The sequence below is a fragment of the Bubalus bubalis genome, chromosome 9 (assembly GCF_019923935.1).
Source record: "Bubalus bubalis isolate 160015118507 breed Murrah chromosome 9, NDDB_SH_1, whole genome shotgun sequence".
Taxonomy (NCBI): Eukaryota; Metazoa; Chordata; class Mammalia; order Artiodactyla; family Bovidae; genus Bubalus; species Bubalus bubalis.
Genome location: NC_059165.1, coordinates 32,491,972 through 33,645,404, shown reverse-complemented (window position 1 = coordinate 33,645,404; position 1,153,433 = coordinate 32,491,972). Strand labels below are relative to the sequence as shown.

Genomic DNA, 1,153,433 nt, shown 5'->3' with positions numbered 1-1,153,433 from the left:
TTTCTATTACATGTAAGTCACATAATGTTATGTAGTCTTCTTTTTCCATGAATCATTTTGCCCCCTTCTCTATTTACTTGGCATCTTTACATAGTTCATTATGGTGTATATGTGGTCAGCGGGATCATATTATTCCTCTTCCAGTTTGCCTTTCTCTTTACAAATTAAAACTTTTATTCTTTTGAAAGTATTAGGAAATTAGCTTCTGCTCTTATTTTTATCCTTCTCTATTCATTACTTCCCCTCAAAAAAGAGGTAGACTTTAACAGGTGACTTTAAGGAGGGGACACATGCATAACTTACCCATTCCCAAGCTCTTGCTTACTTGAAAGTTTCTGTCTTCTATTTTCTACGTGATGATCAAATGTGGATTAGAGCTAAAGGCTTGTCTTCTAACTTAAAATCTGGGGGATCATATCTCTAACCCTGCTATTGAGACTCCTGCAACTGGTTAACTACCTACTTTGAAAACCTACCTCAGCAAATGTGGGTTACAAAATCAAGACTTAGAGGAAGAATTTGAATCCAGCTGCTCTTGCAGTCCCAAACTGTTCTCCAGATCGTGTGTACCAACAATAAAGTAAAAAATTATACTTAGGCATGCTGTATTATCACAGATCTAAAAAAAAGTGAATATTATATGTATCTTCTAAGTTTTTTTATTTAGTTTCTAACTCCATTTTTTTATATATATCCAAGACTGAGTATTTTCTAAAGTGGAAAGAGTAAACTTATTAAAATGTTTTTCACCTAACTTTATTGGTTCATTGACTGAATCTTTGCCAAATGTTTAGTTTATTGCCAGAAAATACTAAACTGGAACCATTTTGAGTACTTTCATATTTCCTTAAACTTTCCTTTTTTAATGTTCATTATTTCCTTAAACCGTTCCTTTTTAAAATAACTTGTGCTATCATATTCATTAATACAATTGTTTAGTTATATGCAATATATTATTTGCATTCACTAAATCAGATGGACACTTATTTTGAATCCACAAACCACTTTAGCTTCAGTGACATGGACATGGACATTTGTAATTCATCTACATTCACTTCCCCTCTTCTCCTATTATTTTGAAGTAAATCTCAGAGAGCATATTTTTAAATTCATAAATTGTGTATCTTTAAACTGTTATTTTTTTAATTAACCATAGTGCCATTCTTGTACACAAAGAGATAACTTTTAAATATTGTGAAATATTTAGTCAGTGTTGAACTGCCAATCTTCTCATAAATGCTGTTTATCTTGTCTTTTATATATGTTATTTTCTTGGTCAGTATCGCAAAAATGTTCACCTGTCTTGCTTCATCAATGTGTCACTTATGACCCATTAGTCTATAAGAATCTGTCCCCTGACCTTGACCCTTTTATATCTGAGATTGCCAGTATATACTTTGCTGATTACATTCTCATGGTACCTTTTTGTGTGTTCTGTCTTATTTTCCTGTAAACCACTCTCAAATATGCTAACCATTCGACCAGTTCAGTTCATTTGACCAGTCATGTCCGACTCTTTGAGACCCCATGGACTGTAGCACGCCAGGCCTCCCTGTCCATCACCAACTCCCAGAGTTTGCTCAAACTCATGTCCATCCAGTCAGTGAGGCCATCCAACCATTTCATCCTCTGTCATCCCCTTCTCCTCCAGCCTTCAATCTTGCCCAGCATCAGGGTCTTTTCCAAATAGTCAGTTATTCGCATCAGGTGGTAAAAGTGTTGGAGCTTCAGCTTCCTTCCAGTGAACATTGAGGATTGATTCCCCTTAGGATTGACTGGTTGGATCTCCTTGCAGTCCAAGGAATACTCAAGAGTCTTCTCCAACACCACAGTTCAAAAGCATCAGTTCTTCAATGCTCAGCTTTCTTTATAGTCCAACTCTCACATCCAAACATGACTACTGGAAAAACCATAGCTCTGACTAGATGGATCTTTGTCAGCAAAGTAATGTCTCTTCTTTTTAGTATGCTGTCTAGGGTTGTCATAGCTTTTCTTCCAAGGAGCAAGTGTCTTTTAATATCATGGCTCCAGTCACCATCTGCAGTGATTTTGGACCAAGTAAAGAAAGTCTCTCGCTGTTTCCATTGTTTACCCATCTATTTGCCTTGAAGTTATGGGACCAGATGCCATGATCTTAGGCTTTTGAATGTTGAGTTTTAAGCCAACTTTTTCACTCTCCTTTTTCACTTTCATCAGGAGGCTCTTCAGTTCCTCTTCACTTTCTGCCATAAGGGCAATGGTGGTTTAGTCACTAAGTCATGTCTGACTCTTGCGACCGCATGGACTGTAGTCTGCCAGTCTCCTCTGTCCATAGGATTCTCCAGGCAAGACTACTAGAGTGGGTTGCCATTTATTTCTCCAGGGGATCTTCCTGACCCAGGAATCGAACCTGGTCTCCTGCCATTGCAGGCAGATTCTTTACTGTCTGAGCTATGAGGGAAGCCCTTATAATGGCGATATATGTATCTATTTAAAATTAATATAAACATTCCCATAATGGTAAAAAGTTCTACTTAAGAGTGCTGATCTATAGGATTTCTCAGACTTAGATTTGATTTTTTTTGTCAGTAGTTTTTCACAGTGAGGCTGTGTTCTTTCACAAGGAGCAATTTAACCTTTCATCTCTGTGGTGTTAGCAACCATCTAGGATCAATATCTAGATGTTATTCATCAAGGGTTGCAAAATGATTATATTCTAATTATGTCATTTCTCCACTTATGAACTGAAATTGTTATACAGAATGGAAATCATGCATGTATACTCTAATACCAGTTATAACAGTTCATATAGAAAGAGTGGAATCAATGCTTGATTTTCTTTTTCTCTTCATTGGCTAGTTTACAGAATCATAGGGTAACTAGCATACTCCAGTTGCATATTTTTTGAGGGATAGAGATAGAGAGGGATATTAATATCAGTTTGTGAATTTTAAATTGTTTGATGTGATTCAATTTATTGATTTCTTTATTTGTATTAGTACTCCAAATGTCCACTTTGGCAACTCTTCAAGTTGGCTCCTGAGTCTTTTTTTTTCTTCATGATTTTAGAGTTCTTCATAGCTTCTTATTTTCTGGTGCAACAAAATGTTGCAGTATATTAAGCATATTCCATATCTAGATCTGAGACCACCTATTTTTCCAGGAAGCTCTGGCTATTTTTATCCAGAAGTAATTTTGTTAGACTATAATCTCAGTAGTAGGGGCTCATTGCTACCAGGTTTGATATTGCCCAGGTGTGTTTCAGGATTTTTTTTTATGAGAAAATACATTATGTACTCTTTAAAAATAAATATGCATATCCATTCTTCTGTTTCCAATTGAATTCAGGACTGTAAGAATTTTATCTAACCTGTACTACCTTATATCTATATTTCCTTTCCCCCAGGCTCTGAAACCTAGTTGTCAAAGTTGTCAGTAACAACAGAAACTATAGAATATATTTACTCATTTGCTTTGTCCTATGATGCAGCAAAATAGCTTTAAAAATCCATCTTCAAAATATGACAAGCAGTATTTGACAGAAAAGGTTTAAAGATTTTTTTTTTTTTGGTCCTTATATACTTTAAAGGCAACTTCAGTCTGAAGTAAAATTACTGCATTTTAAAATTACTTGGAATAGTAAGTGAGAGAAAAGTGAGAGAAAAGTAGAGGATACTGGCCATTGTTCATTGAATGCTTATTACTAGCTGCATACTTCTCCAAGTTCTTTATATGGAATAATTCATAATTTGGAAAATAAACCTATATAGTCAGTGCAATTTTAGATATAATGGAAATGAGGCAAAAGTTAGTTTGATAACATTGAATATTATAGGGTTACAAAGTGTCTCAATAGGAGTTTGAATTCCAAGTCTAGAACTCATGCTCTTGACCAGTTGATATCATCTAGGATTTATTAGAGGAAGTAGAACATGAAGCCCTTTAGAAAAGGAGAGTTCCTGGTAATATTTATTTAATTGATATATCCTGTAAGGTCCACCCAAAATTTTGTTTTATATATATATAAATGATTGTTAGGTATATAGTATATATATATGCTAACTATTTCCTTACAACCAAATGATGTTACACTGAGACAAGTTAAAAGAATAATTTGTATTGTGATTGAGAGAGACCTATATTGTATCCTTACCTTGATATAGCTAGAGCACAGCTAAGCACATTTTATTCCAAAAGAACCTCCGTTAAAAATGACTGAGACCCCTGTCCTGTCTGAAGTGAGCACTACAATATTTACATCTGTTTTTGATTAAAAAAAACCTGCAAATTTCATAAATATGATCTGGTCATTTTTACATATAAAGCATGATACACCAATAACTATATAGTGATGAATGTAAATTTTCAAGCTACATGAAAACACAAGTCTCTCTTTTGAAAATCAAGAATGATTGTGTGCACTAGCTCTTTTGGGTAAATGTCTAGACTGGAGTATCTTTGCTATAATATAATATATAGCATTAGACATAATTATCAAAATATATAAAACAATGATCAAGATAAACTTATTGAACTTCAGTTTCTGTATTAATAATCTTAAAATTAAGGTGTTTTCAAAATTAAAATATATTCTTATATATTGTAAGAATATGAAGTGAAGGCAAGGGAAGGAGAAAAGGACTAAGAGATAAAAAGTCTGAAAAAGGTAGCTTCCTGAAAAACAATCAAATACTGCATGCTTATAATCTAACAACTATGTGCAGTTGTTTTGTAGGTTACTTTATATTAAAGTAGAGACAAGAGGAACTTTGAAGAAGAATTCAAAGAACAATATACATATAGAGCAGAATGGTCTAAATGGAAAGACTAGGCTCTGTTATCCCTCTATTTTATCTAGCATAGGGATGAAGTGAGTGCTGTATAATTCCTCTTTCATGCTCCAGGGGCGTCTCAGACTTGGAATTTACTTGGTGTGACTTCTCAGAGACTGATAGCTCTCTGTGAGCAGTGAATTCGCCAAGAAGACTTACTTATGCACATTACAATATAGTAATCAGAGCAGGGGCTCTCTTGATGAAAGGAAACTAGGAGTTCAGGATGGAGGGATGTCTGAAGTCAGAATCATACATCAAAGGCTTAAAAACAAAGTGAAACAAAATATTCTTAACCTCTTTCTCCCTGCTGCTGCTAAGTTGCTTCAGTTGTGTCTGACTCTGTGCGACCCCATAGACAGCAGCCCACCAGGCTCTCCCATCCCTGGGATTCTCCAGGCAAGAACACTGGAGTGGGTTGCCATTTCCTTCTCCACTATTTCTCCCAACAGGAAGCTTTAAAAAGGTAATCTACTATGTATTACTTAACCCAAGGGTCAAAGTAAAAGTTTACTGGTTCAAAAGTCAAACAAACCATATTTCCTTTATTTAAGATTAAATAAAGACCAATAACAGATTAAATAAAGACCAATAAAACTGTCTCTAACTCCAAGTGGGGATGTTTTTTTGTGTGTGTGAAGAGGGCAAATATTCCTTTAATAAATGCTTCCATTGGCAAATTGTTAATGGGGCTATCATGAAGGGCTTATGTGATGATCCAGGAGATAATTGAGAAATTTGGGATGCTTGTTCTTCTCTACCAATCTGGCTTATGTTATTTCTGAGCCAAACTGTTGACCTTTCCTTACTTCTTTTGTTAAGCTGTGACACCTAAAGGATTGCATATCCAAACAATTTTAGAGAACCTTTTCACTGTGAGAATAGTACGGGGCTTAAATTTATTGAATACTGCTGCATTTAACCTATTTAATTGGAACACGTTAATTAGATCTAATTGCAAAGTTGTTTTAATTGGAAAATCAAGCATCGCACTGATATTGGTGTGCATGATTAAACAAAGTAACTGAGGTCACCAGTAGATTGTATAAGATTCATGCCTGTGATTGATTAAGTATGAAAGTTAATCAATTTAATTTATGTGATTGATGTTGATTCTTTCCTTTTGAAATTGCCTGTTCGTATCTTATTTTATCAAGATACTCTGTCTGGAACGTCAGCTAAACTACAGTAGCTCTTCAATTTGTTTGTTTTGGTATAATGATGTGTTTATTTCTGATCTAAGTAATTTTAACATGGCTTTTGTGTCACTAATTAAGATTTTTCAAGTTACTAGAGATAAAATTAGATTTTCTATTAACAAAATTTAATTTTCCTGGGGAAATAATTCAAGCAACATGGGATACTTAACCTATTAGTTCCATTAGTAGAGCTGATAGTTTATTGCCTTAAAACATATGCCACACGGCTCAGTAACAAAGGTGTCCCTGTTTTAATCATCTCCATGTCAATGTTCTTTGCATTTCCCTATGACTATGATGATAATTGTAATAATAATGAGAAGATGGAGAACATTTATATAGTCCTTATTATGTGTTAGGCATTGTTTTAATTTTATTAAATATAATAACCCATCTAATAACATATTATATAAATGCATTGGTATCTGTGAATTTTCTTTTATGAAAGTCATAGTGGTAATATCTTCTTATATACTGGATGCTGTCTTCTGAACCATGGCAAACATACATTGTTAAGTCATAACAAGGTAACGTTATTCTCCTAGGTTGCACAGTTAGTAGGCACTTGATAAATTCTCATATATAACACTGATGAAATTGACCCTATCCATATGATTGAGTCTATGCCTTGATTAGTCAGGGTCCTCCAGAGAAACAGAGCCAAATGGAGATATCTCTACCTATATATCCTAAATTTCTATGTCTCTGTCTGTCTATCTACCTACAGAGAAAATTATTTTAAGAATTTCTTTTAAGAATTGGCTCTTTTGATTTGGATTGAGAGATGGCAAGTCTGAAATTTGTAGAACAGGCTGGCAGGCTGAATACTCAGGCAGGAGATGGTGCCATAGTTTTGAGTCTGAAATTGTGAGGTAGGCCACCAGAAAACTGGAAGCTCAGGCAAGAGTTGATGCTAAAGTGTTGGAAAATTTCTCCTTCTCTAGGAAAACTTAGTGGAGAAGGCAATGGCACCCCACTCCAGTACTCTTGCCTGGAAAATCCCATGGACGGAGGAGCCTGGTGGGCTGCAGTCCACGGGGTCGCTAGGAGTTGGACACGACTGAGCGACTTCACTTTCACTTTTCACTTTGATGCATTGGAGAAGGAAATGGCAACCCACTCCAGTGTACTTGCCTGGAGAATCCCAGGGACGGAGGAGCCTGTTGTTGGACATGACTGAAGTGACTTAGCATAGGAAAACTTAAGTTTTGTTTTTAAAAACTTTAAATGATTAGAAGAGGTTCATCCATAGTATTGAGAGTAGTACCCTTACTTACAGAAAACTGATTCTATTTTATTTATTTTTTTAAACGCAGTTGTATGTTTTATGTATTTATTTTTTGGTTTTTGGTTTTTTTTAACTGGAGTATAATTGCTTTCTTGCCTTATCATACTGTTCATGGGTTTCTCGTGGCAACAACACTGGAGTGGTTGGTCATTCCCTCCTCCAATAGGAGAAGTAGAAGAGGGCAACAGAGGATGAGATGGTTAGATAGTATCACTGATGCAATAGACATGAGTCTGAGCAAACTCTGGGAGATAGTGAAGGACAGGGAAGCCTGGAGTGCTGCAGTCCATGGGGCCAAAAAGAGTCAGACACAATTTAGCAACTCAAAGACAACAGCAGCATAATTGCTTTACAGTGTTGTGCCGCTGCTGCTGTTGCTGCTAAGCCGCTTCAGTCGTGTCCGACTCTGTGCGACCCCATAGACAGCAGCCCCCAGGCTCCCCTGTCCCTGGGATTCTCCAGGCAAGAACACTGGAGTGGGTTGCCATTTCCTTCTCCAATGCATGAAGGCGAAAAGAGAAAGTGAAGTCGCTAAGTCGTATCTGACTCGTAGCGACCCCATGGACTGCAGCCTACCAGGCTCCTCCGTCCATGGGATTTTCCAGGCAAGAGTACTGGAGTGGAGTGCCATTGCCTTCTCCAACAGTGTTGTGCTAGTCTCTGCTATATAACACAGTGAATCAGTTACGTGTATACAGATATCCCCTCCCACTTTAACCTGCCTCCCACTCCCCTCTTATCCCACCCATCTAGGTCATCACAGAGCACCAAGCTGAACTAACAGGTCCCCACTAGTTATCTGTTTTGCACATGGTAATGTATATATGTCAATCCCAATCTCCTAATTTGTCCTACCCTCCCCTCCCCTCCACCCCCACATCTACATGTCCATTCTCTATGTCTGCATTCAAGACAGCTGATTCTAGATTTTAACCATACCCACAAAACAACTTTACAGAAAACTTTCAATTGTTTAGTTATATAACTGGGTACTATAGCCTACCTGAGTTGATACATAAAATTCAGCATCACATACCTTGAATTTGTGTGAGTGGTATATAAAGATGTTCAGGATTCTTGGGCATAAATATATAATTAACTATAGTAAACATCAATGTGGTATTTTTCCTCAGCTAGATAATAGTACTAATAACTTGGTGATATTTCTCAGTGTTAAAGTTGTGATAAACATTGAAATTTGGTTCACTGAACAACTTTTATAAACTAGTTTTTTCCTTTCCTTTTAATTTGCCAAACTCCCTTGTAGCTTGGAGGCCATGCACATCAGATTTGTTGCATAAGACATAAGTCTGCCAAGGAAGAGACACTATCATGGGGAAATTTTAGTATTTTTTTCCTAAATAAAAGAAATAGTGTTGCATAGATTTTCCTCTTGCCTTTCTTCTTACCCAAGCTACAGAGATAAAGCCTACGAGTGTAGCAATGACTGACAACATGAGGACAAAAGCCACCACACTAAAGATGACAGACCTGTGAGATGGAAATAACCAGCTTCCTGGCGGGCAGTGAGGAGTTCTTGCTCTAGGCTAATACTAACTGTCAGTGGATTTCTTGTTATATAAGAAAGAAAAGCGAAAACAGAAGAAGAAGAAAACACTCCTATTTAAGCTACTAACTCCTATTTAAGCTATTGCAAGATTTGTTCCTGGGAATTGTTCACTTGTTTGTTTGTGTTTTTTTTTTTTTGGTCTCTGTACATAATCCTAACTTTAAGCTTTTTTCCTATATTTATTAGTAAAGGGAGAATGAGTTTAAATGCAAAACAAATAGAACTGAACAGTTGTCTATCACCACCATTGTCTCCTTATCAAGAGAGACAACTCTAAAAACATTGTGGAGCATTACAAACACTATAAAACCAAATCAAGTATTCTTACAAGAATACGCGATGTTGACTACAAGGGATTATGAAATCATCCACGTTTGTTCTTTTCTGAGTTGCATTATGTTCGTTCCTTGGTCACTGATATTACTTAATGTCTCATGTAAAGGATGATAGGTCTTATTTTTCTATGGATTCTTGGAGAGGAACACTCTAAAAAAGAAGAGAAATATAGGCAAATATAAGTGTGAGAGTTGTTTTAGATTCTTTAGAATTAATGCTATACTTTCAACTGTGTATGAGATTAGCTCTTCCTCTCCCAAAAATGAGATGGAATGGTTCAGTTCAGTTCAGTCGCTCAGTTGTGTCCGACTCTTTGTGACCCCATGAATCACAGCACGCCAGGCCTCCCTGTCCATCACCAACTCCCGGAGTTCACTGAAACTCATGTCCATTGAGTTGGTGATGCCATCCAGCCATCTCATCCTCTGTTGTCCCCTTCTCCTCCTGCCCCCAATCCTCCCAGTATCAGAGTCTTTTCCAATGAGTCAACTCTTAGCATGAGGTGCCCAAAGTACTGGAGTTTCAGCTTTAGCATCATTCCTTCCAAAGAACACCCAAAGGCTGATCTCCTTTAGAATGGACTGGTTGGAGTGGTACCAAAAACATAGTCTTACCTTTGTTTTGTCCTTATAAAATTTATTATCTGGCACACATGCATGAAGAAATATATACTGTGTCACTGCATGAATGAAAAGCAAGCTAATTAAATGTCTAACTAACAGAGATATTCATGTCAGAAGTGCTTATAAACAAAAATGATCCAGAGCTGAGGCTGAGAAGGAAGTTTCAAGTGGATGATTTCTCGGAAATCTTGAAGTGTATAAACAAGAAGACTACCAATTTACTGATCAAAATTAAGACTATAAGAGTATGGGACATTTCTTGCCATTTTAAATTAAAAATATTTTATGGGGATATTTTTTGAGGTTCAAAATGTTAATATATGCATGCATGCATGTGTGTTCATATATATGTATATATATTTATGATATAAAATAAGGAGCAATATTATATATCATATTATCTACACACACACACACACACACACACACACATATATAGTGTAGAATAAAGAATCTATTCCAAGCATTTTATTCCTTTCTCCAATTTTAACAATAATGAAGCATAAATACAGGCAGATCTTGATGTTTCCATGTGTTATCTTCTGTGTAGCAATAGCTTCCTCCATTGTTCAGAAGACATCACTTCAGTGTCAGGCAAGTGGTATGAAAACAGCTAATTTTATGTGTAGTGGGAAAGTTGCTTCAGTCAGTTCAGTTCGGTTCAGTTAATTCGCTCAGTCATGTCCAACTCTTTGCCCAACTCTTTGTTGAGCTTTAAGCCAACTTTTTCACTCTCCTCTTTCAATTTCATCAAGAGGCCTTTTAGTTCCTCTTCACTTTCTGTCATAAGGGTGGTGTCATCTGCATACCTGAGATTACTGATATTTCTCCCGGCAATCTTGATTCCAGCTTGTGCTTCTTTCAGCCCAGCATTTCTCATGATGTACTCTGCATATAAGTTAAATAAACAGGGTGACAATATACAGCCTTGACGAACTCCTTTTCCTATTTGGAACCAGTCTGTTGTTCCATGTCCAGTTCTAACTGTTGCTTCCTGACCTGCATACAGGTTTCTCAAGAGGCAGGTCAGGTGGTCTGGTATTGCCATCTCTTTCAGAATTTTCCACAGTTTATTGTGATCCATACAATCAAAGGCTTTGGCATAGTCAGTAAAGCAGAAATAGATGTTTTTCTGAAACTGTCTTGCTTTTTCCATGATCCAGCGGATGTTGGCAATTTGATCACTGGTTCCTCTGCCTTTTCCAAAACCAGCTTGAACATCTGGAAGTTCATGGTTCACATATTGCTGAAGCCTGGCTTGGAGAATTTTAAGTATTACTTTACTAGTGTGTGAGATGAGTGCAATTGTGCAGTAGTTTGAGCATTCTTTGGTATTGCCTTTCTTTGGGATTGGAATGAAAATTGACCTTTTCTAGTTCTGTGGCCACTGTTGAGTTTTCCAAATTTGCTGGCATATTGAGTGCAGCACTTTCACAGCATCATCTTTCAGGATTTGAAATAGCTCAACTGGAATTCCATCACCTCCACTAGCTTTGTTCATAGTCATGCTTTCTTAGGCCCAAAGAATAGCAAGGAGACATAAGAAAGCCTTCCTCAGTGATCAATGCAAAGAAATAGAAGAAAATGACAGAATGGGAATGACTAGACATCTCTTCAAGAAAATTAGAGATACCAAGGGAACATTTCCTGCAAAGATGGGCACAATAAAGGACAGAAATGGTATGGACCTAACAAAGACAGAAGATATTAAGAAGAGGTAGCAAGAATACACAGAAGAACTGTACCAAAAAGATCTTCATGACCCAGATAATCACGATGGTGTGACCACTCACCTAGAGCCAGACATCCTAGAATGTGAAGTCAAGTGGACCAAATACCATACCTCCATATTTTTTCCCATTTGGAATCTTCTAGACGCTGTACTGCCTTCAGACTTATTCTTCTCACTTCTTGAAAACTTATGCTATACCAGACCCTTGATTAGGCAGTTTAGATCTATTTTTTCCTCATTGAATTCTTGAAACAAAATTTGGATTATGTAAAATATCATGTATGAAATGAGTTGCCAGTCCAGGTTCAAAGCACGATACTGGATGCTTGGGGCTGGTGCACTGGGACGACCCAGAGGGATGGAATGGGGAGGGAGGAGGGAGGAGGGTTCAGGATGGGGAACACATGTATACCTGTGCCGGATTCATTTTGATATTTGGCAAATCTAATACAGTTATGTTAAGTTTAAAAATAAAATAAAATTTAAAAATAAATAAATAAATAAATAAAGTTTCTATGAAAAATAAAAAAAAATAATAATAAAATAAAATTGCATTAAGAAACTCACCCATACTCAGGAATCTGGTTAGAAATGGAATAAGGGTTATAACTGTAGATTAAAGAAATAATATTTGATTTGTTTCCTTAATGCCATTCTCTTTCAGGGTATATCACTACTGGTTAACTACATCATTTTCTATATCTTCTAAAGAATACTCTAGAGAATTCATTGTGAATTTAGACATTTCAATGTAGTAATTTATATAATTATGTTACAGGCTTTAAAACTGCAAAAGCTATACAGAATTTTTGCTTTTTTGTTGGTGGTGGTGGTGGTGATTGTTTATTTTAATCATCAGTACTAATTAGCATTCATTTGTGTGCCTTTTTAAAGTCTTGCTTAATTTATTTGGCTAGAACCTCCTGTTCAGACAGAATGTTAAATAGAAGCAGTGAAGTATATATCTCTACCTTAATTCTTAGCTGACAGAAAACAACAACAGCTTTCAGTGTTTCAACATTAAGTATGATGTCAGCTGTAGGTTTTCTGTAGATGACCTTTCTCAGGTTGAAAAAATACCTTTCCACTCCTGGTTTGTTGAAAATTTTTATCAGGAATGGACAATTTATTTCCTCAAATGCTTTTTCTATATTTATTAAAATGATCATTTTTTTTTCTTTTTTCAATTTGTGAATATGGTGATTTATGTTAATTTTTGAATGTTTAAACCAGCCTTGCATTCCTAGACTAGTGTGTTTTATTTATATATGGCTAGATTTGCTTAAATTATGTTAATTTTTTGCACTTATGTGTAAGAGGAATATTACTTCATAGTTTATTTTCTTTCTATAGCGTTTATTAGACTTTGTAGTGAGATAATGCTAGTCTTAAAGAATGAGTTGGGAAGTATTCCTTTCCTTACAATATTCAAGAAGAATATGTATAGAAGTGGATTTCAGTTCAGTTCAGTTCAGTCGCTCAGTCGTGTCCGACTCTTTGTGACCCCATGAATCGCGGCACACCAGGCCTCCCTGTGCCTCACCATCTCCCGGATTCATTCAAACTCACGTCCATCGAGTTGGTGATGCCATCCAGCCATCTCATCCTCTGTCGTCGCATTTTCCTCCTGCCCCCAATCCCTCCCAGCATCAGTCTTTTATTAGCCCTCAAATGCCTCATGGTAATCACCTGTGAAGACATTGAAGCATTGTTGACTTTGTGGAAAAGTTATTAACTATGACTTTAATTTATTTAATAGATGTAGGGTTATTCAGATTATGTATCTCTTCTTGAATGGACTTCAATAGTTTGTATATTTTAAAGTCTTTTTCCTTTCCACCTAGGCATAAACTTTATTGGCATAATATCTTTGTAATACTCTTCATTATGTTTTTAATTTTGAAAAATCTGTATTAATGCCACTCTTTCATTCCTGAGATTGATAATTTGTGTCATCTCATCCTATTTTCCTATTTGGTCTGGGGAAAGGGTGGATAATTTTATTATTCTTCTCAAATAACCAGCTTTATGGTTTCTTTGTTTCTTAATTATAGTTTTTTATACTTTATATAATCAGTGTCTACTCTTATCTTTAATTTCTTCCTTACTTGTGTCTAATGTGGTTTCATTTTCTTTTATTTTCTAGTTTCTTATGGTGGATGCTGAGGTCATTGATTTGACACTTCCTTCTTTTCTAACATAGGTGTTTCACACTATAAATTTCCTGCTAAATTTTGCTTTGTCAACATCTGACATGTTTAATAAGTTATATTTTTATTTTCATTTAACTTAAAGTACTGCTTTTCCTTTTGAATTATATTTTTGACTCATGGATTATTTAAAAATGTGTTACCTAATTTCCAAATTTTGGGTTTTTTTTCCAGAGATATTTATATTTCCATGTCTAATTTCACATCATTATGATTAGAGGACAAATTCTGTATGCCTAAAATCATTTTAAATTTAGCAAGACTTGTTTCATGGCCCCAAATATCATTTATCTTGGTAAATGTTTGACATGTACTTCAGAAGAATGTGTATTCTGCTGTTATTGGGCAGAGTGTCTATAATGACAGTTATAAAAAGTTGGTTAATCTTGTTTTTGAAGACTTTTAAACCTTACTGATTTTTCTATCTGCCTTTTGTATCAGTTGTTGAGATGGGATATGGAAGCATTTCATTCATATTATGTATCCATCCCTGATGTTTTTATCAGTTTATGATCCATGTATTTTGAAACTCTAGTATTAGGGGCATAATCACTAAGGTTTGTTACATCCTCCTGATTAATTAATCATTTATCATATTTATAAAAATACCTGTTTATATCCCTGATGACATTACTTGATCTGAAATTGTCATGCCTAATGCTGCAAAGGCAATTTCAGCTTCTTTTTGATTAGTATTAACCTGGTATGTCATTTTCTATTCTTTTACTTTTAATTCATTTGTGTTTTTTATTTAAGTCATGTTACTTGTAGGTAGCATATAAGTGGATATACTTTTCCAATCTAATAATCTTTGTATTATAATTAGTGACATCTAGACCATTTTGGGGCTTCCCAGGTGGCTCAGTGGGAAGGGAATCTGCCGATAGTGCAGATGACGCCAGCAGATGCAAGTCCAATCCCAGGGTCAGAAAGATCCCATGGAGGAGGGCATGGCAACCCATTCCAGTATTCTTGCCTGGAGAATCCCATGGACAGAGGAGCCTGGTGGGCTACAGCCCATAGGGTCACAAAGAGTCAGACATGACTGAAGCAGCTGGACACAGACCAATTTAAAGATCCCCTGGAGAACAGAAAGGCTACCCACTCCAGCGTTCTGACCTGGAGAATTCCATGGACTATATAGTCTATGGGGTCACAAAGAGTTGGACACGACTGAGTGATTTTCAGTAGTAGCAGTAGTAGTATGAATATTTATATTTAGGTTATTATGTTTAGGTTTAAATGTATCATCATACAATTTATTTTCTGTTAGTATTATGGGCCTTTGTCCCATTTTCTCCTTTCAGCTTCTTATGGATTAATTTAATATTTTATTTTATTATTTTTTTATCTCTTTTTAATAAATTCCTTAGCTATAACTCTGTTTTATTATTTTTAATGCAGTATGAATATCATTAAACATAAGAAAAGTTGAATACCTGCTCTCAGTATTTGTCTTCAACATTTTGCTGAAGGTCCTAGCCAGATAGTAATGCATGCATTAAAATAAATTATAAAAGAATTATAAAGGAAGGGAGAAAACTGTCACTGTCTTCAGATGACTGCTTATCTGAAGTACCCAAAAGAATCAATAGATAAATTATTCAATCAGGGCTGCTAGATTTAAAGCCATATTAAATTTTATATTTATTAATGAATAATCAGTACTTCAAAAAGTGTTCTTTTACACTGTTTATTTATATTGAGCATATAATCTTTTATGGAGGGAGCATCTACGGTTGATTATATCTAATAATAATCTATCTTGATTGATTATTTCTAATAGGTCCACTTTGTTAACTCCTAGTTTTGCCTGTAAAATTTATGTGCCTTAAATCGCATACAACTATGCAAACTAACTTTTGAGTTTAACTGCTTTATTAGATACCTCAAGAAAAAGTATCTTAATTTTCTAGCTTCCTGTCATCAGTCAGTCCCTCACTTGAGTATACTTTGCATTGTTACCATTGAATCTTGTCAGATTCACTTTATTAGTTTAAGAATAATTTATTCAGTAATTTTAGTTGTTTTCAATGAGAGGATTTGTCCTATTTCCATCTGCCATTTTGCCAGAAATGTTTAACCTATACAATTTTCATAATTCATATACTGTGTATTAATAATTCTCACAATTATGCAATGAGGCTATTTCTTTACTGTATTTCTGTATATTTATATACATTTAACTTGAGTTTTTGTTAGATTTTTCATTAGGTCAATTTTAACCTAATTCATCAACAAAAATCTATTGAGTACCTACCATGTGCTTGCTCCTGATAAATAGAAAAGTTATTAAGATTCAGTCCCTGTCTCTTGGGTTGTGCATGATGGAAAACTTGACTCATCCTGTGGACTCTGTGGGAGAGGGAGAGGGTGGGAAGATTTGGGAGAATGGCATTGAAACATGTGTAATATCATGTATGAAACGAGTTGCCAGTCCAGGTTCAATGCACAATACTGGATGCTTGAGGCTGGTGCACTGGGACGACCCAGAGGGATGGTGTGGGGAGGGAGGAGGGAGAAGGGTTCAGGATGGGGAGCACATGTATACCTGTGGCGGATTCGTTTTGATGTTTGGCAAAACTAATACAGTATTTCAGGTTTAAAAATAAAATAAAATAAAATAAAAAATAAAAAAAAAATAAGAACAATGAATGGATGTCTTTATCTGACAAGTAAAAAGTTGAGAGTGATTTCACATAAGCTTTGTTTCAGCAGCTCAAGTACAGTAAGCTGAGATCTAGCTTCTCACTGATCTGACCACACTGGTGTTGACTTCTCCACCACACTCCACATTATGTATCAACAGTGCTCCTTATCTAGGCTTTCCCTCTCATGGAAGAGTCCAGGTTTCACATTCACACCTTATATCTTGCATGAGAAAAAAGGATTTTTTTTTTCTGATAATATAAAGCTATAAAAGAGAAAATGAAAAGGTTTTCTTCATAGGAAACCTCAACAGCTACATAGTCATGTCACATTGTATCAGCCTATTTGCAATGTTTGCTTATACATGAACTAGTTACTGGAAAGATAAAGGGATATGCTGATTGGCATGACCTGGAGCTGAGGGTGGTTTAAACTCTATCTAAACCATATGACTGACAGTAATGGTTGATCAAGGAAGGGTTTTGTGAAGATAAATCAAAAGGCAATTAAGAGTAAGGCAAGTGAGAAAGTTGGTACTGATAAATCTATTTGTGGGGCAGCAATGGAGATGTAGACATAGAGAACACAATTGGGGGCACAGTGAGTGAAGGAAAGGGAGGGAGGAACTGAAACAGTAATATTGAAACATATACATTACCACGTGTAAAATAGATAGCCAGAGGGAATTTGCTATATGATGCAGGAGCTCAAACTCAGTGCTCTCTGACAACTTAGAGGAATGGGCTGGGAGGTGGGCGGAAGGTTGCAGAGGGAGGGCACATATGTATGCCTGTGGCTTATTCATGCTGATGTGTGGCAGAAACTAACACAATATTGTAAAGCAGTAGTGTAGTGTTAGTTGCTTAGTCATGTCCAACTCTCTGCAATCCCATGGACTGTAGCCTGCCAGGCTCCTCCATCCATAGGATTCTTCAGGCAAGAGTACTAGAGTGGATTGCCATTCCCTTCTCCAGAGGATCTTCCTGACCCAGGGATCAAACCCAGGTCTCCTGCATTGCAGGCAGATTCTTTACCATTTGAGCCACAGGGAAGATCTAGCAATTATGTTCCAATTAAAAATAAAATTAGAAAAGAATGAGGAAGGTGACTGGAGGCTAGAGAGGTATGGGGGGTGGGCGGATAATAATTGCTGAACTCCATTCCATCTCCTAATAATTTATGAACCAGGAACTTTAAAATTCATCATTAAAATTGATAAATCATTGAGAATAGTCAAGAAAAAAATCTAAGTCTTAAACAGCAAACTGATGTTAGGCTAGACTTCTCTGCTTGTACTTTCTTGTGATATATTTGTCTCTGGTTTTTAAACATAATTATAACATTTAGATTTATTCCTATAAATTTTTATTGTGTTGATTTTTCACCATCATTCTACTGTTGAGCCTTTTCAGAATCTTAATTCTGTCAACTATCTATTAACTTACCCTTCCAGAATGAGGTCACCTGACAATGTGATAAGCACACCTCTTTTATCTCTATCCACAGTGTAGAGAAAAATGTTTCATGGAACAAGGCCAAATACACTGATAGAACTTGTATTACTTTGGATAAAAATTTGAATAAGTAAGCACTAGTACATAATACAATTATGGTAAAAAAAAATTCAGTCTGTATATTAGTATCCATGTCAGCTGCATTAGTAATGTCAGTAGTAAGTGTTCACAATTATACATGATTATAGTCAGGACTGGGTAAGGATAAGAAATAAAATAAAGATTAGTTTATTTGTTGTACAGATTTCACGGTTCAAAGAAAGCAGACAATGATTTTACATTTTACTGCAACCATTTTGATCATGTCAGGACAGACAAAGGAATTCAATATTACTGTGTTCAAATGTCCACATATCTAGTGTGTATCTATTGGTTCTCATTTTGTAAAAATACTTACAGTGAGAGTTACTGGCCATCTGTTAACAATTCATTCTCCTCCCCAACTGGTCTGGCACGATGATAGTGTAGTTTCTGAGTTCAAACTCTCCCATTTGACCTTTTACATGGCCTTTATTAGCCCTGTCTATTCTCATTTTCCCTGTTTAATCATTTGGTATATGATGTGAACCCATATTTTGTGAGATGTGGTGTGTGAATCATGTAATTTATTTATAGATAGTGCATTCTCTAGATTAGAGAAATCTACCAACTCGGGAAAAAAAAAAAAAACTGCAAGTAGAAGAATTGTAACAGCAAACCTTGCCAGTAAAAGACTTAACAGAGAATTTGAAGGGGAAATACTTCTTTTTCCACACAATGCCAAGGTCAAGGTAGGGGATTTCCCTTCATCCCTTCTTTGGTTAGCAGAGTTTTTGTTGTTTTTCTGTTATTTTTATTTTGTTTGTTTTTGCTGAAGACCACAACACATCCCCACCTAGACCAAGGCCCCTGTATCATGTTGCTGAATGACCACTAAAAGTTAAGCCTCTAGATTAGGTATTATTGCTATATCATTATATATATTAATATGTTAGATATAAAAGAGTATACTTATATGTGTTAGGATAGTTTGGAACACAATTCATTATGCTTAGTATTAGTTGCTTAGATATATGAATTTCTAATACAGTATGATTAAATTTATTTATAATGTGTACTAGTGTAGATTGTTGATTTTAGAGCATTTGTGTTTGGTATATGTTTCCAGAAAGTGTGAAGTCTGTGGAATATGCACAGCCACATTCTTTTGCAGACATTTCTATATAATTCCATTGTTTAAATCAGTAATTCACAGACAAAGATATAGTAAAGGAAATCAAGTTTATAGTCTCTGATTTTTAAAAGTACTTTTTATTAGATAACTTACTATCCCCTTCTGTTGGGGCTATAACTGTTCAGATGAGAGAGAGGCAGAGAGAACACACACACACATACACACACACACACACACACACACAGGTATTTCATTCTATATTCACCAAAATGGAAGTCTCATCACAAGTGTGCTTTTCATGATTTGCATGTCTTTATTTTTCTTTTTGAAAATTTAATAATCTCAAAAAAGTGACCCAAATTTTTTTTTTTTTTTCAAAATAAGAACACTTTTAGCAGGCATCAGGACAATATCAACTCCTTCACACAATATTCTTTTCACAATTCAACTTGACCTTGACTGTGATTGCTTTTCTAGCTGCAAGTTCTGTTCTTAAATATATGATGCTGACCGTGTTGTCAGACGAGTAGCAGATCTGAAATGTGCAAAATTAGGATGAGATGTACAGCCAGGTGCATGGAGTTTGTGAAGGCCAGATAGAATCCTGTTGTGATGCAGTGGTAACTTGAAATGATTGTTAACCATAAAAAAGTAGCCCACCATGTACTCAGCTACACCTGAATTCAGCTGGTTAATGCAGGCTGCACTTCTTTGCTTGAGGTGAAATTCACATGAACTATAAATGCTTGATAAGGAATGTTTCTCTGACTTTGCCTGGCCAGGGCGGCCCACAGAGAGAAAACCCCTAGGCCAGGAGCATCCTGCTGGCCAATTGTTTCCAGTCTAAGGCTCAGAAATGAGGAAAGAACGTGGGTATCATTAGGCTGTATGGAGAAATCAGGCTTTCTGACATTTCATTTCCTGACCTCTCAATAATGTTGGTTATTGTCCATTCATTTCCTGCTCTAAAACAAAACAAACAAACAAAAAAATACCTTCCAATCTGAAGATAGAGTTCCCCTTTCTCTGTTTTCCATTTAAAATCACTAATGCTAAATCCCAGGAAATGCTGAAAATGATCAGATTATTTGTAGTGCAGGACCAAAGATGTCAGCCTCCTTTTATAAGAAGGGTTACAACTCGGGTTGGAACTGGAACAGTAGAAATTGAGGACAGAGTTAAGAAAAAGCTAAAGACCTGGATCTAGAAAACTGGAAGAATGAGAGGATTGCATAGTTGCACAAAGACAGAACCAACCAGTGAAACCAAACATGACATTTTGAAAAGACTTTAAAATTAGAGGAGTGGAAAGTTTTCCTCAAGATCACATAGCAACAAGTACCATTAAAATTAGAGGAGTAGAAAATTTTCCTCAAGATCATATAGCAACGAGTACCAACAAGAAATTACTAAATACAAAAGTTAATGCTTTTTCTGTCTTTCTTTGTAAAATGAGAGATAAAGTATAAAAGATTACAGGTCAGACAAAAGAGAAGGATGTTTCAGAATGACAAATACAGTGATAAAGATGCATTGGATGGGTAGTTTAGAATGTTTTATTTCTTCAACAAGTACTTATTGAGCCACTTTCTTTTTTTTTTTTTTTTTTAATTCAGGCACTGTGCAAAGAGTTAGGGATAGTATAATGTATAAAACCAAGCACAACCTCTGGAATCTTTGGTAAAAAAGAATGACACACATAAATTTAAAATTATAGCTATGTTATTACTAGAAAGGAGATGGGATAATGGAGATAATAATAAGGAAACCACATTATATACAGATGATTCATCCTTGGGAAAGTGAGTTTCTAACTGTGATAGGAGGCAAAGAGCAGTTTGTTAAAATAAAAGAGTAGCTGGGGAGAAAGTAAAGTATGGGCAGAGAAAACTGCATGCTAAAGACTCTATGACTGGAGGGGGTGTAGTAGTTATGAGTGATTAAAAGTAGAGAGTCAGAGAATGAAAATGAGTTGAGGACCCCAGATATGATTATTCAGGGTCCTGTAAGCCACATAAAGAGAACTGGAAGTCAAATGTTAAGAAGCAATTTACAGTCAGCAAGAGCAGATAAAGGCTGAGTGGTAAGGAGGCTACTTTCAGGAATGAAGAAGAGTGATGATGATAGATTGGTCCAGGGTGCTCATGGAAAGAATTAAGAGAATGGGTAAATATTAGATATATTTGAGAGTAAAATTCAGTATGTAAACACATGCAACAAAAACAAGTTAATGCAGGTAACACCCGTCGCCCCCCAAAAGCAACATTTATCAAAGCCTGTTCACCGTGCTGGGGACAGTCCATCTGCAGGATGAATGCTGCTCTCTGGTTCAGGTTCACAACTTTTAAATGGTTCTTATTATGATAAAAATAAATCTTAGCATAGAAAGTGCTGGTGCAAGGAGGTAGTTCAAAGTACTTAAGGAAAGAAAAACATGTGCCTGTGGGGAGAGGGAGAGAAAAAGCTTTAGAAGAAAATTATAGCACTTCTCTCCTTTATTCCTTAAGTGCATGTAAGTAACACTCCCTGCTCAACATTTATTTGATATGAAGATAGAGAATGAAGGGCCGTGGAGAATGGAGGTAAAAAATGTAGGAAAGTAACACATCCTAGAGTCCTGCCACTTACGTTGTCTCCTCTTTCAGAAGGTTTATAAGAACTGCAGAGTCTTAGATTCAAAACTCAATCCTACTACATCAGAATCTGCATTTTAACAGATCTCCATATGATATGGATATGATTTCATGTTTGAGAATCACTATTAAAAATATGCAATAAACATTTCAGAGATGGGGTGGGATATGGTGCCAGTACACATTAGTAGGCAAATTGCAGTCCTTTTGCTACTCAGCCTCCTTCAGCATACACATTCACACAATATGATATTTTTAAATACTGTATGTATGCTCAAACATGGTGTTAACCATAGTTCTATCTAATATTAATCAGAATTGAAATTTTAAAAAGAAGCACACCAACTTTTGAAAATGGCAATGGATGAAAATAAAGTCGATAGCAATGACAAATGTGAAAGAAAAGTGGAAGTCAGAGTGCACATTAGATATAAAGAAAGTTCCACCTGAGAATTTCCACCTGAAAATTTCAGTAAGATGTATTGCCAACTACAGAATTAAGTCAGAAAAGCCCAAAATTCAAGTTGTCTGCCCATGGATTTCTTATAGTTTTCCCCCTTTTCTTTCAAAAACACACTGCCTTCTGTTCCAGTTATATATTGTTGCCTAACAAATCACCCTAATATTTACTGGCTTAAGACCACAATGTATTATTATCTCTTATGGTCCTACAAATTGAGCAAGATCATCTAAACGGTTCTAGCTTGGGGTCTTTTCATTCAGATGGAGTCTGAGGTTGGGGATATTTGGAGGCTTGACTGGGTTCTGTTTCTAAGGTTGTTCATTATGTGACTGGCAGCTGGGGCCTGCTATCCACTGGTTGCTGAGCTGGTATGTTTATTTGAATGACCACAAGTGGTTTCTCCATGTCCTTGCCTCTCATTTCAGAGACAGACAGAGAAGAGAAGAGAGGAGAGAGGAGGGAGAGAGAGGAATAAAGAACTATTTTTAAAGAATGCTAGACAGACTTGAGCAGAATTTCCACAGGTAGAACAGAATATATAATCACTACAAATTAGATGCTGTTTTCACCCCTCCCTAAATATAGATTTCATTTGCATCATCATCTCGTCTGCTAAATGTCATTTTAAAATGTGAATTTTTAAATGTCAGCTAACAAGGAAGTTTGACTACTCTCTCTTGTTATTCTGACTCTACCAGTCTATTATTAGGGATGTTTTAGCAGTTGATTGCTGATATTCCTAATTAAGTATTGGTTCATGTAAATTGATTGAAGGCGACATAATTTTTAAAAATCATACAGCATAGAATCGGCTAGATAGTTACAGTTCAGTCTCATATCCCTTTCTTGGACAAAATGAATTAAGTAGATTTGCACTAAGAAATATAAAATTGTAATGTAATTGTTAAAACTCCCACTGAGCCACAAATTGCATGCTCTTAAAGTCCACCTTTCAGGGGTTCCATTGAAGAAGTTTCTGCTTCAGATGGAAGAAAAGACAAGAAGCCTACACAAACTAGAAAGCCTTTATAGTCTTTTTTACTTAATAACCCTGTAATTCTGTGTCCCCTCTACATTTAACTTGGGCAAATCATAGTGGGTCTTCTCCTCAACTCAAATCCCTTAGATGCTTTCTAAAAGAGACTCAATTAATCGCTGCTGCCATTGTCATGATGAAATTATCTATCCTCTGAAAAACCTGACTCTCTAATTAATGTTGTAGCATATGTGCATTAATCTGTCTGCTCCTCCAGTTCTCTAATGAGACACAAACTCACTACAAGATCTTTCTTAAGAAATAATAAACTGACTGACTTGGTATGACACGTCACCTAATTAATAAAATGGTGACAATTTTGAATCCCTGTACTGTGATTTTTCTTTAAAGAAAACTGCTTTGCAGATTTGTAAAGGGACACAAGAAAGGATGTAAATTTAGCAGTTAACAATCTTTGACTAAACAACAAGGGCTTAGATGGAATCAATACTGCCAGAAGGAATTTCCCCCAAACAGTCCAGGAAACCTGGAAATACATGAAAATAAATCTGCATCAGAGAAAATGGTCTGTTTATAGTGACATCTAGTGGTACTCATTTTCATACTCTCCCATTCCTAAATGAATTCCCAAGGAGAATGACAAATACAGGAAACATACTATTTATTTTTTATCAATACAAATATGTAATTGATGTAACGGGATATCAAAACTATTTCATGAAACCTCATAAATTGGTATCATCAGGTGATCTGAAGAACCTGTTTTATAAAGTGGTATAAGTAAATGGATTATTTCTAGGATGATGAACACAAAAAGGAGAGCCTGCCCTCATGTATAAATAGGTATATTTCTTGATGTGGAAACTTGTGGCCATATATTTTTTTCATATCTTTATTTCAGATATGTGAAACCAACCAATCAGGCAATTCATGGTGTAAATAACTTTTTGAGAAGTGAATCATCTTTTGATAAATTTAAACTAAGATAACTAAAAGGAATACATTTCCAAAGGGTTATGATGCAGAATAGTGAAACTCTCTGTTCTCTGATGGTTTTAAACTAGTAGACTTTGACTCACTCTACTGAAAAGACATATGTCAGGGACTGAGGGGGAGCAGGGTAAGATGTGGAAGCAGAACATAATTCTGACAATTATGGTAGACCTTTTTATTTACAATGAATTTTTAAAATGTTAGAAACGAAGAGAAAATTTTGAAACAAATTGCAGTACATAAAAATAATAAGCAGCAACTTATAAAATTTGCAGGTTTGTTCCCATCGAGGGGCTTATGAAGTTGCTAAAATTTGCTTCAGTTACTTCAGAAGAAATTTTGCCGAGCAGCACTTTTTCAGAGGAAGTTTTTGCTTTGTGCAAGTTCTGATACTTGTCCTTCTGGGAGAGCCCACAGAGAAATCCATCTTAGGCATTACTCTTATCCTACCTTCTGGATCATTTTAGGGCAGACCTCATCCATTGTGGACAGATGCCTTAACTCACCACTTCATTCACCTAATATTAATGGCCACCCACCTGCCAACCACAGTTTGAACCAGTTCAAGCTCTTAGTTCTCAAAAGTCCATGTCTTCACTTTTTTACCAAAAAGAAGCTTCCCTGGTGTGACACAATTTTTGTCTCCATCACTGTCCTATTTTCAGCAATTGTCATCAATATTCTACGATATTAAATATAAAGTTTCAGAGTGTCCTTGAAGTTTATGTCTGTCCACTTGTACCCTCTTTACTTCAAGGAACATAGAAACTGCTTTGACCTTTGAGACTACCTTTTCCCTTCGCAAGATGAATCCCACACAGCTTGACATAGTAAGCATTACTTCAAAAGCTCCCCATTCTACTTTATTCTCCCATGTGACATCCATTTTGCCTGCAAGTGTCATGGGTGAATATTTTGAAAGACCAAATGTGACAATAATACCTCCAAGATCTACTCAGAGCATTTAGAAAAACACCTTCTCCTTAGAATGTATAATAAAGCTAAATAACTTGACTTTTTCAGGAATTAAAATTTATCATTGAGGCATAAGTTAGTTATACAGTGGCATGATTTAAATACCACTTCTTGCCCACAGAAGAGAATTATGGTAAACAGATTCATAGAATTTCTCACCTAAAATTTTGTCTGAGTGTTCTAGGGCATAGCTGCAGGCAGATTTCAGAAGCTTTTTAGATATGGGAATTGAAAATGCTTCATATATGTACCTAAGGAAAAAGAGAAAAAAATTTACTTGTAACATCTGTCCACAGGCTTGAATTCCACTGACTTACAAAATCTTTCTAAGGGAACATATTAAGATTCAGTGGAAATATTTAGTGATGCAACATGTCAAGCACTCAGTGTACATTTGCAACCTTAAGAACATACACTACATTTCCATCACCTTAGGTTTTACTATGTGCTGAAATATGTAGCTGCTGCCTGGCACAGTGTCATCTGTCCTTGTGTAAGACAAAATATCAATAAGGTTTTGTTATTCTGACAGTGACCAGAATCTCTGCAGTATTTCTCAAAGGGCATTTTTTATGGTAGCATACAATCAATAGTGGGCTTCTGGTGGTAAAGAATCTGCCTGCCGTTGTAGGAGACAAGAGACCCAGGGTTGATCCCTGGGTTGGGAAGATCCCCTAGAGAAGGGAATGGCAACTCACTCCATTATTCTCGCCTGGAGAATTCCAAGGACAGAGAAGCCTGGCAGGCTACAGTCCTTGGGGTTGCAAAGAGTCGGACATGACTGAATGACTAATACACACACACAGTCAATAGTACATATATATATATATATATATATATATATATATATATATATGTATAAATGTGCATGTGTGTAAAATATATATATATAATATATATTATATATATATATATATATATATATAAATACATGCACATATATATGTAAAGTCAGGCTTCAACCCAGATATTCAGTACTACGGTTTAATGCCCTTGTGATTTTAGTTGTATAGCCATGGTTGGTAATTCTGGCATCTGGTTTCTGCCCCAACTGTAAGACTCATTTTTCTTTTTTTTTCTTTTTTTAGTGAGAAGGGGTGGAATGATGGGTGTTATAAGTCAATGATACAAAATTCAAAGGATAGAAAACACATATATTAAAAAAACAGAAACAAAACCTCCATTTATTCTAGTTACTCAACCACTCAGCTGTCTTGCCCAGAGGTAACTAATAACATATCTCATACCACCCTTATAGATAACGCATTCATAAACAGGATTTTTCCTTCAACAACATCTCTCTACTTCCCCTATATATACAAAAAACAAGATATTACACAAACTCATATGACTATTGTTTTTTTTAATACTTGATAGCACATATTAAAACCTTTCTGTATCAGAACATGTAATTGTGTTTCCTTCTCTTTAACAGTGGCATAGTATTCCATTTTTTGAAAGTGGTATACTTCATGTAATTGGTCCCTGGTGTAATATTTCAGTGTATTCACCTGTTCATCACTATATCCACATGTATGAGGATATCCATAGAATAAATATTTGGAGTGGATGTGCTAAATCCAAAATATAGGGCATCTTTCATTTTGGTAGTTTATAGCAGGTCACCCTCCAGAGAGAGTGAATGACTTGACACTCCTGCCAACAACATGCAAGTCCTTTTTTCTCTCTTGCCAACAAAGCATATTGGTAACATTTTAAAAAGCTATCAATGTGATGAGTGAAAAAAAAAAAAGGATTACTTTGTGGTGCTAAATGTTCATATTTTCTGAGGGATGAGGTTAAACACATTTTCTTATGCTTAAGAATCATTTGTATTTCATCTTTTGTGTACCTTTTGTTCATATGCTTTACCCACTTTCCTTTTGGATTGATAGTTTTAGGTTATTGGTTTCAAGGTTTATCTTATACATGAACAAAATCATTCTTTCATCTTGAGTTCTGTATGGTGCTTTTTTTCCCTCAAGTAGAATTTTTTTTTATTCTTCTATGATAAAATTTCTTAATTTGCTTTAAATTTTTTTTCCATTATGGTTTATTACAGAATATTGAATATAGTTCTCTGTGATATGCAGTAAGTATGACTTTGTTATTTATCCATTCTTTGTAGTATAGTTGCATCTGCTAATCCCAAACTCCCAATCCAACCCTCCCTTCTCCTCCTCTCCCTTGGCAACCAGAAGTCTGTTCTGTACCTCTGTGAGTCTGTTTCTGTGTCATAGGTAAGCAATTTTTGTAATATTTTAGATTCCACATATAAGTGATCAGATCAGATCAGATCAGTCACTCAGTTGTGTCCGACACTTTGCAACCCCATGAATCGCAACACGCCAGGTCTCCCTGTCTATCACCAACTCCCGGAGTTCACTGAGACTCACGTCCATTGAGTCAGTGATGCCATCCAGCCATCTCATCCTCTGTCATCCCCTTTTCCTCTTGCCCCCAATCCCTCCCAGCATCAGAGTCTTTTCCAATGAGTCAACTCTTCGCATGAGATGGCCAAAGTACTGGAGTTTCAGCTTTAGCATCATTCCTTCCAAAGAAATCCCAGGGCTGATCTCCTTCAGAATGGACTGGTTGGATCTCCTTGCAGTCCAAGGGACTCTCAAGAGTCTTCTCCAACACCACAGTTCAAAAGCATCAATTCTTCAGCGCTCAGCCTTCTTCACAGTCCAACTCTCACATCCATACATGACCACAGGAAAAACCATAGCCTTGACTAGATGAACCTTTGTTGGCAAAGTAACATCTCCACTTTTGAATATGCTATCTAGGTTGGTCATAACTTTCCTTCCAAGGAGTAAGCGTCTTTTAATTTCATGGCTGCAGTCACCATCTGCAGTGATTTTGGAGCCCCAAAAAAATTAAGTCTGACACTGTTTCCACTGTTTCCCCATCTATTTCCCATGAAGTGGTGGGACTGGATGCCATGATCTTCGTTTTCTGAATGTTGAGCTTTAAGCCAACTTTTTCACTCTCCACTGTCACTTTCATCAAGAGGCTTTTGAGTTCCTCTTCACTTTCTGCCATAAGGGTGGTGTCATCTGCATATCTGAGGTTATTGATATTTCTCCCGGCAAACTTGATTCCAGCTTGTGTTTCTTCCAGTCCAGTGTTTCTCATGATGTACTCTGCATATAAGTTAAATAAACAGGATGACAATATATCCTTTGCTAATTGTCTTTCTCTTCTTGGTATACCTTGTTTAAAATGATTAATCTCTAGATCTATGAATGCTGCTGCAAATCACATTTCATTATTTTTTAAGGCTAAGTAATATTCCCTTGTATGTATATGTATCTTCTTTATCCATTCATCTGTCGATAGACATTAAGTTGTTTCCATGTGTTGTTGGCTATAGTACTCTAAAAACGTAGAGGTCAAACTATAGTTTGTCTGGATATGTGTCCAGGAGTGGGATTGCTAGCTCATGTGGCATCTCTATTAATATTTTTAGTTCTTTTAGGAACCCTCCTACTGTTTTTCACAGTGGCTATAGCAATTTACTTTCCCACCAACAGTGTAGGAGAGCTCTGTTGCCTCCACCTTCTCTCCAGTAGTCGTTATTTGTAGACTTTTAAATGACGGCCCTTAATTTGTTTGTAATTACTTAGGTTTTAAAACACAATAAAAAATTATCTCTGTACTCTGGAACTATGTAAACATTATAAAAGCTTCTTGTATTTTTATAGTTTCACTCTTACATCTAAATATTTTATCAACCTAAAATTTATTATAAATTTATAATGTTTGTTAATTTTTTATATATTTTAATATTTTATTTATTTACATACTGCCTTCTCTATTAGATTTAAGTTGACATAAAAATATTAATATAATGCATGAAATCAGTTTAAAAATAATGAAAGCAATGAAGAAGAAAATTGATCCAAATAAAGCAGAGATGTATGTATCTAGTGAAGAAAAATATTCCATTTATTAATGAACCCCAAATTTAGGCATAAGCTTTCTGATAAACAGTGTGAGAAGGAAATACATGATAATATAATTGTTAAATGTATAGGATTGCTAAAATTAGCATACAAGTACACAGACACACACATACCTTATTTGTCAAAGCAATCAGAATATTTCCTAACACTAAAAATGAAAATAAATTTCTCCCCTGAATTTCAGGAAAATGTCCTTAAACAATGAGCAAATTCTATTAATCTGTTTATACTACAAGTCTGGCAATATGAAACCAAACAGTTTAGCAAAGGGGTGTTAAATATATGGGTCCCCAGAATGATCTGAGGCAAAATATTTGTTGTGATGGGGAATTTTTTTTTTTTTTTTTGATTTAGAGAAATGATGGACAACATATATTTCAGATATTCTCTATAAAGGTAGTTTCTTCAACTTAGCCTTGAAATGTACTTAGTAGACACATATCAAAATATAATTTTGAAAACTATACCTATTCCACGATCCTCCAATTTAAAAACATTGCACAGTCATTAATATTTATTCTCTAACTTATGGTCTATAAATAAATTATTTTTAATCTATATTATGGGCTTCCTTGATGACTCAGATGGTAAAAAGTCTGTTGCAGTGTGGGAGATCCAAGTTCAATCCCTGGGTCAGGAAGATTCCCTGGAGAAGGAAATGGCAACCCACTCCAGTATTCTTGCCTGGAAAATCCCATGGATGGAGGAGCCTGGCAGGATACTGTCCATGGAGTCCCAAATAGTCCGACATGACTGAGCGATTTCACTTTCTTTCTTTCTACCTACATTATGAGATCTCAAAGTCAGAGAATATACTTATATTTATAATATACTTAAATCACTATAATATATAACTTTAGGAAGTTTGTTTTTTTTTTTAGGAAGATGTTCTCAATAAAATCTGATTGATTCACATGAAAATATTTCCATTTTCATGAAAGTACTTAGCGATAAGGAGAGATACCATTTAAAAAAAATTGTTATAGTTTGCTAATACACGATTATCTTAAATTAGCCTTATGCTGAAAAAAAGTTGAATTTATTTTAGTTTGGTTTGCACCACTGTGTTTTCTGATAAGTTAACAGCAAATATAACCTTTTGTTATTAGAGATAATAACTGACATGAAATTTCACTTGTATCACCTGAGTAGGTTCTATCAGTTGAAGGAATTTGTCTGTCTTGTTCAGCCTTGTACTTCCAAGCATTTAGAACAATGCCTAGAATATTAAGTATTTCTCAGATTAATGCATGAATAAGAACTTATGTTAGCTTTTGACACGAAGCAGATTAATCAGCTAGAAAAACTTGGTTATATATTCTTCAAAATGAATATAACCTGTATACAATTCTGGTATGAATAGCCTTGTGATAGAGCCTTAAGTAGAGTTTCTGCTAATTACTAATAGTATTTTATAAAATTGCTTTGTCCCATCGATTCTTTGGTAAATAGAAGTAAAAAGTACTTGACTGCGTTAGCATTGTACTTCTATGTGTCAGAAAATGCCATTCCACTTAAATTTTTCATATGGCCTTGTCCCAATATCTTATTATGATTGAATTCAGAACACTTACTTGACCCCTCATTATTTAAACTTCAACTGTTTATAAGTGGATTGCCTCTTCTCCCAGAAGTTAGTGCTAAATTATAGTACTAATATAATTACTATTTATAACTATTTTTCTATCTTATTCCATATTTTGATATATTACACTTTCTTATTTTTTTTTCTTTTCTGCTGTGATTGAATTTGTCATCTGTTGATTTATAAGTTATAAACACTATGGCTGTATTTCTGGTGGTTGTCCTGTACAATGATTTATACACATATTTTCTTCTATTTTTTGGATATATCAAATCTATAAAATGCTTTTCTCCAATACTTTAAAAATGTATATTCCTTTATTTTTTCCATACCCAGTGTGAATATGAAAAAATCTGATGCCAATTAAGTGGTCTTATCTTTCTGTATGAGAGTTTTTAGAGTTCTTCTGTCTTGATATTCTTTAATGTCACTAAAATGTGTCTGTATATGGATTTTATATTCTCTCTCCTAATTAGTACTGTATCAAGGGTTTATGTCTGAGATCTGCAATCATTCTATTATACTAGTGTATTAGTTAGTTCCTGCTACTCTAGCAAAATACCCAGACTTAAGGAACAGGCATTAATTTTTTCACTGTTCTGAAAGCTAGAAGTCTAAGATGAATGTCTGGCTGACTTAGGTTCTAATGAGAGCTCTCTTCCAGGTCTGTTCAGTATCACTTTCACTCTGTCCTCACATGGCCTTTTTTCACTGGGTGATTCTGATACATATTTTGTGAATCAGGGCCTTAAATATATTCTTTCACCTAGACTCCAGTCTTCCCCATCCCCACTCAAAACCCATACATTCTCCTTCACAGTGACTTTTTCCTGCCTACTGATATATTGCTTTACTTGTGTTCATTTTAATTGTTAATTACTTTTATATTCCTAGAGGAGGGCATGGCAATCTACTCCAGTATTCTTACCTGGAGAATCCCATGGACAGAGGAACTTTGTGGGCTACAGTTCATAGGGCAGAACTGCACAATTCAACAGTCAGACATGACTGAAGCCACTTAACACACACTTTTATATTGTTCAGTTATTAATTCCTATGATCCTTTATTTTATTTTATTTTTTTACTTTTGTAGATTCCTTAGAGTTGACTTTTGAGGACACCTGCTGCTGCTGCTGCTAAGTCGCTTCAGTTGTGTCCGACTCTGTGCGACCCCATAGATGGCAGCCCACCAGGCTCCCCCATGCCTGGGATTCTCCAGGCAAGAACACTGGAGTGGGTTGCCATTTCCTTCTCCAATGCATGAAAGTGAAAAGTGAAAGTGCAGTCACTCAGTCGTGTCCGACTCCCAGCGACCCCATGGACTGCAGCCCACCAGGCTCCTCCGTCCATGGGATTCTCCAGGCAAGAGCACTGGAGGGGGTGCCATCGCCTTCTCCGTTGAGGGCATCTAGTGTCCATCTTATTTGCACTCTTAATAAAAACAAGAAACTCCTTCAATTTTCCTTATTATAATTTTAAAAGTAATGCTTTTCTGAAAATATACATTACAGAAAATATGTATAACACAAAAATTTGAACAAACAAATTCATCTTTAATCTTCAAAACTAAGAGAAGGATCCTTACTTAACTTTTTGATTTAAAATCTTCTAGTCTCTTTCTTTTAAAAAATTTTACTCAGATAAATAATTGCTGATTTATATTATGGATTATGTGTTTTGGTTTTGATATTGTGGATTATATGTTTTAGAAGTTTTGGTCCAAATGTACATAGATGACTTTTTATTTCCTGTACCAAATGTTAAAATTAAGTGCTGAATGGAGAAATTCTTTTTGGAGCTAAATGTGCTCTTGGTATCTTTGACTATTATAATGTAAATTTTCACAGTCTCTACATCTTTTGCTTGAACTTATGCTTTCAAATTATAGGAGCACTCACATCTGCATTTCTTAGGTGGGAAAAAAAATATAAGATGTATGCTTGAAGAGTACTTGTTACTAGCATGATTATTGGTAATAATGCCATACTCCTGAAATACTTATCAGAATCTACCTAGCTTATATTGCTAATAAGTAATCACTGAGAGCATAGAAATAGCACCACTGCACGGTTTCAAGCAATAGAAATAGTATCATATAATGATTTTGTTTACCTTTCCCCCTTGCCATCTGTCTTCTTTCATAGTATAGCAACTTTTGGCATAACAATACATCAAGGTAGCTAAGGTCAGAAATCTGCCGATAGATTAACTCATGGCCTATGCCAAAAGACAGAGACTTACTTTATAAAACACAATTTACACTGTTCTGGCTGCTATATAGTAATGATGGTCTCAGCTGATAACACTTATTGAACGGTGCTCTATGAGGAGTGCTGCAGTGTGTGCTTTCTTTGGTTTATCTTGTTGAATTCTCACAACATAATAAGGCAGGGCTATTCCTAAGGTAAAGGTCCTATGTTTGAGTCAGCCCACCATAGTTCATTCAACAATGATTTATCTAGTTTATTAGTTTGCTAGGCAGTGTGTGTAGAGCTGAGAACATGAGGTAGATACTTTCTAAGAGTCTATATACCAGAAAAAAACACAAAAACTTAAAAAAAAAAAGACAAAAAAACAAATCCACAGCTAGTGAAAAGTGCTTTGAATAACATAAATAGGTTGGTATGAATATGATAAGATGACTAGAGAGGGCTAGAGAGGACTCTTTGTAAGAGATGATACTTGGTGAGGCAGCCATATGCTCACCAGTGTTCCAGATAAACAACTGAATTTAAAGGCCTTGAAATGAGAATGATCATTCTATACTGTCCATCTTTTTCCTTAGTAATTTCTGTTGCTTTGACGTCTACACTAATATTAGTATATAGTTACTCCAGCTTTCTTTTGATTAGCAGTTGCTTAGCATTGTTTCTGCAATCTATTTACCTTTAACTTAATTATCTTGTTCAGTTGCTCAGTCATGTTGACTCTTTGCGACCCCATGAACTGCAGCATGCCAGGTTTCCCGTCCTTCACCATCTCCTGGAGCTTGCTCTGACTCATGTCCATTGAGTCAGTGATGCCATCCAACCATTTCATCCTCTGTCATCAATGTTTCCCAGCATCAGGGTCTCTTCAAACGAGTCAGTTCTTCACATCAGGTGGCCAAAGTATTGGAGTCAATTACATAAATACATATAAAATAGGATTGTTGTAAGGCATAAGTATTTTTAAACCATTTTGACAAATTCTATTTTTAATTTGTGAGTTTAAATCACTGCATTTAATAAAATTATCAATATGTTTGGATCAAGGTCTGCCTAAATCTAAACATATTAGACTTACTCTTTGTTTTCTGAGTTTTCCCTCTGATATTTATTCTTCTGTTTCCCCTTCTTGTTTCCTTTTGAATTGTTTAAACAAATTTTAGCATTCCATTTTAATTTATCTATTGAAGCTTATAGGGTTTATGGCACATACACTTTTTTTTCATTTTATAAAGACTTAATATTTTACTACATTAAATGATAAGCAGAAACCTTACCAAAGCATAAATTATTTTACCCTCCAGTCCTTAGATATTACAACTACATCTATTGAATAACTCATTAGAAAATGTCGTAAGTTTTACTTTCAGTTCTCATGTGTATTTTAAAGAACGGCAAAGGAAGATAGTCTTTTATATGTAATGGATGTTTGCCATTTTTGTTACTCTTCCTTTTTTCCTAGTTACAGATTTCTTACCAGTGATTTCACTGATTATAGAATTTTAATGTAAATTTTTTTTGCAGCACTTTAAAAATGTTTCACTTCCACTGACTGTTATGGTTTCTGATATCAAATATAGAGTCATTTGAATTAGTGTCTCCTTATATAAGGAGTCCTGGCTTGTAGTCAAGATTTTGTATTTATCTTTAATTTCAGAAGTTTGATTATGCTGTGCCTCATGTGAGTTTTTTTGAGTTTATCTTGCTTGGAATTTTCTGAGCCTCCCTCTTGCATCTGTAAATTTGTATCTTTTACCAAATTGAGAAGTTTTCAGTTATTTTTCTTTAAAACACATTTTTCTCTATCACATACTTTTTTTTCCTCTTTTTATGACTCAGATGACACCAATGTTAGACCTTTTTATATTGTTCCACAGGATATTGAGGCTCTTTTTATTTTTTTCCTTTTAATCTTTTATTTTTCTCTCTCTCTTTTTTTTAAGAATGCTTGATATCCCATTATCTACCTTGAAGTTATCTGCCTGTTTATTATGTCATCTCCATTCTCTCATATAGGTCATCTGGTGCATTTTCTAATTTAATTATTGTATTATTCAGTTAAAAAAATTCCATTTTAACCACTTTGTTATATTGGTTTTGATATCTGGTTTTTTTTGTTTGTTTGTTTTTCCTTCAAGTGTTAAGATTTCCTTGATTCTTCATATCCCAAGTAGTTTTGGATTGTATCCTTGACATTTTGATTGATGTGTTATGAGACTCTGACTACTATTTAAAACATAGGAAGATGGTTGGCTTTCTCTTTTCAAGTTTAAACTAAAAAGTCTGATCTATATTCTTTAGACTGGGGTTTCAGCGTCAGTGCAGATCTTATGTCGGCAGTGCTATTTGGATCACTCGGTGTTTCACTTTCTAGTAGCTGTTCTGGGTCTGGTCTGCATCATAGTCAGTTTTAAAGCCTTTGATATTGTATTTAGCGGCAGATTCCCACATGTTCAGTTCAAAGGTAAACACAGGGTTTCATACACACTTTTATGGGATATCGCTCTCTCTCTTTTAAGCTCCCTTCTCTCTGAAACACTCCATGATACTTCCCAGTTCCCTGCAGCTTCTTTTCTAGATCCTCTGGTCAGAGAGCTTGAGCTTTAGTTAACCTGCTCTTCCATGTACTTCCCACAACTGTGTCTAAATTTGGAGGCAAGTAGGGCTTCTCAGGTAGGAGAAGGCAATGGCAACCCACTCCAGTACTCTTGCCTGGAAAATCGCATGGATGGAGCAGCCTGGTAGGCTGCAGTCCTTGGGGTCGCTAAGAGTCGGCATGACTGAGCAGCTTCACTTTCACTTTTCACTTTCATGCATTGGAGAAGGAAATGGCAACCCACTCCAGTGTTCTTGCCTGAGCCTGGTTGGCTGCCATCTATGGGGTCGCACAGAGTCGGACACTACTGAAGTGACTTAGCAGCAGCAGCAGGGCGTCCCAGGTGGCGCAGTAGTAAAGAATCCATCTGCCAATGCAGGAGACACAAGAGATGCAGGTTTGATCCCTGGATCAGGAAGATCGCCTGGAGTAGGAAATGGCAACCCACTCCAGTATTCTTCCCTGGAAAATGCCATGGACAGAGGAGCCTGGTGGGCCTCAGACTGTGGGTCACAAAGAGCTGGACATGATTCAGCAACTGAACACACAGTGAAAATATAAAAACAACAACAACAACAACTAAAAGCAATGAGGAAAAAATAGAAAGAAAGCAATGAGCAACAGATTCATCACCCTGCTCTTAGAATCATGGCTCCTCTGTTAAGAAGCTTTCACTGTCTCCGAGTTTTAGGTGCCTGCTCAACTATCAAGCTGTAGCTTCAGTTACAGAGTTCCCCAGGGGCTAGAGAGTACAAGAGACAATAGAAAAGAGGAAGAAAAATACCTACAGGAAATTCTCCTAGTGTGTCTGCATTTCAGAAGTCCCCTATACAGTTCTTGGAAACTCCTTAACTCTGTCTATCTTTAGTATGCGGTTTTGTCCTCCCTTTGAGTTCAGGCTAGGACAAGCAATATAGGAGCAGAGAAAATAGCAAATTCACCACCAGTTTAGTGGCACTTTGAATTCTGCTCTTATTTCCCAGTCCACCTGTTACTCTTTGTTTTTCTGAATCCTCAGATATCTGTATTCCTTCCAACAAGTCATACTTGTATTCGGTGGAAGAGACTGGAAACTCCCTGTCTTGGCCTGTTTAAAAAGCAGAATTTTAAAACGTATCCAGAGAAGAATCAGTTCAGTTCAGTTGCTCAGTCATGTCTAACTCTTTGTGCCCATGGACTGCAGCACACAGGGAGCTGTCCATCACCAACTCTTAGAGTTTACTCAAACTCATGTCCATTGAGATGGTGATGCCATCCAACCATCTCATCCTCTGTCGTCCCCTTCTCCTGCCACCTTCAATCTTTCCCAGCTCCAGGGTCTTTTCCAATGAGTTAGTTCCTCACAGCAGGTGGCCAGAGTATTGGAGTTTCAGCTTCAGCATCAGTCCTTCAAGTGATAAAAATTAGAGGAGGTGTATAGTTCGAGAATATAGACTGGTACAACATTATAAGTGGTAAGATGCCTGTATTTTATTCTAATAGTGATGAGAAACCCCTGGAGGATTTTGATCAGGAAATAGATATAATCTGAATTACATTTCAAACAGAATACTGGGGCAGCTATCTGGAAAATAAATTGTGAGAATTTAAGGTATTTGTTGCATACAGCAAAAAAAAAAATTAAAGGTAGGATCAAAATGAGTTAACAATGGATAGAAGACAGGGAAATGGGGAAAAAGAGATAAGGATAATGCTATACTTTTGGCTTATACAATAGGGTAGGTGACACTAACATTTACTGAGATTTGAAAGATGGGAAAAGCAAGGTTTGAGGCTAAAAATAAGATTTAAGAGGTTTTAAAAATTATGTTTGTTTGTTTTCTCTTCTTTGGACATGCCACACTTGGCATGTCCTTCAAATATCCAAGCAGGGTTGCCAGCTAGGCTACTGGATACACTCTTGTCCATGATCACAGATTGCGCTGATGGTGGACAATCCTGAATATATATGACCTAGATCCTTGAAAAACTCCTTTAAGAGTACTTATAAGACACTCAAGAATATTTCTCACAAATACAGTGTCCCAGTAATGCCAAGTTACTATATGCAAAACTCATTTTTATTTTCCTTAAAACTTTTCAGGAATACTTTCAGTGGCTTGATTGGAGGTCATTGCATGATAAGCCCAAAGTGCTTATATTTCATTATATTTTTATCATATTGCAAGTGTAAACAAATACTTGTTTCTTTGGTCTCTTCCATAAGCAGAATACAATATAATGTACTGTGTTCCCCAATGTCTGAATTATTCAATCTGGAATAACATCTTGCAAATCTTTGCAGCTTGCAGAGTTCTTTTCTCATTCCAAGTCACTTTGATGTCTCTCTGACTCTGTGTAATATCATTGGTTCCTCTGGTCTCTAAAGAACAAATAATATTCAGAACACCCCACTTAATGCTTACTGACTTCCAGATCTTTTTATCACCTGAAATTTAAAGCCTAAATTGAACTTAGGTTTCTACTTTCTAGCAAATCATGATAGGTTTTCAGCAACTCATTCTATCAGGATTTTTATCCTAAAGACATCACACAAAAGGAATGTTTATATATGAACCCATACATGCACCCATATTCTGTTCACATACATACACTGTACATACAAGCATATTGTTCACATACATACATTGTAAACATACATATTTTTGCATAGACACAGACTGTATTCACACCTACAGACAGTGGGTTGAAGTGACCTATGTTTTCTACATTGTATGTGTAGCATTCTCTCAAGAGGTAGAAGGTAATAGGAGCCGTGTTTCTCCAGAAAATAAGACAGAAGCAGAATGGTATCTAATTAAAATGTTTACAACATTTCCCATGAGATATAAGCCACTGACATTTTCCAGACTGCAAGCCAAGAAATGCTTAGGATTATACAGATGTACTTTGCAAACTACAATTGCCATGCAATGAAAACATAGCTTAGACACAGTTCAGGAAATATGGATTGGATAACCTTTCTTTAGAGCTCAGAAATTAAAAGTTAGGTCCTATGAGAATTTATGGTTAAGTTGAGCAGTTCATCTCTTCTAAAAGTAAATCAGAAATCCATTTCCTCTGCTTCATAGGTCTTCTTCCTCTAGAATGGTTTCCAACATCTGTATCTGAGACTGCCGAAATCAGAGCTGCTTTGTTGTACTTCCTTTTCCTACAAACTGCTCTCATCTCTACTGAACATTCTACTCTTTGCTTTAGTTGTCATGCTCTGGTCCTTCAGCATTATATATCTAATATGTAAATGATGATACAGAACTCGTCTGTGCTTAGTCACTCAGTTGTGTCTGACTCTGTGTGACCCCATGGACTGTAGCCCACCAGGCTCCTCTGTCCATAGGGATTGCCCAGGCAAGAATAGTGGAGTGGGTTGCCATGCCTTCCTCCAGGGGATCTTCCCAAACCAAGGATCGAACCCAGATGATTCTTAACTGTCTGAGCCACCAAGGAAGCCCAAGAATACTGGAGAGGATAGCCTATCCCTTCTCTAGGGCATCTTCCCAACCCAGGAATTGAACTGGGTTCTCCTGCATTGCAGGAAGATTCATTACCCTCTGAGCCACCAGGGAAACTCAAAAGTTACCTCCACTCCTCTTAATTGCCCTGTTCCTTAATTCCTTATAGTATTAATCATACATATATCAAATGATGTATGCGTTTTGATCAAATACCTTGTTCCAAACATCTTTAGAGAGAAGGGGATGTATCAACAATCAATGTAGACAGACTGCTTGTTCTCATAAAACTTACATTTTAGTTCAAGGAGATGACAGATAATAAACAAGAGATAAGCTGTCAATAGTTTTTGTATACTAATAAAGAATACAATGAAGAAAATAAAACAAAAGAAAAGATAATGATAACCGGGACAATCACTTGGGCATTTGCATTCAATCCCTCAGAATGCAGATCTTCACTTCTTTCCTTCAAGTACAGGTACTGCCCTAGAGTTATTTTTTTTTTTTTTTCACACACATAGGTTACCAAATCTTTATTTTATTTTTCACAGTTCATTTTCATTAGTCTAAAATAACTGTTTTTAGGAGAATAATGTGAGAGTGTACTTTGTCACTTCAAGCTTAATTTCCTATTGGCAATAGATATAGGTCTTTGCATTATTACATGGAACATCATCAGTTCCTCTTTTCTCACTCTCTTGCCTCCAGAGCATACCCAGAGGCCTTTGCTAATAGAAATATCTGTTTTTTTCTCCTAATATTTTTTTTTTCAAAATATGCTGTCTTTATGAGGAAAATAAATAGTTCTATATATTTGAGCCCAAATTGATTCTTTGCATATGTCTTTCTTTAAATGATCACTGTCTATGAAAATATGGCAGTATACAAATGACTCCGTGACCCCATGGACTGTAGCCCATGAGGCTCCTCTCTCCATGGGATTACCCAGGCAAGAATACTGGAGTGGGTTGTCATTTCCTTCTCCAGGGGATCTTTTTGACCCAAGGATTGAACCTGTGCCTCCTGCATTGGCAAGCAAATTCTTTACTGCTGAGCCACCAGGGAAGCCTAAACCAAAGTTAGCAGAGGATGACATACAAATATTTTCCCCTTAAACAAAGCAATGTATTACAGTGGACTGGGGGAGGGGATATTTTATTATTTTAATAATATCACTCAGGAGAGTGTCTTAATGCTTTGAAACTAAGGAAAGCATTCCAAATTAAGGTTTCTACTAAACCAGAATTTACCTTGAAGACCTGAAGATACATTTAGAAGCTGAGCACAAAGTTGAGTAAAGAATAACACCCATTTTTAGCTGTTTATGAATCTGTATGAATGAACCACTATACCAAAATCTATGTGCTAACAATGACTCCTGAATGACTACAACCTTTATAAGGAATATTTTCTAGCACTCAAACTTTTATATTCTTACTTCCTCCCCAAATGGATTCTTTGAGCAAAGGATTTGTTTTCTTATTAATAATCACTATTTATCTGATGTGCAATACCCACTTTTTTCCCACCTGTCCATAATAACATATATATATAAAAGCAGAATGTAACCGAAATCATCTTGACATGTGCACCTTTAATAGATCTAAGCCGGAAGCTATATACAACATACTGTTTTTTAAGTATCAGTTACAGGATGAATATGGGCTTCCCAGGTGGCACTAGTGGTAAAGAACCCACCTGGCAGTGCAGGAGACATAAGAGACGTGGGTTCAATCTCTGGGTCAAGAAGATCTCCTGGAGAAGAGTGTGGCAACCCACTCCAGTATTCTTGCTTGGAGAATCCCCATGGACAGAGGAGCCTGGAAGGGTACAGTCCATAGATTTGCACATAGTTGGACACAACTGAAGCAACTTAGCACGCACACGTGCACAGGATGAATATATGGAATTGAATTTTGTTGTTTTTGGTGAGGTGGGGGCAGCATGATTATTGCTCTATATGTCTGATACTAGACAGTAGGTTCCTGTTTCATAGCAGAAGGAGTTCAGAGAGAGACCAAGAAAGCAAAGCCAGAATTTTTTGAGCTACACTACCTTCTGAGGAAGGCTTCCCAGGTGACACAGTGGTAAAGAATCTGCATGCCAATGCAAAGACGCAAAAGATGCAGGTTCAGTCCCTGCATTGGGAAGATCTCCTGGAGGAGGAAATGGCAACCCACTCCAGTATTATTGCGTGGAAAATTCCATGGACAGAGGAGCCTGGTGGGTTTAGTCCACGGGGTCACAAATAGTCAGACACAACTGAGCGACTGAGCCTACACAGCATACACATTCTCAGGAGGTAGATGGGGCAGGTTCAGATGAGCAATTGCTCTGAGTTTCTTTGGCACACTGGTTATACGGACTGTGAAAATGATTGAGTGGGATATTCATAGCAGAGGGTCGGGTTTGGGGTCATATTACCTGATTTTCAACCCATCTCCACTTTCCCAAGGGGAGGAGGGATTTTTGGCCTTATTTAGTCAGACTTGACCAGAAGTATCCCGGTGTCAGGGCATAATTGGTACTTCTTATTTGCAAGGTAATTTTATTGTAATGAAGCCATAATGAGCAAAAGGTTACAGTTGGAGATGCCCATCTTTTCCCACCTTTCTTTGTCTGTCTTTAGAACCTCTGTCATCCCAAAATACATGGTTTCCTGCCACATTACCCATGCCATGCCTCCCTTATCTGCTTATATCTGCCTAACTGCCTGCTCTAACTTGTCCAATGGACTCTATTAGCCAAATGGTTTAAAAAAAAAAAAAGTGTCACATATACAATTGGAATTCAATGATATCAAAAGAGAGTAAAAAGTTTGCAAACTATTTCAAAACGATGTAATTCCTTTAGTATAAGTTTATTTTTTTCTCTAAAAATTAAAACTATTGATATAAATTAGAAATTACTGATAAATAATTTTAAAAATACTTAGTGCTATTAAAACCTGGGGAAAATTTCTTTCAAAAAGTTTTTTTTACAGAAAATATATTATCTTTGATAATCTGGTCCCTTTTCCTTTATTCCACGTACTGTGCTAGGTTAATAGTGAGCACATCAGATAAAGTTTCTCCTCTCACAGTCTATTGTATATCTTTCCATGCTGATAAATATTCATTATCATATAAATACCTAAATCAGCATTCCATATATTATTTAACTTTGCCCTATAACCAGACATTTAGTTTTTCACTACTTTTTTCTGTTATTACAATAATTTGCCACCTGTGGAAGACCTGAGGTCAAAAATCTCTTCCTTCTCACCCAGGTGAACTTGACCTCCGCCCTCTCCCTTAGTTCAGAGCACATTGTTGATCTGATTGGATTAAAGTCATTAGCACTATTGTAAGGGATACTTCCCATACAGAAAAGTTTAATCCAGAGTGTTTAGTGGCTTTTGACACCACCAAATTCAGCCAACATCAATTTGTTAAAAGCCCATTCAAAGAAAATCAACTTGCCAAATATTGAATTTATGAAATGCTTTTAGATACCCAGCATTTCCTCATTTCTGAACATTTTCTAAGAATAGATAAACTTCTCCATAAACACAAATTTTCCTCTTTAGTTTTGAGAACATTCAGCCAATTTATCTCCACTGCCCCAGAATCTGTCCTCCCACCCATTTGCCCTGGCATTTATATTTGAATCTCCTCCTGCCTCCTACCTGTTTTTGCCCCTGCTCATGCCTCTGGCAATAAACAGCTTAAAATATTACCCTGGATTGGATTAACATATTTTTGATAGTTTTATGAAAACTGGTCACTTCACAGATTGCTGCTGTGGTTGTTCAGTTGCTCAGTTGTGTCCGACTCTGATCCCATGGTTCCCCAGGATTCCTTGTCCTTCACTGTCCCCCAGATTTTGCTCAAACTCTTGTCCATTGAGTCAATGATGCCATCCAACCATCTCATCCTCTGTAGCCCTCTTCTCCTCATGCCTTCAATCTTTCCCAGCATCAGGAGCTTCAATCAAATTGTTTGTCCTCTTCCACCTCAATGAACCATTGCTGAAAACATGGCTTCTATTTGGGGATTTCAGGATGTAGCAATACTTGCTCATTCACAGCCAAACCACCTTCCTTATCTATCCTAACAAGGATTTCTATGCATGGACCAAAACAATAGCATCACAGCCTTCACCTTTCTTTCTCATCAGGTCAAGGGATGTTCTGATAGTTTGAAGAAAGTGAGTGATACATATAAATATTTCTTATTTTATGAATAAGAAGCCCATGAATAAAAAGGACTTGCTAGGTTTGATTTATAAGTGATGATTATACCTGGCATTTTTAGCCTATGTTATTTTTCAAAAAGATGAATTTTGCCTGCAAAGCATGGATACAACAAGCTGAGTCATCATCTCTAATTTTTCATAAAACCTTCATAAACTGAATTCAAGCATAGATCCTGGAAATGGTTTTCAGAAAGTTTTCCCTCATCCTAATATACTTGAAATTCCACAGTCACAGCTGGATTTCAGATGGTTACAGTCTCACACAGCTGCTTGGTGAGCCTCATGACTCTGCCTTGGTAAACAGGAGTTCCTTGAAATTGTGAAAAGCCAGAAATGAAATCATTTTACATAATAGGAATATAAATCAGAATCTCTTGTGTGCATTGCATTTGCATGAAGGTTGCTGCTAAAGTTTGGTCTTCTTCTATGATTTCATCCTTTTATCTATTCACTCTCCAGCACATGTAAGCTACAGGCAGCAGTCTGCAAGTGCAAATATTTACTATGATTGAGAATAAGAACAAAACAGAGTCCAAGGAAGTAAATACATTGCACTTTATGAAATTTTAAGTAAACATTATATAAAGAGGACACAATTCATCCTTTGTTTTCCTACTTGATAAGATAAATCATATAGCAAACCATAACAGAAGATATAGTACTTAACATACATTTAGTATAATGGCTTAAGCACATTTTCTCTGGAGGAAGTATTCCTATGATAATAGGGCACCATGAAAAATTGCCTGTGATAAAAATAAAACATGACCATGAAAGATAGCTCAGCATCTATGACACCCCAAATATGATATTGTAACAAATGTGCATCTATTTATATATTTATATACACTGTGAAATCTTATTAAGTAAATATCAATGTGTAATTCCATATAGTTTCTTATGATAATTTTGTAAAAATGTTAAATGCAGCATTCAGTAAATTAAAAAGGTTTTCCCTATCTTGTTGCATCTCAGGTTTTATATTAAAAAGCACTTTACATTTTATAATGCCAACATGCAAATAAGCACTAGGCTAGCCATTAAAACGCATTAATCAAGTGTTTATTTTATCTGGACTCATCTAGGTCATGCAGATAACATTAACTGTGTGTGAAATTATGGCAAACAAAGTTTATATTAACCAAAATATTCAGATAAGAAACTCTCTAGACACTTTTAATAATATACATAATATCACAGAAACCTCTATTTGCACATCCCAAATCTGTTCTTTCTACCTTACTTAGAATATCTTGTTTTGGTTTATGATAGATAATCAGTCAGTTCATTTCAGACACTTAGTCATGTCCGACTCTTTGCGACCCCATGGACTGCAGCACTCCAGGCCTCCCTATCCATCACCAAATCCCGGAGTCTAGTCAAACTCATGTCCATTGAGTCAGTGATGCCATCCAACCATCTCAACCTCTGTTGTCTCCTTCTCTTCCACCTTCAATCTTTCCCAGCATCAGGGTCTTTTCCAATGAATCAGCTGTTTGCATCAGGTGGCCAAAGTATGGGAGTTTCAGCTTCAACATCAGTCCTTCCAATGAACAGTCAGGACTGATCTCCGTTAGGATGGACTGGTTGGATCTCCTTGCAGTCCAAGGGACTCTCAAGAGTCTTCTCCAACACCACAGTTCAAAAGCATCAATTCTTCGGTGCTCAGCTTTCTTTACACTCCAACACTCACATCCATACATGACTACTGGAAAAAAACATAGCTTTGACTAGATGGACCTTTGTTGGCAAAATAATGTCTCTGCTTTTTAATATGCTGTCTAGGTTGGTCATAACTTTCCTTCTAAGGAGTAAGTGTCTTTTAATTTCATGGATGCAGTCACCATGTGCAGTGATTTTGGAGCCCAGAAAGATAAAGTCTGCCAATATTTCCACTGTTTCCCCATCTATTTGCCATGAAGTGATGGGACCAGATGCCATGATCTTAGTTTTCTGAACGTTGAGCTTTAAGCCAATTTTTTCACTCTCCTCTTTCACTTTCTTCATGAGGCTCTTTAGTTCTTCACTTTCTGCCATAAGGGTGGTGTCATCTGCATATCTGAGGTTATTGATATTACCCCCAGCAATCTTGATTCTAGCTTCATCCTACCCAGCATTTCTCATGATGTACTCTGCATATGAGTTTAATAAGCAAGGTGACAGTATACAGCCTTGACATACTCCTTTTCCTATTTGGAACCAGTCTGTTATTCCATGTCCAGTTCTGTTACTTCCTGACCTGCATACAGATTTCTCAAGAGGCAGGTCAGGTGGTCTGATATTCCCATCTCTTTCAGAATTTTCCACAGCTTATTGTGATCCACACAGTCAAAGGCTTTGGCATAGTCAATAAAGCAGAAATAAATGGTTTACTGGAATTCTCTTGCTTTTTCAATGATCCAGCAGATGTTGCCAATTTGATTTCTGGTTTCCCTGCCTTTTCTAAAACCAGCTTGAACATCTGGAAGTTCACAGTTCACATATTGTTGAAGCCTGGCTTGGAGAATTTTGAGCATTATTTTGCTAGTGTGTGAGATGAGTGCAATTGTGCGGTAGCTTGAGCATTCTTTATCATTGCCTTTCTTTGGGATTGGAATGAAAACTGACCTTTTCCAGTCCTGTGGCCACTGCCAAGTTTTCCAAATTTGCTGGCATCCTGAGTGCAACACTTTAACAGCATCATCTTTTAGGATTTGAAATAGCTCATGAACCTCCATCTGTAGTTCTTCAGGCACTCTGTCATCAGATCTAATCCCTTGACTCTATTTGTCACTTCCACTGTATAATCTTAAGGGATTTGATTTAGGTCATATCTGAATGGTCTAGTGGTTTTCCCTACTTTCTTCAATTTAAGTCTGAATTTGACAATAAGGAGTTCATGATCTCGGCCACAGACAGCTCCAGTCTTGTTTTTGCTGACTGTACAGAGCTTCTCCATCTTTGGCTGCAAAGAATATAATCAATCTGATTTCAGTGTTGACCATCTGGTGATGTACATGTGTTGAGTTTTCTCATGTGTTGTTGGAAGAGGGTGTTTGTTATGACCAGTGCATTCTTTTGGCAAAACTCTATTAGCCTTTGCCCTGCTTCATTCTGTACTCCAAGGCCAAAATTGCCTGTTACTCCAGGTATTTCTTGACTTCCTACTTTTGCATTCCAGTCCCCTATAATGAAAAGGACATCTTTTTTTGATGTTAGTTCTAGGTCACTAGTTTAGGTGCTAGTTCTAGATGTTAATTCTAGGTCTAGGTTAGTTGGGTCATGTAAGTCTTCATAGAACCATTCAACTTCAGCTTCTTCAGCATTACTGGTCAGGGCATAGACTTGGATTATCATGATATTGAATTGTTTGCCTTGGAAATGAACAGAGATTATTCTGTCTTTTTGAGATTGCATCCAAGTACTGTATTTCAGACTCTTTTGTTGACTATGATGGCTACTCCATTTTTTCTAAGGGATTCTTGTCCACAGTAGTAGACATAATGGTCATCTGAGTTAAATGCACCCATGCCAGTCCATTTTAGTCTGCTGATTGCTAAAATGTCTATGTTCACTCTTACCATCCCCTATGCTACTGGAGATCAGTGGAGAAATAACTCCAGAAAGGATGAAGAGATGGAGCCAAAGCAAAAACAACACCAAGTTGTGGATGTGACTGGTAATGGAAGCAAGGTCTGGTGCTGTAAAGAGCAATATTGCAAAGGAACCTGGAATGTCAGGTCCATAAATCAAGGCAAATGATAGATGATAGACAGTGATTAATATTACTCAATTGTAAGAATTATGTTTCTGGCTTTGATGTTCTACCTTGCAAGTAAAAATGGTCCTGAGTACCGTCCAAAGTGAATGAATCTAATGGGAAAATATTTTGGGAAAAGTGGATTTTTTTAACTTTTTCTGATAAATCACTACAGGCATAGCTGCTCCTCTGTCCCACTAACCACTTCCTGCTGTGAACATGCCCATGGTATTTGGAATGGCAGGAGGAGGCAATTATGAGAAAGAATGCAAGAATGCAATGAACACAGATGTAAAGAAAGTAAAATCTATTCCTAACCTACAGTTAGCTTGGTTTACTTGAAAGGATAAGGGCTTTCTGACTGACAAGGACATTTCCTAGTACCTCTTCCCAAACTAAATTATGTGTTTTTAAAATACATGAGAGACTTCCTTACCAAACAAAAATTTTAGTGAAAAACTACTGTGATTCAAGGCTACATATCCATATTCATGAATAAAATTTTAAACTCTTGATCAATGCAAAGTTTGCATTATGTTAGAACTGTCCTTTTTTCTAATTAATTTATATATTATATTGGAAGCTAGTTACTTTATAATATTGTGGGTTTTGCCATATATTGACATGAATCAGCCACAGGTGTACATGTGTCCCCTCGTCCCAAACCCCACTCCCGCCTTCCTCCCCATTCCATCCCTCCGGGTTGTCCCAGTGAAATTGCTTTGAGTGCCCTGTTTCATGCATCAGACTTGGACTGGTCATCTATTTCATATATGGTAATATACATGTTTCAATGCTATTCTCTCAAATCATCCCCCTCTCGCCTTCTCCCACAGAGTCCAAAAGTCTGTTCTTTATATCAGTGTCTTTTTTGTTGTCTCACATATAGAGTCATCATTACCATCTTTATAAATTCCATATATATGCTTTCATATACTGTATTGGTGCTTTTCTTTCTGACTTGCTTCATTTAGTATAATAGGTTCCAGTTTCATCCACCTCATTAGAACAAACTCAAATGTGTTCTTTTTAATAGCTGAGTAATATTCCATTGTGTATATGTACCACAACTTTCTTATCCATTCATCTGCCAATGGACATCTAGGTTGTTTCCACATCCTAGCTATTGTAAATAGTGCTGCAATGAACATTTGGGTACACATGTCTCTTTCAGTTCTGGATTCCTTGGTGTGTATGCCCAGCAGTGGGATTGCTGGGTTGTATGGCAGTTCTATTTCCAGTTTTTTAAAGGAATTTCCACACTGTTCTCCATAGTGGCTGTACTAGTTTGTATTCTCACCAACAGTGTAAGAGAGTTCCCTTTCTCCACACCCTCTCCAGCATTTATTATTTGTAGACTTTTACAGCCATTCTGACCAGCATGAGATGGTACCTCATTGTGGTTTTGATTTGCATTTATCTAATAAATGATATTGGAGAAGGCAATGGCACCCAACTCCAGTACTCTTGCCTGGAAAATCCCATGGATGGAGGAGCCTGATAGGCTCCAGTCCATGGGGTCGCTAAGAGTCGGGCACAACTGAGTGACTTCACTTTCATGCATTGGAGAAGGAAATGGCAATCCACTCCAGTATACTTGCCTGGAGAATCCTAGGGACAGAGGAGCCTAGTGGGCTGCCGTCTATGGGGTCGCACAGAGTCGGACACGACTGAAGCGACTTAGCAGCAGCAGCAATAAGTGATATTGAGCATCTCTTAATGTGTTTGTTAGCCATATGTGTGTCTTCTTTGAAGAAATGTCTGTTTAGTTCTTTGGCCCATTTTTTGATTGAGTCATTTATTTTTCTGGTATTGAGCTGCATGAGCTGCTTGTGCATTTTTGAGATTAATTCTTTGTCAGTTGTTTCATTTTCTATTATTTTCTCCCATTCTGAAGGTTGTCTTTTCACCTTGCTAGTAGTTTCCTTCATTGTGCAAAAGCTTTTAAGTTTAATTAGGTGCCATTTGTTTATTTTTGCTTTTATTTCCATTACTCTGGGAGGTGGGTGTTCATTTGGTTTTATCACTCTCTTTTTATTTTCCTGCCTCAGTTTTTTCTCTCTTATTCTCCCCTAAATAGAAGCTAAAAATACTCAAAATCTGTGGCCCAGAGATCTTGGAAATATTAGGAAAAGACTAAAGGAAAGCCCAGCTTTCAGGATATTTTAGAGATTCCAGCATAACTGATTCAGTATCTGTAACCCTTATTTACTTTTAGTTGTGGAAAGTAGACATCCACAGCATATACTATAAAACCAAACAACAAACACAGATAGTCCTTGCACTGATCAGAAATTACCTTCAAGCATCTGATCACTAATGCCACTCTTGTTAGCCAACTGACTTTCTCGATTGAAGTTCTTAGAGAATTTCCAGACTATGATATTGTACAGTTAAGATGCTTTGACTAAAAATACTAGAACACACAATAGAATGTGGCCAATATAATAGGTTTTTCTTTTCAGCTCATATAATTCCTGAGCCTATGGATACCAGGGTTTTTGCAGTGTCCTACACAAATACACAAGTTCATTCCACTTCTGATATGCATTCAATGTGTTGGTGATGTTTACCACGTGGTTACAGGATATCTGCAGTACTCTGAGACAATTTCTGTAGCAGAGGGTAAAGAGGTGGAGAGAAACACATCTCTTTTTACATGCCAGTCTCTTTCCTTAGGAGGAAAACCCATTTCCAGAAGGCTCTTAGCAGATTCCCCTTGTGAGTCATTGGCCCAAGCTGGATTGTATTAGTTTTTAGATCAGTGAGGGGCAACTTAGAGTAGGATTACTATGAGTCGGCTGGAGGAGAGACCCAACTTCCTTGAACCTATACGATCATCCAAATTATATCTGAATAACATTAAGTTGCAGCTAATACTGACTGTCAGGTTCTCTAAGATAATTGTTAAGGCATTTTATTCTTTTCTTGAGGATTTTGGAGTAACTGGCTATTTTAGTTTTCTAGAACTGAGATAACGAACCACAAACTGGTTGGCTTAAAAACAAAAGACATTTACTCTTTCTTTATGGATACTAGAAATCCAAAATCTAGGTTTTGGCATGCTCTCTCTTGAATTCTCTAGGGGAAAGAGTCTCTATTCTCAGCCCGTTTCTTAGCTTCTGATGTTGCATGTAATTCTTGTCTTGTAAGCCCATCACTCCAATTTCTGCCTCTGACATCATATGATTTCTTGCCTGTGTATTTGTTTCTGGGTCTCTTCTCTTCTTTTAAGGATGATAGTCAGATTAGGACCCACCTTCATGATTTCATCTTAATTTTATTACATCTGCAAAGATCCTCTTAAAATCAGGCCACATTCACAAGTACTGTGAATTAGGACTTCAACATATATTTTTGGAGCTCATAAGTCAACTACTGATGGAGTGCTTGGGGGTGTGGAGTAAGGAAAACAACCCTTAGGAAACACCAAAACACCTACAGTTGTGAATCCATGCAATAGAAATTAATAAATAGTGTTGTCAGAATGTTGTCAGTGAGACAAACTGTTTAGTTACTTAATAATTTGTTAATTTATTTTTAGTTTTTCTGTTTCTTTGCTCAAGATTCAAATTTCTAAGAGTGACAGGTGGACTGGTTATGTTTGAACAGTATGCCTACCCATTGGCAGGGCACAAGGGAAGTCGACAGAGCACTTGGATCAAAGTCCTACCAAAATTTCACCCATGGTCAATGAGGGAGTTCCCTAGAAGAAAACTAGATGTGTTTACCAGAAAAAAAGAAAGTGCTATGCAAGTAAAAGTAAAAAATAAAATGGTCTACCTGATTTAGTCAATCCTATCTTATCTGCTGGGAAAGATTGAAGGCAGGAAGAGAAGGGGATGGCAGAAGATGACATGGATGGATGGCATCACTGACTCAATGGACATGAGTTTGAGCAAGCACTGGGAGTTGGTGATGGACAGTGAGGCCTGGTGTGCTATAGTCCATGGGGTTGCAAAGAGTGGGGACACAACTGAGCAACTGAACTGATCTTATCTTCCCCACTGATTGGCAACTGGCCCCTTAACTGCCTCACTGACCATAAGAAATAGAATAGTCTTGGCTCCCCTTGGACACACTGATAATAGGATATGGGGGTGCTGTAGAAAATGGTATGGCACAAACATTAGACAGTAAGAATTGACAGCATATATAAACAGTCTGTTCATATCAACATGTGCTAGATGAATATCAGCTCAGGATATACACACAAATAAAATGTAATATTGACCCGTATATGTATGAATATTTTATACAAAATATGTGTCATCCTTAGCATTGAAAAGAAGTTATAACAAGGGGAATTTGAAGCAGCAGAAGAAGAGAAATATGAATATAAATTTCACTTGTCACTATATAACATAGATAACAAACTAATTTGACTCAGTGTATAGTTTAACATCCTGGAATTGGCCTAAAGTTTTGGAAGACAAAAGAGAATAGAGATGAAACAGACCAAGCTTCAGAAAGATCTGGATTAAAATCTGAGTTCTGATCACTGTTGTGTTTATAAACCATAGTCCAAGTAAGCTATATAATGCTTTTATATTAATGCATGCTTATCAATATTATGTTAGTCGTTCAGTCATGCTGACTCGTTGTGGCCCCATGGACTGTAGCCCTCCAGGCTCCTCTGTCAGTGGAATTCTCCAGGCAAGAATACCAGGTTGTCAATTCCCTTCTCCAGGGAATCTTCCTGACCCAGGGATTGAACCCGGGTCTCCTCCATTGCAGGCAGATTCTTCACCATCTCTGCATACTTCAGGGCTCTGCTCAGCAACAGGTATTTGTTAAATGAATGAAAGAATGGTCAGTCATTTAACTTGATAGTAGCTCCTGATGAGTCCAAGTATGTTTCTAAACAAATAGTGGGAGGGGATATACACATACACAACTAAATCTCCTTTTCAACTGTAATCTAAATGACACTATACATAAAATAGAAAACAAGAATCATCCTTGACTAACTGTAGTGATATACTGTGCCTAATCTCATATATCCATTCAGAACCTGTCTGGGTAAGGCACTAGGCTTGGTATTTAGAAAATACACTGAAGTCACAAAGTCTTTGCTCTTGAAAAATATGTAAACAACTTGGGGTTGGGAAGGGAGACATAAACTTTATCCAAGATAGTGGAAATAAGTCAGTAGAGGAGTCAATTTGAATAGCCCAATGAGAGAAAACAGAGAAAGACTTGAGTGACCGGATTGGTAATGCCAATAAAGTCTTCCGTTGTGATAAAATCTGAAATTGGATACTGAAACTATTAGCAAGATATTATTTTTATCCTAGTAAAATGAGATATTAAGAGAATAAAACGTTACATGTTCCTAGTCAATAAGAATTAGACATCAAACCGCTTTGAGCCCTTGCCCAAGTGTTTGTTTCTTTATGAATTGGTATTCATCTCACAGTTGACTCACATACTTCCTAAAGCTAACTGTAAGATTCACATTTTTTTTTTAATTGGGGTCTACTTGCTTTACAGGGCTTCCCTGGTGGCTCAGACAGGAAAGAATCTGCCTGCAATGCAGGACACCCAGATTCAGTCCCTGGGTTGGGAAGATCCCCTGGAGAAGGAAATGGCAACTCACTTCAGTATTCTTGCCTAGGAAATCCCATGGTCAGAGGAATCTGAGAGGCTACAGTCCGTGGCATCACAGAGTTGAACATGACTGAGCAACTAACGCATAGTTGCTTTACAATGTTGTATTAGTTTTTGCTGTACAACAAAGTGAATCAGTTAAGTAAGAAAATATTATGAGGAATAAAAAAATATGAAGGTTACAGCTATTATAAAGCATGATGTAAATAAGCAGCCTCAATTCAAATATTAGAGAGGAAAGCATGGATGTTGTTTGTGATAGCTCCTGAGATAGGTTAGCTTTGCAAGGACAAGTAGGGACAATTTTGCTGTGGATGTTGACCTTTGCACCATGTCCCCTTACTTAGCTCTGATTCTGTTTTTTATTTAGGTAAGAATGAGCAATTCGTATGTGGATATGCAGGTGATTAGTTTAGCTTACTTAACCACTTACTTCCCTGAATCATTTGTCAACACATATCCCAGCAAAAATGGTAAGGCAAAACTGAAGGGCGAGGAGAAAAGAATACTTTTAAACAGTGTAACTGAGTTTATGTTGAAGGGTACTTAGGCTGATATATGGCAGTGTCCTTTAAAATAAATAGATACGTCATTTCAGTACAATACCCACAGCTTTCAACTTACCAGTTCCCCTGTGTTTAGTTAAGAGTTCAAATATTTTTGAAGGCACTCCAGTATAAATTAGAATAGTCTCCAGATGTTTTGGCACTGTAAATGGCCAGGCTAAAATTCACTTTTAATGAACCGTATTTTAATGTCAGTCTCTCCTGTCTTCATAAATGACAAAGAACTCATCTGACTTTGTAATGAATGCTCAACGGTTCCATTACCAATTCTGCCATTTATTGTGCCTCTGTGCTTTCCTGTGAATTCATGGTGATTTTAGATGTGTCGAGTAGGAAAAAGGTTAAGATTTAGGAAGAGAGTAAAGCTAGAATCAGTAGGACATGGATTCTCTGGGTAGAATACAAAAACCTAGTTGTGACAGTTTCCTTACTGAAAACTGAAGGTTTGGAAGCCAGAGAAAACATAAATAAATGCAGAGGATATTGAACAGAATAAATAACCCGAGACTGCAAGCTCAGAATCCATGACTTTGAGTCAACTGTAATTCCTGTGTCACTTTCTTGATATTTAGACTCTAAGGTTTAAGGAGAATTGTGTCCAAAGATTTCATAGAATTCAGCCTCAGGATTATTTGGATCATTGTATTTGCAATTGCTTTTGCTTTGTAAACTTACATACATATGGTGTTTTTCTCTCCTATTCTACGCACTGAATTATAACTCTTGACTTTATGACTGGATGGAGTAAAAGGTTATATATCTTTCTCTATAAGTTTCTCCTTTTATGCTTACATGGAACTTTAGTGCTAAAACTGGGGAAGTCATGGGCAAATCATGCACTTGGCCACTTTAGTTGCCTGGAAGAGCCCCTAGGAAAGAAAAACTGAAAGAAAACATTGTTATCAATAAAATGAATGTAAATAAAGCATAATTTATTGCATGTTTTCTTCCAGGTAATAAAGAGTGACTTTTGATTTTAGAAAAATCAATGTATAAAATTATACGTTGACATTGAATTTATAAATAAGCGAAACCATACAGAGAGTGGTATGACTCAGCAGAGTTTATCTGTTACTTACAGATTCTAGGCCCTGTGATGAATATTATAGGAATAATTTGTCAAACTAATTTGACAAGTATAATCACCAAGTAAGTAAATTCAAAGAAGAAAGATTTTATTGAATCATATTATTTTTCTAGTTCCACAGTAGGAAAGGAGATATTTTAGATTAAATATGCATGTTAGAATGTGGAGTAGGGGAGACAGATGTATGCTTTTATAAAAAAAAGTCTTTACTTATGATATGTTAAGCATTTATGAATTTGACATATTTCCTCATGAACATACTTTTCAACCTTGTTCCCTAAAGCTGTTAAAGTAGATAAAGCTGCCACTCTGTTTGTAGTCATAAACTACCCAAGAATGTTATGTTGAAAGATGATACCTTTATGACATCTTTTATTTCTTTCATCAATTCTATTATTTAATTTGAATTTATGAATATAAAAAGAAGGATTGAAAATGGATTGTGGAAAAGCTTCCAATCTGTGGGCTCTTTGAAATGCACTTGGTTTTACTGTATTGCTACTTCATTTGCTTCCTGCATTCTACCACTATTTTGTTAAATTTTGCATTTGAAATGTAATTGCCTATTCAGTAATTCCTAGCATTAGTCAGATTTCTTGGATGACATAAATATTGATTTACTTTGACTGATAAAAAGAATCAGTATCACTGAAGCATGTAAAATTAAAAAAAAAAAAACTGTTGAGAAGTCTATTCAAAATGCTTTCATTTGAGCAATCTGTGTTTATATTTTTTTTAATATGTCAACTTTATTACAAAAGAAAAATCAACTTGAATTGCTTGAGTAAGATTTGGAAAGGTTGTTTTTGTGGCTCTTTGGCTGTCAGTCCTAGAGTCTGCCTGTAAGAAAGGCAGCTATCAGCATCGCCACCAACGAAATAATAATACGTCAGTTGGAGTCTTTTATATTTGATCATAATGAGCATCTATTAAATTGCACTCTACGTTAGACAAGAATTTGATTTAGTATTCTAGGATATTCATTTCATACATAAGGTTGTAAGATGCCAGGTCTGTAAAACCCTAAGGATGGAACAGGAGGTGACAAAGAATCTGCATAGCTTCTGTATTTCTATTCTATACCCTAATTATCCCTTACACATTCAAGGCCAGGCATGTGAAAAGATTGATTCTCTTCAGTCCATTTATTTTCTGGATATAAACCAGGGTTTTCAACCTTGGCACTATTGACATTTTGGGCTGGATAATTCTTTATTGTTGGGGAGCTGTCTTGTATGGTGTAGAATAGTTAGCAGCATTCTTGGCCTCTGCCTACTAGATGCCAGTCGCCCCTCCCTCGTTGTGACCATAAAAGATATTTTCACACATTGCCAAATATCCTCTAGGGGTCAACATTTCCCCAGTTGAGAACTTCTGGTGTCAACTGTCGTATATTCTTCCAACACTTAAGCATATCATTTTTCAAATTCGAGTTGCTATCAAAATAAACTGCAGCTATACAACTGGATTAGCTCCTCCAAGAGGAAGACAGATACAGGAAAGAATCAAAAAGAAACTTAAGGGAAGGTTAGGTCAAATACTCTGTCCTTTAACTTTGAGAACAGTAGAAGATGTGTCAATATTTTACATGACTTCTGACTGTTATTATCACCTACTGTACTTTATTCGCACTAATCCAGCCAACAGCTAAGGACTTCGTGAACTTGGCTCAATGAAAGGTCAGACTGTCATGCCTGTGAATTGTTCCTAAACAAATTCTCCATTGCATTAGGCACGAATAAGCTTTTCTTTAATGTCAGGCATGCCTATCATTTTATTCCTCCTCATTTTCTTCTGGAATATATGTGGACACTGAAAAGGCAATTCTGGCCTATGGATTCTGTTCCTGTAATGCACCTCTGTATATTAGATTCAATACCTCTTTCCCATAGTTGTTTTTATTTTTTAATGGTAATGTTAACTGATAAAATGATCTTAAAGCTAGATTTCGCAACAGTGTTGAAAGCAGCAGTTCCTAAACTGTAGTCTGATTAGTAGTAGCATCCTCACCATCCTCACCTGGAACTTGTTTAAAATGCAAATTGTTGAAAACCATCTTACATCTTCTGAGTCAGAAATTTTGAGGGGATTTAACACACCCTCCAGGTGACTCTAACATACACTAAAGTTTGGGACCCACTGGTTTAAAGGTCTCATTTGGGGGGAAGTTACAGTTTATCCATAAACTGATTTGTGAGCACTAAATGGCCTTTACTATTTCTCCTTTAGCTGTCAGTGTGATAGCAGATTTTTATAAGGCAGAGCTTCATAAAATTAACTAATGGCAAGTGAAATATCCGTATTGATAGTATCTCCTAAGCTCATACTCACTCCCACTTTTTTTCTTTCCCTGCTTCTAAGAGGCCATAAAGTTTATCCCTTAGCCCTGTGAATTGGCAGTAATTGACAGCCCGACTGGGAGTTGGACTATAATTCCAAGTTCGAAAGAGCTAGGGACACGAACTCTTGCTTCACCTCTTAAGATGGATGTTAGGTTGGGAGCAAGGAGCAATGGGATAAAGGGTTCGCTAGAAGCCTGGACTCAAGGCTGTTGCCTGCAGTCTTTGCTTTCAGTACACTGACTTCAGCATGAGGGTTTATATACCTTTCCCCAGCATTACAATCATTTTTCTTTTTAACCTACACCTGAATGACCTAGAAAGGGTTATACCCAAAGACAAATTCATCCATGCTGGCTGACAAACTCCAAGTGTTCCATCACCCTAAAGAAAACAGTGCAAAAGACTCTACGCCAAGCCGGTGCTTCATTTAGTAAATGGTAAATAATAACATCATCCTGACAATTACAAAGTTTCATGTGACTGACATGTCAGCAGCATTTATACATTGAATACATAAAACTTCTAATAATATCAAGTCTCAATCTACATTTTATTCTGTCAACAAATGCCTCTTGAGCATTTATTTTGTCCAGGAACAGTCTATAGAAAATTAACTATCATAGTCCTTGGCATCCAGATGATCACAGTGTCATCTGGAAAATCATAAATTTATCAATATTTAAGAGCTATATGCTATGCTCCAGCATGTGTGAAATGCTAAATTTATATCTGGAACTTTTAAAGACAGTATAGTATTTCATGTTTAATCCTCATAACCTCTTTCTTAATTTCTCAAGTCATGTATATTTCCCATTTTTGGCTTAGAGGATATGTAAAATAAAATGTCTATGGATTTCATTTTAAGTCTGAATTTCCACCAATTCCTGTACAGTCTTTTCATAGTAAATCATTTGCTGTTTTTGAAATACAGGAAAGAGCTTAGACATTTTTTGGTAGGCAGCAGAAAATCACATTATTTACAAGTACAGGAATAATCCAAGCACTTCCATATTTTAGGATATCCAGCAAAATTTGCAGGAGTGATCAGAGTGGTGAGAAATTAACCAGGAGAGAGGAAAAAATTACTCTAATTAGTATTTGTGGAACAATCTAACTGTAAACTGAAGAATAATGAAATTTAAAGCAAAGGGTATGAAACATTCCTTCATACAGAAAAGTGTCATAACTCTCTTTAATAGGGGTTATATTTAAACAATAGAACAATGGATTGTTGCAGAACCATGCTATTTAGATCCTTGTGTGTGCGTGCTCAGTCGTGCCCAATTCTTTGTGACTCCATGGACTGTAGCCCACCAGGTTCCTATGTCCATGGAATTTTCCAGGCAAGAATACTGGAGGGGGTTGTCATTCCCTGCTCCATGGGATCTTCCCAACCCAGGGATCAAACCCGCATCTCCTGCTTTAGCAGGCAGATTCTTTAACCACTGTGACAGCTGAGAAGCCCTTGATTGATCCTTAAATATATTAATAATAAATTAGAGAGCAATATTTATAACATTGTGTAATCCAATAAAAAGTTATTTTTAAAAATATCTGAGCATTTATTAAAATAGGCTTCCCATAATATTATATTCACTGGGATTGTGCTAGACTGGAAAAATATTGGTAGTTATAAAAATAAAATTCATCCTCTAGGGAGCGATAGAATGAAAGTGAAAAAGTTTACTTTTGATTCAGCAACACTATCATCACTGCCAAAATATGTTCCCTTTCTTTCTAGTCTTTATTATCAGTTTGTTGCAACGTCGTCTACACTATTGCTTAATCCAGAAACCCGGAGATCTTTCTTAATTCTTTCTCCTATCTTCCATTTGCAACAGGGTTCTGTGAATTCTACCACTGAAATCATAACTCTCTGACACACCTCCTTAGTCAGAAACCACCACTCTCCCCCAAATATGCTACAACCTGCAAATTTCTTTTCTCATCTCCACTTTTCTCTCAGCCATCCATTCCTCACAAAGAAGTCAGACAATCTTTCAAAAGAGTAAATAGAAATTCTCCTTCTTAAAACACTTTAGTGGTTTCCCATTGCTCTAATAATGAAACTCAGGCAACAGCATTATAAAATAGCTATTACTATTATGCCCAGGCTGCAGGTAAGGGAGCCAAAGCTTTTAAAACTTAATTTTATTGAAGACACATAATTGGCAAGTGGTTCAGCCCAGCTAGTCTAAATCCAAAGTTCTGATCTGCTGCAAATTTGCTGCCCCCGATACACTAGGTTTACAGTATTACAGAATAGACATGACAAGATGCATAAAGCTAATTAAGAAACAATCATGCCAAGAGCTATCAGATTAAAATATTAATAATGATAATCATAAAATCAACAACTAAGATATGCCAAGCACAAACATTGAAGACCTATAAACTTGAGGATCGGTGGAGTGTTATGCTTGTGTCTAACAACAAAATTCATTAACTTATAAATTTAATAATAGTAAATAAATTCAATTAATTTACTCTGAATAGCAATTCAGCATTTTGGACATAAATGAGCAGCATATGGAGTTAAATATCTTGTATTCAAAGTATACTGTCATTTACTTGCTATGTGATTTGGAAGAAAATAAACAATTCTAAGCCTCAGTTTCCTAAATCTACAAAATAACCTTACTAAAAATAATTTCACATAATTTTATTGAGCACAGGAAAAGATATATTATTATGAAATATGTGCCATTAAAACAGTTATAGAATTATTAGAGATATATTTGCTTATGATTTTAAGTTTAGATATTTTTGCTAAATTGGCTTTTAGTTAGTTCAAGTCCTTGATAAATTCAATCAGACTTCAAATAAGTAGATCTATATTGACAAAATGAGACACTGCAGAGTTAGTGGAATGTAATCATGTTGGCCAGATAACACATACTTTTGTTTTCTTTAATATTGGCAATTTTATAGGAATATTTCATGAGAGCACATTAATTGCAATTTATTTATAATCTACTTGTATCAGAATTCAGAGAAGCAGAACTGCTGGAGATAAATGGATAGATTGATAGATGATAGATAAGAAGATATATGTGTATATATACACACACACACACATATGTACACACACATATCTGTTACACAGGTTTGACCATATGCAGTTGTGGGAGTTGGTAAAGCAGTTTCTTCACAGCTGTGATCTTTGCTTCTAATGCGGAACTAGAAGTCCATAGGGAAGACAATTGGGAGGGAATATGGATACAGAAAGGGCAAGATAAAAAATAACCTAGATAACAAGCTAGAACTCTAGGAGGAGGAACTGAAATACATACCATTTCTTATTGCCTCTGACCTTTGTGATGTGAGAATCCTGCAAAATGTGGGGTCCTTTACCCAGAGCTAAACACAAGCACCTGGACCAAGAGTGTATCCAACCAATGCAGATACATATAAAATGGTATAGTGTTTGCATTGTGAGTAGTTTTACTCACACTCATTTACTTTAAATCATCTCTAGATTATTTATAATATTTAATACAGCATAAAAGCTAGATAATAGTTGTTAGTACATGGAAGATTCTCTGTTTTTTTTTTTTTAACTTTCTGAATATTTTTGGTCTATGTTTGGTTAAATTTGTGGGCATGATGTGGAACCTGTGGATATAGAGGGCTGATTGTATACAAGAAAAGGGATTCTGGGAAATGCAATTCAGTGTGGTCACATTGTAGGTCCCATAGTAATACACTCGTTATCAACTTGACACCTGTTACCATCTTAAATCATACTTTGCCTCCAAGTAAAAATAATGGCAAATTCAAGCTTCTATCTTGTTGGTTATTTTAAATATACCATAAAACAAGCTCACTTTTTCCTCTTGAGAGGACAGAAGCCCTTCTTTTATTTTCGGATGATTTTCATTCTTCTAATTCATACTTCAAGTTGGATATATTGCACTGGTTATAAATTTGACTTTCTATTAATGCATCTTATAACTGATAAGGAGATAAGAGAAAAGAAGAAAAGAAAGATTGGACGTTGAAAAACAAACATGGTCATATTAAAATAATGAGTAAATATTTCTGACTATCATAGCCCTCCTTTTTACAACTGGCTGCATGGTCACAGCTGTTATTTATAGCTACTTCAACTCATTTTCCACCCCTTTTCCTCAGTTAACATCTCAACTGGTATTAGTCTCTTGCCTATGACACCAGACATTTTCTTCCTGAAGGTTCTGGCCCTTAGCAGGACACCCTGAATTGAGTCATTTTATTATTCCATCAACTTTAATCACAAAACATAGGAGTACTAAAGAATATCTAGAGGAACTTCTGCATTACAGACATGTTGTTCTTACCCTCATTGGGTAGCAGCAACCCAACTTCTTGAAGGTCAAGATCAATAATCCCAGCCAGTGCAGTAACTATCTTCTTTGGCTGTTGACTTAGATTACTTCAGTAATCCCACTGTGACCATGTGGCAGGCTTAGTTTGTAGTTTCCCATAATCTCTTTGTGTTTCCTGAGGTTAGTCTACAGTTCAGCAACACGTGTGAGCTACAAAATGGTTGGTGTTTGCTTTGTTTCTCTAAATCTCATAGAATGTCCTTGTGGTCCACCCTAACCAGAAACATAGAAGAAACTGATTTCTGGAGAATGTAGTTTAGACTAGCCAAGTTGAACAATAAGTAATCAAGCTATTGTAAAATTGTGAGAAGTTTCAATTCCCTTGAGACTGAAATCTCCACATAGTTTTGGTTTGGAGACCTTTGTTTATGCAGAAGCATTCTTCTTTTGGAACTAAGAGATCTATACCAACAGAACCTAAAATTATATGGATAAAATGTATACATTCTTGTCATGGAATGCTAGGGACAATACTGTGAGGATCCACTCTTATTTCTATCCTTTGATTCCTGGTTAGCAGACAGACATCATAGACCAGACAAAGCATGTACCTTATCCTGGAGAACTCTGCAGAAGCCCTGCAAACCCTTCAACATTCAGAAAACTTCTTAAGACCAGCATGGATAAACCACCCAGTACATTTCTGGACAGTACTATGGGGGATGCACTATAAGCAGAGAGTGTGAATCTAGAAAATACTGTCTATTGTAATAATAACAAAGCGCTGATCTGTCAATGTCGGAAGAGGTCCACTATAATCAACCTGGCAGGCAGCTGACTGATTTTTCAGGAAAAGGTGCTATAATGGAGATGACAGAGTTGGTTTTTGCTGTTGGCTAAAGGGCCATCTAGCAATGGCTGTAAGAAGATTGGCCAGGGTGAGTAGAAACCCAGGTTGCTGACCTGTGAAAAGCTTCCCTCCATGGCCTCATGGCCACTCTATTCATGAACCCATGAACCCATTGTATAATGACAGGAGTGGCTGGGAAGACAGTTAGGGATGGGAGATAAAGAGATTGAGTAAGCTAGAGCCTCATGAAAACAAGACAGAAAACTGACAGTTCTTGTTGCTTCTGAAATTTTTGACATGGGTCTTCCACAGAAGCCAGACTTTTTTGTGGCATAGCTAAATACACACAGTGGAAACAGTGGCAGACTTTATTTCTTTGGGCTCCAAAATCACTGCAGATGCTGATGCAGCCATGAAATTAAAAGATGTTTCCTCCTTGGAAGGAAAGTTAATACCAACCTAGACAGCATATTAAAAAGCAGAGACATTACTTTATCAACAAGGGTCTGTCTATCAAAACTACGGTTTTTCCAGTAGTCATGTATGTATGGATGTGAGAGTTGGACCATAAAGAAAGCTGAGCACTGAAGAACTGATGCTTTTGAACTGTGGTGTTAGAGAAGGCTCTTGAGAGTCCCTTGGACTGCAAGGAGAGCCAACAGGTCCATCCTAAAGGAGATCAGACCTGAGTGTTCATTGGAAAGACTGATGCTGAAGCTGAAACTCCATTACTTTGGCCACCTGATGTGAAGAGCTGACTCATTTGAAAAGACCCTGATGCTGGGAGGGATTGGGGGCAGGAGGAGAAGGGGACGACAGAGGATGAGATGGTTGGATGGCATCACCGACACAATGGACATGAGTTTGAGTAAATTCCGGGAGTTGGTGATGGACAGGAAGGCCTGGTGTGCTGCAGTCCATGGGGCCACGAAGAGTTGAACACGACTGAGCAACTGAACTGAACTGAACTGAACTGAAACACACACACCTGCACTAGGAGTCGGAGAAGCTGAAGGAGGATCCAAAGACGTGCGAAGCACTTGCAGACCCAGTTGTAGATTCACACTAGTGAGGTCGGTAAACCAATCAGCAACAAGGTATGTAAACTACAAAACCTTTGCTGTCTTACTTACCTTCTCAAAGTCTCAGAATAGTCTCCTTGTTAGCCTGCCCTAACCAGGAACATACAAGAGAGGAATTTTGAAAAATAACATAGTTGAGTCTTGGCGAAATGAATATAAAGCCACTTTAAAATTGTGAGTAACTGTAGCTCCCTAGATGATTGAAATCACAACATATTGTGGTCTGGGGAACTTTATTACAGGCATAGCAGGCAGATTTCAGGATTGTGAAACCTGGAATCTGGGAGTTTCTGTCATCATTCCAGCATCATCTGGACATGAGCACTTGTTTAGTCATTTATTTTTACCTGGCCTTCATTTCTTCAACTGTAAAATAAAGGGAAGGCTCTAGGTGATTTCTTGGAGATCTTGTTGCATAATGGATACAATGATTTCTTTCCACACTATTGTGAATCAAATTCTAGTCAACTGTGTGATATCATATGGGATCCTGGAATTCTGTAATTCAGTCTCTTCATCTGTAAATAGAGATAATACTGAATCAGGGTGCTGTGAGAATTGAATGAGTTAAAATATTTAAAGCTTTTAGGGGCATGTAGTGAGCACATGTTAAATGTTAGCTAGTAGTAGTAATGTGCCTGTGAATTTTATGATTGCTTGTTTATTGTAGAGGTTTAAAAACCATATTGATTGCTTCCAAATGTGTGCTTTGGCTTAGAGAATTAAAAGGAAATTACCACAGGTCTGTGTGAATTTGTTTTACCATTTGTAAATCATGATATTTTTTCCCTCTTTGTTGACACCAATGCTATTAATAAGGGTGCATTGAATACCCATAATGAGGTAGACATTGTATAAATATGCAAATAAAGCAATTATTTAATAGCCTTAATGAAGAGTGAGTATAATGGTATGGAGGGTTATTGCTTGTATAAAAAATGCTGACAAAGGAGCTTTTCCCCTTTAATGATAACAGTGCCCAAATAAGTTTAAATAATAATGATATGCATTTTCCATTTTGGACAACTACCAATTTTTTTTTTTTTTACAGACACGAAATATGATTCTAGTAGAATTCTTGCTTTTATTTCCTCACGAATATCCCAGTTTATTCAGTAATCCCAAACATGATGTGAGTATGTGTTGAGAAGCCCACTCACCCCATCTTTCCTAAAGAGCTATCTACTGCTTTTGTATTTGTGAGCTAATTCAACTCATTTTCTGCCTTCACTTCCTGTTCTTTTTAAGAGTATATGTGGGAGACTGGGCTGAAACAGAATCAAGATATATACGTTGTGACTCTTTTGACCATAGGAGACAGGAATTCAATTAAAATCAGCTTGATGAAACATAACAAAACAAGAAAAGAAGGAAGTAAGGAAAGGAAAGGGGGATTTATTATTTCACAGCACCAAAAAATCTGTTGTGTCTCTGGCTTCTGACATAATGCTCAGTTGCTTCAGCTGTGTCCTACTCTTTGCAACCTCATGAACTATAACCCACCAGGCTCCTCTGTCCATGGAATTCTCTAGCAAGAATACTGGAGTGGGTTGCCATTCCCTTCTCCAAGGCATCTTCCTGACCCAGGGACCAAATGCAGGTCTCCAGCATGACAGACAGATTCTTTACTGTCTGATCTACCAGGAAAGCCTGGCTTCTGACATTATTGGACCCAAAATTTCAAACAATGCCTCAGCTCTCTGTCTCCATTCCTGTGCCTCTGTCTCTACTTCTTTCCTCCCTAATCTCTGTGTTGCTCTCACTCAGTGTTTATATTTTATATTCAGTTCAGTCGCTTAGTCGTGTCCAACTCTTTGCAACCACGTGGACTGCAGCACACCAGGCCTCCCTGTCCACCACCAACTCCATGAGTTTACTCAAACTCATGTCCATTGAGTCAGTGATGCCATCCAATCATCTCATCCTCTGTCATCCCCTTCTCCTCCTGCCTTCAATCTTCCCCAGCATCAGGGTCTTTTCCAATAAGTCAGTTCTTCGCATCAGGTGGCCAAAGTATTGGAGTTTCAGCTTCAACATCAGTCCTTCCAATGAACACTCAGGACTGATCTCCTTTATGATGGACCTGTTGAATCTCCTTGCAGCCCAAGTAACTCTCAGGAGTCTTCTCCAACATCACATTTCAAAAGCATTAATTCTTTGGCTCTCAGTTTTCTTTATACTCCAGCTCTCACATCCATACATGAGTACTGGAAAAACCATAGTTTTGACTAGATGGACCTTTGTTGGCAAAGTAATGTCTCTGATTTTTAATATGCTGTCCAGGTTGATCATAACTTTTCTTCCAAGGAGCAAGTGTTTTTTAATTTACTGGTTGAAGTCACCATCTGTAGTGATTTTATATTATATTAAACATAAAAATCCTGTGTGAGAGAGAGAGAGGTGTTTTATAGCACTGTATAAGGTGTAGAGGCTTCTGCTCCAAGATTTTGTCCTCACAGAAAAAGAACTGTCCTATCTCCCTCAATGCCCATGCACTCTAATACAGTCTACCTGGACTGTAATTGACATGCACATGAGTTACCTGTCTGCTTGGCTGCCAGAACAGAATACCCAGATGAGGTGGCTTAAACAACAGAACTTATTTTTCTCACAGCACTGGAGGTCTGAACTCCAAAATCAAGGCATCTGTAGGGTTAGTTTTTGATGAGACTTTTCTTCCTGATTTACATATGGCCACCTTCTTGTTATGTGCTTGTATGGGTTTTGCTCTCTGGGTGAGCAGAGAGAGAGTTAGAGAGCTCTGCTGTCTCCTCCTCCCTTATAAGGACACCAGTCTTATATTAAGAATTAGCTTCTTAAAGACCCTATTCCAAATACAGTCACATTGAGAGCTAAGGCTTCAAGAAATGAATTTTGGAGGAACACAATTTAGTTCTCATGCCATGTATGAACAAATCACTGTGCCTAGATTGATATTCAATTTGTTGATTGAGAGACTTTTGATTGATAGCAAGGTCCATACTATTGTCATCCCTACCATAATCATATAGACAAGGGCAGTGGCCAACAGGAAGAAAAAAATATATATAGGACAGACAAACATGATATCAAACGGATACTACAATAATATACATGTTAAGATGTTCTTGCTTGGGTGATGTCATCAAGGTGCATGACACAGGTCATTCATGACTTTAATCTCCCTCATAGAAGACAAAGTAGCAACTATTTATAGAGTAGACACCACTATGAAAATCCCAAATCCTAGAGGTCAGGTTGAAGCACCCTTCTGGATTTCAGAGACTGAGAAAAATCACATTAGAAAGAAAACCTGTCTCCCTGGCAGGGACAACACTGAGTCAAGGGTGCCCTTGTAGACTTATGATTTCTCCAGGGGAAGAAAAGCACAAAATAGACATCCAACTCCCTCAGAAGTCCACCTGTTTCTTGCCCTACAGAGTTCACTGAGGGAATCTGCAGGACTTGATCACCAGAGATCAGATAGAAGCAGAGAAATGGGGTGGGGCTTACAGCAACCAACACTCATATCTTGGCCAACCATATTCCTCCCTGAAGCTGCAATGAAGCAGAGATCTCAGCCACAGGCTCTGCCCATCTGTAGAACTGAGTCCATAGCCGCATCTGGCTAAGAAGTTCAGTTGATACAAGCTTTGTTGGCCATGAAACCTGTTCTATGACCCCAACCTTGGCAGAGGAAAAAAATAAATAAATTGATGTCCCACCCAACTGTTGAATATAGCCTCCAGACCCTCCAGGCTAGAGAAGCTAGACAGCTTCTGATTCCATCCTGTAGCCAATTTAGGCAGGAAACCAAATGAACAATCCTGCCCAACTACTGAGTACAGCCTCTAGCCCCACAAAACTAGTGGCTCAGATAGTAAAAAATCTGCCTGCAATGCAGAAGACCTGGGTTTAATTCCTAGATTCCATCCCTGGGTCTGGTCCCTGGGTTGATAAGATCCCCTGGAGAAGGGAATGGATACCCACTACAGTATTATTGCCTGGAGAATTCCATGGACACAGACTACAGTCCATGGGGTCATAAAGAGTCAGACACAACTGTGTGTTTCTGACTTTCACTTTCACTTTCCTGCACAACCAGGGAGCCTGAGCAGTGACCTTGGACAGCCTCAGAATTCAGCCTACAGACCTGCCCAACTAGGGAACGATGTCAACACTGCCTTACCCTGGAGCACAGCCTCTAGCCTTATGGGACTATTTGACACATATCCTCCCAAAAGAAAAGCACCACCACAGACTTACCAACTGAGTCAGTTATTAAAAACATACCAACAAAATCCAGACCAGATGGTTTCACTGGTAAACTGTTTGTTGGTTTTGCTTTTGTTTTATTTTTGTTCGTCATTTTTAGTTTAAATAAATTGAATAAAAATTTTAAAAATAAATCAATAAAAAGAAACAGAACCTCAGCTATCATTTAAGATCTGCTTAAAAATTTTCCGGTGTGTTTTCCTAGCTATTTTAGACCCACAAATGTTATATAGGAGATTGCTCAAACTGATTAATATTATATAGAACACCAGTGGCAATCATTTATTATTGGGAAATGTTCTGTTCACCTGAGTTCTGCATTAGCTTTCATTCCTCAGTGTGGAAGCATCTAAAAGACATGATCTAACAATCTATACATTATTAATAGCCTTGATTACCAAATTCTGCTCTACGTAAAACACAAAATTCCTGACTTAAATGCTAAAACCTATAAAGACATCAAATATTTGTTAGCATTTTCTCTTATTCTTAATTTTGTTTTCTCATTGGATTTTTAAAATAAGATTTCCACTTTGTCAACTATGGTGAAAAAGTCCACATGAAAAATTTGTACTTCACACAAAATAGAAAGCTGTTTTCCAAGTGATTGACATTCTATGAATAATAAATATATTGCATTATTCTGTACTTGGGATATGGTGCTCAGTTGCTTAGTCATGTCCCAGTCTCTGTGGCCCCATGGAGTGTATCCCTCCAGACTCCTCTGTCCATGGTATTTTCCAGGCAAGAATACTGGAGTGGGTTGCCATTTCCTACTCTAGAGAATCTTCTTGATCCAGGGATCCAACCCATGTTTCTTAGGTTTCCTGTATTGACAGGCAGATTCTTTACCACTAGGACCACATGGGAAGCATGGGAAGTTTAAAAAATGAGGGCTCAATCTAAAATTACAGTGTTTACAAAGCAGATTTCTCATTAACATACTTTTTTGTTAATAAATCCTGCAGTAACACAAGCAGCAATACAGGAACAAAAATAAATTAACAATTTAAAGCCATTACCTAACAGTTTAACTATTGTGAGAAATCTATGAAATGTGAATCAAAGTATTGGCATTATATAAAATTAGTACAAGATTAGGTTAAAAAAATAGGTCACAACTAAAAAAAAATTAAAGACAAAATATCAGGCTGTAAATGATGGATCATAATTCAGGGATAAGCAGAGTATTTGGTACAAAGCAGAATATTAGTATAAGAATACTTTAAAATCTCCTATTCCTTTTTCTACATATATTTAAAATGAGCTCCATTTCTATATAGTGTTTATTTTGCCCACATTAAATAGAACTGTACTAGCGATAATATTTTATAATATAATATTTCAGCAGATTTTCAAATTATATTAATAAAATTGAAAGACATTGGAGTAGTAAAAAAAAAAAAAGCCTAGACTAGCAGTAACAGGCAGATGTTTATAGACAAGAGCATTATATTGGTCAAGCTATATTTCTTCTGATAGTGACTGATCATAATTCATATTGTTATAAGAATAGCATATATCTACACACATATATATGTATATATGTTATTAGAATATATAATATGTAATAAGAATATATATGTATATATATTTTAAAGAAGAATTATCCTCAGTCTTTTCCAAAAAATTGAACAAGAGGGAACACTTCCAAACTTATTTTATGAGATCAGCATTAACTTGATACCAAAGCTAGGTACTGCAAGATAAGAAAACTCTAGTCCAATATCCCTGATGGATATAGATGCAAATTTCTCAACAAAAAAATTTAGTAGGCCAAATCTAAAATCATATTAAAGAAGAAAACACAGGGACATAGGGGAAAAATTCTTTGACATTGGTCTTGGATTTATGGATTTAACACCATTTGACACCAAAGCACACTCAACCAAAACAAAAATACTTAAGTACTATACATCAAACTAAAGCACAGCAAAAGAAACAGTCCACAAAATGAGAAGGCAGCCTACCTACAGAATGAGAGAAAATATTTGGAAACCACAAATTTTCTCAGAGTTAATATCTAAACATATATAAGGAACTCATACAACTCAATACAACTAAAAACTGGGCAAAAGACCTGAATATTCTTCCAAGAAAAATACTCAAATGATCAACAGGTACATTGAAAGATACCAATCACAGGGGAAATGCCAATTCAAAGCCACAGTGAGATATCACGTCATATGTGTTAGAATGGCTGTCATAAAAAACTCAAGATAACAAGTGCTGTCAAGGATTTGGAGGAAACAGAACCCTCACATACTGTTGGTGGAAATGTAAACTAGCATAGCCACTATGGAAAATAGTGTGGAAGTTCCTCAAAAAGTAATCAAGAGAACTACCATACGATCTAGCATCCCATATCTGAGTATATAGCTGAAGGCAATGAGGTCACTATCTCAAAAGGCATATTTACACTAATGTTCATTGTAGCAGTATTTGCAATAGCCAAAATGTAGAATCAACCTAAGCATCCATCAACAGATGAATGGATATGAAAACACGGTATCTATATACCACATCGTGGGGGAAGGGTGCCTGAGAACACAGTCACTGTTTCCCAATTTGAAACAACAGTAAAATTTGAAATTTAAAATCTTTGTTCAGTAAAATGGTAGTGTATTCCAATGTCCCTAGCTGCAAGGGAGTAGTTCTACTGAAAAGTGAACAGTGGAGACTAAAACTTTTGAAAACATTTGGGAAGAGTGAAAGGTAGCCTTCTCTTAATTGATAAATATTCTAGTAGGGCTCTCTTTTGGTTGGAATGTGTAATATTGTCATATTGGTATGACACACACATATTGATCAGAGTCTCGGCTGAGTTTACAATGTTCAGAAAAGATGGCTGGTAAAATTTTGATTGAAGTAGTAAATGAAATGATGAATGAACAGGAGGAATAGGGGGAGATTTTAAGAAGGCAGTGGGATTTACCCAAAACTAGAGGAGTACTGAGCAAAGACTGCAAATTCTGTCCCTCTCACCCACCTCCCATAAAAAGTTTAACAGTGCTGGGATTACTGTTGCTTCTAGAAATATTCTAGCCTAAAATTGTGAACTTTAATGACTTTTGTGCACAGTCAATGAGTTGAAATCTTATATTTCCTGAAAAAGAAGTGTATATTTTCCCAGTGATACCACCTTTTTTTTGTAGACTTTTAATATTCCAAATTTTATATATGAAATAAGCTATCATAAAACAAATAAGGAAAAAAAATGTTTTTAGTCATATTATTTGACATGTTAGGGAAAGGACTTAGATTGAGGAAAGATGGAAGAAAGTAGAAAAGGGGGAAATATTGGAGGGAACTTAAAACCAGGAAATAAAGAATATTATTTAGTTAGTGCACTGAGATCAGATATAGAAATATTTAATTATGTTCTATATTATGTATGTTCTCAGTAGCTAAGTCATGACCAACTCTTTGTGGCCCCATATACTGTAACCCACCAGTTTTCACTGTCCATGGGATTTTCTAGGCAAAAATACTGGAGTGGGTTGTCATTTCCTCTTCCAGGGGATCTTCTTGACCCAGGGATCTAGCCTGCATCTCTCGCATCAGCAGGCAGATACTATATACTATATTCTGTACTTCTACTGTTGCGGGGGGTGGGGGCGAATGGTTTCTTTATTTCTCATGGTAATCCTACAAAGTAGGCAGTGTTATGAAGGAAGAAAATAATTAGAGTATGCAATCTGTTCAAGGTCAAGCAGCTAATAAATATGTGAATTGGGATTCATATCCAGTGGACCCTACCTTGTTTTTCAGTACCTGGGTGTTACAGTGAATCTTTACCCTCAATAATTTGAAATGAAGGTCACTGTCTGAAAATTAAACTTTATGATGAGCTGACTCATTTGAAAAGACCCTGATGCTGGGAAAGATTGAGGGCAGGAGGATAAGTGGACGACAGAGGATAAGATGGTTGGGTGGCATCACCGACTCAATGGACATGAGTTTGGGTGAACTCCAGGAGTTGGTGATGGACAGGGAGGCCTGCAGTTCATGGGGTCACAAAGAGTTGGACATGACTGAGCGACTAAACTGAACTGAACTGATGACAGGCTGTATTATATAAATAAACTCACTGAAACCACAAAGATGGATTTTCTGGTCAGCAAAAATCTCAATATATGTATGTTGATACCTGAACTGAGCAGGTTTAGGATCACTATAAACCAAAAAGCTGCCCCTGCCAAGTTGGTAGCACCATTTTAAGAATTCTATCATGGTGAAATAAATTGTCATAGCAATGGGATTGTATTTTCAGCTGCTACTATGGAATTTTTGAAAAGGTCATAATATAATTTTAGGATATAATCTCATCACGGGCAATATTTAAGCCTCTTATTTATGGAACAAATGTGTAAGATTTTTTTCCTCTTTCTTTGCTGCATATGTTAAGTGGTAATATTTTGAGGCCAATGAATTACACTGAGTCTCTTTTTTTTTTTTTCCAATAGCAGATTTTAGGATAAGTAGAAATTCCAAACTTAAATTTGAATGTACTTTGAATGAAAACATTTTTTTCATGATGTCTAAATTTTTTAGAGTAAAGATGTGTTCCTTTAGCAAGTACTTGTGTAAGGAATAAAAGAGATAGGTTTAATCAATATAAAATTAAATATGTAACCAAACACAATCGTTATTTTATTGTGTAGGATTTAATATCTTATTTTTAAATTTGGAATAATATTTTCATTATTTAAAGTTTTAATTTTGAATGCAAATTAAATTAGCATGTAGATATAAACTCTTAAAAGTATTCGGTGTTCATGGTGTCCTGGGGTCATTTACTGCGTGGAGACTTCCTCTTTGACATTTAAAGAGAGGCACGTTGACTAGCTAACAGGATTGCTGGTTCTGATTTTCCATGGTGGTTTCAGAGGCCATGAGGTTACAGAATTCGATTTCCTTGATGTCAGTCTCAGTCAATCAGTCCCCACATGGGCCAACTCCTAGATATGTTGTTGCTGTTCTTCTTTTTTTCTACCTTTTACTTTCTGGGAAAGAAGAAGAGACAACTTACTCTTAAGTACTTTGGCTTAGTGGATAATTGTATGTGTTGGGAAACATGGCAATAACTATAATGTCTATAAAATAATTGAAATAAAGGCTAAAGTATTACAGATTTTACTTGATAAGCATTATCCTATGTCATAGCATGTAAACATTTATTTCATTTTTGAATAATTTTTCCATAATTAATTGCATTTAGTCATAAGGATACATTACTAATATTTGTTCATAAATTTATACCTTAACTTTTGCCTACTATATTAAAAAATATTTTATAATTGTCTATTGTATGCAACATCAATTAATTAACTGGATCACTTCAACCCAGTTTAGTTATCATGGAGTGAAGGCAAAAAGAGATCTTCTTTTAAAGATTTAGAGGATTTTGAAATATAAAATGTAGACATAGGGAACAGTGCAAACAAATGGAGGAAAACAATAGAATGGGAACCATTAGAGATCTCTTCAAGAAAATGAGATAACAAGGATACACTTCATGCAAACATGAACAGTAAAGGACACAAATGGTATGGACCTAACAGAAGCAAAAGATATTAAGAAGAGAGGGCAACAACACACAGAAAACTATATATAAAAAAATATCTTCATGACCCAGATAACCATGATGGTGTGATCACTCACCTAGAGCCAGACAACCTGGAATGCGAAGTCAAGTGGGCCTTAGGAAGCCTCCCCACAAAGCTAGTGGAAGGTTAAGGAATTCCAGTTGAGCTCTTTCAAATCCTAAAAGATGATGCTGTTAAAGTGTTGCACTCAAAATGCCAGCAAATTTGGAAAACTCAGCAGTGGCCACAGGACTGGAAAAGGTCAGTTTTAATTTCAATCCATAAAAGGGCAATGCCAAAGAATGTTCAAACTACTGCACGATTGCACCCATCTCACATGCTAGCAAAGTAATACTCAAACTACTCCAAGCCAGGCTTCCACAGTTCGTGGACCATGAACTTCCATATGTTCAAGCTGAATTTAGAAAAGTCAGAGGAACCAGAGATCAAATTGTCAACATCCGTTGGATCATCAAAAAAGCAAGAGAGTTCCAGAAAAACACCTACTTCTTCTTCATTGACTGTGTTAAAGCCTTTGACTGCATGGATCACAACAAACTGTGGAAAATTCTGAAAGTGATGGGAATATCAGACCACCTTACCTGTCTCCTGAGAAATCTATATGCAGGTCAAGAAGCAACAGTTAGAACCAGACATGGAACAACGGACTGGTTCTAAATTGGGAAAGGAGTATGTACGTCAAGGCTGTATATTGTCACCCTGCTTCTTTAACTTATATGCAGAGTACATTATGAGAAATGCCAGGCTGGATGAAGAACAAGCTGGAATCAAGATTGCAAGGAGAATTATCAATAATCTCAGATATACAGATGACACCACCCTTATGGGAGAAAGTGAAGAGGAATTAAAGAGCCTCTTAATGCAAGTGAAAGAGGAGAGTGAAAAAGCTGGCTTAAAATTCAACATTCAAAAAACAAAGATCATGGCATCTGGTCCCATCACTTCATGGCAAATAGATGGGAAACAATGGAAACAGTGACAGACTTTATTTTCTTGGGCTCCAGAGTCACTGCAGAGGGTGACAGCAACCATGAAATCAGAAGATGCTTTCTCCTTGGAAGAAAAGCTATGACCAACCTAGACAGCATATAAAAAAGCAGAAACCTTATTTTGCTGTCTAGTACATCTAGTCAAAGCTAGGACTTTTACAGTAGTCGTGTGTGGATGTAGGAGTTGGACTATAAAGAAATCTGAGTGCCAAGAATTGATGCTTTTGAACTGTGGTGTTGGAGGAGACTCTTGAGAGTTCCTTGAATTGCAAGGAGACCCAACCAGTACATCCTAAAGGAAATTGGTCCTGGATACTCATTGGAAGGACTGATGCTGAAGCTGAAACTCCAATACTTTGGCCAACTGATGGGAATAACTGACTCATTAGAAAAGATCCTGATTCTTGGAAAGATTGAGGGCAGGAGGAGAAGGGGACAATAGAGGATCAGATGGCTGGATGGCATCACTAACTCGATGGACATGAGTTTGAGTATGCTCCAGGTGTTGGTGATGGACAGGGCAGCCTGGTGTGCTGAAGTCCATGGGGTCACAAAAAGTCAGACATGACTGAGTGACTGAACTGATCTGAACTGATACACAGATTAGTGAATAATGTTTTTGGAGATCTTTCCAGAATCTGATGTGATTGAAACACAGGGCAAAAGCCTGGAGACAAGGATGGGGATACTAGAAATCATAGAAGAAAGGGCTAAAGGCCAAACTAAAATGGACACATTTGTTTTTGGAGGATTTGTCATCTCTATCTTGACCTTGAATGGAACTAAGTAGCAGATAACAGTCACTGATACATTCATTTAACATTTACAGAATCTGTATGTGTATTGAGCTGATAGCAGGACATATGCATCTCAGGAGAAATGTATTTAAAACATTTTTTTAAAAGTCTCTCTTGACAACTATCTTCTTTGGATCTCTACATGGAATTTTTTAATTTTTTGGATTGGTTTTAATTTTTAGGTCTTAATTCTATAATGAATATGAAAGTCAACTCTTTTTTTCCTTACAAAATGTTGAGAGGTATTGAGTTGGTGATTTCAGATATTATTGGTTTGGAAAGGCTGATCCTAAACTGTAAAAGTATATATAATGTTTTGCTGACATGGTTAAGTTGCTGCAGTCAGTGTCTCAAATCCTTCTGACTCTTCATCTGTCCTCCCATCTCTGAAGTCAGCTAGCTGAATCTGTGATTAAAATCAGAGAAACTTCAGGTAAGGCAGGTGTTTTATTTAACCCTGCCCTGGATGATTCAATCTTATATGAGTTTGTTAGATGACAGTCACTGAACCATGAAATTTCATGTAACTCTGTAGTTATTGTTTTACAAATAAGATCATTGAGAAAAATTTCATTATAGCAAAAGTCACTATGGGAGATATATCAAAAATACCTAAGTTGGTAGACCATAGACAGGCAGATTTTATATTTAAAAACTCTAATTTATGTTTATTCTAATTTTGTTGAAGTTTCTGTTATCATGTTGTCATTTGATTTTATAGAAACAAAAATTAGAACCAAATAGTCCTTTTTATCATAGGCATACATTTAAAGATATGTGGAATATTTATCTTACTAGCAATTTTGTCACAGAGCTAGGCTGATAAGCTCACCTTTACTACAGGGCCCTTTGTTTCTAAATCTTTTGACAACAGAAATGAAACCATAATAATTCACAGTTATGGGAATTGGAAAAAAACCGAGGTAACATTTTGGATGGCTGTGGCTTAAAAGGGAACTCAAGTTGGAGAGACAAATCTGTCTGTCATGTGTGCTGGTTAAGAAATTAAATGGAATATTGATTTTGGAGAACATGACCATGCTTTTTAATGATAGATTAAAGAAAGCCCAAAAGAAAGAGAAAGAAATAAAGAGAAAAATAAAGGAAGAAAGGATGGAAAAAAGAAAGAGAAGAAAGAAAATGGTTAAATAACTCATTACCTATAGGAGAGTAAGATGTGGACATCTTTTATTTCTTTTTTTTTTTTTTAATGCATAGTAATTGGAAGAAACAGTAAAGCAAAAATGTGTCAGAGTTTATTGGCATTATATACAGAAGTACCAGAGAATGTATAATGAGGCTGAGAATATGGAACTAATGAAGAAGTATTACAAGGAAAAAGGAGGATTTGTGTGGGAAACTGGACATGAAGTAAAGAGTAGCCAGTGATGAGATCAGAAAATTTCTCTAACCCTCCAGGAACTAAACACACAAAGGAGCCCAATTAGAAATAAACTAGCTAGAAGAAATATTTCATAATAAATTGGGGATTATCAGTTTGCTTAAAGGGAATGGAATCAGAGATTTGAGTCTCCTCGTTTCAAAACCACAGACTTTATTTCTTTCAATTTTGATACAAATGTTCTTGCTTTTCACATCTTGCTAAAAAACAATCATGTATGAAACAAATTAGCAACTAACCAAACTTTCTTATCTTTGAAATAAGAATCATTTTCAACTGAATTATGGATACATAGAAATTTCAAAAGTATTTTTCCAGGTCTTTTTTTTGTTGCTGTGATGTATTCTCTGGTATTCACAAATTTCTTGGAAACTTTTCAACTGTTAATCTAACCTGAAATTTAGATTAGAGTATTACTTGTATTCTCCAGATACAAGTAACATGTATCATACAGCATATAGAAACCTGATACTCGGCTTTAAATAGAATATAGATGAACAATTCAGGGTTATTTCTGGCTGCTTAAATAAATTAATTGGAAACAACAAAAACTGTGTTGCAATACTTAGGGCAATTCTGTTCCAGGGTCTTTTACCATATCAGTTCTTGTTGCTGATCAGCACCAAGTAAACCTAAGGGAAAACAAAGAATACCATCAGTGTGCAGTTACTTAGAAATTTTTATTATTCCTGAGAAATGTGTGACTCCATGAGTAAGAGAAGCATGCTTTCTCATTCTCCTCTTAAAGATTTAGTTTCTTTGTTTCTTTATAACCATATATTGCAATAGATGAAGTTTCTGATGACTGTATTCTAAAGTCAGCTCTCCTCAGTAGCCACAGCACACAAAACGTTTAGTCCTTTCATGGCTACTTCAAATTTTCTGGAGGTTAAGACTGACATCTTATTTTTAAAGATTCCAGGTTGTCTACTTTTCATACACAAGAGGGCGACCTAGACAGGATTTGAAGAATTAGCTGCCCTGTCTTAAAACCATAAGCTGGGCATGTTTATTCATTCATTCCACAAATATTTATTGAGCATCTGATATTTGGCTGGGTGCTTGGGGACAAAACCTCTAATGTAATACATTCTCCAGCCTCAAGGGAACCACGAGTAAGCAAATAATTACAAAAGAATGTGATAAAGCTAAAATGAATGAAGCATGAGGAAGACTAGTAGGTAGTTTGGAGGGAAAGAAGAAATCAGAGTAGGAGTTCTAGAAAAGTAGACTTTTGAACTGAGCCTTAGAAAGCAAATAGAAGTTGAAATTAACTACTTGAAAGTGAGTTTTTTGAGGAGATAGGGTAAGAATTGGGTTTCCCAGGTGTCTTGGTGGTAAAGAATCCTCCTGCTAATACAGGAGATATAGGTTCCATCCTTGGGTCAGGAAGATCCCCTGGAGAAGGAAATGTCAACCCATTCCAGTATTCTTGCCTGGGAAATCCCATGGACAGAGGAGCCTGGCAGGCTACAGTCTAAGGGGCTGCAAATAGTCGGAAATGACTAAACTATTGAGTGCACACACAGAGAGTATTCTACATTAAAAAGAAAAAGGAAATACAATTTTGAGGGAAATTTGAGAGAAGAACAACGTGAGAAAGGGAGCAGCAAAGCTGTTGTGGAGTGGAGTGAGGACAGGGAGTAAGTGAAAAATGAATTTGAGAAGTTGGAAGGGACTGGGTAGCAGAGATCTCTTAGACTATGAAGAAGCACTTGGAATGTACCAATAATAGAATACTGTTTTATGTTATACAGGAAAAGTAAATAACTGGTAGAATATGGACTCTAAAGGCAGACCTCAGAGGAGATCTAATATAACTCTTGCTTTTTTCTAAATGAGCAAAGAGGGGTTCCTGGTCACCCTACTAGAAATAGGGAAACACAGGTCTTCTACCCAAATATGAATCCCAAATCTGTTTATTTCCCAATTTACATTTAATAGAGTCATGTTCATCTTAGAAGCTTACTATGAGAAAGTACAACAAAGCAAAGAGAAATGAATAAATCAGTTAGTCAGTTCAGTCACTTAGTTGTGTCCAATTTTTGCAACCCCATGGACTGCAATACACCAGGCTTCCCTGTCCATCACCAACTCCCAGAGCTTGGTCAAACTCATGTCCATCGAGTCAGTAATGTCATCCATCTATCTCATCCTCTGTTGTCCCCTTCTCTTCCTGCCTTCAATCTTTCCCAGTATCAGGATATTTTCTAATGAGTCAGTTCTTCCCATCAGATGGCCAAAGTATTGGAGTTTCACCTTCAACATCAGTCCTTCCAATGAGTATTCAGGACTGATTTCCTTTAGGATGGACTGGTTTTATCTACTTATAGGCCAAGGAACTCTCAAGAGTCTTCAATACCACAGTTCAAAAGCATCAATTCTTTGGTACTCAACTTTGTTTACAGTCCAACTCTCACATCCATACCATACATGACTACTGGAAAAACCACAGCTTTGACTAGATGGACCTTTGTTTCTGCTTTTTAAAATGCTGTCTAGGTTGGTCATAGCTTTTCTTCCAAGGAGCAAGCATCTTTTGATTTCATGGTTGCTGTCACCATCTGCAGTGACTCTGGAGCCCAAGAAAATAAAGTCTGTCACTGTTTCCATTGTTTCCCATCTATTTACCATGAAGTGATGGGACCAGATGCCATGATCTTCATTTTTTGAATGTTGAATTTTAAGCCAGCTTTTTCACTCTCCTCTTTCACTTTCATCAAGAGGCTCTTTAATTCCTCTTCACTTTCTCCCATAAGGGTGGTGTCATCTGCATATCTGAGGTTATTGATATTTCTCCTTGCAATCTTGATTCCAGCTTGTTTTTCATCAAGCCTGGCATTTTACATGATGTACTCTGCATATAAGTTAAATAAGCAGGGTGACAATATACAGACTTGACGTACTCCTTTCCCAATTTGGAACCAGTTTTTTGTTCCATGTCTGATTCTAACTGTTGCTTCTTGACTTGCATACAGATTTCTCAGGAGACAGGTAAGGTGGTATGGTATTCCCATCACTTTCAGAATTTTCCACAGTTTGTTGTGATCCACACAGTCAAAGGCTTTAACATAGTCAATGAAGCAGAAATAGATGTTTTTCTGGAACTCTCTTGCTTTTTCGATGATCCAACGGATATTGGCAGGTTGATCTCTGGTTCCTCTGCCTTTTCTAAAAATACATAGTAATACCAAGAGTACAACTTCCCAGGGCTACAGTCAATAGGGTTGCAGAGTCATACATGACTTAACGACTTAGCAGGCATGCACACAATACCAAGAGTGACTCCTTAGAATGAACAAACGATGACTGTTTTTTGTTCTTATTTTTCACTACTGCTTCTCCAACTTCAATGCTTTTTTACTCCTATCCTGTATGATAGAACATCTCTGTCTACCGTCTCCAGTGAGGGGTGAGCAGGCTGAGAGGCAGGTGCTATCTGTCCTATGAAATTCCATGTGGGTATAGCTAAGGCAGGTCTGAAAGCCAGGCCAAGTTTCTCACGGGCATCTGAATACAGGAATTTCTGCTCTGTGGGCTCCCCATCTCAAATACTGTCATGCATGTGAATTCTAACATCTGCCAGTAAATGGATACTTGATATCACCATTAACTCAATCATCAGCTAAAGTACCCTTTCCAAATAATGATATTGGTGGATTGAATCTTTGTGCAACTTTATTTTCCAGAACTAAGCAAGTGCATGGTGAATTTATTTGATATGTTTGCTGCTTACTGCATGAGATGAGATGTATTCTAGTAATGCCAAAGGGAGGGATTGAATCATTTATTAAGTACAGTCTTGGACAGGTGTCTCAAATGTCAGTTCTAGGATTTAATCTAAACTAATCTTCAGAAAAGTTAGATTTAATGGAAATAAAAACCCAGAGGAATTCAAAGTGCAGGGAGCTGGATGCTTAAATCGCAGACACCTCTGTTTATAGCAATCTTTTAAATAAACCCTTTTATTTTGCTGTTATCCTTCTGTGTTCTGAGGCAGAAAGGGTTTGAAAAACTATATGGCTCATGGGTAGGCAGGATTTATACAAATCAAGTTGTTTACTCTTTATTTCTAACCCCGGCATACAGTCCGTTATTTGCAAATAAAGCCACAAAGTTAAATCTGAGTTCAGCCCACAGAGCTTTTGGCTTCTATAGGTGTCCCTGCAGAGTTATTACATATAGAGTGTACTTAAAATATGCTATCCTAGGTCATATTTCCTGATCACAAAATATGATGACAGAAGACGGCTTGAAATTGATAAGGAAAACCTGCCTAAATGGCCACCACATATCATATCTAAATATTGACAGGTCAAAAGGAATGTGGGTTATCCATCACAGAATGCAATTTGTGAAGTATATTGGCCAGGCTAAATCTGAAACTAAGCCCTTGCATCTGTCCCCACTTCAAGGCACTGTATCTTCTTTGCATGTGAGCTAAGTCACTTCAGTTGTGTCTGACTGCTTGCAATCCTATGTATTGTAGCCTGCCAGGCTTCTGTGTCCATGGGATTCTCCAGCAAGAATCCTGGGGTGAGTTTCTGTGCTTTCTTCTAGGGGATCTTCCTAACCCAGGGATTGAACCTGTGTCTCTCTGTCTCCTGCATTAGCAGGCAGGTTCTTTACCACTAGCACCATCCTACCAAATAACAAAAATTATACTTTTAATTGCAATTATACACACACACACACACACACACACACATATATATATACACACATTTTACATAGCATGCAAAAAAAGAAAGTGTTAGTCGCTCAGTTGTTTCTGACTCTATGTAACCCCACAGACTCCTCTGTCCATGGGATTTCCCAGGCAAGTCTGAACCACTGGGGAAGTCCCATAAAATTTAAAATCTTGGCTTTCAACAGCACAGAATTAAATTGAAAATTGTACAAACAGATGCTAGAATAGTAGAAATAATTCATGATATATTTTGTGAATCTAAATTAATTTCCCAGTGATGGTGGTATTTGGGAGCTCTTGCTGGCAGTTTTATAACACAGGAAATATCTTATGGAATATTTGCTTTTTAATATTAAAGAGAAAAGGCTGGCACAAAAACAATTGCTAGTGACCTGTTCAGTGATATAAAATCTAAAGACCACTTAAAGCAGTTAATAACTGCCAAGGAATTTAAGTAGAAGAGAGCATTGCTGAAGTTGTAAAGTAAATAAAGAACGCAGTTCAAATAAGGGAAATGAGTTAAGGAGAAAGACATGAAGTAAATCAGTGAAGTCTATGAAGTTACCAGGGAGTTTCCTAGGCTCTGCAGACATTAACAAAGACTTTTCTTTCTTTCCCTGCTCTCTTCTTTTTTCCACTTCCTCCCTCTCTCCTTCTTCTTCCTTCCTTCCCTACTTTTCTTTCTTTCTTTCATTTCACTTTTTTTCTCATATAGACACTCTGATAAAATATTGTGTCTTGTGGAATTGAAGTTAATGAACTTTTTCTACAAATAGCCAGATAGTAAATATTTTCAGCTTTGCAAAGATGATAATCTTGGCTGCAACTCTTCATCTCTGCTATTGTATTCTGAAAGCAGCCATATATGATTGATAGTAAACAAATGGGTTTGGCTGTGTTTCAATAAAACTTTATTTGCAAAACCAGCAGCAGGTGAGATTTGACCAGAGGGGTGTTTTTGCCAATCCTTGTTCTAAAAAGTGATCTTTTATAGACATTCTCCAATACTACATTTTCCATGAAAAACAGAAGAATGGGTAATATTTTCTGGTATAATACTCAAAGAATGGACCTATTTATTATTGCTTATCATGAGTGTTTAAATATGAAATGGAATTAATTATTAATGAATATTTAGTATCTTCTAAATATTTGCAGTTTTCTTGTATGTGATATCATCTAATACTGAGGACAGTAAAATAATCCTCATTTTTGAGAAATGCAGCAATGTTAAGAAATTTCAATGACTCTGTGCCAGTTTTAAGTGTCACTTTTGGAATTTAAGCTTCCCTGATAGCTCAGTTGGTAAAGAATCCACCTGCAATGCAGAGAACCCTGCTTTGATTCCTGAGTCAGGAAGATACCCTAGAGAAGGGATAGGCTCTCACACCAGTATTCTTGAGCTTCCCTTGTGGTTCAGTAGGCAAAGAACCTGCCTGCAATGCAGGAGACCTGGGTTTGATTTTTGGGTTGGGAAGATCCCCTGGAGAAGGGAAAGGCTACCCACTCCAGTACTCTGGCTTGGAGAATTCCTGGGTCCTAGACAGTCGAACAAGACTGACTGACTTTCACTTTGGAATTTAAAGACTTTTCCAAAACTTATATTAATACATGCTTATGTGTAAAAAATGTCTACACATTTTTTTGTGATAAAAAATTGAGTATATCTCAAAGACCTCATAACAGTAAGAATATAAATAACCTGCTGTAAAATATACTGTGAGAATTGTTAAATCTTGATCTCAAGCATTCTGTGATATTCCACTTCAAGAAGGATTTGTTAGTTTCTAAGTAGGTCCTTCTTCCTTCAAAACACCCTAGAATGCAAGTATGAAAATATCTAGCTCCAGGAATATTTGGCAAAGTCTTAGTGTTGGGGTTTTAGAAATGATCAGAGAAGTAATGACACTGGCACATGGTGGGTGACAGTCAAGGATGCTGAATTTCCGGCATTATGAATAACGGTCCCCTGCAATGAAGAATCGTCACTCCCATAGTGCCAGCGGTTTACCACGCCACATGCTCATTACAACACAAAAGAGCAAAAACAGAGGTATTGGCCTGTGGCTGATCTTATTGACTACCGAACCAATAGCCACTTCTTGCTTCTTCCTTGCTAATGTAACCTTTATTTTTATTTAGGTAGCATTTAGAAGCCAGTGAGCCTCTGGGAATGCTGACCCCTCCCCAGCTACAGAGGATGAACCATGTTTTAAATCCAGTCACAGTAACATTCATTCCACTCTGCCAGTGATGGATTTAGTCAGGGGCATCCGACTCCGTCGGAGAAGGCGATGGCACCCCACTCCAGTACTCTTGCCTGGAAAATCCCATGGACGGAGGAGCCTGGTGGGCTGCAGTCCATGGGGTCGCTAAGAGTCGGACACCTCTGACGACTTCACTTTCACTTTTCACTTTCATGCATTGGAGAAGGAAATGGCAACCCACTCCAGTGTTCTTGCCTGGAGAATCCCAGGGACGGGGGAGCCTGGTGGGCTGCCATCTATGGGGTCGCACAGAGTCGGACACGACTGAAGCGACTTAGCAGCATCCGACTCCGTCCTTGCCTAATAGATGTAAGAGAAAGCCTACTGAACAGCTCCTTGGAAAGTTTTCCCTCCATGATAAAAAGAGAAAGTTGAACAGAGAAACATCTTCCATCACCCCTTTCCTTTAGATTCTGATGTTACCATGTGAGAATTTCATGCTTGAACGTGTTGCTTATATTTCTCAACTCTGACCAAAAAACCAAGAGAATCCCAGAGAAATCAAACCAGTGCCTGACATTACTGAGGCCCTCAGTTAATCTGAAGGCTGCCAATCTTAGAGATTCTGTTATATGAAACTATCCTTAGAATGTAGCTCATTCTAATGCTTAACTAGCATTCTTTCAGTTTCATCCAAAATCATCCCAATTGCTGCATGGAAAATATGATTTTCCTTTGCCCAGGAGGTCTATATACAGAGCAGAGCCCAGATATAGATTTTTCACCATTGGCTAAAATAAATTTGAGTAGGACTTGAAAGACACTCTAATCCCCCACATCCAAGCTCAAATACAAAGCAAAATTTATATCTGTCACTGCAAATTTTGGAAATAAATTATTTATTTTCTTGATGAAGTGATTCAATATCTTTATGACTAGGAAAACATAATGTACAAAATAGATGACATGACTTATTTTAGAAAGCAAAGTCTCAGTTTAGAAAGTAATGTTCTAATGTAAAGAATATTGCATCCTTTCCAGGCAAGTTAGTAAAAAGTTAGTAAAATGAAAAGCAACTCTGAAGGAATAGAGTATAAAATGATGAATTTTCTTCCTAAAACTTGTTAAACTTTTACTAAAATAATTAAAATTAACAAAAATATAATTTTATAGTTAACAATTATCTGGAAATAAAATAATAAGTAATTGGAAAGCTTCTAAATTTAAGTGCATGGAACCATGTGGGGGGAAGCAGATAGGATAGAGAAGGGCAATACCGTTTTCCATAAAACAGATTGAAGAGGAGATTTGATTAGAACTACAAATTACTCTCTTCCATGCATTTCCATCAAGATGAATAGTCTCTTTACATAGGATGACATATTAATTTTTGACCTTTTTAACCCAGTGATCTCCTCTATAGATTATATTTATAGAAGAAACCTAAAAACACCTATATTAAATCTACCAACCCAATAAAAGGAAGTTACAGAAGAGTTTGAGGGGAAAAATGAATACAATTAGGTGAATTTTGGAGATTATCAATGCCTTATCTTATTACGAAACCAAGTTTGTACCTAAATTGGAATAGTCTTCTTTTGTCCTTTTTGAGTGTCAGTCCTTTCCACGGTTATATGGCATCACATGTTTTCTTTTTGCTATTAGAGCTTTTTCAGACATGTGGATGTGGGAGGGACAATGAGCATTGGCAGCAGAATCTACATCTTGGTGACTTTTCCAGAGCCATCTGGATTCCTGCATTTTCTCTACACGTCTATTCAGAAGGAGAATTAGATAAAAAACAGATAAAAGGATGTAAACATGCCAGGGAAAAGGAAGCATTCTGTGTTCAACTCCCCCAGTTGAGCTGCTTCCTGATTAAAATACTAGCACACAGCAACTGGTCTGTGAAGTCCATGCTGAGGCCTGAGAGAGTTGGGCATGATCAAATAAGTGTATCATTTCTGCCTCTTTCTGTCAGCAGTAACTGAGCAATCCAGCCTGGTGATTGGAAGAGCACATTTTCTTTGTCCTGCACATGCTGTATTTATCCTTCACAAATATCCACAAAACTCAGCAGGGATTTGGCTGAGAGTGTAGGATCACTCCTTGCAGAAAACCTGGTAATAAATCTGGGAGGCTTTGTACAAGATCTGAAAGCTGCCTTCAGAATTTGCTGGAGGAGGTGTGTATAGCCAGGAGTAAGGAGATTATGTAAACTACAGAGGAGAGCTGGGGAGCTTGGTGAGGAGAGGCCCAAGTCAGAATGCCCTCTGAATATTCTCTCAGCAAGAGGGAGTAAGAGGTTCAGACTATGGTCTGGGAATATTAACTTTTCCTTCCACTCCTGGGAATTAAATAGGACACGTGCATGCTCTGTTTTCCTTTTAATATGTAGACATTTAAAAGAAAGTTTCCATCTCTATCTTGGACAACATACTTTAAAGATCCATTTCAATTTTGTTCTGTCACCTTAAGAATTGTTCCATGGTACTTATTTCCAGTGTTCTCTAAATTAGTCTTTTTTTTTTTTCCCCCCAACAATTTGGAAAATGTGCTTTGGAAATGGGTTCTGGAAATGAGATTTCAGTGTGCTCAGAGGAATACTTTCCTTTGCGTTCACCTGGAAGCTTATTTTAAAATGTTAGAATCTGGCCACCACCCACTCCCTGCCATGAACAGAGAATTTGAATCCTCTGGTGTGAGGCCCTGAAACCTGATCTTTTAACAGATTCACCAATGACTCTGATACACACTAACGCTAGGACACCACTGTTTTAGAAAGCTATAAGAGGATAGTTTGAGAAAAAGAAAACAAGGCGACAAGCCGTGAAAATATACAAACCAGGTGAATATTTTTTTCCACCCATTGTTTTGGCATAGCATGAACATCACTATATACATACCATGTTTGCCTTAGAATGCCACTTTACCCATAATATATATTCATGAGGATTTTTCTTAACAAACATCAATTTCATAACTAGGAATGAAAACTTTCTAAATCTAATTTGACAAAGTCTGGAAAATAGAACATGAAATCTCATAGGGAACAACTTTCTGTATAACCTTACAAAGAGAATCATTGTTTTCTATTTACTTTTCTTTTTATGGAACGCCTCTTCTAATATTGCATTCTTGTAAAGCATAGATCAAGAAACTGCACTGTGCCCTTAGGGAGAGAAGGAAGCTAGGCCTAGATGTTCTCAAATAAAATATATTAATATAATGATTATAAAGGTGCTTTGATGAGGAGAAATACATCAGGGAATATTTGGCTGGTAGGCCTCAATAACTTCTATTAAGTTATTTGAAGGAATATTTACCAGTAACTATAATGTTTACTTTTAAACAAGTATTTCTCTCCATGGATTTTCCACAAACTGTATCAATTTCATCAGATTTTTTAATCTCTTCTCATGAAACCTACATTTTCAGCTATAATAACCATAGAAGTGAATACAAGAGTCACAGCAAGATTGAGATTTTGGCAAATTTGAAAACATTTCTCCACTTCAATGCTAGCATAAAAATAAATAGATTCCCACTATGGGTATGGACCTCAGTCTACCAGAAATGAGGCTTCTGCTAACATTCCATTATTCAATGGCTGATTGAATTGAAAACCAAGATCTCTCTTTTGGAGAGTCTCAATTGTAGCAATGTTTCAGTATGAAATGCTATGGGAAATGTATTATTAGATTAATTAGATAATTAGAAAAATTCACAGCTGCACCCTTTGACAGTACATTTAGTGTCTCTGTGTTAATGAGGCAGACCATAAACTCTCCAAAAATGAAATTTACAGAAACATTTGTTTATCTGATATTTATTGTGAAAGCTGATTTTAAAAAGGCTTTGTATTCTAAGAAACTAGACTCTTGTGGATGGTAATCAAGGGCCTGTTTTTATAGTCTTGATTTTGTATTTTTTATTCGTAATCATACACAAAAATGTATTGTATATTTGTACTTTTATATGCATATCTTTAGTTCAGTTGTAAGATATTTATTACTGATTTTCATAATTGAACCACTAATGAGGTAGTAGAATTGTAGCCTTGTGTCTCCATCAGGCAAAATACAAATCAAAAATCTTGTTACTCTCAAAGGCAGTTGTTATTTCATTTTTTTTCTTTTTTCATTATTAGGGCATACAAGATTATTTTCTAAGAGATTAGATATTATTTTCAGCCATTTGAATATTCTTTCAAATATCTTCCTAATAAGGAAGGGAATATTTTCTCCTGTTGTGAAAAAGCACAGCTGTGAGATTTTCTAATTGCTCAATTAATCTAATGATACACTTTTCCTATCATTATCAAACTAATATGTTTCAGCACCCAAGCTGTATTCTTTACTGGAGCTGTCTTGTTTGTTTTTGATAGTACTGACTTCTGAAATTATGTACATGCTTATTACAGTTTAGTAATATAAGCTCCATACTTTATATTATAAGTGGATTGGTTTTTGAATCTGGAAAAATGTTACTTTATGCAAAATATCTCAACTAACAATAACTTCAGCATTTTCACCTTTGTTTGAATTTCAGCTACAACTTTCTTGGAATTACCTATTATCTAAATTAAATATATATATATAAAAGAAATATTACCACCATAATAGTGAGCAATAAGCAAAAGAATAAATGGGCATAGGAAACCTTTCTTCTAATTTAAAGAATTATTATAAAGTATACTTATTTTCTAATGTAAAAGAATTTGCATCAGAAAACAAATTGCTATATGTTGTTATAATTGATTTTCATACATTTTCTTTTTATGATATTTTAGAGGAAATAGCACATGAGCTTCCCTATCAGGTTAATAAAAACTTCTTCAGAAATGGAACTGTTTAATGAATACCTTTTAATATTATTATGTATTTTTCCTGTTTCAAGTGCTAGGTTTGGTGAGATGATTGCTTCTTTGCTCTTGCTCAGAGAGTGTTTGTCCACATGATCCTTACAGTCTCTATTCTTCTCACTGATTTCCATTTTCACCTTAAACACCCTAATTAAGCTCCTGCTGTAGTTTAGGGACACTGTAGGGCCTTTTGCAGGCACTGTCTCCTTGAACTCTCTGGTTGAACCTTTAGCGTTGTTGTCTTTCACAGGGAAGAGAACTAAGACTTGGAATAAGGAACTTGAAAAGAGAAAGAATTAGTAAATTATGAGACCAAGATGCCAACCTAATCTTGTTTCAGAGCCCATGTAGTTTATCTCTATGTTATATTGCCAAGTGCCATATTGAATTTATTACCTACAGTGTTTAATTTCTGACTGATTCAACCTGCTCTAAAATGAACCACACATCTCTGGCTCTTAGTCTTAGAGAACTCTAAGCCTTATTAAAGTGACATTTTTGATCAGCTTGTTGATTTCTCTTTGAAATTTGTTCAGAGTTCCTCTCTTGTCCCATCATGTCATTACAAGTTGGTAAGTTTGATCTTTGTTCTAGTTATAAAGATGGATCTGTAAACAGTTCTTCTCATAAGAACCCATGCATTTCCTCTATCCCCTACATTAATAAGTAGTAAATAAGCTTCTATATACCATGCTTGACTTCTGCAATTGGAGGTTTGGGCATACAAGAAAAGTACTTAGACTTGGCATGCCATTTTAGTGGCACATTGGTCAATATTAAATATACAAAACAAAACAACTAATTTAAAAATAAATATACTACACATTTTGTCCATTATTAAAAAAATTGAAGAGGAAAAAAAAAACTTTTAAAGTCCCTTTCTGAAAAATATATAAAATGCCTTTCTGCTAGTTTCCTTTACTGTTAGAATTAGTAATTAAGCAATTGAGCTTTTGCCATTATTTTCTGCTTTTCTTTAATATTGAAAGTAATATCTATAGGATGAAAAGTTTACTGGAAATATTCATTCTTTAAACCATTTTACAATTTATACATTTATATGCTTCTCATTATTTTCATTATTTCTATTTTGACCCCCATAATATACTTAGAAGTGTGAGCAACAGTGTTCACATTAAAACAAAAAAATTCATGGCTTGAATCCCTGCTTCATGTGCAAGTATCAGGAACAGAAAGAGTATCCTATTGAACAATGTATCAGCTGAAATTTTAGAAGTCATAATCAGACTGCAGTGCATTTCATGGCCATTTTTAATATTGTTCTTGATAGGATACTACAGCTTCAGTCTCTGATCCCAAATGTCAAATAAAAAACCTATTTTTCTGTATTAGAATCATTGTTTGAAAAGAGAAATCAAAGCTAATTCAGCCAAGAAAATGTAAAACTAAGTGCTTTTGCATGACACACAGGAGCATTTTTTTTTTTTAAGTATATTTTATTCCTTCAACCACTTTGGGTGACATGATAGTTAAAAGCCCATCAACCTGAACTTGAAGCTCTGTCTTGACCACTGTCAGTAGTTTGAGGAGGATATTATTCACATGCCATTCAAGACCTAAGCATGTTTTTATTACCACTGCCAACAAAGTCATAAATAACAAATGTCATGTGTCAAATCCCTGGTTTATATCAGAAGAATACCAATAGGCCAAAAAAAAAAAAAAAAAGAATAAAAATGCAATCTAACTTAGTTGATTTCAAAGTCTTAGACTTGTCCTGACTATTAGTAACCCATCAACCTGGAGAAACCTGGAGTAGCCAATCTCTCTGGAGAAACAAAATTTTGCTTTGTCTCAATTTCCCAACTGAAACATGAAGGCTTTTGGCCAAATAATATTTCAAGATTCTCAGGCTTTAAAATCCTATCATTTCCTACTTGAAGCTTTAGCCATTGTATGTGAAAACTACTTTAAAAATTACCTATGTGCTCCAAGATGATAATTTTTTTTCCTAAACACAGACAGTAGACATGGCCCATGAAAAGTTGTCTTTCTTCACATTGTTTTACTATAAGAAATATTATCTTGAAAAGTACTCCTCTGCATTCTGTATATTTGCTTTGTAGCTGATGTTCTTGCTCTTATTCAGCTAAGTAAACAAACATTCCAATGGGGTTAAGGATTAATGGCAAGGAATTGCATGACTGTACAGCATGCAACCTTGAGGGAAGAGATCAAGGGAAATGTCAGTCAAACACCTGCCCTTAGTGCAGTTGCTAATTAATTCGTGAACATTGACTCGGGTTGCAGATTTGCTAGTGTACAAGGGAATCAAGTCCCATCCTGTAAATACTGCCTTGATTTAATGAGGCTTTAATAGGATTAAATGGTTTTAACTTTATGACTCCATGTTTTTGATTATATGGTTGTGTAGTGCTTTTTGATATGGAGAGATGTGGATTTCACTGAGTTTCAACAGTAGACTCTAAATGAAAGGTGAGGGGAGAATGTGTTATTAACTCAAAAACTTAATTTTCTGAAATCTTAAAATAATATGAAAGATTAAATTGGTCTCAGGCTACCTAGAAGTAAACATGATACATTACTCAGATTCCTCATCTAAAGTAATTTTAATTTAGTTAAATAGACTGCTTTTTATTACTCTGAATTAGAGCTATTTTGCCATATTGAAGTCTCAAATATATGCAGAGCTTGACTTTAAATCATTTTTTAAATTATATTTCACTATCTTTCATATTTGAAGATGATATACTGATGGTAACTGTTGTTATTCTATAAATCTTTCAGTATAAAATAAGAATATCTTTGTGAATTTGTAATTGGTTGCTGTGGGTTTCTATTATTAAAATTTCATTTTGATTCTTAGAAAAACTGAAAAATGATTTTGTCATGCTGCCATTTTGGGTGTTAGAATGATATTGCCAAATAATCAAACCAGTGAAGTTTCAAGACTCAGCTCAGCCTATTATAATTATTAATACTATTACTATTATCATAATTATTATTTGTCATATTATTCTCCAGTGTAAATCAATTTAAACCTGTTGTGTTTAAGATAAAGACTAAAAGTATTCATTGTGACTTATGTTATCGATCCAGCCCATCTTTACAGACCACGCCATTTTAGACACTATCGTGCATGTGTGTTTAGTCACTCAGTCATGTCTGACTCTTTGTGACTCCATGGACTGTAGTCTGCTGGCCTCCTCTGTTCACTGAATTCTCCAGGCAAGAATACTGGAGTAGGTAGCCATTGCATTCTCCAGGGGATCTTCCCGACCTAGGGATAGAACCTGGGCCTCCTGAATTGCTTTAGGCAGATTCTTTACCATCTGAGCCATCAGGGAAGTCCTTTGTTACTGCTGCTGCTGCTGGTAAGTCGCTTCAGTCGTGCCCGACTCCGTGCGACCCCATAGACGGCAGCCCACCAGGCTCCACCGTCCCTGGGATTCTCCAGGCAAGAACACTGGAGTGGGTTGCCATTTCCTTCTCCAGTGCATGAAAGTGAAAAGTGAAAGTGAAGTCGCTCAGTCGTGTCCGACCCTCAGCAACCCCATGGACTGCAGCCTACCAGGCTCCTCCATCCATGGGATTTTCCAGGCAAGAGTACTGGAGTGGGTTGCCATTGCCTTCTCCGGAAGTCCTTTAGACGCTACTATGACCTCAGTAAAGAAAGTGGTCCACATCCTTGATCTTAATGATAAAGCTTATAGTGTAATAAGGAAGACAGACAATAAATTAGTTAACCAAGGTAGATATAGACAGGCATAGGTATCATGAAGGAACTATTAACACAGCTATTTCAGAAAGAGTGAGGAAAGCAGAGGGCGATCCATGTAGAGCTGGTGGCCAGAAAATGCCATTTTGACCAGAGAACTGACAGCAGTAAGAAGACACAGCCTTGTGGGTTCTAGAAGTAGAATATCCCAGCCATGGAGAACAGCTAATACAGTAGGCTCCAAGGAAGGAACAGGCTTGACAAATTTTAGGGATGGATTGGAACAGAGTCAGGTAGGAGGAGAGAAGCACTATAAGAAATCATGGGTAGATTCTGTTAGGTTTCCAGTGAATTAAGATGGAATTGCCTCTGACTATCCAGTTTCCTGGCCCTGTTTTCAGTTCCCAAAGTCCATCTTGTAACCCTCAGCCCCAAAAGCATAAAGCTTGTTTCTTTTTACTATGATCATTGTATCCCCAGCTTCTAGCAGAATGGCCACAGTAAGTGTTTAATAAATACTTTTTACATGAACAAAAGAAATGTTTAACTAATTTGTATTGTTTAATGAGAATAGAGGAGTGTTCTCAATCATGCTTCTACCCTCTAACTCCTTGGGATAGGAGGTTTTAATTAGTTCCCAAATATTACACCCAATCTCTTGCCCGCTTTTCACTAAAGGACTTGAAAAAGCAATATATTTACCTTGCCAGCTTTTCCTGCCGCTGAGGATGATCACGGGAGCCAGTTCTGAACAACAAAGACCAGAAACCAAGAAAGCGATATATTCCTTCTCTATGAAAGGGGAGATAAATATTTTACTGCCCTACTTACCCTTGCTTTCTGTCTTTGGACATGATTGTGAGGATAGTGCATCTGCATTTTCAAATGACTGATCATTGAGATCTTTTTTTCAAACTTACCGCCCAATAATGTTTCATCACCTCATCCTTCTGTACATATGTCTTCAAGGACATTTCCTATTCTCAAGAGAGAAATCAGTTCTGACATCAGCCTGGAACAATAAAAGAGGTTCCTCTTATAAATATTGTCATTTGGTTCAATATCAAACATTATATCTACAGATGGTGAGCTTATTACACAGTATCTTTCCTGATGCTGGCCGTGTATGCTTTCAATTATTTCACTTCTTGACTTCTTTTCCCAACTTTTTTACTCCGTATAGCTTTTTCATGAACAACAAAGGGGTTTAAATCTGTTGCAGATCTTTTCTTGCTGCATATTAGATAATTAATTAGATAACTAATTTATTGTATATTCTGTGCAAAACAACTTCCTATTGAATAAGGAAAGGCCTTCATATTTTTAGCTTTTCCCAAATAAGAGAAGATATATGTAATTTTTATAATTTTCTCTAGCATTTTTATAGTGTAGCTTTTTAAACTGAATTTGGCTATTTGTATTTGAATATGTACTGTAATAGCCTAGAATGTCAGTGTGATGTGAAAAAAAAAAATTGGCTTGAGTTGCCTGTTTACAGAGCTTTAAAAAACTTTTCCATGCCCATCTGAGTCACTGATTTTTTGTTTATCTGAAACATAACTCAGAGGATTAATATTTTTTCTACTTGACTGTATCTTCTCCAATTCCCTGCCAGTTCAAAGCCTTGTCCCATTGTCATTAATTACCATTTATAATAGTTATGTTTATCAATAGTATAGTTAAAGAATCACTTTATATTATTTGTTGAAGTATAATTGACTTATTATATTAGCTTTAGGTGTATAACATAGTAATTCAATGTTTATATAGAATATACTCCATACAAAGTTATCATAAAGTATTGACTATATTCCCTGTTCTGTACATTATATCCTTGTAACTTATTTATTTTATAGCTAGAAATTTTTCCCTCTTAATTCTCTCTACCTATCTTGTTTCTCTGTTGACCCCTTTCCCCACTTGTAACAACTAGATTATTTTCTATCCGTAAATCTGCTTTTGTTTGGTTATATCTGCTCATTTATTTCTTAGAGTGTATGTGTAAGTGAAATCATATACTGCCTTATTTCTCTAAGCATAATACCCTCCATGTTCATTCATGTTGTTTCAAATAGCAAAATTTCATTCTTTTCTATGACTGACTAATATTCCACTGTAGATATATATACCACATCTTTGAAACTTATGATATTTGGCTTTTGAGTTATGTCCCTTAAATTTTATCCACTTGTAGGATGGTGTTAGTCATTTCTATGTTTCTTCCGTGAATCATAGAAATTGTGTGTGTGTGTGTTCTTATTGACGTACTTACTACACCGTCTTGTTCTTAATTATTTCCATTTGTCTCCTTCACAAGAGCATGAACTCCTTGAGGGTTAAGATTTCATTCTATTCATCACAGTGTCTTTAATTCATAGAATCTAGTGCTGAGCAAGAAAATAAAAAATATTTTATAAATCGTGATTTGATAAAGGAGTGGGTGAATGAATTAATATTTAAGTATTACTTCCTACATCTCATACATAGAGTGACTATATTTCTGCATAGCTGGAGGTTCACTTTTCAAGTCTCTGAAAAATCACTGACAAACTATATCCTCTGGCATAGTTTATGACCATTTTTAATGTGATTTAGCAGCTTTGTAACTCAGTTTCCACATGAAAAATAACAGATATCCTTTCTTATTAAAATCAAATTGAATTTCTGTGATACAATATTCTTATGCAAACCAGAATGTAAATGAGGAGTTCCAGCCTTATGTGGCCACAAATGGTGTTGATGGATATGGGACAAATTCCAGGGGATTTTTTTTTTTAAGAAGAATCTCTATCATACCAGATTTTCCTTGGCAAATTCACAAAATAAAGATTTTGACTAAACTTTAGAAATCATAATTACAGTACATTTTTTCCCTCTTCTATACATTTCTCTCTTCTCAGTTGTGCTGGGTAGAAAATACAGATGATTTATCAGAATTAAAACCTAGAGAGACTATTTCCTATCAAACCATTTCTTGGTAAGTGTTTTAAAAGAAAAACCTAATAGGACAGTTACCAAGTAGAGAAGCTGAAAACAGAAGAGATCAGGGAGAGTTCTCAGGCACTATCACATCCTCCACTTTAGGGCACATCCTTTTCCCTCCCTTTGAATTGAGCAAAGAAGATATAGACTAAAGCCTATGTTTTACTCTTTTTCAATTACATATTATCAGATAGAGTAGCCTGTATTTATAGGGGGACATGAATTCAAAGGCTAAAATAACCAGATACCTAGGAACTACAAAGAGTATTAAAAAAAAAGATATCAGAGTGAACAATATCAGAGTAATCATTAAAACAGATGACTGAGAATTGAATATCATATAATGAAAACAAAGATTATAAGGTTAGATAATAGTGATATGAATTGAGAACAATAAGTCATGAAGGAATCAGTAATAAGTGAACACAATTGATGAGCTATATAGCTAGAAGGATAAAGCTGAAAAATGAATTATTGTGTTGAAATCAAATTGAGGAACATTTCTAGATGGCAACAGTTAAGAATAAAGAGATTATTTTGAAATCAGCGGAAATACTGTCCATATAAATAAGATAATTCTTCAATTTGCGACCCCATGGACTGTAGCTTGCCAGGCTCTTCTGTCCATGGGATTTTTCAGGAAAGATTACTGGAGTGAGTTGCCATGCCCTGCTTCAGGGGATCTTCCTGAATCCAGGGATCAACCCCACGTCTCCTGTGTCTTCTGCATTGCAGGTAGATTCTATTCTGCTGAGCAACAGGGAAGCCCTGAGTATTAGAGAGGATGAAATTATAAAACAAAAATAGATCTAACAACATATTATCTACAAAGACATATTTAAAACAAAAAGGCCAAGAAAGAGAAACATATACTTACTATATGCATGTGGAAACAGTAATAAACAACTAACATGATGAAATATAATCTGAGAAAAATAACTCAAAATATCAGAGAAGGGTATAATATTGTTAAAAAGACTAAAAGTATAAAATGCTATAATCATTGTAAACTTTTATGCACCCATCAAAATCACCTCAAAATATAAAAAGCTTTAACTGTCATAACTGAAGAGAGGGATAGATAAACCTACAATTCTAGCTCAAGATTTTAACACATTATTCACAGAAAGTAATGCTCAAACAGACAGCAATAAGTAGGTATTGAAGGCCTTAACAGTAGAATTCAAATAGTTATTTTAAAGATTTTAAATGAACTATGAGTGTGTGCATGTATATGTGTTTGTGTATGAGACAGACAGACATCTATATCAAAATGCAAATAAAATTATTTTTGAACAAACATGCAACATTTACAAAGTAGACCATATGTTTGACTCAAAATATTACCTAACAAAGAGGATTTAATGCAATATTAGAGCCATTTTGGAGTCTATATCATTTTAAGGCTGCATGGCATATTCTTTTTTTATACAGCAAAGTTATCTTACTATACAGTGATAGGGGAGATTAAGCTGCCTAAAAAGGAAGTGAAGTTAATGAAAAAGTGTTTACCATCCTACAATCCTACATACAAACGTGTAGCTGCTTTGTATAGTTCTTCAATCTTGTTTGATAATGGTATTGCTTTACTAATAGTTTTAATTTATGAATCATTGGTTACATGGCAGAGAAAGAAATGACAACACACTCCAGTATTCTTGCCTAGAGAATCCCGTGGACGGGGGAGCCTGGTGGGCTGCTGTCCATGGGGTCACACAGAGTCAGACATGACTGAAGTGACTTAGCATGCATGCATGCATTGGAGAAGGAAATGGCAACCCACTCCAGTATTCTTGCCTGGAGAATCCCAGGGACGGGGGAGCCTGGTGGGCTGCCGTCTATGGGGTCGCACAGAGTCGGACACAACTGAAGAGACTTAGCAGCAGCAGCAGCAGATATAGTGTTATCAGTTATATTTTCAATACCTCAACAAAAGCTTCATGAAATAGGTGATAGTATGCAAATTTAATGAATGAAGAAACTGGGGCCTAAATGAATTAAGTAACTTTCAGCAACTGAACAGTGAGAATGTGCACTAGACCAATTTGGTTTCAGATGCTGAGACTTCCCCAGAAAAAAGTATTACTTGATAACAGGGCTAGCTAGGTCCATAAGAATCATCCAGTAAATGCATGTTAGATTGAATTAAATTCTCTTCACTGTAATGAAATTCTGACCACAAAAATAGAGGCAGATATTAATACCACTTTGGGTACATAGTTGATACAAAATAACTTAAAATAGAGCAAAATAAATCTCATGCCAGCCAGCATGCAACTGTGTGCAGAAGCCCAGTCACAGGAATGAGCCCCATGCATCCTTGCCATGCACTGTTTCATGAGTTCATGTGATAATTACAACCATAAGGTCTGAGTAAATCAATTTCTTAATGTAGTAATGGCATTGCAAGTACAGTAATGGTAACATTAATAATGATAATCATAATCCCATGAAAGTTTGGAAACATGAAGTCTCCTGAAGACTATGCAGCTATTTGCTAAATAACTTTTTTAAAGGGGAAGTAATTTACTTTTACTGGACTTGACCCAACAAAATATTAATATCTTTACATCATTTTTATCTTGCTAATAATGGAGTTCAGAATTTTTAGCATATTCTTGCTAGGCAATGCTCCAAATCTTGCCCTCTAGTTGGTATTACAGTATCAGTAATTGGTGTCTCATGTTAACATTTATTTAAATCTGCTGATTTAACATTTAAAAATTCTGAGGTTAATGGATCTGTGAATACAGATCCATTAACCTCAATAAAAACAAATGGAACCTCTTGTGAACTAAAATCAGTTCAGATCATGGATTTGCTTTCTCTAATACTCACAACATTTAGATGGTCCTGATAAAAATGTCAGGTCATAAAGAGGTCTACTAATGTAGTAATATTCAAGGTGATTTTCAGTCTTTTTCCATTGTTATTGTCCTATGTAACAGAAGCACATCTTTCCCATAAAATATAGTTTGTATATACAATATTTTCCACATATACATTTGTTGAAGCTTATGGATTCTCTTCAGTTGCCTTCTCTCAAATTTCCCTGACTTAGTGGAGTCCATCATGTTTCCTAGGTACTTGTCATAGATCTGTAAGTCTTAGGGACTTCAAAAGCTGCTTCTCTCTTTCGAGAAAATAAAATAAAGTAAAAAGACAAAAATTTGCATGTTATGGAAACTACTGGACGCTAACAAATATTAAGGGTGGGAGGAAATACAGTAAAACAATGTTTCCTGTTGTTGTTCAGTCAAAGTCGTGTTTGAATCTTTGTGACTTTAAGGACTGTGCAGCACGCCAGGCTTCCCTGTCCTGCACTATCTCCTGAAGTTTGCTCAAATTCATGTCCACAGAGTCAGTGATGCTATTTAGCCATCTCATCCTCTTCTGCCCTCTCCTGCTTTTTCCTTCAATCTTTTCTTTCCTAGCAATGTGAGTATGGGCAAGTCATTGGAACTCAGTAAGTTTAAATTGCTTCATAGTAATATTCAAGCATAGGAAAGCTTTTATGTGTTTTCTTTCTTTCTTTTTTGTCTTTTGAGTGTTTAAAATAGCTTTTCTTTCTAAATCAGGTGTAATATACTGAATAATTCACATACAATAAATGTACAATTCAAATGAAAATTGGAACATTTTAAACTAACCTAATTATTTTTCCCAGTGAATATTCCACACTATAATGGAAACTATTATTTTGACTTCTAACATGACTGAATGCAATAATTCAGAATGCAGTGTTTTTTATATAGCTTCCTTTAATCATTGCCATGTCTGTGAGATTTATGATACTAAGTGTGCCAACATTTGGTTATTTTTATTGCTATGCAATAGTATGTTGTATGAATATACCAAATTTTCAGTTCAGTTCAGTTCAGCTGCTCAGAAGTGTCCAACTATTTGCGACCCCAAAACTGGAGCACGCCAGGCCTCCCTGTCCATCATCAACTCCCAGAGTTCACCCAAACCCCTGTCCATCAAGTTGGTGATACCATCCAGCCATCTCATCTTCTGTCGTCCCCTTCTCCTCCTGCCTTCAATCTTTCCCATCATCAGGGTCTTTTCCAAAGAGTCAGTTCTTCGCATGAGGTGGCCAAAGTATTGGAGTTTCAGCTTCAACATCAGTCCTTCCAATGAACACCCAGGACTGATCTCCTTTAGGATGGACTGGTTGGCTCTCCTTGTAGCCCAAGGGACTCTCAAGAGTCTTCTCCAACACCACAGTTCAAAAGCATCAATTCTTTGGTGCTCAGCTTTCTTTGTAGTCCAACTCTCACAACCATACATGACTACTGGAAAAACCATAGCGTTGACTAGACGGACCTTTGTTGGCAAAGTAATGTCTCTGCTTTTGAATATGCTGTTTAGGCTGATCATAACTTTCCTTCCAAGGAGTAAGCATCTTTTAATTTCATGGCTGCAATCACCATCTGCAGTGATTTTGGAGCCCAGAAAAATAAAGTCTGACACTGTTTCCACTGTTTCCCTATCTATTTCCCATGAAATGGTGGGACCGGATGCCATGATCTTAGTTTTCTGAATGTTGACTTTTAAGCCAATTTTTTCACTCTCCTCTTTCACTTTCATCAAGAGGCTTTTTAGTTCCCCTTCACTTTCTGCCATAAGGATGGTGTCATCTGCATATCTGAGGTTATTGATATTTCTCCCTCCAATCTTGATTCCAGCTTGTGCTTCCTCCAGCCCAGCGTTCCTCATGATGTACTCTGCATGTAAGTTAAATAAGCAGAGTGACAATATACAGCCTTGATGTAGTCCGTTTCCTATTTGGAGCCAGTCTGTTGTTCCATGTCCAGGTCTAACTGTTGCTTCCTGACCTACATACAGATTTCTCAAGACGCAAGTCAGGCGATCTGGTATTCCCATCTCTTTCAGAATTTTCCACAGTTTATTGTGATCCACATAGTTAAGGGCTTTGGCATAGTCAATAAAGCAGAAATAGACATTTTTCTGGAACTCTCTTGCTTTTTTGATGATCCAGCGGATGTTGGCAATTTGGTCTCTGGTTCCTCTGCATTTTCTAAAACCAGCTTGACCATCTGGAAGTTCATAGTTCACATATTGCTGAATCCTGGCTTGGAGAATTTTAAGCATTACTTTACTAGTGTGTGAGATGAGTGCAATTGTGAGGTAGTTTGAGCATTCTTTGACATTGCCTTTCTTTGGGATTGGAATGAAAATTGACCTTTTCCAGTCCTGTGGCCACTGCTGAGTTTTCCAAATTTGATGGCATATTGAGTGCAGCACTTTCACAGCATCATCTTTCAGGATTTGAAATAGCTCAACTGATATTCCATCACCTCCACTAGCTTTGTTCATAGTGATGCTTTCTAAGGGCCACTTGACTTCACATTCCAGGATGTCTGGGTCTAGGTGAGTGATCACACCATCATGATTATTTGGGTCGTGAAGATCTTTTTTGTACAGTTCTTCTGTGTATTCTTGCCACCTCTTAATATATTTTGCTTCTGTTAAGTCCCTACCATTTCTGTCCTTTATTGTGCCCATCTTTGCATGAAATGTTCCCTTTCTATCTCTAATTTTCTTAAAGAGATCTCTAGTCTTTCCCATTCTATTCTTTTTCTCTATTTCTTTGAACACTGAGGAAGGCTTTCCTATTTCTCCTTGCTATTCTTTGGAGCTCTGCATTCAAATGGGTATATCCTTCCTTTTCTCCTTTGCTTTTTGCTTCCCTTCTTTTTACAGCTATTTGTAAGGCTTCCTCAGACAGCCATTTTGCTTTTTTGCGTTTCTTTTTCTTGGGTATGGTCTTGATCCCTGTCTCCTGTACAATGTCACGGACCTCCATCCATAGTTCATCAGGCACTCTGTCTATCAGATCTAGTCCCTTAAATCTATTTCTCACTTCCACTGTAGTCATAAGGGATTTGATTTAGGTCATGCCTGTATGGTCTAGTGGTTTTCTCCACTCTCGTCAATTTCAGTCTGAATTTGGCAATAAGGAGTTCACGATCCGAGCCACAGTCAGCTCCTTGTCTTGTTTTTGCTGACTGTATAGAGCTTCTCCATCTTTGGCTGCAAAGAATATAATCAATCTGATTTCTGTGTCGACCATCTGGTGATGTCCATGTGTAGAGTCTTCTCTTGTGTTGTTGGAAGAGGGTGTTTGCTATGATAGTGCATTCTCTTGGCAGAACTCTATTAGCCTTTTCCCTGTTTTATTCTGTACTCCAAGGCCAAATTTGCCTGTTATACTTATCCATATTCTCCTGTTTTATGTGGGCTATTTTTAACTTTTGATTATTATGAAGAATGTCTTTTTCAACTAAAAACTTCCCATGATTGTGGTTTTAAAGAGAAACAGAAGACTTTGCTGAATAATCATCATACTTTAAAAGGTATTTTAGTTATCTATAGCTATTTAGCAACCACCTCAGAACAATTATAGCTTGAAACATCATTTTTTTTTTTTAAATTCAAAAGAGCTATTTGGGCCAGCCTTGCATTGTGGCTAGGATGGCAGTTCTTTTGTTCCACAGGGTGATGACTGAGGTTACTCATAAAGCTGATTTTACCTAATAGTCGAACTGGGTTGAAAGAGCCAAGAAGGTTGCCTAAAGTGAAGTCACTCAGTTGTGTCCAACTCTGCGACCCCATGGACTGTAGCCTACCAGGCTCCTCTGTCCATGGAATTTTCCAGGCAAGAGTACTGGAGTGGGTTGCCATTTCCTTCTTCAAGATATCTTCCAGACCCAGGGATCGAACCTGGGTCTCCCGCATTGCAGGCAGACACTCTATCATCAGAGCCACCAGAAAAACCCAACACCTCATTTGCCTAACACATCAAGTCTAACACCTCATTTGTCCTGCAGGTGGCTTTTTCACATAGTTAGCTTGTAATGTCTCACAGAATTGTGGACTCAGGGTTATTGCTTCTACAGAATGAAAATGGAAGGTCAAGGTATTTGGTCTATGTTAGTTCGATTCCCCATGAAGCCACGTTTGCTACATCTGGTTGATTAAGGGAAGTCCTTGAATCAACATAGATTCAAGAAAGGGGAGATGGGGTCTACTTTCAGATAAAAGTGTGTACACACATTCAGAGATGGAAGAGGCTGATGGTTGCCATCCTTGGAGACTACATATTACAAAGAATATTTGCATTTTTATAATTACAGCTCTGCAATTTATATAATATTTGCTGGCTCTGCTAGATTATATTCAAATTCTAAGTATATAACGTGCTATCATTAGCCCTTTATCATTGCAGTTTCCCTACTTTGGATAGTTTCTTCTTCTTTTCCTTCTTCTCATCTTTAACAAGAATACCTCCTAGTAATGCTGTAGGACATACTCCAGGAAATGCCTCTTTTCTCATAAGACTATTTAGGTGCCCTTATTTATGCTCTAATACCAAAGCATGCTTAGTTTTATCATAACATTTATTGTTATTTCATTAAACTCTAAGCTCCCTGGGACCAGAACTGTCTTATTCCTTGTTGTAACTGCAAGGCTTTATACTGTGCTGATCACAGAGTCCATTCACAGTGAATATTTGTTGAATAAATCCTCTGCCATCAAATATATTTGAATAATTGGACATACAAGTGAGAAGAATGTATCCATTCTATATAAAGTAATGATGGCAGCACCTAATACTGAGTATATACTAACTCTCCACTAGGTCATACTGTATGCTAATTTTATATACATGATGTGAATTCATCCACACAAAGCCATCATTATCCTCATTTTAGATATAATAAAACTAAAGTTTACAGAGGTGAAATCCTTGCCCAGTGTGCCTCACGTTTTAAGTGATAAAGTCTAAATATAAACTTGATCTTTCTTGACATTGAGGCTCTGCATTAATAGATTACTCTGCCTACAGAGAAACAGTTGTTCACATTTTTATTTCTAGCATATTTTAAAATAATTCTGTAAGTCTCAGAAGGCTCTATTACCAGATTTGGACTATGGATAAATAATATTTATATCGTAATCATTTTACGTAGAGGATTTAATACATAGCTACCATATGTCTGGAGCCTGAGCACCAATTATTCATTCATTTAGACTGTTGAAGAATACATTTTGTCCTGGTACATTTATGTAGATTGCTACAAAGTCATAGGAGGCAATATTTATCCTAAATGGGATCATGTCACTTTATCATTCAAAATCCTCTGAAGGAATTACTTAGAATTATACCTAAACTCCAAATCCTGGCACAGAAATATCACAACACTCTCCAAAACATGCCAGATTCATTTCTACCACAGAGGTTTTGCCCTTGGTGCTACTGCTGCCTGGGCTCTGTTCTCCTGTACCTTATAATCACTTATCCCATCCTTGTGATGTATACTTACATGCCAGTTTCTCAGAGTAGACTTCCCTGGTTTCTCCATTTAAAACAGTCTGCTTGTCAGGCTTCCTCCTCTTTGCCAAGATCAAAGAATATCTGATACTGATTCCTTATTCAAAACTTCAATATATGTTTTTTTGCCTAATATGTCATCTCTGTCTTCTTCACTATAGCATCATCATCATGAGGACAAGTAAATATTTTTGGTTTTTATCATGTATCTAGAAATAGATCAAGTCCTAACACTCAGGATATGGTTATTCAATTGTAGTTGAATGCATGAATGGATAGATGGTCATAATTTCTGAGAAAATCCCCACCCTGTGACCCACTGTTCAAGCCCCTTCTTTTGTTTAGTTGCTGCACCTCATTATACTTCCCCAGTACCTTGAGTTTATCTTTATTGTTGCCCTTGCCAAAGGGCTTCCCTGGTGGTTCAGATGGTAAAGGGTCTGCCTGCAGTGTGGGAGACTTGGGTTTGATCCCTGGATCAGGAAGATCCCCTGGATACTATCAGTGTTGTTTTACTAGTCTATCTCTTCTAGAAGACTGAGACAGAGTTTGTGTCTTACTCAGTCTATCCCAGTATTTCACACATTGCGTGATATATTGTAGGTACTCAACAAATGTTTGTTGCATGAGCATAGAATAACCTCTCCCTCCATTGAAGAAGAAGTTATACCATTTAGTTTAATCTACTGTTGACACAATACAATAGCTTAACATCAAATTGGCATTTTAATTATAAAATACACTATAATTACCGAGAAGATTGTATGTTAGGAAGATTGGCTGAAAATGACACTGTATCTTGAATCTGTGTAATTTAATGAGCAAGATATGTTACTCTAATTAAATTTCTAAAGAGTTTCTACTATTTTAGTGCCTTGTTTATAATTCAGAGGAAATATAGCCTTCGCATTGGAAATCCATTTGCTAGGCATAGTCCCCACACAAGCACTCAAAGTAATTCTCAGCTCAACTGACATTTCTTGATTGACCTTAGAAGATCAGTTAAACATTTTCAGTTTAAATGACCCAATCTGTAAAATGGAGGTGATGTGTGTGATGAGTCAATAGGATGAATAATGGTGGTTTTTTGAGAGTAAAATGTCCTGAGTAGTATTGTAGTATCTACACACTTAAGGGACTTTGGCTGTCCTTTTCATCATGACTTCACATGTGACAAATGGATGAAAGAAATCAGACGTTCATATGCCCCTTCCAGCCTCCAGGCAAAATAAATCAGCTCTTGAGGAAAAGGCAGAAATATTTAAATGTTGAAATCTATCTACCTTTCCTTTGACCCAGTTTTGTCTCCTTCAATGAAAAGATGAACATAAAGACTGATACACAGCCCCATTCTGCCCCATTAGCAGATTTTACAATGCTCCTCTTTGTGTAGATTTTTTAAAATTTCCTTTCTAATTTTCCCCCTCAAAGGAACTAATTTGTCAGTGTAAGAATCCTATGGATTCAGTTTTCTTTTCTACCTCCCATAAAATCACTGGTCAATTTATTAGTATCTTTTTTCTGTATTTAATTTTTTTTTTAACTGGAAAATAAGAATTTAATATGGAAACAAAAGTTAATAAGAATAGTCTGAGACTTAGTACAAAATTATACATATATATATGTAAGAGATTAAAAAAATCAATAAACCTGAACATTTTATACATAACACTAAATCAAACTGCTAAAGATTCATGATGGCATTTGATGATTGAAATTATACATGATAGTACATTCCCAGAAAAGGTTTCCTGTACCAGTAAGGCAGTTGCTCATGGTAAACACTAAATTGGTTTCCAGAAGCTTGCAATATTTGACTATAATCAGGCTTTCAAACCTGTTCCAGAAAATCAGATGAACATCAGAAGCTGACTCATAAACACCTTTAATTACTATGAAAATAGTTGAAGACTTCCCAATCAAAGACTATTTATTATCTTACATTTTAAGTACTATAAGGCCTATTATTATAATGTATAGTTTGGGAAATAAGGCATAGCCAAGCTTAGAAAGTAGTGAAAAAATATTTAAAGTATTTCTCTATTTAGCAAAATAGACATTGTCAGTTTTCTGGTGCTGTGAGTTTGTTTCAACTCTACTAAGCATCAGCTAGATTGGATTCTCATGTTGGAGACTAGAATGCATCACTGTGTGAATTGAAATGCATTACTCTGTGAATTGGAATGAATTAGGCACACTCTATTGCACTTCTCTCCTGTCATATTTCTGCTGTTCTAAAAATGATTTCTATAGGAGTTCACTATCAGATCCAGGACAACACTTTATAAACAAAATTTAATGGAAGCTTTCATCTGTTAAATTTCATTACAACTCACATTAGCTCTTTTTTACACTATAAACACGCTTATTCTGTAAGTTACACTTGTATCGTCCACAACTGTTGAGGCAATGCAATAGCTTAAGCATTAATACCTCTGGTAGGAAGGAATTGAAAACTTGTCTTTTTTTTTTTTAATATTAGCTACTAGTCACCTCAATGTCTTTAAAAATTAAAATCAAGCTAAAGTATATATTTTTTAAAGTGATATTTGATTACATTTTGGAGAAGTTTCAGTTTTATCAGGATAATAATACAAAGTACCATAGGACCAATATTGAAGCTTATTATTTTTAATTAGGATTTAAATATTTGGGTTTGGGGACCGAGAGATGGTTAAATGAAGTGATTGAAATGATTTTCAAAAACTAATATATTTCCATAATTAGGCATAATTTCTTATACCAGAATGGCTCTATTAGATATATGTATGCCCTTAATAATTCACCCTTAACTTTGACGAGTTGACTGAAATGCTACCTCACTTGATAGCATTTAAAATTTTGTGTGGGGGATATGTCAAGGGAAGTCAGAGTATCAGAATCATGACCCCCTTTGTTCTCATTCTGTGAAAGTGGAATTTACATGCAGACACAACATGAGTCTGATTTCAGTCCTTTATGTTTTATGTGTTCATGTGCAATTTTGCTTTAAACTTCATGATCTAAGAGAACGGCACCCTGGGTGAATGTGTGTGAATCTCTGGATATAGGTGTGCATTAAAAACAAAGGTATTTCATTTGGCGGCACATCCTAGCACATACTAATATTAGCTTTGGTTTTCTTGGTGATTTTGCCCAGAGCTCCATACTGTTTTTATGCCCATGGATTTTTCATTTTGCTCAAATAAGTCATTGATCCCTAAGTTCAATTCTTTTCCCAATTACTACATCATGCCGGATGTCACGTCTTAACAGAGGGAGGCCTCTGTGCTGTTGCTTAAAATCATTGCTTGACAACAACTCATTTAACACATAATTCAATAAATACACAAAGTACACAGAAAAGTTGACAGTATACCTGTTTGAAGATAAGAATAATGCATCATTAATATGCTAGCTTTTTGTTCAAACATGTAATCCCATTTTAAAGATGAGAAAGCTATAGCTAATTTGAATATTTTTGCTCTCTATATGAAAATCACATTAGCAATATATTACAATCTTATTTGTAGAAATGAGTAGATATAGCACTATTTATATTAATGAAGCATTCAGTAAGGCTGAATTGAGAAATACACTATTTCATATCTTGCTTCTTAATGTGTATGTGCTTATTAACAAAATTCTTGCCTGCACTCTATTTTTAATGTTGTTGGTGAAGTCACATGTATACCATAATTCAAGCTATATTTAGGAGACCATATATTTATCTTGTTTTGTGGATAAAATGCTATTCTTTATCCCTAATCTAAGTTTTTCTACCATAAAAACTCTAAATTAATGAGATCTGCCTTTTGATGTTTTTCTGAAAATGGCTGCCCCTAGTAAAAATAATGAAATCATTTACGTCTACATTTCTAAGTTTCAGTCTAGCTCTGACACTTACCTGCTCTATTACCTCCAATAAATTCTTTAAATTTTCTGGACTCTTGTTTTCTTAATTTAAATACTGAGATGGTAATAATCATATATATTTTTGTGGATACTGCATAAGTTAATATAATATAAAATAGTGATCATACTGTCAGGAACTCAGCAGGTACTTATCACATATCTATTCATTTCTTCCTTTCAGTCCTTTTTATGCTATTTCTGGGATTCATTTGTCTCATTATCCTCTCTAACCACTTAGGCTAGTTTGTATTTGTACCTTTGGGCTGCACTAATGATACAGTGATGTGTTCCTAGTGATTATTGCTTGACCCTGCCCACTATTTTATTCCATTTGCTCCTTATGACTACTCAGTGGAAAATATCTTTCAGGTACAAGAAAACCTCTAGCTTTCTAAGCAACTACTTTTTTCTCATTGGATGGACTTTATTCAATTTTATAACAGAAGATCATAAATTCACTCTTGTTCTGCCAACACTTAAACTCACACTACTTTTGTGACATATTTTGATATATAAAGTATATGTTAATTTAACCTCAGCTTCATCAGATACACATCCTTCTTTAACCTTCTTAATCCTCAGCTGTATTATTTTTTGTGTGCATCTATGCAGAACACCTTGAAAATGTTTATATTAAGTAACAAAACTACATGTAAATGCACATGTATGCACACAGTTAAGATTTAAATCATGATATATCATTTTGCTTTTTTATTGAAAGTGTGTTCAAGATACTATGGGAACAGGATTGGAAAAAGAAGAGGTGTGTTTAGAGAAGCTGGAAGACTGCAAAGAGAGGATAATTTGCTTTATCTTGTTGCACAAATGGCAGAGTGGAAAGATGAGAAAAATAATATCCACCCTTAAAAAATGTAAAAACAAAACAAAAACAGAGCAAAGAGTGTAAAAGAACACACATAATTGAAGAAAAGAGCCAAATGTGTGTGGCTGTCACAGTGGCGGTTATATCATTGGTGGTTATTCACGATAACTATGAGTTTTAGTAACTTCTGCATATTTGCAAGAGAGCAATTTGAAAATCACCATGTCTTTAACATATCAAATACATTAAAATCTTAATCTTCGCAGATAAATAAATGTGAATACTTAGAGCACAAATGGCAATCCATTAAATTTATTTTACTTGATTTACTCTAATACGGCCTACTTACTGATTTGAAGATTATGTACAAATTACTGCAATTATGTCCAAACTATGTTCAAATAAAAAACTAAAGGATAATGGTTGTTTATTTCTCACCATCAATATTCATCTCTTTCAGAGTTTGCTATCATAATAGGAAAGTAAAGGTTTATCTTACTCTGCATTTGCAAAATATTTTTTACATTTGCCAATTGCATACTACTAATAATAAATACCAAGATTTCAATATTATAATGTACTGTTCAATAGGCCTGGTGCATATTTTACAGAGAATCTGATCCTCCCTTACTTAAGCCATAATAAACAAAATAGAACTTTTATTAGTTAGAAGAGAAAGCATATTTTAGGTATCCCAAAAGAGAAGACCTCTCTTTTACTCTAGTAGGAAAGAAAGGACAGATGGTCACAACTTTTTGAATGCTTCAGTGTAAAATTTCAGACAGCTTTACAGTATTTTCCATTGTAAGCATTCAGGAGTCTCTCTTTCTTCTTCCTTGCTTCCTTCTCTCCATCTTTGTCTGTCTGACTCTCACTTTCTCTCATTAATTTTATAAAGAATCAGTTATAATAACATTTATATCACAGATATCAGAGATGTCATATAGTTGGATGGATCAGTCAATGCTTTATTAGGAAAGTGTAAGTCCCCCTCCCCACAAATGACAGGAGTGTCTGATAACACAGGGGATTCATGAAAGGGTCTTTCACTGAATCAATTTTGGTACAATTGCAATATCCACATCTCAGAAAGCCAGTGGACATTTTGTGGTGATCACAGGTCAGGTATCCTATAAGGTATAGTGTCCTTTTTGCATAGGTATAGAGAATCTCACGGAGAAGGCAATGGCACCCCATTCCAGTGCTCTTGCCTGGAAGGTCCCATGTACAGGGGAGCCTGGTAGGCTCCAGTCCATGGGGTTGCTAAGAGTCGGGCACAACTGAGCGACTTCACTTTCACTTTTCACTTTTATGCATTGGAGAAGGAAATGGCAACTCACTCCAGTGTTCTTGCCTGGAGAATCCCAGGGATGGAGGAGCCTGGTGGGCTGCCGTCTATGGGGTCGCATAGAGTTGGACACGACTGAAGCGCCTTAGCAGCAGCAGCAGAAAATCTCAGGTCCCACTTTTACCTGAGAGATCTCCAGCATATTAACCATAACACTTCTGAAGACAGTGGGTATAAGCAGTTGCACCTTACATGTGGATATGAATCCACATGTAAGTCAACAAACAAAAAACTCTTATTTAATTATAAAAGAAAATAAAACAAATTTGAAAATACGAAAAAGCAAGTATGCATTAAACTTCATGTTTAACTTCATGTTTAACAAGTATATTTTCTTATATACTTGAGACCATGGGACTTCTCAAGTGCCTCAGTGGTAAAGAACTTGTTTGCCAATGCAGGAGACACAGGAGATTCAGGTTTGATTGCTGGGTTGGGAAGATCCCCTGGAGGCACAAGTGAAAACCCATTCCAGTATTCTTGCCTGGGAAATGCCATGACAGAGGAACCTGGTGGGCTACAGTCCATGGGGTCATGAGTGTTGGACACGATTGAGCAAGTGAGCATACATGCACACATCCTTGAGATCATGCTGCTTATATAACTTTGTATCCTACTTTAGTGAAATCACTAAACCAAACCTGTTGTTGAAGTTATGTTCTGCTTATGAGAAGGTTTCAAAAGAGTTCCTCATGTAGCTGACATGCTTCATGAATCCCAGATCCAACTTCATTCTTAACAATACATGAGAAGACGAATATCAGGTCATGTTTGTGTTTGATCGTATGTAACAGTAAAACCGCTTTGTTCAATTTAGGAGACCCATTTGCCTTAGGTCTGATATTTCTACTACCCTTGCAGGAGGCTCAAGCAGTCTACAAAACCAGGCCATTAGAGTTTGATGGTTACATGATTTTTCATTAGTGTAGGATGATCTAGCATGAAAAAAAAAAAAAAAAAAAAAAAGCCAAGCCTTTTCTAGAGCAAGGATTGACATGATTCTCTGAAAAAACACAGATAGTACATATCTGTGGATTTATGGGCCAAAAGGCAACATTAAGCCTAGCAGGTAGCCTTTTCACAAATTTGTATTGATGGTGTTCCAAATGTGACAACTGAATATAACATCGTGTAATACAAGTCTACTAATAAGAAGACTAACACTGGGCATAATTGTAGTTCAGAGTTAGTGTTACTCATCATCATAGTAGAAATGTGGCCTCATTCTCCCACGAAGTTCCTCTTGCTTCTCTGAAACACAGTAATCTTCCTGGATCTCAGCAAAGTGTCTTATGTACATTACTCTTTGGGTGCTTTTGTATTAACCTCATGGTGCTGAAAAACTTTGCATGAGGAACTGGGTTAAATCAACAGGCTCTGGAGTGAGACTGTGGGCTGGAATTCCAGCTGAACTACTCACTAGCTGTGTAGTCTGATTTCTTACTCACCCTATCTAGAAGGTTCTGTTCCTTGTCTATAAAATGAATATCAATAGCTGTCATAATTGTATTAAAATGAGATAAGTGTACTAGGGAAATAATTAGAATTGTACATGAGATCTTATATAAAATATTGGATCTAAGTGTTATGCTTTTGATTTTCTTCAACCATTTAAAAAATTTAAGCTATTCTTAGATTGGGGGCCATATCCTCCCCATCCCCCCAAAAAGGCTTATAGGTCATCACTTTTATTCTTCCTCTACCTGCAGGAACTGCTGGCTGCTTCTAAGCCACAGGCTAGGAACTGAGAATTGTTCTCTGAAGGGAGCTGTCTTAGCAAGGTCACACTCTGTCCCCAAGGGCAGCCTGTGTCCAGTGACTAATCAAGGTAGGGTTACAATGGCTCTGTTGTAAGAACAGAGGACAGCTCTGACAGGCCATCTCAGCTTCTGAGCTCCTCATGGGATCCTCTGAGATCTGTCTTGTAACCTTAATGCCATGTAACTTTCCCTCTGCCGAGTCCTGCTTCCCCACCTTTCACAGGTGTTCGTGAGATGACTCAAAAGCTTTCAGTTCCCCAACCTCAAAATCAAAAGATTTCAGTTCCCCAACTTCAAACTCTGTTTTAAATCATTTCTATTGTCTGCCTTCACTGTAGATTGATTTTATACAGCTTACTTAATGTCCATCCCCTTAAGCTGCTCATTATTTTTTAACAGACATACCTGATTTTTAGTAGCTTCATAAAATGGCCCTTACACAGTATTCCGAGATAGAATGTATTGCGGGGGCATGGAGTATTCCCATATCATTCTCATGTTCCAGTGTGATTCTGTGATTTTCCTAGAAATGAAGTTGAGTGAAACATAAGATGCAAAAATATCTAAGGACCAAGTTTTACTGATTGATATTCTGTGTGACACAGGCCTTCAAACTGCAACAAACTGCTTTCTCTTTATCGTGGTTGTTTTATTCTAATCCCCACCTACCAACTTCCAATCTTGCCTTTGACTTCAAAGTCTGAGAAAAGGCTCAATTGAAGGAGATATTTGCATCTAGTTATATAAATACAAATAAAAATTGCAAAGTTATACCTTCTTCAGTTTAATGCAATAACAATGCTACTGAGCTGGTGAGTGAAGTGGAGTGTAAACAGTGCTGTGATAGATTACAATTATAAAAGATTTAAACTAGTCAGGTTGGCAACCTTATATGATTATAATGAAATGCTGGCATATAACAGAACTTACAGACTTCCATCAGTCCCCTTAGCTAATGGAAGAAAAATAGAAAATAATTTCTCTGAAAATATAATTTTTAGGGTTAAGTGAGACTTCCTCTTTCAACATGGATCAGATAGCTTTAGAACACATTCCAAAAAAAAATGCTACTTTACCTAATGAAATGCGAATGGATAAAATTTTTTTATTTCCAGAAGTAGATAGAGGCTTGTACAATAACTAGATTCAAACAGGGGTCAAAGAAATGCACGATTAATGGATCCACATCAGTCTGCATATTAAGCTTTACATCTTTATTTTTTTTGCCCCATATCATAAAGTTAACATCAAAGGAGTACTTTCTCCTTCAGAGATGATGGTTAAAGACAACTACCTGAGCCATTGCTTGGATATAGTGTGAAGAATCAGTCTTCTGGAATGAAGAATGGAGTTTAATTTTATGTCACCAAGAGGGTCATTTTTTTCCTACAGAAGGTAATTGCCCAAGTTTCCAGTGGTTTCTTTATCTTAGATAACCTGTAGATTAAGGTTCACATCCTAATATAGAGCAAGACTTTAGTAATGATTGCATCAGCCTCAACCTTGTTTAAGGTACATGATTTCATTCACTCAGCAGCACCTGGGAACTTGTTAGAAATGCAGATTCTCAAGGCCTACCATCCATGTACTGAATCCAAAACTAGGGGCAGAACCTAGTTCTCTGGATTTTAACAAGTCCTCCATAATTATGACAATGAAAATGAGTACCAGTAATGAGAGGAAAAGTGAAATGAAAGGAAACAAAATAAAATGGATTCAAATTGCATGATAGAAAATATGTTGCTAAATATAGCTATAAAGGAATGATCACAGACCTTAAAAGTTGTGGTATCAGACTTTTTTTTTTTTAAGATTAGGCTTATCAGGAAGCCATTCTCTCCATTAAAAAGATAGGCTTCTATGAAAACTCTGCCCATCTTGTCAACAAGAGGCACACTGTAGAAACGCAACATAGTGGAAGCTACCCCTAAGCAGAAGTGAGAGTGAAAAAAATGCAACGCTTAAATTGATAAGGAGGAAATACTTTTGGTTTCAGGAAATTAAGTTCTTGAGATGTTTAGAGCCCAAGTACATTAGATAATTAAAGATTGAACAATGAGTTGTTGAAGTCACAGTCTTTGAAAAGAAAGAAAAAAAAAAAACAGTTAAAGTTTTAACTTAAAAATAAAAAGTACCCCTTTTATAGATTTCAGGGCATAAAGGGGAAAATCTGGGGCAGAGGCACATTAATACATATACCATGTTGTTGTTCTGTTGTGACCTCTGGGATTGCAGCACGCCCAGCGTCACTGTCCTTCACTATCTCCTGGGGTTTTTTTAAATTCATGTCCGTTGAGTCAGGGATGCCATTGTCTCTTGCTATAAGTGTTATTAAGTTTGATAGCTGAGTAAACACAATGTCAGTGGTATTCCAGAATGACAATTAGGTATTACCAACTAATACTTTTGTGACATTTTTAATATGCCTGATTTGAGTAATTTATTCTGATATTGTTCAGATCAGATCAGTTGCTCAGTCGTGTCTGACTTTTTGCGACCCCATGAATCGCAGCACGCCAGGCCTCCCTGTCCATCACCAACTCCCGGAGTTCACTCAGACTCATGTCCATCGAGTCAGTGATGCCATCCAGCCATCTCATACTCTGTCGTCCCCTTCTCCTCAGGCCCCTAATCCCTCCCAGCATCAGAGTCTTTTCCAATGAGTCAACTCTTTGCATGAGGTGGCCAAAGTACTGGAGTTTCAGCTTTAGCATCATTCCTTCCAAAGAAATCCCAGGGCTGATCTCCTTCAGAATGGACTGGTTGGATCTCCTTGCAGTCCAAGGGACTCTCAAGAGTCTTCTCCAACACCACAGTTCAAAAGCATCAATTCTTTGGTGCTCAGCCTTCTTCACAGTCCAACTCTCACATCCATACATGACCACAGGAAAAACCATAGCCTTGACTAGACGAACCTTTGTTGGCAAAGTAATGTCTCTGCTTTTGAACATGCTATCTAGGTTGATCATAACTTTACTCCCAAGGAGTAAGCGTCTTTTAATTTCATGGCTGTAGTCACCAACTGCAGTGATTTTGGAGCCCAGAAAAATAAAGTCTGACACTGTTTCCACTGTTTCCCCATCTACTTCCCATGAAGTGATGGGACCAGATGCCATGATCTTCGTTTTCTGAATGTTGAGCTTTAAGCCAATTTTTTCACTCTCCACTTTCACTTTCATCAAGAGGCTCTTCAGTTCCTCTTCACTTTCTGCCATAAGGATGGTGTCATCTGCATATCTGAGGTTATTGATATTTTTCCCAGCAATCTTGATTCCAGCTTGTGTTTCTTCCAGCCCAGCGTTTCTCATGATGTACTCTGCATATAAGTTAAATAAACAGGGTGACAATATACAGCCTTGACGTACTCCTTTTCCTATTTGGAACCAGTCTGTTGTTCCATGTCCAGTTCTAACTGTTGCTTCCTGACCTGCATACAAATTTCTCAAGAGGCAGATCAGGTGGTCTGGTATTCCCATCTCTTTCAGAATTTTCCACAGTTTATTGTGGTCCACACAGTCAAAGGCTTTGGCATAGTCAATAAAGCAGAAATAGATGTTTTTCTGGAACTCTCTTGCTTTTTCCATGATCCAGTGGATGTTGGCAATTTGATCTCTGGTTCCTTTGCCTTTTCTAAAACCGGCTTGAACATCAGGAAGTTCACAGTTCATATATTGCTGAAGCCTGGCTTGGAGAATTTTAAGCATTACTTTATTAGCGTGTGAGATGAGTGCAATTGTGCGGTAGTTTGAGCATTCTTTGGCATTGCCTTTCTTTGGGATTGGAATGAAAACTGACCTTTTCAGTCCTGTGGCCACTGCTGAGTTTTCCAAATTTTCTGGCATATTGAGTGCAGCACTTTCACAGCATCATCTTTCAGGATTTGGAATAGCTCAACTGGAATTCCATCATCTCCACTAGCTTTGTTCGTAGTGATGCTTTCTAAGGGCCACTTGACTTCACATTCCAGGATGTCTGGCTCTAGGTGAGTGATCACACCATCGTGATTATCTGGGTCATGAAGATCTTTTTTGTACAGTTCTTCTGTGTATTCTTGCCATCTCTTCTTAATATCTTCTGCTTCTGTTAGGTCCATACCATTTCTGTCCTTTATCGAGCCCATCTTTGCATGAAATGTTCCTTTGGTATCTCTGATTTTCTTGAAGAGATCTCTAGTCTTTTCCATTCTGTTGTTTTCCTCTATTTCTTTGCATTGATCGCTGAGGAAGGCTTTCTTATCTCTTCTTGCTATTCTTTGGAACTCTGCATTCAGATGTTTATATCTTTCCTTTACACTTCTCTTCTTTTCACAGCTGTTTGTAAGGCCTCCCCAGACAGCCATTTTGCTTTTTTGCATTCTTTTCCATGGGGATGGCCTTGATCCCTGTCTCCTGTACAATGTCACGAACCTCAGTCCATAGCTCATCAGGCACTCTATCTATCAGATCTAGGCCCTTAAATCTATTTTTCACTTCCACTGTATAATCATAAGGAATTTGATTTAAGTCATACCTTAATGGTCTAGTGGTTTTCCCTACTTTCTTTAAGTCTGAATTTGGCAATAACGAGTTCATGGTCTGAGCCACAGTCAGCTCCTGGTCTTGTTTTTGCTGACTGTATAGAGCTTCTCCATCTTTGGCTGCATAGAATATAATCAATCTGATTTCAGTGTTGACCATCTGGTGATGTCCATGTATAGAGTCTTCTCTTGTGTTGTTGGAAGAGGGTGTTTGTTATTACTGAGAACCATTTATACCAGGTGAACCTCAACTAAACACTTGAAGTAAATAGCCATTGGTTCAAAATTGGAATTTAGTGGGTATCCTTAATGTAAAACTGAAAAATGAGAAATTAGCTAATTAATCACATTTTTTTTCAATATGGCATTCAATAATGTTGGATTTTTCCCACCAAATCAACATTCATTTTGGAAATTGGTAGCTGAATACTAAGTGTGGAAATATTAACAACTTTCATTCATATCAAGACATTTATATATAGATGATAATTGTTAGTGCTCACTCAGTATTGGATTTTTCTCATGAATATTATTGGGTTTTTTTGTTTAGTCACTAAGTTATGTCTTACTCTTTGCGACCCCATGGACTGCAGCTCACCAGGCCTCCCTATATTACTGCATACACTTATCCTGTTTTATTTTCTCAACATTTGTATAAACCAGTATTTTTTCTTTCAAGTATTCATTCAATTGATACTGAGTGTCACTTATACACCAGCCGCTCATTTAGGTGAGGGGGAAAATAAAAGAAACCTAAATCCTTGCCCTCATGGATATATTTGGGTTAACTTTCAGTGGGAACTATGACTCAGAGAACTTAAATAATATGCCCATGATCACATATATTGCGAGTGTCCTAAAGAAATGCTTCAAATATGTATGGCATCAAAACTTGTGATTTTAACCGTAATATTATATCCAGGACTCTGAAAGGCAATACAACTCTGATTTATCCTATCTCCCTGCTCAAAGAATATAAATTTCTATTGCTAATCAAAATTAGAGCTATGTACCCATTTCTTCCCTCTCTCACAAATATATATATATTTGACCTGGGGCTAACTGAATAGAGCTGAGCATAATAGCATTGAGAAGCAGAAATGACATAAACACCAATTCATAAATACATAAGAAGTAAGGTAGCTTTAAAGACTATATGCTAGGATGCCCTAAGATTTAAAAAATAAAAGGAAAGTAATATACTAGACAAATCAAAATATATACTTTGTAGCAATACAATAAGATATTAGTTCTTTGAAAATTTTTGACATTATATAAATAGTTTATAGTATCTAGTTATTTTCAGATATTCATGAATGAATTAACATTAAGGAAAGAGCTTATGAAGCTACATAAAATGTATCTTCTCTTCTTCAGACCCACCTATTATCTTAAATGCCTTTTAGGATGAGGAATCAGCAAAATATGATATTGTGCTTATTCTTATGTCTAATTTCAAAGCAAACATTACATATAACAAGCATTCTGGTGATAAATTTTTAGTTGAAAGAGCATTCTTTTGGCATTGGGCAAGTTGTTTATAATCTTCAATTCAATGAACATGCTGGGTTGCAGTATTTCATGTAAAGAGAATAATAGATTATAAGCCTAACTATTACCATTTCATATTTTATGGTCTCCCCAGCATACTCAGAGGCTCATTTTTCAGCATGACCTCCAGTGAGCACACATAAGTAAACAGAATCTTACATTTGCTTAGGAAAAAAGAGCAAAAATATTTTGAATTAAACCTTATTCAGCCAAATTGGTTGGAAATGGAAACGTGACAAGCTCTCAAGTGAACATGAAGAAACACCATGGAATTACTGTAACCCTTGACCCATGTCAATGAGCTCATACTATATAATTGTGTTTTGATATATTTAGTTGCTTACAGGTGACAGTAACTCACCACTGATCAGAGATTAAGAAGGAGAAAAAAAAAACACACTTACTCTTATTTAACTCTGCTTACAAAAGTAATAGTATTAATTCAAAATAGTAGCAAGGAGACTAGTATGTTTTCTTTGTTTTTAGTAGAAGTTTATAAATATTCTAAATATCAAATGTGCATTGTCAAGGCCAACACAGTGTCATACACTCAAGTGAAAAGTTGCAAATAGAAATCTGATTAGCTATACAATTGTTATGTAGACAAAGTAGAAAAATACTAGATTGGAGTTTGTCATTATCTTGCAGAAAGTTTGGTAGAGTGTATACTATAACATTTGGAGAATCAAAGGATGGCTACTTTTATTTAAAAGCAACTATAGATATTAACTTCCACTTCTAGCTTTGGCAAAATAATTTATGCAAAAATCAGCCTTATTACCTTTAAAAAATAAAAGTATAAAACTGGCCAAAATTACTTTTTTAGACAATAGACTTTTAACAGCACATGAATCTGATACTTGAGAGAAGATCTTCCTGACCCAGGGATCGAACCCAGCTCTCCTGCATTGCAGGCAGATTCTTTACCTTTTGAGCCACCAGGGAAGCCCAAAGAATAGAGGTAAACCCCATAACTGCCTGGGGCTTCTGCCAGACATCACTTTTTCAGACTATGAAAGGCAGAGGAGAGGGCAATTAAAATTAAGTCCAGTGGTCTCCCTAAGCTGAAGATATAGGATCACCTAGAATTTGTAGAACAAGATGTCAGAGAGAAGCGATCTATCCAGGAAGAACCTTCTGAATTCTACATAAGGATCCCTTTGAGTCTTTGGCTGAATACAAAGATGTGCATGTTTAACAGGTCACTCTGTGTGGCTGGTAGAAGAGCATCAGTGAAAGGATTATTATGCAGGAAGGGAACAATCACCAGAAATCTGGGAGCTTGAACAAGGCTGGGAGATATTTATCTTCTAAATAGCTAAATGGAGGAAGCTCACTGAACACCATAGATATTCAGTAGAGACCCCCAAGAAATATGCCTTGGTAGTAGCTCTAGTTTAACATTAGAGTAAAAAGATACTCTAGACCCTTTCTAATGAATCTGAAAATGAGTCTTGAAAGTATTAAGCTTATACTTAAGTAAATTAATAGCCTACTAGGAAAAGAATTCCTCCATTATGGAATACAATAAAAGTCTAGCAATCAACAAGATAACTTTCAGGCAAAAATCACAAGAAAAATGAAGCCTATAACCAAGATAAAAATCAATCAATAGAACCAGGCCAGAAATAATATAAATGATAGAATCAGCAGATGAGAAATTTAAAGCAGCTACTACCTTGAATATGCTCAACGATTTAAGAGAAATTAAAATGTAATGGGGATATAGTAAGGTATCTCAATAGAGAAATGGAAACCAAACTGAGGAAATAGAACTGGTAATTAATAAATCTCACTAGGAACATTTCAGGTTGAGATGACTTCCCTGATTAATTTCATTAAAGCTTTAAAGGAGAAATATAATAACAACAATACTATACAACCTCTGTCATAAACTAGAATAATATGGAATACACCTGAATAAATTTTACAAAAATAGTATATCTGAGTAAAACTAGCAAAGAAATCACTGAATAGAGATCAGTATTGTTTATGAACAGAGATGCAAAAGCCTCTAACAAAATTCTAGCAAATGGACTCCAGAAATATGGGGACATGCATATAATAAAAATATATCATGAAATGGGAGTTATTCAAAGAATGTTGGTTAACATACAAAGAACACAGAAACAGAATAAAATTTAAAAAATACTATAGTCATCTCAAGTAGATGCAGAAAAATAACAATGTCTTTTAATGCCACTTCATTATAAATGTTTTGATTATTTAGAAGGAGACTTCTTCAAGCTGAAAAAAAATGTATCTATAAAAAAGTTAGAGTTAACATGGTTTAATGTTGGTTCATTAACATAAGACCTTTCACATAAGATAATTAACAAGTCAAATATATAATATCATTTTTATGTGCAATTTGCTAGTGTCCTCAGCCAGTGCAAAGAAAGAAATGAAAGAAATGTAGAAATGAAAATGAAATATAATGAAAAGAAATGAAAGAAAAATAAATTAAAAGTATAAATAATGGGAAAGCAAGGTTACAGGACCCAAGATCAATAGACACAAATTGACTACATTTCCATATAAAAGCAATGAAAAACTGGGACATGAAAAAAATGCCATTTACAAAAGTATTAAGAATAAAATACATACAAATGAATCTAAGAAAACCTGTAGAAGATCACCATGCTGCTGCTAAGTCGCTTCAGTCGTGTCCAACTCTGTGCGACCCCATAGACGGCAGCCCACCAGGCTCCCCTGTCCCTGGGATTCTCCAGGCAAGAACACTGGAGTGGGTTGCCATTTCCTTCTCCAATGCATGAAAGTGAAAAGTGAAAGTGAAGTCGCTCAGTCGCGTCCGACTCTTCACGACCCCATGGACTGCAGCCTACCAGGCTCCTCCATCCATGGGATTTTCCAGGCAAGAGTACTGTAGTGGAGTGCCATTGCCTTCTCTGGAAGATCACCATATGAAAACAATAAATATCACTGAAAGAAAGTAATGAGTACCTTAATCAGGGTATTCAATACATTTATGGCTAGGAATGTTAAATACTGGATAAATGTTATTTTTCCAAAATGATCTATAAATTCGGTAAATCACAGTTCCAGAGGAGCATGTTTTGAGTACAAATTCACAAACTGATCTTAAAATTTGCATAGAAATTAAAAGAATAAAGCATGACAAAGCAAATTTTAAAAAGAAGGACAAAGTTGAACTTATACTTTGTTATTTCAAGATACATTGTCAAACTGGTAATCAAACTGTGGTAATGGTGTATAGTAGAATTAAGAGCCCAGAAATAGATCCACCCTTCTATTATCAACTGATAAACCAAAGTAATCCAAAGAGGAAAGACAGGATTTTTCAACAAATGGAGCTCAAACAACTGGTTATATATTTAGGGGCAAGGAGATAAGAGTAAACTTTGACCCTTGCTTCATTCCATATACTATAATTAATTCAAGAAACACCATAATCCTAAGTGTAAAAATTAAATGTTTTCATATGGCTTTTTCCAAAATAATGTATGAGAATATCTTCATCACCTGGAATAGACAAATTGATTCCTTACACAAAACCCAGTAACAATCATAAAAGGTTGTTAAAATATAAATCATAAATACATAAAAATTTGCTCATCAGAAAAAAATCCCTAAGAAAATGGATAGGCAAGTTGCATTATGAGAGAAAATATTCAAGATATATATATATATATAAATATATATATTGAGCAAAACATTTATAAACAAACAACTTTATGGAGATGCAGATATAGAGGATGGACTTGTCGACACAGTGGGTAAAGGAAAGTGTGGGATGAATAGAGAAAGTAGCATCAAGATATATATACTACCATGTGTAAAATATATACCTAGAAGACGTGGCTTCATAAAAGAGGGAGCCCAGCCCGGACTCTATGATGACCTAGCATGGTGGGATAGGGGAGAGGAGGGAGGATTAAGAAGGAGGTGGTATGTGTGTGCATGTGTGTGTATGTGTGTAAGTGTATATAAAATACTATTTTATATACATATATATAAACATTATATGAGCCCATGCAAAGATGGGCCCAATAAAGGACAGAAATGATATGGACCTAACAGAAGCAGAAGATATTAAAAAGAGGTGGCAAGAATAAACAGAAGAACTGTACAAAAAAGATCTTCACGACCCAGATAATCACAATGGTGTGATCACTCACCTAGAGCCAGACATCCTGGAATGTGAAGTCAAGTGGGCCTTAGGAAGCATCACTACAAACAAGGCTGTCAGAGGTGATGGATTCCAGCTGAGCTATTTCAAATCCTAAAAGATAATACTGTGAAAGTGCTGCACTCAATATGCCAGCAAATGTGGAAAACACAGCAGCAGCCACAAGACTGGAAAAGGTTAGTTATCATTCTAATCCCAAAGAAAGGCAATGCCAAAGAATGTTCAAACTACTGCACAATTGCACTCATCTCACACACTAATAAAGTAATGTTCAAAATTCTCCAAGCCAGGCTTCAACAATACATGAACCATAAACTTCCAGATGTCAAACTGGATTTAGAAAAGGCAGAGGAACCAGAGTTCAAACTGCCAACATCTGTTGGATCATCGAAAAAGCATGAGAGTTCTAGAAAGGCATCTATTTCTGCCTTATTGACTATGCCAAAGCCTTTGACTGTGTGGATCACAACAAACTGTGGAAAATTCTGAATGTGATGGAAATACCAGACCACCTGACCTGCCTCTTGAGAAATCTGTATGCAGGTCAAGAAGTAACAGTTAGAACGGGACATGGAACAAAAGACTAGTTCCAAATAGGAAAAGAAGTACATCAAGATTGTATATTGTCACCCTGCTTATTTAACTTCTATGCAGAGTACATCATGAAAAACGATAGACTGGATGAAGCATAAGCTGGAATCAAGATTGACAGGAGAAATATCAATAAGCTCAGATATGCAGATGGCACCACCCTTATAGCAGAAAGTGAAGAAGAACTAAAGAGCCTCTTGATGAAAGTAAAAGAGGAGAGTGAAAAAGTTGGCTTAAAGCTCAACATTCAGAAAACTAAGACCATGGCAAATAGATGGGAAACAGTGGAAACAGTGTCAGACTTTATTTTTGGAGGCTCCAAAATCACTGCAGATGGTGATTGCAGCCATGAAATTAAAACACGCTTACTCCTTGGAAGGAAAGTTATGACCAACCTAGACAGCATATTAAAAAGCAGAGACATCACTTTGCCAACAAAGGTCCATCTAGTCAAGGCTATGGTTTTTCCAGTGGTCATGACTTCCCTGGTGACTCAGATGGGGTAAAACATCTGCCTACAATGCGGGAAACCCAGTTTCGATCCCTGGGTTGGGAAGATCCTCTGGAGAAGGAAGTGGCAACTCACTCCAGTACTCTTGCCTGGAAAATCCCATGGACAGAGAAGCATGGTAGGCTACAGTCTATGGGGTCACAAAGAGTTGCACACAACTGAGTGACTTCACTTTCACTTTTCACTTTCATGTATGGATGTGAGAGTTGGACTATAAAGAAAGCTGAGTGCAGAAGAATTGATGCTTTTGAACTGTGGTGTTGGAGAAGACTTTTGAGAGTCCATTGGACTGCAAGAAGATCCAACCAGTCCATCCTAAAGGATGCTAGATCATGTTCCTTTCCTCTGTCTTAAAAGCAGCCCATGTTCCCTTTCTCTAACTCCACTTTTTTTGTCACATTTCCCTCTCTGACCCCAGCTAGGAATGGCTCTCTACATTTTAGGAATTGTGTCATTAGATAGGACTCATCCAGATAATCCAAGGTAATTTTCATTTCCCCTCGCACACATGCATCTTTATACACAATCAGATCCAAAGTAACTTCTCTTCAGCTTTCAGGAACTCCTTACCTGAAAATCTCTCTTCTCTTTCAGACCCTGTCCCATCTGCAAAATCCCTTTCACCATGTAAAGTAACATATTCACAGGTTCCTACGGCCTGGGCATCTGTGAAGATCCATTTTTCTGGTTTTCTTCACGTTTACTTCTAAATATTTATTAGCTAGAAAACAGGTATAAAATTATATGTATAAAATACCTATGAAATGTATAAAATACATATAAAATAAGAAATCTTATTCAAACTGGGCAAATACTAGAAGCAACCCAAATGTCACTCTAACAAACTGTGCTTTTTTTCTATACAGTGTAATGCACTCAGCATTAAAAAAGAATGTGTGCAATATTGAGGAATCTCAAAAACATGCTGAGTACAAAAAAAGAAAGCAAAATGATACATGCTGTACCATTCCATTTATACTAAATTCAAATACAGATGATAAAAATCATAGCAGTGGTTTTATAGATATATAATCACAATAAACTGTGGAAAATTCTGAGAGAGATGGGAATACCAGACCACCTGATCTGCCTCTTGAGAAATTTGTATGCAGGTCAGGAAGAAGCAGTTAGAACTGGACATGGAACAACAGACTGGTTCCAAGTAGGAAAAGGAGTTCGTCAAGGCTGTATATTGTCACCTTGTTTATTTAACTTATATGCAGAGTACATCATGAGAAACGCTGGGCTGGAAGAAACACAAGCTGGAATCAAGATTGCCGGGAGAAATATCAATAACCTCAGATATGCAGATGACACCATCCTTATGGCAGAAAGTGAAGAGGAACTAAAAAGCCTCTTGATGAAAGCGAAAGAGGAGACTGAAAAAGTTGGCTTAAAACTCAACATTCAGAAAACAAAGATCATGGCATCCGGTCCCACTGCTTCATGGGAAGTAGATGGGGAAACAGTGGAAACAGTGTCAGACTTTATTTTTCTGGGCTCCAAAATCACTGCAGATGGTGACTGCAGCCATGAAATTAAAAGACGCTTACTCCTTGGAAGAAAAGTTATGACCAACCTAGATAGCATATTCAAAAGCAAAGACATTACTTTGCCAACAAAGGTTCGTCTAGTCAAGGCTATGGTTTTTCCTGTGGTCATGTATGGATGTGAGAGTTGGACTGTGAAGAAGGCTGAGCACCAAAGAATTGATGCTTTTGAACTGTGGTGTTGGAGAAGACTCTTGAGAGTCCCTTGGACTGCAAGGAGATCCAACCAGTCCATTCTGAAGGAGATCAGCCCTGGGATTTCTTTGGAAGGAATGATGCTAAAGCTGAAACTCCAGTACTTTGGCCACCTCATGCAAAGAGTTAACTCATTGGAAAAGACTCTGATGCTGGGAGGGGTTGGGGGCAGGAGGAGAAGGGGATGACAGAGGATGAGATGGCTGGATGGCATCACTGACTCGATGGACGTGAGTCTGAGTGAACTCCGGGAGTTGGTGATGGACAGGGAGGCCTGGCGTGCTGTGATTCATGGGGTAGCCAAGAGTTGGACATGACTGAGCGACTGATCTAATCTGATGTGTATATACACACACATATATATATATGTGTGTGTGTGTGTGTGTGTGTGTATAATGAGGGTGGTAAATAAATGAAGTAGTTAAATAATGGATGATAAAATATTATATAAAAAAATGAGTGAATGCTATTGGATGGTGATTTTTACTGTTTATAATTGTAAAGGCATGATCTCAAATGCATTGGTATTATAGGCAGTGGCATTATAAAGCAGTTCCTTAAACTGGGTCTGCTGATACATTCTGGGGGTGATGGAAAGGTCAGCGTTCTGTAATTTTTTAATGTTAATGAAGGAAAGCTTTTCAGTAAAAGCCGATAGGTGTAAAACACTTTCACTGCATTTTAGCTTCCAAAATCAGTGGACTCTGTTATGAATCTGAGATTTATTTTCTTTAAAAATAGTGTGTGTGTTTATATGTGTGTGTGACTCAAATTTGAGAAAAATCTTATTTGTATCTATCTATAAATTATAAAGGCAGTATATTTAAAATTGAATTTCTTATAGTATTTTATACCCCTTTTAAAAACACTGATTATACTTATTGTAAAGTATCACTTGGTCAGTATTCATGTTTCCCCATTGAAATGTAAGCTCCTTGGGGACAGTATAATTTCTGACTTAGCCATGGCTATACCCTGTACATAGAATATTGCCTGATACATAATCAGAATTTAAAGTACTTGATGAATTCAGGAGTGCCCAATAATAAAAAATTATTTCCACCTCAAGTTAAGCAAAACAAACATTCCCCTATTAAATATGGAAGCACTTTTTATTGGTTTTCTTTGCGTCTTCAAGCATCTCAGAGCATCCTCAAGCCCTTTTTTTTTTTTTTTTTTTGCTGGCAATTTTTAATAGGTTCATTGTTCTGCTCAATGTGCCAGGTCAAGTCAAAATTAATTTCACATTTGAATTTAATGAGTCTACATGTTTTTCTGATGTGACGAGGGTTAATCTAAAACCTTGGCAAGTTTTTGTAATTTAGTCATTTAGAAATCTATTCAAAGTGTATGTCTTTAGAATAGAGACACTGGATTTCAGAGATATGAGATTTAATAATTCATCAGAAGACAGAAAGTGATTTGGTCAAGAATTCAGGTCTCTTGTTATTCATTACTTTTTCTGTCACTGGAAAATCGTTGCAATGGCAGCTCTCCTCTAACTTTATCTATTATGACTAAAGATTTAACTTATATTTTTACTTTTGCTTCAATAAGAGGAAGTTTTGCATTTTTCTAAATCAATATTATTAATAATTTGGTTTCCCTTTTATAAAAAATAATCTCTAGTTAGTTTATAAAGACCTTCTAGTGTAACTATATATGTAATCAGGTATGTGAGATACTCTAAATAACCAGTTGAATAAAAACTTTTATACTATATAATACAAAACTTGTCAGCTGAAATAGTTAATTAAATGGCTGACCAGTTATTACTGCAAACTTGAGTAATCTTTTTATTTTTGGAAAAATGGATAATATTTCTATTTCTACAATAAATAATTTTACTTTAACTTTGTGTTACATGTGCACACCCAGAATCCACTATGGTACACAGGCATGCATGTTTACATATAGGTACTGACGAATTTTGCTAATTAAGTACAAAGAGTACCAGAAGAAGCTCAGTTAAAATAAATCTGCTTAAAACTAAAATTTCATAGTAGAGAATGAAAGCAAGATTGATTGGAACATTAAGAACTGTAAAAGTATTTTTTCATATTAAAAAATTAGATTATAAATAAATTGTACACAATAAATATTGAAGTGCTAATTTTAATATGCAATATATCAAATTAAATGATACATATATATATATACATATACATCAATTTACTTTTTATTTAACTTTTGAAGTACGATTTTCATGAGACTCAAGATAAAAATATTCAAGGGCTTTATTAATGTTTTTTTAATAAAGCACCCATTAATATTTTGATACCTAAATCTTTCCTTTTAAAACACACACCAATTTTTCTTCTTTAAGCATAATTTATTTTCTTTGATAACTATTTGTACATCTGTCAACTCTGTAGCTGCAGCATTTTCTTTTTCTTTTAATCATATCTAACATTTATTGAATTCCTACTATGTGTCAGACTCTGTTCTAAATGCATTACTTGCTTTATCTCATCTCATCCTCACAACATCACTATGTAATAGAAAATATTGTTTTCTCATTTCAGAGGCCCAAAACTAGAGAACAGAGAGATTTCAACCTGCCCAAAGCCTTGGAATTAATACATAGCAGAGCAAAAATCTGAACCCAATCAGTGTCCAAAATTCACATACTTTGACCAAAGGAACCCACTTCCAGAATAAGCTTTTCTTACAAAATTAAATTTGTATGTAGAGCATACACTGTCAATACCTTTGTGGAGTCATTTAGCATTCTTTCACTTGCTTTTGTATCTTGTAGTAGCATTTTGATTGACTAATGTGAGAAAGTTTGCTTGAGTGGATATAAATAGTTTACTAGTGAATATTTTAATTTAAGAAAAAGTTTGCTTTTCTTCCAAGCATATAAATATAGAAACTCTGATAATCCATATTTAGTAACAAGATCTGGCTTTGCCCACATAGGGATATGTGTTATCTGTAAAGGATGATCCTATTTTGACACACAAGCATACAAAGATGGCACAGTTGAGACTAGTATCTGATATTCTCTCCTTCAGCAGTTTGTGAGTTGCTTACAATTTTTAGAAAGAGAAGGAAACTTATCTTCTCTGCCCTTGCTCTACTCTTCACATTCTGTAAGTTCCCACTGAAGATTTTTGAACAAAAGACTAAGGTTAGATTTGGTTTGCTGATGATTTTCAATTTCAACAGAACTTTTTTTTTTTTCTTTCAGACAAAGTCTCTGTAGGCTGTAACTTTTTATGTCTCTAATTTAAAGCAACTTAAATGAAATTTGACCCCGTAAAGTTTATGCCATATGTTTGCTGACAGGTGGCGCTAGTGGTAAAGAAGCCACCTGCTATTACTGGAGACAGAAAAGATGTGGGTTCGATCTCTAGGCCGGGAAGATCTCCTGGAGTAGGAAATGGCAACCGATTTCAGTATTATTGCCTGGAAAATCCCACAAACAGAGGAACCTGGTGGGCTACAGTCCATGCGGTCGCAAAGAGTCGGACAGACATGGCTGAGGGACTAAGAGTACTATTACTCAGAATCTTCACACTGATTTTTCTAGTATCCTTCCTCATTCAGTTACTAAACATCTGGATCTTCTGGGTTTTTCTAAAAGTCTACAGAGACTACTTTTCCTAAGTTACTGACAAATATTTTTTGTAAAACGGGAGATACATGTTTTAACCATCAGTGTTCAGATTTCTTCAATTTAAATTCAGGACACTCAGAATATGTTGAATGTCAGGAAATAATCATGCTTCATAACTTTTAGTTTTCCTCCTCTAATTGTCGGTTATTGTAGAAACATCTCTGCATCATTGTAGAAACATAACGATCAAAAGGAACTCTAATCCTGGAGAGTATAGTAGCTTTGTATTTTCTATCTTGGACCAGTTGCATCCATGCTTTGATCTTTGCTGATTTATAAAACTGCTCTAATCCTACCTGTGATTCATTGTCTCTTTCTTTTCCAAAGGCAAGAAGGCTTTATGTTGCTTTCTTTAAAGTCAAACTGCTGACTTTCAGCTGTCTAGAACAAATCTAATTTCAAGAAAATATATTAGGAAATACTAAGTAATGAACTTTTTCAAAGTGTAAGATTGCCTCTACAAGAGTATCTACCTACAGTGTCCTTAATTTTTTTCTACTAAAACTGAATAAGAATCTTAAAGTTATAATTTTCCTTCTTACTGTGTGAATAACAGTGAATTCTCAGCACTTTCGGTCACATGGCTCTTTGCTACATGTAAACAGGCACTGGTAAAACGCTCCTCTAATTTTACTATTTGGAAATTGTATGTAGACAGTTACAATCCAATGCAGCAATGCATCTTACACTTCTCATCAGGCAGGGCCATGAGCTCAAAGAGGGTGATCTCTATCATATATGCACTTCTATACTTCATCAAATGATTTCTCACACTTCTTTTCCTTTATTTTTTTCTAATTCCCCATTTCCTAAAACATCATGGATTATTTTAGGGGAGGAATTACATCACCCCATTCTCCTAATCTTCCCATTTTCTTCTCTGGCTGGGATTATAATACATGAGGTTTACACTTGAAATTTATCAATGTTTATAGCTTAACATTTCACATCTAAATCAAATTGTTTTAAAAAGTAACTTCTTACATAAAACAGAATGAGTGTATTTCATAAATCTGCTAAAGTCACCTTTAGCAAAAATTTCAAAAATAGTTTTAATGTGATGGTTCAAATTCTTCCCATTTATGTGTGCTTTAAGTACTTCTTTCTCCTGTGACAATAATGTTTACATTTATTTTGAGCCTCTTTATAATAATAAATAAAGCTAAAATGATGTTTATTATATAAGACCAGCAACTGAACTTAGAGGCTTTTGGTAAGGTAGATTTAAGTATTTTACGAGAGCTTTTAGAAGTAAGAATAAGGACTATCATTTTTACGTGCATCAGTTTATGATTTGGAAGTGCAGGGAACCTGGGCTCTAGGATCAAGAACATACCATAGACTCTTAAGGACACACTCATCCCTACATGCCTCTGCATTTTTTTAGGAAGAAATATGTTTACTACTGGTCCTTTGATCTTTCTCTGAATTGAAGTTTTCTTATCACACACAGGCAGCATTCAAATCCATGAATGTCTAAGTACCATCTATAGTCAACGATGTTTTGAAAACCTCCCCATGGAATATTTCTCTTTCAAACACTCTCCGCATCATGCTTACTAAGTTTCATCACACCCAACAAGATTTCTTTGTGAATTTCCTCAGGAAACCCACGGAAATTCTAAATAGAGTGAACCACTGGTTAACTGAAAAACTCAATTAGTCAGCATTGTTTTCTTTTTCTTCCTGAGCTCCAGTTGAAGGATAAAGAATTTAATATCAATAACAATACAAACAACAAAAGAATTATATTGTAAGTGAATAAAATTCTTCTACAATGTGACTAAGATCAGTCAAGATTAATTCTGATCTCTGGTGAACCAATTTTTAGCTCTGAGGCCACTCATGAATCATGAGAATATAAATTAGGTCTTCTACAATGTAATATCCAAGGTATACATGGACAAACACATCTAAGATATATTTCACCCTCTGGAAGGAGAAGACAAAAAAAATAAATATTTCATGACGCACTAAATAGGAAATATTATGAAGTCTGTACTCTGATTGTTTCACACTTTTGCTTAACCAAATCATTGTGTCCATTATCTTCAGAATCTTCTGGGAAATATGACCAGCTCTTAGCGTTTCCTGACTCTGATAACATATGTTACCAGCAAGAGTAGGCTCTATATGCCTGAAGCCTTTGGCATAAGTGCATAAGTCAGGAAAAGACTCAGGCCAAGCTGGACAGTCAGCCTCTGTCTCAGGCTGGCTGGTGATACATGGCCAAAACCAAGGACACGTTTTCAGTAGGTGTGAGGATGCTGTGGTGGGACAGACGGAAGCACGCCATTCAAGAACGCCCATGTGACCCCATGAGTGAGAGGAAGAGGTCAGCAGGCTTGGTATCCCAGGGCTCTGTCATTTCCTGATCTAGGCTTTCCTAGCTCTACCTGCTGGTCTTGAATTGTATCATGTGCACCTTGGTACTTGAACATGATAAACCAGGACTGGTAAACTTCAACTATCTGAAGCCAGAAAAATGTTAACTCTTACACACTAAGTAGCGGTTAAGTCTCTATTACCTGCTGTACTAGAAACACTTTTTTTTTTAAATGAGAAGATAGTGTTATTTACAAATATCATTATGATGCACTTCATATATGAAGCAAACTGCTTGCATAATCAAATTCTCATGACTTTAAAGTATGTCCTGTTATTATCCCCCTTCTTTGACAAGAGATGAAACTGAGGCACAAACAGGTTAAGACTATTATGGGGGTGGTTGTGATGAAATGGGAGTTGGAATGCACGCAATTTTGAAGAGGGCTCATATCTTAAACCCCAATTCAGTTTGGAAAATAAGACAATAAGGACAGAGTTTATGCCCAGTACATGGTGCTGGTGGTGGTTTATTCGCTAAGTGTGTCTGACTCTTGCAACCCTGTGGACTCTAGCCCACCAGGCTCCTCTGTTCATGGGATTTCCTAGGCAAGAATACTACAGTGAGTTTCCATTTCCTTCTCTAGGGGATCGTGCCAACACAGGGATGAAACTCACGTCTCCAGATTCTTTACCAGCTTAGCCACCAGGGAAGCCCCCATCCAGTACATGGTATCAGGGATTAAAATAATATGTAAATGTGACAATAAAAGGATTTGTGTTTATATGTGCTCTTGTTCATGTGTATATGTGTGTATTTATATCTTTATGTATGTGGAGACTCATTCATCCAAATGGTATCAGGCTATTGGCTGCAAGTGAAAAATTTTATGTGAAATTATTATGAAAAAATTCACATAACTTTTTTTCTTGCTATGTTTTCTTGGAATACCTTCATTTGTTACAGCTCTAAGTAAAAAATGTGAGATTGTACAATGGGCATAATTGGCCGTCAGTGCCTACTGTTGATTTGCAGGCTCATGCAGACCTCTCTGAACCAAATCCCCAATTTGGACTGCTGCCTTCTGTAAGCAGTCATCACCTTTACATAATCTCTCCACTCAGAGCTCTATCCAGGCGAACCAGGTGAGACAGGGTGAATTTAAAAGGCCACCATAAACTGAGCCATGAATTACCAGCAGATCTGGTGGTTCAAGAATAATTTCCTCTTCAGCTCGAAATGTAAGTATGGCTCACTGAGAAGCCGTATTACCTCCTGATTCCAAGGATGTCTTGTCAAAGCAGGGCTCACGGTGTGTAAAGTTTGTAAAGTGCATTTGTTATAGCTTGCTGGTCTGACTATTAAAGTGAAACACTACACACTGTTAAACCTTCAAACTAGCACTGCAAAAATACTTATCAAAAATACAACCTCTGGGAGATTTGTTTACTCTAGAAATATGCTGTCTTTGCAGTTAGTTTTTGCTTAATGAGAAGGCAATGCAGGATCTGTCCTTTTCAATGGAGGGCAAAAAGCCAAAGACAGGGAACTGTCCTTAAAGTGACATGGCCATATCCAATTCCTAGGCAGGGTTCAGAAATCTTTCTGAAGACACTTAAGTTCTGAAATGAAGTTCCACATTTGAAAATGATTCTTTTGCCTCCAATTTTTTTACAGCAAGTCACTGATACATTTATGACCGTTGAAAATATGAGCCTGAAAATAAGCCCCTCCACAAGTGATACTGGTTTTTGAAAGCACAAAGCTATGTATTCCTTTGCATTTGAGATAATCTAAAATTACCAAGCACTTAAGGGATGTTAATGGGTTGAGTCAGTACCGTTTAAAAACACAGAAGTTTTTTTTTTGTTTGTTTTGTTTTTTTAAATTTAAAAGCAGAGCTGTCACCAGTTACTGGAAGATTCTGTCTTCTTTTGCAAAGCCCTTTTGGTTTGCACCTTGAGTATGGCATTTACTTGGAGAATATGTGACCTGCCTTATCAAACAATACAGGATAGAATAAAGGTGGAGGAAAAAAAGTTAGTAAGTAAACCTTCAGGGGCATTTTCCTGCTTTTTCCATTTAATTTTTCATTTGGATTATAAAGGGCATCTCGGAGAGAAGGCAGTATCCTGGGTTCCTTAGGAGCCTTGGCTGGCTTAATCATGAGCATGGCCTATGTAGAAGTGAGCATTAAGAGAATTAGTGATTGCATCAAGAAGAAGGGAAGGATGATCAATTATTCACCACCTGCCACCAAACATAAGAAGTATGACCACGGCTTGTCTCTCTCCTCTCCTGGAGGCAAACAAACAAATGTGTGGCTCTTTCCACAAATTCTGTGCCATTCAGAGAAATATTCTTTACAAGCAGTTCTCATTTTTATCGATATGACTATTTAACTCGGCCCAGTTCAGTTCAGTTGCTCAGTTGTGTCTGACTCTTTGTGACCCCATGGACTGCAGCAGCCAGTCTTTCTTGTTCATCACCAACTCCCAGAGCTTGCTCAAACTCATGTCCATCAAGGTAGTGATGCCATCCAATCATCTATTCCTCTATCGTCACCTTTTCCTCCTGCCTTCAGTCTTTCCCAGCATAAGGGTCTTTACTAATGAGTCAGCTCTTCACATCAGGTGGCCAAAGTACTGGAACTCCAGCTTCAGCATCAGCCCTTCCAATGAATATTCAGGACTGATTTCCTTTAAGATTGACTGGTTGGATCTCCTTGCAGTCCAAGGGACTCTCAAGAGTCTTCTCCAATATGACAGTTCAAAAGCATCAATTCTTTGCTGCTCAGCTTTCTATATGATCCAACTCTCACATCCATATATGACTAATGGAAAAACCATAGCTTTGACTAGATGGACCTTTGTTGGCAAAGTATGTCTCTGCTTTGTAATATGCTGTCTAGTTTTGTCATAGCTTTTCTTCCAAGGGGCAAGTGTCTTTTAATTTCATGGCTGTAGTTACCACCTGCCATGACTTTGGAGCCCAAAAAATGAACTCTGTAACTGTTTCCATTGTTTCCCCATCTGTTTGATATGAAGTGATGGTACCAGATGCCATGATCTTTGTTTTTTGAATGTTCTAAGCCAACTTTTTCATGTTCCTCTTTCAACTTTCATTAAGAGGCTCTTTAATTCCTCTTCACTCCCTGCCATAAGGGTGGTGTCATTTGCATATCTGAGGTTATTAATATTTCTCCTGGCAATCTTGATTCCAGCTTGTGTTTCACCCACTCTGGCATTTCTCATAATGTACTGGTGTGTGTAAGTTAAATAAACAGGTTAACAGGATACAGCCTTGATGCAATCCTTTCCCAATTAGGAACCAGTCTGTTTTTCTATGTCCAGTTCTAACTGCTGCTTCTTGAGCTGCACACAGATTTCTTGGGAGGCAGGTAAGGTGGTCTGGTATTCCCATCTCTTTCAGAATTTTCCACAGTTTGTTGTGATCCAGACAGTCAAAGGCTTTAACATAGTCAATGAAGCATAAGGCAGGTAAGGTGGTCTGGTATTCCCATCTCTTTCAGAATTTTCCACAGTCTGTTGTGATCCAGACAGTCAAAGGCTTTAACATAGTCAATGAAGCATAAGGCAGGTAAGGTGGTCTGGTATTCCCATCTCTTTCAGAATTTTCCACAGTCTGTTGTGATCCAGACAGTCAAAGGCTTTAACATAGTCAATGAAGCATAAGTTTTATGGAACTCTGTTGCTTTTTCCTATGATCCAACAGGTGTTAGCGACTTGATCTTTGGTTCTTCTGACTTTTCTAAATCTAGCTTGAACATCTGAAGGTTGTCAGTTCACATACTGTTGAAGCCTAGCTTTGAGAATTTTGAGCATTACTTTGCTGGTGTGTGAGATGAGTATAATTGTGCGGTAGACTGAACATTCTTTGGCAGTGCCTTTCTTTGGGATTGGAATGAAAACTGACTTTTCTAGTCCTCTGGCCACTGCTGAGTTTTTCAAATTTGCTGGCATATGGAATACAGCACTTTCACAGCCTCATCTTTTAGGATTTAAAATAGCTCAGCTGGAATTCCATCACCTCTGCCAGCTTTGTTCATAGTGATACTTCCTAAGGCCCACCTGACCTCTCACTCCAGGATATCTAGCTCTAAGAGAGTGATCACATCATTGTGGTTATCTGAGTCTGAAGATCTTTTTTGTATAGTTCTTCTGGGTATTCTTGCCACCTCTTCTTAATCTCTTCTGCTTGTTTTAGGTCCATACCATTTCTGTCCTTTATTGTGCCCATCTTTGCATGAAATGTTCCCTTGGTATCTCTAATTTTCATCAAGAGATCTCTAGTCTGACCATCCATTAGTCTAGAGCATATTACCTTTTCCAACTAGTTAATTTTCTTGGGTGAAACATCAGTAGAATTAAATATTTATTAAAATAATAGCAGCCTAACATTAAGAAAGGAAAAAGAGGTAATGGGAGCACAGAGGAGAGAGAGAGAAGAGAAAAGAGGAAACACATAGCAGAGAAGAGGAAGGAAGATAAAAAGACCACAGGGGTTAATGTTGTTGAGGCCTCAGAATGCAGGAGATGAGAATTGTTAAAGGAAAATTAGGAAAACCCAGGACCTGGTTTTTCACCTCTTTCACCCTAGGAAAAATGTGTGTGACTCATCATTGGCTGGCCTGGTCCATGGATACTTTCCTTTTGCTACATAATTGCCCTGTGGCTTCATCCCCAAAATCTTGTTCTCAGTTCTCTTCTTTGGAAAACAATAGTGCAGGGGTCAGATAACAGATACTAATGAGGATCTAACATGTGCCAGGAGGAGAAGGGGACGACAGAGGATGAGATGGCTGGATGGCATCACCGACTTGATGCACATGAGTTTGCATGAACTCCAGGAATTGGTGATGGACAGGGAGGCCTGGCATGCTGCGATTCATGAGGTCGCAAAGAGTCGGACACGACTGAGCAACTGAACTAAACTGAATATGTGCTAGGCACTGTGGTGAATGAGAAATTGTGGGCCCTGACCTCATATAGCTTAGAGAATAATAAGGAAGTCAGGGGTCATAGGCAAATACAACCATTCCCACTCAGACTCTGTCCTAACAAGACCTAACTTTTGGCTTCTAGCCTATAATTCCCAAATCTTCTTGCTATGATTTTTATATTTATAAGCTTTTGGTACTGGACCACTAAGTTTCTTTATACGTGTGTAGTGAAAATAGAAAAAAGAAGTGACTTTTCATCACTGTGTTGAAGAAAATGCATATGGGCATGCATGTGTCTTTGCATCTCCTTCATCTCTGCATAATTTTATATTGTATATTTTGTATCAGTGTGGTTAACACAGATTCTGATTGTCCATATAAATATCAGTGCACCTCTAGTATATTCATCCAAATCAGATAAAGCCAGCAGGACTGTGTGTGATAATAAAAATCACTTAATTGAAGAAAATTTATATACATATATATATTTTTTTCTTATATTCTAAATGGTAGAGGTTACTTGGGCCAGAGGTGATATAAACACATGTTCCTATAAATGTATGTTTATGCTTTATTCAGTAAACCCAAAATATAGTTCTAGCATAAGGGAGCAAAAATAAGTACAGACTTGTAACCTCTACTTATGGAGTTTACAGTCTAGTAGAAGAGACAGAATAATACACAAACCAAGAACATATTAGGAAATACTCAGTAGTGTAAAACAAAGGAATCTAAACTAAAATGAAGTCTTGAAGACTTCTCTAGAAGAGATGCCGAGAGTTGAAATCTAGATGACTCAAAAGCTGAGGTTGAAGCAACTGTTGTGAAAGAGGGCATGGCTTTTTCTAGGAACTCACCCAGTGTGTCTGGAGGGCAGAAAATGTAACAGAAAGATCAGGAATACTGTGTGCAACCTAAGGTTCCTTGAATACATGGTATGGCAATGACCATCTATCAAAGCAAACCAAACAGCATTTCCGAGATTCAGCCCTAACCACAATAATTTACGTATAAAGGAGTAGAATGCAATACAAATAACAGGGAAAACAGTTTCCACATTTCTTTCAGTCACCTTGTCCTGAGGTTCTTCATTAAGTCAGCACATGTTGGCCTTAGGTGTCCAGGTCAAAGTGGGCTTCTTTTGACTCTGACTTCTCACAGGTGTCCTTTGCTACTTCCTATTTCCTCTTATGCTCAAATGGAAACTGAAATTAAGGAGGAAGAAAAATCATCTTCAGTTTCATTTGCATTATAATGTCTTATTATCACAAAAATGGTATTTATGTTGAATTGTAAAAATTGTTTCTTGGGACTGGCATGGAGCATTATGTTTTGCTAGGGTCATTGCCAATGTTTGTGCAAATTGTACAGGGGCCATCTTATGTAACGGATCTTTTAAACAATCTTCGGTCACCAATTTCCATGCCCTAAACTTGCCTGCTCTTACTATCTTAACTGGATGTAGGCATTTGAATTTCATCAGCGTCCTCAGTGCCAGTCATATAAAAATATACTTATGTGAAACCATTAATCTTAATACACCGCCATTTCCACCGCCTCCTGTGATGTGCATTCACAGCTCAGCTTTCCATTCTAAAACACATGTTGTAATATAAGTCCCAAATATGTTAAAATGAGCCAAGATTTTATTGAGCACATACTCAGTGTGGATACTACCTCACCCGTTTATTTATTCATTTTATATCTCTTAAGTGTCTTCTATAAGGTAATAGAAGTCCCAGGGATACAATGGTGACAAAACTAACTTGGGCCCCACATTTATTGAAATTATATTCAGTAGCATAACATTGTTCTGAGAATCAGTTGAGGCAGCACGTGTGAAAGAACTTTGAAAATGACAAATACACATGCATTAATCATTTTATTCTTCACTCTCATGGTGAAGCAATTCATAAGAGTTTCAGGGCAACAATGCTAACATCAATAAAACACAAAAAATAAATTTACCAGAAAAGATAGAGGAGCCAGGTGGTGTATTTCATACTCTAGTCCACAAATGTAGTAAGATTGCAAAGTAGACATTTCAAGTGCTATGGAACAGAGAGCTTTCTTGGAGGAGATAAAACCTGAGCTGACAGACTGAGGGACTGACAGAGAAATTTCTCTGCCCCTCTGACCTTTGGAATGTTTCATGAATAAGAATATCCATAGTAACTCGGTGCATTGTTTTGATACATTTAACATAGAGATCCCATCGTATCATTGCCATTACAACTGAAAGGACTGGATCTAATTACTTTTCCTCTAAAAGCATGGCTCTGAAGCAGATTTAGAGATTTCACTGCTCCTTAAAATGAAATGGAAAAGAAACCGATGGTTTTACAGAAGAGAAAGAACGGCGATTTATTTCTTCTACTGAAAATGCAGCAGATACCCTGTTGTTGCCTCTGCCTCTGTTGAATTATAGTGTGGTCAGCTGGAATTGATATTCAGGTCAAAGTCATTCTTTGAAACTGGTAATTCTTTGTGGATATAATCTGCTCCTTATATGTTACTTTTAGACATTTTAAAAGGAACTTCACAGGTTCCCAGGAAACTTTTACCCATTTCAACTCTCATGAAAAAGTAGCATAAAAAACAAAACGATTAGTGAAATGGGTGACAAAATGCTTCATATTTGTTGAAATAAAAAGCAGTGTGTGCTCCATTAAAAAATGCATAAGAAAGAAAAAAACACCTCCAACTGGGATTCTGACTCAATATTTTCTTCTTATCTCCATGTGGGCTCTTTAATACAAGATACTAATCTTAGGGTAAATATGGATGTCTCTTGGAAACGAAAGGCTTTGAATAAAAATGTGAAAATATATGTTAAGGGTATGTATGTTAGAACAGTTTTGATTTAGAATCTTTTTTGTATAACCATAATAGTTACAAAAATCTAACTGCCTATTAAGTTTATTTTGTTTCCATATTTAACCCCAATTACCCTGTGCAGGGGAATTCTTTAAAAATGTAATTCCCTCTCTCACTTTTTTTTCCTGCTTCTGTAAGCCTTTTCTCCTCATGTAAATTGCAGCAGGTGCACAAAATTGAAGACATCACAATTAAATGTAATCAAATATTTTAGGCACTAATGAACAGCTCCAGGAAAACAAGTCAAAAGAAAAAAAAAAAAAAAAAAAGCCTTTAAGTGAGTGGATTTTCAAACACCCAAGGCACCATAGGACCAATTAAGAGAGTCAGATACCAGGACACATACTGACATTAATTATCTTTGAGTTCAGGGAAATAAAAAATAAAAGCAACAATTATCATAATAAATCTCCACACAGTGCTTGTAAGTTGTGCTAATCTACAACACACCTGGGTTTCAGATATTTAAGGCGAATACTCAATCAGTTGGTAACGACCTCACAGAGGGGCTCATGGGACATTTTTTGCTTCCTGTGATCTGCCAATCAGACAGAGGGGCTAAAATGATGTCCAACAGCTATGTCTGCTTTATTTTGCATCACTCACATGAGTTGCAGACAGAAGCATTGCATAATTTATTCAATAAAGTAAGTCACAAAGCCAGTATTCTCTTTAGGGGATGTTTATTTTAAAAGAAGGAAAAGTCAAGAATAGATACTCAAGGTAAAAATTTGAATCATTGGAGTCTCAAAGTCCCAGGACATCTCTGTAAATTTATTCTCCCTGAAGCCAGAAAGAATCTTACTAAAGAGAACAAATATTTCAGTCTGGAAATAAGGGCTTTCATTTTTAAAATGCACAGGAGGGGGCAGGAAAAGAAAGTTAAGTGCTGTAAGCTATCAGGAATAGAAAGAAAGAAAGAAAAAAAAAAGCCTTGTTATTAAAATTGATCTAAATTTGCCTGATAATTTGAAACAATATAATAGTTTAACAAAAAAAAGAGTATATTAAAAAGAAAGTTGCTAGTTTTCTATAATCAAGGGTGACATTAACATAAATATCAAATATTAGAAAGAACTATACAAATGTTTTTTAGGTTAAATGCCCTTAATATGGTCCTAGTAGAAATTTAAAATTACCGACTCACCTTTCTAAATTTTGCATAATAATCTAATGCATTAATATGTGTCAGTGTACTACAAGATGATAAAAGAGGAGGCTTTTTTTTTTCTTTTGGTCTTCTTGTCCTCTTTATTCCTGTACCATGGAGATTACTCCCTTCTTAAAGAAAGACATATTTAAGTATGATTAATATTTTTCTACATCTGGTTCAATATATGGGACCGTGCTGCTTATGCTGTAAATATAATTTTGATTTATTTTGTCTACTTAATCAGTTGAGGACTGTAATGATCTATATGGCAATTTCTTAAGTATAAAAAATATATTAGGTGGTATGTGATATTCATATGTATATGTTTTTTGTGTGTGTAATTTTTGAATAAGTTTCTAATGTAGTAGAAAAAAGAGAAGACACATGTAAGTGTACTGAGGATTTTAAAAATCATTTTGCTTGTTAGATCCACTATTTCAGGAGAACTAAACTGAAATTGGAGAGAACAAAGTGTGCAGTTCTTTTCACAATATTGCTTATTAATTCATTAGTCCTGATACAGAGTGGAAATTCATTTTTAAATTATATACTTTTGCAGTTTTTATTTCTTGACAAATATATACCTTCAGATTAAAGAGCAAGCATTTAGTGGCAAAATATGAATTATTTTTTGTACATCTGTATTGAAGTATGTAAAATATCATATGTTCAAATGTTTAGTCCACCATTTTTTTTAATGAATTTGAGGCCTTTGGTTCTGAAAGTTTTTTAGTGTTTTATCAATATTAAAAAGCATATAAAACTGACAGATTATATGACATCAAAATTTAAAATGTATTTATAATAAAATATATGATAGAAAAGATATAACAGACAAGTTGGAGAAAAATATTTACCACACATATAGGGAAGATTTAATAACCTTAGTAAGTAAATTGCAAACCATAAAGAATATTTTTAAATGTCCAATTATAAAACTTGTAAGTAATTTAAATTTCCTATAAGAGAGAATATTTAAATTAGAATAAATGTATAAAATGGTGGGAAATTTACTAGCCATTTAGGAAATACAAACTTAAAAAATGACATTTTTCAAAGATCAGCCTATAAAAATTAAATCAACTGATAGTACTTAATAATTAGTCACCATTGTAAATAATAAATGAGTAAATATAAATTATGTTTATTAAAGGTTTTTATTTACAATATTTTTATTAATAGGAAATTAGAGTCAGTGCATAGGTCCATCATTTATAGATTGAATAAATAAATTGTGATGAATTTATAATCTATTTATATTAATCATTAAAAATTAGAATTTTAAGCTTACTAACATGCAGGAATTCTATACATATATTTAAGTGAAAGTTGCAGGTATTTAAATATTTCATAGTATTATTAATTATCCAATATATTTAAAGCAGAGTGAACACATATGTATGCATATATATATATACATTTATGTATGTATACATATGAATACATTCATCATGTATAATAAACTGTTATGGCAGAGTGGCTGTATCTAGGAGCGAGGCTTAAAGGCCCTGTATTCCCTGTATATATGTCTGTATTTTTCAAATGATTTTAAAAATCAGAAAACTGTCCAAATAAATACTGACATTTATATATTGTCTATATATTCTCAGGTTGTATTTTTTTTTTACAATGTTCATATCATTAGAGATTTAAATCTTTCTGTTTTATTTTAATTTTTCCTGTTATAACTAGTACTGTGATTAGTTTTATGCAAAATTAATTTTTAAATTTGGTATTACTCTTTTAGAAGAGAGATTCTGAACTGGAATAACTGAGTCAAAGGAAAGAAAATATTTGGGAGTTATTTATATTAGTTAAGAAATTACTTTTCCAAACTCTACTGGTAGTATATATTTACATTACAGTATTATAAAGAGAGTAGCCAAGCTCTTATTTACTATTACCCATCAATATTCAGAGAGAGAAAGACCAACATTTGTATATCTTTAATGCATTTTATATACCAAAGAACACAGAACAAGAAAGCAGAATACTTTCATTCAGCTCTGCAGCTGAGCTGCAATATGATCTGTGTACAACTTGTTTTTTCAAAAAAATGTTTAGAATGGAGTAAAAAATACCACAGGTCATTTCCAAATGAAAATTCTATGGTTGGAAATAAACTGTATTCTTTTTTTCTCCCATCATTCTCTCAAACCAGCAGTTAAGATATGTTTTGTAGGCAAAAACGTTACTTTTATAAATGAGCAAACACTGAGATGGCAATCAGAAGTTTCCCCTTAAATCCAAACTTAGAACTTCTAGAGAACCCTGGATATTTGGCCCCATTGGCCCCGCGTTTCAGGAGAGGAGCATCAGTGGGCCTGTGTAATAGACAGGGCCACAGTCATGCTCTCCAGTTAGCCACGCACTCCATGTTGCTTTGCCTGACACTGACGAGAGGAGTTCATGCCATTTCAGTTGCGTTTGAACGCTTGTTTTTGTTTGGTAGGGAAATATTACTTACACTATTTGGCCTCACGCATTTGTGTGCTTTGCAAGTATTTGTTTACATCCCAGATCTGCTCTTCTCACCCTGCTTTAGTTTCAAGAACTGAGTAAAAGGATTCAGACGCACACACTGAACTTTAATCTGCCCTGGTATATTATGATCTAATGTCCAGGTTTTCTGACTAGACTTAATGTTTAACTTTTAATTTTAATGCTCTCCCTTATAAATTCATAGTCCTGGAACCTCTCAATATCTGTATGGCCTTGACATTTTGGACCTGTGATTTTCCCTATGAATGTATATTTTTCCTTGTTGAACGACCTGACAATATTCACTTCTGTGATGCTAGAGTCTTTTAATTACTTACTCTATAATATATGTGACCCCTGAAGGTACTACTTTCATTATCCATTTTAAGAAATTCATCTAAATTGCAATTTTATTAGTAAGGTTTTTCTCCTTATTAAGGATACTTAGAGACTTATTTGTAATTGAATAAAGTTGAAAATCTGAATAAGTGAAAAAGCATATGGTAAACTTTAAAAAATAATCATTCAATATATTTAATAGAATGCTGCTACATTTTTCTTAATAAATGTAAAAGAATGTTGGGACATCTCACATCATTAAAGTCACATGTGCCTATTAAACCTTTGCATTTAATTGAGATTTAAAACCATGGAGCAATTGTAAATTTTAAGAGTCTGGAAAGGAGTTTTCTTTTTCTTTCTTTTTTTTTTTTTTTTTTACAATTAACCATGCATTTTCTTTCAAGCAAAAAACCATTAATTTTTTTTAAACGACTTTTTACTTTGCTTTTTTGTTTTAATTTTACCCTCCAGTGGGTCAAGTCCTACAATCAGTGCTAGGAGGGGAAGAGGAATGAGGATTAAAAAGAAAGGATTAGAGGGAGGTATGTGGAGAAAGAGAGGATGAATGGTGTGTTTCCCTTGAATATTTTATTTTCTTAATTGAAAAAAAAAAATGCTTAGGACCTGGGGATACCAGCCACTAAGTGTTTTCCTTTGCTTTTCTTTTTTTGTATGTACAAAGCAGATCAATGAATCCATTTGTTTACTCCTAAAACTATCCTGTTATGTGAAGGGATAACCAAAGGAGAATATACAAATATATTTATTTCTTCACCTTCCATTCCTTTATACATGTGTCAGTATGAAGGCAACTATATGAAATATCACAATCAGTGGTATAAACTATGAAAAAAAAGAGGTCTCAGTTTTTTCAATTAAGAAAGGATGGATTAAATTTGTAAAGTTCTTTAGGCATATAAAATTATCAGTATGTAATTTGTTTATAAGAAATAAAGTATGTCTACCCTCATTTCTTTTTTCTCTTTCCTCCTTCTCACTTGGCTCTGTGTACTGAGAAAGAAAATGTTATTTATCCCAAAATATCAATGCCAGGATCCTGGCAGACTGAGGGGTTTTCCCAGAAGACTTATTATGATGGTCTGTTGTTAGACTTATTATTGCAACAATTAGTCCAATAATTTTTAAACCAAAAGAAAAATTGAAGAACATATATCTTTTAACTTCCTATTTTGTCTCTTTATATATCTTGTATATAAGTGGTTATGTATGGAATTTCCAGTGATTATTTTTTAAATTCTGGATTTTGTATTTAAATATCGTGAAAAAATTATTGAAATACATACTTTGATGGATACATGTATATACATATCTTGACTTTCCATGAAGAGCTCTTTACCTCCTTAACTTTTAAATTCATCTTTGCTACTTAAACAAATTGATAATGTGGTCAAGCTACTCAAATTCATGTCACTGCTAAAATTTAAATTAAAAAGATGATCCCTTAGTTATTAGCCCCTGTTCTTAGCTAAAAATAAATTCTTCTCCATACAATGAGAATTTTAAAAAGAACAGCTGGATCCATTCCTCTGATTACTTGTTTTAAAAAGTGACTTTCTTCTTCAATTTTTTTTTTAAAAACTACATTTAGCAAAGAGCATGTCATGAGGTAAACCTGTGTGAGAATGTTTCTTAATATTTTGATTAAAATCTACATGTTGCATTTATACACAAGTGAAATATTTAAAAGCTAGGTTTAATTAGTAAGGAAAACAACAGCTAATATGTAGGGTTTAGAGATTACTTGCTTATTTTATCATTATTATATTATTTGAATTTTTTAGGAAGCTCCTTCTGAAATGTCACTCTTTCTACTAAAAATTTTTTGAAAATGTATCACTTATTGGCCTTATAACTGGAAAGAAATTGACAATATGACTTGTAGTACACAGATCATTTCAGTGCAGACAGTCTTAGTTACAACTAAATATTTTGTACAAGTAGCTTTATTCCCTCAATAAATATTTGTCTTTCTCCTGTAATACAACTAAGAACTTAACAGGCAAAGCTTGCCCTCCTGCACCTTATTTTGAATCTGGGGCTGGGACTAGGGGAACTCGCAAAATAAAAGCATAGAAATAATCATTGCAGATTGTCATAATTGTTATGAAGGAAATAAATATGATTCTGTGATTAAGGATAGAAGCAGAGGGTTTATTTAAAGTGGGTAAGGAGGCCTAAGAAAATAGTGAAAATACTGTTTAAGCTAAGCTGAGCCATGAATGGTATTGAACACCCAGATGTGGAAAAAGCCTTTGTTTCAAAAGTGTCAGTGTCCTAATTTGGGGGAAAAAAAAGAAAATTGGCTATGTTGAAAAGGACATTTGTTGAAGTCACATGGCAAACAATGTGCCCAAGTTTATTGAATTTGGATAAAGGGTACAGGGCCAGATTTTGCAGAGCTTTCTAGACCTCAGTTAGCAGTTTTAGTTTTAAATATTGATTAATATATTTGTATGGTATGCAGAAGGGAAAAAATATTACATGAAAGATGGCAGGAATGTAAAGATGTTTAGAACAAAAAAATGTTACTCTAGCTTACATAGTGTAAAAAAAAAAATCACTGAGTAAAACCTCATTGTTTTATCTAGTTATTGCCAGAGATTTTTATGTTTAAAAATAATCTGTACAGTTGAAAATACAGTCTAGATTTCTTTCAGTGTTTTTAAGATTGGCTACACATAGTCATCAGACACCCAATAAAAATTCACCTTCATTAAAAGAGCACAGGAAATACACTATTCAGCTTAGAAACACAGCGGGTTTCACCATCATGCTTCAATGTAAAAGTAAGTTTTACATTTTGAGCACTTTGAAAGTGCTGAAAAAGGAAATGTTTGTATAAAATGTAAGCATCTGGAGTATAATTTATCAACGATACTGTAATACCTTCATAAAAGAAAAAAAGCATAAAATTCTACCATAAATAATTTAAAAGTTATTTCTGTCAAATAAATCATGAAAACACTTATAATGACAAATTTCATACAGCCTGAGTTTCTTCTTTTGCTTATGGAGCTGCCTTTTGAATTCATACTTCTATATAAAAGAGACTGTATTGTATCACTTACATTTGTTCTTTAAATAATGAGGGTAATTTATTGCCATACTTTGTCAGGGTGAACCTTTTATATCTTTACAGGGAGCTACTTTTGATATTTTTGTACTTATTGTGGATTCTTTATAATATAATCAATCTCTGAAGTTTAATTCTTTATGTTTATCCAGATGCTAAAAAATTTAAAAATACTTTTAGTGAATTTTTATTTAAAATAAATACAATTAGTGATGCCATTTTCTCCAAATATGTCACAGTAATTTTAGATTGAAAGCATGTGGGTGTGTATGTGCTGAGCTAAATTTATTATTTACAACAGCCGTTTAGAAATAAAAGCATACAGTACTGTGTAGCAATGGGAGCATCCAAGTATACAGGTTGAATTTTCTTTGTCATGTGTCTAGAATAGTAGAAGTAAATTATATTGAAAATAAGATAGTTGAGAGATAATATATATAGTTGGAAGATTTTTAAATCCCTTTGATATGACAGCAGGATTTTAAGAATCTTTCTTATCAGTTGAAGAAAAGTAGCAAAACATATCTCTTAACTACATATATATTTGCTGATGTTGCATTAAAATATATATATTCACTTACTTCACAGTCTTATTTTAGGCCATCTGTCCATTTCTAACCTGTGTTTATATCTCATTGAAAGAACTAGATCAATAAATACAAGACACATTTCTTTTTTCAACAAAAAACTTTTTAAAATCACACTGCATATTTTTTTCTTTGGGCTTTCCCTGGTGGCTCAGACGGTAAAGAATGAGGAAGACCTGGGTTTGATCCCTGGGTTGGGAAGACCCCCTGGAGAAGGGTATGGCAGTAAAAGTTTGCAAAATGCTTATCTTAATCTAGTTTCTTAATCTGACCACAGTGAGTATCTACTCATTAAATAAATTATGCCTTTCAAAACACTCCTAGTTTGAATTATAATTTTTAAAGAAAAAAAAAAAACATGAGTCTGTTATGTGTATTATAAAGGCACTATAAAATGCAGTTATGTGTTTTATGCTAAATTGTTTCTTATTTTGAATAAACAAAGGAATGCCTAGAATAAGAAGATTGAAAAGAAAATTCGGACATTGTCATTCTGTCCTAGATTGTTGGAGGAAATTTTTCTGGTTGATAATGAGGCTGGAGACATTTCCTTAGATCATCATAATCATTACTATAGTAATTAGGCAAGCAAATTAATTTGAATTATTTTTTTTAATATAAATTTATTTATTTTAATTTGAGGTTAATTACCTTACAATATTGTATTGGTTTTGCCATACATCAACATGAATCCACCACAGGTATGTATGGTTTTGCCATACATCAACATGAATCCCCATCCTGAATCCCCCTCCCTCCACCCTTTCCATACCATCCCTCTGGGTGGTCCCAGTGCACCAGCCCCAAGCAACCAGTATCATGCATTGAACTTGGACTGGCGATTCGTTTCATATATGATATTATACATGTTTCAATGCCATTCTCCCAAATCATCCCCCCCTCTCCCTCTCCCACGAGTCCAAAAGACTGTTCTATACATCTGTGTCTCTTTTGCTGTCTCACATGTAGGGTCATCATTACCATCTTTCTAAATTCCATATATATGCGTTAGTATACTGTATTGGTGTTTTTCTTTCTGGCTTACTTCACTTTGTATAATAGGCTCCAGTTTCATCCACCTCATTAGAACTGATTCAAATGTATTCTCTTTAATGGCTGAGTAATATTCCATTGTGCATAGGTACCGCAGCTTTCTTATCCATTCATCTGCTGATGGACATCTAGGTTGCTTCCATGTCCTGGCTATTATAAACAGTGCTGCGATGAACATTGGGGTACACATGTCTCTTTCAATTCTGGTTTCCTCGGTGTGTATGCCCAGCAGTGGGATTGCTGGGTCATAAGGCAGTTCTGTTTCCAGTTTTTTAAGGAATCTCCACACTGTTCTCCATAGTGGCTGTACTAGTTTGCATTCCCACCAACAGTGTAAGAGGGTTCCCTTTTCTCCACACCCTCTCCAGCATTTATTGCTTGTAGACTTTGTAGAAATTATGTTTTCATTTCTATTTCTGATGAAATTTTCTTTATTTATTGGGTCTTAACTATATGTATTTATTCTCAGGACTAAGAATGAAATAATGCCATTGTTTCACCCTCAAGAAAACATCAGTTTATTTTCCTTCAGATCAATTAAAATATAATCAATATGACATTTTCTCTAAGAAAATGTAGAAGTACTGCTTGTATTAGTTATCAATTATTATGTGCCAGATTATTTGAAAATTTAGGGCTTTAAATAATAAACATCTTAATAAGAAAAGTAGACCTGATTTTTTAAGTTGGGAAAATATTTGAATAGTCACATGTCTAGAGAAGATATATATGCAAGTGGCTAATAAATACAGTATGACCAACATAATTAGTCATTATGGAAATGTACCACCTCACACTCACTAGGATGACAAATTTCAAAAGGCAGATATGTTTGGCAAGGATGTGGAAAAATGTGAACCATCTCACACTGCTGGTGGGAATCTGAATTGGGGCAGCCACTTTGGAAAACAGACTGGCAGTTCCTCAAAAATTGAAACAGGGAGTTATTTGATCCACAATTGTATTCCTAGGCACATATTCAAAAGAAAGGAAAAAGCATATGTCCACCAAAACATATGACCACTAAAAACATATAAACAAATGATCAAAGCAGCATTATTTATAATAGCCAAAAAATGGAAATATCTGTCAACAGATGAAAAGATACCCATCAGTCCAGTTCAGTTGCTCAGTCGTGTCCGACTCTCTGTGACCCCATGGACTGCACCATACCACACCTCCCTGTCTATTCACCAACTCCCAGAGTTTACTCGAACTTGTGCCCATTGAGTCAGTGATGCCATCCAACCATCTCATCCTCTGTTGTCCCCTTCTCCCACCTTCAATCTTTGCCAGCATCAGGGTCTTTTCAAATAAGGCAGTTCTTCACATCAGTTGGCCAAAGTACTGGAGTTTCAGCTTCAGCATCTGTCCTTCCAATGAATATTCAGGACTGATTTCCTTTAGGATTGACTGGTTGATTCTCCTTGCAGTGCAAGGGACTCTCAAGAGTCTCCTCCAACACTACAGTTCAAAAGTATCAATTCTTTGGTGCTCAGCTTTCTTTACAGACCAACTCTCACATCCACACATGACTACTGGAAAAACTATAGCTATGACTATATGGACTTTTTTGGCAAAGTAATATCTCTGCTTTTTAATATGCTGTAAGGGTTGGTCATAAATTTTCTTCCAAGGAGCAAACATCTTTTAATTTCATGGCTGCAGTCACCATCTGCAGTGATTTTGGAGCCCAAGAAAATAAAGTCTGGCACTGATTCCACTGTTTTCCCATCTATTTTGCCATGAAGTGATAGGACCAGGTGCCATGATCTTAGTTTTCTGAATGTTGAGTTTTAAGCCAATATTTCTACTCTCCTCTTTCACTTTCATCAAGATGCTCTTTAATTCTTAGCTTTCTGGTATAAGGGTGGGGTCATCTGCCTATCTGAGGTTATTTAGCTTATTTAACTTATATGCTTATTTAACTTATATGCAGAGTACATCATGGTAAATGCTGGACTGGATGAAGCACAATAACCTCAAAGATACCCATACAATGGAATATGATTTGGTTAAATAAAAAAGAATGGAAAAATACATGCTACATGGATGACCCTCAAAAACACTATTTTAAATAAAGTTGGCCAATCACAAAAACAGCACAAATTGTATTCCATTTATTCTGAATGACCATAACAGGCAAACGTATAGAGATGGAAGTAAATCAGCTGTTGTGTAGGACTGAGGACTGGGATGTAATAAATGATGGAAGGGTGGGGTAGGGAGATAATGGGGTAACAAGTAACTGATATTGGATAAGTGTTTACTTTTAGGATAATGAAAATGCTCTAAATTACATTATGATAAGAGTCATCAGTTCAGTTCAGTTCAGTCACTCAGTCGTGTCCGACTCTTTGCAACCCCAAGAATCACAGCACGCCAAGCCTCCCTGTCCATCACCAACTCCTGGAGTTCACTCAGACTCATGTCCATCGAGTCAGTGACGCCATCCAGCCATCTCATCCTCTGTCGTCCCCTTCTCCTCCTGCCCCCAATCCCTCCCAGCATCACAGTCTTTTCCAATGAGTCAACTCTTTGCATGAGGTGGCCAAAGTACTGGAGTTTCAGCTTTAGCATCATTCCCTCCAAAGAAATCCCAGGGCTGATCTCTTTCAGAATGGACTGGTTGGATCTCTTTGCAGTCCAAGGGACTCTCAAGAGTCTTCTCCAACACCACAGTTCAAAAGCATCAATTCTTTGGCGCTCAGCCTTCTTCACAGTCCAACTCTCACATCCATACATGACCACAGGAAAAACCATAGTCTTGACTAGACGAACCTTTGTTGGCAAAGGAATGTCTCTGAGTTTGAATATGCTATCTAGGTTGGTCATAACTTTCCTTCCAAGGAGTAAGTGTCTTTTAATTTCATGGCTGCAGTCACCATCTGCAGTGATTTTGGAGCCCCCCAAAGTAAAGTTTGACACTGTTTCCACTGTTTCCCCATCTATTTCCCATGAAGTGATGGGACCAGATGCCATGATCTTCATTTTCTGAATGTTGAGCTTTAAGCCAACTTTTTCACTCTCCTCTTTCACTTTCATCAAGAGGCTTTTGAGTTCCTCTTCACTTTCTGCCATAAGGGTGTGTCATCTGCATATCTGAGGTTATTGATATTTCTCCCGGCAATCTTGATTCCAGCTTGTGCTTCTTCCAGTCCAGCGTTTCTCATGATGTACTCTGCATATAAGTTAAATAAGCAGGGTGACAATATACAGCCTTGACGTACTCCTTTTCCTATTTGGAACCAGTCTGTTGTTCCATGTCCAGTTCTAACTGTTGCTTCCTGACCTGCATACAAATTTCTCAAGAGGCAGATCAGGTGGTCTGGTATTCCCATCTCTTTCAGAATTTTCCACAGTTGATTGTGATCCACACAGTCAAAGGCTTTGGCGTAGTCAATATAGAACTATTTAATTGAACACTTCAAAATGGTGAACTTTATGATATGTAATTTATATCTCAAGAGATTTTACCATAGAAACAACAAGCAATTATTTTCTTATGATTCTCATGCTTATGGAATTTAAGAGCAACCTAGCTGGTCCTGACATAGTGTCTTTTGTGATACTGCAATCAAAATGTCATCTGAGACAGCAGTAACCTAAAGCCTTATCAGGCTAGAAGGTACATTTCCAATGTTTCTGTCTCATATGGCTGTTAGCAGGAGGCATCAGTTCCTTACTTTGTGTCTCTACATTGGGCAGCTCAAGAATCTTCATAATATGGCAGATGGCTTCCCCAAAGCAAATGATACAAAAGAGGAAGGCAAGAACCACAATGTCTCCTTATGAACTAGCTTCAGGTGTCATACATTGTCACTTCTACAAAGTGTAAAGAAAACGGAACACTCCTATACTGCAGTGTGAATATAAATCAGTCCAATCACTATGGAAAACAGTATGGAGATTTCTTAAAAAACTGAAAATGGAGTTACCATATAATTCAGTAATCCCATTCCTGGGCATATATCCATAAAAGACAAAAACTCTACTTCCAAAAGATACATACACACTAATGTTTGTAGCAGCACTATTCATAATAGCCAAGACATGCAAGCAAATTATATCCATCAACAAATGAATGGATATATAAGAAAATATGATGTGGTATATAAAGTGAAGTCGCTCAGTCATGTCTAGCTCTTTGCTGGATGATACAGTCCATGGACGATACAGTCCCTGGAATTCTCCAGGCCAGAATACTGGAGTGGGTAGCCTTTCCCTTCTCCAGGGGATCTTTCCAACCCAGGGATCGAACCCAGGTCTCCTGTATTGCAGGCAGATTCTTTACCAGCTGAGCCACAAGGGAAGCCCTACATGGTTTGAAAAAAATAATATGAATCAACTGTTTACAAAACAGAAACAATGCACAGACATAGGAAACAAGCTTAAGGTTACCAGTTACCCAAGGGGAAAGGAGAAAGGGAGCACTAAATTAGGAGTGTGGATTTAATAGATGCTCACAAATATATTCAAAATAGATAACAGAGATTTACTGTATAGCACAAAGAATTATATCTCTTGTAATAACCTATAATGGGAAAGAATCTGAAGCTGCACACTGGAAAATAACACAATATGTAGATCATCTACAGTTAAATAAAATTTTTTAAAAGAATGGTATTAATTGTATTGAATTACATAGATACCACTCCATAGTTTTCAGTTATAGCTGTCCCTTCTATATATTAATGATATAAATCAGTATGCTTTATGTAAATGAATAATTATTAAGAGCTAAACTAAATGAGATCTAGATCCTTCAATCTTAGAAGACATGAAGGTTGCTTTGGAAAGGACTGGAGCTGGAGACAAAGGGATAATATCATTTAAGGGTTATGATGGAGCTGCTCAATATTTGAAATGATACTACTCAGAAGTCTTAAAGCTATATTTATTGCTATCAATAATATTAGTAAGATAAATAGTTACAAGTCAAAGAAAGACATATTTTGCTTGAACATCATTACAAAAATAGGAAACCAACAACTTTCTATGAGTTATTTAATAAGATGCCAAGCATCTTTCTCATCAGTGAATTTATTCAAACAGAAACTGAATGTCATCTGCCAGGATAGCTGTATAAGACATCTCTGCATTAGTGCAGGAGGTTGGAAAAGATGACATTGTATAGCCTTTCCAGCTGTTAGTAAACAACCCACATTTACTGACTGTCTATAATTTGCAATGTTTTACAGTAGGTTGAGAGAGGCAGAGATAAAGGCCACAAGTCCATAAGAAGCTTCAGTCTAGATATTAAGCCAGATCATTCAGTAAAATTCTAAAATTATAGAGTGATACAAAAATGCTAGGAGAGCACAGAGGTGTAACAAAAAATTGAGAAGTAATGGAGAAGATGATGTGGTGAGTTCTAAAAGATATATACTAAATAGTGCAAAAACAAAGAGAGATATTCTTTAATTCTGATCAGTATATATCTGTAAATTTGTTCACCTGCTTTAAGAGCAAGAAGATTTAAGAACATACATTGTCTTTACCAAGAGTACTGGAGTGGGTTGCCATTTCCTTCTCCAGAGGATCTTCCTGACCTAGGGATCGAACCCAGGTCTCCTGCATTGTAGGCAAATGCTTTACTGTCTGAGCCAGCAGAGAAATCCATCTTTACCATAGTTACTTTTAATTATGTATATGCAGTTACTCTAAACTAGATTCAAGAATCATTTAAAAAAGAACACTGTAAAAAATAAAAATGTCAGCACCTTTCAACTTGCAAACCACAGGGGAAAATATGTAAATAAAATCCAGCTAAATAATTGGCTTTCTTAGAGCACTGAAATTTGGAAGCAACTATTTTAAGTAACCTTGTTATCTTGTCCAATTAAAGGAATTCTTAGTAGTTAATAATTCCCTGCACATCTCAGTTGCCATGCAAGAAAAAAAAAAAAAGAAAGAATATCTTTATGAAATTCCTTAGAAATGTAGGGATAATAACATGAGATCCCTTTGTGATGGGTGTAACAAGTATGATATTGTTATACTGGATTCCCTCAATAGAGTAAATTAACTTCAGAAGTATGGCTTTAAAATGTCAAGTTGTTAGCAATGTAGTAGAAAATATATACCTCAAATTCTATGGAACTGTCCTTACTTCAAGTATTGTTTTATTGTAAAATGTACATTTTAATTTGAGGTTAGAAAATATGATGAGATAATAATCGTAAACATCCAGCCTTATGTGGCATTCTCCTATAGTGAGTAGGGCTGGCCTGTGTAGCAGTTAGGATACTGTACATGTACACTCTTTGATTTTTTTTTTCTTTCTAACTCTTTGATTTTTGTATATGTTTTGATGATGGTCTTTCTGACCAGTGTGAGGTGATAACTCATTGCAGTTTTGATTTACATTTCTCTAATAATCAGTGACATGGAGCATCTTTTCATGTGCCTGTTGGCCATCTGCACAAGACCATCTTCTTGTTTAATAAAACCTCAAATGTGTCCATGGCCCATCTAATCTGAGTGGTTTCAAGAATACAGAGATTTAGCCTTTCTTTTTTTTCTCAATATCCACTTTGAACTCATAAAACAACATATTTTTTTGCTACCAAGTATATAGAAAACTTTTTTCTATATATTAGATTGTTCCAAAAATATGGAAGTAATTATAAATAGTGTAGAATAAAAACAAATTATATTTCATTGATTTAATAGTAACAATAGCATTTATGAACATTTAATATGAGCCAGACGCTTTGCGACATGTGTCACATGTCTTAACTCACGTCTTTCTCTCAAGAACAACATAAGACTTAACAGTATTATCCTCTTATGTAGACATCAAAACTGAGGCTAGCAGAATTGAGCCCAAATTACATACCCAATCTAGAACTCAATTTTTAAATATAATACTAGAATCATTTTAAACTTTGACACTGTTACCTATTTTTTTAAGTTTATCTCTATTTTGAGAACCATGAACATAAAAATATAAATATGATTTCTATACACTTTTTTTCTATTTACTGACAAAATAAAGTGGCTCCAAATGGAACTTTATCAATACCTAACTAATCTTCAGTAGTATATAATACATCAAAGTGGTGTATTGTCACCCTGCTTATTTAACTTATATGCAAGAGTACATCATGAGACATGCTGGGCTGGATGAAGCACAAGCTGCAGTAAAGATTGCCGGGGGAAATATCAATAACCTCAGATGTGCAGATGACACCACATTTATGGCAGAAAGTGAAGAATGTCTAAAGAGCCTCTTGATGAACATGAAAGAGGAGAGTGAAAAAGTTGGCCTAAAGCTCAACATTCAGAAAACTAAGATCATGGCATCTGATCCCATCCGTTCATGGCAAATAGATGGGGAAACAGTGGAAACAGTGACGGACTTTATTTTGGGGGGTTCCAAAATCACTACAGATGGTGACTGCAACCATGAAATTAAAAGATGCTGGCTCCTTGAAAGAAAAGCTATGACAAACCTAGGCAGCATATTAAAAAACAAAGACATTACTTTGCCAACAAGGGTTCGTCTAGTCAAAGGTATGGTTTTTCCAGTGGTCATGTATGGATGTGAGAGTTGGACTATAAAGAAGGCTGAGTGCTAAAAATTGATGCTTTTGAACTGTGGTGTTGGAGAAGACTGTTGAGAGTCCCTTGGACTGCAAGGAGATCCAACCAGTCAATCCTAAAGGAAATCAGTCCTGAATATTCATTGGAAGGACTGATGCTGAAGCGGAAACTCCAATACTTTGGCCACCTGATGCGAAGAACTGACTCACTGGAAAATACCTTGATGCTGGGGAAGATTGAAGGCAGGAGAAGAAGGGGAGGACAGGGGATGAGATGGTTGGATGGCATCACCAACTCGATGGACATGAGTTTGAGCAAGCTTTGGGAGTTGGTGATGGTCAGGAAAGCCTGGCGTGTTGCAGCCCATGGGGTCGTAAAGAGTTGGACATAGCTGAGCAACCGATCTGACTGAGGAACTTAGAAAAGGCCACTCAGTTTTTCTTTAGAATATTCATAGATATCCTCAGGTATTTCTTATTTATCTAACTAAAACTATGTTGCCTAAAGCAATCAAAACCAACATGAATAAAAACTAATTTCTATTTTAAAATGTTTGTTTCTAGGGTAACAACTGGAGTATGTTGTACTTTCTTCACAAAATCATATATTGTAAGCTAAATTTGGGGGATGTGCCTGTCAAGCTAAACGCTCTTTATAATTTACTTTAGAAGGTGCAATTTTATCCTAATTCCTAGTAATCTATTCTTAGATAAAATTCTGAAGCACTGATGATTCACATCCTGGAATCCTCCTATGAGTATGTAATTTCAAATAACATATTGGTTATTTTATTTTAATCACGTTATTGTTAGTTTTGATTGCATAGTCTGAGACCTTATCCCAATATCAAAATTCTCTGTAGAATTAAATGATTCCCTTAAGAATTCAGTTTTATCCCAACAACAACAACAAAAAGCATTATGGTAAAAATGTTTCCTTTGAAGGAAATGAATCAGCTGAGGTGAGATGAATTTCCCATTTTATGGATTTAAGTGAGTTAAAATCGGTCTTTTATCATACAGTGAGAAGTAATAAAATAGAATCATGTAGAAAGGCCAGGCATCAAACTCACCTCTCTCCTTAAACATCTGTAGCTGGAGCCACGCAATAATTCCTTGAGGATTTAAAAGATTAGACTCTTGCACTTGTTCTCTTAGAAGTTTCCTACTTACATCTTTATATAATGGATTTTCTTCTGCATTTTTAAGTTGTGAGCAAAACATAGACATTTAAGATGAATCTCCTAATTCTTATCCTGGTTTCTGGAAAACTCTCTCTCTCTCACTCTTTCACACACAGTACATATTAAGAGAGTCACAGGCCATCTATGTAATTTATTACCAAAGAAAAGCTTATAATCTGTTTATAAGCAGTTGTGAAATTGTGATCACTCTTTTATTGTTGATGGCATTCATGTTGGAAGTCTGGTATTGATAGATAGGACATGCAATGAATCGACCAGAGAGAAAGTTTTATTAATAGCGTACCCAAGCAAAATGAAAATTCATAAACTGTGCTTGCCATGCTGTTTGTTTCATCTGGATCCCTGCAAAACCTGAGTCAAATATTATGCCTAAATAAGTAAGGTTTTTGATATAATTTTTCCTTTCCTTCCCCAAAAGTCAGTAGTGGCTGGTAAAGATCTGTTCACTCAAATCATAAACGTTACCTCTGAGGCACTTTAAAACACACTGCTTCTGATCAAATGCTATTGGAGAATTATTTGATAGTATCAAGGAAAACTTTTGGTGAAACTGACCACCTGGAAATGGAATAAAGTAATTGTTTCTAAATATCTGTATTCATGATTTTTGTATATATCTCTCCTTACTTATAGTGTCCTTTTTCTACCTCCTTTGGATCAATTTGAATTTTTCCCATTTCACTTTTTCTTTCTCCATGATGCTTTTTTTTGGATAACTTCCTTCATTATTTATTATTCCATTCATCAGTTGCTTATTGCATATCTATCATATGATTGTCCAGATTTCTTAGTGTTAAAGGTAATGTACGTAAGAACTCAGGACTTCCCAGGTGGCTCAGTGATAAAGAATCTGCCTGCCTATGCAGGAGACCCAAGAGATGCAGGTTCGAAATCTGGTCCAGGAAGATCCCCTCTAGAAGGAAATGACAACTCACTCGGTATTCTGGCATGAAAAACTCTTGGGCAGAGGAGCCTGGCAGGTTACAGTCCATAGGGTCACAAAGAGTCAGACATGACTTAGCAACTAAACAACAAACTTGAGGACTCAGACTCCAATCTTTGGCATCTTTAATCAAGGACTTTCTATGGCACTGTCCCTGAAGCCACAGTGAAGAGCTCCATATGGTCTGATGACAATCTCATTTTCATCTTTTGTGTTCTCTGTTCAAATAGCCCTCCACAGAACCTCAACCATCCCCCTCTAAATGCACACAACCTCTGTTTATTTAAATCTGCTCTGCGACCGTCCACTCCAACTTTTCACCCTTGTGATCAGTGCCATGGCCCATGTTTCAAAGGCCTAATCTGAAGACACTATTTATCCTCAAACTCTTGCCTACTCACCAATGGAAATGGACTTTCTCTGCTTCTCGCATCAGCTGGACCAGTCACACTTGTGAGTGTCTCAGTCTCTTAAGTATGGTATAATCATAGCTCAATATTTAAAGAGGTTCTGGACATCTGGAATGTTACATTTATCTCTAGAAACTGTTTATTGAAGAAATACATTTAGCTTTTTGATGGACTTTGAGAGTACTCCTGATATGAACTTGATTGAATAGAAAATTTTCCCCTTGGTTTTAGTTTTGATCCTTCAACATATTAAAATTACATATTAGATTAATAATAAATGTTCCTGTTAAGATATATTGAAATATCCTCCACTGTATCTAGTATTTGGATTTGAAATACAAAATATTCTTTATAGAACTCCATAAACTTCTGGTAATGGAACGCCTAAGTGGTCTTCATTAATTCTTGCTCATGGAATTACTCTTAATCACTAAAATACACGTATAAAAGCTAACATTAACATTTTAAATTTAATTTCCTCCAACAGTCTGACTACCATTCAAGTTTTGCCAACATTACCAAAGGTGATATTGCCACTTTGTAGCAGTAGATGGTAAGAATACTCAGTGTTTCCATTTTTATGAAACACATTTTGTCATTTATGCATCTTCAACATTATGTTACACTGTGTGTGGCTTTCTACCAACATATTAATAGCTTTCAAAATAACGATTCTGTTAGTTAAATTTCACCACTTGCAATTTATTTTGTTACTTGGGTACACCAGGATGCACTGAGGCATATTTAATACTATGCATTTAATATATGGGTTTCCCAGTTTGACTCAGATGGTAAAGAGTCTGTCTACAATGCGGGAGACCTGGGTTCAATCCCTGGGTTGGGAATATCCCCTGGAGAAGGAAATGGGAACCCACTCCAGTATTCTTGTCTGGAGAATTCCATGGGCAGAGGAGCCTATTGGGCTACAGTCCATGGGATCGCAAAGACTTGGACACGACTGAGCAACTAACATTTCACTTCATAGTAACATATAATCATAATGCCAGGGCAGCAAAATAATATAAACTAGCATTTTCTTGAGGATTCACATGTATCATGTATACCATTAACCACTTGATATGAATTCCAGAATGTGATTTTACCAAAAAAAATAAAATAAAATAAATCTGAAATAGGTACTATCATATTTCCCATTTTAGGGATAGGAAAATCTGAGGCTTAAAGATTGAATTCTCACTCCGAGCACACAGAAATAGGAAATCTAGAGTCTAGGGAATCAGATTTCAGAGTTAATGCTCAAATTCATTTTATTATGACAAAATTTTCAGTTCATATAGGCACTACTCTTCAAAGGTTAACCACCTGTTATTATTAAGCTCTGGACTCCCCAGGTGGTAAAGAATACACAGGACCTGGTAGGAGATGTGGGTTTGATTCCTGGATCAGGAAGATCCCCTGGAGTAGGAAATGGCAACCCACTCTAGTATTCTTTCCTGGAAAATCCTATGGACAGAGAAGCCTGGCGGGCTATATCCACGAGGTCACAAAGAGTGGAGTGTAAACACACCTGAGCATGTATGCATTACTAAGCTCTGTAGTTAACACAGGTGTAACCACACCTTGCTGCCAATTACTGGTATGTTGACACTTCATTACAAAACAGCCCTTCCCTACTGTAAAAGGCATGCTATAGGCAGGTACTTTGCTATCACAAGTTCCTTATAATTGAGTATTGAATGACCTGGAAAGCAGGAGTGGGAGGAACATAAAGTTTTTTACCTATCCTAGGTTGAAAGAATTTAAGGCTATAATGTCTTCAATGATAGAACAGAGTACTTGAACACTTAACAGACATCACCTGTATTTATTTATGACCTTGTTACTAAAGCAGGTCCTTGAATGCTGTAATGAATAGAAACTGATGAGAGGGTAGATGAGAATTTCAGGCAAGGCTTTACTGGTACTCCTGCTGCAGCACATGGTAGTGAAAACAAGTTACAGATTTCCTTGTTCATTCCCAGAGGGTTATCAGTTACTAAAATGGGGTGTGGGTAGGGCTAATCCGTGGGTTGGGCCAGAGTGCGGTCTCAGGTGATCTGTCCACCCCCTTGGTGCCTCTGGGCACGGGTTGAATGTGCAGTATCCTGCTTCTCCTCCTGCCACCTGAGAAGAGGCTATTGGGCTTTTGGTCTCTTCAGTCCTCAATATTACAAATGCAACATTGCATAAAGTCAGTTCCTTTCTTCTTGTCATCTACACTCCTCAGCCTGTTTATCTTCATCACAAACTGGGTAAGTACCCTGAGGTCAGAGATGAAGTTTTAAACGTTTTTGTTCAGAATTATCCACAGAGCATAGGGTCTAAATGTTTCTGTCAATTTACTGATTAATTGAAACTTGGCTTCCAGAGCTGTGATACTACTACTAATAATGATACTGCTGCTGCTGCTGCTGCTAAGTCGCTTCAGTCGTGTCCGACTCTGTGCAACCCCAATAATGATACTGAGATGAATATAAAAACATGGAGTGAGTGATTGCATATCTAGAAAAAATAGATGCCAGCGAAGCACACACCAACCATTCCCAGACAAGTCTCGTTTTCATTGGAAAGGAAAATTCTTCCTAATAATTTTACTTTTTGGTTGTTTTCAAGGGTACATTTAGAGGAAGAGTGTCAGTCTAACCCAGTATTTCTCAGTCATGGCTGCACCATAGCGTCCTCTGGGAAGACGCTAACACATACTGATGCTTGCTCTAGGTTGTGGGACAATTAAAGTGGATTCTCCACAGCTGCAACTCCAGGAGTGCTAAGTTTTAGAAGCTCAACAAGTGATTCTAATGTGCAGCTAGACTTGAGAAACTGCACTAGCTGTATATGTGTGAACAGATAGATTGAGTGATAGAGGAAACAAGGTTTTCTTGACAATTGTGTAGAATTGAAAGTAACCAGTTCTCTCCCCACATTCCTTTAACTGAGGCTATCCATATTCTTAACATTGTATTTAAGAATTGTGGCAAATATTTTAATCACTACCTTTAAGGCTATTTTGTTTGACTTGTTATATGACCTCTGCTCACAGAAACTAAATTAGAAAACAGTCCTATGGTAGAAGTTTAAAAACTGTTTGGGAAACTGCAAAGCATTTTTACCCTTCATTTCAACCTTCAGGAGAGCCCTAGATTTGGTGAGGGGAGAGAGTAGATTAATCAGGTTATAGGATCATTTATTTTTTATCCTTTCTCTGGAGGATATCAGCAAGAGCTTCTACGTAGGAGACTTATTTTTGTAATGTGAGCAATTGTTCTTTAGGAATGAAATTCTGTTCCACTTACAAAAGACGTGAGAAAGCTCAGGGTGCCCCCTTGAACTGTCTGACACTTTGCACAAAAGGTAAATCTGCTAAAAATATTTTTTTTAAATACTTGAAATTCTCTCCCAACATTTTCTAAAGTGCAGAAGAATGAGAAATCAACTTCTAGAAAAAGGAAGAAAGAACAGAAAGGCTAACAAGCCTCACAAGAAAGCAATTTTCTGAATAGAAAAAAAAAACTCATAGTTTTCTAAAATTGAAGAACATTATTCCTTCAAAGAAAATGTCTCAAAGTGTCCTTAAAAAATATCAGTCCCTGTTAAAATCAAATTGTGTCATTTTTATCGAAGTACCCATAGATTTGTCAATTTTGTAATTGGGTTGGTTGGGTCATCCAATTTGACACCTGTGGGGATTTCACCACCAGGCATTCTTATCAATTTTTTAATAAATTCCACAGATTGAGAACGGTAAATAATAAATGATACAGAGCTTGCAAAGTCAATATTTAATTTAACATAGACTCAGGGAAACTACACTATACATACACATAATTCTATGGCTTAAGTTTAAAGAAATAAGTGTCTTTATTATAAAAACTGAAAAGAAGAAAAAAGAGATCAAGGTTTTAAAAGGCATGAGACTGTGGCAAATCATATACCTCAAAAGGCTAATACATGAGTGCAGTTAATCAGCTTACTCATCTAAATAGAGAAATACTTGGAAACCAAAAACAAGGCTCCCTAATTTCTTGTTAGAGCTGGAACATACCAAAGAACTATATTAATGTTTAACCAACATTGCTTTTCCAAAATGGATATTCAAGTGGCAAAGGACTTTTAAAAATTAAGGAAAAACCCGTTCACACAGAAGACAGAATGATAGTAATTATTGAATTTGGAGACACAGAGTGCAGAGAAAACATTCTGATAGGATCACAGTAGCTACTTTTTAAAAATGCTAACTTCAGCCTATTTTTGGTATAAAATTTGGTTTTACTTGTGTTTAGAAGTCCAACATATTCACAGTTTGGTGCCTTATTGAATCTTTGAACAGGAATTTTTCATGGAAAATGTGGTTTCTACTACCTGGTTTTACTGGAGAAACAGAATTGTCCTGGACTTAAATACTACATATTTGAATGTTACGATTAATAACCTCAACCAACCAGCAAACTATGCCCCAAACTTTAAAGATATCTAAGTGGCTCAGATGGTAAAAGAATCTGCCTACAATGCTGGACACCTGGGTTCAATCCCTGGGTCGGGAAGATGCCCTGGAGAAGGGAATGGCTACCCACTCCACTACTCTTGCCTGGAGAATTCCATGGACAGAGGCACATACAGTCCATGGAGTTGCACAGAGTTGAACATGACTATCACTTTCACCATTTTTTAAAAGCAAGCAAGCAGCTAATGTTTACAAAGCCAGAGAGAGTCAAATGAAATGAGGAAATGAAGACACTGAGTCTAAAAAAATAATGTCATTACTAACTCCTGGAAAGAAAGGGCCCTGTCTTACTGTTCTCACTTTCCTCATTATAGTACTTTGCACAAAGGGTATTTGTTTGAATTGGCTTTTTGTCCCCTTAAGTCCCAGTTTTGAAGAGTGTTTTCCTAATGTTATATGCCTCCCTTATTATTTCAAGACAGTTTTTTTAAAATTCAACAGTTATTTTTTTTTCAGAAATTTAGAAAATAAGATTAGTACTAGTAGAAATACGTAGAATTCATCTAAAATAGGATGGGATAAATAGAATTGTATAATTGTTTTGGAAAGTAATTGTAAATGTAAAGTTTGAACATCCACTTACAGGTTCAAATTATGTGTAGATCAAGGCAGGATACAAAAACAGATATCCCATAGATAAACCCTTTTTATAGGACGGGGACCATGGGCTAGAAGTCCTGTTCCATTCAGTTTCTCCTGCTCCCTGTCTCGTTCTCTCAGGTTGCTATCCTCTGATAATATTTTTCTATCTTCTCAGTAAAATATTCACTGTTTACTCAGATATTTAGCCTTTGCAACCAAATGAGATCAATCTAATGTTAACAACAGTAGGCATCACAATAGATTAGTAATAAAGAAGATGTATATCATGTAAAAGTTGTCTAGTTCCCCCCAACACACATCATAAAAATGAAGGTAGCTAGTGCCCCCCACCTCCACACACAACTTAAAAATGTAGGTAGCTGCCTACAGCTAATGTATACAGCTGGTCCTACTCAGGAGTTACTGAAAAACTAAAGGAGAATGATCACCCAAAATTTGGATGAATGAAATATAGTGAGAGGAAAAAATATATATATAGCTAGTTTTAAGTATAGCTAGAAGAGTTCAGCTACCAAGCCATTAGGAGGCAAAAATCTGCTAGTGACAGATATATTTAAAGCTTCCAGCAAGTATCTCCTGTGTTTTTCAGTGAAAAACAGGGTACAATGCAAGGTCAAAAGCATAAGCCAATGCCAAAAAAAAAAAGTCAAACAACGGGGCACTGAATTTCAGTCATCATTTAGAAACAGAGGAGCTTATTTACAGTTAAACTAGATCAATGTGCGTCTTGGTTTTAAATCCTGCAATAGTTTTCCATTGGACTTAGAATAAAAGTCAAATTCCAAGCCCTGGCCAGTGGAACCCATGCCTGTTTCTCTGACACTATTTTGCTTCTCCCATCCTTCTCTATGCTCCTTGTTCAGGCATCTGTTCTGTCCCGAAATAGGACAAGGATTCCAGTCCCTGAGTTCTTAAGGGTTCTTGTTTCTCATCTTGTTTCTCACAGCTTCTCATCTCCAACCCCTTGGTCCCACAAGAGCCTTCCCAAATCAGAATTTTTCCTCTATCACAATCACTTAACACACATTTCTTTACAGCACTTAGCTCCATTAAACAATATCTTGCTTATCTGTTTTCACGCCTATTTCTGTAATTTGTCTCTATAATGTAAGCTCAACATTCCAAAGACGTGAGCTATTCTGCCTGGTCCATCGTATTTCCCATGAACTGGAATAGCATAGGTGCCTAACTGATTCTTACAGACAATGTAATTTTTAATGTCATATATTTATTCACTAAACACTGATGTAGTATTACTATAACCTAGTCATTATTCTAACCCCTTTATGAACATTAACTAATCTAACCACATTATGACATAGGCTTTAGAGTTATTCCCATTTTACAGATGAAGAAACTGAAGTATAGGGAGGTTCAGTTACTTGCCAAAAGTCAAAGAGCTAGTAAGAGGCAGAGTGTGGATAGAGCCCAGACAGCCAAGCTCCAGGATTCATGCTACTAGCGCAATCGATTGCTGACTTTATTGTAAGCTATCAAATCAGAGTCAAGAATAAAGAACTACAATATTTGAGATAGAACCACAATTTAGTCTGTTTGTAGGAAGTGTGGCTGGTTTTCAGAAAGTTCCAGAATGTTTCAGGGCTTTAGTTTTGTGGCCTCGCTTAGAACAATTTCCCTTTACAATTAATCTTCAGCTTCTAAACTAATGCCTTCACATCTTGTGATGCCTTTCTTTCCTGACCAAATTTCTGAGTAGTAGTGTTTTACTCAGAGAAGAAAATCTTGTTACCTTTATTATTTATTTACTTATTGGTCTCACCACCCAGCATATGGAATCCTAGTTTCCCAACCAGGGATCAAACCCACACTCCCCGACCCACTGCATTGGAAGCTCAGAGTCTTAACCACTGGACCACCAGAGAAGGCTCTTAAGTTATAACTTTTAAATTACACTTACCCAGTGTTCTTGCCTGGAGAATCCCAGGGACAGGGGAGCCTGGTGGGCTGCCATCTACGGGGCTGCACAAAGTCAGACACGACTGAAGCTACTCAGCAGCAGCAGCAGCAGTGTTCTTGCCTGGAGAATCCCGGGGAAGGGGAGCCTGGTGGGCTGCCATCTATGGGGCTGCACAGAGTCAGACTCGACTGAAGCGACTCAGCAGCAGTGTCCCATGACGTTTGGATAGTTGTTCCTTTAAAAAAAAGAAAAAGCTTATGTGGTGGAAGCAATGTATAACAAAAGAAGAGTAAAAAGTTAAAAATAAAAATAATATTTTGTAACACATATAAGAAAAAGAATGTAAAATGTGTAAATTGGTCCCACATTGTGAAGCCATATGATGTTTACAAAATATTATATTTGTATATTTCCAAGGTCTTTTATATTTATTAGAATGCTTTAGGCTAAATTGAATTTTGAGTACTAAATGAGGAAACTAAGTGATTAATTCTCTAAATTTTTGAAGAATTGAGGACTGCATTTAAATAATATTTTAAAAGCATTTTCATTCACCTGTTGTTATGCCACTTTCTTCCTACTTTACCCAAATAATCAGTGACAATTTGCAGAGTTTTCCTAATCTAAGTTTCTGCCTGTCCATTAAAAACATATGAATGCCTCTAATGGCATTTTCCTTGTGGCCCTCCTTAGCCAGAACTCCTAAAGAAATTCAGCTGAAACTACGACCTAGACTCTATCAACCCTACAGGCTGCAGAGCCGACATCTAAGAGAGATTTATGTGGTTTATCACCAAAATTTAGCTTTTTAACACAGTTATTAATCAGCCTGTTGAGATCTTATTTCCAAATGACACAATTTTCTGTAAGTCAAGAAACCTCCACCGAATTAGAGTTAGTCTGGGGGCAGGGAGTTGGGGGTGCAGGTGGAAGAGATATTAAATATGGCCGGGGAGTGATTTCTCCTGGGGAAATTAAAACATTTCAAAAGGATGAGGGCCTGTGTGTGTGTGTGTGTGTGTGTAGTGTGTGTAGTGTGTGTAGTGTGTGTGTAGTGATGGTATACTTCCTTTTCTCCCCTTCTTCCTACTCCTTCTCCATCTCTCCCTTCTTCTTGATCTTTATTACTTCTATTGCCAAATGTCTGATCTGATTTTTTTTAATACAAATTGGTGTGTTGATATTTATTCTAATGCCATCCTTCACTTACAATTTAAATGCTCTCTTCCTTAGGGTGTTTGGGCCATATTTATTTGCATTCAGAATGTGAACCAAAATAGAAACTGGAATTGCCTGTTTACAAAATTTAAACTTTGGATGAGGAAAATGGATTGTGAGCAAATGTCAAGTATGTCATCACTGTGGTTGTGTCTTAAGGAGAGAAATAGTTTTAAGCAAATATTTAGAGCACTTTGGCCTAATTAAAATTCTTCTACTCTTCTTTATATTTGTATGCCTCAGGGTAGACTTTAAATTATTTTTATTTTTGTTTTCCCTTTTGTGTCCTTCTGTAGTGAGCCCAACAGTAATTTTCCTTGACAGCCTTTATGTTTTCTTCTAATTCCCATTAGCATGTGTTTGTTATTTTTTTCCCTTCATATCACTGTCTCCTTTCTCTTTCAAATTTTATGGCATCTGTATCTGTAGAGATAATTGGGCCACAATCATAATCTGTGTCACAATCATTACGTGATAGGTATTTCTGCATATATATTTAGATGTTTAGAAATGCTTAGAATCTAGACAAAATGAACCAGTCATATCTTTTGTAGAGTCTGTACTCATCTTTTTGATTTTGTGGTGGGAAAAATATGGTTTTAGCTTAATTAAGTGAAAGATGACAAGAGTAAGACAGTGTCTCTGTGTTAAATAAACCCTTCCATTTAAATGACAGATATTGTCAGAAACAGCTAGCAAATGCAGACAGAGGAAGCTATGTGTGATTCTATCACAATGAACAGATTCACAGTGGATTCCCAGTAGGGCCAGGAAGTGGTTTAATACTGTACAAATGTCATTCACAGGTATTTTTTCAAAATAATTTGACCAGTAAATAGCTTGTCTTGACCAGATACTTTTTTTTTATCTCCAAAGTGTTGTAAGTCAATTAGTAACAACTGTGCAAGGGACTTAATTGTGGTAAATTTTGGTTTATTATCTATAAAATGATAACACGGCTTTCTTTATAGATTTAGAATGAGAGTTAAACTAAATTGTATATGTAAAGCCCTTAGTACAGTGCCGAGAGAATGTTTTTGTTGTTGTTCAGTCAATGAGTCATATCCCAGTCTTGTGACCCCATGGATTAAATAGCCTGCCTGGCTCCTCTGTCCATGGGATTTCTCAGGCAAGAATACTAAAGTGGGTTGCCATTTCCTTCTCCAAGGGATCTTCTCAACCTAGGGATCAAACTGCTGTCCCCAGCATTGGCTGGTGGATTAAAATAGTAAGCATTAAATATTATTACAAATTCATATTCACATAATCTATACTGGACAGAGGGCTTCCCTGGCAGCTCAGCTGGTTAAGAATCTGCCCGTAATGTTGGAGACCCCAGTTTGATTCCTGGATCAGGAAGATCCCCTGGAGAAGGGATAGGCTACCCACTCCAGTATTCTTGAGCTTCCCTGGTGGCTCAAATGGTAAAGAATCTGCCTGCAATGCAGGAGACCTGGGTTCCTTACTTGGGTTGGGAAGATCCCCTGGAGGAGAGCATAGCAACCCACTCCAGTATTTTTGCCTGGAGAATCCCATGGACAGAGGAGCCTGGCACACTACAGTCCATGGGGTCACAAAGAGTCACACATGACTGAGTGACTAAACACAGGCAGCATTCATTTAAAATATAAGCTAGGTAAGTGAATGATACAGAAATATATGGCAGAAGTCTTATCCTTGAGGTGTTTTCTATCTAGTTGGGAAACAAAATATTACATAAAACGTATAGATCTAGTCAGAATATAAGGGCTAAATTACATGGTAGGAAGTATAAGCAATATAGCAGATTAGAGGTGGAAACATGTATTATGGATGATGTTACTATGGAAGGTAGTTGTCACCTCAGTAAATACTTTCAGTAGTTGTAAATTTTGTACTGAATAATAATAATATAAAACTACTTCACGCTCATGTTTAAATCTCTCATTATGTTATCATGATATGCCCTTCTTGACTTCTCACATTTCTTTATTACCCCAAATGTAAATCATCATTCAAGACTATTGCCCTCTCTTCTTAGCCACTAAGTTGATCTTTATTAAGTGTAAATAGCTTCCTCAAGAATTTGAAATAAAGCCCAAGCCTGCCTGTGAGGCATAAGAAACCTGTAGGCTCTGTCCCCTGCCTGTTTCTCCAGCATTGTCCTCTGCTAGTCTCCTTTGTTCATCTGACTGAAGTCATTTTCTATCAATTCTGAGAACAAAGTCCTCTCTCCCTAGGACATTCATATTTTTCTGTTCCTTTGCCTGGGAATGCTCATTCCCCCACTTTTCCTGTAATTCAACGCTTATCTAAAATATCACAACTTTCTTCCAGCTCTCCCTCAATCTCTTTCCATGCATGCCCTTAGCCTCTGTATCTTAGCCCCTTGTTTCCTTCACAGAACGTACTGCATTTCTAAAGTATTTTATTTTCTCTCTGGATAATATTTTTGTTAGCCGTTCATCTCTGTCCTCTAGGGGAATGCAAGTTTCCTGAAGGCATGGAACATGTCTGTCTTATTCACCATTGCATCACGGAACACAATAAACATTTACTTTAAAAATGGGTAATCTGTTCTTCCCAGAGTTTTCATTTCTATCTAAAGTTATATGTATGAACCGAGGTTGTTCCTAACCCCCAGTCATGTCTTGAACTTGTCTTCCCTTGATCTTTTCACTGATACTGCTCTCTCCTCCTTAGACAGGCTCTGATCCCCATCATCTTGTATGAAAATCTCATCCATTTTTTTCCTTCCTCCATGAAACTATTTTTAAGCAAACATAAGCAAGCTCTCCCTCCTCTATCCCTCCCACAATTATATATATATATTCCACTCCAGTATTCTTGCCTGGAGAATCCCAGGGACGGGGAAGCCTGGTGGGCTGCCATCTATGGGGTCGCACAGTCGGACACGACTGAAGTGACTTAGCAGCATATATATATATATATATATATATATATACACACATACATACATATATGTGTGTGTATATATATATATATATATATATGTATGTATATGTATATATTTATCTTTTTCTCCCTTTGGGTACTCATTACTTTTCTCATAATACACTTTTTTTTAGCCCTCGCTTCATCCCATATAAACTTTTCTATCAGTTTGTGTCAGTTGGAATACTTTGATTATAAGCAGTAGAAGCCATCTATGGGTAACTTGAGTTTTAAAAAAAATGCAATACATGAGGCAGTTTATGGAATGGATGAAAAATAGAACCACTAGGCTTCAAGAAAGACTGAAATAAGGTAACTTCTAGAGCTAGGAATTAAAAAAAAATGAAAAGAATCATCAGGTTTCCACTGTCACAGAATGAATAAAGTGTTTTCTATTAGCTCATTGTATTCAGGATTCATTTTCCTGAGAGAGATTTTGGTTGACCTAATTTAGATTATTTTCCACCCATATTATGTTAATATTATAATCAACACCTTGAATAAATGTCCCACCAAAATTACAGTCCAATGAAGGGAGTGTGGTCTCTAACAAATAATTGAGGTCATCTCTTTACAGAAGAGAGAGAGTAACTCTGGGTAGGCAAACACAAAACAATTTTGGCTATGGCAAGCTTCACTGAGATGAGAAAGAACCTGACCAATTAAAGAACATAATAAAATATACCATATGTATAACAATACAAACATGCTTTTCTGATGACTAAAACCATGTAAAATAGATTAAAAACTGTATAAAACAGATGTTATTGCTTTACTACCTCATTCCTTTGGGAATTTTTAGACTGAAAAGCAGAGATTTGTTTTTTCCACTTAGGTCTTATACTGAAAGTGAAAAGTGAAAGTGCAAGTCGCTCAGTCATGTCCAACTCTTTGCGACCCCGTGGACTATACAGTCCATGGAATTCTCCAGGCCAGAATACTGGAGTGGGTAGCCTTTGCCTTCTCCAGGGGATGTTCCCAACCCAGGGATCATCCCCAGGTCTCCCTCATTGCAGGCGGATTCTTTACCAGCTGAGCCACAAGGGAAGCCCAAGAATACTAGAGTGGGTAAACTATCCCTTCTCCAGGGAGTCTTCCCAATCCAAGAGTCAAACCGGGGTCTCCTGCATTGCGGGCAGATTCTTTACCAACTGAGGTATCAGGTCTTATATTACTGTAACTTAGAAACCAGGATCACGGCAGCCAATGCCATCACTTCATGGCAAATAGATGGGGACAAAGTGGAACCAGTGGCAGATTTTTTTTTCCTTTAGTGTCCAAAATCACTGTGGACAGTGACTGTAGCCACAAAATTAAAAGACACTTGCTCTTTGAAAGAAAAGATATGACAAACTTAGACAGTGTATCAAAAAAACAGAGACATCACTTTGCCAACAAAGTTCTATGTAATCAAAGCTATGATTTTTCCAGGAGTCTTGTGTGGATGTGAGAGCTGGACTATTAAGAAAGCTGAGCACTGAAGATTTGATGCTTTTGAACTGTGATTTTGGAGAAGACTCTTGAGAGTCCCTGGTACAGCAAGGAGATCAAACCAGTCGATTCTAAAGAAAATCAACCCTGAATATTCATTGGAAGGACTGATGCTGAAGCTGAAGCATCAGTACTTTGGCCACCTGATGTGAAGAGACAACTCCTTGGAAAAGACGCTGATGCTGGAAACGATTAAGGCAGGAGAAAGTGGTGACAGAGAATGAGATGGTTGGATAGCATCGCTGACTAAATGAACAAAAGTTTGAGCAGACTGCAAGGGATTGTGAAGGACAGAAGCTTGCTGTGCTGCATGCAATTCATGGTGTCACAAAGAGTTGGATGTGACTTAGTGACTGAACAACAACAACGATTAAGAATTTGTAAGAACTGCTGTGTAACTATACATTCACTGGCCAGAACTACATTTTTCAGTTCTAGTCAGCAGAACTCTTATTTTGTTCATTCAGAATGACTGTTTCTAGACCACTGATTAGGTCTAGAAGTGCACATAATTCAGTATAATCCAAGTTGATGGCATAGGAGCCTAAACCTACTGCACACAGTTGATTAATGGGAACAAAACCTACTTATAGGCTCAGCAGTTCTGAAGGCAAGTAAAGCACAGGATTCATGTTTCCCCACCACCTACAGCATCTTCTCTCTAACAGCTCTTTTTGTCTTGTGTTTAAGGTAAAAGATAATTGGATGGAGCTTTGAAGTTATCAGGGAGGGAAGCAGACCCACCTGGTGTCTAGTTCTCCCTCTTTAAGAGGACTGAAATTTGAAGAGTTACCACATGCTTATGCATTTCAAACATGGGCCTCTCCTCCCTCTGTCTCTCCTAGGAATGCTAGTTGTAAAACCCAATTTACATACAGGATTTTGCAAATACACTTTTAAACCAATGACATACTTGAATGACTTTGTTTCACAACTTTAGAGCAAATAGATGTTTATACTTGATACATACCAATTTTTTTTACTTTTTTGCTGAATTGCCTATTGCATATGTTCATTAGATAAAAATAAATCATTTTACAAAAGTGTCACAAATTCCTAAACATTTAGGTTTGCCAGCCTAGTTCCAAAAGATAGAAGGGTCAAAAAAAAAAAAAAAAGAAAGAAAGAAAAGAAAATTATATATGTGTATACATATGTGTATGCATATTTATATGGGTGCCTATATATATTACTCCATGGACACAAAATGGTCCATTTGCAAAGAACCATCTTATCAGCATCCCAGCTTAAACAAACCCAAAGAAAAACTTCTTTGTTCAGTCTTTAAAAAATAAAAGCCAATTTCTTAAAAAAAAAATACATATGTTACATATATTCATTTGATTTAGATCCAAAAACACATGTGAATGAAAACACTTTGAGATCAACTTTAGAAAAACTTATATTAATGAGTTTAAAGTAAATTGGCAAAAATAATTTAGTAAGATTTTAAGGCCTCCAGTGAGCCTGACACTACACAAGGCATTGCTTTTATTGCTCAAAATCTGATAGTAATTTATATTCTGTATTCAGGTCCCTTCTCTTAAACAGAGCCCAGAAGTCAGGTGAGATTTATCTCCTCACATGTACCCAGACTTAGCTCTCTCTTATATTTTTAAGCTCTTTCACTTCTGTCTTCTAAATAATTTTCCATACCTGTGTCTCCAGTGTCCTCAATTGATTATCCACTAGGGAAATAGATGGGGAAACAGTGGAAATAGTGTCAGACTTTATTTTTCTTGGCTGCAAAATTACTGCAGATGGTGATTGCAGCCATGAAATTAAAAGACTCTTACTCCTTGGAAGCAAAGTTATGACCAACCTAGATAGCATATTCAAAAGCAGAGACATTACTTTGCCAACAAAGGTCCATCCAGTCAAGGCTATGGTTTTTCCAGTAGTCATGTATGGATGTGAGGGTTGGACTGTGAAGAAAGCTGAGAGCTGAAGAATTGATGCTTTTGAACTGTGGTGTTGGAGAAGACTCTTAAGAGTCCCTTGGACTGCAAGGAGATCCAACCAGTCCATTCTGAAGATCAGTCCTGGGTGTTCTTTGGAAGGAATGATGCTAAAGCTGAAACTCCAGTACTTTGGCCACCTCATGTGAAGAGTTGACTCATTGGAAAAGACTCTGATGCTGGGAGGGATTGGGGGCAGGAGGAGAAGGGGACGACAGAGGATGAGATGGCTGGATGGCATCACTGACTCAATGGATGTGAGTCTGAGTGAACTCCAGGAGTTGGTGATGGACAGGGAGGCCTGGCGTGCTGCAATTCATGGGGTCTCAAAGAGTCGGACCCGACTGAGCAACTGAACTGAATACTTCCTTCAGCTCTCTGGTTGAAAGTGTTTTTTTTTTTTTTTTTTTCCTTTACTCTCTTTTCTCCTCCCAAATTTAGGAAATACGTAGACTCCAGCATAACCTACCACCATCACATTTTTCCCATTGCATTAAAATGGTATATATTCTTATCTTTTATACAACTGCACTGGAAACTCTGGAAAGACAGTCTAAGTCTTGTTCATCATTGTAAGTGTGCATCATGGGCAATCCATACATGTGTACTGAATGATGAACTTGCTTACGTGTCTTTCTCCATCTTCTCTCATGCCTGCAACTTCCTTCCTTAAATAAAATGTAGCAGCATCCTTTGTAAAAGCAATTCCTGAAGCCAAACTAGTCCTGTATATACAGTGTCTTTTTTCCCCATGTTTTACACTGCTTGGATGTGTTCTAGCCTCTTCATTCTGACCATGTATTCAGCAAGTTGACTGCTGTAACACGATGTCTCTGTTTTATATTCCTGAGTGCACCACATCTGAAGCAAGTACAAGGTGACATTGCTGTAACTCAGCAGTATTTTCAAAATGTCTTTTTCTCCCCTTTTAGGTCCCTGGAACACTGTCATTAAGGGCTGAGAGGTGAAGATACATTAGATAAGAAAATAGCAGACAGGGACCCTGAAGCACTTTAAGAAACCCCAGTCTGCAGGAAATCCTCATCTTGGCTCCAATCATCAGAAAACCTGTTCTTTACCAAAGGTAGGTCCTTCAACCTACATTTCTTAAGATTTTCTACAAATGTCCTTCATAGGAAAGAAAGTTTTGTTTCTTTGTTATATCTAAAGTGTAAAAATACATGAATTTAACTTTCAAAATTGTGACGATCCTACTAGAGTTCTTTTAAATTGAATAATTTTGATAGGAAACACAGTATCTTCTCTATTGCCTCTTCTTTGGGAATTCTGCAGATGACTTATATATTCCAAAGAAGTTTGCTTTAAATGACATTGTTTGGCAACAGCCTTTCTGATACTTCTGCATCTATCTGCTGAATCTCTATGAGCATGAGGATTCGGTTTCTTTGGAACAGGGAGCCATTCAGGTCATGAAAATTGAAGCAGAGTAAAATGGATATAACTTTAGTTACTACTGTCTCATTGTCTTCATGACGGAGATAGATTCAGCATAACAGAGGGTGTTAAAGCAAAAAAACTTAGGCAATGACACTTGTTAAAGATGGCAAGGCAGACTTTATTAAGGATCACAGCCATAGATTCAGAACCACTACTGTGGGTTTTCACTGTGGGGCATAGGGATTGTACTCAACTCCTAATACAGCATGGGCAAGTGAAAAGTTACTGCCAAGGAAACTACCAAGAGGAAACATCAGAAGTAAGGGAGATAAAATGACCTAGTGGCCAGCAGAAAGTGTGTGCTGAATAGATATCATCTGGGAAATGGTGGAGGATGAAGGACCTGATTAAGGGTTAGGGGTTATGATTAAACTGACTTAACAGGGTTCTTATTAAAACTAGTACAAGGAAATTTATAGATGTACCTGGAATATCAAACTTCAGTTTTGTTCTGAGACTATTTCACTGTTCAATTTTCTTGAAGGTATGAGAAAGCTTTGGTTGTATTTATCACAGAATCTCTCACGTTATCAAACCACGGTGCTTGAAATTTCAGAACTATTTATCAACATTATCATATTGCTTGAATATTCAATACCTTGGCATAATTCATAAGTATTTATAACAGAAAATGTTCTGAATTGGTATGTGCATAATATGTTTTCTGTATAATATTTGCATAGTATCTTTTGAGAGGCCAAAGCACTCTTTGTCTCTGAAACCACAAAGGAGTAAATCTGTAACTATATCTCTCTTCTGCTGCTTTCATGCTTTCTCACTCACGTGTCTAGAAATGTAGATGTCTATATATTAAACAAATATGTTTGCCATTGATTTAAAATATGTCAATGTGAGCTAACCATCTTTCGTTTTGTTATTTCTTTTCTAATTCTGCTGTTCTCAAGGTCTCCCCAGGTTTTTACCATTTATATCATTATTTTTTGATTCCTCTGAGTTTTTTTGTTGTTGTTCTGATTACATAATTCGGCATTTACACCGTTGTTTCTATTTTCAAATCAAATCTATTTCCCATTCCTTGCAGAATTCCACTGCAGCCTTCCCCTTGCTCAAGCTTTCATGGCCTCTTTCCTGAACTAACACATTTTATCCCTAAGTGGTTGCCACCTCTATATACACAAGCTGAAATTTAGCCCACCCAGGTAAAATTATCAGATTTCTTAAATAGAACTTCCATTTTTTCTACCAGTTTATAAAAATTTAGATGCATTTCGTTATGTTAATTTTAAACTTGAGAAGAAGAACATTTACACTGAAACCTCATACATTCAGTACCTAGTTTTATATTTAGAAAATGCATAGTTAAATGTATCAGGAATAAAATGATTGTATTTTTAAAGGATATGGGTATATTTTACATACTCAACTCATTAGTTACTTTTAGAATTTAAAACAAATTATAAAGCCTTAGAATTTTTGAGACTTTGGAAGAGAAGTGGAAAGACAGAGGTGGGGGTTGGAGGCACTTTTGAGTAAATTCCTAGTTAGAAAACAAACTCTCAAATGAAACTTTTCTTCCTGAAGATAAAATACACATCTGACATGTGATAGTTTGATGGAAGGGGCATGACAAGAAGAGTTTCCAGGCACTATTGCAATGATAAAAATGAGTAGCAATGGTCTTAAAAAAAAAAATCAAAATATAAGCTTTCTTAATGGATCTCTTTCATAAAGGGAAGAAAAAAAAAAAAAAAAAAGCTGCCAACCTACACAGTTTTATCAGGGGCCTGGGGCATTATGGTTTATTTCAGCCAATTAAAATAACAATTGCTGCAAGAAATGCTAATAGGAGTACCCTTAAGCTGGTGCATTCCCACCACTCATTGTATAATTAAAACCCTTCCACTTCAAATTTTTCTATTGTAATGACTACTTGTACTTCAAAAGAATTTGTACAGTAATTTGAAAGTATATTCTGTTTATTCCCTTCATTTTCAAATTTTGTTCTTATTGTTTAATCAACTCTTTCTACAGTATTACAGCCTGAACTCTACCTTTCTTTCCCTACACTTGTAAACTGTTTGTAGGTACCATATTATTATTGTTATTATATAAAAGCCGGCACCGTGCTTGCTATGACTATGATGCGATGTTTCCATAATGAATTCCCAGTGTAAGCTGGTTTATTGCTGACAGCAAAATGATCACTCCTAGCATCCTAACTTGACATATGAAAAATCTCAATGATAATGCTGATTAACATATCTTTTGCATTTAAATTACTGTGTTTTTTTTAAGAAGGGAAAATTATACATTTGGTGGGTTGTTTGCATAGTCAAATAAACATATATCAGGATGTACAATCTAGTAATTAGGTGCATTTATCTACTTGTGACACCACTGGAAAATACTCTGAATGAAGACTCTAGGGGCAAAAATACTTTGACTTCGATTATCATTTCCAAACACACGACCTTGCATAGCAAAATGAGTGCTTATGCCTAAACAAAGGAAGTGTTCGCCTAAGTGCTTGATTACTTAAGATATAGCCATGTATTTGAAATAAATCTTTATTTCTTTAATAATTCATTCTTTATTTATGGATGTGTTTATCTTATGTGTTATCATTGTAATAGACTCTAATTTATTTGGTAAAATATACAAGTCTAGAGCATCGCTGTTTTCCTGAGAATGTAGGTATTTAGCGACTGTTTTAGTATTTAAAAGTACCTTATTGACCAATGTCCAAACAAAGGAGTGCTGAGAAATGCAAGATGTTTCAATATGACATGTATTCTACAAACATAAATGAAATTAAGGTATTGAAGCTTTCAGGGCATACTTCACTCAGAATTAACAATCATTGTTCTGCAGGTTTTTTTAAATGGAAATTTATACATGATCATAATATCTGAGGCTTCTTCAAACGTCCAAATGTTACTATAAATATTTACCAGTTCAATGAATAGATTCATTGTATTGGATTCATTGTCTGTCAGCTGCACTGAGTTATGTGATATAAAGGCCTGACCTAAACAGCAAGTCTTCCGAGAGACACCACCGTCCACTTTAACCCCAGCAGACTCAGTGGGGTTTCAGGTAATATTAAGAAACCATGCTCTTTCTGAAACTCAGATTTTCTGATCCACATTTATGTAACAACTTTCTCTTTTTGATACCGCCTCACTTTAAACATAATAACATAATTGACTTCACTATGTTCATGACAGGCATGTTTTAGTGAACTCTGTTTTAGTGAATTGACAAGAAAGAAAAATTAATTTGTTCTTCTAAAGAGAGGGTGGATCCAGATCCAAAGAAGTACAGCTTTTGTTCTTGTAGGAATGGGAATGAGCGGAATATCAATCTGAGAACTCAGTTACTACACATCAGAATGAAATGTCAGGGTATAGGGTGAAGGGATTAGATGCTTAGGATAAAGGAATGGCTTGATTAAGAGAGCAAGAAACTTTGAAATAGTACAATCGAAATAAAGAATGTCAGGTATAACACTCTTCCATTTATCTCTTCACAAAATCATTAGTTGGAAAAACTCTCATCAGAAAATTTCTCAACAATGCTATTGGAGAATGTGATTTTGTGATATAATAAAATGTATATGTATGTATGTATGTATGTGTGTATATATATATTTCATCCTTGGTTCCTGGCACATGACTCCCCAAATCTGTGTAGTGTCTTGAATGATAGGAGTGGGAAGAGCATCTTTTATTACTCATAAGCCCCTTTCAAATATATGTGAATGTTAGTTGCTCAGTTGTATCCAACTCTTTGCCACCCCACAGACTAGACTAGCCCACTAGACTCCTCTGTCCATTAGCTTCTCCAGGCAAGACACTGAATGGGTTGCCATTCTCTCCTCCAGGGGAATCTTCCCAACCCAGAGACTGAACCCGTGTCTCCTGCATTGCAGGCAGATTCTTTACCATCTGAGCCTCCAGGGAAGCTCATGCCTGAGTTTATGATAGAGAGGTGACTTTTAGATGATGGGGGCAAGTTGCTAGAGGCACCAATCACGTGATTAGAGGGTTAGGACTTCGAGTCCCAATTTCCAACCTTGACTTAATGATTTAATCAAATCAACCATGAATAAGTAATATAACCTCCATAAAAAAAAGTATTTGGACATCTTCCAGGTTGGTGAACAGGTGGAGGTGCTGGGAGGGAATCACATCCAAAGAAGTCAGGATGCTCTGGGCACACATTTCCTGTCTTGCCTTATTTACCTCTTCATCTGACTGTTCATCAGTATTCTTTATTAGATCCTTTATGATAAAGTGGTAAATGTCAGTGTTTCCCTGAGTTATGTGAGCTCTTAAAGCAAATTATTGAACCAAAAGAGAGGGTCATACAAATTCCCACTTTACAGCTGACTGAAGTATGGGAGGCCTGGACTTGCGATTGGTATCTGAAGTAAGGGACAAACTTTGTGGGACTAAGTCCTTTTTCTGTGTGTTCCGAGGTAACTCCAGGTAGCTATGTCAGAATTTCTCAACATGCAGGAAAATTCCTCACAGTTGATGTCAGAATATTATGAGTAGAAGAAGCAGGAGTTTTTCTTTTAGAGGAGAATTTGGAAATTGTTTTATTAGTTTTCTTTATAAATGCATGCAGATCTGATGGCAGGAACTGGTTAAGACTAGGGTAAAAATTTTATTAATCTGCACTGTAGAGATGATTTCTTCTCTTGCCTGTAGCTATGGTTCTTAATTTAGTTGAGCTTCCCACTGCTTATAGTTATGGTTCTCAATTTAATTGAGGGGCCAAAGTCTGAAATACCTAGACAACTTTCAAAATTAGTATTAGAGGATACCTTCAATAAGATTCCATTCCAGTAGAATGGATAGACCTGTGCATTTTCAAACTATTCCCCTGATAATTTGGATATGCATCTGTTATTGGCAGGGAGAGACACACACACACTCTTATCATGATGAACAGAAGGATGAAATATACTAATGTTAATTATTATATTTATTGCAGCTGAACACAGTTTTCTTTTTGACATTCAGAAGCAATCAATATTTTAAATATGTTAAATGTGTTTAATACAATATTTTATGGCATCTTTAATCATTTTTAAATATATGTAATATTTTGTAGTCAATTTTTTTATGTCACTACCTTTGATTAGCGCTAACATAACATTAAATGTAATTCATTGAACATGGCTAGGGGTGGGGAGTGGAGGTAGGATACAAAACCAGTGTGACTGAAAGATTATTACATATTTAAGTGGATAGATAACGTGTTTGTTATACAGCCTGAGAATTGCCAGCTAAAACGTTATGTGGGTTACTTGTTTAAATTACAGATTCTTAGTCCTGATAGAATTGTCATCGTTGTTTAGTCACTAAGTCATGCCCATCTCTTTTGCAACCCTATGGACTATACCCCACCAGACTCTTTTGTCCTGGCAAGAATACTGGAGTGTGTTGCCATTTCCTTCTCCAGAGGATCTTCCCGACTTAGGGATCAAATCCGCATCTCCTGCATTGGCAGGTGGATTCTTTACCACTGAGCCGCTAGGAAAGCCCCATTATATTAATAGACGCAGTCCTATGAAATCAGAATCTGCAAGTATGGAGTATGGGAATTTGAATTTTTACAAGATCTAAGTTAAAATTATGCACTATAAACATTGATATCTAACATTTATAACTTCCAGAATTTCAAACTGGTATTCTGAACCACACAATTCAAAATATTAACTTTTATGATGTGCAGGAAATGTTAGCATTCAGTACCTTTGACTGAACAAGAGTAAACCTCTTACTTTGACTTGTTTTAATTCAGAGCTGTTCTATCTTAGCACAATACTCTGCATTAAAACAGAATAGTAATAACAGAAACAATGATAACAAATAAAAGCAAAACAAAATATAACCATTACTGGATACACATTCATTTATTCAACAGTTGTCTATTAAGTGACTAAAATGCATATAATGGATTCTTAATATTACAGCTGCATTTTTGGTGAAATGACTGGTATTCTACAGCACTTTCTTAATAGTAAAGCTTTACAGTAATTCATTCAATAAGCACATGAAGAGTCCTTAATTTTCTTGATAGTTTAGGCTAAAATATTGTGTTCATTGATTCTTCTGCAAAATTGCCTCAATAATCTTCTTCTCTAAGATGAGAGACTCAAGACACTATTTGGGTATAATGGAATAAAAATATAATTTTAAAATTATTTTGTAACTTTAATTCCAGTTGCCTATAAAAATATGTAAAGCAGTTTGTTGGGTTCTTCAGTTTCTATTAAATGAGAATTAAATTAGGACTTAGCAGAAGCTGATTTTAAAGCTCTAAATTTCTTAAGTAATTGAAATTTTGTAGACCTGGTCTCCTTCTATACAACTGTATGCTTTTATATAATACTTATATTTAGTATTAGAATAATAGTTGGCATTTGCAAATTATCAAAAAACAAATGATTTTATGACAATTATCTAGAAAAATGATCACTTGGAATATGGTATAAATTTATGAGCATTATTTTAAAAATCTAACTTTATATCATATGTAATGATGCAAGTACAGTGCAGCACTTTTAAATTAATTAAAATTAGATTTTACATTATGATATAATAAAAAATCTTTTGGGTACTTATTAAAACACTACTATGAGTTAACCAAAGTCAAGCTATATAAATTGGAAGTGTTTCCCCACTAATGCTTATATTTATCTCAAAGTATTGAATATTTTATTTGAAGCTAAATATGTCATTGTTGGGGTTTCTCTGGTGGCTCAGCAGTAAAGAATCCACCTGCAATGCAGGAGACATGGGTTTGATTCCTGGGTTGGGCAGAAACCCTGGAGGAGGACATAGCAATCCACTCCAGTGTTCTTGCCTGGAGAATCACATGGACAGAGGACCTGGTAGGTTACAGTCCATGAGGTCAAAAAGAGCCACACATGACTGAATTGACTGAGCATGCATGTATATCGTTGTATATGACTAAATTTAAAAAGGTGTTATAAAATAGAATGAACCTTTTAAAAGTAAAATAACTTTGAAATCAAGTGAATACATAAGAACCTTTGGGAAAAAATCATTTGGAATTAATAAATCATGGTTGTATAAACTCAAACTTGTAAGACCTAAGTGTAGATATTGCACAGAATACCTTTACATGGTGTTTTATCTATTTACACCTTTACCATTGCACTTTTATTCTTTACATCTTAAAAAGTTAGTAAAAAAAATAATTATATATATATATATATATATATATATGTTTCATTTAATCATAGGTAATATATTGAGCCAAAATTTAAATGAAATACTCAAGAATAAATTTGGTGAAAAAAATTAAAAAGAATTACAAATTACCTGGAAATGTACAATTGTAAGGGAAGCAATCATAATTTAGCTGTATTAGTAAGATATCTTAACTAACCATTTCAAACATTAAGATAAATTATTCAAAGTTAGTCAATCTATTGAAAGACAGTTTCTCCACTTTTCAACCACTTTTATTGCAGATTTTTAGCAGTTTTGTGTTTCTTTGAAGAATTTGTCTACTCATGTCTGCATAATATGCAGGTTATGCTTGCATAAATCATTGCCTTTAATTGTTAACTACCAGAGGACTGTTCAACATGCAGGCTTTCTAGAGGCTTCAACTTATCATGGGAGCAAAACCAGGTATTAGCAAAGAGTTATTGATCTAAAAGTTACAATGCAGGGTCCAAAACTCTTCGCAATTTAAGCTAGTAAACATTAGTTTGTCTACACGTCTTCCATATATGCATCTTACCTTCCAGGTAAGAACATTTCATTTTTTCTTTATACAATGACTATCAGTTGACCTACCTGTGATCAGATAGCTTGACCACACCTTAGGCTTCTTCAGTGAGAAGATATTCCCTTGGCTAAATAGTAATTAATTTATGGATGAGTAGTTGGGACTTCCCTCATAGCTCAGTTGGTAAAGAATCTGCCTGCAACGCAGGAGACCTGGGTTCAATCCCTGGGTCGGGAAGATCCCCTGAAGAAGGAAATGGCAACCCACTCCAATATTCTTGCCTGGAGAACCCCATGGACAGAGTAGCTTGGCACGCTACTGTCCATGGGGTCACAAGAGTCGGACATGACTTAGTGATTAAATCACCACTACCAGATAATCTAAACCTGCTTATTAGAGCCTGTGAGCTTAAATCGTTGATTAGACAGAACTGCTTTAGGTAAAGTTTGAGACACCTACGATCATAGAAAGTCTAAGGACTTCTGCCCACCATCTTGTCTTCAAGGAGACACATACTTAATAAATGGATGAAATAAAGCAAAGCAAAGACAACAAGACTGAGTTCTGGAATTATGATCTAAATCCACCTATTCCAGAAGCTGGAACTATCACTGGCCTATTCAGTTATGTAAGCCAATAATTTCATACATAAAAATGAATTTATCACAATTGAATTGGAAATTTTTCTTAGGAGTTTAAAAATTTTGGCTGTTACATGTTCATTATTCAGCATCAATAACTTACTTTGCTTAAGATCGTTTGAATACTTTCTGGTAGTGCTTTTGAGCTAAAAAACTTGACTAATTTACCAAGCATCTGATCTATACCTGTTACTTTTTCACATCTGACTAATAATCAAATTGAAATGGACATAGTATTTCCAGAAAATAATTTGCCTTTCATGTATCTGGTGTGCCTGTATTTCTATTGTTTCCTCCACTTGGAATGTGCTATGCTGTCAGAACTTTCTGCAACTTTCTGCAGTATTCTTCTTTACTAGGTACACATAATTACTAAATACTATAAATGTGACTTGTCTCAACTGGGAGGTTCCATATATGGACATAAATGAACATTGCCTTTCAAAGATTCAGTATGAAAAATTTAAGTGCAATATCTCATTAACATTTTTATATTGATTGCCCATTTAAATGACAATATTTTGGTCTTATTTAACTGGAAAACATTTATGATTAAAATCAATTTCAAGTACATCTTTTTGCTTATGACACTGTGAAAGTGCTGCACTCAATATGCCAGCAAATTTGGAAAACTCAGCAGTGGCCACAGGACTGGAAAAGGTCAGTTTTCATTCCAATCCCAAAGAAAGGCAATGCCAAAGTTGGCAATGTGTGCCAACTACCACACAATTGCACTCATCTCACACGATGTTAAAGTAGTGCTTAAAATTCTCCAAGCCAGGCTTCAGCAATACGTGAAACATGAACTTCAAGATGTTCAAGCTGGTTTTAGAAAAGGCAAAGGAACCAGAGATCAAATTGCCAACATCCGCTGGATCATGGAAAAAGCAAGAGAGTTCCAGAAAAACATCTATTTCTGCTTTATTGATTATGCCAAAGCCTTTGACTGTGTGGATCACAATAAACTCTGGAAAATTCTGAAAGAGATGGAAATACCAGACCACCTGACCTGCCTCTTAAGAAACCTGTATGCAGGTCAGGAAGCAACAGTTAAAACTGGACATGGAACAACAGACTGGCTCCAAATAGGAAAAAGAGTACGTCAAGGCTGTATATTGTCACCCTGCTTATTTAACTTATATGCAGAGTACATCATGAGAAATGCTGGGCTGAAGGAAGCACAAGTAGGAATCAAGATTACCAGGTGAAATATCAATAACCTCAGATATGCAGATGACACCACCTTATGGCAGAAAGTGAAGAAGAACTAAAGAGCCTCTCAATGAAAGTGAAAGAGGAGAGTTAAAAAATTGGCTTAAAGCTCAACATTCAGAAAACAAAGATCATAGCATCCGGTCCCATCACTTCATGGCAAATAGATGGGGAAACAGTGGAAACAGTGGCTGACTTTATTTTTCCGGGCTCCAAGATTGCTGCAGATGGTGATTGCAGCCATGAAATTAAAAGACGCTTACTCCTTGGAAGGAAAGTAATGACCAGCCTAGACAGCATATTAAAAAGCAGAAACAGTACTTTGCCAAAAAATGTCCGTCTAGTCAAAGCTATGGTTTTTCCAGTGGTCATGTATGGATGTGAGAGTTGGACTATAAAGAAAGCTGAGCACCGAAGAATTGATGCTTTTGAACTGTGGTGTTGGAGAAGACTCTTGAGAGTCCCTTGGACTGCAAGGAGATCCAAGCAGTCCATCCTAAAGGAGATCAGTCCTGGGTGTTCATTGGAAGGACTGATGCTGAAGCTGAAACTCCAATACTTTGGCCACCTGATGCGAAGAGCTGACTCATTTGAAAAGACTGTGATGCTGGGAAAGATTGAGGAGAAGGGGACGACAGAGGATGAGATGGTTGGATGGCATCACCGACTCGATGTACATGGGTTTGGGTGGACTCTGGGAGTTGGTGATGGACAGGGAGACCTGTCGTGCTGCTGTTCATGGGGTCACAGAGTCAGACATGAGTTAGCAACTGAAATAAACTGAACTAGAATTTTTATTTTATTTTATTTTATTTATTTTTTTTCCGATTTAGTAGTAAAGTTTCTTTACTTTTTAGTAGTAAAGTTTCTTTTTTTTTAAATTTTTTTAATTTTATTTTTAAACTGTACATAATTTTATCAGTTTTGCAAATATCAAAATGAATCCGCCACAGGTATACATATGTTCCCCATCCCGAACCCTCCTCCCTCCTCCCTCCCCATTCCATCCCTCTGGGTCGTCCCAGTGCACCAGCCTCAAGCATCCAGTATGGTGCATCGAACCTGGACTGGCAACTCGTTTAATACATGATATTTTACATGTTTCAATGCCATTCTCCCAAATCTTCCCACCCTCTCCCTCTCTAACAGAGTCCATAAGACTATTCTGTATAGCAGTGTCTCTTTTGCTGTCTCGTACACAGGGTTATTGTTACCATCTTTTAAAATTCCATATATATGCGTTAGTATACTGTATTGGTGTTTTTCTTTCTGGCTTACTTCACTCTGTATAATAGGCTCCAGTTTCATCCACTTCATTAGAACTGTTCAAATGTATTCTTTTTAATGGCTGAGTAATACTCCATTGTGTATATGTACCACTGCTTTCTTATCCATTCATCTGCTGATGGACATCTAGGTTGCTTCCATGTCCTGGCTATTATAAACAGTGCTGCGATGAACATTGGGGTACACGTGTCTCTTTCCCTTCTGGTTTCCTCAGTGTGTATGCCCAGCAGTGGGATTGCTGGATCATAAGGCAGTTAGTTCTATTTCCAGTTTTTTAAGGAATCTCCACACTGTTCTCCATAGTGGCTGTACTAGTTTGCATTCCCACCAACAGTGTAAGAGGGTTCCCTTTTCTCCACACCCTCTCCAGCATTTATTACTTGTAGACTTTTGGATCGCAGCCATTCTGACTGGTGTGAAATGGTACCTCATAGTGGTTTTGATTTGCATTTCTCTGATAATGAGTGATGTTGAGCATCTTTTCATGTGTTTGTTAGCCATCTGCATGTCTTCTTTGGAGAAATGTCTATTTAGTTCTTTAGCCCACTTTTTGATTGGGTCATTTATTTTTCTGGAGTTGAGCTGTAGGAGTTGCTTATATATTCTCTAGATTAGTTGTTTGTCAGTTGCTTCATTTGCTATTATCTTCTCCCATTCTGAAGGCTGTCTTTTCACCTTGCTAATAGTTTCCTTTGATGTGCAGAAGCTTTTAAGGTTAATTAGGTCCCATTTGATTATTTTTGCTTTTATTTCCAATATTCTGGGAGGTGGGTCATAGAGGATCCTGCTGTGATGTATGTCAGAGAGTGTTTTGCCTATGTTCTCCTCTAGGAGTTTTATAGTTTCTGGTCTTACGTTGAGATCTTTAATCCATTTTGAGTTTATTTTTGTGTATGGTGTTAGAAAGTGTTCTAGTTTCATTCTTTTACAAGTGGTTGACCAGATTTCCCAGCACCACTTGTTAAAGAGATTGTCTTTAATCCATTGTATATTCTTGCCTCCTTTGTCGAAGATAAGGTGTCCATATGTGCGTGGATTTATCTCTGGGCTTTCTATTTTGTTCCATTGATCTATATTTCTGTCTTTGTGCCAGTACCATACTGTCTTGATAACTGTGGCTTGGTAGTAGAGCCTGAAGTCAGGTAGGTTGATTCCTCCAGTTCCATTCTTCTTTCTCAAGATCGCTTTGGCTATTCGAGGTTTTTTGTATTTCCATACAAATTGTGAAATTATTTGTTCTAGCTCTGTGAAGAATGCTGTTGGTAGCTTGATAGGGATTGCATTGAATCTATAGATTGCTTTGGGTAGTATACTCATTTTCACTTTATTGATTCTTCCAATCCATGAACATGGTATATTTCTCCATCTGTTAGTGTCCTCTTTGATTTCTTTCACCAGTGTTTTATAGTTTTCTATATATAGGTCTTTAGTTTCTTTAGGTAGATATATTCCTAAGTATTTTATTCTTTCTGTTGCAATGGTGAATGGAATTGTTTCCTTAATTTCTCTTTCTGTTTTCTCATTATTAGTGTATAGGAATGCAAGGGATTTCTGTGTGTTGATTTTATATCCTGCAACTTTACTATAGTCATTGATTAGTTCTAGTAATTTTCTGGTGGAGTCTTTAGGGTTTTCTATGTAGAGGATCATGTCATCTGCAAACAGTGAGAGCTTTACTTCTTCTTTTCCAATTTGGATTCCTTTTATTTCTTTTTCTGCTCTGATTGCTGTGCCCAAAACTTCCAAAACTATGTTGAATAGTAATGGTGAAAGTGGGCACCCTTGTCTTGTTCCTGACTTTAGAGGAAATGCTTTCAGTTTTTCACCATTGAGGATAATGTTTGCTGTGGGTTTGTCATATATAGCTTTTATTATGTTGAGGTATGTTCCTTCTATTCCTGCTTTCTGGAGAGTTTTTATCATAAATGGATGTTGAATTTTGTCAAAGGCTTTCTCTGCATCTATTGAGATAATCATATGATTTTTATTTTTCAATTTGTTAATGTGGTGTATTACATTGATTGATTTGCAGATATTGAAGAATCCTTGCATCCCTGGGATAAAGCCCACTTGGTCATGGTGTATGATCTTTTTAATGTGCTGTTGGATTCTGATTGCTAGAATTTTGTTAATGATTTTTGCATCTATGTTCATCAGTGATATTGGCCTGTAGTTTTCTTTTTTTGTGGGATCTTTGTCAGGTTTTGGTATTAGGGTGATGGTGGCCTCATAGAATGAGTTTGGAAGTTTACCATCCTCTGCAATTTTCTGGAAGAGTTTGAGCAGGATAGGTGTTAGCTCTTCTCTAAATTTTTGGTAGAATTCAGCTGTGAAACAGTCTGGACCTGGGCTTTTGTTTGCTGGAAGATTTTTGATTACAGTTTCAATTTCCGTGCTTGTGATGGGTCTGTTAAGATTTTCTATTTCTTCCTGGTCGAGTTTTGGAAAGTTGTACTTTTCTAAGAATTTGTCCATTTCTTCCACGTTGTCCATTTTATTGGCATATAATTGTTGATAGTAGTCTCTTATGATCCTTTGTATTTCTGTGTTGTCTGTTGTGATCTCTCCATTTTCATTTCTAATTTTATTGATTTGATTCTTCTCCCTTTGTTTCTTGATGAGTCTGGCTAATGGTTTGTCAATTTTATTTATCCTTTCAAAAAACCAGCTTTTGGTTTTGTTGATTTTTGCTATGGTCTCTTTTGTTTCTTTTGCATTTATTTCTGCTCCAAGTTTTAAGATTTCTTTCCTTCTACTAACCCTGGGGTTCTTCATTTCTTCCTTTTCTAGTTGGTTTAGGTGTAGAGTTAGGTTATTTATTTGACTTTTTTCTTGTTTCTTGAGGTTAAATTAGATTTGTGTCTTGCATTATATTTCTCTTGACAGACTTTATCTAAAAACATGCTTTGAGTAGTTTATAGACTTTTTTCCTGTTCCCCTCTCCTATGTCCAAACTATCAAAACATCCTCAGTCTTTGTGAACTGCGCTAGTAGGTTTATAGCACCACTTACACTATCTTTGAAGTACATTTGCTCACCACTTGTAGATTCTTCTTGAGAACAGAGATGATCATATTGGTCAGTGTGACCCCTGCAGCAGTAACAGAGTGACCTGAAGGGTCATTTTTGTTTATTTTGTTTTCAGCTTATTTGATGGTAAAGGATTTTGGCTTTTGATAATCAGAGGTAGGGTCATCAAATCGAAGGCTGACATATACCATTTAAGTATAGTAAATGATGAGAGTCAGAATGGATTAGACAAATGGGCACTATAGAATCTCTGGTAAACTGAACAGCAAATGCTCCATATGAAAGCAACAGTAGATATTTAGCCAACTTTGGCCATGCAGGTGTTCCAGTGTAATGATGCCAGATTTTCAAGTTTTTCAAGAGAAACTCAAAATGCACATCCATAACTCCTTAATGCTCTTTAAAAATTGGCATTATAATCTAAACCTTTTACAAATATTTGCGAAAAGAAATACCACTATGGACTAGCTCTGGCACACGGGCCACCCAGACTTGGCCTGAGGTTTTCACGTCCAGAAGTTCCCTTCTTTGTTTTAGAATTTGTAGTTTTTTATAGTTAAGGATAATGTAAGGCAAAGCTGCATATTAGTCCCAGACTGATTAGTAACAGACTGAAAAGAAAACCACAGGAATACAAAGTTTCTGACTATCCTTCATGTTATTGAGTCTGCCACTCTCTGTAATTAGGGGATGGCATTAATCATTAATTAGAAAAGAAACCCTAAGTGAACAGTGTGAGATATCTCCATGGGAACACCACTGGCTTAGTCTCAATAAGAAAGATTGAGGAGTACATAACAGATGTAGTGTGCATCTCTGTAGGTCTGATTTAGGTAGCTAATATTCTATCTGTGTGAAAACCAAATAAAACACATTGTTTCCCTTCTGTGTTTAGCCATATTTTCTCTTTCAGCCTTTTCTTTTCAATCTTTGGTGATATTTTCTGTTTGAATGTGGTAGTCCGACCTATAGTACTCATAGGAGTGAAATATCTTCTGTACCTGCAACATCAAACACTGAAACAAAAGAGCAGTTGTACTGAGTTCATTGCGATTCACTGAAAAGTGCTGCCCGCCTGCCGAGCAGGTGAAAGTTTCCTGCCGGTTTCTCATTTAGGGAAAACCTCTTGGCTTATGCCTCAAGAACTGTACAAGCCTCTAAAGAGTGGTAGTGAGTACTAGATAGTTTTTTTTTCTTTTTTTGCCTATAGAGATAGTTAAGTTATACAATGGAATAAGGATCCGAGAATTAATAAGGAAAGAAAAAGAGAGATGTGATGGACTTAGCAGTCTGGGTCTTTTTCTAACAAGCTGTCCTCATATTTTTTTACCCATCTGCCGTGGAGTTTGAAATACCACCTTGCTAGAGAAGCGCATAAAGCAGAGTATGTTACCACTTGTCTCATCCTTACAAGCCAGCTCCATTTTACCTTACATTTGAGAAGAAATATTTTCACCTGTTCCTCTAAAATCATTTATTTGTGTCAGATCTTTACATCAAATCTTGAGAAAACCCCATATCAGATATAAGCAATCAGTGACTGTCTGGATATATTCAGGGAATAGATAGATGATTTGGGTGAAATTCCTTAATTTAAAAAGTTGGGAAACACAAGCGAATTCTAGAGACCTGAATAGATTAAGTTTCTTATCTCAACATGACAAAGAATGTGATCATACCTATACATTCACGATTATTAAAAACAGCGAAACTTACTCTGGGCCAGACACAGGTGTAAGGGCTTACGGTAAATGATCTCATCTGCTCTTCCTAGCATGCGGAAGACACTGTTATTGTCCCTATTTTATAGGAACTTAAAATGGTTAAACAATATGTCAATGGATCTCACCATCACCCAGCTAGTAATTAGTAGTCTAGGACTTGAATTAAATTGGCTCTGACTCCATAATTAACTCCTATAGATAACAATAATAAAGTAGTAGTAGCAACCACTTGCAGTGCATTTACTATGATCCAGGGTCTGTTCTAAACACTTTACATATATTAACTATTTAATCGCAAGAATGCTTTGAAGTAGGTATTATTATTATCCTCATTTGACAGAGCAGGAAACTGAGTTGCTGAAACATAATGCAATGTGTCCACTTAACTCCAATAATTTTTTTAATGTGAGATATAGCACACAAACTAAAGCAAGCCTTTCTGAATCTAAAATCTTACATTTATAAGACCAATAATAGCTCCTAAATACCAAATAGATGGTATTTCCAAAAAATATTTGCAAGGGAAGGCACTTTTCTTCTTTCAACTCCAGCAACACAGTTAAGTTATATATTACCAATATTTCTTGCTTTGAAAACTTGGAGCCTGATAATAGTTACTTTAGTTACTATCCCTTTGCTGTAATACAAGAGTCTCTCTTTGTCAAGGTCCAAAATAATTTAAAGACAGCTTATCTTTATTATTGTTAAGTTCTTCATATTCTCTTCATCAATTTTTGTTTGACCTTCTGTTGGTGGCTTCTGTACTAACCTTAAATTCCATCTGCTACTGCAACTGTAGGTACTGAGTTTCTCTTACAAACAATAATAATAAATTATGTATATACATGTATATATAGCACACACATATGTATGATTGAATAATTACTAACACATTTCAAAAATGTTTCTGTTGTTCAAATTAAAATTGATATTTAAAAAGCAAGCTCACATCCCTGAAGCCTGCAGGATAAGGAATAAATGATCCAAAGAACAATAACCAAAGTGTGAACTATGGATCTCATGGTATCTGATCTAATAGTTTGAAGTATATATAGATTGCCTTTCATGAAAGTAAAAAAGTCAGCTGAAGGATTGAACTGGAGTGACTAATGCAGTATAGCAATAGAACTGTGTCCTTCTTCCCCCCCCACTTAAAAATAATGATAGGTTCTTCTGGAACCTGCTTAAGTAAGTGACACTCGTAGAGATAGATTGCTATGCTGTGACATATGGTGTGCTGGTATTGCGGTTGTATTGTAGAGATTATTACTAGCAGCAAGATTTTAGAGTTATTGCCTGTCAAAGCTGGTGTTTTAATCACTATCATCAACACCGCCTTCAGGTTTTACCACATCTTCTATCCAGCGAGCCAGGCCAGTGTGTCATCCAAAGAGAAACTCATTGGTTTGGGCCTGTTATTTCATTAAGATATATATTTGAGGGGGGCAAGTGAAAGATGATTTTTACAAGGAGGGAAAAATGCTCTCCTGGAAAGAAGAATTTAAGGACTGCAATTATTGATCTGAGGAGGTGTAATACCAGTTAGTTTGTGAAGAATCCATAAGCCTGCCTTGGAGATGAGGGAGGGCTAAGGGGATGCAGGTGTTTCCTCTTGCTCCTGAGAGCAATTAAGAGATCCAAATTATTTCCACTGTTACCTAATAAGGCAACAAGTGTCACCTGATGAGGTTAATTCCCAGCACTATTAATGTAAACATTGCTCAGCTTCTTCAGTTCACTGGCATTTTGTGTATTTCGCAGCCTCAGAGAGGAGAGGTGAAAGATGCAAACCATCGGTAACTAAAAGTCACAAGTGAAGGAGTAAATGGAAATGAGTTAGGGATCCTTTGGCATTTGACCTTTCGTTATCTGGGAGCATCCCTGGTGACTCAAGAGGTAAAGAACACACCTGTCAATGCAGGAGATGCAGGAGACGTGGGCTTGATCCCTGGGTCAGAAAGATCTCCTGGAGAAGGAAATGCAACCCACTCCAGTATTTTTGCCTGGAAAATCCCATGGACAGAGGAGCCTGGCGGGCTACAGTCCATGGGCTGGCAAAGAGTCAAACATGACTAAGCGCATCAGAACAACAGTATTTTATTATAGTTAAAAAAGAAAGTGAACTCAAGTAACCCTTTATGTGAACCAAATCCCACCCTGACATCACCCCTAAGGTTTTCAAAGCTAACTATTCCTAGTGTCAATTATCAGTTTTACAAGGTAGAATACACTCTAATATTTTCATTTTGTTTTGTTTAGAGGGAAACTAGACTATTTCCTCAAATCCTTTTCTTCCTCCTATTGAAATATAAATCTGGTGGAGAAGCTTTGACAGTGAAAGGTACAGCTGTGGGGCTCTTTTCCCCTTTGTTACAATTGACCTCTTTCCCGGCACATTAGATTCAGCCTCCAACTTAAATTGCAAGGTGTTATGAATAACGTGTGACTCACTTCAGGCTGGGCTGGTAGAGTTCTTCTTTCCCAGCTTCCCAGCACATAGCACCTCCTAAAAAGCCAAGAGAGACAAATTTCTCATTTATGGAGCACAGCAGGTCAGCCCCTTCCATATGCTCAAGATTTGTGGCTTGTGTCACAGGCAGCCCATTCTCATCCTTCAAGTCCTAATAGTTCAAGAGCCTCAAATCCCTTTGAACCCAGATTAAATGGATTATGGAAAACATGCTACCATGTGTGGGGGTGTAATGTTCTTTTGAAGTACAGTGCATCCTGAGCCTTCCTAGACTACCCTTTGCCTATCTATCTAGTTGCACTATTTATTATCGAAAAATGGTGTGTGTGGATGATTATGTATATATGCATATTTATGTATAATTCAGCATGCATATTTGTATCATTTTACTCTCTTGGCAAGCATACTTCAAGACTCGGCTTTCTCAGCCAAAATGAGTTTCACAATTTAAATATAATGCCGTATCACTTTCTTGCCAAGTACGGGGGACACATTGAGATGTTTTCTCCTGACTGAGCTAAGCCTGCAAGTATTATAGGACATTCCCACTGCAGTGTGATCCTAAAGGAAGAAACATTCTTGATGCAGTATTAGGAGACAAGAAGTCCTCTTAATCTCCTTTCCATTGGGATCAGCATTTCAAGAAAGTATCCCCAATATCCTAGCTTATCTTTATGCTATTTTTTCTTTAAAGAGTAAACATTTTAGATAAACATTTTAAGCTCTTCCCAGTTTGGTGGTAACTTAAATGGACTCTTTGTTTAAGGTAACATTTTAAAAATCATTGTTAAATATGCTTATTAAAAGCATCTTCTAGCCTCAGAGGTCAGTGAACAAATCTGTTCTGGATATTATTGTTTCTATAGAACCAGCATCCCTTCTTCACTTAGGAATAAAACTACCATATGACCCAGCAATCCCACTGCTGGGCATATACCCTGAGAAAAGCAGAATTCAAAAATACACATGTAGCCCATTGTTCACTCTAGTACTATTTATAATAAGCAGGACATGGAAGCCACCTAGATGTTCATTGACAGATGAATCGATAAAGAAGTAGTGGCACATATATACAATGGAGTATAACTCAGCCATAAAAAAGAACACATTTAAGTCAGTTCTAATGAAGTGGATGAACCTAGAGCCTGTTATACAGAGTGAAGTAATTCAGAAGGAGAAAAATATCATATATTGACGCGTATAAATGGAATCTAGAAAAATCATACTGATGAACCCATTTGCAGGGCAGGAATAGAGGTGCAGGCAGAATGGACAGATTTGTGGACACAGTGGGGTAAGGAGAGGGTGTGATGAATTGAGAGAGTAGCATTGAAACATATATATATTACCATGCATAAAACAACTAGTGGGAAGTTGCTATATAACACAGGGAGCTCAACCTGGTGCCTTGTGACAACCTAGAGGTATGGGATGGGGGGTAGGGAGTGGGAAGGAGGTTTCAAAGGGAGTGGGTTATATCTATACTTATAGCTGGTTCACATTGTTGTACGGCAGGAAGCAGCACAACATTGTAAAGCAGTTATCCTCCAATTAAAAATAAATTTAAAAAAAGAACCCATCTTCCTTCCATCTTCCCACTAGTTGAAGAAACTTTCCTTTGATTACTATTGCTGTTTCTGATTTCATCATAGTAGGGAAGACAATTTTTCATTATTATTGATTTTGAAAATGTTCTTGGCATTCCTTATATACTCATTCTTCCATGTAAAATTTAGTATACATTTTATAATTTGTATTTCCCTATGAAGTGTTAGTCATTCAGTTGTGTCCGACTCTTTTCGACCTCCTGGACTGCAGCCTGCCAGGGTCTTCTGTCCATGGAATTCTCTAGGCAAGAATACTGGAGTGGGTTGCCATTCCCCATATTCTACCAAAAATGAAATTTTTGACTGACACATATTTCTATCATTTAAATAATTGAGGGAAAATTGCAATATTCCCATCTTGATTATCTCCATTTTTACCTTGGTGAGGATCTCTATTGGGGCTTCCCTGGTGGCTCAGATGGTAAATGCAGGAGACCTGGGTTTGATCCCCTGAAGATCCCCTAAAGAAGGAAATGGCAACCCACTCCAGTACTCTTGCCTGGAAAATCCCATGGATGGAGGAGCCTGGTAGGCTACAGTCCATGGGTTTTCAAAGAGTCAGACATGACTGAGCGACTTCATCATCCAAGGCTCTCTATTGATCCAAATCCTATTTTAAGTTTTATAGTTTCCTATTTTATAGATCACTTATTTAGCTTATTTCTGTGACATTAAATTTTGTTGCTCTTGTGAATAAAATCTTTTCCTTACACATTTTCTAACTGGATATTGATGATGTTAATAAAGCTACTGACTGTAAATCTTGTAACATTATTTTGTTAATTGTGAAAGATTTGAGTTCATTCATTTTACACAGGTACAATCATATCATCTGTGTATGGATAATAATTAAAAATGATGAAGCTCTTATTTTCAGTATTTCCCTTATGTTCTCAATCATTATTATTTGCCAAGATGCCTCTCAGACCTTCCTAATATGAACATACCCTATGCATACTGTAAGAACCAGGTCAAACACTTTTTCTATAATGAATAACAGTCCACTAATATCAACAATAAGTAATATCCTCTTTCTAGAAATATCAATATCATATTACCTCTCTTAGAGTTTATAGCATTTTTCTTTTGTGTGTTATGCTTTTATATTTAACTTCTTTTATGTACTAGAAGACAGGAGTTCATGCCCTTGCTGTCAATACAGTCCCTAAAAATTTGTATAATAAATATATATTTCATTTGGTATTTAGAATTTTCTCTTCAACAAAATGAAGATAACAGTAGCACCCACCTGTAAAGCTGTGTTAATAATATTATAATGACATAAATAAATTAATAACCTAAAATTATTATTATTAAATATGCATAGCATAATTTTCCTTTATAAAAGTATGCTACTATTTCTTCTACATTTCAAAATATATACCACCAACTATGTCCTGTGTGGAAGAGATCTTTGGCGTTGAAGAGTCATTCCAGAACCATTTAGGATTGTATTGGCACTGTACATTTTCCCAGCTTGTTAGTTTTTTCATAGGGCAGGCTGTCTATTTTACTAAAAAAGTAAAATTGTGCACTTGAATTTCCTCAAAAGGTTTGAATGCGTGCCAGGCACAGGTAGTGATTTATCTACTTCAAGTTTGCGTATTCATCTACTTGGTCTTCTGTGTTTTTAGCATGATTAGATCAGTACCCCCTACCTGCCCAGTTCAAAAGCATTTTGAACTTAAATTTCACTAAAGTCTTTACAGTGTAGACTGTGTGTGTGTGTGTGTGTTAGTTGTTCAGTCGTGTCCAACTCTTTGCGATCCCATGGATCATAGTCTGCCAAGTTCCTCTGTCCATGGGATTTCCCAGGCAAGAATACTAAAGTGGCTTGCCATTCCCTTCTCCAGGGGATCTTCCCAACCCAGGGATCAAACCTAGGTCTCCCACATTGCGGGCAGATTCTTTACCATCTGAGCCACCAGGGAAGTCTAAATTATTTTGTTTCACACTATAACCTTTTTATCTTAATGTATCTTTTATTTAAGGACCACTGAATGGGCACACTGGTTCTCTCTAATTTTGAAATATCTGCAAAATTACTAATTAGATGATCTTACTTGTCATTTTTCATATCTAATTTGAACTCACTTACTCACAATATATGTTTCATTATTCATCTCACCTTGACCACCTTTCCTCTTTAAGTGTTATATTTATCACTTGACATAACCATTTGGTAGCTTTGTGAAACTGTCAAGTCTTTTGTGACCTGTATCATATGGTCCCCTTCCCCTAGGTTTCCAAAAAGTTTTTCATACATTCTTTAGGTCTCCTATTTTTCTTTTGCCTTTTTTTTTTTAATAAATTTTATTCTTCTAATCAATGCCCTTATTTAGTTAGTGTTTTCCATTCTCACATTCCAAGAATTAGAGTGACTTAATTACTTGCTAGTCACATGTTATTTCCAGCATAAATTGGGTCTTTTTAGTTGTGTCTATTTTATGTAACAATATTAGCTGAAAGGAGCTCTAAAATAAAAATAGAAGGCAATAATGAAAATGATTCATTAATTAAGCAGATACCCCATGGGTAGGCAGTATGCTAGACAGTTAATAGACATTATCTAGAAACATGATAGCAATTCTGCAGGATACATAAAATCACAGGGGCTGATCTGTTGAGTGCTGCATGGGTACAGACACTATTCTACACATTTTACCTGAATTGGGCTTCCCTGTTGACTCAGACAGTAAAGAATCTATCTGCAATGTGGAAGATTTAGATTTGATCCCTGAGTCAGGAAGATCCCCTGGAGGAGGGTGTGGCAACCCACTCCAGTGTTTTTTGCTTGGAGAATTCCATGTATGGAGGCTACAGTCCATGAGGTCTCAAAGAGTCAGACACGACTGAGTGACTCTCACAACACTCACACGTTGAGAGGAAAGGGTGTCTCTCTCTCTGTTTTTTTTTTTTTTTATTATTTTGCTTTTTCTTATTTTTAAAATTCATTTATTTTAAATTGAAGAATAATTGGTTTCTGCCATACATCATCATGAATCAGCCATAGGTACACATACATCTCCTCCCTCTTGAACCACCCTCCCACCCCCATCTAGATTGTCACAGAGCCCTACTTTGGATCCCTTTTAATTTTTTGTTTTCTCTTTCCTTCATCAGGGTCATGAATAGTTGGTAGGTTATGTGGTAGCTTTATGTCCTGTACCGGGTCACCCAGATGAAGGGGCAAATATATCTGAAATCCAGTCTGTTTTCTGCTTTCTAAGATAAACTGGATTGTGTCTACTCAGAGTCAAGGGTAACTTTGGTAATTTACAGAAAGTCATTGTTGGTGCTAAATGTGATATTTCCCCTCATCTGGAGACTATTTTTTTTTAAAAAGGTAAAAGAAAAAAAATGGATAAAAATGGATAAAAGAAAGAAAAAAAAAGGAGGAAGAAAGGAAAGAGGTAAAATGAGAAAAGGAAAAAGATAAGTGAACTATTCTTTTCTAAAAAAAATTAATTCTATTCCTATTTTTCTTCTTTATACAAGTAAATAGTAACCAGTATTGGTCTTAGAGATGCACGGCAATGAAAGGAATTGCAAATTTCCCTCAATTCTTTGAGCTCTTTCTGAGCTGCATGCCAGTTATTTTATAACTTGACACATCAAAAGTTTTTTTTTTTTTATTTATTGTTATTGCAGGATAATTGCTTTACAGAATTTTATTGTTTTCTGTCAAACCTCAACATGAATCAGCCATAGGTATACATATAGTCGCTCCTTTCTGAACCTCCCTCCCATCTCCCTTCCCACCCCACCCCTCTAGGTTGATACAGAGCCCCTGCTTGAGTTTCCTGAGCCATCAGCAAATTCCCATTGGCTATCTAATTTATATATGGTAATGAAAGTTTCCATGTTACTCTTTCATACATCTCACCCTCTCCTCCCGTCTCCCCACGTCCATAAGTCTATTCTCTATGTTTCTCCATTGCTGCCCTGTAAATAAATTCTTCAGAGCCATTTTTCTGTATTCCATATATGTGCGTTAGAATACAATATTTATCTTTCTCTTTCTGACTCACTTCACTCTGTATAATAGGTTCTAGGTTCATCTACCTCATCAGAACTGATACAAATGTGTTCCATTTAATGGCTGAGTAATATTCCATTGTGTATATGTACCACAGCTTCTTTATCCATTCATCTGTTGTCCATGGACATCTAGGTTGCTTCCATGTTCTAGCTATTGTAAATAGTGCTGCAATGAGCAATGGGATACATGTGTCTTTTTCAACCTTGGTTTCCTCAGGGTGTATGCCTAGGAGTGGGACTGGTGTATCATCTGGTGGTTTTATTCCTAGTTTTTTTAAGGAATCTTCATACCATCTTCCATAGTGGTTGTATCAATTTATATTCTCACAAACAGTGCAACAGTGTTCCCTTTTCTCCATACCCTCTCCAGCATTTACTGTTTGCAGACTTTTTGATGGTGGCCATTCTGACTGGTGTGAGGTGATATCTCACTGTGGTTTTGATTTGCATTTCTCTAATAACGAACGATGTTGAGCATCTTTTCATGTGTTTGTTAGCCATCTGTATGTCTTCTTTGGAGAAATGTCTGTTTAGGTCTTTTCCCCACTTTTTGATTGGGTTGTTTGTTTTCCTGGTATTGAATTGTATGAGATGCTTGTATATTTTGGAAATTAATCATTTGTCAGTTGTTTCATTTGCTATTATTTTCTCCCATTCCAAGGGTTGTCTTTTCATCTTGCTTATAGTTTCTTTTTCTGTGCAAGAGCTTTTAAGTTTAATCAGATCCCACTTGTTTACTTTTGGTTTTATTTCTGTTACTCTAGGAGGTGGGTCATAGAGGATCTTGCTTTGATTGATGTTATCGAGTGTTCTGCCTATGTTTTCCTCTAAGAGTTTTATAGTTTCTGGTCTTACATTTAGGTCTTTAATCCAGTTTGAGTTTATCTTTGTGTATGGTGTTAGGAAGTGTTCTAATTTCATTCTTTTACAGGCAGCTGTCCAGTTTTCCCAGCACCATTTATTGAAGAGGCTGTCTTTGCCCCATTGTATATTCTTGCCTCCTTTGTCAAAAATAAAGTACCCATAGGTGCATGGACTTATTTCTGGGCTTTCTATCTTGTTCCATTGGTCTCTATTTCTGTTTTTGTGCCAGTACCATTCTTTCCTGATGACTGTAGCTTTGTAGTGTAATCTGAAGTCAGGAAGTTTGATTCCTCCAGCTCCATTCTTCTTTTTCAAGACTGCTTTGGCTATTCGGGGTCTTTTGTATTTCCATATGAACTGTTAAATTTTTTGTTCTAGTTCTGTGAAAAATGCCATTGGTAATTTGATAGGGATCAGTGAACTACCACTGAATATTACTTTTGCAAAATAGTTACTTGGGGGTGGTTAATAACATTGACAGAGGAGCCTGATGGGCATCTATGGGATTGCAAAGACTTGGTACGACTGAGTGACAAACACAAAAAAAGAATATAATATATTGTATTTTCTTTGTGATATCTATTATAATAGAAATTATAATTAAAAAGCTGGGAATATTCCCACAAGTAGATATTTGGATTATTTATAATGTGTGTCTCTGCAACTTTGAAAGTTTTCTTAGTACACAAGTATTGAACTAATTATTTTTTTTATCACTTCTCTTTAGGGATCATGAAGCAATGTGATTTATTTAATTTGAAAATACTGTTTAAAATACATTTCGGTAAATATTTCAATTTTAAGGAAAATTGATTTTATAATTAAGTACCCTATAATGTTTAAAATATCTGCTGAAGCATATGCATAGATACATTTGATATTTTTACAGAGCCTGAAATATTTAAATAGCTTAATATAGATATATTGATGGTAATAAAACCATGAGAGTTGATTTCATCATTTGTTCATTAGTAACCACTTTAAATATACATCAAAACACTATTAAATCACTGATGAGGTTTTTCATTAAAGAGACTAATGATAAAGATAATATCTTTAAAAGCTTAATGTAAATATATATCAATGGATGTACTTAATTTATTTTTATCAGTGATTTTTACTGACATATAACACATACAGAAGAGTTTACTCAGCATAAGTTCAGTGAAGTTTTACAATGTGAACATATGTATCATGCAATTACCAACCAGATTAAAAGCTAGACCATTACTATTACATCACCTAGCCTGTTTAAACCAAAGGGAACCATTACCCTGATATCTGATGTTACTGTCTATAGATTAGTTCTATTTATAAATTTTGCTCTTTGACTATTATATTAAATAGTATTTTTTGTAAAAATCACCTATGTTACATTAAGTATCTTTCCTTTCATTCTCATACTTTACAAGAGTCAGTATGAAGATACAATTTATTTACCCATCTTACTGTTGATGGACTTTTAGTTGTTTTTCAAGTTTTACTATTACAAATGGTGCAGCCAAGAACAAACTTATATGTGCCATTTGGGCATATACATGTACATATCTATTATGTATTCTCCTCGAGTGCAATTACTGAGTCACAGGCTATTTCTATATTCACTTTTTCTTCCCTGCTCTCTTGCTCCCTTTCTTTCTTTCCTCCCCCACCCCCTCTCCTTCCTACTTTCTTTTTGCTCTCTCTCTCTGTTTCTTTCAGAATTCTTTTCTGGTAACTCTAGGTCTTGATTTATTAAAAAATATATATTAAAATATACAAGTACTATTAGCATTTTCCATGTAATGCTAAGATATTAGAACATGTTAACTCTGCCTCATTTCCAATTTTTGCTATCATGCTTTATTTTTCTGCACATATTTTTAAAAATATATTGTTATTGTTCATATTTCAATTGGATTCACCCACTTATTGACATTTCCCTGTCTCTTCATTTTTGTTATCTTATATAGGAAATACATTTCATAAATGGAAGCATTTTTATTCTGATTGAGTAACACCTTTTAGCATCACTTTTACTGTTTGCATGCTGGAAAAATGCACTCCTTTTTGGAAATATCTTTATTTTCTTGCAGATGCTCAGTCACTAAGTTGCATCTGACTCTTTGAAATCCCATGGACTGTAGCCCACCAGGTTCCTCTATCCATGGGATTTCCCAGGCAAGAATAATGGAGTAGGTTGCCATTTCCTTCTTCAGGGGTTCTTCATGACTCAGTAATCACACCCCCATCTCTACTGAGCCACCTGGGAAACTCATCTTTATTTTACTTTTAATTTATTATTTTAAATTATTCTTTTACTAATCTGGTGGTATATACACATTGTACTGATTTAAGAACTTCATAGGATTTATAGTGTAAAGTAAACCTTGCTGCACAACAAGTCAGTTAGCTGTCTTCACCAGAGGCAACCACTGTTACCAGTTTCTTGTGAAAGTTGAAAGTATTCTATGTATCAATGAATATATTGCAATACCTATCCAGTCTTCCAATTATCTATTTTATATTCTTTATACCTATTTTCATCATCTATCTATATACAAATGGTAGAATGTGATGCACATTGCTTTTTAATCATTTTTATTTTAAATCAATTCTATTGTAATAATTTACATACAAGTGAAAATGTGAAAGTGAAAGTTGCTCAGTCATGTCCAACTCTTTGCAACCCCACGGACTGTAGTCTGCCAGGCTCCTCTGTCCATGGAATTCTCCAGGTAAGAATGCGGTAGTGGGTAGCTGTTCCCTTCTCCAGGGGATCTTCCCAACCCAGGGACTGAACCCAGTTCTCCTGATTTGCAGGCAGATTCTTTTACCATCTGAACCACCAGCCTACCCTGGAGGCTCAGAGAGTAAAGAATTTACACAAAATGGCATGTAAACTTTTAAACTCTAGGTTGATACACTTTACGAAAGATATTCACTTTGTATAATCAGCATCATAATCAAGATAAAGAATATTTCTATCATCTACAAAATTACTCTTGTTCCCTTTCTAAATTAGTCCAACCTACCTACCGACCCCTGGCTCCCAGTAGCTGTGAGATATTATCACTAAAAAATAGATGTATATTTTCTCTTGTTGTTCAGTTGCCAAGTCATGTCTGATTCTTTGCAAACCCATGTACTGCTGCACACCAGGCTTCCCTGTCCTTCACCATCTCCCAAAGATTGCTCAAACTCATGTCCATTGAGTCAGTGATGCCATCCAACCATCTCATCCTCTGTTTTCCCCTTCTCCTCCTGCCTTTCCCAGCAGTAGGGTTTTACCAATGAGTTGGCTCTTCACATAAGGTGGCCAAAGTATTGGAGCTTCTGCTTTAGCATCAGTCATTTCAATGAATATTCAGGACTGATTTCCTTTAGGATTAACTGGTGTAATCTCTTGCAGTTCAAGGGATTCTCAAGAGTCTTGTTGGAGTCTTCTCCAACAGCACATTTCAAAAGCATCAGTTATTCAGCACTCAACCTTCTTTCAGGTCCAACTTTCATCTTGGTCACTGATTACTGGGAAAACAATAGCTTTGACTATATCTACCTTTATCAGCAAAGTAATGTCTCTGCTTTTTAATATGATGTCTAGGTTTGTCATAGTTTTTCTTCCAAGGAGTAAGCAACTTTTAATTTCATCACTGCAGTCACTGTCTGCAGTGATTTTGGAGCCCAAGAAAATAAAGTCTGTCACTGTTCCCATTGTTTTCCCAACTATTTGCCATGAAGTAATGGGACTAGATTCCATTCCTCTTAGTTTTTTGAATGTTGAGTTTTAAGCCAACTTTTAAAGTTTTCTCTTTCACCCTCATCAAGAGGCTCTTTAGTTCCTCTTTACTTTCTGCCATAAGGATGGTGTCATCTGCATATCTCAGGTTGTTAATATTTCTCCCAGCATACTTGATTATAGCTTGTGCTTCATCTATCCTTTATATTTCACATGATGTACTCTGCATATAAGTTAAATATGAAAAAGAACATATATGTATACATACATAATACATATAAATCGGTGCAGTGCATGTTTGTATATATGTGTCAACTACATATATATATGTATACACACTATATATATATGTGCATGTCTATATATGTGTGTGTATGTCAATTACGTGTGTGTGTGTGTATACATAATTGAATCACTTTGCTATACACCAGAAACTAATGCAACACTGTAAATCAACTTTATTTCAATAAAGAAAATAATACAATTGTATTCAGAGTTTCATGTTTTTGTTAGAAGTTTTAATACCTTATAAACTGTTATAATAGGCTAAAATAAAGCTTAGTTATTTAATGTACTTAAAGTCAGAGTCTGATGAGCTAACCACCAAAATGAAAGATGTGGATGTCAAAAAAGTAACAATAGTAAACCTAAAACTATTTTTAAATGACTAATAATGGTTGATTTAGTTTGTCTAAAAAGTAAGGAAATCTCAAGAAAGTTGAGATTCATAATTTTCTATTTTACAAATCCCTCTTTTCTGCTCCACTCCCCTATATCCCACGCTCAGTCATTCTTATGGTTTCTATGGAACAAACAACTGGTGGAGTGAACACTGGAATAAATAAAGAAGGAAATGTCTCTACCTACTGATTTGGGATAAATACCTTTTACATCATCTTGACATGATGTAAGTCATGTGTACATGAAAAAAGAAGGTCCTCTTATCTTTCATCTCAAGTGTTAAAATAAAGATGAAGTTCATTATCATTTATAAATAACATATGTTCCTGACAAAGAAATAAGAGGAATAAAAGCTTAAAATTTTAAGATACTGTGGAATCAGCCCATCACAGTTTTATGCTCTGTTTCAAACACCCTCATCCAGCAATTCCTTTAAAACTTAAAAATGTATAAAAGAAGTTATTCATTTGACTGGCTTTTTATGCAGTCATTGAATGCATTCAAGGCCATATTATCCCTTCATTAGAGGTTGAGTGTTCAGTTCTATTTAGAAGGAAGAAAACAACAGAATACAATCACAATCAAAGGGCCCAATCAGCATAAATTTAACTTAAAGAGTAGTTTGCCTTTTTATAACATGAGGTCAGGCAGCAGGTATGTTTCCATATTATAATTAAGAATAATAAGGATTTTCTGATCCTAAATTCTACTTTTCTTTGATCACCTCTAAGTAAAGATGCAAGTAGAAGGATCACACACTAAAGGGGTTGATGTCTCTATTGACTTGCTAATCAATTGTCTGTTTTACAAATCCATTATTTTTCCAAAACTGACCTAATTTTCACAGTCTTGATTTGAATGAGAAACAAATTAGAGGGTTTGTTTTCTTCTTCACTCCTCTATACTAACTACATTGGTTTAGAGGTGAACAAAAATACACAGAGAATCAGTATGCCTTTGAGTGAGATTTCCTTGCCAGATTTAAGCATTTGTCAAAACAAAATCTGTTTAAAATGTATCAAACTTGTCTGTTATTCTTACTTTAAAATGTGGGATGTAAGGGCTTAATAGATGCAAGTAAAATCATCATGGCTAATATTTACTCAGCGCTTATTATTTTCACTGTATTAATGTGCTTGGGTACCTTATCTCCTTTAACTCTCAGGCCAACCCTATGAAGTCAGTGTTGTTATCTCTGTTTCACAGACAGAATGGAAAACTGGCCTAGAGAGGTTAGAGAAGTTGCCTAAAGTCATGCAGCTTTGAAATGGGTAAATCAGAGTTCATCTTCACATAATTTATCTCCAGAGCTAGCATATATAAGCAGCCCATAATTCTACTTCCCTTCTTTCTTTAAAATTTAAAAATTAGTTTTTGCAACATTATTGAAGGAAAAAAGAGATGCATGCACCCTCTAAAATAAGTGATTTATGCATTTTGCCAGCACTAGGCAAACTTTACAGTTTCTCTTGCTCATTTTTTAATTGCTTACAATAATGCAAACTATAATTGAATCATATTCAATTTATATGATTGAATCCATATAAAACAACTCAGTAAATTGGAAACTTGGTTGATTTTTTTTCAAACCATTATGTAAAACATTAGAAACTAAAGTATTAGTCTAGTTGAGACAGTAAGATGATCAAGGAAACAATTATCTGCTAATTGGGCCATTTGTTTTGTTTTCTGTAGAAACATGTATGAAATTAACCATGGAACAGGTGAATCATTTATACCATAGTATTTGATCCCATGGTATTTGATCTAATTTACAACCTCAGAAACTGACCCTTGTCTTGGAGAGGAGAAAAAGTTTTTGCTTACTCCCTTCTAGTTTTTTGTTTTTGTTTTTGTTTTTTTTAAACAGGTCTACTAATTAAACTGACATAAGACAGATTAATAGGAGAAAAAATTAATTTTGTACGCATATAGGTATCCAAAGGTATTCAGCTCTCAGATAGGTATTTAAGGCTTATTTGCCCTCCTGAGATAAGAAGGAGGAGGTAGGGATCTGGGACTTCTAGGGGAGGAAGATAATTTATAGGCAGATGGGAAGAACAAATGTTTAGAAAACACACGTTTGCCATGCCATGCAGATAAATTTCTGATGTAAAGTATTGTCTCTTTCTGGTACAGACACTTTATTTAAATTACTTTAGGAAGTTAAGGGAGAAGTTAGGGAAAAAAAAAAAAAAAGTCTTTCTGAGTCCATTAGGCTGATTACATTCAGCTAAAGTAATCCACATATCAAAGTGGAATATTTTGGGGTCACATATTTGGCTACCCACTCACCTGTAAAACATAGGATCCAAATGATAGTAAGAAAATTATATTTGTATTCCAAATAAACTAACTTTGTAAATAAAACTGTAAAATAAACTTTGTAAATAAAGCTTCCACAACACTTCTCTCCTTTTTCCCTTTAAACTTGATATCCAAAGTTGCTAGGTGAACTGTGAATTCCTTTAGATTTCAGTAAGAATGCTTGATCACAAGTACTTGCTTATCTTCATAAAATCTGAAGTTGAAGCAGCAATAATGCTAATCACCTATATTTGCATCTAGATGAGACAGTATGTAAGGCCAATTTTGAAAAGCATAAATTTTTTTTTTGATTGCCTTCTCCAAATTAAGCTCTTACTCTTTGAAACTACCACTGTAGCACTTATTACAATTAATATTTTCTAGTCTTTCAATCCAATAAAATCTAGCTATCTGGTGCCCTCATTTTCTTAAACATTTTATCTTTACTAAATAACAACTAAATAGATGTTCTGAATTGTTAATGCCTTGCTAGATAAGTGTTCACCAATTACCATAGTTAATGCTTTTAAATATTATGGCGTAAACTATCCCTTCTAAAGCAGATACTATGTGCCAACTATTCATATATGTATTTTGCACATAGTATTTAATCCTCACTATAAATCTGTGATAAAGCTATCATCATCCTTATTATAAATGGAAATTTGCCTTCAGAAGGGTTAATTGACTGATCTATGACCACATGATTATCCCAAGCTCCAAGTAACATGAAGAAGATTTATATCATGTTTATGTTTTTTAACGGATGCTTTTTCCATGAATCCAGAATCCCTGGAATTCGAAAACATGACCCTGATGTCACAATCATTTAGTCACTCAAAGGCAGTAGATTTAAGAAGTAGACTAGAAGTCCCCAAGGTGACTGTCAACATATTTGAGAAAATAGCCCAGTCTAGCTATCTGCCTGGTTTGAATCTTTATTCCCTCTTTATATTAAGCAGTGAATAGCAGAGATATTTACTCTGGATTTAGAGAATTAGGTAAAATTCTCTGCATCCAGAAGGCCAATTGGTATTATTAGTGGTTAGGGACTCAGGGGGCTTCCATAGGGGTAGTCACACTACCAGTACATTGTATAAACAGCAATTCTGTGGCTCACTCATTTTTTTCTGAAAACAATTCATAGTAAATAGAAATAGCAGCTCAAAACTGGTGAAAATTGAATCCCAAATAAAAATATAACATATAGCTAAACAATAGGCATTTGAGAAAAATCAGTGGTATCAAAGACATCAACAAAACTAAAAATGGAAAACTAACATACAAACCCTCAGTGTTAATAAAGCAAATGCAAGGATTTTAAAAGTGACATTTTATATTTTCAGAGAGTGGGAATGAATATTACATTTTTGGATATTTACTGGGGATATCTGTTTTAAAAGTACTTAAATAAATACCTTGAAAATGGGAAAATATCAAGGAGAAAAAATATTCAGAATAGGTACTTGGATAGAATAGACAGATTTTTTAAAATTTAAAACTGGGAGAAACTTACTGAAAATACAATATGTATACCTGTGGTGGATTCATTTTGATATTTGGCAAAACTAATACAATTATGTAAAGTTTAAAAATAAAATAAAAAAAAATAAAAATATGAAAGATAATTTACATGCTTATAAGAAAAGGCAATGTAAAACCATATTTACCTAATATAACTTCTAAAAAGAAAAATCAATGAAAAATGGAAGGAACTAATCAGAGGCAATAGAAGAAAATATCAAGAGCTAATAAAGTTATAATTATTCACAGAGGAAGTGACTGCAAATTCTCAAGTGGGATACATGAAAAAAGAAGTGCATCGTACATGTTGTTCAGACAACATATTAAACCAAAGCTGATGAGAAAATCTTTTGCTTTTTAAAGGAAATTTAACATAATTTACTACAAAATAAGAGTCAGCATCCCAAGAGAATCAAGAGGACCACTGACTGTTAGATGACTGTAAAGCGATAATAAAATATTCTCTACTCAGCTATAGTAGCACTCAAGAGAGGAGAAATCATTTCAGTAATACAAGAACTGAGAATTCTAACCACCCACAAACATATTCTGACATTTCAATAGAATATAAGTTAGCATGATAGAGTTAAAATTCAAAAATCATATACATATTAAAAGAAATAACATAAGAAAAACCAGTTAGTGATATGATTAAATACAAAAAACTTTTGATTGTAAAATATAATAATCATATGGGGAAACATCTGAAATAAAATGGTGGGGAAGGAAATTGTGAAGTCATGTTAGAATACACTATCACTTAATATCAAACATAAGACATGGAAATTCTATTGTTTATGGCTCCATACAGGTAGAAAAATTATAATCACTTAATTAAGAATGAGGCACAATAATTTCAAGAAATTAATGTGTTATATAACACATTAACATTAGGAATAACAGGAATGGAAAAAAGTATGGAAATTAATGTGTTCTCTAAAGTGAGAGAAAAAAGAATAACATTAGGAATGGAAAAAAAGTATTGATTTTTTTCCCTTCTAATCTCAATGCAAAAAACAAAGAAAGGTTAAGATTAGATATAGCTGAATGCTGCTGCTGCTGCTAAGTCGCTTCAGTTGTGTCCGACTCTGTGCAACCCCATAGATGGTAGCCCACCAGGCTCCCCCGTTCCTGGGATTCTCCAGGCAAGAACACTGGAGTGGGTTGCCATTTCCTTCTCCAGTGCATGAAAGTGAAAAGTGAAAGTGAATGGCCACTAATTGGGTACTATGCTTATCCATTGTGATTTTATAGATGTCTGAAATATTCCACAATAACATAAAATATAATGAAAGTATAAACAAGTGAATAAGGGGGAAATGATAGTGATTTATTAAACTAATAAATAATGATCTGATTTTCTATTTAGAACAAAGTTAGAAGACAAAATCTTAGTATACACAAAAATACTTCCCAAATTGACTAAATATTTGAATGTAGGGCCAAATAAAAAAGCAATTTGAAAGAAGTTTTGAATAATTGTTATAATTTCCTGGTAGGAGCAAACCTGCTTAAGCCTGAGAATGCACCTGAATCTTAAGGAAAAAATGATGCTTAACTGTATAAAAATGAAATGCTCTTCAGAGATGAACTATATTAGCAAAGGTAAATTTTCTGTTGAATACTTAGGTAAGATATTTATTTCCTCTGTGTAAAATTACTAAAAATTAATATCAGGGATAGAAAAAGAAATATTAAAATAAATACCAAAATGATAATTTATAGAAAAAAAACAAATATATGAATAACCTAATCACAAAAAAAGAATATAATGTGTTTTTCAATAAATGTCTGTCAAGATAACTGAATAATTAGGGAATACAAGTTAAAATGGATTTATTTTGCCTGTTACATTTGTAAGAATAACGAAAATGATTAATGATATCATTTTAGGTAAGGTTGTGGGGAAACATGTCTCATTTGCCAATGATAATATACATTTGTAAAATATTCTTATGTATTTAATTTGACAGTAGCTATCAAACTTTATCAGAGAAGGCAATGGCACCCCGACTCCAGTACTCTTGCTTGGAAAATCTCATGGGCGGAGGAGCTTGGTAAGCTGCAGTCCATGGAGTCGTGAAGAGTCGGACAGGACTGATGGACTTCACTTTCACTTTCCACTTCCATGCATTGGAGAAGGAAATGGCAACCCACTCCAGTGTTCTTGCCTGGAGAATCCCAGGGACAGGGGAGCCTGGTGGGCTGCCGTCTATGAGGTGGCACAGAGTCGGACACAACTTAATTTGCTTACCTATTCTTTTGGCCACTATTGTAAAACTAGATATTTAGGCCAGATAATTACTGACACACGTACACAAAAATTCATATACATGAATGTATATTATAGCAGCATTTAAAACAGCCAAAAAGTTGAATGCAACCTATTCCCTTCAACAAAGAATATTGAAATACCATATCATGGTATCTTCATATTCTGTCTTACAATACAGTAGATAAAATCAGGAGTGAGGTAAAACCTATATGGACATATCTGGAATGATTTCCATGTCACATTAGTGAGGAAAGAATATTTCAGAACAATACACAGAGTACCATTTCTGACTATATAATCTAAAACAAAGCCATATACTTTAATGCTACATGTATATGTATATAAATATTTAAACAGAGGTTTTGAAGAACAAAGGTCTAGCTATTTATAGTGATTCTCTTTGGAAAGAAAAATACGTCTCTGAACCTTCCTCCCAATTTTGTTATAAATCTAAAACTGTCCTAAAAAATAGTCTTAAAAAGAGAATCGCAACTGGGGTTGAGGAAAGGTGGATGCTCTGTGTTTTTCACTTAACATATTTTTTGATAGTTTAAATGTTTACAAGGAAAAATTTTCCATATATTTTGTTTAATTTGATAAATATATTTATCATTTATAAGATCAAACATTTTAGTAATAACTGGAGACCCTCTTTTTACTTGAGGAACCTAGCTAAACTTTATAACACTTGAAATTATTTGAGAAAGTCTGCTTAATCCCCTTGGTCCTACCCTCATGGTGGCTTGAAAAGCTTCAGGCATCATATCTATGTTAAAGGCAAGACAAAAGTAGAAAGGAATGGGACTAGCTGTATCTGTCACTTTTTATTACTGAATAAGAAATTCTCAGAAACCCATCAAGAAAATTCTGCTTACATCTCACCGTATAACTATGTTACATGGTCAAGGCAACCTGTAAGGGTGGTTGTGAAAATTAGTATTTAATTTTCCAAACTTTATACTTAGGTGGAACAGGGGAAAAATGTAAAGGGCAGGTGGGTCAACATCTATCATAACAGGTTTTGACTGTTTTACCTAATGATTGAAATTTTATATAGATTTTGTTGATTGTGTTTAACTGATAACAAAGTATCTGTACTCTAGATACTTGCCAGAGAATATAATGTCTAACTCACTGCCTCTAGATAATTATGCATGATTGTGGCTGAGACAACCAATATTAGGAAGACTTTACTGGAAGATATGGACTGTCTATTTCAAATACTCTAAGCTCTGTTCTGTAAGTAAACATCCAGCTTAGCACCATGCACTCTACTGTCTCTCTCCTTTTGCTTTAAATTGTCCTTAAATTGCTTTTCTTAAATTGGTCTTGGCAGTGATACCATCATCCATTCATGAAGAATATTATAAGAAACCACACTGTGAAATTAATTGCTATATTTTCTTACAAATTATACAACTGCAGTGTTGCAGAATATAGAACTTCATCAATTAAACAATTACTATGTTTTGAAACCTTTTTTTAAATTGAAGGATAAGCACTATATATTTTTTTCTGTGAGATCATAAAGTTTCAACAACATGGTTTTTAATACCTCATTTTTTGTTGTATTGATGTGCTTGAATTTATTTCACTAATTCTCTCCTGCTCAGCATACCAAGGTTTCTGATGTTTTTGCTATTATAAAGTTTCAATGAACATCCTTGTCACTAAATCTTGTTGACCCTCACTGACTATTCCAAAAAATGGATCAATGAATACAGATGGGTTTAAGTCTTTTAATTTGCAATGAAGTGGTATTTTAAGGGAATTGAGTGACATGAGCTGGTAAAGAGGAGACTGGAGAATATTTTATTTGAAAGAATTGCAGTGATCAAAGAAACAGCAGTAAGCCTAATATACGACTTGGCACAGCAAACATCGGTTTGGTAGGAGTGATGATAATTTTGGAAAGTTGAGGATGGAAATGCATTCATGAAATACACAGACAAGTAAGAAGGTGGATCTGACAGGGTGATAAACAAACTCTTGCATCATAATTTGAATGTGTTTGACTCGATTTGCAGATGGCATAACACCTATGGTGCCATTCGCCTAAGAGGGGAGGGTGATGCAAAAATAGTTTTGGAAGAAGCTTAACCTGACTACAGTGTATATGATGAAATTAAGTTGGATAAGGAGGCAATGAGAATAATAGAGATATGACATGATATCACTGGGATTTGTATTAAATTTCAAGTCAATACTGTTTTTGTATTTTCCATTTTTGGTGTGTGTGTTTTCCTTTTAATATTTATTCTTTTACTTTAATTCAGAGAGATACATAAGGACAAAGTATATATGAATGTAGAAAGTGATTGCATGTTTTATTCTTAGAATAGTATTTTCTTTGACTCCCCCTCCATAGTTCCTACGTGAATATATTTTCCTTCCATATATAAAGAATCTTATCTATCTTTACATGTGCTCACAGCCATGTGTGTATACTCAGGTACTCACTTCTATACAATGTACACATATAATACATGTCAAAGTTTTTTTACATTGTTTTTCTAAAGGAAATCAAATTATACATAAATATTTGAAACTGTTGTTTTCTCATTCAGTAATACCTTATGCAAACCATTTGGATTATCTATAATATTCCTAATTCTTTTCTTAGATTATACAAATTTTCACATAATGGATATCCTAAAATTTATTTAACAATCCTTTTTTTCTGAACATTGGCTGTGTCTCCAGTTTTTTGCCCCTGTGGACAGTGGTGCATCACTCATTCTTGTTCATGGCTATCTATGACCTAATTATGGGACTTGCCAGCCACTCTTAGCCCCATCCATATGCCCACCTAAACAACTAGCTTTTTGCTACAGAGAAAGTCTAATGACCACCATTATTTCATATCTTCATTACTGATTCTTTAATCCTACCTCTAGAGGTAAGTAGGATTTCTGTCACACCTGATACTAACTTCCAAAGTGATAACTTGCACTAGCAGCTACTAGTTGAGAATTCAGAATACAGGTTCCATGGGTAGGATGGAAAATGCAGACAAGAGGTAGACAGGAAAATTCTTGCTCTTCCTGTCTTTCCCTTGATGACTGTTCAGAAGGCAGTAGTTTATAAAACTTTTCAATAGCCATCACTTATGATTGAGCAATGGGCTGTATTTCCTGTGAAGCTGTAGTTACCTTGATTAAAGAACATTTGATACACCCTTTCTCTTCTACCCTGATTTTCTATTGCATCTGAATTGCATCTCCACTAACCTGTTAGAAGTAAAATTATACCATATCCTCTGTTTTGGGAGGAAACTTAGCTAAGGCTGTATTATTTAATATATTATTTTTTTGTGAGAAAGATTGTGTGTATGTGTATGGGTGCATATAATTTTGATGTTTCCAGATTACAGTCTCTAAAGGTAGCTTATGTTTTCACCATCACTGGTTGACCACCCTTTGTTCCACTTTTCTATTAACTCAATGGGTTATTATAGCTTTCTAAAAAATATTTGCAGGACTGCTCCTGCTAAGTTGCATCAGTCGTGTCTGACTCTGTATGACCCCATAGATGGCAGCCCACAAGAGTTTATAAAAAAAGAAAAACTAACTGCCACTTTAATTTTGTTTTATCTGACTGCTAGTAAATCATAACATTTTAATGTTAGTTCAAGATAATCTTTTCCTGTGAAATATCTATTTATATTCTCCATATTTCAAATGAATATTTGTGGTCAGCTTGTCAATAGCCAAGATGTCTTTGTGTATCACAGATAGTAACAGTGGGCTCTGAGTTTACATTTTTTCTATTTATGAGCTTTTTTAATCACAGTTTTGGTCAATTAACATTTTTGATCTTTATATTTCCATACTGGGCTCTAGTTATTTTGTGGCTTTTGAAATTCCAGAAATCACTCATATTCTATGAACCATGAGATAACCCGTGATTGTACACACAGTCTTGATTACTTTCAAAGAGCGTTATGTTTTATATTATTTGAATTTGATTTTAATATATCTATAATATTTAATTTTATAAATGTGAGTATCTGGGGATTTTTTTCCAGAAGAATTAGTAGCTTTGCTAGCACTATTTTACTGAGACAGCTTCCCATTAAATGGCAGCCTTTACCGTGGCACATACACATCCGTACACAGGGGTATACTTCTAGATTAGCTACTCAGTTCTGATCCTATATGTAATTTTCTATACTAATACCATATTGTTTTGATCACAGTGACTTTATAGCATATATTGTTGCTGGTATTTTTCTCCCTCACTGTTCTTTCATTTGAAATGTAAAGTTATTTTATCCAGTTCTTCACACAAATCATCTTTCTTTGGTGTTCTGATTAGAATTGCAATTAACTTTTATATTAAATGTGGAAGAATTGACATTTTATGATATATTTATATATAATTTTCCATAATATATTCCTTTACACATATTCATATGAATTAAATTTTTCTTATGACTGTAAATGAGGTCTCTTTCTCTTTGGTTTATTACACTTATTACAGGAGTAGAGAAAATCTATGCTCTTACATTTGACTTTTATCCAGCCATATTACAAAATTTCTTATTAAATCTAGTCACTTTCACTAGATTCCGTTGGGTTATCAGCCCAAAATAAAGAACTTAACATATTTTCCAGTTATTAACTTTCTGTCTGTTGCATTTATGAAAATTTTTGATACAATATTAAGTAAAAACTGCACTAACAGGCATCACTCTTTAGTATCTGATTTAAAATAAGAGAAGATTAGTGTCTTGGCACTTTGAATCATATTTGCTGAAGGTTTGGAGTAATTGGTCTTTTTTCTTTTTTAATATTAAAGCCGTTTCCCTCTATTTCCACTGTCACAAAGAATGGCTGCTGAATTTGATCTGAGCCCTTTCAAGCATCTAATGATATGATCCAACACATTTTCCAAAGTTTTAAATAAAATTTTTCAATTGGACTTGAGCACTAGTACAATGAACACATGCATAATTTCTACCTATATTCAACAGCTATGAACATTTGACCATACTTGCTTAATATCTGTATTTCTTGCATTGTACATATGTGCAATATATATTATATATAGAAAAAGGGGACCACTTGAAAGAAAGTGGCAGACATCATAATACTTCATCTCATGGATATCTTGAAAATAAGTATTTTTTATTCAAAACATAATATAATTATTGCACTTAAGAAAATTACTGTTACCCTAATATAGTCTAACATTTGGTATACATTCTGTTTTCTGTATTTATTTTATATATACTCTTTTAGATAGCTTTAATGAGATATACTTTATGAACCATTTATTTCATTCATTTTCGATACACAGTTAAATGCTTTTTAGTAAATTAACAGAGTTGTACACTACCACCACAATTCAATTTTAAAATATTTCCATCACATCAAAAGATCTCTTGTGCCAATAATCTGTTAGTATCTGACCCTTAATTTGCTTCCAGCCCCACTAATCTTTCTCTATAGATTTGTTTATTCTGACCATCTGATGTAAGTGGAATCATATAATATTAAGTAGTTTGTGACCCGCTCAGTTTACTTAGTGAAATGCTTTTGTCGCTTATCAATGTAGTAATAAGTATTAGCAACTTACTCATTTTATTAACAAATAGTATTATATTGTATGGATATACCATAATGTATTTACGTATTCATCAGTGTGCGATTGTTAGGGCTGTTTCCACTTTTTGGCTACTGTGAATGATGTTACTGTGAGCAGTCACATACAGCCTTTATGTAAGCATGTATTTTTAATTTTCTTGGGTAGATACCTAAGAGTATAATTCTTATTTTATTTGGTGATAACATAAAAACATAAAATATTTAGGGCTAAATATGACCAAATATGTAAGACTTGTAGACCAAATTTATAAAAGAGTGCTGGGAGGAATTAAATGAATGGAGTGATATATTGTATTAATGAATGAGAGATTCTACAGTGTTTCAGAAGTCAGTTACTCCTGAAATTATATATAGATTCATTCCAACCCTGATCAACATTCAAGCAGAGTTTACATGAAATTGGCATGTAATTTATAAAATTTATATGGAAATACAAATGACTTAGGCAGAGCAACTTTGAAACAGAATGATGCTGGAGGATTCACAGTTCAAGTTTATTTTAAAGTTTCCTTGAAAAAGGCTGTGTTAGTTACAAGATAAACAGTTTAATGAAAGAGGATAGAGAGTCCAGAAATAGACCCTTACTTACGTGTTCAATAGATTTATGTCAAAAATGCAAAGGCAATTCATGGAAGAAAGGATCATCCTTTTAAAAAGTTCTGCTCAACCAAAAAAAAAAAAAAAAAAAGCATTTCAATTCAAACTTGTACCATATACATTGCTGTTGTTCACTCACTCAGTTGTGTCTGACTCTTTGTTACCCCATGGACTGCAGCACACCTGGCTTCTCTGCCCTTCACTGCCGCTTGGAGTTTGCTCAAACTTATGCCCATTGAGTCAGTGATGTTATCCAGCGATCTCGTCCTCTTTCATCCCCTTCTCCTCCTGCCTTCAATCTTTCCCAGTATCAGGGTATTTTGCAAAGAGTCAGCTCTTTGCCTCAGATGGCCAAAGTATTGGAGCTTTAGCTTCAGCATAAGTCATTCCAATTAAAATTCAGGGTGGATTTCCTTTAAGATTGACTGGTTTGATCTCTTTGCAGGCCAAGGGACTCTCAAGAGTTTTCTTCAACACCACAGTTTAAAAACATCTGTTCTTTGGTGCTCAATCTTCTTTATGGTCCAATTCTCACATTCATACATGACTACTGGAAAAACCATGGCTTTGACTGTATGGAGCTTCATTGGAAAAGTGATGTCTCTGCTTTTTAATAGCCTGTTTAGGATTGTCATAGCTTTCCTTCCAAGGAGCAATGGTCTTTTAATTTCATGGCTGCTTTCACCATTCACAGTGATTTGGGAACCCAAGAAAATAAAGTTTGTCACTATTTCCATTGTTTCCCCATTTATTTGCCATGAAGTGATGGGACCAGATGCCATGATCTTCGTTTTCTGAATGTTGAGTTTTAAGCAAGCTTTTTCACTCTCCTCTTTCACCCTCATCAGGAGGCTCTTTAGTTCCTCTTCACTTTCTGCCATAAGGGTGGTGTCTTCTGCATATCTGAAGTTATTGATATTTCTCCTGGAAATCTTGATTCCAGCTTATGCTTCATCCAGCCCAGCATTTCACATGATGTACTCTGCATATAAGTTAAATAAGCAGGATGGCAATATACAGCCTTGATATACTCCTTTCTCAATTTTGAACTAGTCCATTGTTCCATGTCTGGTTTTAACTGTGGCTTCTTGACTTGCATATCCACGATGGTGGAGTAGAAGAATGTTCTCCTGCGAGAACACCAAAATTGCAAGTAGCTGCTGAGGAACCCACCAAAAAAGATCAACCTGCATCCAAGGGCAAAAGAGTAGCTGCAGCAGGGTGGTAGCTGCAAAAAATGTGATCGCATTTAAAATCAAACCTCATACTTCCAGAGATGCTAAGAGGGTGCAAACAAATCCTTTTGCTCACCAGGATCCAGGAGAAGGAGCAGTGATGTCCCCAAGAGACTAAGCCAGACCTGCCTTTGACTGTGGATCTCCTTTAGAGGTAAAAGTCAGCAGTACCCTGTTGCAGGAACAGGGGCTCTGGCATCAGCAGTCCTCAGCGGTGCAGTGTATAGCATAAGTCCTCTTGGAGAAGGTTGCCATTACCCCCACTATAGCGCCACTGGGCGGTTGATCCACAAACTGGAGAACAATTATACCAAAGAAGTTCTCACACTGTTGTGAAAGTTCTAGGCTCCACAAAAGTTTTGCCAACCTGGGGATCTGACAAAGGGACTATGAACCCCCAGGAAAATTGACTTTGAAGGTCAAAGGGATTTGACCACAGAACTTCCATAGAACTGGGGAAACAGACATCCTTGAAAAGCACAAATACAAACTTGTATGTACCAGGACCCAGGAGAAAGAAGCAGTTACCCCTCAAGAGACTGAGCCAGACTTACCTGTGTGTGCTTGAGAATCTTTGGCAACAGATTGGGTCAACAATGGCCTGCCATGGGGTCTGGGGCACTGACTGCAGCAGGCCTGGCAGGCACAGCGTGCTGGCGTAAGTCCATTTGGAGTCGGTCACCATTATCTCTACTATAGTGTGGCCTCAGGCAAAACTACAGGGAGGAAACACAGACCCACACATCGGCAGGAGGTTGAATTAAAGATTTACTAAACTTAGCCTTGCCCACTAGAGGAAGACCCAGTTTTTCCCACAGCCAGTCCCTCCCATCAGGATGTTTCCACAAGCCTCTTAACCTAATCCATCAGAGGGCAGGGAGAATGAAAAGCACAATCACAGAAAACTAACAAACATATGATCTTGTCTAACTCAATAAAATTATGAGCCATGTCATGTAGGGCCACCCAAGACGGACGGGTCATTGTGGAGAGTTCTGAATAAATGTGTCCCACTGGAGAAGGGAATGGCAAAGCTTCAGCATTCTTGCCTTGTGAACTCCATTAACAGTATAAAAACGCAAAAAGATATGACACTGAAGGATCAACTCCCTAGGTTAGTAGGTGTCCAATATGCTACAAGAGAAGAGCGGAGAAATAGCTCCAGAAGGTGTGAAGAGTCTGAGCCAAAGCAGAAACAATGCCCAGTTGAGGATGTGTCTGGAGGCGAAAGTAAAGTCCAATGCTGTAAAAAAAATTGCATAGGAACCTGGAATGTTAGGTACATGAATCAAGGTAAACTGGAAGTGGTCAAACAGGAAATGGCAAGAGTGAACCATATGCATACATTCACTCAGAATGAATCATAAACATAAGAGCTAAAATTATACAATTTAAAGTTGAAAAATACAAGAGAAAGTTTTTATGGCCTCTGTTTAGGCAAATATGTATATTTGGTATAACAAGAAAAGGTTGGTCTTTTCTTGTTAAAAAGAAAAGCTTGGTTTATAATGTTCTTTTTTTTAATATTTGAACTTAATCAAAATTAATATCTAGTCATTAAAAAAGAAAATTAAAAGATAAGCAACAAGCATGGACTTGTATCAGAATATATAAAATACTCTGAAAACAACAAAAATGTATCAAACAAATTTTTAAATATGTATAAATATTGAACAGATACTTCACCACTGAAGATATTTGAATAGAAAATAGACATTTTCAATTAATCAATGCTCATTAATCATTAGGGGAATAAAAATTAAAAGGACAATGAAATAACATGAAGTACCTATTAAAATGTCTAAAGTTTTAGAATGACCATACCCAATGTTGACAAGGACATGAAGCAGCTGATAACCCCATGTATTTAGTGGAATATAAAATGATGTAATCGCATGGAAAACAGTTTGGTAGTTTCCTTAAAAGTTAAGTGTACATTCACCATACGTCTTAACTCAGCAGCCCTGCTCTTTTCCCAAGTGAAAGTATGTGTTTATGCAGTACTTGTACACCTATATTAAGAGAACTGCTACTGTTACTGCTAAGTCGCTTCAGTCGTGTCCGACTCTGTGCGACCCCATAGATGGCAGCCCACCAGGCTCCCCCGTCCCTGGGATTCTCTGGGCAAGAACACTGGAGTGGGTTGCCATTTCCTTCTCCAAAGCATGAAAGTGAAAAGTGAAAGTGAAGTCGCTCAGTCGTGTCCAACTCTTCGCGACCCCATGGACTGCAGCCTACCAGGCTCCTCTGCCCATGGGATTTTCCAGGCAAGAGTACTGGAGTGGGGTGCCATTGCCTTCTCCTGTATTAAGAGAAGCTTGTTCATAATTACAAATACTTTGTAACTTATAAGCAAAAATTGCAAATGACCCAGATATCCCTAAATAGACGAATGAATAAATGAAATATGGTAAATACAATGGAGCAGTACTTATCATTAAAAAGTAATGACCATCAACTATTCAGTTCAATTCAATTCAGTCACTCAGTTGCCCGACTCTTTGTGATCCCATGGACTGCAGCATGCCAGGCCTCTCTGTCCATCACCAACTCCTGGAGTTTACTCAAACTCACGTACATTGAGTCTGTAATGTCATCCAACCATCTCATCCTCTGTCGTCCCCTTCTCCTCCCACCTTCAATCTTTCCCAGCATCAGGGCCTTTTCTAATGAGTCAGTTCTCATCTGGTGGCTAAAATATTGAAGCTTCAGCTTCAACATCAGTCCTTCCAATGAACACCCAGGACTGATCTCCTTTAGGATGGACTGGTTGAATCTCCTTGCAGTCCAAGGGACTCTCTAGAGTCTTCTCCAACACCACAGTTCAAAAGCATCAATTCTTCAGTGCTCAGCTTTCTTTATAGTCCAACTCTCACATTCATACATGACTACTGGAAAAACCATAGCTTTGACTAGACAGACCTTTGTTGTCAAAGCAATGTCTCTGCTTTTTAATATGCTGTCTAGGCTGGTCATAACTTTCCTTCCAAGGAGTAAGCGTCATTTAATTTCATGGCTGCAATCACCATTTGCAGTGATGTTGGACCCCAAGAAAATTGTCACCGTTTCCATTGATTCTCCATCTATTTGCCATGAAGTGATGGAACCAGATTCCACGATCTTAGTTTTTGAATGTTGAGTTTTAAGCCAACTTTTTCACTCTCCTCTTTCACTTTCATCAAGAGGATCTTTATTTCCTCTTTGCTTACTACCATAGGGTGATGTCATCTGCTGGAGTGGGTCGCTGTTCCCTTCTCCAGGGGATCTTCCCAACTCAGGGATCAAACCCAGGTCTTCTGCATTGCAGGCAGATTCTTTACCATCTTTTCAAATGAGTCAGTTCTTTGCATCTGTACCACAATCCGAAGTACTGGAGTTTCAGCTTCAACATCAGTCCTTCCAATGAATATTCAGGACTGATTTCCTCTAGGATGGACTGGTTGGATCTCCTTGCAGTCCAACAGAGTCTCAAGAGTCTTCTTCAAAACCACAGTTCAAAATCATCAATTCTTTTGCGGCTCAGCTTTCTTTATACTTGAATAGTGCTATTAAAATATATAAAGATCAAAGTGGATAAAATGAGGAGGTTGAGGAAGTTGTGAGTGTGTGTGTGTGTGTATGTGCTACATTTTAGTCTTTTAAATTACTCCTTATGTATGTATAACATGGATACACATATATGCTGTTGCTGCCAATAGGTGTTTATCTTGCTCCTCCAACAGTCCAGCAGTTTTGTTTCCTTGAATACTATAATGATTTTACCTTATTTTTTATTTTGATGTTAGGATCCCTGAGATTGGCTGGTATTGTTATATTGTTAACTGGGCTCAGTTCTCATTGGAGTGTTTTATATTGTAGGTATCCTTTCAATGATGAGAAGCAAAAAGGTCTTCAAAGGACTGATTTTTGTAGAGAGTCTAGAATACCCTAGAGTGGATCCTTCTCGGCTCCAAGGAAGGGAGATGTGGCAGTCTTGGACTTTTGGAGTTCAAGGAGATCCTTGATCCTTTTGAAGGTCAAGCATACTCACACATACTCAATGGTGACCACTCTGTAAGAGGTTCATAGTCCCTAATTTGAGAATATACCTGAATGTATTGCCTTCTCATCCTCATTTCTGTGACCTGATGTTCTCCAGTCTCCCTCAGACACTTCTGGGAAGGAAGCCCTTTATTATATCTCTGACAAGATCCCAGCAGAGCCCAAGACATGACAACACCTAATTTCCTGTGTGTCCAACAGCTGGCTGGCACCAGAGTGTGTCAGTTGTTGTAGATAACTGCAGTGTTGTCTTAACGTCTCGTGTGTTTCAAAAGATTTATTTTCAGCAAAGACAGTGGTCCTCTGTTTATGATGGCCTAAATGGTTTGGAAACTCCTAAGATCATAGCAGACAGAGCAATGCTGCCTATGTACTCCTAAGATTTTTCATTAGTGCATTATTTTAAAAATATAATTAGTCTTCTTAATGTATAATGGAACGTGGGCTCACAGGCTGTTGGCTATTAAAATTAAAACTTATTTGTCTTTTAACATAGTGTTATATTCTTGTATAATTGAATAAGGATTGATGCCAGTTATGTGATGGACAGTAAGTTTATCCGATATGACCAAGATAGATTTCCAAGAAGACAGGCTCTGCTGTTTTTGTGTACAAGGGATATGAGTAGAGCATATCAGCAAAATTTAATTATCTGTAGGTAATTATTCATTTGAGGAACACAACTTTTCAGAGAAACAGAAGACAGACCAATACAATTACTATTTGTCTGAGTACAGTGTTTGGTGAGAAACCATAACTAGTTTTTCATTAGCTTTGCTTGAAGTGATTTTAAAAAAAATAACAAAAAGGAGTTAAATGTGTATGTCTAAAAATGAAAAGTTTGAATGTGAGTTAGCTTTATATTATAGGATGATTTTTGTAAGGCAAAACTACAAGTGGTAATTTCTCAGATTTGAACTAAAAGCTGATTGGAGTTTTATGATAAAAGTCATTTAAAATGCAGTTTCATGAAATATATTCTGAAAACCCAGTAGGATATTCCATTATGGATATGTTTTAGTCTTACTTGTGGGCTAAATTTTAAATGTGTATTTGTATATGTGGCTTTAATTGCAAGAGCTCAGTTTTCTGAGTTTAATATTATACCTCTAGAACAATGTGTAATTATCTATGTTTTGCTTGCTACACCAAATTTATTAGTATACTTCTACCAGTGTTAATGGAGAAGAAAAATCAACATTATTGTGAAGTGTATATATATAGGCTCAGCCCAGAAGATGTGTCTTTAAGTAGAAAGATTGCCATTATTTCATTTTACAAAGCAGACAATCTTTTTTTGAAATGCAGATTGAATAATTGAAATGAAAAGATGGATTACTCCACTCATACATTTCAATTTTGGCTTGAATTAGCTTTTTCTAGGTTAAAAAAAATTCTTATCATTAATAATTTTCTCAACCTTAATACCAAACAAACTCTGAAGTCTGTTTTCTTTGAACCACGCAGATATTTGTCCTCTATTATACTCATCTGGCTAAACTATGACTCTAGTTAAATTCAACCTGCTGCTTATATCACACCTGTACCTGCACAGTTGAACACAGCAGGAAACACACAGTCTCTGCTTTCCTACCTTCCCAACTATTTTAGATCTCTGCTTTTTTCAAATCTCAATCCTTGCTTCCAATAGAAGCATTCAGAAGAGACATTAAACACTACCCACCATGGATCCTGAATACACATACACTTCATTAGCACCAGTACTCTGCCCTCTCCAAATACTGTTCTGAATGAACAGCCATCCTAGCTGAGGCCAACATCGTTGTGCATAGGATCCCTTCTTCTCTAGCATGTGTGAATATTGATCTTTACTTTAGCAATTCTTCCCTCTCTGTTCTATTTTATCATTCTTCAGTGTTAAGAAAAATTAACACAAACTTGGAAATAAGGTAATATTATTTTGTGCTTTCCCAAAATTACACTAGAGTATTTTAAGACTCATCTTACACCTGAGAATGCATTTTTCTAAAAAACCCTTGTGTCTCAGATGGTAAAGAATCTGCCTGCAATGCAGGAGACTCGGTTCAATCTCTGGGTCAAGAAGATCCCCTGAAGAAGGGAACGGCAACCCACTCCAGAATTCTTGCCTGGAGAATTCCAGGGATAGAGGAACTTGGCAGGCTATAGTGCCCATGGGGTCCCAAAATGTTGGACACAACTGGGCAACTAACACTTTTACTTCACTTCACATGAAGCATATTGCAAATTAGAATAATTTTACAGTGTTAAACAATACATTTATAACCAAAATCCTATAATTAATATTTTACTATACTTGTTTATTTCTCTGGAGAAGGAAATGGCAACCCACTCCAGTATTCTTGCCTGGAGAATCCCATGGATGGAGGAGCCTGATGGGCTGCAGTCTACGGGGTTGCAAAGAGTCGGACATGACTGAAAGACTTCACTTCACTTCACTTATACTTGTTTATTTAAATATGAACCAGTCTTTTTACCCCAGTATCCATCCATTTACTGATCTTTAGTGCATTTTAAAATAGATTATTAAAAATGATATAATTTTGTTTGATGTACTCTTTACTATTGATTATGGTCCCACACTTATAAAGTTTGAGGTTAATTTGCAAGAAATTGATAAATTTTAAATTATTTTAATCTAGAAAAAACAATTCTATCCAATAGGGGGAAAATGATGCCAAAGATTATAGTTTAATTACTATAAGATATCAATCTGTTTTGTGTGTACTTTTGCAGTCTTATCCCATATATTTTATACTTTACAATTTTACCACATATACTTTTTTTTCCAAGCTCACCTTTTACTGAATCTTCTTTACCATTGTTCAGGTTCTCTCATTATTTAGTTAAATAAAGAACTGATAATAACTATGTTTGTATGAGATTAACATTTTTAAACTATTTAATATTTATATTTTCACACCCTCAATCAAATCTTTTTCACTATCAGATGAATATTCAATTGTTTCTTTCTAAAATAACCTTCTCTTGACCGCACATGCCTTTTTAACAATTACTTCATTTCTTTCTGCTTTATAGCAAAACTCATCAAAAAAATTGATGTTCTCTATATTCCCTTGAATTCCCATCAATCAGGTTATCTCCCTCAACTCCATCAAATTATCTTGTCAAGATCCCCAGTCCTCTCCACAATATTTTATTCAGTTATTTCATCTCACATTTTACCCAGAAGCTGCATTTCACATTTATCTTCTGATTGCCTTTGAAAAGCTTCCATCCTTAACTCATAGTCCACCATTTTCTCCTGGTTTTCTTTCTCTTTCACTGGATGCTTTTCTTAATCTCCTTTGCTGCTGCTTTTTCTTTTTACAGACCCCTTCATGATGATGGCTTCAGAGTAAGTCTGAGATATACGGATCTAAATGGATTTTGTATGCGCTATACTTTAAAGTTGTATGTAATCAAATACAATGATTCTCTTACAAAAAAAATCAACCAGCTACTGGCTGTTTTAGAAATATGCAGTTGGTCTGTTGCATTCTGCATTTATAAGTGCTTCAGTCCAGTTCAGTTCAGTGGCTCAGTCATGTCTGACTCTTTGTGACTCCATGATCCACAGCATGCCAGGCCTCCCTGTCCATCACCAAATCCCAGACTCCACCCAAACCCATGTCCATTGAATCAGTGATGCCATTCAACCATCTCATCCTTTGTCGTCCCCTTCTTCTCCTGTCCTCAGTCTTTCCCACCATCACAGTCTTTCAGATGAGTCAGCTCTTTGCATCAGGTGGCCTAAGTATTGAAGTTTCAGCTTCAACCTCAGTCCTTCCAATGAACACCCAGGACTGTTCTTCTTTAGGATGAACTCGTTGGATCTTCTTGCAGTCCAAAGGGACTCTCAAGAGTCTTCTCCAACACCACAGTTCAAAAGCATCAATTCTTGGTGCTCAGCTTTCTTCATAGTCCAACTTTCACATCCATACATGACCACCGGAAAAACCATAGCCTTGACTAGATCGGCCTTTTTTGGCAAAGTAATGTCTCTGCTTTTTAACATGCTGTCTAGGTTGGTCATAACTTTCCTTCCAAGGAGTAAGCGTCTTTTAATTTCATGGCTGCAGTCACCATCTGCAGTGATTTTGGAGCCTCCAAAAATAAAGTCTGGCGCTGTTTCTGCTGTTTTCCCATCTATTTCCCATGAAGTGATGGGACCAGATGCCATGATCTCTGTTTTCTGAATGTTGAGCTTTAAACCAACTTTTTCACTCTCCTCTTTCACTTTCATCAAGAGGCTTTTTAGTTCTTCTTCACTTTCTGCCATAAGGGTGGTATCATCTGCATATCTGAGATTATTTATATTTCTCCCAGCCATCTTGATTCCAGCTTGTGCTTTCTTCAGCCCAGCGTTTCTCATGATGTACTCTGCATGTAAGTTAAATAAGCAGAGTGACAATATACAGCCTTGATGTACTCCTTTTCCTATTTGGAACCAGTCTGTTTTTCCATGTCCAGTTTTAACTGTTGCTTCCTGACCTGCATACATGTTTCTCAGGGGGCAGGTCAGGTGCTCTGGTATTCCCATCTCTTTCAGAATTTTCCACAGTTGATTGTGATCCACACAGTCAAAGGCTTTGACATAGTCAATAAAGCAGAAATAGATGCTTTTCTGGAACTCTCTTGCTTTTCCCATGATCCAGAGGATGTTGGCAATTTGATCTCTGGTTCCTCTGCCTTTTCTAAAACCAGCTTGACCATCTGGAAGTTCATGGTTCATGTATTGCTGAAGCCTGGATGGAGAATTTTAAGCATTACTTTACTAGCGTGTGAGATGAGTGCAAATGTGCGGTAGTTTGAGTATTCTTTGGCATTGCCTTTCTTTGGGATTGGAATGAAAACTGACCTTTTCCAGTCCTGTGGCCACTGCTGAGTTTTCCAAATTTGCTGGCATATTGAATGCAGCACTTTCACAGCATCATCTTCCAGGATTTGGAATAGCTCAACTGGAATTCCATCACCTCCACTAGCTTTGGTCGTAGTGATGCTTCCTAAGGCCCACTTGATTTCACATTCCAGGGTGTCAGGCTCTAGGTGAATGATCACACCATTGTGATTATCTGAGTCATGAAGATCTTTCTTGTACAATTTACAAGTGCTTACCTCTACACAAACAGTAGTCAAGTAGCAGTGAATTTAAATAATATGTCTCCGCAAGATATATTTACTGTGTTATTGTTCTCGTTTAGTTGCACGTTCATGTTTGACTCTTTGTGACGCATGGATTGCAGCATACCAGGCCTTGCTATCCCTCACCGTCTTAAGTTTGCCCAAGTTCATGTCCATTGCATCAGTGATGCCATCCAGCCATCTCATCCTCTGATGCCCTCTTCTCCTTCTGCCTTTAATCTTCCCCAGCATCAGGGACTTTTCTGATGAGTCAGCTATTTGTATCAGGTGACCAAAGTATTAGAGCTTCAGCTTCAGGATCAGTTCTTCCAATGAATATTCAGGGTTGATTTCCTTTAGAATTGACTGGTTTGATCTCCTTGCTGTCCAAGGGCCTCTCAAGAGTCTCTCCAGCACCACAGTTTGAGAGCATCAGTTCTTCAGTGCTCAGTATTCTTTATGATACAACTTCCACATCTGTACATGACTACTGGAAAAACCATAACTTTAACTATATGGACCTTTGTTGGAAAAATGATTATCTCTTCTTTTTAATATGCTGTGTAGGTTAGTCTTAGCTTTTCTTCCAAGGAGCAAGCACCCTTTAATTTCACGGCTGCAGTGACCATTCACAGTGATTTTGGAGTCCAATAAGATAAATAATACAATAAGTAATGGCAGTTTCTATTTCATCATGACCATAATAATACTTGAGACTGCATGTGCATTTTTCCATGTAGCTCTAAACTAATGAGGGATTAAACTATTCTTATATTTGAGTATATATATACAAATAAAACATGTGCTTCAGAAAATAACAATGATCAGGTTTAGATGTTTTCCGGTTTTGCTGTAGTTATCCCATACATTCAAAAAATTATTCTTGTACAGTTGTCTTTGATTTAAGCTTAAATAGGGCTTCCCTGGTGGCTCAGATGGTAAAGAATCCACCTGCAATTTGGGAGACCTGAGTTTGATCCCTGGGTTGGGAAGATGCCCTGGAGGAAGGCATGGAAACCCACTCCAATATTCTTGCCTGCAGAATCCCCATGGACGGAGGAACCTGGAGGGCTACAGTTCATGGGGTCACAAAGAGGTGGACACGACTGAGCGACTAAGCACACAGTGTCTAAGTATGCCTCTTAATTTGTATAGATTTCTCATTATTGGTCTATTTCTTCTAAGAAGGCATGCTATTGATTGGTTTTAAAACTGAGTTTGTCAGGTATGTTATACTGTCTTTAAATTTGAGAGAGTGGATAATGGGTTCATTTCCCATTTATTATTTCTAGGCCAAGGCAAAACTTAGTTTATTGGCTAGATAAAGCCAACCACATAATTGGACCATGAGGCTGAGGGCTTCTAGATCATGATGCTCTTATCTTCACCCAAACAAATACCCGCTGCATATCCTGTTTTAGATGCTTCAGTCACTAAATGCCAAGTAGATGTGAGAGTAGGAAGGAATAGAGAAGAAAAGAAATCAGTCTCAGCTGTGTGTGAAGAAATATAGAATACTGAAACATTTCAGAGTAAGTGCTGAGAATTTGGGTTCCTTAACATCAGCTCTTTTCTTTAAAAGTATCTATGTGGAAGTTTAAGAAAATCAGATATTTCTACTTGTTACAGATAACTTCTCTAGTGTTCATTAATTCAGTTTTCGGCAAAAATATGACATTTCTTTGAAAAACCATTTGCTAACATCAGTATGTCACTTTGGACAATGCATTTTTTAAGGACTTTGTGCTATTTTGCCTCAGTTATGTCTTACTCTTTGTGACCCCATGAACTGTGTAGCCCACCAGGCTCCTCTGCTCATGGGGATTCTCCAGGCAAGAATACTGGAGAGGATTGCTATGCCCTCGTCCAAGGGGATCTTCCAACCCAGAGATGGAACCCAACTCTCTTATGTAATACTGTAAATGGTATTAATTAAATTTTGATTTCTAAATACTCATGGCTAGTATACTAAAATGCATGCCCTTTAGTCATTTTTATTGCCTTATGGTATTGGCTAAAATTTCCAGGGCAAATTTGAACAGTAATGGTGAAATCTAATATATTTGCAACTTTCTGTTAAGGAAACATTTCTGCCTTTAATTATTGATACTGATATTACTATCCGTGTGTCTGAGATTCCATCCATGACATTAATGAAGTTGCCTTCTATTCCAAATTTACTAAACATTTTTATTATGAATAGGTTTTAAATGATGTCAAATGGTTTTCTTTATGCACCTATTGTGATATGTTTTCTTTTCCAGTTTGAATTTTTTTTTCTTCTTTTTTAATGTCTTTTTGGCTGTGCTGGGTCTTAGTTGTGGCACATGGGATCTTTCATCTTCCTTGTGACATGCCAGATCTTTTAGTTGAGGCATGCAATGTCTTGGTTGCACATGTGGGATCGAATTCCTTGACCAGGGATTGAACCCGGGCCCTTTGTGTTGAGAGTTCAGTGTCTTAGTCACTGGCTCACCAAGGAAGTCCCTCCTGATCTTAAATAGTAAAATATCTTTTCCCTTTGGAACTTGCTTTTCAACATACCTGAGACATGAAATAATTAATCATATATGTGTGCTAATCATATATGTGTGCTACCTATGTGTCCTAATGGTCAAGATCCACTGATTTTACTCATAAGAATTAAGTCATTCAACCAAATGTCATCATTTTCATGGAAATGACACTGATAATTTAAAGGCATACCCCCTGGTCACATCTGAGAGTTCTCTTTGGTCAATGTTCTATGTTCTTTGGCATCTGCTTCCCTGTGTAGTGTTGAAATGAATGAACAAATGCAATGCATAATGGAAAGTGAGCATTGTGATATTTATGGTATGATTTCAACTCCCTTGGGACCTGTTGGTCAGCTCACTAGTTCTCTCACTGATGTAAAGAGGGCTGCCTTTTAATAGTCTACATTTTGAAACTCTCCTATTGTGGATTTTGTTTTAATGTAAGAGGAATTCCTTTTCTGATACCAGGTATAAGAAATATTTTATTAAAGTAAACTCTGAGAATCTTTTAAAGGCATTTTATAGTTTAAACAAATATTCTGTCTTTTTCAATATTCAGATTATATTTGATCAAAAACAAATGTCTGTTGAAAGATCTCAGTACATAGTTCATGTTTTTTTAAAAAAATTGGAAATGATAATGAAATAGTAATAATAATTCTAAAAAATTCATTGACTTAATATGAACATCCAAACTATAGAGAGCCATATAATCAAGAGAAAAAAATCTCAATAACTTATCTTTTGTTTTAAATTTAAGAACATTTTTATTAGTATTGATTTAGTTTGAAAAGTTGAAACTAAACACTTTTTTTTCAGTGGTAAACTTTCCTCTGGATGACATTCATTTAACTGCATGGACAGAAGATGGAAGCTCTGGGTAGAAGCTGACAGAAATTTTGTAGAACACCATACTCAGCTTACGGGTTACTGGTCTAGAACAAAGAATACAAAAAATTCCAGGGACTCTGATAAATTATCAAAAATTTACTTTCAAGTTCAGAAAACTATTTTAGCCTCTTCAAGATCATGTGTCCAACTACAAAATAGATGAGAGTCAGGCAATCACTTTTTTATAATTGTCATAGAGTTTTGTGAGCAATAAAATGTTGTGTTACTTTTTGTGATATTGTCATTGTATATGTCAACATCAATTGATTTATTTTTTCAGTGGTAGAAGTCCCCACCCAAAGAGGATTTTAAAAATTGATTATGAAACATGCAGCCTTTATTAGTAGAAGTTATTTCTTAAATTTTTTAAATAACCATAAAGTGAAAGCATTATTGTTCAGTTGTGTCCAACTCTTTGCAACCCCATGGACTGTAGCCCGCCAGGCTCTTCTGTCCATGGAAGTCTCTAGGCAAGAATATGGAGGATACTGCCATTCCCTTCTTCAGGGAATCTTCCCAACCCAGGGATCAAACCCAGGTCTCCTGCATTACAGGCAGATTCTTTACTATCTGAGCCACCAGGGAAGTCCCAAATATTCATATTCCCTATTCAAATGTGACCTGTTAACTGATGCCAATCTAATAACTGCTTATTGCTGATCTGCAATGAGATGATATCAAAATTAAGAGTATCTATTCGGAAGCTTTTATATAAAGCATGTTAACATTGTTGCAGTATTCATGTATGATAATTTTTATATTAATTTAACTATTTACAAAAATATCCCTCTGCAACTGGCAGTATATTAAAAAAAAAAAAAATAAGCTGGTGGTTTTTCACAGAAGTCAGAAGCAGGGCTCTGTGATCTTTGAATACTGCTGTGCTGTACAGATTCTGATCTTCATGGAAAGAATGAATCTCTTTTCTTGTCTTTTCCTTTTTCCCTCTCTAATACCAATAGCTTTGGGACAAGGACAAACTAGACTGAAGTTAAAGGAAAAGAAAGAAACTTGTTCTCTTAATTTTACTTAATAATTACATTATTTTCAATTATATCTCATAGTTTAAAAATCATAACTTTTAATCCTCCTAATTATAGTTCTCTCAGGCTCCCCATAGGAAAAGAGCTTTAATTTGTTAGATTACATTTTTTTTTCCACAATGGTCGTTTGATGAATCAGTGTCATGTAATATTTGAAACTGAAATTCTTTAACTGCTAATTTAATTTTATTAAAATTGTTCCAGGTTTGAGAATATTTATAAAAATATAAAAATTTGTTGTTTATAACAGAAATATCTATGGTTTGATGTTTTCTGACTCTATTGAAAGGAGAACTCTGAATTCAATCTGATGAACTCTTTGGCATGGAGGAAGGCCTTGTTGAATGCCTGTGTAAAACCTATACCACCTACTGGGAAGAAAGAAAAAAAGAGTTCAATAACCATGTTAAAGTCAAGTTCAGTGAAAGAAAATAAGGAAGAAAGATCTCTGATAGCATCTCAGGGGAGGTGCAGAACATTGTGTATATCAAATTATCTACCGATTCTCATTCTGCCTGCTTCCCCCAAACTCCAAATGAGTAAAATCACACCAAAATACATACAGTGTCACATCACATAGGAAACCAAGGGAAATGGAACAAAGACGAAGCTGAAATTTGGAGATTTGAGGGAGGCGAGTTAAGCTGATGGATTGTAAAATGTTACAGCTACTCACTCAACTTACAGTAATCTTTAAACTAATTCAGAGGATAAATGTTTTCTAAAACTATTTCCCATAAGTTACATATAGTTTTCTACATGGTAATTTGTATTATAACTGTAATTGTGTAAATTAAGCCACCTCAAAAACATTTTTGGAAAATGATGCACACAATAAACAAGATAAAATTTGCATTGTTAAATTGAAACTGTGCCCAATCCTATATCTCAAAGTATATGTTGAAGTTTTTGTCATTATTTAATATCAGTGATTTTTTTTATCGTGAGTTTGTTAATGAATATCACCACTGAAGTCCTTAGCTCACTGTCTTACAGAGTTACCTGGGACATGTCACAACCATGCATGCATGCTGCGTTGCTTCAGTCATGTCCAGCTCTTTGTGACCCTATGGACTGTAGCCCACCAGGAGTCCTTTGGCTCCTCTGTCCATAGATTCTCCAGGCAAGAATACTGCAGTGGGTTGCCATTCCCTCCTCCAGGGAATCTTCCCAACCCAGGGATAGAACCCACGTCTCTTATGTCTCCTGCTTTGACAGGTAGATTCTTTACTACTTGCTCCACCTGGGGAATCCCATGTCACAACCATCAGCATGTAAATGAAAATGTAGTCTCTGGATCAGCTTATCTGGATAATAACACTGAAGAGCTTTTTGGCATAGTGGGGTCCATATTTACTTAGAAATTAATTATTTAATGAACATCTACAAAATATCAGTGGTTAATTCCACTATTCACTTTTGAGGATGTTAAACATCTTGAGGATAACTTAAACAAGTTTTCTAAGAATCAATCTCCTTTGTGAATAATCTAACAATTATTAGAAGTTCCAATTACCTATAGGTCACAAAAGCAGTATAATAACAGTAAATATAATTAATAGCAATGATAATAAAACTATTATACTTTGAACATTTATTATTATTCAGGTAGTTTCATATGTGTATGTATGATATATATTTTATGTATATTTATAGATATAAAAATATATGACCTATGTATGATGCAAATAAAAGCAGTTCCTTGATCATACAATTGTCATGAAGAATAAATTAGATTCTATGATCAAAGATCTCTTATTCCCATTTTACAGATGAGTAAACTGTGTCATAGAGAGATTGAGTATCTTGTTGAAAATAAGACATGACAAAAAGGCAAAGCTAGGAGTGTACATTATTTTGACCAGAGCTGGTCGTAATTTTCTCTATACAACTGGGGAAAGGAGAATAGATTTTCAAAGTGATGCCATGAGAAAGGAAAGGACAGAAAAGAAATAAATAACTAGAAGGAAGGAAGGAAGGAGGAATAAAAGGAGGGAGGGTAGGAGGGAGAGAGGGAACAAGAGGAGTTACTAGGAGTACACACTTATTATTTAATGTTGTCTTAAAATTTGTCAGAATTGAGTATGATATTTAAGGAATATCATACCAGTAGATGATTTACTGTTGTTGTTATACTCCATCATCTTGACACCATACCTTTGTTTGAATCATCAAGATCCTGTTTAAATTTATTTCATTACATGTTTAGTGCATATCAGCCTTTTAGGTACAGTGACAAATGAAGATTAAGTATTGTGCTTTTAAAGCTATTTTGTTAAACATTGTATTTTGCTAATATTTATTTAAAAGAGTAAATGTGTCATTAGCTATGCTTCTAATTAAAAAAAAAATAGTTCCACACTATCTTTATACAGGTTGAGTTAATTAAAGCTAGATCAGTGATGTCATAGTGAATTAATTACCCAGACGGTTTGTAGATAAAATCAACCTACTATGGTAAACATAGTTTACAACTTTGAAGTGAGTACAAACATGTTTCTACAACAAATATTTTAACAAACATACTTTCTTATGACAAATGTTCAGACACACTTATGAAGGAAAAAAACACACTTTCAGGACTTAAGCAAAGTATTGTCGTTACAAACAAGCTTTTTTTCTTTCAGCTTAGTTGAGATATAGCTGACATCCAACACTGTTTATGTCTAAGATGTACAGCATATGGTTTGACTTATATACATCATGAAATGATTAGCACGATACCTTTAGTAAGCATTCATCTCATGTAGATTCAAAATAAAAGAAATTTTAAAAGAATATAATTTTCCTTGTGATGGAAACTCTTTGGGTTTATTCTCTTAGCAGGGTTCATATATAACTTATGGCAGTATTAGTTACATTTGTCATGTTCTACACTACCTCTCTAGTACTTATTCATCTTATAACTGCAAGTTTGTACATTTTGATTGCATTTATGCCATTTTCCCTCCCACAACCCCATCTCTGATAACCACACATCTGATTTCTTTTTTCTATGCATTTGTCTTTTAAAATGTATTTTTAAATTGGAGGATGGTTGCTTTACAATGTTCTGCTGGTTTCTGCCAGATCAGATCAGATCAGATCAGTCGCTCAGTCATGTCCGACTCTTTGCAACCCTATGAATCGCAGCACACCAGGCCTCACTGTCCATCACCAACTCCTGGAGTTCACTCAGACTCACGTCCATCGAGTCAGTGATGCCATCCAGCCATCTCGTCCTCTGTCGTCCCCTTCTCCTCCTGCCCCCAATCCCTCCCAGCATCAAGGTCTTTTCCAATGAGTCAACTCTTCGCATGAGGTGGCCAAAGTACTGGAGTTTCAGCTTTAGCATCATTCCTTCCAAAGAAATCCCAGGGCTGATCTCCTTCAGAATGGACAGGCTGGATCTCCTTGCAGTCCAAGGGACTCTCAAGAGTCTTCTCCAACACCACAGTTCAAAAGCATCAATTCTTTGGCACTCAGCCTTCTTCACAGTCCAACTCTCATCCATACATGACCACAGGAAAAACCATAGCCTTGACTAGACGAACCTTTGTTGGCAAAGTAATGTCTCTGCTTTTGAATATGCTATCTAGGTTGGTCATAACTTTCCTCCCAAGGAGTAAGCGTCTTTTAATTTCATGGCTGCAGTCACCATCTGTAGTGATTTTGGAGCCCAGAAAAATAAAGTCTGACACTGTTTCCACTGTTTCCCCATCTATTTCCCATGAAGTGGTGGGACTGGATGCCATGATCTTCGTTTTCTGAATGTTGAGCTTTAAGCCAACGTTTTCACTCTCCACTTTCACTTTCATCAAGAGGCTTTTGAGTTCCTCTTCACTTTCTTCCATAAGGGTGGTATCATCTGCATATCTGAGGTTATTGATATTTCTCCCGGCAATCTTGATTCCAGCTTGTGTTTCTTCCAGTCCAGCATTTCTCATGATGTACTCTGCATATAAGTTAAATAAACAGGGTGACAATATACAGCCTTGATATATTCCTTTTCCTATTTGGAACCAGTCTGTTGTTCCATGTCCAGTTCTAACTGTTGCTTCCTGACCTGCATACAAATTTCTCAAGAGGCAGATCAGGTGTTCTGGTATTCCCATCTCTTTCAGAATTTTCCACAGTTTATTGTGATCCACACAGTCAAAGGCTTTGGCATAGTCAATAAAGCAGAAATAGATGTTTTTCTGGAACTCGCTTGCCTTTTCCATGATCCAGCAGATGTTGGCAATTTGATCTCTGGTTCCTCTGCCTTTTCTAAAACCAGCTTGAACATCAGGAAGTTCACAGTTCACATATTGCTGAAGCCTGGCTTAGAGAATTTTGAGCATTACTTTACTAGCATGTGAGATGAGTGCAATTGTGCGGTAGTTTGAGCATTCTTTGTCATTGCCTTTCTTTGGGATTGGAATGAAAACTGACCTTTTCCAGTCCTGTGGCCACTGCTGAGTTTTCCAAATACAACAACATAAATCAGCCATAAGTGTACATAAGTCCCCTCCCTCTTGAGCCTCTCTTCTATCCCCACCTCATTCCACCCCTCTAGGTTGTCACAGAGCAGAGCACTGGATTGAGCTCTCTGTGTTACACAGCCACTTCTATTTAGCTATAGAATTTACATATGATAATGTATGTATTTCAATATTACTCTCTCAATTTATCCACCCCCTGTTCACTGCAGCAATATTTACAATAGCTTGGATATGGAAACAATCTAGATTTACACTGATAGATGAATGGATAAAAGGTATGTTTCACACACACACGCACAAACAACAGAATATTACTCAGGCATAAAAAGGAACATATTAGAGTCAGTTTTATTGAGGTGGATGAACCTAGAGCCTGTTATACAGAGTGAAGTAAGTTAGAAAGAGAAAAACAAATTCTGTATGTTAACACATATTTATGGACTCTAGAAAAATGGTACTGATGAACCTATTTGCAGGACAGGAATAGAGATGCATACATAGAGAACAGACTCATTTGTTTATTTATTAAAGTATAAAACTGACCAACAGCATTACGCTAGTTCCTGTTACACAACATGGTAATTAAGTATTTTTATATATTTCAAAATGAACACCATGAAAAGTCTAGTTATGCTATATCACTATATGAAGATGTTAGATGGTTATTATTTATTCCTCACACTGTACATTTGATACCTATGACTTATTTGCTTTGCAACTGAAAGTTTATAACTTTTAATCTCCCTCATCTATTTCTTTAATTCTCCTTCCTTGCTCCCCTCTCACAACCACCTGTTTGTTCTCTGTATTGATGACTGTTTCTGTTTTATTTGTTCATTTATTTTGTTGGATTGATATCACATATAAGTGAAATCATATAGCTTTAATCTTCTCAGTCTGATTTATTTCACTTTAGCATAATACCCTCTAGGCCCATCCATAGTGTCACAAATGGCAAGATTTTATTCTTTTTTATGGCTGTGTAATGTTCCATTGTTATATCCATTGTATGTATCACATCTTATTTATTCATTCATCAACTGATGGGCCTTTAGGTTGCTTCCATATCTTGGTTATTGTAAATAATGCTGCAATGAACATAGGGGTGTATATACTTTTCTAATTAGTCTTTTCATTTTCTTTGAATAAATACTCTGAAGTAGAATTGCTGGATTATATATTAGTTCTCGGGCTTCCCAGGTGGCTCAGTGTAAAAGAATCCACCTACCAATTCAGGAGACCCAGGAGATGCCAATTTGATTCCTAGGTTGGGAAGACCCTCTGGAGGAAGAAATGGCAACCCACTCCAGCATTCATGCCCAGCAAATCCCATGGGCAGTGGAGCCTGGTGGGCTACAGTGAACAGGGTTGCAAAGAGTTGAATAGGACTTAACAACTGAGCATGCATACATGTATAGTAATTCTAATTTATTTTTTGTGAATCTCCACAATGTTTTCCATAGAGGTTATACCAATTTATATTCTCAATAATGCATAAAGGTTACCTTTTTTCCACATCCTCACCAATACTTATTTGTTGTCTTTTTGATAATAGCCATTCTGACAAGTGTAAAGTGGTATCTCATTGTGGTTTTTAATGTGCATTTCCCTGATGATTAATGAGCATCTTTACATGTGCCTGTTAGCCATCTGTTGTTAGTCATTTTTGGAAAAATATCTATTCAGATTACTGCTCAATTTTTAAAAATTGAATTGTTTGTTTTTTGATGCTGAGTTGTATGAGTTCTTTGTATATTTTGGATATTAACCTCTCATCAGTTTCAGTTCAGTTCAGTCGCTCAGTCATGTCAGACTCTTTGCGACCCCAAGGACCACACCACATCAGGCTTCCCTGTCCATCACCAACCCCTGGAGCTTGCTCAAACCTATATTCATCAAGTCAGTGATGCCATCCAACCATCTCATCCTCTGTTGTCCCCTTCTCCTCCTGCCTTCAGTCTTTCCCAGTATCAGGATCTTTTCCAATGAGTCAGTTCTTCATATCAGGTGGCCAAAGTATTGGAGCTTCAGCTTCAGCATCAGTCCTTCCAAAGAAAATTCAGAACTGATTTCCTTTACTGGTTTGAACTCCTTGCAGTCCAAGGGACTCTCAATAGTCTTCTCCAACACCACAGTTCAAAATCATCAATTCTTTGGCACTCAGCTTTCTTTATAGTCCAACTCTCACACCCATACATGACTACTGGAAAAACCATAGCTTTGACTAGACTGACCTTTGTTGGCAAAGTAAGGTCACTTCTTTTTAATATGCTGTCTAGGTTGGTCATAACTTTGCTTCCAAGGAGCAAGCATCTTTTAAGTTCAAGGCTACAGTCACCATTTGCAGTGATTTTGGAGCCCCCCGAATTAAAATCTCTTACTGTTTTCATTGTTTTCCCATCTATTTGCCATGATGTGATGGGTCCAGATGCCATGATCTTAGTTTTCTAAAGTATCATGGAATATATCATTTGTAAATATCTTTTCCCATTCAGTAAGTGATCTTTTTGTTGTGTTTATGGGTTCATTTCATGATATAATAACACATAATAAAAGCAGACAACTTAAATAGTATTGTAGCTGGTATGAACATATTTGCTTATCTCTCCTCTCCTTTTTTAATGTATCTAATGTGTATCATAAGATTTTTCAACTCAAAGCATTGTGTCAACAAATAACTGTTCTTTAAAAATTATCTATTACCCCTGAGGTCAATTTGTTACTATTTCAGTTACTTTCTAACCAAACTCCTCCTGGTCACCTCTATATTTGCCTTTGTTCATCTAAAGTAATGCAGTCATATTTTCCTGGACTAATTCTGAAACAGTTGATATTTCTTGCCTTTAAATATATCCTGTTTTACAGTTTAGTGCTATGTACTTGATTTTAGCCTATCTATGGATTTAAGTTTAAAAAGTAGTTGCTATGGTAGAACACTGACTTAAACCTGGCTGAATGGAGCCTCCATGCAAATGGGTGAGTGAGTGAGTGAGTGAAGTCGCTCAGTTGTGTCTGACTCTTTGTGACCCCATGGGCTGTAGCCCACCAGGCTCCTCCATCCATGGGATTCTCCAGGCAAGAATACTGGAGTGGGTTGCCATTTCCTTCTCCAGGGGATCTTCCTGACCCAGGGATCGAACCCAGGTCTCCTGCACTGCAGGCAGACGTTTTAACCTCTGAGCCACCAGGGAAGCCTTTGTTTGTTTGTTTTAAACATAAACAGCAATTCCCTGGACACATTCATCTCACAGATACATTTTGGTGGTTTTTTATAATGTTAAAAAAGAGAATTACTTGTTAACATGTAGAAACTTGCTACTTTCATATGAAATGAGAATATCTGTCTTATGAATAAGTGGAGTTGAGCCTACATTCCATTTCCATGTAGCAAATATTGACCAGAAATGGATTGTAGGTGCTTCCTTTAAAGGGTAACTTCCACTGAATTCCTTTCCCTGCCTCTCCTCTTTAGCAATCATTCTTTACTCATTTAAAACAGTTGCTTTAGCTCTGCAAAAATTCAGAAATTTTGTGATTCTTTTATAAAAAGTTTGTGATTCTTGTATAAAAAACATACTTAATACATTTTCTGAAGAAAGTTATATTTTTATTCACATGGCAATAATGGGAACTTTAGAAAATATTCTGTGAAATAAGGCTATCCTGTAGTAGGTACAACTTCTATGAATCACTTAAGATCTTCCAAAGCGTAAGTCACCAAAGAAGAATAGTATTTAAAGCAGGAAGAAAAAAATAACCCCATATGTTGATTTTATTCTTGGTTTCAATATTATGTTGTTAAGTATAATCTGTGAAAGTGAGACTTTCTTTCTATCATAGGTTTCAGTATACTAGCAGTTCTGCATGTAACACTCAGCAAAATTTATGAAAGTCATACATATGGTAATTCACATTTATTGTCATTTGTTGTTAGGCAGCAGTGAAGATAGAGGCCATAATGAACAGTAATAGTAAAAGTAAAACAGAGAAATGAAACATGACATTAAACTTTCTCAATTACTGTTTTATGTATTGATTGATGTTATTCTTCATTTGCCCATTGTAAATTTTGATCAACTGTATACTTTCAAGTGTACAAGTCTATAGACACATAGAGTCTATATGTGTCTATAACTCACTATATAGCATATGTCTATATGTGTCTATAACCCACTATATAGCATATCATTATTCTTTAAGATTGACTATATTTTTACAATGAATTGCACAGCAAATCTGCACTTATGTATTTTCTAATGCTTTTTTTTTTAGTTTAAATTTCACATAATATTAAAGTTTATAAGCAGTGATATTTAGTACATGCATAACATTGTGTGACCACAACATCTAATTAGTTCCAAAAATCTTCATCATCCAAAGAAAATCCAATATTCATTCATCTAGCAATCTGTCTCCATACCCCTCCTTCCCCCAGCCACTAGCAACCACAATTTGCTTTCTGTCTCTATGCATTTACTAATTTTGTTGTTGTTGTTTAGTCACTAAGTTGTATTTGACTCTCTGTGATTCCATGGACTGTAGGACTCCAGACTCCACTGTCCATGGGATTTCCCAGGCAAATATACTGGAGTGGGTTGCCATTTCCTTCTCCAGAGGATCTTCCAAACCCAAGGATCAAACTTTGGGATTGCCTCTTTTCACTTAGCATCACGTATTCAGAGTTCAATCACACTGTAACATGAATTGACACATTACTACTTTTTATGACTGAAAAATATTCCAGTGTTTGCACAGATCACATTTTATCCTGGGGCATGATTTTTCCCCAGAGTGTAAACACTTTCTATATTGAACTCAACTCTTTCTCTTGGTTTTTTTGGAGTTTTTTTTTTTTTTTTTTTTTTTTTTTTTTTTTGAGGTGTGGGGCTTCCTTTCCCTTCCTTTCCTTTCTTTTTTTTTTTTCCTTTCTTCAGTTCCCCACTATTAACACCCTCCATCAGAGTGGTGCACTTATGCAAATATGCATTTCAAAACTGACAAACGGGGATTGTATTTTTACTTAATGCCAAAATTAAAAGCTGTGACGTCAGTACTCAATGTAGTAAAATTGCTTAAAACTAACAATTACTTGGTTACAAGTTGCACTCTTGTCCCAAAAGACTGAAAAACTGGAAATAATGAAATAATAAAACATATAAAAATAATCTGTGACATTTATGAAACATGAAGTAAGAATTTAATAGTATGGATTCTTAATAAAAACTATTAAGTGTGAGACAGTAAGCACAACTATTTCTCCAAGTAATTCTTTATTTAAGTTAGCTTCTATCAGGAAAAATATTAAATTTTGTTATAATTTTTTCTTTCCTTTACAGTATAAGTTTAGTGAAATTTTTATGTTTAAAAATACCAATTATAATTCCTTATAATTTTTTCTTAGTCCACAAATAGGGAGTTTAACATAGTACTCAAGAGAGCAGACACACACGAGTTGAATCTTAACGTAGATATATTCAGTTCAGTTGCTCAGTCATGTCCAACTCTTTGAGACCCCATGGACTGTACCATGCCAGGCCTCCCTATCCATCACCAACTCCCAGAGTTTACTGAAACTCATGTCCATTGAGTCGGTGATGCCATAACCATCTCACCCTCTGTTGTCCCCTTCACCTCCTGCCTTCAAGCTTTCCCAGCATCAGGATCTTTTCAAATGAGTCAGTTCTTCACATCAGGTGGCCTAAGTATTGGAGTTTCAGCTTCAGCATCAGTCCTTCCAATGAATATTCAGGACTGATCTCTTCTAGGATGGACTGGTTGGATCTCCATGCAGTCCAAGGGACTCCCAAGAGTCTTCTCCAACACCACAGTTCATAAGCATCAATTCTTTGGCACTAAGCTTTCTTTATAGTCCAACTCTCACATCCATATATGACTCCTAGAAAAACCATAGCTTTGACTCAATGGAACTTTGTTGGCAAAATAATGTCTCTGCTTTTTAATATGCTGTCTTCAGTTCAGTTCAGTTGCTCAGTCATGTCCGACTCTTTGTGACCCCATGAATCACAGCACGCCAGGCCTCCCTGTCCATCACCAACTCCCAGAGTTCACTCAAATTCATGTCCATCAAGTCGGTGATGCCAGCCAGCCATCTCATCCTCTCTCATCCCATTCTCCTCCTGCACCCAAATCCCTGCCAGCATCAGGGTCTTTTCCAATGAGTCAACTCTTCGCATGAGGTGGCCAAAGTATTGGAGTTTCAGCTTCAGCACCAGTCCTTCCAATGAACACCCAGGACGGATCTCCTTTAAAATGGACCGGTTGGAACTCCTTGCAGTCCAAGGGACTCTCAAGAGTCTTCTCCAACACCACAGTTCAAAAGCATCAATTCTTTGGCTCTCAGCTTTCTTCACAGTCCAGCTCTCACATCCATACATGACCCTGGAAAAACCATAACCTTGACTAGATGGACCTTTGTTGGCAAAGTAATATCTCTGCTTTTCAGTATGCTATCTAGGTTGGTCATAACTTTCCTTCCAAGGAGTGTCTTAATTTCATGGCTGCAGTCACCATCTGCAGTGATTTTGGAGCCCAAAAAGTAAAGTATGACACTGTTTCCACTGTTTCCCCATCTATCTGCCATGAAGTGATGGGACCAGATGCCATGATCTTGGTTTTCTGAATGTTGAGCTTTAAGCCAATGTTTTCACTCTCCTCTTTCACTTTCATCAAGAGGCTTTTTAGTTCCTCTTCACTTTCTGCCATAAGGATGGTGTCATCTGCATATCTGAGGTAATATGCTGTCTAGGTTGGTCATAGCTTTTCTTCCAAGGAGCAGGCGTCTTTTTATTTCGTGGCTGCAGTCACCATCTACAGTGATTTTGGAGCCTTGCAAAATAAACTTAGATGTGTAACCTTAAGCTAATTAATTCCCCCTAGCTTCAGATTTCTATCTCTTAGTTCAGTGTATACAAAGCACTTGACCAGAAATCTTTTATATTTACACATGTACACTTTTAACTCTGTCTACATCTAAAACTATACTAGAGAATTCATATGGATGTATGGACATACATACATGCTAGTTGTGTAAGCTAATAAAATTAAAAGCCTTACAAAATATTTTTATTTAATATGCTTTTTATGGTTGCTTTTTCTTTCATTGCGTGGATTTATCTTAATTTGTGTGGGTCTCCTGTTGTTTAACATTTAGACCACTTCCAATACTATGCTCAATTCACCATTCAGAAAACTAAGATCATGGCATCTAGTCCCATCACTTCATGGCAAATGGATAGGGTAACAGTGGAAACAGTGAGAGATTTTAATTTGGGGGGCTCCAAAATCACTGGAGATATTGAATGCAGCCATGAAATTAAAAGATGCTTACTCCTTAGAAGAATAGATATGACCAACTTAGACAGCATATTAAAAAGCAGAGACATTACTTTGCCAACAACGGTCTGTCTAGTCAAAGCTATGGTTTTTCCAGTAGTGATGTATGGATGTGACAGTTGGACTATAAAGAAAGCTGAGTGCTGAAGAATTGATGCTTTTGAATTGTAGTGCTGGGAGAGGACTCTTGAGAGTCCCTTAGACTGCAAGGAGATCCAACCAGTCCATCCTAGAGGAAATCAGCCCTGAATATTCATTGGATGGACTGATGTTGAAGCTGAAACTCCAATACTTTGGCCACCTGATGCGAAGAATTGACTCATTGGAAAAGGCCCTGATGCTGGGGAAGATTGAAGGCAGGAGAAGAAGGGGAAGACAGAGGATGAGATGGTTGGATGGCATCACCAACTCATTGGACATGAGTTTGAGTAAGCTTCACGAGTTGGTGTTAGACAGGGAAGCCTGACATGCTGCAGTCCATGGAGTCTCAAAGAGCCCGACACGACTGAGTGACTAAACTGACTAATACTTTGCTCCTAGAAATGAAATTATGATGAACTCTCTTTTAAGTATATTTCTGTGCAATTTGGATTAAAAAGAGGGCATTTAATTTTATAAATTTAATAGTTACCATATTGACTGCAACTGCAGGATATAATATTTATTTAATATTGTTTTGTTGCTAAGCCATATCTGACTCTGCAACCCCATGGACCATAGCCCTCCAGGCTTCTGTGTCCATGGGATTTTACAGCCAAGAATACTGTAATGGATTAGTATTTCCTTCTCTAGGGTATCTTCCTGACCCAGGGATCAAATCCACATCTCCTGCATTGGCAGGTGGATTCATTACTGCTGAGCCACCAGGGGACCCCTATATTAAATATATATGTGTTGTATTTTCACTTTTTCATAAAGTAGACCTTGAAGTGTTAGAAAAATAGAGTTCTCCAAAATATATATATATATATATATATATATATATATATATATAATGATCTGAGAAGTATCTTGTGTTTAACAAAATATATTATTCTCCTACTTTTTGGTTAATTGATTTTTTAAAATATAGGCAACATTTTGCCCACTGTGATTAGGCTGCTAAAATATTTAATTATTTTATTCTGATTGGAGTTAAAGTAATTTTATGTTATGTGCAGGACTACAACAACTCATTCATGCTCAAGAAATTCAATTACTGTTGCTCTTCTTGTGAGAATCCATTTTATAAGCTATCTCCATGACATTAATGTACTGTTAAAATTTCTAGAGTAGCTGTATTTCAAAATATTGAAAGGAATATTATTTTCCACAGAGAGAACAATTTTTGTGGAGAGCAACTGACATGGCATTTTTATATTTTAGCATTATATCATGCATTAGAAAAATATGGAAATCCCTGCATAATTTTAAATAGGGCATGTCAAACTTATCAGTTATTTGAGAACAAGAAACTAACCAAGCATGGGGGAAAATATCAGAAATTGAATCTCAAGTTGGAGAGAATTATAAAGGATCCAAAAATGTTGACAGTTCAAGAGAAAAAGAAAATGATTAATTGTATAATCCAAAGAAACCTTTTAATACAAACATTTGTTAGCCAAAATGCAAATTTATTGTCATTTATGATAGTAAGTAATGACAAAGACAAAGGTCTTCAATAACATGGAGAGTGACAAAAGAAACATGTATTCTAACATTTTATGTTTATGGGATTTTGAAATGAATGAGTCTACAGTTATGAAGCTGTAGTCCATAACTACATGTCTGTGTATAAACATCGTAATTATTATTTTTTTAACTGCATCAACATTGACAGATAACTTCAGTAGCAATTATAAAGAAAGATAAACACCTCTAAGTTGATGATATTTTATTTAAAGGAGCTAAAAGTAAGTACTGCTCAATAATAACAGCTAACACTCATGTAGCATTTATTGTGTGCTAAATAGAGTTCCAAGCACAGTGACTAAATAATTGAATTAATGAATTCACATCATTAACCCTGTGAAGTAGATACAATGACTCAAAACAACCCTATAAGGTAGATACTATAATGGTACCAATAGTCTTTCCCTGGTTAGCCAATAGGGAATCTGAGGAAAAGAGAGGTAAAATATCAGGCAGCAGGGTTGTATAGTACTATAGTGTATCACGTGGTCTCTTCCAACAAGTCACTGTATTGAGACACAAGAAACTGGAGATACTAAATTCAGACAATATTATTAAGTTTTCCTCTAGTAAAAGAAACTGAGCTCAAATAAGCTTATGGAATACAACATTCTCAACTCTTGTTTGAAAACTCCCATTATGCAAGTTTATCTTAAAAAAAAAAGGTAAGATGGTTGTGTAAACTTCCTGATGGGAGGGACTAGTGCTGGGGAAAATTGAGTCTTGTTCTGGTGGACAGGGCTATGCTCAAACTTAAGTCCAATTATCTGCTGATGGGTGAGGCTGCCCTCCTTCCCTGTGAGTTCTTTGGCCTGAGGCAACCCGATCAGGAGTCTACAGGCTCTATGGTAGAACTAACGGTGACCTCCAAGGGGGCGAACAGGGAGAAGCCTGCTGCTGCCTCTGCTTCTGTCCTGTGGTGAGCCACTACTGACCCACCCCTCCACAGGAGACCCTCCAACACTAGCAGCTAGGTCTGGTTCAGTCTCCTATAGTGTCACTGTTCCTTTCCCCTGGGTCCTGGTGTGGACAGGTTTTTGTTTGTGTCCTCTAAGAGTGGCATCTCTGTTTTCCCCAGTCCTGTGGAAGTCCTGCAATCAAATCCTGCTGACTTTAAAAGTCAGATTTCCTGGGGATTCCCAGGCCATTTGCCGAATCTCCAGGCTGGGAAGCCTGATGTGGGGCTCAGAACTTTCACAACAGTGAGAGAACTTCTTGAGTATCATTGTTCTCCAGTTTGTGGGTTGCCCATCTGGTGAGTATGGGATTTGATTTTATCGTGATTGTGCCCCTCCTGCCATCTGTTGTGGCTTCTCCATTGTCTTTGGATGAAAGGTATCTTTTGTGGTGGTTGTATTCCAACGCACTCCTGTCAATGGTTGTTCAACAGCTAGTTGTAATTTTAGTGCTCTGGCAGGAGGAGATGAGCACACATACTTCTAATCTGCCAGCGCAAACCTCTTAGTCTCATCCACCAGAGGGCAGACAGACAAGCAAGAACTACAATCCCATAGCTGCCAGAAAGAAAACTACATCACAGAAAGTGAGCAAAAATGAAAAGACAGTGGGTTATCTCCCAGATGAAGGAACAAGATAAAACCCCAGAAAAACAACTAAATGAAATGAAACTAGGCAACTTTTCAGGAAAAAAAAATAATAATAATAATCAAAATAATGATAGTGAAGGTGATCCAGGATCTTGGAAAAAGAATGGAGAAAATACAAGGAATATTTACCAAAGAACTAGAAAAACTAAAGAGCAATCAAACAGAGATGAACAATACACTAGAAGGAATCAGTAGCAGAATAACTGAGGCAAAAGAACAGATTAGTGACTTGAAAGGCAGAATGGTGGAAATCACTGCCACAAAACAGAGTATAGAAAAAAGAGTGAAACACAAACAAAAAAATGAAGACAGCCTAGCAGACTTCTGCATTAAGTGCACACTCACATTATATGGGGTCCCAGAAGGAGATGAAAGAGAGAAAGAATCCAAGAAAATATTTGAAGAAATAATAGCTGAAAACTTTGTTAACATGGTAAAGGAAATAGTTAACCAAGTCCAGGAAGTTCAGAGAGCCCCAGCCAGGATAAAGCCATGGAGGAACACACTGAAACACATAGTAATCAAACTGATAAAAATTAAAGACAAAGATAAAATATGATCAAGGGAAAAATGACAAATACATGGGAATTCTCTTAAGGTTGCTGATTGATTTCTCAACAGAAACTGTACAAGCTAGAAGGGAATATAACAAAATATTTAAAGCAATAAAAGGGAAGAACCTACAGCCAAGAATACTCTACCCAGCAAGACTCTTGTTCAGATTTAATGGAGAAATCAAAAGCTTTGCACCTAACCAAAAGTTAAGAGAATTCAACACCACCAAATCAGCCTTATACCAAATGCTAAAGGAACTTCTCTAGACAGGAAATATAGGGAAAGGAAAAGACCTGGGGGGATGGGGAACAATTAAGAATACAGTAATAAGATCATACATGCTGATAATTACCTTAAATGTAAATGGACTAAATACACCAATCAAAAGACAGACTGGCTGGGTAGATGAAAACTTGTGCATGTATGCACTTCTACTTACCACATTACTATACTTAACTGCCCAAATTGTATGCAATTATTTTTTATGTTCTGTGCTGTGCTTAGTCTCTCAGTCATGTCTGACTCTTTGCAAGTCCATGAACCATATAGCCCACCAGGCTCCTCTGTCCATGGCATTCTCTAGGCAAGAATACTGGAGTGAATTGCCATGCCCTCCTCCAGGGGATTTTCCCAACCCAGGGATCAAACCCAGGTATCCCACATTGCAAGCAGATGCTTTACCACCTGAGCCACCGGGGAAGTCCATGAATACTGGAGTGGGTGGCTTATCCCTTTTCTAGAGGATCTTCCACATTGCAGGTAAATTCTTTACCAGCTGAGCTACCAGAGATGCCCAGTTATTTTTTACTTTTAGGTTAATCATGTTTCCATTATGGCTTGTGATTGTAATTATCTTTTATTTTTTGTCTGACTGTTGATTGTGAAAACTGATAAACATCTTTTACTATTGTGATTATGTAACTATTATTTGTTTTAATACCATTGTATCATGAGTGGTCAACAGAAAATAATAGAATTCTGTATCACTAAAACTAACATTTAATAAACAAAACAAAACAAAACAAAAAAAACCCTTGTAATAACTTTTTAAAACCCAGATGCACATTAGAATTATCTTGGAATTTTTTAAAAAATGTAAATGCCCTGGTATTGTATTTTTTCTCCAAATCTCCAGATATGTTTATAATGAGCATCCATGTTTAAAAACAACTGGACTGTATGATGGTCTTTTATTTTTATCTAATTTGTTTCACCGATTCTATTTCATATTCAGTACTCCCATTTCGTTTAGTTTATGTTTTTCAGTTTCTGTCTATTTTTTGTTATTGTTGTTCTTTCTCAAGCCTTTATCAAGTGTTCAGTTCAGTTCAGTTGCTCAGTCATGTCCGACTCTTTGCGACCCCATGAATCGCAGCATGCCAGGCCTCCCTGTCCATCACCAACTCCGGGAGTTCACTCAAACTCATGTGCATCGAGTCAGTGATGCCACCCAGCCATCTCATCCTCTGTCGTCCCCTTCTCCTCCTACCCCCAGTCCCTCCCAGCATCAGAGTCTTTTCCAATGAGTCAACCCTTCGCATGAGGTGGCCAAAGTACTGGAGTTTCAGCTTTAGCATCATTCCTTCCAAAGAAATCCCAGGGCTGATCTCCTTCAGAATGGACTGGTTGGATCTCCTTGCAGTCCAAGGGACTCTCAAGAGTCTTCTCCAACACCACAGTTCAAAAGCATCAATTCTTCGGTGCTCAGCCTTCTTCACAGTCCAACTCTCACATCCATACATGACCACAGGAAAAACCATAGCCTTGTGCCGGGGTCCAGCCCCAGCTGATCCAGGGTATTCGAAGGAGAGACGGCATAGGCGAGGGTCAGGGAACAACTGCTTAATTAAATGTTAATTAAGGATATAAAGAGTAATGGAATAAGGATAGCTCAGTAGGAAAATTCAGTGGAGAAAAGAGGCTGAGTAGCTTGGTTTACGCGGGGGACCAATAAAACTTCAAGACAAGAAGCTTGCACCACTTACGTAGGCCGCAGGCGTCCTTCCGTTCTCCCGAAGGAGAGGAGACACTGAGGCCTCCCCGGTCGGATCTTAGAAGCCCAGGCATAATTAGTAAGCATGGTGGGTTCCGCGCTCCAGATGGAGACTCAACCAGAGTGAGAGAGAGAGAGACATGGGGAGACCAGTCTTTCGAGGAACTGATCCCAATTCTTTATTTTCCATGGTCTACTTTTATACACTGAGATGTTATGCAAAAGTCACGCGGGGTCAGCAGTCCTGACTTTTATCAAAGTCAGGTGCTTCATACAAATGTATACAGAGGTCTTAGGGGTGTTACATCATCTTCTGGCCGGGGGGCCTGCTGACAATTTACGACCCTCTCCTTGTGACAGCGGTCAGTCAACCAGGACACTTATTTCTCCAGGGGTGATTATTCTTAAAACAGACGCCACCCAAATAAAGTTACATTCCTATAGGGTGAGGGTGTATTGGGTTTTAGTTAAGGAAAGAATTTACTTAGCCTAAGGTCTAACGTGATTGATATCAAAGGTTAATACTTATTTCTTTTATATATTCATTAATGTGTGTAAGGGCAGGGGATATGGAGACTTAGCAACAAACATTGGCTCAACAAATGAAAAAAACCCTTCACCAATACAATTTCTAATCAGCCCATTATACTTATAGTAATAATTTTCTAACTTTTCTAAAGAACCTGTTTTTAGAAGGTTTAAAGCATCTCGTGCCTCTCACAGTTGGGAGGCTGTGAGCAATCACATGTGGCCGGACAAGCCTGTCAGGCAGGCTAGAGAACCTTCAGAGGAGTTTGTAGGTTAAAACACTCCTATCACGCCCAGGAATTATTATTAACTGGAGCTCTAAGTTAACTCCTTCTCCGAAAGAGGTGGTGGGGGACAGCCCCCCGTAAAGTCAGAGGTGTAGGTGAGAGCACAAAGTAGTAAAGTAGGCAGGCTCTGGTTATGGGGGTAGATGCTCGAGGATTTCCAGGGGGACTCCTGAGGCTCGATCCCGCCTTTGCGTATGTCAAGCCTCCTTCCTCATGACCTTTGCCATGGGCGGAGTGCCTCACGCCGGCCCCCAACAGCCTTGACTAGACGGACCTTTGTTGGCAAAGTAATGTCTCTGCTTTTGAATATGCTATCTAGGTTGGTCATAACTCTCCTTCCAAAGAGTAAGCATCTTTTAATTTCATGGCTGCAGTCATCATCTGCAGTGATTTTGGAGCCCCCCCAAAATAAAGTCTGAAACTGTTTCCACTGTTTCCCCATCTATTTCCCATGAAGTGATGGGACCAGATGCGCATACCCATATATGAATAGTATGTATGATATAATTCAATATATTTTTTAGAAAAATTATGAATTTTGGCTTATCTAAAACATTTATGATTTAGTCCATGGGGTCACAAAGAGTCAAACATGACTTAGCAACTGAACAAAAAATTTATAACATTTTGGTTCCACTTATTTGACTAAAATAAATAGAATACTAGACATCTAATTTATATTCCTTGAAAACTTTGATATAGTTTCATTTATAACAGCATCTAGTATTACTGCTAAAAGTTTAGAAAGCTTATTATTTTAGTGATTTTTAAAAGAAATTAAACGAGGCTTAAAACTTCTAATCCAGTTCTGAAAATATAAAGAAATATTATGCTGTTTAAAAAAAAAGAAAATTGACATGTGATACTTTATTACTAACTAAAGTACAGATTGTGTTCAGATTTTTAAAAAGAGGATATTTTATGTATTTTAATAAGACCTATGGTTCTTAACAAAAAAATTGATGTACTACAATTTAAAGTACATAATGGCCATCCAAAAATAATCAGTCTTCTTGAATGAACTGACTAAAGCAATCTAAACTAGCTGTGTGACAAGAAAGAGACAGAAATGCCATTAAATTAGTGGTACTATTTTTTTTTTTTTAATTTTCTTAGGCTGATGACTGATGTGATTTCAGTTAGCAAGTTGCACAATTAACCTTAACCCGAGGACATATATTAACAAGCAACCATCTAGTTCAAGTTTCAGATTGTTTTCTTCAAGTAGCTCTGAAAAAAATGTATGGATAAGAATAAAGAAGTTTATGTAATAACCTAAATGACAAAAGAATTTGAAAATGAATAGATGCATGTACATGTATAACTGAATTACTTTGCTGTACACCTGAAGCGCAAAACATTTTTGATCAACTATACTCCAATATAAAATAAAAGTTAACAAAAATACAAAACCATTAAAAAAAAAAAGAGAGATTTTTAAAACTACAGATGTACCATTGACCTTTGAACACGGTGAGATTTAGGGGCACTGATCCTTCACATCATCAAAAATCTGTATATGGTTTATAGTCAGCCCTCTATATCTGCAGATTCATCTAACTGTGTATGGTTGTAATACTGTAGTATTTCCTGTTGAGAGAAATCATTGTGTAAGTGGACACATACAGTTCAAACCCATGTTGTTCAAGGGCTAGTTGTAATTATTACATATTCTTGTTATTGGCAATGATATATGAGACAATACAAACTGACAAAACTTGCCAAACTTCAGGATACCTGACTCTTTTTCCAATGCACACATTCTGAATTGTGTTATTAGTGGCTCGTTTACAGTTCACTTCTGGTTTTCTGGTTCTTCCCTTAACTTTTCACAGTTCAAATTATGGTCAGATGTTTATTCCAAAGTGAAATAAGAAAAAGAAAATAGAGATAAGATTTTAATAGTGGAAAAATAGAATAAAGCTGCATTAATCTTCTAGGTCAGATATACTTGCGATCCATGAATATCTGAGAAATAATGTGGTGTATGAATGTAGTCCATGCTGTTTCCCAGCACGAAAGTTCACAGTATTCAGGAGCGTTTTCCAGTTCCTATTGTCTCCAAAATGTTTGCTATTCAGACCTTGAAGATATAGTCTGAATTAGATGCGTGACATTTTGTTTTATGTAGTTTTAATTTTAGCAAAGACACAATCTAACCTTGAAGCCAAACAAGAACAAAGGAGCATTTAAGAGAAAATATATGAGAAAAATAGCAAATATTTTTGATCAAAAATGAGTTTGTTTTTGGATAATGCTTTCTTAGTCAGACCTTATGAATTAAATTGTTTTATATATCATTATGAAAAAGTGTAAGATTAATAACTGACTTTTTCTGTATTATTTTTATTAAAATGTAATAATTGAAAGGTATTTTATTTTATTAGCAGAAATTTTAGACATTGTAGTTCATTATAAAGCTGTTTTTAAATAATTTGGTTATTTTTGGTGTTTTCTATGTATTCAGACATATAGGACTACTTTGATGTCAATCACTGGTGATTGAGGGATGAGGGTAAGGCATATGAAACTTGGTAAATCTAGAATTTACTCTGAGCTGCATAAATGCTTTTAAACTGCATATGCAAAACCATTTGGATAAGTGGACATGGCAGCTTGATAACATTATATAAGCTCACCATTTATATAGGTAGCATGATCTCATCCTAAGGATTTCTATAGATGTCAAGAGGATAAAAAGCTCAGAAGGGTGAGGAAGAGAGGATGTTTCATTAAAGGGGGAATAAAAGCTCTTTCATAGATAGTCACATTATAAGACTTTTTAAAAGCTCATTTGTCTGTCAGAGCATGTGAACATAATACCTGAGTCATTTTTAGTTGTATAGTTGTGAAAGAACCATTTTCCCTAAAAGTATTTTGCATAAAATCCTACCAGGTTAAGGCTTCCTAGGACCTGCTTTGGATTTTTCTAAGTAATAGGACTTTCTGAAATTCTAGCTAAATATTAGATTTATGAAGATTAGTATTTTTCAACAGTAATAGATTATGCAGTTTGGGTATGACCTGCTATGTTAGTTGACTTTCTAAGCTCAGTTTTTAATTGAATCTTATTTTTCATATTCTCTCCTTTTCCCCATCTCTCTAATGTAAAAAATAATTCAAATACTAATAAAGGCTTTACAGCATTCTACAAAAGATTAGCAAAATCATCAGGTTAGGAGTTATATTAGCAAAGAGAAAACTTGTTGCCTCAGTATCTTTTTAGAGTCTCTTTATATTTTCCCTTTCAAGTAAATATTAAATATCCACATTTAATTAAAGTAGGGGAATCTTGTAAGGGTGAGAAAGAACAATAGAAAAACAAACAAGAATAGCAAAATGATATGATCGGCAAAATAATTTTTAATTCCAGAAACTGGCCAAAATGAGGAAATAGAAGACAAGTAATATTCAGGAAGAGATATGCTGGATCCTGTCAAATATTTTAGGAATGCGTTAGTCAGTGTTATGACCAGTGGCGACACGTATAGAACAGACTTCAGATTTACGATGTGTCTTTATATTTGATGTTACTATGACAGTTTGTCTTAGGAGTCTTGTTGCTGAAAGACTGAAAATCAGTAACATAGGTAATGGCTACCTTCTAAAATCAAATTAAAAAATATAAAATATAAAGCTTCTCAATATCTATCACATCAGTGACACTGTTTAAATTAGTAGCTTCCTAAACTAGATTGTTGAAACATCATTTCTTTCATCAAAATCCCTTTATGTTGAGATTAAAAATCGACATTTAAAAAAATAAAAATAATTCCTTACTTTCAGCAATGTATGATTTTTGAAAGTTTAATAATGTACTTTTTGATGGCTAATTTATTATATTGTCATGATTCTCAAATGTTACAAAACCAATTAGGAAATTACTTAATTGTTGTCCATGCATCATTCTTTTAAGAAAACTGAAGCAGGATATTTATGAGGTCTGTCCAATAAGTAGACTATGCATTAAAGCAAAGATTATAAACATTTGTAGTTACCTTCTACCAATTTTTCAAAGAAATCAGGTTGCCACTAAAATGGAAATGAAAGTCTGTTTATTTTTGAAGGACCATTATTTATTTAATGGAGGTCCCAAAAGGAGAATCAAAGTCTTACTATTGGACAAAAAGAAATATACTCCTATGAACCAAGACAGATGGTATGGAGGGGTGAGAGGCAGGGACAAGAAAAACAAATCTAATAGGAAAAAGTGTGAGTGGGTTCTTGGGAAGAAAACCGGGGACTGTTTATTAATATGCTTGTGTTGTTAGCCCAACATGGTTCCATTAGTCAGAAAGAGGGCTACAAGTAAAAGTGAATGTAGCTATTTTTCTTAGTGAATGCAAAACCGGTTGCCTAAGCTGAGATATTTGGAGTCCAGTAGACAAAGATACAGTTCAAGAAATGGCCAAGTTTCCCAAACCTCTCTGCCTCATCCCCCTTTTCCATGAAATGTGTACTATGGTTCTGTCTTTAGAGAAATGAAAGGAAACCAGTGCCCTTTGTCAGTTTAGCAAAACTAGGTGTATGAGGTGCAAAGAATGGTATTAAACAGAACAGAACCACATTTCTACATAACACAAGCAACTATGATCATCGGTTATAAAAATTGATTCACTTTTTCAACATGAACATATGCTGCTTATAGCACATATGTTGAAAACTTTATATTCAAAAGAGTGAAGGCTGAATTTCCTTATGTAGAAGAAATTGATTTTTGCTTGAGTAAAGATCAAACCCTCTTCTGGCACAACGGCACAGGTTCTGTAGTGGGTAAAGAGAGTCAGTAAAAGTACCTCCCCTTAAAATGTGATAAGGTTTCCAATAAATCAGCTACTTTATTAGACTTGCCCTGTCATTCACAATGAAATAGCAGAGCTGTGTATCCTCACCAATATTTCAGTTTTGTTTTGAAAAGTATCTTTTTGAGTGTTCTGCCAGAATTGTATGATTTACTGTTCTAAACTCAGTTCTGAAATATCCATCCGCATCTCAGCTATTCTATTCTTGGCACCAGGAAAGATTCTGCTTCAGGTTTTATTTATTCAGCGCCTGTTAATGTTGTAATTTTACATCACTGTCATGTCATTTTGCTACTAATGTCATATATTTGATAAAAGAGCACAGGGAGAGGAGCAGTGTTCTTATTAATTAGAGAGGTCTGATAAATGGATTATCTTATTTAGTAAGCAAGTCTTTGACAAGCAAGTGAATACAGATGGGCATATTAATGCTGACTTCCTAATTTACTGCTGTGTTAACATGAGTTTTAATTTCTTTGGTGAATTTCTGAACATCTCCTTGAAATCTGCTTTAATAATAGCAACTAAAAGTTATTTAATGACAACCATAAATTAGTGTATATGCATTATTCATATGGATTATTTAATTTTAATCCCTTCAGCAGCTCTATGAGGGAAGAGCTGCTTTGCAACCATTTTACAGATGTGGAAACTGAGGCAAAACAAGGTTATAGTAACACAAGATTTCACGGCTAATGAAGGTAGAATTAAAATGATCTCTGGTAATTCTTCTATGAAGATGCTTTCTCTACTGTCTATGTAAGTGTTGACCTCCTATAATTCTCATACTGCCTTCTGATAAATATATAAATATTTATATAAAATAACATAGTAGCTTTTTATCTGGATTTTATCTTATTATTTTCTCACTGAGAAAATATACAATTTCTGCTTCCATCCTATAACATAATGCTAACTTGCTCATGATGCCCTTGATGAGGATTCTGAGTAATGTTGTATTTTAAAATGTAAAAGAATATTAGCAAAATTTATCTTGTTTTTATGTAGGAAAAAGTAATTTCCATCTAGGGCCATCATTCAGATAATTTCCACTTTGAAAATAAATCTGTTTTGCCCCTGAAAACCTTTTTACTTTTTTTGTTGGCCAGATTAGTGACTAGCTTCTCATACAGAATGTACATAAAATGATTGGTTTCTTACGCCTGTGTCTTAGCTTTGCCATTTTGATGTTAAGTTTCTGGAACCTTCCTTGAAACACACACATGCACCTAAATTGGGCTTTAAGTGTTGATTTTATGAACAGATATGTGAAATAACAGGAAAGTGCTAGGAAAAAGTGTGATAATACCTGGATATAGCTTTATCATTGTTATGTGTAAGACTTACTCAAAAGGAATTTCAAGAAGAAAAGTGTATTTATTTTAAAAGCAGTATAAGACAAAATTGAACTCATTTCCAATTCCAATGAAATTCAGCTGTGTTTTTCTTCTCTGTTGAGTGATTTTCATTCATCTGGTTATGACCCACTCTCTGCCACATCTTGCCCAGGATTTGTGGGTTGTTGGGATCAACCCCTATCCAACTCGGACCAACTGGATTTCAACTGTTCCTAAACACTTAGCCACATTCGGTTCCTTCAGATCAGATCAGTCGCTCAGTTGTGTCCGACTCTTTGCAACCCCATGAATCGCAGCACGCCAGGCCTCCCTGTCCATCACCAACTCCCGGAGTTCACTCAGACTCACGTCCATCGAGTCAGTGATGCCATCCAGCCATCTCATCCTCTGTCGTCCCCTTCTCCTCCTGCCCCCAATCCCTCCGAGCATCAGAGTCTTTTCCAATGAGTCAACTGTTCCTTAGTCTCTCCCAAACAACTTAGGAAGTACTTTATGAGCTTCCACAGTCCATAAAAATGAGTCAGAGTGCCTTAGGAAGTGCCTTAGGCTTTTGCAGGCTTAGCACTTTAAATACCCCAAACTTGATGCTTGAATCCCAGTTTGTAGGGCTGTTTTCCTACCTTGGTTTCCTGTCTCCCTCAGGAATTTAAGTCCCTCTCAAAGCCCCAACTTCCTTAGGTGGGGCCCTAACGGTGGTCTCTATTCTATCAATTATATTCTTGGATGCTTCTCTTTTTTCTCTCATTAAATTCTATAACTCTGCCTGCCCCCGAAAGGTTATTCTGAAGTTTTGAGGGCTAGATTCCTTTGACTTTGAGTTTTATAACCTTACAGAAGCCCTCACTTTATTGTCTACCAGATAACATCCTCTTGGACATTGACCTTGGCCTGGATCAAGTCTGAATGTATTAACTTCCTTAAGGTCAACACTGTGTTAGAGTGTTACCTATGGAGTTCCATCCTGGAGGATACTTGTTTAGCTGTGATCCGTATTATGATGACTTCCTCCTTTTCTTCACAAAGTTCCCAGCTTGTCTGTGAACTAAACACATTTTGGGAGTTACAATAAATATAAGGCTTTTCTTCTCAACTGACTTCCCTGGTGGCTTAGACAGTAAAGAGTCTGCTTGCAAAGCAGGAGACCCAGGTTCAATCCCTGGGTCAGGAAAATCCTCTGGAGAATGGAATTGCAACCAACTTCAGTATACTTGCCTGAAGAATCCCATGGACATAGGATGTGACCCTACGGACAGCCCATGGTGGGCTGTGGTCCATAGAATTGCAAAGACTAAGGCATCCCTGAGAGACTAACACTTTCATTTTCACTTTCTTTTCAAGCCTCTGGCTGTATCAAATTCATTACTCACAAATGCATCCTAGATATTGAATATTGCTTTCACTTTGATTTTTTATTGTAAAGATTGAAGCAGGCTAGAAAAGGACAATGTGGTCCAAAAATGTAGTTCTCTGCTGATGCAAAAGCTGGATATTAACTTGATAATATCCTCCTGTCTAAGCAATAGTACATAACACACCATATAATACACTGTTCATGACAGTCTGTAAGAGATTTCAACTTTCAAGTGCTTAACTACAAGGTGTACCCTTTTTATCTCCTATCACTACCTCACTTTCCCTAACAGTGCTCAAATTAGCTGGGTTGACTGGTTGTCAGTCACTTAGCTCCCAGATCTTGATAAACTTTTTCATTAAATCAAGGAGATGGACAATATGCTATCTACTTTTAGTTTCTGATGTAAGATGTCATGTGGGTATGTGTTAAGTTGCTTTAACTGTGTCTGACTCTTTGTGAGACCCTATAGACTTTAGCCCACCCGTAGGGTTTTTCTGTCCATGAGGTTCTCTAGGCAAGAATACTGGAGTGGGTTGCCATGCCCTTCTCCAGGGGATCTTCCTGATCCAGATATCAAACCAGCATCTCTTATGTCTCCTGCATTGGCAGGCGGGTTCTTTGCCACTATAAGATGTCATGCTAAGTATCAAATCATAATTCCAGTGACTAATACCCTAATGTATGTGTGTGTGTTTGCGTGTGTGCATGCTCAGTCACTTCCAACTTTTTGTAACCCCCTGGACTGTAGCGACCAGGCTCCTCTGTTCATGGAATTTTCTAGGCTAGAATACTGGAGTGGGTAGCCATTTCCAACTGGAAAATATCTTCCCAAACCAGGGACCGAACCCAAGTCCCTTGCTTCTAATACATTAACAGGTGAATTTTTTTACCATTGGGCCACTAGGAATACCCTCATAGTAGCCTCTAAAAGACTAGAAATGAAAAGAGCAGGAACTGCTTCTGACTAGAATCTGGTTTTACTGAGAACTAGCTCTGGCTTGCATCAGTTTCATTGTGATTTGGTATTTTATACATTGTTATCCTTCCTATATATTGACTGACTTTAAGTTTGTTTATCTCAAATACTTAAACTTTTCTATCCAAACTTTATGAGAAATAGATTTATATAACATCCCAATTTTACTCAATAAAAGTTTTTGCAATGTCTTTTAGTGGGAAAAAATGTATATTTTCATTAGAAGCAACCACTTTCTTATTTCTTGTTTCTCATTTTTTATTTAACTTATTACAAAGAGCATATTGGGGATCACTCAACCCAACAGAGTTTACCAAAAAAAAAAAAAACTTTTTAAAATAAACATGGTTTCTCCTTTATTCTTTCAAATTGCACAGGCATAGACATATGGTGGGTAGAAATATTCTGAGGTAAATACTCAGAATTCTGAATTTTTTTTTCTGTAATAAAGTACCCCAATACTTTCTTACAGATTCAGCTCACTAGTTACTGCAGATTTGGTTGCAACCCAAGTCACTTTAGTACCTAAGGAAAAGTGAGATGCTTCAGGCAAGATTATCAGCATGAGAATAAATGAGTTAGTGAGCATTAATAAAACCTGGAGAACAACAGTGCTAAATGTTTAATGCATCATTTGAGTATGTGCCACTACAGAAAATTGAATGAACAGCTTTTTGGTTATGGGTATTGGGAATAAGAAATTTTTAGCATTGTTTTGCATTTCTTTTGGTGCCAGACTTATCAAAATGAATAATTTCTGATAGAGAATGCCTAGTAGGCTTTCTCTCTTTAAGAACTTAGTGGTGTGCATAAAAACTCCAGTCAGTCACCTTTCCTTCTCTTATGAGGAACCATTTATCTGTAAAGCATTTGCTGAATGTTGACTCAATGTCAGCCTCAGGGGTGCATTGTGCCCACACTTAGTGCTCCAATGAGAGAGAATTATGTCATATACTCTAGACAGTCACTAAATTCCCCGTTGGTTCTGGAGCAATTCTTAGTATTCAAACTTTATTAGATTCTTGAACGATGAATGATAGTATAATCCTGGTTATTTTATTAACAACAAAAATTTGTTGAATAGCTATCATGTGAATAATGAATGGTCTTTATTTCAGATATGACACAGTGCCTAGCCTCAGGGAGGGAATTCTAGTGGGTTCACATATAGATTGTCTGCTTTTATGTCATTCTAGTGATAGAAATGGAGAAGGAGGAAAAGCAAGAGAAGTGGGAAGAGGAGCGGGGGAGGAATAACAATAAAAATAAATATTTTGTGTGTCGAATATTTGCTAGGAATTCATTAGGTTTCAAATGAAGCATAACATGATGTCTTTAAAATGTCTTATCTATCTGGAGTAGAAACTAACATTTATTATGTCCTTCCTATTACATAGCTTCAGGGCCTCTGTCTAATAATAATTATCAATGTTTATTGAGAAGTAACTAGGTGTTTTACATAAATTAGCTTTACATGGATTGTTGTATCTAATCCTTTCCATGATTTTTCACTGTTGTTTTACATGAGCTATTTTATCCAGTCACCTCCAAAATCCTATGAGATGGATAGATACCAGGTCTGTCCCCATTTTAAAGATGAGAAAGTCTAGGCATAGAGAGATTGATAGATCGCCCAAATATATATAGCTAACAAGATGTGAATCCAAGATTTAATTCTGCTTTTACAAATTCTTTCCAAAGACTTATACTTAAATTGTAATTTTGAACTTTTCTTTTAAAAGCACCCTAAAATGTTTATAACCTTCCGACCCCAGGCAATTGTGCTTTCTACAACAACTTCAGCTTCCATTTAATGAAAATGTGAACCTATCTGCTTCTTGAACTGTCTTCTTCCCTCTTCTGATGGTAGAGAAAGTGGATTTTCTGAAAACAAAGACCGTTCTGCCCCTTTCTCAAACAGATCCTGTTTGCTGTCCATTTCAGGAATTGATCGGTCAGTCATATTTATTCTTGTTCTTTCTCCTTCATCTCTATTATCAATCTGTTTCTCTCTGCTCTGTTACTCACATCAGCAATCAAACATACACTTTTTTTTCACCCTTAAAAAAGGGTGAAAAAAGGATTTAATAAAGAAAAAAAATCCCAAATATCCCCATTTCCATCTCAGCTCTTTCCAGACCACTCAGCTTGCTTTCCCAGCTAGTAAAAGCCTCTCCGCTTGGATGTCTTGACTATACTCCATTTTTTTATTTACTCAAAAAATGCTTATTGATACCTGCTAGATGCCAGGCTTTGTGCTGTCACAGGACTAAAACAAAGAACAGCACAAACTTCACAGGAATAGTAACTTAGTGTAGAAACTTGTATGTGATGCCTCCTATTATCACAGATGCATCTCAGAGATAATTCTAGAGATCTCTGCTTTCTGCCTTTAGTCCTGTCTCTTATCAAATATGTCTAGGTTTTAGATATGTTGACATTGTCTATACCCAAATAAACTAACCACTGCTTTGAAAAAATCATTGCAGAATATTAGAGAAACTTTTAGAGTTCAAATCTAGCTTTAGTATCTACATTTATCAAGCTTCTTTGCCATCTAAGGGCATCTGTCTGCTTTTAAGATATTCACCTTACCTAATTATAATATGTAAATATTTGAATGACTAAAGTGAATAAAATCTCTCATTTCCATGTGCCCAAACAAGTGGGCCATTGGCCCATAACATCAGATTTTCCTGGGCATTCCTATTGGGAAGTTTTATTTATCCTCATTTTATAGATAAACCAATGAGCATTGCAGATATATGAGAAACTTGCCCAGTCTTATCCAATCAATTATACACACAGAATTCAAATACAGCTCTCTTTAATTACACAGCCTATAAGATCTTTTAAATATACATTATGTGTTGGGGGCCGGCGTGAGGCACTCCGCCCATGGCAAAGGTCATGAGGAAGGAGGCTTGACATACGCAAAGGCGGGATCGAGCCTCAGGAGTCCCCCTGGAAATCCTCAAGCATCTACCCCCATAACCAGAGCCTGCCTACCTTACTACTTTGTGCTCTCACCTACACCTCTGGCTTTACGGGGGGCTGTCCCCCACCACCTCTTTCGGAGAAGGAGTTAACTTAGAGCTCCAGTTAATAATAATCCCTGGGCGTGATAGGAGTGTTTTAACCTACAAACTCCTCTGAAGGTTCTCTAGCCTGCCTGACAGGCTTGTCCGGCCACATGTGATTGCTCACAGCCTCCCAACCATGAGAGGCACGAGATGCTTTAAACCTTCTAAAAACAGGTTCCTTAGAAAAGTTAGAAAATTATTACTATAAGTATAATGGGCTGATTAGAAATCATATTGGTGAAGGGTTTTTCATTTGTTGAGCTGATGTTTACTGCTAAGTCTCCACATCCCCTGCCCTTAAACACATTAATGAATATATAGAAGAAATAAGTATTAACCTTTGATATCAATCACGTTAGACCTTAGGCTAAGTAAATTCTTTCCTTAACTAAAACCCACTACACCCTCACCCTATAGGAATGTAACTTTATTTGGGTGGCGTCTGTTTTAAGAATAATCACCCCTGGAGAAATAAGTGTCCTGGTTGACTGACCGCTGTCACAAGGAGAGGGTCGTAAATTGTCAGCAGGCCCCCCGGCCAGAAGATGATGTAACACCCCTAAGACCTCTGTATACTTTTGTATGAAGCACCTGACTTTGATAAAAGTCAGGACTGCTGACCCCACGTGACTTTTGCATAACATCTCAGTGTATAAAAGTAGACCATGGAAAATAAAGAATTGGGATCAGTTTCTCGAAAGACTGGTCTCCCCATGTCTCTCTCTCTCTCTCACTCTGGTTGAGTCTCCATCTGGAGCGCGGAACCCACCAAGCTTACTAATTTTGCCTGGGCTTCTAAGATCCGACCGGGGAGGTCTCAGTGTCTCCTCTCCTTCGGGAGAACGGAAGGACGCCTGCGGCCTACGTAAGTGGTGCAAGCTTCTTGTCTTGAAGTTTTATTGGTCCCCCGCGTAAACCAAGCTACTCAGCCTCTTTTCTCCACTGAATTTTCCTACTGAGCTATCCTCATTTTATTACTCTTTATATCCTTAATTAACGTTTAATTAAGCAGTTGTTCCCTGACCCTCGCCTATGCCGTCTCTGCTTCGAATACCCTGGATCAGCTGGGGCTGGACCCCGGCAATTATGCATGTAGCAAAATCAAGAGATGGATGAGATTGGTTGAGGATAAAAGGGCCAGAAAGTGAGTGTTATAGAGCATGACCTTAAGGGGAGGAAACCAGAGAAAAAACTGTGTAGGAAACCCTTAAGTAGAAAACATATACTCATTTGTGCTTGAGTAGAACAGAAAACCCACAGCAGGAGTGTCAATAGATTAACTATGTGTTCTTTGAAATCTTCCCTGTTGTGTCTCTGGCCATGGAAGACAGACATTTAACAAGTTTGGTCAAAGAGACCTCAGTTGATGAGTGACTGTACTATTGATAACTTATTTTATGATCATTTTCTATAAAACCAGATTCAGTGTTTGTTTGTAAAATACTCACAAGCTCTTGCTATTTTTGCTTTCAAAGTATTGAATTCTTTTGCTGCTTTAGAAGAAGCATTTTAAAGAGAGGATTTGGCCCTAGTTTCCTTTAGCTGATTTTATTTAAATTTTTGCATGATTTAGTGTTCTGCAGAGAGTTTTCCTCTCTTAGTTTTAACTTGAACAGCTTGATGAGAGTTTAATAGAATTTGTTTTAAAGTTACTGCTGACCTTGCATTAAGTGGGAACCAGTCTATCGCCATGCAGGAATGGGCTTCAATTTATGGCAAATATGTTTGTCTTTACAGTCATGAATAATTTCCAAATTCTAGAAATTACTTCTTTTATAGCTGTACCTTCCAAACCCATCATAAGGAGGGCTCTGTCAGCATTTCTATTACATTCTTCACAGAGGTTGATAACATGGCCATAAAATCACCTCCAGGATCAATTTTGTCAGAAAAACTCTCATCTAGGGAAGAAAGGTGCTTTTTTTGTTTGTTTGTTTTAACTTTTTACAACAGTTTAAAAATAATATACTGAATTGTCTGTTCTCATACAATTGGAGTTCATAGACTCCTTTTTTTTTTTTTTTTTTTTTTTGGCTATAAAACATATCTTTCTCTGAAAAAAGATGTCCTAATTGGCTTTTATGTATGTATGCACTAGAACTGCTCTTCTCCTCAGAAGAGTTACAAAGCAACACAGAGCTTGAACACAAGAGCTCATCAGACAGATGTTCAAATCCCTATTTATCACTTAAGTAAGAGATGGTGAGTTAGCTACTCACAGAATATGATAAGGACTTAATAAATCCTGGCTATAGAGGTATAGGTTATTATTTTTAGTCCTGTTATCACTTTGGAACTTAATTCCTTAATCTGATGTATATCTCTAAGTAATAAATTAAATTTGTTCCTTCATTTATTCATTAAATTCTTATTGAGCATCAGACTGGATGACAGAGATACAAAGACAATATAACATGACCCCTACCCTCAAGGAATATGTAATTCAGTAGGAAGAGTCAGAATTGAGGAGACACAGTACAGAATATTTAATACTTCCAGTGAGTCTTGAACAGCTCAGTCACTTTTCTCAGGCTCAGATCAGATCAGTCACTCAGTCATGTCCGACTCTTTGTGACCCCGTGAATCGCAGCACTGCCAGGCCTCCCTGTCCATCACCAACTCCCGGAGTTCACTGAGACTCACGTCCATCGAGTCAGTGATGCCATCCAGCCATCTCATCTTCTGTCATCCCCTTCTCCTCTTGCCCCCAATCCCTCCCAACCTCAGAGTCTTTTCCAATGAGTCAACTCTTCTCATGAGGTGGCCAAAGTACTGGAGTTTCAGCTTTAGTATCATTCATTCCAAAGAAATCCCAGGGCTGATCTCCTTCAGAATGGACTGGTTGGACCTCCTTGCAGTCCAAGGGACTCTCAAGAGTCTTCTCCAACACCACAGTTAAAAAGCATCAATTCTTCAGCGCTCAGCCTTCTTCACAGTCCAACTCTCACATCCATACATGACCACAGGAAAAACCATAGCCTTGACTACCTGGACCTTTGTTGGCAAAGTAACGTCTCTGCTTTTGAATATGCTATCTAGGTTGGTCATAACTTTCCTTCCAAGGAGTAAGCGTCTTCTAATTTCATGGCTGCAGTCACCATCTGTAGTGATTTTGGAGCCCAGAAAAATAAAGTCTGACACTGTTTCCACTGGTTCCCCATCTATTTCCCATGAAGTGGTGGGACTGGATGCCATGATCTTCGTTTTCTGAATGTTGAGCTTTAAGCCAACGTTTTCACTCTCCACCTTCACTTTCATCAAGAGTCTTTTTAGTTCCTCTTAGCTTTCTGCCATAAGGGTGGTATCATCTGCATATCTGAGGTTATTGATATTTCTCCCGGCAATCTTGATTCCAGCTTGTGTTTCTTCCAGCCCAGCGTTTCTCATGATGTACTCTGCATATAAGTTAAATAAACAGGGTGACAATATACAGCCTTGACGAACTCCTTTTCCTATTTGGAACCAGTCTGTTGTTCCATGTCCAGTTCTAACTGTTGCTTCCTGACCTGCATACAAATTTTTCAAGAGGCAGATCATGTGGTCTGGTATTCCCATCTCTTTCAGAATTTTCCACAGTTGATCATGATCCACACAGTCAAAGGCTTTGGCATAGTCAATAAAGCAGAAATAGATGCTTTTCTGGAACTCTCAGGCTAGGGTATCACTAAAGGTTTTTTAGGTAGTAGGTAGAAAGTTGGGTATTTCTGTACTAAATGCTAAAGGATGATGAGGAGATAGATAAACATGCTTGGGTCATGGAAGCAGCAATGTGCAGAGTATAAAGAGGCAAATCATGGAATATACTGGGAGCTAGAATATACTGCAGTTAAGAGTATAGGGAACTGGAAGAATAGCAAGAAAGTATAATGGAAAGATATTTCTATTCATTCTTCATCATAATAAACCTGACTAGGTTCTCTCTTGGCTCAGATATTCTGCATGCCATATATTTCTCTAGTTTGGTTTAATACCTTTATTTTGATGAAGCACATTCTCCAATTACTTTAAAAATAATGGTATGGAAGGTACAATTTTTAAAGTTCTTATGTAACTTAAAATGACTCTTCTATGTTCTCCTCTTGATATATAACAGAGAAGGCGATGGCACCCCACTCCAGTACTCTTGCCTGGAGAATCCCATGGACGGAGGAGCCTGGTGGGCTGCAGTCCATTGGGTTGCTAAGAGCTGGACACGACTGAGCGGCTTCACTTTCACTTTTCATTTCCATGCATTGGAGAAGGAAATGGCAACCCACTCCAGTGCTCTTGCCTGGAGAATCCCAGGGACGGGGGAGCCTGGTGGGCTGCCGTCTATGTGGTCGCACAGAGTCAGACATGACTGAAGCGACTTAGCAGCAGCAGCAGCTTGATATATAATGTAGTGATGAATATGTAATTCTTAATTATAATTCTTAAATTTTAATTCTTAAATTAGAGATTATTTTCCTTTAGAATGTTAAAGGTATTGCCCCATTGTGTTCTAGCACGTGAAAGTGATGGTGATTAATCTCAAGCCCTTCTGACTGCTAATAATTTGCATTATGACCTATAATTTTTTCTTTGGAAACTTTTAGAATATCCTCTTTGCCATTATGTTTCTGGAATTTTCATATTTTTGCTAGTCATTTTAGACAATCTGTTGGACTTTTAATCCAGAAACTCATATCCTTTAGGGCTGAGAATTTTCTCAAAATATTTCACTTGTTATTTTTTATAATTTTTTTCTTTTCACAATTTTTTTAGCTTTTCCTATTCAAATGTGAGATAATATCATATGCTGTAATTTTCTTGTCTTTTGTCTTGTTATTGCATTTGATATGTTTCATGGATTTGTAAAGTTTAATTTTTAATTTATTGATATTTTCATTTTTTTTGTTTTTAATTAACAAGGACCATTTTTGTTCTTTAAATAATCATTTGAAATTAACATCCACATTTATTAATCTGAAAGCAATTATGATAGTTTTCTTTTCTGCAAAATTTCTATTTCATTCATTGTTTAAAATTGAATTGACTGGTTTTGGTATCTGCCTTCCCTATTGAGGATTTTTTCAGATGTTTGGTAATCTCTGTTGCTTTCTAATGATTAGATTGAGAAAGTTAAGAGGTGATTTGAAGCTATGAATACGTAAGTGCCATTTGTTGACTGTATACTTAACTGGGCAGGTCATTTTTAAGGGATTTCTTAGATTAGCATTTTTTTATATCTCTTCTTAGTTTGGTCAGATTCTCCAAAAAAGCCTTTTCAAACTTCTACTAGAAAGTAACTAGAGAGTAGGTACTGATATTATAGGAGTTAGCAAAGGTATCTCAAAGTTAACATTGACAAAATCAAGCTCTTCATCACCTCCCCCAAATCAGTTTGTTCTTTCTGAATCTTCCCCATTACAGTAAATAGTACACACTTTCTCTCAATCACCCAAAGTTCAAGTTGTCGTTGACTTCACTTTCTCAAACACTGCATCTTATCAGAAAATCTAGTTGACTCTACCTTTAAAATGTATCAGGAATCTGGTATCTTTATTATTTCCATCATTATTACTCTTATTTAAACTACTGTTTTTGTTCACATTGATTATGGTGGCCATTCTGCTATTTCTCTTGTCTTGCTTGCAAAAGAGCAGTCAAACTGATTATTTTCAAAGCACTCCAGTGGGTTCCCCTTTGCTCAGTGTAGAATCAGAATCCTTGTGATTGCCACTGGGTCCATGAATGATCTCCTTTCTTTTACCTCCCATTTCAAATTCCTTTCTGATGTTTTCTATCTTTATTTCTGTTTTTCATTACTATAGCTACTATGCTTTCTTGGTAGTTCCTTGAACAGGTTCTCTGTCCTCCATCTGAGCAACTCTCTACTTTCTGTTCTGTCTGTCTGGAACATCCTTCATCCTTGCTCCTTCCCTCCACCAACATTTGCACCTCCTTCAAATCTGTGGTTAAAACACACCCTTCTAAGGGCAACACCTGTCTAAAACAGAATTCCCTATCAACTCATCATTTTGTATTTACTTTGTTTTCACCTCCTGTCAAGTAATAACACATTATATACTGTGTTTGTTTTGCTTAGTAGCCACTAGATTGCATGATCCAAGTGAGTAAGGATTTTCATCTTTTTTCCTCACTGATTTGCTGACAATATTTGCAACATGGCTTCATACAGAGTGGGATCTTGATAAATGTATGTTGAGTAAATAATTAAACAAGGTAGATTAGTTTCATTATCATTTTGTATTTGAGGAGACTGAAGCTCAGGATTAAGCAACTTGCCCAAGGCCTCAAATTCCTTAATGTGTAAGGCACAATTTAATTCAGATCTCTCTGGCTTCAGTGCCTATGCATTATCTAAGAATACTGCAATTGATAAGTTAAGTAAGATGATTAGAAATTTTCTCATGGACTTAAGAACAAAGAAATTTTCTGGTGGCCTTGTCAGCAGCAATCCCAGGAAAGTAATGAGATAGAAGCTATAATGTAATAGGTTTAGGAATGAATGGAGACAAGCTTAGCTACTCTTTCAAGGCCATTGAAAAAGAGGAAAGGGGTAAATAAGGTGTTTGCTTGTTTGTTTTAATCATGAGGTTATTGATATGTAGAGGAGTGTGAAAAAGATGCTAAGGAAGAGAGGGGAGAAAAGTGATGAAGAAAAACTAGACACTGAGTGGATGAGACAGAATGTGACAGGAAGTATAGAAAGCTTATAGGGAGAAAGGTTTACTTTCTTAATGATTTATTAATAATATCCAGAGTTATTAGGCTCATTCATTTATTTATCTGATAAATTTTTATCACGATGTTGAAGCTGTAACTCCAATACTTTGGCCACCTGATGCAAAGAATTGACTCTTTCGAAAAGACCTTGAAACTGGGAAAGATTGAAGGTGGGAGGAGAAGGGGACGACAGAGGATGAGATGGTTGGATAGCATTACTGACTCAATGGACATGAGTTTGAGTAAACTCTGGGAGCTGATGATGGACAGGGAGGCCTGGCGTGTTGTAGTCCATGGGGTCACAAAGAGTGGGACATGACTGAGCAACTGAACTGAACTGAACTTAAATATTTATCAAGTTATAAGGCCCTAGTCACTGCTATATGTACTGGGTATCTGATGGTGAATAATCACGAGTAACATTATGATCTATGCATTATGTCATTATATCTTTACAACAACCTTCTGAGATAGATATTATTATTATTATTTTTAATTCAGGAGGAGGCTGAATCTTAAGAGAAGGGAATGGTCTTTCCCAAAGTAATTCATCTAGGAAGTGTTGGTGTCTAAATTCAAACCATAGCAGTCTGACTCTACAACCCATGCCTTTAATTACTTTTCTCCACCACTTAAGACAGAATTTATATTCTGATGAGAGGGACAGAAACAAACAAACACCAAATCATTAAACATCCTACAAAGTCATTATACATTCCACAAAAAGATTTACCACAGACTATAAGATTGATAGTGACTGTGTAGCTATTTTGAATGATCAGAGAAAGCTTCTTCAAGGAAATGGTGTTTAGGCTTAGATCCAGGATATAATCAGAAACTAGCCAACAAAAGGGAAAAGCATTTCAGGCCCATGAGAGAACTAGTTCCAGGCAATTTGTGGATTTCAACATTCTAACTGAGAATATAAAATTAGTGCATCTGGAGAATAGGGAGTAAAGATAAAAACAAAACAAACAAACAAACAAAAAGGTTGGATTCAGATCAATTCAAACAGGTTTTCAAACAAATTTCAAGTAGAAATTTGTGAAAAATTAATATTTGGGTCAAAAAACTAACCACAAGAAAGTTTTAAATATGCATTTAGTGGGATATAATTTATATTGTTGAATGATTACTTTGATTTCATCAAGACATAGTGATCAGGTTTCTTAATGGTTGAAGTAAATTAGAAATTTAAGTTAAGTTTGGTTTTCAGCATGTCTCTCAATCTACCAATTTATTACTGCAAAAATGGAGCACATAGAATCATCTCTGCTTTCTTTACTCAGTGATTTCCTCTCCCAGCTTTGTGAAATGGAGAAGGGTTGTTGTTAGAAAATATTGAGAGGGGAAGTGAATTCATCCCTTAATTTTATCAACATTCACTGATTACTTTTCAGTATTGTACTAAGTGCTGAAGGAAATGGAGCCCTAAGGAAAACATGGCATATGCCCGCAGTGGCTTAAAAGTGGGCTGTTGAATGGTCAGTAAAACAGTGACCAAATGTTGGTATTGTAATCACTCAATATATTTACCAACTAAATAATACATGAGAGTTTAAGAAACTAATGAAAAGGAATTAAACTGGTTAAACTGAAGAATTTAGATGGACTAGTAATAGTCTGGAGAAGGCGATGGCACCCCACTCCAGTATTCTTGCCTGGAAAATCTCATGGATGGAGGAGCCTGGGAGGCTGCAGTCCAGGGGGTCGCACAGAGTTGGACACGACTGAGTGACTTCACTTTCACTGTTCACTTTCATGCATTGGAGAAGGAAATAGCAGCCCACTCCAGTGTTCTTGCCTGGAGAATCCCAGGGACGGGGGAGCCTGTGTCTCTGGGGTCACACAGAGTCGGACACGACTGAAGAGACTTAGCAGCAGCAGCAGCAGTAGCAGCAGCAGTAATAGTCAGTTTATAAAGACCAAGCAAAGAGAATGAAGTTCCTTGCAGAATGACATTATACTATATATGGTCCCTGGTTGTAGCTAGTCAACATAACCTCTAAAGAGAAAAAATGAAACAGAGCAATACAGAATGATAAAAAGAAGAGGATGTAGAAGATAGGTTGTAGGATGGTAGAACAAAATACCTAAAGCAAACAAACAAAATACCAAAGTGTCATTTAGAAGAATACTTCAGAAAGATAAAATGCAGAAATTATTATATTAACAAGAAATTTATTGAAAGCTTTAATTTTTTTGGAAATTTTTCTCTTTGCTGGTTCCCTCTAGCAGGTTAGGCTCTGCACTCCTCAGAACAGAGAACACTCATGGAGAGTAATGTTGCATGGCTCTTAGAGGCATGTGGCATTAAACAACAAGCAACAATGACAAAATGCTGAACTCAAACCCTGCTGATACAATTTATTATCTGAACTTGAGTAAGATAATCAGCAACAGAGTGATCTCCTTCCCAAACAAAAGAAAACATTTTAGAACTAGAAAGGAACTTAATTATTAAACCAAAACACATTTATTACTGATAAGGAAATGTAAATTCAAGACTGGTAAGTTACATCCCACTCGACCAAGTTCCCATAAATGGCTCATGTTCAGAGCTCCACACTCACAACCAGGCAGAGGACAGCATTCCCTTCAGAACCGAGATGGCAGCCTGAAATGGCATCTGGAATGTTTAGTAAACTTTGAAGTATCCCCATAATAATTAAGGCACATCCACAGAAAAATTCCAGGGGTCACATTTTATCAGGTTTCCTTTTAATTTCTAGGTTTGTCAGTTCTTGAATTCAGTTTTCTTCGACTCCATGATTGAAATATATCTTTCAACTTCTTTCAATAGCCCTGCAAACTTAAACACAAACACACACACATACATACATTCTATTTAATTTCTGTCTATATTTCCCATTTTTCTCTACCATTTGTTATGTGTCCACCTAGAGGTGGGAAGAATTTCTCAAATAAAGAAAAAAAAGTAAGGTATGGGGAGAACTACGGCAGACAAATGACAGTAATGGACACTAAATTGCTTGGTATCTCTTTCTACACATGACTAGTGTTGGGTGTATCCTAGTATATTTATTTATGTATAAACATAGTTATATCTGGGCTTCCCTGGTGGCTCAGATGGTAAAGAATCCACCAGCAATTCTGGGTTCAATCCCTGGGTTGGGAAGATCCCCTGGAAGAGGATATGACAACCCACTCCAGTATTGTTGCCTAGAGAATCCCCATGGACAGAGGAGTCAGACATGGCTGAACAAATAAGTACAGCACAGCACATAGTTATATCTATAGTATATTTGTATAAATGTATATAGACACACTATAGCTATATGCAGATGGATAGATCTACATCTATAGCAATAGATATATAGATTTACATAGATATATAGATGCTGCTATACCTATATCTCCATTTAGGCTATTGCCAAGTATATATAGAATCCTAAGTAGGATACTCCAGTGATCCACTATACAATATCCATCTCAGTTGGGTTAATCTGAATATCCTTCATATCCATTTGCTTCAAGAGAGAACTTGTGTTTGAATGGAAGCAGATACAAGTGATTAAATTCGAGTCAAAATTTGGAGTTTTCTGATCCTCAAACATCAATGCTTTCTTCATACTCCAGTGATGTTTGCTGGAACATCAGTATGCAGAAAAGTATACTGTAAATGGCAAAACAACATATTTCTTGCTCTATGGCAAAGCCCCAACTATATTGGCCTTGTTTTTGTCATATCAGGCTTTAGTGCCAAAACATGGAAGTCTATTAAAGATACTTGCCATATCCATAGAGTGATGTGAACTCTTTTTAAATTTGCTCATCACTGATTTAATGCATAATAACTAGCCGATTAAAATGATTTTAGAATTGGCATATAAAATATGTGGCCATTATAGCCATCTTTTCAAGAGTGGGAAAAACTCCTGCTGAAGCTACAGCTGGAAAATAATTTGCTGAAAAATAGGCTGAAGCGGGAGGTTCCAGCTCATTGAAACTCAATTTATTATATGCTTAAATGACTCCTGGAACAGTGGAATATGTAGGCAGTACAACTAGACAAGACAAATTCTGTGCTGATAACAAATGTGTAAAACTCCAATACCTATTGGAGAAGTGATAGCAGCCAAAATTTTGTACTTGCCAACTAGTAGAAAATGTGAACATGCTGTTAGATAATTAACATTTTCTGTATTATGCAGAACTGTGTAGAGTGAATATGTAACCCAACTTTCCCTCCCCCACCCTCTGGATAAGTTACAATTTGAAAGAGCATATGATTAAAGCAAAGCACCCTTTTCTGAGAAACTTTGTATTATGTGCTATAAAGTTGTGATCTTTTAGCTTGTGATTTGGGTGTTTGGGGAAGCTACTTAACATCTTGATCCTCCATTGTGTAAAGTATAGGTGGCTATATTTTTATGATGTGATCTGTAATCATGAACCTCAGTTAATAAGATCAAAGGAGTGGTAGCTTGACGTTTTATTTTCCACAGTTCTATTAAACTTGAAACTTGGTACTGAAGATTTGCTGTGCTAATACTGCAACTCATTTGCCATATGAATTATATATATAGGTAACACTTTAATAGAACTTTCAGAGCCACACAATGTTGTGTAGAATTCAAAATAGTCAATATACTAGTTATTAATATTCTGACATTTGGAGCATTTGTGCTTTTAGATGAAATGCTTTTATAATTGGTTTGAATTTCTAGTATTTTTATGCTAAAATGAAATTTAACTACTACCTGATGATGCTTAAGCTATTGACAGGGTCATATGGTCCAAACCTGTCTAGATATTACAAGCACTAGACTTAATATTTGCCATACATATCAAGATAATTGAGAATATATTTGCAAACAGGAATTTTATTTTATCTGTCTCTTTAACCAAGAAGATATCTCATTTCAGACAATTCTTTGCATTCAGAACGGTGGCCTTATATTCCAAATTGGAGTTCAGTATTTCTTGGAATCAATTAAATTTACACTTATTTGAATCAGTTTATCAAGACTGATGATATCAACTATCAGATCCTGTATTCTCTCTCCCCCTCTTTTCCCACTTCTTCTCTCTAAACTTAAAAAACATAGTAGAGGGAATCATCACGGTAACTAACTACCCATCATGGCCGTGAGTTCAACCATTGATTTTACTGGATGCTTCCATGGTGATGATGGTTGGATCTGTCCTTACTTCCTTAGCTCAGCAGTAAAGAATTCGCCCGCGAATGCAGGAGACACAGGAAACATGGGTTTGATCCCTGGGTCAGGAAGATGCCCTAGAGTAGAAAATGGCAACCCATTACAATATTCTTGCCTGGGGAATACAATGGACAGAGGACTCTGGTGGGCTACAGTCCATAGTATTGCAAAGAGCTGAGCTAGAGTGAGCCACTGACATACACACATACTTATACAAAGTGAAGATCAGGAAGTTAAGTAGCTAGACAAGCCTAGAGAACATAGGATAATAAATTGTAACTTTACAGCATATATCATAAAGGATGATCTGTAGTTAATTTTTTTTCTGAGAATTGTTTTATCATTGGCATCATCTTCATCATCATTGTAATTTTTCTCTTTGTCCTCCTTATAATTTATTATCTAACACAGACCTGATCTCCTGCCCAAGAGTCTTCTGTACATTTTCTTATACTTAATCAGCTGCTGCTGCTGCTAAGTCGCTTCAGTCGTGTCCGACTCTGTGCGACCCCATAGACGGCAGCCCACCAGGCTCCCCCGTCCCTGGGATTCTCCGGGCAAGAACACTGGAATGGGTTGCCATTTCTTTCTCCAATGCATGAAAGTGAAAAGTGAAAGTGAAGTCGCTCTGTCGTGCCCAACTCTTAGCAACCCCATGGACTGCAGCCTTCCAGGCTCCTCCGTCCATGGGATTTTCTAGGCAAGAGTACTGGAGTGGGGTGCCATTGCCTTCTCCGTATGCTTAATCTAGCCCCTCTCAATTCATCTACCTCCCTCCCTTCTTTCGTTCACCTTGAGAATGCATTAGCCCTCTCTTGTGTATCACCCTGCTCTTCTTTTGATAAAACTCTCTCATACTTCATAATTTGTCCTTTATATTATTAGTAGAATATTCTACATTTATTTTTTTTAAATTCAGACTCCTTGTACTCTTTATAATCATATAATTATTTCATTAATACCTGTTTCCTTCATGGGAAGGTAGCTTCCTTAGAGTAGGGACTCAATCCAACTTATGTAATGTATCTCCTTTGACTAGATATTGCAAGGCATATAGTTTAAAATCATCTTAAATATATAAATGATTTCATTTAGTTTTCTCATTTAACCTTACCAGCAACCTTATCTGTTAAGCATGCTTATACCTAGTTGAAGACAAAGCAGTGGACAGATTGAATGTAGCCTACCTTATAAACAGTAAGTCCAGGATTCTAATGTTGTTTTCTTGGTTCCAAATTTGAAGATCCTTAGCCTTATATCATTATTATTGAATCTTAGGTAAAGCATTTATTTATTCAGCTAACATATAATGAATAGCAGACACTATGTTAAGTGGCAGGAATTGAAAGATAGCCAAGACTTCATCCTTGGCTTCAAGTAGTGCAGAGCTAAATCAATAAAATAGAAAAGCCTTCCCTAAAGGGAAATAATCCAAATTTTGATTCAAATTCCAAAACTATTGTCTCTTGCATTATAGAAGATGAAATGTGTTGTCAGAGGATCTCTGGAAGGCTGGAGTTATCAAAAACAAGAGATGTTGTCAGTTTTGATCCTAAATAAGAAAAGTTAGAGATGTCTGAAAAAGAGAATTTTAATCACAATAATAAATGATTAGGAAGTACATACCTCATTTCGCTATGATAACCAGAGATGGCATTTCACTGAAGGATACAGCTTTTGTCATATATATTTATAGCCCCTTGTCCAGGATGGAATTTGTCAACTCAAGAATACTAAGTCAATTCATTATTAGCTTCTAAAATTTAGGGGTGACTCCTAAATATACTATTACCATTTTATAATCTCTCACTAACAATAATGATAATTAAAGATACTGAAAGATTGCTAATAGTTTTCTTTAATTCACATTGTGTCTTTATATTCCAAAGTATTTTATTTGAAAAATAGAAAGGGAGCCATAAGAATGTTAAGCACCATAAATAAATTTTGGTATTCACAGTTCATGTCTAAGCTCCCAGCTTATAGCCTGCTTTTTTTCAAAATTACAGCAAAATTCCAGAAAGATCTGAAATCTATTTTTTTTAATCACAGAAGTATTACTTAATAGTCTTCTTTTAATTAAAAAAATTTAGGGTAAAAGATGAAATATCTTCTTCACCCCACATCACTGTAAATTATAATTCTCTTCACAAGGGTTCTGGGAAGATCCCCTGGAGAAGGGAAAGGCTACCCACTCCAGTATTCCGGCCTAGAGAATTCCATGGACTATACAGTTCATGGGGTTGCAGAGTCAGATACAACTGAGAGACTTTCATTTCACTCACAAGGGTTAAATTTATTTTCCTGTGCATTTCTTGTATCTTCTATGTTAAAACAACCTTTTTTACATTGCATTTATAGAAATATACTTTCACTAATGTAGTTTGGAGTTGTGTGTGTGTGTGTGTGTGTTTGTGTGAATGTATGTTTTTACATAAATATTCTTGAATCATAGCTTTGCACATTTTTCAATATAAATTATCTTGAAGAGAAATTCTATTGATAGATAAGCAGGTAATATCTGTACATTTATTTCAAATCTATGAATACTATTCTGCATTGTAGACATTTTGTTAAAGCATTTATTGAAGCATTTTATATTCATGGAATTTAGAAGACTTCCTTTTCTACATAAATAATTAGAATAGTGACTACCTTTGTACCTACCTAAACTATAAGACATGGAACAGACTGGTTCCAAATAGGAAAAAGAGTATGTCAAGGCTGTATATTGTCACCCTGCTTATTTAACTTATATGCAGAGTACATCATGAGAAACGCTGGGCTGGAAGAAGCACAAGCTGGAATCAAGATTGCCCGGAGAAATATCAATAACCTCAGATATGCAGATGACACCATCCTTATGGCAGAAAGTGAAGAGGAACTAAAAAGACTCTTGATGAAAGTGAAAGAGGAGAGTGAAAAAGTTAAATAAATTTAAATTAAAAAAAAGTTGGCTTAAAGATCAACATTCAGAAAATGAAGATCATGGCATCTGGTCCCATCACTTCATGGGAAATAGATGGGGAAACAGCGGAAACAGTGTCAGACTGTACTTTTTTGGGCTCCAAAATCACTGCAGATGGTGACTGCAGCCATGAAATTAAAAGATGCTTACTCCTTGGACGGAAAGTCATGACCAACCTAAATAGCATATTCAAAAGCAGAGACATTACTTTGCCAACAAAGGTTCGTCTAGTCAAGGCTATGGTTTTTATAGTGGTCATGTATGGATGTGAGAGTTGGACTGTGAAGAAGGCTGAGCGCTGAAGAATTGATGCTTTTGAACTGTGGTGTTGGAGAAGACTCTTGAGAGTCCCTTGGACTGCAAGGAGATCGAACCAGTCCATTCTGAAGGAGATCAGCCCTGGGATTTCTTTGGAGGGAATGATGCTAAAGCTGAAACTCCAGTACTTTGGCCACCTCATGCGAAGAGTTGACTCATTGGAAAAGACTGTGATGCTGGGAGGGATTGGGGGCAGGAGGAGAAGGGGATGAAGAGGATGAGGTGGCTGGATGGCATCACTGACTGGATGGACATGAGTTTGAGTGAACTCTGGGAGATGGTGATGGACAGGGAGGCCTGGCGTGCTGCGATTCATGGGGTCGCAAAGAGTCAGACACGACTGAGCGACTGAACTGAACTGAACTGAAGCTATAAGATTCTCTATTAGAAATTTACAAGCAGAACTGCTGAGTAAAAAGAAAACACTTTAAAATTTTGATAGATAATTAAAAACTTGTTTCTAAGAATACACGATAGTTTATTTCCTTACGTCTTTGTGAACATTAGATATTTTTACTCTTTCAGATATTTCATTGTTTAAATTTTCATTTTTAAAGCTACTTATTAGTCATTTGTATTTGCCTTTTATAAATTTCTTGTTCATTATATTTCCATATTTTATTAACTCCATTGTCTCCTATTGAATTTTAGGAGTTCTTTATATATATATATATATATATATATATATTTGTGTGTGCATGCATGCATGTTCAGTACTTAATTATGTCCTACTCTTTGCAGTGTTATGGACTGTGTAGCCCACCAGGCTCCTTTGTCCATGGGATTTTCCTAGGTAGAATTCTGGAGTAGCTTGCCATTTCCTTCTCCAGGAGATCTTCCTGACCCAGAGATTGAACCTGCATCTCCTGCGTTCCTTCATTGACTGGCAGATTGTCTACCACAGAACCATGTATATGGGAATCCCAATATACGTAGGTGAGATATGTGTGTGTGTGTATATATATAAATATATAAATATATATAAAATAAGACATAATATATCTTATTAAGATATTATAAGATATTATTATAAGATATAATCTTATAATATATATAAATATAATAATAAAATATATATATAAGATATTATATATATATATACAAGAGAGGAAGAGAAATTTTGCAAATATTTTGTTTTATGCACCTTGGTGCCACATTGCTCAGTAGAGGGCTGATAAATTTTACAGTAGTAATATTATTTATCAGATATTGAATATGATACTAATTTTGAACTACTTTTCTTATATCTATTCCCATTTTTTCTTTTAATTCTTCAGATAGGAACTCATATTTACACTTTATAATCATGAAAATTGAACTCAGTGAGTTGCTATGATTATCTAAAGATAAACATTAGAAAATGTAAGAGTCAGAATACCAATCAGATTATGATGATTCTCCATATTAAACTGTGCTACTGATATCTGTATAAATCTTAATATTATCTGTATCTATTTATCTGTGTTAGTATCCAAATCCACAGGTAGAGCTCTTATTATACCAGTATTATTTTATTTAAATATATTTTACAGATTAATTATAAACATTAGGTGTTCTCATAAAATACTTTATACCTGTTTGGTGTAATGTAACATAGTGTGTAATGTAACATATTGATTGTGTCCTTGAAACTTTTTAATTAGGTAGGAAATGAAGTATTTCACTTTGCTAAATGTTTAAGAGTACCAACTAGTTTTCATTAAAAAGTAGCTAATTTAAGAAGCAGATATGCTTTAGGCAAAACAGTTAAATAGGTATTGTTATGTCTGATTATTCTATAATTTGCTTTGTGACCCCTACTTCTCTTAAACACTAACCCTATCCCAAAAGCCTGAAACCTTCATACTTTCCCTCAGAACCCATATGAATTCCTCCAATCTACTCTACATAATACTACACCATGATAGAGTAGGTTTTCACAAACACTTGCTTTCTGAGGCATAAAACCACAGTCCTAGACGTGCATCAGTTTAGAACTTTGCTGGATGATCAAAGTAAAAAGCCAGCCATATACTGGGTTTGGGTGTTTCAGTTCAGTTCAGTTCAGTCACTCAGTCGTGTCCGACTCTATGCGACCCCATGAATCGCAGCATGCCAGGCCTCCCTGTCCATCACCAACACCCAGAGTTCACTCAGACTTAGCTTAATAATGTGATTCTTTTAAAAGATGTCAATGAAAAACAGTATACTTTTGGAGTTACTCAGGCCATGGTTTGAATTCTGCGTTAGTTGTGTTACTTTGCAAACAGAACTGCATTAACATCTCTGCACCTATTTTTATCTGTTTAAAGATTGTTATAATTCATTTTAGTAATTAAGAAAGATAATTTGTATAGTGTATTGCCAGACATATAGAAAACTTCAATTTGTGTTGATGATTATTATATATCACTTGAAAGTTAACAAAAAATTTCACTGTTCTTCTCTTTAATCACCCCTCAAACTGGTTCCTGTCTACCCATATTCTTGGCTTGATCTTAGACATTGCTTTCTCAGGTAGTTCTACCCAGGGTTTTCTGACTGACCCACATAAAATATCAATGCCCTGTATATCACATTTCATTGAACATATCACATTGTAATTTTCCCTTTAATAGCTGAATATTCTCCTATTTCCTTAGACTTTAAATTCCACGAGGGCAGGAACTTTGTTTTGTTTCATCTTTTTTTTTTTTTTTTTCTTTAAATGATATATATCTCATTATACTAGCATATGTCACAATTTTTGTTGAATTTAAAAAAAGAATGAATATGTACATGAATAAATATTTCCTGATACAAATGTGTGCATGTCTGAAAGGGTGGTTGAATGGTAGGCTATGTAGCTGGATGCATGGGTTGATGGATTGGTGAAGGCCTTATCAAGAGGCTTAGGAATAATGGTAATGTCAATTACAATGATGGCAAGCAGAGAATATATTTTTAGATTGACTTTTTGAAATCATTTAAATTATACTAAATGTCATGTCTTCAGCGAGTACTGACCTCAACTGCCTCAATGAGTGCAAATCCAGGGAAGTTGGCAATATAATGCATTTTACTTGGTGTGTGGCAGAGCCTAGAGACTAAATAATATGTCACAATATGCTAAAGTTTTCCTCCCAACAAATTAAGAAAACACTTTCATAAATACATGTCCACTTCTACCTGCTATGTTCACTTATCATAAAGTTAAAATATGAAATAGTTTATTTCATATGCTGTACATTTCATTATTCTATATTATAGAATCTCTCAATTCTTTGAAGGTGTTTCATTATGCAATTTAATCTGATAGTGAAAATCCCCAAACAATACAGAGCAACCTACAAACTTGCAATGAATTTTAAGTCATACATCTTGCTTAATGTGTGTGCTGCTTTATCCAGCACATCAAAATTAAACTTGTCAGATATGTATTTTATTTTATTGTTAGGAAAACTGTAAATAGTCCACATGTGTTCTGCATATTTTCAGATATTAAACTATCATTCAACTTAATCCAATATCATTGAGATTTGACAGTGGACTGTGTCTGCATCATACCAGCTTAGTAGGTACAAGAGTGATGGGAAATATTGTCTGCCACAGCTGTGGTACTGACCCCTATATACTAACCTTAGAAGATGGCAGGGAAAACATTTTTTCCCCAAACTGACCTTTCCCAGATTAATTACTCACATCCAACTTGATTACATTTTACCTGTCAATCTCCAGCATTAACTTTTTGTAAAACATGGTTGAATCCATGTGAACTTGTCAGCCTCATTATGTAAAATTAATTAATGGTGATTGGATATATGCATTTTAACAATTTGGAATATGTTTAATGATTTAAAATATATTTTATAACATATAATTATTTTTTGAAACAACATTTTATGTTTCTCTCAAGAGAAACTTCCAAATTATATATATATACCTAAACATATACATGTATGTACATCATATATGTACTGTAGATATAAAGGAATAAACCTGAAATTAAAAAAAAAAAAACTACTTGTCTCAACCCAAGTACTACAGGACAGTTTTATATTACTTATTTTTAAGGAGAAACCAGGTTCAAATTAAACGTCAAACATAATTTTGTGTTCAAAATTTGATATATGTGATTGTCCATAGAGAAATTCTTAAAACCCATGTCTTCTTGCCAAATTTGTATTTGCATAATAGTGAACTATAAGGTTTTAGATCACTTCACAGCAGAATGCCAACCCATAAACTGCTTGGTAAAGCTACTAAAAACTTCAATCTGCAATACATTTATCTCAGTGAGGATTTTGAATTCTTTGCATAAAAAATGAAATGCACCAGAGTCTCTTAGTTCTTAAAAAGAAAGAGAGCAAATTCTAAATTCTGTTTATTTCCCCATTTCTTCCTTTAACTGCTGCAGACATAAATGCAAAATGAATGTTGACATATTTGTTTAGCATCCCTGAACAAATTAAACTGCTTTAGAAGTTCTTCTATAATCAGGCTTGAAAAATAGAAACTAGCATTCACATCCCTGGATAGAATAAACTGTTTCAAAAGTTTCTCATTAATCAGACATAAAAAATATATTCTAAAAGTAGCAATAGGTCCTTTGAAAAGTACTTGAACTTTTCCTTGCAGCAAACTTTTTTACAGTTTCATTGTATATTGTTATTTTTGGTCATACACATATAAAATTATAAGTATATAATTTATCTGTTTTCTGTAGGTGAATTTCTAGATAGGAATGAATATTATTCATTGGGAAGCATGGTGTGTGTATATAATAAAGAACACTGGGCCTCACTGTAGAGCTGCTGATTACTTTTGATGTGTCTTTGGACAAATAAAATAGAAAGAAGATATAATTTTTAAAAATTTGAACTTTGGAGAATTACAAACATTTGAGTGTTATTCTCCATAATGATTCTTTAAGTTTAACAATGTTATACTCACTTTAGAGATGAGGAAACTGAACTCTAAAGATATTCATTGACTTGTCTCATATAATATAGCTGTTAAGTAGTAGAGATTATATTCCACATTAGACCTATCTCATCCCAAAGTTCCCGATCCTCCCATTCTGTGCTATTTCTCTGACATTCATTTTCTACTTTGTGAAATGATGGGATTAGGTTATATTAATAGTACTCTATCTCTCATTCAAATTCTATAAATTCTTGATGAACAATCATTGAGACTTTGGATAAGGAAAGATCCATTTGTTATGGAAATGGATATTAATCTAACATTGTGAATCCTTAACTTCATTTTCCTTATTCAGCCAATGAGTATCAATGATTGACATTCCTAGACACCATGCAGGCAATAAAAACATATGAACAACAAAGTTTTTATTTCATTTGATAAATTTACCCAAAGGTTTGAAGATAGTTAACAATGAATCACCAGTAGTTACATTAATTTGCCTAATAGTCTTGCCATTCAGATATTATTCTTTTTAAAGTTTGTATGGCATTGAGTTGTTTTAATTGCCAAATAGTTATCAGGAAGGACAGTTATCATGTTCTTTGTTTTTAAAGAATGCTTTAAAATTTAAAATCTATATAAATTTTAATTTCTCTTTTCCTCTAATGCAAAAATCACTAGACTCAGTTCATTGATTTTGAAGGGTATATTTACTGTGGGTTACTGACATTTTTTCAGCTTTATTTCAAAGAGGCAGTTATACTAAACAGTAGCGTGAATAGTCAAAGAAGAGGTCAGAATTTTAGTCAAGTGCCTCATGACACAAAGGATGCCAAAATAGTTAGGATGTCATGGATATATTTCTGATTTCAACTATGATGGAGTAATTTGTATCCCCAATTTGCCTCCATATACATTATGGAATTAAGATATACGAGGTCATAACATTCAGGTACTGGAAAATAGGCAATATTGGAGAAGGTTCTTCAAAAAAGAGAAATGTGAAAGATATGTTCTACTTCCATTCTGGATTTTTACATCGAGATGCTTTCTAAAATGTGATGGAAGAGAATGGAGCTCCAATAGAAACCAGGAATTCACTAGAGAGAGTAAAAATCACACTTTGTGATTGTTGAAGGGTGCTGGAATTTGTGGATAAGTGTCTTAGGGACAAGAGATCTGTGGGGAGGAATCTTGGGAATCTGCATAAGTTTCCACTTGAATATTTGGCCAAATATGTGCATGGGGTAAAGCACCATACTTGAAAGAAAACAGCTGTTGAAGGTCTGTGAGATGGAAAAAAAATAACAAACAAACAGGAATTACACAATGATGGGGAACACTGGTGATCATACAGTCAGCAGAGAAACCGTTCTAAACTCACCAGACATTCTATTTATTTCCCTGGGAAGCCCAAATTTTGCAGTAAGTTTATTTTAACTTCACCCTAACAAAGCTTTAAACAAGGCTTCAATGGGATGAAACTACAACTCAATAACTTTAAAAAAAAAAAAGCAAAGAAAGAAAGACAATTTAGAGTCTAAAAATAGTGCCCATAACTTTAAAAAAAAAAAAAAGCAAAGAAAGAAAGACAATTTAGAGTCTAAAAATAGTGCCCATACCTCTAAAATAAGTAACCATTTCCTCTTCCCCCTAACTGAAAAAGGAAAATGAACCATAATTATGAGAAAAATCAGTCAGTAGAATATCACTAGAGGTTCCAAGTATATTGGATTTAACAGAGAAGAACTTTAAAGATGCTATTATGGCGATGTTCAGTGTTTTAGTGAAAATGTATACAAAAGAATGACAAATGGAGAAGTTCCGCTGAAAAATTATATAATATAGACCATTTAACAAGTGGACATTTAAGAAATGGAATTTTTCTGTACAGCTGAGCTGTAGATTAGACAATAAAAGAGAGAAATTTTAATAGACTTAGAGGCATATCAGAAGAAATGAAACAAAGCACATAAAAAGCCAGAAAAAACAAACACGTGTTAATGACTTGTAGAAAAAAAAAGTCATGTCTTTTAATATATGTAATTGAACAAATAAGAAAGGAGAGGAAACTTCCAAACCTGACAAAATGTAAAATTCACAGATCCAAGGAAAACTTAAGTATAGTCAAGTTTTGAAAAGCAGAAACAAAGGGAGAATATTAAAAGCAGTCAGACATTAAAGGAAGCTTTATATATGAGAGCCTCTTGATGAAGTGAAAGAGAAGAGTGAAAAAGTTTGCTTAAAGCTCAACATTCAAAAGACAAAGATCATGGCATCTGGTCGCTTAAAGCTCAACATTGAAAGACAAAGATCATGGCATCTGGTCCCATCACTTCATGGCAAATAGATGGGGAAACAATGGCAGACTTATTTTCTTGGGCTCCAAAATCATGGCAGATGATGACTGCACCCACGAAATTAAAAGACACTAGCTCCTTGGAAGAAAAGCTATGACCAACCTAGACAACATATTAAAAAACAGGGACATTACTTTGCCAACAAAGGTCCATATAGTCAAAAATATGGTTTTTCCAGTAGTCATGTATGGATGTGAGAGTTGGACTATAAAGAAAGCTGAGTGCCAAAGAATTGATGCTTTTGAACTGTGGTGTTGGAGAAGACTCTTGAAAGTCCCTTGGACAGCAAGGAGATACAACCAGTCCATCCTAAAGGAAATCAGTCCTGAATATTCATTGGAAGGACTGATGCTGACTCTGAAGCTCCAATACTTTGGCCACCTGATGTGAAGAACTGACTCATTGGAAAAGACCCTGATGCTGGGAAAGATTGAACGTCAGAGGAGGAAGGGACACAGAGAATGAAATGGTTGGATGTCATCACTGACTCTTTGGACATGAGTTTGAGCAAGCTCTGGGAGTTGGTGATGGATAGGGAAGCCTGGTGTGCTGCAGTCGTGGGGTTGCAAAGAGTCAGACACAACTTAGCACTAAACTGAGCTGAACTGATATGAGAGAACAGTGAAAAACTGCTGACTTCTTATCTGATACAATGTAAGACAGTGGATAATGGAATCCTATTTTTAAAGGCCATAGAGGAAAGAGCCACATAGAAATCTAATCCTGTGAGTTATATTCTTTAAAGATAAAGTTGAAACAATGACAGTTTCATATATTAATAAGCTAAAGCTAGGAATATTTGTTATATGCAGAACTTCATTAAGGAAATATTAAAGGGTGTTTACTCCTCAAGATGAATGAAGATGTTATTAGAAATAATCTAAGATTTGCATGAAGGGATGAAAAATAGAGTAAGCTGTTAATATGTGGGTAAATAAAATTATTTATTAAAAATTAACACCTAATATAGCAGTGATATGCTTGGATTTAAAATATGTATAAAATAGATTAGAGCAATAACACAGAACAGTGGATAGTGTTGAATGATATTGTTGTAAGCTTCTAAGATTATATGTGAAGTTGTAAATATTATTTAAGGTATACTTTAATACTTACAGAAATCACAGTGATTATAAAAAAAAGTATACCTAATGAGTCAATAGAGGAGATAAAATTTGAATGCCAAATGATAATTTAGTAATCAAAATAAGGCAGGAAAGAAAGCAAAAAGAAATGAAGAGAAGAAAAATGGGGAAATGTAACATGGTAGAGTTAAAATTAACCATTTCAATAATTGTGTTAAATATTAGTTGATAAAACCTTTAAAGGAGTAATTGTCATATTGAATGAAAGTGGTTAAGACTCAAATGTATTACAAGAGAATAAATTTAAATTTAAGAGACATGCATAAAGCAAAAGGATGAAAAAAGTTTCTATGTGAACAGTAAATCATAATAAAGCTGAACTGGATGTATTATTATCAAAAAAATTAAACCTAAAGACAATGCATTTTACTAGCAAAATAGAGGAAATTTATTTAGGATTAAACCTACCATAAGTCAAGATATAGCAACCCTAAATATGTATGTACCTAATAAAAGGGACTAGAAAACATGAAAATAGAATCTAACAGGAACTAAGGACAAATTCACACTCAGATTTGAATTTGTACCTCTCTAACAGAAGTGGGTAAACCAAGATGACAAAAAATTAATCATAATTTAAACAGTCTACTTGGATTATCAACCATTGTAAGCTAACTGACATTCATAAATCAATGCAATCAGCATCAACAAAATACATGTTTTTTTGAAAGTGCACTTTATATTTTTTATAATCATACTATATGCCATATAACATTTTTCAGCAAATATCAAAGGATTTAATTCATCCAAGATGTGTTCACTGATTAGGAAAGAATTATTTTAAAAGTCAATATCAGAACAAAATTTGAAAATCTTCAAAATTTAGAAATTAAACTGCATATTCCTAATGATTCTAAATTACCTTTGGATCAATGAAGAAGTTAGAAAATGAAGTAGGTAATCATTAGAATGGAAACAAAAGTAAAAGGTATATCAAAATTTGCGGAATACAGCAAAGTGGTGCTTAGGGAATAACATGGCTTGACATGATTATATAAAAAAAAAAGAAACTAAACATAAATGATCTAAAATTCTAACTTAAGGAACCAGAAACATAATAATAAATTCAATATAAACGATAGAGTGCAATCATGTAAAATGTAGAAACCACTGGAAAATGACAATGAATTAAAAACCGACATTTCAAAAATATTAAAACTTTGGTATAATGCCCCACTACTCACAGTGAAAATATCAGAAAAAAAAGTGCAGTCAAAGATGGGATTCATTAAATAGCCTACATTTACTAAAAGGAAATAAGGAAATTTATCAACAATTTTATACAGATACTTTTACAATTTTGATTATGTTAGCAATTGAAATGAAAGGTACATGTTATCAAAATTGACATGGAATGGTTAAAGACTCTGAGTAGCCTTATTTCTATTAAAGAAATTAATTTGTATTTGTAAATAATAATTTTCCTACAAAGAAAGGTTCAGGCCCAGATGTATATAAGAAATAACTAATACCAGTCCTCCATAAATTCTTTCAGAAAATAGAGAAGAAGAGAGGGAACATGTTACACCTCAGCATAACTGTGGCATCAAAATGAGACAAGAACATTAGGATAAAAAATTACACTGAATATCTCTCATGACCATTCATGTAAACATTCTTAGCAAATCATGAGCAACTTGAAGATAGTAATATATGTATAAAGGATGATACACCATGGCCAATTCATTTTGATTCCAGAAGTGCTAGTTTGTTCAACATTTAAAATCAATCACCAGACTAACAAAATGAAAAATAAAATTAATACGATGATCTCAATAATTGCAGAAGAAACATTTGATAAAATAAATTCCTATTTATGATAAAAACATCCAGAAAACCAGAACGAAAGAAGCACCTTCTTATTCAGGTAAAGATCATAGAAAATCTTGCAGCTAACAAAATATTTAATATTGAAAGAATGAATAATTTTTCTTTCTAAGATTAGGAACAAAACAAATGTAAATGCTCTTACCAGTTCTTTCTTTAAAACTTTAAGCTCATTCCTATACTTCATGTAGGTTCCTTTTGCTCCTTCAATGGAGAATGGAGAGTTGGGTCTGATTACATTTTACTTCTCTAGAAAGTGTGTGTGTGTGTGTGTGTGTGTGTGTGTGATTCTTTGGCGGTATATGCACTACTAGTATCACACTCTTTAGTAGTTGATGAATTTTTTGTTGTTGTTAAAATAAAGCTTATAATGAGGTTTATACCATTATATATATATATATATATATATATATATATATATATATAAATGTTTACTAACAGCCAAACTTCTTGTATGGGCTTCCCTGGTGGCTCAGTGCTAAAGAATCCACCTGCTAATACAGGAGATCAGGTTCAATCCCTGGGTGAGAAAGATTCCCTGGAGAAGGAAATGTCAGCCTTCTCCAGTATTCTTGCCTGGGAAATCCCGTGGACAGAGGTGCCTGGGGGGTTACAGTTCATGGGGTCACAAAGAGTTGGACACTACTTAGCAGTTAAGACAAGCAACCAGCACTTTCAACAAAATGTAATAGGGCCTACTTAGAAGTAAAACAAAAGACAGACCTTCGAAGGGGATAGTAAGACTGTTTTTATTTATACACAACATGAATGTTAGAAGTCCTAGTGCATTTGCCAAAAATATACTAGAGCTATTATATTTAGGAAGTTCACAGTATAAAAAAATGTACAAATATTTCTTAGAGAAATGAAAGAATATCTAAATTAATTGGATTGATTAAATGAATTATTTAGAACACTTACTATATATAAACTATCAATTATCTTCAAATTGATCTATAGATAAAATGACACCTCCATACAATTCCCATCAGATTTTAAATTTGTTTTTGGTGAAACTGATAACATAAATATAAAATTTATATGAAAATGCAGCCAACCTTAAAATGTCAAGCACTCTATAAAAATGAAAAAAAAAATACTGGGAAGACTTTTACTATCTGGTTCAAACTTATTGTAAAGCTACATTAATCTAACCAATGTGGCATCGACACATAAGTTTAGTCCAATAAAGCAGAATAGATTACATTACCATCTGCAAAATAGATAGTTAGCAGGAAGTTTCTGTATAACACAGGGAACTCAACCAGGTGCTCTGTGACAGCTTAAAGGGGTGTCACAGAGGGAGGTTTCAGAGAGAGGGGACATATGTATACTTATGGCTGATTTACTTTGTATGGCAAAAACCAACAAAACATTGTAAAGCTATTATCAGCCAATTAAAAATAATTGCATTAATTAAAAAAGGGAGAGAGAATAGAGTCCTGAAGTAAATGCACTCATACATAGTCAGTATATTTTCAACAAAGCCATCAAAGAAATATAATGGGTGAAAAGCAAGTCTTTCAACCAATGATTATAAAACAGTTCAAGATCTGTATAAAGAGATGATCCTTACCTCCTCCTATCTCATACCATTTACAAGCATTAATTCAAGATGGATGATGTACCTAAGGGTAAAGGCAAAAAAAATCTAGCTCTAAATATAAACACCTGAGAAATTCCTCATGACACAGTGAGACAGGGGGACTGGGGTGACATTTTTATAGATAAATATTTTTTAATTAGGAAGTAAAAAACAGCCATTTAAAAAGGGATACATTTCACTTTCTGCCCTTTGATGACACAATTACGACAATGGGAAGGTAAGTCAGAAACAGAGAGAAAATAGTTTCAAAACATATATACAACAGACTGTTATAACTGCATATAAGTACAAACACCCAGAAGGGTAAGGCCAGGTGTCCTCTCCTCTCACTTTTCCTCAATAAATAGTGGAAATTTAAAATGATATGCCAGTGAAATGGAATATTGTAGAACCACACAGGAAAAAAAATAATTTCTTATTAATTTAAGTATATACTTTTCATTTAAATCTTTGGTATTTACCCAAAAGGAATGAAAACATATCAACAGGAATTGTAGAATCTATAACTTGTACATGAATATTAATAACATATTTTCATAGTGGTCCAAAACTTGGGGGAAAAGTACTCAGCAGAATGGAAAAATAAATTCTGTATTACTGCAATGAACAATACAGTACAATTGTGATAATTAATCACTTATTAAAATATATAACAGTGTGGATAATCCTAGAAACATACTATCTAATGGAAGAAGAGATATATTTATTTTTGTATAAAGTGTATGATTATATAAATTCTAAACTATGACATGAGAAATCAAAATGGCAGTTACCCTTTGAGAAGGCAGTTTGTAAAGAAGCATACTTCTGAAGTTACAATGATACTCTGTTTTTTTACTTGGATGCAGGATTCAGGGCTTTCTTAATTTTGTAAAAATCCGTTCTGCCATAAACTGTGATTTGTGCTTTTATCATTGTCTGTATTATATTTTTTAAAAATTCCAAAAAATTTGTAGTATTTCAGGAATGGTTACATGAATTTGAGGTAAAACTAGTATTTAGTATGACTTTTGAAAATTGATGAGAATTACAGTATCCCAAATATTTTTATTCTAATGGTCATAATTTTATATATAATATCTAATGTTTGGGACATAGTAGGCACATGAAGAACTGCATTCATTTTTGTTTCAATAATGAAATGGAGTGACTACTATCTATAAAACCGAGTATGATATTTATTACTATTTTGACAAATAGGAAAAATATAATGAGAATAAAGACACTTAATAGTGATGAGAGCAATATATTTTCCTTAATGTATTAAATTCTAATATAAAAAGATATATAGATAATAAAACTTGCAGGAACGTCACACAATTTTTCACTTAGTTTTTGTTTTTGTTTTTGTTTTTGCAATAGCAGCTCTTTAAAAGTTGAACTATTTATTGACAATGGCTTCTTTTTTCAGTGCAATGAATTTTTAATCCTAAAACATTCTAAATAACTATACTACGAAAAGTGGTGTTTCCACATGACAATTCCAGGCAATGAAACACTCATTAATTTTCATGATACAATAGTTTATATTCAGAACATATCCTATAGAACAAAATTGAACTGTATACTATTCAATTCCAAATGATCCCAACATGCTTTTCTTTGTCTGTGTATGATAAGTGAGAAGGATGCAGAGATAACTTTGTCTATAAATATTTATCTGTTTTACGTAGTTTCTGCACTTGTTTTGAAGTATCCAGATATTTGTCTGTAATTTTGCACCAAGAATACATTAACTTAATATTTAAGTATAAATTGAGTGCAAGACTAGTTTTCTGTGATTATGAGTTGGTGATGGACAGGGAGGCCTGGCGTGCTGCGATTCATGGGGGGTCACAAAGAGTCGGACATGACTGAGCAACTGAACTGAACTGAACTGAGGGCAAGATGACTGTGAGCCTGTAAAGTTAGTAAAACTGGTGAAGAAAATGAAGCAAAAAGAATGAATTTTCTTTCTGAAGAATGACTCCCTTACACACCTCTGCCAGTCACCAGCCACTATGACAACATCCCGTTTTGGCAAGTATAATACGTATTCAGTATGTTACATGTTAATTTATATAATTTCTACCTATAAAAGTGTGTATCTTGGATTAGGTTGGACTGCATTGTAATTTTTCTCATTAGAATTAAAGAAAGATATTTTCATGTTACTCTGTTTTTTCATAGCAGTAAGGTTTCTAGGAATAAATTGAAGCAAGCAAGGGAATGGGTATGTTTGATCTTTTAAGCAGACAGGTAACATTAATTACAATACAAATTTTAAGGAAATAGTTTTTTTTTTTTACAGACAAAGTACTACATTTTTCCTTAAAATGGATGTATCAGCTATTTCAGACTGTAGATTCTCCTTAATTTCTGCATTTGTTCACTTAAATCTTCTTAGAGTTTCCAAATTCTGCATATTCAAAAATAAACTTATGAGCCGTCCTCAAAAGGCAAACGCCCCCTCTTTTGTGCTTCCTATCTTATTTAATTTAATAACCTCAAACTCATTTAGCACCTTAAAACCATGATCAATCATCACCCGCCTCTGTGAAATGCTTCCTTCAAAGTGTTGTTGTTTTTTTTTTAATCTCACCAGCAGTTCAGACGTCTTTATAAATGAGTCTGACTTTTCCTCTGATTCATGAATGTACATTTAATATGCACATACTCAATGGCCAATACAACATATGCTTATATTTTCTATTCTCTGGGAAGTCACTGTCTAGTCAGATAGAGGGATCTTTTGCTTTCTTCATCTCTGCATATTCTTTTTTTCTTTCATTAATATTCTCATCATTAGAGAATATAGAATTATGGATCCTTCATCATTATTAAAAAACCTCGTGGGATGTGTCCTGGAAAAGCCAACATTCCCTTTAATTTATGCATATCTTCCCAAACAGTGAATTTTGTGTGTGTGTGTGTGTGTGTGTGGCTTATCAGGCTTGGTATACCAGTGGTATCATACAGTGATGATTAAGATGCAGGATACGCCCTGCAGAAATCAATTGTCCATGAGAAGAGAAAAAGTATTAAACAAATGAGTAAATAAAATATGATCAGGTCAACATATTACTTTGTGGGAATATTGTGGAGACCTCTAAACTTGTCTTTGACAGGAAAAAGAAGTTACCCTGGACAAATTGACTTTTAAACTATGAATAATCTGAGTTATCGAGTGAAAAACTGAGGGGAATATGCCTCACTTGAAAAATGTGAAAAGAATTGAATGCAAAAGGAGAGGACTGTTTTGTTTCTCTTACCCCCTTATGGAGCATTATAGATGCTGTTTATCAAGGGCCCAGCATTCAACACCTCAGAGCTGAATCCTCCTTTCAAACAGTACTTCTGTTAGTACTACACAATCCTACTCAATCCTCCCTTTCTAAAATAGTCAGATTTTCTTTTGGCTTTGCTCCCTTTCCTCAAAGCAACCGAGGGGAAAGTGACCCCATTTCAGGCTCTTGGGTTGGGCACTCATTTATTTAAGCGAATTAGCACTTTCTGACCCTCAACCTTAAATAGTCCAATCACAATGAACTTCATTTAGAGTCTCCTTCTGGATGGAATGATGTGCAAATGTGAAGACTGGAAATGGTGTAATGATTTTGCCATCATTGCAAGAAATCAGCCATGGAATGAAGCTGGCGCTGAAAGGAAGAATAGGAAAATTAATCGTAGCCTCCTAATCAAATGAACGTTGAAGGCAAAGTTATCTCTAAACTTTCAATTATGTGAGCCAGTAAATTCCCTTTATCATGCATGTTGAGCTTTCTGGGAAGTAAACTTTTAGTTGGAGATCAACCTGTAAGAAATTTATTATGCTGTATTCATGGGATAAACATCTATGGAAAGGAAGGAAAAAGGCAGGATTGAGCAGAGGAAGAAATTAAGCTTCAATGCTAATTGCTAATTTTTCTGAACTGACTATGTTCCTTTGGATCAGTCCTAAGTTAAGACAAGTAGACAGGATGTGGACTGCCCTAAGGTGATGTCATCTGGGTCACAGCAACTTGGTTGGTCAAGGCAATTCCCAATTCCCAAAGCATTTCTAGCAATTGGGAGACTGAGTCATTTGATCCTAAAGGGGATTAGGTGGTCCATTATAGTGGCTGCTACATTGTTGAGGTCAATTTGTGTTTGGCTTTCTTTTTTATCAGCTATAAACCAAAAGAATCCCCACTGATATAGGCAGCCATTGTGACTTAGAGGAAAGACCAAATATGTGTGTCGATGGACAACTTACTGAATCTCCTGGAACTTTATCTTTTATTATAAATAGAAAATTTTGTATAAGTTAAAGAATACATTATTCAGCATATATCTTGACAAAGCTATGAGAGTCTTTTTTTTCCCCTCTTTTTTTTTTTAGGTGGGGTGAGGTGACAGAGTGTATGTAATGGATGAAAGTGTCAACTGAGGAGACATTTCAATTCAGTTCAGTTCAGTCACACATTCATGTCTGACTCTTTGAGACCCCATGGACTGCAGCACGCCAGGCCTCCCTGTCCATCACCAACTCCTGGAGTTTACTCAAACTCATGTCCATCATGTCAATGATGCCATCCAACCATCTCATCCTCCGTTGTCCCCTTCTCTTCCCACCTTCAATCTTTCCTGGCATCAGGGTCTTTTCAAATGAGTCAGTTCTTTGCATCAGGTGGCCAAAGTATTGGAGTTTCAGCTTCAACATCAGTCCTTCTAATGAATATTCAGAACTGATCTCCTTTAGGATGGACTGATAGGATCTCCTTGTGGTCCAAGGGACTCTCAAGTGTCTTCTCCAACACCACAGTTCAAAAGCATCACTCACATCCATACATAACCAGTGGAAAAACCATAGCTTTGACTAGACGGACCTTTGTTGGCAAAGTACATTTGGCCTGATGTCAGATCTCATCTCCACACACTTACTTGCTCTGTCATCTTGGATGTGCTGTTTACCATCTCTGTGGCTCAATTTCTTCATCCTTTAAATAGCAATAACAAAAAAATACATAAAATTTAAGGCCATTAACCAGCTAATACAGGCAAACAATAGTGCGTGGAAAATAGTAAGCTCTTTGTGGTGGTGGTGGTTTAGTCGCTCAGTTGTCTCTGACTCTTGTTACCCCATGACTGCAGCCAACTAGCTTTCTCTGTCCATGGAATTTCCCAGGCAAGAATACTGGAGTAGGTTGCCATTTCCTACTCCTGGGCATATTCCTAGCCTAGGAATCGAACCCATGTCTCCTGCATTGGAAGTAGAACTCAAGCTTCCCTGGTGGCTGAGTGGTAAAGAATCCACCTGCAGTTCAGGAGACCTGGGTTTGATCCCTGGGTTAGGAAGATCTGGAGAAGGAAATGACAACCCACTCCAGGATTCTTGCCTGCAGAATCTCACGGACAAGAGGAGCCTGATGGGCTACAGTCCATGGGGTCACAAGAGTCAGACCTGACTTAGTGACTAAAGAAACAATTTTCTCTGACATATTTTGGCCCATCTATGCAGTTTCAGTAAAGCTGTAAAATGACAGACAATCGCCCAACAGTCGTGCTTAAGGTTTTATTCCATAAGTGTGTCTCAGAGATAGTAATCAAATAATAAAACATGAAATAAATTTTGTACATTAAATTTCAGTACTTTTGGTAGATGTTTCAAAGCTTAATATGGAAATTGAATCACTATGCATGTGAATCTGAAGGGATGGGGGGAAACTTAGTGGGGGAAAAAAAAAAAAAGAACTGAGAATCTTTACTATTTCAAGTGTGAATTTCTAGATTTGCCCATGGCAAATTGTTGATCAGATTCTTTAATGGCACTTGAAATATCAATTTTTGAATATATTATGAAAATATTCATTGCATTGACAGTTGGGCAGGGAGAGAAACAAGAGTAAATTACATGGAGGTAAAATTTATTCTTAAAATAAAACACAAAGCAATTTCTGCACATTCATTAAAACTCTTGACAGTGCTAATTTAAAGTAGCACTTTATCAAAAACCAAAATAAAGACTGATATATGTGTATATGAATGGTGATCCACATATGTCCACATAAATCACATTGCTAACGTAATGATTTAAAATTGACACTACACTGCTACAGAAAATCGGTCACATTGTTAGATTAATGAGAATATCTATTTTATGAAGAAGTGAAGACACTGTGTTATACTTCTAAAACTTAAGCTGTCTAAAAGAAATGAAATATAATTAATTGAGTTTGTTTCTATCTTAGTTCTTATTTTAAAGATTAAAATTTTCCCTAAAAAAACTACCATTACTGTATCTCCTGGATCTGTAAGGGATTAAGTTTCCTGTGCTTCTTAATCTTTAAAAATTTGATTTAAATTTGACTTTGGTATAAAATATAATTGTCAGAAGGAGATGCTGTAGAAAATTCTTTGAACAAGATTAATGCAATTCTATATTTATTATTCCTGCCTTAAGCATAAAATCCAGAACTCCATGATGACATGTACTATCTCAGAACACACTTTTTAATACATCTATTTTGAGTTATTTCAAAGTTTTCAAAGTATGAGTATTAAAGTAGGAATCTGATTCAAAGTGCAAGTCTCAGAAGTAAGATTTCAAACCGTTTTCTTATAAGGCAGAGATCAGAAGTGGTATGGACAAACTTGGATTCGGCTCAGAACATCCCTTGAGCTTTCTAAAACAAATGTTGTTCAATTAAGAAAGTACTGGGCTTGACAGTCCAATATATTAATGAAATGTACTGTATTTTTCAGTTTCGATTCCTCTTTGAAATTTGCTTTGGATAATTATTTTGCTTGTTATCTCTTTTCTTGAGGATAGTTATTTTTTTTTTTTCTCTTGTCTGCTGTATCAGATGAGATTCTTTTGGTTACAAGCAATAGACACCTCAATCAGACTAGCTTGTGCTGAAAGAAAAAGACAAAGAATAGAATTTACAAAATAATAAGGGCCATCTCAGTCAAAGGTGGTGTAGTATAGTTCTTCTGAAAAGGAAAGCACAAAAGAACTGGAATGATAGGAAAGTATCTTAGTCTTCTCTGATGCTATATGCTCTTCAGTCTCTTCTTTGGACATGTGCTCATTTCATTCTCTACACACTGTTTTTTCTCTGCTTTGGTGCCCTGGTTTTAGAAAAATAAAGGCTCTTGTCACTACATAGAATCTCTTAATTCTAATTCCAAATAACAGGTAAGGAGACTACAATGATTTCATTTGAGTTAGGTGTTCATTCAGTGCAGGGAAGAGTGCTATTATTCATTCAACAGAAGTAACAGGATCAGAATTGAAGCAGGGCACTTGGGGGCAGTAGCTGTAGGTAAGGGTAGGTAATAAGCAGTTCTAAGGAAAGGAGACCACAGATCCAATATGCACACAGAAACATTGCCTACATTCACACTGAGAGTGTTCATTTATCTCTATACTTTCACACTAAGAATTCCTTGATTCCAAAATTTTACACTTATAATAAAAACTTACCCAATATGAAAACCTCATTCATATGAGGTTTTAATATGAATATGAATTTTATTATATCTTACTTTTCATGAATTTTTATTATACATTTTATTTATTATGAATTTTATCATGACATTATAATTTGATTCTATAAAATTTAAGAATTCTGAGACCTGTCAACATAAGTTCCTTAAGTACTTTTAATCATAACTGACATGCAAAAAATAATCTTAAATATTTATGAAATGATTAAGAGAAGGTAGTCTTAAAGTCACTGGGTACAAAATATAATTGACATAATTAAATATTATGGAAAAATATACAGGATATTATATAAAGTAGTGAAGAGGCTTGTTTTTGTTTGACTTTTATGAACACCCTAAAATACTTTTTTCAAGATGAATCCAGATGCACTGGCATGGATCACCCAGGCTTCACTCAAATGTAACTTTCCATTTTTCCTTACTAGAAGGAGAACAGCAAAAATCCAACCTGGATTTGTTCAACTCCCTCTTCACCTCCTGAGACAATCAAAATGCCTCCAGGATCTCAGCAATTCACAGAATGTTGCCAAATGAAAATGTCCGCAGGATTCTCATTCTCATTTTAGCTACTGGCTTTGAGGAGGCAGGTCCAGTGCAAATCCCCTGTTGCCTTCCCTGTGAGTTTTTCATTCTAAGGTAGTTGTGGGTCAAAAGTGGATCCAGCCCTCAGTGATGACAAAAGCAAGATAACAGTCTTTGGAGGATTGAATCAGGACTCTGCAGATTGTATCATCTTCCCCAACTACTCAATTTAAATCTTGAATCAAGAAACAAAAGGATGTGTTCTGTATTATTTTCCTTTTTACTATTAAGTGGTCAGAACCAAATATGCCTTGCTGGCTTCATCTTAAAATGCCATTAGAAGCAATAGGTTTCTTGCTCAGTAGTTGTCCAAGGATGAGAGGTGCTTCTCAAAGATGAAATTCTAAGTCCTGGTGACAGGAAAGAATATGATTGTGTAGGGCACTTTATTTTTCTTTCCTTTTCCTGACACCTGCAAATAATTCTGAATAGCATGTTTATCTAATTTAAAAGAAGCATTTTATTCTTTTTTAAAAGCAATACAGTTAGCACCTGAAAATATTATCTTGGTCTATGGCTGATACAGTTTCTCAGCTCAACTAATAATTAAAAAGCATGAAATAATTCCATATATGATATATACAGCATATCAAATATAACTATTTTTTTAGCAAGTGAAGGGAATATGAGCAAACATTTGACTGTTTTGAAAAATTAAGTTCTACCATCTAAACAATGCAACTCCTAAGTGAAGTCCTATTTCTAAAAATCACTCGGTATGTGAAAGCAAATCTACCTTGGCCAAATCTCTGTCTTATTAACACCAACCATCTTGGTGAAAGAGATACTAAAGAAAATGGCAAGTTTGTTTATACATTATGAGTAAGTCAGAAAAGGTGACAAAATTCAGGACAGCTTAATGCATGAGAGAAGGAATTTATATAAAGACCTATAAATCATATAGGATCATCATGTTGGAGGGTCAAATGAACTTAAAAAAAAAAAAAAGAAAACTAGTCAAATTTCCCTGCTTTTGCAAATAAGGAAGCAAAAAGGTTAAACATCTTGCCCTTAGTCTATTGTTTTCTCCTCTATTCCATATGCTTTCAGTTAATCCTACTCTAGGTATATTTGTATAAGGATTTGGGCAGAGTCAAAGCACTTGACCTCTCTAATAGTCAGGTTCTCTTAGTTGTCTAGAATTATGTGTCTCTTCTCATTTCCTTCCAAGTGGGAATCATGATATTCAAAGAAGTAGTAGAATGCTTGTCTCTGTAATAAGTGAAAGCTCCCAGTTAAAGTTATGTTTCACAATAATTACTTCCTAAGATGAAATCAGACAACAAGGGGGCTTAGAAAGAGGGGAAAAAACAGCTTTCATACTCTTTACTTGACTAGATTTCAGTTATTTTCTAAAGATTGTATGTACAGTGCTTGGGTTTTACTTTATTTTTTTTTTAATGACATAATAATATTGAAGTAGAACCCTGATGATCTTGAATAAAGAAACTCAATATCACCCTATATGAAAAGGAATTTGACAAACAGAATCATCTTGTTCACATGATGATATTTTAAACTTTTTCTTGAGTGAAGCTTTAAAGGAAGCACCAATTTATCTTTCAGTTTCAATGCTATATACAACAAGTCAACAGGCATTTATTTAATTCAAACAAGCTAAAACTGTAATACAATTACCTTTTCTAGAAGACTTTCCATGAGTTTGTTTTTCTTTTTAGGTAAATTCTTACTGAGTAACTATGATATTACTAAATCTGTCTTTGTTTCTTTAAATTGAAAAACTAAATGCAAGTAAAACTAATGTAAAGGTACATGGATATTTTTTTGCAAGAACTATAAATCAGTTGTTTAAAAAACAAGCATATATTAGATTAGACATTTGAATCCACTACAAAGATTTTCATACCCCAATAATCAATATTTTAAAAATCAATGAACATTCTCTTAACATTGAGGACACTAGTTTTATTAGTTAAGACATTCCTGGAAGTTTATGAACCTTCATTAAAATTTATTTTTGTCACCTCCTAGAAAAATGCTTTTGCAAAACTGCCAGGTCTTTCTATGGCATCCTGGTAAGTCAGAGACACAGGTTGTCTCATTCTAATCATGACTATTTTCAAATAAAAGCTTCTTCCAGATGTGCTAAAGGAAATAGTAATCAAACCCAAGCCTCACCATCTCTAATATATGCTGCTCCACTTGGAGTTTTTGCCTTTGAATTCTTAATTAAAAAAAATCTTTTAATGAGAAGCAGCCTGAGTGTGAAGCTGACAGGTCTACCCTTGTCCTTGATGCATACCAAAAAAAAGGAGATTTCACTTTTAAAAGAAGCTCCGGTTTCTTGAGACATTTGTATTCAAACATGACTCTCTCTTTCTCCTTCTTTCTCCTGGGAGAACAGCTCTACTCTTCAAATGAAAAAGAAATAATAAAACACATCAGGAACAGCGGACCTCAGACCTAACGTTTCTCTCCTTGTCTTGGAATGTTATTTCCATATAGAAAGCTACTCTAATGGGACACTTGTAAATGGCAGGGAATTTAGCCCTTGTGGAGTCCTCTCCAGAAATTGGATTTTTGCTTAAGCAAACAGCAAACCATGCAGCGGGGGAAAAGCTATTTATTTGGCTGCCTATTGAAGAGCCTTACAAAAATACAATTCAGTCTGTGCTGACCGTTGAGTCAGTCAGCATACATTGGAAAACAAAATCCAGTTACTCATGTCAGATAGCAGACGAGCCCTTTCATGTAACAGTTAATCTCCAATACACTTTAATGATATTTTTCTTGATTACCCTTTTCTTAGACATAACAGCGTTTGCAGTTTACTTTCACATTAAGGAAGGTTAAAAGGCTTATACAAGCTGCCAATGTCTACCCGGTCTTTTGAGAGATTATTTAGAATCTTTGCGGTTCAGAAACAAGCAAATTTGTACAGAGGGAAGTTAATCTCCAGTTTACGACATTTAATAATGTCATTCAAAATGCCTCATGACAACACGTTTACCTTCTTAAATCTGATTCAGTTTCTAAACAGTTCTTATGATTTATATGATAAATGTTTCATAATCTTTTCCCTTGCTCTGTCATTTAAGTATCAGACATCCTTCCACACATAGTGATGCTTTTCTTCTTTAGCAAATAACTTCCCCCACCAAAAAATATTTTCTAATGTCTCTGAGTGTCCTTCTAAAGGATAAGAGGACATATCTCTACTGAAGGATCTTTTATTAGGGATAAGAAAGATAAAGGTAATTCTTAAGAGGTGACAGATCTGCTAATTTAAGTTTTGCGAATATTCACTTATACTTGCTGACATTTTGGTGTGTCCTTTGCAGCAGGTAGAGCTTCTTTCATTGTATTTCCCAGAAACAGCTTTTTTATCCTAAAATGATTTCCTCCTTTCTACCAACAATTTCTATAGTCAAATATCAATGAAGAAAATGAACATTTCTCCCTGATTTTTCCTTCTCCTCACCTCCCAGCCTACGAAAACTTGATATTTCACTCTGCACTCTGAAAGTATAGAACAGTGACAGCTTTCTAGTCAAATATGTTTGTGATTTAGAGAGTGGAAGAGCCAGCTCTCTCCTGTAAGTCCAGGAATAATTTGCTCTCACAGAGTTCTTTGTTAGCGAAATGTGTTAGAACCAAATCATTTTGAACCAGTATGGCTGGTCATTGCCTAAGCATTATGGTAGAATTTCCCAGGCAAATTTTTAGTTCAGACTCCTTTGATTGTAGACATGTCTTAAGTACTTGATATCACTGATGAACATATAAATCATTGTACAGATATTTTGCAGTAGTTTATATTATTTTCTCATTTTAAAGTACATGCATTTTTTTCATTGAAATGTTCATGACTATCCATAGTTAACATGCAAAAATCATAAAAAGTCTGCATAGGAGTATACATTTATTTAACATTATAGCAAGAGCCATAGTTTGAATTGGGAAAAGCAGGAGGAATAGTTCCGTCTACTTCTTTCTTTCCTCCCTCAGAAATAAATAATATCAAGCCTAAGCCTTCACATAATGTTTAAGAAATTTAAATAATTTCTTGTAAACAATTTCTGGCATTTCCAAATTATAATTAGTCTGGTCTAAATTATACGGAATGTAACAAGAATTGTTGTCCTTGTTTTTAAAGTTGTAATTTTATTTCTGAGATAAAGTGTATAAGCAACAATTGATTGCAGAAAAATTATTTGGTAACAAAGCAATAATACATTCACATTTGCTTAGAAATGTTTATTTGTAATTACTGGACTTTTACTTGTTCATAGTAGAGATAATTAAAAGAACAAAACATTATAAGGAAGCAAATAAAAATTACTTATAATTCTGTTTCACTCTTCATCAAAAATATGCTAATTAAAACTACAAAAAAAAAATACTCCTACATGCCCACTAGAATCGAAGAACTAAAAAAAAAAAAAAAAGCAGAACAATGTAAAATGCTGATCAGGATGTGGCAAACAGGAAATGTATTGATGGTAGTTGGAAAAACACTTTGAAAACACTTCTGCAGTGCTTAATAAGGTTGATCATAGTTGAGTTCTATGACTCCATTCCTAAGACTCTAACCTATAGAAATGTATAGATACATGCTCTGGAAGAAAGGAACCTTGAGGATCTTCATAGCTTTATTTGCAATAACTAATATTGGAAACTGAGCAAATATTTATCAATAGTAGAACTGATATAAATATACTATGATGTAGTCATAAGATGAAATATAATAAAATGATGAAAATAAGTAAATTGTAGTTCCACAAAACATAGATACATTTCATGAATATAATTTTGACCCAGTGAAGCCAGACACAAGAACTTGTACATATTATATTATTCCATTTATAAAATTCCAAAGCAATTAATGCCAATTCATGGTATCAAAAGTAATGATACTAACTTATTTTTTTTTTCTATGTAGTGACTGAAAGGGCATAGTTGGTTTCAGAGGGTTTATTAAATTTTATGCTTAGGATTTGGGCATTTTCCAACAAAAACAAATGTATTATTTTCAGCCATTTAAACTGCTAAAAAATTTGAACTTTTAACAATATTTTGACATAATCATTGGACTCATAGCATGAATTTTATTGTATTTTTAATTTAATAATGTAGTGTGTATTTATCTTTGTTTTTTTTAAGGACATCATTTTTAGTGGTTACATGGCATCCAAATATATAAGTAAAAACCAATTAACTTAAAATAATTTTTTTGTGGGTAGTTTGCTGTGCAGTTTCAGTAGCATAAACAATGCTGCAGCTATCATTCTTCTATATTGCTGATTTTCTTCAGGATTAAATCTAAATAGTGTGATAACTAAGTCAAATAATATGATCACATTTGGGGCTTTTGATACATTTATCAAATTTATCTTAAAATATTCTATCAATTTTCACTCCCATCAACTGATAGGAACAAAATTATAAAATTTTAAGATCTTTTGTCAAATGGGCAAAATAATTTCATTATTTTAATTTGAATATTTATTTTCATATAGTTTGACTTTTTAATAAGCTTCAATAGATAATTATGCTTTTTATGTAGCTAACTTCCATGCTTAATCCACTTCCATTTTAGTTGGGAGATGTTTGTTTCTTTTTTACTTTTTCTTGATTTCAAAGCATTCTTTATCAATCATAGTAACACTTTGCTTCTTGCACATATTCTTTCAAGTTACTTTATTGCCCTTTCCTTTTGTAATTTTTTTTTAACTAAAAGAGTTTAAAATGTATAGATATAGTTTGCTGAATTTTTCTTTAAAGTTTTTAAAATTTATTTTGACAATATGTGCATTAGGTTTATCTGTTACAGTTGTCTTCCAATTGCATATTGCTTAAATTAAGGTATGCATTCTTGGCACATAATTATCACACTGGAGAAGGCGATGGCACCCCACTCCATTACTCTTGCCTGGAAAATCCCATGGACGGAGGAGCCTGGAAGACTGCAGTCCATGGAGTCGCGAAGAGTTGGACACGACTCAGCGACTTCACTTTCACTTTTCACCTTCATGCATTGGAGAAGGAAATGGCAACCCACTCCAGTGTTCTTGCCTGGAGAATCCCAGGGACAGGGGAGCCTGGTGGGCTGCCGTCTATGGGGTCGCACAGAGTCAGACACGACTGAAGCGCCTTAGCAGCAGCAGCAGTGTATTACTGAATGAAAGAACTGAATGTTTTAAATAATAAACAAAGAATTTTATTCAGGAGCAAATGCAATTCCTAATAAGATCTGCAGAAGCTGAGTTTGAATGGAAATTTTATAATTATAAATTTTAATAATTTTTGAAATTACATTTAAGGCTTAGAAGCAAATTTATCTAGTTAAATCAATCACATGATGATTGAATCACTATGTAGTATTCTTCCATTTGTCTTTACTTGAATTAGATTCAGAATTGTAAATAATGCTTCAGGTGTGCTCTCTGGCTCTACACATGTCTAGATCCTAGTTTCAGACATTGCTGTTAAGAGTAAGTGACTTTCCATTTCCCAGTTAGGCTTTCCTCTGTGCTGGTTGATTCTCAAGTAAGTTGTTCCCAAAGGTCACTAAAGTAGCTGCAGAAGCTCCGGGCAGCTCCAAGCTAACAGCTGAGCAACCTTAGTAGAAAGCTAGTCTTCTTTTTAATAGTACTTGTAAAATCTTGGAGATTATTTAATTCATTCAGCCTGGTTACTTTCCTATGTCTGAACCAGTCCTGTGGCTACAGGGATGCAGATTTCTCATTGCCCACACCTAAATTACATGCAAACATCCAGAAGTCTGGAAGTGGGATCAGACATTAAGAGCCAGATCATGGCTTGAGAGTTGAGAAAACTGGTTCTTTAATGGAAGCCATGTTGCTGTTACATGAGGAGTGAATGAGTTTAGGCATACAAAAAAGAAAAAGACCATGTGTTTTTTATGTATATGTACACACACATATATCTATGTAATTTAAACTATATGTATACAATTTTAATGATATAAAATGCATTATAAATATGTTTATATTTGTAGAAAAATATTTTCAAGTAACCCAAGCAGCTAAGAGTCAGACATGACTTAGTGACTGAATAACAAGAAGCCTCATCTGCTCTTTACTTTTACAGTTGCCTACTAAATAAATCAAAATGCAAAAATTACATTTACTGATTAAGTATCGTCATTAGATTTGGTCTATCATCCTTAATATTTTAGATCTTTATGGGTCATATCTTCCAAATTAGGGTCATATGCAAATTTAGATAATCAGCATTAGATTAATGTCCCCACTCGAGTCATCCAGAAAATGTTGAATGGTACAAGGTTAAGTTCATACAAACTTTAGATGTAGAGCTATATGCCACATCACTAGAGAATTTTCTCCAGGTTGTCACCTATCCTTTCATCAGGACCTCAAGATAAGGATTTAGTACCAATTGTAAATACATCTATATCATTATTAAAGCATACTTCTTCATCATGTCCTATAAGAATACCATGAAATATGTTGTTAAATGCTTTCTCAACTCCAGATTTACTGTGTTTAAATAATCTTTTAGTAGTCTAGTTCTATTACCAAAAACACCCTAAGCCAGTCGTGATGCAAGCATTTGGTATTGAATACCATTTCTTGCTTTTCTAAATACTCATACATCATGCTTTTTGACATTTTCACAGAGTAAATTACAAGCTCCCTGGCCCACAGTTTATTTAATCCTAACTTATTCATATTTTAGAAAGAAAAGCCTTGTATATAATTCTTTAAATATTACCTATCTACCAAAAAAAATCACATTTTTAAGTTATTTCAGGACCTTGGAATGCAGCTCATCTGTATCTGAATCCATTTTAGATAGGCTCTTAAGAATAATTTACTCACTTAATTGACTTTCAATTATTCTACATTTTTTATTTGAAAATCTGTTTTGACAAAGAATATTGAGCAAAATTAGTATTGACTATATCATACCATATACCCTTCATAAAGCATCAGTTCTTTGCCTAGTTATTAGTCCTATTCTAAATACTACAATATTTCCAATTGTTACTTGTATTATTATTTACCAGCTTAATTCATTTAAAACTTTGGTTTCCTATTGCCATTTTTACAATCTAGCCAGACATTTCTTTTTATTCCTGAAGATTCTAATCCTTTTGTACCCTGTTGTGAATTTCTTTTTTACTGAGTTCCTGATTTCTTCCTCATTAGGACTTCTAATTGTACTGTGGGATGTTATCAGTAATTTTGTAAGTCTCTCAAAACTCTTGCAGTGGCATCCCTGTCTGAAAAAATGTTATCACTATTTTGTGTGTGTGTAATTTTTAAGAAATCAGATTTAAATATTGATAAATGTAGCTCTCCCCCAGGTTCCCTTACTTGAATACCATAACCTTAAGGTAACAAGTTTATTTGATGATGTACACTAAAGAAAAAGCTTATAGTGCAGTGTTTCAAGACCTAAATTCAAATTTTTGGTGGGTTTCCTGTTGGCTCTGTGTTCAGGGATATATCGCTGAATAACTAACTCCAGGTCTCAAGTTTTTTTCTCAGTTAAAGTTAAATCATATAGATAATGGAGTATGACAAAAATCCTGTGAGTACCAAAAAAATAAATAAATAAATAAAAGAAAGAAAGAGAACAAACATGATGTAGGAAGGGATTGAGAGCTAGATGAACTCTCCCATTTACTTCCCCAGCTAGTTCTGCATTGCTCAGAATAGGAGTTAACTGGTCATTTTCTCTTTATTCTAGAAGGTAGAGTAGTTGGCAAGTCAATAGTTTATTATAAATGCCACTTTATTCAATTTAAAGTAGTTTTACTTCTCTGATCACAAAGTAACATTCTCATGATGCAAAATAAATGTAGACATTTCAGAAATACAATGCAGAAATTAAAAATCCTCTGTAATCTCACTACCTGAGACAGTCATTGCTAATTATTGCTGAAAACTCCCATGTATATTTTGCCTTATTTTTACCCTGTATATTCACTAATAAACATGCTTTCATAAAAATTAGACCAAGTTTAACCATGTACTTATTTACTTGCTTTATTTAATATACCTTGCATATTTTCCCATATCATAACTTGTTAATACACCCAGTCTTTTAAACAAGATTATTTGCTGCTAGTAACAGGCATGGAAAGTTGAAGTACTCTATTCCACTGGCCAGTTTAGCCCCATGACAATTTAATGACATGCCCTATATAATGTTCCCATGTAAATAAAATTTCTGGTTCTCTATTCTTTATTCTGGTGTTTCTTTTCAGTAAAACCACCTGCAGTTGCTAATAGTGATTTTGGATCCACTACATAGCAGTTTCTTATATTTTGAACTAATATTACCAACTTTAGAGCCCACTTATGACTTCCTAAGACATTGCTAAACCAATCTCCAGTGTCTAATCGCACGGTGGTAGAATAGGCAGCGAGAAGAGAAGATGCTCAGACCTGGTTCTTTAAAAATCCAATCTCATGGAAAATGGCTGAGTTAATTTGTCCCCAAATTGAGATACTCTCTTCCTCACCAGTTACATCACTTCATAAAATTCAATGTTAGGAAGATGTATTCTTTTTCTTTCTCTTGCCTGCCCTCTCACCTCTTACAATAATAAGCTGATTTTTTTCACTTCAACAAGCCCCGCAACTTCAAAGTCTAAAGCTATTGGTCTCAGAGGCTCTGTTCAGTCACAGGTCACAGATCCTTCCACCCTGTCCAGGCTTGTACAGATCAGCTTCTTTGTAGGATTCCATTGCTTTGATCTTTGATGGATTACTGGCCAGATCAGGATTTCCATGGAAGCAGCCTTTTGCTGTGGGGAGAGAATTTGGCAAAGTGTTCTTTAAAATGTTGTTATAACAGACGGACATATCTACACTTGATAAAGTATTATGCCATGTATCATTGGCCTCAATAAATGCCATCTAGATTATAATTTAATAATAATAATGAAAGTGAATTCTATATATTTAGAGAGAAAATACAGTATAGATCCTCATGCCATGCTAGTGTTACTTGACATAGAAAGAGAGTGTTACCCAATACTCCCTGACTGGGTGGAATAACTATTACTTATCTCTATCAAATCACGTCAACACTCCAGTGTCCTATACGTGCAGAATTTGCTAATTCTTTTATAGTAAAAAATAGATTTAGCCTTTCTAGAACACATTTGTTTACTTCAGTCAAAAAAAGTAATTGACATTTTATTTGACTTTAAATTGCATTTCTTTTATAATTCTTAGTGTTGCTATGTTTTAATTTCCTGGTGGTCTTTTGATTTGTTTTTAGTAGAGCAGAAAACTTGCTTCTTTGTATATTATGCTAGTTTGAAAAACATAATGAAAAATTCATTTCATTCATTTTTCATTGTTTTATATTAAGCATCCCCTTTGGATTTGCATTTTGTGTTTCAAAACAGATTAGTGGAATGAGAATAATGGCAAAAATCTTGTTACGTTTCCAACTGTCCTTAAATTACTTATATTTCTGCCTTAAACATTTGTTGCAGTGGTGAGAAACCACGACATCCTTTATATTTCGTAGTTAAAACAGAAAATATTTTAATGGTTGGGATGAAGAAATATGTCCAAACGTTTCTGCCAGTTGTGGTATTTAAGTGCTGATTCAATTAGCACTAAGTGAATATTCACCAAGAGAGTAAATGAACTTTATAAACTTAACCAAGAGGCAAGTGATGATTAATTCTTTGACTTCATTCTCTTGCTTAATATTAAAATAATTCATGTGCAGTATAGAAGAAGAAGCAATCCATTGGAATTTCCTTTCTTTATGGAAGGTATGGTAAAAAAAAAAAAAAAAAAAAAAAAAAGGGTAGTATTCTCTAACCACTGGAGTCAAAAAGCATGATTTTGGCTCTTTTTCTTAGCATCCACTGCTGGTCTTGGGGGAATAAATTACAAATGGTCACTGAGCATGCCTATTAATTTGAAGACTGAATTTGGAAATAGCTTTTATTATGCTATTATCCATAGTATTGAATATGAGAACACCTTTATAATTTTTTACAGCATTTACAGAGAAATCTAAATTTTAAGAATGTGTTCTCAGTCATTTCAGTTGTATTCGACTCTGTTCGACCCTGTGGACTGTAGCCTGCCAGGCTCCTCTGTCCATGGGATTTTCCAGGCGAGAACACTGGAGTGGGTGGCCATGCCCTCCTCCAGGGGATCTTCCTGAACCAGGGATCGAACCAATGGCTTCTCCTGTGTCTTCTACATTGCAGATGAACTCTATACCAATAAGCCACCTGGGGAGCCCAAATTTAAGTATAATACTTAATAAATGAAGTATTCCTAGTGTGGAGAAGTATATTTATTTTTTCTTTCAACTAGTTTCCCTGGTAGTTTTCCATGGAAACTGGATCATTGTACATATTATACCTTAGCCTGGCTATAATCCCTTAAATATCAAAAATATTTTAATTGCATTATATGTTTCATGAAAGAGAGGTTTCTAGATAGTAAAATGCTAAGCCAGATTGCCTCAAGTCACTGTTTCTTTAAACATATTCAAACCTAATGAAAGGGCAAGTTCATGTTCAAACTCTCTTGAAAGGGCAAGTTGTATTCTTTTACTTTCTTCTTTTCAACTGAAGTAACATTGGTCTTTAGCATAAGAAGTTTCACGTGTACAACACTGTGTTTTGACTTTTGTATCTACTACACCATACGCACACCAAAAGTGTAGTTTCCGTCTGTCAACATACAGTAGACCATTTTCACCAATTTTCCTTCCCTGCCCCTTCTCCTTTGGTAACCAGCACTCTGTTCTATTTATTTGTTTTGGTTTGTTAATGTATGCATGTTTTCATATTTCACATATGAGTAACATCATATGATATTTCTCTTTTTCTGTCTGAATTATTTGGCTTAGCATAATACCCTCAAGTCCACTCATAGTGTCACAAATACCAAGATGTCATTTTTTTTTATGACAGAGAAGCAGTATTCTGTTAATTTTTGAGGGGTTGGCAGTTAGATTTGACCCAATAGCAGTAACAGTGAGTGGGTGTGAGGTACCTAATATTTTCTGTGCCCCTTTGCTAAGTGCTATACGTCCATCGTCTCCTTTAATCCTTACAGTAACTTTATGCAGTTGATGTCATTTTATATTCACATGTCCAACTAAAAGACTAAAATATAAAAATAAAATAAAATAAAATAAAATACAGCATTTCCAAAGATGATAAGACTAGTTCACAATGGATCTGGGATTCATATCCAGGAAACATGATTCTAGATCCTGGATTCTTAACTACTGTATTAAAAGAGGCCTCCCCACCCAGATTGCTCCATATAAAACAGTATCACTCCCTACAGAGCATGCCATTAAGTTGGCATTCTACATCCTCTTATCCTGTCTTTTTCCCTACAGCTTTTATAAGCCTTTGCATGTACTATATTATATATTTAATACTTTGCCTATTTTATCCTCCCTCTGTTGAGTATGGGTCCTTATGGGTAGGAGCATTGCCTCTTTGGTTCTTGGTTATAGCCCATGTTCCTAGAACAATGTCTGACTGAAGTAGCCCCTCCTCCCTCAAATCTTTGGGAAATTCCAGCTGGAGTGAAACTGAGATGATTCAAGAATTCAAAGCTCTCAGAATGAGGAGGATGGCATGGATAAAAAGATGACGAAGTGATACAAGAGAGGAATTTCAAGACTAATATCATATGCATGGACAGCAAGTAGGATCAGACCAAAAAAAGGCAAGGATCTTGAGCCAGAGCTAAGAAGTGAGAGTGATAGCTGGTGTGGCAGGCCAGAATTCTGCTTCTTTGGCAAGCAGTATAGATGTTCTAGGAAATCCCTTTGCTTGCACAAGATCTGAAGTTAATGATACTCTTTATCCTAGGTCCTTGTAATCTGTTTGGCCAGCTCTAAGCTAGACAAATTCTTCACCATCCTGAAGAGCTCCCTCTTAGCAAAGCTACACCTTCAGTAACAAGGGCCTCTTGTTTTACACTGGAAAAATCAGAGTTAATCTTCAGTATCCTCTGGTTCTTCTTGAAGTCCTCCTTTGCCAAGGGTCTGACATGCTTCTAGGAATAGATTTAGGTCAGTCACATTCTTTCTTTTCTACCAACACTATTAGTTGATTTCTACAAAGCAAGGTAGAAAGTGTCTGTGGCAATCAGCAATTAGGCTACAATATTTGTCTGAGGTTATAGATTGAAGGACTGATTGCTCTCCAGTTAATATACTTATTCCAGATATTGACAGGAACTTGAACAAGGACACAAGAGACTATCTTGACTTGCTCTCAATAATGTTATAAGTTAAATTTTAAAAGAAAGTATAGCCAATATATAAATTAGTCACTCCATGATGAAATAGAGCATAATTTCTCTAGGAATATTCAGTGTAAAAATTTTGTTTTGACGGGAGTACCCTTTCAAGGAAATAAATTCCTGGAGTTTGAACTAGGCCTTTAAAAATAGGGTAGAAATCAATAGGCAGAGAACAAGGAGGGAGGCAGTCCAACTGAGAGAGAGCAAGAACATAGTATGAGGGTGTGGATGTTTACTGGCAATTCTTATTAATAATGTCTGCATTTGTTTTAGATTGCAGTGACATAAAGGCATGGTACGGTCCCTTTTTGTTTTTTATGCCTCTAAACTGGTATTGTATATATTATACAAATTAGACACTCAATAAATAGCTGTTGAAAGAATTAACGATGAAAGAAATGTTCAAAAAGCTTAAGAAATATTACATAGTATTTCATAGACCAGTTTGATCGAAACTGAGAAAATAGTTAATAATACTAATAAATTTTATCGAGTCCTTATTTTGAGTCATACACTAACCTGAACACTTGACATTTATTAACTCTTTTAACTCTCAGAAAATTCCTCTATGGTAAGTACTTTTATTATCTCTATTTCATAGTAGAGGAAATGAAACATAAAAATGAAGTAAATTGACCAGGGTCACACAGCAATTACTCGTAAATAGGCAATTCCAAACACTCTATCTTTGTGTTATGTGCTTTCAACCCTGTAGTGTACCTTCTACTTTTTAAATTAATTTGTAAACATGGCTTGGAAGTACTTTATTTTTTGAAAGTCAGTGGATGCCAAGTTAAGAGAATTTTAGGGTTTATTGTATTCCTTGTTAAAATTTTATTTCTCTAGCTTTATTGGGATATAATTGATAAATAGAAATTGTTATATACACACAAGCTGGAATCAAGATTGCCAGGAGAAATATCAATAACCTCAGATACACAGATGACACTACCCTTATGGAAGAAAGTGAAGAATAACTAAAGAGCCTCTTGATGAAAGTGAATGAGGAGAATGAAAAAGTTAGCTTAAAGATCAACATTCAGAAAACTAAGATCATGGCATCTGGTCCCATCACTTCATGGGAAATAGATGGGGAAACAGTGGAAACAGTGACAGACTTTATTTTTTTTTTTGGCTCCAAAATCACTGCAGATGGTGACTACAGCCATGAAATTAAAAGACGCCTGTTCCTTAGAAGAAAAGTTATGACCAACCTAGACAGCATATTAAAAAGCAGAGACAGTACTTGACCAACAAAGGTCCATCTAGTCAAAGCTATGGTTTTTCCATCTATGGATGTGAGAGTTGGACTATAAAGAAAACAAGAACCAAAGAATTGATGCTTTTGAACTGTGGTGTTGGAGAAGACTCTTGAGAGTCCCTTGGACTGCAAGGAGATCCAACCAGGCCATCCTAAAGGAAATCAGTCCTGAATATTCATTGGAAGGACTGATGCTGACACTGAAGCTCCAATACTTTGGCCACCTGACACAAAGAACTGTCTCACTGGAAAAAACCCTGATGCTGGGAAAGAATGAGGGCAGGAGGAGAAGGGGATGGCAGAGGATGAGATGGTTGGATGGCATCTCTTACTCGATGGACATGAGTTTGAGGAAGATCCAGATGTTGGTGATGGACAGGGAAGCCTGGTGTGCTGCAGTCCTTTGGGTCACAAAAAGTTTGACACAAGTTGGCTACTGAACTGAACCGAAGATGTACAACTTGATGTTTTTGTGTACCTGTGCACTGTGAAGTAATTACCATATTAAACCAGTAAACATTTCCAGAACCTCACGTAGTTACCTGGTGTGTGTGTGTGTGTGTGTGTGGAAACACTTTTTTAAAAAAACATTTGTTTATTCCCTGTTTTTACTGGAGGAAATTCCATAAAAAGATGAAGTGGAAAGGTACCTTGTAGCAGTATGTACAGTGGGTCGGGGGCAAAGAATGGCTCCTTGGTTTCATAGGCACCATGGATGAAGTGCATGATCCCAGGTGATGACGATAACTGGAAATGCATGAAGGAAAGTGTGATGTGATAAAAGTGGAAGAATATGACTCCAAAATGATTCTTGCTCTCAGAATTGATTGTCGGGGAAAATAATGATACTCTTCTGATCTAGGCAATGTATTTCTTGGGGCCAATTTTAGGAGAAATATTATAGGTGGATAAGACCGTGAGTCTGCAATACCTTCATAAAATCTAAGCAGATGTGAATAGCAGATAGTGCATAAGGAGAAGATTATTCCCATAGATAAAAGGGAAATTCCTGTTCCTTCAGGGAACCTAATTCTTATTTTTAGGAAACTGATCATTAGACCCCAGACACAAGAATTGCAGATTAACTAAACAATTTGTTTGTGGAGAGAAAAAAGAAATTATTCTAGGGAGAAAATTCTGGTTAATGAACCATAATTTAAAAGTGACAGTCCACCATAAAGACAATCTGGTCCACAACATAGATTTTTACTAATGAGATTTGTGAGATCTAAAAAAGTTAAGAAACATTTAATGAAAGAAAACATTAGTATTGGACTTGAAGAAGAAGCTAGTTCCATCCTGTAGATTACAGGTAGTCACACTGGAAAACCAATTACGCTGAAGATGTCATGTTTCAACCAGACTCCTATCTTCTCTTCCTCCCTATAGAAGGCACTGTCATGCCCTTCTCACATCCTGTTTCCTGGACAGGACAACTTTTCCCCCAGCTACTGTGATTATTACTGAATGGCTCATAGAAACACTTTTCTCTGGAGAATTACCCTTGCCCAATGGGAGTCACTACACACAGAGATATCTGCAAGTATACTCCCCTCCCTACTCCCCCCACCCCCAACCATGGTGCCCAATAGTCAATATGACTGTTAATGCCCAGCCCCCTCCTGTCAAGGTGGAAAAACTATGGTATTCCTTGTGCTCCAGAGCTCCCTCTGGAATCAATTCTGAGATGAGATTTTCATAATTTCCATATCTTTACTTGGCTTCATTCCTTGCTTCTTTTTTTCTGCTCCTCCCTTTTCTCTAACAGTCTGTGGATGATGGTTTTGCTCTCAGAGCACTTCCTCAGTAGATCACCTACAGAGGCCCCTTGTCTTAGATGCTACTTCTCAGAAGCCCCATCTAAGATGGTAACCAACCCTGAGACTCAAAGCATCACTCCTAGCTGCCAAATTCAAACACAGAACCATTTGGTGATACAATTTGAGCTGTTTTTGTTGGAGTCTGAACAGCTGATCATGGAGTCTCCCCAGAGGCAGCTTGGCTGAAGAGTAGTTCCCTGAGAGCTTGAGGTCAGATGGGAGTAAGTGTGGGTTCAAGTTCCAGTGGGAACAAATTAACTCTGTGTTTAAAATAATCTACTTGCCTCAAATAATTCATATGAGGATAATTAATAGAAAAAAAAATAAACAACAGCAACAGCAATATAGTTTAGCCATATAATATATATAGTTTAGCAATATAGTTTAGTGAGTTTGAGCAAAAAACTAAGTAACAAAAAGTAACATTTCTATCTAGGTTATAGTATTAACAAAATAACTATAGCACATTTCAGTCAGTTCAGTTTAGTTCAGTCGCTCAGTCCTGTCTGACTCTTTGTGAACCCATGAATCGCAGCACATTAGGCCTCCCTATCTATCACCAACTCCCAGAGTTCACTCAAACTCACGTCCATCAAGTTGGTGATGCCATCCAGCCATCTCATCCTCTGTTGTCCCCTTCTCCTGCCCCCAATCCCTCCCAGCATCAGAGTCTTTTCCAAGGAGTCAATTCTTCACATCAGGTGGCCAGAGTATTGGAGTTTCAGCTTTAGCATCAGTCCTTCCAATGAACACCCAGGACTGATCTCCTTTAGAATGGACTGGCTGGATCTCCTTGCAGTCCAAGGGACTCTCAAGAGTCTTCTCCAACACCACAGTTCAAAAGCATCAGTTCTTCAGCACTCAGCATTCTTCACAGTCCAACTCTCACATCCATGCATGACCACTGGAAAAACCATAGCCTTGACTAGATGAACCTTTGTTGGCAAAGTAATGTCTCTGATTTTCAATATGCTATCTAGATTGGTCACAACTTTTCTTCCAAGGAGTAAGCATCTTTTAATTTCATGGCTGCAATCTCCATCTGCAGTGATTTTGGAGACCCCCAAAATAAAGTTTGACACTGTTTCCACCGTTTTCCCATCTAATTCCCAAGAAGTGATGGGACCAGATGCCATGATCTTCGTTTTCTGAATGTTGAGCTTTAAGCCAACTTTTTCACTCTCCTCTTTCACTTTCATCAAGAGGTTTTTTAGCTCCGCTTCACTTTCTGCCATAAGGGTGGTATCATCTGCATATCTGAGGTTATTGATATTTCTCCCAGCAATCTTGATTCCAGCTTGTGCTTCTTCCAACCCAGTGTTTCTCATGATGTACTCTGCATATAAGTTAAATAAGCAGGGTGATAATATACAGCCTTGACATACTCCTTTTCCTATTTGGAACCAGTCTGTTATTCCATGTCCAGTTCTAACTGTTGTTTCCTGACCTGCATATAGGTTTCTCAATGTGCAGGTCAGGTAGTCTAGTATTCCCATCTCTTTCAGAATTTTCCACAGTTTATTGTGATCCACACAGTCAAAGGCTTTGGCATAGTCAATAAAGCAGAAATAGATGCTTTTCTGGAACTCTCTTGCTTTTTCGATGACCCAGCAGACGTTGGCAGTTTGATCTCTGGTTCCTCTGCCTTTTCTAAAACCAGCTTGAATAACTAGAAGTTCACGGTTCACGTATTGCTGAAGCCTGGCTTGGAGAATTTTGAGCATTACTTTACTAGTGTGTGAGATGAGTGCAATTGTGAAGTAGTTTGAGCATTCTTTGGCATTACCTTTCTTTGGGATTGGAATGAAAACTGACCTTTTCCAGTCCTGTGGCCACTGCTGAGTTTTCCAAATTTGTTGGCATATTGAGTGCAGCACTTCCACAGCATCATCTTTCAGGATTTAAAATAGCTCAATTGGAATTCCATCACCTCCACTAGCTTTGTTCATAGTGATGCTTACCTAACATTAAAAAAATAATCCTATAAATATTAGTTGATGATTTTATTTTTAAGACATTACCCTGATGGAATAGGGAGATTTAACGGAGTGGGGAACAACAGAAAAAAATACTTTCTTTATCACTCACTCCACCAAAAAAAAAAAAAAAATTTGCTTGCCTTTGATGAGTGAGTAGGTTGATATTTTCAAGCATAGTTTAATTATAAATTTTCCAAAAGCAGCTCAATTGAGAACTGAAACACTTCCAATTTTGGAGAGCAGATTTTATAAATGCAAGTACATGTTATTTTGCTTATTTGTTTGATTTTTCCCAATCTACTAAGTAAGAAATTTTCATCCACAACTAATGGATATTTCTGTGTTTAAGATTCAGAGATGAGAAAACAAAAGTATTGGCAGTAAGTGACCTAAAATGTTAACCTCTGATTTGTACATTGGTGCTACCATGGTGATTTTTTACAGTCATGAATAATTTTCTAGCTTGAATTGAGATACACAAATATTTTTTTAAAGAAAAAAAAAAGAAAGCAAAAAAAAAAACCAACACTATCAATGAATATGATATAAGTACTCATCTGGTCAGAAGATTAAATAAAATGTATTTAGAAAAATTGTCATCTAATCAGCTCTCCCAGGTGATTTATTTTTAGTCACCCTATGCCTTTACTATATGGTACCTGGTGCCTGATCAATTATTAGTTTGAACGTGGAGTGCTGCTTTTTAGAGAGCTATCAACCCCCTTGAAGTAAATTGTATCCTGTGGCTAAAATTTGACATGGTTCAGGAAACACATACATAGTATATTCTTCAGCGGTGGGTTGCTATTTCTCAGACCCCTCAGAGGCATTTACATCCTCAGTGTTTGAGCCAAACTTTTCAGGGCTTGAATTCTTTGAAAACTTCAAATGCTCTGTACTGTTATCAGACCGGTGGTGAAGCTGATCTCAAAGTCCACTATTAAAACTCCCCTCAAGGACATTTTCATTAGAACTTTGTACATGGGCAGTTCAAAAGATCCAGCTATTGATTTTTGTTCAGAAGTCCTATCTCCACTTTCATATTACGCAACTTTTTTGACAGACTTTCAAAAACCACAAACTGTAGGCTGCCTGCGATTCCAGCCAGGATTTTATGCTGCTCATTTGATTTCCTCAGGCCACATCCTTCTCGTGTCCTTGTCAACACTGCAAGGAGAAGAGCTGTCTTAGAAGATTTGCTAAAAAGCAGAAGCAATTTCACAGCCATGGAAGAAAAAAATCTGACCTTTCAATGCACACAAAAAATCTCACTTAAGTAAATAACCTTTTGAGCTGTAAAATTTTGTTGCAGCATTCATTTATCAGACACATAGATAATCAGAGTGTTTATCTCTTTTTGCCATTTAAATTTCATAAAGAAGTCAGGAGCCAACGTGTATAAATTGTAGCAAAGAGCCTCTAACATATGTGCTCAGCACATATTTAATGGAATTATCTATTGGAGAGTAGGTGGCAGAGGCAGCTGAGGAATTAATTATTCGGATAGATATTTTGTATCTATCTGCCAGTGCCATGTGAAATAAGACTTGTCTCCATATTACTTCTGTCACTTTGTGTGGCCTTTCAAAAGTGGCAGTTTCTCAAAAGATAAGAGAATTTAATCATGTGTTTGGTCCTGAACCACACTGTGAACATTTCATGGCCCACCAGTTCATTCCAAACAGAACAATTTTGCTAGAGTGTGTGTAGAGTTCAGTTGTGAGGTAGCTAAGGGAAAGCAGTGAAAACAGGTAGGACCCTTGTTGATTTCAGCTTTCACAAATCATACCAATTGAGCTCTCTTCATCAGAATAAATGGCCGACTCTGTAGGAAAATCTCTGTCGCTTTTTTTTTTCACATATATGAGTTTTCAAATAATATTACTGTTACTTATTCTTAGAGTAAGCTTTTTACTGAGTATTTACTCTTGTTTGGCATTGTTCAATGAATTTCACCTATATTATCCGATTTAGTTCTCATAGCAACCCCTTGAAATAAGTGGTGTTAGATATTCCCATTTTATGAATGAGGAAACCATGACTAAGAGAAAGGAAGAAAAGTGTTCATAGAGAACAGACTCTGGACACAGCAGGGGGAGAGTCAATTGAGAGAGTAACACTGAAACATATACACTACCATATGTAAAACAGATAGCCAGTGGGAATTTGGTTTGACACAGGGAGCTCAACCCTGTGCTTTATGACAACCTAGAGTAGGTGGGATGGAGGTTCAAGGCCAAGGGCGCATATATATACTTTGAGGTATGGCAGAAACCAGCACAACATTGTAAAGCAATTATCCTCCAATTAGAAATATTTTTTTAAAAAGAAAATCATTCAAAATCTAGTGAATTTTGAATGTGAGGCAAGGTGAAAATTTTGCTCTGCTCGTTCTGTTTAAAAGAAAGAGCCAGAGGATGTGTGCCATCCAAAGATGGATTCCGGCACAAGTGCAGAAATTCCAACTCCGAAAGGAGATCCTGGTTATAATATTGCATTCCACTAGGGGGCAACATAGACTCTTCATCTACTTGAGCCCCTTTGTTTCCAAAATGTCTAAAAGACAAGTGGAACAAAAACCAACCAAACAAAAAAACACTGATAAAAGCACATAAATCAAGCACTTCAGTATTTAAAACAGAAATAATACTTTATTAAAATATCATTTGTCCCTTATTAATGATAAAAAATGTCACTTTATATATCAAAGAAAAATAGTCTTTTCTTATCGATATGAGTGCTTTCATCAAATGCTTTATCTTTTTCTTTCCTGACCCCATTCCCCCCACGAACTCAACTTGCAATCTGTTGTACAGTGACAACCAGACAGTGAAACATGGTCTCATTTGGGTTTTCTTGTCAACCTTTTCAAGGAAGGATTGGGAGTACAGTAGGTTTGCCTCACACAAAACATTGGTATCCAAGGCCAGTTTTTAAATGTCAGACAGTGAAGAGTTCCATGCTGCCACAATTCAGGATGCTAGTGGACACTGGTGAACACTCAGATATGTCTCTTTTAGATCAAATGTAGAAAGCACACTGTTCCTATAAAAAGCTGTTAGCAAGTTCATGAACCTGACAGCTCAGGGCAACAGCTTCCTATTGTAGGAGGAAATGAAAGCGTACGATACTTGGTTTCCCTGATACTTCTCTCCTATTTGATCCTTTTGAATTCATTTTCATACTCCCCCTGCTGGATTTAATCAGGCCTAAACAAATGAGTTTGGGTGGTTGCAGTCTGTTGACCTGTGGATGACACATTTCATATCAAGTTGCCCAGGAGTTCTGTTCCTTTATGCCTTGTTGAGTAGAAATCAGTCGTTTGAGGCCAACAGCCATCTCACCCCTTCAGTACTGTATGCTGAAACTTATAAAAGAAGGGCTAAATTCAGTACTCTGTGAATTAAGCTGTCTAAGTTCTGATAAAATGTCAGAAACAAATGAACTACTCCTGTAAAATATCACAACAGCACTCAGATTGAAGAAATTTGTGAAATGACTGGTTCTGTTGACATTGGGGGACCAAAAATTGACACAGAATATATGAAAGATAGGATTATGTGATAACTAAAGAAAAATGGTATCTAGCATACTTATAGTGCCTTAAAATACATATTAACACATCTCTCTCTCTCTATATATATATATACACACACACACACACACACACATATATCTTCAATATTGAAAATAAGCATAAATAGAGATATCTTTATTCCTGAATTATGATAATTACTAGCTTTTTATTGAATAGTCTCTGGGAGTCAGGCTCCAAACTATGCCTTCAAAAATAAAGAGCTGCAAATCTTGTAAGTAGAAGTTGGGAAGATGGTTTTTTCATGGTATGGTTCTTGGACATCTCTTGCCCTAGATCAAGAATGGATCAAGAATGAACAAGTTCATGGTCATGTTTGAGTCCTTCTAGTTCCCACAGCTTCCTGGCAGAATGATGACAAGAGAATTGGGAGGCAGGGAGTCATCAGCTTGCCTCTGCTGTTTCACTCCTTATTTAAAAATTTTCCCTTGAAAGCCTCCTATCTCATCCTCATAAACCTGTGGCACCATATTTATATACTCATACAATGATTGATGGATTTTAGCCTATTTCTTGTGCTCCTCAGATTTTGGGAGGTCTTCATTTAGCTTCAGTGAGTGTGGCAAATGCCAAAATCCCATTGATCCTATGTATCAACTAGGAAGAACAAGACTAAATATTATAAGACAAATAGAGTGCAGTTTATCCAGGTTTTTCTGTTTCAAAAATTAGTAATACAGAAAGATAGAGAACTTAGCACTTGGAGAGGGAGGAGAAATGTGATATTAATAGAAAAAAACTTAGACTTAATGCCCCTCTATTAAATGGGTCTAGATTAGCTCTCTCCATTTTCCTGAAGACAAGATCAACACATTGCCTCATGTAATCTTCAAGCACATTTTATAGGACTCATATTCATTGGAATATCAATAACTATACTCTTCAGAATGCCTCAAAGAGACCCCTCCTGGCCATTCTATTTGAAAGACCACTACTTTCATGTTTTAAGTGTTTTAAATTATTTGACATGATTCAGATATTGTTTATAAATTGTATGGTTAGACTAGTTCTGAAATAGTGTTTTTGTTTGCTTGCTTTTTTATGTTTTGTTGGATAAGTTCTATCTTTTTTCCCCTTTATTTTTTCTAATTTTATTTAGATATAAGTAACACATAACTTTGTATTAGCTTCGGTGTGCAAAATAATGAATGTGTATGTGTATGTGTGTGTATGTGTGTGTGTGTGTGTGTGTGTGGTCTTCCCAGGTGGCACTAGTGGCAGGTAAAGAATCTGCTTGCCAATGTAAGAGACACAAGAGATGTGGGTTGGGTCCTTGAATTAGAAAGATCCCCTAGAGTAGGAGATGGTAACAGATCCTAGTATTCTTGCCTGGAAGATTCCATGGACAGAGGAGATTGGTAGGCTACAGTCCATGGGGTCATGGACATGACTGAGCATACACAACACAGTATATATACACGTATACACATATATACAATACAGCATACACACCAACATATACATATATAAGTATATATATATATATATATATATATATATATATATATACTGTACACAGTATATATTACCCCAGAAAACTAAACTGATCACATGGACCACAGCCTTGTCTAACACAATGAAACTATGAGCCATGCCGTGTAGGGCCACCCAAGACGGATGAGTCATGGTGGAGAGTTCTGACACAACATGGTCCACTGGAGAAGGAAATGGCAAACCACTTCAGTATTCCTACCTTGAGAACCCCATGAACAGTATAAAATGGCAAAAAGATATGACAATGAAAGATGAACTCTCCAGTCTGTAGGTGCCCAATATGCTACTAGAGAAGAGTGGAGAAATAATTCCAGAAAGAATGAAGAGATGGAGCCAAAGCAAAAACAACACCCAGTTTTGAATGTGACTGGTGATGGTAGTGAGGTCCAAAGCTTTGAAAACAATATTACATAGGAACCTAGAATTTTAGGTCCATGAATCAAGGTAAATTGGAAGTGGTCAAACAGGAGATGGCAAGAGTGAAATCAACATTTTAGGAATCAGTTAACTAAAATGGACCAGAATGGGCAAATTCAATTCAGATGACCATTATATCTACTACTGTGGGCAAGAATCCCTTAGAAAAAAATGGAGTAGCCATCACAGTCAACAAAAGAGCCCGAAATGCAGTATTGGGAGCAATCTCAAATTAACAGAACGATCTCTGTTCGTTTCCAAGTCAAACCATTCAATATCACAGTAATCCAAGTCTATGCCCCAACCACTAATGCTGAAGAATGTAAAGTTGAGCGGTTCTATGATGACCTACAACCTTCTAGAACTAACACACAAAAAAATGTTCTTTTCATTTTAGGGTACTCAAAGTAAAAATAGGAAGATAAGAGATACCTGGAGTAACAGGCAAGTTTAGTTTTGGAGTACAAAATGAAGCAGGGGAAAAACTAACAGTTTTTCCAAGAGAACACACTGGTCATAGTAAACACCCTCTTCCAACAACACAAGAGATGACTCTACACATGGACATCATCAGATGGTCAGTACCAAAGTCAAGTTGATTACATTCTTTGCAGCCAAATATGGAGAAGCTCCATACAGTCAGCAAAAACGAGTGGGAGCCAACAGTGGCTCAGATCATGAACTCCCTATTGCAAAATTCAGACTTAAATTGAAGTAGGGAAATCCAGTAGACCATTCAGGTATGACCTAAAAAATTATACAGTGGAAGTGACAAATAGATTCAAGGGATTAGGCCTGATAGACAGAGTGCCTGAAGAACTATGGACAGAGGTTCATGATCTTGTGCAGGAGGCAGTGATCAAGACCATCCCCAAGAAAAAGAAATGCAAAAAGGCAAAATGGTTGTCGGAGGAGGCCTTACAAATAGCTTAAAAAAGAAGAGAAGATAAAGGCAAAATATAAAAGAAGAGATATACCCATTTGAATGCAGAGTTCCAAAGAATAGCAAGGCGAGATAAGAAAGCCTTCCTCAGTGATCAAAGCAAATAAATGAGGAAAACAATAGAATGGGCACAACTAGAGATCTCTTCAAGAAAATTAAAGATACCAAGGAAATATTTCATGCAAAAAAGGGCACAGTAAAGGACAGGAACAATATGGACCTAACAGAAACAGAAGATATTAAAACAAAGTGGCAAGGATACCCAGAAAAACTATACAAGAAAGATATTAATGACCTAGATAACCACAATAGTGTGACCACTCACGTAGAGTCAGACATCCTGGTCTACAGTGTCAAGTGGGCCTTAGGAAGCACCACTACAAACAAAGCTAGTGGAGGTGATGGAATTCCAGCTGAGCTATTTCAAGCCCTAATAGATGTTGCTGTTAAAGTGCTGCAGTAAATATGCCAGCAACTTTGGAAAACTCAGCAGTGGCCACAGAACTGGAAAAGGTCAGTTTTCATTCCAATCCCAAAGAAGGGCAATGCCAAAGAATGCCCTAAACTACCATACAGTTGCACTCATCTCACACGCTAGCAAAGTAATGCTCAAAATTTTCCAAGCGAGGCTTCAATAGTATGTGAACTGAAAACTTCCAGATGTTCAAGCTGGATTTAGAAAAGGCAGAGGAACCAGAAATAAAGTTGCTAACATCTGTTGGATCATAGAAAAAGCAATAGAGTTCCAGAGAAACATCTACTTCTGCTTTATTGAGTATACCAAAGCCTTTAACTGTGTGGATCACAACAAACTGTGGAAAATCCTTCAAGGGATGGGAATACCAGACCATCTGATCTGCTTCTTCAGAAATCTGTATGTAGGTCAAGAAGCAACAGTTAGATACAGACATGGAACAATGGACTGATTCCAAATTGGGAAAGGAATACATCAAGGCTGTATATTGTCATCCTGCTTATTTAACATATTCAGAGTACATCATGTGAAGTGCTGGGCTGGATGAAGCACAAGCTGGAATCAAGATTGCCAGGAGAAATATTAACCTCAGCTATGCAGATGACATCACCCTTATGGCAGAAAGTGAAGAGGAACTAAAGTGTGTCTTGATAAAAGTGAAAGAGGAGAGTGAAAATCTGGCTTAAAACTCAACATTCAAAAAACGAATATCATGGCATCCAGTTCCATCATTTCATCGCAGTTAGATGGGGAAACAACGGAAACAGTGAAAAATTTTATTTTCTTGGGCTTCAAAATCACTGCAGATGGTGATTTAGCCATAAAATTAAAACTCACTTGCACCTTGGAAGAAAAGCTATGACCAACATAAACGGCATATTAAAAAGCATAGACATTGCTTTGTCAACAAAGGTCCATCTAGTCAAAGCTATGGTTTTTCCAGTAGTCATTTATGGATGAGAGAATTGGACTATAAAGAAATCTGAGCGCCAAAGAATTGATACTTTTGAACTGTTGTTTTGGAGAAGATTCTTGAGAGTCCCTTGGACTGCAAGGAGATCAAACCAGTCCATCCTAAAGAAAATCAGTCCTGAATATTCATCAGAAGGACTGATGCTGAAGCTGAAACTCCAGTACTTTGGCCGCCTGATTTGAAGAACTGACTCATTGGAAAAGACCCTGATGCTGGGAAAGATTGAAGACGGGAAGAGAAGGGGACGACGAAGATGAGATGGTTGGATGGCATCACTGATTTGATGGACATGCATTTGAGCAAGCTCCAGGAGTTGGTGATGGACAGAAAGCCTGGCATGCTGCAGTCCATGGTGTTTCAAAGGGTTGGACCAACTGAGCGACTCAATTTGCTGATATCTATATCTATATCTATATAGTGTTATGATTGCTACAGTAAGTTTAGTTAACATTCATCAGTTCATCTGGTTACACTTTTTTTTTTTTTTTTTTTTTTTTTGCTGTGGTAAGGGCTTAAAAGATTTATCCATTTAGCAATTTTCAAATATATCATACAGTATCATTAGCTATTATCAACTTGTTGTGCATTACATTCCAAGAACTTATTAATTCTGAAACTAGAAGTTTATACCTTATGACTACTTTCTCTCATTTCCTTCATCCTCCACCTCCTACCTGTTACAACCACCAAGCTGCCAGTTGTTTCTATGAGTTCTTTTTTTTTCCTTTTAAGATTACACATATAAGTGAGATCACATAGTATTTGTCTTTATTTTATTTCTCTCACTGTAATGCCCTCAAAGTCCATCCATGTTATCACAAATAACCAGATTTCCTTCTTTGTTGTTGTTGATTAATATCTCATTGTATAGTATACATATATACCACATTATCTTTATTCATTAATTCGTGGATGGACTTTTAGGTTGTTTCCGTGTTTTGAGTACTGTATATGATACTTTAGTGAACCTAGGCATGTGCATATCTCTGCAACAGTGATTTTGTTTCCTATGGATATACACCCAAAGTGGAATTGCTGGATCATACAGTAATTTTTAATATTTTGAGGAATCTCCTTGCTGTTTTCCATAGTTGCTGCACCAATTTACATTCCCACCAAGCGTGCACAAGTGTTCCTTTTTTCCCACGTCCTCAACACTTGTTATCTCTTGTCTTTTTGCTAATAGCGATTTTAAGAGGTGTGAAGTGATAACTCACTGTGGTTTTGATCTGTATTTCCCTGATGATTAGTGATATTGAACACATTTTCAGGTACCTGTTGGCCATATGCATGTCTCCCTTAGTTTTAAAAAAGAGTCTATTCATTTTCTCTGTCCTTTTTTTTTTTTTTTTTTGAGTCTTGCCCTTTTAATGTAGGTGTCCTGAAAAGGGTACCAGACATGTATTTGGACTTGAGTGAATATTTGTTAAATCCACTGCAACCCATCATTTGGAGCAATAAAGGAAGGAGGATTGTTATGTGCAGGTCTAGATAGTCACATCTAATATACTAGAAAAGCAAAGGTCAACCCCTTGGCATAAAGAATGGGGGATCTTATGACTTTACATAAAATATTGGCCTCTGAGCCAATAATGATAGTATTAAAGGTTTAATGAACACTTAATAGTGTGCCAGATACTATACAACACATTTTAAGACATTTGAGTACTCACAAAAACATTTGTTTTAATCAGGAGACTGGGTCTTAGGTGAAGAAACATGTCTATAATTACTTGACAGGTGCTTTGTTTGCAAATATTTTCTTCTGTTCTGAGGGTTGTGTTTTTGTCCTGTGTATGGTTTCCTTTGCTGTGCAAAATCTTTTTTAGTTATTTCCCATTTGTTTATTTTGTTTTTATTTTCATTACTTTAGGAGGTGAATTAAAAAAGGTCCTGCTGTGATTTATGTCAAAGTGTTCTGCCTACGTTTTCTTCTGAGTTTTATAGTGGTCTTACATTTGACTCTTTAATCCATTTTAAGATTATTTTTGTGTGTGGTATTAAAGAGGGTTCTAACTTCATTCTTTTACCTGTAGCTGTCCATCTTTCCCCTGGAGAAGGCAATGGCACCCCACTCCAGTACTCTTGCCTGGAAAATCCCATGAACAGAGGTGCCTGGTAGGCTGCAGTCCATGGGGTCACTAAGAATCGGACACGACTGAGCATCTTCACTTTCACTTTTCACTTTCATGCATTGGAGAGGGAAATGGCAACTGTTCTTGCCTGGAGAATCCCAGGGATGGGGGAGCCTGGTGGGCTGCCGTCTATGGGGTCGCACAGAGTTGGACACGACTGAAGCGCCTTAGCAGCAGCAGCAGCAGCAGCAGTCCAGCTTTCCCAGCACCACGTGTTGAAGAGATTGTCTTTTCTTCATTGTATACTCTTGCCTCCTTTGTCATAGATTAGGTGACCACAGGTGCATGGTTTTATTTCTGAGACACGGGTTGGGGAGCGGGGTGAATTGGGAGATTGGAATTGATGTATGTGTACTGCCACATGTGAAACAGATAGCTAGTAGAAACCGACTATATAGCTCAGGGAGTTTAGCTCAGTGGTCTGTGGTAACCTAGACAGATGGGATGGGAGCATGGGAGGAGGGACCAAGAGAGAGGGGTGTTTGTATACATTTAGCTGACTCACTTCATTGTATAGCAGCAACTAACAACATTTTAAAGCAGTTATGCCCCAATAAACATAAATTTTAAAAAATCACTTGAGTAGCAAATGAGATTGAGTCAGTGCACAAACCTAGGTCTGTCTCCTAAATTATCTCTATCGCCTCTCTATGACCCTGCAGGATTTCCTTTCAAGTAAGATTACTTAAAATCATACTTTTCTCATCTTTGCTACTCACAACCAGTCACAAATTTCTATATAACCTGTTTCAGAAATCGCTCATCAGTTTATTCTGCATTCCGTACCCTTATGGTACACTTCTTATGATCTAAGGCCTCCTTAATTCTCATCTGTGTTATTTCCATAGTGTTATATGGTGCCCTTAACATAAAACCTAACAATGAACTCTTCTATCTCCCAGTTCAGTGTTGGGTTACTTTTTTTTTCTCTCTCTCTTTTTTCTTTCATAATATTCTTGAAACCTACATTTCTTCAAAATATGCTCCCACAAATTACCTTTTCAAATGTATTTCTTTCAACATGACATCACATATTCTAGAATTTGGCCACAGGGAATTTTTCACAATCTGTCCATGTTCTTCAACATGAATTGTTCGTCTTCAACTATGTTCTTTTCGTGAATTGGTCTTAAATACCCTTGCATACTGTCTTTACTTTGAAGTCCTCTATTTATCCATCAGAACATGCTCAGATTTGAAGTTTTTAGTTATTTTTCCAAGGTAGCATTATTCCTATATTTCCACAGCACTTTGCACATAATAACTCTAATATATCATCAATGAAATTTACATGTGTCTCCTATTTTCAACAGTCATGTTTTATCCATCTTCTATTCCTGTTAAGTATCACATTACTAGCCACAAAATTTATGTTTATAAACACTATAGGAAAGAAATAATGAGTTTAAGTATTTAATCAAATATTTGAAAGAAAAGAAAGTTTAGTCGCTCAGTCTTGTCCGACTCTTTGCGACGCCATGGACTGTAGCCTACCAGGCTCCTACGTCCATGGGATTTTCCAGGCAAGAGTACTGGAGTGGGTTGCCGTTTCCTTCTCCAGAGGATCTTCCTGACCCAGGGATCGAACCTGGGTCTCACATTGTAGGCAGACACTTTACTGTCTGAGCTACCAGCGAAGTCAAATATTTAATTTCTCTCAAATCCTTTAGAGGAAAAAAAAAATAGATTAGTGGTAGAAACTCTTTACCAAGAAAATTTTTACATTTAAAGTTCAGTATAAAAAAAAAGATGAAAATATACTAGGAGGAGTAAGACCACCTCACTGAGTCCTCCTCTTAAACCCTAGAGTGGTCTGCAAATAACCCCGAGATTCTACGCAACTTCATTTTAAAAAGCATAGGCACGTGACGCCAAAATCTTGCATGAATTTTCATTTTTTTTGTTATTGTTTTGGCAGCTCATATTTGAAACCCAGTTCACTTAAAAGAAATACTCCCATTCTTGGCAAAATGCATTCCTGTGATATTCTTAATTTGAATTTCTGTAATATGTTTTCTTTTCATTACTGACTTTATCATCTTCTTCTGTGTGGACACTTTATCATGGGAATTCCAAGCAATGTACCTGAGAAAATACTAAAACAATGTTGAAAGGATCCTTCTAACATGTACTTGGATCCAACTAGAAAAGTCGAAAGCAATTTGGGAAAGATTTTATGAAAGAAAGAAACCACCTCTGGTGAGTTAAAAAAAAAAAAAAGTGTTTGTTTTTATTTTCATAGCTTACTGGTTCAAACACAGTCATTTCTATGGGGGCTCTGGCTGTTTTCATTAAACCTATTTGAGTTTTAATTATCTTTCACTTAAAAGCAGCTGTTGTAATTAAAATACTTCAAAAAAGTTATTTTAAACATGTATAAATATTTTGTCACCTATCAATGTATACAAGTTTTATCCTCATTAATGAAATTAAAAATTATGATTTGCTAGATATGTACTAGGCACTAGGAATCCACTATTACAGGTGCTTCTGGTTACTGTGATGAGCAAGAAAGCTATCTTCCTTTCTTCAGAATGATTAGAATCTTTTAGAAAAGACTGATATTAAACATGTAACATCTAAAAACACCAAAGAGAAGTACTGTGGAAGTACCTAATTGTGGGAGTCACCTATAATGGAGAGTTTCAGAGCTGGGCTCCCTAAGGAAGTGATATTTTAGGCTCAGGCTTAGAGAAAAATTTCAAGTTAGATTAACTAAGAAAATGGGTCTAGGAGTGCACCAGGGAGAGGGAAAAACAAGTGATAATTCATGACTACATAGATTTGTAATTAGATTTATGCACAATTTCATTATCTAGAAATGAAAATCATCTTATATATAGAAAAAAGTTTCTCAGACTTGCTAATTGAACCAACTTTTTATTAATAAATTGTTGTAAACCTTCTATATGTCCAACACTATGAAATAAACTAGAAAATGTGGATAGTTCCTCTTGATAATTACACCATTTTAACATTCCCTGGTGGCTTAGACAGTTAAGAATCTGTCTGCAATGCAGGAGACCTGGATTCAATCCCTGGGTTGGGAAGATCCCCTGGAGAAGGGAATGGTTACCCACTCCAGTATTCTGGCCTGGAGAATCCCATGGACAGAGGAGCCTGGTAGGCTACAGTCCAAGGGGTTGCAAAGAGTTGGACAGGACTGAGCAACTTTCACTTTCAACCATTCAAATAGTAATTGCATTGAGGATTGTGAGGCAACATAGAAAACACTTAATTCATAATATGTGGAAATATGAAATGATAGTATACAGTTCCTCATGATTGTATTGGAGAAGGCAATGGCACCCCACTCCAGTACTCTTGCCTGGAAAATCCCATGGGCGGAGGAGCCTGGTAGGCTGAAGTCCATGGGGTTGCTAACAGCCAGACATGACTAAGCAACTTCACTTTCACTTTTCACTTTCATGCATTGGAGAAAGAAATGGCAACCCACTCCAGTGTTCTTGCCTGGAGAATCCCAGGGACGGGGGAGCCTGGTGGGCTGCCGTCTATGGGGTCGCACAGAGTCGGACACAACTGAAGCAACAGCAGCAGCAGCAGCATGATTGTATATAAAATGGATATGAAAGACCCTGGAAAATATATTAAAATTATTTTTGCATTTGTACTAAAAATGTGGGTTTCCATGCCCACAAATTTATTTTCCAACTTTCCACAGTGCAGTAATATAAACTTTTTTTAAAGATTAATGAAAGAAAACATTGAGTTAAGGAAGTTCTGCTTTAAAACTAACTACAACAAAGCAAAGTAAATTTCATTTTAAAATGACCGTCATGAAAGATTTTTTCAGAAACTAAAAATTCCAGCTTCAATAAAAAGAGTAAAAATGATTTATCATGTTCTTTATAATGAATCCAAATAATGGCATATACTCTATTTTATTGATTTGATAGAGCATCTCATAGAATGGTAGAGCTGGAAGGTTACCTTACGTTAATCTCACTCTCCTCTCTTTGCAGTTGAGAAAACAGAGAAGGTCATATATGCATATTGAACGGGCATTATGAACCTCTGTTTTGGGTTATCAATGAGCCAGACATATTAAATGGAGAAATGCAAAACTGTAAACTCCTTCTCCTATCCTCTTTGAGATTAAAATTTATAACAAGAGGAAAGATATAACACTTATCTCCTAACTCTCATTTCCTAGGCTCTTTTCACTTTCATTTCCATCATGATTGTAAAAATGCATAAGAGTTTTTAGAAAGCAAGCCACACATTTTCTAGTTGTCTAACTATCATTTCTCTCGTCATAGGACAAACTGGCAATCTGTGCAGAGTGTTACAGATTCCTCACTGCCACAATAACAAATGGCTCTAAAAATGCCATACGAGTCTTCTTCCTGCTCTCCTTGTTGGGAACAAAACTGATACAGAAGGTTTGGGCTGTGAGTCAAGAAAGTAGATAAACAAACCAAACTAGCAGTTGGGAGTAGGATTAGAGAAAATGTTCTCCTGAGATTTCTATTGTTAGAAGAATGGATAAGGCTGCTAACAATAACGGGAAATAAAGGAGTATATACACACAAAAAGGCAAAACTCCAAACATGTTGCCAGCAAATAGGGCAAGAGACAAAATTGGGTTCAGCAGGAATGGACAGGTTTGTTTTTTACCCCTTGAAAAGTATTGGCTCAGCTCGTATTTTTTTTTTTTTCCTATTTTCCTCTTTTAAAGTTATATGTTAATTTGGTTTACAGAGCCACTATTTATTCATGGTTTTCCCTCGACATCTAGTTGTTTATGGAGTCACATATTGTTCAGACACAATTTTTTTCCTACCTTTGGCCCTTTTTGAGGCAGGTTAAATGAAGTGGGAAGTTATCATTTACTAGAGAGATTGATAAATCTGAGAGCCAAAAAAAAATAGATAATTTAAGCTCTATGAACATTTTCTGCAAGATCTCTTTTAGATGATGATAGAGTAATTGTTGGTATGTTTTTCCAGATTTGTTTGAATATTGACTACAAATTAGTCAATTCAAATAGGTAGTTGAATGTAGAAAAATCAGTCAAATAAAATATTTGAAATCTTGTAAATATCAATACCAGCACCTGCTAGATTAACATGTAAATTGTATTTTGCAAGAGGTAAGATTCTGATCATTGAAGGTTTTTGTTTCCCATTCTGTCAAATGATGTTGTGGGGTTAGATTATCTGCAAGGTCTTTCACACCCCTAAATTTTGTAATTTTTTAATTAAAACACATTTTGACTACTGCTAGGATAAGAAAATGATTTGACTAGCAAAACTGGATTTCTCACAGCAGGATTTGACATATTCCTCATTGAGTAGCCTTTGACCAAATTTGACCACAACTGCTAAATTTGTAATTTATAGTGCATTTCATGCTATAATATATTATTTCTAATTTAATTTCATAGTTCACTTACTGTTTTAATGTTTGCAAATACATACTCCTAAGATGTCTTTGTCTTCCCTCTTCCAAAAAGGAGCAATTCAGCCATAAATCAGTTAAAATATCAGTTAAATGTAATTTAAAACAGCAATAGGGAAAAATACAAATTCTGCTTCTTCAGTGAAATGCTCTATAAAGTCATAAATGTATGTCAAAATGCTGAATATTTTAACCAAATGTGATTTTAAACTTCAGAATAATACATTTCTACTACAACTTACAAGGAGTTAAAGAAGTACTAGACCTAATTTATTACCTAAGTTTCTGGTTCTAAAAAGCTCCTGGAAATCACTCAAGACTAACTGTAAAACTGCCCCGAGGGTTTTAATTTCTGTCCTTATAAAGTCTAATGCCATCTTTGCCTTCCATATCCTTTCACTTTCTGAAAGGAAAAGAAATTTTGCAGATTTCATGGAATGGAAAAACACCAATAAAAGGAAAATAGTTGGCAATGTTAAGTCTAAGCAGAAAGCCAAACATTTGCTCTTTTACTTTATCATAGGACTGAATGGGGTAAATCAGGCATTAGTCTCTGAGAAGTGAATCTTTGTTTTTTATTTAGAAAATGAGAAAGCCAGCTTGTTAGTAGGAAAAAAAAATTTAGTAACTTAAGGGGTTATATGGATTATGGGTCGTGTGTATGTGTGTGCACGTGACCTTTCTTCTAGCAACCTGTACTTTTGAACTGAAAGGGAATCCCAAGTTGTTAATGCCTGATGGAGTGTTTCAAGTTTTGCAAACAGACATAAGAAGAGAGTTACGATTTAAACTGAACGTTTCATACTTTTGAGGGTTTTATCCAGATCCTTCACCTTTCTATAATGCAGCTTTCAAAGTGTCAATATAATTAATGCTTCTCCAAAATAATGTTCTTGTTGTTGCCTAAATTACCATCCATTTGCCACCTAACTCTCAGACGTGTTACTTGATCGCCTAATTGTCTTATCCTTTTTTCTGATTTTCTTTCACATCAAGGAGGAAGTGGGCTCAGTTTTATAGACTCCCCTTTGCTTGTCAAAGATATACCTCATCAGCATTTCTTGATGTATTCTCCTTGGTAAAATTGTTAAATTTACTTGTCTCCTTTTTATTATGTAGATCTATCATCTGTTTTAATTTGACAAGATAAAAATGTGCTTCTTTCTCATCTTCAAAATATTATTTATTAATCCAAGTCCAAGTACACCACATTTTTTTTTATCAGCCAGTATGTGAAGCACCTGAATAAATTTTAATGGCTTAAAGTGTAATCCTTTTGAAAACTAACATCTACTTTATAGAGAAAAGCAAGGTAATATGTTTCATAAAAAGACATTGAACAATCCAACGATGATAGAAGTGGAACTCTCTGATACTATTCTGATATGTAATTTTTTACTGTGATCATTTTTATCTATTATACTTTATTTGTTTACAAACTGGAAAAATTTAAGACTTTTTCTTTATTCCTTCTTTCCCTGATATTTCCTAATAACATGCTTTAGCATACACCTTTTTCAATTCAATCTGTAAGTTTGTATCCTTTGCTTCTGACAAATTATGTTTTATTATTATTTTCTGTTAATTTACTTCATTCCCATTCTAATATTAATAGCTATCCCTTTCGATTTGGCATAGACCTTCCTTGTTAATCCTTTCCTTTCATAGTGGTGTTGTTGTTTTGTTTTTTTTTTTAATGAGACTTTGGGGCTCTCTTATTTTCTATCTCTTTGTCTTTAAGTTCTATTTGGGAGTAAATTTCTATTTTGCTTCTAAGCCTTTAATCTACTTAGATTATATTTATGCTATTATTTTAATTCATACAAAACTCCTTGTGTTGTATTCATAATGTTCTTCTCTATAAAGTTATTTTTGTTGTCATTCATATGGAATACTTTTTCTGTGTGTTTCTCTGAGTAAACTGGTTTTGAAGTATTTAGCTTACCCTGCTTTATTTGGTTCCTCCAGTGTCTTTGAATTTTCTTGTTTTTTTTTCTTTTCCCAAGTAGGAGATTTTAAATTTTGATTATTGATTTACACTTAACAGTGAAAAACTATATAAAAAGTTGAATCTGCTATGTGCAGGTACAACCCTTAATTACTGGCATGGATTCATGTGGAGACACGGCCACTTTCTTGGGAATCATCCATGCTTTGGTCTCTGAAAAGCTTGTATATGGGGCTTCTCAGCTTCCAAAGAGAAGGAAAGTACAGTATCCTTCCTTGAGGCTAGGGGGGATGTGAAAGCCAGTGTTCCAAGTGTCCCCTGTGTTTCAGAGGTCTTTCTTTGGCAGAAATCTCCCCTTTAGGTTTTGGGCCACTTGGGGCTAGTAGAATTTTCCAGAAAGATTCAGGAATGGATAAAGTCCTGAGCCTAAACTTTATATATATATTCAATTTCTTCACTTTGGGGCACTTTCCTTACCCACTGACGTGAGGTCAACCAGGTATACTGTGGAAGTCTCTGTGGCTGACTTCAATTCCAAAAGAGCAGTGAGTCTGTGACTCATTCCCACTGAGATATTTCATTATTTTTAAAATCATGTGAGTTCAGGCCACCGGAATGTTACCAAAATATTACTTTGTGGCGACTCTTACTCATATCAGACACAAGATGAGATCAGGTCTCTTGGCTACTGATGGTTTATCACTGACCTGTGAGCTTGAGCCTGTGGGTGAGCTCATGTGTTGCCTGTGGTCATCCATGTTCCCCCCAGAGCCCTGCATCTGTTCTATGGACTCCAATGGTGTTAGGGTGGCAGAAGGTATTCTTTATTTTATTCATACTTTGTCAGTGTCATCAGCCTGCTGCAGCAACTATATCTCATGTCTGGTGGTCTTCTAGTGTCTGTGTCTATTTCCTCCCAAAATACTTAAGGCCATTTTTTTTTTTTTTTACAGTTCTAATCTTTCGCCTCTATCTAACATGGTGAGGTTGCATTGCCCTAGTTTGGTGTTCAACCGTATTGAACAGAAGATGGACATTCCTTGTGCTGATAGCTCTTCTCACTCTGCACATGGGCCCCAACCCTCTCCTTTTTAGTGATTATAGCCAATAGAGCCCAAGAGAAGACAGAGTTGAAAAGAGTGTTTTGTTACCTTTATGCTAAAATGATGAGAAAAAAATATCATTCACACATTCCAATGTGCTCTGGTCAGACTTATACTTGTGTTCATCATCAACAAAGTATCGTTATAGCCTTTGAGAAAGTCAATAATATCTGTTATTCCTGAGCAACACAGTGGGCATGAGAAATGGTCTAACCTTAAATAAACGATAGTAGTAACTTCAGAAGCCAGACGATTTATATTGTTTTAATAGAAAAGCAACAGCATTGCTACATTTTTCACTAAGTGAAATATATGAATTACCCAGAAATGATGTATTTGACAGTCTAGAATATGAATATATGATTCTGGAGTTGAAGAAGAAAAGGTAGTGCCTTAAGGCTATGAAGAATCTTCATGTGTACTGAACGGATAATAAACAAGTATGTGCATGTATTTTCTCTACTCCACTGTTCAAAATATTAATCAATCGATCAATATGGCCTACTTGAGTTCATATAGCTCTATTAAAAATATTGCCTAGGCCCCACTCATATGAGAGCACAAAAACTTACCTCCTTTCCTGAAGGGAGAAAACTCTGTAGGGACATTTACACTCTACAGCTTCCTATGGCATCAGGCTGAGATTAGATTTCAGCAAACCACATTTGGTTCAGCTTCTTCCTCTGCTCTATCCTGTATCCTTATAGATTTCTCCTGAAAATGTTTCTCAATGAATCACCCGCATATGAATCCTCATCTTATAACCAACGGAAATGTACTGTATGACTCAGGCAACTCAAACCAGGGCTTTGTAACAACCTATGCTGTGCTTAGTCACTCAGTCATGTCTGACTGTTTGTGACCCCATGGACTACCTGCCAGGCTCCTCTGTCCATGGGACTCTTCAGAAAAGAACACTAGAGTGGGTTGCCATTGCCTTTGCCAAGGAATCTCCCTGACCCAGGGATCAAAGCCAGGTATCCCGCATTGAGGGTGGATTCTTTACCATCTCAGCCAACAGAGAAGCCCCTTGTAACCACCTAGAGGGGTGGAAAAGGGTAAAAGGTGGGAAAGAGGTTCAAGAGGGAGGGGACACATGTACACCTATGGCTAATCCACATGTTGAGGTATGACAGAAATGAAACCAATATTGTAAAGCAATTATCCTTCAATTAAAAATAAATAAATTAAAAAAGGAAGAATCCTCATCTTAGGTTATTCTCCTTAAAATTCGTCCTTGCCTAAGGCAAGGTCTAACCTCTCTTTTACTCAGACATTCAACCAATCCCTCTGTTTCCACCTCTACTCCAGATTTGCCTTAAGCTTTTGGGTCTTGAATCCAGAGTCTTGTCATAGCTCTGCAACACATTTAGCCCACTACTTAGCTCTTCCCACTCTCTTGACACACTTGAAAGAACTTCATTTTTAGCCTTCTTCACTCTGTTATATCAGATATCAATCCATATTGATATCTCTCAAAATTTGTCTAGCTTCTATTATCTGGTTTTGCTTCCTCTCCATTATTTTTCTGTGATTAAAAAAATATCCCTTATTTTAGTGCATCTAGTCCTATTTGATACAAACATCTTTGATTTTTTAAAAATATATAGTTGTTAAATTTATGTAGATCTTTTATAGTTGTTTCAACATAGTTTCAACATTCATCAGTTGTTTCAACATTCATCAGTTCAGTTCAGTTCAGTCGCTCACTCGTGTCCGACTCTTTCTGACCCCATGAATCGCAGCACGCCAGACCTCCCTGTCCATCACCAACTTCCGGAGTTCACTCAGACTCACATCCATCGAGTCAGTGATGCCATCCAGCCATCTCATCCTCTGTCGTCCCCTTCTCCTCCTGCCCCCAATCCCTCCCAGCATCAGAGTCTTTTCCAATGAGTCAACCCTTCGCATGAGGTGGCCAAAGTACTGGAGTTTCAGCTTTAGCATCATTCCTTCCAAAGAAATCCCAGGGCTGATCTCCTTCAGAATGGACTGGTTGGATCTCCTTGCAGCCCAAGGGACTCTCAAGAATCTTCTCCAACACCACAGTTCAAAAGCATCAATTCTTCGGCGCTCAGCCTTCTTCACGGTCCAACTCTCACATCCATACATGACCACAGGAAAAACCATAGCCTTGACTAGGCAGACCTTTGTTGGCAAAGTAATGTCTCTACTTTTGAATATGTTATCTAGGTTGGTCATAACTTTCCTTCCAAGGAGTAAGCGTCTTTTAATTTCACGGCTACAGTCACCATCTGCAGTGATTTTGGAGCCCCCAAAAATAAAGTCTACACTGTTTCCCCTTCTATTTCCCATGAAGTGATGGGACCGGATGCCATGATCTTCGTTTTCTGAATGTTTAGCTTTAAGCCAACTTTTTCACTCTCCTCTTTCACTTTCAACAAGAGGCTTTTTAGTTCCTCTTCATTTTCTGCCATAAGGGTGGTGTCATCTGCATATCTGAGGTTATTGATATTTCTCCCGGCAATCTTGATTCCAGCCTGTGTTTCTTCCAGTCCAGCATTTCTCATAATGTGCTCTGCATATAAGTTTAATAAGCAGGGTGACAATATACAGCCTTGACGTACTCCTTTTCCTATTTGGAACCAGTCTGTTGTTCCATGTCCAGTTCTCACTGTTGCTTCCTGACTTGCATACAGATTTCTCAAGAGGGAGGTCAGGTGGTCTGGTATTCCCATCTCTTTCAGAATTTGCCACAGTTTATTGTGATCCACACAGTCAAAGGTTTTGGCATAGTCAATAAAGCAGAAATAGATGTTTTTCTGGAACTCTCTTGCTTTTTCGATGATCCAGCCAATGTTGGCAGTTTGATCTCTGGTTCCTCTGCCTTTTCTAAAACCAGCTTGAACATCAGGAAGTTCACGGTTCACATATTGCTGAAGCCTGGCTTGGAGAATTTTGAGCATTACTTTACTAGCATGTGAGATGAGTGCAATTGTGTGGTAGTTTGAGCATTCTTTGGCATTGCCTTTCTTTGGGATTGGAATGAAAACTGACCTTTTCCAGTCTTGTGGCCACTGGTGAGTTTTCCAAATTTGCTGGAAACTGAAAGTTGCATTTACTGTATTTTAGCAGCAATTGCTTTCCATCTTAAACAAAATGTTTTAGAAGTTGAAAAGCTTATTTTAAGACTGATAAGGAAGAGCTTACTAAGAAAGTGACCTTAAGCCGAGTTCAAAAATGAGGGATAAACTATTGCTACCTGGGATAGGAGACTTGCAGATAGAAGGAACAGCAAGTGTGGATTTCTGAGGTGACAGTGGTCCTCGAATTTTGTAGGAATAGCCAGGGGAGAGTGTGCCTGGAGCACAGTAAGAAAAGGGGAAAATATAAAGATATGTATGGTCAGACATGACAATAATGATAATGGGGTTAGTATTGGATGGCACAAATAGCCTCATAGATCTCAGGAACACCAGAGTCCTAAGGCTTTTTGAAATAAACCTAATCTAACCTAACCATTTTATAGCACTGCAATATAGGAACAAAGAGGAAAACACTGTCATACGGTTTTGTTTTTCTTTTTTCTTGAAAGATGTATTAAATATAACTAACTCTACTTCCACATAGGATTCCCAACAAAATCACCTCTCCTATTTAATTTAGTAAGGAGCCTCCTTTGACTGAGCTTCCTTGGTGACTCAATCAGTAAAGAATCCACCTGCAAAACAGGAATCTAAGTCAGAGATGACTTAGCAACTAAACTACCACCACCACCTTTTTTTGACTATTCAGAAACAAATTTATCTGACAATCTAGCTACAAAACATATTTGCTTTTTGCAGTTCACTTTAATTTTTAGTACAGTGGCCTTTTTCAGCAAGAGCAAAACCATATAATGTGCACAGTCTAATGAGCACTGATAAATATTGCATTCCCTTACAGTGAACAAAATCTTGCCCCCTGCTGTTTCCTTAATAGCTTACATTAGCAGGCCATGATTACTGCAGTTTCATTGCTCTTCATCAAAGAAATGGCTGTGATTGTCTTTTTCCCACACTCTGCATTCATTCATCACAGAGACTCTGAGCTGTAAATATAAGGCATTTCTATTACTAATGGCACAGTCGATCTTATAGTAACTGTCTTCCAATTTAGCAATGTATCCTGAGGTCTTTTTTACTGAGATCATTGGCAATGGTATTGTGTACTGTGACAGTCTCTAGAGTACATGCTTTATATGCTTTAATTCTTCATTTAATTCTCACAACCGATCTACAAGTTACACATTTTCATACTAATTTTGCAAATAAGGAATGTAAGGTCTTAGAGAAGGCTGAATGCCAAAGAATTGGTGCTTTCAAATTGTGATGCTGGAGAAGACTCCTGAGAGTCCCTTGGACAGCAAGATCAAACCAGTCAATACTAAAAGAAATCTACCCTGAATATCCATTGAAAGGACTGATACTGAAGCTGAAGCTCCAATACTTTGACCACATGATGTGAAGAGCCGACTCATTGATAAAGAGGTGGGCAAAGATTAAGGGGTAGCAGAGGAAAAGGTGGTTAGATAGCATCACTGACTTGAAAAACACGAGTTTGAGCAAACTCTGGGAGATAGTGAAAGACAGGGAAGTCTGGGATGTTGCATACAGTACATAGGGTCGCAAAGAGTCAGACAAGACTTAATTACTGAATGATAACAACAGCAAAAACAAGGTCCTTAGAGACTTAGTTTGGTACAAAGTCACAAAGATTTTACTCTTTCTCCAAACCCACACTTTCCGGTCCTCCATATTGCCGTATTCCTATTCAATTCTCAAGACTTTCTTCTTTAGGGGGTGAATTCTTTAGAATAGGAAATGTCAATTCTAAAGTATCCCGTTCATCTACATCCTGTAATTTTGGGTCATATCATTACTCTATGGGAAAATGGTTGTGGAATCCTAATTCGGGCCCAAGAGGCTAAGGGAAAGGGGTATCATATTCAAAATTAGATTGATATTGATAATGAAGCAAAAAACTAAAATAATTAATGTACTATGTCAATCAAAAACTTTTCTTCAAAAATTTTTTTTGTGAATTATACCAAAAATAGTGAGTTTTTCCTTTTTATCTTTACTTGTGGAAAATCCTTTCTGCTACTCTTCAGGTTGTTTCCAGAAATAGTTTCTCTATATATAGTCATAAATTTTGGTATCTGTAGAAGGAGACAAAACTGGGATTTTTCTTACTCCACCATCTTGCCATGCCCTCTGTCATGATCAGTTTCTGAAGTTCACTTTCTCTAAGTCACAACTGGAATAAAACATTTCTCCAAGAAGAATTGATTTCTCGTAACTTTGTGTGGTATGTAGAAAACAAGACCTGGGCACTCAGTATATTCACTGATACTGAGCTGTCATTGCTCTGGGCTTTTTCAATCAACAGGAGGAAAAATAAAATACATTGCCAGCACTATGATTATCTCTATCTATATGTAGACTATTTGATGAGGACAAAGTATTTAATTTTGATAAGATTTAATTTAAGGTTTTCTTCTCTGTGTCCTGTCCAAAAAAGTATGTTACTCACAAGTCATGCTGACATTTTCCAGTATATTATTCTAATAGGTTTATGATTTTAGACCTTATGTTTAAGTCTATATCCATCTCTAATTAATTCATGTTTGTATATGGAGTAAGTGGAGTTGGAGTTTATTTTCTTACAGATACCGTTATTCTAGAATAATTTCTTGTAATTTTGTTGTTGTTGCTGTTCTCCATTGGATTGCTAATGTAGTTTTATTAAAAAAAAAAAATATATATATATATATATATATATATGGGAAGTTCTATTTTTAAACTTTTCATATTGTGTCATTGATATATTTGTCAAAACTTGTTACAGAGTCACACTACCTTGATTACTGTAGCATTATAAGAAGTCTTGAAATCAAGTAGTGCAAATTCTCAAACTTTATTCTTTTAAAGATTACTTTGGCTAGTCTAGTTTCTTTGCATTTTCATATAGATTTTAGAGTGAGATTTTTCACTTCTAAAATACAGGCTTGAAGGGATTCTAGTTAGAGTTGAATCAAATCTACACATGATTTTGGGAATATATGATATCTTAACAACACTGAGTTTTCTTCATTAACAATCTCTCAGGAATGTTTTTTAATCTTCATTGTAGAGTTCTTCCATGCCTCTTGAAATTTCTTTCTTATTCTTTTGTTTATTTATTAACTTTTAAAAATAGCACCTCTTAAAAATTTAATTTTCCAAATTTTTGCTGCTTGTATATAAAAATACAGTGGATCTTGTATATTAAATGTGTATCCTGCAATCTTGCTGAATTTCAGTTCAGTTCAGTCACTCAGTTTTATCCAATTCTTTGTGACCCAGGGACTGCAGCACTTGAGGCTTCCCGGTCCAACACCACTCCAGGAGTTTGCTCAAACTCATGTCCATCAAGTTGGTGATACCATTCAACAATCTCATCCTCTGTTGTCCCCTTTTCCCACACTCTGCATTCATTCATCACAGAGAGCTGTAAATATAAGGCATTTCTATTACTAATGGTCTTTTCCACTGAGTAAGTACTTTGCATCAGATGGCCAAAGTATTGGAGCTTCAGCTTCAGCATCAGTCCTTCCAGTGAATATTCAAGACTGATTTCCTTTAGGATGGCCTGGTTGGAACTCCTTGCAGTCCAAGGGGATATAAAGAGTCTTCTCCAACATCACAGTACAAAAACATCATTTCTTTATTGCTCGGCTTTCTTTATGGTCCAATTTCTCACATCCGTTCATGGCTACTGGAAAAACCATAGCTTTGACTAGATGGACCTTTGTTGGTCAAGTAATGTCTCTGCTTTTTAATATGCTGTCTAGGTTGGCCATAGCTTTGCTTTCAAGAAGCGAGCATCTTTTAGTTTCATGACTGTATCACCATCTGCAGTGATTTTGGAGCCTAAGAAAATAAAGTCTTTCGTTATTTCCATTGTTTTCCTATCTATTTGCCATGAAATGATGTGATCAGATGCCATGATCTTTGGTTTTTGAATGCTGTTTTAAGCCAGCTTTTTCAATCTCTTCTTTCACTTTCTTCAAAAGGTTCTTTAGTTCCTCTTCACTTTCTGCCATAAGGATTGTGCCATTTGCATATCTGTGGTTATTGATATTTCTCCTGGCATCCTGATTCCAGCTTGTGTTCATCCACCCTGGCATTTAGCATGATGTACTCTGCATATACAGAGAAGGCAATGACATCCCACTCCAGTATTGTTGCCTGGAAAATCCCATGGGCAATGGGAATGGAGGAGCCTGGTAGGCTGTAGTCCATGGGATCGTTAAGAGTTGGACACAACTGAGTGACTTCACTTTCACTTTTCACTTTCATGCATTGGAGAAGGAAATGGCAACCCACTCCAGTGTTCTTGCCTGGAGAATCCCAGGGATAGGGGAGTGTGGTGGGCTGCCTAGAGTCAGACACGACTGAAGTGACTTAGCAGCAGCAGCTGCAACTCTGCATGTAAGTTAAATAAGCAGGGTGACAACATACAGCCATAATGCACTCCTTTCCCAATTTGGAACCAGTCTGTTCCATGTCCAGTTCTAACTGTTGCCTCTTGACCTGCATACAGATTTCTCAAGAGGCAGGTCAGGTGGTCTGGTATTCCCATCTCTTTCAGAATTTTCCACAGTTTGTTGTGATCTACACAGTCAAAGGATTTGACGTAGTCAATAAAGCAGAAGATGTTTTTCTGGAACTCTCTTGCTTTTTCTGTGATCCAATGGATGTCAGCAATTTGATCTCTAGTTTCTCTGCCTTGTCTCATCCACCTTGATCATCTTGAAGTTCTCAGTTCATATACTTTTGGAGCCTGGCTTGGAGAATCTTGAGCATCACTTTGCTAATGTATGAGATGAGTACAATTGTGCAATAGTTTGAACATTCTTTGGCATTGCCTTTCTTTAGATTTGGAATGAAACTGATGTTTTCCAGTCCTGTGGCCACTGCTGAGTTTTCCAAATATAATGGCATATTGAGTGTGGAACTTTAACAGCATCATCTTTTAGGATTTGAAATAGTTCAACTGGAATCTCATCACTTCCCCTAGCTTTGTTTATAGTGATGCTTCCTAAGGCCCACTTGACTTCTCATTCCAGGATGTCTGGCTCTAGGTGAGTGGTCATATTATCATGGTTATCTGGGTCATGAAGATCTTTTTTGTATAGTTCTTCTGTGTATTCTTGCCACCTCTTTTTAATATCCTCTGCTTCTGTTAGGTCCATACCATTTCTGTCCTTTATTGTGCCCATCTTTGCATGAAATATTCCCTTGATATCCCTAATTTTTTTAAAGAGATCTTTAGTATTTTTCGTTCTATTGTTTTACTCCATTTCTTTGCATTGATCACTAAGGAAGGCTTTCTTATCTCAACTTTCTATTCTTTGGAACTCTGTATTCAAATGGGTATATCTTTCCTTTTCTATTTTGCCTTTAGCTTCTCTTCTTTTCTCAGCTATTTGTAAGGACTTCTCAGACAATCATTTTGTCTCTTTCATTCTTTTTTGAGAGGTTGGTCTTGATCCCTGCCTCCTGTACAATGTTACAAACCTCTGTCCATAGTTCTTCAGGCACTCTGTCTACCAGATCTAATCCCTTGAATCTATTTGTCACTTCTACTGTATAATCATCAGATCAGATCAGATCAGTTGCTCAGTCGTGTCTGACTCTTTGCGACCCCATGAATCGCAGCACGCCAGGCCTCCCTGTCCATCACCAACTCCTGGAGTTCACTCAGACTCACGTCCATCAAGTCAGTGATGCCATCCAGCTATATCATCCTCTGTCGTCCCCTTCTCCTCTTGCCCCCAATCCCTCCCAGCATCAGAGTCTTTTACAATGAGTCAACTCTTCACATGAGGTGGCCAAAGTACTGGAGTTTCAGGTTAAGCATCATTCCTTCCAAAGAAATCCCAGGGCTGATCTCCTTCAGAATGGACTGGTTGGATCTCCTTGCAGTCCAAGGGACTCTCAAGAGTCTTCTCCAACACCACAGTTCAAAAGCATCAATTCTTTGGCACTCAGCCTTCCTCACAGTCCAACTCTCACATCCATACATGACCACAAGAAAAACCATAGCCTTGACTAGGCAGAACTTTGTTGGCAAAGTAATGTCTCTGCTTTTGGATATGCTATCTAGGTTGGTCATAACTTTCCTTCCAAGGAGTAAGTGTCTTTTAATTTCATGGCTGCAGTCACCATCTGTAGTGATTTTGGAGCCCAGAAAAATAAAGTCTGACACTGTTTCCACTGTTTCCCCTTCTATTTCCCATGAAGTGGTGGGACTGGATGCCATGATCTTCATTTTCTGAATGTTGAGCTTTAAGCCAACTTTTTCACTCTCCACTTTCACTTTCATCAAGAGGCTTTTGAGTTCCTCTTCACTTTCTGCCATAAGGGTGGTAGGGGATTTGATTTAGGTCATAACTGAATGGTCTACTGGTTTTCCCTACTTTCTTTAATTTAAGTCTAAATTTTACAGTAAGGATTTCATGATCTGAGCCACAGTAAGCTCCTGGTCTTGTTTTTGCTAATTGTATAGAGCTTCTCCATCTTTGATTGCAAAGAATATAATCAATCTTATTTCAGTATTGACCATCTGGTGATGTCCATGTGTAGAGTCATCTCTTGTGTTGTTGGAAGAGGGTGTTTGCTATGACCAGTGTGTTCTCTTGGCAAAACTCTTTTATCCTTTTCCCTGCTTCATTTTGTACTGCTAGGTAAAACTTGCCTGTTATTCCAGGTATCTTTTGACTTTCTACTTTTCCATTCCAGACCCCTATGATGAAAAGACACCTTTTTTTTTTTTTTTTTTTTTTTTTTTTGGTGTTTTTTCTAAAAGGTCTTGTAGGTCATCATAGAATCATTCAACTTCAGCTACTTTGGCATTAGTGGTTGAGGCATAGACAGGGATTACTGTGATGCTGAATGGCTTGCCTTGGAAATGAAGAGAAATCATTCTGTCGTTTTTGAGATTGCACCCAAGTACTGCATTTTGGACTGGTTTTTGACTATGATAGCTACTCTTTTTCTTCTAAGGGACTCTTGCCCACAGTAGTAGATATAATGGTCATCTGATTTAAATTTGCCCATTCTGGTCCATTTTTAGTTCATTGGTTACTAAAATGTCAAAGTTCACTCTTGCCATCTCCTGTTTGACCACTTCCAATTTACCTTGATTCATGGACCTAACCTTCCAGATTCCTATGCAATATTGTTCTTTACAGCATCGAACTTTACTTCCATCACCTGTCACATCCACAACCGGGCAATGTTTTCGTTTTGGCTGCGTCTCTTCAATCTTTCTGGAGTTATTTCTCCACTCTTCCAGTAGTATATTGGGCATCTTCCACCTGGGGAGTTTACCTTTCATTGTCATATCTATTTGCCTTTTCATACTGTTCATGAGGTTCTCAAGGCAAGAATTCTGAAGTGGTTTGCTATTCCCTTCTCCAGTGGACCACATTTTGTCAGAACTCATTGAATTAGACAAGGCTGTGATTCATGCTAAATTTAGGTGGTGGCTAGTTTTCCTAGTTATTTTGTAGATTGCTTAGGATTCTTAAACAATGAAATCATAGACAGATAATGGTGATGGACAGGGAGGCCTGGCATGCTGCAATTCATGGGGTCGCAAAGAGTTGGACATGATTGAGCGACTGAACTGAACTGAATGATATCTTTCTTTTTTCTTTCCAAACTATTATATTTTATTTCTTTATCTTGTTATAAATTCATTTTCTGTCACTTCCAACAATGATGAATCAAGATAATTAGTGTGGGGATTCTTTGTTTCTAATCTTAGGAGAAGACTGTATACCATTATCTATAAAAACTTTGGTATCTACCTGTATGGGGTGTATTACAGAATAACTTCTTTTTCTTGTTCTTCTTCTTCTTCTTTTTTTTTTAATTCTTTTTTCACCAGGATTTGTATTTGGATGATACTCTCTCATGAATGAAATGTCTTACATAGTTTAAGATTAGTATCATTTCCTCTTTAAATATTTAAAAGAATCCACCAATTAAGAGAGTATTTAAAGAATCTGCCTGCAATACAGGACACTCAGGTTCGATTCCAGTGTTGGGAAAATCTCCTGGAGAAGGGAATGGTAACCAACTCAAGTTTTTGCCAGAGAATCCCATGGACAGTGGAGCCTGGCAGGCTACAGTTGATGGGGTTGCAAAGAACCAGAAAAGACTGAGCAACTAACACTTAACTAGTTAAACCAAAAGGACTTGGCTTTTTCCTTTTGTGGCTATTTTGTTGTACTTTGGGAGGAAGTTTTTACCTTCAGTTCAGTTCAGTTCAGTCGCTCAGTCGTGTCCAACTCTTTGTGACCCCACGAACCGCAGCATGCCAGGCTTCCCTGTCCATCATCAACTCCTGGAGTCTACCCAAACTCACGTCCATTCAGTCGGTGATGCCATCCAACCATCTCATCCTCTCTTGTCCCCTTCTCCTCCTGCCCTCAGTCTTTCCCAGCATCAGGGTCTTTTCCAGTGAGTCAGCTCTTCGCATTAGGTGGCCGAAGTATTGGAGTTTCAGCTTCAACATCAGTCCTTCCAAAGAACACCCAGGACTGAGCTCCTTTAGGATGGACTGGTTGGTTCTTCTTGCAGTCCAAGGGACTCTCAAGAGTCTTCTGCAACACCACAGTTCAAAAGCATCAATTCTTCAGCATTCAACTTTCTTTATAGTCTAACTCTCATATCCATACATGACTACTAGAAAAGCCATAGCCTTGACTAAACAGATATAGTCAAATTAAGTATAAAATTCCTTATTACTTCCCTAGTATATAAAGGATTTGTAATAAGAACAATTGTTTTTGTTCCTTATTTGATAATCTGTGTTCTAATTTTTTTTTTATTGATCAATATGGAGATTTGTTGATTTCATTGATTTTTTTAAATGTTTTCACTTTTTATTTTCTTACTGTCAAATATTTTACTGATCTAGTGTTATCTTTTCTCCTACTGTGCATTTACTGTGCTGTTTTCTTTCTGGCTTATTAAGATAGGCTCTTAGGTGATTGAGTCTAGACCTTTCATTTCTAATAAAAGCCCATAAAACTATATATTTCCTCATTGCTACTTTAATCCCTTATTTTGCATATGTTGCATGTTTTTATCTTTCAATTCAAAGTATTTTCCATGTTCCCTTGAGATTGACTTCATAGTTTTTATATTTAGAGGTCCGTTGATTTATTTCCAAATACATGGGTTTTTTCTAAATATCTTACTGTTTTTGTTTTTTTAATTTCTAACTTTACTCTATTGAAAACCTTAGGATATACTCCCCATGAATTTATTCTTAGTAGTCTTATTGAAGTATAATTAATATTCAGTAATTATATACATTGAAATTATGTGGTTTGATATGTGTTTGGCATAGGTAAAAACTAGGAAACCATTGATAAAATTAAGACAGTGAGGATTCTGAGGGGTTCTTAACCCCTAATCTCAACCCATCCATAATCCAAGATAAACATTAATATACTCTGTCATTATAGATGAAGTTACATTTTTTAAAAGAATTATATAAAGACTATATAGTGTATACTTTTAAAACTCTGGTGAAAATCTGCTTTACTCATATTTTATTCATCATTTACTAATTATTGAATCTTATATCTTCTTTATATATTCTGGATATAATTCCTTTATTACCTTTATGATGCAAATGTTTTCTACTAAAGTTTGGCTCTTAACAATATCCTAAAAAACAAAAATTGTGTGTATACAATTTTAGCAAAGTCAAATTAATCAATTTTTTTTAGATTGTGTCTTGGTATTTTCTTTGAGATACATTTGCCTAATCCAAAGTTATGTTTTCTCCTATTTATTTTTACTCTACTATACCATACCATACCATACTATACTATACTATAGTCTTTCTAAGTGTCTCTGCAGTAAAGAATCTACCTACCATTGCAGGAGACATGGGTTCCATCCTTGGGTTGGGAAGATCCCCTGGAGGAGAAAATGGCAATCTAGTCCAGCATTCTTGCCTGGGAAATCCCATGGACAGAGGAGCCTGATGGGCTTCAGTCCATGTGGTCCCAAAGAGACACAATTTAACTACTAAAAAACAACAGCATATTATATTATTTTGCATTATATAACAATATATTATATTAATCATGGTACTATAGAAGTTTTGTAGTTTTAGATTTTCCATGTTAAATACCACTGCTCAATTTTGAGTAAATTTTTGTATGTAGTTGAAGAATGGATCAAAGTTTATATATTTGCATAGCACTGAAGAATAATGCTTTTGAACTGTGGTGTTGGAGAAGACTCTTGAGGGTCCCTTGGACTGCAAGGAGACCCAACCAGTCCATTATAAAGGAGATCAGTCCTGGGTGTTTTTTGGAAGGAATGATGCTAAAGTTGAAACTCCAGTACTTTGGCCACCTCATGCAAAGAGTTGACTCATTGGAAAAGACTCTGATGCTGGGAGGGATTGGGGGCAGGAAGAGAGGGGACGACTGAAGATGAGATGGCTGGATGGCATCATCGACTCAATGGACATAAGTTTGAGTGAACTCCGGGAGTTGGTGATGGACAGGGAGCCCTGGTGTGCTGCAATTCATGGGGTCGCAAAGAGTCGGACACAACTGAGCAACTGAACTGAACTGAACTGAACAGTTATCCTAGACTATTTGTTTAAAAGGCTATATTTTCTATCTAGATAGGACTAAAAACATATAGGTGTAGATATGCATATAGATGTGTATACACACACACACACAGATAGAAGACAGACCCATTTACCAAAGAGAAATGGATAAGAAAGCACTATATCAATAAAATAACAGCAAATATTTTTTGGTGGTGAGATTATGGTTGAATTTTCTTTTTTTTTAATATTTTATTCTATTTTAGAAATGTTCTGTAGTGAATAGAGACTATAATCAGAAAAAGATAAGGATTCATTGTCAAGAACATTTTTTTCTCAAATAGTGTCTCAAATACAATTATATATATTTGCATTTAGTTCAGGCTTCATTAAGATTAATTCAGTTTGATCCACAATTTTGGTATTTTTATTTTTTTCCAGTTTTACTGAGATACAGTTGGCATACAGCACTCTGTTTTTTGTCATTCTTTCTAGCATATCTTTCCAAAAGTATTTGTATTATTATGCTTTTTCACTATGTTAACTTTACTCTACCTATTTTTGATACTTTTTTAAAAAGAACAAGCTTTTAAAACTTCTTTATCCCATTTACTTATGTTTATCATTTATTATTTCTACTTGTATATTTATTGTTTCCTTCATTTCTCCTGTTTACTTTGCTCTTCTTTACACACTTTTGAGATGAATAATTTTTTTGACATCAAACATTTTCCAGTACGTGTACTTTTAAGGGTCTATATTTTCCTATGATTTTTGCTTTATTTATGTATATAAGATTCTGATGTAGGGATTTTTAAAATTATCATTAGCTTTAATAAATATGCAATTTTGTTCTGTACTTCTTTTGGATAAGTTATTTAGTGGAGCATTTAAAAGTTTACAGGTATAATGTTGTTTATAAAATTTTTAATTCACTTCTAGTTTTACTGCATTTTTATCAGAAAATATTATTCATATTATTCCAATGTTATAGAACTTATCATGATTTTTAGAATTGGTTAGCTTAAATAAATTCCTCATATATCCCTGGAAGTGTTGTATTATCTACATATTATTGGTATGCCATATTCTCTCCCTAAATAATTATCTTCCCCCCAATACATCCATATATATCCAAAATATTTTTGCTGTCTAGTTCTCTATATTCTTAATAAAATGTGTCCTATTGATTAATCAATTTAAAAAATGAATCTAACTCTGCCCTTACATGATATTCATAGTTTCTGCTTTTCATACTTTTACTGGTTTATTCTACAGCATATATTCAGCACTTACTATGTTCTGCAAACATGCCAGAGTCTGATAACATAGTTATTAAAAAGACCATCATTTTCCCTTCTTTTCTGGGACTTTTCTGGGACATGAGTCATGTGATTCTGTGGCATCTGCATCTTCACAGTGATGGGTGGCTTTCTTTTTCTCATAAAAAGCTGTCAGAATAATGGATCTTAAGCAAAAGTCTTCAGTCTAAGAACTATTGCAATCTCCATGAAACAGGACCACAGAAAAATGGAAAATATTCTCCATTTTAATCAAACCTCAAAACTTGTCCCACAGAAAGCATATGAGCAGTTTGCAAAATGCTAATTATTAAACAGTTTGATAACATTTTATAAGCTGAAAATGATTTGGAAACAATACTTTAGAAAAATATTAGGGTTCATAAATCCTGATCTCTTTGATATAATTTATCTCTCCTACTTATTTGTTGTTTTCTGATTTTATGAATGTTACACAGCTACCATTGAAAAAAGAGACTTTACCCCAAAACTCTGTAATGAGAGATGCTTAAATATGAAACATATTGAGCATGTCATTGTCATTTAATCTTTGGATTAAATCCCAGGTCATCGTTCATTTTTGAAATGTCATTTGATTACATCATTAGATTCTAATATCATTACACCATCATAAAACCTAATTAAATTTTTAAAATGTAGAGTACTTCCTCCATTTTTAAATCATATCAGCACCACAAGATTATCTATAGACCTACCAGTTTTCTAGAAATTTGATGATTTTCATAATTAAAGCCTGCAAGAAAATATATGTTGAGCACAATCACTCTATTTATTTGATTGATAATAAGTTTCCATTTCAAAATCAGTTTGCTTATGATGTGGTTCATAATGTAAGAACATCTCACAATTGTCATCAATGAGGGATCAATGATACCAAATCAGATATCATTGATCAAAATGGCTTTGGAATTTACATTAAGAAAAAATTTAAAACAATTTTCAAAGAAGTTGCATGTGTGTGTGTGTGCATGTGTGATATTAAATATTCTTACTTGGAATATATAAAAAATGTACTACTACAAGTGGTCAGTACATAGATTTGTCATTGAAGCCTCTTCAATCTGGATAAGAGCAACCATGTAGCATGCCCAGATAATGGGAGTCTCTAATGATAATTTCTGACTTTATAATTGTTCTCTAAATTTCCATTTGGTGACAACCTTTGTGAGATAATTACACATCATCAATGTTCTAATGAACTATGAGACACTTAATGCCTGGACATGAGGCAGAGTAGCTAAGAAACATGTGTCACAGACAGTTCTGCAGGAGCTAACATACAAAAATGTAGGCTTCATTAACAGTGCTCTGAAAGACAGATGAGTCTCCATCCTGCCTAACCTAGTGGTTAATTTATTGACTGACTTTAACACTGCCGTCCCTTTGGAGGGTTTTTAATAGTTTCTAAGTTGCTTGCTGAGGTTTTAATAGACATTTGCCTCACTGAGCTCAATAAATATAGAGTGCAGTTTGAAATCTTGCAACGTAAAATGTAAGCAACTGACTGAATGAGGTTAGAAAGGATTTATATTTCTTCTAAATATACTTCTGAGCCGAAGTTCAAGTGAAAATGCATTCTAAAATATCTACCTACTTTTTGGAAAACTTTCTCCTATTTTATGTTAAGACCTTTGGTGCTATAAAACAGAGAGAAAAATGTGTCAGGGATAGAAATAAAGAATGACTAAGCAATTTCTTTCAGTTGGCTCCAGAATGGATGTTGGAAAGCTGTATAGAAATTCAAGACTTAGATGTAACCATTCAGGTTAAGTCAAAATAAGTGGCAAATAATTCATTTCCCAGGTTTTAATTGCTTGGAATCAGGGGCATTCTATTATACAAGGACACTCCATCATTTATGCAATGCTGCAGTTTACCTATTTGGTCATTTGCAAAGACTGGTTTTGGCTACAATATTTTTAAGTACATGAAAAATAATAATAGTTAATAGGCATTAAATATTTCCTCTGCTAGGCACAGTATGCTACTTACAAGATTATAAACTCACTGATACCTCAGAAGAATCCTACAAGGCAGTTTAGGTATATTTTGCAAGATCATAGAACTAATAAACTTCAAAATTTAGGGTTGAAACTACATAATTTATCTTCAGGACCAGAACTCCAAAACATCAAATTACTATGTGGAAATATCTCCTTTTCAGGAAAAAAGGGTGTTTTTTTTTTTTTTTTTTGGTTGGTTGGTTTGGCATGTTTTTTATTAAATCCAATCAATTTTGCATATAGTTCTCAAGTACCTTTCGATAATAATGTGTGTGTTAGTCACTAAGTCATGTCCAGCTTTTTGTGACCAAATGGATTGTAGCCCACCGGGCTCCTCTGTCCATGGAATTCTCCAGGCAAGGATACTGGAGTGGGTTGCCATTCCCATCTCCAGGGGATCTTCCCAAATCTGGGATTGAACACAGTCCTCCTGCATTGCAGGCAAAGTCTTTACCATCACAACTACCATAAACTGGACTCCAATTATAAGTGAACCTGAAAAACTATAAACCAAAGATCAAATCTTTTCATTGCTTGTAATTTTAATGTGTTGTGCATTTTAAGATATTAATTTCTGATCATGATTTTTTTTATTTTTACTAATGCAATATATAAAATCAAAGCTTTAGCAAATAAAACAATATAACTTTATAGTATAACTATCTCAGATATTGTATATTCTCTATTTTTATTATTAATTTCCAGAAATTAAATTGTCATAGCCATTTATATATCATATCAACCAGGGATTTAATGATAAAAATCATGAAAATATCATTGTCAGATTTTACTTTACCTATATGGAGAAAGAGACTGTGAGTTATAATTTTAAAATAACCAAAAATAATGTATGTCAATGAAATGATTAATTTTGAGATGATTGGACTACTATTTGGAGAAAACAGAAAAAAATGTGATTACCTTGAAACTGTTAAGTTACAATCAATGTTCTCTAGACTAATCATTATAAATCAGATCTGTATTTAAATAGCATCTATCTAATATGAGAATTGTATTATAAAATTATAATTTTGATATTCATGGTTATAACTGCACTTTTAAATTTGTGTAGAATGTTTTCAAGTTTAAGACTTCAGAAGGCTGTGATTTTGTCTATATCCTGGAACTTCATGTTATTAATATACTGACTATATGAACTACCATTTTCTTGGAAAATACTTGGACTATCTTTTTGACTCTATCATGTGTGATTACATTGAATATTTTTTGGATATTTTCTTGGTGAGTTCTTTATAGTGTACTGGCAAAATGAAGAACATACATTAAAATAGGAAATTTTGTAGCCCATTTCTTCAGAGGTTTATTCAAAGTGCTATGTGTGTCTTGGTCAAGCTACCTAATCTAATAGAATTATTGTGAAGAGTCAGTGACTTAATCCGGTAAACCTGTTGTCCCAGTTCCTGGCATACTCTGAACATTCAGTTATGGTTTGGTGGTATAGTTGCTAAGTCATGTCTGACTCTTTGCAACCCCATGGACTATAGCTTGCCAGACTCCTCTGTCCATGGAATTTCCCTGACAATACTGGAGTGGGCTGCCAGGACCTTCTCTGGGGGATCTTCTTGACCCAAGGATCCAATCCTTGTCTCCTACAGTATAGGCAGATTCTTTATTGCTGAGTCACCAGGGAAATGATTGCTCGGTATCAGGGTAAAGTGTCACTTCTCTCTCATTTCTTTGCTCTGCCTACCAAGCATTCCATAGTTTCCAAAATTTGAGAAAAGCTGTCTCTTCCTCAAGCCTATTTAAGTAAAGTCACACATTTATGATGTATGTAACTTAAAGACAGAATATCCCTTCTTCTCAAACTAATATACATTTCCAGTACTATGAGTTTTTCTCTGGGAATACATCTAAAAATAATCAGAATTTGATGTTTATGTTCAAATACTCAGGTCTTGGAAATATAGCCAGGGTCTTTTTCCTCTATTTCCCTAGAAATCTAGCACATCTTAAAACATGATGTGGGGAGAACATAGCTATTTATTCCTTCTCATTTTTTTTTGTTAAATATTTTCATGTATATTGCCTTTTGTACTCTATAGCAACCCTAAAGCAAGCTATTATTACCTTTCTTGCTGCCCCACCCTCCACCTCCACCCCTATAGCTCAGCTGGTAAAGAAGACACCGGTTCGATTCCTGGGTCAGAAAGATCCACTGGAGAAGAGATAGGCTACCCACTCCAGTATTCTTGGGCTTCCCTGGAAGTTCCGCTGGTAAGGAAACCGCCTGCAATGTGGGAGACCTGGGTTTAATCCCTGGGTTGGGAAAATCCCCTGGAGAAGGAAACGGTTACCCACTCCAGTATTCTTGCCTGGAGAATTACATGGACTGTGTAGTCCATGGGAGTTGCAAAAAGTAGTACAAGACTGAGTGACTTTCACTTTCACTTCACACACTCACTCCCCGCTCCCCTTCCCCACATGAGTGACTGAGCAAAGAAGAAATGTTGGTTCAGAGAGATGAGCCAACATACTCAAAATCACACAGCTGAAAACAGTACCAGGGTATTTTCTCTATATTGCAACATTGAAAACAATGTTTGGCACATAGAAGTTGCTCATAAAATGATTATTAAACTAAATTGAACATCTAATGAAAGAGAGTAATTATTCTATTAGATATACCTAGGTAAATATCTATTTAACTTTACAAAAAGTCTATTATTATTACTATATGTGAACATGTAGTAATAATATATCAACCACTTATACAAAGATTTACAAAGTTCTTAAAAACAATGAAGAAATGACAAACAGGTTACCAATACAGTTTATAAAATTGGCCTTTCAACCTCAACTACATCTCAGTTTTTAGAGCCAACAATTCATGGCAACATTAACAAAATTATCCTTGGGCAGTACTCATAAGGTGCTTGAAGTTTGCTATGCTATGAAACTATGTATTTCGGAGTTCTCATCCTCAGATCCTTTCCTCAGTGGCATGTGGTGATATCACTAGGCAGACTCTCCACATTATACAATCCTTACATAATTGTCATTTTCTTCTAAATGCTAATATGCATACACCCGCTGCAGACACAAATCCTCTTTGTATCTTTCTCATTATCTATCTTGCTTTGTCTACTCATGTTCCTGTGCTTAATGCCCACACTGTGTTTCTGATACACTATATGATTTTAACAAAGAAGATGCATGGGACAAAGTCTCTTGTTCTCTAATAGACAATTTTCTGTGTACTCCCTCATACTTAACCCCACGGATTAAAGGATCTTACACAATAATAACAACCATCACAAATACATAGCATTGCAAATTATATGAGTTCATTTCTCCTAAACAAAAGTGGAGGATTTCATCTCAACCTTGGCCTCCAAGGATAAGTCTCTTGTAAGTTATAGCTGCAGTGTGTACTGGTGACCACATTCACCGATAATAGGAAAACAGTCATTCTTCCTTACCAAATGGTACACATAATCAGGTTGCCAAAGGAGAACAATTATCTTTCATACTAATTGGCAACTTGTGTTTAACCTTTAATTAGCTGTGAATTTATAATGGCTCTACATGGCCTTTTTCTTTTCTTGTAGAAGGTCATAGAAGCACTCTCTGTTCTTTCTCTGCTCTCACTCTCAGCCTCCCAAGATAGGATAATAACAGTTTTAATGGAAAACAGAGGCTCTGCAGCTTTAGGGTTGTTGTCCTTGTGCATGCTCTGAGCTGCCACATGCATGACAAACTTAAAATGTTGAAAGGCAGGAATCCCTTGTTACTTCTGGCTTCAAAGGAAAATTCAAATAGATTTTTCTTTTCCTTTTTCTTTTTTCCATTTGTTTCTCTTGGCACAGTTTGATGCAATCAGTTTTCTTTTTTTTCCACTTGAAAGGTGTAGGACTGATTAGCATAGAGACTGTCTTCTTTGAGGGTCATTCTGTTCTTAGTTTGGCAAAGATTACTCTGGTTGAAAGAAGCAGGGCGGCATTTCCTTCTTCTGTGATGAACACTTCAAATATTGTGTAGGGTATGCTACTTTCTTTTGGGGTGAATAATTTATCTTTTGATGTCCAGGGTCCTATAAAGAAGGAACTTAGTAGTGATGAGTGCACTACTTTTTCCTTGTTAAAATGTTTATGAGTAGAAATACGCTTTGGCTCTTACAGAAAAAAATGCCACAAAAATCCTCAAAGGAAGGAGATATTCTTCAACCTGCTTCTTGCTATAGTGACCCTGCAAGATATTACTTGCCATTGTTTGATTGAAGACTGTTTTTTGTGTGTGTGAATGAATTTTATATGCTGGCTGGTTAAACTACTGTGTGATTGAATAATTGAATATTATGAAAAGTGAAAGAAATTAGAAAACATATAGCTTAAAAATCATAAATCAATTAAACATAAAAAGAATATAAATATAAATGGCTGAGTTACTATTTTCTCTGAAGAGTGTTAGATCTATTCTCAGAAAACAATGAAAGTATTGCTATTTACAAAGATAAGCCATTCTTCTAGTGGAATTTATAAACAGTCCTAAAATAATCCTACAGTTTTAATCTTCTTTTATTTTCCTTTTGTGGTCCATCCCTTCAGTTCCAACTAACTTCTGCTACAGATAGGTTAGCTCTGTTTCTCCAAAGCCATCCATCCCCTCTGAGTTGTGGTAATATGCAAAGATCTCTGTGGCAAACATGAGTGATGCTCTTCTATATCCCCAGCCCTTTCAGTTCGGTTCAGTCACACAGTTGGGTCCAACTCTTTGTGACCCCATGGGCTGTAGCACACCAGAGACTTCCCTGTCCATCACCAACTCCCGGAGCTTGCTCAGACTCATGTCTATTGAGCCAGTGATGCCATCCAACCATCTCATCCTCTGTCGTCCCTTTCTCCTCCTGCCTTCAATCTTTCCCAGCACCAGGGTTTTTTCCAGTTAGTCAGTTCCTCACATCAGGTGGCCAAAATATTGAAACTTCAGCTTCAGCATCAGTCCTTCCAATGAATATTCAGGACTGATTTCCTTTTGGATTGACTGGTTTGATCTTGCAGTCCAAGTGACACTCAAGAGTCTTCTCCAACACCACAGTTTAAAAGCAATTCATCGGCACTCAGCTTTCTTTATGGTCCAACTCTCACAAGCATACAGGACTACTGGAATATCCCCAGCTCTTAGCACTTAAGAACCAACTAGCCAGATTTTTTTTTTTCCTTGCTGCTGGAGGCTGCTTTGTCATTATCAGTCCAGATTGCAGGAAATTTACATAACAACATCCTAGGAGCAGCCCTCAACCAATGACATGTGGAGACTTGAGGATTAACTACCCTAAATCCTCACCCAAGTAAGAGCACTCTTGGGTCTGAGTTTTACAGTGACTCCCAGGTTATCTCTAGCAAACAGCAATCCTTTGTTCATTGCTACATCTGCCTTGATAATGCCTTTCCTGGTGGTCTTGTTTTTGTTTTAACTCTTCATTCAACTAGCTGTAGTTTTTTCACCTTCCAAATAAACCACTGAATTGGAATCATTTTTTCAGGGCATATTCTTATGGAATGCCAAACTAACTTTTTTTCCACTCATCTTTATTATAATTTCTCTATTAGGATTGAGAAGCAAAATTATGGACAATTTATATAACATTTAAAACTATGGGCTCATAAAATACTTAAAAAACACTTTAAACTGGGGCTTCCAGGTGGTGCTACCGGTGGAGAATCTGCCTGCCAATGCAGAAAACTCAAGAGACGCAGGTTCGATCCCTGGGTCAGGAAGATTCCCTGGGGTAGGAGATGGCAACCCGCTCCAGTATTCTTGCCTGGAAAATTCCATGGACAGAGGAGTGTGAGGGGCTACAGTCAATGGGGTCACAAAGAGTGGAACACGACTGAGTGAGCTGAGCTGAGTCTGTATCTATGACAAATGAGCTAAAACTATTGGACACAATTACTTTAAATACTTAGAGCTGTGTAACCTTACACTTTCTGAATCTCAGTTTCTCTTCTATAAAATGGCTAGCACCTGGTCAAATCTCCCATGTAACAAGAGTTTGTGAAAATTAAATGAGATAATGTGGAAATGCCTAGAATATTGTGGGGGAAAAAAACAAACAGTGAGCTGGTAAAATTTGCAACCTGATAAACTAGGACATTTTACAGCAGGCTACACAATAAACTGTGGAAAGTTCTTCAAGAGATGAGAATACCAGACCACCTGATCTGCCTCTTGAGAAATTTGTATGCAGGTCAGGAAGCAACAGTTAGAACTGGACATGGAACAACAGACTGGTTCCAAATAGGAAAAGGAGTTCGTCAAGGCTGTATATTGTCACCCTGTTTATTTAACTTATATGCAGAGTACATCATGAAAAACACTGGGCTGGAAGAAGCACAAGCTGGAATCAAGATTGCTGGGAGAAATATCAATAACCTCAGATATGCAGATGACACCACCCTTATGGCAGAAAGTGAAGAGGAACTCAAAAGCCTCTTGATGAAAGTGAAAGTGGAGAGTGAAAAAGTTGGCTTAAAGCTCAACATTCAGAAAACGAAGATCATGGCATCCGGTCCCACCACTTCATGGGAAATAGATGGGGAAACAGTGGAAACAGTGTCAGACTTTATTTTTCTGGGCTCCAAAATCACTGCAGATGGTGACTGCAGACATGAAATTAAAAGACTCACTCCTTGGAAGGAAAGTTATGACCAACCTAGATAGCATATTCAAAAGCAGAGACATTACTTTGCCAACAAAGGTTCATCTAGTCAAGGCTATGTTTTTTCCTGTGGTCATGTATGGATGTGAGAGTTGGACTGTGAAGAAGGCTGAGCGCCAAAGAATTGATGCTTTTGAACTGTGGTGCTGGAGAAGACTTTTGAGAGTCCCTTGGGCTGCAAGGAGATTCAACCAGTCCATTCTGAAGGAGATCAGCCCTGGGATTTCTTTGGAAGGAATGATGCTAAAGCTGAAACTCCAGTACTTTGGCCACCTCATGTGAAGAGTTGACTCATTGGAAAAGCCTCTGATGCTGGGAGGGATTGGGGGCAGGAGGAGAAGGGGACGACAGAGGATGAGATGGCTGGATGGCATCACTGACTCGATGGATGTGAGTCTGAGTGAACTCCGGGAGTTGGTGATGGACAGGGAGGCCTGGCGTGCTGCGATTCATGGGGTTGCAAAGAGTCGGACACGACTGAGCGACTGATCTGACACATTCTTTGCCTCATCATTCTGGTATACAGTAGGCACCTCACAGAAGGATAAGCACATCTGCTTACTTTTCCTCTGTGCCTATAACAAGTATATAAGGTGCACTTATGGGAGAAAATTTTCTGATACCATCAGTTATTGAAGTTTTTAAGGGAATCCATTTTCTTATTCTTTTTGTGCCCAAATGAACACATTGTTCACAAATGCAGAGGTGGCAATTTATGCTCATTTTAAAGTCTGTGTTATAGGTTTCTAGGATCCTATAATATGTTTTGGGGCTTCCCAGGTGGTGCCGTAGTAAAGAATCCACCTACAAATGCAGGAGACACAAACGTTGATCCCTGTGTCAGGAAAATCCCCTGGACTAGGAAATGACAACAGACTCCAGTATTCTTACATAGGAAATCCTATGGACAGAGGAGCCTGGTAGGCTGCAGTCCATGGGATGAAAAGAGTTGGCAGATTCGAAGTTTCAAGACAGTAACACAAGAGCCTACTGACCTCATTTTTCATGGACACACCAATTCTAAATATACACACAAAACGGTTCCCTCTCAAAGGAATCCCGAAATTAGCTGAGTGACTCTTACACATCTGGAAGAAGAAAAGCAGCTCATCAAAACAGGCAGGAGAGGTGGAGATATAGTCTCATCACAAACCCCACCCCACCCTGGCACAGTGACACAAGATCAGAAGGAGTAAATCCCAGCTTCTCCCTGAGGAGTAAAGAGTTTAGACCTAATATCTAGTGCCTGAATGTTTAAAACTTCTATCTATCTGAAAGATGAACCCCCAAAACTCCTAGCTCTGAAAGCCAACAGCTTTTGTGTCCGTGACCTCCTCCCAAGACAAAGAAACGATTCTTAATAGGCTAAGGAGGACTCTCTATGACTATATGACTGTCCCCGTAGGTCTCACTGCAGAAGCAGCAGATGGAAATGCCTATCTTCTAGTCTTTCCGGGAAAGACTTCCTTTTATGAATCTTAAAAGCTGCAACCTGGGGCTTTCTTCATGGTCCAAGGGCTAAGGCACTGTGCTCCCAATGCAAGGGACCTGGGTTCAATCCCTGGTCATGGAACTAGATTCCACATGCTGCAACTAAGGATCCTGCATGTTGTGACTGAGACCCATGGAGCCAAATATATATATATATATATATATATATATAAATAAAAGCTGTAGCCGGAGAGTCAGACTCCAGATTTAATAAAAAACTATGCGGTAACTGCAAGGCTCACCAGATACTGAGAAGGCGATAGGTAGCATTATTGCACTAACTCTCTGCTGTGCTCTGACTCACTGGTATCTCACTGAAAGAAGCTTGTATACACATCAGGCACCCCAGCTTTTTTATCTACCAGCCAGAGGGGCTTCCATTCATAGGTCCAACAGGATTTTAGTAAACAAAGACAATGTTTTAATAAACTGTCTCCCCGCGAGCACAACAGAGAGGAAACAGACAGAAACACCTGTCTTCCAGTCTTCCAAGAAAGAGGCAGATTTGCATAAAAGCTGCAGCATGACTATCAATATTCTACTATAACACACAGTTAGGATTTGAATCCATTCCTCTCTGGAGACAAGGGAAGTTAGCACAGCCTCCATGTTCTCCCACTGGCCCCCTGTAAGACATAATTTTCTCTCTCAGTTCAGTTCAGTCGCTCAGTCATGTCTGACTCATTGCGACCGTGTGGACTGCAGTCCACAAGGCTTCCCTGTCCATCACCAACTCCTAGAGCCTACTCAAACTCATGTCCATTGAGTCAGTGATACCATTCAACCATCTCATCCTCTGTTGTCCCCTTTTCCTCCTGCCTTTAATCTGTCCCAGCATCAGGGTCTTTTCTATGAGTCAGCTATTCCCATCAAGTGTCCAAAGTATTGGAGTTTCAGCTTCAGCATCAGTCCTTCCAATGAATATTCAGGACTGATTTCCTTTAGGATGGATGAGTTGGATCTCCTTGCAGTCCAAGGGACTCTCAAGAGTCTTCTCCAATACCACAGTTCAAAAGGATCAATTCTTCGGCACTCAGTTTTCTCTGTAGTCCAGCTCTCACATTCATACATGACCACTGGAAAAACCAGAGCTTTGACCAGACAGACTTTTGTTGGCAAAGTAATGTCTCTGTTTTTTAATAGGCTATGCAGGTTGGTCATAGATTTTCTTCCAAGGAACAAACATCTTTTCATTTCATGGCTGCTGTCACCATCTGCAGTGATTTTGGAGCCCAAGAAAATAAAGTCTGTCACTATTTCCATAATTCCCCCATCTATTTGCCATGAAGTGATGGGACTGGATGCCATGATCTTTGTTTTTTGAATGTTGAGTTTTAAGCCAACTTTTTCACTCTCTTCTTTCACTTTCACCAAGAAGCTTTTTAGTTCTTCACTTTCCGCCATAAGGGTGGTGTCATCTGTGTATCTGAGGTTATTGATATTTCTCCCAGCAATCTTGATTTCAGCTTGTGCTTCATCCAGCCTTGCATTTCACATGATGTACTCTACATATGTGAAAAGACGGGAAGCAAAATCAAAGGAGAAAAGGAAAGATATACCCAATTGAATGCAGAGTTCCAAAGAATAGCAAGGAGAGATAAGAAAGCCTTCCTCAGCAATTAGTGCAAAGAAATAGAGGAAAACAATAGAATGGGAAAGACTAAAGATCTCTTTAAGAAAAGTAGAGATACCAAGGGAACATTTCATGCAAAGATGGGCTCAATAAAGGACAGAAATGATATGGACCTGACAGAAGCAGAAGATATTAAGAAGAGGTGGCAAGAATACAGAGAAGAACTGTACAAAAAAGATCTTCACAACCCAGATAATCACAATGGTGTGATCACTCACCTAGAACCAGACATCCTGGAATGTGAAGTCAAGTGGGCTTTAGGAAGCATCACTACGAACAAAGCTAGTGAAGGTGATGGAATTCCAGTTGAGCTATTTCAAATCCTGAAAGATGACACTGTGAAAGTACTTCATTCAATATGCCAGCAAATTTGGAAAACTCAGCAGTGGCCACAAGACTGGAAAAGGTCAGTTTTCATTCCAATCCCAAAGAAAGGCCATGCCAAAGAATGCTCAGACTACTGCACAATTGTACTCATCTCACATGCTAGTAAAGTAATGCTTAAAATTCTCCAAGCCAGGCTTCAGCAATACGTGAACCATGGACTTCCAGATATTCAAGCTGGCTTTAGAAAGGCAGAGGAACCAGAGATCAAATTGGAAACATCTAATGGATCATTGGGAAAGCAAGAGAGTTCCAGAAAAACATCTATTTCCGTGTTATTGATAATGCCAAAGCCTTTGACTGTGTGGATCACAATAAACTGTGGAAAATTCTGAAAGAGATGGCATACCAGACCACCTGATCTGCTTCTTGAGAAATCTGTATGAAGGTCAGGAAGCAACAGTTAGAACAGGACACAGAATAACAGACTTGTTCCAAATAGGAAAAGGAGTATGTCAAGGCTGTATATTGTCACCCTGCTTATTTAACTTATGTGCAGAGTACATCATGAAAAACGCTGGGCTGGAGGAAGCACAAGTTGGAATCAAGATTGCCGGGAGAAATATCAGTAACTTCAGATATGCATATGACACCACCCTTATGGCAGAAAGTGAAGAGGAACTAAAGAGTCTCTTGATGAAAGTGAAAGAGGAGAGTGAAAAAGTTAAATAAATTTAAATTAAAAAAAGTTGGCTTAAAGCTCAACATTCAGAAAACTAAGATCATGGCATCCGGTCCCATCACTTCATGGCAGATAGATGGGGAAACAGTGGAAACAGTGGCTGACTTTATTTTTCTGGGCTCCAAAATTACTTCAGATGGTGATTGCCACAATGAAATTAAAAGAAGCTTTCCTTGAAAGGAAAGTTATGACCAACCTAGATAGCATATTAAAAAGCAGAGACATTACTTTGCCAACAAAGGTCCATCTAGTCAAGGCTATGGTTTTTCCAGTGGTCATTTTTGGATGTGAAGTTGGACTATAAAGAAAGCTGAGCACCAAAGAATTGATGCTTTTGAACTGTGGTGTTGAAGTAGACTCTTGAGAGTCCCTTGGACTGCAAGGAAATCCAACTAGTCCATCCTAAAGGAGATCAGCCCTAGGTATTCATTGAAAGGACTGATATTGAAGCTGAAACTCCAATACTTTGGCCACCTGATACAAACAGTTGACTCATTGGAAAAGAATCTGATGCTGGGGAAGATTTAGGGCAGGAGGAGAAGGGGAGGACAGAGGATGAGATGGTTGGATGGCATCATCAACTCGATGGACATGGGTTTGGGTGGACTTCTGGAGTTGGAGATAGACAGGGAGGCCTGGTGTACTGTGGTTCATGGGGTCACAAAGAGTTGGACACAACTGAGCAACTGAATTGGACTCTACATATAAGTTAAATTAGCAGATTAACAATATACAGCCTTGACGAACTCCTTTTCCTATTTGGAACCAGTCTGTTGTTCTGTGTCCAGTTCTAACTGCTGCTTCTTGACCTGCATACAGATTTCTCAGGAAGCAGGTAAGGTGATATTCACATCCCTTTCAGAATTTTCCACAGTTTGTTGAGATCTACAGTCAAAGGCTTTGGCATAATCAGTAAAGCAGAAATAGATGCTTTTCTGGAATTATCATGCTTTTTTGATGATCCATAGGATGTTGGCAACTTAATCATTGGTTTCTCTATCTTCTCTAAATCCATCTTGAACATCTGGAAGTTCACGATTTATATACTGTTGAAGCCTGGCTTCGAGAATTTTGCACATTACTTTGCTAGCTTGTGAGATGAGTGCAATTCTGCGGTAGTTTGAACATTGTTTGGCATTGCCTTTCTTTGGGATTGGAATGAAAACTGACTTTTTCCAGTCCTGTGTTCACTGCTGAGTTTTCTAAATTTGCTGGTATATTGAGTGTAGCACTTTCACAGCATCATCTTTGAGGATTTAAATTATTTCAACTGGAATTCTATCACCTCCACTAGCTTTGTTCATTGTGATGCTTCTTAAAGTCCACTTGACTTCACATTCCAGGATGTCTGGCTCTAGGTGAGTGATCACACCATTGTTGTTGTCTGAGTCATTAAGATCTTTTTTGTATAGTTATTTTTTCTGCCATCTCTTCTTAATATCTTCTGCTTCTGTTAATTCCATACCATTTCTGTCCTTTATTGTCTCCATCATTGCATGAAATGTTTCCTTTGTATCTAATTTTCTTGAAGAGATTTTAGAACTTTCCATTCTATTGTTTTTATCTATTTATTTGCATTGACTACTAAGGAAGACTTTCTTATTTACCTTGTTTTTCTTTGGAACTCTGCATTCAAATGGGTATATCTTTGCTTTTCTCCTTTGCCTTTTGCTTTTCTTCTTTACTCAGCTATTTTTAAGGCCTCCTCAGACTACCACTTTGCCTTTTTGTATTTCTTTTTCTTGAGGATGGTCTTGATTCCTGCCTCCTGTACAATGTCATGAACCTCTGTCCATAGTTCTTCAGGCATTCTGTCTATCAAATCTAATCCCTTGATCTCTTTGTCTTGAATCCCTTGAATCTCTTTGTCTCTTCCACTGTATAATCATAAAGGGTTTGATTTAGGTCATACCTGAATGGTCTAGTGGCTTCCCCTACTTTCTTCAATTTGAGTCTGAATTTGGAAATAAGGTCTTCATGATCTGAGCCACAGTAAGCTCCCAGTCTTGTTTTTGCTAACTGTATAGAGCTTCTCCATCTTTGACTAGAAAGAATATAATCAGTCTGATTTTGGTATTGACCATCTGGTGATGTCCATGTGTAGAGTCATCTCTTGTGTTGTTAGAGGATGGTGTTTGCTATAACCAGTGTGTTCTCTTGGCCAAACTCTGTTAGCCTTTGCCCTGCTTCATTCTATACTCCAAGGCCAAATTTGCCAGTTACTCCAGGTACTTCATGACTTCCTACTTTTGCATTCCAGTCCCCTATGATGAGAAGGACATCTTTTGGGGGTATTAGTTTTAGAATTTCTTGTAGGTCTTCATAGAACCATTCAACTTCATCTTCCTCAGCATTAGTGATTGGGGTATAGACCTGGATTACTGTGATGTTGAATGGCTTGCTTTGGAAATGAACAGAGGTCATTCTGTTGTTTTTGAGATTGCCCCAAAGTACTGCATTTCAGACTCTTTTTTTGATTATGAGCATTACTCCATTTTTCCTAAGGGATTCTTGCCCACAGTAGTAGATATAATATTCATCTGAATTAAATCTTCCCATTCTAGTCCATTTTACTACACTGATTCCTAAATTGCTGATGTTCATTTTATCCCTGGAAGGAGGTTATATAGATATCTGGCACCCTGACTTTTGTGGCTGACACACAGGGAACATACCAGTTTGATCACCTGACCCTGGTAGTTGGGGGGCTAGCACTTAGGAGTTCCACAGGATTATAGCAAACAAAGAAACAGTTCTTAACCAAAGATCCCTGTAGAACTTAGCACACCATGAACAGACAAATACCAATTGCCCAGCTTTCCCTGAAACAGGTGTATTATACTTCTAAAGCTGCTGCCTGAAGGTGTGACTTCTAAGCATGCTGAATCTAGTTACGAGCTGAGATCCTACCTTTTGGGATGCTAACAGGTCTTGGCATACCCTCAACTGCTGGGAACTACTAATAACAAGGGAGATAGCTTGAATAATCACAGAGAAACAGCTAAGAACTAGGGCCAGGCTACACAGTAAGATTCTTTTTTTTTTTTTTTTGACAAGAGATCCCTCTTTCAAGGGACTTCCTTGGTGGCTCAGATGTAAAGAATTTTCTTGCAATGCAGGAGACCCAGGTTCAATCCCTGGGTCAGGAAGTTCCCTTGGAAAAGAGAATGGCAACCCACTCCAATATTATTGCCTGGAAAACTCCATAGACAGAGGAGACTGGCAGCTTACAGTCCATGGGGTTGCAGAGTTGAACAGGACTGTGTAACTACACTTTCACTTTCACTTTTTAACCACTAGGAAAAGTGGCTCTTTTATTTAATGCACAAAAATAAACACCAGAGAGTCAAGGATAATGAAGAAATAGAGGACTATATCCCAAATGAAAGAAAAAGATAAAACCCCAAGAATACACTTTAGTGAAAAGAGACAAATGATTTTCCTGATAAAAAGTTTAAAATAGAAGTATAAAGATCCTCATTGAACTTACGAAAACAATGTGTGAACAAAGCAAGGTTTTCAAAAAGAGATAGAGAATATTAAAAGATACTAAACAGAAATTATGAAACTGAAGAATACAATAGCTAAACTGAAAATTCAATAAAGAACAGAAAACTAGATGAAGTAGAAGAAAAGGATCAACATCCTCAAAGACAAGAGTCACAAAAAGAAAAAAAAATGAAAAAGAGTTAAGATAACTTAAGGGGCTTATGAAATGGACCATTATTCATATTTTAGGAATCCCACAAGGAGAAAAGAGCAATCAAGGGGCAGAAAGCTTATCTGAAAAGATAATGGAGGCTAAAAAATTCCCAAACCTGAAGAAAGAAATAGACATACATATACAGGAATTCCAGGAAATTCAAAATAAGATGAAACCAAAGCACCTCACACCAAGATTATTTTAATTAAATTATCAAATGTTAAAGATAGAATCTTAAAAGCAGCAGAAAAAAAAAAAAAAAAAGCTTCTTGTGTTCAAAAGAACCCCCATAAGAGTAATAGCGTATTTTTCAGTAGAAACTTTGAAGGCCAGAGGGAAATAGTGTAATAGATTCAAAGGGCTAAAAGAAAAAAAGAAAAGAAAGCAAAAAATTTCCCAGCCAAGAATATTCTATCCAGCAAAATTTTCATTCAGAACTGAAAGAGAAAGAAACAGTTGCAGAGTCAAGCAAAAACTGAAGTCATTTATCACCACTGGACCAGCTTTAAGAAATGTTAAAGGGACTTCTTTAAGATGAAATGAAAGAGCACTAGTCAATAACAGGAAAACGTATGAAAGTATAAATCTCAGCTGAAAGTAGCTATATAGTTACATTCAGAACATTTTAGCGCTGTAATTGTGGTGGGTTAATCACTTGCTAAATCGAGTAGGAAGGTTAAAATGGAAAGTGATAAAAATAACTATAAATATAATACTTTGTTAGTGATGTACAATGTAATACAAATAGGCTTTAAGGCAAAGAGACAAAGGGATCAATTCAATAGAATAAGTAATATTTCCAATTATTTATGTATCTAGTGTAGAAGCACCTAAATATATAAAGCAAATATTAACAGACATAAAGGGATATAACAGACATAAACCTTCAAAATGCAATAAGAGCAGGGGACTTTCAATAATGAATAGAGCATACAGACAGAAAATCAATAAGAAACCTTGAACTTAAATGACATAATAGACTGGTTGGACTTAGCAAACATTTACAGAACATTCCATCCAAAAGCAGAATAAAGCATATTCCTCTCAAGTACATGGGGCATTCTTCAGGATATATCATATGTGTTATACCATGAAACAAATATTAATAACTTTAGGAAGATGAATATCATATGAAGCATCTTCTCTGACTATAGTGGTATGAAACTAGTAATCGGTTACAAAGGGAAAACTGGAAAATTCACAAATATGCGGACATTAAAACTACATACTTATGCATAGCCAATAGAAGAAATCAAAAGAGAAATCAAGTAATATTTTGAGACAAGTGACAATGTAGTTACAACAAACCAAAACTTACAGGATGCTACAAAAGCTGTTTTAAGAGGAAAGTTCGTGGCAGTGATGTACAGTCAATATAGAATTCTAGTCATTTGTGTATACTAACAACAAGCTATCTGAAAAGGAAATTAAGAAAACGATTTCATTTATAATTTCATAAAAAATAGACTATCTTGGAATAAATTGAATCTTGGAAATGAAGGATATGTACAATGAGAATTTTGTAGGTCTTTAAGATGGGATGGAGAAATGTGACAGTTACCAGAATAGGCCAAGAGCTCATAGGATCACTATGTCTACCAGGGTTCACCAGAGGAATGAAACTGATAGGATATTTAAGGAGACTTATTGAAAGGAATTGGCTTACATTATTGTGGGGGCTCCAAGTCCAAATCCACAGGTCAAGTTGGCAGGTTAGAAAGTCTGTCAGAAGTTGTTGCTGCAAACTTTGGATTTTACTCTCATAAAGGCATCAATCCTATTGGATTTAGGGCCCACCCTAATCCAGCATATCCTCAATTTGATTACATTTGCAAAGGCTGTATTTCAAATACACATATTTCAGGTAGACATGAACTTTTCAGGGTGATGTTATTCAGCCATGCACAATCATTTTGTCATTGTCTGCTTATTATTGTTGGTTTAAGACAAAGAAAAAAAATAGAATAATGAAAAGAGCAGAGAGCTTTGACACAGAAATACCTGGGCTAAAATTCCTTTCCTGTTTAATTATGTAATCTTTTATTTAACCACTCTTAGAATATATTTTGTATTCTGTAAAATATGAACATAATACCTCCATTATTTACATGGTTATCATATCAAATCCAATTACATATGTGAAATGCCAAGAACGTAGTTGTATGTAGGCAATGGTAGATATAGTTATTTGTTAAAATTAACTAGAAAAAAAGATAAATTCACATTAAATAATATTCTGTCATTATGGATATTGACAGCATTCCTAGAAAAAACTGAAGCAAATCCATGGAAACTTACAGAATTGTGTATGTTTCTTATGGACTATGTCATGGCTTCCCTGGAAGAAAATGAAGAAAGTCAGTTTGAGCAGGTATCTAGCCACTTCTTAAAGGTAAATATTTGGAAATGGTGGTATGTTCTACGTGTGTAAGAGAGGCAGAGACAGTGAGAGAGAGAGAGAGGTGTGAAGGAGAGGGAGATGGAGAGAATGATCCTTTATTGAATTATGAGTGCTAATTATGTGTTAAACAATGGCAAATTATCTTTGAAATATAATATTCATGAGAGAGCATGTGTGCATGCTAAGTTGCTTCAATTGTGTCTGACTCTTTGTGACCCTATAGACTCTTTACAACCCTATGGCCGGACTGGCTCTTTTGTTCATGGGACTCTCTAGGCAAGAATATTGGAGCAAGTTGCCATGCTCTCCTCCAGGGAACTTTCTGACCCAGGGATCGAACCCATGTCTCCTGCAGCTCCAGCATTGCAGACAGATTATTTTACTATTAAGCCACTGAGGAAGCCCCCCATTCGTGACAGTACTAAGAAATAAATATAATTATTGAAAATCTCTATAGAGAAAGCAACAGAGAGAACAGATCCCTGTTTCCCTTCAGGACAAAAATCTGATATAAGGCAGATTATATAAATAAAGTTAAAGCCTGTTTCTGCTGCTGCTGCTGCTAAGTCGCTTCAGTCATGTCTGACTCTGTGTGACCCCATAGATGGCAGCCCACTAGTCTCCACTGTCCCTGGGATTCTCCAGGCAAGAACACTGGAGGGGTTGCCATTTCCTTCTCCAATGCATGAAAGTGAAAAGTGAAGTCGCTCAGTCGTATCCGACTCTTAAGATAGTAATTTTTGGAAACATGAATGGATAGGGGGCAGTATTGAGGACGTTGGAGCAAATTTCTTCAAGAATGTATTCATTATGGGTTGAATCATGTCCCACCAAAAATCAAGATTGAAGTCTTAACCCACAGTACCTCAGAATGTGACCATATTTTGAGATAGAGTGTTTCTAGAGATAATTAAGTTTAAAATAAAGATATTGGGTGGACCCCAATCTAACTGGCATCCTTATGAAAATAGGAAAGTAGAACAGAGAGGAAAGGCCATATGAAGACACCACACAGCCATCTATAAGCCAAGAAGAGAAAGAAGCCTTGGGAAAGAACAATTCTGCCAACACCTTGATCATGGGCTGCATGGGTGCTCAGCCGCTAAGTCGTGTCTGCCTCTGTGACCCCACAGATTATAACCTGCCAGGCTCCTCTGTCCATGAGATTTCCCAGGCAAGAATACTGGAGTGGGTTTTCATTTCCTTCTCCAGGGGATCTTCCTGACCCAGGGATCGAACCCATGTTTCATACACTGGCAGGTGAATTCTTTACCACTGAGCCAACAGGGAATCCCAGTCTTGGGCTACTAGACTCCAAAATCATGAGAAAATATTTTTCAGCTGTTTAAGTCACCCAGTCTGTTACACTATTGAGGAATCCATGGCAAATTAATACAGTGACCTTCAAAGATAGATGTCTAAGGAAAGGGGAAAATTTATAAGGATTCTGAATAGAAACATTTCTCCAGATTAATTTAAGTATTAGGGGAATTTATATGGCTTATCAAAATTAGTTAAATGATGCCAATTTCCAGTGTCATCTATAAAGCTACCAAGGTACTTTTGCTTCAGTCTATAATTCATAGCTTTGAATCAATTTTCTGAAACCTAGGGATGAGTAAGAAAATGTAGTAAGCCATTTTGTGATAGAAATATAAAGATAGCTCTTATATTTTATTGTAATTCCTTTCAAATAATCCACAGGCACTCTGGATCTATACTATTTGAATCAAAATCTGGGAATCCATAGTTGGATCCTGGGTTGGAGCACTGCATTTTCACTAGATCCTGTCTCTCTTATGCTTATCCTTATGTGACTTATGAATCAAATGTCAAATGTTAGCCAATTGAATAAAGTGAGGGCCTCAAGCCCATTTTAACCTATAATTTAAGAGTAATAGTGTTAATCATTTTCTTAATGTGTCACAATAAAGATAATATAATGTAGTGACTTGATAGATTTTATTCTCCTCCACCCCAATGCAAAATTTTCAATCCATAGTAATTATGTTTCTTCCTATTGCATTTTCCCATGCATTTTTCATGATGCTTCAGTTTAATGTAGATTTATCTTTTGAGGACTGGTCTTATGCTGCTTACTACAATTGTTGTAAGCGTAGTGTATTTAAAATTATAATTTTATTCATACAAATGTGTTCAGATTATACAGTTTATTAAAAATTTAAAGTTATTTATAATTTATAAAACAAATATAATAATCTTGCAGAAAAAATAAAGGAGAAATATGACCTTTTTAATGCTCTCAAAAAAGTACATTTAAATATTGCTGAATATCTGGATGACTGACAATAAATCTTAGGGGGAAGGAATTAATGTTCCTGTGCCCAATATTCAATAACTTCCTCTATATTAATATGGTTGGGGAATTAACAAAAAGACTCAACTTTCCCTCAAGATATATAACAAGCCAATTAAGAACACTTTATGAATATACTTCTTTTAACACAAATGACAGGGAAAACACATTAATTTATAACTATTTAGAAACAAAGCACTGAGTAAATAAAAACATCAGAAAATAGAATAATAAATTTCACTCAGTTACCAAGCATTCATCAAATGTCTCCACAGTGTAGAAGGCATTAGAATAGGCAAAAGGGGATACATCAGATATGAATTTTGCATGGAACTTAACTTCTGATCTAGTAAAGGAAATAAGATATTTGTAAGTATTCAGTCACACTCACATACCACCACATATACACACAAAACACACACTTTCCAACAAAAAAAGTACTGAGTGGAGTAAACAGAGGACCAAATTAAAAGAATTGTTATTTCAGTTCAATTCAGTCACTCAGTTGTGTCCAACTCTTTGTGACCCCATGGACTACAGCACGCCAGGCCTCCCTGTCCATCACTAACTCCAAGTTTACCCAAATTCATGTCCATCAAGTCGGTGATGCCATCCAACCATCTCATCCTCTGTTGTCCCCTTCTCCTCCTGCCCTCAATCTTTCCCAGCATCAGGGTCTTTTCAAATGAGTCAGCTCTTCACATCAGGTGGCTAAAGTATTGGAGTTTCAGCTTCAACATCAGTCCTTCCAATGAACACTCAGGACTGATCTCTTTTAGGATAGACTGGTTGGACCTCCTTGCAGTCCAAGGGACTCTCAAGAGTCTTCTCCAACACCACAGTTCAAAAGCATCAATTCTTCAGCGCTCAGCTTTCTTTATAGTCCAACTCTCACATCTATACATAACTAATGGAAAAATCATAGCCTTGACTAGATGGACCTTTGTTGGCAAAGTAATGTCTCTGCTTTTTAAAGTGCTGTCTAGGTTGGTCATAACTTTCATTCCAAGGAGTAGGCATCTTTTAATTTCATGGCTGCACTCACCATCTACAGTGATTTTGGAGCCCAAAACAATAAAGTCAGCAATCTTTAGATGTTTCTCCATCTTTTTGCCATGAAGTGATGGGACCAGATGCCATGATCTTAGTCTTCTGAATGTTGAGCTTTAAGCCAACTTTTTCACTCTCTTCTTTCACTTTCATCAAGAGGCTTTTAGTTCTTCTTCACTTTCTGTGATAAGGGTGATGTCATCTGCATATCTGAGGTTATTGATATTTCTCCCAGCAATCTTGATTCCAGCTTGTGCTTCATCCATTGTTATTTATATGTTACCAAATTTATAGCATTACATCTTTATGGAATCTATAGTTATATATCCTCATTGTGAATCATTTTTATTTTACAAAAGGGAGGAGGGTCAGATCATGAATGGAGAAGCAGTAATCAAAACTAATGAGATTTGGAAATTCTTTATGAAGAAGATGGCAATTGCCTTTTAGGCTGAATACAATTTGGGCTTCCCTGTCAGTTCAGACAGTAAAGAATCTGCCTGCAATGCAGGTGACCTGGGTTTGATCCCTGAGTTGGGAAGATCCCTTGGAGAAGGTAATGGCAACCCACTCCAGTATTTTTGCCTAGAGAATTCCATGGTTTGAGGTCAACAATCCATGGGGTTACAGAATCGGACACAATTGAAGCAACAATGGCACCCCACTCCAGTACTCTTGCCTGGAAAATCCCATGAACGGAGGAGCCTGGAAGGCTGCAGTCTGTGGGGTCGCTGAGGGTAGGACATGACTGAGCGACTTCACTTTCATTTTTCACTTTCATACATTGGAGAAGGCAATGGCAACCCACACCAGTGTTCTTGACTGGAGAATCCCAGGGATGGGAGAGCCTGGTGGGCTGCTGTCTATGGGGTCGCACAGAGTCGGACATGACTGAAGTGACCTAGCAGCAGCAGCACTTGTACTTGAGTAATATTTACTTCCATGTAATAACACAACATTTGAGACAAACGACTTAGAACAGAGCTTTGTGGAAAAAAATTAATGTAATATTTTCTGAGTATAACACATAAGACACAATTTAGAAGGTCCCAGTATGGCTATTGAAGTCTTTGAAAGTTAGAGAACTGACAGAAAATCAGATGCAAGGAAGCAGGTTAGATTAAAAGACTAGTGTAGCAGTTTCATTGAGAGGATTGAGGCAAGGAGATTGGAGAAAAGTAAATAAATTTGCAGAGGGTTGGTGTGCATAGCATCAGTTCAGTTCAGTTGTTCAGTTATGTACAACCCTTTGTAACCACATGGACTGCAGCACACCAGACCTCCTTGTCCATCACCAACTCCGAGAGCTTGCTCAAACTCTTGTCGATTGAGTCAGTGATGCAATCCAACCATTTCATCCGCTGTCATCCCCTTCTCCTCCTGCCTTCAATCTTTCCCATCAGGGTTTTTCCCAGGAGTCTGTTCTTCACATAAGGTGGCCAAAGTATTGGAGTTTCAGCTTCAGCATCAGTCCTTCCAATGAATATTCAGGACTCATTTCCTTTAGGATTGACTTCTTTGATCTCCTTTTAGTCCAAGGGACTCCCAAGAGTCTTCTCCAACTCCACAGTTAAAAAGCATCAAATCTTTGGCACTCAGATTTCTTTATAGTCCATCTCTCACATCTATGCATGGTGGTTTAGTCACTAAGTCCTGTCTGACTCTTGGAACACCATGGATTGTAGCCTACCAGGCTCCTCTGTCCATGGGATTCTTCAGGCAAGAATATTGGAGTGGGTTGCCATTTCCTTCTCCAGGGGATTTTCCCAATGGAGCAATCAAACCCAGGTCTCTTGCATTGCAGGCAGATTCTTTACCAACTGAGCTCTGAGAGAAGCCCTATCCATACATGACTCCTGGAAATCCATAGCTTTGCCTAGATGGACCTTTGCTGGCAAATTAATGTCTCTGCTTTTTAATATGTTGCCTAGGTTGGCCATAAGTTTTCTTCTAAGGAGCAAGCATCTTTTAATTTCATGACTGCTGTCACCATCTGCAGTGATTTTGGAGCCCAGGAAAATAAAGTCTGTCACTGTTTCCATTGTTTTCACATCTATTTGCCATGAAGTGGTGGGACCAAATGCCATGATCTTAGTTTTTTGAATGTTGAGTTTTAAACCAGCTTTTGCACTCTTCTCTTTCACTTTCATCAAGGGGCTCTATAGTTTCTCTTCACTTTCTGCCATAGGGTGGTGTCATCTGCTTATCTGAGGTTACTGATATTTCTCCCAACAATCTTGATTCTAGCTTGTGCTTCATCCAGCCCGGCATTTTGCATGATATACTCTGCATATAAGTTAAATAAACAGGGTAACAATATACAGCCTTGATGTACTTCTTTGCCTGTTTGGAACCAGTCTGTTGTTCTATGTCTGGTTCTAACTGTTGCTTCTTGACCTGCATACATATTTCTCAGGATGCAGGGAAGGTGGTTTGGTATTCTCATCTCTTTAAGTATTTTCCACAGTTTGTTGTGATCCACACAAAGGCTTTAGCGTAGTCAATGAAGCAGAAGTAGATATTGTTTTCCAGAATTCTCTTGCTTTTTCTATGATCCAACAGATGTTGGCAGTTTGATCTCTGGTTCCTCTGCCTTTCTAAATCCACTGTGCATAGCATAGATGTAGCACAAAGGATGAAGCAGGGGTCCAAGACAACTGAAGATTTAGGAACAGAGAGAAAATGCAGAAGACCAACTAACTACTCCATATGGGGGCAGTGATACTGCCTTCATATATTACTCCAGAGAGGTATTTTTGGTCCATAATATGCGAGTGCTCAGAATCACAACCAGTAGTTAGGAGAGAGGATTTAAATCCAAGTCTTTTCTTTGTACTCCATCCTACAGAATCCATGCACTTTATGTTTTAGAGATAAAAGAATCTGAAATAATTTTGACTTATTTCGCTCTGAATCTGTTATTTCCCTTTATGCATTTTAATGCATGTTACTTCGACATTATATTTAAAAATGAATAGATGGAAGTTCAAGGACAATTCTGAAGTTTTAGATGTTTTAAACCATCCAGTTCTTAACTGTGCCCTTGCAATGCAAATCATTTGGTCTGTTTTTGTCTGTTCCTTACCACATGATAAATGTGAAGCAGAATGCCAACATCCTTAGGCAAGATCTTACTTTTCAAATGTATACAGGAAGTTGTTGCTGATAGAAGCTTTTGATGAGGCCAGAAAACAGAATCAACAGAAATCATGATATACTATACATAATATACTATATTAGTGACCTCAATGGAGTGCTTTATTAACCTTGCTGTTTTATATTTGAATTACTGTTGGTTCCTTAAGGAAGAATTGAGTACATATAATTATTATTATATGTGAAAATAATCTGGAACACTTCCTGATTTGTTTTTTTACAATTAGAGAACTGTAATATAAAAGCCAGTAGGCTATTAAGACAGACCTAATTGTTTTGTTTTGATTTAAAAAAAGAACTACATAACCTAAAAATTATGTCTCAGTAATATCATAATTACCCACTATAAAGAATTGCAACAACCAACAGCATAAAAGCAGACTCCATCTTAGTAACTAGGGTATAAATTTGAAGTTTGCTTTTCTTATCAAATTTCATAACCAGCTTTAAAGTTGATTAGTGTCATGTGAATAGAAAAAAACCACTCCTACAATGCCCTTTCTAGTGGCTTTTTGATATGATAATGTATCTATTATTAATGTTTTGCAAAGGACATAGGATTATGTGATTCTTACAAAAAAAATACAATATGAACCATATTAACTGTAATAATAATAATTTTTAACAAATTACCCCACTAGTCTTGTCTTTCTTGTCATTCATCTAATATGCACAAATAGATGAAAAAAGTCTTTATCTAGAAGTTAACCAGTATTTGTCATGAAAATTTTACCCTGCTCTCTTTGTGATATGCTTTGGTCCTTGGGAAATTGACACATAAAATGAAAGAAAACAAAAGTAAAACCCACTTTTTAAGAATTTCTAGTGCTAACCTTTCCTCTAAAATAGAGTTTTAAGATATTAGTATTAATATTTTTCCTTTTCAGGAATTTAAAAATTATATAACTAAATGTAATCAAGTGCTAAGGCTGAGGGCATGGTCTGTAAAGTTCTAGTTTCAAGCTCTCCATTTTCAAGGTATTAACAGACCAAATTTAGAGTCAACATACTAACTTGGATGAATTTCAAAGTTTAAATGCCATTTTATTCTCTATAAAAAGATAACCTTATGTAGTTTTGGAAAGATTTTTGAAATTTGCTCTATATGGGTTTGTAACCCAGGCTTTTTCAGTTACTTGCTCTATGAAGTTTTCCCCTTTTAATAGACTTCTCAGCCTTTCTTTCCCTTATGTGTAATGGTACTATTGACATCCACCTTGCAGGTTTCTTTTGAAATTAAATGAAATATTGTGTATACAAGTCCAGAATTTAAAAGTGCCCAATAAACGGTAGATTTTGTTCCACCTATCAATTTGATGATGTATAATACAGCCACATTACACAACAGAATTTATGATTCATATGATTTATGAATTTCCTCTTAACTTTATCTACCCCTGCTCTTTTCAGTAACTTGCAGATCTTTCTATTCTCACCATATATGGATTTCTTTCCTTCTTCTTTGGCTGTTTTCCTCTCTTAAATTGATTCATGGACCATGGTGTCCATGTGAAACTGTGTTAAAGACATTTTTTGGGGGGGATCAATACCATGTTGTATTTTATAGCCATTTTAAAGGTCTGTAGGCTTTAACCTAAGAAAATGAGAAATTCCTGAAAGTTTTTAAGGAGGATGGGAGGGATTTACATTGTTACTGTTCAGTGTCTCAGTCGTGCCCGACTCTTTGCAGCACACCAGGCTTCCCTGTCCATCACCATCTCCTGGAACTTGCTCAAACTCATGTCCATTTAGTCAGTGATGCCATCCAGTGAAGTTGTCCCCTTCTTCTGCCTTCAATCTTTCCCAGCATCATGGTCTTTTCTAATGATTCGGCTCTTTGTATCAGGTGGCCAAAGTATTGGAGCTTCAGCTGCAGCATCAGTCCTTCCAATGAATATTCAGGATTGATTTTCTTTAGGATTGACTGGTTTGATTTCCTTGCAGTGTAAGGGATTCTCAAGAGTCTTTTCCATATCTATATTTTAAAAATAAGTGAAGTAGGGCCAGTGCAAGTAGTTTGCATTGCACAAATTTAGGGAATATAAAAACACTTTCATTTTGGCTTTAAACTTATGTGCAGTGTAAGTATGATAAGTTCCCCTTTTGTTGAATATTTAAAATTGTCTATAGATGGTAGAAAGTCTGAGTGCATTCTCAAAGGCCATCAACAATGACACAAAATTTCTATAGAACATTACCATCCAGGTTGAGAGTTACTTGTTTTATGTGTCCCCAAAACAAATTAAATGTAAAGATAAACCATACAAAGGGTAAAATGTGGCCTAAAAAGGGTGATACTCCATATCACAAGTTGTGTTTGGAATTTAAAACTGAAGTTTCTATGAATTAATTACTTGTTTCACAATTACAAGTTAAGAGAATGATTTTAAAAGAAAATTATTTGCAAATTATCAACTGAATGTGGCTGTCAGTCTAATGGAGGCACTGTTTCTCCTCCTGTTGGTGATATTAGAGTATGTTGTCCACTCCTCCTTAGCTGTGAAACCCCCTTCTACCCAGGTACCCATTCACCAGCCAATCTTATAACCATCCCTGTCCTCCCATATTTCCTTATCACTGTTGCTTCTTTACTCTTATGAAAATTGGAGATATTCTGTTGGGCTTCCGCAAGTTTAGAAAATGAATTTCTTGAAATGTCTGTCAAAAAATATTTCCAAAATTCAAGGGATTTACAAAGAATATTAAATTTCTTAGAGCATCTAGGCAAAGGCAATAAAGATGTGTAAATAAATTATAATCAGCATTAGTATTAGCTAAATGTTGAGCAAACTGGACTATCTAATTAATATTTAACATATTGGTATTTCCTGTGGTATATGCCTCAATAGAGGTGAGTTTTTAACAGATACACATTGCACTTCTTGGGAGCACCATTGCCATTAGGTTTTTCTATGTGACTTTCTCTGGTCAGTGAGTATGTGTGGAGGTGGCACATACCGCTTCTGAGCAGCTACTTTAAGAGCCATTACTTGGCCCTACCACCTTCTTTTTCCCTGTAAACCTAACCATTCTTTCAGTAAGGAATCTACTTTAAATCTTGGTCCCAGAATAAATAAGATGGCAGGGTTGGGGGGTGATTACAGCCATTCTACAAAGTACATGTAGTAATACTGAGAAATCAATCTCTGTAATTGCAAGCTACCAAGATTTTGAAATCATTTGTCACTATATTATAACTAGTTCTCTATGAGACTGGTCTATAGCCAATTGAAAAAAAAAAAAAAAAAAAAAACCTCAAAATGCCCAACAACAAAATATGTTCTATATGTAGTTGGTAAGAACATTCATTTCTCCTTATTCCTCATATACATTTATTAGTCATCCTTCATAACCTGCCTGAAAAGCTATCATTTCTACCAAATCTTATTTATTCTCTCCTTATTAATTGATCTTTGTATATATTTCTCACATCCTTAAGAGGTTTATCTCATTGATTTTTATTTGTGTCCCTCACTAAATGAGAAGCATGTATTACACCTTGGCCCTTAGCATAAGTACTTTACATGCACTGATTGCTCAGTGAATAATTGCAAAGAGATTGAATGAAATTCTTGATGAGAAGATCTGAGTTCTTTCATTCTGCATGGTTAACAGTCACAAATTGCGGTATAAATTTTCAGCAATTTGAAATGTTCCAATAATACTCTATTAATTGTGCCAATGGCCAAATTAAAAAAAAAAAAATCATTCAAGGTGGCCAGACTGTCTCTGCCCTTCTTAATACTCTGTTTACTTTAGTTTGTTTGTTTGTTTACTGGTGAAATAATTTAGTCTCTTCTGAAGCTGACTGTGGTCTGGGAGAATAATTGTCAAGGAAAAATTTTGGAAACAGAAAGGGGAGAGAAAATAGGAGCTTTAAAAATAAACTAATAAATGGAAAATATTTGTTTAGTTTAGAGGTTATTTAATACTGAAAGTGAAAGTTGCTCAGTCATGTTTGACTGTTTATGACCACATGGACTATACAGTCCATGGAATTCTCTAGGTCAGAATACTGGAGTAGGTATCTTTTCCCTTCTCTAGAGGATCTTCCCAACCCAGGGATTGAACCCAGGTCACCCACATTGCAGGCGGATTCTTTACCAGCTGAGCCACAAGGGAAGCCCAAGAATACTGGAGTGGGCAGTTTTAATATTAGTAGGTATTCAAAAGGCTCTTAAGAGATGACTTCCTTTGTTTATTTGTTGGTTTCCTGAAAGAATATTATCACAAGGCTATATCTGCCAGAATAGGATCATTTCATAGAGTATCATCAGTAGAAGTAAAACAAATAACTATTAGTTATTGATCACTTAGGATGTGTCAAGGATATAGCTATATACTCTGTGAATATTATTCAATGTGCACAATAGTCTGTTTGAGGGAGATACTATTATTTGAAACAATATGGCCACATTTATTTTTAAATAATTTTATAGTATTTATTTAGCAGATTTGTACAGTATTTATTTAGCAGTGTGTGCCAAAAGCACTGCTAACTGATCAGTAAGCATTGCAGAAGGAACCAGACAAGGTCCTTGCCCTCAAGTAACTTGCAGAATTAAAAGATGCTTAAAACAAGATCTGAAGAAACAGATAATTACAAGTTGTGGTGTTAGAGGCAAGTGAATAGGGACTATACCTAGGTAAGTTGGCAAGAGGCCTCTCTGAAAACATGCCACCTAAGGTGAGAGCTGAAAGATGAGGAAAAGTAAAGGAGATGATGAGCAAAGTCTCTGAGGAAAAAAAGTACATTGGAAAAATTTACATAAAATCAATGTATCTGGTACACACTGATTTGAAGACAATGGCATGAGATGCAGTGACAGAGATAGACAGTGACCAGCAGAGTTATGATTTTTTAAAGCACATAGGACACAGCAAAGAGCTTATTTTTCATTCATGGTGTATCAGGAAAAAAGTAATTAAAGTACGGTTGCCAGATAAAATGCAGAGTTAGGGTTAGTGGTTACTTTGGCCACCTCACACGAAGAGTTGACTCATTGGAAAAGACCCTGATGCTGGGAAAGATTGAGGGCAGGATGAGAAGCGGAAGCGACATCAGAGGAGAGATGGTTGGATGGCATCACCAACTCGATGGACATGGGTTTGGGTAGACTCCGGGAGTTGGTGATGGACAGGGAGGCCTGGCCTGCTGTGGTTTATGGGGTCGCAAAGAGTCGGACATGACTGAGCGACTGAACTGAGCTGAAAATAGAAACACCTCCTTCGTAGACTGGCCATAATAAAATTTCTAGCCAAGTGCTCACATTACCCACTTTATAGGTGGAACATTTTATTTTGTACTATCATAAGGTCTTTTCTCTCCTTTGCTAATACCTATCAGTACCCACTGAGCAAATGGTAGATGTAGAACTGAGATATAGCCTGATTTATTCTTTCTAAAGATATCCAAAAATATACTGAAATTTGGGGTTATCAGGATAAAAAATACTCAACACATTCACTATAACTTTGGGAATAACCGATTAGCACATTGAACACAATTTTTAATGCAAGCTATTTTTCTAGATCACTCTGGGAATATAGTTCTGAATAACTTTACCTGAAAGAGTAGAATCAGGCTGACTTTGTTAAATTTTCAAGTAGGGAAGTTTTGTTTTTTGGTATTTTCCCAACTTCACTTCTATAGTCTGCAAATCTCTACCTCTCTTCAAGGAATTCCCTTCTGAACAATAGGTCAAACATTTACAGGTGGCTGGTTTTGTTTTCTGGGTTTGGAGTCTGAATGTTATGAACTTGGATAGAGCTCATTAAAGCTTCCTTTCTGACTTTCATTATAAAAAGCCCAAGTGACAGCACTTGAAGAACTGCCTCTGGCTAAATATTATTGAAATCCAAAGGCCAGTAAGTGAAGAATCATTTGCTGGTCAAATCTATATTAATCTAACTTGTTATATTGTCTTAACAACATTCTCAAGGGTGTTTTTTCTTCTACTGAAAAGATTCATTTCAAAAAACCAAACATACTCTATCTACTTAAATTAGTGTTCTTATGCTATGCCAATTTCATAATTGTTCTAAAAAAATTATCTCTCAATAGTCCATCTTGGCCAGACTGCTGTTTATCAAACAAGGGAGTAGAGTCCATTTAACTCTGAATATCACTTGATTTGAAAATCATAGCCTTTCCATTAATTAACACTGACTTGGTGGCAGAGGTGACAGTGATTTAATATGGGTCAGAATCATTATATAAAAATAATTTATAATAAAATCCCCAAATTACAGGAAACTCTCTAAATTCCACTTAAATTCAGACTATTTTAATTTGTTATAACCTAACTCCAGTGACAGCCAAGGAGTGTTTTTGAATAGGAGGACTTTTATTACCCATCATGGACAATGATCATGGAACTCATGCCATGAAATCTCTTAAGTTAGTGAAACCATGCATCTTTTCCTCTTCCATGTACCCACCACACCACCTTCATTTCAACCTATTTAGCCTTTTTTTATTCTTCATGTCCCAGCTTAAACCACACTTCCCTGAAAATCCTGGGTACATAAAAGTGCCTTGTCCTCTCATAGTCTCTTAATATCCTGAAGTTTTTCTCTATAATTTTTACTCAGGGAAAACTAACTATATTTTATGCAATTACTTAAATATGCCTCTCCTACTGGCCTTTAAGTTCTTTGAAGGAACTGAGTCAGTGTTTTGTTCTGAATCCTCTGGTAAAACATTTCCATGTAAACCTGATAAGATTTTGGATTTTTTTTTTTAATAATGAAAGATTGATAAGTATCACCTCACACTGGTCAAAATGGCCATCTGAAAAAATCTACAAACATTAAGTGCTGAAGAGGGTGTGGAGAATAGAGTTCTCGTCAATACATTGGTAGGAATATAAATAGGTACAGTTACTATGGAGAGTAGTATGGAGACTCTTAAAAAAAAACTAAAGTAGACCTACTGTATGATTCAGCAATTCCACTCCCGGACAAATATTAGGAGAACACCATAATTTGAAAAGATACAGGCAGTCCAATATTCATCATTGCACCATTTACAATAGCCAGGACATGGATGTCCTAAACTAATGTCCATCATTGGAGGAACGGATAAAGATGTAGTACATATATACAATGAAATATTACTCAGCCATAAAAAGAACAAAATAATGCCATTTGCAGCAAATGGATGGACCTAGAGTTTGTCATCAACTGAGCGACTTCACTTTCACTTTTCACTTTCATGCATTGGAGAAGGAAATGGCAACCCACTCCAGTGTTCTTGCCTGGAGAATTCCAGGGATGGGGGAGCCTGGTGGGCTGCCATCTATGGGGTCGCACAGAGTCGGGCATGACTGAAGCAATTTAGCAGCAGCAGCAGCAGCAGAGATTGTCATACTGACTAAAGTAACTCAGAGAAAGACAAATATATGATATTGATTATATGTGGAATCTAAAAAAAAGGGGGGGTACAAATGAACTTATCTACAAAATACGGATGTAGAAAACAAACTTATGATTACTGTGGGGATAAGGGGGTGGTAGATTGGGAGACTGGGATTGACATATGCACACCTACTATATATAAAATAGATAACTAGCAAGGACCTACTGTAAAGCACAGGCACTCTACTCAATACTTGGTAATGGCCTATATGAGAAAAAAGAAAATCTAAAAAAGAGTGGGTATTTGTATAACTGATGCACTTTGTTGTACACCTGAAACTAACACAACATTGTGAATCAACTATACTCCAATCAAAATTAAAAAAAAAAAAAATTGAATGTTTTGTTAGTTTGCTTTCTTGGTGCCAGTCACACTTAAGGTGTGAGACATTCTGGCCCTAATCTCATCTTGGTTCACATGGTAACTCAGTTTTCAGGGTAAAAAAGAAAAGATACCTAATGCATGGTTTTCTAAAGTTTTCTTCTGGTTTCTACTTCTGAAAAGGAAATATCCTGTGATTTTTGTCCTCTTCTGGGGGCTTGACACATTGAATCCTTCTACTCAATCTCATTATCCAGTATTTTCACAATTTAAAGTGGAATTGCATTAAGAACTCATGAAATAATGAAATTTTAGACTAGGAAAGAAATATTCACATGTCCGTCCATCTCTCTAAAATTATCCTTCTGTTTGTTTATTCACTGAATGAAGACTTAAAGATAATCCACAACAGACTGGTTCCAAATAAGAAAAGGAGTATGTCAAGGCTGTATATTGTCACCCAGCTTACTTAACTTATATGCAGAGTACATCATGAGGAACACTGGGCTGGAGGAAGCACAAACTGGAATCAAGATTGCCAGGAGAGTGAAAATGAAAGTGGCCTAGTTGTGTCTGACTCGTTGTGATCCCATTGGACTGTATACTCCATGGAATTCTCCAGGCCAGAATACTGGAGTGGGTAGCCTTTTCCTTCTCCAGGGGATCTTCCCAACCCAGGAATCAAACCCAGGTCTCCCACATTGCAGGTGGATTGTTTACCAGCTGAGCCAAAAGGAAGCCCAAGAATTTTCCCAACACAGGAATCGAACCGGGGTCTCCTGCACTGCAGGCCACTTCTTTACCAACTGAGCTATGAGGAAATCCCCAAGATTGCTAGGAGAAATATCAATAACCTCAGATATGCAGATGACACCCAGAAAGTGAAGAAGAACTAAAGAGCCTCTTGAGGAAAGTGAAAGCGGAGAGTGAAAAAGTTGGCTTAAAGCTCAACATTCAGAAAACAAAGATCATGGCATCTAGTCCCATCACTTCATGGCAAATAGATGAAGAAACAGTGGCTGACTTTTTTTTTTTTTTTTTTTTTTTGCTCCAAAATCACTGTAGATGGTGATTGCAACCATGAAATTAAAAGACACTTACTCCTTGGAAAGAAAGTTATGACCAATCTAGACAGCATATTAAAAAGCAGAGACATTACTTTGCCAACAAAGGTCCATCTAGTCAAGGCTATGGTTTTTCTAGTAGTCATGTATAGATGTGAGAGTTGGACTGTAAAGAAAGCTGAGCGCCGAAGAATTGATGCTTTTGAACTGTGGTGTTGGAGAAGACTCTTGAGAGTCCCTTGGACTGCAAGGAGGTCCAACCAGTCCATCCTAAAGGAGATCAGTCCTGAGTGTTCATTAGAAGGACTGATGTTGAAGCTGAAACTCCAATAATTTGGCCACCCAATGGGAGTAACTGACTCATTTGAAAAGACCCTGATGCTGGGAAAGATTGAGGGCAGGAGGAGAAGGGGACGACAGAAGATGAAATGGTTGAATGGCATGACTGACTCAATGGACATGAGTTTGAGTAGGTTCTGGAAGTTGGTGATGGACAGGGAAGCCTGGTATGCTGCAGTCCATGGGCTTGCAAAGCACTGGACATGACTGAGCAACTGAATTGGACTGATTGTTTATCTAAGCTTTGCAAGTGGGCATAAAACTGATAGAAACTAGTGGGATAAAATACACAGAAAGTGAAGTGAGTGTTTTGCTTCTATTAGTACTCTGTACTACGTACAGTCCAAGAGACATGCGTATGCCTATATGGAAAATCAGCAAATGTGGCATACAAAGCAACAAGTATATAAATTGGGTTTCCCTGGTGGCTTAGTGGTAAAGAATCTGCCTGCCATGCAGGAGGTGCAGGTTCCACCTCTGCTCAGGAATATACCCTGGAGAAGGAAATGACAACTCACTCCAGTATTCTTGCCTGGGAAATCCCATGGACAGAGGAGCCTGGAAGGGTACAGTCTATTGTGTTGCAAAGATTTGTTGACTAAATAACAAGAGCAACAGCATATACACTAGTTCAACAAGAGAAGAATGACATTCTAGGAAGAAAAAAGAGTGTAAACATAGAGATAAGTCACTCATGAATCATAAGTTTAGATAAAGTGTTCAAGTTAAGGGGATACTGAATAAAAAAGTAAGAAGACTGGAGTTACCTAGAAAAAAGATGATATGATGACTGCTAATCATCATTATTTGACTAGTTAGTAATTTTGAATTACCCTATGGATCACAGTCCATTGAAGGTTTTAAGTACAATTTATATTGCAGAAATATGGATTTGGAAGAAGTGTGATGAATCATTGGAAAAAAGGGAAACTGGAAAAGAAGAAACTGAATTAGAGTTGAGATGGCTTACGAATGGAGCAAATGAGGCAGGTCCTGAAATGTGAAGTAAATAGAATTAATAGGATGGGACGAGGTCTGCTAGGACTTCAGTTGGTAAAGAATCTGCTTGCAATGCAGGAGATCCTAGTTTGATTCCTGGGTTGGGAAGATCTGCTGGAGAAGGGATAGGCTACTCACGCCAGTATTCTTGGGTTTCCCTGGTGGCTCAGATGGGAAAGAATCCACCTGCTATGTGGGAGACTTGGGTCCCATCCCTGGGTTGGGAAGATCCCTTGGAGGAGGGCATGGCAACCCACAGCGTGCTACAGTTTCTTGCCTGGAGAATCCCCACGGAAAGAGGAGCCTGGTGGGCTACAGTCCATGGGGTCACAAAGTCAGACGTGACTGAGGGACTGAACACAGCACAACAAGGCCTGCTCAGTTTCCATCTTGGTCATCACAGAGTCTGGTTGTGCCATTCTTGAAAGGAGGAATGCTTTTGGGGGAATGATATATTGCATTTAATTTTGAACATGTTGCATTTAAGATACTACTAGAGATACACCAACCCATGCAGAAAGCATCTTTTTAGTACTCAAATAGTTGATGCATATCCAGGATGTCTGCCACATCCTGTTTGTCTGTACTTTGTATTTATTTGCCTTGCTAATTAACTCTATGTTCCATGTACCTTACCATCTCAAAAATGCTCATAGAAGTTCCTTTGTTATGTAGTCTTATCTTAAAGGCATTTCTCCATCAAGCTGTAAAACGTATCATAGGTTTAAACATGACATAAAGAACAACGCAATTTTGAGCAATTTCCAAAGTGATTTCTCCAAAGAAGCCATTAATTATAGAGCTTGGAAACGAGGTCTTAATGAAATTTGTTATTTTAGAAAGATATCTTTGCTAGTGGGACTGAATAGATTGACATCAAAAAAGTCTGAAATCAGAAGTATACTGAAGAAATTTAGGCATGAAGTAACTCAGATATCGAGGGTTGTGAGAATGAAGGAAAAAGAATAAACTCAGAGGTATTAAAGAAGGAAGAAACAACAGTACATTGCTAAATTGTATATGAAGAAGAAAGATATAGAACTTTCTATGATGTTCATAATTTATGACTTTTCCAAGAGACAGAATCATATTATAGATTGTTGGCAAGTTTCCTGATCAGCAGGTTGCCAATTACAGTGTGTGTTTGCGTGTGTGTACACTTGCATGTGTTTGCTGTCTCGATGTGTGTAAACCTTAAAAGAAAAGAAGGGTAATGTTCATTTACCTATTCTCAAATGAGTGAGCTCATCTTTCATTTAGTTTCCATTTTTAATCTTCAGGGACATGTTTTTATAATAAAAAATTTAAAGGCCTCAGCATTTCTGGTGGGTTTAATTTGGTAATAGGGAATACATTGCCAGCTCCTTCAGGTTTCATATGCTCTCTCTATCATAAAAAAAAAAGATATCACAGTCTTGTTTATTATTCCAACCTGCGTCCTTTGGTCCCTCGTGTACCTTCTCTGTCTTCTGCTGGCAGTCAGGAACAGATTGAAAGGAACTCTCTTTGGCAGACCGCAACGATGAATTTCACTGATTTCTGTGATACTCTAATAAATAGCAACGACTGCAAGGCAATGATCCCAATGTGGGTATCACTAGGGGGCCCTGTACAAAACACTTTTAAAGCTCTTTCTTTTCAGGGTAAAAAATAAGGGAAATCACATTTCATTCAAAGCAGGAATTATGATTTAAAATGTTCATTCATTAATTACCTGATAAACCTGGAAATTTTATTCTTCTCCAGAAAATATTTATGGGAATTTAGATGCTAAAATAGAAACTTACTTTACCACATGTAAAATAGATAGCTAACAGGAATTTGCTGTATGGCCCAGGAAACTCAAACAGGGGCTCTGTATCAATCTAGAGGGTTGGGATGGGACAAGAGATGGGAGGGAGGTTCAAAAGGGAGGGGATACATGTGTACCTACAGCTGATTCATGTTGAGGTTTGACAGAAAACAACATAATTCTGTAAAGCAATTATCCTTCATTAAAAAATAAATAAATAAATAAATGGGATAAAAAATAAACAAAAGTTAGAGACCATAAATGCATTCCTCTCAGAATTTATTTCATAGAATTATTTTCCAAACTTTTGCTGATGTAGTAGAACTGTATTTTGCACCAAGTAAAATGTTCCTGTTGTGTTGGAAATGGCTAGAAATATGTAACCTATCCCTGCAAGAGTCTAGAAGTGACAACAGGAAAGAGGCTCCTGAAATCCTTTAAGCCTATATACCTTCAGTGCCTGTTTACCCAAGTCACTGAGCTGCTGCTCCAGAATTCTGAGGGTAAAGACAAAAAGCTTTGAATCAAGTGTAAGACTGAGATTTAAATGAAGATAACACTACTGTCTATAACAAACACTAAAATATTGTCTCAACTCAACAGACCTTCTTCTTGCTTTCATAAACTATCAGCATGCCATAAGGAAACAAGAGGGTGAAATGCTCCAACTATGGTTCAGGAACCAAGGTTGGCAGAGGTTTTGCCATCTGTACCACCTGGTGTCCTAGAGCACCATGGACTCTGATATTACTGGTGTTAAGGATTCTGCATGAGTGCTTTTTATAAGGGTTTATCCCATAAGTGGAAGAGATCAGTTCCATTAGCCAGAAATGTCACATTTATGCACATCCAACTGCAATGGAAATAGTGTCAGACTTTATTTTTTTGGGCTCCAAAATCACTGCAGATGGTGATTGCAGCTATGAAATTAAAGACGCTTACTCCTTGGAAGGAAAGTTATGACCAACCTAGATAGCATATTCAAAAGCAGAGACATTACTTTGCCAACAAAGGTCTGTCTAGTCAAGGCTATGGTTTTTCCAGTGGTCATGTATGGATGTGAGAGTTGGACTGTGAAGAAAGCTGAACGCCAAAGAATTGATGTTTTTGAACTGTGGTGTTGGAGAAGAATGTTGAGAGTCCCTTGGACTGCAAGGAGATCCAACCAGTCCATCCTAAAGGAGACCAGTCCTCGGTGTTCATTGGAAGAACTGATGTTGAAGCTGAAACTCCAATACTTTGGCCACTTCATGCGAAAAGTTGACTCATTAGAAAAGACCCTAATGCTGGGAAGGATTGGGGGCAGGAGGAGAAGGGGATGACAGAGGATGAGATGGCTGGATGGCATCAGCGATTCAATGGACATGGGTTTGGGTAGACTCTGGGAGTTAGTGATGGACGGGGAGACCTGGCGTGCTGTGATTCATGGGGTTGCAAAGAATCAGACACGACTGAGTGACTGAACTGAACTGAACTGAACTGCAAGGGAATAAATAAATAAATATCTATTCTAGCCACATGCCCTAGGAAAGCAGTGAATGTGTTTCATGAGGAAGTAGGTAGCCTATGCTCCAAACACCAATTCTTCAGTATTAGAATGCAATCATTCTAACGGAACTTGGATGAAGAGTTACAGAATCAGGACAAAATGAGAGTAAGAAACCAGTTGCCATCAAGAGAATGTACTTTAATATAGGAAATTAGGAGGTAATCTTTAGGAAAAATAAAGTAATTCCATGTTTATACCCCTATATTGAGATTCCTTTAAACAATCAGGTCTTCTCAATTATGTTTTAATATTTTTCTTCATTAGATATTTTCATTTACACAAAAATAGATTGGAGAAGGAGGTGACAACCCACTCCAGTATTCTTGCCTGGAGAAGCCCAGGGACGGGGGAGCCTGGTGGGCTGCCGTCTATGGGGTCGCACAGAGTCAGACACGACTGAAGGGACTTAGCAGTAGCAGCAGCAGCAGCAGCAGCAGCAGCAGACCTTCTTGAATAGATCAAATATAGATGACATGACATTCAAATCTACAGAAATGTCTTATTTAGTAATTTTTGTGCCAAATATAGCATCAATACAGAAAAAGGTACAAAATAGAAATATAAATTTCAATGAAATGTTACACAAGCAATTTGTGGTCATCATGGACATTAAGAAATAAGATATTTGTAGACTCCTGAAGCCTGCCTCATTCACTCTTAAAATACCTCTCCTTTCCCCACAAAGTAATCACTCTTCTTTTATGGTAACCCTTGCTAGGTTTTGTTTGTTTGTTTGTTTAGTCATTATTATATTTTCCTGGTAGCTTGGACGGTAAAGCATCTGCCTACAATGCCGGAGACCCAGGTTCAATCCCTGGGTCGGGAAGATACCCTGGAGAAGGAAATGGCAACACACTCCAGTATTCATGCCTGGAAAATCCCGTGGACCGAGGAGCCTGGTGGGCTACAGTCCATGGGGTCGCAAAGAATCGGACACAACTGAGCGACTTCTCTTCTTAGTATATTTTAACCACTTAGGCATGTATCTATCTCCAGACATTACAGTTTAGTACCTCAGCTTTTTCTTCATACTTATAGAAACAAAACAATATATATTCTTTTGTGATTGGCATCAGTTGCTCAATATTATGTTACTAGATTCATATTATACAGTTGTATAGTTTGTTTTCATTGCTATATAATAGTTTATAGATGTATCCCAGTTTATTTATATATTTTACTGTTGATAAACATCTGAATTATTTCTAGTTTTACTCTGTTCTTAGTTAACCTTGCTGTTACAAGCATATTTATATATATCTCTTCATTCAGGGGTGTACACACTTTTAGGAAATAGATATACTTGGATGGAGGTTGTGTATCTCCACCTTTCATCAGATCAGATCAGATCAGATCAGTTGCTCAGTCGAGTCCTACTCTTTGTGACCCCATGAATCACAGCATGCCAGGCCTCCCGGTCCATCACCAACTCCCGGAGTTCACTCAGACTCACGTCCATCAAGTCAGTGATGCCATCCAGCCATCTCATCCTCTGTTGTCCCCTTCTCCTCCTGCCCCCAATCCCTCCCAGCATCAGAGTCTTTTCCAATGAGTCAACTCTTCGCATGAGGTGGCCAAAGTACTGGAGTTTCAGCTTTAGCATCATTCCTTCCAAAGAAATCCCAGGGCTGATCTCCTTCAGAATGGATTGGTTGGATCTCCTTGCAGTCCAAGGGACTCTCAAGAGTCTTCTCCAACACTGCAGTTCAAAAGCATCAATTCTTCAGCGCTCAGCCTTCTTCACAGTCCAACTCTCACATCCATACATGACCACAGGAATAACCATAGCCTTGACTACCTGGACCTTTGTTGGCAAAGTAATGTCTCTGCTTTTGAATATGCTATCTAGGTTGGTCATAACTTTCCTTCCAAGGAGTAAGCGTCTTCTAATTTCATGGCTGCAGTCACCATCTGCAGTGATTTTGGAGCCCAGAAAAATAAAGTCTGATACTGTTTCCACTGTTTCCCCATCTATTTCCCATGAAGTGATGGGACCAGATGCCATGGTCTTCGTTTTCTGAATGTTGAGCTTTAAGCCAACTTTTTCACTCTCCACTTTCACTTTCATCAAGAGGCTTTTGAGTTCCTCTTCACTGTCTGCCATAAGGGTGGTATCATCTGCATATCTTAGGTTATTGATATTTCTCCTGGCAATTTGATTCCAGCTTGTGTTTCTTCCAGTCCAGCATTTCTCATGATGTACTCTGCATATAAGTTAAATAAGCAGGGTGACAATATACAGCCTTGACGTACTCCTTTTCCTATTTGGAGCCAGTCTGTTGTTCCATGTCCAGTTCTAACTGTTGCTTCCTGACCTGCATACAGATTTCTCAAGAAGCAGATCAGGTGGTCTGGTATTCCCATCTCTTTCAGAATTTTCCACAGTTGATTGTGATCCACACAGTGAAAGGCTTTGGCATAGTCAATAAAGCAGAAATAGATGTTTTTCTGGAACTCTCTTGCTTTTTCCATGATCCAGCGGATGTTGGCAATTTGATCTCTGGCTCCTCTGCCTTTTCTAAAACCAGCTTGAACATCAGGAAGTTCACAGTTCACATATTTCTGAAGCCTGGCTTGGAGAATTTTGAGCATTACTTTACTAGCGTGTGAGATGAGTGCAATTGTGCGGTAGTTGCATAGATCATGCTAAATACTTTTCATTGTGGTTATTCTACTTTAACACTTCCACCAACAGTTGTATGTGAATTCCACTTATTTTACACCCTCACCAACACTTGTTCTTGGTCATTTGATTAATTTTAAGTTTTCTAATTTATACATACTCTTTTTTTTGTTTTAATTTGTATTCCTTAATTAGTAATGATATTTTAAAAACACCTTCTTAATTGTTTTTTGGGCACTGTTTTGTACTCTTTGGTGAACTGTCTTTTCAAAGCTCTCTTTTGATAATTATCACAAATACATCTGTAACTTATATGTATTATATGTTTTTTGAGTGTACTGTTCTAAATATGCCAATAGGTCACATTATTTAAATGTGATGTTCAGCTTTTTTAAATCTTACTGGGTTTTGTCTGTTTTTTATATTATTTAGGGAGATTGTTTAACATTTTCCTATAGAATTACGGATTTGTCTGTCTCAATAGTTACATTCATTTTTATTTCCATTCTTTTAAAGCTAAGTTATCAGGTGTACAAATGCATAGAATTATTGTCTCCCTATCCAGTTGTTTCTTTATCATATTAAAGTACCCCTCCTTATAACACTTCATTTACTACTTGCCTTAAAGTCTACTTTATTTATGTTAATACTGCTATACTTTCTCTTGGTTAATGTTTGCATAAATATACTACTTTTTTCAACTTAATGTTTTCAACCTCTGTCATATTTCAAGTATGTTTCTTAAAAGCAGGATATAATTATTTTTAAATCCACTATAACAATATCTGTGTCTCAATTTAAGTGCAATAATGTAGGACTTCCCTGGTGACTCTTCCTGCAATGCAGGAGACACAGGTTTGATCCCTGAGCCAGGAAGATCCACTGGAAAGGAGAATGGCTACCTACCCCAATATTCTTGCCTGGATAATTCCATGGACAGAGGATGCTGATAGGCTACAGTCTCTGGGATAGCAAAGAGTCAGACGCGACTCACTGAGCAACTAGTATTTTCACATTTTCACTTTCATATTTAATGTAATTGTTGATATAATTGACTTTTTCTATACCTTCTGTTTTCTGTGTTCCTTGATCTCACCTTTGCCTCCTTTTTATATTGATCAGATGTCTTTTAGTATTCCACTTTATATGTTCCATTACCTTGCTATTGCATATTTTCTATTATTTTGTTATGGATTATCCTAGAAATTATCAGATGCATTTTTACCTATTAAAATATTTTGTAATTTTTTAATATCTTAAAATATTTCCACATAATGTAAGAACTTGATGACAGTTTAACTGTTTTTATTCACCTTCTTTCATTTCTGACATCAGATTATTTTCCTGCTGTGTATAATATAGCCACACAGACAAACAGTTATTATTATTTTAAATAGTAATTATAGATCTTTCTACAGTTTTACCTTTTCCAGTAATCCTTGTTTATCTTAAAGTTTCATGTTCTTCTGCAGCATCATTTTGCTTCAATCTAGAGAAATTTATTCTTGTCTTTTATTGTGTAGGTTTCTTGGTGACAAATTCTCTCATTATTTTAACCTTAATATATTTTTATATCACTTTCACTTCTGAAGAATTGTTTAACATATGATAGAATTCTAGTTTGAAATTCTTTTTTTTTTTACTTTCTTTCTTCACTTTATAGTTGTCATTATTGTTTCTGATAAATACAGTAACGGTTGAAAAGCAACCACCAGCCATATTATTGCTCCTTTGAACAAAAGATGTCTTTTTTTTTCCTCTAGCTGCTAATATTTTACTTTGTGTTTTAGCAGTTTGACTAAGATGCACATAAATATGGTTTTATGTTTATTTTTCTTGCTCAAGGTTTGCTAAACTTCTTGAATATCTCTATGCTCCTATTTAGCTATTTCTTTTTTCCCTTGAGGTCACTGATCATACTTTCTGATGTAAAACTAATTATCTTTTCAATTCTAGAGTTCTATTTTCATTCCATTTTTAAGAAGCCAATTTCCTATTGAAATTCTCACTCTTTTTATCAATTCCATTATTCTTTCACTTGTGTTTTTAAGCAAATTTATAATATTTTAAAGTCCTTGTGTGAAAATGTCAATACCAGGAATATCTATGAGTCTTATTTTTTTACATTAAAAAATAAACAAAGTATGTTTTTCCCCTTTTCTGAATGCCTTGTAGTTTTTATTGCAATCTGGAAATTGTACAGTGGTCCCCAATCTTTTTGGCACTAGGTACTGGCTTTGTGGAAGACAGTTTTTCCACGGACGGGTATGGGGGATAGTTTGGGGATGATTCAACAGCATTACATTTATTGTGCACTTTATTTCAAATCTAATGCTGCCACTGATCTGACAGGATGCAGTAGTTGGTGGCCCAGAGGTTGGGCACCCCTGGTAGGAGAACTATAGAATTTACAGATGATTTTTCCCCTTCAGAGAAGTTTCCCCTTAAGAGATGTGAGGTTCTAATCACTCCGATCAGGTAGGAGTTGGATATGGGTGGCAATTTTAATAACTCTTAATCCATGTGCAGAGTGTCCCCCGTTCCTCCAAGTCTCTCTTGCAGACTCTTGATTGAGAATCTCACCATCCTTTGTTTCTTTAGCTCTGAAAGATGGAAAGCAATACAGTTCTCCTATTTAGAGATTTTGAATCAAGATCCTTAGACTCCTGCCCAGAGAAGCTTATGTTGTGGCATTTGTGGAGAAGGAGCTCTAGCCTCAGGCACACGATAGCTTTTCAGTATGACTCTGCCTCCTAAGTACTGTGATAAAGGTGGAGATTTCTTTATGCCTTTTATTAGTTTCTGATGAGCACCTTAATTTCCCATGTTGCTTCAGAACTGAGCCGGTTTCAATTAGGGAAAACTGACCATGCTTTAGGAACTTTTCTAGATTTCCATCTATCATGCCAACCTGTCAGACCACCAGTAATTAGCTAGTTTTTCTTTCCCTTTAGTTTAGTTGTTCTGCTCAGCCCAAGCCTAACCTTTAGCTTAAAACCAGAATTAGCAAAGACCCACAATATTCCCTGTTGACTCAGACAGTAAAGAATCTGCCTGCAATGCAGGAGACCTGGGTTCAATCCCTGGGTTGGGAAGATCCTCTGAAGGAGGGCATGGCAACCCACTCCAGTATTCCTGCCTGGAGAATCCCATGGACAGAGGAGCCTGGTGGGCTACAGTCCATTGGGTTGCAAAGTGTCAGACACGACTGAGTGACTGAGCACATAGCACAATAATTATCAGTCTTCCTAGCAAGGGCTATTTCTTCTCTCAAATCTTTTTCCATCAAATATTTATTTTTTTCCTTAGAAATATAATCTCCTTAAAATTGTTATTACAAATTATCCGGTTTTCTTTCTGATTCTTACAGTACAAATGTTAACCTAGTATCTCCTTGCCAGAGGACAAACCTCAGAATAATCACTTTTTCAAAGTGCATTATCTCGTTTTCTTGATCTTCAATTGTCAGTTTACCAAGTATTTCAATTTACTTTTACAAAAAGCTTATTCTTGTCTAGATACAGTTTGGTTTTTAAATCATATTAAAGCATAAGTCTTTTTCTTATGATATTCACTCCTGATTTTCTGGTCTATCATGCCCAGATAACCCATCCCATTTTGTGCAAAATATAATTTCTAGAAACACTAACACTCATTTGATTATTCTTTGTGGCAGTGATCTAAAGTTTCAGGGGAACAAAAGTCCATGAAAAGAACAGAGAAAATGCCCAGTGAAAAGAGGCCGGGTGACATAGACTTTAAATGTGCAATTGTTCTGATGCCAGATTTCCTCCCAAGCAGTGCCAATTGGCAGACACAGAAATCCTCACCTCCTCCCAGTGTTAAACTCAGCAGTCAAAAACTAGATGGAGTGGGAAGTGTTGATTTAACACCAGGGAAGAAACATAGTCTTATGCTAGCTTTAGTAAACATTTAAAAGAAGGTTTTTAAGAGTGTTAACTTAAAAGGCAGACAGAGGGACAGAGAATAAGAGCTGAGGAGCAAAGATGAGGGAATTACAGGGGTGTGGGGAGAGGCTCCCTGACTGAGAGAGGAAGAATGAGACTTGTGATATCTAGAGTGTGTGTGGGCACGCTCAGTTGCTTCAGTTGTGTCCTACTCATGGGTTTCTTCAGGCAAGAATACTGGAGTGGGTTGCTAGGCCCTCCTCCAGGGGATCTTCCGGACACAAGAATCAAACCTGCCTCTCTTAAAGTGAAAGTGAAGTCGCTCAGTCGTGTCCGACTCTTTGCGACCCGTGGACTATAGCCCACCAAGCTCCTCCATCCATGGGATTCTCCAGGCAAGAATACTGGAGTGGGTTGCCATTTCCTTCTCCAGAGGATCTTCCCAACCCAGAGATCGAACCCAGGTCTCCCACCTTGCAGGCAGACACTTTAACCTCTGCGCCACCAGGGAAGCCCTTAAATACAAGAATACAGTCTCTCAGAAAACCTCCTATAGAGACACAGAACTTCAGATCCACGTACTAACATCAAAGATTTCAAAGGGAGGAAAGGAAGCCAGGTTGAAAGAAAAAGGGGGAGGAGGCGGTAGAGGGGGGCAAAAGGGTGGCCTTACAGACATCTCCTGCCACCTACACATACCCAGGCGTTATGGGACTTTTCCCTGGGCCTCCAGAGAAGGGAGGACTGGATCTCGGCCCTACCAGAAATCAGAACCAGAATTCGAGTTCTCTGCCAAGAGGAGGTGATCAGTCTCCAATCCTCAGCTCAGGCTGAGGGCTCTTCGACCAGATTCCTGCGTCCAGGACCGGGGGACTAGAAAAACGGGGAAGGATAGGAAGGGTTAAGGAGAGGAAAGAGAGAGGGAAGGGGAGAGAGGTCAATAAAGTCTCTTGTTCCTTACCGGTCGGGCACTCTGGCCAGTTGTCCGCATCAGCAGGAGACCAGGGACAAATGGGTCCCAGTTGCGGCTGCTGGGTCTGGTCCATTGGCAGGCAAGCTGGCCCCTGAGTACCCCGAGTGGTCAGGATGTCAGTCTCAGCGAAGAGTCCTGCCAGAGTTGCTATTTGTTGCAGGAAGGCGGACTCCTTCCAGGGCCCGAAACTGGGCTCTTGTCTAACAATCGGAAATGAATTATCCGAGGAGACGCATGTGCTGACAAAGCAAGAGATTTTATTGGGAAAGGGCTCCCAGGTGGAGAGCAGTAGGGTAAGGGAACCCAAGAGAACTGCTCTGCCACGTGGCTCGCAGTCTTGGGTTTTATGGTGAAGTCTCCTGCATTGGCAGCTGGGTTCTTTACCACTAGGGCCACCTGGGAATTATTAAAAATTCCTTTTTAAATAATATTGATATTAGATTGGATCAAATGAGATTTTTTCTCTATGTAATTGTGTACAGAAACACCTACATGTGCATAAATGCCTGCCTAATGTATTAAGTAAATACATGTGGTGCATATACATATATAAAATGTGTATGCAAATGTATCTAAAAATCTATTACTGGGTCTGTAAATGTCTTTGTTGTTTTTTCTCCTTATGAAAAATACAGATAATAAATACATCAGTTCAGTTCAGTTCAGTTGTTCAGTCATGTCCGACTCTTTGCGACCCCATGAATTGCAGCACACCAGGCCTCCCTGTCCATCACCAACTCCCGGAATCTACCCAAACCCATGTCCATCGAGCCGGCAATGCCATCCAGCCATCTCATTCTCTGTCGTAAACTTCTCCTCCTGCCCCCAATCCCTCCCAGCATCAGGGTCTTTTCCAATGAGTCAACTCTTCTCATGAGGTGGCCAAAGTACTGGAGTTTCAGCTTTAGCATCAGTCCTCCCAATGAACACCCAGGACTGATCTTCTTTAGGATGGACTGGTTGGATCTCCTTGCAGTCCAAGGGACTCTCAAGAGTCTTCTCCAACACCACAGTTCAAAAGCATCAATTCTTTGGCACTCAGCTTTCTTCACAGTCCAACTCTCATATCCATACAGGACCACTGGAAAAACCATAGCCTTGACTAGATGGACCTTTGTTGGCAAAGTAATGTCTCTGCTTTTGAATATGCTATCTAGGTTGGTCATAACTTTCCTTCCAAGGAGTAAGCGTCTTTTAATTTCATGGCTGCAATCACCATCTGCAGTGATTTTGGAGCCCCTCAAAATAAAGTCTGACACTGTTTCCACTGTTTCCCCATCTATTTCCCATGAAGTGATGGGACCAGATGCCATGATCTTCGTTTTCTGAATATTGAGCTTTAAGCCAATCTTTTCACTCTCCTCTTTCACTTTCATCAAGAGGTTTTTAGTTTCTCTTCACTTTCCGCCATAAGGGTGGTGTCATCTGCATATCTGAGGTTATTGATATGTGTATACACACACACATATATATATAATATACACATATGCAAATGGTTCCAAATAGGAAAAGGAGTACATCAGGGCTGTATATTGTCACCCTGCTTATTCAACTTATATGCAGAGTACATCATGAGAAATGCTGGGCTGGATGAAGCACAAGCTGGAATCAAGACTGCCGATAGAAGTATCAATATGCAGATGAACATGCAGAAATATCAATATGTCAGATATGCAGATGACATCACCCTTATGGCAGAAAGTGAAGAGGAACTAAAGAGTCTCTTGATGAAAGTGAAAGAGGAGAGTGAAAAAGTTGGCTTAAAGCTCAACATTCAGAAAACTAAGATCATGGCATCTGGTCCTATCAATTCATGGCAACTAGATGGGGAAACAGTGGCTGACTTTATTTTTTTTTTTTTTTTTGGTTTCAACATCACTGCAGATGGTGACTGCAGCCATGACATTAAAAGACACTTACTCCTTGGAAGAAAAGTTATGACCAACCAAGACAGCATATTCAAAAGCAGAGACATTACTTTGCCAACAAAGGTCCATCTTGTCAAGCCTATGGCTTTTCCAATAGTCATGTATGGATGTGGTGCTGCTGCTGCTGCTAATTTGCTTCAGTCATGTCCGACTCTGTGTGACCCCATAGACATCAGCCCACCAGGCTCCCCCGTCCCTGGGATTCTCCAGGCAACAACACTGGAATGGGTTGCCATTTCCTTCTCCAATGCATGAAAAGGAAAAGGGAAAGTGAAATCTCTCAGTTGTGTCCAACTCTTAGCGACCCCATGGACTGCAGCCTACCAGACTCCTCCATCCATGGGATTTTCCAGGCAAGAGTACTGGAGTAGGTCACAAGTGCCTTCTCCGATGGATGTGAGAATTGGACTATAAAGAAAGCTGAGTGCCAAAGAATTGTTGCTTTCAACTGTGGTGTTGGAGAAGACTCTTGAGAGTCCCTTGAACTGCAAGGAGATCCAACCAGTCCATCCCAAAGGAAATCAGTCCTAAGTGTTCATTGGAAGGACTGTTGTTGAAGCTGAAACTCCAATACTTTGGCCACCTGATGTGAAGAGCTGACTCATTTGAAAAGATCCTGATGCTGGAGAAGACTGAAGGCAGGAGGAGAAGGGGACGACAGAGGATGAGATGGTTGGATGGCATCACCAACTCAATGGAAATGAGTTTGAATAAGCTCTGGGTGTTGGTGATGGACAGGGAGGCCTGGCGTGCTGTGGTCCATGGGGTCACGAAGAGTCGGACACGACTGAGCGACTGAACTGAACTGAATGCCTCAGTACCCTTACAGTTCCACAGGGTGGACTCTTTGGAAGGATGCTTTACTCTTTTTGTGGATTCCATGTGAGGCTTCATACGTGAACTTTTGAGAACTTTGGGCATTTGAAATCTCTATGACTAAAATTCCACCTAGGAATTTAATTAAAACATCTCTGCAGTATTCTTTCATGCTACTATGTTAGTGGCTGCATTTTAGAAGGACCAAGATTTTGTTGAAGATCACGTGTGTGTGTGTGCATGTGTATGTGTGTTAGTCAGTCGTGTCTGACTCTTTGCAACCTCATGGACTGTAGCCCACCAGGCTCCACTGTCCATGGGATTCTCCAGGCAAGAATACAGGAGTGGGTTGCCATTTCCTTTTCCAGGGGATTTTCCAGACCCAGAGATTGAATCCAGGTGGATCACTTGGTGTAATAAATAATATAAGCTGTAAAGATATTTATACAAAACAGTTGATTAAAATCCTTGCTGTCTATGAAATCTCTTTGCCAAATGTGACAATAAAATCAACTTGGCCAAAGTGTATAGTAAAAATTGATTTTAATATCTCTAAATAATTTCTCTGATAGTTGCTGGGAAAATAAAAAACCAGTGATGGCATGAATAGTCTCTTTACAAAAATAATTTGAAGTTTTAAGTCATTTGATTTAATATGATAGCATATTAGTCCAGAATGTAAACTCCCTATGCACAATGATCTTGTCTAGCTTTTTTCATTGTAGTATTTTCCTCAGTATAAAAACAGTACAAGGTATACAAGGAAACTTCAGTAAATATTTTCTGAATAAATGAGATAATGAGTTACATTCTCTTTTTATGTCACCCACTAGATTTTTAAGTGTATTCCTTATCTGAAACATTCACCATAGTATAAATGTAGTTTTTCCCAGAATATTATCATAAAGTTGGATACTTTCTAACATGATAACCTCTGCAGGTGTGTGCTCCACAGACATTGTCTCTCTTAATCCCCACAACACTATAGTAAGTATGATGGCTATCTCTATTTTACTGCACTTCCCTAATAATTCAGTTGGTAAAGAATCCACAATTCCTCGGTCAGAAAGATCCACTGGAGAAGGGATAGGCTACCCACTTCAGTATTCTTGGGCTTCCCTTCTGGCTCAGCTGGGAAAGAATCCTCTTAACCCCCCACAATACTATATTAAGTATTATGGCTGTCTCTATTTTACAGGTAGTTGAGGCTAAAGTATTCAAGTATTTAACCCCAAATCATTCAGTGAGAAGCAATGGACTCCCCAGGTGGCTTAGGGGTAAAGGATCCACCTTCCATTGCTGGAGACACAGGAGACATGACTTGGATCCCTGGGTTGGAAAGATCCCCTGGAGGAGGAAATGGCAACCCACTCCAGTATTCTTCCCTGGAGGATCCCATGGACAGAGAAGCCTGCAGGCTACAGTCCAAGAGGTCACTAAAGAGTCGGACATGTCTTAGCAACTGAGCACGCACCTGTCTATTTGCTTCTGGAAACAGCTCTTTAATCTGTGTTCAGCCACCTCCCCCAATCCTGATAATCTGTCTACCATCATCTCTCAATGTCAGGGAAGAGAATTAAGCTTCCAAAAGTGAAAATGCTTGTGGTGTTTTTCATATAGCAGCATTTATTTTGGAATGTTTAGCTGCTTTTAAAAGCATCCATGAAAGTTTGCCAATTACCCAGAAGATAACAGCAACAGCAAAACACATTTTAAATTCTGAGGAGTAAATTTTTTCTTCACTTTCACTGCAGGCAGGAACCTGGAAAAAGATATAAATTTCCATTTAAAGATCACTGTCTCTAAATTCATCTCTCATGCATCTTGATGTTTCATTATTCATTCTTCAATTGTAAAATTGTAGGCAGTTTAGGAAAGTGATGAAGATGATTTTGAGATAAAAGACATGATTCACTGAAAGTAATATAACAAAGGGTCAGGAATTGGACAAAAGAGAAAATGACAATACACTTTATTTCATTACATCATTTACTGCTGGCAAAAAATTGGTGATTAATTAAGACCTTGGTTTCTTTTTTCATCTTGAGATCACACAATCTCAGACTCATCCTTACGTGTGATAGAGCATGTGCTCTGCCTCTCGGCTCTTTTGGATTGCAATTTCTTTTATGGAATTCTGTGAGCAATCACTGAACTCTGATATTTTATTCTCTTTTTAAATCAAAGTTTTAATTCTGGGCAGGTGGCTCTTCTTGGCAAGGAGAGGAAGGAGGCACCGCTTAGTTGTTGCGGCCTTTCTCTGAAGGTCCTAATTGACAAGGGAACACTTTACAGGTGACTGAAGGAGTTCCCTTTGTACTGGAAATCTGTAATCTCTCTGTCGCTTTCTGCATGCAGATGACAAGCTTCTGCCAGCTTCAGAACTTCATATCCTCCAGCTTCAGAGACTTTTGTGATTTCCATCCATTCGAACTGGTCCAAGCCAGTGAACTATTCCCATCTCCAGCATTCTTTCAGCCAGACCAATCTGCCCTTATCACAACAGAGGTGCCAGAAACTTTGTGAATTACATGCTGTTTCTCGTGTTTACTGATGCACTGATATTTGGGAAAGGACTACAAAAATTTTATTTTACTGTTCAGCCCATTTCTGTTGAAACTGAATCACCCCTCCCAAGTTTTCCTTTCCACACAGAGCTCAGTTTCTGAGTGTGAAGCCTCTGGGAGAGGGAACTGAAGTAATTGAATCGGATTAGACAAGCCAGCAGAACAAAGTCACATTCCAGGAGGTGTTTCCAGCATCGAGTAGATGAATTGTAATTATTTAAGGATTAACACGAGCTTGAGATGAGGTCCATTCTGAATACTCTTCACTGTGTATAAACAAAAGCAAGAAGTAGTAATATAGGCTGTTTAAGCTTCTTTTTATCTTTAATAGATTTCTGTTAGAGCTACGTGAACTTGAAAAACTGCTGCCATAGTGAGCAAACTTGCTCATTGTTTTTCAATAAAATGTTAGGCCCAGCTAAGCCCTCAAGTCTAGGGAGAGAGCTTAATTAAGGCTGCTTCTTTTACCATAATTTACTGGGACCATGCTTTGCTTTATGCCATAGGCAAGGGGAATTGGGCCTATCATTTGTAAATAAAGTTTTTATTTTAGGAGAGTTAGATTTACAGAAAAGTCACAAAAATAGTATGGAGATTTCCTATACACCCCGTATATAATTTCCCATCTTGCTGATGTACTTCTGTAGTATATTTGTTACAATTAATGAATAAATATGGATATACAGATGTTAAATTCCATACACTACTCAGACTTTCATTTTTTTTTTTTTTATAAAGTCCCTTGTCTATTCCAGGATCCTATCCAAGATACTATACTTGGATATCCAAGATCATCATGTTTTCTTAGGCTCCTTTTGACTGGTAAATTTTTTCATAGTTTTCCTGTTTTTTGATTTCTTAACACTTTTAAAGCATACTTGTTGGGTATTTTATAGAATGTCCCTCAATCTGAATTTGACTGCTATTTTTCTTATGGTTAAACTGATATTATGAGTTATTAGGAGGAAGATCAGAGAGGTACAATGCTATTCTCAACATAGCATCGAAGTGACTTAGCAGAGCAGCAGCAGCAGCAGCAGAATAACATGCATCTTATCATCATGACTTATTACTGGTGATAGTAACCTTCTATCTTTTTCTATACCACACTCTTTGAAAGCAAATTGTTAAGTGTAGACCACAGTTGAGAGGTGAAGATTTATATTCCACTTTATTGAGTGAGGAGTATCTACATAAATTGTTTGCAATTCTATACCAGAAATGTGTCACTTCCCATATTCATTGATTGATTAACTCAGTGCTTTTTTTGTATCAGTATGGATTCATAGATATTTACATTTTGAATTACAATCCAATACTGTGATACCTATTTTGCTGTAACTTTGCCATTGAGAGTTATTTCAGTTGGTCCCTGTGTCCCTTTGACATATTTGTTTTTTGTTTGTTTTATCATTTAATTACTTTCTGGACTTCCCTGGTGGCTCAGATGATAAAGAATCTGCCTGCAATGCAGGAGACCCAGGTTCAATCCTTGATTTGGGAAGATTCCCTGGAGAAGGGAATGGCAACCCACTCCAGTATTCTTGCCTGCAGAATCCCATGGACAGAGGAGCATGGTGGGCTATAGTCCATGGAGTTGCAGAGTCAGATGCGACTGAACGATTAAGTACACAGGCACAGGGTTGATAAATGCTTCAGGTTCATATTATATATTCCTTGTCCCAGGTCCAGAAATTATCCATTTCTTAAAGAATCTCAGGTTCCTTTTACTGGAGAGTTGCATGAAGTAAGAAAAAAAATCGGACCTTGGGTGCACTCATTGCTACTGGGGGATCATTGCTTTTAGAACTTTTCAGTGGACAAAGTTAGGAAATATATGTGTATCAGTCTCTATATTATGCTAAATCTGAGTTTATACTGATGTCTCTAATTCTAAACCAGTATCACGGTTCACTTTGGTTCATTCTAGCCATGCCCCTTGCCCATCTGTAACTTCTCACTCCAACATTAAGAAATCTAATTTCCTCCAACTGACATTCATTTACATATTTGTTCAACCCTGGTATGAATTTACAGCAGTTTCAGAATTGCTAACCTACACTCCCATGAAAAATAACTTTATCAACTAAAGTATAGTGTGTACAGCTATATGTACAGCTCCTTTAGGCCTGTAATCTGCGTTCATTCATTTCTGAAGTGTCTTAGGTCAGCATGGCTTTCTCCTCATTAATTCCCTTCAGTGAGATTATGTCATATTTTTGTAATACAGTTAGATTCTTCTCTCATAGTTTTCATTCCCTCTTGTTACCTCTGTCTATCCTCTAGTTGATTTTATTGTTTTGTATTTTGCATAATTCTATGGGTTATAGCAAATGGTTAGTGTCATGAATCTTCAACTACAGTACTACACAGAATATTTGCATAGTTCTAAAAATATCTCCTATGTTCCCTCCATTTAATACTCTTCCCAGCCCTTAACAAGTAATAATCTATTTGCAGTCGGTATACTATTCTCTTTTCCAGAATGTTATATAAATAGAGTCATACTCCATCAAGATCTCTCAAGCTGGCTTCCTTTACATAGCAATGTACATTTCAGATTTATGTATGCTTAAATGTGGATTAAGAGCTTATTCCTTTTGACTACTGCAGGGTTTGGACACATCACAATTAGCTTGTCCATTTACCTATCCAAGACCTTCTTGGTTGTTTCCATTTTTGTGGTTATGAATAAAGCTGTGAGAGTTTTCATGCAGACATACATTTTCAAATCACGTTCATAAATACCTAGGATGGCAATTAATGGGTTGTGTGTTGTCTTTGTTTAGCTTTGTAAGAAATAGCCAAACCAACTTTCAAAGTGACAGTACCATTTTTCATTCTCTAAAGAATGAGGATTCATGTTGCTCTGCATCCTTGTCAGCACTTGTTACCACCAGTTTTCTTTTTTTTTAATTTTAGCTATTTCTAATCAATTTATAGTGGTATTTATTGTTGTTTTAAGTTGTATTTCTTTACTGACATTATGTTGAGTAATATTTATTCGCCTTCTGTACATCTTTTTTGGTGAGGTATCTCTACAAATAGTTTGATCATTTTTAAGTAGGGAGTGTTTTTTTTGTTGTTTTTGTTTTTTGCTTATTGTTAGGTTTTAAGTGATCTTACTAGTGAGTTTATTGGTCTTTTTTGTGTAGGTCAGTGTTTCAGATTATACGTCCCACATGCATCAAAAATCCTCTGAGATCCTTATGAATTGCAGTATTTTGGGCACTATTCTAGATCTAATAAATTGAAACCTCTTGGAATCATGACTCAAAACGCTATGTATTTCACAAATTCTGCAAGTGATTCTTACGCACCCTACCATTCATGAACTACTGATGTGTAATTTGGTGAGCCACTTCATAGTTGTAATTAGGTGTTGATGAGGCTCTTCTAAATCACTGGTTTTCAAAAATAGCTGTACATTTGAATCATCTTGGGACATTTTTAAGATCCAAATACCCACACCTCTTCTTAACCTAATGAATCAGATCTTTTAAGAGTGAGATCCATTCATCATTCTTGCTTAAATTTCCTCAAGCAATTGTGATGTACAGCTAGTATTATCATATTCCAAATTTCTTAAGTATTCAACAAGCCCATTCATCGTACTATATTTATTTTTAGCAAATAGGTTTAAAAAGCCCTATATATTTTTCATTTTACTCATTGCATTTTAGTGAGATTAAAGTAAATATTCATAATTTACATGATACACATGACAGAGCTGCAACACACATATCAAGTTATGGAAACAGTTAATTCCGATGTTATATGATAAGATCTTATGTTTTACTAGAGGTCATATGCAGGCAAAATTCAATCTATTTCATTTTAAGAAGCATTGGCAGATGCAGCAATATCCTTTAAGTAGCCTATATTAGTGTTTCATACTGTTATTAGAAAAGTCACCCTTTAAATAATAAACATCTTCTGGTCTCAAACTTTTCTCCATTTATATTAATGTATGGTCTCATAACTGTTCCATTATATCTCTCTACATTTGACAATATTTAGCTATTAGTAAAAGAATTATAAAAATCTATATTGCACTATTTAAGTGTTATTTAAAGGATGTGTATAGGTTTCCCTAGTGGCTCAGTGGTAAAGAATTCGTCTGCCAATGCAGGAGACGTGGGTTCGATCCCTGTATCAGGAATAGCCCCTGGAGGAGGAAGTGGCAACCCACTTCAGTATTCTTGCCTGGGAAACCCCATAGACCAAGGACAGTGGCGGGCTACAGTCCATGGGGTTGCAAAGAGAGACATGGCTTAGTGACTAAACAACACAACAATTAGTTATGTATTGTTACGATAAAAATATGCCTCCCAAATTTAGTGGGATAAAACAACAAACATTTATTACCTCACAATTTCAGAGATGAAAAAATCTTCATGTAGCATCAGTTCAGGGTCTCTCATGAATTTGCATTCAAGATGTCAGCAGGGCCTGCTGTTATCTGAAGGTTGAATTGGGGCTGGAATATTCACTTCCAAGATGCCTCATTCACATGGCTGTTGGCAGGAAGCCTCAAGTTCCTTGTTGCATGGGTCTCTCCATAGACTGCTGGGTGTTCTCATTGACATGCAAATCACTTTCCTTAGAATAGGTGATCCAAGACAGAGAGCTAAGAAGGAAACCACAATGCCTACATGACCTAATCTTGAAAGTTGCACATTGCTATTTCATCACCTGTTATTCATCCAAAGCAAGTCATTAATTAAGTCCAGCTTATACTCAAGAGAAGAGGAATTAAGCTCTACTTCTTAAAAGGAATCAGATCAGATCAGATCAGTCGCTCAGTCGTGTCCAACTCTGCGACCCCACGAATCGCAGAACATTAAAAGGAATGGTATCAACTAATTTGTAGACATTTTAAAAAGCATCAGAGCATCTTCTCAGTCTTCATATGAATTATTTTTTAAATCTTTAAAAACATTAATAACAGCATAAGATTTTATTCACTGAAAACTAGCAATAATTAAAAAATACTTCTCAGTTCAACAATTTTTATTGAGTAGCTCCTGTATGTCAGACATTGTGCTGGATTTGACAATAAATGGGAGAAATAAGATCCAGGAGTTTAAATTTATCTGGGGTCAGATTGGAGATGATAGAAGTAAAAGCTATATTTATTTTGTGCCACATATTCTGTGAGTGATAGAAGTATATACAGAGCATGATTTAAGAACAGAAAAAGGAAACAGTCATGCTAGAGGGGCTGGTTGGAGATTTGGTCAGGAGAGGCTTCCAAAAACAATGATGGCTGATATGTCCTGAGAGATAATTGAATAATAGTTCATCAGAATCATGAAAGGAGAAGACAGACTCTTGCTAATAAAATGACACCAGAAAACACTTAATGCTTAGAGGAACTCCAAATTATTCGCTTTATCAAGTATTTTTATATTTAAGCACAGAAGGAGGTAAGTGTAGAAGTAAAAGTAAAGTGAGCTTTGTATATAAACCATGATGAAGAATTCTACTTTATTATAAAGTAGTAAATACTAAACTAATTGCAACATTATTATTACTATAAGCAAAAAGCACCACAAGGAACTCTAAGCATTGCAGCAAAGTAATACTATTCTCATAGTAAGAATTACTTAAAATTAACTGTGCTGATCAAATGGTTAATTAAATGAATACATTCTACTTCAGAGTATGCTAATAATTATAATCTATTAGATGAATAATTTCTCCTTTCATTTTATTCAGCTAGATACAGAATGTCCTACTTATCACAATTTCAAATATATGGAAATCCAACATATTAAAGCAAACATTATGCCAATAAGAATCTACTTTGAGTTTTCTGTAATTGCCCCCACTGAGTTTGTTCACCTTTCTACTGTTCAGAATATGAAACACATTTTAAAATGTTGAATAACTACTATTGTTCTATCATACATTTGCTAACTTGTTAGGGGAGTTTGGTGGGGATGAGATGTAAAGCCATCCAGCAGGCTGGCTCTAGGAAGGATCCCAAATGCCAAGGCTCCCTTCGTGTGAGCTGCTTCTCTGAGTGTTCAGTTTAAGGATGAGCCAGAGTGTGAATTCAAAGGGGAAAAATAGGAAAGTCAAAACCAGGGAAATTTAAGCCAAGATCAAAAACCAGGTTTATTCAGGATTTGAAGAAGATACTAAAGATAATGAGGGAGCTGACAAAGGTGATTCAAAAATTAATTTCAAGAACAGAACCATGTACCCAAAAGTGCACAGATAGGCAACCATATGCTGTGTTAATGAAGGAGGCAGGTATAATGATATAAGACCCATAATTTCTATAGTACCTCTTTTTCAAATCCTTAGAAAACTTATTTTTATATCTCCTTTTGTTTAATTCTGATAATCATGACTTATGCTATCTGAATGCCAATATTCAAAGAAAATTATGCTTTTCTGTATGTGCCCTCTTATTTTATTTGTTTTCATTGACTTAAAAGAGCAATATTAATTTAAGCAGTAATTCAGAACAGGGAAGAAAAAGACTCATTTAAAAGAGATGATGATGAAAATTAAAATGGAGATGTGGAGGAACTTGTTAAGAAGGATCAATTAATGCCATTTTCTTTTGCACTTATTTTCTTTAAGTGCATGGGGGTTGTTTCATTTTTCTTGCCAGATAGTGCTTCTTTGAATAAAAATAGGAAACTGTGTTCCAACACCATAAGCAGAGAATGGTTGTGATTCATTTCCAATAAAAAGGGAAGTGTGTTGCTTTTTCCAAGGCTCCTCAGAAATTGGTTGAGCATCAGGTGCATCTGTCTGACTCCTCCAATCGCAGATGCACCCTCTTGCTTAGCTTTGTGAAAGCTTTTCTCCTTCCAATATATCCTGAATCTCTATATGGATTTTAAAATAGATGCCATATTTTCTGTCCAGTGCTTAAATTAGGCAAGAGTACAGAAGAGCTCTTTTTTTTTTTTTTTCTCCTTCCCAGGGAGAGAGAGAGAGGCAAAGGGACATGTTCTCAGTTGAATATAGTAGGGGCAAGAAGGATTTGAAACTATTTTTTCTGAAAATGCCTATTATTCTCTCAAGCTTCTGGGCACTGATATCTTTGACTCTCACCACTGCTGCACTCCAGGTTGTGGTCTTCAACACAATCAACACCAAGTGTTTTCCAAAATCATGATGGAAACAGACTCCATATTCTCAATGAGCCAGGTCATTTTAGTTTGAGTTCTGTGTCATTTATCAAAAAGCTATAGACTTCAAGACTCCCAGTGACAGATCTGTAGAGTTAGTCTGGCTAGGACATAAGGGTGATGAAAAAGAAATGTAGACCTGGCAGGGCTTTTTGGTATTAGGCAGATGTCCCTGCTTGCTTTCTTTTCTACTGGAAAACTTATTGTACACATCTCATTGTACACATGTTTTCTCAAACTGCAACTTTGCCTCCCTGTAGTTTAAACCCATTGGTATATTTCGATTTCTACCACGTTATACAGGAGGTTCTGCATGTCTCATAAAATACATAAGCTGTTGCTATAGTTCATTTTAGTCTTAGCATTTAAAGTCTTAATAGTGATGCTATATGGAATTATCTAATAAGGGATCTCAATCCCCAAAGTATTTTACTGGAAAATAAGATACAGTGACCATTGACTCTTTCTTCATTGCTTACTTTTTTGTGTATCAGAGTTAATCATATAATAATTGCTCAATAAATATTGTGAATTGATTGAGAATATTTTTAAAACTTAAATGTCTAACCCCCATTGTTAGACATGAATTGAGATCCTAAGATAAAGAGATGTCTTGCACACTGCAACGGTTGTATAAAACCCCTCAACATTCTTGGCAAGATAAGAAAAGCATTAATTTTCTCTCTTTTAAATGTATCATTTTGAATGTACAGAAATAAAGTAATTGAATTTTTATTCCTCCTTCTAAACACAGAGTTTATGAATATTTTTCAAAGATACTTTGTGTTCTTGCACTTACATCACTGCCATTATTCATGCAGAGTCAAGGGAACCACACATGAGAGATTAGATTAGAAAGCTTTAAGGATCTGGTAAATTATAAAAGTCCACGATTATACTCTTAAGGAATTAATTGTTCATTTTTTAAAGTGAACAAAATTCAAATCTAACTCAATGTATTAATGTTAGAGATTGTTCCCATGACAATAAATTCATTTCTAATGTTTTCTATTTTGTTCATTTCAATATGAACTCACTGATGATATCTACATCTAAGTAAAATGAAATTTTTGGAATTATGGAGGCTCAGTCAATCAACAGGAAACTGGAGGACGAAACTTTGAAATAAGCAGAAGCCAAGAACAAAGATGCCCAGTGTGGTCTTATAACTGAAACAATGTAGTCAGGATGTTGAATGGATAACACTCTGCTGAATGACCTGTGTATATCACCTCCTCTTTACTTCTAGCACCTTAGAGATTAACAGTGTTTAAATCACAAACTGGCCCCCTGGATCGCCTCAGACAGGAGAGGATTAAAGGATCTCTGAATTACAACTTCAGTCCTTTTATCATCCAATCTGGGAAACTAGCAATGGATATAACCTTCCCGCCAAGCCTATACACAGGGATGAAGATATAATCCCCAAGAAGAAAATAGAGGAGATAAAAGGAGAGACTAAACCTGAGTGACCCCAAATGATAAATCTTTACAACATTATGAAATGATTCTACAAGGGGTATGTGCAGTACTTTTCAGCTACACAGACTTATATTTTCTTCTTTGCATCTATACCTGAAGTGCATCTTGTTTGAAAAACTAATCAGGTATCTCAAACTTTTAAGTTAAGTCTCTCAGTTTGAGTCACATTCTCTTTCATTCTGCCCTAATCCCTAGATATGTACTGATTGTGCATGCAGGACTCCAGTTTCTCCTTGACTAATGGAAGGAAGGTGAACCTCTATGTCACCAATTAACTCCAGTATAGGTTAAACCCCTGGTAGAATAAGATGACTTGTTGCAACAGTGATTTGAAATGGACTAAGCAGCATTCCCTGTAGTCAACATTCAAAATCCCATTATCATCAGGTCTCCAAGGAGTACTGTTTGATAAATACTGTTGAAATAACAATTTTGTCATTACTCGTAAAGTGGCAAGATTCTTAAGTATGAATTGTGTGTTTTAAGCACGGTTGCACTATTTGTACTTTGGCAAAGATAGTTATGTCTGAAAGAATATGCTCATTAATCTTTACAAACAGGTTTTGGGGATATTTTTTAATACTGTTTGATATAGAAAGAGAATAAGAAGTTGGTCTTGTTAGCATTTTACCATGAATGCCAATAGTTATTTTTCTCATCTGACTCAATAGTTCATGCCCTGAATCCATAAGAACATTGAAAACACAGGCAGTTTCAATGTCCTAATCTCCATTTTGATGGTGCTACGATTGCCTCTGGAAGAAGTGCTTATTTCTTTAGAACTCTCATGATATTATCTTACTTGTTAAACAGGTGGAATAAATGTTCCACCTTCTGAATAGATGCACTGGGTTTTCCAGGCATTTCCTGTATAAGTTTTTCTTTCTCATTTTCTGTTTTGTTTTTTTTTAATTAACTCATTTACTTATTCACTTTCCGATTGACTCCATATGTAATATAATCATCCAGTTTTATTTCACTTCTTATTAATTCAGAGCATTCATGTTTATTTTAAAAACTCTTATGAAACCCATTTGCACTAAATGACTAAATAAAGATATGATGTGTCTTTATAAATGAGGAAACAATAGTAGGAAGTCTTAAATGTGCAGCCTCTAATTCAGAATGACTGACACATTAAATCATATCATCCAGCTATACTGTTGTGCTTTAAGGAATTCTTATTCTCAGAAGTAACATAATTAATAGCTGAGAGAAATAAGAGTATAATATTTAGTTTGGTTGAAACAGAAAAAGCACATTTGGGAAACATTTACTGGAATTCAAAGAAGATGGATAAAAATCAATTTTGCCTGTTGTCTACATTGCTGTTTCATTCTCCAGTTGCCAACACACCATAAATTGGTACTAGAATTAGAATTTTGACATATTATTAATCAGAGAAATAAATATGAAACAGCTTGATGAACCCTGGTATAAGAAACAAAAATTCAAATAAAAAGTCATCCCATATGTGTCATTTCTTGCAGGAGCTTAATATAATTTAGTAAATCATTTTGTAAATTTCAACAAAGGATACAAGCTCACTCTTCCTCATTTTTAATGGATGTTTTGAAGAGAAAACATTAGTTTAATATCATAAACTGTGTTTTCACATACCTTTGATCCATTTCTCATGACATTCACATCTACACTCTAATTAATATTAATTCTAGGCTAGTAGTTTATATCTAAATTAGAAAATTTTCTTTATGTAGAGAATTCTTATTAGACTGAGAACTATAACTGCTCTTGTTAGACTGTCTGAGATCTATAACCACTCTAGCTTATAGGCTACACCTCATGTTGAATGCTGGTTGAAAGTGAAAGTGAAGTCGCTCAGTCATGTCCGATTTTTGTGACCCCATGGACGGTAACCTACCAGGCTCCGCAGTCCATGGGATTTTCCAGGCAAGAATACTGGAGTGGCTGCCATTTCCTTCTCCATGGGATCTTCCCAAATGCTGGTTGGTAGACTATTAAAATTATCCTGGTACGAGCTATTCTTAGCAGAGTAAAGACAGTGCTGATGATAAATGGATTTGGGAGCTCTCTAAGGGCAAAAATTATCAGTCCTGTGGGATGAACTTGGAGAAGGAAATGGCACCCCACTCCAGTACTCTTGCCTGGAAAATCCCATGGACAGAGGAGCCTGGTAGGCTGCAGTCCATGGGGTCACTAGGAGTTGGACACGACTGAGCAACTTCACTTTCACTTTTCACTTTCATGCATTGGAGAAGGAAATGGCAACCCACTCCACTGTTCTTGCCTGGAGAATCCCAGGGACAGAGGAGCCTAGTGGGCTGCCATCTATGGGGTTGCACAGAGTCAGACATGAATGAAGGGACTTAGCAGCAGCAGCAGCAGCAGCAGTGGGGCAAAATGGATATGGAGGCAGAGAGGAAGATGCCACATATGACTCTCATATTTCTTTTGCAAGAAATTGAATAGATGTTGGTAACATTAACAAAGATAAGAAACACTGAATTGATTATCCAGATTATTCCTTTCCACTTTTGTTCTCCTACTCCCTCTATTTTCTTTATCCTGTCTTCAACCTCTACCTTTATTCTAAATAAGGCTCCAGGACCTACTTTCAGTGTCTCAAAGATTACACCCAGGTTTTAAATCTCTTTTCTTTCCCCAAACTGTTTATTTTACCTTTTTTTTCTATCTCTTATTTTAGAGTGATTCTGTGTAAGTTTGCCTGACTAGATTCATGGAGTAATCCCAAATAGAATGCTCTTTTTTGATATTCCAAAATCCCATGCTTTGCAGCCTTAGATAGACAAGATGCCCTGGGCTAAGCCTTCTAGAAAGGAAATCCAGGTCCATGTTTCCTTTTTGTCTTGGAGAATTTGTCAAAACCCCCTTTTGTTAAGTTAACCCCCCGATCTTGTCTCTCTACTAAGCACAAGATAAGAATTCACGAATCATTAGGTTTAGTTTCTTTCTAACTAACTGAAGAACACTGATTGTCATCAGTGTCATTAGAGTCTTAAATTAGATATGCACAAGCATGTAAGAGAACGTATTGTGTGGTAGGCCAGATAACGTCCATAAAGATATAAGGTCCTAACCCTCGGAACCGGTGAATGTTACCTTATATGGAAAAAGGGTCTTTGCAGGTATGATTAAGTTAATAATTTTGAGATGGAGAGATTATCCTAGATAATCTGGTAGGCTCTAAGTATAATCACAAATATTCATGTAGGAAAGAGGCAGAAGGAGGTTTCTTGACAGATCTAGAAAAAGTAATGAGATTATTCAAGGGTCATTGGAAAAGACTCTGACGCTGGGAGGGATTGGGGGCAGGAGGAAAAGGGAACGACAGAGGATGAGATGGCTGGATGGCATCACCGACTCGATGGACGTGAGTTTGAATGAACTCCGGGAGATGGTGTTGGACAGGGAGGCCTGGCGTGCTGCGATTCATGGGGTCCCAAAGAGTTGGACATGACTGAGCGACTGAACTGAACTGAAGTCACAGGCCTAGGAATGCCTTGAGCCACCATAAGCTGAAGACAAGGACTGGATTCTCCACTTGAACCTCTAGAAAGAGCACAGCCCTGCTGACACCTCAGTTTTCAGTGAAACTAATTTCAGATTTTTGGCCTCCAGAACCATTAGAGAATGAATATCTATTGCTTTAAAGCACCACATTTGTGGTAATTTGTTAACAGTAGTCCCTGAAAACGAATTCATATAAGATAACATTTATGCAAATAAGCTCTAAAGTCAAATTGTGTTCAAAAACTGAATACTGTTTGTAATGATGATAACTGGGCAAATCATGCCTTTCTCTGTATTTCAGAGTTTTCTTTTGTAATGTGTGTGCATGCATGCTCAGTCGCTTTAGTCGTGTCCAACTCTCTGTGACCCCATTGACTGTAACATGCCAGGTTCCTCTGCCTTTGGAATTCTGCAGGCAAGAACATTGGAATAGGTTGCCATGCCCTCCTCCAGGGGATCATCTTTACCCAGGCATCGAACCCAAACCCGTGTCTCTTAAGTCTCTTGCATTGGTAGGCAGGTTCTTTACCACTAGCGCCACCTAGGAAATCCCTTCTTTTGTAATAAGTGAAGCCACTCAGTTGTGTCCGACCTTTTGCAACCCCATGGACTGTAGCCTACCAGGCTCCTCCGTCCATAGGATTTTTCAGACAAGCATACTGGAGTGGGTTGCCATTTCCCTCTCCAGGGGATCTTCCCAACCCAGGGATCAAACCTGGGTCTTCCACGTTGCAGGCAGACACTTTACCATCTGAGCCACCAGGGAAGCCCATTCTTTTTAAATAAGAATTTATTAATAGTAGTCCCTGGAGTAGGAAATGGCAACCCACTCCAGCATTCTTGCTGTGAAATCCCATGGACAGAGGAGCCTGGTGGGCTATGGCCCATGGGATGGCAAAGAGTTGGACATGACTGAACATGCACGCTGGAATAGTAACCATCTCAGAATTGCATGAGAATTTAGAAGAATGATTCATACATAGTGCTAACAAATCACACACAGATGTTAACTATTATTATTTATTTAACTTTGCAATGTTTTGTTATTACCAAGGATAGTTAAGGAATTTCCATTTTTCAAAGTCTTTATAAAAGCTAGTTTATTTTCTTGTGACTAGAAGTGGACAGGTTTTCATTTTGAGTTATATCAACCTCAAAGATTTTTTAAATTGTTTGACTGAAATATAGGAGATAGATAAAATGGTTCTAATAGCTAATTTTAACTACGGTCTGATCATGACCAACTTCCTTGGTGTCAAGAAGGACAAGGGAGAATATTTAAGGAATGAAGCCCCTCTAATTGCTGATAACTTAAGCTGATTTACCAGAGTCACAGCAGTGGTCAGTTCTGGGATTTCCTCATAGATGGGAGGTCAGACAACATGGAATTATTTACATTGATGACAGCCACATTAGCAGACACAGGTCTGTAATGCTCAAGAGGGTGGCAAGGTCGCAGACTTTGTGAAATTCCCTTATAAACCAGGATATCTCCTTTAAATTTGAACCAGTGTGCTTAGACATATTATTATGTTCATTCTTCATTTTATTTGATGTAGCAGTTTTCATTCTTCTATTGTTAATATCAAGAGGGAGCCTAGTAATTGAGGTAACTGGAAGTGTGTAGAGGAGGAAAAGTCTTTCTCTACTCATCTTAGGTTTCTTGGCTGGGATCCTATAAATGGGACTGCTGAAAGATTAATAACAGAAAAGCACACACATTTATTTAATACGAATTTTATATGACACAAGAGCCTTAATGAGGAAATGAAGGCCTGCAGATATAGTTAAACCTGAACATTTTTATACCAGCTGTGACGAGAATGGAAAGTCATGGGAACATGTGATTGAACAAAGGAGAATGAGCTCATGGTAGTAAACTGAGGGAAGCATAGTAGGCCTGTTTGTTCAGATTCCTCTGTTTTCCTTGTAACTTCAGATAGAAGGCTACTCTTTTTCTCCAAGCATAGGGAACTTCTCACATGAGGGTCTTTTGACTTCCTTCAGGAGAGAAAAAGAGGAGAGGTCAGAAAGCCTTTCCTCTATTTGCTAATTTTCAAATGTCTTCAGCTTAAAATATTCAGTATGGCAAGTTATCATATATTGAGCTAGCCTGTCCTGAACACCATCAATTACCACATTTGAAAAGTTAGTTGTGATTCCTACTCCATTTGGTCCACCTGGAACTCTCCACTCAGATCATTCATTCTTATGTTTAAAAGTATGTGGGCACACTAGTCTCGTTTTCATGACATTTGCCCAGAATTCAATGATTTATTATATTTTACTTCTACCAAATAAACGTAATACTTTACCCTTTTCTGAGAAACATAATTTAACTCTAACATAAGTTTTATTTATATGCTACTAACACTTAAAATAGTAGAGATATTAATAAAAAATTTCTGAGGCAAAGCATCTGGTGAAATTCATTTTTTTAATATAGTATTTTATCTAATTAATTAGTGGAACATTGAAGCTTTACATTATTTCGCCTTGTTTTTGATTTGTTTGAATGTTCCTGTAGTTGTGGCTGAGGGAATAGCCTAGGTACTGACTGCTTCATGTATTAATAAGGGCATTATTCTAGGTCAGTTCCCACCGAGCAATGGGCAACAGATGTCCTTCCACAAGTAGCTATCTTATGTCTCATGAAAAACCCATTCCGTGATCAAATAGAACTGGCAAATATTTGGATAAAGTTGGGTGTTTGTTTTCTTAAAGACTCTTCAGAAAACCTTAGTATAGTGAATATATTCTGATTTTCCTCAAGAAAGTAGAATTCACTGAATCCCATACCTCTTTGAAAAGAGAAATTGTATTTGGTTTTGCTTTCTTAACACATTGGCCTCCACTCAAATTGTAACATTCTTAATTTTTCTTTTTTAATTAGAGACAATACAAAAAATCATTTTTTAAATGGTTAAACAATTGATATTTTATTAAGGTAGTCCTTGTGTAATTTCTTCTAGTCAAGTCCTGAGGTAAACGATAACTGGTTTGTTTATATTCAATTTCCTATTCTTCCCTGTAAACCACCCCCTCCACTTTTTATCTCTATAAAATCTGAATTCAATTACTTTAGTGAATTATGTGCAGTCCTTTTTTAAAAAAATTTTTACCCTTTTAAAAAATGCACAAGGATGCCAAGGTCTTACATCAAAAATAAATTTCTGATCAGAAAGAAAAAGTGTGAGTGAGAATTATTTCATGAGTACAAAGACATAGATTATTGTTTGCGATTTTTGGTGAAGAAACTTAAGGAAAATATGCCTCATATACTTCTAAAATTTTGAAAAATGAAAATGGATAATTTTTCTTCTACATCTCCAAGAACCCCCTGGGGCATACTCTGTGTGAGACAGTTGAAAATGTCGTTTTTAAGGGTATGAGAAATGATAGCTTTTCTTCCATAATTGATCAAACCCTAGGTAACAATTTTATATATGTAAGTATTTTCTTAGTAGTGGTTTTAGGACTATTTGGACAAGTGGAAATCACCATGTAAAGGCAATTTCTGGTTAAAAAAAAAAGTGAGTAGAAAGGTAAAAATGTATAAAACTCTAACCCACTCCAAATATAGTTTATCCTAGTTAAGAAGAAAGATTATTCTGTTCCTAAAATCTCTAAGTTACGGTAGAAGGAAGGATGGATAAGATTGAAATATTTTCTCTCTTTCTTTGATCTTATAAAGGGGATCTTTTAATAACATTGGAATTCATGGTTCCGAAATGTTTTTTATCCACAAAATAACTAAGATTAGCCACAATACCAAGGGTTTATTTTAGAAGTTTCTTCTGTTCAGTGATGCCAATATTAATCTATGTCATATATTTACAGAGAATCCACTTAGTGTTTTGCTAAGGTGCACCAAAGGGCCAAAACAAATAAATAAATGATACAAAGTGTAGGCCTTAGCAAAGACAAAAGCCATGTCCTTGTTAGCCACTGTAAAATATATGCTCTCATGTCTTTCCCAAATATTTGAAGATCCCTAATCTGCTAAGTAAGGCTTTTGGTGACTCCTTTTTACCCACTTCCCATCTATAGCTGCTGCTCCTGCTGCTGCAAAGTTGCTTCAGTCGTGTCCGACTCTGTGCGACCCCACCACTAGACAAAGAGGGGCTTCTTTACATGAGGCCATCCTAGTGTTTTTTGATCCTCCTTCAAGTTCAGAAAAAAAAGACGAGAAGTTAGAGGGAAATCAGTTATTTTATTTATATTTTTCTTTTTGTCTTTGTTAGCTTTGAGATCAATTCTGCCGGTTACCTCTTTCATACAAAATCAGTGTGCTGATGGAAAAAGTGACAGAAAAGCATCAAGGCTACATTTTCTATCTGCTTAAACATGTAGCTATTAAAATGTCTTATCTTTTCAAATAGTAAACTGAATAATTGTCTCCTTTCTCCCCTGCAAATTCATATGTTTAAGTATTAAAACAACAAATCATCACTTGGCAGAAGATTTCTTTTATGTAGAATGGTTTCCTTTTTGTCACATGAGCAAATCCTCCAAAATTTAATCTTATGATTATTTTAGATGTATTTTCTAATATAATAAAGCTTAGAGTCAAATCCCTATATATTCTGTAATATAATAATTTTTATATCAAGTACAGAGACATTAAGAATAGTATTTGGCAAATAGTTAACACTCATAAATAATAGACATTTTGTTATATTATTAGAATTATCATTATTATCATCATCGTCATTATTATTATTACTATATTGAAACTTAACCATCTACAATATCAAAATGCAAGGGATGGATTAATAACACACATTTGGAAAATTAAAACACAGCCATATTTGAAAGTTTTTATAAAAATTATTAAATGGTAAAGTACTTACAGAAATATATTTGAAATATTAATATATAAATTAGCATTCATATGCCAAGCTAGAAAATGTTTCTTATATATAATAAAACTGATCCTGAGGAAGTCCTTATAAAAAGATACTGGTATATATATTTGCATGATGAGACTATGAGTAATTTTTTATTTTTATTTAATTCTACATTTTATTTACTAATGTTTTGAAAAATAAATACTATTAAAGTGAAAAATATAAAAAATAAACCCTCTAAGATTAACTGCTTATCCTAAGTTTTCAAAGACCCAATTTCAGTTTGCCATCATATCTTCATCAGAACAATTTGAAAAGTTGTGACACCTTCCCTATACTTTTAAAAATGTATCTTACATTTAGTGTTTAAACTTTCAACTTGTCGCAGTAACCTTTGTATTTCTCGTAATCTTTGTACTTAGCACATCATTTAACATTTCTCTTGGTTCCTGTGTCCAATTAAGTGACAAAATTTTCAGTCTTGAAGGGCATCCATTTCTCACAATCTGAGAGAAGGGTGCCTTGATCTTTGAATACCTCTTCTTTCAGGAGGCCACTGCTCTCATTCAGGTTTGCTACATAGAAGAGGAATATGCTCCCGTGCTCCTTCTCCTCATTAGAATATTCAATTTCTGGTTGATTGAATAGAGTCTTGAGAAAGCCTGGGGAAGTTAACTCACCTGTCCCTGGAATGTTAACTCACCTCTCCCTTTAGCTTAGCCAAGCCCTAGGCAAGAAGGCATCTGGTGAGGGACTCCCTTAGAATCCTTCAGGTACAAAGAAACAAGTTAATGTCTGCATTACTCTAAGGCAGTGTTTTGCAAAATATGGTCCTTGGAACATCTGTAACAGAATAATCTGGGGAAGTTGCTAAAAAGGCAGATGCCTTGGCTCTATCCCAAAACAATTAAAAATATATTTGAGGATGAAGATCAAGTAAAACCATGTTTATAAATGTCTCAAGGACTTCTTTTGACTTTTAAGATTATAGAATCAGTGGTGTGATTTCTATAGTTTCCAAGTAAGAATCAATCTAAGTAGAATTGACCAAAAAAGTACAGAAGTAGGTAAAATGAACTCCAGGTGAGGCTTGCAAAAGTAAAAGGTAGGATAAAGGCAATAATTATTTTCTATAATGAGGGAGACACACACCTTATAGGTTACTATTTGTGTGCCATATCATCTCAATGCTCAGGACCTAAGTCACCAGGGTATACAAATTAAAGGTTCTGTTCATAAAGAAATAAACCAACTTTGGCAAAATCTATAATTGATACATTTTTTATTGCTCATCTCTTCTCAAGAATATGTTTCTCATGTTTATAAGTTGTTACATATTTTTATTATTTGTTTAAAGTCATAAAACTTTGGGGAAATGCATATAAGGATAACATTGAAGAAAAATCATTAAAAGAAAAACCAATATGTCTTCACATGCTTATTTCATTGGATTGTCAGGTTTGGGCAATAAAATCGATTCAAAGTTTTCTGCTCTTTGGAGGTAAGAATGGAAATACCTCTTTGAAGGTAAGAATGGAAATATAAAACAATACATAGGTAGTATACACACGCAGAAAACATATTTCCTAGTAAATTCAAACATGAATTTGTCTTTTGAGTTACTTTAAAATGATTAGCAGAGGCACTGAAGGGAAAAAATATTGTCATTTTATGAGGTGATATTGATTGAGAAACATAGTATGATTATACATAGGAATTAAATGATAAGGTACACTGGAATATTTTATTCTTAATGGCCTATATATAGCTTTTATAATTTACATACTCATATAAGATATGTAAATCAGAACACCATAATGCCCTTTATATCTTATCAAGGAAGAGTGTCATCTGATTCTTTCTTTTGAGGCAAACGTTTCCTTTAGCAAAGGCTATAAACCCTTTCCCTGCCCCAAGTTATTAACTCAGAGTGAACTTCAAATCTAATTTGCTTTTTTCTTCCACTGTCAGAACGTAAGACATAAGGAAGATTGTTTTAAATCAGGCAAACAAGAAGAACAGGTGAAATTTTATGGTATAGAGAAAGTATACAGTAGTTGTTCTATTAATATTAGGGATAGGAGTAGGAAAGGATAAACTGGAAATTGTAAGTGTAAAGAATATTACCTAAGGCTGTTTGTAAGAAAAGGCAAGCATCTTAATGACGTAAAGACAAGAGAGTATAGACTGAATGATTCCTGCCAGCCATGTCTTAGTTAGAAGCAAAAAATAAATAAATAAACATTAAAGATGAGATATAAAATGTTTTCAATCCACTATGATAGGACATTCAAAAAGCAAACTAACTGTGTTCAGCTCGCTGTACAGTTGCTAAGTCGTGTCCAACTCTGTGACCCCATGGATTGCAGCATGCCAGGCTCCTCTCTCCTCCAATATCTCACAGAGTTTGCTCAAACTCTTGTCCATTGAGTCAGTGATCCTATGTAACCATTTCATTCTCTGTTGCCCTCTTTTCTTTTTGCTTTCAATCTTCTCCAGCATCAGTGTCTTTTCCAACAACTCGGCTCTTCACATCAGGTGGCCAAGTATTGCAGCTTCAGCTTCAGCAGCAGTCCTTCCAATGAACATTCGGGGTTGATTTTCTTTAGGATTGACTGGTTTGATCTCCTTGCAGTCCAAAGGACTCTAAGAGTCAGCACCACAGTTCAAAAGCATCCATTCTTTAGCACTAAGCCTTCTTTATGGTCCAAGCTTCTCCGTACATGACTGCTGGAAAAACCATAGCTTTGAGACCTTTGTCAGCAAAGTGATGTTTTATAATGTGCTGTCTAGGTTTGTCATAGCTTTCCTTCCAAGGATCAAGTGTCTTTTAATTTCATGGCTGCAGTCACCATCTGTAGTGATTTTGGAGCCCATGAAAATAAAATCTGTTACTGCTTCCACTTTTTCTCCTCTATTTGCCATGAGGTAATGGGACAAGATGCAATGATCTTAGGTTTTTTTCATGTTCAATTAGAAGTCAACTTTTTAACTCTCCTCTCTGACCCTCATCAGTAGGCTCTTTAGTTCCTTTTCACTTTCTGGCATTACAGTGCTACTGCCTGCATATCTGAGGTTGTTGATACTTCTCCCGCCAATCCTGATTCCAGCTTGTGGTTCATTCAGCTTGAGACTTTTCATGATGTACTCTGCACATAAGTTAAATGAGCTGGGCTACACAATATACAGCCTTATCATACTCCTTTCTCAATTTTAAAGCAATCCATTGCTTCATGTCTGGCTCTGTTGCTTCTAGACCTGCACACAGATTACTCAGGAGACAAGTAAGGTGGTCTGGACTCCCATCTCTTTAAGAATTATTCAGTTTGTTGTGATCCACAAAGTAAAAAGATTTAGTGTGGTCAATGAATAATATTTAAATGTAAATATCACTTTTTCCAAGAGATGGGAATAACAGACCACATGACCTGCCTCTTGAGAAACCTATATGCAGGTCAGGACGCAATAGTTAGAACTGGACATGGAACAACAGACTGGTTCCAAATAGGAAAAGGAGTACATCCTGCTTATTTAACTTATATGCAGAGTACATCATGAGAAATGCTGGGCTGGAAGAAGCACAAGCTGGAATCAAGATTGCTGGGAGAAATATCAATAACCTCAGATATGCAGATGACACCACCCTTATGACAGAAATTGAAGAGGAACTAAAAAGCCTCTTGATGGAAGTGAAAGAGGAGACTGAAAACTTGGCTTAAAGCTCAACATTCAGAAAATGAAGATCATGGCATCTGGTCCCATCACTTCATGGCAGATAGATGGGGAAACAGTGGAAACAGTGTCAGACTTTCTTTTTTAGGGCTCCAAAATCACTGCAGATGGTGATTGCAGCCATGAAATTAAAAGATAGTTACTCCATGGAAGGAAAGTTATGACCAACCTAGATAGTATATTGAAAAGTAGAGATATTACTTTGCCAACAAAGGTCTGTCTAGTCAAGGCTATGGTTTTCCCAGTGGTCATGTATGGATGTGAGAGTTGGACTGTGAAGAAAGCTGAGCACCAAAGAATTGATGCTTTTGAACTGCAGTGTTGGAGAAGACTCTTGAGAGTCCCTTGGACTGCAAGGAGATCCAACCAGTCCATCCTAAAGGAGATCAGTCCTGGGTGTTCATTGGAAGGACTGATGCTAAAGCTGAAACTCCAGTACTTTGTCCACCTCATGCGAAGAGTTGACTCATTGGAAAAGACTGATGCTGGGAGAGATTGAGGGCAGGAGGAGAAGGGGACGACAGTGGATGAGATGGCTGGATGGCATCACCGACTCAATGGATGTGAGTTTGAGTGAACTCCAGGAGTTGGTGATGGACAGGGAGGCCTGGTGTGCTGTGATTCATGGGGACGCAAAGAGTCAGACACAACTGAATGACTAAACTGAACTGAACTGAACTAAACCAATGTTAAAAATTTGATCCCTGGTTCCTCTACCTTTTCTAAATCCAGCTTGTACATCTGGAAGTTTTTTGTTCATGTACTGCTGAAGCATAGCTTGAAGGATTTTGAGCATTACCTTGCTAAATGTGAAATGGGTGCAATTGTGCGGTAATTTGAGCATTCTTTGGCATTTCCCTTCTTTGGGATTGGAATGAAAACTGACCTTTTCCAGTCCTGTGGCCACTGCTGTTTTCCAAATTTGCTGCCCTATTGAGTGCAGCACTTTCACAGCATCATCTTTTAGGATTTGAAATAGCTCAACTGGAAGTCCATCACCTTCATTAGCTTTGTTTTTTCATAGTAATGCTTCCTAAGGACTACTTGACTTCACACTCCAGGATGTTCAGCTCTAAATGAGTGACCACATCATCATGGTTATCCAGGTCATTAAAAACTTTTTTGCATGGTTCTTCTGTGTATTATTGCCACCTCTTCTTAATCTTGTCTGTTTGTGTTAGATCCTTACTGTTCCTGTTCTTTATCGCACCCATCCTTTCAAGAAGTTTTCCCTTGATATCTCCAAATTTCTTGAGGAGATCTCTAGACTTTCCCATTCTATTGTTTTCCTCTATTTCTTTGAATTGTTCATAAGAAGGCTTTCATATCTCTCTTGCTATTCTCTGGAACTTGCTCACAGTTGAGTATGTCTTTCACTTTCTCTCCTGCCTTTCACTTCTTTTCTTTTCTCAGCTATTTGTAAAGCCCCTTCTGACAACAACTTTGCTTTCTTGCATATCTTTTTCTTTGGGGTTATTTTGATCACTGTATCCTGTACAATGTTACAAACCTCTCTATCTGTAGTCCTTCAGGCATTTTATCAGATCTAATCCTTTGAATCTATTCATTGCCTCCACTTTATAATACTTCCCTGGTACCCTCGTCCAAGGTAAGGAGCAATGGCTGCACTTTGCTGGAGCAGCTGTGAAGAGATACCCCACGCCCAAGGTAAGAGAAACCCAAATAAGACGGTAGGTGTTGCAAGAGGGCATCAGAGGGCAGACACACTGAAACCATACTCACAGAAAACTAGTCAATCTAATCACACTAGGACCACAGCCTTGTCTAACTCAATGAAACTAAGCCATGCCAGTAGGGCAACCCAAGATGGGTGGGTCATGGTGGAGAGATCTGACAGAATGTAGTCCACTGGAGAAGGGAGTGGCAAACCACTTCAGTATTCTTGCCTTGAGAACCCCATGAACAGTATGAAAAGGCAAAATGATAGGATACTGAAAGAGAAACTCCCCCGGACAGTAGGTGCCCAATATGCTACTGGAGATCAGTGGAGAAATAACTCCAGAAAGAATGAAGGGATGGAGCCAAAGCAAAAAGAATACCCAGCTGTGGATGTGACTGGTGATAGAAGCAAGGTCCGATGCTGTAAAGAGCAAGATTGCATAGGAACCTGGAATGTCAGGTCCATGAATCAAGGCAAATTGAAAGTGGTCAAACAAGAGATGGCAAGAGTGAATGTCGACATTCTAGGAATCAGCAAACTGAAATGGACTGGAATGGGTGAATTTAACTCAGATGACCATTATAGCTACTACTGCGGGCAGGAATCCCTCAGAAGAAATGGAGTAGCCATCATGGTCAACAAAAGAGTCCAAAATGCAGTACTTGGATGCAATCTCAAAAATGACAGAATGATCTCTGTTCGTTTCCAAGGCAAACCATTCAATATCACAGTAATCCAAGTCTATGCCCCAACCAGTAACGCTGAAGAAGCTGAAGTTGAACGGTTCTATGAAGACCTACAAGACCTTTTAGAACTAACACCCAAAAAAGATGTCCTTTTCATTATAGGGGACTGGAATGCAAAAGTAGGAAGTCAAGAAACACCTGGAGTAACAGGCAAATTTGGCCTTGGAATACGGAAAGAAGCAGGGCAAAGACTAATAGAGTTTTGCCAAGAAAATGCACCGGTCATAGCAAACACCCTCTTCCAACAACACAAGAGAAGACTCTATACATGGACATCACCAGATGGTCAACACTGATATCAGATTGATTGTATTCTTTGCAGCCAAAGATGGAGAAGCTCTATACAGTCAGCAAAAACAAGACCAGTAGCTGACTGTGGCTCAGACCATGAACTCCTTATTGCCAACTTCAGACTTAAATTGAAGAAAGTAGGGAAAACCACTAGACCATTCAGGTATGACCTAAATCAAATCCCTCATGATTATACAGTGGAAGTGAGAAATAGATTTAAGGGCCTAGATCTGATAGATAGAGTGCCTGATGAATTATGGAATGAGGTTCGTGCCATTGTTCAGGAGACAGGGATCAAGACCATCCCCATGGAAAAGAAATGCAAAAAAGCAAAATGGCTGTCTGGGGAGGCCTTACAAATAGCTGTGAAAAGAAGAGAAGCGAAAAGCAAAGGAGAAAATGAAAGATATAAACATCTGAATGCAGAGTTTCAAAGAATAGCGAGAAGAGATAAGAAAACCTTCTTCAGCGATCAATGCAAAGAAATAGAGGAAAACAACAGAATGGGAAAGACTAGAGATCTCTTCAAGAAAATCAGAGATACCAAAGGAAAATTTCATGCAAAGATTGGCTCGATAAAGGACAGAAATGGTATGGACCTAACAGAAGCAGAAGATATTAAGAAGAGATGGCAAGAATACACAGAAGAACTGTACCAAAAAGATCTTCATGACCCAGATAATCACGATGGTGTGATCACTGACCTAGAGCCAGACATCCTGGAATGTGAAGTCAAGTGGGCCTTAGAAAGCATCACTACGAACAAAGCTAGTGGAGGTGATAGGATTCCAGTTGAGCTATTTCAAATCCTGAAAGATGATGCTGTGAAAGTGCTGCACTCAATTTGCCAGCAAATTTGGAAAACTCAGCAGTGGCCACAGGACTGGAAAAGGTCAGTTTTCATTCCAATCCCAAAGAAAGGCAATGCTAAAGAATGCTCAAACTAGCACACAATTGCACTCATCTCACATGCTAGTAAAGTAATGCTCAAAATTCTCCAAGCCAGGCTTCAGCAATATGTGAACCGTGAACTTCCTGATGTTCAAGCTGGTTTTAGAAAAGGCAGAGGAACCAGAGATCAAACTGCCAACATCCGCTGGATCATGGAAAAAGCAAGAGAGTTCCAGAAAAGCATCTATTTCTGCTTTATTGACTATGCCAAAGCCTTTGACTGTGTGGATCACAATAAACTGTGGAAAATTCTGAAAGAGATGGGAATACCAGACCACCTGACCTGCCTCTTGAGAAATTTGTATGCAGGTCAGGAAGCAACAGTTAGAACTGGACATGGAACCACAGACTGGTTCCAAATAGGAAAAGGAGTATGTCAAGACTGTATATTGTCACCCTGTTTATTTAACTTATATGCAGAGTACATCATGAGAAACGCTGGACTGGAAGAAACACAAGCTAGAATCAAGATTGACGGGAGAAATATCAATAACCTCAGATATGCTGATGACACCAGCCTTATGGCAGAAAGTGAAGAGGAACTCAAAAGCCTCTTGATGAAAGTGAAAGTGGAGAGTGAAAAAGTTGGCTTAAAGCTCAACATTCAGAAAACAAAGATCATGGCATCCAGTCCCATCTCTTCATGCGAAATAGAAGGGGAAACAGTGGAAACAGTGTCAGACTTTATTTTTCTGGGCTCCAAAATCACTGCAGATGGTGACTGCAGCCATGAAATTAAAAGACGCTTACTCCTTGGAAGAAAAGTTATGACCAACCTAGATAGCATATTCAAAACATTACTTTGCCAACAAAGGTTCATCTAGTCAAGGCTATGGTTTTTCCTGTGGTCATGTATGGATGTGAGAGTTGGACTGTGAAGAAGGCTGAGCACCGAAGAATAGATGCTTTTGAACTGTGGTGTTGGAGAAGACTCTTGAGAGTCCCTTGGACTGCAAGGAGATCCAACCAGTCCATTCTGAAGGAGATCAGCCCTGGGATTTCTTTGGAGGGAATGATGCTAAAGCTGAAACTCCAGTACTTTGGCCACCTCATGCGAAGAGTTGACTCATTGGAAAAGACTCTGATGCTGGGAGGGATTGGGGGCAGGAGGAGAAGGGGACAACAGAGGATGAGATGGCTGGATGGCATCACTGACTCGATGGACGTGAGTCTGAGTGAACTCCGGGAGTTGGTGATGGACAGGGAGGCCTGGCATGCTGCGATTCATGGGGTCACAAAGAGTCAGACACGACTGAGCGACTGACTTGATCTGGTGGCTCAGACAATAAAGCATCTGCCTACAAAGCAGGAGACCCTGGGTCGGGAAGATCTCCTGAGAAGACAATGGAAATCAACTCCAGTATTCTTGCCTGGAAAATCCCATGGACAGAGAAGCCTGGTAGGCTGCAGTCCATGGGGTCGCAAAGAGTCAGACATGACTGAGAGACTTCATTTTCACTTTCTTTCCACTTTATAATCACAAAGAATATTATTTAAGTTTTACCTAAATGGCTTAGTGGTTTTCTGCACTTGTTTTTTTCAACTTAAGCCTAAATTTTGCAATGAGAAGTTCATGATCTGAGCCATAGTCAGCTCCAGGTCTTGTTTTTGCTGACTGTTTAGAGCTTCTTCATCTTCAGCTGCAAAGAACATAACAGTTTGATTTCAGCATTGACCATCGGTGATGTCCATGTGTAGAGTCATCTATTGTTCTGTTGGAGAAAGGGTGTTTGCATGACCACCATGTTCTCTTGACAAAACTGTTAGCCTTTTCCCAGTTTCATTTTGTACTCTAAAGCCAAACTTGCCCTCTACTCTTGACTTCTTACTCTTGCATTCCAATTCTCTATGATGAAAAGGATGTCTATTTTGGTGTTAGTTTTAGAAGTTGTTGTAGGTCTTCATAGCACTTGTCAACTTCATCTTCTTTGCCATCAGTGGTTGAAATATAAACTTGGATTACTATGATGCGGAATTACTTGACTTGGAAATGAAGCAAGATCATTCTGTTGTTTTTCAGGTTGCACCCATGTACTGTATTTCAGACTCTTTTGTTGACTTTGAGGGCTACTTCTTCTAAGGGACACTTGCCCACAGTAGCAGATATAATGATCATCTGAACTAATTCACCCATTCCCATCCATTTTAGTTCACTGATTCCTGAGAGATTGACATTCAATCATTCCATCTCCTGATTGACCATGTCCAATTTACTTTGACTCATGGACCTAACATTTCAGATTCCTATGCAATAATGTTCTTTACAGCATCAGACTTTACTTTTACCACCAGACACATCCACAACTAAGCGTCATTTCCACTTTGGCCCAGCTGCTTCATTCTTTCTGGAGCTATTAATAATTGCCATCTGCTCTTCCCCAGAAGCATAGTTGATACCATTCGACCTCAGAGGCTCATCTTCCAACATCATATCTTTTTGCCTTTTTTATAATGCTCATGGTGTTCTCAAGCAAGAGTACTGGAATGGCTTGCATTCCAGTGGACAACATTTTGTCAGAACTCTTCACTATGACCCAGCTGTCTTGGGTGGCCCTGTATGGCATGGCTTATAATGTCATTGAGTTAGGCAAGCCCCTTTGCCATGACAAGGCTGTGATCCATGAAGAGGTGTTCAAGTAGTTGTCACTTATAACTTAAAAATGAATTTATCTTCCGTGTAAAGGATTTACCAAATTGTAATTATCATTTAATCTCATTTCCAAATCCTGAGCAGGGTTAGATGCACATCCATTGACAAATTAGCCTGTGGCATATGCAGAGATGACTTTAATTTCACTAGTTTGAGTCATGTGGCCATTTATAAAAAGTAAACAAGGTAAAGTTTCTTAGTGTCCCACTGAAAAACATGGCTACTCCATATGAACTAAGTAAATGGAAGTGGGAAAAAAACCATTTCTGAAAAATTTGTAAGAGAAGATAAAGCCTGGCAGATACAAATTTAGGTCTACAGGAGCCATTTGAAAGTGAATTATCTGATTATATCTGGGCATATGATCTGGATGCATAATCTGAACATCCAATGGTGAAAAATTAAAATGACGGAATCAAATAAAATCAATGAGACCACACTGATATAAATATATACATAACATACACAGAAAGGATTTCTTTCCTTAATTGTAATGCCAACTAACACATCTGGAAATATTATGGACCTAGAGAATTACCAATGCTTGCTAATGATTCTCTTTAATTATAACAGGGAATGTGGAACTTTAAAAGTATTGCATAATTATCCAAATGTCATGGAGTGAGAGAGACTCCAGAAAAGTTATAGATTAGAAATAAATCCTGGAAAAATCTGTAAGTTTCTTGCTTGTTATTAAAGCCTGGAAACATAAGAGATTAATATTTTAAAATGTATTTTTTTCAAGTAACATAAAAAGTAACAGTTTTGTATTAAGCAATTTTTTAAAGAAATTTTGTTATAATGGAAACTATACTGCTATTTCATGTCATATGTATTAATATTTGTAATGTTTTTAATATTAAAGATTTGCTGAAATCGTATCTGATAAGTTGGAACTTGTGAGAATAATAATGGCCCTGGGAAACTTGGCTTGCAATTGAGCTATTGTCACTGGTTTAAAAGTCATATATTATTGTAACACTTTAAGTTTTTATTTTAAATAAGCTGGCTTTAGGGTTTTTTTTTAGACCATAGAATCTTTAATGCAATTATTCAAGCACTAATCGTGAATTTTAACATAGCTTAGAATAAGTAATGTCTGCAATGGAGGATGGTGGAAACTATCTCGTCAAAATAAAACCTGATACCCAGAGAAGCTCAGGAAATTGACCCAGAAAGAGTTTGTGCTCAATATTTTTCTTAATATGTTCTTTCTTATTTCACTTTCACTATTTTACCCCTTATTAATGGATCTCCTCAAAAATAATAGAAAGAAATAGTAATATTTTAAAACAAAGAAAACTTGATAAAACATTAAGCAGAAGAGAAATAGAAATATTGGACTGAAGTTGGAATATGTATTCTGTAACATTTTTTCTGTGCTATATCTAAAGTTCCTTTGCATTCTTAGCTGGTTGACTAAAGCAAGCATTTGCTAAATAATGCCCTTGGGGTTTGAATGAGTTAATAGAGATTTCTGAAGTAAGAACATAGTACAAATTAGCTTATTCTGAAACACAATCCTTAATAAACTGTCTCTCTTGTATAAAACATTTTAGGAAAGCTCTTCTAGACATTTTGTTGCAGATTAGATTAAAGGAGGAAAAAAGCTCCCTTCTTTCCATATTTATGGTTCTTCTCTTTATCTGGCTAGTTCCATTACTGTGAATTCTGCATTTGTTTATTGCAAAACTAGCTATAGCTGTAAATCTACATTTACATCTGAATTTGAGGAGAGGATGTCTCACATGAGGAAAGAATATTTTCACTTCAGGGCCATCTGCAAAAATAAAAATTAAGAAAAGGAGAGAAGTAAGGGAGGGATGGAAGGAGGAAGGAAAAGAAGTAGGATAGAGAGAGAGGGAAAAGGAAAAATTAAAAAAAAATTTTTTTTTCTTTTAACTTACAATTTGTAAATGGCAAGGAATCTCCTGTTAAAATGGGTTGCTTGGAAATCCAGCATTCTGTTTTCTTGTTCTTTCTTTTGTTGTACCAGACCAATTCTATGTATAATTACCCATTGATCAAAACAATCATAAATTGAATTTGATAAAAGTATATATGTGTGCTTATAAATGTAGTGTGTGTATGTATCTAAGTATATATATTACACATATAGTTTTATAAAAGAATTATTGAACAGTGTATTAAGCTAGAATAAGGTCTCAATACCAGCAGTAACATTAGATTGCAGATAACCTGAAGTTTCTAAATATAATAAAAATTAGCAATAAATATGGTACTATGCTCTTTGGCCATCAAAGCATCAAGGGAAACCTAATCAATCTCTTAAGTGATATTTCAGGCTGAGTAAAGGTCTTCCTTGGATTTAAAGAAAATGTTTCCTAGTAGGCTTCAAGGCTAGGGTGCTGCAGTAGAGTCAGAAAAGAAGACAGTTTTCAATAGTATTAACACAATAAATTAAGTAACAGATTCCTAATATGTTTCATGTTACAGTCTCTCAATGTAAATAGAGTTAATAATGCCAATGACAGAGCATGTAAATCAATTCTTAAGGAAGCCCCCAAACTGAGATCCTTATCTACAGTTTTCTCATTGTCAGACATAAAATGGCCCCAAAGTAAAAGTTATGCCTCTTAGTAACAAAAGTGTTTTACTGGTCTTTGCAATCTTATGTAAGGCATTATTTGAACTTGGCTCTTGCAAATTGTTCTAAAAAGAAAAGCTCCATATTTCATAGACTATCGATATGTGTATATACATGAATATAATATATAATCTCATAGAAAATACTTTCATAGGATATATATGTGTATATACATATTCACTATGAAATATGAGATTTTCCTTTAGAACCCTCTGTATGTGTACACACATCTATACTGATATGAATATATATAAAGAGGGACAGAAGCAGAGAAAAATTTTATATTTATGTATATATATAGATATTTTAAAATCTATGAAGTTGTGGTTTTTCCATCATTTTGTGGTATACTGAATTTGATAAACTATGGTACTTTTTTTTTAACAAAATGATCTTTTACCCTAAGACCCTATATAATTAGAACATCCCTGGTGAAAATGTTATTTTGATGTGTTGATTTGCAGTTTTCATACAGAAGATAATTAATTGCTCCTTGGAGGTTTGAGTTTGAGAAGAATTTCTGTGAATAAATTAATCTTCTGCACCTTTTACTCTTGCAGAGGAAGGAATGTCCGAGGTCAGAACAAACTGTAGCATCACAAACAAGATGTATTTCCTTGGATGTGATTGCTTTCTTCAAGAAAATGATTAGAGAGATTAACATGCAAATAACAGACTAAGCCAGCTCTTATAAGGGGGAAAAAATAGCTCCAGATACATTTTGAAAATCACTGGGACCAAAATCTATTTCTATAAACGTCACTTTTATGATAATCAGAATACATTGTTTGGAGAAAAATATTAATTTAGGTAGGTCTGAAGAGTTGTCACCCAGTTAATTAATCCCATCTGCTATTTTTACTGTCAGAACTGCAGCAATCTGTTTGCCAGGAATTCAAAACCAGAAAAAAAGGCCCCATGAGCCCCACTAACAATCTTTGTCTACAACATCTTTCACCTAATATACATGAATTCAAATTTGAAAAGGTGACAAAGAAAAAAAATATCTGGATAATCTGCTTTATTTCATTTATGTTCATGGAAATTTAGAAAATTAACTTTAAATATCATGACATTCAAGAAAAGCAAACTGTGAAATTACAGGAAAAAAGGGAGGGTGCAAGAGTATGATTAGAAAATTTTACCCTTGTTCCCAAAATAAAATGCAGTTCTGCTTGCAATTAAACTATGTACTTTATTACTTATAAATTCTCCTTGATTCTTTGTGTCAAAAATTCATTGCTCTTCACTCTATCATGTTACCTTTGGAGTAGGACTTGAAAGTTGATTTTTTCATAATTTTGTCTAGTTTTCCTCTTTAGATAATACTGAATTATGGGAGACTTAATATTAGACTTGTTATTGAGAAGTAACTCATATGTGACAATGTAATGTGTGTAATTATGTGCATTATAAATTTCCCAAATAGACATATGGTATCTTGTTTTCCCCAGTGAGTTTATCACTCAGGTGCTTAAGGAAGTGTATTAACTCTTCAAGACACCCATTTCCCTAAGTGTTTAGATTATGGCAGAGCATAGAATATAAATAAGCCGAGATATTTATCAGTAAAAAGAATGGATAAGCCTGTTTTATGGAGTCACGTGGCCACTGAACTCTCATATCAGATTTATCATTAGAAATGTCCAGTCTCCTTTTCTAGTTCACATGGTGGAAAGGCTGCTATAAAAGTCATTAGAAAGTGACCAACCTCCAACATGATACTTTTAATTGTTTTATTTCATCCCATAGTCTAATGCTATTAATTACTCCTTTCCCTATTAAATCTGATTATAATCTTATCTTTATGTAATGTTTAGATTTTCTCTTTCATAAACCCTTCTCCTTTAACCCTTGTAACTTTTTTTTTTTTTTTTTTTTTATGCTTTATGCCTTCTCCTAGAGCAATCTGTTTTCTTTTCTCTTGGTTTTGAAACCTAGGTACAAATTCCTAGAGCAATTGTATTCACAGCTGTGGTATGAACTGTCTATTAACAAGTGTTAAGTATCAAAGTGTATTTTCATCTACGAGGTTCCTTTACCTATATGCATTTCACCCTTCTGTTCTGTTCAGTCGCCCAGTTGTGTCCAGCTCTTTGCAACCCCATGGACAGCAGTACGCCAGGCCTCCCTGTCTCTCTCCATCTCTCAAAGTTTGCCCAAATTCATGTCCACTGCATCAGTGATGCTATCCAGCCATCTCATCCTCTGACACCCTCTTCTCCTTCTGGCCTCAATCTTTCCCAGAATCAGGGACTTTTCCAATGAGTCATCTGAATCAGATGACCATAATACTGGAGCTTTAGCTTCAGTATCAGTCCTTCCAATGAATACTTAGGGATGATTTCCCTTAAGATTGACTGGTTTTATCTCTTTGCTCTCCAAGGGACTCTCAGGAGTTTTCCCCAGCACTACAGTTTGAAGGCATCAATTCTTTGATGTTTTGCCCTCTTTACAGTACAGCTCTCACAACTGTACGTGAAACACTGGGAAGACCAGTGTTATAGCTTTGACTATACAGACCTTTGTTGGCAGAGGTCTCTGCCTTTCAACACACTGTCTAGGGTTGTCATAGCTTTTCTGCCAAGAAGCAACCATCTTCTGATTTCATGGCTGCAGTTACCATCTGCAGTGAGTTTAGAGCCCAAGAAGAGGAAATCTGTCATTTCCACCTTTTTCCCTTCTATTTGTGATGAAGTATCAGAGAAGGCAATGGCACCCCACTCCAGTACTCTTGCCTGGAAAATCCCATGGACGGAGGAGCTTGGTAGGCTGCAGTCCACGGGATCGCTAAGAGTTGGACACGACTGAGCGACTTCCCTTTCACTTTTCCCTTTCATGCATTGGAGAAGGAAATGGCAACCCACTCCAGTGTTCTTGCCTGGAGAATCCCAGGGACAGAGGAGTCTAGTGGGCTGCCGTCTCTGGGGTCGCACAGAGTTGGACACGACTGAAGCGACTTAGCAGCAGCAGCAACAGCAGCAATGGGGCCATTTTAATCTTATCCTTCCCCAAATCGATCACACTTTATTTTCCTTCAAACTTGATCTTCTTCTATCACTATCATTAAGCTAGTAGTATCCATATTAACTGTGTCCAGTTAATTCAAAACCTCAGTCAACACTCATTGTCTAGGAATTCATGATGCCTGCCCCAAATTCTAAGTCCTTAGAGCACAGAAACCAATACTGCCCACATTGTTTGCTCAGTATTAGCTCAGTTCTGGATTTATATTAGATACATACACAAAAGAATGCTTTCTGATGAATGAATCATTGTCCATATTATTTAGTTACACTGGCATTCTTTTGTTAGAATTTTCTTGGCATTGTTGGGTCATAGGATTTTAAATTATTATTTTTTAATAAATCCTATTTTTGTGGTCCTAGCTATCAGAATAGGATTTTATTTTCTCCCATTCACCCATGCCACATGTAGGGAAAACCTGTAGCCACAGGGAACATCTGATGTTTTTATACATCCCTTTAAAGAAAAGATAGGTTATATCCTATGAAGCCTTTAATTCATCTGACTGTAGTCACTTTTCTAATATTCATTGATCTGTCAGTTTGTGGACAATGAGGATCTTACTTGACTCATAAATGCAATGGTGTGATTTGTTTTAAGAAAGATCTATTCATTCAACACACATTGTCCTAGATACTTGGCTACATTAATAAAACAGACCCTTGATCCCAAGGAACTTAAAATCTAGTGGAAAATAAAAACATATTTAAAAACAGAAAAAAAACAATAATCATAGTAAATATATATATATATATATATGAATGGTAAGTGTTAAATTACAGAAAAAGGAGAACAATTGTTCGTAGATGGTGGATCTGTGAGGAGTAATATTGAAGTTTTAAAGAAAAAGGGACCAAGAAAACAAATGAAAAATTTTGACCTTCCTCCAGAAATTGTGCCTGAGGAAGATAGATTACAGTCCTTTTCTCCTTTTCTCCTTGGGGGTTGTATTTCTTTTTTTTTTTTCCTTTGTTCCCAATCAACTCCCAGCCTAAGTAGTGTGATAGAAAATCTAATACGCTGAAGAAATAAGCTCTGAAATAGCCAATGAAAGAGGCCATTCCTAAAGAGTGAAGAGTTAATGAAGAATTTTTAACAGCCTATCGACTCAGCTTCACTCTGTTACCATTTAAATGGCCTCAAATGGGATGTGAAGCTTAACATATCACGGAACAGCATGTAGTTTCTGGTGGCTGCAAACATTTTCTCATTAATCCTGGTTGTCGGATACATCCACAATGCCACAAAATTTGGAGAGTCTGTACCTTTGCTTCAAACTTCTTTTTTCTTTTCATTTAAAGACGGAATTTAAGAGAATTAAGCAAAGAGTGAAATCATGGGCATTTCCTTATTACTATTACTAAAAATAAATCTAAGTAAGATAATTAATATCCTGTTAACATGGGTGGATATGACTAGACCCAGTGTTCTCTTTTCAACCAAAAAAAATTTCAAAATATGTAACTTACAGACCTCTATCTTGCTGTATTACCTACTCATGTGATATCTTAAATGTTTATATTTCCTTGGTTTCATGTTCTTAAGTCATCCAATATATACAAAGTTCTAAACATGCTATTTTGCTTATGTTATATTGGTAGTTATGAGGGATTTTTTTTTAAATTATGAATCTATATTGTATATATCTGCATATCTTACTCATAGAGGCTCTAGCATATCTTTGACTTCTTTGCAAGATGCCAACTTGGACAAAGTTTTATTTCTTTCCTTACTGACACAGACATTTACAAAATGTCTGTAATAAAATATAGATGTTTCCTATTTACTATTTCAAAATGTTCATAGGTAAACAAAATCTTCAGTTCCTAAAAAAAATTGACTAGATGTCCCTCCACTCTGTGAGTAGGGTGAACAAATTCCAGTTTATGCCTGGTATCTCAGCATACTAATAATAATTCTCCTTTTCACTCAAGAAAGCCTCCTAATTTGTATGATAAATGGAATGGTTACCATATCCATGACTGATCTGAAATCTGGCTGTCATTAAGGACATCACTCTTTAATGTGACTTCTAAGACTCTCCTACATTTCTGGAATAACCCCAGGTCCTTTGAGAATTATTGCCATCATCGGTTTTCTCTTTATTACTGTCATGAACATTTCACTTGTTCAAGGCTTTTGCAGTTGGTCTTAGTCCCCACCCCAACCCAGCTATCGCCTTTTATTTTTTATACTGTATGCTTTCAAATAGCCAAACACTGTGATGTCCCAGTTCTGTTTCACCTTTCTCTCTGATCATATCATCTACATCCAGTTTCATATCCAAAGTGATTCCCTAGATCTTGTCTGGTTTACATTTGAAATCTGATATTCTGACATTCCTTTTTCTAACCAAACCTGTTATTTGCACATGCCCTTAACTTCACTCCAGTACTCTTGCCTGGAAAATCCCATGGACGGAGGAACCTGGTAGGCTGCAGTCCATGGGGTCGCTAAGAGTCGGACACGACTGAGCGACTTCACTTTCACTTTTCACTTTCATGCATTGGAGGAGGAAATGGCAACCCACTCCAGTGTTCTTGCCTAGAGAATCCCAGGGACGGCGGGGCCTGGTGGGCTGCCGTCTATGGGATCACACAGAGTCGGACACGACTGAAGCAACTTAGCAGCAGCAGCAGTAACTTCATTACTAATTTCTTGCCCTGAGTCTATTCTTTAACCCCATCAGCACCTTAAAAATTTGACGTCTTACTATCATTCTGTCCTTCTTTAATCTCTCTGAGCTTTAGTTTCTTCCCTATTTAGAATGGTTCCTCTTTCTTTTTACCCTATTTCCCCAAATAAATAAAACTTGATAGAACAGGAATTTTTTATGTTTGTTTACTATTGTGTCTGTAACATCTACAAGGGCACCTAGCATACATACAGCAGGCCCTCAACAGAGGCTTGTGAATGGAAAAAAAAAAGGGTTTGAATCAGTCAGATTACAATTTAAATTTCAACTCAGCATTACCTATTTTAATGACCTGAACTGAAAAAGCTTCCACTTCCACTCTCATTCATACTCTAAAAATATCCCTGTTTCACCTTGTTCATAGCAAGGGAACAGTTCCCAAAGTTTAGTTGCTTATTACTCACCCACTTTTTTTCCCCTGAAAGGCAGGACTTACTCTGCATTACTCACTACTCTATCCCTAATACCTAATGTATTGTGTAAACTTTAGGTCATCAGTAAATTACCTGTTCTTTTGCTAACCTTTCTATAAAATGCAAATAGCAACAGCATCTAGTTCACAGCACTATTGTAAGATGAATGATATCATATATAAGGAGCTTTGTACATGGCTTAGCAGTCAGCACACAATTTTTAGCTGTTTTTATTATGACACACAAAATAGCAGCGAGGGTAGGCTTCCAATAAGCAAATGATCATGCTGTTTACTTACCACTATTTTAAAGGCCAACCGTTGTCTTGATGATGCTGATCAAACTCCTTAACGTGGCACAGAAGAACATTTATTATCTAATCTCTCTGGTCTCTTGTCTCATTTCATGCTATGCTCAAAGCACCTGAAAGACCATCTTCTTACCCTACCAAGATACATGCAGGGCCCCATCACATACAGTCCCCTTTCTAGGCTGCTGCCAAGAGCTTTGGTTCCACTGTTTTAAACTGATCGATGCCTCCATAGTCTCAAGATCTCAGTTGAGATAATTTTTCTTTTAGAAACATTTCCTGTCTCAGAGTGCAGCACTTTACGAATTGAAATGCCTTTTTTTTTTTTTTTTTTTGGTCTCCTCCCCTAGACCACAGACTGTTCAAGGGTGGAGATAATATCGTGTTCATCTTTCCATCTTGGGCACTTAATGAAGTAGCTTACATGTGGCAGGTACAGAAGTTTCACACCCTCCCCTCAACACATCGACCTCCTTCAGCAGTACCCACACCATTCACTTGTCCTCCCCTCCAGCACCATCTTTGAAACATAGATGTCATGTCTGATTCCCATATGCACTGTAGATTCTATCCTTTCAAGCCTGTTCAAGGACATCACTCCACTAGCTTTCTTTCACTTACTAGTACTTTTAATTTTCTAAAGAATAATTTGCTTATAACAGGCAACTTCTATCCCCAATTTTATGAAGACTTCTCTTAACTCTACTTCCACCTAACAGATAAAATCTGTTTTTATGCTCTGGTGATGGTGGTTTAGTCACTAAGTCATGTCCGGTTCTTGCAACACCATGGACCATAGCCTGCCAGGCTCCTCTGTCCATGGGATTTCCCTGACAAGAATACTGGAGTGGGGTGCCATTCCCTCCTCCAGGGGATCTTCTGGATCCAGGCATTGACCTGGGTTTCCTGCATTGCAGATGGATTTTTTACTGACTGCTGCTACTGCTGCTAAGTCACTTCAGTCGTGTCCGACTCTGTGCGACCCCATAGACGGCAGCCCACTAGGCTTCCCGACCCTGGGATTCTCCAGGCAAAAACACTGCAGTGGGTTGTCGTTTCCTTCTCCAATGCATGAAAGTGAAAAGTGAAAGTGAAGTCGCTGAGTCGTATCTAACCCTCAGCAACCCCATGGACTGCAGCCTTCTAGGCTCCTCCATCCATGGGATTTCCCTGACAAGAATACTGGAGTGGGTTGCCATTCCCTTCTCCAGGGGATCTTCTGGACCCAGGCATTGACCTGGATTTCCTGCATTGCAGATGGATTCTTTACTGACTGAGCTACCAGGAAATCCTTTTTTTGCTCTCAGTTCAGTTCTGTTCAGTGGCTCAGTCATGTCTGACTCTTTACAACCCCAGTCTGACACTGTTTCCACTGTTTCCCCATCTATTTGCCATGAAGTGATGGGACCAGTTACCATGATCTTCGTTTTCTGAATATTGAGCTTTAAGCCAACTTTTTCACTCTCCTCTTTCACTTTCATCAAGAAGCTTTTTAGTTCCTCTTCACGTTCTGCCATAAAGGTGGTGTCATCTGCATATATGAGGTTATTGATATTTCTCCCAGCAATCTTGATTCCAGCTTGTGCTTCTTCCAGCCCAGCATTTCTCATGATGTACTCTGCATGTAAGTTAAATAAGCAGGGTGATAATATACAGCCTTGACGTACTCCTTTTCCTATTTGAATCCAGTCTGTTGTTCCATGTCCAGTTCTAACTGTTGCTTCCTGACCAGCATATAGGTTTCTCAACCTCTACTGGGCAGCAAAAACTTCTTGAAAGATACCCTTATGGTTTCGACACCTTCAGTTTTCGTATTTTCAAAGCATACTTCAGTCTGTTTTCATCCTGTCACACCTTCAAAAATTACCATGACAGGATCATCAATAGCTTCTATGTTGCCAAATGGTTGATGCTTTTTAAGTTTTTTCTTTTTTAATTTGGAAATTATTTCAAAACTTATTAAAGTTCTAACAGTAACAATAGTGCTAAGCATACCATGTACCCATGTTCACTTATTGCCAACTTTTTATTCCACTTGCTTTCTCTCTTTGTCACACACACATACACACACAGAAACCCTCTAATTTTTTCTCTAAAACATTAGAGAGTGGGTCACATATATCATTGATGGCCCTTTAATCCTAAATATGTCATTGCATAGTTCCTAAATGTAGGAATATATTATTTTATTACTATACCACAGTTATTATCTTCATACATTTATATGCTACCATAAATTTATCTAATCTACTGTTCATATTCCACATTTGTCTGTTGATCCATAATGTCTTTATATCTCCCCACCCCTCGCTGCCACTGCCCAAGTACAGGATCTAGCCTAGAGTTAGTTATTCCATGTCATTTTCTTATCTCTTTAGCCTACTTATTGGAATAATTTCCACAGGTTTTTATCTTTTATGGCATTGATATTTCATAAAAATAAAATATATCCCACTGCAGATTATTTTGGCTAATGAAAAAATAACCTTCCCTCTTTTTGACTGAAATAGCATTGCTTTCATCTTTCAGCAGCACATCTGGAGGAATGCAGTGTCCATCTGTCTCGCATTGGTAATTTTTAATTTCACTCACATATCCAATGTCTTCAGATTTCTCCATTTTATGATTACTGTTATTATTTTTTTTCTCCAAACAACTAGTAAACAGTCTGTGAAGAGAAACATTAATGAAAATTTTCTTTTCCCTTTCAAAATTTCCCCCTAGACTTACCATCCAGGATAATTTTGTCTGATGAAAGCTTTACCAGGATTGTTGCAAAATGATTGTTTTCCAACTCCAGCCTTCTTTCCACATTTACCAGCTGTCATTCAGCATTTTACTATAAGCAAAATCTCTTCCTATTTATGTATTTATTTATTTATTATGGGCCCAGGATTTCTTGTACGTTTTTGGTTTACAGTCCGCGCCTGTACTTCATCATTTTTGACTAACATTACCTATGTTTGGCCTTTGGAAATCCCTTCAGTCTGGTATTTGTGTTCTTGTGATAGGCCCTTACCATTTTTTGAGTGCTTTCTTGTTTTCCGGCATAGCATGGTATTCCAGGCTCATTATGTACCTACCCTGAACTATCCATGAGCTCAACCATTCCTCAGAATGAACTCTAGTTCCCTTTGGTGGGGACTGAACAGAGTGATCAAGATTTGGGCACAAAATGTGCTCATTGCTACTGAGATGTCTGTGCTTCTATAGACCTTTCAGCCATCCAAACTAGGAAATATATGTACACACACACACACACACAGTATACGTGGAGAAGGAGATGGCAACCCACTCCACCATTCTTGACTGGGAAATCTCATGGACAGACGAGCCTGGTGGGCTATGGTCCATGGGGTCACAAAGAGTCAGACACAACTTAGCGAGTAAACAACAACAATACACATATATGCATACATATGCATACAGATATAAATAATTATACTTATACACATGCATAAATATTCATTGCATGTAAACATTAATTTGCATGTATACATATTTTAGAAATTATATATTCATAGCAATACTTTTAATTCTAATGCATTAAAAGTATTGTGCACATTCTAATGCACAGTGTTCTTTCTTCCTTACACTATTCCTCTTTTTTTTCCCATTCTTCCTTTAGTGAGAATCCTGACTCTCTACAACATCGAACACATTTACTCTTCTGCTCAGTCCTATAATACATCTAAAATAGTGGATACAATTTAAGATTCTAAAACAGTTTTATAATTTTTATGTGCAAACTGCTATAATAAGCAAAACTACTAAAATAAAGTTTAGGCTTCCACCTGGACTTCCCAGTACAGAGGGTATATAGACAAATACTGTACTCATGAATTATTATTTGGATTAAGCTACATTTTCCTTCCTTCCCTTCCTTCCTTGCTTCTCTCCTTCTAGTCTATATGATTGTCATATTTTATCATAAAATTAGATTCTTTTTTTTAGTTTTCTTTCAGTTTTAGAGTATCTCATTCTTCCCATTCTTGTGGAAAGTAAGCAAAAAAAATTAATTTTAAAATGTAAATGTAAAATGTATACTCCCAAGAAACACTACAGAATAATTTTAATCACAGAAATATTATTCCTCATCTAGCTCTTTCACCACATTTCTTACCTTTTGGAGATAGCCATCTATGTGGTCTTTTTTATTCTTTCTTTGCTGTATTTGCTAATGAAAAGTAAATCTATGTATATGTTTTTCTCACACAAAAGGTAGCATACTATGTGTTTTTGCAGTTCTTTGAATTATCTCCTGGAGAGTACTCAATGCAATTTCTTTTTCATTTATTCACAGTTCTAGCTTCAGGGTACCACATTATAAGTACTATATGTACTATATATATTATATGTACTATAATTTCTTAAACCAATCTCCTATGCTTAAAATTTTAACTACTTCCAATATTTTGTGATTATAACATGTATAATAAATAACTCTTATTTATGAATACTTATATTTATAGAGGTGAATCTTCAGGATAAATTCCTAGAAGTGGCATTAAAATATTGAAGTATAGGTAGATGTGATATTTGCTAGATATTGACAAATTTTTGTCTATAGAAGCTATGTCATTTATATTTCTGTCATCAATGTATGAAAAAGCCTACTTGCCCACAGCACAGCCAACAGGAAAAGGCGGTAAGCCATTGTCATTTAGATTTGCATTTATCTTATTCTAAGTTACATTTCTTTTTTTGAATAGCGTAAGCATGTATGTTCCTTTCCAATATATGGCTTTTGGTCCTATCAGCCTCAAATTTTTAAATTGTTAATATTAACCCTTCATCTATGATAGGTGCTACAGTTATATTCATTGTCTTTGAAGAGTGCTTATGGTTTTATTATTACCAACTTTACTCTTAATTAATATAGTAAACTTTATCATTTTCTTTTGTTTCATATGGATTCTTAGGTATAGTTAGAAGGTTTGACTGTGCAACAAATGAATTTATTTGTATATCTCTAATCCTTGTGTAAGTTTCCTTATACATTTAGAATGCTAATATGTCAAGAACTAATCCTTACGTGTGTTGTGACAATCAGTTCAGTTCAGATGCTCAGTCACGTCCGACTCTTTGTAACCCCAGGGACTGGAGCATACCAGGCTTCCTTCTCCATTAACAACTCCCAGAAATTACTCAAACTCACGTCCACTGAGGTGGTGATGCCATCCAATCATCTCATCCTCTATTGCCCCCTTCTCTTCCTGCCTTCACCCTTCTCAGCATCAGGGTCTTTTCCAATGAGTCAGTTCTTCACATCAGGTGGCAAAATATTGCAGTTTCAACTTTAGCATCAGTCTTTGCAAAGAATATTCAGGACTGCTTTCCTTTAAGATGGACTGGTTGGATCTCCTTGCAGTCCAAGGGACTCTCAAGAGTCTTCTCTAACACCACAGTTCAAAAGCATCAATTCTTCGGCTCTCAGCTTTCTTTATAGTCCAACTCTCACATCCATACATGACTACTGGAAAAACCATAACTTTGACTAGACAGACCTTTGTCAGCAAAGTAATGTCTGTGCTCTTTAATATGCTGTCTAGGTTGATCATAGCTTTTCTTTCAAGAAGCAAGCGTCTTTTAATTTCATGGCTGCAGTGATTTTGGAGCCCAAGAAAATAAAGTTTCTCACTGTTTCCATTGTTGCCCCATCTATTTGCCATGAAGTGATGGGACCCAAGAAAATAAAGTTTCTCAGTGATTTTGGAGCCCAAGAAAATAAAGTTTCTCAGTTTCCATTGTTGCCCCATCTATTTGCCATGAAGTGATGGGACCAGATGCCATGATCTTAGTTTCCTGAATGTTGAGTTTTAAGCCAACTTTTAACTCTCCTTTTTCACTTTTATCAAGAGGCTATTAGTTCCTCTTTGCTTCTACCTTAAGGGTAGTGTCATCTATGCATCTGAGGTTATTGATATCTCTCCCTGCAATCTTGATTCCAGCTTGTGCTTTATCCAGCCTGGCATTTCACATGATGTACTCTGCATATAAATTAAATAAGAAGATGATAATATATAGCCTTGGCGTTCTCCTTTTCCAATTTGGAACCACTCTATTGTTCCATATCCAGTTCTAACTGCTGCTTCTTGACCTGCATGCAGATTTCTCAGAAGGCAGCTCAGGTGGTCTGGTATTCCCATCTCTTTAAGAATTTTCCACAGTTAGCTGTGATCCTCACAATATAAGGCGTTGGCATGATCAATAAAGCAGAAGTAGATGTTTCTTTGGAACTCTCTTGCTTTTTCTATGATCCAATGGATGTTAGCAATTTGATCTCTGATTCCTCTGCCTTTTCTAAATACAGCTTTAACATCTGGAAGTTCACAGTTCATGTACTGTTGAAGCCTGGTTGGAGAATTTTGAGCATTACTTTACTAGCGTGTGAGATGAGTGCGATTGTGCAGTGGTCTGAGCATTCTTTGGCATGGCCTTTCTTTGGGATTGGAATGAAAACTGACCTTTTCCAGTCCTGTGGCCACTGCTGAGTTTTCCAAATTTGCTGGCATAATGAGTACAGCACTTTCACAGCATCATCGTTTAGGATTTGAAATAGCTCAACTGGAATTTCATCACCTCCACTAGCTTTGTTCATAGTGATGCTTCCTAAGGCCCACTTGACCTCACATGCCAGGATGCCTGGCTCTAGTCCAGTGATCATACCATCGTGGTTATCTGGTTCATGAAGATCTTTTTTGTATAATTTTCGGTATATTCTTACCACCTCTGTTTAGTATCTTCTGCTTCTGTTAGGTCCCTACCATTTCTGTCCTTTATCGAGCCCATCTTTGCATGAAATGGTCCCTTGGTATCTCTAATTTTCTTGAAGAGACCTCCAGTCTTTCCCATTCTATTGTTTTCTTCTATTTCTTTGCACTGATCGCTGAAGAAGGCTTTGTTATCTCTCCTTGTTCTCTGGAACTCTGCATTCAAATGGGAATATGTTTCCTTTACTCCTTTCCCTTTAGATTCTCTTCTTTTCTCAGCTATTTGTAAGACCTTCTCAGACCTTCTTTTGCATTTTTTAATTTCTTTTTCTTGGGGATGGTTGATCACTGCTTCCTGTACAATGTCATGAACCTCTGTCCATAGTTCTTCAGGTACTCTATCAGATCTAATCCCTTGAATCTATTTGCCACTTACACTGTATAATCATAAGGCATTTGATTTAGGTCATACCTGAATGGTTTAGTGGTTTTGGTACTTTCTTCAATATAAGTCTGAATTTGGCAATAAGGAGTTCATGATCTGAGCCATAGTCAGCTCCCAGTCTTGTTTTTGCTGACTGTGTAGAGCTTCTCCATATTTGGCTGCAAAGAATATAATCAGTCGGATTTTGGTATTGACCATCTGGTGATGTCCATATGTAGAGTCGTCTCTTGTGTTGTTGGAAGGGGGTGTTTTCTATGACCAGTGTGTTCTCTTGGCAAAACTCTGTTAGCCTTTGCTCTGCTTCATTTTGTACTCCAAGGCCAAATTTGCCTGTTACTCCAGGTGTTTCTTGACTTCCTACTTTTGCATTCCAGTCCCCTGTAATGAAAAGTACATCTTTTTGGGATATTAGTTCTAGAAGGTCTTGTAGGTCTTCTTAGAACTGTTCAACTTCAGCTTCTTCAGCGTTACTGGTTGGGGCATAGACAATGGGGGTGTGACAATGGGTCCAACCATATATTTTACCAAATGACTGTTCAATTGTTTCAGCACTATTAATGGAAAAGTTACACTCTTGCCTTTCTTTCTGTGTGTTTTGAAAATATGATGTCAATTTGACTCTCCAAGGAAAGTAATTGTGCATAAATATTTTAGCCTTGAGTCCCTGAGGATTTTTATTTATGTTTAAAATCTAGAAGTTTTACCTAGGATATGTTGAAACCTATTGATCATTTGGTTGAATTTTCCTTGTACTCAGTGGATTTTTTAAATGTGTAGATTAAGATGTTCTCTAATTTCTAGAAATTCTTGATTTGTAACTTTAAATATTAGTTCATTTTAGTATTTTTAAATCTTCTTCCTTAGAGACACCAGTACATGAAGTCTGACATTCTTTACATGTTATTCACTTTAATCAATTTTTCTTCATCCCTTTTTCCTTATTTTTTTAACAAAATCTCATTATCATTCTTTTGTTTTTTATGGGTTTTTTTGTATGTTTTTTACTTAATTCTATTCTTTCTTGTCATCTTCTAATTTAGTCTTTATTTCTGATGAGATTTTATCTTTTTCTTTCATTTATGTCATTAGTTCAAGCAACACTAATTTTAATTCTTCTCATTTTATTTATTTTTTTATTTTCTCTTTTAGATTTTTCTGTTTCTGGAACAAAGTACTTTTATATTTTTAAAAAAATGTTCATTTGACTGTATTTATTTCAAGTTAAGGTGCTGTATTTCAGATTTTTCCATACAATTGTTATTCTGAGAAAATGTCTTTTCATCAACAGATGATCTTCTATTTGCATGGCTAGCATTTATAATTTCCTGTGTATATGGTCTACTTTTTAAAATTTTTTATTTCATGTATTTGGTACCTAGTTCAAGAATATCTTTGATGTTTAGGTTTTTTACATTTATTGTCTTGCTTCCTTTTTCTGATAGTGATTTTAACTATGCTTCCTATGACCTCAGTTCTGCTAGTTTTCATAGTCTGTTCAGTCATAGTCTTGGCCCATCTGTTTGCCATGAAGTGATGGGACCAGATGCCATGATCTTCGTTTTCTGAATGTTGAGCTTTAAACCAACTTTTTCACTCTCCTCTTTCACTTTCTTTAAGAGGCTCTTTAGTTCCTCTTCACTTTCTGCCATAAGGGTGGTGTCATCTGCATATCTGAGGTTATTGATATTTCTCCTGGCAATCTTGATTCCAGCTTGTGCTTCTTCCAGCCCAGCGTTTCTCATGATGTACTCTGCATATAAGTTAAATAAGCAGGGTGACAATATGCAGCCTTGATATCCTAATTTCCCAATTTGGAACCAGTCTGTTGTTCCATGTCCAGTTCTAACTGTTGCTTACTGAGGTATCTGGCAGCAACAATAACTCCCTCCTTCCAGGTATAAGTCCTTCATTTAATGTTTAGAACAGTACATTCTTGATTTTCCTTTTAAACTTGCCATTATTTCTTTAATTTCCTTTCTTGTTTTTCCTCTTATCCCAGACCTCTCTTACTTTATACTTACCACCTAGACCTCCCCTCTGAAATTCTAGCATTCTATATTAAGTTTTTACTTAAAATTTGTGCTTATATTTCTTTTTTTTTTTAACTTTTTATTTTGTATTGGGTTATAGCTGATTAACAATGTTAGATAGTTTCAGGTGAACAGTGTGTACTTTTGTTCCTAATAGACATCTCAAAATTAACATATTCTAAACTGATCTCCTAATCTATCTTCTTCTAAAGCTGTATACACGCACCCACATACTCATATCCCGTAAGACAATCTCCAGTGATGACAATTGCATTATTTTTATTTTTATTGTTAAGACTCAAAATGGTGTTTTTTTTTTTTTAATCTTCTTTTAAACCACCCAACCCATTCACTAAGAGTGCTAAAGTTTTTAATTAGAAAATATTTCCAAATTGAGCATTTTCTATCACCTCTAGTATAACCATTCTGGTGAGATTTCCCATCTGAACCACTTACATAACTTCGTCAATGCTTCTTTCCTTCACTACTTATAGTAGCTAGAGTAATTATCTTTAAATTTCACATATATATCATCATTACCTTGCTAAAAATTATCCAATGACTCTCCATTTCCATCAGAATATAAACATAATTCATTATAATAGACTACAAAGTTGTCCTTGATAATGTCTTTGCTCTGACATCAACTTTGCCTGATATTATAGTCACACCTATTTATTTGTTCACTTTTACATTAGTATATATTGTATCTTTTTCACCTTTTCATTTATTATATACCTATATGTAAACTGAGTTTCTTATACAGATAATATATATGGTATGTATAATTTTTAATCTATGCTGGTAATATCTGTCTTTTGACAGATGCATTTGAAGCATTTGCATTTATGACTATTAATATGTTTTGATTTCATTCTGCCATCCTGTTATTTGCTTTCTATTCATTTCCTCTGCTTTTTGTTCTTTTGTTTTCCCTTTCTTACTTTATTATAAGTATTTCAAAATCATAATATGTCATTCTAGCCTGTATGTTACATTTCATTGTTTTAATATTTATTTATTTGACTGTATTGGGTCTTAGTTGCAGCAGATGAGATCTTTAATTGTGGGGCATTGACTCTCTAGATGTGGCACACAGTGGCTTAGTTGCTCTGAAGCATGTAGGATGTTAATTCCCCTACCAGGGATTGAACCCATGTCCCTGGCACTGCAAGGCAGATTCTTAACCACTGGAACACCAGGGAAGTCCCCTCTATATTGTGTTTTAAATTTAAAAATGTGTACATGCTTCTTGTTGTTGTTTTAGGGATTATAGTGTACATATACAAATTTTCTCTGTCTATTTAAAATAAATACTTTAGCACTCCAAGTGAAATGTAGAAATTTTACTACCTATATGGTAGTGTTATTATTGCCCTCCTTCATCTTCCCTGATGGCTTGATGGTAAAGAGTTTAGTGCAATGCAGGAGACCTGAGTTCAATCCCTTGGAATAGGGAAGAACTACCCACTCCAGTATGCTTGCCTGGAGAATTCTGCGTGCAGAACTCCATGATGAGCTTCATTGGATCATATAGAATCAGACATGACTGGTCGACTGACTGAACCTTTCACTTTTTACTTTATCTTATAGTTCCTTTATATATCATATCTACATATATTGACAGTCACATCAAAAAGTGTTACAACTTTGCTTTTAATTGTGAGATAGTTTTTTTTAAAAATCAAGAAGAATAGATTAGTCTATTCAGTTCAGTTCAGTCACACAGTTGTGTTTGACTCTTTGTGACCCCATGGACTGCAGCACACAAGGCTTCCCAGTCCATCACCAATTCCTGGAGCTTGTTGAAACTCATGTCCATTGAGTCAGTGATGCCATCCAAATGTCTCATCCTCTGTCATCCCCCTTTCCTCCTGCCTTCTATCTTTCCCAGCATCAGGGTCTCTTACAATGAGTCACTTCTTCACTCCAAGTTACCAAAGTATTGGAGCTTCAACTTCAGCATCAGTCTTTCCAATGAATTTTCAGAACTGATTTCCCTTAAGATTGACAGGTTGGATCTCCTTGAAGTCCAAGGGACTCTCAAGAGTCTTCTCCAACACCACAGTTCAAAAGCATCAGTTCTTCAGCACTCAGCTTTCCTTATGGTCCAACTCTCACATCCATACATGACTACTGGAAAAACCATAGGTTTGACTAGACAGACCTTTGTCAGCAAAGTAATGTCTCTGCTTTTTAATATGTTGTCTAGGTTGGTCATAGCTTTTCTTCCAAGGAGCAAGCATCTTTTAATTTCATGGCTGCAGTCACCATCTGCAGTGATTTTGGAGCCCAAGAAAATAAAGTCTCTTACTGTTTCCACTGTTTCCCCATCTATTTGCCATGAAGTGATGGGACCAGATGCCATGATCTTTGTTTTTTGAATGTTGAGTTTTAAGCCAACTTTTTCACTCTCCTCTTTCACTTTCATCAAGAGTCTCTTCAAGTTCTTCTTCACTTTCTGCCATAAGGGTGGTGTCATCTGCATATCTGAGGTTATTCATATTTCTCCTGGCAAACTTGATTCCAGCTTGTGCTCCATCCAGCCTGGCATTTCACATGATGTACTCTGCATATAAGTTAAATAGACTGGGTGACAATATACAGCCTTGATGTACTCCCTTCCCAATTTGGAACCAGTCAATTATTTCATGTCCAGTTCTAACTGTTGCTTCTTGACCTGCATACTGATTTCTCAGGAGGCAGGTCAGGTGGTCTGGTATTCCCATCTCTTGAAGAATTTTCCACAGTTTGTTGTAATCCACACAGTCAAAGGCTTTGGCGTAGTCAATAAAGCAGAAATGGATGTTTTTCTGGAACTCTCTTGCTTTTTTGATGATCCAACGGATTTTGGCAATTTGATCTCTGGTTCCTCTGCTGCCTTTTCTAAATCCAGCTTGAATATCTGGAAGTTTTTGGTTCACATACTATTGAAGCCTCACTTTCAGAATTTTGAGCATTACTTTGCTAGTGTGTGACATGAGTGCAATTGTGCAGTAGTTTGAGCATTCTTTGGCATTGCCTTTCTTTTGGATTGGAATAAAAACTAACAATTTCCAATCCTGTGGCCACCCTGAATTTTCCAAAGTTGCTGGCATGTTGAGTTCAGCACTTTCACAGCATCATCTTTTAGGATTTAAAGTAGCTCAGCTGAAATTCCATCACCTCCACTAGCTTTGTTCTTAGAGATGCTTCCTAAAGCCAGCTTGACTTTGCATTCCAGGATGTCTGGTTCTAGGTGAGTTATTGTACCACATGGTTATCTGGCTCATTAAGATCCTTTCTGTATAGATTAGTCTATTATAATATATTTATTCAGATATTGATTATCTCTGTTGTTCTTGATTAACTTTGTTCAGCATTTCCTTCTAATATTATTTCTCTTCTATCTGAAAAAAAGATTTAGCAGTGCTTTTAAAACAGGTTTGCTGGCTATGATTTTTTTAATTTTTCTTCATTGAGGATATCTTTATTTCCCTTTCCTTCCTTTAATATGTCATCACTGTCATATAGCATTTGGGGATGAAATACTTTTCTCCCATCACTTTAAAGCTGCTGTGACATTTTCTTCAGAATTTCTTAGTTTCTGATGAGAAATCTACAGCTTTTATTTAAATTCTTGTTTCTTACTGTGAAATTCACATTTTTTTCCTAATTTTGTTGTTATTGTTTACTTTAGTTTTGGGCAGCTTTCTTTTGATGTAGCTGGGTATAAATTTTAAGTTTATCCTATTCGGCATTGACTGAGCTTCATGAATCTGTTTGAGGGGGTTGTTGTCATTCTAGGACTTCCTTGGTGGCTATTATTTGCTAAATGTGTGTCCCATGTACTACATTCCTCTCCATCTCAGATTCCAATTGCACAAATATTGAACCTTTTATTATTATCCTATAAATTACCAAGACTGCTTCCCCCTCCCCCACCCAACATTCTTCTCTCTTTTTCTTGAGAGTACTTAGTTTCTCTTGGTCTGTCTTCAAGTTTAGTGACTTCTCTATTATGATGTCAAGCCCATTCAGCCCATTTTTGTTACTGAACTTTTCAGTTCTAAAATATTCATTTAGTTCTTACTTATATCTTTGACTCCTTTATTGAGAAGTTTTATTTTTCTGTTGGTTTCAGCAGTTGTCCCAGTTACTTACTCAGCATAGTTTAAGTCTTTGTGACATCTGTATTATCTTGGCTTTGGAAACATTTTTTTTTAAATGTGAATTTAGACTGTTCTGATTTTTTAATACACTGAATAATGTTGAATTATATCCTGAACATTATGAATATTGTGGCATAAGAGCCTGGGTTTTGTTTAAATTGTGCAGAATACTTATATTTTTGGTAAGTCAATCTAGGTTCATGCCACAAGTTCCATACTGCTTTCCCTGGGCTATAATTCCAGTATCAGGACATTTTTCAAAGTCTTTGTCATGACCTTCAGATTTGTCTTGTGTGTGCATCATTCAGTGGTCAGTTGGTGCTTGGGGATGGTCTGTCTGTTAGTGTGGCTCTCACAGCCTTTTCTTTGCTAAATAATGCAGATCCTTCCATGTGCTCCTTAGGTGTAAACTCAGAATTTCACAAGCAACTTTATGAGGTTTTTTATTAAGCATCTCCCTCTCTGTAATCTCTCCATTACTTTCCAGTTGCCTGGGTCTCCTCTTTTCTGTCCTCTCTTTAGAAATCTGGGGCTAGTTATCTCTCTCTGCCATATACTTATGAAACTATACCCACATATATGGCTAACTAATGGGAAGATAGAGAAATAATGTAACAGGGATTGGGCCCACTCTTTTGGAGCCATAGTTCTATCAGAGAGGAAGATTCCTTACCTTCAGATGTTTGACTCTCCCAAGCTCCCAGGCTTCCCTGTTGGCTCAGCAGATAAAGAATCTGCCTGTGATGTAGGAAACATGGATTCAATCCTTGGATTGAGAAGATTCCTTGGAGGAGAAAATGGCATCCCATTCCAGTTATTCTTGCCTGAAAAATCCCATGGACAGAGGAGCTTGGTGGGCTTCAGTCCAAAGATCTGCTAAGACTTGGACACAACTGAGCAGTAAGTGAATGAGCAAGCAAGCTTCTACTGCTGCTGGATAATGCTACCACTGTAAGAGTGAACAGAATCTGGGGCAAAAAAAAAAAAAAAAAAATCAGAGAAAAGAAACAAAAAATGTAGGGGGACTTTTTCCTTCCCTATGATAAGTATTAATAAATGTTAATTTTCTCACTCCTTTAATCAGAACTACAGAGCTTTTCCTGGAGCTTTTTCTTTTTGCTCCCTAGTACATGGTTCTGAAGCATTATATTTAGGCAAGGAGATACTGAAGGGAAAAATTCTAACCCTACCACTAGTTCAGGTGTTTTGAATTCTGGCCTCCTACTCCAAATTTACCTGTTGCTTTTTACTTTTCAGAGACCCCAAATATTTCATCCATGCATTTTATCCAAGTTTCATAACAGAACAGAAACAGGGTGGAGTGCATGCATTCTAACTTATTCAAAGTTAAACCAGAGGACTTTTAAGGTAATTAATTAATCTTATTCTTATTCCAGCCAGAGAGCCATCTGTTTTCTCCTCTAAAGTCACTATTTCCATTTTAATCTTACAGGCATTGCTATTGTGATTTCACACTCAAAGATACCACATTTCTTTAATTTGGATGCTCCACTAATTTCTATATGTAACAACAACCATATTTAGCAAAACTTATATTTTCCTAAATCCTTGCTTACTACACTGTTGCAATCGTTAATTTATCTATTCTGATAGTTTACAAACCCCTTAGGTTCACACACTTCATATTTTGTACCTATATTTCCAAAGTTAAAGTTAAGTGATGTGCATGTGTTAGTTTAGGAAATATGCATTGGATTGATGAATGAATGTGTGGATGGGTGGATGCGTGGATGGTGAGTGAGTGGGGTGATAATAAAGAGTAGAATGTTTTTGTCTTTTCTCACTCAAGAATACTTGTGTCATGTAAATAGAGGCATTTTATCCCCTTCTTTGATCCCACAAAGATATGGTATTTGAAGGAAAGAATCTATTCTAAAGGTATTCTAGTATCTTTAAAGGGATTTCTAAGTAATATACACTGGAAACGGTAATAGTTTCTTTCCCTAGGTCATTTACTACCTGGAAAATTACTCTGCACTGCACAAAATGAAGCACTGTATGGTAGAGGCCCATATCTGTTCAGCAACTCACAGGTGGAATAAGTTAGGCACTTGACTGAAAATTCAGTGGATCACTAGGAAACAATTCAGGGCATCAGAGCAGAGTGGGCTTGTGGAGGAATTTCCACTAATCTCTTACTTTCTTCTAGGCAGCATTGGAGCATGCCACATTTTTTACTGAAATTTTGAAGTTTGGGGAGAGGAAAAAATGTAACAAAATAGGCGTTTATCTTTAAATCCCTCCTACTCATAGCACATCTCTGAGAACCAGCAGCCATTCTACTGTTCGATATGAGAAATGGTTGGGAGTACAGGGATTTAGAAAACAATTTATTGTATTGAAACTCCCAATTGTAAGTCACTCAGAAAGTCTCTTAGGACCTTGATAGACGTATTGAGTCATGCAAAATCTGATTTGTGCCCTGAAGGAGATTTGGAATCAGAGAAAGTAGGTTCCTGTTTACTAAGTAAATACCTCTGGAAGAGTTAATTAAGGAACTAAAGTTCAATTCTCCTATTTGTGAAACAGTAATAGTAATTTTGTCAACTTTGTAAGACTGATGTGAGGATTACATGGCAACACAGATGTAAAGTGCTGTGTCAGTTCTCTGTGGCAATGGTGATAAACTACCACAAAATTTGTGGCTTAAAACAACATATAATCTCTTACATTTCCATAGAACAGAAGTCTGATATGGATCTTACTGTGTAAAATCTAAGTTTTGGTGGGGTGCTTTCCTTTCTGGAGGACCAAGGGGAAAATTTATATTCTCATTTTCTCCAACTTCTAGGGACTACCTAGTTTTCTTGGCTTATAGCTTCTTCCTCCATATTAAAATCCAGCACTGTAAGATTATGTCCTTCTCATGCTGACATCTCTAGTTCCAATTTTTTATTCTTTCTTCCACTTTTAAGGATTCCTGAGATTACCTTGTAACTACCTAGATAATCCTAGCTACTTTAAGGTGATTTGATTAGCACTCTTAATTCCATCTGCAAACAAAATTCTCCTTTGTTATGTAAAGTAACTTAGCGCCATGTTCTGGGGGTTAGGATATGTACATGTTTGAGGGGCTATGATTCTGCCTGTCACAAATGCTAATTATTACTGACAGATTCTTCAGTTTCTCTTTTTAATATTCTATGAAGAGGATAATATTCTCAGTTTCAGAGTGTATTTGTGATGGTTAAATGAGCTAGTAGAAATAAAGCATAAAGCACAGCTTTTAGTAAATAGCAGCTTTTACTTAGTACTTGGAGTCTAGTTGGTTTGTTTTTTCTTTAACCAGTAAAATAAAAAATAAAGCATTAGTACATTTTACATTATTATGAAAATTAGAAACATAGCATATAGAGTTCCTAACAATTGTTGCTTGTATAAAATCAAGCTACTTAATATCTCTAAATCTTACATTCTTCATCTTTAAATTGGGGTCCAAAATTTTATATACATCAGAGGATTCTCAAAAAAATTAAATTAGAAAATATTCATTAAGCATTTAGCACTGTGCCTGATACTTGGTAAGTTATTAATAGTAAGCTAGTCACTACATTTTTTAATAATATAAATTATTATTATCGCTACATGTTCCATGATCCATAACTCTTTCTAAAATAACTCCATCTTTTTTTTTTTTTTTTGAATAATCAATGCACTATGAGAAAACTGGGGAATTGTCCTGCACGGACAGATGGATTCAGTCTCTTTAAGCCAAAGCAGATCATTCCTTGCCTGCAGAGTCCCTCCCTTTTCCAGAGACTTACTGAGGTTTAGTGAAAAGCAAAGATAAATGGGCATTCTTGGGTTGACCATCAGCCAAGAGTAGAGGACAGATCCTTGCCAAATCCACATGTACTAGATGCGCAGCCGGAGTGTGCAAACCACAGGAGTTCCAACAATCTGCATGAGGTCCTGAGGAGCAACTTGCTACTTGGAGACTCCTGAGTCCATTCTTACTGAATAAATTCCATTGCTGGACTGAGGTTATTACTTGAGGTACTCTTATTTGGGGCATTTTCCTTAGCAGTGAGGATAGCTTTGTTCATGTGTCCATAAATTACCTATTATAACTCAAGTCTAAGCTTTCTAGGATGTGATGGAATCTGACCCTTCTCTCTAGCTTTCCATGTTGGCTGACATTTTGTATTTAAGAGCCATACAATATTTTTTGTTTGCTTTATTAACTATATGTCACTTTCTTGGCCTCTTTATTTTTATACTTTCTGTTCCATCTATAAAGCATGGCCTTAGCCTTCCTATTTACCTAGAAAACTTATTTTTACTGTAAAAATCTGTCTCAGAGACTGCCTTCCTCTTTGAATCTCTCACCCAAACTTTCAATGTATATTTTCTAAGTGACTTCCAGATCTTGTATTATCTTTTCATTTTACTTATAGCATTGTATTATAATTTTTTGCTTTATCATTTGTTTTACCAACTACCTAATGATCTACTTGAGGCAGAAAGTGAGTCTTTTTTTATCTCTGTATCCCAAATAGCCACAAAGGGCCCAGAAAATTGGTGAAAGTTCAGCAAATTTTTGAGAAAGGGAGCAATGGACAAAGTAACATTTGATTTCCAAGAAGCAAAACTTACTCAAACTAGCTTAAGCAAATTTTGAAAAGAATATGAAAGGATCTATTAGTGCTTCGTGAAATTGAGGATTGGGAAGTGGGGCCATACCTAGATGAGCTGTTGCCATGGCCGTTTCAGTCTCTCACCACTGGAAATTTTTCCATCTCTTTTCTTTGTCACTTTGGCCACATCTTTCTCTCTTTCTTAAGTGGTTTCTCTGCATCTCAAGTTAAAGAGGGAAATGGATATATACTTCAAGTTGACACTTTTGATTAAATGCCTTCTCCCTTCAGTCATTTTATAAAGAACAACTAGGTTTCTTGAATCCTCACCAGGGTTTTGCCAGAGAATGTGATTGGCCTTCTTAGGTCAAATGACATTTATAAACAAATTAACAATGGTCAGGAATCGAGAGGTTGGAGGTAGAATTACTTCTGAGGTGACATGGCAGGGCTATAATAGTCCTGGACGAGGTGAGGAGGCTGTGCTGGACGTGGCAACAACTGTCTGTCACATCTAGATAGGAGAAGTAATTGAATTCTTAACTTCTTCAAGTAAATAATCTTACTAGAGAGAAAAGCCTAGGTTATATGAGGAGACTGATCACCCTGGGGAAAATAGCTCCCAGATGTTAAAGTCATCGGGAAAAACCACACTTACCTCTCAGTTCTACCAGACTGAGTCTACTTCTGCCTACCGACCAGAAGCTTTAGAGACTTTGTTGATATCTTTTACACACAGAGCCACTCTTAGGGGATGTTGTGTATTTATTAAACACCACCGGCACTCATTATGGATGTGTTAAAAATTCAGATCCTTAGAGAACACAGTAGATCGAAGTATTGACTACTGTTTCACTTTCCCCATCTGTCCAAACATCAATAACAACAGTGTATGGGGGTCTGGAAGCACTGGGCTAATGTACCTTCCTTCGATCATAATTCCAGAGTTCGCCTTAATTAAGATTGATTTTTGCCCCTATGTTGTACATCTCTTAACTAACAGAAAAGTCGCAAGGGCACAGTTTAAGAATTAAGATTGGAGGATGGAGGAAGAGAGAATGGAATCAGGTCTTGGCTTGTGGAGTCTAAAAACTGCATGGCAGGCATACTTAAAATAAATCCTCAAGCAGATTTCTGAGGCGTTGAAGGAGTCACATAAGGGCACTGGAGAAATGAATTGCTCTTCTGACTCGCTTTCCTTCATGTGCGTTGCCTGGGTGCATTCTTGTTTATGGGAGGAAGGAAAAGTACTTACTTAAGATTAAGCATGTGAAGGCCGCAGCAGGCCAGAGTTGTCAGCTTTTTTCTTAGACATTTTCAGAAACATCACTATCATCAACAGAATTCTATTGAGTGCTCACAATACTGCAGGCTAGTTCAAAGAACTTGTGCTCAACAAAGGAAAGTGCAGCCTCTGCCCTCAAGCAAATTACAATCTAGAGCAGAAAGCAGACATGACATTAAGAAAAGGGGAAGTAAAAGCATACAATACATGAATCAAAACACTACACAAAGGGATTTTGATTACTTGTGAGTGCACCTTCCTCCAGCTCCTGAAGGAGAGAGGCTTCTTTGGGAAAATAACTGTAAGGAAGTTTTTTGTTTTAAGAAGAGTCTAAAAATTAGACCAGTGAATTGGGAAAAAGAAGGACATTCTAAGTCTTGTAAATATTTTAAGCTAGAACTTTTAGATTTCTGTTTATTAAAGCATATCATGAGAATAAAGGTTCACAGAACTCTATGGTGTGTGTGTGTGTGTGTGTGTGTGTACTTTATATAGAACACTTGCTTTTTTGATTCTAAGAAAGAGAGATTCCAACTGTTTTCTTTTTTCAGTAGTGATACCATCTCACACAAACTGAATGCAACAGATTTCAAATGGTAATTTTTATAAATATTTTAATAAGCACTATAATAATTGCACTTTTCTTGATTCTTTCCATCGTTTGCCTTAAATCAGCTCTGGAAAACATATTGTACATCTGTGTGACTGAAACTTTGGACAGGTATATGCAACATCTGGAGAATGTTAATAGGGATCATTTGGAGTTGAGATTAGAAAATCCTCATAGTGATTATAATAGAAAAGTAAGTTACTGTAGGACTTAGTGTCACAGACTCCAGTTACTAATGAATCCAGGCAAATACTTCATCAGGGTTGCTCCACAGTCATCTGATATCTTGTCTCTACCCTCTCCAATTAGCTTCTCTATTTTCTTCTGAGAAGACAACAGTTCTCAAGGAACTGTTAGGGTTAGGGTTAGGGTTAGGGTTAGTTTTCTTTTCAAGGAAAGAAAGAAAAGTGCATGACAGAAGAGCAAGAGAAAGGCAAATGTGATGTGTATCAAAATAAACATGGATGTTGTGTGTGTACATTTATGAAAATTAACATGGGTATATCCATTGACTGTGGCACATTTTCAAATAAGATAGTCTGTCTGTAAAATAAAGCATGCTTGAGCCCCTGCTAGCTAGAAAGCACTGAGATTAGGAAGGGGAGGATTATACAAATGTCACATCCTTGTTGAGCAGTAGGTGAAAGCCTATATCTCATTCTCATTACATGTTTCTTTGGGTAAGTATAGGGTCATTGCTCAAAAACCCAAGCTAGTAATAGCCCTTCATCTGGATAGATATACCATCTGGAACACAATGTCCCCAAGATTGCTTCCTTGGCACTGACCAAAGAAGGTTAAAGCTTCTTGAGAGTTATACATTGGCTTTTGAATTATTTAGTCTGCAAGTAAAAATCACTTTCTCTCTAAATTCATTGAATGGAAATAGCCGTGTGAACTCTTTCCTCCCTCACTTTGTCCAGCTTTACAATGACATGTAAAATTACCTGCTACAGGATCTTAAACTAAAAGGGCTAATTTGAGGATAACACAGAGGAATTCATAGTGAACATTCAAGATGTATAGTCTAGTCCAGGTTTTCTCAATGGGTGAGGCCTGAACCATTAACGTCAGTGTCATCCGGCTACTTGTTTGAAACTCAAAATCTTAGACTGGCCCTATCACCGGGAGAAATATCAATAACCTCAGATATGCAGTTGACACCACCCTTATGGCAGAAAGTGAAGAGGAACTAAAAAGCCTCTTGATGAAAGTGAAAGTGGAGAGTGAAAAAGTTGGCTTAAAGCTCAACATTCAGAAAACTAAGATCATGGCATCTGGTCCCATCACTTCATGGGAAATAGATGGGGAAACAGTGGACAGTGTCAGACTTTATTTTTCTGGGCTCCAAAATCATTGCAGATGGTGACTGCAGCCATGAAATTAAAAGACGCTTACTCCTTGGAAGGAAAGTTATGACCAACCTAGATAGCATATTCAAAAGCAGAGACATTACTTTGCCAACAAAGGTTCGTCTAGTCAAGGCTATGGTTTTTCCTGTGGCCATGTATGAATGTGAGAGTTGGACTGTGAAGAAGGCTGAGCGCCAAAGAATTGATGTTTTTGAACTGTGGTGTTGGAAAAGACTCTTGAGAGTCCCTTGGACTGCAAGGAGATCCAACCAGTCCATTCTGAAGGAGATCAGTCCTGGGATTTCTTTGGAAGGAATGATGCTGAAGCTGAAACTCCAGTACTTTGGCCACCTGATGCAAAGAGTTGACTCATTGGAAAAGACTCTGATGCTGGGAGGGACTGGGGGCAAGAGGAGAAAGGGACGACAGAGGATGAGATGGCTGGATGGCATCACCGACTTGATGGACGTGAGTCTCAGTGAACTCCGGGAGTTGGTGATGGACAGGGAGGCCTGGCGTGCTGCGATTCATGGGGTTGCAAAGAGTCAGACATGACTGAGAGACTGATCTGAACTGATCTGATCTGATCCTGGAGGTGGGGCTTAGCAATCTGTTTTAACAAGTTCTCCAGTGTTTCAAATGCTTTCTTATTCTTGTTCAGTCACGCAGTCATGTCCAACTCTTTGCAACCCTAACTGACTGCAGCATGCCAGGCTTCCCTATCTTTCTCCTGGAGTTTGCTCAAACTCATTTCCATTGAGTCATCCAACCATCACATCCTCTGTCACCCCCTTCTCCTGCTCTCAATCTTTTCTAGCATCAGGATCTTACCAATGAGTCAGCTCTTCCCATCAGTTGGCTGAAGTATTGAAGCTTTATCATCAGTCCTTCCAATGAATATTCAGGGTTGATTTTCTTTACGATTGACTGATTTGCTCTTCTTGCTGTCCAAGGCACTCTTAAGAGTCTTCTCCAGCACCATAGTTCAAAAGCATGAGTTCTTCAGCCTTCAGCCTTCTTTATGGTCTAACTCTCATATCTGTACATGACTATTGGAAAAAATCATAACTTTGACTATATGGACCTTTGTCGGCAAAGTGACATCTGCTTTTTAATACTCTAAGTTTGCAATAGGTTTTCTTCCAAGGGGCAAGTATCTTTTAATTTCATGGCTGCAGTCACCATCTTCAGTGATTTGGGATCCCAAGAAAATAAAGTCTGTCACTGTTTCCATTTTTCCCCCATTTATTTGCCATGAAGTGATGGGACCAGATGCCATGATGTTAGTTTTCTGAATTCTGAGTTTCAAGGCAACTTTTTCACTCTGCTCTTTCATCTTCATCAAGAGGCTCTTTATGAAGGCTGTTTGTTTTCTGCCATAAGAATGGTGTCATCTGCATATCTGAGGTTATTGAAATTTCTCCTGGCAATCTTTATTCCAGTTTGTGCTTCATCCAGCCCAGCATTTTGCATGATGTACTCTGCATGTAAGTTAAATATGCAGGGTGACAACAAATAGCCTTGATGTACTCTTTTCCCAAATTTGAACCAGTCTCTTGTTCCATGTCTGATTCAAACTGTTGCTTCTTGACCTGCATATAGGTTTCTCAGGAGGCAGGTAAGATGGTCTGATATTTCAGTCCCTTTAAGAATTTTCCACAGTTTGGTGTGATCCACACAGTCAAAGGCTTTAGCATAATCAGTGAAGCAGAAGTAGATGTTCTTCTTGAACTCCTTGGCTTTTTCTATATTGCTTGGATGTTAGCAATTTGACCTTTGGTTCCTATGCCTTTTCTAGATCCCACTTGTACATCTGGAAGTTCTCAGATCATACACTGCTGAAGCCTGACTTGAAGGATTTTGAGCATTACCTTGCTATCATGTGAAAAGAGTACAATTATGTTGTAGTTTGAACATTCTTTGAAATTGCCCTTCTTTGGGATGGAATTAATCTTGAGCTTTTCCAGGTCTGTGACCACTGCTGAGTTTTCCAAATGTATTGGCATACTGAGTGCAGCACTTTCACAGCACCGTCTTTCAGGATTTGAAATAGCTCAACTGGAATTCCATCACCTCCACTAGCTTTGTTCGTAGTAATGCTTCCTAAGGCTTACTCTGCTTCACACTCCAGGATGTTCAGCTCTAGGTGAGTGACCACATCATCGGGGTTATCTGGGTCATTGAGATCTTTTGCTATACAGTTTTCTTGTGTATTCTTGCCATCTTAATCTCTTCTGCTTCTTTTAGGTCCTTATTGTTCCTGTCCTTTATCAAGACCATCCTTGCATGAAATGTTCCCCTGGTACCTCCGACATTCTTGAAGAGATCTCTGGTCTTTCCCATTCTATTGTTTTCCTATATTTTTTTGTATTGTTCATAAGAAGGCCTTCTTATGTCTCCTTGCTAGTCTCTGGACCTCTGTGTTGCAGTTGGGTATATCTTTCCCTTTCTTCCATGCCTTTTTCTTTTCTTCTTTTCTCAGCTATTTTTAAACACTCCTCAGACAACCATTTTGCCTTCTTGCATTTTTTTTTCCTCTTTGGGATGGTTTTAGTCATTGTCTCCTGTACAGTGTTCTTCAGACACTCTGTCTATTGGTCTAATCCCTTGAATCTATTTGTCATGTCCACTGAATAATCATAAGGCATTTGATTAAAGTAATACCTGAATGGCCTAGTGATTTTCCATACTTGTTTCAATCCAAGTCTGAATTTAGCAATAGGGAGTTCATGGTCTGAGCCACAGTCAGCTCCCGGTCTTGTTTTTGCCGACTATATAGAGCTTCTCCTTCTTTGGCTGCAAAGAATATAATCCTGACTTTGGTGTTGACCATCTGTCGATGTCCATGTGCAGAGTAGTTTCTTGTTTTGTTGGATGAGGGTGTTTGCTATGACCAGTGTGTTATGTTGGCAAATTTCTGTTAGCCTTTGCCTGGCTTCATTTTGTAGAATCTGAAAAATCTTGTTTTAGTCTGTGGGTGCTATAGAGGTATAAAAAGCTATACACCTATAAGTAGAACTTTAACCTTAAACTACTCCTTTCGAGTGTATCTGTGATAATTTGTTAGCTTGATCTAACAACAATAATAGTAATAGTTCATTCTGGAAAAGGAAATGACAACCCACTCCAGTATTCTTACCTGGGAATCCCATGGATCAAGGCACCTGACGGGCTACAGTCCACAGGGTCACAAAGGAGTCAGACATGACTGAGAGATTAAACAATAGCTGACTTCCCTGGTGACTCAGCTGGTAAAGAATCCGCCTGCAGTGCGGGAGACCTGGGTTCAGTTCCTGAGTTGGGAAGATCCCCTGGAGAAGGGATAGCTACTCACTCCAGTATTTTGACCTGGAGAATTCCATGGACTGTATAGTCCATGGGGTTGCAAAGAGTCAGACATGACTGAGTGACTCTCACTTTCACTTTCATTATGTTCTAGATACTATACTCATTGTGAGACATGGTACAATTCTCAAAATAATGATACAACATAGATCTTCTTGTTAGTTCCACTTTGCTTAATAGCCCACCTAAGAGTCAAGAGGATAGATCAGTGAATTTATGTGTATAAAAACCTAAGAATGATAGTTTTAGAGTAGGGCTCTTAATTGACTCTACCAGGTCACTTTACTTCCCTAAGACTTAACTCAGTGTGAATTGTCTTTCTTCATTGTTATTTATTTACTTGTTTTGTTCTTATTTTCTTGAAATTTCTGTATATGCAGGAGTGGGGCACCTTTCCTTATAAAGGCAAAAGTCATTGGTCCTGTTCTCCAAGGTTTTTTCCATTTTCCTTTCCTTATTCCCTATAATTTGCATGTTGTATGGAATTCATTATTACATCCTTCTGCTACTGTGAGCCTCTATTCCTACTGCTGTCATGGCTAACCTCTCTGGTTGCACTTTGTGAAAACTATCTGCCCCAATTAAATCTTGGATCACTAAGAGCACATAGTGAGAGTGTCTGATCGTGCCTCTCCTAGAAAGCCTGTCCTTAGGGACATCCAAGGATGCTTCTAGGGAAATAGAACTACCTCAATGTTTAGCAGTTCAAATGGATTATCTCTGCTCTAGTTCCTCTTCCTTTACTTTAAAACCCTCTCTAGGTATTTTGCTACAACTATACAACCATGGTGTGAAGTTCCTGCATTTATCCTCCTAGAAGCAGAAAGCTGAATGTGTCAGTTCCTATTGCTACTGTAACAAAGCACCATAAATGTGAGGTTTAAGACAATGTGAATTTTATTATTTTACAGTTCTGGAAGTCAGAATTCTGACAGAGGTATCATTGGGCTAAAATCAAGGTGTCGGCAGGGCTTTATTCCTATCTTGAGAATGTAGGGGAATATCTGTTTCTTGCTCTTTCCAGCTTCTAGAAGCTACCTGCATGCCTTGGCTCATCATTCTCTTCTATTTCCAAAGCCAGCAATAGATGATTTCTCAAATATCATCAGCTGGACACTAAGTTTTCTGTGTCTCTCTTCCCTTATGACTACGTTGGATGGAACACATAACAGGATAATCGCCTAATGTTAAAGCCAGCTAATTAGCAACCTTAGTTTCATCTGCAACCTTAATCTCCCTGGACATATAATGTAACGTAGTTGCAGATTCTGGAGATTAGGATTTGGCCATTTTGGGGAAGCTGTTATTCTGCCTACCATCCTGACCAACTCAGAACTTTAATTTTTTTTTTTTCCTTTTACTGACAGCAATGTCTGGCTTACAAAAGCAGAAACTATATGAGTATGGAATTGCAAGTTAGATGAACTTGCTTATTGATCTCAGTCAGCCCTCTTCTATAATCAACATGTCTCCATGTTTCCAGACATCTTCAAATATCCTTTGGTCTTCTCTTTACCATTCTGGGTAACTCTTTTGGCTCCAATACTGACATCCTACTCTCATTCCATTCCATTTATTCCAGATGTTTCTATCATCAGCATCTTCTGCTTAATATCCGGGGCATATTTCTTTTTGCCCAATATCAACTGTTAGTGGATCTCTTAATCTCTCTGTGATGTGGGCCTTTTGCTAATTTGCTGTGTGATTCCTTCTTTCCTTTCCAACCCGAGCAGCTTCCCAAGAATAAAGTGCAGGCTATGCCTCTTCAGCTTCTTTCAGTTTCTAGTGCAGTTTTGTTCATATTTGCCTAATAGTTTTCTCAAACTCATGTCAGTTATAAAGATTTGCTTAAAAAAGAAGTTCTTCAGAGCACTTTATAATTAGCTGAATAATACATAATTCCTGGTCAATTACCTCTGTTCTCATTATTTTTCCAACCCTTTCTAAGTGAAGCCTTTTAATGGAAGACACAGTTGATTTAAAAAATTAATTTCTCGGTATGGCACAAATTGCCAGGATTCAAGCACTTGCTACATTTCGCCTAACCCTGTGCTAAAGACTTTATATATCTTTCTGCATCATCACTGGAAATTTCTGAATTAAACAGTATTCCTACCATTGGTAATTTTTAATCAGATAAATTGAGTCACAGAGAGTTTAGGTAACTTACACAACAAGCAAGGGACAGACTGGCTTGATCTCAGCTCTCATTCACAAACCCCACAATCTTTAGGATGAAGCTATAGGTGCTGGCCCTCTGAGTAACTCACTTCGGTTGCTCAACCAGCTGCGTCAGGAACCATGTCAAATAAAACCTATTAGAATACAAACTGCCTTTCCAATTCAATTCAAGGACTACTCGTTGAATGCATGCTACATGCCAGGTGTCATTTACCTGTGATTCTGCAGTGTTTGTGCCAACTCAGCCTTAGAGCATTATACACTTTCTTCAGAAGAGGCTGTGTCTCAAATATAGAAACTGTTAATGTCAATGACATTCTTAAAATCGCTATCAATGCAAAAGTATTCTGAATATGCTATATGGATGTTGATAAAAAGAAAAAAAATAAACTTGATTTGAATAAAAGAAAATCAGCAGCAGTTGTTTTGTCAGTTCCTCTCAGAAAGCGGTTGCACTTAATGTAGAGCAAAATGTCCCAGGGATGTTTGCATAGAGAGTAAATTAATGCAGGAGAAGCTACTTGGATCCTCGGTAACACAAGCCCAAGATGTATGAAAAGGGTAGAGGGGCAAAGGGGAAGGCAGTGATGCTGACAATTACCTTGAATGATTGTTAATTTCTTGTCTGTCCCTCCAGTGTATATGTACACGTGTCACTATGTCTGGAGATCTATCTATTTCTCAGAGACAGCACTGGTCTATTCTCAGGACAGCATTATACATTAACTGTATCCTTTGATTTCTGGTCATACTTCTTTAGAAAGAGCAAAAGGCAGGTGGTACATACAAACTAGTGAGGGCTCCTCTGAACCGAGCATAGTACTGTTGTTACAAACCTGGGAGGGCAGGTAGGGTTGTTTATCTAATTGTGACCCAGGACTTACCTTTCTGTTTAGGTTTTAAGGGATCTTTGGGGGCGGAGGGAATCAGATTCCATAGACTGAGTGCATTTGTCTGTGTGCACTTTTAGGAAGATTTCAAGAATTAGTTTTCACTTGTGAGTTCTATTAATTCCATCCTCTGCCTCGTCTCTGTTCATACCTAACAGCATACTCCAGAAGCTATAAAAATCTCTAGAGGTCCTTGAAGTAATGAGAAAGCTGATGGGTTTTTTTTCCCTCTCCAATAATTATACTTTGATTTCTCCATAACAGTCTTTAGTTTACTGCCAGTCTTCAAGACAACTTTCTGCAGCTTTCACCTCTGCCTGATGCAGTCTGTCCCCTTGCCTGCAGATTCGTCCTCTGCGGGCCAAGACGCCTTTACAATTCCCCTCTAGGTGAATTTGCCCACTAGGTGGAGCTGTAACAATTTAGCTCACAGATCACAGTGTGTGACAGATTAAATTCACTGACCACCGCTCAGTACTCTGGGGAAACATCTTGCTGTGGCCCAGAATCGCAAATCAAGTGCAGAGTCAGAAAACAGAACAACAAATCCCATAACAGGAACACAATTGGAGATAACAAATTCCATGGGACAAATGCACGTTGATTCCACAAGCGAGCCCTATATTAGGCCTCCTGAATCGCTTGCCTAATTCCTCTTTGGTTCCTGGTAGTGGGGGGAAAAAAAAAAAAAAAAGAAAAGAACAACTCTGAGCCCAGAGTCAGGAAGCCTGAGTTCTGGACCCGACTCAGCCACTCACCAGCTGCAGGCTTCCTCTTTCTGAGGCTCTGTGCTCTTTCTGTAAAATGAAGGGATTAGAACAGATGATTTTGAAGGCCTCTTCCAAGTGTAACTCTGGATCTCACTCTAAAAATCAAATTGTAACATTTGTAAAATACAAAAACAAGGGAAGATGTGAATTTAAATGTCTGCTGTTCAAGTCTTCCTTCTGAGTTAAAATCCATCTCTTTCTATTTCTATATCCATACACTGCTGTGAAATAAATATTTGAATGATTTTTTTCTCACTTTTAATTTTAAAATTAGGACAAAGAAGGAGATTTCCAAATCTAAATGTGAGATGCTGATTGTGTAAATGTAAAGACAAAAGGTTAGCCTTCTTGGAAGGAATTCACTCCCCATCCTCCAAATAAGCCTGCCCAGCAAATGTAGTTTGTTAAGTGTCTCACACCTTTATTTATATAGGTCTTTACCTGTCAATATCCTTTTCTATTGTGGTGAATTAATGCCACAAGGTTTCAGCTCTGAAGCAGAGGTTGCTCCTCACTGGGAAAGGTGAATACTCCCTCTTTAGAGCACATTTGGAATTTATATTTAACGCTTGTGGCTCAGTTTTATATCCTGAAACAAAGTTTTTCTACTTTTAAAATACCAGTTTTTGTTTTTTTTTGTTTTTTTTTTTTTTTGAGGGGGGAGGAAGGAGGGGAGGATTTCTCTAAAACTAAAATGAAAACTTTTTTTTTTTTTTTTTTGTCAGAAGGTATTAGAAACTGACGCTTTCTTCTGCTCCTGTCTAAAATCTTCTGTTCCTTTCCTCAGCCCAGGGCAGTGAACACTACTCATTTTAATCTATTCTTTGTAAAACATTAATTGGATACATAGAAGCACAGAAAACCTAATAGGTATTTTTTTTTCTTATGATGGAAAGGGCATAGAGATCATTCAGTTAAACCCTTTTTATTGCATCAATGAGGAATTGAAGACCCAGAGGTTAAGTGGCTTACCCAAAGTTTTTCAGAGAATGAGTGAAAACATTATTTTAGAATGAAACTCAGACTGAATAGGAGGAGGACTAAATCCATTCTTTATTTTCTCTACCAAAATAATTCTATATTTTGACCCAAGCATAGTTACCTCTGTAAGATGGGATTGACTTTTCCATGGTTGGTGTGTCAAATTAAATTAATGCTGAGCAATTTGCAGGATGTGTCTGGTAGTATCATAAATAGACTGTACCACCAAGCATGGAGTAGAAGGACAGAGCCTTCTGAAATGTCTTCTGTGGCAGCTAGTCCAGTGAAGTGACCCACCAAAAGTGCTGTGCATCAAGTAAATTGACATAGACTCCATGAACTCTCTTTAGCCATCCTTTTCTGAGCGCTCTTCTCTACTAGGCCTTGACCTTGCTCCCTTCTCCACTCCCCAGCCCCCAGGGCTATTTTCACCCTGCCTAACCCAGTTGTAGCAAGAATCCTGTTAAGTCACTTTAGCAATAATTTGCCACTATTGATATGTGACACCGTTTAAATCAGTTTAGCTAAAATCTTCACCCTTGGTATCTCCTTAGTACTTTTCCATCTATGTACCCGCTTCCCTCTGTTCACTGGCTATAAATTCCAAGATTTCTTTCCTGGATTCAAAGTTGAGCCCAACTGCAAAAACCCTACTGTACAAATCTTGAATAAAATTTTCCTTATCATTATAGCAAGAGTCAGAATACTTGATTTAAACAAAATATAATGCAATACTAGTACATGTTATTCTTTCTAGGGGATTCATCAGGCATGCAGTCCATTCAGTCCCTGAGAAGTTCTACAGTAGAGACCACTGTTTACCACTGTTTAACCTGTTGTTGCTAAATCAGTGGGCCTTTTTCTCTTGAAGGGTTATGTAGTTATATCCATATGATTTAGTTCCCATGTGATTCATTCTGTGATCAGAAGCAACCCTCATGCCTCCTGATATTGTCAGTAGTCTTTTGTTTTCCAAGTCGGCATCCTTCTGAATGAATCAATGGAGAACACAGACAGGAAGATGGAAGGACTCGCTGCCATACTTGTGAGGCAGTCCCCTGCCCCCGACTGCTTATGTATTAATACTTAACACAGACAGGAAGATGGAAGGACTCGCTGCCATACTTGTGAGGCAGTCCCCTGCCCCCAACTGCTTATGTATTAATACTTAAGCATGCCTCATGACAGAAAATAAACTGGTAACCAGGCGTTCATGTATGTAAACTGAAGAGAGAAATTTTAACTATAGTACTTCATATATTTATGGTTAAGTTTTGCTCCTTTCTAACAAACATATGCTTATTTTTGTAAAATTGTTTCCTCTCAATATCTGGAGAAAATGTACAATGTATAGAATACACCATGTTGATCCAGTGATGTCCTATATTCCCTGGCATGTGTTAATTGCTCTGTCATGTCTGACTCTTTGCAACCCCCTGGACTGTAGCCCACCAGGCTCCTGTGTCCATGGGATTCTCCAGGCAAGAATCCTGGAGTAGGTTTCCATGCCCTTCCCTGGCATACAGACCCACATAGCTTTGAGGAAATGCAGACAAAGCAGAAGCAAGAAAACAGATGTGGTTAGAAATCTGTATATGGCTTCCCACTCTGCTTCATTTCAGTTGTGTGACCTTGGTCTGTCTAATCATCTGCCTTATCTGAGGCCCCACAGCTTCAGCCAAATGGGGACAATCAGAGCTGCTCTGCCTGCCACACAATGTCTTTATGACCTCAAAGGTGGTAGCATATGGGGAAATTGTATAGAATGCTCCACAAACAGAAGACTTTGTGATTATTGTGTAGGATAGATGGCAAACCTGGTGTCTCATTCTTTTCCAAATTTGCTTTCAGGAGGACACTTTGACTTGTGATATTTGAGCAGAATGATTATTAGTAGAGCATTGGGGTTAGAAAAAGTGCTTCTTTGTAATTGAATCAAATAAAACAGTGGGGACAGGGGACTGTATATCAGACCTGATCGACTAAATTGCAGGAGCTGTTTTGAGTTGTATAAAAAACACTACGTACACATCTGGTGATATTGTTATCTCATTTTGTGAATAAAAAATTCACAAAATTACATCACATTGAAAGCTTCACTAGGACAGAAATGTCCTCCAGATGTATTTTCAAAAAAGGCCTTAAATATTGCATTAAAAAATTATAGGATTAAATGGCTTCTTTCCATTGAAGTTGCTAAGGCTCTCACTGGTGCTCTTTCTAAGCTCTCTGAGGAACAAAAACACTCCCTATTGATTCACAGGAAGGTAAAACTTGTTATCTAACACCTTGTATGGGTGGAAATGGGAATGGGTGGGATATCAGATTGTCTTAACAAAATCTCATATATATGTCAAAGGACCATAGCATGTGAAGGGAGAGTGCTAACATGGAAGTCAGGATATTGGAGTATTTAATTCAATCAACCCATTTTTATTCAGCACTTTCTCTTTACTTGGATACTCTTTAGATTAATAATTGGCAACACAGAATATAGAGGCTCTGGCTTTATGGAGTTTCTATCAAATAGTAGGGGTAGGGAAGCCATGATTAATCAAGGTGAATGGAGTTCAAGGACAGAAGGATATGATTGCTTAAATGGGTCAAGTTGTGGAGGAAGAATGCTTTGAACAGAATTACTTTGGATTTATCCTGAAGTGTGACACCACACTAGATTTTGGGCAGAAAGCAAAAGTCATTTCTGGCTATGAAATTTCCCACATTTTAAAATAATTCCAGAGCATGCTGGGGAAAGACACTAGAAAGACCACTGAAGAAAGAAATCAAGTCTAGACTCAGTTTTGCTCCCAATGAGGGTTGTAATCGATCCTAAGTCCCTAAATTTTAGTACTTTCATTACATTTGAACTAGACGTTTTCTAAGTTCTTATCCATATCATATATTCCATTATTTGATGATTCTGTGACTACTATCATTATTCCTGATATTTCACTCAAATTAGATGTTCAGATTTTTCTCCACTAGAATTCATTATGAAAAGTGACTGACAAAATGTATTGATTGACAAGATGGACTATAATATTTGTCTTTTTGGAACAATAAATGTAATAACCTGCAAGTTAACAATGAGTAGTGCTGAATATTTGCCTACAGGGCCAGGAGGTCTGCACTGACATTGCATTTCTCTGCATGTTAAACGTTTGATTTTTTTTTTTTTCTTCATCCACACGAATGACTCAGCTTGTTTGCAGAAAAATAATCCAAAACACAGTATTGTCTTAGGCTTATATAATGAATGACTTGTGTACTGCTTAATATAATTTTTGTATTGATATTCTAAACTAAATTGCCAAACACCCTTAATTAAAGCTAAGGCAGGGAGGTGTGAAGTTTGATCTATTACTGTAGAAAAGTGGATGATATCTGTTAAAGAAAGCTAGTTAGTGTTGTGTGGAGAAGAGTTTTGGGCCTACCTGGAGATACATATTATTGACAACTAAGAAAGACAGGCTTTTAGTGTTGTGCATGAGTTTGCAATATATAATGATTACTAGGCAGTCTACCAGCAGAGCAATCTTTAATCCATAGATCTCCAAGCATCTCAAACACATTGATTTATTAAATGTGGCCTCTGCAACAGTGATGTCTTCAAAATTAAATCACTTAACCTCTCAGTTCAATATTGTTACTGATATCTGCTGCTATATCTACATGACACTGAAACAAGAAGCCAAGGCAGTCAATTCATTACAAATAAATAAATGTCATACTTATTAATTGCATTAGGTCAAGTTAGTTAATTTGCACTGTGTCCACCAAACAATGAACTTCCTGGATGAATTACTCCTTCTTCAGCTGACTGATTTGGTCTGATTCAGAATCTGAGAGGGTCTTGTAATTGTCTTTTCATTTCGTAAATTTTGGAACTAAGATGTATTCTTTTCTTTTTATTATCTATGTTTTATAATAATTAGAAAAATGGTATCTTATGCATTTTGGGGTGATGATGATTAATGCTAAAAAGTTGAATTTTATAATGCATTTAGTTAAAATTCTGGACCTAATTTAAGTTCTCAGATGTCTAAATGATAAAAGAGATTATGTTCCTTAAACCTGCATTTTATTGTGCTGTTTTATCATTTTACATTTAAATGAAGTAAGCAAAAACTTTCAAACAAACACCTGTTATGAGTTTTCAGAAAGTGCTACAATTTCCCAATAGATCTAAGAAACTTCTCTTTCAGGTTGTAGAGGAAATCACTACATAAAAATTAAGGAAATATCATACTTCTGATTTTTCGGGTCAGCAGTACTCTTTATATACACAATCGTTGTTTAGACACTAGATTGTGTCTGACTCTTCTGTGACCCCATGGACTGTAGCCTGCCAGACTCCTCTGTCCATAGGATTCTCCAGGCAAGAATACTGGAATGGGTTGCCATTTCCTTCTCCAGGACATCTTCCCAACCAAGGGATCAAACCTGCATCTCCTGCTTGGCAGACAGATTCTTTACCACTGATTCTTTACATATATGTATATATATACATAATGTCAGTTAATGTATAAAATTAACTGATATGTAATATCAGTATAATGTATAAAATTCAGTTAATGTATATGCATATATGTGTAGCATATATGTAGCATATACATATATATACACACACACACATATATATATACACTCAATATTTCAGTTAATGTATAAAATTTTATGGAAACAAAAAAATAATGTATGGCCACATAGCTTTGACTAGGTAGAAGGTTATCCTCTAGGAAGAATCTATTTGTAATCAAATGAAAACAAAAATCACATACTCTGGGCTTCTGACAAGTCTCTAGGAGCCCTGTGATGAAATTCTTTGCATTAACTTAATATTAATATTAGTGAGGGGCTTTGCTATTGCCACCACCAATGATTCTTATAACAGAAGCTATGAACATATGCCCATGCATCATGAGCTGACAGCATTCAAAGACTGATTTTACTAAAACTTGCTTATTAGAACTAAAAGGGATCTTAGGATGCATGCAATTATACATCTTCCTTTTAGGATCAGGAAATGGCAGTCCATAAAAGTTATGAATCGGGGCCCTGGTTATATTCTGTTAATCAATTGTTTGTTATTTAAAACCCTCACACATATGTCAATGATCAAAAGCACTTTATTGTAGTAAAAGTATAACTGTATGTAAGGATAAATGATCATTTAGTAGTGATGCTGATGATCATGATGGCCTTAAGGATGATGCTAATAATGATTTATATTTACAGATACCTTACTGTAGATGGGCTTCCCTGGTGGCCCAGAGGGTAGAGAATCTGCCTACAATGGAGGAGACCTAGGTTCTATTCCTGGGTTGGGAAGATCCTCTGGAGAAAGAAATGGCAACCCACTCCAGTGTTATTGCCTAAAGAATCCCAAGGACAGAGGAGCCTTGTGGGCTACAGTCTATGAGGTTGCAAAGAGTTGAACACACCTGAGTGACTAACACTTATCTTACTGTAGGTAGGTGAGAATAGTGGTTAAAAAATGCAAGTCCTAAAGTCAAACTACCTTAATTCAAACCCCAGGTTTACCATGACCTAGCTAAGCATCAGTTGTCTTACCTGTAGATGGGGACTAGAAGAAGTACATACCTCATTTGGATCAGAGGCTTAAATACTATAATGCATGTGGAGTTTTGGCATTGCATTATATAGACATAGAGAACACTCAATAAATCATTAACAATTATGTTGTGCCAAATTTATCATGACTGAACAAAGTGGTCATCATTATTCTCATTTTACATTTCATCAGTTAAGGAAACTGAGTCTCAGAGATTTTTAATTATTTGACCCAGGGGACACTGCTAGTAAATGATAGTGTGACTGTAACCCCAAATAAGAAGATGCTTATAAAGATTTTTACAGCCTTAAGAAACATAATTTACCAATGCTTTGGTGAAAAGAAATTATTTGGGGTCCTTCCAGAGAACATAGTGAGGACTGAGTAAAAAGAATGTACAGATTAATCCAGCATTCCTGTTCTCCTAAGGCTTTGGATTCTTTACATTACAAAGTCAGTCAACAATGAGTCCGTATTAGTTTCTATAGGAAACTGTGAGAACCATGGCCTCAAGTTTTGAATCTCTGGTATATGCACAGTTATCATGGATTCAGATAAACCCAATGCAATCTTCCTTATTCTATAATCTAGCACTCTTAGAATATACTTATATATCAATATAGAGAATGATCTATATAGAGATATAATCTCATATTTCTTAATGCTGAAACCCTCATATATAGTTATACATAATACATATGTATGTATGTGTGTGTGTGTGTGTGTGTGTGTATATATATATATATCAGAGGAGGCAATGGCACCCCACTCCAGTATTCTTGCCTGAAAAATCCCATGGATGGAGGAGCCTGGAAGGCTGCAGTCCATGAGGTCACTGAGGGTTGGACACAACTGAGAGACTTCACTTTCACTTTTCACATTCATGCATTGGAAAAGGAAATGGCAACCCACTCCAGGGTTCTTGCCTGGAGGATCCCAGGGACGGGGGAGCCTGGTGGGCTGCCGTCTATGGGGTCGCACAGAGTTGGACACGACTGAAGTGACTTAGGAACATATATATATGCTCTTTCTGTGTAGGTCTTTGAAGTCCTTTCCTTAAACTGGAAATCTGGACTCTGGTTCTAGTCAAAGTCTGGAAGCAAAGTTGGGTACTGGCATTGGGCATTGAAAGAATTAACATCCTCTTTAAAATGTACTGCCTTGAATTAAAGGTATTTGAGCAAATTATGTTGTCTCTTCAGATGAGGATGCCGGAGTGCTGTAAAGGATGTTCAATGAGATTTAGAGTTTTTAATCATCTACATCTACCCACATATCCCCATTCTAATCCTCTAGGTACAACCCTTTTCCAAAATGTGGCCTAGCTCTCATAGGAGACCTGGTGGATCTATGAATTAATTTATTTCCCAACCTGCAGAATCAAAAGTTGACTTCTATTTTTCAGACAGATCAACCCCATAGCTATAAAAGAAAATATTTATTTAGGAAAGTCATAAAAGCTCTATATGATTTTCTGACCATATCGGGAGCTGAAAACTGAAAGTACTGGTCTTGACATTTTCTTCTTGAATGCTCTCCAGTGCAATCAGAATTAGCCATGCTACTTTACAACCCTTGAGGGCCTCACAACCTACACTATACTGTTGTAGGAGCTACTCAGTCTGTTTCTCTTAAGGCTTCTACAGGTAATAATTTACATAGCTACTTAACCCTGAATGCTGTGGAGCATCACTATCTTATTTTCTGCTCTGAAATATTGTGGACACTTCCTTGAACCCTTACCATTAAAGAATAACCATCCTGCATCACCATGATTAAAGTTTCTTTTCTAGAATTACTTCTGGTTACAAATATTGTATTTGAGACTGATCAGAACAAAACCATATAGCCCTCTAGGTATTCCCAGAGGAATGGATGGAGTATAGCACAGGAAATTGGGTGCTTATGGGGCAGTTGGCAAGAGTGAAGAGGTAAAGTTCAGGGAAACTGCCAGTATCTCCTATTTGCTATGAATTTTCATTTTTAATTTTATTCAGAATGCCAAGAAATTTTAGAAGTTAAAGGAATGATCACTGTACACTACAGCCTAGAATCAGATGATTTGCTGAAGGGTTTCTGCAAATTTTCACATTTGAATCTACCCACCTGCTTATTGCTGCTGGAGTAGCAACAATATCGCTTCTGCCTGGCTTTCACCTTTCAGTCTAATTTGCATAACTTTCGTTGCTAGAAGATAAGCTAGACACCTGCTGGCAAAGCATTTTCATGTGGGTTATGTGTGGGGGTAAGTAACATATTGCATGTAGTTTTTTTTTTTTTTGGTTAGAGTTTATTTTGGGGGGAATATAATTAAGTTATATTTATATAATTACATTATAGTTATATAATTATATATGTTGAACATATATCTATTCCCTCTTGGATGTCCCTTCCACACCCTATTCTACCCCTCAAGGATATTACAGAGCACAGAGCTGAGCTCCCTGTGCTGTATTACAGGTTCCCATTTAGCTATCTCTTCTACACATGGTAATGTATTCATGTGAAACCTACTCTGGTAGTTTTTAACTCTTAATTCATGACCTGACAATTCACAGAAATGCTGTCTAATTACTAGTTGTTGCTCATTGTGACTCTTCTCCAGCAATATCATATATAAGTAACTGCCTCTCTAACTGCTATAAGTGTATATAACTACTATGGTATAAAGATGATCAAGATATACAATAATGGATTGTTTAATTAAAGCCCTTTTCTCTTGTATTAATAGAGCCCTAACCTCATGCGAAGAGTTGACTCATTGGAAAAGACTCTGATGCTGGGAGGGATTGGGGGCAGGAGGAGAAGGGGACGACAGAGGATGAGAGGGCTGGATGGCATCGCTGACTTGATGGATGTGAGTTTCAGTGAACTCCGGGAGTTGGTGATGGACAGGGAGGCCTGGCATGCTGCGATTCATGGGGTCGCAAACAGTCGGACACGACTGAGCGACTGATCTGATCTGATCTGAACTCCCCTTAGTCTAAGAATTCTCTTTGTCTGAGATATAACTCTAATGTAATGGAATATTATTCTTTAACTTCTGAAGACATAGGAAGGAAAGTCTTTTAAAACTTGTTTCCCAAAGGTACAAGCATAGAATAACTGCTACTTTACACACAATTGTATACCTGCAAGTATGTGACCCTATGGACTGAAACCCAACAGGCTCCTCTATCCATGGGATTCTCCAGGCAAGAATACTGGAGTGGGTTGCCATCCCCTCCTCAGAGGGATCTTCCTGACCCAGGGATCAAACCAGAGTTTCTTAGGTCTCCTGCATTTGCAGGCAGGTTCTTTATCTCATGGCAACCCACTCCGGTATTCTTGCCTGGAGAATCCCATGGACAGAGGAGCCTGGTGGGCTACAGTCCACGGGGTTGCAAAGAGTGGACACGACTGAGAAACGTCACTTTCACTTTCACTGTCTTTATCTCTAGCGCCACCTGGGAAGTTCTACTTTACACTCAGGATCACATTTAATTCTTCATAAGAATATTGTGAGGTAAATACTTCAAGTACCTCTGTTTGCACGTAGATAAATTGTGGACTACTTGAATTGAGTAGCAGAGACAAACTCACAGAGTTATTAAGCCGTACAACTGCAGAGTCTAAACTCCCAACTGCTGCATGGTATTACTTCTCAGAGTACAGATAGGATTACATCTCCAGACTCCTACCATTAAATCTTGTTTTCTCCCAGAACCTAAAATAACTCTTTCTCCCTCCCTCCCTCTCTCACCTTCTCTATCTCTATCTTTATCTCTCTCCTGAAGCATCCTTTCCTAGTCTCATCCTTATCAATGTAAACCCTTCCCACCTTTCTCTGGGAATTTCAATCATTTTTTTCCCTCCTTTCAACCATTTCTCACTTTTATTAAATTTTTTTGGCCATTCCTCTCCTGGCAAACCGTATGATTACAACATTATTAGCTTATATACTTCAAAATTGTCCTCAAACACAACTGTTTACTACATAAAATGGCAATGATAAACAAATAATTAAGAACTCTCTTCATCATTTAGGGGAAATGCTGTCTTTTTTAATTTCTTTGTACATTATAATGAAATACAACTGAGAGTTGCCAGTTAGTCATAGCTGTTCATAAGATAGGATCTAAACTTGAAAGTAACAGAACTGTTAAACTCTAATCCATAACTCAGTCTTGCCCATTAATTTAGGTTGACTTTTCTCTAATTGATATAATCAAGTCATATTTAAATCTCCCCATGGTTATGTACACAAACAGCAAATGCCCAGAGACAGGCAGGCACATATTCACATACACATACATTAACAAATGGATTTCATACAGATGCAATTGGAATCGTTTTCTGTGTTTTAATCTTTCTTCTGGCATATTGCTCCATCCATACTTTTAAAAGATAACACAACTCTATTACCGGATCCTTGCAACTATGCAGTGTTGATTGCATTCAGTGAATTAGCTAGAGAAAGAAAATGCTCCCAATCACTTATTGGAATTATTGCTCAAAAGCTATATATATATATATATATATATATATATATTTTTTTTTTTTTTTTTCTCTAGCTACCCCTAGAAATTCTTCCCAGAGGATGTAACACAAATTAGTCAGCTCCAAAGGGTTAACACAAGCAGCATCAAGCCACTCCTTTACCTGGCAAATTATATCACTCTTCAGCATATGTCACTTGCACAACTTTTCAACTCTTTCCTTCCTAAGATAATAGGCCCAGAAGCTGGATGCTGCTGCGCTTCGGCACCTGTCATTTTGACATTTCATGCTTTCTTTAGAAAAGAGAAGTTGGTAGAATGTGAGAAAAGTGGAACTTTGACAGGTTGTCAGAATATCTTGCAGCACAAACCAACCTGCCAGCCAGCCTGTTTTCTGGTATATTTCAAAGTCTCCTAGCAAATGAACTGCAGTTATTGACTGAAGAACTTCTTAAGTAGGAGGATTCTTTACTTTTTACAGATTGAAATTAAATAATTTTCACCTGAAATTGGTTTAAATTTTCGGTGGCTTGCTTACAGTTGCATATCAAGTAAAATATAACTTGGACAAGTCAAAACTGATAAAGACATCTTCACTGTTTCTTTTATTTGAATTGAATAGTCTTCGATTAAGGATGGACATCTGTAAATCCAAAATAGTTCATGAAATGACCTTGAGCTTGCAACCAGTGAATAGTTAGTGTCTTGCTCAAGCTAAAAGGGTCTGGCATGCAGCACAAACAAGGCTGCAGGGAAAAAAAAAACAGGAACTATGCCTTTAAGAATACTACCAACAAAAGGAATAAGAATGTAGGTTAGCTGTGATAAGCTATAGGAAATGGTCATGCAGACAAATGGTCTGTGTAACATATGTCAGTGAGGGCAAGATCTCCTATCAACTGTACTTCAGCTCTGAATGTTTCCAGTTGCATAGATTGCTTCAGAAGGAAAAACAAATAGTACAATACAGTTGAGTCAAATTATTGATGGGAACAGTATTTTATTTCTTTTATCTGAACTGCATGCCAAGAAAAGTAAAAAAAAGAAGGAAGAAAACATTATGTAACTCTCCTAGGATGCCTGGTATCATCATTTAGAGATAATTCTGAATTTCCTAACATCAATTTTTTTAAAATGCCCCTCCCCTCACAAGGTAGTAACTATAAATCAGCATATAGTTCACTCTAATGTGACTTATATGCCTTTATATATGTGTACATATACATATATAAATATATATATATTTATAAATATATATATATTTATAAATATATGTATATATTTGAAACTACTCTTAAAAAGGAAAATTGTTTGAGTTTTATTTCATTGAGACTTCATGGCATCTTGGGGATAAATGCCAACAGTTAATATTCATCTGACTTCTGATATAAACCTTAAACCTGTGACTATTTTTTTATATAACACACATTGCTAAAACCATTGCATTATGTGTAATACAGTCTTCATATCCTTCTTTTCTACCTGACACAAGATTTAAAGAATATAATAACCTGCCTCACATATACTGGTGTCTAAAGCAATCTTCCTGAAACACAATTGTTACTGCCCAAATGAATCTGTTTTACATTGTGTGATTTACCCAACCCATTCAAACATTGTTTTTGTTTGTTTTTAAAGGAAAATTACTGGCAAAAGCTATCCCTAAATCTCCTTGATAACAAACAAATAACCAAACAGTTGACTCCAACACCACATTTACCAGGTAGAAATGGGGAACATAATCAATAAGAATGCCTTGAATTTGAGTGTGGCTGACCAGGCAAACCAACTCTCCATGTGAAAGACCAGTGATGACACAGGAGGTGAAATAATCAATGGTTACCTAACTAAGTTGGCAGATAGAAGATGTGTGCAAGGAAAAGCAGAAATGCCATGACAGAAAAAGGCTGCTCTCCAGGGTTCTGACAAGTTTTAAGACATGTCTATTCTTATTAAAAGCATTTCTCCTGACGCAGTTTGAGTGGACATGCTCCTTAATACCACTAAACAACTGGTTATAACAGACTCTTCTAAGCAAATGTGACTCTATCCATAAAAATCATTATCCTTTACATTTGAAAACTATATTTCCGAACATGTGGCTGTTCACCTGATGACAAAATATGCTGCGTTTGCCTAAGGCCTTTCAATCTTGTTTCATATATACTAGCCTCTTACCTGGAGGACTTTTTTTTTATTTTAATTTTGCATGCATTCTCTCTTTTGTATTAACTCAGCTTCGTTTTGTTGGTGGGCCTGCACTCTATTTTCTATCTTAGGATGATTCGCTCCATCTCTTATATAGAGACATTTACCCATTTTGTATGGTAAAAAATATGTATACATATATTCTGTTGCTTGTTTGTCCTTCTTTAATGAGGAGGATATACATCAAAAAATCTGAGGCTGTAATTCAAGGGCTCCAAATTCTAATCTTTTCCCCCTCCCCCCACAAATATTGGACCTGGAAAAATATCATTTCACTTTCTGATGGATAGCTTTCTCATCTATAAAATTGTAATACTGTTATTGACTCATAGTTTGTCATGAAGTTTAACTTGAATTGCATGCATGAAATATCTTAGCATGATATTGGCTAAGAGAATTGTCTAATGTGTGATAACAATTTAGACCTGAAAGACTTTGTTTATTCTTCGAGGTATAGCCTCAGGAAATCTTATACTTTTCTTTATTCCTCCAGTTTTGCACAAAAACCATTAATATATATCATTGGAGCACTAGTAATTATCAATTCTTTAAATATATTCATTTATTAATTCTCCCATTGAGTTGTTGTCACTTTGAAAATGTTTATTTAATAGGCAATAATAGCAAACTTACATTAAGTACTACTTATGTGATATTAATTTCATTTTCAAATACTGCAAAAAACTGTGGAAGTCTCATAATTCTTATTTCACCAGTATGGAAACTGAGATGATAAATATGTAAGTAATGGACTTAACTATTAGTAATTGAAAGAGTCAGTGTTTAGATTCTTGTGGATTTGCTGTAAGAGCCTGGACCTTTAATTACTAAGCTTTCTGCCCATTTGTGTCCCCACATTTCATCTGTCTCTAACCATCCATACTGTGTCCTAGTTGCCGAAATTTTTTTGTTTTTGTAATTTAAGCAATTATTAATGCAATCTTAGATATTTATTATTTGATATATTTTGGTCATGTATCCCTAAATAGGGGCTTCCCTGATGGCTCAGAAGTAAAGAATCCACCTGCCAATGCATGAGACGTGGGTTCACTGGGTTGAGAAGGTCCCCAGGAGAAGGAGATGGCAACCCACTCCAGTATTCTTGTCTGGGAAATCACATGAACAGAGGAGCCTAGTGGGATACAGTCCATGGGGTTGCAAAAGGATCAGACACAGCTTACCGACTAAACAACAACCCTAAATAGACTGTGTAGAAGTTCAGGGAAGAGGTCATAGTTTAAATGTTTATGTAGCTTGGGGAGTATGCCAATAGCAAGGAGTATAGGTGGTAAAAACCTTCAATCTGTCATAGGTTAGTCAGAAGCATAGGTAACAAACTGGGCTTGCAATTGGCTTCTAAACTAGGAAGGGGTGTGTGTGTGTGTGTGTGTATCCATATGTGATCACAGAGGGCTGAAATTGTAACCTGTCAAATCCGATGCTGTTTCTTGGTAAACAGTGCCGGAATTAGGCTTTCTTAGATACCAGCAGGATGTCCAAGAATTGATGTAGGGAAATTGTACCCCACACCCAAGAACATCCCATAAATTCAGGTCCTAGAACACCCCAAAATGCTTAATGTATCAGCTTGCATTCTCATGTGATCCACAGTTTTTAAAAAATCACATATTCTCTCTGGCAGTTTAAGAAAGCATAATCATTCTTCATGATACACCTTCCATCTGTGTTCCATCATTACACAAAGTTTACTTGTTTCAATTTCTCTATTTTATTGGGGAAAGGAGCAAGGGTGAGAGATAATTTTATGCTATTTTTGAACATGCAGTCCAAAAGAGGTTCTATATTTGGAATAAACACAATTCTTGTACAGGTGATGTTATGGTGTCTAAAGAGAGACCCTTCCAAAATTTTGTCTCAGATAAACCGCAGTCCTCAAATCAATATATCCTTCTTAGATTTCTTAGATGATTTTATTTGTATTATAATGATTATATTTGTCTCTCCACTCAAATCTGAATCTCTTCAGAGTTAGTTCTGTATCCACATTTTTTTTTCTTTTGTAAATCCCTTCATACAATGTTTGGCCCCATAGCAGGCACCCAATAAAATCTAGTAGAATGAATGAATTATGTATTGGCCTTAAAGACTGATTCAGGTTCTGTGTGACTCTCCATGGCTCACTGAAGAAGATGATGAGATATTTGTGGATATTGGCCTTACTTCTTTCAAATCCTGTTGCATGAAACTCTGGTTTCACTTTTTCCTTATTATCACTCCATCTCACCTCCTTCTCCCTTCATCAGCTCTGTCAATTTTCCCTAGAAGCCAGGGGCAGAAAGAACTTATTCTATCAGAATAAATATTTCTCTGAGTCTTTTTTGCTTCACACTTTAAATTCACCTTTTGAAACTCAAAAGTTAAGAATATGAATCCTCACTTCTTTGGAATGACTGTCTGGTAATGGTATCCACTTGACTAAGTTCTTAGCAAAAAATGGCTCACTAGGTAATAAGAAATAGAGTCAGGTGGAGGTAAGGAGCTGAGGGACAAGAACACACACACACACACACACACACACATATATATATACAGATATGAGGCTTCCACCATTTGTATATAATCATATATTACTATATATATATAGCTATTATTACTATTGAAGGGATGAAAATTTTACATAATTTTAACAAAAAAATGTATAATATACTGTTTAAAGACTTATTTATAAAAAATCTTAAACCATTAGCTCTTATGGCCAGATAAGTGACCGAGATTTCAGTGTTAATTATCCGACTGAGACCTATCAGATTCATTGCAGAGTCTGGTCATCTGCAAAAGGAAAAAAAAAAAAAAACATACAAAAGGTACAGTAGTCTAGTGACTGTGCCAGGGTTTCCTGCCTGTCATCTGTTCCCGGTGTCCTCTTCCACAGCTTGCAGTACCTTCAGCTGGGTTATCTTCAGGGCAGAGAGACCTCAGTGGTGGAACTTCCCCCAGTATCAGAACATGACTACAGACCTCCTATAGGAAAGATCAAGCTACCTTTCACCTCCAAAATGTGTTTGTTCCAGTCTGAGAGGGCTGGAGTCCCTGTGATGGGGACATCATTAAAAAGCAGGGAGGCTACAGTCAACTTTGGAGGTACTCATAGTAAAGTCAAAACAGTTTCTTTGTTAATAAAACTCATTTCTTTCTGAGGAATCCCAAAGAGCCAGGCATAACCTGGATTTAGCAACAGTAAAATGTTGATAAGTGAAACCATTCACCCTACCGCATTGCAGAAAGGAAGAAATTTAGGCCAAGGACACGAGGGTGGCCCCTGCTCCTCTACAGTGCTATGTAGACTTTAATGTTCACAAAGAATTTGCCTTTTAAGGCATTATCTGAAAGACGCACACATTCTAAATTGTGCAGCACTCAATTTATCTACCTTGGAAGGATGAATGGCCGAGTGAGTCCTGCTGAGATCTGAGCCTCTGAGCACAGGGATTGGAAATGTTTGAACCAGCTGCTCAACCCACTAAGCCAACTCTCCACCCTCCAACCCGGCAGCCTCTCTGCAGAAGAGTTCAGCTTCACCAGTCATTTCCCCTTCCACCCTTGTGATTTTCCAGAAACTAAACAGATGTCAAGGGAAAAAAGTAAACAACGTACCTTCTCACAATTTTCTGTGGATCAGAGTACGATTAAAATGTTTATGCTCTCACTGGAAGCATGACAGAGACCATGGAAGGCAGTCCAAGCATCATTTAATACTTCTGATTCAATTTCTAGCTGAAGGATGGAGGCTCGGGATGTGCATCTCTCAATGCCTAAATTCACATCTTGTTGGTTCTCAGAAATGTACACAAATGTATCTACTCTTCTCCATCTCAATCGCCACCAGCATCATGCAAGCTGTGGGTGTCTCCAGTGAATTAACATCCTAAACAGATTGTTTCACCTGTCTTTTTAAAGCATTGCAATGTTTTTGTTTTTTTTTTTTTTTTTTTTTTGAAGAAAATACAAATTCCTTTGCACAACCTCCAAAGTCCTGTATGTCCTTGCCTAAGACTTTTTCTTACCTGTTCTTCTGTTGCTCCCTCCACTCCTTATACATGGGTACCACCCCTTTCTTCCATTCCTCAGACCCAGCCAGCTCATCCCCACTACAGAGTCCAGGCACTGGCTCTTCATTCTGCCTGCAAAATTCCCAACCCAAGATTAAATGACTGGCTGTTTCTTCTCATCAATTTCAAGCTCAAATCTTACCTTCTCCAAGGACCTTGACCTCACAATCCTACCTAATATTGTCTCCTCCCCTCCCTGTTACTTTTATCACATCATCTTGTTTTCTAGGACTATTTATACTATCTGGGATTATTTCATTTATTTTGTTAATATAGTCTAACCCACCAAAAATTAATTTTCATATAAAAAGAGGAACCCAACCTCTCTTGCTCATCATTGTATCCTAAGTGCAGAGGACAATTCCTGGAACCTTGTAAGGTTCAAATATTCATTGGAAAGAAGGCAAAAAAGGTGGAAGGAAGGATAAGAGCCAGTCTTTGCTGTATAGTAAGTTCTGCTGCATGCAAATTACAATGCATCAAGTAATTTTTCATGACAAATTGTTTAGTAAAGAAAAGTGGACATTTGTATGCATGCATGCACAGATATGTTTTGTAAAAAGTGTAGGAAATACTGAAAGAAAATGTACATCAACATTTTAACCTCAGTCGAGTATTTTATGTTTCTGTATTATCTTAATTTTCAAGGTCATAATATGTATATTACATATGTGGGAGAAAAGTTATCTTAAGTTTATATGCCTCTCGCTTTACACAGGACTCAGTTGCTAACACAGATGCTCAACTCATATTGGCTTAAGGAAAGTAAAGTTTGCATTAGATTGTGCAGCTGTTTTGCGAAAAGGCCAAAAATGCCACAGCCCTTTCCATTTGATCTTATATTTTGTATTTCAGCAAAACTTTCTCCAAAAGAGATAGAAAACATAACTCCTAAAAGCCTCCAGACTCATACTGTCAACTTGAAATTAAAATCAAAATTAAAATTAAGGTTGAGATTAAGTTTAAAATTGAGATGCAAAAGGAATATCTTCTCCACTAGCTGCAACAACAACACAAATCTGTGGAAATGGCCCTGGTGGGAGAGGCCTAGGTATCCATCTCTGAACAGTTAATTGTACCTTTGCCAGGCCTGCATGCCCATTCCCAGGTGAGGTGTGGGAGCAACAGCATATTACCAGAAAATGTATATTAAAAAAAATATATATATATATATAGCGCCATCAAACCCTATTCACCAGTAAGTTAAACTACCTCTGCAAATTTTAAGTCACTTTCTATGAAGATATTCTCTGGGGTTGGTTTTGTTTTTGGACAAGGACCTGTAGCTGAATCCTAAGGTATTCATGAGTAAGAGAGTAGATACAGGAAGTTTGGAATTAGAAAAATCAGTTCTGGTTCTTGAAGTAGAGGTTTTCTGTGTAATTTGGAGAGGGCCCCCAAATCCTTCCATGCATGCCCTAAGTGGGATTTTATGGGGGTTCCTAAATAAAACCCTCCTTTCTCTCTTTAGATCAACTAAAAGTAGGCATACAATTTAGAGAGGCAAAAATCAACATATTGATTTATTATTGGTAAACTGGAAGGCTAGTAAATTCAAGGATATGGCTGATTTGTGAGGTCATTTGGCCTCGGTATTTCTCCTCTAAATCAGATACACCCACCCACCACTTCATAGATTGCAATGGACAACCTAACCCTAGTGCTTCTCATATCAAAGTATGCCTGGAGAATGAACTTAGATTTGCATGACTAATCTCTACTCTCGAGCTACCAAAAAGACAAATTATTTCAAGTTTGAGTTCTATATGTTTATGGCAAAAATGAAATAAGGAAGCTTAATTTAATGAGTGAAAAGGCTGGCTTAAAACTCAACATTCGAAAACCTAAGATGATGGCATCCAATCCCATCAGTTCATGACAAATAGGTGGGAAAAAAGTGGAAACTGCGGCAGATTTGATTTTCTTGGTTTCCAAAATCACTGTGGGCAGTGACTGCAGCCACAAAATTGAAAGACAATTGCACCTTGAAAGGAAAGCTATGACAAACCTAGACAGAGTATTAAAAAGCAGAGACATTACTTTGCCGACAAAGGTCCATCTAGTCAAAGCTATGATTTTTCCAGTACTCATGTATATATGTGAGAATGTGAAGTCTCTCAGTCGTGTCCGACTCTTTGCAACCCCATGGACTGTAGCCTACCAGGCTCCTCTGTCCATGGGATTTTCCAGGCAATAGTACTGGAGTGGATTGCCATTTCCTTCTCCAAGGGATCTTCCCAACCCAGGGATCGAACCCGGGTCTCCTGCATTGTAGACAGACACTTTACCATCTGAGCCACCAGGAAAGTATATATGTGAGAGGTGGACCGTAAAGAAGGCCAAGCACCGAAGAATTGATGTTTTCCAATTGTGGTGCTGGAGAAAACTTTTGAGAGTCCCTTGGACAGCAAGGAGATCAAACTAGTCAATCCAAAAGGAAACCCACCCTGAATATTCATTGGAAGAACTGATGTTGAAGCTGAAGCTTCAATGCTTTGGCCACCTGATGTGAAGAGTCAACTCATTGGAAAAGACCATGATGCTGGGAAAGATTAAAGACATGAGGAAAAGGGGGTGACAGAGGATGAGATGATTGGATGGCATCACTGACTCGATGGGCATGAATTTGAGCAAGCACTGGGAGTTGGTGATGGACAGGGAAGCCTGGCATACTGCAGTCCATGGGTCACAAAGAGTTGGACATGACTTAGTGACTGAACAACAACAATTTAATGACAGTTGTCCCCAAATAAAAATAGAGGCTAGGTCAGAAGGCACTTGCCTTTTTAATGCTCAAGATTTTAATCACCAGACTAGATTCCCCTGTTTTTACTCTATTTCAGCTTATTTTTAAATAAAATTTTGATGTATATTTTTCATTACCTACTGCAGCCTTTCCAGAACATCTACTGAATTTTGAATCAGAAACTAAAAATGAATCTGCTTGAAATGTTCAAAGCCATATCCATTGGCAACCATTGTAGTTCCACATAATGAATTGAACACAGGAGCAGTGGCCCTAATAAGCTGATGAAATCATTGATTTCTTCTATGTGTAATGGTCACATTAAAAGCTGAGATTTTTCAGCAGATATAATATTAAGTAATTCAGTGCCTTATCAACTTAACAAAGAGGCTTTTAACTCTATGACCCCTAGTGGAAAATGTTTATTGAGACATGGCTATGAATAACAGTGTTTTCAAAACATGGTGGTGAAATTGTTCTATACTTCTAGTCAAATAGCATTTCTAGCTTGCTTGCATTTTCCGCCTTTCTTCGTAAAAGGGGTGAGAAACAATGATGCAAAAACAGTAAGTCGATCAAATGCTTTATTACTTATCCTATTTACCTGTCTAATCTAAGCTAGAAAGTAATATGCTTAGAGCATTCTGCTTTGACCAATGGTTTCCAAACACTATTTTACATTCCTGCTATGTTAAGGCCACTTAAGATTTTCAAAATATGGACACTAAAATCCAAGTTTAGATAGATGGGATCAGAAAGGAAGGCCGGTAGTTTTAACAAGCACTCGCGATGATGATTTGGATGGGCATATATATTTGGAAACCATTACAATGAAACTAGCCTCTAGTTGAGAGATCCTCTGGGCTCCTTTTTTTTTTTTTTTTCCTTTCTTATGTCTCTTTCCCCCTTTGATACACATCGCCTCCCATCATAGTCTGATCTCATCCCTGAAGGGGAAATTGATATTCAATGGAATAAAGAGATTCAACTGGTGTGTACCCAGTTACTTATGCCTCTGCTGCCTTCTTTATAAATCCTTTTTTTTCTTGGAAAAATTCTGGCGAACTCAGTTTCATTGATATATAAATGACTAACAAAATATAACTTTATTTAGCCAGAAGTATTTGTTATTTTGGTGATAACAATGACATTACACTTAAGATAAAAGCATACATTTGTGGAGTTGCAAGATGAAGAAGAGGAAAAAGAGAAGCCAGAGAGCCTACTAGGGAACAAACTCTTAAAACTCAAATTTCATATATAAGAGCTTGTAATCTTCTCTTCCTAAGACCAGCTTTATTTGCAGGATTGCAAGGCTAACCAAGATAGTGTTGATAGATTCTTAAAAACAATGTACCCTATTAAATGCATATGCTTTAAGTCTTTTGTCCATCTGTGTGTTCTTTTACCAAAATGACATCATGATATGTGTGGTAGTTCTTATTTTATTCCACTCAAAATAAATCAAGAGAATCTTTTCAGTCTTCTATCACATAATTTTAAATATCTATGGTTAAAATTACATAAAAGATAGCATAATATATTTATTTGATTTTCTGGTGTTTAACATTTATTGTTCAGCAATTTGCTAAAACAGCGTTGTGTTAGATAGTCTTCTAGAAAATCTTATTATATATCCATGAGGATTTCCTTAGAATATATTTGTAAAAATAGGAAATACAAGAGGCATGAATGTAGAAAGTATTAAATAATGATAGTTTAAAAAATTAAAAGTGATTGTTTCTTAGAGAACAATGAATTTTAGATAATTTGACTATTTTGGAAGATAAAAAAATTGTGTATCTGTGTGTGTGTGTGTGTTGCCAATTGCATTTGGAATAAAAATGAGCATGTCACATGTTTACAAATGGCTAATATCTTAAAATTAAATAATTAATGACAGCAGATTAAACATTAAACATCACAGATTTTTATCTATCCACCTATCTTTATTTAATTTTGTAATTATCTATTTCTCAAACCAAATACTTTTGGCATAAGTTTGTAGATCAGTGGCACTCTTCAGAAAGCTCTCATTTAAAAGTAGGAACCTATATGAGCTATCACTAGGCAGTCAGCTTTTCTCTTCATGGGAAATAGCAATATAAATTTAGATGAGGGGGATCTAAAGAGTCACAGAAAATGGCTCTTCTTAAATGAGACCCTTAAAAATATTTTTAATGGAATCTTCTGTTTACATTTGAGGGCAAAAAAGGGACCCCAGACAAAACTGAAGTGATAATAGAGATATAGCTCAGGAGGAAAAATAAAATACTTGAGTGAGATGTCTCCTTAGAAAGAATACAAGAATTATCCATCACCTGAAAGGACGGTGATTGGAAAAGGAGACTGAATTGACTAGGAGAGAAGTTGTCATTCCATATAAACGACCCGAGTAATTTAGTGCAAGTGTTTTCTCCAAAGACTATGCCTGTTGAAAATGAGGGGGGAGAAATGGTAATTGGTTAAGCACTTGGGGAGATTTATAATTCCCCCAGAGAATCTGACAATACAACTGAGACATTCAGTCACAATCAAAGCCTCTGTGTTCTGTCCTCGGACTTTCTAAGACCTGGACGTGGAAATTAGACACTGAGATGTAAGGAGTGTGGTGGAGTTGAAAGGAAATTGGATGGGGAATAAGGAGATTTGGTTTCAGTCTTAACTCTCCTGCTCTATCAATTGAGTGACCTTGGAAAAGTCAATTAAATTTTCAATGTGCAGAGTTCTCATTTGAATGGAAATAGTTAATGAAATTTTAATTTATAATTTAGGAATGCAATTTAGTGTTCAGTGGACACACGGTTGGTTCTCAATGTACTTTTTCCTAAATGAAAAGGATTTTTGGTGAACATTTTCATTTCATGATGTATAAGGGAAGTTTTTTTTTTCTTTCCTCTTTTATGTATTCTTGAGTTCCCACATTTCCCTTTTAATGCTATATTTGCTTAATAATTTATCAGTTTTGCTGGGTGAAATGCAGAGCTGACCATGTAAAAATAAAATGTACCTTCAGAGTGAGCCTGTAGGGTCTGAGAGACTCATATATGGATCTGTATTCAGGCTGAAACCCAGACACGTACAAGATTGGAGTTGGTATAGAATATTAAGGATGAAACTGGGAAGGAGAGAATCTATACAGAGTTTGTTTGAATGCTAATAAATCGTGAAATCACTGCTTCCTGGCTACTGGGATTTGCTGCATAAGAAGTCTACAGTTCTACAAAGAACCTGGTTCCCTACAGAACTCCTCTTTTTTTCTGGCTCTAACCAATAGACTCTAGGAGGAAAAAGGCAGAGTAGCTGTTACGAAAAAAATATTGAGGAGATTTCAGAAATGGGAGGGATCCCTTGTTCCGAAATCTTACATATGCATAATTGTTATTTTAATATTAATCAAGCCTTGGTGGCAGGATTGTGATGGCCCTGCACACATGACTCCTTTGCATGCAGCTGGTTGTTGAGTTAATTTACTTCTTTGAAGGGGCCCCTTGTACCCTGCTGCTATTGTTTTCTGTGTGCAGCCTCCCCACTGCATCTTGAGCTAAGCCAATCTACCTTTTTGAATTTAATGTACTCTGACATGGGTATCGGCAAGGGGGAGGCTGCACTGACACAGGAAATAAGATCCACCGGAGACTCTGTGCCTTCATTGCTCTCCCCCTGCCAGGAGGGTGTGGGAAAGTCTCCCCGGAGGTACTGATGAAGAGGGAAAGCGCACAAGCCACCCGAGCCCGTGTGTATGGAGAAGCTGAATCAAGAAACAGTTCTTTCCGGGCAAACATCTCCTGTTCTGCCTCCTCCCCACAAATCCTCACTGTGGAGTGAAACTAATTTAACAAGATATCCCCATTTCCTCTGAACAGTGGTGAAAATATTCCTACAGGACTTTATTAAGGCAGACCCCAAAGTGCTCATCAGGCCAATGAAAGGGAAAAATCCTGCTGTGGCTTTTCTCTCCACAACACCACTGCAATTAAAGAAGAAGCCAGTATCAAAGCAGACAGGTAACTTTGTAAGCACACCAGGCAGCTGTCCATGCCCAAGGCCACGTTTTTAAAGGAAAGAACCATTATTTTTCCAATGATACAGGAGAGAACCTGCAGGACATATGGGTTAAATTGAAAAGGTCTTACAAGTACCTTAGGAGGTTAACAGTATCACCTGAAGCCAGGTTCCTATCTATTATAGATTCAGTGTGGGTTTTTTTTTTTTTTTTTTTTTTTGGAATTTGATGAGGTCCAAGGGGATGTTTGCAGAGGGAGAGTATGATTGGCCCTCTCACTTAGCAGCTGTTTGGCATCCCATGCCGAGCTTATAAGAAGTTCTTTATTTTCCATGAGGTTCTGTCATTCCTAGTGCGATATGTGCTCCATGCCAGTGTGAACCAGGATGTAAATCATAGCATTTTCATTTCAGTAATGGGTTGAGTGGAAACAGGGCTGTGCAAAGATGTCAGAGGGGCTCAGTTCTTAATAAGAAACACAAAGTAAGAATTTGATTTTCTCGGTTTCCCTTGAAAGTGAAATTTTGGCAAAAGTTTTAGATTCAGAAACAAGCCAAATCTAGCAAATTAGTGCACTGCATTATTATGGGCTGGAAAGGTAATTAAGTCTGTACTCGCTCTTGGACTCCCCCATTACACCCCATTCCTAACTCTCCTTTGTAATGTTCCTGGTGGGAAATCTTCTTAATCCTCATTTGTGTGTTTCATTTGTGAACTCTGATGAGGGTTCCGGATTTAAGACTCTTGTCCTTCAGATGGGTTAGTTTCTTACAAAGGAAAATAAAAGAAGAAGGGAAGATCACCTACAATTCCCTCTGATCTTGGGAAGTGTTAGGACAAAAATTTTCTCTGTGGCTCACAGTTCAATTTCACACTTTGTACAAGGCTATCTTGGTGCTTTGGGGTTCAACAGATCAATTTAGACTGTGTATTTTTCTGGCTTTGTTTGCATTGTTCTTTTATCTGGCTGCAAGGCTGCTTTTCTTTCAGCAAAATGTCAAATGGTGGTGCATTTGCTCAATTAGCTTTGCAAATGTGTGTTTGACTTCCTATGGCATTTTTCTCTTCCTTTCTTTGTTGTGTATTTCTTATATTTCAAAGGCGGACATCAAATATATTCTTCTTTTGAAAGAATTAGCATTTGAATTCATAGGTGATAGTCTGCAGTTGTGTTTCTGATTGTGTTTTTAATTAAAGGACAAATATGTGTGCATTCTTTTCCCATTTGATTCTATTATTTTGGAGGTGAGGGAAATACTTAAATTCCAGCTGCATTGAAGGTAATATTTTGACATAAAATTACTTTATCACATAAAGTAGCTTAATCAATGGATTGCGTGTGGCCTACAAACAACAAATCATTTTTCCCCATCTTATTTGCATAAGCCCTTATATATTTTTTTTCCAGGATCTGAAAATGCAAAGAAGCAATAAATTTTTTAGTCTAAGTATCACAGAGACCGGAAAGGCATAATAAGAGACCAACGTCTCTTATTATGAGATCAACAAAGTAATTTTTTAAAGCTTAATAGTGATGCTGGATTCTTATTTAATGAGAGAGGGAAAAAAAAATAGGCTTGGGCTAGAGTAATAGAGGTAAAATAGTAAAATGTATGATAATACACACCCTCAGTCATTCTTTTGTGTCACTGAGTCCTTTGATATTTGAGTAAGTTTCACCAACCTTAAATAATAGTTCATTATCTTCATGAATATCTTAGACATCATCTTAGTTCTTGTAGGTAAAAATGCAGGTAGAAAATGTTCATCATTTTCCCCTTTTCTCTTTCCCCAAGTAGGAAAGTGGTGGGTACAACACATGAAATACAGCAGAAGGTCTTCAAAGAGCCAACTGACTGCTAAAGCTTGGTGCCTCTTATCTGTATCAGGATTCAGTTTCTTTGAAGTTAATTCAGAGATTATATTTCATGCCTTTAAAAATTCTTTAAATAAGAATGTGTATTATACCTTTTCCTAAAACCCTCTGGAACATCAGGTTGAAATGAAGCTGAGTGCTCCACTGGTTTTCATTTCAACTATGGGGATGCAGGAGAGTTGCAGCCATTACTTATTACAGGACAGTGGAACCATTAAAAACAGTGCCTTTTTCTTTTCTTTTTTCTCCCTCATCAGCCTCCAGTTTTGCTCCAGTCAGCTGAAAAAATATATTTTTCATCATGGCATGGAACTTAAAGTTATAAAACACACCTGACCTGCCTGGCATTCAGTGGGTAGCTAATTGACTATAATCTCCAGGTGTTACAAACAAAGGCTATGATGTGCTGCTAATAGAGGTGTTTTACCCGAGTTCAGAAGGAAGGTGCTGGTCTGGAGGAAGGAAAGAGGATTGCTGCCGAAAGGAAATTTACTCAAGGTTAGTAGCATGTTTCGGAGAAGGCAATGGCACCCCACTCCAGTACCCTTGCCTGGAAAATCCCATGGACAGAGGAGCCTGCTAGGCTACAGTCCATGGGGCCGCTAAGAGTCGGACACGACTGAGCGACTTCATTTTCACTTTTCACTTTCATGCATTGGAGAAGGAAATGGCAACCCACTCCAGTGTTCTTGCCTGGAGAATCCCAGGGACGGGGGGCCTGGTGGGCTGCCATCTACGGGGTCGCACAGAGTCGGACACGACTGACGCGACTTAGCAGCAGCAGCAGCAGCAGTAGCATGTTTGGTAACTTTGGTTTGGGAGGACATCAATTTTCCTGTATAAAGCATCAGGTTTCCCAAACTGGGGAGATTGGTGTGCAGAGCAAAAATATCTCATGAACCACTTCATTGTGCATGCTGGTGTGAGAGCAAGTCTTGTTTGACCTCTGTGTGAGTAGGGAGAGAGGCTGGATATGCCCAAAAGAAATTGAAATGGAAGAGCCTTGTGTGTTTCTCCCAAGAAAGCCAATAACCTCTTGAGAAGCATGTGTAAAACTGTTGTCCATCCTCTGAGGAGTAGGCTGACTGTATAAGAGGAGACAAATAAGATTGAAATCTGGGGTTTCAGTTACAAGTTTTTGAGGTAACTTCTTCAATTCAGTGCTAAAATTTTGTGATATGTGAAATTACCTATTTTTTCAATGTAATTTAAAAACATTAGCCATTATGGCGAAAATATTTCAAATTCCTCATACTTAATTTAAACTTAATAGGTTTCTATTTTGAACTAAATATAAGATTGGGGGAATAATGAGGCCATGATATTTCATTGCTTGGGGCTTCTACATATCTTCAAGTCTCCTTGTGTGAGATGTTATTAATTTAAAGTGGATATAATTGTAATAAAGTTTGCCACTCAGAAGAGTTTCAACTTAAGTTCATTGTGTTAAATAAAATAATGGCCTAAGAATGAATAGATATCCATTTTTATCTTGAAGGGCAAACAATGACTAAATTAATTAAAGATTATTAATTGTCAAAAGTCACACCCAAGAGTGCATTAATTCATCAGCTCAAGCCTTCTCTGCTGATTTCTCACTGTGTCTATAAGAAACATAAGATGTAATTTAGTTTGTTTTTCTTAAATTTCTTAGTACCTTCTATAGTAAAACTACTAGAGAAAGCTCTTACACTAGAAAACATAGCAGTTATTTAATTTCAATTTATGTCCTCTTTTAATACCTAAGGTAATGAGCTACTGACTCACAAATCTAAAGTCTTTTTATTTTTTTTAACTCTATTATGGAAATTGAGAGTTTCTGCCAGCAATTAAAGGGCAGTATTGACCACTAAAACAAATGTGGGTATTGTCAAGTCTTAGTATGTTTATTTGTGTAAATATTTGTTCTCATTTAGAAAATTTGGTTACTCAATAGATTACAAATAAAACAGCAAATAGATAAATATTTGAAAGTTTATTCAAATATATTTGTTGAGATATTGATATATTCCAGGTTCTGTTCTAGGTAGTAGAAATGTGACTATTGGGAAAAATTAATGGTTCTGCTCTTCTTGAGTACATATTATGGAATGGGAATGTAATAACAATAATAAGACTATGCTGTGGAAGCAAAAGAGATATGGAGCACAGAAAGGGGATTTGAAAATGCTAGCGGAGTGGGAAAGTTCCTCTCTCTCCCCTCTATCCCCTCTCTCCCTTTTTGTGTACACACACACATACAATTCAGCCATAAGACAGAAAAACAAATGCCATATGATCTCCCTTATATTTGGAATTTAAAACAACAAAAAACAAGCTTATAGATAAAGAGAATAGATTGGTGGTTGCCAGAGGATGGGGGTGAGGGAGATGGGAGAAATGGATGAACTCTTTGTTTGTTTGTTTGTTTTTAATAAATTGAATAATTTATAGCAATGATAAATCATACCTTGTGAGGATGGCAGAACTCTAAGCAGATTGTGTTGTTTGGGCCCAGAAGCCAGGGGATAAGGCTTCTGGAAAGATAACTGCTGAATGGCCAGAATGTGTGTGGTTGGCCCTTCTTGTCCTTTAGTTACTGGCCTCTCTTCCAACCAGAACAACTGAGGTTTAATACATTCCAAATGTAATTTACTCATTGGTGACCTCCTAGGACAACATGGATAGGGCAGAAAAAGCTACTATTATTTCATGGACTTGAGCTGGAAGGAAGTCTGGGAATCACCTTGTCTTAACTCTCTGAAATGAGACACAGGAGGCCTAACAGGATAACGTGATTTACCCAAAAAGTCAGTGACAAATTGTGTCTGAAGTCTGACTCTCGACCTCTGCTTCCCTTCCAGAGAAAATCCTTACAATTAGCTCCAATTGGTAGTTGAATATTTGGGCAATTGTGTTGACGTTTTGAAGAAAATCTAAGGGAATGGTTGGAGTCCTGTGGCAGCAGGTATACTGGAACCTGTTTTTAATCAATATAATTGAAACTGCTAGAATCTAGAGTATGTTGTTGTCCTGGTGACTGGACTTTCTATACTGATTTAAACAACAATTTTAAGATTTTATTTTTTCTAATTGTAAAAACATTTGGGAATATATAGTAACTAGGAAATAGAAAAAAATGAAATAAATAATCACAAATAATTTTATAATTAAGGGGTAATGCAAAAATTTCCTGGTGGCTCAGATGACAAATACTCTGCCTGCAATGCAAGAGACCTGGGTTCAATCCCTGGGCCAGGAAGATCCCCTAGAGAAGGGAATGGCTATCCACTCCAGTATTCTTGCCTGGAGAATCTCATAGAAAGAGGAGCCTGGTGAACTACATACAGGCCAATGGGTTGCAAAGAGCCAGACACAAATGACTCATTGTCTTATCCATATTGTGGGATATTAGCTGTGATTTTCTCTTTATGTGTCTCTCTCTTCTGATAGCTCTCTTAAAAAAAAAAAAAAGAATACTTAAACCATATAGCAATGCTATCAGAATCAGGAATAATGTATGCAAAGTGCAAGTTTCTCTAATAAATGAAGGCTGTTACGATGGTTGCCACCAAAACTGCATATTCACAGTGACAAACGGGAAAGGAAAGCAATATTACTGGCACCTTAGCCTAGATAACTGTTCATTCGAGACAAGCAGAGACCATTTGCCAGCCTGAAGAGGGTGATGGGGAGGATCGCTTGTCGCCTTGAGGTAGGGGTTTTCCATGGCCACAAAGACAAACAAACAAAACCAAGGAGAGTGAAGGAGTTTACTTAGCAAGAAATCTGGGAGAAAATCAGTCCTGGGAGAGAAAGATCTAAAGCAAAGGCCCTCAAGTGAGAAGTGTGCTGGACATGTCCCAAGAAAAAGAGGCCACTGTGAGCAAATAGGATCACAACTCATGAGAGTATAAATGGTACTGGGGCAGATCATCGATCGTTCTGATGTCTGTTTGCCTTTTTAAAAAGAAATTAAATTTTATTGTGTTATGATTAACATGCAATATTATATTAGTTTAGGTGTATAACATAGTGATTCGATATTTTTATTCAGTATGAAATGATCACTTCAATAATTCCTGTTACTCTCTGTGCTTACACACTCTTTGTGTCCGACTCTTTGCAACCCCATGGACTGTAGCCCATCAGGCTCCTCTGTCCATGGGGAAGGATTCTCCAGGCAAGAATAATGGAGTGGGTTGCCATGCCCTCTTCCAGGGGATCTTCCCAGCCCAGGGATTGAACCCAGGTCCCTCACACTGCAGGAAGATGGTTTACAGACTGAGCCACCAGGGAAACCCAAGAATACTGGAGCGGGTAGCCTATTCCTTCTTCAGGGGAGCTTCCTGACCCAGGAGTTGGACCAGGGTCTCCTGCATGGCAGGCAGATTCTTTACCAGCTGAGCCACCCAGGAAGCCCTAGTTACTGTCGTCACCATAAAAGTTGTCACAGTACTAAAGAGTGTCCTCCCTCTGTGTAGAATACATTCCCCTGATGTATTTGTTTTATAGTTAGAAGTTCTTCTTAATACCCTTCACATATTTTGTCAGTCCCCTAAAACCCTATCTTCTGGCAACCACCTGTTTGTTCTTTGTATCTGTGAGTCCATTTCTGTTTATGTTTTGTATACAGATTCTACTTTGGAAGTGAAATAATCAAGTGTTTGTTTTTCTTGGTCTGACTAATTTCACTTAACATAATACCATCTAGGTCGATCCATGATGTTTCAAATGGCAGGATTTTCTCATCATTTATAGCTGTGTAGTGTGCATTCCATTGTGTGTATACTTAGATACACATGTATACATGTATACAGACATGCACACATCATCTTTATCCATTCATCTGTTTTTGGACACTTAGGTTGCTTCCACATCCTGGCTTTTGAAATAGCACTGTTATGAATATTGGGATGCATGTATGTTTTTGAATGATGGTTTTGCACAGATATATGCCCAGAAGTGGAATTCTGGATCATATGATAAGGCTATTTTAGTATTTTGAGACTCCTATACTGTTTTCCATAGCGGCTGCACCAATTTACATTCCCATCAACTGTGTTCAAGTGTTCCTTTTTTTTCCCCCATAGCCTATTCAATACCTATTTTTTCTTGTCTATTTGGCCTCTAGTCTGAGGGATATGGGGACTTTCTGGCAAACTTGTACTGAACAGTGAAATGTTTTTAAGTTTTAAAAGTGATAGATTGCTGGTGGATGGGTGAGGGGAAAAAGGATGAGGAGAAAAGGAGGCTTATGAAGTGTCTAGACGAGAGAATATGCTGATTCAGAGCAGAGTGGACCTGAGAGTGGGGCTCTGAAGCGGTGAATTCTGCATGCATTTTGAAGTTAAAGACAATGAGATCTTCTGACGGATTGGATCATATGGGATGAGAGAGAAGGACAAGGGAAGAATTGTATGAACAGCTGAAAGGATGAAAGTTCCACCTGCTGAGCTAGCGATGGACATTCGGACAGCAGTTTTTGGTGTAAGATCAGAAGTTCAGCTTTGGTGTTGATTTGTCTTTATAGGTGGCTGATGCTGAAACTTGGGGAGAGGTCCCGGTTGGAGCTGTGAATCTAGGTATTGGTGTGTTGATAGTTTTAAAAACAAAGAGGATGCAAGAGATCACCAAAAGAATGAAGGTAGCTAGTTCCAAAGACTGGGTCCTGGAGTTCTGCAATGTTAAGTGATTGGAGAGGAGAGAAACAAAGAATGTAGAGTAACAGTGTGCACATCCCAGTATAGGTGGATGTGGTGGTGGTAGTCTGCAGAAGTCTTCTTCATGTTGCTCTAACTTGGTTCGTGAAATTTTGGGCAAGGTCACCAGTGGAAAGTGAAGATATATGGGAGGAGATGATAGGGGTTTAAGGAAGGAAGGTGGACAATAGTTGTAAACAAGAGAAAGAGAGTGAGCAGGCTGAGAAGTTATCTGACGTTTTTGTTGTTGTTGAGTCACTAAGTCATATCCAACTCTTGATGACTGCATGGACTGTAGCCTTTCTGGTTCCTCTGTCCATGGGATTTTCCAGGCAAGAATACTGGAGTGGATTGCCATTTCCTTCTCCAGAGAATCTTCCCGACCCAGAGATTGAATCTATCTTGCACATCTCCTGCATTAGCAGGAGGATTCTTTACCACTGAGCCACCAGGAAAGCCCATCTGATGTTTGCTTCACAGCATTAAGGACTCACTTTGAAGTTGTTTAGTTTGAATTTAAAGTGAAATCAATTAGTAATATGACCTTTCCTTTAGGCTCTGTCAGCTTCATGGGTGCAGCTGTGGAGTAGGTAGAATATTGAATTTTATTCCTATGTGATTTTGTGAAGCTTTACATTAAAGTTGAAGATCATGGAACAGAAGGGTGTATATAGAGGAAGGATCATGCTTGACCATGGCCTGTAATCTGGGAAGATGGAAAGTGAGGAGATCTAATGGAAGAGGGAATTTGAACAACTTTTAAAATGAAAGTGAAGCTCCCTGGGGTGAGACATTCAAAGGATCTTGACTGCAGCTAAGACCCAATTTAAAACAGAACTTACTGAGTCAGCACTTTGTGGCTTCTTAGATTACGTGCTGGGTGATTCCTACCTTATTTTCACTGGATCCTCAGCGCTGTTTCTCATATATGATGACTTGGTGGCAATATATTGAATAGCTTCAAACTTGTTTAAAATATAAAAGCTTCAGCTCAATTTCACTTCTTCCTCTATGAGTGTAATTTCTGTTACCCTCAAATGATATGGAAAAAGATATTTGGAGACAATTCAAATATTTTGGATATTATATGATTATTGTAAATTTTTCGTTTTCTTGGATGCAGAAATATCTTGGTTTAGGTCTTTAGAGATAAACACAAAAGTAATTAAAGATGAAGTAATACGCTTGAGATTTTCCTTCATGTACTCACGTACGAAGCAAACAAAAAGGGTATGTGTATGTGCAAGCACACGCACTGGGTGTAGTGGAGAGAGTGGTGATTGGAGGAGGATATGAAGCAGAAACTGATGGTGGTTGGAGATGGGTGGTTGAAAGTGTGTATATTGGTATTCTTCTAATTACTCTCTTTATCAACGTATTTGAAATGTTTCATAGTCAAAGTTTACAAAAGCAGTCCCTAAGATACCTCACACGGTCATGCTAATCATCATTAACTCATCATCTTAGAGGATGCCCTAATTTTAAAGATGACTTGCCCTAAGAGCTGAGGCTAGTGGCTGAATGTGATCAGAAAACTGTTCAAGTGAAGTTACATGTTTAGACACTTCACATCAATCATGAAAGGATAATTTTAAAGGCCACAACTTTACAAATGCATTTTCTTCTGGTTTTATGGACAGAGGAGCCTGGTAGGCTACAGTTCATGGGGTCGCAAAGAGTCGGACACGACTGAGCGACTTCACTTTCACTTTTCTGGTTTTATACCACTTGAAATATTTGAAGAACATCTCTGAGGGTTCATCCATTTGTGATTCTTTGTCACCCCAACACTAAGACTTTTAAAATATATCAATTTTTTAGGAAGTAGAAGAAATGTATTTCATGACAAATGCTATCATTTGGGGTGTGATTATTTAAAAAATAACAGTCATAATTTTTGATATTCTCTTAATTCATGGTAGATCCATATTGTTTGACCTGATGATAGTAGCCTCTCTGCCTTGGTCCTGTGACTGAAATCTTTCTCACATGCAGTAGGTTGCAGTGAATATGTAGTCAGATCTAGGTTGTTAAGGTAAACAGTATTTTCAATTAAAATATATATTATTTGACTTGGGAAAGAAAGAGAGGAAAACTGAAACATAAATAAGCCTTTTAGGTCAGTCCTCCATTTGTAAGCATGAATTCCATAAGCTTAAAAGTCCATTGGACTTAAAAGTATGAAAAAGAAGCTTATTGATTTGGAAATTAAATATTTGCCAATAGCTTGAGTGTACTTTATGTAACAAAATGATGGAAATATATTTTGATCATTTAACTTGAAATCATCCATCAATTGCACATCACCTGCTGTGTAAATTTCAGTCTACTCAAGAAAAAAAAATCACACACGCAAAATGAGTGCTGTAGGATGTATAAACATAAATGTAAACATACATAGTTTTACAAAAACACATATTTCTCTATTCCTTGCTGGTATGATTTTGCAGGCAAGGGAATATGGCCTATTAGTATTGTATTTCATAAATAGATAAAATATGCAAGCTATATCAATAAATTATTAGAACATTAGTACCTTTTATCGATCAGCAAAATATTAAATATTCTCCAACAATATCTATTAGAGTTTAGCATATGTTTCTCTTTGCAGCTAAGGATATAGTGGTCAAATACAAACACATGCTCCCTCTGACCAGGGGAGGTACAGTGCAAAGTCTTAAATCTAAAGATACCCACTAGAATGATAGAATGAGAATTTTTAACCCAGCATTTGTGACTCTCTTTTATTTGCACTTTCATTTTAGGAGATATATATATATATATATATACACTTACAGAATTATCTGCAAATCCAAGAAAGTTCTGATTCACACAGTCTCAAAGGACCTGAGTATCTACAGTCATTGAGAAAATAATTGTTGGATGCATTGAGTTTTTTTTTTTTTTTTTCCTTCGCGCCTCTCCTCTGTTTCTGTAATGGGAAATTATCTATGTGTAATTATATCTTAGTGAAAAGTAATTATAATTCTTATCGTTGGCTTTTTAAAATAGTATTTTTTAACATCACATCCAGCCACTTTGGGTACAGCAAAAACGAAATCAAAGCAAGATTTCAAACTTTAAATCTGGCTAAATGGGAAAAATAAAACTGATAAACATAAAAAGTTTTGAAAAGAACATAAAGGTCTTCATCCACATGTTCAAAGGCAAGAATTCTGAATGGACATTTGTTAAGGGCAAAGTAGAAAAGGGAAGCAACCCATTATTTTAGAATTCTCTGGTTAATTCTCTCTTCCTCTCTTTTTCCTTCCTTCTCTCTCTGACCCATTTCCTCTCTCTCATAATTCTCGCCCCCACCAAAGACCTTGTTAATTTATCATGGCCTTTAAACCCACTATTTGTTTATTAGTCTCTTTATCTGTTGTTTACCATAATTGGGACAATCTCTGTAACCTCTCAGTATTTTTGTTAATATTTAAACAATACCTTTCTGTAAGTGCTATTCATTAATACATGAGATAATGGAGGAAAGCTCTATTTCAGAAAACATTTGCCTTAGAAATACATTGTTCAGATTGTTCCTAGTAAATAATGATTGCTTGAAACTATTGAAGATCATTGAAATAAAAGCATTAACCAGAGTTGCATAAATGTACCATTAGACGGTTGAACTGCTTGGGAGTTGTGGAATTACTATTTGCTGCTAACATCCTTTATACAAGAGGCATCATGAATGATCTTTTATTATAGGAAATAGCAAATTTTAATAGCATGTAGCCATTTAATCCCCTGGAGAAAGAAATGACAACCCACTCCAGTATCATTGCCTGAAAAATTCCAAGGGCAGAGGAGCCTAGCAGGCCACAGTTCAAAGGGTCTCAAAGAGGCACACGTGACTGAGCAACTAAGCATGCATGCAGCCATTTAATAATATCTAAGAAGGAAACTGCAACTCAGCCTTGGTCACGCATTGGGTTCACAGGCTCTCGTCTTCTGCAGCGATTTTATACATGACCTTTGTCATTATACTTTGAAGTGGAAGGCAGGAATTAAATGAATTGGGGATTGACCTACTCAATGGCCAATTTAGGGTTGTCTTGAGAAGAAATGGTGCTTAATTTTCTCTTATGAGAAAACTGAAAAAATTCATAAATTGTACTGCTAAAGTTTGTACATCATAATGATTAAAAGTTAAGGCAGATCTAGGTATGAATTAGTTTTGCTCCTTGATTATTATATGGCCTTGAGCAAAATACATTCCTGGGATGGTGCCCATATCCTAGTTGGGCAGTTCCTAGAAGATGCTTGACCACCTCTAGCTGCTCTGCTCTCTGCACTCACTTTACCCTCAAATGTGTTCCCAGCTCCACGCTTTCCTCCCTTAAACCTGGCTAAGACAAAGCAGACCCTGCTCTGCACTGCTTTGCAACCTTGATTCACTATCTGAGGGTGCCGGAGAGAATTAAACAGAAAGACTGACTTAAATTGAGTATTAGTCATCTTTGCTTTGGCGTTCACTGCCCAGGCACGGCCATGGGAAAGTTCTAGCTTATGGTCTCTTGTCATCAAGTCCTGAGATCTGTTCCTCTTCAAGTAGAGCAGCATCTTTTTGTTCTTCTTTCACCCAAGTTCCTGTCCCTGCCTCAAATAAAAACTATAAATCTATAGAGGTTTAGCCCAAGCCATTAAGTGATCTCTCTGGAATATTTGCTATTAGAACACATCACAGTCCTGGCTATTGGTGAAAATGATAGATTTTGTAAGTGAAGTGTTACCTGGGTGATCTTCCTAAATAAAAGTGTGAGTCCTGTAGAACATAGGCCATGTGACACACTTACCTCTGCTCGTTGGGATCATGATCTTGAAGGTGGGAAACACAGTGTATCTAGTGCTGCATTTCAAGCACATGCAGAATATGCAGTCAATACAAATAAATTACTAAAACTCATTAGTGACTTCCTATTACCTTTGCTACAAATGTGGCCAATTGAAATGGTTTTTCTCTTCTAAATATCTCTGCCTCTCTGGGGATTCCCAATTATTAGTATTATAGTAGTAACAGTAAGAATCTTCTTACAAAGTAGCTTTTTATGCTGAGCAGTTGATGAAGTATTTACAAAAGAAAGCCAGCTCTGAAAACAATGCCTCTTATGAATGTACAATGGCAGGTAGCCCTTGACTCAGACAGGAGTTAAACCCCTTCTTCCTCCTACCTCCAGTCTCTGTATCAAAGCCAACTTTGGGAGAATGACTGAGGTTTGGAAGAACTAATGCATTTGGAGTAGCACTCAAATGTCAGCTATATACATTTCCACAAGAACAGAAGGCAGCCCTCTAGCAATGCTGGCTTGCTCTACATGCAGTGGCCCCCTACTCAAAATTAGAAACTCTTTCACCACAGCTGCCTGAATTTCTCTCTTTCATTCTTCTTTGGATAACTAGACTCCTCTTTTGGAAGTCACATGATGACTTGCGCTGGGTTGGAGAGGTAGACCATTTGGCTTGCTTTGGGTTAGGCAATGCATGCCTGGACAGTAGAGGTGGGGGCAGTGATTCTTTCTATTTTCTAAACTATAGGATTTGCCTCTGACAAAACTGCCAAGTAGGTGCGATTTGGTTTGGGGGTTCCCTGTCACTGCCTCATCAGCATCTTCAGTGCCCTCTGGTGCCACATAACCCTACTAAATTCCCCCCTTTCTCATTCTCTTCACATCTTTACTACCTAACTTAATGTTCAGAATCTAAATAACTCAGTGTCCTTAATAGATCCCTTTCTAGGAAATAAATGATGTTTCACTTCTATGGTCTTACAGACTTTTGCGTTACTACCAGTGTCCAAGTTGAACACACTGTATATTTTCTCAATGTTCCTCCACTTTTTTAGTATGTTGTGAAGTGAATTGCATTCCTATTGCTGGGTCAGAGGTCATAGTATACTGGTAGATGGATAAGAAAATCAGAGATCTTTGTTTGCTAGGCATACAGGCAGAAAATGATGTAGTCAGGCCCTTAGACTTCTTTTTTCTTTCTGTTCTCATTCCATGGCTCATTCTTGATTTCACATTAATCTCAGGTATATTGTCCAGAAATAGGGTCACTTTAATTTTAGTTCCTTGCCAGTCTGTTCCTTCAAACAGAAATTTGCATGACAAAATTTACAACAAGAAATTTCTTAAACTGTAAATCGTTCCAAATAAGAGATGCTGACTCTTTTAAAACAACAAAGCACACACTAGATATATTCAATAAAATTGAAACAAGTAAAATCGATAGTATCAGGTTCTAAGCCAGGCTGTTGACAAGTCACAAACTTTTATTTTAAACCTCCCATTTTAATGTCATTCTTTTCAGAAAGAAAGAAAAGATGTATTAGTGAGATGTTTTTTTTTTTTTTTTTAAATCTACAATCAAGGGCAAAAGCAGTGAAATGATTGAAGATTCATTCTTCAGTCTGGAGGGTTTACTGGGATTACTTAGGCTAGACAAAAATCCATGAAGGTCATAATGACAATTTCATCATTTGGACTGATGTATGCCATTTTTATGTTGACTTTGCAGTAAACATTAAAGACTGAAGTATTACATTAAAAGGCAATGATTTAAAAATTTGTCTGCTCCACCCTTCTCTAGTTTAATAAGGGTCTTTACCTCTATCATTTAGAAATTAGACAAGAATATATTTTTAAAATTTCTAATGTGGTACATTCTATAGGTGAAAAGTCATTAGTCTGTGCCAATTTATTCTTAGCTTCTAAAATGTATTGCTAATTAACTATAGATATTGAATAGTTCTATATATATATATATAGAATTTTTCTATATCTATTTCTATATATATATATAGAATTTTTCTATATCTATTTCTATATATATATAGAATTTTTCTATATATATTTCTATATATATAGAAATATAGTTCTATAGCTAAAGAATCTATAATTAGTAATAAATGAAAATAGTATCAGCTTAGGTAACCTGTCAGAGAAGGCAATGGCACCCCACTCCAGTATTCTTGCCTGGAAAATCCCATGGGCGGAGGAGCCTGGTAGGCTGCAGTCCATGGGGTCGCTAAGAGTTGGACACGACTAAGCGACTTCACTTTCACTTTTCACTTTCATGCATTGGAGAAGGAAATGGCAACCCACTCCAGTGTTCTTGCCTGGAGAATCCCAGGGACAGGGGAGCCTGGTGGGCTGCCGTCTATGGGGTCGCACAGAGTTGGACACGACTGAAGTGACTTAGCAGTAGCAGTAGTAGGTAACCTGAACACTCATAGCAAGGAAAGCATTCATTACTTTTCAGAAGTTATAAAGCTGTTTGCTTGGTAAATTATTTGACAAACCATCTGGGCAATAATGGGCTTCCCAGGTGGCACAGGCATAAAGAATCCACCTGCCAATGCGAGAGATCCATTCAGTCCCTAGTTTGGGAAGATCCCCTGGGGGAAGAAATGGCAACCCACTCTAGTATTCTTGCTTGGAAAAATCCCATGGACAGAGGGTCCTGACAGGCTACAATCCAAGGGGTCACAAAAGAGTCAGACACAACTAAGCGATTGAGCATGCACCCACATGGGCAATAAGAATAAAATAACTGACCTCTGTTAGGTGCTGATGATGTAACAGTACTAGAACATGAGCTTTTTAATAGCTCATTTAAACTTGGCATCAAGCTAGTTCTCTAGACTGGACCTGTTTGCTGATCACTGGATAGTTGGGAAGGAAGAGAGAGAAGAAAGCAGCCTCACAGACTGGTCAGGTAGGTGCAAGAAAACCTTCAAGGAAAGAATTATCTTCATTTCACCGATTCAGGAAGAAGCTTGTAGAGGTCAAGAAACCTGCCCAAAGTGGCAAAACTGGTAACCAGTAGGAATGTAATTTATCTGCAAATCTCTCTGGGGCCTGATCTAAGCTCTTTTTACCAGATATCCCTCCTTCCCACATTACATGTATTTTAGCACATCCTTAGGAAACGGGCAGCTTTGTATGGGGTTTAACCATGAAAGTATTATCATATATCAAAACCCTAACAGTGATTCATATGTTAAGCAAACACTTTTAAGTGACTTTGAAATTATAAAATATATTGACTGGCGTTACTAGTAAGAATAGTAAAGAGACCATTTGTAACATCACTAATTCTGTTTAATACCTTCTTGTTACTAAAGTCAGGGCACAAACCACAGAGCACAGCTACCTAAGGGGTAGAGTTAGGAAAACACTTTTTTCTTTTCCATGTATTTTCCCATTCTCAATTTGCATAAAAAATCAGTGCAGAGCCATATGGGGAGAAAATTTTGCAACCTCCCTATTTTGAAAAAAAGTACATGTATACAAAGTGAAGTGAAGTCGCTTAGTTGTGTCCAATTCTTTGTGACCCTATGGACTCTAGCCTACCAGGCTCCTCCATTCATGGGATTTTCCAGGCAAGAGTACTGGAGTGAGTTGCCATTTTCTTCTCCAGGGGATCTTCCTGACCCAGGGATCGAACCTGGGTCTTCTGCACTGCAGGCAGATGCTTTACCATCTAAGCCACCAGGGAAGCCCATTATATGTATATAACTAAACTGTTTATTTCCCACTTTTTTCCCTTAAAAAGGAATTCAGGATTATAAATAAGGACACATGTATACCTGTGGTGGATTCATTTTGATATTTGGCAAAACTAATACAATTATGTAAAGTTTAAAAATAAAATAAAATAATATAAAAAGTGATAGATAGCAGTCACTATCTGGTGTGTCTTACTGAAGAGAGAAGTACAGGGACAGAGAAACAAAGCTGGGGTGCAGTCAGGGAATAAGAACTAAGGCAGGATGAAAGGGAGGCCAGAGGGGAGGAAGGATTTACAAGAGGACAGAGGAGCCCCACCAGACAGGTGGGTAGGTGGAAGGGATATGTTCAATCTGACCCTTTGATTCTGGCTTCCTTGCCCATTGCACAGTCCCTGGGGCCCTCCTCCTACCCCAGGCTGTACTATGACTGGGCTAGATCTCTGGGAGGTCTCCTGGAGAGTGGGGCCTGCTCTGTTCATAGTTGCAGCTCTATTGAAATAGCTCCTTCAGTCTCTACTAAACCTCTCTCAGCCACCTTCTGCTCTCACCCCTTGACCTTTCTGCACCTATCCCTTTGCTGGTGATATTCTTGTCTTTACAATGTTTAATCCAAAGCTTCAATGTCCTATTCAAAGCCTTTCCTGTCTACCTCTCATTCCACCCAAGCCATATTGAATTCTCTCTTCCCTGTTTTCACATAACCCCCTTTATCCCTCTTTTAGGCCCTAACCACATTGTTTTGTAATTGTTGATAGATTTGTCTGCTCTACTAATAAATTCTAAGCCCCAGGTAAGGACACAGATGATACTTGTGTCTTACTTTTGTTCCTCTTGGGAACCATCCTCATCACAAAATTGGTGCTCCAGAAATACTTATTGAGTATAAAGGAACTAATAGTTGGGTCCAAGCCAGGGGATCGGGAGAAAAAGCAGAGGATAGCCCTTGTCAGGGTGGCTGCTGTTCCCCAACTCTTTCGCTTTGTCCCTCCCTTCCTCTCTCATGTTCTTCTATCAATCTGAGCACTCAACAACCTAATTATAAGGTTCAAGTTCAGACTTCTTAGCCAGCTCTCAAATCCTTACATGGTCTTATTTGTATCCCTCAGACTCATCTCTAGATATTCTGTTCCTTTAACCTGTATCCTATGCTCTGCAATTGTGAACTCTTTAGAGGTCCTAGGATGTGACTTTGTACACTGTCTAGGTCTCCTGACTGTCTGCTTTCTATTTGGAATACTCACACCATTCTCCCCTTCCATCTCTTCACCTTCCAACATCTGTTTAATCTTTAGTATTTCCATTTAGAATCCTCTACCTCTTCAAGACCATCATTCTACTTATTGATGTAGCTGTCATTGGTTTGATTTTTTTTCTTCCCAACCAAGTTGAGTGATGAACTGGGCAAGACTCCACTCTTCCTAGACCCACAACCCATCAGAGCCCCAGTGTTCCTATTCAGTATTCTAGAATGGCCAGTTGAATGTTAAACCCAAGAATACCTTTCTCACTCTACTCCTATCTTCCACAGTAGGAAGTATTGTAATATCTGGGTCTGCCATTCCTGGAGTAAAAGACATTAGAGATCATTTAGAGATGTATGCTCATCTATATTCATTCATTTAATTAATAGCCCAGGGATGCCAGCAAGAGGGTTGGTGCATCTAGAAGACGGGGAGAAGCCAAAGGACTAGGTCATCTATTTTTAGTAAAATTGTCATTGTTTGTATGGAATTAAAATCTGAGTGCCTAGAGGCCAGATGTGTTAAGGATTAGTTTTATCTTTTGGTTTTTGTTAAAAGTTCCAACTGAGGCATGCAGTACAGACTGGATCAAACTGTACTTAATTTACCCCAGAGCTGCAACTCAAAAGATAAACTATAATAAGAGAAAAACAGGAAATAGACCTAAATGCCATAAGCAGCCACTTCTTTAAAATTTTGCCTTTCTTTATAGATTTCCAAATTTTTCTACAATGAGGCATTTTGGGGGGAATTCTCCGGTGATCCAATGATTAAGACTCCACACTTTCACTGCTGTGTGTATGGGTTCTATCTCTGGTTGGGGAACTAAAATTCCACAAGCCACATGACAGAAAAAAAAAAAATTAAGTGTTTACATTAAATAAAACACCTCACTTAAAATATAATAAAATAAAATGAGGCATTTCTTTTACTTGTTTTATAATTTAAAAATATAATTATTTGTTTGGACAACACAATGTGATTTCAAGTATAAGTTTTGCACAGTGAATACAGAGTTATAGTAATTTTTATCACTGTTAGAGGTCAATGTATATGCTATTTAATTTAATATAGAATTCTATTCTCTTATTCCTACCCATTTGTCATTTGCATTTTCTACTACTTTTTTTTTTTAATTCAGAGAAAAATTTCTTTGGAAACATGAAGAGGCTTAAAATATATATATAAAGAATTAGATGATTAGCAGCGTATAATGACAATTAGAATTCCAGACTTAAAACATTAGATTTGGCCCTCTGATAGTCTGACTGTTTCACCTCCATAACTAGAAACTCGCATAGTTGAATCAAAATGTGGGATACCATGGTAGCACTAGACCTTGAGCAGATGCCCAGGGGTCTTGGCTGAAGTATAGATTAACTAGCACTGTAAAGAATGGCCACTTATATGTTCTACAACCTTTAATTTCTTCCAATTGTAGAATACAGCTGAATGAATAGCCTCTAATAGCCTCGAATAGCCTCCTATATTTTAGAAAGGTGAGACTAATTTGAACCACAGAAGGGGTGGGGAAAAAAGACCATATATCAAAGAAATGACCACCAGTGATAATACACCATGTGTTTATCAATTTAAAGCTAGAAATTACCCATTGATGGATATGAATGGGGAATTAACAAGAGGAAAATGCCATGGCAAACAGCCCTTGTGGAGCATCTACCACTGCACTAGCCAATGGATTCTCTACTAAGTGTGTTTGCCTGTCTTCTCATCTGATCCACAAAAATCAGTGAGGTAGATGTCAGTATTCCATTGGAAGATTAGAAAATAATTACTCCACCTACTATGCAATCCATTCTTTAAAGGCAGATTATGTGTCGATGTATACTTAGAACCAGTAGGAGCCAGCATGTGATAAAATCTTAATAAATATTTGTTCATTGACTAAATGGTTGAATAAGTGATGTTTTGATGGCTTGTTAGCCTTTTAAAGCTTTTTATTGTTCTTAAGAATATCTATCTTTATGTATGTTCCTTTGGAAATTAGCTGTATCTCAAAAGGTAAAAATCACATTTACGTATTTTTTTAATTGAGGTGAAACTTACATAAAAGTAACAGTTTTGCAATGAACAGTGCAGTGACGTTTAGCACACTCATGGTGTTATACAACCATCACTTTGATCTAGTCCTAAAACATTTTCAACCCCCTGAAAGGAAACTATCTGTATTAAGAAATTGCTCTCTTTTCTGCCTCTTGCGCCAACCTACATTCTCTCTCTCTGAGTTTCCCTAGTCTAGATATTAATGAAATAATATGTAATCTTTTATGTCAGACTTTTTTCACTTAGCATAATGTTTTTGAATTTCATACACGTTGTATCATGCCACAATACTTAAATCTTTATGGCTGAATAAATTTTTATTGCATGTACATGCTACAATTGGTCAGTTCACCCGTTGATGGACATTTGGGCCTTTTTAACTTTCTGGCTCTTAGAAACAGTGCTGGTGTGAATGTGTCTGTGCATATATTTGTTTGGGTATCTGTTTTCAATTGTTTTGAATATATTCCTAGATGTAGAATTACTGGATTATTTGGTAATCCTATATTCAACTTCTTTTTTTTTTTTTTAAATTTTATTTTATTTTTAAACTTTACATAACTGTATTAGATTTGCCAAATATCAAAATGAATCCGCCACAGGTATACATGTGTTCCCCATCGTGAACCCTCTTCCCTCCTCCCTCCCCATTCCATCCCTCTGGGTCGTCCGGTGCACCAGCCCCAAGCTTCCAGTATCATGCATCGATCCTGGACTGGCAACTCATTTCATACATGATATTTTACATGTTTCAATGCCATTCTCCCAAATCTTCCCACCCTCTCCCTCTCCCACAGAGTCCATAAGACTGTTCTATACATCAGTGTCTCTTTTGCTGTCTCGTACACAGGGTTATTGTTACCATCTTTCTAAATTCCATATACATGCGTTAGTATACTGTATTGGTGTTTTTCTTTCTGGCTTACTTCACTCTGTATAATAGGCTTCAGTTTCATCCACCTCATTAGAACTGATTCAAATGTATTCTTTTTAATGGCTGAATAATACTCCATTGTGTATATGTACCACAGCTTATATTCAACTTCTTAAGGAATATTGCAAGGGCTGAACCACTTTCCTTTCCTTCAGTAATGCATGAGAATTCTGATTTTTCTACATCTGTGGCAACATATACTATTTTTCTTCTTTTTAAATAGCTATCTTAGAGAGTGTGGTCTTGATTTGCATTTCTCTAGTAACTAAAGATAATGAGCTATGTTTTTATGCTTGTTGGACATTTTCATGAGATTTTACAGGATGGGAAAGCAATTAATAAAACTCAAAATAATCTACTTTCTCTTTAATGACATTTAGAGGAATCAATCTCAGGAATTGATACTGCTACAGATACATTGCTTAATTCAGAATCTTGGAATAATCCTGGACAATTTCTTCTCCTGAATTCACAGCATCCAAACTAAAAGCAAGTCCTGTTACTTATAATTCCAAAGTGTCTTGAGTAATTACACTTCTCTGCATCTCCTCTTGCCTGGAAAATCCCATGGATGGAGGAGCCAGGAAGGCTGGAGTCCATGGGGTCGCTGAGGGTCGGACACGACTGAACGACTTCATTTTCACTTTTCACTTTCATACATTGGAGAAGGAAATGGCAACCCACTCCAGTGTTCTTGCCTGGAGAATCCCAGGGACAGGGGAGCCTGGTGGGCTGCCGTCTATGGGGTCAGGTCGCACAGAGTCGAACACAACTAAAGTGACTTAGCAGCAGCAGCATCTCCTCTAACCTAATCCAGGCCAATGTAATCTATTTCTCATCTAGAGTGTTGTTTCACATTCCATTATTTGTCTCATTTAATCTGTGTTTCACAAAGCAGTCAAAATTTTAATCATAAATTAGATCATTATGGTGACCTGCTTAGAACTCACCACTTTTCCTTTATTGCATTATAGGAAAACATAAAAGCTCTACATCACAGCTTATGAGAATCCACATCATCTGTAGTCCCAACCATGAATAAAACTACTCTTTTCATAGACATTGCCTTGCATCATGTCTAAACTTCTATCAATTTCTAGAATACTTCTTAGAGCATTTTCAAATGCTGTTATATTGGCCTGGAAAACACCCAAATATCACATGGATCTAATATCTCTCAATCTCTCTAATATCTCTCTAATATCTCTCAAATACTGATTTCTCAGATAAGCTGTTTGCTAGCCATGCCATCTAATGCATGTTATTCTCTATTGAAGTAGGATATTCATCACCTTAAGAGTGATCTTTCCCCTTTCAAGTTGTATTTAAATATTTCCATACTTATTTATTTTTTACCTTTATGCATAAGATTGTAAAATTTACTTACGATGAAGATTGCTTCTTTTTTGTTACCATGGTATACCCTCTGCTTAGCACATACTTTTGGAGAAGGCAATGGCAACTGCCTCTAGTACTCTTGCCCAGAAAATACCATGGACGGAGGAGCCTGGTAGACTGCAGTCCATGGGGTCACTAAGAGTTGGACACAACTGAGCGACTTAAATTTCACTTTTCACTTTCATGCCTTGGAGAAGGAAATGGCAACCCACTCCAGTGTTCTTGCCTGGAGAATCCCAGGGAGAAGGGAGCATGGCAGGCTGCCGTCTATGGGGTCGCACAGAGTTGGACACGACTGAAGCGACTTAGCAGCAGCAGCAACACATACTTTGCTCATTTTCTTTTAATGAATGTGTACATATGTTTTTTATAATCACAGACAGTTAAATCAGTACCATGTAGAAATGCCCATATTTTCTTAACAGCAAATTATTGAGAAAATATCAATTTAAAAAAGTCATCAGTAAGCTATAGTACTATATTGAGTGCTGTGTTTCTTCAGAAGATTACAAGCCTCTTGTTTACTTGTCAATAGCAAATAATGCTCTTTGAAACCCATGAGTTATATCGAGGGGCAATGATTTGCCTAGTAGATAGGAGGGAAAAGTAGGCAATAGAACAAGATTTAGCAGAGAATGAAAGTACATTCTCTCTTATTATGGTCTTTTCACAGCCTTTGTCTTGCCATTCAAGAGTCAGTACTTTATTTCCACCTCAGTATCTGGTGAGCAGGTTCTAGACCTGTTGACACAGAAATCATCCACAGACCTGTGGAACAAACATGATTAAATTGTGTTAAAATAATTCAGCCCCTTTCTGGCTAATAGAGAAGAAATAGTCTGGGCTCCTTCATGGATCCCTGAAATGCCTGTAATGGTAATGCTGTACCATTACAATTATAAGGAGAAAATCAAATTTATACAAAGAGAACTTAAAGTTTCTTTATGTTGGACTGGATATTTGAACTAGTTGAAATACATACTTTTTGTCTGTTATGTAGGTGAAAATATTTGAATTACATAGTTGATCATTAATGTCCATTTTATGATTATTATAAACTCAGGAGTCTTATTCTACTCTTCCCTTTTATGATAATAAGCTCATGAAAGGAAGAATATAAAAATTTTATTTACTAGAGTAAACTTACTAAGTTGTCAAGTAGACTACTCAATCCATACTTCAACAAACAATAAAATGATTGCTTCCTTACTATTTCAAGTCCATTGTTTCAACTGATGATCTAAAACATTGCTCTGTGACATACAATGGGAAGACTTACGTTAGAATCATGAAATTTTCGGTTCTAAATGTATTGCAGCACAGATGTCGTCAGTGCAGTAAGTGAAGTCCCCGAAGGGATCTATGGACTTGACTCAGTTTCCTTACATCAATTAAATCTAAATGTAGAAACTAAAATCCTGTTACCATAATGAATTTTTGATTAAGTTAGTTTCATCATTGATTAGTTTTTTTTTTTCTTTTAGGTGTATGATCATATATCTGCAAATAGAATATTCTTATTAATCTTGTACCTCTGTCATTTCTTGAATATGGCGATATCAGGCATTTGTGCTTCTCTCCTGGTCTTAATAGATATGTTCTACTGCTCTGGATAAAATAAAATACTGGCTTTGAGCTAAAAATTAACATTATAATGTGTTAACATATCCATCAGTGTGTATTTTCTTGAGTGTTCTGTAAATAAGGATGAGTGTTTAGTTCTATCAATGGCTTCTTTTAGCATTTATTGAGATAATCATGATTCTTATAATATTTTAATGATGGATATATAAACATGTACTCAGATAAACTGAGGCAAATTAAAAACTAAGAATTTGAGTAAAAATTAATTCTAGTAGGGCAATATCTAATCTAGCAAACAGAAAGGGGTTCTGAGGAGTTGTATTTTATTATAATATTAAAAATAAATGCCTTTTATAAGGAGAAGAGAGGGGGAACATAGGCAACAGGTCAGTTAATGAAAAGTCACTTTAGAACATGGCGGGGGTCTCAGTTCAGTTCAGTTCAATTGCTCAGTCATGTCCGATTCTTTGCAACCCCATGGACTGCAGCATGCCAGGCTTCCCTGTTTATCACCAACTCCCAGAGCCTGCCCAAACTCAAGTCTATCAAGTCGGTGATGCCACCCAACCATCTCATCCTCTTGCATCCCCTTCTCCTCCTGCCTTCAATCTTTCCCAGCATTAGGGTCTTTTCAAATGAGTCAGTTCTTCAAATTAGGTGACCAAAGTATTGGAGTTTCAGCCTCAGCATCGGTCCTTCCAAAGAATATCCAGGACTGATTTCCTTTAGGATTGACTGGTTTGATCTCCTTGCAGTCCAAGGGACTCTCAGGAGTCTTCTCCAACACCACAGTTCAAAAGCATCAATTGTTCGGTGCTCAGCTTTCTTTCAGAGAAGGCAATGGCACCCCACTCCAGTACTCTTGCCTGGAAAATCCCATGGATGGAGGAGCCTGGTAGGCTGCAGTCCATGGGGTCGCTAAGAGTCGGACATGACTGAGCGACTTTACTTTCACTTTTCACTTTCATGCATTGGAGAAGGAAATGGCAACCCACTCCAGTGTTCTTGCCTGGAGAATCCCAGGGACTGGGGAGCCTGGTGGGCTGCCGTCTATGGGGTCACACAGAGTTGGACACGACTGAAGTGACTTAGTAGTAGCAGCAGTAGCAGCTTTCTTTATAGTCCAACACTCACATCCATACATGGCTACTGGGGTCTATTAGGCTGATTACCTAATTAATGTTAATTAAGCAATTTCTAATAGACTGGTTTAAACCATTTCTGGAAGAGCTGAAACTGTAGTAAAGTCTAAGTTTGGTGATATGGGCATTGACAACTTTCATTTTGGGTTTCTTTTGTTTTTAATAACTATATAATATCAGTATCAATGGATTTCTTAATGTTGGATTAGTGATACTTTTGGAGTAAATTCTATTTAGTGATGGTGTATCATTTTCTTAACAAAGCATTAGAGTGGTTCACCCTTTCATTTTGGAGAGGGAAATGCAACCCACTTCAGTACTCTTGCCTGGAGAATCCTTGGACAGAGGAGGCCTAGCAGGCTACAGTCCTTGGGGTCACCGAGTTGGACATGACTGAGCGACTCACACACACACATACACACACACCCCATTGGGGTATGTTTGAATTAATGTTTTAAAGAAACACAGCTTTCTTTTTTGTACCATCTTTATAAGATTTCACGTTGATGTTATATTAGCTTCATAAAGTGAATTAATTTTTTTTTTTTCATTTTCAATGTTTGGACAGCAAAGCACCGAAACTCGCCAGTGTATGGAGGGTTGGTAGAATCCCTCTGAGAAAGCATCTGGCCCTGGTGCTTTGTTTGCAAAGTGGTTCCTTAGTAACATGCTCTATTTCTACTATGAAAATTGGTCTGTTGAAGCTTTCTACCTCTCATGGGGTCATTTTTTAATAATAATCTTTTTGCGTAGAAAATTATGTATTTTTCCCAGGTTTCACTTTTTTCTCTCTGCTTTATTGTTTCCTTCATTTGTTTAATTATGCATAAATTATTCTCAAGATTAAAAAAAATGTTTTCACTTTCAGTAATTTCCTCTATTAGTTTATATGTGTGATTCCCACCCCCCACCCCCATTTTCTTGGATCAGATTTGCTACTGACTTGTCTTTTTTTAATATATATGAGAACAGGACTTTAAAAATTAGGTGACTGTTTTTGTATTGTTTTTTTCATTAATCTTTTACCTTTACTTCCCTTCATGTGCTCTTTTGGTTTATTTTGCTATTCCTTAGTTTTTCTGTGTTTATTTTTTAAGCTAGGTGTTTCATTTTTAATCTATCCTGATAAAACTATTAAGTGCTATGAATTTTCTTCTCCTACTTCTTTAAGTGGAATACATTTTGTATTTTTAGAAATTATATCATTTCAATGTATATTTTATATTTTATTTTGCTCAAGTCTTTTAATAGAACTTTCATTTAGTCTTAACTTTTAACTGAAAGATTTTTTTTTTTAGTTTTGTTGATATTCCATAATTGTATTGCATTGTGGTCAGAGAGTTGTTTATATTATTTCTATTGTGTGACTTAGAGATATATTCAGTGTGACTCTAGAACATGACCACTTACAGTGAAAGGTCTATTTCTCTTGAAGATGGAGCCTCCATTATAAGGGTATAAATTTCAAAATATATTATTAAGATCTATTGTAATGACTGTGTTCAGATTTTCCATCTCTATACTTATTTTAATTGCTATTATATCCTTACTTATATTTTGTCTATCTTAATTTGTGCTGAGACTTAATAATTGTCCCAAACCAGAAGAGTAGTAATGCTGGCAATTCAGATGGCTTCTTAACTGCATCAGGTTTATAAGTTAACTTTATCATCAGTCCAATTTAGTAATTCAGTTGTGTCCAGCTCTTTCCGACCCCATGGACTGCAGCACACGAGGCTTCCCTATCCATCACCAACAAACGGAGCTTACCCAAACTCATATCCATTGAGTCGGTGATGCCCCAACCATCCCAACCATCTCATCCTCTGTCATCCCCTTCTCCTGCTTTCAGTCTTTCCCAGCATCAGGATCTTTTCAAATGAGTCAGTTTTTCATATCAGGTGGCCAAAGTATTGGAGTTTTAGCTTGAGCATCAGTCCTTCCAATGAATATCCAGGACTGATTTCCTTTAGGATGGACTGGTTGAATCTCCTTGCAGTCTGACGGACTCTCAAGAGTCTTCTCCAACACCACAGTTCAAAAGCATCAATTCTTGGATGCTCAGTTTCTTTATAGTCCAACTCTCATGTCCATACATGACTACTGGAAAAAACGGAGCTTTGACTAGATGGACTTTGCTGGCAAAGTAAAGTCTCTGCTTTTTAATATGCTGTCTATGTTGGTCATAGCTTTTCTTCCAAGGAGCAAGCATCTTTTAATTTCACGGCTGTAGTCACCATCTGCAGTGATTTTGGAGCCCCCCAAAATAAAGTCTGCCACTCTTTCCATTGTTTCCCCACCTATTTGCCATGAAGTGATGGGGACTGGATGCCAAGATCTTAGTTTTCTGAATGTTGAATTTTAAACCAGCTTTTTTCACTCTCCTCTTTCACGTTCATCAAGAGGCTCTTCACTTCCTCTTCACTTTCTGCCATAAAGGTGGTAATATCTGCATATCTGAGGTTATTAATGTTTCTCCCATCAATTTTGATTCCAGCTGTGCTTCATCCAGCCTGGCATTTTGCATGATGTACTCTGCATAGAAGTTAAATAAACAGGGTGACAATATACAACCTTGACATACTCCTTTCCAATTTGGAACCAGCCCTTTGTTCCATGTCCAGTTCTAACTGTTGCTTCTTGACCTGCATACAGATTTCTCAGGAGACAGGTCAGGTGGTCTGGTATTCCCATCTCTTTCAGAATTTCCATAGTTTGTGTGATCCACACAGTCAAAGGCTTTGGTGTAGTCAATAAAGCAGAAGTAGATGTAGAACTACTACCTAGAACTTTATCATAGATATGTATGTATAAGAAAAAACAGTATGTCTAGGGCTGTGTACTATCTGCAATTTCAGGTATGTACTGGGGATCTCAGGGCATATACACTGAAGATAACAGGTGACCATTATATGTTAAGAAATCTACCAAGTACAGGCTTCCCAGATGGTGCATATAAAGAATATGCTTGCCAATTCATGAGACTCAAGAGATGCAAGTTTGATCCCTGAATCAGGAAGATCCCCTGGAGTAGGAAATAGCAACCCATTCCAGTATTCTTGCCCAGGAAATCCCATGAACAGAGGAGACTGGTGGTCTATAGTCCATGGGGCCACAAAAAGTTGGACACGACTGAGAAACTGATCACATCAAGAAGTACAAGTAGTTATCAAAGTGAGATTTGAAAAGAAAAGAATATGGAGGAGATTGATATGTGTGTCTTAAGATTTGTATATATTTATATGAATTTATATAATGTATATTAATAAGATTTATATATAATAAGCACTTGATTGGGTATACTTATATAGATATTAATAGACTTACTTATGCAATGGAGACTTAAGTAAATGTTTGTGTATTATTTGTATAGATCCATGCATATATTATGTCATCATCAAAAAGTTAATGTTAATTGGTAGAAAAAAGAACAGACCCATTTAAGGAACACAGATGTCTTTAAATGTAAAGATTCAGAAACTGTTAAATGAAAAGCATGCATGCCCCAATATGGAGTTCAGTTCAGTTCAGTCTCTCAGTCATGTCCAACTCTTTGTGACCCCATGAATCGCAGCATGCCAGTTCTCCCTGTCCATCACCAACTCCCGGAGTCTACCCAAACCCATGTCCATTGAGTCAGTGATGCCATCCAGACATCTCATCCTCTGTCGTCCCCTTCTCCTCCTGCCCCCAATCCCTCCCAGCATCAGAGTCTTTTCCAATGAGTCAACACTTCACATGAGGTGGCCAAAGTACTGGAGTTTCAGCTTTAGCATCATTCCTTCCAAAGAAATCCCAGGGCTGATCTCCTTCAGAATGGACTGGTTGGATCTCCTTGCAGTCCAAGGGACTCTCAAGAGTATTCAACACCAGAGTTCAAAAGCATCAATTCTTCGGCACTCAGCCTTCTTCACAGTCCAACTCTCACATCCATACATGACCACTGGTAAAACCATAGCTTTGACTAGATGGACCTTTGTTGGCAAAGTGATGTCTCTGCTTTTGAATATGCTATCTAGGTTGGTCATAACTTTCCTTCCAAGGAGTAAGCGTCTTTTAATTTCATGGCTGCAGTCATTATCTGCAGTGATTTTGGATCTCCAGAAAATAAAGTCTGACACTGTTTCCACTGTTTACCCATCTATTTCCCATGAAGTGATGGGACCAGATGTCATGATCTTCATTTTCTGAATGTTGAGCTTTAAGACAACTTTTTCACTCTCCACTTTCGCTTTCATCAAGAGGCTTTTGAGTTCCTCTTCACTTTCTGCCATAAGGGTGGTATCATCTGCATATCTGAGGTTATTGATATTTCTCCCGGCAATCTTGATTCCAGCTTGTGCTTCTTCCAGCCCAGCATTTCTCATGATGTACTCTGCATATAAGTTAAATAAGCAGGGTGACAATATACAGCCTTGATGTACTCCTTTTCCTATTTGGAACCAGTCTGTTGTTCCATGTCCAGTTCTAACTGTTGCTTCCTGACCTGCATACAGCCTTCTCAAGAGGCAGGTCAGGTGGTCTGGCATTCCCATCTCTTTCAGAATTGTCCACAGTTGATTGTGATCCACACAGTCAAAGGCTTTGGCATAGTCAAGAAAGCAGAAATAGATGTTTTAGAGACCTCCTAATTCAAAGATGAGCAAGGATGTCAGCTGGACTTTGTCATTAGTGAAGACATCTGGCTCTTCAGGTAGTTACTGTTATTAAGAAGCTGGCTACATCATAACTGTTCTTTTGTTGCAAATAACTGCTACTTAACCACACCAGCCAATCTCTGCTTGTTTACTATCTGGGTGGGTGAACTGTAGGTAACCTACCCAAATGTGCTACCCCATTCCTAGACAGGGTTTCCCTGGGGACTCAGCTGGTAAAGAATCAACCTGCAATTTTGTAAAGTTTAAAAACAAAATAAAATTAAAAAAAAAGAAATGCAAACAAACAAACAAAAAAAGAATCAGCCTGCAATATGGGAGATCTGGAGATACTAAAAAGCAGAGTCATTGCTTTGCTGACAAAGGTTCGTCTAATCAAAGCTAGTTATGTATGGATGTAAGAGTTGGATCAGAAAGAAAGCTGAGTGCAGAAGAATTGATGTTTTTGAACTGTGGTGTTGGAGAAGACTCGAGAGTCCCTTGGGACTGCAAGGAGGTCAAAGCAGTCTAATCCTAAAGGAAATCAGTCCTGAATATTCTTTGGAAGGACTGATACTGAAGCTGAAGCTCCAATACTTTTGGCAACCTGATGCAAAGAACTGACTCGTTGGAAAAGACCTTATTGCTGGGAAAGATTGAAGGCAGGAGGAGAAGGGGACTAGAGAGAATGAATTGGTTGGATGGCATCACCGACTCGATAAACATGAGTTTGGGCAGACTCTGGGAGTTGGTGATGGACAGGGAGGCCTGGCGTGCTGCGATTCATGGGGTCACAAAGAGTCAGACATGACTGAGAGACTGAACTGAACTGATTCCTGGACATATATTGAAGGGTCTGTTGGAAACATACTGCTGGAAAATGAAGTCTATAAAGTTCTTCCAGAAATGTATTTATTTTTTATTTAACACAATATATAAAGTTAGGGAGTATATAAATTGAGCATGCTATGGATTGGAACTATAAAATTAACTTAACGTTTCAACAAACATACATCTTCTTCCAGATTTAAAATTTAAAAGAAAAATTGCCCTATCTTTATGAATATTAAACACATTAGTAATGCTGTTTACATCCCTCATTTAAAAATGTTTAAAATGATCTGAAGTAAATAAAGATTATACATAAATATATTTTATTTTTCATTTAAAATTGCTTTATATTATAAATAGAGGGTTAAATGTTAGGGTTTTGAGGTGAATCTAAAAGATGTCAATTGTAGTTATTGTTAATTATTTATGAACCCGCTGGTAAGGACAAATCATTTTCTTAATCTATTTCACTAATAGAAATTATTTATAAGCACATCATTAATTATTTACCTTTTCCTGGTATTATGTTTGCATTAATAATTTAAAAATATATAATTATCTATTAAATCATCTAAATATGATTTAACTTCATTTATTTTTTGTTACACAAATAGCAATTTGATCATTAACTATAGTCACATGAAGCAAGGTATTCTACTATAACAAGCTTGGTTTGGTATTTAGAAATAATGGGGACAATAGCTTGCATATTTATTTTTATTTTACTCAGTAGGTATAACTAAGAATATTCTCAAGGTATATTATCAAGAAAGTTTCTAGAATCTCAGATCTGTAAATCTTTTGTCTGTCAGTTACTATATATATGTACCCTTGAGGTACCTGGCAAGTAGTGACAAAGTTTTCTTGTAGTTGCCAATTAACTCAATGCCCTCAGAGCCAAATGACTTTCTCTGTACAGCAGGGAAGGGCTGATTTTTTGTCCTGGGCATCACCAAACAACTGCATTGAAAACTTAAAGGAGATTTGCTCCTGAATAAAATGTGTACCATAGCAGCTTTGTCCTGCCTCGGTTATGATATCAGAGGTGTAGTATCATCATGATACATCTAGAGTTTTACAGCCTTGGAGTTATAACCAGAAAATAAAAAATGTTTTGGCAGGATTATTGTCCAAATATCTTGGTCTAAAAGAAATATTCCTGTTGGGGAGCCTGTTTTAAAAAAAGGGATCTTTTTTTATTTTTTTATAACTTTACAAAATTGTATTAGTTTTGCCAAATATCAAAATGAATCTGCCACAGGTATACATATGTTCCCCATCCTGAACCCTCCTCCCACCTCCCTCCCTATACCATCCCTCTGGGTCGTCCCAGTGCACTAGCCCCAAGCATCTAGTATCATGCATCAAACCTGGACTGGCAACTCGTTTCATACATGATATTTTACATGTTTCAATGCCATTCTCCCAAATCTTCCCACCCTCTCCCTCTCTCACAGAGTCCATAAGACTGTTCTATACATCAGTGTCTCTTTTGCTGTCTCGTACGCAGGGTTATTGTTACCATCTTTCTAAATTCCATATATATGCGTTAGTATACTGTATTGGTGTTTTTCTTTCTGGCTTACATCACTCTGTATAATAGGCTCCAGTTTCCTCCACCTCATTAGAACTGATTCAAATGTATCCTTTTTAATGGCTGAGTAATACTCCATTGTGTATATGTTCCACTGCTTTCTTATCCATTCATCTGCTGATGGACATCTAGGTTGCTTCCATGTCCTGGCTATTATAAACAGTGCTGCGATGAACACTGGGGTACACGTGTCTCTTTCCCTTCTGGTTTCCTCAGTGTGTATGCCCAGCAGTGGGATTGCTGGATCATAAGGCAGTTCTATTTCCAGTTTTTTAAGGAATCTCCACACTGTTCTCCATAGTGGCTGTACTAGTTTGCATTCCCACCAACAGTGTAAGAGGGTTCCGTTTTCTCCACACCCTCTCCAGCATTTATTACTTATAGACTTTTGGATCACAGCCATTCTGACTGGTGTGAAATGGTATCTCATAGTGGTTTTGATTTGCATTTCTCTGATAATGAGTGATGTTGAGCATCTTTTCATGTGTTTGTTAGCCATCTGTATGTCTTCTTTGGAGAAATGTCTATTTAGTTCTTTGGCCCACTTTTTGATTGGGTCATTTATTTTTCTGGAGTTGAGCTGTAGGAGTTGCTTGTATATTTTTGATATTAGTTGTTTGTCAGTTGCTTCATTTGCTTTTATTTTATCCCATTCTGAAGGCTGTCTTTTCACCTTGCTAATAGTTTCCTTTGATGTGCAGAAGCTTTTAAGGTTAATTAGGTCCCATTTGTTTATTTTTGCTTTTATTTCCAATATTCTGGGAGGTGGGTCATAGAGGATCCTGCTGCGATGTATGTCAGAGAGTGTTTTGGCTATGTTCTCCTCTAGGAGTTTTATAGTTTCTGGTCTTACGTTGAGATCTTTAATCCATTTTGAGTTTATTTTTGTGTATGGTGTTAGAAAGTGTTCTAGTTTCATTCTTTTACAAGTGGTTGACCAGATTTCCCAGCACCACTTGTTAAAGAGATTGTCTTTAATCCATTGTATATTCTTGCCTCCTTTGTCAAAGATAAGGTGTCCATATGTGCATGGATTTATCTCTGGGCTTTCTATTTTGTTCCATTGATCTATATTTCTGTCTTTGTGCCAGTACCATACTGTCTTGATAACTGTGGCTTTGTAGTAGAGCCTGAAGTCAGGTAGGTTGATTCCTCCAGTTCCATTCTTCTTTCTCAAGATAGCTTTGGCTATTCGAGGTTTTTTGTATTTCCATACAAATTGTGAAATTATTTGTTCTAGCTCTGTGAAGAATACTGTTGGTAGCTTAATAGGGATTGCATTGAACCTATAAATTGCTTTGGGTAGTATACTCATTTTCACTATATTGATTCTTCCAATCCATGAACATGGTATATTTCTCCATCTATTAGTGTCCTCTTTGATTTCTTTCACCAGTGTTTTATAGTTTTCTATATATAGGTCTTTAGTTTCTTTAGGTAGATATATTCCTAAGTATTTTATTCTTTCCGTTGCAATGGTGAATGGAATTGTTTCCTTAATTTCTCTTTCTGTTTTCTCATTATTAGTGTATAGGAATGCAAGGGATTTCTGTGTGTTGATTTTATATCCTGCAACTTTACTATAGTCATTGATTAGCTCTAGTAATTTTCTGGTGGAGTCTTTAGGGTTTTCTATGTAGAGGATCATGTCATCTGCAAAGAGTGAGAGTTTTACTTCTTCTTTTCCAATTTGGATTCCTTTTATTTCTTTTTCTGCTCTGATTGCTGTGGCCAAAACTTCCAAAACTATGTTGAATAGTAATGGTGAAAGTGGGCACCCTTATCTTGTTCCTGACTTTAGAGGAAATGCTTTCAATTTTTCACCATTGAGGATAATGTTTGCTGTGGGTTTGTCATATATAGCTTTTATTATGTTGAGGTATGTTCCTTCTATTCCTGCTTTCTGGAGAGTTTTTATCATAAATGGATGTTGAATTTTGTCAAAGGCTTTCTCTGCATCTATTGAGATAATCATATGGTTTTATTTTTCAATTTGTTAATGTGGTGTATTACATTGATTGATTTGCAGATATTGAAGAATCCTTGCATCCCTGGGATAAAGCCCACTTGGTCATGGTGTATGATCTTTTTAATGTGTTGTTGGATTCTGATTGCTAGAATTTTGTTAAGGATTTTTGCATCTATGTTCATCAGTGATATTGGCCTGTAGTTTTCTTTTTTTGTGGGATCTTTGTCAGGTTTTGGTATTAGGGTGATGGTGGCCTCATAGAATGAGTTTGGAAGTTTACCTTCCTCTGCAATTTTCTGGAAGAGTTTGAGCAGGATAGGTGTTAGCTCTTCTCTAAATTTTTGGTAGAATTCAGCTGTGAAGCCATCTGGACCTGGGCTTTTGTTTGTTGGAAGATTTTTGATTACAGTTTCAATTTCCATGCTTGTGATAGGTCTGTTAAGATTTTCTATTTCTTCCTGGTCGAGTTTTGGAAAGTTGTACTTTTCTAAGAACTTGTCCATTTCTTCCCTGTTGTCCATTTTATTGGCATATAATTGTTGATAGTAGTCTCTTATGATCCTTTGTATTTCTGTGTTGTCTGTTGTGATCTCTCCAGGCCTTTAAGAAAGATTCAGTGTTTAGGTTACTGGGAAAGAAGGCCAGGTTATCAGTGGATTTTTTTTTTAATAGAAAAATACTTTATATATTAGTTGGGCTTCCCCGGTGGCTCAGACTGTAAAGAATGTGCCTGCAGTGCAGGAGACCTGGGTTCTATTCCTGGTTGGGGATGATCCCCTGGAGAAGGGACTGGCTACCAACTGCAGTATTCGTGCCTGGAGAATTCCATGGACAGAAGGGCCTGGCAGGCTACAGTCCATGGGGTTGCAAACCCCATGGACACAACTGAGCAACTAATATGTTAAGTTCACTTTTTTATGAGACAAAGCAAAGGCAGAAGTAATGTGCACATTGTAAGCAGAATCACCAGGGTAAAAACATCTTTGAACTTCAATCTCCAGTTATCACTGTCCACTCTTATGTACTACTATAGACTAAGTTGAGTTTTCTCAGACTTTATATGTTGATGTCTTAATCACTAGCACCTCAAATGTAACTGTTTTAGGGATAGGATCTCTAAAGAGCTAATTCAGTTACAAAGAATTCCATTGAAGAGCCCTATTCCAGTGTCACTGGTGTCCTTAAGAGAGGAGATTAGGCACAGACAGACACGGGACCATATTAAAACATATGGAGAAGATGGTCACCTAAAGGCTTCAGAAGAAAGTGAGCTCGCTGATAGCTTGATTTTTTTTTTTTTTTCTAACTTCTAGTCCTCAGAATTGTGAGAGAACATGTGAACACGTTTCTCTTGTTTAAGCCACCCATGTCTGTAGTACTTTGTATGGCAGTACTACCAAACCAGTACACAGACCTTATCCTGTTGAGGTCTGAGTAACAAGTTCCTGTTTGTATTCTGGGTACACAGTTCCAATTGTTTGGATCCAGAGCCCTCTCACTTGAAGCAAGAATTGGAGACAACTGTTTCTCTTTGTTTATGGAATAATAATAGCAAAGGAAATTCTGGGTTCAGACGTTTATTGCTTACTGCTTTGGCTTTGTGCAACAATATCATTTTTTAATACTTAGTTTAAGGAAGACAGTTTATGTAAATAACCTTCTTGAATGCTTATTAAGAGAGTCTTTCCACAGCCTTTCCTGACAGCCTGGATACCACTGGGTATTCAAGTTAATCTGAAGGTTAAACCTCCCTGTAGATTTCTAAGGAGAACATTAACATGGCCCCAAACTAGGAATCTTAGTAAAAGAGCCTGCTATTTTCTTCTTGGCCAAATCTTGGCATGCTATAAGAAGGCTGTATCTAGACCATTTTCTGTATTTTATCTAAATGAGATTATGGATTACTTCAAAGTCATGAAGCCCCACTTTTGTCAATTTGATGATTGTTCTGGGATAATCATGAGCCCACTGCCTTACAGTTTTTGAGTCTGTAATTAAACATGCTAAATATGCAGAGCTGTTTACTGATTTACAGCTATGTAATTTTCAGGTTTAAAATGCGGGGGAAAAAAATTAACTGCTTCCATAGCAAAATAACCCAAGAGGACCCTTGAGGACAATGGGAGCTACTGTGCATAGAAAAGAGGGCTCATGCCAACATGTATATCTTTTTAATTTGAGGATTATGTTGGAAATGAAACATAATCTCCAAGGTGAACAAGTGCTTTTGCTAGAGTACTTAACCCTAAATATGAAGCTAGCATAAATTACTTGATTGTTATTAACTGCTGTTTAACTTCCCTGCACTTTTAACACTTATTATAATGGAAAATATCACTTTAAAAAAATCTTGTTCAAGGGTGATTAGAATGTCCTTTTATATTTAATGTTTCAAAATCATGTGCATGGAGTACCAACCAACATATCAATTATTTAGTCATTAAAAATGTGGGTGCAAAGTCATTTTAGTAGGAATTAGGACTCAATCCAACATGTACTAAGGGAAGTTGACTAAATTGCAGCAGTGAGCTATAGAGAGGACATTAAATTGTTTCAAACAAAAAGAATTTTCATAGCAATTCCCTAAGCTAGATGGCATTGACTTTAAACAAATAGATGACTAGTTATTTCTCCAGCAGAAGATAGGTTTATTCAAGATTAGCCAAGAATTGCCTTTTGGAATCTGCAACCAAAGCGAAACACATGTAAATGCCCTCATAGCAAGGAGAGGAGAACTCTTTTAAAGAGGGTAAAAGGAAGTTGGGGGTGGGGGGAGCAGAAAAGAGTCCTCCGGGAAAATTTAGAGTTCAAAGTGTGTAGTGGCTTTTCATTGACTTACTGTGACAGCCTCTTATGAATGAGGTCTTGTCAGGCAAGAAGTCTTCCTTCTTCTTCTTGGACTCTTCCATTGTTGCAGGGCATGGCAGCTCCCCCTTCTGGGTTCCCAACTCTATTTTAAATTGTGGTTTCTGTTTGTTATAATGTTCACAACGGCAATACAGAATATTCACCTACAGCAAATGCATTCACAAAGCACCACAGTACATGGGAAATTGTTTCTGTTGTTTAAGTGGAAAGTTATGTTATGAATTCTTATTCAATTTTCCAAATAATTAATAATTGAATGCTATTTAGTGTGATTGGGCAAAATTCTTCATTACAAGGTAACTTAATCCTAAATGTCTTAAAAGAATGAGATGTTTCAGCTTTGTAAAAAGTAACATCTAGATACAACTCTAGAACAGAAGGTTGAGATGGGAGAAGAACTCTCAAGTCTCTGGATATGTTAGTGCTTAGATAATACCAGAAATATTATGAAGTATCTTTAGACTGAAAAAAAAATGTTTTATTTAAAAATCTAAAATTGCTATGGACATTTCCAAGACTTACTGAGATTTTTCTAGAAAAAAAATATAATGCCTGGATGAATGTAACTGTTTCAGGAAGGTGGACCCCTTCCAGGGCCTGAAACTGGGCTCTTGTCTAACACTCAGAAATGAATTGTCTGAGGAGACACATGTGCTGACAAAGCAAGAGATTTTATTGGGAAAGGGCACCTGGGTGGAGAGCAGTAGAGTAAGGGAACCCAGGAGAACGGCTCTGCCGTGTGGCTCGCAGTCTCGGGTTTTATGGTGATGGGATTAGTTTCCCGGTGGTCTTTGGCCAATCATTCTAATTCAGAGTCTTTCCTGGTGTCACACACATTGCTCAGCCAAGATGGATGCTAGCAAGAGGGATTCTGGGAAGTGGACGGACAACCAGTGTCTCCTTTCGACCTTTCCCGAACTCTTCTGGTTGGTGGTGGCTTATTAGTTCCGTATTCCTTATCAGGATCTCCTGTCATAAAACAACTCATGCAAATAGTTGCTATGGCGCCTGGCCAGGGTGGGCGGCTTCAATCAGTGTGCTTCCCCTAACATAACTATTCAATTTATCTCTATAAACAATGAAACATTTTCAATATACTCAATTCTAACATCAGTGTCCTCTAGGGCACTGAGGTGAGAAACAATGGAATCAACTCAAATACTACTTTTTAAGTATCGTTTTTCCCAAATTTATTTTCACTGTTAGCTTCTCAGTAATATGGTTATGGGAGAGTTAGGCAGCCATTGAATGCCACCATTAGAAAAATTGCATCCAAAATCTTCTACACCTCCAATCAACTCCCAAGTGGAAAAAATCTAGAGAAAATCTTGGATGTAAATAGACACAATAAACTGGTAACAAGAGTCCTCCAGAGAACAATACCGTGCTTAAGGTACAAGGATGTGATGGAGATTTGTTTTTCACTGAATTTAATTTATATCTTTTGAATTTTGCTCCATAGGATTTGTTGTTGTGGTTGCTTAGTCACTAAGTCGTGTTTAACTCTTTGCAACCCCATGGACTGCAGCCCTGCAGGCTCCTATGTCCATGGGATTTCCTGGGCAAGAATACTGCAGTGGGTAGGCATTCCCTTCTCTGGGGGATATTCCTGACCCAGGAATTGAATCTGTGTCTCCTGCATTGGCTGTCAGGTCTTTACCATCTGAGTCACCAGGGAATCACCATGGAATTGAATATCTACTTTTAAATGTTAATCTTCTTTTATAAAGAAAATAAAAAGCCAACAATTAATATTTTAACATGACTTTCCCAATTTATATATATATTTGTGTGTGTATATATATATATATACACACACACACATATATATCTTATATATAAATATTTACATATGTACATGGATTTTACTACATTATATGTAGGATAGAATGCCTGGTAATAGAAGAAAGAATGATTGGAGTTGAACAAATTGATATTCCTACTTGATCACCACTATTTCCATTACTTGCTACCACATATACTAAGGTTGTTATTCTCAGTGAATTATCTAATTTAATCCTTATGACAATTTAAGAACAAACAGTGTTTTGTTTCATTTTTAAGTTAAGGAAAGTAAGGCCTAGAGAGATTAGGTAGTTTACTAACAAGGGTCCCAGAGCGTAAGTTACTCTGGTTTCCTTACCATTTCTCTCTCTTTTCTTGCAAGTGTATGGAAGCAGTGTTTTAATTGGTAATCAGAAGATATTTTTATTTAAAAAACAAAAAACTGGATACTAAGTAGGCATGCACACCTCAGTTTTCCACTTTCTATACCACTCCTTCTTATATGTGTCTGCTTGATTCACACACGCTTTGTACTACCTGACTTTCAGGCTGCTATTACTATCTCTTTCTAATTGCTCTAAAAATGTGGCAGATAATTAAATGATCTCAAAAGTAAAAGCTTCCAGTCTGTACATGGCATATGAGGATAATAAGTTTAAGTTTCCCTTGCTTGCTTGAAATAATAATACTTCTCAGTTCAGTCGCTCAGTCGTGTCAGACTCTTTGCGACCCCATGAATTGCAGCAGGCCAGGCCTCCCTGTCCATCACCAACTCCCGGAGTTCAGTACTTCTAGACGATGTTAATGTGTAGGTGAAATTGGGGACTAGAACTCCCTTCTCTGAGGACTTGAATTTGAGATGGGCCATCCTATTCGAGTTCTGAAGCTATTCATGTATTCTCTTACCCACTAATATGGTGACACACAGCTGGTTTGTTCTTACAATTTGGACTTGAATTTGAAGTCTTCCTAGGTTTTATACTGTCCTTACAACTTGATCCTTTCAAAGGTAAATGCCTCTGTGCATATATACCCATGAAGTTTATGTTACTGCATGTGAGCGTCACATAGGTGCTTATAGATGCTTATAGTACCATCAGCGTGTACATACTCATTTCACATTTGAGGCATGGAGTCTTAGATGTTCCCTGTGAGCTAGAACTAGTTTGAAGGATCAGGGAAAACAGTGGGTTTTTTTGTTTTGTTTAGGGAAAATGGGAGGGGGTGTATTTTGTTCTTAAGTTTTCAGTTGCTTTGAGGCTAGAACAGATAGCAAAGTAAATACCTAGATTTTTCGACAGAAAGGTTAAAGCAGGTATATTAGCTTTCTAATTATATTTCTGTATAATAAACTAACATATTATCTCACCATTCTGTAGGTCAGAAGTCTGAATGTAGGCTAACTCGGTCTTACTCAGGGTTTCTTTAGGCTGCAGTCATGGTGTTGTTTGGAGCTATATTTTCCTCTGAGGCTCACAAATCCCTTGCATCCTCACTGGTTATTAACAGAATTCATTTGCTTCCAGTGGTATCTCTGAGTTGTAGGTACTGGGGATGGCAGATGTGGAGTTTCTTTCTAGTCTACGAATTTAAGAATGTTACCATTATAATATTTTCAAATGAAGTGCTGATGTCGGTAATTCTATCCACAAGTTGGGAGATGAGGGCCGATACTTGCTGCTCATTGTTCTCAATTTCTAGAGGCAGCCTGCCCTTCTGTGCTCCGTGCACCTCTCTAAAACATGCCATACATAAATGCATCCTCTCCAGTTTAAAAACCCTGACTTCTCCCTTCAGAGATGGGCAGTAGATTTACAGGGCATGCACACCCCAGGGCAGGAATTTTGGAGTCTTAGAAGTCTGTCTAACAGAGAATTAAGGAGAAACTTTCCATAAGAACCCTGATAAATACTTGTACTCCTATTCTCAAGTTACTTTTTTCCAGGAATAAAATGGAATATGATGCTTGATTTGATTGCTACATGAGACTCCGGCACACTACTCTCATGTATACCAGCTGCTTTTCTATCTTAATAAAATATACCATTTTTTTAAGGAGGCCATTTCATAAAATAAAAACTTTGCCATATCCAGGATGTCCAGTGAATATAACTATTTTTCTTTTCATTTTAAATCAGTATTTAAGATTGATTAGACGACATACAGAGTTTCCTTCTATGGCAATATACATTCCACAAAGATTTAAAGTTAAATATTTCATCTAAGTTAGTTATATTTTGCATGACACTTTGAATAACCACTATTGATTTTTGATTACATTATTATCAATATTTATACTGCTATAAACAATGTTTATGGCACTGTGATAAGTTCCTAGTGTTACCTACTTGTAGGGTCTGCAATTATGTTGCTATAAATGTAATTTACAGTTACAGTAATTCTGTTTCATCTCAAAGCTCAAATCCATAAAGCAGTGATTTTTTTTTTACACAAAAAACCGGTGACTAATGTAATATTTTAAAAAATAATTTGTTGAATTGACAAGGATACTAGCTGTAGGTTTTTTTACCCTCTTCAGACCTGGTTATCTCAATTTTTTGTGTTTTTGTTGGTACCTATTTTTTTCCATTCTGTTTAAGATTTCCTTGGCATTAGCTGATAATAAATAAATAAATAAATAATAAACCTTGTGGATTTCTTGATACACCCATTATATGAGTTTCCTAAATATTTACCTGATATATATTTGAGATAATATTTCAGGATTTCCCCTTGGCTTATTTGTATGTCTGGAAAACCCCATGGAAGGAGGAGCCTGGTAGGCTGCAGTCCATGGGGTCGCTAAGAGACAGGACTGAGCGACTTCCCTTTCACTTTTCACTTTCATGCACTGGAGAAGGCAGTGGCAAACCCACTCCAGTGTTCTTGCCTGGAGGATCCCGGGGACGGGGGAGCCTGGTGGGCTGCCGTCTGTGGGGTCGCGCAGAGTCGGACACGACTGAAGCGACTTAGCAGCAGCAGCAGTCAACTTTTTATTTGGCATTTAAAATCTTTTTCTCTCTTTTAACTTGCTTTATTTTTAGAGTAGTGAATGCTGTTTCCTGAGAATAATTCATCTACAAGTTAAAGTCCCTCCCTCAGTTTATAGGAAACATCCCATGCTAAATCAAATTCATAGTATGATTTTGATAAAACAGACATCTGCACAACATGAATAAAACCTGCAACTCTTATCTGTTTTAAATGACAACAACCTATCTGATCATATTGTCCTCTTATGGAACACTTTGTGTTCTTTCTCCCACTCCACTCTACCCACTCCACAAAGACTTACCTAGAAAATAAAATGCAATCCCTGAATTGATACTCCCCAAAAACTGTTTGAAATATTTTACACTGCAATATGTGTACGTAACTATAGGAAAAGACTCACTTCCCCAAAATAAAAACAAACAAGATATTTATATATATGTGTGTATTTGTGTGTATATATATATGTGTGTGTGTGTGTGTGTGTGTATGTATGTGGGTATATATATATATCTTTTTCTTAAACAAATATATCCCAATAGCATAGCTTTTATTTTTATCTTAATTTTGAGATTTTTTTTTTTTAATTGGATTGGCCAAAAAGTTTGTTTGGGTTTTCACATAAGATGAACTTTTTCTCAAGTCAATAGATACCAAAATAGTGAGATCTTAAAATAAGGATATGCTTACAGTTATATATATGCATAAATGCACTAGATTATTTCTTAATTAGGTGATCAGTCTGAGCAATGATTTTTCTCATTAAAGGTATAGGTTTATCATGGAATTAGATTTAAGAGAACTTTTTTACTTTTTTCTTTTTAAACTGTTTTAGATCATTAAAAACAGTGGAGAGGTTAGTCAGGAAAGAACTGTAACTAATAAAATAAACTAGCATAAAAATTACATTTTGCTTTGGATTTATTTTAAAATTCTAGTTTGTTAAAATATTGTGAAAAAGAAGCAAGAGAGGAGTTGAATGAAAGTAGCTCAGAATCAAGTCAAATCTCAGCATAAAAGGTGTCAACATGAGTGAAATGCACATACAAGGAAAATATTAATATACATTGCCAAGAAGAGTTTCCAGGAATTATGGAAAAATGCAGGAAAGATTTCAGTTAAAGAAAAATTAAATGAAAGTGTATCTTGAGTAATGACCCCCAAAAATCTTGCTAGCAAGATTGAGGGATGTAATAATCAAGTTAAACAAAATGAATCTTTCCAAGAAACAGCAAAGAAAGAAGGGAGGTTAAGTACCTGAAACTGTCCGTTACTCCAAATTTATGTAGTGAGAGTTTTTTCATTTCAAACAAGGGGATTCATACTCTATTTAATAAGATATCACATGGCGTTCCTTTCCATTTACAGTATGTTCCTAAAGGTGAAAACAGCAGGAAAATGAAATTACTTCATTTACCGGAATTACAGCTTTTTTGTATAAAACTTTAATCATTTTATATATGACAACCTTATGCTTAATGTTTTTAGAATACTCTTCATAAAACATTATTTAGCAAAAGCATACTCTCCCACTGAGCACATCGCTGCTTTCAATGGCTGTGCTAATCTAGTTTGAATATATGCAGCATTTAATCTTAATTATGATGCTGAAGTCTATAAAATGTTAATTATTCATTTCACATGCTCCCTCCACTTTATTGTAACTCCTAATTTGCTTAACAAAATGTGGCTTTTAATTAGAAGTGTGGAACTATTGGAGCAAGGTAGTGTTTTGAGTGTGTTGTATGTGTATATGTTGTATGTGCTTCTATTGCTTTAGAAATACATGTCCGCAGGAGTAGTGTTGGCATAAGAGAACTAAAATATTTTAAATTCAAATAACAAAATCTTCTAGTAGTTTTAATTTTCCTTCTTACTTAACTTAGTTGTTTCCTGATTTCCTGTAGTCCAAAAGGGAAAATGGAAAGACACAACTATCCATTTTAATAGTGGACAGTAGCTGGACTGTAGTTAATGTCTATATCTCTTTAAATACTAGCTGAAGATCATGCACAAGTGCGCACACACACAAAGACATGTGCAAAGAAAATCAGGTAATCCGGTCATATTTGCCTACATAATACAGAATAGTCAACTGAAATTTTTTATTCAATTAGTAATAGTTGTGTTTCTGTTAAACTTTCGAGATATGATAGATTATATAATACAAAATATTGTTAAAAGAAACTTGGAAGAGACTTAAAGTTTAAATCCTTAATATTTTTCAACATTTTCCTAATTTATTATTTGTGGATTTTAATATCATTTATGTAGTAGTTGTACTGTACTTTTCAGATAATTTAGTTTTAAAAATTTACATTTTAAAATTAAAAATTATTTATAAAAACTTTGTATTCCTGCTTTAAAAGAAAATAATTTTGAGATATAAATAAGTAGAAAACTACTAAAACATTTTTCATGTATCACTTATGGACATATCATGAGATGACCCATTCTATATGTTTTTAAACATCAACTTAGAACTCTAGGTATGAAGTCATGTATCTCTAAGTTATCCTTTGATTAAGCTGTTCATAAAGACAAGAACTCTTAAGTATTTTGTATACATTTACTATAAATTCTGAGAAAGGTCATTTAAAAATTAAAAGTAAAAATCTTCATAAAATTCATCATGAAGATCTCAATTGAAAATTGTATATACTAAAATATTGTGTACAAAAATGAAATTATAGTTGTAGAATAAAATATTAAACTGATTGATTGTATCTAGGCAGATATTATTTTCCAAATAGATGCTCATATATTTCCTCACCATAAAAAAAAAAATCTAGATTGACTTAAGGTTACATAAAGACTTGTAATAGTTTAACTATTATGATGTTTCACTTTTAATTTGCCAGGCATACTTGAATTAATTACGAAGCAGTTTTGTTCTTAATCGTAATTAACATCTGTATTTCTCTGATTTGGAGGGTTATATCAACTTCTCAGGTGGCCTTGAATTTCTTACAGGGTACAATTTTATTGATTTATTAAATCTTTTTTTAATCAAGTATAATTCTTTATCCCTTATCTCATTTCTAATATATAGTGTTAATTATGGCTACGACCTGTGGTGCTACACCATAAGAGACCTCCCATGATTGTTCCCACTTTACAGAATGAAGAAAGTAGAAGCTTAACAGAGATTAGTGATTTTTCAAAAAATCACCTGAGATTTCAACCTAGGGCACTCTCAGAGCCTGTACTTTCTGCTGTTCTCCTCTCCTGCCTTCATTCAGTTGCTCTGCTCAGTTCTGTGTCTCCCGAACATTCTCTCAATGCCTTCAAACCCCATTTCCAGTCATGGTACTACTGTTTGATCTAATTCTCCAGTCTCACATCCAATCTCCTTGGATCCCTACATCCATTGATTCATAGATTAAGTCTTTCATAGGTTAAGTCATCCACTTGTATAAAAATAAAGAAAGAACTGAATATTAAATAAGTGACAAATAATGGTTATGAATATTGTTGCTGTTTGGTTAAAAAAAAAAGCAAAAACAGAAATGGGGGAAAAGATGCATCTGAGAGGACAGTAAATGTTATACCCCATTGTGAAGATGGTATATATCATACTGGTGCTCAGTCACATCCAACTCTTTGCTATCCCATGGACTGTATAACGTGCCAGGCTCTTCTGTCCATGGAATTTTCTAGGTAAAAATACTGGAGTGAGTTGCCATTTCCTTCTCCACGGGTTTTTCTGACCTGGGTATTGAATTCACGTCCCCTGCATCTCTTCCACTGGCAGGCAGATTCTTGACCACTGAGCTACCTGGGAAGCCCTGGATAGTATGTATATTCCCATTTAAAGATTTTATTGTCCTGTCAACAGCAGACAGTCATCTCCTCTGCTACTTTCTGCTGAGCTACATCAAATAAGGTACAAGTGGCAGTATCAGATCAGGTCAGTCGCTCAGTCGTGTCCGACTCTTTGCAACCCCATGAATCGCAGCACGCCAGGCCTCCCTGTCCATAACCAACTCCCAGAGATCACTGAGACTCACGTCCATCGAGTCAGTGATGCCATCCAGCCATCTCATCCTCTGTCGTCCCCTTCTCCTCTTGCCCCCAATCCCTCCCAGCATCAGAGTCTTTTCCAATGAGTCAACTCTTCGCATGAGGTGGCCAAAGTAGTGGAGTTTCAGCTTCAGCATCATTCCTTCCAAAGAAATCCCAGGGCTGATCTCCTTCAGAATGGACTGGTTGGATCTCCTTGCAGTCCAAGGGACTCTCAAGAGTCTTCTCCAACACCACAGTTCAAAAGCATCAATTCTTCGGTGCTCAGCCTTCTTCACAGTCCAACTCTCACATCCATACATGACCACAGGAAAAACCATAGCCTTGACTAGACGAACCTTTGTTGGCAAAGTAATGTCTCTGCTTTTGAATATGTTATCTAGGTTGGTCATAACTTTCCTTCCAAGGAGTAAGCATCTTTTAATTTCATGGCTGCAGTCACCATCTGCAGTGATTTTGGAGCCCAGAAAAATAAAGTCTGACGCTGTTTCCACTGTTTCTCCATCTATTTCCCATAAAGTGATGGGACCAGATGCCATGATCTTCGTTTTCTGAAGGTTGAGCTTTAAGCCAACTTTTTCACTCTCTACTTTCACTTTCATCAAGAGGCTTTGTAGTTCCTCTTCACTTTCTGCCATAAGGGTGGTGTCATCTGCATATCTGAGGTTATTGATATTTCTCCCGGCAATCTTGATTCCAGCTTGTGTTTCTTCCAGTCCAGCGTTTCTCATGATGTACTCTGCATATAAGTTAAATAAACAGGGTGACAATACACAGCCTTGACGAACTCCTTTTCCTATTTGGAACCAGTCTGTTGTTCCATGTCCAGTTCTAACTGTTGCTTCCTGACCTGCATACAGATTTCTCAAGAGGCAGGTCAGGTGGTCTGGTATCCCCATCTCTTTCAGAATTTTCCCCAGTTGATTGTAATCCACACAGTCAAAGGCTTTGGCATAGTCAATAAAGCAGAAATAGATGCTTTTCTGGAACTCTCTTGCTTTTTCCATGATCCAGCGGATGTTGGCAATTTGCTCTCTGGTTCCTCTGCCTTTTCTAAAACCAGCTTGAACATCTGGAAATTCACGGTTCACATATTGCTGAAGCCTGGCTTGGAGAATTTTGAGCATTACTTTACTAGCGTGTGAGATGAGTGCAATTGTGCAGTAGTTTGAGCATTCTTTGGCATTGCCTTTCTTTGGGATTAGAATGAAAACTGATCTTTTCCATTCCTGTGGCCACTGCTGAGTTTTCCAAATTTGCTGGTATATTGAGTGCAGCACTTTCACAGCATCATCTTTCAGGATTTGGAAAGCTCAACTGGAATTCCATCACCTCCACTAGCTTTGTTCGTAGTGATGCTTTCTAAGGCCCACTTGACTTCACATTCCAGGATGTCTGGCTCTAGGTAAGTGATCACACCATCATGATTATCTGGGTCGTGAAGATCTTTTTTGTACAGTTCTTCTATGTATTCTTGCCATCTCTTCTTAATATCTTCTGCTTCTGTTAGGTCCATACCATTTCTGTCCTTTATCGAGCCCATCTTTGCATGAAATATTCCTTTGGTATCTCTGATTTTCTTGAAGAGATCCCTAGTCTTTCCCATTCTGTTGTTTTCCTCTATTTCTTGCATTGATCGCTGAAGAAGGCTTTCTATCTCTTCTTGCTATTCTTTGGAACTCTGCATTCAGATGTTTATATCTTTCCTTTTCTCCTTTGCTTTTCACTTCTCTTCTTTTCACAGCTATTTGTAAGGCCTCCCCAGACAGCCATTTTGCTTTTTTGCATTTCTTTTCCATGGGTATGGTCTTGATCCCTGTCTCCTGTACAATGTCACGTACCTCATTCCATAGTTCATCAGGCACTCTATCTATCAGATCTAGGCCCTTAAATCTATTTCTCACTTCCACTGTATAATCATAAGGGATTTGATTTAGGTCAGTATGGTTTATACTTAAGCACGTATCTATAGCTCAAATCTCTGTTTGAACCTAATCTCTGCAGCTTACCAGTTGAAGTTTATACAACCTCTCTTACCTCAGTTTCTGCCTCTGTAAAGTGGGTATAATAGTACTTACCTTACAGGATTTCTTACAAATTAAATATTTCAATATATGCAAATCACTAAAAACAGTCACAGGAACATCATACTTCATTCCTGGGCTTTCTATAGTTGCAGCAAATGGGGCTACTTTTCACTGCAGTACTTGGGCCTCTCATCCTGCTGGCTTTTCTTGTTGCAGAGCACAGGCTGTAGGCACAGGGGCTTCAGTAGCTGCAACACATATATGCTCAGTAGTTGGGGCTCATGGACTCTAGAGTGCATGCTCAGTGGTTGTGGTACACGAACTTTGTTGCTCTGCATCATGTGGAATCTTCCAGAACCAAGGATCAAACCTGCATTCCCTGCATTGGCATGTGGATTTCCTATCCACTGTAATACCAGGGAAGTCCTGTTTGATTTTTTAATAAAAAATATGTACCTTAGAGTTTATGGAAAACATGATTATGGACCACAGTGTTTCATTTATGACCTTCTAAGAATAATCCACATGTTATATATCTTCTCTGCCTAAAGATTTTTAACTCAAAGTCCAAACACTGTAAGAAAGATTAACTCCCTGCTGTCTTAAATATCTTAACAATATTTATTAAGCTGTTAGATAAAACTCCAGCTTTCAAGAAACATAAATAAAAAATGGCTAATGATGTTGAGGGACATTCTCCAAACTGACTTTTCTATGTATTCAAATCTCTTGGATAATTACAAAACTTCCACTTGCATTTTTTTTCTTTGTAAGTTGCACAGGCCTAGAAAAACAAAAGTGTACAATCCTGGAAAGAAAGCACAAAAGAGAATAACTTTCTTTAATTTTATCTCCATCTACCATGTTCTATATGCTCATCACCTCAAATATTATCTTTCAGGCATGAGGAGGGGGATTCTTTCAAACTCTGTTTATAATCTCATCATGAGGTTTTCACACAGTCTTCACTCCATAAACTTTTCTGTCTCCTTAAGTACTATATAGTTTTGTTTCTGATTTTTTCTGTGTCCAGTCCAAAGATCTAAGAGGAGAGGGAAGCAGACTACCTAACTAATCTTGAGGTGTTCACTTAGTGCTGAGTACTTTAATCCAATTTTCTTTTATTGAACTTTTACACCCTGGGGAATTCCCAAGGATTGTGAAGTTCTTTGGTGCTTTCCTGAAACATAAGCCAGTCTATCCCTTCTGTCCCTCTCTTTGAAATGAAAAGCTCTAGCTTTTTAGTCTGAATTTAGTTCTATTCACTATCTTGCCATCACACTAAGCTGCTTCTGAAGTTTGCCCCCCACGCAGTTCTGAGTTCTAAAGCCACGTTGTCCACTTTCTTTTCTGTGCCGCTTTTCATGCCTCTTCTTTCGTCTCTCGGCTTTGCCATTCTGTTGAGGTATCACCCAGGATGCCATGTTCTGTCTGATGTTTTCTCACTTGACCTCCAGGTCTTTGAGGGCCTTGCAGCATCTTTCTTCTTTCTCCTTTCTGTTTTGTTGCCGCAGATGACTTGGTCGAGAGATTTGCAATTGTTTGAAATAGAATGCTTTGCTGTTTTGCCGTATTTTTAGAGGAAGTCAGGAAAATTATGTTTGAAAAGTCAGACTGTTTTATCTCATGTCATCCTCATAGTAATTCCTATATGTAATCTTAATTACTCCCCATTTTTACACATAAAAATACGTTTACATTATGTGACAGAGATAGGACTTCAACTTCATTTTGAGGAATTTCAAAGCTTGATTTTTCTCTTCGCCATGGTGTTGCTTCTTGAATATTCTCCTAGTTCATTTGTTCTTTACTTAAAGAACTGTTTATTCTTTTCAACAGTTTCCAACAACTGCAAGCATCCTGCGTCATAGTGTGATCCTTATAGAATCTGGTTAAATAGCTCAAGTAAGAATATTTCTAACAAGTTGATGATGTCTGCATATAAAAAGTAATTATAACTTTCATCTATAATAGTAGAGATAGTCCTAATATTTGGGGTCTGGATTATGAGTTATTCATTCAACATATGCCTATGTGTAATTACTATTGAATGTGAACACTATTCTAGGCTTGGAGTCTAGAATAATGACTCACACAGAAAGTTCCTGTTCTAATCGACCTTACATTCTAAAGAGGAAGACATGCAAGAAAGAAACATGCACATTTGTATATCTCTGAATATCATGTCACAGTAAGTGCTTCAAAGAAGCAGTGGGACATGTGTTTGACATTTGAAATGGTACTAAAGGATTGCTGAAGAGCTAGTTGTATGCATGCTATGTGAGAATAAAAAATGTACAGTAATTCTGAGTATAATATGTAAACATATAGAAGCATAATAACAGGATGACTGTATGGAAACGCCTTCTGTGAAATCTTGACTGGTGGTGGTGTAGTAGTTCAAAATGTGGGCTTCAGCATCAAATAAACCCTTTTGCCTCTTTGTAGCACGTGTGCTCAGGCACAGTTACTTACCTCTATGAGCCTTACTTTCCTCACCACAAAATGGGTGACAGAGCGCCTCCAGGGATGCCATAAAAATCAAGGGAAAGGCTATTTGAGGTGCTCTGCATTGTCCTTGGCGTGTAACATAGTAAGTTCTGTGGGAGCTAGCAGTGTTAGTGGCAGGGGTAGCACTTGCAGTGGAAATTGTTGTTGTTAGCAATACAGCTTCGGAGAATCCCTGAGCATTTCTGTGCTTTAGATCCTCTCATTCTTTTTTTTTCCCCCAACTCCTCACTGATGTAGAAGTGTAAATAATATATGTGAAGCACTTTGAATATATGAAGACAAATTTTTTCTATTGTTATCTGAGGTGTCAGAAATAAAACCTAATTCTGGAGGCTTCCTGAGAGCAGAATTTCCATTTTACGATTCAGTGGGAGTTCTTGCTCAGAGCTGTTTTGCAAAGCCAGTCCTAACATAGTTAGCTTGCATTTGAATAGCTGCCAGAGACCCACCGAGGAGAGGAAGTGCATCGCACAGCACCCGGCGCTCCAGGCAGCGCTCGCAGGTGGCTGCTCGGGAAGCGCTCAGACCCCGCCACCCACCGCTGCTGCCACCGAGGCGCGGGGCTGTCACCAGCTGACACCCGGAACAGGGATGATATGAGCACACACCAGTCAACTCCCTCTTGTCTCAACTGAGCAATAATGAGCAGTTCTCTGCTGTGTTCTGTTCATTCATGGACATAGGCGCGTTTCCCTGCACAGATGGGCAGATAAGTTTGTTACAGGCTCCTAGTTGAATTTGTGCAGGTTTAAGGCGTTTTTCCCTTGTGGCTCATCTGGTAAAGAATCTGCCCACAGTGCGGCAGACCTGGGTTCTATCCTGGGGTTGGGAAGATCCCCTGAAGAAGGGAAAGGCTACCCACTCCAGTATTCTGGCCTGGAGAATTCCATTGACCATAGACGACTTTCAAGACGTTTTCTTACTCTGTGTGTGTGTGTGTGTGTGAGTGTGTGTTAAGAGCCCTTAGCATGAGATCTATCTACTTCATGAAGTTTTCAGTGCACAATGTAATATTGTTCTCTGTAGATACTGTTATTCATCAGATCTCCAAAACATCTTGCATAAACTTACAAACTTTATACACATTCCCCCTGCCCATATCCCCTGGAACCACCATTCTACTTCCTATTTCTGTATGCTGGACCATCTTGGATTCCTCCTCTTTGTGACTGGCCTGTTACAATCCTCACACATGGCAGGATTTGCTACCATTTAATGATGTTAGAATGGTTATATTTAACTATATTTGCTACCATTTAATGATGTTAGATGGTTATATTTAACCATGTCCCACTTGTGCTTGTTCAGTTTCCCCTAAAAGTCCTTGAACGAAGTTTTATTTTTTAATATCACCTCTACCGTGCCTAAGCCTAGTGTTTCTTACACACTAGTTACTTCATAACTGTTCATGGTTAACTAACTAGGTACTCTGTTCACTATTAACTGGCTTACTACAACTGACTGACTGATGGAAATACAGTTTGTGACAGTAATTACTGTCTTGATTGGAATGAGGCAATATCATCTTAATTGGACTTTTACCCAAAAAAAGGCTCTGGAATGTCTTTCTAATGGTCAATATGTCTCTATACTCCAATTAGAATAAGAAAGTTAAATATACCTTCGCTGTTCACCTGAAACGATCATCAGTTCAGTTCAGTCGCACAGTTGTGTCTGACTCTTTGAGACCCCATGAACTGCAGCACGCCAGGTCTCCCTGTTGATCACCAACTCCCTGGGTTCACCAAAACCCAAGTCCATTGAGTAGGCGATGCCATCCAACCATCTCATCCTCTGTCGTCCCCTTCTCCTCCTGCACTTGGTCTTTCCCAGTATCAGGGTCTTTTCAAATGAGGCAGCTCTTCGCATCAGGTGGCCAAAGTATTGGAGTTTCGGACTCCTTTAAGATGCGTGATCTTGCATCTTCACTTGATCATTTCTCTGCTTTCTGCATTGTACTTCTGTGGCAAAAATCCATCCCACACTTGTAAATAGCATGCCTTTTGTTCATGGAAGTATTAGAGCTTGATCTGCTTATCCTAGTCCAATTCCAACTCTGAAAGAACAAATATGAATGGTCCAGCCTGGGCCAGGTTTCCATTTCTAGTCCAGCAGAGTCTTGTCAGGGAGCAGGAGAATGTATTCGGTTGGCCAAAAAGTCCGTTCGGGTTTACCATACGATGTTATGAAAATGAACTTTTGGCCAACTCAATAGTGAAAATAGGGCTGCTGGGAGCCCATCTTGCATGTGGGACTACAGATCTCATAGAGAAGACCTTATCTGGGATAAGACTCCAAAGATGTCTACTACAAATGAGGCTGATTCCTACATGAGACAATTCCAGGAAGGTGAATATGAGTGGTATCTTTTAATTTTCAAAACAGTTATAGAGTTAAGACCAAGAGAGAAATCTTCTGAATATTGTTGTGTTAAAAGAGAACATTTAAATGCCCTCTGTCTTAAATTTGATTTAAACACCCTGTCATTTTGGTAGCCATGCCCTTCTCCAGGGGATCTTCCTAACCCAGGAATTGAACTCAGGTCTCCAGCATTACAGGCAGATTCTTTAACATCTGAGCCACCGAGGAAGCTGTTGAGATGACTTATAAAATAAGATTGTTCTCTCCTTCAACTGCATGAATGACAGAAAATCTCTGGTATGGACACTTTCTAGAAATATTAATTAGTGTTATCTCTATGAAATGTGTTATAAGGTGAATGACCACTAGCTGGGGTTGACTACCCCTGAATATAACTTTGACCTATCTTTGTCTCTTCACCTATACCTAGACAGCTATTCAAAATTTTTAATAGAAATGTCCATCATCTCTTAAAATATTATTCAGCTCAGATAAATATACATTATATAATGATGAAAATGGCTATTTGTCAATGTAAGTATTATTCTTAAAGGAGAAAAATGAAACACTCTCAAACTTAGAATTATTTGGAAGATAAAAAATTCAAACTTTTAAACTTAAAGTTGCTACTGTATTGCTATTTGGCCATGATTTTCCCAATTAACTTATTATTATTAACAGTAGTATCTGATTGAACTCTATCTCCCACTTGTTATTTATTTGTGCTTGCTCATATTTTCTTAATTCAAAAGGATTTAAATTGAAATAGACATATAATTTTGATTCTGAAGTGAATTTTTTAAATATACTGTTTAGAAGTGCCAGAGAAATTTTCTTCTAATTAGTTAGAATTCACTTTGTAAAAAAGGAAAATCAATGATTAAAGAAACCATGTACTTTTGGTCCCAGACATATTGTACTCACTTTAATTTTAAAATTGTTATAAATATTTCACTGTACCTTTTGCAAAAATTATGATGATGAATTAGCAATTGTTGTCAATGACTTTGAGGCTTAAAAAAAAAAATTACCAGTATCTGGTTATCACAATTTGGCTTTAAATCAAGTTATATGCTGACATAAAACATTCTTGGTTGTATAATTTCCATTTATGGAGGTAGTAGGTGGTATTTAAAAGGGAGATGAGTTCATATATTTAGGGAAAGTATGTTTTCAGGAATTACAAGGATCTTTTTTTTGAAGATACTTCAGTTGATGCAGAGTTAAATAGTTAGATTTTTGAAAATTAATTAATTTTAATTATAATTAATTAATTAATTTTAATTATAATTAATTTTAATTAATTATTAAAATTAATTAATTTTAATATTGTGGTTTTTGTCATACATTGACATGAATCAACCATGGGTGTATTTAGTTAGGTTTTAAGTTAGTCAAATATTTCCCAAACTCTTAAATTGTCAAAGTAAAAAAAAGCAGACTCTTGTTCATACTTTTCTAATGGTTATCTTAATTAGAGAGGAAGGAAACCATAAATTAATGTCATGATCAGGCCGGGAGTTATGTGTTAAATAATTCATTTTTTCTTTTTTTTTTTTTTTTTTGCAAATATAAGGTCTCAGTGTCCACGAGATCTGTTTCAGATTGACTCTCTGACAATAGAAGACTAAGCAATGACATTGATTAGCAGATGAAACATAGTTTCTGAAATCTTGAAGGATATATATATATCTTTAGCTTTGTATTTTATTTGGAAGTTATATCAAGACAGTTTACTTCAACTTGCATTGAATGCCTCATTTAGGTTCTCAAAATTTCACTAGTGTTCACCTCAGAAAATAATATCTTGAAGTAAATTTAAATAACCAGCAATGTTCTTTGTATATGATAATGGCTCCAAAAAAAAATCAATTATTGATACTACAAATGAAAGAAACCCAGCTACTTATACTATATGATACTCTTAACAGATTGGGTGCATCACTATCATTGTTCACAGAAATTACTATAACTGACTTTCCTTACTTCCGTACAGCAAGAACTTGTTCTCCTGTATGTCTGGACTCTAAAGAGAGTATTTTTTTTTAATAAAATTTAACAGTGCTTCAAAGATAAAGATAAGTATTTGATGCTTATGAAGAGACTATTTCATAATTAACACTAAGTTTGGGGGATAAAAGTAGAAGACCAATAATAGATGTTTATCTAGAGATTTAATCTCCTTAGGGAAGATTCCCTGGAGAAGGGAATGGCAAACCACTCGGGTATTACACCTGGAGAATCCCATGGACAGAGTAGCCTGACGGGCTACAGTCCATAGGTAACAAAGAGTCAGACAGGACTGAAGCAACTTAGCACACAGGCATGCACTGCTTTACCTTGCCAAATAGCTTCCAAAATTGTTATGCAAAGAAAATTCACATTTTGTATAATTCATCATTAATTAACCTATTAAACAATACTTCTAATGTACTTTTTAATTAGGTACAACATCAATGCAAAGCCAATTTAGATGTAGTGAAATATGTTGTGATTTCAAACATACCTAGGCAAAATGCTAGGGGAAGAAGAATGCGGTAGGCATTATTACTGTACCCAAAAGGAGCCAGATTCCACTGACTTAGTGTCTTTGCCAAATATTCTGGATTCTAGGTAAAAAAAAAAAAAATCTCAACTTTCTAATTTATAAATAACACAGTGTTCAATTTAAAGTAGACAAAATATTCAGGTGGTGGATGACTTTTTTAAGTTTGTTTCCAGAAATTTGGCATTTTATAGACAGTATCTCTGACTAAGTAAATTTGGAGAGTGGAACATTTCATTAGAACTGATATTTCTTATGCATTGTATTACTGGATTTAATCATCCTAAAATTTATGAAGCTAGTTGTACTGTATCCTCTGTAGTGTTGGAAAAGGAGAACATGAATGCTGAAATTCAGTACTAAGCTTAGTTTTTCTCTTAGTAAATTATAATATTTCCAAATGGTTCTTCTGTTGAATGACTTGCTCATATTTGAACTGCTTGTATATTAAATAGAAGCTAGAAACACAAGTGCCTGAGTGCATAGTAGGGAACGTATTGGAATTGGTACCAGTGTAATAATACGCTCCTATCTATAGAAGCAGAACTACTGATTCAACATAGAAAGTGAGACAGAATCATAAATACTTGTTTCTCTTTCCAAAGGGACATTAATTTAAAATTACATTTAAAGTTCTTGTGTTTGACTCTAATACTCTATGCAGAAAAAATTACTTTAAAAATAGTCTGTGTTCTATCCACCTCATTTATTCATTTGCTATACATCATTCAGAAATGTTATGCATTGCCTTTGGCAGAGATTAACAGCTCAGATTTGGTAGATTTCCTGAGTGTGAATATCAGTATCACTCCTGCTAGTTGTGGGATCACTGTTCCACAGTTTCCTCATCAGAACAAAACTGAGGAAATAATATTACCTATCCTCTAAGGTTGTTAGTGGAGGAGGAAATGGCACCCCACTCCAGTATTCTTGCCTGGAGAATCCCGTGGGCAGGGGACCCTGGTAAGCTGCCATCTATGGGGTTGCACAGTCGTACACGACTGAAGCGACTTTAGCATGCATGCATGCATTGGAGAAGGAAATGGCAACCCACTCCAGTATTCTTGCCTGGAGAATCCCAGGGACAGAGGAGCCTGGTGGGCTGCTGTCTGTGGGGTTGTACAGAGTCGGACATGACTGAAACGACTTATCAGCAACAGTAGCATATGGTTGTTAGAAGGATTGAATGTGTATATCCCTTACAATCATGCCTGATTAATAATCATGCTGCTGCTGCTGCTGCTGCTTCTAAGTCACTTCAGTCATGTCCGACTCTGTGTGACCCCATAGACAGCAGCCCACCAGGTTCCCCCGTCCCTGGGATTCTCCAGGCAAGAACACTGGAGAGGGTTGCCATTTCCTTCTCCAGTGCATGAAAGTGAAAAGTAAAAGTGAAGTCGCTCAGTCGTGTCCGACTCGTCGCAACCCCTTGGACTATAGCCTACCAGTCCCGTCCGTCCATGGGATTCTACAGGCAAGAGTACTGGAGTGGGGTGCCTTTGCCTTCTCCAATAAGCATGCTACTGTTGTTATTTTTGTTAGTTCTAACTTCAGATGCTTATGGAAACCTAATGACCCTGTTCGATGTCAGGTACTCCTGTAGACATTGTTCGCAATTTCCAACCCTCACAACAGGTTTTCAAGATGAATTTTAGCAATCCTGCTGTAGATGAGTAAACGGAGATCAGAAAATTTACAAAACATTCTCAAGGTCAGATAGGGTATAAACTGCATAAAACCCACCCCAGTCTGTTTTATTCAAAAATCTGTAACCCAAACTTCCACAAGTGCATATATTATATATAATATATGTGTGTGTGTGTATATATATATATATGTTATATATATGCACACATTGTTTTCTATGTATGTAATATGATTTTATTTAATAATTATATATTTGGGAATTTGAAAAAGGTCATAGTTTAATATGGAGAAGGAAATGGCAACCCACTCCAGCGTTCTTGCCTGGAGAATCCCAGGGACGGGGGAGCCTGGTGGGCTGCCGTCTATGGGGTCGCACAGAGTCGGACATGATTGAAGCCACTTAGCAGCAGCAGCATAGTTTAATAATAATTACATGTAATTGCCACACTTCTGAAAAAAATACCAGCTATAAAACTTGATACCATCTTTTCCAAATCTCACTCGTTCTCACAACACCTATGCTGTGCAACCAGTGTTTTCCAGTAAAAAAAAAAATGACAATATTAGTTAATGTGACAGTAGGATATATATTTAACTGAGTCACTTGTGTGCAGAAATATCTTTAAGCACAAAGGCTTTAGGATTAAACAAATTTGGGGAGTGACTGATGAAAATTTACTTCAAAGGTTTTTTTCTAAATAAAAGGGAGTTAAAACTTCTTAAAAAAAATGAAAAGCAAGCTGCCTTTCAATATTTTCCAGTCAAAAGTATTCTTAGTAAACAAGGGAGACCATACATGAATCAGCTCAGTCTCAGTTGGAAGTTTCTTTCAACAATAACCTGTATTTAATAAGCTGGTACCCAGAGTGCGTGCCATGCTGCTTCAAAGTGATAGCAAGACCACGAGGAAGATCAAAGAGAAATGGCCATGGGATCTGAACTGCCAGACTAAGAGAATTGTATCTGCATGCACACAGCTCCTTTTTGTTATGCCTATATAAGACAAGGATTCACTTTATTTTCTATCACTGCTTAAAGATTTTAATCCAAACTTCCTTTCAGCAGTAGAGATCAAAAGCTCTAGATATTGTGGAGTTATGGAAGAGAGAGACAATATATCTACTAGGAGAAACGTAGAATCCTAGGGCTTGTTCCAGGAAGGCTTTAGTGCTAATGGAACTTAAAATGCGATCAGAATAAATCTAAAGCAATGACTGTAATGGCTAGGTGGGGGATGCCAGTGAATGCAATTGTTCCAGTGCTGTTTGATAATGATCTTCACCTCTGCATCCTCTAACACTCCTAATGAACAGATGCTTCAAAGGTGTTCATAGAAGACAGGTTCCTCCCAAATCAAACTCTTTGTGACAGACTTTGTAATTAATGCCATTCTTACCAGAGTCTCAACAAGGTGGGTTCAACCTTATGCACATCCAGAGGGGAAAATTGCCCACTCTGTATGAATGGTTGGCGATGTTGCTTTACCACTGCTCTTGCTATTGTTGTTATTGTTCTTGCTATATTTGTTGCTGGTATGAAGTTGGGTCGCCTGCCTGCACACCTGTTAATTAATATCTGCCATATGCCTATGGTTTAAATTTTATAATTAAGTTGGACCACCTTCCATTTGGTTAACAAAATCATTTTTAGAAGAAAACACATTTAGGAGTACAGGATGACTGAAACTTGAGGCCGTTTTGAGTCATGCACATTATGGTAAATATTAATTTATCAGATTACTATCTAACATAGTCATTGGTTGGAAACAGATTACTGAGAAGTTTAAATCTTGGCTTGTGAGGAATGTATCACTGAGAATGAGAGATAATTGTAAAGCTCTGGGCAATGCCTTGTGAGACAGAAACTGTGTGTGGAATGTGGGCAGAAAGTGTTCCATGCTTCTAGCAAAAGAGTTAAAATCAGAGACTTGCCTGGTGGTCCAGTGGCTAAGATTTCACTTTCCAATGAAGTGTATATGGGATTCCTTCCCTGGTTGGGCAGCTAAGATCGCACATGTCTCATGCTCAAAAAACCAAAACCTAAAACAGAAGCAATATTGTAACAAATTTAGTAAAGACCTAAAAAAGAAAAAAAAATAATAATAAGAGTAAGGGGCAAAGATGGAAAATAGAAATTTCAAATGATGAGTTTAACATTCTGTCTGATCTAAAATTCTGTTATTGAAAGAAAGTAATTCATCACACTGCTTTTATCTGTCCTTCCAATTTTTAGTTTTAGATAAAGATTGATTTTTTTCCCAAGAAATATTATGGTTAAAATATTCCCCAATTATTTATCATCATTTCTGTAGGTGATTGCCTTTATAATATCATTACAGAAATTGTACGAAAATTTTCTTACTAATTTCCTCAAGAGCCCTTCCATCGTTTCCCTGATGTCTCACATGTTTTTAAAATACAGCCTTTTGTTTCACAGCTAAAGAATTCTTAAAATGAGTGTAAACTAATTGAGTAAACATGCTAATTATGCTAATTAAAATGCATTCATACTAAAGTGTAAATGACTTCTAACTCTTCCATTAAAGAAAAATAGAACAGGGACAACAGCAGGCTGCACCAGAAGAGATGGTGGAATATAGAGGAAAAAAGCTAAAGACCCAGAAGATAAATTCCACTCACTTCACAATTGTGCCTAAGGCAAACTCTACTTTAAGTAGATTGTACTGCTCCTGAGTCATAATAATGGTTATGAAATTTGGAGCGATTCTCTGACAGTGCAATTTAGCTCAAACATCTGAAAAATAGTTTTTATGTGAAGGGAGAGTCATTTGAGTTCTGATATTAATACTCTCTCTCTCATCATGAGAGACAGACGCAATTTAGTATAATGAATAATTTCTTCTTACAAGTGTATTTTTCCTTGAGTTTCCTGCCAATTTGTTGCTTCTTGCCTACTTCTGGAATAATTTAGGGTATCAGATATGAGAAGGGGACCTCAACTTGCCTTTTCTTATTTAGGCAATAGCCTTCCAATACAGTAAACCTACTTGTGAGAACAGTGAGTGACACTGAGTTTCCCCCATGGGTGTCTGTCATGGACACAGCTTTGAGATTTTCTTATCCTCCTGAAAATTGACAAAGAGTAAGAAAAGAAGTGAAAGCTTCCAAAACCATATTAGCTAAGTTCTCTGACTAATGGTTGCTCTTGGCTTTTTCTGGGGTTTTCACAATGAATCCTTTTTAAGGCATACTTCCCATGGCATCAGTGATGTGTAAGTATATTTATTTCAGAGAATGCACCAGGGCTAGTAGTCCAAAGAACTTGGAATTTTCAGCCATACAGTTCTGTATTCAGTATTCAGCTCTGTACTTACTAACTGAGTAACATAGAGGAAGTTATTTCACCTCTCAGAGTCTCAGCTTGTTCATCTTAAAAAGCAAAATGAATGAGTTGTACACAAGGATAATTAGCAAACATTACGTTAAAATGCAATGGTTAGTGGAACCCACTTCTGCAGGAGGAGTCTTAACCAAGTGATGGCCAAGCCAGTATGCCTCACTGAATGACATTGCCTCTAGTAATAGATCTGACCAGCTGTTGTGCTGGAGAGCCTCCTTTCCTTCACAGTGGTCACCCATGGGTTGACTCACATTATTGGTCTAAAATCTGTGTGCTTTTACAGCTATAACTCTATAGACATGTCAGTAAAGCAGTGTATTATTAACAATAGGAAAAACAACCATCAAACATACCAGATGCTAGCATCAGTCCTACCAGCACATTCTCTCTTAAAAGAAAGTCACATGGTAAAAAAAAAAAAATGGTAATCCTAAATTTAGAAAGAAAGATGCTGCAGCTGCTAAGTCACTTCAGTCATGTCTGACTTCTGTGCGACCCCATAGACGGCAGCCCACCAGGCTCCCCGTCCCTGGGATTCTCCAGGCAAGAACACTGGAGTGGGTTGCCATTTCCTTCTCCAGTGCATGAAAGTGAAGTCACTCAGTCATGTCCAATTCTTCGCGACCCCATGGACTGCAGCTCTCCAGGCTCCTCTTGCCCATGGGATTTTCCAGGCAAGAGTACTGGAGTGGGCTGCCATTGCCTTCTCCGAAGAAAGATGCTATTTATATGTTTCAAATGTATTGTCCTTTGACTCTGATGGATTGATGAATCAGTCTCTGTAATGGGGATTTATGTCAAGTGGGTAAAATTCAAGGGGGCTGGTCACAGGCCACCACATCCCTTACTTGGTGGCTGGGTGGGGCTTGCCATTGTTTGTGTCACTATGGTTGCTGTTTTGCTTGTGTGTTTATTTAAGCTTATTGGCTGAACCAACCTCGTCTTTCCTCTGTCCGATCATAACCTTCTCTGAACGGGGCATAATGTATGATTTGGTGTCTGCTTACTCCCTTGTGATAACATTCCTGTGCTGTATCCTTGAATATTTTTTCCCAGTTTTCCTTGTGTTAGAATTATGAATATTCCTGAATGTTTCATTATGCATTTGTAAGGAAGATCCATCATATCCCTCTATGTGGATTTTACTAGCTTAATTCTCAAGAGTCTATCTACTATTATTAGTGAGCCTTAACCATTTTCTCCAAACACTAATTTTCAAAGTGCAGCTAAAATATAGTTAGGACAGTACCTGGTACATAGTGAGTACTCCATGATAATAGATATCGGAAGAATTGTTATTTTCCTATGGGGGAATGACAAAATGGTATTTTAATTCCCTGCATGGTAATCACTTCATATGGCTGGATTCATATGATGGGAATATAAATTAGGCCAACAGTTTAACATAACAAAGTTATGTGACTAGTAATCCTGTTTATTTAATACTTACTACTTTCCAGGGGGCTTTCCAGACACACAGTTTTCTGACCTTCCAGCAATACCAAATGCCCCTTTCCTTTAACATGGGGCTTCCCAGATGGCTCAGTAGTAAAGAATCCACCTGCCAAGCAGGAGATGTGGGTTCGATCCCTGGGTCTGGAAGATCCCCTGGAGAAGGAAATGGCAACTAACTCAGGTATTCTTGCCTGGGAAATCCCTTGGACAGAGGAGCCCTGTAGGCTATAACCCTGTAGGGGTTGCAAAGAGTTGGACACAACTTAGTGACTAAGCAACAACTGTTGTAGCCATGCGTTCCGGGAAACAAACTCACTCAGAAGGATGGCACAGATAGTGAAGACCAGTTTATTACACCGGCGGGCCCAAGGCAGAGTCTCTTAGCCAAGGACCCTGACCAGCTTCTGTGAAAATCTTTTATCTTATGTGTACGTGCTCAAACCCATCTCCCCAAATTCCTTGAAACTTGCATAAACAAAGAAAGGTAGATACAATCACAATATCCCCATCACTCATGTGTCATGTGCTTAAACAATTAAACAATTGGTCAGTAATCGAGAAGTCCAAGGTTACACTTTGGTAAGTACAGAGAAAAATGTATGACCTGTCCGGAGACAGGGGTGATTAGTATATGTTTTCTCTTAGGTGATGAGTAACCTAGATACGACTCTCAGGGGTCCTTTGTCCAGAGAGGGTCTTACCCTTCTGCTGGTGTGTCGTTTCCATAGGCACTGGGCACAGAGTTCAGAGTCCATGGAAAAGGCGGCCGAGCATGGCCAGCACTGAACAGGCCTACGCTGGAGTCCAGGCCCTATGGTCTCCTCCTTCACAACAAACCAAGACATAGTCAGAGTCTCTTTGTGAACAGTAGCATGTTAACCTTTGAGTATGTTGCTTAGTAAAATCACCTAGTGATTCAGCACAACTGTGCTGTGATGAAGGTGACTATAAGCAAACCTAGCTAGACTAGACATGCCAGTTTATATTACTTCCTGAAATTTGCTTAATCTATCTGTGCCTCAACCCGTAAAATAGGAAAAACGATAGTACATATGTGATATTGTGATTTATAATTATATTTGTGATGTATTAGGACTTTGTTCCTGTTGTTGACAGAGAACTCAAAAAACCCTTGGAATTTTCCTTGTTGAGACTAGCAAAGTTGTCTTTTGTTATGTTAATGATGACTTTTGGACCACCTAAGGGTGGGAGCTGGTTGCTTGCAGCGATTGTTCAGTGGCTAAGTTGTGTTCAACTCTTTGCAACCCCTTGGACTGCAACACGTCAGGCTTCCCTGTCATTCACTATCTCCCAGAGTTGGCTCAAACTCACGTCCATTGAGTCGGTAATCCTCTGTTGCCCCTCTCCTCCAACCTTCAATCTTTCCCAGCATCAGGGTCTTTTTCAGTGAGTCAGCTCCTCACATCAGGTGACCAAACTATTGGAACTTCAGCTTCAGCATCAGTCCTTCTAATGAATATTCAGGATTGATTTCCTTTAGGATTGACTGGTTTGATCTCCATGCTGTCCAAAGGTCTCTCAAGAGTCTTCTCCACACCATAATTCTTGCCTCCAGAACCCAAGTGATTAGAGGGTTAGAAGTTTTAGTCCCACCTCCTGACCTCTAGGGAAGGGAGTGAGTGAAGTCACTCAGTCGTGTCTGACTCTTTGCCACCCCGTGAACTGTAGCCTACCAGGCTCCTCTGTCCATGGAATCCCCTCGATCCAGGCAAGAAAACTGGAGTTGGTTGCCATTTCCTTCTCCAGCAGATCTTCCCAGCCCAGGGATTGAACCCAGGGTCTCCTGCATTGCTGGCAGACACTTTACCATCTGAGCCACCTGGGAAGCGCAGGGAAGAGAGAGGAGCTGTCTTCAGCTAGAGATTGAAATCAATCAACAATGGCCAATGATTTCATCAACTAGGTCTATGTAATGAGGCCTCCATAAGAAATCCCCTTAACAGTGGGCCTGGAGAGGGCATGGAAACTCTGTACCCTTTCTCTATACAGACTTTATGACTCTTTTCTATTTGGCCCTCCCGTAATATCCTTTTATAATAAACGCAGCAGCAGCAGTGATTTGCTAAGTAAACTATGTCTCTGAGTTCTGAGAACTGCTCTAACAATTTAATCAAACCTGAGATGGGGATCATGGCAAACTTTGATTCATATTCAATTGGTCAAAAGTACAGGTGACAACTTGGGCTTTCTACTGATGGTGTCTGAAACCTGTCCACTAAAAAAAAAGAAAGAAATAAAAAATAAAGAAAAACTTGCACAACATGAGAGTGGTGAGCCAACCTTTATTTGGGGTAAAATGAAGACTGTGGCCCAAAAGACAGAATCTCAGATAGCACTGTGAAACTGCTCCAAACAGGTGGAGGGGAAGGTGAATATCTGTGATTTTGCTGAAGGACAATTTCATGCAATCAAGCACGTATCTATAGGTTTTCTTCTAGTCATGATGAGCTGAAGGGATGAGCTGTCACCGTGAAGGGATTTATTGCTCTTCTACATATGAGGAGATTTAAGGATTGGGCTCACAAAGTCAGTTCCTGAAAACATCTAACTATCCAGACCTGTCTCACCAGTTTTCCTGGAGCACAGAGTGGACGCCACATTTCTGTTCTCAACCCTGAACTCCCTTCAGGGCATGACAAAGGTTAACAGCCGCAGCAGCACAGGATTCAGTCCCTGCAGAGGCAGATGTCAAATGCCCTTGGCAAGTGCCAATTTGTAGTTGAAAAACCCAAGGAGGGGGTCATTGGAACTTCTGATACAGAGCTTGTGATAGTTCAGAAGCACAGGTGATAACATAGGCTTGTGACTGGCATCTAGAGTGGGAAACAGGGCAATCTTGAAGGCTTGAAACTTTTACCTGTGGAAAGTGAAGTGAAAGTCACTCAGTCAGGTCTGACTCTTTGCGACCCCGTGAACTATACAGTCCATGGAATTCTCCAGGCCAGAATACTGAAGTGGGTAGCCATTCCCTTCTCCAGCAGATCTTCCCAACCCAGGATTCCCAAACCAGGGTGTCCTGAATTACAGCCAGATTCTTTACCATCTGAGCTATCAGGGAAGCCCCATACCTGTGGACTCAGGTATTATCTCTTGGTGGCCAGTGTCAGAATTGATTTGAATTGTAAGACTACCTAGCTGGTGTCCAGAGAATTACTTATTACTGTGGGGACTCCACTCATCCCCTGCTATAGTAGAATTGGGTCCAAGAACCCAATAGAACCTACCTTAGAGGATTTTGTGGCAATTATAATATAATAGTGGAAAGTGTTTAACACATACAGTTCCTGGACAGACTGAATAGTTCAAACTGTTAACTTCAACTTTATTCTTTTTTATAATAAAAATATTAGTGATCACATTTTTGGCACTAGTAGTAGTAGTAATAGTCTACTGGGCACGATCCTGAAAAGGCAGGGACTACTATAGGAGAACTAGATAACTGGAAAAGGGCAGGATCCTGAAAAGGCAGGGACTACTATAGGAGAACTAGATAACTGGAAAAGGGCATGATCCCGAAAAGGCAGGGACTACTATAAAGGCAATGCCAAAGAATGCTCAAACTATCGCACAGTTGCACTCATCTCACACGCTAGTAAAGTAATGCTCAAAATTCTCCAAGCCAGGCTTCAGCAATATGTGAACCGTGAACTTCCAGATGTTCAAGCTGGTTTCAAAAAGGCAGAGGAACCAGAGATTAAATTGCCAACATCCACTGGATCATGGAAAAAGCAAGAGAATTCCAGAAAAACATCTATTTCTGCTTTATTGACTATGCCAAAGCCTTTGACTGTGTGGATCACAATCAACTGTGGAAAATGCTGAAAGAGATGGGAATATCAGACCACCTGACCTGCCTCTTGAGAAATTTGTATGCAGGTCAAGAAGCAACAGTTAGAACTGGACATGGAACAACAGACTGGTTCCAAATAGGAAAAGGAGTACATCAAGGCTGTATATTGTCACCCTGCTTTTTAACTTATATGCAGAGTACATCATGAGAAACACTGGACTGGAAGAAACACAAGCTGGAATCAAGATTGCTGGGAGAAATATCAATAACCTCAAATATGCAGATGATACCACCCTTATGGCAGAAAGTGAAGAAGAACTCAAAAGCCTCTTGATGAAAGTGAAAGTGGAGAGTGAAGAAGTTGGCTTAAAGCTCAACATTCAGAAAACGAAGATCGTGGTATCCGATCCCACCACTTCATGGGAAATAGATGGGGATACAGTGGAAACAGTGTCAGACTTAATTTTGGGGGGCTCCAAAATCACTGCAGATGGTGACTGCAGCCATGAAATTAAAAGGCACTTATTCCTTGGAAGGAAAGTTATGACCAACCTAGATAGCATATTCAAAAGCAGAGACATTACTTTGCCAACAAAGGTTCGTCTAGTCAAGGCTATGGTTTTTCCAGGAGCCATGTATGGATGTGAGAGTTGGACTGTGAAGAAGGCTGAGCACTGAAGAATTGATGCTTTTTTTTTTTTATTCTTTTTAACTTCAGTATAGTTGATTTTTTATTTTATTTTATTTTTAAATTTTATCTTATTTTTAAACTTTACATAATTGTATTAGTTTTGCCAAATATCAAAATGAATCCACCACAGGTATACATGTGTTCCCCATCCTGAACCCTCCTCCCTCCTCCCTCCCCATACCATCCCTCTGGGTCGTCCCAGTGCACCAGCCCCAAGCATCCAGTATCGTGCATCGAACCTGGGCTGGCAACTCGTTTCATACATGATATTTTACATGTTTCAATGCCATTCTCCCAAATCTTCCTACCCTCTCCGTCTCCCACAGAGTCCATAAGACTGTTCTATACATCAGTGTCTCTTTTGCTGTCTCGTACACAGGGTTATTGTTACCATCTTTCTAAATTCCATATATATGTGTTAGTATACTGTATTGGTGTTTGAACTGTGGTGTTGGAGAAGACTCTTGAGAGTCCCTTGGACTGCAAGTAGATCCAGCCTGTCCATTCTGAAGGAGATCAGCCCTGGGATTTCTTTGGAAGGAATGATACTAAAGCTGAAACTCCAGTACTTTGGCCACCTCATGTGAAGAGTTGACTCATTGGAAAAGACTCTGATGCTGGGAGGGATTGGGGGCAGGAGGAGAAGGGGACGACAGAGGATGAGATGGCTGGATGGCATCACTGACTCGATGGACGTGAGTCTGAGTGAACTCCAGGAGTTGGTGATGGACAGGGAAGCCTGGCGTGCTGCAGCTCACGGGGTCGCAAAGAGTCAGACATGACTGAGCAACTGAACTGAACTGAACTATAGGAGAACTAGAGAACTGGACAAGGGCACTAAGTCTAGTGCTACCCTGTCCCATGATCTAAGAATAACTTCATAGACACTTGATGATTTGTATAGAAAGGACAGTTATTTGAGAGTTTATCTATTGACAGTAAGAAGATGGGATTGTGGTGGTTTCAGATGAGGCAAGATTAAGAAAAGCTGGACAATGACTTAGAAGTACTATGTCAATGAGAGTTTTATGATTCAGGATCTGATCCTGTCTTGTGAAAGCCTTGCAGACTCAAAAGAAGCAAATCTTAAAAAGAAGCAATTTGCTCATAAGAAGCAAATCTCAGAATTCAAATATGTTAATATACTATAGGATCAACAACCATGAAGAAAAATACATCACCATGATCACCACTGAATCATTATGATCAAACTGAAAGAAAGTGAAAGCATTAGTCACTCAGTCATGTCTGACTCTGTGTCCCTATGGACTGACTGTAGCCCACCAGTTATTTCGCAGGCAAGACTACTGGAGTGGCTTGCCATTTTCTTCTCCAGGGGATCTTCCAAACCCACAGATCAAACCTGTCTCTCCTTCACAGGCAGGCAGATTCTTTACCATTTGAGCAACCGGACAAGGCCTTTATTCATAAAAGGAAGCAGATGTATTAATCCACCAGGCAAATCACTGCCAGGAACCCAAAACACTAGATGTCTATTAAGCATATGCATCCTTGCCCATCATATCTATGATTCAAAATGGATAGAATGTGTGTCTGAAACACCTTGGAATGTTTTCAAATCACGTTTACTAATCTCAGATATCTGGACACAGACAGCAGTAACAGGAGGAAGAAACTCCGTGCTCTGTGTATAGACAATGGCCACCAAATATAAGAAAACTAACTGATGAGTCTTAGACAAAAATAAAGAGGGTTAGACAAGATAAGAATTAAACGTCTTAAGAAAAGTTAATCCTTTTGTGGTCATGTTTCAGAAGAGAAAAATCTTGTCAAGGTGTCTGTAATATTCAAAGTCACTGGACTACTGAAACCTAAGATGTCTGCAAGCAAATATACCTGGTTAACTAATAGTAGATCAAAGGATTCTTACTTGGGAAAACTTTCTGAAAAAACAAATAGGAAAAATTAATTGGAGGTGGAAGATAGGAGGAACAACAATGATAGGAGGATTAAGACCCATATTTATTTCTTACAATTTTATTCCCTTGATTTTTTTTCCCCTTTGTAATACAAACAGTGCTTTGGCAAACTGAACAAAAACTATGCTAACTACTGGCAGCTGCTCATCCCATGCATGTTTCTGATTGTGCATTGTTACTCACCACCACTGTTTATTCTGTTTACTACTAATTACAATTTTCTGATTGGGAAGAAAAAAAAAAAAAGTTCCAGAAACAACTCCCTTTTGGGGAGTAAAATGCATGCTGTTCTTTCCTATCTTTTCAAAGGATTGACTTCAAAAGTGACAGACTACTTTGTAAAGCAAAAATGTGACTTTTGCGTTGGAGTAGATACGCCAATCTGATCAAGGGCAGTCAACATTATAGTCCCAGGTTTGGTACTGGATATGCTCTTGGAAAATAGGTCAACAGGTTTCTTCTCATCTTAGACTTTCACACCCCCACCCCTTGTTTCATTAGAAAGCAATTTTCTTTGTCAAACATTTTTTTTTCCTGCAAATTATATAATAGGACGCAGCTGGTTGTATACCCCCATATATGCTGATACAGTGTTGTATATAAATTGCTGCATAAAAACATGCCAAATGGGCAAAAAATACAACATGAGCAAAATTATCAGATTAGATTGGCAGATGCTTATATTAAACATGTCTGTTTACATTGTGTATAAAAGGTTTTCATGGGCTTTGATTTTAGATTCAGTAGAGCATCTCTGTTTCTTTTATGAGATCTAAATTACACTGGTTATTACCGGTTTTAGAAAATGTAAGTTAAATTACAGAAATAATCATATGCTTTTGCTATTTATTTTTTCTCATTACAAATCACATCACAAATGTAGTAATAATATACTCCAGGAGCCTGGCTATCACCAGTCACTCCTAACCATAGGTAGCATCACTATTAACCTAATTTCCCTGTGCTCGGAAATAAGCAAAAAATAAAAATGAAAATAGATAAATATACTACTAATAATGATAATTTGTATTCCAATATCATACCTTACAAGTTATTTAAGGAGAGAATATGAAATAAAGAGGGGATGACTCTTGAGAGTTCCTTGAACAGAAAGATCAAACCAGTCCAATCCTAAAGGAAATCAACCCTAAATATTCTTTGGAATGACTTCGCTGATGCTGAAGCTTCCGATACTTTGGCCACTTGATGCGAAGAACTCATTGGAAAGATTGAAGTCAGGAAGAGAAGGGGATGACAGGATGAGATGGTTGGATAGCATCACTGACTCAATGGACATGAGTTTGAGCAAAATCCTGGAGACAGTGAAGGACAGGAAGCCTGGTGGGTTGTAGTCCATGGGGTCACAAAAAGTTGGACATGACTGAGTGACTGAATAACAGTTTTAACCAGGCCAAATTGTTTAGCTATTGATATTCTGTATTTTGAGTTTTTAATTGTATAGTCTCAAAACCAAATTTTTTTTTTACTTATAGTATGGCATAATACTATATTCTAAGAAGAGAGAAATATACATATATAAACAGGTATATATATAAAGTACACATGTATATACATATACACATACATACATGTAGTAATACATCTACACACTGTTGCATTGTTGAGCATATATTAAATTTGGACAAAATGATATATTACGTTGTTACAATTTGCTGCTGCTGCTGCTAAGTCGCTTCAATTATGTCTGACTCTGTGCGACCCCATAGACGGCCGCCCACCAGGCTCCCCTGCCCATCCCTGGGATTCTCCAGGCAAGAACACTGGAATGGGTTGCCATTTCCTTCTCCAATGCATGAAAGTGAAAAGTGAAAGTGAAGTCGCTCAGTCATGTCCGACTCTTAGCAACCCCATGGACTGCAGCCCACCAGGCTCCTCCATCCATGGGATTTTCCAGGCAAGAGTACTGGAGTGGGGTGCCATTGCCTTCTCCGTGTTACAATTTAAAATATGTTTAAAAATGCAAGATCTAATTAGCTAGAACATATCTACACAAGGCAATGAACATGTCTTCTTATAGTTTCTCTCAAGAGAGGTCTCTTCTCCCCAGTTCAGATTTATCAGAAAAGCTCCATTTTAAAACCATACCTTCTTTGTTATACCCATTCAGACAGCACCTGTAGAATATTTATGACTTGCCAAATTTACAGGTGCCTACTATGAATTTTATTAATATTTTTAAATGACCAGATTCTCAAGCAGAAAATCTGGATCCCTAGATGGTATACGAACATATATAGGCAAGAAAAATATGAATGATTACAGGATATACCAAAATCATTATATTAACTTATTTAATCTATATAGACTAAAAGGAAACTACAAGACAGATGACTGGACATTCAAACTATTTTGTCTTTCAGTGAATAGAAAATAGGGAATCTTATTTTAAAGGCTATATATTTACCTGTATAGTTTATACCACTGTTTTTAAGAAAACTTTTTTATTGAAATGTGATCCATCTATTGAAAAGTTACACAGACCATATTCATTTACCTCAATAACTTTTGAAAAGTGAGCACACTTGTCTAACTACAATTTCATTGAAGAAATGGAGTGTTCCAATAAGCCCAGAAATTCACCCATGTCCCCTATTAGTCTTGAGAGCCTCACCCTGTTACTAACCACTTTCCTGACCCTTTTCCACTTGGTTTGTTTCATATGTGCTTTTTAAACATTTATTTATTAATCTATCTGTGCCAGGTCTTAGTTGAGGCACATGGGAGCTTTCAGTTGCAGCATGTGGCATGTGGATTTCTTAGTTGAGGCATGTGGGATCTAGTTTCCTGATCAGCGATTGAACCTCAACCTCCTGCATTAGCAGCAGGGATTCTCGGCTACTGGACCACCAGGGAAATTCTCATTTTTTTTTCATTGAAAATAAATAATGATTTTGTTTGACTTCCTTTCTTAATATTACAGTTTTGAAATTCATACAGGTTACAGTGTAAAGCAATTTCATTCATTTCTACTTGTTTATGGAGTTCCATTAGATAAATATGCCACAGCTTATGGATTCTATTGTTTATTAACAGTTATATATTATCATTTATGTATTGTGAATTACACTGCTATTGATATCTTTATATATGTCTTATGGTGCTCACGTGTTTTGATATACCTAAGAGTGCAATTGTGGGATATACATCAGTTGTTTGTTTTTTTTCCCAGTTAACTTTAACATTGGCATAGCATTAGTGTTCCAGTTGAACCATACTTTTATCCACACTTGATATTGTCAAACTTACATTTTAGCTATTCTAGTGAATGTTTCCATTAAAGTTTTAATTTATCTCTTTCTGATAATTGCGTTGAGTCCTTTTCATTCATTGGCTATATTTTGTTGATGTTTTTTGTCCCTTTGTTTTAAAATTGGTTTTCCTGATTCTGTCCTATAGATTTGTAGAAAAGATTTATATATTCTGGCCATAAGCCATTGCTGGTTAGTTGGTCACATATAGCTATTTTCTTCTAGTCTGTTTTTACTTTGCTAATAAATATCTGCTTATGTCACAGTTATGCAGTTTCCTTTGTTATTTTCTATAAATTTCATTGTTTCATTCAAATGTAGATCCAAGACCTATCTGTAATTTACTTTTGTGTATAATTTAAAATAAACTACAAGACTTATTTTCTTATTGCTTTCCATTTGACCCAGTACCACCTGTTCAAAAGACCACATTTTTCCCATCTTACTGCAGTTGTATTTTTGTAAAAAAAAAAAAAAGAAAGAAAGAAAGAAAATAAAATCTTGTGCTCATATTTGTCTATTTCTGGAATTTTTTTCTTTTAATGATTTTGTAAAAACAACACAGTGTTAATAGCTGGTTTTATAGTAAGGTAAGGCTTGATATCTGATAGTGTTAAATTGCCCAGTTTGGTCATCTTTTTCAAAATTATTTTAGCTAATACTCAATGTATTTTCAGAGAAGGTGATGGCACCCCACTCCAGTACTCTTGCCTGGAAAATCCCATGGAGGGAGGAGCCTGGTAGGCTGCAGTCCATGGGATTGCTAACAGTCGAACACGACTGAGCGACTTCGCTTTCACTTTTCACTTTCATGCATTGAAGAAGGAAATGGCAACCCACTCCAGTGTTCTTGCCTGGAGAATCCCAGGGATGGGCAGGGGAGCCTGGTGGGCGGCCGTCTATGGGGTCGCACAGAGTCGGACATAACTGAAGCGACTTAGCAGCAGCAGTAATGTATTTTAGTCTTAAAGCTTTTTCAGTGATATTTTGTAGAAGGCCATATAAAGGTCTTTTTTCATATCTATTGCAAATTTTTTTTCTTAGATGTCTGAAGTTTTATGATACTATTGTAAAATTTTTTAAACTATACTTTTAGAGCAGTTTTAGGCTGAAAGCAAAGTTGAAGAGAAGGTACAGATTTCCCATATACCCTGTGACCCCACACATGCATAGCCTCCCACATCACCAATATCTACCACCAGATTTTTTGAATAGATGAGCCTACATTGACACACTGTAATTTTATGGTCCACTCTTGGTATTGTACAGTCTATGGATTTAGACAAATGTGTAATGGTATATATCCATCATTATGGTATCGTACAGAATATTTTAACTAATCTAAAATATATCTGTGCACATGTTTTTTTTTTTTAATTTCAATTTCTAACGGTTAGCTGCTAGTATATAGACATACATTTTCAATTATTAACATTCTCCTTTGCATACTTGCTAAATGAATGCACTTACTATTAATTGTTAGATTCCTTTAGACTTTCTATGCACATAATCATTCCATCTGGGAATAATGACAGTTATTTTTTTTAAGTGTTATTTTTTCTTGATTTCTCCTTGTAGTTTTATTCAGTGGGTAGCACTAGTAAGATGCTGAATGGAAGTGATGTATCTGGTATATTTAAAATAATTTTTGGATAACATGTATTAATACATATATATATATATATACACACACACATCTTGATTATGATGTTTTCTTCCAAAGCAGACTTTAGTTTTCATCTGGAAAGCATTTAGAGTAAAGGCAACCAGATTTTAAGATAGTTTAGTCTGTGTTTCAGTCTTTTGAGGACTAAACTATTTCCAGTTTGCACACACTTCTTTCTTGATCTTAGCCCTCAGGGCTCCCTACTGAAAGCTGAGGAGCAAAGTGTTTAGCGGATTCTCTCCTTTATGGAGTTTCCTGAACTCCAAGTTTTATGATCACAGGAAAGCGAGACCACCAAAAGCTCTGTTATTCTTCCCTCCCTCTTAGATGCTGTTTTCTCATTGTATTCTTAATCTCTTTCCCAATGAATTAGAAATTCACAAATAGCTTGAGGCGAAAATAATACAAAATTCTACAATCTTTTATTTCTCTTGAACCTTGGCCCCTCAAGACATAGCTTCCTTGGTAAGCGTGAAATACAATTTTTGTCCCTGTATCCCTGTGAGGTCACAAAAAGCTCTAAACTGCTGCTTTTGTCTTGGTCCCTCATCCTGAACAAATTAAGGCTCAGTAAATAGGTTGATTCAAAAACTAATGAAACTAGGCTCGTTTCAGGGCTTTTTTTTTTTTATTTTGGAAACTCCTTAAGTCCTGGCTGCCTTGGATGTTCTCAGGATGTTCTCAATAGCTACACCAACTGTTTTATTTTGTTTTGTTTATTTGCTTTTGTTAGGGCTTCCAAGAGTGTTCTAAGTTGGAAGGTTTGGCTATGCAAGCTCCTTTTTCCTAAATGTGCATGCGCACACACACACACACACACACACACACACACACACATATGTGTGTGTGTGCATGCTAAGTTGCTTTAGGCATGTCCAATTCTCTGTGACCCTGTGGACTGTAGCCTACTAAGCTCCTCTATCCATGGGATTCTCTAGGCAAGAAGGATGGGGTGGGTTGTCATGCCCTCTTCCAGGGAACTTCGTAACCCAAGGATCTAGCCTGGGTCTCCTTCATTAGAGGCAGATTCTTTACTACTGGCACCAACATTAATATATAAATGTCTATTATCATTGATTACTTTCATTTTTCCCAATATATTTCTATGAAATATTAAAAAAACATATCAAAGCTGAAAAAATTTACAGTGAATCTGCACACTCACCTCCAAAATTTTACCATTAAATTTTAATGCTATTCTTGTCTTTTTTTTTTTTATAAACCACATATCTACCTATGCGTTCATCTCTCTCTTCATCTATTTATTCACTGTATTTCTGGTGAATTTCAAACTAAATTTCAGACACTAGACTTATTAGTAGACAAGTAGATTTAACTTGTTCATGTGGCAGATCATTAACTAGAGTCCAAGATTCATGTACAGTCTTTACCTTTTAAATTAAAATTTACATACAATAAAAAGAACAAGTATTGGTTGACTCTTATGTATAGATGCACTGTGTTTTGCCAGGTATCAATAAACCACGCAACCCAAACTTCTATCAGACAACAGAACCTTAACATCAACCTATGGAGTTTCTTTATGTCCCATCTCTGTCAGCTCCTCTCCACACCCTCCAAGAAAAATATTGTTCTGGTTTATTTTTTCAACATAAAACAATATTTCTTCTTATGGAATTTCATATAAATTAAAGCATACATTATGTATTCATACTGGAAATGCTGTTATCACTTGACATTTTAATTATATACAGTATATGCTGCTGCTAAGTCACTTCAGTCGTGTCCGACTCTGTGTGACCCCATAGACGGCAGCCCACCAGGCTCCCCGTCCCTGGGATTCTCCAGGCAAGAACACTGGAGTGGGTTGCCATTTCCTTCTCCAATGCATGAAAGTGAAAAGTGAAAGTGAAGTCGCTCAGTTGTGTCCAGCTCTTCGTGACCCCATGGACTGCAGCCCACCAGGCTCCTCCGTCCATGGGATTTTCCAGGCAAGAGTACTGGAGTGGGGTGCCATTGTTTACTATATATATATATACACAAGCCGTTGGATCTATTAATATTAATAGTTCTTTCACGTTTCTTGCTGAATCAGTTCAGTTCAGTCACTCAGTCGTGTCCGACTCTTTGCGTCCCCATGAATGGCAGCACACCAGGCCTCCCTGTCCATTACCAACTCCCGGAGTTCACTCAACCTCATGTCCATCGAGTCGGTGATGCCATCCAGCCATCTCATCCGCTGTCATCCCCTTCTCCTCCTGCCCCCAATCCCTCCTAGCATCAGTCTTTTCCAATGAGTCGACTCTTCGCATGAGGTGGCCAATGTACTGGAGTTTCAGCTTTAGCATCAGTCCTTCGAAAGAACACCCAGGACCGATCTCTTTTAGAATGGACTGGTTTGATTTTGTTGCAGTCCAAAGGACTCTCAAGAGTCTTCTCCAACACCACAGTTCAAAAGCATCAATTCTTTGGCGCCCAGCCTTCTTCACAGTCCAACTCTTGCATCCATAGATGACCACTGGAAAAACCATAGCCTTAACCAGATGGGCCTTTGTTGGCAAAGTAATATCTCTGCTTTTGAATATGCTATCTAGGTTGGTTGTAACTTTCCTTCCAAGGAGTAAGCATCTTTTAATTTCATGCCTACAATCACCATCTGCAGTGATTTTGGAGCCCCCAAAAATAAAGTCTGACACTGTTCCACTGTTTCCCCATGTATTTGCCATGAAGTGATGGGACCAGATGCCATGATCTTCATTTTCTGAATGTGGAGCTTTAAGCCAACTTTTTCACTCTCCTCTTTCACATTCTTGCTGAATAGTATCCCACTATAGGATAGCTTCCCTGATGGCTCAGATGATAAAGAATCTCTCTGAAATGAAAGAGACCTGGGTTTGATCCCTGGGTTGGGAAGATACCCTGAAGGAGGGCATAGCAACCCATTTCAGTATTCTTGCCTGGAGAATCCCCATGGACAGAGGAGCCTGGTGGGCTACAGTCCATGGGGTCACAAAGAGTAAGACATGACTGAGCAACAAAGCACAGCATAGGCATATACAATAGATTTAGAAGTTGATGTGTATCCAAGATGTTTATAATGTTTGGCTATTATAGATAAACCTATTATGAAAATTGTTATACAATTTACTTGTGGACATGCTTTTTAAAATTTTTCTTGGGTAAAAAACTGTCAGTATCATTTTAAATCCCTATTAATAAAAACTTAGGCTTGTGTCACTTTCCTGTCACTTTGTTGTGAGAATCTTTTCAGTTTTAGTGATTTTGATTGGTATGAAGTTATGTCTTTGTGATTTTGTTTTCCGATACCCTAATTACCAATATTGAGCTATTTTCATGTGTTTATTGACCAGTCAGATGTCTTCTTTGTGAAGAGGCTGTTAAAATGCTTGGGTTATTTTGGGGAGAGACTGTTTCCTTTTATTTTTGTGTTGTGAATGTTCTTTTTGTATCAGGGATCCATGCCTTGCACATAATTTCTCCAAGTTGAAAGCTTACTTTTTAGCTTCATTAATAATGTCTGAGAAGCACAGTTTTTCTTTTTTTTTTTTTTATTTTATAAAGTTTAGCTTACATTTCCTAGTATCTGACATATATATGACCTATGTAAAAATCTTTTCCTACTCCCAAGTCATGAAGACTCTTTTCCATGGTTTCCTGTCCCAACTAGTTTAAGCTTTTGTAATTAAATTGTTTAATTATTTTTGAGAATTGTATAAGCTTGTAGCTCAGTCGGTAAAGAATCTTCCTGCAGTGCAGGAGACCTGAGTTCAATCTCTGGGTTGGGAAGACCCCCTGGAGAAGGAAATGTCAACCCACTCCAGTATCATTGCCTGGAAAATCCCACGGACAGACGGATTGTTAATTCCTTAGGATTTTCTATTTAAACATGTATTTCATCAGCAAATAGAGACATTTCATTTTATTCTTTGTAAGCTTTAGAATTTTTATTTCCTTTAATGTATTGCTGGATTTTAGCATCTCAGATCTCTAGCACAATGTTGCCAGGACTGGTGATACTGTAAGCATTCTTGCTCTGTTCCTGATTTCAGGGACATATTAGCTGTAGTTTGGAGAAGGCAATGGCAACCTACTCCAGTACTCTTGCCTGGAAAATCCCACGGACAGAGGAGCCTGGTAGGCTGCAGTCCATGAGGTCGCTAAGAGTCGGACATGACTGAGCGACTTCACTTTCACTTTTCACTTTCATGCATTGGAGAAGGAAATGGCAACCCGCTCCAGTGTTCTTGCCTGGAGAATCCCAGGGACGGGGGAGCCTGGTGGGCTGCTGTCTATGGGGTCGCACAGAGTCATACACGACTGAAGCAACTTAGCAGCAGCAGCTGTAGTTTCGTTTTGTTTTTATTAATAAATGATGCCTTTTATCAGATTAAGAAAATTTATTCCTATTACTAATTGGCTGAGAGGTGTGTTTTTGGCGTCATTGTTAATCATAAATGGGTATTGAATTTTGTCAATATATTTTATGTATGTATTGATGACACGGTTTTAATGCTTTATTCTGCTAATAGAGTAAACTGCATTAACTTTCAAAATTGAAATCAACTTTGTTTTCTGATAAACTCTGCTAGGTCTTGCTGTATTTTCTTAATATATATTGCTAGATAAAACTTTCTAATAATTTGAAATAACTTCATCTATATACATGAAAAATAGAGGTATATAATTTTATTATCATCAGTGCCTTTCACAGATTTTCATATTAGAATTATGCTGGTATGTCTTTTCCAATTCATTTGCCCTTAACCTATGGTCTTTTTATTGAAATTATATTTGTACTAAATGTGCTTCTCTGTTAGTTCAGCTGGTAAAGAATCTGCCTACAATGCAGGAGACCCCGGTTTGATTCCTGGATCAGGAAGAATAGGCTTATTATTGAGTTTTTTTTTTTTTTTTTTTTTCTTTGACAGTCTTTCTTACTTTTACTAGGAGTGTATAGGTCATGAGCATTCTGTGTAATTTTGTCACAGTTGGACTTAGTTTTGCCATTTTGCTACTTGTCTTTATTTTTCCCCCTCTAATTTTTGATTATTCTTATTTCTCTTTAAATTAAGTATGTTCTAAAAATTCCATTTTAATTTATCTATTTTTTGCTATAAGTTTTATATTTGGACTCAAGTGATTGTTTTTGGAATTACAGTATAATTTCTTGATTTTCATAATCAAAATAGAAATAATATTATATCATTACTTATAAAACAAGAGAATTTTATAGTCTAATTAACCCCTTTCCTCTTTGTTACAGTTGCTACTTATGTAATATCTCTCTATATTAAAAACTGATGAGGCAATTTAATATTTTATTTTAAAACAATGAGGAAAAAGTATTTTGAATTTGTTCAGGTATATACTATTTCCGACCCTTTCTTCCTTCCTAAGCCTCTGTGTATCCTTTCCTTAGCTATTCTTGTACTTCATGACTTTTGGCATTTGAATTTTCATATTTGTTTAATCTGAAAAATATATTTATCTATTATTCTTGAAATTTTTCCTAAATATAGATGTCTAGGTTAACAGATTTTTTTTAATTTACACTTTAAATTTGTTTCACTGTCTTTTGATGTCGACAGTTTCTGATTGTGTGTGTGTGTTCAGTTACTCAGGTCTGACTCTGTGACCCCATGGACTGTAGCCTGCCAGGCTCCTCTGTCCATGGAATTTTCTAGGCAAGAATCCTGAAGTGGGTTACCATTTCCTACTCCAGAGGATTGATAAGTTAGTGAAAATCCAAATGTTCTCTTGTAATTAAGGTATTGTTTTTCTCTGGCTCCTTTTAAGAGTTTATCTTTTGATTTTTATGACTCTGATATCATGCACTTAAGGCTTTTTTTTTTTTCCTGTTTGGCATTCACTGAGTTTCTCAAAACTTTAAACTTATACCTTTCATTAAATTAAAATATTTTTCTACTCTGTTCTTTTCTGAGATTCCAATTACACATAATTTAGACCTTTTAATATTTTTCCACAGGTCTGAAGCTGTTCTTATTTCTTACAATTTTTTTTTCTGTTTTCTTTAGATAATTTCTATTACCATGTCTACACATTCCTTGACTCTTCCTCTGTTATCTCTACTAGGCTGTTAAGCACATTCAGCAATTTTTAAATTTCAAATTTTTAGAAATTTCCATTTTTTAAACCATTTTAATTTTTCTGCTGAAATGTTGTCATTTATTCACTGCAAACATCTTATTCTTTGCATTTTTGAGTGTAGTAATGATTCCAATATCTAGGTCATCTCAATGTTTATCTCATATTGTCTTTTGCTTGAAAATTGTTAACATTTTCCTAGTACTTCATATGCCATGTAATTTTAGATTATATGTTACATATATTGGTGGTATATTGTGTAGATTCTAGATTCAGTTACATTTCTCTGGAAAATATTGATTTTTGTTTTTTGGTGTGGTTTTACCAGGTAGTTACTTTTGTTGGACATAAACTGCAAATTCTGTCTCTAAGAAAAGCAGCTCAAATCTCAGTTCAGCTAATTTTTTAGGTACCTTGTTTTCAGTCATCTCCAAGCCTAATGCATGATTGCATTTTTCAGAGATCAGCTAAGAATTTTGCAAAGTCTGTGCACAAAATTTGGTTCTTGAATCTCTGGATCTCAATCCTAGGATCCTTTTTCAGATTCTCTGATTGCCACAAATGCTTTTCTCTGGTGTTTATGCCCGAAAATCTGTGTGCTATTATTAGAGTTTCTGCCACCCTGCATAGGGTTGGAAGTAATCTACCCTTAGGCTAAATATCTCACTGCATGATGATTCTTTTTTCAAGAGTCAACTCTCAACTTTTCTCCACATATTGTTTTTTTCTTTTCATTCTACAAGATCTTCAGCTCTTTGCTACTTTAAAAATTTCCTCAGATTTTATGGTTGTTATATGTAGGAGTGTGAGATCTGGTGGGATAATTTTTGGCTATCCAGAATCAGAATCTCTACCATTAAGCTTTGATATTTTAAATTTATAAGCATGATTTGAGTATATGTATATATTTGCATCTTCAAGATACTCTGTTTTGTTTTAAAAAATTAATTTCCCTTTGACCTAAATAATCCTTTGTTTAAGAAATAAAAATTAATAAGCTTTGGGCTAGATTACTACCTGGAGTTTATATCCATAATAAAACTAATGAATAAATATTTTCTTCTCACTGAGTAGTAATTTTAACTGGATGTAAGAAATTATTTTTGTGTCCCTTTTTAAAATGACTAAGTGCTGTTAAGTTAATCATACATCTGAATGTCAACCAGGCACATTATGCAGAGCACTAATATAAATGTAAGACTGAATTATGCCTAGAAAGCTTTTCCAAGGATCCTTAAGCCTAGTGGAGATGAAAGAAAGAGGCAACAAGATATATAAACACATATTATTTCTCATGCTACAAAGAAATAGCAGGGGAAATATTTAAATCAAATCCTAGAAGTCTTGGTCAACATAATGTCATAATTAAGAAAAGTTTTATACATGATATTTCATTTAAAATGACCCTTGAAATGCATATATTATTTAACACAGAAATTCAATGATAAATGTATTTCAGAAAGAATAAATATTGACAGAGAAATTTGTGGAATATTCAGATAACAGAAATGAAATATATTTTATCAGAGTTTAAGCTTTTGCATGAAAGTAGGAGAAGGAAATGGCACCCCACTCCAGTACTCTTGCCTGGAGAATCCCATGGACGGAGGAGCCTGGTGGGCTACAGTCCATGGGGTCGCAGAGTCAGACACAACTTAGCGAATCCTTAATAAACACTGAGTGTGAAGGTTGGAACAAAATTTGTAATGGGCTCAAACTACTGTAAACTTCAACTGTCTATAGATTAGGATCTGTGATTAGGAATATTGATTTCTGTAGAGTTACAAATGATTGGAGTAGGGAGTTATTAGAAAAGGAAAGCAAAAGTATGAGGCAGTAGTTATATCAGAGGTAGAGGTTGAGCATTTCTACTAGAGTGGTGACTTTGGAAATGAAAAGCAGTGAAGGAATGCTCAAGATGTATAGGTAGTAGATGGAGACTTTCATAACTGATTAGACTGATAGAGGAAAATGTGATAATAGCATAAAGAAATAGCTTAGTTTGAAAAAAGAAAAACAGTATGAGTTTAAACAAATACTGAATATTCAGTGATAGTAAGACACAACAAAACAAGATGGAAATAAGGAATGGAGCTGTAATAAAAGAACCGAATGTATTAGAGATACACATTTAAAATCACCTGGTGAATTCCCTGGAGGTCCGGTGTTTAAGATTTCAGCTTTCATTACAAGGGGTGCAGGTTCCCTCCCTGGTCAGGGAATTAAGATACCACCAGCCATACAGTGAGACCGAAAAAAAAAAAAAAAAAAGGAATGTCACCTGACTAATTATAATTAATAATAATTGGAGCTAATATAGGTATATTCTATGCCAGGCACTCTGCCAAGTAATTTTCCCAAGTAACTCCATTTACTCTTCAAAAACATCAATTATATGTATGTACTTTTTTTTTTTTTTAACATGCTGTATATGAAGAATTAGAGTTGCAGATAAGTTTCTTTTCTCCAAGGTTAGACAAATAATCAGTGGTGGATCTCAGATTTAATCCCAGGAAGTCCAGTTTATTTTATTAACATCTCTTCTCTATTGAATCAGAAATCCAACTTGATGTTACTTAGGAGCCTCTGAAATTGTTGAGGGATGTGGAGTAAGGAAGAAAATAAAGTGGGGGACAATACATAAGATAATTTTGGGGAGGCATTTAGAAAAGTTTTGAGAAATGAGAATTAGCAATAAGCAGCAAGAAGAGATTTTACATAATTCAGATCATGATGGCATAAGCTTTCATGAACATTTTTGGGGGGTGAGGTGAGGGGAAAATAGTCCCTGTTCAAGTTTTCATAAGGCTACATATACTAACTAACTGTTTTATCTGCTTCTTCTCCTCTGGTCTTCCCTTCATTGCCATTTTCTTCTTTGTGATCTCTTACATGTGTTCCATGTCATAGCATGTGCTACGATGATATTGCTGCTCTCCTACCAGACCTTTCCGGTACCATGTAGAACATAACTGAGGACAGACTCATTTTTAACAAAATTTTATGGCAATAGTAAGGCAGGGTACCTTTCAGAAAATACATTCAACCTACTGAATAAGCTTATAGCTATGCCACGGTCCCTTATACAACCAGTTATCAGCCTTGCTTGTGAACTTTATCTTCATGGCCAGGTGCATCTCTGCATCTGAAAAATGCAGTAAATTCATCCAGGCACCTCTGTTTCTCTGTGTGCTCAGATACTCAGTAGTGTCTAACTCTTTGTGATCCCATGGACTATACCCCGCCAGTCTCCTCTGTCCATGGCATTCTCCAGGCAAGAATACTGGTGGGGGTGGTGGTGGTTTAGTCGCTAAGTCATGTCCAAGGAGGTTCCATTTCCCCCTCCCGGGAATCTCCTTGAACGAGGGGTAAAATCCACATCTCTTTTGTCTCCTGCGTTGGCAGGAGGATTCTTTACCACTGGCACCACTTGGGAAGCCCCTTGTTTCTCTGTAGCTAGTTTAAGTTGATTCCTGGCCTGACAGAAAAGTTCTGTGGTGGCTTTTTTTTTTTTTTTTTCTCTTTAGGTTTTGTTTTCTGTTGCTGATTAATTGTTCACTCAACTGATTGTCTTTCCTTATAGAATTCTTATGCACAGCCCTAGGATTAACTTCCTCAGATAAAGTTTGGAGATTTTCTACTTTTTCTTAATTTGAGGATATAGAATTTTGCATGAAGAACCAGACACTTGGTTTAGGAGATAAGCTGTAAAAGAATCAGGATACTGTACCCTGTCGCTTTAGTTTCAAATTCCCACACCATGAGGAAGAGAGAGAGAAAGACATGGGATAGACAGATACAGACAAGCACAAGCTTCTATTGGTTTAATAAATTCTGTATAAGACATGCTGCTGCTAAGTCGCTTCAGTGGAGTCCGACTCTGTGAGACCCCATAGACGGCAGCCCACCAGGCTCCCCCATCCCTGGGATTCTCCAGGCAAGAACACCAGAGTGGGTTGCCATTTCCTTCTCCTATGCCTAAAAATCACTCCTCTAAAAGAACCAATACTGAATTTGAAAATTCCTTTTTTTCTTTAAGCAAATTCTCCTTCTCACCTATTGTATATGCTTGCTAATATCAGTTATCAGTGGTACTCCTGGAGAAGTGAAAGAAATGATGAATTCGTTTGAAAGAAGAGGTGAAGAAGGAACTAATTACTGAGTCTGGCCATCTTCGAGGCTATGTTTGGTTTCTGCCAAAAGAGTTTGCAACTGCTGGCTGTTAAATAGAAACACAGGGCTTCAGGAATTTTTGAAAGGAAGTGCCAGATAATTAATGCCAAGTCCAGGATATTAACTAGGTAGATCTGAAGAACAGAGACCTTTTCTTCTTATAATAGTTATCAAATACAATAGGTGGCATTTTAAATATTTAATAAAATATGAATAATAAATAACACTGTAAATAAAAGGTCAGAAGCTGGCCTAACACTAGGGAACTCTAACACTCAAGGGGACCAAACACTGGAGTATTTATTCTAGGCAACTGCCCTCTGAGGTCTCCAAGGGATGGTCTGAATGACCTGAAAGGTCTTTCTCATTTTTGGTTAATTTGGTTTTATGAAAAATATGCTTCTAAGATGCTTATACTCAGGAAACACTCAGGAGGCCCCCAGTCTTCATTAAATGTGAAAAATATTAAATTGTTTAATCTCCAGGGTCATATTTATGTTTATATTACAAACTAAAATACACAGGTCCAAGCTCTGTTGGATCCAGTTCTTTGTCGGTCAGGTGAAATATTATATTATTCACTGGAGGAGACTGGCTTGTTTAGTCCCTCTAGTGTATCCCCAGACTAAAGCAATTCTAGCTGAAATAAACTCAGCAGAGAGAAGGAGTAAGTAGGATGTATGTAAGGTGGTAGTCAAGGAAGCTAGTGGAAAAGTAAATGACTCTAATGCTGAAGTGAAAAATTAACACATTACCTGTGGATAATTACCAGACAATCCAAATCTTAGAATTGATCCTATAGTCTTGTTTCATACAATGGATGTAGTTTTCCCCTATTTCTTGTTTAGCCCAGTTGCAAGGTATAACAAATACTGAGCTATCAAAGGAACTGTTTTGTTTTTTTTTTTTCCCTCTCTTTCTGTTGAACCTTTACCTTTGAGCTCTGTTGCCTTATTATATATGTGATAAACTATATATAAGTTTTGCTTAACAATTGATTTATTTCTTAAGTGTTGCAGCAAGACACAACATTGCATTTAAACTGTATAGCAAACAGAATCTTTCCTCCATTGCCCAAACAGTGGAAATACAGAGTTTACTTTATATAAGATGATTGGCAATTAATGCCCAATCAGGAAATTTCTAATGAATTTTTCCCACCCATCTTAAATGGACTTCCCTTGTGGCTCATCTGGTAAAGAATTTGCCTGCAATGTAGGAGACCTGGGTTCGATCTCTGGGTTGGGAAGATCCCCTGCAGAAGGGAAAGGCTACCCACTCCAGTATTCTGGCCTGGAGAATTCCTTGGACTCTGTAGTCCAAGGAGTCACAAAGAGTTGGGCACCACTGAGCAACTTTCACATCTTAAATTAAGCTCAGTTTAATGCCAAATGTATATCTTCTGCAAACCTCATACACTCTGAATATTCAGACTTCATTTCAAGGAAGTTAGGTATACTGAGAATTGAATAGTATACTTTATACAAATAAAATATAAAACAAAGTAGTTAAAAAATCCACATGTACTTTACTTTTCCTTGACTTTACTTTTATCTATTATTTATTCTGAATTGTATTTTATAGCAAAATGTTTGAGAAATCTGAAGCACAAACAACATATGGAGGACTAAATATTTTGTAGACTTAATGATGTATTAGTATTTTGCTTTGTATGAAATTCTAATCACCAGATATGTTTATCACTGCAGATGGGATATGCAGGCTCCTGATACCTCAGGGGATTACAGAATCCAAACATCTGTAACACAGGGAGAAAAAGAATCCCATTGCAATATACAAAATTTAGAAGAATGAATTAATGAGAAAAATGAATGGAAATAAAAGTTTATTATTAATACTATCTTGTATTTATAATTACCAGGAACTCTATATGCCTTAGAGATCTTGATTCTATCCTTTAAAAATATAATGAGACATTAAAACAGAATCCGGATATATTGAGGAAATTTGCAGAAGTCTTCATTACATTTTCAGTAGGATGCTTGGGAGCTGAGATAAAGACTTGCCATAATTAATGCAGTCCACATCTTAGACTATTTATACAATTGAAACACCTGGTTTATAATTGGATATTTCACTGAATTCAACAAGATATTTTCTAAACATATTAAAACCCTATTAATTGGAAAACATAGAGGGAAGGGTTGTTTTAGTTATATAAATTTGCTGTTTTAACTGAAAGGAGTCAGAGATAATTGATCTAAAATGTATATTGACTCTAGAACATGCACTGCCATTTACTTGTTTGGAAAAGATGTATATGCTCCTTTTCTCATGATTTGCCTCTTTTTGATAAAGAGCCAGGGAATAATAAACATTTGGTTCTGATGACTAATTTGCTGATTCATTCAAACCATTTTAATTTTTAAAAAGTGTTTTGAGGAGCTCTGCTAGCAAGAGGGGTGAGTATACTCGAAAAAAATCTTAGCAGATATATGTGTGAACAGTGATCACCTCCCAAAACAGGCATCGTTTTGTCATAAATTCTGATGTATAAGGAAGCACTTTTATATGAAATTTTAAAAGCTTTATGATCTAGTTTAGGAAAATTTTTTGAGTTTTGCTTTTGAGATAATATTTTTAGTGAAATTAAGGTTTGGGAAGAGAAAAAAAAAAGAACAAGAAAGCTTAATCAGTAACATAGTGAAAATCATATTAGTAGCATGGACTACCTGGGTTCCAGTATTGAATTTGCCAATTAGTAGCCCTGTGAAATGGAAAATCTATGCTCAGGGACTCAATTTCCACATCTACAGAATGCATATCATAATATTAGAATTGACTTTACTGAGTTATTTTGAGGATTAAGAAAGCTTATTTATACATATAAATTTGTATATGTATATGTATGCATGTTGTTATAAATGTATGTCTAGATTGTTCATAGAAACAGATAGTGATATAGTGGGCTTGAGAAGCAAGAGATGCGGGTTTGAGCCCTGGATCACAAAGATCCTCTGGAGTAGAAAATGGCAACCCATTCCAGTACTCATGCCCTGAGTATTCCATGGACAGAGGAGCCTGATGGGTTACAGTCCATGGGGTTGCAAAGAGTCAGACACAACTGAGTACACACACAAAGTGGTCTGCTGCTGTTGCTGCTAAGTCGCTTCAGTTGTGTCCGACTCTGTGTGACCCCAGAGATGGCAGCCCGCCAGGCTCCCCCATCCCTGGGATTCTCCAGGCAAGAACACTGGAGTGGGTTGCCATTTCCTTCTCCAATGCATGAAAGTGAAAAGTGAAAGTGAAGTCGCTCAGTCATGTCCGACTCTTAGCGACCCCATGGACTGCAGCCTATGAGGCTCCTCCGTCCATGGGATTTTCCAGGCAGTACTGGAGTGGGGTGCCGTTTAGTAATATCTATATCTGTGTCTATATCTACCTTTCTAACTTTATATATCTTAAAGCACACTCTGGTATAGCATAAATGCTGTATAAATTGTATCGATTTTTCAAATTATTATTTCTCTTGCTTTGGAATTACAGTTTGTATAAAGCATAAAAATAATATTGTTCTATTGTTTACATGATATTAAAATATTTGATTATAATTTCTATTTGTTAGTATTATGTATCATATAATCTTTGTTTATTAGAGATGAAAGGAGAAAATGAGAGGTTTTTTGGTAATTTTTTGTCTAGTTAGTTATTTTTGGCTGCTCTGGGCTTTCTTTGCTCTGCATGGGTTTCCTGTAGTTGCAACAAGCAGGGGTTACTCCGGCTATGGTGCACAGCTTCTCATTGTGGTGCTTTTCTTGTTGTTGGAGCATGGGCTCTAGATGGGTGGGCTTCAGTAGTTGTGCAACATAGGTTTAGTTGTCTTGCAGCATGTGAGATCTTACTGGATGAGAGATAGAAACCACGTCCCCTGCATTGGCAGGCAGTTTGCCAACCACTGGAGAAGTCAGAAAAATGAGTTGTTGAATGAGAAGTTGAATGAGAATTCTAAATTGTCAAATAGAGAAACTGTTTAACTTTGCTTTAACCAGCACTAGTCATTGGTTTATTGATGGGCAAACCATATAATAGGACACCTCCAAATACTGAGATTTCTTTCAATATGGTCCAGGAGATAATGTACCTTGACTACAAAAAAGGCATCTGATTTTGCAGTGGTTTACTGTACTACTTCTGTATTCTGGCCAACTATGACTTAGCTGAGCTTTAATGAAAATCTTGTGATAATAGAGAACCTTATTCTTTGTCCCACAAAAACTGTCCTATAGTTTTGTTTTTGCAGAGAAACCTGATTATCCTCAGTAATTGTTTTTAAAAGTAGGTTCATTAAAATTTTTTCTATATCTACTTATGTCCATCCAGGCTTTACTGGTGGCTCAGATGGTAAAGAATCTGCCTGCAATGCAGGAGACCTGGGTTCGATCCCTGGGTTGGTAAGATCCCCTCAAGAAGGAAATGGCAACCCACTCCAGTATTCTTGCCTGGAGAATTCCATGGACAGAGGAGTCTGGCAGGCTACAGTCAATGGGGTTGCAAAGAGTCAGATATGATTGAGTGACTAAGCAGCGAACAATTCAAGAGTTCTGTTCTTTACCATTTAAACAAAATACTTTCAGAAGTATTAACACGGCAGGCAGAGATAGCTCTTTAGAAATTTGGCATCATTTAGATTTTGCAAGAAATTTACTTGCTTGAATTGCAATGAAGCATTTACAAATATAATTATACACATTTTATTTTAAGTTATTTAATTCTCCCTTCTTTACACAATAACATCTAATTATTCCTTAAAATGCATGTGCAGTGAAAGAAAAAAAATAATTTTAAAGCACCAAAGAAAAGTGGAAAATTTAAAGGAGATCAGAATCCTATGGTTTCAAACAGATAAAGACCAGGAGACAATCCAAAAAGCAACATTTCTCATCACATGCCAAAAACGGGATAGTGAGAAGGAATAGCAGGCCTAGGCCCCTCCAGTTGTCCTTTGAGGATTACCCCTCTGCCCACCATGGTATGGTGCTCAGTAGAGGGGGAACATGGGTTCTAACCATGAAAAATAGATGAGACCCCAGCCTCTAGACAGAGGCCCTTTTATTTTTTATAACAATTAGCCATTTTAAACCAACAAGGAATAAAAAGAAGTCCTAATGGTATTTCAGGATGGTATGTCTGTGAATATTTTCTGCAATAGAATTAAATGATCATATTAATAAAATTAAGTATAGCATATAAAGGCATATGTGATACTCTCTCTATATAGATTAAGGGTATTCCATCACCTGAGACATCTACTTTTTTATTATTGACTGGATTGATCATATTATTTAGAGGAATCAAAGAACACTTATCAAGATATAGATCATTGTTTCACTTAGAAATAATGACTTGTCATCACAGAAATTTTTCCATTTGAAACTTCTTAACTGAGCATTTCATCAGTTCAGTTCAGTCTCTCAGTCACGTCCGACTCTTTGCGACCCCATGAATCGCAGCACGCCAGGCCTCCCTATCCATCACCAACTCCCAGAGATTACCCAAACTCATGTCCATCGAGTCGGTGATGCCATCCAGCCATCTCATCCTCTGTAATCCCCTTCTCCTCCTGCCCTCAATCCCTCCCAGCATCAGAGTCTTTTCCAATGAGTCAACTCTTCGCATGAGCTGGCCAAAGTACTGGAGTTTCAGCTTCAGCATCAGTCCTTCCAATGAACACCCAGGACTCATCTCCTTTAGGATGGACTGGTTGGATCTCCTTGCAGTCCAAGGGACTCTCAAGAGTCTTCTCCAACACCACAGTTCAAAAGCATCAATTCTTCGGCACTCAGCTTTCTTCACAACCAACTCTCACATCCATACATGACCACAGGAAAAACCATAGCCTTGACTAGATGGACCTTTGCTGGCAAGGTAATGTCTCTGCTTTTGAATATGCTATCTAGGTTGGTCAAAACTTTCCTTCCAAGGAGTATCTTTTAATTTCATGGCTGCAATCACCATCTGCAGTGATTTTGGAGCCCAAAAAAATAAAGTCTGACACTGTTTCCAGTTTCTGCATCTATTTCTGATGAAGTGATGGGACCATATGCCATGATCTTCGTTTTCTGAATGTTGAGCTTTAAGCCAACTTTTTCACTCTTCACTTTCACTTTCATCAAGAGGCTTTTGAGTTCCTCTTCAGTTTCTGCCATAAGGGTAGTGTCATCTGCATATCTGAGGTTATTGATATTTCTCCCGGCAATCTTGATTCCAGCTTGTGCTTCTTCCAGCCCAGCGTTTTTCATGATGTACTCTGCATATAAGTTAAATAAGCAAGGTGACAATATGCAGCCTTGATGTTCTCCTTTTCCTATTTGGAACTAGTCTGTTGTTCCATGTCCAGTTCTAACTCTTGCTTCCTGACCTGCATACAAATTTCTCAAGAGGCATGTCAGGTGGTCTGATATTCCCATCACGTTCAGAATTTTCCACAGTTAATTGTGATCCACACAGTCAAAGGCTTTGACATAGTCAATAAAGCAGAAATAGATATTTTTCTGTTGATCTCTGATTCCTCTGCCTTTTCTAAAACCAGCTTGAACATTTGGAAGTTCATGGTTCACATATTGCTGAAGCCTGATTGGAGAATTTTGAGCATTACTTTACTAGCGTGTGAGATGAGTGCAATTGTACAGTAGTTTGAGCATTCTTTGGCATTGCCTTTCTTTGGGATTGGAATGAAAACTGATCTTTTCCAGTCCTGTGGCCACTGCTGAGTTTTCCAAATTTGCTGGTATATTGAGTGCAGCACTTGCACAGCATCATCTTTCAGGATTTGAAATAGCTCAACTGGAATTCCATCACCTCCACTAGCTTTGTTGTAGTGATGCTTCCTAAGGCCCACTTGACTTCACATTCCAGGATGTCTGGCTCTAGGTGAGTGATCACACTCATCATGATTATCTGGGTCATGATGATCTTTTTTGTACAGTTCTTCTGTGTATTCTTGCCACCTCTTCTTAATATCTTCTGATTCTGTTAGGTCCATACCATTTCTATCCTTGTTGACCCCATAGGCAAACATGAATGGCAGTCTGATATTTAGGGAAAGCACATGTATAACACACATAGTCATTTCTATGTGGATGCTTCAAATCTTGCAATGATTTGAGAAAACTTTTTAAAGTAGCACTCCAATTTCTATATTTCTTTTTCTTGTTCCATCAGTTAACTTTGCTGAAACTTCAGCTTTTCTGATAGATCTAAATCATAGCTTTTTAACATGCTATTTTAAAAACAGGAGCTGGGAACAAAGACAACAAATACTCATAAAAGTAATTTTTGGTATTCGAAAAATTAGAGAAAAAATGGGTCTTATTTTCCTAGCAGAAAATATCTTCAGGGCAACTTACTGCCCAATATCTAATATGTAATTTTCAGTCAGTTCAATTCAGTTGCTCAGTCGTATCTGACTGTTTGCGACACCATGAACTGCAGCACGTCAGGCCTCACTGTCCGTCACCAACTCCCAGAGTTCACCCAAACCCATGTCCATCGAGTCGGTGATGCCATCCAACCATCTCATCCTCTGTCATCACCTTCTCCTCCTGCCCTCAAACTTTCCCAGTATCAGGGTCTTTTCAAATGAGTCAGTTCTTCACATCACGTGGCCAAAGTATTGGAGTTTCAGCTTCACCATCAGTCAGATGTAGTTAAATTTGGAAGTAGGATTTTAAACTTTTTTAAAATGTGTACACAAAATGATATATATGTAAAATATATACTTGACCACAAGCACCATTATTTCTCCAAATAAATTTCATTCCTATTGCATCCATGAACTTATGCTACCTTTTATCATCAGAAAGGTTACTACTAACTGGTTGATAATAATGGAAACTTCTGAGGTAATGTGTAGACTGGAGACTATTGGCTGGTGTGAATTGAGGTGGGACAGAAGGTTTATTTAGGTTTTTCAAGTCACCCTGAAAATAGCTGATGGATACAGACTTTTGAAATTCTCACTGGTCTAAGTTTTATAGGTGGGTTGAGAAGTGTGTTTAAAATTGATATATGTGCCAATTATTATTTAATTAGCTCAATTCCAGACTTAGTGTGAAAAAAATTTTAAAAATTAAAAGTTAAAAAACACACGCCATCATTGTAAGAAAAACATACCTGACAGATTTTTCAACTTAATGATAATGTCACAGATATTTTCCTGTATCAAAGCCAACACATCATTTATTCCTGCTTTCTAGTGTTATGAATGGCATTTAGTTTAAAAAGTTTTCTGTCTTTTCTAGCATTCCCAAGTGATTTAATTTTCTCATTTTGCAATGAGAGTTGCAATCATGACAGGAAAGGTTTTGTCCTTCAGAGACAGATTTCTGCAAACAGTAAGGTCACACTAGGATTTTTATCAGCAGTCACTAAAATATGCTGTTCCATGTCAGATACATTTTCCCATAATCTCTAAGTTAAGCTAAAGAACATAAATTGAAGATAGGGTTCATTTAAATTGTGCCTTGTACCTGGTAATTGGTGATGAGCTATTGCATTAAAAGCAATTTTAACAAGAAAGGATTCAGCACTGTACATGGGTGCATTCTTCGATCTACATTCTTTTCACTTAGTATTTTCACAGGTTGTAAGAACAGTGTAGGATATTGTAGGCAGACATATTACTCAGACACTTTTTAAAAACCTGATTTATGAATTACATTCCCTACTAAAATTTTAACTACCTCTGGTGTTCAAAGCTTGACTCAGAATCAGATAACACATATATAACATAAGCTATTATTTACCTGGGTTGAAGGATCATTTTTGTCAATGAACCATGAAACGTATTATGGCAAAGTGCTGTACTAAGAACTGATTATGTGGAATTCATGTGGTAATAAAATTCTACCATTTGGTACCTTAAGACATCACTATTCTTCTAAGCAAGCTCAAGTTTCATGTTTCTAGAGCAGAGGACAGAGATCATGGGTCTCTGCTTTTCATGCTTTAGCAGGAGTAATGATTTTTCAAGATTTTTTCAAATATAAAAATAATATCTTATTTCTTCATAAGAAGCAAGTTCATTCTTGTACTTATGCCTAAATATTTCTGTGTCATAAAACTGAGGGCTCTTAAATGGCAAAGCAGTTGCTAAGGGACTGAAAAAAAATTGCAAGTGTTCACCTTGGGTACATTTATTATGAGAACTAAAGCCAGTAACACATCTCTCAAATTCCAGTCAATCCTACCTGAAGACTTACTGCTGTGCTTCTTGGTTCCCAAGAGGACAGTGGGACAATACCACGTTTTGTGTTATGTAGGATCATGGAAAAAGCAAGAGAATTCCAGAAAAACATCTATTTCTGCTTTATTGACTATGCCAAAGCCTTTGACTGTGTGGATCACAATAAACTGTGGAAAATTCTGAAAGAGATGGGAATATCAGACCACCTGACCTGCCTCTTGAGAAATTTGTATGCAGGTCAAGAAGCAACAGTTAGAACTGGACATGGAACAACAGACTGGTTCCAAATAGGAAAAGGAATACGTCAACGCTGTATATTGTCACCCTGTGTCACCCTACTTATTTAACTTATATGCAGAGTACATCATGAGAAATACTGGACTGGATGAAGCACAACTGGAATCAATATTGCCAGGAGAAGTATCAATAACCCCAGATATGTAGATGATACCACCCTTATGGCAGAGAGCAAAGAACTAAAGAGCCTCTTGATGAAAGTGAAAGAGAAGAGTGAAAAGTTGGCTTAAAACTCAACATTCAGAAAACTAAGATCATGACATCAGGCCCCATCACTTCATGGCAAATAGATGGGGAAACAATGGAAACAGTGAAAGACTTTATTGGGGGGGCCTCCAAAATCACTGCAGATGGTGACTGCAGCCATGAAATTAAAAGACACTTGCTCTTTGGAAGAAAAGTTGGGACCAAGTTATGTTTATCCTGCTATTCTGTGCTATGCTTAGTCACTCAGTCGGGTCTGATTCTTTGTGACCCCATGGACTGTAGCCCGCCAGGCTTCTCCGTCCATGGGGATTCTCCAGGCAAGAATACTGGAATGGATTGCCATGCCTCCTCCAGGGGATCTTCCCAACCGAGGGATCAAACCCAGGTCTCCCGCATCACAAGCAGATTCTTTACCGTCTGAGCCACCAGGGAAGCCCATGTCTATCCTAGACAGCATATTAAAAAGCAGAGACATTACTTTGCTAACAAAAGTCCGTCTAGTCAGAGCTATGGTTTTTCCAGTAGTTATGTAGGAATGTGAGAGTTGGATCATAAAGCCTGCTGAGCACTGAAGAATTGATGCTTTTGAACTGTGGTGTTGGAGAAGACTCTTAAGGGTCCTTTGGACAACAAGGAGATCCCACCAGTCTATCTTACAGGAGATCAGTCCTGGGTGTTCATTGGAAGGACTGATGCTGAAGCTGAAACTCTAATACTTGGGCCACCTGATGTGAAGAACTGACTCATTTGAAAACAACCTGATACTGGGAAAGACTAAAGGTGAGAGGAGAAGGGGACAAAAGAGAGTGAGATGGTTGGATGGTATCACTGACTCAATGGACATGACTTTGAGCAAGATCCAGAAGTTGGTGATGGACATGGAAGCCTGTTGTGCTGCAGTCCATGGGATCGCAAAGAGTTGGACATGACTGAGTGACTGAACTGAATAGTTTCTTCCTCCATAAAATAAGACTAAAAGTAGTATTAACTTCATGTTGATTAAGGATTTAGATAAGTAAATATAAATGTGATATTCACATAACTAGCTTAGATAAGGGCTTGACAAAGAGCAGACACCAATAAATACAAGCTAGTGTTGTTGAAAATTATTATTAATCTAGTTGATTCTATCCCTGTTTTTCTAGACTCTATCTTAGGTTTGCTTGAATCTTCTAATCCTATTCGACTAACTTTATAGGATGAACTAGAAGAAAAAAAAAAAAAACGAGCCACATGGAGTTAAAGATGTCTAATCCTTCTTACCGTGGTGTCAACTCTCTTTAAAAAAGGTAGCCTGATCCATTAGTTACTTGTATCAGACAACCTCAGTCATCATTGATAACTCCTTTACACTGCTCACCCCTTTCAATCAGAAAACAAGTTCTATATATTTTACCTTTAAAAATATTTTAATTTCTTCTCTTTCTTCATCTCCACTACTGTTACCATTATACCACCAACTACTGTCATTTGTCTTCTGTTCTCAAAATCTTTCATACTCACCAGCAGCCCATGACAATTAGCATAAACCACACAATCCTTCTAAGATTCTATAAATGCCTGCATGATCTGGCCCTCATTCAGCACCCCTGCCCCAACCTCATCCTCCCTACTCTACTCCTCATTCACTAGGTTCCAATCAAAATGATTTCCCTTCTGCCTCTGGAATGATTTTGAGTACCTTCCCACCATCAGTTGGCTTCCCTGATAACTCAGTTGGTAAAGAATCTGCCTGCAATGCAGGAGATCTGGGTTGGATTCCTGGGTTGGGAAGATTCCCTGGAGAAGGGATGGGCTACCCACTCCAGTATTCTTGTGCTTCCCTTGTGGCTCAGCTGATAAAGAATCCACGTGCAGTGAAGGAGACCTGGGTTTGATCTCTGGGTTGGGAAGATTCCCTGGAGAAGGGAAAGGCAACCCACTCCAGTATTCTGGCCTAGAGAATTCCATGGACTGTATAGTCCATGGGGTTGCAAAGAGTCAGACTGACTGAGTGACTTTCCCTTTCCCACTTTGAAGCATCTTCCTAATCTTTGCCTGGAATACCTCCTCTTACTTTCTTTGCCTAAATTCAACCTTCGGGTCTCATCCTATTCTTTTTGTTTTTGTTTTCTCTTGGAAGAATTTCCTGAAGCCTTCATTCACATTATGTACTCCTATTTTCTGCTTTTCTGGAACACTCTATTTCTCTTTCCTAGAACATAATATGGGTATAGTGACAGTGATATTGCTTCAATGATTTATGGAACGTGCATTCTGCTGACCAAACAAGACATTTCTTAAAGCTTGTAGTATGTTCTTTTCAACTACATAAACATTAACAGGCACATCACTAGTGCAATAAATATTTCTGAATTAATGAAAACTCTTTGCTTTACTATCAGAAGTCCCTCGTTTTAATGAGTGCCATTTTGTAAATCATTGTCAGAACTGCCTCACCTTTGGTGTGGAGTCACGTGGTACCCTGAAGAGATGCATCAAGGGCTTGGGTTATAACCTTAATTTATGGCATATGCAAACTTCTCTGAGACTCAGTTATATCAGCTGCAAAATGTATGGCTTACATTAAAAAGTCTTGGTCTCTTTTAGTTCTAAAAATCTAAATTTTTATTTATGAACTTGACTCTTTAATCTCCAACTAATCTCCATCCTACCCATGATTACCTGTTTTACTATAAACTTTTTCTGTAAATTGCATATTAGTAATTGATTTGTTTAGGGTTGGTTGATAAAATGTACTATGATAAAATGTATATAGTCAATGCATATTTATATTAACTATGAGTCAATAACTTTGAGTTAACAACATATTTGAATGAACTTTTATTTAACTCGATGGTAGCTATATTTGAAAAACTTGCACATCAGTTCAGTTCAGTCACTCAATCATGTCTGACTCTTTGCAACCCCATGAACCACAGCACGCCAGGCCTCCCTGTCCATCACCAACTCCCAGAGTTTACCCAAACCCACATCCACTGAGTCGGTGATGCCATCTAACCATCTCATCCTCTGTCGTCCCCTTCTCCTCCTGCCTTCAATCTTTCCCAGCCATCAGGGTCTTTTCAAATGACTCAGCTCTTCGCATCAAGTTGACAAAGTATTGGAGTTTCAGCTTCAACATCAGTCCTTTCAATGAACACCCAGGACTGATCTCCTTTAGGATGGACTGGTTGGATCTCCTTGCAGTCCAAGAGATTCTCAAGAGTCTTCTCCAACACCACAGTTCAAAAGCATCAACTCTTTTGTGCTCAGCTTTCTTTATAATTCAACTCTCACATCCATACATGACCACTGGAAAAACCATAGCCTTGACTAGACAGACCTCTGTTAACAAAGTAACGTCTCTGCTTTTTAATATGCTGTCTAGATGGGCAAAACACAGTCAAGGGGCAAGACACTTATGGTACTTAGAAACTCTAACCTCTCTGAGACCACTCTGCTCCCTTTTCCTAACCTTGTCTAACAAGTTAGTTTCTCACACTTCTCAGACTTACCAGTCCTCATCCCTGCTTCCAGTCTGTGCGCCATCCATCTTTGGAGATGTGCTCTGTATTCGGTTCCAACAATCCGGTGTTTAGATACTAGCATTATCCTCCCATTTTACAGATGACAAAGCTGAGCCATAGGGACTTGGGTAAGTTGCCAAAGGGTGCATTAAGCGGAGACAAATAGAGCTGGCTTCTCCGCTAGGTACAGTGAGCACAGTACCTAGGACTCAAAGAAAAAAGTTCTAATTTATTTAAAAATCAGAAGAAAAATATGAATTTTTAGGTTGATGAAAATGTCTTAACATGTTAGTAGTCATTTTATAGCAACATGATTGTAAAATGTAATTTTATTGTATTAAGACTGTGTGCATGTGTGTATTTATATATAGAGAGAGAGACAGAAAGACCCAGGGGCCCACAGTGCTAAAGTGCCTAGAAGCCACTAGAACCTCCTTGAATTTTGCAATTGTACCTTCCCCCCGACACACTACTAAACAATAACAAGTACACTAGTGGTATAATGCATAAATTTCTACAATGCTAAAAATAGTGTAGCCCCAGGATCAGGATTTTTAAACACAGCTAATGTAACTCCACTGTTATCTGTCCTAACCTTGGTGTCAAAGTGCTGAGTGAGGCCAGAAAACTTACCACATACACACAATCAGAAGGAGTTCATGGATACATATGATTTCTAGGTTTCTCCTTTAGACCCATATCACTCAGTATTCCTCCTTTTGCAAGATCTGAAAATGATTCAAGTGAAGTTTCTGAATTAGAATTCATATGTAAAGTAATAAGAACTGTTATTCACTTGGGTGTCTGTGGCTTACAAACCACTTGTTCGTACACACTGGTCCACATTTCAGTACCCCTTCATGCCTTCCTCCCCAGTTTCTACCCTTGAGGATTTATACATAGTTTTTCTTCCACAAAGACATTTTATTCCCTAAAGACATTTTCGCCTTCTTTCTGCCTCCTACTATTCCGTTTAATTTTTACGGCTAACCACGAGTATGAATTGATAAAGTGGCTGATTTTATACTTTGGTTTAGTACTTGAACACATCTTTCAAATTATACCTAGAAAGCACTAGTTTTTAAAGGGTTTTATGTAGGTGTCTTTCATAAGATATTGAATGTTGTGCTTTTGTTCCTAAATAAATCAACTAGCTATTCAGACTAGTGGGGGAAATGAAAAATCTTCTGTTCGCAAGCAGCACGTGCCTGTTGTTATTCACCTTCCTAAGATCTGTTTCTAAGAGACCATTGCTATTGAGATTGTTAGCAAGTTCTTGAATGACAAATTGTTTCCCGTAATATGATCATAATACACTGGATGATGGGTTGATGCAATATGGAATTTAATTAATATGAAATATTTTTATAAATCCCCTTTTCTCTCAGGAGCTTTACAAAAATGATGTCTTGAAAGGCAGAACTGCCATGTATAACAATGACTTAATTCCACCTTCTGTTATCGCTGTTTGAGGTGATTTCCCTTCTTTTCCCCTGTCTGTTTCTTATCTATCTACTAATATTATTTGTAGCAGCAGTCATTATAGAATCAGAGACTACATGAGATAAAAGGGACTTTGAGAGGTCACAAAGTGGAAGTACTTCATGAGCTCTCTCCTGAAAGATAGCTCTGTCTTTAAATTTTGCAAAAGTGAAAAGCCCATTTGCTTTGTTATTCATTTATATGAGGCACCGGGCAAGCCTTCATTTTTTTGACCTGCTCTTGCACCCTCTCCCCTGTTCTTTCTCAGTTCAGCCTAATGCCTTATATTGTCTCTATGTACATTCATTCAAGTTTGGATACTTTTTCTTAAATTTCTACAATGCCAAAACACCTGGGAAAACAATGACATTTTTAAGTAAGTACCAAGCTGTGTGACCTTGCACGGTATTTGCCACCACTTATTCCTTTTTTATTCCTTTCCAGAATCATGTTTGCTATTATTTGTTTGTTTATGCTGACAACTAAAGTCCTGTCATTTGCATAAATGGAAATAAACCAACGGAGATAAGTACTACCTCCTAGGACTGTTAAAAGGGCTAATTGACACCATTTATCTAGCACAGAGACTGATGACTGGCAAATAGTTTTATTTTATTTTTTTGATAACTATTTGTCATTAATAAACTGTTACATTAATCCAGGAAAGAGTAAGCTTAATGCATTGAGAATATAAGAAATATTAGCTACACATTTTAATAATCTCACGTGCAGTCTGGAGAGATACACAAATTATCAAGATATCTTTGTTAAATAACTGTGTAGGATGCCAACTTGGCAATTAATTTCCTCTGTTAGCACCTAACATAAGCTTGATGGGTCTAAATTACTTTTACTTCTTGGGTTATTGTGGTGGCTATTAGTTGTATTATTATTTTTTTTTTAAACAAACTCCAATGTGTACTTTGAGACCTATTCAGTGTACAACTGTTTGAATAATCAAGTAAGTATTACTTCTTAGGACTTGTGTGGTATGTTTTTGGGAAGATAGAATTGCTATATATCAATATATCTCTTTCTCTATTTTATCTATTGTAAACCCAGGTCTCAAAAAAATCATGTAAATAAAAAATATTATGCAATGACTAAAGCAGCATATAAATTACACACACAAATATATATTTCCTGCTACATTAAGTGTTCATATGGCTTAAATTACCAGATGTTGCAATATCTTAGACAGACTTAGATTCAGCCCACATAGAAATACAACAAATTCTCTGAACCCTTTTCAAAGATTTGTGTAAAAATTATTATTCTCCCAATTTTCTTTGCCAGAAATATATTAGTGATAAAATTTTGCCCTGAATCCCTTTCTTAATTTTTTCTTCTAATATACTACTTTTCTTTTCTCCTGACAATTTAAATACATTGATCAAGAGTCACCAGAAAATGTAAAACTGTCTCAGTGTTAGCCATTAAACTATATATCTTCCCTTCAAGGTATAGAAATAAGAAAGAACCAGTTTTTGGAAGAACATAATGATTTTTTTGGGCAAACTAACCATACTGTGCCACTATTTACCTACTATCTCTGGTACAACTTTGTGTGATTATCTAGAATTGAGTAAGGGGTTCCAAAAATATGTCAATCTCACTTCCTTAGCCAGGCATATGAGGACTGGAGAGAAGAGGCCATCTGTTCTAAAGGGTGCTCTGCTCTCAGAAGAAAGCTCGGTTTCACCTTAGATTTTCCTCGAAAGAGAAGTGAACACAGAGGAAGGAAACATGTACAAGATGGGGGAATAGAAACAGTAATTAGTGATGGCTAAACTGGTTATTTTTATAAATATTTAGGACAGAAGCTAAGGTGATTGCATGTTTGGAAGTAATTGTATAGAAAACGAGGAAGACAAGGAGTCGGGGTGTGATTGTCAGAGACATGATATAAGGGGAACCAATTGGTTCCAGAGTTCCAAGAGTTCAAGATTCGAGTTTTCTACCATAGATTAAAAGTGACTGAGTTTTTATCTACCAAACAAACAAACAAACACACACACACACAAAAGTCTTTATAATTAGCCCGTGTAATGATGGAGGGAGTCAAGTTTTATTAGTGCTTTCCTCAAATGTCTAACCTAGGGAAGAATTTGTACATTATACTCATTGAATCAAATTGGAATAAATAATTCACAGTGGAGCATAGGTATCCAACTCTTATCTAACCAGAGAAACAAAGAAAATCAATAGTCCCTTATTTTGCTTTTCTAGATATTTTTGTTCTGTTTTTCCTGAGTTTTTTGAGATGTGATTAATGCAAACCTCAGGTAAATCAAAGATTTCTCTGTAAGTAACAGAGAAATTTAGTTTTATTTGCATCCTGTTATTCTCTGCATCTTAGTCTCTGACATTTTTATTTTGTTTTTTTTTTTCTTTTATTCATATCAGAATAAATTCCTCCTCCAAGTAATAGTAGGTTTCTTTAGTGAAAACTAGATATGCACAAAGAGAAATCATGCAAGTGAATCTTAGTCAATAATGATTTAATTTTCAAGTAAATACCTTTTTAAAGATATGGTCAATATTTAAAGTAAATATACATTTTAAAGAATATTTAATTTTTGTGCATTAAATTGCTCAGTAATCATAATACTTTGTACATTTCTCTAGTGTTTTACTAAATAATTTATGCTATTTTGTGACTTGTATGCTAAGTCTCTTCAGTCATGTCCAGCTCTGTGTGACCCTATGGACCATAGCCAGCCAGGCTCCTCTGTCCATGGGATTCTCCAGCAAGAATACTGCAGTGAGTTGCCATTTCCTCCTCTAATTTTATGAGTTAATTGACAAAAAACAATTTTCAAAGCCTACCATTTGTACTGCACTGCAAATATGAGAAGTTTTTCTTTGTTTGGTTTTTGTATGTGAAAGCAAAAAAGCAGATAAGCAGTAGGTAGTTTGAATTCTGGTAGAGATAGTAGTGTGGCTGATAGACATTATAAATGGTATATATTAAAAACTACCTTATGTTAGGAGAAGGCAGTGGCACCCCACTCCAGTACTCTTGCCTGGAGAATCCCATGGATGGAGGAGCCTGGTAGGCTGAAGTCCATGGGGTTGCTAAGAGTCAGACAGGATTGAGCGACTTCACTTTCACTTTTCACTTTCCTGCATTGGAGAAGGAAATGGCAACCCACTCCAGTATTCTTGCCTGGAGAATCCCAGGGATGGGAGAGCCTGGTGGGCTGCCATCTATGGGGTCGCACAGAGTCGGACATGACTGAAGCAACTTAGCAGCAGCAGCAGCACCTTATGTTAAGGGTCTTGAACAGTTCTTTACTTCCATAGTTCAGAATCTTTAAAAGGCCTTAACATTAGATTTAAATATAGTTAGAATACTGTCAGTACTTTCTAAGTCCCTGCCTGGTGCCAGCTACCTTTCTATTTCTTTAGTATCAGGTTGAGTTGGGGACTTCTATCAGTTTCCCAGGGCTGCCCTAACAAATGATGAAAAATGGGTGGCTTAAAGAACAAAAATATATCACCTCAAAGTACTGGAGGCCAGAAGTCTGACATCAAGGTGGCTGCAAAGCCGCACTCTCTCTGACGACTCTAGGGGAGAATCCTCCTGGCTGCTTCTGGTGTTTGTTGACCATCCTTGGCTTGTGGGTTTGGCACTCTGGTCACATGAACATCTCCTCCCTTGTACTGTTTCATTCTGTACATATTTGTTTCTGTGTCCAAATTTCTCCTTTCGGGGGTTGGGAAGCAGGCAGCATCTTTCAACTCGTAATAGGACTCAGTCATCTTCAAATAGAAAAAGTTGCTCAAGCTTTTATTTGCTGGCACTGTATGCCCTGAACACTCAACAGTTGAGTGCGTCCCTCTATTTGCCTGAGGTTCTCTGTGGCTCCGTGGTTGTTATTATCTCATTATGTTTTCTAATATAGTATTTGAGAACATTTTAGCTCTTCCACTAGATTTGATGCTCGCTCAACAAAGTAACTATGGCTTGTCCGTCTTTGTATCCCTCCAAACCACCTACCTCTGAGTCTTCAAAATAGTATGAAAGCAGTAAACATCTGTGTTAAACTGAATTTAGGAATAGGGAATTCAACAGTGTTATTAAGTTTGCCACACTTAACAAGCAGAGCAGTTACATGGGAAACAAAACCTTCAGATGGCCAACTTTACACACACAGACTAAATTAGAAAGATAAGGAGAGGCTTTTTTATTAAATATATTTCTTTAGGAACTACCACTAGAATTTAATAGTAACTGTATCAGTACTACTAATAAAGACAATAGCCAAGTGTTTTGAATGTATACTGGGCTGTGGGCCAAGTGACTTACTATGCATGACCTCATATAATTCTTGGGACAACTTCGTGGAGTGAAAACATTTAACAGTTAAGAAACTATAGAAATATTACATTTTTAAAAAAGAATTAATTAAGAAATGACAAAACTAAAATTCAAGCCTGTGGTTTTAACTGTTCCACTGACACATAGGGTAATTGCCTGTTCTGTGAGATGTCAAAGAATCTAAATTTTGTAAGTGTATTCTATTTTCAACATTATTTAATGATATACATTAGCTATATGTTAAAGGCAACATAGGAAAATACTTTGTATCTTCCTATAAAAACAAAACAAAACAATTTCCAGGTGGTTAATTTAAAAATAGCATTTTTCAATGAAGGAAAGATGAACCAAAAGAAATTTTAATTTACTTTAGAAATGAACACATTGATTCCCAAATCCATTTAAAATGATAATTCCCTGAAAAAAGTCAATTGTAATAAAAAATCTTAGTACATCTTTAATAAGGTCAATAATGAAACCTATAGAATTACTTTATGAGTCAGTTATGGGATACATAACGAAAACAGCTTCTAACTATTTGATGTATTATATAATATACTTAAAGCATCACTTGTCCTTTAAGTTGTTAAGTTTTTGCAGGTATTTGTAGAAGATGGGGAAACAACTTTTAACCTTTAACTTTGTTAAACAGAGACCACAGATCTCCATATCTGACTGATATTTTGCCAAATTTCCCAAACAGTATTTAAGTGCTAGAAATATAAGATGCCAAAACACTGTAATGTCAGCATATGAAAATACCAAGATCATGAACACTAATTATACTTTTAATAAGTTTATTTTAAATGACAATTATATTTAAATATGCTTTAAATTGAACTCTGCTGTAACATTAAACATATTTCATCCAAAGTAATGAAGTGTGTACAGTAAAAAATATATATGATACCTAAAAATCTTAGTATTTACCTGGTATATGGCAGTCAGTTGCCATTTCCTTTTCCACCAACAAATAGGATTTAAACTTCAGTTATAAGTAAAATACTTTCCATTCATGTCATACTAAACAAGATCAATTTAGAAGAATCTCTGCATAATAATGACCAAAGTTGTCTTTATTAGACAATACATTTTTTAAATCTGATGGAGAAAAGTGTAAATTAATTGTTATTAAGAGAAATAGTTGAATAGTTAAATAATTGAACTGATACTTTTACTATGTTGTAAGTTTTAAAGAAGATCAACTTGTAAATCACTTTCAATACACAGACAACAAAAGAAAACATTGATAAATTAGATTGTTTTGAAAATTTTTAAATTTGAATCAAAAGAAACTTATCAACAGAGTAAAAAGAGAACCTACAGAATGGGGGGAAATATTTGAAAATCATATATCTAGTAAGAGATTAATGTCCAGAACATAAAGAGAACTCCTAAAATTCAATAATAATAGTAACAATTTGATTTTAAAATGGACAAAGGAAAAGACATTTTTCCAAGGAAGATATACTGGTGGCTAATAAGCACATGAAAAAATGCTCGCCATCACTAGTAGAGAAATATAAGTAAAAACAACAAAGCAATTTCCACTTCATACCCATTAATACAGTTACTACCCCAAAACAAAAATAGACAAAGAGGCAGAATAACAAATGTTTGCGAGACTGTAAAGAAATTGGAACATTTGGGCACCATTAGTGGAAAAATGGTACAGATGCTGTGGAAAACAACACAGCAGATAGTCACAATGTTAAAAATAGAATTATGATCCAGCAAAGATCCTTTCACATATCTTGTCACGTTTCAGCTGGGACACACAATAAATATTTCTGGCAGTATTGAACATCACTTTGGACACCAGAGGCATCCCCAGATATGTTGCAAAAGATTCTACCCTCCCAACATCCAGAGTCACTCCCTAAGAGAGCCAAAAGAAAGACTCAGACAAGTCCCTCAAGAACTGGCAGCAGTCAGTAGGACCTTAGCCACAATTAGGATGTGACCCATAGTTTTGTCTTGGCATATTTTTGGATCCCCCAACCTAACAATTTTCAAGCCAAGTTTTCAGGACACAAAAGACAAACAAGAAGGCCATAGCTATCTCTGGAAGTGAATGAGCAATCAATGGGTAGGCAAAAGCAAATTCTTAAGTCATAGTTCAAAGATCTAAGTCTTACAAATGTGTTTTGTCTGCTAACCTGAATTTGGAATAGAAGGGACAACGTGAAGTTTTACCTTTCTCTCTCGAGATCTGGGTAGTTGACTTTGGTAATAGTTCTTATTCTTTGCTGGTTTCTGCAAATAAGAGTGAGCAAGAGACGAGCTGAAAGAAGAGTAATTTATGTAAAAAGAATAATTGAAAAGGCCCAAAGATTTAAAAAAAAAAAAGTCCCATTCAAAGAATCAAAAGCAGTACAAATTTGTCTTCCTCTTGATCCAGTAACTTAGGTTACATGGCCCAAATTTAGTTATGCTTCTTAGCCCTGTGCCATTTTGAGTTACTCTTGGAAGTGTAGCTCATGGGGAACAAAGAAGGTATAAACCTAGACACCATATTAAAAGCAGAGACATCACTTTGCCACAAAAGGTCCATATAGTCAAAGCTATGTTTTTTCCAGTAGTCATGTACAGATATGAGAGTTGGACCATAACAAAGATTGAGCACTGAAGAATTGATGCTTGCAAACTGTGATGCTGCAGAAGACTCTTGAGAGTCCTTTAGACAGCAAGGAGATCAAACCAGTCCATCCTAAAGGAAATCAACCCTGAATATTCATTAGAAGAACTGATGCTGAAGCTGAAGCTCCAATATTTTGACCACCTGATGGGAAGAGCCAACTCAGTGGAAAAGACCCTGATGCTGGGAAAGATCGAAGGCAGGAGTAGAAGAGGATGAGATGTTTAGATAGCATCACCAACTCAATGGACATGTATTTGAGCAAACTCAGGGAGATGGTGAAGGACAAGGAAGCCTGGCAAGCTGCAGTCCATGGGGTCACAAAGAGTCAGACATGACTTAGCAACTGAACAGCAACAGCAAAAGTAAAGAAGGTATGGTGACTATCTGAGTGGGTGGGGCCAAGGAGAAGAGGGAAACTAGAAATGAAGACTCTGAATTGTGATCCCATCATGCCAATGGAGAACAAAAGACTGGAAGAGAAAAGAAAATTGAAAGGAGCAAGCAAAGAAAGAAGACTCTAGGCCTAAGACAAAATGCAGGGGAGCCAAGATTGTCAGAAAACTACAGGCGACCCCATATGAAAGAACTCCCAGGATTTACACAGAACATGCACTTTCTAAAGACACTTGGTGTCTGCAGGTACAACAGACAGGGAACTGAAGTAAGAAGGAGGGCAGAAGCAAGTTCTGGGCAATGTCATGCAGATAGAGTTGAAGATAAGAGGCAGTTTAAGGCACAGTCACACTTTCATTTGGAATGGAAAGTGAAAGAAAAGGATTGTCTTCCTGCTTCTCAAACTAAAGTTAAATCACAAAAATAAGATATTGTCTAACAGTAGGAGCCACCAGGAGAAGGAGAGAAACCTGCCTTTATTATTTAGCATATAGCTTAACTCACTCAAGAGGCAGAGAACAATGAGACTTTTTAAAAAGTCTATGGTTAAATTATATACACAAAGTACCTGTATTTTGAAACAGTTTTCTTAACACAATTATATGTATAGTTTTAAGATTTCTATATTAATATTTCTATATTAATCATTAATGGTTAATGATTACCTTGGGTTATCCTGATAGAATTATTTGACTGTTTTGCTCAAGATTCTGTGAGTTTTCAGAAAAGAAAAACTCAATTTAGATGACTACATTCAGGTGGTGTTTTCAGGAATAGTTGTTCAGTATTTGGGAGCTAGCCAAACTCTGTTCTAAGAGGTAAAACATAGATAGGGTATCTAATCTAGATCCTCTACTCATATTTGTTCACTCGGTTCTTTCCTACAAATGTGTGGTTGTATGGTGCTCCCATGTGAGGAGCATAGGTGCTCCTTAGGTTCAAACTGGGGGAGGAAAGTAAAAAACATCCTTTGTTCTCACTATTTTTACTCTATGTAATGCTTCCAAAGATCTTGAGGCCCTTGACTGCCACATACAGGAGTAGAATAAATGCATTGCTGTGGAAATATAAATGAACTGTTTTGATAGAGCATATGGGAATATTATACTTTATTAAATATGTAACATTCATTCATTTAAGACGTATTTTTTGGGGAAAAAAAAAGAAAAAAACAAAAGTATTTTTTGGAGTTCCTTCTATGTTCTAGGTACTGTTGAAGGCCCTGAGAAATCGCCAGGCAGGCTGTGGGAGTCCCTGAGAGTTTACATCTTAAATAGGTAGAGGGAAAAAAGATGACAAAAAAGTGAAATTATATCAAATGTTGATCTCTGTAAGAAGAAATAATAATAAATCAATATCAAAGTAATATAAGTGCCAAGGTAGAATGTTTTCTACAGACTGCTTTATGTAGAGTAGTAAATGTGGGCCTCACTGATAGGATGATATTTGAACAGATACCAGAAGGAGGAGAACAGGAGGACCACCAAGGATATCTGGGGTATTTGAACAGATCCAGAAGGAGGAGAACAGGAGGACCACCAAGGATATCTGGGGTAATATTTGCATCACCATTAGCCATCTCATTAGCCATCACATAAGATATAATTTGAATTTACCTTTTTGGGCATTACATTGAGCATCGTTTCATATACACATGGGACAATTGTGTTTCTTTGTTTTTTACTTCCTTTGATTATTTTTACAATTAGTCTTAAAAGGAAAAGAAACAATGTAATCAAATTTCTGGAGCTAGAAATGTGTTTGATATGTTTGGGAGGAGTAGGGGAGTTAGTCTTTTTGAGCAGATTAATACAAAGAGGGTAGTGGTCACAGATGGGATGAGAGAGGCAGTGGAGGTGAAAATGCAGAACATCTTGTAAACCAATATACAAACTTCTACTTTTTTTTCTCTCTCTCTCTCTCTCTGAATGAGGTACAGCGTTAATGGAGAGGTTTAACTAGGGAAGTGGTTGAAGTTATGGTATGTATTTATTTATTTTTGAATAGGCAACACATGTAGATTGTTTGCACTTTCAGAACCATTTTTATTAGCTTGTATAAGTTTCAGTTCAGTTCAGTCGCTCAGTCATGTCTGACTCTTTGCGACCCAACGAAGCACAGAACGCCAGGCCTCCCTGTCCCTCACCAACTCTCGGAGTCCACCCAAACCCATATAAGTTTATTTTCTGGCAAATAAAAATATTTACACATATATTTCTACCACCATTATCTCAATTTTTATACCAGTGTTTATCTACCATTTCTTGTAGTTTCATTTAACTGTGTGTTCTAGAGACTTTTACATGGATAAATAAAAATCAACATTTTTCATTTTTACAGCTGTATACTATTCCATTGCATGGGTGTACCACTTTAATCATCATTGACCTACTTCTTTCCACTTCAGTTGTTTCAAGTTTTTATTATGATAAATAATGTTGCTATTATAAATAATCTTGTTTTCAATTTTTGCTATTTTACCAATGGTGCAGAAAAACTATTTAATTTTATACATGTACAGTAGTTATATTCCTACAAATGAATACATACTCAGAGCTGAGGTTGTTCTGTGAGGTTACAGATATATAGTTTTGATAAAAAAAAATGCTAGATTCCTTTTTGGACTTGCATCATCTTTATACTCAAGCCATCACATAAGATATAATTTGAATTTATCTTTTTGGGAATTACATTGTGCATTGTTTTGTATACATATGGGACAATTATGTTTCTTTTGTTTTTATTTCCTTTGATCATTTTTAAAATTAGATTGATGGCTCTTTTCTTAATTTCAGTAACCTTTAATATATTAGGAAAAATAGGCTTTATTTTGAGTTATTTATTACAAATATGGCTTGCCTTTATTCTTGCCTTAGTTGTTAATAATACAATGTATGACAAACTTTGTAAAAATAATTTTGGCTGCTTTGCTTTACATAGATTACAAGTGGGGGTGGATGGAACAAGGAAGCAAGTTAATAGGCTATTGCAACAATACCAAAGGAGCAGTGATAATAGCTCAAATTAGCATGACAGAGGGGCTTCCCTGGTGGCTCAGAGGGTAAAGCATCTGCCTGTGATGCAGAACATCCAGGTTCGATCCCTGGGTCGCGATGATCCCCTGGAGAAGGAAATGGCAACCCACTCCAGTATTCTTGCCTGGAGAATCCCATGGACAGAGGACCCTCGTGGGCTACAGTCCATGGGGTCGCAAAGAGTCAGACACGACTGAGCAACTGCACTTAGCGTGACAGAGGTAAAAAGGATTAAAAGTTATCAGAGCTAAAGTGTACTTTAAACGTAGAGATAGCAGAAATTGCTAATGGATATGAGCTGTATGGAGGGGAAAAAGAAAAGTTGAAAATGAAGGCAGTGTTTCTAATCTGAGCAACTGAAAGATGAATTTGTTGTTGACTGATTCCTTGGACATAATAGGTTAAGGATGAGATTTCCAAAGGGAGAGGATGAGTAGACAAATTGGATAACCAAGGCTTTTTTATGGGGGAAGATGTGGAGGGGAGGTTACCAGTTTAGGGCAAAATGGCAACGATGTCAGGTTGGCTTATTATTTACCAGGAAAACCAGCCACCTCATAGCCCCTGGCATTAACAGCCAACATGTGGCAGATGTTTTCCCTGTGATGAACTACTATACTGGAACCATACTGAACTAAATTTAGAGCAATCACTGACTAGAGTGGCAGAGGCTAGGAGGAAGAGGGCAGGGGAGCACATAGGTAGTGACTGATTAAGCTCTATGGCTAAGAGGGAGATCAATCATATAAGTTCATTTGAGTTCAGTCACTCAGTCGTGTCCGACTCTTTGTAACCCCATGAACCACAGCACATCAGGCCTCCCTGTCCATCACCAACTCCTGGAGTATATCCAAACTCATGTCCATTGAGTCAGTGATGCCATCCAGCCTTCTTATCCTTTGTTGTCCCCTTTTCCTCCTGCCCTCAATCTTTCCCAGCCTCAGCATCTTTTCCAATGAGTCAGCTCTTCACATCAGGTGGCCAAATTATTAGAGTTTCAGCTTCAACATCAGTCCTTTCAATGAACACCCAGGACTGATCTCTTTTAGGATAGACTGGTTGGTCTTCCCTCATAGCTCAGTTTGTGAAGAATCAATCATACAGTAACTCTATTTTTAGCTTTTTGAGAAACATCCATACTGTTTTCCATAGTGGCTCCACCAATTTACATTCCCACTAACAGATGTTCAAGCTGGTTTTAGAAAAGGCAGAGGAACCAGAGATCAAATTGCCAACATCTGCTGGGTCATCGAAAAAGCAAGAGAGTTCCAGAAAAACATCTATTTCTGCTTTATTGACTATGCCAAAGCCTTTGACTGTGTGGATCACAATAAACTGTGGAAAATTCTGAAAGAGATGGGAATACCAGACCACCTGACCTGCCTCTTGAGAAACCTATATGCAGGTCAGGAAGCAACAGTTAGAAGTGGACATGGAACAACACACTGGTTCCAAATAGGAAAAGGAGTACGTCAAGGCTGTATATTGTCACCCTGTTTATTTAACTTATATGCAGAGTACATCATGAGAAACACTGGGCTGGAAGAAGCACAAGCTGGAATCAAGATTGCCAGGAGAAATATCAATAACTTCAGATATGCGGATGACACCACCTTTATGGCAGAAAGTGAAGAACTAAAGGGCCTCTTGATGAAAGTGAAAGAGAAGAGTGAAAAAGTTGGCTTAAAGCTCAACATTCAGAAAACAAAAATCATGGCATCCGTCCCATCACTTCATGGCAAATAGATGGGGAAAGAGTGGACAGTGTCAGGCTTTATTTTTTGGGGCTCAAAAATCACTGCAGATGGTGACTGCAGCCATGAAATTAAAAGACACTTACTCCTTGGAAGGAAAGTTATGACCAACCTAGACAGCATATTAAAAAGCAGAGACATTACTTTGTCAACAAAGGTCTGTCTAGTCAAGGTTATGGTTTTTCCATTGGTCATGTATGGATATGAGAGTTGGACTATAAAGAGAGATGAGCACTGAAGAATTGATGCTTTTGAATTGTGATGTTGGAGAAGACTCTTGAGAGTCCCTTGGACTATAAGGAGATCCAACCAGTCCATCCTAAAGGAGATCAGTCCTGGGTGTTCATTGGAAGGACTGTTGTTGAAGCTGAAACTCCAATACTTTGGCCACCTGATGTGAATAGCTGACTCATTTGAAAAGGCCCTGATGCTGGGGAAAGATTGGGGGCAGGAAGAGAAGGGGATGACAGAGGATAAGATGGCTGGATGGCATCATCAACTCAATTAACATGGGTTTGGGTAAACTCTGGGAGTTGGTGATGGACAGGAAGGCCTGGCGTGTTGCAGTTCATGGGGTTGTAAAGAGTCAAACACAACTGAGTGACTGAACTGAACTGAACAGTGTAAGAGGGTTCCCTTTTCTCAACATCTTTGCCAACATTTTGTTGTTTGTGTTGTATATAAAAATTTTTTTTTAATTCAAAGGAGACATATACTTCAATGTTCATAGCTGCATTATTTACAGTTATCAAGATATGGAAATGATCTTAAGTATCCATCAAGAAATAAAGAAGATGTGATACACACACACACACACACACACACACACACACACTGGAATACTACTTAGCTATAAAAAGGGAATGAAATTTTGCCATTTGCAACAACATGGATGAACTTGAAGGACATTTTACTAAGTGAAATAGGTAAGATGGAAAAAGAAAAGTGTTCTATGATGTCACTTATATGCAGAATCTTAAAAATACAACAAATTAACAAATACAACAGAGAGGAAGCAGACTCCCAGGTAGAGAGAGAGCAAGGTAGTAGTCACCAGTAGGGAGAAGAAACTGGGAAGAATTAATATAGCGGTAGGGAATTAAGAAGGAAAAGCTATTATGTATAAAATAAGGTATAATGATATATTGCACAATACAGGGGATATAGTCAAATTTTTATAATAACTATAAATGGAGTATAATTGATTTATGTAAAAAACAATCAGTCATGTGAGGAGTTCTATGGGAAGCAAGCAATATTCAGAGAGCAAGAGAAAAGCCATGTTGGATGGCCTGATAATGTAGTATTTTAATCATAATGATCCAGTAAAGAGGGCAATTAAATGGTTTAGAAGAGAAATATGTTGGTGCTATATCCTTGAGTTTCTAACATGACACTTGATTTATACCAAATCATACTGTTTTGTATTCAGTAGGAATCTGAAGCCAACAGGGTTGCATTTGCTCCTGCCTTACTCATCTGTACAGAGATAGCAGAATAAAAGGAGAATTAAATTGGACCAGTGTTTGGGCATTTCCAGGCAATTATGAGTGACAGGGGGATGGTGTTAGAATTGAGGTTAGAAATGAGATGATGGACTGTGGTATTCAAACTGGCTCATTATGAAGTTAGGACATGAAAGTGTGAAAAACAGTGCAAATGTGCTAGAATAATGGCTTACAGTTCTAAGATGGAATGGTAATTGTTGCAGCTGGGAAATTAATAAAATGATCTTGAATGATAGAAGATGATGTATGGAAAATTATAGAATGTCTGAAATGGAGGTAAAGGAGAAAATGTAACAAATGTTTGGAAAAAAGAAAACTAAAAGCTATTGGATAATATCACAGTGTACCATGACGTAGAGGATACTCATTAAAGAGAAGAATTTAAGGAACTGAGAACCAGGAATTTGGAAGGATTATCTGTGTGACTATTAAAATGATTCAAGAATAAAGCCTAGAGTAATAGTAAACCAGGTACCAAAATCTCCAAGGAATGAATGGAAATTTTGTATTAGTCAGTAAATGACAACATAAAGTTTTCCTTTCAATTTTCTTTACATAGCTTCAGTTTTATATCTAGAACATTTTGTTTATCATTAGTATCCAATAATACTTTAAATATATATATATATGAATCATCTAACACTAAAAAATAGTCTCAAAAACTGTAAATTGTATTTACTTTCTTCTTTGAAACTCCTATTTTTTTGTTTCTTTGTTTTTAGAAATTAGCATGCATGCTTTAACATAGTTGAATAATAGAGAATGGTATATGTTTTTTAAATTCCTACTCTTTACCTTCCATCTCATACTTCAGCAGTGCCTTTATTTCCTTAAAGTCCTTGCCCAGGAGAACCACTGAGTGTATGGTGTTTATATATTGTGTAATCTAGTGCCCTTATTTTATAAGTGGCAGAACTGAGGCCCACAAACAGTGTTGCTTGCTCAAGGACGCTTGTCCAGTTAGTGTCAGTTCCCAGTTGGGTCTTGACGCCAAGATTAATGTCCTGATTTCTGGTCTAAACTGACTTTATGTAGTAGTGTGGGAGTATGTCTGATGAGGTTACTCTAAAGATATAGCCAAATAAATCACACAGACTCTAGGATTTGGTTTTGACCTGCCCAATTTGCCCAAATGCCACTAGAAAAAAAAAAGATAAAATAGGAAAAAAAAAAGACAAAAACAAAAACAAAAAAGCTAACAATTTATAACTTGTTTCCATTCTGGAAAGGGAATATAAGGTATAAACTTTTTATATTTTTAATTTTGGCAGATTATATACTTTTGAAATACCCACAAAAGTACTCATAGTGACATCCAGATTTTATACACACTGACTACCATTTTTTTTAAATCAAGCAGTAGCCTACACTATGCCAGTCTTGGGTGTCATGAAACAGAAAAAAGAATACTGCCTCATCAGACCCTAGAGCAATTCTATAATGGAACTTAATTCACTAAATGAAAGCTAATAATTATATAACACATAGGTGGGAAAATCCACTTGAAAATAATCTTAGTATAAATCAATGTGACTATTGAATAGAAACATATTTTCAGTCTCTATTCAAAGGTATCTTATTTTAAAATGTATCATATCTTATTTCTTTGTCTTCATGTCATATACAAGTAGACAAAATCAGATCTATATTAAGAAAGTAAGGATAAGAATATTTTCCAAATTCCCATTTAAGGAAGGAAAGCTAAAAATAAAAATGACAGAATGTAGCAGGGAAGGAGGCCTACATTCTTAGATATATGTTGTTTCAAATTTCCAATATTAGTTCTCAATAACATGTAAGAATTGGATGCACAAAGTTTCTGAGCTCCTTAGTAAAATATGTAATTTATCACCAAAATGTTCATACCCACACCCACACCCCCACACCCACACACACCCCCACGCAACATACAAAGAGAAGCCTCTCAAAATTTTAGGCATCAGAGAGGACAAAGCAACAGTGAATTTTTTTCCACCCCATATTCAAAACATTTTCATTTGTATCATACATTTAGCAATTTACCTTTTTAAAAAAAATTATGTGTCAGGCACTCAACTCAATCATAGGGCAAGAATTATTCTTAGACTCTGTACTCCCATAGTGGTGAGTAGAGTGCCCTGCACAATGACAGCTCCACATGATCACTGCAAGCCAACAAGACAAACGATGGTCTAATTAGGAAAAGGGAATCAAAAGCGATACAGTAACACTAGAGAGACCCAGAATGATCATTACTCTTGAATTTGTTTCCTAATATTAAAATAGACATATTCAGATTTAGAGAAAAAGAATATCTGAAAATAGACTATGAATAAAAAAGAAAGCGTAGCTCTTTAGTTCTATATAATAACAAATTTATTCTAATATTCCCCTTTCAAAATATAGTTCTTAAAGACCAAAAAAAAGAAAGAGTTAGACTAGGAATGTTTTCAGTTACATCATCCTAAAATATAGTCAAGTGTATATTTTGCCTTTTATTCTTATTTCTGTGCATTCCCTATGTAAACTCTTAAGATGAATAAGAGTGATCTATTTCTATTAACTTTAAAAATAGAAAAAAAATAGGAAAAATTGGTAAATAAGGATAAGGAGAAGAGTCTTTGGTCTTTTCTTTGTTACATTGCCCACAAATATCTGAGAGGGGTGACAGGAGATAGGTCAAAAGACTGAGACAGACCTGAGTCCACCTTCATTGTTTCCTAGCTGAAAAAGAAATTGTTAGAAAGTCATTAGTTCTATACTTCAAATATACTAAGCATACAATGAAGTCATCTATTAATATTTTATGACTTCTGACACTATGGACAAGATACCATATTTTTGGATAATTCTTCATGTGAGAATATACTAGGAGGGTTTTGCTTTTTATTGATAGCATGATGGAATTTCATAGAACTTTACAGATACACTTTTGAAACCACTTCAAACTCTGGAATCACTACTTTTCCCCAGCTTCTCTTCCAACCCCAACTCCCTCAACTAACGTCACAGCCAGGACTGTATCAGGACAGCTCTGTAGCTCTTGCCATCGGCCATCTGCCACCTAGAACAGACTTCCAGGACATTCCATTCCATTAACACTCTTAAAAACTCAGCTAAAAATATTCTCTCCTTCCTTGCCTCACATATTTTAACTCCTCTCTACTAGGGATTTTAACATTGTATGAATGATTTTTTTTTTTTTTGGCCTTAATGTTTTCTAATATCAATATTCTATTTAACTGACCCCAAAGATGATAATATATTAAATATGCATATAATTAATTAGCTTTAGTTCATGATGTCAATGACTTATTTAAAACAAATAATTAACCATGAAATAACGTAGTCAGTGTTTTTCAGTTCAGTTCACTCACTCAGTCATGTCTGATTCTTTGTGACCCCATGAACCGCAGCACGCCAGGCCTCCCTGTCCGTCACAACTCCTGGAGTGTACTCAAATTTATCTCCTTTGAGTCGCTGATGCCATCCAACCATCTCATTCTCTGTCGTCCCCTTCTCCTCCTGCCTTCAATCTTTCCCAGCATCAGGGTCTTTTCAAATGAGTCAGCTATTCACATCAGGAGGCCAAAGTATTGGCGTTTCAGCTTCAGCATCAGTCTTTCCGGTGAACACCCAGGGCTGATCTTCTTTAGGATGGACTGGTTGGATCTCCTTGCAGTCCAAGGGACTCTCAAGAGTCTTCTCCAACACCACGGTTCAAAAGCATCAATTTTTCAGTGCTCAGCTTTCTTTATAGTCCAACTCTCACATCCATACATGACCACTGGAAAAACCATAGCCTTGACTAGATGTACCTTTGTTGGCAAAGTAATGTCTCTGCTTTTTAATATGCTGTCTAGGTTGGTCACCACTTTCCTTCCAAGGAGTAAGTGTCTTTTAATTTCATGGCTGCAATCACCATCTGCAGTGATTTTGGAGCCCAGAAAAATAAAGTCTGACACTGTCCACTCTTTCCCCATCTATTTGCCATGAAGTGATGGGACAGATGCCATGATCTTATTTTTCTGAATGTTGAGCTTTAAGCCAACTTTTTCACTCTTCTCCTCACTTTCATCAAGAGGCTCTTTAGTTCTTCTTCACTTTCTGCCATAAAGGTGGTGTCATCTGCATATCTGAGGTTATTGATATTTCTCTCGGCAATCTTGATTCCAGCTTGTGCCTCTTCCAGCCCAGTGTTTCTCATGATGTACTCTGCATATAAGTTAAATAAGCAGAATGACAAATACAGCCTTGACGTACTCCTTTCTCTATTTGGAACCAGTCTGTTGTTAGGTAGCTGAAAAGTATAAATTTGCAAAATAAACATGAAAATGACATTTCATTAAAGAATGTACTAAGAAAAATAGACATGTGCAATTAAGATTTAATTTTGAAATTAAATTTTGGATGAAAGTTACTGAGTTAGTCAGATACCTGACAACCACTTCTAAATAATCTGCTCTGTTCTAGTTATAGTGTTTAAAATTTAGAGAGTTGAAGACTCCAGGAAAATTATAAGATGGTAATACACATAAATGTAATATTAGATGTAAAGTAATTTTCAAGAAGAATAAAATTGGAAGTCTCACAGTCCTGATTTCAAAATTTAAGTAAAAAGTTACAGAAATCAAACAATGTGGCACTGACATAAAGACAGACATATGGACTTTAGGAATAAAATAGAGAGCCTAGTAATATGTCCTCATATCTGAATGGTCAAATGATTTTTAACATGGGTACCAAGACCATTCAACGTGGAAAGAACAGTGTGTTTTCAACCAGTAGTATTTGGAAAATTGGATGTTCATGTGCAAAAGAGTAAAAGTTGAACTCTAATCTTATACCACCTAGAAAAATTCAGTCAAAATGTGTCAAAGATCTGAAGAGTTGAAGCTATAAAAAACATAAGGGAAAAGATTCATCATATTGGATTTGTCAATGATTTCTTTGCTATGAAACAAGAAACACAAGAAACAGAGGGAAAACTACTAGAGTGAAAAATTAAAACCTTTTATATGTTAAAGAAGTGAAGTGAAAGTCACTCAGTCGTTTCCGACTCTTTGTGACCCCATGGACTATATAGTCCTTGGAATTCTGCAGGGCAGAATACTGGAGTGAATAACCTTTCCTTTCTCCAGGGGATATTCCCAACCCAGAGATTGAACCCAGGCCTCTCCCACATTGCAGGAGGATTCTTTACTATCTGAGCCATAAAGGAAGCCCAAGAATACTGGAGTGGGTAGCCTATCCCTTCTCCAGCAGATCTTCCCAACCCAGGAATCGAACCAGGGTCTCCTGCATTGCAGGTGGATACTTTACTAACTGAGCTATGAGGGAAGCCCTATGTGTTAAGGAACACTGATATAAAGTGAAAAGACAACCTACAAAATGGAAGAAAAATATTTGCAAGTTACATCTGATGAGGGGTTAGTATCCAGAATATATAAAGAACTCTTTATAACTCAACAACAGTAAAAAACAACCAAAGAAATTTTTAAAATGGCAAATAGGCATTTATCCAAAGAAGATATACTAATAATCAATAATAACATGAAGACAATCAGTATCATTAATCATTAAGGAAATTCAAATCAAAGACACAATGATACCACTTCACACATATTTAGATGTCTATTTAATTTTTTTAAAAAAAAAGCAAAACAGGAAATAGTAAGTCTTGGTTAGGATGTGGAGAAATAGGAATCTCTTTTCATTCCAGTTGAAAATGTAAAATGGTGTAGCCACTGTCCAAGTGGTTTGGAAGTTCCTCAAAATTAAACATAGAATTGTCAGATGATCTGCCAATTCTACTTCTGGGTTGTTTTTGTTCAGTCACTCAGGCATGTCCAACTCTTTGTGACCCCATGGACTGAAGCATGCCAGGCTTCCCTGTCCTTCACCATCTCCCAGAGCTTGCTCAAACTCATGTTCATTGAGTCGGTGATGCCATCCAACCGTCTCACCCTCTGTTGTCCCCTTCTCCTCCTGCCTTCAATCTTTCCCAACATCAGGGTCTTTTCTAATGAGTCAGCTCTTCCTATCAGGTGGCCAAAGTATTGGACCTTCAGCTTCACTATCAGTCCTTCTAATGAATATTCAGAACTGATTTCCTTTAGGAGGGACTGGTTTCATCTCCTTGCAGTCCAAGGGACTCTCAAGAGTCTTTTCCAACACCACAGTTCAAAAGCATCAATTCTTCTGTGCTCAGCTTTTTTTGTGGTCCAACTCTCACATCCATTCGTGACTGTTGGAAAAACCATAGCTTTGACTAGATGGAATTTTGTCGACAAAATAATCTCTGCTTTTTAATATGCTGTCTATGTTTGTCATAGCTTTTCTTCCAAGGAGCAAGCATCTTTTAATTTTATGGCTGCAGTTACCATCTGCAGTGATTTTGGAGCCCAAGAAAATAAAGTCTGTCACTGTTTCCCTTATTTCCCTATCTATTTGCCATGAAGTGATGGGACCAGAAGCCATGATCTTAGTTTTTTGAATGTTGAGTCTTAAGCCAGCTTTTTTGCTTTCCTCTTTCACTTTCATTAAGAGGCTCTTTAGTTCCTTTTTTGGGGGGGGATATGTTATTTTCCAACATATATTGAATATGTTTAATACATATTTAAATATATAAATTTAAAAGGTATTAGTTATATTCCTCGGAGAAGGCAATGGCACCCCACTCCAGTACTTTGCCTGGAAAATTCCATGGATGGAGGAGCCTGGTGGGCTGCAGTCCATGGGGTCGCTGGGAGTCGGACATGACTGAGAGACTTCACTTTTCACTTTCATGCATTGTAGAAGGAAATGGCAATCCCACTCCAGTGTTCTTGCCTGGAGAGTCCCAAGGACGGGGAGCCTGGTGGCTGCCGTCTGTGGGGTCACACAGAGTTGGACCCAACTGAAGTGACTTAGCAGCTTAGCAGCAGCAGTTATACTCCTGGAAAATAGATTTTGGGAATTTTAGTGGAAATACTGTGTATATAAATATGAGGAGAATATTTTACTTGATTTATACAATACCTGTCTGTGGCAGCTGGGTTAAGTTCCCAACTTGTTTACAATGATTTTCCTATATAAATTTGAAAATTTACCAAAACATTCATCAAACTCTTAAAAGGACAACTGATGCCTGAGTGAGGGTAAAATAATTCTGTCAATCAGAACTAAGAAGAAAATTCAAATATGTGCACGTTTTTTACTTCCAATAAAAAAAAAGTATGCAAATCCTTAGGAAAGTGGTAATATATAAATAAAGAGCATTCACAAGTGAAATACATGTTGTCCCTCTGAGATCTAAGCCATTTTAACTGCTAAGTCACACCTAGGGAGGGGATTACTTTCAAAGCAAATCATAGCCCCTAAAACAAAAAGTGGTGGACTATAATATCATTGCTTGACGATGTTTCAGGACTTAAGATTCTCTTCAAATATATAATTTATTAGGTCCATAGTAAACTTAAAATTAAACAAAATAATTTGGTGTTCAGTATTCATTTCAGGCGCAGACAGCCCTGGATAAAGACTGCGTAAAAGGATCTCCTTCCCTAAGTCTGCTCCTTAAGAATGCCAGGGTATTTCTGTTCCTAATCTTGACTACATAAAAAACAGAAATGATGATTAGGACTGTAACCAATCTGCATTGGCAACATTAGGCAAATTAACCCAAGTCTGAACTCTATCGATTGAAGTAATGGCAGTAAAATTGCTCATCCTATCATTATATTTATACCCTAATGGTTCAGACAATAAAGAATCTGCCTGCAATGCAGGAGACCTAGGTTTGATTCCTGCATCAGGAAGATACCCTGGAGAGGGGAAATGGCAACCCACTCCAGTATTCTTGCCTGGAGAATCCCACCAAGGGTTACAGTCAATGGAGTTGCAAAAAGTTGGACACAGCAGAGTAGCTAACACTTTCACTTTCATATTAGTACAGATTTCACTAAAAAAAAATTTAAAAATCTGTGAGATCCAGCTAGCTTAATATAGTATCAGGTTTTAGGAGGATATCCCAAACACCTCCAAAATATTGTGTATTGGCCAATTAGTACATAACACCATAGGCGTTAAGTACCATTATTCTGTTCTTATGGGAAATAATGCTGATGAAACAAAGGTCTTTGAAGACTAGGACTGCTTCCAAGCAGTAGTTATGCTGTCTATAGCATTAAAACAAACAAACAAACAAACAAAACCAAAAAACTTTCATTCTCTTCCATTTAAAAATGGCTTTCAAGTCTTAAGCGTTTTGTTAGATATGCCAAACTAGGAACCCAGAATGAAGGAGAAAGGGAAAGAAGAATTAGAGTATGAAGCTGTTAATATATTAGCTAGTATTTTTTATTAAGCATTTTGAAGCATAGGATATTAAATCACCTTTTCCTGTTCATTTCCTGTTCAGTTAGCTTTTGAGTCCAATAGGCTTCAAAGCCCAGATGGAAAAGTAAGGTCCAAAGAGACTGACTTATAAGCACACAGTTTAAAAATTCAGCAAAAGAAGTAGTGTTTTTTCTAAGATCTCTCATAGACTCTAGCTAGTTTCTGTGATGTTGTAATAAAAACTGAAAATAAGGAAAGACAGAGAAGGAAAAAAGAAGAGGGGAAAGAGAATGAAAAAATAAAGGAAAAAAATAGGAGGGAATCAAGTTTTATGAAATGACTTAAGTGGCTTTTTGAGGGTTTTAAAGCAACTACAGAAAATACCCTTCTTTTTTTGCTTATTGATGTGGCAGCAGCAAATTATAGGTTTGTTTTCCATACCATTATCCAATCAGTGTCAGTGACAAACCTCACCCCATAAGCTGCATTAAAAAATCTGATCTTTTTCATTCCTGACTGGAGTCTGTGGCCAAGAAGGAGAATTTGGAAGAAGCCCTGCCTTGATGGACAGAGGAACCTGGTGGGCTACAGTCCATGGGGTCGCAAAGAGTCGGACACAACTGAGCGACTTCACTTATTGACCCAATAGCTCATGATTGGGTATTTGTTGAACTGCTGACCTCACAATGGCTGCAGCTTTCAAAAGTGCTTAACTCAGTAGCAGAGAGGAACTTACCCCCTGGTGAAATCAGGATCAATACTTATTAAATACTTCATGAAGTCTATTCATTTCTAAAACAGCCACTTGTCTGCCCTTCTTGTCATGTTCTGAATTAATTTGATATGTAATACAATTCTTACATTTTATGTTAGGTTACTTATATGCTGAAAAGGGAAAGGCAAACCAGGGGTGATGGGGCAGAGAGGAGAGTTTTTTCCTTTCTCTTTTTTTGTGCATTAACTGTCTCTTCTCCCTTTTCTAAAAAGTTGAATATAATACCCTCCTAGACAATAATTCCATTCTTCCCTCTTCATTTATTTTAGTCTAAACCAACAAGCAAAACATTGAACATCTGCTACGTACTTCCCTCCTTGTTGTTTAGTCACTAAGTTGTATCCTACTCTTTTACAACCCCATGGACTATATAGCCCACCAGGTTCCTCTGTCCATGGATTGTCCAGGCAAGAATACTGGAGTGTGTTGCCATTTCCTTCTGCAGGGGATCTTCCCTACCCAGGAGACCTGAGTCTCTTGTATTGGCAGGTGATTCTTTACCACTGAGCCACCAAGGAAGCCCATACTTTCCTCCTAGTTCTTTGGGGAAAACAAAAAGTGAAGTGATTTCTATAAACAAAAATTAATCATTTTCCCCCAAGTACTCTATGTGTGGTTTGGAATGAATGAAACAAAATATAGGATATTAGAATAATTATAGATGTATTACAATTATCTCGAGAAGGTTTTAACTTCTATTTTTGACTCACAAGAAAAGAGTCAGCAGTACAAAATATATAATCTAGGAAATAAAGTCCTATATAACCTAATTTTTGAGAGGTAAAATGTTCACAATTTAGTTTGCTACAGAAGTTTCTGATATTTATCATTGTATTTATAATTGTATAATATATGTAATGTATAATTATGCTTCTCTGTAACTTTCTTTTTTCTTAACAGTACATCTTGGGCATGAAATTATTATTTTTTAAAAATTCTTTATTAGCATATAGTTCATTTATAATGTGTTAGTCTCTGGTGTACAGTGGGAATCTGTTATACATATACATATATCCATTGCTTTTTTAGATTCTTTTCCTGTATAGGTCATTACAGAGCATTAAGTGGAGTTCTTTGTGCTATATAGTAGGTTCTTATTAGTTATGTGTTTTATGTATAGTAGTTTGTGTATGTCAATCCCAATCTCCCAGTTTATTCTTCCCCTGTCCAGTTCCCTCCCAGTAACCATAAATTTGTTTTCTACATCTGTGACTCTATTTCCGTTTTGTAAATAAGTTCATTTTTACTATGTATTTGTTTTTTTTTTTTTTTTTTACATTCCATGAGCATAGAATTATTTGTCTCATTGTATGTCATTCCCCATATTGGGAAACTTTTAACACATTTCTTATTGATTGGCATTTGAATGTTTGAATGTTTTCTAAATTGTTGGTCATTTTAAATAATACTTCTGTAAACATTCTTGAATATCCTGGTATATGCCTATGTATTTGAGTATTTCCATTGGTGAAATTAATAGACTTAGACTTCTGGTTCACAGTATAAGTATATTTTAAAGGCTGTATCAATTTAGATTTCAACAATACTGTTATAAAAGTGTCCATTTTCCTTGGTCTGTACAAATAGCATGCAATACTAGCAATCTTTGAAATCTTCAACAATTGTACAGTGCCTTTTTATTGCTCTATTTCCTTGTGCAGTGCCACATGTTAAAATAATTTTATTATTGACAATAATGTACCTAAGTTCCTATGATAGAAAAAATAGAAATAAATACATTTGGTGCCTAATTATTCTAATTTAATCACTAACTCTTTCCTTGTATTTCTTTCCAGAATCTTATGATAATTCAGGAATACTCAAAATTTTCTAAATATTTTAAAAGCTTTTCTTAATTTTATAACATTCCAGTTTACTTTTATTTTTAAAGTGAAGCATGTCTTCATTAAATATTTTGTGTGAAATTATTTAACTTATGTAAAAAAAGCAAAAAACAAAAACTGAGTGCTTTATTCCTCTAAGTGTAAAATAACTAATAAAATATGATTCCTTTGCCTTTGAGCTAGATGTTTTGCTGTAAAATTTGAAGACCTGAAGTCTATTTTGTATACTATTTTTTTAGTTGTGTCATTTAAAGTATATTCTCTAGGGAAGTGTTGCACCACTAAATATTTTATGTCTAGAAAGTAGCAGAATTGTCTCGGTTTATCCTTATCTGTATAATATGCATCATATCTTATACTTTAAAATATAATATGATTTTGCATAAGTGACTTTCTACAATATGCTGTCTAAATTTAAACATGAAAATTTCATTTTGGGTTCTAATATTTACAATCATTTTGGATAATAAGATAATTTGATAAAAACAAATATAATAAAGTCAAATATAAAGTATTGCTTGGTAATTTCATCCAAATATTTTTATTTTAAATTTTTTCTATCAATGATATTTAAAATTATTATTCTAATTATTACTTTAATACAATGTTAAAATGTAATTAGTATAATCCTACCATAATTTGGGAGCTTCCCTAGTGGTTCAGATGGTAAAGCATCTGCTGTAATGTGGAAGACCTGGGTTTGATCCCCGGGTTGGGAAGATCCCCTGGAGAAGGAAATGGCAACCCACTCCAGTACTTTTGCCTGGAAAATTCCATGGATGGAGGAGCCTGAAAGGCTATAGTCCATGGGCTTGCAGAGTCGGACACAACTGAGCAACTTTACTGGTTCACTGGTTACCATAATTTGGGGGCTTCCCAGGTGGCTCAGTGGGTAAAGAACCTGCCTGCCAAGCAGGAGATGCCAGAGATATCGGTTTGATTCCTGGCTTGGAAAGGACCCCTGGAGGAGGGCATGCAACCCACTTCGGTATTCTTGCCTTGAGAATCCCATGGGCAGAGGAGCCTGGCAGGCTACAGTCCATAGGTCGCAGAGTTGGACACGACTGAAGTGACTGAGCACACTGCTATAGTTTTTAAACCAATTTTATTCACCTAGAAAATACTTTGTTCCAGTACTAAATCAAGCAAACAGAAATGTTTGAAAAATTATTTCTTCTTTATTTTTAAGAAGAATAGAGTATGTTGATATTCCCCAATGATAAGATTAGGTTTTCTCTAAGGGTATGATTGTGGTTGGCTTAGCTAACCATTTAAAAAAATATTTCAACAATTATTTTTGACTGATCAGGGCATATTGAAGGACTTTTTCCTACAGTTTTTCTTAAAAATGAATAATATTAAAGATTTTAAAATAATAATAACATTTCATTCTTTCTGATAATATCATGGGTTTGGTCTCTTTGTTACCTGTTATCTCCACTGTCTTTGGCTGATAATGAAGCATTATTTTTACTTTTTATATAACTGAGAAAGGTGATCCCCAAAGAGAATAAATGACCGCCAAGACTCCCAAACCAATAAATATCCAAAGTAAAGCAGAGTTTCCTTCAGAGTTAAATCTGAGAGAGAGACATGGAGAAAGAGTGTGTGTGTGTGTGTGTGTGTGCGCGCGTGCGCATGTATGTGTATGTTCATGCTAAGATAAACATTTGAGATGCCTAGAATGACCAAATTTTAAAATGCAGTTTTTTAAAGAAAAATAAAGGTATCATTTTTAGGGAAAAGGTAATATTTTGGAAATTTTACAGACCAAAAAAATGTGAATATGTGGATACCGTGGAACAAAGTGGACAACTTATAGTTTTGATCTGGGAGTGAATATAATTGGAATGTCAAATGAAATCATAACCTCAGTATCATTTTGAAACTTTCAAAAATAATTTGAAATTTATTCAAGGGTGATAATGATTGAGTAAAGATGGTAGATAAGAAGTCACTTGAATTTTGTACTTTACTCCAGTAATTTGATATCCATTTACCAATGTAGCATCAAGATTTTCTGCATGCTCATTCCTCCCTTTCAAATATATCTTTCATGACTCTATCACTTTATAAAACACATCTTTCATTCATTCATAGTCTCATAACTGCTCACTATTGTCCCCATGCTTGAGATGTCCTCTCTTTCCTTGAAGTGTTATATCAACTATTTTCAATGTTTTGAGGGCAAAAGCCATTTTCTTCTGTGTAGTTCCTTAGTCAGTGTCTTGCCCAAATAACCACAACTCATATAAATTAAAATAGAAAAATAGCCCTTATTTCCTAAGTGCTTACTATTTGGCTGTATCTTTTAAGTGCTTTTCTTATAATATCCCCTTTATTTCTCAGAAAAACACTGCAAGATAGGTAATATTTTGATCCACATTTTAAATATGACTACAGTGAGACCAGAGACTTTACATTTCTGAAAACTTACCAATTAGCTGTCTGAGTCTGCATTGTTTGGCCCATAACTACTTATTATTATTGCCACTTTTGATTCTCACTGACTCTTAACTGTTTCATCTTCTCAAAGAGATATGTTTTCCTTAAAGCTAACAACATAACTTGGATGTTTTCTGCGTTGGTCTTAACATGTAACAGAACTGGGACACACAGTAGGGGCTTCATAAGATATCAGGGGAAAAATTGAGTATGTTTTTAATATCAAGAACTCTGTTGAGATTTATTGAGGAGTTAAAAATATTAAAATACACATCTCCAGTGAAGTGGAACATTTAATCTAATTTAATTATGATCTTTATATGACAGAGGAGAAAAAAAATTGCCCCTAACAGCTGCACTATCCATAAAACCTTTGTCTAAAAGAATTGATTTCTTGTCTCTCAATTTCACTGTTTAATCTGAATCTTTTTGCTTGTTTGTTTTCACAATTTTTTTTAAATTCCAAAAAAGCTATTTTCACCCAAGTTAGCTTTGCTGATATGGTTTTAGTAGCTCCTATCTGAAATCATTCTCAGGAAACATTTTTTTTTTCTTTTTGGATATTTCAAAAAAGAAAAATACTTAATATCAGTATGAATAACACATGTGCTCATTGCAGCATAATGTTGGTGCAATCTGTGCTTGATACAGTTATAAATAAGTCTTTGAAAGCATTTTTCTGTATTTTAAATAAAGGCTATAGAAAGCCATGAGAAGGATCTAGTCTTGTTAATATCACAAGCTGTTTCCCCACCTGCACTCGGAGCAGCTTTAGTACAGCAGCTGTCTGGGTTTGTGTTGGTGCATCACTGTCTGCACAGGAACCCCACGGTTTACACAGAAAATGAATAGGCCACAGTTCCAATGGGGGTCTTTAATAATCCTTCCTCTATTGCTACCATGTGTGAGCACTGGGCTTTGAAGGGGTGTGAGGTGTGAAGTTTCAGGAGGATTATACAAAGCCACTCAATTTCGAAAGGTAGAAAAGAGCATTAGAAAAACCTGAGAGTGTTGTTGCATTCCTCCTGCATGTTGATCAAATGCAGTTCATACTGATTTTAGAGCTTCAGGTCCAGCATGTGATAGCAAGTGAAGGAATTGGTATAATTATGAGATTCACCCCATCCACCCCTTTAACATTGACAAACAAAACCCAGCACAGATGTTTCATTGATTTTATTTACCAAATATTAGCTGTCGAAATATTAACCTGATGGGAACAAATATCTATCCAGTAGTACCTGTGGAGATTAAACCCAGGGAGGACAGAATTTTGCATCGAGCTTACCTACGTATAGATGGGTGGTCATTGGGTTTTCAGGAACAAAGCAAGCTTTTTTTTTCTCTCCCTTTCTTCCTTTTTTTTTCTTTTCATGTCACATGACTTGTTGAAAGTATCTTCCATGGCATTCAATTAATAATGGTCCATTAGGTCATGTGGATACTTGCAAGTTATTTGTTGAATGGTGAGAATTCAAGAAAAACTGTGGACTACACTCCAATAACTGTTTAAGGTACTTTAGGGAACACAGCACTCCATTTTGAGATTATTCTGAGCATTTTTGTGGGGGGACACAGTATAATAAAAGTGAGACAATATAACCTATCACTTGGAAACATACTATGTGTGATTATAGAATCAAAATACTAGTATCTCATTAGTCACCAACTGCCTCATATTTGAATTTGAGTTCAGAGCATACTTAAGTACTGGGGATGTCCAATATTGAGAAACTTTTATTTTCATTAATATATGAAAAAGTAAATAAAATATCGGTATACTCAGTCCAACATGCAGTTCCTTTACAGATGAGGCATTGTGTTAGGCACTGCAGAATTGAAGGTGAATGATCCATGGGATTTAGGCCAAGAGATTCACATTCAAGGTGAGATTGTAGACATGCAAACAGACAAGCACACTTCTGCTAAGTCGCTTCAGTCGTGTCCGACTCTGTGCGACCCCATAGGCGGCAGCCCACCAGGCTCCCCCGTCCCTGGGATTCTCCAGGCAAGAACACTGGAGTGGGGTGCCATCGCCTTCTCCGACAAGTACACCAACAGACAGCTATAGAGGCATTTTAGAGGAGAGGGTGATTAACCCTTTCATGAAGTAAAGCAAGGAAACCCTCTGAGAATATAACATCTCAAAGAGGAATTAGAAGAACAAATAAAACTTTTTTAGGTGGATTAAAAGGCAAAATGAATCATATATGTAGTGTGTATTTGTATATAAAGTTTGGTGTTGCTAGAGCTTAAAAAAATTTGAGATAGGGTAGGAGAACTCAAAAGATGAATCTGCAAAATAAGCAAAAATCATGATCATGAAGATCATGAAGGATATTTTATTTTTCCTTAAGGATCTCAGAATGAAGAGCTATTGATGTGAAAAAAGTCAAAGGTTGGCATGGTTTGTATTTCGGATGAAGAAAATTGCTTCTGACAGAGTGCAGTGTGAACTGGAGGGAGGCCTAGGTATGGATAGCAGAATTTTACTATAGTATAAAGTCAGATTAGGGGAAATGGCAGGAAATGTGCAACAGGAATAACAAACAAGGAGGCATTTATGAGATGAGTTTGTCAGAATTCATTGAAGAGTTGATGGAGTAAGGAAGTGGGTAGCATATATCTGCGGAGAAGGCAATGGCACCCCACTCCAGTATTCTTGCCTGGAAAATCCCATGGGCAGAGGAGCCTGGTGGGCTGCAGTCCATGGGGTTGCGAAGAGTCAGACATGACTAAGCGACTTCACCTTCACTTTTCACTTTCATGCATTGGAGAAGGAAATGGCAACCCACTCCAGTGTTCTCGCCTAGAGAATCCCAGGGACGGGGGAGCCTGGTGGGCTGCCGCCTATGGGGTTACACAGAGTCGGACACAACTGAAGGGACTTAGCAGCAGCAGCAGCAGCAGTAGCATGTATCTGAGTTGACCAATCTTGTACGTCCTTTTTCTTACGATTCACAGAACATCAGCCCCTCTTGAGTTATGCAGACAACAGTGACTTCTCTGTCCACTGCTCTGGATTTTTCTAGCCTCTAAATATTCTTCTGATCTTATGCAACAGAACATAAACAAACTATAGCCCTGAGGACAGAACAACCAATGGCTGGTTCCAGTGGAACTTGACAAGTGTTTTGTGTCTGCCATGGCTTGACGATACAGTTTTTAGTCACAGACTGAAAATGATTGTAGCTAACACTGTCCTCCTTCAAGTGAAAACAGCATGCGGTATATTGCCCTAATGTCAAGAATCACAATTCCTTTCCCAGAAAGCTGCTCTAATTGGATTCAGTGGACCTTAGCTAGCTTACCACAGCTGTGTTCAGGATGAAGGTGAAATCTTTGAGGAGTATTTTCCTGAAATTAAGAGCTGGACATCTTTGATGAGGGCATTTAAGAGTACATATCTTAATGCAATTTTTATATTCATCTTCCATCATTTGTGTTTTATCACATTTGACAGTTGTCTAGAAAAAAAAAATTAAAGGTTGTGTTAGATCATCTAACACCCCAAACCCTGTGTGTATGTATTAATATTTGCATTTTTAAAGCTTATTGATTAAACTAACATAAAACTTGAATAAAATTATTTTTCTTCTGTATTAAAATCATAATTTTAAATTTGCAACAGGTGTGAAGTTGCAATTTAAGCTACACTGCTTATGAGGAATCTGGCATGTGTCCTGGGTGAGAACACACATAGGAGAGGAATCTCAATTTTGTAAGGTAAGTGCTCTCCTAAAGCTTCTAAAATCTGTGCAGTATACAAAACTATCATTGAAGGTAAGTATTGTTGGATTTTCCTTGATAAATCTGAAGAAAATTAATTTACATTTTTCATTCAGATTTCCTCAATTTATATCATGGTGGTAGAGCTATTGTCACTTTGAGATTTTATACAATTTACACACACATGTACGCATGAATATATACGTATATAAATAAGTGTATGAGTGCACACATATGTTAAATACTGAAAAACTTTATCAAAAGGTGTATCTGCCTAGGTTACCAAGCAGAAAGTGTAAACACTTTTTGAGGAAAAAATGTGAGTGCAGTATTTTTTTGATATCTTGATATCTCAAAATATAAAACCAGGCAATCCTAAAGTGTACAAATATGAAATTGTATGAAGCATTTGGTTTTAAGTCTCAATGAAAGGAGTGGCTATTGTGTACTTGGTCTATTTCCTAGGAAGCCACAGTGATGTGTAATAAATATTATGACATAGTTTGTCTCTTTGTTCAAGTATGTAGAAGCAGAAATGTATCAGGGAGAAACTTAAAGAGTGAAACTTAAAGAGTAGCAGGTCTGGGCATGAGAAGCTTAGCTCTCTAAACAGAAAGTCAGTGTTATAAGAGAGTGGAAGAGAAGACAATCAGAGTTGGTTTTGCTAAAAGAAGAGGCAAAAAGGGAGACACCTCTGACCTTTAAACTTCATATTAAAAAATTCTGCAGCTCACCTTTTACAAACCTGATTCCCTAACAAGCAGATTGACATTAAGTGCTCATCCTTTAGAAACTGTAATATTTGGCAAGTGTATGAGTGTGTCACCTGCAAATGTACAAAGCAGTTCTCAAGATACGGCACTCTGTGCCATTTTGGTCAAGGTATAATTCTTTTCCTTTTAATTAGATGTTTGATTATCACTGTGGGCCTGAGACAACCTGAATTCTGAGATGCTGTACAGAAACAACCAAAAAGCAGGCAGTGATTTTCAAGTAGATCGGCTTTCTGAAAGTGGTGTCACTTTCATCCGTTCCTGGCATTGAATTGTTTATGTGTCCCTTTATTAAGAAAGGGGAAGAGAAGAGATTGGAGTTTTATCAGATTTGTATAATTTTAGGTGCTAACTTGAACACCTTAAAGTAAGGGCATGTTTATGACATTTTACTGTGTTTTGTCTACTGTCTGAAAATCTCTCATTCAGGAATGAATTATGATAATAATGCACTAAGTGGGCTCAGTGTGAGGTTGAATAAGTGCTGCTCTTTTGAAAGATGCCAGACTTTTTGAGAAATAATTAAAATTCTACACTGATAGGAAAACTTTGGATGCTCTAAACTTCATAAAGAATCCCTTTTAACTACTCTTTACTCTGGTTCCATGATGGGTGGGTGAGAGTGAGGGAAGGAAAGTTTTCTTCTTCCCTGATTCAGAACCCTAAAATTTTTCAGATCTTCTTCCCTGTAATGTCTGATTAATGGCACCCTTGATTTTGATTTATATTATCCTATTACTCATTATATGGGAGAAGAAGAAGTCACTTTTTTTTCCCAAATTAATTTTAAAAATTAGGGCTAGCAGTGATGGAATTTAAAATCAAATTATCCTGTCAGAGTGACAGATAAATCTCCAGAGATTCTGATGAGATTTTTCCACTGGCATGATGCTGAATTTCTCCCTTTCCCAGACTCCTTCATTCCAGATTTTGACTGTGAGTGACAAGGAGCATCTGTGTTTTGAAACCTGTTGTTATTCGTGTCACTTTAGTTCTTATTTTGAAATTCTGGGGTGGCTTCCTTACTTGTTTACTCTAGGTTAAAGGGGAAAGTGTATACACAGTTGTCAGGTGGGTACCTCTTTTACTGTGGAAAGTTGTGAGTAATTACCATTTACTTGAACTTGGTTAAGTTTAGTAGGTTCTGCTGCTGCTGCTAAGGCACTTCAGTCGTGTCCGACTGTGCGACCCCATAGACGGCAGCCCACCAGGCTCCCCCATCCCTGGGATTCTCCAGGCAAGAATACTGGAGTGGGTTGCCATTTCCTTCTCCAATGCATGAAAGTGAAAAGTGAAAGGGAAGTCGTTCAGTCATGTCTGACTCTTAGTGACCCTATGGACTGCAGCCTACTAGGCTCCTCCATCCATGGGATTTTCCAGGCAAGAGTACTGGAGTGGGGTGCCATTGCCTTCTCCATTAGTAGGTCCACTTGCCTTTAAATATTGCTATTCTTACAGGAATTTCTGCCATGGAGATGGTATAGATATGACAAAACTTTCTTACTATAGTGCTCTTTGATTTTTTTTTCTTTTGTCATTATTCAAAATCTTAAGTTTCACAGTAATTGAGTAGACCTCTAGAGTTCTAGATTCAGTTAATGGTTTTTGTTTTCTGTAGTCATGGTTTTAGAGGCCCTATTTCTGATAGCTGAAAAGGAAACTGCTCCTTGCTGGTCTTTAAAGCATGGACCAAACAGCAATTCCTAAATGTAATAATGGATGTCACTTTATACATCTGCAAGGAAAAAAAAAAAAAAGCATAGCTAAGCAAGCAGTATATCCAGTGAAATTAGCTAAGTAACTAATTGTTGATTGATAGTTTAAGGGAGGACACAAAAGGATTATAGAAAAAAGTGATCTGTTATTAAGGAACCCTCTGTATTAAGAGATTGTCTTGAAGTGCCTAGAGAATGATCATTGCCATAGGAAGTTGCAGTGACTGAGCCTGTTCCCTATCTCTGATTAAACAAAAAGTTCAAGTTCATGGCATGTCCATAAGTTTCAGTTTCTCCATGCACAGGCCAGAGGTTAGACAAAAGTTCCAACTTTAATGCAAAAGTTGGCTTCTTCATTATATTTCTCTTTTCATGTTGTAGCAATCCCTCCAACAGAGGATATTAATGAGTAAGTGCCCCTTGAGCAGCTTGCTTTGGTTACTTGATTATTATCCCAAAATGAGGAATGGGGAGGACATTAGGTAATAATTCAAACAACAGATGATACTCAGAAGAAAATGTGGCAGGGCACCTTTGTGTAGGCCCTGAAGAGCTGCACATACTGTACATTAGTTAAGAGTCTTAATAAAAGAACAGAAGGAAGGGAAAATAACACAAAATGAAGAATGAATTACTTAAGATTAAATAGTTTCTATTACAGAAATAGGCTACATGTAGAGCTAATGGCAGGCATTTTCTACAGACAGATGGAATACTCTCATCTCCCAATGGTATTGATATGAAGTCTCTGTTAAGATTCATTTTTCCTGAAACATTTGCATATAAATATAAACATCATTACTAGGGGCTAATTGCCCTGTAGGAACTAAAATGTGGGAATTAGCATCTTTAGTCGTTTTTATTATTATTTTTTAAAGTATCTCTAACACGCATCATATTTGGTACTGCATGGCTGCAACAGATAATTACCACCATTAAGAATCTCAAACGCAAAATCAAAACCATTTGGAATGGCTTCCAGGGCAACCCAGCACAGTGAGTAGCCACCAAAATGAGTATATGAGGTTTATGTTCATGCATATTCATAAGGGTACTTAATTCGACATTCATAGTAGGGGGCTTTTGAAAGCTTGTCAAAAGAGCAGCCCCCAAATAAGAACAAACATCAAAGGTAAGAAGATGCACTACATCTCACTCCCATGTACATACAAATATCGCTTGCAGGAGGCAATGAATAACACTAAAAGAATTATTTATTTTAACTACTTAGAGGAGATGGCAACTTCTACGAAGATGTAAACCACAAGCCTCTGCCTTTATCATTCATTTTATTAATCAGAAAGGTCAGGAGTATAAGTTATTCAAAGGATGGATCATCGGCAACAGTTCTGTACAAATGGGCACGCAGACTTGTGTGATTAATGCCCCTTGCTTGCACAGAATATGAGGAAGAGTTTGACGGCACATCTTAAGGACAGAAAAAAGAACAGTGTTTATAAGAAGACAAGCGTGGCTGCCACACTGACTGTCTCTCAGACATTGCCCATTTTGTGGGTGGATCAGTGTATTTCAGCACACAGGTGCTGCCTTTTTCAACTGTTGTGTTCAGAGGCGATCTTGCTGACATTATACTTTTCAAAACCATTTCCATGACATTCAGCAAATGTTTGTTCTGGTGGAACAAATCTGTTAAATTATAGATTAGAAATAGTACAAAGAAACCTTTACAAATGTATCAGTTTCAGTTTTGCACAAACCAAACAGCATTATATTTAAATGAAACACTCCTTGTTAGAATGAAATATCTACATAACAAGATACTAGACTCGATTTCCTAATTCTCTCCTCCTTCTTGGATGGGTGTGGATGTCTGAAGTTGTGGAAGATAGATAGTATTGGAGGTGACATCTCCTCAGTCCCTTCCCAATGCCCACCTCTACGATTCTTTTCTGCTCACCTGTTGTTTTCCTATACATCTCAGTTCCCTTTTCTTAATTTCAATCCCTGCCTAACCTTTCCCACCTTGATTCTCCACTGTTCCTATGCTATGCTATGCTAAGTCACTTCGGTCGTGTCCGACTCTGTGTGACCCCATAGACAGCAGCCACCAGGCTCCCCCGTCCCTGGGATTCTCCAGGCAAGAACACTGGAGTGGGTTTCCATTTCCTTCTCCAATGCATGAAAGTGAAAAGTGAAAGCAAAGTCGCTCAGTCGTGTCTGACTCTTAGCAACCCCATGGACTGCAACCTACCAGGCTTCTCCATCCATGGGATTTTCCAGGCAAAAGTACTGGAGTGGGGTGCCATTGCCTTCTTCGCCACTGTTCCTAGGGATGTTCTGAATAAGAAATGATGATTTTTTTTTTCCAGAATAGTGGTCCCATATTATTTAAACAGCATTCAGTTCTGTGTAATGCTCCCTCACACTTACAGACAATCATTATTTTGGAAAAATACTGGAGAGTGACATACACTGGTTTTAAAAACATGCAAACATGCTGGGCCTGAATACTGGGGTACTATTAATACTAGACTTACCATAGGCTTCACGTGACCTATTTATAGATGTAGATCTATAAGCCAAATACTAAATTGTTTTATAGGTTAGAGAAGAGTAAAGTTTAATTTAGTGATTCTTTGCTAAAGATTTATTTTTAGGGCAATTTGTTATTTTATAGTATCTTAGCAATCATTATTTTACAATTTGTTTTAAAAAGGTTAAAAACATTTGTAATCCTTAGTGGTAATGAATGAACAAGTGACCTAGTTGAAGACAGAATGACAAAAAAAAATTTTCTTCACAATCAGCTGCTAAAAAGTAACCAATATGACATAAAAGAGAAATATAACTTAGGTGGCTCTGGCAAGTCATTTAAAATGTATTAGTGTCTAAACATATCATAAAGACACAATACATGAAACAGCAGTGCACGCAAGAATATCTATCAGTACATACAAGATAGATAAATGGACTGAACAGAAAACACAGAAATATATATATATATATATATATGTGTTCTATGAAGAATTCAGTATATGTAGAATTAATAAAATACTACAAACCATTTGCAAAAGGATTATAAATGGAACTCGAATATTGGCTATCTTTAGGAGAGGACAGTAATACAGATCCCCATTTCATATCATATACCAAAATATATTCAACAGGGAAATTTAGAAGCTAAATCATAAATTAATGGAAAGTCAATTTAGGGTAAATGTAAAGCTAAAATTATAATGAAATGACAATTTGGGTAATTACTTTGTGTGATCTGTAGACTTCTAAGCATAACAGATTTTTAAAGTATGAAATCAACAGAGACAATCACCAAGGGTAAGATCAATACACTTGAATTAAAATTTACAAGCATTTATACATCAAAAGTCATTATTAACAAAATTAAATGATAAATAGTGAACTGGGGAAATACTTTCCAAAATTCAGAAGTTAAAGAATTTTGAAAACTCTAAAGTCTCTCTTTTTTTTTAATGGTCAACAATGGTAAAGAGATTTCAAAGTATAAAAACTACAAAAGAATAATAAGCATATAAAAATAGTTTAATTTCAGTCATAATATAAGGGAAAGGAAACTAAAAATATATATATAAAGGAACCTTTTTTTTCTTTCCAAAACAGAAAAAAATTTAAAAGATGAAATCCTCCCTGTTTGTTTTGGTAGAAACAGGCAGGCTCATAAACAGTTAGTGTGTATTTTAATTAGTATGAACTTTCTGAAAAGCAGTTTTACTACCATGCAATGAGACCTTGACAGTCTTACAGAAAATACACCACTGGTTCACACATATAGGACTATTTCCTATGTCAATAATTAGAAATTCAGAGAATTACATAGAATCAAAGATTGTCATTATGAAAAAAATTCAATTATTTTTACCCTAAGATTTTTAAATGTTTCTATTATTAGACAAAGTGAAAGTGAAAGTTGCTCAGTTGTGTCTGACTCTTTGCGACCCCATGGCCTATACAGTCATGGCCTTTCCCTTCTCCAGGGGAACTTCTCAACCCAGGGATTGAACCCAGGCCTCCTGCCTTGCGGGCAGATTCTTTACCAGCTGAGCCACAAGGGAAGCCTTTTGACAAAGTAGTATAAGAAATATAAGATGTTTTCCCTTTATATTTACACTGATTGGAAGTTGCTGGTCCCAGTCTTCATCTATTACCTGCCTCCAGAATCCCAAGGTATGTGTAGCTGACAGACAGAAATCTCTGTCACAGGGATTTCTTCAAAAATGTCCCTGTCTTCCATATCAGTCAGTAGAGGGGAAGACCAGGGATATCAGGTTTCTGTGCAGGAAACAGGGTGATGGAGAAGGCAGAAGAAGTTTAGTCCAAGGTTACCTGAAGCAGTGCAACCTTGGAGATAGAGGAGAAAGGTATTTAGTAACTAATGACTGCACCTTTTGTTGAGCTGGTAACATGTATTCATGTTTTGTTACTATTATAGTAAGTGAAAGTGAAAGTGATGTCGCTCAGTCATGTCCGACTCTTTGCGATCCCATGGACTGTAGTCTACCAGGCTTCTCTATCCATGGGATTTTCCTGGCAAGTGTACTGTAGTGGGTTGCCATTTCCTTCTCCAGGGGATCTTGCTGACCCAGGGATTGAACCCAGGTCTCCTGCATTGCAGGCAGACGCTTTACCCTCTGAGCCACCAGGGAAGCCCATTATAGTAAGGTACTTAGATAAACTGATGAATCAAACATTAACTGTAATATCTGGAAACACATTCATGAATAGGAGAGGAATATGTGTTGTGTGCACATGCATACTTGTGTGTGTATATGTGTGCCCATACACACTTGCATATATATATGTGTGTGAGTGTGTGTGTGTATATATATATATATATTTACATACAGGAAATTCAGTATATTAAGGAAAGAAATTCTCCTCAGGATATATTGTATGTAATATAGATTTCTACTTCCACAGTTAGTTTTTATCAAGTCAAGTCACTCTGTTTACTTTTTTCCCTCAGAGCAACCTGAATTTACTTGATTTGCTTGTTTATTGTTTGTCTCCACACCAACCTAGCAACGCATGCATGTAGAGGGTAGAGGCAACTTATCTGATCTACTGTTGTGCTTTAAATACTTGGCACACAATAGCTCTTTAATAACAAATTTTTGAATGAATGAAAAATGAATTAGTATTTCTTTATGGACTTTTCTAGAGTATATGTAGGATTTGGACATAGAGAAAGAGGAGAAAAGTAAAGGGAAAAAAAAAAAAAAAACGTATAAGGCAAAGAAGAGATGAGGAATGACATAAGCAGAAGCAGAATGTGTGTATGCTTGCTTGCTTAGTCGTATCTGGCTCCTCTGTCCATGGGATTTTACAGGCAAGAATCCTGGAGTGAGTTGCCATTTCCTGCTCTAGGGGATCTTCCTGACCCAGGTATGAGACTCATGTCTTTTGAGTCTCCTCCATTGGCAAATGGATTCTTTACCACTTGTGCTGCTTGGGAAGCCAAAGAGAAGATATACTTAAAGTTTTGGAAGGAAAAGAGAGAGAGGTGTTCCAAAATAAGTTGTATGGGGAATCAGCTACAAAAGGGGATTTTTTTTTTAATTGATATGATTGCCTTATAGTATGAGCCTCTTTACATTTTCAAAATAATGTTCTGATTTTTCAAAGTGATGATATTTTTTATTCTCATCAGTAGTATTTAGCTGAAGAGCTCAGGTTGGCTCACAAACTGACAAGCAACTGTTGATATTGTCATATTTCTCAATTTTATGACTCTAATAGGCAAAAAAGTTGGTAACTGTAAAGCTGAAATATAATAATAATAATATAATAATGAAATTTAGACAGTCAGTTGTGTGACCTTTGGGTTTCCAAGCCTCAGTAAATTTTTTAAGCATGAAGACCACAGAGAAATTGTTTTCATCTTAATATTGCTATTCTTTATTACAGTTGTGTAATCTAATTTTTATCATTTTTATCTTCTTTAATATATATGTAATCTAGAAAAATATTGATTTACTACCTAATTTTGAGGGTTTTTTAGTATAAATAGTTTTTCAGTACTTTGCAAATATATTCCAACATTTATAACTTTATTTCTTTTTCCTTAAATAATGTTTCAAGAAATATATGGTTTTGTTGTGGCAGTTACTTTTTTTTTTTTGCACTGTTGTAGTTTTACCATGGTTGCTTTATATATATATTTTTATTGTGTTCTATGGATTTTGTTGACAAATTCTTACATTCTCTGAGGTCATAAAGATATTCTCCTACATCTTCTGTGTAAAGTTTTACAGTTTTGACTTTAAACATTTAGAGTTTTTATTTATCTAGGATTGATTTCTCTGTGCAGTAAGAAGATTGGATCTAATTTCTTTTTTTCTAATGTGAATAAACAGGAGCTCCTACACTACTTATTAAATAGGTCCTCCTTCCCCAGTGACAAATAATACCACCTGGAATATAAAGCAAATTGAAAATAGCATTGTGTCAGTTTCTAAGAGTTCTCTTTAGTTTCATTCATAGACAGATCACACTCCATTAGTGATTATAGCTTTATAATTATCTTGATTTATGGTAGGGATAATCCCACTTTATTCTTTTTACTCTGAAACACCTTAAAGAATTTTGAACCATACTTTAGGTTTACCTTGTATGCAAAATTGTTTACATACAATGATGCTTTAGAACAATACCCATTTACCTCACACTTCTATGGTAAGAAGTCCAGCATGTCATGATTGTGTTCCCTGCTCAAGGCTGAAATCAATGGCTCATCCAGTTTCAGTTCTTACCTGTAGTCTCCAGGGGAAAACCGGCTTCCATGCTCAGATTTACTGATGCTGTAATTCACTTCCTTAAGATTTTTTGACTCAGGTTCCAGTTTCTTTGCTGGTTGTGGTCTGGGGGTTTATATTAGCTGAGAGCAACTGTTATCAGATCCTTTCCAAGTTCTCTGATTCCAAGTCAGAAAAAATATGTCCATTCACCCCTGCTTCAAATCTCTGCCTTTCTCTTGTGCTACCTGCCAGACCAATAAAAAAAAAACTTTCCACTTTTAAAATGTCACATGTGATTAGGTTATATTCACCTTTTTGATTGACTTGAAGTTAGCTGATTAATAACCTTAATTACATCTGCAAAATACTTTTTACTGTGTAATATAATTGCAGGCATGAGATCTCATTATGAATTAGAGCAGAAAAAACTGGGGAAATATCTTTAGAGTTCTGCCTACCATGATTTCCGTGTAAGTTTTAGAAATAGATTCTCGACTCTTAAAAAAAAAATTCTTGTTTTATTTTAAGTTGAATTGTAAAGAATCTATAAGGTGATTGTGGACATTTGACATCTGTATAACACAGAGCTTTCTAATTTATGAATTTGGTGTGTCTTTCTATTTGATTTTGAAGATATTTAATAAATGTTGATATTTCTGTTGTCAAAAACAGTGTGATTCTTGTATATTGATTTTGTATAAGCTATTTTGCAAGCTCTAATCACAATAATTTATATTTTATTTTGAATTTTCTGTCTATTCGTTTGTATTACCATTATCCATGGGATAATGAGTATTATTTCATTATAATCATACACATATTTTTTTCTTCTTTCATGTTGATTACTCAATTTAGAACATGTTTCATAGAATTAGTGAGTTAAGTTTTATTCCTAATTCAAAAGTGAATAGTTTCAAACTTTCACAATTATGAAAAAATTTGCTCTAGATTTTTCATAGATATTTTGTTCCAGTACCAGGGTTCTAAAACTGATTGGGTGTCCTGAAACTCTACCCACTTTTGATAATCATATCCCCAGATTCTACCACTTAAAGAACAAGTTCCCTATCAGGAAGATTTTTATGTGCTGTGCTGTGCTGTGCTGTGTTTAGTCACTCAGTCATGTCCGACTCTTTGCGACCCCATGGACTGTAGTCTGGCAGGCTCCTCTTTCAATGAGGATTCTCCAGCCAAGAATACTGGAGTGGGTTGCCATGCCTTCCTCCAGGGATCTCTCTAACTCAGAAATGGAACCAGAATCTCCCTCATTGCAGGTGGATTCTTTTCCAACTGAGCTACCAGGGCAGCCCTTTTATTTTCTGTTAGTCTTTTATCAGATATTAAAGTCCTTCTCAATTATATTTTTCTCTAGACATATTATTTTACTCTTGTTTTTATTTCCTTGTAGTAAAATGGTTACTTCTCTACTACGAGAGTTATTATATATTACATTTATGTCTATTTGTTAAGAACTCTTTTATTCTCCTTATATATAAATTTAGTTGGTTATAGTATTGCTTCTCTAGAACTGTGCCATCTTATATGGTAATCACTAGCCACTTGGGGCTGTCAAGTACTTTAAATGTGGCTTAGTTCAAATTTAGATATGCTGTTGCTGCTGCTAAGTCACTTCAGTCATGTCCAACTCTGTGTGATCCCATAGACGGCAGCCCATCAGGCTCCCCCGTCCCTGGGATTCTCCAGGCAAGAACACTGGAGTGGGTTGCCATTTCCTTCTCCAATGCATGAAAGTGAAAAGTGAAAGTGAAGTTGCTCAGTCATGTTTGGCTCTTAGCGACCCCATGGACTGCAGCCTACCAGGCTCCTCCATCCATGGGATTTTCCAGGCAAGAGTACCAGCGTGGGTTGCCATTGCCTTGAAATTAGTGTAAAAAAATGGATTTTAATGGTATAAAAAAGTAAAACATCTCATTAATAATTTTTATTTATTAATATGGAAATGATAATATTTTAGATATATTGAGTTAAATAAAATGTATTAGTAAAACTTTTTTACCTATTTGCTTATTTTTTGTTTACATGACAGAAAATTTACAAACACATATGTAGTTTCCAATATACTTATATTGGACAGTGCTGCTGTATAAAATTTGTGGTAACATTCTCTACCTTCCCCATGAAAATTTACTATCTAACTGAACTTGTAAGCTAAAGCTTTTATGACCTTCTATATTTCATCATTCCATTCAAATCTTCTATTTATTCTTTTAAACTTGTATTCCTTTTCTCCACAGTGGCTTCAGTATTGAGCTTATCTCAAAATGTTGCTTTTATAAGTTTCCTAAGCACCAAAATTGTTCTCAGAGTTTTCTTCTTTCACCACCAACATCCTCTCAATATAGCAATGAATAAAGCTTCCAAAGGGGATTAGAAGACAGTTAGGTTAAAGGAAGGGATGGGGAACACATGTATACCTGTGGCAGATTCATTTTGATATTTGGCAAAACTAATACAATTATGTAAAGTTTAAAAATAAAATAAAATTAAAAAAATAAAAAATATTTAAAAAATTAAAAAAAAATAAATAAAGGAAGGGATGGCATGGGAAAAGAATTGGAGTATAGGCTTGTCTGGTAAAATACAGTACACAGTTAAATGACAATTTCAGATAAACCATGAATAATTCCTATTTTATTATTTATATTTATATTATCATGTATAAACAACAGATGAATAAGGCATGAACCACACTCTTGCTAAAAATAAATTGCATTTGCTACTTATCTGGAATTAAAATTTGAGTATCCTATGTTATTTGCTAAATCTGACAATCCTATTAGTATTAAGGTAGAGTCCGACATGACTGAAGTGACTTAGCAGCAGAGACTATCACTGGTTTCTTCATGGGTGGGATAGGGGACGTGATTAGATTTCAGGGACAGAAAATGAAATATCATTTTCTTCATTTTCTAGCACACAGTGATGATTATTCTGTGAAAGTTCTACCTCTTGTTTGTGTCTTTATTTTATTCTTTCATTATTTATTCATTTATTAGTTCAATCATTCATTCAGTTTTATTGATGCCTCAATCCTATTTCCATCCTTATCCTCCATAGGCATATATTCTAAGTTATTTGACATGTTTTCAGCCTTGTGTGTTTTATTTTTTGTATCAGATCCCACCTCTTTCAATTCCCTTGTCTCTATGTTCAAGTCACCTTCTCAATAAATCTCAGTCTATTAAACTGCAAGTGACATCCAGGGGCTTCTGTGGTGGCTCGGATGGTAAAGAATCTGACAGCAATGAAGGAGACCTGGGCCAAGAAGATCCCCTAGAAAAAGACTTGTCTACCCACTCCAATGTTCTTGCCTGGAGAATCCCATGGACAGAGAAGCCTGGTGGGCTCAGTCCATGGGGTCACAAAGAATCTGGCACGAGTAAACAACTAACACTCTGCTGCACTTTAGCCTCCAGGTACTTTAAACTTCCACCTTCCACCTGCTGCTTCTGCTGCTGCTGCTAAGTTGCTTCAGTCATGTCCGACTCTGTGTGACCCCATAGAGGGCAGCCCACCAGGCTCCCCCATCCCTGGGATTCTCCAGGCAAGAGTACTGGAGTGGGGTGCCATTTCCTTCTCCAATGCATGAAAGTGAAAAGTGAAAGTGAAGCTGCTCAGTCGTGTCTGACTCTTAGCGACCCCATGGACTGCCACCTACTCAATTTTAAATTATTTCTTTAACATTTATCATTCATGCTTATTTATTTGCCTATGGTTAATAATTTGTCTTGCTTAAGCTACACTGTATTATTAAGGGCAAGGATCTTTATTTTTTTCACTGTCCTATCAGGCACCTAAAACCATGGCAGTCATATTATAAATGGTCAACAATGTAAATTAGAATAAATAAAAGCACTGTTGCTTTCTCCTTTCATATTTGCACTTTGTATATACACTTTTTTGTTTTAAACCTCCTTCTATTTGTTTTTTAACCAGCAATCTGTTTTAGATAGATGCCTATGTGGGGCACATTCAATCGTTACATCTCTCTATCCTCTACAAAGTATTCTGTCACATCTATCTGCCACATCATGCATTTCTGTACTCACAGTCATGGACACTGGAACTGCTTCCTTGTTTCTCTCCACTCTATGACACGGTTTTGCTTTCAACTTTTTCTTTTAACATTTTTTCATCACCATCTTAAAAACCATTATTTCCCTTTTTAAGAATCATTGCTAAAAGGGAAGGAGTTATCCCTTCACAATTTCTTAACAGATTTCTGTTCTATGCATTTTGTTACCCATGAAAACTAGAGAGTTCCATCTGTTAAACACCTTGATATCTCATATTAATTAAGAAAAGAAATTACAGGTATAAATACATAGAGATAGATGTAATATTTTATGATACATGTCCTTGCTTAGAGCCAGGGAGTAGATGGTTGGTGAGATACTCTAATATTTCAAGGTCAGAATAAAGCTTGTTTAATAGAAGTATACTAAGTCTGTATAGTAAAAATTGTTATTTATTTCAATATTGAATTGGCCAAAGAGTTTTTTCCATAAAACCTTACAGAAAAACCCAAATGAATTCTTTGGTGGGTGCGTGTATATTCAGTCAAATCTAACTCTTTGCAACTCCATGGCCTGCAGCCTACAGGGTCCTCTGTCCATAGAACTGTCCAGGTAAGAACTGGAATGGGTTGCAATTTCTTCTTCCAGGATCTTCCTAACCCAGGGATTGAACTAGCGTTTTCTTTTCTCCTGCATTAGCAGGCAAATTCTTTACCACTGAGCCACCTGGGAAGAACCAACTCTTTGGCCAAGGCAAAATATTCAATAATAAGATGAATATCATTACTATCATGGAGAAGAGTACAGTTTAAAATTTTTCTACCCATTCCAATATGCTCCTAATACATTTTTACCTTGAGACTTCTATATGGTTACTTATACGTAATAATTTAACTCTATATTTTCTCCATATACTATTTTTACAAATAGGGCTGTAATATTATTATTTTGTCACTCAGTTTTAAACTTATTCATATCATATCAATAAACTATTTTGAAATCACTATATTTGATCAAAAAGCAATAACTTGAATTTGTAAATTTTTTTCTACTTGCCATAGCGCTCTACATCTTACTAAGCATTTAATAGGAACTTAAGAGGCTTATTTAATTTAGTTACATGTTTATAAAATAAAATAAAGCATATTAAGAGCATAGAGTTTGGATTCAGAGAGATTTTGAATTGAATCACAACTTTTTTGGTGAAGTCATATAGCTTTAAACAAGTTTCCTAATCTACTTTCATTTTACTTTTATTTTCTATAAAATTATTTCTCTAAAAATAGTAACTACCTCATTGGGTAATTTTAAGGAATGTTAATTTATAAACATTTAAAGGTCTTAGTACAAGCCCTGATATATTATACATCCTTAGTAAATTTTGACATATTACTAATGCTAAAATAATTTTTGTCTTTTTCAAATTCAGAGACTTATTAAAGAAAATAGTACTAAACACTTTGAAGCATTTATTATCTTTTTGTTTCCCCTTTCTCATGAATAATTATTTTTCTGTGGTTAAAAAGTAGTCAATCATATGTATTACCAATGTGTTAATCACACATTATAAAACACTAATGAACATTGCATTGTATTTACCTTTATTGGTAAGATTTTATATGATCAATATGAATAAATAATAAGGAGCATGACTCTCCTTAATTTATGAAGCTTAAGACATTTGAGACTTCAGCATGAATGATAGCTAGGAGTGGAATGGATGACTATATGGTTTTATAATATCAAAATAAAAGGATAAACAAAGACATGAAATATTAAAAAGAAAGGGGTTGAGATTTTCTACATGAATGTTTAGGTACAGAAATATACAGGATGAATAAATAAAATATACAACTACAAAATTATTTAAGATAAAGTGTGAAATGTTTTATTCAGCTTTTCTAAAATCTTCATTTGCTGGTTTTGCTGTATATGAAACAAATAGCTGAAATTTTGGCACCATTTGTCAAAGAATATGTATTGAAATACTTACTTCAATGTTGACTGTAAGAACTATATGTGTTTCTCATCTTATTTGGAGAGATTTTTTTCTGTAATGAATAATTTGGATACATCGCAATATTCTACTTTCTGCTGAAACAAAATTCTCCAGTGTTCATGTTCTGTTTTATTCCCATAGGATGGTGAATATGTATGTGCTTACATTTATAAAGTAAATTATGTGCTTAAAGATATAATAGCCTTTGCTTTTACATAGTTGTTTTCTCAGAGGAATTCAACACATTTCACACTGACTTTAGAGAAAACACGTACTCATTCTTGACATACCATATTACTCTGGGAGTATTTATTTCCACTCTTCCCCCCCCCTTAAGGCTTTATAATAGATTGTAAGGAATTTAAGTTAAGAGAGACACACAGAAAAAAGAAGAGCATCTAACACAGATCTTAATACACTTGGTCAGAATCTTTAAATTCCAAACTCACCAAATGAAAATCAAAACCTTGGTAGAATCCTAGACTTCTAGATCATTGCTACCTCTCATAAGATAAAAAAAAAAAAATCAATGAGATTTTAAATATAATTGAGGAAAATACATTTTTAGAAGATCAATATTTTCTATTTGGAGGAATATATATTGGATTAAAAATATTTCATGACTTAGTTATTTCCTTTATTTTTATGTATCATCCTCATTAGGGTAACCGTTTAAAGTGGGTGTTCTGATAGAAATGAATTTTATTAGTAAGTCCATCTACACACTTCTCCCTCTTAACCAAGGTCATCCTTTTGCAAGGCTGCAACAAAATAAAATGTCCCATGTGGTCATTAAGTACATGACATCTGTAACTATGGAAATGTCAGCCTGAAATATTGAGATAATCTAAATTTTCTAACACTTACTGTGTAATATTGGGTGAGTTGACTAAGCTTTTTTTGTTTTAAATTTTGGCTGCACTGGGTCTTTGTTGCTTCCTGCGGGCTTTCTCTAGTTGCAGTGAGTGGGGACTACTCCGCGTTGCAGTGTGCAGGCTTCTCATTGAGGTGTCTTCTCTTGTTGCAGAGCACAGGCTCTAGGTGCACTGCCTCAGTGGTTGTGGCTCCTGGACTCTAGAGTGCAGGCTCAGTAGTTGTGCACTAAGGTGCACAGGCTTAGTTGCTCCAAGGCATGTGGAATCTTCCTGGAGCAGGGATTGAACCCATGTCCCCTGCATTGGCAGGAGGATTTCATATCCACTGTACTACCAGGGAAGTCCTGACTATCCTTTTTAAGCCTCTGTTTCCTTATCTATAACATGAATCTAATTATAGTACTTGTGGCTTATTTTCTACCAAAGATTTGCAGTGAAATTTGAGAGACCGTACAAAGGAATCTTATTAGACATTTGAAAGTTTAAAGGTTGTCATGTCTCTATTTTACCATTTGGGACCACTGTAGTTTTGCCCTATCTATGATTTTTCCAGTGGTCATGTATGGATGTGAGAGTTGGACTGTGAAGAAAGCTGAGTGAGGAAGAATTGATGCTTTTGAACTGTGGTGTTGGAGAAGACTTGAGAGTCCCTTGGACTGCAAGGAGATCCAACCAGTCCATTCTGAAGGAGATCAGTCCTGGGTGTTTATTGGAAGGACTGATGCTAAAGCTGAAACTCCAATACATTGGCCACCTCACGAGAAGAGTTGACTCATTGGAAAAGACTCTGATGCTGGGATGGATTGGGGGCAGGAGGAGAAGGGAACGACAGAGGATGAGATGGCTGGATGGCATCACCGACTCAATGGACATGAGTTTGGGTGAACTCTGGGAGTTGGTGATGGACAGGGAGGCCTGGCGTGCTGCAATTCATGGAGCCGCAAAGAGTCGGACACGACTGAGCGACTGAACTGAACTGACGGACCACTTGTGATTGCATTTCTGTCTTCTGTTTAACTATTGGTCAACTGTGCTATAGGAAAATGTGAGTTCTTAAGCATCTTGATTAAGCACTCAGATTCTAGACCAGAATACTGAGGCTTGAATTTTTGTTCAGCTTGCAGCTTTGAGTGATTTTGCTACTTCTTTGTGACTCAGTGTCCTCATCTGTTAAATATGAATAATCATACAGCTTACATCTTAGGATTCAACTAATAATCAAAGTTATATGCATAGAGCACTAAGAACAGTGGGAGACACACAGCAAATGGTATATGAGGATTAGTAGTTAATTATTGGCATATTAAGAAAAAGTGTGAATTGTTTTACTCAGCTTTTCCAAAATCTTTGCTAATTCTACTATGTATGATATAAACAACTGGAACATTCTTTCCCTTAAAAAGTACAAAAAGATGTTTATGAATCACATCCTCTTTTTTTGTTTTAACAAATACTCATCAATTTTAATTTTAAAGTAATATGTAAAAATGCCAATTCCCATTACTTTTTCTCTAATTTATTTTGCTAAAGTAATCTAAGAGAAATGATTCTTATTATGTTTGCTAGACCCTTCTAATTCCTACTTAAGATTGTATTCATAATGCCCCCATTGCATCATCAAGAATAAATGACACAATCAAATGTATAATTGCTCTTATAAAGGAATGCCAATATTGTCACAAACACTCAGATTTTCAGAGCAAAATTTGTGAGAGTAATAAATGTGTCCATTTCCATCAAGATACTTTACAAAATCCTTCCATTTAAAGTCAAACCCAGTGTTGCTATTAATTAAGTAAATTATATGTTTATAGGCATAGTAATTCAAATTAAGTATACTAATCTCAGGATTTCCCTGGTGGCTCAGATGGTAAAGTGTCTGCCTACAATGTGGGAGACCTGGCTTCAATCCCTGGGTCGGGAAGATGCTCTGGAGAAGGAAAGAAGAGTACTCCAGTACTCTTGCCTGGAAAATCCCATGGACGGAGGAGCCTGGTAGGCTACAGTCGATGGGGTTGCAAAGAGTCGGACACGACTGAGTGACTAAGCTTTCACACTAATCTCAAACATATATTTTCTCTAAACTGAGAATTCTTTTTGTTTTAAATTTATTTATTTTTGACTGTGTTGGATTTTAGTTGCAGCTCAGGATCTCCGCTGTGGCATGCAGGATCTATTTGGTGCAATGCATGGATTCTTTGTAGCTCTGTGTAGACTCTAAAGGTGTGGCTCAGGGGCTCCAGAGTGCTCAGGCTCAGTAGTCACAATGCAAGGGCTCAGTAGCCCCATGGTATGCGGGATCTTAGTTCCCTGATTAGGGATCAAACCCACGTCCCCTATATTGTAAAATGTATTCTTAACCACTGGACCACCAGGGAAGTCCCTAAATTGGGAATACTACTCACAGATTTTCTAAGTATTTCAGTTCATTTCTGCATGGCAAGGAAGATAACAAGATTTTTATATCATGGTAAATGAATAAACAGTCTTTCGCTTTACTAGAGTGGACATAACAGAATAATTATGTATTCATGATGATCAGTTTTCTATAAATATTAGAGTTCAGTAATTAAAACTGCCTGTTATTTACTCATTTGGAAGACTTATAAAAGTAGTTCATGCATATTCATCATCCTTTAAGTGACAAAAAACTGTTTGTTTTGGTCTTTGCGTTTGCTATAAGTATATTTTGTAGTTTTTGAAATATATCTGCTATCTTCATCACCTTGAGCTAGACAGAGAATGGAGTGCATTTTAATGCAGGAACAATTTATTTTTGATAGTTCTTCTCTTCCCAGTATTTCAAGACTTTTCTCTAACCTGTCACTCTATCCTTGCAAAAAAGATGGAACCAAGAAAAAAATTGCCTGTGCTTTCTCTCTCATTGTTTTAGTTTTGTTCTCTTTTTTCCAGCATTATTTGTATTTTACCCAAGAATGAAAAACATATAGAACTTTTAATTAAATAAATTTCCCCCATTAATATTTTCCAGGGCCAGTGTGGAATTCCATTACATTCCACCTATTTCATCTATACATGCTATTCCATCTATTCCATTGCATGAGATAGATTTCTAGAGATGAAAATTGGTTGTCTTCTCTCTCCATTTGGTTCTCATTTTGACAGGAAGTTCTAATGCTAGAAATGCAGATTTCTGTAATGATAATATTTTATATCACACAGAAGCCATCTCTTAGGCTTCAAATTTACCCAGGTTCATATCTGCTCACTTTGTTTGCTTAAAAGACAGGCTTTGATTTTGAGTCAGATTTTCATTTTGGAAATCTAAGAGAGGAAACCTTTTTGAACTCACATCCCTAGTTAACATCACATTAATTTACAAAGCACTTTTTGAAACAAATGCTATGGAATTCAGGAATGCAGAAGGCTAACACTATAAATATAGAAAGCTGAAGATGTAATGTAGTTTGTTCAGTAATTTGCTGAATATAAGGATGGAAATATTCACAGTTTAAAAAAATAGTTTCTGGCTCATTTAGCTCATCTTATTTTTGTGTATATTAACATTGAGTCAGATCTTCCAAATTCATGAACTACATTGGATTTCTTTCCCCTCTCTATTTAGATGTAGGACTCAGAATCATTCCTTTAGTCAGAGTTTCCCACAAATCCTCTGATAATTGACTAGATTAATACAAAACAATACCACAAAAGTCCATGTAATCCCTCCACAATAAAGATTACCAGAAAACAGGAGGGGAGGACTTGGCATTTTTTTCTCTACTGCACCTCTGCTCCCTCCCTTTTTATTATTAGCCCTTCTTATTATTATCCCTCCCTCTCTTCTTCCACCCTTTGCTCCCCCACCTTCTTTCTTTTTGTAAAAACACTTAATAAGAGATCAGACCTCAACAAATTGTTAAAAATGCACAACACAGTACTATATCTTTCGGAACAATACTGTAGAACAAATCTCTAGGATTTGGTCATTTTGCATAACTAAAATTATACCCACTGAAAACAACTCAACTCCCCATTTTCTCTTCTCCCCCATTCCCTGGAAACCATCAGTCTAATGTTTCTATGAGTTTGGCTACTTCAGATCAGATCAGATCAGTCGCTCAGTTGTGTCCGACTCTTTGCGACCCCATGAATTGCAGCACGCCAGGCCTCCCTATCCATCACCAACTCCCAGAGTTCACTCAGACTCACGTCCATCGAGTCAGTGATGCCATCCAGCCATCTGATCCTCTGTCGTCCCCTTCCCCTCTTGCACCCAATCCCTCCCAGCATCAGAGTCTTTTCCAATGAGTCAACTCTTCGCATGAGGTGGCCAAAGTACTGGAGTTTCAGCTTTAGCATCAGTCCTTCCAAAGAAATCCCAGGGCTGATCTCCTTCAGAATGGACTGGTTGGATCTCCTTACAGTCCAAGAGACTTTCAAGAGTCTTCTAAAACACCACAGTTCAAAAGCATCAGTTCTTCAGCGCTCAGCCTTCTTCACAGTCCAACCCTCACATCCATATATGACCATAGGAAAAACCATAGCCTTGACTAGACAGACCTTTGTTGGCAAAGTAATGTTTCTACTTTTGAATATGCTATCTAGGTTGGTCATAACTTGCTTTCCAAGGAGTAAGCGTCTTTTAATTTCATGGCTGCAGTCACCATCCAGAGTGATTTTGGAGCCCAGAAAAATAAAGTCTGACACTGTTTCCACTGTTTCCCCATCTATTTCCCATGAAGTGGTGGGACCGGATGCCATGATCTTCATTTTCTGAATGTTGAGCTTTAAGCCAACTTTCACTCTCCACTTTCACTTTCATCAAGAGGCTTCTGAGTTCCTCTTCACTTTCTGCCATAAGGGTTGTGTCATCTGCATATCTGAGGTTATTGATATTTCTCCCGGCATTCTTGATTCTAGCTTGTGTTTCTTCCAGTCCAGTGTTTCTCATGATGTACTCTGCATATAAGTTAAATAAACAGGGTGACAATATACAGCCTTGACGAACTCCTTTTCCTATTTGGAACCAGTCTGTTGTTCCATGTCCAGTTCTAACTGTTGCTTCCTGACCTGCATACAGGTTTCTCAAGAGGCAGATCAGGTGGTCTGGTATTCCCATCTCTTTCAGAATTTTCCACAGTTGATTGTGATCCACACAGTCAAAGGCATTGGCATAGTCAATAAAGCAGAAATAGATGCTTTTCTGGAACTCTCTTGCTTTTTCCATGATCCAGCAGATGTTGGCAATTTGATCTCTGGTTCCTCTGCCTTTTCTAAAACCAGCTTGATCATCTGGAAGTTCACAGTTCACATATTGCTGAAGCCTGGCTTGGAGAATTTTGAGCATTACTTTACTAGCGTGTGAGATGAGTGCAATTGTGCGGTAGTTTGAGCATTCTTTGGTATTGCCTTTCTTTGGGATTGGAATGAAAACTGACCTTTTCCAGTCCTGTGGACACTGCTGAGTTTTCCAAATTTGCTGGCATATTGAGTGCAGCACTTTCACAGCATCATCTTTCAGGATTTGAAATAGCTCAACTGGAATTCCATCACCTCCACTAGCTTTGTTTGTAGTGATGCTTTCTAAGGCCCACTAGACTTCACATTCCAGGATGTCTGGCTCTAGGTCAGTGATCACACCATGGTGATTATCTGGGTCGTGAAGATCTTTTTTGTACAGTTCTTCTGTGTATTCTTGCCATCTCTTCTTAATATCTTCTGCTTCTGTTAGGTCCATACCATTTCTGTTCTTTATCGAGCTCATCTTTGCATGAAATGTTCCTTTGGTATCTCTGATTTTCTTGAAGAGATCCCTAGTCTTTCCCATTCTGTTGTTTTCCTCTATTTCTTTGCACTGATCGCTGAAGAAGGCTTTCTTATCTCTTCTTGCTATTCTTTGGAACTCTGCATTCAGATGTTTATATCTTTCCTTTTCTCCTTTGCTTTTAGCTTCTCTTCTTTTCATAGCTATTTGTAAGGCCTCCCCAGACAGCCATTTTGCTTTTTTGCATTTCTTTTCTATGGAAATGGTCTTGATTCCTGTCTCCTGGACAATGTCACGAACCTCATTCCATAGCTCATCAGGCACTCTATCGATCAGATCTAGGCCCTTAAATCTATTTCTCACTTCCATTGTATAATCATAAGGGACTTGATTTAGGTCATACCTGAATGGTCTAGTGGTTTTCCCTACTTTCTTCAATTTAAGTCTGAATTTGGCAATAAGGAGTTCATGGTCTGAGCCACAGTCAGCTCCCGGTCTTGTTTTTGCTGACTGTATAGAGCTTCTCCATCTTTGGCTGCAAAGAATATAATCAATCTGATTTCGGTGTTGACCATCTGGTGATGTCCTTGTGTAGAGTCTTCTCTTGTGTTGTTGGAAGAGGGTGTTTGCTATGACCAGTGCATTTTCTTGGCAGAACTCTATTAGTCTTTGCTCTGCTTCATTCCGTATTCCAAGGCCAAATTTGCCTGTTACTCCAGGTGTTTCTTGACTTCCTACTTTTGCATTCCAGTCCCCTATAATGAAAAGGACATCTTTTGGGGGTGTTAGTTCTAAAAGGTCTTGTAGGTCTTCATAGAACCATTCAACTTCAGCTTCTTCAGCGTTACTGGTTGGGGCATAGACTTGGATTACTGTGATATTGAATGGTTTGCCTTGGAAACGAACAGAGATCATTCTGTCATTTTTGAGATTGCATCCAAGTACTGCATTTCGGACACTTTTGTTGACCATGATGGCCACTCCATTTCTTCTGAGTGATTCCTGCCCGCAGTAGTAGCTATAATGGTCATCTGAGTTAAATTCACCCATTCCAGTCCATTTGAGTTCACTGATTCCTAGAATGTCGACATTCACTCTTGCCATCTCTTGTTTGACCACTTCCAATTTGCCTTGATTCATGGACCTAACATTCCAGGTTCCTATGCAATATTGCTCTTTACAGCATTGGACCTCACTTCTATCACCAGTCACATCCACAGCTGGGTATTGTTTTTGTTTTGGCTCCATCCCTTCATTCTTTCTGGAGTTATTTCTCCACTGATCTCCAGTAGCATATTGGGCACCTACTGTCCTGGGGAGTTTCTCTTTCAGTATCCTATCATTTTGCCTTTTCATACTATTCATGGGGTTCTCAAGGCAAGAATACTGAAGTGGTTTGCCATTCCCTTCTCCAGTGGACCACATTTTGTCAAATCTCTCCACCATGACCCGCCCATCTTGGGTTGCCCCATGGGCATGGCTTAGTTTCATTGAGTTAGACAAGGCTGTGGTCCTAGTGTGATTAGATTGACTAGTTTTATGTGAGTATGGTTTCAGTGTGTTTGTCCTCTGATGCCCTCTTGCAACACCTACCATCTTACTTGGCTTTTTCTTACCTTGGGTGTGGGGTATCTATTCACGGCTGCTCCAGCAAAGCGCAGCCATTGCTCCTTACCTTGGACGAGGGGTATCTCCTCACTGCCGCCCTTCCTGACCTTCAATGTGGGATAGCTCCTCTAGGCCCTCCTGCGCCCGCCCAGCCATGGCTCCTTGGATGTGGGGTTGGTCTTCCCGGCCACCGCCCCTGGCCTCGGGTGTGGGGTTGCTCCTCCTGGCCGCTGCCCCTGGCCTCGGGCTTGGGGCGTGGTATATCTCCTCCCAGTCACTGCCCCTGACCTCGGACGTGGGGTAACTCCTCTTGGCTGCAGCCCTTCAGGCATGGGGTCCTCCCGGCTTCTGCCCCTGATATTTAGATAACTCATATAAGTGCGATCATGTAATATTTGTCCTTGTGTGATTGGCTTGTATCACTTAGCATACGATCTTACAGGTTCCACATTGCCACATATTGCAGGATTTCCTTCTTTTTGAATGTCTGAACAATATTCCATTGTGTGTGTGTGTGTGTGTGTGTGTGTGTGTGTGTGTATATATATATATATACACCTCATTTTGTTTATTCATTCATACACTGATGGATATTTAGGTTGTTTCCATGTTTCTACTTTTGTGAATAGTGCAATGAATATAGGAATGCTGGTATCTCTTTGACATCCTGATTTCAGTTCTTTTAGATATATACTTAGACATGAGATTGCTGGATAGTTCTATTTTTAACATTTTGAGGAAGCTCCATACTTTTTACCACAGTGGCTACACCATTATACATTCTTAGGAACAATGTACAAGGGTTCCAATTTCTCACATTTTCACTGACACTATCTTTTTTAGGAATCAGTATTTTAATGGGAAATGATAAATTATTGTGGTTACCATTTGCATTTTTCTGATGATTAGTGATGTTGAACATTTTTTCATATACCTTTCTTAACAGAAATGTCATTTGCATATTTTCTTTGGAGAAATGTCTATTCAAGCCCATCTTTAAATCAGGTTATTTGGTCTTTCACTATTGAGTTGTAGGAGTTTCTTTTATATTTTAGATACTAACTTCTTTTTGAATATATGGTTTGCAAATATCTCCTCCCTTTTTATGGCTGCATTTTTACTTTGTTGATTTTTCCTTAGACATGGTAATTTGCAAGTACCTTACAAATGAACACTAGTGAAGAAATCTGACCACAGTGACTCCTAATATAGTAAGCTGTTGTCTAGTTACCAAATGATCATTTTAAAAGCAGAGAAGAATAATTTCAAGTACAGCCATGTTAGATATTCCATCTTGCCTTTTTATTAATCAGCATTCTCTGAATGCTCTCTGACCATGGAGCTAATGGGAAAAAAAAAAATGAGGGCATATTATCCCTACAAAAATTAAAGTGAAGCCGCTCGGTTGTGTCCGACTATTTGCGACCCCATGGACTGTAGTCTACCAGGCTCCTCCGTCCATGGGATTTTCCAGGCAAGAATACTGAAGTGGGTTGCCATTTCCTTCTCCAAGAGATCTTCCCAATCCAGGGATTGAACAAAAATTAAAGTTGATTTTAAACATGCCCATGCTTGATGGTTCCCCAAAGTAATACATTTGGGTTTGAAATGTACTTTTGGTGGAAAATACAGCTAATTATCATCTAGTACTTTGAAGAAGGTAAATAATAAAAATGATTAGTAGTAGTATCACTAATAATAGTATAAGAAGTAAAAGAAAGTAGTAGTAGTGATCAGGGATCCTGGATTATTCACTTCTTGAAGATTCTGGTATTTTTTTTAGCATGTCATCATTCATATGTAATTTTCTTTATAGACTGTCTTCATTGTGTCTCAGTGGTAAAGAATCCAGCTTGCCAAGCAGGAGACCTGGATTTGATCCCTGAATGTGGAAGATTCCCTGGAGAAGGAAATGGCTATCCATTCCAGTATTCTGGCTGGGAAATCCTATGAACAGAGGAGTCTGGCAGGCTACAGTCCACTGGGTCACAAAGAGCCAGACATGATTGAGTGACTGAGTGCATACACACACACACACACACACACACACCACAGAGTTATAAAAATGAGAACAATACAAAGCAAATAACTGAAATTTCATGACACTTGATATAATTACCAATACAGTTTTCTCACAAACTCACTCCTAGTCTTTTAAACATTGTTATATGCAAATAAGCATTATTTTACAGGAAACACAGTTTCTTTCCAGTTTTTTTTTTAAACCATGTTGAATATTTTAATAAAATGTAGAGTAAAGGTGCATTGCATAAAACATAGAAGAAATAAAGGTTTCTATTCATTGGCTTTGAATCAGTTCCCATGAATCTTCTGCCTTAGGAAGTAATATTGTAGGACTTGAGTATTACTGGAGCTTTTTCCAAGAAACTAAGTATCATAGTTCAAGGATTATTTATGAAAATTTTCTTTCTGATATTTTACTCGATAATTTGAAATTAAGTAACTTTGTTCAAATATAGAGGATAAACTGTTATTTGAAAAATAAAAAAAAAAAAGCTTTCCTAGGGCTTATAGAACCTCATTATGATCAGAATCAGATGGAAATTCAGTGGAAAAATCTAGATTTTAATCTAGTTTCTTATACTTATCATCTGTAAGAAAAATAACTTGAACATCAATTTACTTATCAGTGTGAAGAAAGATAGTAAATTCTTTTAAAATGATTAATTTATTCACTTACTTTTGCCATATACTTTGGCCACTGAGGCTACTGTTGTTATACTTGTCTTCTGAATGAGCAAAACTGGTATCTTCTACAAGTTGGCTTCTGACATTTTATATCTCAAACTTTGTTCCTTTGTTGCTATCCACACACTTCAGGTGCTGGACTCTGTAGGAGATGTTAATTTCAGTATATAACATCTGCATGCATGCATGCTAAGTTGCTTTAGTCATGTCTAACTCTCTGTGACCCTATGGCCTGTAGCCTGCCAGGCTCCTCTGTCCATGGAATTTGAATTCTCCAGACATGAATCCTAGAGTGGGTTCCATGTCCTCCTCCAGGAGATCTTCCCAGTCCAGGGATTTAACCCACATCTCTTATATCTGTTACCTACATTGGCAGGCAGATCTTTTACCGCTAGCACCACCTGGGAAGCCCATAGAACATCTACCCTTTACTTTCAAGTCACAATAACACTATACCCTGTAGGGATATTACTGGAAGCCATTTCTGTATATTGACAGTTTGGAACAATGTTACCATCAAGGAAGTGACAGAAAACCGTATAAATAAGCTCCACCAAACCAAAACTATATATGCATACCCTCAATGCAACTTTCCCTTGAGTGAATTTCCAAGATGCCTTTGGTCATGCCAAATTATACCATAGAACTGTAAGTATGAGAAATGAGAAATCAGAATGAAAAGAGATGAAGAAATACTTCTATGAAGAGGTACATGATGCCATGAGATTATCATAGTATAAAGACCAGATTGGATCCTGTAGGTCAGAGAAACTTTCCCTAAATGGTTCTTCTTTTCTTTTTAAAATTTATTTATTTATATTTTTGGCTATGTTGGGTCTTCATTGCTGCATGTGGGCTTTCTCTACTTGTGGTGAGTAAGGGCTATTCTCTAGTTGTAGTATGTGGGCTTCTCTTTGCTGTGGCTTCTCTTGTCGCAGAAGTTGGGGCTCTAGGCAATGTGGGCTTCAGCAGTTTTGGCACATGGGCCCTAAGTGGTTCTTGATTTTAATAAGAAAGTCATCCTTAGCAACCAAGTTATGGTGGTGGGGGATAGGGGTAGACAAGATTCAAGGCATATTGAAAGAAAAGGCAAAAATGCTTTGAAGCAGAAAAAATACTATGAAGAGTAGAGAAACTGAAAGGAAATTCAGTATGACTGGAGCTCAAAAAGTGAGGATAAAAGGGTCATCTGGAATGAGATTTTAGAGAAAAGGATGGAGCAGATCCAATTTGGTCTGGGGAGGTTACATCAAGGTTGAGACTTTATTCTAAAGAAAAGGAGAAGTTATGAAAAGTTGACATTGTAAGATTTGCATTGATACCAGAATACTCTGAATAAGTGTGTGAAAAACAAATTGGACTGGTGAAGCCCAAATTGTTGTGGGGTTTCCACTAGCAAGCTGTTGCCCTCATGGGAAGAATTGAGCCAGAGTAAACAGTAGTAGTGGTAGACATAATATTTATTTTTTTCATTCATTCTCAGCAGTGATACGGACTTAACTAGATTTTTGCATCTATTACTTTTCTTTTTTGAGTTTGATAGGCATTGATTTCCAGTTGATATAAAACTACTGTAAAATACTGAAAAATATATATTCTACTGATATTAACTTTCCTTAATTGTTTCATTACTGAAATTTTGTATTAAGCTTTGCAGTCAGGTAGTATATAAGTCCTTCTACTTTGTTGTTAGTTTTTAATATTACTTTGGACATTCTAGTTACTCTGAATTTCTATATGGATTTTAGGAGTAACTTGTCAAATTCTATAAAAGAACTTGTTAGGATTATGATTACAACTGTTTGATTCTATAAAATAATTTAAGGAGAATTGATGTCTTAACAATATTTTCCAATCTATAAACACGAAATGTCTCTCCATTAATTAGATCTTTTAAAATTTCTCTCACCATACTTCTTGAGTTTCACTGTCAAAGTCTTGTATATATTTGTTAAATGTATTCCTAAGCATTTTGCTTCCTGATGCTAATATAAATGGAATAACTTTAGAATTTTATTTTCAAATAATATACTTATCATATATAAAAAATAATTGATTTATTATGATTACTTAACATTCTGTGACTGCTAAATTTACTTAGTAGTTCTTAAAGGCATGTTGTAGTTTCCTTGAGCTTTTCTATACCAGCAATCATTGTATATTGTTTATAAAGACAAATTTAATCCTTTATACTTTTTTTTTTGCCTTATTATAATAGGTATTCTAGTACAAAGTCAAACAGAAATTATAAGATTGAGTTTCTTAGCTTGTTTCCAATTTTAGGAAGAAAGAATTTAATATTTAAGAATTAAATATGTAAGCCACAGAAGTTTTGAAGATGTTCTTTTCCAGAATGTGGAAGTTATAATAATTTATTTTTCTAGGTTGCACATTTTTTAAATCATGAATTAAGTTGAATATTAAATTATTTGCACATGAAATGATCCTTCAGTTTTTCTCATTCTATTAATATGCTTAATTACACTGATTATTTTTTAAATGTTAAATTAAATGTCATACACCCTGGATAAATGCCAATTGGAAATGATGTGCCATACTTATTATATATTTCTGGATTTGATAGTGCGTTGTTTATAAGACATTAAACTCTAAATATATCAATAACCTCATATATGCAGATAACACCACCCTTATGGCAGAAAGTTAAGAAAAACTAGAGAGCCTCTTGATGAAAATGAAAGAGGAGGGTGAAAAAGTTGGCTGAAAGCTCAACATTCAGAAAACAAAGATCACGGCATCCAGTTCCATTACTTCATGGCAAATAGATGGGGAAACAGTGGAAACAGTGGCTGACTTTATTTTTCTGGGCTCCAAAATCACTGCAGATGGTGACTGCAGCCGTGAAATTAAAAGATGCCTGTTCCTTGGAAGGAAAGTTATGACCAACCTAGACAGCATATTAAAAAGCAGAGACATTACTTTGTAAACAAAGGTCTGTCTAGTCAAGGCTATGGTTTTTCATATGGTTTTCCAGTAGTCATGTATGGATGTGAGAGTTGGACTATAAAGAAGCTGAGTGCATAAGAATTGATGCTTTTGAACCATGGTGTTGGAGACGACTCTTGAGAGTCCCTTGGACTGCTAGGAGATCCAACCAGTCCATCCTAAAGGAGATCAGTCCTGGGTGTTCATTGGAAGGAATGATGCTAAAGCTGAAGCTCCAATACTTTGGCCATGTGATGTGAAGAGCTGACTCATTTGAAAAGACCCTGATGCTGGGAAAGATTGGAGGCAGGAGGAGAAGGGTACGACAGAGGATGAGAGTTGGATGGCATCATTGACTCAATAGACATGAGTTTGGGTAAACTCCGGGAGTTGGTGATGGATGGACAGGGAGGCCTGGTTGGTTGCAGTCCATGGGGTTGCAAAGAGTTGGACACAACTGAGCAACTGAACTGAACTGAACTGAAGAAAAAGACAATATGAGTTTTTGGTATTGGATTAGGCTGTCTTTGAAGAGCGAATTAAGAAGCACATTCTGTTGTATTTTCTGAAACAGTTTGTATAAGCCTGATAATTTTTTAAACATTTTTTGATTAAATATTTGAGGCCATTTAACAGTAAAATCATTGGGACTTGAACTGTATTGGAAGCTTTTGATAAGCGTTAAATTTGTCTTATAAACATAAGACGTTCAAATCTTTTTCTAGTTTGTTTTAGTAAGCTGTGCTTTTCAAATAATGTGTTTATTTTAAATACTTGATCAAGCTTCTTAGCATAAAATTTTTTATTATCTTTTTACCATCTGTAAAATCCAGTGATAACCCTTCTTTCATTTTCAAAACTGGCAATTTGTGTTCTCTTCTTCCTTTCTCATTCTTGCTGTTTATCCAATTCACTAGTATTTTCAATGAGATAGCTTTGACTTTTAAAAATTTCTCTGTTGTTTGCTATATTTAACTTATTTCTATTCTTTTTTAAGATTTTTTTTACTGTCCTTTACATACTTTGAGCTTACATTATTCCTATATTTCAGTTTTACTAAAGATTAACTTTAAGGTTACTGATTTTAGACTTTTGTTTAGTTGCTATTATAAGCATTTAATGCTTTGAAATGTCCTCCAAGTACTGTTTTAGGTACATAATTTGATATATTTTATAATGATTTAATAAGATATGTTTTATAATTTCCCATGTGATTTGTTATTTGATCAATGGCTTGTTTTAAAATGAATTCTTTAATTTCTAAGTATCTGGGTTTTACTTTTTTTTAAGAGATATTATTTTTTATTTAAAATTTAATTTTTGCCAAAGAATTTATAGTGTATGACTTTAGTCATTAATTTATTGAGTATATTTAATCACCCAAAATGTCATCTGTCTCTTTTAATATTCCCTTTTCACTGAAAATAATATGTATTGTGTTATTTTTTGGGTAAAGTATTCTGCAAATATTCATTAGGTTTAGTAGCCTGATACCATTACTCTAATATTCTGTATATTTCTTGTCTTTTTGTCTAACTGTTCTTTTAATTTTTGAGAAAAGCATGCTAAAATCTACAACTATGACTGTAGATTATCCATTTATTTCTTTAGTTAATTTTTGCTTAATATATTTTGAAGGCCTATTATTAGTCAAATAGAAATATATAATATCTTATTGAAGAATTGACTGTCATTTTGAAATCTCTTTGTTTATCTCTGGTCATATTATTCTCCTTGGTGGGTTACAAGATACATAGAGCTCTGAAAATTTCTTTTGTTTATTACTTACCTGTGATGTTCATGTTGTATTTACCCTATCTAGTGGGGTTTGATATATCTTTGTATTGACATAAACAAAGTTTTTCTTTTGTACACAGAATATACCCAGATCTTGCTTCTTTATGTCTTATTAAAATCTACCTATTTATTGCACTGCTTGTTTCATTCACATATATCATTTGGTACAATTTTAAATGGATATTATATTGCTGTTTTACATTGTTTTGTTTTTACATTTTTAATTATTTTACATATTTTTGTTTTATCTTCTTTATTTCTCTTTACCTGTATGATTTTGGGCTTTTATTTTAGAGTTTTAAATTTTAGATTTATCTTTGCATTCATTTTTTGTTGCTTTATTCAGTCGCTCAGTTGTGTCTGATTTTTTGCAACCCCTTGGACTGTAGTATGCGAGGCTTTTCTGTCCTTCACCATCTCCCAGAGCTTGCTCACACTCATGTCCATCCAGTCAGTTATGCCATCTAACCATCTCATCCTCTGTTGTCCCCTTCTCCTCCTGCCTTCAATCTTTCCCAGCATCAGGGCCTTTTCTAATAGGTCAGCTCTTAGCATCAGGTGCCCAAAGTATTGGAGTTTCAGTTTCAGCATTAGTCCTTCTAATGAATATTCAAGGTTGATTTCCTTTAAGATTCAGTGGTTTGATATCCTTACAGTCCAAGGGACTTTGGAGCATCTTCTTGAACACCACAGTTCAAAAGCATCAATTCTTTGGTACTCAGCCTTCTATATGGTCCAACTCTCACATCCATACATGACTACTGGAAAAACCATAGCTTTTTCTATACAGACCTTTTTCAACAAAAAAAATGTCTCTGTTTTTAATATGCTGTCTAAGTTGCTCATACCTTTTCTTTCAGAAGCAGTCATCTTTTAATTTCGTGGCTACAGTCACCATCTGCAGTGATTTTTGGAACCCAAGAATATAAAGTCTCTCACTGTTTCCATTGTTTCCTCATTATTTGCCATGAAGTAATGGGACCAGATGCCATGATCGTTGTTGTTTGAATGTTGAGTTTTAAGCCAACTCTTTCACTCTCCTCTTTCACTTTCATCAAGAGGCTCTTTAGTTCCTCTCGCTTTCTGCCATAAGGGTGGTGTTATGTGCATATATGAGGTTATTGATATTTCTCTCAGCAATCTTGATTCCATATGTGCTTCATCCTGCCCAGCATTTTTCATGATATACTCTTTATATAAGTTAAATAAGCAAGGTGACAACATGCAGCTTTGATGTACTCCTTTCCCGACTTGGAACCAGTCCATTGTTCCATGACCGGTTCTACCTGTTGCTTCTTGACCTGCATACAGGTTTCACAGGAGGCAGGTAAGGTGGACTAGTATTTCCATCTCTTTAAGAATTTTCCACAGTTTGCGGTGATCCACACAGTCAAACACTTTAGCATAAACACTGAAGCAGAAGTAGATGTTTTTCTGGAATTCTTTTTCTTTCCTATGATCCAGTGGATGTTGGCAATTTGATCTCTAGTTCCTCTGCCTTTTCTAAATCCAGCTTGAAGTTCAGGAAGTTCTCAGTTCACGTACTGTTGAAGTCTAGCTTGGAGAATTTTGAGCATTACTTTGCTAGCATGTGAAATGAGTGCAATTGTGCAGTAGTTTGAACATTCTTTGGCATTGATCTTCTTTGGGATTGAAATGAAAACTGATCCTTTCCAGTCCTGTGGCCACTGCTGAATTTTCCAAATTTTCTGGCATACTGACTACATCACTTTAACAGCATCATCTTTTAGGATCTTAAACAGGTCAGCTGGAATTCCATCACCTGTATAATGTCATGAACCTCTTGTTTTTCCTGTGGTCATGTATGGATGTGAGAGTTGGACTGTGAAGAAGACTGAGCGCTGAAGAATTGATGCTTTTGAACTGTGGTGTTGGAGAAGACTCTTGAGAGTCCCTTGGACTGCAAGGAGATCCAACCAGTCCATTCTGAAGGAGATCAGCCCTGGGATTTCTTTGGAGGGAATGATGCTAAAGCTGAAACTCCAGTACTTTGGCCACCTCATGGGAAGAGTTGACTGATTGGAAAAGACTCTGATGCTGGGAGGGATTGGAGGCAGGAGGAGAAGGGGATGACAGAGGATGAGATGGCTGGATGGCATCACTGACTCGATGGACGTGTGTCTCAGTGAACTCCAGGAGTTGGTGTTAGACAGGGAGGCCTGGCGTGCTGCAGTTCTTGGGGTTTCAAAGAGTCGGACACGACTGAGCGACTGATCTGATCTGATCTGATATGGCATTCTGTCTATCAGATCTAATCCCTTGAATCTATTTGTTACTTACACTGTATAATCATAATGGATTTGACTTAGGTTATAACTTTATGGCCTAGTGGTTTTCCCAACTTTCTTAAATTTAAGTTTGAATTTTGCAATAAGGAGTTCATAATCTGAGCAAAAATCAGCTCCTGGTCTTATTTTTGCTGACTGTATAGAGCTTCTCCATCTTCAACTGCAAGAAGGTTTGTTCATAGTGATGCTTCCTCAGGCCTATTTGACTTTACCCTCCAAGATGTCTGGTTCTACGTTAGTGATTACACCATTGTGGTTATCTGGGTATTTAAGATCTTTTTTGCATAGTTCTTCTGTATATTCTTGCTGCCTCTTCTTAATATTTTCTGCTTCTCTTAGATCCACACCGATTCTGCTCTTTTTCTGCCCATCTTTGCATGAAATGTTCCATTGGCATCTCTAATTTTCTTGAAGAGATCTCTAGTCTTTCCCATTCTGTTGTTTTCCTCTATTTCTTTCCTTGGTAAGGCTTTCTTATCTCTCTTTGCTATTCTTTGGAACTCTGCATTCAGTTGGATATATCTTTCCTTTTCTCCCTGATCTTTCACTTCTTTTCTCAACTATTTGTAAGGCCTCCTCAGACAACCATTTTGCCTTCTTACATTTCTTTTTCTCGGGGATGGTTTTGATCACTGCCTCCTGTATAATGTCATGAACCACCATCCATATTCTTCAGGAATCCTGTCTATCAGATCTAATCCCTTGAATCTATTTGTCACTTCCACTGTATAATTGTAAGGGATTTCATTAAGGTCATACCTTAATGGCCTAGTGGTTTTCCCTACTTTCTTCAATTTTAAGTCTGAATCTTGCAATAAGGAGTTCATGATCTGAGCCAAAGTCAGCTCCCAGTCTTGTTTTTGCTGACTGTATAGAGCTTTTCCATCTTTGATTGAAAGAATATAATCAATCTGATTTCAGTATTTGCCATCTGGTGATGTCCATGTTTAGAGTCATCACTCGTGTTGTTGAAAGTAAGTGTTTGCTATGATCAGTGCATTCTCTTGGCAAAACTCTGTTAGCCTTTGCCCTGCTTCATTTTGTATTCCAAGGCCAAACTTGCCTGTTACTCCAGGTCTCTTGACTTCCTCCTTATGCATTCAATCCCCTATGATGAAAAGGACATCATCCTTTGGTGTTAGTTCTAGAAGGTTTGTAGGTCTTCATAGAACCATTCAATTTCAGCTTCATAGACATTAGGATTGGGACATAGATTTGGATAACTATGATATTGAATGATTTGCCTTGAAAACAAACAGAGGTCATTCTGTCATTTATGAGATTGCATCCAAGTACTGCACTTCAGACTCCTTTGTTAACTATGATAACTACTCCATTTCTTCTAAGGGGTTCTTGCCTGCATTTCATTTTTTGAGTTGCTTTGAAGATTATAGTATGTGTCCTTAACATTTTATAGTCTGTTTAACACTGTATTTTTAAAATATAGTAAAGTTTCAAATATGTACATATGTATTATTTCTAATATTCACGCTGTAATTTTGTCTATTTTACATCTATAGACATAATATATAAATAATATAATATTGAATTTGTTATTTTAAATAGTCACATTTATTTTAAAAGCAAACTTGAGAAAAATAGTGGGTTTTTTTTAATACTTATATAAATTATTTCCGACGCTCTTTATTCTTCCTTGAAAATCTAAGATTTTATCTGGCATCCATTCTCTTCAGTCTGAAAAAAACTCCATATAGCATTTATGGTAGTACAAGTCTGTTGGAATCAATTATTTTAGCTTATTTTAAAAGAATGTCTATTCTGATTTTATTTTGAGACTATATTTGCTACATATAAAATTCTAAGTTGACAGCTCTTTTCTTTCAATATTATATACATGTTATTTCATTATCTTCTGTCTGCCATAACCTTTAATAAGATGATACCTAAATTTTATTTACTGTTTTCCTTTATATAATTCTTCATTTTTCTCTAATTGATTTTATGATTTATTTCATTGTTTTGATATTCACTAGTTTGACTATGATGGGTCTTGATGTAATTATCTTTTAGTTCAGTTCAGTCACTCAGTTGTGTCCGACTTTTTTGCGACCCCATGAACTGCAGCACGCCAGGCCTCCCTGTCCATCACCAACTCCCAGAGTCCACCCAAACCCATGTCTATTGATTGAGTCCGTGATGCCATGCAATCATCTCATCCTCTGTCATCCCCTTTTTCTCCTGCCCTAAAGCTTTTCCAGCATCAGGGTCTTTTCTAATGAGTCAGTTCTTCGCATCAGGTGGCCAAAGTATTAGAGTTTCAGCTTCAACATCATTCCTTCCAATGAACACCCAGATCTGATCTCCTTTAGGATGGACTGGTTGGATCTCCTTGCAGTCCAAGGGACTCTCAAGAGTCTTCTCCAACACGACAGTTCAAAAGCATCAATTCTTCAGTGCTCAGCTTTCTTTATAGTCCAACTCTCACATCCATACATGACCACTGGAAAAACCATAGCCTTGACTAGACAGACCTTTTTTGGCAAAGTAATGTCTCTGCTTTTTACTATGCTGTCTAGGTTGGTCATAACTTTCCTTCCAAGGAGTAAGTGTCTTTTAATTTCATGGCTACAATCACCATCTGCAGTGATTTTGGAGCCCAGAAAAATAATGCCAGCCACTGTTTGTGCTGTTTCCCCATGTATTTCCCATGAAATGATGGAACCAGATGCCATGATCTTAGTTTTCTGAATGTTGAGCTTTAAGACAACTTTTTCACTCTCTTTTTTCACTTTCATCCAGAGGCTCTTTAGTTCTTCACTTTCTGCCATAAGGGTGGTGTCATTTGCATATCTGAAGTTATCGATATTTCTCCCAGCAATCTTGATTCCAGCTTGTGCTTCTTCCAGCCCAGCATTTCCCATGATGTACTCTACATATAAGTTAAAAAAGCAGGGTGACAATATACAGACTTGACGTACTCGTTCCTATTTGGAACCAGTCTGTTGTTCCATGTCCAGTTCTAACTGTTGCTTCCTGACCTGCATATAGATTTCTAAAGAGGCAGGTCAGGTGGTCTGGTATCCCCATCTCTTTCAAAATTTTCTGCAGTTTATTGTGATGGACACAAAGGCTTTGGCATAATCGATAAAGCAGAAATACATGTTTTTCTGGAACTCTCTTGCTTTTTCGATGATCCAGCAGATGTTGGCAATTTGATCTCTGATTCCTCTGCCTTTTCTAAAACCAGCTTGAACATCTAGAAGTTCATGGTTCATGTATTGCTTAAGCCTGGCTTGGAGAATTTTGAGCATCACTTTCCTAGCGTGTGAGATGAGTACCATTGTGTGGTAGTTTGAGGATTCTTTGGCATTGCCTTTCTTTAGGATTAGAATGAAAACTGACCTTTTCCAGTCCTGTGGCCACTGCTGAGTTTTCCAAATTTGCTGGCATATTGGGTGCAGCACTTTCACAGCATAATTTTTCAGGATTTGAAATAGCTCAACTGGAATTCCAACACCTCCACTAGCTTTGTTCATAGTGATGGTTCCTAAGGCCCACCTGACTTCACATTCCAAGATGTCTGCGTCTAGGTGAATGATCACACCATCATGATTATCTGGGTCATGAAGATCTGTTTTTGTACAGTTCTTCTGTGTATTCTTGCCACCCATTCTTAATATCTTCTGCTTCTGTCAGGTCCCTACCACTTCTGCCCTTTACTGAACCCATCTTTGCATGAAATGTTTCCTTGGTATCTCTAGTTTTCTTGAAGAGATCTCTAGTCTTTCCCATTCTGTTGTTTTCCTCTCTTTCTTTGCATTGATCACTGAGGAAGGCTTTCTTATCTCTCCTTGCTATTCTTTGGAACTCTGCATTCAAATGAGTATATCTTTCCTTTTCTCCTTTGCTTTTAGCTTCTCTTCTTTTCACAGCTATTTGTGAGGCCTCCTCAGACAGCCATTTTGCTTGTTTGCATTTCTTTTCCATGGGAATGGTCTTGATCCCTGTCTCCTGTACAATGTCATGAACCTCTCTCCATAGTTCATCAGGCACTCTGTCTATCAGATCTAGTCCCTTAAATCTATTTCTCACTTTCACTGAATAGTCATAAGGGATTTGATTTAGGTCATACCTGAATGGTCTAGTGGATGTCTCCACTTTCTTCAATTTCAGTCTGAATTTGGCAATAAGGAACTTGTGATCTGAGCCACAGTCACCTTCTGGTCTTGCTTTTGCTGACCATATAGAGCTTCTCCATCCTTGGCTGCAAAGAACATAATCAATCTGATTTTGGTGTTGACCATCTGGTGCATTTATTCTATTTGAGGTTTCCTGAGTTTGCCAAATTTGTATCTCTAGTCATACTGGGGACATTTTCAGTCATTATTTCTTCAGATAAATTTTGCATTCCATTTTATCTTTTCTTTCATTCTCGGACATAAAATGTTCAGTTCAGTCTCTCAGTTGTGTCTGATTCTTTGTGACCGCATGAACTGCAGCAGGCCAGGCCTCCCTGTCCATCACCAACTCCAGGAGTTTACTCAAACTCATCTCCTTTGAGTCGGTGATGCCACCAACCATCTCATTCTCTGTTGTTCCCTTCTCCTCCTGCCTTCAATCTTTCCCAGCATCAGGGTCTTTTCAAATGAGTCAGTTATTTGCATCAGGTAGCCAAAGTATTGGTGTTTTAGCTTCAGCATCAGTCCTTCTAGTGAACACCCAGGACTGATCTCCTTTAGGATGGACTGGTTGGATCTCCTTGCAGTCCAATAAAATTTTAGGCATTCTAATACTGACCATGTGTTCCTGAGGCTCATTTTTATAGTTTTTATAAAGACTGGATAATTTGATTCTATTGATTGGTGATCAATTCACAGATTTTTTTTCAACATGAATCTGTAATTAACCTGATCTAGTGCATTTTAAACATTGTGTTTCAGTTTTTATTGTTTTTATTTATATTTATTTGTTTATAATTCTCAGTGGAGTGTTTCTATCCTATTATTCATTACAGACATCTTTTCTTTCAGCATAATTTTAAATATTGTCTTAACTTTTTTGTATATCATTTCTAATATCCCTGTCATTTGAGGTGTGGTATTTCCATTTCATGATTTGTCACATATTTCTGTTTCTTTAGGCTTCCCTTGTGGTTCAGCTGGTAAAGAATCCGCCTGCAGTGTGGGAGACCTGGGTTCAATCCCTGGGTTGGGAAGATCCCCTGGAGAAGGGAAGGGCTCCCCACTCCAGTATTCTGGCCTGGAGAATTCCATGGACTGTATAGTCCATGGGGTCACAAAGAGTCGGACATGACTGAATGACTTTCACTTCACTTCTGTTTCTTTATGTGCTATGCAATTTTAAATTAAATGCTGGACACTGAATGTTCAGTTATAGAGGTTCAAAATTTTGCTGTGTTCCACTGAAGAATGTTGATTTATAAAAATAGGCAATTAGCTTAATTGAACTCAAACTTGAAACTCTATCTCCACTAAAGTGATCAGCAGCTGAAGTCTCTCTTCAGTTCTTCAGTCTTCACTAAGGTTCTTAGATTATACCTTCAGGTTATACAATTTAACCTGGATCAGGTTAATTGTTCAGCCTATAGTTTGGGCAAAGATTAGACACAATACATGGGACTCCTAAACAGGGACACTCTCCCTGTTGGATTGCCTCTCTCACTTCCTAGCTGCTGTGTTTTCCCCAGATTCTTTCCTCCATTTCTTCAAGTTATGAGGCTCCAGCTTTTCTATCCTCACATTAAACATCCCACTTGGTGAAAACTAGAGCCTATCCTCAAAGCACAAGCTGAAAAAAAAATGTGAACTTCAAATAGGAACATTTATTTCTTCCTAATGTGAAGACGGCTGAGCACTGAAGAACTGATGCTTTTGAACTGTGGTGTTGGAGAAGACTCTTGAGAGTCCCTTGGACTGCAAGGAGATCCAACCAGTCCATTCTGAAGGAGATCAACCCTGGGATTTCTTTGGAGGGAATGATGCTAAAGCTGAAACTCCAGTACTTTGGCCACCTCATGTGAAGAGCTGACTCACTGGAAAAAACTCTGATGCTGGGAGGAATTGGGGGCAGGAGGAGAAGGGGACGACGGAGGATGAGATGGCTGGATGGCATCACTGACTCGATGGACATGAGTCTGAGTGAACTCCTGGAGTTGGTGTTAGACAGGAAGGCCTGGCGTGCTGTGATGCATGGGGTCGCAAAGAGTCAGACATGACTGAGAGACTTCCTTCACTTCTTCCACTTTCACGTGTACTTGAAACATACAGTGGAAAAATAACATTCTCAAAATGATATGAATTCTAAAGACAATTTATGTAAAGAAATAAGATAATTTAACAAGTTAATATCTTAGTCTAAGACACAAATAACATGTATAAATGCCAAATGAAGTCTAGAAATAAAATAGTATTAAAGATGAATCAGAGCAGAGCAATTGTTCTTCAAGTAGCTAGGTAATTAAGGTCCATCTGTTTTCTTCTGGCTTGAGTTGTGTGGAGATTTGTGTTCAGTTATGATTATATCAATCTTTCGTTTGCTTCTCCTTCAGAAACAGTTCATGTTTACTTTCAAATAATTTCAGCCTTTTATTCAGGAAATTAAGATTGGGGAAATACTTAGACATATGGACTGCCATTTAAACACAGAGAAGAAAGATCTCTAAATTGCTCAGAAGTTTTAGAAAGCACACTGTAGGTACAATAATTAAATTTCAATCAGCAGGTTGTTTAAAGTATTTTACTTACTATGTTGAATAAATTATGTAAAACATATAATCAATTACATAATTACAAGGGCCAATATAAATGTTTTACACTTGTGTACATTGAATAGACTGTCAGTATTCTCTTCAATAATGCATAAATCTATAGTGGTTATACAGAGAAAAAGTTGAATGTTTTACATATGTTCCTCTCAGATAATGATATATATTATTTCTGTAATGAAACATTCTTAAATCTATTTTATATTCTTTTGGACTAAAAGAAACTAATTTTAAATGCGTGATTACTGCAGAAGACTACAATTTGAAGCACATTGAACATTTTAAACTGAAGAGTTTCTCATCTTTTGTGACTATTTCTATTTAATTTTCACAAGCACTACCTTTATTTTTGCTGCAGTTTGAGTTCCACCGCTGAATAGAAGAATAGCTTGCTAGATATTTCTTCTTTCATAGCATATCTACCTCCATTTCTGTACTTATATTAAATCTTAGTTTTTTGTTTTTTGTAAGTGATTGAATTGAAAGTTCATGCAAGCAACTCCCTATGAAGGAACAGGTTCAGTTCAGGTCAGTTCAGTCACTCAGTCGTGTCTGACTCTTTGCAACCCCATGGACTGAAGCATGCCAAGCCTCCCTGTCCATCACCAACTCCCAGAGTTTGCTCAAACTCATGTCCATTGAGTCAGTGATGCCATCCAACCATCTCATCCTCTGTCATCCCCTTCTCCTCTTGCCTTCAATCTTTCCCAGCATCAGGGTCTTTTCAAAAGAGTCAGCTGTTCCCATCAGGTGGCCAAAGTATTGGAGGTTCAGCTTCAACATCAGTCCTTCCAATGAATACTCAGGACTGATTTCCTTTAGGATGGACTAGTTTGATCTCCTTGCAGTCCAAGGAATAGGTTACTACTTTATTAATATTTTAACATTTTTCTAAGCCAAATAGTAAAGCAATTGCTATTAAGTAAAGCATTCAGGAATAAACTGTGTCTGGATACAATAAATATAATCGTTGTCTAGGAAAGTTGCATTGCTTTGAAATATTTTTAGCCAAAATAGTTATTACTTACTCCATTGGAACCTTTTTTCAAAAATCAGTACTGCTTATTCAGTTGCTCAGGTGTGTCTGTCTCTGTGACCTCATGGACTGTAGCCCTCCATGCTCCTCTGTTCATGAAATTTTCTAGGCAAAAATACTGGAGTGGGGTGCCATTTCCTTCTCCAGGGGATCTTCCAATATATATATACTGGTGTGTGTGTGTGTATATATATATATATATGTATATATGTATATACATATACATGTATACACCTTGAAATAAGATATTTGGCATATTCCTATTAAAGAAGCATAGCAATATTAAAAAATATTCCTTGTGGTGATTTTTGAGAGTTATGGAAAAACTGCATTGTTGAAACATTAAAATGAAATTAAAATAAAAAGTTTCTTTTTGAATGAGGAAGTGTCTTTCATGAAGATAATTCCTACAGTTGATTTGCTTCACAGAATCATATATAAAAATTAAAAAGTATGCATGCATCTCTGATATTAGCCACATAAGCAGTATATATAGAAACTTTCTGTGACATAGAAAGAATAAATCAGTTAAATATATGTATGGTGTTTAAGCACATTAGTCAAGTCTCAGATAATTGCATTATTTTTAATGCCATATACTAAATCAGTTTTTGCTTAGTGGAAAGTAGTTATTTTCATTTTATTCTGTGTACCTTGGCAGTCTCTGCTACCTTGTAGAAAGAGGTATTAAAAGGGAAAAAAAAAAAAAAAAGACCAATGAAGTGATTGAAAACAGATTATTTACTCTCTGTGTAGAGTAGGAGAAGCAGTCCTTAATGCTACTTATGATTTACTTCCATCTTACTCTCCTATTTTAGTTCTAGTTTTACCTTCAATATTATTTGTGTAAATTTTGCCTGGTTATTTACTGTTATTATACTACTTCTCTCCTATCTTCAAAATAAGTTTATTAATAATGCCTATATGAGGATATTTATGGGAATTCAGTGAGAGAGTATAAAACACTTATCCTTATGACTACAGCATTGCACGTAAAGGAGACTGAAGAGAGATTGGTTCAAACATTTTTTTTAATGTATACTTTTACATTTTAGACTGTTTAAATCTATTGAAACACTCTGGAGGGAGAAATAAAGAAAAGAGATCTCATTCCCAAAATATACTATTTTGTTCCTTGTATTTGTGAGAAAAATATCTTTTATGGGTCAGTTCTGTGAAATTTGTGATACTGATCAGGGATATTGCCTCATTAAAGCCAACCTTGTTATGGTTTTCTTTGCTTTCTGTTAAATATTCCAGACTATTTTCAACCAGAGCACAGCTAATCTCATAACTAATAGAATAAAAGCTTGCTAATGTAATTAGAAAATATTAATTCAACACTTATTTGTTGAGTGTTTACTCCATGAGTAGTAGAATGCTAGTCATGAGTGGTACAAACAAGAATAAGCCAGCCAGAATGACATTTCAAATAAAAATTCAGCAGAGCATTGCTTCATTTTGACCCTCCCAGGGAACTCTGTTGTAATTTAGAATTATCCCAGTTTAAAAGTTAAGGATGCTGAGGTTTTCTTGTCTTTTAGGGCACAGCCATTGACTAAGGACTTTCCCAGAGGAAAGAAATTCCCAATAACTTTTAACTCTGCACTGTGTACAAAATTATTCCAATAGCCTTACCTCAATAGAAAAGTCACAGGTAAAAGTTTTTGAAGGCAAATTACATTTAAAGCTGTAAAAAGTGGCATGCAAAAACTATAAAAAATGATACAAGATGATCTGAAGGAACACCAGCTATTCCCCCTACACATTTCTAGTATATGTTTTATGATGCTTTAAAAATAAATTATCTACATACAGCATTTAACTGAGTTTCTAGCAATGAACAGAGAACTGTATAAGCATTATCTAGTTTTTTTTAGCATTTAGGGTAAGAAAGATCTGAAATTTACAGATGGTTGTCAAAACTAGCTTTGATAGAGGCAGGATCCCAGAAAATATATCAGGCAAATCTTCCCAGAGCAGTCAGAATCCATGCTGTCTCAACAACCCAGTAAATAGAACTATGGGGATTAGAGAAATGGAGTGAGGGATGGACAATGAGAATGAGAAAGGCAGAGAGAGCAGTAGGTATAGAAGTCAACCATAAGGAAGAAAAGTCATTCAAGGAATGCAGGTATTTCCATGTGACCTGAGCAAAATGCTGGGAGAGAGAAAATTTTTAGTTTAATGAGCCAGTCATGATAAGAATGTTTTATATGGGGTTTGTTTGTTTGCTCATTCATTTATTCCACAGTCATTCACTAATCAATGTTTCCTGAGGATCTCTTACACTTTTTAAAACAATGAATAAAACACATCAATAGAAATTACTGTGTTTGTAATTTACAATAAATAAGGAAACCAAGCAATACACAAGAAACAAAGTGCATAAGTAAATTATATAGTACATTTTAGATGGTGATAAATGCTTTGGAATAATGAAAAATAAGGTAGCTTAAGGGCATTAGATAGTGCGAGGTGTAAGGAGGAGAGAGGTTATAATTTTAAAGAGTGATCAGAGAGTATTTTGCCTATGTTCTCCTCTAGGAGTTTTATAGTTTCTGGTCTTACGTTGAGATCTTTAATCCATTTTGAGTTTATTTTTGTGTATGGTGTTAGAAAGTGTTCTAGTTTCATTCTTTTACAAGTGGTTGACCAGAGTTCCCAGCACCACTTGTTAAAGAGATTGTATTTAATCCATTGTATATTCTTGCCTCCTTTGTCAAAAGGGAACCCTCTTACACTGTTGGTGGGAATGCAAACTAGTACAGCCACTATGGAGAACAGTGTGGAGATTTCTTAAAAAACTGGAAATAGACCTGCCTTATGATCCAGCAATCCCACTGCTGGGCATACACACTGAGGAAACCAGAAGGGAAAGAGACATGTGTACCCCAATGTTCATTGTAGCACTGTTTATAATAGCCAGGACATGGAAGCAACCTAGATGTCCATCAGCAGATGAATGGATAAGAAAGCTGTGGTACATATACACAATGGAGTATTACTCAGCCATTAAAAAGAATACATTTGAATCAGTTCTAATGAGGTGGATGAAACTGGAGCCTATTATACAGAGTGAAGTAAGCCAGAAAGAAAAACACCAATACAGTATACTAACGCATATATATGGAATTTAGAAAGATGGTAACAATAACCCTGTGTACAAGACAGCAAAAGAGACACTCATGTATAGAACAGTCTTATGGACTCTGTGAGAGAGGGAGAGGGTGGGAAGATTTGGGAGAATGGCATTGAAACATGTAAAATATCATGTATGAAACGAGTTGCCAGTCCAGGTTCGATGCACGATACTGGATGCTTGGGGCTGGTGCACTGGGATGACCCAGAGGGATGGAATGGGGAGGGAGGAGGGAGGAGGGTTCAGGATGGGGAACACATGTATACCTGTGGCGGATTCATTTTGATATTTGGCAAAACTAATACAGTTATGTAAAGTTTAAAAATAAAATAAAATTAAAAAAAAAAATAAAGAGTGATCAGAGGAGGTGTCATTGGAAAGGTAACATCTGAGTAAGGCAACATCAGTGCTTTCCCAAGCAACTGACAAGCCTGATATATCAGGAGAGGAGCAAGGAAGATAGTGCTACTGAGAAGAGCAAGCACAGAAGAGAGTATTAATAAAGGTAACAATGAGGTAACAGGACTCAAGGTCTTGTAGGGCCTTGAAGATCATTGAAGGCAATTTGTTTCTTGCCCTGAATAAGATGAGGAGTAATTTCACAGGTTTGAGGAAAGGAGTGAGATGATCTGAGTTGTTTTTCAAAAGATTACCCTGAGAGTCCATAAGACTGTTCTATACATCAGTGTCTCTTTTGCTGTCTTGTACACAGGGTTATTGTTACCATCTTTCTAAATTCCATATATATGTGTTAGTATACTGTATTGGAGGGAGAGGGTGGGAAGATTTGGGAGAATGGCATTGAAACATGTAAAATATCATGTATGAAACGAGTTGCCAGTCCAGGTTCAATGCACGATACTGGATGCTTGGGGCTAGTGCACTGGGATGACCCAGAGGGATGGTATGGGGAGGGAGGTGGGAGGAGGGTTCAGGATGGGGAACACATGTACACCTGTGGTGGATTCATTTTGATATTTGGCAAAACTAATACAATTATGTAAAGTTTAAAAATAAAAAAAAAAAAAGATTACCCTGATAACCATATTGAGAACTGATAGGAGAATGGGTGGTATAAGCAGTGAAACCAACTAGAATCTTATTGCAATAATCAAGGTGAATGATGATGTTGTGTTGTTAGTCACTCAGTCCTCTCCAACTCTGCGACCCCATGGGCTGTAGCCCACCAGGCTATTCTGTGCATGGGATTCTTCAGCCAAGAATACTGGAGTGGATCACCATTCCTTTCTCCAGGGGATCTTCCTGACCCAGGGATCAAATCTGGGTCTCCTGCATTGCAGGCAGATTCTTTACAGTCTGAACCACCAGGATCAATGACTGTGCTTCAGAAATGTATGACAAGAAATGGTAGTGTCTTAATATATTGTGAAGGTGCACCCAAGACTTCCTGGTAAACTAGAAGTGTGTGAAGGAGAGGAGTCAAGAATGACTTACAATGTTTGGCTTTGGGAAACTTGAAGAATGGAGTTACCAATAATTAAAACATAAAGATTCTGAGTGAAGCCTGTTGGAAGCGGGTGGAGGTGGAATCAGTTCAATTTGGGATAAATTATGAATGAAATATGTTATCAGGCATTCAAATGGAATGTCAAGTAAATAGAAAGATATGTATTTTGATTCTTGGGATGATGTCTAGTTGAAAATGTAAATTTTGAAGTTGTTTACATATAGATGGTGTTTAAAACTGTACGACTAAATAAGATTACCATAAGAGTGAGTCTTGTTAGAGAAGAAAAGAGGTAAGGAGTTATGTAAAGACGTAACTGTTAATGGGATGTTTGTCAGATGGTGGCATAGAATAAACTTCTCTCCAGCTCTGATCATATCATCTTCAATATGTAAGTCAGAAAACTGACACTGGTAAACTCATGACTTTAGACAATTTGGTGAGTTTTCTGGGAAAAAAACCGCTAAGAATTATACCTCTAATCAAAACTTGCATTAAATATCTATTGCTGCATAAAACTTAGTTACTTAAAACCACAGACTTGTATTATCTGAGTTTGTGTGGATCAGGCTTAGGTAAATCCTCTGCTCCAGGGTCTCTCACAAATCAAGGTGTCAGCCAAGGTAATATTTTCATCTGAAGGTTCAACATGAAGAAGCTTCCAGTTTCCTTCGCCTGGATGTTGGTAGAATTTACTTCTCAAAGGTCTTTAGATTGGGAGTGTCATACCTTCCAGAGATCACCCTCAGCTCTTTGCCATACAGCACACATACTGCCTTCTGTAACTTGTTTAATTGGAGCAAGCACATGAGGGGAGAGAGAGAGAAGTCCTAGGACTTTTGTAACCTAATATAATCCAGCAAATGTCATCTCATTACTTCTGTTATACTGTGTTTATTAGAAACAAGTCAATAGGCCAGCACACACACAAGGGAGGGGATTTCACAGGACTTGAATGGAAGTGGGAGTATTGTAGACCATATCAGACATTCACTACCACACTACACATATTTTAAAATAGAGCTTTAAATATTATTAGCTATATTTACTAAGAAATTTAAATCCCTTTGTTGATCTCCTTTATGTACTCCCAGAAAGATTATCTTTCCTTTCCACAAACCATTTACTTGCTTCTTAACTCTGCAGTCAAGACTCATCATTTTAGTGTGTGTTACTAGTAGTCTCTTGCCAACTGTTGGCTAATACAGCAGTTTCAAACTCTTAATGTTGGTGCCAAGAACTATTTGTCCAAGGCACGTGTTGTAAGTTTTAGGAAGAACCCAAATGGGTAATCATTAGAAAAGTAACTAACCATTTAGGGATTTTTTTTTTCACCTTTGAAATAAATATGTATAGGAACTCAGGTAAAGGAAAGTAGAAATGTGTCTGATGGTTTGAAGTGAAAGAATCTAGCTTTGATTGTCTAGCAAGAATAATAGAATCTAGCAAGCCTCATTTTATTTCTCAGCACCCTCTTCCGCATATACCCCTGCACACTATAGCATTCCTTCGCATATAGATGTGTTTATGTTTGCTCTCTCAAGAAGAGTTAAAAAAACTCAAAAACTTAGTGTTACTGTAGGTAATAGACTTTACCAGTGAAAGGTCTGTTCTTAATTACTAAGCTCCCTCAACCAATTTGATTCTGTAGCCTCGCTCATTTCAGTTATCTTCTCTGATTATTTTTGTTTGTCGCTTTCTTGCTGCCCCCTTGTTTCAGACTCCCACTGCCAACAACTGAGATAATATCCTCCCACCCCAACATCTGGTTCCTGCCACCAAACTTTACCCCTGCGCAACAGCCAAATACAGATGTGTGTCTAATGATCTCTAATTATCAGTCCCGATATGCATTTGCATCTCAGTAGGTGACAGATTGGAGGAAAATTTGAATAAAATATCTATATTTATACCATGTTTTCCATCATGTCTATTCTAAAGAAATATCTTTTACATTCTATTACAGGGCTAGTTCCCATTTTTCATCACTATGTTGCCAAATTCTAGATAGGGGTATTAATAAAAAATCTTTCCATAAGTTCATTTGAGAATCATCAATAAGTTATGGAGTAAATGTACAATAATTTAAATTTTTTAAAATTATATAGTATAGTAATTGCAGAATTGTAGAAATTTGGCTTCCTTTCACTTAAATGATGAATCTAGGAGAAATTACCTGGCCATATACTTATCTGAAAAGTGTTCCAAAAAGAAAGAACAGCCAATACAAAGATATATTTTATAAATTGTATCAGTTGAAATATCTATATTTTAATAATACCACGTGTATAGAAAGGCCATTTTATTCTCCATAATCCTTCAAATGTACCTTGAAAAAAACATGCCATTTTATTTGTCTATTTTCTTCCTAACACAAGGATTTCTTACGGTTTTCCAAAACCTGTATCATTTGAGTCTGTCATTCATCATTGATGAATGTAAAAAAAAAAAAAAAAATTAAGAACAATTGAATCATAAAAGTCCTTATAAATATTTTCATGTTCATTAAAATAAAGACTGGTATATTAAACAAAGAAAATATCAATACTATTATATTTTAAATATGCTCTAATTGATCCTGAGAAAAAATATCCATATATGGCCTAAAAATAGGCTCTTCCTCCAAGTTTCCAAGGTTCAGTTCAGTTCAGTACAATTGCTCAGTTGTGTCCAACTCTTTGACACCCCATGAAACACAGCACGCCAGGCATTCCTATCCATCTCCAACTCCCGGAGTTCACCCAAACCCATGTCCATTGAGTCAGTGATGCCACCCAACCATCCCATCCTCTGTCCTCCCCTTCTTCTCCTGCCCTCAATCTCTTCCAGCATCAGGGTCTTTTCCAATGAGTCAGCTCTTCGCATGAGGTGGCCAAAGTATTGGAGTTTCAGCTTCAACATCATTCCTTCCAATGAACACTCAGATCTGATCTCCTTCAGAATGGACTGGTTGGAGCTCCTTGCAGTCCAAGGGACTCTCAAGAGTCTTCTCCAACACCACAGTTCAAAAGCATCAATTCTTCGGCACTCACCTTTCTTCACAACCAACTCTCACATCCATACATGACCACTGGAAAAACCATAGCCTTGACTAGATGGACCTTTGTTGGCAAAGTAATGTCTCTGCTTTTGAATATGCTGTCTAGGTTGGTCATAACTTTCCTTCCAAGGAGCAAGCGTCTTTTAATTTCATGGCTGCAGTCACCATCTGCAGTGATTTGGAGCCCCGAAAAATAAAGTGTGACACTGTTTCCACTGTTGCCCCATCTATTTCCCATGAAGTGATGGGACCGGATGCCATGATCTTCATTTTCTGAATGTTGAGCTTTAAACCAACTTTTTCACTCACCTCTTTCACTTTCATCCAGAGGCTCTTTAGTTCTTCACTTTCTGCCATAAGGGTGGTGTCATCTGCATATCTGAGGTTATTGATATTTCTCCCAGCAATCTTGATTCCAGCTAGTGCTTCCTCCAGCACAGGATTTCTCATGATGTACTCTGCATATAAGTTAAATAAGCAGGGTGACAATATACAGCCTTGACGTACTCCTTTTCCTATTTGGAACCAGTCTGTTGTTCCATGTCCAGTTCTAACTGTTGCTTCCTGACCTGCATACAGATTTCTCAAGAGGCAGGTCAGGTGGTTGGGTATTCCCATCTCTTTCAGAATTTTCCACAATTTATTGTGATCCACACAGTCAAACTTCCTGATGTTCAAGCTGGTTTTAGAAAAGGCAGAGGAACCAGAGATCAAATTGCCAACATCTGCTGGATCATAGAAAAAGCAAGAGAGTTCCAGAAAAACATCTATTTCTGCTTTATTGACTATGCCAAAGCCTTTGACTGTGTGGATCACAATAAACTGTGGAAAATTCTGAAAGAGATGGGGATACCAGACCACCTGATCTGCCTCTTGAAAAATTTGTATGCAGGTCAGGAAGCAACAGTTAGAACTGGACATGGAACAACAGACTGGTTCCAAATAGGAAAAGGAGTTCGTCAAGGCTGTACATTGTCACCCTGTTTATTTAGCTTATATGCAGAGTACATCATGAGAAACGCTGGAATGGAAGAAGCACAAGCTGGAACCAAGATTGCCGGGAGAAATATCAATAACCTCAGATATGCAGATGACACCACCCTTATGGCAGAAAGTGAAGAGGAACTCAAAAGCCTCTTGATGAAAGTGAAAGTGGAGAGTGAAAAAGTTGGCTTAAAGCTCAACATTCAGAAAACCAAGATCATGGCATCCGGTCCCATCACTTCATGGGAAATAGATGGGGAAACAGTGGAAACAGTGTCAGACTTTATTTTTTGGGGCTCCAAAATCACTGCAGATGGTGATTGCAGCCATGAAATTAAAAGATGCTTACTCCTTGCAAGGAAAGTCACGACCAACCTAGATAGCATATTCAAAAGCAGAGACATTACTTTGCCAACAAAGGTCCATCTAGTCAAGGCTATGGTTTTTTCTGTGGTCGTGTATGGATGTGAGAGTTGGACTGTGAAGAAGGCTGAGCGCTGAAGAATTGATGGCTTTTGCACTGTGGTGTTGGAGAAGACTCTTGAGAGTCCCTTGGACTGCAAGGAGATCCAACCAGTCCATTCTGAAGGAGATCAGCCATGAGTGTTCTTTGGAAGGAATGATGCTAAAGCTGAAACTCCAGTACTTTGACCACCTCATGCAAAGAGTTGACTCACTGGAAAAGACTCTGATGCTGGGAGGGATTGCGGGCAGGAGGAGAAGGGGATGACAGAGGATGAGATGGCTGGATGGCATCGCTGACTCGATGGATGTGAGTCTCAGTGAACTCCGGGAGTTGGTGATGGACAGGGAGGCCTGGCGTGCTGCAATTCATGGGGTTGCAGAGTTGGACATGACTGAGCGACTGATCTGATCTGATCTGACACAGTCAAAGGCTTTGGCATAGTCAATAAGCAGTAATAGATGTTTGTCTGGAACTCTCTTGCTTTTTTGATGTTCCAGCAAATGTTGGCAATTTGGTCTCTGGTTCCTCTGCCTTTTCTAAAACCAGCTTGAACATCTGGAATTTCACGGTTCATGTATTGCTGAAGCCTGGCTTGGAGAATTTTGAGCATTACTTTACTAGCATGTGAGATGAGTGCAATTGTGTGGTAGTTTGGGCATTCTTTGGCATTGCCTTTCTTTGGGACTGGAATGAAAAGTGACCTTTTCTAGTCCTGTGGCCACTGCAAGTTTTCCAAAGTTACTGACATATTGAGTGCAGCACTTTCACAGCTTCATCTTTCAGGATTTGAAATAGCTCAACTGAAAAAAAAAAAAAAAAAAAAAAGAAATAGCTCAACTGGAATTCTATCGCCTCCACTAGCTTTGTTCGCAGTGATGCTTTCTAAGGCCCACTTAACTTCACATTCCAGGATGTTTGCCTCTAGGTGAGTGATCACACCATCATGATTATCTGGGTCGTGAAGATCTTTTCTGTACACTTCTTCTGTGTATTCTTGCCATCTCTTCTTAATATCTTCTGCTTCTGTTAGGTCCCTACCATTTGTGTCCTTTATTGAGCCAATTTTTGCATGAAATGTTCCCTTGGTATCTCTAATTTTCTTGACGAGATCTCTAGTCTTTCCCATTCTATTGTTTTCCTCTATTTCTTTGCATTGATCTCTGAGGAAGGCTGTCTTATCTCTCCTTGCTATTCTTTGGGACTCTACACTCAAATGGGTATATCTTTCCTTTTCTCCTTTGTTTTTTGCTTCTCTTCTTTTCAAAGCTATTTGTAAGGCCTCCTCAGACAGCCATTTTGCTTTTTTGCATTTCTTTTTCTTGGGGATGGTCTTGATTCTTGTCTCCTGTACAATGTCACGAACCTCTGACAATCATTCATCAGGCACTCTGTCTTCAGATCTAGTCACTTAAATCTATTTCTCACTTCCACTGAATAGTCATAAGGGATTTGATTTAGGTCATACCTGAATGACCTTTTCATTCCAATCCCAAAGAAAGGCAATGCCAAAGACTGCTCAAACTACCACACAATTGCACTCCTCTCACATGCTAGTAAAGTAATGCTCTAGTGGTTTTCCCTACTTTCTTCAATTTCAGTCTGAATTTGGCAATAAGGAGTTCATGATCTGAGCCACAGTCAGCGCCAAGTCTTGTTTTTGCTGACTGTATAGAGCTTCTCCATCTTTGGCTGCAAAGAATATAATCAATCTGATTTTGGTGTTGACCATCTGGTGATGTCCATGTGTAGAGTCTTCTCTTGTGTTTTAGAAGAGAGTGTTTGACATGACCAGTGTGTTCTCTTGGCAGAACTCTATTAGCCTTTGCCCTGCTTCATTCTGTACTCCAAGGCCAAATTTGCCTGTTACCCCAAGTGTTTATTGACTTCCTACTTTTGCATTCCAGTCCCCTATAATGAAAAGGACATCTTTTGAGGTGTTAGTTCTAGAAGGTCTTGTACATCTTCATAGAACTGTTCAACTTCAGCTTCTTCAGCATTACTGGTCAGGATATAGACTTGGATACTGTGATATTGATACTGTGATATTGTTTGCCTTGGAAATGAACAGAGCTCATTCTGTTGTTTTTGAGATTGGATCCAAGTACTGCATTTCGGACTCTTTTGTTCACTATGATGACTACTCCATTTCTTCTAAGGGATTCCTGCCCACAGTAGTAGAAATAATGGTCCTCTGAGTTAAATTCATCCCTTCTAGGCCATCTTAGTTCGCTGGTTCCTAGAATGTCGATGTTCACTCTTGCCATCTCCTGTTTGACCACTTCCAATTTGCCTTGATTCATGGACCTAACCTTCCAGGTTCCTATGCAATATTGCTCTTTTCAGCATCAAACCTTGCTTCTATCACCAGTCCCATCCACAACTGGGTGTTGTGTTTGCTTTGCCTCCATCCCTTCATTCTTTCTGGAGTTATTTCTCCACTGATCTCCAGTAGTGTATTGGGCACCTACTGACCTGGGGAGTTCATCTTTCAGTGTCCTATCTTTTTGCCTTTTCATACTGTTCAACGGGGTTCTCAAGGCAAGAATACTGAAGTGGTTTGCTATTCCCTTCTCCAGTGGACGACATTCTGTCTGACCTCTCCACCATGACCTGTCTGTCTTGGGTGGCCCCACATGGCATGGCTTAGTTTCACTGAATTAGACAAGTCTGTGGTTATGTGATCAGATTGGCCTGTTGTCTGTGATTGTGGTTTCAGTCTGTTTGCCCTCTCATGCCCTCTCTCAGTGCCTACCATCTTACTCGGGTTTCTATTACCTTGGACACGGGATATCTCTTGACAGCTGCTGCAGCAAAATACAGCCACCGCTCCTTACGTTGGAGATGAAGTAGCTCTTCTCGGCCACGCTCCTGCACCGTCACAGCCTCCTGACTTCCCTGGTGGCTCAGAAGTTTCCACAAGATACTTGATAACTCAGTTTGTTTTATAGGAAGATGATATTAATTCTATAGAGAATTTTTCCAAATGGCATCTGCATTTAGATTTCCACCTCCCTCTTTGCATTGTGTGCTGTGTGTTCAGTCATGTCTGACTCTTTGCGATTCCATGGACCATAGCCCACCAGGTTTCCCTGTCCATGGAATTCTCCAGGCAGGAATACTGGAGTGGGTTGCCATTTCCTTCTCTACCCTCTTTGTATTACAGTCCCCAATATTAGAGCTCCCAACACATGATCCTATTGAATTTTTTTTTAATTTAATTTTATTTTTATAAACTTTACATAATTGTATTAGTTTTGCCAAATATCAAAATGAATCCGCCACAGGTATACATGAGTTCCCCATCCTGAACCCTCCTCCCTCCTCCCTCCCCATTCCATCCCTCTGGGTCATCCCAGTGCACCAGCCCCAAGCATCCAGTATCGTGCATCGAACCTGGACTGGCAACTCGTTTCATACATGATATTTTACATATTTCAATGCCATTCTCCCAAATCTTCCCACCCTCTCCCTCTCTCACAGAGTCCATAAGACTGTTTTTATTAAATGCATTGTAGCTGCTTGATGTTGGAGTGCTAAATGATTGATTGGGGAATTTGCTTTCTCTTTTTCAATGCTTTTCTGTCAAGACTCTCTTTCATTTTTTTCCTATGCACACTGGTGGTTTAGTCGCTAAGTCATGTCCAACTCTTTTGACCCCATGGACTGTAGCCCACCAGGCTCCTCTGTCCATGGGATTCTCCAGGCAAGAATACTGGAGTGAGTTGCCATTTGCTTCTCCAGGGGCTCTTCCTGACCCAGGAATCAAACCCAGGTCTCCTGCATTGCAAGCGGATTCTTTACCAACTGTGCTACAAGGGAAGCCCCTTTCTATGTACACTACCTCTTTTTTAATTGCCAGGAATTTTTTAATTCCTTCTATTCTAACTTCTATATCTGTTTTTTTTTGTTTGTTTGTTTTTCCTAACCAAAACAGCTTAATGATATGAGCAGAGATTGGGAGCCAGATAAAATATGTTTATCCTGGATCCAACACTTACAGATAATTTTTCACTTGTGGGAAGTTACTTACACTCTCTTATCCTCAAGTTCCAACTTTGTAAAAAGAGGCAACAATACCTTTGACAAAGGACTGTGGTTACCATTAAATGAAATGATGAAGGTGAACAGAATAGAGCTTGGTGTGTAGTAAGCAGTCAGTAAATGGTAGCTACTATGGTGATGATAAAAATGAGGAGGAATATAATGATGACACAACAGAAAGGGCTATTATCTGCTACCAGTAAAATCCTCCCATTTATAAAAAATAAAAAGGATTAGACAGCAAAGTTTGCATACTAAATCACTAAATGTATGCTAATGTGTCTAATATCTTGATCAGAATGAGACTCTAAATATGCAGATACCCATTGAACTATATGTGTTTCAGATTCAGTTCAGTTTAGTTCAGTAGCTCAGATGTGTCTGACTCTTTGTGATCCTGTGAATCGCAGCACACCAGGCCTCCCTGTCTATCACAAACTCCCGGAGCCCACCCAAACTCATGTCCATCGAGTTGGTGATGCCATCCAACTATCTCATCCTCTGTTGTCCCCTTCTCCTCCTGCCCTCAATCTTTCCCAGCATCAGGGTCTTTTCAAATGAGTCAGCTCTTCGCATCAGGTGGCCAAAGTATTGGAATTTCAGCTTCAGCATCATCCCTTCCAATGAACACCCAGGACTGATCTCCTTTAGGATGGACTGGTTGGCTCTCCTTGCAGCCCAAGGGACTCTCAAGAGTCTTCTCCACCACCACATTTCAAAAGCATTAATTCTTCTGCACTCAGCTTTCTTTATAGTCCAACTCTCACATCCATACATGACTACTGGAAAAGCCATAGTCTTGACTAGACAGACCTTTCTTGGCAAAGTAATATCTCTGTTTTTTAATATTAGTGTGCTTTTTTTACACATGTGTATATCATACCATTTACATTAAAATGTTCAAAGAAAGAAAATATATTATTGGTATTGTCTCCAAATGAAGCTATGCATACATTCAGATATGTCCTCATAGACATAACCAAAAGAAGATACTCATCATAAAGCCATAAACTTGTGTCTATGGCTTAGGCTTCTCTTGATTTCTCAAGGATCCTATCCCTAATTTAAAGTGAATAATTGATATTTGTTGAGTAACTTAGAGAAGTATATTTTTTATTACCAAGTACCCGTCCTGAAATTAATCTCTGTCCCTTTCCATACCCTTTCTAATTCTCTAAAGTATTCATGTTATCCATTTTTTGTGTGTCTTTGGCTGACTACTCTCTGTTACCAGAGACTCCTAGACATTAGATTTTGATTCCTTAGAGAAAGCTGAGAACAAACAAAATGAAACCATTATTTTGTATCTTTTGCCCAGTTACTCCCCGGGAGACAGTATAGTGTAGTGGTTATCAGCATGTGCTTTGGATTCAGATAGTAGTAATAACTAATAAAAATAACACATTTTTCTACAGTGCCTACTAGAGATCAAATACTGGTTTGGTATTTTGCAAATATTAAATACAAATATCATTCAATCCTTATGACCATCATATAAAATGTGCAAACAGAATCCTGCGGGAGAGAGGGGCAGGATTAAAAGCACAGGTTTAGATGTCGTTCAGCCAGGGTTCAGATCCTAGCCCCAGACAGAGCCTTTTGAATGACTGTGGACATGTTACTTAACATCTTAGGGCCACATTTTTTTCTGGTGCTAAATGCAGGTTGTTTTAAATTAAGGTTTGTTTAGAGAAGGTGAATTATCTGAGTGAAAGAGGATAAGTAATTAATAGGAATTAGACTTATGGGAGTAGTTTATATAAGCATACTGCCTCCAATTTTAGATCTGATCAGCTGTGTGGGCAGTCAGGAAGAAACGTGGACATGAATTAGAGGTGAATAAGGACAAACTGACACCCATGAGAAAAAACTGGAAGATACACGGTCAGTTGCTACCCACATTGATCTCAACCACCCCCAGCTTTGATGATATGGTTGACTTGCTGGAAAAATTGGTACCTGTCAAGATATTGCTGCACACACCTGGCTAAAGATTCAGAGAAGCCAAACTAGATTGACAGGAGCTGGACTAGCTGTACACCCTGGGTACTGCCCCTTGTCAACTCGGCGCTCTAATAGATCAGCCTGCAGAAGCACCTCGCCCCACACAGAATTTTCGACTGCAAAATGGCTGTAATTCCATTTCCACCTTCAAACTTCCAAATACATTTGTGTATGTGTGGCCAAACACAACCCAAAGCTATACGCAAGAAAGGATTGCAGAGGCAATAATAATAACCTCTCTAGACTGTTCTTGTGATAACAAGACAGTGAATGTAGAATCTTTAGTACAGTGCTTCTGTTTTCCAAATTTGCCCTGAGCAGAAAAGAGCTGACTCACCTAGGCAATGCTCTGCCTAATTTAACTTTTTATAAGCAGAATCAAAAACGGAAATGAGGTTCAGATTGCCAGCTGTAAGTCTCTTTGCCACTGTTTCTTTGCATTTGAATTTGCATGCAATGTTTTGTGTTATAACATGGATGTCCTTCTCCAGTAATACGAAAGATACATTAGAAGATACATGAACACTGGCAGTTCAGTAGGGGACTATCAAGAGTTCTGAGTAGAGACAACTTACTACCAGGAAGTGGTATTCACACAGAGCAACAAAAACACTACACCAGTCTTTGTACAAACACACAGAACTGTAAGACCCTGAATACAATCAGTTCAATTCAGTTCAGTTTCTTAGTCATGTCTGACTCTTTGTGACCCCATGGACTACAGCACGCCAGGCCTCCCTGTCCATCACCAACTCCCAGAACTTACTCAAACTCATGTCCATTAAGTTGATGATGCCATCCAACCATCTCATTCTCTGTCATCCCCTTCTCCCATCTTCAATCTTTCCCAGCATCAGGGTCTTTTCCAATGAGTCAGTTCTTCACATCAGGTGGCCAAAGTATTAGAGTATCAGCGTCAGCATTAGTCTTTCCAATGAATATTCAGGACTGATTTATTTTAGGATTGACTTGTTGGATCTCCTTGCAGTCCAAGGGACTCTCAAGAGTTTTCTCCAACACCACAATTCAAAAGTATCAATTCTTCAACACCTACCTTTCTTTATAGTCCAACTTTCACATCCATACATGACTACTGGAAAAACCAGAGCTTTGACTAGATTGACCTTAGTTGGTAATGTCTCTACTTTTCAATATGCTGGTTGGTCTTACCTTTTAGGTTGGTCTCACCTTTTCTTCCAAGAAGCAAGCATCTTTTAATTTCATGGCTGTAGTCACCATCTGCAGTGATTTTGGAGCCCAAAAAAATAGTCTCTCACTGTTTCCAATTTTTTCCCCATCTATTTGCCATGAAGGGATGGGATCGGATGCCATGATCTTAGTTTTCTGAATGTTGAGTTTTAAGGCAACATTTTCACTCTCTTTCACTCTCATCAAGAGGCTCTATAGTTTTTTGCTTTCTGCCATAAGGGTGGTGTCATCTGCATATCTGAGGTTATTGATATTTCTCCTGGCAGTCTTGATTCCAGCTTGTGCTTCATCCAGCCTGGCATTTCACATGATATATTCTGCATATAAGTTAAATAAGCAGGGTGACAATATACAGCTTTAACATACTCCTTTCCTTATTTGGAACCAGTCTGTTGTTCCATGTCTGGTTCAAACTGTTGCTTCTTGACCTGCATACAGATTTCTTAGGAGGCAGGTTAGGTGGTCTGGTATTCCCATATCTTTAAAAATTTTCCACTTAAGAATTTTCCATTTAAGAAAGGCAATGCCAAAGAATGTTCAAACTACCGCACAATTGAACTCATCCCACACACTAGCAAAGTAATACTCAAAATTCTCCAAGCCAGGCTTCAACATTATGTGAACCGTGAACTTCCAGATGTTCAAGCTGGATTTCGAAAAAGAGGAACCAGAAATCAAATTGCCAACATCCATTGGATCATTGAAAAAGCCAAAAAGTTAAAAAAAAAATCTACTTATGCTTTATTGACAATACCAAATCCTTTGACCGAATATAATGGAGATCATCATTTTAATATTCTGACTCACACTTACTCATTTTCTGTCTTATTTAAAAGAAAACTGATACACAAGACAGTTGAAAAATGATAGCTTTAGAGAACAAATGCTGCATGTGGTGGAAGTAGAATAAATATAATGACATATTCAGGCAAAGCCTGACAAACGTCACCACCAAAGATCTTCCAATAGAAAAGGAGGATGTTAAGAATTTCAGTGGTTTACTTCTAATTTATTTGAATTTTTTTTTAACATTTGCATTCTCTTTTGATCCTAAGTTTTAAGGATTTCCAATAAGGCTTAAGCTCTGTTACTTACAGAGAAATTCTATATAAGCTGGGATTGGAAGGTAACCAGAGACCAATTTTTAGTTCTCTCTCAGTTCAAGGGCTACTTCACTGTTCTGATCCCTGTATGGAAGTTCTAATCCTTCTCTGTGCTGACGTTATAAAGAAGAGGGAGTCTGTAAAGTATATTTGAGAAATCAAGGACTTTTGTATTTTTTACAAATTGGAGACTTAAAATATATATTGAAGGCAAAACATGGGGTTTAGATATTTTATCATGTGTGTGTGTGCTAAGTCACTCCAGTTGTGTCCAACTCAGTGCAACCCCATGAACTGTAGCCTGCCAGACTCCTTTGTCCATGGGATTTCCTAGGCAAGAATACTAGAGTGGGTTTCCATGCCCTTCTCCAGGGGATCTTCCCAACCCAGGGATCAAATCCACGTCTCTCCTGTCTCCTGCATTGGCTGGTGGGTCCTTTAAAACTAGCACCACCTGGGTAACCCATTTTATCATGTTATCAGTATTAATTACCAATCAATCATGGTGATGACTTTCCTTCTTAACATTCCTGAGATTTTCAGTGGAGTTCCCCAATACAGAAAGTTGGAAATATTTGATTACTTAGTAATGATTAAGGCACAAAAACATTGTATCCATGTTCACTCTTCAAAGAAAATATGACATATTTTAAATGAAAGAGTTCATCTTCTTTGGATTTTTAAAGACAGCATATTCTAGTTTTGGAATACCCACTTTAACATTTTCAACAATGGAACCATGCCAGTGATGAATTACCTTTCCTACCAACATACCCATGCTTCCTAAAATACACATTCAGTCTTTTTAACATTTCTCTCTCTCTCTCTCTTTCTCTCTCTCTCTCTATCAGGAAGAAAAGCATGTATTGTTCATTTCCATGATTTGTCAGTGAAATATAACTGCAAGTAGCTGAAATGATAGAATTAAGTGCACACACACACACATTTGTATATATATAGCCTGTTGCAGAAAGAATTTTACCCAAATGCTGTTTATTCAGTAGAAACTAATTTTATTCTTTCTGTTTACTCTTCATTAAAGATACTTTCCTGCAATATAATACAAAGAGTTTACTGCTAGTGAAAAGAAAACATTTACTTGCCTGAGATAGGTCTTACATTAGAATATAGAATGTTGATTGAAATACAGGATTTATATAGTTATCTTTAGTGAGATCATGGAAATAGATGGTTCTTCATTTTGGAGGAGCATAACATTTATGAATATTGAACTATATGCTTGTGGTATATCTTGCCATAAAACAAGCCTCGATTTGAACTTATGTAAAACCACGGAATCCTTTTTAAATGAAACAAGACAGTTAAGTGTTTTTTAGTTGTTTGTACCATGTCAACAAAATCTGTTCTCTTAAACTATTTACTTCAATTCAAAATATCTCTACCCCTCCCTGATGCTTCTGAATAAGTAAAAGTCTGGTCCTATTACAGGTCATTGTGTTGTCATATGCCACTCCTTCATCATTTTTGTCAGTTATAATTTTATATTTTCCTTTAATGTTTACTTAATGCCAGTATATGTAAGTTAATGCCATGACTATAAGCTCTGGAATGACAGAGATAGTGGCTCTTGGATTCACAATTCAGACCTTTGCTTCTAAGACAAGGGAAAACACATAGCAAAAAATAGTTATTCAATTATTTAATGTCACTATGGTATTTTCATCTATATTTTTACTTTTTGACATTTTATGTCCCATTAGAAGCAGCTTCAAAATGCTTGAGTCAAGGCAGTATCACAAACTCAAACTTAGAAGAGTATTTAGGAAAATCAGTTAAAACATTTGATGAGTAAAAGTCCAGTGGCCAGAGACCTGATGAGACAGAAGAGTGGACTGCCATCTACACTTCTACTGCAGTTCAGTTCAGTCGTTCAGTCAAGTCTGACTCTTTGTGACCCCATGAACCGCAGCACACCAGGCCTCCCTGTCCATCACCAACTCCCGGAGTCCACCCAAACCCATATCCATTGAGTCGGTGATGCTATCCAACCATCTCATCCACTGTCGTCCCCTTCTCATCCTGCCCTCAATCTTTCCCAGCATCAGGGTCTTCTCAAATGAGTCAGCTCTTCACATCAGGTGGCCAAAGTATTGGACTTTCAGTTTCAACATCAGTTCCACCAATGAACACCCAGGACTGATCTCCTTTAGGATGGACTGGTTGGACAAGGGACTCTCAAGAGTCTTTTGCAACACCACAGTTCAAAAGCATCAATTCTTCAGTGCTTAGTTTTTTTTATAGTCCATCTCTCACATCCATACATGACCACTGGAAAAACCATAGCCTTGACTACACGGACCTTTGTTGACAAAGAAATGTCTCTGCTTTTATAGTCTCACCTACTAATTGTGCCTCATTAATTCGGCAAGTTACAGAGCCATGTTGTACCTATATTTTTGCAGCCTAACTCAGAGAAGCTGGAATATATTTTTAATTTCCAAGCTGAGCTCCAAGATTTTTTCAGTGGTTCCCTAATAATCAAGTGTGTAGGGGTCTGCTTCCTTCCCTTCAGTTCAGTTCAGTCTCTCAGTATTGTCCGACTTTTTGTGACCACATGAATTGCAGCACACCAGGCCTCCCTGTCCATCACTAACTATCAGAGTTCACTCAAACTCTTGTCCATTGAGTCGGTGATGCCATCCAGCCATCTCATCCTCTGTCGTCCCCTTCTCCTCCTGCCCCCAATCCCTCCCAGCATCAGAGTCTTTTACAATGAGTCAATTCTTCTCATGAGGTGGCCAAAGTATTGGAGTTTCAGCTTTAGCATCAGTCCTTCCGATGAACACCTAGGACTGATCTCCTTTAGAATGGACTGGTTGGATCTCCTTGCAGTCCAAAGGACTCCAAAGAGTCTTCTCCAACACCACAGTTCAAAAGCATCAAATCTTCAGCACTCAGCCTTCTTCACAGTCCAACTCTCACATCCATATATGACTACTGGAAAAACCATAGCCTTGACTAGACGGACCTTTGTTGGCAAAGTAATGTCTGTTTCTTAATATGCTATCTAGGTTGGTCATAACTTTCCTTCCAAGGAGTAAGCGTCTTTTAATTTCATGGCTGCAATCACCATCGGCAGTGATTTTGGAGCCCAAAAAAGTACAGTCTGACACTGTTTCCACTGTTTCCCCATCTATTTCCCATGAAGTGATGGGACTGGATGCCATGATCTTAGTTTTCTGAATGTTGAGCTTTAAGCCAACTTTTTCACTCTCCACTTTCACTTTCATCAAGAGGCTTTTGAGTTCCTCTTTACTTTCTGCCATAAGGGTTGTGTCATCTGCATATCTGAGATTATTGATATTTCTCCTGGCAATCTTGATTCCAGCTTGTGCTTCTTCCAGCCCAGCATTTCTCATGATGTACTCTGCATATAAGTTAAATAAGCAGGGTGACAATATACAGCCTTGACGTACTCCTTTTCCTATTTGGAACCAGTCTGTTGTTCCATGTCCAGTTCTAACTGTTGCTTCCTGACCTGCATACAGATTTCTCAACAGACTGGTCAGGTAGTCTGGTATTCCCATCTCTTTCAGAATTTTCCACATTTTATTGTGATCCACACAGTCAAAGGCTTTGGCATAGTCAATAAAGCAGAAATAGATGTTTTTCTGAAACTCTCTTGCTTTTTTGATGATCCAGCGGTTGTTGGCAATTTGGTCTCCAGTTCCTCTGCCTTTTCTAAAACCAGCTTGAACATCTGGAAGTTCATGGTTCACATATTGCTGAAGCCTGGCTTGGAGAATTTTGAGCATTACTTTACTAGAATGTGAGATGAGTGCAATTTTGCAGTAGTTTGAGCATTCTTTGGCATTGCCTTTCTTTGGGATTGGAATGAAAACTGACCTTTTCCAGTCCTGTGGCCACTGCTGAGTTTTCAAAACTTGCTGGCCTATTGAGTGCAGAACTTTCATTGTATCATCTTTCAGGATTTGAAATAGCTCCACTGGAATTCAATCACCTCCACTAGCTTTGTTTGTAGTGATGCTTTCTAAGGCTCACTTGACTTCACATTCCAGGCTGTCTGGCTCTAGGAGAGTGATCACACCATCATGATTATCTGGGTTGTGAAGATCTTTTTTGTACAGTTCTTCTGTGTATTCTTGCCACCTCTTTTTAATATCTTCTGCTTCTGTCAGGTCCCTACAATATCTGTCCTTTATTGAACCCATCTTTGCATGAAATTTTCCCCTGGTATCTCTAATTTTCTTGAAGAGATCTCTAGTCTTTCCCATTCTGTTGTTTCCCTCTATGTCTTTGCATTGATTGCTGAGGAAGGCTTTCTTATCTCTCCTTGCTATTCTTTGGAACTCTGCATTCAGATGCTTATATCTTTCCTTTTCCTGTTTGCTTTTCGTTTCCCTTCTTTTCACAGCTATTTGTAAGGCCTCCCCAGACAGCTATTTTACTTTTTGGCATTTCTTTTCCATGGGATGGTCTTGATCCCTGTCTCCTGTACAATGTCACCAACCTCCATCCTTCCCTTAAACCAGCATAATTCCATCATTTTCTGATTTGGTTCTCAAATACTCCATATCTATATAGAAATATCTATGGATATCATTTTCTAGGTTCTGAAAATGGAGGAATATGGTCTTTTGCCTACCCTCATCACCTTAGGTGCCAAAAATGATAAAGGTAGCAGAGGATTTTATTTCTTTCTATAACTTCTAGCAACATCATTAACTAAACATTTGCCATGGAAATGTACACTTATGAATATGTTTGGATATTATGTATATTACACTATATGCACAATATGTTATAAAACCTATCCTGAAAAGAGTATTAAATCATAGTTTTTAAATGGGGGAGTTTTGAAGTGTAAGATGGCTAAGGAAGGGAAAGGGCAAAAGATAGTTGATTTCCCCAGCCTTATCCATGTAACCTTTATTCTAAAAGGAATATAAAGGTTAACAAGTGATTTTATATCATTTATACATAATCTGGATCTACATTTTCATGCCTTATTCTTAATATTTTGCATTTCTTGGTAGTATCTCTCAAGGAAATGAAATGATGAAAAATTGACATTATTTTGATATCTACATCATACAGTTTGTGCCTCAGTTATGTGTACAGAAAGCTGTGTTTCCCTTGCACAAGTTAAATAGGTGGTAGTACCCACTCTGACATATACACAGGAGGCACACATTGCTGATGATTAAATGAAGGGTTTGGGGGTCTAGGAGCAACATGCTGCAGGTCCACATTTCTGAAAGGCACAACACTCTAATCATCTTGGCTATTTTACTTTATAATGGAAAAGCTCATGGGTACAAATATATCCGAGGACAAACAGAAACAAACAAACAAACAAACAAAAGCACTTTCCTCCTTTTTTACCCCTGTTGTAATTTCAAACAACCTCAACACGTTCAAAATTTATGAACAGAATAGCCCATTACTATGCTTCCTTGGGCAGAGATAAGAAGTTGTAGTTGTTGAAACTAACCTTTCAAGTGATACTCATATCATCTAGAGATAAATAACTCAGTCTAGAAACCAAAACCTAAGTGTAAGGAAAGCTCTGTCTCATGTTTGAATTTCGACAGTCTCAACATTGCCACCTTTGTAGACAGGATGAGAGAGAAACAAGTAATACAGAGTTCATTAGAGATGGTTTTATAAGGATTTAAGAGTCTTATTTCCTTTCCACCAAGACCGAATGAGATGGGAGTTAAGTTCCAGGTAACAGCACAGATCTGTCATTGTCTAGTCACTAATTTGTATCCAGCTCTTAGTGAGCACATGAATGCCAGCAAGCCAGGCTTCCCTGTCCTTCACTATCTCTTGGAGTTTTCTCAAACTCATGTCCATTGAGTCGGTGATGCCATCCAGCCATCTCATCCTCTGTCACCCCCTTCTCCTTCTGCCCTCAATCTTTCCCAGCACCAGGGTCTCTACCAATGAGTCGATGTTTTGCATCAGGTAACCAAATATTGGAGTTTCAGCTTCTTCTTCAGTCCTTTCAGTGAACATTCAGGGTTGATTTCCCTTAGGATTGACTGGTTTGATCTTCCTTCAGTCCAAGGGACTCTCAAGTCTTCTACAGCACCAAAGTTTGAAAGCATCAGTTCTTTGGCACTCAGCCTTCTTTATGGTCCAACTCTCACATCTGTACCTGGCTCCTGGAATAGCCATAGCTTTGACTATAAGGACCTTTGTCAGCAAAGTGATGTCTCTGCTTTTTTAATATGCTGTCTAGATCTGTCATGGCTTTTCTTCCAAGCAGCAAGTAACTTTTAATTTCAAGGCTGCAGTCACTGTCCACAGTGGTTTTAGAGCCCAAGAAAATAAAATCTGTCACTGTTTCTACTTTTTCCCCATCTATTTGCCATGAAGTGATAGGACTGGCACCCTACTCCAGTACTCTTGCCTGGAAAATCCAGTGGACAGAGGAGCCTGGTAGGCAGCAGTCCATGGGGTCGCTAAGAGTCAGACACGACTGAGCAGCTTCACTTTAACTTTTCACTTTCATGCATTGGAGAAGGAAATGGCAACCCACTCCAGTGTTCTTGCCTGGAGAATCCTAGGCACGGGGGAGCCTGGTGGGCTGCCGTCTATGGGGTCGCACAGAGTCGGACACGACTGAAGCAACTTAGCAGCAGCAGCAGCAGCAGCAGCAGATAGGACTGGATTCCATAATCTTAGTTTTTTGAATATTGAGTTTAAGCCAGCTTTTTCACTCTCCTCCTTCACTCTCATGAAGAGGCTCTTTAGTTTTTCTTCACTTTCTGCCCTTAAAGTGCATATCTGAGGTTGTTGATATTTCTCCCTACAATCTTGATTCTATCTTGTGAGTCATCCAACCCAGCATTTCACATGATAAATAACTTCAGCATATAAGTTAAATAAACAGGGTGACAATATACAGCTTTGACATACTCCTTTCACAATTTTGAACCAGTTTGTTGTTCCATGTAAGGGTCTAACTATTGATTCTTGACCTGCATACAGGTTTCTCAGGAGACACATAAGATGTTATGGTAGTCCCATCTCTTTAAGAATTTTCCAGTTTGTTGTGATCCACACAGTCAAAAGTCTAGTGGGGTAGTAATAGGAAGTAAGTTTATTTTAGCCTTTATGGGATCAAAGTTCAAAAACTGAGCAAGTAAGAAACACTACAAATTTGAGAATTAGAACCTTAGATTTCTAAATTAAAGATATTATAAGATAAAGAGTTTAATCTCTGCTCTTTTGTACTAGATGTGGAATTTTGAGAACATGTTTAATCTCCCTTTGCTGGTTTCATCACAAATGAATAGAGGCATATCACTCACTTTTCCTAGTTGAGAGATAGATCATATAAGTTAAAGAACCAAGTATATTCATTATTGATACATAAAATATTTGCATTACTAATCTACTCAATAGATGCTAGAGATATAATGGTAAGATAGCACAAAGTCTCAGTTTTAGCAGATATTAAATTCTAATAAGGAGATAAATAAGAATTACAAGGGTTATATATATATTATATATGTATATATATGCAAATGTATAATATAAATAGGGGATGTGTGTTTGCCTAAGGGCTCAGAAGGTAAAGAATCTGTCTGCAATGCAAGAGACAAGAGATGCAGGTTCAATCCCTGGGCCAGGAGATCCCCTGGATAAGGAAATGGCAACCCTCTCCAGTATTCTTGCCTGGAAAACCCCATGGACAGAGGAGCCTGGTGGGCTACAGTCCAAAGGGTTACAAAGAGTTGGACATGACTGAGTGAAAGTGCACACACACATATGGGGAAATTAGAGAGATGATATTATTTTAGTACTATGAAAAGAAGATATATGATTCTGGAACAGTGGTAAGGACAGCATTTGAGTTCATACAGAATGGGAACAGAGCAGAGGTGGAGTAATGAAAAAAAAAAAATCCCTGCTGTAGTATCAGGTCAGAATCTGAAGAATAAGTTGAAGATATCTTGAACAAGCTTCTTGAAGTTGGAGAAGTGCAGCCTAAGCCCCAGTGGAAAAGAAAGGGGAGCACAAAAGGAAGAGCTTTGGCACAGGGGCTGTAGAAATTTAGTTGTCTTCTCCAAACTTCAAGAAAGCCAATGTGATTAGGGTGTGGCAAGACAAGTAGAGAGGATGAAGAGAAGACCGAGGCTCTAGTATAGCCCTATAGACCCTGCTATGGGTAGCCTTTCCCTTCTCCAGGGGATCTTCCCAACCCAGGGATCAAACCCAGGTCTCCTGCATTGCAGGAAGATTTTTTTCCCTGATGAGCCACAAGGGAAGCCCAAGAATACTGGGGTGGGTCACCTATCCCTTTTCCACCAAATCTTCCCAACCCAGCAATTGAGCCAGGATCGTCTGGATTGCAGGTGGATTCTTTACCAACTGAGCTATCAGGGAAGCCTGTAGACATGGACAGAAGCTTAATATTTGTTGTGATAATAATAGGGAATGGCAAACTTTTATCAGAATAGTTGTATTGTCAGCATGTATTTAAAAATATATATATTCACCCAGAGTGCTAGGAAGGGGGAAATAAGTGTGTGAGGCCTCATAGAGTCCAGTGGAGGAGTTCCCTCTGAAAGATAGTGGTAGATGAACTAGCAAGAAAAGAGCAGAGAAAAGTTGCAGAGGTAGAGTAGTATCTAGTAGCTACAACTCAGTGATGCAGAAAGGGTGATGGTGACCCAGAGGACCTCCTTCTTTTCCATCTCCCATACGACCAAAATTCTGGTAACTATAATTCTGACATTCATTATGATAGTCAGAGTCATCTCTACGCCAATACTGCATAAGGCTGTAGCATTGTGTGAATGGATTTTGCCAAATTCTATAATTAGTTTTGAGAACCATAGTTTCATTGGGGTGAAATGGGTACCAAATATTGGGAGATAAGACATTGTTTGGAATAAGAAACCAACTTTTCCTTAGAGTTTACCTATAACCAGTTATGTCCAGGAAGGATATAGAAAAACAAGTTTGTTGTTTATGTAGTTAATATTTAAATGATATTATGTGGGGTTGAGTATGAAATGCAATGGTTTATAGAAAAAAAAAAGTGAACTAGGGAAATTGATGGCATAAACTTCCTTAAAAACTTTGTAAGCATGAAAAAGGTAATAAGTGATTTCTTCAGACTATTTGCTATATTTCAGGCATCATAATAAATGTTTCACAGAAATTATTTTACTAAATCTGGCAGTAACCCAGTTGGATAAAGACATACTATTAGATTTAACAGATTGATCCAGGCCCTTAACTGGTACCAAATGACAGGAAACAGGACTTGAATTCAGAGTATGTGATTTTAACCTTTAAGCCACACTACCTACTTCTTTCAGTATAAATATCTTTAAATAAACCCATCTGCTCTGTATTCATAAGTGACCAGGGTAGCTGACTTAGTCTGGCTTTCAGCTGCCTTTCTCTCCTCTAACTTTAAAGCTCTCCCTCTCTTCTTCCTCCTTTCCTGAGGATCTTGCTCTTTTCCACCCCTTCCTCTCAAAATTGTTCTTGCTGTTTGAAGCTACCAAATTTTAAGTCCTCCTTTCTACTGCTTTGCAAGACATTTTTGTACCTCATTTCATCTGTCTCCCCTGATTGATCTTCCCTTCTCTGATTATGCCCCATCATCATCGGTTTTGCTTTCTAAGCGAGATGCTTCAATCATAGGACTTTCCCTCTGATGATCACTGATAGAAGTCTCCTTATGGTCACCAGTAGTTGCAAACTAAAGATTTATTCTTTCCTTGATCCCCATCAGTATTGTGAACTCTAGCTCACCTTTTTGAATATCTTTGACACTGTGGGTCAGGAATGAAAACTAAGCCCTAAGTTCTAGAAATATGTTTTAAGTCAAGATTTAAATACAATTGAAAAAGTCAGTTTTCAACTACTTGTTTCAACTATACTCAGTATTTTTTTTTTTGAAAGAAAAGACTTAGAGATTTTTTTAAATTTAAAATTACATTTTATTTTTGTATTTCATTAAAAAAAATGTCAAAAACTTAAAAAGAGTCAAAATGTTTTCTTATTACAGAAAGAGATTTATATATAAACTGGGAAAATATAGTATATAATTGGGAGAGAATTATAAATGGTCACTACTAAAGAGGTTTGCATTTTCTTTTTCATTAAATATACAGTATGAAGTGGTATTAACAAAGTAGTTTCAAAAACACCCAGCTAATTTATTCTGAGTGAGAAGATAAATCGTTATTCAAGTACTTTGCTTGTCGAAGTGTTAGAGAGTCTATTTCTCTCCTGTTCAAGATGGAGGCAGGTGATTCCAAGAAAGAAATTATAATGTACAATGAGCCAAGTTTTAAGAATAACTCAATAAAAATTCACACCTCTCCCCACTTCTCCAGTGAAGTTTGAAGCCACTTCATTTGACAACTTTATAATTTTGAGTACAAAACAATACCAACAGGAAGGAATGTGAAATGAACCCCAAACTGAGAGTTCAAGTATGGCTTGGCAATGCAATCGATATTTATCAACCCCTCGAGGAGTCGTAAACAAGCATGTAAGATGAGAAGGCTGTTAAGTTCTATACCATAAGCAGAATGTACTGCTGGATTCGTTTGCTTGTTTTTAGGCATTGTCCTGTGTTGATACTTTTCTTCATAGAAGTAAAACAAAAGTTTGTAAACGAAACTTAACCTTGACACTTGCATTTGAGATTCATAATAGAGAAAATATAAGAAAGAAAGGGAAGGGATAAGGTAGGGTGATGGGAAAACACTAGATGGATGGAAAGACAGAGTGGGGAGATAGAGGAGGCTAAGAGAACTATATCAGATAGCCCCACTAAGGGTGCACAGAAATTGCACCCTTATCTCTACCATAGCCCTTTTAAGGGTGCACAGGATTTTGCATGGCTATTTTGGCCTAGAAACTCTTCTGAATACTCATTCAAAGAGAAGATGTTCATTTACTTCTCAGCGTCTTCAGGTCTTTACATAAATATCACCTACTCAGTGTAATGTACCCTGTTCATGTAAGTTTAAAACTATAACTGGTATACCAGTGTCTGCTCCTACCATCCCAAATCTGTCAAACTTCTGACATCTTTACTCTATGCTATTTTTTTCATAGTGCATTTGCCTGATACATCATTTTCCTATGTATTATGTGGTGAATTAAAAATGTTCAGAAATAAATGAAGGAAAATTAAAATGGGAAAGATCAGTAGTGCTATCTTTACAATGTGAACAAAGAAGGACAAAAGGAAAAGAAGTGAGTTATTGTGTTTTTTAATTAAAAGATTAAAAAAAAGCAAAAGGTAGGAACATAAGAAATATAGTACCAGGAGATTTTTCTTAATTTCTGAGATTATGAAGAAGATATATTTGGAAACAAACTTGCTACTTTTTCCTAATGAGCCAACAATCAGTTCAGTTCAGTTCAGTTCAGTCTCTCAGTCGTGTCCGACTCTTTGTGACCCTATGAATAGCAGTACACCAGGCCTCCCTGTCCATCACCAACACCCACTCACATCCATCGAGTCATAGGTGTGGATAAACAATAAAAGTGTTTTATCAAATTTATGAAATTTTGGAGAGCAGTGTTTGTATCTCCTATATTAATTATATTCAGTTCCCCCAAATCAAATTCACTTCAGAAGTTCTGAACAGCTAAATCTCACCACTGGATGTATTTTGTTAGGTGATGATGGCAATTTTAGCCTAAAAAGCAGAGACATTACTTTGCCAACAAAGGTCCGTCTAGTCAAAGCTATGGGTTTTCTAGTAGTCATGTATGGATATGAGAGTTGGACTATAAAGAAAGCTGAGAGCCAAAGAATTGATGCTTTTGAACTGCGGTGTTGGAGAAGACTCTTGAGAGTCCCTTGGACTACAAGGAGATCCAACCAGTCCATCCTAAAGGAAATCAGTCCTGAATATTGATTGGAAGGACTGATGCTGAAGCTGAAACTGCAATACTTTGGCCACCTGGTGGGAAGAACTGACTCACTGGAAAAGCCCCTGATGCTGGGAAGACTGAAGGTGGGAGGAAAAGGGGACAACAGAGGATGAGATGGTTGGATGACGTCACCAATTCGACAGACATGAGTTTGACAAGCTCTGGGAGTTGCTGATGGAGAGGGAAGCCTGGCTTGCTGCAGTCCATGGGGTCGCAAGGAGTTGGATATGACTGAGTGACTGAACTGATACTGATCCTGATGGCAATTTTAAATGTAAAAATTGTGGAAGAAGGTACCTGAGTCTTAGTTGTGGCATATGAGATCTTTCCATGTGGTGCAAGGGCTCAGTAGTTGTGGCACAGGGACTTTAGTTGCCCTGTGGCATGTGGGATGTTAGTTTTCCCACCAGGGATCAAATTCATGTTCCCTGCATTGGAAGTCAGATTCCTAACCACTGGACCAACAAGGAAGTCCCCAATAGACTGCTTAACAACAACAACAAAAAACACACAAACGTATTTTTAATTGAAAGATAGTTGCAATATTGTGTTGGTTTCAGCCATACATCAACATGAATCAGCCATAGGTATACATATGCCCCCCTCCCTTGAATTTCTTCTCACCTCCCACCCCATCCTGCCTCTCTAAATTGTTACAGAGTTCCCTGAGTCATGCAGAAAATTCCCACTGGCTATCGATTTTACATGTGATAGTGTATATGTTTCCATGTTATTCTTTTTATTAGTTCAGTTCAGTCACTCAGTCTGGTCTGATTCTTTGCGACCCCATGAACCACAGCACGCCATGCCTCCCTGTCCTTCACCAACTCCCGGAGTCCACCCAAACCCATGTTCATTGAGTCGGTGATGCCATCCAACCATCTCATCCTCTGTCATCCCCTTCTCCTGCCCTCAGTCTTTCCCAGCATCAGGGTCTTTTCCAATGAGTTAGCTCTTTGCATCAGGTGGCCAAAGTATTAGAGTTTCAGATTCAACATCAGTCCTTCCAATGAACGCCCAGGACTGATTTCCTTTAGGATGGACTGGTTAGATCCCCTTGCAGTCTAAGGGACTCTCAAGAGTCTTCTCCAACACCACAGTTCAAAAGCATCAATTCTTTGGTCCTCAGATTTCTTTATAGTCCAACTCTCACATCCATACATGACCTCTGGAAAAACCACAGCCTTGACTAGATGGACCTTTGTTGACAAAGTAATGTCTCTGTTTTCTAAAATGCTGTCTAGGTTGGTCATAACTTTCCTTCCAAGGAGTAAGCGTCTTTTAATTTCATGGCTGCGATCACCATCTGCAGTGATTTTGGAGCCCAGATAAATAAAGTCAGCCACGGTTTCCTCTGTTTCCCCATCTATTTCCCATGAAGTGATGGGACCAGATGCCATGATCTTAGTTTTCTGAATGTTGAGCTTTAAACCAACTTTTTCACTCTCCTCTTTCACCTTCATCAAGAGGCTCTTTAGTTCTTCACTTTCTGCCATAAGGGTGGTATCATCTGCACATCTAAGGTTATTAATATTTCTTCTGGCAATCTTGATTCCAGCTTGTGCTTCCTCCAGCCCAGGATTTCTCATCATGTACTCTGCATATAAGTTAAACGAGCAGGGTGACAATATACAGCCTTGACGTACTCCTTTTCCTATTTGGAACCAGTCTGTTGTTCCATGTCCAGTTCTAACTGTTGCTTCCTGACCTGCATACAGATTTCTCAACAGACTGGTCAGGTGGTCTGGTATTCCCATCTCTTTCAGAATTTTCCACAGTTTATTGTGATCCACACAGTCAAAGGCTTTGGCATAGTCAATAAAGCAGAAATAGATGTGTTTCTGGAACTTTCTTGCTTTTTTGATGATCCAGCAGATGTTGGCAATTTGGTCTCTGGTTCCTCTGCCTTTTCTAAAACCAGCTTGAACATCTGGAAGTTAACGGTTCATGTATTGCTGAAGCCTGGCTTGGAAAATTTTGAGCATTACTTTACTAGCGTATGAGATGAGTGCAATTGTGCGGTAGTCTGAGCATTCTTTGGCATTGCCTTTCTTTGGGATTGGAATGAAAACTGACCTTTTCCAGTCCTGTGGCCACTGCAGGTTTTCCAAAGTTGTTGACATATTGAGTGCTGCACTTTCACAGCATCATCTTTCCGGATTTGAAATAGGTCAACTGGAATTCCATCACCTCCACTAGCTTTGTTCATAATGATACTTCCTAAGGCCCACTTGACTTCACACTCCAGGAAGTCTGGCTCTAGGTGAGTGATCACACCATCATGACTATCTGGGTCATGAAGATCTTTTCTGTACAGTTCTTATGTGTATCCTTGCCACCTTTTCTTAATATCTTCTGCTTCTGTTAGGTCCATACCATTTGTGTCCTTTATTGAGCCCATCTTTGCATGAAATGTTCCCTTGGTATCTCAAATTTTCTTGAAGAGATCTCTAGTCTTTCCCATTCTGTTGTTTTCCTCTATTTCTTTGCACTGATCACTGAGGAAGGCTTTCTTATCTCTCCTTGCTATTCTTTGGAACTCTGCATTCAAGTGGGTATATCTTTCTTTTTCCTCTTTGCTTTTTGCTTCTCTTCTTTTCACAGCTATTTGTAAGGCCTCCTCAGACAGCCATTTTGCTTTTTTGCATGTCTTTTCCATGGGGATGGTCTTGATCCCTGTCTCCTGTACAATAGCACAAACCTCTGTCCCTAGTTCATCAGGCACTCTATCAAATCTAGTCCCTTAAATCTATTTCTCACTTCCAGTGTATAATCATAAGGGATTTGATTTAAGTCATAACTGAATGGTCTAGTGGTTTTTCCCACTTTCTTCAATTTAAGTTTGAATTTGGCAATAAGGAGTTCATGATCCTAGCCACAGTCAGCTCCCAGTCTTGTTTTTGCTGACTGTATAGAGCTTCTCCATCTTTGGCTGCAAAGAATATAATCAGTCTGATTTTGGTGTTGACCTTCTGGTGATGTCCATGTGTAGAGTCTTCTCTTATGTTGTTGGAAGAGGGTGTTTGGAATGACCAGTTCTCTTGGTTTCATTCTGTACTCCAAGGCCAAATGTGTCTGCTACTCCAGGTGTCTCTTTACTTCCTACTTTTGCATTCCAGTCCCCTATAATAAAAAGGACATCTTTTCGGGGTGTTAGTTCTAAAAGCTTTTAATTGCTGGATCTGTAAGATTCCAGGGGAGATTCTGCAGTTTACAAATGGAATGAGTACATTCATAACAATAAGATAATTTCCTGAGCACATCCAACATCAGAGAAGCAAGCCCTTCCCTTGAACTAATCTATAGGCATGTTTTTAGTCTCCAACAGAATCCAGCAGACCATTTCAGTTCAGAGTCTTATAGAAAACCTATTTTTCAGTCTTGAAAGAGGTATCTGGAGGGAGAGATATATTGGAGGAAATCCAGCATTTTTCAGCTTTTCCCAAATTGGTGGCACATCTGTGATTTGATTTTTCTATTAATGCTGTAGCAGGTAAGAATACATACCCCCCCCTTTTTTTTCTCAACCTTTGATGAATGGGGATTTGATCTAAATTTCACCTCTAAATATATATGATGCTGCTGATTGGCCCTTTTTATTACATCACGAACCTTTGGTGCCCTTGTGTTAAGGCAAGATGTTACCTGGTAACAGCTTTTGATTAGATTCATTCTTTTCAGGCCTAGGTTTTGAAGTTTTTCTGGCTTTCAGTGACAATTCATAATTGTTTCAAAACAGCCATTTCTGTTACATTTGTAACTTAGGCCGAAATGACTATATCCACCTCAAGCTATAACTCCAAGTGAAGAGTATTCATCTGTATGAAAAAAAGAAGTTATTTTCCTCTGGTTGAAGCAACATCACCCTTTATATTTATAAATAAATGAATTTCAAAGGAAGAATGAAATCATGATTAGGGAATTTAGGCAAAGATGACACAAGCAGAAGAAAAGGCCTAAGAGACAGCCCAAAATTTACATTTTGACAGAAGTTAAATCAGTCGTTTTAAATGTCATTCCATAGAATGTCACTGAGAATGAATAAACAAGTTAATTAGTTTGGTTTTCTTTGTTTCTTCTTTTGCTAAATCCAGCCAAACAAAACATGATTCCGAAAGCAGAAATAAAGAAAAGGGAAGGAAAAAGCTGTTTTTCCCTCTTAATTCTAAATTTCCTGGTTTGGGGTCTCTCAGTTTTGATGTTTCTGGTAATGTGTTCATTCAAACCTAAATGCGATTGGCATCAAAGGCTTAACATTCAGATTAACCAGTTTTTGGCATCTCACCTCTTTTCAGTTTGAACTTGGAATCTCCTCCATGTGCAGACCACTAATGAGAAAATCCTTGCTTATGAATTCAGTTCAGAATGGGAGCTGTTTTCCCCCCCTCTCTCCTTTTGCATAATGTCGGCTTTGAAGTCAGGCAGTCCAAGAAAGTGATTGATCTTGCCCAAGTTCATAACTTTTTCAAAGTACTGCCGATATCATTAAATTTTAATTAACCCTTTGAGCTCCTTCTATGATGTAAAAATGAGGGAACATCAAAGGCTCCTGTGTTGGAGCAGCAGTAGCATCTTTTGTGCTCACATTGCTTTTTAGAAGATATCTCAGATGCAAATATTTCAATGGGGTCTTCAGCTTTGTTTGTGTGACATTGTTATGCTGTTGCAGGGGTAGAGCTGAAATCTATTGTTAGTCTTTCAAAGCTGGTTATTTAAGCATTGCTGTGTTCAGGACTTAGAAGAGGGGTGTCTTGCCACCTCTTCCACATAAAATGTTGGAATCAAGGAGTCCATTTAAAATGTCACTCGATTTGTATCTTTTTCTGTTGTCCTTCAACAGCTCTCATTCATAATTAATCTCATTTCCATCGTATGACTTAATGTGTAATGTTCTGCATGTGGTCTTGGAAAGTCACACGGTTGCATTCAGATCTGCGGGATGAAGAAGCTCAGTAGAAAGGGGAGCATGTACCGCCCGAGGTTGTAGGATTTGAGGCTGTAAGTGCAGTGTGTTAAAGAAGAGCTTTTCTTGAAGCATTTAGCAAATATTTATGGAGTGCACGCTCTGTGCCAAGCACTGTTTAAGTGTGTAGTCACTGCCCTTGTTAAATCCATATTCTAGTGAAACAGAGTTTGCAGACCTTGGCATTCATGCGCTGTGTTTCTTACTCTTCATAACAGTCACTGTCAAAAGGAAGAGTACTTGCATGCCACCTAGTCCACCGGGGATTTTTAGGCCCCTGGGCAATGTGAGCAAGTACAGAAAACTCCGCATCCTAACATCCTGCTCATATTGTTTGAAATCGAGCCTATCTCATGAGATGATAAGGAATGGAGAAACTTGTGTCATTGGACACAGGTCGACTTGCTCTCTTGTGTCTCGGTTTCTCTATACTCCTACCCATTTTCTACCTTCTTGATAAAGTTAAATGATTCATATACATGTGTGTTTTGAAATATGACTGTCTTAATAGTAGTAAGCTTAGTGGTTTTAAGCTTACTGTTTAGATGTAGGAAAAGTTGGCTAGAATACAATTCATTTCTTCTGGTGGCCATTGTCTCCTGCCATTTCTCTTTAAATGTGAATATCCACTACCCATGAATTTTCCTCCAAAGTTCTACAGGAGGGAGAAGTGCTAAAAGTCTTGATTGCTTCACTTCTTCAGAAGTAATGATCAGCTCATTTCCAAAGCCCAAACGCACATTTGCCCCTTTAGGGTCACTTTAATCAAGGCATTATCGCAGATGATGCGTGTCTACCAAAATGAGATTTTGTGACCTCCTGAAATGAACATGATCTGGGCTTGCATTGGGGGTATCTGACTTAGTAAGCTTCCTGTTTATGAGATTTAAATTAAACCTGCATAGATTATTAGGGGAAAATTCCACAACTTCACCAATAATTAAAAAAAAAAAAGGTTGATTTCCTCTTTCCTCCTAAATAGAATTTGATTCAATTGTTGTAGAGATAATTTAAACACTGGACTGCTAAATGTCCTAATGAATCTAGGATTCCTGAAAGGGATGGATGCATGTTTTAAAGATAAAGTAGGATTCTAAACAACATAACTGTTATTTGGGGGTTAAGATGTGCATGAATCCATGAGACAGATGCCTTCAATATAAACAACACATTCTGACTACAGTACAGTTTTTTCTTCTTTTCCCATATTTAAAGAGGACAGTAGATAAACTAATTTGAGAAGTATATATGTTCTAGATAAATTGAGAGGTGTACATGTTCTAGAAATGGAGGACAATTCAAATTTAAGTTTGGATTAGCAACAGATAAGAATTCACATGAAGGCTTAATCTCTATTACCCACATTTCATTTTTAAGCCACAGCTCCATTTAATGTTTAATGTCATATTGCTTTTAAATGTTACCTGCCTTTTTTCAAATTGTTAATTATTTGCAGATTCTTATATATTTGTTCACCATAGGGTATAAGGATAGTTATGTAGAATCAGTTCAGATTGTTTGAAAATAGTATTCTAAAAGCCAACAGTAAGAATATTGTGAAAAATAAAAACAAATTAGATTTAGAGCAGTAAAATGGTTTAAAGCTATACCCCTGAAAAGGTTAAAAACTGCATTTCTAGGGCTGCCATATAGATATATAAGGTAGAAATAATTTGGGGGCATATGTGCAAAAATGAGCTTAAAATAGGTTTTTATATATTTGATGAGCATATGGTGATCTGTGAATGCCATGGCAAATAGGATTCACTAAATAATATGCCCATTCCTCCGTTTCTCTCCAATTTCCCTGTCAAATGAAAGCCAGAAGAGATTAAGATTAAAGTTATTCTAAAGAAAAACAAAATTACAAGCTGTGGAATATAAACTGCCTTTGGTCTCTCCTCTCTGACTTCGCAAACTCTCTGTTGCTACTTGAAGGCAAGAGGGCATTCACGTTAAGGCAAGATGACCTCCCTCCCAGCCAAGCAGCTCTGCCTGCTAAAGAACAAAGGCTCAGTGACTTGTTCTAACAGGGGGTGAGTTTGTTTTTTAAATTAGTGATTACATCTCAGTGCCTATGTCTTCACCAAACAAATCTTCTGATTTTGATCATTATCATAATACTGCTGCTGCTGCTGCTAAGTTGCTTCAGTCGTGTCCGACTCTGTGCGACCCCATAGACGGCAGCCCACCAGGCTCCCCCGTCCCTGGGATTCTCCAGGCAAGAACACTGGAGTGGGTTGCCATTTCCTTCTCCAATGCATGGAACTATCATAATACTGTTGCTATGCTGCTAAGTATGAGAAATTGCATCTGAAGCTCTAAATACATTATTTCATTGATTATTTGAGTCACCCTATTATGTACATGGTATCATCCCCATTTTATATATTGAGCAACTGATGTTCTGAATAGGACAGTATCTTGTCCAAGGACTCATGGCTAATTAACAGCCAAGTTTGGATTCTTTAAACCAAGTTTTACGTGTCTCCAAATCCTTGGTTCAGTTTTTAGGGAAAAACTAAATTATATTGAGCTTGTCACTCAGTATGGTCAGCTTGCTGTGCTTAGTTGCTCAGTTGTGTCCAACTCTTTATGACCCCATGGACAGAGGAGCCTGGAGGGCCAAGTCCATGGAGATTTCCCAGGCAAGAATACTGGAGTGGGTTGCCATGCCTTCTTCCAGGGGATCTTCCCAACCCAGGAATCAAACCCAGGTCTCCCACATTGCAGGTGGATTCTGTACCATTTGAGCCTCCAGCCTAATATTTCATAAATAGGTCAAATTTGCTTTCTTCCCTTTTATTGGTTGCTTTTCCCATCTAAAATACCCCACTGCTATTGCTACTCATTCTTTAAAATATGACACAATTTCTAAATAATGGTAAGTCACCAGTTTTGCCTTCTCAGCTCCCCTAAGAGTCTTCCCCAAACAGACTCTCTTATGACATGGTTCAAGTGGGCCTCTGCCCTCTGAATGCCTCCTTCCTCTCTCTGGACTAGTTTTTCTCAGACATGTACAGAGACTGTCAGGGTCCTCCCGAAGATATCGGTATCATCAGAAAGACTTTTCTTTCTAGTGTGTGCGTGCTGTGCTCAGCACTTCAGTTGTGTTCGACTCTTTGCGGCTCCATGCATTGTATCCCACCAGGCTCCTTTGTCCATGGGATTATGCAGCCAAGTGGCTTGCCATTTCCTTCTCCAGGGGAACTTCCCGACCCAAGAATCAAACCCACATCTCTTGCGTCTCCTGCTTTATCAGGCAGATTCTTTACCAACTGCGCCACCTGGAAAGCCTGTCTAGTAGGACACCTTACCTTATAGACATCTTTCTTTGTTTTTTTCCTTTTTATAATATTATTTGTTTATTTTTGGCTGTGCTAGGTCTTCACTGATGCATGGACTTTTCTCTCGTTGCAGTGAGTGGCGGCTACTCTCTAGTTATGGTTGCTGGGCTTCTCATTGCAATAGCTTCTCTTGTGGTGGAGCATGGGCTCCGGGGAGCGTGGTCTCAGTAGCTGAGTCTCCTGGACTCTAGAGCACAGGCTCAACAATTGTGGCACATGGGCTTAGTTGTTCCGGCTCATGTGGAATTTTCCCAGACCAGGGATTGAACCCATGTCCCCTACATTGGCAGGTGGATTCTTTCCTCTAAGCCACCAGGGAAGCCCTATAGCCATCTTTCTTGACTTATAGAACATCCTCTGAAAAGAGTTGGCCCTCAGTATCCTTGGGTTCTATATCCAGGGATTCAACTAACCACAGATTGAAAGTATTTGAGAAAAAAAAAAAAAGAAATCCTAAAAGTCTCAAAGAGCAAAACTTGAATTTACTGAACATTGGCAACTAACTACAGAGTATTATATAGTATTAGGTATTATAAGTAATTTAGAGATGACTTAATGTATATGGGATGATGTGTGTAGATTATACACAAACACTGCCGTTTTATACAAGGGACTTAAACCATCCTTGGATTTTGGTATCTACAGGGATCCTGGAAGTAATCCCCTACAGATACTGATGGATAACTTTACATTCCAGTTCAGGGGAACTGGAGCAGGGGGTGGGGGTGGAGGGTGACAATCACAGACAAATCACAGAGAAACTTGTTAGATAAAATCTGTGCCTAAAGCAGAATCCTAATTATTTTTTTAGTTCCATTAAGCAAGTGAATATGCCACTTCTTTATTTTTTCCATAAATCTATATTGTCTCTGAAACTTCTATTGGTTCTGGTCAATGTTCTTATTTCTCTATTAAAGCTTTTATTTATTAATCATATTAATCACTATTATTATATCACTTTCCTGAATAGCCACAATATTTCTTTTTTTTTCTTTTGAATTTTTTCTTTATTTTTCTTTTGTGATTCATCTTTTATTTTTATATATATATATATATATTTTTTTTTTTACTTTACACTATTTCTCTACACATCAAAAAATGTCCCTAAACCCTATTTTCTTAAATTAATCACTTTGACTTTTATTTGTAATAATTCAAAATCCCAATAGACTCTAACCTCTAAGACAGCACAGGGCAGACCTTGTGCTTCTTCACAATCACTCATGCTACTAAGCATATAGTATCTGTTGCAATAAATTTCAATCAATGGTTTAAAACAGTGGTCTCAGCTGTAGAAGATACTGAGACCCAGGGCCTAGCTAGATGTGCTTAATATCAGTTTGTAGGATAAGAGAGAGGCAGGTCATATACAGTGTGTGAAGCAAATGACTTTAATACAGGCTAGACAAAGAGCAGGGAAAAAGAAGCTTATGTTTAATGAGTACTTATTATATGCAAAGCATGGTATAAGAGCTTGGCATGTACCCTCTTATGGAACCCTCAAAATCATACTAACAAGGAATTTTACACATTTTGATACTGAAGAAACATATTCAAAAGAAGGCATTATATTGACCAAATTGCAATTCCAGGTGGTGTGTGTTGAATGAGTGCTACCTCTGAGAGGGAAAAATGGGTGAGACTGAGTGACTCGTTTATTTAGGTTCTGGAAAAGCAGGGCTAGTGGCTGCTGAGTGGTTCTACCTGGAGTCAAGGAGGAAATGAAGTGTGGATGAAATGGTGCCCAGTGAGATCATGCCTGTGGAGCAAGATGGAGTCCAACTAGGAGAGGGATGTGGATTCAGAATCAAATGGGGGTGATGCATGACAAAATATCAGCACAGGCATTTCACATCTAAGGTTGTGAATGAGTGGCAGAGCTAAACTGATGTTGTGACTATGGGATTTGGGAATAGTCTTAGAGGCTTAAAATAATCCTGAGGAATGGACATACAATCACATGATTGACAAGGTAGAGAAAGAGGATTGACCACAGTGTTGACTCCAAAGTCCTAATTCTATTCTACTTATCCAATATATCTTGAATGCCAAAAGAGAAGTTCCAGGTGCTGAGGGAGCTCAAAGGAAGGTGAATATATTTAGAGAGATAGCAGGAGGCGGATTCACAAATGAATGTCAAGAGATGCCTCAGATTTTAACAAAAAGTGATACATAAAATAGAGACCATTTGTGGCAGAGAAAAATAGCAAGAACTAAGTATGAGATGTGCAAGGTGAGGAGGGGATGTGAGAGTTAGTTCAAGATAGCATTCCAGGGAAGAAAAATATAGTCTGCCTTCAAAAAGCTTAGGATCTTGTGGGTTGCATCACTTCAAAAATCACATTTATGGTTCTAAATCCTGTCTTATTCTGAAAATTTATGATTATTTTATCTTCACAATTGAAGTTGCCTTTGAGAATGCTTCTTTATTTGAAAATCTGCCATATTAGAGACAGGAGTTACAGAAAATTTTCAATTAAATTGATGAATTAAGAGTTGGGCCTTGGGTTAAAAGCGTATGGCCTAAATGTCGGACATGACTGAGTGACTGAACTAAACTGAGCTGAAACTGATTATAGTTTAGAAAAATTGTTTTCCCTGATTCTAATTAGAGAAACACTTCAGGAACTAAAAACACAGAGCTATATTTTGCACATTTTAAACAATCTTCATAACTCTGGAGTTAAAATAGAGGTAGTATCCCATAGTTCAGTTCAGTCACTCAGTGGTGTCCAATTCTTTGTGACCCCATGAACCGCAGCACACCAGGCCTCCCTGTCCATCACCAACTGCTGGAGTCCACCCAAACCCATGTCCATCTAGTCAGTGATACCATCCAACCATCTCATCCTCTGTCATTGCCTTCTCCTCCTGCCTTCAATCTTTCCCAGCATCAGGGTCTTTTCCAATGAGTCAACTCTTCGCATCAGGTGGTCAAAGTATTGGAGTTTCAGCTTCAACATCAGTCCTTCCAATGAACACCCAGGACTTATCTCCTTTAGAATGTACTGGTTGGATCTCCTTGCAGTCCAAGGGACTCTCAAGAGTCTTCTCCAACACTACAGTTCAAAAGCATCAGTTCTTCGGCACTCCGCTTTCTTTATAGTCCAACTCTCACATCCATGCATGACCACTGGAAAAACCATAGCCTTGACTAGATGGACCTTTGTTGGCAAAGAAATGTCTCTGCTTTTCAATATGCTGTCTAGGTTGGTCATAACTTTCCTTCCAAGGAGTAAGCATCTTTTAATTTCATGGCTGCAATCACCATCTGCAGTGATTTTGGAGCCCAGAAAAATAATGTCAGCCCCTGTTTCCACTGTTTCCCCATCTATTTGCCATGAAATGATGGGACCAGATCCCATAGTATCCCATACTATAGATGTAAAACCTGAGACTCAAAAAATATACATGATCAATTTATATAACTCAGTTTTCTTTTGATTTTGCCGCATTAGATAGATTAGATAGCATTTCCCCATATTTCTAACCTTCTATATTTATTGAGATCCCATGCTACCTGCTAGCTGGCTACAAAGCCAGTGCTGAATTTTATTTTATATATATATATATATATATATATATATATGTCCTTATATATGTGTGTGTGTGTGTGTGTGTGTGTGTGTATTTTAATAATAAAGAAAGGGTAGTGCTAGTGGTAAAGAACCTCCCTGCCAATGCAGAAAATGTAAGAAACACAGGTTTGATTCCTGGGTGGGGAAGATCCCCTGGAGGAGAACATGGCAATACCCACTCCAGTATTCTTTACTGGAGAATCCCATGAATCGAGGAGCCTGGTGGACTATGTCCACAATGAGTCAGATATGACTGAAGTGATTTTGCATGCATGCATACTTTATTATTTATATATACCTCACTTTTAGATTCCAATTTCTTTATTAGTTATCTTTAAACAAGGTTATGCTGAAGTATCAATAATCTCCAAGTTATCAGTAGCCAACAGCCAGGATGGTTGATTTCTTGCCCATGATATATGCTGCAGATCTGCTGAGGCTCTTCTCTGTAAGTCTTGCTTATCCTAGTACCCATGATTAAAAAAAGCACCTCATAGCTGGGATATGCTGGCCTTGTGACTGGGAGAAAAGAACTCTGGAAAAACCCATAAGGTCTTTCAATGCTTGTGTTGTCAATTAGTGATATGTTACTTCTGCTCTTATTTTCTTGGCCAAAGTTAATGGTATAGTCATACCCAGTGACAATAGCTTATGGAAGTGTAAACCTTCACGAGGTTAGTGAATGACGGAGATATGATACTAATTTTACCTATAATAGCTAAATATTAGTGCTTATTATAGGCAGAGTTCTAAGAATATTCCATCTATTTCTGTCCCCTATGAATAATCCCAGAGACTATGAATATGATGTATTTTACTCCAATGATTATGTTATATATATTACACAGTTTTAAGACAGGGAAATTAACCAAGATGGTCTAATCACATAATTCTTTATGTCTAAGTCTACAGACCAGCAGTAGAGGGAATGAGAGAATAGAAACATGGGGGATCCATTGGGAGAAGTTCTCAGTAGTTGGCTCAAGATGAAAGGACCACATGATGAAAAATGCTGGTGGTTTCTAGGAGCTATGAGAGGCCTCGGACAATAGCCAGGAAGGAAATGGGGATCTCAGTTTTATAACCAGAAGAATTTATCCTCAGTTCTACAACCAGAAGTAACTGAATTGGCTAAAGGCACTTCAAAGCAGATTTCTCCCCAGAGTCTGCAGAAAGGAATGTAGCCCCACTGATACCTTGGCAGAAGCCTAGTGAGATTCTGATCCCAGTCACCCTGTGCCCAGACTTCAAAACTCCGCAACTGTGAGCTAGTAAGTAGGTATTGTGTTAAGCCTTTTGGTGTTGTTTAGTCACTATGTTGTGTCAGACTCTTTGCGACTCCATGGACTGTAGCCCACCAGGTTCCTCTGCCCGTGGGATTTCCCAGACAATCATACTGGAGTGGGTTGCCATTTCTTTCTCCAAGGGATCTCCCCAACCCATATCTCCTGCTTGGTAGGTGGGTTCTTTACTACCAGGAGGATTTTTATGCAAAAATTGAATTGTGTTGCTGTTTAGTTGCTAAGTCCTGTCCAGCTCTTTGGGACCCCATGGACCCCAGCACACCAGGCTTTCTTGTCCTTCACTGTCTCCTGGCGTTTGCTCAAACTCTTGTCCATTGAGTCAATGATGCCATCCAACCGTCTCATCCTCAGTTGCCCCCTTCTCCTCCTGCCCTCAATCTTTCCCATCATTAGGGTCTTTTCCAATGAGTCAGCTCTTTGCATCACATGGCCAAAGTATTGGAGCTTCAGCTTCATCTTCAGTCCTTCCACTGAGTATTCAGAGAAAATTAAGGCAGTATTACTTTGCTACTTACTAGCCGTAGGACTTTAAGACAGTGTCATCACCTCTACAAACTATAATTTTCTCACATTTATCAATAAGGTATCTATGCCATGTGTCCACATTATTGAGATAATCAAATAAGATAGAATATGCAAAACTAAGAACAATATGCTACAAAACTCTAAGGCTTGATAATACACGGCAAATAAAATACCTGCTTCAATTTATAAAACAATGAAGTACGGGAATTATCTATTTTATTAAAATATGTCACCGAATTCAGAGAAAATAGGAGCATGGCTTCACACTGGCATGGGGAAGGAAATAATCATTGAAACTAGGGATTGAATTCAACTTTGCCATTGGAAAAGCTACAGGAATTTGCACAATATACTTATTTTCATTACCCTCAAATTCGTAAAACATTTTATATCCAAAAAGGGTTTTCTGTTTCAAGATTTAAGCTAACACATATACATTGTCCTCACTGTAGGCATGTACAATGCTCCTGATATTAATTCATATAATTTATAATAAAATAACTAACACTTTCTATAAAGTGTCAAAAACATAGTTAGTATAGCTCCATACTCATTCCCTTTGTTTCCCTGGGTCTTGGACCAGGTCAAGTTATCTGTTGAGGTACAAACTCAAACTGGAATCCAGCAGACTCTTGTATTTGCCATATTGGCTTCAGGATTAATCAGAATGGGAAGCTTCCTCATTCATCATATCCTAAGCTTTCAATTATGGGTTTTATATTAAAGTTCAATGAACATCACAGATAAGCTCTCTTGATTAAGATCATTAAATAATTCTTTATCTTTAGTTCAATGGCATCTCGCCTATGGATTTATTAGACTGCTTTTTTGGTACACTGCCTGTTTCAGGGAGAAAATATTCCACTACTACATACGGGCAGGATAAAGATGAAGCACAATTGCCAATTGCACATAAGGAGTCTGATGTGTTGCTATTACCAAAAGGGATCTGTAGAGTCTGATATCTAGGAATAGGAAGGAACTTCAGAAAATCCTTGAAACCAGCCTCCTGAACTGAGTCAGGTCAGGTAGTAAGGTCTGTTTCACACCTCCAGGCACTAGAAATGTGGGTGCTTTTTAGTGTCTTGTAAGTAGATTGTGATCTGACCCTCAGGGCCTGTGTTGTCCCTATTCTTTCATAAGTTTCATAATGCTTTTCTCCAGAGGGAATCTTCCATAGTCACAGGTTTGATAGATAATAATAAACTTTATTTTCCTGATATATATTTACAAAGTGGATAATTTACTGACAAATCAAATACTTATTGATTACCTAAGTGGGTGGAGCAGTTGCCAAAGCACTAAAAGGAAGCTAAGACATGTAAGCTACAATTTTTGCCATAATGCTGCTGCTGCTGCTGCTAAGTTGCTTCAGTTGTGTCCGACTCTGTGTGACCCTATAGATGGCAGCCCACTAGGCTCCTCTGTCCCTGGGATTCTCCAGGCAAGAATACTGGAGTGGGTTGCCATTTCCTTCTCCAATGCATGAAAGTGAAAAGTGAAAGTGAAATCGCTCAGTCGTGCCCGACTCTTAGCAACCCCCTGGACTGCAGCCTACCAGGCTCCTTTGTCCATGGGATTTTCCAGGCAAGAGTACTGGAGTGGGTTGCCGTTGCCATAATGGGAATGATAAATTGGTTGAGCCAAGAAAAAAGTCTTATGAAGTTGGAATTAAAATAAGTCACATATTAATGTCTCTTAGAGTGAGTTCTTTTGACCACTGGGGCATCAAAATCAACTGGCAATTCTTTCATAAATGGTACATTTGGAGAATTACGCTGATACAAGATAAATACCACTTAGGTAATAGAAAAGAAAAGTGCTATAGAAACAAAATGCAGGCATTAACATAAACAAGTACTCAATAATAGATGAACAAGTGAGTGAATTAATATATGAAGCAAAAATTTGATGAAATATCAAAATTAGCAGAGTTGATCAGGAAAGGTACCGATGGAAATATGAATAAGTAATTAGCTAGATTCATGACTAGCAGAACAGCATAGAAATTCTATGACATTAATAATGTTATTTTGGATGAGCACTTTTTATATATCCTGATTATAAAAATTATGGTTAAAATGGAGAGCCTGAAAGCAGGGACCATTTTTTTTAAGCATTCATGGGCATAAACTTTCATTTTCTGAGGATACATTAAAGGAAAATAGTGAAAGCTAAATGATGACATGCAGTTAAATTAACATATATTTTTAAAAGCCAAATGAAAAGAAACATGGTGTGTCACATGGTATTCCAGGTTAACCAGTAAGTTATTTCGTTGGCATGAAAGACAAACACATGCAGTTGCCAGCAAGACAATTCCTTTACCACTGATATACTAGAAATCCATTTTAAAAGCATAGACCTCTATAAGAGTTTTCCCTCCACCCTCAGATTGTCAAAATTTTAAGATTTCTCACCAAACACTTTAATCTGAAGCAGCAGTAGCTGAGTACTTTCTCAAAGAACATGCTGAAATTAAGAACATGTGAACTTGCTTTCATTTGTTTTTCTTTGTTTTGTATGTTTACATTTTACATTTTGCCAGAATAGAATAGTACCTTCCCTGGTGGCTCAGACGATAAAGCGTCTGTCTACAATACAGGAGACCTGGTTAGATCACTGGGTCAGGAAGATCCACTGGAGAAGGAAATGGCAATCCACTCCAGTATTATTGCCTGGAAAATCCCATGGACAGAGGATCCTGGTAGGCTACAGTCCATGGGGTCGCAAAGAGTTGGACACGATTGAGAAACTTCATTTTTACTTTCTTTAAAAAAGAAAAAAATTAGAAATTCTTATACACCACTATGCTGAATAAGAACACTTTATTTGTGAACTTCTGGTATCTGGATTTGATTTTTATATCTGCATTATATCTTGATTGTAAAAATAATGCATACACGTAAAAAATAATAAGTTCAGGCAAAATAATTTTGATCTCACCATAATCTCACAAGCAGAGGTAATGAATGTTCATTACTATTATATATATAAACATTTCACTATATATATTTATTAAGGAAAGTGGGATGTCATGTATATTCAACCTCTTGCTGTTTTATTCAAGTTTGCTTATATATATTGGACATCTTTCTAGAAGTATCTTGTCCCTCAGCCAAGAAAGAGGCTTGGAAAAGGATATGAAGTGGAAAGATTCATTATTATGTTTGATTGTAGTTTGGTTTAGTTGCTAAGTTGTGTGTGACTCTGCAATCCCCTGAACTGTAGCCCATCAGGCTTCTCTGTCCATGGAATTTCCCAGCCAGAATACTGGAGTGGGTTGCCACTTCCTTCTTGACCCAGGAATCGAACCTGTGTCTCCTGAATTGTAGGCAAATTCTTTACCACTGAGAATAAAGGGAAGCCTTATTCTATTATGAATTACACCTAACTCAGATTGGCCAGAAAAGGGAAGCCTTATTCTATTATGAATTACACCTAACTCAGATTGGCCAGAAAAGGGAAGCCTTATTGTATTATGAATTACACCTAACTCAGATTGGCCAGAAAAGGGAAGCCTTATTGTATTATGAATTACACCTAACTCAGATTGGCTAGAAAACAAATGGCTAGTTCACATTCATCTGTTGTGAATCCCAGAACTGGTTTCCTGCATTTATAGTGACTTCAGCACTGCTCCTGTGAAATCTCTATCCAACCCTAAATAATCGGCAATTCTAAATCTTTTTAATAGTGTTATTAGCTGCATTATTGTAAGCCTCAGTTCAATTATTAAGAAATATTAATAGGCTTATTGTAATAGTCATACTATTAAAATGATCCAATGCCATTATTGTAACAGCCAGCACTGTACTGGCAGTTTCCTAGTACAGAAACTGTAAAGCCTTACAGCATATCAACATTATTTTGTTCCTCTGAATGAAATTTTCCATGTTAAACTGGTTTCCTTCACATATAGACAAAATCTAGTTTAGTGATATGGTATAGTCATTAAGAAGTCCAAGCTATGGTTTTTCCATTAGTCATGTATGGATGTGAGAGTTAAACCATAAAGAAGGCTGAGTGCTGAAGAATTGATGCTTTTGAACTGTGGTGTTGGACTCTTGAGAGTCCCTTGGACTGCCAGGAGATAAATCAGTCAATCCTAAAGGAAATCAATCCTGAATAATCAGTTGGAAGGACTGATGATGAAGCTGAAGCTCTAAGACTTCAGCTATCTGATGCAAAAACCTGACTCATTAGAAAAGACCCTGATGCTGGGAAAGACTGAAGGCAGGAGGAGAAGAAGGGGATGAGTTGGTTGGAGGACATCACTGAATCAATTGACCTGTGTTTAAGCAAGCTCCAGGAGAAGGTGAAGGACAGGGAAGCCTGGCATGCTGCAGTCTGTGGGATTGCAAAGAGTCAGACATGACTAAGTGACTGAACAAGCACAATAATCATTAAAGGTAGACTCATTTTAAATAATAACAAATTCATTTTGATATTTGGCAAAACTAATACAGTTATGTAAAGTTTAAAAATAAAATAAAATTTAAAAAAAATAATAATAACAAATTAAAAGCATTTTATGTACTCAATGCATTATTCAACATATTAAATAAGGAGGAAAAATTGTATCCTTCTTTATGATTTACATATTTTCATATGTTTCATTTAATGGAAAGGATTTGGAAAACACAAGGAGGATGTTGGCATTGTGTTGGCATCGCTTGTGAAAAATTTAAGAATCATTGTTTTTATTCATTCACCAAATTTTGTTAACAATTTATAAAAATTCTAGGATAAATCCAGTGGTTCTTAATTGAGGCTGTACATTAAAATTACCTGGAAATCTAAAAAAAGAAAAAATGATGCCTAGACCACAGCACAGACCAATTATGATAAGCTCTCTGGGATTAGAATACCAGCACTGATAATTTATTCAGTTTGTCCAAGAAATCCATTGTGTAGCCAAGTTTGAGAATCAATAGTTTCCAATAGAAAAGCTGAGTATAAATATAAAAGCAGTTTAACCAGCAGTGAGCTACCATTTCACGCCAGTCAGAATGGCTGCGATCCAAAAGTCTACAAGCAATAAATGCTGGAGAGGGTGTGGAGAAAAGGGAACCCTCTTACACTGTTGGTGGGAATGCAAACTAGTACAGCCACTATGGAGAACAGTGTGGAGATTCCTTAAAAAACCGGAAATAGAACTGCCTTATGATCCAGCAATCCCACTGCTGGGCATACACACTGAGGAAACCAGAAGGGAAAGAGACACGTGTACCCCAATGTTCATCGCAGCACTGTTTATAATAGCCAGGACATGGAAGCAACCTAGATGCCCATTAGCAGATGAATGGATAAGAAAGCTGAGGTACACATACACAATGGAGTATTACTCAGCCATTAAAAAGAATACATTTGAATCAGTTCTAATGAGGTGGATGAAACTGGAACCTATTATACAGAGTGAAGTAAGCCAGAAAGAAAAACACCAATACAGTATACTAATGCATATATATGGAATTTAGAAAGATGGTAACAATAACCCTGTGTACGAGACAGCAAAAGAGACACTGATGTATAGATCAGTCTTATGGACTCTGTGGGAGAGGGAGAGGGTGGGGAGATTTGGGAGAATGGCATTAAAACATGTATAATATCATGTAAAAAATAAAAACTGAAACTCCAAAAAAAAAAATAAGTAATTTTTTTGCAGTAATGAAAAGTACAGTGTAAAATTCATTTTTACTGCATAGGATTAATTATAGCATAGAATTATTATTTCACTTGGTTTCCTGGTGACTCAGTGATAAAGAATTTGCCTGCCAATGAAGGAGTTGTAGGTTCAATCCCTGGGTCAGGAAGATCCCTTGGCAAAGGAAATGGCAACCCACTCCAGTATTCTTGCCTGGAAAATCCTAGGAAAGAGCAGCCATGGGCTATAGGCCATGAGGTCACAAAAATGTTGGGAAGAACTTGCCGACTAAACAACAAAATCTACAAGGTACTCTTTCCACTGCCGTTGATATTAGGAAAAATAATGAATGAGATAGATAGGCAGACAGGCAGATAGACATCCCCAGTAATGGCTAACTACCTTGAAATTTGCCTCCTCCTCTGTCGATCAAAAAAGTAAAGGAACCTAAATATAAAATCCATAAAGGATATAGATATTTGCTATATAAACTCAGAGGCTCATATTGAAAGTCACAAAAGCCAATATTCACTCTTTCCCTAAATCTTACCACTTATTAAAAGAAAAAATAAAAGCTTTTCCTTTCCGAAAGAGCAGTCTCACCATTTCTCTGTCTTCATCCACATATTTCTCCAAGTCACGCTACACCCTCGCATCATCTTCATGTAACCAACATCACACAGCTCCAAAAGTCTAGTTATTTTCTTGTCCTTGCTGTTTTATTTATTATAAAAATTAATCCTTTGAAGATTTTGGTATAGTAAGTGTTTAGTTTTGCATATTATTGACTGATATTAAGACAGATAGATTCGTTTGATACTGATGGTCAGATGGACTGATAGAAAAGAGTGAGAAGGGAAGGAAGGAGGAAGGAAAAAGGGATAAAGGAACAGATGAAGGGGAAAATCAATGAAACCACAGTCTCTTTTTCTGCTCCAAATGAACAATTGCTTTTCCTCAAAGCACAGTGAATCAAGTCTCTTTATTGCAATCCACAAACCTACATGCACAGATGTGGCTCTGCCCACATCTCCTACAGTGCCTCCTCATTCTACTTCAGTACCAGCCACTCTGGTCTCCGTTCTGGAGCACGCCAAGTTCATGACTGCCTCAAGGGCTTTGTATTTAATATTTCCTCTGTCTAGAGCTGTGCTTTTGAACTGGGGATGATTTTCCCCACCTTGGCTGTATCTGAAGACATTTTCTGTTGTCACAACAAGGAAGGTGCCATTGGCATCTAGTAGGTAGAGGCCAGGATTGCTGCTAACCATTTTATAATGCCTGGAATAGACCCACACAACAGGGAATTATCCACTTCCAAATATCAATAGCTCTGAGGTTGCGAAATCCTAGTCTGTACCAAAATCTTTCCTCTGATCTCTTTGATCTCTGTTCTCTCTTTTTTTTTTTTTTCCTGGTCTCTTCGAACTGGGGCCTGGTTAGGCGGGTATTTTCAGATTACCTTATCTGAAATAATAGCTTAAGTCTCTAACCTCTTAATGGGTTTACTTCATTTTTACGACACTTATCAACTTGTTATTGATGTTAAAAATAGATGTATGAGTCAAATAAAATAGTATGCTTACATTAAATGCCCAATAGTTCTAAGATGAATTCCATTTCCAAAAATGTTAAAATGTGAGAGAAAATAATACCATACAATTTAGGGTTGAGGAAGTGCAAAATCATCCAGACTGTACAGAAAACAAAACTGAGGCTTCAAGAGTTAAAGGAACTTGCCCAAAACCACATAACTATTTAATGGTTAAGCTAGACTTCTGACGGTTAGAGTCCTCTTTGAAGTCCCTTTAATGAGTTGAGTTGGGGCTGAGAATAGGATGATATAGAAAACTGTAGGGGTAGGAAAAGAAGAAAAAGAACGGGAAGGAAATGGAGAGAGAAAGTGTACAATCCAAATAAACTTGTTCTCAAACAACAAACAATTTCCCACACTCTAGGGCATAACATTTAGCTCATCTCTAAGAACAAATGACCAAGATGTTACTGTAGCACCGGTGTTCAAGATGTAAACTAGCAGGGTCAGTTGACACAACTATACTAAAGCGATCATAATACTTTAACTGTAAAACATTCTGCTGTAAAATGCAGCCAGCATTCGACCACTCAGCTAAGTATCCTCTCTGGACTAATTATTTTAAAAAATTAGACAGAAAACCGTTACAGTTTTAGGCAGTCTTGTCGACATAGGAGTAAAGCATGTTTCTGCAAACCAGAGGATGTGGGTTAAGGTGCTTAGCGTTCTTTACATTTTTTTTTTCTTAATAATATTCTCATCATGCTACCAGCAAGAGCTCTCAATGCAAAGATGCGAGGTGGTGCTAAGTGGGTTATGTGCACCACAATGTGTGATACTGTAGATAGTAAACGTTATATAAATGTCCTGGTATCAAAGTCCCCAAAGAAAGGGACAGGTTAAACATTCTCAGACTGACACTGAGAAGTAAAATGTGAATTTTGAAAGTTGAAATTGCATTCCTTTATTTATACAACTATAGATAGAGGTACTAAACAATCACATTGGAGGGCATTCTGAAATAATTTCATTCTGAGCATTACAAGACTACTAGGTAATTTGGGAACATTAAAATAGTTTTAAAGGAGCAAGTGCCAATAGAGGAAGAATAAACACATCAGTTATGCTGCAGGCTCCCTACAGAGGTTCTTTAGCAAGTGCTAAGGATTTGGAAGGAGACAACTTTCTTTGAATTCAGGTTCCATCACTTGGGCTAGTTCCTCAATTTTCTTTATGCCTCTATTTTCTGAACACTAAAGTGGAGATAATATTAATAGTGATATTAGCCTCACAAGTTTTGAGGGCTTTCCCAGTGGCTCAGCAGAGAAAGAATCTGCCTGCAATGCAAGAAACACAGGAGATGTGGGTTCAGTTGATCTCTGGGTCAGGAAGATCCCCTGGAGGAGGAAACGACAACCTACTCCCGTATTCTTGCCTGAAAAATTCCATGGATAGAGGAGCCTGGTGGGCTATAGTCCACATGGTTGCAAAAAGTTGGACATGACTGAATGACTAAGCAAGCACAAATTTTGATGAGGATTCAACACACATAGGGCTTCCCAGTTGACACAGTGGAAAAGAATCCACCTGCCAGTGCAGAAGATGCAAGAGACTCAGGTTCAGTCACTGGGTTTGGAAGATCCACATGAGTGGGAAATGGCAACCACTCCTGCATTCTTGCCTGGAGAATCCCATGGACAGAGGAACCTGGTGGGCTACAGTCCATGGGGAAGCAAAGAGTTGGACATGACTGAGTGACTGAGTGTGCACGTAAGCAACACACATAAGGCATGTAAGAATAGTACTGACACTCAGAAAATATTCAACAAATGGAAGTCTGATTGATATGAATGGCTTTTGCCTACTGCCTTGCAAGTTTCTAAAGTGACTCAATACAAATCAAAAGCATTTTATAGTCCTTGCCTGTCGATTTTCTTTTCTTTATTTCTTTTTATAATAAACTTTTACCACTGTGCAGAGCATATATCACTTAAACCAATGTTTTTGCAAAATTAACTCAGAATGTCAAACTTACCCATTTGTTCACAACAGAGTACCTCTCTTCTTTAGACTTTGTTAAATATATAAGTTGGAAATAGAAATTTTTCCTTATAAATTATTTTTTTCCCTACAATCTCTCCTCTTCCTCCCCTCCCTACATACAAAAGAAAAACCTCAAAAATGCAACAGTTGTTTTTTTTTTTTTTTTCTTTTCCTCTGTCAGATGTAAGTTTTGAAAACTTCACATTTATTGGTGGTCAGGTGGGAAAACAGCTTTCTAAAATGCAAACGTTTCTGAAAAGACCAGGGTCTCCTCTGGCAGCACGGGCTTCAAATGATCTGCCCACTGAGAGTATCTCAGTTTGATACATTCTGTTTCATAAAAGCTGATTCAGGCTTTAGACTCCTACAGGGTCTTCATAAAGTGGATATAAAATAATAATAAAAAAATAAGGCTATAGCTTAAAAATTTAATCTAAAAAACATTTATTTCTGATCTCAGCTCTCTCATTCTGGAAGAAACATGTTGATTTTCTTTTTCCAAAATATGTTTTACTTCCTTCAGTAAACTTTCTTCTGGTAGGATCCAAAGAAGAAATGGATGTGCTTAATTTGATCTTTGTAATTATACATCTGCTTCAGCAATAGAAACATTTTGGACTGAACTAATATTAATGTTAGTCTCACAGCTTTTGATGAGGATTCAACATATATAGGGCTTCCCTGCTGCCTCAGACAGTAAAGAATCCGTCTGCAATGCAGGAGACCTGGCTTTGATCCCTGGATGGGAAAGATCCCCTGGAGAAGGGAATGGATACCCACTCTAGTATTCTTGTCTGGAGAATTCCATGGACAGAGGAGCCTGGCGGGTTACAGTCCTAGGGATTGCAAAGAGTCAGATATGACCGAGAGACGAACACCAATTCAGACAAAGGGTCAAGATTTTTTTTTGTTTGGACCCACAGAAGGCCTTTAGGTCCATCATTCACTCTCAGACACCTTGTGACTCTGGTGGCTATAGAGATAGTAGTGTTCTTAGAAAAACGAAGCTTTGTTTTCTCATGAAAATTCAAATAGTATCCTGTTTCTCACGTATGCATGGAGCAAGTTAAGTAGAAATTTCTGAAAATGGTCATCATCTGACCTAAAATGCTTTAAATTATAGAGTTTAAATTTGAATGATGTGCTCTCTTTACCCCTTCCTAGAGAAGGGAGGCATGTGAATTCAGTGACACAAAATTATACTAATTGCGTAAGTTTGTTTTAACGGTACACGTCCCCAAATCCAAAACTTTTGTGGTGGCCTTGCTTTTGAACTGTGGTGTTGGAGAAGACTCTTGAGAGTCCCTTGGACTGCAAGGAGATCAAACCAGTCAATCCTAAGGGAAATCAGTCCTGAATATTCATTGGAAGGAGTGGTGCTAAAGTTGAAGCTCCAATACTTTGGTCACCTGATGCAAAGAACTGACTCGTTAGAAAAGACCCTGATGCTAGGAAAGATTGAAGGCAGAAGGAGAAGGGGATGACAGAGGATGAGACAGTTGTATGGCATCACCAACTCGATGGACACTAGCTTGAGCAAGCTCTGGGAGTTTGTGATGGACAGGGAGGCCTGGTGTGCTGAAGACCATGGGGTTGCAAAGAGTTAGACATGAATGAGCAGCTGAACTGAACTGAACTGAGCCAGGATGTCTTTACCACAATATATTTTTCTATCTTGTTAGAATTTCAGATTACAGTTGCATAGTTTTTGAGGAAGCGATGCTTCCCCCTAATCTAAAATGAAATACTAATTGCTTCTCTTTTTGTATTTACATGTAATTTAGGATTGTTAGTACTTTTTTTCCACTCTGAACAAGTTTCCAATTTTTGTATAGTAAAATACACTCATATAATCTTTCATTGCCTTCCCTGCTTTCAGTTCAGTTCAGTCACTTGGTCGTGTCTGAGTCTCTGTGACTCCATGAATTGCAGCACACCAGGCCTCCCTGTCCATCACCAACTCCCAGAGTTCACCCAAACTCATTTCCATCAAGTCAGTGATGCCATCCAGCCATCTCATCCTCTGTCGTCCCTTTCTCCTCCTGCCCCCAGCCCCTCCCAGCATCAGGGTCTTTTCCAATGAGTCAACTCTTCGCATGAGGTGGCCAAAGTATTGGAGTTTCAGCCTCAGCATCAGTCCTTCCAGGGAACACCCAGGACTGGTCTCCTTTAGGATGGACTGGTTGGATCTCCTTGCAGTCCAAGGGACTCTCAAGAGTCTTCTCCAACACCACAGTTCAAAATCATCAATTCTTCGGTGCTCAGCTTTCTTCACTGTCCAACTCTCACATCCATACATGACCACTGGAAAAACCATGCTTTAGTCTTAGAAATAAATCTGGACTTTATTTTCCTCTAATGTTTTATATTTTCTTATTTTTATATTTAAATTGAATATCTAAGATGATTTTCATGTAGTAAGTGAAGTAGAGATCCAGATTCATTATAGTGCAAATATTTAGCATTTGAAACAATAGCAATTATTAAAAAAAAAAAAAGAAAAAAAAACACAACATTCCCATCAGTTTAAAATGCTATGCTAATTATTTGCCAAACAGCATATATTTAGTTGTGATATCTTTTCTACTGTGCTGTGAAACCAACACTTTTTTCACCCACTTCCAGTACAAACTTGTCTCAAGTATTATAACTGCTTAATGCATTTAATTCTTGGCAGAGTTAACTTCCCTTCCTGCCACTTATGTTTCTGTTTTTGTTTTTTTTTTTTTAATTTTTGAAGATACTATTTCTAGTTAGTTTTTATTTTTTAAATGAAAATACATTCTCATGTCAGTTTTTCATGTTACCATAAATTTGATTAATATTTTAATTAAGCCTTCTATAAGAAATATTAACATTTGCTCAATATTGAAACTTTCTATCAAGAAATAAGGTGTATTTTTCTGTTTATCTATCTTCTATTATGCCCTTCAGTAGAATCTTATCATTTCTTTCATGTAAGAAATATATTTTCATATAGTTTTTTTTGAAATGTAATTGCATGTGATAATTCCATGGGACTGTTTTATAATCTATAAAAATTTATGAGAATATCTTTTGACTTGCAATTACACAGCTAGGAATTTACCTTGTAGAAATATTTCCCAAAGTACATCAAGTTATTTGTACAAGTATGTTGACTGAAACGTTGTTCATAATATTAAAAAATTGGAAGTGATTTAAATGTATATCAGTGAGGGGCTATCTAAATACAATACAGTCAGTAATTCCATATAATAGAATGCTTGCATCTCTGAAAATGATTATGGTAGATTACTATACACTGATATGGAAAGGTTTCCCATATATATATATCATTAAATGAAAATATATATAGAACAATGTGTATAGAAGGTTGACATCTGAATAAATTTTGTATAAATTTAAAAAAGATAATTACACTGCAGTATCCATTAATCATTTTTCTAGAAGGACATACCAATAATATTTTACTGAGGGAATTTATAATGATAATATATTTCTTAAGCATTTAATACAATTCAGTCATTGTTTTAAGTGCTTTTCATATAATAACTCATTTAATTCTCACCATAATCCTATGTGGTAGGTTATTACCCATATTTTACAATGAAGAAACTGGGATTATGAAACAATAAAATGCTCTAGAATATGGTTAGGAAATAAAGAAAAGAAGTAAAATTCAAACCCAAGAATATCAGCTTCATAATCAGCATTCTGAACCGATACATCTTTCTTTTAGAAGTGTTCATCTTTGGAGGGAAGTTCTAAGAATTTGAGGTAGGGATCTATTTATTTTGCTTTTACAACTTTTTTTCTACTAGTTTCCTTGTGATTTTTTTATAAAAATCTAACATTGTTCCCAATTTTTATCCAAGTAATGGATATGGTATTTCAGTTTTTATTTATAATTTTTGAATTTGTACAAAGCCTAAGGTGTTATATTGGCAAATTTAACAGCAAACAAATAGTGAAGATACTCACATGTGAAGGAGAATATCTTAGAGAAAATGCATCTCCCCCCAAGCAGGGAAGCAGCTGGTATTAAAGATATAAGGAGAGGAACATTGCACCAAAGAGTGGTCGGGAATAATACAAGGCAGTCTTTCTAGGTCTGGCCATCACCACAACCTGGTGACTTGACTATACATTAACCTACCTTTGGATTGATAAAAATTATTAGCAACACATGATAAAGATATGCAAATATTATAAATAAATCTAAACTAGAGTATCAACTATTGAGTAGAATTACTATGTATACATGGGATTTCCAGGTAGTTCAGTGGGTTAAGAATCCACCTGCAATGCAAGAGATGCAGGTTCAATGCCAGGTCCAGGAAGATCCCTTGGAGGAGGGCATGGCAACCCACTCCAGTATTGTTGCCTGGAGAATCTCTTGGACAGAGGAGCCCAATGGGCTACAGTCCGTAGGGTGGCAAAAAGTCAGATAAGATTGAAGCAAGTGAGCGCGTACACACTATTCATATAGCATGACTCATAGCATTTGTGACTATTTTGGATTCATCATTCCATTCACATAGAGATGGTGATGTAACAATATTACAGAATTATGCATGATATGTGACAGAAATACGACATGCTGGAATGACAGGGTCTTTACGTTAAAATAAATTGTATGAGTTACACAGTGTTTAATAGTTTCTGACTAGTGTGAAATAATGCTGTAATTGGGATTTATCCAAGCAGGAGTATTATCAATGGTATGGAGACACTTCCAAAAATTACTTTCTTCTGCAAGTTATTTGCATATCACCTACTGTTCCAAAAAAAAAGACCTACGTTGAATCTCTTATGTATTCCTTCTAGAGAGTGGTGTGTGCATGTGTGTGTGAGAGAGTGAGTGTACAGCTGTGTATAACATCAACTGGAAAAAAAAAAAAAAGGCTCAATGTGAGAGCTGAGAGTTAACTTTCATTTGGAGATAATGAGGACTATAGTCTGGAAGAGAGCCTCTCAGGTGGGCCGCTTAGAAGAGGTGAGAGTGGAAGGTCAATTTATATATGATTTTAGTGAAGTGGGGTACGTTCAATCCAGCACACATTTTGGCACAGGCTTTTTGCTAGCCTTGAGGAACACATGTCTCTGTTAATGATTTTAGTGTTTTTCTAGATCTAAGAAGATGAAAGAAATTAGGCTCATAAAATCTTCTCCTGAAAATGCCTATCTGTGGGCAAACTGTTTTGCTAGTTTTTCCTATAGCACACAGTACTTATTCCTGACCATCACCCTTTAGGGTGTGTTGAATGTCAGCAACTACTGTGGCTAGTGACTTTGTTCTCTTGGAACCAGTTGGTGAGTGACAATTTTTAGTTGGCAATAACCGTGTGGTAGTATATGTAATAGTATTTGAAATGATAACTAAACTCTTATTCCAAATCATAAGCTAACATGGCAAAGCTGAGGAAGAGAAGTAGCCACACCCTGCCCCCGCCATGGCCTCTCTTTAAGTATCAACTCTAGATCACTTAGGACTTCCTAAGAAGTGGAAGGAGAGGTAGCAGTGTGGGGAAGGGATGAGAAGGTGCCTAAAGAAGCATGGAAGAGTGGGAAAGAGGAAGATAAAAGGATCCTCATGTCCTACTTGTTTCATTTCTTATCTGTGATCCCTCATACATTAGTCAGACTCAACTTAGGGAAAGGAGAATTTGAAATTGACCTTTAATCTGGAATTTTTACTATCTAAAAATTAGAATGTTTTAGAACAGAAAATGTCTGTAAACTATCCATTGTTGCAAGTAAAAGGGAAAAGTCAAAGTGAAAGTGAAAGTCACTCAGTCATGTCTGTCTGTTTGTGACCCCACAGACTATACAGTCCATGGAATTCTCCAGGCCAGAATACTGGAGTAGGTAGCCGTTCCCTTCTCCAGGGGATCTTCCCAACCCAGGAATCAAATTAGGGTCTCCTGCACTGCAGGTGGATTCTTTACCAACTGACCTATCAGGGAAGCAAGAAAAGGGAAATGTGACCATTGATTTGATATGTCAGCTTGGCTGGGTTGCAGGTACTTCATTACATAGTCAAACATTTTTCTAGACGTTTCTGTGATGATGTTCTTTGGATGAGATCAACAGTGGGCTTTAAGTAAAGTAGACTTTGGTCTGTAATGTGGGTGGACTTCATCAAATTGGTTGAAGGCCAGAATAGAACAACAAAAGATAAAAACTAACCTCTCCAGAGCAAGAGTAAATTCTGCAGCAAACAGCCTTTGGACTCGAACTGCATTATTGACTTGTCCCTGAGTCTCCACCCTGTCAGTTCACACTGAAGGTTTGGATTCACAAGCCTCCATAGTCATATGAACTAATTCCATCAGATAAACTTTTCTTTGTATCTATACACATATCCTGTTGGTGTGTTTTTCTGGAGATCCCTGACTAGTACAGGCAATAAGAGCATGTTTGAAGAGGTAGTTTGAGATAAAGCACCACTGTCTTCTGCTTATGCACTTAGAAGTCTGACCCATTTGATAAACTGGTTATAGACTAGATAGTCTTTACTCTTACACTGAGAACTGATGAAAGACTCACAGAAAACAGAAGTAGTGTGAGTTTTCTCTCTTGCACTTCTCTCCTCATTTAACTTAGTCCTCTGTCCTCTCATCCTCCTCCTCTGTGCAAAAGCCTTGCAGCTGATTTTGCTGTGTTAGAAGATTGAACTGGTCTCTTTCTGTTATGTAATCTATGTGCTACCATAATCCAGAAATCTTTTTATGTCAAATAGAAGCAGCTAAACTGGTATAGAATTGTTGACAGATGTGTAGCACATCACAAGTAAGTGAAGCTTCCTCCCCTTTTTAACTGAATCTTGCAATTTTATAGAGCATTTTAGATGGCAGGATTATTGAATCCACTTTGAGAAGAGTTGCAATCCTCTGTGCCTCACATTCAAGCACCAATTTACACTCATTTACAATGTCATAAAAACCCTACGAAAATAAATCACCTTGGAATCCAAATACCGAGGTCTCACATCAATGCATCTTCTATTTCAATGCTTTTTGTCTAATGACATGAATGCCTTAGACATGCACATTCAAAACAGTGTATATACATCTGTTGATGCTCCTAAAATAGACTGCTTGATTCCCTTCTTCCCTTCTTAAATCTTTGTTGCCTGAAGTGAAGAAAAATAATTTAGCTATACTTGAGAGAAATAGATCTCATTGTATATTTGCTCTTCTAGGCAATGACCATTTTTATCTATACCCTGCAGAGTAAATTCTAAATCTCTTCCATCATCTGACTAGAATGTGTTTGGTGAGTTTTCAGCTAAATATATGTCCTTTGAATGAATGCACCATGACACAGAATGTATGCTCATCAAGATCTGAGTTTCTTCTCTTATCCTCAGCGCACTGACCCCCAACATCAGCTAGCCAGTGTGCTGGTGACAGGTTAAGGAACTCTTCTGAGTTCAAGCCAAGGGAAGGTGGGTGGAAGTGATATGAACTACTTCTGGACATGACCTCTGTAAGTTCTCACATGATCATCTGTGTAATACTGTATCTCCGTGAGCTCATCTAGTTGGATGTAGAGAATCCACTGAAAGATTCCAAGGTTTCTGGGCAGTGACAGGTGAGTCACCACATCGAATGTCTCTTAGTGTCTGAGGGACTACATGAAATAGGAATTCTATGGTGACCCACCTTACACTGTGACATGAAAAATAAATAAATGGTATAATTGCCAACATCCATTAGATCATAGAAAAAGCAAGAGAATTCCAGAAAAGCATCTACTTCTGTTTTATTGACTACACCTAAGACTTTGACTATGTGGATCACAACTGTGGAAAATTCTTAAAGAGATGGAACTACCAGACCGCCTTACCTGCCTCTTGAGAAATCTGTATGCAGGTCAAGAAGCAACCGTTAGAACTGGACATGTAACAATGGACTGATTCAAAATTAGGAAAGGAGTATGTCAAGGCAGTATATTGTGTTACCCTGTTTATTTAACTTATATGCAGAGTACATCATGTGGAATACTGGGCTGAACAAAGCACATTCTGGAATCAAGATTGCCAGGAGAAATATCAATAACCTCAGATATGCAGATGACACCAACCTTATGGCAGAAAGTGAAGAAGAACTAAAGAGCCTCTTGTTGAAAGTGAAAGAGAGTGAAAATGCTGGCTTAAAATTCAGCATTAAAAAAATGAAGATCATGGCATCCAGACCCATTATTTCATGGCAAATAGATGGGAAAACAATAGAAACAGAGAATTTATTTTCTTGGGCTCCAAAATCATTGCAGATGGTGACTACAGCCATGAAATTAAAAGATGCTTGCTCCTTGGAAGAAAAGCTATGAGCAACCTAGACAGCTTATTAAAAACCAGAGACATTACTTTGCTGACAAATATCCATCTGGTCAAAGCTATGGTGTTTCCAGTAGTCGTTATGGATGTGAAAATTGGACTATAAAGAAAGTTGAGCACCAAAGAATTGATACTTTTGAACTCTGGTGTTGGAGAAGACTCTTGAAAGTCCCTTGGACTGCAAGGAGATCAAATCAGTCAATCATAAAAGAAATCAGTCCTGAATATTTATTAGGAGGACTGATGCTGAGGCTAAATCTCCAATATTTTGGCCAACTGATGCAAAGACGGACTCATTAGAAATAACCTTGATGCTGGAAAAGATTGAAGACAGCAGGAGAAGGGGACAACAGAGGATGAGATGGTTGGATGGCATCACCAACTGGATCAATTTGAGTTTGAGTAAGCTCTGTCAGTTGGTGATAGGCAGGGAAGCTTGGCGTGCTGCAGTCCATGGGGTCACAAAGAGTTGGATATGACTGAGTGACTGAACTGTAACTGTATTGATCTGTTCAGATTTTAGGGTTGTTTTTTACTTCAGCTAACATCTATTAATAATGCAGATAGTCTAAACTTTAGCCTCAGTAAATTATATTCATACTTTGTCTATGCTTTTTGTTAATCTAAAATGCCCTCTCCATCTCTGGCTTCTTCAAGGAAGGTCCAATAAAGTTCTTTCTTCCTTATATCCATGGTAAGAATTTATTATTGCCATGAAATGTATTTGTGGCCTTCCACCACTGTACATCATATTACACTGTTTTATACCATACCCAATGTGTTTCTGTATCCCCCTTACCAATCCTTAGAATACCTGGCATATAGAGATGTACAGAGCAAATCAGAGACGTCCCGTTGGCCCTACTACTCATATCCATTCATACATCTATTAATATTTTATAATTGCTGTGCTAAATAATCATAGTTGTATATCTTGCTGCAAAATATTTTTATATTTGTACACTTTAAATCAAAATAATTCATGAAGAAAATGATTCATTTTGAAAATTGAGGGGTTAAGTTTGTCAAAAGAAAAAACGTGAGTAACCTGTATTATACAAGTATCTGTTGTGACACAATTTGCAGGTGACTCTTCAGTGAGTGGTTATGAAGTCCTCACATTTTAGAAACCATTAACATTTGAAGTTACAGAATCCTGAGGTCAGCAGTAAGCAGCCTAAATGGTACCCATGAGGAAGTCAGCACATGTCCCCCAAAGTAAATTTCTTATCCCCTTATCACACGAAGCAGCCCATTAAGTAGTTATGGTAGTAAATTTTAAATTCCCCTGAAGAAAAGGTTGACAAAATTGAACTATGAAGAAGAGCAAAGAAGATTAAATTACCAGAAGAAGAGCAAAGCCTTGAGAGTAACTTCACAGCAACCTTCAAGCCCATGAAGTTTTATTAAGTGGAGAGTGGGCAGAGAACAATAAGATAGCATTGCTGAATTTGCAAACGTTTGGGCTATCTATGTGCAATGGCTGAAGGATGTAAACATCACGTGGAGGGACAAAGGGAATTTGTAAAATTTTGGTATTAGTTAGTTTTAAGACTAGCATATTCCTCATCCTAGAATCATATGGCTTTCAAGTCTATCCCTCTCATTTCTGAGATAAATAATCTGGGAGAAGTTGGTTAAACAGAGTTGGGACATCATTTGAGATTTTAGCAACTTGAAAGTATTTAGGAAGTCCTACACACACACAAACTTGTTATTACAACCCTTCTGATTTTTTAAATAAAAACCATTTGGACATTCCTGAGATGAACACCATTTTTAAATGACATTTTTTCATTGAAAAATGGGTAATATGTATTGAATGAATTCCATCTTTGCTGCTTATCCTGCTTTACATGTAAGGAGATCAGACTGCAGCTGTTTCTGTATTTTTTTTTTTTTTACCAGTTGAGTTGTAGGTGCTTTACAAGCATTGGCATTAGATTCTCACTGGACTTGTCCCCAGCCAAGTCTACCCAGCATACTTAATCAAGGCATAGGATGGCCATTTATGGTGTGTCTCTTCCTGGTTAAAGGACTCTTTTGCTTGAGATCTAAAATGTATAAAGAAGACTCAGAGAAGGAAAGGAATCATTGTACACTCAGTCTCATGTCAGTACTTTTCCTTCATATATTATACTTCATTCTGTAAATATTGATGAAACAGCATGCATATTATAGTCATCAAAAGGATTGCTAACCTTAGGAGCTAACAATCAGACCAGTCCTTCACAAATGATTCGTGGGCTAACTTTTCCATGTGGGAATTTAGTAGTTTAGTGAAATATCACTACTACCATCAGGAAAATGATATATTACAGATTAAAAATGTTGTATGCATTGTTTATTGATGTGACAAGGAGGAAGAAGGGGATTTTGATATGGTTGATTTGTTGTTGTTTAGTCACTAAGTGCCCAGCATACCCAGGCTTCCCTGTCCTTAACTATCTCCCAGAGTTTGCTCAAACTCATGTCTATTGAGTCACTTATGCTATCCAACCATCTTATCCTCTGTCACCCCTTCTCCTTCTGCCCTTTCCCAGCTCAAACAGTCTACTAATTATTGATATGTATGAGTCCAGTTACTCATGAGTAGACCAAGTCACGCCAAGCTAAAAGGAGCCTCACAAAACCACATAGTTTTTATCTCTGAATGTATGAATGAATAAAGCCAATTCATTACATGTATTCACACATACAACAACAACAACAACAAAATGTTGGATTGTGTGTGTTGTGGAGAATAATAAAATAGGCAAAAGAGAAAGAATGCCAGGGTATAGGAGATAAAATTTCTCAAAGGACAGAAAAGGAGTATGAAATCACATTTGAGCAGAGAACTACAGGAGTAACTGAGTGAACCATGCAGTAAATTTGGGAAACAGTTTTAAGTAAGGAAACATAACCTGGAAATATCTCAAACTGAGGGGCAGCAAGAAGACCAGGGAGGAGTTAGTAGAAAATAAAGTCAAAGACATAAAGTAGAAACAGATCATATAGGATGTTGTGGATGAATATAACTATTTCAATTGTCCTCAAAGTGAACTGAAAAGATGCTGGAAGGTTTTAAATAAAATAATTGAGTAAAATGTGTTCATCTTATAAGGATAGTTGTGACTGCTGGCTGTCCTGAAATTAGACTATGGGAGACCAGATGTACTAGGACAAAGACAGAAGCACAAAGGCCAGTGGAAAGACCATTAAATAATCTCAACAAGAAAGGATGGTAGCTTGAAACAGACTAGTAATATGGACAGGCTGAGACAGCATATATTTTGATGGTGAAAAACAGTGAGTTTTGCTCAGGATTAAATTTGGATGCAAAATGTGAGAAAGGTAGGAATCAAGAGTGATCCCAAGGCTGTTGACCTGAATAGCCAGAAAGTTGGAGTTGTCATTTAGTGAGATGGGAAACACTGTTGAGGAAACAAGTTTAGGGGGAAGATCCAGAAGTTGAGTTTTGAATTATAATTTGAAATGCCAATTACTTTTCATAGAATGTATGTCAAGTGGGCAGTTAAGAATGCTATTCTGAAATTCAGAGAGGTTTAGGTTAAAATGAACAATGTGGAAGGCATTATTGCACAGCATATTTTAAACCGTGAGGCTGTGTGAATATGCCAAGGTAGTGGGTGTGTGGATAGAAAAAAGATGAAGTTCAAGGTCTGAACACTGAGGCATAGGAAATTTTAGGGGCTGGGGAATGGGAGAGAATGAGAAAATGGATTGGAAAGGAGCCAGTAATGGAATAAATCCAGGAGAAAATAATTTCCAGGAAGGTAGTATTGTTATTGGAACTGCTAATACTATTTTTTTTTCCTTACTTCACACAGTCTTAAAAATTTAAGTTCAAACTCCCAAGTCATTTTCCTCATGCTTTTGTAAAGAATTCCTATTCAAATTAGGAGTAACAAATGTAGTAATTCAAATAACCTGCGAAGTATTTGGTAACCTTTCTTTCAATTTAGACTTCAGTAGTAATTTCATTAATTAAATCAATGAACTTCCTGTGTACCTAAGAGAGTTGTACTGACTTCTTAAACTTTATTGCAGTTTTCCCAGACACAGAGATTCAGGCAAAATTGAAATCACACACGCTGAACAAAGATGAAACTTTAAAAGTTTAAAAAAAGAAAGCCAAATCTCATCAGGTCTCACCTAATGAATTAGGGTAATTGAAATATTCGTGTTAATGGTAGGTGTTGAGCCAATTTTAAAAATTGAAAATAAATTACGAGTCCTTGCCTTCACCCCTCTCAGTCACAGTTAATACAGGGTTGTGGAGTGAAGGGTGGCAAGTGGAGGGATGTATCTCTTTTTAACCTCTTCACCCAATCAATCACCCACTTTAACTTAATACTTCTAGTTCACTCCTAAACCTCTCCTAGGAGATACTACTCTAGTATAGGTGTCAAAAACCATCTCTCTCCCAGACTTGGAAATAATTTCTACTTGCTTTCTCTGACTTTGTCTTCTATTTTTGTCCATCATAAATTACATTGGATTATTATTTCCATTTATGTTTTTATATCATTTAATATTTCTTATATTATTTATTCTTTCTAGTTCTCTCTCTTTCTTGGTCAGATACAGTGATAATGTTATTAGTCTTTCAGGAAAACTTTAGTTTTGTTGATCAAGCCTTATTTCCTTTCATTTATATTTCAATAAGTAGTGATCTCATGTCTGTTGACTCATTTTTCCTCCTACTTTTCCTTTTTTGGTTTCTTTTTCAACCATTTGAGTCATGAGACTTAGTTTTCAAATTCTATATATTTTTTTTCTTTGTTTGTTTATTTCCTACTATATACTTTTGAGGCTCCACATTTATTTCTGTATGCTGCTTTAGCTGCATCTCATAGTGTAATTTTATTTGTAAGTTTTTCAAAATTTCAGTGATTTTTCTTATATATTGTGATCAACAGTTATTTAAATGGATGTTTTCAAGCTTTCAGGTGGATAGGTTCATTTTTCACTGTTTTGTTCAAGGTCATTGTTCATTTCTAATGTTATTGCATTGTCTTCAGATTATATAGTCTTTATGATTTCTGTTCTTTGAAAATTTTAAGATGCTTTTTTGTAGTTTTAATGCATCATCTACTTGTGTGATTGTTCCATATATGCTTAAAGCAAAGTAACTTAATGATTTTAAACACAGAGACCTATTTTAGACAAATATGGTTAATAACAGTAAGTTAATCCTCTTTCCAAGAATGAAATATTTATTTGACACCTGCAAGTACACTTTCCAAGGCAATGAAGATATTGCAGTGAACACAATAGATAAAATTCCTGTTCTCCATGAGTCTAGTTAGAAAACAGACAGTAAACAAACAAGCAAAATTGCTATGTATCAATACATGATTAGTTGAGTAGAAATAATAAAGAAGGGCAAAGTAGATGGAGAGTAACAGGAAATGCAATCAGCAGGCTGTTATTTTAAAAAGATCAGGTAGGGCTTCCCTAATGAGGTGACATTTGAGGCAGGACCTGAAAGAAATGCAGGACAACTTTGTGACTGTCTGGGAAATGAGAGCTTCACGAGAGGAAGGGCAAGTGCAAAGGATCCTAGGCAAGAACATCCATGATGTAATCTGGGAATGGCAAGGAGGTCAGAGTGGCTGGAGAACATTGAGTAAAGGACAGAATTTGTCATAAAAGAATGGCGGGCAGACCACAGACTGAAGCAACATCAGTTTTTACTGTTATGGTGAGAAGGCAAACCTTTGGTGGGCTTTGAACATAGAAGCACTGTAATCTGACAGATTCCATCTTTGTTGCTGGGTTGAGAATAAGCTTAGGTGTAGGGGAGAACTGAGCAGGACAACTGGGAAGCCAATTACAGGAGGCTTAAAGGTGAATTAGAGCAGGATGTAACATTTAAATTTGGGGAAGGTGGTTGAATTCAGGCTATGTTTTGAAGATAGAATAAGAATTTGAAAACAAACTGGGAGGACTCAAGAATGATGTCATTTTAATTTTTTTTTTTTTTTTTTTTTTTTTTTTGCTGGGGAAGACACTGAGCAATGGAAGGATGGAGTTTCCCACTTACTGAGATAGGAGAGTCTGTAGATAGAACAGGCTTGGGTGGAAAAAAAAAATCAACTTACTTTTAGACACTCTAAATTTAAGTTGACAATGTCACATATTAGAGGAGAGGTTAAGTAGCAATTGGATAAAACAGTATTTAGATCGTGGGAGATATCTGGCTCTTTTTTATTTCAGAGATTTTTGAAGAGTGTTAAAAACCCATGGGCCTGGTTTGAGACCACCTAAGGAGTGAATATAAAAAAAAGAAAGAGGAAGCTGGGAAATGAAACCTTTGGGCACCTTTGTGTTTAATTGCTGAGGAAAGGAAAGGGAACCATTCAAAGAATTTAAGAAGGAAATGTCACGCGAGTGTATGTTCCTCGGCTCTTTGTTTTGTCACGACAAAGATTTGGAGTGATGGACATTAAAGCTCTCTCAGCATGTCACAGCTCTCGGGTCTTGGACAGACCATGTTATAGCTCTCAGGTCTCGAATGGACCGTGTTATAGCTCTTAGACAAATCAGTGTTACAGCTCAGTGTTACAACTCTATTTTATTTAGAAGATAGCAGGAAAATCCATCTTCGAGGCGTGAGGGCACGTCGATCCAAAGACATGAGGAGAAGAGCACCCCAGCACGCGGGAGAGAGAGAGAGAGCTAGCTTTGCCTCCTCTATTTATATGTTTATCTCTCCCTGGGCCTGTCCTATGTAAATTGGGCAGGCCAGGAGTGTTGTTTGTTTTACTTGAGGTCCTCACTCGGGTCCTCGGACCTTCTTTTGTTCTATTTTCACGGGCTTTTCCCTTCCTTGTCTTTTAGCCACCACCATTTTGGACTCCTTTTCCCTATTCTATCTACCTAACAGAAAGTTCCATAAAGAAAGAAAGGAATCAAGATATTGTGTATTTACAGAGGCCAAGAGTTTCAATAGGCAGGTAGCAATCAGCTCTATCAAATATATAGGTCAAATAATGTGAAGACTGGAAAGCTCACAGTAGATTTATCAATATGGGGGTCACTGGCACATAGACAAGGGCTAATGTTGTTCATGATAAAAGCCTGATGGTGTGGGTTCATGAGACACCAAGATGTAAATAGTTCTCAGAGAGTTCCTATAGACTTGAAATAAGTCAATTATTGAGGATGAGGTGGTTTTGAAAGACAGAATTGCTGGAGTGGTGTCTTCGAGTAAGCCAAAAGGAGTTGGGGTCTGGTCTGCATGGGGAGAGAGGTATTAAAAGAAGACCCTGTCACTTGCTTTATGTCTCAATGTATTTCAGAAGATGCCAGGTACAGATCTTGCTCTGGTTGGAAAGGCGCTGCCTTTTTACTGCCAGGTTTCGAGTCCCTGCGATTATGCTTTGTCTCCTCCTTGTTCTCCCCTCTCACATGAAGAAGAGGACAAGCCAAAAAGCTTAAACATTTTCACCTCCCTTAATTGCTTGACAAGCCTATTTTGAAGATGTATGCTTGCCCTGGAAGTACTATTTTTCACTTTTTAAATATTTAAAGCTTCTTAAGTCCCCCTGATTATATCAATTATACTTAAAACAATGTATTTTGGTATTAATCTTTCCATTAGTTTATCATCATGGTATCTGGAGTAAAAGTAATATCCAAATATAACTCTTCAAGTTCAGTGAAAGTGAAGAGTAGAATAATGTGTTCATGTGAAGACATTCTCACCTCCGGATACCTTTTGTTTTTCCTCCCTACATTTTATTCCCACTTTAATGATTGTATTTCTATTAGCAAAGTCAGGTTCGGCTGTTCACCACTCAAAAGTCAATAATCAAGAGGCAAATGTCAGTAGAAAGGAAAGATGCTTTAATTAGAAAAACCAGCAGTCTGGGAAGAGGGTGGAATCCTATCCCAAAACCAACTCTGAAGATTCTGCTCAGTCATGACAGTTTTAAAAGGGAAAAAAAGGGTGAGAAGAATCTCAGTGAATCATCAAGGCAGGAGGTTGGATTCTGCATCCTTCTCCATTGCATTCAACCTGGCTAACTCTCTCTTCAGATGTTAATCCTGTCTTTGTGATCTGCCTGAGGGATTATTAAGAGGTCTGTTGGAGGTAGAAAGCTAGTCATTGTTTAACTACTGAATTCTTCTTTCTTAGTTCTTTTTATCTTAGAAAAAAATCAACAAGTTAGACAAGACAAGGTGTGCATTCAGAACATACATTAGGACTTATTAACACTTTAAACAGCCTCATGATTTAGTTCCTACAATTATGTTCTTTGAAATTAGAGAACAGAAATGGGCAAATAGGAAAGGGGCAAAGAGCTGATTTCACTTCAAGGTTTGGGAGGAGGGAAGGCTCCACTATTTCTTTTCCCCCTCATGAGACCAATGACCAAAGAACAGTTACTTAATCAAATAAACACCATGAAGATGGAAGTCATAATGCTACCACAAGATAACTGTTGTTCCATGTTTAGAAAAGCTCTCTTCCCCTACTACATTTACTTACATCAGGTACCTTTGTACATGAAGAAGACTCTACCTGTCACTGTACAGAGCAAGGCTTAGATTAAGGAATGCACTACAACTGTTTATAAGAGTTCTAACCTTGGGGGATTGTCAGCATCTTCATTAGATATAAGCCCTGGAGTGTTCACCAGGCAGAAAACTGGGCTGCCTCAGAGCACAAAGAAGGTTGAAACCACATGCAGCTTGTGTAATTTTATAATGTTCTTCTAGAAAGGACCAAAGCTTAAAAAAAAAAAAAATGTAGTACACTACTTTTTGTTGTTCCTCTCTTAGTCTGGGCTTCTCTGATAGCTCAATTGGTAAAGAATCTGCCTGCAATGCAGGTCACCCGGTTCGATTCCTGGGTCAGGAAGATCCACTGGAGAAGGGATAGGCTACCCACTCCAGTATTCTTGGGCTTCCCTGGTGGCTCAGCTGGTAAAGAGTCCACCTGCAATGCGGGACACCTGGGTTTGATCTATGGGTTGGGAAGATCCCCTGGAGAATGGAAAGGCTACCCACTCCAGCATTCTGGCTTAGAGAATTCCAGGGACTATATAGTCCATGGGGTCGCAAAGAGGTGGATACAACTGAGTGACTTTCACTTTCTTTTCACTTTCTCTTAGTCTACTATAAACAGTTGATAATTCATGAATTAAATTTTTTGTTTACAAAAGTGTAAACATACATACTAAACAATAGGATGTCATATAGCAGTAAAAATAAACTATGTATCTATAAATATCCTAGCATTATTATAGAGTGATTGAGCTTTAAAAGGATTATATAGAGTGTGTGCCTTTTTATAACATTAAAAATGACTAAAATTGACAATGCACTTTTAAAGGCATATTCTTTCTGTTCAGGTACTTTGTGCAGATCCTCCCATTCTCACCCAAGAAAATCACCGTTTGAAATAGTTGTTGTTTTGGGTTGAAGAAACAGGATAGAAGACCAGTTGAGTCCACTTAAATTGTCATGGAGATTCTACTTTTCATAACAAATGCATGTTTACTGTTTATTAAAAAGCATAGTAGTAAACACATTTAAAACATGTTATTAAAAATAAACACATGACAAAAATGAGCACATAGAAGATAATTATTTGTGTCTTGAAGCAAACATTGCACTTAATCTAGGTCTTAGGAAAATAAACATATTTTTAAAGAAATATAAAAATTTACAAAAGAGCAAGTCATTTTTTTCCCTATCTCGCTCTTCATCAAGAGTCAACTGAAACACTAAATACATTTCTGCTTCTTCCAATTCCAAGATTCTCTGGTTTTTTACAAATGCCAGCAGTCACACAAATCGAGGAGAATCTTTTGATATACACATTTATTGTAATATAGAATATAAATGCATTTTGATTCTGCTTCTTGAACTTTAAAAGCTTGTATTGTTAAAATTGCACACCCAGGAAATGAGGGATAATTATTTTGAATCAACAGACTGAGGTGCTTTTATACCAGGAAATATAAGGAGTGTCTGCTGGGCACAGTGGACGAAGCAGGGGCGCTGTTGAAGAAGAGAACTGGAGAAAGATGTTAAGGTGGCATGTGAAGAAAGGGCCAAAGTAAGGGCAGCTGACTTTATTTATTTATTTTTCACATTCAAGTGCCTTATGTTTAAATGACTGAGTGGTTTAGAAACTCTTCTCAGGGACAGAAAAAGAGATCTCCAAGATTCACCAATACATTTTGCTAGTCTTCAGGTCAACTGAGTAATGCCCTTTCATTGCTGTAGAGTTAGAGTAAATGAGAAATATGCTTTCTCTAATTTCATTAATGCTCTTAATAAAAAAGAAAAAAGCCCATGTTTAAAATCAGTCTATAACCCTTTTCAAACTCCCATGACTTAATTAATGAAAGGTAAACCTAGCAGGACAAAGATCCATTTGTGTGGGTAACAGCCATTTGCCACAGATGTCAAGGATGATCTACGTGTTTTGGTTGAGTTGAAATATTATTTATAAGACTGGAAGATCATTTTAATATAACAGGCACATAAACTATTCTGGATTGCTAAAGGAATTGTAAATATATTAAGCATATTCATTAAGTCATTCCTGAGTCTCAGTCATCTGGCTGTTTATCATATCCCAGTTGTACTTCAACCAAATCAGTGAAGACAAGGAAGCGTGTCAGAATTTAAGTGTCTATAGGTCCTGTGTTTTGAGGCCTAGATAGATAAAGGCCTGGGGCATAAGATTTTTGACAATCTACCTTTAAAGTCTGTAAACCAGAGGAAAGGTAGCTCAGCTCTGCCTGGCCATCTCAGACTTTCACCTCTGTTACCACTTACAGTTTAGGTGGAAGAACCCATTCAGGCTTCCCAGGGCTACATTTCAGGATTATATTAGTGTGGGAAGCTTTCCAAATGGGGTTTCAAGTGACAGATGATTTCATTGCACCCCTTCCTTACAGCATCAATATCTACTATTCTATAGAGAACTAACTAGAGTAAGCACCCTGCAGTCACAGCTTATGAATTGTAAATGTGAGACGATTATGGCCCTTGAGGTACAAAACACACTTTTTTATAGTGATTTGTGGGGCCCATTTTTACTGGGAATGAGCTGACAATTGCCAGATTCATTGAGCTCCGTCTACACTGGTCATATCCTTTGTGTGTTTGCACATTAGACTTTCTTAATCAGAGAAATAAGCTTACATAGTTTCTTTTAAATTACACATAGTGGAGAAGGAAGTGTGCAACATGGGAAGGTTTGTGAGAAAAATTATAAAACAGAAAGTCAAGAGTGGATTCACATTAAAAAAAGAAAGAAAGAAAGAAAGAAAATATTTAATGAGCAATAAAATGCCTCTGTAGTGATTCCAAGGGATGCACAGCATGGTCCAGGCAAGAAGCAGTATGAGTAATTCCTCATGAGAATGGTACAGTTTAAAACATCCAGTTATTTTCTTCTGCTCAGGTCCCCTTGTCTGATTGTCTATCTTTTATTTTTCCTATTTGAAGTTTGTAACAATGAACTAATGTTGAGATATTTTCCAGGAAAAAATGATTTACTTCATCTCTTACAAAAAGAACACAATAAAAATTTCATTGTGTGACAGACTGAAAGATATTTTCCCTATGAATGGAGTGCTGTATACATAAAAGCGAAAAAAGAATAAAATATAAGTACATTCTACAGGACACCCCTCAAGGTTTTGGTTTTTTTTCCCATCCACAAACTGATAAAGTAAATAAGAATGTGTATACATATATGTATATGTGTTCATATGTAATTATATTTATGTAATTCTATTTATTGGGGCTTCCCAGGTGGCTCCTGCAATGAAGGAGACCCAGGTTCGATCCCTGGGTCAGGAAGATCCCCTGGAGAAGGAAATAGCAGCCCACTCCAGTAGTCTTGCCTGGAAAATCCCAAGGACAGAGGAGCCTGGTAGGCTCCTCTGTCCATGGGGTCACATAGAGTTGGACATGACTGAGTGACTTCACTTTCCCAGGTGGCTCAGTGGTAAAGAATCTGCCTGGCAATGCAGGAGACATTTGTTCTATCCCTAGGTTGGGAAGATCCCCTGAGGAGGAAATAGCATCCCACTATAGTATTCTTGCCTGGGAAAGCCCATGGACAGAAGAGCCTGATGGGCTACCAAAGAGTCAAACCCAACTGAGCACCCATGCACCTCAATTCTATTTATTACATTTATTATAATTACTATATTTGCATATACATATATATGAGGTTATATGTATGTTAATAACTTAATGTCATTGGCATTTATTCTATTGACAACCATTGTGCCAGATATTCTGCTAGCTTTGGGAATGCAGTGATAAAATAGAATCAGCTCTTGGTCTCATGGGACTTACATCCAAACTGGGTTAAAAGCTCAAAGTGAAAGTCACTCAGTTGTGTCCAACTGTTTGCAACCTTATGGACTATACAATCCATGGAATTCTCTAGGCCAGAATACTAGAGTGGGTAGCCTTTCCCTTCTCCAGGGGATCTTCCCAACCCAGGAATCAAACCAGGGTCTACTGCATTGCAGGTGGATTCTGTACCAGCTAAGCCACAAGGGAAGCCCAAGAATACTGGAGTGCGTAGCCTATCCTTTCTCCAGTGAATGTTCCCAACCCAGGAATTGAACCAGGATCTCCTTCACTGCAGGCAGATTCTTTACCAACTGAGCTATCAGGGAAGATTTGACACAGATTGATACAGATTGATGTATAATTAATGATTGTTCTATGAGGAAGAGGTACAAGTTATTATGGAAAGATGAAAGTTGCTCAGTTGTGTCCAACTCTCTGCAACCTCATAGACTATACAGTCCATGGAATTCTCTAGGCAAGAATACTGGAATGGATAGCCTTACCCTCCTCCAGGGGATCTTCCCAACCCAGGGATCGAACCCAGGTCTCCCGCATTGCAGGCAGATTCTTTACCAGCTGTGCCACAAGGGAAGCCTTCAGTTATTATGGAAAGCATGTTGTTATTTGAGCCCTTCAACTTCTGTCTGGACTTCTGAATCTATTGATTTGATTCAGTTTAGTATCTCAGAGGGGCAGAGACACAAGAACAAAACTGTTTTTCACTTCATTTATCATCAGGTGCTCTTAAGGCCATCCCACATAGAGAAGAAAAGTGGGGCACCGAACAGAGCTGTAGGTTGTCTCAGCACCTGGTGTCCTCCAGGTCAGGGCAGGACTTGTTCCATGATTCCTGTCATAACTGGGAAGGATTTATTTTGATCCCATACTGTATCTGCTTCTGTGGCTTTAACTCTTATTTTGCCACTTCTGTTATTATAGGTATACCTAATGGTCTGCCTCAGGGAGCCCTCCCTCCCTGCTCCACCTGACACTTGGGCTAAGGTGCCTTTGTTTGGCTCAGGGAGATAGCCTGACCCTGCCCACCTGTGAAAGACTATGGCATTCTTAAGTTCTTTGTGTGGGAAATGGCGCCCCTTGTCTGCTGCTTACTAGTATGGCTCAGAAATTCACATTTAGGGGGCTGGAATCTCAGATAGCTGTGACATCTTTGTTTATTGATATGACAGGAGATATTCCATTTCACACCACCCATGAAATGACTGTAAGGAAGTGAAACTAACATATCCCGCTGCCTGAGGCTTGCCATTCTAGGAGATATTTGCAAGAATTAAATGGTCATTTTTACTTTGTTTCCTCACCTCCCCCATCTCTGATCCTTAAAAGAATCAGGCATCCAGACCCTAACAAGATGGTTATTTCCAGACATTAGTCTGCCGTCTTCTCAATCAGCTGGCTCTCTAGAATAGTCATATTCCTTGCCTCAACACCTCATCTCTCAGATTTATTGGCCTGACGTGCAGTGAGCAAGGTGAGCTTGAACTCAGTAACACTGCCTTCTCTCCCTCTGAAAGTTAATGGATGATTAATGTCACATGTCAACTTGGCTAGGCTATGATTACCAGTTGTTTGGTGAAGCCTTAATCTATATGTTCCTGCAATGGTATCTTTTAAATGTGATTAAATACTGAAAGTCATTTGACTTTAAGCAAAGCAGGTTATATCCCACAATGTGAGTGAGCCTTATACAATCTATTGAAGGTCTTAAAAGGACAAACTAGGGTTTCTGGGAAGGATGGCATTCTCCCTCAAGGCTGTAATGTAGAAATCCTGCCTGAGTTTCTAGCCCCTTGGCCTGCTCTGTGGATGACTGCAACATAAACCCTTACTTGAATTTCTAACCTGCCAGGCTGCTCTAGAGAATGCAGACTTGCCAGGCCCCACAATGGTGTGAGCCAATTCATTAAAATAAATTTTACTCTCTCTATATTTATAAACATATCCTATTGGTTCTTCTTCTGTGTAGAGCTCCATCTGATATACTACTAAACTACTGCAAAATGGGTTAAGTAGATTACCTTCAGCTGATTTCCTTAGAAGCAGAAACTGAGATAAATTTGCATATATAAATGATTTAGCAAAGAGATAATTATAGTAAGAAACCAGTAAAGGAGTAGAAGGGGTGAGACAGTGAAGAGAGTTCAGTTTTAGGCACAGTTATAGCCTCATCTGGTTTGCAGTAGTCAGTCACTGGCTAAGGATTAGTTGGGGCCTATAAACTCCCTCCAAACTGTTGCTAGCGTAAGTTGTTAGAAGCAAAGCATACAGACACTACAAAATAGTAAACTGGTTCTACAGGTATGTGAGCGAGCATGGGCAGTCACACTAGATAGATGGTCAATAATTTTGGTGGATTTGGCCAAAGCCAGGCCATGTGCCAACTACTCTAATGTTCAGTGGCCAATCACACAATGATAGATTAAACACAGAATTTAGTATGGCTATATATCTCCTACACAAGAAAGAAGTGTTCCTCCCTTTCCTGCTACTCAGATCAGATCAGATCAGATCAGTCGCTCAGTCGTGTCCGACTCTTTGCTACCCCATGAATTGCAGCATGCCAGGCCTCCCTATCCATCACCAACTCCTGGAGTTCACTCAGACTCATGTCCATCGAGTCAGTGATGCCCTCCAGCCATCTCATCCTCTGTCGTCCCCTTCTCCTCCTGCCCCAATCCCTCCCAGCATCGGAGTCTTTTCCAATGAGTCAACTCTTCGCATGAGGTGGCCAAAGTACTGGAGTTTCAGATTTAGCATCATTCCTGCTACTAAAGAACAGGAAAAGAGTTGTAGATCACATCCCATCACAGTAAATGTAACACAATAAACAACATTCAGAAAACAAAGATCATGACATCCGGTCCCATCACTTCATGGCAAATAGATGGCAAAACAATGAAAACAGTGACATACTTTATTTTCTTGGGCTCCAAAATCATTGCAGATGGTGACTGAGCCATGAAATTAAAAGACTCCTTGGAAGAAAAGCTTTGAGCAACATAGACAGCATATTAAAAATCAGAGACATTACTTTGCCAGCAAAGGTCCATCTAGTCAAAGCTATGGTTTTTCCAGTAGTCATGTATGGTTATGAGAGTTGGACTATAAAGAAAGCTGAGCACCAAAGAACTGATGCTTTTGAATTGTGGTGTTGGATAAGACTCTTGAGAGTCCCTTGGACTGCAAGGAGATCCAACCAGTCCATCCTAAAGGAAATCAGTCCTGAATATTGATAGGAAGGACTGATGCTGAAGCTGAAACTCCAATACTTTGGCCACTTGGTGCAAAGAACTGACTCATTTGAAAAGACCCTGATTCTGGGAAAGATCGAAGGCAGGAGGACAAGGGGACGACAGAGGATGAGATGGTTGGTGGCATCACTGACTCAATGGACGTGATTTTGAGCAAGCTCCAGGAGTTGGTGATGGATAAAGAAGCCTGCTGTGCTGCAGTCCATGAGGACACAAAGAGTCAGACATGATTGAGTGACTAAACTGACTGAAACACCCTGCTATGTTCCCAACACTGCACCGAATACTGAGGCAGAAACCCAGAAGTACAAGACAGGTCTCCTCCTCTTCAGAAGTTGACCCAACTAGATGAGAAAATCATACAAGTAAATTTTTATCATCTGAATGATTTTGAGCCTCATCTCTGTCTATGATGTGGGGATGGTAATGTTATGTTTCATCTGACTGATATGAGAATTAAATAAACACAAGAAAAAATGTTTAAGCACAGGGAAAGCCACATAAATGAAAGTGATTTCTACTTTTTACACTTTTGCTGAATTGTGAGCTCCATGATGTCATGGGTCTTGTTTTTCTTACCATTTATTGCCCAGATCCTAGGATAGTTCTGGGGGCTTCACTGGTGGCTCAAGACAGTTAAGAATCTACCTGCAGTGCAGGAGACATGGGGGTTCATTCCCTGGGTCGCTGACCTGGTAATAGGCATTTCATATACATTTCAGTAAATGAACAATAAATGTTAAGCAACAGGACATCCAGAGTTCCCGTTTGCATTTTTGTCTTCTCTAACATTGCTTTTTTCTTTCAACATAAGATTCTCAAGGGCAAAGAGTTATTGCTACTTGTAAGTTACGTACAGCTGGCACTTAACGTTAAGTAATAATACTTGAGTCAATTATAGATATATATTGTTCTTCAGGGATGTACCCATTGTTTATTACCCTTTGGGGAAATATCTTAAGTGTAAAAGAAAATAGAAGACATATGGGGTGCGGGTATTTTCTGAACTGTTTAGTGAACTTAATTGCTGAAATTTTGCCAGACTTTAAAGTTCTATTCAAAATTCTTAATCAGTCTGTGTGTTCTTTTCTCATCTGCAAAGTGACTGCTACCTACTATCATTTATGTCTTCTGATTGCTCTAATTATAGTCAAGTAGCCTTCCTCTACCTGAAAAATGTTCTTCTCTTGACAGACTAAGGCCACACCCTGGAAAAGAGTCTGTCTGCATGCCCATTCATTAATTCACTTATTCAAGGTCTATGTATTTCTCCATTGTGCTGACCATCATCATATATTTTGGGAATAAAAAGATGAATAAATATTTCTCCTCTCAAATGATTAAACTAGTAGGGTGATTTTTTTTTAATTTTGCTCTTATGCCATACAATAAATAACAATGCATTTGGTTATGGAAATCTTAATTTTACTACTTGAATTTTGCCTATGTATGCATCCAGGTAATCACTATGTGTGTGTGTGTGTGTGTGTGTGTATGTATGCATGCTGGGAGGGATTGGGGGCAGGAGGAGAAGGGGACGACAGAGGATGAGATGGCTGGATGGCATCACTGACTCGATGGACATGAGTCTGAGTGAACTCCAGGAGTTGGTGATGGACAGGGAGGCCTGGCGTGCTGTGATTCATGGGGTCACAAAGAGTCGGACATGACTGAGCGACTGATCTGATCTGATAAAGGTATTTCAGAAGACCTCTTCATGAACTTTCCCAGTCAATAATCCCCCAAAAAAGAAGGTGATGCTTTGACATCTAGCACTGTGGGTTAAATTTATGTGCAGAGAGACATTAAAACAGAGAATTTTTACGTTATTTGCAAATACTATACAAAGATGAGTCTAAGGAGATGTTAGATGATAATGAAGCAAATGGGGACCTAAGAAGTATAAGATAGTAAGACTTTAAAGAGGTGGTAACTTTTAAGTAATATCTAGAAGAAGGGGTATACATCAATGAGAAACTGAAGAAAGAGGGTCTTCTATGCATAAAGCAAAAAAAAAAATAGGGCACACACGATGAGCATTCTATTTAGTAGTTGATGAGTAAAGCATTTTACTAGATGGTGTATATGTTGATAATAAAGACACAGGCAACAAGCTAGAAAAGTAAGTTCACAGCAGATAAAAGATGTTTTATAAAATTAACAAGTTTAAATATTGTATCATGAGCAACAGGAGGCCAGGATACTAACTCTGGAGCAAGACTGAGAGCTTAACAGTCCTGAGCTTGAAACAATAAGTCTTCTCTGCTGTGAGGGTGGATTTGCACCAACTTTTTCCTCTGATTAGAGGGGTTCAGCCACAGCTCTGGGGTTGGATTCAAGGACAAACTGTGCTTGAGGCTGGTTGGATGTATTGACTAAAAGAAATGATGAGCTCTCCACATGAAAAACAATGAAGTGAATATCTGTAAATTAAATTTTGCTCTTATGCCATACAATAAATAACAATGCTTTTCGTTAGGGGACTCTTAATTTTACTACTTGAATTTTGCCTATGTATTCATCCAGGTAATTACTGTGTGTGTGTGTGTGTGTGTATGCATGTATATGTATTTATATATTTATAAAGGTATTTCAGAACCCCTTCATGAACTTTCCCAGTCAATAATCCCCCCTCAAGAAAGAAGGTGATGCTCTGACCTCCTAACAGCCCTTTACAAATCATTATAAATTAAGATTTTAAGAAAGAGTATCCATACTGTGCCTATTTTAGCTTTACTTTTCTATTCTTAATTGAGTATTTTCCTCCTGGTGTTCAAAGGTGATAGATACCAAGAAGAACGGAGACTATATATTTAGTACGTTCTTAGAATTTTGAGATGTAAAATGTCCAATTCTTTATACCTTGATCATTGCAATAGTCCAGGAAGAATGTGTGTCCCATTGTTGCTTGCCTGTAAGTCTTAGTGTGTGAGTATTCAAACACAGGGTGAAAATAAAATATTCTCAACAGCAGTACACAAAGCATCAATTCTGTTGTGCATTTAAGGTAATTATAACATCTCACAATAAATTTTCAATGTTTCCACATTTCACTATAACTATACTGATCTGATCTGATCTGATAGTTTAGAAATAAAATTTACAAAACTTTTGGTACTCTTTTTTAAAATTTATTTTATACTGCTAATATTATTTTGCCAAAAAGATTGATAGAATCAGCTTGCTTCCAACAATAGAACTCCCAAATCATGCTATTTCTAAGAATCTTATCTTTGTGACAAAGGAGAGTCTTCTTGTCACAAATATTTAATTTATGTCATACTGAAAATAAAATTACCTCAAAACTAGGAGAATCAGACTAATTGCATTTATCCTACATAGTTCTCTTTTAAATAAAATGAGATTTTTTTAAATCTGTTACCAGCTTAATATTGCTATGGTCATTTGCTAATAATTTAATTTGTAATGATTATTTTATTTTCATTTATCATTAATAGAGCCTCATAAACAAAAAGTATATTCACAACCCTTATTTCACAAGCTCTCCACAACACACTCAGGTAAATAGTAGGCACCAATATTTTGAAAAGAAAAAAACAATGAGAAAAAGTGTCCTGCTCAATGTTATTTACTAAGAATTCTCATCTGATTTCATGAAGAAGCTTTATATAGAATCGAATCATTTAGAGAAATAGTTAACTGTGTATATTTTAATACTAGAAGGGAGTCTGAATATCCTCTTCTTTGATCAGATGTAATGGGACAATGAAAGCTCAGAGAGGTCTAGTCATTCCCCAAGTGTTGCCTGCCCCACCCCCACCATCTTAACTCCTTAGAGGCAAAATGACCATTCTAGTTCCAGATTTTTGATACTTGATATCTTCACTCTTTTTAATCTCTTAAGATTTACATCCTTAATTTTTAAAATTGTATTTATTTTTTTCTTATTTACCAGTGCTACATTCCAGTTGTACTGGAATGATCACTAGTAAATAGTGTGTGGTAGGTAATCTCAGAACAAGAAGAGAAATAAATGTTAGGGAATTATAGAATTAAGATTCAGTATTGTAACAGATCCTGAAACTGTTGTTTATGACTGATAGTACAGAAGGGTTCAGTTCAGTTCACTTCAGTCGCTCAGTCATGTCCAACTCTTTGCGACCCCATGAATCGCAGCACACCAGGCCTCCCTATCCCTCACCAACTACCAGAGTTCACTCAGACTCACGTCCATCGAGCCAATGATGCCATCCAGCCATCTCATCCTCTGTCGCCCCCTGCTCCTCCTGCCCCCAATCCCTCCCAGCATCAGAGTCTTTTCCAATGAGTCAGCTCTTCGCATGAGGTGGCCAAAGTACTGGAGTTTCAGCTTTAGCATCATTCCCTCCAAAGAAATCCCAGGGCTGATCTCCTTCAGAAGAAGGGTAGTTTCCTTATATTTACTGCTGTCCCTTAGATAAGGTAGAATAGAAAAAATGGATTTCATCAACGTGAGTCCTATAATAAATATATTCATGTTAAATATGTTGAACATTTTTATGTACTATGTAATACATGAAAAATAGAATCTGTGAAAATGTATAGTCCCACGAATATAGTTACACACACATACATCAGGTGAGTATTTGTGTGGCGTTTAATTCCTGTATGTTTACAATAGCATGGTTCAAAAGTACTTTTTCTGTTAAAACTACTGAAGCTTGATTCCCAACACCTTGCTATCTTATCTTACTTGCCTTCAATCTCTCAGTTAATAGGATTTCTATAAACCAGCACGAAAGTGGGCTTGGTAGCTCAGCAGATTAGTCAGTGGGCTTTCATCCTTGGAACCTGGTTCAAATTCAGTCTCGACCAAGATGTCCAATAATCCTCTATGGGCGGATTGCACTCAAAAGGGCATGAAGCCTAGTTTATCTTTGAACTTGATTTGGAGCTGTTTTTGTACCCTTCCTAAAACTTGAGGCTTCATTCATGCAACTGAGGAAAAAAAAAAAAAGTGAAATATAGGCATTTGTTTTTTTGACCAGGGGCTAGTTTCCCTTCTGTAAGTTTCAAGGAAAAACAAAAAAAGATGTTTCTTTCTTTTTTTTCTCCTTAATCACCAATATATTAGAAATACTAAAAAGTAAAGCAAGAGTATTATTTTTATTTTTGCATGTCTTTTGTTGTTCAGTTGCTCGGTGGTGTCCGACTCTTTGCAACCCCATGTACTGTAGCACACTCACAGTTTGCTCAAATTCATGTCCATTGAGTCAGTGATGCCATCCAATCATCTCATCCTCTGTCATTCCCTTCTGTTTTCAATCTTTCCCAGCATCAGGTTCTTTTCCAATGAGTCAGATCTTCACATAAGGTGGCCAAAGTATTGGAGCTTCAGCTTCAGCATCAGTCCTTCCAATGAATATTCAGGATTGATTTCCTTTAGGATTAACTGGTTTGATCTCCTTGCAGTCCAAGGAGTCCTTGCAAGTCTATACAAGCCCCTTATCACAAAGTCTGATAGCATTTTTCATTTTCTCCTCATACCATATTCTAACAATTTTATTGCACATAGGCTAATTATGGAGTTATTTTTATCATGTGACTGTTTTAATTAAAAGCCAGTGATGATACCTCTTCCTTGTTTGTTCTGCCTCGTATCCAAACATGCCTGAATTGCAAGTTCCAACCTAATGAATTCTCTACTCTTCTGTCTGCAGTCAACAACTTTCTTAATTAGGTAGGAAAGCGTATCATCTCTATACACGATACTTCTTTCATTCTCTGAGCATTTAATTCTGTTGCCTCTCCCAACTCCACCTCTTATCACCTGCTGGAACACCTTCAATATTCTTTTTCAGTTCCATCTATCCTTTATGGACCAAATGACTTCATCTCCTCTCATTAGGTTTGCTTCTGCTGTATCATTTCATAAAATCATAAATTTGTATAAGATAGATCAGAAAAAAGCACTAAGAGGAGTTGGATAAATAGTCTTCTATTCATTTCTACTTCAGTGACTATGTTTGTTGATATAGATCAAGACATCATTATGGTTGAGAATGATGGCAGTGCTAGAATAAAAACAATTATAGCTATTTCCTAATCACACTGGATTCTAGATCCTGTGCTAAGGAATTTTTCTAAAATTTATTTTAACATGTGATGGTGAATATATAAGCCTAATATCCATCCCTAAATATAACATATGAAAGAGTTACTAGCCCCATTTATAGGTAAGGGCATGGAGAACTTTAAGCAATTTGCCAGGTAGCAGTTTAGCCCTAAAATCAACCTAGTTCTATTTGATTGTTTTTTAATGGTGACCTTACTGATTCTCTCTTGTTAATCTCTGAGTGTCACCTATCAAATCTCAACAGATAATCATGAAGCCCTTCCAACTTAAGAATTGCAGTAGTTTTACAAATTCTTGTTTATATTGCACAACATAATATTTTTCTTTGAATGTTACAGGTTAGTTCTGTCCTCTTTGATAGAATACATCTATCTATCTATATATCTATGATATATCTATCATAGAGAAATATAGAAATAGTGTATATGTATAACACAGTTAATAATGGGTATTTATTTAAGATTTTTTGGCAGGCAAAACAAAAATTTTAAAAATATATAGACTATAACCTTTTATTTGCACAAAAAGCAGAAATAAACCATTCTAGAATTCATTCCATTGAAAGATTTACTTTACAAGCTTTTGAACCCTCGCAACTTTGAAGAAAGTTGTATTTTAAGGAATTAGGACACCATAGTGAGCAAAATTTCTATAAACTGAAACTTGAGGTATTTGAATATTCTTAATGTCTTTGTTATGCACAATCCCAATACTATGAACTTTCAAACCTTTTAAAATAGGAAAGTGTTAAGAGTGACATATAATTTTGAAAGACACTATTGTCTATTATTACTAATTATAAGCAGATGTATTCAGAATGAATAATATCTGGAAAATGGTCATGACCTTTTATTCCTCAAAATTGTGGAGGAGCTAGAGTGGCTAGCAATTTCTCCGTTAGCAATTAATGAAGTCTGCAAATCTATTCTCACAAATATTTATGAAAATAAAACTAAATGTTCAGAAAAAAATTAGCATTCAAATAAATCTCTTTCCTCCCATGCCTTTCGTGCATTAATAGTATCATTAATAGTATCAAGTTGGAATGATTAAAATATTCATTTTCATTGAAAAACTTGAATATTAAATTTGTCCTTCCATATTGCTGTTTAACTGTTTCACTCTACTTGCAAAAAGAGAGCACTAGTAATATCTTTTTTTTTTTTTTTTTAGAAATTGCAGAGTTATTTATGCTTATAGTTTATTGATACCAAATCAGATGTGGAATTGACTAATTTGCTGGAGTTGAGATCAGTATATCAGACAAGAACACATATGGAAGTCAATCAACATACCTAGAAAAAGTCTTTTAAGTCATCAATAAAATTGAAACATTTTCTTGATTAAAACAAAAAATATTTCTCTGTTTCAAAATCATCATATTCAGCATTTATTTCATCAACAGTGTAAATAAAACACTATGAAATAGTAATCTTTTTTTAATAGCTTAGATTCACACCATGGCTTTGCTGTTGGAATAATCCCTTCAAATCTATAAATCTCCATTTCCTTATTTTGAAATATAAGCATTAAAAATGTCTTTTCTCTTGGGTTTCTGTAAGGATTAAATGAGAGCTTGCATGTGAATTTTTCAGAGTGCTTCACACACTCCAGTATTCTTGCCTGGAGAATCCCAGGGAAGGAGGAGCCTGGTGGGCTGCCGTCTATGGGGTCGCACAGAGTCGGACACGACTGAAGCGACTTAGCAGCAGCAGCGCACATAAGACACATTTCATATATATGTTTAATTAATGTATGGAAAATTAGGCATAGTTAAAGTGACGTCAGTGGCATGGTTGAGGAAAATGTCAATACTTTCAAGAAGAAAAAAATAGTTGGGTCAGAGAAAATAAGCCATGTAAAAGCATTTTAGTCTCACACATTCTTCTTGTATGTGCTTCAATAATCTATATTAAAAGATTTAGTCTGGGACTGAATATATTCTAGGATTAAGAGTATTTGTTCCTTTTTTTTTTCTTTTTTCTATCCTATTCTAGACAGTTCATGCATTTATCCACCTATACTTTATGCTAAAAGGATTATAGATGAATATAAGGATGAATCTAGACCCAATGGTTAAAACCCACCCATAGCCTCCAGGCCTGGAATCTGATATTAGGAGATATTCTAAATAGCTTCCATCTAATACATTTATCAGTCTGCACTAGGAAAACTTCAAACACCCTGATCTTGCAGTGATTGCTGTTAGCATACTTCATTTATCCATTCATTCTTTTCAGCAAGCTTTTTTTCTATGTGCCTGGCACTCTGATAAGTGAAAAGTATATCATCATAATTTTCTTTTTTAAGTACTCCTTATCTCTGTGGATTTGATAATCTAGAGCAATGGTTGGCAAACTATATAGCCCACAGGCCAAAGCTGTCTAACTCGTTACTTATTTTTATAAATAAAGTTGTTTGGACACAGACACACCAATTCATTTACATATTGTGACAGCTTTCACACTGAAATGAGAGTTCAATAGTTAACACAGAGACCTTAGGCCCACAAAACCTAAAATATTTATTATCTGTCACTTTGCCAAAAATATTTGCTAACCTCTGGTCTAGAGGAGAAAGCAGACTTTTAATAAGAAATGCATACATATTTAATTTTAACAAAATTGTTGACAGGTGCTGTAAGAGAAAATAATATGGCTGATCTAATTGGGATGCTCTGCTCAGGCCAGAGTTATAACAACATAGCTAATAACCCCAAATCTCAGTAGCCTAACATAACAGAGTTTATTTTTTTGTCCAAAAAACACTAGCTATGGTCCAGCCAGCCCCCTAAGACATCTCCTCTTGTAGTGTCTCAGTGATCTACCTAGGGCTCCAACATCTCAACCAGTTCACTGTTGAAAGGAAGAGAGTCTGAAGAATCATGCCAAAGGTTTTCACTGCCCCAGCCTGAAAGTGACATTCTGAAAGTGACATTTGCCATTTCTGTTCAATGTCATTGCCAAAACTAGTCACATGACCCTACCTAACTGCACAAAGGCTGGGGAGGATCTCCATAGGCCTAGGAATGGACTAAAGTCCAGGCATTTCTGAGCACTAACAGAGAATTCCTCTGTGAAAGTTACATTTATTCTGTAACCCAAATATAGAGAATGAATCAGAGAGGTAAAGAGTGGGCCATACTACAATTGGACAGAGGAAACAGAATTTGAGGAGATGAAAAAACAAAAATGATGTCTTGGTGTGTTCTAAGAAATGAAGAGATCAATGAGTTGTAGGGTAAGTGAACTAAGATGCTATTGGGGGAAAATTCAGAATAAAAAGATCAAGTGAAATCTTGTAAGTCTTCGTAAATTTGAATATCATTTTCTCGGTGGACTTCCCCTGTGGCTCAGTTGGTAAAAAATCTGTCTGTAATGCAGGAGACTTGGGTTCAATCCTTGAGTTGGGAAGATCCCCCGGAGAAAAGAAAGGCTACCCACTTCAGTATTCTGGCCTGGAGAATTCCATGGACTGTATAGTCCATGGGGTTGCAAGGAGTCAGACACAGCTGAGCAACTTTCACTTTTCTGGGTAGTCAGTGAAAGGTCTTAAACATAACTCAGATATCATCTCATTTATGTTGTAAAAGAACCACATTCCCCTTTGAGCAGAAAATGGATTGGAGAACTTCTCTGTGTCATGCAAACTCAGATGATCTTTTATTTCTTTTTTTATGAATTCCTTTTGCTGAGTATTTCAGTTTATTAAAAAAAATAGATTAGTTATTTTGCCACTGAAGCTCAGAAAACAATTATAAGAATTAATTTAGAAATATTCTATTACAGAAATTAAGACATATATATATACCAAAATGGAGAGGGCAATGGCACCCCACTCCGGTGCTTTTGCCTGGAGAATCCCATGGACAGAGGAGCCTGGTGGGCTGCAGTCCATGGGGTCGCAAAGAGTCGGACATGACTGAGTGACTTCCCTTTCACTTTTCACTTTCATGCATTGGAGAAGGAAATGGCAACCCACTCCACTGTTCTTGCCTGGAGAATCCCAGGGATGGGGGAGCATGGTGGGCCGCCGTCTATGGGGTCACACAGAGTCGGACACGACTGAAGCGACTTAGCAGCAGCAGCAGCAGAATATACCAAAAAGTTATTTCCTTGAGAAATTCAATGTTATACATGCCACAAAGCCTGCAAACTCACCCCTGTATATATGGATCATGTGCCAGTAAGGAGATGAAGATTAATGATGAAGAACCTTATCAGGAGCCTCTTGTTTTCATTGCTATAAAAGGTAGAACTACTCCATCCTGAAACAAAACCTGTGTTTATCCTCTCATTTCATTCCCTTTCTCTCTCCAGGTGCCAAATAGTTTTTATATGTTAAAGAGATGGATTTTTATGAAACAGAAAAATATCATTTGTTGGTTGACTCTTAGTTATAAATTTTATAAATACTAGGTAATAAATTATGGAGTACCAAATAATATATGTGCTGTTATAAATTTAATTTTGATGTTTTCACGATGAGCTAAACAACATAACTCATCCACAGCATAATCACACCTTTTATAACAATTCTTCTGTACATATATCAGGTTAATTGCAGTCTACATATCTGACAAGAGTTTTATGACAGTTGAAAACAGTTTTCATTTCTCTTTTAAAGTAGGTGATATCTTTTCTTCTTTGGGGCTCATTTCATCAACATGCACTGTTAAGAAAGAATGCTCTGCATTCTACAGTTCAAATTTTTGGAGATTGCTAAGATTCCAAAGGAGAAGGCAATGGCACCCCACTCCAGTACTCTTGCCTGGAAAATCCCATGGACAGAGGAGCCTGGAAGGCTGCAGTCCATGGGGTCGCTGAGGGTCAGATGTGACTGAGCGACTTCACTTTCACTTTTCACTTTCATGCATTGGAGAAGGAAAGGGCAACCCACTCCAGTGTTCTTGCCTGGAGAATCCCAGGGACGGGGGAGCCTGGTGGGCTGCCGTCTATGGGGTTGCACAGAGTCGGACACAACTGAAGTGACTTACAGTAGCAGCAAGATTCCAAATGTAGTTCTCTAGGTTCTTTTCCCATTATAAGTTAACCCTAAGTTTTATAGCACATTTCATCTTCTTCCAAATACTTTCTAAAAGGAGCCAAGTAGGAACCAGCTTCTTTTCATGACTATTGACTCTCAGACACTCTGTCAGGAAAGTTTACATCTTCTCTCTTCAAGATAGATTCTTCTAAACACTCACTAAAATTGAAGGTGTAAACCTCCTTTGGAGAAATGGTGATTTTCAAAAAAATAAAGTGCTCTGAATTTAGAAATGTCTTTACGTATGGACCGAGGAGCCTGGTAGGCTACAGTCCATGGGGTTGTGAAGAGTCAGACACGACTGAGTGACTAACACTTAACACTTTACATATCAGAGAAGGACTGTTGACAAATTTGCAAGAAAAGACACTTCCTTTCTAAATATTATTTGAGATAAGAAACAAAATGAACACAAATCCATATTTTAAAATATAAACTGTGGTTCTACTTGATCTGTGACAGCATGAAAGTGAAAGTCGCCCAGTAGTGTCTGATTCTTTGGGAACCAATAACCTATACATCCCATGGAATTCTCTAGACCAAAATACTGGAGTGGGTAGTCTTTCCCTTCCACAGGGTCTTCCTAACCCAGGGATAGAACCCAGGTCTCCTGCATTGCAGGTGGATTTTTTACCAGCTGAGCCACAAGGGAAGCCCAAGAATACTGGAGTGGGTAGCCTATCCCTTTGCCAGCAGATCTTCCCAACCAAGAAATCGAAGCAGGGTCTCCTTCATTGCAGGAGGATTCTTTACCAACTGAGATATCAGGGACAGGATGAAAATCACATATGTAATCAAGAAAGAAAATAAATAATACCAACTATGTCTTTTCATGTATAATATTCTCATATCAAAATTATTTGTTTTCCAATTGCCTCCAATTATTGTTTTTCATATTCTATTTATGAACAAGAATGAGAATAAAAAATAGTTTTATTTTGATAACACCCAAAAAAGTATTTTGTGGATTAAGGTAAATGATACTAAAGAAGTCGATGAAGCTAAAAAAAAAGAAAACATACAGAATTAAAACAGTTACTTATAGATGCTTACTATATGTAAAACACTGTGCTAGGCACATTTCAGGTATACTCTCTTTTAATCCTTATAAAAACTGTGGGGTAGAGATAATATTGTTCCCATTTTACAGAATAAGAAATTAAAGCTTAAGCATTTGCTTGATGTTATAAGGGGGAAAAGCATAGCAGATCAGACATTTAAAGCTAATTATTTTCTAGAACCCAATTTTAAAACTTAGTTTCACCTAATTTGCACTCTTTTCATGAATAGACAAGTTAAAGAGATGTTCCATATTTCAAAAAGGCACCAATTTCAGAAAGCAGTTTGTCACAGAGATTAATAGATGAATAACAGTTCAATGATCATAAACATAGTTCAGTTCTTTATGGTGTACTGAAAATCTCTGAGTCACTGGACAATTTTTATTTTTGCTTTTTTTTAATGATGTAGTTAAGTGTGTACCTGGCTACTTACAAAAAAGAAAAAAGGTCTTTCTGTGTACAGATGATTCTCAGGAGATAAGAAAACACCAAGGATGACCTATGATACAGTATAAAACAGTAATCCCTCTCTAGCTGATTATATTTTCTTGAAAAGAAGTTTTTAATTTGGGTCAAGAAAGAATTATAAATAGTTGTTCAAAATAAAGCAAGAAATGTTTTCTTTGAGTGTGATGGCATTGTGATAGGTACTTTGCCAAAATCAAGTAACTTGAGCTTTGTAACCAATCATTATACACTTTTCTTACATGGTTGAGGCTTTAAAAAGCTAAATAACAGGGTCACAGAACTAGTAAACAGAGAAGGGATTCAAACATAGATCTTTCTGTCAGTGTTTAATACCTGTGTGCACTTACCTTTGAAACATTGCTTTCAATCAGATACATTGTAAATGATAGGTGTAAAAATAGTTTTTCATTTAAAAACTCAATTAACAAAAGAGTTAATAAATTGACATAGCTAAAAATAAACATGCAGATGACACCACCCTTATGGCAGAAAGTGAAGAGGAACTAAAAAGCCTCTTGATGAAAGTGAAAGTGGAGAGTGAAAAAGTTGGCTTAAAGCTCAGCATTCAGAAAACGAAGATCATGGCATCTGGTCCCATCACTTCATGGGAAATTGATGGGGAAACAGTGGAAACAGTGTCAGACTTTATTTTTTGGGGGGCTCCAAAATCACTGCAGATGATGACTGTAGCCATGAAATTAAAAGACACTTACTCCTTGGAAGGAAAGTTATGACCAACCTAGATAGCATATTCAAAAGCAGAGATATTACTTTGCCAACAAAGGTCTGTCTAGTCAAGGCTATGGTTTTTCCTGTGGTCATGTATGGATGTGAGAGTTGGACTGTGAAGAAGGCTGAGCGCCAAAGAAATGATGCTTTTGAACTGTAGTGTTGGAGAAGACTCTTGAGAGTCCCTTGGATGGCAAGGAGATCCAACCGGTCCATTCTGAAGGAGATCAGCCCTGGGATTTATTTGGAAGGAATGATGCTTAAGCTGAAACTCCAGTACTTTGGCCACCTCATGCGAAGAGTTGACTCATTGGAAAAGACTCTGATGCTGGGAGGGATTGAGGGCAGGAGGAGAAGGGGATGACAGAGGATGAGGTGGCTGGATGGCATCACTGACTCGATGGACATGAGTCTGAGTGAACTCCAGGAGTTGGTGATGGATAGGGAGGCCTGGCATGCTGCAATTCATGGGGTAGCAAAGAGTCGGACACGACTGAGCAACTGAACTGAACTGAAAAGTAAACAAATGCAGTTTTTCCTTGTATTCTTTAAAATATGGTTTCCAGAGTAGGGAAGGGGCTAGTCTGGCTGTCCTTTACTCTGAGGGGTTCCTACCACACTTGGAAAACTGGCTTCCAGCTGGGACGACAGACTTGAACAACATTGACAAATGGCAGAACGCAATAGACAGACACAGAGTTGAGAGATGATCACTCGGGAGGAACAGTGAAAAGAAAAAAAGATGTTTAAGTTGCAGAATTTCTTTAAAAGTATGACGATTGGGTTGATCAATTGTTTTAATGTTTTCTGAGGATACCTTTGTGTGGAAAAAGTTAAATATTTTAATGTGACTATAAAAGACAGAAAGATGAATGGCAGATTCTAGTATGAAGCAGTTTTAAGCTCAGTATAAAGATAATATATATCTCTAAAATCTAATATGAATAACTTCAGAACACTTTTGTTTGGGACTAGAGCTTTACAGCTTAAATATTTTGTTGTTGTTTATTCACTAATTCATATCTGACTGTGAGCCCATGGACTGAAGCATGGGACCAGGCTTCCCTGTCCTTCACATTCTCTCAGAGTTTGAACAGATTCATGCCCACTGAGTCAATGATGCTATCTAACCATATCATCCTGTGCCACTCATTTCTCCTCCTGCCCTCAATTTTTCTCATCATCAGGGTCTTTTCCAGTGAATCAGCTCTTTGCATCAGGTGGCCAAAATATTAGAGCTTCAGCTTCAGCATCAGTCCTTCCAATGAATCTTCAGGGTTGATTTCCTTTAGGATTGACTGATTTGATTTCTTTTGCAGTCCATTACTTATGCTTGCTCTATCTGTGACTTTCCAGTTTATACTTAGATTTTGTATAATTCTAATGACTACTCTCAGGCTTGAACATATATTTTATTAAAAAGATTATCTAGTATTTCTATGCATTTGGAGATGATAGGAGAGTTGGAAATGATTTTACCTTGGACAACCATCCCTAATGAAAGTTCCAAAGCTTCTTCCTTGTCACTGTTATTCAATGACTTTGGAAATGTTAAGGGTTCCCTGATAGCTCAGTTGGTAAAGAATCTGGCCTGTAATGCAGGAGACCCTGGTTCTATTCCTGGGTTGGGAAGATCCACTGGAAAAAGGATAGGCTACCCACTCCAGTATTCTTGGGCTTCTCTTGTGGCTCATCTGGTAAAGAAGCCGCCTGCAATGTGGGGGACTTGGGTTGGGAAGATCCCCTGGAGAAGGGAAAGGCTACCCACTCCAGTATTCTGGCCTGGAGAATTTCATGGACTATATAGTCCATGGGGTCACAAAGAGGTGGACACAACTGAGCATCCTTCACTTCTCTTGGAAATGTTGGGAAGCAATTTGACTTCTGTCCTAAGAAATCTGGTCTTATGGTGATTTCACTATTTTTAACCATTAAACCACATTGTTCCTATTTTATAAATGGTTTCGTCTTCTTCACGATCTGGACTATTCTTAAATGCCCACAAAAATACCCAAGGTGAAAATATAAAGCTTGGAAGTTGTACTGTTTCACGGTACTCTTCAAAAGATAAGCTTCCATAATCTCTCAGTACTCACTTTCATGAAACCAGTCCCTTATTCAGCAAGTTGTTTGGGTTCCAACCTAAATCCCTTCTCACTGTGGTCTCATCTTATTGCCTCTGCCTATTTTCATTGCAGTTAAGAATTCTGTCTTAAACAGAATTCTTTGCTATAGTTCAGGTCTTGTGTTTATCCATACAATTGGGTCCATGTTTTAATGGATACTGCAAATCAAGACTGTTTACAGGTGGCTTATTTGTGTTAAGGTTTTTTAGTTAAAAGTTAGCCAAGTGAAATTCTAACAAACGATTTTGGTGGTTCAATGGTAAAAAATCCACCTGCCAATGCCAGAGATGCAGATTCAGTCCCTGGATTAGGAAGATTCCCCTGGATAAGGAAATGGCAATCCACTCCAGTATTCTTTCTGGGAAATCCCATGAAGAGCAGAGCCTGTTGGAGTACAGTTCCTGGGGTCACCAAGAAGGCTGACATGCCTCAGCAACTAAACAAAACAATAACAACAATATTACACATATATTTAATGTATTTATGTGGATATGTATAAACATATATATGTGTATAGTATATATAGCAAGGCAATGGGCATATACCGTTTAAACCTATGACCATGCACATGGGGGGACCAAGTTGTGTCCTTATGTGTGACAAGTTTTTTTGTGTGCACTTTGTCTTTTACAAATTGATTTCTGTAGTGCCGAAGGAAGCCCTATTCTTTCTCTCTGTTCTAAGAGAAACTTAAACATTTTCTAGTTCAAAGTCCTGCCACCCTGTGTATTCTGTTGCTTGCTAATTTTGGCAGTTATTCCTAATAATGTATTGCTTTAAATTAAAACTATTAAATTAATGCCATACAGTTCAACTTGGTGAGGTTTATTAAGATTTAATTCCCTTCAGTTCTCTGGTAGATGAGGGCATAGACTAGGAGTCATGGGATTTTTAAGTTGCCATATGATCTATAGTGTGGCATCTGGAATTTGACACCTGGCAAGTATATGATAATCCCCTACCTATAAAAGATAAATGAATCACTCCTAAGGCTATGTATTTTATTAATTTTTTTAAAGAAAGATAAAAATTAGGCTCTGGATGAATTCTGATCCGAGAAAGTATAGCAACTGCTATTCTGTTTCAAGTCAGTTGGTTTATCCATCTTTATTAAAATAAATATTTATCAGGAGGCTTTTCTATGTATTATGCCCTCTTCTAAGTGATGTATATGTGGATACTTCAGCGACCAAAAGAAAAAAAAATATTTCTGCTTTCATAACATTTACCTTCTGAAGGGAAAGGGATAAAAAGTAAAGAAAATAAATAGGCAAATTGTATAGAGTGCTAGATGGCAATACATGCTATGGAGTGAAGGAGGAAGTGTGGCAATTGCCTGGCAGGATGAAGGGAGGGTATAATTTTTAAAAATGGTAGCCAAGGAGGCCACACAGAGGAAGAATACGTTTGAGTATACACCTGCGTAGCTGAGGGAGCCAGCCCTTCCCTTATGTGGAGAAGGAGTGTTCTAAAAGAAGGGAGTATATGACATAGCTGTAAAGTGGGAGACACCTGAGATGCTCTGAGCACAGAAAAGAGCCTGTGTAATGGCCCATCTCTCCTCAAAACAAGCCAAGGGCATCCTATGTCACACAAGTTAAAAACTAAAATGTTTGCAATGACATATAAGGAAGGCCCTACAAGAGTTGAGTTAGACTGAGAATAGAATCAAGCAGAAACAGGGTGAACAAACGGGTAAGCATTTAGAGGGCTATTGTAATTACCAGAGGACCAATGATGGCTGTTGAACCTGGATGAAAGCAGCAGAATTTGCCATGTTTTCAAACTGTGTATGTGTTCTGAAGGTAGTGGCAACAGAATTTGTTAATGAATCTCATAGGATGTGAGAGAAGTCTCCCATGACTAGAGTTTTTGACTTGAGTAATTTAAAAAATAAACTTGGCATCTTCACTTCTACTCCAAACAAAGAAAACATGATAAGGAAAAGAAAAAAGGAACCATTTTTGCTTTTCAAATGCTGGATGCTGACCTTGAGCCATGATGAATTATATTAGGTAAGGAGATGACAGAGGGAGACTGTGAAACCTATCCTATGGCTTTCTTCTTAAAAACACCCTACCGGGCAGGCATACCCGGGGCAGCTACAGCAAGCACTTTTATTCCGTGGCATGCAGATCTCTCCCCAGTTCCTCAGGCTGAGTGCTGTGTGGTTACAGTCTTCCCAGATGTTGCCTAAGGCTCATATGATATTCTTTCTTTTCCCTTTCCATCCTAAGTCCACATTTCTCAAGAAGATTTAGTTCATCTGTTCCCAAACTTCCTGTTAGCTTAGAGTCTCTCTGGTGTAAGCTGTTAGGCAAGACTAGCTTGCCAGTAATTTTCCAAGACAAAAGTAGTTAGCGCTTAGTGGAAAACCATTGTTAATAATTTTCCACCCAAGACCAGCTACTTTACCCTGAAAATGGACCACTTCAAGTTCCATTTCTTATATTTGTCATATGACTAAGATGAAAGACTTTACCTATTGCTTATCTGTCAAGTCCTTTTAAAGAATATTAGACTATCACAGTCTGCTGAGTTTATATCATTACTATGTGGCTTATGATGAATTCATCCTTACTTGTTTTTTAAATGAGGAGAAAACTAGAAAACATAAGTAGTCACAGTGTAGTTTTTCTGGCCTTATTGGTGAAATCTAACCCAATTTGGGACAATATTATTTAACATGAAGGCCTGGATATTATACAAGTCATAAACACTGCATCCCTCTTTCAGTACCAGCTCTATAAATCAGTAGATGCTTTAGCGCATACATCTTATCAATCAAATCCAAGCAAACTATGCTAACCTTAAATAATTTTATGAAAAGTGACTACTGTATTAAAAATCTATCTTTTGTTTTTTTCTTCAATTGAAGACTTAGTCTTTTACTAGGGATGGGGGTGTTTTCCTTTCATCTCAGGAAGTCTAACCCCAAGGCTTGGAAAAATGACCTGTCATGGTCTCCTGATGCAAGTCAATAGATATGCAATATTCATCATAAAATATGTGAAATTTAATGTTATTAATATTATTATTAATATCCATATATCAACTTTCCATAGCCCCCAAACTGTTTTTTTTTTTATATTTGTCCTTGACTCTAGGAAAAAAAAATATAATCTATTAACTCTTTCAACATTTACCCATTCAACCTTTTTATATTCATTCCCTATACTGGGCTGGGTGTGAATTATAAGGCAATTAATAAAAAAAAAAAAACTCCCCTGCCTTCAAGAAGAATGCTCTCTAGAGTCATGCTTTCTAAACTGAAGCCAGAGGATATTGTTTTAGAAGATGAAAATTAGTGTGCTGAGGAAATAAAGTGGATTGTTTAAGCATTAACAATACTTTCTTGCTGGAAGACTTTTCAGAAGCTTTATAAGCTACAGGATATTTTGACTTTTCAAAGGCTTGCTTAGTATAAAGCACTTTTAAGCTTATTTAATCAAGAAACATTCTTCAATTAAGAGCTTTAGGATATTATTTGTCACTAAGAAATGCTAGTCTGGTGTTATTCAAGCATATACCCAGTAATTTACAAATTCAGTATCATGCTGACAATCATTTAGCCAATGAACAAGTTAATTTAATGAAATTTTTAGAATTACAGAGTTGGTACTTGAAGGTCACTTGAAGATCATTTAATCATTATGCCCCTTTCCCAACATTTGCCTCTACTTGCTACACACAACTTATGAACCAGTTATAAAAGCTAAGTCTTCGTAGTTAACTCCAATCAGAGTTGGTCTACTGATCCTACGCGTGGTCATTGGATCTGAAACTATCCTATAGAGGGCATTATTGCATCCATCAGAATCCCCTACTGCAACTACTTGTACTATAAAGACAAAAGCTATGCTTCAGCTTTCTTTGTATGCAGTGCTGAATTAAGGAACTTATATTATAGTGGGAGCATCAGACAATAAGCAATTAAGTAACTAAACATACAGTATAATGGCAGAGAATGATAACTCTATAAAGAAAAAGTAAAGCAGAATAAAAAGATTAAAACTGATTAGAGAGGTTTAAGAGGGCCTCTCTAGGAGTAAGAATATTCCATTGAAGAAACTGAGTATGGAGGCTCTGAGATGAGAGAATGCATATTGACCTCAAAGAGCGGCAAAGAATTAAGTCTAAAAAAAGGAATTAGGGAGAAAAGTGCCATAAAACAATCAGAAAAAAAGCTGATAGGGATAATTTGTTAAGTAAGATTTGAAAACAAAGGATTGCACATAATTTAGATGTATGATAAATTTAAAACAATACCTTGAGTGTTTTGTTTTTTATCTTTTTTTTTTTTTTTTAATGTTCTTGTCATCCAAAAGAAGTTGACTGGAAGTGGCTCAGACAGTAAAGCGGCTGCCTGCAGTGCGGGAGACCCGGGTTTGATCCCTGGGTCGGGAAGATCCCCTGGAGAAGGAAATGGCAACCCACTCCAGTACTCTTGCCTAAAAAATTCCATGGACTGAGGAGCTTGGTGGGCTACAGTTCATGGAGTCGCAAAGAGTCGGACACGACTGAATGACTTCACTTTGACTTCACTTTCACTTTCCTCTAACTCAGTGTCAATTGTGGAGCTGAAAAATCAAGGGAAATGGAAGCAGTTATTTTTCCCCTTTCTTTTTAAAGTGTTTGTTGAGGTAAAATTCATTAATAAATTTAACCATAAATTTAACCATTACAAATGAACAATTCATTGCCATTTCAAACATTAACAATGTTGTCCAACTGCCACCTCTCTCTAATTCTAACAGAGAATATCTAATATTATATAGATATTAGATATCTAATATTAGATGGATATTAGATATCTATCTAATATCTAATTCTCTTGCACAGAAGGAAATCCCATATCCATTAAGAAATTGCTGTCCCCCACCCCTCAACCCCTGGAAGCCACCCATCTGCTTTTTATGTCAGCCAAGTTTTTTAAAGCTTCGATGGCAGATAATTTACTAATGATATTGTAAGATATTCAAAGTATACAACTTGATGACTTAATTTATAAGCGTACCTCAGAGATACTGCAAGTTAAAATCCAGATCTCTGCAATAAAGCAAATAAGGCAATAAAGTGAATCACACGATTTTATTTTGGTTTCCTCGTGCATATAAAAGTTATGTTCACACTGTACTGTAGTCTATTGAGTGTGCATAGCATTATACCTAAAAAAATGAGCAATTAAAAAATACCTTATTGCTCAAAAGTGCTAACCATCATTTGAGGCTTTAGTGAGTCATGGTATTTTTTTCTGGTGGAAGGTTTTCCCTGCATGTTGAAGGCTTCTAGCTGATCAGGGTGGTGGTTCCTGATGCTTGGGGTGACTGTGGCAATTTTTTACATAAGGCAGCAATGAAATTTGCTACTTGGATTGACTCTTCCTTTCCCAGACAATTTTCCAGTAGTGTACAATGCTGTCTGATAGCACTTTACCCCCTGAACTTCTTTCACAAGAGGAGTCAGTCTTCTCAAACCCAGCCAGGGCTTTATTAACTACATTGATGTTTCATTCTAAACCTTTTGCTGTGATTTCAACCATCTTCAGAGCCTTTTCATCAGAGTAGTTTTGGTCTGAAGAAATCACTTTATTTCCTTATCTTCAAGAAACCACTTCTTACCTGTTAAAGTTTTATCATGAGATTGCAGTAGTTCAGTCACACTTCAGGCTGCACTTCTAGTTCTTTTGCTGTTTCCACCACATCTACAGTTATTTCTTCCACTGAAGCCTTGAATCCCTAAAAGATTTCCATGAAAGTTGGTGTATAATGTTTCCAAACTACTCTAACATTGAGAGTTTGACTCTTCTCATGAATCAAACATATGGGATCTAGAATGGTGAATTGTTTCCTGAAGATTTAAAATTCCTTTCTCCAGATCCATCAGAGGAATCACTGTCCATGGCAACTGTAACCTTACAAAATGTATTTTTAAAAGAATGACTTGAAAGTCAAAGTTATACCTTGGTTCAAAGGCTGCAAAAGGGATGTTGTGTTACCAGGCATGAAAACAGTATTAATCTTGTTGTGCATCTCCATCAGAGCTCTTAGGCAACCAGGTGCATTGTCAATGAGAAATGATATATATACATATATATATATATATATATATTTTTTTTTTTTTTTTTAACTGGTACCATTATTCAAGTTTCCATAATCATCCCACAAATGTTCTATGGAGTCCATTTTTGGGTACTGTAGTAAGACAAGGCTGCTGCTTTTCTGTCTTACCACTTCTAGGTACCATCACCCCAATCAGTGTCAATCAATGAGATCCTCTCCAGGGCCACTGTGCAATTTGAACTCTAAACAATCTCCAACCCCCTAGAAACACAGTGCAAACCCTAATGCATAGCAAGTTTAGACCCAAAGATATTCTAGACCTTTGTTTTAAGAAGGAATTAAAAGCCTGAGTCATTATGTAAGTGTTGGGTGTGTTTGTGGGGGATAGGAGGATGTCTTTTTAAATTTATATTTATTTATATATTTTACTTATTTATTTATTTTTAACTGTACTGGGCCTTCATTGCTGCATGGACTTTTTACTACTTGTGGTGAGCAAGGGCTACCCTTCATTGCAGTACATGGACTCCTTATTTCAGTGGCTTTCTTGTTGCAGTGGCTTTTCTTGTGCAGAATTCAGTAGTTGCCACACATGGACTCAGCAGCTGTGGGCTCTAGAGCACAGACAATGAGCAGTAAAGTTTTGTTTTTGTTTTTTCCTGAGCAGTAGGTCTCAGCAGTGGGCTTAATACTCAGTAAGCCATATTGTAAACAGAGGTGCTGTCATTCAGACTTTGTTATTCTATTTATAGAGCACAAGCAGAGCACATTTAGCACAATGCTTAAGGGCCCTAGGACTCTTGGAAGGGTCAATGAGCATTGGCTTCAACATACAATCACCAGCTATGTGAGCCCCTAACAAGAGAATAAGTCTGTCCTTTGAAGCCAGGCACTGACTTCTCTTCTCTAGAGATGAAAGTCCTATATGACATCTTTTTCCAATAGAAAGCTATTTTATCTACATTAAAAATCTGTGTTTCGTTATACCTATCTTCATGAATTATTTTAACCAGATATTCTGGACAACTTACTACAGCTTTTGCATCAGTACTGGATGCTTCACCTTCATTTTATTTATTTATTTTTTTAATTGAGGTATAGTTGATTGACAATATCATAAGTTTCAAGTATTTCACCTTTCACTTTTATGTCATGAAGATAGCTTCTTTTCTTAAACCTTATGAAACAACCTCTGCTAGCTTCAGACTTTTGTTCTGCAGATTCCTCAACTCTCTTAGCCTTTCTTGACTTGAAGAGAGTTAGGGCCTTGCTCTGAATTAGGTAAGCTGCAGCTTAAAGAAATGTTGTGTCTGCTTTGATCTTCTATCCAGACCACTAATCTTCCTGTTTATCAACAAGATGTTTCACTTATCTTTCATGTGTTTACTGGAGTAGCACTTTTAATTTCTTTCAATAACTTTTTCTTCACATTCACAACTTGACTAACTGGTACAAAAGGTCTAGCTTTTGGCCTCTCTTAGCTTTCAACAGGAGAAGGCAATGGCACCCCACTCCAGTACTCTTGCCTGGAAAATCCCACGGGCAGAGGAACCTGGTAGGCTGCAGTCCACGGGGTCGCTAAGAGTTGGACACGACTGAGCAACTTCACTTTCACTTTCCACTTTCATGCATTGGAGAAGGAAATGGCAACCCACTCCAGTGTTCTTGCCTGGAGAATCCCAAGGACAGGGGAGCCTGGTGGACTGCCATCTATGCGGTCGCACAGAGTCAGACACGGCTGAAGTGACTTAGCAGCAGCAGCAGCTTTCAACGTGCTTTTTTTTTTTTTTTTTAACTAAGGTTAGTCATTGGTAGCTTTTGATTTAAGGTTAGATATGTGAAACTCTTTCTTTCATCTGAACACTTAGAGGCCAGTGTAGGGCTGGCAGTTAGCCCAGTTTCAACATTGTTCTATATCAGGGAGTAGAGAGACCTAAGGAGAGGGGGAGAGGTGAAGGAATGGCTAGTCAGTGGAGCATCAGAACATGCCTGGTATTTACTGTTTGTTGTATTATATGATGGAGAAGGAAATGGCAGCCCACTCCAGTATTTTTGCCTGGAGAATCCTGTGGATGGAAGAGCCTGGTGGGCTGCTGTCCATAGGGCCGCACAGAGTTGGACTCGACTGAGGCGACATAGCAGCAGCAGCAGCAGTATTATATGGGGGTGGTTCATGTAGCTACAAAATAATTATAATAGTGGCATCAAAGATCACTGATCAGAGATCATTCTAACAAATATAATAATAAGGAAAAAGTTTGAAATGTGAGAATTATCAGAATGTGACACAGAAATGAACTGGGCGTCTGCTGTTGGAAAAATGGCACCAATAGACTTGCTTGAGGTGGACTTGCCACAACCTTCTATTTGTAAAACTCAAGATCTTTGTGAAGCACACACAAAAAAATGAGGTAGGACTGTATATATACATTGTGAACAATTCTTAGTTATTTGTATTTATAAATTCTAGACAAATTCATTGAATTCCATCCCATTCCATTCCATCCCATCCTATTCTATTCATCTATATTGTGGCCCTACTTTGTCAGAACTCTAAGTATATAACCTGTCTCTCCTCCAAAAACCTGATCAACTTAACTACTCAATATAGTTTGCTTAAATTTTGTCAAATTTATACCCCCCACCACACACACACCTTAATCTGTTCCCTGGTGGCTCAGCTGGTAAAGAATCTGCCTGCAAGGTGGGAGACCTGGGTTTGACCCCTAGTTGGGAAGATTCCCTGGAGAAGGGAACGGCTACCCACTCCAGTATTCTGGCCTGGAGAACTCCATGGACTGTATAGTCTGTGGGGTCATAAAAAGTTGGACACGACTGAGCAACTTTCACTAGATCACTAGATCACACACACCTTAATTTTATGGAGAAGGACTTTTGGAAATTGATTAAATAATTTATTAAAGATTACGTGGCCCATTATCATAAATCTAGGACCAAGTATTAGAGTACATCTCAGTTTTGTAGTTTATGTAGGACCTCTGGACAGTGGATTTGGAAAAAGTTTGTGCTTTCTTTATGTCACTTTATATCACCTAGTATAGCACCTTTCCTCGCATCCTGGCAGTTTTTGATGAATATCTTGAAAGACTATTAATCTTCACTAGAATGTCAGCCTACATATACAGAACTATTCTAGAGATCTGTACAAACACTGATCTTACTAAAAATTAAGGGTCTAAGACAACATTGAGAAGTATTAAGAGAAAAGAAAAAAACTGGAGATGAATGCAAATGCATGTGTTGCTTTCCTCCAGGGATCTAAATCAAATCCTCATTGTATAATTTGATTTGGTTACTCATTGTTTCTAATTAGAAAAAATCACATTTACATGATTTCCCCCTCCTTTTTAGTTTCTCACCAAAATTGCTTTGCTCAATTATGCCACTTTATGGTTTCATGTAATTTGTATCTCTTGACTCAACAGTTCCCCACATCATTTGGAATGTGTTTATTTTTTTAAGAAGTGAAAGTTTGAGAGCTATTCTCAAACTTAGCATGAGACTTAAGTAGCACCAGTAAGTACAGAAGCATGCTAAGAGCAAACTGAGGAATACTTGAAAGTTCAAAACTAGGATGATGCTTATTACTAACTATGTGTGAAATTAATTAAAGATTTAATTATTTGAGAAAAAATAAATTGGCAGTTTCTACTTTTTGAGTCATTAAAAACATGTCTATTGCTCTAGGGGTTTTGAGTGTATCTGTAAAAAAATAGACTATATGAGCTTTGATGTTGCAAGATTTTTTTAACAGAATTTCAACTTGAATATAAGCTACAGTTTTAGCTTTTTATCCCAAATATGCCAACCTATTTTCTCTTCATATATATATATATATATATATCTCCACCAAGATGTTTAAAAACTATGAGATGATTTTCCCTTTAAAAAAAAATACCTCTTTTATAAAGTGGCACATAGACTTATAGAGGACTTTCAGGCTCATTTATAAATTAAGAAACTGGCTAGTGAGTGTATTATGGCCCAAGGTTATATAGCTAGCTAAACATAAAACTAATAAGTATACGAAAGTTCCATAGAATAGTGTTCCTTCTGCTTGCTGCCTACTACATGATTCAGTAGGTAGCAATAATGAGGTACATGCGGGAAGTGATACAAATCGATTATTACAATTTTCTTTTTCTTTAATTCTATATATTTGTGTGCAATTATAACTTAAATGTGGTAATATCAGAATACTTGTTTCCTTCTGTCCCAATTTTCTTTTCAGTAGTCCATGCTTTAGTCAGTAAATCTTAAAAATAAATTGATGCAGCAAAAGCCTCCTATCCATCTATTTTTACATCTATTCCAAGACCTAGGGCTACAGTGAAGTTCAAGATAAAGCATTTACATCTTTCAAGCAATTTACTATTTACATTTGCTATTTCTCAGTAAAATAAAAGTATTAAGCAAGTAAATATTTGAAGAACATAATTTGATGGATGAGTAATGAAGAAACTAGATCAATGAGTAGGATCCTTTGATAATTTTTAAGTTGACTGGATGTTCAGAGTAGTATCTCTGAAGAGAGAACCTTTTTTTGTGGAGATCTGCTTGAAGAAATCAGGAATCAACCTTCAGAAGACTTTGGAGACCAATGTTCCAAGAAGATACTGTAGTAAATATTTGCTAAGGCTCTGAGCTGAGAATCAACTTGCCATCCTGTGGTCCCTATAGCTGCATATGTTCAGTACAGCTAAAGTGAAGATGGGGAAAGGGTTCCAAGGTGCATAGCAGCAGGAATCGAGATAACATGGGGCCCAGAAGGCCATGAAAATGCATCTGGATACTGCACATAATTTTAAAAGCCATCGGCCTTAATTTTATTTGTTTATATAGGCCATAGAATTCAGAGTTAATTGTCCGCAATTCAGGGTCATGTCATCCACAACCTAGAGCTAATTTTTTTGGGGGGGAGTGGGGAGTGTCTCTTCCCCCTAAAAATCCACTGAAAGGATTCTTACTTAGTAGATATTCATGTCTATGATCCAGTTAACTACATTTGTTTCAAATTTTAAATTCAAATAATGTTAAAAGTAAGGTACAGTAAAATATCCTAATGCATTCTAACAAAGTGAAGACAGAGTATTCTGCTTCGTTTGTTTTTTGGCAATAATTTTATTTTCAAAATATATTTATTATTTTATATAAAGAATGAGCACCCATGGACAATACAAACTTTTAAAAACAGAGATAATTAGGATAAACAGTTTTGCAAAATAATAATCTGCATTGTATTGGCACCAATAATGGAATTTTCCATGAAACAGTCTGGGTTATTTCTTACCTATACTTTTAAAAATAATTTTGTTTCTCCTGAACCATAGGTAAAATATGATCTGAGGGTGAAAAGAAAAGATTAGTAACAGTAACATAGTGTTATCTTACTGTTGGTATTTCCAAATTTTAAATTAATTCAGATACTATAAGTATAAAATATGACAGTTAACTGATTTTAATTGAAATTTTATATCCACATGTATAAAGCATTGCTGTTTCTCTTGAACCTCTTCCAATTCATCAATCTGCTCAGCTGCCTTGTGAGTTAAAGGATAAGTATAAACGTTTATATGAAGCCGTGCATAGGGGAGCAAAGCAATTAGGTGTGCTTTTAGTACTTTGAATGAAGGTAAAACAATGATAAACCTACAACCAAATAGTAATTTAAATAATCCCCAGCCAAATTAGACCTGGCTATTCCAATTCTGAAATCAAACAACCTTGATCTGAATCTCAGCTCCAGTTGCATTGACCTTGGATGAGTTACTATCATCTTGAGCCCATGTTTACTCAGTTGCCAAATAGAGCCAATAATACACACCTTATATAGTTACTGTGAAGTTTAAATGATACAGAGAACTTAGTAGAGTATCTGGGATATAATATTTGTATTATACATTACTGTGTAAGGTCAAAATATCCCAGTAGCATTCATTTCCACATTTGGGATGGCAAAGTGTATCAGGACACATGCATCGAGTTTTCCTTGGAGTACTCTGGTTGTTGCTTTCCAGTGATTTTCTTTACCTGCTGCATACAAACTCCCAGGGATCTGTCGCTTGACAGTTGAGATGTTTAGAGGATTAGTGCATTGAATGGCAGGTTAACTTACATTACAGTTCTGCCCCTGTGTAACTTGCCTTCATGTTCTTAAAATACAATATATCAAAAACAAGACTGATGATGACAAAGAGGAAGAAAACAGTTCTCTCACTGTCAAGCTGAACAAACCAGCATACCTTCAAAATAAAATTTAGACTGGAATCTCAATTCCTTTGTCTTTTCAAAGAGAGATACTTTCTGGATTCAAAAATAAAAACACATTTATCTCCCAAAAGAGGGAAAAAAATATGAAGCACTTTTAATATTGCTATGTTCTATAAATTGCCAGTTTATATTTATCTATACCTGGAATAGCCAGATCTCAATCTGTTGGTAACTCTTCAAATTAGCCTTTGGTTCTAGACTTAGTATTGTTTTCCCTACATTTAAAGTGTCAAAAGCATCATCTAATTTTTTGATTAGAGAAAGTGAGTTCTGTAGCAAAACTGAATACTAGAAAAGAGGTGGGGAAAATAGCATTTGAGGTTTTCCTTTGTTTTTATTCAGGGCTTGGATAAAATTATTGTACTCAAAAAATGAAATAATTATAAAATGATATATAATGAGAAAATTAAAATGCTTTCTTTCCATTCATGTTTCTCTGTCCATTTTTCTTAGTCTACACTGAGCCACTCTTTTTTATTTATTTTATATCCTTTCTGAGCAACTTTGTGCCACCCAAGGAAATATGAATATAGAGTCTTCATTTAACCCTCTTTTCTATTCCAAAGATATGAGATCATACGCAGTTTTATCTTGTCTTCTTTACGCATATATACAGGTATATTACTGTAGTCTTCCATTGATGGGCTTTGTTTCTAATCTCTTGCTATTAAAAACATTACTACAATGAATAGCCATTACACAGACCATTTGACACACATGCAAGTGTATCTGCAGGATACATTCACAATAGCAGGATTGCTAGGTCAAAAGTTACATATGTTTATAATATTGATAACTGCTGTGCAATTGCCTTATATAGGTATTGAATTGACATTCTACTTTTCTTTTTTTGTTGTTTTTTTTGGATTTGAAACCACATTTATTTCACCACACATTTACCTCCCATTACTCCATGTCAACGCCCAATACAGGAAACAGACTTTCACTTTCTTTTTCACTTTTCTCTCAATTCCAGGAAATGTTTGTTTTTAACATGAACTTCAGTTCAATGACTAGTGAGTGTTTTTTGAAAGATGTTTTCTCTGGGCTTTTTTTTTTTTTTTTTAAACTTTACAATATTGTATTAGTATTGAAACATGTATAATATCATGTATGAAACGAGTCGCCAGTCCAGGTTTGATGCCCGATACTGGATGCTTGGGGCTGGTGCACTGGGACGACCCAGAGGGAGGGTATGGGGAGGGAGGAGGGAGGAGGGTTCAGGATGGGGAACACAGGTATACCTGTGGCGGATTCATCTCGATATTTGACGTTCTACTTTTCTACCAACTATATATAAAAATACCTGTTTCTCTTAACAGTTTTTCCAACAGAATATTTTACTGAGCTTATACTTTTCACTAATAGGTAAAAAATAATCATTCAGTATAGTGGTAATTTTTGTTTTATTAGAATTACTAAGATTGAGTATCTTTGCTTATTTTTCAAACTGTTTTTACATTCATTCTGTGAATTGAGTGTTCATATTTATCACTTAGTTTTTGTGTTTGGTTATTGATGTTTAGTTTTTCAATTTTCTAGTTATACATTGTGCACATTAGAGGTATTATTCCTTTTATTATGCCAATACCATTAATTGATAATCTATTTTTTCCTCACTGATTATGTTATTCTTTATCCTGCACTAATTTCTTGATTTTTTTATTTTTGGATCTCATAATTAATTTATCCATTAATGATCTAGTAATACAGTAATTTAATTATTGATGCTTTAAAATTTAGTGTCTATTTCCTCTCACTGAAATTTTTTTTTAGTCTTTAGGATTTAAAGTTTCTTTGCTATAGTTGTTAATTAATTTTGTCATACATACCTAAGGTCATCTTATTTAGCTTTATGAAATATTTTGATATCTTTATTGAGATCAAGCTAAATTAATTAAGTGACAAATGGAGAATTAGCAAGTTTATGAGCTGCACTTTGCTATCAACTCAGTGTCTCGTTTTATTTATTCAAGTTTTGCCTGTAACTTTTAGTCATTGTTGTTTAGTCACTCAGTCTCATCCAAATTTTTGCGACCTCATAGATTGCAGTATGCCAGGCTTCCCTGTCCTTCAGTATCTCCCAGCGTTTGCTCGAATTCATGTCCATTTAGTCAGTCACGTCATCCAACCACCTCATCCTCTGTTGTCCCCTCCTCTTCCTGCCTTCAATCTTTACCAGCTTCAGCATCTTTTCCAAAGAGTCAGCTGTTTGCATCAGGTGGCCAAGTATTGGAGCTTCAACATCAGTCCTTCCAATAAATATTCAGGGTTGATTTCCTTTAGGATTGACTGGTTTGATCTCTTTGCAGTCCAAGGGACTCTCAAGTGTCTTCTCCACCCACAGTTCAAAAGCATCAATTCTTTGGCATTCAGCCCTCTTTATGGTCCAGCTTTCACATCTGCACATGACTACTGGAAAAACCATACTTTGACTATAATGGTTTATAATATATTTCAAATAAGCCTTGCATATTTGTTTCCATTTGTTCTTTTGCACTTCTCTTTGAATATTATTATAAACTATTTGCTTCCACACTTCTACATGCTATCTTATAGGCTGTATTTATTATTTTATATCTTCTGTCTTGTTTACTTCATTTTTACATATTAAATGGATGTGCTTTTTCCTTGTTCATAGCAGTTTTTCAGTTGCTTTGAGAGTGTTTATGGATATGCAATTACGTTGTCTATAAGTACTGAACATTTTACTTCATCCTTTTTCTTTCTATGCTTCTATTTTTTAATGTTGTATAATCATCTAACATCTTTAGAACAGTGTTATGTTTCAGAGTCTTGTCTTAATTGCTTTGAATTCCTCTGAACATAACTATGGCTTTAGTTTGAATTAGATGATTTTTTCATAATGTGGAAGTACAGATAAATCTTACTGTATTAAACATCTTTTAAAATTAATTTTAATATTATCAAATGCTTTTCAGTATGTATGGACATAATCAAATGCTTTCCCCTCCTAAGACATAATAATATGAAGGCTTATATTAATATATTTAATCCCTTGGAACATTATACTCAGCAGAAAGAGTTTGAACATTGCCAATGTCTTTTTTCTCTAATAATGTTATAATTTTTGTAAGTACTTGCTGTTTAATCATTGGGTAGGATTGTCTCAAAAAGCTGCTGGGACTGATGCTTTCCTGTTGCTGCTGCTGCTAAGTCACTTCAGTCGTGTCCGAGCAGCCCACCAGGCTCCCCCGTCCCTGGGATTCTCCAGGCAAGAACACTGGAGTGGGTTGCCATTTCCTTCTCCAATGCATGAAAGTGAAAAGTGAAAGTGAAGTCGTTCAGTCGTGTCTGACCCTTTGCAACCCCTAGGGAGGCATATTCATCTGCATATTGAATTCTTCAGGCAAGACTACTGGAGTGGTTAGTCATTCCCTTCTCCAAAGGATCTTCTGACACAGGGATCAAACCCAAGTCTCTTGCACTGCAGCCAGATTCTTTACTGTCTGAGCCACTAGGGAAGTCCCAAAGATCTCTTTTATTACTGGAAATTGTTCTGTTTACAATCTTTTTCCTCCCCTGAGATCTAGTCTGGTAATTTATATTTGAAAGAGAATATACAGATTCTTCTTAAACAGAGTGTTTTCTTATTATTCTTTTAGTATGTTCTCTTTCTATTGTGTGTGTTAGTCCCTCAGTCACCTCCGACTCTTTGTGACCCCGTGGACCCTCGCTCGCCAGGTTCCTCTGTCCATGGAATTCTCCAGCCAAGAATACTGAAGTGGGTTGCCATTCCCTTCTCCAGGGCTTTCTGTGGTTACCTCTCTTTAATAATTAACTAACTTTTCATATTTCTCCCTTTCAATTTTATTTTCTCCTTTTTTACCTTTTATGTTATTTTCTATCATTTATATTATTATTAATAAAACTATATTGTTTGTTATAATATTAACTTTATTTTTTTGTATATTCCCCTATTGACCAAGTTTTTGAATTGCTATACTTTTCTGTTTTTGTTTTTAAACTCTTGTTTTGGTTTATGTTATTATTTTTTAAATAAAATTTCTTCTGACATACAGTTGATTTATTTTCCTCTTTTTTACATTTCAATTATTGTATAAAGCTGTACATTTTCCTCATGCCACTTCATTAGGTAAATAATGTTTACATTATCATTACTTTCTAGAAATTGTGAAGCATTACTGATTTTCCTTTTTGATACAGAAATGTTTTTAAAATTAATATATATATATTTTTTTCATTTACAAGGAAAGTGATCTTTCGTTTTTGTTTTGGTCTTTAAAATACCAGTTTATTACATTGAGATCAGGCCACAGTTTCCGCACTTTTTCTGTGTTTCAGAAGTAATTAAAAACTTATTTTGTAATATGCGGACTTTTTGGTGAATGCTCTGCATTTACCTGCAGAAATTCATTAATGGGTTTGTATTACCATTGTTTTTTCCCATTACTAGTATTTCTCCTTATACTGTCTATATTTATGATTCATAAGTGTTAAGCTGGTAGAAGGCATAAACTTTAGTATTATGAAGGATCCTTATTTGTTTTAAATAATATTATTCTATTTGTTTTCATTGTTCTCATATTAAAACTATGTTCATATTTTCTAATTTTATTTCCTTAATATAATTTTACCTATTTATTTATTTTCAAATTCCCTAAAGACTTTTGTTCAGCTTTGTCCATTGTATACTGTATAGAGTTAGATTTTACTTAGTGATTAAATATGAAAATGTTGCTTTTCCTTACAATTGACAATTTACACTAAAGTTTTTTTTAACATCTATATTTATTCATAGTCTCTTGAAATTAAGCACAATATTTCTGAAACAGAAACGTACTGTTATCACTTATAGCAATAAATACACATTGCTACTATCCTTCTCCTTTTTAAAAATTTTTATTTTCTTTCCCTGGTTTACTGTCATTTTTTTGTTAGACATATAGTTTTTTCCTTGTCAGGGTATATCACTTAAATTATGTTCTATCACATCAATTCATAAATCTATTTTATTTTTAATGATATGCTTAGAGAATTCAGTTGTTTTGTTGCTAAGTTGTATCTGACTCTTTTGCAACCCCATGGACTATAGCCCCCAGGCTCCACTGTCCATGGGATTTACCAGACAAGAATACTGGAGTGGGTTGCCTTTTCCTTTTCCAGGGGAAATATTCAGTACTTACCATTAATCCCCTTAGCTCTGATTTCCCTCCCCCCCAACCCAATATCTTTTCAGTTCAGTTCAGTTCAGTTGCTCAGTCATGACTCTTCATGACCCCATGGGCCACAGCATGCAAGGTCTCCCTGTCCAACACCCAGAGTCTCCTCAAACTCATCTCTATTGAGTCAGTGATGCCATCCAACCGTCTCATCCTCTGTCGTCCCCTTCTCCTCCTGCCTTCAATCTTGCCAAGCATCAAGGTCTTTTCCAATGAGTCAGCTCTTCACATCAGGAGGCCAAAATATTGGAGTTTTAGCTTCAACATCAGTCCTTCCAATGAATATTCAGGACTGATCTCCTTTAGGATGGACTGGTTGGATCTCTTTGCAGTCCAAGGGACTCTCAAGGGTCTTCTCCAACACCACAGTTCAAAAGCATCAATTCTTCAGTGCTCACCTTTCTTTATAGTCCACCTCTCACATCTATACATGACTACTGGAAAAGCTATAGCCTTGACGAGACAGACCTTTGTTGGAAAAGTAATGTCTCTGCTTGTTAATATGCTGTCTAGGTTGGTCATAACTTTCCTTCCAAGGAGTAAGCGTCTTTTAATTTCATGGCTGCAATCACCATCTGCAGTGATTTTGAAGCCAAAAATAAATAAGTAAATAAAGTCAGTCACTGTTTCCACTGTTTCCCCGTCTATTTGCCATGAAGTGATGGGACCGGATGCCATGATCTTCGTTTTCTGAATGTTGAGCTTTAAGCCAACTTTTTCACTCTCCTCATTTGCTTTCAACAAAAAGCTCTTTAGTTCTCCTTCAATTTCTGCCATAAGGCTGGTGTCACCTGCATATCTGAGGTTATTGATATTTCTCCTGGCAATCTTGATTCCAGCTTGAGCTTCTTCCAGCCCAGCATTTCTCATGACGTACTCTGCATATAAGTTAAATAAGCAGGGTGACAATATACAGCCTTGATGTACTCCTTTTCCTATTTGGAACCAGTCTGTTGTTCTATATCCAGTTCTCCCTGTGGCTTCCTGGTCTGCATACCGGTTTCTCAAGGGGCAGGTCAGGGGGTCTGGTATTCCCATCGCTTTCAGAATTTTCCACAGTTTATTGGGATCCACACAGTCAAAGGCTTTGGCATAGTCAATAAAGCAGAAATAGATGTTTTTCTGGAACTCTCTTGCTTGTTCCATGATCCTGCGGATGTTGGCAATATGATCTCTGCTTCCTCTGCCTTTCCTAAAACCAGCTTGAACATCTGGAAGTTTGTGGTTCATGTATTGCTGTGACCCTATGAACTGCAGCACTCCAGGTTTCCCTGCCCATCATCTCCCAGAGTTTGCTCAAACACATGTCATTGAGTCAGTGATGCCATAAAACCTTTCGTCCTCTGTCACTCCCTTCTCCCCTTGCCTTCAGTCTTTCCCAGCAGCAGGGTCTTTTCCAATGAGTCGGTTTTTCGCATCAGGTAGCCAAAGTATTGGAGCTTCATCATCAGTCCTTTCAATGAATATTCAAGGATGATTTTCTTTAGGATTGATTGGCTTGAATTCCTTGCCATCCAAGGAATTCTCAAGAGTCTTCTCTAGCACCGCAGTTGAAAAGCATCACTTCTTCAGTCCTCAGCCCTCTTTATGTCAACTCTCACATCCATACATGAATACTGGAAAAATCATAGCTTTGACTATATGGACCTTTGTCAGCAAAGTGATGTCTCTGCTTTTCAATACACAGTCTAGGTTTGTCATAGCTTTTCTTCCAAGGAGCAAGTGTCTTTTAATTTCATGGCTATAGTCACAATCCACAGTAATTTTGGAGCCTAAGAAAATAAAAGTCTATCACTATTTCCATTTTTTCCCCCATCTATTTGTCATGAAGTGATGGGACCAGATGCCACAATCTTAGTTTTTTTAATGTTGAGTTTTAAACCAGCTTTTTCAGTCCCCTCTCCCATGTTCATCAATAGGCTCTTCATTTCCTCTTTACTTTCTGCCATTAAGGTGGTATCATCTGCATGTGAGGTTGTTGATATTTCTCCCAGTAATCTTAATTCCAGTTTATGCTTCATCCAGCCCAACATTTTACAGGATGTACTCTCCATATAAGTTAAATAAACAGGGTGACAATGTTCAACTTTATCATATTCCTTTCCCAATTTTGAAGCAGAAATAGATGGTGTATTAAAATACAATATATTGATATATATATATTTCTTTGTTGACTGATTACATAGGGAACAGTATGGTTACTAAAAAAAAATTCTTTAAATCACATTTCTTTCTCTTTAAGTTCTAAGAGGCATTACTCTGCCTTCTGTTTTGTTTCATCTTTTCTGTGGTTCTCTGTTTTTGAATTTTACTATATATAATTTAATGTCAATCTGAGTAGTTAGTGAAATGTTTGTTCTTTTTATGGCTCTGTCAAAGGATTTGCTCTTTATCATTAAAATCTACTACTTCAGTGGAAGGGCTCCATGTTGACTTCTGGGTCAACTTTTTCTGTCATATGGTATGTTTTTTAACTATGTGAATTCATATGCTAATTTATTCAGAAATATGTCATTGAATTGTACCTTCATTTATTTTTTCTATTCAAGTATTGGGTTTATTTCTCTGGCAGAATCAATTAAGAATACTGTTTCTCTTTTGCCTTATATGTGGAACTGTGTATTTTTTGTCTCTGAAATGTTTTTAACTCTTTCTTGTTATTCATTCAGTTTGGTTGTTCTTGTAGTTTTCATCCACTATATCCCTTACCCATAGTGTATGCTCTTTGATTTGTTTCTTCCTTTTTTTTTTTTTTTGGTAGAGGTTGTGCTTTTCTTTTCTCCTCCACCCCCATTTATTCCTAAGTTTCTGCCAGTTTAGTTTTATTTTCTTCCTTTTTTTCCCTCGTATATCTGTTATGTGGTTTTCACTAATGGAGGTAATTGCCTCATAAATATTTTTCCAATTTTAAGAGAAATACTTGGTCAGAATTCTCATCTGTTATGTGGGAGTATGTTTCAGGCTAAAACTTGAGCAAGTTTTTGTGATTGTTGCACCTTTTCATGTAATATTTTTAGTGATTATGCTGTGATGGCTTCCTTTTTACTACTTCTTGGAATTAGCGAAATTTTCTTAGCCCATCGTCTTACAGAATCATCCACCCCTCAAGTTTTCTTTTTTTTCAGATTTTTTTTCTAAGCATCTTTTTCAGTGTTGTCCATATGAATTCTGTTCCATGGATTACATAACCAGTCACTCCAAATCTCACAGCTTCTGTTTCACGCAATAGATATGGGACTAGATCATTTCAGGACGTGCCCATTATAATTAGAAAGTGCTCTTTGGCTTGCATTTTTGGAAATCCCTGACACTGAGCTGCCTCATTTTCACTTCCATCTCTATAGTTGCTGAAAAAAAGAACTACAAAATCAGTTAAAATCTGAATACCCATTATATTTTATTGTACATCATACCTATGAAGATATTAACAGCTTTGGTAGTTCTTTTTTTTTTAATTCACATTTTTGGTTTTGTATCTGTTCAACTACATATTTAATTATAATACCAAAATATCAGTGACATCAGATCATTTCAGTTCAGCCTCTTAGTCATGTCTGACTCTTTGAAACCCTATGGACTGCTGCTAAGTCACTTCAGTCATGTCCGACTCTGTGTGACCCCATAGATGGCACCCCACCAGGCTCCGCCATCCCTGGGATTCTCCAGGCAAGAACACTGGAGTGGGTTGCCATTTCCTTCTCCAATGTATGCAAGTGAAAAGTGAAAGTGAAGTCGCTCAGTTGTGTCCAACTCTTAGTGACCCCATGGACTTCAGCCTACCAGGCTCCTCCATCCATGGGATTTTCCAGGCAAGAGTTCTGGAGTGGGGTGCCATTGCAACACACCAACTCCTGGTGATGGACAGGGAACTTCACCAACTCCTTACGCAAACTCATGTCCATCAAGTCAGTGATGCCATGCAACCATCTCATCTTCTATCATCCCCTTCTCCTCCTGTCTTCAATCTTTCCCAGAATCAGGGTCTTTTCCAATGAGTCTGGTCTTTGCATCAGGTGGCCAAAGTTTTGGAGCCTCAGCTTCAGCATCAGTCCTTCCAATGAATATTCAGGACTGACTTCCATTAGGATTGACTGGTTCTATCTTCTTGCAGTTCAAGCGATTCTCAAGAGTCTTCTCCAACACCACAGTTCAAAAGCATCAGTTTTTTGGTGCTCAGCTTTCTTTATGGTGCAACTCCCACATCCATACATGACTACTGGAGAAAAACATAGCTTTGACTAGACGGACCTTTGTCGTCAAAGTGATGTTTCTGCTTTTTAATATGCTGTCTATGTTTTTCTTCCAAGGAGCAAATGTCTTTTAATTTCATGGCTACAGTCACCATCTGCAGTGAATTTGGGTCCCAAGAAAATAAAGTCCATCACTGTCTCCACTTTTCCCCCATATATTTGCCATGAAGTGATGGGACCAGATGCCATGAGCTTATTTTTTTGAATGTTATGTTTTAAGTCAGTTTTTTCACTCTCCTCTTTCACTTTCATCAAGAGAACCTTTAGTCCCTGTGAGCATTCTGCCATGAGGGTGGTGTCATCTCCATCTCTGAGGTTGCTGACGTTTCTCCCAGCAGTCTTGATTCCAGTTTATGCTTCATCCAGCCTGGCATTTTGCATGATGTACTCTGCACATAAGTTATATAAGCAGGATGACAATATAAGCCTTGATGTACTCCTTTCCCAATTTTGGGCCAGTCTGTTGTTCCATGTCCAGTTCTAACTGTTGCTTCTTGACCTACATACAGATTTCTCAGTAGGCAGCTAATGTGGTCTAGTATTCCATCTCTTTAAAAATTTTCCAGTTTGTTGTGATCTACACAGTCAAAGGCTTTAATGTAGTCAATGAAGCAGAAGTAGATGTTTTTTCTGGAACTTTCTTGCTTTCTCTGTGACCCAACAGATGTTGGCAATTTGATCTCTGGTTCCTCTGCCTTTTCTAAATCCAGCTTGAACATCTGAAAGTTCTCAGTTCACGTATTGTTGAAGCCTAGCTTGAAGAATTTTGAGCATTATTTTTCTAGCACGTGAGATAGTGCAATTGTGCGGTAGTTTGAACATATTTTGGCATTGCCTTTCTTTGGGACTGAAATGAAAACTGACCTTTTCCAGTCCTGTGGCCACTGATGAGTTCTCCAATTTTGCTGGTATATGGACTTTAACAGCGTCATCTTTTAGAATTTGAAATAGCTCAGCTGGAATCCTATCACCTCCACTAGCTTTGTTTGTACTGATGCTTCCTAAGGCCCACTTGACCTAGCACTCCAGGATGTCTGGCCCTAGATGAGTGATCTCACCATTGTGGTTATCTGGGTCATTAAGATCTTTTTTGTATAGTTCTACTGTATATTCTTGCCATCTCTTCTTAATATCTTCTACTTCTGTTAGGTCCGTGATGCTTCTGTCCTTCATATCAGTGGTTTAAATCATTAAGTGTTTATGTTTTCCTCAAATAGTCCAATGCTGACATTTCTATTTTGGAAGCCCTTCTGGGCCACTTTGCTACAATTGATTATTTGGGAACATAGACGTTTCCATATTAGACTCCAGTGTCTTAAATATGACTTCCAGTGCCACTTTAAGTCCCCATTCCAGCCAGCTGGAAAGTAAGCAGATGAGAAAATCTTAAAGGATAAGGCATAGGTAATAAGTAATAAGTAATCAAGTCTTATATTTCATTGACAAAATTAGAGTCATGCAGTCTTAATTTCGTGCAAAGTAGACTGGCATATAGTCTATCCAAATGCCCTGTAGGATAAGAACATGAGTTTGATGATCAAATAACTCCCTCTGCTACACTAGATTACTGAGACAGAAGTCCTTGGATGTTTCATGCTACCATATACATATTAAAAATTGTTCCCTATGCTTTTTGTTACTTTGATTTTCCAATACTAAGCCTAAGATGTGATAGCTGTTTAGTATGTATTTGATGAATGAGTGCCTAGTGGAGAGTGACTAGCTGAAAGAGCTGAATAGACAGATAGATGGTTGTTGCCTCTTTTTGGAGGATTAACAATGAAAAGGTAAGTGAATTGATCAGAAAAGACAGGTAGTGAATGTAGGTAAGTTGTCAAAACTATCCTTTTATGCCATAGCGTATTCTTTTCTCAGTTCTTTTTTCTTTCTTTCTTTCTTTCTTGTCTAGTTCTAGAGGATGAATGTGAGACTTCAGGTATAGAGAAATACAAAAAATAAAAGTTAAACTCCATGGATTATATCCCAACTTTAGGTTCACAATTGCTCTTATATTTTTTTCTCTTTTTTCTATTATATTTACATTTGTTTCTTATTCTGATTGAGACAGATTTCCACATGTGCTTTGATGAAGTTAATAGAAAACAGCTTCTAAATGCGATATTTGGTTGGATTTAGGCATGGAATTTTTCAAAGTATCAACATGAAATTGTCCATAAAATTGGTATTGAAATTGTAAAAGTTTATAAAAAAGTTCAAAGTGTTTATTCTGCTTTCATCTGGCTTGCAATAAGAGAATAAATAGGAATGTGGACCAGAAGCAACTTGAGGAAGGTCTCTAAAATCTTCCAAAGTTAAACATCCATCTTAGACCTTTAATAGTAATGCTTCAAAGTTTATGCAGCTTGCACTAAGGGTTTTGAGTCTTCCTCAGTGTAGTAGGCAGAATAAGGGCTTTTCAAAGACATTCATGTCCTAATTGCCAAAATCTGTGAATATGTTACCTGACGAGACAAAGTAAAATTAAAATAGCAGATGATATTAAGACTTTTAATCAGTTCACTGTAATTTAAAATGGAGATTTTATCCTAGCTTATCCAAATAGGCCCGACTTAATGAAAAGAGTCTTTAAGTGTGAAGGGGGAGGCAGGAATGTCAATGTCAGTGATACAATGAGAGAAAGACTCAATTGGTCATTATTGACTTTGAAGATGGAGAAGAGAAGTTATGCAACAAGGAAAGTGCACAATATCTAGAAGCTGGAAAAGTCAAGAAAATAGGTTGCATTCCCTTAAGGCCTCAGGAAGGACTGCAACCATGCAGAACTTTGACTTTAGCCCAGAGTACCCATTTTGAACTTTTAACCTCCATGATCATAGTATAATACTTATGTGTTCCTTTCAAACTATTAAGCTTTCAGAAATATGTTGCAACAGCAATAGGGAACTATGACACTAAGTAAACCAAAATGCTTCTAGGCTATGAACTCTACATTTTTGCCAACTCATACAGAACTGCATAGTTGATCAACATGAGGTCAATAGTGTGAAAGTCTAAAACCATATAGTTGAATTATCTGATCATATTTGCTGTTTTATTTGACTTGTTGATCCCTACCAACTAATGTTACATTTCTGCATAACTAGAAGCATGTATTTTATGGAACCTCCTGACAAATATCTGATCATATGAGATGTCAAGATAAATTTTGGCAAATAACAAACCTGAGTGGTCACATTAATAAGATACAAGAAAAATTATGTTTTGAGAATGATTTTAACACCCACTCTTAAAAATAATTTAGTATTTGTGTGAAATTCAAATTCACATATATTAGTTGGTTTTCCTCTCAATTTTAAAAAAAACCCACTCTTTTCCCTGAAAACATATCTAAATTTTATATTAGGATAGGAAAGGCAAATAAACTTGACTAGGAGAAAATTAAAAAAAAAAAAAGTAGATAGGGAAAATTTATTTGTGACTATTTTCAACAAAAGTATACAAAGAAAATACTCAGAATAAAATTTTCTTCTGCACCAGGAATATATATATAAATGACTGTTACTTTTAAGTATTTCTTTAATGAAGTGAACTGTTTTTCTTAGTGACCTATTGATGATCTTGATTTTCTTAATTGAATAGTCAACTAGGGGGGCTATTGTTTGGAAATGTAAAATGAGCATAAAATATCACAATGGTATGAATTATCTTTTTGATAACTTTATTAATTAAATTGTCACAGGTAAATAGCAATGCTGTGTATGCCCTATGGGAAGGTTTACTGCTTTTCTGAAGTATTCCAAAACAGAAACCAAACTATGAGCACTTAGGAAACACCATAATGTGTAAGGCCCAGAGTTAGATTAAGCCAAATTGTTTTGAAGGGGCATCAAATAATTGATCAGAAAATAAAACTGTGATTATAGAATAAAATCACAGTTGAATTGAAGCAAATAATTACAAAAATAATTAAAGTCACAAATCTTCCCAGTAACAACGTGAAACAATTCTCTTTAGTGCCCCACGGGGATGGAACTTGCTAGCTTTGATTGGGATTAAACCTTGAGGTAAAAGAAAAGGAAAAGTGTGATCTGGAAGAAGTCATATTGAGAACATATCATCCATATAAAAAAAATAAAGTTCCTGAAAACTGAATTTGGAAGTTATGTGATTTCCATTTCAAAGGATGCAATTTATTATGGTTCCTTTAATGATTTTTAAAGAAGTCAGCGTAAGCTTGAGCTTTCATATAGAGATAGATTTTCAGTTCTCAGTTTATTTCTTTTGCTGCTTTGGTAAAATAGAGCCAACTTATTTCACATCTCTTGCTGAAAGAAGAGGAACTTAATTAAGGGGCAGATTTTTCATCCAGAAGAATTATAGATATAATTCTTGTAAGTAGTGTTGACTCTGGAGGAGTAAAATAACTGTTCTTTTGCTTTTCGTGCTTATATAGCTCACATATAATGCATTATAATATTCACCATTGGATGAAATGTTAGCAATAGAATAAATGATTTCTGAAAATATATATTCTATCCTTTAAAAAAATCTATTAATAAAAAAATACAACCTGAAACACACCAACACATTGCTTATATTCCAGTTGGCCTTCATGGCAGCTACTCAGCCTTTCTTTTGATGTATATGTTATGATCCAAGTGTAAATATCTACCCAGTCTGTGATCTTTCAGTTTTCTTTGAGATTTACTAAATAGGATTGCCCAAACAAAATATACACCATAAAGAAAGCCTTCAAAGAAAAGATAATGTTATAAAACCCACTCTTGAATTTAAAGCACCTAGTTATAAGCAAGAAATTCAACTTCAATTTTTAAAAGCTCCAATGTTTTAAATCATATTATTTTATTAATTCTGAATTATTTACTGAGCCCTGACTATATCTTTTGCACTGTGGGGAATATTGAACACTTAAGGGATTTGTAATTATATAGTAAGAACAAAGACTCCACATGATAACACACTGGAATAATAAAATGAGTTGGTATATAGCTGCAGAAATGAATGCAGCAGATAAATTACTGGATTTAGTGGGTTTTTAAGCTTCAAATTAATATTACCTTTTCAAATGAGTACACTATTCTGATAAATCTCATAGTTACTTCATGTTGTGTCTAGACAATCGTGATCTCTCTTATTTAATAAATATCAATTCAGCTTACACTTTGTTGAGACATTGTGTCCTGAGATCAGACTAAAATGATGAACAAGTGAGAAAAACAGACATAATTTTAGCTCTCTCAGAGCTTATTCAGTAGTGGTAGGTACACAGGAGAAAATAGGTAATTAAAATACAGTATGATAAATAATGTGAAGGAGTAAATCAGTGGCCACAAAATGCTGAGAGGGAAGCTAGTAACTCCAGCTTGGAGGGTCAGGACTGAAAGATGAATAAGAATTCACCAAGTGGCAAGCATTGGCTCAGAATGTTCTGATAAAGAACATAGCATACAAAACATGTCTAAAGGTGGAGAAATAGAGAGGAAGGGAAGGAGAAGAGAAAGAGAGAGAGGGAAACTATCAATGGTCTGTTAAATAAGCGAAGAAATCAGTTGGTTATGATGGAGTCAGAGCAGAAGTGTAAAAAGAAATGAGGGTTATAGGGAAGGCAAGAATTATAAACAACATACGTATACATACACACAACTTTATCTACATAATCAGGACAAAAACATTTCCAAGTGGCTGACAACCTATCTGAAGTTTGGCCCACCAAAACTAACGATCACCTTATACTTTTTTTCTTTTTTTTTTTTCTTTTTTTTTTTTTTCTTTTTTTTTTTTTAAGACAGTTACTGAATCTTTGGGCTTTCCTCATAGCTCAGTTGGTAAAGAATCCGCCTGCAATGCAGGAGACCCCGGTTTGATTCCTGGATCAGGAAGATCCACTGGAGAAGGGATAGGCTACCCATTCCAGTATTCTTGGGCTTTCCTTGTGGCTCAGCTGGTAAGGAATCTGCCTGCAATGTGGGAGACCTGGGTTTGATCATTGGGTTGGGAAGATCCCCTGGAGACAGGAAAGGCTACCCACTCCAGGATTCTGGCCTAGAGAATTCCATGGACTGTCTAGTCCATAGGGTCACTGAGTCAGACACAACTGAGTGACTTTCACTTACTCTATCTTTAGACTAATACTGTAGGGACAAGGAAGGGGCATAAAGGCAGTGGGAATCCCTCTGGTCACATCTACTCAAACTCTTTGTGGAATGGTCCAGAGTAGGGATTCAGTCTTCAGAGTGAGTATATCATACATTCCCCACACCTTACTTTACAGCATGAATTACACACCTGCGCTATGAAGAACTCACAGTCTCTGTTCTGCTAATAGATGTGTTTTGTTTTATCCACACTGTGATTTCTATTTTTCTTTTCCAGTGAGCATTTAGAAGTTTTCAAGTTGTCATGAAAAAAAAAAAATTCATATTCCCAGGGGTTTTAAGAAACCTGATGCTCTGGCAACACTGGACTTTCATTTCTTCATGGCAGAAAGTTGCTGGAGTGGAATAAAGCCATCCCCTGTAGGTAGGACAGGCAAACATTAATTTGCAGCAGTCCTAAACACTCTTGCATTCACCCAGCCTTTACAGATCTTTGAAATGTTGACCTAGAGTGTAACATCCATGGCTATTATCCTTCCCACTGGCTTACTTCAGGTCTCACCTTGTCTCCTGGGATGCTGGCTTAGTATCTTTTTTCACTCTGCCTGGAATCACATTTTACTTTTTGGCCATGGATCTATCAGTCTTTTTGGATTTGAATACATAGACTTTATTTTCCCATATATTGCCCCAGTTGACAGGTCTTCACATAGTCTATTACCATTTGCAGAATGTTAAATATCACTCTTCAGCTCAAAATCTCCACGAGCTGGCCATTTCCCTTAGAAAGAAAGTCAAATCCCTGCCATTGTCCCTTGAAGATCAATGATAACATTTCTGAAGAAATCACCAAACTGTGGCCTCTCACTGACTTCCCCAGGCCAATCAGTGGTTTAACAAATGTCAGAATTATAGTATCTAGACTGAAACAAAGGGAGCAAAGCAACACATAAGAAAAAGGAAAAGACTGTTTATGGAAATTGAATGTGTATCACTTCATCTAGAGCACCTCTTCCAAGCTGACTCCATGAAATGCTCATGTACTTTACATTAAACATTCTCACTCTATACTTAACATATTTTAATGGATAAAAAGCAAATGAGAGAGTGTCACCTGCCCCAGATTCTTGGCGGTAGCATGATTGCCTGTAAGTAGCGATGAGCTAGAATTGCTGTTCCCTCCAGTCCGTTCCATAGTTAACGTGCTAAAACAAAAAGAAGAAAGTGAAAAATGCAACTTGGGCAGTTGTAGTCTGTGAAACCTAGCATTTTTAGGCTATATTTCCCAAATGATATTCAAACAATCATAGTAATTTGGCATGCTATATTCTTGATTCTGGTGGGCAGAGAGTGATTATGTGAGAAAATAAGGTATATTGTGCTGTTTGATATTGCATTTCAGCAAAGAAGTACCACCAGCTGACAGTAATCAGGCAGGGGAGAGCAATTAGGCAGAAATTGCCCAGAATGGGCCTGAGCTTAATGAAGGTAGAAAGGTGGTGATCATTTGTGGTTTGGTCAGCACAATGGAAGTTCCAAGTACAAAATGTTCAACTTAGAAAGTAGAAAGTGTGAGTGAACTCCACATATTCAATGATCACTTTTAAATCTAAAGAGAGCCTGCCTGTGACCTGGGAGAGTGGGAGACTAGTTCAAATACTGGGGACTCTGTGTGTGGTTTCCCACAGAAGAGTAGGTTGAGTGCACAACAGGAAGAAATAGGCTATGATCTGTGAGATGATGGCTTCCTTCTAGGAAAACATAGAACAGGTTTAGAAGAATATGATTACTCTATATGAAGTGAAATAACTCAAGAAACAAGTCCAGGGAATGGGGACATGGCTTGAGTGAGAAAGGGACTCCGTGAGATGAACGATTTTTATAAAAGGTGAAAGCTATATGAGAAAATAAGGGTTAGAAAAATAGGTCACAACCACAGTGCCTCACTTTGTATAGCACTTTGCTGCTTGAATATAACTTATGGATAATGGATAAACCATCTTAGTTGCTTAATGAGGTGACAGGGTGGATTGGAAGGAGAATTTGAAATCGTAGGCATAGATTTATTAGATTCGACACTTACTAATTTTGACACCTCAGTTCTATTATCTAAAATCTCTGACTCTTTATCTTTACAATGGGGATAATACACCAAATGTATGGTTCATTGAAGTGAGAAATAAATGAGATTATATTCAAACCACATAAACCACCAAAGCTTCTGTAGTGGCTCATAGGGTAAAGAGTCAGCCTGTAATACTGGAGACCTGGGTTCAATACCTGAGTTGGGAAGATCCCCTGGAGAAGGAAATTGCAACTCACTCCAGTGTTCTTGCCTGGAAAATCCCTTGGACCGAAGATCCTGGTGGGCAGCAGTCCATAGAATCACAAAAGAGTCAGACCTGAATTAGTGACCAAATAACAACACTATACAACCTAAGGCTGTGCCTAGTATATACATAGTGAACTGTCATTAAATACTGGCTTTCTTCTTTGCTCTCTTGACTCATAAAATGATAAATGGTCTGCTGCTAACAGATTCATTCTTTTCAAGTCAAAATAACAAAGATCAGGCTAGAAGAAATAGGGATATGCTGTAAAGACATAAAGCAAAACGTTTATAACATTTTGCATGTTTATTATACAGCATTTAATTTTTTAACATCTTCAAATAACTTCCATTTGATTTTCACAGTTTTTAAATTATAAAAAGTATTTTTATAGTTACATATTTTATACATTATACATTTTAAAACCTGTCAAGTGATAAAATAAAATCACATTGCTTCAATTAGCATTTAAATTAATTTATTATAAACCTATTGTATTCAAATCATTTTCCTTACCTCTTTTTTAATCTACTTCATTTTCCTCTTCTCTACTTATTTAATAATTCTGTGATATCATGATTTTATAATAAGAAATATATATTTGTTCTTTCTCATCATTTATTGCACAGAGCTTCTAAAACCATTGCAATTTCTGAAATGACAAAAGTATCTTTGTATTCATAACAAACCCCTTTTAACCACACCTGTATTTATGTTAATTAGATCACTTCCAGAAGACCCTAAGGATATGTGCCCGCATCTGTGGCAAGTCGCTTCTGTCATGTCCAGCTGTTTGCAACCCCACAGATTGTAACTCACCAGGCTCCTCTGTCCATGGAATTCTCCAGGCAAGAACACTGGAGTGGGTTGCCATGCCCTCCTCCAGGGATCTTCCTGACCCAGGGATCGAACCCATGTTTCCTGCAGCTCCTGCACTGCAGGCAGATTCTTTACTGCTGAGCTACCAGGGAAGCCCCCTCCTCGCTACCCCAAGGATGAGGGCTGGTTATCATGGAAACAAACATATGATGGAGGGCTAGAACTTTCAACTCAACCTCCATGATCTCTGGGGAGGCGAGAGGGTCTGGAAGTTGAGTCAATGCCAGTGGTCAGTTTTTTTTTAAGCAATCACGCCTATTGTAATGACGCCTCCATAAGAACCCTGACAGACAGGGTTTGGAAACCTTTAGGGTGGGTGGAGACTCAGGACGAGAGGCAAGTGGAGAGCATGGGACTCCTTCCCCATGCCTTGTCCTATCCATTTCTTCCATCTGACTTTTTCTGAGTTATATCCCTTTATAAAAATCAATATATAGTAAGAGCAATGTCTCTCTGAGTTCTATGGATAGATCTAGTGAATTAATTGAACCTAAGGAAGGGGTCATTGGAGCCTCACCTCTGTAACTAGTGGGTCAGGAGCATAGGTGACCACTAGGACTTGTGATTGATGTCTGAAGTGGGGAAGGGAGGGGTCTTATGGAACTGAGCCCTTAATTGGTGTGACACAAGAGTATCTCCAGTTAGACAATGTAGAACTGAATCAATTGTAGGGTACTTGACTAGTGTCACAGAATTACTTGGTACAGAGAAAAATAAAACAACATGTATAGGAATTGGTGTCAGAATCAGACTTTCTCACCTTTTCCTTTCACTCTTACATCATTATTTTTTTCTAAACTACTGATGACATTTTTATTCTCATAATTTTAATCTATTGTTTCTATTTTTCTCAGTTTGGTAAATGTACCTATAGAAATTAAGAAATTTTAGCTCCTGTAATTGTTATTATCATCCGGTTTTTATTTTTAAATACCTCCCTGTGATTGTTATCTAATATTGTGCAACCAATTACTCCAAAACTTACTGGCTTAAAACAATGAGCATGTATTCAGTTCAGTTCAGTGGCTCAGTTATGTCTGACTCTCTGTGACCCCATAAACTTCAGCACGCCAGGCTTCCCTGTCCATCACCAACCCCCAGAGCTTGCTCAAATTCATGTTCATTGAGTCAGTGAGGCCATCCAGCCATTTCATCCTCTGTTGCCCCCTTCTCCTCATGCCTTTAATCTTTGCCAGCATCAGGGTCTTTTCCAATGAGTCAGTTCTTCGCATAAGATGGTCAAAATATTGGAGCGTCAGCTTCAACATCAGTCCTTCCAATGAATATGGTTTGATCTCCTTGCAGTAAAGGGACTCTCAAGAGTCTTCTCCAACACCATATTTCAAAAGCATCAATCCTCTGGTGCTCAACTTTCCTTATGGTTTAACTCTCACATCCATATATGACTACCGGAAAAGCCATAGCTTTGACTCTACGGACTTTTGTCAGCTAAGTAATGTCTCTGCTCTTTAATATGCTGTCTAGGTTGGTCATATTTTTTCTTCCAAGGAGCAAGCATCTCTTAATTTCATGGCTGCAGTCACCATCTGCAGTGATTTTGGAGACCAAGAACATAAAGGTTGTCACTGTTTTCATTGTTTCCCCATCTATTTGCCATGAAGTGATGGGACTGAATGCCATGATCTTAGTTTTTTGAATATTGAGTTTTAAGCCAGCTTTTTCAATCTCCTCTTTCACCTTCATCAAGAGGCTCTTTAGTTCCTCTTTGCTTTTTGCCATAAGGGTGGTGTCATCTGAATATCTGAGGTTATTGATATTTCTTCCTGCAATCTTGATTCCAACTTGTGCTTCATCCAGCCCAGCATTTCACATGATGTACTCTGCATATAAGTTAAATAAGCAGGGTGACGATATATAGCCTTGACATACTCTTTTCCTATTTGGAACCAGTCCATTGTTCCATGTCCAGTTCTAACTGTTGCTTCTTGACCTGCATACATATTTCTCAGGAGGCAGGTAAGGTGATCTGGAATGTTCATCTCTTTAAGAATTTTCCAGTTTGTTTTGGTTTACATAGTCAAAGGCTTTGGCATAATCAATAAAGCAGAGGTAGATGCTTTTCTGGAACTCTCTTGCTTCTTCGATGATCCAGCAGATATTGGCAATTTGATCTCTGATTCCTCTGCCTTTTCTAATCCAGCATGAACATCTGGAAGTTCTTGGTTCATGTACTGTTGAAGCATACTTTGGAGAATTTGGGGCATGTATTAGATCATTGTTTCTGTAGATACAGAATCCTGTCAGGTTAGTGCTTGATGCTTCAGACTCGAAGTTTCTCATCAGGTTGCAATTGATTCGCCATGTCAACTGGGACTTTGGTCTCATCCAAAGGTTCAGCTGGGAGTAGGAGAATCTGTATCTGAGTTCTCACTGGTGACTGTCAGCAGATCCCATACTTTTCTCAAATGGGCCTCTCCCCAGCACTGCTTCACAGCATGGAAATTTCCCTCTCTCAGGCAATAGTCCAAGAGAGATCACAAGACAGAATTTCTTCCTTTCATAATCTAATATTGGAAGTGTCACCCAGTCACATCTGCCATATTTTAGTCATAGAAGGAAGTAAAAAAATTCAGCCTCCACTTAAAGGGACAGGATAACACAACAGCATGCCTATCAGAAAGCAGTGATCATTGGGAGTCATCTTAGAGATCGTCTCTTATCTAAAATTTCCTTTTGATATTGGCAGACCACCTTAATTCAGGTCCTCAGTGTCATTGTAAACTCACTATTCATTAGGATTGCACTCTTAATTTTTTTTGAGCCACCTTCTTCACTGGCAAAATATTTATATATTAAAAGTTAGGTCTGTTTGAGTATTTCTAAATTAGGGAAGGAGGAGTTTCTATTATCTTTAGAATTAAACAATTGTAAAGCTTTAGGGCAGAATACAAGGTCTTTGAAAATCTATCTCCTGTCTTCCTCACCAGCTTCACATCACTATCAATGTCTCTACTCACTGCCTCAGAAATGATCCTGAGGAGCAAGATGAGCTCAGGAAGTGATGCTGGCTCATAAAAATGCTTTATATATTCCTGTGCTAAAATCGGACCATTGGAAATGTATAATATAAAAATCCTGACATTCTTTAGATGATATTTTCCTAGATGAATCCTCAAATCTTAGCAAGTTGAGTCTACTTCAAACATGTAGGGAAGTCAGTTCCCTAGGCATAGCTGCTATTTTACATACCAACTCATTAAATCTTCAAAACAATGCAGGATGCTTTCAGATGTCCTCAATATTTTTCCCAAATTTCCTCCATATCTTTTTTATACAAAATATCCTCTCTTTAATGTAACACTTGTGCAATTATCATACAATATTTCCTAGTATCACTGCTTTGGACTAATTATAAAATGAAGGATTGAAAGACTGGCCCCACATCACACAACCAGTGAGCGAAAGATCTAAAACCCCAAAGCAAATGTCTCAAATCCTCTCCTCCACAGAGCACTCTCTGATGTTGCTACAAGCTGCATCTTATAAAAAACATGCTAAGATAGATGTTTCATTTTTCCTCTGTCTTTTTTTTTTTTTCAGAAATCAGAATGTAAGCACCCCAAATCTTAAGTATTCCATTTGTTTCTATAAAGATAATAAGATGTGCCAGTTGTGAAATATGGCTAAAGTAAAAAGGGAGGTTTGAATTATAAAGGCTGAAATTAACTATCAGTTTAACACAGAGCATACTAAATTTAACTATTAATTTAGCATATAATACATTTTTAATAAGAACAAAAAAATTTAAGAGGCAAAATCCTGCTTATGTGAATACACGGAAAAAAGGCAGCTCAGATAATGAATATCTTTATACAGCATATTTTTGTATAATTCTATTAGAAAGAAATGTTATTTGCTTAGGCCAACTTACCTTTCCATATAGCACTAGAGAATTTTTTTAAAATGATCTGTACTAGTCCTTCCTGTGGCAAATATTGTCCCTTTGACAGTCTTTAGTAATGTGTAAGTGTGATTGTGAGCCTGAATCTGGATGAATAGAAGCAAAGCTATAGGTGAATCAGCATGTGAAAATGCTGTTTTAATAAAAGGACACATTTTTTTTTTTTACTACTGGATAGGCCAGAGCAGAACTGCTATCAACATGAAGATGGTAAAAATGTAATGGTGTGCAGAGTTATCTCAGAGGGAGTGCATACAATTTTATCTCTCTGTCTCCAGGGGAGTATATGTAAACTAAGCATAAATATTTTTATGTGTGGCAGATTTTTAAAACTAATTGTTAGTAAACCATGGCCTCACAGAAAACCTCTAAGGAGCAATAAACTGGTCCAGTATTAAGAGCATTGTAAAATAAAATTTAGCTAGTGTATGTAATGTATTCAAAGGGAAGTGATGGAGAATGAAGCAACAATACCATGTAATATTTGGTTGGCATGAAAACATTCTAAATATGCATTAGAGGACTAAAAATTTGGAATGAAAGGTGTTCAATTAAAAATAAAAGTTGTGTGGCGGTCATGTTTAATAGAGGGAAAAATTTAACTTTCCTTCATTTTGTGATAAAATATGAACATATGCACCTGCTTTTAGGGACAATGAGGACAAGATCTCAATTAGCTGAACTAGATTGAGATTAATTTTAAATGTATTAGGGAAAGAGTTTTAAAATACCCAGATAACATAGTAGCCCACCTCATAAATCACCGGAAAGAGTAAACCTACATTTTTTGAACCCTGAGTCATTTGGCTGGCAAACAGGTACTCTGAAGGGAGAAAATATAAGCCACATTTCAATTATTTTTTATTAAAAAATTTGAAAATTAGGCATTGCTAAACATCACATAAAGAAAAATGTATTTTAACCCAGCATTTAATGGCTAATATACCGTGGCCTCAATGATGTATTTTCAAATTTATTGGACAGTATAGTTTATTACATAGAGTACATCATAGATTCATGGAAAATAAATCATGTTAGTCATTAGTATTAAATTAACGAAATTTAGATTGCAAAGGCATTCCCATTTTTTGATTGTTTTATAAATTTGAATTGCATGTACTATTCTAAACTTCTAAAATATGGGCAGTTCATTGTCATTTGAAGACTCTAATTGAATTTTTCTCTGGGTGTAAAGCAATAAAGTAATTCTCCCTTTCCCCAGCCCCTGCAGTTGAGGACTGAAATTCATGTGACTAGTCTTTGTTACTAGCTACTATTAATATCTTATTCAAATAGATGTTTTCGGTTTTACAGTTAGAAATAAAGTAAATGGAGTGACTACAGCAACAAAAAAATCTAGTTGTTTTGTGGAAAGTTCTTTGCTAAAGGGTTCAGGGGTGGAATATGAAATTTAATGAGTGTAAATGTCAAGTCATACATGTGCAGGGAAAGAAGAGCTAAGTTCAATTTAAATGGCAGTGAATTAGTTAACGGGGGTGAAGAGATAAGGATAAATAACTAGATCCGACGTTTGAATTCTCAGTGCATTATACAGGAACCAAGAAAGCTAATAAGAGGCTGACTTTTACCAAGACCAATATATTATCCCAAGGATATTGTACTCTCTTGTTTCATGGGAATTAGACCAAATCTGGAATGTACAGTGAAGCTTTACTGCTTCTTTTCTTTTTTTAAGAAATGTATAGTGAAGTTAAGAAGTTTTATGTAGACACAATTAACTGAGGCTTGCATATAACAAAGTCATTTTTCTCAAAAACATGCAAATAATTAATTTGATGAGGATTTAAGTAGTCTTTAAAACTGAGCTAGGATAAAAAATGTAAATAATTTACCAAAAAGTTTTTTTTAAATGTGAAGCTAAAAAAAAAATAAGTGAAAGTACATATCCTGGTGATAATAGTTGAGTTGTGTTTAATTTCAGTTTTATACAAGCTGTTTTAGAATGTTGCATGCATAACTTTTGGCCAAATAAAATCAAAAGTTGGCCTCCTAGAATGTGCCTATAATATTGATAGTTCATTTGAAATGTATCACCCTTCATATGTATTGTATTAGTCAACATAAACCAATATTTGAATATTTGTCTTGGGTGATACTCTTCCTTATATTATGATAATATGGTATAATATATCATATTATATTGTTGCTTATATCACTGATATAAGCTACAAAATGTGAAAAAAATTGTTTTTTTATCTTTTTCACAGCTCTTTCTCAGACTTCTAGAGCTGTACATGGTACAGAGCAGCTGCACAGTAACTATTTGTTGAATGAATGATTGAATAAATGAATGGGGTCCTGCTTCCCCATCACCCATGTGTTCATCAATGGTCTAGATTTTCTTGTCTTCTTTCTTTTTAAAAATTTGAACAAACAGGATTAATATTAAAAAAAAAAGATTTATAGGAAATTAACAAAGACGGAGTAAAAGATAACACTGAAGAAAACGCTAAGGCTGAGAGAGAGTAGTCAAGGAAAGAACAACTTTTGGGAGAGTGAATCCCGAAAGTTTAGGATTCCGGCTCATTGGCAAGAATGTGGCTGTGGCCCATTTTGGGGTGGAGAATTTGACTGAGTTGTCCCACATCAGAGCAGGTCCACAGTCCTTGGGCAGAGGCTGGCTGGGTGCTAGAGCAAAGCTCTGGGTAGTACCTGCTGGGGGAGCTGCTGAGCTAACAGGAAGCAGTAACCCACAGATCACCAGGAAGCAAGCTGGGGAGCCACAGGATCTAGACTTTCTTTGTGATGAATTTCCATCAGTAGCACCATGTGAAATTATACAAAGTAGACAAGGGAGGTATGCTGTGTCACTGTGTCCCTCAAAGAATTAGAAATTAGATTCAGGTTGAAATTTAGGTACCCAGCGTTAAAATTCCTCTTGCCTGTGTTCCAAAGAACCTTAGTTATCTAATCTCAGTTTTCTTGTCTGTACATAGAACTCTTTTGAGGATTAAATGAAATAACCTATACAAGTACCTAATATCATATCTGATCATAGTAGGCCCTCTATTTGATTATTTCTCCCTAGTCCCCTTTTTGTTGTTTAGTCACTCAGTTGTGTCTGACTGTTTGTGACCCCATGGACTGTAGTCCGCCAGGCTCCTCTGTCCATGAGATTTCCCAGGCAAGAATACTGGAGTGGGTTGCCATCTCCTTCTTCAGGGGATTTTTCCTCACTCAAAGATCGAACTGACATCTCCTGCATTGGCAGACTGATTCTCTACCTGTGAGCCACGACGGAAGCCCTAGACCCCTTATATGACCTATTCACAGTTTCAACCAGTAATAACGCAATTAATCCATGCCCCTATACCTTGCTATACCTAATAACAAATAAATAAATAAAAGCAACCATTCTAATTCTGAAATAATCCCAATTCCTTCTCTATCATCTGTGGGGAAATGCTTTTTGGCTAAGCATACAGCAAGATGTTGCCTGGAATTTCTATTACAAAGCCCTTATTGCTGTTTGTCACATCTTAATTTTCCAAAACAATTACCTATAGCTATAATCTAATTTGATCTGCACATCCATCCTTACAGGAATCAAAGAAGAGGCTGTGTTTCCTGTCCTCATTTAAAACATGAAGAAACTGACCCGCAGAATAGTGAATGATGGCTCAAAGATAGTAGCAATGGAGAAAAAGTCAGTGTCATCTGAGGGCTGGCTCCATCACTTTGCATGTAAAATCACCATGTAGTAGAGTGATTTTTCAACTAGATTTTTTTTCTATTTTTCCAGGTATCTGCTTATTTGTTTTATTTTAGCACTAAGACTTTTTTTGAATGAAATATTACAAAAACATCTGACCTTTGAAAGAATCAAATTGAGCTGTTGTGGTCAAGGTAGGAATATGGAAAGAGAGTCCAGTCCTTGGACTTGCCCTTCTTAACTTCTACAATTGGCCCATTAGGTAAGAGGAAACAGCCTATACCTTTAAATAATCAAATTTCTTATTTAAATAATAATGCTCACTAAATGTTATAAAGCAAATAGGAAAAAAACACCTGGTTCAACTTCTAAGGTCCCTTGCCTTATCAAGATTTCCTTCTTTGAAATCTGCCTCTGCCACAAATCATACTATCCATTGACTTCAGTCTATTGTGAAAGATTGATTTTTATTTTTTTAATATATTACTTGGGTAGGCTACAGTGAGATCTACTCTCTTGTTACTGAAGATGCTGAATGCACACTCTGGGTGCAGTCAGGTCTCAGACACAATATAGAATGGACACATAATTTAAACCTCTTTTAAGATCAGAATAGCCGTGTAACTGCTTTTGGTCTAAGACGGTATTAATTTTAAATTATTATTTTTTAACTCCTCTGGCTATCCCTCTTCCTCATTGTGTCTGCCATCTAACTTCCAAAATCAAAACTTAATCCTCTGAATGGAATGAATTTCTTAAAATGAGTCTTAGCTCTTAAGTGGTTAAGTTATACCTTTGGGGTCTCACAGAACAGTATCAGTCATCTTATGTCAAGCAAAAAATAATGTCTAATCTTTGACAGAAATGAATTACTTCATATAGGACAGCTACATTCGGTCTGATACTTGTTGTCAGGTTTCACAGGGAAACGAGGAACTAAGAAATAGATTTCATCAAATTCGGAGATGGGAGGAAATGAAATCTTAGCAAAGAAAACAAGTTATGCCTCTGAAATGAATTGTATGAGCAGGAAGATATATCAGGTGAAAAGTGAATGTTAAAATCATTTGCCAACAGATGACATAAAGCATTTTGGACAGATATTTAAGGGCAGAAAGCCTTGATATTACAAGTTCATAAAATATTCATGTATTCAAGAAAACTAAATGATCTCTAGATTTGGGAATTGCTTGTAAATATTCTCTAGTTTTAGCAATATTTTTTTTTCATGATACTCCTATTCCTTTCCATGAGCTGCCTATTTGATATGAGATGAGAAAAGGAAAAAAGAAAAAGAAAAAACCAAGGTTGTTGTGGAAAGTTAATTCTTGAATGTATCTAAAGAAACTTCTCACACTTCTTTACCTAGATTACTGCAGATTTAAATACAAGGACCACATGGACTGTCTTGCATCAGCAAAGCATGAAAGATCACATTTGTCAAAAAAAAAAAGAAGGCAAGAGGGCCAGAGAACTTAGGTATTAAGGGTAGGCAATGGAATCTTGCAACTCAAACTCACTTCTCACCATCTGTTTGTGGTAGGCTGGCTGTGACAGAAATCATTACTATCTAGAGGCTGTTCAGTTGTCTCCCAGTTGTCAAAGGCATGGCAGTCCTCTTCTAGCTCTTGTTAGACAGATGTCCATATCACACAAAACCTGTCCTGATTAGCAGCCTGTGAATTTATCCCCTTAGGGCAATGTGAGACTTTTCCATCTCTGCCAACATGGGAGAGAAAATGCTGCTTCAGGTGCCGTCTAGAGGCAAAATGCTTCATCTTCGTCTTCTCCAGGAAGATCATTTGGAAATGGATACTCTGCTCTTTTAGCCTTTCAAAAATAGTTGACTCCCCAAAGTTAAAAGACCTTAAAAATGCAGTTTGCAAAATTTAAATATATAAACGTCTAGTATTCCTTACACAATAGAACATGCTAGTTTTGGAGAAAAGTATATTTCTTGATCTCTCTCATCTCAAACCTTAAATTTAAGGAGGCAGTAGCATATACATTGTTAATCTTTGTTTATATGTAACATATAGGGATTTTCACAAAGTTAATACACCTATATGAAAATATGCCACGATCAACATCCCCAGAAAGCTCTTCTTCTGTCCTTCTCCTCTTAATTTCTAACTTTCCCCAGAAATATCCTATAACTATGCTCCATTACTGTTGGTTTGGGGGGTGATTCACTAATATAACTTTCCTCTTGATGAATTATTCTATTATAACTAGCAAAATGAAAATGATAGGAACATTTGAAGATGAGATTTACAACCTTGAGGTTTGGGTGACCTCTGGCCAAAGTTTGTTATGGTTTGTACACTTCTTTTTAATGGTTTCATCTTATATTTGTCTGTAGATGAAGGTACAAAAATGAGGGAAAGGATTAAATGCAAGGCCTTAGGCCATAAGGAATAAGTTACCCAGAATCCTGCTAAAAGAAAGGTGAAGTATAATTAGCTCTGCATCAAAGGTAGTGTTTTATTTCTACCATTTAATCACTTTATAATTTTAGGTGGAATATTGAGCTCTTTGGATTTCAGTTGCTTCAGTTATAAATGGGAATACTAGTAACAACTTTCTAAAGTCATTTTCATGGGAGCTTCCCAGGTGACTCAGTGGTAAAGACTCTGCCTGCCAATGCAGGAGACATAGGTTCCATATCTCGATCAGAAAGATCCCCGAGAGAAGGAAATGGCAACCCACTGTAGTATATTTGCCTGGGAAATTCCCATGGACAGAGGAACCTGGCAGGCTACAGTTCATGAGGTTGCAGAGTCAGACACAACTTAGTGACTAAACAACAAAAAAATCACTTCATACTACCATCTGTGATTCTAGGAAGAGAGTCCAAAAAAGCATTTTTCTCCACTTTATACACTCTTATCACTAACTCTGCTACAAAGTTGGAGGATTGGCTCTTTAGATGGTTGCATAAGGACCAGTGGTAGATGGAAACTTCTCATGATGCCTGTTTTGAGCTGGGAGATACAAGATATGGGAATGAATCTCTCTTTATGCCAAGGTCACAAACAAAATGTTTATTTTAGACTATCTCAAGTCATGAGGCTACACTAACTTTTTTCATTCTTAGCAAATATCTTTGAGAGGTAGGATACGAACTTAATCTTTCACATTATACAGATAAGAAGCGAAATCACTGAGAACTCAAATGATTTATGAAGTGGCATGTAAAAGTTAGAAGAGGAAAAAAAGAAATGTGGCCTCTTGTCTCCTCTTTCAGCATTCTTTTCAAGGACTTTCTGTTGCTCCTGGACTCATATGCACTTTTGATAGTCACTAGTATGAATATTGGAGAGACTGTATTCTGCTGAAGATAGAATGTGAAAAGACAAAAGGGTCTTTTCGTATTAAAGCCTTGACCTCTGGTGTTCAGTTTTCCCAATATTAAGTGCATGGGCAAACTGCTTAATGGCAGAAATGTCACTGCCAGAACTTAAAAGAGGTTAATCAATACTAAGCCTCAATCAAAATTTTACCATGATGTTTCCAAACACTGGAGTTCTCATGGAGACTTTTACATATTCACGGAAATTCTTCTAGAGCACAAAGGTGGGGCTCTTTAAATTGTCTAAGTGTTGTCAACCATCAGCAGGTCCCTGTAGATTATAAACAAGGAACAGAGCTACTGTTCTCCTGCTTGATACTTGTTTTCCCTGAAGAGGTCTGGAGCTGCTGGCTGAAATGTCAGAATAAAACAAGACTTGCCTGTTTTTAGATTCAGCTCATACTGTTTCCTCCTTTTTTAATCATATATCAAGATCTTAAACCCGCCACCTTTTGAAAAGTCCCAAGTTATGGAGAGCTGTGGTCAATAAATATGGAATACACTTAATATATTGTAACATAATGTGTTGTTTGGTTTGCTTATTATAGAAACATATAATTTTGTTGTTGTTCTTTTGGGTTTTGCTTTTGCCTGTCCTAACCAGTACATGTGACTAGATCCTTGGCCATAAAAGTGAGCATAATACCAAGGGTTGTAGAAGGAATTAAAATAAATAAAAACATAATAGAAATAAAAATGTGAGATGTCAGTGTCCTAACCAGAAATTTCATCTCATAAAATATCCATGCCTCTTCCATTCTATCACATGATCAGAAAAAATGTAAGAAAAGGAAGTATTGCCAATTTCTAGCTCCAAAGATGAATATGTTGAATAGTAGAGGATAAGAATTGGAATAGCTTCAACTGCATCAAGGAAATCATTAAATCAGTAATAGCTCTTATGTTGGGTAGATGATGGTTTGGTGAAAATGTAAGTAAAGGCGAGAGTTTGAGCTGGAGGCATAGATAACATAGGTACTCCATTCACTCATGCAACAAACATTTATTGATGCCTTTTATGTGCTAAGATCTGCTCTAGATCCTGGGGATGAAGTAGTGAGCAAATGTTTGTGGAAATTGCATTCCAATGGGAAAAATAGATAATTATAATTAAAAAAAAGTATATGTCAGTGTTAACTTGTATGAGAGTTAAGGGCCGGCAGTAGAAGTAGTTGTAGCTCATAAAGCATAATTGTACACGTCCTGTCTCGTGTTCAGTATCTAGCAGTTAAAGTGTTAGTCACTCAGTTGTGCCCAGCTCTTTGTGATCATATGGACTGTAGTCCACCAGGCTCCTCTGCCCATAGACTTCTCCAGGCAAGAATACTAGAGTGGTTAGCCATTTCCTTCTCCAGGGGATCATCCTGACCCAGGGACTGAACCCTGATCTCCTACATTGCTGGTAGATTCTTTAGCACCTGAGCCACCACAAAGCAAGAGAGAGAGCCATATATATATATATATATATAGGAAAGAGAGTATAAAGCACTGGCATAGCATATGCAAATTCACTGAGACGGGAATATTCCTGATGCATTTCAGGAAGTATACAAAGAGCAGTAGACACAGTGAATCATAAGAAAGATGGTAGGGCATGATATCAGAGGTGGGAGGGGGGTCCAGAATCCACAGTACTTTAGAGGTTATAACAAGTATTTTGAGTTTTACTCAGAGTAAGGTGGAAGAGTGTTAAAGTTTTAAGCAATATTTGTTGTCAGATTTGCCTTTCAAAAGGATCATTCTGTGAGACTGGATTGTTGGCTTCCCAAGATAGAAAACAGGGAGACCAGTATGGAAATACACTAATTTTGGTGATAGATGCAGATGGTTTCAACTAGGTGGTAGCAGTGAGAGTGGATAGATGAAGCTTGGGTCTGAGTGTACTTAAAAGGAAATCTGAATGACTTGGTGATGGATTGAGAGTGAGATGTGAGAAGGAAGAATCGAGGATGGTACCAAGGTTTGTGGCACAAAGGAGTAGTAACATGGGCTTATCATTTACCAAGTTAGAGAAGGTTACAAAATAAATTGGTTTGGAGAACATGAGGGAGACAGGTTTAAGTGAACCATGATTTCAAGTTCAGGCAACTTAAATTTGAGATCCTATTAGACATCCAGTAGAGATATCAAATCAGTGGCCAGAAATATGAGTTGAGGTCAAGGGTCAAGTCCAGACTAGTTTATCAACCTATAGATGAGTTTAAGACTGTAGATCTGAGTTCACCTAAAGCAATAAGCAAGATGGTAGACTAAACAAAGTTATTTAGTAAAAAAGGTATAAATCATAGGTTATCTCTAAGGCCCTTTTAAGCCCTTTTATTCTTTTAAATCTAATACAAATTAGTCTTTAACATAAATTTGAAATCTATTTATAATATATTCTTGAGACTATATTATAAATGTATTATAAAGTGTAAGTTCTTGAGAATCATCTCTGTTGTTGATCACACTTCAGACAGTGAGTTATAGTGCCATTATCTGGACTTTACAGAAGACCTGGTTAGAACATTTTTCACTTAGTCTTGTGTACACAAATAGAACATTGTCTTCTGTCCATTGTTCTTAACCCCCCTTCAATTGTGTGACATTCTTTCATCCATTCTCATAAGGTTGCTTATCAGATAGTACGCTGCCCTTACAATGAAATACTGATTAGTTTGTAGGAGTATTTTCTAAAGTTGATAAATTAATGTACAAAAAATACAGCACCTCATTTCAAAAGAAAGTTAGCTAAGCCAGTATTTTTCAAAGCACATTCCAAATAATACTCATTCTCAAGGATTTAATTCTAGAAAATATTTTGCTAAACAGGTTTCTATATTGCAGGATTTCTCAGGGCTTTTAATAAACTAATCTAATGAGCATTGAGACCACAGAATATAAAAGAAACTATATGTATTTTTGTTGTCTTGGATTTGTTTTTGAATTTTTTTGAAGTACTTGTCATAGGTCCAGTGTCATGAAGAGTAAACTTGCTTATTCAGTGGCTAAAATGCATAATAGTAACCATTCAGTCTACTTTGATTTGAAATAATAAAAGTGTCAAGTATCTCTACAAGCAGTAGCAAAGAATGGACACTATGCTTTGTATGAATTATTACATTTATACATATAAGGTGTATACTGAAATCCTCCCCATGTTGCAAGTGCAGAAACAGGAATATAGAAACAAGAAGTAACAGCTTGTTCAAGCCACAGCTCTAATTGATATTAATTGCTGCAGTTTCAACCCAGAGCCTTTCATTTCAGAGCCAGCTCACCACATCAGTGGTTCTCAAAGTATGGCTCCTGGACCACATGCATTAGTATCATAAGTGAACTTATTAGAAATGCAAATTAAGTTCCATGAATCAACAATTCTGGAGGTGGAGTTCCATACTCTGTACTTTAGCAAACCTTCTAGGCAATGCTGATACACACAGCTTATGAGAATCACTGGCTTAAAGCAGTGCAATAAACAGAAATATTAGGCTGGTACAAAAGTAATTGCAGTTTCAGACCATGAATTTTAAATCATTATAACCAGACTCAAATATATCTTTATTAATCAAAATAGGAACCATTAGGATCAACACATTTTTGCCAATGAGAAATGAGTTGGTTTATTCCTGTAGCATAAAACTCCATGGAAAGCATTTTCTGCCTCCTGCTGGTTGTGGAAGCATTTTCCCTTCAAGAAGTTGTCAAGATGTTTGAAGAAGTGGTAGTCGGTTGGTGAGAGATCAAGTGAATATGGTGGATGAGGCAAAACTTGGTAGCCTAATTCATTCAACTTTTGAAGCATTGATTGTACGATACATGGTCAACCATTGTCGTGAAGAATTCGGCCCTTTCTGTTAACTGATACGGGCTATAGGCATTGCAGTTTTTGGTGCATCTCATTGATTTGCTGAGCATACTTCTCAGATGTGATGGTTTCGCCAGGGTTCAGAGCTATAGTGAATCAGATGGGCAGCAGACCACCAAACAGTGACCATGAACTTTTTTTGGTGCAAGTTTGGCTTTGGGAAGTGCTTTGGAGCTTCCTCTCCATCCAACCACTGAGTTAGTCATTGCTGATTGTCATATAAAATCCACTTTTCATCTCACGTCACCATCCAATCCAGAAATGGTTTGCCGTTGTTGCATAGAATAAGATAGACTGACACTTCCAATCGATGATTGTTTTTGATTTGCAGTCAGCTCATAAGCTCACCTTTCCAACTTGCTACAAATGTCAAACTACCATAGAATAGACAATATTGAATTCTTCAGCAACTTTTCCTGTGGTTGTAAGAGGGTCAGCTTCAATGATTGCTTTCAATTAGACATTGTCAACCTCCGAGGAACAGACACTATGCTCCCCATCTTCAAGGTTCTCGTCTCCTTTGCAAACCTTCTTGAAGCCCCATTGCATTGTATACTCATTCGTTAGCAATTTCAAATGCATTACTGATGTTGTGAATTGTCTCTGCAGCTTTATGATCCATTTTGAATTTAAGTATCACTCAGATTTGATTTTTGTCTAATATAATTTATATAATCTAAAATATGTATGAAATGGTGACTCAGATGGTAAAAAATCTGTCTGCAATGTGGATGACCTCTGTTCAATCCCTGGGTTGGGAAGATCCCCTGGAGAAGGGAATGGCTACCCACTCCAGTACTCTTTTCTGGAGACTTCCATGGAGAGTCAGTCATGACTGAGCGACTAACACACTTTTCAGTGTTGTTAACCAAAAAAAACCATAAAGCAAGAAATGAGAATTAAAATGATGTGTAACATAACCACATTTATTTAAGAACATATTCCAGTATCAAACAACCAAAGCAACAAATGCAAAACCCCAATTACTTTTGCCCCAATCTAATAATACTTGTGTATGGTAATTAAGTCTACAAAGGTGACTAAGTTAAAAGAAAATAATCACTTATCTGTTCTAAATTAGAGATTTCATCTTTTATTAATATAAATCAGAAATACCCATGGCACTCCTAAACCACCAAGATGACCTTGAATATCCTTAGGTGAGAACAGTTATAAAAGCTAATAAAAGCACCACAGGGGATTTTATGCATTTCCAGAATTGGAATATGCAGAAATCAATTGGGGGAGGGGCACAATTATTGGCTATTCCATATCAATGCTTTCCAAATTGATGTGCTTTAAAATACCCAGGGCATATTGTAAATATTTAGATCCTGGTCCAGTCTTTAGTGGGTCCTGAGATGCTTCATTTCTATTAAGCTCCCAGTTGATGGTGATACTGTTGATCTGAAGAAACACAGGTTAAATATCAAAGGCCTAATTCATTCTTTGAATTTCTCATTTTCTCAAGCATTATATCTAATAACTATAAAATTAAAAATGGATTTATTTAGAAAACCTCTCTAGAGAATTCTAAGTACTCTGAGTGCCACACATTAGTATTTTATGCTTTATCTTTTGCTGTTACATGATTATTGATCAGCCATCTTGGTCTTCGAGGAACAGGTTTAGAAAGCAGAAAGGTTCAGTGCTAAACTGAGTAAATCCTAAATACTGGATGTCATCTTAAAAGGGTATGTACATCTACCTGTTATAGAGTGACCTTATCCTAATCTAAAAATACGTTCCAGTCAAGTGATGCTTCTAGTGTTACCCTTGTATGTAGGAAGACGAGGGAATGGATTGGGTTTGCAAACATTTGTTGCCCAGTGATTTTTGATGACCTTAAATGAGTCTAAGTTTCACAGACTGACAGGAGGAGCCACAATCTGAACTCAAGCAGTCTGTCTCTTGAGCCCTCAATCCTAACCACTATGGTAGGCCAATTACACCTCTAATGCACTAAAGTATAATAAGTTTCCCCTGTGGCTCAGGTGTGTTAATAACTTAACTTTTATTTATATTAACTTTTCATCTTATCTTTTACAAATTATATTTTGAATGATTCTATGTGTCATTTTTAAGTAAATAGAAAAAATATTTGTTATATGTGTACATGCAAAAATACTATTGGGATATATGCTTCAAAAGAATATGGTCACCTTCACCTATGAAATATATATTATATATTTATAATGCATAGTAAATTGTATATAATTTATATATATATTTGCTAGTAAAATAAAAGTGTAAGAACTCCTACTTTCCCTTATAGCCACAGTGTCCTATTAAATTTTTTTAAGAGCCAAACTCCTACTCATATATCTTTGAATTCTTTTAAGATCAAATGCAGAAATAGATGTTTTTCTGGAACTCTCATGCTTTTTCCATGATCCAGCAGATGTTGGCAATTTGATCTCTGGTTCCTCTGCCTTTTCTAAAACCAGCTTGAACATCAGGAAGTTCACAGTTCACATATTGCTGAAGCCTGGCTTGGAGAATTTTGAGCATTACTTTACTAGCATGTGAGATGAGTGCAATTGTGCGGTAGTTTGAGCATTCTTTGGCATTGCCTTTCTTTGGGATTGGAATGAAAACTGACCTTTTCCAGTCCTGTGGCCACTGCTGAGTTTTCCAAATTTGCTGGCATATTGAGTGCAGCACTTTCATAGCATCATCTTTCAGGATTTGGAATAGCTCAACTTGAATTCAATCACCTCCACTAGCTTTGTTCATAGTAATCCTTTCTAAGGCCCACTTGACTTCACATTCCAGGATGTCTGACTCTAGGTCAGTGATCACACCATCATGATTATCTGGGTTGTGAAGGTCTTTTTTGTACAGTTCTTCTGTGTATTCCTGCCATCTCTTCTTAATATCTTCTGCTTCTGTTAGGTCCATACCATTTCTGTCCTTTATCGAGCCCATCTTTGCATGAAATGTTCCCTTGGTATCTCTGATTTTCTTGAAGAGATCTCTAGTCTTTCCCATTCTGTTGTTTTCCTCTATTTCTTTGCATTGATCTCTGAAGAAGGCTTTCTTATCTCTTCTTGCTATTCTTTGGTGTGGATCACAATAAACTGTGTAAAATTCTGAAAGAGATGGGAATACCAGAGCACCTGATCTGCCTCTTGAGAAATTTGTATGCAGGTCAGGAAGCAACAGTTAGAACTGGACATGGAACAACAGACTGGTTCCAAATAGGAAAAGGAGTACGTCAAGGCTGTATATCATCACCCTGTTTATTTAACTTATATGCAGAGTACATCATGAGAAATGCTGGACTGGAAGAAACACAAGCTAGAATCAAGATTGCCAGGAGAAATATCAATAACCTCAGATATGCAAATGACACCACCCTTATGGCAGAAAGTGAAGAGGAACTAAAAAGCCTCTTGATGAAGGTGAAAGTGGAGAGTGAAAAAGTTGGCTTAAAGCTCAACATTCATAAAACTAAGATCATGGCATCCGGTCCCACCACTTCATGGGAAATAGATGGGGAAACAGTGGAAACAGTGTCAGACTTTATTTTTCTGGGCTCCAAAATCACTGCAGATGGCGACTGCAGCCATGAAATTAAAAGACACTTACTCCTTGGAAGGAAAGTTATGACCGACCTAGATAGCATATTCAAAAGCAGAGACATTACTTTGCCAACAAAGGTTCGTCTAGTCAAGGCTATGGTTTTTCCTGTGGTCATGTATGGATGTGAGAGTTGGACTGTGAAAAAGGCTGAGCGCCGAAGAATTGATGCTTTTGAACTGTGGTGTTGGAGAAGACTCTTGAGAGTCCCTTGGACTGCAAGGAGATCCAACCAGTCCATTGTGAAGGAGATCAGCCCTGGGATTTCTTTGGAAGGAATGATGCTAAAGCTGAAACTCCAGTACTTTGGCCACCTCATGCGAAGAGTTGACTGATTGGAAAAGACTGTGATGCTGGGAGGGATTGGGGGCAGGAGGAGAAGGGGACGACAGAGGATGAGATGGCTGAATGGCATCACTGACTCGATGGATGTGAGTCTGAGTGATCTCTGGGAGTTGGTGATGGACAGGGAGGCCTGGCATGCTGCGATTCATGGGGTCCCAAAGAGTCGGACACGACTGAGCGACTGATCTGAAGATCAAATAGCTTAAAACTGAAAGACTATGCCTGATCACAATCCACCCTATTCCTTTTAAAACTCTCCTTTGAAAATCCTTTCATTTGTTGTTTTTCAGCCACTCAGTCATGTTCGACTCTTGTGACACCATGAAATGCTGCATGCCGAGCTTCTGTGTCCTTCACCATCTCCCAGAGCTCACTCAAACTCATGTCTCTTGAGTCAGTGATACTATCCAACCATTTTGTCCTCTGTCATCCTTTTCTCCTGTCTTCAATCCTTCCCAGCAGCAGGGTCTTTTCTAATAAGTTGGATTGTCTTTGCCTAAATTCTATAGGTCATTTGAATGGCAAGCTGATAAACGAGTACATCTTAATATCAAACTTAACGTATTGGAAACAGAATTAGTCCAAGGGAGTTCTAGGCTATTTTATTTTTAAATATTTAGTTTAAAATTGTTTTATATTCTGATATCACATCTTCATGAGCTCTTAAGACATTTTTAAGAATTTCACCAACACAGAGTGAGTTTCAAGTCCTATTCACAGAACCTAGATTTGAAATGACTCCAATAGGAGATAAAACTCTCAAAACAGATATATTTTAATATGCATTTTAATATATATTGATATCTCTATATATGTATGTATATATATCAATGTAGAAAAGATATACTAGAAACATTTTAGAAAAACAATATGTCACTATTCTTTAAATTATTCTTCATAATCCAGATTATATTTATCACTCCAGTCATTTTCTATTAATACATCAAAGCCTTAGTTGATCCATTTGAAAACACATATAGTAAATTTAAGCAAGCTAAAATATTAATAGAGAGTATCCTAAAATGGACTTTCAATTAAGTTCTCTATTTTTTCCATGCAGATGATAAAAATTACATTATTCAGTACGGCCATTTTTTAAAGTTCCTTTAAACATTCATCACTTAACCAAATAGCCGGAGAGTTCCACTAGAATACTTTTCAATGCTGGTTAAAGTGCTTTTCTAGAAAATGATGGCCTCTCTATTCAACAACAGGGGAAAAAAAATAAAAAACAATAGTAGTTAAGTACTTAAAAGGAGATGTGCTCTGTGTTTTGCATGGATTTTCTTAATTATTATTCATAGTAAAGCAATAGTCCTCTCAGTCCGACCACATTCTTCTTGCCATGCTTGCTGGCTTAGCCACTGTGACACCCCCATTCTCTGTAAGTAGCATCTTAATCTCCTTTTCAGGCTTCTTCCTTCTCCTACACTCAAACTTATAATTCTAGCCCATGTTGTAGACTGAATAGTCCCCCCAAAGTGATAGATCCAAATCCTAACCTGTGAAAGTGAATTTATTTGAAAATAGGCTTTTTTCAAATCTTAAATCTTAATTATAATAATTAAGATTATAATAATTATAATAATTAAGAATTTTAGATTGAAATCAAGCTGGATATAGAATGGGGGTGAAATTCAATGACTGTCGCCCTTGTAAGAGAAAGGAGAAAGAGATTTAAGACCCAGAAAGCTAAAGATTGTGTGAAGACAGAGGCACAGATTGAAGCTATGTTGCCACAAGCCAATGAATGCCAGGCACCAGGAGTTGGGAGATACAAGGCATAATTCTCCTTGGGAGCCTTCAGAGAAAGGACAGCCATGCCAATATCTCACCTTTTGACTTCTGGCCTCCAGAAGAGAGAATTCTGTGAGAGAACATTTCTCATGACCAATTACTACAAACCAGGTAGCCTAAAAAACAGATAGTTGTACTCTCACAAAATTCTCTTCTGATATACCCATGCCTTTTTTTTTTTTCTCACTTTTCCTTTTTTCCCTATCTCCTCAGACCATATGTGGCAAATATATGCTGAGGAATCAAAAGTTCTATTTAGAATATAAACCTCTTGTATGCACCCAAGATGTCTGTCTGCTTTGTGTTTCTACTCGGCTGACATCTTAGCACTCCACAGTGACATGTTCCCCCCCAAAGCACTTGATTATTAGCTCCCCAAAAAGAAAGGCCAGGTTTATTTCTCAGTCTTCTTTATGTCATTTTGTGTCAATAATATCTCCCCCAAGCTTCTAGGGAAATCTGGAATCATTATTTTCTTCTGTTCAAACTCCCCTCCCCACTGTATTAAGACTCCTTTTATTTCTCAAATCAATCCATCTCTCCTAATCTCCATTATCCCACACATGTGTTCAGTTTTTACTGCAACTTCCTTCCCTTTTTGGCTTCTCTGGTTTCTTGTCTCCCTTCAGTTCAGTTCAGTTCAGTTGCTCAGTCGTGTCCGACTCTGCGACCCCATGAATCGCAGCAACGCCAGACCTCTCTGTCCATCACCAACTCCCAGAGTTCACTCAGACTCATATCCATGGAGTCAGTGATGCCATCCAGCCATCTCATCCTCTGTCGTCCCCTTCTCCTCCTGCCCCCAATCCCTCCCAGCATCAGAGTCTTTTCCAATGAGTCAACTCTTTGCATGAGGTGGCCAAAGTACTGGAGTTTCAGCTTTAGCATCATTCCTTCCAAAGAAATCCCAGGGCTGATCTCCTTCAGAATGGACTAGTTGGATCTGCTTGCAGTCCCAGGGACTCTCAAGAGTCTTCTCCAACACTACAGTTCAAAAACATCAATTCTTCGGCGCTCAGCCTTCTTCACAGTCCAACTCTCACATCCATACATGTCCACAGGAAAAACCATAGCCTTGACTAGACGAACCTTTGTTGGCAAAGTAATGTCTCTGCTTTTGAATATGCTATCTAGGTTGGTCATAACTTTCCTTCCAAGGAGTAAGCGTCTTTTAATTTCATGGCTGCAGTCACCATCTGCAGTGATTTTAGAGCCCCAAAATATAAAGTCTGACACTGTTTCCACTGTTTCCCCATCTATTTCCCATGAAGTGATGGGACCAGATGCCATGATCTTCGTTTTCTGAATGTTAAGCTTTAAGCCAACTTTTTCATTCTTCACTTTCACTTTCATCAAGAGACTTCTTAGTTCCTCTTCACTTTCTGCCATAAGGGTGGTATCATCTGCATATCTGAGGTTATTGATATTTCTCCCAGAAATCTTGATTCCAGCTTGTGTTTCTTCCAGTCCAGCATTTCTCATGATGTACTCTGCATATAAGTTAAATAAGCAGGTACTCAAATTACATCTCTCTAAAAATGTAATGCTCAAAATTCTCCAAGCCAGGCTTCAGCAATATAACTTCCAGATATTCAAGCTGGTTTTAGAAAAGGCAAAGGAACCAGAGATCAAATTGCCAACATCTGCTGGATCATGGAAAAAGCAAAAGAGTTCCAGAAAAAATATCTACTTCTGCTTTATTGACTATGCCGAAGCCTTTGACTGTGTGGATCACAATAAACTGTGGATAATTCTGAAAGAGATGGGAATACCAGACCACCTGACTTGCCTCTTGAGAAACCTGTATGCAGGTCAGGAAGCAACAGTTAGAACTGGACATGGAACAACAAACTGGTTCCAAATAGGAAAAGGAGTACATCAAGGCTGTATATTGTCTCCCTGCTTATTTGACATATATGCAGAGTACATCATGAGAAACATGGGCTGAATGAACCACAAGCTGGAATCAAGATTGCTGGGAAAAATATCAGTAACCTCAAAAATGCTAATGACACCACCCTTATGGCAGAAAGTGAAGAAGAACTAAAGATCCTCTTGATGAAAGTGAAAGAGGAGGGTGAAAAAGTTGGCTTAAAGCTCAACATTCAGAAAACTACAATCATGGCATCCAGTCCCATCACTTCATGGCAAATAGATGGGGAAAGAATGGAAATAGTGGCTGACTTTATTTCTCTGGGTTCCAAAATCACTGCAGATGGTGACTGTAGCCGTGAAATTAAAAGACTACTTGGTAGGAAATTAAAAGACTCCTTGGTAGGAAATAATCGTTATGACCAACCTAGACAGTATATTAAAAAGCAGAGACATTACTTTGCCAACAAAGGTCCGTCTAGTCAAGGCTATGGTTTTTCCAGGCTATGGGCATGTATGGATGTTAAAGATGGACTATAAAGAAAGCTGAGTGCCAAAGAATTGATGCTTTTGAACTGTGGTGTTGGAGAAGACCCTTGAGAGTCCCTTGGATTGCAAGGAGATCCAACCAGTCCATCCTAAAGGAGATCAGTCCTAAGTGTTCATTGGAAGGACTGATGTTGAAGCTGAAACTCCAATACTTTGGCCACCTGATGCAAAGGGCTGACTCATTTGAAAAGACCCTGATGCTGGGAAATATTGAAGGCAGGAGGAGAAGCAGATGACAGAGGACGAGATGGTTGGAAGGCATCACCGACTCAATGGAGATGAGTTTGAGTAGACTCTGGGAGTTGGTGTTGGACAGGGAGGCCTGGCATGCTGTGATCCATGGTGTCGTGAAGAATCGGACGTGACTGAGCAACTGAACAGAAAAGTGAGAACTGTTATTCTTAGACTGGTTAAGAGACTTGCCTAAGATTGCACAGCTAGTACAGGACAAAATCAGATCTATGGCCAAAGAGTCTACACTCATCCCAGTTGTGTCATCTGCCAAAATACTGCCTCAGAGTTTCAGCAGTCATTCCAAAGCTCTCTTGTTAATGACTGATTTTTCTAACAGCCAAGAAGAAACCATATTTAAAGTTAGACAAGAACACAAAATTCTAATATTATTTTTACTTCCCTGGGAGTCTTACGATAGGAACTAATGACAGTACTTTCTTGGAAATATTTTGTTAAATGAAATTATCCTTTGTAAGATATATTGTATTGATTATCATTTAAATACTGACATCCTCAGATTTATGAGGTGGACATATATATGTACACTTCTGAAAATTGATACAAATGAAATACCTCAAGTCCTAATAACCAAAGCAAATGTATAAAACTTTGGATTCAGCCAAATTCTTTCATTGCTATAAGTCTTGAATTGATTTTTGTTATATAATTGTGTTGATGTGATATTTACTCAGCTCATGTGTTTTGCTTAATTTTTTGTCAACTAGCTGTGGTACTCAATTGCTTGGTTAAGCAGTGGTCTAGATGTTGTGAAGGTAGATTTTAAGTGTGACTTACTCTTAAATCAATAGTCTTAAATCAATAGTACAGTAAAGCAGCTGACTCTCCCTAACATGGGTGGGCCTCATTTAATCAGTGAATTACCTTAGAAGTGAAAAATGAAATACCCCAAGGAGGAAAGAATTCTGCCTGGAAACTGTCTTTGGTCTCAAAACTGCAATTTTCACTTTGTCCTGGGTTTCTAACCTGTTTGCCGACCTGCAGATCTCAGACTTGCCAACCCCCACAGTCATATAATCCAGGTCCTTAAAATAAATCTTTCTTTCTATATATCCATACGTCTTATTGGTTCTGCTTCTCTGCAGAACTCTAGCATGCCACATTACACTTATATGAAGGAACAGCTTCTAACAGTTTTACTTCTCTTTTTATTTTATTTGTTAAAGCAGTTGTGAAAATGTAGTGAGTTTCAAGTAAAGGAGAAATATAATTCACCTCTTGATAGGGAATGTCAAGGTTCTGGAAGAGCATGGGAACTCCTAAACAGGCAATATTGCCAAGGTCATTTTTGTAAAATACAACCTGACATATCAAGTGTCCTGCTTTGTGATTCTTTTTACTCTTATTGAACCAAATACTTCTGTCTTTTTCTCCTTCCTACAGAAATTTCCACCTCCTCTGTAAAGATTTCATTGATCAATACATCCCCTTTTTTGACATCATTTATTGCTTATCATCAGTCATTTGGCATTTAAATACCATCTAATATATTATGCTCTGTAGCCAAAGGTTATAGTAGTAAAAAAAAAAAAAAAAAAAAAAAAAGGACTCTGGAATTAAGAATTTGGTTGAAACCCACCTCTGCTATATCTTAGTAGGACAACTGGCAAATGAATTAGTCTGAGCTTTAGTTTTCTTGTCTGTAAAATGGGAAAATAATACCATCTTCCTCATGCCTTAAAAAATAAATGAGAGAACGTTCATAAAGAGTATTTCATGATTTTAGCTAATATTTTTTCAGCATTTTCTATACGTGAGGTTTGCTGCTCTCTTCAGCATATGATTCAAGCCACATGGCATTATATAACCATTTGAAATCTGTTTTGTTAATGTGGCATGGTCAAGATACATAATCTTTGAACAATTTAAAAGCTGAACTTTGAGTTCCTAATTATGGTTTATTATTTTTTCACCAGATTATGATGTCTCCCTTTTTTATGCCTGCTATTATGTCTATCCATTGTAGCTGACTGACTTGTTAAATTAATGAATATTCATTTTTTTCAGCTCTACTGAGTATTATTGACAACTGAAATTGTAAGATATTTAAATTATGTCATAGCAATTTTATATACGATAAATTGTGAAAGGATTCCCATCATCTAGTTCATTAACATATTTATCACAGTGTGTATATTTTGGTGAGAACATTTAAGTTCTTCTCTTAGCAAATTTCGGTTACATAATCAGTATTACAAACTATAGTCACCATGTTTTGCATTAGATACTCAGACCTTATTCATCTTACACCTAAAAGTTTGCATCCTTATATCAACTTCTTCCTAGTTCCCCCATCCTTCAGACCCTGGCATCTATTTCTGTGTGTGTGTGTGTGTGTGTTTATCAGTCACTCAGTCATGTCCAACTCTTTGCAACCCCAAGAACTTTAGCTCACCAAGCTCCTCAGTCCATGGAATTCTCCAGGGAAGAATACTGGAGTGGGTAGCCATTTCCTTTTCCATTTGATTTTCCTGACTCAGGAATGGAACCCCAGTCTTCTGCATTACAGAAGTGATAGTTTCTAAAAATAAGTGATACTATGTAGCATCCATCTTTGGCTCATTTTGCTTAGCATAATGCCCTGAAATTTGATACGTATTATCACAATCCCATTTTTAATTGGATTTTGGCACCCCACTCCAGTACTCTTGCCTGGAAAATCCCATGGAAGGAGGAGCCTGGTGGGCTGCCGTCTATGGAATCGCAGACTCGGACATGACTGAACGACTTCACTTTCACTTTTAACTTTCATGCATTGGAGAAGGCACTGGCAACCCACTCCAGTGTTCTTGCCTGGAGAATCCCAGGGACGGGGGGAGCCTGGTGGGCTGCTGTCTATGGGGTCGCACAGAGTCGGACACAACTGAAGCAACTTAGCAGCAGCAGCAGCAAGGGTGTTATTTGGTTATTGAGTTGTGTGAGTTCTTTGAAGTCCTATTTATAACAAATTGCAATGAATATTAATCATATAGTCACACAAATAATATGACTATGTATATATTTCAAACCCCAACAAATAATTTAAAAGAATCTTAGAAATCTTGCTGATCTTAAGACTTGATAGAGTTTATGAAATGAAATCAACTGTGTTTTATAGATATGTCTGGTGTTCCCAAGGATCTTTAGTAATGAAAGCCATTCACTCAAGATTTGTCATTATTAATACATGATACCCTAGGATTATATTAAATTTATAGACTTCTGTACTAAAATTTCTGTGTTTCTTATTAAATAATACCTTTGCATCAGACATATGTATACACACCTTGGTTGTTGTGCTCCATTTAAATTAAATAGAAAATCATGTGGTACAAGCAGAAAGGTTTAGGAACATTGTAGTGATAGAGATTTTTATGCAGTTATCACTTTTTCACTTGTTTGGATGAGCTGGATCCTAGAACTTTGAAAGAGGACTGAATTAGTATTTCAAAATACTCAAAAGAATTTTGGCATTTGCCTAAATGGTGGTATTATTTGCCACCACCAGCTAATTTTTCAACATGGCTGAATTTTAAGCATGTCATATGTGAAACGTATATATTGCACAGATGACTTCTAAGGATCCTCAAAGTTCTAAAATTTAAAATCATAGACTACAGTCGAAGTAAAACGACTTTTCTTTGCTCAACATGATACTTAAAAAATGAAATGAGCTGTTAGTGCATATATAAACAGTAGGACTTATTAAAATAAAATTAGAAATAAAGTTTATCTTAAAAAATAATCAGAAAACTGTCCAAACTGGAGCCACATTCACATCTTACCAACGAACTGGAATGAAGTCCTGGTTTCCCCGCTATAGAAAGGGTGTATCCAGGTCAGGTTAGCGTTAGACCTGTTGGACTCATTAGCTACTTTGTCCCTCCATTAATATGAGTTTGAGTCTCCAATTCTGAGAAAATGATCATCTTTCCTTTCTTATATCACTTTAAAAAATAGATCTATCATAAAATAATGTATAATGTCATAATATCCAACTTCAAAAATATAGACTTATTTTTTTAACATATCCAAATGTAGGTGTAGGAAATATACTAGTACAATTGCAATGCTGCTTTAGAGCTGTAGACTATCAAATTAAATTATTTCCCTAAGTCACTTAAGTGAAATACTAGTAAAGAAGTTACGGATGTCTTCTAATAAGATGGCAGATCAGATATCAGGTAAGTCCTTTTATAATAAAATATCTAGTCTTCCCTGGGAATGGAAGTGAAAACATATATTATTACTATATTGCCAGGCTGACACAAAATAATGGAAAACTTTTTGGCCCTGTCCACCACACATCTACAAAAAAAAAAAGATCATAAATTTAAAGTAGATTCATGAAGATAGGATAGGTTTAATCTGAGGAGAAGAATGCCTAAAGCAGTGCAGAGTTCAAAAAACTAGCTCTTTGGCTTTAAACAAGTTGAAACAGAGATTATTTCTTTATATAAGTATCCTCAATATATACTCAAAGAGTACCAAGAAAATAGCATTCATGATTTCTGGCAGAAAAAAACACAAGGCACATCTAGAAGAAAGCATTCCTTTACAGATAGTTAGCATTCACTGAAATAAGTTCAAACAAATATGAGATTACCACTTAAGACCATAAAATACACAAAGGAGCAATGCCCATGAATGGAAGTGAACAGACATAATTAAACCACAAATTTGTATATCTTGAATTTATAAGGCACAAAACCCTCAAATACTATGTAAAATGCTTTGATAGAATCCAAAATGAGAAAACAGTAAAGGTTTTCAGAAAGTGAGATTCTACTGAAAATGGAAGATATAAATAAAATGCAACTCAAGAATGAAAAAGAAAATATTTTAAAATAGGAAGTATATAGAATAAATAAGAGATTAGATATAGGTGAGGTGGGATTTTAGATAACTGGAAGACAGACCTAAAGGAATTCCCTAAAATCTAGAGAGAAAAGGGGAGCAAAAATTTAAAGAGAAAAAAAAAAAAAAAAACAATCTGGAGGAAAAAAATGAAAGGGCTCAAAGATACCCAGTTCAGTTCAGTTCAGTTCAGTCGCTTAGTCGTGTCCGACTCTTTGCGACCCCATGAATCGCAGCACGCCAGGCCTCCCTGTCCATCACCAACTCCCGGAGTTCACTCAGACTCACATCCATTGAGTCAGTGATGCCATACAGCCATCTCATCCTCTGTCGTCCCCTTCTCCTCTTACTCCCAATCCCTCCCAGCATCAGAGTCTTTTCCAATCAGTCAACTCTTCGCATGAGGTGGCCAAAGTACTGGAGTCTCAGCTTTAGCATCATTCCTTCCAAAGAAATCCCAGGGCTGATCTCCTTCAGAATGGAATGGTTGGATCTGCTTGCAGTCCAAGGGACTCTCAAGAGTCTTCTCCAACACCACAGTTCAAAAGCATCAATTCTTCAGTGCTCAGCTTTCTTTATAGTCCAACTCTCAAGTCCATACATGACCACAGGAAAAACCATAGCCTTGACTAGACGGACCTTTGTTGGCAAAGTAATGTGTCTGCCTTTGAATATGCTATCTAGGTTGGACATAACTTTCCTTCCAAGGAGTAAGCGTTTTTAATTTCATGGCTGCAGTCACCATCTGCAGTGATTTTGGTGCCCAAAAAAATAAAGTCTGGCACCATTTCCACTGTTTCCCCATCTATTTTCCATGAAGTGATGGGACCGGATGCCATGATCTTCGTTTTCTGAATGTTGAGCTTTAAGCCAACTTTTTCACTCTCCACTTTCACTTTCTTCAAGAGGGCTTTTTAGTTCCTCTTCACTTTCTGCCATAAGGGTGGTGTCTTCTGCATATCTGACGTTATTGATATTTCTCCAACTAGAATCCAATAAATAGAAGAAAAAAAATGTTTTCATAGAAAATGTCTGAGAATTTTCAAGATCTGGTGAGAGAATTAAGATTATTAACAAGAAATCTAGAAAACATCAAAACTTTTATAATTTTTTTTTTTAATGTCTAGGACTTACTTCAGAGAAGGCAATGGCACCCCACTCCAGTACTCTTGCCTGGAAAATCCCATTGATGGAGGAGCCTGGTGGGCTACAGTCCATGGGGTCGTGAAGAGTCGGACACGACTGAGCGACTTCACTTTCACTTTTCACTTTCATGCATTGGAGAAGGAAATGGCAACCCACTCCAGTGCTCTTGCCTGGAGAATCCCAGGGACAGGGAAGCCTGGTGGGCTGCCATCTATGGGGTCACACAGAGTTGGCTATGACTGAAGCGACTTAGCAGCAGCAACAGCAGGACTTACTTAAATAGAAACAATTATTATTATACATACCACAGATCTTAAATTTAACAATAACTATAGAAGCCAGAGATAGCAAATATGTATATTTATTTATTTAAAAAGCTGAGAAAAAAATGACTGCCAATATACACAGGTTTAAAAAAATTATGTTTTAAGAAGAAAAATAAAGACATTTAATATTAACTGAGAAAATTTAACACCTTAGAAAAATAAGTAATTTCTAAAGTTTGAAATTCAGAAAGATGATCTTAGAGAAAAGGCTGAAATATAAGAAGAAATGCTGACCCAGGGAAATGGATATTTAACAGCAAATGTAAAAAAAAAAACATTATTTTATCAAATGATATGCAATATTAGCTAATCTGTAACATTAAAATTTTGAAAAATGGGTAAATCAGAAAGTGTTAATGTGGGATAGTATATTGTCATGTCATTTTATTTTTAATAGTTAAGAGAAAAGATGTTAATTTATTTTTCTTTTTACATTATGGTATTTCAGGAACTTATTTAAAACATAGAACTAGAATAGAAAAATTATAATAATAATAGGAATAGAATAATAGAAATTGAATAGCAAATAATAGAGATTAAATAGCAAAGTTAGCAAAATAAATTGAATAGGAAACAAATAAGTAATTAATCCTCAAAAGCAGGAAGATGGGGGGAAAGAGTGCTGGAAAAAATATTAAACAAAAAATGAGAAACTACAAAGATGGTAGAAATAAGCCAGAATAGATTAATATTCAAATCAATGTGATGGGTTAAATATATTAGCTGGAAAATTGATTGACAGTGAACAGCAAAACAAAAATCAGCTATGTGCTACATATAAAACACATACTGAAAGGTTAAAGTGATATTTTTCATCATAAGTCATGTCAATCATTATTATCATCATAATGGTAAATGTTTATGTAATGTTTACCTTGTCTTAGGCTTAATCTTGGCACTTTACATGTCCATTCCTATTTCCTATTATTACTTTTTTAACCAGTTGTTATTAACAAAATGTTTAAATAGGCTTACCAAAGTCTTGCAGATGTTAAATGGTACAACTAGAATATAAAACTAGGAAATATTCCCATAACTTGAGAAGAGTTCACTATATATAATAAGGTCTCATATAATAAAAGTTTGATTCCCAATAAAGATATAGTGGTTGTAAATGTATATGATTCTATAGAATAGTCTCAAATATAATAAGCAAATAATGACATAATTTGAGGGCCAAACTGACAAGTCTCACAGCCTACTTGTGTATTTTGACACATTTATTACAGACAAAAACAAAAATCTTCCAATAAATGAATTAATAGATCAGATAAGAAATCATAATGTAATGTTACAATCTTATAGTACTTAATGATAATAAAAATAATGCAAACCAAAATATCATTACAGAACATGCAGTAATTTGAAGGATATTTATAGAATCCAAGATATAAAATTAAATAAAGCATAAAAGTTAATCAGCAAAATAAAAAGTTATTAAAAGAACAATATATACATCTAAATAAAGTGGTTGGCAATAAAGAATAAGAATAAAACAATTGAAAGAAAAATAAAAACATAGTACATAGGGTCAAGAAGCCAAATATTATTTTTTCAAAGGCCTAATAACCTCTGATATGCAGATGACACCACCCTTATGGCAGAAAGTGAAGAACTAAAGTGCCTCTTGATGAAAGTGAAAGAAGAGAGTGAAAAGGTTGGCTTAAAGCTCAACATTCAGAAAACGAAGATCATGGCATCCGGTCCCATCATTTCATGGCAGATAGATGGGGAAACAGTGTTAGACTTTATTTTTTGGGGGTCCAAAATCACTGCAGATGGTGATTGCAGCCATGAAATTAAAAGACGCTTACTCCTTGGAAGGAAAGTTATGACCAACCTAGATAGCATACTAAAAAGCAGAGACATTACTTTGCCAACAAAGGTCCATCTAGTCAAGGCTATGGTTTTTCCAGTGGTCATGTATGGATGTAAGAGTTGGATTATAAAGAAAGCTTAGTGTTGAAGAGTTGATGCTTTTGAACTGTGGTGTTGGAGAAGACTCTTGAGAGTCCCTTGGACTGCAAGGAGATCCAGCCAGTCCGTTCTAAGTGAGATCAGTCCTGGGTGTTCATTGGAAGGACTGATGTTGAAGCTGAAACTCCAATACTTTGGCCACCTGATGCAAAGAGCTGACTCATTGGAAAAGACCCTGCTGCTGGGAAAGATTAAAGGCACGAGGAGAAGGGGACGACAGAAGATGAGATGGTTGGATGGTATCACTGACTCTATGGACATGAGTTTGAGTAGACTCCAGGAGTTGGTGATGGACAGTGGGGCCCCGTGTGCTGCGGTTCATGTGGTTGCAAGGAGTTGGACAAGACTGAGCAACTGAACTGAACTGAATAAAAGTTACGCAAACCTCTGCTAAGATCAATTTAAAAAAAATAGCTGTCTACTTTTAAGACATACAGATGGATAACAAACACATGAAAAGATGCTCAGTATCTCTTATTATTAGAGAGATGCAAATCACACTGGTCAGAATGGGCCATCATCAAAAGTCAACAAATGATAAATGCTGGAGAAGTTGTGGAGAAAAAGTAACCCTCTTGCACTGTTGATGGAAATATAAATTGATACAGCCACTGTGAAAGACAGAATGGAGATTCCTTACAGAACAAGGAATAAAACCACCATATGACCCAACATTCCCATTACTAGACTTAGATTCTGAGGAAACCAAAATTGAAAAGGATACATGTTCCCCAATGTTCATTGCAGCACTATTTACAATAGCTAGAACATGGAAGCAATCTAGATGTCCATCAACAAATGAATGGATAAAGAAGCTGTGATACATATATACAATGAAATATCACTCAGCCATAAGGAGGAATGCATTTGAGTCAGTTCCAATGAGGTGAATTAACCTAAAGCCTATTATACAGAGTGAAGTAAGTTAGAAAAAGAAAAACAAATATCATATACTAACACATATATATGTAATCTAGGCAGATGGTACTGATGAAATTTTTTGCAGGGCAGCAATGAATACACAGACATAGTATATTCATTCACAGACACAGAACGGCAAACATAGTGAACATTATGGACAATGGGTGGGGTTGGGGGGGAGGAAAGAAAGGGTGTTATGTATGGAGAGAGTAACATGGAAACTTACAATGCCATATGTAAAATAGATAGCCAATGGGAATTTGCTGTGTGATTCTGGGAACTCAAACCGGGGCTCTGTAATAATCTAGATGGGTCAGATATGGAGGGAAGTGGAAGGGAGATTCAAGAGGGAGGGAACATAGGTATACCTATGGGTGATTCATGTTGATGTTAGGCAGAAACCAACACAATTCTGTAAAACAATTATCCTTCACTTAAAAAAAATAAATAACCAAAAATCAAAAACAAACAAAAAATAGCTGTCTACTCTTGCACATAAGGAGACATAATTACAGATACAACAAAGATTTAAGAAATAAAAAAAGAGGAAAAGCCTTACAGTAACAAATTTGAACACTTAAGAAAATTCTTAGATTACATACCTTCATATATAAGGTATTCATATTACATATATCAAAACTAAATAAAAAAATACTAAAGACTGTAACAAGTAAAAGCAAAATTAACCCATATATAAAGTCATAGGGGCTTCCTTGATAGCTCAGTTGGTAAAGAATCCTCTTGTAATGCAGGAGACCCCAGTTCGATTCCTGGATTGGTAAGATCCCCTGAGGAAGAGAAAGGCTACCCACTCCAGTATTCTAGCATGGAGAATTCCATGGACTGTATAGTCCATGGGGACCACATATTTGCTGACAGTTCTTCCAGACTTAAATATTATAGATTGTTTAATACAGACTCGAGTATCAGTACAAAAAAGAGAAAGAAATAGGAGAGAAGAGAGAAGGAGAACAGGAGAGAGAGAGAGAAGGAAAGAGACAGAGGAAGGGAGGGAGAAGCAATGAAGAAAGGGAGGACAGGACTGACTGAAAACAACATTTATCCTTTCACAGTTATGGAGTCCCGAAGTCTGAAAGAAATGTGTCAGCAGGACTGTGCTTTGTCTGAAGGCTCTAAGGAAGGTTAATTTCCTTGACTTTTCCAGCTTCTGGTGTCTCCAAATGCTTCTTGACTTGTGACTGTATTGCTCTAATCTCTGCCTCTGGGTCATATTGCCTCCTCCCCTTCTGTCCCATCCCCTCTTTGTCTCTTTCATAGAATAAAAGTTCCTAGCTTTAGGGCTCACCTGGATAATCTAAGATGATCTTCTTTCAAAATCTTTACATCTACAAAGATTCTTTTTTCTCAAACAAAAGCAAACTCACAGTTTCTGGATATTAGAATGTGGGCATATTATTTTGGGAATCACCATTCAACCCACTGTTTTATCATATATGCAAATTTATCAGTAAAAAATGTGATGTGAGTCAGTTAAGAAAAAGAGATGATGCACACATTCTTATTCTCATCTTTTCTTTCAAATGGCCAAATTTGAGAGTTTATACCAATTCCATGAATTGAGATGTGAGAAAGTAGTAGTTTAGTAGCTCCGTGGTAGCTGTCACAGACTGTTATTGCCTCTCCAATTGCCATTTTCCCCTCCATTTTTGCTCACAGATCCCTATTCTTTTTTAGTGCTGAAATATGTCCAGCAGAATGGACTGAGTGATACTGAGGCAAGTCAAGTGTGACCATCCTTTTGTTGATATTCACTTTCCAGCCTCTTACCTGGCTGATTCAAGTTGCCCAGTGACACAGTTATGACCAATAGAATGTGAATGGCAATCTTTTTGGATTTCATTAAAAGGTTTTCCTTTGGTGAAAGTAAATTCCTGTTCCTGCCACTTCCTCTGCATTGAGATCACTGGTGTGATGATATGATTCCGGAGTTGTGGTATCTCTAATGTGACTCGGACACAAGCCCATGATAAAAGTTCAATGAGAACAAAGAACGATATTGTTGGACCAATCCCACAACTGACTTTTTCATATTTCTTCAAAGTGAAATAATTAATGTCTCTGTTACTAGAGCAAAAATTGCTTAGGTATTCTATTGTTGTTTAGTCACTAAGTCATGTCCTACTCTTTGTGACCCCATGAACTGCAGCACGCCAGGCTCCCTTGTCACCTGAAGCCTCTACAGCTCTACCTAAAATTGTAGGTGATAACATTTCAGATGCTCTTCATTTCTCCATATTTTTTTGTCTCGGTATCCACAGCAAGTAGCATCCTGGTCTTCTGTTGTACAAACTCATTTTTACAAGGTCAGAGACTAGAGGAAACATCTGTTACTCTCTTACTATTTTCAGGAGCAACCACTGTTTCCGGGCTAGCGTAAGGGTAGTGCTATTTTAGAGCTTTTCTTGTACTTCTCATGCTCCTTTGAACAATTGAATAATATTGAATGTGTTTTATTGTGCAAAGAAAATTAATCCTACAGGCATTAAATTTTTCTCCTCTGTTTTTCTCCTTTTTTCTATTTTCTGAGGATACAATACTGCTATTCGGCCCATACCTTTTTATTTTTTTGACACATAAGACAATGCTTAGAGCTGTCACATTATCATATCTACCTGACAGATTTTCCTGGCAAATACAATGTTGACAGAAACAATTGACACCCAACATCTAAAATAAAAACCTCTCTTCAAATTATTGACTTATGATCCTGAGAAGAACAACCTTCAATAGCTCTGACAATCACAGCCTTGCTCTTTAAAAAGCACTCTTTTAAATGCCAGAGCTTGCTCCTATAGAGATTGGGGAGTGCTACCTGATATGGAAGTGTAGTTTGGACGCAGAAGGTTGTGTATCTCATGGTCCACAAAGGACCTTCCCTGTATGATACCTGTACATTCAGATAAGTCAAAAACATCTGGTGATTTCACTGTCCTGCTGCTTTTTATTACCTCACAGTATCATTGTGTCATTCTGAAAGTTATGGAAAGTTAGACAGTATTGTTGTTAATTCCCAAGCAATTATGTCTCACCTGGAGACAGTGAACAGATTCACAGAGAAAGGTCTTGCATTAGTAATCTGTAAATCACAATCAATATAAATGCTGATGGACTCAAGACTTGCCACTTTTTACTAAAATACAGTTAAATTGCATTCAACATTTTAGAGGATTTAAATGTGCAACATTGGTCAGATCTGGTCTCAAGCATTTAGAAAGAAAGAACTTTCTAGAACTCTCAAAAAAAGAAGCTCATAATATTTAACAAGCAACAAATTTCTTATATCTTAAATTTAACTATGATACAGTTCAGTATATATTCTTAGTGTGCCATAAATGACTATTTGAAGGTATGTATATATTTACATATAAATATGAAACTGCAGATGTATTTTTAGCACATAGCATTATATCTCAGAACTCATGTCCTTTAAAAGTCTTGTATTAAGTTTCTGGTAAATATCATGTAAATAAACACCATATGTGCTTAAAGAAATTTGACTTATTAAAAAGAGAAAAAAATTCAATTTATTTCTAGCATTCTTCTCTTTGGAGAACGTTCCCAAAGTGATAAAGAGTATTTAAATTCTGTCATCACAACAAAACTGATTTTCAGTATTGAATAAACAATTAACCCACACACATACTCACACATAGATATTTATGGACCAATACATGGGGTTGCAAAGAATCAGACATGACTTAGCAACTAAAAAACAGCAAAATTAACAGTTTGTAGGTAGAGAGCTCTGATATTCAAATTCAAGCTCTGTTTCAGTAACCAGATCTTCACATATTTACATATATGTATATGTGTATGTATGTATATGCATATATATTACACATACACAGATGGCATCAGAAACATTATTTGACATTTCTGAGCTACAGGTTCCTCCTTCTAGAACATGATATTGATATAACCTTTATCCATCTCTAACCATTAGGAATTCTTCTGATGTAAGTGGAAGATTCAGGAGCAACTCGATTCAAAATTCATGCTATATCCCAGAATCCATCCATCATTGCTACTGCTTCTGGGTAAGTTCTGTTTTCCTGTCTGACTTTGAGTGAGTTCCCAATTGTTTCTATGATAACAGTCTTTCAAGTTCTCATGTGGTAGGAAAAGAGGAAAGTCTCAGGTTGGTTTTCCATTCAAAATTATGTCCCTCTGGTGGTGATGTAGTCACAAGCTCATTCTGGAGACATTCTGTACAGCCAAGTGATTAAGCTTATGTAAAGTCAAATTTAAGAGGAGAACTTGGGGAAAGAAGATACTCCTCTGGAGGAATACTGAAGGATTATTAGAAGGAAAGGTGTTAAAAGATGTGGGAGACAAAAAAAAAAGATAGATATTCACTATAATTATTTAGACTTGTCTTGGGAGGCTTAGATGTATTATTTATTTAAGATGATGACTACATGTTGTCCAGAAATGGTATCAAGTTAATCACAATTAACAATATTTTAACACTATTTATGGCTTCTGAAATCATTTTTATATTTCATGATATCCAATACTCACAACCCAAACTCTTTTGAAGTTATCTTTAGAATTGTTTCTTTGTTAATGACTCAGGGAGGCTGTCCTGCCAGCCTAAGGTCATGGAGCTAATTGATAGGAAGACCTAGACTCACACCAGGTCTTACATCTCCATCAGATCACAAGGGCCTAGTCAAGTATCCTATTGGCATGATCCACTTTCCTTTGTCTCAGTGATTGGTAAAGCATCTTCTCTCTGTTGTACATTTGCAAGATCAAAAATGGATCAAAGGGACAATGTGTACATTTTCTTCCATAAGAGGCAGTACTGTTCATCTTCTCAATTTGGTAGTTGTTCCTCCTTATTTAATTTATAAATTACATTTATCTTGTGCTTAACCCCCCACTTCTGAGTGAGGAATCAGATGTGGTACAAACAAAAAGCTTCTGTTTGCTAAGCCCTACTTGACGGCACTTGCTAGAAATGAAGTCCAGGACAATTTCAAGTGGGAAAAAATATGAAACAGAATTTCAGAAGCAGTCAATCAGCATGGGCAAGAATAAGGATAAAGATCAAAGTCTTAAGTATTTATAAAATCTTTTTAATCAGTAATCCAGTAGGAATCACATTAAAAATAATGTCAGGGAATCTGGCAAATGAAGTATCTACCTAGACTTTCCCTCAGAAGATCAAAGATGACTAGAAACAGATAAGAAGTCATTTCACACCTTTGCCTTCTGACTCAAGGACTTAATATCAGCCCACTCAGAATATAGACACCTTGCGGCTATCTTGTTACATGTGGCATAGATGAGGTTTGGGAGTGCTGGTATTCATCCCAACTTGGTGTTTATGCATGGCTTTGAACATGATACATAGGACAAGCATCCTTTCCAAAGCATATGGGAAAAGGGGTAGGTACTGAGTGTGGATATGGTTTCTGAGGAACTTGAGGTCCAGTAATGACTGCATTTGGGTAGGGAAAGAACAGGGATTCTGAGAACAGTGTAAGTTCCCGGCATTCGGCTGACTGTAGGACCAGGGAGGAAGGAGAGGAAAAATCCTAACCTCCCCATGGTATAGGCAGTGGAACCTGGAATATTAAATTGCCCTCCAAATGCAAGTCTGAAGAGTGTATTAAAAATTGCCTAAGTGGAAATGTTAATAACACTTGGGATAAATTCAACTCTAAGTGCTAATTAACATGAAATTTGGATAATTTTACCTCATTTGTTTCATCTTTCTGTAACAACCAATCCTCCACAACTCTGTCATTGGACTTCTTTTACACTGATAGTGTCTCCACCTGGCTGACCTCATCTGGTCCCATGGCTGTGAATACTTTCTACATGCTGATATAGAAACTCAAGTCAGAATCTAGTTCCTGTACTAGTTTCTGCCATAAATTTTGCACTCTTGTATTTGGCTGGCTCCTCAACATTTCTATTTGAAGGTATAATAAATATTTCAAATGTAACATATACAAAGACAAGTATCTCCTCCTTCTCTCTAGTTATTCCATTTGCCTCAAAATATATTTTGTCTGATGTTGAGAAAACCATACTGGTTTTCTTTGCTTTGTATTTATCTTACACATTTTTCAGTCTTCTATATTTGTATTTAATTATAATACACATGTAGAAAAATGCCAATAAACATATAGCTCCATGAATTACTACACACTGAATACCATGTATCCACCATGTTGGTCAAAAGGTAGGGCGCTGACAGAGGTCTAGAAGCTCTTCTTTATACTTGGACCTCTTCTGCTTCTCTAAAGGTAGATACTTTGTCGTGACTTCTAACACTCTATAGTTGTACATGCTTTTTAACTTGTATAACTGGAATCATGCATGTGTTGCTCTTTTGTGTCTGATTTTTTTGCTCAGTATTATTTTTTAAGTGTTTCATCCATGTTATTGCATGTAGCTATATTTCAGTATTTTCCTTGAAGTATGCAGTGAAATACAGAGGAATATTGTATGAACATACTATTTAGCACCTTTAGTGCAGATGAAAATTTGAGTTTTCTCCAACTTTTGTTTGTTGCAAATAAAACTGAACATTCTTGTACACATCTCTTGTAAATATTCTTGTATGTGACTTTGGGGCATATGTGAGTATTTCAGATAGTCCTATATGGGGTTTGGGGGATGTATTTGGTTAACCTTAGAAGATAATGCCTGACAGTTTTCAAAAGAGACTCTATCAATGTACAATACCAAGAACAGTATATGAGTTTCAGGTTTACCATATCCTCTCCAACTCTAGGCCCTGTAAGTCTTACAGCAGTCATTCTGATGGGTGTAGGGTGACATCCTATTATAATTTTCCATTGTAGTTCTTTGATTCCTATTGAGGTTAAAGCTCATTTGTATATGTTTATTATTTCTGTGTGTGAAGTATCATTCAAGTCACTCAGATTGTGTCATTTTCATACTTACATATTTTGAATTTTATTATGGATATATTCTTCCATTTTCTAGATAGTCTTTTATTCTTTTGATGGTATCTTCTGATTAAGTTTTTCATTTAATGTAGTTTACCAATCTTTCGGAGAAGGCAATGGCACCCCACTCCAGTACTTTTGCCTGGAAAATCCCATGGATGGAGGAGCCTGGTAGGCTGTAGTCCATGGGGTCACTAAGAGTCAGACACGACTGAGCGACTTCGCTTTCACTTTTCACTTTCCTGCATTGGAGAAGGAAATGGCAACCCACTCCAGTGTTCTTGCCTGGAGAATCCCAGGGATGGGGGAGCCTGGTGGCTGCTGTCTATGGGGTCACACAGAGTCAGACACGACTGAAGTGACTTAGCATAGCATAGCATAGCATCAATCTTTCACTAACCATTTAATAATTATTTCCCTACTCTTCAAGACCATAAGCATAGTCTCCTAATACAGTCTTTTGGACTTCCCTGATTGCTCAGAAGGTAAAGAATCTGCTTACAATGCAAGAAATGGGTTTGATCCCTGGGTTGGGAAGATTCCCTGGGGAAGTGAATGACTACACACACACTCCAGTATTCTTGCCTGGAGAATTACAGGGGCAGAAGAGCCTGGCACACTACAGTCCACGGGGTTGCAAAGAGTCAGACAAAACTGAGTAACTTTCACTGTCTTCTGGAAGTATAATGTTGCACCTTTCAAATTTAGGCCTTCAATCCTCTACTGACTTTTGTGCATAGAGTTTAATGAAAATAAAATTTTATTTTTATTCCCACATGGAAAAGTAATTGAGCTGATACCATTTATTACAATAACTGTCTTTTCTTTGCTATTCTATATCACCAGTACCATCTTTATCATAAATAGTGTCTTTAAAGATACAGATTTATCCAGAATTTTCTAATAATATTAAATTGGTCCATATAGAAATTAAACAGATACTAAACTCTCTTAGCTATAGTAATTTTACAATAAGTCTTAACATTTGGTAGAACAAAATTTCCTTCTTTATGTCCCAGAAGACTGTCTTGGCTATTATTGGCATTTTGTATTTCCATATGAATGTTAAAATTACTTGAAATCTCTCTCTCTCTCTGTGTTGCACACACACACATACACACACAGAAGACTGTTGGAATTTTGACTGGGATTACATTGAACCTACAAATCGAACTGATATAACTGACATCTTTTCAATACTGAATCTCTTTATGGTCCATGAACATAACATTTTTCTCCATTTATGTTATTTTGGTTTAATCTAACTAAAAATATTTTGGGGCCTTCTTTCTGTTCCTCATATATTATTTGTTATAAATTTTCTTATGTAATTGCAATATTTTATAAATCCTAAGTTTTAGAATTTTATATTCTACTTCATACTTCTGATAAGAGAAGCATAATCAGTTTGTGTGTGTATATATATATATTCACTAAGTAATAAAAAGTCTTAAAGACTCACCCTAATCCTAATAACTTTTTTTTTTTTTTACTTTGCACATAGGCAAATGCTGTAAGATACTTAAGCTAGTAGTTCATATTAAGGTGCTTGGTAAGATATATTTATATGTATGTGTGTGTGTCACTAGTGGGGAGGGAAACTTGTTTCATGGAGACATATACTGGGACTTTTACAATTTTAGTATTACATGCTTAATAATCTTAGTCAAATGACTTAATTTCTGAGATTTCATTTAGTTACTGACAGAGTAGAGGTAAAACCAAAACTGTCTGACTTGGTCTGCCTTCACTAAGAATCTCACCCCAAAAACCATCTAAGACTTGTAACCTTCTTCATACAAGCTAGAGATATACAGGCCCTGATAACTTTAGCTGTGATTAGTGTTAGGATTTAATAACAAGAATGCAAGGCCATTAGCAATTATTTAATATGTCAGAGTATCAATTCCCTAGGACTGCCATAATAAATCACCATAAACTTGGTGGCTTTATACAGTTGAAATTTATTTATTTATTTATTTTTTTACTGTTTGAGAGGAGGAGATTCCTTCACAATAATCTATTTCATGCTTATCTCCTAACTTCTGGGCAAACTTTGCCATTGCTTGACTTGTGGCTGTGTAATATAATTCCAGTCTCGGCCTCTGTCTTCACATGGATTTTAGTGGCCTCTTTTTCTCCTTGTCTTTGTGCCTCAAATCTCACTCTCTTTTCTCTTATGAAGAGAGCAGTCATTGGATATAGGGACCCCTAAGCCCAGAATGATCTTATCACCAGATTCTTACTGGAATTTTTGCTGTTGCTCAGTTGCTCAGTCATGTCTGACTCTTTGCAACCCCATGGACTGCAGCATGCCAGGCTTCCCTAACTTTCACCATCTCCCGGAGCTTGCTCAAACTCATCCATTGAGTCGGTGATGCTATCGAACCATCTCGCCCTCTGTCCTCTCCTTCTCCTCTTGCCTTCAATCTTCCCCAGTAATCTGTCCCTCCTCTTTTCTAATGAGTTGGCTCTTTGCATCAGGTGACCAAAGTATTGGAGCTTCAGCTTCAGCATCAGTCCTGCCAATGAATATTCAATATTGATTTCCTTTAGTATTGATGGGTTTGATCTGCTTGCAGTCCAGGGGACTCTCAAGAGCCTTCTGCAACACCACAGCTCGAAAGCATCAATTATTTGGTGTTCAACCTTTATGGTCGAACTGTCACATCCATACACGACTACTGGAAAAGCCATAGCTTTGACTAGACAGATCTTTGTTGGCAATGTCTCTGGTTTTTAATATGCTGTCTAGGTTGGTCATAGCTTTTCCTCCATGGAGCAAGTGTCTTTTAATTTCATGGCTGTAATCACCATCAGCAGTGATTTTGGAACCAAAGAAAATAAGTCTGTCACCATTTCCATTGTTTCCCCATCTATTTGCCATGAAGTGGTGGGATTGGATTCCATGATCTTAGTTTTTTGAATGTTGAGTTTCAGCCAATTTTTCACTCTCTTCTTTCATCTTCATCAATAAATTCTTTAGTTCCTCTTTGCTTTCTGAAATAAGGGTAGTATTAGCTGCATATCTGAGGTTATTGATATTTCTCCCAGAAATTTTGATTTCAACTTGTGCTTCATCCAGCCCAGCATTTTTGTATGATGTACTCTGCATATAAGTTAAATAAGCAGGGTGACAATATACTGCCTTGACTTACTCCTTTCTCAATTTTGAGCCAGGCTGTTGTTCCATGTCCTGTTAAACTGTTGCTTCTTGACCTGCATACAGGTTTAATATCTACAAAGATCCTATTTCCAAATAAGATCACAATCACATATAGTGGAGGTTAAGTGAAAGAGGAGAGTGAAAAAGTTGGCTTAAAGCTCAACATTCAGAAAACGAAGATCATGGCATCTGGTCCCATCACTTCATGGGAAATAGATGGGGAAACAGTGGAAACAGTGTCAGACTTTATTTTTTGGGGCTCCAAAATCACTGCAGATGGTGACTGCAGCCATGAAATTAAAAGACGCTTACTCCTTGGAAGGAAAGTTATGTCCAACCTAGATAGCATATTCAAAAGCAGAGACATTACTTTGCCAGCAAAGGTCCAGCTAGTCAAGGCTATGGTTTTTCCTGTGGTCATATATGGATGTGAGAGTTGGACTGTGAAGAAGGCTGAGAGCCGAAGAATTGATGCTTTTGAACTGTGTTGTTGGAGAAGACTCTTGAGAGTCCCTTGGACTGCAAGGAGATCCAACCAGTCCATTCTGAAGGAGATCAGCCCTGGGATTTCTTTGGAAGGAATGATGCTAAAGCTGAAACTCCAGTACTTTGGCCACCTCATGCAAAGAGTTGACTCATTGGAAAAGACTCTGATGCTGGGAGGGAATAGGGGCAGAAGGAGAAGGGGATGACAGAGGATGAGATGGCTTGATGACATCACTGACTTGATGGATGTGAGTCTGAGTGAACTCCAGGAGTTGGTGATGGACAGGGAGGCCTGGTGTGCTGTGATTCATGGGGTCGCAAAGAGTCGGACACGACTGAGCGACTGAACTGAACTGACTGAAGACTTGAACATATCTTTTGTGGAATACTATTCAAAACACTACAGTCAGTAAATAAGTAAAATTTGTTATACTTGGTACTTTGAAAAAGAAATTTAAATACTGAACATAAAATGTTTTATTAAATTCCTTTCTTAAAAAATGATCTAGCAAAAATGGAATTACAAATCACTATATAATTATAAGAAATAAATATCATGTGTATGCATAAGCAGCTATTCCCTTTAATGACATTTTTCCAAATCAGTGTTTATTTACATAGCTAACTGAGTAAGCATTTAATTTTTGTCATTCAATGTTCTGACTTTTGCTTCATGTTCTAAAGTAGAATTCCTTTATCATTAGATATGAAAATATTTTTAGAAAGTAAAGTTGTTTTCTTCACTTTGATCTCATTTTATCTTAGACATAAAACATTTATGCCTTTTCAGTTATTCAATGTCAACTGTTTTTGTTTTTTCTTATGTCTTCTCCATCTTATGAGACATTCTATATTTCACTTTATCATCAATGGCAGTTTCTTCAGCACTTCCTCAGGCAATGCTGGGAAGTTCCTGAAATTTGCTCCCTTGTCCTCATTATTAGTGGCATATCCAGAGCTTCGATCATTCTCAGAATTTTCTTGTAACTCTTCTGTTACAATATACTGTTGGATAAAACATTTGTATTTATGATACATGATCAACTCACTTTAATGCTTTTAAGTTTGGGGAATGTTTTCTCTTTTCACAGATTATTGGAGAAGTGAGTTTAATACATCAATACTTATGACATTTCATTACTTAACAAGACAGAAGAGTGTTTTTGAATGATCAGATAACTTAAATATATACAGAAATCTGCATACATTTCAAATAACAACAAATTTGCTTTAGATGAGTTTCCCAAATGATAAAAAGCTGACAAGAGGGCAACTCAAAGATGAATTAGAGTTGCCAAAGCATATTCACAATAAAATTCAGAACTAACTCCTTGTCAATCAGTTAGAAAGGGTCCATCCACTACCTTCTCCAACACTTCTTTTAGGTCTTCCCCTGCAAGCCCTTAGGTAACATAAAATTAGTAATATGACAGAAGAAGATAATCTGGTTAGTGGAATCTTGGGCTCTTGTGGTATCCTCTTAACATTCATCTTTACTCTGGGCCATTGCATAACCTGTAAGTTAAGGTGTATCACATGTAAAAACAGCCATGAAATTTTGATAATTTTCAAATTTACAGTAATTATCTAAATCCTGTCCCAACAACCCTATCGCACCTTAATATAATATGATGAGAAGTGAAAGTGAAAGCTGCTCAGTTGTGTCCGACTCTTTGTGACCCCCATGGACTATACAGTCAATGGAATTCTCCAGGCCAGAATACTGGAGTGGGTAGCCTTTCCCTTCTCCAGGGGATCTTCCCAACCCAGGGATCAAACCCAGGTCCTCCATATTGCAGGTAGATTCTTTACCAGCTGAGCCACAAGGGAATCCCAAGAATACTGGAGTGGGTAGCCTATCCCTTCTCCAGCGGATCTTCCTAATCCAGGAATCAAACCAGGGTCTCCTGCATTGTAGGTGGATTCTTTGCTAACTGAGCTATCAGGGAAGCAGTCACCTCCATAAATAAGCAAAATGGAATACAGAGAAAAGTTTCCATGGTATTTAGAATTTCCATCTTATTTCCTAGTTATTGAACATCCCTTTATTATTCTGAGTATGACAGGTAGGGGCAAAGAGATATTCTTATCTTTCCTACATTTAATTTTATCTATAGATAGTATTGACTTGGTTCAGAATTTGAAAGCATGTTATGCAGTGAAGATAGTCAAACATAGTTGATTAGTAAGAAAGGAACATAAAAATATTTTATAGATGTGGAATCATCGAAAACAATCATCTAAAAGCTTCCTATTAGTAAACTGAGGAAAAAGTAAAGTTTATGTGTTTTTTTTTCAAGTTCACAGCTAATTTTATTCATTATTATGTTGATATTAAACATTCATATGATTGCTTGAATCTGTTAAACATTTGTATAAAATTTTGCCATTCAAATTTATTGTATGATATATTTCAAAACTTGAGACTGATGACTGAAGATTCAGAATCTGGTTTTGGAGATAAGAAATAAGACAGAAGATAGACATATAATAATTGTATGAATTTGAATATGTCTTTTCTGTATATGTTCATCATTATGATATTATTATAATGTTATAATTATATTAATGTTTTGAAAGGAATAATTCAAGTGTTCATGCTATATTATAAAATTCATGAGTTTAAACATCAACGATATATTGAAAGATGTTGCATTGTATTGTATCTGTTTCATTTGATAGAATATTCTGAATATGACAATATTGACTATGACAAAATTTATATGACCAACCTATCAAAAAATGTAACAACTTTTTGAGTTTGAAAGTATTTGGAGTAATTTCCACCAGCCACAAAATGTTGTAAAAAAAATCAACAAATTAAAAGGATTTCAAGTAGGTTAGAAATATTAATAAGAAACTTAATTATCATACTATTGGCAGCAATTTACTAATATATAGCAGGGTATTTTTAATTACTGTGAGAAGGTGAACCTTAACATGTCTTACTAAGAAATGATAGTAGTAAAATGTCTGAATATGAGTTGTGAAAAGAATAGAGTAGAACACACTCTACCTTCAAGCAAGTTTCCACATACCATCACGTGGGACAGAATAGTAGAAAGTTTGGTTTGAGTTCACATGACTTTCAGAAGCAGATTCATTTGAAAGTGTGAAAAATGCCATTTTTCTGCACAGCTGTATTTTGCATGTGAATTGCTTCATGGATCCCATTCACAAGTCTTTTGAACACTAAGTACTCTCTCTGAGTGTAGGAATTGAGATAAACCTCATTAGCAAGTTGTCCAGAGTGAGAAAATACTCTTCCTACCAGTTTCCTGGCTCTTTCTGTCTACTGCCAGCAGCAAAAATAGCTAAACAACTTGAAAATGTTTCACATGGTAAAGATTTTTTAAACAATATAATGGTACCCAAGTGAGAGTGTGAGATTGTCTCATCAGGGGGTCTTTGTTGGTATGCTACCTCTTACTTGCTCAGGGAAAATATCTGACTCAGATCTCTGAACCTAATGATTTTTTAATAATGGTGCAATTCAGAATCACATGGGAAACTTTTTCCAAAATGTATGTACCCAAGCCACACACTTAGAGCATCTAGTTCAACTGGTTTAGGATAGGATGGATGATTATTTTTATTGTTATTTTTATTGTTTTATTATTTTATTTATGATTAATGTTTATTGTCACAGCTGACATGAACCACTGCTTAAGGATTACTGTCGTACAAGTTCTCTTTATGCTTTAATGGTTTCCTGGTTCTAAGTTTTCAGTGCATATTTGTTAATATATCTCCAGTGCTGAAATAGTAGCTAGATATTTTAGATGACTATCCAATATTTTTGTATAGATTTATAAGTATATTTTCATTTTCAACAATACCTCATAGTGTTCTAAGAGATTGACCTTTGATGGCTGTTGGTAGAGATACAATAGCCATTCTAAAACTTCAAAACATTAGCTGCCTGGATCACGAAGGGTGAATTTGGTAATTTGTCTTAGAGTCAGGCTCTTCCTCTGTTCTCATTTGAGTCAAGACATACTACCTGAGTCAACAAATTATTAATATCTATTATTATCTCTGAGGTAACTTCATATGTAAGTGAAATAATTCAGAGGCATAGACTTTTGCTTGGGAAAGCTTCACTCTGAAATTCAAGAGATAGCCCTTTTGAGGATATTTTAAAGAAACGATTTTGAGGTGGTTGTTTCAGTTGTTAAAGTTATGCTTATGTTCCCACAAAATGACAGATTCACTTATGGTCCAGAATAAAAGGTTTGGGGAAGTCTTTATAGGAGGGAGGTGGGCAGAAGGAAAAAGCAGAAGAAAGAATGAACATTTGGCCCAAGATAGAATTAAAAGGGTCTTATTTGTAAATACAGGCAGTTTAAGAAACTTATTGTGAAACCTATATACTTCTATGTGACCTGTTCATAAGTTAGCGCCCTAACTCCATCTCCAGGTTTGCCCCAGGTATTACAGTGTTGATTCAATCCTTGGATATGAGAATGTAAACCCTATTGTCCAGTTCTGCTGAAACTCTATGACAATCAAAAATAGTTTGTGTCTTCACCATATAGCAATTACATTTATTTGTAACTTGCTTTAAATAATTTTAGTTTCTGTAGAGGGTAAAGGGGTATTTCTTTGCAGTTCTGTTGAAATCTTTATTCAGATGATCTAGTTACTGAAAGTTACTGGTGGCTCAGATGGTAAAGAATCCGCCTGCAGTGCAGGAGACCTGGGTTCCATCCCTGGGTTAAGAAGATTCCCCTGGAGGAGGGCATGGCAACCCACTCCAGTATTCTTGCTTAGAGAATCCCCATGGACAGAGGAGCCTGCCAGACTACAGTCCATATGGTCGCAGAGTTGGACACGACTGAGTGACTAACACAGCACATCACTGTAAAGGGCCTTGATCAGAGGTCTGCAACCATGTGTGAGTTCTCACATTCTTTAATTGCTTCATTTGATTATTATTAAGAAGATAAATACTACAATGCCACGTTACAAACTTTTCTTCATTTATACCTCAAAACTTTTGTATTCCTTATACCAAAACTTTCTAAAAATTTATTTTCATACTTCTAATAATTATAAGCCTTCTACATTCCCCTGTTCCTCTACATTTTCATAACAAAAGTCCAAATAATCCTTTGGCAGTGTCAGGTACCTACCTGATGGGTAGTAATGAGTGTGAAAGAACAGCAAGAATAAAGCCTGAATCCTTTAACGCTAGGTTACAAGAAAAGATTAGTAACACCCATACTTTACTATCTTTGTCCTATCGTATAATTAACACCTGATTAAAGATGACAAGAGAAAATATTCTTATGTATCCATAGAATGTGTTTTTTGTTTTTGTTTTTTTAACCACAGTAAGTAAACCTCTTCTTGACTGAATCTGCTATATTTCTTCTCTTCTCTCTCTTTCTCTTTGTTTGGGAAAATTCAGGCCCCTATATCTCTTATTTGATGGTATCATATTTACTTGCTAATTCAAAACTTTGAATTTTTCTCGACCCTTTAGTCACATGTCAGTCCTATAAGTACCACCAGGTCTCTACAGTTGACCCTTAAACTAGGCAGGTTAAACTGTCCAGGACTACTTATACATGAATATTTTTCAGTAGCAAATACTACAGTATTACATGGTCCATGGTTGGTTGAATCTGTGGATACAGAGGAACTATGGATATTGAGAGCCTAGTATAATTGATATGTGAATTACCCCTCACATTGGTCAAGGATCAACCATTATTCATGACTCTTTTCAACATAATTCCAACTGTATTGTTGAAGTCTTCAGAATCTGGGAAATATGAAGAATGATGGCTTCCATCTCAGATGCCAGGTGTACTTGTATATGAATATGAATTTACTAACTATGATGCACATAAAGTTCTTCCCTGGTGGCTCAGAAGGTAAAAGCATCTGCCCGCAATACAGGAGGCCTGGGTTTGATCCCTGGGTAGAAAGATCCCCTGGAGAAGGAAATGGCAACCCACTCCAGTACTCTTGCCTGGAAAATCCCATGGACAGAGAAAGCTGGTAGGCTACAGTCCATGGGGTCGCAAAGAGTCGGACACAACTAAGTGACTTCACTTTATGCACATAAAATTGAACACATTACTTCATCTCCTAAACATCAACAGGTAAATGAAAATAATAATAATAAAATAGAATTTACAGAGATGTTATAAGCATTAAATGAAGTAATACATAAAGAAATTTAGCATATAGTTTACATATTATAAACTTTTGGTAATAATAGTTAATACTCCCACAACTAATAAGAATAATATGATAAAATCAGTGTCACATGGACTATAGAAATGATTTCCCCCACTGTTTTTTCTTTTTCACATTTTTTGCCTTTAGACTTGCTGGATTGTATTTCTCATGACTACCAAATGACTTTTCTAAAAATCCAAATCACTTGCTTGTTTAAATACTTTGAATATTTTCTGCCTAGTTCTACATCACTGATTCTAAAATTTCCCCCTACATGCAAATATATAAATATTATTCAGCACATACACAAATACTTACACACTCCAAAACACACATATTTACATAAAGTGCAAAAAATAAAAATACAGTAGCAACCGTAACTGGATTGTTCAAAGATGCAATAGAATGTGTTTGGGGTTTTCTAATGATAATATTGCCTTTGTATCCTCATTCCTTCTTATCTCTCTGTCTCAATCTTTCTTCATCCCTATCTTTCTATCCCCCTCCCTCTCCCTCTATTTTTCCCCTTTTATTCTCCTCAGGCAATCATCCCAGGGGTATCTCTCAGAGCTACTTCCTCAGGCTCTTCCCATGGTGAAGCATCCTTGGCTTCAGAACACAATAGATTTGTTCTAATTTGGGTTATAGTCATTCTTGTGCCAATCACCATGCCCAGAGGAATGCCTTGACTAGAAATAGTATATGTGCCCTTGTGACTAGCATGATGGAGTAGTGTGAATAGTGTGATGAGAAACTCCTAGAACTATGGCAGTGAGGAAGAGGCAGGTCTCTGAAATGAAGGCATTTATTGCTAAAGGAGAGTGAAAAAGTTGGCTTAAAGCTCAACATTCAGAAAACGAAGATCATGGCATCCAGTCCCATCACTTCATGGCAAATAGATGGGGAAACAGTGGAAACAGTGGCTGACTTTATTTTTCTGGGCTCCAAAATCACTGCAGATGGTGATTGCAGCCATGAAATTAAGATGCTTGCTACTTGGCAAGAAAGTTATGACCAATCTAGACAGCATATCAAAAAGCAGAGACATTACTTTGTCAACAAAGGTCCATCTAGTCAAGGCTATGGTTTTTCCAGTGGTCATGTATGGATGTGAGAGTTGGACTATAAAGAAAGCTGAGCACTGAAGAATTGATGCTTTTGAACTGTGGTGTTGGAGAAGACTCTTGAGAGTCCCTTGGACTGCAAGGAGATTCAACCAGTCCATCCTAAAGGAGATCAGTCCTGGGTGCTCATTGGTGGAATTGATGTTGAAGCTGAAACTCCAATACTTTGGCCACCTGATGTGAAGAGCTGACTTCTTTGAAAAGACCCTGATGCTGGGAAAGATTGAGGGCAGAGTAGAAGGGGATGACAGAGGATGAGATGGTTGGATGGCATCACTGACTCAATGGACATGAGTTTGGGTAGACTCTGGGAGTTGGTGATGGACAGGGAGGCCTGGCGTGCTGCGGTTCATATGGTCACAGAGTCGGACACGACTGACTGACTGAACTGACTGATTGCTAAGAACAGAGATCATAAATAGGGTGTTGTGGGGAAAGCCAGCAAATTTAGCATACAGCAGATAATGTGGTGTACGTCTTGTGTATTCCCATTTACAATTTTCAATATAACAACTGAAATATCAGCTCTTTATTACTCAAAAGACAATTGGATATAAATGATATAAGAAGAAAGACAATGAGTCAGCTTTAAATTACCAAACTGAAAAGAGAGAGATAACATTAATTGTTAACACCTGTCACACAAAAAGTGCGTGTCATGATACTCCAGTGTGAAACAGTTTCATGACTGAAAACAGCAGTGTTGAAGGATGAAGTCCTAAGCCTCCCAGATTATGTTGCAGCCTTCTAAATTTATCAGTAGTTTCCCTCCTGCCTGGAACCTTCCCACTACCCCATTACTACAACTCTATATTCACAGCACATGTACAGTGGTCCATCATGACTCTGATTTGCACATAGAGTTTATATTAATTAACATTGTTTTCTCAGAACCTGGCATAGAGCCTGGCTCACAGTAAATTCTCTATTATTATGAGTTAAATTATTTTGATGACTAGGAAACAATCCCATTTCAGTACACTGAAGATGTTAACAGATTAAATGAATATTTGGCTGTCATAGATACGGGAGACAAAGGAAAAATTCTAGCAGAGTGAAAAAAGAAAGGTGAAAATACTCCAGAATTGTTAAACTACAAACTCATTATGCTACTTTTATAGTTGTGCTAACAGAAATATATGTGGTTGGGATCTGAAATGTAAACCTGACTTAGGTCAAATCTCCCTGGGATCTGAGGATTGCTGACAACTACTGATATTTATTGCCTTTTTAAACTGATCCATGAAGGCCTAAAAATAGAGACCAGATGTATAGATTCAGGAGTACTTTAGCACAGCTCTCTTTATTAGCTGTATTTTTGTATATTTCTTCCCATCATTCACATGCACATAACCATATACAGAAATACAAATATCATTTCAGTCAATGTTTACTATTTTTGTATTACAATTCACAAAGAGTAAAGTGAAGCTGCTCTTTGGTCTAAACCATATTTTGGGCAGTAAATGAAAATCTTTAGCTCTCCCTGCAGTAGTGTAATGTCAAGCTCAAGTATTCTCCTTTCAGTCTAGCAAGATAATATTAATAGTTTGCTTTCCAAAAAGTTCAGTTATTTACTCTTAAAATTTAAAGGTATGCATTCTCACTATTTTGGGGTTTGGATTAAAATTAATTACCTTGGAATGAATTGAAACTTTCAGTTAAGCCTAACGTAAGACTTGGATAATCTTCAAGGTTGTTAATTGAAAATTAATGGCTCTTTCTTAAAATCCATGTAGTAGAAGCAGAAGCCATCTCAGTAGTGCCTAATAATCGTGGCATAATCTTGTCAACCCTTTCATATATGGTAGGACTAGAAATAGCTTTCCACTTTCAAGGGTCTGGAAAGCCCAGGTTATATGGTTTCATTTGAAATTGAATATTGAATTGAGACTTCTAGATTTTGATTTCAAATTCTGAATCTGCCTTTATCAACCTGGGTGAAAAAAGAGAAATAACTGTTGCTCTGTGATGTTAACTTTTTATTTGTAACATGTAGCAAAAATTCAATAACTATTATAGATTATATATTTTATGTTTTATATGTATCAAAGTTATACATCAATGTGATTACAGCATTTAATAATTCCACAAAATATCCTACCCTACCCTCCATTCCCTCTCCATAGAACCAATTATTTTCAGCTCTTTCCACTGATTCTGTTGTTGTTTATTGCCATTTCTCTAATAAACTACCTTGAATATTAATTTTTAAATTTCATTGTTTATTATCTTCCTTATAGGAAGAGTACATTTTACCTCAAGCCCACAATCACTCTTCCCTTCATTCTTCCTCATCATCTATATGAGTTAGTTCAAATCCTTTTCCTTCAACTCTGGTAGCTCAGACAGTAAAGAATTTGCCTGCAATGCGGGAGACCTAGGTTTGATCCCTGGGTCAGGAAGATCCCCTGGAGAAAGACATGGCAACCCACTCCAGGATTCTTGCCCAGAGAATCCCATAAACAGAATACCGTTAACAGACAGACCATGGGTCACAAATAGTCTAACACTACTGAGTGACTAACACATCTCTTTCACGTCCTGCACAATATTTTGTTTAATAATTATCTTTTGTTGTTGTTTTTGACATAGTGTGTTAACTTGCTAGGGTTTCCATAAGAAAGTACCACAGACTAGGTGATTTAAACAGAGAAATATATTTTCTCACAATTCTTGAGACTTAAAATCTGAGATCAAAGTACCAACAGAGTTGGTTTCCTCTGAAGCCTCTTCTTTGCTCATAGGTTGCTGTTTTCTCCCTGTGTCTTCCTGTGGTCTTCTCCCTGTGCATGCCTGTGTCCAAAATTCATTTTCTTATCAGGATATAAGTCATATTATATTAGTGTCTATCCAAATGAACTCATTTTAGCTTAATTACCTCTTTTGAGACCTTGTCTTCAAATAGGGTGACATTCCGAGGTACTGAACATTAGGACTTTGGCATAGCAATTTTGGTACATAATTTAAACATAGGACACAATTCAAAATGTTTTCTAAGCAATGTTCTTGAGCTTTGGCTTAAGGGAATATTGTGGCTGGTTTGATCATCTATCTAGACTGCTAAAACTTTCTCCATGTCAGCAGTATGGCTCTTTCACATTTTTATTTGTATGTTCTCCAGAGTAGCATTTTTAATTTCCTTCAAGAGAATTTCCTTTGCTTTCACAACTTACCTGACTGTACAAAAGGCCTAGCTTTTGGCCTGTCTTAGTATTAGGCATGGCTTTCTCACTAAGCTTAATTATTTCTAGCTTTTTATTTAAAGTGAAAGACAGCCCCTCTCCCTTTCACTTGAACACTTAGAGATAAGTAAAGTGTGATTATTTGGCCTAATTTTGATATTGTTGCATCTCAGACAATAGGTAGGCCACGGAGAGAGACCATGTGGGAACAGCTGGTCAGTGGAGCACTCAGAACACACACTTTTATAAATTTGCTCTCTTATACGGTTCATGGTGCTCCTAAACAATTATAATAGTGACATCAAAAAGCATTGATCATAAATCAACAAATACAAGAATAATATGAAAGTTGGATATATTGTGAAAATTGCCAATATGAGACAAAGATATTAAGTGAAAAACTGATGTTGGAAACATGGAGACAATAGACTTGCTTGATGTATGTTTGCCCCAAACTTCAGTTTATAAAAAGAAAAAAAAAAAAAAAGCAGTATCTGTGAAGCATAATAAAGTGAAGTGCAATAAAATGAGCTATACCTGAATACCATACCACTTTCTTTTGGCTTGCCAAAGTTCTACTAAGAAATCTGCTTAAGAATGCCTTGTATGTGATGAGTCACTTTTCTCTAGATGACTTCAAGGTTCTTCTTTTCTCTTTCAAAATTTTGATTATAATATATCTCAGTGTGAATTTCTTTGGTTTTCTCCTCTTCAGAGTTTATTGAGACTCGAACTTTGTATGTTTTCTCAATTGGAAATTTTGGGCCATTGTTTCTTTAAATAATCTAATTCCTTTCCTTTCTTCTTCTTCTGTGACTTCCTTAATATATATTAATCCACTTGATGGTGTCCCATAAGATCCTAATGCTCACTTTTCTTTATTATTTTTTCTTTTATCCCTCATGATTTTGAATGTAAAATGACCCATCTTCTTGTTCGCTGATTCTATGTTCTGCCTATTTGAAACTCATGTTGCACACTTGTAACGAGTGTCTCAGCTCAATTATTGCATTTATTAACCCCAGAAATTCTGTTTTGATAATATCTATCTGTATTGATATTTTTATTTCCTTCATAATTTTCTCATATCCCATAGTTCTTTGTTTTATTTTACCACTTTGAGCATATTCACAATTGTTTTAAATTTTTTTCCCCTAATAAATCCTATGCCTATGTTTCTTCAGGAACAGTTTTCAGTGATTTATTTTGTTCCTTTGAATAGGCCATATTTTCCTATTTATTTGTACATATTGCAATATTTTGTGGACATTGCGGCAGATTTTGCCAAAAGCAGATCTTGAAAATTTTGAAAAAGCGGCTTCTTATTTTGGTTTTCAGACTTATTCCCGTCAGAGAACCTCTTCACTATTCAGCTTGTTATGTATGAAAGCTTAAGGTCTTCTCAGGCAATTTGAAGACATGTTTTTCTTTTCCCCTGATCTTTTGATTATGATTTTTTCTGTCCTTAATTGCCCCATGCGCATGACTGATTTTAAGCATCTTGCTTCCCTAAGCGTCTTATCCTAGCTTCTTTTGGTGCCTCACCTGTTCTATTGTGTTCCTCCATCAGTAGTCTGTTCTCATGGGTATCTGAGTTCTTGTGGTGTCCTTGTGGTTTTCACAAGCCATGACCACTGCTTCCCACAGTTCCTGCTCGCCTGAAATTTGAACTCTGCTGCCTCAGCTATCTCATCTCTGAGTGGGCTGACATAGAGACCAATCAGGCAACACCCGGACAGTTTCTAATGTTGCTTGTTTGATTTGCTCTGCTCTTTCTGGCTGACAGAATGGAACTGGGATGAGGCACTGCTTTTGCCAAACTACATTGAGCCAGTGGGTAGAGGGTAGGAAAATTACAAGTAAAAATGTCCCATAATGTCATACCACTTTGAATGTTCCTTTTTCTTTTCTGGATATTAATTTGTTTTCTGTAGATCATTTCACTGATTATCAAGGGTCCTATAAAGTTTTTGCCACCAGTCTCTCCTTGTTTATTTAATATTTCCATAAGTAAAAATAGTCTGGAGCTTTGTACTCCACCATTTTGCTGATGTTCTCATTTTCATAAGTTTTACTCTTTTCACCTGTATTATCAACCTTCCCTATATAGTTAGCAATAGGCTCTTTTTAGATTTTTGAAGTCATTTTTTAGAACTTCTAAGCCACTTATTTTCTAGCCTTATTTTTATTGCTGTTATTGCAATACCTGACCTACCCATTGTTATGTGTTATGTATGGCAAAACCAATACAATATTGTAAAGTAAAAAAATAATAATAATAATAAATAATAATTAAATACATAAAATTTTTACTTATCAAAAAAATGTGAAATCAAAACTCAGTCTTTATATATTTTAATTACATTTCTTTGTATTTATGGCATTTCAAGTGAGAAGGAATGCTTGTGTAAAAAAATTCCAGTTTTTACTAGATGTCTAGTAAATAACATCACTTTTTTTAAACAGTAGTCAATATTGTTGCCAAACAGAAATGGTTTGGGTCTTATTTAAAAGCTAGAAGTACAATGTATAGTATTATAAATTGTAGGGATTTCTTCTGTATGTACATCTCATTAACCTTTGATTCTGTCAAATTCAGTAAAAGCGTCATTGACACAATTAAAACTCAACACTTGAGTGCCAACAATTGAGTAAGGAAGCGGGCATGACTGAACCAAGAGAAATGAATGCTGGCCTATGGGGATAAGAAAAAATAACAATTAGGGAAAACAGAAAAAACTCAAGTATCAAGATGGTTGAAAACACCAGAAAGATGGAGAGATGAAAACATGAGAAGGGGTACCTATAGGGAGAGTGACTTGAATTATGGGTACTGATTATCCAAGTCCTTTCTAAGTATCTGAAAGCAGTAGAATATATTAAAAGTGAGAATTAAACAAGTATAACTTATATTTCAATAATAATATTTCATAGGAAATTCAGCGTTCATCGATTCCATTACACAAATAGAGATGACAAATAGAGATGACTCAATGGAGATTTTTAGATGTCTTTTCAAATATAAAACCTTGTTGTTGTTTTTTAACTTGCATTTCTGTATAATAAAGGTAGACTTATACAAACTCTATTTAGGGGATACAATGTTTACATTAAAGCATCTTTAAAAATGAAAATCTAGACCCCCGCCCCGCCGACTGGCCCAGCGGACCCACCGCAGAGCAGAGCTGCCGATGGCCCCGCAGATCTGCCATCCTTTCTAGTGTGCCATGTCTGGTTCATCCAGCATCGCGGCTATGAAAAAAGTGGTTCAACAGCTCCGGCTGGAGGCCGGGCTCAATCGGTTGAAGGTTTCCCAGGCAGCTGCAGATTTGAAACAGTTCTGTCTGCAGAATGCTCAACATGACCCTCTGCTGACTGGAGTATCTTCAAGTACAAATCCCTTCAGGCCCCAGAAAGTCTGTTCCTTTTTGTAGTAAGGCAAATCTTGACAAGGTTTTCCAAACCACGTTTCATAAACCAGTGAATATTCAAAGGAAAGCTAAATTTGAAGCCTGTACAAAAGCCTCTCTGTAACGTGCCATACTATACAAACTTCTACTTTTGTCAGTCCTTAATGTCTACCTCTCTGAATATTCATAATTTTCTGTTTCATAAGGGTAATTATTTTATATACACTGATAGCAACATACAATAAAATACTTAGTATAAAAAAATGAGAATCTATATTCTCTAGTCATATGGTAATTCATAACTGGAAAATACTTTTAAAAAATCTAGCTACAGTGTGTTTTTTTTTTGAATAATAACTATTTTTATTTATTAGCACAATAGTAATTATCCAGATATGTTAAATTCCGTTAAATATACTGTGTATTGTAAAAATCTGAAAGTAATAGTAATTAGTATTCAGAGAGTGCTAAAGTTAACACACATTGGTATTACTGTAGTAACTTGATTAGATGGCATGCTACCTATTACCTTAATTATACTGCTTATTGATGTAATGCCAAAATTTCTGCTCTTTTATCAATTGGCGTACCTACACCACAATTAGTCTATACAATACCTGAAACTGCTATCTTTCCTCATTGGTACAATGCCTCCTGACAGCGTGATAGCATGTCTCTCTGAGTTCTGGCAATCTGCCATAAAGCAATGCTGTTTGCAACAGGAAAAATCTTGTCTCTCTGTGTGTCTATATATGCTTTATGCTCGAAAGCAGAAAATCATTTACATATTCCTAGGCCATGCTGATACACTCACAGGCTGCTTTGAGGCTTGAAACTTAAAAAAACTATTATTCTACATAGAAGGGACACACATTTCAAAATATCATGTGATTTGAAGTACTGTTGAAGTGGACCTGTTGTTGTTGTTTTTCTTGAATGTTACACCCCCCCACCCTGTTTATATGGCTTTCAGTCACCCAGTTTATAGCAATTTGTTACAGCACTCACAGGAAACTAACACACAACTGAAAATACTAAAAAGATTGCTACAACACACAACTGTCAATGTGTACAATATGTGGGACTCATTAAAAAAATGACAGCCTAGCATAGGAAACAGGAAAAGCACAGAAAATTGCAATACTGCTTGAAAGAGTATTTTAAACATCTGTTTAGAAATTAAGAACAATTTACTAAAATTGATATGCATTTAAGAAACAGAAAAAATTGCTTTGAAATTGAGTTGTTATATATATATATATATATATATTTTTTTTTTTTTTTCCCTAACACAAGAAATTAGTAGTTAAGTCTTGATGGGGTTCCCAGGGTAGGAGGGGCCTTTCCCTATGTACAGTTTTGTTTTTTGTTTATTTCTGGATAAAACTATTGTATTCCAAAATCAAATGTGATCATTCAAATGGTAAACACCTGGGAGGGAGCCATGTCAGGCAGGAAAAGAAGCTATTGAGGAAAACTGCTTGTGCTACTGGAAAGAAAGCTGCTTAGGATATGGCATGTAGCAGAGATGAAACTTAAAAATGAAATATACCTTTAAGCATAACTTAAATAGTTTGTGTTCTTGCTGAAGGACTCTGGAGGAATATTACTGTAACAAATTGCTATATTTAATTCTTGGCTAGCAGCCAGGTATAGGTCAGACAATTTTTTTTTTCCTATTAAAATAACCACAAGCAAGGGAAAAACAGAACCTTTTGCTTAGAAACACACACATACACATATCATACTGTATGTAACCCTATGGTCTTTATTTCACGGTGACCAGATAAGACAACATGTGACAAAAAAGCACCCAGAGTCTCTTGACTAGTGAGTGATAACAGTGGGTTGCTGTTGTTGAGTCACTAAGTTGTATTAGAATCTTTTGTGGCCCCTTGGACTGCAGCCCACCAGGTTTCTATGTCCATGTGATTTCCCAGGCAGAAATACTAGAATGGGTTGCTGTTTTCTTCTCCAGGGGTTCTTCTCGACCTAGGGATCAAACCCATGTCTCCTGCTTTGGCAGGCAGATTCTTTACCCCTGTGGTGGTGGTTTAATCGCTAAGTCATGTCCTCCTCTTGCGACCCCATGGACTGTAGCCCACCAGGCTCCTCTGTCCATGGGATTCTCCAGGCAAGTATACTGGAGTGGATTGCCATTTCCTTCTCCAGGGGGTCTTCCCAAACCAGGAATCAAACCCAGGTCTCCTGCATTGCAGAGGATTCTTTACCAACTGAGCTATGAGGGAAGCCGATTTTACCACTGAGCCACCAGGAGAGCCCAACAACAATGGGGCACTCCTGTAATGGATTTTTCCCCATGAAGTTGCCACTGCTGTCATGGGCTGTAGTATTTCTGAGCATTCAGGAGAATTCAGAAACCAGTACAACTCAAGTACAGCCAGACAGAACATGGTGATGCCCAGGGAAACCAAAGGAATCCAATCCCCAGCAGGCAACCCTGTCTCCCAGCAACCCTCCTCTGATGACATGTTGCAAGTCTTTCTCCTGAGGGTTAATGTGTTAGACACCTGGGACTGGTTATTGATTAAAAATGGAAACCTGAATGATTCATCAACTGTCTTTCTTTTCATATCTATTTCCCCCTTTTAAACTGAGATGCTTTTGATTTTGTTGAATTAAATAGCATAGGAAGCAATCTGCTGCTGTCACCTACAGTGCTTTTGTTAGATTAATGATTATCAACAGGTTGTATAGACTGGTATTCATTACAATAATATTGGATATTACAAATAAAAGAGTATTAAGCATTAAAACATATCCTTTGGGCATCAATTTTCACCTTTGTCAAGAAAAGTATCACTTAGCTGACTAACTGATATAGGTTTTATATAAAACTTAACTAACGTGTTGGAAGGACTCTCAATTCTCAGAGCTTTTATAACCTAAGTGATGAGCTGCATTATTAGATGTGGGATATCATTACCAAGCTTAAACTGCCATTATGTAAGAAAACATAGGACAGGCTCCTTGATCATTCATAAAACTTGCCGTACATCAGGATGGCTATTTTGTTTATGTCTGAGATATCAGTGGAGTCCTATGATTAAATCAAAGTTTGGAAACGAGCAATAGTAGGTTCATCAGGGCCTGATTGTATTTTGTTTTATCCGCATTGTTTTTAGTAACTTGCCAGCATCTAAAATGATCAGATGCGTTCATCTCCAAATCTGAAATTCCAGCTTCTTTTGAGCAAATCAGAAGATCTGGTTATACTAGGGTCACATGCCCATAAGAATACTGTTGGCTGGAATTCCTTGGTGGCTTCCACTTTTAAAAATAGCATGTTATTTGTTTATTCACAGTTAGAACTGGACATGGAACAACAGACTGGTTCCAAATAGGAAAAGGAGTACGACAAGGCTGTATATTGTCACCCTGCTTATTTAACTTATATGCACAGTACATCATGAGAAATGCTGGACTGGAAGAAGCACAAGCTGGAATCAAGATTGCCGGGAGAAATATCAATAACCTCAGATATGCAGATGACACCACCCTTATGGCAGAAAGTGAAGAGGAACTAAAAAGCCTCTTGATGAAAGTGAAAGTGGAGAGTGAAAAAGTTGGCTTAAAGCTCAACATTCAGAAAACGAAGATCATGGCATCTGGTCCCATCACTTCATGGGAAATAGATGGGGAAACAGTGGAAACAGTGTCAGACTTTATGTTTTTGGGCTCCAAAATCACTGCAGATGGTGACTGCAGCCATGAAATTAAAAGATGCTTACTCCTTGGAAGGAAAGTTATGACCAACCTAGATAACATATTCAAAAGCAGAAACATTACCTTGCCAACAAAGGTTCGTCTAGTCAAGGCCTATGGTTTTTCCTGTGGTCATGTATGGATGTGAGAGTTGGACTGTGAAGAAAGCTGAGCGCCGAAGAATTGATGCTTTTGAACTGTGTTGTTGGAGAAGACTCTTGAGAGTCCCTTGGACTGCAAGGAGATCCAACCAGTCCATTCTGAAGGAGATCAGCCCTGGGGTTTCTTTGGAAGGAATGATGCTAAAGCTGAAACTCCAGTACTTTGGCCACCTTATGCGAAGAGCTGACTCATTGGAAAAGACTCTGATGCTGGGAGGGATTGGGGGCAGGAGGAGAAGGGGACGACAGAGGATGAGATGGCTGGATGGTATCACCAACTCAATGGACGTGAGTCTGAGTGAACTCCGGGAGCTGGTGATGGACAGGGAGGCCTGGCGTGCTACGATTCATAGGGTCGCAAAGAGTCGGACACGACTGAGCAACTGAACTGAACTGATCCCCTTACTCCTTGTCATATTATGTGACTTGGACTGCAAGGAGATCAAACCAGTCAATCCTAAAGGAAATCAGTCCTGAATTTTCATTGGAAGGACTGATGCTGAAGCTGAAACTCCAATACTTTGGCCAACTGATGTGAAGAGCTGACTCATTTGAAAGACCCTGATGCTGGGAAAGATTGAAGGTGGGAGGAGAAGGGGTAGCAGAGGATGAGATGGTTGGTTGGCATCACCGACACAATGGACATGAGTTTGAGCAAGATCCAGGAGTTGGTGATGGACAGGGAAGCCTGGTGTGCTGCAGTCCATGGGGTCCCAAAGTGTCGGACACAACTGAGCAACTGAACTGAACTGAATTCCTCCTTGGGAAAGTCCTTTTGGGGAAAAAAAAAAGTCAGTTGAACACAACAGTGTGCCTAGTGATATAATTAATTTACTTCCTAACACAATCACTTGGCAGACTAGTAACTGTAGAGTCACATTTACCCACAGACAACTCTTTCTGTAGAACTGGTTTACACATATTTTTTTTAATCCAATTTTAAAAGGACACTTTAATTATGAAGTAGATTTTAAGAGAGAAAATATCTTCATGATAAGGGTAATGATATTTATGTGGCAGTAAGTTTCTTTGTAAATCTATTACACTTCTGTGGAAATAAGCCCTCCGTCAAAAGGAATGATAAGTTAAACAGATTTGGGCAGAAACGGGGATGTGAGTAGGATGGCCAGGAAACAGAATGCACTCAGGAAACACTAAAGAGAGTATACTCAATTAAAACAAGTAATATGATGAAAGGAACTGATTGAGCTCTAATAATTTTCAGAAGCCATATAAAGTTATCCTGTAGCTTGAAAAACATCAGTTGAGAACTGAATCTGAAACACTTTCCAAACATGCTTTCAACAGAGTAAACAGATGAGTTATTTTATCGGTTTTAAGAGTATCAGAGAAGACAAGTTTAATTTTGACTTCAATAAAAACCCACATTTTATTAATAGAATTGTAACAAAGCTGAATACATTATTATTTTTGGCCAATTCTGATCCCTTAAAGTCTCGTGACTGTTTCTGTAGCAAAGTAAGTATATGAGTAAGGCTTGCGTAATTCAACCATATTCTTTTCTAACCTATCCATTTTTTTTTTTTCCTTTTGGAAATTCTACAGGATTGCCTACCAAAGAGGCAGTGGCCTAAAAGATAAAGTTTTCTCTTCTCTCCATTTTGTATTTTCTCTGGTTTTCTGGATAACTGTGAGAATGCTTCCAACTGGTAAATTTTCTCAGAAGTCAGAGAACCAGTAGAGAGGAATTAGGAGCTTGGGAAGCTAGCGAGATAGGACATTTCCAAATACAAGTAATAAATGAATGAGAGTACAATCAAATAGACTTTTTAAAGTCAATTCCTTTTTGAGAAATAGATTATCTGTCTAAGTGAATTCCCGTTTTAACATTAAAAGCCAGATTGCAGATAGGTCTGATCCATTCATTCACTGGCTACTGAATGGCACTGACAAATTACACTTTCTAATCACCAGCATTGGCAATGATAAATCTCTTTGATTTCTGGCTTTGTAAAGAGATTGGATTTGGTGAAGTAACTGCTACCCCAACCATATCTTTAGAGATGCCAGCAGTCTAATGCTCTACTTTTGAAATACTAGTTCCTCTTTATTCAGAGTTCTGATGAAACAAAATTCACTATTTTGATTTCTGAGAAAGCATATTTAATTATGGACCCTGAGTGTACCAGACCCCAGTTGGTCACCTTAGAAAATGTGTTCCACTAGTTGCAGAGTATTTGAAAGTGTGGATTCTCCAAGATGAATCTTATTGATTTGTCAGGAAAAAAAGAAAACCTTCCTGTGCTACTTTTCTTTTTCTAGTATACAAATATCTTCAACTCTTTGAGTTAAGAGAATACAAACACAATAATTTTACATGTGTCTTTTGCTTCCCTTTTTTAAAGTAAATTTATTGCATATTTTCTGATTCATTCCATGTTCTGACTTATGAAAGGGTGATAGTCTGTAGCAGCCTAAATGAGGCAGAATAACTACCCCTTGATTTAAATGAAGAGGTGAATTCTCAGACAAAACAAAGCAACACAATTTCTTCTTGTAGTAACCGATGCAAAATGTTTGATTGGTTTTCAAGTTGTCTGGTTTTCTTTGTCTTCTTTGTGGATTGGTCTCATGTATAGTGGCTGAATATGGAATTCAGACCTAGTAGTATGATAAATTACTATACCAGGGAGTCATTATCTTTCTCCACTGGAACTAATGGGCAATAGCCACAGGGGTTCAAAATAACACTCAACCAACCATTGCCATGGCCAAGGTATGCATAGGAAATACAGATTGCTTTCCCTTTATAAAATTAAGACAGTACAGAACACCTCTGACACAAGCAGGAATTCCAGCATAACTTTAGGATTATGGCAAGATTCAGCTTTAGAAATTTGTATTTCAGGGGGTAGAATTAAAATAGACATTTCCTAACTACATAATGGTCTGTTAATATTTTTTTCTGTTTTGCACACATAATTTTTAGAAAAAAAAATGACAGATATGTGGATCCTCAAAGATTATTTAATTTTTTTCATATTTAACAGATTCAGATTATAAAAGCAAAAATAACTTGAATATCTCTTCTATTCTTGAGTAACTGCTTTGTGGTTTTGTTTTCTTTAACAAAAGAAAAAAATACTGCTTATGTGGTGTTTTAGAGAATTAGATGGAGGTGTATGTTTTAAGTAATCTTAAGAAAAGGTTGGTGACTCATTAATTGGTAAGTTAAATAGGTGACACTGTCAGAAGTCCTGCCTGCTTTCCCATTACGCTTCTTTACAGACACTATAGGTAAATGTAAGAGACAGCATTTTGCTGTGGCTGATTATGGAACTGCCTCTATTTCTGAGCAGATGTTTATATTTGCCTTTTTTTACCTCTGAGTGTAAGGGCGAGAGTGTATGAGCTGTGTAGTTTTGATTTAAAACCTGGTGCGTAGCAGCAGGCTTGGTTTTATATATGAGTGGCCCCAGCAGGGCACGAATTGTTTTTGACTTCTATCATTTGTCAATAAATAAGAAAAGTGAGAGATTTATCATGTATGTTAAAGACTCTGGCAATATTCTCTATGATGCAAAATAAAATTTAATAAAACAGCATTTTTAAAAATGCATGCCATCACTGGTCTCACTTGTATGGGATGTAAATTCCAGAACTCTGTAGTCTTTCCACAGTGGGGAGTAGGGGTGAAGGGGGTGGATCTATTTGTCCGGCATCCATGTAGTGACCATTTTGCACAGCTGGTGAAGGGTTCCTGCCACGTGCAGAGCTGAGTGGACATCTTTGTGTGTGCCTCCCTGTGACCCTTTTATTAAGCACCTAGCTGTGCTCAGTAGCGAAATGGATTCTAATTGATCACAGCAGGTTAAGTGATTTAACCTGAAGCAAAGCAATAGTTTTTATTTGAAACTGCCAGCACCTTTGCATTGACTCCCTTCTACCTCCAAAAGCCTAAAAACACCACCCTGAAAATAGAAAAACAATACCAGAACTAGTACACTGAATTTTCTCTCTAGCCATAAAAATAGAGGAGCAGGTGAAGGGATGTCCAGAGACAGGAAAATTGGAAAGGGACTTGGCAACTACCCAATTCAGTGTTTAATTTTGCAAGTGTAGCAATGATTTGTATGTACTTGTATTTATTCCTTGACAATCTAGAGTCTTCCAGAGCTGTGTGGCAGCAAGTGACTAATTTTGAATGGAAGCAAATCTTTGTTTAAGATAAACACAGGGCTAATTATTTTGGATTTCTCTCTTCAAATATGTTTTGAGCCCCTTTAAGTACTAGTCACTGGGATAAATCCCATGGGGTGTGGAGAAATAAACCAGACATGGTGTCTGTCTCAAGGAGCTTACAATCTCATTAATGTCATGCTAGGGACCAAATGTCTGACTGGCACAGGGGCAGGAGGAAATCATATTAAATATTAATACATGTCTTATTTTAGATCAATTTGATATTCTCCTAACCTTGAACTTCCAAAGCAATGATTACGTTTAGAAATAGTGTTCTTTGGCTCTCTGCCTGAGTTCACATGATTTTCCCATTTTTCCCCCTCTCTTTTCTCTTTTCCTAGTATTTGTTTAAAGGAACCAAAATAAATTGGCAGAGACCTGATTGTAAGAAATGGGATTATTTTCCTACCCAGATTCAGGATCATGTAATAAACTGAGACTATTCTGTCTCCACTGTGTGTGTGTCTACATTAACAGAAAATCCTGTCCTTAGTTCAGGTGATGAGAACCTGACTTCATTTCTTATCCCTTCCCACCATCTGCCACCAAATGAATTATTTGAGTACTGTGACCACAGTTTTGGAAGTATCCAATTATCAAACCTAGATTCATTTCTCATCAGATTGAGTCCTAGTCTGTATCATTCATAATGGGAAAACATAATTAATTTAGTTAAAAGTACAGACGCCTTTTATTTTAAAAACACGGATATTTGAAAATACCATCCCTCACACACAATCACAGTCCTACTATTGAACTCTGGCTAGAATCATCCAGAAACATACACCTTGGCAGAGCCAAGACATGAATTAACTGAGCTATACAATTGTAATGTTTTTGCTTTTCTCCCAGGCCATTTTCCACTCCTGGCTGATAAAAATCTCTAATGGGCTGTTGTAAATGCTCTACTTCTATACTTAGTCTAAATAAGAAATAACATTTATGTCTATTAGCATCCGCAGAAACATTTGTCAACAGCAAGTTGGAGAATGACATAACTTTTTTTAAGTGCACCCATCCGGGAAACTTTCCAAGTTGGGAGCTACCCAAATTGGCAAAGATTCTAAGAAATCCATTCACATGCACTATGCATGACAACAATTTCTGGACTTCTTTTATACTTCTAGCTATTAGATTTGGAAGTGCCAAAGATGAGACAAAAAATAAAAATAAAACACACACAACCATAAACTAAAATAAAAGCAGGTCTATAAAAAAAGTTCTAATAGATAACTATGGTAAACTTCAAGAGCAAGGGAGAGGTCAGGTTCACCCTTCCTTGTTAGTCAGCGTGTCCCTGAGCCTGGCCCGTTTTACTCAAGGACAGAAACTATAACAAAACAATTTGTGTTCTACCTCAAAAACCAGTCCTTTCCTATCAAGGACTCTCCAGAAATGCCAGCTTGTTCTCTCCATTTTTACAATATCAGAGCACATACATAAGGTTTTTTCCTTTTCTTTTTAAAATTTGAAATCCTTCTGTCTTTGGCTTTTGACCTGTGGTAACATATCTTACTATTTTAAGTACAACTGGCTACGGATGAACTGTTTGGTAACTTTTTTCCTAGTACGCACAACTGATGTCATCCTTATGTATGTAAGAAAGTCACAAGATTGTTCTCCATTTTTGTCTTTGTAAATGCACTTTGCATTGCAGAATGTCTTCATTTAATTAGTAAATGACCTCTTTTGTCTCATTGGTTCTGAGAGGACTGTAGCTTAGACCTTCATTTATTTAACACATGTGATAAAACCTTTATATGATACTGTCAAATTCCTTTAAGAGTAGAATTTTATTTATAAACAGAAATAAATAAAACAAGCTATTCAGTAAAATTGTTAATAATTATCAAGCAAACTGAAATTGGCATTTTGTCCAGCCAGTCATTCAAAATGAATATGTTCAAAGAGAAATATTTATCCTGAATATTCACTGCTTCAAATTTTAAATTAGCAGGGTCATTTTATCTAATATTACTCATTTTTTTCTGAAAATTTTAAAGGATTACATTGTTCTTAATCTAGGAAACATGAAATGACATTACCCCAACACCCATTTTTAATTTCAAGCACCCATTCTATAATAACCCTAATTGTAAGGTAATCTTTAAAACACACTTAATGTTTTTTTAATTGAACATTGATATATTTTAGTATTTTTCATGGATATGTATACATATATATGTATGCATTATATATATACATATGTATAAAACATTATTACTGACATCTACTGGTTTAGGGTTTGCCTTATGGCTCAGCTGGTAAAGAATCTGCCTGCAATGCGGGAGACCTGGGTTCACTCCCTGGGTTGGGAAGATCCCCTGGAGAAGGGAAATGCTACCCACTCCAGTATTCTGGCCTGGAGAATTCCATGGACTGTGTAGTCCCTGGGGTGGCAAGGAGTCGGACATGACTGACCGGCTTTTTACTGGTTAAGAGCATGGAATTTGGAAACGAATACATTGGATCAAATTTCAGCTCTGCACTTACTAGCTGTATGATTAAGGCAAGTTGTTTTGCCTTAGTTTGTTCCTCTGCAAAATGGAAATAACAATACATTCATAAGGTTGCTATTAGAATTAAATGAGTTAAGATGTGTAATGCATTTTGAACGGGGCCCAGTAAGGTTAGACAAGCATTTGTTATTAACAACATTATCATTATCAGCATACCAATGGAGATGTCTAGCAAAGACAGGAGTTTTTTTAATATTACATAAAGTTTGAAATTAATTTAAAACTCAGTTTTTTTCTACTTGAAATAAAATAGCTATGTTGTATTTGCAACTGTACATAAAATATGTACAGAATATTTTTCTGTCTGTGATTCTACCAGGTAAGATATAGCAGTGGCACCACTAGTCATTTGAAAATATATTTTTAGTACTTTAGAAAGAGAAGAAAATAAAGGCAGCTTTTCATTCTTATTTTTAGTCTAAATGCTCCAAAACTGTCCATAAATGTAAATGTTAAAGTATAAGTAACCATTTCAAATGTAGTGAGTACTATATATGTGTGTGTGTGTTTATTTTTAATTTGAACTACCCAAAATATATTACTCATCTGAGATGTTTAGATACTTGGCTTGTTATTGCTATCAAATAGATATATAATTTCAGTTAATGGTCTAACTACCATGCTGCTGCTGCTGCTGCTAAGTCACTTCAGTCGTGTCCGACTCTGTGCGACCCCCATAGACGGCAGCCCACCAGGCTCCCCCGTCCCTGGGATTCTCTAGGCAAGAACACTGGAGTGGGTTGCTATTTCCTTCTCCAGTGCATGAAAGTGAAAAGTGAAAGTGAAGTCAGTCGCTCAGTCATGTCCGACTCTCAGTGATCCCATGGACTGCAGCCCACCAGGCTCCTCCATCCATGGGGTTTTCCAGGCAAGAGTACTGGAGTGGGTTGCCTTTGCCTTCTCCGGGTCTAACTACCATAGATTATCAATTCAGAGTTACTTTGATAGTAGGAATTGTACTGAAGCCAAAGTGTTCTTATTTATAGAGTCCATTTAACTAATTTCAACATGACAGATATGTAACTTATATTGAACCATGCATCAGCATTGTGCTGGGTGATAAAGAATCAAAAATGAATAAAATATCCCTGCCTGTGCTATAGGAAGTAGTCAGTTTCTTCAGTTTAACATGGTACCTTCTATCCGGTCCTTCTTGAAAATCACTGTTGCTTCCCCTATCTCCCAGGTTCTAATTTGGAAAACTAGATTAAACTTAGTGTTCCCAACTAGAAATTAGGATTCACAGTTCATTACCAAATATGTAATGAGGTCCCTGGTTCATATTGGGTTCCCCCTGCTTTGCTGACATTTTGGGTTTCCCTTGTGGCTCAGCTGGTAAAGAATCGGCCTGCAATGTGGGAGACTTGGATTCGATCCCTGAGTTGGGAAGATCCCCTGGAGAAGGGAAAAGCTACCCACTCCAGTATTCTGACCTGGAGAATTCCATGGACTGTATAGTCCATGGGGTCGCAAAGAGTCGGACACAACTGAGCAACTTTCAGTTTCACCAAATATGTAATAGGATGTTACTCTGAAGAAGAAGAAAGGATATTGACTCTTGTGTATTCTGTATAAATCTTGCAAAACCAGTATGGAATTTCCTCATGTGAAAACTTTTCTTAGATTATTTTGGTTCTTAAACACATATTTTCATATCCCTGACCCATTTTAATGTTTTTATACTGAAAGACAGAATGCATGATTCAAAGCAGAGTTACAAAACCAAAACTATTGGTGATCAAAGGAGAAAATATGAAAGAAACATAAATTAAAAAAAAATGAATTAACTTAAAAAACTCTCAGTATATTATCATTTCTGCATAAAAAGATTTTATCTTTCTTCCTATAGACATACTATATATGTAACTTTTAAATATCAAGTAAAATATTTAGCACTTCCTATATTTTAACTTTATTAATAAATATTTTCAGTCTTCTGTTAGATAATCTTATTAAATCTTATGGTTAATACATTAAATTTTGCCATCTATAAGCAAAATCAAAATATTCCAACTGTCCTTCACACAGTTTCATATTCTCATGATAATGAACAGTTTACAAAAGTATATAGGACTTAGCTAAGAAAACAAAAATTAAAATTCATGGTGCTGTATAATTTTTTATTCTAAAACAATATTTTCATATTCTATAAGATAAATACCCAGAAGATAAATGTATCTGAATTAATATCAGATTAATTTGGGAACTTCCCAGATGGCTCAACAGTAAAGAATCTGCCTACCAATGCAAGAGACACAAGAAACGTGGGTTTGATCCCTTGGTGGGGAAGATTCCCTGGAAGAGGAAATGGCTACCCACTACAGTATTCTTGCCTGGAGAATCCCATGGACATAGGAGCCTGTTGGCTGTAGTCCATGGGGTCGCAAAGAGTGAGGAACAATGAAGTCACTCAGCATACAGCACAGTAACAATTTTCCAAAGATTTTACTTAAAAATAAATCTAATTAGTCATTTATCATCCCTCCTACTTTCCACAATTTTTAACATTTTTCTGAATAATTTAGATACTTTTGTCATTTTTTCGTTTTTATAATAAATGTTCCCATTATGTTGAACATACACCAGAATCTAGAGAATATAATAATATTAATTAAAACAGTGATGATGATAGTGGACTTAAGTAAAAATATTGGCTTTCAGAGGGAAAAAACTTACAAAGTATTTGCAGTGTTATGCCTGAAGTATTCTTGGTAGACTGCATTATCTTTCTCTGAGAACTGTGAATGTGGGTTATACGAAGAGACTTTATAGATGCCATCAAATAAAATCATAGGAATTTTTTTAGAATGAAATTAAATTAGAGACTAATTTGGCCCTTCTCATTTATTTTATAAAGCATAGAAATCCATCCCAGAGAAAATGGGTATGGCCTAAGGCACAGGACAAATAAAATATAGAGTCAGAAAGAGAACTGAACTGTACGTATTGAAACCTTAGTCAAGAGTTATCTTTTTGTCCATATGCTTTCATCTGTCTTTCCAGTAAACTCTCCCAAGGATATTTAAGATAGGTCTTGCTTTCCCTACTGTATCCCAAGACTTGACTGAAGTTTTTAGAACACTGAAAGTGCTTAATAGGGTCTTGCCTGGTGGCTCAGATGGTAAAGAATCTGCCTGCAATGCAGGAAACTCAGGTTCAGTTCCTAGGTTGGGAAGATCCCTTGGAGAAGCGCATGGCAACCCACTACAGTATTCTTGCCTGGAAAATTCCATGGACAGAAGAACCTGGTGGGCTAGTCCATGGGGTCTCAAAGAGTCAAACATGACTGAGTGACTATTACTTTTTTCATTTTTCAGGTGCTTAATAAATAGTTGTTGAATAGAAGGTAGGCATTTAAATAAATAAATAAATATGTAACAGAAAATTCACTTTGCCAAACAGACACTATTATTGCTCTAAATGAGCATTCAATATTGAGTTAGTATTTCTGATTCATACTTACAACACTTTCTAGTAGTCCACAGATTATAATTTTCTTTTTTATTAGGATTATAGTATTTGATGAGAGTTCAACTATAAAGAAAGCTGAAAGCTGAAGAATTGATGCTTTTGATCTGTGGTGTTGAAGAAGACTCTTGAGAGTCTCTTGGACTGCAAAGAAATCAAACCAATAATCCTAAAGGAAATCAGTCCTGATTATTCATTGGAAGGGCTGATGCTGAAGCTGAAACTCCAATACTTTGGCCAACTGACTCGTTGGAAAAGACCCTGATGCTGGGAAAGATTGAAGGCAGCAGAAGAAGGGGACAACAGAGGATGAGCTGGTTGGATAGCATCACCAACTCAAAGGACAAGATTTCGAGCAAGCATTGGGAGTTGGTGATGTACAGGGAAGCCTGGCGTGCTGCAGTCCATGGGGTTGCAGAGTCAGACATGACTGGGTGACTGAACTGAGCTGATAGTATTTGATACACTTTGCCTTGTATCATCAAATTAGAATATTCAGTTGCTGTTTCCCTTTTCCAATTCTATATTCTGTCCAGTTGAAATGAAACCCTGTGACAGCCTTTCTCTTTAGGACTGTTACTCCTTAGCTTTCATAAGTTGAGCCATAGATTTGTCTGAATTTTAATTGATCCTGCATGCATTTATTTTTCCTACGTGTAAAATAGCAATGTTAATAGAAAAAGATGTATATGCCTCAGAAAAGTATGTGTCAATGTTTCACAAACAATCAGAAATACTTGCCAAGATTAAAATTAAAAAAAAAAAAACTGGGAAGGCTTCACGGATGACACGGCAGTGTATTGGGAGGAAGCTAAACCGCACTTTAGCTTTCAGAGGCACTTGTTATATTTTTTCACTGGCTCTGTTTTATCTACATAACTTGGGTCTTCTGATTCTCTTTCTTTTTTGTGTGGATAATTGCTTTGTTGTTAGTGCTTTGACACTGAGTGACAGTGCTTTTGGGTGGTTGACAGCCAAATCTATTGGCAGCCGATCATCCTCATACACAGAGAGGTGCTTTCTTTCTGCCTAGTGACAGTAAGAGTGTCTGGGTTGACAGAGGAGGTCTCATCCCTCTCAGGAGAGAGACAAAAGCAAAAGCGGGGGGAGTGAGATTTCTGCCAGAATAAAACCATCTATTTAATTCTGCTATAGAGAGAAATACAACAGGCAGTGCCTATAATGACTGAGAGTTAAAACAAATCATTTTATTTTTGTGTGTTGCCTGTAGAAAATCATATCACTTAGTAAGCTATCAAGGTCGGCGTATCTTGCCTTTGGAAATACCGCAGACCAAAACTAAATGCATTTTCTCTCAGTGGAGTTCGTTAAAAGGAGACAATCAGGAACAGAGTATAGAGAGGGTATAAATGTAATCTTGTTGCATTTCATATCACTGACTTAAAGTCATGCAAGTAAAAATATCCCTAACAATGGTTAACAGAATTATGTTTCTGAGAGGTGGAAAATTTTTTTTGCCAAATGATTTGAAAGTATAAGCCAGTGGATTTGATCTGCTATTGATAATTCACAGTTGAAGATTGTACAGTTTGAGATAAAAAAATATTTTCCTGTCTTCCTTGAGAAAGCTTTCATCATATAGGTTCTAAACTACCATATGGGCTACAAAATACAATTATGAAGCAAAGAGAAAAGGAAAAATAGGGATGGCTCTTGCCCATCTGTAGAGAAAGGGTACCTTGAGGATTGAGATTATCTTGAAACATTTTATTTATTATTTAGGGTGTTTATATAGATTTGGGGGTATCTGTAAATCTCCTGAAATTGTATATAAATGTTTGCTTGTATGTTTAATTTTCTGATGAGAAGATTTGTGTCTTCATGGAATTCACAACACTTGAATCCACGGACTCAAGAAAGGTGAAAATCACTGCTCTGGAGACATCATAAATATTGTGTCTCAACCATCATTTCAATTATTAAACTTTTTAAATTGTTCTTAAAAATACAAAATGTCTTGGTGACTAGAAGAGGGAATGATAAAGGATTCCAGCTCAAGTAACTTGTTGATTGACTCACATAGAGGCTTCAAATATTAGAATGATCAGCTTTGAGATAGAGTAGCCTTGTCAGGGGAGCTGATAAACTGCAGGGTGGCAGAGTCTAGCTGCAAAACTAGAAGGGCTTTCAAACAGGGGCCTCTAGGAATAGAGTGGACTCCCTTGGAAAATAATGACTATAGGTTTTAAGAATGATTAGTTTAATTCAATAACTTCTATTAAATAAAAAAAACTTCTAATAAATTAGTTTAATTCAATAATTTCTGCCATATGCCTGAAACTGTCCTTGTCAACGTAAGTACATCAGTGAACAATCTAAACACAGTCCTTGTTATTTTGGCTATTACATCCTATTGTTTAGAGAGCAACAATAAACAAACAAACAAAAAACTAATAGATGATGTGCTGTACAACATAAGCATGATGAAGAAACGAAAAGAGAACAATGTTATATTAAATTATTCCAAAGGAGCTCTGATTTGGAAGGCCTGATCAGGGAAGCCCTTAGGTGAAACTGGAGAAAAAAATCTGAATGACAAAATGTATCAGTCATTCAACTATCTGGAGGTTAGCAAGGGCCTGCCAAGGACTTTGCAAAAGAGACTCTTTCTGTGGGAAGGAAACAGAAAAAAATGGCCCTCTAAGGTGCTTTACAACTCAATAGTATAATATCGAATATGATCTCAACATCTAGATTTAATCATCCCATTGGCTCTTGTGTGTCTCCTTAGTGAGACGGAATTTATGAATAATTGAGTTGAAATGAATAGATAAATTGGTTCCTTCAACTGAACACTATCACCTACTGTGAAAATTCAACTGGGAATGATGAATAATGATAATGTTGGCTATCTTAATTGTCAATATAGGATCCAGATTCACTTATCCGGTACTTTTAAAATGTTTTTCTTTGTTCTTGTTGTTGCTCCAACTGGCTGTATCACAGCTAGTTATCAATTTTTCATCCACATTTTCCTCACCAGTGAATTGCTGTAGGTTTATAAGCCTCCTTTTTGAAATGTTGCCCAAAAGCAGAACATAGATCATACTGATGTGTTTTTTAAATTAAATTTGTGTTGAGATCATGGTTCAGGTCCATCTGCTGGTGTCCCAAAGACCATGGGGATACTTCTGATGTGGACCCGTACCCCCCAAAACACTGAAAAGAACAGTGAAAAATCAGACATTGTGATATTTTTATTTTTTTTTTTTTGTTTGAGGGATTGATTCATACCTTTAATGTATGCTTTTTTTTTCTTTTTTTTAATTTTATTTTATTTTTAAACTTTACATAATTGTATTAGTTTTGACATTGTGATATTTTTAAAAAGCAAAACTTCCAAAATGAACGATACATCTCCACTCATAATTTCAGTCTAAAGTTTTCCTAGTAAGACGTCTTCAGTGTTCTAAGCTTTCTCTAGATGGTGTCCTATAAATATACTGAGTGATTCTCATTCTTTTATTTGTCTATCCATGTGTTTCTCTCACAAATATCTATTTATACAAGGAGTAAGATACCATGCTACCTGTGTAGGTCTTAAAAGTGAGTGACAGCCATTCACTGCTCACAAGTGCCCAACGATCTATTGTGAAGGTGAGAGATGGACAGTGGGTAAAGGGTGATCTAAGTCTGGTAATACAGCAAAAGGCAGAATTTAGGAAGCAGGAAAGCATCACCAGAAAATAAAACCAAGACACAACTGGGCAGGATCTGACAGCCTGGTGGACAGGATGAGACACATTTTCTTTAAAGCAGTAGCATTTACACTGAGCTTTCAAGGATGAACTACAGTTTCAACAATGGAGATGAAAAAGTAATACACAAGCAAAGACGTAGGGTATTGTGGAGTCCAAAATAAATAATATAGTCTCCATATAAAGCAGATTGCAGGTGGAGGAGTGAAGCCCAAAGTATGCTAGTTACGGCTATTTTGGTTGTGAGGGTCAGAAACACCTTGAAACTGGTGGGAGTAATGCTCTTTTTATAACGATAGAATTAGCAATCTCGTTGACATCTAAGGACAGGAAATGAAATAGAGCTGAGCTCATGGGTCCAGAACCGCAAAGGCAGGAGCAACAGAGGCTGCCCCATGCCTTTTCATAACTGATAGGCATGGAGCACAAAGGAGAGGTAGGAGTCAAAGATAACACAAAGCTTTTGAGATGGATGAGGGAATTCAATATCCTGGCAGAGAGAGCACTCAATAAAATTACCCACTGTTAACTGACTGTCTCACTGACTGGGAGATTTCTTTCAGAAGGAAGAACATCTTGCAGACTTTTTGACATCAGATTTTGATATTTGATCCCAGGTTGTAGGAGTCAACTTTTCAGCTACTTTGTAAGGATTTTAGTAATAATAAAAGACTGCAATGATTGTCCTGATGAATTTTAAATTTGGGCATTATAACAAAGTTTACAGTTGGGTTTACTAAGAACTTTGATATATGTTTATATAGGTACACATACACTTGATTCTCTTAGCACCAAGATTGAATAGGTAGACAGTCTGCAATTACAGATGAGGATGCCAATGCTGAATTCCTTATCCAAAGTGAAAATATTTGCTTTAAACAGAAAAAGACATAACCTAAAAGTCTTAGACTGTATATTTCCTGATTTTTTTATAACATATCAATAGCACTGGTATAAAGCACAAATCTCTTTCAATTTAGTATTGCTTTTTTGTAATGCTTCTTTGCTTCAAGTTTCCGCCAATTTAGTAATTTAAACTCCAGCTCAATCTGTTTGAATTATAAAACACACAATTAAACTGGCCTACGAGATGGGACTGTACTTTGCTGATTGGAAATATCTCCCATTCATGACAAATACAGATCATTTTAATTCACTGTACTGACAATAAATGAGACTTAAATGGAGGAATATCTTATAAAAACCCAAACAAACCAAAACCAAAAAAAAGTAAAAGCTTTCAATGCTTAAAGACATTCAGTTTAGTTCCAAGCCTCACAAAGTAATATTGGATCAGATCTTAGGTTCACAAATAGGCTTTATGAATTTATTCCTAAATTTAAATTACTTACTAACCAGAATTGAAATTCATCTAATATAGACAATAGACAGCTTCCTTTTTTATTTGAGCTGTAATCCCTTCTGGCTTGATGATGCCCACACTTTTTTATTTAATATTTTCAATACACCCTTTAATTATTAATGATAACTAATAGGCATTTTAAGGTATAATATAACAAGTTTTCCTCAAATTAACTACATCAACAAATTGGAACGAGGCATATTCATGGGGTCGCAAAGAGTCGGAGACGACTGAGCGACTGAACTGAACTGAACTGATATTTACTTAAAATGTGTGTTTTTTGAACACTACTTACTTTGATTCTCACACAATTGAAACCCAGATAAACTGAAATTTTGTGTCTTTTTGCATACATTCCACTTTTGCCTTCACTTACTGATTATTTTTAGAAATTAACTTGAGTAGAATTTTAGAGGCAAAGCTATACATGTAAGGTGCCAGGAGAATAATCAGAAACTTGTTCAAAACCAGATAACCACCCTTATTAATGCATTGTTTATAAAAGCAAAAGTCCCAGAAAAAATGGATTACAAAAAGTAGTAATGTAATTTACAGTTTCATACAAACATTCACTAATAATATGATGCAATCTAAATTTGTTAACATGAAAAGATTGTATGTGTGTGCTCATGTCTCTGTGGATTTTTAAAAATTCAAATTATGAAAGATACTATTTAGAAAATCCCATGTTAAACATTGTATGTGCTCACGCATATGCTCACCAAAAAACGGCAGAATATATGATATTGTATTAGGCTTCCATCTCAGTGGTATGGATTTGGGGACTTTTTCCTCTTTTTTTCCAAACTTTGTTCTTATAAAGATTTCTTATACTGATATCTCATACAGATTTTGTGAGAATAATAAAAGCTGTATTTAAAAAGGGAAGCATAAAAAGGGAAGATTTTTTACAATAATCTTCAAATCTGATTTCTTTGCTCCTTGGGGATTATTTCTTCATCCAAACAAATTCTAGCATCTTTTTACTATATCCCTTCTTTTTCTGTTTACTATCCTTAGTTTCACTTTCACACTGAAAAGTGGAAATGGAAATATACATCAGCTTCTACTAATATTTAAGTGTCTTTAAAATATACATATTTGAAAGCCATTTCAAGTGGCTTATTTCAGGATTTTAAAATATACTGCTGTTATTAATATTATTAATGCTGCTATTATTGTTATACTATTGATGTATTAAACTGATGAACTAGGGGTGACTTTCAGTTCAGTTCAATTCAGTCTCTCAGTCGTGTCCAACTCTTTGTGACCCCATGAATTTCAGCATGCCAGGCCTCCCTGTCCATCACCAACTCTTGGAGTTCACTCAAACTCATGTCCATCGAGTCGGTGATGCCATCTAGCATCTCATCCTCTGTCGTCCCCTTCTCCTCCTGCCCCCAATCCCTCCCAGCATCACAGTCTTTTCCAATCAGTCAACTCTTCGCATGAGGTGGCCAAAGTACTGGAGTTTCAGCTTTAGCATCAGTCCTTCCAAAGAACACCCAGGACTAATCTCCTTTAGAATGGACTGGTTGGATCTCCTTACAGTCCAAGGGACTCTCAAGAGTCTTCTCCAACAACACAGTTCAAAAGCATTAATTCTTCAGTGCTCAGCTTTCTTCACAGGCCAACTCTCACATCCATACATGACCACTGGAAAAACCATAGCCTTGACTAGATGGACCTTTGTTGGCAAAGTAATGTCTCTGCTTTTGAATATGCTATCTAGGTTGGTCATAACTTTCCTTCCAAGGAGTAAGAATCTTTTAATTTCATGGCTGCAATCACCATCTGCAGTGATTTTGGAGCCCCCCCAAAATAAAGTCTGGCACTGTTTCCACTGTTTCCCCATCTATTTCCCATGAAGTGATGGGACCAGATGCCATGATCTTAGTTTTCTGAATGTTGAGCTTTAAGCCAACTTTTTCACTCTCCTCTTTCACTTTCATCAAGAGGCTTTTTAGTTCCTCTTCACTTTCTGCCATAAGGGTGGTGTCATCTGCATATCTGAAGTTATTGATATTTCTCCCCACAATCTTGATTCCAGCTTGTGCTTCTCCTAGAATGAATAAATAACCCACTTAAGTAATAAATACTTATTGAATTGATAATCATGAAAACAACTTGTTCAAAATTCTAGTTGAATCTGATTCATTATTTCCATTCCCTCTCCAAAATATAAGGAACTGTTAATACCTCTACTTCCAGTTTTCCTCTATCTTCATTTTTACTGTTCTCAGAATCTTACAACCTATGTAGTTATTAAGTGCCAAAACTTAAATCTTTGCATGTTTAGAAAGCAGCCTTGATAGAGACTTTTTCCATTGCTTGAAAATACAGTAGTCAGACGTTGGAAAATATTATCTTTAGGTGGATAAATATTAAAGTTGTAATTTTGCTCCAGTTTCATCAGTTTTGCAGTACCTTTGCATTGTTGGAGTTATATAAATATTAAAAACTAACCATGTTGACAATACTTACCCGAATGAATTCTTTCCAGCTAGGTAGTATAAATGGTGATTCATTTGGGCAAATGAAATAGAAAATACTATAAACTCATTGAACACTTTGCTGGAAATTGATGCTCTACTGAACAAGTCCTCAGAGCCATATATCTATGCTTGTACGTAGACATATGTGTATATATCAATATATACACACCTACATACATATGGATATGCATACAAATATACATGCCTGTGTATCTATGTATGCACCCACATACTCATTATGTATATAATGTTTTGCCAAGCACTTTTTTGTTTTACTTCTCATCTGTCATATTTTATTGCACTTTGTCATTATATCCCTTAACAATTTTAAGTTGCTTCTTTCCCCCAACACACTCTGGATACTCCCCCTTGTGTAGCCCTCTGATGTCCCTTTACATCTTCACAACAGTCATGATAATACCACATGGAGATTTGTGAAAAATTTATCTATAAAGATCAGATTGCAGGAAACCCCTCTGCAGATTTAGTTCCTACAAAGTAATGATGTTACTTAAGAACACTGAATCTCTTCATACTCATCACTTTGACATATGCCACATTTCACTTGGTTAGAGCCTCCTAAAAGGGACTGCTGGAAGCAATGTCAGTCCTGGTATGGACATATTTTTAAGTAACAGGACAATTCCTGTTTAAAGCCCCTAGGTTCTAAATTAAATTATTTTGAGGACTTTCACAAATACCAAACTACTTGCAGCATGAATCCCTGTTTCTATAAAATTCTCCTAAGTTTTCAAGCACTCTTAAATAAGATATTGGCAGAATGGCAGGCAGATGAGATTAAATAAAATGGTATAAATTTACTTCTTATGCATTTTATTGGTTTTCATTTATCAAATAGAGTCTTATTTTTAAAGATGCTTTGGAAAGGCCAATCATTCTATGAAATACAAATTAGGAAAAAAGAAAGAAACAAAGAACAGAAGAAAATGGACAAATGATTATGATTAGACAAGCCATAAAAGAGAAAGCTAAATGGCATATTAATTTAGAAAATAATTCTGAGCATTACTAATGATCAGACATACAAAACATCCACACAAATAAATGACTAAAATAAGGTATTGTTTTCTATCCATCATGTAGGTTACTATTTTAAAATCTAATAGTATCAAGCATTGGCAGTAACTTTGAACTTTCAGTTCTGTTTGTAGGAAGACAAATTGTAATAACAACTTTGGAGAACAATTTGGTATTATCAATAAAAGTGAAAATGAACATAACCAGAAATTCCTCTTCTACGTTACACTCTAAAGAACATTTATGCAAATTCACGAAAGGAAGATGTACTTCTCAGTTTATTTTAATATGATTTGAAATAGCAAAGTACATAATGTTCATAATGTGCACAATAGGTAAGTTAAAAGTGTGTGTGTTTATGTATAAACAGGAAAGTATGTTATCAGAAATAGAATATACATGGAAATACACATTGATACATTACAAAACTATAATTTTGAGTAACACAAGTTTTGCACACATACTAATAGACTCTAGAACTGTAGTTGTTGTAAAGTGAAAATGTTATTCAGTTGTATCCAACTCTTGCAACTCCATGGTGTGTAGTCCACCAAGCTTCTCTGTCCATGGAACTCTCCAGTCAACAATAGCCATTCCCTTCCTCAGAGGATCTTTCCGACCCAGGGATTGAACCCAAGTCTCTTGCATTGCAAGCAAATTCTTTACCATCTGAGCCATTAGGAAAACCCCAACATGCGGTAGACATGAGTTTGATCCCTGGATTGGGAAGATCCTCTGGAAAAGGGAACAGCTACCTGCTCCAGTATTTTGGCTTGGGGAAATCCACAGACTATGCATGGGGTTGCAAAGAGTTCAACTTTCACTTAAAGCACTTATAAAATCATGTATACACTAGAATACTGTTTATGTAAAATGTTACAAAATATATACAGAATAGATCTATCATGTATAAATATATGTGATAATTTATAAAAGTAGATTGAACTAAATTCATGATAATAATTGTCTTTGAGGTAAATGCATAGGAGGGTATGACTTTATCTCAATAATATTTTTTAATGAAAAAAATGAAGCAAATGTAAAAAATGTTCTAGGCATCAAGTATATGTATCTTTATACTAACTTTTTATCTCTTATTAGTTCTAAAATTGTCTCAATATCACAAACAATAATTTTCTCAGTATCTCAAACAATAATTTATCATACTATTTTCAGTGTTCTACACTAACTGATAACCTGAGCAAATATTTTCTTTTTACCAGCAAGTTGTTATGGCTATATATTTAATACCAATTCAAAAAACAAAAGTACTTTTTTTAATAGGGTTATGTTTACCCAGAGTGATTTTAAATAAGACAGTTAATTCTTCTACTGTTATTGTTAGACACTAATTTGAAGATTCTTTGATTTGAAATGTCTTAATAATTTACCTACACAAGATTATGATTTAATTTTAATTGCATTTCAGACATAAGTTTTCCTAAAGCAACACTCAATATGCACCATCAATTATCTTAGAGAAAGAAACACAGAAAATATATTAATTATAGGTCATGACCCAGTAAATTATGAATTTCCAACCAGAAGTAAATTATTGCCACTAATTAGCTTTCTTGTTTGCCAGACTGGGTTAAAGTCTTCATTGCATTAGTCATTTCATAAATCACTTTCTTAATATGCAAATCTGGAAGGAAGGAGAATTTGAGAATATGCTAAGAGTTTATTAATAATATTCAGTCACAGGGTTTCATTGGAGAGTTTCTACCAATTTCAAGAACTTGATTCAGTATGGAATATTTGGGAGAAAAGATATTTTATTTTCTTTACTGATATAGATTGTTCATGATGCCATTTATTGTTCTTTTACCCAGTCAATTAAGTCTTAGACAAACTGAATCTATTCAGTGAAAAGAGTGTAGTGCTCTGAATGTTTTACAGGTCCAGAATCTCAGAGTGTGATACTAGTAGGAATGGATTTGCTTCCAGCCCTCAAAACTTAAACTGGTGATTCCAAATTCTCCATGTTTTTAACTGCCATGAATAATAGAAAATAATCTGATCTCTTTTGTTCTGTCATTTTTCCAATCCTTTCCAAATTCTGCCCACCCTGCTTTCAAAACATATGTGTACCTGTTCCCACTTCCATTGGCTCCCACATTATGTTTTAACCAGATAATCTGAAGCAGAATAATTCAGTTCAGTTGCTCAATCATGTCCGACTCTTTGCGACCCCATGGACTGCAGCACTCTGACTCCCTGTCCATCACCAGCTCCTGGAGCTTGCTAAGTTAAACTGATGTCCATTGAGTCAATGATGCCATCCAACCATCTCATCCTCTGTTGTCCTCTTCACCTCCTGACTTCAATCTTTACAAGCATCAGGGTCTTTTCAAATGAGTCAGTTCTTTGCATCAGGTGGCCAAAGTATTGGAGCTTCAGCTTCAGCATCAGTCCTTCCAATGAATAATCAGGACTGATTTCCTTTAGGATGGACTGGTTGGGTCTCCTTGCTGTTCAAAGGACTCTCAAGAGTCTTCTCCAACACCACAGTTCAAAAGCATAAATTTTTTGGTGCTCAGCTTTCTTTAGAGTCCAAATCTCACATCCATAACATGACTACTGGAAAAACCATAGCTTTGACTATACAGACCTTTGTTGTTAAAGTAATGTCTCTGCTTTTTAATATGCCATCTAGGTTGGTCACAGCTTTTCTTCCAAGGAGCAAGCATCGTTTAATTTCAAGGCTTGCAGTCACCATCTGCAGTAATTTTGGAGCCTAAGAAAATAAAGTCAGTCACTGTTTCCATTGTTTCCCCATCTGTTTGCCATGAAGTCATGGGACTGGATGCCATGATCTTCATTTTCTGAATGTTGAATTTTAAACCAGTGTTTTCACTCTTGTCTGTCACTTTTCATCAAGAGGCTCTTTAATTCCTCTTAGCTTTCTGCCATAGTAGTGGTGTCATCTACATATCTGAGGTTATTGATATTTCTCCCAGTAATCTTGGTTACAGTTTGTGCTTCACCCAGTTCAGCATTTCTCATGATGTACTCTGCATATAAGTTAAATAAGCAGGGTGACAATATATAGCCTTGACATACTCCTTTCTCAATTTGGAACCAGTCCGTTGTTCCATGTCTGGTTCTAACTGTTGCTTCTTGACCTGCATACAGATTTCTCAGGAGACAGTACTAATGAGTTAATGAGCATAAAGAATTATGGGCAGGCTTCTCTGGTGGCTCAGTGGTAAAGTATCCGCCTACCGATGCAGGAGACACAGGTTTGATCCCTCAATAGGGAAGATCCCCTGGAGGAGGAAATGGCAACCCACTCCAGTATTCTTGCCTGGGAAATCCCATGGACAGAGGAGCCTGGCAGGCTACAGTCTAGGGAGTCACAGAAGTGTAGGACATGACTTAACAACTAAATAACAAAAAGAACTTATAGGCCAGTGCACTTACTCATTTACACTCACAAAGTAACATATTTGGGATATGCATGATTCCCCCTTTTTTTTCTTTCTGATTTGTTTTAAGCTTCTTCCCACTAGAATATAAGCTACTTGAGAGTAGGCTATTTTGTCTCTTTGGTCGATGTCCCTCACACTTCATCAGTGCATGACAGATAACAGATGTTCTTTGGAAATAAAAAATAATAATAACAGTGAGATATTTCATAAGGAAAGAAAAGGGCAGGAGAGATATTTGAATATGCCTGTTTTTTCCCTGCTTTTCACTTTTCGGCACAAGGACTGCCCCTAAGGCAGGGCCTGTGGAGTTGATTTCATCAGCATTTTGATAGCACCCTAGGATTTAGAAATCAAATCAGCCTACTTTGCACTCTAGAAAAAAAGGGAATGCTGTTTTGCTGATTAGCAATTTTCCCTGAGGAATCAAACTTTTAAGGAAGCTTTGTCTCTCTTGTTTGATTCCTACAAGAAAGCCTATTTCAACACTAGCATGAAATGAGACATATTTTAGTCATTATGAAAACTTCAAGAAACTAAAACCAGGTCAGTCCCTTGGCAAAAATATAGCAAGATTTTGTTGTTAGCCCCACCAGTCCCTTCCTTCTACCTCTGACCCCAACTTCACCTTACTCCAGCTATCTACCTAAAAACTCTCTTTTGAGTTCTCAGAGGTCTCATGGTCCTTTAGATTATCATAGTTTTCTATGAATTTTTTAACCAAAACTAAACATAGGTACCATAAAGGAGTTGAAATTGTATAGCGTCAGAAAGATGGAGTTTCGCATATCAATAACAAGGTGGATGAACAATGGTTTTTATACTCCGCTTCCCATTTCCCATATTTCCCTTTCTCTCTAGCCCTGCTTCTCTTCTGAACCATGGACTTTTATATCAATTTGTCTTCTTGGAGAGTCCTCTTAGATGTCAACTGATGCTTTGTACATGTTAACATGTCCAAAACTGCCCTCACTCTTACCTCCCCCATGAACCTACTCCTCCTCCTGTAATTATATGATATAAACCTGGAAGTCAACCTTCATGTTCCCATTTCCCATAAATGTAGTATCTGGAACATAGAGCTGCTACTGCTGCTAAGTCGCTTCAGTCGTGTCCGACTCTATGCGACCCCATAGACGGCAGCCCACCAGGCTCCCCCGTCCCTGGGATTCTCCAGACAAGAACACTGGAGTGGGTTGCCATTTCCTTTTCCAATGCATGAAAGTGAAAAGTGAAAGTAAAGTCACTCAGTCGTTTCCGACTCTTAGCAACCCCATGAACTGCAACCTACCAGGCTCCTCCATCCATAGGATTTTCCAGGCAAGAGTACTGGAGTGGGGTGCCATTGCCTTTTCTGGAACATAGAGAGCACTCCATAAATGCATATGTTGAATGAACAAATGAAGAAGGAGCTAAAGTGGTCATGTGAGCATCTCTGGAGTCATAATCCACAGGTAGTTTCTGGTTTCAACAACATAAGTTTAATGCACTTTCTTTGCAGACATCTAATTTAGTAGGAGATGCAAAGTGCTAGTTTGTTTTAAGCTAATAATTTCACCTGCACTAGTAGAATTCTATATTTAAATCATTTCATTTTATCCTAAATAACCTTGAGATATAGGAGAGATAAGTATTGTTTTTCTCATTTCTAGATGATGAAGATGAGCTTAGAGAGTTTATGTAAATCTCTAAAAAGGTACCCAGCTAGTAATTGACAGAGCTGTGATAGAAATTGAGATTTTTTTTTTCTTCTTTTTAAACATATGATTCCAAGACATTGTAGGATTATGTTTTTTTTTTTTTTTCATTATGTAAAATGAGGTCAATGGGAGATTAGCCTCAGTTTCTTCATCCATAGAATAAGGGTAATAATATCTACCTCAATGTGATAATTAAATGAGATAATGCACGTAAAGTACTTAGTTAGAGTGATTGGGCCATGGTAAGCCCTTGTGATGGGCTACAATTTATTAATATGAGATTTTAAATCTCTTCCTCTATGAAATGCAAAGCAATTAAAGGCTTCTGAGCAAGATAGTGATACAATGAAAGCTACTATAGGGGAAGATTAACCTATCACTTGGGGGAAGGTTATATTAAAGTAGAGAGAGACTGAAACAAAGTGAATGGTTTAAGTTCTAGCGGAATAGCTCAAGCACAAAGCACTGACTACCTAACTATAGTGGAAGTCATGGGGGTTCCCGTCTATCACCAGGCTGGGGTGAACCTGCAGGAGTGCAACCCAAGAGATGAAGTGTCAAGCTGGGAGATCTCTGGGTTCAGGCAGAGCCAGCAAGACGAGCCAGAAGAAGCCTTCAAACAAAGAGAAAGATGCGTGTCACAACTATAATGGAGGTAGAGGTGCTGTTTGCCAAACCAAAAGGTCAGAAACAGGAAAACCTTGCTTATTTTCCATCTTAGACCAAATCTAACCCAAAGAAGTATTTCTAAATGTATTAGGTATTATTTTTGCAAGACTCTAGAGTTCTGGTCTTCTTCATCAATTAGAATGGTAGCAGCTCAAAACCTACATTCACACTTGACAATAATTTCCATTAGACACCATTACCATTAAATAGTCCAAATCTCTACAGATGCCTGTTCTGTTATGCCAGGCCTGCTTTATTCATTCACAGGATTTGCTCATTCCTGGACCGACTTTATCAACAGAAGACCAAAGGCCAGGGTGAATCTCAGGAAGGTCAGGTTGAAAGAGCACTGAGGGTTCAAGAGAAATGTTTCAGGTATGAGCCCTACACAGTGACAGGCTTCTTCCCTTTGTTTAAATGAAATAGAACTGAATTTCTTGATCCATGGTGGAAGCATCAGATAATTGCAAAATCTGTGCTGGCTTAAACATTAGCATTGATTAATATGAAAATAAAGGATGAAGTGGAGAGCTTTTTAAAAGAATTAAATACATGGTTTTCTAGCTATTAGGATTGAAGTACAAAAAAAATTAACAGCGTTTCTGAAAATTAAAAATATATGTTATATAGATCTTTAATACAGGCAAGGTCATTTTTATTTGATATATCTTCCTGCCTGGAAAACCTAAGAGAAGCTAAGTACTGTGTTTTAAAAATTAAGCTTTCTGGAATGAGAATTAAACATCAGGAATCAACAATGTGTACTTGGTACACTGCCAAGAAAGAACTGTTAATAAACTCCTCCCTCAATAAAAATGTTAGAATTTGGCATTTTTTTTTAATTGGACGGTACTATTTTAAATTTCTTTATTGAAATATCTCACCAAACAATAACAAAACTCGTGGAGCATTATGACTGCTCAGTGAAGTAATAACCACTTGGATTAGATTCTCTGCTTCAGCAGAATCTAGGTACATGTACAAGAATGATATACAGCCGGGCCAGAGATACTGTAGAATGTCTTCACAGCAGACTGAACATTGGAATTGACACTAAACCTTGTGTCAAGATGCACACAAAGACTTTCAGACACAGAGCACACCGAAGGTTATAATCTGTCAAGATTCACAAAGAGTGAATACCTGCTAAAGCAAATAGACTGTGATATAAATGTCATCTCCAAATCAGTGAAAGAAGATTTTTCTTCCCAATTAACATTCAAGTGCATGAGAATGAAATCCATTTACTCATTTTCTGATAATTTATGCAGCAATGTACAGAAGGAATAGACATGGTTACATGGCACATTTATACAATATGTGTCATCCCTAAGGATCCTAAAGCTCTTTACAATTATAGCTAATGTTTGTTAAAGTACCTTTAAGGGGGAGAGTGCCACATATGTTCCAAATATTATGATTCTAAAAGGCATGATACGGTATGTACAGGAACACTTCACTCTCACAGAATCGTTGCCAGTTCTAGTGTAGGAAATAAAATTCCTTTATGAGACTGATGAGCCAATGTTTATAAAAACTTTTCTTCAAGCAGCTTAAAGTCAACCTCTTCTCTCCTATAACTACCTGAGAAATCACATGTAATTTGGTCTTAAATTACTTATTTTCAGAATTTTAAGGAAGGAATACCCTTAATAGGAAAAAAAAAAACAAAACACTATCTTTTGGTCAATAAATAGTGTCATTATTTCCAAATGACAAAATTGTAGCATAGGAAGAATAATAAGACCGTTCAGCTCAGAAATGGTAGAGAAAATATTTCATTAATTTTGTAAGCCCCAGCTTTGAAAGCACCTTTCCTTACATGAGTGAGTGAGTCAAAGAATCCAGAGATGATAGGGTGGAAGAATCAGATTCCTAAATGAATAGATAATTTTGTATATGATAAGGTTTTATTTACATGCGTGCGATTAAACTTTTATTAACAGATGTTTTGAAATATTTTAGAGGTTTTTCTTGTTTGTTTTGTTTTTTTAATGCACTAAAAATTTGAGCCTTGAACTGAATGAGAGTACTTATGAGTGTTTTCTGGCCCAAACCACTGCCACACAGGCCTCCTGCAAAGACCCCTGGAATTCTGCTGTCAGTGGGGGTGGACCTTGCCTGAGGAGGGATGCGGTCTGATTTGGAAAGGTGATAACAAAGCCTAGGCCAGGAACCCAGGCAGAAAACCCTCCTTTACTGCCCTGGGCTGTCATGCTTCAGTCAGGAAGGCCACAGAGCAGACAGGCAACCAGCACAAGTTATATTTATATGCCAAATATATGAGTAAACAAAAACTGAGTTAGCATGCCTTGGAAGTATAAACAGACATGGCCTTTTGCTCAATAGTGCTTCTAAATTTTAGGGACGTTTTTGTGGTGTCTAATAGTCTAGGCTTTGGCCCAGACAAACCTGGATTCAAATCATGTTTCTGTTGAGGACTAACTGCATGACATGGAAACAAAAGAAACTCATAGAAAAAGAGAACAGACTTAAGATTACCAGAGCTGGAGAGGGGGAGGAGAAATTGGAGGAATTTGGGTCAAAGGTCCAAATTTCCTTTTAAAAAAAAAAAATATTATTATTATTTTATGGTAAAGAATCTGCCTTCAATGCAGGGGTCCTGGGTTTGATTCCTGGGTCAGGAAGATCCCCTGGAGAAGGAAATGGCAACCCACTCCAGTATTCTTGCCTGGAGAATCTGATTGACAGAGGAGCCTGGTGGGCTCCAGTCCATGGGGTCTCAAGAGTCAGACACAGCTTAGCAACTAAACCACCACCACCACCATTTTTTTCATTGAAGGATAATTGGTTTACAGACTTTTGTTGTTTTCTGGCAAACCTCAACATGAATCAGCCATAGGTATACATATATCTCCTTCCTTTTGAACCTCCCTCCCATCTCCCTCCCCATCCCACCCCTCTAGGTTGATACAGAGCCCCTGTTTGAGTTTCCTGAGCCATACAGCAAATTTCCATTGGCTATCTATTTTACATATGATAATGCATGTTTCCATGTTACTCTTTCCATACGTCTCACCCTCTCCTCCCTTCTCCCCATGTCCATAAGTCTATTCTCTATGTCTTTCTCCACTGCTACCCTGGAAATAAATTCAGTACCTTTTGTCTAGATTCCATTTATATGTGTTAGAATACAATATTTCTCTTTCTGACTTATTTCACTCTGTATGATATCTAGGTTCATCCACCTCATTAGAACTGACTCAAATGTGTTCCTTTTTATGGCTGAGTAATATTCCATTGTGTATATATACCACAACTTCTTTATCCATTCATCTGAAAGTGGACATCTAGGTTGCTTCCATCAAACTTCCATTTTTAAGATAAATAAGTATTAGGGATGTAATGTAAAATGTGATAACTATAGCGAACAGTGCTGAATAGTTCACAGGAAAGTTGTCAAGAGGGTACATCCAAGAGTTCTCACCATAACATTTTATTTTCTTTTTTCTACTTAACTTTTTTTTCTATAAGAAAAGATCTTTGTTAACTGAACCTAGTCTGGTAATCATTTCACAATAGTTGTAAATAACACACTTATGCAGTAAGCCTTAAACTTATATAATGATGTGTGTTAATTATATCTCAATAAACCTGGGAAGAAATGAACAAATAAACTAAGAAACATAAACAAAAATAATAATTGATTTCACCTATTCTTTATAATAAAGGCAAACCAATAAAGAAATGAATCAACTCTGTATGACCTGATGGTGAAGAAAATACAATCCATGTCACTATCGTTAAGTATAAAAAACAAGTTGAAGAACTGTATGCAGTTTCTAATCCCACTTTTTAAAGCATGTCTATGTAGGCATTTATGGGTTTCTGTGGTGGGTCAGTGATAAAGAATCCACCTGCCAATGCAGGAGACACAGGTTTGATCCCTAGGTCATGAAGATCCCCTGAAAAAGGAAATGGCAACCCACTCCAGTATTCTTGCCTGGAAAATCCCACGGGCGGAGAAGCCTGGTGGACTATAGTCCATATGGTCACAAAAGAGTCAACACTACCTAACAACCAAACAACAACAAAAATATAGATATTGGTGTGTATGGGTTTATAAATGTATCTAAAAATTGTATACCTGCTGACATTAGTTCTCTCTGGGGAGAGATAATGTGACTAGGAAGAGATAAGAGAAACGTCTCACTTTTATTGTACAGATTTTTCTTCTGTGTGATTATATACGCTTTTGCTTACAAGTATGTATGATTTTTATACTGAATAATTAAAAATAGTAATGTTTTATATCCCCTTTATTCAATAATGTCCTCCAAGTTTCACACCAACAATAAGTGCCAATTTCCATCCATAAGTTATGCATATGTACAAACATATTCCTTCTTTATATGCCTAGAATCTTATAATATTAATGTGTTGGTCATGTATAAAGAAGTGTCTCTCATACCTCTATTTTCTTGTCATTTGTCCAACTGAAAATTTATTTATGGAAAGTTTATGACTTTACTGTGCACTATTCCTTCAAAAACTGTGGTTAAGATAATCAGATGCCTTTTCCTTTGAAACAATGCACTACATTCTTGCCTTGCTCAGGTTGGTTTCATTTTTCTTCTTTTACCCAGGATGAATAATCAGTCCTTCATGTTCTTTCAAAATCAATAGGCAATGGATTGATGAAGTCCATGTGTTTGCTCTACAGCTATTTATTGCATGTCAAACCTGTGGAAGGAATTACTTCACCTGCAACACAACAATTCACTTGTATCTCACTGGTATGGATGGTTGGCAACAGATTGAATTAAAGCCTTCTGTCCGTATATAGTTCATTTATTTTGGACAGAGAAATGAGAGTTCAATGTAGTAATGTCCTCTGTTCACCAATTATAATTTGAAGTCACCAAACCAGGTACCCTTTAAGCAACGGGTTAATAACACACCCCACTCTGCGCAGGTTTACATGATGGATGACTAGAATCTGAAGTAACTGGACAGCTGTCTGAACAGACTATTTCATTATACGTGAAGGGATGCCATTTCTAACTATGATGATAATTAGAATAGATGAAATGCATAAATCATTGTAGTTTTTTATAGCTTTGGTTTGGGGGAACAATTTTTAACCCTCCTTATGGGCTCAATCCTTTGGATTAGGATCCAATGCATGTTTCTATAATTGGAAGGATTTGATATTCTTACTTCAAGTGCTTATGTGATATGTTTTCTCATATCTGAATTCATACAGTAACACACAATGCAGTAAGAATGTCCTGTAGCAATCAAGGGATTGAATAAAATATGCCTGATAATATCATTATTGGTATTATTTTTGTTCTTGTAATTGCCTTTCTTTTGGTCAGGTTATTTCTGTAGTTCAAAGTAATTCCTTTCTTCTTTTCTAATATCTCACCTATAATGTCCCCTATTTTAATTATCTATTATCTACCCAAAATTTTCCAAAACTTAAGAAAATTAAAACTGCCATTAATTATCTTTCAATAATCTATCTTTTCTGGGAGCAGTTAGGCAGTTATTCAACTAATCTTCACTGAGATTTCTCATGTTGTTGAAGGCACATAGTAGATGGGGCAGATTATCTGAAGGCTTGCCTGGAATTCTGGGAAACCTGGGCCACATTCTCTCTTCTTATAGTCTGAAGGGTTCTCTTTCCAGATTATCTTTCCATGTGCTCTCTCCATGTGGAATCTTCATAATGAGACTTCTTACATGACATCTAAAGATAGAAGCTGACTGTGTTGTTAAAGGCTGGGCACATACAAGCATAGGTTGGATTTGCCATATTCTCTTGGTTAACCCTAATTCCAGGCCAGCCCAAAATCAATGAACAAAGGAATTACAAAAATACAAACAAACAAACAGAAAAAGCACATAAATACTGGAAGGTTTAATTCATCTGGAGCCATCTTTAAAAACCAATAATTAAAAAAAAAGACTTTATGTACTCATAATCTTCAAATTATTTTGAATGGCATCCCACTCCAGTACTCTTGCTTGGAAAATCCCATGGACGGAGGAGCCTGGTAGGCTGCAGTCCATGGGGTCGCTACAAGTTGGACACGACTGAGTGACATCACTTTCAGTGTTCACTTTCATACATTGGAGAAGGAAATGGCAACCCACTCCAGTGTTCTTGCCTGGAGAATCCCAGGGACAGAGGAGCCTAGTGGGCTGCCGTCTATGGGGTCGCACAGAGTCTGACACAACTGAAGCGACTTAGCAGCAGCATGATTATATTTTCTTCTAATAGTGGTATCACAACTATACTCAACTCTGTCCAACTGATATTTCCCGTTATTTTCTTTTAAAAATATTTGATTTGTCTCAAATTTTGATCATCCCCAGTGTTTCCAATGTCCTAGATATTTGGTGCTATATGAGCCATAGTTCTGGATATCTGAATTGAATGTTTGCACATTGTTCTATGGCAATTTAGTATTAAGCTGGAAATAGTAGTTTTAAAAATCACCACAGTTTCTTTGTGTGGAAAAGGACACAATAATGGTATAATGACATGACCATTATCTCTGACTCAAGTCATCAACTACCCCTAGACTATAAATTTTTGGTAATCAAGAGTAACGCTTCAAAAAAAAAAGAGTAATGCTTCACTTTTCCAGCACAGTGTTTAGTGCTAAACAGCATATCAATAAATTTTAAATTAATTGGTGGTTCCAATGTATTCCTATATATCTACTACCTACTCATCTACATCAAAGTTCAGATTACCTTATACAATATGATGTTGTAGTAATTAGTATGGACTTTGAATAAGATGTATTGAAGTCAAATCCTAGCTCCCTCACCCATTAGATATGTGATTTTTTTTTTGCTAAGCTAATCTTCTGTAAAATAAATGTTTTATAATACTACTTTCATTGAGACAGTGCACAGAAAGTGATTTGCCTAGGGCATAGGTGCCGGGGTCCAGCCCCAGCTGATCCAGGGTATTCGAAGGAGAGACGGCATAGGCGAGGGTCAGGAAACAACTGCTTAATTACACGTTAATTAAGGATACAAAGAGTAATAGAATGAGGATAGCTCAGTAGGAAAATTCAGTGGAGAAAAGAGGCTGAGTAGCTTGGTTTACGCGGGAGACCAATAAAACTTCAAGACAAGAAGTTTGCACCACTTACGTAGGCCGCAGGCGTCCTTCCGTTCTCCCGAAGGAGAGGAGACACTGCCTCCCCAGTCGGATCTTAGAAGCCCAGGCATAATTAGCAAGCATGGTGGGTTCCGTGCTCCAGATGGAGACTCAGCTAGAATTTGGGAGAGAGAGTGACATGGGGAGACCAAGTTTCAGTGAACAAGGCCCGCACTTTATTTTCCAAAGTAGTTTTTATACCTTAAGGTATGCATAGAGGATAATGGGGGAAGGGGTGGAGTCATGCAAGGACAGCAGTTCCTGGTTCTAATCTAAGCCAGGCTTTCAAACTTATCATATGCAAAAGTTCAGGTGATTGACATCATCTTCTGGCCCGGAGGCCTGTTAACATTTTAAGAAACTTATTTTTCTCTAAAGGTGATTATTCCAAAGTCAGGCACCAGCCTCCAAAAAAGCATTGGACAAAGCTGCATTTTACATTTCTATACACCCATTATATCAATCAATACACTGCCAAGGACACAGTAGGTAAGGAGTATGGAGACTTAGCAGCAAACATTGGCCCAACAAGTGAAAAACCCTTCACCAATACAATTTCTAATCAATCTTTTAACTACTCAAAGGAATCTGTGTTTAGGCAGTTTAGAACATCTCCTGCCTCTCACAGTTGGGAGGCTCTGAACAATCACATGTGGCCGGAAAAACCTATTCAGGCAGGCTAGAGGATTTCCAAAGGAGTTTGTAGGTTAAACACTGTCACACCCAGGAATTATTAACTGGAGCTGTAAGCTAACTCTTTTTTCAGAGAGAGGTAGTGGGGGACAGCCCCCTCTAAAGTCAGAGGTGTAGGTGAAATGCAAAGCAGAAAGTAGGCAGACTCTGGTTTGGGGGTAGATGCTCGAGAATTTCCAGGGGGACTCCTGAGGCTCGATCCCGCCTTTGCGTATGCCGAGCCTCCTTCCTCATGACCTTTGTCATGGGTGGAGCTCCTCACGCTGGCTCCCAGCAGTGATAGAATTCCAGTTGAGCTATTCCAGATCCTGAAAGATGATGCTGTGGAAAGTGCTGCACTCAATATGCAATATGCACTCAATATGCAATATGCTGGCTCCCGGCACATAGGAATTATTAAACATTCAATAAATGATAGCAGTTACTCTGTATTTCAACTGTATATTTGTAGTGTCTTCTAACTATCCAACTTTCTCCAGGCTCACCTACTTAAAATTCACAGTGCTATCAAATTAGTGGCCCTACAAACATATGAAAGATCATATCACTCTTATTCTCAAAAAATTCACTGATTTTTCCCCCACAGTCCAGTCCAGATTTTTTTAGCCCGGCCTTCTTATCCTCTAAAACTGTGTACTTTCTCCTCCACCTCTTCTTAAATTGCAGCCAGATGATTCAGCTACTGTTTCTCCAACCATTAATGTGTATATTTTCATATCATTTTTTCGTTCTTTTGTGTTTCTCTTTGCCTGGAATTCCTCACTCCTGCCCCGCTGCCCAAGCTAAATGAAGCTGAAAGGATTTGTTTCTTGAAAGTTTTCAAGAATATTATATTCAAGAATCTTTTTATGTGGTATTGTCAGCATACACTCAGAAACCTGCATGACTCATGTATTAGTTAGACCAGGCTTTTTGTTATAACAAATAGATCTCAAAATTGCAGAGACTGAATATACCTTACAGATATTTTTTAATCCTTGTAGGAGATCAGAGTAGGTGTTCAGAACATCTAGGCATGGAAATATACGGAAAATGGGCCAGGTCTGGAAGTGGCTCACTTTACCTGCGTTCACATTGCGCTGGAGGGGACTGGATTCCATGTCACAAGTGCAAAGAAAGCTGAGAAATAAAAGCTACCATTCATCCCCAAGGGGGCAATACATTTCGGTAAACAGTTAGTTTCCAATAGGTCATTCACCTTAAACAAGTGGCTCAATCCAGATGTTAGAAAATAGGGAATTGTGAAGTTTGTGACAAACCGGTAAAGGCTTGACTGAACTACACAGGGAAATGTTAGTCAGTCCAGCCAGCTTCTCCCATAGAGGAATGCTCGTCCACTTCTGGCAGATCTTATCATTTTTCAAGGAAACCAAAACCAAAAACAAAACAAAACAAATTTGTACATGAAATCTTCATTTTAAAAATATCAGTAACTATTTCAATTAAAAAGAAAAAAAGTACTGAGTTTCTCTGTGAGCCAAATAACCATCTACTGAATCTGGCCAGCTGGCCACTAGTATGTGCCATCTACCTTAGACACTAACTGTTAAATGTTGATAAGCATATACCTTTTTGTCCCTGAAGTTTTGGTTTATGTCAGAGACTCTGGGACACATCATAAAAGAATTGGATTCTATAAATCTGACTCTAAAGAACATTTCCTAAATTCTCTCCCTTTTTTAGGGAATAAACTTGAATTTTCCAGGCTCTTTACTCGTTGAACATGCCAAGGTATTCATTATTTATACTCATTCAAATATGTCACATTCTCTGGGCATATGGTAGAATGTAACTTTTTCATCTCTTTTGGAGTTAGATATGGCCGTGTGACTTGTTTGGCCAATGAGGTGAGACAGAAGTGACTTGTCACTTGCAGTAGGTAGCTTAAGACCCACAAGATGCTTTGCCCCTTTCTCCCACTCTTCCTTATCCTGACTGGCACAGATCAAGATACCGGCTGTTTTGTCAGCCTAAGACCTGATAATAATAATACAATGCAGAGCTCCTAGCAACCCACAGCAAATATGAAACAGGAAACGAAGAAAACAAAAATTTAAACCATAAAGTACTGGAAGTTGTTTAAACAGCATTACCTGATTGCTCCTGAATAATTAGTTTGTTAATACCCATTTCCAGTCACTGTTAATTTTTTAGAGGAGAAATTATGAAGATTTGGATTAGGAATTATAAGATTTAAAGTACCCTGAAGGGTCAAGTAGTAAGCAGTGTGAATCTTGGTCACATTGCTTCATCTCTTTGACTCCCAATTTTGTCATTTAGAAAGTGAGGACTTTAGATAATGTTAAAGGTGTTTTTGGTTTTGTTTTGTTTTTTTACTTAAAATTCAGCTAAAGTGAACCCTCACCTGTTTAAAATGATAAGTCCTTACTTATCTACTAACTGACTTGGACCCTACACTAAGCTACAATAAATTTTTCCATTATATTTCTTATCACAATTTTTGGATATGCTTAAAGTTCATATATATAAGATGGGTTCAACTAGAAGTCATTCATAAGCAACAACACCAAAATTCAAAGTGACTTACTCCTAAAAACACAAGAATATTTGGTACAAAAATCTAAAACCTAAACCTGATATTTTCTGAACATATGTTTTTTCCCATTACCATATTTGCAATCTAAATTAGATTTTATACAGGGAGCTTTACTTATTTTATTCATGCTTGATATTTGTTCTGCCAACATGTATAGTGCAATTAGGATAGATCTCAAAGACCATAGGTCACTTACCACTACTCCCTGAAAGAAATATGAAAGAACACTTGGAGAATGTGCTTTCCTTTGAGGGGTGGGGGGAGGAAAGGCATAACATTTCAATATGTCTTTTCATGGAGAAAAAAAATGAGAGAAGCAAGTTCAAGATGAGAAATTACTAGCCAGAAAGCATATTGTGATAAATCAGCCATAACATGATTATAGCAACTTCCTTGGGAAAGAAATCAATGCTGAATCAGACTTGGATAGACCAGGGGGATCAAATAGAGGTCAAAGGTACTTCTCTGTCTTGAAATTGGATAATTATTACTGCTATTATTGTCAGTTGCTATAATATAATACTGGCAGAAATACATGGAGTCCCAATGCCACTTTTATTGGCTGGCTAGACAAGTCGATCCATTACAAGGGAATAAATTCAAGTATATTAATTCACCTAAACATCAAGTGAATTAGGGTAATTAGAAGAAGGCTACTTGTGAGTCTCCTTGTGATTTTTTTGTGTGTATGTGGAAAAATAAGCAGAAAACAAAAAGCAATTTTGAAAGTACAAATTGCATACATTCCTTTTGTTTTTAAAATTGAACAGTAAAGCTTGCTTTAATAGAAACCTGAAAAGATGGATTTGAGGCTTGCTTTGTCATTTTAGTCTACCTTGCCACCCAAGCATAGTCAATAAAGTTTTCTCTATACTACCCAAGCAGAAACCAGGAAGCAACAGAGAGACCTCTTTTTCTCTTATTCACAACAATCACTCAGTCACCACATTTCCTATTATGTTGCTTTTATACTCCTGAAGGGGCTTCCCTGGTAGCTCAGTGGTAAAGAATCCACCTGCCAATGCAGGAGACATAGGTTAGATCCCTGGGTCAGGAAGATCTCCTGGAGGAGGAGACGGCAACCCACACCAGTATTCTTGACTGGGAAATCCCATCAACAGAGGAGCCTGGTGGGCTACAGTCCACGGGGTCGCAAAAGAGGCAGACACAACTTAGCAAGTAAACAGCAACAAAAACAAATAGTCCTGAAATCTTTCCCCTGCCCTCATTCTACTCCCACTTCCTGCATCTTGTCTGTAGACTTCTTGTCTGTTTTTCTGCACTAGCCTCCTCTTTCATCTTCCTGCCTTCAGCTTCACACTTTCCTCGAATATTCTCTTTAAATTTACCTAAGTAATCTTCCTGAAATGCAAATCGAATCATAACCCTCCAGTCCTTTAAATTATTCCATAGCTCCCACTCGTAAGTAATTATTATACAAAGATTAGGATTGTGCCTTTTTCCTGCCAGACTTCTGTCAAACCTAGTACCAAATGAATCACTTTCTACTTAAATTTATTTTCCACTTAATATTTTAGTAAAAATTCCTGATTGCCCTTATTGGACTCTAAGCTCTCTGCTGGTGTGCTTTTTGTTTGTTTTTTTTTTTTATTTTGAAAATGTGTCTTGGATTATGGGTTGGGGATGACCAGAGATGTTCTGAGCATAACACAGCCATTGCCACCCTGGGGAGGTACATGGGCCATCTTGTACAATATTGACTAAAAAATTTCTGTTTCATTTTGAAGTGCTGAGAAGAGTGTCTTATATGCTTCAATAAAAATGTCAGAAAATAGGTACATAATTTCACAGAAATATATCTACTGAATAAGTGTGTGTGTGTGTGTGTGTGTTTGCATGTGTGGTGTTTCTGTGTGCCTGTGTGCTAACTTGCTTCAGTCATGTCCATGTCTTTGTGACTTTGTGGATGTAGCCTGCCAAGCTCTGTCCATGGAATTTTCTGGGCAAGAATACTGGAGTGGTTGCCATTTCCATTTGGAGCATGGTAATCATTCCATTTTCAAAAAATAATTTATATGAGTCCCAACAATGAAAGTGGAAGGGCCCAGTCTTGTCTATGACTCTCCAATATCCCTTTTAACAAGTTACAAATACCATTCTTTTAATAACCAAGAGGTTTGATCCGCATGGATTTTCTTTTGTCTCTTGATCAGCTCAAGAGCAGATGAACACAAACTTAAGTAGGGAGTTAATACCCTAAGGACACCCTTCAACCAGTGGAATAAATAGATCAGTGAAAGAATGATGATGCCTTTCATCCTTTGGTAGGGCATCCATGCTGTCTACAAGTAACTCAAAGGGTTTGTAGTGGAATTGAGCACAGTTGTTTTTTTTGTTTTTTTGTTTTTTTTTTCATAATGGCACCTAGCTCATATTTACTCTAGTGGTTTTCCCTCTCTGTCTCCTATTCTGGCTGGGGGACCACCTAAAGTCTCCTCTCAGACTCTCCTTTCAGGAGAACCTTGCCTAAGCCAAACACATTAATGATCTTTTCTAAGAAACAACACATAATTGATTCTATAGCCAGATCAGTAAGGTGTTTTCACTTGGTGAAATCTTAGATATTCCTCAGTTAAAAAAAACAAAAACAAACTTGAACCATTGATATGAAATGGAATTCCAGGTAATTTCCTTAAGTAGTGCTTAATTAGTGATTGATATCTTCATTTGCTCTTTGGAGTAATTTTAGCATAGGACTCTATTCATGTATTAATTATTCATATGGATTATTTTTTTTCCTATGACTTTTCCCTAGTTTCGTAACTGGTTTAGATTAAAAAAAAAAAGTCTATTGTGAAAAAGCCATAGAGGTTGAAGGTTAAGGCTACATATCTCTCTTTATGTACCATGAAGATGAGGAACAATAAACATGAAAGGATTTTCTGTTACCTAGATACCAGGGGCTTTTGATATTATCACCAGAAGTAGTTTCTACTCTACTTCTGAAAATAGCCACACTTTTTTGTAGTAATGTTTCATCCTCAAGGATTAACAAGAAAGAACATTTTGCTATCTCTATAGAAAGATAGGTGTGTATATATATATATATATATATATATATATATAATTCATAAATTATATCAATTCAAGCAGTATATTTACTTCTAAACATAAAAGATCAATTCTAGTGCAATGGTAATTATTTCTTACATAAAGCACATTTTATGTAACAAAGGTTAAATATCAACATATGGAAATTAAAGGTGGTGTAACTAGTTTTAGTTCAGTTTGCCTGAAATAACCATTGTTTGCTCTTATTATATATGTACAACAAAAATGTTAAAAAAAAGAGTAATATTCCTCAGTGTCTGTGAGTCAGTGAAAGATCCCTCAAAGTCTTATCTTATTCATTAGAATAAGGAAGCAAAACAGAGAAACATTGGCTTCTGTTTCTAGCATGTGAGTTTCTGCTAGGGAAAGGGAAAGGATGCAGATTTCATTTACTTAGCAAGATACTTCCTAGAGGTATGAGAGACAAGGGGAGAAGAGAAGTACAAATGTTTCGTCTTATTTGCTAGTCTGTGATAACTAAGATTTCGTTGTCTTCCACCTCTTGTTTTTGAAATAGTACTCATCTTGATATGCATAAATATGTATGTGTATATTCAATTCAGCAAATATGTTGAGCTTCTCCTACTTGAAATTTCAGGGATGTTGGGGTTGCAGAGGACCTACAGAGGAATAAATTATAAGTCTCATTTTCAAGAAGCTTATGGATGAATTGATAACTGTAAAATAGCCTTGTGTCAGATCAAGCCAGGCTTGCCATCAAATGTGAGTTCAGCTTAGCTTACGTTGAGTTTTACCTGAACATGAATTACAAGAAAATTTTCAGTCTTTTAGCCCAACCTGATCACATTTGGAGGCAAACCTGCCCTGATCTGACATGAGGCTCTTATGGCTTTTATTGATCTTTGATGACGTGACTGTTCACACATTTCTGAAGAAATATTAATGTGTTTGATTATAGGATGTTACCCCTAACACATGGGCTTCCCTTGTAGCTCAGCTGGTAAAGAATCCACCTGCATTGTGGGAGACCTGGGTTCAATCCCTGGGTTAGGAAGATCCCCTAGAGAAGGAAATGGCTACCCATTCCAATATTCTGGCCTGGAGAATTCCATGGACTATATAGTCCATGGGGTCAACTTTCACTTCACCCCTAACACTGTCACATATACAAAAATATGCTTCTAATTACCTTCCTAATGTCTAAATTCTGAAACATGTCTGGCCCCAAAATTCAGTTCAGTCACTCAGTTGTGCCCGAATCTTTGTGACCCCATGGACTGCAGCATTCCAGACTTCCCTGTCCATCACCAACTCCAGGAGTTTGCTCAAACTCATGTCCATCAAGTCAGTGATGACATCCAACCATCTCATCCTCTGTTGTGCCCTTCTCCTCCTGCCTTCAATCTTTCCCAGCATCAGGGTCTTTTTCAATGAGTCAATTCTTTTCATCAGGTGGCCAAAAAGGATTGATAAAGAATTTGTCCTGTGGGTTTGGTTTAGGAGTAAGTTGGTTTTGTAGCCCAGCCCACTCTGCTTCCTCTTCCAGAGTTTTGTTGGCCTGGAGAAAGCAACCTGTTTCAAATTTACAAAAATAAGTTCTTTCCTGGAAAGATACTGCCTGGGAAGGCCAGTATAGGCCAGGAGAGATACTTTTACTGATGTTTCATGAAAACTGTTAAGGCTTTGTAAGAGATGAAGTTTGGTGTAGGTGTGGTCACAAATTGGACAGGGTTCAGGGTGTGTGCAAAAAATGTTTAAGGATTTATGAAGGATGTTCCTGGAAAGCATCCATTTAATGGCAATGGCAAAAAGGCAAGGGGGAAGGGTAGGGAAGTGGCAGCAAGAATTATTGTGGCAGAAAATTTTAATTAGAGTTCTCAGAAACTTTCTGTATCAGTAACTGTGACCACTGTGAAGTCTTTGTTGGGGCAAAAAATGTGTAAAGGTCTGAAAAAGCAAAGTGAAGTCAGACTGAGAAAGGAAACACACTAAAAACATGATGCTATTGAAGATTCTGAGGAGAAGGGCGTGATTGTAGTCTTTCCTCCCAGCCTGCATTCCACAGATAACAATGTATAAAAAAACAAAATGTAGCCTACCAGTAAGCATTATTATTTATTTTAATTTCAAAATGTTACTACTGACATCTTTACTAATTGGATTTCTGAATGATACATATTTGTCACTGGGACTTGAGACTATAACCAGTAATAACTTCCCAATTTTATTTTTTTTAACTTTTTGTCAATCTCTATTTTCCCCTCCCTCATCCCTCCCACCTCTGGCAACTATTTGCCTTCTATTTCTGTTTCTATTAGTTTGCCCTTTTTGTTTTTTGAGCCTACATCTAAGTGACACTATGCAGTATTTGTCTTTATCTATTTAGCTTATCTCACTTAGCATAATACACTTCAAATTCATTCATGTCACAAATAACAGGATTTCCTTATTTTTGAAGGCGAATAATATTTCATTGTATATATGTATGCTTGTATATGTGTGTATTAATGTATATATATATGTGTATATGTGTGTGTGTGTTTGTGTGTGTGGGGGAGCTGCTGCTGCTGCTGCTAAGTCACGTCAGTCGTGTCCAACTCTGTGCAACCCCATAGATAGCAGCCCAACAGGCTCCTCCGTCCCTGGGATTCTTCAAGCAAGACTACTGGAGTGGGTTGCCATTTCCTTCTCCAATCATAAAAGTGAAAAGTGAAAGTGAAGTCGCTCAGTCATGTCCAACTCCTAGCGACCCCATGGATATATATATATATATATATATATATATAAAATTATTTTATTTTCCTTGGATATATAACCAAAGTGGAATTGATTGCTCATATAATAGTCTTACTTTCAGAATGTTATAGACAGCACAGTTGGGGTGTCCATGCCAATAAATCTATGTTGAGAAGTTACAAGACATAGTATGGTATCTTTAGAGCCATTTTTTAAATGAGCCATGTCATCTCTTCACCTGTCAAGTCATGAGCTATTCATTTTCTCTACACTATCACCTTTACTCCTTACAGCAAGAGTATAAAGTAGGTACTCATTATTTCCATGTTGCAGATAGAAAATTAATATTTAGAGAGTCATTTTTTCTGTTGCCATACAACTATAGGTTGCCACAGCAGGAATCTTAAAGTCAACATCATTTCAAAGCTAATACTCTCATTACTCCCTGGAAATGGCAACCCACTCCACTATTCTGCCTGGGAAATCCCATGGACAGAGGAGCCTGGCAGGATGCAGATCATGGGGTTGCAAAGAATGAGACACAGCTGTGCAACTGAGCACCACTCCCATTACTATATACTGGAATACTAGACTGGGAATGCACTAATCTGAGTTTGTGGCTAACTCTGCCATCTCCTCAAGGAAGTCATCTTCCCTACGTGTTGCAGAGTAGCTGGGACCAAACAAAACCCCTAACAGATACAAAAGCATAGTTGTGAGGAATAATGTTCGTGTGTGTGTGTGTGTGTATGTGTGTGTGTGTGTACTTTGTGGTAGAGAACCCAGTTCTGGTGATCCCAATTCTAATTGCAATTCCCAGTTTGGTTTCTCTACATCTCAATCTCATGAATAAGTCAGTTAAATTCTCTGACCTCTGACTCCTCATCTTTTCAGGAAGAGATTGATATAATGGCATTTTGGTGCTTCAAGTTCTTAAGTGTACAGTCTCTCACCACAGCCGTTACTAGAAGAGCTTAGGATAGGTTGGTTTGGGTTCTTATGACAGTTTACTCTCATCTTTTCTCACATTTTTAACATCCTTGGCAATTTCTCCTTTACATTTTGTTTGAAACTATTAGCTCTGTTCTCCATTGCAGAAGTTCTCTTCTTCTTAACTACCCTAGTTTTGCCGTTAGAGTTGACATGCAGAATACAGCCACATCACATTTGCTGTGGTACATATACACAATGGAGTATTACTCAGCCATTAAAAAGAATACATTTGAATCAGTTTTAATGAGGTGGATGAAAGTGGAACCTATTATACAGAGTGAAGTAAGCCAGAAAGAAAAACACCAATACAGGGTACTAATGCATATATATGGAATTTAGAAAGATGGTAACGATAACCCTGTATGCGAGACAGCAAAAGAGACACAGATGTATAGAACAGTCTTTTGGACTCTGTGGGAGAGGCTGGTGGGGGATGATTTGGGAGAACGGCATTGAAACATGTATAATATCATATAAGAAATGAATCGCCAGTCCAGGTTCGATGCAGGATACAGGAAGCTTGGGGCTGGTGCACTGGGATGACCCAGAGGGATGGTATGGGGAGGGAAGTGGGAGGGGGGTTCAGGATGGGGAACACGTGTACACCCGTGGCAGATTCATGTTGATATATGGCAAAACCAATACAATATTGTAAAGAAATTAGCCTCCAATTAAAATAAATAAATTTAAATTTAAAAAAATTTCCACAATTGAACTAAATTGAACTTGTGTTCCAATGTCAGTTTGACTTCCTAGATTTTCATTATAGCTTTCAAAATATTGATTCCATTCATTCATTCACTCAATTTGACCAAAATATATTGAACTGTTACTGTGTTGCAGGAAATCTATGAAATACTCAAGATGTAGAGATGAATAAACCATGATGTTTAGAATCTAAAGCTTAGTATGGTGTTGTTTTTGTTCAGTTGTCAAGTCATGTCCGACTCTTTGCAACCCCATGAACTGCAGCATGCTAGGCTTCCTTGTCTTTCACTGTCTTCCAGGGATTGCTCAGACTTCATGTCCATTGATTCAGTGATGCCATCCAATGATCTCATCCTCTGTCACCCCTTCTCCTTCTGCCCTCAATCTTTCCCAGCATCAAGCTCTTTTAGTAGCATGTATAAGGTTTTCCGTGGATCTTAAAAGGTGATGCCAGGGCTGATAATGACTAAAGTACATCTAGGAATGTGACTAAGAGAGTCTTGGTAAATAAGGACTGAAAGGCTATTCCGAGTAAAAAGAACATTGTTTCTTTTTGCCATCTTATGCCCTATAATGATAGGTACCCTCATTCTTCTTCTGACAGATATAGGAAGGCAGTTCAAAGTAGTGAACTGATCTTTTATTTTTCATATTTTCGATAAAAATTAATTACAGAGATTATACTGAAATGGCTACAATTTGAAAGTCAGTTAATTCATATTCTCTTAAATTGTATATATTGTAGAAACTACATAAGATATGGATAGTATGTGTTGGTTATATAAGTGCTGTGAATCAATGTCTACAAAATAACTTCGCACTTTTACACAGCTATACTACAAGCACAAACCTCTACTCAGATCAGATCAGTCGCTCAGTCATGTCTGACTCTTTGTGACCCCATGAATCGCAGCACGCCAAGCCTCCCTGTCCATCACCAACTCCCAGAGTTCACTGAGACTCACGTCCATCCAGTCAGTGATGCCATCCAACCATCTCATCCTCTGTCGTCCCCTTCTCCTCTTACCCCCAATCCCTCCCAGCATCAGAGTCTTTTCCAATGAGTCAACTCTTTGCATGAGGTGGCCAAAGTACTGGAGTTTCAGCTTTAGCATAATTCCTTCCAAAGAAACCCCAGGGCTGATCTCCTTCAGAATGGACTGATTGGATCTCCTTGCAGTCCAAGGGACTCTCAGGAGTCTTCTCCAACACCACAGTTCAAAAGCATCAATTCTTCAGCACTCAGCCTTCTTCACAGTCCAGCTCTCACATCCATACATAACCACAGGAAAAACCATAACCTTGACTAGACGAACCTTTGTTGGCATAGTAATGTCTTTGCTTTTGAATATGCTATCTAAGTTGGTCATAACTTTCCTTCCAAGGAGTAAGCGTCTTTTAATTTCATGGCTGCAGTCACCATCCGTAGTGATTTTGGAGCCCAAAAACATAAAGTCTGACACTGTTTCCACTGTTTCCCCATCTATTTCCCATGAAGTGATGGGACCAGATGCCATAATCTTCGTTTTCTGAATGTTGAGCTTTAAGCCAACTTTTTCACTCTCCACTTTCACCTTCATCAAGAGGCTTTTTAATTCCTCTTCACTTTCTGCCATAAGGGTGGTGTCATCTGCATATCTGAAGTTATTGATATTTTTCCCAGCAATCTTGATTCCACCTTGTGCTTCTTCTAGTCCAGCATTTCTCATGATGTACTCTGCATATAAGTTAAATAAACAGGGTAACAATATACAGCCTTGATGAACTCCTTTTCCTCTTTGGAACCAGTCTGTTGTTCCATGTGTAGTTCTAACTGTTGCTTCCTGACCTGCATACAGATTTCTCAAGAGGCAGATCAGGTGGTCTGGTATTCCCATCTCTTTCAGAATTTTCCACAGTTGATTGTGATCTACACAGTCAAAGGCTTTGGCATAGTCAATAAAGCAGAAATAGATGCTTTTCTGGAACTCTCTTGCTTTTTCCATGATCCAGCAGATGTTGGCAATTTGATCTCTGGTTCCTCTGCCTTTTCTAAAACCGGCTTGAACATCAGGAAGTTCACAGTTCACATATTGCTGAAGCCTGGCTTGGAGAATTTTGAGCATTACTTTACTAGCGTGTGAGATGAGTGCAATTGTGCACTAGTTTGAGCACTCTTTGGCATTGCCTTTCTTTGGGATTGGAATGAAAACTGACCTTTTCCAATCCTGTGGCCACTGCTGAGTTTTCCAAATTTGATGGCTAATTGAGTGCAGCACTTTCACAACATCATCTTTCAGGATTTGGAATAGCTCAACTGGAATTCCATGACCTCCACTAGCTTTGTTCATAGTGATGCTTTCTAAGGCCCACTTGACTTCACATTCCAGGATGTCTGGCTCTAGGTCAGTGATCACACCATCATGATTATCTGGGTCGTGAAGATCTTTTTTGTACAGTTCTTCTGTGTATAACCTCTACTAGTATACCTCATTTAAATCTCTTAACAACAGAAGTGTACTCTGATTATTTGTGTTATTAAAATGTCTATCTCAAAGGATTTCTAGGGGAAAAAAAATGTAGCATTGAAGCAAGTTCGACTGAACTTTTAGAAGTAATGCCACAAATCCCGCCATAGAATTGTTCAGATGAGAAAAAAATCTTTGCTGTTGACATAGAGTTCTATTATAATTTGAAATTTGCCATTTTGGTTCATGAAATTTAGCTTTACTACAACTCATATTACCAGAATTAATACCACTGAGGCTTTTGCTTAATTATCACTGCTACCTAATAATCACCTGCGTGTTCCTCAATCTCTGAATTTATTCTGCAGAGACCAGAGTAATGGCTTACTTTTAAATTTATTCCGTCTCAACTTCCTCAAGGCAGAGATAACCACTTCCTTGTTTATTCAGTATATGCTCATTAAACACTTACTATCATGCCATGTCAGTGTTAATTTTTGTGACCGATATATGCACTTTGTTTACTATACCTGTTCTTATTTAAAGTGAAGTAAAGTGAAGTGAAGTCATTCAGTTGTGTCCAACTCTTTGCGACCCCATGGACTGTAGCCTACCAGGCTCCTCCGTCCATGGGATTTTCCAGGCAAGAGTACTGGAGTGGGTTGCCATTTCCTTCTCTAGGGGATCTTTCCAACCCAGGAATCGAACCCAGGTCTCCCGCATTGTAGGCAGACTCTTTACCATCTGAGCCACCAGGGAAGCCCGTTCTTATCTAAGCTTATATTAAAAGTGATCTGTACAAGGCACACGGGTTGTTCAAAAATCTGAGTAATCTTCCTATGGATAGTCAATGTAAGATTCATTGAGGAGGAGATTCTTCATAAGAGGGAGATTCTTACAAGATGAGTAAGAAATTGTCATCCTGGCAAAGAAGGAGGGGGTGTTTAAAGCTAAAGCACTAAAGCTGGAAAGAAAATATTATGTTCAGAATTCTAGAAGTTCCATTTTTTGTGTATCTCAATATTAACATTTACTATGTTGTATAATAAGTATATAGTTTATTTTTCATTCAGTAAATTATAGACTATTAAAAATTTGTGAATATTAATATCCAAGTTTTCATTAAAAAAAGGCAGACATATCCCTTTGAAAATCCAAAGTTGGCAAATGATGTAATTGTTTTTTAAAATAACTGAAGTTTGTTCTACCACAACATGCTTCTGTAATGTAAACTAGCTCAAAAATCATTGGTAAATAGAAAGTTCTGTCAGTTTTTTTTTTTCTTTTCAGCTTTGTTAATCTGTAATTAACAAATAAAATTGTTAATATATTTAAAGTGCACAACATGATGGTTTGATATATGAATACATTGTGAAATGGTCCCCACCATCAATATAATGCCATCCATCACTTTGCATAACTTTTTGTGTAAGAGAGAAAATACTTAAATTTCAATTATATAATACAATATTATCAACTATGGTCATCATTTTATACATTCAATTTTCAAGACTTATTTATCTTATAATCGAAAGTTTGTACCCTTTTACCAAACACCCATCCCCTTGTTTCCCCCAACTCTTTCCAATTGCCATTCTACACTTTCATCTATGAGTATGACTTTTTTTTTTTATTACATGTATAAGTGATACAATGCAGTATTTCTTTCTCTGTCTTATTTCATTTAAGGAATTCCATTTCTTTATGTGGATGTCACAGTGATCCATAAACAATTCGGGGGCTAAATTATTGCTTTAACCACCATATTACAGCAGCTGTATGAAAAATATACTAACAAAGCTGAATGAAACAAGGAGCAGAGAAATTGAACACTGTCCACATGCCCGTATCTCTTCCTGGTTTATTTTGTTCATAGGCTGTTTTTTCAGAAGTGTTGCTGTGTTTTCCCCTCTCTGTGTACATTTCTACCTAATCTTCACTGTTTTCAGCTTCAACCATTTGTTATGCCCCCCTTTCATCAAATCACCTACATCTTTGTATTTTTTTTAATCATTTCCTCTATTTACAAAGGTATTTCTTTACATTTTAGCAGTTCAAAATTTTCTTTTGAAAGTACAATATTTTAAATATGTCTTATTATTTTTATTATTTTTTTATTTTTTAACTTTACAATATTGTATTGGTTTTGCCATATATCAACATGAATCCACCACAGGTATACACATGTTCCCCATCCTGAACCCTCCACCCTCCTCCTCCCTCCCCGTACCATCCCTCTGGGTCATCCCAGTGCACCAGCCCCAAGCATCCCGTATCATTCATCGAACCTAGACTGGCGACTCGTTTCATATATGATATTATTCATGTCTTATTATTTTTAATACTCAGGTTATGTTTTGAAAGTTCTGATCAACTTTGTTTTGCTAATATGCTTTATAATTTTAATGTATAACTTTTAAAATAAAAAGATTTTTCCTAAATTCCTATACTTTTAATTTTTTGGTTAACTATTTTTAGGAAGGAAAGTCAGCTAACTCATTTATGAAATATTACAGTATCATGTTAAAAAAATAGCTTATTTCCCCTAGCATATGCTCAGTCACTCAGTCATGTCTGACTCTTTTAAGACCCCATGAACTGTAGCCCACAATTCTCCTCTGTCCATAGAATTTTCAGGTAAGAATATTGGAGTGAGTTGCCTCTTCCTACTCCAGTGGGTTTTCCTAACCCAGAGACTGAACCACGTCTCTTTCATCTCCTGCATTGGTGGGCAGATTCTTTACCACTAGAACCACCTGAGAAGCTATGAAAAAATAAAAAAAGTATATTTTCCTTCATTCCCAAGACAGTTCAACCTACTATTCATACAGGACACAAATGTCCCCTTTCCTCAACCAGTATAGCGACCCCATGGACTGCAGCCTACCAGGCTCCTCCGTCCATGGGATTTTCCAGGCAAGAGTACTGGAGTGGGGTGCCATTGCCTTCTCTGAGTAAGACTATAAGCAATGAAAAAGAAGAGAGTACAAAACCAAACAAATATTAGAATATTGAATAGTAATGTAGCCTATCAATTTGTTTTGGTAATTGACATATCCAATGCTATAATACAGGTTTCTCAAGAGGCAGGTCAGGGAATCTGGTATTTCCATCTCTTTCATAATTTTCCACAGTTAAGCAACAGTTAGAACTGGTCATGGAACAACAGACTAGTTCCAAATAGTAAAAGGAGTATGTCAAGGCTGTATATTGTCACCCTGCTTATTTAACTTATATGCAGAGTACATCATGAGAAATTCCAGGCTGGAGGAAGCACAAGCTGGAATCAAGATTGCCGGGAGAAATATCAATAACCTCAGATATGCAGATGACACCACCCTTATGGCAGAAAGTGAAGAACTAAAGAGCCTCTTGATGAAAGTGAAAGAGGAGACTGAAAAAGTTGGCTTAAAGCTCAACATTCAAAAAAACGAAGATCATGGCATCTGGTCCCATCACTTCATGGGAAATAGATGGGGAAACAGTGCAAACAGTGTCAGACTTTATTTTGGGGGGCTCCAAAATCACTGCAGATGGTGATTGCAGCCATGAAATTAAAAGACACTTACTCCTTGGAAGGAAAGTTATGACCAACCTAGACAGCATATTAAAAAGCAGAGGCATTACTTTGCCAACAAAGGTCCATCTAGTCAAGGCTATGGTTTATCCAGTAGTCATGTATGGATGTAAGAGTTGGACTACAAAGAAAGCTGAGTACCGAAGAATTAATGCTTTTGACCTGTGGTGTTGGAGAAGACTCTTAAGAGTCCCTTGGACTGCAAGGAGATCCAACCAGTCCATCCTAAAGGAGATCAGTCCTGGGTATTTATTGAAAGGACTGATGTTGAAGCTGAAGCTCCAATAATTTGGCCACATGATGCAAAGAGCTGACTCATTTAAAAGACCCTGATGCTAGGAAACTGGGGCAGGAGTAGAAGGGGAAGACAGAGGATGAGATGGTTGGATGGCATCACAGACTCAATGGACATGTGTTTGGGTGGACTCCAGGAGTTGTGATGGACAGGGAGGCCTGGCGTGCTGTGGTTCATGGGATCATAAAGACTCGGGCACGACTGAGTCACTGAACTGAACTGAACTGAGCTGAATGCTATAATTCCTGGTACCACAAAAAATCAGCTATTATTCTTATCTTACTTTTTCTCCTGTGCTCTCTGTTGCCTTTGTCTTTCCAACAAAATTGAAAACTACGTAAGGGAAGAGACATATTTTATGCCTACATTTCTTAATACCCAGCAAAGTGTCAGGCAGCGTGTAGGTAACCAATAATTGTTTTCTCATAATTGACTCATAATAATTTGGGTTACCACTGAGTTCCATTATACTTTGAGAAAAACTCTTCAAAGATTTAACTTTTTAACATTTGAATTAAAATATGACAAGGCAAAAAGAAGAAACATGACCCATTTGTTCCTACTGTATAAGATATGTTGTGGTTGTATCTTTGGAAAAGTAGAATGAATTAACATTTCTCCTTGGTTACAAAGGCTTGTTTACTTTCAGTCTCCTTAGAAGACAAAAAGAATGTTTTTCCTTGATGTCTGTATATTTTTATCAAGCCAAGACTATCAGCTTTAGAAAATAATTATTGCAGCAATTATGGCTTCTGTAGATGAATAAATTGTTGAAAACTTATATATTGACATGTCACATCAGTCTTTTCATAGCTCAGAGGTAAAATGCTGTCATTCCCCACATCCTTTCCTCTACATGGCTGCATTTATTTTCTTTACCTAAGCAAAAATAGGAAAATTATATATTATACACATAGTATATACATATATGTGATCAGTTGCTCAGTTCTTTGCAACTCTTTGCAACCTCTGGGACAGTAGTCTGCCAGGCTTGTCTGTCCATGGCATTTTTCAGGCAAGAATACTGGAATGGTTTGTTATTTCCTCCTCTAGAGAATCTTCCCAACCCAGAAATCAAGCTCTCATCTTCTATGTGTCCTGCATTGCAGGTGAATTCTTTACCATTGAGCCATTAGAGAATCCCATACACATATATACTATGTATATATGGATATGCACACATAATATATATAGACACTAGGTAAGTGCGTGTGTGTGTGTGTGTGTGTGTGTGTGTGTGTCAGACACAATGTTGATGCCTCTCCATTTTTATCTCTAAGGAATACCTGGAAAGTCTAGTCACATTTATTTTGGACTGCATCCATATAAATGGATAAAACCTAGGGAGAATATACCTGGAGGTGGTAATCTGAGATTTTACCAGTCATCTCAAAAGACATTTCAAGCCTTTGATACCTTTTGTTAAAAGATTTTAAAAGAGATGTTGTTTGATGGATTTAAGTCTGTTTAGCATGTCCTCAATTTGAGAAAGCTAGATGTGCTCCAGCAGACAACTGTAAGACTCCATGTGGTTAGTTTCATCAGTAAGTGGATTGTAAGAAGGACCCTTACAATCTAGTGACCCATAGACAGTTACAAAGGAGAAGAGGGAGTGAAATAAGCTTGCTTCCTCACACTTGGATTGAATCTCATCCCTTGAAATTGTAAACTAAAATTCCTAGCTAAGTAGTAAATATAGAATTATGTATCTTTGCAGTAGCAAATATTATCTGTGAATTACACTAAGCACCAGCTTTTCTTGGCAGATGCATATCTCAGAATTTTCTGAGAATCCCCTAAATTAGAGGAACTTCGAGTAAGTGAGTTACTAATATTTTTGTTGTTATTGTTAGAGCTATGCAATGTTAGAAGTTTTGGAACTGATACACAAATGAGTCATTGCATAAAATTATCTACATTCATCTCTATATTTATTTTTTAGTTTTAGAGGTTATAAGGAAGGAAAAAACAAGGTGGCTTTAGAAGAATTCTTAAAATCTTTTTATCTCAAATTACACAAGTATTACTCAGTCCTAAAGTAGAATGAAATCAGTCACCATCACCAAACAAGAACAGCATCCATAATCCTGGGTGGTTCTCCGAACCTCCCTGTCAACTCTGGCTCCCCACATGGCCCGTGATAGATGCCCCAAATTTAAATATTATATAACTTGGTTTAGTCAAGAATTTGCCATTCCTTGGCATTTCACTTTGAAGTGAAAATTATTCCCAATAATCATAAACATCTTATTTCTTAGTGAAAATTTTATTCACCTTTTTTATTTCCAAATCATGGAGTCTGGGGTAGGATGAATAAGTGGAAGAAATAGTGACACTGAATGACTAGAGGCCAATGGAATCCAAACAAAAAAGTAGGAAAAGGGAGCAAAGTTTACCTCTAACTACCTGTGCTCTCTAACCTGATCTTTTTTATTGGTCACAATGTTTGGAAGATCGACTGCCCAGTTCAGTGGTTTAGATCACAGGGCACTGTATTAGGAAGCAGAAGATTTGAATACAGGACATAATCATGGTTTTATGATCAACTTAATCCCTTGAGTATCTCTGTGTCTTTTTTTTTCTTAAGTCATTAAAAAAAAAGGTAGTGATAAGAATCATTCACTTAATGTGTGACAGATGGGATAGATTTTAAAAAGTAGGTCAGAAGTTGTAAACTGATATTTCATAGATACCTCTGGGTCAGAAGGTGGGTTCTCTAGCTTGCATAATAAAAAATTTTTTTGAATGTTTATTTTCAATACCAAAGAGTTTGCATAAAAATGTGGATATTTTGCCTCTTATGAAAATGCAAAAGTTCTGGAGGCACCAAGCCAGGCAGCACTGGGTGGCTTCTGCCCATGAAGAGAGAGGGTGCTCCCCACATCACATCCTCTCCACTCTGTGCCATGTGCTTCCAGGCTCCTCCACTTATATATGTTACCTCCATGACCCTATGGATTTTTGAGTCTGTGAGACCTACCGTAACCCTTATAACTTATCAGGATATTAATATAAAATATGATAAAGTAGAGTGTGAAGGGCGTAGTCATGCAAAGAAATTAAAATAAGGTCATGGGGAGTATTTTGTTTCCCTTCTTATTGACTAGTATTTTCTTGAACTCAAAATTGGGAAAGAGAATTTTTAATAATCTCAGCATTTGTTCTTTGCATTTTCCCCTGACTGAAACATTTCTGTAAGTATCAAAGAAGTGTGTAATATTTCTGGTCAGGTTTAGGGTTGTAAGACAGAGGAAGATGCCCACCAGGCAGAAAAATACATAACACTGTCTTGCTGCTGCTGCTGCTAAGTTGCTTCAGTCGTGTCCAACTCTGTACAACCCCATAGAGGGCAGCCCACCAGGCTCCCCTGTCCCTGGGATTCTCCAGACAAGAACACTGGAGTGGGTTGCCATTTCCTTCTGCAATGCACGAAAGTGGAAAGTGAAAGTGAAGTCACTCAGTCATGTCTGACCCTCAGCGACACAATGGACTGCAGCCTACCAGGCTCCTCCATCCATGGGATTTTTCAGGCAAGAGTACTGGAGTGGGGTGCCATTGCCTTCTCCGAAAATGTGCTACATTATTATTATTATTAGATTTGTTTTTATGGTATAATGCCTTTGGACAATTAAGTATTTGACACTAGTGTGAAATCCAACACTTCTGAGAGAAAATAGGTATGGGTCCTATTCATACTTCATGAACATTTTTTGAGCAAAAACCAAAATTTTATTTTACTAAAAGAACAAATGTGATATGATATCTTTGATTTGTAAACAAATAATATTTCTCTGACATTTCTCATATTTTTTAAAGTGAAGCTAATTCTTATCTCATTTTTGAGATAGAGGAAATTTCCATGCTTTTAAAATGTTAAATACCTGGTATACTGGTTGGCAAAAACATGTAAAAATGAATAAGAATGAGCTCTGTCCATTTACAGCTCTCTACTTTAAAACACTGTTTATGACATAAACAGAATTTAACAGGTTACAGAAAAAATTTCAAATGCAAAATTTGTATTAAGTGACAGGGAAAATCAAAATATTGAAAATGCTAACTTTCACACATCTCAGGAATTATCATTACCATGTTTTCCTCTCTTGTACTTAAAAATAATTACTTTCTTAGGATAAGGCAGTAATTACAAGAATTTGTTTGAATGTGTTTTTGTAGTTGTACAAATTGAGCACAAAGGTGTGCAAAAAATTGTAATTTTATTTTTCTGCAGCTGAACTTACATTTATCTCAAAGCCCATTTCATTCATAGCAAAAAATTTTTACTGAGATAAAACTTACATGCACAATTGAAGAGATCTGAAGTATGTAATAGTGTGGTAGTAGTGTTAGTTGCTCAGTTGTGTCCGACCCTTTGCGACCCCATGGACTGTAGCCCTCCAGGCTCCTCTGTGCATGGGATTTTCCAGGCAAGAATACTGAAGTGGGTAGCCATTCTCTTCTCCAGAGGATCTTCCCACCCCAGGGATCAAACACTGGTCTCCTGCATTGCACACAGATTCTTTACCATCTGAGCTACAGGGAAGTCAGTATGTGATTAGATACACTTATATAAATTCATAAATGTATATACTCTGTGTAACAGCCATCCTGATCAAGACATAAAATATTTCCACAACCCCAGCATGTTCCCCAGTGCTTCCTTTAAGTCACTTTTTGTCTCTGTAGACAACCACTGATTTGATTTATGTCATTCTATCAAATCTTTTCTTGAAATTCATGTAAATAAAGTAATATGGTATATAGTATTTGTATCTGGTTCTGTCACTTGATTTAATGCTTTGGATATTCATGCATGTAGTTACTGTGCAACTCAGAAAGATATTTCTCTGGGTACTGTGACAGGTGTGATAAGTGTGCTTTATGTGTGCATGAAGTCACTCAAGTTGTGTCCAATTCTTTGTGACCCCATGGACTGTTGCCCAAGAGGCTCCTCTTTCCATGGGATTCTCTAGGCAAGAACACTGGAGTGGGTTGCCATGCCCTGCTCCAGGGAATCCACAATTTAATTTATCCATTCTTCTGATCATGGCATTTGTATTGCTTTTAGGTTTTGCCTCTTGTGGACCAGGTTATCAAATACTCTCCATGGGCATATTTGTCCATTTCTTTTATTTAGGTAAAAACCTAAGAGTAAAATAGCTGAATCATAGAGTAAATACATTTTTTTTTTAGAAGAAACTGCCAAACAGTTTTCAGAAGTGATTCTGCCATTTTACATTCACACCAGCAATGTACGAGAGTAAAAAAATTGTTCCATAATCTTAGGAAGATTTGGTGGTCAGTCTTTCTAATTTTAGCTATTCAAATGTGAATGTTTTAATTTGTATTTCCTTGATAACTAATAATGTTGAGCTCCCTTTCATGTTCTTATTGTGTGATATATATATATTATATTATATTATATTCTTTGGTAAAAGACTTGTTCAGCAATTTTTCCGTGATTTTAACTAAGGCTTTGCTGTTCTTATTGTTCTTATTATTGTTTTATATAGATATTCTTTACATATCCTGTTTATAAGTCCTTCATCGGGTACATATATTACAGATATGTATTCTCTGTTTATTGAATATCTTTTCATTTCTCCATTTTGATGACTTTTGATAAATGGCAGCTTATCATATTAATAAAATCCAATTTATCAATTTTTTCCTTTACTATTTATGATTTTATGTGTCCTGAGAAATTGTAACTTGCTCCAGAGGCACAAAAGGTGACTTAGTTTCCTAAAAGTCTTTATTTCTAGAAACTATCATTTGAGATTTTACAGTTTGGTCTGTGAGCCAAATACAGTTAATTTTTGTCTATGATGTAAGACAAAGATTGAGGCTCATTTCTCCTCATATGTTTCTGTTTGTTCAGTTTGATTTGTATGAACTGAGCTTCCCCCACTGAACTCACTTAGTAATTTTGTCAAAATTAATGGATTATATAAAAATGCATCTTTTCTCTGAAACTCTCATTTGTTTCTTTAGTTTGTAAATTTATGTTATACTTACTGTCCTGATTGTATAGTTCTATGGTAATTTCTACAACAATGTGTTTTGTTTGGTTTTAGATTTGTTTTGGTTCCTTTATATTAGTTGAAGTTTTGTGAATCTTAAGAATTTTAGAATAAACTTGTCAATTTTTTCCATAAAAATAATGTAGGCATTCAAATGGAATTAAATTTGAGAATCAATAACAATATTGATTTTTCTAATTTGTGAAAATGGCATAGCTTTCCATCTGTTTAAATCCTTTAATATTTCTCGCTATAATGTTTTATATTTTTCAGGATGGTGTCCTTAAATTCTTTCTTATGTATATCATTAACCAGTTTAAGTTATTTGATGATACTATAAATAGTATTGATTCATTTTTTTATCTCACTTTTAGTTGTTTATGGATAGTATATAGCATTACAATTAATTTTATGTACTGATCTTTTACCTGTGAGAGTGTTAAATTGGTCATTAGTTCTATTGTTGTTTTGTAGAATCCCTTAGGACTTTTTTACCAAAATTATCTTGTTATCTGTGAATAATGCTTGTTTTTTAAAAAGATTGTTTATTTTTGCTTGAACTGGGTCCTCATTGCTGCATGTGGGTTTTCTGTAGTTGCTAAGGGTGGAGGCTACTCTTTGTTTCATGCATTTCTGGGATAAACTCCATTTGGTGAAGGCTGTTATTATCTTTTTATATAATGCTGGATTCCACATGCTAATATTCTGTCAAGGATTTTTGTATCAATGTTGATGGGTGCTTTTAGTCTTGAATTTCCTTTGCACACAGTATCTTTTTCAAAGTTTTGGAATCAAGCTACACTAGGAATATAAAGTGAGTATGTCTATGATTGGTATTTTTTTCTTATTTAAGTATTTGGCAAATTCACAGTCAAACTGTATTGACAAGAATATTTCTTTGTGAGAATTTTTTTTTCTTCATTGCTATTTTATTATACTTAATAGTTGTAGGTTCTTTGGGATTTCTTTTTTATCTTATATCAACTTTTTTAAGTTGTATTGTACAAGGAGTATGTCTGTTTCTTCTAGATTGTCTAATTTATGGTCCAAAGTTGTTTATAATATATTGCTTTTTTATGATTTTCATATCTGTGGAATCTCTTATAATAAAATTATTTTATTCCTGATATATAGTGCCCTTTATATCTTTTCCCTTGAGCAGTCTTGGAAGATTATTATTTTATGTAATTTCCAAAGAACCAATGTATGGCTTTGATTATTTTCTCTTTTGTCTTTTTCTACTTCATTGATTTATCTTTTACATTATTTCTCTCTACTTATTTGGATTTAATTTTTTCCTCTCTTATTATTAAGGATGAAACATAAAATAGATTTTCAACTTTTTTCTTTTATAATATAATAATTTAAAGCTATAAACATTCCCTTAAGCAACACTTTAGGTGCATCCCATAATTCATAAAAAAATTATTTTCATATGCTTAATAATTTTTTCTTCTGATATCATTATAACTTTTGGGACCATGATTATTTATAGGCATCAATTAATTTTTATATTTTAGGAAAACTTTGTAGATATCTTACTGCTATTGATTTCTAAATTCTCTTGTGGTAATTGGTTTCAGCTTTTGAAATTTGCTGATGTTGATAATATGTCTTTATGACCCTCCATAAGCACTTGAAAATAATGTTTTCTGCAGTTGTTGGGTTCAAGGTTCTATAAATTGTAATTAGCTCAAATTTATTTATAGGGTTGTTCATGTATTCTGTTTTCTTACTGATTCTGTATTTTATGATTTTTCCTTTATCATTTATTGTGATTGAGAGGAGTGTTAAAATATCCAACTAGGTTGTGTATTTACCTATTTCTATGTTTAGTTTTGTCTGGTTTTGTTTCATATATTTAGAAAATCTATTCTTAGCATATATATATTTTTTACATTTTCCTGATGAATGGATATTTTATCATTATGAAATGATATTCATTATATCTTTTAATATTCTCAGTTTTCAATATCTGATGAAACATAGCCACACCAACTTTCTCATTCTTACTGTGAATAGTAAATAATACTTTTTTTTAACATGCAAACAATCTGTGGCTTTATTTTTCAAGTATCTGACCCTTCTGTGGTTTTAATGTTAAGTCCAATGTTTTTATCCAGTGTTTCTAGTTAAGTGGATTCCAATCTCAGTATCCTTTGTGCTCAATAGTAGCTGAAATGTTGGCTTACATTTCTTAGCGATCTAGTGTTTTGTTTTCTATTGGGCTTTTTCAAGTATTTCCTATTCATATGTAGTTCAGAAATCAGTCAAGTATTTTAGAGGGGTTTAAGCTCAGGTGAGGTGCTCCTTCTTTTGAGGGTTGTCCTTCTGAGATTTCTTTTTTCCCAGTTTATCTCTAGTCTTTCTAGTAGAATCTCCTTCCTCTGTTACTCATGCCACTGAAGATTACAGTTTTCTGCTTGAGTTGTAGTAGCCTTGAACTTTATGCAGTGAGGTTGCCCTCAGGATGTACAAATTCATATAGGTGAATCTTACATGGTTCCTTTCTTTCAAGAGTTATTAAAAAGGCTGGGACGCTTCTTTAAGATATTTCTATCAAAAGAGTTCATTTCATTTCTACAGATTCTTCACAGCATTAGCAGGTCAGAATGGCTTATCTTTCAGACTGAAGAATCTTTCAATCAAGAAATAGACATATTATTCCTCATAAATAAATATACAAGTTTCCTAACATATGTTGTTTTTGCTTCTCCATTAAGTAGCTTATTTTCATTTACCAAAATCTCTGGACATACATGATTCTTAACAGTCTTTATGTTTTTCAGAAAGAATGTGAATTTTATAGGCACATATAATAGCTTTGTATTAAAAGTTAAATGGTAAAAAAAGTTAAATGGTGTTTAAAATATTAAATTCTAGCTTTAGTGTTTCTTTTGTAAGTAATATTTGACTCTTGCACAAAACTTATTTCCCCCTTCCATGTTAATCAAACAATCTTTACATTCTTCCTGATGGTAGTGGAAGCTCCAGAAGGTCCATCCAATTTGAAAACAGTTTAAATATAGTTGCTCTTTCAGAAGAAATATTCTTTGTGTGTTGCAAAATTTATTAGGTGAGGTTTATTTTTACTGTAATGAAAAAATTACTTCTTACTTCTAATTGAATAATACATTTTTCCTGTAACTTGAGGAAACTTTAATCCATAGCACTTGTTAAATACAAAAACTTGTCATGAAGTTCCCACATGTAGGTTGTGTTCATCTTCTCCTAATAGGCATAAGCTAATAGTTTCCCTTGTCCCAATTTACTTGCTGACAAGAACTAAATAATACTCTTTAAATTGAGAAGGAATTGACATAATTTGATTGATTTGTATTCACTACTTGCAGGCAAGCACAACCTGTAATTACCTGCCTTGAGGTAGATCTGGATTTTAGCAGACCAGCAGTAGATTTCTTTCTTCCATATGTGGGAATATTTATTATAATCCCCAGCATCAGGGTCTATGCGTTGATATGTTTTCCAGTGTTTACAGGTTTTCAAAGCCAGTTTTCTGAGCACCTACTATTCACCAGACATCGTGTTAGGTTTTGAAGGTAAAAAGATGAATAAAATACATTCCATTTTCTCTCTTAATTAATCAGAAGGAGGATAAGTGGATTCAGTCACAAGACATAACAATAATAATCATTAATAGATTCTCCTAGCTGAACTAGAAACAAGAATGTTCTAGAAATTCAGACGTTTATACTAGAAAAGCATCCCAGAGGTGTAGACACCTGAGTGCTTCTTGAGAGCTGAGTGTGTTTTGGTCAGGTAGAGAAATAGTTTGGATTCATCATCAGATCAGATCAGATCAGATCAGTCGCTCAGTCGTGTCTGACTCTTTGCAACCACATGAATCACAGCATGCCAGGCCTCCCTGTCCATCACCAACTCCCGGAGTTTACTCAGACTCACGTCCATCGAGTCAGTGATGCCATCCAGCCATCTCATCCTCTGTTGTCCCCTTCTCCTCTTGCCCCCAATCCCTCCCAGCATCAGAGTCTTTTCCAATGAGTCAACTCTTTGCATGAAGTGGCCAAAGTACTGGAGTTTCAGCTTTAGCATCATTCCTTCCAAAGAAATCCCAGGGCTGATCTCCTTCAGAATGGACTGGTTGGATCTCCTTGAAGTCCAAGGGACTGTCTTATGGACTCTGTGGGAGAGGGAGAGGGTGGGAAGATTTGGGAGAATGGCATTGAAACATGTAAAATATCATGTATGAAACGAGTTGCCAGTCCAGGTTCGATGCACGATACTGGATGCTTGGGGCTAGTGCACTGGGACGACCCAGAGGGATGGTATGCGGAGAGAGGAGGGAGGGAGGAGGGAGGAGGGTTCAGGATGGGGACACATGTATACCTGTGGCTGATTCATTTTGATATTTGGCAAAACTAATACAATTTTGTAAAGTTTAAAAATAAAATAAAATTTAAAAAATAAATAAATAAAATTAAATTAAATTACATTAAAAAAAAAAAAAAAGAGTCTTCTCCAACACCACAGTTCAAAAGCATCAATTCTTCAGTGCTCAGCCTTCTTCACAGTCCAACTCTTCACATCCATACATGACCACAGGAAAAACCATAACCTTCACTAGATGAACCTTTGTTGGCAAAGTAATGTCTCTGCTTTTGAATATGCTATCTAGGTTGGTCATAACTTTCCTTCCAAGGAGTAAGCGTCTTTTAATTTCATGGCTGCAGTCACCATCTGCAGTGATTTTGGAGCCCAAAAACATAAAGTCTGACACTGTTTCCACTGTTTCCCCATCTATTTCCCATGAAGTGATGGGACCAGATGCCATAATCTTTGTTTTCTGAATGTTGAGCTTTAAGCCAACTTTTTCACTCTCCACTTTCACTTTCATCAGAAGGCTTTTGAGTTCCTCTTCACTTTCTTCCATAAGGGTGGTGTCATCTGCATATCTGAGGTTATTGATATTTTTACCGGCAATCTTGATTCCAGCTTGTGTTTCTTCCAGTCCAGCATTTCTCATGATGTACTCTGCATATAAGTTAAATAAACAGGGTGACAATATACAGCCTTGACAAACTCCTTTTCCTCTTTGGAACCAGTCTGTTGTTCCATGTGCAGTCTATCTGTTGCTTCCTGACCTGCATACAGATTTCTCAAGAGGCAGATCAAGTGGTCTGGTATTCCCATCTCTTTCAGAATTTTCCACAGTTGATTGTGATCTACACAGTCAAAGGCTTTGGCATAGTCAATAAAGCAGAAATAGATGCTTTTCTGGAACTCTCTTGCTTTTTCCATGATCCAGCAGATGTTGGCAATTTGATCTCTGGTTCCTCTGCCTTTTCTAAAAGCAGCTTGAACATCAGGAAGTTCACGGTTCACATATTGCTGAAGCCTGGCTTGGAGAATTTTGAGCATTACTTTACTAGCGTGTGAGATGAGTGCAATTGTGTGGTAGTTTGAGCATTCTTTGGCATTTCCTTTCTTTGGGATTGGAATGAAAACTGACCTTTTCCAGTCCTGTGGCCACTGCTGAGTTTTCCAAATTTGCTGGCATATTGAGTGCAGCACTTTCACAGCATCATCTTTCAGGATTTGGAATAACTCAACTGGAATTCCATCACCTCTGCTAGCTTTGTTCATAGTGATGCTTTCTAAGGCCCACTTGACTTCACATTCCAGGATGTCTGGCTCTAGGTCAGTGATCACACCATCGTGATTATCTGGGTCATGAAGATCTTTTTTGTACTGTTCTTCTGTGTATTCTTGCCATAGCAAATAATAAGTTAAAAGACCTATATGTTGATTGCAAATCTCCTGGGATATTTCAATTTCCAAGGATGTATCATAAGCTTCGAGAAATGAAACAAATATTTAAAGCTTTATAATTTTATTCAAAATCCCTTTCTAATCAAGTGGGACTTGCATGCCACAGAATGAACTTTGAAAATGTCACAACTTTTATGTGTAGCCATCCAACTGGATGCCTCAAGTTGAGTCTCTCCCTCTGTTAGTAGATTTTTAAGGTGCTGTCAAAGATGGCACCCCACTGCAGTATTCATGCCTTGAAAATCCCATGGATGGAGGAGCCTGTAGGCTACAGTCCATGGGGTCGCAAAGAGTCGGACATGACTGAGCGACTTCACGTCACATCAAAGGTACCTCTAAAACTATAGACTTTGATATCATTTACCATTAATTCAAAAATCTTTATTTGCTTTCCATGATTGCAGAAGTTCTAAACTCTCTAGTATGGCATTCAGTGACTTTGAAAGTTTGGCTTAAACCTCTCCTTCCCATCTCTTTTCTCAGCATACCCATGTCCTTTGGAAACAAAAGATGCCCATGACATGGGTATGCTGAGAAAAGAGATGGGAAGGAGAGGTTTAAGCCAAACTTTCAAAGTCACTGAATGCCATACTAAAGAGTTTAGAACTTCTGCAATCCTGGAAAGCAAATGAAGATTTTTGAATTAATGGTAAATGATATCAAAGTCTATAGTTTTAGAGGTACCTTTGACAGCACCTTAAACATCTACTAACAGAGGGAGAGACTCAACTTGGGGCATCCAGTTGGATGGCTACACATAAAAGTTGTGACATTTTCAAAGTTCATTCTGTGGCATGCAAGTCCCACTTGATTAGAAAGGGATTTTGAATAAAATTGTAAAGCTTTACATATTTGTTTCATTTCTCAAAGCTTATGATACATCCTTGGAAATTGAAATATCCCAGCAGACTTGCAATCAACATATAGGTCTTTTAACTTATTATTTCTTAAGCTTATTTCACCACAGCTCTTAGTGAGGACTTTCATAAATGTTGAGGTTGTAGTAAAAAGATTGCTCTATCCAACACAATGACAGAACTCACTGATTAATGTAGCAGGTGCCAGACACATGTCAAACTTGATCAACATGTATCATGTCCTTTATTCCTCACAATAACCCTAGGCATTTATAAAGCACACCTTTCTGTGTTTCAACATGTAATCCATGAGAAAAATCAAGGTTTCAAGAGAAGAAATAGTTTGCAAAGGCTGTAGATTTAACAAGCGGTGGGGCCAGAATGTGAGCCCAACCTTTAGCCACAGCTCTCTTAATAGGTATATAATTCTGTCTCCTTTTCCTTTTACCTCATCTTTGCTCTTCTTGAGAAAAAAAATAAAGTAGAAAGAATTTCTTTTAGAAAAAAAAAAGAAAAAAGATCTGAAACCTGTTCATTTACTGTGAAAACACTGCTAGAAAGTAAAAGGATCCTAAACATTTCTCGCCAATTACTTTGCCATTTTTTTCACTTAGAGAACATTTTAAAACATTTTTTTGACTAGATAAAATACTTTGTCCTCTTCATTATTAATTGCTACTTTATAGACATGTCTTACTGAAACTGTCATAATGATCAATATCTTTCTATTTGCTTTCAATGTTGGGAATGTCCCAAATTTAATATTAATTTTTGTATGTCATGCTTATACTTCCAGGCAGATTTTAGTACTATTGGCTCAATGAAATAATCATATAACTATTTGTTTATTTTCAAAGTTTTAATCAACCCTATAATCTTTTCAACAGAGTAAGTCTAAAAGGATATAAGAATATTTATCAATAATTTATTGGATACATTCTCTTCATGATTGGGAAGTTATCATGAAGAAACAGGGAACTAAGGATTCAAAACTGATTGCTATCAGCCCAGGAAAACAGAAAGGTTCTTATATTATCACATTTTGAGCTCTACTGTTTTCCCATTTATGGTTTACCAAGAACAATTGGAAAAACACAATGCTAATTGTTAAAATTTTATTTTGTGCTTTCCACAACAACATTAAGCAAAGTGTTAAATCATTTTTATTTTACAGTTTATATATAGTTTATCAGAAAGCAAAGCAAGAGATGTGATTTAAGTAGATAGATTAAAGCACAAGGCAGCCAAACCCAGAGAGCGTGGGTGACATTTCCAGTGTCAGGAATACCTGAAGGATCCTTCTTTTGTCAGTAAATCTGTCAGAAACACTGGTGTCTGTGCTACAAGAAGATCAAGTTTGGTGGGGCTCTGGGTGCAGGCGTAAGACATGCATGGATGCATCTGGGCAGTTTCTACGTTTAACGAGGGCTTGTGCATTTGTCCAGAGCTGTGTTCTGCCTGCTCCTTACATTGTTCATTGCTTGCCTTGCCCTAGGGGATTTCTGTCAGTAACAGTTAAACCACTCACAGTTTAAGTATTCCCAGGCAACCTGAAGCTATTTTGGGGCAGGTTCCTGACACAGTTCTGCAGAATTCCCACTAATAATCATTTCTTCTTCCATTCGTTATGACATTTTCTCTCAGTGTTCCCTGTACTCTAGCATACACACATACACATACATATGCTCCTTATATCAAGGAAAGACAGTCATGACAGCAGGCGAGGCTTTATTTTTTAAATTGAAAATAAAATGCAAGTTTTTTCTTAATTGAAGCTGAAAATCTTATGTAAAAGTAACACAACTAAGTTAATAATCTAAATCCACGCTAAATAACCAAGTTTTCTCTAGAAGCTTGAGTTTCTGCTTCAACCCTCACCCCACTTCCAGGTTCTGAGCAAATATGTTTGGAAATCTTTCCACCTTTATCTGTACTCTCATATGGAGAAGGCAATGGCACCCCACTCCAGTACTCTTGACTGGAAAATCCCATGGATGGAGGAGCCTGGTGGGCTACAGTCCATGGGGTCGCTAAGAGTCGGACACGACTGAGTGACTTCACTTTCACTTTTCACTTTCATGTATTGGAGGAGGAAATGGCAACCCACTCCAGTGTTCTTGCCTGGAGAATCCCAGGGATGGTGGAGCCTGGTGGGCTGCCATCTATGGGGTCGCACAGAGTCGGACATGACTGAAGCAACTTAGCAGCAGCAGCACTTTCATTGATATTCCCAAATTTGTATTATTAGTAAGGTAGTTTACTAATTCTTTTGTTTTCTTTTTTTTTTTTTTTTTCATTTCAAAGGGGAGGATTTTAGTTATTCAAATAATTTTCAAAAACTTCTGAGGCTCAGCAGTTTAAAATGTGATCAAAATCACAATTGTTAAGTGGGTGACTAAAAAGGAGTAGATTCTTGATCATTTTCTATTGAGTCTTGTAAAAAAAAAGGTGCCCTTAGTTATCTGCATTTGTCCCTAGAAATATGAAGCCTTGTACTTGAGTAAAATGTAAAAACACATACGTGTGTCTTCAGATGTTCATTAAGCCAATCTTGTACCTCTGAGTTGCTGCCTGCCAAGTCTGCCAAGTCGCTTCAGTCGTGTCCGACTCTGTGCGACCCCATGGACTGCAGCCTACCAGGCTTCTCTGTCCATGGGATTCTCCAGGCAAGAACACTGGAGTGGGTTGCCATTTCCTTCTCCAGTACCTCTGAGTTATTAACCATTAAATGAAGAGATATCTCTTCATAGTCATACTTAATCAGGGATTTCAAGGACAAAACTATCTTAGTTTATCGACTAGAATTATATTACTTCTTCAAATCTAAATCCAAAGTTTAAAATATTATTCCTTTAGTTACCCTGTGAAATAAAACACTGTTTTATGAAAGAGTAGCATCAGCTTAATGGATTGGACAGACGGACAAAAATAGTTAAACAATATTTCAGGTGCAAATAGATGTGATAGTATTATAAATGGACACCTTATCTGAATATTTCTAACATGACCGTTAACAAAACATATCATCAGGATATCACCAGCTACAAGGATATACCTCAATTAAATTGGTGAAAAACATTATTGCCTCACTTCCGGCAAAATTACATGTGACATCCTTCAAGGAAAACCTCTTTTAGAAGCATTCGCCCTTTTGCTTCGGAATTCATTTACCCTGGTGGCTCAGACAATAAAAGCTCCGGCTTGCAATGCGGTAGACCCAGGATTTGATCCCTGGGTTGGGAAGACCTCCTGGAAAAGGAAATGGCAACCCACTCCAGTACTCTTGCCTGGAAAATGCCATGGATAGAGGACGCTCGTAGGCTACAGTCCATGGGGTCGCAAAGAGTCAGACATGGCTGACCGACTTCACTCTCACTCTCTTTGTTAGAGAAAGAAAAATCAATAACTGTGTTTTAAGATGCTTTTTAAGGTGGTAGGAGCCAAGTCCAGAAACAAATTGCTTCATGTTCATGGGGTTTCCTCTCTTATTTAGCAGGTAATTGGCAGGGTTTTACAATGAATAGTAATTCATCAGCAAAGTGATGTAGAACTTCAAATTCAAGTCCTAATTGAGAATTTAAGTCAGATGAGATGATGTTTCTTTGCCGTATCCTCTTTGGATCAGTAGATATTTAAAAGTTGTTTATGTTATTATTTTTAAAAATCTTTATTTCTCAGTGGAAATTCACCTATTGTCTAGTTAAGAGAGAAGCATTTCAGCTTTGCTGATGTTGTATTTACTCAACCACCATTTGGTACTTTAGATCCTTTCAGTTTCACACTCACCTATTGGATCAGTGGTTCAGATGAACATATGTATAACTCCAAAGCAGAAAGCTTCTTCTCCCCCGACCCCCACCCCCAGGTCTTATAGGCTGTGCTAAGTTTCTTTTTGTTTCTGTATTACAGTAGGCTACATGCACTGCTTAAGGGAAGGTTCAGTTCAGTTCAGTCGCTCAGTCGTGTCTGACTCTTTGCGACCCCATGAATTGCAGCACGCCAGGCCTCCCTGTCCATCACCAACTCCCGGAGTCCACCTAAACTCATGTCCATTGAGTCGGTGATGCCATCCAACCATCTCATCCTCTGTCGTCCCCTTCTCCTCCTGCCCCCAATCTTTCCCAGCATCAGGGTCTTTTCCAATGAGTCAGCTCTTCACATCAGGTGGCCAAAGTACTGGAGTTTCAGGTCAACATCAGTCCTTCCAATGAACACCCAGGACTGATCTCCTTTAGGATGGACCGGTTGGATCTCCTTGAAGTCCAAGGGACTCTCAAGAGTCTTCTCCAACACCACAGTTCAAAAGCATCAATTCTTTACCATTTAGCTTTCATTATAGTCTAACTCACATCCGTACATGACCACTGGAAAAACCATAGCCTTGACTAGACAGACCTTTGTTGACAAAGTAATGTCTCTGCTTTTCAATATGCTGTCTAGGTTGGTCATAACTTTCCTTCCAAGGAGTAAGCATCTTTTAATTACTTTGTGTTTATATCTGTATGCTTGGTGATGGTTCAGTGCCTGGCCATGACATGAAAAAAAGAAGGGAAGGAGGGAAGAAGAAAGGAGGAAAGGAAGAGAGATAAGGAAGGATCTGGAGGGAGAGAAGAAGGAAAAAAGTATTTTTTTTTATTTTCTTTTTCCAAGTTTTACTGAGATATACTTGAGATATAATATATTACCTGAGACAAGTGTACAACATAGTGATTTAATAAATGTGTATATTACAAAAAGATCACCACAGTGACTGGTTAGCATTCACCTCACACATTTTTTTTTCCCCTTGTAATAAAAACTTTTAAGATCTACTTTCTCAGCAAATTTCAAATATATAGTACAGTCTTGTTAGCTATTATCACCATTATAGGAGCCATTTCTATTGATTTTTATTTATCTCAAATGTTTATGGAAGTCCAAAATCGAAAATATAGGTGGCAAAGTTTAAGGATAATCTTGCTAAATCTTCACCAGAGTAGAAATACAATTAAGATATAACGTTAAGCCAAGCACTTGTGATTTCAGCAAAACTCTCCCTGATTTTTCCAAGTACAAGGGCTAATCATAAAGGTCCTCTTTTTTCTTCATCATCCGTATCCCCTTACCCTTTCACCCCTTTCCTATTCTTGACCACTTCATTTTTCAGCAGAGTCCCACAGGAATAATAGCTTCTGTCACAAGAAGTGGGAGGAATATAATGTAATGTTCTGGGTAATTTTGTTAAACCCACTTAGCACCTAATCCACTCAAGCCAAAGCTGGTATTGGAGTTATCACTCACTAAACTGGCTTTGTGCACGGAGCAATTCACTACCGACACATCTTCACAAATTACTGGTGCACATCCTTAGACACTGGGCTGTGACAGCTGAAAAAGATACCTCTTCAACTCCTAATTTTCTATATTTTTATTTCATTCTTAACACCTCTTTGCAGACAATTAGTTTTTTTTTTCTCTCTCTCTCTTTCTCTTTTTATTTCTCAGACTATTTTAAATTAGTCCAATTTCAGGCTGATGAATGAGCCACAAGTTACAGCCCATGAAGGAATCGCTAGCTGAATGCTAAAGTGGTGCTCATTACTAGAATGCGGTACAACACATTGCATTTTCAGAGGCAAGCATTTGGAATATTCACTTTTACATATTTTCAAATCAATTTATTTGAGTACATGTGGGATATCTTAATATATTGCACATTACTTAAGAACTGTCTAAGACCCTGTAGGCGACTAGAATGCCCCTGGGTAAGTTTCTCACTTTTAAAAATATGTTTAACCTTTTGGAATGGGTCTTACTGCTTTGCACTTTTGCTTTCTCTAGTGCAGAATGCTATTCTTACAAAGTTTCATGGTGAAAATTAATTAGAAAAAATTTGAATGCAAAGAGAAAAAAATATTATTAAAACAGTGTTTACACGCCTCACCAGATCCTTTTTTTTCTCTCCAATGAGATAATCTCTCTGCCTTGACTGCTGACCCTGCTGGTTAAAACAAGCAGAGCCATGCTGTTTCAAGGCTTTGTTTTAGAATACTGAGATCTCCTGCGCCCAGCATACGCTGCAAAGATGTTCACATTTTCATATAGTCCAGACAACTAAAGCAACTCTGTTTAGCAGCAAAGCTAAGCATTTTGATGGAGGTCCTTCTGAATTGTGTCAAACATTACACTGGTATTGTTATTATTTATTTTTAAACAAAGAGTACTACGTGTCTCTTGATGACTCAGAGCCATCATTTTGAATAGCCATTGTTGTATTCTGCAACAGTATAGCAATGCCTTCATAAAATTTTGAGGCCCTTTGTCCTTTTTCTAAGCTATAATCATGGCAGTAGTTCTTTGTCTTCCCATTTTTCCTGTCAACGGCCATCTTCCAATCCATTAACATTATTTTAAGTACACCAGCCTGAGCAGCTGCTGCTCCCTCTTGCCTTTGTAGTAAAATTCATGGGCTCTAGGACAGATATTTTCCTTTCTCCAACATTTTTAATCTATGTTAGCTCTATGACTATTTTAGCTCTATGACTATGCCTTGGAGGTGTTTATTACCACTAGTAATACACTCGTTGATGGGGCAATTTGGGATAACCATTCTGAAAAAAAAAAAAGAAAGAAAGAAATATCAAGAAACACACTCCAAACCAGAAACTTCAGAGGTTCCAAAGAACATTCGACAAGAGCAATGTCCTAATTTGGAAAACAGAAGTAAACATGAAGTCAACTTCTCTTCCACAAAGATTCACAGAATGTCATGCCCATAGATTTAAACATCATTCTAAAGTTCTTGTGTAATAATCTAAGAGTTTACCAATATGAAATACTATGGATGTTTATTCATGTGTGAGATTTTTGTTCGGTGATCTCAAAATGTAATAAAGATAATTTCTGATTTATACACTTATTTCTCTTATTTCATCTGTCTTGAGTATCTTGAATTCAAAGAATGTTGAGTAATTTTATTTAACAAAATAACTTCATGTTTGACAGTATTATCACGTCATACACATATAAAACCTATACTGTACAGCAGGGGTGTGAAAATTTTTTTTCTACTAGAGAGCCAAAAAACAAATATTTGCGCTCTCTTTGTGAGACATAGATTTTCTGTTGTAGCTACTCAAATCTTTAGTTGGAGCCATAGATGAGTAAAATATCTAAAACTTTATAGACCCTGAAATTTGAATTTTATATAATTTTTATGTCATGAAATGGTCTTCTTTTTACTTTTTTCAATCACTAAGAATCTTTTTTAGCCACAAACCACATAAAACTAGTCTACAAGCCTGATTTGGCCTGAGGGCCAGTTTCTGTCCCTGCTAGAGAGGGCTTTAACAGTAATGGAAATGGCATATGGGGAAAAAAGAAACTTACGTAAATGGCTTTACCAAATTAAGAATTGCCTTAAAAGCTCACACTATTTAACTTGCTAAGCACCAAATATCCTGGCTACTACCAAAAATATCCCTTGTGTGTAGACCACATTCATCTTAACTCTTTAAAGATTTTTCGCCATTTTGGTAGATGTTTTAGCACTTACCAAAGTCATGAGTAATTCAGTTACAACTCTAAAGTAGAAGGACTATTGGTATGTACTCTGCAGACTTCCAAGTTGCATTTACTGTGTTCACACATATATATGCAAGTATGCATCATGTTTAAAATGCATTTGGTTAGAGGGTTTCTAATGTCAAGTTTCAATCCCATGCAAATGAAAGGGGATGAATACATAAACCTGTCAAAATCATGATTTTAATGGAAATGTCAAGATACTTCTGAAAGCCAATATAATAATCCCTTTTATGCAGTGCTTGGAAGGAGGCTGTGATCCTAGAAGAACTAACCTGTCACCCTGCACGATACGTTTCATCCTATTACCATCCTCAGCCCCATTATCTAAATGACCAAGCACTCCTTCAATTCGAGGGCTAAATGATGTCATGACATGACTATCATCATATTTATACCTCATAAAATTAGGAAGGTTATTAAACATAATTTGACCTTTGGCAATCTAAAAGAATCCTGATTTTTGCTGTTTTTTTTCTTCCCCTCCTTTCCCTCCTTCATTCATTCCCATCTCTCCTTACAGTTCTTTATAGTCTCTTTATTTTTATTTTTTTTCTGCTTTTAAAACAAGCTCTTTCCCACTTACGGTGATATCAAGTTGCATGACCAAACAGGATTTTGTAAAATGCAGTTTTATTCCAGTGCTTCCTAATTATTCTTCAAAACCGCCACTCAGGATAGAGAAGTTACCTCCATTCATACCTGCATTCAATGTTAAGTACATTTGCCCTTGAACATTTTCTAAAGCAATGAGTGGTGTGAGGTCTGAGGGGTCTTACTGTCTCATAGTTGCTATTGTCTTTAACTAGCTGGTACTACAGAACAGACGGTTATTAGCTATGTTTATATTTGTTAGTTGGCTCTGATCAAAACATATTCATGGAACAGATGTTTTGAGATAGACAAAGGTCATGCATTCAGTATGTTGGGCAATAGAGAAGGAAAGATTATTTGCTTGAACTTTTATCAACTTCTACTCTGTATAACAACCTACTCTAGTACTTCAAGATACTTTTAAATAGATTGAGCAGAGCAATTATGTTTTGCAAGTGTTTTAATATAAGGACCATGATCTTCTTTGTTATATGTATATGTGTATTCCTACCTTTGGAGTTCAGTATTAATTTATCTTGACTTGCTTATATATGGTTCTATAAAGCCTTTTTTGTTCCAAAACTTTTCTCAATACAGAATCTTAATTTTCAGTCTCCTTTAGCATGTCTGTTAGTTTTTACTATTCCCTGAGCTTCTTTTCTCAAGTCCCGATGACAAGGACTCCCAACTGATAAGACTTTTCAACAATTCGTTTTCGAGTCAAGAAAATAGTCTTTTATCCCAAACCATAGCTTCTTGTTTTCAGTTTGATTCATTATATCATTTATTTACACTCAGTAGCTATGTATGGAATACTTGCTACGTGGTGGAAAAGCATAGGTCCCCCTTCAAGGAATTTGTAGTCTGGTAGATATACAGGCCAGAGAATGGATAATAAAAATTTGATGTGACATGCTAGTTTTTAAATCTATGAATCAATCAATACATATTTATGAAATAAAAACTAGAGATCATCATAAAGGATTTATTAGACATAGATGCAGTTGTGGATATAAATATAGAAACAGATAGAGTTATTGGCCCCAAAGAGATTGAAAACAAGTAGAAGAAAATAACATACAGAGAAAAACTTGCTATAAGATATTATGTGATAACTGTCATCTGTTCTTAATAGAGGCAGAAAGTCTATCAGAAATCATCCTTTTCTAGTAAGAATTCTTTTTCATATCTTGTGTTTAGTATTCATAATACTGTTTTTATTCTTTGTCCTATATTTGCTTGATCACAAAATAAATAATTTATCTTCTTATGTGTTTTAAGAATGGAGTATAGATGTCAGTATTTTTTTGGTCTTTCTTTATGTAATTTCTTTAATTTTCCTCTATTTTTGTGAAGAATGATTATGTTGGTCTGTCCAGGTTACCATTACAAAATGCCATAGATTTCATGCTTTAAAAAAAAAAAAGAAAGAAACTTACTTTCTCTGAGTTCTGGAGGCTACAAGCCCCAGATCAAAGGGCCAGCTGATTCACTTCCTGGTTTGTATGTAGCTGATTTCTCACTGTGTCCTCACATGGCCCTTCCTCCTTGACATATGAGTACAGAGAGAGAGACAGCTCTGTGTTTGTTCTTATACAAAAGCAAATGCCCTGAAATCAGAACCATACCTGTATGGCCCCAGCTTAACTTAATCACTTCTTTAGAGGCCCCGTCTCTAAATACAGTTACCAGCCATACTGGGGATTACAGCTTCAACATATAGATTTTTGAAAGATACAATTATTTAGCCCATAATAGTGAACAAAATCTTTATGTAACTCTTTGCTTAATAGTTATAGTCTCAATAGTTAAACTTCCCAGAATGAAAACAAAATGTCATATTCCAGTTTTACGTTTCATTATTTTGTCAGCCTTTTGCTGACAGTTAACACACATTCTGGTAGATACAAATTAAAAATTACTAACAGCAAAGTATGTAACAAGCAGCAATTTTTAAAGAATGTAAATGTCAGTTGATAGAGATCACACGTGTGTTATGTCACTTTACCAATGAGAAAAAACTAAGGAAGAGACATCATCTGTATGGACAGAAACTAAAATACAAAATTTCATAAATACATGTTCATTAAATACATTGTATTTTACCTCATTCTACATGTTTTGCATAAGTATATTCTTGTTAAAGTTTGTACTTGGAATAATATCTGATAGATGAAGTTATTTAATTTATATTCACTCATTTCACAGCTTTGTAGTTGTAATCAAATAACAACGGTCTTATCTAGGCTAAGATAATCACTATTGTTCACAAAAGAACTAGAAACACTCTTTATATCAAGATCCTATGTATTTTTCTATGTTTAGTCATGCTGCTGCTGCTGCTAAGTCGCTTCAGTCGTATCCGACTCTGTGCGACCCCATAGACGGCAGCCCACCAGGATCCCCCATCCCTGGGATTCTCCAGGCAAGAACACTGGAGTGGGTTGCCATTTCCTTCTCCAATGTATGAAAGTGAAAAGTGAAAGTGAAGTCGCTCAGTCGTCAGACTCTTAGCAACCCCATGGACTGTAGCCTACCAGGCTCTTCCGTCCATAGATTTTCCAGGCAAGACTACCGGAGTGGGGTGCCATTGCCTTCTCCAGTGTTTAGTCACAGGCTCTTACTTTAACTTTAACCAACAGTCAGACGCACACACACACATACACACATACTTTGCCAAAGGGCTGGTTTATTCTTGCACCTTTAAAAATGTATCTAATCTTAATAAGCTTAAAGTTCAACATTCAGAAAACTAAGATCATGATATCTGGTCCCATCACTTCATGGCAAATAGATGGGGAAACAGTGGGAACAGTGGCTGACTATACTTTTCTGGGCTCCAAAATCACTGCAGATGGTGATTGCAGCCATGAAATTAAAAGACGCTTACTCCTTGGAAGAAAAATTATGACCAACCTAGACAGCATATTAAAAAGCAGAGACATTACTTTGTCAACAAAGTTTCATCTAGTCAAGGCTATGGTTTTTCCAGTGGTCATGTATGGATGTGAGATTTGGACTAAAGAAAGCTGAGCACCGAAGAATTGATGCTTTTGAACTGTGGTGTTGGAGAAGAATCTTGAGAGTCCCTTGGACTGCAAGGAGATCCAACCAGTCCATCCTAAAGGAGATCAGGCCTTGGTGTTCATTGGAAGGACTGATGTTGAAGCTGAAACTCCGATAATTTGGCCACCTGATGTGAAGAGCTGACTCATATGAAAAGACGCTGATACTGGGAAAGCTTGAGGGCAGGAGGAGAAGGGGACGACAGAGGATGAGATGGCTGGATGGCATCACCGACTCAATGGACATGGGTTTGGGTGGACTCTGGGAGTTGGTGATGGACAGGGTGGCTTGGAGTGCTGCAGTTCATGGAGTCACAAAGAGTCGGACATGACTGAGCGACTGAATTGAACTGAACTGAATCTTAATATGTTAGGAAGACAATGACCACAAAAACAAAAAAATGAGAGTGTAAATACACTGTTTCTTCTATTTAAAAAAATACATGAGTGTTTTGGGCTACCCAGTTTGTCTTTATGCTTCCTGTCTCTCTGCTTTGTAATTTTTGTGATCACAGTCTTTCTTTCAAATTAGTCATCCTATAACCCTGCACTTTTAAGCCTATTTTAATTTTTTATTATATTAAAATACACATAACAAAATTTATTATCTTAATAATTTTGTGTCCAGTTCAGTGATATTAAGTACATTCACTTTGTTGTACTGCCATCACCATTATCCATCCCTGTAACTCTTTTCATCTTGTAAAACTGAAAACTATACTATTAAGCAATACCTCCATATTCCCCCATGCATCCAGAAACTACCATTCTACTTTCTTTCTCTTTGATTTTGTGTACTTTAAGCACCTCATATAACTGGAATTATGTAGTAGTTGTCTTTTTGTGACTAGCTCATTTCACATAGCATAATATCCTCAAGCTTCATCTGCATCATAGTATATTACAAAATTCCATTTCTTTCTGGGAGAAGGCAATGGCACCCCACTCCAGTACTGTTGCCCAGAAAATCCCATGGACGGAGGAGCCTGGTGGGCTGCAGTCCATGGGGTCACTAGAGTCGGACATGACTGAGCGACTTCACTTTCACTTTTCCCTTTCATGCATTGGAGAAGGAAATGGCAACCCACTCCAGTGTTCTTGCCTGCAGAATCCCAGGGATGGGGGAGCCTGGTGGGCTTCCATCTGTGGGGTCGCACAGAGTCTGACACGACTGAAGCGACTTAGCAGCAGCAGCAGGAATGCAGAAACAAAAGAGGAACAATCAAGAAACAATAGAGCTGTGATAAAGCAGGGTCCTGGCTTCTCCACAGGGCCTCCCAAGTGGTTCTATGGCAAAGAACCTGCCTGTCAATGCAAGAGACATAAGAGATGCAGGTTCAATCCCTGAGTTGGGAAGATCCCCTGGAGGAGGTCATGGCTACCCACTCCAGTGTTCTTGCCTGGAGAATCCCAGGGACGGGGAAGCCTGGTAGGCTTCAGTCCATGGCGTCGTACAGAGTCAGACACGACTGAAACAACTTAGTAGTAGTAGTAGTAGCCATTTCTTTCTAAGGCAAATTAATATTCCATTGTATGTATGTACCATATTTTGTGTTTTGTTTATCTATTTATCCATGGATGGACACTCAGGTTGCTTCCATGTTTTAGCTTTATTGTGAAAAATGCTTTTACGAATATGGGTATACAAATATTTCTTCAAGACCTTGCTTTCAATTCCTTTGGATATACAGGGTTGTTTTTTTTTTTTTTTTATATTCACTAGGAATTGATTCCAGGACCCTCTTGGATACCAAAATCCTCAAATGCTTAAATATAGTTAACCCTTAGTATCTATAGATTCAGAAACCATGGATACAGAGGGCTGACTGGATATACAGAAGTGGAATTGCTGGGTCATATGAAATTATATTTTAAATTTTGAGGAGGAACTGCCATAATATTTCCCACAAGGACTATACTATTTCACACTTTCATTAGCAGCGTACAATTGTGCTGGTTTCTCCATAACCTTGCCAACACTTGTTTCCTGTTTTTGTTTTTCCTTGTATTTTTTTTTTAACAATAGCCATTTTAATGAGTATGAGGTGGCTTTAACATTGCTTTTTAAATTTTTTTTGCTTATTTACCTTTGGGTACACCTGGCCTTCATTGCTGCAAGCAGTCTTTCTCTAGTTGCGACAAATGGGGCCATTCTTTGTTGCGGTGCACAAGTTTCTCATTGCAGTAGCTTCTCTTGTAGAGCACAGGCTCTAGGGTGCTCAGACTCAGAAGTTGAGACACATGCCTTTGTTGCCGCACAGCATGTGGAATCTTCCCAGATCAGGGAACGAACTCAAGTCCCCTGCATTGGCAGGCGGATTCTTAATGACTGGACCACCAAGGAAGTCCAACTCTGCTTTTTAATCATATTTTTTCTATTTCTCCAACCTTTCCATGGCTCTGCATTACTTTGAGATAAAGTACAAAGGTATAATTTGTATACTGTGAACAGCAAAGCTTTTAGAGTTGTATCGCCCTACTGCTGTACATAAAAATTGCCCCTTGCAATTTTATTGGTGTCTACATTTTCTCCTAAATGTTTGTATCTCCTCTTATATGCATGCTGTTTATTGCAATATTTCTTCCAAGTGACACAATTCTTTTCACCTAACCAGGTGTTTCTCTAGAGAGCAATATTGACATTTGGGGCAAGACATTTTTTCTGCTGCAGAATTTTCCTGCAGCTTTACAGAACATTAAGAATCCCTGTTCCTTATCCACTGAATGCCAGTAGAACTGTCATAATGACAACCAAAAATGTCTCCTCAGGTTTCCAAGTGCCACTATTTAGGACTCTCTTGGTCATAAGTAGCAGGAAATCTCAATTTGGCTTAAGCAAATAAGTGAGTGTACTAGTCAATGGAGTTGAAATGAAAATCGTGGGAAGGTTTATGACTTCAGGTGCCTATGAACTTAATGTCTAAAATAGTCTCACTCTGTATAACTGTTCTACTGTGCAGTTTATTTGGAGATGAGCCTTCCTTTAGGTCAGCTTACAGTAGTCCCACACATACCTTCACAGTTCTGTTTCAAGCAGAGGAGAACTTATCCCTTTCCCAATCATCAAGCAAAAGTTCTACGTAGGTTCTGAATTATCTTTGCTGGTGCTATGATCTTTTATAAGTGTATCACCTTGGCTAGAGAAGCATACCATGTTTGTTTTTTTTTTCTTTTTGCACATTCCTAGTGCCTAGGATAGAATATGGACTACCATGTGGAGACAAGTATTTCACCAGAGAAAGAAAAGTACTTTTGCTGGAAGAAAGACTAATGGATTTTTGAGACGCAAAATAACAAGAAAAGCTCTATCAAAAATATTAATTACTTTAATCTCAGTCAAACAATTTCAATTCTGAGCCACTTCTCCAAATAACTAAAATGTAAATAATGACAACTGCTTTGTAGATGGGCTTCCCAGATAGCACTAGTGGTGAAAAACAAAACAAACAAACAACAAAAAAAAACCTGCCTCCCAACGCAGGAGACATAAGAGATGCAGGCTCAATCCCTGGGTTAGGGAGATCCTCTGAAGGAGGGCATGGCAACCAACTCCAGTATTCTTACCTGGAGAATCCTATGGACAGAGAACCTGCCATGCTACTGTCCATGGAGTTGCAAAGAGTCAGACATGACTGAGGTGACTTAGCATGCACTCATACTTTGTAGGTAGATAGTGTGAGATTCAACATGGAACATTTGTCTTATTTCCTTGGAATTCCCCTCTAAGTGCTGATCAGTAAGAGAGTTTTTTAATATAATTAATAATTGATAAGCATAAGAATCACCCATTCAGGTTAGGAAAACTCACCTGCCAAAATAGAACTCAACGAGTACGCCACACTACTTTATACAGCTGTTTATCAGATTTGGTACCAGTAAAATCCTTCAGGATGTTAATTATATCCGCACTCATCTCTCTCTATCCTTCTAATCCATGGTGGAATTTCTAGTGATTTCTGTCCTAAATCTTCTGTCACCAAAGACTACTTTCATTATTCCTATTTTGTTAGTTGTTCAGTCGTGTCCAACTCTTTGTGACCCCATGGACAGTAGCCAACTAGGCTCCTCTATCCATGGAATTCTCCAAGCAAGAATATTGGAATGAGTAGCCATTCCCTTCTCCAGGGCATATTTCTGACCCAAGGATAGAACCCAGGTCTCCTGCATTGCAGGCGGATTCTTTACTGTCTAGAGTCACCAGGGAAGCCCCTTTAATTATCCCTACCCCTCTATGTTAATCATTTTAATTATTTTAGCTACGTGCTATTTGCCTTGGTTGTGTAAAACCTATTTTTAATCATTCATTTTCTTGTTTTAAATAATGAAAGACATATGCTTGTTAGAGCTATATGAACACCTATTTTGCATAATTTCTGCCTACAAGAGTGGCATGAGCAGAAGATACCCTGCACTCATTATACATCATAAACTGGAGAGGTTTCAGGGGCTCTGGTTGAAAATGGCTTGGTGTAGAGCTGTACACAATACACCCCTCCACTCCTCCTAAAGCCAGTAGTCTCTGTGCACAAGGATGAAAAAATACTGACACTGGATTAAGATTACAGTTTTAAAGTAAGGTCCATAGCTTTGAACTAAGGAGCTTTGAGATGGGTAAACTTCAGTAAGTTTTTTCACCTCACTGATCATCAGTTTCTTCATCTATAAAATATAATTTATAATCCCTAGTTCTCAGGGAGAATTGAAAATTGGAAATCTACCAAAAATCCCTAAAAAATAGCTATTCAAAAAATGAATCTTCTCATTTTATGAAGGACAGTTGCTTTTGTGACATCTCTGCTACTTTGCTGATCATTTAGCCATTACCTTTGTATCATTCTTGCCACTCGGTTTATTCAGAAACATTTGATGTCCATGAGCTCTTGTTCTCTGCTCAGCCTCCCACAGTTCTTTATAGGCATTAAGGTATAGATGAATGAATGCATGAGCAAAGGAGGTTTGATAAGTATACCTTTGAAAATGAGAATGGAAATGCTTTGGGGAAATCCTACATGAGACAAATACAGCTTTAGGAAATTTTGTATACCTAAGCTTAAGTTCTTTTATCTATACAACAAAGAAAAATTTCAGATTTTTTCAGACATTCAAAAATAAGTGACATCTAATTTTCAAAATGATAATTTTAAACAAAATTAATATGTTTACTAATGCCTGTTTAATGCAAAATCATAATAGATTTTGATATGTTGGAGAAAGGTTTGAATAGGAACCAGAAATGAGTGTCTGAGTCTGCCCTTTCAATTCAGCATTTTCAACTGTAAAACAAAATGGTCTGACTAGGTAATCTTTCGGATTCCATTATTCATGGATTCTATGATCTTTTGCCAAGATATTGAAAGGACTTTTCAATGCATTACCAAGTGGACATGCTCAGTGGAAAACAGAACATTCTCAAAATGCATCAGGATCAGAGCAACCTTTTTTTTTTTTTTTTTTTTTAATGACCCAAACAAAGCTATAAAAGGGCTACTTTTCTCTGGAGCTCAAATTCTATTGATATGAAAGTAGGCAAAAATATAATATCATACAAAGAACGTAAATCAGAGCCATGCGATAGAGTGAGTGACAGTGGCCAGACTAGTTGGGTGGTCCAGGAATGTCTTTCTGAGGATGAGAAATATCCAAACATGCAAAGACTGATGGCGAGTGAGAAGGAACATTGCAGGAGAAAGACCTGCAAACGCTGAGCCCTGGAGACTGCCTGGGCCTGGCAGGTTAGAGCCAGAGAATAGGAAGAAGACTATTTGGAGCATAGCAGGACAAAGACAGTGGTGGAAAAGTAGCCTAGGTGGGTCAGATAGTAGCTACCTCATAGAGTTTTACAGATCATAGAACTACAGAGTTTAGATTTTAGATTTTATTCTAAGTGCTTTCAGATTTATGTTATAAATCTCTGCTCTGTGAAAAATTCACATTCCTAAGAGCTAGAATTAAAAAAAAAAAAAAAAAATGGTGAGCTCCTGATCCAAATAAAAAGACACTTGTAAAAGAATGATTTGGTATTAAACATCTCTTCCAAGTAACTGCCCCTATTTTACTTGCACACCCTGATCAGTACTCAAGGAACAGGTTATAACGACATTTAAGGAGTCAGCTCCTGCCTGGCATAGCCGTTGCCGACATGTTCATGCGTTCCAGTTGTTTTTTAAACTACGTTTTATACCAGGGGAGATATGCACGCAGTAAATGTCAAGGATTCACTAGGGGCATTACAGTTTCTGAGGCATGAAGCTAATACATATTTGTCTCATTACTGTCAGCCGATCAGCTTTATGCTGGGGATGGTAAGGGCTCCTATCTCTTAGGAAATGTAGTTGCAAATGACCTTTGGGAGGTCACGGAGACCACAACTTCCAAAATTCACACAAGTGTCATGTCATTAATAAGAAACTAGAGAAATGATGTTCACAGACTTTTTGATACTTGACTTCCTCATAAAAGCAGGTGTGATTAGGGGGTCACATTTTTCAGCTCTGATTCATTAAACCTTAAATTGAAGGCAGCACAGAGCATTTGAGTGGGAAGCTTAATCCACTCCTGTGATTTCCATATTGCCCAGGAATTTTCCTGAGGTAAACAAGTTTTGCAGGATCATCAGGCTGTTAATGGTGTTTTGCTTCAATAATTCCAAAAAAACAGAGGGAAAGAAATCCTGATTTCTTGGTGAGGGCAATTATGCAGATGGAAATCATGTTTTGTTTTTAATCCAATCATTATACATTTATTTATTTTTTGATCAGGTTTCAAGATTTTTAGGAATATATTATTTAATTGTATTTTCAATATATTTAAAACTAAAATTCTCGAAGTCCTTTTTCTCCAAAGGATTTAGTATTTAAAACCATGTATAAGTGAGGTGGGGCTTCCTTGGTGGCTTAGCGGTAAAGATTCAGCCTGTAATGAAGGAGATGTGGGTTTGATCCCTGGGTCTGGAATGAATGTCCCCTGGAGGAGGGCATGGCAACCCACTCCAGTATTCTTGCCTGGAGAATTCCATGGACAGAAGAGGCTGGTGGGCTTCAGTCCATAGGGTCACAAAGAGTTGGACATGAATGAAGCGACTAAGCATGCATGCACGCGTAGGTGATGTGACTTTTCTTAATTTTGCTAGAATATATTCATAATCACAGGGCATAATATATCATAAGCCTTCAATGAATAATCATTGGTGATGAGCAGAAGAGTTCCAAATAGTATGGGAGATATCTTCAAATGCTTCTGCTTTACTTCTGTCCTGTTTTGACTGTGGCTTTACCGCCTATATTGGAGAGATGATAGGCAGGGGTATTTGTAGCATTTGCCAGTGTTCTTGGTATAAATATTCTACTATTACTGATAACAAGTGGTTGGCAAGATTCCTGGAGATTTTACAATCATAAGGTGGGCAGAAAGGATAAGGAAACAATCTGTCAGGATTACTCCTCAGGAAATTTCCAGTGCAAAAGTACAGGCAGCTTTGGAGGAGAATACGCCCAAAGAATGCATAAAGGGGAGGACAACTAGTGTGATCCTGAGCAGGTGGAAGGAGGGTGATCCCTTGAATGGTTAAGGATTCACCTGGGGGCATTGGCTAGGTTCCTTTGTAGCTTTGTTATGGAAAAAGCTGGCCTCTGTTCACAGGTGATTAATAGAAACACAAAGACAGAGCTTTGGGGAAGTAGAAAGGAGTAGCTTTATTACTTTGCCAGGCAAAGGGGGACACAGAAAACGAACTCTCTCAAGACTGTGTCCTTGTTACTGGGAAGTTGGAAGAGGTCTTATAGTTTTAGGGTGGGAAATAGAGCTGTCTGTTGATAAGGCAATGGCAACCTACTCCACTACTCTTGACTGGAAAATCCCATGGGTGGAGGAGCCTGGTAGGCTGCAGTCCATGGGGTCGCGACGAGTCGGACACGGACACGACTGAGCAAATTCACTTTCACTTTTCACTTTCCTGCATTGGAGAAGGAAATGGCAACCCACTCCAGTGTTCTTTCCTGGAGAATCCCAGGGATGGGGGAGCCTGGCGGGCTGCCGTCTATGGGGTTGCACAGAGTCGGATATGACTGAAGCGACTTAGCAGCAGCAGCAGCAGTTGATAAGAATCAGGGCTGATGTAGCCTTGTAACTCTTCTCCTCCTCCTTGGGGCACTGAGATCATTAGGGCTGGCATCAGTTGATTCCAAAACAGCTTCTGGTGGTCCCTGAGATTATGGTCCTATGACATTCTTTCTGGAATCAAGAATGGTCCCAGCAAAGGGGAGTGTTAGGGAGTGTTGTCTTGGAGCACTAAACATCAGGTGTATAGTACAACCTTAGCTAGAAGGCAATCATTTTCAGAGTGTGATTAAGTAAAAAAGAGAGGACAAACAAACATCCATAGGCTGAATGGGTGGAAAGAATAGGGGCTGAATAAGGGCTAACATGGGCTTCCCTGGTCGCTCAGCTGATAAAGAATCTGCCTACAATGCAGGAGATCCCAGTTCAATTCCTAGGTCAGGAAGATCCCCTGGAGAAGGGATAGGCTACCCACTCCAGTATTCTTGGGCTTCCTTGGTGGCCCAGATGGTAAAGAATCTGCCTGCAATGCAGGAGAACTGGGTTCGATACGTGAATTGGGAAGATCCCCTGGAGGAAGTCATGGAAACCCACTCCAATATTCTTGCCTGGAGAATCCTATGGACAGAGGAGCCTGGCAGGCTATAATCCATGGTATCTCAGAGTCGGACATGACTGAGTGACTAAGCACAGCACAGCACAGCAGGGCTAATATAATGGGGAGCCTCAACTAATTTCTGCAACAGCAGCTTCCTCTTGGTAACTGGTGAATACCCTTTTGGGCAAGGACAGGGCATACTCTGAAAGTTAGCTCCACTGTGGTGTTGCCAAGGCTTGGTGGCTGCACTGGCCTCCCTTCTCAGGCCCCCTCTGTCTTCTGGTATTATAACTATGCACCCCGTTCCAGTACTCTTGCCTGGAAAATCCCATGGTCGGAGGAGCCTGGTAGGCTGCAGTCCATGGGGTCGTGGAGAGTCGGACACAACTGAGTGACTTCATTTTCACTTTTCACTTTCCTGCATTGGAGAAGGAAATGGCAACCCACTCCAGTGTTCTTGCCTGGAGAATCCCAGGGACAGGGGAGCCTGGTGGGCTGCCATCTATGGGATCGCACAGAGTTGGAGACGACTGAAGCATCTTAGCAGCAGCAACAGCAGCAGCAGCAGTCTTTTGTCAATTTTTTTGTTTGTTTGTTTTATTGGAATGTAGTTGCTTTACAAAGTTGTGTTAGTTTCTACTGCACAGCAAAATGAATCAGCCATACATAAACACACATTCTCTCCCTTTTGAACTTCCTTCCCATTCAGGTCACCACAGTAAATTAAGTAGAGTTCCTTGTGCTACACAGTATGTTCTTGCCTTATCCATTAAGAACGAGACTCCAACCTTTCCCATATCACCTCAAAAATAATACCCAGGTCCTTGCAAATTAAAATACTCCTTTTTCGGCATGTTTTCCCTGATAAAGATTTAAAAAGCCTACTTTTAGAAACTAAAACCTCCTTATAGACTCATCTTTCTCCTTACTTTTTATCTATGTCAATCCTATATTTCCCTGGGGCAAAAGATGATTGTGACCAAATAGGAGAAACGGTGGGGAGATCTCATAATTTGATATTCCAAGATAGTATCTCGCTGCCAGTAAAACATTGGTAACCCCAATCTTTCCTGTTACAGAGGTAGTATTTTGGCACACAGTCAGAGAAAAATTGGCTCAAATCTTATATAACTAGATATCAGCATAACTATACCACTCAATAAATAGCTATCTCAGCTCAACCATAATTTAGGTTACTATTTACAGGACACATGGCTCCCTGACATACTATAAAACATGGCTCCAGAACTCACCATGTATGCTGTGCTAAGGTTCCTTCAGTCATGTCTTACTCTTTGTGACCCTGTGGACTGTAACCTGCTAGCCTCCTCTGTCCATGGGATTCTCCAGGCAGGAATGCTGAAATGGTTCTCATGCCCTTCTCTAGGGGCTCCTCCTGGCTCAGGGATCAAACCTATGTCTCTTACATCTCCTGTATTGGCAGCAGGGTGCTTTACCACTTACACAATTGTCATCACTAATCAATGCTAAGATTATTTCTTACTGAGCTAGAATTCAGCCTCAGACTCTTTCTCAGCAACTAGTTACAATAAACCTCTTGAATTTGTCACTGTATATGAAAGTATGTGGAAGTCTAAACTAACATGTTTACATACACTAATTATAGTAGAAAATTAGTTCTCTCTTAACACCCATAAGGAAGTATTTCACTCTGTGTGCTCTTTTGTGATCCACATCAGATATCTACAGTAGTAAAAATAGGCCATGTGTGTGTCCAGACACCTAAGTCTAGATTTTCAAATGGAGGAAATAAATACCCAGTAATCTCAACAGAGTAACAGGCAAATTTGGCCTTGGAATACAGAATGAAGCAGGGCAAAGACTAATAGAGTTTTGCCAAGAAAATGCACTGGTCATAACAAACACCCTCTTCCAACAACACAAGAGAAGACTCTATACATGGACATCACCAGATGGTCAACACTGAAATCAGATTGATTATATTCTTTGCAGCCAAAGATGGAGAAGCTCTATACAGTCAACAAAAACAAGACCAGGAGCTGACTGTGGCTCAGACCACGAACTCCTTATTGCCAAATTCAGATTGAAATTGAAGAAAGTAGGGAAAACCACTAGACCATTCAGGTATGACCTAAATCAAATCCTTTATGATTATACAGTTGAAGTGAGAAATAGATTTAAGGGCTTAGATCTGATAGATAGAGTGCCTGATGAACTATGGAATGAGGTTCGTGACATTGTACAGGAGACAGGGATCAAGACCATCCCCATGGAAAAGAAATGCAAAAAAGCAAAATGGCTGTCTAGGGAGGCCTTACAAAAGGCTGTGAAAAGAAGAGAAGCGAAAAAAAAAAGGAGGAAAGGAAAGATATAAACATCTGAATGCAGAATTCCAAAGAATAGCAAGAAGAGATAAGAATGCCTTCTTCAGCCATCAATGCAAAGAAATAGAGGAAAACAACAGAATGGGAAAGACTAGGGATCTCTTCAAGAAAATCAGAGATACCAAAGGAACATTTCATGCAAAGATGGGCTCGATAAAGGACAGAAATGGTATGGACCTAACAGAAGCAGAAGATATTAAGAAGAGATGGCAAGAATACACAGAGGAACAGTACAAAAAAGATCTTCATGACCCAGATAATCACGATGGTGTGATCACTCACCTAGAGCCAGACATCCTGGAATGTGAAGTCAAGTGGGCCTTAGAAAGCATCACTATGAACAAAGCTAGTAGAGGTGATGGAGTTCCAGTTGAGCTATTCCAAATCCTGAAAGATGATGCTGTGAAAGTGCTACATTCAATATGCCAGCAAATTTGGAAAACTCAGCAGTGGCCACAGGACTGGAAAAGGTCAGTTTTCATTCCAATCCCAAAGAAAGGCAATGCCAAAGAACGCTCAAACTACCACACAATTGTGCTCATCTCACACGCTAGTAAAATAATGCTCAAAATTCTCCAAGCCAGGCTTCAGCAATACGTGAACCGTGAACTTCCTGATGTTTAGGCTGGTTTTAGAAAAGGCAGAGGAACCAGAGATCAAATTGCCAACATCCTCTGGATCATGGAAAAAGCAAAAGAGATCCAGAAAAGCATCTATTTCTGCTTTATTGACTATGCCAAAGCCTTTGACTGTGTGGATCACAATCAACTGTGGAAAATTCTTCAAGAGATGGGAATACCAGACCACCTGACCTGCCTCTTGAGAAATCTGTATGCAGGTCAGGAAGCAACAGTTAGAACTGGACATGGAACAACAGACTGGTTCCAAATAGGAAGAGGAGTTCGTCAAGGCTATATGTAGTCACCCTGTTTATTTAACTTATATGCAGAGTATATCATGAGAAACGCTGGACTGGAAGAAACACAAGGTGGAATCAAGATTGCCAGGAGAAATATCAATAACCTCAGATATGCAGATGACACCACCCTTATGGCAGAAAGTGAAGAGGAACTCAAAAGCCTCTTGGTGAAAATGAAAGTGGAGAGTGAAAAAGTTGGCTTAAAGCTCAACATTCAGAAAACAAAGATCATGGCATCTGGTCCATCACGTCATGGGAAATAGATGGGGAAACAGTGGAAACAGTGTCAGACTTTATTTTTCTGGGCTCCAAAATCACTGCAGATGGTGACTGCAGCCATGAAATTAAAAGACACTTACTCCTTGGAAGGAAAGTTATGACTAACCTAGATAGCATATTCAAAAGCAGAGACATTACTTTGCCAACAAAGGTCCATATAGTCGAGGCTATGGTTTTTCCTGTGGTCATGTATGGGTGTGAGAGTTGGACTGTGAAGAAGTCTGAGTGCCGAAGAATTGATGCTTTTGATCTGTAGTGTTGGAGAAGATTCTTGAGAGTCCCTTGGACTGCAAGGAGATCCAACCAGTCCATTCTGTAGGAGATCAGCCCTGGGATTTCTTTGGAAGGAATGATGCTAAAGCTGAAACTCCAGTACTTTGGTCACCTCATGTGAAGAGTTGAGTCATTGGAAAAGACTCTGATGCTGGGAGGGATTGGGAGCAAGAGGAGAAGGGGATGACAGAGGATGAGATGGCTGGATGGCATCACTGACTCAATGGACGTGAGTCTGAGTGAACTCTGGGAGTTGGTGATGGACAGGGAGGCATGGCATGCTGCGATTCATGGGGTCGCAAAGAGTCCAGACATGACTGATCGACTGATCTGATCTGATGTGATCTGAATCTCAACAGATAGTCACAGTGAGATAAATAATGAAAATTTATATGTGTGTGTTACTTTATTTTTCCTCAGAACTCTAATACTCAGAGTTATTACCATACATTCTTTTTGGGCAGTTCAAAATCTTAAATAACAGATGCCTATCTATGAATCAATAAATGTAATGCTTTCTAATTAACAGTTTTAGCCTAAGAACCAGTGATTGGTGTTGCGATTATAGCATTTATTGGTTTTCAGATAAATGCTGGCTAAATTCATTGTTTATTAAAAATTTTGTAGCTAATTGAGAACCCAAACCTATACCCCTTTAACAATAACTATAAGAGGTTAAACATGTGAAAGTCAATAAAAATATGGCAAGGTATTATGTATTATAATTCAATAGGCTTTCATCACTCTGATATATAGGTCCCATTTTGATGTTTATCTCAAATCAGTTTCTTTGAAGTTTATTTGTTTGATTAGCAATCAAGTTACACACAACCTAAGGAAAGTTGCCTCCGTGTAATCCCTCTATTAATTAATGTGAAAATGGCAAAAGCAGTGTTGATTGGATGTGAACATTTCTCAGAAGCTCAATGCATATGATGTCTAACCAAATAACAAACTGTATAATATATAAGTTTAAAAGTCCTGGTATATCCCTGCATAATGCTAAGAATGTATTTCTTTCTTAAAGGTTTAAGTAAGTAATATTATTTAGATTTTTTTTAATTGGGTGTATAGTGGATGAGAGACAACCAAGGGTATGGGAAGGCAATTCAGGATTGTAGTTTTAATTTAGCAGAGAAAGTTTTGTGCTCTACTCCATGGACCCACTGAGGACCCAGGATGGCAGCAGTTCTGCCATTTTCAAAAGATGGCTTCTCAGATAACTCTAGCCTCTTGTCATGTAGTCAGCAGGAAGTGTGAGAGCTTAAGGAGGAATGCTCAGGGGAAGTTTCATGGGCCAAGACATCAACTAATATACATCATTTGTTTCAACTTTTTATTTTGTAATGGGGTATAGCCGATTAACAATGATTTGATAGTTTCAGCTGGATAGTAAAGGGACTCGGCCACACATATACTTGTATCCATTCTCCCCCAATCTCCCCTCCCATCCAGGCTGCCATATAGCATTTGAACAGAGTTCCCTGTACTATATAACCCTTTTAGTTATCCATTTAAAATATAGTAGTGTGTATATGTTCATTCCAAACTCCCTAACTATCACTTCCCCACATCCTTCCCAACCAGCAACCATAAATTTGTTCTCTAAGTCTGTGAGTCTGTTTCTGTTTTGTAAATAAGTTCATTTGCATCATTTCTTTTTAGATTCTGCATATAAGGGATGGCATAGGATATTTCTCTTTCTCTGATTTCACTCATTATAACAATCTCTAACTCCATTGATGTTGCTGCAAAGGGCATTATTTTATTATTTTTCAGTTCAGTTCAGTTCAGTCCAGTCACTCAGTCATGTCCAACTCTTTGCGACCCCATGAATCACAGCATGCCATGCCTCCCTGTCCATCACCAACTCCCAGAGTTCACCCAGACTTATGTCCATCGAGTCAGTGATGCCATCCAGCCATCTCATCCTCTGTTGTCGCCTTCTCCTCCTGCCCCCAATCCCTCCCAGCATCAGAGTCTTTTCCAATGAGTCAACTCTTCGCATGAGGTGACCAAAGTACTGGAGTTTCAGCTTTAGCATCATTCCTTCCAAAGAAATCCCAGGGCTGATCTCCTACAGAATGGACTGGTTGGATCTCCTTGCAGTCCAAGGGACTCTCAAGAGTCTTCTCCAACACCACAGTTCACAAGCATCCATTCTTCAGCACTCAGCCTTCTTCACAATCTAACTCTCACATCCATACATGACCATAGGAAAAACCATAGCCTTGACTAGACGGACCTTTGTTGGCAAAGTAATATCTCTGCTTTTTAATATGCTGTCTAGGTTGGTCATAACTTTCCTTCCAAGGAGTAAGCGTCTTTTAATTTCATGGCTGCAGTCACCATCTGCAGTGATTTTGGAGCCCAAAAACAAAAAGTCTGACACTGTTTCCACTGTTTCCCCATCTATTTTCCATGAAGTGATGGGACCGGATGCCATGATCTTTGTTTTCTGAATGTTGAGCTTTAAGCCAACTTTTTCACTCTCCACTTTCACTTTCATCAAGAGGCTTTGTAGTTCCTCTTCACTTTCTGCCATAAGGGTGGTGTCATCTGCATATCTGAGGTTATTGATATTTCTCCTGGCAATCTTAATTCCAGCTTGTGTTTCTTCCAATCCAGCTTTTTTCATGATGTACTCTGCATATAAGTTAAATAAGCAGGGTGACAATATATAACCTTGATGTACTCCTCTTCCTATTTGGAACCAGTCTGTTGTTCCATGTCCAGTTCTAACTGTTGCTTCCTGACCTGCATACAGATTTCTCAAAGCCAGGTCAGGTGGTCTGGTATTCCCATCTCTTTCAGAATTTCCCACAGTTTTTGTGATCCACACAGTCAAAGGCTTTGGCATAGTTAATAAAGCAGAAATAGATGTTTTTCTGGAACTTTCTTGCTTTTTCCATGATCCAGCGGATGTTGGCAATTTGATCTCTGGTTCCTCTGCCTTTTCTAAAAGCAGCTTGAACATCAGAAAGTTCACGGTTCATATATTGCTGAAGGCTGGCTTGGAGAATTTTGAGCATTACTTTACTAGTGTGTGAGATGAGTGCAATTGTGTGGTAGTTTGAGCGTTCTTTGGCATTGCCTTTCTTTGGGATTGGAATGAAAACTGACCTTTTCCAGTCCTGTGGCCACTGCTGAGTTTTCCAAATTTGCTGGCATATTGAATGCAGCACTTTCACAGTATCGTCTTTCAGGATTTGAAATAGCTCAACTGGAATTCCATCACCTCCACTAGCTTTGTTCGTAGTGATGCTTTCTAAGGCCCACTTGACTTCACATTCCAGGATGTCTGGCTCTAGGTGAGTGATCACACCATCGTGATTATCTGGATCATGAAGATCTTTTTTGTACAGTTCTTCTGTGATTCTTGCCACCTTTTTTTAATATCTTCTGCTTCTGTTAGGTCCATACCATTTCTGTCCTTTATCGAGCCCATCTTTGCATGAAATGTTCCCTTGGTATCTCTAATTTTCTTGAAGAGATCCCTAGTCTTTCCCATTCTGTTGTTTTCCTCTATTTCTTTGCATTGATGGCTGAGGAAGGCTTTCTTATCTCTCCTTGCTATTCTTTGGAACTCTGCATTCAGATGTTTATATCTTTCCTTTTCTCCTTTGCTTTTCACTTCTCTTCTTTTCACAGCTATTTGTAAGGCCTCCCCAGACAGCCATTTTGCTTTTTTGCATTTCTTTTCCATGGGGATGGTCTTGATCCCTGTCTCCTGTACAATGCCACGAACCTCAGTCCATAGTTCATCAGGCACTCTATCTATCAGATCTAGGCCCTTAAATCTATTTCTCACTTCCACTGTATAATCATAAGGGATTTGATTTAGGTCATACTTGAATGGTCTAGTGGTTTTCCCTACTTTCTTCAATTTAAGTCTGAATTTGGCAATAAGGAGTTCGTGGTCTGAGCCACAGTCAGCTCCTGGTCTTATTTTTGTTGACTGGATAGAGCTTCTCTATCTTTGGCTGCAAAGAATATAATCAATCTGATTTTGGCGTTGATCATCTGGTGATGTTGTCTAATATTCCACTGTACACATGTACCAAATCTTCTTTATCCATTTCTCTGTAAATGGACATTTCTAATATACAATCATATTAATGCACATTCAATTAGTGGAAACTTTAGTGATATGGCCCCACCTACCCACAAGGAAGGCTGGGAAATTTGGTATAACTTGAACTTTATGACCAACTGTTAAGAAATAAAGAGATGACAGATTGTGGTTAAAAGTGGCTCTGCCATTGGGTAGTAGAGTAACCAGATGAGACATTAGATAAATTCAATTTACTTGATTAAACTAGTATTGTTGAAGCTTAGTTCATCATGGACTCTCCTTTAGAAGACACCTATTAAAACATTTCTCAAGAAATGCTGACCGAGGGCAAAACTTACATTCTATATCATGCCTTTAATGAAGATGCAATTTCTCATAAAACTTATGGGATGAAGCAAACCCCTGCCATTACATGGTAAAATCCTTGAGTCTATGTATTACTATGCTTTCGTGTCAGTTTACCTCTTTGGTAAAAACAGATTTGGCATAAAATTGTTAGAGGGCTTCACCTGTGTTAGGAATCACTCACTCCCTTATTTTCATCCAAAGCTTTTATGCAACATAGATAGATCCTTTTTCTTAGTATCTGCTAAAAATACCAGCACAGAAAAAAATGACAGAGCATGTTTTAAGACGGCATAATAGAACCCACTGCTGGGAACATGTCACTCGAGGCAAAAGCAGTTAATCTGCCGACTGGATGCTCTTCTGATGTTTCTCCTTAAATAACGTCATTATTCAATGAGAAGTGTTTTAATTATTTAAGTGACATAAAAGATGAGGTTGTAGTATTTATATCTAGGTTGTGTTTACTGATTTTAAGTCTTTTTGTCTATTTATATTGCAGTTGTAAGCACTTACCAAACCCCATCTGCCAGGAAATTTCTCTTCACATTTAGAGAAACAAAAGGTTTCTATGCCTGCAAGTCTCTGTGTTTCTTAACTGAATCTTTGTAATAACTCTTTGACTGTCAAACATGATCCTGGGTTCATGAAAATAATTTTGCCCCTTACTTTTGCAAAACTTTCTACATTTCTAATATTTTTACTGTTCGTACCTGGGGCAATGATGTGCACTGATAATGGACTGTTCATCCACCAATGTAATGCACTCTCATTAGGGTTTGTTCTCATCACAATATAAAAAAAAGTACCAATATTAATCAATATCATTCTCATTACCTCTACAAAATAAGTGAGCCTTGTGTATTAGGTACTAGAGAGTTTCATTACAAAATGTCACGGCAACCCTGAAATAAGAATTATAACCTCAGTATCATAGATGAGGAAACTGAAGAAATATGCCCACTATTAAAACAATAGTAGCAACAATAGAAATGAAAGCTGAAAACTTCATAATGCTTTGAGTCAAGATTCTAGCAGAGGTCTGATTAACTTCAAGCCATGTGCTTTGTTTCTGCATTACCCATGTTCTTTCTAATGCAGAGATGATTGATGTAAAAACACATCCACGCCCTTCCTTCATTACATCTACAAGCTATAGGTAAAGATTTTGATTCATGCAGTTGTACCTTGATCTGAGACTATGAGACAGTAAAGTCTTGAACTCAAATTAGCAGTCTGTCTACAACTTGGAAAACAGTATAGGGAAGACAGGAGTGAGACTGTCCTCCATAACCTGAGTGGTAGATCTGAAAGAGATTGCAGAGTTGTCGTTTGCATTCACAGTAATGGAAGAGCTCTCAGCAAGAACCTTACCCTCTGGGACAGCAAATGGATTGTGCTTGCTACACTCCAGGGACTCCAGGGACCTTATATGTCCTAGAGTTGTGGGTAGCAGAGCCCACGCAACTGGATACAGATATTCCATTTACAGCTGATGGATGGGCCAAGGATATGGCTCAGAATTGTGTCAGGAAAAACTGGAGGGAAAAAGTAAAAGAATAAAAATGAAAAGATAATAAAAAGATAAAATTAAAAAAGCTTCATTAAGAATATAATCAAAATCTGTGTATTCTGACCAATAGGTATATAGATAACTAGTTGAGAGATATAGGAAGAATAAAAGGAAGGAGGAAAGAGGGAGGAAAATTATAGGATATGATAGGGCAGAATATACATCTATGGTTTGGTTTCCTTGTCCTGTATTATTCATATAGAAATGAGTTGAGTTCCCATCTTTCATGTACCCATTCAGTTCAGTTCAGTTCAGTCGCTCAGTCGTGTCTGACTCTTTGCGACCCCATGAATCACAGCACGACAAGCCTCCCTGTCCATCACCAACTCCCGGAGTTCACGCAAATTCATGTCCATCGAGTCAGTGATGCCATCCAGCCATCTCATCCTCTGTCGTCCCCTTCTTCTCCTGCCCCCAATCCCTCCCAGCATCAGAGTCTTTTCCAATGAGTCAACTCTTCGCATGAGGTGGCCAAAGTACTGGAGTTTCAGCTTTAGCATCATTCCTTCCAAAGAAATCCCAGGGCTGATCTCCTTCAGAATGGACTGGTTGGATCTCCTTGCAGTCCAAGGGACTCTCAAGAGTCTTCTCCAACACCACAGTTCAAAAGCATCCATTCTTCAGCGCTCAGCTTTCTTCACAGTCCAAATCTCACATCTACACATGACCACAGGAAAAACCATAGCCTTGACTATATGGACCTTTGTTGGCAAAGTGATGTCTCTGCTTTTGAATATGCTATCTAGGTTGGTCATAACTTTCCTTCCAAGGAGTAAGCATCTTTTAATTTCATGGCTCCAGTCACCACCTGCAGTGATTTTGGAGCCCCAAAAAATAAAGTCTGACACTGTTTCCACTGTTTCCCCATCTATTTCCCATGTACCCATTATGGTCCTTTAATTGCAAGCAGCAAAGTGTGAGTAACGGTTAATGTAAAAGAAAGTAATAAAGTAGGTAAAGCAGGAAGGTAACAGGGTAGCTTGGTAACTCAGCAAACAGAATGAACTTAAAAACTACATTTCTTAAGACATCTGGAACTGAAAGAGTTCCTGTACTCTAGCAAGAAAAGATTAATGAATAGTCTCTTCAAATGACTGACATGGGAATGGATTTGCTTCAGCCATATTCTGTCCTGAGGCATTCAATTAAAGATTCAAATACCCTTGAGTGTTTCATAATTCTAGCTCCCCCATCACAGCCACAGGTCCATCAACTGGCAGGGGATGGGGAGAGGAGGCAATGGATGTTGAATGACAGTTCCTACAAGGTTCTATACTGTAGAGCTTTTAAAAGTGAAATCCTGGGGTGATACAAGAAAAAGAATGAGTAGTTGTTGAGCAGGCAGTGCTAAGGTCTACCATACCACGTGCTGCACCACATCCAAAGAAGTCCTCAGTTTCAAGTAATTCCTGGAGTGTTTGATTGACGTTTGCCAATATCAAAGAGAAGTTACACTGGACACATTAAGAATAGCAAGAAATATTTTATTCAATACTACAGTATACTACATGTTGATGTATGGCAGAAACCAACACAATATTATAAAGCAATTATCCTCCAATTAAAAATAAACAAATTAGGAAAAAAAAAAGAAGAAAAAATACTACTGCAGGGAAGAGAAACTGAATTCAACTCCCCTGAAATGAAAATGGAAGAATTTTTAAGCACTGGGGTAAATTAATAGGAAAGTACCAAGGGCATTAGGTGGAAGGTTGCTGCTAAGTCGCTTCAGTCATGTCTGACTCTGTGTGACCCCATAGATGGCAGCCCATCAGGCTTCCCCGTCCCTGGGATTCTCCAGGCAAGAACACTGGAGTGAGTTGCCATTTCCTTCTCCAATGCAGGAAAGTGAAAAGTGAAAATGAAGTCGCTCAGTCGTGCCCGACTCTTAGCAACCCCATGAATTGCAGCCCACCAGGCTCCTCCATCCATGGAATTTTCCAGGCAAGAGTACCGGAGTGGGGTGCCACTGCCTTCTCCGAGGTGGAAGGTTAGGCAGTGTGATTAGACCATCTGCATTTGCAGATTGGTACTCATCAGAATTAGTTAGACATCCCACTTTCCACAGAGACTGGGAAGAAGGGCAAGGAGTTTCTTGATGATTACATTTCAAAGGGATAGATCCCAAGCTTGAGAAGTACCTTTCTGGATTGTAAGGCTGACAAGGGGCTGGGAGGAGATTTATACCTCAAAGGGGCAGAGAAGAATTTATACTTAAAAGTTTTCTCAACTAAGTGCTCTAAGAAAAGTGAGGTCAGGGACCTAGAGTCAGAAAGAAACCTGTCTGAAGTTTAATCAAGCTGAGGGAAATGTTAAGGTCTTCTTGGTCACTAAACATATATTCTCTTAATGAAAATGTATGACTGTTGCTTCAAACTCCTGTTCCTGTTCTTCTCCAGTTACCATATATATCATATTGCCTCTGCAGGCTGCTACAGCTCATTCTGGTCATTTTCTTTCAAGACAGGACTGAAGTCTCGTTTTCTCATTCTCCAGAGTGTCAATGACATGTATGACGGCATACATTAACTCTCAGGGAAAACCTGTAGATAAAGGCAGGGGATTATAACACACTGGAGGAAACAACTTGAAACTGAATATGGGAGAGTCATGCTTTCCAGGTTACACCCTCATCACCCTTTCAAGGAACTTCTCAGAAGCTCTCTTACTTTAGACCCCCCTCTGCTGCCTCATGGTTCAGCACCCACCCATCTCCCCAAAACTTCCTTCTTTCTCTTGCTTTTTTGAATCCTAACCCTCTTTCTCACAGCATCCTTCTTCTCAAGCCTTCAGGGAAAATAGTAAATTACCATTATCTAATTTTGCAAAGCAAATTGCCCTTCTTTTGTTTCAACCTCATCAAGCCTGGCTAAGCCTCAGGATATATTCATACTTATATTCAAAGAAGTTTTAAATAAGTTCCCTAAACAAAAGAGCTTTCCAGACTGGTCTTCACATTTAAAGGACTAGCAGAAGTTTCCAAGTTGTATTTTTTTTACATGCCTCAGATCAAATTGTTATGCTGGATTCGAAATCAGAGTACCAGTGCTTTCATCTGAGGGTATAAAAGAGGAAAGAGGAAGAAAAAAAGGCAATAAAAGATTTAGTTTCTCCTTCTGCCCAGGAAAGTGCTGAAGACTTATTTATTTATTTATTTATTTATATGAACAGAGGGAGAAAGTGAGACAGCCAGAGACAAAGAGACAGAAAGAGAAAAAACTCTTCAAACCAGAATGATTATAATGGACTTAATTACTGTGATTGTGAGATTTTTAAATATTTGTTTTTTCTACTTATCTGTATATTCTGAAGTTTTATATCTATTATTATTATCACTGAAAATAACATAAATCAAATCAAGATAGAATGCAAAGTAAAGATAGAAATAAGGTGCTCAAAATATTATCATTGTTTAATAGACTGTCAAACAGATTGTTCAGTCGCTAAGTCACCTCTGATTTTTTGTGACCCCATGGACTGCAGCATGCCAGACTTCCCTGTCTTTTTCTGTCTCCCTGAGTTTGCTCAAACTCATGTCCATTGAGTTGGTGATGCCATCCAACCATCTCAATCCTCTGTCACCCCTTTCACCTCTTGCCCTCAGTCTTCCAAAGAGATAGGTATAAATATAGAATTGCCAATCGATCATATGTGGCATCAGTATCATAGACTATTTGGCCATTGAACAAGTGACTGAATAATGGCCTGAAAAATCTACTTTAAAAGTATATTATAGAGAGTACTAAAGAGCAAGTTTCTACCTATACAAAGTGTAAAATATTTTAGATGCCCTGCCCCCCCAAAAAAAATACATCACAGGAAACTTTCCTAACAAAGAATGGGATGGATATTCATTTGGGAGGGAGGGGTCTGGAGTCATATTTCCTGATTTTCATCCCAATTGTACATTCCAAAGGTGGGGAGGGATTTTAGTACTTACTTAGCCTTGATCAGAAGTGTCCTGGTATAGATACATGATGGGAACATCTTATCTACCAGGCTAATTTTATTGTGGGCGTAATGAGCAAAATGTTACATTCAGGGGCTCTGAATACCTGCTTTTTCTCACTATTCTTTGTCTGTCTCTGGGACCCCTGTCACCCAAAATATGTGGTTTCTTGTCAGCCTGCAGATTCCTGTTTTTTTGTCTGCCAAGGGACCTCCATTGCTTGCAAGATATTTGGTTTCTTGTCACATGGCCCATGTCATCACTACTTGGGCCCACTTTCTTTGCTCATATCTAGCTGTCTAACTCTTCTAACAATAACAACAGGCTAAACAATATCCTTCCCTATGTACACAAGGCAGGTGAGGTGAAGTTACTCAGTCATGTCACTGTCAGACTCTTTGCGACCCCATGAATTGTAAGTAACCTGCCAGGCTCCTCCATTCATGGGATTCTACAGGCACAAATATTGGAGTGGATTGCCATTTCCTTCTCCAAGACAAGGCAGGGATGTTCCAATTAGGTAGATACACTTGGCAGGTGGCAGATCTGGAATGTGGCATTGATAACTCTGGGTAGGTTGGACATTCAAAGGATTTTTTTTTTTTTTTCTTTTCCTTGGGAAAAATGTTCCTAATTCCCTTGGAGTCTCTTCTACTGGAGAACTCTGTGTGCCTTGGCTCAAACTTTCTCCTCCATTAGCCTTCTTACAACTCTAAGTTACACAAAGTAGTCCACCTCTACTGGGGATTCTTGGTAGGTGTTTTCTCTTGGGCAACACCCCTTTCAAGACACTAAGGTTGTCTCCCTTCCTCAGAGTCCACATTTGGCCTTTCCTCTATTGATGGCTTCCCTGGTGGCTCAGTGATAAAGAGTTCACCTGCCAATGCAGGAGATGCAGGTTCAATCCCTGGGTTGAGAAGATCTCCTGGAGAAGGAAATGGCAACCCACTCCAGTATTCTTGCCTGGGAAATCCCATGGGCAGAAGAGCCTGGCAGGCTACAGTCCACGGAATCACAAAAGAGTCAGACAGGATTTATCGATTACACAACAATTACCAGTGATAGAAAGACAATTTGCTTCCACTATAGCCCCTTCTGATGCCTACTGTCCCTGGACTTTGGGCCTCCATAGACACTACCAAACTATAAAAAAGATCTCATTTAGCTTCCTCTTCACTGGCAAAGATTGGGTATCTTTTCCAGTAAATATAGTCATCCACTGCCCTGTCATATTTATCACAACACTCATCTAGTTACTTGATCTAAGTACTTATATTTGTTTTCTCCTTTGCTCTCTAGCTCTTGACCTATGAATCAGCTGATCTCTTAATATTCTGGTAATTGCTTCAGAGTCCACTGGCTCCAAGAGGCACAGCAAGTCAGAGGAGTTAAGTCTATCTCCCCTGTGCATTTGAGCCACAAGGATTTGGCACAAACTCCCTAATGGAGGAACAAAGACTGCAGTGCCATTCATTTAAGAATACAGGGAGCATAGAGAGATCTTGTTTGCAGAAATGATGATTTGTGTCTGGTTAACCACCTAAGCCAGTTGTGTTGCTACATAATGACACTCCACTTCTCTGTTGAGTGAAAAGTTGAGTTGAGCTAGTAGAGAAAAATGTGCCATAGCAAATTGACCATGAATAAAACAAATTTACAAATTTCTCCTGGGTGTCTGATTATCTAAAAATCTGCCAGGAAATGGAATTGCCTGTCAGCCACCCAAATTATTTCACTAGCTGCTATGAAACTCTTGGTGGGGTAGGCTTTTTAAAAGGAAAAACAGGAAATGAGTTGGAAATGATTGATCAAACTTGAAAACAACAGTATATAGAGTAGCCTCTTTCATGCAACAAGGACTCCTTTCACTGCATTCATCTCTCATCTCTCCAAAGAAGGGAGAATCAAAGTCAGAAGACTCATTTTAAACGGCTCCATTGTTTTTGTCTGAGGGTTTCTAAAAAGCTTTTCTTTTAATTGAGAATTAAGAATTGCAATCATTTTAGAATCTGACTATATTTTTCTCTAATTTAAATTAAGGGTAAAATTAATCCAACAATGAAATATGAATTAATGTAAAAAGGAGTAAAATGGAGACATAACCGTTTCAATGTATACTAAATTTGGGTTATGATGTTCAAACTCTAACAACAAGCTTCTTTCCCCCTTACTGTTCCATTACCTACTTGTATTATCTGCCTCCACCCTAAGGACACTATTGCCCCTAACGGTTACTTTTTGTCCTCATTTGCCTGGTCACACACATGAGACAAATGTCCTTCTTGTTCTCCAATACTTCTTTCAGACTAGTCTCCCTCACTTTTCCTTAAAAGCCCCACTTTGAAACTCAAACTGTCAGATTATAACACCAGTATCTCTCATTGTTGCTATCAGCCACAGAACCTTACATAATTTCTTCTCACCTCTAGGTGACCTTATCCCCTGGTGCCTTGTCATTCTCTCCAGCACTACTCTTGTTTTAATTTATGGTGATAGATGTTCTTTCTAACACCTTAGATCCAAATTTTTGAAACTAAGCTTTTTCACTTTTTTTTTTTATCTTCACTTTAGTTACTCACTCCCAAGGTCAGACCTTGAGAGTATGTTCTAATCATACTTCATCAACTAGTGTTGATGATAACTGCAACCCTTTAATAATGATTTTTATGTCCACTCCATTCTCTGAATTCTACCTTCAATTTCCCTCTAGGACTCGGCCTCTTTAAGACACTAGCACATTCAATCAATGGAGTCAGTTAACTTCTCACTGTTCTTCATCACTTAATCCCCTTCCCCCACCACCCTTCCTATACATAGTAATTTTTGGCCGATTGTTATAAACACTTGTTAAGATTTTGACTTCTACTCATCTCTCATTTCATATTCAACAGGTAAAATAAAATCCTATAAAAATGAAACTTCCATCTATCCCATGCTTGCAGCTGTGCAACTTAAATACAATAGAGAACACACAACCACTCTGACAGGTCTTATTTAATTTCACAAAGAAAAATCTCATTTGGGATTATAAGGTGCCAGACAGTCATACTGAACTGGACAAAAATCAACCCAAATGAACATTTTGGCCAGCCAAATACTTTAACTTCCTAATCATTCTCACATTTTCTTAGTTAGCAATTCCACAGCTTCTCTCTTGAATCCCCTCAATGTTCCTTTTTCCATCCTCATTCCCAGCTGTTGATGTTTCTTACCTTACAGAGAAAACTGAATCCATCAGATTAATATCTCCACCCTGTCCCTCCAACTTACCTGTCCACCTACTAACTCTTGTACCCATTTATTCTGTCTTGCTGTCCTTTACCTTAGCTTTATCTAAAGCCAGTCCCTGCCTAGTAAGTTAGATTCTACTGCTGCCTTCCCCTGTCTCTATCTCCTCTTGAATCCATACACTTACATCCTACAGAAACATTTCCTGTCTCTACCTCCAAAATATATCTAGTATTCTTTCTCATAACCACCAGCACCAACCACCAACATCTGTAATCTGAATTATTATGAAAGTCTCCTGGCTGTATCCTTTGCTTCTATCTTTGCCTGCTCCCCACCCCACCCCCCTACCTCTACTCTTTCAGAGGAAGTCCATGACAATTCAAGTTTGATCATGTGACCCCTCTGCTTAGCTCTGAAATGTCTTTCCTATTTTGATTAAGTGCCTCTGATCTAGAATGGCCTCAATGACTGCTTCACTTTCTGACCTCATCTTCCACACACCCTGATCCAACACCGGAGATACTCCCCACCCTATTTTAGCGCTTATTATCACCTGAATAGCTACATGGCAAATTCCTTCACCTATTTCAAAACTTTATTCAGATTTTGACCTTCTCAAAGACCACCTATCCTGATGACTCTATTTGTGCAGCCAATCACTTATCTCTGTCCCCTCTGCTTCTATTGTTCCTTATTTTACTCTATTTAAAAATGTTTCATAACACTGATAAAACTCTTCTAGAGTATCATATATGTTACTTTTTTTGTTTAGCTTGTTATTTGCTTACTATTTTCCACTGCAGAATATAAATTCCTCAGGGTTAGGGGTCTTTATCTGGTTTTCTCACTGATTATGCCCAAAGGGTCTAAGACATAGATCTATAAGGGTCAACTGGTATAAAGCAGATCAATAAATATTTATGGAGTCTGTTAGCACTTTTTTATTACTGGTGCTCTGAACTATCGCGTGAGCAACTCTTGTTGGTTTGATAGTTTTGAATTATAAACACAAAGGTATTAATATTCTTCATCAGTGTGTAAATTTAATAGTATTTCTTTTTCTTAGTTTGACTATGCTTTACTTTATATGCCAGTTTTTCTTCAGTTATGACACCTTATTTTTTGTTTGTTTGTTTTCACTCTTTTTCTTAAAATTCTTGGCTCGTAATAACTTTTTGTGAAATCTCATGTTGGCCCAGGACTTCTTTGGTTCACCTCATAGACTATCAAGATAGATGAGATCTTTGAGATAATATACTTTTTATTCATAGGTAAGAATATTATGGCACAGAAAGGTAAGAATTTTCTATTTAGCGATATGATTCAGCTTCAATTCTCCTGGTTCTGTTGCTCATTCAAGATGGTATACGCATAGCTCATTCCATTGTCCCGCTTCCATGAGACTGACATTGCTTATCCAGCACAACAATCTTTTACAGGCAGACTGGAGGAAATAGGTCGCAGAAATAGAGACCAAAGCATAAATTCAGCCTTTTTTTTTTTAAATAACACAGTGGGAGTTCAGACAATAAACTCAAGACTACATTCCCTGATATCAACTCAGAATAATGGCAAGCAACTGAACTGGGACTGAGGCACAGTGGTAAACTCCAGTGACCTCTTTAATAGGAAAACATTGTTTTCCAGGTCATATTTGAAGAACTTAAGCTATAGGATATAAGATCTATTGTGCCTATTGTATAGCATAGTCTTCTAGGCTACTCTTGAATAATATTTATTTTCTTTGAACTGCCATTTGCTCAGCTCTAACTCTGTGTAAAGCATCATTTGCCCACACTCAATGCTTTTGCATTAGGTACTACTTCTATCCTCATTTTACAGACAAGAAAGAGGAGATCTAAATAATTTAGCAATTTATCAACTGTTAGAGATTTAGTAACGGTGTGCACACGTGCTAAGTTGCTTCAGCAATGTGCAACTCTTTGTGACTCTATGAACCACCATAACCTGCCAGGCTTCTCTGCACACAGGATTCTCCAGGCAAGAATACTGGAGTGGGTTGTCATGCCCTCCTCCAGGGGATCTTCCCGACCCAGAGATCGAACCCACGCCTCTTATGTCTCCTGCATTGGCAGGCTCATTCTTTACCACTAGTGCCACCTGGGAAGCCCATAAAGTGTGAGCTGAGCAAATCTGACAACAAAACACTCTGCTGCTGCGATGCATGACTTACATTTAAGAAGCAGGTGAAATTAAGACTGCTTTAGTATTTCCATCTTCAGTTTTGGTTGGTTTGAGGATTGAGACAGGATCACCTAGAGACAGAAATTCCTGAGCATATTGAAGAGGAAAAGCTAAAGTAAGCAGTGTTAGAAATAATATAGGATGCCAATAAAAATAGTTTATTTTTAAAATTTTCCCCAAGCTGTACAAATATGAATTTTTAATAGTATTTGATTGAAAGACTATTCATGAGATGAGACCTAAGTGATATTAAAAATAACATTTTTCACAAATACCATTTGGGGATCAGTGACTTCATTAAGCAATTCTTAAGATTGCTAATATAGAAATAAATAAATTTTGGAATATTAGAGAACTGTGGGGGATGACCTGTGTCTTCTAAAATCATTGTCCTTTATCACAGAGGGGCTCTAATGAGAGGGACTGTGTTCCTACCAGAAAAGCAGTCAGTTACACATCAAACCGAATGTGGAATGATCAGGATCGCTGAAGATTTGCCGGCCTAGCAGTGAATTAGTTTTTCCGTGTCCTCAGGGATAGACTGCCCTGTGAGAATGTGAACCTATCAGTTAGCTGTCAAATTTCATTTGACACCTCATCCAAAATTTAAAAAGGGGCTGCCATCTGAAGTTGGAGATGTTCTTGGAGGAAAGGAAAAGGCTATTTCTTTATGGGTTAGCAGGATAGAAGCTGCCAAGCGCTTCTGCTGAGGGCAGCGAGCTGGCAGCCCTACGCCAAGCCAACTTCACAGATATTATGGCTTCCTAATGTAAGCCCCTAAACTCATTTTTCCCCCTCTCTCTCTCTTGTAGACAGAGAGCCCCCAGAGGCATGAAATCCCTAAGGGGACATTTAGAACACCTTGCAGAAGTACCACTGGAGTGTCAGCAGACAGAGGTTACAGCTTGTAACTCTGCTGTTTTTGATTCACGACTGAGTTTTCTACACTCCCTTTGTCATCTTCTGAGCATTTTTATTATTATTATTATTTTCGCCCAGGATATCTTGCAGGCCTGTCCCATCTTGCCAAATGGGAAGTTTCCATGTATTTAGTTAGGGGTGAAGTTCAGAGTCAGGTCCCTTCTGCACACCCTGAGCAAGTGTTCCTCACTGGTGTGTGCTCCCACTTGGCTGACAGGTCGCCCCTGAAGCTGATGTTTTCTAGTGTTCCCCATACCTGACTCCAGCCTGACTCTTGTTAACTGCTTTAAATGGCTTATTCGAAAGAGGGCTTCAACAGTTTGGAAACTGCCCTGAGACAAGGACCCCTTGATGGATTCATGATTGACCTCTTGATTATCCGCGGCTGTTCGAGGAAGATTAAAAGGGCATGGCAGGAGAGGTACATTAGCTGCAATCAATCTGCTGCCCCCCTTCCCTCCTTCTCCCTTTCTCCTTCACACAGACTGATTCATCAAAGGACATTTGCAATGCCTCATTTCAGAGATCCTGGCTTCAAAGCCAGGCTTTATTTTACAAAGAGAAAAATACTAAAGTCTCTGGATAGATCCCTTCAGGGCCAAAGGGGGGAAAAAAATCATCCTCTAATTGTCACTTCTATGCTAGCTCTGGGAAGGAAAAAAAAATGATAAGTGCATCTGTAAGGACAATCATTTGAAAAAAGTAAAACTACTGACTTTTGTTTCATCCCACTATAATTTCTGTGTTCGTTTCTCTGGGCTAGTCATTGGTATCAAATTTGGACTCTTAGAAACATACAGAGGGCATACAAAGGTTTTAATTTAAAGATTGGATTCTTAGGTAAATGAAGCCAGGTTTCTGCCTTTGCAATCTAATTCACACAGGGCCAATTTTATTCTTGTTCCATTATTTCATCGAGCTTCTGTGATCATAAGTCTCCCTTTGAAGTTGGTTGGAACTCTGAGCACAGACAGATTCCCTGGGTCTTGGAGTAAAATGAGTAATAGATCTGTAACCTCACAGTGCGTGAAGGCTCACTCACTTTCTCTCCCTTTCCCTGAGGTCCTTGTTCAGTGCTCTGGAAATGACTGGAATTTGTATAACTTCTGAAATTTGATATGCCGCACTAACCAGTTAAATGATAGGAACTTCAGAGAACAAAACAACATATGTACAAAACAGAAATCAAAGTTGTATTATTTACCGTCAGGTTATTTTTTTAGACAGATTAAAACTATATAAATTCATTATCAGACAGAGAAAGAAAGGAGGGGAGGCATAAAACCAAATAACCATATGAGTCTCTCAATATGTGACATCTTGAGGAAGTGATTGGTTAATGGGTCACAGAAGCTAAATTTCTGCACCAGAGCTAATCATTCAGTCTACCTCTCTGTGGCTCCTTGTCCCATTTCAGTCTATCTCTAGCTTGGTAAGAAATGTGTTTGGCTTCCCCATCCCTACATAGAGTTACAAAGACCACAAGCTCATTATGTGCTGGTCTGATGGGAATCAAGAAAGGTTGTGGTGCGGGGGGGGGGGGGGGGGGGGGGGGGGACACAGTGACTTGAGAGTCTAGAATAGGTTGACACACTTCCAATTTGCCCTGATCAGAATGGTTGCCTGGGATGTGAAAGCTTCAGAGCTAAAACTAGGAGTCTTGGGCAAGCAGAGGGTTTGTCATCCTTGTCTTAAAGCTTGGACGCCAGCACCAGCTCAAATATTTCTTCTTTAGTGGTTTCCCATTCCTTTTTTCTATATTGAGTGGGTGGGACTAGATCAGAGACTTTATAATGTATGATCAGAAGCCAAATGCAATCCACGTATCAAGTTTGTTTGGGTGACACCATGATGCAAAAAAAAATATAATAAAAAATAAAAAGCATGAGCTTTTTCATATGTATCTTGATTTTTATTTACTTTTTTTGAAGTTTGTCTTGAAAAGCAAGAAGGTGTGGTAACAAGGGGTCCACATGTGTACCATTGGGACTTGAACGTAATCTACTCACAAGATATGGACAGAATGTGCTTTCCTACTTATTTGCATTAACTGCTCAGCTCCTGTAGGCACTGGAATATATAGCTTCTGGACTAGATAACTGGCTGGCAATCAACCTGCACTAGCCCCACCTCGTTTGGGATAATGGCCCTTGAGCAAATTTTAGGAAGAAAATATTGCTTCTCTCTGATTCTTAGTTGCACCCAGGTATTAATATCATAATAGCCTGTAAAACAAATATCTCTATCTTCTCCTTGGGATCCCCAATGGAGACTTAATAAAACATTGAGGATCTCAAAGATCTCCTGTAGCTCTAAGACCCTGTAAACTAAAAGGTGGAAATTGCTTAGTTTTCACCTCTCATTGAAAATACTTGTTGTTTTATCCTTTTAATCACTGAAATACTTCCTACTTAAAATATGTCAGAAGTGTAAGCCTACCCAGTTTACGCTGATTGCAAATCAAGTGTTTCCTCCAATATGCTTTTCTGAATTGGGAAAAATGGGGCTCTTAGAGATCAATATGTGGCATTCTGCATGTTGTGATCAATTGGTGATTAAGTGAAAACGGTTTAGCTTAATTTGCTTTGAAAAGCTGTGCTTGCACTGATAAAGTGTAGAAGTATTTCTGAGATGAGATACAAGGAACAGATGTTTAGTATAAAATATTGATAGCACAGAGCAGAGATAAGCTTGGTATTTAATTTGTCTTAATATTTCCATCGCTACAAATTCAACAGCTTTTATCTTACTGGGTAATTACAACTCCCACCCACCCAGCCCCCGGCATAAGATAAGATACACTATTTTTTTATTTTCAGTTTTCTGTCATATTTAAACCCTTCATGTCCCCTTTCTCTCTATGTTCTTTTTCCTTCCACTAGGTACTGGTGTCTTTATTTTCATTTCAATTGCAATCTTCAGTCAAAAGATTAAAGAACTTGTTTGCAGAATTTGACCTTTTCCTTCCTTTAGCTTAGTTTTTAGGATATCTTGTCATGCTATCCCTAACAAGGACATATATGTGTTAGGATGGTGTAGGTTGACTGCTGTATGAGGCCACAGAATGTAGAGGAGTTTATTTGGGACTTTATGTTCATGGGACATTCAGGCCAGAGTAAAAGTGGGCTTCTTTGGTGACAGGCGGTAAAGAGTCTGCCTGCAAGGGTTAGGAAGATCTTCTGAAGTAGGGAATGACTACCTACTCCAGTATTCTTGCCTGAAGAATCCCATGGACAGAGGAACTTGGTGTGGGCTATAGTCCATAGGGTCACAAAGGGTTTGACTTGACTTAGTGACTAACACTTTCATTTTCAGGGGCTCACTATTTCACGTGGTCATGTAGATTCTGACCTCCTTGTCACATAACTTCCTTCACTGGATGAACGACTGGTGCTTCGTTTGTTACTGTCTTTTAGACAGTTGAAAGGAGGTCAGGGCCTGATTGGGTAAGAAGTCCAAGGCAAGCAACTTGTCTTTAAGGAAGTACCTGGAAGGTATACTTAAACATTGTGGTTATTTACTATTGACTTTTTTAAACATGTTCACATCCAGCTTGAAAGGAGAACAGAGAACCATTTTAGCAGTGAAAAAAAAAACAAACAAACTATCTTTTCCAGCGATATGGCAAAGCAGATATCCTGAGAGGTCCTCCTAAAAAAATCAAGATGGGCATCATAAAATAATATCATAATTGTGTTACTGGGATTAAGTACATGAAGGGAATCACCAAAGTGAGAGCTTACAATGAACAATGTCAGATTCATGATCTCTGAAGAAGATTCAGCTTTGGGACCAGGGACCAGGCTAGATCACTCAAGAGCTTTTGTGTAGCAGGGTTTTATTAAAGTGAAAAAAGGACAGAGAAACTACTTCTGACATAGACATCAGAAGGGGGATGGAGAGTGCCCCCCTCGCTAGTCTAAGCAAGGGAGTTATATACTTTTTAAATTGGTTATTACAATAAATCAAAAGAAGTCTCAAGATTGTAAAGATCTTACTAGACCCACTCCCACAATTTACATTTTAAGGACAGGATTAGAACAATAGAAAGATTTTACCAGAGCCACTCCCATAATATACATGTTAAGATAACAGGAGTAGTCAGAAGGTTTTCAAGAAGGAGAAACTGTCTTCAAGCAGGATACATTCTTGTTCAGTTCAGCTCTGTCTCTCAGTCTTGTCCAGCTCTTTGTGACCCCATGGACTGCAGCACACCAGGCCTCCCTGTCCATCACCAACTCCCGGAGTTCACCCAAACTCATGTCCATTGAGTCAGTGATGCCATCCAACCATCTCATCCTCTGTTGTCTCCTTCTCCTTTTGCCTTCAATCTTTCCCAGCATCAGGGTCTTTTCAAATGAGTCAGCTCTTCACATCAGGTGGCCAAAGTATTGGCATTTCAGCTTCAGCATCAGTCCTTCCAATGAACACCTAGGACTGATTTCCTTTAGGATGGACTGACTGGATCTCCTTGCTGTCCAAGGGACTCTAAAGAGTCTTCTCCAACACCACAGTTCAAAAAACAGCAATTCTTTGGCACTCAGCTTTCTTTATAGTCCAACTCTCACATCCATACAGGACTACTGGAAAAACCACAGCTTTGACTAGACAGACCTTTATTGGCAAAGTAATGTCTCTGTGTTTTAATATGCTGTCTATGTTGGTCATAACTTTTCTTCCAAGGAGCAAATGTCTTTTAATTTCATGGTTGCAGTCATCATCCAAAGTGATTTTGGAGCCCCCCAAAATAAAAGTCTGTCACTGTTTCCATTGTTTCCCCATCTATTTGCCATGAAGTGATGGGACTTGATGCCATGATCTTAGTTTTCTGAATGTTGAGTTTTAAACCAACTTTTTACTCTCCTCTGTCACTTTCATCAAGAGGCTTTTTAGTTCTTTGCTTTCTGCCATAAGTGTGGTGTCATCTGCATATCTAAGGTTATTGATATTTCTCCTTGCAATCTTGATTCCAGCTTGTGCTTCATCCAGTCTACCATTTCTCATGATGTACTCTGCATATAATTTGAATAAGCAGGGTGACAACATACAGCCTTTACACACACCTTTCCCGATCTGGAACCAGTCTGTTGTTCCATGTCCAGTTCTAACTGTTGCTTCTTGACCTGCATATAGATTTCTCAGGAGGCAGGTCAGGTGGTCTGGTATTCTTATCTCTTGAAGAATTTTCCACAGTTTGTTGTGATCCACATAGTCAAAGGCTTTGATGTAGTCAATAAAGCAGAAGTAAATGTTTTTCTGGAACTCTCTTGCCATTTCAATGACCCAGCAGATGTTGGCAATTTGATCTCTGGTTCCTCTGCCTTTTCTAAATCCAGCTTAAACATCTGAAAGTTCAGGGTTCAACTACTGTTGAAACATTGTTGTTATATAATCCTTAGTACAGAATTTAAGTTGAGTTGTTTTGTCGTGTAATCATCAGCACCAGGCTTAAAGAAAAACGTTTTATGTGACTAAGACTAAGGAATGTAGAGGGAAAAAAGATGTTTGTCCTTTCCTACTCCTTGAGAATTCCAGACCCCTATCTCCTCTTTGAGAGCCCCAGACCCATCTCTCTTCCTTGGGAACCCTGGAATTCTTATCAACCTGCCTAGGAACTGACTCTCAAAAGGACAAAGGAAAGAGGAACAGAAATTAACAGTGAATGGAAACAAAGTCTGTGAACAGTGAACACATTCATTGACTCTCTTGGGTGGCTATGAACCTTTAGTCTGTTTGTCGAAAATTTCAGGATGAAGCAAGAATAGAACTCAAGCAGATCCAAGTCATCCTTGGTTCATGAAACAAACAACCTACATCTGAAGAAAAGCATCATGAATTTAAGCATTCATATATCTCACAGATGAGAACAAATATGAGCTTCTATTCATGTATCCCCACATGTGACAGAAAAATGAATGTCATGAAAGTTAGCAGAGAAAAAAAAATATTTAGAACCCCAAGTACTTCATATCTCACAATTATAGGATACAGAGTATAAAATGCTCACATATATTCATAAGATATATAAATATTTAAAATATATCATCAAATCACAAAATGAGGAACCAAAAAGAGACTATTAAAAAGGAGCAGAAAGAGCTGAAAAAGAACAAAAGTGATTTAGAAATGAAGAACACAGTTCTTAAAGTTACAAAAATAACTCAGAAAATACAATGACAAAATAGTAGCAGTAGAATAGAATACAAGAATGAGGATAGCTTCTGGATAGAAATAGGAAGTAACTACTCTGAGGGACACTTCATTTCCTGGACCCAAAATATTATACATTATCTTATAAAAAGAGTTTTCACCTTTCAGCCCCAGTCACTGAGGCTCAGTCAAGGAGCCGGGAAAATTTCTTAGTAAGGCATTTTCTCCTAAGACAACTCAAGTAGACAACTTTTTGTATCCTTACCCAAGAAGCAGTTTTTCATCTTTAGAATTCTATCTCCATTTCAGAGGAGAGTATTTGCTTTACATTTGCATAACTAAAAGGCTCAGTTAGATAGTTTTCACAGAACAAAGGAGCATTCTGCCTAAAGAAATAAGGCATTGAAGTTTCTGACACTTGAGAGTTAGAAACCACTTGGCTGCTTTTAAGTGTCACTTTCCCTTTCCCCACCCTCGAGTTTATATCTATTGCGGTTTAAAAAATTCTAGAGGCAGGAGCCAGCAGGACACTCCACTAGCCTTGGTTTGTAGCATTGACCACATCAGTTTAGTAATTCCTTGTGCTCAGCTGCGTGAAATCTAGTCAACCAGAAAACTTACATGTAACTGGAAGCTTTTTCCCTCATGGTCTACACTTCATAATTATGAAAGTGGCAAAAAGAGGCAAATCAGGAATTTCTTTGTTTTGAAGGTGTAGTCAGAATAGTTCTCCTTATGGAGTGTTTAATAAGTGCACTGGGAACTGATCACTTGGTCAGATACTTTATCAGCTTAACATTCCCCGCCATTAGTCCAGTGGAGATAATTGTGCTTCCTATAACTTTTTGTATTTACAGCATACCAAAATTGCATTATATCAGTTTTTTTTTTAATCCTCATGAACCACTCTGCTACATGATTTATCATCCCTGTAATATATATAGAAAAGAAAACTAAGACTCAAGCATAGGCTAATACATTTGAGAACCATGACTTGGGTCATCTTATTCTTCCCTCTATAAAATCTGTATAGTTTACATTGGGGGCAGGAGGAAAAGGGGACGGCAGAGGATGAGATGGCTGGATGGCATCACCGACTCGATGGATGTGAGTTTGAGTGAACTCCGGGAGTTGGTGATGGACAGGGAGGCCTGGCGTGTTGCGATTCATGGGGTCGCAAAGAGTCAGACACGACTGAGCGACTGAACTGAACTGAAGTGATACTATATTTTCTTCTTTACTTTTAGTTGTAGTGTTTAAGTAGAATGCATTCTTTTAAATTGTAACTCACATTTTATATAGTGACTCTCAGCTTTCCAGAATCAGTTAAATTTTATGGATAGTGGGATAGTTATGTATAGGGAATCAGAAAATCTGGTGGTTTGTGTAAATCTGCAATTTACCAGCTGTGTGCCATTTAGCCAGTCCTATAATATCATAGGGGTCCAGGTTATTCATATGCATTTGAAGACTTTTTCTATTTGTTTTTAAATAGATGATTGCTAATGGTTCTTGTGGTTAAAATAATTCTATGATATTCGTATACTTTATTTCTAAATACATTACTTTTTCAGTTCAAAACAAGTTGTCTTGATATTGTCTTTACAAAATATAGCAGTTTGTACCAGTTTCTTAGTTCTTCCAAGTTGCTATAACAAACAAACAAACAAAAAAAACATAGGCTGAGTAGCTTAAACAACAAGCATTTATTTCTGACAGTTCTGGAGGCTGAGAAATATAAGATCTGGGGGCTAAAGATACAGTCTCTGGCAAGATCCCCCCTCTTGGTGCATAAATTGCCATTTTCTCACTGTGTCTTTACATGGTAGAAGGGGTAAGGCAGCTCTCTGTCATCTTTTATTAGGGCACTTATCCCATTCATGAAGACCACACCCTCAGGACCTAATCACCTCCAAAGGCCCTACTTCCTATTACCATTACACTGAGAGTTAGGATTTCAATATATGAATTTCAGGGTGGGGGGGACATATACATTCAATCCAGAAAAAGGATTTATTTTTTCCATTTGTTTTTCAATAGATGATTACTAATAGTTCTTCTTGTTAAACAAATTCTATGACATTTATATATTTTATGTCTAAAGAAAAGAAAGCCCATACTTTTATCAGAAGCATAGGCTTTTCCCAAGGGAAAGCTTTGTGATACAGTGGCTGCAGACCTCATTTTGTAAATTTCTTCATCTCCTAAGCAATGTCAATTGCCTCCCTATGACTTCATTATTTTTCCCATGTTTCCCAAGTAGTCATATTAATATTTACACCTGATTGTCCCACGTTGAAGACCTGTGAAAAAATCAAATGAAAACTTTGACAGTAACATTTATTTAGTGTAGAATAAAATATTTTTAATGACTTCACAGAAGTCAGAGATGAAGGAATCCTCTTCTGTTTATTTGCAAGTATGTTCCAAATAATTTCTCCTTATTTCTGATTTGGTGAGAAGTTTTGTATGTGAAATTTCAACTGAGCACAATATGGTACTGTGCAAACATCTTTGACACTGGCATTGAAAAATCAAGATTAGCTTTCAGTGCTCTAAAAGAGCACTCCTATGACTCTGGAAATGTGCCATACAACTTTCTTCAGTGAAATAGATAGGTATCCATTAATTAGACATTATTATTAATGCCATGTTCCGCTGCATGGGGAAAGGCAGAGTACAGAATATAAAGGCAGGAATGATGACTTTGATGATATATGGACAGTTTCATGAATTACTTAAAGCAAATTCCTGCTTCCTATCCTACTACATACAATAATTAAACAATGTTGAATAATTGTGATAAAAGAAATAACACATATTGGGCTGGATTTATTTCTTACTTTAAAAAAAACTTTTGTTATTTTATCCCAGTGGTGAGAAATTACTGGGAGGTTGCAGAAGTTTAAGGAATTACATGAGTTGAAGAGCGTTATAACCTTTCTTTATACTTATTTGATGACCTCCTTCCTCGATTTCTCCAGGGCCCTATTAACGTGTTTCCTAATACTGAACTCTGGCACATGGTAAGATGAAAAAAGGAGAAATTATCTTTAAGTATGATAATCTCAACATCGAAGCATCTTTAACATATGAGGGTGCGTTATGAGTCTATAATGGGAATATTTCTCAAAGTTAGGTGAATTCTGTGGGCTATTTGTAGCTGATTATCAAGTCTTTGGAACACATTTTGAGCAAGCTATTTTAAGTGATCCATACAACAAACTTACACTGCAGTCCTTAATTTGAAGAGAGCTTCCAGAAAATGGATACATTTATGCAAAGTCTGCAGGTATGATTATGATCATACTGACATATCACATATTGTTGTGCTTTATTTCTGCATTAAAGATCAACTATAATTATAAAATCTTTGGTAAAAAGCAATAGATAAAATCCTAATGTTGTTGGAAGTAGTAGACATTCCTTCCAACACTAACACACATCTAGTAAACTAAGTTTTCTAAATGGTACCTGTGCTAGAAGAAATGGATCAATGTATCTACTGCAAGTGACTTTTCCATTTTCATACACATAAAGACATATTTGGCCAATCCAGTAAAATCATGAAAGAAGTTTGTTTGTATGTGATCAAATAGGTTGAGGTCTTCCCTGGTGGTTCTGATGGTCAAGAATCTGCCTGCAATGCAGGAGATCCGGGTTCAATCCCCAGATTGGGAAGATCCCCTGGAGAAGGGCATGGCAACCCACTCCAGTATTCTTCCCTGGACAATCCTTATGGACAGAGAAGCCTGGCAGGCTACAGTCCATGGGGTCACACAGAGTCAGACACAACTGAGAGATTAACACTTTCCCTTTCAAATAGGTTAAATTTTCCAAAACAAATAAGACATCAAATAATTGATTGCTTTAGATATCTTAATAAGAAATGTGGTCAAATTTGCATATTTAGAACATTGCTTCAGTGAAAAGATAATACTGGTTGGGGATTTATGTGAGTGTGCTCAGTCATGTCTAACTTTGAGAGACTATGTACCATACCCACCAGTTTCCTCTATCCCTAGGATTTTTCAGGCAAGAATACTGGAGTGGGTTGCCATTTCCTACTCCAGGGGTCTTCCCCAGCTAGGGATCAAACCTAAGACTTCTGTGTCTTCTGGTTTGGGATTAACAGTCCAAATATTATATTTGTGTGTTAACAGCTTAGGAATTGGAGAAGGCAATGGCACCCCACTCCAGTACTCTTGCCTTGAAAATCCCATGGACAAGGAGCCTGGTAGACTGCAGTCCATGGGGTGGCTGAGGGTCGGACAAGACTGAGCGGCTTCACTTTCACTTTTCACTTTCATGCATTGGGGAAGGAAGTGGCAGCCCACTCCAGTGTTCTTGCCTGGAGAATCCCAGGGACGGGGGAGCCTGGTGGGCTGCCATCTATGGGGTCGCACAGAGTCGGACACGACTGAAGAGACTTAGCGGCAGCGGCAGCAGCAGCAGTTTAGGAATATTTGAAAATGTGTACTTTTTTGCATTTTTTCCTTGTATTTTTATAATAATCCTAATCTGAAAAAAGTATATTTAAATATAATATATAAATAAATATCAGTCAGTTCAGTTCAGTCGCTCAGTCGTGTCCGACTCTTTGCGACCCCATGAATCGCAGCATGCCAGGCCTCCCTGTCCATCACCAACTCCCGGAGTTCACTCAGACTCACGTCCATCGAGTCAGTGATGCCATCCAGCCATCTCATCCTCTGCCGTCCCCTTCTCCTCCTGCCCCCAATCCCTCCTAGCATCAGAGTCTTTTCCAATGAGTCAACTCTTCGCATCAGGTGGCCAAAGTACTGGAATTTCAGCTTTAGCATCATTCCTTCCAAAGAAATCCCAGGGCTGATCTCCTTCAGAATGGACTGGTTGGATCTCCTTGCAGTCCAAGGGGCTCTCAAGAGTCTTCTCCAACACCACAGTTCAAAAGCATCAATTCCCATAAATATATGTGTATATTTATGTTGGAAGCTTTAGAGCAATATAGTCCCTTGAAAGGAAAGTTGAGTATCTTTCAAGAGAGAGAATATGTGCCAGATATGTAATTGTTATTTAATTAAGGATATTTAAAATTGTATATTTGTTTCTCTGTAACCTAACATGTGCATTCTTAGGTCATCTACTTTTGCATGCATTACCCCCACATTTACACTTCAGTACTTTCATTTTTAACATTCTGTGTGAAATTCAATGAAAAAATCTGAATCCCTACTTCTTAAAATAACTCATAATTTATTTATATTATCTATATTATTACCTACATTATTTTGGGCTTCCCTGGTGGCTCTGATGTTAAAGAATCTGCCTGCAATGCAGGAGACCTGGCTTTTATCCCTGGGTCATTAAGATCCCCTGGAGAGGGCATGGCAACCTACTCCAGTATTCTTGCCTGGAGAATTCCATGGACAGAGAAGCCTGGTGGGCTACAGTCTGTGGGGTAGCAAAGAGTTGGACATGACTGAGTGACTAAGCAGTGCACATCTACATTATTTTATGGCAGATTACAGCTTATTAAAAAATATTTTTGTCTCTGAACTAGAGTTTACAGGTTAGGTCTGTTTTGCTGTGGCATGCTCTCTGAAGAATTTCTACCTGAATCAGGAAGCAAGAATCAGTGATAGAGGAATATGAAGTTCTCCTAGCACATGGTACATCCTTCATCATCATAGTTTTTACTGTGATAATCCACTGACCTGCCCTTTGGTCTACTGTTTTTTCACCTATATGTATATTTGAAGGGAAAAGAAGTAGTAAAAATATGATGGTAGCCATTTCATATCTCCATCCCTCAGTTTTAAAGTTTGAAGACTTTTATTGCTATTTCAAAGATGAATTTCTATCATATTTAAGTAAAACTTCTTTTCTTTTTTTTTTCCTGTAAAGCAAGGGATAACTCAGTGACTGTTGGAGTATTAATGAACTCAAAATGCCTGAGGTTTGGGGCTCTTTCTTTTTACATTGTTTGCATATGTAACTAACAAGGTGACTGTTAAGATAAGCAGCATGGAAGGAAAGGAATGAGGCTATAGACTCTACTTCTCATGTGCTGTGCAACTTGTACAACTTATATAGCTTCTCTGATACTTACATCGGTTGAATGGCATGTTGAATGATGGCATTTCCTCAATGTCCAATTTCTTTAAACTTCTATTTCCAACTTTGATGATATAATCTCTCTAAAACCCAGTTAGCCCTATACAGAGAAAGTTTGTGTGTTCCACAGCCTCCATTTTCCTTATGCTGGCTACTTTTAAGGAAAGTGACTAAAATCAGTGATTGATTCAAATTAAACATTAACAATATTGTAAAATAACTAATACCACTTACATAATGATAGCATAGTTGATGAGGGATGTTTGTTCAATAATAGTCACGTTGTGGCTAATCTGAAGCTGCTGCTGCTGCTAAATCACTTCAGTCGTGTCCGACTCTGTGTGACCCCATAGACGGCAGCCCACCAGGCTCCCCCGTCCCTGGGATTCTCCAGGCAAGAACACTGGAGTGGGTTACCATTTCCTTCTCCAATGCATGAAAGTGAAAAAGTGAAAGTGAAGTCGCTCAGTCGTGTCTGACTCTTAGCGACTCCATGGACTGCAGCCCACCAGGCTCCTCCATCCATGGGATTTGAGTACTAGAGTGGGGTGCCATTGCCTTCTCCGCTAAGCTGAAGAAATACTATTAAAACAGAAGTACCTGAGTTTTAAATATGTGTCAGCAAACTATGGTTACTTTATTGGTTAAACATCACTGAGTGTCATTGCTATAAGGTAATAAGTTAATCTCAGGGTACACAACTCTCATATTTCGTTTCCTTGCACAGAAAAGACTTAAGGTCATGATTGCCAATTGAAATTTACAAAAACAAACTGCTGTTTCTCTGCAAAGTTACTTTTACACCTTCTTTGCCAGAAAACGATAGCGTAGGGATAACAAAGACACAGGGATCTGTTAAATTATGCTGATTTTTTTTGTTTGTTTGTTTCATGGAATGAGTATGTATATTTTGAGAACAGAAAACTCACACACAGCATGTAACCTTTTCAACTTTCCACAGATTAAAAAACACACTGCATTGCTTTATTGCATTCTCCTGCAACAAGGGACATATTTCAGCAGAAAAGGGCAAAGCAGGAAATTTACTCATGAAAACCAATTTATATCAGCATATGAATAGTATAACTATCCCTGTAGAATGTCTGGTATTCATCTTGAGAACTCTTGGGAACCTATAAGTAATCCTCAGTGCAACTTCTATTGGGCCCGTGTTTAGGCATAGAAAGCAAATGATGTTGGTCCAGGATTTGTTATTATTATTGCTATTATTTTCTCTCTGGTATGAAGTCAACCAGCGTGGTGGCTGGTGAACTCTTTCAGCATTCTCTCTGCAAAATCAGAGTGTGACAAGGTGTCAGAATTGACGGATCGGTGGTGGAGACTGAGCAGACCTGAATTAATAAAGGTCAAAATTGTCAACAGGAAGAGTGTCCTGTGACATGTGAAGACTTGCTCCTAAACAGCATTTGAGAAGCAAAAAGTAGTTCCAGACCAGAACTCAAGGCACCTAAACAAGCCAGGGATTTCCTGAAAATTGTCTCTGAAATAAAGACCTACTCTAAAATAATTTTAAAACATTCTTCCCCATATCGTCTCTCTGTAACCTTCAATGCTCCAAAGCATCTCAGATCCCGGCGTGACCAAAGGTATTCCAGAGAAGGAAAGTGCAGTTGTGAGCCTGTCCTTGTAGAAGAGTCCACACGTCTGCCTGTAAGTGGAGATGTCCTTGCATTTCCTCAGCATCAGCTCTGCCTTTTTTCTTTTTTCACAACCAATGATGTTTCACAGCAAGTTGTAGAAGCTAAGTGATTTCCCCATGTGACAACAGCCTGGAAAGAGTTATGCAGTCTCCCCTAATTGCCATTTGGTGAAGGTAATTATTTTGTAAGACAGAGCAGTCTGGAGATGCCATCTCAGTGACTTTAAATAAAACTGAGATCCAAAAACTTCTTTATGATTTTCTTTTTCCCTTTCTAGCATATTAAGGTCTCAGGAGACAAAAATGTTAAGGCATGGTATCTCCCCTAAGTTCTCTTTTAAGCTTTTATCTTATATGTAATCATTATCTAACATTAAATGGGTTAAGTGATTTTTTAAATGGCATGAATTGTACTTTCATAAAGCACTTTTTCAAAGTTAGTTTCTTACGGTGAATTCGTATAGTGTTGTGAGTAGCCAGTTACTGTGTGAACTGGTTTAAAAAAACTGAGTAAAATAATTCAACTTTGTTCTTTATAAAATCCCACCCTTATATTCCCAAATAGTTATATATTAAAGAATATGAAATTTTTAATAAAATAAAAAACTATTTTTTTAATACCATAATATAGTGAAAATTATTAGGGCTTCCCTGGTGGCCCAGTTGGTAAAGAATCTGCCTGCAATGTGGGAGACCTGGGATTGATCCTGGGTTGGGAAGATGCCCTGGAGGAGAGCATTGCAATTCACTCCAGTATTCTTGCCTGGAGAATTCTATGGACAGAGGAGCCTGGTGGACAACAACCCATGGGGTTGCAAAGAGTTGGACACGACTGAATGACTAAGCACAACACATGCAAACAACAAAATTGAACAATTAAAGATGAAAATTAGAAATTACAGCAATGTCCTCTTTCTTAAATAAATTTGTTTCCTGGTAAAAAATAATAGATATCAGTGATGAAAATACTGTAAAACTTATGATGAAACACCATTCACAAGTCTATCAATGTTAATATTGGCAAAATACTTCTAGCTTTTTTATTTGCTCACACAAATACGTATGTTTATAGTCCTGTAAATGTGTTCACACTGTGTGTGTGGGTGTAAAACATTAGTTTGCATTTTTAAAGATTACAAATTGCATATTCTAAAGCCTATCTTTATAAAATAAACTATACAATTGCATTTGTCTTCATATTTGTTTTATAAAAGCAGAATTTGCTTATGACTATACAATATTTGGTATTTAATTGTTCAAATCACATATTTGAGAGTACTTTCAAGTTATGCCTGTTTTGCTATTATGTATGTATCTTCTTTTTTACCCTATAGATTCATTTTTATAGGTGAAATGTCAAGGTCTAAGTCACAACATTTCTACAATTTGTGATCAAGACTGACATACACCAGAAAGATTGATTCAAATCACACTGTTCCAGTGGATTTTAATTCTGTTTTGTTGTTTACGTTCATTTATTTTTCTCGTGATTTACTTATTTTTATATCTTACAAGTCATTTATATTTTGTTTATTAATTATTTTACCCAAGTTTCTGTTGATGTATCTACTATTTTCAGAGTAAAGGCTTCATATTATCATTTTCTTTAAGTGTTTTATGAGTATTTTTCTCCACTTTGGCATTTTCATTTTAGTTAGCTTACTTAATTAAAAAAGAATTTAAGCTTTTGAATATTGATGAGTTATTAGTATAAATCTGTTAAGTTTTTTTTATAAGTTCTGCCTGTTTTGATTAGATATAATGTGTGCAAATGTTGCAATATGTGTATACAGAAAAAGATAGCCTTATGGACACAGAATGCCTTTAAATCCCTCTTTCTTCCCTTCTTCAACTTCTTTCTTTTTTTGTTAACCCCCCTCTCTGTTTATGCTCTTATTATCATAGTTTCAAAAATAACTTCCCTGGTGTCTCAGACGGTAAAGCGTCTGCCTACAATGCAGGAGACCCAGGTTTGATCCCTGGGTCTAGAAGATGCCCTGGAGAAGGAAATGGCAACCCATTCCAGTATTCTTGCCTGGAAAATCCCATGAGCAGAGCAGCCTGGTTGGCTACCGTCCATGGGGTCGCACAGAGTCAGACACGACTGAGCGACCTCACCGTCACTGTCACATCATAGTTTCATAAGAAGGCAAAATATAGAGGAAATTGAGGAAACATACAGTTCACATATTTTTTACTGGCCTCATGTTAAAATGGATGTATTACTATAAAATTGAATTGGCCAAACTATAAGGAGGGAACGCAGCCCCACCCATCAGCAGAAAATTGGATTAAAGATTTACTGAGCATGGCCTTGCCCACTAGAGCAAGACCCAGTTTTCCCCACAGCCAGTCCCTCCCATCAGGAAGCTTCCTCAAGCCTCTTATCTTCATCCATCAGAGGGCAGACAGAATGAAAACCACAATCACAGAATACTAACCAAACTGATCACATGGATTACAATCTTGTCTAACTCAAACTATAAGCCATGCCATGTAGGGTCACTCAAGACAGATGGGTCATGGCAGAGAGTACTGACAAAACGTGGTCCACTGGAGAAGAGAATGGCAAACCACTTCAGCATTCTTGCCTTGAGAACCCCATGAACAGAATGAAAAGGCAAAAAGATATGACACTGAAAGTAAACTCCCCAGGTCGTTAGGTTCCCAGTATGCTACTGGAGAAGAGCAGAGAAATAGCTCCAGAGGGAATGAAGTTGAGTTGAGTTCACTCACTCAGTCGTGTCCGACTCTTTGTGACCCCATGAACTGCAGCACACCAGGCCTCCCTGTCCATCACCAACTCCTGGAGTCACACAAACCCATGTCCATTGAGTCGGTGATGCCATCCAACCATCTCATCCTCTGTTGTCCCCTTCACCTCCTGCCCTCAATCTTTCCCTGCATCAGGGTCCTTTCAAATGAGTCAGCTCTTCACATCAGGTAGCCAAAGTATTGGAGTTTCAGCTTCAATATCAGTCCTTCCAAATGAAGAGGCTGAGCCAAAGCAATAACAACACCCAGCTGTGGATGTATCTGGTGGTGAAAGTAAAGTCTGATGCTGTAAAGAACAATATTGCATAGGAACTTGGAATGTCATGTCCCTGAATCAAGGTACATTGGAAGTGGTCAAACAGGAGATGGCAAGAATGAATATCAACATTTTAGAAATCAGTGAACTAAAATGGATGGGAGTGGGTGAATTTAATTCAAATGACCATTATATCTACTACTGTTGGCAAGAATCCCTTAGAAGAAATGGAGTAGCCCTCATAGTCAACAAAAGAGTCCAAAATGCAGTATTTGGGTGCAATCTCAAAAGCAACAGAATGATCTCTATTTGTTTCCAAGGCAAGCCATTCAGTATCACAGTAATCCAAGTCTATGCCCCAACCACTAATGCCGAAGAAGCTGAAGTGGAACAGGTCTATGAAGACCTACAAGACCTTCTAGAACTAACACCAAAAAAAAAAAAAAAAAAGATGTCCTTTTCATCATAGGGGACTAGAATGTAAAAGTAGGAAGTCAAGAGTTATCCGGTTGTCCTTGGAGTACAAAATGAAGCAGAGCAAAGGCTAACAGAGTTTTGCCAAGAGAACACACTGGTCATAGCAAACACCCTCTTCCAACAACACAAGAGATGACTTTACACATGGACATCACCAGATGGTCAATACTGAAGTCAGATTGATTATATTATTTGCAGCTGAAGATGGAGACGCTCTATATAGTCAGCAAAAACAAGACCGAATGCTGACTGTGCCTCAGATCATGAACTCTGTATTGCAAAATTCAGATTTAAAAAGTAGGAGAGTGATTGACAATAGAATGAGTCCTAGTGACTGATATAGTTAGTGTCAATCAAACTGATCAATTACTTGAGTCCTTAGGAAGCAAAGATGAATAAGAAACAGTTTTAAGGACATTGCCCTCTATTGAAGAAATCAAAATAAGAGGTCACAAGAGACACAACTTGCTCAAGTATGCTGATGATCTTCAAGTCTTTAAAGGGTGATGATCTCTGTTCTTTAAGTAAAAATTTTAAAGGACATAAACCAAAACCTCAGTTGTAAAACGGGGCTATGACATCTGTAATGAGACAATACCTTAACTGAATATTCTAGAAGATTCCTGGAAAGGTTTCTTTCTTTTTTTTTTTTTAACTTTACAATATTGTATTGGTTTTGCCATATATCGAAATGAATCCGCCACAGGTATACATGTGTTCCCCATCCTGAACCCTCCTCCCTCCTCCCTCCCCATACCATCCCTCTGGGTCATCCCAGCACACCAGCCCCAAGCATCCAGTATCATGCATCGAATCTGGACTGGCGACTTGTTTCATATATGATATTATATAACTGAGAAGCATGATCCTCTCCATCTTTAACTGAATATCTACAGAAAATTCTTCTTTCTGTACCAAATGACCCAAGGCAAGTGTGTGATAGAAAGTGTGTCTTCTTGAACCTTTAAACCAGCTTTCACCTATACCTTCAAGTGGTTTATCCTTTCTGCATTCTCCTTCTTTTCCTACTGCCAGAATAAGTTGTCATGGAACTCAATTATACTTTTTTCTTATTTCAGATAAATGCCATCAGCTGTTGCAGGAAACTACCTGCCATTAGTAATAACTCATTAGGCTTGACAGTGAAAATTTCTCCTATGTGGCTGGTAGACTGAATACTGATGAATCCATTTGAATCCATTTTTAGCCAGTGGGTAAGCATGAACTGGGCTTCCCCAGTGGCTCAATGATAAAGAATCTGCCTACCAATGCAGGAGACACAAGAGACACAGGTTTGATCCCCAGGTCTGAAAGATCCTCTGGGGAAGGAAATGATAATTTCCTCCAGTATATTTGCCTGGAAAAATCCCATGGACAGAGAAGCCTGGCAGGCTAAAGTCCATGGGGTCACAGAGTAGGACATGACTGAGCATGCATACATGACATGAATTAGGGAAGTAGATAGTTCCTAAGATCAGCCCATGGTGCAACTGTCTTTACTTTTTTATGGGCTAACCTAGCATGAAAATTATTCATTAGCAATGAACATATTTAATTGTTTTTTGAAGTTCATCCCTTTGTACACTTTAAATAGATCATCCTGGCTGGCTACAAACCTGAAATCAAAAAACAGATGCTGCCTCTAATTGGGAGACTCAGGTAGGGAACTTAAAAAACAAACACAATTCTTTTTATGATTTTACGTCAACTTTTGATTGTGTCTGGAACATGATGACATGAATAAGAGAATTAATAAATTGCACACATAAATTAAAAAATAATGGATGAATGACTTAAAAAGTACACTTTCTTGTCCATGTTTATGACTAAAAGAAAGACAAGAAAGGTGATGATATATTTAAAAGGAGGAATGAATCATGACTAGCAAACAATTGCAGAAATAAACTGGAATCTCAGACTTCCACTTATTTGAGGCATAGTGAAATGTCAGTGAAAAATTATGATTCATTTGCTTCCCCCATCAGGAAAGAAGGAAGGAAAATCAGAAAGAAGGAAGAGAGGAAAAGAAGAAGGGAGAGAGGAAGGAATGAAGAATTCATAAGGATTGAAAAAGGCTGTAAGATTCTGAAAGTTACACAAGTAGAAATATAAATATAGAGAAGGTTCTTGTAAACTCATGCAATATTCAGTATATTAAAATGGTTTACATATTTTGCTGACAGACATTTAAACTATTGTCAAATTGTTGTACGGATATTTGATCTTCAAGTCCCCAACCTTGACATGGCTTAAATGGATAGAATTTAAACTTCCTTTGGCTTACTCATAGTGCTTATGCAGTAATTTAAAAAGGTCATCAGTTTCTGTTCTGATGTCAGACAGACTTCTTAAACAAGCTATCTTTAAAGGTATTATTATTTTTCCACTATACTAATTAACAAAAAACAAACCACAGTTTGCAAACAGCAAAATCTTTTAAAAAAGATTCCATTTTATGAATGGAGGAAATTAATGTAATCAAATTTTATGCTCAAATATTTTGGAGTAAAATTTTAACTTGACAGAAAATTTTCGACATACTTAAAAGTATAGTAGTGATGAATATAGCAATAATCTATGTGATGTGAAAATCTGTAGGTAAATGAAATTTTGTCCGCATGTATCAGAGTTTTCTGCTCTATTGGTAGAAAAAAACAAAAAGTAAAAAACACAACTTCTTTTTAACATTGGGGAAAAGATCTAATAATAGATGAAAAATCTAGTCAACCAAACCCCAAATTTATGATTTGAAGCAAGCAACAGAAGTTGTGATACTTAGACCCAGAAGACTGATGGTAAAGCATCTTTTGTTAGCTTCAGGCTTGCATAAATGGCAGCTGATCAGCATGCTATGAACTTGAAGAAGGAAATGAATATAAGCAAGATCAACAAATTTGAGGAAGTTGAATTCCTCAAGCTGAAGAACTAAAGATACAGAATATTTCAATAGGTTTTCAAGTAAATGTAAGGTTATGTAGCAAAAAGTAAAACCTTTTTTTTTTTTACTCATTTGGGTAAAAAAGAAAGAGCAGAAATTATAAAAAGTAGAATTTCAATTAGATAAGGAACAAATGTCCAGAGTAGCTGTTACATGTACCTTTCACTTAGCATTTATTGATATGTAAGACCTGAGTTGTTAATTTTACTGTTAAGTGACATGTTTCAGTATCTCAATTAGGTTTTAAGCTCTGTGAGGCTTGAGATGTTTGTGTGCACATTTCAGGGACAGGGCAGGATAGTGGATAGATGTATCATGATTATAAAATATGTTAAGTAGAAATAACTTTTTATGTTGGCATTGAGCAATTTCAAGATTCAAAACTTTTCTGGTTTTGGATATATTTTAGATTTCCTTTTTGCTTGGGGTGATTTTAACCTTGTAAAATATCACCAAAATAGTACAAAAAATATCTGTAAACCTTTCATTTAAATTTGCCTATTCTTAATATTTTATTTCATTTGCTTAATCATTTATATTCTCTCATTCCCTCTTTATATATATATATATGTGTATATATAGACGGATATAGATAAATTTCATATATCATGGCCTTGATTCATAAATTGATTTTATAAATTCTTCATAAATTCATAAATTCTTCAGTGTAAGATTTCCAAAGAATGGGATATTCTCTTTTATAGCCACATTATTGTTGACAACTTCATAAATTTACATATATACAATATTTTTGTCTAAACTACCATCCACCTTCAATTTGGTCAGTGATCTAATAACATCCTTTATAGCATTTTTTTTTTTTCCTCTATGGGTACAAAATCGAATTTAGGATCTGATATTACATTTACTAGTCACATCTTTTTAGTCCCCTAATCTGGATCTTTTACATATCCTTTCTTTGTCTTTAATGACTTTTGCATTTTTGAAAACAAAATCCTCCCCCTTTTAAAAAAATAGAATATTTCTCATTGCATGTTGGTTTGATATTTGCTTGTTGACTAGACTGTGCTTATGCATTCTCACTGCTGTGCTACTGAGTAGACAGATCTTGCGCTTCATCTGGAGCCATACAATGTCCATCTGTCCTCATGAACGGTGTTAAGTTTAACATCTGTTCGAGGCATTGCCCATTTCTTTCTTTGTTGTATAATTATTGTTTTTCTTTTCTTTTCTTTCACTTTTCTTCTCTTCTTTGTCCTTTCGATTATAAACAAAACTACTGAAAAGTATTTAGGATTTATTTGCATTCTGCCATTCCATCCTAAAGCCTACTCTGCCCAAGACTAAGGGTCTGTAGCTAAATGCTCTCTTCACAAGTAGTTAGATGGGTTCTTTCTTTTTTCTCCTTCCAGTGTAATTGTGATGTTCACTTGGCATATGATTAGGCTCATTTGTTTCAGTTTGCTTGCAGTTTTTTTTTTTCTCTTCCCATTCATATTAACTAATATTTTAAAATATGTAGGATATTAACATGCTTCAAATGTCAGAACTACTCATAACAGTATACTCAAAGAAATATCATTCTTTCTCTTTTCCTTTCCTCCACTTCACCCTGGGTAGTTAAACAACTTCATTTTTTCAGGTTTATGCTTCTTGTGTTGTTTGAAGTGATAAGGAAGTGAATGCATTTTCTTATTTTCTATTCTTTTTTATACAATATGTAGCCTTACATGTACATTATTTTACACTCTGCAGTTTCACTTAACAGTTATTTAGTCGCTAAGTTGTGTCTGATTCTTTTGCAACCCCATGGACTGTAGCCTGCCAGGCTCCTCTGTCCATGAGATTTTACAGTTAAGAATATCAGAATGGGTTGCCATTTCCTTCTCCAGGGGATTTTCCCAATCCAGGGACAGAACCCATGTCTTCTGTATTGATAGGCAGATTGTTTACCACTGAACCACCAGAGAAGCCCATTTTATAATGTTTATGATGTTGCATTACACTTTGCCATTTCACTTAACAACATGTTTTGTTACTAAGGTCCTCCCTCATTCTTTTTTATAGCAGCATAGCACTCCGCTAAATTTATACACTCTCCTAAAAATGCTTGGGTAAGTTTCCAGTTTTTGCAACTACAAATAATGCTTCAATGATTCATTTTATTCATATGCATGTTGTTACTGCTTTTTTATGTTTTTTATTTATATCTTCAGGTTGAATTCCTGGAAGTAGGACTATTGGATTGAGGGACAAATATAATGTAGTTTGATAAAATATCTTCAAATTCCTCTCCATAAGTGTTATACCATTTTACATTCCCACCAGTACTCTCAAAGCCTGCTTCTCCACAGGCTATCCAGCACAGTGGGAATTGTCAAGCTTTTGAATTTTTGCCAGCCTTATAGTTTAGAAATGGTACTGCAGAGTAGTTTTAATTCTACATTCCTTACCATGAATGGAGATTAATATATTTTAATATGTTTATAGAACCTCTTTATATCTCTCTGTATGAATTGTCTATGCAGGACATGTCATTAAAAATAACATATTATTGAAGTGAGAGTGTGTCATCCTAACTCAACAACAGATGCAAAAAATAAGTAAACAATTAATAAACAAGAGGCCAGAAATCAGGAGGTCAACAAGATCTCCTTCCTTCGAAGACTCTAAGGAGATTCTATTTTTTCTCACTTCCAGCTTCTGGTGGTTGCTAATATGATCATTGGCTTTAGACCGCATCACTCCAGTTCTGCCTCCATCTCAAATTGTCTATTCCTCTTCTGTATGTCTGTCTTATCTCCCTTGCCTCTCTCCTAGAATGACACTCATGAAAACATTTAGGGCCCACCTGTAAAATCCAGGATAATCATCTCCTCTCAAAATCCTAAATTTCACTGCATCTTTTGCTATATAAGATAATACTTACTACATATGGTAATATTCACATTTCCAAGGATTAGGACATAAGCATGTTTTGGGTAACACCATTAAACCTAATACATATGGATAATCCTAAATAATATAAAGAAGGAGAAGAGATTCTTGATATCATATAGGCTCTGAGTTTTGGGAGGGAAAGAGCTTCCCTGGTAGTTCAGTGGTAAAGAATTCATCTGCCAATGCAGAAAATGTGGGTTCGATCCCTGGGTCAGGAAGATTCCCTGGAGGAAGAATGGCAACCCACTCAAATATTCTTGATGGAAAAATTCCATGGACAGAGGAGTCTGGCAGACTGTAGTCCACGGAGTCGCAAAGGGTCAGACACAGCTGAGTGACCGAGCATGTTTGTGCTCAGCACACATTTGGAGGGAAGGAATTGTGGGAAGCACAGCACAGTTACCCTGTTGCGCGTCACCCTCACCATTGTCTGAAAGAGAAGAGTACTTAAAGACTACCAGAGAATCCGGCTGAACGAGATTTAGTAATTGTGCTTTAACTGGCTTAATCTTTTTGTTGTAATGTGCCCTAGTAGCAGTAACTGCATTATAAATTTATAAAAAAAAAATAGAAGAACCCATCTGAGGATGTCTGGATTATCCAGTAAACACTTTTGAAAAAGAGGAACAAGGCACTTTAAAAACTTTAAGCTTCTAATGAGCTTAATTTGTGACCTTGACGACAATAGCAAAACATGCGCTTGTAAAGCTTTCTAGAAGGGTGAGATCACAGTACTTCAGGCTTGATGACTCAACTGAAGACACAATTCAGAAATGATGTCATCAAAACTGAATGTGTATTTGAGCCACCTTATACTTATTGCCGTTGTTCTACACAGTTGATCTTAAACAAAAGTCTACCTTTAAATGTCATTGTAAAGGAGAAATGTCATTTCTTCTTTGTTTGGAGATCAGGTCATATGATTGGTAAATATTATCGCCTTGAATATTTTCATAATACCTGTCCATCAGAAGGTTTTGCCTAGTACTATATATTGTGATTTCAACAAGATGTTATTAGCCATATAGAGATTCTTATTACATTTTACAGTTACAGTATATCCTATGGGCATTTGGGATAAATTGATGAATCATAGCATCTTCAAGTTGGCAGAGAATTTAGAAATAAGCGAATACAACCACTCATTTGATTTGATGCTTGGATAGTTTCCCCTACAGACACTGCAAAGAGGACATCTAGGTATTGCTGGCATAGTTCCAGTTTCAGGGAACTTACTACCTTTCAGAAGAACCCATTTCATTTTAATGGTCCTACATTAAGAAAAAGTCATCCTACATGAAACATTAAGTTAAATGTTTCTTTACGTTCTTTGCAGACAGATCATTTACTTTTCCTAGTCATTTCTTTCCCAAGCTGATAATTGAGGGGTTTCTGTAGTTCCTAGTGCATTATCATTTCAGATCTTGTCTAAATCTATGGATATTGCCATCGCCAATAAGTAACATTGACTGCAACAATTTGTGTTTCCTTTTTAGGTGCAAGTTGAAAGAAACTATAAAATCAAAGAGTGGGAGGGATTTATGGGTTGTGGACTTTGGCTGGTGCTTTGGGCTTGAAAGGTCTACAGACTTCCTTCAGATCTTGGACTATTGGTATGTATTCTGCTTAAGTCAAACAATGACTCTGTGATATTGAGACTATGAATATTCAGAGGTGTCTCTTGCAAACAAAGCTTAGAAATGTAGCCAACCTTCAAAAAAAAAAAAAAAAAAAGAAGTATCTGTAGAGTTTTAAAATGTTCATAAAGTTTATCTTTCATTTCTCTTTTTCTTTCTCTTTCTCAGTATCCATCTTATTTCTTATTTCCTCTACAGACCTGGTTTGGTTTTTCCTTTTTCTCTCTCTGCAGACTGGCTTGTAAAATATTCCTGGCTATCACTTTTACACGTTTGCTTTAAGATTTTCTCACACCAACCGATTGTCGTTAGTTTCAATTCCAAATCTAAGAAGAGATCGGCCACCTGTCCCAACACAGGTTAGTGCAAGTATTCTCCCCCCATAAGCAGTTGGAGCTGAGAGTCTAGAGACATGCCTGGAAGCTCACTCCTAGATCAGAATCAGACCATTTCAGGAGAAAGTAGATGGCTCCAGACCAGGACAGGGCATCTTCCAAATTTCTGCAACAACTTAGGGGACAACTTAAAGCTTCCTGGAATTTGAGAAAACAAATTTCTATAGGAGGTAACCATGTTAGAGACATACAAAAGCAACACCTGGGTTGTTTAAGGCTTCTTTTAAGCTCTTAAAAATATGAAAACTAATGTTTAAATTTCTTTTCTTAAATTTCTGTTGTTGTTGTTTAGTCTCTAAGTCATGTCTGACTTTTTGCAACCCCATGGCCTCTAGTCCACCAGGCTTCTCTGTCCATAGGATCTCCCATGCAAAAATACTGGAGTGGGTAGCCATTTCCTTCTCCAGGAAATCTTCCCTACCCAGGGACTGAACCTTTGTCTCCTGCATTGCAAGTGGGTTCTTTACCATTGAGCTACCAGGGAAGTCCTTTCTTGTCTGTATCAGTTTACAAAAGGATTCAGAAGAGACCAAGTTTCCAAAAATAAATTGTACAGATACTTTTATGACTCCAGTTTGGGGAACTTAGTAAAGGAAGGAACCTTAACACATACATGTCAATATTTTCCAGAGTGGACTTGTGCTGTTGGTAATTGGGTCACATTTTCATTCCTGTATTTATCATATTTCACTAAATTTCAGGCCTTTTTAAATATTTGCTGTTAAGTTATATCTGAACCTACCTGTACTTACTCCACATTCCTTTGTACAGGGCTTGACATTTATCCTTACTGAATTTTTGACTTGGCTCAGCATTCCAGTTTAACACGACTTTTCTGGATTCTGTTTCAGAAATCCAGTATGGTGGTTATCCCTTCAGCTTCTTGTCAACCGAATATGTGATTACATGCCATCAGGTAGTGATGGGGCATTGAAAATAAGGTAGCAACTGTAGTAAAATGAGCATTTGACAGGATTTTAGAAATCTGTATTCTGATTTCAACTATGCCATCTTGTATGCATTTGGATAAGCCATTTAATCGCATTATGTCTTGTTCTATCATACATAAATAGGGTAGTGATCAATTTAGTAATTATAAATGGAAATAGCAGCTAAGAAGTGAGCAACTGCTTAAAGTTCCTTGTAAACTAGTCTAACATCATTGAACATCTCTAGTCTTATGTATCAGGAAGTGCCAGATGGGATGAATTGCTACAGTTCTCGCCCTGGGGCAGCCTCATCTGAAGGGCCAGTTGAATTTTTCTTTGCAGCTTAAAGAGGATATGAAGTTGCAGCTGTGGATCACACCTTCCCTGGAAAGGCAATTTCTTCTGTACCTAGCATCAAATGTATTTCAAGTGTCAGATGGTGCCTTTAAGGCACTAGTCAGTACATGCATCAAGCCTGTTAAAAGTGATGCCAGTTAAAGGAATTACATTACTTTGATTCTGAGACAGCTCTACTGATTGCACAGTGGCTTCTATCGTGGATGCATGCTGTTTTAACTTGTGCAGCAACCCAGTGTCCTTCTTTATTTTTTATTAACAGCACCCTTGTTTCCCTTTAGGTAGCCACTGCTTTTCAGTCTCATTCCGTGATTCCATATAGGACTGAACCACTGTCCCAAAGGTAGACATGACACACTAGACCGAATGTGGACACACCCTCACTGACCACAGCAAGAAAGGCAGAGACAAGCATACAGATCAGGCTAGTTCAATCAGACTTCTTCTCCAGATAATTTCAATACTGAGTACAAAGACAAAGGCATAAATGATTGATAGCTAGCCATTAGTTCTTGCATTATCTCCTCCAAACTGTTCTTCTCAAGGCCTAGATATTCAACTTTTCTCTTAAAACCTCCAAGCCTCTTCACACATTTCCAATAATGTTTTGCTTAAGCAGGCCTCTGTTGGTTTTTGTTAAAACCAACAATGTCTAAAACTGATGTATTCCATGATTTTGGGAAATGAAGAAATAAGCATAAGAATCAAGAAACTGTAACACCTAGATGGCCTACGGGACTCTTGCTGAGAGTTCTTGTGACTTCTGTGCTTTTCCCATTTATGCCAGGAATACCAAACCTCTCTGCTCTCATGGTTCCTTGCCAGGGCTAGTCACAGAAACCAGTCATGTCACTCACTCTGTATCCATCTACACCACACTCCCGCACATCCATTATCAGTCCACTTTAGGCTTTCTTCTCAGCCCTGGTTTAGACTTGACTTGATTTCCTTGATCCTAGCTTAGTACCTGCTTCCTTTTGTTACCAAAAGTGGACTTTGCTTACCACTCAGAAGACAATCAGAGAAGGCAATGATAACCCACTCCAGTACTCTTGCCTGGAAAATCCCATGGACGGAGGAGCCTGATAGGCTGCAGTCCATGGGGCCGCTAAGAGTCGGACACGACTGAGCGACTTCCCTTTCACTTTTCACTTTCATGCATTGGAGGAGGAAATGGCAACCCACTCCAGTGTTCTTGCATGGAGAATCCCAGGGATGGCAGGGCCTGGTGGGCTGCCGTCTATGGGGTCACACAGATTTGGACATGACTGAAGCAACTTAGCAGCAGCAGCAGCAGAAGACAATAGGTGAGAAGCAAGCCTGGTGGAAAGGATAGTTTGATTTATTTAGAAGGTTGGCAACCTGGTGGGGAGAGTGGGGAAGGGTAGACTCTTGTCCAAAGGCCAACTCCCCTACTGACAGTCATTGGGTAAGGACTTTCATATGTGGAGGAAGGGGGCTACAAGCAGAAACAGCACAGTCAGTCAGCTCTGACAGTCATCGTGAAATTGGTCATGTGGTGGTCTGATCAGCAGCATCTTGATTGTTTTACTTTTGGTCTTTAGTCCCAGGGTTGGTTTCTTCCCATTTCTTTGAGGCCAGTTCTCAGAATTGTGGCAGCTTGTGTCATGACTATAGTCGGGTCATCATGTCGTTAACTTCTTCCACTTGGTGGGGGTTTCAGTGTCTATAGTCAGCTCAAAGGATGTGTCTCAGAATATTGCCTATAGTCCTGGAAGAGGAACTAAAGGTGCTTGTATTTGTTTAATGATTGAACTATTATTATTTTTTCTATTCAACTGCTTTCCTTCTGCATTTTACCCTTCCTCTGATTAAGCTTATTCTTGCCTAAAGTTTTTGCACAGACTGAAGGCAGGTGGAAGAAGTGGTGGAAGGGGGGGAAAGGACCATAGGGCCCTGCTCTGTTTCACTTTGATCAAATTCCTTCCAAATCTCAAACTCATTATCAAAATAAAATTTGATGTTTACTCTGTCCATCTATGAGTGTTCCTAATATAAACATATTTAGTATTTCGACTTCCCTGGTGGCTCAGACAGTAAAGAATCCATCTGTAATATAGGATACCTGTGTTTGATCTCTGGGTCAGGAAGATCCCCTAGAGAAGGGAATGGCAAACCACTCTAGTATTCTTGCCTGGAGAATTCCATGTACAGAGGAGCCTTTGCGACTACAGTCCATGGAGTTGCAAATAGCTGGACATGACTGAGCAACTCACACGCTTTCATTTAGCATTTGTTAGAGAAATTTGATCACAGAAAAAAAAATTCTTAATGTAACTATAGCAAAAGTCTTCTTAACATTTCCTGGCCATATATGGCATTGAGATGTACATTAGCTATCCATTGCTATGTAATATTACCCCCAAACTCATTGGCTTGGAACAATAGCACATCATTTTATAGTTTCTGTAGATGTGGAATACGGCTAGGGCTTAGCTGGTCCTTTGATTCAGAATCTCTCAAAGGCTATAGTCAAAATGTCTGCAATATCTGTGGTCTCATTTCAAGGCTCAACTGGGGAAGGGTCTACTTCCAAAGTCACTTATGTGATTGTCTGCATGATTCAGTTTCTCAAGGAAATTTAAACAGAGAGCCGAGATTCTCACTGACTATTGACTGGAGGCTGCCCTCAGTATATTGACTCTAGTTTACCTCTCCATATCACATTTGCCTTCATCCAAGTAGGCACGCAAGAGGGAGGGAAAAGCAGAGGGTGGGAGAGACAGAGAATGAGCAAAATCAAAGTTACTGTCTTTTATGAGTTAATCTTGGAAGGGATATCCCATCACATTTTGCATACTCTACTGGTTAGAAAGCAAGTCAAGTAGCCTGGCCCACATTCAAGAAGAAATGATTTCACAGGGGTATGAATACCTGGGGTCGGTCAGAGTATGCTTTCTACAGTAGACTTGACCATATTTTGTTCACTTCTCAATATCATACAGTAGTTTAACCATCAAATTACCTTACAGTGACACTGATAAGACAGGAAACAACATAGCATTCACTTTCCCATTCCCTCACTATTCTATTTTCTACAATGGCATCTTTATGCTTGTTGAGAGAAACTTCATGTACATTTCTTATTGAAATCACCTCATTGTCAATTTAGTTTCACAGCATTGTGTTCCTTTAAACAGTGCAACATACTGCAGTAATCATGATACTATGTGCTTTAGACATGCTAGAGATGAGATTTCTATTTGGTGATGGTGCAATATTGTAAAAGGTTCACACTGACAATCAGCTGATCAGTCATTGTCCCCTATTAAGATGCAAAAGCATTTAACTTGATTCTATTGGGATGTCAGTGACTCTAGGGCTCACAGTTTGCTAAGCAGTTGAACATACAGAAGAATTTCTACATTTTTCCCCATGTACTATATAACCAGTCTTTTTTTTCCTAGCATAATTTTGAGGATATTATCTTAATACAACAGTTCTCAGTTCCTCTTAAATCCAATTTTTATATTTCTGATTGCAGAAAGTTGATTGATGGGTGGCATGACCATGAGTGCTTCCTGAATCTTTGTTTGTCTCGTCATGTGTAAATCTAAGAATTTTATGTTTTGGCAGTTTTTTATATCTAATTACACTTGTCATTGTTATCATCAGTGGCCCAGTATACAAATAAGTATTTCACATGTACTATACTTTTATAATGATGGAAATAGAAAAGAAAGCTTAAAATTTGAATCAATATTCAACTGAGTCATATATAGAATATAAGCATGGAAATAGTGGTGTGACAGAAAAGAGAATGGGCATTCTAATTATTCCAACTTTTTAGTTCAAAGAAACACATATATAGAAGTGATCTAGAAGATACGGTATATATCTTCCATTCTATCTAAAATTCTCATACTATAATGATGTGAGTTATAAAGCCAGGCTATTTTAGAAGAGTTTCTGACATATGTGTTGTAATTAATGTTTTTATTAATTCATACTTGTACTCATTCACTCTTTTAATACACAGTTGTAGCCTCTATACTCTGTAACAGATACTACACTCAATGCTAATGAGCAAGAGTAACAATAGTCCTTGTACATCAGAAATCCAGTTTATTTAGATAACATAGATGTAAATAAACATTTATATTATTTTACATGAAATAGTAATAACAGAAGAATATAAATGGTATGGAAATTGTGTGGTGCACAAGTTCTTAAACTTGTGTATTTCATTAAACACAAAAAGTGTAAAACAATTTTTATGTGGGACTCAAATAGACTTATTTTGCTAACTGTATGCTTAGAAAACTAGAATATATTATCACAATCAAATCATAAAATGGAGGTCATTTTTAAGACTGAAAATATAAGAAGGATGTAACCTTAGGTTAAAACGTATTTCATGCAAAGAGAAGCAAATATATTTGTTTTCTATTTCTCCTAGCAACAAAATGAGTTACTTATTTCTGCTTAACAAATTACTTCAAAACCTAGAGGCTTAAACAACTAAGATGTATTAATATTCTCCCACAGTTTCTGTAGGTCAGGAACCTTGATGCAGCCTAACTGGGAACCTCAGGTTCTGGGTTTGCTCAAGGCTGCGATGGAGGTATCTTTAGGTTGTAGTCAGTTCAAGGCCCTCCTAGAGGAAGATTTGCTTCTAAGCCCCTCTTGTGATGGCTGGTAGGTCTGGTCCACTGGTTGTCTGTAGACTACACTTCTTTCCTCCCCATTGGTACTTCCACCTACTGTAAATTGCAACATGGCAGCTGGTTTTCCTCAGAGTGAGGGAACAAGAAGTGTGTCAAGTGGAAGCCATTTTCTCTCATAGCCTAATCTCAAAAGTGGCAACCCAGTGCTTTTTCTGTATATTTGTTTGTTTTTGTGTATCCTACTCATTGAAAGTGAGATATTGGGTGTTCCAGCCCACACTCAAGGGAATGAGTGTCAGAAAGTGGAGATCTATGGGCCATCTTAGAGGCTGCCTATCACAGAAACCGCATATCAGTCTTTTTATGTTGCATTATACCGCGTGTTGAATCTCAGAGATAACAAAAGGAGAAAAAAGAAAGAAAAGCAACCACACATAATGCTTAACAGTGTAATCTCACTTTTTATAAAAGGGATTGTTAGAGCATCAGTTCCTAGTGGCTCAGACGGGTAAAGCATCTGCTTGCAGTGTGGGAGACCTGGGTTCAATCCCTGGGTCAGGAAGATCCCCTGGAGAAAGAAATGGCAACCCACTCCAGTACTCTTTCCTGGGAAATTCCATGGATGGAGGAGCATGGTAGGCTACAGTCCTCGAGATCACAAAGAGTCAGACACAACTGAACAACTTCACAAAAAAAAAAAAAAAAAAAAAAGAGTGTCAGTTAGAAAATATGAGCAAAATCTACCAGATAATAGAATGGTATGAGGTACAAGTTGAGATAGGGAGAAGGGGTAGATACAGAGTCTGAGCAAATAGTCCTGTACCAGTGCTGCAGACACTAACATGCCATGCTGAGGATCCAGGCTTCAGTTTACAAGAAATATTTCAGAAGACCCTAGGGTGTTTAGTTTTCTTGTCATCTCTGTATGTTAGTCCCTCAGTAGTGTCCAACTCTTTGTGACCCCATGGACTGTAGCCTGCCAGACTCCTCTGTCCATTAAATTCTCTAAGTATGAATACTGGGGTGAGTAATCATTCCCTGCTCCAAGGGATCTTCCTGACCCAGGGGTCGAGCCCAGGCCTCCTAATTACAGGAAAATTATTTACCATCTGAGCCATGAATATAAATTTGTAAAATTATTGGATAATAGAAGTTGCTTTCATAAAATAGCATCAGTAGAATTGTTTAGAAGTTGTATATATATATATATATCACTAGATGCTAGATTCCTTTAAAGACTGTATAATTTAAAATTAATTTTCTAAGTAAAAATAGGAACAATTCAGGGCTCTTTTATAATTTTGGGGAGAAAAGCAAGCATGTATTTTTAAAAGCATGTTGTCATAATATATTAATAAAAAAAGGTTTGAGAGGAAAGAGGTGAAACACATATTAAAACAAGCTTAACCTCCTATCATTAGCAGAATTGATCTCCACCTTCTCCATTATAAGAATTTTTGATAAGAAGTCTTGGCAGCAATCAGTAAAAGTTCATTCTCTGCAAAGGTGTTGTCACACATTGTTCTAATGGTGTTTGTATTGAAGGGCAATAAGTATCAGTGAAGTGTCACTCTTTAAAATGCCTGAGAAACTCCACTCAGCTCCAGCGGTGATTTTTTTAATATGGCTTCTTCAATGACTCCATAAAATGTATATGTGAATAATGTCTCATCAATGTGTGAGCATGCATGTCCACACACACACATACATGTACATGTACATATCCACATGTATACATTGGGGGATATACAACTCCATAAAGTATAATTTTAGAATACAGCCTAACTGGGAAGGGAAATTCTGCCTGGCAAAATGCTAAATTGCATTTTGCTATAAATATGGTCATATCACCTTCAAATGAATGCCAGGGGCACTTTTCAATATGCTTCCTGTATGCAATATAAAACCTTTTGGCAGACAGTTTAAATATTAATCCAAATGTATAAGCGTTTCCATTTAAATTTTTAATGTTTTCATCATATAACTAGTTTACTTTGTTTCACATTTTGAAGGCCCAAAAATAAGATACCATTTCTTTGTAAACTCTAGATTATCAGGTATCATTCCGTCTGCCCTGCGAACTCTTAGCCCTAAAAAAAGTCAACTTTTCTGGGAGTATAGTCAATCCAGATGATCAACCCTCCTGGTTATAGTTGCCTGTTAATATGAAAACTAGAAAATACAATATCTCTACTGGTTGATTCTATTTTCTGCCATTGTTACTCCTGTCCCTACCTTGTAGACATCCTTGTAGAAAATCCATGGTTCCTAATTGTTTAAAGAGGATTGTGGGAATGTTTTGAGTTACACTGCTCCTTCTAAACTCTCATAGTCTCTCTGGGACAGAGGAAGATGAGGTCATCTCTCTTTCTCTCTTTCCATGAAGTTTAGTCAGTCCAAATCTGGGCTCTCTTTGTAACATGCCAAACATATATTCTTAGATTTCTTCCAACAGTATATACATAATGCAAAGGTAGTATTGCAACTCACTATTGCTGGAACCAGGCTCCATCTTGCTTTTCCAGCATACAAGTTGTAAACTCAAAGGCCCACAAATATAATATGGATACATGACACCCAGTGTTCATTGCAGCACTGTTTACAATAGCCAAGCCATGGAAGCAGCATAAATGTCCATTAACAGAGGAATGGATAAAGAAGATGTGGTCCATATATACAATGAATATTACTCAGCCATAAAAAGGTTGAAATAATACCATTTTCAGCAACATGGTTCGATTTGCAGGACATTATGCTAACAGAGAAGGCAATGGCACCCCACTCCAGTACTCTTGCCTGGAAAATCCCATGGACGGAGGAGCCTGGAAGGCTGCAGTCCATGGGGTCGCTGAGGGTTGGACACAACTGAGCGACTTCACTTTTCACTTTCATGCATTGGAGAAGGAAATGGCAACCCACTCCAGTGTTCTTGCCTGGAGAATCCCAGGGACAGGGGAGCCTGGTGGGCTGCCGTCTATGGGGTTGCACAGAGTCGGACACGACTGAAGCGACTTAGCAGCATGCTAAGTGAAATAAGAGAAAGACAGATGCTATATGACATCACTTATATGTACAGTGTATAAAAAGTATAAACGAATTTATTTACAAAACAGAAATAGAGTCACAGATGTAGGAAACAATGGTTATCAGCAGGGGAAGGAGAGGAAGGACGAATTAGGAAATTATGACTGACATATATATGGTACCATATGAAAAATAGATAATGAATAAGGACTTGCTATATAGCTCAGGGAACTCTATTCAATGACTTAAAGAATCATTACAGAATGAGAATCTGAAAAAAAGTGGTTATATGCATAACTGATTCACTTTGCTATATAGAGTAGAAGCAAATGCAGGGCTTCCCAGGTGTCTCAGTAGGTAAAGAATCCTCCTGAAATGCAGAAGACTACCTGCAAGGCAGGAGATCCAGGTTTGATCCCTGGGTGGGGAAGATCTCCTGGAAAAGGAAATGATAACCCACTCCAGGATTCTTGCTTGGAAAATCCCATGGACAGAGTAGCCTGGTGGGCTACAATCCATGGGGTCACAAAAGAGTCGGACAGGACGAGTGACTAAACCACTACCAAGATAACCTTTAGAATCCTGGATGGTCTGCCATTCCACAATCATAAACACACCACTTTTGGCTTCCCTTGTAGCTCAGTTGGTAAATAATCTGCCTGCAAGGCAGGAGACCCAGGTTTGATCCCTGGGTGTGGAAGATCCTCTGGAGAAAGAAGTGGCAACCCACTCCAGTACTCTTGCCTGGAGAATCCCATGGACAGAGGAGCCTGGTGGGCTACAGTCCTTGGGATCACGAAGAGTCGGACATGACTGAGTGACTGAACCACTGAGAAACTAATGCAACGCTGTAAGCCAGGAGGGGTCTGTGATGAATTGAAGAACACTTGACCCAACCTCGATCATTGCTATTGTATAAGAATAAGGGTACAAGTATGCCATTATTTTTTTTTTAAAGAAGAACCAGACATCCTGATTTTTGTGTGAACCCTTATTTCTTAAATGTTGAGAGCTAACTTATATATTAAGTAACTATGTAGGAGTAAACTAAAACATATCTCTCATAGAAATATGACCAATATATTTTAAAAATCTATAGTTGACTTCAGATAGAATCTACCTATTTTGAAGGTGAACCTTAAGAAAAAAAAGTCAGTTTTTCTATTATTTTGCTCTTAAAGGTCTCCTTGACTTTTACACAAATTGATCATATTTTCTCCCAACAATTTTATATCCCAGTAGGGTTATGGATAGGGGAAGTCACTGTCAAACATTGTTATATCCTCTCCTTTGAAAAATGGATTTCTATCCAATTGGCATTTTACAGAATGTTTTTTCTACCTTTACTTATAGAAGTAACTCACAATTTCTGTCTCACAGAGTGCCCTGTTAGAATAACTTCATTAGAAAATGCATTAAATAATCAAACATAAAATCAGAGAGAGTCATATTTGAGATGAACAGAAATGTTTTGTCATCAAGACAGATGTCTGAGACATTTTTGCTAATAGAGACCACTAGACATACACCCTTACAAAGAGTATGTATGCCCTACTGTGCAAACCAGAAATAGAAGTTGTTGTAGATCATGACCTATTTCCTGAGGATCATATTAGCAAGAGGGGAAGTTAGCACTGAACCATATTGCTGTATACCCGAAACTGACACAATATTGTTAACAATTACACTTTAAGTTTTAAAAAAAGAAACATATGATGGCATATAGTTGACTTAATGAAGTCAATAAGACTTTGCCGAGGAAGTGACAATTGAACAGAAATCTGAAAGACGAGTGATTGAGGTAGAAGGGAATAGAAGTGTAGACGAAAGAAGCAACATGTCAGAGTCCCTCTGACCGGAGGGAGTCTAACAGGTACGGGTAACTGAAAGAAATCCAGTGAAACTAGAGCAGAAAGGGCAAGAACAAGGACCGGAAGTATAGTTAGTAATCAACAAATGGCTTTCTCAAAGTACACTTGAAGCTATAGGACATGTCATAATCACTTAGAGAGAAACAGAACTATGTACTCAGAAGTACCCTAAGATACGCCAACACCTAAAGTCTAGGTAGAGGGGTTTATCTTGGGACAACCGGACAGATAATCAGGAAATGTAATGTCCAAGGGAATATAGAATTCAAGGGAATATAGTGTTTCCAAAAGGAAGAATGATCAACAGTGCTGAACGCTATTGAGGCAACAAGAAACTTTAATAATAGGAAACTGGAAATTGCCAGTAACTCTAGCAAGATATGCTGCTGCTGCTGAGTCGCTTCAGTCATGTCCGACTCTGTGCAACCTCATAGACAGCAGCCCACCAGGCTCCCCATCCCTGGGATTCTCCAGGCAAGAACACTGGAGTGGGTTGCCATTTCCTTCTCCAATGCATGAAAGTGAAAAGTGAAAGTGAAGTTGCTCAGTCGTGTCCAACTCTTAGCGACCCCATGGACTGCAGCCTACCAGGCTCCTCTGTCCATGGGATTTTCCAGGCAAAGAGTACTGGAGTGGGGTGCCATTGCCTTCTCCGCTAGCAAGATATAAGTTGGTGCAAAATAAAGGCAGATGCAGAATAGAATGAGTTGAGGGAAAAGTAAAGAGTGAGCAAATGAAGGCAGAAAATACAGACAGCTTTCCCTAGAAGTTGGCAGATGGAAGGGAGGAAATAGATCGAGCTGTAGTGAGGAGTGCTTCATTGGTTGAATTAAGATAGCTTGAATTAAAATGTGAATGACTTGAGTGTCTATGAAACAAAAAAAAAAGCAAATCCCAGCAATTCCACTCCTAAGTATACATCCAAAAGAACTGAAAACTGATACTGAAACAATGTATGTACTTCTGTGTCCATAGCAGCACTATTCTTAATATTTAAAAGATGGAAAATGCCTAACTGTATATCAGCATGTGAATGGATAAACAAATGGTGATAAATAGTTATGATGGGTTATTGTTAGCCATAAAAACAAGCGAGGTACTGATACATGTTATAACATGAATTAACAATCCAAACATTATACCAAGTAAAAGAATCACTGTGTAAAAGATTACAATATGTATGATTCTTTCTATATGAAATATTCAGAATAGGTAGATACATAGATACAAATGAATATTTCAGGTTGTCCAGGGAGGGAGGATGACAAACAACTGATTACTGAGTACAAGTTTTCCATTTGGAATTATGAAGATGTTTTGTAACTGGATAGAATTCATGATTGTACAATATTGAGAAGGTACTGAATGCTACTGAATTGTTCACAAAATGGTTAATTTTATATAATGTGAATTTCAAATCAGTTAAAAAAATCACAGGTAAGGATCTAACTTTAAGGGAGATATTAAGTATACAAGAAGGTAAAGACATATAGAATACAAAATTCCTAAGAGAGCAGGGAGAAGTTGGAGGGAAAGTGCAGATTACTTTAACTTTGAAGTTATCTATATTTTTCTAAGTTCCATGTTAGCCTGGTATTACTTGGAATTTTTAATTTTCAAACTAGATAAATATAAAGGACATCAATACTTGAATATGCCCTTCTCGCATGTTTGCCATGAAGAATATATACACTTAAGAGCAGTTGCATCCCTCTTTCTCATTTTGCATACTTTAGTCTTTTCAACTGCTTAAGATACATTAACTATTGTCCAGGTTTTAACCCAGGCTTTACCACTAGCTATATCAATGTGTAAAAGTAATTTAAAATCGCTTTGCCTTGGTTTCCCTCTCTGCAAAATAGACATGATAAATGTACCTCCCTCAGAGTGTTGCCCTGAAGAATCAATGAAATACTGTCTGTAAAGGATTTAGTACAAAGTCTGACACAGTAAATGCCCAATAAAATTAGGTACTATCATAATTATTGCTGTTATTAGTCATTCATATTCAAAGCAGTATTATTAACCCACCATGCTTAAAATCTATGCTAACATCATTTCCTCCAAAGATGTTTTCTTCAGTAAGCATTTTAGCCTTTTTGTGTCAAGTAATCCTTGAGAATTAGGTAGGACAAGGTATTAGTTTGTCTTGTGTCAGTTCAGTTCAGTTGCTCAATTGTGTCCGACTCTGCAACCCCATGGACTGCAGCACACCAGGCTTCCCAGTCCATCACCAACTCCCTGAGTTTGCTCAAATTCATGTCCATTGAGTCAGTGATGCCATCCAACCGTCTCATCCTCTGTCACCCCCTTCTCTTCCCATCTTCAATCTTTCCCAGCGTCAGGGTCTTTTCCAATGAGTCAGTTCTGAACATAAGGTGGCCAAAGTATTGGAGTTTCAGATTCAGCATCAGACCTTCCAATGAATATTCAGGACTGATTTCCTTTAGGATTGGCTGACCGGATCTCCTTGTAGTCCAAGGGACTCTGAAGAGTTTTCTGCAGCACCACAGTTCAAAAGCATCAATTCTTTGGCACTCACCCTTCTTTATAGTACTACTCTCACATCCATACATGACTAATGGAAAAACCATAGCTTTGAATAGACAGATATTTGTTGGCAAAGTAATGCCTCTGCTTTTTAATATGCAGTCTAGGTTAGTCATAGCTTTTCTTCCATGGAGCAAGCATCTTTTAATTTCATGGCTGCAATCACCATCTGCAGTGATTTTGGAGCCCCAAAAAATAGTCTCTCACTGTTTCCATTGTCATCTATTTGCATGAAGTGATAGGACTGGAGGCCATGATCTTAGTTTTTTGAATGTTGAGTTTTAAGCCAACTTTTTCACTCTCCTCTTTCACTTTCATCAAGAGGCTCTTTAGTTCTTCTTCACTTTCTGCCATAAGGGTGGTGTCATTTGTGTATCTGAGGTTATTGATATTTCTCCCTGAAATCTTGATTCCAGCTTTTGCTTCATCCAGTTCAGCATTTTTCATGATGTACTCTGCATATAAGTTAAATAAGCAGGGTGACAGTATACAGCCTTGACATACTCCTTTGTCTGTGTCAGAGGTATGAAAAACTCACTAAGTGGCCATAACACTGAGCATAAATAGATTCTAAAACTATTATATGAGATGCTACATGTTAATATTAATATGCTGAATAATTCTCTGAGGATCACTAAGCATGTAATATAAACCAATGTATTATTTTAATGATTATAAAATGTGGTCTTCCTATGATCCTCTCTACAATTAGAATACAAGTATGGTCCCGAATTCAGTCAGCAAAACCCTGCCATCTACTTGGTCTGATCCCATGGTAAACATTAGCCTAGAGAACTTACTACTTAGTATGCAGACTTTCCAAAGCCCAGCAGCCATTGCTCAGTACAATGATTCAACAACAGAGTAAGTTACCACAGTAAATACCATTTCTTTGCGTGCTTGTAATTCTTTGCTCTTATGTCAGAACTTCTTTAAGCCATGAAATAAACATACATAACACAAATTGTAATACACATATGTATACATACATTAGCATATATTATATACATATATATATGTAGTCTTCAAATGTTTGGCATTTTCTGTGATTCTCAACAAAAAGATGGATTTTTTTTTTTGTCTCTATTAAACTTCAGATGAGTTAAGATGAATCTTGTGTTTTTGTTTGTGAAAAAGTCTATTAGTTTGGCTTCCTGGGGATAAGAAAGTCCAAAGTAGATTAATCTAAAAGAGAAGAGTTTAAACTGCAGTAGAAAATGCATTTACATCACTTTTCATTGAGCCAAGTTCAGTTCAGTTCAGTCGCTCAGTTGTGTCCGAGTCTTTGCGACCCCATGGACTGCAGCATGCCAGGCTTTCCCTGTTCATCACCACTTCCCAGAGCTTGCTCAAACTCATGTCCATTGAGTCAGTGATGTCATCCAACCATCTCATCCTCTGTCGTCCCCTTCTCCTGCCTTCAATCTAGATCATCTTAACAACATAAACTTCTTTTTAGTATTGTTCCATGATATGAATACATTTTATCCTTAAGAAAACTGTAGTGTAGTGTTTAATAGCATACATTCTGAAGAGATACTACCCAGATTTATTGTGGACTCAAATTCCAACTTGTGAAATTACTCCATGGCATTTCTGTGAGGGTTAAGTGAATTAGTATTGTCCAATTAGTTATAACAGAGCCTGGCATCTAGTAAATATTCAATTATTGTTAGCTCTCATTTTGTATTGCTTGATTTTCTGAAAAATGTTGCTTAACCAGAAAGTAATGCATGATTCAAGAGAAACTAGGAGTTGATGAATCATTTTTTACTTTGAAAAATAATAAGAGAAATATGATTATGTAAAACCTTACTCAGTGTAGAGCTATTAAGGAAACTAGGTGGTTCTATGGAACTTGTATTTTGCAGCTGTTTAAAGGGAAACCAAAACGAATCACAAAACTCACATAGCTGCAATCCTTTTTGAAATTGTTTTAAATAACTCAAAATATACATTCTTCATTCTTTTCTAATGCCAAAATAGGCATTGGACTGCCTTGATCATTAATCAAGGAATGTGATAAATCTGGATTGATGTCTAAGCTGACTTTAGGGGAAATAAAACCTTAAATTAGTCCTAATTGTCACCATTATTTACTTTGAGAGTAGAGATGATACTTAACAATACATAAAATTTGTCATTTATAAATTAATATTTGATCTAGCAATTATACTGTTAGGAATTTGTCAGTGTACATTAAAAAGTTCAACTTTAAATACATGCACAGGATGTTAAATGCAACATTTTTAATAGTGTATCCTGGAAATAACTTAAATGTTCATCAATAGAGATTAATTAGATCAATTCTGGTACTTCTGTACAATAGAAGACTACTCAGATGTTAAAAGGAATGTCATAGATCTTAATGCATTAGCATATAGATTGTCACAAAGTATATTATTTTTAAAAATGCAAGATGTAGAAATGTCTATAGAGTGATCCATCAGGCCACCTGTAAGTTTGTATGTGTACACACAGAGGAAGCTCTCTGTATTAACAGGGTTTGGGGAAGAGAGTATAGGGGTTTTCACATTGTCTTGTATGCCTCTTGATAGTTCTGCTAATTTCTAAAGTCATCAATATCTGGTTGATGCTATCATGAGTCATTTCAATTTCTTATTGTTATTTCTCTATATTTAAAAATAGTAACAAATTCTATTTTAAGGTAACAGACTGAACATTTTGATAAAATAAGACATTTTTCTTAGTACTCTGTATTATCGGGTACCCTTCTGTTATATTTTTTGTCTATTGTGATTATGTGGGTATTAATTTACATCCTCTTTTAAACTGTGAGCTGTGCAGAACTATGAAATTTAACATAGCACCTAATATTTAATAAATGTTATATTATCCAAAATATACAAAGAGTACACAGACCTCAAAACAGACATAGATTTAAGATTTAATTTCCTCCATATCTAGTTGATATTCATGGGTATGTTAAATGACACTGAATTTCCAGGAAAATAAAATTAAGATAATACTAATTCCTATCTTATGTAACTTAAGTAATGATTACATGATGCGTTATTTTATTTTAATGCTGCCATTGCGATTGTCACATAGGAGTCTTCAATTAAGACCTATTCCGGATTTCCTTTTTTCTAATTATCAACATTCAGAAAAATAAGATCATGGCATTTGGTCCCATTCAGATCAGATCAGATCAGTCGCTCAGTTGTGTCCGACTCCTTGTGACACCATGAATAGCAGCACGCCAGGCCTCCCTGTCCATCACCAACTCCTGGAGTTCATTCAGACTCACGTCCATTGAGTCAGTGATGCCATCCAGCCATCTCATCCTCTGTCGTCCCCTTCTCCTCCTGCCCCCAATCCCTCCCAGCATCAGAGTCTTTTCCAGTGAGTCAACTCTTCGCATGAGGTGGCCAAAGTACTGGAGTTTCAGCTTTAGCATCATTCCTTCCAAAGAAATCCCAGGGCTGATCTCCTTCAGAATGGACTGGTTGGATCTCCTTGCAGTCCAAGGGACTCTCAAGAGTCTTCTCCAACACCACAGTTCAAAAGCATCCATTCTTTAGTGCTCAGCTTTCTTCACAGTCCAACTCTCACATCCATACATGACCACAGGAAAAACCATAGCCTTGACTAGACGGACCTTTGTTGGCAAAGTAATGTTTCTGCTTTTGAATATGCTATCTAGGTTGGTCATAACTTTCCTTCCAAGCAGTAAGCGTCTTTTAATTTCATGGCTGCAGTCACCATCTGCAGTGATTTTGGAGCCCAGAAAAATAAAGTCTGACACTGTTTCCACTGTCTCCCCATCTATTTCCCATGAAGTGGTGGGACCGGATGCCATGATCTTCGTTTTCTGAATGTTGAGCTTTAAGCCAACTTTTTCACTCCCTACTTTCACTTTCATCAAGAGGCTTTTGAGTTCCTCTTTACTTTCTGCCATAAGGGTGGTGTCATCTGTATATCTGAGGTTATTGATATTTCTCCTGGCAATCTTGACTCCAGCTTGTGCTTCTTCCAGTCCAGCGTTTCTCATGATGTACTCTGCATATAAGTTAAATAAACAGGGTGACAATATACAGCCTTGACGAACTCCTTTTCCTATTTGGAACCAGTCTGTTGTTCCATGTTCAGTTCTAACTGTTGCTTCCTGACCTGCATACAAATTTCTCAGGAGGCAATCCCAAAGAAAGGTAATACCAAAGAATGCTAAAACTACCGCACAATTGCACTCATCTCACACGCTAGTAAAGTAATGCCCAAAATTCTCCAAGCCAGGCTTCAGCAATATGTGAACCGTGACCTTCCTGATGTTCAAGCTGGTTTTAGAAAAGGCAGAGGAACCAGAGATCAAATTGCCAACATCCGCTGGATCATGGAAAAAACAAGAGAGTTCCAGAAAAACATCTATTTCTGCTTTATTGACTATGCCAAAGCCTTTGACTGTGTGGATCACAATCAACTGTGGAAAATTCTTCAAGAGATGGGAATACCAGACCACCTGATCTGCCTCTTGGTCCCATTACTTCATGGCAAATACATTGGGAAACAGTAGAAACAGTGACAGACTTTATTTTGGGGGGCTCCAAAATCACTACAGATGGTGACTGAAGGCATAAAATTAAAAGATGCTTGCTCCTTGGAAGAAAAGTTATGACCTAGACAGCTTATTCCAATCCCAAAGAAAGGCAATGCCAAAGAAGGCTCAAACTGCCACACAATTACACTCATCTCACACGCTAGTAAAGTAATGCTCAAAAGTCTCCAAGCCAGGCTTCAACAATACGTGAACCGTGAACTTCCAGATGTTCAAGCTGGTTTTATAAAAGGCAGAGGAACCAGAGATTAAATTGCCGACATCCGCTGGATCATGGAAAAAGCAAGAGAGTTCCAGAAACACATCTATTTCTGCTTTATTGACTATGCCAAAGCCTTTGACTGTGTGGATCACAATAAACTGTGGAAAATTCTTCAAGAGATGGGAAAACCAGACCTCCTGACCTGCCTCATGAGAAACCTGTATGCAGGTCAGGAAGCAATAGTTAGAACTGGACATGGAACAACAGACTCATTCCAAATAGGAAAAGGAGTTCGTCAAGGCTGTATATTGTCACCCTGTTTATTTAACTTATATGCAGAGCACATCATGAGAAACGCTGGACTGGAAGAAACACAAACTGGAATCAAGATTGCTGGGAGAAATATCAATAACCTCAGATATGCAGATGACACCACCCTTATGGCAGAAAGTGAAGAAGAACTAAACAGCCTCTTGATGAAAGTCAAAGAAAAGAGTGAAAATGTTGGCTTAAAACTCAATATTCAGAAAACTAAGATCGTGGCATTTGGTCCCATTACTTCATGGCAAATAGATGGGGAAACAGTGGCTGACTTTATTTTTCTGGGCTCCAAAATCACTGCAGATGGTGATTTAGCCATGAAATTAAAAGACACTTACTCCTTGGAAGGAAAGTTATGACCAACCTAGACAGCATATTAAAAAAAGTAGAGACATTACTTTGCCAACAAATGTCCATCTAGCCAAGGCTATGGTTTTTCCAGTAGTCATGTATGGATATGAGAGTTGTACTATAAAGAAAGCTGAGAGCCATAGAATTGATGCTTTTGAACCATGGAATTGGAGAAGACTCTTGAGAGTCCCTTGGACTGCAAGGAGATACAACCAGTCCATCCTAAAGGAGATCAGTCCTGGGTGTTCCTTGGAAAGACTGATGCTGAGGCTGAAACTCCAATACTTTGGCCACCTGATGTGAAGATCTGACTCATTGGAAAAGACCCTGATGCTGGTAAAGATTGAGGGCAGGAGGAGAAGGGGACAACAGATGTTGAGATGGTTGGATGGCATCACCGACTCGATGCACATGGGTTTGGGTGGACTCTTGGAGTTGGTGATGGACAGGGAGGCCTGGCGTGCTGCAATTCATGGGGTCGCAAAAAGTCAGACATGACTGAGGGACCGAGCTGAACTGAACTGATGCATATATATACTGAAGCAGAAGATTATATGATATACCAACTTCTCTTCCAAAGAAGATCCTATCAGTGGCAAGCAATACAAGTAATTTGGAAGAACAGTACAAATACTTTATATAGGACAATATATAATCCAATTATAGAGATGCATGTCATTGTTGTTACTGTGAAATAATTAGTTATTTTTATAGCCACTTTATTATTTACAACTTCAGATTCCCTAGGATTAAGGTAAGGGATCAAACCTTCCACAGATTTTGTTGTTGTTCATGGAGATGGAGGTCAGTTTATCTTTGTCTCTTTCTTTTTTAAAATTCATTTATACGTTTGTTAAGTTGGGTTCAGAATTTAAGCTTTAGTTACCAGCTGAGAGGTTTACTTTTTCCCCACATAGAATAAAATCATGACTTCATATTAATAGCCTCATAATATTGCCATTGCCTAGTAGACTAATCACAAAACCACCAGTAGTAGGGAAGATAAGAAAGTGCAGTTACTCGTATGTTTGTAATGTTGACATTTGGCATCTAGCTCCATAATGGCTGTTTACATAGTAACTGTCTTTAATATACTTTTCTAATAGGTCAAATATTCCTTCTCACTTGAATATCTCATCCTATATACAGTACACTAAACTAACAGCTGTTAACCTATGCATACTTAAACATATTTTTCAAGGTACTTTAGATTTTGTAAACATATCCATTTGATCATTTGCAGAGAATTTTGCCACTACCCATTATGAGATTTGAGGAGGTCATCCAATCATAGTGAAATTCAATGAAATCTGAAGACTGATTAGAAGAATCTTAACCATAATCTCTTGCTACTATTGAAATATATTGGGAGGCATAGATTTTATTATGCTGAAATTTTCATACATGGAGGAACTCCATTTGTTAACAGTTACAGAAGGTGATACTTGGTATTTGAAATTCCACCACAGTATTAAACTCATTGCCATGTGAACTGATATATCTAGTACAGGTTTTTTTTTTTCTTTTTTTTTTTTTCATGGCTTATTCTTGGTTGTGATTTTTATTAAAGTCATTTGATTTTGATTTTTTTGCCAAGTCCAGGTTCGATGCATGATACTGGATGCTTGGGGCTGGTGCACTGGGACGACCCAGAGGGATGGAATGGGGAGGGAGGAGGGAGGAGGGTTCAGGATGGGGAACACATGTATACCTGTGGTGGATTCATTTTGATATTTGGCAAAACTAATACAGTTATGTAAAGTTTAAAAATAAAATAAAATTAAAAAAAAAATCCCCCCCCCAAAAAAAATTTAATAGTCTGCTTGCTATTTCTAGGTGTGTGTTCTATGAAATCACAAATAATAGTATTAGTCATTTCTATTTCTGAGATCAGATCACATGATATCTAAGTATCTCGAATTTGCTTTATACAAGGGTGTGGTTGGTAGGTGGAAAGGGCTAAAATGAAGCCAGAAGGATAGGAAATCTTTTCAAACAAGTGTGCTCTAATAAGCCAAAGAATTTGGAAACTGCCTTCAAAATCAGAGAGACTTAATATCCCTGTTCCACAACTTCTGGGCTAAATGGTTTTGGGGATATTCATTCATTCTGTCATCAGTAACATTTATTGTTCAGTCTCTAAATTGTGTCTGACTCTTTATGACCCCATGGACTGCAGCACACTAGCCTTCCCTGTCCTCTACTATCTCCCGGAATTTGCTCAAATGTATGTTCATTGAGTTGCTGATGCCATCCAACTATCTCATTCTCTGTCACCCCCATTCTCTTCCTGCCCTCAATCTTTCCCAGCATTAGGGTCTTTTCCCAAGGGTTGGCTCTTTACATCAGGTGGCCAAAATACTGGAGCTTCAGCCTCAGCATCAGTCCTTCCAATGAATATTCAGGGTTGATTTCTTTTAGGATTGACTGGTTTGATCTCTTTGCTGTCCAAGGGACTCTCAAGAGTCTTCTCCAGCACCACAGTTCAAAAGCATTGAACAGCACCGGTAACATTTACACATTGGTAGCTTTGAGCCCAAGGCTTCCCAGGTGGCTCAGTGGTAAAGAATCTGTCTGCAATGCAGGAGATACACCCTCTATCCCTAGGTTGGGAAGATCCCCTGGAGAAGGAAGTGGCAACCCACTCCAGTATTCTTGTCTGGGCAATCCCACGGACAGAGGAGCTTGGCCGGCTGTAGTCTGAAGGGTCACAAAGAGTCAGGCAAAATTTAGCAACTAAACAACAATAACAACTTTGAGCCCAGCACTGTTATAGGCACTGGGTAAATAGCAGTGGACTGCAAGGAGATCCAACCAGCCCATCCTAAAGGAAATCAGTCCTGAATATTCATTGGAAGGACTGATGCTGAAGCTGAAACTCCAATACTTTGGCCACCTGATGCAACGAACTGACTCATTAGAAAAGACTTTGATTCTGGGAAAGATTGAAGGTGGGAGGAGAAGGGGACGACAAAGGGTGAGATGGTTGGATGGCATCACCAACTTGAGGGACATGAGGTTGAGTAAACTCCGGGAGTTGGTGATGGACAGGGAGGCCTGGTGTGTGCTGCAGTCCATGGGGTAGCAAAGAGTCAGACACAAAAGAGCAACTGAACTGAACTGAAACAGCAGTGGATTAAGCAAAGTGAATTACTTAAGAGAGATCACAGACAAGTGTAAGAAACAGAGAAGGCACTTAAGTAGTAAGTACAGTGAACCTCCAAAGGAAAAACCTAATCATGTGGGATTGAATGAAGGAGGTCTAAAAGAACAGATGTCCAGGTTGACCAAAGAATGAATGGGCCCATTTGGGAGGGGGAAATTCAGAGAAGCAAATATGCCAGAGCAGGAGCCAGCATATGTGGACTCTTCCAGACTGGCCTATTTGTTTGAGAAATTGAGACAAAACCTAGGAGGTCTACATGTTGGAAGGTGGGCTGAAAGGGGAAATAATGACCAAATCCTAAAGGGCCTTGAAAAGAATGTCAGAATTTTGGATTTTTTTTTTTTCTTTCCTGAGAGCATTGCTTAACCTTTCTAAATGCCAATTCACTCAGCTATAAATTAAGATAATATTACCTAGCCTCATGATGTTTTTATAAAGACTCAATAAGATATATGTTTATAATTTGCTTAGAAACAAGGTCTGGCACATTATAAATATTTTATATTAGTAGCTATTATTAATTTTCTTAAGGCTGTTATTACTAGAATTCTTATTAAATAAGCCAATTTGTGGTCAGGGCAGAATAAGAGTCAGGAGGGTATCAGGGCTAGTAGGTCAGAGCTCCTCGAGAGCTTATTTGCTAGGGAACAACAGCGCAGCTAGATAATCAACTTCAGGAAGAAAGAAGAAGTAAGCATGTTATCATAGCTCTAAACTTGTACAGCCTGGAGCAGTGGCTCTCACCTAAGAGCTATCTGGCTTCCCAGAGGACATTTGAAGGTGCCTGAAGAACATACTGCTTGGTACAATTGAAGGGAGGATGTAATGGTTAGACTGGGGAGTGTCCTAATATCCCGCAGTGCACAAGACAGCCACCCACAACAAAGAATTGCAACAGTACTGAGAGTGGGAGCTCTTCACCTAGTGCATGCCTACCAAAGTGGGAACAGAGGTCACAGCTGACGCAGTGGGCTGAAAATGAGTTTATGTCTGTGAAGCTCTCTTCTTATTACTTGCTTGTCTCTATCCTTTGCCTTTTCTGTCCTCTGTTAAACTGGAATACAAACTAAACATCATATGGTGAATTACACGTATAGTTTGCTCTATCTCAAAGCTTCTAAAACATATATCCCTTCACTAGCTAATCACTTTCACCAAACCTCTGCAGTGGGTGGTAAATGTAGCTGACAAAAGCAATCGTGTGTTCCAGAAGTGTCAGTGGAGAAACACCGAGATGATGTGGGAGTGTCGAATTTGTGATTTTAGGTGGGGTGGTGTCAAACAGCTGCAAACAATATTGCCAGATTACCCAAATTAAACCCATTAAAAAATACCCATTTTTTAAAAGGATGTAAGGTTCATACAGTAGAATCTGGGTAAAAATAAGGTAACAAACGATTTCTTACTTATCTAGACTAAGGGTTTATATAGTCAAACGCATTATTGGTTGTACTATAGCATTCTGTTACCAATCTGAATTTCCTTGGGGATTTCTATAGTTCTATTTGTTGTGATATTGTCTTAATTAATGTCAAGTAATACTAGTGGATAGAAGTGCCCATGTTGTATCATTCTAACTTCAGTATTGAATAAGAGCAAATGCTTCTGCAGTAATTTTCAAAAATAATTTTATGTGATAATTTGCTAAGTAGTCCAGAATATGTTTTAAATATAAATATTTGTGATTAGTAAATACACTCTAATAATGTGTGTAAGAATCAGATACATGTATATTAATATTTATGTGAGGGCAGTTTAATTTTGAATGAGGGACTTCCTTAAATGAGGGTTTCAGGAATCTGTTAGATTCAACCTTTACTTGTTACAATGCAGAGGTGACAAGACTCTCTCCCTGATGAAAAAAGGGGTTAGTATTTAGCAAATTTCACAGTTCAAGTAAAAGTTAAGAAACACAAAATAAGCAGAGTTGTTAAGAGCTTAAAAACAATTGTTGTGTTTTTAACCTTATAATTCAAAAATAATAAAAACAGTAAAATATCAGGTTGGGAGGGCCTGAGATATCTATTGGGTTGGCCAAAAGTTCATTTGGATTTTTCTGTAACATCTTATGGAAAAATTTGAGTGAACTTCTTGGCCAACCCAATAAAAGAGAAAAGATCCAGGGTAGTATTTAAAAATACCAATATGATCATGTCATTCCTCAACTTATCACTATTTCATGATTTCTCATTACTCTTGGTGAAAACAAAAACAAAAACAAAAAATTCCCTAACAGCCTCGGAGAAGGCAATGGCACCCCACTCTAGTACTCTTGCCTGGAAAATCCCATGAATGGAGGAGCCTGGTAGGCTGCAGTCAATGGGGTTGCTAAGAGTCGGACATGACTGAACGACTTCACTTTCACTTTTCACTTTCACGCATTGGAGAAGGAAATGGCAACCCACTCCAGTGTTCTTGCCTGGAGAATCCCAGGGACGGAGGAGCCTGGTGGGCTGCCGTCTATGGGGTCGCACAGAGTCGGACATGACTGAAGTGACTTAGCAGCAGCAGCAGCAATACAGCCTAGTGTCTGGTCTAATCATTTTCTACTTCTCCAGTCCTCATCAACCAAATGCCTGCTGCCACAGAGCCTTTGTATATGTTCTTCCCTTTACCTGAAAGTCTCATTTCAGTTATTCCCTTATGCTACTCTTTTGTTTAATCACTCAAAGTTAGATCTCTAAATACATATACAGAGGACCCCAATCTCTCTTTTATATTCCTACCAGAGTAGTCATTTTTCTGTATATTTATGTGCTGATTTCATATAGGAGTAGCCAAGAATTGCAGCAATTTCTATAATCAATTTATCACAGTTTTACAAGGTTTACCAGTCATCTCTTGTGATTGCATATTTTTGGAAAAGATGAGCCCACAAGGTAAAAGATTAATAATTATGAATATGACTCATGTTTGTATAGAGCTTTATATCTTACTAAGCCTATTATAGCATGTTGAAAAGCACAGACATTACTTTGCTAACAAAGGTCAGTTCAGTTCAGTTCAGTTGCTCAGTTGTGTCTGACTCTACATCCCCATGAATCGCAGCACGCCAGGCCTCCCTGTCCATCACCAACACCCGGGGTTCACTCAGACTCACGTCCATCAAGACAGTGATGCCATCCAGCCATCTCATCCTCTGTTGTCCCCTTCTCTTCCTGCCCCCAATCCCTCCCAGCATCAGAGTCTTTTCCAATGAGTCAACTCTTCGCATGAGGTGGCCAAAGTACTGGAGTTTCAGCTTTAGCATCATTCCCTCCAAAGAAATCCCAGGGCTGATCTCCTTCATAATGGACTGGTTGGATCTCCTTGCAGTCCAAGGGACTCTCAAGAGTCTTCTCCAACACCACAGTTCAAAAGCATCAATTCTTCAGCGCTCAGCTTTCTTCACAGTCCAACTCTCACATCCATACATGACCACAGGAAAAACCATAGCCTTGACTAGATGGACCTTTGTTGGCAAAGTAATGTCTCTGCTTTTGTATATGTTATCTAGGTTGGACATAACTTTCCTTCACAGGAGTAAGTGTCTTTTAATTTCATGGCTGCAGTCACCATCTGCAGTGATTTTGAAGCCCAGAAAAATAAAGTCTGGCACCATTTCCACTGTTTCCCCATCTATTTTCCATGAAGTAATGGGACCGGATGCCATGATCTTCGTTTTCTGAATGTTGAGCTATAAGCCAACTTTTTCACTCTCTTCTTTAACTTTCATCAATAGGCTTTTTAGTTCCTCTTCACTTTCTGCCATAAGGGTGTTGTCATCAGCATATCTGAGGTTATTGATATTTCTCCTGGCAATCTTGACTCCAGCTTGTGCTTCTTCCAGTCCAGCGTTTCTTATGATGTACTCTGCATATAAGTTAAATAAACAGGGTGATAATATACAGCCTTGATGTACTCCTTTTCCTATTGGAACCAGTCTGTTGTTCCATGTCCAGTTCTAACTGTTGCTTCCTGACCTGCAATACAGATTTCTCAAGAGGTAGGTCAGGTGCTCTGGTATTCCCATCTCTTTCAGAATTTCCCACAGTTTTTTGTGATCCACACAGTCAAAGGCTTTGGCATAGTCAATAAAGCAGAAGTAGATGTTTTTCTGGAACTCTCTTGCTTTTTCCATGATCCAGCGGATGTTGGCAATTTGATCTCTGGTTCCTCTGCCTTTTCTAAAACCAGCTTGAACATTAGGAATTTCATGGTTCACATAGGCTATGGTTTTTCCAGTGGTCACGTGTGGATGTGAGAGTTGGGCTGTGAAGAAAGCTGAGCACCGAAGAATTGATGCTTTTGAACTGTGGTGTTGGAGAAGACTCGTGAGAGTCCCTTGGACTGCAAGGAGATCCAACCAGTCCATTCTGAAGGAGATCAGTCCTGAGTGTTCTTTGGAAGGAATGATGCTAAAGCTGAAACTCCAGTACTTTGGCCACCTCATGTGAAGAGCTGACTCATTGCAAAAGACCCTGATGCTGGGAGGGATTGGGGGCAGGAGGAGAAGGGGATGACAGAGGATGAAATGGCTGGGTGGCATCACTGACTCGATGGACATGAGTCTGAGTGAACTCCAGGAGTTGGTGATGGACAGGGAGGCCTGGCATGCTGCGATTGATGTGGTCGCAAAGAGTCAGACACAACTGAGCAACTGAACTGAACTGAACTGAAGTCTTACTCTCATTTGATCCTTGCAATAATCCCATGTGGTATATGGGAAAGTTATTTATTCAGCAAACATTTTAAGCATCTATTATGATGCTTAGTGCTAGGGATACAAGTATAACAATAAGCAGCAATTTTGTTCTCCTACCTTCAGGGAGATGATCTTTGGAAAGGGGAGAGGAGATACATGGTTAACAAACAATAATGGTGGGTAACTAGAGCTAAGTTTAGTGTAAGAAAAGATTGGTGCAGGAATGAGAACAAAAAAAAGGTTAATTCTGCCTGAGGACAATAGAGAAATGGGGAAAGCACTGCAAGCAGAGAGAACAACATGAATAAATGAACATGTAATTGTATATCATTTGTGTTGCAAGGAAATCAGATGCAGAGAGAGATTGGTAGAAGATGACATGGCTTTACTATCTTGGCCTCCTGTGTATTTCTCTGTGTTGTCTCACTCTCAGGCAGGCTCTCCTAAGCTAGTGACAAGCAGTTCCAATCTCATGTGTTATCCTCTCAACATTTTGAGTAAGACCCTTTGACATTGTATTTCATGGGCTCTACGTGGGTGAATCAGTCACTCTTCTCAGGAGCAGGTGATGTTATTTTAGGATTGACCACTTTTGATGAAAAAGTCCACTTCAAGGGTCAAATCCCAACTAGGTGTATCCAAATCACATGTCTTAAAGCAGGAGTTCTCAAACTTGAGCAAACATTAGACTTTCCTGGAGGGCTTAGCATATCTGTGCTGGACTGCACTCCCTAGAGTGTCTGACTCAGCAGATAAAGATTGTATTTCTAAGTTTTCAGGAGGTGAGGCTGATGCTGCCCATCCAGGGCCACACTTTAAAAACCACTACCCTTGAGGACTGGAAGGATAGTTTCCCATGAAAAATCTAAGTGCTGTTACCTGAAGCACTGATACCTCTAGATCCCAGGCTGCCTGAAACCAGAGAATTAAGCTGTAACTGTCTGTGTGAATTTGGAAGCCCGGTTGCTTGCATTTCAGCCCTTTCCCCCTTTCCTTTACCTTTTCTGCTTCACTTTATCAGTAGCCTCATAATCCTTTTCTGGCTACACAAGTGTGCTCACCTTCAAGCACCATATCTTTACCATTCTGAATCAAAATATATGTTCTTTGTTTGTTTGTTTGAATCGGAAGAACCTGATTCAAAGGTCTGATGTTTCTATATCCACTACAATCAGCAAACAGATCCAGAGTCTTTGGGTTAAAGGCCTTGTTTTTGACTGTTTATGTGGCCTTGGACATGTTACTTAAAGTCTGTGTCCCTCAATTCCTCATATGTATAATGTTGATAGAATAGTATCTCATAATAATAGCTGCATCATAAATATTGTTTGATGAGTTTAATTCAATGAATTCATGTTTGTAAAGTGCTTAGAATAGCTCCTAACACATAAGTAAGGCCTGTGTAAGCCTTAGGTTCAGTTCAGTTCAGCCTCTCAGTCATATCCGACTCTTTGCAACCCCATGAACACAGCATGCCAGGCCTCCCTGTCCACCACCAACTCCCAGAGTCCACCCAAACCCATGTCCATCGAGTCAGTGATGCCATCCAACCATCTCATCCTCTGTCATCCCCTTCTCCTCTTGCCCTCAATCTTTCCCAGCATCAGGGTCTTTTCAAATGAGTCAGATCTTCATATTAGGTGGCCAAAGTATTGGAGTTTCAGCTTCAACATCAGTCCTTCCAATGAACACCCAGGACTGATCTCCTTTAGGATGGACTGGTTGGATCTCCTTGCAGTCCAAGGGACTCTCAGGAGTTTTCTCCAACATCACGGTTCAAAAGCATCAATTCTTCGGTGCTCAGCTTTCTTTATAGTCTAACTCTCACATCTATACATGACCACTGGAAAAACCATAGCCTTGACTAGACAGACCTTTGTTGGCAAAGTAATGCCTCTGCTTTTTAATATGCTGTCTAGGTTGGTCATAACTTTCCTTCCAAGGAGTAAGTGTCTTTTAATTTCATGGCTAAATCACCATCTGCAATGATTTAGGAGCCCAGAAAAATAAAGTCAGTCACTGTTTCCACTGTTTCCCCATCTCTTTGCCATGAAGTGATGGGACCAGATGCCATGATCTTAGTTTTCTGAATGTTGAGCTTAAGGCCAACTTTTTCACTCTCCTCTTTTACTTTCATCAAGAGGCTCTTTAGTTCTTCTTCACTGTCTGCCATAAGGGTGGTGTCATCTGCATATCTGAGGTTATTGATATTTCTCCCAGCAATCTTGATTCCAGCTTGTGCTTCTTCCAGCCCAGCATTGCTCATGATGTACTCTGCATATAAGTTAAATAAGCAGGGTGACAATATACAGCCTTGACATACTCCTTTTCCTATTTGGAACCAGTCTGTTGTTCCATGTCCAGTTCTAACTGTTGCTTCCTGACCTGCATACAGATTTCTCAAGAGGCAGGTCAGGTGGTCTGGTATTCCCATCTCTTTCAGAATTGTCCACAGTTTATTGTGATCCACACAGTCAAAGGCTTTGGCATAGTCAATAATGCAGAAGTAGATGTTTTTCTGGAACTCTCTTGCCTTTTCAATGTTCCAGCAGATGTTGGCAATTTGATCTCTGGTTCCTCTGCCTTTTCTAAAACCAGCTTGAACATCTGCAAGTTCACAGTTCATGTATTGCTGAAGCCTGGCTTGGAGAATTGTAAGCATTACTTTACTAGCGTGTGAGATGAGTGCAGTTATGCAGTAGTTTGAGCATTCTTTGGCATTGCCTTTCTTTGGGATTGGAATGAAACTGACCTTGTCCAGTCCTGTGGCCACCGCTGAGTTTTCCAAATTTGTTGGCATATGTAATCCTTAGTTCTTATTTTATAAAATATCCCTTGTCAATTGCTTTAAATAATTAGACTTAAAAAATAATGAGATCATAATCTTGATCAATTTCAAATAAGAAAGAGCCTATAGAAGTCATAGAATTGAATCTCTTTTTTGAATACTTGATACACCTACAAACAGAAAATCAAATGATCTGACAAAAGTTAAGAAATGGTTAGTGAACTCAGCATTTATGTTTCTTATACCCTTGCTGCTCTACCACGTGCTTTACTTCTTTCTAATTAAGCATGGCTTCTCACGGAAAGACCGTGAATTTCAGAATCACAGGTTGAATTCCTTTTTCCCATGTTCTGTCCAAATAATAATCATTAATCAACTAGGTACTCTTTTGTAGCCTGTGTTTTCTTATTTTTGAAATGAGGTTAAAAACAGATACCATACAGGTTTTTTGTGAAGCCTAAATATAGAAAAGTGTGCGAAGTGCCTAGCACAGTGCCTGGGTAATATCAGTTTTTTGGTCAATATTTTGTTTCATTCCTCTCTTCTATTTACTTAACTAGTCCTATTTCCTTAAATAGTCCTATTTCATCTAAGTAGGAACCTTTACCACTTATATCAACAAGATAGCTAATGGTAGAAATTGTACATTGTATGTAGACTATATTGAACATGATGGAGAAAATATCCTTCTATGAGATGGCTTTCAACACTTTGCCAATCACTTCTGTCTGTGACTATACACTTGGGTTTTCTCCAGAACTAATGAGTACAATTGATAGTGGCCACCATGTGTGGAATACTTTTCATGTGCCTGGCATTCTGCTGAGTCCTTTTCATGCAGTCATCTATGTATTTATCATCCCAACCCTAGGAAGTTTGAACTGTCAGGACAGTTTTGCAAGAAACAGAATTTTATTGTCAAAACTGAATGTCTTCAAACCCTTGTGTAACTTGACTTAGATCTAAATTATTAGGACCTTTGTGCCACATAAGACTTGAACAAAGGGCAAAGTGTATACAGTGGGCCTTGACTGAAAAGACTGACATACAATTTTGAAATAAATTCAACTTTACCTTTTGTGTGGCTTCACATACATCCAGACTTCTTCTTGGGATAGTGTAGAACAGGCTGAATAGACTCACCCTAAAGACACCTCTCCTATATGGCCCTTTCTCTGTTATATAATGGCCTGTGTTTGGTGTAGAAAATTGGACTGTGTCTATTCTTGGAATATGTTATATTTTTTCTTGCCTCTGGATTTGCCAGAAAGGTTTCCTTCTCTCTCTAGCTGCCTTTCTGCATCTTCTCCATTTGCCTAAATCTGATAGATTCTTCAGACTAACTCAATTGTCTTCCTTCACGAAGGCCTGCCTGGGTTAAACTGCATTAATTACATTCTCAGGGTTCTAATTTGCTGAATATATTTTAAAATATTTATTGTACAATTAACACATGTATAAATTTGAAAAGTAAACTAGAATAAGCAAAAAGAATAAAAACAATCCCCTGAAGTTTTATCAGTCAGAAGAAAGCTTTGGTCTTAATTTCCATATAAGAATATATGTAACAGTAAAGAAATATAAGTACACACATACACACTAGAGATGGAAATGGAAACCCACTCCAATATTCTTACCTGGGAAATCCATGGACAGAGGAGCCGGTCAGGCAGTAGTCCATAGGGTCGCAAAAGGGTTGGACACAATGTAGTTAATAAGCAATAAATACACACATACATATGTGTACATATGTTGAGTGTTTAAAAATTCTTTATCTATTATAGTATACCTTGCTCTTTTGCTGAGTATTATACTATAAAACAAAATATTTAAAAATGACTGTCTTTCCATCTGTATAGTACTTTATGCTGCAAGTAACAAATAAGTAGCAAGACATGACTAGTTTCCTACTTACTGATTTATTATGATCTTGAGCAAATTACTTATTCTGCTATTTTGTTTTGTAATTATTTGACTTCACAAAAATCAGAAGGCACTAACGGACAGCCAGTCTATCCCCATGGTGCTCTGCGTGAAAATAAGTCAGCTTAGATATAATAGACTAAAATCCCACTACTTAAGACTCCAAGCAGTGAGATAAAGAGCCATGAAGTCGACTGTTTTTTTACAAAAAATATTTAACCTAAAGGGATGTTTTGAGGATTAGTTGAAATAAGGCAAATAAGATACGTAACATAGTGCCTGGCACATAATAAGCATTAAAAAATATTAATCATTAATATTATTCCCATTACCAATATGTATTCATTCAACATATGTTAACTATGTGTCCAGAAGTATGCTAGATCCAACTTATAAAATCTTAAAGTCTATTTAAGGTATTGTCACTATATAACAGTATTTCCACAATTGGCAGTGGGATATGATGGATAAGTGGAAAATTAGAACAGCCAAGACTTTAGTCTTAACAATGAGACAGTGATTCCAAAAAAATCTCAGAGAACAAAATTTCCTATCTCTCAGTGACGATTTCATAATGAGCTATCTTGCAACCTGAGGAATTTTTTTTTTAAGTCTTCCAGATTCTATAGTAAAAAAGCAAAAACCAAAATAGCTCTGTCATGTTTAGCCACTGCCAATTAATGCCTGGAATTGGATTAACCACCAGAAAACCAGTTCAAGTAACGTAAGACTCAAGCTGTCAGGCAGGGTTAGTATCCTTGGAGGGACCACATACATATCTTGTCAGGGAAAAACAGCCTACAATATCATCTTTTTTCAAGGCACGAGTAAATTCCTGCCTCATCCGTACAAAACCTTCAGACCTCCAAGAGGCCAGAGGGTACAGATTAAAATTCATGCTTAGCAGAAACAGCTTCCGTGCTACTCGCCACACTCTTGTACACAGTATTCAAAAGAGAATCCCAAGGACTTAGCTATTGTCTCAGCTCTGCATTTGAACTCTGTCCATGTACAGGCAGAGAGCAGCTAGTGTTTTACGAAGGGCGGGGGCGGTTACATTTAAAGTGCTCGGCATTATCAGAAACCCCTATGTTTGGATTCTTATTAAGAGGGCCACAAAATGTGTCTGCTCTATTCTTTGTTACCTTAAGCCTTTGTTGTCAGGTTGGGAACACTGTTGAATTCTGTTAAACAATGGTGGTGGGAGGGGGAGTGGAACAGGTTTTGAACAAACAACCTTGTGTATGTTTATGTGAATGTGCGTGTGTGTGTGTTTCCCAAAGACCAGAAAACCAAAGGAGACTATTAGAAGAAAATCTTAAAGCAAATCTGTGGGTTACTAGACCCATTGGGGTCTTTACTGATTGTGTTCCACAAGGTTATTTGACTAGAAACACCTGTTGTTTTCTCTGCAGAGCCGTTGGGCAGGGAAGGGGTGCAGCCACAGCATACAGATTAGAACACGTGGCTGGTGCATGAACCCTGGTAGGTCGTAGTAAAGCAAGAGCGTAAATACTGGAGGATGCCTTCTTTGTCAGTTCCATGCTACTTTTGGAGAATTTCTGGCATGCACTTCCTCGCATTTGGCACTGTAGTCTATTTTAATAATGTTTACGCTCTTGTTCTGCTCCTCATCCCAACAAGCTGTTAAAGAGAAGCCACATTTAAACGAGCCTCCTTGCATCTTTTGCTGCTACTTGAAGAGGGTAGCAGCCTGTTCCCCAGAATAGTGTGGAAAAGATCTTCTCCAAATAAACTACTTTAATGCTAAGCAAAATGCCACATATATAAAATAGGTAATGCCGAATTATGTAAAATGCTTTTTTCAAGAAAGAGGGAAAAGGACTTAGCACCAAAAAAATAAAAAATCTGTCAGCATGGGGAGTTCCAAAAATAGCCATCAAGGTAGTTTGAATTGCTTAATATTGCAATTACTATTTACTTCTTCAAATTAGTCTCCATTATCTTATGAAAGAATCTTTAGGATAATTTATTTGACTCTCCGGGGGGCTTGTGACCATCATGAATAGATGTTTAAAGAGCCTTCGAAGACTCTTCTAAAATCTAATTTAGTCTTTGCATCACACACTTTTACTTATTGCTTATCCCCTTCCAAACACCCTCACATTCCAAATTTCTCAAGGAAACCTTTTTCTCCATTAGTGTTAATACATTGGCATGCAGTGGGGATATTAGCCTTGAGTTATATGTATCAAGAGAAACAACAAAGCCAATGTGCTTTGTTCTTAGCAAGCTCACTTAATCTCTCAGATATGTAAAGATGAATCAGAAAAACAATATGAACCAGCTCATCTTCTTAATTGGAATCATAAAATGAATGTTAGAGTTAAAAACATAAAAAGTACTTTAGAGAGAGTATTCATTCTAGACCCTTCTTTTGCTATTTGAGAAGAAAGAGGTTCAGAATGCTCCAACAACTGATATAAGATCCACAAGAAGGTATCTGACAGCATACAAATGATCCAAACAAGAGATGAGTGCTCGATATTTCCAATTTCATTTTCCCATCTTACCATTCTGGCACTTACTATGTGATCATCATAATGAACTGAGAAAACTCATAAAAATACAGATACCCAGAATTCTCCCTTCAAAGACCTGTGTTAATAGCAATGGTGTTGGGCATGAGAATCTGCATTTTGACAAGTCCCCTGAGAAGTCCTTAGGATACAAAAATATGGAAAACTTTGTACTCTACAATTCTGTCTTCAGAGATCAAAAACCATTTCTTATCACTTAAGGCTGTATAAAAGTTTCTAAGATGTATCCTTATGAGTTTATTTTTAAATTGTCTGTATTTATATGTGAGACTTTGGGGAAGCCTTGCATTGAGACCTGTGCGGTGTCCATTTATAAGTCAATTTTCCTGGAATCTGCTTTAATATTTATGGTATTTGTACGTCTGTCTTCTGTACTATTGCCATTTCTTAGAGTCCATCTAGAGCTTTGACCATTCAATCAACATTCTATTTAGTAAGATATTGAATCCAGAGATGCACAGAAACAGTCCCTTCTGAGGTATGCTGCAGGAGCTAATGTCAGGCAGAAGCAGTGAAAATACTTGGCAACTGTCTGAACTATGCTTGCCTTTGTGTGAATTTCCTCGAGATGAGGTAAACTGTGTTCTGGCGAGAGATTAACATTTATTTATTTTTATTATTTTTTAATCCCTTCCCACTGGTTCATATGTGTCGACTGTTGACAGTGGTACTAGTTGTGAACTTTACGGAGAAATGGCACCTTTTATAGGGTCAGCCTTGTGAAAAGGCTGTAACAGACACTGCCTTTCGTCTTTGCAATTTTAGCAGTGCCAAGTATATTCAGGTACTATGTTCAGTGCCCAGAAAGATCTCTGCTAAATCAAAGGAGTTGAGGGTACCTGTAATCATTTAAATAGAAAGTTTAACTTTCAGGTAATTTTGAGGGAACAAGAATGACAAATGGAGAAGAGTTGCAAATGACTCTTTTAAAAAGACAGACTTGGCGTCTAAGCGCACGTGGCTTATTTTAGCAATTTCAGAGGCTGTGTACTCAAGTCTCCTGCGAATTGTGCTTTTATACCACCCCATTTGACAATTAAAATGGAAAAACGTGGGAAAAGCCATTGTTTGTTTTTTCTATAGTGTCATCAGTATGCACTGCACTGAACGATAGCCGGGGCAAGGCAAATAAAGGCTCTGCCCTGTGGAGCTTGCAATCGAGCAGCATAATACAATGCAGAACAATACAATGCAGAACAAGCAGGTAGTGATTAACAACCTTTCTAAGTGGCATTCTTTGCAGAATAGGAGGGTGTTGGTTTTTTTTTCCCCTAAATCAGTGGGTGGGAGGACAGACAGACATATGTTAATTGAGAAAGCAATTTCATCTATAGGGACTTTGACAGAAGACACAAGTCAGCCTTGGGTGAATAGATTAAGAAGGAATGAAGATGAAGAGGATGGTATGATCAGTAATTAAAGATTTCAGGGCAGCCTATCTCTGCACTGAATAAAGAACTGGGGAGCTCCTGGAAATAGCAAGTGTAGCCACATTATAAAGAAGAAAATAGGAACCAAGGTATTTAATAAAGAGTCCCTTTCTAGTATTTCAGAAAAGGAGATTGTTTGAAAGCATTCTCAGAGAACAAACAGGGACAACAAGGTGGGCTGTGGGCTTCAAAATGTGAAAGTTTACTTGAGTCTCATAGGGATTCCGGCCAGCAATTGATAAATGAATTTGTAGCTGATTATAGAAGAAGAAAATGGCACTGTTTAGCTAGAATTCTATGTCGAGAGATCATGAATCCAGAGCAATGACTGTGTGAATTTGGACATATCTTGGACCATAAAGCCAGAGTTTGGTTTTGTGTGTTGTATATGTATGTAAGGTATGAGAAACTACTAGAAGTGAGAAATTATTTTCACTCCAGTAATAATGTCTAATTTTATTGAGTGCCCCACTATTCTCAACACTACTTATACCACCTCCTTGACTCTCACAGCTGTTATTTTTCCTCACATAACTGTTACACACTCCATTTCACAGAAGAGTAAATTGAGTCACACCACTCTGGCTTCAGAGTCAGTGCTCGAACCACTGTGTGGTAAATTGCTGTCAAAAATTCCAGGTTCCCATTTTCAAGAAAAACCTTCCTTGACGGAACCCTCTTGTATTTTCATGGAAGTTAGGGAACACTCATTTCTTTTGCTCTTGTGTGATCCCATATGTCATTTCCATATATCAGTCTCCCCATTCTGCTCAAAGCCCCTAATCCATTCTAAGAAATGGTAAATTTGGATGAATAAGGTGATATTGTTTGTGTCAACTACAATAAATTTAATATCTACAAATCCAGATAAAATAATAACAGATAGAAATGAACACCATGAATCCACTCAAACCCCATAAAAGAATACTGTAAAACTGGGAAATAAAACATATAATAGATTAAAGCTTGAGCCAATGAAAAATATTAGCAAATGGCTTTTGCTATATTAGCTTCATTGTAGAAAGCCCCAGAGTAGCCTATGACAGCCTAGGTTCAACAGTATCACATCCAAATAGATTAGAGCTACATATAGAACTTAAATAGCTTTCCTATTGTTTATCTCAGTGTAGCAACACCAAAGATGCTTCATGGTATTCAGAGGTTCTTTGTCTCTCTTTCTATTTTGTATTTATCTTTGCCTCACCCAAGCTATTTCTTTATCCCAAGAGCCTTCATACGATTCTGAAATATAATTTTAGGTAATATTTTATTTTAAAATACAGTAGGTCCTAGACCATTATTTAATTCAGATTGGTTAGGAAAACCAACCTCTGCTGTGAGAATTATTAGGACAATCCTAACGAAGTTGACGGAGAAGGCAATGGCACTCCACTCCAGTACTCTTGCCTGGAAAATCCCATGGACGGAGGAGCCTGGTAGACTGCAGTCCATGGGGTTGCTAAGAGTCGGACAAGACTGAGCGACTTCACTGTCACTTTTCACTTTCATGCATTGGAGAAGGAAATGGCAACCCACTCCAGTGTTCTTGCCTGGAGAATCCCAGGGATGGGGGAGCCTGGTGGCCTGCCATCTATGGGGCCACGAAGAGTCAGACACGACTGAAGTTACTTAGCAGCAGCAACGAAGTTGAGGTCACTAGTTTAAGAACTTGAGAGCAAAATTCCAAGCCTATTTAAGTAGCCTGAAAGTGAAAGTCACTCAGTGTGTCTGACTCTTTGTGACCCCATAGACTATACAGTCCATGGAATTCTTCAGGTCAGAATATTGGAATGGGTAGCTGTTCCCTTCTCCAGGGGATCTTCCCAACCCAGGGATCAAACCCAGGGTTCAAACTGATCCCAACCCAGGGATCAAACCCAGGGATCAAACTGAGCCACCAGGGAAGCCCAAGAAGCCTATCTCACGTTAAATGTAAACTTCCACAATATCTGTGCTCCTTGAGAGCAGATAAAATTTTTTTTTTATCTTCTTAGCCCCTAACAAGTGTTTAACCAAATAAAAAATGAAGGAGAACACGCTAAATTGTATTAAATGCCATATTTACACAAGCATTCCTAAAACTCTTCAAATGACTTTAAGCAGATATACATTAAACTTTTAATTCTAATAATGTAGACTGTAGATATTATGGGGAGGAGAAGCTAAGAACTCATTTCATAAGCATTACTATCAGGTTTTTTTTTTTTTTCTTGGTTTAACTCTTTTTATTTCTCCATCCTCTTTACATATTCCTCTTCCTAAGTTTATCAGACCTTAACCTAAAACAAATATCAAACAACAAAGTCACTATGTTCAATTTCAAACAACTGTGGCATCTCTGTATCTCTCTTTAAAGCTAAAATTCTCAAAAGAAGGTACTACATTTTTTGCAATATACTCCTTCAGTCTTTGAAATAGAGGTCTGCCCTCCACCTCTACTGAAGCATGCCTTTCAAATTTAATTAATGATTCATCTTTAACCTTCTTTTCACTAAGTTGAGGTATAATTTTTATTCACTGGGAAAGCAGAGTCCTAAATATTTTTGACAATGTGTACACTGAATAAACTATACACCTTTGTAGATATATTATGTTTGCCTCATTCCAGATCATTCCCTCATGCCACCTTCCAGGTGTGATGAAAAAAATCAGAATGGTTATTGCCTCTGGCAGAAGGTAAAATGCATTCTGATTTCTTTCATCGTAGATTATTTTTTCCTTCTGTAGAACTTAAGGTAAATGAAATGGAACAGTGTGTAGTCTTTTGTATCTGGCTTCTTTGATTCTGTATAACATTTTGGAGTTTCATCAACATTGTCATCTATAACAGAAGTTCATTGTATTTCACTAGAAGTATAACTGGTGTGTGTTTAGTCACTCAGTCGTGTCCAACTCTTTGTGACCCCATGGACTGTAGCCCACCAGGCTCCTCTGTCCAGGGAGTTCTCCAGGCAAGAATACTAGATGTGGGTTGTCATGCCCTCCTCTAGGGGATCTTCCCAACCCAGGGATCAAACCCAGATCTTCCACATTGCAGGTGGATTCTTTACCATCTGAGCCACCAGAGAAGCCCTGTATAACTAGTAGCTGCTTCCTATTAAATAATCATACTGCACTGCATTAATCAATTATTTTGTTTTGTATATTTGGATTGTTTCCAGTTCAGGGCCATTATGAGTAAAACTATTATGAGCATACCTGTACATGTCTCTTTGTGAACATGTTTTCATTTCTCTTTTGTAAATGCTCAGGAAGAGGATTGCTGAATCATAAGATAGATATATATTTCACTTTATGAGAAACCTTCAAACAGTTTTCCAAAGTGGACACACCATTTTGTAGTCCTACCAGAAATGAATAAAAGTTCTAATAACCCCATATATTAACAATATTTGGTGTTTTCAATGTTTTTAATTATAACTATTTTAGCAGGTATGAACAATATCTGCATGTGATACTAATTTGCATTTTCCTAATGACTAAAGATCTTGAGCACTTCTTGATTTTATTATTCATTTGTAAACTATCTGTTCAAGAATTCTGCCTATTTTGAGTAGTTTATTATTATGTATATTACTATTATATACGTATTTGTAGGAAACCCCTGCCTCATTCCATACACAGAAATCAATTCAAATGAAGTATGGCATGGAGCATAAAAATGATAAAAATTTCATACTATTCTTAGGAAAACATCTCGACAGCATAGGCAGAAATTTCTTAGAGGGAACAAAGAAAGCACTATCCATAAAATAAAATACTGGTGTATCAGATTTCATAAAAATAAAATCCTTCTGCACATTAGTTCAGTTCAGTTCAGTCACTCAGTCGTGTCCGATTCTTTGCGACCCCATGAACTGCAGCACACCAGGCCTCCCTGTCTATGGTCAAGTCACCATTAAGAAAAAGAACAGGCAAGCTACAGACTGAGAGAAAATATTCAAAATGAATATATCTGACAAGTACTTGAATGAGCAATCTATAAATAACTGATGATCTTTTAATTATTAAATATATGGACTTTTCATTTCTTCCTTCTGTGCCTTCCTTTTTCACATCATTTGCCCCTGTTTGACCAGTCACTTCTTAAAAAGTGATTTGTCCTAGTTGTTGTTCTTTTTCTTTGGTCATTTTTTATTTTAATTCATTTATTTTAATCATTTTCACTGCCTTTCTTTGAATTATTTTCTGATGTGTTATCCAGGATCATCTTCCTAGTTATTTATTCTTTTCAGTCTAACTTTTCCCTTGAGTGGTCTAAATCTTGCCACTCACAGTATGAACTGTCAACCAGCAGCATCAGCCTCTGTGAGCTCCTCAGACTTAAAGAAGCCCCACACTGCATCACAGATCTGCATTTTAACATCCTCAGGTGGATTCCTATAAATACACATTCAGTTCAGTTCAGTCGCTCAGTCACGTCCAACTCTGCGACCCTATGAATCATAGCATTCCAGGCCTCCCTGTCCATCACCAACTCCCGGAGTTCACACAAACTCATGTCCATCGAGTCAGTGATGCCATCCAGCCATCTCATCCTCTGTCATCCCCTTCTCCTCCTGCTCCCAATCCCTCCCAGCATCAGAGTCTTTTCCAGTGAGTCAACTCTTTGCATGAGGTGGCCAAAGTATTGGAGTTTCAGCTTCAGCATACACATTAAAGCTTGAGAAAAAGTAGTATTGTAACTTATATCCCTGGTTTCAACTGTCTCCTCTGCTGATAATCCTTACATATTTAGTACATGCCATTCTAATGTGGTCCAGATTTATATCTTAGCAAGTCGAGTGCCTCCAGATGGTTGATATCTAAGTAGGTATGTAAAATACAATATGTTCAAAACCAAATTCATTATCTTTCTCTTTTTAAATTTTCATAGTTCATGATGAGATGAGGGCAAATAATTTTTGTCTAAGAATATTAGTGACTTTTCTAAAATGAAGAGATATTGCATAAAAATAAAATGGCATTACAGTTCTCAGCTTTTAATTCTATAAGGCAAGGAGGTCATAGACTGAATTATTACAGGAGTAGTATAAAATAAAAAAATGAAAAATAAATCATCATAGACTGTATCCCACCAGGCTCCTCTGTCCGTGGAATTCTCCAGGTGAGAAAACTGGAATGGGTTGCTATTTCTTTCCCCAGGAGATCTTCCTGATCCAGGAATCAAATCCAGATCTCCTGCATTACAAGCAGATTTTTTACCGTCTGAGTCACCAGAGAAGCCAAAATAAATAATATGCTGAAATATTGTAAATCAAAAAATAGTGATAACATATATTAACTCTCTAAAAGAAAGATTATCATTTATGATCTATTCTAAATAATCCTAGAGTGCCGAACTCAATTTTTTCCACTTGCAACGAGTTTAGCAATGTTACATACTGGAGAGGAAATGCTATGAATTTTGTATCTGTTATATGATGCCAGAATATCATCAGATTTTTATTCCATCAAAAAATAGTTATCAGCAAACACTAAAAGTTATGTTTTATTCAGCTATTCCCAGCTATTCAGCTATTTTGTGGTGACAAAAGCAAGCCGTTCAACTTGGATGAGAGGGAGAAATGCAAAAGATTTGATTTCTATTATATAAAGACTAAAAATTATTATTGAATTTTTACTACTGAATTACACATATCCCATAGGCACCGAGTACAATGATGGTTACATTTTTAGTGAAAATATTTTATTTCATCCCAGATGTCAGAACGTCTTCAAAGTCATGTCACAGAAAGGACATTTCCTTACTATTTCTCTAAGGTAAAGATTTAAATTCATGCATCCCATTTTGAGAAAGATTTTTCAGGTGAAGTTGAATGCCACTCATAACTCCTTTTCTCCAAAAAAAAGGAGGAGGCAAATGAATTGTCATACTTTGGCTTGATTCTTGGCCAAGTCCATAGGATAACATATCAATAAGCATGACTGAAATATGCTGTTTCCACTGTGTTTATGATAATAATGCCATTAGAAAACATTTATGGAGAGTTTCCATGTGCCTCACTTTATTATCATTATCCCATCAGGTTCATACAACAGCCTTATGAGGCTTAGAGAGTTATAGTGACTTTCTTAAGTTCTCATAGTTTGAAAAATCCTACAGGTTTTCAGGCTAATTTCAAAGTCAATGTTATTAACCACTCTAATGCAAAGGTATCAAAGTTTGTCATCTTCTTTTTTCACCCTCAAAGGAGAAAAAAAAAATATATTTGGAGAAATAATAAAAAAAAATTACAGAAATCTATTCTCTCTGCACCTCTGGAGGGTAAATTTTCTGCTCTGTGGAGTCAGAAGGAGAGAATCAGTCAGAGAAATAATAAAAATGATGACAACTGTGTGCGTTCTCTAGAGGAGAGGAAAATGAATTACTTCATGGCATCAGGGTGCATTTGGAAAGTAGGACTTCAAGGAATCCTAGAAAGAAATTTTATTTCTGAGTGGTGTGTGATCCTCTCCCCATGCCCCAGTATTAGGCCAAAAAGAATCCACTCATTCCAAACAGGGGTAGATATCCACACAACTCTTTTTCTTTCTCTCTCTCAAACTTCAGCATTAGTATGGACCCCAAATTTACCACTTGTACAACTAGACACATGAGCATTTCCAGCTGAGAAAACGAATTTTTCACACATTGCTGGAATCCTTATCCTGAGCAGACACAGCATCCTCTCCACACATGGGCTTTCTGAGTGAAATCAGTGCTGCTGCCAGGATCCACGCTTTCAATCTATATTCATCCACACGGCATCGTATCTTCTTGGGGAGGGCATTGTCATACAGTTGAAGCTAATGTTCTGGCAGGCTTTTATCTTGCTAGTCTATCATTACAATCCCAACTGAACCAGAAGGCCTCGGGGGGTTTTCTGTTGCTCTCAGTCAATCAGTATGGCAGATACCAACTTTTCATAACGAACTGCTCCAAAGGAGGCAGTCACTGCATGGGGTTTCCGCTTTCAGCATCTCTTCCTCCTCCTACATAAGAAATCTGGAATAATTAATGGGGAAAAAATTAGAAGTGTTAGGTTTTGCAGTATTTGACCAGGTGACAAGTTTCAATTATTGTTTGTAAATTTCTAGTCTTCTCTGGAGCTGCTACCTAATAAACTGCTACTAAAATTAAAGTTCAGGAAGAGCTTTCTGAGCTGTTTACTGTTAACTGCATCTCCTTCAGGAGACAGTATTTAGATTCTATGGGGCAAAATGATCCTAGTAATGTGAGATGCAAATAGAACTGGTTAGTTGTATGTATATATATCACAGTATACACATTTTCCCTGTTATTATTTTTAAAATTTTTTGGACATTATTTTAGATGTATGTTTCCTGCCTTCTTAAACAAAATATGTTGAATAATTTAACTTTATTCTAGAGAGCTCAGAACATCATTTTGACTATCCATTAATGGTTATGGAATAATGATGCTGTATTGGATTCTATGCAATTTCACATGTCTTGTTGTAAGCCACCATTTCTTTCATTCAGTCGTTCATTCTCTGAATTCCACTTATTTGCCAAACCTAAAAAAAAAAAAAAAAAAATCAATGAGCCAAATCAGGCATTGCCTTTGTCTTCTTGGATTTAGTCTAGTCTGAGAGGTAGGTACAGATAGAATAAATACACACAAAAAATATAAAATTCAAATTTAATAAATGCCAACAAGAAAAAGAACAGGATGTCATCAAGGAGAAGGATAGATTTATCTAATTCAGATGAAAGAGTTAGGGCAAGACTCTGAGGAAGGGGAATTTCCCTAGTGAGGTTTTAAAAATTAGGAATGAGCTGGAGCAAAATAATAGCATGTGTAAGGGCTTTAAGGTTAGAAAGACCTCAAATACTCAAAGATTAGATGAATGGAAGGCCAGTGCTACCAGGAAATGATGTGGGAGGGGGATTTCAGAAGGATATTTATGTTCTTTAAATGTCTTAAGAGAAAGAAATTCTAATTCGTTTCTATCGAGTGATTTTTAAATTTCAGGAAAATAGTCACAAATTTAAGGGGAAAAAATGATACAAAAATAACTTGATACTCTTAAGAATGAATAAGGATTTAGGTCAAACACAGATATAATCCACAAATTACCTTTATGTTTGTTATTCATCTTCACAATTTCCCCTAAGTTATGAGGATTCCCCATGGAAATTAAAATGAGTCTGACAAGGGATAAAATAAACAAACAAAATGACAATTGAAGCCCCAAAGTCACTACTTCTCAGATTCCCACCTCATTAGACCTCAGGAGTTTCTATAAAGGGATTATTAAACAAATGAATTCTTATTTTAGTTCCTGTAGCATGTTGCTAGTGTGAAAACAATTTATATGTAAAACAAATTAAATTATGGCAAATTAGCATAAAGTTCAGTATTATACAGCAAATTTTAAAATAGTAAAAGTGTTTGACTTATGAAAACTAAAAATAAGATGTTTTCTCAAAAAATCTCCCTCCTTTATTAGACCATATTTTTTTTTCTTTTGGAAAAAATTATTAAAACAAAAGTATACTTGAATTATGCCTATAATTCACTTGCATTATAGATTAGTACTTAAATAAACATGTAGAAAATATTTTACTTCCTAGAAATTGATTTTCTGTTGATTTAAAAAAAAGAGAGATTCATAAGATGCATAAATTGCTTCTTAAATTCATCCCAAGCCTTGAAATTCATTATCCAATTAATGGTACTCAGTATGTGTTATTCATAAAATACCCATAAAATCGATCATTAAAACTCAGAGCAATAGATTTTTATACTAGAATGTATGTGTACTCAAGACAAAACCAATTCTAGTGCCTGCTAATACCAACGTTATTAGAAAACCTTTTCCTTGTTTTACTTTTTGAATGTAATTAGAAATTTGCTTAAAAATCCCCACTGACATGCAATGTTAATATTGGTGCAATTAATGAAATGCTAATATTTATGAATTAATTGGCAAAAATCTTGATGAAAGGAAGCTAACAGAAATCATTTATGCAGAATCTACCAGAGGACAAGATTTGTCCTTGGTGACTTGCTCATTTTGCTTTCAGAATGTTATTTAGTAAAATAGTCAGTGGTATTTCAGTAAATTCTTGGTTGAAAGAATTCTCTAAGACAAAGTTAACAAGCTAGTTTCTAACATAGATGTTAATTGGAGATGTAGGAATTGATATTTCTCAATCACTAAAATATGCAGGAATAAAAATGTGATTCTTTTTTCTACAACTCAACCTTGTCTTGAGCTTTCCTTTTCCCTGAGGGCCAAACATACAGTCTTAGTCCATTCTATGTGGACTCACTTATTTTAGGATTAAACTACTTAATTCAGTACTTACTCCACTCCCTCCACTTCTACCAGCATCTCCTCTAGGTTCATCTGACTTTCTAAACATTATGTCAGTATTTGCTAAACCTTCTTTGTTCCAATTTATTTTCCATCCACAGTGATGTGTTGTTTTCTTCTTTGGCATCTTTGTGCCACACGTGAAATTTCTACCTGTCAGCTATTAATAATCAACGTCAGAACACCACCATCTTTGGTTCCACAGGAAAACAAGTAGCAGCTCGCCTGCCCTGTTACATGGACTGGGGATAATTTGGTTAAGCATGCTCTATCCTCCCAAACCATCTTGGTTTTAGAAACTCTCAGCAAAGTTTGGTGCCTTCTACGGTAGATAGGGGCTTCCCTGGTGATTCAGTGATAAAGAAACTGCCTGCAAAGCAGGAGACATAGGAGATGTACATTCAGTCCCTGGGCCAGAATGATCCTCAGGAGAAGGAAATGGCAACCCACTCCGTTGTTCTTGCCTGGAAAACTCAATAGACAAAGGAGCCTGGCAGGCTACAGTCCATGGAGTTGCCAAGAGTCAGACATAGATGAGCAACTGAACAAAGACAGCAAAGAACATATAGGCAGGGCTCAGGTCCCATGTGGAGAAGGCAATGGCACTCCACTCCAATGCTCTTGCCTGGAAAATCTCATGGGCGGAGGACCCTGGTGGGCTGCAGTCCATGGAGTCGCTAGGAGTTGGACACGACTGAGCGACTTCACTTTCACTTTTCACCTTCATGCATTGGTGAAGGAAATGGCAACCCACTCCAGCGTTCTTGCCTGGAGAATCCCAGGGACGGGGAAGCCTAGCGGGCTGCCATCTATGGGGTCGCACAGAGTCGGACATGACTGAAGCAACTTAGCAGCAGCAGCAGCGGCAGGTCCCATGTAATGTCGGTGATATTAGACATCTTAGAAGAATCACAGCTGAAGTACACTGAAGTATGTATCTTGGTAAATATTCTTCAAAAGTTTTTTTTTTTTTTCCTTAATTCTATTTTTGGCTTTTGTACACTGAGTCTCACATTTGACATCTTTTATTTTCTGTCCCCACCAAAGCAATTTCCATTTAGGAAACAGTGGACTCATAAAGGCCAGGCAACAAGTCAAAAATTTGCTGATCCTCAAAGGGTACATGAAGCTCCTTGGTCAGTGCTTCATGTTGTGCCATTGTTACATAGTTTCTTTATCATTCTAAAACTTGAACACTAGGTCAAACTTGGAAATTAAAAAATTATAAAAGAAAGGGTGAAAGAGAAGAAGGAAGGAAGAAGGAAAGTATGCATATTAGCATGTGATCAGAAATCAGACCTTCAATATAAACCCTCATAATATCATTAAAGTGAAAGTCGCTCAGTCATGCCTGACTCTTTGCAATCGCATGGACTATACAGTCCACGGGATTCTCTAGACCAGAATACTGGAGTGGGTAGCCTTTCCCTTCTCCAGGGGATCGTCCCAACCCAGGGAATGAACCCAGGTCTCCCTCATTGCAGGCGGATTCTTTACCAGCTGAGCCACAAATTTAGGGATAGATAGGGCAAGACAGTAAATTGAGGAAGTTACCTCCTATCTCCTTTTTACTCCTCTCCTGACAACATTCATATCTTTTTGCACAGCCTTTCCCATCTACTCAGGTTCCAGCTCCAGGTGATACCCACAGGTCTTTTAGCCATGTGTTAGATTATCATTTTATTGTTTAAAACATTTTCCTTTAGAATTTCTTTCCATGAAGCCAACGGTTATACAGTCATTAAGTCCAATCTGTATTTTAGCAAGGGCTTCTTGGTGATAAACTCATCACAGATGTACCCAAATTATTTTGAGGTACAAAGCAGGTCAGTGGTGAAAGCAGTTTATGTCAAACTGGCTACCTTGTGATCACCCAAGGACATGGGTTGGACCATCTTCCAATTAATAGGAAGGCTATGGAGAACTTAGGGAAATTGAAAGAAAGTTTATTAGTCATACAAGGGATTACTGGAAAGGGCAGGGGAAGCACAGAAATGTCCCAGAGAAAGCTGGGCCTTTATCATGGTTAAGAAGTGAGATTAGGGCATTTTCTAGGTTTGGTTTGTGATTTGTAAAGTTAGAATGTTCCAAGAGGGCCACAGCAGGGCACATGTACCAACTTTATTATCAACCTGTCTGGATGTGGAGCTAACGGGAAAAGGGGAAACTGAGATTTAAAAGTCAGTGGTATGCTCTCTTTGACAGCACATAAAGTAAAATGTATTCCCTAGTGGCTCAAACAGTAAAGATTCTGCCTACAATGCAGGAGACCCAGGTTCTATCCCTTGGTCAGGAAGATCCCCTGGAGAAGGAAATAGCAACCCATTCCAGTATTCTTGCCTGGAGAATCCCATGGACAGAGGAGCCTGGTTTGTCATAGCCCATGGAGTCACAAACAGTCAGACACTACTAAGTGACTAACACTTTCATGCTGCTAAGTCACTTCAGTCGTGTCCGACTCTGTGCGACCCCATAGACGGCAGCCCACCAGGCTCCCGCGTCCCTGGGATTCTCCAAGCAAGAACACTGGAGTGGGTTGCCATTTCCTTCTCCAATGTATGAAAGTGAAGAGTGAAAGTAAAGTCGCTCAGTCATGTCCGACCCTCAGCGACTCCATGGACTGCAGCCTACCAGGCTCCTCCGTCCACGGGATTCTCCAGGCAAGAGTACTGGAGTGGGGTGTCATTGCCTTCTCCGAACACTTTCATACTTCATACTAAAATCAGAATATTAGCATGGCCCCAGCATAAGGATGACATGAAGATTCATGAAGTATTCCATTGGTTTGCTTGGGACTAGTAGATGCAAATCACTATATGTGGAATAAATAAACAACTAGCATGGGGAACTATATTCGATCTCTTATAATAAACCATTATAAAAAGAATATATGTATAACTGAATCACTTTGCTGTACAGCAGAAATTAACGCAACATTATAAATCAACTGTACTTCAATTAAAAAAAAAAGTCAGTAGTCTAATACCCAAAAATAGGGTCAAACTCTATTACATTGGTCTTTACCTGCTTGGTTAGAACGCCTAGGGGCTTCTTACTCCAGAAACCAAAGACAGCTTCCTCAGAGACTAAATGAAGATGAAGCAAGGGGTGCTAAGAAACCAGACTGACTAAACAAATTTGGAGAACAAATATTAAGGTCCCTGCCTTCCTTTCATGGCTGCATCCTGAGCTAAATGTGGGATCACACATAGAGGAGCAGTGTAGTGATGGACCTCCATGACTCTCAGATACAGCTTTCCTAAACGGCTGGAACCCTCTAGGTGTAAAAGATCTTTTCATTCTTCTAAAACTATGTGCTAGGAGAGTATCACTATTTGTAGGGCAGGAGCAATTATAAAACATTCATGATAGATTTCAAAATCAGGCTTTCATGTGTATTCATATTCACATTTTTTTTCATTCATTTTTTTTTTTTTCCAGTGAATAAGAACCTATTTAGCAACTCAGGTACTTTTCCATGTGCTATGGTACATTGAGAAGCAAGTTAAATCACTTGTTCCCATGGAATTTGTTTTTGTGGGAGGTGACAGATTTTTTTTTTTTAAGAAAAATTTCAGTTCTATTAAGTGCTATAAAAATATTGGGTTTTATCTTAGCCTGAGGTGCCAAGGAAGGTGGATTTCGGGGGACTGATGGCTAGCCTGAAACCTGAAGCCTCAGTCTAGAAAGTCTTTAAAGAAGTTAATGCTTGGTGCAGGAGTTCCCATTTTCCAATTTTTGTGTTTAGCCGGCACTATATTTAATTGGCCAGATAGAAATAGGGCAGAAATTGAAAGTAGGCCTCTCTGCCTCTGTAATGAATTAAATAGTTTTCCATAGCATTAGCTGTAAATGACACTACTGAACTGACAATTTCTTTCTTGTTTGGGCTTCATTTAAACTTCTGAATGGTATTAAGAGGTTATTAGAGATTAATCTCCAATTAGGTATTCTGATAGCCCAAGAAATTGTCAAAGGGTCCCTCTGGCCATACTTTTTAGCATTAAAGAGATATTGAATTAATAATATTTTGCCATCTCTTCAGACCTTTAAACTCCTGTGACTAATGTCCAATCATTTAGCCCACTTAAACGGAATGTCACACTGTGAGCCTTCCATTCTGAATAGGTCACCGTAGGCTAGAGCTCATTAATGTTGAGTGTCCATTTCAGAAGCTGCAGCAGTCACTCAGCCCCTATGTTTTAAGAAAATAAGTAGAAAATTGTTTTCTCCCAAACGGAAGGGTTATGAAGACAGTGCCATATGTCATTATTACTGTGACTAAAAAGTGGCATCGCAGTTCTATAGTGCTGTATAATGCTCCCACATAAGGCCATAAAATCATGTTGGGTTAGTGAGCGAGGCCTGTGGCACACTTCCCAGACCCTCTGGAGTGCTGTGGACTGCACAGGACAGCGTCCAAAGCCCAGCATCAGAAAGCAGGAGCAGCTGTGCAAGGCAATTGTGATTTATGTGGGATTCTCACCCACTAAAACAGGAGGTGAATGAATTGACCAAGTATCTGCAGTGAGAAGTTAAAGGCAAAGGTCAGGAGGGGATAACCCGCAAAGAATCTCCCTCATTGTGTTAATCTGAAAAGTTAAGAGCTCCTTTTCTTTCTCTCTTACACTTATTTTAAAGCTTACTTTTGTAGTAGACTATGAGAAGATACGTTATCACTTAGGGGTGTAGCTTTCAACTAATGTGTGTCTGTACCTGGTCTCTGTAACTACATTGCATCCATTAGGCTAATGTGTAATCAATAATAATAAGACTTACCAAGGTGTAAATCATAGGGCTTGGTTAATTGTAATTTCTAAACTGGCATTTTCTAAGGAGGAAATACACGGTAGAACTCATTCATTGGTTTGGATTAGGTGACTTGTATAAATATCTGTTAACTTTGACTCTCAATGTTTCTTCCTCCTTTTGGTAGAAGCTCCTCCATTTGATTTTCCTTTAGGGAACCATGGTCTTCCTTCAACCCCACTTTTCTGCAGTTTTCCTGGCACTGTCAATAGCAGTAACTCACCTTCCTGAGCCAAGAGTGGGTAGACATGTGACCCAAATTACCAATAAGACTGCCCTTCTGCTGTGTTTGAATTTTAAGAAGAGACATAGGGATAGAAAATGGTTGGGCCTGATAAAACACTGTGAAAAGCTAAAGAGAATTCCTATGGGTTTCTTGTTTCTTACATTGCTAAAGCAGTTTTAAATCCTGTTCTTATGAAGAGTTGGTTGTAAAGGATTCCCTTATTTGGGGAGCTATTCTATTTCCTTCCAATATATTCACTTTAAGCAAAATTAATTGTTTCTATTGTGGCCCAAGAACATTAACTAATACTATGACATCAAAACCTTCATCCAACAGATAAGCTAAAGAAATAATTGTTTGGACAAAAACATTAGGAATAGAGTAGATATAGGTGGTTGTATTATGTGGAAATGATGTGTTTGGTGGGGGTGGGACATTGAAAAAAAAGTAGTGGGGGATTTTGGATTTGGAAGGTTTTAAATACTAGACCCTGGAATTTGCTTTTTGGTATAGTACAAAGGAACAGAAAAAGGACAACCCAGTTTCTATACTATTCCCATGACATCCAAGTCCTTGTGTCTCATGATATCTATGGATTTCAGTTATCGTATCTATGAAGTGATGGAGGTGGGCTGGATGATCTGAAGATCTTGTTTAGTTCTTTGGTGATGTAATAACGTATTATTACTCTGCAAGCCATGGTGAAATGTTGAGCAGAAGAATGACCTTATAAAAACCATGTTTTAGGATTAATGTAAAAAAATGACATTTCTGTAGTTAAACTTGAAATAGAATATCTGAATTCTTCATTACTCATTGTAATTTTAAAAACAAGTTTGCAAAATACCTAGACCTTTAGAGCAATAAAACTACGTGGGATTGCTAGATAAAGTCAAAGGCAAGTGAGTAAAAAAAAAAGGCTGACCAAACATGTTAAATGCAAATTTTATTAGGAATAACAAAAATTCATTTAAGAAAGAAATTCTAATGGACATGAAAAAAATCAACAAATTTTAACAAAATTCCTTAAGCAGATATACATAATTTAAATGAATGATTGCCTAGTAAGCAAAAGTAAACTTATTTTGATTATTTGAAATGATTTTAAATCTACCTCATATCTGACAGTGTTGAAATGTTGAAATGGCATTTAAAAATGATTTAAACATGGAACTGATCTCCCAGTCTGAAAACTACTCTGTTACCAATACATTCTTTAACATATGTTTGCCTATGAAATATAACACAGAGAAAATGCACAAAACAAAAATCAAAACAATGAATTATCATAAAGCCAGCATCCATGTGACTACCACTCAAATCAATAAATAGATCAGAATGTGTAATCTAAAAGCCTCTTCCTACCTTCTCCCCATCACTACTTCTTCCTTGTCTCCAAAGGAAACATCCTGACATTTACTACTATCGCTCCCTTGGTTTTACCATCTAATCCTGGGCTAGCTTTTCCTATTCTTTTAATTTTGTCCTGATAGAAATATATGACTTCTTTCACTTATTATAGTTGTGAGATCCATCATTGTTGTGGGAAGCTATATCTCATTCATTTTTCCAATTGTATTGTAATCACACTGGTTCAGTTGGTAAAGAATCCTCCTGCAACACAAGACTGCCTGTAATGCAGGAGACATGGGTTTGATTCCTGGGTCAGGAAGATCCCCTGGAGAAGGAAATGGCAATCCACTCCAGTATAAATACTGGGAGGTTCCCTGGACAGAGAAGCCTTTGTCCATGGGATTGCAAGAGTCCGACACAAGTTAGCAACTAAACTACCACCACAAAATAATCCACATATGAATATGATACAATGTATTTATCTATTATAATATTAATGACTATGGGGATTATTTACATTATTGATTCTAAATCATACCACTCTTAGCTTTTGTATACATATTTCTTCAAGTTCATGTAGTTACATTTATATTGGGTGCTTTTTATAGAATGGAGTTTCTTGCAATGGGATACACTTTAGCAGTTATATGTCCACTTTAACAGATAATATAAAAACATTTTCTAAGAGGTTGTAGCAATTTATACCCCAATCATTGTATGAGAATTTTTATTTATCCACATATTTGACAATGCTTGTGAAAGTATTTTTAATTTTAGCCAATCTTAGGCATATGAAGTATTATTTCACTGTGACTTTAATCTGTATAATCATAAGTAATAAATTTAAATATTTTTATTTGCTTCTTGCATGTCTTTTTTTGTGAAATGTCCATTCATAACTAATTTCTTGCATCTTTGGCCAGATAACTTTCATTAGTTTTGGAAGGTTTACAGCTATTATCTGTTCACATATGATGGCTGCCTTTTTCTCTTTCTAAATATTCTTTTCTTACTATAATTATATGGCTGTTACCCTCCTTGTACTTTCTTCCGTAAAGCTCTCTCTGCTTCATTCATTATTCTCATTATTCATCTAGTTCACTAAGTATCTTGTCATTTCTGTTTAACTTGTTGTTAATCTCATCAGTGCATTCTTCATTTTGATTACTGTATTTTTATATCCTGAAATTTTCACCAGTGTTTGTTTTTTTTTTTCAATTTCTGTTATTGTTGTTGCTGTTGCTGCTGTTGTTGTTCAGTCACTAAGTCTTGTCCTACTCTTTGCAACCCCATGAACTGCAGCATACCAGGCTTCTCTATCACTATCTCCCTAGGTTTGCTCAAACTATGTTCATTGAGTCACTAATGCCATCTGACCAACTCATCCTCTGTTGCCCCCTACTCCTCTTGCCTTCAATTTTCCCAGCATCAGGGTCTTTTCCAATGAGTCAGTTCTTTGCATCAGGTGGCCAAAGTATTAGAGCTTCAGCATCAGTTCTTCCAAAGAATATTAAGGGTTGATTTCCTTTAGGATTGACTGGTTTGAACTACTTGCTGTCTAAGGAACTCTCAAGAGTCTTCTCCAGCACCACAGTTCAAAAGCATCAATTCTCTCGGCCTTCTTTATGGTCCAATTCTCACACCCATACATGACTGCTGGAAAAAGCATAGCTCTGACTGTACAGACCTCGGTCGGCAAAGTAATGTCTCTGCTTTTAATACACTATCTAGGTTTGTAATAGCTAGTCTTCCAAAGACCAAGCATCTTTTAATTTCATGGCTGTAGTCACCGTCTGCATTGATTCTGGAGCCCAAGAAAGTGAAATGCAACTCTATTTCCACATATTCTTCATCTATTGGCCATGAAGTGATAGAACTGGATTCCATGATCTTCATTTTTTGAATGTTGTTTTAAGCCAGCTTTTTCACTCTCTTCTTTCACCTTTATTAAGAGGCTCTTTAGTTCCTCTTCATTTTCTGCCATTAAAGTGGTATCATTTGCATATCTGAGGTTGTTGCTATTTCTCCCAGCAATCTTGATTCCAGTGTGTGATTCATCCAGCCCAATATTTTTCATAATGTACTCTGCATATAAGTTAAATAAGCAGGGTGACAATATATAGCCATGATACTCCTTTTCCAATTTTGAACCATTCTGTTGTTCCATGTCTGGTTCTAACTGTTGCTTCTTGTCCTGCATACAGGTTTCTCAGATAAGGTGATCTGGTATCTCCATCTCTTTAAGAATATTCTACAGTTTGCTGTGATCCACACAATCAAAGGCTTTAGCATAATCAATGGAGCACAAGTAGATTATTTTTGGTAATTCCCTTGCTTTTTCTATGATCCAGCATATGTTGGCAATTTGTTCTCTGGTTTCTAAATCCTTTCTAAATTCTAAAGACTTTTCTAAATCCAGCTTGAACATCTAGAAGTTCTTGGTTCATGTACTACCAAAGCCTAGCTTGAAGGATTTTGAGCATAACCTTGCTGGCATGTGCAATGAGTGCAATTGTATGGTATGTGACATACTTTGGCATAGCCTTTCTTTGGGATTGGAAAGAAAACTAATTTTTCCAGTCCTGTGGCCATTGCTGAGTCTTCCAAACTTGCTGGCTTAATGAGTGCAGCACTTTAACAGCATCATCTTTTAGGATTTGAAATAGTTCAGCTAAAATTCCATCAGCTCCACTAGCTTTGTTCATAGTAATGCTTCCAAAGGCCCACTTGACTCTCTCTCCAGGATGTCTGATTCTAAGTGAGTGATCTGCCAATATTCTGCCACTTGTATTCATCCTATTTAACATAATAAAGTGGCTATTTTTAAATCTATGAGTGGTCACTCTAGTGTCCTGATCATCAGTAGATCTGTATTTTTATTGTTTCTGCTGATTTTGTTCATATTTTTTGTCTCCTATTGTGCCTGGTTATTTTTTTTTTTTATTGTTCGGCCTTGTTTTCCAGAATTATTTGCAGAAACAATTTAAGGTATCTGATATTATTATCCTTTTCCACTCAGGATATAGATTTTCTAATCTGTAGGGAATAAGTCTTAGTTTCAGCTCATTTGGGGATGAGTTACAAGTCCCTGAAAGGACCTGCCTGTTACTCTTTTAAACTTAACCCTGCAATGCAGCATTTCCATATCTATCCCCAAAGCAAGGGTGATTCTGTAGTTTTCCTCTACCTGCTACCTTAGACACCAATAATGTCCACTTAACCCAATAGGGCTGTAAAAATCATGATCAGTCTATGGCTGTCTGCCATAGAACTGGCATGCATGCATGCTCAGTTGTGTCCAACTCTTTGCAACCCCATGGACTGTGGCCCACTAGGTTCCTCTGTCCATGGGATTTTCCAGGAAAGAATACTATAATGTGTTGTCATTTCCTCCTGCAGGGGATTTTTCTGACCCAGAGACTCAGGAGTCTCCTGTGGCTCTTGCATTGGCAAGTGGGTTCTTTATCACTGAGCCACCTGGGTAGCCCCACAGAACTGGCAAACAATTAAAAAAAAAAAAAATGTGGCCTCCAAGTCCAAGTTTACCTCTTTGAGCCTCTATCTTCCCGGCCTAGTAATTCTTAACTGTTATAATAGTAGTTCAGCAATTTTAAAATCGGAGAAGGCAATGGCGCCCCACTCCAGTACTCTTGCCTGGAAAATCCCATGGACAGAGGAGCCTAGTAGGCTGCAGTCCATGGGGTCGCTAAGAGTCGGACACGACTGAGCAACTTCCCTTTCACTTTTCACTTTCATGCATTGGAGAAGGAAATGGCAACCCACTCCAGTGTTCTTGCCTGGAGAATTCCAGGGACGGGGGAGCCTGATGGGCTGCTGTCTGTGGGGTCGCACAGAGTCGGACACGACTGAAGTGGCTTGGCAATTTTAAAATAGATATGTATATATGTTAAATATTATAAATATGTATGTATATTTTCTTCAGAGGACAGCTTTTCTAAATAGTTAATAAACCATTTCTGGAAGTGAAAGTCTCTTGTTGGGTTCATTCCATTGTCTATCATACTACTAAATTTTTAATTTTAGAAAAAAATCTTTGATTAACTTATTAAACATTCTACTAAGTATATCTATTTCATTCATTCATCCCATTCCATTTATATTAACATCTAAACATCATAGCTCACAATTTGTAGCTTATTATAATTTAACCTTAATCTTATTTTCCAACTTTATATAATGTCATTCTCAACCCCTTGCATTATTATTCTAGAGTTAGGGAGCTACATTGTTCCCTAGTGACAAGGGACAGTCTAATGTTCTCTTGCTCTTAACTCATGCTGTTTCTCCTGTCAGGGTGTGCTTTCATTGTTTGGTGGTAAAATCCTATTCATCTGTTTAGACAGCTTTTATGTAGACTCTTTTGTGAATGCACTTCCTAAACCCAGCTCAAACATAGACAGTAAAATACACAGCAGACCTGATCCTTCCCTCCTCAGTTTCTAACATGAATTCCCATGTACTTTACAAGTGAACCACCCTAACCAATTTCCTGAATGCACCCTATTTCCATACCTTCATGCCCTTGCTCAGAACAAACTCTTTGCTTAAGAAGGTCCAACCCATACCTCAAAAAGACCCTATTTTTCTTTTTCTTTCTTTTTTTTTTTCCTATTTTTCTTTTTCTTTATTTCCCACAAGAGCTAAGTTTAATACATTGTTTGCATAGCACTTTGTCCATACCTCAATTTTCGTAGATCCTAGTCATAGTAGTCATTGTGCTTATTTTCTGAATTGTTGGTCAGATGCTTTTCTTCCTTAGTTCATTTCAGTTCAGTCACTCAGTCATGTCCGACTCCTTGCAACCCCATGGAATGCAGCACACCAGGCTGCCCTGTCCATCACCAACTCCTGGAGCTTGCTCAAACTCATGTCCATTGAGTCAGTGATGTCATCCAACCATCTCATCCTCTGTTGTCCCCTTCTCCTCCTGCCTTCAATCTTTCCCAGCATCAGGGTCTTTTCCAATGAGTCAGTTCTTTGCATCAGGTGGCCAAAGTATTGGAGCTTCACCTTCAACATCAGTCCTTCCCAATGAACACCCAGGACTGATCTCCTTTAGGATGGACTGGTTGGATCTCCTTGCAATCCAAGGGACTCTCAAGAATCTCCTCCAACACCACAGTTCAAAAAGCATCAATTCTTCGGTGCTCAGCTTTCTTTACAGTCCAACTCTCACATCCATTAATGACTACTGGAAAAACCATAGCCTTGACTAGATGTACCTTTGTCAGCAAAGTAATGTCTCTGCTTTTTAATATGCTGTCTAGGTTGGTCATAACTTTTCTTCCAAGAAGTAAGCATCTTTTAATTTTATTGCCAAAGTCACCATCTGCAGTGATTTTGGAGCCCAAGAAAATAAAGTCTGTCACTGTTCCTTTCCTTCCCCATCTATTTGCCATGAAGTGATGGGACCATATGCCATTATCTTCGTTTTTTGAATGTTGAGTTTTAAGCCAACTTTTTCACTCTCCTCTTTCACCTTCATCAAGAGGCTCTTTAGTTCCTCCTCACTTTCTGCCCCAAGGGTGGTGTCATCCGGATATCTGAGGTTATTGATATTTCTCCCAGCAATCTTGATTCCAGCTTGTGTTTCCTCCAGTCCAGCATTTCACATGATGTACTCTGCATAGAAGTTAAATAAGCAGGGTGACAATATACAGCCTTGACGTGCTCCTTTCCCAATTTGGAACCAGTCTGTTGTTTCATATCCGGTTCTAACTGTTGCATCTTGACCTGCACACAGATTTCTCAGGAGGCAGGTAAGGTGGTCTGGTATTCCTATCTCTTTCAGAATTTTCAACAGCTTGCTGTCATCTACACAGTCAAAGGCTCTGGTGTGGTCAAAAAAGCAGAAGTAGATGTTTTTCTGGAATTCTCTTGCTTTTTCTATGCCAACAGATGTTGGCAATTTGATCTTTGTTCCTCTGCCTTTTCCTAATCCAGGTTAAACATCTGGAAATTCATGGTTCACATACTGTTGAAAACTGGCTTGGAGAATTTTGAGCATTACTTGGCTAGCTTGTGAGATGAGTGCAATTTTGCAGTCGTTTGAGCATTCTTTGGCACAGCTTGGAATGAAAACTGACCTTTTCCAGTCCTGTGGCCACTGCTGAGTTTTCCAGATTTGCTGGCATGTTGAGTGCAGCACTTTCACAGCATCATCTTTTAATAATTGAAATAGCTCAACTGGAATTCCATCACCTCCACTAATTTTGTTCATAGTGATGCTTCCTAAGGCCCACTTGACTTCCCATTCCAGGCTGTCTGGCTCCAGGTGAGTGATCACACAATCGTGGTTATCTGGATCATGAAGATCTTTTTAGTACAATTCTTCTGTGTATTCTTGCCACCTCTTCTTAATATCTTCTGCTTCTGTTAGGTCCATACCATTTCTGTCCTTTATTGAACACATCTTTGCATGAAATATTCCCTTGGTATGTCTAATTTTCTTGAAGAGATCTCTAGTCTTTCCCGTTCTATTGTTTTCCTTCATCTCTTTATGTTGATCACTGAGGAAGCCTTTCCTATCTCTTTGTGCTATTCTTCAGAGCTCTGCATTCAAATGGATGTATCTTTCCTTTCCTCCTTTGCCTTTAGCTTCTCATCTTTTCTCAGCTATTTGTAAGGCCTCCTCGGATAATCTCAGATTATCTTCCTCAGATTTTCTAACTCAGATTATCTCTTTTTTATCTTTTTGTTTTGCCTCAGATTCAAAATAGTAATTGATGTACTCCTAATATGCAGCACTTAATATCTGATTGATACAAGTAAAAATGCATATAGTGTGTCTCCACTTCACTAGTTATGAAATAGTTTTCCACAAATGGATTCAGAAATTCAGTTTATATAATGGGCCCAAAGTTCAGGTCATCATATTTTTTTAATTTGTTATGATAATAGAGGAAAAACAGCAGGAATTAATAAAAGCCAGGCACAATTCCAAACCTCATTTAACTAGTATTTTTTCTTGCTTCCACCAAAGTGTGACTAACAAATAGAATGACGCTTTATTCTCTCCATTTGGGTTTTACTTGTTAACGTAGAGTGGAGATTTTATTGAGCTGTGAAATTGTTGAAAGCACTCATCTCCAAACATTAGTGGACTTAAGAATCAACTGGGAGAATTGTTAATATTGCAGATTTATGACCCTGAGTGTCTGGTTCAATAGGGCAGTGTTGGAAACTAGGAATAAGCATTTTATTCAGCACCTCATGTAATTCTACTTCAAGAATTCTGCTACCATTGTTAATAATAGTCTGGTTTCTATGTAGTTATTGGTCTAGAAGTAAAGCAAACTATTGGGCATACACATAAAGTCTAAATAATAAAATGCTGAATTCTAGAAAGCTGAATAGAAGCTGTCTTAGCTGTATTACATCAGACATGGTGAATGAAATGAAACTCTATTTTTCAATATCTAATAGCAACCAAAGCGGCATAAATACCAGGCAACAGTAGTGGAGGCAGGGAATTTATCAATTGCCTTAGAAACCAATTACATATTGCTTAATAAAAACAACAAGTCAGAGGGAGAGACAAACTTAAATTAAGAACATATGTTATCCTGAAAGATATTTCTCTGGGCTAACATCTACCCTAATCCCCACAAATACTTTACTTCTAATCATCCCCCTGTCTTTTTTATCTGCCTGTCATTCTTGTAAATGGTGATGCTTAACTAAGATTTTAATCTGGCAACTGTTGTTTGACAGACCATGAATTTGTTTGCAGAATAGATGGATTAAATGCAGACTAGATGGATTAAATGCAGACTAGAGATGTTGATGGACTCATAGGAATTTATTAATGTATTTAAGGAATATTGTCCACCCAAATAAATAAATTACTTTAGTGCTTTGAAAATGTCTGTGGTTCAGTTTGTAATGGTGGTATGTCAGCACTTTTTGACAGATGGCCCCTCAAATTTATGACTTTGATGGACAAATTTGAATAGAACAATAACAACAACAACACATGCACACACACACATTTGCAAGTATGGCCTGACCACCCCTTCTATCTAAAAGGAGAAAATATGTTATATTTTTAAACTTATGAGCATTAGTATCCAATAGCACTTCTGTTCTCTGTTTTTCAACTCTTTATAGTGCTACTTTCAAACTATACCTGCCATTTGTATTAGGAGCATATGTCAATATTTGGAAAGAGTATCATGTTAAAATACGAGCCCAGCTCATATGCTGTATATGTGAAGTTGTTAGCGTATTCTGACTTTCTGAATCCACCAAGTAAGTTGGCCAAGATAGAAATATTAATTGGAATATATGGGTGCATTCTGATTTTATGGTATATCCATAGAAATGGCATGATTAGCCAAGAAAGCATATTTAGGATACATATGTTTTAATTATGAAATATGACTCTCTTTGGATGTCGGTTTTTGGCTCAATTTATTATTTTAGTTACTTGAAACTAATAATTAGCATATATAGATGTTAAGTGTTTTAATCTGGAACATTTATTTTCTATTTTTAGTGGTTTATCATAAATTAAATGCAAAAGGGGATCAAGAAAAGAAAAAGAAAAGGTTTGTGGACATGTTATATTTTATTGATGTAAATACCAAACTCCTTGTTCTTCATGGAAATAATTTATTTTCTTTATTTCCAACATTCAGTGTTTAATCAGTAAGAAGTAGAGGGACAGTTTTAATTATAATATTCTTTCCCCCCAAATCCAGGTAAATACACATCAAAAAGTGACAGCTAGAGCATGTTTTTTATTTATTTTGTTAGGGCTTATTTGGGAACTAAATTTATTTTTACTAACAACAGTGAAAAATAAAGTGCTGGGGGGCACAAGAGAGAAAGATTGAATGTAGAATTGAAAATCTAACAGAAATACTTGAGAATTTCAGACAAGCCTCAAAATCTGTGGGAACTTCCAAGAATGATTTGGTTTACATATAACTATAATAGGCTTACTTTTCAGGGGCAGATATAAGTATATTTCAAATCAGAGGTCATATTAAAAGTAAAATTTGCACTGGTATTTATTTAGTTATCAGAGCTGTATTAGGATGAAAAGAATGACATTTGTTGTTCCCCGCCATGTACCCTGAAAACCTGTCTTTATAATCATGACAGGTGACACAGTCACACTTTATACAGGGCCGGCTGGAATGTATACAGCCCCTAACTTGAGATATGATGTTCTTTTTTTTTTTTTTTTAATGAGGAATATTCTGAAGGATAAGACTTATTTTTGTATTGTGTCTGTCAACTCATTCCTGAACACAAGTGTTCTTTCTTCTCCTTTATGTTTCTGTCCTACTATATTAAAAGATTGATGTAGGTAATAAACCTGACCTACTTCCTAGGTTTAAAACTGCATCTCTTGGTAACTTACTAAAGAGTTTGATCTCTGATGAGCTAATCAAGGCTCAGACTGTCACTCCAGTAGGGTGTACTTGGAATTGTAAAATTGTTTCACCCTATTATGTGTAAATTGGAATAAAAAGATGCTCGCTCACTGTCAGCACAAATGCTTCTAGAGTTTTTCCTGAAGAAACCGATCTCTTCCTAAGAGCCAACATCAAAGTGAAGAACAGGACACCGAGAGTACCATTAGCCACCTACTTTTTCCTATAAAATACATGCATAGACCATATTGAAGCCCCAATGGTAAGAAACATGGGAAAGCATGTATGATTTTTAAAAAACAGGTACATCTAGTTTATAGTCAGCAGCTTTAAGAAAGAAAAATAATGCTTTAATTGGCTATTTTGGATTTATGACACCTATCACTTCTTAAACAGAATGAAGGTCCCATTGAAGTGTTTTTTTTTATTTTTTTATCACTTATTAAATAAAATATCAGTGGACTAACTGGGATGCTGGCTAGGCTGGATCCTGAACCATGATCAAAATTAATCATGCAGTCTGGAATGTAGTGACAAGTGTTCTAATGCCACATTGAAAATGGCAGCATCTGCTTAATAGCATGAGCCCATTCAACATTGATGTATAATAGCACTGAGACAGAAAATGTTCTTTGGGTTGTTTTTTTTTTTTCCCCTGAAAGTGAAATAAGTATCTATGTAATTAAGTCCAGGGGAAAAAAAAATCATGAGCTTTAAATCTAGAGTAGTTTGGAAACTGTTAGCTTATATTATTAAAATTAAACTGTTAAACTGATTTTTTCTGTTTGAGAGGAGAAAGTAAAATTGTTAACTGTGGTTTTACAGGTTATAAATACTGCCTACATTTGATTCAGACTTCTTAAGTACCCATAGAGATGTTTAAACAGTAAGCTACTATTTATGTTAGACAAGATTCAGCTACTTATTCAAAATATGTCTCAAACTATTAACAAGGAGATAATTAACTTTCTGTTCTATCCTCTAATCTTGAATACATGTGTAGGTTACCTACTGGACAATGAATTGGATGCTTATTCTACAGAAAAAATTAAACTTCAGCAAGAAAAATGATTATCATTTTTTTTTCTGTAAGCAGAAACAGTTCAAAATTGGGAAATGTGTATCTTCCTATATAGTCTGTTCTGCTGAAACAACATACTTATTTCTAAAAATCATTTTGCTATGAAAAATTACAGAATAAAAACCAGAGGGTTCATGGGGGAAATGAGATTAGGCACAACACTGAAAAACTTCAATATTGGCTTATTTTATTATTATTATGCATTATTGATATTAAAAATACAGGAAACTAATATGAAATGGGTCACAAAGTTTGACGGATGTTAAATGATTTTAAAAAATGCATGTTTGCATGAAAGTATGGTGCTTATCTCAGAAAGCCGCAGACATTTGTTCATGGAAATAGATATCAAAAGAGTTGCGGTTTAATATTCTTACATTCAAAGGAAAGCTGAAACACCACATTAGGACAGGTGTGGCTCATCTGAGTCAGTGAACTGAGGTACCTGGTAGCTGTTTGAAGAGTATGTGTTTTGTGTATTCCTATGAAGTTAGGGTCAGCTAAGTGCAGATTTTGTATTCACGTTTTTCACCCAGATGGAATAGCACAGGAGTAAACATGATTCACATTAATCTCATTGTTCCTTAATATATCAATTGCATTTGACCAAATTAGCATTTCCAGACATGCTTATAGCAAAACTTATTCAACTGGATTCTGAGAAGATTTTAGATATAAACTATATGCACATTATGTCATAAAATTGTCATTAACCTGTCACATCAAAATTAGAATATGGACAGAATATACTTCTGTCGAACATGCTTTTCCTTAAGCTGAAAAATGTTACTAGGCAAAGGTTTCTAAGAATTTTGCCTTTTTTCCTTCTCAAGTGCACTTATAGGCTATCCTATTTGAAGGAAACAACAGTTCAGTTCATTGGCTCAGCCGTGTCCGACTCTTTGCAACCCCATAAACCGCAGCATGCCAGGCCTCCCTGTCCATCACCAACTCCTGGAGTTCACCCAAACCCATGTCCATCGAGTTGGTGATGCCAGCCAACCATCTCATCCTCTGTCGTCCCCTTCTCCTCCTGCCCTCAATCTTTCCCAGCATCAGGGTCTTTTCAAATGAGTTGACTCTTCACATGAAATGGCCCAAGTATTGGAGTTTCAGCTTCAAAATCAATCCTACCAATGAACACCCAGGACTGATCTCCTTTAGGATGGACTGGTTGGATCTCCTTGCAGTCCAAAGGATTCTCAAGAGTCTTCTCCAACACCACAGTTCAAAAGCATCAATTCTTTGGCACTCAGCTTTCTTTATAGTCCAACTCTCACATCCATACATGACCACTGGAAAAACCATAGCCTTGACTAGACGGACCTTTGTTGACAAAGTAATGTCTCTGCCTTTTAATATGCTGTCTAGGTTGGTCATAACTTTCCTTCCAAGGAGTAAGTGTCTTTTAATTTCATGGCTACAATCACCATCTGCAGTGATTTTGGAGCCCAGAAAAATAAAGTCTGACACTGTTTGCACTGTTTCCCAGTCTATTTGCCATGAAGTGATGGGTCCAGATGCCATGATCTTCGTTTTCTGAATGTTGAGCTTTAAACCAACTTTTTTCCACTCTCCTCTTTCACTTTCATCAAGAGGTTCTTTAGTTCTTCTTCACTTTCTGCCATAAGTGTGGTGTCATCTGCATATCTGAGTTAATTGATATTTCTCCCAGCAATCTTGATTCCAGCTTGTGCTTCTTCCAGTCCAGCGTTTCTCATGATGTACTCTACATAGAAGTTAAATAAGCAGGGTGACAATATACAGCCTTGACATACTCCTTTTCCTATTTGGAACCAGTCTGTTGTTCCATATCCAGTTCTAACTGTTGCTTCCTGACCTGCATACAGGTGTCTCAACAGGCAGGCTAGGTGGTCTGGTATTCCCATCTCTTTCAGAATTTTCCACAGTTTATTGTGATCCACACAGTCAAAGGCTTTGGCATAGTCAATAAAGCAGAAATAGATGTTTTTCTGGAACTCTCTTGCTTTTTTGATGATCCAGCAGATGTTGGCAATTTGATCTCTGGTTTCTCTGCCTTTCCTAAAACCATCTTGAACATCTGGAAGTTCATGGTTCACGTATTGCTGAAGCCTGGCTTGGAGAATTTTGAGCATTACTTTACTAGAGTGTGAGATGAGTGCAATTGTGCAGTCGTTTGAGCATTCTTTGGTATTACCTTTCTTTGGGATTGGAGTGAAAACTGACCTTTTCCAGTCCTGTGGCCACTGCTAAGTTTTCCAGATTTGCTGGCATATTGAGTGTAGCACTTTCACAGCATCATCCTTCAGGATTTGAAATAGCTCAACTGGAATTCCATCACCTCCACTAGCTTTGTTCGTAGTGATGCTTTCTAAGGCCCACTTGACTTCACATTCCAGGATGTCTGGCTCTAGGTGCGTGATCACACCATCGTGATTATCTGGATCATGAAGATCTTTTTTGTACAGTTCTTCTGTGTATTCTTTCCGCCTCTTCTTAATATCTTCTGCTTCTGTTAGGTCCATACAATTTCTGTCCTTTATTGAGCTCATCTTTGCATGAAATGTTCCCTTGGTATCTCTAATTTCTTGAAGAGATCTCTAGTCTTTCCCATTCTATTGTTTTCCTCTATTTCTTTGCATTGGTCACTGAGGAAGACTTTCTTATCTCTCCTTGCTATTCTTTGGAAATCTGTGTTCAAATGGGTATATCTTTCCTTTTCTCCTTTGCTTTTTGCTTCCCTTCTTTTCACAGCTATTTGTAAGGCCTCCTCAGAGAGCCACTTTGCTTTTTGCATTTCTTTTTCTTGGGGATGGTCTTTATTCCTGTCTCCTGTACAATGTCATGAACCTCTGTCCATAGTTCATCAGGCACTCTGTCTGTCAGATCTAGTCCCTTAAATCTATTTCTCACTTCCACTGTATAGTCATAAAAGATTTGATTTAGGTCATATCTGAATGGTGTAGTGGTTTTCTCCACTTTCTTCAATTTCAGTCTGAATTTGGCAATAAGGAGTTCATGATGTGAGCCACAGTCAAAATTACTCTCTAAGGAATCACTTTCAAAATTGAATCCGTTAAGAATTATCAAATACTATTTATGAGAAGAGGTCATTTTAATTGAATTTATACTGTAGTCTAGGATCTCACATTATACTCTAACTAGATTATCCTTTTCACTTGTCACCACTTTAAGCCTCTGTGATTGTTATATTGCTGCTGCTACTGCCAAGTCGCTTCAGATTGTTATGTTAATAGACCCATTTTATAGAAGTGGACACTATAGTTTAAAGTGAATACTGTCTCCAAGTTCCTGTAACCAGAAAGAGAAGTTTAATTATGTTAATATTCTGATTTAGGCTCTTTGGCACCACTCACTAAGAGATAATTTCCTGTTTTAGTTTGATTTTTGTATTTTTAATTGAAATATAGTTTATTTATAATGTACTGTTAGTTTCAGGTGTTCAGCAAAGTGATTCAGTTACACGTTATATATACATTTGTTTTCAGATTCTTTTCCCTTAGAAGTTACAACAAAATACTGACTCTAGTTCCCAATGCTATACAGTAGGTCCTTACTGATTATCTATTTTACATACAGTAGTGTGTGTATGTTAATCCCAACCTCCTAATTATACCTCATCTACCCCCTTTCCCCTTTGATAACTGTAAGTTTGTTTTCTATGTCTGGGGTTCTGTTTTGTAAATAAGTTCATTTGTATCTTTATTTTTTTTAGATTCCATATATGTAAGTGATTTGAGAGGGAAAGACCTTGAAGTCCCCCCTCCCTTGACTCATAGCTCTATACTGTAGAACAACCTGCTTATTAACAGATGCATTGCCCTGTATGCTTCTTTTCATGTGGTTCTCGTGTCTCTTACCAGAGACGTTAAAAACCACATATAGAGACACTTAATCTTTATTCGTCCTTTAATTCAGAGAAAAAGCTGCTCCTTGGATCAAGAATCTCATAAGTCTGGAGGTGGAGGGTGAAGAAAGGAACTGTAAAATATATACACTGTTCCAGATTGGTAGCATCATGGGCAAATAGGGCATCATTGCATTTTGCTTATCCTTTAAGGAGCTGATAAAAAACTATAAACTCTCTTTCCTAAGTGCGATGGACTCCTAGATTAAAGCCACTTAAAATAATGTATCACCCATTCCTCTTTTTCATTAAATAGCATCAGCCTCCAGTGTTGCCTGCTGAAGCCCTCAGGGGCAGTGGGCAGGGGGAAAGGAAATGTACATTTGGTCAGAGGAGAGGTTGGCTCCTTGCCCAGGAACCTTACCTGGCTACCACTTAGGTTGCTAACTCCAGCCATCAGGCTTTACTTTGCCCTTAAAAAGGCTTCTTTCTACTGTTATTCTAACCCTTGCTCTATCCTGTCAGGTACCACTTAAAGCACAGCAGGTGGTCTGAGCATGGTTGTGAGAAAGGAAGATTTATATAGGGTTGTCAGATTTTTGTGAGATAAGTAAAAGATGTACATATCTGAATTTCATCGCAACACAGCAAATAATTTTATTGTGTAATTATATCCCAAATATTTCATGGGAGATTTCATATCTCATAAATATACTAAAAAACTTCATTTTTAAAAATCTAAGATTTAAATTTAATTGGCGTTCCTGTACTGTATAAGGCAGGCTTACTTGGTGGCTCAGATGATTAAGAATCTGCCTGTAATACAGGAGACCCAGGTTCCATCGCTGGGTCAGGAAGATCCCCTGGAGAAGAGAATGGCTATCCACTCCAATATTCTTGCCTAGAAAATCCCATGGACAGAGGAGCTTGCCAGGTTACAGTCTATGGGGTCACAAAGAGTCAGACTTGACCAAGCGACTCACCCTTTCACTTTTTTTCACTTTCACTGTATAAGACACCCCTATATTTATAAACAATGTAATCCTAGAGGCAGGCGACCTCAGCTGGGCCCACCCACAGCTTTGCTTAAATGATTTCCTTTTTGGTAAACCACTGACAACCTTTTTTTTTTTTTTTTTGAAAGGTAGTACCAGTACCATTTTATTTAGTGTTGTAGGAAGTTTTTAGGTTACTTCTCAAAAACAAAAGCAAAGAAATTCAAAATTCCCAAAATAACAAGGCAGGAGATAAGAATTCTATAATCCAGAAATGCTGGGTGAGCTTTCAATCAGAGGGAGGAAGAGGTCACGTCAGTAGCTCACACAATAGATACTGAGAAAACCACAGGGTTGAGATTGGTGTAGAAACTAGAGGGTAAGCTCTCCGCCCGCCCGCCAAAGGCAACAGATCCTTCAGCCTTGAGGGACCATTCACCAGTGAATGGGTCTAAAAGAGAAAGGGCATGAGGAGTGAAGATCGTGCCTAATTTTACAAGTTGCCTCTGGCCTTCAGTCTGGCAGGTGGCTAAGGGTCGTGGACCCTCCCCACTCCGTGCCCTTCTGAGCCCCCACTGTCAGCTGAGCTGGAAACCACACACGTGTGCCAGTCACTGCCCACATACCCTCCACTCTGGGTCAATGGCTGTTAGTGTGGCGAAGGGCAGACTTTCTTGCTCTTCCATCCCGCTACCTGGGGAGGCTGACCCACAGGAAATAAAAGGGGTGGGCAGGACATCTGTCAAAGCCCAACGACAGAGATGATATGAAACAACTGGGCAAAGGATTGACTTTTTTTTCCCAGATGCTGACCTCCAGTGGAAGTTCATCACAAGGTGTTTGGTATTTCACTGGATGCTTCCCTGAAGTACTGACTGGTCTTCTGGGGGTAGGGGGTGTTGTTGTCTGACAACCCTTTAAATTAATTGAAAATAAAATTAATAAAATATTTTTCTTGTGCTTTAGTCTCCAGAGTCATATTGTCCTTTGAGAGGGGCTATCAGCATCTTGAATTTCACCTCGCTTCCATAAGAGTAAATAAAGGCAGAGTTTTAAGTGCTTTTATTTCCTCTTCTCAGAGCAAAGATAGATTTAAAGATTCTTTATATGTACATTTATGAATGCCTATTTATATGTGAAATATAAAATTCCATCTCATTTGATTCTTTTATGTTTCTGTCTTGTGAACAGCACATGCATGCTAGTACTTTCCTGAATAAATAAGGAATAAAGCCTCCATGTACGGCAGCCAGGACAAGTGAAATTTTCAAATCAGCTCATGTTTAGTTAAGCCTGTTGCACTTCAATGTCTCTTTTTGAGACTTTTCAAACTTGGCCTTCCAAAAATATGCATTGAATAAAATGAACTTCAGGAAACCAATTCCTCCTCTATGGCATTTATTCATGTGATAAAGCCCACAAAGCTATCTTTAATTATTACTGTATAGGATATCCCGTTATCTTTAATTATCACCACCGAATGGTTGCAAAATCAAATACTGTTGGCAATCAAGAGTCATTATACAATAGCATGATTGCATCTGTTCATATTAACAGATAAGCACAGAAAATCAAAACAGTGTCTGATTTAACCACTAAAACTGTCGGAACAAAATATTGTATCTAGCACTCTTAATATCTTGTGGTGACTTTGATCTGATTAAAGTCCAAAGAAACATACCCACAGATGCAAATGTTCTGGTGTTTCTGAAATTAATATTGCTGAATTTCACTGGACTGAATTGCTGGAATCCTAGTGAAGCAGAAGTGATTACAGGCACAGCGCAAACTTATGATAGGAGGGTATCTAAATCTCTGAGGCCGCAGGTGCAGGATTATAGCAAAACCCCGCTGAAACATTCAGTGTTCTGTCTAAATACCCCAGTACAAAATTAATTAGGCAGTTGATCACATAATAAAGCTATGATGGATGATCTAATGGAAACTAGCATTTCAGAGTCAATAACAAACTTGGTTCTCTTATTAGATGCAGCTGATTTTCGGTTCTGCCATTTACAAGACTGTGTGCATAACGGCAGATGAGAAGAGGGGGGTTCTATTTTGAAAATGAGAACTCAGTTACAGTATTTATCTCTGTTGGAAACTATAATATGTAAGCAATGTAGAATTTGTAGATAGACATATCTGCGAGTAATTCTCTAAGATACTTGGCTGAAAAGCACATCAAAGAACAGGGAAATAATGAGACAGGCTCCAGCTGTTGGAGTCCTACAGCTTTTGATTTGTGCTCTAAGAGGAACTCCAGGTTTTGATCCTGTGTTGATTATTTCTATGATACTGAAGTTGATTTGTGCATTATTTAAAAACCGACAGTAGGCAGCAAACAAGGAAGAGTTTGCAAACTACATCTTAAAGGATATTTTGTTTCTGTCTTGTCATTTCTTGCATTCTACTTAGGGGCTCTGGTGATATGCAGGGCGTCCTATAGGGGAACACATATTAAAAATGGAGAAGGTCCAGAACAGAGCTAATTAAAGATCTTAAAATCAGGAAGAGATTGCAAATAAAATGACCATGGCATTCGGGGACTAGGGGATATAAGAATGATATACATCCCATGTTGATTTTCAATTTTATAGAACTGTGCAAAGGATTATAAGCGGGTGAGGACAGCTGCCGGCTTTGAAAGGAGGAAGATTTACTCAACACAGAAATCTGTGGTTAAAAATGACTAAAAGCACAGTCTGCACTGGGCACTCCTCTCCCCGACCCAGAGTTTCAGAATGTCCTTATTTCCAAGGTAGCCCATTTTCCAAAAAGTTTATCATACTTTCTTTAAAGCCTATCTCATTTTCTAATTGTAAAACAACAGACATTTTGTAAAATCCAGAGGACTCTGCCCAAAACTGTTTTTGTGTTGCGGTAACAATGATGTCGAAAAAGGAAGACAGAGCCCATGATTCCTGGTCCTGTTTAGGCTCCAGTGATATGTTATTATCCCTCAGCCTCCAATAAACCAAAGTATGCACAGAGAACAATTTTTTTTTCTGCCGCTATTTCTTTTAGTTGAATGCAGGGTTATACACGGTGAGCTATTATTTTGGTAAAAAAAGAAATCCATCTGGCAAGTGACTTCTTAATCTTGTTTGTGAGCTCTTTCAGCCTTTCTTTGCCGCTTCCTTTCTTTATTCCTTCCCTCCATTCTGGTCTTGTCACCTTCCATGCGCACAGATACATAAACACAAACACATCAAAACAACAAACATTTGGAAGAGCTGTTTTGTGGACTAGTGAGAAAGGTTATGAGTTATTTTTAGAAAAGCCCTCACACTGGTCAATTTATTGACTCAGAGATATCAATAATCAATACACAATTCTCTGAGTCTTTTGTTGGCAACTGTTTGATATAACACTGACTCAACTTTATCCTTGTCAATAATAACTTCCTCTCTCCTCATTTGGTCCCTTTTGCTTAGGCTGTCAATGTATATAGTACATGGATACTTTCTTAATTAAATATAAGAATTATGATAAAGTTTTCCATGTTCATGGGCACAAGTCATGAAAATTTTCAGTCACAGCTATTCTTGGTCTTATGTAAAATACCAAAAATTATAAGATGGATTTTCTCTATTCAAAAGGTCCCAACAAGACCCTAAGACAATAAAACAATGCAGTTTTCAAACAAAATGCAAACTAAATTAGACATATTCTGAAACGATTTAATGAAAAAATTAAAGTAGCATGTCTATGGAAAATTATTTATTCCAAGAAGGTAGATATAACTGAAGATTACTATAGTTTCAAAAGATCTTTAATAATGGGACAGATGAGTGAAGATTAAAACTTACATTAACCTGAGAGAGACAAATACATTTGAAAATTTTCCCAAAAGGCAGTAGAGAAATTCTTCTTGAATTATTGAGTCTGTACTAATTAATAGCTCTAAAATACGTTTGGAGTACTTTTAAAAATAATTTAAGTAATTACGTTGTAGATAGGTATCTTTTAGAAGAAAAATTTTAAAATGCACAGGAGAGAAAAGAAGAGAGAAATAACAATCTCAAAAGTAAAAGAGAAGCATCTTTATGTATTTCCCTAGGAGTTTTGCATAGTTTGTAAACATGGAGAAATTATTAGTCAGGTTAGCTAGATTATGTTGCGGCAATAAATCTCCAAATTTCAGAGGCTTAATAGGACAAAGCTTTTTGTTTTTGTTTTTCCTACTTTCCATTGTATGTTTAATGCAGGTTGGCAGGCTTCTGCTTCCCATAATCACTCTTGAGTCCCAGCTTGTTGGAGGCTTTAGGATACTATAGCTAAATTATTTGAAACACATGGCCTTCAAGCTTACTGTGGTCGGGTGAGAGAAGACAGAAGGCTTATGAAGGATGCTTATAAGATCCAGACATGTAAGTGGCTTATATTACTTCTACCACATGGTCCCAAATTGACTGCAAAATAGATTGACAAATATAGACTTCCTAAATGCCCAGGAAAAGTAAAATGAAAAAAATGATTTGGAACAATATAGGCTTAGTTCCATCTCCTCTCACACTCTGTTTTGGACAAAATTTGAATCATTCTGTTTTACAGTTTAGCTTTATTTGAATTAATGAATATGAAATATATATCCCCAATGTATGCAGAATATTTTATCATATAAATATTGCACCCTTTATGCAATGTATTCCTTACTATTGTAAATTGAAATTCCAGGTATATTTCTTGTATTATTTAAACATTTATTTTTAACTGGAGGATAATCTCTTTACAATATTGTGTTGGTTTCTGGCATACAACAACATGAATCAGGACAGCGTCATAAGTCGCCTTCCTCTTGAACCTCCCTCCCACCCTTCACCCCATCCCACCCATCTAGGTTATCACTGAGCCCCATGTTGAGCTCCCTGCGTCATACAGATTATATATTAAGCATAGCTGTAAGGTCTTGGCTTACGAATGTGGCTTTCCTGTCAGAAAGGTCTCTATTTGAATCCTTTGATCCTTTTCCTTATCCACTGAATGACTGAAAGACAGTTCTTAACGTGTGCCTAGATTTAGTGATCGTTATATGGAGAGAACAGTGCCTGTCTCATTCACTACCTTGAGCAGTAAATAAGATAATAGAAGTACTTAGTTCATGGCTTGCTTTTAAGAGTGTAAGCCCAGAATAAATGGCAGTACTCGAGACGGTGTTACTGTTGGTGGCTTGTTGTGTTCTTTTGTTCTTCTTTCCTTAATCTGAAAGTACTTATTATTACAAGAGTTTTTTGCATGAACACAAGCAAGTGAGTTGAGGCTAAGAAATATCCTCTAACAGAAGCAGTCTAAAGCTTACATAAAATTTGCCACAACTGAATCCTAAACTGAATGATCATCTATATTGCCAATGCCACTCAAGTATTGTTTTGAATGAGCTCATATTTAGAAGGAAACGGAGGGATTTCTAAAGTATAGAAAAGTACCATGATTGTATATTGTGCTCACACTGTTCTGTTCTCCCATTGCTAGCCACTGTCCTCTGAGAGAAGAAAGTGAACTACCATCTGGTACTTTAAGATAAACAGATAAACAAGCTTGAAATGCAAAGATGTATCTGTAAGGATGTTCACTAAGCAGTGTGTAAAATACCAGATACATGCTGCTGCTGCTGCTGCTAAGTCGCTTCAGTCGTGTCCGACTCTGTGCGACCCCATAGACGGCAGCCCACCAGGCTCCCCCGTCCCTGGGATTCTCCAGGCAAGAGCACTGGAGCGGGTTGCTATTTCCTTCTCCAATGCATGAAAGTGAAAAGTGAAAGTGAAGTCGCTCAGTCCTGTCTGACTCTTAGAGACCCCATGGACTGCAGCCTACCAGGCTCCTCCGTCCATGGGATTTTCCAGGCAAAAGTACTGGAGTGGGGTGCCATTGCCTTCTCTAACCAGACACATGAATGTAATCTAATTGATTATCCTTGGTGGTAAATGAGTTCAATTAAGAAACAAGACACTGAATAGAATATGCAGGCATGTAAAAGGAAAAAGGGTGGTTTGTACCACATCCATTGATACAGGAAGATGTCCACAATACAGTTTATCATTTTCTGTGTGTCTCCTGTGTTTGGTTTCTCTACTCTTTCACTACCATCTTAGTTTGCATGCTGCTGCTGCTGCTGCTGCTAAGTCGCTTCAGTCGTGTTCGACTCTGTGCGACCCCAGAGACGGCAGCCCACCAGGCTCCCCCGTCCCTGGGATTCTCCAAGCAAGAACACTGGAGTGGGTTGCCATTTCCTTCTCCAATGCATAAAAGTGAAAAGTGAAAGTGAAGTCGCTCAGTTGTGTCCGACTCCTAGAGACCCCATGGACTGCAGCCTACCAGGCTCCTCCGTCCATGGGATTTTCCAGGCAAGAGTACTGGAGTAGGGTGCCATTGCCTTCTCCATTGGTTTGCATAAATGAATATATTCTAGTGTAGTACCTACATACCTCACAACACTTGGTATTGTCAGTCTTTGTTTGAGCCCTTCTAACAGGTATGTAGGGATTTCAAAGTTTTAAGTTACATTCCCCTAATGGAAAATGATATATTCATATTTCTATTTTCCATTTATATATAGAGAGATAGATGCATATATATTTAGTAAAGTATATGTTCAAACCATTTTGTCTATTTTTGTATTGGGCCATTTGTTGTGGATTTTTTCTTCTTTTTTTTTGATTTTTGAGTTTTGGAAATAATATAGCAGCAGGATATAAATCATTTATCAAAAATAAAATTTGTAAATATTTTCTTCTAGGATGAAAGTGAAAGTGAAGTCACTCAGTCGTGTCCAACTCTTTGCGACCCGTGGATTGTAGCCCACCAGGCTCCTATGTCCATGGGATTCTCCAGGCAAGAATACTGGAGTGGGTTGCCATTTCCTTCTCTAGGATGAAATTTCTCTTTAAATACTCTTAATGTCTTTTGAGGAAGAAAAGCTTTTTATCTGTGAAGTATAGTTGTTTTTTTTTTTAATGTATCATTACATGAAATATGCTTTAGACATCATATCCAGGAGATATTTGCCTAAGGCAAGGCCAGAAAATTTTCTTATTTTTCTAAAATTCTATAGTTCTAAATTTTACATTAATGCATATTTTGCATATATATGTATACACACACACACAGATATACAGTCAAACGTAGACTGAAGTTCCTTTCTTTTCAGGTGTAGTGTTCAAAGATAAACTACCATTTGTGGAGACTACTAATATTCTTCATTACCTTTGTCAAAAAGCAGTTGTCCATTTGTGTAGATCAGTTTCTGAAGACTCTACTCTGTTCTATTTATCTGTTTGTCTATTTTTATACTAATAGCACTGGGTCTCATATCTGTAGCTTTATAAGAAGTCTTAAAATCAGGGAATGTTAGCTCTGTAATTGTTCTTTTAAGCATCTTTTTTGTTATACTAGGCCCTTTGCCTTTCCCAGTGGAATTTTAAAGTAAATTTGTGAGTTTCAACAAAAGCTTGATGATATTTTGTTTGAGATTTTGTTGAAATTATAGATCTGCCTGGGGATAACTGCCATCTTAATATCAACCTTCCAAATACAGTGTATCACTCTAATTATTTCATTATTTCATTTCTTATAACAATGGGATTCCCTTGTGTCTCAGATGGTAAAGAATCCACCTGCATTGAGGGAGACCTGGGTTCAATCCCAGGGTTCAGAAGATCCCTTGTAGAAGGGAAAGTCTATCCACTTCAGTATTTTGGTTTCGAAAATTCCATGGACTGTATAGTCCATGGGGTCACAAAGAGTCAGACATGACTGAGTGCCTTTCATTTTCACTTTCTTTCACTTATGACAATATAGATTTTAGTTTTATGTGTATCTTTTATATCCTTTGTCATATTTATCTCTATTTTATATTTTGATTCAATGTGAATGACATTTTTAACTTCAATTTTTGATTTCTATCTCTGGTACAAGGCAACACAATTAATTTTTTTAAGACTGTTCAGTTCAGTTCAGTCGCTCAGTCATTTCTGCCTATTTGCAACTCCATGGACTGCAGCACACCAGGCTTCCCTGTCCATCGCCAACTCCTGGAGCTTGCTCAAACTCATGTCCATCGAGTCGGTGATGCCATCTAACCATCTCATCCTCTGTCATCTGCTTCTCTTCCTGCCTTCAAATTTTCCCGGCATCAGGGTCTTTTCCAATGAGTCAGTTCTTCATATCAGGTGGCCAGAGTATTGGAGTTTCAGCTTCAGCATCAGTCCTTCCAATGAATATTCAGGATTGATTTTCTTTAGGATGAACTGGTTGGATCTCCTTGCAGACCAAGGGACTCTCAAGAGTCTTCTCCAACACCACAGTTCACACACACCAATTGATTGGCACTCAGCTCTCTTTATAATCCAACTCTCATATCCATACCTGACTACTGGAAAAACCATAGCTTTGACTAGATGGACACTTTTTGGCAAAGTAATGTCTCTGCTTTTTAATATGCTGTCTAGGTTGGTAGCTCAGATGGTAAAGCATCTGCCTACAATGCGGGAGACCTGGTGTTCGATCCCTGGGTCAGGAAGATCCCCTGGAGAAGGAAATGGCAACCCACTCCAGTATTCTTGCCTGGAAAATCCCATGGACTGAAGAACCTGGTAGGCTACAGTCCATGGGGTCGCAAAGAGTTGGACACGACCGAGTGACTTCACTATGTTGGTCATAACTTTTCTTCCAAGGAGGGAGGGTTTTTTAATTTCATGGCTACCGTCACCATCTGCAGTGATTTTGGAGCCCCAAAAAATAACTGTCACTGTTTCCATTGTTTCCTCATCTATTTGCTGTAAAGTGATGGGACCGGATATCATGATCTTAGTTTTCTGAATATTTTAACGCTGTAGTGATCTTATATTCTGCAAGCTTGCCAAATTCACCTATAAATCCTTTAACTGTTTTGTTTAATCTGTCATATTTTCAACACAAACAGTAATATCCTTTAAAAATTTTTTTAAATGTCCCCTTTTTTTGTGCTTTATAACAGTAGCTAGAACCTCTAGTGAAGTGTTTAATTGAAGTAACAGTGGACATCCCTAACTTCCTCCTTATCTTAGGTTGGAAACATTCAGTCTTTCATCATTACTATTGTGCTACCTATTAATTTTTTATAGATATACTTTATCAGGTTAAGGAAATTCCTAACTATTCCTAGTTTGCTAACAGTTATTATCAAGTATTAATGTTGGATTTTTCCAAATGTTTTTTCTCCACCTATTGAAATATTCAATATTGGTCCTTCAAAAAAGGTCCTTGGTCCTTTTTGACTATAAATTGTTTTTAAAATAAATTTTAAGATTTGTTTGTTTATAAAATTCTATTTAGAATTGTTTCACCTGTAATTACTAGTGATATTGATCTGTAGTTTTCTTTTAATGTCTTTGTGAAGATTTGGTATCATAATAATAATGACTTCATAAGTTGATAGAATATATAGTCCTTTCTTTAGAAAGGAGTTTTGTGTAGCATTTGTTTTCTTTCCTAAGTGTCCTGTAGAACTAACCAGTGAAGTCTAAGTCTGGGACAACAAATTCAGTTTCTTTAAAGGATATATATAGGTTATTTAGATTATTCTTAGGTAAGCTTTGATACTTTATGTTTTTCAGAATATTTGTTCTACTAAGTTGTCAAATTTATTGGCATATTTCCTTATTATCTTTTATGTTTTTCTAGAAGTTCTAGTGATGACATTCATGATATTGGAAATTGTTCATTCATGATATTGATAATTTGAATCTTCTATTTTTATTTAGATCAGTCTAGCTAGAGGTTTATTAAGTTTATTAATCATATAAAGGGCTTCCCTCATAGCTCAGTTGGTAAAGAATCTGCCTGCAATGTGGGAGACCTGGGTTCGATCCCTGAGCTGGAAAGATCCCCTGGAGAAAGGAAAGGCTACCCATTCTAGTTTTCTGGCCTGGAGAATTTCGCGGACTGTATAGTCCATGGGGTCACAAATAGTCAGATGCAACTGTGTGAACTCCACTTTCAATCATATAAAAGAACCAGTTTTTTATTTTATTAATTTTCTCAATTTTTTTCTATTCCATCGATTTCCAAATTGATCTTTATTATTTTGTTCTGCTTACTTTAAGCTTAATTTACTCTTGTTTTTCTAACTTCTTAAGGTAGAAGTTCAAATCATTTACTTAAAGCCACTCATCTTTTAGTGCTATTAATTGAATATCCCAGCATTTTTTGCTATGGTTTCTTTCCATTTTTTTCATTCCAAAATGTTTTCTAATATCTCTTTTGGTAACTGCTCTGACCCATAGGCTATTTAAAAGTATGTTTTCGAATCCAAAGTATTTCAAGTTTATCTACAAATATTTATGTCATTTTTAAAATTTAGTTCACATTAGAATAGTATTTATGTAGCTTAAATACTTTTTAATTTATTATGACCTATATTTATGATCCAATATATAGTCTCTCTTGGTCCGTTTTCCTTGTGCACTTGAAAAAAAAGTATACTTTGCTGTTGTTGCATGGAGTGTTCCACAAAGGTCGTGTTAGTTGCCATTAGCTGTCAATTCTTTTATATTCTTACTGACTTTCTCTTTACATATATCAATGACTGAAAGAGTTATATTGAAATCTTTGACTTCAACTACGAATTTATTTATTTTTTCTTGCTGTTTATTCATTTTTGCTTCAGATATTTTGAAGTTCTCTTATTGGGTACATAACATTTTTTCACAGTTTTGTCTTCTGAATGCATTGATGTTTTGCCATTTTCGGGTGAAAAACATTATTTATCAAATCTTTGCTCTGAAATATAATTTGTCTGATACCAAATACCCACTTGGCTTTTTATTTGACTACTGTGAGCATCTGTTATCCAATGCTTTGGTTATCCTTTCACTTTACAATTGTAAGTTAATGGTTGTATCTTTATGTTTCCAGCATCTTTCTTATAGAGTTGACCTTTGAACAACATAGATTTGAACTGATTTTGTTCTCTCAGTGTTTCATTTTAGACAATTTTGCAGCTACGCCTTCAAGTTCTTTTGAATTTTTTGGCTATGTGTATTCTGACATTAAGCTTACCCACTGTCTTTTCTATCATACACATTGTACTTTTCACTTATAGGATTTACATTAAATTATTTTTTTAATATTTTCTATGTCTATGCTTAATTTTGTGATCATATGGAAGATAATTTTAATAACTGTTTAATATCATTGTCTGGAGATTCAATAATCATGTCTGTTTTGAGTAAGTTCATTAATTAGTTTAACTATTATGATAGACAAAGAGTGCCTGGAGAACTATGGATGGAGGTTCATGACATTGTATAGGAGGCCGTGATCAAGACCATCCCCAAGAAAAAGAAATGCAAAAAGCCAAAATGGTTGTCTGAGGAGGTCTTACAAATAGCTATGAAAAGAGAAGTGAAAGGAAAAGGGGAAAAGGAAAGATATAGCATATGAATGCAGAGTTCCGAAGAACAGCACAAAGAGATAAGACACCCTTCCTCATGATCAATGAAAAGAAATAGAGGAAATCAATAGAATGGGAAAGACTAGAGATCTCTTCGGAGAAGGCAATGGCACCCCACTCCAGTACTTTTGCCTAGAAAATCCCATGGATGGAGGAGCCTGGTAGGCTGCAGTCCATGGAGTCGCTAGAGTCGGACACGACTGAGCGACTTCACTTTCACTTTTCACTTTCATGCATTGGAGAAGGAAATGGCAACCCACTCCAGTGTTCTTGCCTGGAGAATCCCAGGGACGGGAAGCCTGGTGGGCTGCCGTCTATGGGTCGCACAGAGTTGGACACGACTGAAGTGACTTAGCAGCAGCAGCAGCAGCAGAGATCTCTTCAAGAAAATTAGAGATACCAAGGGAACATTTCATGCAAAGATGGGCTTGATAAAGCACAGAAATAGTATGGACCTAACAGAAGCAGAAGACCTTAAGCAGAGGTGACAAGAATACACAAAAGAACTGTATTAAAAAGAACTTCATGACCCAGAAAATCATGATGGTGTGATCACCGATCTAGAGTCAGACATCCTGGAATGTGACGTCAAATGAGCACTACAAACAAAGCTAGTGGAAGTGATGGAATTCCAGTTGAGCTATTTCAATTACTAAAAGATGATGCTGTGAAAGTGCTGCACTCAATATGCCAGCAAATCTGGAAAACTCAGCAGTGGCCACAGGACTGGAAAAGATTAGTTTTCATTCCAATCCCAAAGAAAAGCAATGCCAAAGAATGCTCGAACTACCACACAATTTCACTTATCTCACACACTAGCAAAGTAATGTTCAAAATTTTCCAAGCCAGGCTTCAACAATACATGAACTGTAAAATTCCAGATATTCAAGCTGGATTTAGAAAAGGCAGAGGAAGCAGAGATCAAATTGCCAACATCCACTGGATCATGGAAAAAAGCAAGAGAGTTCCAGAAAAACATCTATCTCTGCTTTATTGACTATGCCAAGGCCTTTGGCTGTGTGGATCACAATAAACTGTGGAAAATTCTGAAAGAGATGGGAATACCAGACCACCTGACCTGCCTCCTGAGAAATCTGTATGCAGGTCAAGAAGCAACAGTTAGTACTGGATATGGAACAACAGACTGGTTCCAAATAGGAAAAGGGTTCATCAAGGCTGTATATTGTCACCCTGCTTATTTAACTTATATGCAGAGTATATCATGAGAAGCACTGGACTGGAAGAAGCACAAGCTGGAATCAAGATTTCTGGGAGAAATATCAATAACCTCACATATCCAGATGACACCACCCTTATGGCAGAAAGCAAAGAAGAACTAAAGATCCTCCTGATGAAAATGAAAGATGAGAATGAAAAAGTTGGCTTAAAACTCAACGTCAGAAATCTAAGATCATGGCATCTGGTCTCATCACTTCATGGCAAATAGATCAGGAAACAATGTAAACAGTGAGAGACTTTATTTTGAGGGGCTCCAAAATCACTGTGAATGGTGACTGCATCCATTAAATTAAAATACACTCTCTTTGGAAGAAAAGTTATGACCAACCTAGACAGCATAAGAAAAAGCAGATACATTACTTTACCAGAAAATGTCCATCTAGTCAAAGCTATGGCTTTTCAAGTAGTCATGTATGGATGTGAGAGTTGGACTATAAAGAAAGCTGAGTGCAGAAGAATTGATGGTTTTGAACTATGGTGTTGAAGACTCTTGAAAGTCCCTTGGTCTGCAAGGAGATCCATCCAGTCCATCCTAAATGAAATCAGTCCTGAATATTTATTGGAAGGACTGATGTTTAAGCTGAAATGCCAATACTCTGGCCATGTGATATGAAGAATTGACTCATTGGAAAAAATCCTGATGCTGGGAAAGGTTGAAAGCAGGAAGAGAAGGGGGCAACAGAGGATGAGATGTGTTGGATGGCATCACTGACTCAATGGACATGAGTTTGAGTAAACTCTGGGATTTGATGATGTACAGGGAGGCCTGGCGTGCTGCAGTCCATGGGGTCACAAAGAGTTGGACACGACTGAGCGACTAAACTGAACTGAGCTGAACTGAACTATATATGAACCATATTACTATACTTATTTTTGTAATTTTCTTTTTTTTTTTTTAGTAAGTTTTGATTGGATGTCAGTTTGTGAACTTTATCTTGTTGAGTACTGGCTCTTTTATTTCCCTGTGAATATTATTAAGCTGTGTTTTATGGTAGAGTTATTTTGAACCTTGAGTGTTTGAGATTTAAGATTTGTTGGGAGACCAGAGTAGTCCTCAGCCTTGGGGTAATTGTTCAACACTGCTGTGGCAAGGCCCTTCTATTTGCTTTACTCAGTGCCCCATGATCCTGGAACCAGTACTACTCCCAGCCCTGTGTGATGACTCTTTTTAGGTTGTTCTTTCTATAGCCTCAGGTAATTTCCTCTCATGCATTTACTTTACTGATCAGGACTCAGCTGAATACTTAAAAAGAGCACTGTTGATTCCTGGTGTTCTTTGTGTACATCTCTTTTGGCTTAGATGGCAAAAAATCTGCCTGCAATGCAGGAGATGAGGTTTCAGTCCCTGGGTCAGGAAGATACAGTGAAGAAGGGAATGGCTACCCACTCCAGGATTCTTGCCTGGAGAATTCCATAGACAGAGGCACTTGCTGTGCTACAGTCCAAGGGGTCGCAAAGAGTTGGACACGATTGAGTGAATAACACTGTAGAACACTCTACAATGACATTAGTGCCTTATAAAAGAGGCCCCAAAGAGCTTCCTTGCCTCTTCAACCTCAAAGTGAGAATATAACTCTAAGTCTGCCAACTAAAAGAAAGCTTTCATTTGAACATGCTGGCGCCCTGATCTCAGACTTATTGCCTCAGGCGGAAACTGTGAAAAATAAAGTTGTACTGTTTATCAGTCATTCAGTCTGTGCTATTTTGTTTATAGCAGTGCTAACAGACAACGATAGTCATCATGAGCCTTATCTCATTTGTCATCTCTCAGGGACTACAGATCTTGTCTGATATCCAGTATGTTTAAATTTTCGTTTCATATGTTTTGTCAGTTTTTGGTTGTTTCGGTAGAGAATGTAAATTCAGTACGTATTATTCCACCTTACCCAAACGTGAAAGTCCTCCTCATTCCTTTTCAATTATGTACTAAACTATGAGAAAGTTTTGCAAAGCTTAAAGCACTACGGATTAATACAGCAAAAGTTTTCCTTAGTGCTTGGTAATCTCAGTCCCTTTATCACAAATAACCACTGCTTTGTAGGTATCATTCAAAACCATTTCCATACATTTACACGTATACATCTTCATGTAGAATAATACATTCTGTGTGCATTTTGAAAAAAAATGGTGTCATACCTTTCATGCTGTTCAGAAACCTGCTTTTTCATTCATTGATGTGAGAAACATTTATATTTCCATTTTTATTTTTTATTTTTTTTCAATTTATCTTTTTTTATTTTAATTGGAGGCTAACTACTTTATTTTTTTAATGCTTTTATTTATTTATTTATTTTTAATTTTATTTTATTTTTAAACTTTACATAACTGTATTAGTTTTGCCAAATATCAAAATGAATCCACCACAGGTATACATGTGTTCCCCATCCTGAACCCTCCTCCCTCCTCCCTCCCCATTCCATTTTTACCTCATTCCTTTTATTGCTGGACTTCAAACAACTGTGCTATGTACAATTCAGATTCATCTGCTGTGTGTAATTTTATAAAACACTGCTCTATTTGCAAGTCTGTCTCCTCCTGGTAGACTTCATCGAGGTCAGGTCTCCAACTTGTTTATTTTTGTTCTTTCAAGCTGTAGCACAGTATTTGGCACAGAGGAACTCTCTATAAATGATACTAAAATAATGAATAGGATGAATGTCATGCCCTTAACCAAAATCTTCCAGAGCAGAGTTCACAATTTCAGTGTCTTTTGGGGTTTCCCAGATTGCATATTTCACCACACAATGAGTACTGTATAAAGGTATACCCTGAAATTAGCTGTATATTTTTTCTCCTCATAGTCTGGCTGAACATGCTTCCCTGGTGGCTCGGGGTAAAGCATCTGCCTGCAATGAGGGAGACCTCAGTTCGATCCCTGGGTTGGGAAGATCCCCTGGAGGAGGGAATGGCAACCCACTCCAGTATTCTTGCCTGGAGAATCCCATGGACAGAGCAGCCCGGCAGGCTACAGTCCATGGGGTAGCAAAGAGTCAGACACGACTGAGCCACTTCACTTCACTTCACTTTTCTCCTCATAGTCACAATACTGGGTAGTGGTATTGGTCAACTACTGTTGCATAATAAACTGTCCCAAAGTTCAACGATTTAAACCAACAACAATTTATTCTGTCCTTCTTGTGTGTTGGTGGGCAGAGAATTGGCTTTCTAGGCCAGGGTGGTCCCCAGGGGTGGGGGGTGGTTGAGTCCAAATATGCTTCTGTATTTCTCGTTTTCCTTGGGACAGCATGTCGAACCAGGTGGGTTATTTTTACAAAGATGGCAGAGGTGCAGGAGGACAAGCCCAAGTATGTAAGCACATGGCAAGCCTGTTGGCCAAATAAAGTCACATGACTGAGCCCACTGTGAGAGTGGAAGTGTATGATCAACCTCCGGTGTGAGAAACTACAAAGTCCCATGGAAGAGGGTATGAATTCTGGTAATGGTAAATAATGGAGTCAATAATTCAATTTCTGGCCACCCTTATAGTGACCAGAGAAGTGCTAGACTAGAGAAAAACATTTAGAAACACCAACAGCAAAATTTTGACTAAGCTCTTAAAGTAGTGTAGTAGAAGTATGAAGCAAAATCCAAGCCAATTTTTATTTAATCATAGTTTTCTTTCGCCCTTCCAACAAATGGTGGATAATGAACATTACAGTCATTTCGAGAGTAATCAACTGTGGTATCCCAAACAGAAGATTATAACTTCAGCTGGAAATTGAGAAGCAGGACAGTTGAAGGCTTAAAAACAACAACAAAAGTCTCATTTAGCCTCAAGTGACACTGTGCAGTAAAGAGAGAGGGTAGGGGCAGGGAAATTAAGAAATTAGCAACATGAACAGAATTATGTCACAGCAGAAGACCGGACTTGTCATTAGAGTCTTGCCAGAGAGAATGTGAATATCAGAAAATGATACATGAGGGAAGTGGGACTGGCCCTGTGCTGTAAACACTGAAAGATATATATAATGAAATGGGAAGGTCATAAATCTAGGGAATTAAAACAGTCAAAATGAAGATTTTCCTGTGCTTCAAACCAAGAGCATTATATTTTGCACGTTTCTCTCAGCAGCCTAAGCCTATGGCATGAGTAATGGAGACAAGTGTAGGGAGTGATGACACCAGGATCTCAGGTTTGTGGCTGTTCAGAAATTGGGTACTGGTTGTTCACCCCCAGGATTGTTCTCCCTTGCAGCCACACAGCTGGGTATGCCCTGCCTCTCTTGAGATTGCCAGAGAACACCTGTGGCAGCATCAGTGGCCGCATCCAAAAAGCCAAGATGTAAATTTGCACGTTAACCTAGCCCTACACATTCAGCTTAAAGATAAAAAAACACTAAAGGAAAATGTCTCATGGAGTAGAAGTCCTTTTGCAATTGCTCAGCATTTACCTGCAACTTTTCTGTGTTTTTCAAGCAGTTTTCTTTTATTTTCCCTCACATGAAATGACACAGATCTGTAATTTCTCACTCCTTGGTTCAAATCGTGTGCCATTTTCTAGTGACTCACACATTTACTGCTTCATATCTTTATAGATGTGCAGTGCTTAGTCACTCAGTCATGTCTGACTCTTTGTGACCCCATGAACTGTAGCCCACCAGGCTCCTCTGTTCATGGGATTTCCCAGGCAAGAATACTGGAGTGGGTTGCATGCCCTCCTCCAGGTGATCTTCCCAACCCAGGGATTGAACCCAGGTCTCCTGCATTACAGGCAGATTCTTTACCATCTGAGTTTCCCTTCTATAAAGAAGGGAAACCCATCTTTATAGAAATGTTTAAATATATGTATATACATGGGGAAAAATATGAACATAGCCTTTACAAAATATTCTTTATATCACGTTTAACAGATGAGATCATATGTATGATCTTAAAATACATTTTGAAAGCATAAATGTAAAAGCAAGATACAACTATCCCACAAGAGAAAATGTTCCACAGTTCCCCACCCTTACTTCAATAAAGGTAAAGTTGCTTTAAATTGGAAATTAAATTCATTAAAATATGAATGTGAGCAAGACTACAGGCACCATCACTGTTCCTACTTCTCAGGCTGAGAACACATCAGGCATGTTCTTGCATTTCTAGTACAAAGGCAGATACCTATTTAAGTACTAGAAGCCATAGGAGCATAATTTAAAAAATCAACAGTGGCATTTGTTTCTGAAAAATCTGATTATGGTGGTAGAAAGCCATGGCAGAGTGTTACTGGGAAGTAAAGTGAGTTCTCTTACTTGACTATTTTTTTGGAGTTAATGTAGACATAATTCTTACACTTCCAGTCTCTTCTCTTCACATGCATGAACTGTGGAAATTTCAACATGTGGGTATATACCTAGATAGTGTAGACTGACCCATGAGCTAATAAGCTCAACCAGACATTAATGCCTCCTGCCCAAATAATTCACATGTCAGAGGAAAAGCTTTGCCCTTGACCTAGTGAAATGCATACTGCCTTTTATATCTTACTCACTTCACCTACTCATTCATTCAAATTTGTGCTTATTTAATGAATATCTCACAAATCATATATTATGATAAATTTTAGGGATTAGAAGAGAATGAGAATAGGGCACTACTGTTCAGATACTCATAATCTAAAGTAGAAGACAGCTATAAAAGAGTTATAAGATGATGAGAAATATATCAAAACAGAGCCATAAGCAGAGTACTATGAAAATAAGAAGAAAGCAATAATTTTTGCATGTAAGTATACAGAAAGACTCCACAGAAGGTGGCCCTAGTGCTAAATCTTGAAGGATGAGACAAAATCTGCCAAATATAGATAGAAAAGGAGGATGTGCCAAGGGAAAAGGACCTTGCAAATTCACTGACGTTCTTCCTCATGTTGCCTGCTCATGGGTGACCTGTAGCCCAGATGTGATTTAAAACACTGGCTAGGTACTTATTATTAATATTTTTATAGAAACTGTCCCCTCTGTGTCCTAAATAAAGCTATGAAATAAGTTAAGCAGCATAGAACAGAACTTGAACTGGATTTTTTTTTTCAAAATTTTCTTCTCATGCAAATAGCGAACACTTGTCTTTTTAAACATATTATCATTTTTCTTTTGATTTAAGTCTGTGTGCATTCATGTAAAAAATTATTATAATTCATACAGATAGTGGCATTCTGAAGCATGTACAAATAGACAAGAATTGCAAATTTGCTAATTTGGCTTTGTATTGAATCCCATGTTATTGTGTAGCTTTGAGGGAAGCGAGTAGAGAGGTGGACATCTTTTTTTGTTAATAAGCAGGCTTTTATTTCATTGCAAATAGGGTCAGTGGGTGCTTCCAGAGCAGGAGTTCTCGTTTATTGAAGGATCCTTTAAAATTTTTCCATATTTCCTATTTGTCATATTATGCTATGCTTCCATTAAAAATAATTGAAATAGAGAGTTATAACTATAATTTTTGTCAATCATCTTAGCCAGTTCCCCAAAGAGGAATGACAGTAATCTGTGTGTATTTTTAAAGGGCAAAAATAAATGACCCTAGATTTGATTGTACCCTTTTTGCTAGTTAAATTTGTCTTGGTGCTCAAACATTATCCTCTTACCTAGACTGGGAATAAATACCTCTTCCTCTCTTTTTTTTTTAAAAATCTTATCTTCCTATACCCCATCGATTGCATTTATTCAATATTTTTTATCTCTCCCTGTCATTTTAATACATAACATTTTGTCTGTCCAAACTGTAAGACCTCTCTTTTAATCAGACTTCCAATACCAGTCTTCCTTGGCCAGCTCTATCCTTTTGACACTTGAGATCAGCAGGTCAATTCAAGAGCATTGCAACTTTAACTCTCTGCCATTTCTTCAGAGTCATAATTGGATATCTTAGTTGGCAGCCATATGTGTGATTCCACTAATTATCAGCTATATGACCTTGATCAAGACCATCATGGCAGGAGTCCATCATAAAAGTCTACCATTTATATCTTGCCATCTAATTGATCTCTCCCTACTATATTCCTTACCTTCCTTACTTTTACTCCCAGATATAGTGCTTTTCTCATATGGGCCACTAAATCACAGCATAGTTCATTCTAATAGTCTTCTAATCAAATTTAGCCTTCCAGCCTCAAATATCTGTCTCTCTGTCTATTCCTCTCTCTTACTCCTGACTATATTTTTATTATTCTGTCTTTATACACATACAGCTTTAAAGTATAGTGTATTTAATTAGATGATTATGCACACAAATGCAGGTTTCTTCACTTTTATTCATTTTTTTCCTTAAGGTGCTTCATTGTTTCAAGTTTGCTATAGTTCCTACTGTTCACTTCTGTCTCCCAAGACCTCATTGTTGTTATTGTTGTTCAGTTGTGTCTGACTCTTTGTGACCCCATGGACTGCAGCATGCCAGGCTCCCCTGTCCTTCACATCTCCCAGTTTGCTCAAATTCATGTCCATTCAGTCAGCAATGACATCCAACCATCTCATCCTCTGTCATCCCCTCTTCCTGCTCTCAAACTTTCCCAGCATCAGGCTCTTCTCCAATGAGTTGGCTTTTCTCCTCCTCTGGTGGCAAAGCTGGAGCTTCAGCTTTAGCATCAGTCCTTTCAATGAATACTCAAGGTTGATTTCCTTTAGGATCGACCAGTTTGATCTCCTTGTTGTCCAAATGAATCTCAAGAGTCTTCTCTAGCACCACTTTTCGAAAGCATCAATTCTTTGGCTCTCAACTTCTTTATGGTCCAACTCACATATCCATACATGACTACTGGAAAAACCATAGCTTTGACCATACCCACCTTCATCAACAAAGTGATGTCTCTGCTTTTTAATACACTGTCTAGGTTTGTCATAGCTTTTCTTCCAAGGAGTCTTTTAATTTTAAGGCTGCAGTCACTGTCTGCAGTGATTTTGGAAGCAAAGAAAATAAAATCTGTCACTGTTTCCATTGTTTCCCCTTCATTTGCCATGAAGTGATGGGACCAGATACCATGATTTTAGTTTTTTGAATGTTGAGTTTTAAACCAGTTTTTCACCCTCTTCTTTCACCCTCATCAGGAGGCTCTTTATTTCCTCTTCACTTTCTGCTGTTAGGATGGTGTCATCTGCATATCTGGAGAAGGCAATGGCAACCAACTCCAGTAATCTTGCCTGGAGAATCCCATGGACAGAGTAGCCTGGTGAGCTACAGTCCATGGAGTCGCAAAGAGTTGGACACAAATGAGCGACTTCACTTTTACTTTTCACTTTCATGCACTGGAGAAGGAAATGACAACCCACTCCAGTATTATTGCCTGGAGAATCCCAGAGATGGAGGTGACTGGTGGGCTGCCATCTATGGGGTTGCACAGAGTCGGAAATAACTGACGCAACTTAGCAGTAGCAGCAGCAACATCTGAATATCTGAGGTTTTTGATATTTCTCTAGCAATCTTGATTCCAGTGGGAGCTTCACCCAGCCCGACATTTTGCATAATATACTCTGCATATAAGTTAAATAAGCAGGGTGACAATATATAGCCTTGACGCACTCCTTTCCCAATTTTGAACCAGTCTGTTCCATGTCTGGTTCTAACTGTTGCTTCTTGACCTGCATACAGGTTTCTCAGGAGGCAGGTAAGGTGTTCTGGTATTCCAATCTCTTTAATACCTAGTTGCCATTTATCAACTCACTTATGGTGTTATTTTTCTCTTATGCCTCTCAGCCTTCTTTTACTGGTATGTTGCCTGCTTGATCTCAGTAGAGATTTATGTTTCTGGCCCCTAACATAGATTTACTTATAGCCACAAGCAAGAGAGGATTCATTCTTATAAATCTGACGCCTAATAGTTAAGTAATTTTCCCAAGGTCTTGTTACCTAATTCCCAGTCTTTTAAAAAACAAACAAAACCCATCATGTGTTTGTTCATTTATTATCTCATGGTTTTATTGGGTCAGGAATTTGAACCGAACTAAGCTGGGTCCTCCAATTCAGTGTCTCTCAAGAAGCTCAGTCAGGTGACAGCCAGTGCTGGAGACTTAGCGAAGGCTTGACTGGGGAAGGATCTGCCTCTAAGTTTATATGGTTGATGGCAAGATTTAGTACCTAGTGGGCTGTCAGACTGAAGCTGTCTTTCTCTCTGGCTATCCACTGAAAGCCACATGGTTCCCACATGGGCCTTTTCACAGGGCAGTTCACAATATGACATCACATCATCAGACAGGAAGGGAAGTTGTTCAAACCAGGTATCTAGGCTTCAGTTTTATCTCCTTTTCCCCCTACAGTCAGTCAGTCATTATGTCCTACTAATTCTTTTTTTTTTTTTTTTGGAGTTTTTAAATTGAATTTCAATTAACTTACTATATTATATTAACTTCAGGTGTGTAACAGTGATTTAATAATTTCTACATTACAAAATGATCACCATGATAAGTTTAATTACCATCTGTTATCATAGGAAATTATTAAAATGTTATTGACTGTATCTCTTATGCTGTACATTGCATCCCTGTCACTTATTTATTTTAAAACTGAGTTTGTGCCTCTTAATCTCCCTTACCTACTTCAGTTTATCCCCTACCCCACATCTGCTCCTCTGGCAACTATCAGTTCCTTCTCTGTTTAAATGAATCTGTGTCTCTTTTGTTACATTTGTTTGTTTTTAGATTTCATATACTAGTCAAATCATACAGGATTTTTCTTCTCCATTTGATTTATTTCACTTAGGATAATACACTCTAGGTCTATCTACATTGTCCCAAGTGGAAAAATACCAAACTTTATTTTACGGCTGAATAACATTCCAGTGTGTGTGTGTGCGCACATATACATCACATCTTCTTCATCTTTTATCTCTGATGAACACTTACTTCAGTGTCTTGGCTATTGTAAATAATGCTATAATGAACATATGTGTGTGCTCAGTTATGTCTGACTCTTTGCGACCCTATGGAGTGTAGCCCACTATGCTCCTCTGGGATTCTCCAGGCAAGAATACTGGAGTGGGTTGCCATTTCCTTCTCCAGGGGCTTTTTCCAACCCAGGGATTGAATCCACATCAGGCAGATTCTTTACAATCTGAGCCACCAGGGAAGCCCCTAGAATATAAATATATATAAGAAGCCACTCGAGTATATATTGTATGAAAGCTGGAGCATGTCTTGTTTATTTTGATATTTCTTGTTCTTAATAAATAGTACTTTATAATTTTGTTGAATGAATTATTGAATAAATAGTAAAATCCAGTGCTTGGTAAAAATTAATTTAAAGAGAGAAAAAATAGAAGTAGAGACCTGGTCCCTACCAATCAATAGCTATTTAAATTCAAGAAAATAATTCCTAAGGAATGTGTATGCTTCTCTGATTTATGTGGTAGCTTAGTTATGCTTGTGTTAAGAATGCAAAAAGAAGCAGTGTATCATTCACTGATAGTGCTTGTTGTAATAGTGTGTCTTCTGGGTAGGAAGAGTTTCTACATAAACATTCAAAGGATTGTAATCACTATCCAGAGAGCGAATCCTCTGCCCTGACAGTTGGAAAATGACTTTATACGCTGACAGCCCCACAGGATGGAAAATGCAATAGCTTTGCTACTACTGTGTAATGTTGCTAAGCTTAATTGACTGCACCCATAAATAGTGGGAGAATGTGAGAGTGTGTAATCCATACCACACTTAAATTATTATGTGGGGCCAACTTGAAGACATCTCAGGGAATCTCTCTAGTATAAGCCATTGGTTGTTTGGATTTTAGATTTTCATTGTTTTATAGCAACCCCAACTCAGTTTCATTCACTTGCTCTCCACGATTTCTTAAGCCTAGTGTTATTATGATTTCACACATACTTCCCTTTTCTTAAAAAAATAAATGTTGTCTTTATGGGCTGTTACACCTTATTGCCATAATTACCTTCCTACTCCTGTCTTATTTCTGCATCCTTGACTCCAAAACAACTTTGTTAAAGACATCAATGATTTCCACACTGGAAATCCAAAGAACACTTTTAAGCAAAATTATCTTATTGGAGTATAGTTGATTTACAATGGTGTGTTAATTTGCACTTCACAGAAAAGAAATTCAATTATACATATATAATATATGCATATATAGTATACATACATACACACATATTATACATATATAATATTTATGCATAATACATATATATTTATGCATAATTCATATATATTTATGCATATTACATATATGCAGAAACGAATTGCTTTGCTGTATAGCAGGAGTTAGCACACAGTTGTAAATCAACTATACTCTCCCTATATATGTAAATATATATGTATATATATTATATATGTATATATATATTATATATGTATAATTGAATTGTTTTCCTATTTGAAAAGACTACAGTAAACATATATACATGTTATATATACAGTATATATATATATATATATGTTATTTTTCATATTCTTTTCCATTGTGATTTATCCCAGGATATTGACTATAGCTTCCTGTGCTGTACAGTACGACCATGTAAAGAATACTTCTTAGTCCTCATCTTACTTAACATCTCACCACATTCAACATAGAAGGAGCCACACCTCCTTCTTGAAGACACTCTTAGCTTTCACCTTACTACAGTTTCCTGGTTTTGTTTTCCTTCTGCTCTGACCACTACTTCTCGGCCTCCTTCACAAGGTACTCTCTCTGCTGTTGTTTGGTACTAAGTCATGTACGACTCTTTTGTGATCCTATGGACTGTAGCCCATCAGGCTCCTCTGTCCATGGGATTTTTCAGGCAAGAATACTGAAGTGGGTTGCCATTTCCTTCTCCAGGATATCTTCCCAAACCAGGGATCAACCCCATGTTTCCTGCATTGGCAGGCAGATTCTTTACCACTGAGACATTCCAAAATATTAAAGTTCTTCTCTCTATATAAACTTTTCCTAGATGGTATTCCACACCCATAACTTAATGTCTTCCAAATACTCATATTTACCATTTCCTCTCACTCACCCATATCTTTCCTTTGAGAGATTGGCTTATAGATCTAATGCCTTCTAAACAACTCTACTTGAATTTCTTTTAGGTTTCTCAAACTTAAAATGTCCACAATTTTATTATTGAATTTTAACCTCCTCACTTCATTAACACTTGATATTTTCTCTTTCCCTTGCCCTAACTTGTAAATTTTTGCCAGCATCTAATTCCCAGCTGCATTATTCACTCTTTTGTCTGATTCATCATCATTTCTGTTTCTGGACTTTTAAACATGGCTAGTTATCAGCCGGAAATGTTGTTCTCCTTCTTCATTCAGATAATTCCTACTCATCAGAAACTCTTAATTTCAATATGCTTTCTTTGGAGACCTTCCCATACCTCTCTGTCCCACTGGCATGCTCTCAGAGCATTTATCCAGTTCTTTGTAGCAATTAACGTGATTTGTAATTCTGCATTTATACGAATGCTATTATATGTTATCTTCTGTATTTCATTTACCTTTTCTTCTCTTTATTGTCTTTTAAATTTGACTTTATAAACCTAGAAAATTTGGAAGAGTGATATTTCATGGACTACTAAGATATATAACTCTGTCTTAAAATATATAGAACTGATTTTCTGTATTGATTAAATCATTCATTTATTCATTTAATCAATTCTTGAGCTCCTACTGTGTACTTTTATAGTCTGAATCTTGGATCCTGCCAAGGATTATTTTGTGAATTATCATGAAAAATTAAGTATTCATTCTTCAGTTTCCTTTTCTCTTAAAATGGGTGAAAATTGTAGCTAATTTATAAGGATACTTTGAGAAATAAATGAGTTATTACATGCAAAAATGACTAGCACATAATGAATTCCATGTAAATATTAGCTAGCCTTATTTTTATATTATCCTTAATTATTCATTACTTTTTGAGGCAATGAGTTGTATAATGTTAAACAAAATACATTTTGTATCTTCACATAGCTTATATCTTAGTATAGGGCAAACTATGATTGTTTGACCAAGTCTGGCCCACTGACCATTTTTGTAAATAAAGTTTTACTGGAATACAACTAGCTCATTTCTTTATACTTTGTCTGAAGCTGCTTTATGCTGCAATTATGACTTTAAATAGTCACTACAGAGACTGTATGCCCCACAAAGCAGAAAATGTGTGCCATTTTTTCTCTTCACTGAAAATGTTTCCTGAACTCTCTTCTAATGCAGATAGATTCACTTTCTTTAGTAAGTAGCCTAGGTGGTGAAAAAACCCAGTGGGCTCATGAAGATTTGGATTAATATTCTAATTTTTGTATCCTACCATTGTCTTCTCGCATGGTTTTAGCAGGCCACTTATCTCTGTAAACATCAGTTTCCTTGATTGTAAAAAGGGCTCAGTGTCTATTCTGATGTGTCCTTACAGAATTAAATAGTAAAATGTATATACAGTGCCTGGAATCTGGGTACTCAATAAAAATGTTCCTCTTTCTTTTCAGAGGAATCCAAAAAAAGGATTTATACTGATCTTAAGTATTAACATTTATCACAATTCACAACTACATGCAACAATTTAAGGACAGAAGTTGAAAAAATCATGGTCTATAATGGACAGTGTTTCACTAGGAGAAAAATAGATTTTAACTGCAGTAAATGCAAAGGAAAGATGTGTTAAATTCTAGTGCTATTAATATGTTATTATCTTAGTCTTGTTTTAAATTTATCATAGTTAAGTTGTAGGTTTAAATCCTTTATATGCTGAAGATTATTCACTTCTAATAAGTTTCCAAGATGCTTCTTGTGCAAAACCAACTGAAATTACTGACTAAACTAAATTACTTAGAAAGGAGAACATTCTGGTTCTCTATGTGGGAAATCATTTGTTTTTTTAAAGGTGCCTCTTTAATAATAGCTTAAAACAATAAATCTATGAAGAATTGTTTGTGTGTGTTTTTTTTTCCCCACAGTAGTTAACCCATCAGTAACATTACTTACAAAATTCCAGTTTAAAAAATGACCTTTGAAAGATGCCATATAAAATGAAATTTTAATGAGGGATAATAAATGGTGATGCTTTTCACAGGAGGAAGCACAGTGCTTGCCCGAGCCTTTCCCGCATGTCATCCACTTTAGCCCTCTGGTACTGTGGCTTCCCTTTCATTATTTTCAAGGGAAGATGATGGGATAGCACACTTTGAAAAACCAAAACCAGTTTTAGTATTACGCTTACCAAAGGCAGTCTTCTTCTCTGGCTAATTAGGCAGATGGACCTCCCTTGCTTTAGTGATGATTCTTTTGTAGAAAGCCGCTCTGTTCCTCCACAATGATAGTTTAAGGTATTTAAGCACTCCTTTGATTATGTGACCTGATGAAAAACTAAATCTTCATGATTGGACTCAAAAAAGTATTTGCAGTAGACGGGAATTTTAGCGTTTTGTGGCAAAGACAGAAAGGTCCCTACAATGGTCATTTGGCAACCAATCAAATTGAGTCTAGGAAGAGAAAAACATAAGGACTAAGGGTAAAAGAATCATATTATATCTGCAAATAGCTGTTTGACTGCCTTAATAAAATAAGAATGCTCACCAATGCTTCTTAGGCCAATACAAGCAGTCTGTTAATAACCCTCTGGGCCACTCAAGTTCATTGTCCCCTTTACTAAATGAGAACAATTTATCATAGACATACAATAATCTTGGCAAACATACTTATTAATTTATTGTTTCTAGCTTAAATTTCAAAAAATTATGACACTTTCTGCTTTTATATGATGCCACCCTTGCAATATTTTTTTTGCCCTGAGGATCCTATTAGCAGAGAGCTAAGCAATTCAGTTTCATTGGAAATAAATTATGTCTCCGTTCTTAAAATATAAGTATTGAAGGACTGTAAAGATTAGAAATTCGTTTGAAGCCCCATCACTTGAAGGTTTTTTTTTTTTTTCTTTTCCCTTGATGTATAGAGCTTCTGGTGTTAATGTAAAACAACACATCTTTTGAAAAGTTAAGAGGCAAGTCACCTTAAAGGAACCCTGGCCAGGATTATGAAGGATGTACAAAATGAAACACATTATCGTGGAGGGCGGGGGTTTGGTTCCTCAGAAGCTGTTTCCAAGACAGGCTGCTTTTGTATTACAGAGTGGGGAGGTGACTCCGCTAGTCACCCTCTGTTTCAAAATGATTAGAAAACTGCAATTCCCAAGAAACATGAGGTGATTTCTCACTTTCCTCACCAAGGGTCTGAGGATGAAATGACACCTTTAATTATGAAGGACTGTTGGTACCACTCTGGTAACAAGCTGCTAGAAATGAAACCCTTAATTGCCTCAGAATCATGTATTTCATGTAAATGCATTTTAATCTTAAGTACAGTTGTTGGTCCAGCTTTCATTATTTTTCCCTGTTAGCATATGATAGAAGGAAGTGGTTGTGCCAACTTCTTATTTTGCTGCTATTTTATTGTCAGTTTTGCCCAATGACTAAGGAGCTAGTGTGTCTTTTCCAGCAATAACTTCTTATTTTAATAGCAGCAGGGCCCCATGGTGGTATTCAACTTTGACTTAAATAAAATTGTAATTAGAAAAACGATGACTCTCATGTTTTAACATAACTTGATCTTTGGTTATTTCTCATAATTATATCAAATTGCAGTAGATATCAAACCATTTTGTCTGATTAATTATTTTTAAAGCATTGCTGATAACCAGAATCCATTTATCAGCTCCATATGCTTACATTCTTAAAATTAACTCTGTATGATCTGAATATTTACTCAGCTATTTCTCCTCTCCCCCCACCGCCCCCCTTTCTGTTCATTTTGAAAGATAAAAGTAAATGCTCATTTTGTGAAGTTCCCAGTATTACACTTTTCTTAGATCATATTGAATTTGGCCAGCTGATTGTTTCTTCCAAATTAATGTAGACATATTTAGAGATGCAACAATTAAAGAAATAAACAATAATTAAGGAATTGTGAGTAAACCAGAGAGAGGCATTGACCTAAGTAAATAAAGGGCGAGATTTGTTTGTGAATTCTCTTTCCAATGTAATTAAAGATATTTTTAAATTTCAAAATGAAATATAGATTTAAAAGCTGTATTTAACTCAAAATCTAAAAACTGATGGATTCTGAAGGAAAAGGGAACAGACTAGGTTGTTGAACAGATGTATAGTGACCCGTTTGGTCTATAACAGTTAAGTGCTATGGTAGTGATAGCAAACATTAAATCATTTTTCAGAGGAAACTTCTGGATGTGGTGGATATACTTATGGCATAGATTGTCATGATGGTTTCATGAGTGCATAATTATTTCCAAGTTTATCAAGTCATATATGTACATTAAATATGTATGCTTTTCATATATGCTTCAATAAAATGGTTTTAAAAGAATCCATTTCAGCAACTTGTCAAAGATTAAGAAAAAGAAGAAGAAAACAGACCTGCTATTCAGTAGTTAATTTTTGAAGAATTGTATTCTGGATTAAATTATATAACTGGTAGGTACACTAACAATAAGTGCTTCTGGCTTTTTCTTTCTTTAGAAATGAGGACTGAGTGAAGTCAGGAATTACTGGAAAGGAGGTCAGGGTAAGTCATATCATATTTATTTCTTACTTTTGAAGTGTGCAGAATACATTGTATAAAACTTGTTCAGGAACTCTCCGGGGTTCATGTCTCAGATAAATTAGACAAATTGAGTCTTTCAGGGGGAAATAAAATGCTTGCTATAGCTGTGCTACACAGAAATATACCACTTGTCCCTGACATTTTGAGACTCGTGTTTTCCGCATGCCAACCACCTTACTGTTCCATATTGTTAAGTGGATCATGGCCAAAGTGGCAAGAAAAACTCTAGATGAATTCCTCTTTTAGAATTGTGAGTCTCATTATTCCATGTATTATTTTCTTCCTTTTAATTTAGTATGGCAAAGTCAGTGCTTAAAATCTCAGGGCAATATCTACTAGGTATCTCAGTGTGTCTCATATTCAAGTTCAGGGGCAAATGGTCATAGACTAAAGCTGATCATCATATAATTGTGTTTTTATGTTTTACCATCATTTAATTTTTCTTTTCTTTGAAATTTAAATGCATTTGCTTTTATGAAAGTATAAAACATTTATTTTATAACCAGTTGTGTAAAATCAAAAGCCATAGTATTCTTACAGATGACTTATATGGTATACTTCATCTCACTGTGCATAATAGATAGACATACAGGATCATCTTCAAATAGAGGGAATTGAGGCCAAAGTTGCATTTTTTTTAACTAAAAAAATTTCCTAAATGAATTTCTTCTTTTCAGAAAGTCACTCTGAATGCAAAGGAATAAGAAAGTCAGAATAAATAATGTCATCATGCAGATTCATTTTTCCAGTTTGTGTAGTAGAAGTCTTAATTCTAGTAGACTCAGAAATAGCACTTGTTTGTTTTTTATTATCAATGCCTCCTGCGATCTTGCCAGCTTAATACTCAGTAGAACATTGGAGATTTGGTGTATAGAGAGTGGCACAAAGAAAGGGTGCACGTTTCTGAGCCTTTCTGAGCCTTCATTCATCTTCAAACAGTTCATTTCCACATAGTCCTTTGCATGTTGGAATTTTCCCTAAAAATTTGTTTCAAGAAAGAGAGAACTTAGATGGAAATGTGTTAATATCTGTTAAGTCTAGCTGCTGGGGATGTGGGTATCTGTAACATGGGTTATTCAATTTTTCTCTAATTTTGAAATATATCTTAAACATCAATGATTCAAAACAGTTCTTTTGGAAAGAGCTCCACATGTCTTGAAATGGTTTTGAACTTCATTTTGTAGCATGTTACCAGCACGTTCATTAGAGAGTAAAATTAACAACACTTTGTCTAGTGGATTACTTTCATTATAGTGAGAATTTTTCATGGATGGGGAGGGGGAGTATTATAGTCATCCTTTGAGACTGAACATCCCAAGCTTTTATTGTATTCTTCTTCCAAAGTAAATATTTTAGATGGGCAAATAAGAAATTGGAAGAGGACTATATTTCCAAAGTTCCTTAATAGCAAATGTGACCACATGACTGAGTCTAGGCCCCTGGTGGTTGTTGTTGAGTCACTAAGAGTAGACCAACTCTTTGCCATCTCATGGACTGCAGCATGCCAGGCTTCCCTGACCTTCACTATCTCCTGGAGTTGCTCAAACTCATGTCCATTGAGTCAGTGATGCCACCCAACTATCTCATCCTCGCCAACCCCTTCTCCTCCTGCCCTCCATCTTTCCCAGCATCAGGGTCTTTTCCAAGGAGTCAGTTCTTTGCATCAAGTAGTCAAAGTATCGGAGCTTCAGTTTCAGCATCAGTCCTTCCAGTGAATATTCAAGAGTCACTGGTACATATTTGGAATTTCAGGTGGCCTTATAGAAACCTTCCCCAAGAGACAGCTGCTTCATGTCTTTGTCCTTCGTGAGAAAGAAAGTTTCTTTTGACAATTCAGAGAATATCTCACTCTCTCTGACACTGTCCACAGTGCCTTCATACTGCTTCCTGAAATGTGGGTGTGGTGTCTGGAATTCACTCTTGGGCTATTAAATGTGAGTCCTATGTTAAGGAGGGGCGAATTAAATGTTTTGGATTTGTGTTTTTTATTAGCGGAAAAAGAACAAACTTATATACCATTTTAATTAATTTTATAACAATAAAAGTTCAGCTCTTTATATCAGGGCTTGGAAACATATCACAGATATTTTAATGAAGATATTTTAGCTAAATATTTAATTTGAATCTTCTCATGGAAAAAATGTGGTTACTCTAAGTGACACTGAGTGGCCATCCACATATGGCCAAAATGATGTGAAACTAAGGAAAAGTGTTTCTCTTTGGAAATGCCAGGAGATCCTAAGTTTCCATTGTTTCCAATCTCTCTAGTGTCTCCTGCCTGCATTGTTGTACTCACTGACTTTACCTGAACCTTTGCAATTAAGAATTGTGCAGAGTTCAGACATCAGCTGGACCTCTTTCAGATGCAAGCTGTTCCATGCATTCCAGGAAAAATTGGTACATCCCCAACTGCAATTCCACATTCTGTGATATACCAAAGTTCTCAAGGAGATTTCTGCAAATCCCTAATGAGATCAAGGTTTTCATGCTGTATCTTCATATAGCTTCTATTCCTTACCATGTCCATGCAGACATGAAACTCATATTTTTTTATGAATATCCACAAGTCAGCTCGTTCATACAGGCATGCTATGACTACAGCAGAGTTTTTTTGTTTAATAATACAGCAGTTATCATACCATCCCCACCTAACAAAAATGTATTTTTTTAATTAGACTTTAAAGTTATGTAAAATATTCCTTGGTGCCCTAAGGTGAGTCATCTCTCTTGATGCCCTGGCTGTAGGGTTTTGCATTGTCGACTGCCTTCTCTGTCTGTTCCTCTCTTCTCTCCATTTTGTTCTCTTATCTGCCTTCTGTTATTTCAGAGGACACACACACACTTTTCTCTGGACCCATTTACAGCAGTTCTTCCTTCCTCTTGCCATCAGCCCTGGAGCTCTCAGAGTTCTGTCTTCTATTTCCAAATAGTTATCAAGCTTGTTATATTTGTCATCATCTTGGGTATTTGTTTTCCTCCAGCAAAATGAACTCATTCAATGATGAGTGCTGGAAGCATCTTTTAATATGATATATGTACTTTATTCTCTTATCGCATCGAATAAAACACCATGGCTTACCTTTCCTATGCCACCAGTATTTGTGTTGATTATCTATTGCAAAGACCATTGTCATAAAGGGACCCACAGAGGGAAAAACTCAATTTCTAAGAAATTCAGACAGGGCATGACCACCTACAGGAAACCACATGTTGTCTATCTCTTCTCTCTGGGATGTTTGTTGAGAGGAAAATCATGAGACATTTGAAGAAGACATAGTTACTAAAGAAATGTTATGGAAGAGAAAGTTTAAAACCTGAGGATCTACAAAAATGAATGCTACTGCTAAGTCACTTCAGTCATGTCCTACTCTATGCGACCCCATAGAATGCAGCCCACCAGGCTCCGCCATCCCTGGGATTCTCCAGGCAAGAACACTGGAGTGGGTTGAATGCTAGACCTAAATATCTTAGCTTGTGACGTTTTGAAGATAGAATATTCTGTTCTGTTTTTGCAGCAGTGATTGGGATTTCTTAACTGTGAATCACTAAAAAATATGTTCATTTTTACCAGCAATGGAGATAGCCTTAATATATGATGATATCCATGTGTATTGTAGCCCAGGAATTTGGTATTGACAAATTTTGGCAAGACCGTTTGTCTGATTTAGCTAAAAGCAACTGGCCTCTGTCTTTTGAAACCTAAAATAATGTGAGAAATGCCAGTTTAAGTCCATTTCATTCTCCACAGTGGTTTTCTAGGAACTAAGATAGTAAAATATGTTCCAGTTGACTGTTATACAATGGAGTGATCTAGCCAGATTATAAATTAAGTAGTATAGTATGAATAGTGTAGCATGGAATGCCAAAATGAGACGTGGCCACCACATGTAATTAACCTAGAGTAAACGCTAAGAGCATATGCAATCTCAATTCAGAAACTTTAGAGTCTACAGAAGAGGAAGAGGTTTTTAAAGGACTTTTTTTACAGTTGAAATTAATGTGGTAAACCCCAAAGTTTGCTATTGTCTAAAGACATGTGGTTAATGTTTTACTGGAATATGTGTTTCCTGATGGTTTAATCCAACATCTGAATTTAACACTACTTTTATAAAATATCTAGTTAGTATAAATAATAGTTAAATGCTTCCTAACTTAGCAACTAAAGGTAAGGACATTTTTTAAACCTACAGATCTCATAAAAATGTTGAGAGGGCAACAAAACATTAGGATGTTAAAGTATGGCTTATGTTGATATTATTTTATTTCCTCTCTCTTCTGTTTCTTCCTACTAACTTTTTTCTTTCTTTTCAGAATCCATGATTAATGCTCATTCTATTTAAACATAAAACAAAATTTGCTGACATGTTCTCATATTTTTCTCTTCTTTCATCCTAAGATAATTTTTCATCTCCTATAGAGTTTTACTTGGACAAAATGGCTTTTTGTTAGGATGTGGGCACAAGCAGTGTGCTGCCGTTTTATACTTAGCTAGAATGAATACATTGTTGATTTCTGGTAAAATTAGAAATTGCTTCCAAATATAAAAATGGCTGGTATTCTTCTAACATGAAGCCCCTTGCAAGAACTTTTCTTCCCTATTCTTATACTCTTGCAATAGAATATATATAAACTTGTGTCTGAGAGACTCCTTAATAATTGATGTAATAGTTTGGTTCACCTGGATTCATTTTCCCTTCTTTTTTATTTTCTATTATTATATGGGTAACACTCACATTCTGGATTTAAAATCGTATAATTGAGTTGGTCCAAAATTCTGATAATTCTGTGCCCAAAAGCAGCTATTTGATTTGATCCTTTTGCATTTTCTTCAGATTATTCTAGAAGTCATTCAATAGCCATTCCCCCTCCTAATTGTTGACTTCCACTTTATTTTTGAATTTGTTTTGTATACACTGACTAAATATTGATAAGAGTGACAGATACTAATTCCTACTCAAGTTTTTTCAAGTTTTACCTCCAGTGTCTAATACATTAAAAGGATAATTAAATAAACATTTAATTTCAAAATCATATTTAATTTTGCTTGCTAAATGCATTTCTTAGCACTAGATTTGTCTTTCCTCCATAACTTTTCAGATAAATTAGAAATTATGTTCAAAACTTAGCCATAACTGAAATTTGCTTTTGAGAAATTTGGAAAGGCAGAAGATAATTTATTGAAATTCTATCTTGCCATTATTGTGTTGATACACTGTCAAGAGGCATGTATAATTCATATGCTGGAGCCCTGCTTCTCCACCATGCTTCAGGTTCCTGCTATAAGACTGAAACGTATTTATAGCGAGTTCCCTCCAGTACCTTGGGTAATAGACCCTACTGACATAGTCCAACAGGGACTTTCCTTCTCTTGAATTCTCTATTTTAAAAAATTGTAATACTGGCATTCTAATCCAGTTTGAACACATTTTCCATGTTGCTAAAGTACCTCTGCTTTCTTCCAAACTAGGCACTGTTGAGTCAAGCCAGTGCAACGGTTATAGAAACACATTTTGATATGTTCTCCACAGTTAGAATTCATTAGTTAGCAGAAAGTTTCATCAAATTAGGATTATAAAAGAAAGAAACAACTGTTTACCAATGTCTTTAAATCACATCATAGATTTTAACTTGCAGATTCTCTAATATAGAAAACAGTTTAGTAATTTGACACATATTAATAAAACAATAGGTACCTTTTATTTTTTCCAAATCAAGTGCTTAAAAATTACCCTCAAATTCAACACCCCTGTAAATTAGAGTTACTTGGATCTCTAAGGACCTGCAAAATGTGCAGGTGTTAACCTGATCCATAAAAAAGTAAGGTTTGCATCCTTTTTCAGTTAAGTGTTATAAAATAGGCTTACGAAACATCCCTTCTAAGGAGTTAAGGATTTCACTAATAACAATGAACATATCCTGAAAAAGATTACAGAGAACCTTCAGTGCAATTATAAATCATGATAATAGTTGCATTAAAAAATTAAGAGAACATTGTCTGGAAATGGTACACTCTACAGGAATGCCTTCCCCATTCAATTTCCGAGAATAGAAGCTCCATTAGTTATGGTAGAGTTATAAGACATTAAAGGTGCAAAAAATATGATGCTTTTGTAGAATATGATTGAGAGGATTACCTGTGTCTTGATTTTGAAAATAATTTGCAACATTGTTGGCATCAGGCCAAAATAAGGTAAGATACCTGTTTTGCAGTAGTTTTATCAATTTAGCTAAATGTTTTTGTTTGTTCAAGGGAAATCAGCATTGAAAGATAAAGAAAAATGCTAGTAACAATAACAAAATAAACTAACAATTCGATGACTATTAAAAAACATAAAGGGTTATGAGAAAAAAGGACATTAAAATTTCTTGAATCACCAGAAATTTTTTCAACGTAAATTTAGATCTTGATCTCACATTTTATTAATGAATGAGCGATGAAGAGGATGACTTCCCTGGTGGCTCAGATGGTACTTTTTATTTCTTCCTAAATCAGGTGCTTAAAAATTACCCTAAAGAATCTGCCTGCAATGCAGGACATCTGCAATGTTCGATCTCTGGATCAGGAAGATCCCCTGGAGAAGGAAATGGCAACCTACTCCAGTATTCTTGCCTGGGAAATCCCATGGACAGAGAAGCCTGGTGGGCTACACTTCATGGGGCCTTAAGGAGTCGGGCACTACTGGATGACTAACACACAATAAAGAGAAAGAGAGTAACATGTATGACTACTAAATCTAAGATGTTTGTATCTTTCTTCTTTTTTGGACTTCAAGGAAAATGAAACATAGAAGACAGTTTTAAACCTAGACGTAACTAAGCATCATGTTAGAAAGTGTAGCTTAGTACAATAATACTTTAATTCTTTAGCCATAGAACAGTCTTCAGCACAGTTGTCTGCTGTAGTTTGCAGCTTTTTCATGTGACACTTTGTAGTTTTGAATTAAGATTCCAAATGCAGATAAAACGAGCAATATATATCTACCACCACATTGTGAATACCTGGCAATCAAAAACACCTCTGGATAGTTGAAATCAATAAACCATTAATTTTTGAATTCATGGAAATATGTCCATCTTTCAGGGCTGTAAAATGACAAATGTAATAGAGAACATATCACTTTTCTCATTAGTTGATATCAGTTTCTCAGTAGATGACAAATTATCAATTTTAAAACAGAGTACAAAAAGTCAAATTCAGACAATTTTTAAAAATTTAATTTGTGAGGCTTACAGTAAAATTAACTTTGTTTTATTAAACCTGACTTAAATCTGTGTGTAAAACAAAGGCTGTTTAAATTTATTTTACTTTCATCTTTTTCTGTAACACTGAACTGCATCAGTGAATTGATGTCTTGAAAGTTCTCATTTTTTCAATTAAAAAAATAATCATCTATGGATGAAATGTACTGACGTTTATGATCATAATAGGTGGCACTTCAGCAAAGGAACTGATTCCAGGAAATATGTAGGGGTGAGGAAGAATGATCTTAGTAAAATAGGAACCAAGTTGATTTCTTCAAGAACATTACTTATTGTGATTGAAATAAGAAAGGAGAGTATAAATAAAAATTTTCGTGCAATTTCATTATTTTTTTTTGTCAACAAAATACATGTTTAGTAAAAAATTACATTGTTTCTGAAAACTGTAAAGAGACTTAGGTGAGCAGAGTTCTTATCTTCAAGGGTGATGAAAAAGAGAAAGATCCATTGTTCTAAACAGAAAGCTATTCTGAATGTCTCTATAGGTCTCCCTGCTCTTAAACATCTCACTTGAGCAGAAGGGAAAGTAAGCGAGTTAGAATCAGAATATCTGCAGGAGGCAAGTGGTATCGAGAATGATGCTCATAAATTAATGAGGAGTCAAGATGAATAGAGAACAATAATATGGTCTTGAGGAACAAGTGAAATGTCTTTAGGAGTTAAAAAGAAGTATTTGGAGAAAGGTAGTGGCATCACTAGCTTGTTATCCAACCATCTAGCAAAACTATCAATCCCTATTTCCCATTTTGGGATTAGTCTAATTTGACATAAAATTGAATTTAAGATTCCATTGATTTCTCAATATTTTTCTTATTTATTATGTGTAAACAGGCCACATCAGTCTTTAAAACCATGATATTTTGATTCTGATAGATTTTAAATTCTAAAGGACATTTTTGGTGATGAGGAAATGATTTCAATCTGCTATCCAAAGTCAAGATATGAAATTTCAAATTAAGCATGGCAAATCTAATAAAGAGGATTATGCACTGATCCCTGAACTTGAATGTATATTCAAAGCCATCTGTGCAGATAATAGGAACAGTATTCATTTTTAAAGGAAAAAGAGAGAGCAAAAATATGTTGAAATAATCAATGACTGTACAATCATATAAAGAAATGGAATAGTTTTGTCAGCATGTCAGTCAGAAATGAATTACAATTGTGGTAAAGAAATCACAGTAAAAGGAATTTCTCTGGGGAAAAGTGGCATGCAAAATAAAAGCATTAGTGTGACATATGGTTTACAGAAACTCTCTTTGTGGAGATTAAAGTTTATGTTTGTTGACAGTACAACAGGAACATGCCACACAGTGTAAAAATGATCATGCCATAACCACTCCTTAGTTGATGGCTTGATTTTACATGCAGTGATGGAGGTTAGATAGAATTCAACATGCATTTCCATCTACTGACATCAGCCAGAGTAGGTGCCTGCATGCATGGATGCAGCTATTTGAGACCAGAGCATTTTCTGACATGACATATTTTATGGCATGATACCACCAGGACTAGTTCTGTTACTTTTATGAGAAAAATGAAAAGAAATAGCATTATTTATATTTTATTTTCCAGATATCATTTATATCCAGTCATGAAGCCTAACATAGGCTTCCTGGATTCTCAGAAAACCGATGCTTACTGGGAAAATTAATAATTATGTTAGTAATAGCAAAATTAGTGGGAGGGATGGTTATAGCATACATTTGTTTGGCGCTTACTCTCTGAAGAACACTTTCTATGTTTTGTTGTTGTTCTTCCATTGCTAAGTCGTGTCTGAATCTGTGACTCCATGGACTTGCAGCACTCCAGGCTTCCCTGTCCTTCCCTATCTCCTGGAGTTTGCACAAACTCACATCCACTGAATCAGTGGTGCCATCCAACCATCTTATCCTCTGTTGCCCCCTTCTCCTCCTGCCTTCAATCTTTCCCAGCATCAGGGTTTTTTCCAGTGAGTCAGCTTTTTGCATCAGGTAGCCAAAGTATTGCAGCTTCATATTCAGCATCAGTCCTACCAAAGAATATTCAGGGTTCATTTTCTTTAGGATTGATTCTGTGTTTTACTTCCTTTAGTTCTCATAATATTTCTAGTGTAGAGGAACGGAGAAGGCAATGGCACCCCACTCCAGTACTTTTGCCTGGAAAATCCCATGGACAGAGGAGCCTGGTAGGCTGCAATCCATGGGGTGGCTGCAGTCCATGGGGTCGCTGAGTCGGACACGACTGAGCGACTTCATTTTCACTTTTCACTTTGATGCATTGGAGAAGGAAATGGCAACCCACTCCAGTGTTCTTGCCTGGAGAATCCCAGGGACGGGGAAGCTTGGTGTGCTTCCGTCTATGGGGTCGCACAGAGTCAGACACGACTGAAGCAACTTAGCAGCAGAGGAACTGAACTAAGAGGTACGTTAGCAATCTATATTTAAAGAAGAAGGAATGAAAGGAATTTATCCTTTAGAAAGGCTAAAGAAACGAATCAATACCCAATGGAAAGCACATAAGCAATAGGACATAGGTTCAAGGGCTAGCTGGCCATAAAAATGTGGCCCAAGCCATAGTGTAGCAAAGATGTCAAAAGTTTAGGTATAATCCAGGTGGTCATTGCAACTTGATGTCACTTGTCTTTGGTAGGTGCTATTTTACAAAAAAAAAAAAAAATTGTGGAGATTACAATCTAATGAAAGTCAAAATTTAAATGTCAAAGCACTAAATATTTACTCATTTGTGAGGCTTTCTCTTGGGTTCTGATTTCTTAATCATGTATGTTAATGCTCATGAATGTATTTTTGAAGGTTGAAGTTTTGATCAGTCTTAGGAAGTGGTAAAAATTTTTGTTTCTCCACTCTTTTTTGTTTTGGACTTATATCACCATCCTATCAGAGCTTACATTCCCAATATATGTACTACCATTTGCAGGAATATTACAACACTCAGGAGTTTGTGTAGTGGTATACTGGCAAAAAAGTGTAACAAGCAACTCTCGAGAAAAACAAAGTGTGTGTATATATGCATAGTCATAAAATTTATAATGTATAAGACACAATTTACAAAAAAATATTGAAACATGCAATATTCTTTATTGTAAATTCCACATGATCAATTTATTCTTGAAGCATCTCCTTTCATTTTATCCTTTAATTTTTGCCAAACTCTGATATCCGTCACTAACTCATGGCTGCAACAGATTGATTAACATGGTAGTTCTGACATGAATATTGATTTTTATTCTAACAAAAAGTACAAAAATACAAAATACATGTGTTGGAACTTCACTTACATTTATCAGTGACTTGGGCAATTAATTTCTTTGCTGAAGTGAATAGTAATAATTTCTAAAAACTAAACATATTTCATCAATTTTTGTGATATTAATGAAATAACTGATAAAGATGTGACACATTTTTTAATTTGTCTACCCTGTTAATATTTTATATGTTACTTTCTTAAGTCTAGACCAGAGGTCAGCCCACTATCACCCATAGGGTACATCTGGTCTACTCCCTGTTTTTGTAAATAAAGTTTGACTGGAACACTGCTAAGCCTGTTTGTATATTGCCTATGTCTGCTTTTACTGTATAAAAGCAGAGTTAAGTAGTTGCTACAGAGAATATATAGCAGCACCAACTCAAGCAACATGAATCTGAGCAAATTCCGGGAGACAGTGAAGGACAGGGGAGCCTATAAAGCCTGGTGTTCTACAGTCCATGGAGTCGCAAGTACTTGGACACCACTTAGTGACTGAACGCCAGTGACAAAGCAGCACACAAAGCCTAAAATATTTACTTCTGGCCTTGTAGAGAAAATATTTGTAGTCAATAAAATGGTAAATCAAATCTTGATTTGTAGTTTTTGCCAGGTTTTGTAGTGTTTGCTGTAGTGTAAATATTTCTACTATAAACCCAAGAATATAACATAAAGTAAAATGTAGTTAAGTAATTCGGAAGTTGTTGGTTGAATTGGGTCCCCAAGGAAAGTTATGATGAAATTTTAAAATCTCTGGTACCTGTGAATGTAACTTTATTTGGAAATATGGTCTTTGGAGACATAATCAATTTAAGATGAAATCATATTGAATTAGGGTGGGCCCTAAATCCAATGATGGTGTTCTTAAAAGGAGCAACAGAAAAGAAGGTCATGTGAAAAGGGAGACAGAGATTAGTTATGTTGCCACAAACTAAGGAATACAAAAGTTTACCAGCAATCCCCAGGAGCTAGGAAAACCAAGAAAGGAGTCTCCCTTGAGCCTTTAGCGTGAGCATGGGACAGCTTGACTTGAGATTTCTAGCCTCTGGGACTCATGGGAAACTTCTGGTATTTTGTGATGGTAACCTCCCAAGGCAATCCAGAAGTGTTTAGTTTGCAGTATTTACTATTCTTTTTCCCCACATAATCAATTTCACTGCAAGTTTATAACATTTAATTTTAAATCATGGTTTTATTGAGCAAAAGTTCACAAAATTCCCGAAAATTAACAAAATCAAGAGCCAGTCTGGGCTTGCTGAATTGCACCACTCTTTAAACAAGTTGTAACGGCAAGGTGACATCCTCCATTAGGGGAGGGAACAGATTCAGAGCCCATGTTTGTTTCCAGGCTTGCATGTTTCCGGAACCAGTTTTGTAAAAGTGGGACACAGCCTTGAGAGATTTCAGGAAATAAATGCTGAGGCCTGCTGTTGAAACCTTTAACTTTGGGATGTGATTTGCTTGAAAGTAACTTAAATATGTGACAAGTCATGAGTCTGAGGAATGCAATTTGATTTAAGAATCCTTCTGATAATATCCCTTGTTTCAGTGAAGACTGGTTCAGATACTTTATGGGATTGAACCACAAGGGTTAATGTCTATTGGCCAAGTCTTGAAAATGTAAAGTCTTGTAAAAATAGAGAAGCAAAACAGGCTATTATTGGCCTTAATTTAGAAACAAAACAAGTTTAGAAATTCTAATTTGAATTATCCATTGCCTAATTATCTTCCATGTTTCCAAAGTATATTTCTTTGCAAACTGGATGTATAGCAAAACTTAGTGGCATATATCTCACAAATCCATGACATTTAGTTTTGGATTTAGTAACATTTAGTTTCAGAGAAGGTGATGGCACCCCACTCCAGTACTCTTGCCTGGAGAATCCCATGGACAGGGGAGCCTGGTGGGCTGCAGTCCATGGAGTTGCTAAGAGTCAGACATGACTGAACGACTTCACTTTCACTTTTCACTTTCATGCATTGGAGAAGGAAATGGCAACCCACTCCAGTGTTCTTGCCTGGAGAATCCCAGGGATGGGGGAGCCTTGTGGGCTGCCATCTATGGGGTCGCACAGAGTCGGACACGACTGGAGTGACTTAGCAGCAGCAACATTTAGTTTTAGTAGTACTTTTATAACTGTCTGCTACTCTGCCAAAGAAATGTACAATGTCTCATTATATTAAGCTGGAAGAGTAAACTACTAAGCATTTAGTAATGTGAATGTGTTTTCTAGTAGAATCACATTAAGCGTAAGAAGGCCTTATGTATGAAAGTCAGTTGAGTAAAAATTAAAGTTATTTATTATTAATTTAATGAAAGATGCACGATCCTTCTCTTGCTTTTTTCCTTAATACCTGTCCATGCATTCATGAGAAAAGTTGATAGCTGTTTATCCTGTATATAGTCACTTGACAAATTTCTAAATTTCTAGTTTTGTTATTGACTGACTGGCTTCTAACTTCACAAGATCAAGAACTTTATTTCACATTCTGCCAGTAACCATGGGGGATTCTGATCTGTAGATAATCTTATCATAGGAAGTTTTCTTGGTTTATTATGTACTTGGACCTTTGTCCTTTTTCTTCACTCTTGTGTTTAAGCAATGGTATCATGAGTTCATTGTCATTATCTCCTAGTTTGTTCTCCCAGCCTAGTTTCAACATTTATTGACACATGACTTCAGCTGCATTAACAATACCTGTAACAAAGTCTGCACTGACTTCATGAGAGACCCCTGTCTTGTATTGCATATTGTATATTGGTCCTCCTCATTTTTACTAATGGTAATATTATAACCTTAAACACCAAGACCAAGTTAGTCACAAGTAATGCATGTGAAATTGTGCTGCCTGCAAGAATTTTAATGCATAGAATGATAACGCTTCATCTCATAGAGTAAATAAAAGTATATAGCTAACACCTAACATTTTACATTTTTTAATTTATTTGGAAATTAATATAAAAGTGCTGATTGGGAAAAAACAAACAAACAAAAAATAATATACTCTGCTTCCAAGTTGCACAGTCAAACCCCAGACATAGAAAATGAGTCTGAGAAAGAGATTTTAATTCAGAATTATTATCTGTTCATGCCAGAGACGATTTCAAAGGTTGTTGAATAAAGTGATCAAGAGAAAATCTGATTGAATATTTCTTTTTCAATGAAAGTAGGAATAAAAATGATGATACCTTTTATATTATGGATAACTTGCAGTATTGTATTTTTATAGACTGAAATTTAATAATGGTTTTCATGTGAGAGCATCAAATTGGTTTTCATACTTTAATTTTCATTGATACATTAATTTCAGGACCATTAGGAATAAGTAAATGAGAAATTATGCACAGACACACACACATGCACACATATTCACACTCTTGCTCTGAAGATATATATTTTAATCAACTCTGTCTTCTGCTCATATTTGGAGTACTGGGCATTACTTCTAGGCCCTTTCACATCATTTTCTTCTATGTGAAATTCACTTAGAGGAAGGAAGGTTGTCACTTGATGAAACTTATACTTATGTCCTTTGGCAAGATGTGCTCCCCTTTGGCAGAGGAGGTCATCTTCAGGATGAAGTACAGATTCTTAGAAAATAATAATTAATCTAGGCTAAATATTAAAATGCAGGAGATGTGGGTTTGATCCCTGGATCAGGAAGATCCTCTGGAGAAGGAAATGACAACCCACTTCATTTGATGTGGTCCCTCTTGTCTATTCTTGTTTTTGTTGCCTATGCTTTTGGTGTCATATCCAAGAAATCATTGAGTGACTGGAGGGGGTTCCCTGGGAGAGACATGAGGAATATTACTAGGGTGATGAAAAAGCTGTATATCTTGACTGGTATGTAGATTACTGAATGCATAACTTTGTTAAAACTAATTGAGCTATATTTTTAAGTCACTCTGTGTAAATTATACCTCAATAAAAAATCATCAGGTGCTTTGGAGAAAATGATGACATTAATAATTGCTTTTTATTCTTCTAATTCTCTTAATTTTTCTTCTAATTCTCTTAATTTTTATAATACAACTCCATATATTATATCATTTTAGCCTGTGGCTAAGAAAGAGTGGATATTATCTCTACACTTAGGAAAGAAACTAAGTCTCTGAGGAGCCAGAAGAGCTGCATGTATCATACAGTTCTAGCAGAAATAGAGATCATATTATAATTCCTGTATTTCTGACTCTAACTTTGGACTGAATTTGCTAAAATGAATGTACCTCAGGTGCAAGTAAATGGTAGGAACATACAGACGAGCTCTTTCTGTCCCACTCATCCCACATTTATTTTTAGTTAAAACCTTGAGAATAAAATCAGAAGTGTCCAAAAATGTCAAATTTATATTCTGCTTAAGGTATGTACATTAATTTAATGACTGAAGATGTTTTATTAAGTGAAAGTTTACACAAATCCCTTAGCTAAGGTATTGAATGATTTCAGCAACAAAGTTCAGTGGGTTAGTGGTGAATAATGGTTTATTTCCAGCCTTTTGGATAGAATAGCATTCTTTCTAATTAGCTGATTCAAAATCCCATGTATATACAGTTTTTATGTTTTTCTCTCCTTGTTTCTTTTACATTTGGACAAGCTGCACAGTTTGTGGGTTCTTGTTTCCCCGACCAGGGATCGAACCTGGGCCTCCGACAGTGAAAGCACTGTCTTAACCACTAAACTATCATAGAATTCCCATGTTTCTCTCTCTCTCTGTCTCTTTTTTTTTTTAGTTGAGATTTTAGATTTAAAAATCTAACTGGAGACTTTTCCCTGAATTGGAATGCAGCTCCTTGGGAAATAGATAAAGGAGCTGTCAAGGGTATCCATTCTGAAATAAAATTATTGAATATACATATTTTGATGCATAGCAGAGGAAGCTCATAAATACGTGTTCTTGCAACATAAAAATATAATGCCCCACACAAGTATGAAAATATGTAAATGCAATATATTTAGTATAAAAGGATCTATTCCTAAGCTCTTTGAATTCAGAGCCCTCACCCTGATAGACTCTTTTATACTCTGCCCTGGACAGAAACATTATTCATGAATGGAAAAATAGGAGGCATTTCCTGGGAGAGTTTCCTTCCATTACTCCTTTTTAAAAAGGAGGAGACGTCATCCATTACCATATTTCACCTTGATTCCTGAAACTCTATGAGCCTTGATATTTTCCTGGTTTGGATTTGTTTCAGGGCGTGTCTATAATGCAAGACACTAACTTAAATGCTGACCAGAACCCCGTAAGTAACTAATAGGAAGAAAGTAGGTCAGGACATATGCATGAAAAGCTGTTGCTTTGAAAATATGGTGATGCTTATGTGGGGTACACACCATCAATTTTGTTCATTAAAAGACAGGCAACGACCACCTCATTTAAAATGGAGGAAGCAAAGGAATTATTGGCTTGCATGCAGTAAGTCAGTGCAGAGGTCAAGTGGGGTTTTGAATGACTCTCTGTCTCCCTGAATTTCTCCTGGCTCTGTCCTCCTTTGGTCATAGGGCTTTATATTCAAGATGGTAGCAAGATGGCTGCAGCGGTTCAAATCCTCGTAATTATGACTAATAGTAACCAGAGGAAAGGAGAGGGACAATTTGGAAACTTTCTCAGAAGATTTAGGGGGAACCTAAATCTTTTCAGAAACCCCTAGGAAAGCTCTCCTAACATTCCATTACCTCATAGTTAGTTAGTTAGCTCAGTCACTCAGTTGTGCCCGACTTTTTGTGTCCCCATGAATCACAGCACACCAGGCCTCCCTGTCCATCACCAACTTCTGGAGTTTACTCAAACTCAAGTCCATCGAGTCAGTAATGCCATCCAGCCATCTCATCCTCTGTCGTCCCCTTCTCCTCCTGCCCCCCAACACCACCCCCAACCCCAGCATCAGAGTCTTTTCCAATGAGTCAACTCTTCGCATTACCTCATATTTGGTCTTAAATCCTTCAAGAAAAATGAGTCTGGTCAAAAGGAAGATTCAGAAATTGAGCGAGTCATTTTTCCAGACATCACAAAGATTATGGGCAGTTGTGTATATCTGAACCAGCATAGTTATTTCAAGAAAGGGATTGGAGGATTGGCTGCTGGTCTATGGTATCTTCTCCACCCCTACTTAATTCCAGCCAATTGTTGTTCTTAGGAATTCAGGGCTCAGATATTTTGGTTTTCTTTTCCAAGCAAAACTGAAAATGTGAGTGTTGATGAGAATGACTTTTGTGTTTAAAATTAACCACACAGACAAAGAAACTGCCTCTTCAGATCATCAAGTACAGCTAAAGACCTCAGCAACATCTGTTCTAAAAGCAACATCTTTTAGGTTGTGGTCTAAAATTGAGTGGTGCTAATCCCAGGGTTGTTGCAAACCAGAAAGCAGTAAAGAAGCATAGCATCCCATGTTGGATCCAGGAGTTGCTAAGGGAAGGATTCTCAGTAAAGCCAGATATGGAGTTGAGATCAATACCTGGGGGAATAAACAACCAAAAAGACTAAAAGAATGATACTAAATTGATACTAAAATAGCTTGGGTAAAACTGACAATATTAGCTATGATGCTTTTTCCAGGATACTTTTAAACAGTTTGCTTTTCCCCCACAAAAGCAGAGTTCTCAACATACAATCAGTGAACATTCTGCAGAAACTGAAATTAATTCTGATGTCATCAGTCATTATCCCAGGTCACTTTAACAATCCACTCTTCCAATGACCCATGGGGTTCCCATGTGTCTTCTAATTCTCTTTATCATTTTATTGAGCTCCTATTATCCTCCAGCACTGTCCTGTTTAACACATTAACTCATAAATCTTGAGAACAGATAATTTTTCTCATTTTACAGATGACAGTACATACATTCAGAAAAGTCAAATGACCGTCTAAGTTCAGAGATCTAAGAAGTAATAGGGCCAGAATTTAGTTCCAAACCTGCTGGACTTCAAAACATTCATATTTTATTACAAAGCTCTTTTGCCTTCACAGCCTTTATTCCTATAACAAGTACCATGTAGCAAATGAGTTTTATTTGAGACAAACTAATATTATTCACACAACCATGAAGTCCATATTCTAGAAAAAAAAGAAAGTATATTTAAAAATATTTTTTAGTTGAAGTATTTTTTAATATTTTTCTTTTTATATTTTTATTTGTAATACTGTTAATTTCTGCTGAACAGAAAAGTGCTTCAGTTGTACCCATGCATATATATCATTATATGTATAACTGAATCACTTTATACATATATACACACACACACACATACACATTCTTCTTTAGTGTTCCTTTGCCAACATTCTTTTCCATTATGGTTTATCATAGGATATTGAATTATTGAATATAGTTTCCTGGACTATAGAGTGGGATCTTGTTGTTCCTTTTAAAAATGTTACAACTAGATAAACCACACAGTTTTGACTTCAGCTCAGACAGATACCAGGCATGCATATCTGCTTTGTACCTTACCTATCCTTTTTCTCTGTATTTATCTTTGCCTTGATTAATCTACTCCAGGGTTAACATGTTGAGTAAGTAATTAAACAGACATTTGTTGAAGGTCTGGTTCTCTCTAAGGCTAAATTATGTTCTAGCTGGAATCAAGATTGCCGGGAGAAATATCAATAACCTCAGACATGCAGATGACACCACCCTTATGGCAGAAAGTGAAGAGGAACTAAAAAGCCTCTTGATGAAAGTGAAAGAAGAGAGTGAAAAAGTTGGCTTAAAGCTCAATATTCAGAAAACTAAGATCATGGCATCTGGTTCCTTCACTTCATGGGAAATAGATGGGGAAACAGTGTCAGACTTTCTGTTTTGGGGCTCCAAACACACTGCAGATGGTGACTGCAGCCATGAAATTAAAAGACGCTTACTCCTTGGAAGGATAATTATGACCAACCTTGACAACATATTCAAAAGCAGAGACATTACTTTGCCACCAAAGGTCCATCTAGTCAAGGCTATGATTTTTCCTGTGGTCCTCTGACATCCTGATGTCAGAGTTGGACTGTGAAGAAAGCTGAGTGTGGAAGAATGGATGCTTTTGAACTGTGGTGTTGGAGAAGACTCTTGAGAGTCCCTTGGACTGCAAGGAGATCCAACCAGTCCATTCTGAAGGAGATCAGCCCTGGGTGTTCATGGGAAGGACTGATGCTAAAGCTGAAATTCCAATACTTTGGCGACTTCATGCAAAGAGATGACTCATTTGAAAAGACCCTGATGCGGGAGAGATTGGGGGCAGGAGGAGAAGGGGAAGACAGAGGATGAGATGGCTGGATGGCATCACTGACTCGATGGACATGAGTTTGAGTGAACTCCAGGAGTTGGTGATGGACAGGGAGGCCTGACATGCTGCAATTCATGGGGTCGCAAAGAGTCAGACACGACTGAGGAACTGAACTGAAGTGAACTGAACTGAGTCCTCACTGAGATTACTCTGATAGCCCTGCTTATTGTTACTTGGAAATCTTAGACATCTTCCTGGGGTTTTTTTTGTTTTGTTTTGATTTTTCTCTTTTATTTTGTTACTTCCAATTAAGATATAAATGTGAAATTAAATAAAAAGTATTAAAGATTTAAGACATCCAAGGGATTTGAGATTAATACTGAAATATAGTATGAATGTGAGAGTCGGACTATAAAGCTGAGCACAGAATTGTTTTTGAACTGTAGTGTTGGAGAAGACTCTTGAGAGTCCCTTGGACTGCAAGGAGATCCAACCAGTCCATCCTAAAGGAAGTCAGTCCTGGGTGTTCATTGGAAGGACTGATATTGAAGCTGAAATTTCAATACTTTGGCCACATCATGCGAATAGCTGACTCATTGGAAAAGACCCCGATGCTGGGAAAGATTGAGGGCAGGAGGAGTAGGGGACGACAGAGGATGAGATGGCTGGATGGCATCACCGACTCGATGGACATGAGTCTGAGTGAACTCCGGGAGTTGGTGATGGACAGGGAGGCCTGGCGTGCTGCAGTTCATGGGGTTGCGAAGAGTCAGACATGACTGAGCGACTGAACTGAACTGATAGATAAAATATCTTCAGTTGGTGTTTGTTTGTTTTATATTAACTCCCATTTGGTGTTTGGTTAATATTTTAGTTAAATTGTGTGAAACAATGTGCTTTCTTTTTTACTTCCTGTGTGTTTAGCATGTGTGTAGTCTCATTCTCATGAGTCCACTTCAAAATTAGAATGCACCCCTCTTACCTCTCCATCTTTCCAGGATTTAGCAGAGTGTCTTGGCCTTTGTAGATTCGGAAAATATAATCTGTGAGATGGTTGGATTTGTCATATTTCAAACTATGGGTTATTAAAAGCATCAATTCCATGTTATCATTCCTAACCATGTAGTTTCTAAAATTTATTCCAAAAACGTACAAATTCTTTTTCTCCTTCTGTGTTTTTTGGGGTGAAATAGTACACTAGAAACTTTGAGTCATTTTTGATGTGGAAAAGAAAGCCTCACCCTGCAAGGAAGCCATGCAGGGAATCTGTAATAAGAACATAATAAACCACCTCATCCTGGCCTCTCAGCACCATGGCTCCTGATGACTTAGGATTCCTTCACAATCAAGTACAAATGAGTCTGTGTCTTTAAAAAATAAAGCCCATCTTTTATATGAGACAGTTTCTAGTTTATCAAAAGGCTGCATTAAGGTGTTTAATAAATCATGCTGCATACAACCCAGGGACAAGAAAGCACAAGTGCCTAAAATAAAATACATTAGGAGTACAAGAAAAACATAGATTCTTAGTATGATACTCTGAGCCCTTATAAATTAATCAGAAAATTTTATTAATTGTCTACCAAGTTTAAAGCAATGAAGAAACAAAAGGAAACGGGGGCAGTCTTTTTCCTGAATGTAATGTACAAGGCCTGGCTGCTAGGAAATTGAGTGCAAATCTTAGCATTTGAGTTTGACCACTTTTAATTTTTTTGTTGTTATGGTTTAGTAAGAAATGAATGAATACTCCCAACTACAAACACAACTTTGTCTTAAGGCAAACGGCACTCCTTGGGTGAGATATATTGCAAAATCAGCAGAGACTAATCCCAGTTTGTGCTTTCTTCAGCAAATAACCACTGTCCCACCTCATACCACTCTGGCTATGCCATTTCTTGCACCATCTCAGCCAGATTTCCAGAAGGCAGGTCTCAAAAATGTTTCAGAGACTGGTGCTTTGACAGTGAAGTGATGAGGGCCTTCGTACTCCTGACCTAAGGACTCTAGTTGATTCACTGATTAGGTCAGTCATGGAGTTTCCATGATCACTGGAAGGTGCTCAAATGACCCTTTGGCTCCTTGCTTGGTCTACATGAATCCAAGTCTGTTTTACAATTGCTTCTATTCCTGCAAGCAGAGGGGATGAACAGGTCAGAAGTTAGATGGACTTCAGTCAACAATGAAAGAGAAGTCTTGTACCGGCTGCTTTCTTTAGAACATTGTTGGTGTCCTAGCATGGGAGTGGACAGGGAGTGAATGCAACCAGGGGCTGGGGGAGTTAACAGAACAATGCATTCCTGTTTTTATCTTTTGCTGAGAGGACATCTCTTCAATCTCTCTTCAACTGAGAAACAGAGTCACTTCTTTGATTTAGGAGGCCTTTATAATGTCAGCTGCCAGGCACTTTTTGTGTGTTTTTGTGTGTGAGTGCATGCGTGTGCACATGTGCTAAGCATTTGGAATGGCCTGGTGGACTACTCCAAGGAACAAGCATTAGATGGAAGAATTTGTTTTGGCTTTGGCGTTAAACTGAACAGACCCTAGATACCCAGCTCTGCAATTTGAGATAGGTTACCACTAAGAACGTTGGTTTAAAATGAAAATAATATCTATGCCTCAGTGTGGAGACCAGTTGCCACTGTACCTGGCACAGAACAGAAACTCAGTGAATTGTTTCCTTTAATTTTCTTCAAAAAACTTCCAATCATGCAGTGTCCTGACCTCAATTCTGCATCGCTGGTCCTCTAGAGACATGAATTATACCTATGGGTTTAGATCTTTGCAGACTCCAGGACTCAGTTTGTTTCTGAAAGAGATGCAAGGAGGCAAAAGTTGGTCAGCTCACTATCAAATCAACAATGCTACTAATTCTACTCTGAGTTACTAAACCATAGCTAAGCTTCTTCTTCTCTCTTGTGATCAGGATACAGCCTTGCACCTTACCTGTCTTCTTTCTCCACTCCTCTGTTTATCTTGATTCTTTAATCCAGAGCTCATATTTTCACTAAGAAGTTGAACAGATATTTGTGACGGCCCTGTACTCTCTAAGACTGAAATATAGTTCCCCAATCCTCATTTATATATTTCTCACAGCCCAGAATCTTGTGGCTCAGAAGTCTTGGGCGTCTTCTTAGCTTAGACTTCTTGCCTACTGCTATTCTACCTTCTGTTGTCATCTCTATTAGCTATCTGTAGACACTGCCCACTGCAATTTGATCCATCCTGAATTTAAACAAGAACCTTTTTAATATAGGCAATCTGAGAAGACAGATCATCTACACTTTACAGACATAATAATACAAGACAAGCCATAACAAGAACACATAGTCAAACCTCGGAATAGTCTAACTCTGTGCTATCTTTCACCAGGTGCATCCTTTTCCTTACTAAGTCACGCTGTTTCTACGTAGGATTCTTTTAAATTCACTGTCCTCTTTCCATTTTATTTGCTACTTCATTTCTGGCTCCTTTTCCCTCACACCTGGACTATCACAAAACCTACTCCCTGGGCTGTCTGCCGACAATCACTCTTCTTGATTTATCTTTTTAAAATCCAGATATGATCACATTATCCTTCTGGCCATGTCTTGTAAAACAAAACAGTTCCTAAGCAGGGGATTGAAGGCCCTTTAAAATCTAGCCTAAGCAACCTTTTGGGTCTCTGTCTCTGTCTTTCCCACTTTGCATTACTCATTTTTCCTTAAACACACCATATGGTGTCATTCTGTTGTGCCTTCTCCCCTGATCTGGTACTTAGAAAAATCCTACTTATTCTCTGCACTCTTGCCCTATTTTAAATCACACATCTGGTTGCTTTACTCTTCCAGCTTAGTTTCTCAGTGGCTCCACATTTTATAATCCTGAGTAGAAAAAAACTCTAAAGGGTAAACTTGTTATACTTCTTACCCAAAGGCTGTGTTCAACTTGCCTCAGCCTGACTAAACTCAAGAGACTCTCCCCACTTCCACAACAGCCCCAGCTTCAACATCCTCATACATACAATGATATTTCAAGTCTCCATGCCTTTCCACATGCTGAGCCACAAATGAACTTCACTCAGGCCATCTGGCAGTTTCACCTTATTCTTCAGGTCTCAGTAAGACTTGTCTTTTCCTTGTGAAGCCATTCCTCACCTGCCCAAGCAGGTGCCTGACTCCCTGTTGCCCTCATTCCATATGCCTATTGCTGCCCTTACCTCCCTGTTAATTATTTTTTTAGTCTGTCTGTCCTTCCAGACTGTGAACTTTTAAAGGGGAAACATTAGGTTTTATTTGTTTGTGATCACCTAGCATTTAGCACACTGCCTAATTCATAATAGGTATCAAATACATTTTATAAAATAAATGGAAAATAGTTATTTCTATGGAACCTTTCTTATTTTCTTTTGTATAATTAATTGTTCATTTGCCCAAATCCCATAGTATCAGTGTGCCAAGGACTTAGAATCAGGCTTCTGGATTCAAGTTACTAATCTTTCTTTTACTAATTAACTTTTGAAGTTGTTAATCCTCAGTTTCCTCATCTCTGAATAATGTATATCTATGATCTAGGCTATTTGTTGAACAGGGTAATACTACATAGTTATCAGTTAGCAAATCTCAGATACTGTAAATTTTGCTAACCAAAATGATGGATGGTGGTAGTAGTTACTTTATTAACTTATATTCATTCCATGTGCTTTGTCCTGCAGCTCATGGCTACTTGAGGGCTGCTACAGTTTATATTCTCCTTTGTATTCATAGAATCTAGAATCTGTTTATAGGCTATAGATATATATTAGAAATGAAATATGGGCACAAAATATAAGAATAAAATTCATTCTAAGTGTATATAAAACACAAAGAGTACTAACTATTTAGAAGACCATTGGAAGACCTAACCAGATCTAGAAAACAAAACAATTTGACTGATGAAAATATTAATATATTCTATGAATATATATAGGACAGGGGTATATTAAAGAGGTATAAAAACTCAAACTGTTTGAAGTTCAGATACTGAAACCTGTATTGACTAAAGGAAGGATTCCGTTGTGCCCAGTTATGATCAAATATAGAGTAAAAAATATGTTGACTAGCTTTAGAATTGTAGGGAATATCACTTATTAGAAACTGGGATCTTGGATCAAAATGCAAAATTTGGGGTGTGTAACTTTGACTGTGCCAGTGAATCAAAAGGAGTCAGTATAGCTCTGCTCCTTGGCTCAGAAGCACTCTTCTAAGCCCTTGGGATGAATTTGTACGTCTTTAGTCGGAAGACCTATATCATCTGCCAAAACAAGATTTCCTAGGTTTACTTCTAAATATAGCTTTAGTTTGGGTAATTTGCTATAATCAATTTTGAAGAACATTTAAACTCAATTTAATGTTTATTTTCTTTGCCAATTCTTGGCGCCTGCATATATGATGACTCTCATTCAAACTAGAAGATTACACACCTATTAAATATGTACATGCAAGTGAAATCACCGTACATCATATAAGCACAAATTTAACTCTAGAAGATGTATTGCTTTCACTGATGCATTTATTCATTTGCCGAGAGATTTTTTAAAGTATGCATGTATTAAATATAACATTTAGAGAGCTTCACTTTGAAAATTCCTTAATTTCTGAACAAAATAGTGCAATTATGAAAATTTCACTAATCTTATATTTACCGTTGCTGGTACATTTTATACTCAGCTTTGAGATTGTACTAGCTTTATGAAGGCCATATTTATTTATGAAATTGTTCACCAGTTGGGTGTTTACTGATATAGGACTGTAATTATTTTATGTTTGCCAATAGTCTTATTGTTAGCAAATTTGACAAAGGTAATTTTCTGCCAAAGAATAGAAATACCAGTTGTAAAGAGCTTCTTTTCTAACCACTTGCCATTTACAGTGAGATATTAGGACCAAGATTACAAAGCCGAGGCTATGGACACCTCACTAGAATGGGCAGGAATAAGACTTCACCTAAGCAGGAGCCCTGAAAGTGGATGGCCAAAGGAGAACTGAGAGATGGTTGAGAATTTTCAGTCTCCAAAGACTAAGTTTAATGAAATAGATGGCTAGAAGTCATGTTCTCATGACAGGGACCAACTGGGGCATCTAAAACAAACAAGGGACAAAGAGAACATTCAGATAGAAACACACACTGGGAAAAAGAACATGGAGAAGGCAATGGCAACCCACTCCAGTGTTCTTGCCTGGAGAATCCCAGGGATGGGGGAGCCTGGTGGGCTGCCATCTATGGGGTCGCACAGAGTTGAACACGACTGAAGCGACTTAGCAGCAGCAGCAGCAGCAGCATGAAAGCAAAGCCTTGTATCAAGTTTGCACACTAGAGGGCAGAGTGCAAGATCTCACTAACAGATACCGTTGGGTGATAGGTTTGATTTTTTGTTTTAAGTAGAGATTAAAAAATGCAACAGGAGAGGACAACCCACTCTAGTATTTTTGCCTGGAAAATTCTATGGTCAAAGATGCCTGGTGGGCTACAATGCAGGGGATGGGGGTCACAAAGAGTTGGACATGACTGAGTGACTGAGCATGCATGCTGAGATTAAAATTTAAATTATCAACTAATGTTTAAAAATTAGAGATATAACATAAAACTCTCATCTCTGACTTCTATTTATGACTCATATGGTCTTAAAGATCCTATGTAAGCTCTTGTGGACTCAGCATTCCTTATCTCTTAAGATGACCACATATTCAAGTGTGTCCCCTTTTATAACTGCTATCTTAATGTAATTGTTAATAACACTCTTTTTCACTTCAAACTGTTCTGGGTTGAAAGAGACATTTACTACTCTTTTCTATCAGGAGTTACACAGCACCATGGTCTCCTTAGCCTTCCATGCCCAGCCCACTTGAGATGTTAGCTTTAAATACTTTGCTTCCAGAGTGTTTGTGTTTATGACTCTTATTCTTAGATTCAACAGTTCAACAATTTGGAGGCACAAGTTGGAAAGTTATTGAAAGGCACAATCATTTTTAAAAAAATTTTTCTAGGCATATAGTTGATTTACAATGTTGTGATGGTTCCTGGTATACAGCAAAGTGAATCTGTTATACATATACATATATCAACTCTTTTTAGATTCTTTTTTCCAGATAAGCCATTACATTACTTTATTGAGTAGAGTTCCCTGAGCTATACCATAGGTTCTTACTACTTATTTATTTTATATACAGTAGTGTGTATATGTCGATCCTGATCTCCTAATTTATCCCTCCTCCTCTCCCTCCATCCCAGCCCGGTAGCTCAAACAATAAAAAACTTGTCTGCAGTGTGGGAGACCCAGGTTTGACTCCTGGGTTGGGAAGATCCCCTGGAGAAAGGAATGGGAACCCATTCCAGTATTCTTCCCTGGAGAATTTCATGGAAGGGGCACCTGGTGGGCCACAGTCCGTAGGATGGCAAAGAGCAGGACACGACTGAGTGACTGACACTGTCCCTTACCCCCCTGGTAGCCATAAGTCTGTTTTCTACATCTGTAATTCTATTTCTGTTTTGTAGAAATGTTCATTTATAACCTTTTTCGAGATTCCACGTATAAGCAATATCATATGACATTACGACACAACCATTTTCAGGATTGACAAATTGTAGGTCCAGAGAAGCAGGTTGAATTTTAGAATAAAACAAAGCAGTGATAAGATGGACCTTATTTCATTATCCTGTGGCTCCCGAAGGTGACATGGAGGAACCTGGGGCTCCATAAGCCACACCTGGCCTGCACGCCTTTGTTATTTGACTTATATAACCTGTTTTCAAGTTACCTAAATGAGGACATTTCACATTTAAACTCTGATTTCTAGCTTCTCTTGAAAAACTGGAAGGTCTAGCACTTTGAGGCCCATACGTTCAAAATGGCAGCTGAGGACAGGGCTCTTAGGAGTCTCTCCACCTCTTTAGAGGGGGCCTACCTTCTCCCAGTGACCACAGTGCACATACATGATCCATTCATTTGCTGCACCTGCCTGATTGCTCTAGGTCCAAGTTTTCATCTTCCGAGTAGAAGTAGGTATCAATCCCTATGTGTCACATCCAGACTCAAAATAATTGTTTAAAACCTGATTGAAACAGAGGGGTAGGGATGGAAGTAAATAGGAGCACTTGTCAAGCCCACTCTTGCAGGCCATTAGGGATGCTATTCTACTTTTGATAGTAGAGATGACACATTAACTACCAAGAAGATGATGTAATAATAAGATTGTGTGTGCGTATGCGTGTGTGTGCATGCTCGGTCACTCATTTTTGACACTTTGTGACCCATGAACTATAGCCCACCGGTCTTCTCTGTCCATGGGATTCTCCAGTCAAGAATCCTGGAGTGGCTTGCTATGTCCTTCTCGAGGGGATATTCCTGACCCAGGGATTGAACCTCTGTCTTCTGTGTCTCTTGCATTGAAGGTGGTTTGTTTACCACTGAGCCACTGGGGAAGCTCAATAATAAGATTACTTTAAAAGCACTATCACTTTTCTCTATTTGATTTTATAATATGCTGCGACATGAATATTACCTTGTCTCTTACAGAGATGCTCAGGGTAAGTTCTATGATTTGTGGCCCTTTCATAGAAATAAGAAGTCATTGTTGAGCCAACTACAAAGCCCAAGCTATTTAGCATCTTGCTTAGAGGAGTTTCTACCTTACATAAAGTATCAGAGTGATTTGCACAATCTGGAATTTCTTTATTATGGATTCTTTCTTTTTCTTACGTAGAATTTAGGTACAATATTCTATCCAATCCTCTGAACAGTTCTACTCTACAGCACTGAAACGCTGCCTGGTGGTCCTGAGGAAATTAAACCCTGGCTTTCCCTGTTTACTCACACCTAACTCACTCTAGAGACTTCCCATTGCTGCTTCACTGGCACAAGCCAAAGGCAGTGAAGTGAAATTCACAGACAGCCCCTAACACATTGCTTTTAAAGCTACATTTACTCACCTCGACACAATCTGTCATCAAACCACCTCCAGCTTGGATTGCACCATTATTTCCTTGAAATCGGTGTCACATCCTATGGTCCATAATTAGTTAAGCTATTTTCTATGCTCCTCAAGTTCATTTTTATAGAATTAATAACATAGTTACTTGCACTCTGGATGAAGACAAGTACAGTGTTGATCATGTATGCAACCTATAAGTAAATGTCATAGCATTTACTACCAGCTTGCCATACCACTTGCCATATCACTGTGATGCCCACAGTGAAATTAAATGGCCCATAGCTTCTAATAGGCAGAAGAACTGGAGCATCATTTGTTTTTCCTAAGTTCATGATTTCCCAAGTTCAAGATTGTGTTTTTCTTGATTCTTATATGAACCTTCAAATTGTATTTTGAAGAAAAATCATTCAAGAGAAAGAATGGAAACATCTTGGCAATCTTTAGAATTAATACTATATCCTTGCTCGGGGAAATCATTTCAATTTCTATTCGTACCAGGTTCTCCAGTAGAGCACGCTGGTGTCGTCTCCCCAGAGTCTGTCCCACCACTGTTGTGTTTTGCAAGAGCATTGGTTCTTGGTGTGATGGACCCTGTCTCCTCCTGCGTGTGCACCCTCATTGCTACAAATTGACCGAAGCAGTCCTATCCCTCTAGCTCAGACATTAGTTCTACAATGGGCATGCCTTCCACGTTGCTTTAAATAGAGTGAAATAAACATGTTTTAGGCAGTTTGGGGTACAAAGATGTGATTTTCTTTATGTTGTGCTTTAAGAACATAACATATACCGCTGGTGTAGTAATTGCTGGTGGAATTGATAATCAGAAAGAATCCACCTGCAATGTAAGGGATACAGGAGATGCAGGTTCAAGCCTTGGGTCAGTGAGTTAGGTGTGAGAGTCAGAATGTTCCCCTGGAGGAGGGTATTCTTGCCTGAAGAATTCCAAGGACAGAGGAGCCTGACAGACCAAAGAGTCGGACATGATTGAAGAGACTTAGTATACATGTAGAATTAAGAGAGAATGTAAACCACCAGATCACACCATACCTGAAGCCCTGTATTAACCACCATATAACTCCTTAAGTATATGAGCTAGTAATTTCTTTACTGAACACTTCACTGTTACATTTTCTAAAAGTAAAGATATATTGTATTCGCATCAAAAATACAGAGTGCCAATGGAGTGCTATAAGCACAATATTAAGTACAGTCCCAACTACAGGAATTTTTAGTCAGAATTTTCTGTTATCCTTTTTATCAATCCATTAATTTATATCCTAATGTTTAAATAATACATTGGCCTTTTAGTATTTCTAATGTTAGAGAAAAGAAAAAAAGCAAGATGAAAGCTTTCACTTTGGACCATTAGCTTTCAAACATTGCTGTAGACAATGATTACTTGTATGGCTTATTAAAAATATAGATAACCAGGAATGCTCCAGATGTATGTAACCAGAAACTGAGGAGGAAAAGTCCAGGCATTTGTTTTTCTCAGGGAATAACAGGTAATTTTGAGTTGCATAAAAGTTTGAACATCTCTGTCGTAAGTTTACTGTATAACACCAGGATTTTATAAAAGGTATTTGATTGTGTTATATTGTAAGTTTGAAACCCTGATTGCTGTTTGTGGTATATTACTATAACTTCATCAGGGAGAAATCATACCTTTCTTTTCCTATGCTGCTAAGTCACTTCAGTCGTGTCCGACTCTGTGCGACCCCATAGACGGCAGCCCACCAGGCTCCCCCGTCCCTGGGATTCTCCAGGCAAGAACACTGGAGTGGGTTGCCATTTCCTTCTCCAATGCATGAAAGTGGAAAGTGAAAATGAAAGTGAAGTCGCTCAGTCGTGTCCGACTCTTAGCGACCCCATGGACTGCAGCCTACCAGGCTCCTCTGTCCATGGGATTTTCCAGGCAAAAGTACTGGAGTGGGGTGCCATTGCCTTCTCCATCAATAAATATATGTTAACTAAATTAACTTTTATGTCAAGCGAGGATGCTCCCAGTTTTTACACAGTTAGCCTGAGAAAAAGTATTTACCAAGGAATATATGTGTCTCATGTATGGAATCCAGCTGACATGGAAGAGGTTGACGACATTTTAATATATCCAATCTCAGTGATTTTATTTTTTGGAAATAAATCTGTTAGTCAAAACCACTTCACCAGGGAATGTATGAAGATCACTTAGTGATAAAACCCAGGATGAAAATATTCATCACACAACTCTTGTCAAAGTGACTTTTGAATTGATCATCATAATTTTTGCTACTTTCAAATGAAGTCTAACCAGTTAACAAAAAAGTGAGTGATTTCCTTAACTAAAGAGTTTAGATTTAATGATGAAAAGTACAGGTTAGAAAAATGGATTTATGATTCTAACCTCAGAAATGTATCACTGTTATTAAATTGCTCACTGAGCACATCACCACCATATTTAGTATATATTCAAAATCTTTGACAATATTTAAAATAGCTAGATTTTCCTGTACACATTTATTCAGAAGGGGAAACAGATAATTTAAGCATCAACAAATATATCAAATGTTTCATTGATAAATCCTCCCTTTAGGTGGAAGGGAGGAATGAAGGCTATTATTTCAGATGTCCTTCTCTTTAAAAATCAGAACTATTTGAGCATATTTTTACTATAAATAATGTTGAATAGTTGGTAACCTTTCAGAAATGATTACAGTCAAGCTTCTTAGAAGAATCCTTCTCAGTGAATTTAACATAGAATACAGTATCAACATTTGAAAAATATATATATATATGTATATATATATTAAGTCTAAATTATATATGTGTGTGTGTGTGTGTGCATCCACAAGATCATATGCAGGTAGTGATATATACAGATACACACTCACACACACACACATAAAAGTTTATATAAAGCCAGAAAGTTGAACTTGTTCTGGTATCTAGGGAAATGTCTAAAAACTGACACCACAGCTCCTGGGACAGGTACAACCACAAAGCTAGAAACCTTTTATCTTTCTGTGGGAATGTCGGCACTGCTTCCAAAGAATCCTTTTGTAAACATCCTCCTAGATGAGTTAGTAATACCAGATGAGACGTGAATACACCTAGCAGTACCACATGAGAGAAGGTGGCAATTTGTCTCCCCTTCTTTCTGCTGCAGAGATAAAGAAGAGCTTAAATCAATTCACTCAAGCGTATGAGGAGGGGAAAATTTAGTTTCACACCTAAAGCAATCAGATTATTATACTGTCTTGTACCACTCCACCACAGAAAACAAATTTTTGTTTTCAAATTGAAAAAATTGCAAAAGTGAAATCCTTTCCATCTCATCTCTTTCTGCACACACACACAGGCACATGCACACACACTAAACACACACACACACTCACACACAGAGTGATTGCCCATGAAATTTCCTTTGAAATTATTGTACAGATTCGCATTCCAGCAGAATTTTGAAAGTAAATGGGCCCAGACAATTGTCAGAAGCTTGAATCTGACTCATAACCATGTTTCACATTTAAGGGACCCAAGACTCCAAGATTTCTGCCTTGCATTTATGGTGAATGTGAATTACAACTGAGTCGAAATAGTCTTTTTCTTGGCCTCTTGTAATATATATTCTGAGTAGGAAAGATGGAATAGGTCATTATTCAGAACAATTTACTCCTAGATGATTGATCAAAGGAATTGCCAGTGAGCAATCACTCATTCTCTGCCAAGATGGGCAGCATGTGGAATATAGGCTGACAAGAAAGTGTGAAGTGACATTTGTGCCCTGCCAATGCCACCATCATCATGCAGTGATCCTTTCTCATTTTCTTACAGTGGTCATGGACACTGAGCACAAAGAATAAATGACTTGAGAGAAATGAAAAACCTTGTTGTCAGAGTACCAAAGCTGGAACAGGATGCATAAGACAAATAATAATGCATTCATTCTGTTGGGGCAACAAAAAAGCAATGACTCCAAAGGCTTGAGATATCCTCACAAGATTAGGAGGTTAAAGACAATGAGATCAAAGCCAAAAGTGCTGAGAAGCACACCAAAAATGTAGATAATTTTATGACAGAAAAGACCTCATCCAAGCTAACCTTGAGTCCCCATTCTATATGAAGAACAACTTTTAGATCAGCCATCAGTTAGAAGCAACTGTTCAAATCCCAGCTGGGTAGATGGCATAGTCCCTTTCTGCCATATTAGATAAATTGACTTTGACATGGTATTTGGGCCTTTAGGGAAAGACCTTAAAACCACATCTGTTTTATTTATTTTAAAGATCCCACTGGAGCTTTTAAAAGAGTAGGCATTTATCCTGAGGCAATTGGGGTAGCATGAGAGGACTCAAGGCTGATCACTATAGGCCTGTTGACACTCACATTGTAACAATGGCTGATACTGTTCACCATCCCCACCACCGGCTGCCGCTGTCTTAGCAAGCTTAAATTAAAAAAAAAAAAGGCAACAAAAGCAAGCAGACAGAAAAAAGAATTGAGAGTAAGGCTTCTGAGATAAGAGAAAACACCAATACAGTATACTAACGCATATATATGGAATTTAGAAAGATGGTAACAATAACCCTGTGTACGAGACAGCAAAAGAGACACTGATGTATAGAACAGTCTTATGGACTCTGTGGGAGAGGGAGAGGGTGGGAAGATTGGGGAGAATGGCATTGAAACATGTAAAATATCATGTATGAAATGAGTTGCCAGTCCAGGTTCGATGCACGATACTGGATGCTTGGGGCTGGTGCACTGGGACGACCCAGAGGGATGGAATGGGGAGGGAGGAGGGAGGAGGGTTCAGGATGGGGAACACATGTATACCTGTGGCGGATTCATTTTGATATTTGGCAAATCTAATACAGTTATGTTAAGTTTAAAAATAAAATAAAATTAAAAAAAAAAAAGTGAAAAAAAAAAACAATAAAAAAAAAAAAAAAAAAAGAAAAGTGACCAAAATAAAACCAAACCTATTATGCCCATTGCTTTGTGTCTCATTTTCTTGACTGCAGAATTGAACTTGTAAACCAGGTTTCACAGGAGAGAAACAAAGGGAAGTTTCAGAGACTCAGTGTGCCCACTACTCATGTGGTTTTCATCTTGCCCTCACTTCCTCTGCTGAGGTAGATAGTAGCCAATACATGTTTTAACCCAAGTGGAGCTCTGAGGAGCGGTGGCACTTACAGGACACAGCTAATAATGGCTATGGCTTCTCATGACATCTCTTTGGTACACTTCAGCATGACCTTGTCAAAGTTAAAAGCTCATAAAATTCCTATTTACTTTTTATGGCATTACGATTCTGCATAACAGTGCTTAAAACAAAAACACAGTATAATTATACTGTCAATCAAGTGGCTAAGAAAGGCATTTTCCACCAGCCTCTTACCTAGCAAACTGTAAATAATTTATAAAACCAGAAGTCATGACTAAGTGGCAGTGTTTGGGGGCTAGTTAAGCACTTTTCATAGCACCACGGTTTAAGAGAGCTGGGCACAAAACACTGCTTGTTTACTTTTATCCTGAGAGTGTAAAAAATTGTCATTTGTGCTTGTCGTCTTTACGTGTGGGCTCTAATAAAAATATCAAATTGTCAGTAGAAATTTGAACAGGTGTAGAATGAGAGTAATAATGATGTTTTATTCATACGCATTTCCAGCCCATTTAACTTCATCCAACAAACAACAAAAAATATTTTCTTCATTACCTCCAATTAATGTAAATGTCAAATGTGTTGAATATATTATCACACTGATAATTTGTTGTGTTGATTGATTTCTGGAATGTTTTGGATTAAAGTAACAATTTTTCTTACTTGACTCACAATTGCATGCTGTTATCCGTCACCTCTGGATTATGTAAATAACAAATTTGTTTCCATTAGATCTAGCACTAATTCTGGTAAATAAGATTCTCAAAGTGTCAGTGATTTCTGAGATTTCTAGCTTCTTCATTACATTCCATTATTTTATCAGTTGTTAAGTAGAATATATCAGCTCTGGAGAAAATGTGTATCTGCTTTATGCCAATGGCTAGATAACTTTTTGTAAGCCCTTTATATTTATAGTATTTATAAAGCATTAGCAGTATAAAATCCAAATAATTAAATTCTAGATTCTACATCCCAATTTGTGTTTTAAATTGTTTTCACAAGCCAAAGTCCAGTATTTGCTTCTCATAATAGTCTTTCATAATAATCAAGATGTATATTATGAATCATTTCTGTAATTGGTTTCATGTTATTTTTCTTAAACTCTTCCAGCCATTATTTAATCTTCTTACCAGATATATTTAAAATGAAAAACTTATTATCAATTTTCAAAGGAAATATTTAATGATATGTTCAATAGATTTCTTAGTATGATAATAGAGAAATATATTTTTTAATTTTGGTGTTGCTATCTTTTATATTCACATTTAAAGTTCAAGTGAAGTGGAAAATTTAGGTTATTTTCCTCCTGATTCAGGAGAAAATCTAGTGTGTGTGTGTGTTTTTTTTTTTTTTGTGGTATCCTTTCTTTATATGGTTATTTCAATTAAACTGCATTTGTTAAGTGGGAAATTTCAAAAAGGGTTTGAGGGGCTCTGAATATATATATAAGCATAGCATTGAATCTTAGCTCAATAGTTTCTTAATGACATTGATAAGTGATTTGATCCCCCCATGCCTTGATTGGGGTAATATTATTTATCATATAGTTTTCTGTGTGATATTATTACACAGTTATTTTTCTGTGTAATACTATTTATCACATAGCATCCCTGGTGGCTCAGACAGTAAAATTGCTTGCAATGCTGGAGACCTGGGTTCAATCCCTGGGTCGGGAAGATCCCCTGGAGAAGGGAACGGCAACCCACTCCAGTACTCATGCCTGGAAAATCCATGGGGATGGAGGAACCTCATAGGCTACAGTCTATGGGGTCACAAAGAGTCGGACATGACTGAGCAACTTTGCTTTTGCTTTCTGAAAATGCTAAATATTTGTGAAACACCTAGCACACTGTATTACTTAGGGAAGATAGCCAACAGTTTATTTTTATAGATCTTTCTTTCCTTCTCTATTTTTTTATATCATCTAAATAAAAAGGACAGTGCATTCTGCAGAATATTATATTTTAAATAACATCTTTTTGTATATGTATCTCTTATGAATTGCACCTAACCCTTCAGATGGGTAGCAAATAATATTTGTTTTTTGAGAATCTCCCGTAATTTCTAGTATGAGCTGTAGGATTAAACTCAGTTGGTTCTTGATATTCCTCCACTTTTCCCCATGGGCTAGATATTAATACCTAAAAGAGTTTGTAGACCTGTGGAGAGGCAGGAGTTTGTATAATGGTGGTGGGATTTTCAGTGCTATAAGCAAGGACTTCCCATTGCAAGCATTGTCATATGTCTGCCATTGATTGAATTTTCACATCAGTTGTCCATGATGAGTCAGCTTTCAGTTCCATCTTCAAGGATTCCTCTGGTTCAGGTCCTTCAGATCAGTATTAATACTTTTTTTTTTAACTGCATTGGCACAGGAAGTCAACGAGGCTCTTTCAGGCCCCCTTCATCTCCTTACTCCATACCGCCTTATTATTTCTGTCATCTCGTTAACTGTCCTGGAATTCCACCCAGGAAGTAAGGCTCAGGTTCTCCTAATAGCAGACCCTACAAGCTTCTCAGGGGCATGCCTCTCATCTCTTTCAACATGAGGCTTGATCCACACAGCAGGGGAAAAAACCTCCCTTTCTCAGGGACCCATTTCCATTTACTCTTAGCATCCGCTGGTTCTTTCATTTCCCTCCTAACTCAGGGAAATGTAGGTCACTGTTTCATATGAAGTAGTATTCTGAATGTGTTGCTCCTGCCCTCCATTCTGGTCCTCAAAGGCCAAGGCCTAAACTCAAAGACCATGAATGGCGTTTTAGCTTTCTTCTCATGTGCTGACATGGAAAGTGGCCTTCCTGGGGTCTTTCTATCTCCTGTAGCAATGATGTGAAACACCTAGCTGATGACCTGGGGAAATGGCAACATAATATAAGCAAATACTGGGGAAAACATGCACGTCAAGCATTATCTTACTATATCAAGTTTCAAAAAGGTTCCTACAATTAGAAAAATATGAAGGAAAAGGAGTCCTTCATTCTAGCAACCATTCCTCATTTCCACCTTGCCTCAACCTGAGAACCACAGGGTAGGAACCAGATTGGGGTCAAGATTGAGAGTAATAAGTGGGGAAGCAAGGAGACCAAGAGGAGGAAGGAACTAGAACAGTTGGACAAATGTTAATAAAAGCTAAGGGATTGAAAGAGGAATTTTTGTGCAGCAGATCAGAAATTCTGTGCAGCTCACTCAGGACGCAGACACTAGTTTTCTTGCCCAGTACATCCTGGAGATGTGGCATCAAATATCACAGTATCACAGAGACAAATATAGCAACAGTCACCACTTACTTTCCGTAAATACCACCCAATTTGCAGAATAGACTCTAAAATTCTAAGAAAGCTTCTAAGGCTCCATTAAATAAAAATAAACATATTTAGAACCATTTAAGTGCCCACTAGCCTTCACATTTCATGTTAATATGCATATCCCAAGGCATATTTATTACAGCCTCTGTTCTCTAAGAGGCACCATGCATTAGGCTTAAATTTAAGGAAAAGGCTATAAAAAATGGCAAAAAACCATAGTTAAGCTGGCAAAGATTCCCAGTGGGCACAGTAGCTTTCATGACTGGGAGTAGCATCAGAATTTCAGTCTAAATGCCTTTTGTCATCAGTATGACTTATAGGAATCTGGGCAAATTTTGTGTGTCACTGACTTCGTCAATCAGGAAAGCAATGTAAACATTTAGAATCCTTATGAACAGCATTCTCAAGGCAATATTCCTCCAAGGAATTCTAGAAGCAAAGGCCAAAGTCATGACTACTAGCTAGCGGTGTAACACAACAGCATCAGATAATGAGAAGGTTCGTTTGGTAACCATATCCTATGATAGGGGAGAAACTAACATTAACTAAGATTAATATTAAAAAAAGTGACAACAAGCAACAACAACAAAAAAAACACCACATACACACATATATGTGCACATGTACACACATACAAATACACTTAATGACCAAGCAATTGAGATTTAGTTCATATTTTGTGGTTCTTAAAATGGCACCTCAATAGTACTTAATGGTACTTTATTTTATTCCTCCTGCTCCTGCTCCTGCTAAGTCGCTTCAGTCGTGTCCAACTCTGTGCGACCCCATGGACTGCAGCCTACCAGGCTTCTCCATCCATGGGATTCTCCGGGCAAGAACACTGGAGTGGGTTGCCATTTCCTTCTCCAATGCATGAAAGTGGAAAGTGAAAGTGAAGTCGCTCAGTCGTGTCTGACTCTTAGCAACCCCATGGACTGCAGCCTACCAGGCTCCTCCATCCATGGGATTTTTCGGGCAACAGTACTGGAGTGGGGTGCCATTGCCTTCTCCTTTTATTCCTCCAGTGCATACCATTATCTTGTTGTTCATTAGTCCAGGCCAGCATATGGATTCATCCAAATAGATAATAAAAAACAGAACATTACTTTGCCAACAAAGGTCCATCTAGTCAAAGCTATGGTTTTTCCAGTAGTCATGTATGGATGTGAGAGTTGGACTATAAAGAAAGCTGAGTGCAGAAGAATTGATGCTTTTGAACTGTGATGTTGGAGAAGACTCTTGAGAGTCCCTTGGACTGCAAGGAGATCCAACCAGTCCATCCTAAAGAAAATCAGTCCTGAATATTTATTGGGAGGACTGATGCTGATGCTGAAATTCCAGTAGTTTGGCCACCTGATGTGAAGAACTGATTCATTTGAAAAGACCCTGATGCTGGGAAAGATTAAAGGCAGGAGGAGAAGGGGACGACAGAGAATGAGATGGTTGGATAGCATCACTGACTCAATGTACATGAGTTAGAGTAAATTCTGGGAGTTGGTGATGGACAGGGAGGCCTGGCAAGCTGCAGTCCATGGGGTCGCAAAGAGTCAGACACAACTGAGCAACTGAACTGAACTGAAATAGAGAGATGGGTTACCATACACCTACATCATATCTGTCTTCTATATTCAGAAAATCTTCTTGTTTATAAGAACCTGCTTATCATAAGTCTTAAAATGTCAAGGATTCTGGAGAAATAAGTAAATCTTTGTCACCCTGAAACAACAACAACTAAAAACAATTTACCATTATAAATACACAGAATAAAGAATATCTAAGAAATGAAGAAGCAATGAATGGCTTCTAGTTATTGCCCAGGTTTGGGGAGAAGCCTAAGGTTTATTTGAAAATTGACTAGTACTTTCAGTGTGTTATTATAGCCAATCAAATGGGAATATGCAAATGCTTAAGCTAAGCTATCAGTAAGCTGGCCTACAGTGGAGACTTAGCATTATATAGTATTAGAGATGAAGTGCAGTTAGAAGACACTCTGCAGTAATAAATATTATGCTCAAAGCTTTAAGCCAGCACTTCAGTAGACTCTTGAGACCCACTATAAGATTGGCAGGCCCTGGTGGCTCCTCACTGGAGGGCCATTCTGCCAACTCCAGATATATTTTAGAGCAAATCAGGAAGTTCCTTTCATTTCACCTCTACTTCCAGTGTAAAAATAGCCTTAGAGATTTAGAATAAGACAAAATAGCCTCTAAAAGCTAGTACTAGGTCACAACTTATTCATTAGTCCTGGGTTTATATATTCTCTGAAGGTTTATTATGAAACTTATTATAATCAAAATTTCCACTAAAGAAAATCAGATTAATTTAGAATTTTTCAGTGTGGCAACTGAAATAAAATGTATTTAAAGGTGATCAGAAATTGGATCTAATAAGAAATATGATGATAATAACCAAAGCCAGCTCTCTGAAAATTACATTTACTCATGGAAAGATTTGGAAATTATTTTTTTCCTGACTAGCATACCACGCTAAATATTTTAAGAAAAGAAATTGCATGTAAGTCTGAGAAATCAACCATGTATTAAAGAACTTCTGTTGCTTTTTAATAACATAGCACTTTACTTAATAAAGATGAAAATGCTTAATTGCATTTTGATCATTAGAATTTTCTTTTTATATTTATCCATCAGTACAAAGATATTAGCTACACAATCTGTGCTTAGCAGGCTGCTAGAGCTCATAGTGGGGCATACATAAAATAAATAAAAGAGTCACTTCTTTTGAATGATTTTCTATAAAGTTTAAAGACAAGAAGTTGATTCATTGGTGGAGGGAGGACATTAGTATGTAACCTATAACAAAATAGTAATTCAGATGGGAAAATAATTTAGAGAATATATTACAATGAGCTAAAGTTCTTCAAGAAAATCAAGATTTGTGTTAATGGAAATTCAAGAATTTCATTTTTCAAAGTTAGGTGGACATTAATGAAAGGATAGCAACACAGGCCAAACACTTTTTCAGCCATGTTTTATGGTGAATATGATAAGGAAACCCTTAATACTAATTACGCTATTATGCATCTATTAATTCCTTGCTATTAGAAGAGGACAGACCAATGTGAAGTGGCAAAAATCTGTAACTTCATGTGATTCAACACGTAAGAAGGAATAAAAAGAAAAAAGAAAAAGCTGAGGAAATGTGTTTTAATAGACCTATTAATAAGACTTTGCATTTATTTTTTATAAAGAGGTAAAGTAAAATGCATACAGAAACCACTGTATGGTTCCCAGGGCAAACCAGGTCCTATGGACAAAATAGAATGATGACAAGCTAGTTTTAGCTATGACTCATTGTGAGAAACATTTCCAAGAAATTGGTCTGGGTAAAGTTGAGGACTGGTAGAAACCTTCTTCAATTAATTGTGTTGTTGTTGTTCAGTCACTAAGTCATGTTCTACTCTTTGCAATCCCATGAACTGGAGCACGCTAGACTCCCCTGTCCTTCACTATCTCTTGGAGTTTGCTCAAATTCATGCCCTTTGAATTGGTGACAATATTTAACTATCTCATCCTCTGCTCCTCTTTCTCCTTTGCCTTCAAACTTTCCCAGCATCAGGATCTTTTCCAATAAGTTGGTTCTTTGCATCAGGTTGCCAAGGTATTGGAGCTTCAGCTTCAGCATCAATCCTTCCAATGAATGTTCAGGGATGATCTTCTTTAGGTTTGACTGGTTACATCTCCTTACTGTCCAAGGGTCTATAAGAGTCTTCTGCAGCACCACAATTTGAAAGCATCAATTCTTCGGTGCTCAGCCTTCCTTCTGGTCCTACTCACATCCATACACTACTGGAAAAACCATAGCTTGGACTATATGGACCTTTGTCAGCAAAGTGATATCTCTTTTTAATATACTGTCTACATTTTAATACACTGTCCACAAAGGAGCAAGTGTCTTTTAATTTCATAGCTTCAGTCACCATCCACAGTGATTTTGGAGCCCAAGAAAATAAAATTGGTCATTGCTTCCACTTTTTCCCCTTCTATTTGCCTTGGGATCAGATGGGATCAGAAATCATGATCTTGGTTTTCTTTATGTTGAGTTTTAAATCAGGTTTTTCACTTTCCTCTTTCACCCTCATCAAGAGGCTTTTCAATTCCTCTTCACTTTCTGTCATTAGAGTGGCATCATTTGCATATCTGAAGTTGTTGATATTTCTCCCAGAAATCTTGATCCCAATAATAGTATTGGTATACTATTCAACATAAGAATATAAGAATAATAGTATTATGATCTATATTGGTATGATCAATATTGAATAATAGTATGATCCATATTAATATTTCAACATTTTGCATCTAAAATATGCTTTCAAAAAAAAAAGTTGGCAGTTGTTAATGATTATTCTATGTTCAACCTGAGCTAAACAGTGTATCCATAATGTCCCATTTAATCTAATAATCTTTCCTGAGGATTGATAGTGAAGGGGTAGTAGAAATCATTTTCTGATTAAGCCTGAGCTTAGTTTTAGAGTAATCAGGGCCTCCAAGACCTAAATGTATATGATTTGATTGGCATATAGTGGGCATTAGGATGGTAGGATGGGGAGCTTATGAGGTGAAATGTTTACTTCCAGGTACCCAGAATCTTAGATGAGAAAGGGAAAGAAGATAGAGTGGTGTGAAGTTTGTTCTGCAGCTTGGGCAGTCAGGAAAATCTTTGACCTCCATTAGAAGAGAGGCTTTCAGTAAAACAGAAAATACTCTTTGTACATTGGTGTTCAAGAAACACAGGACAGTGGTAACTTCACTTATATCTTGTTATGATAACCTGTGACAAGAATTAGAAGGAGTGAGCATAAAACTCACTTCAGCTATGTATATAAATCTTTCTGGAACCAAGGAGGACTTCCCTGATGGCTCAGCAGTACAGAACCCACCTGCCAATGCAGGAGACACAGGTTTGATCTGTGGCTTGGGAAGATCCCCTGGAGAAGGAAATAGCAACCCACTCTAGTACTCTTGCTTGGGAAGTCCCATGGACAGAGGGGTCTAGTGGGCTACAGTCTATGGTGTCATGAAGAGTTGGACATGACTGAAGTGACTAAACAACAATAATCATAGAAAACATCTGCTATTTCCTGATTATGGAGGAATCAGGAATCACAGCAGAGTCTTGCTGGAGATAAAATGCCAGTATGAGACTACAGATGCTTTGGGGTGGGAAGGTGCTATGTTGAGATGGTGTCCATTTGGTACCAGACAAAATACTGCAAGTGCATTGTGGAAATAGACTGTTTAATGTATACATGAGAAACATCACCTTAGAACTCCCAGAAGTACCCATGTAGGGACAAACGGAAGAAGACATTGCAAGAGAATAAAAATTCTGTGTTATTCAGGTACAGGCAAGGATGCATAGAATTTCATCTTCATTTATTTAGAAATTAATTTCTAAATACCTGCAGTGTTTCAGAAATTATTCTGAAATTCAGAGCAAACAAAGTGAATAAGTAAGACACTGTTAATGGTTAGCATAAGGGGGATATGAATCAATTAATAAACAGTAATATGAAGAACTCATATAACTCAATAGGTAAATAATAATAATAATCTAATTAGACAATGCAAAAGGAAAGTGAAAGGACATTTTCCAAAGAACACATACAGGCTTCCCTGGTGGCTCAGTGGTAAAGAATCTGCCTGCCATGCAGGAGACCTGGGTTTGATCCCTGGGTTGGGAAGATCCACTGGAAGAAGACATGGCAACCCACTCCAGTACTCCTACTTGGAGAATCCCAAGGACAGAGGAGCCTGGCAGGCTACAGTCCATAGGGTTGCAAAGAGTCGGACACGACTGAAGTAACTAAGCGGCAGCAGCAAAGAACACATACAGATGGCCAACCGTACATGAAAAGGTGCTCAGCATCACTAATCATCAAGGAAATGGAAATCAAAAATGCAATGAGGTACTGCCTCACATCTGTTAAAATAACTATCATCAAAAAGACAAGAGATAATTAGTGTTGGTGAAGACGTGAAGAAAAGGGGACACTTGTGCACTGTTGAGGCAATGTAAACTGATGCAGCCGCTACAGAAGACACTATGGAGGTTCCTGAAAATATTAAAAATAAGATTATATGATCCAACAATCTCACTGATGGGTCAATGAAATGACCCATGGGTCAATGAATGACTTTCATTCAAAGTCAATGAAAACAGGGTATTAAACAGATATCTGCACTCCTACATTAATTGCAGCATTTCTCACAAAGGCCAAGATATGAAAACAATCGAAGCCTGCATCAACAGATAAGTAGATAAATAAAAATGTGGGATATATAAATATATGCTGCTACTGCTAAGTCACTTCAGTCGTGTCCGACCCTGTGCAACCCCATAGACGGCAGCCCACCAGGCTCCCCCGTCCCTGGGATTCTCCAGGCAAGAACACTGGAGTGGGTTTCCATTTCCTTCTCCAGTGCATGAAAGTGAAAAGTGAAAGCGAAGTCACTCAGTCGTGTCTGACTCTTAGCGACCCCTTATGGACTGCATGCAGCCTACAAGGCTCCTCCATCCATGGGATTTTCCAGGCAAGAGTACTAGAGTGGGGTGCCATTGCCTTCTCTGATATAAATATATGCATAAAATTAATTCAGCCATGAGAAAGAAAGACATGCTACCATTTGTAACAACATGGATGTACCTTAAAGTCATTATGCTAATGTGAAACCAGCCAGACAGAGGAAGACAAATACTCCATGGTATCATTTATGTGTGTAATTTTTAAAAAAAGGCCAAACTCATAGAAACAGAAACAGTCTAGAAAAATGGTTGCCAGGGACTGAGTATGGGGGAAACAGGAAGAGGTTGCTAAAAGGTACAAACTTTCAGCTACAAGATAAGTGATCTGAGGATCTAAGCTAAAGCATGATGACTGTAGTCGATAACATTATTGTATAACTGAAATTTGCTAAAAGAGTAGACACAAATGCTGTAATGTTAATATGTGTTCATTAACAAATAGGAGATTCCTTTCATGATATAAATACATATATCACATCACTATGATGTGTATCGTATGTATCTTGCAATTTTATATGTCGATTATATCACAGTAAAAATTATAGAAAAAAATCAGAGTTTCATTGCAAAATAAGGAGCCCAGAAGACAACTGAATTCCTCTGTGCATGGAATTTTCCAGGCAAGAATACTGGAGTGGATTCCCATTCCTGTCTCCAGGTGATCTTCCTGATCCAGGGATCCAACTGACGTCTCGTTTGTTTCCCGCATAGGCAGGCAGATTCTTTACCACTGAGCCGCCCCACTCCCACCTCCAAAAGTCATAGAGAAAAATCAGAGTTGTCATTGTAAAATAAGAAGCTCAGAAGACAGCCTGATAAGGAACATTAGTGATGGATTCTGGGGGTGGGGGGGTGGCAGAAAATAATATAAACTGAGATCTAAAATACGAGTAAGAGTAACCTGAGTAATGCTGAGCAGGGGGCATTTCTATGTTATAGAAACAGCTTTGTGTAGTGTCTAAAGGATAGAGCTGATGGTTTGAAGTAATCAGAACCTGGATTAAATGGCTGGAATGCATGAGGTCGGTAAAGAGAGACTGCAGGCTGTAGAATAAGGTAGATTATAGACCCACTCCAGTATTCTTGGGTTTCCCTGGTGGCTCAGCTGGTAAAGAATCCGACTGCAATGTGGGACACCTGGGTTTGATCCCTGGGTTGGGAAGATCTCCTGGAGAATGGAAAGGCTACCCACTCCAGTATTCTGGCCTGGAGAATTCCAAGGACTGTATTGTATAGTCCATGGGGTCGCAAAGAAGGGTCTTGAGTTTAAACTTGATCTTGAAGGCAATGAACGTGATTAAATGACTTCTCACTTATTAGATTTACATTTTTAAAAGATCATATGGAGTGTGGATTTAAGGGATGAATAACTGGAGGGGTGGAGACAGTGATAAACACTGGAGCTTCTTTCATTTTCTTGGACCTAGATGATTTGGGCCCCAGGTAAGATAATGACAGGAAAAGAAAAGGGAACATATTTAGAAACACTGAAGCAGTCAACCAGAAAGCACAGGATAGATAGAACGTGGGTAAATGATAAGAGTTCAAGGACTGTACTCACAGTATTGGCCAGGTAGGTTTGCTCCCTGGGTTCAACCCTGCTGGGGAAGGATGATGGGGATGTCAAAACTAGAGGCCAAACCTACAAGGCTATCTCCTTATGGATTCTCATTCGCCACAGTTGCCTGGTTTTGCTCTTAGCATTTCTCATTGCTCTGTCATTTTCCTTATGAGTATCTTCTCATCCCTTGGACCTCTACTTTTAGTCTAGGACTCAATCCCTGGACCTCCATTTTTTTTTTTTTTCTGTCCCTATCTGCTATCAAAATAATCCACCTACTCTCATGGCTTAAAAACCACCTGTAAACAGGTAACTTCCCACATCTTTTTTCTACCCAAACTTGTGAACCAACTCCACACATTTATGTCCAACCATGGACTTGCAATTTTACCTGGGCCTCTGATGCATACTTCCAAAAGTTATCTGAGCTTTATCTAAAACTGAGCTCCTGTTCATCCCCATATGCTCATTGTAATCCCATAAGCAGCTTTCTCTAGGTTCCAAGTCCTATCTGGTCTCCCTACTTAGTCTCTTGCTGTTTGTAGCCAATGTGGCCTCTGCCTTGAGTAGGTAAAGGACTTCGCAGTAATCCAGTGGAGTGAAGTTAGTGACTGAACAAGGGTGGGAGAAAAGTGGTTGGTAAACTGTGGTTGGATTTTTGATATAGTTTGAACTTATTAGACACATTGCTACTTCAGAGCCTATACATTGTTCCTTTGATTTAACATTTTCCCTGTAGATATTTCTGGGGTTGACTCCCTCACTTTCTTACAAAGGCCTCTCTATATAATGTTTTACCTTACCCTAACATTGTATATTCCTTTTTCCTAATTTGTTTTTCTTTGTTATCATTAGTCGCGCTTTAACATTTTATATATTTTACCTACCTAAAATATGCACACCCCCCCTGGAGTATAATCTCCATGAGGCAGGGATTTCTTTTTTTCTTTGTTTCTTATTCCATCTCAATTGTGTGTATAATAGTACCTGACACATAGCAAATGTTCAATGCATAGTTGTGGAATGAATAGGTGAATTAACAAATTCCAAATAATTTGACTGATGTGCCACATCTAGAAATAATAAACACATTGTCACTGGCAGGTGCTCATTTCCCAGGTCCTGCTGGACAATTTTGAGAACATCATAAGACGTTTCATGCTGAGAAACTCTAGTGTAGCTCAGTAAAATCTAGTAACATTTAATAACATTCAGCATGTTAAAAAAATTCTGGAATAAATGTAGATCCAAAATTAAGGAGATGCTTTGTAGATAATATAATTATACATTTTCCCCTAAACACAAGAGAATGGTTCATATATATGTTTGGAAATAAAGTGTCAAAGCTCCCAAAGCAAAGTAACTGCTAAGAGAAATAAAATATTTCCAAATATCCATGAAATGATGCTATTATTTTACTTTCATGAGACACTGTTTCTTTCTCTCTAGCAATTCAATAGAGAATGTTATGACAAAAATACTGCCCTTGACCTATGGTATAGAGATATTTTATATTCCAAGAACTTTGTTTAATGAAGCAGAGGTTTTACTGCTTACAAATGCTTAGAACTTAGACTTGGTCCAAAGAAAAATAAAACCTTTCACATGATACTTCATTGAAAAACATATGGAGGAAGAAGCGAGATTTTGATATTTATTTCCTGTTACCAGAATACCCTTTCCTTAAAAAAATGTGAAAAGAGTAGAATGTGTAGAAAATATTTTGATATTTTAAAATATATGATTATCAAAAAATACTAATTGCAAATTAAGTATATTTGGGTTCACAAGGAAAATATATTTGAGTATTCCTTGAGTAGTTTCTCTTTTCTAGTAGTGCACAGATAATGAGTCTCTGTTGTTTTCTGTTCTACTCTATCATTTTCCAGGGGTTCATAAATTATACAATACTCTGCTTAATCTTCCACACCTTCTTTTGCTTCTCTCTTCTCTGTTTACACATTCTGAGTATATGTCAGCCAATATCAGCATTTTGATTATGAACAGAATGAAACTTCTTCCAAAGCCTGTTAGCATACCAAGCAACATATTTCATAATATTTTATGGTTTTTTTTTTTTTTTTTTCCCTCTGAAAATCCATAAGTAGTATAACATTTCTTTTTGCCATTGCATGAACTTGGCATTTTTAACCAGTCTGGGATTAGCTTTTCTGTGTGTTCATGAAGCATTAAAGCTTTGCTGAACAAAACAGCTCCTTCTGACCTCCGCTAGAAAAATGGAATATCTTTAAGCACGCTCTTTTTTATTAATGGATTTTTTTCCATTTGTAATTCTTTTCCCAAACCTCTTCTCTGTGGCTCATACTGTTGGTTTTGCTTGCATGACAGTGTTGAGGAAAATTATTTGTGCTGTGTAAATTTTTTTACTTCAATAACATTTAGCTTAAAATTAAAATATAATATATTGGGTTAATTAGTAAATCAGATCAGATCAGATCAGTCGCTCAGTCATAGCTTATAAAATGCAAAATCATCAGGACCTGGTCAACTTAGAGTTAAATGTGATCCAGATGTATGTTCCATATTCCTCTCTAATAGTAGGGAGACATTAAGATTGCTGTTAAGGCATGAAGCATTTTTAAATGGAAACAACAAACTTGTTCTCTAAATAACTGTGAGTTAAATGCTAAAAGGAGAGATACTTGGACAGGTAAATGAGTCAACAAAATACGGTATATCCATACTATGAAAAGGGCTTCCCTAACGTTTCAGACGGTAAAGGATCCACCTACAATTGAGGAGACCCAGATTCAATCCCTGAGTTGGGAAGATCTACTGAAGAAGTGAATGGCTACCCACTCCAGTATTCTTCCCTGGAGAATTTCGTGGACAGAGAAGCCTGATGGGCTACAGTCCTTGGAGCCACAGAGAGTGGAACATGACTGAGAGACTAACACTTTCACTTTAGATACAATATAAAAAACAAGCTACTAATATATGATGCAAAATTAATGAACCTCAAAAACATCATGCTTAGTAAAAGAAGCCAGATGCAAAATATCATGTGTCATATGAGTCCATCTATATTATATGAAATCACCATAAAAGACAAATCTGTGGCATAGAAAGTATATTAGTGGTTGCCTGGGCTGGGAAAGGATATCAAGAATAACTTTAAAAAGGATCCAGAATCTTACTAGGATGAAAATTAGGTCCTGGTGGTAAATTTATTAAAAGTTTTTGAATTATACACTTAGCATGTATAATTTTATGTTATGTAAATTATGGCTCAATAAGATTACTTAAAAAAAAAAACAAAAACAAAAACAAAGAGCCTTAGGTCTATATATTGTTAAGTACTCTCAAACTGTCTTTTAAGGTCATCGTTCTTTCTCATGGCAATAACATCCAAAAATGTAAACTAAAAGCTACCACCAAAAAGGATAAGCCTATTAAAACACAATCAATAGGAAGTAGTAGACAATTTATCCAGCTGAAAGAATGCAAGGTAATAAAAAAGAATACCGACAGTTCTCCCTGACCATTTCGTTTCAGAAACCTGTTATCCTGTTGCCTAAAAGCATGTATATTATGCTTACTTATTCTATGCCAGTAAGTACTAGAAACAGTCCCATTAGTACTTTTTCATATTATTTCTCCAAAACCTGAGTTGAATAAATATGTATTATATCTTCAGAAACCACACTAGTCATTGCATCTCTTCTAAAATGCCAGCTGAATAAATAAATGCATTTTGTACTTTCAAATAAATAACACCAGTAAAATTTCCCTTCTGGTTTCAAATATCTTAGCGAAATTTAACAATTTCATAAAAATGTACTAGTTGAGGGAATTGTATTCAAGATTATGCACAAAGTCACATAAATATTCAAAAGCTTTTTTTTTTCATTTCCACAAACATGTTTCAGCACTTAGTATATGGAACTACCTTTTTATAGAGTTATCTTTGTCATATCCATATCCTTTTTGAGTCCTTTTCTGTACCAATTTTTAAGGATGAGTTTTATTCAGGAGTTATCTCTATATTTTCTGCAATTTCTTTTTACTTATGGAAAACTTGACTACAACATATATAGACAACTACCTTGCTTTGAGTATTCATTTTGAAGTTTATTTCTTTTTTTTATTATGGATAATAGTTTAATGGTAATTCTTTATTTGTATTGATAGCTATGTATCAAATAAGATAACTTGTGTCCAAGGAAATTGGACTTAGTACTTTGACCTCTTAGGTACTAGTCAATAATCAACAGAGATTCTCACATTCAAAATTCACCTTTTTGGTATCAGTGATTGAATTTCTTAATATAGGAAGTATTTGGTATAGCATTATTTTGGTATAGCATCCATTGTTCTAAACAGCTCAGGGCTGGGAATGGGAATAGGAGAATTTAATTCAGATGACCATTATATCTACTACTGTGGGCAAGAATGCCTTAGAAGAAATGGAGTAGTCCTCATAGTCTGAAATGCAGTTCTTGCTTGCAATCTCAAAAACAGCAGAATGATCTCGGTTTGCTTCCAAGGCAAACCATTCAATATCACAGAATCCAAGTCTATGCCCCAATCTCTAATGCTGAAGAAGTTGAAGTTGAATGATTCTACAAAGACCTACAAAGCCTCCTAGAACCAACAACAACAAAAAGACATCCTTCTCATCCTAGGGGACTGGAATGCAAAAGTAGGAAGTCAAAAGAAACCTAGAATAACAGCAAGTTTGGCCTTGGAGTACAAATTTAAGCAGGGTAAGGGCAGGGAGAAATATCAATAACCTCAGATATGCAGATGACACCACCCTTATGGCAGAAAGTGAAGAGGAACTAAAAAGCCTCTTGATGAAGGTGAAAGACGAGAGTGAAAAAGTTGGCTTAAAACTCAACATTCAGAAAACGAAGATCATGGCATCTGGTCCCATCACTTCATGGAAAATAGATGGGAAAACAGTGGAAACAGTGTCAGACTTTATTTTGGGGGCTCCAAAATCACTACAGATGGTGACTGCAGCCATGAAATTAAAAGATGCTTACTCCTTGGAAGAAAAGTTATGACCAACCTAGATAGCATATTGAAAAGCAGAGACATTACTTTGCCAACAAAGGTCCATCTAGTCAAGGCTATGGTTTTTTCTGTGGTCATGTATGGATGTGAGAGTTGGACTGTGAAGAAAGCTGAGTGCCGAAGAATTGATGCTTTTGAACTGTGGTGTTGGAGAAGACTCTTGAGAGTCCCTTGGACTGCAAGGAGATCCAACCAGTCCATTCTGAATATCAGCCCTGGGATTTCTTTGGAAGCTAAGTCACTTCAGTCGTGTCTGACTCTGTGCGATCCCATAGACAACAGCTCACCAAGCTCCCCCGTCCCTGGGATTCTCCAGGCAAGAACACTGGAGTGGGTTGCCATTTCCTTCTCCAATGCAGGAAAGTAAAAAGTGAAAGCGAAGTCGCTCAGTCATCTCCGACTCTTAGCAACCCCATGAACAACGGCCTACCAGGCTCCTCCATCCATGGGATTTTCCAGGCAAGAGTACTGGAGTGGGGTGCCATTGCCTTCTAACAATGCTAAAGCTGAAACTCCAGTACTTTGGCCACCTCATGCGAAGAGTTGACTCATTGGAAAAGACTCTGATGCTGGGAGGGATTAGGGGCATAAGGAGAGGGGGACGACAGAGGATGAGATGGCTGGATGGCATCACTGACTCGATGGACGGGAGGCTGGGTGAACTCCAGGAGTTGGTGATGGACAGGGAGGCCTGGCGTGCTGCGATTCATGGGGTCGCAAAGAGTCAGACAGACTGAGTGACTGAACTGAACTGAACTGAAAGGCTAACAGAGTTTACCAAGAGAATGCACTGGTCATAGCAAACACTCTTCCAACAATACAAGTGATGACTGTACAATTGGACATCACCAGATGGTCAGTACTGAAATCAGACTGATTATATTCTTTGCAGCCAAAGATGGAGAAGCTTGATGTAGTCAGCAAAAGCAAGACCTGGACTTGACTATGACTCAAATCATCAGCTCCTTATTGAAATTTTCAGACTCAAATTGAAATAAGTACGGAAAACCACTAGGCTATTCAGCTATGACCTAAATCAAATCCCTTACAATTATACCTTGTAAGTGACAAATAGATTCAAGGGAATAGATCTGGTAGACAGAGTGCCTAAAGAAGTACGCATGAAGGTTCATAACATTATATAGGAAGTGATAACCAAAACTATCTTCAAGAAAAAGAAATGCAAGAAGGCAAAGTGGTTGTCTGTGGAGGCTTTACAAATATCTGTGAAAAGAAGAGAAGCTAAAGGCAAAGGAGAACAGGAAAGATATGCCCAACTGAATGCAAAGTTCCAGAGAATAGCAACAAAAGATAAGAAAGCCTTCTAAGTGACCAATGCAAAGAAATAGAGAAAAAAAAATAGAATGGGCAAGACTAGAGATCTCTTCAAGAAAATTAGAGATACCAAGAGAACATTTCACGCAAAGATGGGCACAATAAAGGACAGAAACGGTATGGACCTAACAGAAGCAGAAGAGATTAAGAAAAGGTGGCAAGAATACATAGAAGAACTATACAAAAAAACTCTTAATGTTCCAGATAACTGAGGTGAGGTGGTCACTCACCTAGAGCCAGACATTCTGGAGTGTAAAGTCAAGTAGGCCTTAGGAAGCATCACTACAAACAAAGCTAGTGGGGGTGATGGAATTCTAGTTGAACTATTTCAAATCTTAAAAAATGATGCTATGAAAGTGCTGCACTCAATATGCCAGCAAATTTGGAAAACAAAGTGACTGGAAAAGGTCACTTTTCATTCCAATCCCATAGAAGGCAAATCCATATTATGTTCAAATTATCATACAATTGCACTCATTTCACACATGCCAGCAAGATTATTCTCAAAGTCCTCCAAGTTAGGCTTTAGCAGTACAGGAACTAAGAACTTTCAGATGTACAAACTGGATTTAGAAAAGGCAGAGGAACCAGAGATCAAATTGCCAACATAACACTAAATCACAGGAAAAGTAAGAGAATTACAAAAAACCATGTACCTCTGCTTCACTGACTACGCTAAAGCCTTTGACTGTGTGGATCCCAACAAACTGTGGAATATTCTTAATAAGGTGGGGATACCAGGCCACCTTACCTGCCTCCTGAGAGACCTGTATGCAGGACAAGAAGCAGCAGTTAGAACTGGACATGGAACAGCTGACTGGTTCAAAATTGGAAAAGGAGTATGTCAAGGCTGTATACTGTCTACCTGTTTATTTAACTTATATGCACAATATATCATGCAAAATGCCAGACTGGATGAATCACAAGCTGGAATCAAGATAGCTGGGGAAAATATCAACAATCTCAGATATGTAGATGATACCACTTTAATGGCAGAAAATGAAGAGGAACTAAAGAGCCTCTTGATGAAGGTGAAAGAGGAGAGTGAAAAAACTGGCTTAAAACTCAGCATTCAAAAAACTAAGATCATGGCATCCAGTCCTATCACTTCGTGACAAATAGATGAGTACTATGTAGAAATAGAGTCAGATTTCATTTTCTTAAGCTCCAAAACCAATGCAGGCATTGACTGCAACCATGAAATTAAAAGACACTTGCTCTTTGGAAGACTAGCTATGACAAACGTAGGCGATGTATTAAAAAGCCAAGACATCACTTCGCTGACAAAGGTCCATGTAGTTAGTCAAAGCTTTGGTTTTCTCCAAAAGTCACATATGGATGTGAGAGTTGGATCATAAGGAAGGCTGAGCGCCAAAGAATTGACACTTTTGAACTGTGGCTCTGGAGAAGACTCTTGAGAGTCCCTTGGACAGCAAGGAGATCAAACCAGTCAGTACTAAAGGAAATTAACCCTGAATATTCATTGAAAGGTCTGATGCTAAAGCTGAAGTTCCAATACTTTGGCCACCTGATGCAAAGTGCTGGCTCATTGGAAAAGAACCTGATACTGGGAAAGATTGAAGGCAAGAGAAGGGGCAACAGAAGATGAGATGGTTGGATGGCATCACTGACTCAATGGGCATGAGTTTGAGCAAACTCAGGGAGATAGTAAAAGACAGAGACGGCTGGCATGCTGCTGTTCATGGGATTGCAAACATGAACTAAGTCAGATATGACTTAGTGACTGAACAACAACAATATATGAACTGCCTTGATCATAAATGTCAGTCATAAAGGATTCAGTATGCATTAATAAGAATTTGATTCTAGAAAACAGATAAGCCATTTAAAATGTACCACTTCCCTGGTGGCTCAGACACTTTCCTGCAGTATGGGAGACCTGGGTTTGATCCCTGGGTCAGAAAGATCCCCTGCAGAAGGGAATGGCAACCCACTCCAGTATTCTTGCCTGGTAAGTCCCATGGTAAGTCTCCTGGTAAGCCCACCGAGGAGCCTGGAGGGCTACAGTCCATGGGGTCACAAACAGTCAGACACAACTGAGTAACTAACACCCTCACCGAGTCCTAATTAATCTTTGCTGCGTGGAACAATAGATTGAGTGTGATAGGGTGTTTTAAATTTTCAGGGGAAGCTGAAAAGTTGAATACTCAGATGAAATTCCCCTATTGGTAAATTTGACAACTAATTCAAAAATTTTAAAACACTGTACCTGGCAAAAGTTACCTGAGGACAGGTACTAGGAGCCAATTCAATACTTCTACTTTACAATACCATCTCCTTTTGTCTAAACTGTCTTCCTCTCTCCTACTTAAAAATGAAAACTAGCAAAATCTTAGTTTTCATTTTTCTATGAAATCTTCCATTTGTATTTCTGTACTCTTCCATTATAGAAATTGTGACTTTATTAAAGTAATATTTGTGTACATTCATTTCAGTCTCTCTCTAGTGGAAAATAGTTCCTCAACGTTCATGAGAGCAGGGTGTTTTCTGTTCTCATTTTATGTTCATAGCACAGTCACTGTAGATATTTGACATGCAAGTGCTTGAATGAATGACTGAGTAAGTATATTAACTACTTAAATTTAAAAAGATTGATTTCATATCTTAGCTCTGCCACCAATTTGTTATACTGTTAGATACAAGTCGCTTCCACTGCTCGGGCTTCAGTTTTATCATCTAGATAAAAATACAATTTGGATTCTTCCTGTGGTCTTCAATAATCTATTTTAATGATATGAAATAATGATAATAATATCAATAGTGAGTAATGTTCACTGAACCCTTACTGTGTACCAAAAACTGTGACAAGTGCCTTCAGAAAAGTATCTCATTTAAACTTCACACGATGCTTGGGGCTGGTGCACTGGGATGACCCAGAGTGATGGTAAGGGGAGGGAGGTGGGAGGGGGGTTCAGGATGGGGAACACATGTACACCCATGGCGGATTCATGTCAATATATGGAAAAAACCAATACAATATTGTAAAGTAATTAGCCTCCAATTAAAATAAATAAATTTATATTAAAAAAGAAAAAAATAATCTTCACACAATATTATAAAATAGGTAATTTTGTCCCATTATACAGATAACAAAAATACACTTGGAGAAGCATTTTGTTTTGTCATTAAACTACAGATGTGTGATTTACTTTATTGTTGTTGGAAAATCTTTCTTTTTTTTTTTTTTTTTTACAAAGGTGAAGTTTATTGGGTAATTCCTTGTTGCTTCCCTATTCTAAGAGGTTTGTGAATCATAATAACTGAAGTTCTCTTTGTTTAAGAGTTTAATCATAGTCACTGAAATGGCTAGTTATATCCTGTCTGGCTCTATATAACACTACATTTCCTGTACTCCAAGTCTTTTGTGGAGCCCCACTACTCAAAGTGTGGTCCTGAGACAATCAGCATCACCACCGTCCAGGAGCTTGTTAGAAATGCAGAATCATTATCCCCAGCAGAGACCGACTGAAACAGAATCTGCATTTTAACAAGATCCCCAGGGGATGTCCGTGCACATTAAAATTTCAGAAGCACTGACACAGAAAAATTGTTCCTGGTTTATCACCATAATCCTATCAATAGGGAAACAGATAACTAAGGACTCCCTTCAAAAAGGAGGTCTCCAAAAGTGGAAAATAAGAAAATCTATAAAGAAGCATCAGTGACATGACCCTGAAGCTATGAGACTGTACTTAAAGAAACTGAATATCCATTCCTGCTTGTTTCTGTTTTACATAGCAACACCCCTTGGTAAAACAATTCATTGGCCAAGTTTAGTCTCCAATTGTTAGTTACTTACTTTCTTTGAGAGTTGGCACGCCTGTTTTACTGGAGGTTTTGCTTACTGTGCCTTCATGCCATGGAGAGTTGTGAGTCAGAATAATTGAAGTTGTATTCCTTGTATTCCCTTCAGACACTTTAATTACAGATATTACCAAGACTCAGGCTATCTATTTTAAAGCCAAATCTGTGAAAGTTGTTTTTTTGTTTTTGTTTTCATTTTTTCTGTAAGCACTTGTATATCCTATATCAGTTTTAAACCATGTTAGGAAAAAATTAAAGCCTTCAGTTGAAATCATTGTTAATAATTGCTCTTGTCAAGCTCAAATAAATACTTTCCTGAGTAATAACAAGACAAGAAAAGGTTAGGTGCCTCATTGTATTCAGTAAGTTGGAGCAACTGGTATACTATAAACTTAAAAAAAAAATCATTATTCTTTCAGTGAGCAAACTTTTCTCTCTGTTTCTTGTTTTGAAAATATGGTGTCTCACAGCTGAGATGGATAGAAAAATGGAGTATGCATCACCTCAATATTATGCATTTTCAAAAGAAACTGATTCTCCCTCTTTTACTTGTCTCTTCCTGGCTAGTTAGGTCTATGGAAGAGAAACATCTCTTGGATAACTCTGGTGGCTTTTAATATGTTATCAGTGTTGTAAAAGAACCTCTTTCTTCTGGTGATCATACTTCTTGCTTATTACTGAATTCCTCTTGGAAACAGTGGAAGGGAAGAGATTCATGTAAGGGAGATCAGTCTTGGCTAAAGCAAGATTGGCCTGTTTATAAATATGTATAACTATGCATTTCTATTCTTTCTGCTTTATCAATGAGAACTACTAAAAGGATATATCAAAATCATGTTACACTGAAATTTGTAAATAGCATACAGAATCAGTTGGATAAAATCTCAACTAAGAATAGCTCTAATTCTGTGGATTCTGGTCGATGAAAATGACTAGTAAAAATTTGCTTGCAGCTGACCATTAGAAGAATATAGAACTATATTCCTTGAATATAGTCACTAGTGTGTGTGGTCGGAGTGCGGGGAAGGTTATTACTAAGATATGTGACAAGTGGGCAGGAAGATTCCAGGGCAGGCCACAGCTAAAACACCAGGAAAAATGATTCAAAGCTGAATTTATTCAACATTTTCAACTGTAGTTTAGTTTGCCTGTTTTCAACATTTTCAACTACATTCAAACTGTAATTAATTTGCCTGTTTCTGAGAGTTGTTGTGTGGTAAATGCTGGGAGAATAAGCTTTCCACTCTGATTCATTTTTTTGTTTTCAGTGATTACCTGTTCTTCCAATACAATAATAGTCTTTATTGTTAAGCTATATATGAGATTTTATTAATTTGTTTACTTTATAGCTAAATTTCCATTTTTTTCTTTCTTAGCAGTATAGCTGTTTGAGTCATGAATTTTCAAAAATGATATTTTGAAATAAGCACTTGTTACATGCAAAAGTCTTGTTACTCAGCAAGCTCAGCTGACTTTTCTGAAACATTTTCCAGCAAATCTTCTTGATATTTGCATATTTGCTGTCTTCTGGTGATTATACCAAGCCAATTCTTCCTCAAGAAAAATATCATCCTTGTTTGTGTCTAATTTTTTTTCTTATTCTTCATAGAATTATTCTTAAATTTTTGAAATGTTAATGCCTTTACCAACATCTCCCCTTGGCTTAGAAGAATATAGGTGTGTATACCTATATCATGCAATCAGAAGTTTACCTTTCTCACTGTTTATCTCGTTATGTACATACATATTACATACATGTGCATAGAAATAACTACAAATATACATTTGAGTGTGTATTAATTGCTCAGTCATGTCCAACTCTTTTGTGACCCCATGGACTGTAGCCTACCAGGCTCCTCTGTTCCTGGAATTCTCCAGGAAAGAAGCCATTCCCTTCTCCAGGGAATCTTCCTGAACCAGGGATCGAACCTGGGTCTCACTGCTGATTGTGTCCAGATAGTCCTCTTCACTTTACCCATGCATTGTTTTTATAGTAGAAACTGACCTTTTAAACTTGGAGTCTCATTTCCAAATCCTTTTGCCTTAAAATAGGATGCTTGTTTCCAAAATTTCCCACTTTCATGATACTGCTGTTGAAATTCTGTGCATTCAGTTTCTTTTTTTCCCCACACATAGACTAGAGTGAAAAGGAATTCCAAATTTTAAGAACATTTCTAAAAATCTGGTGGCTGTTTTAAGAGTAGCTGCATCTAATCAACTGAGTCAACTCAACTCTTCACAGTTTTGCTGATAGAAGCCCATCATTTGTGAATTTATAGTCATAAATGTGTTTGAGCTGTTAATGTCTCATTTAAATTAAGGAAGATTATAAAATCAGGAAAAGAAGTGCAATTGCAACTCTATTAATCTTAAATCAGACATTTCCTGTGGCCATCCTAGAACTGTTATTTTACAAATAAGATGGCTGTGTCTATGTGTGCATACCTGTGGAGAAGGCCAAGACAGGGAACTTGTCTTCATCTTGTCCAGTTTTATTTCCCACAAGAATAAGAGTTATTCATCCATCTATTCAGTAATATTTTTGCTTCCTGCTGTAGATGTACCACTGTGCTAACTTCGTAAGGAAATAACTGAAAACTAAGCTCAAGCATGATAATGAAATTTGATTCAATTCAGTACATCAACTAGTATTAGATTTACCAGTTACCAAACTATGTGCTAGCCCTGAAGTCAGGCAAGTGAATAAAGCATAGGATCTTTGTCAGAGAGATCACAATATCCTAGAAGAAACAATATAGGAATCAAATGCCAAGAGACAACTATAATGTTCTGCTGGTGATAAAATTGAAAGGCACACAAAAGAAGGGATCATTAATTCTTCCTAGAAGTGGAAGATGAGAAGTTTCCCTGGTGGCTCAGTCGGTGAACAATCCACTTGTTATGCTGGAGAATGCCTGCAGTACAGGAGACACGGGTTCAATCCCTGGATTGGGAAGATCCCCTGGAGAAGGGAATGGCAGCCTACTCCAGTATTTTTTGCCTGGGAAATCCCAAGGAGAGAGGAGCCTGGTGGCTCAAGTCCACAGGGTTGCAAGAGTCAGACTTGACTTAGCGACTAAACTATCACACACCACAGAAGTGGAAGACAGGCAAGAGACAAAGTGAGCAGAGATGGAGAAAATCAGGGTTTATCTGGCAGTTGAGAAGATAGAAGACCAAGGAAATTTGAGGTAATGACACTTCAGATGTGGTAGTTTTGTACAAAAGCATACAGTCTAGAGAACGCAAAACATGCTCAGATTATTTCTAATATAGGAACTCATGTAACCTGCAGATCAATTCACAGGAAATTTTTTTTCTGTTTCTTTCATTTCACAGATAGTGGCTCAGGAATATTTAGTAAGTGATTGAAGTCACACAGTGAATAAGTCCTGAATAAGGGTAAAAACTCAAGTCTGTCTTTATGACTTTTTTAAAATCATGATATTCTTTTTAGTGAAAAGCAGTATAAAGCAGCTTAAGTAATAAGAGGAAGACAGTATTTTACATTATTTTTTGTGTTATGAATTTTTGTATGCTTTGTGTTGGAATTTGCTTTCTATCTTTGTATTATCTGGAACATTTTTTTTTTATTGGAGTTTTACATTATTGAATATCTATTAGTGTTTAATTAGAAGAGCTTAATAAATTGCTAATCTGAGAACAGTAGTCTTTCCCTTTTTAGACCTTATTTCTGAGCATGCTTATTTCTGTAGAGCGATTTAATTTTCATGTTAGGAGAAGTGTCTGAACCGTATTCTAGTTAGCTTGTTTTTTATTTTCATTTAAATCATCCCTCATCTCACATGAAGTACATCTAAGAATTATAGTCTGCTTAAACATTTCTGCTCTATTTTTCAAAAGGATCTCATCTTTGTCCTGTTACATGGTTTATTTTTACCATTTGAGCCTTTATTCAACTTAGTTTAAATAAGTTATAAAAGCTATCGTTTATGTTGGCATTAACTGAAGATATTGTCATGAACGGAATAAGAATGTCTTTCTTTATAAGGGTCTCTTTCAAAACATTTTAGAATATAAAAAGTCTTTCATCCTAACACCACTACTTAGTTCTTAGATTCACAAATCTGTAACTGTAAAACACTTAAAATTGTTGATGTTTCTTTCCATAGTAAACTTTAACAATGGATGACTTTGATAAGCCAATTAGCTTTTTAAATGATAATAAGGATTATATGGACATCTGTGTCTTATAGTCTAATCATTCATACTATTTTATGAGAAACCTAAAGTTGGACGAGACATGAGATATTTCAGAACACTGGAACAGCTTCTTTTTTCTCTAGTTTCTTGAATGCACATAAGATAACTTTGTTACTTACTGGATAAATTCAGCCCCCATAAATCTTAAATAGGCACAAAATCATTTAAGCACAAATTTAAAATAGATGCTTAAGTGATGTTCATTATGTATCTAGGATACATATATCATATTCTGCATATTGAAGGTCATTTTAGTAACCCAGAGATACTACCAGTTGTAAGAATCATAAAATACTTCTCATTTATTTTAAATCTAAACTCCTATGTTTTATACATAGTTTTGGTTATTTTAAATATTTCACTCAGCAAATATTTACTGAGCTCTTAATAAATACTAAGTTCTATGATAGACACCAAAAAAGGAGACATAGTAATATAAGACCCCTCTCCCAAGTTTAACAAACAGAAAATTGTGCCACTTGGTAATCTCATAAGAAATGGAAAAGGTTTCTAGACAGGGAATAAAGAAAAAGGAGTAGTGTACTTCATACAGAACAGTTAAGCAAAAACTCTCTAGAAGGTGACTTTGAAGCTGAGAAAGTGAAGACAAGGAAAAAGCCTGAAATGAAAAGATCAGGAAAATAGTTTAGGTAGCACGTTAGTTATCCATCATTGCATAGCAAATGACTTCAAAACTTACTAATTTAAAACATCATGTTTATGTCTCATGGTTTCTTCAGGTCAGGAGTCAAGACAGACCTTTGCCATTATATATGGGTTGAGTTTTAAAAAACAGCAATAATATCAACTTTGATTTAATAACATGATCTAATTACTTTAAAATAACATTGTAACTAAATCCTAAAACCTCGTTATGAAATTTCATTATGTGGTTTATTAAAAGAATGTTTATTTAAAAAAAGACACAGCTTTGCTGGGTGACTCTGATGTAAGGGCTCTTGGAAGGTTGCTTTGTGCTGTTGTCCTCTGCTCTGGTGTCTGAAGACTCCAGGAGGGCAGGATTTCCTTCCAAATACAGTCAAATGGATATAGTCAGAACTACTTCAAATCCCTTATGATTATACAGTGGAAGTGACAAATAGATTCAAGGAATTAGATCTGATAGACAGAGTGTCTGAGGAACTATTGACAGACATTTGTGAAATTGTACAGGAGTCAGTGATCAAGACTATCCCCAAGAAAAAGAAATGCAAATAGGCAAAATGGTTCTCTGAGGAGGCCTTACATATAGCTGAGAAAAGAAGAGAAGCTAAAGGCAAAGGAGAAAAGAAAAGATATACCTATATGACTGCAAAGTTCCAAAGAATAGCAAGGAGAGATAAGAAAATTTTCCTCAGTGATCAATGAAATAAAGGAAAACAATAGAATGGGAAAGACTAGAGATCTCTTCAAGAAAATTAGAGATACCAAGGGAACATTTCATGCAAACATGGGCACTATAAAGGACAGAAGTGGTATGAACCTAATAGAAACAGAAGACATTAAGAAAACGTGGCAAGAATACACAGAAGAACTGTACCAAAAAGATCTTGAAGACCCAGATAACCCCACAGTGGTATGATTACTCACCTAGAGCCAGACATCCCGGAGTGCATTTAATCCAAGTGGGCTGCTATGAACAAAGATAGTGGAGGTGATAGAATTCCAGCTGAGCTATTTCAAGTCCTAAGAGTTGATGTTGTGAAAGTGCTACACTCAATATGCCAACAAATTTGGAAAACTCAGCAGTGGCCACAGGACTGGAAAAGGTCAATTTTCATTCCAATCCCAAAGAAAGGTGATGCCAAAGAATATTCAAACTACCACACAATTGCACTCATCTCATATGCTAGCAAAGTAATGCTCAAAATTCTCCAAGCCAGGCTTTAACAGTACGTGAACTGAGAACTTTCAGATGTTCAAGCTGGTTTTAGAAAAGGCAGAGGAACCAGAGATCAAATTGCCAACATCCATTGGATCATAGAAAAATCAAGAGAATTCCAGAAAAACATCTACTTCTGCTTCATTAACTACACTAAAGCCTTTGACTGTGGATCACAACAAACTGTGGAAAATTCTTAAAGAGATGGGAAAACCAGACCACCTTACCTGGCTGCTGAGAAATCTGTGTGCAGGTCAAGAAGCAACAGAACCAGACATGGAACAACAGACTGGTTCCAAATTGGGAAAAGAGTATGTCAAGTATGTCAAGTACATCATGCAAAATGCTGGACTGAATGAAACACAGGCTGGAATCAGGATTGCCAGGAGAAATATCACTAACCTCAGATATGTAGATGACACCACCCTTATGGCAGAAAGCAAAGAGGAAGTGAAGAGCCTCTTGATGAAAGTGAAAGAGGAGAGTAAAAAAGCTGGCTTAAAACTCAACGTTCAAAAAACTAAGATCATGGCATCCAGTCCCATCACTTCATGACAAATAAATGGGAAAACAATGGAAACAGTGACAGACTTTATATTCTTGGGCTCCAAAAACACTGCAGATGGTGACTACAGCCATGAAATTAAAAGATGTTTGCTCCTTGGAAGAAAAGCTATGACAGACCTAGCCAGCATATTAAAAAGCAGTGACATTACTTTGCTGACAAAGGTCTGTCTACTCAAAGCTATGGTTTTTCCAGTAGTCGTGTATGTATGAGAGAGTTGGACCATAAAGAAAGCTGAACACTGAAAAACTGATGCTTGAACTGTGGTGTTGGAGAAGATTCTTGAGTCCCTTTTACTGCAAGGAGATCCAACTAGTCCATTCTAAAGGAAATCAGTCCTGAATATTTATTGGAAGGACTGATACTGAAGCTGAAGCTCCAATACTTTGGCCACCTGATGCAAAGAACTGACTCATTGGAAAAGACCCTGATGCTGGGGAAGATTGAAGGTGGGAGGAGAAGGGGACGTCAGAGGATGAGATGGTTGGATGGCATCACCAATTCGATAGACATGAGTTTGAGCAAGCTCTGGGAGTGGGTGATGAACAGAGAAGCCTGGTGTGCTGCAGTCCATGGGGTCACAAAGAGTTGGACACGACTGAGCCCCTGAACTTACAGTCACATGGATATAGCCAGAATTCAATTTCTCCTCAGTTATTTTACTGATGACCTCAGTTCTTAATGACTTTGGACCAAAGACCTACCTCCGTGCCCTGACTTGTTATCCTTCCCAAAGGATCTCACAACACTATAGCTGGCTTTTCTCAGAGTAACAAGAAAGAACACTCAGTCCTTTGTAATCTAATCACAGAAGTGACATTTCATCATCTTGCTATATTCTATTCTTCTGAAACTGATCACTGGACCCAGTCTACACTCATGGGAGAGGATTAAACAAGAATGTAAATATCAACAAATAGGAAATATAGAGGGCCATTGTATAGCCTGCCCACCACAGGTGAATAGAATAGTTTAATACCAAATGTCTTGAATTTGAAAGTAGCGTGAATGTTCTAGAAATTTTCAAGAGACCAGTGTAGCTTAAAGGTGGAGGTTGGAGGCAAAATTATGTAATAAGATTGGATCAGTAAATAGAAACCAGCTAATTTAGGCACATAGGGCTGTGTCCGTCATAGTAGGAAGCTGTGAGTGCAAAATTAAGAATATCCTTCCAGAAGCGCTTCTTTTTAATGAGAAGTATATACATATTTTTAACATGAGTAAAAGAATATTGCATATGTCTAAACTCATACTTTTAATGAACTAGGGTAGCAGAGTAACCCTGAATCCTCACACGCGTATATCCAGTGATGAGAAACAATGAATTATGCATGTAACATTTCTCAGCTTCTCACAGTTTTCACTGGAGCCTGCATTTCAACACTGATTGCAGACGGTCCATGAATCCACCCAAAAGCCAGATATGCTGAACAAAAGCTGCTGTTGCCTGGGACAACCCTATCCTTTAAGCATACTAGGACATAAATTGTGTTTCTAGGAAATTTTACACAGGGTTTAAAAAAAAAGAACCGTTCTTGCAAACCAAATGCTTCACATAATTTGAAGTTTCTTGTGATTTTTTTCTAAGAATGTTGTTTGTCGCACCATGACAGAGATGAATTTTAATGTACAATTGGAGCTTATGTTTGCTGAGATATTTGATCTTGTAATTTATGGTATTGTTCCTCGTATACCATCAATTGCAAGATCTTTTCTGCCATAGAGGCAGCTTTTTTACAAATTGTCCTAGTTCCATGAAGTGAGTGGGGAACCTAAATATTTACCACTAGAGATTTATTAGATGTAAAGATAAACTAGAGAGGAAAAAATATCAAAAAAACTAAAGAATACTCATCTTTGGGGAAATAGAAAAGAGCAACAACCCCCCATAAGAAATATTTTAGAATTATTATTTAGGGAAACTCATTCATTTTATTCTATCATTCAAGTTATAATAATGTTTTATTAAGTAAATCAATTGATGATAAAATTTTTCTTATCTGTCTTTACATGAATTCATCTCTAAAGAAGATGAAGGTAGTATTTTAACTTTAACTCACGTGTCCAGATAAAGTTATACCACAGTTATAACTGGAAAGATTCTTTCATTTTATGTTTTGTCTAATATTAGTGTTTCAGACGTTAATTAGTTATTTTTTATGCATCTTAGCAGCCCATTAACAAAGAGCTAATTGAATAACAGGAAATATGTATCAAGTTATTCCCTTAAACCCCCTTTTTTCAGTAATTGTTTCTCCTTTTAAGAGAACATTATCTTTCTCACAGATGGTTGGAGTGATGTATTGTGGGAAATTAAACACACTTGGCTTTTTTCCTGAATTTTCCACTTAGCAACTAGGGCCGCTCACCCCAGAAGAATTATTTAACTCTTCCCCAGATACCCTCTTAATCAACAGCAGTAGGATCACAGTTGGAAAACTCTTTTTTTATAGTCCCCAAACACTATTTTACTTTCTTTTTATTTCTGTTTTAAGTATTTGTAACATTATGGAATAGCAGGCCATAAAATATATTTATTTTGAAACCAAAGGTAGAATTTAGAATGGACTAACTTGCAATCATCCAAACATTTACCACTGTGTTGAGTGTGGAGCAGTGTCCCTCGAGAGGGATGGGTGAATTGACACAATCTTTGAGGAGACCCATCTGGTAATATGTCTCAACATTTTAAATAGGCAGATATTTTGATCTCTTATTCAGTTTCTGGAAATTAGACCTAAAGAAAGGGAAAAAAAAAAAAAGATTTGTACTTCCAGATAAGCAATATCTATTCTAGAATTTATATTAATGAAAAATTAATCTATTGTTCCCATGGAATTTATGCAATATGAGTAGTACATAATAGTTTATAACATTATATATGTATAATATAATAATATTTACAAATAATAATAGATTATCTTTATTGAGTTTTTGCTCTGTGTCAATAATATACTGAGCTCTTCACACCTATCATATCAAATTCTCTATATATCTAATTCTCTCCACATTCTGATAACATAGGTACTATAATTATCCCCATTTTTCAGATAAAGAAGCTAAGCTGTAGAGGTGTTAAATACCACCTTAATACTAGCTCAGTTATACAGCCAGTGAGTAGCAGATCTGAATGGATTACAAATTCATATTAAGAAAAAGATAGGCTTAACCTTGACATGAAATGATAGATAAGGATTAAAGCAGATAATAGAAAATATATTTAATGTCATCACATTTATGTAGTAATTATTTTGCACATGGATTTTAAATAAAAGACCATCCAGTCTGTCTCATATATTTATCTGTTCATTCTGTTGCATATCTCTAGTGATGATAGCTGGAGAAGGCAATGGCACCCCACTCCAGTACTCTTGCCTAGAGAATCCCAGGGACGGGGGAACCTGGTGGGCTGCCATCTATGGGTTTGCACAGAGTCGGACACGACTGAAGAGACTTAGCAGCAGCAGCAGCAGCAGCAGTGTTGATAGCCAATCCCATTCCCCAGTTTCCTTCCATCTTTTATAAACATGAGACTGAATTTGACATCCAGAAAGAAGCAGGAGTGGGGAATACAGTAGAGGCATTTACCATATTGAATTCCTAGTATAAGGGAAAAAAAAATAATAATAATTCTTCCTCTACCCTTCTAGGTTCTTGGCTGATAACCCCCTGTAACAGATAAACAGGAGAATAAACAGAAGTTTAACAACACATATATGTCTTGTATACACGGGATGATACCTAGGAAAATTGGTAACTCTCACCAAAATGGCTCAAGCCATCACCTTAAATACCATCTTCAGCTAAGTACAAAAGAAAGATGTGGGGTGAGAGGAAGGCCTATAATGGAGGTTACCAGGTGAAGAACAGATAAACAGGAGTCTGGTTGTTTTGGGGAGCTAAAACAGCCTTCTCCATTGATGAGAATTTCTAGCAACTTATTCACCCTCCTCTTCCTGGTACAGAGAGGAGGAGGAGATATGTGCTCAGTCATGTCTGACTCTTTAGGAACCCCATGGACTGTAGCCCGCCAGGCTCCTCTGTCCATAGAATTCTCCAGGCAAGAGTACTGGAGTGAGTTGCCATTTCCTACTCCAGGGGATCTGCCTGACACAGGGGATCTTCCCTTACAAATAAAGATTTCCCTTATGAATATCTATTTGATTTTTAGAGCTTCTCCTGTGTCTACTCAAAATATATTAGCACAGAGTAATTTTATGCCAAAGAGACGTATTTTAGGGTGGTAAATTCTGCTCCTCTTCACTAGCTGTACCCCTGCCTTTCCCAACTATTTCAATCTGTGAAGCCAGACTTTTTCCTAAGCTGCTTTGACCTGGACCTCTTTCATTTGAAATAGTAATACCTTTTGCTCTTTCATAAGTCATTATTTGAGCATGAGACAGTCAAGCTTACTCCACTGTGGGTTTGTTTTTATTGTGTGTAGGCTATTTTTTTTTCTTTTTCTTCATTATTTTTTTATTCTCTGCTACCATTTTATATATGTGAATTTTAAACATTTTTTATTAAAAGTCAGACTAATAATGACACCCCAAATATGATTCTTATCTAAATTTCATTTCTAGCAACTTATTCACCCTCCTCTTCCTGGTACAGAGAGGAAGAGGAGATGTGTGCTCAGTCATGTCTGATTCTTTAGGGATAGAGCCCTCCAGTCTCCTCTGTCCATAGAATTTTCACTTATCACAGTTAACTTACCAAAAATGTAAAAATAGTTCCATAAAGGGTTACAGTGAGACTTATGGATGACTTATGAAATTTATTTCTTCCTTTATCTGTTTACTAGTGACTGCCAAGACCTGTAGTTTCAACATTGTTTCAATTGTGAGCCCTACTGACCAAGAATATTTTTGTTAGAGTTTATTTGTAAGTGATTTTAAATGAGAAGATAAGAGGGCTTTAAAAAATGTTTTAATACAAAGTCATCTTGAAATATTGAAGACACTTTCTCAGACTGCGTTTACACATGCACAAACATATACACCTGTACACTACATATACATGTGTGCACATTTATTCTTTTGCCTTCCAGACCCAAGACATTTTCCTTTTAAGCAAAACATGTCACATCAGATAGATTATAGGTTTGCCAGCCCCATCTGGGGAGAAGGCAATAGCAACCCACTCCAGTACTCTTGCCTGGAGAATCCCAGGGACAGTGGAGCCTGGTGGGCTGCTGTCTATGGGGTTGCACAGAGTCAGACACAACTGAAGTGACTTAGCAGCAGCAGCAGCAGCAGCAGCCCCACCTGGAGACCTAGATCTTATTTAAGTATGTCAAAGTAACTCAAGTAGTCCTTGCTAATCAGATTCCCAAAATACGTTTGGGAGCTCAAAATTTCATTATTTCTACTTCATAAGGTAACTATTGTGGGGGGAGGGATAGATATCTAATTTGTGGAATATTGACTTGTTTACTAAGACAAAAATAAAAGAAGCAGTAATAGTTAGAAAAAGAGTACCGCTCCACACACTCTAAAATCAATACACAACACAGCCTTAGTAGACCTATAGAAGATAGCTGTGTTCTAGTCATCTGGGGCATTTTTCTCTACCACTTTAGGTATGAATTGCCTTTTATCAAGGAAAATAAAACAAACAATAACAATAACCAAAAATAACAGTCCTGCAATGTATAAGAAGAAAATAAAAAAAGATGCATCACACTCCCCAGTAATTATTAACAAGGAAGATAAATCAACATGTTTTTCAAGCCCTAGTATAACATTTAAAATTGCTCTTGATAATGAAGAAAAATAAAGCAATGATCCACTTTTTAGATTTTAAAAATCTGATCTAAATATATTTCTCAAGGTTTTAAGACAAATTGGTCTTTTGCCTTTCAGGTGATACAAAATAATCATTGCCAAAATCTCATTTTCTTTGATTATTTACTTTGAAAAAAATTTTCCATATTTTACACTTAATATCTAAACACCTGTGTTTTTAATTTGCTTTAAAAATATTCTTATTAAATACTCTTCTGAAAATTTGTTAGAAAAAAATTTTCTTTTTATATTTACTAATTTGGTATTTTAACTGAAGATGGCCTCTTGTATGTGTCCTCGCTTCATTTGTATATTCACTGATTTTTCTAAGTATTTATTTAGATCCCATCCTTTCTACATCTTGTGCATACGCTGCTGAGTGAACACCTGAGAAGTGAAGCTGGGAGAGACTTTTTGCATCAGGTTGAATTTGTGGTTTGTTGGAGAAAATTAATACTTAAGATAATAATTCCACTAGAGGTTCATAAGGAATATAATACTGCGATCTGAATGCTTTTACAAAATGCATAGGAAGTCAAATATGGGCAACTTAGGGAAACCGACTAGAGAGAACACCTCTCATATGGTTCTTGATAAATGAGCAGGAGCTTCCTAAGAAGAAAAGCTGTCCCACTCTCACCATGGGGCCTTTGCACACACTGTTAATATTTCATCCGCCTGGGCATCCATTTGTTTCCATTTGCTCTCTCTTTCCTTTACTATGTAAGGTATGATCTACCATTTACTTATCAGCATTATCATGACTTTCTCAGGGAGACCTCTCTGGATCTGCAAATTGAATTAGTTTTCCATTCAAAGGAAAACTTTGACAGAGATATATTTCTTTTCTTTTTATAGTATCAGCTTGCAATTATATGGACATTTGTGTGATTATTTCATTAGAGTCTTCTTTAACATCACTGTAAGCTCTATAGATTTAAGGGACTAGATCTGATAGAGAGAGTGTCTGATGAACTATGGACGGAGGTTCGTGACATTGTACAGGAGAGAAGGATCAAGACCATCCCCAAGAAAAAGAAATGCAAAAAAGCGAAATGGCTGTTCCAGGAGGCCTTACAAATAGCTGTGAAAAGAAGAGAAGCAAAAAGCAAAGGAGAAAAGGAAAGATAAAGCATCTGAATGTAGAGTTCCACAGAATAGCAAGAAGAGATAAGAAAGCCTTCCTCAGCAATCAATGCAAAGAAATAGATGAAAACAATAGAATAGGAAAGACTAGAAATCTCTTCAAGAAATTAGAGATATCAAGGGAACATTTCATGCAAAGATGAGCTCAATAAAGGACAGAAATGGTATGGACCTAACAGAAGCAGAAGATATTAAGAAGAGGTGGGACGAATACACAGAAGAACTATGCAAAAAAGATCTTCACGACCCAGATAATCACGATGGTGTGACCACTCACCTAGAGCCAGACATCCTGGAATGTAAAGTCAAGTGGGCCTTGGGAAGCATCACTATGAACAAAGCTAGTGGAGGTGATGGAATTCCAGTGGAGCTATTTCAAATCCTAAAAGATGATGCTGTGAAAGTGCTGCACTCAATATGTCAGCAAATTTGGAAAACTCAGAACTGGAAAAGATCAGTTTTCATTCCAATCCCAAAGAAAGGCAATGCCAAAGAATGCTCAAACTACTTCACAATTGTACTCATCTCACACGCTAATAAAGTAATGCTCAAAATTTCTCCAAGCCAGGCTTCAGCAATACATGAACCATGAACTTCCAGATGTTCAAGCTGGATTTAGAAAAGGCAGAGGAACCAGAGATCAAATTGCCAACATCCGCTGGATCATTGAAAAAGCAAGAGAGTTCCAAAAAAACATCTATTTCTGCTTTATTGACTAGGCCAAAGCCTTTGCCTGTGTGGGTCACAATAATCTCTGGAAAAATCTTAAAGAGATGGGAATACCAGACCACCTCACCTGCCTCTTGAGAAACTTGTATTCAGGTCAGAAAGGAACAGATAGGACTGGGCATGGAACAACAGACTGGCTCCAAATAGGAAAAGGAGTATGTCAAGGCTGTATATTGTCACCCTGCTTATTTAACTTATATGCAGAGTACATCATGAGAAATACTGGGCTGGAAGAAGCACTAGCTGGAATCAAGATTGCCGGGAGAAGTATTAACAACTTCAGATATGCAGATGACACCACCCTTATGGCAGAAAGTGAAGAGGAACTAAAAAGCCTCTTGATGAAAGTGAAAGAAGAGAGTGAAAAAGTTGGCTTAAAGCTCAACATTCAGAAAACTAAGATCATGGCATCTGGCCCCATCACTTCACGGGAAATAGATGGGGAAACAGTGGAAACAGTGTCATACTTTATTTTTCTGGGCTCCAAAATCACTGCAGATGGTGACTGCAGCTATGAAATTAAAAGACGCTTACTCCTTGGAAGGAAAGTTATGACCAACCTAGACAGCATATTAAAAAGGAAAGACATTACTTTGTCAACAAAGGTTTGTCTAGTCAAGGCTATGATTTTTCCAGTAGTCATGTATGGTTGTGAGAGTTGGACTATAAAGAAAGCTGAGCACCGAAGAATTGATGCTTTTGAACTGTGGTGTTGAAGAAGACTCTTAAGAGTCCCTTTGGACTGCAAGGAAATCCAACCAGTCCATCCTAAAGGAGATCAGTCCTGGGTGTTCATTGGAAGGACTGATGTTGAAGCTGAAACTCCAATACTTTGTCCACCCGATGCTAAGAGCTGACTCATTTGAAAAGACCCTCATGTTGGGAAAGATTGAAGGCAGAAGGAGAAGGGAACGACAGAATATGAGATGGTTAGATGGCATCACTGACTCAGTGGACCTGAGTTTAGGTAAATTCCTGGAGTTGGTGATGGACAAGGCGGCCTGGCGTGCTGCGATTCATGGGGTCGCAAGGAGTTGGACATGACTGAGCAACTGAACTGAACTGAACTGAAACTCCATGAAAGCAGAGGTTCACTTTCATTCTGAAGCATCTGGTAAAGGCCCTGGCATATAGTAAGTGTTCAATAAATGCTAGTTAAATGAGTTACTGGATGAAATTTGCTATGTTTGAGTCTTCTCATTCATCAAATGGATGAATGGATTTATAATGAACATCTCAGTTACATTATGAAATGTGAGATGCTTTAAAGTATGATTGTGTTTTATAAGCATAATGCACCGTTGTCATTACTGTCTAATTTTAGCTCAATATTCAATTCAATTTTGTCCATGTTTTAGAATTCACTAGTGTGAAGAATCTATTTATTTTATGTTCATGTCTCTTTAGGCTTGGTAAATTAAGATTACTGGCCCTCTTAGTTGCGGTTTATATCCTTAGGATTTCTTTATGATATTTTTAATAAATCTACTTCTTTATTATTATCAGAGTACAGAGAAATAAATTATAGCCCAGGGAAAATGTACTATGATTTCCTGTAAGTATAAAAATCCACAGATTTATTGGTACTATTTCTCCTTTTTTTTTTTGTCAAATAGAAAAATATCCAGTTTGCTCTCATACAATTACTGAAAATAAGTTAAATTTCTCTTTTATGTTCCTATTCACTTTCAAATTTGATTTAAAATTCTACTTTTCTTCAGTAAATCACAGTTAAGTGTCTACCACATGTAAGACAATGTTCAGTACATGTAGTGGAGTATATGACACTGAATGCTAAGTCGCTTCAGTCGTGTCCGACTCTGTGTGACCCCATAGACGGCAGCCCACCAGGCTCCCCCGTCCCTGGGATTCTCCAAGCAAGAACACTGGAGTGGGTTGCCATTTCCTTCTCCAATGCAGGAAAGTGAAAAGTGAAAGTGAAGTTTCTCAGTCGTGTCCGACTTTTCACGACCCCATGGACTGCAGCCTACCAGGCTCTTCCGTCTATGGGATTTTCCAGGCAAGAATACTGGAGTGGGGTGCCATTGCCTTCTCCATGACACTGAATAGTCATAGGTTAAACATCTTAAAACTCCTTAAGTAGGAATTTCTATCATTTTCACATAACAGAGATAGAGAATGTTTTTCCTTGTGAACATACAAGTAACCTGGTTTATGTGACTGCTAGCACTTTATCTCTCTTGTAATATTAGCACTGATTCAGAATCCAGATATATTTACCTACTCTTTTCTCCTTTAAATCTTTTTTCCCTCTTTGTCGCAATAAGAAAACCAGCTTTCAGTTCAGATATTTCTAACTATCCTCATTTACATTTCAGAACTAGAATGTTCTGCCTTCACACATTTAGAGATTTTTTACCAGTCTGACAGTTTTTAATTTGATCTTGTTTTGCAGGTCATGAATTCAATTTCTAAGTGCTTTACCATTTTTTGTTTTCTCAAATAGAATAATATTCTATCCATCAATTGTTATCTCCTTATCTTCAGCTTTTTTTTCATTTCCCCTGAACCAAGGTCAATGTTTATAAAATCTGCTTTTTGTTAATTAAATCTGACATCATTTGATAATATCAGTGGTACTTAAATAGCATATAAATTCATCTTGAAGTGAATCCACCCTAGTGAATTGGAAGGCATTAGAGATTACATTTACAATAATAAACAAGTCATGTGCATTATTTTCAATGAAAATTTTTAAAAGGAAATAATTCAAACTCTATAACTGAACTGTGAGCTGGTTGAATATATTCTCTCTGGCACTTACCATAGAGAAAAGATCTGATCATCTTTTAAAATACTATGTGCAAATTTTATTAATTATGTGTCTCCTTAGACTAAAATATGCTGAATATTGCTTCTTTGGAACAATTTCTGCTTTGTTATTCAGAAATTCAAATTTTAAGGAGAAATAAAGAATAGCTTAACAGCATGTCGATTAAGCTAGCATAAATTTTATTGGAAGACCTCACCTCACTTTATAAAAAAGATCAATTGATATTGATGAAAATAGGTATAATGAGTAAACATTATCATACAGTGAGAAAAGCCTAGTTATCTTCTCCAAAGTATCCAGGGAGACTCATCAGGGATTAAGGCCCATTTTCTGCTGGGCTTTTATGTTCTGGGAAAACAAAAAAGTGCAAATGGCAAGATGTCCTTGACTAAGTAAGGTTTCCATCTAGTGTAATGAATTTGAAGATACCAAAGAACAATATTATATTAATAATAAAGGGACATGCCTCCATGTTTTATATTTTAATGGGAGAGTCCAGTACTAGCTAGCAGAACTGATAACTAAACCCAGTCATATTAAATAGCGCTTAATAGGTATTGTCTTATGCCTTCTTCTTTCTTTCATACAAATTCCAATTTTAAATTCAAAGGGCTGTGTAATCAGATGACAATATTATTGCTCTTTGAAGATCATAGTTTACCTAGAATTAAAACCACAACTGTGCTCTGTGTCTCTGTTGATCCAGTGACATACTAGCCTCTCACTCTTAGAAGAAACCAGGGCTGGAGGGCTGGTCATTTGGTTTCAAATCAGAAATGTGGCTGTGACCTAAGACTGACTTTCTTTTGTTGCATAGCTCATAGTTTTTGCTTTCCTATATAAACTCAGGACCCACCTTGAAGTCTCTCTCTGTGAACATAGGTGAGAGTGCATGGCCAGGATAAATGCAAAGGAGCAACATTTAAATGATACATCCTACTCAGAGCACAATATTTTTCTCTCCAGTGCCTTGATTTGGCAGCAAAGAAAGGAAGATTTAAATTAAGTTGAGAAAAACCTTAGAGTCATCTGACAATCCAGTATAGTGTGGTTGAGAAAAATGGTTTAGAAGTGTAAAGATCTAGTTTTCCCTCTGGTTCCAATATTGTATGTCTGTTTGACCTTAAACAATATACTAATCATTGCAGAATTCTCATCCCTCATTCTCAGAAACGAAAGGTCATGGATACTCTCCTGTTGTCCACATGTAGATTTCTATAAGAATAAAAATGAAAAATCTGCATTTGAAGCATCTTATTGAGAACTGCAATTGTTCCTGGAAATTGGAACCATTGTAGCAAAATGATTGTGGAAAGAGGCCTTGAAAAACTAGATTGCAAGCCTGCCATGACCCTTGATATAAGATAGGCATGAAGCATCTGATCCAGCTCTGACTACTCTTCTATAACTTTTAGAAAGCCTCAGATGTCTCATCTATAAATCAGAGTTCGAATAATATCTATTTCTGGAGAATGTTGGGCAGATAAAACAACAGAAGGGATGAAAGCAACTTAGCAAACAGTAGGGCATGTAGAGACCATACAATCAACAGATGCTGTTTCTACTGTTACTGCTGTTATTAAATTTATTAAAGGATTTCACCTCATTCCCTCCCAGGCTGTGTGCCTGACACAGAGCATTGCAGTTTTACTACCAGCAAATCAAGCATGAGATGAGAGCTGGGATATCTACTGCTCAAGAAAGCTGGGCCTTGACAGGATGCTTCTCTCAAACTATTCAATGGGAAAATGAGTGAAAGCAGAAAAGTATGATTATAAATCGTGATCTGCAAACTACGATCTATGGGCCAAACTCCATCATTGACCCTTTGTTTTGCAAATAAAATTCTATGAGAGCAATTATGTCTTGTCTCTTGCCACCTTCATGCCACAACTGTAGAGCTGAATAGTTGTATCAGAGACCTGGTGGCCCTCAAAACTGAAAGCATTTGCAATCAGAATCTTTAGTTTGCTGACCCCTGTATTGTTCAAGGTACTGTTTGGGAGGACACAGTCCAGGAAGTCAAGGAACAGGTGTTTGATAAAATAGCAAACACTGAAGTAAGCTGTTAGAAAACTAAAATCCATTTAACCAACATTAAGATTTTGAAATTGATTTTTAAGCAGAAAGTCTCCAAAAAAAATCCTATTATCACATGACTGGCCCTCATGCAAGCCTGACAAATGGTAAAGGAGCTGTGAGCACCTGCAGGGCGGGGAGGAAAAACACTATGGGTTAGTAGTGGTCTGCTAGTCACAGCCATCCATGATGCCTCTCTGGAAATAAGTTCAGAACTCAACATATGAAAGTTGAACAATGGTTTCATAGGTTATAAAGGAGATTTCTGTACCATGAGATGTAAAAGAAACTTTATAATGCTTAATTGCATCTTACCTTTGGAAATAGTCTATGGTGACACACGTTTAATAATAATAAATGAGTTAATGTTTCTTTTGTTCTGTCCTATTACAAATGCATACAGTTGACCATTCTCTTATCATAAAGTAATGATCACCACATTTCTCTTACTTGTACCACATCCATGAGGCCTATCATATTATTGCTTTTAAGAGTCAAATTATAATAAAGGATTCAAATGATTACACAGGTATTTTTGCACACACAAATGGTGATAATGTTGAAACTGAACCATATCTTGCATATTGGGGCATCTATGAGATTGCTCAAAGTGTTAGTTGTCAACTGATGTGTGGAAGAACAAATTTAGAATCAAGGAATGTTATCGTGCAATGAATGTTTTTCAGAATTAAAATGCATTTTTACAAGGTGAGGGGCACCTGTGCCAAAATTTTATTTGCCTGCTTTCAGGTATTTGAAAGAATGTTAAATTCAAGCTAATAAGGCATAATATATAATCATTCTTAACAATGTAACTGTTAGGTATTAGCAAAGATCTTTCCTAGTTATGGACACAGAGACCTGGGAGAATGTGCTTTTGAAGCTATCTAATCTAATGTTCATGGTTCTTCAGAAACTTTCTCACTGGAAACTTGTTCTTGCAAGGGAATGAGCCACTAAAAACTTTAGGCTTGCATTTTTATTTTCACCTTTCTGAAATTGATTTATTTAACCATAAATTTTAATTACCTCATTTTTATTTTTAGAGACATGCCTAAATGTTCCCATCTCAAATAACAAATTACTTCAGTAATACTTGTTGTTTCTGAAACTCTCTGTTATTGTGACATTGGTCAGGGATTGGAGGGATGAACCATATCTTTCTTTAAATTTGTTTTCCTTAAATTCATCAGCAAAACACCAATTCTGACACTTTTATCAAGCTTTATCAGAGTCTATAGATGGAATTTATACAATCTGCTTACTAGATTGATGATTTATATCAGGAACTGACATAAATGCTGGTTTCTAGAGTCCCCTGTGAGCTTGTTAAGGTCTTGGAAAGAGTTTTGGGGATCAAAGAGGGTAAAATAGTTTTTAAAAAGCCTCATCCATCCATTATCATTAGATCTTATGCAGTGGGATATCAGAGAGGAATGCCAAGAATCAGACCTGAAGGAACAATTGTGCAACAATTCTCCCCATCTCCAGAATGAAAGGGCACCTTGGGACCGTCTCTGAACACCAGAGGGTGTGGATATCCAATACAGTCAACCTCCGGTTAGATACAGCGACAAAATCTTCTCAAAAACTTTCATGTCGATAGATTTTTTTTGAAGAAAACAAAGCAAATATTATCATACCCATTAAAGGCTATGCTTATTTTTTGAAGCAATTCCATGAGAAATGTTAGCTATGAAGTCCTCAGGCAAGTTCACTCTAATAAGACATGTGAGTGGACTGAGCCCATATGATATGCAGAAACAAGTCTGACTGTTCACATGTTCATGACCATTAAAATGGTCATACTCTGAGTCATCATCCAGCATGAGACAGCATAGAGGAGGCAGAGAGAGGGCTAATTAAAAATGAAATTAAAAGACGCTTGCTCCTTGGAAGAAAAGCTATGACAAACCTAGACGGCATATTAAAAAGCAGAGATATTACTTTGCCAACTAAGGTCTGTCTAGTTAAATCTATGGTTTTTCCAGTAGTCATGTATGGATGTGAGAGTTGGATTATAAAGAAAGCTGAGTGCTGAAGAATTGATGCTTTTGAACTGTGATGTTAGAGAAGACTCTTGAGAGTCCCTTGAACTGCAAGGAGATCCAACCAGTCCATCCTAAAGGAAGTTAGTCCTGAAGATTCATTGGAAGGACTGATGCTGAAGCCGAAACTGCAGTACTTTGGCCACCTGATGCGAAGAACTGACTCATTTGAAAAGACCCTGATACTGGGAAAGGTTGAAGGTGGGAGGAGAAGGGGACGACAGAGGATGAGATGTTTGGATGGCATCACCAAGGACATGATTTTGAGAAAGCTCCAGGAGTTGGTGATGGACAGGGAAGCCTGGCGTGTTGCCGTCCATGGGGTTGCAAAGAGTCGGATATGACTGAGCGACTGAACTGAACTGAACTGAGAGCAAAACTAAGTTTAAAAAAAGGGAATAAAGATTCTTTCACTTTAATTTAAATTTGACCTCCATCCTAAGTCCATAGTTTAAGGCATGATTGCCCCGCTGTATTATGAAGAAAAAAACCTCAGGAACAGAGAGACCAAGAGGCTGGCTGCATATCGAACAGCCAGGAAGAAGAAAAGTTAGATTCGGAGCCCTGTTGTGACTGTCTCTACAGACAAGTTCTCTCATTAGACCATCCTGGAGCTGTAGTATAGGAGGAGGCCAGAGAGCAAATTAGGGAGCCTGACTGCCTGGGCTTGAGTCCCACCTTCTCTCATCAGTTAGTTAGTTAGTGACTCTACGCAAGTTACTTAGCTTCTTTGTGCTTCAACTTCCTTATCCGTAAAATGGGAGAAATATTTAAAATTGGGTTTCCCTGGTGACCCAGTGGTGAAGAAATCATTTACCAGTGCAGGAGAAGTGGGTTCCTGGATCAATCCCTGATCCAGGAAGATTCCCTGGAAAAGGAAATGGCAACCCACTCCAGTAGTCTTGCCTGGGAAATCCCATGGACAGAGGAGCCTGATGGGCTACAATCTGTGGAATCACGAAAGAGTCAAACATGACTTAGCAACTGAACATCAGTTTTAGAATTAAATTGGTGTATGTGAATAACCTGGTTACCACATTACTCAAGGGTATGCTGTTATCATTAAACTCTCTTTCTTTACAAATTCTATCCTTCTGTTTTTCCTCAGAAAGAAAAAAATATTTAAAAGGAAAATTCTTTGCATAAATTTCCTGAATAAAGTGTTCAGTCTTTACTTGGTCCATAAAGAAAGAAACACACACACACACACACACACACACACATATACATGTGTGTGTTTATATCAATTTATAAGATCAAAATTAATTTTAGAAATAGTAACTCCACTAAGACTATGCTGCATTTTCTTTCCCCAAATTAATGCAAAATCTACAGTAGAATGGCTTTCAATGTTTGAAGAAATGAAACTATTCAGAAGTTTACATAGGGAAGCAATTTGCTTGGATTGAATAAAGTAATACATAAGTATGTAAAACCCTTTCTCTGTAAATGCTGCTTTTAATTAGGAATGGAGCTCTGAAAGAAATCCTAGTTATTATACCCATGAATTGAACTCAGGCAACTATTTTAATTGGAACAGAAAGAACCAAAATGCAGAAGATTTATCAAGGAGGTTAAAAAAAAAAAAAAAAAAAACCTAAACCTAGTTTAGAGAAAACAACATTTTGTGTTTTTTCCTTTGCTCCAGCACAGAAATTGGAATAATCCCCTTGTCAGAGGAGATGGATGGCATACATTCGAGATTCTGCAAGGCATTAAGTAGTTGTTTCCATGTCAAACAACTCTCCCTTGTTATTAATACTGAATAAAATCAGCGTTCTTCTTTTTATTTCCTTAGTTGGAAAACATATATATATATATTATCAAGGGTTTTCTTTCCAGCAACTTCTCTCGATTTTTACACATCAGCCAAAGAAACCATGAGCTTTCATCTTTTTCCCCTCCTTTGGCCATTTTCTTGAGGGAAAGGACATGTTTCTGTCCATTACCCCAGAGTGGATTTATCAGATAGAAGTAGCCTGTGTTTTTGTGATAGCCAACCTCTGGATGAAAGGGAAAAGGAACAGGGGGTTGGGGCAAATGATAAGAAGTCTGCAGAAGGAGGCACTAAGGGTGATGTCACCTTCAACTCAATTGATCTCCCTTCTTGCTACCCCTACCCTACCCCACCCCCTAACCCCCTGAGCCACACACAGGCACAGAGATACTTGAGAAGACTGTAGAGCTGATTGCATCAATCTTCCTCTGGATCCCCCACCACCACTCCAGTGCAGAGGGCAGAGGGCAGGGGCTGGTGAGGGTCATGAGCATATGTCAAGAATACAATCATAGTTTTTCTACATGTTAAAGAATGTGATCTAATAACCATTAAACCAACCACCCAGTCCTGTGTCACTTGGCAATATCTGGGGCCAGTAGAGTAGCACCTTCCTCAATGAGCCCATAAGGAATTAAGTAAAAGCACTTGGAGATGGTTTTGAGGGCAACAAAGCCCAAAAGAGTAGAGTAGCAGTAACAGCAGCAGGAGCTGTAATGGTAACGGTAGCAGTGGTGGGAGTAGTGTTAGCAGGGATAGTAATAGCGCTAACTGGCGGCGCCGGTTGCAGAGACTATGTGAGTAGCGAATATTTACTGCCTGCTTACTATATGGCAGGCACTGTTCTAAGTGCCTTATATGAATTCTCATTGAATCCTTGTAACTGTCTGATAGAAAGGGACTGTTACTACTCACACTTTCCAGAGAAGAAACTGAGGTAAAGAGAAGCTAATAATTTGCTTATGTTCACATAGCTAGTGTGTGTTTGAGGAGGGATTCGAGTGTAAGTCTCTCTTACAAAGAAAATGAAATTCTTTTTCCTGGTTCCCTGTGTCTGGTAGGGTGTTATGTAAATTTTGAGGAGAGTTTTGTGAAAACCCTGGGGAACTGAGATTCCTCATCACTAAGTCTGTCTGAGTTCAGATTTCATTTGTAACCACCATGTAATGTAATCCTCCTTACAAACTGAGTGTTTCAGAAGATGGCATGAGAAGAAGATCTTTTGGAGGGAAGGAGGCAAAATCTGCATCTATTCAGTGCTAGATATTTGCATGGCTTGTGTTTCTGGGCTTGTTCGGAAGGACGACACCCAGTTAAACGGGCCCTGCTGTTGTTAACCCCATAGGTTTACCCATGGGTTTACCCCATAGCTTCATGGTTCTTGCCTTTTTCTCATTTTACATATTCACTAAGCATATTTCTGATTTGTATTTAAGTGGACCCCTCCCTTGGGAAAGAACATGCTGACCAACTTTTTTGAATATCGATTCACAGCCATTACCTTTTCTGTAATTTAATTGATTTACTGGCTCCAATTAGTTTGGGTTTTGGGATATCTTGAGACAGTTGGTTTTTCCTCTCCCAGGAATTAATCACCTCTGTATATATTGATGGTTAAAAACGTAGATCTATATACATAGACATTGGGCATATCTTTGTTATTAATGTCATATTTGTGACAATGCAGTGATAAATATTAAATGCTCTTACATATGGCACATTTATTTGGGTGATCTTTGTATTATTGTCTATCTCACATTAAGCTATTAGGAACAAGGACCATGTATTTCTTTATTCATCAGTAAAGTGAAGTGAAGTCGCTCAGTCGTGACCAACTCTTTGCGACCCCATGGACTGTAGCCTACCAGGCTTCTCTGTTCATGGGATTTTCCAGGCAAGAATACTGGAGTGGATTGCCATTTCCTTATTCACCAGTAAGCCGCCACCAAATGCTGTTGAACTTAGCACATTGTAGCTTCTCAATAAACGTTTGTTGAGTGTTTGAAGTCTTACCTGATTCTCACCAGAAGTCTTTAGGTTAACAAAGTGACCTTACTCCCCTTTTAAAGAAGAACAAACCAGGGGCAGAGCAAAGTTAAGTAACTTCATCATGGTACAATGTAAGTGGTCAGTTACAAAATCCATGGTATTTTCACTTTTAGTTATTTATTTTTTTTTGCACTGCAATAAATAACTTAATATTATATGAGTCCTCAAGCATATATGGAGAAGGCGATGGCACCACACTCAAGTACTCTTGCCTGGAAAATCCCATGGACGGAGGAGCCTGGTAGGCTGCAGTCCATAGGGCCATGAAGAGTCGGACACGACTGAGCGACTTCCCTTTCACTTTTCACTTTCATGCATTGGAGAAGGAAATGGCAACCCACTCCAGTGTTCTTGCCTGGAGAATCCCAGGGACAAGGGAGCCTGGTGGGCTGCCGTCTATGGGGTCACAGAGTCGGACACGACTGAAGTGACTTAGCAGCAGCAGCAGCAGCAAGCATATACAATTTCAGGGGTTCTCTTTACCAAACAAAACAACACCACAAGTACAAAATCAGAAACAGAGTTTGAAGGGGATTGTTAAGTACATGGCCCTGAAACTTAAACTTCATTTGCTTCATGTTTTATCTGTTTATCGTTATGCTAGCTTTTCTTTTGTTCCAGCAATCAGTTGTTAAGACCTCTGTCAGACTCTCAGGGAAGTATTGTAGTGCTTTTCCTGTAGAATTCTTACACAGATTCCTTCTTGGAATATTGATGCTCCATTTGTTCTGACTCACCCTCAAGATTCCCATTGGCTGGGGCCTTTCATGTGGCTCCTCTAGGTAATTTCAGTAATGGGTCGGCTTTAGACTTGTGGAAATTAGAGAATGAAGGTAGGAAGTGGGACTCTACATGAGCAGAATCATGTCGGTGAAAGTCTGTGGATAGTAGAGCTTAAAACATGCACAGAGAACCATGAAGGAGAGAGGTTAATGTTGAGGGCTATAGGATGCCTAGAGAGGAATAATACAGGATGAGGCGAGAGGGTGGGATTGGCCTTCATTATAGTTAGCCATAAGGATTGATTAAAATGCCTGGGCCTTAGCCAATAAGCCCTGGGAAGTAGTAGATTTTTGAGTGAGATGATAGGATAAAAATTATATATCAAGTAGACAAACCTGAAAGTATTGCTAAGATGCAATACGTGAATTCTGCATTTCAATCATGGAACCAAGGAAAGAGAATATCTTAGAAAATAAAAAATAAAAAAACACTCTTTATTGCTCTATTGGGAACGGTTGCACTGAAAATTTTCAGCCATAAATCTTGTCCCTTGGCACAGATTTATGCAGTGTCCCTTCTACCTCATCTGAAGCTGTTTCTCAGCCTCTTTTGCTTTTCCTCACTGAGTTCCCTAAACCTCTATCCTAAACCATTGTTTCTTTGGTTATACTCTCTTCCGTTCTCAATGCTTTCTATCTCACCTATGGGTTGGTGACTCCTCATATCTGTATCTCCAGCATTAATCTTTCACTTAAGCTCTTAACTCATGTAACCAAGAACTCCTTCCATGTGTCTGGCACAATTTTCAAAGTCAACATATCTGAATTTTCAAAGTCAACAATTTTGTCTCAGTGTGTCGTGCTGTCCCCAGTCTACACATATCCTTGCCTTCCTTGTCAGAGAAAATATTTCTACATTCATTCATCTGCTCAGGTGAGAAACTTAATGGCCAACCTGGATTCATTTCTTTCCTTCATACCTGACATTCTTTTCATCAGTAACTCTCTATCTACAAAATGTATCTTGAATCAAAATTATTTATCTGCCAAGAATTCTGGAAATGCATCAGCAGCAAGGAGGGCAGAGGTTTTGAATCTCATCCACATAAAAATAGAAAAACACCTAGGGGGTAAAATTCAATCTCCGTGGCAACTTTTACAGTAAAATTAGGTGATAAGGTATTCCTGATCTCCAAAATTCAATGAACACATTGTGATTTTTAAATAGCTTTTCCCAGTGAAATAAACCAAGGCTGCTTCCATAACTCTTTTTAGGTCTAGGGTAGGAAGTGTACAGGTTGAATCTGGGACATATTGTGATTCCAGAAACCAGGAAGCAATCCAAGACAACTTTGGGGTCATGTTGAAAGAATGTTGTAGACAATCTGAGTAGTCATTGACTGAAGACAGGTCTATTTGATCTTCATTGAATAATCACTATAACAGGTAAAAATCTAACAAATTTTGTTTAAATGCATGAGTTGAAAATAATATTTTTTCTATCAATTAGCCTCTTTCTTTCCTCCTCAGAAAAGAGTGGTGAACATGAATGGTCTATTTTTATATACACTGACCTCCTCAAAGCTAATTATTGACCCTACTAATGTCATTTTTCTTTTACCTTTAATAATTAATTTTACAATTATAAAAACTCACTTTCAGGGAGTATACCATTTGGGGAATTTTGACAAATGCTTTAAGTCATGTCAGCATGACCATCATGAAAATACAGAGCAGTTCTATCAACCCAAAATGTTTGCTTATCATTGCTCCTCCTTGCCCTAAACCCCTGGCAACTGTTTATCTGTTCTTAATCTGTTTATCTGTTCTCAATCCTTTTCTAGAATGTCCTGTAAATGGCATCATATAGTATACAGTCTTTTTAGTCTGGTTTCTTTCACATAGCAGGATTGATTTGAGATTGACCACATTGCCTGTATGACTAGTTTGTTCTTTATTGTTGCTAGGTATTAATAATATTATGTTGTATGAATGTACCACAGTTTGCTTATCTGTTCATCAGTTATTTGAGTTATTTTCAGTTTGAGTTTTTATGAAGAAAACCACTATAAGTATTCACTTGGAGGTTTTAGCATAAATGAAAGTTTCCATTTCTCTTGAGTAAATACCCAGAAGTGTGATTGCTAGGTTACACTGTAAGCATATGCTTAACTTAATAAAAATTGTCAATCTGTTTTCCAAAGTGCCTAAATCATCATACTATTTAAAAAAATAATAATTTGTTATCTATGGAAGATAATAGGAAGACAAGTTGTTGTCTTGAAAAATGGCACGTTAATGATAACGAATCAAGTGTTTATCTGAACTATAATCAAGTGTTTATCTTTCTTATCTGAACTGTACATCTGGACAACCAGATAGTAGATGAGGAGAAGTGTCTCTTTATAAAAGTATTCCTCTATTTAATACCTTTTAATAATCTATAATGGAAAAGAATCTGAAAAAGAATATATATATATATATATATATATATATATCTCTCTCTCTCAGATCAGTCGCTCAGTCGTGTCGGACTCTTTGTGACCACATGAATCGCAGCACGCCAGGCCTCCCTGTCCATCACCAACTCCCGGAGTTCACTCAGACTCACGTCCATCGAGTCAGTGATGCCATCCAGCCATCTCATCCTCTGTCGTCCCCTTCTGCTCATGCCCCCAATCCCTCCCAGCATCAGAGTCTTTTCCAATGAGTCAACTCTTCGCATGAAGTGGCCAAAGTACTGGAGTTTCAACTTTAGCATAATTCCTTCCAAAGAAATCCCAGGCCTGATCTCCTTCAGAATGGACTAGTTGGATCTCCTTGCAGTCCAAGGGACTCTCAAGAGTCTTCTCCAACACCACAGTTCAAAAGCATCAATTCTTCGGCGCTCAGCCTTCTTCACAGTCCAACTCTCACATCCATACATGACCACAGGAAAAACCATAGCCTTGACTAGATGGACCTTTGTTGGCAAAGCAATGTCTCTGCTTTTGAATATGCTATCTAGCTTAGTCATAACTTTCCTTCCAAGGAGTAAGCGTCTTTTAATTTCATGGCTGCAGTCACCATCTGCAATGATTTTGGAGCCCAGAAATATAAAGTCTGACACTGTTCCCACTGTTTCCCCATCTATTTCCCATGAAGTAATGGGACCAGATGCCATGATCTTCGTTTTCTGAATGTTGAGCTTTAAGCCAACTTTTTCATTCTCCACTTTCACTTTCATCAAGAGGCTTTTGAGTTCCTCTTCACTTTCTGCCATAAAGGTGGTGTCATCTGCGTATCTGAGGTTATTGATATTTCTCCCAGCAATCTTGATTCCAGCTTGTGCTTCTTCCAGTCCAGCGTTTCTCATGATGTACTTTGCATAAAAGTTAAATAAACAGGGTGACAGTGTACAGCCTTGACATACTCCTTTTCCTATTTGGAACCAGTCTGTTGTTCCACGTCCAGTTCTAACTGTGCTTCCTGACCTGCATACAAATTTCTCAAGAGGCAGATCAGGTGGTCTGATATTCCCATCTCTTTCAGAATTTTCCACAGTTTATTGTGATCCACACAGTCAAAGGCTTTGGCATAGTCAATAAAGCAGAAATAGATGTTTTTCTGGAACTCTCTTGCTTTTTCCACGATCCAGCAGATGTTGGCAATATGATCTCTGGTTCCTCTGCCTTTTCTAAAACCAGCTTGAACATCAGGAAGTTCACGGTTCACATATTGCTGAAGCCTGGCGTGGAGAATTTTAAGCATTACTTTACTAGCGTGTGAGATAAGTACAATTGTGAGGTAGTTTGAGCATTCTTTGGCATTGCCTTTCTTCAGGATTGGAATGAAAACTGACCTTTTCCAGTCCTGTGGCCACTGCTGAGTTTTCCAAATTTGCTGGCATATTGAGCGCAGCACTTTCACAGCATCATCTTTCAGGACTTGAAATAGCTCAACTGGAATTCCATCACCTCCACTAGCTTTGTTCGTAGTGATGCTTTCTAAGGCCCACTTGACTTCACATTCCAGGATGTCTGGCTCTAGGTCAGCGATCACACACACCATCGTGATTATCTGGGTCATGAAGATCTTTTTTGTACAGTTCTTCTGTGTATTCTTGCCATCTCTTCTTAATATGTTCTGCTTCTGTTAGGTCCAAAGCATTTCTGTCCTTTATCGAGTCCATCTTTGCATGAAATGTTCCTTTGGTATCTCTGATTTTCTTGAAGAGATCTGTAGTCTTTCCCATTTGGTTGTTTTCCTCTATTTCTTTGCATTGGTTGCTGAGGAAGGCTTTCTTATCTCTTCTTGCTATTCTTTGGAATTATGCATTCAGATGTTTATATCTTTCCTTTTCTCCTTTGCTTTTCACTTCTCTTCTTTTCACAGCTACCTGTAAGGCCTCCCCAGACAGCCATTTTGCTTTTTTGCATTTCTTTTCCATGGGGATGGTCTTGATCCCTGTCTCCTGTACAATGTCACAAACCTCAGTCCATAGTTCATCAGGCACTCTATCTATCAGATCTAGGCCCTTAAATCTATTTCTCACTTCCACTGTATAATCATGAGGGATTTGATTTAGGTCATACCTGAATGGTCTAGTGGTTTTCCCTACTTTCTTCAATTTAAGTCTGAAGTTGTTAATAAGGAGTTCATGGTCTGAGCCACAGTCAGCTCCTGGTCTTGCTTTTGCTGACTGTATAGAGCTTATCCATCTTTGGCTGCAAAGAATATAATCAATCTGATTTCAGTGTTGACCATCTGGTGATGTCCATGTATAGAGTCTTCTCTTGTGTTGTTGGAAGTGGGTGTTTGTTATGACCAGTGCATTTTCTTGGCAAAACTCTACTAGTCTTTGCCCTGCTTCATTCCATATTCCAAGGCCAAATTTGCCTGTTACTCCAGGTGTTTCTTGACTTCCTACTTTTGCATTCCAGTCCCCTATAATGAAAAGAACATCTTTTTTGGGTGTTAGTTCTAAAAGGTCTGGTAGGTCTTCATAGAACTGTTCAACTTCAGCTTCTTCAGTGTTACTGGTTGGGGCATAGACTTGGATTACTGTGATATTGAATGGTTTGCCTTGGAAACGAACAGAGGTCATTCTGTCGTTTTTGAGATTGCATCCAAGTACTGCATTTCGGACTCTTTTGTTGACCATGAGGACTACTCCATTTCTTCTGATGGATTCCTGCCCACAGTAGTAGATATAATGGTCATCTGAGTTAAATTCACCCATTCCAGTCCATTTCAGTTTGCTGATTCCTAGAATGTTGACATTCACTCTTGCCATCTCTTGTTTGACCACTTCCAATTCACCTTGATTCATGGACCTGACATTCCAGGTTCCTATGCAATCTTGCTCTTTACAGCATCGGACCTTGCTTCTATCACCAGTCACAGCCACAGCTGGGTAATGTTTTTGCTTTGGCTCCATCCCTTCATTCTTTCCGGAGTTATTTCTCCACTGATCTCCAGTAGCATTTTGGGCACCTACTGACCTGGGGAATTCCTCTTTCAGTATCCTATCATTTTGCCTTTTCATACTGTTCATGGGGTTCTCAAGGCAAGAATACTGAAGTGGTTTGCCATTCCCTTCTCCAGTGGACCACATTCTGTCAGATCTCTCCACCATGACCCGCCCATCTTGGGTTGCCCCACGGGTATGGCTTAGTTTCATTGAGTTAGACAAGGCTGTGGTCCTAGTGTGATTAGATTGACTAGTTTTCTGTGAGTATGGTTTCAGTGTGTCTGCCCTCTGATGCCCTCTTGCAACACCTACCATCTTATTTGGGTTTCTCTTACCTTGGGCGTGGGGTATCTCTTCACGGCTGCTCCAGCAAAGTGCAGCCATTGCTCCTTACCTTGGATGAGGGGTATCTCCTCATATATATATATATATATATATATATATATATATATGAACTGAATCACTTTGCAGTACATGTAACACTAACACAACATTATTATCATTACAAAATAAATAATAAATTAATTTTAAAAAATTTTGTAAAAGCAAAATGAAAGTGTGAGATTAAACTTTAACTTATTTTAATTTTAGAATGTTAAATAAGCAAGTGGACAATATACAGTCTGGGCATACTCCTTTCCCTATTTGAAACCAGTCCATTATTCTATGAATGGTTCTAACTGTTGCTTCTTGACCTGCATACAGATTTCTCATGTGGCACATAAGGTAGTATAGTATTCCCATCTCTTTAAGAACTTTCCAGTTGTGATCCACACAGTCAAAGGCGTTGGTGTAATCAATGAAGCAGAAGTAGATGTTTTTCTGGAATTCTCTTGATTTTTCTATGATCCAACGGATATTGGCAATTTGATCTCTGGCTCTTCTGCCTTTCTAAATCCAGCTTGAACATCTGGATGTTCTCAGTTTAAGTACTGTTGAAGCCTGGCTTGGAGAATTTTGAGCATTACTTTGCTAGTGTGTGAAATGAATTGTGCAGTAGTTTGAATATTCTTTGGCATTGCCTTTCTTTGGGATTGAAATGAAAACTGACCTCTTCCAGTCCTGTGGCAACTGCTGAATTTTCCAAATTTCCTCGTAAATTGAGTTCAGCACTTTCACAGCATCATCTTTTAGGATTTGAAAAAGCTCAGCTGGAATTCCATCACCTCCACTGGCTTTGTTCATAGTGATGCTTCCTAAGGCCCACTTGACTTCACATTCCAGGATGTCTGGCTCTAGGTGAGTGATCACACCATCGTGGTTATCTGAGTCATTAAGATCTTTCTTGTACAGTTTTTCTATGTATTCTTATCACCTCTTCTTATATATTCTGCTTCTGTTAGGTCCATGCTGTTTCTTTATTGTGCCCATCTCTGCATGAAATGAAGAAGACTTTCTTATCTCTCCTTGTTATTCTTTGGAACTCTGCATTCAGATGGATATATCTTTCCTTTTCTCCTTTTCCTTTTGTTTCTCATCTTTTCTCAGCTTTTTGTCAGGCCTCCTCAGACAACTATTTTGCCTTTTTGCATTTCTTCTTCAGGATGATTTTGATCACTGCCTCCTGTACAATGTTACAAACCTCTGTCCATAGTTCTTTAGGCACTCTATCTATCTGATCTAATCCCATGAATCTATTTGTCACTTCCACTGCATAATCATAAGAGATTTAATTTAGGTCATACCTGGATGGTCTAGTGGTTTTTCCTACTCTTTTCAATTTGAGTCTGAATTTTGCAATAACAAGTTCATGATCTGAGCCACAGTCAGCTCCTGGTCTTGGCTTTGCTGACTGTATAGAGTTTCTCCATCTTCACCTGCAAAGAATATAATCAATCTGATTTTGGTATTGGCCATCTAGTGAGGTCCATGTGTAAACTTGTCTCTTGTTTTGTTGGAAGAAGGTGTTTGCTATGATTAGTGCATTCTCTTGGCAAAACCCTGTTAGCCGTTGCCCTGCTTCATTTTGTACTCTAAGGCCAAACTTGCCTGTTACTCCAGGTATCTCTTCATTTCCAACTTTTGCATTCCAGTCCCCTATGATGAAAAGGAAATCTTTTTTTGCTGTTAGTTCTAACAGGTCTTGTAGATCTTCATAGACGCACTCAATTTAACCTGCTTTGGTGTTAGTGGTTGGAGCATAGACAGGATCACTATAATGTTAAATGCTTTGCCTTGGAAACAAGCAGAGATTATTCTGTCGTTTTTGATATTTCACTCCTGTGTGGGTGTGTTAGTCGTTCAGTCGTCTCCAACTTTTTGCAACCCCACAGACTGTAGCTCACCAGGCTCCTCTGTCCATGGGATTCTCCAACCAGGGATCCTGGGTCTTCCCAACCCAGGGATCCATGGCATTCTCTAGGCAAGATTACTAGAGTGGATTGCTGTTCCTTTCTCCAGAGGATCTTCCCAACCCAAGGATCAAGCCCTGGTCTCCTGCACTGCAGGCAGATTCTTTACCATTTGAGCTGTCGTTTTTGAGATTGCACCCAAGTACTACACTTTGGACTGTTTTTTTTGTTTGTTTGTTTGTTTTACTATAAGGGCTACTATATTTCTTCTAAGGGATTCTTGCCCACAGTAGTAGATACAACAATCATCTGAATTAAATTTGCCCGTTCTGGTCCATTTTAGTTCACTGATTCCTAAAATGTCAATGTTCACTCTTGCCATCACCTGTTTGACCATTTCCAATTTACTTTGATTCATGGACCTAACATTCCAGGTTCCTATGCAATATTGTTCTTTACAGCATCAGAGTTTACTTCCATCACCAGTCACATCTACAGCAGGGCATTGTTTTTGCTTTGGCTCAGCTCTTCATTCTTTCTGGAGCTATTTCTCCACTCTTCTCCAGTAGTGGTGGCCCAGAGGATAAAGCATCCTGCAACGAGGGAGACCTTGGTTCAATCCCTGGGTTGGGAAGATCCCCTGGAGAAGGAAATGACAATCTACTCTGGTACTCTTGCCTGGAAAATCCCATGGACAGAGAAGCCTGGTAGCCACAGTCCATGGGGTCACAAAGAGTTGGACACGACTCAGCGAGAGTTGGACTTCACTTCCCACCTACTGACCTGGGACTTCATCTTTCAGTGTCATATATTTTTGCCTTTTCATACCGTTTATGGGGTTCTCAAGGCAAGAATACGGACGTGGTTTGCCATTCCCTTCCCCAGTGGACCACGTTTTGTCAGAACTGTTCACCATGACCTGTCCATCTTGGGTGGCCCTACATGACATGGTTCATAGTTTCATTGCATTAGACAAGGCTGTGATCCAAGTGATAGTTTGGTTAGTTTTCTGTAATTATAGTATCCGTTCTGTCTGCCCTCTGATAGATAAGGATCAGAGGCTTGTGGAATCTTCCTGATGGGAGGGACTGGCTGTGGGGGAATCTGGGTCTTGCTCTGATGGGCGTGGCCATGCTAGGTAAAGCTTTAATCTAATTTTCTTCTGATGGGTGGGGCTGTGTTCCCTCCCTGTATGGTAGGGGTAATGCTGGTAATGGTGACCTCCTTCAAAGTGCTTATGTCAGTACTGTTGTATTCAGTGCCCTTGATCCCATGTCAGGCCATTGTCGAACCCACGTCTCTGCTGGAGACTCCTGGACACTCACAGGCAAGTCTGACTTGGTCTCTTGTGAGGTCACTGCTCCTTTCTCCTGGGTCCTGGTGTGCACAAGGTTTTGTCTGTGCTCTCCAAGAATCTTTTCCCCCAGTCCTGTGGAAGTTCTGTAATCAAATCCCACTGGCCTTCAAAGTCAAATTCAAATTGACAAATTGACTACATTTCCAGTCCCCTTCTCATCATATCTATCAGAAGGGCAACAGTGCTCTTCTGAGATTGAGACGCATCTTTCCACAGTCTTCCCTGTATTGCTGAAGGCTGCTAAGTCATATTTTTACCAAATCATGAAGTAGTTTGGTAAAAATATAGTCTTTTCTTTTTAAACTTCAAGTTCCCTATTTCTAAGGAAAATCATAGATGACAAGATGAAGATACTAAGTAGCTTCAGCTCAGAGAAGAGATGGAGGATGGGAGACACATGTTGGAGACTCACTAAGACACAGAGGGTGACAAAGAAGAGAGTGAGAAAGAGGGAGGGCCAAGATGTGAAAGGTGAAGAAAGGAGCTGAAAACAGAGCCTTGTTCAATCTCCTTCTTCACCAGGTAGGAGAACAAAGAACAGCTAGAGAAGAGAGATTTCAAAGCATTGAGGAAAAATCCCACATATTTAGTGCTGCACTTAAGAAATATTTTCCAGAAGTAGATGTTATTCAAGCTGTAAAAGTCTGCACAAGTCTGATTAAAGAGTCAGATCATCTTAAAAGGAAATTTGGGCTTCAAAATTGAGGAAGACCTGAGCAGCCTATTTCCAGGGAGGATAGGGAAGGCAAGTTGAGATTAAAAAGAATACAGCAAAATATCTTTTGCTCACAATGTGGTCTAAGACTCCCTTTAAGCTGCCTTTTAAAAAAAAACAGTTATATAAGATATCAGACAGAAATGCTAGGATCTTAGTTTTTTGGTGAATGAATGAATGAAAAATATCAAAGACATTTGGAAGAACTTGAGGAAGAGGTTCCAGGAATTATAATACTGGCTAGAGTATGCATTGCTATCTCTGTTCACAGAATTTTATTGTGAGCCATGCAAGTCTTCTTCCTGATTGTCAAAATCAAGCTTGTGAAAGTGATCAATATAAGTTTGGGAAAGGCAGAAGTATCAGCTGATGCTCCCGTTAAAACTAATACTTTCTCAAAATTAGTTCAGAATCTACTTTGTATCTGTATTTCTAGCTCTGGCAATTAGTTGTTTTATTTGCAAATAAAGCACTTTCTACAAAGCACATTTCCATCTACATAACAAAGCTCAATAAAGTGTTTTATTCCCTGCTGGCCACTATCACAGTTCTATTTTTTTAATCAGCAGATGTTCACTTATTTCTAACTAGGTATAAACATGGCATTGAATGATATTATTGTGTTTCATAGATATGTGCCTTACTACTCTGAAGTTTAACACCATTTCATCATCTCTTTTGAGAAGTAAACAGCATCCAAAGTACTGAACTGTGAAACTTTTGGTTTAAGGTGGATACATTAGTGTGCATATGGATTAAAAATTAGAAAAGAGAAACTAAAGCTCACAACCCTGCCATGAGAAACCTGCTCATTGTTGAGATGCCTGCAAGGAACTTGCAATTTCTATAACTCTTTGCCTCTTTGAAAATATGGGTATGGTCTAGTGAATTGAAAAGGGAAAAAATTCTGTAATGTCTATAGGAAAATCAAACACAAAATTTAGGATAAAAACATCAAAGAAAATAGATGTCTGCTTTTATCTCTTGTTATGAGAAAACACTTCAAAGAAAATCAAGCTACTCTCTTTTCACTTCATTGCATAAGATTTCCATGGATGACTCTTTCGTGCATCATTCCGGCCATGTTTGGACATGATACAACACATTTGATGGACATCTCATTCATAAAACCTCCTTTTTCAGTATATGTTACAGAACTAACTTTTTGGATATTGGGGTATTTCTTTCAGTATATTTCTAGATAAATTTATTCCTAAAGAAGCTACAACAAGATCATATCTCTATCTCAAATATCTATTCTTCCCCTCATTTTTAATGCAGTCTACACAAATGTAGCCCTTCTACTTAGTCATATAGAATGCAATGCTTATTATAAATAAGCTACTGCTGCTGCTAAGTTGCTTCAGTCGTGTCTGACTCTGTGCAACCCCATAGACAGCAGCCCACCAGGCTTCTCCGTCCCTGGGATTCTCCAGGCAAGAACACTGTAGTGGGTTGCCATTTCCTTCTCCAATGCATAAAAGTGAAAAGTGAAAGTGAAGTCACTCAGTCGTGTCCAACTCTTCGCAACCTCATGGACTGCATTCTACCAGGCTCCTCTGTCCATGGGATTTTCCAAGCAAGAGTATGGGAGTGGGCTGCCATTGCCTTCTCTGTTATTATAAATAAGGCATTGATTGAATTACTATAGCATGGTTGCTAGCATCAGCTTGGAAACATCTTTTAGACTGATTTTCTGAGATTGTGGCAATGATTTTAAAGGTATTACATTTAGATCTGTGTTTCTTAAAGTTGAGTATATTAGTATTTAGCAAAATCCTGAATAGTGCTCAGCACTATTCTAGGTGTCTTAACAATTGTTAACTCGTTTAACCTTCAAAACCTTCAAACCTACAAGGTACATTCCATTAGCATTCCCATTTTACAGATAAGGAAAGTGACACTTAGATCTAAATAATGTGTGAATGGTAAATGGTTGTGCTGAGTACAGGAACCCAGGCAGACTGACTCCAGAATGTGTAACCACTATGCTACTCATAAGAAAATCTGGGGTTGCTTACCTAAACTCAGATTCCAGAAACCTACCACTCACATTCTATTCTATCTGGCTAAGGTCCACAAATTAGTATGACTTCTGCATTTGTTGGCTGGTGTAACAAGCATCTTCAGTGTTACTATCCTGATACAGTTGTTTCATATATTTCAATTTTTAAAAGGAAACACTGGCTTCCTGGGTAGCTCAGTGGTAAAGGATCCGCCTCCCAATGCAGGAGATGCAGGTTAGATCCCTGGTTTGGGAAGATCCCCTGGAGAAGGAAATGGCAACACATTCCAGTATTCTTGCCCGGAATATTCCATGGACAGAGGGGCCTGGCAGGTTACAGTCCATGGGGTTGCAGAGTTAGTCACGACTGAGTGACTGAGTATGCACACAGTCCTTGCTCCCTGGGCTCTGAGTTTTACTCTACACCTGCATTTATTTTACCATGTGCAAAGCAAGCGACATTATATGGGTTTTATGGGTGCCAAGAAGATCTCATATGCTTCCCCAAAGCCCTTTGGTTTAATATGCAATTCCAATATTTTTCTTCACCTAGACTGATTCCTTATGAAAATGCAACGTCTCCCCTTAAGAGTGTAATAACACACAGAATGTTAATCTATCATTTATGCTCTTAGTGTAAATGAAGAATTGGAA

At 37.0% G+C, this 1,153,433-nt stretch overlaps 1 protein-coding gene, 2 long non-coding RNA genes and 3 other non-coding genes across 8 annotated transcripts; 4 read left to right on the top strand and 2 right to left on the bottom strand.

The window, feature by feature from the left end:
- Positions 1–158,007: 158,007 nt before the first annotated feature.
- LOC123335009 lies at positions 158,008–227,590 on the top strand. Its single transcript, XR_006553222.2, has 3 exons — positions 158,008–158,398; positions 171,702–171,853; positions 227,287–227,590. It is a non-coding gene; the product is annotated as an uncharacterized LOC123335009 (long non-coding RNA).
- A 256,923-nt stretch (positions 227,591–484,513) lies between these two features.
- On the top strand, positions 484,514–1,089,114 carry LOC123335008. Of its 3 annotated transcripts, none has more exons than XR_006641377.1 (7): positions 484,514–486,092; positions 487,743–487,983; positions 613,631–613,725; positions 813,942–814,035; positions 964,614–964,730; positions 1,060,654–1,060,699; positions 1,063,007–1,063,793. It is a non-coding gene; the product is annotated as an uncharacterized LOC123335008 (long non-coding RNA). The 3 variants fall into 3 exon arrangements; XR_006641376.1 differs by lacking the exon at positions 1,063,007–1,063,793 and adding an exon at positions 1,088,902–1,089,114 and having other exon boundaries at positions 484,516–486,092; XR_006553221.2 differs by lacking the exons at positions 964,614–964,730; positions 1,063,007–1,063,793 and adding an exon at positions 1,088,902–1,089,114 and having other exon boundaries at positions 484,516–486,092.
- TRNAC-GCA lies at positions 501,596–501,668 on the bottom strand. Its single transcript has one exon. It is a non-coding gene; the product is annotated as a tRNA-Cys (tRNA).
- Positions 834,283–834,754, top strand: LOC102406523 (guanine nucleotide-binding protein G(I)/G(S)/G(O) subunit gamma-5-like). Its single transcript, XM_044947355.1, has one exon. It carries the CDS (start codon positions 834,308–834,310, stop codon positions 834,512–834,514), a length of 207 nt encoding a protein of 68 aa, XP_044803290.1. The 5' UTR covers positions 834,283–834,307; the 3' UTR covers positions 834,515–834,754.
- LOC112587178 lies at positions 996,562–996,707 on the bottom strand. The gene has a single exon (XR_003111705.1). It is a non-coding gene; the product is annotated as a small nucleolar RNA SNORA79 (small nucleolar RNA).
- On the top strand, positions 1,012,521–1,012,623 carry LOC112587153. Its single transcript, XR_003111683.2, has one exon. It is a non-coding gene; the product is annotated as a U6 spliceosomal RNA (small nuclear RNA).
- Positions 1,089,115–1,153,433: the final 64,319 nt, after the last annotated feature.

Coding starts and splice junctions, on each gene's coding strand:
- LOC102406523 (XM_044947355.1), top strand. CDS start 834,308: ATGTCTGGTTCATCCAGCATCGCGGCTATGAAAAAAGTGGTTCAACAG.